The following is a 1,098,286-nucleotide window of genomic DNA, read 5'->3' as shown; positions in this document are numbered from 1 at the left end:
CCAGGGCGTCTGCGCGGATACCGTCACCACCCCGCCCCGCAGCCCCACCCTCCGCCACCGCGTCTGCGCCGACACCGTCAGCTCCCCGCGCACGCAGCCCCGCCGCTTGCCACGGCGTCTGCGCGTCGACATCACCGTCTCGGGGCCGCAGTCCGCCCTGGCCTCGCTCACCTGCACTGAGTCTGCGCATAGAAAGTCACCTCTACCCCCTCCCCCCCGCCTGAGCCCGCAAACCCTCCCACGTCCGGGCTAAAGGCCATATCCTGGACTCCGCGCCCGCAGAAAAGCCCCCGGTTGGGCCACGCCTTTGCTTCCATTCAGAGGCTGTGCGACGCGGTTTACGCCCCAAATTCTCCTACTCCACCCACTGAGTCTACACCGGAGTACCTGAGTTTCCAGGATCTTTCCACCCGGATCTAAGGCTTTCTCGGCTACAGGATGTTGTCAGTTGGCCACTGGGCATAAATCAGCAATTGTGGCTGATGCCTAGTGAATGTTCACTGATCTCACCACAGATCCAGGAGGACGTCCAAAAACAAAACCTGACATCGCGTGGACGCCAACTCAACAACCCTACAGGTCCGAGAAGATCTGCCCCTTGGGGTTTCCTCGGCTCTGAATCTTTAGCAAAGCAAAGGCATCATCTTTCGGTGGACGGAGGGACCAGAATCTAAGTGGTGAGAATCCGGTGTGCAGAAGGCGATGGATGGCAGTGGGAGCCCAAGATTCGTTTGTGGAACTGCTCAGGAAATAAGCCTCCGGAGAACTTCCCCTGTCTAGAATTGAGGGATGGGAGGAAAGTGGTCACTGCACAGAGTGCTTGGGCGAGAGGACCTGAACAGTTACAACTTTGTTAGTGTATCCCCTCTATGATGGGGGCTCAACCTGATCTGGTTTCCTAAATTTTCTGTATTTTTTGCATTGTTTTCTTCAGTTTTTGTTCATATTAGTGTATCTCAGAGGTGTTGTGTCAGTGGAGGTCACCCTCTTGAAGCTGTGTTCTGTGCTGCTCTGTTTTTTGGTATGTGAAACCTAGGATCAACGAGCCTAGAATAAGGGGTTTGGAGAGTGAGGGGGTAGAGCGCCTGAGGTGGGGTAAAAGACTACGTCAAGGAGTCCAGGTAGAAAAAGAATTTTTGGAAACTGGTTGTGGTGGCATTCATACATTCTATTTGACGGGATTGAAATTTGGAATGATATGTATTAAATCCCCACTAATAGTTTTTGGATTTTTTTTTTTAAGAGCATCTTTCACCCTCAGACATCATGCCTCCCTGTGCCTGAAGTTGCAGCTGGTGGACCTGGAAAATTATAGCCCACTGTGCCACCAGGGGTCCTTTCTGGGAGGAGAAGGCGCGCACACTTTAGTTTCACTTTACAGAAGACGAGCACAGGCCAGAGGACTGGAGGAAAGTCACCTGTTATTGCTGGAAGCGGGTTTGCCACGTCCAAAGTGCCTTAAAATTCAGTGAAAAGCAAGTTTTGGACCTACCTGACAGGAACAGGAAACAATTGATAATACCTTTCTCCAGGGCTTGTCAGACCACCATCCCTCAGGTCTCAGTCCATTGTTTAGCTCAGTGGCCTTGCTCGCTTCCTTCCTGAGTTAAGACTGTCCCCTCTGGTTGAGTTTAAAAGGAATTTTTACTGTCAGGCAGGGAGTGCTTACATTTTGGATTTCTAACAAACTACCTCTTAAATTGTTATATCTCTACTATTTTTTATTAACAGCAGGCTAATTCTTTCACCCCCTCTATCAGTGTGGCTTTGTGCTTTTAGTCACACATCTGTAAAATGGGAGAAATAGCAGTACCAGTCTTCCAGAATTGCTTTCAGGATCAAGTGGGATAATACATGGACCATACCACACCCTAACAATTCAATAAATCTTAGTTACTACTATTGTCTTCTGATGTCCCCAACTTGGATGGTCAGGTGCTTTGCCCTAAGGGTCTAGGTCTCTTTACAGATGAGATTTGTACTAGACCTTCAATTCTGAACACCTGGCTCCCAGAAGGCCATAGATAACAGTGAAAACCCGAAATACATTTGCAGAATCCTCCAGTGGGTTATACCTCCCTTGGATTCCTTCTGGTTATTAACCAAAGGTGTAAACAGTGTCCTGCAGAGCACAGTGGAAAACTACTGCCTCCACCCCCTTGCCTAGCTCACGGAGGGCCTGGGGGTACCCTTGATGGGGAGTGTGTGTGTGTGTGTGTGCGTGTGAGGGCAGTCACATAGTCATGAGTCATGTTCTGACTGCCAGGGCCCTGGCCCACCAATGTTGTGAGCTCTTCCGTTTCTCATATGTACATGTCGCAATCATGGTTACCTTTCCTTTGTCTTCTCATGCCCTTATAAAGGTCCCCGGAGCTCCCCTTGGACACCATTATGCCCTGTGCTAATGGTCTCCCTCATCGCTGCAAGATGATGTGCCTTTGCCTTTGTCCTGTTTGTCTCCGAAATACAGGTCTATTTTATTTGGGAGCATCACAGCTAATTTACCCACTCCAAGTCAGGAAGACAGAGCTAGTTCTCAGAAGACAGGTATACCAGCGAGGAGACCACAGCTGTGCAAACCAGACTTGAAATCAGAAGGCAGACAGATTATATACCTTTGGGCTTTGAGAATTAAACTTTGGGGAGTCACATCGAGATGTTTTACATTAACTTGGGCTTCAGCGTAACCATAGGAAGCAACTATTAACCATGAGCAAGCGAACAGCACAGGAAGGATCATTGAGTCCTAGGCCCATCTGAGGACGTCTCTGTTAACTAACTAAATAACAGGGCCCAGCTTTTCTTCACTAAAACTCAAAACCAAACTAACATCGAGGCAATTCTGACTCATAGTGACCCTATAGGACAGGGTAGAACTGCCCATATGAGTTTCTGAGCCTGTAATAGAAAGCCCATCTTTCTCCCTCAGAGCAGCTCATGGTTCCGAACTGCAGACCTTGGGGATTAACATCCAACACATAAACCACTTTGCCGCCAAGTTTCCTCTTTAATCATTAACAGGTAAATAAGAGAAGACAGCATTATCTGGCCCTTTTAGATGACAACAGCATCCAGCCTGTCTGCTTTTCAGTGATGTAGGGAATTGTAAAAGTCCCATAGGGACGGCATTCAGTAAAGGACCTTAGGCGAACTGCTTTTTGTAAGGGTGTTTTTTTTACAATGACATGAAGTAACAACAACATGGACTACCTGTTTAAGACTTACTGGATGTTCTCTTTGCGTTATATTGGAGATTTGGGGTCTCTGTGGTGACCTAAAACACTCTACAAATAGAAAACCAGTCTGGGGAAGTCACTTCCCAGAAATCACAGAACTAGTGGTAATGCTGAACGCTGCAGTTCATTCAGAGCTCAACTTCATTTTCTCTCAGGACGTAAGTTCAGCCTCCCTGCGTTCTGAGTTCGTTAGATTAGATCCTTTGCCAGTGGGAACGCGGAAGCTTTGCCCGCAGGCAGGGTGAATCTATGTGCAGACTCACAATGGCCCGAGGACTCCCTCTGTAGACTGAATTTAAGCTCTAGTACAGTGAGTGTTCAATAACGCATGTTCCTCTCTGGCTTTCTCTTCTAGCCCTTTCTAAGTAAGTGTTGTGACTGAAAAGAAGCCAGTGTGAGATGGATTAAAGCTTGAATTCTAAGCACTTGGTTTGCTGGAGGCTGGGATTTACGGAGCAATTTCACTTCATTTTCAGTCTTGACATAAATTCAGCTTCCTTTGAGTTCCTTCCCAACACTAACCTGAAAAGTAAGCCGCTTTCCCTCAGGCAGGGCATGATTGAAAGTAGATCACAACTCCACAAGCCAACCCAGGGAGGCGCGGCCTTGCCTGCAGTGCACTGTCCTGGCTGTGCCCGTAATGTAGTCGGTCACCACTTCAAACCACCAGCTGCTCCCTGAGAGAAAGATGAGGCTTTCTACTCCCATGAAGATTTACAGCCCCAGAAACCCACGGGTGGTGGGGGGGCAGGGGGGGCAGTTCTTCTTTGTCCTGAGACCACTATGAGTTGGAGTCGATTTGCTGGCAGTGAGCTTGGTTTTAGGCCCTGGTGGTGCTATCGGGTAGACATTGGCCCAATAACTGCAAGGTCTGTGGTTCTAACCGTCAGCAGAGGTTTAGGAGAAATTTGAGGCTATCTGTTCCTGTAAAGATAGATAGCCTCTCTGGCCATCTAGTTCAGAAGCAACAAAGCCCACATGGAAGAACACACCAGCCTGTGTGACCACGAGCTGTCAAAAGGATCAGGTATAAAGCATCAAAGAATTTAAAAAATCATAAATGTGGATGAGTGCAGAGTGAAGACTCAAAGCCCATCGGTAGCCAACTGGACACCTCCCTACTGAAAGGTCTCAGGGAGGAGATAAGCCAGTCAGGGTGCAGGGTAGCAACGATGAAACATAATAACTTTCCTCTAGTTCTTAAATGCTTCCCCCCACATACACACACACTATCATGATCCCAATTCTACCTTACAAATTTTGCTAGACCAGAGGATGTACATTGGTACAGATAGGAACTGGAAACACAGGGAATCCAGGGCAGATGACTCCTTCAGGACCAGTGGTGAGAGTGGTGATACCAGGAGGGTGGAGAGAATGTGGAGTAGAAAGGGGGAACCAATTACAAGAATCTATGTATAGCCTCCTCCCTGGGGGATGAACAGCAAAGAGGGAGGGGGGAGATATCGGATAGTGTAACATGAGACAAAGTAATTTATGAATGATGAAGGGTTCATGAGTAGGGGGAGTGGGGAAGAGGATAATGAGGAGCTGATACCAAGGGCTCAAGTAGAAGGCAAATGTTTTGAGAATGATGGTGGCAAACGTACATATGTGCTTGACACGATGTATGTATGGATTGTGAAAAGAATTGTACAAGCCCCCAATAAAATGATTTTTTTTTAAAGATAGCTAGCCTCTGAAACCCTATAGGAATCACCACCATGAGGCAGTATCAACTCAGTGTTGGTGGTGGGCTTTTTGTTATTGTTGTTTGATAGTATTTGGTTAGGATTTTTATAGTGCATCAGAGTTTAATTTGTGAGAAGGAGGTTTGAAAGGCTACAGTTATAGTGGGAGCCATAAATCCATTTTGAGTCTCTATGTAAACCCAGCCTCCATTTGAGCCTTCTTGCTGAGAATTGTCCAGCAATGAGCAGATCTTTGCCTGAAGCAGAGTGTGTTAAAATGAGCTGCTGTAACACCACTATGAGGCACACATCCCAAAGTAGTAGGAGTTCAAACGAGTGATGTATGATTCCCGTGTCCGCAGCAGCCCAGTTCACAAGAGCAAGAAACTGGAAATGGCCCAAGTGCCCAACAGTGATGGACTAGATAAAGAAACTATGTCACATGCACACAAAGGAATACCAGGCATCCCTAATAAACAGTGTGGAAGCATGAGACTGCATGACATGGAAGGACTTGGAAACCATTATGCTGAGAGAAATCGGTTAATCACAAAAGGACAACTATTGTATGAGTCCACGACTATAAAGAGAAACACCAATTAAACAAATCTTAGAGATTAATTCCCGAAGAGGTAGAGAGGCTATCTACCAGCCACGAACCACACATCAGCCCACTTAAGTGCTCTTTATAAGAATCACCTGCAAAGAGGAGGCTCCTCACATTGGCTGGGATCACTCCTCCAAGAAGGGGCAAAATGGAGACGGCCATCCACTTGATGCTGTACAACCGTGAGAAGGCTGAGACACACCAACAGGCCCTCCACAGGAATGAGAGGAGAACCCTACTGGAACATCAGGTTAAGATCAGGGGAGGGAACATTTACATTTTAGTTAGTTGTGTGTGTGTGTGTGCTTTGTTTTAGTTATTTAGTCATTTTTGCATCTACATTTTAGAAGAGGCACTGATATTTGTTGGTGACTCTGGTGTGTAAATGGGGAGGAGCAACATCAGGAAGGGATGCTAAAACAATGGTAGGGAACGTTAAGGGGAAATAAACCAGAATTTATGTTCCTGGGTAGACACTCCAAACACCAAGGGTTTCTCCTTGGTGAGCCAGTGGTGTTGCAGGCAGCAGAACAAACATCCCCCAGGGGCCACGCCAGAGACTCCACGTAGAAGCCTGACTGAACAAAATGGGCCCTTCCTCAAAACGACCTGCCCTCTTGGACTGAGGACTGAAAAACTCTGATGGGAGAGGAAGCAAAGGGTGGCCACCCGTCCAGCCACAGGCCAGGGTCGGGAACAACTTGACTCTCAGCCGGAGATGATGGTGAACTTGATGATGGGGAGCAAACGTGGTATAATATGAAACTTGGTCAGGTGACTTCCCTCTTGACCCAACCTGAATTTGTTCTAGGCTTTTGTACTTCGCACCTGTTGCAGGACAGAAATTTCTTCTCTGGTCTTTTAAATATCGAGAGTGGCCTTTTCTTTATTACACTTTACTTGTATTTTTTTCTTAAACATTTTATTAGGGACTCATACAACTCTTATCACAATCCATACATATACATACATCAATTGTATAAAGCACATCTGTACATTCTTTGTCCTAATCATTTTTTCCTTTTCTTTTTTTACATTTTATTAGGGGTTTACTTGTATTTTTATCTTTGTATTATTATTTTTTCTTGATTTTGTTTTGCATTTTTGTATTGTTTTTGTTGGGTTTCCCAGTTTGTGAAGCACAGAAAGCGTGGATTCATAGAGACAGTAACTGATGCAAGGGTTTCTCAGGTGTGGAGGGGAATGTCGGGTAGGGAAGTGAAGGGATTTGGGGAGCAAACAATGAATGTAGAAGGGGGAGAAAGCACTAGAACAGATTGTGATGATGTATATACAACTCTTTTTAAAGTTGACCATGGACCATGAAAGTGTATGATTTGTGAATATTGTACCAAGAAAACCACTAAAAAAAAAAGAAGAAACCAAACTTGACTGATGGTTACCATGGGTAAAATAGAAAGAGTTGTCGCTTAGGGGCATGGAGTTTATGTTATTGGTGGTGGAATAACTTGGAAAAGGCTATCAGTAATGGTTGTACAACATGAAGAGTATAATCAATGGCACTGAATTATACATGTGGAAGTTTTGGAATTGGAGAAAGTTTTGTTGTGTACATTTTTGCCATAATTAGAAAAAACTACATGCATAACAATGAGTTGAAGGAAGAAAATGTTCTAGAATCAGATGTGGTTGTAATTGTACAACTCTTCTTGTATAATTGGATTATTGAATTTTAAGAGATGTGGATGAAGGGTTAATAAAACTGTTGGGGTGGGGGTGGGGAGGTGGATTGCTATGATTTCCCCTGGCCAGCTGCGGAAGAGGTAGTGCGCTGACCGCAGCTGGAACACTGGGTTTCATGTGTAGGAGTCATGCCCTGACCCAGATGGGCAGAGGACTCGGAACCAATTCTATTTCTGCCTGCTAAGGGCATGGGCATCCTACTTGCTAAAGAACGAGTATTCTGCCTGCTGAGGGAGCAACAATTGCACAATCCTGTACACTGGTCCTAATGTGCAGTGTGTGGGTCCCCATCCCGGTCCCGTCGCCATTCCCATTGCCCCACCTGCAGCTGTGACGATTTTGCGACAGCTTCCTTTGTTCTGTTCCAGGAGTCACGTGGCTGTGAACTCTTGGACAGCCTGGCACCTCATGCTGATGGTCTCCCTCGCCCAGATGATCCTCATTGTCCTTGTCTGCTTAAGACTTAATAAAGGGGCCTCTACAAAGTAGCGTTGTGATAGGGTCGCTATAGGAGGCCTGGTGATGTGGTTACTGACGGGCAGGGTGGGGACTTCTGCCTGCCAAGGGAAGGTACACCCTGTTTGCTAAAGAATAAATGCTCTGTCTGCCAAGGGAGTGAACATTCTGCAGGCCAGGAGGAGAAATAAGGAGCCCAGAAATAACAAGCCTGGTAAATGCCTCAACCCTGAGGCCAAACGGATATCCTCAGATGCCTCGCGCAGTTGTACAGCTCACGAGAAGACTCAAGTCCTCCTGATTCAGAACTCCCACCTGACATCGATTAGAAAGAAATCTATCATAGGCCTAGGAATGAACTTCGTAACTAATTAGAACGCAGTCTCACCATTGGAGGCTCTGCAGCCCCAACCCCTTTGAAAGTGCCCGTTATTTATAGATTGGTATTGGACTTACGGACTTGATCTGGACTGAACTAGGACATTTTCTCAATATTCAATTGCCCTTGGTATTCTATGATAACGAAACTCACCCTCAATGCCATCAAATCGATTCCAATTCAGAGCGAAGACTCCATAGGTCAGAGTGGAACGTAGGTTTCTAAGACTGTAAATCGCTATGGGAGTAGAAAGTCTCATCTTTTCCCCATTGAGTGGCCGGTGGTTTTACATTGTTGACCTATGGTTAGCAGACCAATGTGCAAGGAGCTATGCCAACACAGTTCCTCTATTGTATGATAAGAACATAAAGGTTATAAAAAGTTTGTTTAACCTTTATTCACTTAGGACATCTGAGTTGCTTCCAGTTTGGGCTATTACAAATAAAGCTATATAATGAGTCATGGACCAAAAAAAAAAAGTGCCCATTAAACACTAGAAGCCTTTCCCTAGACAGGCCCCTTCTGCTCTCACACCAAGCACTTCCCCCTCAGCTCTCTGAAGCACGGAGTAGCCTAGCTCTGCTTAAAGTGTCTTTCACGCCTCGCATGGCAGACCTGCTTCCCCTCTTGAATAAATATGCTTAAATAAACTTGGCTTAAACTTTGGCTTAACTCTTTGCTGCTGCTGGGGTGGGGGGGAGGGGTGTGTGTGTGTGTGTGTGATGGTGTGTGTGGGTGGGTGGTGGTGGTGTGTGTGTGTGTGTGCGTGCGTGCATGTGCACACACAGCTTATACTTGGCCTCTTACTAACCACGTGGGTATGGAGCTTGTTAGTCGGACCTGCCATTTCTCTGCAGGAGAACCAAATGTCAGTTAGCAACTAGGCTGCTAACCAAGGTTCAAACCCACCAGCCACTGGGAGGGAGAAAGATGGGATTTTTTACTCACGCAAAGAGTTAGTCTCCAAAACCCACAAGGGTAGTTCTACCCTCCCTGTTCTACAGGGTCGCTATGAGTTGGCATCAACTCCAAGGCAGTGAAGTTTTCTAAAACACATCTGAATTAAAAAACAACAAACCTTTGAATGTAGAGTCTCAATTCCCCCGGGAGCTCAGGTGATGCTGTGCTATCGGATAAGCAGGGTCTTGCAAACAGAAAGGCCTGCAGAGCAAACCCACCAGCTGGTCCCAGAGGTGCTCCTACAGGGCACCTCCGGGACAGACAACCTCATCTTCCCGACAGCCTCATCTTCTTCTGAAAGGGGGCTGGTGGGTTTGAACTGACAACTTGAGGTTAGCAGCCCAGCACTTAGGCCAACTGCCACCCTGGAAACCCTATAAGCCAAATAACTTACCGTCATTGAGTGGATTCCGACTGATGGCAACCATGTAGGACAGAGTAGAACTGGTCCCCTGGGTTTCCAGGACTCCAACTTCTTGATGGGGAACAGAAAGCCTCGTTTTTCTCACAGAGCAGCTGGTAGTTTTGAACCACTGACCTGGCAGTTAGCAGCCCAACCCATAATCACTATGCCACCAGCAGGTCTGCAGGGAAACTCTGCACGGTAATTCCATCCCCCGCCCCTCCCGCCATGGGGTTCCTATGAGTTTATCAAGGCCAGAGTATTTTTGCAGCCTTTGGTTTCTGAAAAGCTCTACAATACCTTGTGAGGCCAGGAACGGCCCAGAATAACACAAGGGGTCTCTTTCTCTTCTTTCTCTGGACCCCTGGGCTGCTGCTCGGACACCAGAATGTTCTGGAGCGATCAGAAATCCATCCCAGGGGAGGGTTAGGGAAGCTCTAACTGCCCATGCCAAGCAGTACCAGGACTTCTGTTGCCATATTTCACACCACGATCAAGCTGCTGGGGCCTGAGACTCCACAGGTCGGAATCCTTTCTGGGGAGTCCCGGAAAGGGGTGCAAACAGCTAACATCCCAGCTGCCAGCTTGGGAGGCTGGAGGTTCAAGTCGACCTAGAGGCACCTGAGAAGGCAGGCCTGGTGATCTATTTCCCAGAGAAGCAGCCTGAAACACCCTAAGGAGTGTTAATCAGGGCAGAACCATGAGGAAAAGAACAGTGACCATGGCCGCCGGGTTCTCTATCTCCAGCAGCAGTGAGCTGCCGTGTAGGGCTGTTGCGTCAGGGCCTGCCCTGCACTGTCTATGCTTACTCTCAGTAACAGGGGAAAGCCCTTATAACCCGATGGAGAGCGGCCCTCGGGCACAGGCAGGGTGACATGAGCCAGACTCGATAGCGGTTGGACTGTAAGTCCTCTGAGCAGAGAGAAATACTTTTAGATTCCAAGCATTTACCATATTTCTCTGTGAATCATACGCAATATACTTTTGGTGAACTGTGCAATCCCCTGGCATGCAGAAAGCATGGTACTTACACAGCAGGAGGTCCCAACGTGGACATGGCAAACCCTCTACCATCACGTTGATGCCGACTCATAGCGACCCGAAGGATGGGGTAGAACTGCCCCTGTGAGTTTCCGAGACGGAAATTCTTCACAGGAATCAAGTCCCGTCTCTCTCCTGCGGACGGAGCAGCTGGTGGCTTCAAACTGCTGACCTTGGGGTTAGCAGCCCAACATGTAACATGTGCAGAAGGAAATAACGCAGAAGTGAAGGCCAGGTGGGAGCCTGGGGCACTTTTAGAAGGTGTTCTATGAAGACCCAGTCAAGTGACTTTCAGGAATTGGCTTTCGGTCCTCAGCAACAAACTATGCACAGAGCGTCTATTCTGACCTCCCCAGACCTACTCAAAAGGGTTTGAAATGCATTATCCCGGCGTGGAGGACGGAACCGGTGGAGAGGTCTGGGAGACAGGCCCCAGCACCATAAATTAAGTGGATTCCTGCCCCTCCCCCGAAAAGAACTTGTTCCAAAGGACGACATTGACCCTGCAGCTATGGGAGATGGTCATATTTGACCAGAGCACACGGGAGCAGATGAAGGGGCAGGAGGAGAGAGTGGAGCACAGCTTGGCCCACCAGGCCGTGATGATGATGTTCCTGAGTAGAGCAGCCAGTCCACAGAGAGAACAACATGGCTGGCCCTACTATGAGACATGATGCCCCTCAGTGACTAAGGGCGATACAGGGGACAGCACCGGAGACACAGTGTGGGAATTGCACCTGACCTGATCCCACCACACCGAGGCAATGCACTGGGGGAGTGCAGCGGAACAGCAAGGGAATGGAGTGGCAAGGTCCCCAGGGAATGCTGAAAGTGGACTTTGGGGCCAGGGCGTGGTGCCCCAACAGACTGGTCTGGAAAACGCTCCTAAGGGCCAGCAAAGATCCCTGAACTAACTACAAGCTTTTCTCTTGTGAACTGTTTTGTTCTGTTCTTTTTCAGTGGTTTGTTTTGGTTGTTTTGTTGTCCGGTTATATACTGTTGCTTTGTGTTCCTCTGTCTAGTTTTCGTGCATGTTAGTGACTCCACAGGTCTGTCTGAATAGGACAGGCTGGATGAACTATCGGGAGGAAAAACAACGGGACCGACAGTTCCGGGGGGACTTGGGGTGGGGGGTCGGGGGGGTAAGGAAGTGGTGTTAACAAACCCAGGGACAAGGGAAAAACATGGGACCCCAAAGGGTAGAGAAGGGGGAGTGGCAGGCCTGGTGGGAAATGATCAAGGGTAAGGTTGATTAGAGAAGAGGTATACTCTAGCCCAGGTGGCAATGAAGCATGGTAGTAGGGCAGGAGGAAGGTCAAGGGAGATGGAGGAAAGAGCTAGGAGTCAAAGGGCATTCATGGAGGTCTAGACAAAGACATGTACATGCAAATATATATAGGAGGTTGGGGAAATAGATCTTTGTGTCTATATTTATAGATCAAGTATTAAGGTGGCGGAAGGACCTTGGGCCTCTACTCAAACACTCCCTCTATGCATGAATACCTTCTTTTATTAAATTGGAACTCTATGATGCTCACTCTCCCGACACAACAGCTGGAGCCTACATGGGTGAACAAGTAAATGTGGTGAAGAAAGCTGATGGTGCCCGGCTATCAAAAGAGATAGTGACTGGGGTCTTAAAGGCTTGAAGATAAACAAGCGGCCATCTAGCTCAGAAGCAACAAAGTCCACATGGAAGAACACACCAGCCTGTGTGATCGAGTGGTCCCAAAGGGATCAGTTACCAGGCATCAAAGAACAAAAAATCATATCATTGACTGCACACCTCCATGATAGGATCGCTGAAGACAAATGGGTGCATAAGCAAATGTGGTGAAGAAAGCTGATGGTGCCCGGCTATCAAAAGAGATAGTGTCTGGGGTCTTAAAGGCTTGAAGGTGAACAAGCGGCCATCTCGCTCAGAAACAAATAAGCCCACATGGAAGAAGCACACCGGCCAGTGCGATCACGAGGTGCCCAAGGGACCAGATATAAGGCATCATGCAAAAAAAAAATATATAAGTGTGTGTATGTATGTGTATTTATGTGTATATGTATATATGTATGTGTATATATATATTATATTAAATGAAGGGGGAAGTGCAGAGTGGAGACCCAAGGCCCAAGTGTCAGCCAATGGAGATCCCCTCATAGAGGGGCTTAGGAGAGGAGATGGGTTAATTAGGGTGTGAGGTAGTATCGATGAAGAACACAGCTTTCCCCCAGATCCTGGATGCTTCCTCCCCCCAACTACCATGATCCGAATTCTACCTTGCAGGGCTGGATAGGACAGAGGCTGTACACTGGTACATAGGAGGGTTGGAGATACAGGGAATCCAGGGTGGATGATACCTCCAGGACCAAGGGAGTGAGGGACGATGCTGGGAGAGTGGAGGGTGAGTGGGCTGGAAAGGGGAAACTGATTACAAGGAGCCACATGTGACCTCTTCCCTGGGAGAGGGACAGCAGAGAAGGGGGGAAGGGAGACCCCGAATAGGGCAAGATATGACAAAATAACGAGGTATAAATTACCAAGGGCATATGTGGGAGGGGGGAAAAGGGAGGGAGGGGGGGAAAAAAAGGAGGACCTGATGCAAGGGGCTTAGGTGAAGAGCAAATGCCTTGAGAGTGATTGGGACAGGGAGTGTATGGGTGTGCTTTGTACAATTGATGTATGTATATGTATGGATTGTGGTAAGAGTTGTTGGAGTCCCTAATAAAATGTAAAAGAAAAAAAAAAAAAAAGAAAATGATTAGGGCAAAATATGTACAGATGTGCTTTATACAATTGATGTATGTCTATGTATGGATTGTGATAAGTGTTGTATGAGCCCCTAATAAAATGTTTAAAAAAAAAAAAAAAAAAAAAAGGGTTTGAAGCCTGCACTGTCAACCCCGGGAATGAGCCTCCCTCAGTTTGCCCACACGGAATGTGAACCCCTGGAACTACGTGGAGACAACCCTCACAGAGGACTCTGCACACAGTGCTTGAATAGCAGACAGCCCTGCCAAGGGCAGGGTCACGGAAAGGAATGTGGCTCTCCCAGCACAGCCTGCCCTCCCGGGGGCCTCAGTCCCGGGGTGAGGGTACCTCACAGAGCCCTGCAACTTCTCCAGAGCTCCTCCAGGGCTGATGATGGAGAATACTGAAAAGCAAGTCTGTAACTTTGGGATTAAGGACTCAACCACGGTATTTTCAGTTGCCTTATCTGCACGCGCAAGGTGGACACGGAATAAGGAAGACCAAAGAATCGGTCCACTTGAATGATGGTGATTACCACGGACTGCCACAAGAGCCAGCAAGTCTGTCTCAGGAGGGCAGTGTGTTAGCATGGGGGGCTAGAGAAACAATTCATAGACACTCGTGTGTGTAAGAACGAGCGTCACATAAAAGAGCAATTGTATACTAAGGGCAGCCAGAACGCCGCTGAGGGGCAAAGATGGTGGGACTTAGGCTTACGTACTTTGGACTTGTTGTCAGGGGAGACCAGTCCCTGGAGAAGGCAATGTGCTTAGTAAAGCAGAGGAGCAGAGAAAGAGGTAGGCCCTCAAGGAAATCGATGGACACCATGGTGGCACCAATGGGCTCGAGCACAGGAACAATTGTGAGGATGGAGCAGGGCTGGGCGGAGTTTCATTCTCCTGTGCTATGGGTCGGAACGCACTGGGTGGCCGTAACACCTGCAGCTGACAAAATCGTGTGAGGACATAAACCCATATATCTGAATGTTCATATTCATGAGTCAGCAAGTGACCCAACCCGAACACCCAACTGAAGAATGGGCACACTGTGGCATGTCCACCCAATGGGACATTGACAACATGTGTATGCCATAGCACGGGTGAAGCTTGAACACCTGCTGCCTGAAGGAAGCAAGTCACAAAGGGCCACATCAATGTATGACTCCATTCTTATGAAATGTCCAGACCAGTCACATCTAAAGAGGCTGAAAGGATATGATTGGTTAATTGGGAGTCGAAGGCTGTAAGGAGCCCTGATGGTTGGACTGCTGAACCCAAGGTCGGCAGATCCAACATACCAGCTGCTCTGCACAATGGTAAGGCTGTCTGCCTCAGTAAAAACGTACAGGCTCGGAAACCCTATCCAAGTGCAAAGTCACTGCCATCGAGTCGATTGTGACTCATAGCAACCCCACTGGGTAGAATTGTCCTTGTAGGTTTCTGAGACTGTAACTCTTTATAGGAGTAGAAAGCCTCTTGTGTGGAGGCCTGGTGGTTTCAAACTGCTGACCTTGAGGTTCACAGCCCAACTCATAACTACTATAGGACCAGGGCTGCTTTTGAAACCTAGAGGGTGGTGGTTACATAGATGACCAGGCAGTTGAGTGTTGTCTTTTTTGGGTGGGGGGAGGCTGCAGGAAGAGGAAACAGAAAGTTGGGATGACTGTTTGAGGCTTTTCTTTCTGCACTGAGAGGCTCTGAAGAGAGTCCTCCTATCATGAGGCTTTCTGGGTGAGCAGAGTCCCACTAAGGTCTGAAATGGTTTGAGAGAATTAGGTGCAGGCTTTCTGGCAGGAGTGAAGGGCATGCTCTGGAATTACAGTGATGCTTGTACAAAATGCCACTGAATGGTATGCTTTAAAAAGCTGGAGGGAGATAGTTATCCACTGTATTTCAGTAATCATTTTTATTATATCAACATAAAATGTTCACAGGGATAAACATGTCAAAGTAGATACACTATTACTGTCACTGCTACTGAAACCAGGGGAGTGGAACCACTTGCGTAGATATGGTCAAATGGGATCCTCATTTACTGTGTAAACTTTTATCCAAAAGAAGTACGTTAATTTTTTTGTGTGTTTTGAGGGAAAGCAGGTTTTCCACTCAATAATTATTTTTATACCCATTTTGTTTTGGGAAATTGAATGCGTATTTTCCCTCTCTACATATCCCTCCTCCCAGCCATCTCCTCTAGTGTGATCAGGAACCAATCAACTCCTCGGCTGGGGAGTAATCTCACTATCAAATTATTAGCCTGGATTTCCCAATACTGCAGGGTCCTTGGCGGGACAGTGGTTCAGGGCTCAGATAACTCAAGAGGCCAGAGGCTTGAAGCCATCAGTCACCCCAAGGGAAGGACGTGCCAGGCTGCTTCCATAAAGACAAGAGCATTGGAAGCCCTGTGGGGCAGTTCCACTATCCTGTAAGGGCTTCCCTGATGCTAGGGCCAAGCAAGGTACCCCGGTGGCGCAGTGGACTCCGTGTTAGGTGGCAAACTACAAAATCAGGGGTCTGAGCTCACCAGTCTCTCCTTGGGAGAAAGATGAGGCTATCAGCTCCCATAAAGACTGACAGCCTCAGAAACCCCATACAGGGCAGTCAGGAACTGAGACTCATTTGAAGGCAGCAGATCGTTGGTTCCCTGCTGGACCAAGAAAGTGGTTGCCAGAGGCTGATGGGGTGCTTAGCTGTGAACCAGAATGAGAAACCGTGACAGAGGAAGAAATGGCAGCCATTGAAAAGATGGCTCCAGGACAGAGATTTGCCGAGAAGACGGCAAGTAGAAGGACAGAAACGCAGGGGGTCTAAACCCAAGCCCAGGGCTGCTGCTAACTCAGAGGCCCTGTCGGACAGGGCAGAACGGCCCCCTTGGGTCTCCAAGGCTGTCCCCCTTTATGAGAGCAGAAAGACTCACCTTCCTCCCTTAGGGAAGCTGGTGAGTTTGAACTGCTGATTTTGCAGTTTGCCGCCCAACCTGTAACCCACTAGGGCAACGGTTCTCCACAGCAACCCTTTTGGGGGTTGAATGGACCTTTTCGCAGGGGTTGTCCAATTCATAGCAGTAGCAAAATTAGTGATGAAGTAGCAACAAATATAATTTTATGGTTGGCGGGGGATGGGAGGTCACCACAACATGAGGAACTGTCTTAAAGGGCCGCAGCATTAGAAAGGTTGAGAACCACTGCGCTAGGGCACCAAGGGAAAACTCAACTGGATCTGTTTCCACCCCACGATCACAGTGGTCCCACCATTAACCCATCTCAGGCCTCGCGCAGGGCCCAGGCAGTTTTGTTCTGCTGTGCTCTGAGCTCAGGGCCAACTTGCCTGCGCTCGAGTGAAACCCAGATCTCCCCTGGAAGGCAACACGTGGGCTCAGGGGGGCGGGGCGGGGTTACTTTCCTATCCCTTCAGGTTGGAGAGGAAGCCCCTGGGCAAACACACGGGCGCAGGGGCTCCAACGATGAGCTTCAGCACAGGAGCCATTGTGAGGAGGGCGCAGGGCCAGGCGGGCTTTCATTCACTCTGGTGTGCACAGGCAGCTAAGGCTTGGAACAAACTTGATGGCACCTGACGCCAGGGGTTTCGGTACTCGGCTTCAACAACTCCGCGAGGAAAGGCACACACCAAAAATAACGAGACAGCTACATGTAAAATTTTTATTACAGGCAATATTGGTCCAGACACTACACAATACCAACAAGTTTAATCTTTCAAAATCATCATTTAAACAGCAAAAGACCAAGAAAAAAAAATTGAGTCACTGATTTTTTTTTCCTCTCACTCCAAAATATTTTCAATGTGCAGTATCCTCAGTTCCCTTATTCTGGCGAAACATACAAACACAGAAAAATACCCCATTTAACATATACTAGTGTTAAATGGTGATTTGGCTTAAAATCTGAGTTAAGAAAAATCCTTTTTAGCAACCTACGTACAGATAAGTAGCAAACTTTAGAATATGAAACAGATTCGTTTCGCTAAAACGTGTACAGAATTTCATCTGCTCCTAGGACAAAACGCTTGCTCGCTTACCATGGTTCTGATGTGAAGGGCCGCCGACGGCAGACGTGCTCCACATAACCTCAGCCTCTTCCTCAGCACACTTCATCCTGGAGTCTGTCCAGCACAAGGCCACAGGCCACACGCCCTTCGCCCCTGGAGACCTGGTTGCGTGAGGGCATGGGCCGGGCCTGTTTTCCTACCTATTGTCGTTGCTGCTCAGGAGGGACGAGGGGCGCCAATGCAAGCAGAAAGCCTGCGGTTCCGCTGCTCTGGGCCTCGGAACGCTTTCAATGTTTCTGGTCAATGCTCTGATTTGGTAACATATGTAAAAGCCAGCTTCTGTTAATTTAAATCTTTAAACAAAAAACTATATTTTCCAAAGTCATTATCATTTGGGGCAATTAAGTGATCTTTTCTTGCTTTGTTGAGCTTCATCTTTAGGGCATCTCTCCTTTCCTCCCATTCCTGGAGCTCCGCGTTGCCGTGTGCAAACTTACAGCTGGCGCCGTCCACGCATGCCCCGCGCATATACCTGTGAGGGCAAAGTTAGCCTGTTAGAGCTCACACACGAAAAATCAAGAGTCAGTGCTGGCTCATGGAGAGCCCAGAGGCAAGGGCCAAACTGCCCCTGCTGAGTTTCTGGGAGCTGGAAGTCCTGGGTTTCCCCTGCAGAGCAGTTGGTGGTTTCGAACTGCTGACCCTCAAGTTAACATCCCAACACAGAACCACTGTGCTACCACGGCTCCTTAGGGCCCACATTAGGATCCCAGAATCCCTACCTCCACCAGTTTGGGGTTTTTTCTCCGTGAAAATTTGCACAGCACACTGAGTTCCCGAGTAACCATTACTCCGTGACTAGAGACAATGGCTACATTTTCACAACGTCAGCGTTCTGGATGCCTCACTTCCTCTCCTTGTCTCCTTACGCCACTGCCTTCCATCTTTACCATGAGCAGTCACTGACCACGTGGTCTCATACTGAGGTTTTTACAAGGAACACAGTCCTAGCTGGTACAATTACTTTACAAACCAACATGTGGTTTTGCAAAAAGATGACTTTGGGGGAAGTTTGGGTTCAAGGTCTAAGGATTATTTCAGGCAATGGTCTCCGGGAGTCTTACAGTCTCAACTGGTCAGTATGTCAAGACTTTTAAGGAATTTGCGTTCTGTTGAGTTTTCCTCCCCTCCTATCAGGATCTGTCTTTCAGTGCTTAGTAGCAGCCGAGCACCATCTAGTTCTTTTGGTTTCGGTATTCACCAGGCTCTTGATCTGCAGAATCTTAAGCCTAGAAAAGTTTTAGAGCCTTACCACACAATACGGATAAACCAAGACTTCAAGTGATTTTCACCTTAACCACCACAAATGAAAAATTCTGATTGACTGTGTGTGCGTGCCTGCGCTTGTGTTTTATTAGTTTAAATGGCTGGATATAAAGTTGATCTGAAATATACAGCTCTACCCAATTTACCCCCAAAAATTATTTAAAAACAAAAAAGTATTGGTTGATGGGGGAAAAAAACCAACAACCAAAAATGCTACATTCCCAACATAATGGGGAGAGGCCCGGTGGTTCTCCCTGTGGGAAGGCCCAGGGTCAAGGCTTCGTGGGTCTATCCAGTCAACCAGCCTAACCTTGGATCCAGCCTCTGCTCCATGCCCAGTTCAATGAGTAGAACCTCGTGCTCAAGCTCGTGAGCAGCCATCAAGAGACCCTGGTCTCTATTCGCCTGCAGCAGCAGGAGACCCAGAAACTGGAGACGGAAACGCCCTGCGGGTAAGCGCCTGCATAATGACTTACTGCCTCTCCTACCAGGAGAGGAGAGAGGGGTGGCCTCCAGCTACGTCACTGGATGCTTGGTCAAGGACCCAAGAGCCAGAGCTTGAGCAAAAAGAACAAGAGTGTGGAACAGAACGTCAACCTCACCTGGAAACCAGACCCACCGGATCCACTGAAGGAATCCACATCTAGAGAGAATCTTTAAATCTTGAACTGAAACGATTCCATTTCATCCAGTTAATAAAACAATGTTTGCTTCAAGCAAAATGCTCTTATTAAACCACCATCTATGTGATGTGTAAACTGACTACATACAGCCTGTCTGAAGGTCAGAGGAGAATTGTGCAGAATTGGTTTGACTCACTGTGACTCAGAGCTTTCCAGGACTGATTTTTTGGGAAGCAGGTCACTAAGCTTGCCCTTCTTCCAAGGCCCCTCTGGTTAGACTCAAACTGCCACGCTTTGGGTGTGAAGCACCGGCACGACTGGGAGAGCTTGGCGAGCGAACGCCTGGTCTGTGAGGGCCAACATACCTATCGCAGACAATGAAATAGCCGGTGGGGAAGCGGTGCTGCCAGCAGTATTGGTCGTCTTCGGTGTGGAAAACCTTCTCCTTGTGCTTTTCAGAGGAGATGTGGCCCTGCCACTGCTTCTCGCTGTTACAGTTCTTCCTGCACATCCAGCAGTGGAAGTCCACCTGGGCACACGAGACACAGACCCATCAGCAGGTGCCCCTGGGCACACCACCTCCAGACTCTCCTCAGGGAGCCCAGCGGGCAGGCCCGCCCAGGTGAGGCAAGGACAGCAACCCGGGAGGCCTGCAGACTAGGACCCGGGGCTAGGGGGGGGGAAAGGAACTCTGCCAGGTGTCCAGGAGGTTCCAGCAAGGAGGGGATAGACAGGAGCCGGTGTGCAAACAAGGATGTTTGTTGGGAGAGGCCAGGTATGCCGCTCCACAGGGACAAGCAGCCACACCTCCATTCACCTCACACACTGGACCTGTGCCCAGCACCAGGAGGGAAAGGAGCTGGTGAGACGCTGTCCCTGGGGCCACCCCTGCATGGAAGAAATCCCGAGATGGTGGGAGCCAAGAGCCACAACAGACATAGGCCCACCGAGCCTGAGTAAGAGTCAGGGGGCAACACTGGACAACAGGAAGCTTCCTGGAGACCTCGCTCCTGAGAGCGTGGCTCGGCACAGGGGCACACTCTTGGTGCAGCCTGGAGTCGCTGAGTAAATGCCCAGGATGTCTCCTGGGCTGGCACTCAGGACACAGGGAGGCAGCCTGGGAGGGCAGCCAGGGCAGTGGTGAGAGGCTGGGCAATACTGAGGGGCACAGAGCAAGACGGTGGGGCGATAGGCTTGGATCCGCAGATTCAAGAAAACAAGAGGCACGAAATGGACAAAGCCTACACTTACAGAAACTTTACCACGCGTGCCAAACCACAGACTGTTCAAGGACAAACTGTAAACAGGGCCTGGAAAAATACACTAGGGGTCCGATTTCTTCTGGGAAGGGGGACACCTGAGACTTCAACGTAATCTGTAACAGTCTATTACTTTTCCAGAAGCAAAACCAGCCTTGTGTAGTGGGCTCCAGAAATCCGTTACATCACCCCGTTGACAGTTTGAAGTTTTTAAGAGAAAAGCAAAACCCTAAGAGACCACAGCGGAGTGAATATCGCCACAGAAGGGTGGGGGTGGGGGTGGGGCTGGGGGCGGGAAAACGGAGGTGGCGGGAGGGATGGCCGGAGCTCCCTGACAGTGTGGCCTGCCCCTCTGGCACTGGGTCTGTGCTGTACATGCCTCATGCTTCCCTGTCTCAGCAGTCCTGCCAGGGACGTCTGACAATCGGCCCAGGGTCAGAGCCTAGTCAAGAGTGGAATCAGAACTTGGATTTGCAATGCTCTGGCTGCAAAATCCTGTCAGAAACAGAATCACTAGGGGTGGAAATTGGTGTCCCTAAAGTGGGTCTCGGCATCTTAAGTCTTGTGTCCGTGAATGAGACCCTGTTTGGAAAAAGGATTTTCTTAGCTGTGTGAGATCAGTGACAGCCCCAGTAGGAGGGAGTTCACTTTTGTGTGATTTTAAGAGCAGATCAAATTTAGACATGCACACACACACACGCGCGCAAACAGGAGGACACAAGTAAGGTTGTCTACACACCAAGGAATCAAACAATCACTCAGACAAGAAGTACCCTGGTTTGGACGTCTGGTCTCCAGACTGTAGGGAAGGGCATTCCTGTTTTGAAAACTAACCAACCCCCTGTGCTCTTGGGTTCTAGTAGGGCAGGGTCGAGGAAGGGCTCTGTGGAATGACGACTCAACGAGTGGCAGGAAGCCGATGGAGAGGGCAGAAGTGGAGCAGAGAGCCTGGCTCTGGGCGGGACTGGGAAAGGGGGCTCCACCCATCGGGCAGCCAGGGTACTTACAGTCACATCTGCATAATCCGTTGGCATGTGAATTTGTTTTCCATTCTCCTTGCTGGGCTGGCTGGCAGCGTCATCATTTTTTTCCATCTTTTGACTCTTCAGCCAAAGTTCATAAAACTGCTCCATGTCTTGTACTGAAGAGAGAGGAAGTACTTTTCATTTTCAACAGGAACAAGGACACGTTGTTTAAATACACAGCATCTGTTGGCGGGGAGTCTTCAAAAACAATACAACTGAACTCAGGCCTGCGATGTTGGATGGAGACCTGGTCTACGTTCAAGCAGCTGGTCAATGTTCCCATTAAACCACATTCAGGATGATTTGAAGGCAATCCTGCCAGCTAATGCCACTTTATCGCCGCAGGGCCTCCCCGGGCTAGGAACGCCGCTTTGGGGCACTAAGAGCTGACATGCTCTCCACGGCCTACTTAGCAAGACAGGAACCACACCAATGCGCTCTGGTCAGCTCCCGTCAGTCAGGCGGGGGCTCCCGAGAGGACTGCAGTGATGGGCGCGAGTTAACCCAGTGGAGACCAGGTGCTGGGCTCTGGCTGCCAGGGGCTTCCTGTGGTGAAAACAAGTATGCAGGCTGCCCCCAGTTTCCGTCCAACCTGTCATTCCAGCGCTAATACACTGTCACTGGAGCAGCACTATGCCTATTAACACTGTACACACAATGCTTTGTAATGACAAACGGGCATACTTTGTAACATGCATCAAAACATGATTATTGCTACTATGTTTTAGGCCCTAGGGAAGTATTTCCTTAGTGTTTCCTGGACCATCAACAAGATGGATTGACACAACGGCAGTGTTTCTTTCTGAACAGAAAGAACCAACTCACCAGTACCTAACAACCTTCCCCAAAGAATTCTGTGCTCTTTAATTTGCACTAGTGCAAAACAGCAGTTTGGGTATCGAGTCGATTCTGATTCACGGCGGCCTTATAGGATAGAGTAGAACTGTCCCTGTGGGTTTCCACGACTGTAACGCTTTACGGGAGGAGAGCGCCTCGTCTTTCTCCTATGGAGCAGCTGGTGGCTTAGAACCGCTGACCCCTAGGCAGCAGGGCTCCTCTGCTCATCCTAGAGGGACTCATATCATGAAGGGGTGAGATTAGGACTGGAAGGTAGATGGTGTGAGGTTTCCCAGTGAAACTTTCTAGGGACAGCTGATGCTACCCTCTAAGAATGAGCAAAGTGTCTTGGTGGGAAAACCTGCTAGGCAGCTTGTGTGGCCTTTCTCTAACACAGCCGGTCTCCACCTTCCTAAGGCTGCAGCCCTTTCAAACAGTTCCTCATGTGGTGCTGATCCCCCAACCATAACATTATTCTCCTTGCTACTTCATCACTGTAATTTTGCTATTGTGATGAATCAGGTGACCCCTGTGAAAGGGTCATTTGACCTCCAAAGGGGTCACAACCCACAGGTTGAGAACTGCTGCTCTAACCAATTTTCTTCCTAATAAGCTGCCTTGATTGCCCTGTGTTCTTGGGAAACATCTATTATGATGACTCTTTGGGAATCCCCAATCGCGGCAGCCTTCTGATCTGGATCAGATCTTTTAGAAGCCACTATTTTGATTGGCCTGCTTTGGGGGAAGGCAGTCTAAGGAGGTTAAGACAAGTGAGAAAGCTTGTCTGCAGCCATCGAATGGTCACAGAGACATGTTTAGACCCGTTCTGTTTCTACAAAACCCGTGTGTGTATGAACTGGAGCCTGTAGCAATACTTTCTGACTTAGCCTAGTATATGAAAACAAACACTTAATATACATTAGATAAGACAGTATTTAACGGTTCCTACTTATGCCCAGTTTCAACTTGGGACAGACAGACAGACAGGCGCAGGAATGGAACTCATCCACAATCTGAGAGCTACCCGTATTTCCCATGATCATCAAGTGCTGACCCCTGAGTGTTTCCTCCTCGGTCTGAGGCCATTTGGGGCAGAATTCACTGCTGTGGGGGTGTCCTGCAGCATCCCTGGCCTCAACTACCAGGTAGGTACACACCCCACAGCCCCTACCCACTCAGGACAATCAAAATGTCTCCAAGTCAAATTGGCAAAGCTATATGACAGGTGTGCTGGCCGCTACAAAAAGAAAGCTGAGTAAAACACAGAGGCTGAGCTGCTTAGGTCCACCCCAACACCTCCTGGGATTTGGTCATTTAGTTTGGAGTTTTGGGGTCATTATTTTATGGGGCAACCTGGTGAATTGGTCTGATAGTGCTTCGGGTCTACCTCCAAGTTCTTTGGGCAGTGCCTAAGGCCTTAGAAGCTTGTAAGGGGCCATTCAAGACCTAAAACTAACTGGTAACCCACTTACTTCCCTGGAGCACCAGAGCACGGTGATCCAGGAAGAGGAGCCTACGGATGGTGTGGCCCATTGCCTCCGAGAACAACTGTCCGTTCCGCTACGGGGCCAGGAGATTTGGATGGTCCTCAGCTACCATCACTAAACACTTTGATCCAAGCGTCCACAGAAGAATCCCCATCAAAAGGGGAGAGAGGAGGAGAATGCAAAGTAGAATTTCAAATTCTCATTGACCTAAGCCTTTCTGGAGCCATGGAGGCACCTGGAATGAGATAATTTCTAAACCTTAAACCAACAATCCCCTGAAGCCATCTTAAAACCAAACAGCAGTTTAGCTCAATGAGATGCAGTTTTAAGAGCTGTCTATATGGGCTCTTATCAGTGAGTTTATGGTACAATTAGGAGGGGATGGTTGTGCAAAGGGAAGACTGCAATCCATGTCTGGGAATTGTACAAGTAGACTATTGAACTGGCTGGCTTAGGTTCCTCTGTGTCTATTCTCAACAAGATTATAATCACAGGTAGTGCCCGACTTACACTGGGCTCCTTTCTCATGGATTCCGCACTAAGTCAATTTTGACCTACGTCCCTACACTGACCATCTGCAAGTGAACATCTGAGAATAGTCACATCGGCCAATTATGCATGAAATATTATATGCTGAGCATATTATTCTTAAGTTGTAAAACACAAACATCCCCCAAATCCCCCCAGTTTTAAGAGTGGGTCATTGTAACTCAAACACATTAAGTTGGGGTGACCTGTATTAAAGGGGGCACGCGGGGACAGGACTCCAGACATTGCCAAATTGTCCCTGATGGAGAAGCACTGAGGTAAGGAGCTGGCTGAAATTTGACTTCTGTGGCCTGTCCAAGCGGGGCTGACAATTATCATCCGAGTAGGATTAATGATCAGTGAGAAACCTCTTCGTCAAGGCAGGTGGTAGGAGCTACTGCAGGAACAAGGCAAGGTCATCATCTTCAGTAAGGCCTTCTGGGGTCCTTTCTGAAAGCCAACTGGTGCTGGTGGTCCAGAGAGAGCTGGCTGGAAGCATGTCCATCGGTGTCATTAAGATAAAAACACGCTGACCCTGGTAGTCCCATACTTACGGTCCAAAGTACAAGACTGAAATCTCATCAAGATCTCTCGGCCCTTTCAAGCTGAGGTTGTCCTAAAAAGAGGTGCTTTCTGAAGAACCCCGTTACTCTGAGTCAGATTAATTTAGTGAGGTGATGAGTCTGATGAGTCACAACTACTGGGAGAGCTGGCGGCATAGTAGTTAAGCACTTGGCTGCTAACTGAAAGGTCGGTGGTTCAAAGTTACCAGATTCTCTGAGGAGAAAGATGAGGCACTCTGCTGTCATAAGGATTTCCACCTTGGGAGCCGTATAGCACAATTCGACTCTGTGCCATAGGGTCACTCTGAGTTGGAGTTAACGCGACGACAATTTGGGTTTGGTTATTCAAACCAGGGGGTATGGTCTGACTTAAATAGGGAAAGAAGAACCACGACCCAGCCCATTTTCTAGAAACACATGCTACATCACACGATGCACACCAACATACTCGAATATAAGCCAATCCGAGTATCAGCTGAAGCACCTAATTTTACCACAAAAACTGCATTAAAATTGTGCTGAAAAAACTTGGCTTATACACGATTATATATGGTACCCACACTCGGATCAGACCAAAGCAAGCACACGTGAGACACCACTCTGCTCCACCGAGGCGAAGGCCCAGGTCAGGGAAACCTGTGTCACCTACAGAGCTACCGATGGGACAGGCACCGGTATTCTAGAACGCCAAGTGCTGTGTGTCTGTGGTAAGCCAGCGACCTCGTTTGCAGAGGAAAAAACCTTCAGAGGCGCCAGGATGCACAGATGTCAAAGAGACAGAACATCGACTCACTTCCATTCTCTTTCATGTACGTCCACACTTCTCGTTCCTCGGGGCTGTGGGCAAAGGAACAGTTCCCAATGTACTGACACTTTTTCCCAGAGGCCACGTGATTACACAGCTATATATAAAAAAAAAAAGCATTTAAGACAGGCTACCCTTATTAAAATGGACTGATTTTTATATCTAGGCAGAATAATCATTTTTAGTCAGGCTAAGAATTCACAGTACAGTTCTAAGATTCATTTGATTCCATAGAGATGAACTCTAAGCCCATGAGATATTAAGTTCTTCTATCACCAAATGCTATCAAAAGAAATAACATGTTTAAAAGAGAGTGAAGCATGGAATTGGAGCACAGAACATTCTCTCTGGAGAAACCATCTGGGAACCCGCTGCCTCAGCACCCCTGCACTGGAACCTCCCCTGCGAGGCCACGCACACCCCTTCCTGTCGGCACTGGGCAGGCAGCACAGAGAGCAGCTCACTGCGCCGATGCTACACCTGGTGTCGGGAAAGGCTCCTAGACTGACCTGGACTCTGGCCCACAAAGGCACTGACGGCCGCCACAGCTCACGCTTGGTGTGTGCCACCCAGTGGCTCGACTCACAACAGTCTGACTCAACAGAGCAGGACTGCCTCCTGGGTTTCCTACACTGTCATTTTTTAGGGGAGTAGATATCTGGTCTTTCCTCACCCCTCAAGAGCAGCCGGTGGGTTTGAACCACAGACCTTGTGGTTTGTAGCTGAATTAATGCACCACCGACGATCCTTTCAGAACTCACTAGATATGAAAATCATTAGTACACTAACCAGGCTGTTACAGAGATTCCAACCAGTATCTCTCATTCTGTTTGTTGTATTTTCACGAAGCAAAATAAAACCAGTGATACGGGAAGGAAACTAGGGAGTCAGGGACCAGCAGGCTGCAGATTCCTGAAAACCAAGCCAGCCTCCGTCGTCTCTGGGAGCGCAGGAGCCGCAGATACCACAACACAACTCTCTTGAGATGGAACGCAATCTCCAATAGCTACGTGGTGGTGTGTCTTCGGTGTTATCGTCCTTATCTTACACAGACTAAAATGCTTAGCATTTGTTTCTGCTAAAGCCTAAAAGCTACCTTTGCCCTCCCACTGTCCTTAAAGTCTTCAGTCATGAGTAAGCCCTCCCTGGACTTGATGCTAGGCTCTTTCCCTTGCTAAGCACTGGCAAAGCACGCAGTCAGGGATCAATCAGCCAGGGAAACCTTTGCCTGGGGCTCTGGAGAGGCAGTCACGAGAACAGGCAGAGGAGCGGGGGCCGGGTGCTGGGGTTCAGAGACTCGCCCTCTGTCACCTTCTCTCTGGTGGAATACTTTCTACTTACAGACTCAGACACTGAGGCGGAGTCACTGCACTGCCACCCTTCTGACACACTATGCCTGAGTGCCCACCTCACACAATCTCTCTCTGCACACACACAGTACTTTTCCTTCTAGAAAAGGAACTACTTAGCACATCTGTTATGGAAGGAAAAAATGAAATCAGCTGGTTTTTGCACGGCTGTACAGCATGCCCAAGGGTCAAGAACTGCCAGCCACCTGGGCCAGGTAAACTAGAACTGCAGTCGCTCTACTTTCAACCAAGTCCTGAGATAATCAATTTGCATGGTGGCTCCCCTGAGAGGCGTCTCTGACAAGCCATCTGCACTGCTTCCCTGGCCGAGGGTCCTCTCCATGTCCTTCAGCATGGCAGCAAGTTCACAACCTGCCGATGCCTCAGGTGTCCCTGTCCATAACTCACCCACCTCTAGGCTCTTTCATGAGGAGCGACGATCCAGAGCCCGTTCAAATGGTGTGGGCAGCAAGACCATGCACTGGAGTGTGCTCGGATGCAACAGGCCATGGTATGACCGTGCCCTTGGCCTGATGTTTCCATCTAGTGCAGCGGTTCTCACCCTGTGGGTCGCAACCTCTTTGGGGGTCGAATGACCCTTTTACAGGGGTTGCCCGATTCACAACAGTAGCAAAATGACAGTGAAGAAGTAGCAAAGAAAAATAATCATATGGTTGGGGGTCACCACCCCATGAGGAACTGTATGAAAGGGCCGCGGTGTGAGGAAAGTGGAGAACCGCTGCTCTAGCGGGTTCTACGGGAGCCTCTTCTTTAGGGTTACTTTGACAGGGTCCCATCACACCCAGGCATCTTTGAGCTGCTCTCCACGGGGGTTCAGCGAAAGAAACAGTGTAAATGGAAACAAACTCAACGACATTCATGCCACCGACCGCCTCAGTCAGGCTCCATCTCAAAGTGAGGATTCAAAACGGACTGAAATCAACTTCTCTTTCAGTCCCTCTCTAACGAGAGTCATCAGGAAAGCAAGTTCAACGACACTCATAACTTTGTGTGGAATCCTTTATCTATGAAGTTAACATCCCCAGCTAACTCAGAGAACTCCTGTCAAGGAGATCAACCACAGCCGCATAGGAAGGGGGAAACCAGAGTGGAACCAGGAAATGTCCCGGTGACTGTGAGTGCTACTTAAAAGGCCCGCGTCGTACTGTGAATCACTACTGCATTCTAATGACCCAAAACACTTCATTAGAAAAGAAAAATAAAGTGGCTTAAAGTTACGTATGTACATCAAACTGTAACGGCATTTGTTTCTTTGTGGGGAGAGGACGGATGTTCATCCACTTCTTACGTTCAAAAGACATCACTCTCATGGCACGCCGGTCTTTGGTCCACCTAAGGAAAACGGAGTTCAGAACACACGCACACACACACATACACACCAGCAGAAGGCATAATAGAGGACAGGGGACCAAACTCCGACCTGAAGGAGCCAAGACTATTTCTCTCACCCTTCTAAGGGAGGTGCCTCAGGTTCTGTGATCACTACAATCCCTGCTGCTATTTATACTCAATCCCGAGGAATCCTAACTAAAGGACCAATCACAGACAAGAAAGAACCCAGTGGAATCCCTAGCTATCAAATCGCATCGCTCTGTGTCTAGTTTCGCCAGCTCTCATGCTGTGCGCGCTCTCTGCTGTTCCTCCACGCCTGCCTTTCTAGCTCCGAACAGGCCTGCCACTCGGATTACTTACGAGTGTCTTGCTTTTGCACTACAGTATTTCCTGTTTTTGTCCGGCTCGATGACTTGGCCATTCCGCAGACAATGGCCACATACAAACTTTATCTTCATGTGAAGAGGTCCAGGCATTATATCATTGCCAAACACCTTAAACAATCAAAAGGGAAGTTTTAATTTTTAATAGCAAACTAGATTTCTGAGAATAAAATAATGAATCCCATGTTTTGTTTTTGGAGCTACTATTTTTTCCCTTCCTTCCCTCATTCCCTTTGTTTCTTCACAATAACACAAAAAAATCTCCCAGTATTCCTCTGGCTGGCTGATTTGACTATACTCTGTGATAACTGAAATTCCAACTGGTCCCCAAGTGCCAGAGACTAGGGGAAAAGCAGCTTCCGGGTACCCCAGCACAGGGGAAATGACAGTCAACTAGGGAAGTACTGACTAGGCATTCAGGAGAACGGTGCTGCATAAGCATGCTGACAGCCAGGAAGCAAAATGACACAAAACCAAAATGCAACCAACCTCCCTTACCCCAACGCACTCCAAATCCCCACTCCCCCAGTTATTTTGCCCATTTAGGCTGGGTACAAACAGGAGCCTCCATTCTTGCCAAGAATTGTGGGAAGGTTAAGGATTATATTTTTAATAAAACAAGCAATCAAAATGCAGAATCTTTTCTTTTCACACAGAAGTGGATTCATTAAATGTTAAGACATTAACTAGGTGCTGAGCATTAACTGACCCGCCTACAACCAGTCTCCATTAGGCAGTTCTAGAAAGAGCCCAAATGCAAGAAGCACACAAGAAAGAATACCTGAGGCCCTGGCACGGTGGCTTCCAAGTTTTGCCAATATCGTTTTGATTCTTGAGCAATAGCCTCGTGTGAGATACCTGGGAGAGGCAAAGGCTTCCTTTAGATGGACAGTACAGATCATGAAGCTCCTGGTCCTTCTAAGCCATCGCCAAGGATGAATGAAGATCAAGAAACCAAACACTCTCTGCCATCGGGCTGATTCTGACTCATACAGACTCTAGAGAACAGGGCAGAACTGCCCCTGTGGGTTTCCAAAACCGTAATTCTTTACAAAAATAGAAAACTTCATCTTTCTCCAACAGTGGCTGGTGGTTTTGAATCACTGACCTTGCGGTTAGTAGCCCAATGCATAACCCACTATGTCACCAGGGGCTCCTTTGAATGAAGGATCGAAGGAAGATCACACTGCTTTTTTTCAAGAGAGTATTAGTAAGTACACCTCGCTACGCCTTCTGAGCGATCTTTCTTCCCCAGAAATCCATACAGCACACATGACATGGGACTCATAATTAATGGCATGAGCCTACACTGAAAATGAAGTGACTGCACAGTTTAAAGGGAGCCAGCCCTTGTGGCACATTAGAGGAGCCCAGTGGCATAGTGGTTACAAGTTGGGTTGCAATTCCCAAGGTCCGTAGTTTGAATCCACCAGCCACTCCTCAGGAGAAAGAAGAGGCTTTCTACTCCTGTAGAGTTACAGTGTCAGAAACTCACAAGGGGCAGTCCTATAGGGTGTATATGAGTTGGCATCAATGCAATGGCAGTGAATGTGGTCTCTTCTTGGGATAAGCACTGGGTGTTGAGTAGCAGGGTAAGTGGTTCAAGCCCACCAGTAACTCTACGGGAGAAAGGTGAGACGGCTCTAATCGTTTTACAACCTCAGAACCCAATTCTCCTCTGCACTATGGGGTTGCTTTGCAATGAATCGACTCGGTGGTAGTGGGAGTTTTAAGGTGCAGTGGTATCGTGAGTTGGGTGGTGAGCTGTTTGCTGCAAGCTTAATGATTCAAATCTACCAGCTTGCTCCTTGGGGAAAATATGAGGCTGTTTGCTCCCCTAAAGATGGGTAGGCTCAGAAACTCTGAGGGGCAGCTCTGCTTGGACCTAAGGGTCCCGATGAGTCAGCATCAACTCCATGGCAGGAGGCCACACAGTGTGAAAGAGCCCTGGAGGCTCTGAAAGGTTGACAGCCTGAGTCCACCCTCAGCTCCACAGGGGAGCCCTGACAAGCGCAGCTCAGGGAACCCCGTGGGACTGCTCTACTCTATCACAGGGAGTCAAGCGTACAGCCAGAGAACAGCAGCAGTGCTGTTGCTTGCGGTGGGCTCTGAATTATGTGCATGCACCCTGGGGTGCTCCTGAGCAGACATGGCCTCGCACACGCCTACCGGTTTCACTCTGCATCGTCCAGACCTTCAGCTCCACCAGGCTGTGTGCATAAAAGCACTCATCTTCCCTTAAGCAGCCATATCGGACTTCGTGTCGACACAGATCAAGCTGACATTGACCATGAAAAGCACGGATTTTACAGTATTTGACTGTGGTCTCTCGCAAAATGTGGACAAGGCACCTAAGACGGGGACAAGAAGGAAAAGTAACACGGTTCTCCTGTAGGCTTACAAATTTTAAAAAGGCAGGAAACGAGAAAGTCAGATTCTAGACTGAGAATACGACTGAAACATTTATCAAAAAGGATGCAGCTGCTGAGGTAACTGAAGATGCAGTGGGAGATCATTTAATCCCCTTTAAGCTGCACAATATGTAAGCCCCCATCCTAGCAAGCTATAAAATAACATTTTTGAGTTAATAATTCTCTTCCATGTTAAGTAATCACTGCAATCATTGATTTCTTATTCCAGTTAAATCTAGAGACATTTTTAAGCTGTCCTTCCACACAAGAAGAACAAAAGAATGTTGGGGGTAGGTGCTTCGCCAATTTTACTTATCTAAAAAAGGTTTATTTTCTCACTATAAAAATTAGAAACTGCCAACATACTTATTGTCTTCAAATTCATGCTTTGTAACTGGATGCGAACAGGAAGTAGAATTATCTTTATTTCTTTTACTTATTATTCTAGGCTTATGATCAAAACATTTCTGAAATAGACAGAGAAGAGGGATCATCACAAAAACATCATACAAAGTCTCAATGTGGGGGGACAGGGGGGGCCTCACAAGGTTGGACAGACAGTGCACCCGCAGGGGGCGGATAACAGAAATGTGGGCGAAGGGGGACAACGGACAGTGGAAGACACGAAACAACAAACATAATATCTAATCGACCAAGGATTCATGAGGATGGGAGGGTGGGAGAGGGAGAGGAAAAAAGAGAAGCTGATACCAAGGGCTCCAGTAGAAAGAATACATTTTGAAAATGTTGATGGTAACATATGTGCAAGTGTGCTTAATACAACTGAATGATAGATTGTTACAAGATTTGTAAGAGCCCCCCAATAAAATGACTAATAAAAATAAATAAAAGAAAAAAATATATATATATCCATGTTGTACCCAGAATAATGTTCCTTTTAGTTTCATTATCATTACATATTTTACACTCATTGATATTCAAAATGAAGTCCGGATATTATTCCAATGGCAATAATGTTGTTGGTGAGTGTCTGGAGAGGACTCTGACTCAGAGACTCCACAGGACAGAGCACAACTGCCCCAAGGCTGTCCCAGGCTGTCATCCTTTCTGAAGCAGACAGCCTCACCTTCTCCGCCCAGAGCGGCCAGCAGGGTGGAAATGCCAACCTTCCAGCTGGCAGCCACGTGCTTAACCATTGTGCCACCACGGCTGCTTATCTGGCGATCCTCGTAGCCACCACCTACTGAGTGAACATTTGAGCGTTTGCCATGCTCCACGCCAGGACTAAGTACTTCAGATGCACATCCTTACAAGTCAGAAACGATCTTGGGGAAAATACCTCACAAAGGAACATGAATTCTCCACGGTGCTCTTGCAGAAGTCTGAACACTGTCAGGTTTATCGTCCCATTGCCACCAAAGAAAGCCTCTCGGCTGAAGGCCCCTTTGCGCTCCAGCGTCCAGACATCAATCTCTTCTTGACAATAAGCAAACGTGCAGTGGCCTGCATATCTACATTCTTCCTCAGCAGCAACGTCTAGATAGAAAGACTGGGAATCAGAAGGCCTTTAAAATGTAGGCAAATGTTGTTTCAAAGTCAATAGATAATAAACATGTTTAGGGAATTTGTGAACTTTCTTACAATTCACACAAATAGCTTTAACCGATACACTGCATATCGACTCTTTCGATGTTCATAAAACCAAGACTTTCTGAACCTATGGAGTCTACACGACTTTCTGAGACTACTGCCCTGAGTGAGTTCATCTTTAAACCTTACACCAAAAATAGCCCTGGAAGTCTTCTTCAAACAAAAAATCATTTAGCTTAACTAGGAAGGAAAAAAGCCTGCCTCGAGCACTGTGCTCTTTTAAGATCTTTATGTGGATCAAACGGACAACGGATCAGACGAGGGAAGGAAGGGCTCAGGAGGGAGGGTAGGGATGGTTGCCCTGCTCCAGTGGTCGCTGATCATACACACAGGCATTGTAGGCCCAGGGGGCACTTGCTGTGTGTATTATCAAGAACAAAATAAAAATAATTGTTTTGAAGATCAATTAGAGGGAAGCACACCTCATTTTTGACAAAAATTAAAATACCGTGATCTCTCCAAAGCGCTGAAACAGGAGCAGTTTCAAAGTCATAGCTGAGTTTGTAATCACTCTGTTTAAACTGAGTTGGAGAACTTCAAGTTAGAGACAGCTTGCTGCTTAAAACCTGCGAAACCAATCTTTCGGAGGGACCAAGAAAAATTTAACCTCCTCTCTGGGGGATGGGCAACAGGAAAGTGGGTGAAGGGAGACGCCGGGCAGTGTAAGATAAGATAAAATAATCATTTATAAATTATTAAGGGTTCGTGAGGGAGGGGTAAGCGGGGAGGGAAAAAAGGAAAATGAGCTGATTCCAGGAACCCAAGTGGAAGGCAAATTTTGAAAATGATGAGGGCAATGACTGTATAAGGGTGCTTTACTCAATTGATGGATGTATGGATTGTGATAGGAGTTGTATGAGCCCCAATAAAATGATTTATTAAAAAAAATTTTTTTAAACCTGGGAAAGCCCTGCTTACATAAACAACCCCAACTGCACAAGACCTTAAAAAGAATAGCAAAGATGATATAAAGCAGACACGTCTCTCAATCCGAGGAGCTTACTTCTAACTGTCTAAACATTTTAAGTAACAGTTAATTGTGCACACAGAACAAAGGTAGATCATTCATCACTATGTAATGTGTGCTATGAAGTAAATGAAGTAAATACCTTTACATATATAATATGGTCCCTCATAATTTGTTTTTGTTGGTCGTGGACGTATTTTTTTCCATGATTTATCTTCAGCGTTCTTTATCCTACCAATTAAAATATCTTTCTTACATTTATGATCTATATTACCATTGTAAGCGAAATCCATTAACTTAGGGCCTGAAAAAGATGTAAAGAGGATTTGCTCATATGCAAAAATGGTTTTCATTTTATAGGTACATTTACAAGTAGACAGAGGCACACGCATATGTACATTAACTACTAAATTCCCACCAGCATCTTATTTTCACAATGTGAGCGAGCTGCTCCAAGACATGCTTGCTGTTTCCCTAGTGTTGTCAGAGAACAAAAAGTTCAAATCCACACCAGACCTCCCAAAGGGTACATTTAGTTAACAACTAGGACAATTATGAGAGCAGAATTCTCATGGCTTACAAATGTAAAAACCCTGGTCAATACAAAATTAAGAAAGAAAAGGAAGCTGGTTCTGATTCAGAAAAATGGTGATCAGACCACTTGATTTAGTTATGAAAATAAGCTAACAGAAAAAAATGTTTTAATTTTCATAAGCTTCTCATCTATTATGTATATATACCTCATAAGCATTGTATACACACATATATAATGCTTAAATATATATATATATATATATATATATGGTACTTTTAGATCTACTGGGAAATTATCAAATAATTTCACACATTCTCAGAGCCACAGAATGGCATCAGCTTTCAAACTCAGGTAGATAATCAGTGACAGACAAAGCTATGAGTAAAATGATAGCAAGTAAGAGCAGAGACTCGTCCTAGTAGCTTCCAAATACCCCACAATTGAGCAAAGCCGCTTGCTGGGAAGAAGAACCCAACAAAATAGGGGCGGAAGAGTCGCCCGAGGCTGGCGTTTTTCACGTGTATTTACAAATTCAGAAGAACTTCCAGGTCATTCATGAAGTTAACACACTATCTGCGCCTTTGTTTGCTCCTGACCTGTTTTTGTAAAACAGATCTGGCAAGCTTGTCTCAATTCATGGGTTCCTTCAAGGGGATGTCTCGGTATCACTGATGCAGACGGCTTAGTAACTGCACATCCAAAAAAGTTTCCAAAGTCATTTCTAGACTGACTTGAAATTCCCAGGAAACTCTCAGGAGCAAACAAACTACCTGGTCCATTCATCTGCAAGAGGAATGAGAAATAAAACAAAACACAGCCAACACATATTGTACTGCCGCTACAGCAGGAAACAGAACTCATCCAAAAATTACGACACTTTCCACAGACTAAGGCCAGTACCATCCCATCTTCAATGCTCCTCGACGTTAAGCAAGGCCTCTTGTCAGGACTCTGGGTGGGCTTCCGGAACCTCCATGTGTTGCTCACGGTAGCAGGCGATCGTTCAGCTTCAGCAGCCCAGTTACAAGCCCTGATTCGATAGCTGCTGCCTAAAACCCTCTCAGGGCTGTGGGGAGCAATTCATGGGCCATGGCAGATCCAGTCTTAAACACCAGGAATTTCCGACTGGATGTCCCCGGTGAGTCTTTCATACGATTTCCCACAGCACACACCAAATTTAAGGGGACCGGTCAGCTGTGCTCCAATAAGTCAGCTTACTTAAGTCAGAAACCTGTTTCCATTTAAGTGAGGTATTTACAAAAAGGAAGTGGCACTTACAAGTAAAAGGGAAGAATTACTGTTGTTAAGCGGTGTTCCCTCTCTAGAAGTTGAGGTGGGCAGATCTAAAATAAAAAAAAAAACAAACTTCAATCAAACGTTTCCATTCTCCACATTCAGTCAGAACATCAGGGTTCAGCAGCTTACTGGGCAGGCGATTTCCCACAGTGCTCCCCCATCCCAACTCCAGGAGCTAGCTTGTCACTAACACACCCTGAGACAGTTAGGGGAGGTTTTGCCTTTTCTCTAAATATCCAAAGGCATAAACAACCCCCAGGCAAAAAGATTTCAATCCAAAATCCATTTCCAGAGAAATAAGCCAAGGCAAGCCCCTCAAAGGGGCTGGTTAAAAGGACAGCCAAAAACCACACTCATGGCCATGGACCTGATGCAGACTCACAGTGACCCTTAGGACAGGGTAGAACCACCCTTGTGGGTTTCTGACACTGTAACTCTCTTCACGGGAGCGGAAAGCCTCATCTTTCTCCCAGTTGAAAAGACAAGGAACTATTCATTCACATTCAAAACGGGCAAAGAGCCTCTCTCAAAAATAATGGAGCAGGGTCTCAGTCAGGACATTAAACCATTTTTTCAGTCCACCACTCTATCATTTCCCCCCTCATTTGCCTCCCAGAATATTAATGTTTTCAATCAATCACTTAGACTGGGTCCGTTTAATCAGGCACCAGAGCCTCAGAAGAAAACGTGAGGGGCTTCAAAAAGCTCGTTAAAAAAATCCCACTACCTTTTCATTCCACTTTCCCAAAGAGATTTCAAAGTCCCCTATTTTTCAAAAGTATACACTCATCCTGAGGGTGTCAGAGGGTCGAGCCTGCAAGCCCTTAGAAGAGAAAGGCACCGGCACAATCTGCAAGCTCAGTGGAGGCTTCCCAAACAGTGACTGTCACTCCATGCTCACTCCGCTAGACTGACTCAACTGCTTGCTGGTCCGGGTTTCCAAAGGATAGCCTGTCTTGAAGACCCTTTGGGATCTACTTTTCTTGGAGGGTACTTTAAAATTCAAGAGACACCCAGCTTGTCAAACACTCTTTCACAGAAATGGGTCTGCGAACATCCCTACTCTGGTCTTTGCCTCCTGCTTCTCTGGACGGCATGGTTTCTATCCCGGGGAAGGTGAGGCAAAGGCTCAGCCTTCAGAATGTCAGCAACATGGGAAGCAATTTTAGCACCTACTACCCAGAATCCAAGGCAAGATTGTCAGGTACACATTTTTTTCAGTTCCACAATGCAACCATTTACAGTTCTAGCACAATGCTCACCTCGTTTAGACTCGCTCATTGAAAATGAACTCAAAGAAGAACAGAAATCTTCTAAGGATGAAGTCAGAGGGGGATACAATTCGGAGAAGGAGGGTGGAGGTGCAATCCTTGCACCCATGTGCAAGGTTCCCAACAGAGATGCTGAAAATATGCTTGGAGACACAGCGCCGGCCACAGGGAGGGGTCCTCTGACGAGTGCCGATGGCTGGAGAAACAGAGGAGCGACATTTGCTGTAGATCTGCCAACGGCAGGCAAGCAGCTTCAAACCAATCATTACAAGGGCCCCCATAAATGGATCCACAAAGAGAACCAACGGAGGGAACCCCAAATTCCTAAACAAGCAAGACTCACTGATTGAGCCTATAGGGCTTCCCAAGACCATGGCCCTGAGATATTTGTCAAACTTTAAAGTGGTACAAACTCCCAAAGTCACCCTAATAGATTGGCTCCAAAAATCAAAAGTATCACCCCTAAGTGCTATTCCTTTTTTAAAATCAACTCTAGGAGACCACTGCAGGGTCAACAGTTACTTGACAACAGAAGTGCAAATGGAAGGGGTCAGGGAAATTAGATGAGATGAAGCCCCCACCAGAGAAGTGCCAATGTCCAGGGTCACTGGAACGTGAGGGCGGAAAGTGCTGGAGGGGACACTAAAGTCCTATGTAAACTCTTCGCAGCAAACACACCACAGTCGTTTTTTAAATGTCTTGCATTAGGGAGTTGTAGTACATCCCAAAGCTGCAATCAAACGCAACTCAGGCAGTTTACAGAGAAGGTGGTATGTGAGGTTGGTACATACCCAATGTGAAGATGGTCATCAATACACGGAAAATGTGTGTACTTTTGTATATTTTCACCACAATTTAAAGAAAAGGAAATTAACTCAGGAAGAGATGAAGCCCCGTTCTTAAAATGGACCAAGGGATGATTGATGCCTTTGGCTTGTGAGGGTGTAAAGTCTGTATGTTGTTGGGGGTGATGCCATTGAGTGGGCCCCGATCTACACGACCCTATGAACAGAAACACTTGCCCGGTCCTGCGCCATCCTCACAACTGTGTGCGCATATATGTATATATGCCATTTCAACATTTGTTCACACGCACAATCCTTGATCCAAATGCTATATTCAGATTTCAACCACCTAACTTTGTGATCCCACCATCTGCAGACCATAGGTTCCTAAGAATTCTCAGTCACTCAGTTTTGAGTTGATGCCAACTCATAGTGACCCTATAGGACAGTACAGAACTGCCCATAGTTTATCAAGATGATAAAACTTTATGGGAGCAGAAAGCCTCATTTTTCTCCTGCAGAATGGCTGGAGGGTTCAAATTGCCCACCTAACAGCCCAACATGCAATCCACTCTGCCACCAATTATGAAGGAGGGGTGGGTATGATGGGGCGAGGAGGCGCCTTTCAAAGTGTGGGTCACCTCTCTGGAGACATGAACATAAAATCTCACGCAGACTAGAATTCTAACCAGGTCCCGTCCTGTCCAAGTCACAGTCGTAGTACACGACGAGCTTTACACTGTGTTACACCGTATGTACCCCTTCCTGCTCCCTCGGTGTGTCCTAGGGCAGTCGTGATTCTACACAGGAGGAAGCTGGGGTCGTGAGAAGTGAGAAACTTGCCCAAGATCACAGAGCTGTTCACTAGCAAATTCAGGGCAATATAAGCACAGCCCACACTAGAAAATTGCACACGTGAAGAATTTCCAAACAGTGTTTGTCACAGATGTTTTGACCAAACCCAGGCCTATCTGCTTTTTTTGTTGCAATAATTTCCTTTGGTTTTGGTTTTGAGCATAGACAACTCAGTAACTTCTCCGTGTTCAATTCAATGGCACTGATAACATGTTTCACTGGCTGGTCCGGTGCAGCCTCCCCACCATTGCTGTTTGAGCCGCTGTTATCGAACCCTCTCATTAAAGGTCTTCCTCTCCTTCCACGCCCTTTGCTAAGGATGATGTCCTATCTAAGGAGTATGCTGTTAACTTCTTCCAAGACAAATTTGTTTGGTTGTCTGGCAGTCAGGTCAATAGTCTTCACCAACATTGTAACTTAAATGTATCAATTCTTCTCTAGTCTTCCTAATAAACTGTTAACTTTTCACATACATATGAAGCAATTGAAAACACCATGACTTGGGTCTGGTGCACCTTACTACTCAAAATGACATCTTTGCTCTTTAAAACACGAGATATTTTGAAGCAAATTTGCCCAACGTAATGTCATTTGACTCTGGATTGTGGAGCCGAGTAAGATGAATTTGTGCTAAGTCCCATCTTTTCATCACAATGTTGCTTACGAGTCCATTTGGGAGAATCTGTGTTCTCTACATTGAGTTGTAATCCATAATGGAAGCAGTAGTCTGCACCTTCATCAGCATGAACTTTCAGCAAGCAAGGCCGTGTCATTTGCACGGTGACGCTTCCCTCCAGCCCAAGGCCACGTTCTTCGTACAGCTCAGCATCCTGCATTAGCTCTCCAGCACACGGACTGAGCAAACACGGCGAAGGGCAGGCACGATGCCCCTGACAACCATCCTGTTTCGTGTTTCTCAACTTTGTACTGTGACCCGAATGAACATTTCACGGAGGAAATGGTTTTCCATGCTGCAGTTCAGACACATCTTGGATTGTGGCCCGGATGCAACCCCCACTCTGGGACTGCAGTACTGCTGCCCTGCTACTTCTACGCCCCTTCTTTCCTGTCCCTTCCCCAATCAGAGTTTTGTCACCAGGCGAACGTTGCTCTCCCAGACTGGGAGGGCGGCATGTTCCAAGGCGCACACAATTCACTGGTGATACTGTGCCTCCTTAGCTGCCTGTTGGTCTGAAAGCTAAGCCACAAGGTCAGTTTGGTTCCAGGTCTGAGGGGTGGCGAGGAGTTACTGTGAAGCCAAATAATTATTTGGTTTTAAGATCCTAGGGGACAGTTTTGGTTTAAGGCTTAAATACTATTCCAGGCAATAGTTTCAGAGGTTCATTAGCTTCCATTAAAAAAAAAATAGCTCATGCCTTCCCAAGAGAAGAAACCCATGAAGTTCTACCACACAGCACCTCGAGTGTGGTCCCGTGCCATCTCACAACAGTGTGTGTTCTTGAGCCCATTGCTGCAGCTGCTGCACAAACCCACCTCAGTGAGGGCTTCCTCTGTCCCTCCCATCCCTCTGTTTCACTGCACTGGAGCCCTGGTGACACACCGAAAGCTAGGCCATCTGACCCCGTCAGCGCCCTCCAGAGAAGGATGTGACAGTGTGCTTCCAGCAAGGGGGCAGCCTCGGAAACGCTACGGGGCAGTTCGCCTCCACTCTGCAGGGCTTCTCTGTAGGTCAGAATCTAGGGATGGCGGAAGGCCTGGTTTGAGAAGGAACGGTGGAACGGGAATTACCATAACACTCTCGTTTGTTTCTGGTGCTGAGTCAAGCAGGTCATCTATTTCGTCGCCAAGGACCATGTCACCATCATCCAAAAAAGCCTCAGGCAAGGTAAAAGGGACCTTCCCTCCATTGGCCAGCACAGCGGATGGCAGAGAGCTCTCTTCCACTTGCAATGGCAAAAGAGACGCCAAAGGCATGATGGGACTGGAGGCCAGGTCACTCCCAACGTCATGAGGAACACTGGGTGCGGGTAAAGAAACAGCTGGCACGGTTTCTTGCCTCGGAGCCGGTAAGTCTGCAATATGGAAGGAAAGGCACTTGCTCATTACGTAAGTCTGGTAGTATGTTAGTGCTAGCAGCCAATCATGACAGAGAAAGTGAAGGTCGAGGCAAAAATATGAAACCAAAACATAAAATAAACAGACCCGACTGTCAAACCAATTACAACCAAAGTACTAAGAGCAATGGCAAAAATAACTCGCATTATCCAGGAATAGGGATGTTCATTTGTGTCAACCCCTCCTTTCTTAAAATGCCTGCACCCTGTTAGGCTCAGCTCTCAGATAGTGGGCAGGCTGTCGTGGGTGTTCCGAGATTCCTTACTGCAATCAGTCAGGGGGACAATAGGTCAGGGGGATGCCCGAAGCACAAAACCCTCTGCAAAATTATTTGTGCTTTAATGTTGAAAAGCCACACAGAGATCTTATTCAAGGAGGCTGCAGTGCATCGATGCCCTAACTTGGTCGCTTTGTGGGTTGTGATGTGATTGATGACAGGTAAAGACGTACCTGGCTCAATATCTTCCAAAGAACAGTTCGAAACCTAGAAAGTAAACCAAAGAGTGGATCAGAGTAGGTTCAGGCTTCAAACTACAGGCCACATAACTCACTCAAGAGAACAACGCAGGCTTTTCACAGAAAACCAACTCCCCTCCAATGAGGACCTAAGTAAGAACGGTCCGTGGTTCTGGGGGTCCGAGGTCCCTATCTGGCAGTACAACCACCTGTGGACCAGCATTGCTCAAAAGACACTCAGAGGCACACCAGTCCCAAGAGAGACCTTCCAAGACCCCGTGTCTGAGGTCTGCTCTATTACCAACCCGCACTGATCACAGCCAGAAGCACAGAGCACTTCAAGAGGCTACTGTCAGCACAACAGCAACCAGCTCTGAGCTTTGGATGTCTCAATGAGCCCCCGAATGCTTGCTGGCTGTCTCAAAGCATCCTATCAACTACTGTGATACTTCTCTCTACCAGCATCTTATAAAATGCACAAGACTCAGGGGACAGCTAGGCAAGGCTTTAAAAGGAGAAAAGCCAAAACAAACGCACTGCCATCGAGTCGATGCTGACTCAGTGACCCTACAGGACAGGGTAGAGCTGCCCTGGTGGGTTTCGGAGACTGTCACTCTTTACTCGAGTAAGCAACCTTGTCTTTCTCCCTCAGAGAAGTGGGGGGGAGAGAGAAGTGCTGGCCTTACAGCTAGCAGTCCAACACATAAGCACCACACCACCAGGGCTTTACAAAAACCTGTGGACAGCAGGGAATTAAAAGATAATGCCATTTGCCCAAGAATATTTTGATGACCTCCTGTCTACTACTTGTTTTCAGGATGACAGGAAGCTAATGACAATTATGTGCTTAAGGAATTAAAAAGATTTCCAAAATAAACAAGCAAGCGCGCACACACAATTGAAAGCAGACTTGCAAATAGGTTCACCTTGACTTTTTCAGTTTTTACAAATTATGGCTCTTACAGAAGCAATAGTTTTACCTTGGAAGCCCCATCTGCAGGCACTGACTTTAAGGAGAGCTGAAATAAAGTGAAGACATAAGTTCAAAACTAGCACAACAGACAGTCGACTGCAGGCTTGAGGTGAAAGGAAAACCCCTCCCAAATAGGCTTTAGCTTACCTCGGCTCTGACGTATGCTTTCCTTATTTTAAATCCCAATTTTTGAGCTAGTTCTTGAGTTAGTTTGATTACATGTTCATCCTGAAAATGTCAGCACATGGAAGGAAGGTTATCTGCACTGACGGTAATAGGGAAACAGCGCAGTAATCATTTATCCCGTCACAGCGCTAGCTGCATCAGTTACACCCAATTGAAGGCGTCATCAACAATAACCCGCTAGATGCCGCTTTCCCACGTGGAACAATAAAGTATTTACAAGTCAACAAACAAGGTAAGCAGGTGAACGAAAATGGCCACTCCATACCTGAGGCACGGCTAACGAGCACTTGGCCACTGCGTCATAAGCTTCGCTGAATCTTCCCAGATGGCTCAGCGCCTTGGACTTGCGGTAGAGAGCTTTGCAGTTGCTGGCATTGAGGCTGAGGACAGCCTCACAGTCCTCTAACACGCTACCGTGGAAACCCTGGAGAGCAAGGTCAAGTTCGCAGTCACCAGTTCAGGATTGTTTGTACTAATGCAAACACATTAGCCTCTTCCCTCTTCTTTAATGCAAAGTTTGACAGTATTCATTCCATTTCATTTTAAAAGTATGTTGACTCAAAAAAAAAAGTATGTTCACTATGAAATTTCAAAAGCACTGACGTAGAAGCAGTATCACGAATATCTATGACCCCACCACCCAGATCAAAAAATGCTAGTATTTGGCCATAAAGTCCCAGATTTTTAGGAAAGGCCAACTCTGCAGACGTGATCTAAGCCCCCAGATTCCTTTCCGTGACCCCACGCCACCCTACCCAACTGTCTTTTATGCAGTATGGATGGAATTCCCCAAGAGCTAACTGAAGAGGAATACAGAATAAAAAGAAATGAATGATCATTTGAAAAAAAGACAACATGAACTCATTTTGAAAAAACATCCACGGTTAAACTTGACCCCATGTGTACAGTGCAAAGCACAAGCACATGGAAGTGAACACAGGAACAGCCCATGGCCAGGTTGTTCACGGGTGTTTCCCGTGTCTGGTGCTACCAGGACTGAGAGGCAAACTAAATCTTAAGGCAGGAACTGTCTTCATCTAACTTGAGACCATCTGTACAGGACCACAAAGGGGCCCTGGCGGTACCACAGCATAAGTGTTGGGCTGCTAATTGCAAGGTTGACGGTTCAAATCCACTAGACGCTCTGAGGGAGAAAGATGAAAGCTGTCTGCTCCCCAAAAAGCTCCACAGTGTCAAAAACCCTGCACAGGGTCACCATGAGCCCACACTGATGTGATGGCAACAGACTTAGGATGTGAGATCCAAAGGTCATGTACTCGACAGTCCAGATGAGAAGACCAGGGAGGGGCAGGCCTGCTAAAGAACTGGAAAGGGAACCGAACACAACTAAAGAGACTGGAAAACACTGTGGAAGTTCTACCGCCACTGGAAAATCTGTGCTGAAATTTTCAAATGGGAACCTAACCTGCAGGTAAGCTTCCAACAAAGACATAATCAAAAGAAAAGCACTGCTAACCTGGACATGCATGATGTGGTCTCCTCCCAGGCCGGCTGTTTCATAAACAGACCCAACGTACTGCCTCCAAGTCCATGTTCACGCATCGTGACCCTGACCGACAGAGCAGAGCTACCCCTCGCATTCCTGAGGCTGTGACTCTGACCGTCCCTCTCTCCCCTGCCACTGAGTAGATGCCAACTCACTGGGACCCTAGAGGACAGGACAGACCTGGCCCTGTGGGTCTCCAAGACTGTAACCGCAACTCTTCATGGGAAAAGACAGTCTCAGTTTTCTCCCAAGAAGTAGCTGGTGGTTTCAAACGACTAACCTCGCAGTCAGCAGCCCAGCGTGCAACCTGCTACGCCACCATGTAAGCATCCTGACAAACATATCGCCGAAAAAGCCCAGGCGAATCCCCTGGGATCAAAAGCTGAGAAACACTCTTTTTAAATCCCTAAGGATCTGCCCAAGATGTCTTCTGATGCACCAGGCCCTTCGAAGAACGGCCAATAGGCTGTTCTTCAAACTTGAAATTGGGCAATTTACTTTTTATTAATGCATTACCTCTTTGGGATGAAGATTTTTCTCTGGAGGAATACTTTTTTTAAAAACATTTTATTAGGGACTCATACAACTCTTACCACAATCCATACATATACATACATCAATTGTATAAAGCACATCCGTACATTCTTTGCCCTCATCATTTTCAAAGCATTTGCTCTCCACACTTAAGCCCTTTGCATCGAGTCCTCTTTTTTCCTCTCCAACCCCGCTCCTCCCTCCCTCATGAGCCCTTGATAATTTATAAATTATTATTTTGTCAATATCTTGCCCTATCCGGCATCTTCCTTCACCCCCTTTTCTGCTGTCCGTCCCCCAGGGAAGAGGTCACATGTAGATCCTTGTAATCGGTTCCCTCTTTCCAACCCACTCACCCTCTACCCTCCCCGTATCGCCCCTCATACCCCTGGTCCTGAAGGGATCATCCGCCCTGGATTCCCTTGGAGGAATGTTTTTTAAAAGCCTAACTCACCATAGCAGAATAGCAGGCGACACGGTTTGTGTAGAGTTTTTCGATGATGTCCTTGGGGATGGCAATGTCTTCAGACTGGGCGTAGTCAGCTATGTTCAGGGCCTCTGTGTACTGGCTGATGGAGCCGCTCCAGTCATGCTCCCGGTAGACGTCATTGCCCTCGTTGAAAAGATTTCTCACAAGGGCACGCAAGTACACCTAAACACAGAAAGTTGTTGCTTAAAACACCTGGCACAAGAGGGTCTATGGGTCAATTTCATACACTGAAAACGCCAGACGTGAAGGATGGAGGGTGGGGGAAAATGAGAAGCTGATACCAAGGACTCAAGTAGAAAGAAAATGCTTTGAAAATGATGATGGCAACAAATGCACAAATGTGCTTGACACAATGGATGGATGGATGGATGGATTGTGATAAGAATTGTATGAGTCCCCAATAAAATGATTTTTTTTTAAACTGAAAAGAAAACACCAGAGAGAACTCAACCGAGCAACCAGCACGATCGAAAGAAACAGGACCACCCAGCCCCTCTCTGCTAGCTCAGCTTTTACCTCACATGCTTAAGAGGTAATTCTGGGAAATGCAAAAAAAAAAAAGTAGCTTAACATCCTTGGACACTTTACCACAGAGACATTCTGTAGCCAGTCCATTACTTATTTAAGCACAATCTGACTGGAATATCTAAACTGTTCCGATATCTCACGATCAAGAAACTGCTGAAAAAGCACCTTGTGGGTATTTTGTTCAGGTCTCTGCAGCTCTGTGCCTACGGAAAGTCCTGGGCTGGAACCCCAGTCAGAGAGCATGAGCCTCTGTAGGCTCCTGTGCAGCATCTCCAAACTGCCTTCCAACAGACGTCGCATAGCGGCTCGGCCACAGCACTCTGCGAACCCAGGGGGCTTCTAAGTCTATTTGGATAAACGTATGCATAACATGCTCACCATTGGAAGAAAGGGACAGAAAAACAGAGAGGGAAAGGGAGTCTAAATAAAGAGGAGGGAGGGATACAGGAAGAAAGAAGGGACATACAGGCATAAGAACCTTCAGGAACAAAGAGCCCAGGGGAACCAAGTCTACAGAGAAGTGTACCTTCAGAGAAAATTCAATGTGCTGTGATTTCTCCATGGGATTCGCACAAACCCTTCACTAGCTCTTTGCTCCTGACCCAGTACCCATCACTGCTGTCAGAATGTCTCTTACCCCCCACCCAAAGACCTCTCCACTACACTCTAATACATCCTGTTCCTGCTGATTTTTGGTGAAATGAAATAGGTAAAAGATAATTTTCAAAAGGCTAAAAAGATAAACAACAAAGAGCGAATTAATGGAGAAAAAAATACAGAGCAAGGATACAGGTGTACACACAAGGGAACAAACCCCAAACCAGCCTTGCTGTGAGCGCTGGCCAAAGAGTATCTTCACCCTCTGTGGCAACCACCCTGTGCGGAAAGCAGCCACTGGCAACATAGTGGGCATGGCTGATTACAATAAAACTTTATTTGCAAAACCACCCAGTGGGCTGTATTTTTTGCCTTTTCCAGAATTTGCCCATTGGCTCACTGTGCACTACGCTTTGTGAGCTATTTGCTGAGCTCTGCCTTAGACCTCCCCAGGGCCGTTACCGCATATTGCTCCTGTGTTCCTGGGTAAGACAGCGGCGACCTAGGGAGAAGCAAGAAAGTGACCGTAACCATCAGGCGCCCATCAGGACTTGCTCAGTCAGCAGCCGCCTCAAAACAGAGAGGCGAGGAGCTGCGAAACCCAACCAAACCCACTGCTTTCCCCGCTGGTTAAATGTACATTGCATTTTAAAGACACAATTCTCTTTTACTGGCAGTATTCCCAGAAGCCCTGGTGGTGAGTGGGTTAAGTGTAGCACTGCTAATGGAAAGGTCACCAGTTCAAATCCACCAGCCACTCTGCCGGAGAGTGATGTGGCAGTCAGTCAGCTTCTGTAGAAAGTTAGCACTTCAGAAGCCCCATTCTGTCCATTCCACTCTGCTGTATAAGGAGTGGAATCTGACTCAACGGCAGTGGATTAGAAGCAGGTCACCATTTGCCCTGTATGACAAAATATCTATAACTATTCCTTAGTAATGCCTTTAAGAAATACATCTCCTTCTCAGATTATACTTCTAATAAAAAGAAGCTTCGTTCTTCAAGTGCCCAAGACATTTAAAAACAGGGCCTCTCCACCAGTAGCATTGGTCTAGTTTATTGTAACGCGAAGGAGAAGAACATCTCTTCCCAGAAAGGAAAAGAGAGGTCTTTCTACCGGGATGTGTCTCCAGCAAGGAGTCCAGTTAGAGACCAGACTGCTCTCAGGACAGGACTTGGGGGGAAAGTCCTGTGTGTTCGCAGAGCTGATGGCTTTCAGGGGCATTTCATTCACTCATCCACATGGTTCTGCTGAGATTAGCTTCAAAACATTTGGGGGATGAGAAAGGGCTTTAGCCTGAAAAACTGGCAACAGGACATGCTGCAGAACACAAAGAAATCTCAAATGTGGCAGAGTAAAAGTTACTGCTAGACCCAATACTTGACATTTCTAACTTGACTTAATAGGACCTATTCAGTATGACTTGAGATTTCTTAATCCTTGTTTAAGCCCCCCCCTGCCCCCAAATACAAGGTTATGAATTCTTCTCAGGAGCTTACTGTATAAACTGCAGGCCTTCCTTAATGCTTTGCTGCCTTTGTCTTCTCTCCTCAGACACGCTGGACATGTTATCCGGCACATCCACCTTCGCAATCAGTAATCTGGGAAGAGACAAGGCACAGAATTACACAAGGCACCTGGGTTCCTGGACCCCAACTAACAGGTCTTTGATTTCAGACCTTGTCATACAACTAGTGCAGGAAGCGTCCATCTCCAACTCGGCCCTAGGTCCCTAACATTCCAAAAGCAGTATTGGCATAATCTTCATGGTTCAGTTGTCTAGCATACCCTTAGTACAAAGTTCACACCAAACCCACTGCCATCAAGTGGGTTCTAACACACAAGATCTCTACAGAACAGGGGAGAGGCCTGCTCTGTTGGGTTACTGAGACTGTAAACCTTGAGGGAGCAAAGAGCTTCATCTTTCTCTTGTGGAGCAGCTGGTAGGCCTGAACCACTGACCTTGTAGTTAGCAGCCCAATACTCTTTTTTAAATTATTTTATTGGGGGCTCATATAGCTCTTATCACAATCCATACATATATCTATTTTGTCAAGCACATTTGTACATATGTTGCCATCATTTTCAAAACATTTTCTTTCTACTTGAGTCGTTGGTATCAACTCACTTTTCCCTCCCTCAAGAACCTTTGAGAATTTATAAATTATTATTTTTTTCATGTCTTACACTGACCAATGTCTCCTTTTACACACTTTTCTATTGTCTGTCCCCCTGGGAGAGGTAATATGCCAATCATTGTGATTGCAATTTTCTCCCTCCACCTTCCCCTTCCCCTCCTGGTATTGCTCCTCTCATTTTTGGGCCTGATGGGTTTATCTGTCCTGGATTCCCTGTGTTTCAAGCTCTTATCTGTACATGATCTGGTCCAGCAGGATTTGTAAGGTAGAATTGGGGTCATGATAGTGGGGGGGGGGGGGAAAGCATTAAAGTATTAGAGGAAAGTTGTATGTTTCATCGGTGCTATATTGTACCCTGACTGGCTCATGTCTTCCTTGTGACCATTCTGTAAGGAGATGTCCAATTGTCTACAGATGGGCTTTGGGTCTCCACTCCGTACTCCCCCTCATTCACATTGATATGTTTTTTTGTTCTGGGTCTTTAATGCCAGATACCTGATCCCATCGACACCTCAAGATCACACAGGCTGGCGTGCTTCTTCCATGTGGGCTTTGTTGCTTCTTAGCTAGATGACTGCTTGTTTGTCTTAAAACTTTTAGGACTCCAGATGCTCTATCTTTTGATAGCCGGGCACCATCAGCTTTCTTCACCACATTTGCTTATCCACCCATTTTGTCTTCAGTGATTTTGTTGGGAAGGTGAGCATACAGAATGCCAGGTTAATAGAACAAAGTGTTCTTGCATTAAGGGAGTACTTAAGTAGCGGCCCCATGTCTGTCTGCTACCTTAATATTTAACATGTAAATATGTGTACATAGATCTATTCCCTATAGTTATATTCACATATATTTATACTTCTATAAATGCCCTTTGCCTCCTACTTCTTTCCTCTATTTCCTTTGACTTTCCTCTTGTCCCACTATCATGCTCAGCCTTCATTAGGGTTTCAGTAATTCCTCTTGGTTACATTGTCCTGATCAAGCCCTACCAGGCACCCCACCCACTCCTCGCCATCAATTTAGATCCCTTGTTGTTCCTGGGTTTGCTAACACCCACTCCCTCCCCACCTGCTCCCCTCCCCTTCTTCCCTCCCCCTGCAGCCCAATGCTTAACCTACTGTGTCACCAGGGCTTTTCCATTGATCCGCGAGGAGCTTTTCAGACACTGAACCCACCCAGCAGGTCCGAGGGAGAATGGCCTGGTGATGTGTTCCCAGAAAGATGGCAACTGAGGAAACCCTTTGGACGAGTCATAATCAACTCAACAGCACCTAACACAGGTTCCATAAGCCCCTCTTAGTCAACCTCCTTTCCTCTCCTCTCTTCGCTCCTGGCTCCCCAGGTGCTTCTCCCACCTGTGCATGTGCTTAAGCGCGCCACCAGAACAGTGCTGGCCCTGTGCTCCCGGAAGTTCTCTAAGACACAAACCCTTCCTCATGAGCACAGTCTGAACTTTATACGTGTTTTATTACACAAACGTCTGGAACAATCCTCACTGATATGACTGATACAATAATGAGGCAAATGAAGTGGCTTCGGTTAGAATTTTCTGGACAGGGAGTGCTTGCCTTCAGTCAACACTTGCAAGCATCAGTACAAGCCTGTCCCCTTGGTCAGTGTTTATTGTGCATGGCCTGGCAAGTTGAAGAACCAATGAGAAGAGATTTGTGAGAAAACATCAGGGCTCTGAACTGGTTCTTCCTGGTTTGGCAATGGCTGAGGAAATGAAACTTGAACAAACCCAAATTCTCGCTCTTGAAGACACTGGCATTGAATGCATCACAACTTGACCACATCTCCTGCTTGCTGAATGTGAGCTCAGAGGCAGCGGCTGACAGCACCATCTATGTTCTAGCCATAACTCAGTCTCACACATCAGGTTCAGAGAGGGCTCGCGAAGACTCTTTCAAGCCTCCCATTCCAAGGAGAATGACGACCCTGGCCTGGGTGTTTTAACCTTGTCTTTGGGAGACCATCCTGTGCTCTGTAGGTTGGTTAGCAAGATCTTTGACCGCTACAGGCAGTCACCACAACCAAATACGTCTCCAGATACTGTTATATGCCGTGTGCAGGCACAGTCACCCCAAAAAAGCACTGCTGTCAACCTGATTATGACTCATAGCAACCCCAGAGCAGAGAGCAGAGGTCCCCCGTAGGGCTTCCAGGCTATAGCCCTTTCAGAGCAGACTGCCACACCTTTCTCCCACAGAGTGGCTCACGACTTCCCAGTTGGCTCCAGGACTCCTCAACTGAGAACCACTGAGGTCGAAGCGAAAGAAGATTTCTATCACATAAACCATACATGCTTCAGGACCATGACAGAGGGGAAATTCCACCCGTGTCTCACATACACTCCGGTATTGCTTACCAGCTGTAGTTTTATTTTTAAATCCACCTTCTTCAAAGTGGGGGGCTGGTGTTGGAGAACTGGAGTGCCTCAAACGTTAAGTGGGGATGATTCTTTACATCTTTACATAGTTCTACGTGTTATGGTGTTTCATGCTCGACTGCTGACACTTTATTGCAGTGTTGACATGTGAGGGAGTACGACGTCTACACACACACACACCAGTAACGGAAGGAATTGGGACTGGTGGGGATTATACCTGTCAAGCACTTGTAAAGCAGATGCAACATGGTGGGGGTAGGGTATACGATTCCTTCTACTTTGCATATGTTTGAAATTTTCCAAAATAAAAAGCTTTAACAACCCATTATGGTAAATTGGTATAGTGTTTGAAATTTGCTTAGAATACATTTTAGCTTAAAGAATCAGGTTGCTGTGGAAATGAAACAAGATTTTTTAAGTGAGTGATTGTTACAGTAAATGGGGAGTTCATTTTACTCTGTATCTACTATTACATGCCTAAGTATTTCACACACAAACACACACCCCTTTTTTGGAGAGCTTAAATACACATTTGCAGGTGCAATATTATCTAAGGGAGCCCTGTTCGTAAGAAAGTAGCTTAAAAGTTAACTCAGAGAGTCAAGATGGAAAAAAAAAAGAAGAGTCGAGACGGTTAAGAAGTAAAGCAAGCCCAACTTGGGGGTGATATGATCTTATATAGAAAATCCCAAATTTTCTACCAGAAAGGGACTAGAATTCATAGGATTCAGCAAAGTGGCAGGGTACAAGAGCAGCACAGAACAGTCAGGAAATCAAGAAACAAAAAAATCGACTGCCTCTGAATCGATCACACAAGAACGCTGTGACAGGACTGAGGAGAAGCGCTCCGGAAGGCTGGAAGGCTTCCACGGCGGGGAGTCCTGACAGAAGCAGAGCGCTTCCTTCCTCTCTCGCATAGCAGCTAGCGGGTTTGAACTGCCGACATTTTCCAGATAGCAGCCCGACTAACCCTGAACCTTCTGCGCCATCCCCCAAAAGACGAAATCACCCACGCAGCGCTGTGAAGACCTATGCAAAGGCACCTGAACACTCGACAGCAGCCGCCCAGCTTCTCCCCAGAGTGCTGCGACAGGGACATCAAGATGGCGGGGAGTCTGCCAAGGCTCAGGTCTGCCTGAGCTGGTGACAACACATGTGCGGGAAGACCGTCCACAAAGAACTCCCAGCATTACTGAGGATAACACAGGTCTTTCTCTTCATGATGCTTCCCCTCAGGCAGCAACACATTTTTCTGACAATGCCTAAGAAATACATTTCCCAGACTTCTGTAGTAGATGATAATGAAAACCTCTTTGGGCTTTTAATGATTACTGGCAAGAGATGTGTTGTTCTAGACACATGGAGTTCAAAATAGATAAAGCCCTCACAACAGTAGTGGGAGTATCGCTATCATGAGGTATGGGTGGGGGGTGGGCTGAAGGAGGAGAAAGGGGGAGCACATCACAAGGTTGGAAATATATAACTAACCCACCCCTCAGGGGGACGAATAACAGAAATGTGGATGAAGGAAGACAACAGACAGTGTAAGACATGGACCAACAACAACAATGAATCATTGATCAGGATTCACGAGGGTGGAAAGGTGGCGGGGGGGTGGAGGGGGGAGTGGAGCTAATAGCAAAGGCTCAAGTAGAAAGGAAATGTTTTGGAAATGTTGATGGCAACATATGTACAAGTGTGTTTAATACAACTGAATGATGGATTGTCATAAAATTTGTAAGAGTTCCCCCCCCAACAAAATGATGGGGAGAAAAATCGGGGGGGGGGACGAATGTGTTGATCTGGGCTTAAACAAGGGTTAAAAATGGTAGTGAATGAAGGCTCAGGCAGGGGTTGGGGCAGTCTGTCTAACATGTTCACATCTTCATGTTTGTGATGGTCTTCATGTTTGTGATGGTCGACAGATGAATTGGCCTTCTGGTTAAGCAAGCTTTAGGTATAGTACCCCTTCTCTAGACAGTGTATTAGGTTAACATTTGAGTGCACTAAATAGTACCTGTAACTTTGCCTCTGTAAGGAGAGATTAAGGAAATAATTCGGAGGGAAGAAAACTACTGTAAGAAACCAAAGGAGACGTAAATAAATGGAAAAATACACCATGCTCACATATAGGAGAATTTAACACTATCTAAAACAAGTTATACACAAAATGCAATCCCGCTCCACATTCCATCAGAATTCCTTCAAGAGATGGGAGAACTGATCACTAAATTTATATGTGCAAAGCACTACTGAAGAACAAGGTAGAAGGTCTCACACTTCTCAATCTCAAACCTACTATCCAGTCACACAGACCAATGGGACCGAATTGAGAACAGCTGTTCTCCAACAAAGGGCCCAACTCTATTAAATAGGGAAAGAGACAGTCTAACTAACAAATGGTGCTGGCAAAGTTGGACTTCCATGTTCCGGAAAATGAAACAGGATCCAGTCTCAAAACACAGACACAACTGAGCTCAAAATGTAAACAAAAACAAACTCCAGCTGGATCAGAGACCTACATGGAAAACATACAATTATGTAACTCATGAAAGAAGATCTAGGCACGGATTAGAACAGGAACAGTGAGGCTTGTCTTAGCCCCTTTAGATTGGTTCTCAGGAGAGAACAGTCCTTGGAGAAGGACACCGTGCTTGGTACAGCAGAGGTGCAGTGCGGGAGAGGAAGGCCCTTCCTGACACGGGGTGATGCCTGGGCCACAACGATCGCCTCCAACTTACAAACAAGTTGAGGAGGGTGCAGGGCAGGGCAGGGCAGTGTCCTTCGATTGTACATCGGATCCCTATGAGTCAGAATCAACTCGACAGCACCTAACAACAATAATTTATGGCACAGTTTCTTAAACGTATCTAAAAATTCATAAGCAGCAAAAGGTAAACTACGTGACTGGGATCTCTTACAAATTAAACACTAGGCACATTAAAATAATTCTGCAATTAAGTAAAAAGAGAACTAAAAAAATGGGGGAAACTTTTAAGTAAAAACATATCTGCAATGTCCTAATCTCTAAAATTTACTTTCAAAGTCAACACCTCAACACCAAAAAGACAAACAGTCCAATTTGAAAATGGGCAAAAGACACAAACACATCATTAAAAAACAAGAACACATACACAAATAGCCAAAACACGAAGAGATGCTCATGACCACTAGCCACCTCCATGGCCATCAAGTCGATTTCAGCTCATAGCAACCCTACAGGACAGAGCAGAACTGCTCCCTGGGGTTTCGGAGGCCATGACTTTTTATGAGAGCGGGCAGTCTCATCTTTCTCCTTTGGCACAGCTAGTGGGTTTGACATGCTGACCTTGTAATTAGCAGTCTAATACTCACTTCACTGCACCACCAAGACATCTTATTAACAACTAGAGAGGTGCAAATCAAAACAATGAGATATTATTTGCCCTGGCATTAAGAGCAATGATCAAAAAACACTAAGAAAACAACAACTGCTGGCAAGGGTGTAGGAAGATTGGAATTCTGATCCATTGTTGGTATGACTGCAAAGTGGTAAAAACTGGGTGGGAGATATGTCGTTGTCATTGTGAGGTGCCATGGAATCATTTCCGACTCAGAGAAACCCTACTCACAACAGAACGAAACACCAATGGTCCTGCGCCATCCTCACAATTGTTCCTATGTTTGAGTCCACTGTTGCAGCCGCTAAGTCCACCCATCTTCTCAGGATCTTCCTCTTTGTCGCTGTCCCTCCACTTGACCAAGCCTGAAGCTCCTTTTCCAAAGCCTCAAGCCAACGATGCGTCTGAAGGAGTAGGGGACCACATGACCCACAGCCTCTACTCCACAACTAAATTCTAAGAGGCCATCACTACTGGGCTCATGGTAGAAGACCCCGGACAGGGTGGAAGCTGTGTTGGGGCAAAAAAGAGACTCCATCTCAAATACAGACAAAGATAACACAAAAACACAGATACATCATTGGGACTAGGGAAGCTATTGCATAAGGTTATGATGGCGTTCAAAAGGGCCCAAGTAGGCAGAGGAGACTGTCACCAAACATGACTGGTGGCAGATAACACACCAGTTACAGGTGGGACCATACAAGCAGGGTCAAGACCATGACTGGGACACTTTTATTGTTAGAAGGACTTACACGATTGGTCCAAGGCCTTCCCACCAAGGAAATCAGGGCCAGACTGATAGGGCCTATAAAGTATGTAACACCCCTCCCCCTGTGCTCTCCAGTATGGTGACTTTCATCAAGGACACACCCAGACTAGCTCCTAGGAGAATCTGCCCCTTCCCAGGCTAGGGGAAAAGGGGTAGCGGTAAGCACTTTTCAAGGCATTTTGCCTGAAGGCAAGATTAGCAACATCCTTGGGTAACTGTGAGAAATAATGCAACAGAGGCTTAATCTATGTGGGGAGTTTGCACAAAGATTATTCGTTTCCACTGTCATCCATAAGCTCTAATACAGAGGTAAATGTAGAACACCATTCAAAATCATTAAAAACAACAAACAACAGGTCTTCTGGTTGGATAGAGGCAGTGACCCTCAGACCCCTTCACACCTGAAACTGAACCCACTCCCAGAAGTCACCTTTCAGACAACAGGGCTACACAGTGAACAGGCACATGAGGACATTGCTCCTCAGACAGGCAACTTGATGAGGCCACAAGTGTGGCACCGGCCCAGAAAGAAAGTTCAGAGGGCAGGAGGGGGTAAGAAAGACGACAAATGGGAAGAGGGGACCGAGAGAGAGGGGGGGGGGCGGGCAGGGTGCCACCTGGAGGGGGGGGGGACTGCCACTGAGACTGATGGATGTAAACTGCGGACCAGAAAACTCATTTGCTCTGGGAATGTCTGCCCCACCCACGGTGAAATGGGCACCCAGACTAGTGCACTCAGGATCGCCCAGACAGGAAATGGCGGGACAAACTGCTCCAGCTCTTCAGGAAACCCGTGTTCAAAGCAAAACCCCAAACTCACTGCCACTGAGGAACCCCGTCTTTGTCCAGAGGAGCTGTTGGTGGTCTTGAACTGCCAACTATGCGGAGTACAGCCCAATGAGTATGAGAACCACTACACTACCATAGCGCCTTGTGGGGATTAAAATGTCACAATATTTAAGAGTTGTACATAGGGTTACCGTGAGCATTTTTAATGAGACCATCTAATCGGAACCTCATAAGTCGAGGAGCATTTGGGGGTGCTGAGGATGTCAGGCAGACACACCGGGCCAACAGGGAAGAGAACTCCCAGCATCGCATCTACCACCTCTCACACCCGGGTCAGGGCCAGGGCCTCCACCACTGGGAGTCGAGGAAAGGTGGGAGAGTTCACGGAGGTTCCCTCAGGAAGTAAATAGGATGGTTCCGAAGGGACTCCCAGGCAAATGATAGCCTGCCTTAGAACTGCTTCTTCAGAAAGTGCTGGAAAATCTTGAACTCTGACCTCTTACAAAGGGCAGATGGCAAAGAGGTGTGACTAACTCAAGTGTGTGACCAACAGGAAATAGATTTAATTGTAAGAAATGCTTGCTCCCTCTCTGCAGTGTACGAATTATTTAACATGGCTTTTCTTTTTAAAAATTTTTAATATGGCTTTTCCAGTCAGGGTCTCTGTTAACTCCCAACCAAGGGTGTGGGTCAGAGACATGACCTTGAGTGGTGGTGAGGTCTCAACTGTGATCGCCTTCCTGCTGGGTATAACATGAGTCATCTCAGGCAGGAAGTGGCTCTCACCATCAATCAAGAAGAGCCTGGCAATCTTTTGGGCCCTGGGCTATCTGTACATCTCACCCTCTCAATCCACTAACAGAAAGTATTAGACAGCCACGCAGCAGCACAGGAGCAAAAAAGCCCAGCCAGGAATGTGAGCCAGAGCACTGGACATGCCCACTCCCCAAAAATAAAGCTGAGTGCCTTTGGACAAGCTTGCTGGAGTAGGGTGCCTCCAGGCTCTTAACTGGGGAGTTGCTAAACTTACAGACTCACGGACCTAGAGTTGAGTGCTTTCGGGCTAGGGCTGAGGCTTAGGGAAGACTGGACCCGTGCCCTTTGGCAGTTATTGGCCACCCTAAAAGAACATCGAAACATTGCCTATGCAGGGCAGAGGCCAAGTGGCAGTGTGGCTGAGAGCCTGTGGGGCACCTGAGGAAAGGCTGTCTCTCACTCAGGACCTGTATACCTGCTCACCTCTAATAAAGCCCAAGTAAGCTTCAGTGTTGCTGGGGAGTTCTGTTTGTTCACTGCAACGCATTATTGCCCCCAGCTGCGAGGCAGAAAGTTCTGTGGGCAGTTGATGTAAAAACTGTAGAAAGGTTCAAGGGTTGAGGCAAGTCTGACCTCAGCAACTTAGGAATCGGCCAAGGGTAGCTGATGCTGCGTTTCCTTCCCCACTGTGAAATTAGGAGCCCTGGTAGTGTAGCGAGCTATGCATTGGGCTGCTAATCTCAAGGTCAGCAGTTCAAAGCCACCAGTTGTTTCTTGGGAGAACATTAAGGCTATCTGCGACCATGAAGAATTATAGGCTCAGAATCCCCGTCGTGGGTCATTATGCGGCAGAGCCATCACTGGGGTGGTGGGTATGTTTCCTCTGTGAAGTTAGAGATTAGATGCCGGCCCCAAACTTTTTATTAAAGGGAAAAACCCCACAATTTTCATAGAAGTTTTTTTATTTTTCAAAGACTAGTTTTAAAATGTCTACAGTACACTCCACATACCCCGTCTGTCTCTACTCCACAATGAAGAGCTTCTCTCTCTGTCCATGTTTCTGTCCATCCAACAGCCCACCTTATTATGCTGATTTCCAAGTGAGGTGAGACACTTACACGTCGAGACACTTACATGTCAGCAAGCACACGGCATTACCGAGTCTCATATGTTTATTTCTTTGCTGCTGTTAAGATGCTGTTCTGAGATTAGTTTGACAAAAGACACCCTTAGGTAACTCAGACCCCATAAAGGCATTAGACCATGACTATCACTCTTGAGAGATGTCACACCCTTCCACGTCCCTCACTGCTGCCATACATACCAGATATACTCAAATATAAGCCGACCCGAAGATCAGCCGAGGCACCTAATCTTACCACAAAAACTGCATTAAAAGTGTGCTGGAAAAACTTGGCTTATCCACGAGTACATATGGTACTTCCCTTTGAACTCTCCTCCCCATCGCTCTCTCTGCCACTGAGTAGATTTCAGCTCAGAGCAACCCTAGAGGGCAAAGTCCAATGGCCAATGTGGGTTTCCAAGACCATAATCCTTTTAAAAAATATTTTTGCTGGGGACTCTGACATCTCATCACAATCCTTACATTCCTCCAGTGTGTCAAGCACATTTGCACAAATGCCATCATAATTTTCAAAGCATTCGCTCCCCATATCCCCTCCTCTGAGACAGTCATTCTTATAGAAAGCTTCATCTTCCTCCCACGGAGCTGCTGGTGGCTTTGAAATGCTGTCCTTGCTGCTGGCAGCCCAACTCAAAACCACTCCGCCACTAGGGCTCCACCCCAGGCAGCCACCATTAAGAAAGTTGAGTATATGCTTTATATGCTATCTTATTTTTAGATCCAGTTAGAAATTTGTCTTTACAATGAAGAAACATTTAATAGTTAATGGCCACCTGATTTGGGGGTAATGGGGGGGTGTTGCTCAACTTGGCAGTACTTGGGTGTCTGGGCACCTTCCCCCTCAGCCCTTGTTGGTTGTGCTTCAACCTCAGGGTTGAAGACTCATCCTCTCCTGACCTCTGAAGGTCAGCCAGCCCCAGGCTGCTTCCACCTCCGTCATTCCTGAGAGGCCTCCCTCAAGGCCCACACTCTTAGCACCGCCAGACAATACCAGCATCTAGCCCCTTGGCAGAGCTCTGGGGGGGTTCAGGCAGCAGGTGCCCTAATTGTGTCTACGTGATAGCTAATCTTTCCAGGCTCAAACATCTCTGTTCCGAGATTTAGCATTCGACAGTGACCAAGGGATTTCTCCTTGCCAACTTGTCATTCATTCGGCCACTCATTATACCAACGGTTCTCAACCTGTGGGTCGCGACCACAACCCTTTCACAGGGGTACCTAAAACCAAATTTCCGATGGTCCGCTCCTCTATCCGTCTCCAGGTGGGGCCCCCCAAATGCAGACACACCCACATACAGGGGTCACCACAACATGAGGAACTGTATTAAAGGGTCGCAGCATTAGGAAGGTTGAGAACCCTGTTTTATACAAATGTCTTGTGCATCGTTCTAGATTCGGTGGGAGGGTCTGTATGACAATGGTGGTTACACAACCTATGTGAGGAATACCCCTGAATAGAAACGCACACGATAGTGTCCTGGGAATCTAGGTACTCCTGTGGCACGTCCTGGGAACTGACAATTTCATAAAAATAAATATTTTAAGATAAATATTTAAAACAGTTCAAAAACAATTTTTATACAAACTACAAATAAATGTTAGAAAGATGAAGTTGTTTGTTCCCATCATGATTTATAGCTCACAGCCCAGAGGGAGCAGATCTACTCTGTCTTATAAGGTTGCTATGGGTTAGAGCGACAGAGATGGGGCTTGCTACTTCTGTAAAGACCGACAGTCTCAGAAACCCCCAGAGGCAATCCTGTATGTCCCATAGGCTACTATGAGTCAGAACCGACTTGATGGCGGCTTGCTGTTAGGTATTGGTTACGTTGGTCCCACCTCCTCACGTCCAGAACAAAATACTCTCCAGTCCTGCATGTCCTCACAGTTGTTATGTTTGAGCTAATTGTTGCAACCACTGCGTCCATCCTTCTGGTTAACGGTCTTCCTCTTTTTCACTGCCCTGCTACTTTATCAAGCTCGATCCCCTTCTCCAGGGGCTGGTTTCTCCTGATATGTCCAAAGCATGTGAGGCTCGCCATGCTTGCTCCAAGACAGACTGGTGCTTCTGCAGCCCATGGTACCTCCTGCCTTCTTAGCCAGCACCACAGTTCAAACACTTTGCCGGTCTTCCTCACTCAGTGTCCAACTTTCATACGCATATGAGGCAACTCAAACCCTATGGCTGGGGTCAGACACACCTTAGTCCTCAATAGACGGCTTGTGCAGCAAATTTATCTTACCAATGCAATGCGTTTTGATTTTTTTAAATCATTTTCTTGCAGGCTCCTACAGCTCTTATCACAATCCATACATACATCTATTGTCATGCACATTTGTGTACTTGTTGCCATCAACATTCTCAAAACATCGACTAGAACCCTTGTATCAGCTTCTCATTTTTCCCTTCCCTCCCCCACCCTTCCTTGATAATTTATAAATTATTTTTTCATGTCTTACACTGACCGATGTCTCCCTTCACCCACTTTTCTGTTGTCCATCCCCCAATGAGGAGGTTATATGTAGGTCATTGTGATCTGTTCCCCCTTTCTGCCCTCACCTTCCCCTTACTCTCCTGGTTTCACAACTCATTTTGGTCTTGAGGGGTTTATCTGGTCCTGGATTCCCAGGGTTTCCAGCTCTTATCTGTACCCCTTCCTTGGATTTCTTGACTGCTGCTTCCATGAGCATCGATTGTGGGCCAAGGGTAAAACCCGTCTCGGTTTACCATGAGGCTACCTGTCGGTCCACTCGTGAGGATCTGAGTGTTCTTTACCCTGAGCTGTAATCCGCATTGAAGGCTGCCATCCATCAGGGGCACCAAAAAGTTAGTGCGAAAATGGAATTAAAAAGTGGAACTCTGCAGTCCCTCACATATGCTACTTATACAATATTACAATGTTCTACATACTTTAGACATGTTATCAAGAGAGACCAGTCCCCGGAAAAGGGCAGTTTGCTGAGTACAGTCCAGGGTCAGCTGGAAAGAAGAGAACGATCCGCACAGTGGCTGCAAACAGCGGCAGGGACCAGACAGTGCTTTTCTCTGCTGTACATGGAGTCGACCCGATGGTCCCTAACACCATGCGGCACCATGCTTTTTTACTAATCTTACTGGTCGCTCCCTGAACAGCTGTCTGCTGTGATCCATGATATGGCCCTAGCCCCAACCCCCACTTTGATCCCTTGAAAAACCTCACTTTGATCTCGTGAAAAATCCCAACCTCTGCTGCTGTTCCCAAGCCCCAGGCCACCATCCCTCTGTCCGAACCCTGCCTATGCTCTTAGCTCCCCAGCCCCATCACCATCCCAGTGCACCTGAAACAGCGGTTCTCAACCTGTGGGTTGCCATCCCTTTGGGGGGTTGAACGATCCTTCCACAGGGGTCGCCCTAATCATAATAGTAGCAAAATTAGTTACAAAGTAGCAACGAAAATAATTTTATTTAAAATAATTTTATGGTGGGGGGGGGGCTCACCACAACATGAGGAACTGTATGAAAGGGTGGAGGCATGAGGAAGGTTGAGAACCATGGACCTAAAAGGATGTGCTTTTAAAAACACAAACGGGTCACCGCACCTCTGCTTAGGATTCCTCATTGGGTCGCCCTCCCCCCGCTGCACTGGACTCCACACGGTGACCTCCTGGATCTGGGATCAGGTCACAGAGTAGGAATCGACTCCACAGCTGAGGGTATTACCTGATCTTTATTGCATGGAGTCAAGGATGACGAATGGGCCCCAAGTGTGTCAGGGCAGAACTGTCCTCAGGAGTTGATTTCTGTGGTGAAGCAGACCACAGGGCCTTTCATCTGAGGCACTTCTGGATGGACATTTACTCACCTGTACCACCACCCAGGCCCTCTGCCTGGTCCATGATATTTTTGTTAGTTTCCATCCTTTCCCACTCCCTAGGCCCCCATGTGTGCAGAGAATTGTCCACAAGGTTTACAAGGCTGTGACCTTTGAGAAGGAGGTCACCAGGCCTTTATCCACAATGCCGACATTTCACCAGTGTTTGTGCCATTAAGTTAAATCCTCACATGTCAAGGTGCTTAACTGTGTGTGCCACCAGGGGCTTACAAGCCAAGGCCAGCACAAGGACAGAGAAAGTACCCCAGGGAATGTAGCCAGGGACTTGTCCGTGCCGACTCACAGCACCGCTCCCCAGGTGAGTCTCCCAAATGCCCACTCACAGCACCAAGGCTGTGAATCCTTATGGGGGCGGTCAGCCCATCATTCTTCCTCAGAGTGGCTGGTAGGTTTAAACTGCTGACCTTGCGGTTAGCAGGCCAACATAACCCACAGCGCCATCAGGGCTACCAAGTAAAATGTTTTTAAAGATGTTCCACTGCGTTCCTGCAACTCTTTCCCTTTACTGAAAAGGAACTCTTCATAATAGTAACAAAAGCAATATCAAGGGCTGTTTACCTTGAGCATGCTAAGTCAGTTCTATTTCTCTGAGCTAACACCACCTGCCCAGGGCTTCCCAAGCGCGCAGCGCAGCACGGCTTCCAGGGACAGTGCATCTCACACTTGACTGACAAAACATGGAGGATGAGGAAGTCTTCATTTACTCAGGTCACCTTGGTCAGCCCAACAGTGAAGACCACGACTAGTGTTGCAGGTCTCGAGCGGCCACCTTGCCCCTCGGCAGCCTCTGGGGAGCCCAGCACACACTAACCTAACCACTGAGCAGCTAGACCATGGCTGCGCCAAGCTCCTGTGCCTTCATGACACACAAAGGGGCCCTTTCTCCCCGAGCCTTTCTGGTCCCAGGACACCAGCTCAGGCTCCTAACAGAAATGACGTGTCATTCTCCATTACCTAGCAGCCACGTACGGTGCTCTGGTGGCATAATGGTTATGTGCTGAGCCGCTAGCCACCAGGCCAGCAGCTCCAAACCACCAGCCACTGTGTGGGAGGAGGACGAGGCCAGCCACTCTCATGGAGAGTTAGTCTCGGAAGCCAGAGGGGCACTTCTACCCTGTCCTGCGGGTCGCTATGACTCAACAGCAGTGAGTTTCAGTTTTTGGATCAGACACATTGGGGGGGAAAGGTGATTAAGAAAATTAACTGTAGCAACACATTTTATTTAACCCAATAGGTTCCGGGGTCATCACGAGGTATAAGAATACAAAGGGGCTTTAGACATTCACGGAAAAATAAACAGACAAGATGTTTTTCCATGAACATTTGGGAGTACCCCAGTAAAACCAATATTAACTAACTAAACAAGAAATTGCTAACTCCCTAAAGAAAATATCAGGTCAAAAACTGTTAAGAATATAACACCTCATTGCTTTACATCAGAGAATCCGCTCACTTAATGAACTTTTCCCCCACTTTAAGTTAAAGCAAATATGCTGCTACTGGAATAAACAGAAAATTTCCTTCTGGATCAGTATGTTAATCATACTGTCCTCAGTAATTACCATCTAAAACTTTTTCTTGACATAAATACTTCCTCACCCTTCCGGGAAAATCTACTTCATTTCTAACCCCAAGATTCTAGAGAATACACACATACGACTTCAAGGTATTAATGACCTCGAAGACTACAGTGTCTTACACCTGACCTTACAGAAAGCCATTTAGCCAATCCGTGGCATCTGCCAGGGGCGTCTGCTTTTGTCTCATCCTTTACTGAAAGTTCAGAACTGTCCAGGAGTCCCCTTCACTCTTCCAAAGTTGATGTTCACCCATCATTGATTCTCTCTCCCTTACATTGATTTAAGCCTCCTGACCAAAGCAGTGGGTTTCAATTTCAATCAAAACAAAGAGATCTAGGACAATAAAACTGACAACCACCACCATAACTGGTCAAAAAACGGAGAATACATGGAGACGGAGTAAGGGAAAGGCTGTGGGGGCGGGGGGAGGGGAGATGGTGGGGCTTCCAGCCAAGTCCCAAGAAGGTATTAGACCTTTGTGCACTCTCCACATGGGTGGTAGAGGCCAAGCACCCACAAAAGCTGTGGTGATTATCAGCTGACAGTCCACTGAAAGAGTCTGAGCCCAACATCAGGGAAAACATCTCAACAGTGAAAAGTCAGTCCATTAACTTGAATTATTCTGCAGGACTCCCTACCCAGAAATTCTGATCCACACTGCCCCATACAATACAGTTCAGTGGAGAAGGAAGAAGCAAAGGGTTCCCAGAGTTCCCAGCGAAACAGGAAAAGATTAACAACAGAGGCTTACAGCACCCACCCCCACCCCCTCCACACACACACCCAATCCCACATCCACTAGCAGAGAAATACAAAACCCAGCAAATGCAGTGGTCTAACTGGGAGCAATACAGACCAGAGCAGAACTGTCCCATGCGGGTGGGGGTGGGGATAGATGGGGGTATAAACTACAGGAAAGACTGCGCAGTTCAAACTGCTGACCCTTAGGGTTGGCTACCACCAGGGCTCCTTTCAAGAAAAATATAATAAAGCAATATGTAATTTAAATTTTCCAACTGCCACAATTTTTAAAATGGGGGTAAGGTGGGAAAGCTGTGATATTCTATTTAACCCGATTGATCCAAAATAGGAGCACTTCAACATTCAGTATAACAAAATTAAGTGTTCCTTAATGTAATGCAACTAATTCAGTAACAGAACTATTCTGTGTTTAATAAGGTGATGGGCACTCACATTTCTGCATTTGTCAAAACACCTAAGAGGATATTAAACACAGAGAATCCAGAGTCAACTCAGGTCAGTAACAATGTATAGAGCGTGGTTTCTCATTTGTAACAAACTATAAGGCTGCACAGCAGGAAGGCCAGGCTTCTTAGTCCTGTAAAAAGGTGACCAGATTTTAACATTGGTAAAGCGGGACACCAGCGGGGCACTATTGATAAAACTCATATCCTGGCGAAATAGCCACATGGCAGCCAAAAACCGTATACCCTATAACCTTGTTGTGCAGTCTTTCCAAAAATCAGGACTTTTTTAAAACGACGAGGGGCAGATCGTTAAAAATTGGGACTGAGTTCAGTCTTGGAAACCCACAGGGGCAGTCCTATCCTGGCCTATGAGAGTTGTGGGGCTGCAAGCTGTTAAGTGGGTATACGGGAACTCTACTTTCTGTAAAGTTAAAAAAATCTCTTTTTAAAAGTCTATTTTAATGGTATTTTGTCCTTGTTAAAATACTAGTTGAACATGCAATGTGCATTTCTGCTAATACTAATCATATCTCACATTTACAGTGGCCACCTTACTGACGGAACATATCATGAAGTCTTTTAAGAACGGACACTGGTATTTTTCATCCTTAAACATCGGAGACTCGGGAAAGTGACCCATGGCAGATGGGATTCTCCCCACCCCGCAGTAGAGGCAGGAGGCAAGGCGGTGGGGTGCGTCCTCTCCGGTTTGACCACACCCCTGACACGGCCATTCCCGTCCAGGAAATTCACACGAATAGCAACTGACAGGTCCTCGATCTTTCAGGGTGGGGGGGAAGAAACCTGACCTGGCAGTCCCGACACCCGCAAGAAACCACTCGCCTCTCACCCTCGAGACCCTCGAACATAAAAGGGTGGGGGGCGGGCGCCAAGGGGGGGCTGTACCGAACAGGAGTTGAAGCACCCCGAAGTCCTTCAAACCCCGAAGTGGTCCCGCGACCACGAGACACTGGAACAGGGGCGAATAAGATAAGGGCGGGGGTGGACGCCGGTGAGCGGAGCGGGACATTTTGCCGTGGGAAAGGCTCCCAAGAACTGAGTCACATTCTTCTTGGAGAAGAATCGCGCCTTTCCCTCCACGCCGCGAGGACGCGCCCTCCGGGGGAGCCCCCTGGGCTCGCCGAGCCGGAGAAGCCCCGGGCCCGCGGCCTCGCCCACCGGGGGCCGCCCGGCCCGACGGGCGCTCTGGACGCTCAGCGGACGTGCCCGCGGCCCTTGGTCTTTTGTGGCCGCGGCCCACGGTGCCCGGCCCTCCCCCGCTTCCGGGGTCCCCTCCATGTTGGCGGCCGGGAAGGGCCGGGGCGCCCGGCCCAGGGACGGGGTCCGGTGGGTGGGGGCAGCCGGCCGAGCGCAGGGGTCCGGCGGCGCCCCCTCGCCCCCCAGCCGGCGTCCGTTAACGGCTCCGCGCGAGAACGAGGTGGCGGCGCGCGGGGGGTGCCGGGAGGGAAGTGGGCCGCGCGGGCGGCCGGGACTGAGGCGCGCGGGATCGAGCGGTGGGGACGGGCCGGCGGGGGCGCGCGCGGGGGCCCAGACCTACCTGCGGGGCAGGCCGCGCGGAGGGCCGGCGGCGGCGCAGGAGTGAGCGGGCGGCCGGGTGCTCCGTCGCTCGCAGCTTCCCCCGCCCCCCGCGGCGGCGTCTCGGCTGCGCCGCCGGCGCGCCCCCTGGTGGCGGGAGGCCGCGCCCGCCCGGGAGGCGCCGCCGTTGGCTGTGCCCGGACGCTTGGCCGCGGAGGGAGGGTGGCGCGGACGGCGGCACGGCGGGAACTGCGCCCCGGATGCCAGTGCATCCTGGGCCTGAGGCCCAAGGAACGACGCGGGCCTTGGCAGGCTCGGTAGGGTCCCCAGAGTTTGCCAGGAAGAATACCGAATACTGCTCGGCGCACACTTGCCTGGTTGTTGACGCGCTGTTACAAATGATGCCGCCCCAGTCTGTACTGTAAATCCTAACCTGTGTCTGTTACCATCCCCTTGGGGAATGGGAGATCTCCCTTGTCAATGAGGCAGGATTCAGAGTAAAAATGGGGTGAGGGGGCGGGCAAGATAAATAGAGTTCACGAGTCAAAGAGGCTAGATCGGACTGTCCCACAGAGAGGGCATAGAGAGATCCTTTCCCTAAAAGCGTAATTTCTGTCCTAAACTCTCCACCCAGTCAGTGCTGACTGTGGGTTCAAGAGTAAAAAAGCATACTCCCAGAGCTGCTGCTGGTTTGGAACTGCCAACCATGTGGATCACAGCCCAGCGAGATGCCACTTATACCACTGTCAGAACCAGCCAATGAGTTAGTCCTGAAAGGGGAGTGAGGATTAAGGCAAAAAGAGAGACAGAAAGTATTGGGAAGGCAACAGTGAATACTGAAGCCCCGAGTCTATTCCACATACTCTTTTTATCCATACAGAAACAACCCGGGGTTAATTATCTCATTGTTAAGCAAGCACCTTTGATACATATAGCAACTCTATCTTCTGCCAAGCCAGGCATCCTTGAGAAAACTAAACAACCTATTTTCCCAGACCTTGCATACTTTTTGTTCTTGACAGTCTGTTTAAAACGTTAAGTCACAGAAGAAATCAGCAAACACTGACACATAGGTCATGAGAATTCTCAGCCATTTCAAGGCTAAGTCTTAATGGCCTTCAACACACCACCAGTGCCTCTCTGGCCTCCTAAAGTGTTGGGAGCAATAAACTGCTTGCGTGCCAGAGTGGCCTACTTAGGGTATTTCTGCCATAGGAGCGCGAGAGAAATAGTCCATTCAAGTTCATCTCAGGACTGTGGTGGAAGTGCGGGGAGTTCGGAAAAGCATTTCATGGGAAATGATGGGTTTCTAATGTCTAGGAGCACACCACCTCCCAAACCCAAACCCACTGTTGTGTGGTTCAAGTCCACTGAGGCACTTTAGAAGAAAATCCTGAGACTGCTTCCGTAAAGCCTCCAAACCCAAAACCTGGTGCCATGATAGGGTTTCCCTGATCAAATCTTTATGAAAGCAGCCAGCCAGCCCACGGTGGATTTGAACCATTGATATCTAAGAAACCCTGTGGGCATTTTAGCTCTGCCCTTTTGAGTCACCAAGATTGGAGTTGACTGGATTGTAGTGGGTTTTATTTTGTTTTCTATGATGGTGCCCATTATTAGTGCTATAGGGTCCAGCCCCTATAGTGGCCCCTCCCCCCAACACATGGCAACCCCCTGCACAGTGGGATTGGCCTGCTGTGACCCAGTGTTTTCTTTGGCTGATTTGTTTCAGAACTCCCTGACCAGGCCTTTCCTCCTACCTGTCTAGTCTGCGAGTTCCCCTGACACTTGTTGGGCGCCATAGCACCATGCAGACCAGACGTGCATTGGTCTGGAAAACACCTGGGTCTCCCTCACCAGAGATGTGGGTTCTACCACTGACTCAATGGCGCCAGCTCCTTAGAATGTGCTGCCAACCACCAAAAGCCAACCCTGTGGCTGTCAAGTTGATATTGATGCATAGTGACCCTAGAGTACAGAGTAGAGCTGTCCCTTAGGATTCCCAAGGTTGTCATCTTTATAGGAAGGAACCCTGGTAGCAGCATGGGTAACACATTGGGCTGCTAACCTCCAGGTCAGCAGTTCAAAACCATCAGCTGCTACACAGGAGAAATGTGTGGCTTTCTACTCCTGTAGAGACAGTCTTGAAAACCCATGGGGGGAACAAGAAAACCCATGGGGACAGTTCTTCCCTGTCCTAGAGGGTCGATATGTCAAAATCGACTTGATGGCAGTAAGTTTGCTTCTGTTTTGTTTGTGAATCTTTACTGGGGCAGTTGGGCCACATCGTTCTCCCAAGGATCAACTGGTGGGTTCGAACTGCTGTTCTTTGGGTCTCAGCTGAGCACTGAATCTCTGTACCACCAGGGCTTCTCTGTTAAGAGCTGAAAGGTCAAACTCGTTGCCACCAAGTCAATTCCAACTCTTAGTGACCATATAGAACGGAATAAAAGTGCCCCGTGAGGTTTCCAAGGCTGGGTGTAAGTTTTCCGGAAGCAGGGTTTCAACCACTGACCTTTGGTTAGCAACTGAATGGTTAACCACTGCACCACCTGGACTCCCAGAGAATGGTGCCAAGTGCTCCCTAAATATTCTTGAAAAGAAGTAGTGCGCAGCCACCATCTGAGGAAGCATCAGGAGGAGCTGGGCGCAGGGATGCAGGAGAGGTGAACCAGGCCTACTGAGCAGAGACCCTGGGTAGAGCAAACAGTTAAGTACTTGGGTACTTATCCAAAGGTTGGATCTCCTGAGACACTTGGAAGAAAATCCTGGTGATCTACTTCCAAAAGGCCACCAAACCCCAAAGCCTTTTGCAACTGAGTTGATTCTGACTCCTAGCAACCCTACACAGGGTGACTGAGGCTGTCAATCTTTACAGTAGCAAATAGACTCAACTTCCTCTCGAGGAGCAGCTGGTGGGTTTGAACCACTGACTGTGTGCTTCGCAGTCCAACAACTGACCGCACCCCCAGGGCCCCAAGCAGTGACCTTTTAGGACAGAATGAAGTTGCAATCTGTATGCAGCTGGTGTGTTCAAACTGCCATGCCTTTGGTAGGGGTCAAGCACTTACCCACTGTGCCACTGGGTTCCTCCCCGGTGGTCACAGCCATTGGAAATCCTAGGAAGCAGTCTGCCCTGCGCACAGCGGGGGAGAGGGGGTGGGGGAGGGGGCATCAGCAGTGGGTTTGCCATTGTTTCCCCCCTTGATTGTCGTTGCAGCTGTTCTAATCTGTCAGTGTGTGGAGTCTTTTGACATGTGAGATTGTCGGAGAAGTGTACAAATGAGAATCAAGCAGCTTGAAACCAGAAGGCAGCTCACCAAGACACTGCCCTTTCAAAGGCAAGGTTTGATCGGTTAACACATGCTGGCAATGGAAAGGTTGGTGGTTTGAATCCACCCCAAGCACCTTGGAAGAAAGGACTGGCAATCTACTTCCAAAAACATCAGCCATTGCAAACCTGACAGACCATAGTTCTCCTCTGAGACACCTGGAGCCACTGGGGGTGAGCATCAGCTTGGCTGTCCCAGTACTAACACCAGTAAAACACTTGTCAGACTCCTTAATCCAAATAACCAGCTTAAAAAAAAAACATGTTCAAGTATCATAAATTAGAGGCTGTGGGTAGTGGCGTGCTCACCCCCCAGGTCTCTGAGGAGATCGGATTACCCTCTTTTCTATTGCCCTGAGTGGTGGGTGGGGGTGGGTAAGGTTCTTCTGGAAGAAGTGCCCCCTTAAAGGGACAGGAGCCTTTGCTGGGGTCCTACCTAGTCTGAGACCCTTGTGTGGGTCCCAGGAGGGGGGTCGCTGTATTTACAGAGGCGAAACATTCCCCAGGGACCCGGGTGAGTGGGTGTGCAGACCAGGGGGCGGAGCACAAAGGTGACGTTTGGAAAGTTCTGCATTTGGTCATAATTCAGTGTTTGATGGCACTAGCCTGAAAAAAAGGTTATTGGACCACAAATAAATTACTTGAACCTTCCTTTTGGAACTGTCATGTGAGAAGACTGATATTCGTTGATTAGGAAATTGTTCAAAAATTGTGACGAATTTAGTTACAATGTTATGGATATTATTTGAGAGCCAGGGAGGGTAACTGCTTCCCTTTGCAGTGTTGTTCTCTGAGTGAAGCATAACCACAAGAGGGCAGGACTGGGCTGGAAATTCAGTAAGATATGTTTGAAAGAGACATACAAAGGAAAAAAAGTATCATAAATTAGCTCAGTCTCTTTATAGCACTTGGCAGACAGCCAAGGCTTAGTAGGAAATTAGCAGAGGTACAAAATGTAACAAGTGTACCAATCCTCCTATAGAAAGCACTCAAGAGTTTTCCCCAAGAACTGTCAGGAACTATTCCTTCCTGCTACAAAGTTATTTAAACGTGTACTTCAGTATAAATCTAGGGCGACTCCTGTAGCTTGATTTATAGCAATTTTTTCATAATTATAGTATTTACTGTTGGACATATTAGCAAAATGTATACCAACTTGACAGTTTGTGCGTGGCATTGATTTCAGGGACAGTGATTACATTCTTCAAACTAACCCTCCTTTTTTGTCCAGATGGTTCCCCATCAATATGAACTCAACTGCCCACCCAGTTTCCTGTTGCCAGTTTGATTCCTAAAGTTTGCAACAGAGTGCAATCCTCAAACCAGATACTCTCTGCTAGTTAAGCTAAACTATAGTTTGGTTTTAAGAAGGCCCCAACAGATATTTTGGTTTTAAAGTTTCAAGATTACCTACAGTGTCAAAGGTCCATCCAGCCTCCATGAGTCCAGAAATCTGGATTCCATAAGAATTTAAAACCCTATTCTACATTTCCCCCCTGTGGATCAGGATTCTTCTCTAGAAACTTTGATCAAAGTGTTTAGTGAGGGTCGCTGGGCACTATCCAGTTCTTCTGATCTCATGGCCAAAGGAGGCATGAGAGGCAATCATATTTCATCGCTTCCCCCTTATAGCAAATTTCTAACTCAACATATTTTATAGATGTTTGTTTTTTAAAAGGGGGGGGTGTTGTTATTACTGCCCGGGGGCATCATGTCAAGTCCCTTCTAGCTTATCGTGACCACATTCTGTATGACAGAATGGAACACCGCTCAGTTCTCTGCCATCCTCATAATCGTTGCCACGGTTGAGCCCATTGTTACAGCTACTGTTAATCCATCTGGTCAAAGTCTTTGACTTTATCAAACACGGTGTCCTTTTTCCTCGTCTGGTCTCTCCCGACAGCATGTCCAAAGTTCATGTCCAAAATGAGAAGAAGGCTTACTTTCTTTCTAAAGAGCATTCTGACTGTACCGCTGTATGTTCTTTTGGCAATGCATGGTACTTTCAATATTCTTTGCCATGACCATGATTCAAATACATTGATTCTTCTTCCATCTTCCTTATTCAGTGTCTAGCTTCACATACATATCAGGTAATTGAGAATACCCTGACGTAGGTAAGGTTCACCTTAGTCCTCAAAGTTAAGTCCTTGTCCTTTAACTCATTAAAGAAATCTAGGATTAAATACATTCTAAATCAAATTCATGGTAATCTTATTTTGCTATAAAAATTTAAAACTTTTTTTTAAAAAAAAGGTTGGTGTAATTCCAACCTTGTGACATTCTAGAAAAGGGCAAACGATGGAGGCAGTAAAAAAAAAGTCAGTGGTTCGACACACAGAATCCAGGAACAGGCTTGGGAGTAGCGATACCAGGAGGAGAGGGAGAAGGTGGTGTGAGGAGGGGAGGAATTGGGACTGATCACAATGATCACCACACAACCACACACACATACCCAGGGGGATGAACAACAGAAACCATGGGGGAAGGGACACAGCAGTTGGTGTAAAATATGGAAATAATAATTGTGGATCGTGTTAAGAGTTGTACAAGCCCCAATAAAGTGATTTTAAAATAATTTATAATTTACCAAGGGGCCACAAGCCAGGGGGAACTGATCCCAAGGGCTTAACAGAAAGTAAATGTTTAGAAGATAATGATGGCAACATATGCATAAATATGCTTGATATCATTGATGTCTGGAATGCTATGTGCACAATAAAATGATCTATTAATTAAAAACCAAAAAAAGCCAGTGGTCGACAGAGGCTGTGCAAGCCAGATGGGAGAGTATGTGGAGCATAGGCTTTTGTGGGCAGCAAGACTCTTCTGAAGTGTGCTATAATGGTGGTCGTGGGGCATGATGCACCGTCTGTCGCATTTGCTTAATAAGAATGTATAACATAGATGGACTCTTAATACTATCACCCATGAGTACTGTGCTCCTAACAAACAAACTAAACTGAACTGTATGAGTGCATAAGGTCAAGATTTACCATAAAACAGAGATAATAAGGTGCAGAGGTGGGTATGGAAGCTGGATGAATAAAAATGGAACAAGCAGAATCGAAATAATGAGACTATCAACACAATGTACATTAAAAGTGTTCAATGGGAACCAAATTTGCTGTGTAAACTTTCACCTCACAAACTGTACAGTCATTAGAAGGAGGAGGAGAAGGAGGAGGAAGAAAGAGAAAGAAACGGAAGTTGACCAATGATTACCAGGGCTGAAGGAGGAAGAGTTTTTGCTTGGGGGCATTGAGTTGATGTTGATGGTGGTGGAAGGATTTGGAAAGGATGTCAATGGTGGTTGGATACCATGAGTATTATCAATGGCACTGAATTATACAGGTAGAAGTTGAATTGGAGAATGTTTTGTTGTATAACTTTTTGCCACAATTAAAAAGTAACAATAATTACACAAATAACTGAGTGCAAGGAAGAAGAACATTTTCAAAACTTGATTGTGGTTATGACTGTCCAATTATTGATGTGATTGAACTATTGAATTGTGTGATAGGTGGAAGAAGTTCCAATAACACTGTTAAAAAATAAAATAAAATATATGTGTTGTCATACGAACTTAAAACTCTTGTTTCTTTTTAAAAGATAAACACATCTAAGTAGACTTCATGGGGCATTCTGGTTCAAAGGTAAAACACTTGCTTTTTGTGTTAGTCTGGGTTGACTAGATAAACAAATCCAGGGACACTCATGTATGTATAGAAAGAACTTTATATCAAAGAGCAATTGTATATTGAGAAAACATCCAAGGCCCAGTTCAGATCAAGGCCATAAGTCCGATATTAGGCCATATGTCTGATACTAATCCATAAATTGCTCTTCAGACTCACACAGCACATGCAACGATGCCAACTGGAGGAAGATCACAGGTCAGTGTATGAAAAGTCTTGTGGAACCATCTCCACACTGGAGTGGGGGTCTCCACGTGGCTCCTCCAGTTCTCCAAGTGTGTCAACAGCAAGATGGCAAAGCAGAGAGAGTGTGTGGTCCACCTCCAGGGAGAAAGAGAGGAAGTTCCCCGAATCTCATGAGAAGGCCACTCTCACAAGGAGTCTTCATCAGGGTGTTAGTCTGGGTAGACTGGAGAAACAAATCCAGAGACACTCATATGTGTATAAGAGAGAACTTTATATCAAAGAGCAATTGTACATTGAGAAATTATCCCAGCCCATTCCAGATCAAGTTAATAAGTCTGAAATTAGCCCATATGTCCAATACCAATCTATAAATTCCTCTTTAGAGTCTCGCAACACATGCAATGACGCCGAATGCAGGAAGATCACAGGCCAGTGGGTGGAATGTCTTGTGGATCCAGTGGCGGTGTAAACATCTCAGTGCTGGTGTGGAGCCATGTGGTTCCTCTAGCATAGCTCCATGTGTCTTGTCATCAGGAATACAAAGCAGAGAGCATCTCCCACCTCCAGGGAGAAATACAGGAGTTCCCAGGATGCTCAGGAGAAGGTCATGCCCACACAGAGGCCTCACTGGCTATGACCTGATTGACAGGCTAGACTCCACCCCTAGACCTATTTATCAAGTTGACATGAAACTATGGAACTACCACACCTTCCATGCAGGAGACCCAGGTAAAAGATTCACCTGCTGTAACTTAAAAGTTGAGGTGTTACTCACCACTGGCAACTAAAAAAGGTCTTGACATTGGCGTTCCTGTGATATAACAGCCAGCAAGTCTTATTCAAGTCAGAATGGACTCCGTGGCTATGAGTGAAGCCAGCAGTAATCGCCGAGTCCCGTCTCTCTCTCTCCGTCCTCACACTGGACTTCCCCTGACTAGTCCACCTGACATCCTCCCAGCAGACATTTGCTCTTACACAAATTCCCACAGTGCCCTGGGCCTGACTTTCCTGAGCCAGAAAGGATCCTATGACCATGCACCCACCCCTGGAACTAGGGCTGTTGGCATCCCACCAAAGCACAAGGACGAAGATGGGAAAGAGTGGCTTCCCCAAAGGAAGAAGGTTGTACCTGAGAAGCATTAGGTCTGAATGAAACCGTGACTTTCATGACAAACTATCACACACTGACATGCAACCTCTCCTAGGCCACGGCTGGACTTCCCCAGCCAGTCGCATTCATGCTTCTGGCCGCAGCTTTCATCTGCACTGGTGACTCTCAAATAGGTATCTCCGTCCCAGGCCTGTCCCCCGAACCCGGCCCTCTATGCGCAACATCTCTCCTTGGATCCCTCGGAGCCCTGGTGACAGTCATTATGAGTCGGACTGCGATCTGAAAGGCCAGCAGTTTGAAACCACCAGCCTCTCCTTGGGAGAAAGGCGGGGCTTTCTACTCCAAGAAAGAGTTACAGTCTCGGAAAGGAAATCGATCACAAGGATCAACATATAACCCCTCCCAGGTGGACAAACAACAGCAAAATGGGTGAAGGCAGACAGAGGATGACGAAGATATGAAAATAATTATAACGTATCGAGGGTTCAAGAAGGAGGGATACCAAGGGCTCAAGTACAAAGAAAATGTTTTGAAAATGATGATGGCAACATATGTACAAATGTGCTTGACATGATGGATGAATGTATGCATTGTGATAAGACATGTAAGTGCCCCCAATAAACGTATTTAAAAAGAGAAAAAAAATGTCTAGAAAATAATGATGGCAACACACGTACAAATATGCTTGATAAAATTGATGCATGGATTGTTCCAAAAGCTGGATGAGCCCTCAATAGAATGTATAAAAACAAAACAAGCAAAAAAAGTTACAGTCTCTGAAACGGACAGGGCAGTCCTACCCTGTCCTATTGAGCTGTTATGAATCGAGCCAACTCAGTGGCAGTGAGTTTGGCTTGGCTTTTTTGGGTTTCTTGTGACACAGCATGTGGCAAATGGAGCTCATTGCTTTCCCCCGTCCACGTGACATCCTCTGAGTAGTCAAACACTCCCCGCTCCCACCACAGCACGCACACCCCACCCACCCCCACCATGTATTTCTCCCTCCTCTTCCTCTCAGCCCAAGGCTCCGTTTCTTTGTGTGCTGGTGTCATTCATGTTTCTCTGCACAGACTGCATGTGCCTGGAAGGCAGGGACCATACTTTGGCTGCTCCACCTGTGGCCCAGTATCTTGTTGACTATGTGGGTGTTTATTTGATGGGAAATATTTTTCACTATTTATCTATTTTCTTTTTCTAAACCCCTTTCTGTTGAATTGACTCAGACCCAAGGGGACCCTGTATTTGGACAGAGCTGAACTAGGTCCCATTGGGTTGATAATGGTGGGTTTTCAGAAGTAGATCAATCACTGACCTTTGACCCCAGGCATTGCTGGGCAGACTTGAACCTCCACCTTTCTGTTAGCAGCTGAGTGCATGAGCCATTCGCACCACCCCGATTGCCATTTATTGCAAGTGAAGAGTTAATCCAAAGTGTGGAAGACCAGCTGGTGGTACAAAGAGACATAATAAACACTCAGTTACAAACATTCAATTTACGTACAACCCTTAGTTATGAATGCACCCCCTGAAGTTCATTAACATTCAAGGCACATTCAATGATCTGTGATAGCCAAAGGGCACTGCTTTGCACCATGCACCAAAATGATGTTGTTATCCCTGTGTTATTATGAGGTTAAGGATCTTTTAATGTATCTGGGAGTGTTTCTTTGAATTTTTAAAATTATTTTATAGGGGGCTCATACAAATCTTATCACAATCCATCTATCCACTCTATCAAGCACATTTGTACATTTGTTGCCATCATCATTCTCAAAACATTTGCTTTCTCCTTGAGCCCTTAGTATCAGCTCCTCATTGTTTCCCCTCCCTCTCCACGCTGCCTCCCTCATGAACCCTTGATAATTTATAAATTATTGTTTTGTCATATCTTACACTGCCTGACATCTCCCTTCACCCACTTTTCTGTTGTCCATCCTACAGGGAGGGGGTTATATGGAGATCCCTGTGATAGATTCCCCCTTTTTACTCCACCTTCCCTCCACTCTCCCAGTATTGCCACCCTCACCACTGGTCCTGAGGGATCATCTGTCCTGGATTCCCTGTGTTTCTAGTTCCTATCTGTACCAGTGTACATCCTCTGGTCTAGCTGGATTTATAAGGTAGAATTGGGATCATGATAGTAGGTGGCGGGGAGGAAGCATTTAGGAAGTAGAGGAAAGTTGTATGTTTCATCATTGTCACACTTCACCCTGACTGGCTCATCTCCTCCCCAAGACCCTTCTGTAAGGGGATGTCCAGTTGCCTACAGATGGGCTTTGGGGCCCCACTCCCCCTCACTCACAATGATATGATTTTTTTCTTTGATGTTGGATATCTGATACCATTGACACCTTGTGACCATACAGACTGGTGTGCTTCTTCCATGTGGGCTTTGTCGCTTCTGAGCTAGATGGCCACTTGTTTATCTTCAAGCCTTTAAAACCCCAGATGCTATATCTTTTTATAGCTGGGCACCATTAGCTTTCTTCACTACATTTGCTATGTACCTGCTTTGTCTTCAGTGATTGTGTCGTGAAGGTAAGCATCATGCAATGTCAGTTTAATACAACAAAGTGTCCTTGCATTGAGGGACTACTTGAATAGAGGCCCAATGTCCATTTGGTACCTTAATACTAAACCTATAAATATATGCACATAGATATATTTCCTCCTCATATATAAATATATTTACATAAGTACATGCCTGCATTTAGACCTCTATAAATGCCCTTTGCCTCCTAGTTCTTTTCTCTATTTCCTTTTATTTTCCTCTTGTCCCACTATCATGTTCAGCCTTCATTTGTGTTTCAGTAATTCCTCTGGGTTACATTACCCTTGGTCATGCCCTACCAGGCCTCTTACACCCTTCTCACCACTGATTTTGGATAAGTTGTTGTACCCTTGTCCCTGGGTTTAACACCCACTTCCTTTCCCCCGCCTCTCCTTCTCCCATGTCCCCCCAGAACTGTTGGTCCTATTGTTTTTTCCTCCAGATTGTTTATCCAGCCTATCTTATTTAGACAGACCTGCAGAGATAATAATATGCACAAAAAACAAGACAGAGCAAACCAAAGCAACAAAACAAGAACAAACCAAAGACCCAAAAGAGAAAAGCCTGTAAATAGTTCAAGGTCTGTTGTTGACCTTTAGGAATGCTTTCCAGTCAAGTCTGATGGAGTGCCATGCCCTGACCCCCAAATCTATTTTTGGCACTCCCTTGGGACTTCCTTGCTCTGCTCCCCTTGCTGTTCTGTTGCATGCCCTTAGTGTTTTGCTTCGGTGTGGCAGGATCAGATCGGGTGCCATTCCCATACTGTCTCCAGTGTCCCCCGCAGGGCCATGGGTCAGTGAGGTATGTCATGTCTCATCGTGGGGCCAGCCATGTGGTCCTCTCTTTGCAGCTTTGACTTTTTTATGCATAGAAAGGTACACTATATACTCAGAGAAGCATGTGACTGACAAAAGTGTGGATACCTGTTCCAACTTCCACACAAATTTGGCTTGCCCACAGCTGTAGGAGCAGAGCTCTTTGGGAAGCTGGGACTGCCTGAACGTGCACACTGAAGACCGCCGGCCTGCCGCAGTCAAGAAAGGGAGGGAGGGAGGGGGCATTTTTGCCTCTGTGGTTCTGAGTTTCTGCTTGGGGTGATGAGAACATTCTGGAACTAGATATTGGTGACAGGTGCACAACATGGTGAACGCAACCAATGCCACTGAATTGTACACTTGGAAATAATGGTAAAGGGGCAAATTTTAGACCTAAATTCCTTTAATAAAATAGATTTAAAAACTAAAAGCCAACACAATACAGAAAGATTCCCAAGTGGTATAGAGGCTCTTGGAAGACCTATAAATCAGAGATTGCATGCAACATTTTACATTGAGTTATAAAAACCAACCTGTTATTATGGATGCCAGTGAAGACCCAAAATCCATTCACACAGTCCTCATGCAAATGACGCCTCCAGTGAGCTCCCTCGGACCACTGACGAAACAAATAAAAAAAAAACCAAGCTCGCTGCCTTCAACTCAATTCTGGCGCATAGAAACCCTACAGGGCAGGGTAGAAGTGCCCCTGTGGGTTTGCAAGACTGTAAGTCTTTACGGGAGTAGAAAGCCTCTTCTTTCTCCAGCGGAGCTGCTGGTGGTTTCAAACTGCTGACCTTCCTGCTTCGGTGCCCAACATGTAACCCTCTCTCACCAGGGCTCCTCCGACCATTGACGAGGGATGTGAATGATCTTGTCCTCAGACGGAGTGCTCTGGAAAGTAGAAGACCTCAGGTATAGTTAGGTTCAAATTCAACACTTTATCCTTTTTGACCCATTTATAACTTGTTCTAGTTTTTAATTCCTGCTTCTTTTTCTGTGTTTCATGTATTTACTTATTTTTAAATATTTGTATGATGTCCAGGGTATGTAGGGCTACAGAGAGATCAAGCCATTATTAGGCCATCTGTCGGGGGTCCTGCTGTTGCCAGGGTGAACCGCTCAGCTGCTGTCCGCTCCAGAAAGGAGCCACAACCTTGGAAGGGGGCGATTCCACCCTGCCCTCCAGCGTCACGGTGAGTGTGAAGTGGTTATGACATCTTGGGGACTGAGCTGCCAGTGTGGCCGAAGGGTCAACTCTGGAGGAAGCTGCAGAAACTGATAAGATCAGAAACGAGTCCCCGGAACACTCTGCAAAGGAAGGGAAAATAAACAGCAATGCAATTGGTCAGCCAGCGAGCACGCTGTCCTTCAGGGAGCCAGGTGGAGCATGCGCCGGAAATGGACTCACAGCAGAGGGAGCAGCCCTGGGAACTGTCGCACTCACCTGGCAAGCGCCAGGCAGGAAGGCGCTTTTTATGTGACGGCCCAGGAGGCACTGTGTAAGAATGCCCTTGGAAACCAGCCCCCTTGCCCTGGCTGAGACTGGCGGATCGATTCCGAGCCACTCGTCCTGAGATGCTCCTACGACCTTGGAACCAGACTTACTCATGAGGTCACGTTGTCGCTAAGCAACTAACAGCCTTACACACACAAAAATATCACCTGCAAGTACCGTGATGGTGGTACCATCAGGAGCCCCGCGGTCAGTTCTGACTCCCGGTGATCTTAGGTCCAACAGACTACCCTTGCCATCATTGCTGTGTGCCCGCTTGTTATTCCAACCACCATACAATACATGGCTTTGAAGGTCTTGCCAACCCTCCCCCAAACATGGTGCCCTTCTCCAGGTGCAGTGATAACCTGTCCAAACTGTGTGAGACAAAGCCTCACGATCTGCGGCCTTCCTAATTTGTTCCTAATCTCCCAAATCGAGTGATTTTATTGTGCAGATAGAAGTTGGTATTTTCCACACCCTTCACCATTTTCTTTGGCCACTTCTAGCTCGATCCTTGTTGCTCAAAGTATGGACCTGCAGCATCAATACTTGAGCTTTTTAGGAATCTAATTTAGTGGTGCCAATAGTTAAGCACTTGACTACAGGCCAAAAGGTTGGCAGTGGGGGCCCACTCAGAAGTCCTTCAGAAGACCAGCCTGGCGAGCTGCTTCTGATAGGTCCTGGCCGTGAGCCCCCTGGGAGCCATTCTAACCCGCACACCTTGAGCTCATGGTCCCCGGGAGTCAGACAGGACCCTGTAGCTGCTAACAGCAGCAATAACAACAAGGGAACAACAGCACCCATCACACTGTGAGGAGCAGGATTCTGCCCATTGAACTCTCTCTCTCTCTTTTGTTCACATTTTATTGGGAGCTCTTACAGATGTTGTAACAATTGCTGCCACCATCAGTTTCAAAACATTTTCATTCTTCTTGAACTCTGATATCAGCTCCCCTTTATCCCCTCCACCCCCACCCTAACCCTCAGGAGCCCTTATTGTTATGTTATCTATGTTATAAATTATCATTATTATCTGTGTCTTACATCATCCAGTATATTCATTCATCTACAATTCTGTTATTTGTTCCCCTCGAGTGGGATTAGTCATCAATGCTGTCAGCACCCTCCCCCCTTCCTGTACCCGCAGAATCATTACTCCTGTTACTATTTCTGGAGGGTTGTTTAGCTGGGCTTTCATGCATTATTCAATGTTAGTTTTACACTTGAGCATACTCATATCCTTCCTAGGTTAGTGAGCTAAGATATGAGCCATAGGAGTGAGTGGAGGAAATATTCAAGAACTAGAGGATGGTGTGTGTTTCATCAGTGCTATACTGCATCCTGAACTACATATCCCTTCCATGTGGCCTTTCAGGAGGGTTTTGAGCCTCCATTCTGTCTATATTATTTTACTTCTATTTTACTGCCTGCTTGTTTTTTAACATCTCATACCTATTCCTGCCGACACCTCATGATCACACAGGCTGGTGTGCTTCTTCCATGAGGACTTTGTTACATCTGCCTGGATGGCTGCTTATTTGACTTCAAGTCTTTAAGACCCCAGATGCTAGATCTTTTGATAACCAGGCACCATCAGCTTTCTTCACCACATTTGCTTATGCACACGTTTGTCTTCAGCGATCGTATTGGGAAGGTGAGTATTAGTGCCAAATTATTAGAACAAGCCATACTTGTACTGAGGTAAGATTTGAGTAGAGGCCCATTGGTCTTCTTTACATCTATTTATTTTTTGGCGTTTTTTTTCTACATAAAACAAAGTGGAAATATCAGGACTTCACAGTCTTCCAGAGAGGAAAAAACTACTTATTTCAATACTCTTGTCTTGGAATGACAACTCTGGAGATGTGGATGGGAACCTCACAGACGTTGTGCTGTGACAGATCAATAGTGACACCTTGTGGTTAATTTGTGTAATTACAATAGCATTCTTTTTCCGCTCCCTGCCGCACCCCTCCAAAAAAAAAAAAAAAAAAAAATCTAACCGAACTCCAAATTCTCCTGCCATTCAGTCCATTCCGACTAGCAGTGAGTGACCTTATAGGACTGGGTAGAACCGCCCCCTGTGAGTTTCCAAGACTGTGACTCTTTATAGGAGTAGAGTGGAAAGTCTTGTCTTTGTCCCGAGGGAGGGAGAGGTTGTAGTTTCAAACTGCTGACCTTGTGGTTAGCAGATTGATGCTGAACCACCATGCCACGCTGGGCTGCTAACCTCAAGGCCAGCAGTTCAAAACTACCAGCCACTCCATGGGGAAAGACAGGTCTTTCTAATCCTATAGAGAGTTACAGTCTGGGAAACCCACAGGGCAGTTCTACCCTGTTGTACGGGACTGATGAGTCAGGATCAATTTGATGGTAGTGATTTTTCTTCTCTGTGCCCCCCTTTAAATGTAGAAAGGTGCCCTGGTGGCAGGATGGGTTATGCGTTGGACTGCTAGCCTCAAAGTCAGCTGTTCAAATTCACCAGCGGTATCAGGGTAGACAAATGAGGCTTTCTGCTCCTGTAAAGATTTACAGCCTTGAAAACCCCACACGGACAGTTGCTTCACTATGAGGTAGAATCAACTCAGTGGTAGTGGGCTTTGGCAATAAATTCAAGTGTAACATTAGAAAAACTGGCATAGTAAATTCTGAAAACTTAAATATTCAGTGTTTTCGTATGATATGAAGTCTTTTTAGATTTCTCCTTTAAAATCGCTAGATTGGCAGGAGAAATAGCAAAGAAATGTGTGGGGAGTTTCTATTCACCCTCTGCTCGGCCCGCTCCAATATCAACATTAAAACAGAGGACTTGTCCTGGGTTCAGGCCAGAGCTAACTCTGAGCTCACGCGGGATGCCCGCACTCTTTCATGACAAAACCATTCCGAATCATCAAGGAGGCGGTCCCCCCTAGAAGATGCTTCCTGTGGGTGGTTCGCAGTACCGCGTTCAGTGTTGCTGCTGCGTGGTTAGATGCCATGGGCGGGTTCTGACTCACAACACACTTTCCTTTCCCTCTTTCCTTTACAGACACCTCTTTATTACATTTTTAAAAATATAACATTTACTAAGTCTCAAACAGAACAAGGATCAGACAACTGCAGGGCCACATGAGGGAGACCATTTGCCTGAGGTCATAATATGGTCCTAGGGTTTTCTGAGACAGAGATGTAAAAAGAGCATGGAGGTCAAAGGAAAAGGTCGCACAAACATGACTGGCAGCAGACTGGTATATCATGGATACCAGGGGGACTCTTGAAGTAGGATTGGGGCTATGATTGGGACAGCACAATATGTTACAAAGAGCTACGTACCGTATTGTTCCAGGAATGCCCCTGAAGCAGCCAGAGAATGGTTTATGACAGTTTAACCCCCAGTACATCTCCATCAGGACACATCCAGGAACCCCCTAGGGATGCTGTCCCTGCTGGTCTGCTCAGTGGGATGGAGGAGACCCACTGCACAACCCCGGTCAATGGTCAGAGGGACTTCAATGGAGGCCGGATCCCATGGGAACTCTGCAATTGGATTTTAGGCTGTCACTGCCATCCACAGCCATCTGCAAACCAAGTGCTCAGAATCGAGGTCCTAATACAATTCCCTTCTCTGATCATGGATTGTATTCTTCGTCACAACAGACTGTTCGTTATAGCAGAATGAAACACTGGTCCTGCTGACATCTTCACAATCATTGCTCTCTTGTTGCAGCCTCTGCACCAGCCCGACGTATTAGAGATCTTTCTCTCTTCCCCTGAATGCTTTCCTTTAGGAAGCAGGGTGTCTTTTGCTGGATACTGGGTGGTCCCTTCTGACAACGTGTCTAAAGTAAATGAAATGAAGTCTTGTGTCCTCTCTTCTTTTTTTTTTTTTTTTGCAGTTTTTTAAAAATTTTTTTTTAATTTTAACAATTTATTGGGGCTCATACAATTCTTTTCACAGTTCATATATATACATACATCAATTGTATAAAGCACATCTGTACAGTCTTTGCCCTAATCATTTTTTTCTCTTTTCTTCTTTTACCTTTTATTAGGGACTCATACAACTCTTACCACAATCCATACATATACATACATCAATTGTATAAAGCACATCCATACATTCCCTGCCCCAATCATTCTCAAGGCATTTGCTCTCCACTTAAGCCCCTTGCATCAGGTCCTCTTTTTTTTCCCCTCCTCCCTCCCCCTTCCCCCCTCCCTCATATGCCCTTGGTAATTTATACATCGTTGTTTTGTCATATCTTGCCCTATCCGGAGTCTCCCTTCCCCCCTTCTCTGCTGTCCCTCTCCCAGGGAAGAGGTCACATGTGGATCCTTGTAATCAGTTCCCCCTTTCCAACCCACTCACCCTCCACTCTCCCAGCATCGTCCCTCACACCCTTGGTCCTGAAGGTATCATCCACCCTGGATTCCCTGTACCTCCAACCCTCATATGCACCAGTGTACAGCCTCTGTCCTATCCAGCCCTGCAAGGTAGAATTCGGATCATGGTTGTTGGGGGGAGGAAGCATCCAGGATCCGGGGGAAAGCTGTGTTCTTCATCGATACTACCTCACACCCTAATTAACCCATCTCCTCTCCTAAACCCCTCTATGAGGGGATCTCCATTGGTCGACACTTGGGCCTTGGGTCTCCACTCTGCACTTCCCCCTTCATTTAATATGATATATATATACATATATATACATGCATATATACGTATACACATATATACACATACATACACACACTTATATCTTTTTTTTTTTTTTTGCATGATGCCTTATACCTGGTCCCTTGGGCACCTCGTGATCGCACTGGCCGGTGTGCTTCTTCCATGTGGGCTTATTTGCTTCTGAGCTAGATGGCCGCTTGTTCACCTTCAAGCCTTTAAGACCCCAGACACTATCTCTTTTGATAGCCGGGCACCATCAGCTTTCTTCACCACATTTGCTTATGCACCCATTTGTCTTCAGCGATCCTATCATGGAGGTGTGCAGTCAATGATATGATTTTTTGTTCTTTGATGCCTGGTAACTGATCCCTTTGGGACCACTCGCTCACTCAGGCTGGTGTGTTCTTCCATGTGGACTTTCTTGCTTCTGAGCTAGATGGCCGCTTGTTTATCTTCAAGCCTTTAAGACCCCAGTTACTATCTCTTTTGATAGCCAGGCACCATCAGCTTTCTTCACCACATTTACTTGTTCACACACTTTGGCTGTGTCCTCTCTTCTAAGGAGCCTCTTGCTGGATTTTGTCACTCACCTTAGGCTGCTGGACCTTGAGGAAACTGTATAACCTTCCTGACTCTGACTTTTCCTCATCTGTAACGTGTGTGTGTGTGTGTGTGTGTGTGTGTGTGTGTGTGTGAGGGGTGGGGGCAGGGGGATCAGAACGGCCAATTTCTAAGACTTTTTAAGTCCAAATGATTCAGAAAGTCTGAATTCAGTCTTTCATTCAGTATTTGAGTATTTACTATGGGCTTAGTGCTGAAAGAAAATACAGTGACAATGTCTTTCTCACGGAGCTTGCAGTTTAGTGTAGGGAGACAATGTGTAAGCAATTAGCCCTGGTGGAGCATCGGACTGCTAGACACAGGTTGGCAGTTCATACCCACCCGTCACTCCATGGAAGAAAAGCGAGACTTCCTGGTAAGATCTGCCACTTGGGAAACCCTATTCAGGGTGGCTGAGGCTGAAGTGGCTCGATGGCAGTGGATTTTTGAAGCTCAATAACACTGCACATGCTCTCTAATGAAAGCCTTTCCCAGTTCTGTCCAATACAATAGCCAGTGGCCACTAGGTGGCTATTTACATGGAAATGAATTCGCATTAAATCAAATGGAGAGCTCTGGTTTCAGCCCAGAGGGAGCACCAGGTGCTGGATTTACTTTCCCAGGTGGTGCAAACAGCAGAAAGCACAACAGAGGAAGCAGGGGCTTTCGGATCATCCGCTGGCAACTCCTTGAGTCTGAGGAGGGACTTATGGATTAGCACACACTTAGGGACTTGAGCTGGACTGGGCAGGGCCGACTCTTCATATAAAGTTCTTCCTTGTACGCCGGTGAGCGTTAGGCAGAGTTCTCTAGAGAAATGAGACCAGGACACTTATGATTTTATATATATATGTGGATAGGCTTACACAGCCAGAAGGACTATAACAGCTGGTTAGTCCACACAGCAGGACAGAGGACTCAGTTCAACTCACTTCCGTGCAACAGGTAATGTACTGGAAGTCCTTCAACTCACGTGCGCTGCTGGGTCCAAGGTCAAGGAAGCAGACAGCGGAGTCCTCCCTTGGGTAAGGCAGGCAGAGTCTGCCCACAGGCACCAGGGTGGGTCACCGACAGTCAGTAGCTCAGGAGCTTAGCGAAGGAGACCAGGATGGGATATTGAACTCAAGCAATGCAAGGCGACAGGGTCTCCCAGCCTTGAACTCAAGCAATGTGTGCACCAGCAGTGTGGTGAAGCAGGTCTCAAAGGACCCTCAAGCTGTAGCGACACTCCACGGGCTGGCCTGGCCCACAGGCGGTGTAGCTCACAGGTTGAGTCGGAGAACTTAGCTGCAGTAGCAGCATGCACACTGTGACACACTCTGCTCACCAGAGAGCAAGAGAGAGGGGGGTCATGCCTTATAGAGCCATTCATCTCTTTGCCCTCCAATCAAACTGTGACCTGCTTCATCCCACATGCTCCTATTGGCCAGGTTGGCACAATACACGTGCCGATTACAGTGACTGGATTGGTTTCTCAGGCAGCTGGCCTGACGCAGTCGCACTTCTCCGTGCCATCCTGAGAGCCGCTGCCCTGAACCCTCGGTCTGTCTTCTCATCAGACTCCAGGGTCAAGAGGCTCCTGGCCAAGAAACAAAAACAGAACCACCCTACCCCACTCCCGATGGATCTTGATGGAAACTGGTAAGGAAATCAGGCACAATCCCACGGGAAGACATTGGAGGAGAAGCAAGCTGGGTCTCTACGGAGGGGCACAGCGCACACACCTTAGCCTAGCTTCACTAGCAGTCTGCCTTCTCTCCACACCCATCGAGCTGATTCCGACTGCTGGTGACACAATAGGACGGCAGAGCTGGCCTCCACGGGGTTCTGACACTGACTCTTTACATGGGTAGACAGCCTCCTCTGTTCCCTGGGGGCAGCTGGTGCTTCCACATGGACCTGGTGGTGAGCAGTCCAACGTGTCAGTCCTGTGCCGCCCGGGACCCTCACAGGATGTCATCAATGGAGCATCAGTGGAAGTCACCTGGCTTTCTTCCTTTGTTTTCATGCCTCCATGTTAAGAGGTGGACTCATATGTAAGATCTTTGAACAGTAAAACACATGAGCTTTGCTTAGCGATGAGATGTTACTTCTTAGAAGTTTACATTTAAGCAGCTAAATATCACACTCCAACTGAGTCCTACTGAGTGCCTGGGCCAGCTGCCCGGGAAATCTCTGCTGGAAGCACGACCAGCCACTAGTTTTGGGGAGGCCTGTGTGCTTATGCCCCACGGGGGAGGCATGGGCGGTTCACAGCATGTGCCACTGTTGAAGGGAGCACTTGACAGGAGTAAGACTAGAAATCCATCTTTCCACTCACATGTGTGTGAATGAATACATGACTATTCCTTAGAAAAATAGCCCATGATGTTCTATGCCTAGTCCTGGCAGCACAGTAGGTTACCAGTTGACTTGCAAACTGAAAGGTCAGCAGTTCGAACCTACCAGCCACTCTGAGAAAGAAAAATGAGGTTTTATGATCTTGTAAAGATTTAGTCTCAGAAACCCAAAGGGGCAGTATGACTCACTAGGAGTCAGTCACTAGGAGTCAGAATAGACTCGATGGCAGTGAGCTTGGTTTGTTTTCGTTGATGACTAATGGGTTTAGGGGAGTGATGAAAATGTTCACAAATTGATTGTAGTGATGACCATACAACTCTGTGTATGCTAGAAACCATTGAATTAGATATTTTAAATGGGCAAATCTGAATATGGATAGACAGATATTAGAGATGGAGATGATTGAAATGGAGATGATGGAGGTGATGATGGAGATGGAGGAGATGGAGATGGTGAAGATGGTGGTGATGGTGGTGGTGGTGGTGGTAGAGATGGAGATGGAGGTGATAGAGGAGATGATGAAGATGGCAGAGATGGAGGAGATGGAGGTGGTGATGGAGGAGGTGGTTGTGGTAGTGGTGGTGGTGGTGGTGGTAGAGATGGAGGTGATGGAGGAGGTGATGGAGGAGGAGATGGTGGTAGAGATGGAGATAGAGGTGATAGAGGAGATGATGAAGATGGCAGAGATGGAGGTGATGGAGGTGGTGGTGGTGGTGGTGGAGGTGGTGGTGGTGGAGGTGGTGGTGGTGGTGGTGGTGGTGGTGGTGGTGGTGGTGGTGGTGGTGGTGGTAGTGGTAGAGATGGAGATGGAGGTGATAGAGGAGATGATGGAGATGGTAGAGATGGAGATGGTGGTAGAGATGGAGATGGTGGTAGAGATGGAGATGGAGGTGATGGAGGAGATGATGGAGATGGAGCTATATCAAGTTTATATAGTATTGACTTATAGCTCCATAAAACTGTTAAAGAACAGTCAACAGCAGCTCTGGCACTAAGTGGCCGCCATTACAGTGAGGCCATCAAGACCACTCTGAGACTGCAGGAGAAGTCCTCACTGGCAGATGGCTGGGGGCAGGTGGACAATCAGAGGAAAAGGTCATGGCTCATGTGACCTTTAGACTTTAGGAGGGTGACAGCTTCTGTGGGAAGAAACGTCCCGTTCAGAGTAAGGGAGGTACATGACAAGCCCCCTGCACGGCAGCTGTAACAGCTTTATTTCCCACTTGAGAAAGGTGCTTAAACTAACGTTGGAGGCCCAAAGACATCCAGGTTAGAGAGAAGATTATAACCAGGTACTGGAAGGGGACACTTCAGGTTGTAGACCTGGAGCTGAAGACTGGAGGGGGTGACGGCTCCCTGCTGTTTCTCGTGCTCTGGAGACACCCTGGAATTCCCAGTATACGTCGAACATTTTCACAACTCCAGTAGATAAGAGGAGGCCTCCCAGCAGAAGCAGTATTACCCCGAGGACAGTATCGAAACTGCCCAAAATGCCTATTACCATAGCCATGCCCATAGCCAAACTCAGGAATCCTAGGCTGATGAGGCAGATGGGGAGATGGTATCGCTCAAGGCAAGGCTTTGTCAGGACACTCTTAGGTAGTCTAACCCTCCGGCGAGGCGTCTGCAGAAACCCGGCCATGATGGAGCTTAGCTGTGGAAGTTGCAGAGAAAGGTCGTTAGATGTGCACAATGTGGAGCATGACATATGTAGAGACAGCAAAAAATCCACTCCCGGTGACTGTGACAGGGGAGCCCAGGCGTTTGTTTACTCTGCTCTTCTGAGGGGACAACTTCAAGAGCTTTTTCCTTAGACCACGTCCATCAGGGGTGTCCGAGGCTGGAAATCTTTACACTGGTGGATTTTCACCAGCGACCCTGAGGATCACAGTGCCAATCTTAAGCAATAGCACACCCAGGGCACCTTGTTGGCTATTTGTACCACCCAGGGATTCCTGCCCAGGTCTCTAGTTTTCCCCCAAAGGCACAGAAATAGAAAAAACATACATTAGTTTTATTTACTAGTAAACATAAACATGAAGGTTTAAATAAAACTGATGGATACATTCATGTTTCTGTGCCTTTTTAGGGGAAGACCTGGCTATCTGGGTGGAAATACCTGGTACAAATGGTTACAACACTTGGTTGCTAATGGAAAGAGCATCCAGAAGTGCCTCAGGAGAAAGACCTGCTGAAGGACCCCTGAAAGCCCAGTCCCAGGAGACCCGGTGGGGATTCTGGCACATGTGTGCTGCCGCACAGCAGGACTGACTCCACGTAGCGAGGGCGGGATGTCCAGATTACTCTTTTGATGAGTTTGATCAGAAATGAATCGGAACCCATTGTACAGTGTGATTATCTGACCAGTATTATCTAAACACAATGTTTTTTTCTGAAGTTTTATCTTTAAAATGTTCAATTAAGTCTAAAGCTATTTTCCAATTTTTAAAAATCTCTCATTAATTGTGATCATTTAAAGCATCCTGGAAAGATACCTATCTTTGTGGGAAACAAAGATTTCTCCCAAGTCATCTCCCCCAGATATGTTAGACTTAGGACACTGCTTGCAGCTAATGGTAAATGATTGTCAAGTTACCTCCCTGAAGGCAGTCAGTTGCCAGACAAGTGTCTGGACTGGTAGGGCCTGCTCCCTGCTATGAAGGACAATGGGCTACTTCTCCCTAAAGACTTGTGACCATTATCTTGGTTCCTATAGGTGGAATTGACACCCTACTGATAATGGTTCCTATGGAGATCCAGAGAACAAGTCAAACCTGCAAAGTGACATCCAAAATTAGGCTGCCATCCTGAATCTACGATCTGCCTATCTTGTCACATGTATACCTCCAATCCCTCCTCTTCCTATTGCATGTATGTACCTAGATTGACCCCCCTCTCATTGCTGTATAACCTATAGTGCAACCCCTTTCTGTGACGTATGTCTTTACCTGTAATTAGGGGGCTTGTACTCCCCCCAAAGGTATAAAGGCCTGGGTTAGCAATAGAGAGCTCTCTTTTGGGCTCCTCTCTTGGCCTCTCATTGGCTCCCCCTCTCCTCGCACATCCTCGCTCTCCTGTTCCCTTTCTCTTTGTCCTCCTTCCCCTCCCCCTCTCTCCATATGGACCACCAAGTGAGGCTGAGGTGAGCAATGCTGCCTCAATAATGACTCCATTATTTTAATATCTCTTCTATCTCTCATGCTCTTTTTGACTTTGATATAATATTTATATATCTCAACCATACCCTGACATATGGCGCCCAACATGGGGCAGTACAAAGGGAACTCTTGAGTTACCCCATGTAACAATTGTACGGCCCCACCGGAATATAGAGTGAATCGGGAAAATTGAGTGAAGTGAGGACATGGTGTGGGGATTGGCAGATAAGTAATGGAAACAGTGAAGGAGTATTTTAAAGAAGACTATGGGCAAGGTAAAAGTAAACCTGAAACTTACAGTACTACGCTCATCCACTTACTGAAAAGACAGGGTTTAAACATAATGAAGAAAAAGATGCAATGTTTTCTAAAAGTAGTAAAAAGGTATAATCCATGGTTCCAAGAGAAAGGAACTTTTAATCTAGAGACCTGGGAGGAGGTCATTGTAAATTTAAAGAAAGCATAGCGAGATTGGGAGAATATGTCCATGGAGACAGTCTCTGTAGGTTCAAGTTAAGATGGTTTTGAAACCTTGGCAGGAGGAAGAGAATGAGGATTATCAGTCTAGTGTGAAGTCTTGTGTGAGCTATCCAAATCTAGAAAAGCAAGCTACAGTCTCTTTGAATGAGCATGATTTAGGTGATGAAACTTTAGGAAAAACTGAAGAAGCAGGGATTGGTTTGTTATGTAAGGCCTCTGATGCTAAAGGAACCCTCATGGCCAAAGCCTGTATAACCTTGGGGGACTGCAGCCTCCGGAGGTTTAAAGGTGGTAAAGTACTAGAGGCAGCTGATTGCAAGACCCAAAGCAAGGCTATAACGCCTCAATTTTTAATTTCAGGGAAAAAATTTTGTTTTTATTCTTTAGTTTCATAGTTATCAATGTATATATTAATAATACATTTTAATTAAATGTCGTGCTTGGCGTTATAGGGTTAAGCAATCCCAGGGAGCTCCCTTGCTTTCAAAGGTAGGGAAAGCAAAGAAACAAGACCAGCAAAGTAGTGAGAAGCATCTAAGCTATGCAAACTTAAATCAGGTGAGAGGCAGGCAGAATGGGTATCAGGCAGATGAGAAGATTTTAGGCAGAGCTGAAAAAACTAAGCCTGAGTCAGAAGGTGACCTCACAGTAAAAGCATCTGCTTCCCTGCTGGAACTTAGTGTAGGAAAGACTAGAGATTGTAAAACAATTAAGCAGGCCAGTGCTGGAGGTAGAGAGATTAGCTCCAAAGAAATGCAAACTAACAGAGCTAACACAGAAGATGAAGTTCAGGAAGTGGAGCTTCAAGATACACAGGTTGAAGAGGCGAAGTATAGGAAAGCACCTTTACTTTCTTTTCTTTTTTTTTTAAATATGGAACACTTCACGAATTTGCGTGTCATCCTTGCGCAGGGGCCATGCTAATCTTCTCTGTATCGTTCCAATTTTAGTATATGTGCTGCCGAAGCGAGCACAGCACCTTTACTTTCAAGGGTAGAAAAGGGGATTGCAGAAGAAGGAGATTTAGAATTTAGAATGTCTTATCCAGTCAGAGTTGCTAGCAGACAGCCTTGTGGGAAATACCAATAAGGAATTCACAGTGCCTTCCCCTTTAAGTTGCTAAAAGACCTCAAGCAGGCAGTCAGTGATTATGTAATTATGTAATTAGCATGATAAGGGCTTTAGCAGAATCAGAGAGCTGGACCCCTACAGACTGGAGAGCTGTATGGAAAATTTCTCTTTACCCTTCAGAATTTTTACAATATTTTATGTTGTGGAATTTTACAACCCATTCACAAGCTTGGAAGAATGCTGAAGATGGGATCAATACTGGAATTCATCAATTGCTAGGGGATGAGAATTATATCACAGTTGAGTCTCAGCTACAGTTTACTGAACAGACAATAGGAGAGATACATGAAGTTTGCCTAAGGGCCTGGGAAAAGATAATTCCATCAGAAGAGAGAAAGCCGAGTTACACGGCTATAAGACAGCGGAACGATGAATCCTATGCTGACTTTGAGTCCCAGCTGGAAGACTCTATTTCCAAATGTGTCAAAAATAGACCTACTGCATAAGCTATCTCATGATTTCTCTAATAAACACTGTGAAAATGCCTTGAGTCCCTACAGGGAACAGGGCGTGCTGTTAGATTATCTCAGAATATGCAGGAATGTAGAGACAGAGGAATACAAGGCCAACCTCATGGCAGCTGCCTTGACAAATCACACCAAACCAAGAAGTGCGTGCTTTAGTTGCAGGAAGACAGGTCATTTTCAAAGAGAGTGTAGGCAGCGCAGGCCAGTCAGCCTGGCCATGCACCAGAGAATGGGCCAGGGCCACCTTATTCCGGTTTAAAAGAAACTGAACTTTGCCCACACTGTAGGAAGGGAACTCATTGGGCGAGTCAATGTCGCTCAAGATTCAACAGTAAAGGATTGCCTTTAGCAAAGGCTTCCTAGCGGGAAAATAGAGTACGGACCCCGCCCAGCAGAGCGTGGGAAGCAAGGTGTCTGCCTGTCAGAGCAAAGATCTTAGAGAGAAACTGCAGGTATCCCCCCAGCCTCACAGCAGGAGACCAGACCTAACCCAACTCGCAAAACCCCAGCCTCTGATCTCGCTGCAATAAGCTTGACTAACCCCACTGACCTCTCATTGGCTCCCCCTCTCCTCGCACATCCTCGCTCCCCTGTTCCCTTTCCCCTTGTCCTCCTTCCCCTCCCCCTCTCTCCATGTGGACCACCAAGTGAGGCTCAGGTGTGCATGCTACCATGAGATGTGTCTGACTCCATTATTTAAATCTCTCTTCTATCTCTCATGCTCTCTATGACTTTACTGTAATCTTTACTTATTTTTGCTGTACAATTGCGCTGATCGGACCCATGATGCTGTGTTAGGGGCTGGATTACCTGACACATCTTAGGTAGATATTGCTCTTTTTCCATGCTTTATATCGAATCGTTCAGTGGTTTGTTGTGTTTTAGAAAGTCTGGCCTCTTGTTGGGTTCTTTTAATCTTTAAATTTAATCTTTCTAATCACAGAGTTTCAATTTTCTGCCATTAAGTTCTTTTTAAATGTTTTAGTCCATCCATCTGGCTTTCTTTGTAACTCCCCCACACTACCCCGTACAGTACAGACTTTTCGTGGGCTGTATTAATATCCTCCTCCTTGGCCAAGGCATGTTTCAGTTATTTCCAGCTTTGTTAATAAAACAAGACTGAGAGGTTTTTTTGAGACATGAAACCCAGAAGCAATAGTGTTATCCCAATGGACTAGCTCACTACCTTAAACAAACAAGGTGTGTAGTGCAAGACACAGCACAGAGAGGATTAAAGGCAGGAGAGAAAGAGTTAAAGAATTAAAGTGACAGACCAAGCAGGTGCTTTTGTAACATATAACAACCAAAGCTTCAAACCAGTTGATTCTGGTCCCCCCCCCCCTTGCTGAGACCTTCCAAGTGTCTCTAGCTGGCTCTTAGTTAAACTTAAGAAGCATCAAATGTATTCCTAAGAGTCACCTGGGGATCTTGTGAAGCTGTTGATTCTGAGTCAGTATGTCCGGGTTGGAGATGCACATTCCCAGCAGGGGAAGGAACAGGTGGGAAGCCCTGTAACAGACAGGGAATTAAACCTGAGCAAGATGGAGAACCAACAAGGAGGTGATGACCAAACACCTAATATAATTAGAATGTTAATATATAATGCGCTGCATCTGCATTATGCAAAAATACATTTGAATGAATAGAAGCAACCAGAAACATAACTGATGACAGGTGGTAAAATCAACCTGTGATGTTCATTTTGACTAATAAGAAAATGAGCAGTTAGAAACAATAACATTTTGACAGTTGAAGAGATCAACTATGAAAGCTATCATGAGTAAATTATGTTCTGCTTTGAATTTTTTTAAACTTCTTTTGGTGTGAATTAGGTAGGAGTTTATATATCCAATCACCACTTTTGTATTCAATAACTCAAACAACCAATCAGCCCTCCCCAGGACTTGTCCTGTGTTTTCGGTAAAGGAAGACATCCTGAAATAAAGGGTAAATATTTTTTAAGGTAATGTGGATATTTTGATACAATTATGTGGGACATATATGTCCCAAGAAGACTCTGGAGATAGGATTATAGGGTGAAGTCTGCTTTTTCAATGTCATACAATTGTATTACAGGCCCCCACCAGGAAGCAGCACTTACTACAACTGGGATAACAGCTTCCCAAGAAACCGGAAAAACCAAAAATTGTGTTATTGTGGTTAGGTGCCATTGAGTCCGTTCTGACCCATAACAGCCCTATGCACAGCAGAACAGAGCCTGTCTGCACCATCCTCACAAGCCCGTCGTTGCCGCCGCTGTGTCCAAAATACTGGAGGGTAGCAAAGATTGCATGAGTCACTAGAGAATTCAAAGTGATTGAGACCCCACCTAATTTACAATACAATATTGAAAGAGATGCTCAGATGGGCAGTACGCTCTACAGAAACAACTGTGACCAGTGCAGTGTGTGTTACTAACACCTGCCCGTCGCACTCTTGCAATAAGGAACAAACAGCTGGACTTTGAGGGTCACACAGCATACAAATCATGTGAAACATACAAAACTTTAGAGATAAAAATCTTGGGAAAGAGAAATTTTCAGGCTAAACGTCTGCCATCTGTCCCTTCAAAGTCAGTAGGGTCCTTGAAAAACAAGAAGGGACATAGCTGAAGGAATAGTGGGGCTGGTTTACAGATCTATATTTACTGCTAAGATGCCTAGAAGTATTGGGGTGCTCTCTGGATATCTGGGGAGTTGTTTAATTTTAACACTATTTTAAATAAATATTTAGGGGTGAAATCAAGCTATCAATTGATGAGAGAAAGTTAGTTCCTGGGTTTAAGGTACAGTTCTTACACATAAAATAAGAAGTGATCAAGAAAGCAAACATTTTTTAATAGGAATAAAGAAATCATCCAGAGATTCCAAGAGAAAGTGCCCCATCATCAAATTGTGCTATCCCACAATGCTGTCTGTTCCTGAGAACAGTGATGGGGCTACTCTCCAATCCAGTTTTATCTCAGATTAGACATTTTAAATTTTTGGCCAAATTTAGCTGATCTTTTCAGGAACGAGTTATCAACAACTCTTTGTTAGTTTGTTATAGCCACAGGAATAGCATGTTTGATTAAGAAAGACTCCAGTTAACTCCAAGGGTCTCTGGTGACATGGTAGGTCCATCACTGGGCTGCTAGACACCAGGTCTATTGTTCAAACCCATTGCTGTTTGGTAAGAGAGAAACCCGATGGAGAGTGTCCACCCAGCCCTACAGGGTCACTGTGAGTTGGAATTGACTTGAGAGGAGTGGGTTTAGTCGATGTGGATTTGTGAACCATGCTTCCTTACAGACCCACACAATCGAGAGCTGCCCCAGGCATGGCTCAGCATGATAAAATCTCAATGTAATATACCACCACATCGTATTAAGTCGTATATTTAAAATATAACATGATTGTCAGAATTCCCACTAAAAACTCAAGGGTCCTGAGTCGACTCAGTCGACGGATGAGAACGGTTCCATCGGGCTTCTGAGGCTGCAGCTCTTCCCTGAAGCCAAGAGCTCCGTTTCCCTCTCTCCGTTGTCACCCTAGATTGCTGCTGGGCTAGTTGATTCCATTACACAGCCAGTCACGATTCTTGAAAAGCACTTAGCAATTTGGTAACAAGACAGAATGTCCTCAGCTCGATACAAGTGTAGACACGTGCCAGCACTTCCACCAGCGTCCTTCCCGTTGTACTTACTTGATGCCAAACGGGTAAAAGTCATCTTAGAAAGAGAGTAGAAACTTGCCAGCCCACCTTGACTCAACCGGCACTCTCATCAGAGAAGAATTAAAAGCCATTCGCTGTTTCTTTTATGGGCAAAGCATCTTGATTAGATAATTGCAAAAGCATGGATTCCCAGAGGACCTCACGATATGCCCCAGGTGAGCTTTTTATTGCTAATTCACTGGTGCTGCGGTGGCTCAGGCATTGGGCAGCAAGACCAGTAATTCAAATCCACCAGCAACTCTGCAGCGGACTGCTCCCATGAAGACGCACCGTGTTGGCCACCCTGCAGAGATTTACTGGGCGCTGGAACTGACTCAGTGGGTTTGGGTTTGGGGTTTATAGTTTGGAGAGGAACCTTGGTGGTGCGGTGGGTCAGGAGCTGGTTTGCGGCTCAAATCCACCAAGCTTCTTGGGAGAAAGAGAAGAAGCTTCCATGAAACCTCCCAGGAAGGTTTAGTCCCAGAAACTCGCAGGAGCAGTTCTGTGCTGGCGAGTACACCAGGCGTCGGGATTGACTGGCAGTAGTTTACAGGTTCTACAGGGCTCACGTGCTCCACGGCGGGAAGATGAGGCAGTCTGCTTCTGTAAGGGACCCCGTGGAGCAGTTTCATTCTGTGCTCAAGGCTCACTTGATGGCAACGTGGGGCCAGGAGATTCAGAAGCCCTCGGACGTTTGAAAACCCCTGGTCAGTTCATCAGAGCCCAGAGCTCCATGGAGGGAGAGAGCAAGCCCCTCTCATTTGGAAGATACCCAAACAGACTGAGGACAGGGCTTCAGATCGATCTTCCCAATTACAAAGTCGTTCTCCCAGATAGGCAAATGCACCACCCGCAGAAAGTGGATGAGGCCACGAGCTATTATTTAAGGAATTTGGGGTGTTGGAAAAGTTTTGGAAATAGGAAAAAAATCTGATGCCATAAACTCCTTTAAAGTAGCATTTCCATTTTTATTTTATACATGGAGAAATAACATGGAAGCAAATAAGACTAACATGCACAAATACACCAAGAGATGAGAAACGGAGAGATCTCAGAAGTGACTGAGAATAATTTTCTCAGGAATAGGTTGAAATGTTTCTAGAGTTTCATAAAAGGCAATTTTTCAAACAAAAGAACTCACTGAGCCCCAAACAAAATGAACACAACCACTGCCTGCCCCAGCTTAAATCCACAATCAAGGTGCTGCCCAGTTTGAATCAGTGATCTAGGTGACATACAATGAGATTCTAATGACAATGTTTTTGAGTATAAACACACACACACGCCCCAACAAAACTTGATGAACTGTTTTCAACAAGAAAAGAAGTAGCAGTGGCCAGAAGCCGAGGCAGCATTCCCCCCTCAAACAGGCAGGGCCAGGAAGAAGAGCACGGGTGGTGTCCTAGGATGCTGTCCTGAACCCACGAGAGGGCCAGGTCCCCTCCATTCTGCCGAGAGTCCTTCTCACCAAGGGAAGCCCAAGATAGCAAAGGTCCCTTGTGAGTAGGCCCAGAACGTGGCCCTTTGGACTGGCATTGCCAAGGGTAGAACATGGCTTGAGGATCTGTAGAGAGGACATTGCCATGGTAGGATGGGCAGCCGGGAACCACTCATCCTCAACCTGCATGGTACGCCACCCAGATGCACATGCTGAAGGTCATGTTGAGTAGGTCATGCATCCAGGGTCAGGTGACCCAAGGCCACCCAATTCCAGCTCAACTCGCCCACAGGGGACTTGTACCTCTCTGGTACCCCTCCATGGGGCCCATGGACTGTTGTTGGCAGACCTAGTGAGCAGAAGACTGGGGCGTGACTCTGGCCAGTAGATTAAAAAACAAACAAAAACTGAGCTGGTGATTCTACTGATCACCTTTTGCTAAAAATGTACTTGATGGAGTCATCTCTCACTCACTCACTGCCACTGAATCAATGCTGACTCACAGCAACCTTGCAGGACAGGGAAGAACTGCCCCTGTGAGTGTCCAAGAGGGCCACTCTTGGCGGGAGTAGAAAGCCCACCCTCCTCCCTATGGATTAATAACATGCACATGTTCACTTTGGGTGGACGAACACCGGTGGAGACAGAAGGCAGACATCCTCAGTCATGGGCTTCTAAGCACTCACGTCGGGAGCATCAACAGGGTGGGAAGACTGGCCTCCTGACGTCATGGCGTTGGGAAGACAGGAAGAACAAGTGCATGGCCCAATGAGCAGCACATTTCGGTGGGAATCTGCAAACCACACGCTGAGTTAGCACCTCCATGTCAGAGTGGAGAGTGTGATTTACAGCAGATATTAATGAAGTAATTAATTATAGCAAGAAATGGTCTACAAGGCTGTTAGGGACTAACTTGGGGTCTTCGAGTTTTAAGACAATCCTGTGATAATACTGGTCGTGGTCAACTCTTTGGTCACTTACAATTTGGAATCTGATCTCCTGTAGCCTTTCTTCTTAGTTGTCTTCCATTATTCCTCTGCCCAGAATTGCTGAGTGTGTTTTTGATTTTTAGATTGGTTGTTACTTTGTTTTTATTTATAAAAATCATTTCATTGGGGCTCATACAACTCATCACTATCCATAAATACATCGTGTGTCAAGCACATTTGTACATTTGTTAGCATCCTCATTCTCATTGTCTTTCTGCTTGCGCCCTTGGTATCAGCTCATTTTTCCCCTCCCTCACCTTCCCTCCCTCATGAACCCTTGATAATTTATAATTTTTTTATTTTCATTTTTACAATGATCCTAATTTTATTTTAAAAAATTAAACTTTGCTACCATATAATTCACATCTCATAATTCAAGTTTAAACATATTCATATTGTATAATTATCACAATTTTAGAACATTCTTTTTTGTACTTATTATTCCATTTCCCTCAAACCTCCCGTGCCATAACTCCAAGAAACCATGAATCCAGTTACTGTCTCTACATCCTCGATTTCATACCAAGGAAAACATATTACAAAACAAAAACACAGCAACAAAATAAAACAGAGGGAAACCTCAATCAAAAAGAAAGCAGAAAATAATGAAAACCAGGACATATTTTAAATGGGCCAAAAGAAATAAAAATGTGTTTAATTTTAACCTTATATCTGCATTTGTCTACTTTCCAGTGCACTCTAATAGCAAGACTCAACCCTCATCAATCATCAGAAAGGGTTCACTTGAGGCTTAATCCACATAGGGACCCCTGCAAATAGATTTTGGGCTTTCATTGTTATCTATAGCCTTCTGCAAACTGGGTGCTCAGAATTTAAGTTCAGTTCCCTCCTCCAGACTTGGTTTTATGGTCCTTGGATCACCCAGGCTGGTGTGCTTTGTGAACTTAGTGGACACACACCTCACCTAGATGGATATTGGTTGTAAGGACTGTTATGATCTCAGTGGTTAAAGATTGCCACTGTAAATGGGTCACATCGCCTACATCTCAGCTGTCTTCCCAACGTGGGTTTTTCAATTTCTGAACTCATTTTTCTGAGCCTCCACCTCACTGATTTATACAACCCTCTTTTCATTCGATTTCTGTGATGTATTCTCCTACCACAGGTCTGAGCATGCTTACAGGTTGAGAGACTGGATTTGCTATTCCCATTTACTATTCTCTCCATGGCCCCCCTTCCAAAGCAGCCCCAGTATGCTCATCATGGTAGAGGCTGTTATTACAAAGGTCTTCCTCCCTCTTCTTTTCAGGGTGAGGGACTCAAAGGCTTGTTGATTGATTGGCATGATTTGGGGGTGAGAAGCATAAGTCAACTTTATCAGAGGACCCCAAAATGACAGGCAAGAGAATTCTCCTGGGCCGGTTTTCTCAGAAGAGCACGCCCATCTCCAGCCTTGGCAGCATATGCGGAAGCAGCAGTGAAGCACCAAGAAAGCGGAGGGAGTGGCCATTCGAGCCTCTCGCACTGCCATCAAGTTGATTCTGATGGATTTTAAGGACATGTCTGTTGCTCCTATAGGTTGGAGGGTCCGTGAAGCTAAGTTCACATACTACCAGATAGAGCAGAGTTAGAGGAGGGGAAAAAGTTGGAGCCCAAGTGGTACAAGAGAAATTCCAGGTACTGTGGGAGTCACAGGATCAAAGGGTTGGGCATCTCCATCTTGTTGGAGAATTGTCAAGTGAGGGATCTAGGTAAAATGATTGAGAAGAATGGAGAGTCTGTGCCAGAGAATGAGCTGCCCGAAATGATTTCAGGTCTCACAGGCAAAATGATGACAAGGTCCAGGACATGACCATGGCAGTGGTATCCGGAGTGGGGAGAGGGAGGACAGGACATGTGAGAAGGGCTGTGAGTTGAACACCTAGTCTGGGATGGGTTCTCTCTGTGCAGGTGACGGTCTGCCGGTGTGCTGTGAAGAGCAAGCGAGAGGAACAAGTGGATCCCTCAGCAATGGCAAAGAGAGCAAGTGGATCCTCAGCAATGGCAAAGAGAGAAAGTGGGTCCTCAGCAATGGCAGAGAGCAAGGAGGTTGGTGGATGCAGCAACAGGGAGGAGGAAGCTGGTTGATCCATCTGATGTCAATCTGAGAGATCAAGGATTTCTGCAGAATAAATAGTTTACAGTGGGGTGAGGGGGGCCGGCAAAAAATCAATACCAGATAACAAACCTTTTAAAAGCCAAATTTTATTTCTATTTTAAAAATGCTCAGGGGAGTTTTAAAAAGCTCATTCCAAAGGCTCAAAGGTACCCAGGCTTAACGCTTTTGTGAGTCATTGGCCTCTGGTGGCTCTGGTGCTTCAGTGGGAACTAGATTCTGGCCAACTTTATGCTTTGAAGTTACCTTGCAGAGGAGAGTAGAGAATCTCTCCGACTTCCAGCACATGTCATAGAAGATTAGCCCCCCACTAATGGTGGACACAAGAACCCCAAGAACCACCATGGTCACTCCAATACTGAGGAAGGCATGGTTCCAATGCACAACCACCAACGTAATGCCAAAAATCAGCACCATTGATCCAAGTCTTAACAGGCTGAGGTTTTTGCAGATATTACACGAAAATTGTTCCTGAAGGATTTGCCGCAGTAGGACCCTCTGGTTATCAACTTGAGAAGTCAGCATGATGAAGAGTCTTATCTGTAGGAATTAAGGAGAGAACAAGTCACAATACATCAAAGGTTGACGAGACCCCGGTCTCTGTGAGATGGCATGGCTTCAGATGAGCTGTTGAGTGGCAGTCATTTGGAGTCATCAGATGCCTTGGTGATGCCAAGCAAAGGGTGAGTTTCTAGAACCACCTGGAAGTTGACTCCTAAGGGGAGCTAGAAAATTTGGACCAAAAAATATAACATGTTAATTTGCTTCTTTTAATAACCCTTATTGTGCCATCTATCACATTAAAAATAACATTTCTGATGCTCACCTTCCAGACAGGATTGCTGAAGACAAAGCAGATGCATAAGCAAATGTGGTGAAGGAAGCTGATGGTGCCCAGCTATCAAAAGAGTTAGCATCTGGGGTCTTAAAGGCTTGAAGGTAAACAAGCAGCCATCTAGCTCAGAGGCAACAAAGCCCACATGGAAGAAGCACACCAGCCTGTGAGATCACGAGATGTCGAAGGGATCAGGGATAAGACATCAAATAACAAAGACTATAATTGAGAATGAGGGACAGTGCAGAGTGGGGACCCAAAGCCCATCTGTAGACAACTAGACATCCCCTTATAGAAGGGTCTCGGGGAGGAGATGAGCCAGTCAGGGTGCAGTATAGCAATGATGAAGCATACAACTTTCCTCTAGTTATTAAATACTCCCCGCCCCCATCCATTATCATGATCCCAATCTACCTTACAAATCTGGCTAGACCAGAGGATATACACTGGTACAGATAGCAACTGGAAACACAGGGAATCCAGGACAGATGATCCCTTCAGGACCAGTGGCAATACTGGGAGGGTGGAGGGAGGGTAGAGTAGAGAGAGGGAACAGATTACAAAGATATGCATATAACTCCTCCAGGGGCGGGGGACAGACAACAGAAAAGTAGGTGAAAGGAGATGTTGGACAGTTAAGACGTGACAAAATAATAATTTATAAATTATCAAGGGTTCACACCAAATGAAACCCAGAAGGCCCTACTTTAACAAGCATTGTGGAAAAGAACACCGAACTTCATTTTGGAAATGTTTCTCATCCACATAAGGGCTTTCTCCACTAAGATTTAAGGAGCCAGATGAATTTAGAAGACAGAAAGAGGCAGCTGTAGAACTTCATCTTCTGCAGGCCCTGCAGACCTGTATTGGGCTGCAGCATCGTAATGTCAGATTGCCATGATCTCTCTAAAGGATTTCTATTTGCTGCCAGTTAAAAATACATCCCTGAGTATCTTTTTATTCTTTCTACTGGGTGCATCATTTGTAAATGCAGTACAATAAAAATATTTAATAACCTAAAAAAATTATCAAGGGTTCATGAGGGAGGGGGGAGCAGGAAGGGAGAGGAAAAATGAGGAGCTGATACCAAAGGCTCAAGTTGAAAGCAAATGTTTTGAGGATGATGATGGCAACAAGTGTACAAATGTGCTGGACACAATTGATGTATGTCTGGATTATGATAAGACTTGTATTAGTCCCCCAATAAAATGATTTTTAAAAATAACATTTTTGGCATATAATTTTAAAATCATACAGCAGTTCAATTGTACAAATTGAAGAAGAAGAATTGTACAAATACAATCATCAACACATCAATTTAGAATATTTTCTTTCTTAAAACACTCATGGCTATGAGCCCCCCATTCCCCATCTCCCCGGCCACGCCTAAAAGGAATCTTTAATCTTACAGATTTAAGGGGGCAGGGGGACCAAAGCTAACAACAGTAACCATGTAAAACAGAAAACCTCAATCAAAAAGTAGACAATGTTAAAAACGAAAACTTTAAGATGTGTCAAAAGGGAGAGCGAATTTTAACCTAACCGCACCTGCCATCACCCAGTTTCCCGGGCATCTTGCACGACAGCCAGATTATTCACATCCCTGGGTGGTCAGAGGGGGCTCCCCAGAGACTTCATCCACATCTGTCAAACATGCAGAGAGTCCACTCCTTTTTCCTTGGGGCCGTTGGTGGTTTCAAATTGCCAACCATGCAGATCTCAGCTCAGTGCACAACCAGTACCCCACCAGCACTCCTAAGGACTGGAAAGGGCTCCCATGCAGCTGGCGAGCCCTGCTCTGCCTTCTGTGAACCTCTGGGCTGCCTCCTGCTTTATAGCCCTGTCCACCAAGGTGAATGTTAAACTCACCAGCTGCCTGGCTTAACAGATTTAAGAGTAAGGGGAAAGAGAGAGGTTAATGTGGCCGAGCAAAGCCAAGAGGTTGACCAGATGCTGCAAAGGAGAAATGCCAGCTCTTCCTGGTGATGCTACATCTCCACTGCAGGAAAACAGAAGCCACCAGGGTACCGTAAACTGGTCTGTTGATGACAGTGTCAAATGCATAAATGACCACAATTTGGAAAGCCAGCCCCAGGCTCCTCAAGCTGCAGGAAACTGCTTTCCAGGGAAAAAACAGTCCCCCAGAGACTACAGAATGCAGGCAGGCTTGAATCTGAAATGTGTGTCCTTGGAGAGACTGACTGTAGCCCCTTCCCTTTGAGTCTGCTTGCACACTCACTCGCATTGCTGTTGGGACCTCGGAACAGACCGCGGCTGTGGTTGGAGGGTACATCCCCAGTACTCATTCCTCTGTTGGCATCAGTGAGCAAGCTGTCTGGGCACTGGGCAGCACTGCAGGGAGGGCTTACCTTTACGGTGCTGTGGCTCTTCTTGCAGTTCCCAATAGGTCTTCTTGAGCGTGTGGTAACTTAAGGAACCTTATCTGGACACTTGCCAACCTCTGTCAAACCAAGAATCCTGTGTTGAGAACAAAATCCCTACTTTAGTTCATCTCCTGCAGCACGATGGCCCAGAAGTGTTGGCCGATACCTGCTGGGCCATTTCCTACTCACTATGGTCCGAATGAACGGAGTGAAATGGTTGTGAAGATGGATGGATGGATTGCTATCAGAGCTGTAAGAGCCCCCAATAAAATAATTAAATAAGAAATAAAAATAAATGGTTGTGAAAACAGGAGCTGCGCCATAATTTGTGAAACCTCTTGAAGCGACGAATGCCCACGGTGACCCCTGCAACATGCACATCAGCCCCAAATCCTCGAGAGCCACAGGGAATGTTGGGCCCAAGGGACCGAAGAAGAGACTCAGGTTGTAATTGATGCGGGAGCACTCACTGTGCTTCCCAGCCTGCTAACGAACCCCCCAAAACGAATGTTCAGGACAATGTCAAACATGACAGTAGGCCATCAGGACCAGATGCAGCAAGTCAGGAGTCCTGGGTTAGTCCCGTTCCCCATCGACATCCTCACTAACTCAGACTGAGAAGGAACTCCTCTGGGCGGTGACCAACTACACAATCGGCAGAAGTCTGACAGACTGGTCCACCTCGTCCACTGAGGCACAACAGAACCGTTGATGAGCCTTTTAACTGTGAAGGTTATTCTGGATGCCATTAAAAAAATCATTTTATTGAGGCTCATACAACTCTTAGCACCATCCATTCATACATCAATTAAGTAAAGCACCCTTATACATTCGTTGCCCTCGTCATTCTCAAAATTTGACTTCTGCTTGGGTTTCTGGAATCAGGTCATTGTCCTTCTTTCCCTCCCTCCCTCTGGATGCCATTTGAAATCCCTTTCAGGCTGTTGAGCACGTCAGTGAAAGGAGGCACTTAGTGTAGTGATTGAAGAATGGGTAGGCTTGGACAAGACTGAAGCGCTACAAAAGCATGACAATGAGGGTTTACAGGGCTTCCCTTGAGCTTGTCTGAGAAGTATTTCTCCACAGAGGAGGAGGAAGATGAAAAGATCAGCATGATGATCCAGAAATGACCTCTGAAGGATATGCCTTCCAAGCTCCGGATAGCATCCCGGGGACCTTTAAGACGGGGCAGCTGAGTCCTAAGGTTGTTTGGTGTGTACTTGGCTTGGTATAAATGTGCCTTAACCTTCTCTCTTCTAAGAACTCTTTATAAAAGGGATTTGCTAATGTAGCACTCTTTACAACCAAACTGTACTCAAACTCTTCCCGACTGGATGCCTGTGTGAAGCCTGTCTCCTGTCCCTGTGGAATTTCCGATCTCGCAGTGTCCTGTAAATGACAATTCCACCTTTTAAAAATAAAATTGTGCATTACCTTTCTAATAATTGTTTTTGATGTGGTTAGGTTTCTGGCCTCATTCACAAAACACTAACTTTGTATTCGTTTGTTTGGGGTTTATCTACTTCTTGTCTTTCTTTCAAGAGCCAGCTCTTTCGTTTTATCTATCCAGCTTGGTGCCTGTCTTCTTATTTTAGATTGTCCTTACTAAGTTATTCCTCAATTTCTACTGTTTGTATTTCTTGAAGATTTTGTAGTTTGAATGCAAGTTTTGTATATCTTGTCTTACTAAGAAAACTTTACATTTTACTAGGAGGAAAATTTTAAAAATAGAATGTCTTACAAGAAAATATCACTGCGTGGCACAAAGCCACTTACACAAAAATTATGGCAGAGGGCAGTCAGGGAGGATAAATCTTATACACAGAAAAGACCAGGGCCATGGTCCCTTATACACAAAGAGCATCCATCAACCGGAAAACCCACAGGAAAGCAGACAAAAGGCATAGGGGGAGCCTATCTATGAGGTCAGTGAATCTGAAGAGACAAAGCTGGCCTCACCTGCTAACAGGAAGAGAGAGAGCATCTTGACTAGCCTCCAAACACATCACCACTTTACTACGGGTATAAAAACAGCAGTTTCTCTTACCTGGTCATAAACACCGCTCTGTAATTCACAACAGAAACAGCCAAACCCCCTTCAAGATGAAATGCCAAGCCCACCCTGTCCTGCTTCTCTTATAGGAGACGGCTCTTGAGTGGATAATTGCTATCAGGTGAAGAGCCATTTTCACCCAACAGCTAACAGGACTCGCAGTTAATCCAGGGACTGAAGGGCCCAGGTGCTGAGGCATTGAGAAAACTTGAAAGACAGGCTGGTGGCAGACTTGCTATGTGCTACCTACCATTCATGGGCCGTGTCAAAAAATAGGGTCATGGATTGGTCCTCTTTTGGCGTGTCAGTGGGTGACCTCTTCATTCGTTCCACCTGATAATGGTTAACAAGGTCGGCTCCTTCTCAGCTGGCGCACACATGACACCTGTGCTCCCCACACCCGCTGAGCAGAAGGCTGGAGGCCCTTGTTGAAAACCTCCCTCTCCAGACTGACGAATGAGCTGGCAGTTGGGTTTCTACACACTTCCAGGGCTGCTTCATATCAGTGATGGCTGAGGAAACCCGGCTTCAGTCCATCGACGGCACCCCCTCTAGTCACAGCTTCCTGGAAGCATGCTTGCAGAGATTCAAAATGTACAATTCGACGGCATGGGCATGTCCGGGGCCCTGAATGTTTCCAAGTGCCTCTTCACTCTCCACTCTTCCTTCCCCAGGCCACCGCCAATGCGCTGTGTGATGGTGGGTCAGTCTGCATGCGATGCCCCTGGCAGCAGCTGGCATGATTAGTTTGAGATTCAGCAGTCGTTTTGCTCATTCTTAGTTGGAGTCATATGCCACTCTGTGGGTATATTACAGTTGGCTTATCTAGCCTCGTGTGTGTGTGTGTGGGGGGGGGGGGGTTAGTTTTTCCTAAGTCTCTCTCTGTAGGCTACCATCTGCGGGCCTGCTGTGAAGACCAGGGTCTGTGGCAGACAATCATGGGGGATTGAAGAGGGGCCACTAGTGACTGTTTACTTTTATTGAAAAATAAATGCCATCAACAAAAACTTGAAGATACTAGTTTAAAAAAACAAGGAAGGAGAATCCCACACGTCTGGGGAGAAAGGGCTGTTGAAATGCATGTCTCTCTTCGGAGGACGGCCCTTTGGTCTTCTTTCCTTACAGATGTTCAGCCTCGGCAGTGCAAGCCTCCTCAAAGGATCTTGAGTATGGAACCTATTTCAGTGATGGAAAGCCAAGACAGAAGATTTACACTTTCAAATATGTGTGCACACCTATAGATACGCACACATAAACATACCGTTCTCGCTGCCCTCAGGTCGATTCTGACTCGCGTGACCCTATAGGGCAGGGTAGAACTGCCCCGTGGGTTTCTGAGACTAAGTCTTCATGGGAAGAGAAAGCCTCGCCTTTCTCCTATAGAATGGCTAGTGGTTTTGAACTGCTAATCTTGCAGGTAGCAGCCCAACCAGGGCTCCTAGAAAGGTGGTGATAAATGGCCTTTATGAGAGAGGCAGAGAGCTGGGTACCCACAGAACCAGCTCCTACTTTTTGTCACTGGAGGGCGCTGGAAGTCTCCTTGGTGGAAATATATCTTTTCTGGTAACATTATACAAAGTCAACATGAAGCTAGGGCAGCTCGCTAGATAGCTAACTAGATACATAAAAGGAATTTTCTTTTTGAATCCTTTCGAGTTTGGGATAGGTGCTGACCCACAGCAGCCTCCTGTACAACAGGACAAAGGGTGGGCTGATCTGGCACGAGGCTCACAGGTATTGCTCTGTTTAAGCAAGGGCACTGGTGTGGCCATGTGTCACGCCGTCTTGTGGAGGCTCTTCTACAGAGACCTTGGGAAATCTTGAAAAATACCAAAGAGAGTCGTGCAGAAGTAAAGGTCAGCCCCCTACCCCCACCCCCAATAATCCCATCAGTGGTGGCTTCCTCTGGTGTTTACATTTTTTAGGTGTCTCACAATCATTATTGTAAATTCCATGGAACCAATTCACTTTTGTACCGTGCGTCCATTTCTGTCCAACTCGGAGATCCACAAGGAGCCCTCGTGGCCCCATCAGTAAATGTCAAACAACCCTGCAAGGCCAGTGCTTCACACTCAGCGGCTGACCCAGCGAGAGGGAGGCTGCCTGCTCCTTGAAGATTTACCCCCGGAAGCTCCAGGGAGCACTGCGAGCCAACACAGCGATAACGAGCTTGCTTGTTTCTCTGGTTTCTTGGGCCCATAACCAGCCAATAATTACAAAGATGTTTAAGTTTGCTTTTCCTTGTTTGTTTGAACCTAAGTTTTAGGGATAGCCCCTGGAGACACAGTAGTTAAGTGCTTGACTGTGAACCAAAAGGTTGGCAGTTCAAATCCACCAGTCGGTCTGCTAGAGAAGCATGAGGCAGTCTGCTTTCATACAGGTCACTGACTCCCCTCCATGTACAGAAGTCTGTGGGTGACAGTGACAGCCCCAAACCCATTTTCGGGGTCCCACATGAGCTAAGCCTCGGGTGAATCCCCTCTGACCATTGACCGGGCATGGGACCAGCCTTGCTGTCAGCGAGCACTAGAAAGTGGATTAATGCAGATAGAGTGGGGTTAAAATTTAACACCTTATCATTTGCTCTCCCTTTGACCCATTTTAAATTTGTTCTCATTTTTATTATTTTCGTTTCCTTCCAACTGAGGTTATTCTATGTTTTCAGGAAGGGCACCTCTATAGACAGTAAGTGGTTATTGTTATGGTTATCCATAGACACAGTAACTGGGGTTACGGCAAGCGGAAGTTGACTAATAACAAGTACAACAAAGAAAGCCTTCTAAATGGGTTTTTGATGACTACACAACTCCTTTTATTTTTTCATAATAGTTTTATTGACATCTCCTACACAATCCAATATATCGATTCACATACAGTTCTCAATTCTGTTGTTCGGTCCCCTTGCGAGAAGTTATGCAGTCATCGATGCTATCGGTCCCCACCCCTGACCCCCTTCTTCCCACCTCTTGCCCTACCCTCAGGGAACCGTTAATCCTCTTACTGTTTCGGAAGGGTTATCTTAACTTTCATGCACTGAACAATCTTACGAATACAAATGAGCATACACGAATCTAACATGATTAATGAGATAAAACAAATAAATACCTGAACAGTAGAGGGAGGAAATATTGAGTAACGAACTATTGAGTAATAGTTATGTGGTTCATCAGTGCCGTGCTGCACCCTGGATTCATCCTCCATTCCAGGTAGGCCTTCTGAGAGAGACTGTCCAATTACTTGGCAGGTGAGCTTTGGGTCTCTATTGCATCTATGCCCCTTCACATTGAGTTGGTTGCGTGGTTGTGACCACATGATGCCTCTTCCTGTGGACACCTCATGAAAACACAGGCTGGTGTGCTTCTTCCATGTGGACTTTGTTGCTTCCCTGCTAGATGGCCGCTTGTGTCATTACAAGCCTTTAAGACCCCAGATGCTATACCCTTTAATAGCCAGACACCGTCCGCTTTGTTCATCACATTTGCTTATGCACCATTTTGTCTTCAGCGATTGTGTCAGGAAGGTATCATACACTGCCACATTGTTAGAACAAACCATTATTTGTGTGTGGTTGCGTATCCTTTGAAATATTCTTTTCTTTTAAAAATGTTTATTAAAAGACCATTTTACTGGGGACTCTTACAACTCTTATTACAATCTATACATCAATTGTATCAGGCATATTTGTACATATGTTGCCATCATTATTTTCTAGACATTTACTCTCTATTGAGCCCTTGGTATCAGTTCCTCTTTTTTCCCTCCCCCCACCCCTCATGGCCCCTTGATAGATTATAAATTATCATGTTCATATCTCACACCAACCGCTGTCTCCCTTCCCCCATGGGTTCATTGTTCTTCCTCCTGGAGGAGTGTGTGTGTGTTATGTGTCCATCATTGCGATCAGTTCCCTCTTCCTCCCCTCATTCCACCCTCCTTTCCCCCTACCCTTCTGGTATCGCTATTCCCATTCCTGTTCCTGGATTCGATGTGTCATGAGCTCTTATCTGTACCTGTGTACATGCTCTGGTCTAGTCTGAAGTGAGAAGCAGCACTGGGGTCATGGTAGTGGGGGGGCGAGGAAGCCTCAAGGAACCAGAGGAATAGAGTGTGTTTCATCAGTGCTTACTGCTTGCCTTCCCTGCAGCCCCTCTGTGGGGGGATTTCCATTGTCTACAGATGGGCTTTGGGTATCTGTTCTGACCCCTGTCATGCTCAACAACATGTTTTTGTTTGTTTGTTATAGGTCTTCTGATGCCTGTTACCTAATCCTGTCGACACTTCATGGTCTCACAGGCTGGTGTGCTTCTTCCATGTGGGCTTGTTACTTCACTGCCGGATGGCCGCTTGTTTACCTTCAAGCCTTTTAGACCTCAGATGCTATAGCTTTTAATAGTTGGGCACCATCGGCTTTCTTCACATTTTTTCCCCATTGCATAGATACAGCACATCTTATTTATCCATTGTTTGACTCTTGAGATGGGTATTGGTAATTTTTTTTAAAAAATCATTTTATTGGGGGCTCATACAACTCTTATCACAATCCATACATACATCCATTGTGTCAAGCACATTTGTATATTTGTTGCCATCATCATTCTCAGAACATTTGCTTTCTACTTCAGCCCTTGGTGTCAGCTCCTCATTTTTTTTCACCTCCCTCCCAGCCCCCCACTTCACAATTGCTTATGCACCTATTTTGTCTTCAGCGATTGTGCCAGGAGTGTGAGAACCACAGAATGCCAGAGAACAAACCATTCTTTTACCGTGGCAAGATTTAGGTAGAAGCCCGAAGTCCATCTGCTTCCTTGTTGTGTGTATATATATATATGTATTTCCCCACCTCCTAACAACAGTTGTTTACTCATAATTTCCATTTAAATAATTCCTCTCAGAAACAATTGTTCAGACATTGCGAGAAGCCACACACTCCACGTCATCAAATGTGGGACACTTTCTATTCTCTTCTGCCCCTCATTGTTGGCTCCCAGCTCCTCCCCTCCACAACTCTCTTCAATGTTTAAACTACTGAGTTATCGGATTGAATTATGCGTCAATTGCTACCTTTTTTTTTTTTTAATGGAAGCTGCCTTGATGGCCTATGGAGCGACTCCACCCTGTCCTCGAGGGCTGCGATGAAGGAATTCACACGGATTCACTGGGTGCTCACTGTGGGGCATCATTTTTAGTTTCCCCCGTTGCAAAACAATTCCCTTTGAACATATCCCCTCCCTTTTCTCTAGAAGACTGCTATAGTTTATTGTGCCAGCCTGGCCGATAAACACAAGTAGGATGAACTGAAGGGCAGAGGGATAAATGGCTCGGTGAGCCTCGCCTTGCTTGTTCTGTGCCTCAGTTTAAAGGGGTACACTACCTGTGGGATGCCTAGCCTGTGGACTGTGTCGCTGTAAGTTGAGGTTCCTTTAAGCCCACACGATTGGAATGTTCATCTCTGGAGCTGGGGACTGACAGTTGATGACAGTTGGGGACCTGCCTTGCTGTTTGCTGCCTGGGTATATATAGCCCAGCTCTCTCTACAGAAGGGGACTGGCAACTGGCAGCTCTCAAAACTTGAAGGACTGCTAGTGTCTCACTGCTTTATAATTTAACTGTTAATTTCTTGTATTATCTATCGGTATATTATTTAACGGTTTATTTCTCGAATTATATATCTATCTTTATAAATATATTTATATATAATTACTAGCAATCTGGTTTGTCTCTCTAGAGAACCCTGTCCAATACAAAGACTCTCTGGGTTTTTAATAATGTGGCCTAATTTTAAGTTCCAATATTTTTTCCTTCTTATTGGTTCTTCATAACACTGTGTTCTTATGAAGTTTGTTTACAAGTTAAATTTAGAAGTGGAAAGACTTGTTTTCTGTGTGCCTATATTCTGCATTGATTCCATGTATCTAAAGACCTCTGAGCCACCCATCATTCTGTCACTGAAGAATGCGAGGCCTTCTTCAAAGGTGCCGGTTCCGAGCTCAGGGCTTCAGAGCAGGAGCCCTGGTGTGTTGGTGACATCTTGGGCTGCAATCCACCTTCAAGACCCCCAGCAGCTCCGAGCTACGGGGTTTCCACTCCCTGAGACAGTTGCAGTCTGGGAAACCCACAGGGGTCACTGAGTCGGCAGTGACTCCACGGCAGTGTTTGTCTTTGCAACAGTTCAGAATGAGGCACTCAAGAGCAGTTGGGCGGAGCTTGTTGCCTAACAGCTCTTCCTGGTGAGGAGGTGACAAGTGAGTCATCAGTCATCCTGTGGCCCCCAACGTAAGTGGAGGGAGAAGGAAGCACTTCCCCTCAGCCAGTTACCTTAGGGACAATCTGCTAGTCGCCAGCCTCTGAGGAAGGAGTGGGGGACACTTCAAAAAGGTAGGATAAAGGGTGGTTGGCCATTGAGGTGGTGGTGCGGTGCTGTTGAGTTGATCGGGGATTCAGTGACCCTGTAGACCGGGAAGAACTGCCCCGGAGGGTTCCCGGGCTGGGACCTCCGTGGCAGCAGAGGGGTGGTCTCTTCTGCCCCAGAGTGGCTACTGAGTTCAACCACTGACCTTCTGCCGAGCTAATTTAACCTTACTCAGCACCTAGGGATCTCGTGACTATGTAGAGTCTGATTCAGTATCTGGGACAGAAAGGCCAGTTCTTGACAGGGGGCGGAACCAGAATGAACCGGTTCGGGGTGCTGGTGAAGGTAGCCAGGTGTGCTGTGCCGAACACCTTGTCAGCGGAAGCAGGACCTGCGGCGAGGCAGGAAGCACATCTGTCCTTCCACGTGCATGGAACAGAACCACTGTGGGCTGGAAACATGAGGTCTCCGGACGCCATGGAAATCAAGCCCTGGTGATCTACTCGCTGCACGCGACAGAGGATCACGTGCCCAGTTAACTGTGACTAACAGCTTGCGAAGATTGTCCCAAAGGAGCTCAACAGACTGGAAAATACTCTCAAAGGTGACCTTTTAATGAAAGATGTTCAAGAGATAGCAACTGGTGGGGTGTCCAGACGACATTGCCACGAGAACGTGCAGTGTGAGGCGCATGAAGAAGGCGGAGGTGACGTGAAAATGGACTGAAAGGAGCCTGCTAGGCCAGCAGGACAGTACCCGGAGCCGGTGAACCTGAGGCGGAGAGGAAAAGACGGGGAGACACAAAGCAAAGGCGGCTCAGACAGCGCAAGGCTCAGCTCGGGCGACGCTTTAAATCGTCCCGGAAGGTGGGCAGGTGTCTGATTAAAGTGTCTGATTTCTGCTTCCACCGCTGCAGGCTGTTTATTTCACCCGAAACGAGTCTCTTTCTTCAATTCGAACCTCCCAGAACTCAAGTGTGTCTTGAGACCAGGAACAGAGGGTTTCTTTGTCTACAGAGACCTTTCATTGTCGTGCTTCACTGGAAGGGGCTTGATTATCCAGGAGCTTTCCGATGTCACAAGTCTGTCAAGTAGTAACTAATTGTGATCATTTGTTCTCACAACTTCATAGTTCTAGTCAGTAAATGCCAAACGGCCTGACAAATTTAAGATCACTCAGATCTATCTGGAGCCGTTATGCAAACATCATTGTAAAAGGTAATGCCCTTGGCTCTTTGGAGCAGTGCTTGTTTGGAGTTTACATTCAGAATAAGAACGATTTTGCATGTAAAAGAAAAGAAAACACAAGCACAGTCCAAAAGCAGATTACAAGCTTCTTAGAAGTCAGAGTTGGTCTACACAATCCTCAAGGAACATTCAAAAGTCCCCGAGGCCCGCTACTATGCAGGTTTAATACACATTAAAGCCAAGTGCTGTCCATTGTTGCCTCCAACTCAGAAAACTCAGAAGAATCCTGGGACATTTGACTCGTTGATAAATCTTCTGGTCCCAATTCCTCTGACTTCCTGAAGAGTTTATATAAGGCCACCACTCCAGTAATGATGACAAAACCAACGCCGGAAGCGATCATTGTCACGGTGAGGGAGAAAGATAGCTGATTGGAAAGAAAAACTGCTATCGACATTTCAAGAAACAAAATGATTAATCCAGCATAGAACAGACAGTAGGGTGTGCAGAATCGATTAGAAAGCTCCCCTGACATTAGCCTCTGGAGCCACGGCCTTCGATGGGAAGCGTGAGTCGCCGACATCATGGTGAGTCTTATCTGCAGGGATCAGAGGGCGAAGAAAATAAGTGGAAGTTTAACTAGGAACCTAGCTTCCCGTTTGGTGTCACTTTGCTGGTGGAGAAGGTTTACAATTACATTCAATATGAATGGACCACGGATCCCTGGTAGCAGAGCCGACTGGACCCACCAGTCTCTGCAGGAGAAAGATGAGGCTGTCTGCCCCCATGAAGATCGAGGGGCTTCCAAACCCACAGAGGCAGCCCTGCTCGGTCCTATAGGGTCTTGACTCCATGCCAGAGAGTTTCTTTTGGTTGTTTTTAATGCATTGACAAGTTTTGAATTAAAAATGTTTAATTAAAAATTTTTTAAAGTCCTGACAATGTAGCACAGAGAGATAGTTACTCAGCTAGCCAGGGAGTTGACTTACAGTCTCTCTCTGATTCATTTGTTGATAGTTATTGATTTTCCTAATTTGGACCCATCCTTGTATTCTTGAAAGGAAGCCGTGTAGGCATTCTTTATTACAGCAAAACAATAGAGGTATTTTCTGGCACAGGGAGACTACTGCACTATTATGGAAGAATTCCCATGTGTATAGGAGATGCATGTTCAAGAATCAGGGGTGAAAGGGTTCATGAGGTAGGGTGGGGAGGGAGGGGGAAAATGAGCAGCAGATATTAAGGGCTCAAGTGAAGGCAAACGTTTTGAGAATGATGATGGCAACAAATGTACATATGTTCTTGACACAATGGATGTATGTATGGATTGTGATAAGAATTGTACAAGCCCCCAATAAAATGATTTTTAAAAAAAGAACCAGGGGTGAATGTTGACACAATGTAACCAGAATGCTGGGACAAGTTGTGTAGGAATTGTTCAGTGGGAACCTAATGTAAGCTTCCCCCTAAACCATAATTAAATAGTCATAATTATAATAGAATTAGGGGTGATGTCACAAAGCCTACCACTCTCTAAATAGTTAGCAAATGCTAATTTAAAAATCAATTATTTACCTACTTTGTCACACCTCAATTATGACAAAGCGTTGTTAATACGTCCCATCTAAGCAAAGGGCAGGTGACAGTCATGTTTCCTTTCCCAGTGTTTCTGTAGACAGGTAGTCTACAGAGGTAGGCCCTGAGCTGTGATGGGTAAGTCGTTTCTGATCGAAAGTGGAATACCGCTTATTTCTTTCACTGTTCATTGCCTTTTGTTTTCAGCATCTTTAAAAAACAGTTTTACTAGCATATTATCCACATATCCTACAATTCAACAGTTTGATCACACCAAGAAGAGTTGTACAATCAGCACCATGATCGGTTGTAGAGCTCGTTCTTGGTCCTTGTACTGACTGTTAGCTCCCCATGTCCTCCCAACCTCCCCTGCCACACCCCAAAAACTATTAATCCAGTTTCTGTCACTATAGATGGTGCTATCCTGTATCTCATACACATTAAAAAACCCAGCTAACAAACAACAGTAAGAAAGTAAAACAGATAAAAGCCTCAATTGAAAAGAAAGCAGAAGGTATTTGAAACTAGGACAAATTTCAAATGGATCTAAAGGAAGATCAAAGGATACAGTGTTAAATTTTTAACTGCATCCGTAACAATGTAACAATCCACTTTGCAGTCCTCCCTGCGGGACAGCAAGGTTACTCGTTCACATCCCTGGTCTGTACTCCGAGGGGATTTACTAGAGGCTGCAGCCAGGTGTCACTCCCACCCCCTCTTTTAACCAAAACATCTTTTAAAAAGAAGAGCAAATGATGTAACATTTTAACCTAACTCCATCTGCCTTAATCAACTTCACAATGGTATCATCGGTAGCTTTATAAATCTAATCTTTGAACATCTGAGAATTTTGACATCAGCAAATGACATGCTCACTATGAAGGACGCACATCCCTCGCCCCCCCCCCCCAATTCACTGCCATCAAATCCCTTCTGACTCATGATGCCCCGAAGGACAGAGTAGAATTACTAAGGATGAGGTGTACTAGAACTGATAGTTTTCAGTGCCGCTCACCTGAACTCAGATCCATCGATCGGGGTTTACCTACATTTGTAAATCACCCTGATTAGCAGTTGTTGGGTTTTTAAAGACAGGCTTTTCCTTACTCCATTAGGAATTTTTACTTGCATATTTTCAACAGGACAAGGCCCCAGTTTGGATAGGGAAGGTTATGTTAGGGTGAAACTACTTTGTTAAAACGATTCCAAAACTTTCCTGTACTGCAAAGCTATTGCCTCTCAGGCCATCCCCAGGAAGCTACCTGACTGCCTTTCCTGCTTTTTTCTAAGGAGCCCTGGGGGTGCAGTGGGTTACACATTGGGTTGTTAAGCACAAGGGCGGAGGTTTGAACCCACCAGCTGATCCACAGGAGAAAGATGCAGTTGTCTGCTCATATAGAGAAAACCCAACGGGGCAATTCTACCATCTCAGGGGCAGTGTGAGACCATGAATCAGAATTGACTTGACAGCAGCAGGTGGATTCTCATTTCTTCTAGAAAGATCAATCTATTTGAAGTTTTTGCCTCTCCTTGGGGGAAAACTCACTGCCATCAAGTCAAAGCAGACTCATAGGGACCCCCTGCAGGTTTCCCATAGTGTAGCCCTTTATGGCAGTACAAAGTCCAGCCTTTCCCCTTCAGAGCTGCTGGTGGTTTTCAACTGTCGGCCATGTGGATCACAACCCAACACATAGCCACTTCGCCACCAGGGCTCCCTAGTAATATGAAAATTAGCCCCTCCAGGTCCTTAGCCCTCAATCCTGAACAGTAGTCTGAGTGGCTTAAAGAAAAAGGAGGAAAGTGAAACGGAAATGGACTTGGAGTCTTATGACAAACAAGTTCGCTTCAAACAATAACACACACACACACAAAACAAACAAACAAAATTACCATCTTTAATGGCTTCCAAACACACCAGCACTTGAAAACAAGAAAACTGGTTTTCTTTACCTGGAGTTATTCAGTGTAGCTCTTTAACCGCGGACACCGCCCACTCTCCCTTCCCTGTATAGGGTCAGAATCAGCTGTCATTGGATAATTGCAATGGTGGGGATTCTCCTGGCCAGTTCAATAGTTCAGCTTCCTCCTAATTAACCCAGTAATATAACGACCCAGCGTCCTCCTGATTAACCCAATAATATAAGGACCTAGCCGCTGGGAAATTCCTTAACGGAGAAATGAAACAAATGAGATGCAACTTGTTACCTGGTAGCTGACCTGTGTACTTGCGTAAAAAATGGGAAATCATCGATTGCCTTAGTCTGGCTGTGTCAGTGGGTAGTCGGGTCATTGGTTCCACCTGATGGCTAAACCAGGGAAGACTCATGCTCAGTCAATGCACACGTTACACCTGTGCTCCCCACCCTCCCTCAGCTGAAGAACCTGGTCTCCCGACTAACAGCAGTCTCCAGGTGGTGTAAATGGTGACTGCACTTACTATCATGGAGGACTAGGGAAAACACTGGTTTCATTCATCCACAGTACACTTCTTAAGGGAGCCCTGGTGACATGTAGATTGTGCATTGGGATACTAACCACAGGTCAGCAGTTTGAAAGCACCACAGGAAAAGAAAGGCTTTCTAACTTGCGTAAAAACTTACAGTCTAAAAAAAATTGAAGTCTTGGCAAGCTATGGGGCAGTTGTACGCTGTCCTAAAGCGTCACCATGAGTCGGCATTGACTCTATAGCAGTGAGCTGGTCTTTGCTGTTGGTGGTGGGGAGGGAGGGGTGGAGGTGGCATAGTGCCTTACGAATTGGGTGGCATCACAAGGTCAGCAGTTCCAGCCCACCAGCTGCTCCTCAGGAGAAAGATGCGGCTTTCTGCTCCCATGGAGAGTTACAGACTTGGAAACCCTGCACACGGTCACTGTCGAGTCGACGGCAGAGGCTTTTACTTCTGTAACTCATCCTGGCGAGGTCACAGCGGTCAGCTGAGGGGTGAACGCCCCGGCTGCCGTGCTGAAGAAAGATGTGGCAATGAGCTGCGACGGTCGCTCTCAGAAACCCCACAAGGTCGCTATGGGGCGGATCAACAACGACTTTGGTTGACTTTTCGTTTCTACCTTTTTACTCGCAGCTTCACAGAGGTCTGAAACAATCCAAACCTATTTGAAGTGTCCAATTCTGTGTGTTTTGACGTGTATGTATCCATGGAAGCATTGGCCCAGTCAAGATCACGGCATATCTGTCACCCTTGGAATTTTCCCTGGCCTTCTTTGTAAGCCATGACACCCCCTACCCCCATCCGCTCCACCAAGCTGCGGCCTGCCTTCTGCCGGACGTGTGCAATTGGCTGGTTCTGTGCTCGTGGAGGCGGCGGCCTGCAGCGTACACGCCTCTGTGAGCTCTTTCATGATTCCGAGCGCCACCCACGCCGCTCGGTGGGTGCGTCACGGTCTGAGTCCTCATTCACTGGGTGATGGGTTATAGGCTGTTTGCAGTTCAGGCTCGTCACAAATAGCTGCTGCTAATTCTAAGAGAGCAGGAGCGGGAGCTTCCCTGTAGTCATTGGAAAAGAGATGTCATCCGCAAAACCTCCACACAGTAGACATGCCGAAAACTAAAAGGCGAGGCTTTACCTATTGTTTTCCTGCTGAATTGCAGTCTGATGCGCAAATCACTTCGACAATATCACAGGGAGGTAGCCTCAGTCAGTGGTGGAGAATCAAACTGACTCACGGCCAGCAAGTTGACCCTATAGGACAGTGACCCTATAGGACAGTGACCCTATAGGACAGGGTAGAATGCCCCTGTGAGTTTTCAAGACCCTGACTCTTTACGGGAGTAGAAAGTCCTGTTTGTCTCTGTCTCCTGAGGAGTGGTTGGTAGTTTTGAACTGCTGACTTCTGAGATGGAGACTTGACTTGTAAATGTAACCACTACACCACCAGGGTTCCATGATGGAAAAGGCCACAGCTAAAAGTTGATCATGGTTGTGAACTAATCCCATGGGATTTCTCGGGTGAGAAAGTGGCCGGAGGGCTGAGCACCTGCATGACTAGCTCCCAGCTCCTTCCATGGAAGAGCAGGGAGCTGTCTTTGGGGGAATATATTTTCATTTCCTTATATCTTGTAGGAAGTCACGGAGATATTGATAAAGGCAATTTTAAAAATTGGAGCCATATTTAAAGTGATAAATGCATATTATATTCTGTGGAAATTTTCTGGAAAATATAAGAAAAATGCAAGTAGTTATCAGGACAGCAGTTCATTTACCACCAGAAACAGGGACCATGGTGCTAACTCACAGTGACCCTGGAGGACAGGGTAGAAGTGGCCCTGTGGGAGTCTGAGATGAACTTTTTTTTTTAAATAAATCATTTTATTGGGGGTCTTACAGCTCTTATAATAATCCATACATCAATTGTATCAAGCACATTTGTACATAAGTTGCTATCATTTTCAAAATATTTTCTTTCTGTTTGAGCCCCTGGCATCAGCTAATTTTTTCCCTTCCCCCCAACCCTTGCACTCTCATGGACCCCAGATAAATTATTATGATGATCATATCTTATACCACCCGCCCACATTACTGTTGTTTGTCCCCTTGGAGAAAGGATGGGAAACTATACATTGGTTGGTCATTGTAGTCAGCTCCTTGTTTCTTCCCCTTCTCCCCCTACCTTCCCCTTTTCCTTATGGTATCACTACTTCCAGTGCTGGTCCTGAGGGGTTTATCTGTCCTGGATTCCATGTGTCCAGAGCTCATGTCTGTATCAGTGTACATGCTCTGGTCATGCCAGAGGTGTAAGGTAGAACTGGGGTCATGATAGTAGGAGGGAGAAAGCGTTAAAGAACTAGAGGAAAGTTGTGTGCTTCATTGGTGCTATACTGTACCATGTCTCTGACACTCTTTTATTTTAAAAAAATCATTTTATTGGGGGCTCATACAGCTCTTATCCCAATCCATCCATCCATCCATTGCGTCAAGCACATTTGTACATATGTTGCCATCATCATTTTCAAAACATATTCTGTCTACTTGAGCCCTTGGTATCAGCTTATTTCCCCCGTCCCCCACTTCTTTCCTTCATGAACCCTTGATAATTTCTTTTTTTTTTTTTCATGTCTTACATTGACCAATGTCTCCCTTCACCCACTTTTCTGTTGTCTGTCCCCCTGGGAGGGGGTTATATGTTAGTTCATTGTGATCAGTTTCCCATTACTTCCCCCACCTTCCCCTTCCCCTCCTGGTATCACTACTTTCATTATTGGCCCTGAGGGGTTTATCTGTGCTGGATTCCCTGTGTTTCCAGCTCTGATCTGTACCAGTGTACGTGCTCTGGTCTAGCTGGATTTGTAAGGTAGAATTGAGGTCATGATAGTGGGGGTTGTTGGGAGGGAAGCATTAAAGAAGTAGAGCAAAGTTGTATGTTTCATTGGTGCTGTACTACACCCTGACTGACTCGTCTCCTCCCCGCCATCCTTTTGTAAGGGAATGTCCAGCTGCCTACAGATGGGCGTTGGATCTCCACTCTGCCCTCCCCCTCATACACAATGATATGCTATTTTGTTCTTTGAAGCTTGATACCTGATCCCTTCGACTCCTCGTGATCACACAGGCTGGTGTGCTTCTTCCACGTGGGTTTTGTTGCTTCTCAGATAGACGATCCCTTGCTTATCTTCAAGCCTTTAAGACCCCAGACACTATATCTCTTGAAAGGTGGGCTCCATCAGCTTTCTTCACCACATTTGCTTATGCACCTGCTTTGTCTTCAGCGATCTTGTCGAGAAGGTGAGTATCAGAGTAAACCAGCCTCTGACAACCGCAGGGTCTGTAGGCCAATTGTATGGTGATAATATATAAAGATGATGGTAAAGTCATAAAGAATAGAATGGATAGGAGAGAAAGTAAAATAAAGGAGTCAGACACATCTCATGGTGGCATGCTCACCTCAGACCCTCTTGGGGGTCCACGTGGAAGTGGGAGAAGAGAGAGTGAGTCTCTACTGTCTTGGGGCATTTGTAGGTATCCATAAGTCATGTATATTCAGGAGTTACATACATCACAAGGTGGGTGGTAATCACAGTAAAGTCCCTGAGCTCACAGGTGAGGAAACCTAATGGCTGCATTGGGGGAAGGCATAAGGGCGATGGGTGCCTCAGGGGGAGGAGCTAACAAGAATGTCTGATTCTATAGGGAAACCGAATCACCATGTGCTCGTGTTAAGGCAGCATAGCTGTTAGGGGAGAGTCTGTGGGAATGGTATTTAAAGCAAGATAATGTACTTGGACTTTATCTCTAACTTACCAAAGTGGTGTCTTTCCCACCAAGGGATATTAGCTTTCCAGATTCCCTCTAAGTTAGGAAATATAGCCCTTGGTCATATTTCCCTAAGTGTTCGTTTCCCACGGGTGAGCATCACAAAATGCCAGGTTATTAGAACAAAGTGTTCTTGCATTGAGGGAGTACTTGAGTAGAGGTCCAATGTCCATCTGTTACCTTAATACTTAACATATAAATATATATACATAGATCTAGTCCCCATGGTTATGAATATGTTTACATATGTGCATGTCTGTATTTAGACCTCTTTAAATGTCCTTTGCCTCCTAGTCCTTTCCTCTATATCCTTTTACTTTCCTCTTGTTCTACTCTCATATGTGTCCTTCATTCGGGTTTCAGTAAATCCTCTCAGCTGCATTGCCCTTGATCAAGCCCCAACAAGCATCCTATGCCCTCCTTACCATCAGTTTTAGATCACTTGTTGTTCCCTTGTCCCTTGGTTGGTTGACACCCACTTCCTTTCCCTTGCCTCCCCCTCTCTTGTGCTCCCCACAACCATGTGTCCCATTGTTTTTTCCTCCAGGCTGTTTATCCCGCCTATCTTATCTAGATACACCTGCAGAGACAATAAGCGCAAAAACAAGAGAGAGAAAAACAACAAAAGAAAACAAACAAAAATAACAACAAAGAGAAAAGCCCATGTGTAGTTCCAGGTCTGTTTGTTGACCTTTAGGAGTGTTTTTCAGTCGAGTCTGATGGGGTGCCATGCCCTGGCCCCAACGTCTATTTTTGGTATTCCCCGGGGACTTCATTGTTTTGCTCCCCTTGCTGCTGTGTTGAATGCCCTTAGTGTTTTGCCCCAGTGTGGTGGGGTCAGATCAATCGAGCACAGTTCCCGCACTGAGACTAGCTCTTGATGGGAACAGAAAGCCTCATCCTTCTCCCACAAGGCAGCTGTTGGTGTTGAACTGCTGAACTTGCAATTAGCATCCTAGTGCTTAACCATTATGCCACCAGATGGAATTGACTTGATGGCAATGAGTTTGGTTTTTGGCTTATGATTTTTCACTTTTTACGTTCTATTTCATTAAGATTTTTTTAAATGCTCTCATTAGACATTTTCCCCTATTTCTCCCCATTGCAAATGATTCTCTTTGATTATAACCTTTGCTATCATTCAAAAACTTCAGTTTGTAGTTTATGACTACATGTTCAATTTCAATGAACTCCTGTTTTTCTTACCAATTCTTTGTAATACCTTTTTTATTTCACTTATGCATTTTCTTCAACATGCTAAGAACCTCAGTTTTTGAAAGATAATTTATTTCTCTCCCTTCCCAGACTCCTTTGAGATTGTCTCTCAAGGCAGAGGTACCTTGGTGGAGTAGTGCATAACCTGCTGGACTGCTAATCTCAAAGTCAGCAGCTCGAAACCACCAGACACTCTGAGGAAGAATGAGGCTTTCTACTCCCATAAAGAGCTACAGTCTTGTAAACCCACAGGGGCAGTTCTACCTGCCCATATGGTTGCTGTGAGTCAGAATTGTTTCAAGGGCAGCAGTGAGGAGGTCCAGGACACGACGATGGAGGTAGCACCTGGGGGTAGGGGCAAGGAAGACAGGGCAGGGCAGGTGAGAAGGGCTGTGAGCTGAGCACCTAGTCTGGGACGGGTCCTCTCAGTGCAGGTGACGGTCTGCAGGTGTGCTGTGAGGAGCGAGTGGGAGGAGCAAGTGGATCTTCCGTGATGGCAAGAGCAAAGAGGTGGGTGGATGCCGCAACAGGGAAGAGGAGGAAGCCGGTTCCTCCATCTGATGTCAATCTGAGAGATCAAGGACTTCAGTTGACGTGATTTATGGATGTGATAGGGAACAAGAACATTACAAGACCCAGTAACAAGGTTTTAGAAGCCAGAGTTTATTAATACTTAAAAATACAATGCTCAAGAAACTCAAACCACAGAGAGTGGGTTCAGTACACAATCATAGTGGGGAGCTGGAAGTGGGTCTGATCAGCGGGAGGGACTCTGTACCATACTGGGTGCCCATGTCCCTCAATTCTCCTTCTTGTCTTGGCCTCATCGTCCCGGGCAGGTTCTGGTTCATCCCGCACTGGACGATCACTCCATGAGAGCCAACCAAGACGACATGCAAGGCGATCATCGTTATCACTGCAGCCACGGAAGCCACCACAGCATTACAGGAGTCACGCCAAGCGATGAGCATTCCCAGAGCCATGGTCACTAGCCCCAAGCAGGTGACAACAAAGAATTCAGAGTGACGCTCTCTTGAGGGCTCTTCCTGCCTTCTTCTGGGTGGAGTGGCTCCCCAGATACGGACTTGGACGTGTTGGAAAATCATGCCTCTTTGCTGCAGTTAAGGAACAAATTAATAAAATATTACAGAGATTCAAAGCCTTCCTTCTCTGTGCTGAAGACCTGGGCTGTGAAATGCATCTGCCATGAGCCACCAGCCACAGCTGGCTCACCCTCAAGGGCAACCTGAAGGAGTCCCTGGGGCACCTATGGTTAACTTGCTCAGCTGCTCATTGGAAGGTTGGTGGTTTGAGCCTATATAGGAAACTGGTGGCAGAGTGTGTTCCGTGTGGCATTTCAAGCCCCAAGGTGGGCAGTTTGAAACCACCAGCTGCTCATCAGAGAAAGATGAGCTTTCTCCTCCCGTAGAGTTACAGTTACTTAGTGCTCAACCACCCTGCAGTCCTCAAACAATCCCTTCTACTCTGGTCTCTGTTCGTTCTCCATCCAGGACAGAGTGTTTTATTTATCTTCTTAAACAAAACCAGATTACAAGGGTTTGGGGAAGGTGTTATGGGGAGGGTTAAAGGGCTGGTTTTGAGTACAAATCATGCTGTTTTTGTAAAAGTAATCGGGAGGCTTTGAAGCAGTGGCAATAATTTAGGGTTTGTGTGCAAGATATTCACTAACTTAAGTGAATAACTTAATATCTCATGACCTTTTCCGAGTTTTGGGGTTTTAGCTCGTGGTTCAATTTTGTTAACTACTGTTTGCCCAAAGCTTCCATTTTGCTCGGATTTTCAAGCATGCCGCTAAGACATTGGACAGTATTTTTCTTTAGAGTTTGACATCCTTCCCTTTTATTAATTAAATATGGTTTGTTTTTCTTGGCTTTCCAGAGATCTGTACCTTTGTTTCTTTTAAATAGTCTTCTGGTTTTGTCTATTAGCTAAAGGTGTGCTTTCTAATTTGTTATTCCGATTTCCCTTTTAAAGCCCTTTCGGAATTCAACTGGCAGATTGATGTCCAGCCCTTGGAAATGGGCATCGTGTTTGGCAAAGTAGAGGGTCAGTAAAAAGAAGGAAGGATGACCCCAGTGGCTGCAACAATGGGCTCAAACACAGCAGTGACCATGAGGATGAATGGCTGGACCGGGCAGGACTTCATTCTGCTGTACAGTCCGCCGCCCCGAGCAGCAACATTTCCTTAGGTTGAATGTATGTATTTCAGTTTTTGTTTAAGAAAGTACTTCTACCTTATTCCAAAAAATGAAATCCTAGACCATAAAGGGTGGGGGAGAGTATTTTAGAATGCCAAGCACCATTCATTAAGTTAGGACAAACATCAGCCCAAGAGACTCTATTTGCAATCCCAAACTTCTACGAACCAAGAAGAAAAATAGAGAAACGCCCACAGGTCAAGAGTCAAGAACCAGAGACCCACTTCTGAAGAAATACAAACTGCATATTAATAAACATATAAAGACACTCTGCTGACCCCAAAATAACCATCTTTTAAAACATGTACTTTTGAAATGACTTCTAAACACACTTGGTCAAAGAGAACGTTGCTAATATTGTTTTTAAAAGGGATAATCTCTCTCACCTGGCAGCTTTTAGTGAAACTAAAAGTATTTCCAAAGCAGTTTCCCGGAGGCAGCCAGACCTTGCGGATGAAACACGCTTGCAAGTTAAGGCTGGTTCCACGGCCCGTGCTTGTCCTGTGTGACTCACCCTCTTGACTGGGTCATTGAAATAACATGGATTCTCGCCGGAGGGAGGGGGGATTTGCAAGTGTCACACCTCAGATTCATTTGCCTCTGACCTTCATTAATTCAATGACTTTCAGGTTTGCAGAAATTCCTTAGCCAGAGAGGCTGGAGGCAGCAGCAGAGACTTGGAAGGTCCCAAGTCAAAACATTGTTAGGTGTTTTCTGGTTAGCTCCACCTCCTCCAGCCCCCCCCCCCCCCAAAAAAAATCGGGCCACCACAGAAACCAGTAAGCAAAGCCACTGGCACACCTGGAGCTCAAGAACAAGCAGCAGTGGGAGACCCGGTCTACCGTGGCGTCAGCGTGGCCGGTTCAAGAACGGTAACTCTGGGCTACTATGCACCTGGTACTGGAGCGTCCGTCCCACTTTGCCTGGGCTCTTGTTAAGAACAGAGTCCTGGGTTCTCGCTGGAGAAGCACAAGGAAGTCGGTCGGCTGTGGAAACGGAGTGGGTGTGTTTCTTTGAAAAAAATCATTTTATTGGGGCTCATACAACTCTTATCACAATACATATGTACATCAATTGAGTAAAGCACCCTTATACATTCCTTGCCCTCATCATTCTCAAAATTCACCTTCCGCTTGGGTTCCTGGAATCAGCTCATTTTCCTTTTTCCCCTTCCCCTCCCTCCCCGGCTTACCCCTCCTTCATGAACCTTTAATAATTTACAAATTATTATTTTATCTTACACTGCCCAGTATCTCCCTTCACCCACTTTCCTGTTGCCCATGCCCCAGAGAGGAGGTTGTATGTAGATCCCCAAGATCGGTTCCCCCTTTCTAACCCCCTTCCCTCCCGGTGTCACCACTCTCACTGCTAGTCCTGAGGGGTTCATCTGCCCTAGATTCCCTGTGGTTCCAGGTCCCATCTGTACTGCTGTACATCCTCTGGTCTAACCAGGTCCGCAAGGTAGAACTGGGATCATGATAGTTGAGGGGGAGGAAGCGTTCAGGAACTAGAGGACGGTTTTAAGTTTCATTGTTGCTACACTGAACCCTGAGTGACTCATCTCCTCCCCACTACCCCTCTGCAAGGGGTGTCCAGCTGCCTACAGATGGGCACTGGGTCCCCATCACGAACTCCCCTGATTCACAGTGATGTGATTTCCCCACCCCCTGCCTTTGTTGTTTGAAACCTGGTCCCCTCGGCCCTTCATGATCACACAGGCTGGTGTGTTGCTTCCATGTGGGCTTTGTTGCTTCTGAGCTAGATGGCCGCTTGCTTACTTTCAAGCCTTTAAGTCCCCAGATGCTGTATCTCTCGATAGCCAGGCACCATCAGTGGGCGTGTTTCTTCAGCAAGCTCACGATCCTTTCCCACAGAAGCTCCCGTGGTGCAGTGGGGAAGCCCCGGGGCCAGCTGCTGTCTGCTCTTGTCATGATGGCGTCTTGGAAACCTGGCAGCAGGTCACGGTGAGGCAGAATTGGCTCAATGGCAGTGGTTTATATGGACCTTGTAGGAAAATTGGACCCGATTTGAACGAGTTACATATGAAAAGATTAAACACACCATATGAGCAGAGATATTCAATCCTGTTGGCACAACAGAACAAAACGATGCCTGGTCACCTGCTATTGTCATCATTTTTCCAGACGTTTGTATAGAACTCTCAGTATGTGTTTTAAGTTTTACTGACATATCATACAGTTCAGTAGTTTAAACGTGTTAAAGAGAGGTGTGTAATCATTACCACAACCAGCTTTTGAACATTTTCTTCTCTTGTACTCCATAGCTCCCCATTTCCCCCCAACTCCCCCTGCCACAACCCTAAGAAACCATGACTCCAGCTCTGTCGGTTTACGAACAGCATTTCGTGTTTGACAGTTTGAAATATCGTTTACACATCCCAAATGGAACCACTTACAAACACACACCTCTCGCGGAACTAGGAAACAGCGTGAAGAAGGGCTGCCGCATTTGGAGCCTGGTGCCCCCGGGACCGCCCCAGGGCAAACCGCCCCCGAGGAAGGGCAGCCCGAGTGCCCCTAGGTGCAGTCTCCCTCGCATTCTGGGGACAGGAGAAGGACGCCATGCTTGCTTAAGGAGAGGAGCCGCGAAAGAGATGGCCTCCACGACGGGCTCCGACGCAGGCCCAATGGCGAGGGTGGCGCAGGGCGGGCGGGCTTCGTTGTGCTGTGCACGGGGTGCTATGGGTCAGAACCGACTCCGCGGCACCGACAAAGCGCAGAGCGAAGGACTTCCTCCCTCACCAGGTCTCATCCACAACGCCATCATCAGCTTAGACAGGAAGCCCCTGGTGCCCTTCAGCCCGCCCCTTAGGCCTTGCCTGTGTGTGCAAGCTGTGGCGTCGTGGGGTCGAGCTTACTACTGGGCTGCTGCCAGAAGGGGCAAGACGGGCTTTCCAGTCTCGGCGAGCCAGTTAGGGTGCAGGGTAGCAGCGATGAAACATACAATTTCCTCTTGTTCCTAAATGCTGCCGCCCCCCCTTCCACTATCATGATCCCAGTTCTACCTTACAAATTCGGCTAGACCAGAGCATGTACACTGGTACAGACAGGAACTGGAAACACAGGGAATCCAGGACGGATGATCCCTTCAGGACCAGCGGCGAGAGTGGCGCTACCAGGAGGGTGGAAGGAGGGTGGGGTGGAAAGGGGAAACCGATTATAAGGATCTACATATAACCCCCTCCCTGGGGGACGGACAATAGAAAAGTGGGTGAAGGGAGACGTCGGACAGTGTAAGATATGACAAAATAATAATTTATAAATTATCAAAGATCATGAGGTAGGGGGAGCTGGGAGGGAGGGGAAGAATGAGGAGCTGATCCCAAGGGCTCAAGTAGAAAGCAAATGTTTTGAGAATGATGATGGCAACAAATGTACAAATGTGCTTGACACAATGGATGGATGTATTGTAAGAGTTGTACAAGCCCCCAGTAAAATGATTAAAAAAAAGAGTTTCAGTCTCAGAAATCCATAGGGGGCAGTTCTGCCTTGTTGGCCTCCACTCTGTGGGAGTGTTTAGCTTTGGATATTTGGGATATGCCATCGAAATAAAAATTTACCCTCTGTGGCTTTTGTATATGACTTCATGGGGATACTCTTTGAAGCAGACATTTTGAATTTGGATGAGGTCCACTTCTCAATGTTTTCCTCCTAATGCTGGGCTCCTGGAGTCCGAGCCGGCAACCACTGCTGCATCCTGAGACACAGAGATTGACTCCCACCTGTCCTCCTGCGGGTTGCAGCTCTTACGTTCACTTCCATTTACCTGCGACTGCTTTGGAATTAATTTTGCATATTGTGTGAAGAAGTGGCCCGACTTCATTCTTCTGTAGATGGATAGCTAGTTGTCCAGCACCATTTGTTGAAAAGACTCTTGGGACTCTTGTCAAAAATCTGTCACAACACTGATCATAAAAGTGCTTTCAATCCTTTCTCTGTTCTGCTGTGAATGCTGAGATCCACATTTAGTTTTATAAACTTCTCTGGTTTTGTTTTGTTTCATTGGCTCATGATTTTTTCCCGTTTGTCATGGACATGTAAGAGTGGAATATTAATACACTTCAGTTTAGTTCTGTAATGGCTGTATTCCCCTCCCCTAAAAAATTAAAAGATGAAATAACTTGATCATAGATCTAAAGGCTCCCCATCCCCCCCCACATTTCTGGACTCTTGTTGAAGCCCTTTAAGACTCGGCCTTGAAACGGCTGAGAAGTCTCATGACCTAAGTGTTTGCAGATTTCTTTGGTGACTTTAAGCTTTGAACAGACTGTCAAGGACAAGAAAGCAAGCAAGGTCTGGGAAAAACAGGTGGTTTAATTTTCTCAAAGAAGTCTGGCTTAGCAGAAGATAGAGTTGCTATGTGTATCAAATGTGCTTGCTTAACAAGGAGATAGTTAACCCCGGGTTGTTTCTGCGTGGATATAAGGAGTGTGCAGAATAAACTCGGGTGCTTCCGTCCATCAGACTGTTGCCCTCCCAAGACTTTCTGTCTCTCTTTTTTTCCTTAATCCTCACTCCCCCTTTCAGGACTGTTCCCGACTCATCGGCTGGCTCCGACAGACTCTTAATTTTATTCCATCAATTGAGAAGTCTATCCTTTAAGTGGTTATGCATTGGGCTGTGATCTGGATGGTCGGCAGTTCAAAACCACCAGCAGCTCTACGGGAGAAAGACTGGGAGTGGCAGGTACATAATCTCCTGTCAATTTGAGTAAAGCGGGGCAGTCTAGCCTGTCAATCAGGTCACAAGATAACACCGACCAGGAGCATTCTGGGAACGTCCTTTTTTTCTTCTGGGTCGAGGACCACACTCTGTTTCACATTCCTGTTGACTCGCCACATGGAGCTCTGCTGATGGCAGCCGGAGCCCTGGAGCTGGAGGAGCCACTGGGGACCCACGCCAGTGCTGAGATGCTTCCACCACCACTGGATCCACAAGACTTGCCAACCCACTGGCCTGTGATCTTCCTGCATTCGGCATCATTTCATGTACAGCATGAGTCTAGAGAAATTTATCGACTACTATTGGACATGTGGGCTAATATCAGACTTAAGGACTTGATCTTGACTGGGCTGGGATGTTTTCTTAATATATAATTATTTCTTTTAAAAAACAATTTATTAGGGACTCATACAACTTTTATCACAATCCATACATATACATACATCAATTGTATAAAGCACATCTGTACATTCTTTGCCCTCATCATTTTCAAAGCATTTGCTCTCCATATAATTACTTCTTGATAAAAAGTTCTCTCTTACATATATATGAGTGTCTCTGTTTCTAGTCAACCTGGACTAAAACACTGAGCTTTCTACTCCCATAAGCAGGTACAGTCTCGGAAACCCCTGGGGGTGGCTGCGAGTCAGCATTGACGCAATGGCAGGGAGTTATTATATTAGAGCTTAAATTCTGAGTACTAAGTTGCAGGGGCTGATTCCGCCTCCAGGAAGTTCTTTCCCACCGTTGACCCACAGTGTGAAAAGCTTAGCCCTCGGGTAGCGTGTGCTTTAAAGTGGCTGCCCCCACTTCTCCAGCCGTCATGGCAGGCAGGGGCAGCCTCATCCTCAGACTTGCCCTTGATGGAAATTAGGTTACTAGGGCCTCATAGTTAGGAGTCATACCCTGAGGGCCCAGAACCAATCTTGTAAGCTTTTCTGATCTGCAGTGCCTTACACATCCTGCTGAGGGTCCCTTTCTGCTTCTGTTGTCTGCCTGCAACTCTGATGAACTGATCTGCTGTCAACCATGAGTTTTCTTTGTTTGCTGCATCTTTTTTAAGTGACCTCATTTCCATGACTCTTTGGACTCCATGATGGCCTCGTGCTGGTGGCCTCCCTTATCCGGATGATTTGTCTTTGTCCTGTTTAAAACCAAATAAATTATATTGGAGTTTGGGGTCTCTTTCTTCCCTGAGGGCACTAAACAATATTCATTATCATAACTTTGTAGCAGCTTTTGAAATCCAGAAGTGCAAGTGCTTCAACTTTATTCTTTTAAGATTGTGTGGGCTATTCTGGCCCCTTGCCTTCCCATATGAAGTTCAGGATTAGTTTGTTACATTTTGCAAGAAGGGTAACAGATTTTAAGAACTGTATTTATAGAACAATCAGAGAGGTATTGACATCATAGGGATTTTGTTCCCCATCCATCAGCATGGAATGCCTTTCCATTTATTTAGGTCTTCTATAATTTCTTTCAATGCTTTTCAGCTTTCACGTGCAAGCCTGGCCCCTTTCTGTTACATGTTTCTGTGGTGCTTCATTCTTTCAATGCTATCCTGTATGGAATTGTTTCCATAACTTCAATTTCATCTTGTCTACTGCTAGTGTTCAACTGATTCTTGTACCTTGATCTTACATCTGGCAACATTGCTGAATTTGTTTAAGTTACATCATAGTGTTTTCTTCCGGATTCCTTAGGATTTTCCATATATGAGTGGGCTTCAAATTATTCACGAGAGAATTCCATTATTTTTTATTCTACTTTCCCATCTTTTTGAAGCTGTCATGTCATTTATGCACAGTTTTACTTCTTAGCATAATTTTTAAAATAGTTGCATTGGCATATAATTCACACATCATGTAACTCAGTAATCTTAAGAAGAGCTGTACAGTTATTTCCACAATAAATTTTAGAATGAACACTTTAAACATATTTTTAATAGCAGACTTTTCCTTTGCAATAACCTCATCAGAGTCAATTCCAAATCACAGTGACCCATAGGACAGGTAGAAATGCCCCTGTGGGTGTGCAAGACTGAAACATTCTATGTAATTAGATAGCCTCACCTGTCTCCTGCAGAGCAGGCTGGTGGTTTTAAACTGCTGACTTATGCCCACTACCCCACCAAGGCTCCTCGTGTTGGGAATAGTTACAAGTAATTCCTGATCAAAACATATCATTACCTCTTCAAATTATTTTTAAAAAAATTAATTGTGTTGAAAATGGCAGGCAATAAAGTACTTCAAAACTTCCAAGGCAGTGTGGTAATGTAACTTGATGTCAGCCTGATAAAAAATTGTAGGGATGGAGTCTAGCCTGTCAATGAGGTCATCTTTCTCTAATCTTATGGCTGCAGCCCGGCGTGGGTGTCTAACCAGCACTTGCCCAATAGCTCTTGCTGCTTTGAGCCACTGAGGCTACCCACTGGAGAGCTCATGACAGTAAAAGCGGAACAAGGGAACAGATTTATGAAGGGCCTTCAAAAATATCATGGCAGAATCCCATTATCTTTGAATTCCGTTCTTGTACAAACTTTCCGCAGCCTCCTTGTGTATATGGAGAGGACATTGCTAAGAGCTGGTGCTCCAATTCATTGGAAAGGGCTCCTGGGGCGGGGGCAGAGTTTGGTGATGACCGCGTAGGACGGGTCAGCTCTCCTCACCTCATTGGTCACTGTGACTCACCGCTCAATGGAGCACAGCAGTAGCCACGCAAGTTCAAAGTCCGCACACAGCTTTGGAGCGAAGCCAGAGGCGCAGACAAAGTGAGGAGCTCAAAACACTACCCACAAAATAAAGTCTAGCTGACCGAGAACGCCGAAGCAAGGCGAAAATCTCATCAGAGCACATTCAACACTGGAGGCACTGACAAAAAGCAGGGCTTTTGGGGAGGTGAAATCCAGTCCCATGCAAATAGAAAATGAGCCGATGTGAAGAATTTCTTTTCCTTTAAAAATCATATTATTGGGGGTTCATACAACATATCACAATCCATCCATCCATCCATTGTGCCAAGCACATTTGTACATTTGTTGCCGTCCTCATTCTCCAAACATTTTCCTCCTACTTGAGCCCTTGGTATAGTTCCTTATTTTTTGGATGTGAAGATTTTATGGAAAGTGTGAATTAACAAGAGAATCAGTAAGACGTCAAAAGGAGTCTCCTGAAGATCTGACTTGGAGATATATTCGTGGTGGTTTAGTGCTCTGCAGCTACCAAAAGTTCAAGTCCATCCAGAGGCGCCTCGGAAGAAAGGCCTGGTGATTGACTTCTAAAAACTGGCCATTGAAAACTGAATGGAGTGCAGTTCTCGGACACTCCCGGGACTGCCATAGGTAGGGGTCGACTGGCATGGTACATTCCTAGTAGGGTTCATGTGTCTTACTATGAGTACCAACTGCTTGCTTAGTACTAAGAAGGAAATGCCCTCATCCCTGCCATTCACAGCCCACTCTAAATGGCTGTCAGTCAGAAAAGGTGACCCCGGACAGGCCTGCAGAGCCCAGCCTCCGGTGGAAAGAGCACGCTGAACTCTGCGGAGCATTTCAGTCTTCCATACTTTTCCTGACAAGTTACTTTTAAAAGCTTCAATGAAGCAATATCTCACTGCCATCAAGTCGATCCTGACCCACCTAGACCCAAGAGGTCGGGAAGAGCTGCTCCTGTGTTTCCGGGGCTGTGATGGTCTACAGGGCAGCGCCTCATCTGTCCCCCGCGGGGCGGCTAGTGGTCTCACACGGGGCCACTTGCAGTTAACAGCCCAAGGCGCAACCGCGACGCCACCAGGGCTCCCCCAAACCGTGGCTGGGTCAAAACTCATGGACGTGAAAGACAGAACAAAAACCTCTACATGTCAATAAAGGCAGCCCGCCAGAAAAGGGGGAAAAGACACAATTCAAATAACCAGAAATAGAAGACATTCCTCACCTACGGGGAAATACACATTAGAATTGAATGGATCTATAGAGCCACCTGCCAATATCACTTTTAGGGAAATGTGTAAAAAATGAACCCACGCTACCCCCAAAACACCCCAGCCACGAAGCTGATCCCGACTCAGGATAGGAAGCCCTGGTGGGGTAGTGCTACGCATTGGGCTATCAACTGCAAAGTGAGCAGTTCGAAAGCACTCCTCGGGAGAAAGACGGCTTTCTACGCCCGGAGTTAGCGTCTCAGAAACCCACGGGGGCAGTTCTACCCTGGCCTGTAGGGTCCCTGTGAGTCCAGTCCGGAGGCGAACGGCTCCTCGGGGTTCTCTGGTGAGCAGCCGGCATCCTCTCCCTCAGAGCCGAGGTTCAACCAGCCGACCTGGTTCGCCGCTCTGTGTGTAACTCACCGCGGATTTGAGTATGCGCTTTTAAACAAGACCCATATTATTATCCATGGACGTGCTTCAGCAGTGTGCCACTGTTGCCCTCAGCCAAGAGCCAGGGAGATGCGGGGTGCTCAGCAGGTGCATCCACAGTCCACATGATGAGATGATGGAAATGGAGTAAGTGATGTAAGACCCACACCTAGTGAGAAAGGCCAGTCGACAAGCAGCCGCAAACCGGAAGCAATCAGTAATTCTTTCACAGAATGTTTCAGGTGTACAAGGAGTCTTGGTGGCATTGTGAATTCGAGCAGGGCTGTGATCTGCAAGGCCAGCAGTTTGCTCCCATACCAGTTAAATCTCAGAAATTCACAGGGCAATTCTACCCTGCCCTACATAGGGCTGGGTATGCATCCACATTGACTCAACAGTATCGAGTTAGAATTGGACAAGGCTTTGGCTGTGCCCTGGAAACCCGCATGGCTTACATGGGTGTGGGTTGTCATGCTCTTTCTGAACACTCTGGTTCTGCGTAAGCAAGTGGCTCTCAACCTTCCTAATGCCGCAAACCTTTACGTTCCTCATGCTGTGTTTCCCAAGCCATAAAATTATTTTCGTTGCTACTTCATAACTATAATTTTGCTGGTTATGAATTGGGCGACCCATGTGAAAAGGTCATTTGACCCCCAAAGGGGTCACGACCCCCCAGGTTGAGAACCGCTGGCTTAAGCGGTCCATGTTTTGCTGGTTATCGCTAGTTATACTGAATTCTATTTTCTAGCCTTCCTTTCTCTAATCACAGATCAAGGTGGTTTAAAGCCAGGAGCACCCTTCCTACATAATCTCCATCAGACCTTCCCCAGAGCATGAGGCTGGGTAGCAAGACAGTGGGACATTTCGTAGCCCCTAGCGCTTCTGCCTGACAGCTTCTCCTGTATCAAAACTCAGGTTGCTATTCATGGGACTGAGGAGCCCTGGGGGCATAGAGTCCAAGCTGGACCGCCAAACGGAGGCAGGAAGTTCAGTCACCTTTTGCTCTGCAGGGGAGAGGGGGGGGCTTTTGTTCTTACTTACAATCTTGGAAACCCAAGGCGCCAGTTCTACCCTGTCCTAAGGGGTAGCAGAGTTGAAATCGTCTCAATGATTTTTTCCTGTACATGACACCTTAATTTGGCTTGAGAAAAGCCAAGCCTACCCTCCCATAACTCATTAAAAAAATCACTTATTGGGGGGTTTTTACAGCTTTTATAACATTCCATACATCCACTGTATCATTTATACATGTTGGCATCATTTCTAAAACATTTTCTATTACAGTCCTTAATATAAGCTCCCCCCCAGATCAATTATATATTATTTCATATCTTACACTGTTGTCTCCCATCATCCACATTGTCCCCTGGGGGTGGCTTTATATCCAATCTGGTGATGTGTTCCCTTTCGCCCCCTTCCCATCCCATCCTTATACCGCTACTCCCACTACTGTTCCTAGAGGGCTTATCTGTCCTGAATCCCGTGTCAACAGCTCTTATCTGTATTGGTGTGTGTTCTCCAGTCCAACCAGATTTATAAGGTAGAATTGGGTCATGGTACTGGGGGTGGTGGTGGGGGGCATGGCGACGGCGCACCTAGCATTCAGGAACTAGAGGAACGATGTGATTCGTTGGTGCTGTACTGCACCTTGGTTGAATCATCCCTTCCTTATAGCCCTTCGTGTGTGTGTGTGTGTGAGATCCAATTGTCTAGAGATGGGCTTTGGGTCTCCATTACAACCCCCTTGTTCACATGATAGCTGTTAGTTTTCCATCTGTTGATACCTGATACAAGATGTGCATGGAAGCCAATGCTGCTGTCCCAAAGGCACCACCACTACCACAGAAATACTTTATTTCTCCCGGTTCTGGTAGTAAATACAGAGAAGACCAAGTACAAAATAGACTTTACTTCAGGCATCTGTTATCTTTGAAGCCACAGTTTCAGTCCAGGCCCCACTCTGGGGATGGGTTCTGGGGCCAGAAGCCTCAGGCTGAGCCAGGGAGTTAGGTTGACCTGGGTTTTCTGGGTGGCTGTTTGGGGGTCTGAGGCACTTTCCGAGCGGATCTACTAGAGGTGGCGAAGAACTTGGGCTCAGGCTTTCTGGGAGTCTGCCGGGGGTCTTTTTTCCCCGGAGCCGAGCTTCGTTCATTGCGGACCTCTTCTCCAACTCGTGGCTTCTTCCCCAGGCCCCTCGCGGGGGTGCCTAGCTCTGCGGCCTTCGGGGTCTCCAGTGCTTGGGGAGCCTTTCTCTTCTTCCCAAGAGGAGTGCCGGCACCTGGACTCTTTTTCGGAGACTTCTTTGCTGTGGTACCTTTTTGCAGCTAATAAAGAGAGAAAGGGTTTCAGGCCAGAGTGGGGGTGGGATATGTAAGACAGTATCACCCTAGCACTATTGCTCACTCGTGTCCCCAAAGGGACACGGCTCCTGTGTGAGGGAATGGCCTTCCCTTTTGTTTGACAGGTGTTTTGAAAGGTAACAAGAGGACCTTGGCTACACTGGCTCCAAAGGAAAGCCAACTTTCCCTCTGGCTAACAGGAGTCTTGGTGCAGTAATGAAGTGACCGAACAGGCTGGCAGCCCTGGGATCCCTCAGGCACTGCTCTCGTCTTACACGGGGCTCTGGCTGGAGAACCCAGGGGGATGGGTTTGCTGTGGTGGACATAAGGACAGAAGCCCAGGCTGGAAGCCAGCAGAGGTTCCCTCTGAAAGCCAGTGGCATGCTGAATGGGGTCTTCTTTGTGCATGGCCTGCCAGGGCAGGGCTTCCTCAACTGGCTGAGGAGCCTGTAAGAAAACCAATGTCCTGGGTCTGACGAGACCGGGTGCACTCAGGGTGGCATGGCTACATCCCAGAGGCCCTTTGAGAGGCCCGTGCTACACACATGGCAAGTACCCAGAGGGCCCTCTGCCCCAGACGCTGTCCAGCCCAAAGAAGGCTCGCAGTACGTGCTCCCCCCGTGTCTCATGCACAGCCCGGTGCACTAGACTCTTGCTGGACACCTGCCCTTCTCCAAGCCCACTGCAAGAACACTGGGTATTTCTGATGCCGGTCTCTGCAGGGAGTGACACCACTTCCTAGAGGGCTCTTGATGGCTGTCAGCCAGCTGATTCTTCACCTTTCAATTCCGAACCCACTACTCACCAGTCTCTTTACAATGAATCAAGCCTAACTTTTCTAAAAACAGTGAGACAGCTTACAAGTAACACCAAGACCATGTGGGTTAATTTCAAGTACCGTATATACTCGTGTATAAGCCGAGCTTTCCAGCACATTTTAAATGCCGTTTTGGTGGTAAAATTGTGTGCCTCGGCTGATATTCGGGTTGGCGTATACTCGAGTAAAAATACAGCAGCAACTCTGGGGGGTTTTCCCAAGAAAGGCGCTCATTAATATATGAACGGCACCCCATTGTTAAAGCTCTTAAGGGTCAGTGGATTATGAAGGAGCCCTGTTGGTACAGAGACTATGCGCTGGGCTGCCAATGCAAGGCCAGCAGTGGGAAACCAACAGCCTCTACTAGGTAGAAAGATGGGGCTTTCTACTCCCACCAGGAGTTGCCGTCTTGGAAACTCAGAGGCAGTTCTACCCTGTCCTCTAGGGTTTGCGTTTTTCTGAGTGGGAGAAAAATGAGGCTGTCTACTAACATGAAGATTTAAAGTATCAGAAACCTGCAAGGTAGCTCTATATGGTCCTATAAGGTTGCTATGACTCAGAATCAACTTGCGGGCTGAAAGTTGTTGGTTTCAGTGAGTACCAAACAGGAACAGGGCAAACGCTATCTATCAGCCACGCCGACTGAGGGCCAGGCTCTGCCCAAAGGGGTCACTGAGTCTCTCTGGAGCACCTGGTGAGTACAATGCTCTCCAGTCTCCCTCGGCTTCAGTGGACCTCTCCCCCAAGGAGAAGAATGCATACAAGCACAGTCAAGACACTACCAAAGAAGCAAAGGAAAAGAAATAAAGCCCCACTTCCTCAAGTGACGTCAGAAATCTGTTAGGGCCACATAGCTGGAGATGAGGTCTTGGAGGGCTGACTCATACACCTGTGATGTGCCGGTCCAGGACTTGGCCTCAGAAACAGAAGCCTTTGCCAGAAATACAATATGAAAGGCCACCACACACGGAGAATTTCCCAAGCTAAATGGAGGGTAAGGTCAGTCAGTCATGTTAACCATTCTGTGGCTCTCAGGGTTCACCATGGGACTTCTCACCCATCACCCGAAAATGTCTGGTAGAGATTTCAATGTAAATCTCCCACCAAGTGGCTCCTGCTGGCGCAGCATCCCTTCCACTGACCGCCCAGGGCAGTGCCTGCCGCCGGCCCACTCAGCCCACACCAAGCACCAACAGTCAGCGAAGTACCTGCTTGAGCTCTCTCTGGGCAGGAGGGTCTTCCAGGGGCACGAGCAGTGGAATTTCGTCCTCAGAGTCACGCTCTCCTTTAGCCTGGGCCTTGACTCTGAGCCTCTCCTCCTTCGCTTTGGGGGTCTCCCCCTTCCGGGGTCCGGGGCTCTTCACTGGAGCATCATGGGCTTTCGCTGTCCCCTTGTTGTCTTGGGCTGGGGCGGACTTACTCTTTCTGGTAGCTCGCTGCCTTTCCCTTTTCCTCTGCTTCTTCTCCTTCCGTTTCTGGAGCTGTTCCTTTTGTTTCTTCTTTGCGTCCTGCAAAAAAAAAACAAACACACACACACACACACACACACAGAATTTGAACAGGGTGGTTGCTGATGCCAACGCCATTCACACGACTGTCTTTTCTTCTCCAAGTCAAATCCAGAGGGCCGTGGGCACCATAGGTGGCAGAGAGGCAACGCTTTAAGTTCTGAGTGTTTACCCACCTCCTGCCCGTACGAATGAGGAATGAACAAACCTGGCCACAGGAATTTTGGCCTCAACCCCACACTGTACTGTGCTTCACTCACGGCCAAATATGCATTTCCTCGGGGTAAATGATCCGCAGGCCTTTTCAACTGGGCACCAAAAGCTACGCTTACAGAGTGCCGCAGAGTCTGTGACGAGTCTAAGTCCTTTAAGGATAATTCTGAGTTGTATGGTCTGTGGACCGTGTCTGAGTTCACCTGTGCACAGGTTCTAACAAGGAGGAAGAATCCAACATTCCCCTCTTGATGCTAGACTGTCGTGGAAAACTCGAAATAAAAGGTTTTCACAGTGTTAGGTTAAAGTGAAATTACAACAGTGTTCAAATTCCCCTTTCACGAACAATGTCAGCATTTCTCGAACCTTCAACTGAATTGACTGACAAGTGGTTCAGCCTCAGACTTCTCGTGTTTCCAGCTCTACATGGCTCTGCCCTTCGGCCCACCCTCCCAGCGCAGGGGAGAAAACACCTGGTCTGACAGCACAGACAAGGCCCATCCGCCAAAGGAAATGTAAGGGGAATCTAAGGAATTCACTGGGCACAGGACTCATTTTTGCCTCGGAGTACTCGCCAATTCCAAACGGTAGCAAAGAAAATGCTGACCACAGTGCGGACTGTAGATGAACCTGACTGTCTTGGAAGAAGCACAGCCAAAATGGCCCTTCGGCGCGAGCAGGGACTGGTCTCTGGAGGAGAAAGTCACTTTTGGTAGAGGGGTGGCCAACGAGGAAGGTCCTTGATGCAATGGATGCACACCGTGGCCGCAACAATGGGCTCAAGCACGAGAACGACTGGGGATGGCAAGGACTGGGCAGCGCCCCGCGACAAACACAACATGCAGTCTTAAAAACTCAACTCACTTTTTTCTTCTGGCCAGCAAGGGGTGCTCGTTGCCCATCGGACAGCGTGCCGACGATGGACGAGAAGACTGGGAGAGCCACCGACCTGTCCGTTTTCAGGTACAAGAGCTTCACGCTCTCCCACTTCTGCAGCAGAGAAGAGAGCAATGCCGTTCACACCCATGGTGCCACCTGGCCCTGCCCCACCCCCAGCCGAGATGCCTGCAAGATGACACACCTCGGGCAGCTTCTCCGACAGCCCTTTTGCGACTGCGGCGACGTTCTCCACGACGTGCTGGAGCTTCATGGCAGTGTGACCGACACGGACAGTGCTGACAACAGAAGAACAGCAGCATGCCACAAACCGACGGTCCTCGCGTCAAAGCCCAAGCTATCACAGAACACCACTCTACAGGGGCTCTCCCCGAAGCAGACACAACTTGTCTCATGATTATGGGCTTCATGTTCTAGAAATGCTCAGCAACCAAAATGACATGCCAGACCACGAGGAAGTGATTCCAGAGAGCCAGCCACAGCCTGGTGGGAATGAGCCTGGGAGGCCAGGAAGGGTGGGGTGCACCCTTCCTTCAGCCTTGTCCCTGTCAGAGTCTCTCCCGGACAAGAGCCAACGTGTCTTTTAGATGAAGCAAGGATAAGCCCTGTGGGAAGTCCACCCACTGCCTCCCAAGCCCAGTCAGAGGACGGGCAACTCCTTCAGCCAAACTCAAGGCTCCGTGTGCCCTCAGCCCTGGCGGTCCTGCTGGGAAGACAGCGGCCCAAAGAAGACAGGCTGTGAGAACACTGGGCGAGGGAAGAGTGGGTCCCAGCTGTGCTCGGATTCTGACTCGGGAAAACCCGGGGCAGGAGATGCCTGCTCCCTTTCCTCCAGCTATTTCCTACCCCACCCAGGCCCCCACGCTAGGGCACCCCACACCCAACACTGACGGCAGCCTGTGAACCAACGCACTCAGGACCCAGGCAGGTAGCCTGCGCTTCTCAGCAGCACCTTCTCCCCGGGCACCAGCCAGCGCTGAAGTGTAGCCCCCCCCCCCCCCCGCACCGGCTTTCTTGCAGACACCTGCTCCCATGTCTGAGCCAGCTGAGTGCTTCACATATTTCAGTCAGTATTTTCAAGCTGGCCACCCGCCAGGCTCCCAAAGACACGAGCAAACCACTGAGCTCTCACACTCGGTGCCTCCAAGTCCAATAAACTCACACGCAGAGCCAGGACCAGCCACTGTCAAGTGTCCACCTCATTCTTCACACGGCGAGAGCTGCCCCGTCTTTAGGAAGACCAGTCCCTGCTCAGTAAAGTTCAAGGGCAGTGAAAAAGAAGAAGACCCTTGAGCAGACGGACACTGTGGCCATGCAATAAAAGGAGCTCCAACAGCCACAGTTGTGGGGATGGCGCAGCAGCGGGCAGGGATTCCCTCTGTGGCCCGTGGCGTTGCTGTGAGTCAGAACTGACCCGAGGCCCTAACAACAGAGCTGCCCTTGCCGCGAGAGCAACCGGCTACACAACTCTGGACACACAAGGTCATAAATGAGCACATACACCGCACAGCCAGGCCTTTCCTCACCTGCAGGAGCCACTTTTAGAGATGTTCAAGATCGTCCCACCGATGCAGTCCTTGATCTCTCTGGACAGGTCCTTGGCCAGGAGGTTCACACACGCAGGCATCCTGGAGATACACACAGGCTTTCAGCGAACAGTGCCCATAGCGGCCATACCCCATTCCGCTGCTATCTGCTCAGGACAGAGACAACCTACTTCTTCCGGAGATAGAAATGCTTCCCCAGGATGGAGGGCAAGAGCCTCCGAATTCTCGCATCCGTGAGGAAGAAGTCGAAACTGCCCAGGAGGCGGAGCTTGGCTTCGTAGGGCTTATACTCCGTCTTCAGCGTGCGCAGGGGGATGATCTGGGAAACACCCACAGCAGTAAGTCACCAGAAGCACCTCAACAGGAGGAAGCATCCAGGCAACAGCAGCGGCGTCTCACCTGGTGCAGGGCTTAAAGGCACCCAGAGGTGCATCAAGAAAAAGCAAGGCCTGGCTGCTTCTGGAAGGTCACAGAGTGGGTGGGTGGGGCGTGTGTCTGCTACCCCAAGTCTGCATCACTTCGATGGGCTGTGGCTTTTGGTTAGGGCAGTTCAGGAAACACTGGAGTGAGTGCCAAAGCGTGCCGAGCTCTCCACAAGTTGAGGGAGCTGAGACAGACGATGTCCTCCTGCCAGCAATAAACTTGACCCCCACTGTCAGTGACAAATGAACTAGCAGCCACAAGCCCCGAAAACCAAATGCAATGCTGGTGAGTTCATTTCGACTCCCAGCGACCCCTGGGGCAGAGGGCTGACCCCCAGGGTTTCTGAGGCTGACGACCACCCACCTACTGCAACCAGCACCCCCCTCTCCCAGACAGGGCGTTAAATGTGTCAGCAGCAACCATGGAATACTCTGGAAGGGCAGGAATGACCCAACCGAGCACCCTTCGTCTGGAGGGAAGCTGCTGATGGGACCCAAACACACTCTTGACCTTCAGCCTGGCGAGCTGGCCAGCTCACTGCTGCGGCTCGTTGGGGCACCATTGCAAAGGGAAGGGGAGAGAAACAAGCAGCAGCTGAGTGTATGGTAGGTAACCCTTCCATGGAACCCACCTCTCGACTCAAGAATGTTAACCTGCTCCTCACCTGAGACACAGCTTTAATCTTGTGCTTGTTCAGAAGACTCCTGTAGAAATGCTCTGTCTTCTCAGGGGTCAGGTTGGGCTCATCTTTGGTGAACAGACAGATCTCTGTCAGATCTGATCGAATCGCATGAGGCAGGGACCTGCAGCACACGAGAAAGCAACAATCCGAACACAAGTCAGTTTCCACCCCACAAGAGATACATCTTTTTTTGGTTGTTGTTCCTATAACCTTCATACACCACTTATACAAATATGGTGCCCAAACAATAATTAAAGTACACATTGAGTGTTCAATGGACAGGGAAGAGATTTAAGATCCAAACAAAAAAGCCAAAATGTGACACCTATAAGCATTCGGCAGACACCCAACGCGAGAACAAGGGGCCCTGGTGGGACAATGCTGCGGACAGTTAACCCAAAGGTCTACAGTTTGAGCCCACCCGCGGCTCTGTGGGAGTAAAAATCCAAACCAACAAAAGAAACTCCTTGCCACTGAGTCAATTCTGACTCACAGTGACCCTGCAGAACAGGATGGAGCTGACCCTTGTGTTTCTCAAACCACAAACCTTTACAGGAGCAGAAAGCAGCTCATCTTTCTCCCATAAAGCAGCTGGTGTGTGTGTGCTGCTGACCTCGCAGTTAGCAGCAATCCTATCACAGAAGACTCGGAGATCTGCTCTTGTGACAGGCAAAGGCACCACAACCCAACGAGCAAGCCTACTGCTCTTCTAATTCCAGAGCTGGATTTGACTTGAGAGAAAAATTCTACAAGACCCGTGACGTCCTCCCATTTATAGGTGCTGAACAACCTCATTTTACCAGGATGGTTCTGGCTTAAGACTTTACTTTTTTGGAGACCCTTAGCTCCCCCAAACAATTTAACTCTTAATACTAAAAATAGCTGAAACAGAAAACATGATGCAAACCAAGAGGGACCAGCAGGCACACACTGATTATGTTGCGTCTTATATAAACAGGCTAACCTGTGCACCTTAGGCCTACGTGCTTGGCGGAAACATGTCCTTAAAGAGAGAGAAGTACCCAGGAGCATACCATGTGACAGGAGAAGTGAACACTGCAAACGCAGCAAGTGGCAGAAACATACACAGGTGACAAGCACTTCCCCAAATGTGGCCAAGCAAAGGCACAGACTAAGAGGCACAGTTCTGAGTGAGGGTCAGTTGGGAGGAATCTGACCCACAAAGGGCTCCTGCTGGGTTTTAAGCCATCCCCACTTCTGCCCTCTCCATGGGGCACAGAAAGCAGCTCCACACAAGTTTCCTAAGCAGAGCTGGCTCTCTGTCCTGGTCAGGATACGAGGAATGCTACAGAAAGTAGATTCATATGATAAACATGGAATCTTTTTTTTTTTAATCAAAAAGTCCCAAACGTTACATGGAACCCAGTGTTATGAAAGTTATTCCTATTTTTACTTGCTAAACAGGACACCTCTATAGAGAGCATCTCTGACATCCAAGAGTCTGCAGAGCACGCCATCACACGGCTCTTTCCCGAAAGAGCCCGGAGAGCTGAGTGAACATTTGCGTTGGTTGATTGGATTCCTGCAACCCCGTGTGTGTTAGAGCAGAACTGTGCCCCGGGTGAGGTTTATAATGGTTCAAAAAAGTCTGAGAAAAAATGGAATGTAAAGACAAAGGGATTTGCCCATGAACGTTCTGAACCCCTTTGTTCAGCTTGCTTGGCCTTTCTACCCCAGCATGTGCAATTAGCCAATTGCCAGCTGCAGCCCTTACAAGGACCAGGTATGGTTCTTTCCTTAATTTTAGTCATTTTCCTACTGTGAATACAACTCAAAAAAACATACACAGCACCAACAGCCTGTTCATGTACCATTCTGTGACATTAAACCACCATCGCTCACTTTCCCAGCTCGTCCCCCCCTTGTTAACATACATACTGGGAATCTTCTGGGCTGCCGGTGGCAATTTCAGCACATGTGGATAGTTCTTAAGAAACACACAAAGCTCAAGGCAGACCCTTTCTCACTAGTCAAATGAAGCTGCTGTTCAGTTGTAAGAAAATATCAGGGGACACTGCTGGGTTAAGGTGATCAGGGGCTCGCTCTCGCCCCATGGCTTCAACAAGTCTACAGTCCATGAGAACTGGGAATTCTCTGCATTCCCTCCCCTCTGATCAGGATCTGCTACAATCTTTTGAGCAAAATGTTCCCTAATGGTAGCCAGATACCCTGCAGTTCCAGCCTTACAGCAGTGCTCAAGGAGGCTATTTAGCTACACATTCCATTTTCTCGTCTCCTCCATCTATTGTTCTAGGGAAATAGACTAGTTGTGCGTTGGGTTTATGATCCCTCTAAAAAATTCACTGCCAGCGAGATCAGACTCAGGGACCTTTTTAAGTTTCTGAGGCTGTAACTCTTCACAGGAGTACAAAGTACCAGACACTCCAAAACAAACTAGGAGAGGACAGTGGCACAAAGCACAGGAGGCCTAGTGGATGTCCTAAGAACCCAAGACCACAACCAGTGTTTTCCAAGTGAAGCAATACCACTCCTCACCAAGTGCTGGAATAGTAAGGACCACAAAATCAGATACCTACACCCTATCCTGGATTTGGGGCCACAGCATAAAAGTTTTAATTGGGGACAGGATGCATGGCTCCAAGTAACATTTGGCTGTACATAAGCAGCCTCCTTAGTTACTTTTCTTGGAGTCATTACTGCCTGTCACATATCTTTTTGACAACTGGGACCCCAGGTTTCCAATAGTTACTGTACATGCGAGCAATTCAGGCTCTAAGGAAGTGTAGCTAGAAAACATATTAAACCCCCAATAAAATGATTAAAAAATATTAAAATGAAAAGCCAAAATTCCACTATAATACAAAAGCAATTTATCCTCTGTTCACTTTAAAATTACATTATGGATTCAGGATAATGGCTTAGTTAACTGGCTGCCAAGCCCCAGAAAGCTGAGGAACTTCTAGAAAACAGCATGTATGCATTCCCACGGAGTAAACACCATGACAGATTTTGGTTGGGAGTTTTGCAAAGTGATCATTCAAACTAAGCAGCAACTCTCGGTTACGGCAAATGGAAATGCAGATAAACACAGGAAAACGCAGAAAATACAAAACTTACAGCCGGACCCTCAGTTCTTTCTTTGGAATTTTCCATAAAACCACCATTAAAAACAAACTTTCATTTTCATTCAAAAGCAGGGCGTTTGCATTTTTCCTGGACTGGCAATGATCCAATAGAGCTTTCACGGCCTTTTTAACCTGCCAAATGAGACACAAACATAGGTTAAATCTGTCCCTCCCCGGGCTCTGGGGAGGGCTGCTGAGCTCCAGCCTAAAATCGACGAGCCCTTGAGAAGTAGCCTAAATTTCCCTTTCCAGTGGAAAGGCACCTCTTGGTCCAAAGTCACTGGGCCAGACGCAAACGCAGAACCCCCGTGAGAGGCACGCTAACTGCAACTGGCGCGCGTGGAGGGCTTAGTCCGGCCGGGCCCCGGGCTAAAGGCGCTGTGCGCGCATGCTCTTTCCTCACGCTGGGGGGCGGGGGTGGTGGAGGGCCGGAGGTCCTTTTAAATTAGAACTAACTGGGGCTGGCAAAAATCAAGAGATTTGGGCCAGGTCTAATGGCTTGTACTCACGCATGCTTACAATCCCGGGGAAGAAGCCAGGTCCCGGGAGGGGAGGTGGGCGCGGATGAGCGGTCAGGACCGCCGAGGCGCACGGTGGCCTAGTGGCCCCTCCAAGCGCCGGAGGCGTCCATCGAGGTGGCCAGGTCCCCGGCCCCGCACCGGGTACCACCGCGCCTCACGCCACCCGCTTCCGAAACGCTCTCCCCGAGAAGCCCCCACCTGGATTTTGTCAAGCTCCAGCCGCGGAGCCGCTGTGGACGAGGTCGCTAGAGTCGCAGCTGAGGCTGAGACAGGGGTCGAGGCCGGGGCAGGGGTGGGAGCCGAGGCCTCCATGCCGCTCTCAGCCCGTGCAGGAAAACGTGGAGCGCCACCAGCTTAGCACGCCCCGCGCACGCGCGAGCGCAGGCCCGTAGCAGGAAGTCGAGAGACAGTACCCGGATTCGCTTGCGTCATTTCCGGTGGAGCGCGCGCCTCCCCGCGTGGTTTCGCCCGACTGCGTTACACTCTCTGGCTGCCGTCGGAGTAAACCTACTCGGACTTTCCGTTCCGCTGCCGTTTCCTAGGATACAAGAGAAACCTCTCGCGCTGTCGCGGATACAAAAGGAACCCAGAAAGCATCTTGAGGCGGGCGGGGGGCTCGGCAGCTGGGTCCGGGAAACCTGGTGACCTTCGGACGGAGGCCGAGGACGGAGGCCGAGGCCAGTTGCGGCGCGAGAGGCCGAAAGCTGCCGGGGCCGGTCTCTCCGGAGCCCTGGCCGCTCGCGGTGGGAGGTAAGCGCGGATCGTGGAGACGGTCTCCGGTGCCCCATGCCACTCCTGGAGGGTACCACTGTTGTCACGTCTCCAGCCGCCTGGCCTGGGCTTGGTGTAGAATGACGGGCGCTCTCTTCTTTTAATAGATCATTGGAGTTAGAGATCAACCTTTCCTCTCTAATTAAACTCAGTTCGTACCAAAATAAACTTTGGGCCTGCACCTGGCTTTTACCTTAGCAAGTCAAGGAGATTGCCCTCGGCCAGCCACCTCTCAAGAAAACAAAATTCACTGTCATCCAGGCGATTCTGACTCCTAGCAACCATGTGGAGAGTTTCCGAGTCTAAATCTTTACAGGAGCAGACTGCCGCACCTTCCTCCCGCCGACCGCTTGGTGGGTCTGAACCGCCGACCTAGCAGTTAGCAGCCGGACGCCTAACCCAGGGTACTGCAAGGACTCTATAGCCATCCAAGGGGCGGGGGGGGGGGGGGTGTCCAAAAACTGCGGGTGGGGAATGTAATTGAAAGCTCATGTCCTTAACACCTTAACTGCTGGAAGCCCTTCATACTTCAATGGCTGGCCGACTTTCCCTTTGGAGATAGACACACTTTAATTGGTGGCTTTTGACGGACATTTGCTATGCTTCCAGGTGGTTTTCTTTCTTGGTGATTAGCTAAGTAAGTTTTTTGAGAGACAGAAGAATGGGAGTAGAAAGCTTACCATGCCACCTCTTGAAAAAATGTCCCTGCCCTTGTTTTGAAAGCTGGATAAAACCCTCATTGTTGCCCATCTTTAAGAATGGCCTGGCAAAAAAAAAAAAAGAATGGCCTGGCCCGCAAGATTTGTCTTGTGACAAATCTTTGACACCAAGTTAGCAGTTTGAAACCACCAGCCACTCTTTGGGGGAAAGATGAGGCTTTGTAAAGTATTATAGTCTCAGAAACCCACCGGGTCAATTTTATTCTGTTCTTTGGGGCGTCTATGAGTCAGAATTGACTGGGTGGCAGTGAGTGGGTCCCTTTGTTACAGCATCTGATAAAATGGGATTCCGTGGCACAGAATTATGAAAAGTTGTACTGGGTGTAGACTACTTTTCTAGTAGTCTACAAAGAGCTTTGGGATCCTTGACTGAATTTAAGAAGCCAACTTCTATGCCAAGGAAACGGCATGAATTCATATAAAAGAGCAGAGGTGAGGAACAGGAGGGGAAACTAGAGTGTTGGCCCAAGGGATTGATTCATTTTGCTGAGGGTTTATGCTTTGGAGAAATCATAGATACAAGTGTTTTGTTTGGGGCTTTGTGTGTGTGTTATAATATTAAAACCAAATCCATGGCCCTCCAAGAGATTTGGACTCACAGTGGCCGTATAGGACAGGGTAGACTAGCTCCCTAGAAGTAGACAGCCTCATCTTTGTCCCAGGAGTAACTGGTTGGTTCGAACCGATGGCTTTAAAGTTAGCAGCCCCACAGGTACACCATATGCCACCAGGGCTCCTGAAAATCTATACAGATAGCAAAATGTTTGCCATTCAACCATGTTCACATGGATAATTCATTAAATCTGTTCAGTTGGTCAACTATCACCATTAACCATTACCAAATTTCTCCAGACCATTCACAGAAGTTCAGTGTCCTGAGATTTTTGACCTTGACATGATAGTGAAGAAGGGGCTCAGTTAAGCTTTAGGCAAGTAACTAATCTGTAGTGGTATTGTTATTTTGAAGATGTCACATGACTACACATTCTCTGATATTTCATCCTTTAAGCAATAGAGCTTGATTCCTCTCGAGTGGGGGCTGGACTTTATGACTTACTTCTTCTAAATAAAATATAGCAGGAGTGATGGGAAATCAGATGCTACTTCCAAGACTAGGTGGTGAAAAGACTGCCATTGCCACCTTTGCTCCTTTAACCTCTCTTCCTCAAATCACCGGCCTGGCTGAAGCCAGCATGCTGTGGATGTACCCGAGAAGCTGGTGTATGTGACAAGGAAACCATCAACCACGGGCGTTAGTATGGAAGTGGATTCTCACCATGATCGATCCTGGAGATGCCTACAACTTCACAAGAGGGCTGGAGCCTGAACTATCTCTGATTCCTGATTAACCCCCCCCCCCAAAAAAAAGTGAGATAATAAACATTTAATTTGGGGTAAATTGTTCACTAATAGATAGCTAATACTGACCAAGAGACCTCCCAAACTGACTCAAGAACTTCTCTCGTTAGAAGTTCTACAAGCACGTCATATACACATTTCACTAATGAACTCAGTTTCCCCTCAAACATGCTCCTGTTTTTTCAACTGGGAGAAAGCTGTGGCTTGTCCTCTTAAGGAGTTTCACTCACAGGTACAGTTGTCCTCTGCCCTGTAGGGTCAACAGGAGTCCTCCATGGCATTAAGTCTGGACTTTGGTTTGCGTTGCCTAAGGACGTGTCATCTTAATCCTTTCCAAATTTCCTAAATGCGTCTTGAGTATGCCTGTAATGGTCTCTTGGGCACTTATCCATTTCTTTAGTTCCCGTCTCATAAAGGAATGGGGCAGGCTATTACTGCACCCCTCCTGCTCTCCTTTTGCATCTTACTTTCTGCCCCCCCTTCAGCTTGAGGGATTGTTCTAGTACAAAGCTAATTACCAAACTTATTTATGCCCAACTGCTTTTATTTTATTCTTTGGGAAATAGTGTAAGCCACTACTTCCGGGCTTCAGGTCAGGGGTGGGGATTGTTCAGGCTGCAGGTCTTATCTCCCTGCTCAGTTCTGATTCACAGCGACCCTATAGAACAGGAGAATGGCCCCTGTGAGCTGCTCTGAGCTGCTGCCACTTTACCCGAGTAGAAAGCCTTGTCTTGCATTTGGAAGATACTAACTTAGCCTTTCTCATAGCCTCTAACCTGGTTTGCTTTTTTAAAAAAATGGGCTAATAATCTTCCCTGGATTTAATGAAAATTATTCTAAAATATTGCAAGCTTCCACTATATATAATAAACATAAGTCATAAAAGATTAAATTTCACATAGTTGAAGTTGTTTTTTTTTTAAAAGCCTTTCTTGGGAGGAGATGGGTCACTCAGGGTTCAGTGTAGCAACAATGAAACTAAAAACCTTCCTCTAGTAGTTCCTGAACGCTTCTTCCCCTCCCAATTATCATGACCCCAATTCTACCTTGCGGACCTGGTTAGACCAGAGGATGTACAGCCGTGCAGTAGGGATCTGGAAACACAGGGAATCTAGGACAGACGAACCCCTCAACACCCGCGGTAGGAGTGGCGACACCAGGATGGAAGGGGGTGTAGAAAGGGAGAGCCGATCTTGGAGATCTAAGTGTAACCTCCTCTGGGAGATGGGCAATGGGGAGGCGGGTGAGGGGAGATGCCGGGGAGTGTAAGATAAGATATAATAATTATTTATAAACTATCAAGGGACCAGGGGGAAGGGGGGAGCAGGGAGGGAGGGGGAAGGGGAGGAAAAAAAAAAGGGAAACCGAGCTGATTCCAGGAACCCAAGTGGAAGGTGAATTATGAGAATGACGAGTGCAACGAATGTATAAGGGTGCTTTGCTCAATTGATGTATGTACGGATTGTGATAAGAGCTTTATGAGCCCCAATAAAAAGATTTATTAATTTAAAAAAAAGCCTTTTCTCTGGTAAAGCAGCTGGTGATTTTGAACTGCTGACCTTGGTTAGCAACCCAACTCAACCACTGCAGCCCGTGACATCCCTACCAGCCAACGTCACAGACCTCCACCAAAGGAGCAATTCCAACCACCACAAAAGGGGAGTTACTGTTTGACCAGTATGGCCCTTGGCAGAGAAAGACTCCTTAGCCCTGTCTTCGATAAACCCTAGTGTGCACTTGTTGTCTGGTGTCTTTCTGGCTTAGCACCAATGTGATTGCTCCTAATGAAACAAGCCAAACCAAACTTGATGCCATCAAGTCGATGCTGACTCATAGTGACCTGTAGGGCAGGGGAGAGAACTGCTCCTGTTCCATTTCTGAGACTAACTGTTTACGGGGATAAAAAGCCCTGTCTTTTTCAGAGTGGCTGGTGGTTTTGAACTGCTAACCTTGAGGACTGAAACCCAACACATAACCATTACACCACTAGGGTCACTCTCAATAGGCAGACACTTGTCATCTGCCTTCTTCCCAACCTTACTTCCCCAGCTCCACATCCCGCAGCACCTCTTGTACGTCTTTAGGTCCTAGCATTAACTACGCATTTCCTATGTATCCATACCTTCCAATATGTTGTTCTTACTCCAACACTAGTCCCTCCCCCTTTTCACCACCTTTTTAAACTGTCATTTTCTACTTCTAAATAAATTATCACATCCTTCTGATTTTCATTTAAATATAACTTCTGGAAAATTCTAGTCTAAGTTATCCCCTCCCCCAAACCATTTCATTTTTCTACCATTAGCTCTTCCATTTGCATAAGACAACCCGCCAAGAGGTCAAGGACTCAATATAAACCTTTGCTGCTTAGGGATTGTCAAGTCAGTTCTGCCGCGTATCAACCCTGTGCACGGCAGCGTCCAACACTGCCTGGTCCTGTGCCATCCCCGCAGTCCTGTTTGAGGCCATTGTCCATCTCCACACTGGCCTTGTTTTTCAGCAGTGTCTGGAGTTCTGTGGAGCCATTGTGAGGAATTATTGAACCCAGCAGAGAAACAATGCCACAGGACAACTGGCTGGTGTCAGAATAGCATTAAAAAGGCTGGGGGGTGGAGGTATGTCTGACCTTGTGGTAACTGGCCTTGGGTTGGTAAGGAAGTTGGATTCTCCACTGTGTAGCTAGAGGTGGTCAGATGTGGCCTCCATGACATTTACCCAGCTGTTGTTCTTTAAGACTTGATTAATTGTGGCAAATTTACTTGGATAAAATATCGAAGTGATCAAAGATTTCATTTGACTTGGCTGCAGTTGTTGCCCATAGAAGTTTCAATGGAGCAGTCACACAACATATTGCCTTGGGCAAAGTACTGCCACAAAAGAGCTCCTGTAAAATGACCAAGAGCAAAGCTGGACAGTAAGCAAGGAATATAGAAGAATCACTGCCTTTGAATTATGATGTTGGCAAAGAATAGATTATACCATGGACAGCCAAAAGAACAAAACAGACCTAGTAAGTATAACCAGCATGCTTTGGGAGATGTTATCAGGAGAGACCAGTGCCTGAAAGACATCCTGCTTGCTTAAAGGGATCACGGGGCAGAGGAGAGGAAGGTGCCCTAGCAAAACAGATGGACAGGCAGCTCCTAATGGGTTCAAACAGGAATGACTGTGCAGTGCAGGAGCGGGCATTGGTTTTACTGTACCCAGGGTACAGAGTGGGTTGTGGGGACCCACATGACAGCCGTCTGTAATGTTTACTGAGAAGTGGTCACAAAAGCTCATTACTTCAAACTTTTACAATTGAGCACAAGTTGGCCATTTAGTGCCAAACACCTACTACATTAGAGCATTTACCAAAACTTTGCAGGGCGCTTTTAGCCAGCAACTGATTGTAGCTCAGAGTACAAGACGAGGCTACAGGGACATATTGCCAACCTTCATCGAAATCAGTTTAACCAATTGCCACCGAACAGATTTGGACTCTGGTAACCTCAAGTGAGAGCTGTGCTCCCTAAGGTTTGCCAGGGCTTTTTCAGAAGCAGATCAGGCTCTCCGCCATATGAGGTGCCTCTGGATGGACTTGAACTTCCAGCCTTTCTGTTAGCAACTGAGCACATTAGCCATTTGCTCTATCCAAGGACTTGTAACTACTGTGCATGTTAGCCTGTTGAGCATTAACTTCTCTTTGCAAGTGGCAGTTAGTGTCTCGTATGATAAATCCTGAAATATAAAGAGGCTCTTAGTTCTGACAGAGTAAGCACTGATGTTCTATCTGCTGTTGAGATAAAACCATATTGTGATAACTGTTTATTAAACATTTCTGTTGTTAGCATTATAGCCCCTCTAGGGCAGATGTTTTTGTTATGGTTCAGATAGACCACATTAGCTTTGCATACTCTATGCAGACCACAAATTTGTAAAGTCCTTATGTGACAGCTTATTAGATCCATCCAACCAATCTGCTGGTAGGTGGTTCCATTACTTGACACAAAAAATTAGGGAACGCACAGCAAATAGACAGATACACTCATGCGATGATCAAATGCAGGTGATTATAAACAAACAGACAAATCCTTCAAAAGGGAAGATGACAATTTTTATTGTGATTACAAAAGCATTTTTAATGATAATTTGTCGCTTGAATAATTGCAAGAGTAACGAAGGGCTTAACCCTCACACAGGCATCAAGTCAGGCACAGTAGGTAGCTACAAATCATAAGAAAAGGGGTTCTTTAGCTCCAGATTCCCATAATTCCTTCCCAAAGCATTTTCTCATGCTTTGGAATTAGGCTAAAATAAACTCTCCCCATCAGTTCCCTTTAACCTTCCCTAAAGGGGGAAAAAGATGCAGGCTTTATCTTGCTGCCTGATGTAAATGACTCACCAAATCCAGGCCTGAAAGATAGCCCCAGCTCCCGTAGAAGCGAACTGAAGGAAAGGGACTGGCAAGTTAGGGAGTCCAAACAGGCATCCTTTCATTGTAGACCTTCCAGGCTCAGAGCTGGCTCATGCAATATGCAGAAAATGCAAACAGCCCCCAGGAGCGCAGGAGCTCAGACTTCAGCACATACTTCCACCAGTAGCAGGAAAGGAGGTAGCAAGGACTTGGCTGGTGCTAGAAGCACTAGCTAATGTGCCTGGCAGAAGTAGGACATTTCAGTCCACCTTTGCTGCCTGGAATTTTCTTCTCATAGTACCTGTTTTTCCCTTACACTGGAAAACAAAGGTTCTACTCTGCACTCCCACATGTAGGTCCTTAGAATTTTTAAATAAACAACTCAGCATTATTACCGTCACGGAAGCATAAGATTAGAGGTATGTGAGAAGTACTTACTGAAGGGAAGACAATGTTCTAGGACATGGAAAATCCAGAATATCCTAGAGCCAAAGTCATTCGGAAAGTTGAGCCAAATCTACCCTGAATACTGGCAGTAATAGGTTCAAATGGAATACACATTTGCTATTCTATTTACTGTGAAATTGGTTATATCCCACAGACTGCTAAATGGAAAGGGTCTTTTGAGATGTGCTTATGTAATTATGCGTACTTAACAAGTTTCTGCCACGGGCAAGCTCCTTTGAAGAATGAAATGCTCATCAATATACTTGATGTTATCTGCTAGGATCACTTAGCTGAAGGAAAGAAAGTTGCATTATTTGGAGATTATTCCCCAAATCCAGTTGATTGCCACCAACTTTGCCAATGTCTGTGGGAGGATGAGTGGCGCCGTGTTCTAAGAGGGCAACACCGAGCAGAGCAGCAGCCCGTCCTACAGGCAGAGCTGAAAGAAAACTGGACTGGTCCCTCGACCAGCTTAATCCCTACCCAGAGCAAAGTCATTTCATCCATAAAGCCGTGCTGCTCATGCAGTCCACGCCGCCGAGGGAAGCTGTTCAACATGTAGTAGTCGTTAACGGTCCTGGAGTAACTAGTCATGTTCACTCGTGTTCTGAAGGTCACCATGGGAGTTTAGTTAGTTTCAGTTCACCACAGGGGCAATTTTTGACTGTGGGTTTGTCTCTGCCTTGAAAATCCGCACCGGATTTCATTTGTGACCCGAAAGATTTGTAGCGCTCCAGCCAAAGGTGTGCCCGTGAGTGCTCCTCTCCGCTCGTGCAAAGTCCCAGTGTGAAAGCAGTTCTTGTAACTTAAGGTATGAATGAGCTGTGTCCTATGGTGAACAACCTGTGTTCTCTTATAGACAAATCTACAAGGCTTTTACATTTAGTTATCACACAGTTCAAGACGCTCAATTCAAAAATAAATTTACATGGCCTAACTTATTCAAGACCACTTTACTATTTCATTTAATTTCATGGCAATACACTCAAATCTTCCATCTGAAATTTACATAGATTTTTGCTGGGTAAATCCTTTTGCAAATTAAAAACCCTTTAAGATTTTTCTCCTGCCCTACAGTAATTAGGGCTTATAATAGTAACTTGGTTGTTTATGTCAAAGACATTGTCACTTGAATTCAGTTCATTATTGCAAAAAACAAACAAAGATTTTCTACCCTGGAAATGACATAAAAAGGCCATTAATGTAAAAAGTACAAAGAAAATCACAATTCTTACACATCTGTTATAGAGAACAATGTATTAATTGAACTATGTAACTTCCTCTCTTGATTTTACGTGGTTTTCCATACAAACACATCTGCACTAGCAGAAGGAATGACAGGCAGCATAGAGAAATGTATTGCTCTTTAAAGGTCCAATGGCTTCATACACTGACACAACTCTCCCGCCATTTATTTCCTCATCCGATTACTAGCCACTGCAACTAAAGGAGGTTTGAAATGCTTTTAACTTTTCAATGCGATCACTTCTCAAAGCCTATTAAGATGTACGGTGCTGGTTAATTGGACAGGAACACTTCTCTTAAATAACTCAATCTCTATTTGCTTGAACCTGCAGCGAGGATTTTCCTATCTTGTAATTACATCTTTATTTTTATGATGATACTTTTAGAGGTAGGTCCTTCACAGTTGTTATCCATGTCATCTTACAGTCTTGGCAACACACAGAATATTCTAAAACTGTAAATACAAACATAACTAATCTTTTAAAAATGTGTTCAATTTAAAAATTAAATCTTTGGAAGTTATTTCAGTGACCCTTCAACTTTTTAAGTTTTTGTTAAAATCCAAGCAACTGTTAGTGTTTTGTTATTACCTTGTAAGGAAAAAGGAGTATGCTCTAATTAAAGCTGATATTTCCCAGGAAAAAAAAAAGCCCAGAAACTTGCAGATGTAAAGTTTATTTAAATTTCATGCAATAGCCTAAGTGTACTTAGATATAATGTGGGATAATAACTTGCTCTGTCCAAAAAATTTAGCTCACTCATGAAATGAATGGAAATTCTATGGTTAAAACACAGATTTATGTTTTTGGCTTTGTGACTGGAAATACAGTCTGACTAGACTTTTCTTTTCCAAGGAGGAAGATTCCAGGAAAGCAATTTTCCATTTAATATACAAGATGTCATCTTTGAGGTAAATCCCAGTGTACGAGAGGCCAAATCGGCAGTGACTGGCAACACCTGACATCATGGGGTTTCCAGAAACGGTCTCTTCCATTTCCCATTTCTTCTCTTTTAGAATTTCAAAGCCACAATTGAGCAGGTTAGCACTCAATCTAACTGCCACCAGAGTGCCACAGGGCGACTCGCCCAAATTACAGCCTAACAAATCTTAGCTCTGAATTTAAGAAAACTCAATTCAAATAATTGAGAAAACCTATTACCCTGTGCTTGATTTTACATATTCTTGTAAATTTCAGGCTGTGCAAATTTTGATGATCCTAAATATATGTTCATTTAGTTTGCTGGATTGAGGTTAGCTTTCACCTGCAGCTTCATATCCAGCTTTAAAATTAAGAGTGAACTGAACAGCTTGTAGAACTTCTGGCACTTGCAACTGATAGGGTTTCATACGAGATGCATGCAGCTCTTATAAATACTAAAGGAGGCATTTTTTCCAGGTCTTAGCATGCTTTCTTTATTTTAAATCCCACTGATTCAATAATGAGTTCATGGAATTTCCTGTAGGGGAACAATTTCATATTGACTACAAATAAACATGACAGTATGTTGTTCTTCTGTTTTAAAACAACTTACTGAATTGGCTGAAAATAACCGATAGACCTAATTAAGCAGTCTTGCAGTTGCATTTTACTGTATGTATGCATTAACCATCAAAAGGGTCAGATTCTTTCTTTTAATACAAACTTGAACATCATTTGTAAATGCCTCATTGAAAGTAGTGAGAAGGGGAAGATTTTAGAAAAGTCCAAGTAATAAAAGGTATTCAATTACTTGGTAAAGTTAAAAAGCTAATGCAACAATGTTACATTCAGATAAAAAACATTATTCAAAAGCAATTCAAATACCGAAAAGGGTTTCAAATCGAATATTTTATTAACATGGTAGTTGTCTTTGTAACATGTGCACACACACTCGCACACGCAGAATGATCTGCCTGGGGAAAAATGCCTAAATATGCCTTTAAAAAAATCCTGTCGGTTTCATTATTGTAGGCAATTATGTCCACATCACTCACAAAGCTATTGCCAAATCTGTCCAAGGAAGCCAAGTTTGAGAGGGGAAGAAAAAAATCGGGGAAAATTCACCAGTGGCATAGCAGAGCTCTCAATATGAGAAAGCTGGCATCATGTGGACTTTGCTGTGAATTTTCTCTGTAAAACGGGAGAGATTTGTCTATGGGCAGAAATTAAGAGAAGGCGGTGTGAAGTAGGCTTTTGCAGTTAATTTTCCTCACAGTATTGTGCAGGGTCATCAAGAAAATGCTTAGTCTTTCTCTGGAACCAGTTTCAGAACTTTTCCAATTGCAATGGTCTTACCTAGAAATAAAATAAAAAAACAAAAAACAAAACAAAAAAGCCTTTCAGTAGTTAACAAAAAGTCTATGTAAGGTTTTACAGCTTATTATTTTAAACACAAAAATACCTTTTACAATGTCAATTACTAATTAACTGACTCTCCCATAGAGGACACAATTTTGATATTCTTGTTACGAGGAGTCCCTTTGTGGCACAAATGGTTAAGTGTTCATCTGTGAATTAAAAGGTTGGGGGCTCAAACCCCACCCGAGCACCTTGGAAGCTAGGCCTGACTGCAGTGGGCTTCTAGGTCTCGGCTCTGAGACCCTATGGAGTAGTCTTCTCTGTTCACAGGTCATCACAGGTCAAATCATTGTACAGAACAGAGACAAGTAATACCTCATCAAACTTATCGTGTGTGTGTGTGTGTGTTTCAGTGTGCTCTGTGGTGTGTCTTTGGGGGAAGACCTGGAAAGAGATGACTTCTTTGATCAGAAAGGATGCTAAGATAAACAATTTGCAGAATGCCCACAATGTAATCTAAAAGGCCATAAAAGAAGGAAATTAGAGGAAAGGCAAGGGGAAAGGCTACGAGTGCCCTAAGTCGTTGTTTCTTGAACAGCCTCCATCTTGGCCTGTGCATTCATACTGTGTCAAGGAGCGGTGCTGTTTCTATCTACACTGTATCAGAACGGCCTTTTCAATGCTCTTTACATTCGGGGAACAAAACGTGTGATCAGGTACATCAGGGTGGTAGGGCAGGTGGAGTAATTTCCCCATGAAATTCTCATAGGACAGTCCTTGCTACTCTTGAATAATGTGCAGATATGTTGTTAGGATGGGAAAAACTTTCCTTGTCCCAAATGTCCTGGCCCCTTTCTTAACAAGGTTACAACTCCCACTCCCTGCCAATTTTGGCTGAAAGTTCTTCCTGAGTCCCTGTGATCTTTGACAACATCTGTCAAAAGTAGGAAACAACAAAAAGCCCCCAGAACCTTCTGAGCTGAGCTCTGTATTGAACTTCACTGGCCCATCATCCCCTCAGAAGCTATTATGATGGGACCTTTTGGAAGGTAGGTGTGCTACTGACAAGAACTGGCCTGCAACCAGATGAGAGCACAAAGATTTAAAACGTGCTTTTGTTTGGAATCGATGCATGCAAGCATGACCTAGATAGTGATCCTCTTTGACTTACTCTCACACAATACATGAGATGCGCTTAAACCTCAAATACATCATGGTAAGCAAATGAGGTCCAAAAGACATATTGCATGGTTGTAGACTGTCTCAAAAAGAGACACAAAGTAAAGTTGTGGCCACCTATGACTGGGGGAAGTGGGACGGGGAGTGAGACTGTAAAGGGGTACCAGGTTTTCTTTTTAGATGAAACATTCTAAAATCATACTGTGATGGTGGCTGTGGGACCCTGGAAACATATTCAAATGTAATTGTGTGTTTTCAAGATTTGAATTTTATGGCACATAGTAGATATCAGTAATGTTTTTGAAAAAACAAAAACCCACAAAAAACCAAATTTATCCTTAAGCAATGCGGTAAACACACTCTTGGGCAGCTTTTCTGTGGATCAGAAGGAGGGTTTCCACTGGGTCTTGTGAAAATAAAAATACCTCTAACAGCTAAGGGATCCCTTAGAAAAAGATAATTGTAGGGTTAAAAATTCCTGCGTAATTTCTTCAGTCATTCACTCACTGTCATCGAGTAGATTCATAGTGACTCTTTATAGGGCAGGGTAGAAACTGCCCTATGGGTTTCCAAGACTAGCTCACAAGTAGAAAAGCCTATCTTTCCTGTAGAGTGGCTTTGAACCTGTAGCTAGCAGTCCAGTGGGTAACCGCTATGCCAGCAGGCCTCCTGAGATAAGGTTAGAGGAGCCATCCATCATGTTCCCAGTGGTCACTAAGGGCATTCCATCACTACATGGAATTAAACTCAACATTTGAACAAGTCTAGATTTAGACTCAATCACAATTATATTTATGGTTTTCTACCATCTTATAATAGTTAATGTTAGAAATGGTAACAACTTGTAAATAAATCTTTAATAAATATTTGTTTGCACGATAGCAAAGAATTTCATAACTCACGACAGGAAACTTACTGCTGTTCTATAACCTCCAGAGAGGTAGAAATGACAACACTCAAAAAGACCATGACTAATAGATCTCTCATAAAATTAAAGTAGACACAGTAGAATGCCGGTAACTCAACCACATCAGTCCTTGACATAATCGGATTTCAATGCGAAATGTTGAGAAAATTTTGCATTGGAGCTCAAACAAAACCATCCGAATCCAACCCAATGCATGTGATTTTTGTAAAAAAATCTCATCCTTTTCAATTTTAAAAGCAGTTCATGTTTTAGTCACTCGGCGCTAGATGGTGTTGTTAGTACACGTTGTTTAAACCTTTTCCGGCTGTGTTCCAAGAGTTTTGCTATAATTTTCTTAGTTTTTGTGGCTTTTTGTACTGGTTTTAGATTAAAAAAAAAAAACATGGGTCCTAAGAAAGAGTTTTTTGAAAAGAATCATGATACGGAACTGGTTAACCGTGTTATTGATATTGTTGATAATTTAGTAAACCCTTTTAGAAAAGTTAAGTAAACACCAACAGACCACCTTAAACAGGTTGTTTTTTTAAAGAGAAACCCAGCCAGATCCTAGTGAAATATGTAATGTTTTGTATAAAAAGCCAAGGGTAGGGTAAAGACTTGGAGGTAGAGAACAAATTAATCCATTTTCAGTGATTTCTTATAAGAAAAATTGATTTGGAACTCGACTGCATCGCAGTCTACTCCATAAAGGGGGCGGGGTGGTGGCGCCCCAGTGGCTGTCAATGTTCAAAATCAGTTATAGTCACACAAACTGAAATTACCTGAGTAAATAACCAAGACCAAACTCAGTGCCGTAGTCTGTGCTGACTCATAACAACCCTACAGGACAGGTAGAACTGACCTTGTGAGTTTGAGACTATTTTTCCCATGGAGCCACTGGAAGTTTCAAATTGCTGACCTTTTCGGTTAGCAGCTGGATAGCCACTATGCCACCAGGGCTCCTTAGTAAATAAAATTGCTCTCAAAACCCACTATTAACAAAGCTCCCAAATTCAGATTCTTAATTCACTCAGAGAATTAATGTCAGAATGCATGGCCAATAATGTACTGTCTGCTGGTCAAGTTGTGCAACCCCCCGGAAGAACACAATCCAAATGCTCTCTGAGCCTGCTGCCTCGCGTGCTCAAGCAAAGCACCAAAAGGCTCTTACCCTCGTCTCTTAAGGTAAAGCGGCCCATCTGAGGGAAGTCTTTAAAGGTCTCAAGGCAGATGGTTCCTGCTGTTCTTAAGCGTGCGATGCATACTTGATCTTGTTTCACGAAACGGGGTCGAGTCTTACTTTTTTCTCCAGATTTTTTGTCTACCAAGCAGATTAAGGCCTATCCAAGAAAAAAGGATGAGAAGATAAATAACAAAAAACACAAAAATACTCTAAGGAATGGAAATAAAAACACATCACTGTTGGCTATCAGAAAACATTAAGATGAAGTTAACTTTACAATCAGGAAAAATGAAATTATCTGAAAGCAAACTCACTGTGATTTCAACTTCCTCGATACAGGTATGAATATGCAGCACCGCATTATAACCTGGGCAGATGATGGATTTGTGCTCAATAATCACTATCTGTCAAAAAACCAAAACAACCTCATCTTTATACTCCAGTCAGAAAAGAATGAAGTGTTAAGTATCACAGAGTAACAGAGAAAGAGTAACCTACCACCTAAGCTATTTTTGAGTTGGAGTGATGGGTCAGGTTAATTTTGTCATAGGAAGGATCAAGTTGCCTAACCTCACAGCCTGAACTTGAATATCCTCTACCCTACTGATCTTCTTGGCAAGCACCTATCTGACTTTAAAAAGCACAGCAAGCAAACCTCCTCCACAGACCATCCTTTCTGCTTTTCTCCCCAAGGAATTACAGTGATTGTTCTAGATCACAAGCGACTGTTTCCTAGATGTGAAAGGATCATAGTTTTATCTATTTCTTCATATCCAAGTTTTATCTATTTCTTCATATCCATAGTTTTATCTATTTCTTCACCACACATCCTCTGTAACTTGATTCAGTTTGTCTGCATACTGAACACTTAGTTATAACAACTGGAAAATTCTGTTACCTCACACCCACTCGTTACTAACTCACTCTCCTGTGGGGGTCAGGTTACTAACAACAGAAAAAGGACATTTTCCTGCTTGGAGAGTTTACTCTGGAAGATCAGTCAGGCCATGACTTACTTCCAAGGATACTGAGTCCTACTTTAAAGTGAAGGGCATTTTATACACAAGGTTAAGTAATTATATATTACTATTAATATCTATTTTACAAAGGGAATATTAGGTACTCTGAAAACTACCAAAACGAAGATACTAAGCACATAAAAGGGTACTTTACAAAGAAAACTATTATTCACAGTTGTACCATCTAAAACAATGGTTCTCAATCTGTGGGTCGTGACCCCTTTGGGTGTGTGTGTGTGTGTCAAACGACTCTTTCACAGGGGTCGCCAATTCATAACAGTAGCAAACTTGCAGTTATGAAGTAGCAACGAAAATAATGTTATGGTGGGGGGTCACCACAACGTGAGGAACTGTATTAAAGGGTCGCGGCATTAGGAAGGTTGAGAACCACTGCTCTAAAACAAGGGTCAGCAAATTACAGCTTGCGAGTCATATGCAGCTCTTTCAGTATATACATGTGGCTCTGAAGTAAAATTGAACAAGTTATTCAGATAATGGTCATTTCATTTGCTTAAAAATAGATTTATGGCTCTTGAATAACTTTTCAATTGTTGAGAGGGACAGGATTGGCTCTTCAATCTCAAGTCTGCTGACTCCTGATGTAGAATACCCTATGGTGGTCATATTTATGGTTTATAGTATTTCAACTCCCCTTCTATATACTAGTTTGTATTCAGGGGCCTGCTATTTGTCACTCAAGACAAGCAGCATGTGAAATCCAAGTTTCACGTAGACAGTCAAGAGAACTAAGTTAACTGACTTACCTGCGCATCAAATGTCCGTCCAGAATGACAGAGATTATTAGGATCACAAAGTATGAACCCTGGAAGAATCTCCTCTTCTTCAATCCCTTTCAGCCTGATTTTGAGGTTTTCACCTGGGGCTACTGAATCTGTTTCTACATCATCAGAAAGGATTCCAAGAACTTCCACATTGTGCTAAAAAAAACAACAACAACCAAACAGACTGGTAGCTCTCCCAGATGCTGACTCCATTGGGGAATACAGCCTACCCCAGTGTTTGCCCCAGGCTGTCTGGATGGCTCCCTCCCAGTTTGTGGGTGTGGATTAGTCAACATACTCATTTGAATATAAAACACCACTGTCTTTGCATGACACGTTGCCATTTAAACATTACCATCTTTTTAATACCATACTCAAAATATTAATCTTTTATTTTTTTAAATCAAAAACTAAATTTAACACTTGGATTTTATTTCTATAGAGGTCATTTTTATTATGTGGGACTGGACTGGAGGGTCTACCAGGCACATCGTCAAATCCAGCCAAACCCCAAATTCATGAAGCACACGTCTCAGCAGTTACTTTAACTTCAATTAGGCTTAAAAAGCACACTGACTTATATAACAGGCGCAGGCCTTCCTTTTGAGGTGATGAAAATGTCCTGGAAGTAGATACAGGTGATAGGGTCGCCCACACTGGATATGGTTGGTGTCACCCACCCAGGGTAAATGTTATGCTGTGGGGCTTCAAAAAGTTCATGGGGGAAAAATGTTCATGGGTAAATGGAATTGAAATATACTGGAATTTTCCCATGAACTTTTGAAGCCCCCTTATGTGTGTATTTTACCACAATTTAAAGTGTATCAGAAAAAATGTCTAAAGTGATACCCTAAGTACTCCTGTATCTTACTCCATTTCTGTCCATTGAAAGAATTGATTGAAAACAAGTGAACACAGATACGAAGAAGCAAGACCAAACCACACACAGCTCTCAAGACAGAACAAACTCATGATGGCAAATGGCACTGGACACTCCAGAATCACTATTATGTTCCATGCCAGAATTCAACATACTGTTAGCTCCCAAACAAGTTTTCTTTCCCCAAAGGCCTTTATACCTAAATCATTTCTGCCTGCTACAATTATTCCAAGAACTGAAAGAGAGCCACATCACTGAATATGGCTAAGTTTTTCAGTCATAAGGGGCAGGCCCACACCAGCAGCTCACTACACACCAATCTATATAGTATTCCTGCCCAAACAATGCAGCATAGAAATGAATTCTTTCTCCCCACCACAGAGCTCATCTAAAGATTGAGTTATTCTGTAGTTACCAAATATTAAATTTAAAGTTGCGAAAAGTTTTCAAAATGAAAACGACTTTCTGTGCTCCAGAGAACCACCAAAGTAACTACAGCAGTGATTTTAGGACACATAGAGCCAAGGAGGGAGGCTAGTCTGCAGATCTGTCTGCAGCTGGCTTCTCAGCTACCCGATCTTGCCGTAGGGGCCTGAGGATAGCGTTCTGACTTCACAGAGCTTTGGCTGCAAGTGGAGGCCCCTCTAAACAGCCAGCCACATTCCTAATAATATGAGATTAAGTTTTGAAGTATTGGCCTGCTCACCATAAAGTCAAAGATTCAATCCTTCAGTTGCTCCATGGGAGAAAGATGAGGCAATATGCTCTCAGAAAAACCACATGGTGCTACAAACTTGCAGCTTGTTGCTTCAGCTTCTCTACTACAGTAGACCAACTCAAAGCTAATCTCTGCAACAGAGACTTCATGACAGGAGAACTTTCCAGGCTCCTCCTTCCCTTGTGCTTTGTGCTGTGACTGAGCACAGGCAGCAGGGTAGCAAACGGTCGGTTTCCATGAACTATCATGTAAGAACCAAGAGTTAAGGTATTCACCTATGAAAGGTATAATGGTTGGTTTTTTAAGATTGGCCCATACTGTGGAACAATGTTTTACAATGTCAAATAGTTTGATCTCTTCAGTCTTGAAATATCTTCACCCTAATTCCATTGAGACTTGGGAGAACTACTTTGAAACCCATCTGCCCAGCTATTAGTATAAGCCTCACCTTCTACACGGAATAGCCACTTCCCTTGCACCTTTGTACTAAAGCAGCAGGTATACGTAGGCATTACATTCCTTAATTCTTCAATTGCACGTTTTATTGTGGTAAAATACATGTAACCTTTTACACTGGCATCCAGTGTGCTCAGTGTTACGTCTGTAACCACCCTCTAGCCCCACACCCCTGTCCTCTACAACAGAAACCCCCAGTTCATTAAGCAGCCGCTTCTCGCGGCTCTCCCATACTCCTTGGCGTCAACAAAGGAATGCCACTCCTGTGAGCCCTCCATCAGCAAAACTGAGCAAGGGCTCAGCTTTTCTTTTCACTTACTCGGCATGCTACAGTTTGCAAAAGCTACCTCCCTTAGAAACACCAAGCTTTAAATGTAAACACTTTGGAACTTAGATACCCTAATCTCCAAGGCAGAACTAGAATTCATAAGGTGTCAATTATACCTAACCATTATACTGGCCGTGGAAACCTTAAGACAAACTCAAACTTTCTAATTCACTGTGTAATGAACACAGTAAGGACATTCTCCTTAAAGATTTAAGAGCTCTCTCCAGAGGTTCTGATGGTACCTGGCTGTTTCCCTACACAAAGTGACATCTGTGGAGTGGTCAGAAGCCCTCTCTGCCTGCCTGAGAAACCAGTCGTGAGCAGGTACTAGCAAAGGAGCAGCCAGAAATGACCAAAGAACCATCCAGGGAGAGTTTACACGTCTTGATGAACGGCTCCAAAGAAGAGTAACTGAGATCAGGGTTTGGACCCATCATGTGCAGTATCCATTACCCTCCTCTGAGTTCTAAAGACACTTTACACACACCATGATGAAACCTGAGTTGTTGCCCTCAGCTCTTTCTGATCCATGTTTTTAACCCCGATCTCTCTTTCCTTTCTGTAAAACAGTGGGACTGAGAGCACTAAGCTTTCTTCTAGGGCAAACTTTAGTACAGAAAGCCCTAAAACAAGGTCTTAACACCGACCTAACTGAATAGCACTAACACCATGCTAACATGCTCAAATTGTGAAAGAAAGTAATTCTGAATATTATTATTACATAAGTTTCCTTCAAAGGAAACTCACAAGCTTTGGAAATGTCTGGCTCTTTGCTAGCATTCTCAAGGAAAAATTAGGTTGGAAAGAGCACTCTGCCTCTTACCTTGTTTGGCATCATCACAAGCTGCTGGCCTTTGCAAATTGATCCCGATTCCAGCTTTCCCAGGACCACAGTACCCATATCCTGGGGAAAACAAAGTGAGTCCCCAGACTGTATTAGTGTTCTAAAATGGCCCCAAATGAGCATTTCGAAGCGTACTCATAAAGGAAAATCTTCAACACAGGGTGGTTGAAAACAATGACATAGGCATGCCTAAGAAAACATGGGGCAGGGTTTCCAGTTGTAAGACCTGACGTAAATTTCTTGGAGCCTGTTTCTTCATATAACTACTGCCGTCAGCCGATTTCAACTCAGCGCTATACTACATATAGCCGGGCAAAGAATGCCTGTCCAAGAAGTTTACACAGAACCCATGGCAGGATGAGGCATTTGTAAGATAAACCACGCCAAGCTCATCGAGTTGATGCTGACTCCTACTGGCCCTACAGGACACGGAAGAGCGGTCCCGGTGAGTTTCTGAGACTGGACCTCGTTCCTAGAGAAGAAAGCCCCATTTTTCTCCCTCTAAGCAGCTGACTGGTGCTTTTGACCTACTGACCTTGTTGGGGGGAGCAGCTCAATACTGAACCACTACACCAGAGAGGGGCCTTAAAAAATTTCATGTAATTAAAAGTAACTAGTTACAAAAGGAACTTTTGTTTTTGTTTTGAATTTAAAGATTTAATCTGTCGTTGAACTGGAGTAAAACTCAAGTATATTGCTGGTAATATAAATTGACAGTGTGTTTTTGGAAAGTTATCAATGTTCACCAACTTGAGAGTTTATCTTTAGGACAGGACCATAATATCATTGAAAAGGAAATCAACTAAGCTGATTAAATAAACTCAGATCTATCTACACCTTTAAATACGCAACCATTAAAATAAAGTCTGTTATGTTTTTGTGAATTGTGTAGTATTTCTTAGTGAAAAATAGAACACAAAGGTTCTAATTTCTTCAGCATTTTGGTTACCTTGTACTTATCCACAATTGGCAGCCTGATTGGTCCATCAACTGATCTATTGAAGTTTGGCAAATTATCCAGATATGGAATAAATGGTAACCCACTAAAAACGTAACAGCAATGAAAGAAAGTCAACAAAAACATCAAAATTTACAAGAATCTGTAACTTCCTACAAAAAACACTATAACAACATTTTAATTCTACCCATGTACTTTACTCATTCAACCACATCTCTCATTTATTTCTCAGAAAACTAGAAATATAACGGTCGGTCCAACTTTAAGTTTTTAAAAATAACGAGTGATTAATGATTAACACTTAGAAATGTATTTTATAGCAAATAGCCCATATGTTGTAAAGAAATGGCTATATTATATTTAAAAAAATAAATCATAATATTTAAAAAATAAGTCAGATTTTTGTCTTCTGGGGATCAGACACATTCCATTAAAGAATACTAACACCAGTAAATTATGGGCTGCAGCACTGTGAAGCACAAGAGGTATAAAAGCGGGGTAAATATGCTCTGTAAGTGCAGTTCATTGTAACTTGAGTATGTCGTAGGTTGGGGACTGCCTATATCCCCCAAATTGATCTACAGATCCAATACAATTCCTATCAGAATCCCAGTCTTTTTTTTGGTTGCCAGAATTAATGAACTAATGCTAGAACTCATATAGAACTCAAAAGGACCCAGGAGAGCCAGAACTATCTTGAAACAGAACAAATCTAGAAAGTTCACACTTGAGTATTTCAAAAGTTAATACAAAGCAACCTCGGTCAAGACTTGGTGGTATTGGCTTAACATTCGATGTACAGAGATGGAGGAGTACAATCAAGAATTCAGTAATAAACTATGTTATGGCCACCTGCTTTCCAACAAGGGTGCCAACGGACAATTCAACAAGGCAAGAGTGCGTTCAAAATTGGCACACAAAGAAATGAATGTCCAAATGGCAAAAGAAAAAAAAAAGGAACCTAGACACAGACTTTACAGCTCACCAAATAAAAGCTGACAAAGATTTAAATGTAGCACACATAGAGAAATGAGTCATTGAAACTTTATCAAATTAAACTGGTTTGAGCATTAACGGCCACCAGCAACAAAGTGCAAAGGCAGCCCACAGAATGGAAAGAAATCTGTGTTAATCACATATCTCATATAGGACACATCCATCAAAAAAACTCAGGTAAAAAACAGATAAAGTCTATATGACAGTCTCTTATTACTTTAAAAAAAAAAGAAGACAAAAGCGACTTACCTGTACCAAGGACAGAAATCTGATTGCTCCTTGAGATTTGCTCCTGTCAGTCCCGAGCAGGGCATAAAGTGAATGTCCTTTTTGGGATTGAAGCCAACTTTCTTCAGGAATGGCACTAGTTTCTCTTTACATTCCTCATATCTATGAATATATATAAACAATCCAATTATAACACTAAGCAATTAAACTGTTTTCATCATTTAAAAAACTCAAAGGTTAGAAAAACCTCCCAGGGAAAAAGCATACCACATACCAACCTTCAATCCACTAACCTACCTGCTAAAACAAACAAAAAACCAGGTAGCAGCAAACCCCATCTAAACCTACCTCTCATTGCTCCAATTTACTGTGGGATCATCCATCTTATTAATGAGTACAATCAAGTGTTTCACACCAGCGGTCTTTGCCAACATGGCATGTTCTCTTGTCTGTCCCCCCTTTTCAAATCCAGTTTCAAATTCTCCTTTCCTGGCAGAGATCACCTATTGCAGGAAATCAAACAGGTCATTCTTACCAGTCAAGAATGCCTTTCTAGCAATAAGACAGCTTTCCTTTGAGTCACACCAGACACTTTTTGCAAGAAAATACATGCAACATTCCAACCTGTGTTTTTGCCAACATGACAAACCAAACACTAAGTGGCTCAACATTTTGGTCAACATTTATTCCCACCCCCAACTTGGTGGGATCTGGTATGCCTGGGGATTTTGTAATCACACACTAAGGAGCTCCAGTGCCATGACACTGTCACAATCACAAAAGGATGAGAGCCCCCCAAAAGGATAGTTTCTTGTCATCTTTATAACCACAGTACTTAATGGTGGGTCTGGCATTTAGTAGACACTCAAACTCACTGTCACCTGGTCTATCTGACTCAGCGACCAGATAGGGCAGGGTAGAACCGCCTCAGTGAGTTTCTAAGACTCTTTACAGAAGTAGAAATCCTCATATTTCTCCCTTGGAGTGACTGGTGGTTTCAAATGGTTGACCTAGTTAGCAGCCCAACTCATAACCGCTGTTCTGACACAGTGAGAGATAACAACAACAGGTTAGAAAGCAAAGAAAGAAAAACATCGAAACACTCTCCTCTAAGTATACAATGAAGATTTCCTAGCTTTCTTCGTGAGACAAGAGGGCAGATTGTGAGTGCGAGCATTATTACAGCTACCTGCAACCTGAATTCTACCTTTTAGATTCACGTGGGGCCTTCTAACCAATGATAGGGTGAAAATGATTGTCTTACCAGCACTGCCAAGTCAGCTTGAGAAGCACCACCAATCATATTTGGAACAAAACTCTTGTGACCTGGAGCATCTAGAATTGTGAAATGCTTCTTTTCTGTTTCAAAATAGGCACGACCCACTTCAACAGTTTTACCCTTGTCTCGTTCTTCCTGGTTTGTGTCTAAGGCCCAAGATAAGTACCTGCAAGAATTTAAAGATAATAATATTGCTAAGAGATATTCTTCTACAGTAGGGGTTCTCAACCTGTGGGCCGTGACCCTTTGGGGGGGGGGTGGTGGTGTGTCAAATGACCCTTTCATAGGGGTCGCCCAGTTCATAACAGTAGCAAAATTAGTTATGAAGTAGCAATGAAAATAATAATATGGTTGAAGGGGTCACCACACCACAAGGAATTTTATTAAAGGGTCGTGGCATTAGGAAGGTTGAGAACTACTGGTCTACAGTTAAAAGGATAAATGGTAAGAACCAGCTTTCAGTCTATCACACATATAACTCATGAATACAACTGGACAAAAAATGTCCAAAAATATACAATGTCACCTGTGAACGAACAGAGAAGCAAGTTTTCCAAGAGTGTATGTGAATGCAAGCCTAAACAGCACAAAACAAAACAACCAGATCATTGTCATTGGGTAGACTCTGACTCATAACACCCCCATAAGGAGTTTCCCAGACTGAAAATCTGTACAGGAGCAGACAGCTGTATCTTTCTCCCTCCTAGCAGTTGATGGGCTTGAATCTCTAACCTTGCAGTTACCCCAATGTCTTAACTCATGCAGGCAGGTGAGCACTCCTTTACAATAAACATTTATTCAGATTACACCATCATCTAAATTTTGTAGCATATAATCCTCTTTAAAAAAAATAAGGCTCCCATAGGGTCACTTGATGACGACAATCAATGTCACTGAATTGTACATGTAGAATTTGTTGAGATGTGTGTTTTGTTATGTACATGTTCACAAACATAAAAGGTTATTTGACTTATAAAAAAATAAGGCAACACCGATTAGCATTAATTTTCACATTAAAAACAAAAAGCCCATCAAACGTGCCCATCTGAAAGGGTGTGCTATTAAAAAAAAAAAAAGGAGATGAGGTTAGAAAGCAGAACAAAGCCGGCCCTTTCTTTTACATTGCATTTTCTTTTTCTTCAGTTAATGATCATAATTGTATTTAGGACTGAATTATGTTCTGCCCCACCACCCCTGTAACAAGTTTGACTTCTGGTTATCATACATTTTTAAATATAATTTTAGTGATTACACACGATCCCCATCAACCTGGTTCTTTTTCATACTTTCTATGGTGGGGAGCTTTTCCTTGTCAAACCATCTCAGATCTCAAGAACGTATAGTTCAATCGACTGCAGAAGCATTACAGAAGCAAGGCTTTCCTTAAAATACATTTACATTGTCAAAGACGTTTACCAAGTTTCTCTGTTTTTCTCTTTAGCTTCTCGTTCATATTTCTCAAGTGTCCTTTTGTCAACCATTCCGGTTAAATACCTGAAAAAGTTAAAGACACAAAAAATAATGAAGGAAACACAAACTATTCAGTGAGGTCAGGAAAATTTTAAAGCTTTCAAAGGAAATTTCAACTGAAGAATATAAGTATTTTTAATGGTGTCTATACCAGCAGTGGATGCTAAATTCATAGATGAAAGTTTGGGGAAAATGGGTATTTGCGGTCTCAAAAACATCTCCTCTATGGAAATCGATCTGGCGATATCTAAAACAGATGGAAGTCGAGCTACCATACGACCCAGCAACCCCTCTACTGGGCGTATACCCAGAAGAGACAAGAAACAAACCACGGCCAGGGCCTCCAATGTTCATCACGGCAGTTCACAATTGCTAGGAGTTAGAAACAACCCAAATTTCCATCAACTGACGAGTGGATTAAAAAACTGGTACATACATACAATGGAATATTACACATCGCTAAAAAGCAGTGATGAACACATGAAGCACATCACCACATGGGAAAAACTGGAGGAAATCATGCTAAGTGAAGTAAGCCAAGCACAAAAGGGCAAATACAACATGAGTCCTCTGAGGTAAGCTTAAAAAAGGGACATAGGGAAAAAGCTGTATACAAACATTCCTGGGGCGAGGACCAGGTAGTATGACAGGGGCCAGACCAAATCCAGGGAAACATATGGTAGCCAACTAAAATGGAGGGGGGTGGGGGTAAGGAAAAAGAGAAATGGGTAGCGGGGTAACATGACATTAACCCACCAAAGGGAAGGGTATTTGTTTATATCTCCACAGGTAAAGAGGGACCAAACTTCAATCCGGTGCTCCAAGATGTGAATGTAACATGCCAGCATGAAGTAGGGAACCAGTGGAGAAGTTTGAGGGGCCGGCCCTTATCCCAACTACATGGACAGCTGCCCCTCCCCCAAGAAGAATTTATTTCAGAGGATGGCACTGAAGCTGCAGCTCAGGGAGAGGGACATGGCAATGAAGTCCCCAGGGAGTACCAAAAATAGGCTTTGGGGCCAAGGCTTGGCACCCCATCAGACTCAACCGGAAAACACTCCTAAAGGCCAACAAACAGTCTTTGAACTAATTACAAGCTTTCTTTTATGTTGTAGTTGTGGTTTTTTTTGTAATTGGATTTTTGTTGTTGCTTTGTTTTCTTTTGTTGCTTGGTTTTGCTCTGTCTTGTTTCTGTGCATGTTATTATCTTCGCAGGTCTGTTTAAGTAAAATAGGCTGGACGACCAATTTGGAGGAGAAAACAATGGGACTGACGGTTCCGTGGTGGACATGGAAAAGGGGGAGGTGGGGGGAAAGGAAGTGGTATTAACAAACCCAGGGACCAGGGAGCAACAAGTGATTCAAATTAGTGGTGAGGAGGGTGTAGGAGGCCTGGTAGGGCGTGATCAAGGGTAATGTAACCAAGAGGAATTACTGAAACCCAAATGACCGCTGAGCATGAAAGTGGGCAAGAGGAAAGGAAATAGAGGAAAGAACTAGGAGGCAAAGGGCATAGATAGAGGTCTAAATAAAGGCATGTACATATGTAAATATATTTATATATGAGGATGGGGAAATAGATTTATGTGCATATATTTATACGTTTAGTATTAAGGTAGCAGACGAACTTTGGGCCTCCACTCAAGCACTCCCTCAATGTAATAATACTTTGTTCTATTAAACTGGCATTCCATGATGCTCACCTTCCCAACACTATCTCTGAAGACAAAGTGGGTACGTAAGCAAATGTGAAGAAAGCTGATGGTGCCCAGCTATGAAAAGATATAGCGTCTGGAGTTCTAAAGTCTTAAGGTAAACAAGTGGCCATCTAGCACAGAAGCAACAAAGCCCACCTGGAAGAAGCACACTAGGCTGAGTGATCATGAGGTGTCAAATGGGATTGTTTCAGGCATTGAACAAAAATTCGTATCATTGTGAATGAGGGGGGAATATGGAGTGGGGACCCAAAGCCCATCTGAAGGCAACTGAACATCCCCTTATGGAAGGGTCAGGGTGCAGTGTAGCAACAATGAAGCACAACTTTCCATTATTACCTAAATGCTTATTCCCCCAGCCCCACCCCCCTATCATGATCCCAATTCTACCACCATGTACCCTTGACAGAAGACAAGGACACAGCTCCTTACAGTTTTCTTCCCTCAAATACACAACCTTGATCTAACTGCAAGAAACATTACTCAATGCCAAATTGAAGGACATTCTTGAAACGAACTTAGCCTCCCAACAACCGGCTGCCATCAAGCCAATCCAAATGCATAGTGATCTTATTCCATGGAGTGGAATTGCTTGCCCCCCTGCCATTCCCCCACCCCTTTGGCCTCCTGAGGCTGTAATTCTTTATGGGAGCAGACAGCCTCATTTTTGTCCTACAAAGTGACTGGTGGGTTCCAACTGCTGACCATGCAGTTAAGTAATTCAAAGTGTAACCCACTATATCACCAAGCCAAAAAGAACGAAAAACCCATTACACCACCAAAAACAAACTCACTGCCTGCCATCGAGTTAATTCCAATTCATAACAACACTGTGGAACAGGGTACAACTGCCTTCGCAAATTTTAAAAGACTTTAACTCTTTGTGGGAGTAGAAAGCCTCCTCTTTCCCCTTGGAGTGGCTTGTGGTTTCAAACTGCTGGCCTTTCAGTTAGCAACCCAGTGCATAATCATCCTACTACCCAACAAGGGGTCCGTCCATAAACAACGTCAAAACTATCAAAGTTGTGAAAAGATAAGTCACAGATTAAAGGAACTAAAGAGACACAACAGCTAAATGCAACATGGGATTCTGGAAGAGAAAAAAAGGCAGAGTCAAAACTCAGGTTCAAATACAGTTCACAGCTGAAGTCATAGTGTTGCAGCACCAATGCCAATGACCTAGTTTTGGTTTTTTATTATTTTTAAATGAACCCAGTTTTAATGAAATATGTTAACACTAGGGCAAGCAGAATAAAGGATATATGGAAACCAGTATTTCCGAAAGCTTTTTTTAAGTCGAAATTGTCAGTTTTTAAAATAAATCAAAATGCTATAACAATGGGGGCAGGTATAGAACAAAGTTTTTCCAGACAATGAAGTCTTACTATTGAACTTCAACCCTATCCTAGTTACAGCAGCCCTGCCTTGGGTTCTCCTCTCTGTGGTCTCATGTAGTCACCCACACAGCGGTGCCCTGAAGCTTGTGAGTATAGAACCCAGGAGATGCCAATGAAGACTGCCCTGTCACCATCATTCCCATAAAACACACCGCCTAGTGGACCCTCCATGTCTATCCATGGTTGAAGGCCTCCATTAGAGGCATTTTCAGGAGGAACTGGCAAGATCACAACTGAGATTACTTAAGCAAGCACGGCTCCAATGACCAAGTCTATGAACTAGGTCTGGTTTAGAGTATAGATCGAATGGAAATTTAGGGCCTTTGAAGTACAGATTTTCTGATACTACCGTCCATCATTAAACGCCATTTTCACACCTTGGCAGCTTCAATAAATGATAAAAATTGATTTTAGTTTGTTAGCCAGATTACTAGTCTGGTTATATCTATATATATTTAAGAGCTGATAAATGGGCAGGGGTTGAGAAGCCCACCCCTCAATTAGATTCAAGAGCTGGATCACAGCTTTCAAGTAAAAAACATTCCAAGCAGACTAATATTTCTTGTAACCAAGCTGGTGGGTTTTTGTTTGTTTTCGTAAAACATAAAAGACAGCTTTCAGAAATAATTCTTGTTCCACAAGAGTCAGACAGTGAGAACAAAACAATTTTTGGGAAACCCTAAAATGCAACTAACAGTTAAGAATCATCACATGGCAAAAATGACTTAAGTCAGCCTCCCCCCTTAAAGAGTACCATATTTTAACTTGTCTTAGCTCCTTTATGTCAATGCTTAACAAGGCCTGAAAACCAATGAATCATTAACTCACTAGCATTTGGTTGGTTAGACGGACCTCTATGGCATACACGAGGGCTTCATGTCAGAAAATTCCATTTTTCATGAGCTCTTTGAAGGTCTTTCCTTTACAGAGCTCCCCTCCATGTTTTCTGCCTATCAGGTTTATGGGGAAGCCCTACATCCCTGACAAGTGGTTGAGATGCAAGAGATGGGCAGCAATGGGCCTGTGGACCCTTGTAGTGTGAACGCATGACACTGTTCTTTGCTGGCTTTGTGCACAAGATAAGCCTTCTAGGCCGCCCATTTCTAAATTCCTGTTCGTTATTTTGAAGTTGTGTTTTCCGCAACAATGCCTCTTTTGTACTAAGACTGCATTTTCCAGTGTCAATCATGGAATACACTTGCCAAGGATTTAGAAGGTGATGCCGAGTCCCAAGGAACACACCAGGGGGCTTCAAAAAGCTTGTGGAAGAATGTCATTATCTTTCCATTCCATTTTTTCCACGAAACTTTTAAAGCCTCTCACGTATCCCATAGAATTCTAACTCCAAGGGAGACATATGTGTGCCACATAGTCCTTCCTCCCAGGTTCTCACATAGATTTTCTCAAAATTCTTATCACTTACTAAAAGTTTAAACACTCAATAATACAGCATGCATTCCATTAATTTAAAAAAAAGTAATAAAAATCTTAATTTTTTCACTGTCGTGAAAGGGTTAACAAGATACTTACATTATTTGTCCTCCAATGGTCGACTTGCCAGCATCTAAAATTAACAACATGAAAACCAAATGTTAAAAACAATTTAAAAAACCCTCCTACATGAAGCTAAGTAAAAAACTATCGCTACAAAACCACAGAAACCATTATTAAACAAAACCATCAAAATGTAAAAGCTAGTGTTCCTCCACATGGTCTCATCTAGGTCTACACACTTCTACAGGTAATGTTCCCATCTCTCAACCTTTCCCCAAAGAATTTGGTACTCTTACAGCAGTCTGGGCACCTTCAAAATCATGTTCCTTTTCTATGTTCTTTGACTTGGGGGAACAATAAGACCTGTGAAGATTATGTCTTTGGGATCCTCCAAAATAGCTGCCCCCCACGTCCCGCCCTTTCTGAGCTGACCTCTCTGCCTTGATGAATTTAACTGGCCCAGGAAATGCTTTCAAAAGCCACTGTTTTGAAACCTCCTTGTATTACTAAAAAAGGAACCCTGGTGGTAGAATGGGTTTTGTGTTGTCTTGTGAACCGTAAGGCCAGCAGTTCGAAACCACAAGCAGTTCCATAGAATAAATGTGAGTCTTTCTACTCCCCTCAAAACAACCCAAGACCTTTTAGATTCCGTTTGGTTTCCACTACACATCCTCCTGTAGCTAAACCAGCTATTTGCTGTAGTCATCCAGGAACTGGCCATTTCTCACGGGCACTATACGTGCAACTTACCGACATGCCCGATGAACACGACGTTAACATGCTCTTTTTTAGGAGCGCCAGGAGGTGCCACCACAGACTTTGGTTTGGGCATTTCCTCTTCTTCCTCCATCATTTCTTGGGCATTCTCCTCTGGCGGCCGTCCATCACCCAAGGAACCACGCCCTGGCTCCACTTCACTTAGCTCTTCTTTGTGTTCCCATGATTCTTCCGGAGACATGTCTGTTTCTCCATTCTCTACTAAAAGAAGCCGTTTTCATTTAGTATCCTTACAACCTGTGGCTTATTCTTAACACCCAATGGAACTGGGCACATTCGGCACCATTTCTTCATGTTCAGTGACAGGGAAGCTGGAAAATCTCTTTCTCAACAGAAATGGCTAATGGCTTTCAAGCTGGATTACTTGCTGACATAAGAGAGCTCTGACTCAGAGACCGAGAGATTGCTATCTGAGTAATTAATGCCTCATTTTCATCAGGACAAACAGAATGTAAACAAGAGATCTAACATTCCTAACAGCCCAATTATTCCACTGTCCCCATGCCCTGGCAGGGGAAGAAAAAGGAAAGTTTAAGGCGAGCCAGGGAAAAGTATAAGTAACTTCAATAAACCAACTTTGTAAAACTCACAGAAAAGGAAGACAGAATACCATTACTGAAGTTCCTGGCAGCAATCTTCCAAGTAATTCTATTATCTCTGCATTGACTAAACTTACCACAAACTTGCTTATATCCAATTTGCTGTTTTCTAGATCTTGGTAGCAAAGAATTGACTGCAGGCACTACAATGCATTAATGCTTACATTGACATGTCTCATTTTACTGTATTAATGAGGTCAGAAATTTTCTTACCAACAGCTTCTGACAGTTCCATGCTAACAGCTGAATTTGAACCTAGACAAGAAATCGAGAATACAATGTATATTTACCAGGCACAAGCCAGCTTTATCCACCACAAACATGTTTTTTCAATCAGGCTGTTAAAGAATCACATCATAGAAAATTACCTTCACACAACAGTGGCTGTTCCTCTTGAGAAGGCTCCACAGGTGCTGTTTAAATAGAAATAAATTCCATAATGAAAAATTGGAACCTGACATGGACTTTCCTTTTATTGTTTAAAACATTGTAAACATATGTTGCTAAAATGTAACAAAAATCCAGTAGTTCAGATCAGTAACAACTACAAGTTTTCAACTAGACGCTATTGTTTCATTTTCTTTAATAAAAACATCACCAACTAATCATTAACGGAAGGGGCATTAACGGAAGGGGCTGGTGGCTCAGTGGGTTAAGCACTGGATTGCCATAGGCATGATTGGTTTATGTCCACCAGCTGTTCTGCAGGAGAAAGGGTAGTGAGTGCAATCTACTATTCTCAGAGATCCCAATAAGCAGTTTCATGCCAAGTGGGGCTGACTCAATGGCACAGGGCTTTTCAGTTCTTGAAAATATATTCACAGAAACCAGGGAAATTAAAAAAAAAGTTTATTCATGATATATTTGTTCTCTTGATTTGTTTTGTAAACTGTTTCTTCATAAATATTATAAAAGAAACCTACAAGCTAGCAAAGATCATGTTTATAAGAATTTGCTCAACAAACAAGAGCAATAAAATAGTTTATTTCTCTAGACTAGTGGTTCTCAGCCTGCCTAATGCTGTGACTCTTTAATACAGTTCCTCATGTTGTGATGACTCCCAACCATAAATATATTTTCGTTGCTAATTCATAACTGTAATTTTGCCACAATTATGAATTGGGCGACCCTTGTGAAAGGGTTGTTCGACCCCCAAAGGGGTCACGACCCAGTTTGAGAACTGCTGTGCTAGACTATCCCTTGGTAAAGCTCTAGTCCAAGAAGTCAGTAGAGCAGCCCTTTTTCAGATTCCATAGAATACTTTCATGAGATCCTTGAGTAAATTAACCCTGGTAGCATGAAATATACATCTGTATCAAGTCTATGAAATACACACAAACCCTTATAGCTTGTGCATAGGAGACAACTCCAACGATGCCAAGAAGTGGGGAAAGAAGAATCTCTTCGATAAACTGGGAAAATTGAATTTCTACGGGCAGAAAAATGAAATATGATCCATGCTTCCTCACAAACCATGTTCAAAATGAATCAAAGACCTAAACATGCAAATCCAAACCATAAAAAGCCTAGTATTCAACAGATTACTTAATATAACAACAAACGCAAAACAGCAAAAGACAAAATAAATAAATTGGACCCCCCCCTCCCCTGGGAAAAAAAATCTTTGTTAAACAAAAGATGACTAAAAAAAGTGAAAAGACTGAGGGGCCAGCTACCTGGACAGCCACCCTCCCCACAGAATAATTCACTTCAGAGGACAGCACTGAAACTACAGTTCAGGGAGAGGGACATGTCTGATCAGAGCACACGGGAGAGAGAGAGAGTGGAACACATCCTGGCCCATCAAGGCCTGAGGATGATATTCCTGCTCAGAGCAGCCAAAGCACAGAGAGGACAATAGGGCCAGCTCCATATGAGACACGATGCCCCTCGCTGACCCGTAGTGCTATGGGGACAACACTGGAGACACAGTGCAGAAATTGCACCCGATCTGACCCCACCACACTGAGGGGAAACACTAAGAGTGTGCAACAGAACAGCAAGGGGAACAGATAGATTTTGGGGCCAGGGCGTGGCATCCTATCAGACTTGACCAGAAAACACTCCTAAAGGTCAACAAACAAACCCTGAACTATTTACAAGCTTTTATTTTTTGTCATTGGTTTTATTGTGGTGGTAGTTGTTGTTTTGTTTTGCTGTCCTGTTTTCTGTGTATATTATTTATTATCTTTGCAGGTCCATTTAGAAAAGATAGGCAGGATAAACAATCTGGAAGAGAAAACAACAGGACCGAAGTTTGGGGTGGGGTGGGGGGAGAAAGTGGGTGTTAACAAATCCAGGAACAAGGGAGCAACAAGTGATCCAAAATCAATGGCGAGGAGGGTGTAGAAGGCATGGTAGGGCTTAATCAAGGACAAGGTAACCAAGAGGATCAAGGGCAAATGAAGGCTGAACATGATAGGGGGACAAGAGGAAAATCAGAGGAAAGAACTAGGAGGCAAAGGGCATTTATAGAGGTCTAAATATAGGCCCGTGCATATGTAAACATATTTATATATGATGATGGGGAAATAGATCTATGTGCATATATTTATAGATTTAGTATTAAGGTAGCAGATGGACATAGACCTCTACTCAAGCACTCCCTCAAGGCTAGAACACTTTGTTCTATTAAACTGGCATTCCATGATGCTCACCTTCCTGACATGATCACTGTACAAATGGGTGCATAAGCAAATGTGAAGAAAGCTGGAAAAAAGGAAAAAAAAGAAAGCTGATGGTGCTTGGCTATCAAAAGGCATTTGGGGTCTTAACGGCAAACAAGTGGCCATCTAGCTGAGAAGCAACAAACCCCATAAGAAGAAGCACACCAGCCTGTGTAATCACAAGATGTCAAAGGAATCAGGTGCCAAGGCATCAAAGAACAAAACATTATGGGCAGTGTGGAGTGGAGACCCAAAGCCCATCTGTGGGCAAATGGACATCCCCTTACAGAAGGGTGGCAGGGAGGAGAAGAGCCAACTGGGGTAATAGCACCAATGAAACATAGTTTCCTCTAGTTCTTTTAATGCTGCCTCCGCCCCTCCCCCCCACTATCATGATCCCAATTCTACTTTACAAATCTGGCTAGACCAGAGCACGTACATGGGTACAGATAAGAGTTGGAAACACAGGAAATCCAGGACAGATTAACCCCTCAGGACCAGTGATGAGTAGTGACACCAGGGCAGGGGAAGGGGAAGGTGGGGGAGAAAGGGGGAACCGATCACAATGATCTACATATAACACCCTCCTGCCTGTCCGCCCCGCCCCACCGACAGAAAAGTGGGTGAAAGGAGACTTCAGATAGTGTAAGACATGACAAAATAATAATTTATAAATTATCATGGGTTTGTGAAGGAGGGAGGAGGGGAGAGGGAGGGGAAAATGAGCTGATAGGACTCAAGTAGAAAGCAAATGTTTTGAGAATGATGATGGCAACAACTGTACAAACGTGCTGATACAATGATGTATGTATGGATTGCGATGAGTTGTACGAGCCCCCACTAAAATGATTTTTTAAGTGAAAAGACAAGCTGTCAACTAGGAGAATGTTATTAGAACCCACGTATCTGTCAAGAATTGAATATGCAAAATATACATAAAACCTAAAAGACAACCCCATCATAAAAAGAGCAAAGACCCTAAACAGATATTTCACCACAGAGGATGTCAAATGGTAACCAATCACATGAAAAGATGCACAGCATCATTAGCCATCAGAGAACGATGCACATCAAAACCATGACGAGATGTCATTTCACTCCCATTTGGATAACCAAAGGAAGCCTGGTGGCACAGCAGCTAGCTGTTGGGCTGCAGTCAGCAAGGATCACAGTTCTAAACCACCAGCAACTCGCTCCATGGGAGAAAGATGGGGCGTTCTATTCCTGTAAACAGTTACAGCCTCAGAAACTCAAGGGGCAATTGTAGGTCGCTATGTCGGCATTGACTCAATGGCAGTGAGGTTTTTTAAGGAGGAGAGCCAAGATGAGAAATAAAAGCAACAGGAAAGTAACAAATGTTGGCAAGGATACAAGGAAAGAAGAACCTTCCTTATTCATTGCTGGTGGGCAAAGCACTTGCTGAAAACAGGGCAGTGGTTCCTAAAAAGTAAACCCACCCAAAACAGAACCACTATTTTATATGACCCAACAATTGCACTCTTAGATAAATAACCAAGACTTGCAAGCAGAGGCTCAAAAGAGAGACCTGCCCACCAATGCTAACTGCAGGACTATTCACAATAGTCAGAGGACGAAAACAGTCAACCAAAAGATGAACGGATGACTAAAATGTGGTACACACATACCATATAGTACTTAAAACTTGACCAATAAGATAAATGAATAGAGAACTGAAGTTCTGATACATGCTCCAAGATGGACAGAGCTTAAAGACATTCTGCTGAATGTGTTAAAAACAATCACAGAAGGGCAAATACTGACCTCACCTACACCACCAAATTCTCATGGATTCTAGTCTGGAATCATGGAAGCTGGATGAACCTGCAAACTACTGCCCCAAGATAATCTTTGAATGTTAAAAATATACTCTCAAGTTTTCTTAAAATGGAACAGTTTAGTTGAACTAGTAAAACATGTCTCCTTTGAGCATTGCCCTCGTTAAGAACTAAATGGGGTCAAACTGACACCAATAACTCAAAAGGTTCGACAAGAATCTAAGACAGCAGTAAGCTTATGTTAATGAGGACCCACTTGGACTAGTAGGCTAAAGAACAATTACACAACTTGGTGAATTGTATGTACCGGAGAAGCTCTTGAACTGGTAAGTATATTGTGCCAGCTGTATTTTTAACAAAATAAAATTAAAAACCCACTGCCATCAAGTCAGTTCCAAATCACAGCAATGCAATAGAGGGTCTTGGAGGTTGTGAATCTGGATGTAGACAGCTTCAACTCCCAGCCCCCAGCCCCACTAGCCGCTGGTGGTTTTTTTAACCACCTACCTGGCAGTTAGCAGTGCAATACGTACGGATGGACACACCCAGACTGCTGAAATAAACCTTAGGGAGGAAAAAAAGGGCCTCTGAACCTCAGTAACAGCATGAACTGTTGTTACCAGAGAGACGAGTAGAGATTGAGAGGAAGCATTTAAAAACTTTTAGCAATGTAAAATAGTAATTTTATGTATGTTCAACCGAATAATTGAAAATAAAGATTAGGTTCTAGACACAAAACAATGCTCTAAAAGGCAAAGAGACAAGGGCCTTGGAATCACCTGAGGGTCCATAGAGTGAGTTACAAATAATAATGAATCCAGAACTCATAAAACAAAACTTAAAAATTGCTGCCAAATAAAAACCACATCCGTAATAAGGAATCCAGCGCAGTGTTTTCTAATGGCATGAAGTGTTGAGGAAAGCGGTGTCTTGTTCCTGACAGATAAGGGGCATGCTTGGCTTAGGGCAAACAAGCCGCACAAGTGAGGTGAGTGAGTGCTTAGGGGCAAGGCATGGGACAGCCTTGGAAGCCGATCAGGGAGTTCTACTTTGTCTCACAGGGTTGCTCTAAGTTGAAATCGACTTGATGGTAGGTGGGTGGTTCTGGTTGGAGGGAAAATCTTTTAGACTAGGCTTTGAAAGGAAACAATAATTATACTTCAGACATAATACAAAATAACCATTCTTCATTCTCCCAAAGGAAAGTTTACTGGTAAAAACAAACTCACTGCCAGAGAATCAATTCTGACTCAGTGACCGGCCAGGGCAAGGGCACACTGCCCGCATGGGTCCCAGCCCGTAAATCTACCACTACTCTGTACTTCGGGTGCAGAAGGCCTCATCTGGCGGCTTCAAACTGCTGACCTTGAGGTTAGCAGCTCAAAGCGTGGCCCACTAGCCACCAGGGTAAAGGAGAAACAAACATCCCATTTTCAGAGAAAGTGAAGCAGTGCTACAGTGAATCAATTTCACACGTGCTGCTCCATCAACGTATAGGGCAGCAGAGTGGTGGGAGAAAGGAACTGGGAAATGAATTCTTGGACTTAAAGCCACCTTGTCACTTATAAGTTGCAAAATGCAGTTATTTCATATGGATTATGGGAAATATGACAAGATTGCTCAGAGGATTAAATAAAAGCAGAATTTCATGTTACATAACTCCTGACATCTATTAGATATTCAACAAAGGACAGTCTTCATCTCCTAACATGTTCTGAGTATCATGGGCCAAACAGGGACAGAAGGCATAAGCAGAGGGCAGGAGTAGCCAATGACAGCAACCTACTGACCTGTTTCCGAACACCACATGGAGCAGGTCTACTCTGCACACAGGGGACTGTCATGTGTTGAACAACTTCACAGCAACTAAAAGCAATTCATTATTGTGTCCTTATGTGCTGATGGCTATCTCATTGAACTCTCCAAGCCCACGGATTACATAGTGTTGTTACTATGTAACACACAGGTGTAACATACAGATCAACATTAACTGTAGGCTTCTACAAGTTACACACATGCCACCTTGCCTCTTCTCTTCTGATATAGCAGTAACTGAGCTATGAAAGGTCATTTGGATCCACTTGACAGCAACATGTTTGGTTTGGAGGAACCCCACTGGACTATCTTGTCCCGGAGGGTCATTATGAGTCACCACTGACTGAATGGCAGCGAGTTTATTTTCTTTGTTTTTGGAGCATAGTGGTTACTCGTTGGGCTGCTAACCACAGGGTCACCAGTTTGAAACCATCAGCTGCTCTGAGGGAGAAAGATGAGGCTTTCTACTACCATCTAGAAGATTTACAAACCTGGAAATTTCCAGGGACAGTTCTCCCTGTTATATAGGGTTTCTATGCGTCAGAATTGACTTTTTTTAGTATGGTACTTTAAAGCAGAAAAAAGGTGAAAACTACTGAACGACGGGCTTCCCCATCCCTCACTAGAACGGTGCCTTTCAAAAGCAACTAGTATATGCACCTAACCAGCTAGCTCCTTGAACAATGCTCCGAGATCTGCAAGCATGTTGTATGCAGGAGCTGGTATGGAGGTACTTCTCAGTGACACCTGTCATGAGACTAGAATACAGCATAATAAAAACCTGGTCATAATTTAATTTTCAAATCATTCTATATTTATGAGAGGGCTGTCTTAAGATGGTAAAGCCTGAAGCTGAGACAGTGCCAAGTGTCAAAGCAACAGTGCTTCCTATACACAATAGAGATAGTAACAGCCTCATGAATGTCCCCACAGACAGTACCGAAAAACAATAAAAGCCGGTATCAGAGGCAGAAGCCTGCAGAACACATACACACAACCAATGGGTTTTAGCCTTAATGACGATATACTAAAAATAAAAAATCAAAATATTACAGACCATGACCAGCAGCTGTTGAAGGTTATTTCCTAGCATTAATATTTCCCAAGAGTGACTTGCGACAGTGTCAACCACTAGGACAGAAAATGGAGACGGTGCCATAGTCCAAACGGATGAGTCCTGTTTCGGAAAGTGTTTCAACCAAAAAAGTTTTAATATCCAACCACAAGCAAAGGAGTAGCACAGTTACTGCCGGGGGGGAGAGGGGGGGAAGACGACGAAGCGTAGATTAGCTCCTAACCCTAGCTCCTGCAAGCACTACTGGATATGACCTTGATACATTATTTAACCTTTCTGAGCCTAGAATTTTCTCTTCTGTAGAGCACATCAACAGTATCTACAACCTCAAGCCATTAAAATATGCTAATTACTCAAATAAAGTTATCATTACTACAAGCATTTCAGAGCCCCATGAAAAGGGCAAAAACCGCACCGGAGACACAGTGTGGGAATTGCACCTGACCTGATCCCACCACACCGAGGCAAATCACTGGGGGAGTGCAGCGGAACAGCAAGGGAATGGAGTGGCAAGGTCCCCAGGGAATGCTGAAAGTGGACTTCGGGGCCAGGGCGTGGTGCCCCAACAGACTGGACTGGAAAACGCTCCTAAGGGCCAGCAAACGATCCCTGAACTAACTACAAGCTTTTCTCTTGTGAACTGTTTTATTCTGTTCTTTGTCAGTGGTTTGTTTTTGTTGTTTTGTTGTCTGGTTGTATACTGTTGCTTTGTTTTCCTCTGTCTAGTTTTCGTGCATGTTAGTGACTCCACAGGTCTGTCTGAATAGGACAGGCTGGATGAACTATCTGGAGGAAAAACAACGGGACCGACAGTTTTGGGGGGACTTGGGGTGGGGCGGTAGGGGGGTAAGGAAGTGGTGTTAACAAACCCAGGGACAAGGGAAAAACATGGGACCCCAAATGGTAGAGAAGTGGGAGTGGCAGGCCTGCTGGGAAATGATCAAGGGTAAGGTTGCTTAGAGAAGAGGTATACTCTAGCCCAGGTGGCGATGAAGCATGGTAGTAGGGCAGGAGGAAAGTCAAGGGAGATGGAGGAAAGAGCTAGGAGTCAAAGGGCATTCATGGAGGTCTAGACAAAGACATGTACATGCAAATATATATAGGAGGATGGGGAAATAGATCTATGTGTCTATATTTATAGGTCAAGTATTAAGGTGGCGGAAGGATCTTGGGCCTCTACTCAAACACTCCCTCAATGCATGAATACCTTCTTTTATTAAATTGGAACTCTATGATGCTCACTCTCCCGACACAACGGCTGGAGCCAAAGTGGGTGAACAAGTAAATGTGGTGAAGAAAGCTGATGGTGCCCGGCTATCAAAAGAGATAGTGACTGGGGTCTTAAAGGCTTGAAGATAAACAAGCGGCCATCTAGCTCAGAAGCAACAAAGTCCACATGGAAGAACACACCAGCCTGTGTGATCGAGTGGTCCCAAAGGGATCAGTTACCAGGCATCAAAGAACAAAATTTGATATCATTGACTGCACACCTCCATGATAGGATCGCTGAAGACAAATGGGTGCATAAGCAAATGTGGTGAAGAAAGCTGATGGTGCCCGGCTATCAAAAGAGATAGTGTCTGGGGTCTTAAAGGCTTGAAGGTGAACAAGCGGCCATCTAGCTCAGAAGCAAATAAGCCCACATGGAAGAAGCACACCGGCCAGTGCGATCACGAGGTGCCCAAGGGACCAGGTATAAGGCATCATGCAAAAAAAAAAAAAAAGATATAAGTGTGTGTATGTATGTGTATATATGTGTATATGTATATATGCATGTATATATATGTATATATATATCATATTAAATGAAGGGGGAAGTGCAGAGTGGAGACCCAAGGCCCAAGTGTCGACCAATGGAGATCCCCTCATAGAGGCGTTTAGGAGAGGAGATGGGTTAATTAGGGTGTGAGGTAGTATCGATGAAGAACACAGCTTTCCCCCGGATCCTGGATGCTTCCTCCCCCCAACAACCATGATCCGAATTCTACCTTGCAGGGCTGGATAGGACAGAGGCTGTACACTGGTGCATATGAGGGTTGGAGGTACAGGGAATCCAGGGTGGATGATACCTTCAGGACCAAGGGTGTGAGGGACGATGCTGGGAGAGTGGAGGGTGAGTGGGTTGGAAAGGGGGAACTGATTACAAGGATCCACATGTGATCTCTTCCCTGGGAGAGGGACAGCAGAGAAGGGGGGAAGGGAGACTCCGGATAGGGCAAGATATGACAAAACAACGATGTATAAATTACCAAGGGCATATGAGGGAGGGGGAAAGGGGGAGGGAGGAGGGGAAAAAAAAAGGACCTGATGCAAGGGGCTTAAGTGGAGAGCAAATGCCTTGAGAATGATTGGGGCAGGGAATGTATGGATGTGCTTTATACAATTGATGTATGTATATGTATGGATTGTGGTAAGAGTTGTATGAGTCCCTAATAAAAGGTAAAAGAAGAAAAGAGAAAAAAATGATTAGGGCAAAGACTGTACAGATGTGCTTTATACAATTGATGTATGTATATATATGAACTGTGAAAAGAATTGTATGAGCCCCAATAAATTGTTAAAATTAATAAAATAAAAAAAAAGAAAAGGGCAAAAACCTTTACGAATGAAACATAAGCAGAGCAAATTCCAGGGCCACTCTCAGAAAACCCATGCTGGCCGTGGCACTCACGGTGGTAATAGTTAGCTTGAGGCATGCTCTGGTTTCCATTAGTGAACAGAATGAGCACTAAAACCAGCAGTTGGCAAAACTCAACTGTATCATTAACTCTGTGAGTGACCCTAGCCATTCACTTAGCGTTTATAGGCTTCAGCTTCTTGATCTGAAAATGAGGTGATCATATGACTGCTGGGGTCATTTCCAGCCCTCACATTCTATGAACTGGTTTATTCGGTCACAAATCAACCCATCTGCAGAGCAACAAGGAGCCTGGGTGGCAGAGTGGTCCAACATTGGGCTGTTAGTGGCAAGGTCAGCAATTTGAAATCACCAGCCACTCACAGGCGAAAGGTGACGAGGCTTGTGCTCTGGAAGCGGTCCGGCTCAGAAACCCACTGGGCAGTTCAGCCCTCAGACTTGTCTCAATAGCAGTCAGTTGGGTTTTCTGGTAGAGCAACAGTAGTCTATTTTAAAATTTTACATCACATCAACTCCAAAAATAATTAGAGATCCACTTAACATACATAAACCAAAACCATTTCTGGCAGCCCCAAAAGGAGTTAAAAGAACAGAAAACTTTACTCCTACCAAAATCAGCCACCCCAAGGCGAATCATGGCAGCTGCTTAACAGCACACTTGCCTGCCACAGAAAGAACCAGGAAGCGTAGACAACTGCACCAGGGACATACTAAGGTTTAAGGCATGCAGCATTCTTTTGTCCCCACATGAAATGACATATAAGCAATCATCTAATTGGAATGTGCCTTGGAATTTATCATCACCACTCTTGAACTAAGCTACTGAAGGATGCTTCAGTAATCCTTGAGTGGCACAATGCAATTGCTTGTTAATGGAAAGGTTGGAAGTTGAGTCTACCCCGAGGTGCCCAGGAAGGGCCTGAAAATCTACTTGGGGGTGAGGGGACACCAGCCAAAGAAACTCCTATGGTGTTCCATGAATATTTAATTGCCTCCTTTGCCATGAGCCCAGAATCACTGGATGGTGCCTAGTTAATGTTACTGAACATTCTTCATCCAAAATTAATAAAACACAGAATAGAATTTCAAGTTGTCATAGAACCTAAACTCTCCGGAGCCAAGGAGAGTAGATGAACCCCTGAAACTACTGCCTTGACATAATCCTTAAACCAAAAAATCCCTTTAAGTCTTTCTTAAAACCAAAAATAGTTGAGTTAACTAGTAAAGAATGTCTGCATTGAACACTGTGAGCTTTTCAAATTTATCTGGGCCCGGTGGAGTGAAGTGTCTTAATATGGCTCTTCTATTCATTCAAGTCTCTGTAGCTCCCAATCAATGTTTGAGTGGGGCTATGCAAACAGAGTAACACTGATAGAGGCGATTGGTCAGTTTTAGTTCCTGACCCCTGGTGATAGGAATGAGTCATCTTTGAAGCAGCGGCAGAAACTGAGGACCTTGGAGGTGCATGTTCATGAACTCTGAAGAGGTAGAGGCGGCCAAGACCAGAGGTATCACAGACTGTGCAGACTCAGAAGAGCCCCTTCTCCTTATCTGGCCTAAACTAGGAAACTGTGGGACAGAGTGATAAGGTGGGCTAGCTTCCGGGCACATGGAAACAAAGGCCAAGGGACCATGTAGCCCAGAGACTAACCACTGGAGAGACTTGGCTACAGTGTGGCTGAGAATTGGAGGGAAACTTGGCTGCTGGCTAAGGAGATCGAAAATTGTTTGCCGATCCTGACTTGTAACCTATTAGCTTTCCTACGAAAGCCCCTTAATTGTGAGTACTGTCTGGGAGTGGCGTGGGAGGAACAGCTGAACAGGTAAGGAAGGATAGACAGTGGTGGTTTGTCTGGCTCCCACCTTGTGGCAACAGGGAAGCCGGAAGCGTTCGGAGATGGCTCTCCACACCATTTACTACAGGAGATTAATGGACAAGAACAACTCCAAAGTCAAAGAGGAAACTTAAAGGGCAGGGAGTTCATGTTATTGGGGAGAGACTAACTTAACAGCAAGAAGGGTGAGAATGGGTACGCAACTTGAAGACTGCTATCAATGTCAGTGAACTGTACGTGTAGAAGCTGCTGAATTGGCATGGCTTTGGCCATTCAACAACAAATTGATCTACTCTGACACACTTAAAAAGTGGCCTGGAGTCAAAGTCAGCTCCACACTTGTTTCTTTTAGCTGGAAAGTAGCACACCAAGATAGGCAAGTGGCTCAACTAGGATGACTAGCAACTAGGTTTCCTCAGATCAAAGTCGTTTCTAAAAGGCCAAGTGCACTTGTCTCGACAGTCCAGCCAAAGATCTGTAAAAACTTGTCTGAAAGGACAAGGAAACACGCTAAGAAGCCACTGTATGAACCAACGATCAAAAACAGAGTCTCTGGACCTCAAAACAAACCAGAAGTTTCAACCAGAGATTCTTTCTTTCCAACAGTCTTTTCAGAAATGAAGCAATAACAACACATTCTGAGTTGATGTGCCAGAAGCCGGGCAACCAAATGCACTGCTGCGGAATATGAAAATGTACAACCTGAGAAACCCACAGGGGCGGCCTTATTCTGGCCTGGAGAACTGCGATCTGGCAGAACCGACTCGAGAGCAATGAATTTGGTTTCTGGTGTTGTATGAAAGAAAGTCTAAATAAACAAGTGTAAATAATTAAATAAATGGTGCTACTTTAACAAATTCCAAATACTGAAACACACAACCAAAAAACCAAATAGTAGAAAGCCCTATCTTTCTCCCACAGAGCAGCTTGTAGTTTTGAACTACTGACCTTGCTTTTAGCAGCCCAATACAGGCCCACTAGGCCTCCAACTGAAAATACTATGCATATATCTGAATTATAATTCAATGAGAAAAAAAGCTTAATCATAAAAACACACAGTATAAAACTTGCCGAAGTAAAACATGATAAAAGTGACAGTTACCCTTCTGTGATTAGGGTGGCAACACTGAAATGCTTACATAACATAACCTGTCTTCCACTAAACTGGTTATTTGTCCTATTTCCTTTCTAGACTCCTTAAGGATGACAATTGATTCTCCTTGGTGTCACTTTAAGTGCCTAGTGCAAAATTCTGGAGACAGGCAAAAATGTTGATTAACTGCTTCAAAAAGTTGGTGGGAAAAATGAAATAGAAATAAAACGATTCCTCCACAATCGTTTTGATACCCTTCACGTATCTGAAGAAAAAAACCGACATTCTGATACCACCAACTCACCCCAAAAAGTGATCTAGTTCCTTTCCTCGTCAACCAGAAAGACTGCTTGGAAATACTTCCTCTTGTCAGACAAAACAAGGCCCTGGCTTTGTCCTCTACACGGTTTCCCTAATCCATGTGGCAAATTTTCATCTCAGCCATTGAACCGATGACAATTCCAGAAAGGGTGAACCAGAAGGAACAAAGAATGCAATAGAAGTACACTGACAACACTCAGTAGACCCTGCTCCCTTCCTTCCCAACCCAAAGTTTCTAGAGTCAACAACTGCTCCCCCAGCACCACTAAGGCCTGCCCTTGCTCACTTCCTGCGCTCCCCACTCAAGCCATTAAAACATGGAACGCATGAAACAAGAGTCAAAATCGAATTATCTAGAAATCAAGGCAAGGGAGGAGCACTGTAATTAAAAGCACCAACACCCTTGGGGGCGGATGTCATCTTCCCACTCCACCCCATCTCCTTACTGCCCCCTGGAGACTGGAGAGGCTGGTCCACTGGACTCATCAGAGCAGGTGTTGCAGTCTGCTAGGGGAGCCTCACCAATCAACGATTTGTCAGCAGGGAGCCTTTATCCTAATATTACAGTGAAGAGCTCTCTGAGCAGACACCCTGCTGTATGCTGTTACATTTTTGTTGGTACCATCCAGTCAGCTCCAACCCACAGTGGCCCTATCTATGTACAACAGAACCCAACGCTGCCCACTCCTGTGTCAACCTCACAATTGCTCAACGCTTAAGATCAATTGTTGCAGCCACCGGGTCAATCTCTCTTGTCCAGGGCCTTCCTCTGCCCCTCTACACGATGTCTTCCTGTATGCTGATGGTCCCGGAAGCCACATGACTATCCAGTGATTTTAATGCCAAATGATGATGGTGGTATCACTTCGTGAATATAGTAAAAAAATTATTTGTGTATATTTTAAAATAGAAAATGTTATGGAATGTGAATTACAACCTTTCCCCCTCAGATAGTCAAATTAAGATTGGTAGTTTAACTATTAGTATACCAATGCCAATTTTCTGGTTTGGAGAACTACACTATAATTATGTAGGATATTAACATTAAACACCACCACCCAAACTTGTTGCCACCCACAGCGACCCCATGTGGTGTAAAGTAGAATTGCTCCAGACTTTTTATTGGCTGTACTCTTTTACACTGCCAGTAAGTTCTCCCACAGTGGTCCGGGGTGTGCATTAACTCATTTTAAAAGGCAGTTTTGCAGGACAGTGAGGTTGGGAACTTGGAAAGAACACTGTACTACTATTTTAGAAGTTCTGGATACCTGGAAACCCAGATTATTTAACAGAACTACACCTCGGTTTTTCACCTAACAATAAACAAGAAGGATCTAGTTGCAAATTGGAAATTAAACCTTATGCGACCAGTGGGATCCATCTCGTTCACCAGTTTTCCATATCTGGGATTTAATGTGAAAATGCTATCCCACTTTTAACATGTGAGAACTGTGTTAACAGCATAAATCGGAAGAAACAGGCCTCGTTTGATCAAGCCCAGCACCAGAGGCCCCTCAGGGCATATCTCTCATTAATTGTGTCAAAATCCATATTACCTTATCAAAAATACCCACTATTGGTTAATAGTTTCAATTAAAAAGTTGAAACAGATAACAATGACATTTCATTGAAGGGTTAAAATAAGTCTCTAACAGAGCAGATATTTACTCCTGTGTGTCTTCTCTCCTACATCTCATTCATTCCAGGGCCTCTGCTGTCGAGAAGGCCTCTGCCTTTGCCCATGAAGCTGTAGGGAATGACATTCGCACTTAATGATGATCTGTGATCATGTCTTTGAAAATCTGTATTCTGCCGTTTTCATGGGATTTGAGGTCAAGAGTGAATCCCATGCCTGAGTTGGGATAGTTGGAGACGGGCACAAGAGCCGCCCTCTCTCAGGGTGCTGATGCCCGCACTGAAGAGAAGTGATTAAATTAGGAAGAAATGGCAGATAGTCTACCAGTTTCAGCTCTGGCTCAGGAACAAATAAAAACACGGGAGCCCTGCTGTCCATTTCCTCCCTTAAAAACAAACAAAAACACAAAAACTTTACAGTGGTCACTCCCTTTCAAAGTTCCTGTCTAGGTGCTATTTCCAATTTTTCTAATGCTTCTTCCAAACAAAGTTCTGTGAGTGGCACTTTATGAACCCTGAATGGGCCAGAACACGCAATCTGGTGGACCCTTCTTTTCCTAATAGGCATCCTATTACGGTTTTTAATATTGGTTGGCATTGTACAGAAAATGTTTCTAAAGTCAGCAACACCCAAACAAAAAAATTTTTTTTTCAATTGGCCACTGTGTAGTGGCTTTTCAGACTGAAAACCACTTCCCTACACACTTTTGTATCTTCAACTACTGGTGGCACAGAGGAAGGGATCTGAGTAACACTACACAGCTGCACATTAGGAAGGGCAAAAGCATTCCACGAGACAATGTAGTGCACAGCCACTCAACAGTGACCACCCCAGACCACTGACGGCACTGGCTGACATCTAGGCAGACTGTCAAAGTCTGAAGACTCGTCGGTGATGCTGGTGGCTGGCCACGGAAGAAAAGGGCTAGATGAAAGGGATTTGCCAGAGAAGGTATGGAGAAACTGGCAGATGATTGTTCTGTCAGTGAACTAATTTTGATAGCCAAAGTTTCTCCATCCATTGAAGCCAGTTTCCCAAAGTGGAAGGTACCACCCTGGGGGCACTGGGGTGATGCGGAGGGGCTGCCAAAGCAGGTATTTCTACTTTATCCTGATAGCAAAAAGGGTTTTCATTGCCAGGGGGCACTGGGTTATTTTTTTGTTGAAAGGAGACAGTAGGCCAAATAAATCTGGGAGCTTATGATCTAAGCAAAGAAATAAACAATCCTGTTCAAAAAGAAAGCAACCACCCACACAAGTCCAAGAAATGCCACAGACAATAAACCAATCGAATCCAAACTATGTGGTACTCAAACTTCAAGCCATATTCTTCTGCCTCTAGGGAGTAAACCCCAACAAAAGTTTTGGAAGAAACCAAACTCCTAGGACACTTTTCTGATACTACAAGACAGCACTTTAAAGGGAAAAACCAACCATCTGCTCCCACTAAAGGATCTGGGGGTTTCCACGACTCAGCCCTACACTAGCCTGCTACTTAATAAAAGGACAGTGAGCTTTTCTCCTGTTTTCCCTTAAAAGCTAACACTACTGACAGTTCTCTGAAATAAATTTTATTAAAGGAGAATGCTCGGCATTCCTTCAAGATCAATAGCCAAAAACAAGCCAACACTTACAACTCAAACTCAGTTCCATTCTCATTCTGACTCGTTGGGACCGTACAGAACAGAGTAGAACTGTCCCCCGTGGGTTTCAGAGAATGTAAGTCCTTGTTCCAAAGGCAAACACTTAAGAAGCACCAACATAACAGATTTTTTAAAAAAAGACCACTTAACTTTAAACTATAGAAAATATTTATATCTATTAGCTATGGCAGAAAGGCACATGACAACCATTAGGCTGTAATAAGTGCTTCAGTGTCTAAAGACTAGATCAGTGACCCGCCAACACAGACAGCGAGTGATACATAACGACCTAAACCAGGCAATCGATTTTAAAGCAATGGAAATTCTAAACGTGTCACTGACAAAAGGGCAACTCCCTTCGTCTAAACCTCAATTGAGAAAAGAGGCACACAAATCAATGCGGCTTCCCACCCTATCCTATGATCGTGTGGAAGCCCTAACTTGTAACGCTTTACGAACTTTACAAGCATAAAATATGCTAAAGGGGGAGGCGGAGGAGAAGATCTTTGTATTGATAGCCAACAGTCTCTAGCCGATCACAAGACTGCAATGCATCTTGGGATTCCTTCAGGACGGTACGGGGGCCATCGATATTTAAAACGTAATTACAGTTTTAATAATAGCAATTGTAGCAAGGAAAATGCTCAGCGAGGTCTAATGGGGAAGTGAAAACTCCTGCATTTGTCTCCCCCAACTTCTCGGATCGCTCTCAACGCCCTCCTGGGCGACCCGCAGCTCCATCTGTTCGCCTCTGGGCCTCGTGGTCGCGGCCGGCGGCAGTCCCCTAGCCGCCCGTCGCCCACGGTCCCCATCACTGGAGAGTAACTGCGGGCCCCCAGGAGAGGGGGGCGGGTCTGAGGCTCCCCCCGGGGTCTCCCGGGCCCGCAGCCTCCTAGCCCGCCGTCGCAGACAGGCCGGCTCCCCGGGCTCCCGGCCGCCCCACCCAGGGCTGCCGGTGTCGCTGTCAGCGCCCCACGTGCTGGCCGGGCCCCTAGGCCGCGCGCCCCCGGGGCCCTCCGGGGCGCGCGCCCGGCCCCCACACCACTCCCACCCAGGTGGGCTCCGGCCCTCCGCCCGCGGCTCCCGCGCCCCCGGGCTGCCCCGACCCGGCGCGGCCCTTTACCCGGAGGGCCTCCCGCGCCGCTGCCGGCTCCGTGGTGGTTGGCGGCGGCGCCGGATGGGGCTGGCGGTGACTGGGCTGGGCCCCGCAGGAAGGACGGCACGAATTCGGCGGCGTGGACGTTGGGTACGAAGGGTTTGGCGTTGACGTTGAGTTGCCGGCTGAAGGCCGCGCTGAGCTGGTCCCGCTGGGCCTCAGCCGCCGCCGCCAGGGAGGCGCTGCCGCCGGCGCACGGGCCCGGCCCGGGGGCTTCCACGTCCGCCTGGTCCCAGCAGTCGGGTGCCGAGTCGCTGCTGCTGCTGCCGCCGCTGCCCCCCCCGCCGCCGCCGCCGCCGCCGCTGCCCGGATCCATGATCGGGGGGGCCGTGTGTGTGGAGAAGAGAGGGCGGGAAATGGAGGCGGGGGCGACGGGCTTGGAGGAGCAGGCCGCGCCGATCAGGGAAGGCGGCGAGACCGAAGGACCGGGGGTAGCGATTACAGTCCCGGTGTCCGCGCGGCGGCAGCTCCTGTGCCGACTCCGCAGTCGCAGCGGCGGCGGCGGCGGCGGCGGCAGCTGCACCGGCGGCGGCTCTACCCTCCTCCTCGTGTGTGCGAGCGGATCTCCCACCCAACCCCAACCACCTCCGACTGCCTCACCGCCAACCCCACGCCTGGCACGGATTGTCCCCTCACGGCCACCCGTACCTTCGCCTCGGTAGTTCTCGGCCGCGTCCGCCCCCGTTGCCAGCTATGAGGCACGGCCGAAGGTGGAACTACGAGTTCCGGCAGCGCCCGCGCGGCCCCGGTGCGGTTTTCCCGGAGGCCGACGGGAGTCGCAGTTCGGGGGCCCGGTATGACCGGAAACGGCTCCGGCTCCCGGCAGGCAGCGCGCGAAGGTGGCTCGCTGGCTGGGCGCCGCTGGGCTGCCCCACCTGTCAGCGGGCGGAGGCCCAGGCGCGCCGCGGCGCCGGGCAGAGGGCGGCGGGTCTTCCAGCCCGCGGGAGTGGCCGGCGCAGTCGTGTCAGGCACAGAACGCGGGGACCGGGCAGCAGTTTGCAAGCGGGAAATATACTCAGAACTCGAAGAAGCCTCCCCCTCTTCCCCGCCCCCAGCCAGAGCGTGCCCCACATTTGCGAGCCGCCGCCGAGCGTCTTTCATTTCCTATGTTCACCTGGTGGGAGACGCAGTAAGACCGTGAGACTTTACAACCAACTACTGTGGCTCATAACGCGCTCGGAGCCCTGCCCCCGCCCCGCCGCGGAGGGCGCTGACTGGAAGCTTACCGTGACTCACTGTCTGCTTGACTAGTCATTTAAAGCCTTCACCCAGTTTTCCACCCCTTCCCTCGCCCCGCAAAGGGTTGTGCAAGTGGAACAGGACTCCCCTATTCGACGGAGTGCCCGCCTGCCTTTTGGTGCGTCCAGCCTCCCGGTGCCACATTCCAGAGAGTGGTTTCCTTGGCCGCGGTCTGGTTTTCTGTAGTGGTTCTGAGGATCTTTATTTTGGCGTCTCACCCTAGGTTGCGTTTAAAAGCAAAAGTTTCCATTTAGACTGAGCCACAGGCTGTAGGAAAACAACGTTGCTGTGAGTGCTTATTACAATTTCCCACAAGTCGCTTATGGGGAGGCCAGGACCGAACAGCCTCCTATTGTAGACCTTTTTCTACAAGCCGTCTAGACAAGAGTGCCGCTAACTGGCTTGAAATTGCAGGCAAGAAGTCTACCCACAGAGAATAGGTAGTTCTTAACGACCAGATGGGAAGGTTCAAACCCTGGGCGTGAACCTGCATTCGATTCTTATTGTGAAGATAAAAGAGAACTCCACCTAATGAAGTACAGGTGGAACAGGTATCTGAGGAAGACAGGTTGTACCCAATTTAAAAGGGGTTCCATACCCACGCATGTCTTAAGTCGGTTCTAAAGTAAGTCGATGACCTCTGTGTTTTACCCAGTTTTATGATTGTATTAGTGTCTTTATAAATCATCCGATGGAACAATTTGATAACATCAACGGTGAATTACATATTTCAACATTCTATGTAGTACATAGTACCCCATAACTACACATAATAATAAACTGTAGAAACAGTTGTAAGTCAGGGGTGACCTGTAAATCCCCCCCAAAATTTGTCAGGTGGCTTTTAAACAAGTCCTCTAAGTGTTTAATATTAAACCAGCAAATTTTATTGGATTAAAAAAAAATCTTTAACCGATGGCACATGTAAAGAAACCGAAGACTTCCATTCTAACAAGGCTCACTTTGTTTCGCTTCAGCTCTGGTTTATGCTCTCTGAAATCTAATGGGCAGTGATCCTTTCCACCCCACCCCCACCCCAGGTTAGATGATGCATACCTCTGCTTAATACAAAATTCAGGTCACAGCCTATTATGTAGTTCCCTGAAGACGCCATTGAACCTTTCTTAAGGATGCCAATTTTAAAGTTGGATTAAGTGATTGACCTCAGATTTACAGGGACCATATTAACAATTGCTTAAAAAAAAATCAGAGCTCCTCACATATGTGAGAGAGCCGCATTGACAGCAAGTGAGATACTCTTCTCTTACGTTCACAATGAAGAGAAAATTCAGCATTCTCCAAATAGAGTATATTTTCAAGATGCATATCCCCCAATCTGCTCATGAGCAAATAAATGTTAATGCTGGCAGCTACATAGACTCAAGAACAATGCATTCCTTCTCGAACCATTTTGTCATCAGATACCACACTTGATGGGTTGTTGCCACCTGGATGATGCTCCCATGAATTTTGTCTTCAAAAGCAAAATCTGCCAGTTAGCATTCCTAATAGTCTCTCTCTGCCTCTGCACCTATAAACAACTACAATCACCTAGTTTACCAGGAGAATGGCACACGTGATTAAACACTTGACAATCAACTGAAAGGTTGGCAGTTGGAGCCCATCTAGAGGCACCTAGGGAGAAAGGCCTGGTGGCAAACTGCTTCTGGAAAGTTACAGCCAAGAAACTCTTATCTATAGAGTGCCTTTGTGCTCTGCTCACTGGGGCCACCACGAGTTGAAATCTACTCAGAGACAACTTAGTCTTACCTTTTGTGCTTCTCAACATGAGTCTGATATGGAAACGCATTACTTTCTAGAACTAATTTAGCCAAGATGTTGGGACCAGAGGCTCACAGAAATCTATCACAATGATCCCACCTGCTGCCATCAAGTCAGTTCTAACTCATAGCAACACTACACAGGGTTTCTGAGGCTGGAAAGGCGAGCAGATAGCCTCAGCTGTCTTCTGTAGAGTGGCTGGTGGGTTTGAACGGTTGATTTTGTGATTAGCAGACCAACACAAACCTCACAGGACCACCAGGGTCTCTATCCCTGTGATCAGTGGTTTCTCAATGAAAAACAAAAAAACAAACTATATATCAAGTCAATTTCAACTCAGAGCAACCCTACAGGACAAGATAGACCTGCCCCTGTGGGTTTCCAACACTGTAATTCTTCATGAGAGTAGTGGTTGCGGATTTGTTAACTCAGTGTTTGCAGTGACGATCAAACCTCATTGTTGTCAGCTGCCATCAGGGTGCCTCCTTCTCCTCAGGACCATGAGTTCGCTCCATCCCCTAGAGGCTCTCCCTCCTTTCTTCCTGGCCTTCTGTGGTCTTTGGCCTTTCCTAATGATGTGTCCAAATTATGTGAGATGAACTCACACCCTCTTCACTTCCAAGAAGCATTCTGGCGGTACTTCTTCCAAGACAGATCATTTGTTTCTTCTGGTAGTTCATGGTATATTCAGTAACCTCTGCCAACACCATAAATCCAGTGTATAAATCCTCCTGTGATTCTTATTTATTGTCTAGCTTTCGTGTGCTTTGTATGGCAATTGAGAAGACCAAGCCTTGGATCAGGCACACCTTAGTCTTCAAAGTGACTTCTTTCCTTGTTAACTCTAGAACAGAACTAGTGTCAATGTTGAGATTGACAGTGTCTCTTCTGCCTCTGTTTCTTCAGAAGCATCTGGCTTTTTCTTCCCCTTGAAGTGTTCTTTCTTCGCAACTGCATCTCTTCAGCTCTCTCTTCTTCAGCTCCCACATTCCAGCCTCAGTGCAGATATTCCGGGCCCCCAACCAGCCCACACCATGCCAAAGCCCCCTACTCGGCTTCATGTTTTTCATAGCACTCATCACAGTCTGAAACACGTATTCATACCCGTGTGTGTTAGGCCGTGTTGACTGGAGAAACAAATCCAGAGACACTCATGTGTGAGAGCGCTTTATATCAAAATGTAGTTATACATCAGGAAAACATCCCAGCCCAGTTCAGATCAAGTCCATAAGTTAATACTAGTCCATAAGTCCCTCTTCAGGCTCATACAACTACATGCAATGATGCAGAATGCAGGAAGATCACAGGCCAGTGGATGCAGTCTTGTGGATCCAATAGTGGTGGAAGCATCACAAGGTTTTGGCAGGTCTCAGCTGCATGACTTTGGACCCAGCCACCCTTGTGAGTTGAAAGACTTCCAGTACATTAACTGTTCCACAGAAGCTAGTTGAACTGAGTCCTCTGTCCTGCTCTGTGGACTAATTAGCTGTTGACTCCACCCCTATACTCTTAATCCTCAAATTGACAAATGATTATATATATAAAATCATAATGTCCTGGTTTTGGTTCTCTAGAGAAACCTGCCAATACAGTAAATGCTAGGTGTTAGGCTGGGTTGACTAGAGAGGCAAACCTAGTGACACTCAGCTATGTATAAGATAGATCTTTATATCAAAAAGGGATTATCAAGAAGGCATCCCAGCCCATTTCAACTCAAGTCAGTAAGTCTGATGCTAGTCCATAAGCTCTTCTTCAGACTCACATAGCCTCGTATGCCAGCGACACAGACTGGTGACCCAGGAAGCAGGGGAGTGTAGTTGCTTGGATCCAAGTCAATGGAAACATGGCAGGGTACCAACAGCTCTCAGAATTGGCAGCAGAGTTCCAGCCAGCAGGAAGGCAAAGGAGAGGTTCCCCATTATCTGGCCCCCTATTTACAAGAAGGTCTCACCACTAGAAGGCATCATCAGACTGTGACCTCATTGACAGGCTTGATCCTACCCCTAAACTTTCATACATCTTCAAGTTGACATACAGTCAGCTAACCACCACACTAGGCATCCTTGTGGAGCCAGGTTGAGGGGGGAAAGAAGAGGCTGCAATGTTTTACTGTTGTGCTTGAGTGGTGCCAATGGTCCAGGACTTGACGACGAACCTGAAGGTTGGTTCTAACAGGTAGAGGCACCTCAGAAGTATGGCCTGGCAATCTGCTTTCCAAAGACCACAGCCTTGAGAACTCTGCAGCGTGTACTTGGAGTCACAGCAAATCGAGATCCACAGGAAGAACTTCCTTTCAAAATAAAAGATAACATAACTTAAAAGAAATATGTTTCTAGTAAAGGTTTTCACAGTAGTTGATGTTCCTCTTCAACAATTTCTACACCAGTTAGTTGTTCGCTGACATTAGCTACACGATTCACAGCTGATTATTCCATTTCATTCATCTAGTTTCCCTGCATACTGGCTTAATTAATGTCCTATAATTTATCTCTAGGTTCTAATATCCATTGCGGTGGCTACACAGAGCTCCCAGCCCAAAGTCATGATTAAAGGGTTTATTGAGAATGTTAGCAATTTGTAATGCCAGTGAGAAACGCTCAGAGTAGTTGTTTACCAGCAACTTACAGAGCAGACATGTTACAGAGTTCCAGGTCTGTTAATACATGTCCAAGGAGGCATACCACTCTGCTATAAGCCTCAACCTGAATAAAGCATTCAGCTTAGGTGCTGTGAGTCAGCAAACCCAGCTCCCTGACTTAAGTGCCCAGAGGCACCCCGCTCCAGTAAGCCTCAGCCCAAAGACACTCGGCTCCACTTCCATGGGTCAACAAGTCCACCTCCCCAATAGAGTGCCCAGAGGCAGCCCACTCCATGAGCTACCCTTCTACACAAATGCCCTCACCTTAACTTGCTCTGTGGGTTGGAAAGTTCATCTGTTCCATGCTCTAGCCCCTGCTGCTCCTCCTCCGATGGTATAGCTGTCCACGGGATCCAGGAGGGTCACTGCCCTGGAATCTTGGAACTAGAGGACATGCTCCACTCCTGGCTCTTCCTGGTAATTGAGATCCCTCCTCTTGCTCTCAGAGCCCATTTTATACACAGCAGAATGGCATTCCAGAGAATCCTGCTCACAAGGATTCACAGGTGAATCTTTTCAGCATCCCCTACCTTCCCCACTACTTTCTTTCTTTTAAAAGATAATCATTTCGTCAGTGGCTCATGCAACTCTTATCACAATCCATCCATCGTGTCAAGCACATTTGTACATTTGTTGCCCTCATCATTCTCAAAACATTTGCTTTCTACTTGAGCCCTTGGTTTCAGCTCCTCATTTTTCCTCTCCTCGCCCCCCATGAACCCTTGATGATTTATAAATTATTATTTTGTCATATCTTACGCTGTCCGATGTCTCCCTTCACCCACTTTTCTCTTGTGTGTCCCCCAGGGAGGGGGTTACATGTAGATCCTTGTAATTCGTTCCCCCTTTCTCCCCTTCCCGGTATCACCACTCTCACCACTGGTCCTGAAGGGTTCATCTGTCCTGAATTCCCTGTGTTTCCAGGTCCTATTTGTACCCACTACTTTCTTACCACATCCATGCAGGAAAAGGTCATTTGGTAGGAGCTAGAAACTTTGGCTAGAAGAGCCACATTAAAGAAGTGACTGTCTTTGCCTCCACCCCCTTGCATTCTTATCTTTAAATCACTTTCATATCTTATCATTTAAAAGTCTTTGTTGACCAAATCACAATGAGTGATTTTTAAGAAGAACCAGAATACTTAAGGGTGATAGTCATTATCGTTAAGTAAATCTGTCATTTAACTACCAGGTGACTGCAGGGGTTAATTTCATTTCAAGGTTTGAAGAGTATCTCAGGGCAATAGTCCCCAGAATCCTCCTGTCTCCACCAGGACAGTAAGTCTGTTTGGAATTAACAATTTGAGGCTTGATCCACATTTCTCTCCCATTCTATCAGGGGCTATAAGAGCACACCTTTGTATTTGAATTTTTCTACAACAAGCAAATTACTTTTGTCGTTTAAAGAAATTAAAAACAAAAGAATACTTATGTAGTGTTCTCTAAGGTCTGCGATCTAGTTGATTGGGGGTGCCTCTGTGAGTGCCCCTGTTTTGACAGGGCACTGCAGCTCTACAGTATGCTGGGGCAGTTATACTGCGGGGGCAGCTGGGAGATTGATGATGGGGTCTTTGCTGTGACCATCTTGTTACTTCTCCGTGCAGTCTTTGCAACTGCCTGCGAGTCTATAGGTGCATGATGATTTTAGTTAAAAGGTTGCAAACTGTCTTACGAACAAAAAGTTTTGTTTTCCAAACTCTGAGAGCTCCTGTGGACTTCTATCCGGGTGCCCACGTCTTTAACAAAACGTTCTTGTTGCCTTCCTTAAGTAAAATTTCTTTGTAGCACCGAGGAAGTGTTAGGTAGCTCTAGCGTAGGGATGGGGAATGTCCCTTAACGCATGCCCAGAGAGCCAAGCACGGAACAAGGAGTGGCACTGCACATGCTCAGAGGCTCAGGTTTCCTGCCGGTAAGCATGGGTGGGCGCTAAACCTGGATTGGCCCACCTGGGCCAGGTGAATGCAATTCAGCCAATGGGGTTGATCAGGGGTCATCCACCAGCCTCCCCTTGGAATCCTTGAAAAGGCAGGAGCCCAGAGTCAAGACAGACTTTGCATGATGCTGAGCAGCCTCCGCCAGGCTGCATGGTCGGGAGGAGTCCTATGGGTGCCGTGTAAACCTGAAACTTCTTCTAACTCTCATAAAACTCACTTGGATCACATACCAGGCTTCGGCGTGAATTCTTTCCCGTGCGGGGCCAAGGACTGAGGTATAACTCTAGCTCCAGAGAGATCTAACAGAAGGGGCATTTTATTTTCAGGTTTGAGAATTTTATAAATACAACACAGTTTAGAGAATCACAAACATTCACATACATACCTAAAATCCTGAGACTGCCAATTATTCACATATTGTCCACTTGCTTTACAACTGACAATACACAAATGTAGACCAAGTTAAACACAGGCGTCATCTCTTTGAGTCAGTTCTGTTCTACTCCTTTTACGAGAAGCAGCCACTGCCTTCCTCTTTTCATGACTCAGAAATGACTTGAAGGCAGTGAGTTTGGTTTTTCTGAGTCTATCTCCAGGTGGTTTCCAAGGGCTTACCCCTCAGAACTGTGTCACTGAAGCCTCCTTTCCAAGACCTTTTTTAGTCTAGATGCTAGAATTTCATTTTATAGGAATCCACAGGAAACCTTAATGGAAGCAGAAGATAAGCAATCAAGTGATGTATTAGACAAACCAGTCGCACAAGAGCATTGATGAACGAAGACAACATAAGAATAAGGTGTACCTCAATTAAGCTATGGTATTTAAAAAAATCATTTTTATTGGGGGCTCGTACAATCCGGCCATCCATCCATTGTGTCAAGCACATTTGTGCATTTGTTGCCATCACCATTCTCAAAACATTTGCTTTCTGCTTGAGCCCTTGGTATCAGCTCATTTTCCCCCTATCTCCCTGCTCCACTCTCCCTCATGAACCCCTGAAAATTTATAAATTATTATTTTGTCAGATCTTACACTGTCCAACGTCTCCCCTCACCCACTTTTCTGTTGTCCACCCCCCAGGGAAGTTATATGTAGATCCTTGTAATCGGTTCTCCCTTTCCAACCCATTCTCCCCCCAACCTCCCGGTATCACCACTGTCAGCACTGGTTCTTGAAGGGGTCATCTGTCCTGGATTCCCTGTGTTTTCAGTTCCTATCTGTACCAGTGTACATCCTCTGGTCTAGCCAGATTTGTAAGGTAGAATTGGGATCATGATAGTGGGTGGGAGGAAGCATTTAGGAAATAGAGGAAAGTTGTATGTTTCATTGTTGCTACACTGCCCCTTGACTGGCTCGTCCCCTCCCTGCAACTCTTCTCTAAGGGGATGTCCAGTTACTTACAGATGGGTCCTGGGTCTCCAACCTGCACTCGCCCTCATTCACAATGAGTTGAATTTTTGTTCTTTGATGCCTGATACCTGATCCCTTCGACACCTCGTGATCACACAGGCTGGTGTGCTTCTTCCATATGGGCTTTGTTGCTTCTGAGCAAGATGGCTGTTTGTTTACCTTTAAGCCTTTAAGACCCCAGACACTATCTCTTTTGATAGCTGGGCACCATCAGCTTTCTTCACCACATTTGCTTACACACCCATTTGTCTTCAGCGATCGTGTCGGGAAGGTGAGCATCATGGAATGCCAGTTTAGTAGGAGAAAGTATTCTTGCATTGAGGGAGTACTTGAGTGGAGGCCCAATACTAAATCTATCAATATATGCACATAGATCTATTTCCCCATCCCCATATATAAATATATTTACATATGTACATGTCTTTATTTAGTAAGCTATTTTTAATTGGCCCATATGAAGGTAAAAGTTGGGTAATGAATAAGGAAGACCAAAGAATCATTGATATATTTGAATTATGGTGTTGGTGAGGAATATTGAAAATAACAAAAAAAAAAAGAGAAAGTACCATGGTGGGTTAGGCTGGCTGTGTAGAGAAAGAAACCAGGGATTCATTTATGTACAAGGAAAAACTTTATATATAGAAGCAACTTTACCTCAAGAAGACATCCCAGCCGAGTCCAACTCAAGTCCATGGGTTGGATGCTGGCTGGGGCCCTCTTCAGACTCACTGAGCCATAGGCCAAGGACACAGAAAGAAGTAGGAAGCAGGGACATCACAGGTCGTAGGTGCAGAGTCACATGGATCCAATGTCAGTGGAAACCTGGCAAGGTGCCGACGGCTCTCAGGGTCTGGAGGCAGACACAGAATCCCAGAAATCAGGAAAGTAAAGTGCAAGGACAGGGAGAAGTTCCTGGTTTCACCCTTACAAAAAGGGCCGCGCTCCCAAGGAGGCATCATCAGGCTGCAACCTGATGGGCAGGTTGGACTCCGTCTCCACGTCCACGCAGGTACCATCAAGTTGACATAAAAATCTAACCATTACACATGGGCTGCCAGAAGAGAAAACAAATCTATTTCGGAAGAAGTACAGCCAGAATGCTCCTTAGAAGTGAGCATGGTATGACTTTTATCTCACGTACTATGATACATTAGCAGGAGAGACTAGGCCTCGAAGAACGGCATGATGGTTCATGAAGTAGAAGGTCAGTGACAAGGAGCCAGACCTTCAAAGAAATGGATTGATATAGTGGCAGCGATGGACTCAGAAAAGGACAGTCAGTAAATATGGTCACACAACTCAAGTGATGCAGGCCTGCCACCAGTAGGCCAAAGCCCAAGACAAGTGCAGGGACAGAACAAGCTTGTTCATGAATATGCGCTTCAAGAAGACAGAGTAGATCTGTTCAGATAAAGAGCTTTCCCCCTAATAACAGCATCCTATATTGATCAATGGATGACAGAATGTATGAGAACATACCAATACTCGTGGGGATGGCACAGACCTGGGCCCATGTTTTTTTAATACATAAGATTGGCATGAGTTAGAGCCAATCACAATCATATATTTAGTGTGATTCATCTAATACGTTTCTAAGTACAGTTATATGTAACACAGAAATCAATGAAAGATACAGTTGTTTTCACTTCTCGTATTTGTCTTTGAACTGTCTAGAATAATTCTATATGTATATCATTTTTATTTACATATTCCTCTAATGATGGACTTTTAGGTTATTTCTATTTTGTTTTTGTTATACCAACAGGACTCATACAAATATCAAGATCCTTTCAGAAGCAAGTTACGGAAATTTCATTTCAAGAATTTAACAATAAGAAATGTGTTATGGGGGTGGGGAGGGAGGGGAAAAATGAGGTGCTGATACCAAGGGCTCAAGTAGAAAGCAAATGCTTTGAGAATGATGATGGCAACAAATGTACAAATGTGCTTGACACCATGGATGCATGTATGGGTTGTGATAAGAGTTGTATGAGCCCCCAATAAAATGATTTAAAAAAAAACCCAAGAAATTTGTTATCTTACATAGCTATAAATTCCAAAATAGGAACAACTTCATGGATCATTGGTTGAGTAGCTTCATGACATCATAAAACATAATGACATCATTAGAGACCTGTTTTTCCATCGTGAATGCCCATAGTGTTGATTTCATCTTTAGGCTTGTGCCACGATGCTGCAGCTGTTCCAGATGCCAAGCCTAACAAAACAAGCGTGAGCATTGTATTCTGCCTTCTTTTCTGAGAATGTGGAAACTTTGCCCAGCAGTCCTCCAGCAGGTTCCCCACTCTCATCTTGTTGACCCACCCTTGACCTCACCTCCGGCAAAGAGCACCTCTTAAACTAGTGATTTGTCTTGTGCTGCATGCAAATTCGCTGGGGGCAGTGACATGATCATGGATTGAATGATGTGCCCCCAAACAATTTGTTGTAAATCCTAACCCCTATACCTGAGATTATAATCCCACGTGGAAATGAGCGTTTCATATGTTAATGAAGAAGTATTGGTATAGGGTAGGGTGCGTATGAAGCCAATCACTTTTGAGATAGAAGCAAGCAGATTGGGCACAGAAGCAAGCCGAGGGGGAAGAGAAAAGCCACGCCACAGGGAGATGCCCAGGACCCAAGGAAGAGCAGACAAGCACTTTCCCCAGAGCTGGCCGACAGAGAACGACTGTCCCCGGAGCTGACAATAACGTGAATTCGGACTTCTGGTTCCCTAACTTTAAGAAAGCAGATTTCGGCTGGTTAACGCCCCCACTGTGAAGTCTCTGTTCTGGCAGCACTAGGTGACAGAGAAAGCGCACACAGACAAGTGCTCACCAATGCTCACTGCAGTCTCATCCAAAAGGGCGAAAGGAGGACGTTGCCGAACTGTTTCCATCAAACAACTGATGGATAATCAAAATGTGGTATATCCACATACGGGCGTGTTACAGCCAGAAGTAGAAATGAGGGTCTGATACACATGTAGATGAATAATTTAAGATTCAGCACAGTGTGAGGATGGTGCAGGACCAGGCATTGATTCATTCTGCTGTATATAGGGGTACGGTGAGTTGTAAATAGGACCACGATAAGTTGCAAATAGGGCCATGATGAGTTGTATATAGGGTCACGGTGAGTTGTATATAGGGCCACAGTGAGTTATATACAGAGCCACGGTGAGTTGTAAACAGAGCCACGGTGAGTTGTATACAGGGCCATGGCAAGTTGTATATAGGGTCACAGTGAGTTGTATACAGGGCCATGGCAAGTTGTATATAGGATCACGGTGAGTTGTATACAGGGTCATGGTGAGTTGTATACAGGGCTGCGGTGAGTTGTAAATAGGGCCACGGTGAGTTGTATACAGGGCCACTGTGAGTTGTATACAGGGCCATGGCAAGTTGTATATAGGGTCACGGTGAGTTGTATACAGGGCCATGGTGAGTTGTATATAGGGCCACGGTGAGTTGTATACAGGGCCATGGTGAGTTGTATATAGGGTCACGGTGAGTTGTATACAGGGCCATGGTGAGTTGTATATAGGTCCTGGTGAGTTATATACAGGGCCATGGTGAGTTGTATACAGGGCCATGGTGATTTGTATACAGGGCAACGGTGAGTTGTATACAGGGTCACGGTGAGTTTTATACAGGGCCAGGGTGAGTTATATATAGGATCACGGTGAGTTGTATACAGGGCCATGGTGAGTTGTATACAGGGCCACGGTGAGTTGTATACAGGGCCATGGCGAGTTGTATACAGGGCCAGGGTGAGTTGTATACAGGGCCATGGTGAGTTGTATACAGGGCTGCGGTGAGTTGTATACAGGATCACGGTGAGTTGTATATAGGTCCTGGTGAGTTGTATACAAGGCCGCGGTGAGTTGTATACAGGGCCGCGGTGAGTTGTATACAGGATCACGGTGAGTTGTATATAGGTCCTGGTGAGTTGTATACAGGGTCATGGTGAGTTGTATACTGGGCCGCTGTGAGTTGTATACAGGACCACGGTGATTTGTAAATAGGGCCATGGTGAGTTGGGATTGACTTGATGGTCCCCAACAACAACAGCAACATGAGGTGAAGGTGAAAGATGTTCCTAAATGTCCAACTTTTGCAAACTGATATATCATTCAATCATCTCTAATATAAACTTCTGCTGCTCCCCTCAGTCCTCCCCCTCCCATTTGTGGTTTCTTTTTTTTCCCAATCATTTTATTAGGGATTGATACAACTCTTATCATAATCCATACATACATTAATTATGTAAAGCACATTTGTACATTCATTGCCCTCATCATTCTCAAAACATTTGCTCTCCACTTAAGCCCTTGGCATCAGGTTCTTATTTTTTCCCCTCCCTTCCTGCTCCCCCCTCCCTCATGAGCCCTTGATAATTTATAAATTATTATTTTGTCATATATTGCCCTGTTTGACATCTCCCTTAACCCTTTTTCTGTTGTCCATCCCCCAGGGAGGAGGTCACATGTAGATCCTGGTAATCGGTTCCCCCTTTCCCACCCACTCTCCCTATGCCCTCCTAGTATCGCCACTCTCACCACTGGTCCTGAAGGGATCATCTGCCTTGGATTCCCTGTGTTTTCAGTTCCTATCTTTACCAGTGTACATCCTCTGGTCTAGCCAGGGAGATGTATTGTAATACTGTGCATTGTTTCAGAGGGGAAGGGAGACAACGGTTGGTGTGAGATTTGAAAATAATTAACTCTCTACAATTTATCAGGGGGCCACGTGGGTTCGAGGGGTGGGGCGGAGGGAGGGAAAAAAAAGAGGAGCTGATCCCAAGGGCTCAATGGAAAGTAAATGTCTAGAAAAGAAGGATGGGGAAGGAGGGACCGAATCCTCAATTTGGGAGTTGGATCGATGCTGACCCTTATCTTGAAGCCCAAATGACTGAGGTATTCGCCTACCTTGACCTTTGTTTAGATTATTAGACTCTAGGCCAGTGGTTCTCAAGCTTGGCTTCGTGTAGAATCACCTGGATATTGCACTATCTCAGGCATAAAAGATGTTGGGCAATTAATTACAGTGCTCAATGCTACTCAGAAGAAAAACTACTGAGGGTTTATTTGGGGTTTTGTTCTGTTTAAAAAAAAATAAATCAAGGAAACTTTTATTTAGTTACTTTTATAAATAATTTGATTGGGGGTTCTTACAGCTCTTATCACAATCCACACATCAATTGTATCAAGCACATTTGTACATATGTTGTCATCATCATTTTCTTTTATTTTTTATTTTAATAAATAATTTTATTGCGGGCTCTTACAGCTCTTATAACAATCCATATATCAATTGTGTCAAGCACATTTGTACATATATTGCCATCATCATTTTCAAAACAATTTCTTCTTCCTTGAACCCTTGGTATCAGCTCATTTCCTCCCCTCCCCTTCCTCATGAACCCTTGATAATTTATAAATTATTTATTTTTTCATGTCTGATATCAACCACTGTCTCTTTTCACCCACTTTTCTGTTGTCCCTCCCCCTGGGATGGGGCTATATATAGATCATGTGTTAGTCTGGGTACATTGGAAAAATAAATCCACAGAAACTCATATGTTTTATATAAAGGGTAAGTGTACATCAAGAAAACATCCCAACCCAGTGCTGCGCAAGCCCACAAGTCCAACATTAGCCCATATGTCTAACACCAGTCCTCCTCCATCTCACAAAACACATGCAATGATGCCAACTGCAAGAGGAAAACCACATCAGTGAATGTGTAAACATTTCAGCATTGGCCGGGGTCTCCACAAGGCTGCTCCAGCACCCAGGGCTGCATCAGGGTAGGTCCCTGTGGCTTCTCCTCAGGGATTTCTTGCAGGAAATGAGCCTTGCCAGCTGAAACAGGGAACTGGCTAAGGCAGCTGCACCCTGGTGGGACCATCACAAAGCAAGAGACCAGAAAACTAGAAAGGCGAAGCTCACTGAGCCATTTATCGCTCCATCCTTCAATTGACCCCACATGTGTTTATTGCCAGGTTGGCACAATAAACTTTAACTCTCTCAATCATTGTGACTGGTTCCCCCGTTCTCCCCCACCTTCCCGTTGCCCTCCTGGTATTGCCTGGTATTGCTTAGGACCATTATTGGTCCTAAGGGGTTTATCTGTCCTGGATTCCCTGTGTTTCAAGCTCTTATCTGTACCTGTGTACATGCTCTGGTCTAGCTGGATTTGTAAAGTAGAATTGGGGTCATGAGAGTTGGGGGGAAAGTATTAAAGAGCTAGAGGAAAGTTGTATGTTTCATTGGTGCTATACTGCACTCTGACTGTCTTGTCTTTTCCTGTGACCCTTCTGTAAGGGGGTGTCCAATTGTCTACAGATGGGCTTTGGGTATCCACTTCGCCCTCCCCCTCATTCACATTGATATGATTTTTTGTTCTAGGTTTTTATGCCTGACACCTGATTTCATTGACACCCCATGATCACACAGGCTGGTGTGCTTTTTCCATGTGGACTCTGTTGCTTCTTAGTTAGATGGCCGCTTGTATATCTTCAAGCCTTTAAGACCTCAGACCCTATATCACCTTGTAAACCCTTGATCATTTATAAATTATTTTTATTTTTGTATTTTACACAATTTGCTGTTTCCCTTCACCCAGGTTTCTGTTGTTTGCCCCTGGGAGGTGGGGGGCTGCTGTATGTCAATCATTGTGATTGGCTTTTCCTTTATCTCCCCACCTTCCCCCTATCCACATGGTATCACTACTCCTATTACTGTTCCTGAGGGTTTTTCTGTCCTGGATTCAGTGTGTAGAGAGCTCTTATCTGTACTAGTGTATGTGCTCTTGTCTAGCCAGGCTTGTAAGGTAAAACTGGGGTCATGACAATGGTGGGGAGGAAGCATTAAAGAACTAAAGGAATGCGGTGTGTTTCCCCAGTGCTATAGTCACCCTCTGGCTGACTCATCCCTTCCTTATCGACCCTTCTGTGAAGGGATGTCCAACTGTCTACAGATGGACTTTGTGTCTCCACTCTGGTCCCCATCGATCACATAGCTATGATTATTTGTTTTGGGTTTTCTGATGCCCGATGCCTGATCCTGTCAATAGCTCGTGACCACACAGGCTGGTGTACTTCTTCCATGTGAGCTTTGTTGCTTTCCTGGTAGATGGCTGCTTGTTTAACTTCAAGCCTTTAAGACCCTAGACACTCTATCTTTTGATAGCCAGGCACCAGAGCTTTCTTCATCACATTTGCTTATGCACCCATTTTGTCTTCAGTGATTGTGTGCCAGGAGGGTGTGAACCACAGAATCCCAGGTTATTAAAACAAAGTGTTCTTGTGTTGAGGGAGTACTTGAGTAGAGGCCCCATGTACGTCTGCTACCTTAATACTTAACATAAATATATATACATAAATACATATTCCTATGATTTATAAAAATATATTTACACATGTATGTGCCTATATTGATTCCTCTATAAATGTCTTTTGCTTCCTACTTCTTTCCTCTATTTCCTTCTACTTTCCTCCTGTCCCACTATCATGTTCAACCTTCATTCGACTCTCAATAATTCCTCTCAGCTACATTGCCATTGATCAAACCCCACCAGGCTTTCTATGCTTTCCTAGCTTTTGATTTTAGATTACTTGTTGTTCCCTTGTCCCTGGGTTTGTTGGCTCCCCTCTTCCCTTTCCCCACCTCTCCCTCTCCCATGTCCCTCCTGAACTGTCAGTCCCATTGTTTTCTCCTTGAGAGAGTTTATCCTGCCTATCTTATATGGACATGGAGGGAAAAAAAGAAGAAGAAAGGCCTATAAATAGGTCCAGGTCTGTCTCCTGACCCTTATGAATATTTTCTGGTTGAGTCTGATGAGGTGCCAAGCCCTGCCCCCCGAGTCTGAAGACTATTTTTGGGATTCGTCGGGATTCCTTGGGGACTTCGTTGCTTTGCTCTCTTTGCTGCTCTGTTGCTCTACCTTTGTGCTCTGCCCAGGAGATGGGAGGGTCAGACCAGGCACAATTCCCGCATGGTGTCTGCAGTGCTGTCCCCTGCAGTGCTATGGGTCAGCGAGGGAACATTGTGTCTTGTGGTGGGGGCCGATCCTATGGTCCTCTCTGCATTGGCTGCTCCAAGCAGGGATGTCATCCTCAGGGTTTGGTGGGCCAGGATTTGTTCCATGCTCTCTCTCTCTCTCTCTCTCTCTCTCTCTCTCTCTCTCTCTCTCTCTCTCTCTCTCTTGGTGGACCCACCCCCTCCCTGGGTTTTCTTTTCAGTGCTGCCCTCCATAGTTCTGCCTTCTGGAACTGCCCTGCAGACCTCTCTTAGTTGGTTTGCTGCTTCATGCTGGCATGTTGCCCTCAAGGCTTGGTGCAACAGCTTGAGGTCTGGTCCCTTGCCCTCTCCTGTGGAGACATAAACAGTACCCTCCCCATGGGTGGGTTAGTGCCCTGATTTCCCACTACCCACCCCCTCATTTTTTTCTTTTCCTCTCCTTTTTAATTGGCTGCCATATGCATCCCTGAGTTGGGGTTTTGTTCGTGTTCATTGTATATATATATATATATATATATATATATATATATATATATATATATATATATATATATATATACACACACACACACACACACACACACACAATGCTGGGTTTAAAGCATAGATAGAACCACAACCGCCCAGTAACCCGAATAAATAAAGGACAGAAAGTGTACAGATTTGTCACTAATTTCCTAGCCACCTGTAACCCTTTGTCATGCGTGGCAGCAGTTACATCAGCTTATCTTTGTTGCCTGAGGTTGGTTGGTTTTTAGTAACCTAATGGAGATACAATTCATAAACCACACTATTCACCCGTTTAAAGTACACAACCCAACACTTTCTAAATGTAGGCAGAGTTGTGCAACCATCAGGAAACAGCACCATGCTCCGTCTGTTTTGTTGTTTAGAACTGGGTTAATGAAAATGCATTTTGAAATGACCCAGTAGCTGACAGGAGCAAAAACAGAACAGGAAAAAGAAGTCTGGACAATTCACAAGCTATGCAAACAATTATTTGAAGAGAAGATGGGACTGTGAAAAATGAGGAAAGGTGAGGCAAGCTGGCACGGATCGCAGAGGAGGAGGATGATGGCTCTATGGGACAACCAAGGACTTGACCTTGAGGACTCGGTCCTCCAGTGGTGCTGGGGGTGGTTAGGTGCCTTCGAGTCACTCTGACTCCCAATGACTATGTACATCAGAAGGAGACACACCTGGTCTAAGGAGAACCAGCCAAATGCCCAGATTGGCTTCCTCGCCATCTTTGCAATGAGCGCCAGTGGGCATCTCTTCTGTCATTTTATAGTGATTTCCAAGCCTAGCCATCTGGAGGAAAAGCTTGCCTTCCAAGAAGGAGGTTGTCTTCTTTTTCCTTTTCCTCCCATAATTTAATCATTCGATCATATTACAATTTGTGTTATCAATTCCAGAACCTTTTCCTCTCATCCTCATTGTTATTAGCTCTGCATTTTCTCCCATCCTACCCTGCCATGCCCCCATCCAGTGATTATATGTATAGATCTATCCATCCTTGACTTCATACACAGAAAATCATACCACCATAGCCTCCCCCCCAAAAAAAACACCAAACAAACAAATACAAAGCAAAATCATACAAAGCAAGCAAGCAAACAGTGCCCGGCTATCAAAAGATATAGTGTCTGGGGTCTTAAAGCACCAAAACAAAACAAAGCAAAACAACAAAATAAAGCAAAAAACTAAATAACAACAACAACAAGCCTATAAATAGTTCCAGGTCTGTTTGTTGACCTTTATAAGTATCTTCTGGTCGAGTCTGCTGGGGTGCCATGCCCTGGCTCCAAAGTCTACTTTTGGGATACCCCAGGGACTTCACTGCTCTGCTCCCTTTGCTGCTCTGTTGCACACCCTGAGTGTCTCGCCCCGGTGTGGTGGGAGACAGAGAAAGAACCGTCAGAGAAGAGAGGCTGCTGCTAATCAGCTGACTCGGTTGAAAAGTTGGCTCTCACTGCGCACAAAGCAAGGTTCATCCTCCCAGCTTTGTTCATGCACTGCATATTATGGTTTACACTCAAGAGTCTGCCACCTCTCATTCCAGGGTCCTGTCCCCCTGTCATAGACCCCTTCTTGGGGATAATCGGTTATAGGTTGGAAAAGAAAGACCACCACCATTCAGTGGTTTTAAATTGCATGGCCAGGCTATTGAACAAGGCACGTGTTATATAAATAAGCAACGGTAGCAATTATAATTTATTACCAAATGATCACAGTTAATTATGATCAGCTTTAATTTTACAACTGCCCCAAAGGTCTACATGCATTGCATTCATTGTCAAGAGGAAAAGGGAAGCTCTGAGAGGCTGACTATCTTGAACCTAGGTTAGCCAGACTCTCAGTGTGTTGTGCAGCAGCCCTGTGCACAGCAATCCCGGTCCCGTGCCATCCTCACAGCTGTCCCTGTGCTTGAGCCCCTTGCTGCAGCCACTGCGTCCATCCATCTCGTAGCGCGTCTTCTTCTCTTTCGCTGCCCTTCTACTTTACCGAGCATGATATCTTTCTCCACACACTGGTCTTTCCTGACAACAAGTCCAAAGTACCAGAGACAAAGTCTCCCCATCCTTGCCTCTAAGGAGCACTGTGGCCATACTTCTTCCAAGAAAGATTTGTCTGTCCTTCTAGCCGTCCATGGCATTTTTAATCTTCTCCACCGGCACCACCATTCTTATTTCTGTTTTACCAGAACTTAGGGACTCAGGCAGTGCACAAGCAGGCTCAGGTAGAGAACATCTTTTTGAGACTGGACAGACTTTCTGATGACACCTTTGTTCTGTTTCCCACTTTTGTTGTCTCCATGCTGCATATGCCTAATAAAATCACCTCTCTGCTTAAAATACCGACAACCTTGGATTGACATAACAATTAGGAGGATGGCACAGGACCAGGGGGGTGTTCTGTTCTTGTACTCTCGACACCCATCAACAACCCCAATGACTAATGAGAAACCCTTGATTAAAGCACTCAACTGCTAACCCAAAGGTTGGCTATTCAAAGCCATCAGTAGAGGTGGCAGTTTGCATCCGTGAAGACCCATGGTCTTGGAATCCCTCTGGGCGAGTTCTCTCTGTCTTATCGGGTTTCTGTGACTTGACATGGATTCCATAACAGTGGGTTTGGTTTAGGATTGCTAATGCTTTTGAGCATCTCTTCATACACTTATTGGTCATTTGAATGTCCATTTTTGATGTGGTTTCTTCAGGGTGGATCACCCCAGAATCTTACTTGTGCTTCTTTACTAACCAGTAGTGAGCAGTTTCATATGAAATAGAAATGGAATTTTGTCAGGTCTGTCTAAATAAGATAGGCTGGATGAACAAACTGGAGGAGAAAACAACGGGACTGACAGTTCTGGGAGGATATGGGAGAAGGGGAGGTGGGGTGACATGAAGTGGTGTTAACAAACCCAGGGACAAGGGAACAAGTGATCCAAATTGGAGGTGAGGAGGGTGCAGGAGGCCTGGTAGGGTGTGACCAAGGGCAATGTAACCGAGAGGAATTACTGAAACCCTAATGAAGTCTGAACATGATAGTGGGACAAGAGGAAAGTAAAAGGAAATACAGGAAAGAGCTAGGAGGCAAAGGACATTTACAGAGGTCTAAATAAAGGCATGTACATATGTAAATATATTTATATATGAAGATGTGGAAATAGATCTATGTGCATATATATATATATATATATATATATATATATATATATATATATAGAGAGAGAGAGAGAGAGAGAGAGAGAGAGTTAGCGTTAAGGTAGCAGATGGACATTGGGCTTCTACTCAAGCACTCCCTCAATGCAAGAATACTTTGTTCTATTAAACTGGCATTCCATGATGCTCACCTTCCTGACAATTGCTGAAGGCAAAGCGGTGTCCGGCTATCAAAAGATATAGTATCTGGGATCTTAAAGGCTTGAAGGTAAACAAGCAGCCATGTAGCTCAGAAGCAACAAACCCCAAATAGAAGAAGCACAGCAGCCTGTGCGATCACGAGGTGATGTATATATGAACTGTTATAACAGTTGTATGAGCCTCTAATAAAATGATTTTTTAAAAAAAGAAATGGAATTTTGTGGTTGGCAAAATGGTGTCTGCAGTGAATAGAGAGTAACTCTAAGACTTGTCTTTACCAAAGTGTAAGGCTGTGACGCTAAGCGTGTATCAGTAGATCTTCGAGACTAAAACTGCCCTCTGCGTGCCAGCACACTGATCAGCAGCGGGAGGTGCTTTGTTTGCCATGGGCGGGGTCACCATAACAATAGGTAAGCCCAAATCGTGTGAACAGCTCCCATGCATGTAGTGGGCTCTCTTCACAAGCCAGACGTTATGCCTGGTACTGATTTTGAAATCCAGGAGGCTGACATGCTCCTTCAGGAGGTCAGTAGGCTCTGAATCAGAGAGTCAGCGGCAGAGGCAAACCAGCCAGGACTCCATCACTTCCACTTTTCCAAAGCTTCACATTTTTGCCATCTGCACTCACCATCTGTACTCTTATTTTTTAAATAATTAGGGGCTCATACAGCTCTTATCACAATCCATACGTACATCAATTGTGTAAAGCACATTTGTACATTCATTGCCCTCATCTTTCTCAAAACATTTGCTCTCCACCCAAGCCCCTGGCATCAGGTCCTCATTTTTCCCCCTTCCTCCCCCCTCTCCCCTCCCTCAGGAACCCCTGATAATTTATAAATTATTATTTTGTCATATCTTGCTCTGTCCCACATCTCCCTTCCGCCACTTTTCTGTTGTATGTCCCCAGGGAGGAGGTCACATGCAGATCCTTGAAATAGGTTCCTCCTTTTAACCCACGCTCCCTATCCCCTCCCAGTATTGCCACTCACACCACTGGTCCTGAAGGGATCATCCGCTCTGGCTTCCCTGTGTTTCCAGTTCCCATCTGTACCAGTGTACCTCCTCTGGTCTAGTCAGGCTTGCAAGGTAGGATTTGGATCATGACAGTGGAACTAGAGGAAAGTTGAGTTTTGATTGTTGCTACGTCACACCAACTGTCTCGTCTCCTCCCCAAGACCCTTCTGTAAGGGGATGTCCAGTGGCCTGCAAATGGGTTTTGGGTCTCCACTCTGCACTTCCCTGCTCATTCATTATAGTAAGATTTTTGTTCTGATGATGTCTGATACCTGATCCTTGACACCTTGTGATTGCACAGGCCGGTGTGCTTCTTCCATGTGGGCTTTGTTGCTTCTGAGCTACATGGCCACTTATTTACCTTCAAGCCTTTAAGACCCCAGATGCTATCTCTTTTGATAGCCGGGCACCATCAGCTTTTTTCGCTACATTTGCTTATGCACCCATTTGTCTTCAGCAATCGTTTCAAGAGGTGAGCACAAAATGATACAATTTTTTTGTTCTTTGATGCCTGATAACTGATCCCTTCAGCACCTTGAGGTCACACAGGATGGTGTTCTTCTTCCATGTGAGCTTTGTTGCTTCTGAGCCACATGGCCACTTGTTTACCTTCAAGCCTTTAAGACCCCAGATGCTATCTCTTTTGATAGCCGGGCACCATCAGCTTTCTTCACCACATTTAGTTGTTCACCCACTTTGTCTTCAGCAGTTATGCCGGGAAGGTGAGCATCATAGAATGCCAATTTAATAGAAGAAAGTATTCTTGAATTGAGGAAGTACTTGAGTGGAGGCCCAATGTCCCTCTGCTACCTTAATACTAACCTTATAAATATATGCACATAGATCTATTTCCTTATCCTCATGTATAAATATATTTGCATATGTACATGTCTTTATCTAGACCTCTATAAATGCCCTCTGCCTCCCAGCTCTTTCCTCTATTTCCTTTGACTTCCCTACTGTTCCAGTATCATGCTCAGTCCCCACCAGGGTTTCAGCAATTCCTGTTAGTTACATTACCCTTGATTATGCCCAACCAGGCCTCCCACGCCCTTTCTCACCACCGATTTAGATCACTTGTTGTTCCCTTGTCCCTGGGTTTATTAACACCACTACCTTTCTCCCCACCTCCCTGTCTCCCATGTCCCCACAGCATTCTCGGTTCCATTGTTTTCTCCTCCGATTGTTTATCCAGCCTATCTTATTTAGACAGACCTGCGTAGATAGTAACATGCACAGAAACAAGACAGAGCACAACCAAGCAACAATATACAACAAAGCAACAACAAACCAATGACTAAAACAAAACAAAACACAAGAAAGAAAAGCTTGTAGTTATTACAAGGATTGTTTGTTGGTCTTTAGGAGTGTTTTCCAGTCCAGTCTGTTGGGGCACCATGCCCTGGCCCCAAAGTCCACCTTCAGCTTTCCCTGGGAACCTCGCTGCTCCATTCCTTTGTTGTTTTGTTGCACCCTCTTGATGTTTTGCCTCAGTGTAGCAGATCCAATTGGGTGCAATTCCCTCACTGTGTCTCCAGTGTTGTCGCCTGTAGGGCTATGGGTCAGTGAGGGACTTCGTGTGTCATAGTGGGGCTGGTCATGTGGTCCTCGCTGTTTTAATTGGGAATATCGACCTCCTGGCCTGGTGGGCCATGATGTGTTCCACTCTCTCCTCCTCCCCCTTCATCTGCTCCCATGTGCTCCAATCAGATATGTCCCTTTTCCAGAGCTGTAGATTCAGTGCTGTCCTTTGATATAAATTCTTCTGAGGGGAGGGGCAGATGTCCCCTTAGTAGTTGGGGTTGGAGCCGGCCCCCGAGACTTCTCCACTGGTTCCCCACTCCACACCGGCATGTTGCATTCACATCTTGGAGCATCGGGTTGAAGTCTGGTCCCTTTTTCCCTGCGGAGACACAAACAATACCCTACCCTTGGGTGGGTTAGTGCCCTGTGCCCCCTCTACCCTTTTCTTTTTTATTATTATTAGATTTTTCCTTTCCCCACCTCCTTTTTTAGTTGTCTACCGTGTGTATCCCTGTATTTGGTCTGGTCACCGCCACACCACCTGGTCCTCATCCCAGGAATGTTTGTATACTGTAGCTTTTTCCCTATGCCCATTTGCCTTTTTTTTTTTTTTTAAAGCTTACTATATGTAAGTCAATGCTATCTTTAGGTCTGCTTTTTGATTTTTTGCCTGCTGGGTGAGGTTGTTCTATGTGGTGGTGTCTTATTTATGCTTGGTGAGTGTTGTTCTTCTGCCCATACTGGGTCAGGAAGGATCTTTTGTAGGGTTGGGTTTCTTCTAATGTATTCTTTGAGTTTTTCCTTGTCTGGGAAGACTCTTACTTCTCCATCTATCTTGATCGATAATTTGGCTGGGTAGAGTATTCTTGGGTTTTCATTGTTTTCCTTCAATTTTTGGAATATGTTACTTCACTCTCTCCTCTTCTTCATAGTTTCTGCTGATAGGTCTGAGCATATTCTTACTTGGGAACCTTTATTTGTGATTGCTTCTTTTTCCCTAGCTGCTCTCATGATTTTCTCCTTTTCCTCAAAGCTGGATAATTTAACTATTATGTGCCTTGGTGACTTCCTCTTGGGATCCAGTCTTGCTGGGGTTCTTTCAGCCTCCTGAATGGTTGCCTGGTTTTCATTCACTAATCTGGGGAAGCTTTCCTCCAAGAATTCTCTCACTATTGTTGCAGATGATTTCTTTGTTGTGTCTTCCTCTGGTAAGCCAATAATTCTAATGTTATTCCACTTCATAGCATCAGACATAGCTCTTAAGTTTTCTTCAGCTTCTCTGATGATCTTATTAGATTTTTGTTCACGGTTGTTAAAGTCTGCTTGGCTGTCCTCCAAGTCACTGATGCGGTTCTCTGATTCCTCCAGTTGCTTCTCGAGGTTCATGAGTGTGCTACTGTTTTTTGTTATCTCCTCCCTAAGCTCCTGTATTTCTCTTTGATTTATGGCTTTTACATCTTCTATCATTTCATTGTTTTTCTATATTGTTTCCCTCATATCCTCTATGACTCCAAGCAGCATTCTGAAAATTTCTTTCTGTGGCAGCTCAATGTCTGCTTCCTCTGTGCATGTCATTATGTTCAGGACATCTTCTGGCATTGCCTTTTGTTTCTCCTGTTTTTTTCGTTGAGGTTGTTGGGGCTGATGGCAGTTTGCATTGTGTTGTTTTAGATGAGCCAGGTGCCATTTTCCTGGGAGTTGAAGAGCACTGGCTCTCTCTGGGAGACTTGTAGGAGTGCTTCTTCGAACTGCTTATAGCTTATTTCACTATGGAATTAACCTACCACTTTATCCTCCTGTGGCTTCCATCTCAGGGGAGTGACCCAGAAGTGTTGCCTGCTTTGGTGTTGCAGAGGTTGGACAGAGGTTCCTGCAACAGCTTGGAGCGTTGAGGAGTGTTGGCCAAGCTGTCTTATGCCTCCAAGCACACAGGCAGGAATTACCCAGTAAGAAGCTGAGCAGAGTATTCCCTGGTGGGAGTCAGCAGGGCTTTCCCCAGCTTATCTAGCTACACAGGGTGGAGCTCACCTAGCTGGGTGTGACACAGGTGTAAATACCCTAGGCTAAGAGGAGTGGTCTGGAGGTTAGCAATAGAATGTGAGAGACCAAGAAAGAGGCAAAGAGGAGACAGAAAAGTTAAAAAGCAAGCCTGTTGAGCCTGAGGTTTTTATTTTTTTATCTCCCTGGTCAGCTAGAGTATACTCAAGTGTAATTGTCTCTCACAGTCACTGGGCTGCAGCTCCTTGCTGTTTAAAGCTGACTTGCTACAGCGGGTCTTTGTTATGCTAAAAGCCTCCAGGCCCTGTAGCTGAGTTCTGGCATTCCTTAGCTAGGTTGCTTCTTATGCTGACTTATGTTAAGGGCCTTCCAGTATGTGCTCCTTGGAGCTGAGCAACCAGATTTGGGTTTGAGTTTTAAACCAATTAATATATATTTCACACACCCCCTTTTTTTTGCTTGTGATGTGCTCTGATTTGGGGGCTGTCAGGCTTGCCCCCAGAGGAGGAAATCCAGCTCATTATGGGGGCTATTTCCTTCTCTGTCAATTGGAACTATATTTGCTCCATGGACTCCCAACTTTCCGCTTATTTTCTCCCACACAACGATCTTCCTAAGGTAATACATTATTTTTTCTTTTACTCTAAATTATGGCTACCCGCCACCACTCCCATGGCCGTGGGCTCAAGGCAGCCAATCACGCGGAGAGCTCCGGAGTGAGGGTCCCCTCGTGTCTGGGACTCTGTCCCCTCTCGGGTGTCTGCCTGCAGAAATCACTATTCCTGGCAGGGGCACAGCCAGCACCTGCGGGCTCGCCAAAGCTAGAGCACTTTAAAGCGTTCTTGGTTTGCTTTGTGAGTGGAAATCCCACACAAAAGGGGGTTCAGGAGAAACCCTGGTACCCTAGTTCTAATTTCTGGACTCAACCTCCTCGTTTCCTTCACCTTACCTCCCGATTTTCTGGTCTGGCAACAGAAGCTCTAGACGGATGAGTCCTATCTGGTCGCCATTTTCTCCCCCTCTCCTTTTTCTCCCCCTCCCTCTGTACTCTTATTTACTGTTCTTCCCCCCGCCCCTCTTTCTCAACTAAATACATTTATTGTGAAATTCATTTACTTTACTGCTACTTTAAATAAGTATCCAAAGGAGGTACTTTGGGGAATTATATATGAAGGAAACACAGTGTTAATACATTTTAGCCAGTTGGCATTACTGGCAGAGGGTCATTCTCTCTTTACAAAAGGTGATGAGCTACACCCACTGCCATCCAGACAATTTCGAGTCAATCTGCCAGAGAAACCTGCAGGACAGAGTAGAAATGCTTCTTCTTCTTCTTAAAAAATAATTTTTATTGGGGGGGGGCATACAGTTCTTATCACAATCAATACATATATCCATTGTGTCAAGCACATTTGTACATAGATTGTCATCATAATTTTCAAAATTTTCTTTCTACTTGAGCCCTTGGTATCAGCTCCTCATTTTCCTCCTCTCTCCCCACTCCCTCCCTTGATAATTTATAAATTATTATTATTTTCTTATGTCTTACACTGACTGATGTCTCCCTTCACCCACTTTTCTGTTGTTTGTCCCCCGGGAGGGGGTTATATGTACATCAATGTGATCTGGTCCTCCCCGCCCCCCCCCACCTTCGCCTTCCCCTCCCCCTCCTGAGGGGTTTATCTGACCTGGATTCCCTGTGTTTCAAGCTTCCTTCTGTACCTTTGTACATGTTCCGGAGTAGCTGGATTTGTAAGGTAGAAATGGGGTCATGAGAGTAGGAGGGAGGAAGCAGTAAAGAACTAGAGGAAAGTTGTATGTTTCATCGGTGCTATGCTGCACCTTGACTGGCTCATCTCTTTCTTGTGACCCTTCTGTATAGGGAAGTCCAATTGTCTACTGATGGGCTTTGAGTATCCACTCTGCACTCCCCCTCATTCACACTGATATGATTTTTTGCTCTGGGTCTTTAATGTCTGATACCTGATCCCATGATCACACAGGCTGGTGTTCTTCTTTCATGTGGGCTTTGTTGCTTCTCAGCTAGATGGTTGCTTGTTTATCTTCAAGCCTTTAAGACCCTAGATGCTATATCTTTTGATAGCAAGGCACCATAAGCTTTCTTCACCACATTTGCTATGCACCCATTTTGTCTTCAGCGATCTTATCAGGAAGGTGAGCATCACAGAATGCCAGGTTATTAGAACAAAGTGTTCTTGCTTTGAGGGAGTACTTGAGTAGAGGCCCAATGTCTGGCTGCTACCTTAATACTTAACATACAAATATATCTACATAGATCTATTTCCCTATCATTATATAAAAATATATTTACATATTCACATGCCTATTTTTAGACCTCTATAAATACCCTTTGTCTCCTAGTTCTTTCCTCTATTTCCTTTTACTCTCCTCTTGTCCCACTATCCTGTTCAACCTTCATTCGGGTCTCAGTAATTCCTCTCGGCTACACTGCCCTTGATCAGGCCCCACCAGGCCTCCTATGCCCTCCTCGCCAAGGATTTTTAGATTTCTTTCTATGTCGCTGGATTTTGTTTTGTGCTTATTATTGTCTCTGCATGCCTATCTAGATAATAGAGGCAGGATAAGCAATCGGAGAAGAAAATAATGGGGAGGCAGAGGAAAGGAAGTGGGTGTTAACAAACCAGGGACAAGGACACAGCAACAAGTGATCTAAAATTGAACTGCTTAGTAGGGTTTCCAAGACAGCCTTCCAGACAATCTTGCTCCAGGAAAACAGCTGGTGGGTTTGAACCATGAACTTTGTGGTTCACAGTTGAATATTTAACTCACTATGCCACCAGGGCTCTTAAAAAGGGAGTTTAGCAAGAGCTGAAAATGTAAACATGCAGAGAAACACCAGAAATGAGTGTAGCAGAATGTAGGGGTGCATGTTATGAGTGGATGTGATTTAAGTAGGGTAGCATCAATGGAAAGTATTGGGAAGACAAGGTGAAGAGGCGGAATTCAAAGCAAGTGATCTATGCAGGTGCCCCCCAGGTAGACCCCTGAGGGTCCCTGAAAATTTGGCCAAGGCTGACTTCACTCGAGTGTATCCTAGAGTTCATGGTCGGTCAGCTGTAAAATCAGAGTCACTAATGACACGTACTGTATCATAAACATTGCTGCCAGCAAGACTTGGGATTGCCTGCTTCTCGGAACTGGCTGTCTATAGATAAGTCTCCAATAAAGGCCAATGCTGTGGCAAAGAGGTCTTGCCAAACTGCTTCCTAGGCTCCTGATTGACCTGAAGGAGACTTTAAGAAAAACTTGAACCATAAAGTTTCAAAAGGACTCCCACGGGCAAATGGTGTGGGTGGGCCACCCCATCTCTGGACTTGATAAAGGTTTCTCACAATTTTAGAGGTGCGTCAAAGCTCAGTGGATCCATCTAGCACTGTCTCCAAACCTACTCAGAAGGAGCACAAGGCAAGTAAAAGAAGACTGCCTGTCGCACAAAGCTCCTTAATTCCACATGCCTCCTTCTCCGGAAATCAGCCACTGGCAAAACCACCCGAGGCTTTGGCAAACCACCGCAGCCCCAGAGGAGCTTCACTTCTGCACAGCAGGATAAGGATGAACTTAGTTTACTGAAAGCTGCAGAGGCAACTTAAGAAGCAGAAATGTAACTCCTCAAGTTGAGATTCGATCCTGCCTCAAAGGGATCTGGCAAGCCCAGGCAGCCCTTGTACTCTCCTCTCTCCAGGGATGCATCAGAGCCATAACACATGCCTTTGAAGATGTTGGTAAGGGTCCCCGGAGGAAATGAACATGTCTACTAAGGATATAGCAGGGGTACCAGTCATTGTAGGGCATCACAGTTCATCAAAGGAAAGCCAATTTAGAAGAATCAAATCTAGTACCTCTGTCTCCTCTCTGGATTCCTTTGCCCTACACCAACAGCAAAACAAGAGTTAGACGTGTAGGGAAAAAGCAGACTTCTGAATTTAGAGGTAGAAAAGTGAGGAGGAATCACCAGGCTAGGGAAGCTGCCTCTCTCTCTCCTGAAAGCTTTACTTCCATCCTTTTAGCATGACTGCGTCTCCAGATAAAACATGCAACAAAGATATCAAGGAGACACGATCTGTTTTCTATTGAAATATAATTACTCACAGCTCATCCACCAGCTGATGAGCGGAGAAATAAAGTTGGATTTATCCTAACAATGGTTTATTATTCAGCCAGAAACAGGAACGAAGCCCTGAGAGATGCAATCTGATGCTGTGGAGTCCATTCTGACTCATGGCAACCCCATGTGTCACAGCGTAGACTGTTCCGGAAGCGTTCTTGACTGCCGTAAATCTTTATGCCAACAGATCCCCAGAACCTTCTGCTGCGGCTCCACTGGATGGTTTCCAACCACTCCTTTAAGTAAGTGGTCAAGAGTGAACTGTGGATAAATGGGGGACATGTTTTGTTCAGTGAAAGAAGCCAGTCACCGAAGACCATGCATTGTATTTGAATGACATACGGGCCACGTTGACCAACTCCATCCATACAAGGGGGAAGAAATTTCCAACTCTACATCAGCTGAAGCCCGATGTCTATGAGGCAGGGGTCAGACCTGTCTCACCTCCAACTCACTTTACTCTTCTTGCTCCTCTTCGACACCAACCATCCCTCTCTTCTCCGCGAGTTCATTACAATGGCCCAGGACACCCAGATCTAATACTCAAAACTGTCGGCGCTTATTAAGGAAGTTGACAGGTTACTTAAGTCAGGTTCAGAAACTTTTTCTTCCCAACAGTTTTTATTGGCTCTTCATCCACATATTATATAATTCAATAATTCAATCATATCAATATCTGTACAACCTTTACCACAATCAATTTTAGAACATTTTCTTCTTCTTTGTACTCATTGTTATTCATGTAATTATATATTTAAATTGTGGTCAAAATATACACAGCAAAACATTTCCCAATGTGGGGGAGCTGTCTCGCTTCTTGCTAGATCTGGATACTGCACTGCTGTGCAGCTTCCACCTCTTTTGACTTGAGGCACAGTCTACCGTATCTTCTGCTGGCCCTGGGAGGCATTACAGCCTGCCGTCTGCCGTCTGTCTTTAGATTCACTGCACTCTGCAGCCACAGCCTGGCCTGCTAACCTTGGATCTTTCTGCCTCTGCACCACCAGTCTGTGGGCTTCTTGCTTCTTGGTTCATCAGCCTGCGGCAGCTACGGAATTCAAGAGAAGCCTCCAGCTTAATGTCTGACCCATTGACATCACAGACATGCACAGACTAGCTTGACCCACTTCTAAAATTGCGTGAGCCATGTTATTGATCTAAAATGTTCTCCTCAGAGTGCTCCTTAGAGGCAAGAATGTCAAGACTTCGTCTCATGTAGTGAGGACATGTTGTCAGGAGAGAGCAGTCCCTGGAGAAGGACATCATGTTGACATAGTAGAAGGGCATCAAAAAAGAGGAAGGCACTCAAAGGGATGGATTCGCTGCAAAAATGAGCTCAAGTACAGAAACGACTGTGAGGAGGGCACAGGAGCAGGCAGGGCTTCCTTCCTTTGTGCATCAGTGGCTATGGGTTGGAACCAATGATGGCCCCTTACAACAACAACAGCATAGGTGAATGAGTGCCGCCGATCTCAATAACATATATGAATGAGCATCAATGTAGATGGTGAATATACTTAATGCCACGGAAATGGATACAGGCACCCTGGGTTACAAACAATTCATACCCGTCTTTTACTGTTTTCCCTCACCTTAAATGATTAAAACAACCCCTTCTCAAAAATAATCCTCATCACAACCACCTTCCCTGGCTGCACGGCGGCTTGAAACTCTCTGAGAGGGTTTTCAGCCTTGGCTGCACTAAAACAGTATTTCCCAAAGTGGGTACCACGTCTCACAGGGGGTGCTGGAATGACTGGGGGGGGCAGTGGGCTGCAAAAACAGATTCCTATACTTTCTCTGGATTGTGAGCTATAGCACAAAGGTTTTTAGTTGCCGAGGTATGCTTAGTAATTTTTTTTTCTGCAAAGGGAGAAATAGGCCCAATAAGTTTGGGAACCCATGCCCTAAAGCAGGGCCCAGTAAGCCTCGTATGTACCTGTTCCAGCCGGTCTACAGGAGTCTTCAGGATGCAATTAGGAAATGATATTACTCATAACCCGGGGACTGCTTGTATTTTAAAATGGTTAAAATGGCATATTTTTATTTATGGGTACCACAGTAAGAAGTTTCAACTACTTGACAAGCAATCCTTTGCACCTTCCATGTGCCAGCACTGTGCACATTAGAGAGATAAGACATAGTCCCTACGAGAGGGACTGTCTCGGTGGAGAGATGCTCAAAGACTTGCTGCCTTCGCATTGATTCCGACTCAGAGCACCTCTACAGGTCGCGGTGGAACTGGCGCTCACTGGGACAAATGGGAGAGCATGCATGCAGCGCAGCATGAGCGCCAGAGCGACGAGTGTTTGCCTGAGTTTGGTTCTGTTCATTTCCCAGTGGTGCGAGTCACTTTGTTTTTCTGCATTTCCAGTCGGTTCGGCTTCTGAGCGATGGGCATATCTGCAGTGCCTGTCTCACTAGTGAGGTTGAAAGCCTTTAGCTGCGGATACTGTTGGAGCTCAGTAGCCCCAAACTTTTGCTATTGCTATGTTAATCCAAAGCAGAGGGAGGCAACAGAGAGGAGGACAACGGAAGGGCCTGCCCCCTCTACTTGGAGATATGTTGTAAGTCCAGATTTCTATGTTTTTTGTCGTTGTTTTTTTTTTACCAGTATTTGTAATCTTTAAAAAAATCATTTTATTAGGGGCTCTTACAGCTATTTTTTTTCATGATTGCTAAGTTAAATTTTTCTCTTTTTATAGTACCTTAATTAACTTAAAAATCATTTTATTGGGGGCTCTTACAGCACTTATAACAATCCATGCATAAATTGTATCAAGCATATTTGTACATATGTTGTCATCATCATTTTCTAAACATTTACATTCTATTTGAGTCCTTGGTATCAGCTCCTCCTTTTTTCTTTCCCTCCCTTCCTCGCCTCCCACCCTTGTTACCCCTTGGTAAGTTATAAAGTACTATTGTTTTTATATCTTACACTGAACACTGTCTGCCTTCACCCACATTTCTTTTCTATTTTTAATCATTTTATTAGGAGATCATACAACTCTTATCACAATCCATACATACATCAATTGTGTAAAGCACATCTGTACATTCATTGCCCTCATCATTCTGAAAACTTTTGCTCTCCACTTAAGGCCCTGGCATCAGCTCCTCATTTTCCCCTCCCTCCTCACTGCCTCCTCCCTCATGAACCCTTGATAATTTATAAATTATTATTTTGTCATATCTTGAGCTATTCAATGTATCCCTGCACCCCCTTTTCTGTTGTCCAACCCCCAGGGAGGAGGTCACTTGTAGATCCTTGTAATCGAGTCCCCCTTTCCAACCCACCCTCCCTCTACATTCCCAGTATTGCCACTCACACCACTGGTCCTGAGGGGATAGTCCACCCTGGATTCCCCGTGCTTCCAGTTTCTATCTGTACATCCTCTAGTCTATCCAAACTTGCAAGGTAGAATTGGGATCATGATAGTGGGGGTCGGAGGGGTGGGGAAGCATTTAGGAACTAGAGGAAAGTTGTATGTTTCATTGTTGGTATATCGCACCCTGACTGGCTCGTCTCCTCCCCGAGACCCCTCTGCAAGGGGATCTACAGTGGCCCACAAATGGGCTTTGGGTCTCCACTCCGTACTCCCCCCCCCTTCATTCACTATGGTAAGATTTTTTGTTCTGATGATGCCTTGTACCTGATCCCTTTAACACCTCGTGATCACACAGGCTGGTGTGCTTCTTCCATGTGGGCTTTGTTGCTTCTGAGCTAGATGGTCGCTTGTTTACCTTCAAGCCTTTAAGATCCCAGATGCTATACCTTTTGATGGCCAGGCACCATCAGCTTTCTTCACCACATTTGCTTATGCACCCATTTGTCTTCAGCAATGTTATCATGGAGGTGAACACACAATGATATGATTTTTTGTTCTTTGATGCCTGATAACTGATCCCTTGAGCACCTCATGGTCACACAGGCTGGTGTGTTCTTCCATGTGGGCTTTGTTGCTTCTGAGTGAGATGGCTGCTTGTTTACCTTTAAGACCCCAGATGCTATATCTTTTGATAGGCGGGCACCATCAGCTTTCTTCACCACATTTGCTTATGCACCTGCTTTTTCTTCAGTGGTTGTGTCAGGAAGGTGAGCATCATAGAATGCCAATTTAATACAAGAAAGTGTTCTTGCATTGAGGGAGTACTTGAGTGGAGGCCCAATGTCCTTCTGTCACCTTAATACTAAACCTATAAATATATACACATAGATCTATTTCCCCATCCTCATATATAAATATATTTTCATATATACATGTCTTTATCTTGACCTCTATAAATGCCCTTTGCCTCCCAGCTCTTTCCTCTACTTCCCTTGACTTTCCTCCTGTCCCACTATCAAGCTCAGTCCCTACCAGGGTTTCAGCAATTCCTCTTTGTTACATTACCCTTGATCATGTCCTACGTTTTAATGAGGCGAGATGTGTTATTGTTGTTTTCAGGGGCCTTTAGTTGATTCTGACTCACAGCAACCCTATGTACAACTGAACAAAACATGCCATCCTCACAACTGTGGTGTTGAACCCATTGTTAGAACCGCTGTGTCAGCCTCTCTTCTGGAGAGTTTTCTTCTTTTTCCAATGGAGGCAGGATTAGGCTATGTTGATGAGAATTAGGTTATGTTTATGTTAATGAGGCAGGATTAAGGAGGGTTGCCCCCATGCCCCTTGGAGCTGATTCTGACTCATAGCAAGCATACATAGGATTTCCAAGGCTGTTCATCTTTCAGGTGCAGGTAGCTTTATGGGTGGGATGGCTGGTGAGTTTGAACTGCTGGACTTGTAGCACCCTTACTCAGGTTACAACGCTGTAAGAGGCGCTTCCCTGGTGTCTCACCTGCATCACCCTTTACCTGACAAGAGATAAAAGTTAAGAGAAGCCAGCAGAGGGGGGCGGACCTCAATACCACCAAGAAAGAAGAACAGGAACAGATCCTTTGAATCCAGAGTCCCTGTGCTGAGAACCTCCTAGACCCAGGGGAAGGCTGATGCCAAGACCCACGAAGATCTCCAAGGAGGGCTAGGCCCACAGATGTGGACAGCATCTTCTCCAGAGATAGCGGCCAGGTAGCACTTAGACTGCTAGCCGTCCACGGTGAGAGAATAAATTGTAGTGTTTCTGTTATAAAGCAGCATGAGATTACTAAAACACATGGCTTTCAAGATTGATTGAACGTACTCCAGGGACTGCAGGGTACAGGGCACGCCAGGAAGATTAATGAGCAGGCAACAAGTGAGCCAGGGCCATTGAATACATTGTTTAAATAGTTTCATATAATGCTGTTGTTTATAGCTTCACTTGCTTGGGATCATACCAAGTCTTTAGCTCCCACCGCCTAGTTCCTGAACTGTTCTCAAATGTTGGTCTATGGGAGAATCACCTAAAGAACTAATAAATAATGTGGAGGCTCAGGGCCTGGTCCCACAGAGGCTAACTCAGTAGATCTGGGGTGAGGCCCAGGGATCTGGTCTTTCCTTCCTTCCTTCCTTCCTTCCTTCCTTCCTTCCTTCCTTCCTTCCTTCTTTCTTCCTTCCTTCTTCCTTCCTTCCTTCCTTCTTCCTTCCTTCCTTCCTTCTTCCTTCCTTCCTTCTTCCTTCCTTCCTTCTTCCTTCCTTCCTTCCTTCCTTCTTCCTTCCTTCCTTCTTCCTTCCTTCCTTCCTTCCTTCCTTCCTTCTTCCTTCCTTCCTTCTTCCTTCCTTCCTTCCTTCTTCCTTCCTTCCTTCTTCCTTCCTTCCTTCCTTCCTTCCTTCTTCCTTCCTTCCTTCTTCCTTCCTTCCTTCCTTCTTCCTTCCTTCCTTCTTCCTTCCTTCCTTCCTTCTTCCTTCCTTCCTCCTTCCTTCCTTCCTTCCTTCCTTCCTTCCTTCCTTCCTTCCTTCCTTCTTCCTTCCTTCCTTCTTCCTTCCTTCCTTCCTTCTTCCTTCCTTCCTTCCTTCTTCCTTCCTTCCTCCTTCCTTCCTCCTTCCTTCCTTCCTTCTTCCTTCTTTCCTTCCTCCTTCCTTCCTTCCTTCCTTCTTCCTTCCTTCCTTCTTCCTTCCTTCCTTCCTTCCTTCTTCCTTCCTTCCTTCCTTCTTCCTTCCTTCTTCCTTCCTTCTTTCTTCCTTCCTTCCTTCCTTCCTTCTTCCTTCCTTCCTTCCTTCCTTCCTTCTTCCTTCCTTCCTTCTTCCTTCCTTCCTTCTTCCTTCCTTCCTTCTTCCTTCCTTCCTTCTTCCTTCCTTCTTCCTTCCTTCTTTCTTCCTTCTTCCTTCCTTCTTCCTTCCTTCTTCCTTCTTTCTTTCTTTCTTTCTTTCTTTCTTTCTTTCTTTCTTTCTTTCTTTCGTCATTTCCTTCCTTCCCTTCCTTTTGTCTTTTTCAAAGAAGCATCATAAATCAGTGGTGGTCCCACCACCACACCTTGAGAGACGCTCTTTTAGGATTGCTAACTCTGCATGGGAATTCCAGAACATTTCATTGTGTTCCCACAGAACCTGTACACGGATCAAGAGGCAGCTGTGTGGACAGAGCAAGGGACTACAGCATGGTTTAAAATCAGGAAAGACGTGTGCCGGGGTTGCATCCTCTCAGATACGTATCCCATCTGCGTGCTGAGCGGATAACAGAGAAGCTGCATGATATGAAGAAGAGTGTGCATCAGGATTGGAGGAAGGCTTATTAACAACCTGCAATACGCAGACGACACAAGTGTGCTTGCTGAAAGTGAGGAGGACTTAAGACACTTCCTCGTGAAGATCAAGGATTCCGGCCTTCCATATAGCTGTAAGTCAATGGAAAGAAAACAAAAATCTTCACAACCGGACCAATATCCTGATAAATGGAAAACAGACCAAAGTTGCCAAGGATTCCACCTTGCTTGGATCCATAATCAAAGGAGAATTCAAGAGATCAAACTACCCATCACATTGGGTAAAACTACTGCAAGAGACCTCTTTAAAGTGTTGAAAAGCAAGGAGGTTACACTGAGGACTAAGGTGCGCCGGGCCCAAGCCATGGCATTTTCAATTTCTTCATTTACATGCAAAAGCTGGACATTGAATATGGAGGACGGAAGAACAATCTCTGTTTTTGAATGAGGATGCTGACAAAGAATATGGACAATACCTTGACTGCCAAGAGAATCAACACTCTGTTTTGGGAGAAGTACAGCCAGAATGCTCCTTTAAGGCCAGGAGGGCAAGATTTCTTCTCATGTACTTTGGACATGTTGCCAGGAGAGATCAGTTCCTGGAGGACATCGTGCTTGATAAGGCGGAGGGCAGCGAAGAGAGATGGATGGACCCAGGAGCTGCACCAATGGGCTCACACATAGGAACACGTGTGAGGAGGGGCCAGACCTGAGCAGTGTTTCCTTCTGTTGCACATACGGCTGCTAAGCGTCGGAAGTGATGCTACAGCACCTAACAACAGCACATCTGAGAAACACCTGCTTAGATCTGTAATTTAAATAGAGCTTAAAGCTGAGCCAATCGCTGAGGGGACAGAGGAGACCAATCACAATGACCTCAGAGGGCCCACCTGCTAGTTGGAACTCATGGCCCGCTCTCCCTCCAGCATGGGAAGTTTTGCTGTTATTTTAGCTGAGTAGTTGGCATAGGTTGGGGGCCCATGATATGTTTTAAAATGTCCATTTTTCAACCAGCCCTGCCTTCTACTTCCTGCATGATGGCAGTGTTCTGGATCTGGTGACTAGTGAGCCAGAGACACTGGGGTTTTACAGTTTTCATGGGTTTATAGAGCAAGTGGCTACCACACTGGGCAGCAAGGTTCTAAAGTCTGGGATCATACTAAGCATAGCCCCACCCCCATGCCCCCGGCCCCATGGAGACTGGCCACAGACCTGAAACTGCCTGATGGGACGGCAGATGTGGTCCCCACACTGCCCACCCCCTCCTCCATGATAACACATTTTCTGGCTCTGTTGTTTCTTTGAGCAGAGTGAAAGCCAGACACGTCTACATTATTTAAGGAGTTTCTCTCACATATACAGGCAAGCCCTGTGGTGTGAATGAGATCGGTCCTAGCTGTCTTTAAGAATTTCTAGGTCAGTCGGAACAGCTGCAGATGGTTCTTGCTCGGCTTCCTTAAGGGCAAGAAGAGGCTCGGGTCTTACCCAGCATTTGAAAGCTGCTTGTGTAGCAAGTGAAGGTGGTGGTGAGGAAGCCTTTGTTGCCTGTGGGGCTTGGATCACAGTTTCAAAGGGAGGGCAAATTTACATGACATTGAAGGGCAAGCATGGGTGGTCTGTAAGTAAACCTGACCCTGGCCATTTGGAACCGGGGACCTGTCTGTGTATCTGGGATCTACTACAATATAAATGGACAGGTCTCCCAGTTTTCCACCGCTGTCAGGGAGCTCCTTCACTGCCATGGAGTGAGCGCTGAGTCACAGAACCCCGCCCCCTGGAGGGGAGGTGTTTCTGAGGCTGTAACTGTGGAGTGGAAAGCCCTGTCTTTCTCCTGAGGAGCTGCTGGTGGTCTCCAACTGCCAGCCACGTGGATCATAGCCCAGCACATCACCGCTGAGCCACCAGGGCTCCTTTGACAGGTGCAGCCACCACTTTTCTGTTGCTCTCGACGTGGTGGGAAACAAACATAAATAAGTAAACATCAATAAAATGTAATGTCCCCTATTTAGGAAGACACCTCAAAAGGTTTGGAATTAAAAGACAGGGTCATTTTTCCATGTGCTTTTCAAAGCCCCCTTGGTTATAAATATTTACAGTTTTCACCCTGCTCCAAAGGAAAAGCCTAGAGCAGTGGTTCTCAACCTGCCTCATGCCGCGACCCTTTCATACAGTTCCTCATGTTGTGGTGACGCCCCCCCCAACCATAACATTATTTTCGTTGCTACTTCAGAACTGTAATTTTGCTACGATTATGAATTGGGCGACCCCTGTGAAAAGGTTGTTCGACCCCCAAAGGGGTCTCGACCCACAGGTTGAGAACTGCTGGTCTAGAAGAAGACTCTTGCTAGTCAGCTTCTCTGAAGTGGGTGAGAGGTGGGGTGGGTGGGGATGGTAGCAGGGGAGTGGGAGTGAGGGTGGGGGGATGTGGGGGTGGTAGGGGTGAGGAGGGGGCAGGCAGAAGTCAGTGGGGAGTGGGGCGGTAAGAATGCAGGTCTAAGAATTCCTCCCACTAGATGTCCACAGCCAGGTTTCCTGACCCACAGGGCTCAGGTTTCCTAGTCTCTCATGAAGGTGGAGAGAGTACCTTCCTCTCCAGGCAGCCAGGGCACCACTGAGAGGACATTCCTGAAGGCCAGAGCCCAGGAAAGCAACCCTGCTCAGTGTGGTCGCTGTTGACACTGTAAATGGCTTCCATATACATCGTATAATATGTAAGTCTTGAAGCACAGCCCACAATTACAGGGTGATTATCTGGTACATGGTTTGATGAGTCAAATCTCTCTCCAGGGCAATAGCCTCAACTGACTCACACCAGCACTACCCACGTAGTTTCCAGTCAGACCGAATAGTTGATCCATCGCCTTTGGCCTCAGATCACACACTCATTTTGCTGTTGTTTTGTTTTTTAAACCTGAGCAGGGTCACCTATGACCTGTCCCATAGAGCAGTTCTCCCCCCTCCCCCCCGCCATTAAGAACAGTGATTTTTAGGAAGAAGGGAAAAAAAGACTGAGCAAGTTCAGCCAGCGAAAGTGAAATTGGTCAGGCCACTTATCACACCTGGAGGCCCAAAGCCCTCTGGCCCCTTGCTGTTGAGTGTCTTCCAACTCACAGTGGCTCTCGAGGCCCGTGTGGAACTGCTCACAAGGTTTCTGTGCTATAATCTCTATTCAAATCCCAGGTCCTTCGCCATTGTGGCTAGTGATTTGAACTGCCAACCTTTTGGTTAGCAGCCAAGTGCTTAACTCCTGCACCACCAGGACTTTTGCTTGAGTCACTCTTGTTACAGTGTACTGTCAAGCTGATTCGACCCTTGGTGACCCCAGAAGGCAGAGTAGCACTGCCCCCTAGGGGCTGTTGGCTTCAACTGAAGACCTTTTGGTTAGCAGCTGAGCACTTAAACACTGAGCTACCAGGGCTCCTTACCGGGAGGACCAAAACCCAGCCAAGCCCATGACTGCCATGTCATTCTGACTCACAGAGAACTTGCAGGACAGAGTAGAGCGGGCCCCCGGGTTCCCAAGCCTGAGATCCGTTATGGAAACAGACAGCTATATCGTTCCATATCGTTCTCCCATGATGGGTTTGAACTGCCAACCTTTTGGTTTGCAGTTGAGCTCTTAACCACTGAGCACCAGGGCTCTTTACCGAGAGGACAGACATAGTCAAGACTCCACGCAGAGTGAAAAGATCCTTGTTTCTCCCAAGGACATGCTGCAGCTGCAAAGGTGGTCTTGGAGTGACAATTTACCAAGAAATGTTCTCTAAGTCACAGGTTATCAGCAACTTTGAAAGTCCTGTCCGAAAGGAGGAAATACCCTGCCCTTAATCCACGGGAGTCGAGTCACATGGACATGGAGCAGCAGCCTCCATTTCCAAAGCAGGGGCAAAGCCTCTCATAAGGGATTCTGAAACCCGCCCCCAAACACACAAACCGCCAACCTGTCTGTCTTCACACTGTGTCTCTAGGGCCACCTTGTGGTGCACACCTTGAATTGGTCCTTTCACTCACCGGCCTGTGGGCATCGAGCCGCTTTTCAGTTTTACACACACACATACACACACACACACACACACAATCCCCATCCTTTCCCTCAGTCATATACTCCTTTGGGGTGGGGGGCTGCCTCTCTGCAGTAGCAAGCCAATAAACCTAATTCAGTAGGATGACCAAATGGTCTCGTGTGGCCTTGGACTAATTAGGCTAAGATAATAGAATTCTCAATTAAAAAAATGAAATTAGAGGTGTTTTTCCCCCCTCTCAAACTAAAACATAAGTAGTTACTGAAGAGTTTCTTTGAATTGTGAAACTCTCCTCACTCTGAAATGTTTGAAATGATTGCTTTAGATTTGCCCTCAATCTGTCTCCCAAGTCAGCAGCCCCCTTCCAATGTTTCTGCCTTAGGCCAATCCCACACCCTCCTGGGAGCCCAGAGCCACTTCAATCAATGGGCTCTCCTAAGCTATAGCCAGTCAGGAAGTGGGTGCTCAATTTAACCTCCTTCAGAATTCCCCTCCAGGGAACCCTGGTTATAGAGTGGGTTTCGCTCTTGCTGCTAACCATAAAGTCAGCAGTTTGAAACCACCAGCTGCTCCACCAGAGAAAGACGACGCTTTCTACTTCTGTAAAAATTTACAGTCTTGGAAACCCACAGGGGGCAGTTCTCAAATGTCCTACAGGGTCACTGTGTTAGTCTGGGTAGACTAGAGAAACAAATCCACAGAAACTCATGTGTATATATGTGAGAATTTTATATAAAGGGTAAGTGTACATTAAGAAAGGCATCCTACCCGGTGCTGTCCAAGCCCACAAGTCCAACATTAGCCCATATGTCTGACACCAATCCACAAAGTCCGCCTTCATCTCACAAAACACACGCAATGATGCTGACTGCAGGAGGAAAGACAAATCAGTGAACATGTAAACATCTCAGGGCTGCATCAGGGTAGGTTCATGTGGCTTCTCCTCAGAGATGTCTTGCAGGAAGTGAGCCTTCCAAGTTGAAGCAGGGAACTGGCTAAGGTAGTTGCACCTTGGTCCGACTGTCACAAAGCAAGAGACCCAAGAACTAGAAACTTTGTTTGAACAATTGTGAGGATGACACAAGATCTGTCAGGATTTTGTTCTGTTGAATACAGGGTCACTCTGAGTCAGAACCAACTCAATGGCACCTAACAACAACAACAACAACAACATACTGTGCCACCAGGCTTCATTGTCATTAGGAGGAATGACACAAAGAAGCAGCCGAGAAGCACCTCTGGCTAGACTTGAACTACCAACCTCTTGGATTTCAGTGAACATGTAAGCTAATCGCAGAAACCAGGGACTTCAAGACATGTTATATAGCTACAGTAACCAGGGTTCTGTGATATAGGCAAAAACATAGATGTAGAAATTGGTGGAAAATAAGAAATTAAAGAATTGGTGGAAAACATAGCGAACCCAGACAAAGGCCCACACAAATACGTCCACCTGATTTTTGACAAAGGCACAAAAGCAATTACATGAGGAAATGGTAACTTTTCAACAAATGATGCAGGAGCAATCAGATAGGGTAAATCTTCATAGGGCAGACAGCCCCATCTTTCTCCTGCCGAGTGGCTGGCATGTTTGAATTACCAACCTTGCAGTTAGCAGCCCAGTGGTTAAGTCACTGTGCTACCGGGGATCCTCATTGGACATGTAGAATCACAAAAGGAAAAAGAAAAAGATGGTTGACCTAAAGCATACTTGTACTCTTAAAAACGCTGTGTCACCATGAGTCACGGTCAACTTGATGGGAACTGTTTAGTATATGACTTGACATCGAATAGACTAACTCTTTAACCTTAATTTTTTTTACGATTGTTTTAGTTATTTGCTCATAAAAAGTTATAATGATTTGACTTTTATCTAGAAAAGATTTTGCTGGGATTATGATAGAAAGTAAACCCCATTTATGAATTTGGAAGAAAGATGTACGATGCTGCGTCTTCAAATCCATGAACATTGTCTCTCCCCCTGTTTAGGTTTTCTCTGGCTTCTTTCATCAGGGTCTTACAATTTTTAGCATAAAAGTTTTGTACATGTAATGTGAGCCTAACACTGAAATAATACCTGGTCTACACCATCCTCACAATTGTTCTATGCGTAAGCCCATTGTTGTAGACACTGTGTCAGTCCATTTCCTTGAGGGACTTCCTCTTTTCCCTGCCCAGATTTGTTTGTCCCTTTAGCAGTCCATGGTACTTTCAATATCAGTCTGTTGTGCTGTGGGGGCTTGGGGGTGGCTGTGATGCTGGAAGCAATGTCACTGGTTTCCAATGCCGGCAGGGTCCCCCAGAGTGAGCAGGTGTCAGTGGAGCTGCCAAACTAAGAACAGACAACAGAGGAGGACACGGCTGCCCACGTAGGAGGAAGGAGGCACTGAAAACCTTACGCACAACTTCCTTCAATTGCTAGTATATAAAAGAAGCTTTTAAGAAAGGCCATAGATTCCCCCCCACTATCATGATCCCAATTCTACCTTACAAATCCGGCTAGACCAGAGGTTGTACACTGGTGCAGATAAGCTGGAAACACAGGGAATCCAGGACAGATGAACCCCTCAGGACCAATAATGAGAGTAGCGATACCAGGAGGGCAAGGGGAGGGTGGGGGAGAAAGGAGGAACAGATCACAATGATCCACATAGAACCCCCTCCCTGGGGGATGGACAACAGAAAAGCGGCGAAGGGAGACATTGGAAAGTGTAAGACATGAAAATAAGTAATAATTTATAAATTATCGAGGGTGTGTGAGGGACAGAGGGTGGGAGAGAAATGAGGAGCTCAAGTAAAAAGAAAATGTTTTGAGAATGATGATGGCAACAAATGTCCAAATGTGCTTTGATCACTGGATGGATGTATGGATTGTGATAAGAGTTATATGAGCCCCCAATGAAATGATTTTTTTAAAAGGACATATATATAAGAATGGGGGGACATTTTACAAAAAATTTTAAAAATAATTTTATTAGGGGCTCATACAGCTCTTATCACAATCCATACATTCATCAATTATGTAAAGCACATCTGTACATCCATTGCCCTCATCATTCTCAAAACATTTGCTCTCCACTTAAGCCCCTGGCATCAGCTTCTCATTTTTCCCCCTCCTTCCCGGCTCCCCCCTCCCTCATGAGCCCTTGAGAATTTATAAATTATTATTTTGTCATATCTTGCCCTGTCCGACGTCTCCCTTCACCCCCTTTTCTGTTGTCCATCCCCCAGGGAGGAGGTCACATATAGATCCTTGTAACCGGTTCCCTCTTTCCAACTCATTCTCCCTTTACCATCCCAGTATTGCCACTCACACCGCTGGTCCTGAAGGTATCATCCACCCTGGATTCCCTGTGTTTCCAGTTCTTATCTGTACCAGTGTACATCCTCTGGTCTAGCCTGACTTGCATGGTAGAATTCGGATCATGATAGTGTATGTGTGTGGCAGGGAGCCTGGGGTGGTGAAGTATTTAGGAACTAGAGGAAAGTTGTATTTTTATCCGTGCTATATCGCATCTTGACTGGCTCGTTTCCTCCCCTAGACCCCTCTGCAAGGGGATCTCCAGTGTCCCACAAATGGGCTTTGGGTCTCCACTCTGCACTCCCCCCTCATTCACTATGGTAAGATTTTTTTGTTCTGATGATGCCTTGTACCTGGGCTTTGTTGCTTCTGAGCTAGATGGCCGCTTGTTTATCCTCAGATACTATATCTTTTGATAGCCGGGCACTATGGGCTTTCTTCACCATTTTACAAATTTTATACTGATAAGGGCCTTGTATATAGAATTTATCAAGAACTTTCACAATGTAACATTTTAATGTTTTAAGACAAGTGACCAAATTAAGATATGGGCAAAGGACCAGAGTAGAAATTTCGCCAAAGAAATACAAATGTTATCTTAGTTTCCCAGGGTGGTCAGTTATAATAAAATGCCATCAGGGGGCTAGCATTCCGGGGCAGGAAATTATTTTCTCATTCCTCTGGAGGCAAGAAGGCTGCATCAGGGAGTTGGCTGCATTGATTTCTTTTATTTGTTTATGTATTATTATTAGAAAAAATTTCTACCATGAGCCTTTCTTCTAGATTCTGGTGACTGCTTGCGATCCTTGGCCTTCTTTTGCTGCTTACAGACGTTTCTGCCTCCATAGTCAATGCCTCCCCTGTGTGTCCCTTTTGCTTTTTATCAGGCAATACTAAGAAGGGTTTGGTTTGGGGGCTCACCCTATACTGGCATGGACTCAGTAACATACCAAACGAAAAAGCATAATGTAGAGAAAACTATTTTAACATATTTGCAGTTTTTACTACATTCTTTTGCTTCTTTGTATCTCTCAGGATAGTTTCTTGTTAGTGTCTCATTTCACTGCACCTTGGCCTCCATCCATATGCAACTCTTGGAACACGTCATTTCATTTTTTGAGCTGCTGTGTCTTTGCAGTTTGAACCGTCTGTTCTTCAATAGTGCTGACCAGTTGATTTTACATTTCTGGCATCAGAAATGAATTTTAACAGTGTATTTCTCTCTTCAATATCAGATGTTTTACTTCACTTGAGAACCCAGACCAACACAAAAGTCTATATATTAGATGTGAGAAATACAGACTATTTAGTCTTTACAATAGAACAGTTATGTTTTATAGGCTTAAATTAATTTTTAAAATTTAGTTATCCTATTAATATTAAGTTGAATTAATAAATATTTATTGTAATTGAAATGTACTTCATTTAATTTCATAATTACTTCCAATCAGGTTGAGAAATTATTTTTAAGAATTATTATGATAAGTTAACCACAGATACTTAAGGTGTCATCCAAAATTCTAAACAAAGTTCTTATTTGTTATACCATACATGCCATATGTAAACATAAATTAATTATTCTGGTACCAATTTTTCCACTTAAAGAGTTGCCTTATAAGAGATATATAACAGAGACAAGAAATTTAAAATATCATTAAAAGGAAATGTATTATATATAATCATAGTTCGTATTTAATATGGCTGAAAGTGGATTGATTTATAGCATTTTAAGAGTTTTAGTATCAAATGGAATATAAAATGAATGACTGGATTAAGGTAGCATTTTCTTTAGTAAATGAGTTGAAGAGTTAATCATATTCTTTGTGAAATCTGCTTCAAAGGTGTCAAAAGCCAAGCTGCATTGCTCTGGAACAGGCTAAGCCTTTTCCTTTAAGTTCTTTAGATAAATAATTCTGGTATAGTTCCTCAGTGGCCTCTAATGTACATTTGACAACTTTGAAACTTCATGAAAATCCACAAAATATATGCTACTATCTTATAAAGAGGATTTAAAAAAATTGTTAAGAGTTGGATAAAGGAAGAGCGATCAAGATGGCATCCAGGTAGAATCACCCACCAAGCGCTCCTGCTGTTAGACCAGAAAATTAAGAGGTAAGGAGGCCAATATTGGGAGACTGGGTGCTAAAAATAGATTTAGTGTACTAGAGTCTGGTTCAGACCTCCCTCTTTGATTTTCATCCACGAATGACTTGAGAACTCACTGAAATGCTGTAAGTTCACTGAGTCTGCCTGTGGGCTCTGCTAATCCCTCACCAGGTCCAGCAGGACCTTCCTGTGCCCTAGACCTGCAGCGAGCAGTTCCCCAGGCTGCTGTCTAAAGTGGCCATAATCCCAGGCTCAAATAGAGCCTCTAAGAGCTAGCCCAAGACCTCACACTGGAGTTTCCTTTGCTGCGATCTACCCTGTGCCTGCAGGCCAGGACTTTGAAACCCCCCTTCCCAGCCAGGAACAGAGTGACTACATAGGCATGTTAGTCTGGGTAGGCTAGAGAAACAAATCCAGGGTCACTCATGTGTATAATAAAGAGCTTTATATAAAAGAGCAATTGTATATTGAGAAAACATCCCAGCCCAGTCCAGATTAAATCCTTAAGTCCAATGTTAGCCCAAATGTCCAATACCAATCTATAAATTCTTCTTCAGACTCACACAAAACATGCAATGACTTCGAATGCAGAAGATCACAGGCCAGTGGGTGGAGAGTCTTTTGAATCCAGTGGCAGTAGAGAATCTCAGCATTGGCGGGGGTCTTCCTGTGACTTCTCCAGTTCCGGGGCTGTAGTGTAGCTCCATGTGTCTTGTCAGCAGGAAGACAAAGCAAAGAATGTGTAATCTGGCTCCAGTCAGCTATTTATCTCTGTCATGCCTCCAACATCAAGCCTGGACCTGATTGACAGGCTAGACTCTACCCCTTTACAAGTTGACAGGAGATTATTTAACTGTCAAAATCGTCCATTCCCCTTTCTTCCTCTCCCCAGCTCCACACATGCCAGTGTAGGTAACGATAGATAAATTAGTAGGCAATAATTTGCAGCAATTGAAGAACCACTGAGATATTTACCTGTGACAGAATGCAATTCCCCAGAGGATAACCAGATAGAGCCAGGAGCCACACAGGAGTGCAGCCCAGGGCGTATTCAGATCCTGTTGACCCCAAACCCACTCTGATAAGCTGGTCCCCCTTCCCTTGGGGACAGTGTGGCACAGATTAGCCACAAGCCTATTATAAAAAGGTAAAAAAATTATTTAATGCTTTCCATTCCCAGCTGTGGTCCTTTGTGTAACTTTGAATGTAAGCCTGCAGAAGTCTGTCAATTAACATAACATTAACATAACAAGGTAGCCAGAATGCTAATCTCCAAGACACAGCCTAGGATTTTAACATAAACAAAACAGGAAAAGCCAACAGGTGCTGATAGCAACAACCCAAGGCAAAAACTGGTCCTACCAGTTTGGGCTCCATTGAGTGTCTTTGAAACACTGTAAATTGTGGCCTGACAGTCCATACCAGACCTGTGCTCACAATGCAGCCCCACCCCAACTGGCCAGTGGCATACCTACAGTCACCTGCATTAGCCCAGACTCTGAGGTCCACCCCCACTGCTGGCCACTGAGTCACCTTGATACCCTGCCTACATAGCAGTCCTACCCAACACCATAGAAGGCCACAGGTAGTCCTCAAAAACACTCTTACCAATCACACAGAGAAAGAGCTCTGGGCCCCCTGGTCTCAGTTCTTACAAATGACATGCACACAGCAACATACCTCAACACCTTCAACAAGAAAACAAGAATGCAATGATAGAAGGGATGAAATCCAAAATAGAGGGGATGAAGTCCACGAATCAAAGGGAAATACAAGAACTAATGGATGATGTTTCAGAAGCAAAACACAAGATCATGGACCTCACCAACAGACTAGAAGAGGTGGAGAACTGTACCAGTAATCTGGAGGACAATCAGTCAGACTTCAACAAATGGGAAAGACAAACAATCTAATCAAAGAGGTGGAAGAAAACTTGAGAACAATGACAGATGCTATAAACAATGACAGAAGCTATAAAACTTGAGAACAATGACAGACAATATTTGAATAATTGGTCTACCAGAACAAGACACAACAAAGAAGTCAGCAGCTAAATTAGCAATGGAACTTCTGGAAGCAAATTTCCTCACTTTAATGAACGAGAATTAGACACTAATACAGAAAGCAGAGAGCACACTAATTAGATTAACCCCTAGGAAGAATTCACCAAGGCACATAATAGTCAAATTATCCAACTTTTAGAAAAAAAGAGAAAATTTTAAGAGCAGCAAGAGAAAAAAGGCATCACATAACAGTGGTGCTGAGGTAAGAATATGTTTAGACCTGTCAGAAGATATCATGAAGAGGAGGAGAGGATGGAGTAACATCTTCCAAAAGCTGAAAGAAAGAAACACCAGCCTGAGACTCCTCTACCCTGCCAAACTATCCATTAAGATAGACAGGTAGGTAACAGTCTTCCAGGATAAGGAAAAGCTCAAAGAATATGTCATAATTCACTCACCCTGTGAAAAATTTGTGGACTCACTATGATCAAAAGACCAACATCCACCAAATACAAGCGGGAGACCACCATATAGCCCAACTCCATACAGAAATCAATGCACCAAAAACAATGACCAAGATAACATGGCCTCAGAGGGAAAAGAAGGCAAGATGAAGTCCCCCACAGAAATACAGCACACTGATATGAAGGAAGATAGGAAAACACCCAACACAAAAGGTACAAGATGACAGCAATGAATCCACAGATGGTGATAACTCTGAATGCCAATGGCCTCACTTGCCCATTAAAAGACAAAGGCTAGCAGACTGGTTCAGGAAACAGCCCATCAATCTGTTGCCTGCCAGAGAAATAGATACATTTATCTTAAGCTTGCAGAAAAAGTAGATAAGAATAAAAGGCTGGCAGAAAATATACAGGCAAACAACAACTTAAAAAAAGGGAGATATCGACAGTGTAAGACATGACAAAATAATAATAATTTATAAATTATCAAGGGTTCATGGGGGGGCGGCATGAGGAGGGAGGGGAAAATAAATGAGGAGCTGATATCAAGGGATCAAGTAGAAAGCAAATGTTTTGAGAATGATGATGGCAACAGATGTACAAATGTGATTGACACAATGGATGTGTGTATGGATTGTGATAAGAGGTATATGAGCCCCCAATAAAATGATTAAAAAAATAAAGGTCAGAATCCAACTCTCTGACAAAATTGACCTAAAGGAGCAAACCATAACAAGAGACAAGAAGGGACACTATATAATGCTCAAAGGACAGGTAGACCAGGAACCAGTGAGTGCAATAAATAAATACACACCTAATAAGAGACCTGCGAAATTCATCAAACAAGATATTCAAAAGATGAAAAAAGAAATCACAGATTCAACAATCGTAGTAGGTTACTTTAATATATTGATAGCAGAGAGAGATAACTGGGAAAGGAGCTCAGCCAGGAGACTACAGAGCTAAACGCTACAATTAGGCAATTACACCTGATAGACATGTATAGAGCTTCCTATCCAAATAATTCACATTCTTTTCAAGTGAATATGGCTCATTTTCAAAAGTAGACCACATGCTGGGCCACAAATTTGAGCCTGAGTAAATTCAAGCACATAGACATTACTCAGACGTCCCTCTCGGATCACTATGCCATAAAGCTGGAGATCAATAAAAGGACAACCTGAGAAACAAGGGCAAATAATTTGGAGGACGTTGGGTACTGGCCCAGATTAGAGAGGAAATTAGGAAGTTTCTAGAAACTAATGAGAATGAAAATGCAATGTACCAAAGCTTATGGGTTACAGCAAAAGCAGTTATCAGAGAATCTTGATAGCAATAAATGCATATATGAAAAAGGAGGAGAGATTTTTTTCTGATACACTATCACAAAACCTCCAGCAACTGTAACAGTCAACTGAACAACCACTCCAGTTGCAAAATAAAATAAATAATAAAAACCAGGGCAGAGTTAAATGAGTGGGAAGGCAAAAGAACAATACAAAAAATGAACACAGCAAGAAAAACTGGTTCTTTGAAAAGATCAACAGAATCCAAAGACCGCTGGCAAGCCTAACCAAGAAAGGAAGGAGCAAACATCAATAGCCAGAATGAGGGAAAAAGCAGGGGAAATCACAATGGACCCCAAAGAGATTAAAAGGTTAATCAAAAAGTACTAAGAAAGTCTGTATTCCAATGAATTCGTTCAACGATGTGGAAGACATGGACAAATCCTTGGAAAAACCATCCTTTCTTAATTATCCCAGATAGAGGTCAAGAACCTCAATATACCTATTGCAAAATAAGAAAATAGATACATTTATCAAGAAAATATCAATAATAAAAGCTCCCATACCAGACAGATTCATCAGAAAATTATATCAAGTACTCAGGAAAGAGCTGACACCAATCTTCCACAACTTATTCCAGAGCATAGAAAAAGATTGCAAACTCCCAAACTCATTCTACAAAGCCAGTATAACTTTGATACCCAAAACAGGGCAAGAATCCCACAGGAATAGAGAACTACAGACCAATACCACTAATGAACATAGATGCAAAAATCCTTAACAAAACATTGGCCAATAGAATACAAACGTATATTATGTTAGGCAGGGTTCTCTAGAAACACAAATCCAGGACACTTATAATTATAGCTAGATAGAGAGATAGATTTATATAGCATGAAGGGATATAAATCCTACTTAGTCCACATGTCAGTAGAGAGGACTCAGTTCAACTCATTTCCATGGAACAGCCAATATACTAGAAGTCCTTCAACTCAGAGGGCTTCTGAGTCCAAGATCAAGGAAGCCAATAGCGGAGTCTTCCCTTAGGCAATGCAGGCATTGTCTGCCCACAGGCAGCAAACAAACAGCAGGGCAGGTCGCCAACAGTCAGCAGCTCAGGAGCTTATCAAAGCAGGCCCAGATGGGATATCAAACTCAAGCAATGCATGATGACAGGATCAACCAACCTCAAGCTCACGCGATGTACACACCAGCAGTATGGTAAAGCAGGTCTCGAAGGAGCCTCAAGTTCTAGCTACACGATCCATGGGTTGGCTGTCCCACAGGCAGTGTAGCACACAAGTTGAGCCAGAGAATTAGCTAAAGCAGCCGCACACTGGTCCGATCACCAGAGAGCAAGAGAGCGAGGGGTGGGCCTTGCCGAGGGATTTATCTCTTTGTTCTCCAATCAAACTTTGACCTTGTTAACTCCACATGCTCTTTTGGCCAGGTTGGCATAATAAATATACCTGTCACACAGATCATCCATCATGATCAGGTGAGATTCATCCAGGGATGCAGGGATGGTTTAACATCTGAAAATCCATCAATATTATTCACCACATTGATAAGAAAAAGGTTAAGAATCACATGACAATATCAATAGACGCAGAAAAAGAATTTGACAACATTCAACACCCATTCCTAATTAAGACAATCAAGAAGATAGGAATGGAAGGAAAATCCCTCAAGTTAATACAAGCAGTTTATGAAATATTAGCAGCCAACATCATAGTCAATGGAGAAAAGTAAAAAACAATCCCACTGAAAAAGGGGACCAGTTAAGAATGCCCCTTGTCTCCACTTCTAGTTAATATTGTACTGGAGGTCCTAGCTAAAAACATAAGGCAGTGGACGGACATTGAATGTATCCGACTGGTAGAGGATGAGGTTAAACTATTGCTATTTTCAGATGACATGATTCTATACATTGAAAATCCCCAAAGCTCCACAACAGGAGTACTGACAGTGATAGAGGAATGTGGATGAGTGGCAGGTTACAAGATCAACAAAAAAAATCTGTTGGTTTGCTATACACATTGGACAAGACCATGGCAGAGGTGATAAAGAAGGCAGTACCCTACACAATTTTTGAGCCCTCTACCCATAGGGCACCCTAAAAAAAAAGAAAAAAGGCAGTATCCTTCACAATATCCAAGAACAAGTTGAAATATCTAGGGATATATTTAACCAAAAAAAAAAAAAACCCCACAAAAGACTTATACAAGGAAAACTACTGAACCCTACTACAGGAAACCAAAAGTGATCTCCACAAATGGAAGACTATCCATGTTCATGGATCGGAAGACTCAATATAGTAAAGATATCAATCTTACCTAAGACTCTATATAAGTTAATGCTATCCTGATTCAAATACCAACAACCTCCTCAAAGAATTAAAAAAAAAACTGACTACCAGCTTCATATGGAGAGGGAAGAAACCTAGAATTAGCAGAGAACTCCTCAAGAAGGACAAAGTTGGAGTGCTCGCTTTACCTGACTTTAATGCCTATTACACAGCCACAGTGATCAAAGCAGCATGGTACTGGAATAATGACAGATACTCAGACCAATGAAAAGAACAAAAAAACCTAGAAATAAAACCATTTGCATCTAGAGAACCGATCTTCAACAAGGGCCCCAAAAATATCAAGTGGGAGGTGGATGCCACTTTAACAAGTGTTGAAAATGATGGATATCCAACTGTAGAAAAATGAAACAGGATGCTTAACTCACCCCATGCACAAGAACAAATTCCAGGTGAATCACAGACCTATAAGTAAACCCCCAAACTATCAGCACCATCAATGAAGGAATCAGGACAAACCTAAGAACCTTGGCTCAGGGAATACATAAACTAACTGCAATAGGGAAGGGTGCACACATAGGTGAACCGGAAATTGACAAGTGGGATAAACTAAGGAGAAAATACCTCGGTGTGTCTAAAGCAGCAGTTCTCAACCTGTGAGTCATGACCCCTTTGGGGGTTGAATGACCCATTCATAGGGGCTACCAGATTCATAACAGTAGCAAAGTTACAGCTATGAAGTAACAACGAAAATAATTGTATGTTTGAGGTCACCACTACATGAGGAACTGTATTAAAGGGTCATGGCATCAGGAAAGTTGAGAACAACTGGTCTAAAGGCTTCACCAAGAGAGTCACAAGAGAATTCACAGACTGGGAGAGGATTTTTAGCAAGGACAAAGGGCTTATTACTAAAATATACAATACCCCCCTAGCTTGCAAAAAGATGAAAACAGTTAACACCCAAGGAAGTGGGAAAAGACCTGAAAAGAAGTTTCACGAGGGAGGACACTTGAATGGCTAAAAACATATGAGAAAATGCTCTGGATAATTAGCCATCAGAGAAATGCAAATTTAAACAACCATGAGATACCACCTAACATCTTCGAGAAAGCCCAAATCAGAAAATCAGAGAGCAACAACTGTTGGAGGGGATGTGGCGAGATAGGAACTCTCCTCCACTGCTGGTGGTTGTGTAGGTACGTACAGCTTCTGTGGAAAGTGATCTGTTGATATTGAAAGCAAATAGAAATTGAGCTACCCTAGGACCAAGTTATCCCTCAACTGCGCATATACCCAGAAGAGGTAAGAAATAAACCACGACCAGTCATCTGCACTCCAATGTTTATTGTGGTGTAATTCATAATAGCAAATAATTGGAAACACCTATATTTTCATTGATAGATGAATGGATTAGTAAACTCTGGCATACACACACACAAAAAACAAATAACAATGGAGTACTATACATCCCTTAAAAGCACTGATGATCAAATGAAACATGTCATATCATGGGACGAGTTGGATGAAATTATGCTAAGTGAAGTTAGCCAATCACAAGAGGACAAGTACAACACAAGCCCCTTAGGTAACTATAATCAACACGGTAGGTATAGAAAAAGAGCCAATCTGGCCCCAATCCAAACTACGAGGACAGCTCCCCCACCCCCAGAAGAATTCACTTCAGAGGAGCGCTCTCAAGCTACAGCTCAGGGAGAGGGACATGTCTGATCAGAGCTCACAGGAGCAAAGGAAGAGAGAGGAAGAGTGGAACACATCTTGGCCCACCAAGCCCTGAGGAAGATATTCCTGCTCAGAGCAGCCAAAGCACAGAGAAGACCATAGGGTCAGCCCCACTATGAGACACAATGTCCCTCACTGACCCATAGCTCTATGGGGGCAACATTGGAGACACAGTGTGGGAATTGTACCTGATCTGATCCCACCATGTTGAGGTGAAACACTAAGGGTGTGCAACAAAACAGCAAGGGGAACAGAGCAACAAAGTCCCCAGGGAATACCAAAATTAGACTTTGGGGCCAGGGTGTGACACCCCATCAGACTCCACCCAAAAATCAAACAGACCTTGAACTATTTACAGGCTTTTCTTTTTGTTGTTGATTTTGTTGTTGTTGTTTTGTTTTCTTTTGTTGCTTTGTTTTGCTCTGTCTAGTTTTTTGTACACATTCTTATCTCTGCAGGTCTATCTAGATAAGGTAGGCTGGATAAACAAGCCAGGGGAGAAAACAACAGGACTAAAGGTTCTGGGGGGACATGGGAAATGGGGAGGCAGGGAAAAGGAAGTGGGTGTTAACAAACCCAGGAACAAGGGAACAACAAGTGATCCAAAATTGATGTCAAGGAGGGTGTAGGAGGCCTGGTAGGGCTTGATGAAGGGTAATGTAACTGAGAGGAATCACTGAAACCCAAATGAAGGCCATGATAGTGGGACAAGAGGAAAATAAAAGGAAATAGAGAAAGGAACTAGGAGGCAAAGGGCATTTATAGAGGTCTAAATACAGGCATGTACACATGTAAATAGATTTATATATGACGATAGGGAAATAGTGTATATACTTGAGTATAAGGCAACCCAAATAGCAGCTGAGGCACCTAGTTTTTCCACAAAACTGCATTAAAATGTGCTGAAAAACAACTTGTACATGAGTATATATGGTAGATCTATGTGCATATATTTATAGGTTTATTGTTAAGGTAGCAGATGGACATTGGGCCTCTACTCAAGTACTCCCTCAATGCAGGAACACTTTGTTCTATTAAACTGGCATTCCATGATGCTCACCTTCCTGACACAATTGCTGAAGACAAATGGGTGCACAAGCAAATGTTGTGAATAAAGCTGATGGTGCTTGGCTGTCAAAAGATACAGAGTCTGGGGCCTTGAAGGTAAACAAATGGCCATCTAACTGAGAAGCAACAAAGCCCACATGGAAGAAGCACACCAGCCTGTGTTATCACAAGGTGTTTATAGAATCAGGTATCAGACATCATCAGAACAAAAAATTATATCATTGTGAATGAGGGGGAGAGTGGAGTGGAGACCCAAAGCCAATCTGTAGGCAACTGGACATCCCCTTACAGAAGGGTCCCAGGGAGGACATGAGCCAGTCAGGGTGCAGGGTAGCACCAATGAAACATTTGTCTTTCTTCTAGTTCTTTAATGATTCCTCCTCACCCACTATCATGATCCCACTTCTACCTTACAAATCCAGCTAGACCAGAGGATGTACACTAGTACAGATCGGAACTGGAAACACAGGGAATCCAGGACAGATAAACCCCTCAGTACCAATAATGCGACTAGTGATACCAGGAGGGATCTACATATAACCCCTTCCGTGGGGGGACAGACAACAGAAAAGTTGGGGAAGGGAGACATCGGGCAGTGTAAGACGTGAAAAAATATATAAATTATCAAGGGTTCGTGAGGGAGGGAGGGTGGGGGAAGGAAGGAAACAATGAGGAGCTAATACCAAGGGCTCAAGTAGAAAGAAAGTATTTTGAGAATGATGATGCAACAAATATACAAATGTGCTCGACACACTGGATGTATGTATGGATTGTGATAAGAGTTGTATGGGTCCCTAATAAAATGATAAAAAAAAAGAAGAGCCACTTATCTGACACTATACGGGTTGAGGTACAGGAAGTCAGGTGGGGGCAGACCAAACCCAAGGAGGTACATGTTATTCCAGTAAAAAGAAGGGGAAAGGAGGAAGGTGGAGGGAGAAAAAGGAGGGAAAGGGCACATAAAATGGCCTTGGGGGAGCAGGGCACTCACCCACTCCGGGTGAGAGAACTGGTCCACAGAATTGAGAGTGTGCATGCAGACCCCACCACTGTGCACCAAACCTTTAGGGCAACATAACCGCACGGAGCAACTCATGAAAAGAGTGGACTACAGGACTGGAAGTATGTGGTAGAGAGGACAACACTAAACATGCAGGTTTGGGAGAGGGGCCGGAATTCCATACCCACACAGGAGCAAACAAGAAGGAAAAAGAAAAGCGTGAGGGTCTAGACCCCATGTAGGCACACCAAGCACAGAGGATGATGTTCTGCATGGGGCTGCTAAGGCGCAGAGAGCACTAGAGGGCTGACCACTGCTGGAGACATGATGGCCTCTCACTGGAGCACACTGTGAGGACAGATGACAATACTGGGACACACGGCGGGGAGTTAGTTTGGTCTGAAGCCCCCACAACGGAGCAAACCAAGAAGGGAACATAACAGATCAGCAATGGGAGCAAAGCCAGGCCACAAAGCCCCTGAGGAGCCCCCAAAATAGACACGAGGCTAGGAAAGGCAGTTCCCAGAATTCCCCCAGGACCCGTGGGGAGACAGTCATAAAGGTCAGTGGACAGACCTGGAATTATGTATGCATCCCCACACCCCAGTTATTATTATCTTTCCCCCCTCTTTTTATTCAGTCTTTTGTTTTCTTTTTGCTTCGTCTCCGTGATTGTTGGTTTTGCCTACCTGTAGAAGGTAGACGTGGGAAACAAGCTTGAGGAGAAAGCAGCAGGACCAAATTCCAGAGGGACTTGGGGGGAGAAAGTTCAGGAAGGAAGCAGTGAGCGACCAATGCCATAGACAGGGGACAACTAGGGAATTAAAACCAACAATGAGGATGTAGCGATTTTTTTGGGTGTTGGAGCAACAGCAATCTTGCTCAGAGAAATTACTAAGAGGCAGAAGAAGGACAAATGTGATGATGGGAAAGAAGGAAGGTAAAGAAAATAGAGGAAAGAGCTAGGAGGCAAAGCTATGGGTATAAACATAGGTATGTATATATGTAAATACATTAATTTATAAAATAGGGATATTGGCCATTGTACATATATTTATATGCCAATACACTGAGGTAGTAGATGGACTTTGGGCCTCTGCTCAAGTTCTGCCTCAACACAAGAACACTTTTTTTTAACAACCTGGTATTCTGCGATGCTCACCCTCCTAGAACGACCACTGAAGACAAAGTGGGTGCATAAACAAATGTGGTGAAGAAAGCTGATGGTTCCCAGCTATCAAAAGATATAGTGTCTGGGGTCTTAAAGGCTTTAAAGTAAACAAGCAGCCATCTAGCTGAGAAGTAACAAAGCCTTCATGGAAGAAGCACACCAGCCTGAGTGATCACGAGGTGTTGACTGGATTGGTAATAGGCACAAGCAAGCAAGCAAACAAACAAACAAACAAACATTATTGAGAATGAGGGGGGTTGGAGCAGAGACCCTACATCCATCTGTAGACAATGGGACATCCGCTCACAGAAGGTTCAGAAGGAAGGGATGAGTCAACCAGGGCGCAGTATAACACCAATGAAACACAATATTTCTCTGGTTCCTTGAGGCTTCCTCACCCTCCACTATTATGACCCCAGTCCTGCTTTTCAGTGCAGGCTAGACCAGAACATGTACACAGGTACAAATAAGAGATAAGAGCTCATGACACATTCAATGCAGGAACAGAAGTGGGAGTAGTGATACCAAGAGGGTAGGGGAAGGTGGGGAGAGGAGGGGAGAAGAGGGAAGAGGTGGCAACGATTAACACATAGCCACAGCCACCCCCCCACCCCAAGGGATGAACAACAGAAACTTTGGGGGAAGGGAGACAGTGGTCAGTGTAAGATATGAAAATAATAATAATTTATCAAGGGTTCATGAAGGTGGGAGGGTGGGGGAGCGAGGGAAAACATAAGGTGACGCCAAGGACAAAAATAGAAAGTAAATGTTTATTAAACAATGATGGCAACATATGTACAAATATGCTTGATATAACTGATGTATAGATTGTTGTAAGAGTCCCCAATAAAATGATCTTTTAATTTTAAAAAAAAGTGTTGGTTAGAACATTTTGTGAAATCAGGAGAAGTACCAAAATTTTAATTTAACATTTATTTGAAAATAATGTTCATCTGATAATATTTACCATATATACTTGAGTATAAACTGAGTTTTTCAGCACATTAAAAAAATTAAATCATTTTATTGGGGGCTCATACAACTCTTATCATAATCCACACTTACATCCATTGTGTCAAGCACATTTGTTTCCCTCATCATTCTCAAAACATTTGCTTTCTACTTGAGCCCTTGGTATCTGCTTCTCATTTTCCCTTCCCTTCCCTGTCCCCCTCCCCCATGAACCCTTGATAATATATAAATTATTATTATTTTGTTATATCTTACACTGTCCGATGTCCCCCTTCACCCACTTCTCTGCTGTCCTTCCCCTTGGGAGGGAGTTATATGTAGATCCTTGTAATCTGTCCCCCACCTTCTCCCTCACCTTCCCTCTACTGTCCCAGTATTGCCACTCTCATCACTGGTCCTGAGAGGTTCCTCTATCCTGGATTCCCTGCATTTCCAGTTCTTATCTGTACCAGTGTACATCCTCCTGTCCAGCCGGATTTGTAAGGTAAAATTGGAATCTAGAAGAAAGTTATATGTTTCATCATTGCTACAATGCACCCTGACTGGCCTGTCTCCTCCCCACGACCCTTCTGTAAGAAGATGTCCAGCTGCCTACCGATGGACTTTGGGTCCCCACTCGACACTCCCCTCATTCACAGTGATGTGATTTTTAAAATTCTTTGATGCCTGATAAATGATCCCTTCAACACCTCGTGATCTTACCGGCTGGTGTTCTTCCATGTTGGCTTTGTTGTTTCTCAGCTATATGGCTACCTGTTTATCTTCAAGCCTTTAAGACCCCTACCTGCTTTGTCTTCAGTGATCATGTTGGGAAGGTGAGCATCATGGAATGCCAGTTTAATAGAACAAAGTGTTTTTGCATTGAGGGAGTGCTTGAGTAGGTGCTCACTGTCCTTCTGTTTCCTCAACACTAAACCTATAAATATATGTACATATATCTATTTCCCCCTTGTCATATATAAATATATTTACATATGTATATGCCTATATTTAGAGCTCTATAATGCCCTTTGCCTTCTAGTGCTTTCCTCTATTTCTTCTTACTTTCCTCTTGTCCCACTATCATGTTCAGGCTTCATTTGGGTTTCAGGAATTCCTCTTGGCTACATTGACCTTGATCACACCCTGCCAGACCTACCACACCCTCCTCATCATTGATTTTCGGTCACTTGTTGTTCCCTTGTCCCTGGGTTTGTTAACACCCACTTCTTTCCCCCCGCCTCCCCCTCTCCCATATCCCCCTGGAACAGTCATTCTGTTGTTCACTCCTCTGGTTTGTCCATCCCTCCTATCCCTTCCAGATAGACATGCAACGACTACAATATGCACCAACACAAGACTGAGCACAAGGAAGCAACAACAGAAAATAAAAACAGAAGCTACAACAACAAAAAGGCGACAACAATGACAATAACAACAAAAACAAAACAAACAAATAAAACCCCTATAAATTGTTCAAGGTCTATTTGTTGTCCCCTACTAGTGCTCTCCAGTGGAGTCCAATGGGGCACCACGCCCTGGCTCCACAGTCTATTTTTGGTGTACGTTGGGGACTTCATAGCTCTACTCCCATTGCATGCTCCCAGTGCCTGACTTCAGTGTGGTGGCTCAGGACGGGCACAATTCCCGCCGTGTGTCTCCAGTGTTGACCCCATGATGCAATGGGTCAGCGAGGAATGCCTTGTCTCCTGGTGTGTCCGGCCCTATGGTCCTCTCTGTGCATTGGCTGCTCTGAGCAGAAACATTGTCCTCAAGGCTTGATGAGCCAGGATGTGCTTCACTCTTTTTCCCTTCCCCACTAATTGGCTCCTGTGTGCTTTAATCAGACAAGTCCCTCTCCTTGAGCTGTAGCTTCAGTGCTGTCCTCAGAAGTGAATTCTCAGGCAAGTGGGGGGGGGGAGGGAGAAGGGGGCTTAGCACATTTTAAATGCAGTTTTTGTAATAAAATTAGGTTCCTCAGCTTATATTCGGGCCGGCTTATTCTTGAGGTACTTATTGTGTCATAGCTTTATTATTTCAGTTGCTAAACTGAATTACAGAGCTTTCCTTCATCATCAAAGCCAATGGTTTTTAGTGAAGAATTTGCATAGTATTTCCAAGGAGTTTTTAAAATTTCTATTCAGATATTTTAAAATTTGATCATCTTAGTATGTTTGTGGTATAACCAGATAGTTAGTATTAAGTCTAGAAATTATTATGTGTTCTATCTTTATTTTTCCATAAATCATTTTATTGGGGGCTTTTACATTTCTTAGAAAAACCCAGACATCAGTCGTATCGAGCACATTTGTACATTTGTTGCCATTATCATTTTCAATACATTTTCTTTCTACCTGAGCCCTTGGTATCAGCTCCTCTTTTTTCCCTCACTCCCTCACTCTCCCACCCTCATAAACCTTTGATAAATTATAAATCATTATTTCCTTATCTTACACCATCAACTGTCTCCCTTCACCCACGTTTCTGTTGTTCATCCTCTGTGGGGTGGGGGGGGGGTATACATTGATCACTGTGATCAGTTCCCCCTTTCTCCCTCTTCTCTTCTCTACCTTCCCCCCTACCTTCATGGCATCACTACTCCTATTATTGTTCCTGAGGGGGTTCATCTGTCCTGGATTCCCTGTCAAGAGCTCTTATCTGTACCAGTAAACAAGCTCTGGCCTAGCTGGATTTGTAGGCAGAACTAGGGTCATGATCATGGATGGGGAGGAAGCATTAAAGAACTAGAGGAATGTTGTGTGCTTCCTTGGTGTTATACTTCACCCTGGCTGGCTCATTGTTTCCTTGTGACATTTCTGTTAGTGGATGTCCAGTTGTTTATAGATTGGCTCTGGGTCTTCACTCCAACCCCCCTTGTATGCATCCATATTACTGTTTGTTTTGTGTCCTCTGATGCCTGATCCTGTCAACACTTGTGGTCACAAAGGCTGGTGTGCTTCTACCATGTGGCCTTTGTTGCTTCCCTGCTAGCTGGCTTATTGTTTAACTTCAAGCCTTTAAGGCCTCTGGTGCTACATCTTTTAATAGCCGGGCACCATCAGCTTTCTTCACCACATTTTCTTATGCACCAGTGATCATGTGGGAAGGTGAGCATCATAGAATGGCAGGTTATTAGAACAAAGTGTTCTTGCATTGAGGGAGTACTTGAGTACAGGCCCAATGTCCATCTGCTACCTTAATACTTAACACATAAGTATGTGCACATAGACCTATATCCCCATGGTGGTAGTTACATAATCTGGTGTTAACTTGCAGAGGGGTGGAGTCTATCCTGTCAAATAGTTCACAGCCTGATGACCTCTTATGGAGGTGCTAGAGACAGCCCACTGGAGGCCAGATACAGACAGACCCTCTGCTTGACATTCCTGTGGCCACATGGAGCCACGCAGATGGCAGCCAAAGACCTGGAGCTGGAGGAGCCATGTGGAGACCCACATCAGTGCTGAGATGCTTCCAGCATCACTGGATCCACAAGACTTTCCACCCACTGGCCTGTGATCTTCCTGAATTCGACGTCATTGCATGGCTGCATTTTCCTAAAGAGGAATTTATGCACTAGTATTGGACATATGGGCTTATATTGAACTTATGGACTTGATCTGGACTGGGCTGGGCTGTTTCTCAGTATACTATTCCTTTTTTATATAAAGTGCTTTCTTATTCACATATGAGTGTCCATGAATTTGTTTCTCTAGTCTATCCAGACTTACACACCTATCGTTATATATGAATATATTTACATATGTGTGTGCCTCTATGTATACCTGTCTTTTGCCTTCTAGTTGTTTCCTTTATTTCCTTTTACTTCCCCCCTGTCCCACTATCATGTTCGACCTTCATTCGGCTTTCCGTAATTCTTCTTGGCTACATTGCACTTGATCAAACTCCATCAGGTATATAAAGTTAATTCTTATGTTTAGAAATACAGTATGTGTAAAAACTTTCTTGATTGACCTTATTTAACTTAGCATAGGTTTTATAATTAATCCCTTTTCTCTCACTTTTAGAATTATTATTATAAATTAACAACTTAAATTGTCATCCAAAATTCTAAAAATATTTTTCTTAGGCTAAAGAAACCTTTAATGAACAAAAAATAGAGTCCCAATATCTACTTAATATTATTCCTGAAAACGATATAGATATAGATGATTAGATATAGATATAGATATAGATATGATGATTCCATAGAACCTCAATGAAAAACATCATATGAAGGTGGGGCGGGGAGGGACTGGAAAGAATGAAGAGCTGACACCAAGGACTCAAGTAGAAAGAAAATGTTTTGAGACTGATGATAGCAACAAATGTACAAATGTGCTGACACAACGGATCTATGTATGGATTGTGATCAGAGTTGCACGAGTTCAATAAAATGATTTAAAGAAAAAAGAAAGAAAAACACCATACCTAGTTTTCATTACCAATTCATGTGGTGCCAAATTATAGGGAGGTGAAACCTAGACCAACTTATCACAATAAAACAAGGCCAAGATACCCCTGTAGACTTGTCACTCTTGTAGAAAAGTAAAAATGATTTTTAAATGCCTTAATAGCAGATATAGTAATGTGTGCATAAAATTGGGGATGGCTTTGACAGCATGAAAGTGGCACATAAGAACATGGCAATGACGGCAGCAACACCAACAAGTTAACAAACAAAAAACCACTGACATACAAAATTTAAAAGAAGAGAAAAAAAGAAACAAAACAAAACAAAAGCCTGTTAGTAGTTCAAGGTCTGTTGGTTGACCTTTAGGAGTGTTTTCCTGACGAGTCTGATGGGGTGCCACATCCTGGCCCCAAAGTCCATCCTTTATACTCCCTCGGAACCTCCTTGCTCTGCTTCCCTCGCTGCTCCATTGCACGCTTCCAGTGTTTTGCCTCAGTGTGGTGGGGTCAGCTCAGTCACACATCCCCCACTGTGTCTCTGGTGCTGTCCCATGTAGGGCCACAGGTCAGTGCAGGATATCACATCTCGCTGTGGGGCCAGCTATATGGTCCTCTCTGTACATTGGGCCCTTTGAGCAGGGCTATTGCCCTCTGAGCTTGGTGGCCCAGGAGTGCTCCGCTCCGTTCTTCCTCCTTCCTTTGCTTCAGCTTCCTTCTGGGTGTGGTAGGTCAGTTCCTTTCCCACACCAAACAATCTATTTTCATTTTCTGTGGTGCTACCTTCCATGGTGGGGGTTGGGCTAATTCTGGTTAGGGCCAACATATGGTACAGTCTCTTTGTGTATTCCTCCGCATGTTATGTTACCCTCCTGGTTTGGTGTGTCATGGTGGGGTCTGTATGTATGTTCCAGTTCTGTGGGGAGAAAACCAATACTCGCCCCCTGGGTGGGATAGTGCCCTGCTCCCCCAGTGCCATCAACTCAGTTTCTCCCTGCCCTGCTTCTCCCTCCACCTGCCCCCCTGCCCCTTCTTCATGTTGGCCTCTCATGTACCTCCCTAGGTGTGGCTTTCCTCCCTCCAACTATCTATGCTTCCACCCGTTTATTGCGAGATAGGTGTATATTCTTCTATTCCTGGAATGATGATTGTAGATGAGACAGGCTGGACAAACAATGTGAGAAGAAAATAATGGGACCAACGGTCCCTGAGGGACATGAGAGTGTGGGAGCTAGGGGAAGGGAGGAGGTGTTGGCCAACCCAGGGACAAGGGAGCAACAAGTGGCTCAAAACCAGTGGTAGGGAAGGGATGGGAGGACTGGCAGGGAGTGACCAAGGGCAAGGTAACTGAGAGGAATTACTGAAACAAGAATGAAGGCTGAACAATGGTAGTGGAACAGGAGGAAAGCGTAAGGAAATAGAGGAAAGGAGTAGGAGGCGAAGGGCATATATAGAAGCCTAAATACGGAAATGTACATATGTAAATATATTTATGATTAGGGGAAAATAGACCTATGCACATATATTTATAAGTTTAGTAGGGTAGCAGGTGGACATTGGGCCTCCTTGTGTGCATTCCTTTAGTACAAGAGCACCTTGCTCAGCTAAATGGTTATTTCATGATACCCACCTTCCCGACATGATCTCTGAAGATAGATGTGTGCATAAGAAAACATGGTGAAGAAAGCTGATGGTGCCTGGCTATCAAAAGATATAGCGTCGGGGGTCTTAAAGGCTTGAAAGCAAACAAGTGGCCGTCCAGCTCAGAAGCAACAAAGCCCACAGTGAAGAAGCACACAAGCCTGTGTGAATACGAGGTGTTGAAGGGATCAGGTAGCAGACACCAAAGGACAAAAACCATCATTGTATGATCACCTTCCCCACATAAACAACAAAGATGAACATGTGCATAAGTAAGTGTGGTGAAGAAGGCTGATGGTGCCTGGCTATAGAGATATAGTGTCTGGGGTCTTAAAGGCTTGAAAGTAAATGAGCAGCAATCTAGCCCAGAAGCAACAAAGCCCACATGGAAGCAGCACACCAACATGTGTGATCATGAAGGGCCGAGGGGACCAGGTTTCAAACACCAAAGGCGGCAGGGGAAGGGGGAAAGTCATATCACCTTGAATGAGGGGAGCGCGTGATGGGGACCCAATGCCCAGCTGTAGACAACTGGACATCCCTTGCAGAGGGGTACTGGGGAGGAGATGAGTCACTCATGGTTCAGTGTAGCAAGAATGAAACTCACAACCTTTTTCTAGTTCTTAAACGCTTCTTCCCCCCCAACTATCATGGTCCCAAATCTACCTTGCAAACCTGGTTAGACCAGAGGATGCACAGTGGTACAGATAGGAACTGGAAACAAAAGGAATCCAGGACAGATGAACTCCTCAGGACCAGTGGTGAGAGTGGCAATACCAGGAGGGAAGTGGGGGTAGAAAGGGGGAACCGATCTCAGGGATCTACATATAACCTCCTGTCTGGGGGATGGGCAACAGAAGAGTGGGTGAAGGGAGACGCCGGGCAGTGTGAGATAAGATAAAATAATAATTTATAAATTATTAAGGGTTGATAAGGGAGGGGGTAGTGTGGAGGGAGGGGGAGGGAAAAAGGAAAATGAGGAGCTGATTCCAGGAACCCAAGCGGAAAGCGAATTTTGAGAATGAGGGCAACGAATATATAAGTGTACTTTACACAAATGATGTATGTATGGATTGTGATGAGTTGTATGAGCCCCAATAAAATGATTTAAAAAATCCCCCCCATAAAAATGCCTTAATAGCTAGAAGTAGATGATGTTTAAGGTAGACAGCTAGTCCAGGTTAAGCTCCTGAGGATCAGAGAACAATATTCCATGCATCTTGCCGAAGTTATGAAATTTACTTTATAATTTCAGCTATTCTTATTCTGTTAGAAAACAGTAAAAGGGAACTGAAAGTAGTAAGATAAAAGTTACAAGGAAGTGGGTGAACAGGTAAATGTGAAGAAAGCTGATCGTGCCCGGCTATCAAAAGAGATAGTGACTGGGGTCTTAAAGGCTTGAAGATAAACAAGAGGCCATCTCGCTCAGAAGCAAAAAAGTCCACATGGAAGAACACACCAGCTTGTGTGATCGAGTGGTCCCAAAGGGATCAGTTATCAGGCATCAAAGAACAAAAAATCATATCATTGGCTGCACACCTCCATGATAGGATCGCTGAAGAAAAATGGGTGCATAAGCAAATGTGGTGAAGAAAGCTGATGGTGCCCGGCTATCAAAAGAGATAGTGTCTGGGGTCTTAAAGGCTTGAAGGTGAACAAGTGACCATCTAGCTCAGAAGCAAAAAAGCCCGCATGGAAGAAGCACACCAGCCAGTGCGATCACGAGGTGCCAAAGGGACCAGGTATAAGGCATCATGAAAAAAATAGATATGTATATGTATATATATGTGTGTGTGTATGTATGTGTGTGTATACATTTATATATATGTAAATATATATGTAAATATATATGTAAATATATATGTATATATATATATATACCACATTGAATGAAGGGGGAAGTGCAGAGTGGAGACCCAAGGCCCAAGTGTTGGCCACTGGAGATCCCCTCATAGAGGGGTTTAGGAGAGGAGATGGGTCAGTCAGGGTGCGAGGTAGTACCGATGAAGAACACAGCTTTCCCCCAGATCCTGGATGCTTCCTCCCCTCAACTACCATGATCCGAATTCTACCTTGCAGGGCTGGATAGGGCAGAGGTTGTACACTGGTACATATGGGGGCTGGAGGCACAGGGAATCCAGGGTGGATGATACCTTCAGGACCAAGGGTGTGAGGGGCGATGCTGGGAGAGTGGCGGGTGAGTGGGTTGGAAAGGGGGAACTGATTATAGGGATCCACATGTGACCTCCTCCCTGGGAGATGGACGGCAGAGAAGGGGGGGAAGGGAGACTCCGGATAGGGCAAGATATGACAAAATAACAATGTATAAATTACCAAGGGCACATGAGGGAGGGGGGAGCGGGGAGGGAGGGGGAAAAGAAAAGAGGACCTGATGCAAAGGGCTTAAGTGGAGAGCAAATGCTTTGAGAATGATTGGGACAGGGAAAGTGCAGATGTGCTTTATACAATTGATGTTTGTATATGTATGGATTGTGATAAGAGTTGTATGAGCCCCTAATAAAATGTTTTTTAAAAAATGTTACAAGGTATGGTATATTGTGCCAACTAGGCCAGTGGGCAGAGTTTGGTCAGGTTGTAGCTTGATTGAAGGAATACTGAAATAAATAAAGACAGCTGACATCCTATCTCCTTCTTACTCCCTGGTGATGGACCAGCATGCTGCTGCTTTAGCTAGTTCTGTGCCTCTACCCGTGTGCTACACTACCCATGGACCAAGCCAACCTGTGGATCATGCTGCTAGAGCTTGACACTCCTTCACGACCTGCTTCTCCATACTGCTGGTGCTCCATGGCTAGAGTTTGAGGCTGGTGGATCCTGTCCAAGTGCTTGAGTTCGAGATCCCATTAGGGCCTGCCAGACTAAGCTCCTGAGTTACTGACTGTTGCTGACCTCTTCTTCTGTCTGCTGCCTGATGGCAGACTCTGTCTATCTTGCCTGTGGGAAGATTCTGTTGTCTGCTTCCTTGACCTTGAACCTGGCAGCCTACAAGAGCTGAAGGACATCTAGTTTATTACCTGTTCCATGAATGTGAGTTGAACCGAATCTTCTGTACTGCTGTGTGGACTAATTAGCTGTTACATTCCTTCTTACTCTTATATTTATACAATCATAAATGTCCTGGTTTTGTTTCTCTAGAGAACCCTGTCTAACACACATGGATATTCAAATTACCAAATAAAAAGACCACAAGTATCAGTCATGCTTTCTACCACATGGGGAGAAAAAGACATTTATTAAATTAGCTCAGTCAGTGGCTAACACTAACAATTTGATTGAATGCAGCATCGATCATCTCCAACTTCATTTTGGTCATGAAAAATTAAGATCCATTAGCATCTGCTACCTTGGCTCAAATTGCTAATGGTAGTGAAGATGGAATGACTGTTTAACAAATATCTCTAAAATATCTAGTTAAGGTTATGTTAGATAATAGACTTTCTTAACTTCTGTCTATCCCAGCAAGGAGGAGATTGTGCTATAGCTAGTACTTTTTGCTGTGTTTGAATGACAATCAGTAGAGAAATAGAACAGGCATTGAGAAAATTTTCCACAAAGCCACTGACTGTATTTTCTCCTGAAAGATGACTCACTTTTTTAAACATTTGAGGAAATGCCTCAGGTGACACATCTGACCTCCTCTAGATACATAGAGGTGAAGGAGAATCCAATTCCACATCTGCCCAAGGATGATTCCTATGCGGCAGACTTGCTTTTACCCTCTATACTTCTTGGCTGGCTTTGATAATGATGTAATGACCATTGTGGTAGTTACATAACCTGGTGTCAACATGAGACCATTAAGAGTAAAGAGGTGTGGTTTAGCCTGTCAATCATGTCACAGCTTGGTGACCTCATTTGGAGGCACTACGGCGATAAATAGCTCGCTGGAGGCCAGATACACACTCTCTCTGCTTCGTCTCCCTGAAAGACACTCCTGTTGACAAGCCACTTGGAGCTATGCTGATGGGAGTCGGAGTCTTGGAGCTGGGGAAGCCACGTGGAGACCCACACCAGCACTAAGATGCTTCCACCACCACTAGTTCCACAAGACTGTCCACCCACTGGCCTGTGGTCTTCCTGCACTCAGCATCATTGCATGTGTTGTGTGAGTCTGAAAAGAAAGTTACAGACTGGTATTAGACATATAGGCTAATATTGGACTTATGGACTTAATCTGGACTGGCCTGGAATGTTTTCTTAATATACAATTACTCTTTGATATAAAGCTCTCTTATACACATAAGAGTGTCTCTGGATTTGTTTCTCTTGTCTACCCAGACTAACACAACCAGAAAGAACTCACAGATAATACTTAAGATTATGGGAGCTTATTTGTGAATTAACAGATACAAGTCAGGTTTAAAAAAAACACACAAACAAACAACAACAACAACAAATCCCACTAAAGATACAGTCCTTTTATCTATAATGCCTCTTCTCATCCACACTAACATGTATGTCTCTCTCTGGTTCTCAGTCTTTCAGTGACATGACCCACAGCCCTGTTAGGGCAAGAGTTACAAAGCTCCTTTAGTGCTGATAAATGCTGAAGGCCACCTCATGCTACAAGCCAGCCCCTTGCTTAAAGGCACTCACCTTGATTGGGTCTGTTGAGCAGGCAGCCTACTGCTCTGTCTCGCCATTTCTCTACCATCATGACTCCTTCATGGTCTCTGCTGCTGCCTTGGCTCATTTGTCATGGTTTCTGTGGACACCAGAATCCTAGACAAGTGTGGTTCCTCTTTCTGCTGGTTGTGAAATCCTCCCTCTTCCCACTTCTGAGATGGCTTACTTTATGGCCAGGGAGATCAAGAAGCTGACCAATTCCCTCCTTAAAGTCCTATTTACCATATATATTCATGTATAAGCTGAGTTTTTTAAAACACATTTTTAATGCAGTTTTGTGGTAAAATTAGGTCCCTCTGCTGATATTTGGCTTGTGTTAGATTGGGGAAGGGAACGCGAGCTCACCTTGGGCGCACGGAAGAATTACGACCAGTTGAGATGCAAACATGGCAAAAGGAATTTTAATTTTGGACTAGCTCGAGCTAGGGCTTTTTTCCCTGCATTGCCCTGCGCAGCGGGACCCCCTGCATCCAGAAGGGAATCAGCCCCGAGTTCTTTGTTCCCTGAGCTTTTATGGGGCTAGGGACAGGGGGCAGTCCAGTGTTGCTGTTCTTTAAACTTTTTGGAGAAAACTTCTGGCATCAGCGTTGTCCAGTGGTGGTTGGTGAGTAGTTCCGCGCGTATTCTCTTGACTGGTTAATTAGGGATGGTGGTTGCTGCTCCCTACTGGTCAATCTGGGACAGGTGATGCCTTCTCTGACAGAATTACCTCAGTGTCCAGGAATCTGAAATTAGAGCTTAAGCCTGCCCCAGACTTTGGTTTTATATGGCCTGTCATCGTGCTGGTGCCGGCAGTTGTAAACCAGGACCCCACAGTTGGTCTATACTCTAGTATATATGGTACCTTATTTGCATGCTCTACTCAGTCACAAAGTCTGTAATTAGAAGAGACACCAAACAATTTCACTACATTGCAACATTTAGTTTGTTACTAAAAAAAATAAAATAAAAATATTAGACTTCCAGGAAGATGGCAACGGAGTGACACAGACCAGGGGGACTCCGCAGAATCCAGCCCAGGAGAGTTGCTTAGAGGGAAATTCAATACTGCTGGATCGCAGGAGGTGCATCATAAAGATAAGTAGGCACAGGCCCACGGAGCTTTGAGGGGCTGGGGGCTTTTGGCTTACCTCAGTGGAAGCCGGCTGGGGCTTGACCTTAGCCCAGCCACTGTTTCTGCCAGAGCTGGGACCATTTGGAGCCTGTAGCGGGGCTTGGTCTCAACACAGCCAGTTTCCCCCTGCCTGCCTCAGGGCAGGGACAGAACTCTTGCAGCGTCACTGGCAGGGATGGGGTTCAGCTACATTGTTGCTTCTGTTTACATCTCTGCTCTCTATTCCCACACAGCCTTGGAGGGCTGCGCAGGGGCTTTTTCACGGCACAGCCACAGCTTGCCGAACCGCATCGATTGAGCAGGGACTAAACCCAAACCCTCACAGCTCCACGGGCAGGGATCAGGATCCGGCTACATTGCTGCTTCTGTTAACATCTCTGCTCTCTGTCCCCCCACTTCTCTAAGGGCTGCTCAGTGACTTTCTTGTGACTCTTCTTGCGGCTCAGCTGCGGCCTGCTGCTGGGGCTTGGGGCAAGGGATAAACCCTTGCAGTTCCACAGGCAGGGAATGGGACACAGCTACATAGTTGCTTTTGCTTCCCTCACTTCCCTATACCCCTGCACAGTCTAAATGGTCTTACTTTAAAAGTTTTCTCCTCCTCCTTATCTCTGTCCTGTTCTCTCACACTGCACTGCTGACTTACAGAACACTCCCTTTGCCCTAGGGCATGTACGCCTGAGCCACACCTAGCTAGGTGAGCTCCACCCTGAATAGCTAGCCCAAGGCTAGGGAAAAGCCCGCTTTCTCTCCAGGGGATACTCTGTCCAACTTCTCATGAGGGAATTCCTGCCTGTGTACCTGGGGGCATAAGGCAGCTCAGCCAACACTTATCAACATTCCAAGCAATTCCAGGAACTTCAGCCCAACCTTTGCAACACTGAGGCAGGCAACCGACCAGCCTTTTGGGGTACTCCCCTGATAGGGAAGCCACAGGAGGATAAAGTGGTAGGTTAATCCCATAGTTAAATCAGCTGTAGGCAGTTCGAAGAAGCATTCCTATGTCTCCCAGAGAGAGCCTGGAAAATGGCCCCTGGCCCCTCTAAAACAACTCAATGCAAACAGCCATCAGCCCCAACGACATCAACAAAAAAAAAGGAGAAACAAAAGGCAAAGGCAGAAGAGGTCCTGAACATAACAACATACATAGAAGAAGCAGACATTGAGATGCCACACAAAGAAATTCTCAGAATGCTGCTTGGAGTCATACAGGATATGAGGGAAACAATACAGAAAAAGGATGAAACGAGAGGGGAGATAAAATCCATACACCAAAGGGAAATACAGGAGTTTAGGGAGGAGATAACAAAAAAACAGTAGCAGAATCACGGTCCTTGAGAATCGATTGGAGGAATCAGAGAACCGCATCAGTGACTTGGAGGACAGCCAAGCAGACTTTAACAAACGTGAACAAAAATCTAATAAGATCATCAGAGAAGCTGAAGAAAACTTAAGAGCTATGTCTGATGCTATGAAGTAGAACAACATTAGAATTATTGGCTTACCGGAGGAAGACACAATAAAGAAGTCATCTGCAACAATCATGAGATAATTCTTGGAGGAAAACTTCCCCAACCTAATGAATGAAAATGAGGCAACCATTCAGGAGGCTGAAAGAACACCAGCAAGATTGAACCCCAAGAAGAAGTCACCAAGGCACATAATAGTTAAACTATCCAACTTTGAGGAAAAGGAGAAAATCATGAGAGCAGCTAGGGAATAACAAGCAATCACATATAAAGGTTCCCAAATAAGAATATGCTCAGACCTATCAGCAGAAACTATGAAAAAGAGGAGAAAGTAGAGTAACATATTCCAAAAATTGAAGGAAAACAACGCAAATTCAAGAATACTCCACCCAGACAAATTATCGATCAAGATCAATGGAGAAGTAAGTCTTCCCAGACAAGGAAAAACTCAAAGAATACGTTAGAACAAACCCAGACTTACAAAAGATCCTTGCCGACTCAGTATGGACAGAAGAGTAACACTCACCAAGCATAAATAAGAGACCGTCACATAGAACAACCTCACCCAGAGGGCAACAAAGAAAAAACAGCCCCCAAGATAGCAAAACACACACTAATGAGAAAGGAGAGTAGGAAAACTCCCAATACAAAAGATATAAGATGACATCAGAGTCTGCAAATGGAGATAATAACCCTGAATATCAATGGCCTGAACTCAGGCATTAAAAGACTGAGACTAGCAGACTGGCTTAGAAAACACAACCCATCAATCTGCTGCCTACAGGAGACACATCTCAAGGCTACATACAAAAATAGGCTGAGAATCAAAGGCTGGAGAAGGACCTACCAAGCAAACAGCAATACAAAAAAAGCAGGGGTTGCAATCCTAATCTCGGAGAAAATTGACCTCAAAGCGCAAACCATAAAAAGAGATAAGGGGGGGACACTATAAAATGCTCAAGGGAATCGTAGACAATGAACCACTAAGCATTGTAAACATATATTCCCCGAATTAGAGACCAGCTCAATACATCAACCAAACACTCCAAAAGATTAAGAAAGAAATCACAGACTCGACAATTATAGTGGGTGACTTCAACACTCCACTCTCTGAGAAAGATAGATCACAGGGAAAGAAACTCAAAAAGGAGACTAGAGAGCTAAACTCCACAATTAGATAATTTGACCTGATAGATATTTACAGAGCTTTTCATCTAAATACAAAAATTTCACATTCTTTTCACGTCCCCATGGCACATATTCGAAGATAGACCACATGCTGGGGCATATGGCAAATCTACATAAATTTAAGCACATTGAAATAATACAGACCTCTCTCTCTGACCACTGTGCCATAAGATTGGAAATCAACAAAAGGAAGACAAAGAAAATAAGAGCAAACAATTGGAGGATGAATAACTCTCTACTGCAAAAGGAGTGCGGACTGGCGCAGATCAGAGATGAAATTAGGACATTTCTAGAAAACAACGAAAATGAGCACACGACATACCAAAACTTATGGGACACAGCAAAGGCAGTCATCAGAGGAAGTTTCATAGCAATACATGCACACCTGAGAAAGGAAGAGAGACTCATGATTGATACGCTGGCACAAAATTTACAACAACTAGAGCAGAGTCAGCAGGACAATCCTACTAATAGAAAAAGAAAAGAAATTATAAAAATCAGGGCTGAGATCCAGGAGAGGGAAAGTAAGAAAATTATGGAAAAAATTAATATCGCTAAAAGTTGGTTCTTTGAAAGGATAAACAGGATCGATAGACCATTGGTAAGCCTAACCAAAGAAAATGAGGGAACAAATCTCAATAGCAAGAATAAGGGATGAAAGAGGGGTCATTAAGACAGACCCTAATGAAACCAAAAGAATAGTTACACAGTACTATGAAGGATTGTACTCCAACGAATTCCACAATTTGGAAGACATGGACAAATTCCTGGAAAAACAATCCCTCCCTAGACTATCCTTGGTGGACATCAAGAATCTCAACAGACCCATAGCAATAGAAGAAATAGAAAAGGTTATCAAGGGATTACCAACCAAAAAAAAATCCCCTGGACCACATGGCTACACTGGAGAATTCTACCAAGTATTTAGGGAAGAACTAACACCAATCCTACACAAACTTTTCCAGAACGCCCGAACTCCTTCTATGAAGCTAGTATAATTCTGATACCCAAACTGGGCAAGGATCCCACAATAATTGAGAACTACAGACCAATATCCCTAATGAACATTGATGCAAAATCCTTAACAAAATACTAGCCAACAGAATACAAAAGTATATAAAACAAATAATTCACCATGACCAAGTGGGATTCATACCAGGGATGCAGCGATGGTTCAACATACGAAAGACCATTAGTATTATTCGTCACATTGACATGAAAAAGTATAAGAATCACATGATAATATCAATAGATGCAGAAAAAGCATTCGACAACATCCAACACCAATTCCTGTTTAAGACGTTAGCGAAGATAGGAATGGAAGGAAAATTTCTAAAGACAATACAAGCTATATATGAAAAACCAACAGCCAATGTGGTAGTCAATGGAAAAGACTAACACAATCCCACTGAAAAAGGGGACCAGACAAGGATGCCCTTTGTCCCAAATTCCTATTTAATATCGTGCTGGAGGTTTTAGCTAACAGCATGAGGCAAAGAAGAGATATCAAAAGAATTCGTCTGGGGAAGGAAGAGGTGAAATTATTGTTATTTGCAGATGATATGATTTTATATATGGAAAATCCCAGAAGTTCCACAATGGGAGTACTGGAAGCAACAGAGGAGTTTGGCAGAGTGGCAGGATATAAGATCAACAAACAGAAGTCCATCAGACTGTTATACACATCAGATAAGAGCACAGAAGAGGAGATAAAAATGGTGGTACCCTTCACAATAGCCAAACACAAATTGAAATATCTAGGGATATACCTGACTGAAAAAACAAAAGATCTATACAGGGAAAACTATAGAACACTATTATAAGAAACCAAGAGCGACCTCAACAAATGGAAGAATATTCCATTCTCTTGGATTGGAAGACTCAATATAGTTAAGATGTCAGTTCTGCCAAAAGCACTGTATAAGTTTAATGCCATTCTGATACAATTACCCTCATCTTTCTTCAAAGAAATGGAAAAACTGATTACCAACTTCATATGGAGAGGGAAGAAGCCCAGAATTAGCAGAGAACTCCTCAAGAAGAAGGACACCGTGGGAGGGCTTGCTTTACCTGATTTTACAGTTCTCAAAACTGCATGGTATTGGTACAATAACAGATACTCAGACCAATGGAAAAGAACTGAAAACCCAGAAATAAAGTCATCAGCATACAGACAGCTGATCTTTGATAAGGGACCCCAAAATATCAAATAGGAAGCAGATGCCCTCTTTAACAAGTGGTGCTGGAAAAAATGGATATCAACATGCAGAAAAATGAAGCAAGACCCTTATCTCACTCCATGCACAAGAATAAACTCAAGGTGGATCACAGACCTTGAAGTTAAACCCCAAACTATTAGGGCCATCAATGAAGGAATCGGGACCAACTTGAGAACGTTGACACAGCGAATACACAGGCTATCAGAAATAGGGAAAGACACACACACAGAGGAGGCATAAATTGACAAATGGGATATACTGAAGATCAAACACTTGTGTGCATTGAAAGAATTCACCAAGAGAGTAATAAGAGAGTCCACAGACTGGGAAAACATCTTTAGCAATGACACATCAGAAAAAGGCCTTAAAACTAAAATCTACAATACTCTGCTAGCTTCCAAAAAGAAAAAATCTAACTGCCAATTTGAGAGGTGGGCAAAGGACTTGAACAGAAGTTTCCCAGGGGCAGAAATCTGAATGGCCAACAAACATATGAGAAAATGTCACCAATCTTTAGCCATAAGAAAAATGCAAATTAAAACAACAATGAGGTACCACCTGACACCCTCAAAGGTAGCCCAATTCAAAAAATCAGAAAGCAACAAGTGTTGGAGGGGCTGTGGGGAGACAGGAACTCTCATCCACTGCTGGTGGGCCTGTAAGTATGTACAGCCACTATGGAAATCAATCTGGCGATATCTAAAACAGATGGAAATAGAGTTACCATATGACTCAGGAATCCCCCTACTAGGCACATACCCAGATGAGGCAAGAAACAAACCAAGGGCAGACATCTGTGCTCCAATGTTCATTGTGGCACAGTTCACAATTGCAAGGAGCTGGAAGCAACCCAAATTTCCATCAACGGACGATTGGTTTAAAAAAACTGTGGTATATACATACAATGGAGTACTACGCATCACTAAAAAGCAGTGATGAACGTATGAGGCACATAGCGGTATGGGAAGAACTGGAGAAAATCATGCTAAGCGAAGTAAGTCAGGCACAAAAGGACAAGTACAACATGAGCCCGCTGAGGTAAGTATTAAAAAAAAATGTAAAAGGGGCATAGGGAAAAAGCTACTGTATACAAACATTTTTGGGGTGAGGACTGTGTAGTGTGGCAGAGACCAGATCAAATCCAGGGATGCACATGGTAGACAACTGGGGAAGAGGTAGGGAAAGAAATATTATAGGATGAATATAAGGACGAAAAGGGGAGCGGAGGCATGTGGCACTAACCCACCCAAGGGGAGGATATTGTTTATATCTCCACAGGGAAAGAGGGACCAGACTTCAACCCAGTGCCGCAAGGTGTGAATGCAACATTCTGGCGTGGAGTAGGGAACCAGTGGAGAGGTCTGGGAGGCTGGTTCCAGTACCAAAAATTAAGTGGATTTCTGCCCCTCCTCCCCGAATAATTTGTTTCAAAGGACGACATTGATTATGCAGCTCTGGGAGAGGGACATATCTGATCAGAGCACACGGGAGCAGATGAAGGGGGAGGAGGAGAGAGTGGAGCACAGCCTGGCACTAAAGGTGACAGCACCGGAGACACAGTATGCGAATTGCACCTGACCTGATCCCACCACACCAAGGCAAAGCACTGGGGGAGTGCAGCGGAACAGCAAGGGAATGGAGCAGCAAGGTCCCCAGGGAATGCTGAAAGTGGACTTTGGGACCAGGGCGTGGTGCCCCAACAGACTGGACAACACTCCTAAAGGCCACAAATAATCCTTGAACTACCTACAAGCTTTTCTTTCTTGATGTGTTTTGTTTTGTTCTTTGTCAGTGGTTTATTGTTGTTGTTTTGTATTATACTGTTGCTTTGTTTTCCTCTGTCCTGTCATGTTTTCGTGCATGTTATTGTCTTCACAGGTCTGTCTAAATAAGTTAGGCTGGATGAACTATCTGAAGGAAAAACAACGGGACCGACAGTTCTGGGGGGACTTGGGATAGGGGGAGGTGGGGGTAAGGAAGTGGTGTTAACTAATCCAGGGACAAGGGAACAACATGGGATCCAAATTGGTGGTGAAGGGGGAGTGGCAGGCCTGGTAGGGAATGATCAAGGGTAAGGTTATGTAAATAAGAGGTATAGCTATAACCCAGATGGGGATGGAGCATGATAGTGGGGCAGGAGGAAAATCAAGGGAAGTGGAGGAGGGAGCTGGGAGGCAAAGGGCATTTATAGAGGTCTAGACTAAGACATACACATGCAAATATATATATATATATATATATATATATATATATATATATATATATATATATATGGATTGGGAAATAGATCTATGTGCATATATTTATAGGTTTAGTATTAAGGTGGCCGAAGGACCTTGGGCCTCTACTCAAGCACTCCCTCAATGCATGAATACTTTCTTTTATTAAATTGGCTTTCTATGATGCTCACCCTCCCGACACAACTGCTGAAGCCAAAGCGGGTGAACAATCAAATGTGGTGAAGAAAGTTGATGGTGCCTGGCTATCAAAAGATATAGCGTCGGGGGTCTTAAAGGCTTGAAGATAAACAAGTGACCATCTAGCTCAGAAGCAACAAAGCCCACATGGAAGAACACACCAGCCTGTGTGATCACGTGGTTCTGAAGGGATCAATTATCAGGCATCAAAGAACAAAAAATCATGTCATTGGCTACACACTTCCATGATACGATCGCTGAGGACAAACGGGTGCATAAGCAAATGTGGCGAAGAAAGCTGATTGTGCCTGGCTATCAAAAGAGATAGTGTCTGCGGTCTTAAAAGCTTGAAGGTGAACAAGCAGCCATCTAGCTCAGAAGCAAAAAAGCCCACATGGAAGAAGCACACCAGCCTGTGCGATCACGAGGTGTCAAAGGGATCAGGTATAAGGCATCATCAAAAAAAAAAATCTTACCATAGTGAATGAAGGGGGAAGTGCAGAGTGGAGACCCAAAGCCCATTTGTCAGCCACTGGAGATCCCCTCACAGATGGGTCTAGGGGAGGAGATGAGTCAGTCAGGGTGCGATGTAGCACCGATGAAAAATACAGCTTTCCTCCAGTTCCTAAATGCTTTCTCCCCACCCCACCCCCACCATGATCCAAATTCTACCTTGCAAGTAAACTGGTGCATATGGGAACTGGAGGCACAAGGAATCCAGGGTGGATGATACCTTCAGGACCAGGGGTGTGAGGGGCGATACTGGGAGAGTAGAGGGTGAGTGGGTTGGAAAGAGGGAACCAATTGCAAGGATCTACATGTGACCTCCTCCCTGGGGGACGGGCAACAGAAAAGGGGGTGAAGGGAGATTCCGGATAGGGCAAGATATGACAAAATAACAATCTATAAATTATCAAGGGCTCATGAGGGATGGGGGAGCGTGAGGGAGGGGGAAAAAAGAGGGCCTGATGCAAAGGGCTTAAGTGGAGAGCAACTGCTTTGAAAATGATTAGGGCAAAGAATGTACAGATGTGCTTTATCTAAATGGTGTATGTATATGTATGGATTGTGATAGGAGTTGTATGAGCCCCTAATGAAATTTAAAAAAACATTTAAGTTGGTTACCAGATCGTATTAATTCTTGATTGCATTCACTGTTGTAAACTGGAATAACTATCTAATTATTGTATGTAGAGTCAAATGTACCATGAAATCCTTATCCCATCTATTTAACTTCACCATGATGTCCCTGTACATACAATGTATCTTGAAGCAATCTATTTACCCTGAAATTTCTCTTCCCTTTCCCTTGGGCCATCTACCCAGATTCCTATAGTCAATGCTAGCCTGAGAATTATTTCCGTAATATAACCCGTTGTCTGCTCCTATGACCCCAATTCCCAACTCACCCAACAGTGAGATCCTCAATAACCAACTGACCCAATTAATGAGATCTAAGGAGGTTCTCCTGGTTCTATTGGGTCATTGTTGAAGTGCTAACCACAAGGTTGGCAATCAAACCCACAAGCCCCCTGTGGGAGAAAGAGGAGGCTGTGCTCTTGTAATGATCTGTAATGAGTCGGAACCAACTTCATGGCAGGGGTGCTGTTGCTATTTTTCCTTTAGGTTGGCATGATAATAAACTGTACATTGGATGGTGCCTCGTTGCTTTTCTCTAATAGCATCTGGGTTCTTAAAAGTTTGCAACAGCAGGCATCTATCGCAGGTTGGTTTCATTTCAGAAGAAAGGTTGGGTGATGTGCTACCTGCCTCCTTGTGGGGACTTAATCAAAAGGGGGAGGAGCCGTCATAACAGGCCTGACATTTGGCCTGCTATGGATCCCAGGGAGATGGAGAAGGAAACCAGCTGAAATTCTCAAACTGTAACTGAGATCAGTCTAACTCTTCAGGAAATTTGAATGTTGAAACTTATACAAGATAGTCTCAATAACCATGCAAAATTAGCCAATCAGAACTCAACACGCAAACTTTAAACATCTTTGTGTGTTTGCCAAAACTCAATCGCACTTTTATAAATGTCAGTCACCCAGGATTGTTGCCTGCTGGTTCTTCATTCTTACAGTGCTTCAGAGCGCTGCGTTTTAGTCTTTGAGAGCCTGTGTTTCTCCAGTTTAAACTCTCTAGTCCTCATTACATCTCTTTGGATTGTTTTAAATAAAGAGCTGACAAGTTTGTTCTGTGACACTTTATGTGTGGTAAATGAACTTTATCTCAAAAACTCATTTATGAAAAAGTAAATGAGCTCTAAGTGTAGTGGCCTGAGGTGACCTGCCAAAATGGTTTGCTACTCACTTGAACCCAGAAAACCCTACAAAATCCTGCAAATCAAGAGGGTCGAACCTCCGGGTCCACTTCAAGAACACCCGGGAAACTGCCCAGGCCATCAAAGGCATGCATATCTGGAAAGCCATCAAACACTTGCAAGACGCCACTCTGCAGAAGCAGTGTGTGCCCTTCCGACGTTACATGGTGGCATTGGTAAGTGTGCCCAGGCCAAACAGTGGGGTTGGACCCAGGGCCAGTGGCCCAAAAGGAGTGCTGAATTTTTGCTTCACATGCTTAAAAATGCCGAAAGTAATGTTGGCCTAAAGGGCTGAGATGTAGATTCTCTGGTCATTGAGCACATCCAGGTGAACAAAGCCCCCAAGATGTACCGCCGGACTTACAGAGCTCATGGTCGGATTGATCCACGTATGGGCTCCCCCTGCCACACCGAGATGACCCTGACTGAGGAGGAACAGATCGTTCCCAAACCAGAAGAGGAGGTTGCACAGAAGAAAAAGATCTCCCAGAGGAAATTGAAGAAGAAAAAAACTCATGGTTCTGGAATAAGTTAAGCTTAAAATAATAAAAGTTAATAAAGGTTTTTTTTTAAAAAAGTAAATAAGTAAACAAACAATGCCTCCTAAAAACAAAGAACAAATGAATCTCCTGATCCTCGGCCTCACCTTAGAAGCCCTACTCTGTGCTTACGGAGTGGGGCAGTGGTGTGGGTTGAACGCAGGCATAAGGTGGAGCCAGGGCTGAGAAGCGCTTGTCTGTACACCTGGCTCCTTCCCTCTCGGTTTTAGCACTTTCTGTTGTTGATGCCTCTGCAACACTCCTGACTGGGCTGCTGCTTTTTCATCTGAGCTGAAGCTCCCATATTCTGAGAGGCCTTCCCAGAGCACATGATCTGAAGAGGTCATTTTCCTAATTAACCTCTTTCATTTTTAATAGCATTTTTCACCATTGGAAGTGATCGCCATTTGGTTTTCTGGCCTCTCTCCCTGAGGGCAGGCACTGTTTCTATCTGGTTCCTCTTGCAGTGTCCTGGTGCAAATTGTGCCTAGCTCACAGCAGACCTGTTGCAGTCAAGTTGATTCTGACTCAGGGAGCTCCATGAATGTCAGACTGGAACTGGGATAAAGGGTTTCAATGGCTGTAACCTATCAGAAGTCGACCAGGCAGGTCTTCTGAGGCAACTCTGGGTGAACTGAACCACCAACCTTCTGGATAATATGCAAACACATTCACTGTTTGCATCATCCAAAGGCTCTTAGTGCACAGTAGCCAATCCATGAGGACTGGCGGAAAAAATGATTCAATTTCTTTAAATTAATTAATGATAATTAATTATCAAATATGTAATTAATAGTTAATAATTAGATTTCTCAGGTGTATGATATTCCCTAATCACTTGTTTGAAATTGGTATTCTAATCTTCATCAACAACCCATTTGGAAGGTCTACTTAAAGGTGGTTTCTTTTATATCTATTTTCACATAGGATCCCTGGTGGCACAGAGGTTAAAGCACTCAGCCGTGAACTGAAAGTTTGAACCATGTGGCAATCTGCTTCCCAAAAAGGTACAGCCCTAGAGATGCAATCAGGCTCGTTTAATCTGTCCTATCAGGCATCGTGAATTGACTCAATAGCGATGGGTTTTGGGTTATTTTTATATATTTGTATTTCCACATAGGAGAAGGTGCACACGTGTGTGTTCATTGTAGAAAAACTAGAAAGCAAGTCTTCTGTCTTTTCTTTGTAAAGAAAATCAGATTATTCTGTAGTTACTATCTTGTTCCTTACCCTCTCTATAGAATGTTCTGAACTTCCTATGTGTCAGGAAATACAGGTCTGTACCATCTTTTTCACAGCTACGTTGTACTCCACTGTAGACAGATGTTCTACATTTGAGTAAGTCAATTTTGTTTTGTTTTTTTAATTAAAAGAAAAAAAATTTTTAAAGAAAGAAAAACCTGTAAATAGATCGAGGTCTGATTTTTGATCTCTAGGCATGTCTTCAGTCAGGTCCAATGGGGTACCATGCTTTGCCCCCAGAGTCTGTCCTTTGTACTCCCTCGGGGGCTCCCTCCTCTGCTCCCACGGTTGCTCTGCTGCACACTTTTAGTGGTTTGCCTCGGTGTCACAGAGTCAGTCTGGTCCAGTCCTGACACTGAGTCTCCAGTGTTGTCCCCCTTAGGGCCCTGGGCCATCAAGGTACAGCGCGTCTCATAGTGGGATCAGCCATATTGTTCACTCTGTCCATTCTCTGTTCAGAACGGGGATATCGTCCTCCAGGCCTGATGGGCCAGGATGTGCTCCACTCTCTCTTCCTCCCCTTCATTTGCTCCCATGTGCTCTGATCAGACATGCCCCTCTCCCCTAGCTGCAGCTTCAGTGCCATCCTCTCAAGTAAATTCTTCTGGGGGGAGGGGCATTTGTCCACGTAGCTGGTCTGGGGGCCGAACCCTCAGGCTCCTCCACTGGCTCCCCACTCCTTGCCGGTACATAAGCCAATTTCTTATGGTAGATATTTTTCACTATTTGGGAAACGCGATCATGAGCATTGTAACTAATTGTAGACCTCCACAATTCCTTAAAATACTCTCCTAGATATGAACTATGGGCCAAGGCATATGTATTCCTCACAGCCATTCCATGAATATCGTCTCATGCCCTTTGGGGCAGGAACACTGCACAGGGGAGAAATGCCGCGTCAGTGTGGCACTCAGACACATGCCCCGCTGTTGGCAAGCCTGGAGTCAGCTCAGCTCACAGAGACCCCATGTACACAGAGCACAATACTGCCTGGTCCTGCACCAGCCCTGTGATTATTTGGGAATCGAATGGCAAATTTTCAGAAGTAGATATGCAGGTCTTTCTTCTTTTTTACAACCTTATCCACTGTCTGGGTTATCTACTGCTGATTTGTAGAAATACTACAAATGGATCGTTCCGACAAATAGAGATATATCCTTTCACCGTTTAGGAGGCTAGACATCTGAGCAGAGCACTGGCTCTAGGAGAAGAGTTTTCCTTTCATTTTTTTTTCCAGGAGAGCAATTATTTCAATAGTTCTCATAAGGTTCAATAGCTACCTGAAGGAAATGAATATATTTTAAGATTTGAGTAAAATAATTGTCAATAAAAAATTGCACACCAGGTAAGATATCATTTAAGGGTATGAGCAAATTAAATTTTAACCCCTACAACTTTCATTAATGAAATAACTCATGGCTTCAATACCTGAGCTACGTTACAGATATCACAACAGAATGCACGTCAAAGAGAAAACTCAGGCTGACGCTGTTGCAGAGGCAGCCTCTGTCACTGGTCGGGATCCGGGATGTCCAAGAACGCGAAGAACGCGGTGTCCTCGGCCGGTGCCGGAAGGCGGACGTAGAGGAGAATGCTGAGAACAAATTCGTGGACGAGGAAGATGGGGCGATGGCCAGGTCAGGTCGGACAAGGGCAAGGTGGACTCCTGCCTGCGACAAGGAAACATGGCAGGTGCTCTCCTGGCGGCCCTGACCCCCACCCCCATCAGAACCAAGAGACAGGTGGTCAAGGGCAGAGCAGGCAGTGGTGTTCAACTCTTGACCGCTGATGACATTGAAAAGGCAGTCCAGCCTCTGGACGAGAGCTGAGCGGACTCTGCTCGTGGTGTATTTACGGAGGCCTTGGGAGCCCTGGGGCATCAGCAGGGCTGCGTTCTTGCAGGGCCGGGAAAAGGTACTCCTGCTGGAGGATCGGGTCCGGCGTCCGAGTCTCTGGACAGCAGGAAAACGCGGTGGCCAGGCAGGCACTGGGCATCGCAGGTGTGCGGTTGCTGGTTCCCAGACCCCGACCACCAATGTCCCCGCTGCCCGCTGGGCAGCTCTGTGCCACCCCCCCCCCTGTTTCTCCCCCCGCGTTGCCTGCTGGCTTCTTCCTTCTCCGTCTCTCTTGAAGGAGGAAGCCTACACGCCAGCTCTCTTTTCAGGAAAGTGGGCATCACACCGAGGCCATTTGTTCTCAGCTGAAGTGCTCCGTGCTTCCCAAATCCACGCCAGTGCTGTTTCTACCAGGCTGTTTATTGTGGTAGCAGTTACATTGGGGTTGAATTGAGCAATTCTTCACTCCCATTGGCTGGGTTTTGTTTTTAATCTAATACTGAGAGACCTGATCTGAATTTGAGGCCAGCGTTCTAACTCACAGCTAGCCAGGCAGTGGTTTTTTGTAAATACATATGTTGTATATAAATTACATATAATATATTACATAAATGATATAAATATATTTCACAAAATGATATAAATATATTACATAATATTATATATATAAATGACTGGCAGCTTTTACCACTGCAAAATTGGACCATAATCCCCCCAATTTAAGCAAATTGTATTTCTGTAACAGGCAGTGAGTGAGCACCACGACCAAGTTCCAGCCATGTCCGTCCGCTTACCTCCATGTATCTGTGTGGCAAGTTTAAATGCGCCGCTTCCTCTCAGCAGCCAGGATTCATGGCTTCTCAGTTTCTTTGTGGTCACCCAGGGTCCAGAGTCAGGATGTTGGCTCTATACAAACCGTTCTAATATTATGGGCCTATTTGAATAAGAGCAACAGCTAAATGACCATTGGGATTTACCAGAAAGAATGCAGACACTGGTGTAATTCTAACTCTGGACAGCCTCTGAATGAAATTCTCTTTTCCATAAGAATCTCCTATCTATCTTAGACAACAGGAGGCGTAGAACAAGTAAACAGCATGGTCTTCAAGTGTTTTCAGTATTCTTCAGGGCAATTGAGATCTCCAAAGATTTGGTTCTGATCCAAACAAATTACACATTCTATGTTTTATCTCAGTGTTTTTTTCTAAAGAAAAGGCTGCACAATAAAAAGTGTTTACTTTGTTGGACAAACCAAACTGGTTCTCAAAAAAAAAAAAAATAGACTAGTGCTTATCGCAGGCTAGTCCGAGTAGCTGATCGCCCTAATGCATATGAGCAGGCGAGACATCCACCTGTTTTACATATTCGCATGGCCACCAGTTTCATACACACCGACTTCTATGAAAACTGATGCAAACGTCCTGTAGATTCTCTGCTGTTTTTGATACAGCTTTCCTTTTAATGATAAAATTTCAGAAAATAAAAAGGGAGGAAACACAAAACCTAATTCTCATTCTGTCTATTGTAAGAATGAGATAAAAAAATCAATAACTATGAATAAATAATAGCACATAGAGGAGCTGATGCCAGAGGCTTAAGTGGAGAGCAGATGTTTTGAGAATGATGAGGGTAACAAATGTACAGATGTGCTTTATACAATGGATGTATGTGTGGATTGTGATAAGAGTTGTATGAGCCCCCAATAAAATGATTTTTAAAAAAAGAACTACAGAACCTTTGGGAGATCTACCTCTAGAAAGAGGTTTATCTAGTACACTTTTAATAATCTAATTATGAAAAAGAGCTTAAGAGGAGCAGTGTAACTTTTAAAAGGAAGCTATTGGTTGGTGACTGAACAAAAAGAAAACTCACACTTAGCTCAATATCCCATCACAATAGTTATTATGGGTCACTTCTTTTAGCCTTGTATGTAAAAGTATTTTCCTGAAGATTCTGACTTACCTCCTCACTTTCAGCAAGCAAGGTTGTGTCATCTGCATGTCATAGGCTAATAAAACTTCCCCCAATCCTGGAAGAAAAAAAAACCACACATAAACATACATCCAATTAATAGGCAATGCTGAAATAAACCCATGATGACAAAATTAAAATGATTTAAAACAATATGAACTTACAGGCATGTCAAAAATATATATTAGGGAAGGAATGTTTCCAGTGAACTGTTTTTAAAATTCTTGTGTTATTTTAGAAAACAACAGGCATATAAGTTGAGGATGAATGCTAAAATATTAAAAAATCCATTCTGAGGAGACCCATGTCTACTTCCAACACCTGTGGGCCCAGCATTCCTTGGGCATCTCTCTGTGTCTCGGCATCTATCTTCCTGTTGGCCTAGGAGGTTCTCAGTGCAGGGACCCTTGGTCCACAGGATACACTCCACTGCTGGCTCTTCCTGCTTGATGGTACCAAGGTCCCTCTTTCTCTGCTCACGTTTGTATCGTTTCATCTCCTGTAATAAAGGTGATGTGGGCTTCACCCCAGGAAAATTCCCCTTACCTCAGCTCTGGTCTGGGACCTGATTAAGGGTGGTGCATCCCACCCTAATCCCATGACCACTAATTGGCTGCTCACAACACAATGACACAACGGGTAATTGCACCAAGACACCAGTGTCAAATTACAGCATTACACAACTGCCAAGTTGCTGAAATTCACGGTCCAGCTAAGCTGACACTTAAGTTTTTTTGAGATACAATTCAATCTGTGACACCCCTTATAAATTACAGTCACATTTTACTTCTTTGAGGCTTAAACAGCCCTCGGCAGATTATGCCTGGTGGTTTTAATTTTCATAGCTGTTACTGAACACTATCAATGCCACTACTGGGATAATTGGAGCAACAGTGAACTTGGGGCCGGTTTGTCTTTCATTTCCAGCCAGGTGGTTAGAGACTGTTAAAAACGCCTGCTGGAAAGATTGGCTAATTTCCAATTAACAAGCCAGACAATTCCTAGTCATTAGAACACTTTGTTTGTGTACAATAAATGTAGTGTTTCCATGATCCAATTTCCAATTCAATATAAAGTTTGGGAAATATAATTTGCCTGGAAATTTCTGATGCTTCCTGGACCCATAGTTGTTCTGTGTCATTTATGTATTTGCTATTGGGGTAAATGTATCTTACATTTAACCAAGGAGCCCTGGTGGCACTGTTAGGTAAATGACAGCTAACTGCAAGGTGGTGGTTCAAATCTACCAGCAGCTCCTTAGGAGAAAGATAAGGCTGCCTGCTCCCTTACAGATTTATAAAACCTTGGAAACTCTACATAAGGCAGCCATGTGTCACAATGGACTGGTTGGCAGTGGGCTTGGGTTACAGATAGAACAAAATGTTTGCTATTTCAATATTCTTAATGTTTGTGATTCAGCAACATTAATTGTGGTTTAAAAAAATCATTTTATTTGGGCTCTTATAGCTCTTATAACAATCCATACATCAAGCGTATCAAGCACATTTGTACATATGTGGCCATTATCCTTTTCAAAACATTTTTTTCAACTTGAGCCCTTGGTATCAGCTCCTCATATTTTTCCTCCCTCCACACCCTCATGAGTCCTTGATAAATCACAAATTATTATTTTCATATCTTGGACTGTCCACTGTCTCCCTTCACCCATGTTTCTGTTGTTTGGCATCCTTGGTGTGTGTGTGGGTTATACGTCGATGATCATTGTGATAGGTTCTCCCTTTCTCCCCCCACCTTCTCCCTACCCTCATGATATCGCTACCCCCATTATTGTTCCTGAGGGGTGTATCTGTCCTGGATTCTGTGTGTCGAGAGCTCTTATTGTACCAGTGTACAAGCTCTGGTCTAGCTGGATTTGTAAGGTAGAACTGGGGTCATGATAGTGGGGGGAAAAGAGGGTGGAAACACTAAAGAACTAGAGAAATGTATGGTATTTTGTCGGTGTTATACTGAACCTTGGGTGGTTCGTCCCTTCCTTGTGACCCTTCTGTGAGAGGATGTCCAATTGTCTACAGATGGACTTTGGATCTCCACTCCGCCCCCCCATCATTTGCATTGTTTTGGGTTTTCTGATGCCTGATACACAATCCTGTCAACACCTCATGATCACATAGATTGGTGTCCTTCTTCCATGTGAGCTTTGATGCTTCACAGCTAGATGGCCACTTGTTTATCTTCAAGCCTTTAAAACCTCAAACACTATAACTTGTAATAGCCACGCACCATCAGCTTTCTTCACCATATTTGTTTATGCACCCATTTTGTCTTCAGTGACCATATTGGGAAGTTGAGCATCAAAGAATGCCAGATTGTTAGAATAAAGTGTCTTGCATTGAGGGAGGACTTGAGTAGAGGTCCAATGTCCATCTGCTACCTTAATACTTAACATATAATTTTATGTACATAAATCTATTTCCCTATCATTATATAAAAATATATGTACACATGTATGTGCCTGTATTTATACCTCTGTCATTGTCCTTTGAACTTCAGTTATGTTTATTGTGCTCAACCATAGTCATTACCCATTTCTAAGGTTGACACTCACCCTCGACAGGAACTCAATGCACCCACACACCTGTCTCTGGACATCACTAATGAGCTTCCATCTCTACATCACTGCCTGACACAGACATTTATTTCATTTCAGTGCAGTTATACAGTATTTGTTCCTTGTGATCGAGTGAAATAATTTAGGCACCATTATCATGTAGTGACTTTTTTCTGAAGTTGCATTTTTTGCGGGGTCTGTAAACACTTGTTCTAGTGTTATGTACAGCAGTAACTCAAAAGACTTGTGTAAAAAGAAAAAATGTGTAGAAATTTGGTAAATAAAAAACTACACTCATTGCTATTGAGTTGATTCTGACACATGGCAACCACATATGTTACAGATTAAAACCACTTCAAAGAGTTTTTCATGGCTGTAATCACAACAAAAGAAGATTACAGGGCTTTCTTCTGTGTCACCACTGAGTGAGTTAGAACTGAAAAATGTTCAGTAGTCCAGGGCAAACCATCTGACCACCTATGGATCTATTAGAACCTGGATTGTTGTTATTGTTGTTAGGTGTTGTTGAGCTGATTCTGATAAACATTCACCCTATGTCTGGCTAGACCGATCTATTCTTTCCTCTGGTCCTCCACGGTATAGTCAATATTCTTTGTCAACACCATAATCCAAATGCACATTTTTTCCTGGATAGGGAGGCTTACCATCACCCATCTGTCAGTTTGTCATACTGTGGTGGCGTATGTGGTACTGTGATGCTGGAAGGTCTGCCACCAGTGTTTAAGATGCTAGCAGAGACACCATGGTGGGCAGGCTTCAGCACAGTTTTCTGACTAAGAACAGACTAGAAAGAAAGAATGACCAGTCTTCTTCTGAGTGATTTAGCTACTAGAAACCTTATGCGTGGCAGTAGGACATTGCTGATGTGGCGCTGGAAGACGAACCCCACACGTTGGAAGGTACTCAAAACACAACATGGAAGAGCTGCCTCCTCAAAGTGGAGTTGACCTTAACGATGTAAGTAGATAACGATTTCAGGACTTTCAGTGCTTGTGGTAGTTATATAATCTGTTGTCAATTTGAGGGGATTTATGAGTGAAGGGGTGGAGTTTAGCCTATCTGTCAATAAGGTCATAGCCAATGAGGCCTCTGTGTGGGCGTGGTTTTCTCCTGAGGATTCTGGGAACTCCTGTATTCCTTCTTGGAGGCAGAACACACTCTCTATTCACTTCCTGAGAGACATTACAGCTGACAAGACACATGGAGACAGGCTGATGACAGCCAGAGCTTCACAGCTGGAGAAGCCACATGGAGAACTCTGCCAGCACTGAGATGCTTACGCCACTGGATCCACAAGACTTCTCACCCACTGACCTGTGATCTTCCTGCATTCAGCATCATTGCATGTGTTTTGTGAGTCTGAAGAGGACTTTATTGATTGGTATTGGACATATGGGCTAAAATCGGATTTATGGACTTGATCTGAACTAGGCTGGGATGTTTTCTCAATATTAAATTACTCTTGTAAACAAAGCTCTTTCTTAGACACAGCTGAGTGTCTATGAATTTGTTTCTCTAGTTAATGCAGACTAACACAGTGCTGATGAATCAGAACTTAAAATGAGAAGAAACAATTGCAAACATCCATTAAAAATTGTAATATGGAATGATTATACAAAGTATGAATCTAGTAAAATTAGAAGTTGTCAAAACTGGAATGGAATACTTGAAGACCAATAGCCTAATCATTTTAAGATCTATTCTGAAACCTTGATGGTGTGACCCTTTATTATGTAATTGTAGTCGCCACCCCCTTTTATGTTTTTCACCATTTAGTTTGTTTTATTTGAACATTCATATTACTAAATATCTTTGGATCTTTTCATTTTCAAACTTTGTGGTTTTGTTGCACTTCCCCCCTCAAAAGTGGCATTTTATCGGCTCTGTATGTCTTGATCTGATCATTTCTGTCTTTTAATATGTGTTTCATATGCTTATCTTTCTTTTAAAAAACATCTGTCCTGAAACCCAATGCTATCAGTAATAGATAATATGCATGTGCTGAAGACTAGTTAATGCATTTATTATTCAAATTGATGCATCAAACATTAATACCAAAGATAAAGTGAGGGGTGGTGTTTTGCTGACTGTCATTTTGCAATCGAGCAGCTATGTAATCTAGACACACTGATCATGACTGGAGACTGGACGGGAGCCCTGGTGGACAGAGTGGAACTGAAGAGGTCAGCTGCTCTGCAGAAAAAAGACGAGGCTTTCTGCGCGCACGACGATTCTCAGTCTCAGAAACCCACATGGGCAGCTCTACCCTGTCCTAGAGGGTTGCTCTGAATCAGAATCAACTGATAAGGTTTTTTGGTTTTGTTTGGCATGTGAAAGTTGAAAAGAAATGAGGCTGCTTTGCAGGCACCGCTGCCTGAATTTGTAGTCTCGTCTGGTCCTGCTGTGTCCAGCCATGGTAAACCCTACTGTGTACTTTGATAACTCTTGGTGGTGAGCCTGTGGGGTGCATCTCTCTCGAGCTGTTTGCAGACGAAGTTCCAAAGACAGCCGGAAACTTGCACGCTCTGAGCACTGGGGAGAAAGGATTTGGCTATAACGGTCCCTGCTTCCACAGAATCATTCCTGGGTTTATGTGCCAGGGTGGTGACTTCACAGGCCATAATGGCACTGGTGGCAAGTCCATCCATGGAGATGATCTAGGGGGATAAGAACTTCACCCTGAAGCATACTGGTCCTGGCATCCTGTCCATGGCAAATGCTGGACCCAACACTAACGTTTCTCAGTGTTTTAGTTGCACCACTAAGACTGAATGATTGCATGAGTCTTTGGTGAGGCGAAAGAAGGCATGAGCATTGTGGAAGCCATGGAGTATTTTGGGCCCAGGAATGGCAAGACCAACAGGAAGATCACCATTGCTGACTGTGGACAACTCTAATACATTTTATCTGTATTTCATGCTTTATCTTAAGCACCAGACCATTCCTCGTATAGTTTGGAAATCACCCTTCGATTCCCAATGTGTTTGCAGTATCGGTTAATCTTTGGGCTCTCATTTGAGTTTTTACATTTCCTTCTTCCCCTCTAAGTCCAGCTGGAGAGCAGAGTTGAGTTTATGATTATGAAATAAAAGCTAAACAATTAAAGAAAGAGGATCAGAAGTTGGAAGATAACATGACCTCTGTGATAGAAACGATCCTGGAGATCCCATGACAGAAATTTGCAAAACTAGTAACATTTTTTCAAACAGTTTAATTAGCACTTCATCCTTGTCATACAATTCAATAATCCAATCATATCATATGCAATTGTATATACAATCATATACAATTGCTGTCTTCAGTTCTAGAATACTTTCTTCTCCCTCGTACTCATTATTCATGTAATTTTCTTTCTAATTGTGGCAAAAATATACATAAAAAAATGTTCTCCAATTACACACCTTCTACCTGTATAATTCAGTGCCATTGATTATCCTCTTCATGTTATACAGCCATTATTGATATCCTTTTCCAATTTATTCCACCACCATTAACATAAACCCAATGTACCCCAAACAATAACTCTTTCCCCTTCATCCATAGTAACCATTGGCCAAGTTTGGTTTCTTTAATTTCTTCCTTTTTTGTTGTTTTTAGTAGTTTTCTGGATATAGCATTCACATATCATACACTTTCATGGTTAAATTGCTTTTAAAAAGAGTTGTATCTACATCATCACAATCGGTTCTAGTGCTCCCTTCCCCCGTCCACATTCATTGTTTGCTCCCCAAATCCTTTCCCACACCCCACCTCCACTCCTCCTCCACATTCCCAATAAACCTTTGCATCAGTTATTGTATCTATGCAGCTACTCCGTAAGTGCTTCACCAACTGGGAAACCCAACAGAAACAATAATAAACAAAATCAAAATAAAATGGCAAGCAGAAATAATAATATAAAGATCGAAACACCAATAGAGAGTAAGAAAGAAAAGTCCAGCATCAATATGTAAAATGCCAGAGAAGAAATTTCTGTTCTGGAAGAAGGAATTAAGCCTAGACCCAATTCCGTTTGGGTCAAAAGGGAGGTCAGCTGAGTATCGAATTATAGCATGTTCGATCCACCACAACCAAGTTCACAGTAACCTCTGTCTAATAGTGAAGCTGTTAGAGTCCCTTGCCTGTGGCTCAAGTCGATCTGGCAGACGTTTAATCTGACTAGATACTTTGTACATGGATTTTGGTATCCCACTGTCTTCCATAGCCTTCTACAAATTAAGTGTTCACAATTTAAACTCTGATACTTTTCCCTTTGTCATATTTGGATTTTATTATTGTGATCTTTGGATCACACAGGCAGGTGAGTTTCTTCTGTCTGGACCTCGTTGACTCCTGACTTAGTTGGTTGCTAAGACTAACATTTTCATTAAAAATACCTTTTTCAATAGTACGAATGACTACCATACACGAGGATCTCATCAGATGGAATACACAGAAATGAAGTCATCTGTGGAAAGAGACAATGGGGAAGCTCAATATCATCCGTTTAAACGTGATCAGGGGCAGAACAAGCCATCAGTTGCTAATTTGCAAGCTGAAATGGGAGCTGAAGAAAATTAAAACAAATCCATGAGAGCCAAGGTATGATCTTGAGTCTATCACAGGTGAATTCAGAGACCATCTCAAGAACCGACTGGGCACATCAAACACCAATGACCAGAGACCAGCCAAGTTGTGGGATGACAACAGGGCATTATGTGTGAAAAATTATGTAAAATTTAGCCATTAAAAGGACAGGAAGGAAAGAAAACACCAAAATAGATGTCAGAAGAGATACCAAAAATTGCTCTTGAACACAAAATAGCTAAAGAGAATAGACCACCACTTGCCTGTCAGGTTGTTATGTCTTGGCTTGTGTGTTGCTGTGTTGCTGGAAGCTATGTCACTAATATTTCAAATACCAGCTGGGTCACCCAAAGTGAACAGATTTCAGCAGAGCTTCCAGACTAAGAATAGACTACAAAGAAGGAATAGGCTGTCCGCTTGGGAAGAATTAGCTGTTGAAGAACCTTGTGAATAACTTCAAAACATTGTCAGACGCCAGCCCAATGAATAGAAACAGAACATTGTCCGAGAGAGTGGCAGAGATGAAGGCCTGAGGTCATAAACATGCACCATAAGACAGAGGAAGTAGACTCACAGGAGAACCACGCACACGGATGTGAAGGGAGTAAAGCCTGTCGAAACCTTCATTTGATGATGGGGTGCAAATCAAAATGAGAAGAGACAGCTGTCAAAATCTACTGATAACCAGAACTTGGAATATATGAAGTATAAATCTAGGGAAAACAGCAGTCATTAAAAGTGAAAGGCAACACAGAAAGATGGATATCTTAGCTGTTCGTGAGCTGAAATGGGTTGGTATTGGTCATTTTGAATGAGAAGATCACATGGTTTACTATGCTTGAAATGATACAAACAAGATCTTAAAGGACAGTGCTGACTGTGATAGGCTTATATTTATTCCCCTTCAAGGAAATCCAATTAATACAAGTATTATTCAAATTAATGCACCAAGCACTAAAACTATTGGTGGTGTTGTCCAGTAGACTCCGACGCATGTCAACACGTGTAAAACAGAAAGAAACATTGCCTGGTCCTGTGCCATCCTTACAATTGTTGCTATGTTTGAGCCCATTGTTATAGAGCCACTGGGTCAACCCACCTTGTTGAGCGCCTTCCTCTTTTTTGCTGCCCTACTGCTTTACCAAACATGATGTCCTTCTCCAGGGACGGGTCTCTCCTGACAACATGTCCAAAGTACATGACATGAAGTCTCTCTTCTTGTCTGTAAGGAGCATCTGGCTGTAATTCTTCCAAGAGAGTTTTGTTTGTTTGTCCCTTTGGCAGTCCATGGTACTTTCAATATTCTCCAACACCGTAGTTAAAAGGCATGGCTTTCTTAGTCTTCTTTATTCAGTATCCAGTTTTCACATGCATATAAGGTGACTGAAAATACCGCGGCTTGGGTCGGGTGCACTCTAGGTCTCAAAATAGCCTCCTTTCTTTTCAACCTTTGGAGTAGGCTGGCCTGACCACAGAACGTGCACCCCCCACATAACTCTTGCTGTCTGGAGACATGTAACTGGTAACCCTGGGCACCCAGACCAATTCCCTTACATTGATGTATGGTTCGATTTGGTTCAGAATCCCATGAGCTGGCTTAAAGAATGTGCCTCCCAAGCAGAATTGTCTGTTATGTTGTCAACTTCATGGCCGAAGGAGATGGGGGAAAGGACCAAATCCTCTGGGCCCTTCTCAGCCCCGTTTCTCCTGGTTCCAGAGAGTAATGAACTCCTGCCTTCTTATTCCATCACCCCTCAGGGGGTTAAAGCAGAAATCCTTTCTCCCTGCCATACACCGAATGGGACCCCACTGGGATACCCCATACTTCTTCTCTGAGAGGCTTCCCCTGTCGGGAGAAATTCTAATGGCAGGTCTTTTATGGTATATACTCCTTTACTCACCAGTGATTTATATAATTGGAAGAATTAGCACCTGTCCTTTTCTGAAATGCCTCAAGTCTCGATAGGCCTTTTGGAGTCAATTTTTCAAACCCATAGGCCCACCTGGGATGCTTACCAACAAACTTTGTTTGTGTTTTTCACTGCATAGGAAAGGAGCCAAATACACCAAGGGGCACAAAAAAGAAGTATTGCCCCCCCTCCTGGGGGAAACTACAGAGGAGAATCGAGATTGGCTGGTAAAGGCCTCCCAGTTAGAGCAGGCCTAATTGGGACCCCAATGCCTCAGGAGGTCTCATGGCCCTGTTGGATTTCCAACAGTTCTTGCTCACTGGTGTCAAAGGAGCCGCTAGGAAGCTGACCGATCTTTCCAAAGTCAGCTGTACACAGAGTTCCTGGGTGTGTTTTTGGGAAAGGCTGGTCAAAGTTGATAGGACTTATACCCTATAGATATAGAGACCCAGGGGACCAGCGAGCCATTAACTTGGGTTTTGCAAATCAATCCATCCCAGATATTAAAAGAAGATAACCAGCATTAGAAGGTTTTGAAAGCAAGAATTTGACGGAAGTGGTGGGAATAGCTAGGAGAGTGCACAATGACCAAGACCCGCCATGGCAAGTAGAAAGAAAGGCCGTGGCACGAGCTACAGTGACGGTTCTTACAGAAGCTGACAGGCCTGCAAGAGGAGGTGTTTTGTTTTGTTTGGGGGAGGGGGGGCTGTGTCTGACCAGAATAATAACGTCCTGCATTAAGCAGGTTGTCTCCAGATGTTCCTGCAAGGGCAGTCTCAGTCAGAGATCTAATAATTTCTCCTACGACTCCGCATGTTTGTGGCCATGCGGGCAGCACCAGTCAACTCATCTAAGGTAAGCACAGACCAATTTTGTTGGGCTTACATTCGTCACCCACCTTTACTACAAATTACTAAGTACATCTATTAGGACATGTGGTTTTCACCAACGACACTCAGTAGAACCCAGGACCATGCAGGGATGGGAAAACTCACTTTCTCAACAAGAAAGGACATGCCTTGAGATTTACTTTGGGATATAACTCATCCATGGTGTGTGACTTCTGCAAAAGGTTGTCTTAAGACTAAGATGCAAGTGTGGATGTCTTGGTTGTTAACTGGACTAATTATAGATTTTTCTCCTTACCAGGAGTGACTTCTGCTAAATATAAAAATGACACTGCACAAATTGGCAAAGAAAATAATAAAGTCTGTAAAATTTTCACTTATCATAAAATTGTACAAAAGAAATGCTGTTGATTATGTTGTCACAGGCTACATTAAAAATAATTGTTAATAATTCTGTCACTACTGTTAATTGGAGTCCTCATAAAAATTGTTCTAAAATATAAATCCACCTATTTGTAATTATGTAAATAAAGCTATTTTGAACTCTACAGAATCTTCTTATTGTGCTAACATTAAAAAGTTAATGGCATAGCACTCCCTGCGGACACCCGGGGTCCCTTTTGTGGCACCCAGGGTGCCTGCTCTGCCTTGGGCACCACAGGGCAGCCAGGTATTTGGCGGAGGCTGCCGCCTTGCCTCAGCACTCCACCCAGAATTGCCAGCCAGTAGCCCACCCCACCCCCCGCCTCAGAGTGCCTGGGGTCCTGTGTGGGTGCTCCAGCCGGCATATCCCCCACAGAGATTCATGGCCCATCTGGGCGCCCCTCACAGATCAGCTGGCCAGATCTTCTCCCCTTCCTCCCTGGAGGCTCATGCCCCAGAGCCACAGCACAACCAGGCAGACAGCAGAGGCTGCTGCCCTGCCTTTGTGCTCCTGCAAACCACCAACCAGACCTCCTCCCACACTCAGAGGTCTTAACCTAGAGGTTCCTGCTCCATCTCTGCTCCTCACAGATCTGCCAGCCAGCCCCCTCATTAGCCCTCCCTGTCATACATGCACACACACACACACACATGCACCACAGGTCCCCATCCTGCCACACCTCTTCAGGCCTTTCAGGTAGTGGACACAAGTCTGGCAGAAGCTTCTACAGCTGTGATACAGAGACCCAAGCCTTTGGGGGCTTGCCAACTGCATTCTCCTTTCTCAGTGCTCAATCCGATGCACCCCCCGTCACCTGCCTACCGGCAGGAAGTGCCCCTAGCCAGAAACAGATCACCCAATGAGTAATCCCCAACCCATCCCCTAAATACATTCCCCTGCACTGGGGTCAACACTTTATCAGATCACAGTGTGCACAGCTGCAAACAGCCTCTAAGGAGACCTGAAGGTGTCTGGAGCACAAACCATAGGCTAAGGTGAGAGGGAAACCTCAGCAGAACACAGGTGAAACACAACCCCTCAAGGAAGTTGGCTAAAGGCAGCCTTCTGAAACACCAACACCAACCTCCCAAAGAGAGCCCAAGGCTCTGAGACACCCGGGAAAATGGTACTTAGTTCCAATAAATCGATAAAAAACCAGAAAGCTGCTTCCACAGTTTCAACAAGAAAAGAGAAAAAAATCCAATGCCAGAGAACCACCTTGACCTAACGACAGTCCTAGAAAAGGCAGATGTTGACCTCCCACAGAAAGAAATCTTCAGAATGCTGCTTGGAATCATATAGGACATGAGGGAAGCATTATAGAAAAAGGATAAAATGATAGAGGAAATAAGCCCATGCACCAAAGGGAAATACAAGAGTTAAGAGGCAAGATAACAAAAACCAATAGCAAACTCATGGATTTCATCCAGAGAATGGAGGAGGCAGAGAACCACACCAATGACCTAGAGAATTCGCAAGCAGAAATTAATAAAAAGTCTAAGAAGTCCATTAGAGAAGCTGAACAAAACCTCAGCGCTATGTCTGACGCTATGAGAAGGAGCAACATCAGAATTGTGGGCTTGCCACAGGAATGCACATCGAGGAAACCAACATCCAAAATAATGATGGAACGCTTGGAGGAAAACTTCCCTAGCTTAATGAATGAAAACCAGGCAACTATCCAGGAGGCCAAAAGAATGACATCTAGACTACATTCCAAGAAGAAGTCACTAAGACATATAGTTGTTAAACTATCCAACTATGAGGAAACAAAGAAAATTATGAGAACAGCTAGGAAAAAATTTGCAATCACATATAAAGGCAAGCAGATAAGCATATACTCAGGTCTATCAGCAGACACTAAGAAGAAGAGGAGACAGTGGAGAAGCATATTCTGAAAATTTCAGGAGAATAATGTAAAATCAAGAATACACTATCTAGCCAAATTATCTATCAGAGTTGATGGAGAATTGAGAGTCTTCCAGGACAAGGAAAATCTCGAAGAATATGCTAAAAGGAACCCAGCACTACAAAAGATCCTCGCAGACCCAGTATGGGCAGAAAGACACTCACCAAGTACATGCAAGAGACCACCACCCAAAGACCATCAAAAGGAAAGCAGCCCCCAAGATAACACAGGCTCAACAATGGAAAGAAGGCAAGAATGAACCACAAACGCACATATGTACAGCCCATGGAAAAGAAATGGAAGTAGGCAAACACCCAACATAAGAGGGATAAAATGACATCAGAGAGTCCACAGATACATATAATAACCCCGAATATCAATGGATTGAACTCAGGCCTTAAGAGACAGAGACTAACAGACTGGCTTAGAAAACACAACCTCTTGATCTGCTGCCTACAGGAGACACATCTCAAGATTAGAGACAAAAATAGTCTGAGCGTCAAAGGCTGTAGAAAAACGTACCAAGCAAACAGCAATTTAAAAAAAAGCAGGGGTTGCAATCCTAATCTGTGATAAAATCGACCTAAAAGTGCAAACCATAAAAAGAGATAAGGAGGGACACTATATAATGCTCAAGGGAACAGTACACAAATAACCACTAGGTATTCTAAACATTTACTTGCCCAGAAAGTGTTCAGCGGAATATGTCAATCAAACGCTTCAAAATATGAAAAAAGAAATCACAGTCTCAACAATTGTAGTAGGTGACTTCAATATACCACTCTCTGAGAAAGATAGATCACTGGGAAAGAAACTCAACAAGAATGCGAAAGAGCTAAACACTACACTAGACAGTTTGACCTGATAGATACCTGCAGAGCTCTCCACCCAAATATAAAAAAATTCATATTATTTTCAAGCCCACATGGCACATATTTGAAGACAGACCACACACTAGGGTCTAAGTCGAATCTACATAAATTAAACACATTGATAACATACAGACCTCTCTCTGATCACTGTGACATAATATTGGAAACCAACAAAAGGAAGATAAAGAAATCAAAGGTAAACAATTGGAGGATGAATAACTATTGCAAAAGGAGAGCATACTGGCTCAGATCAGAGTGAAATTTGGAAATTTCTAGAAACCAATGATAATGAGAACACGACATACCAAAACTTATGGGACACAGCAAAGACAGTCATTAGAGGAAGTTTTGTATCATTACATGCACACGTAAAAAAAGGAGGAGAGGCTTATGACTGATACACTGGCACAAACTTACAGCAATTAGAGCAGAGTTAACGAGACAATACAACTAATAGCAAAAGAAAAATAATAAAAATTAGGGCTGAGATTCAGGAGAGGAAAAATAAGAAAACTATGAAAAAATCAATGCTGCTAAAAGTTGGTTCTTTGAAAGGATAAATTGAATTGACAAACCTCTCGCAAATTTGACCAAAGAAAGGAAGGAACACATTTCAATAGCAATGATAAGGGACATTACAATGGACCCTAGTGAAACCAAAAGGATAATTACACAGTATTACAAAGGATTGTACTCAAAAGAATTAAAAAACTTGAAAGACATGGACAAATTCTTGGAAAAACAATCCCTCCATAGATTATCCCCAATGGCCTTGAGGAACCTCAACAGACCCTCAATAGAAGAAATAGACAAGGTTATCAAGGGATGACCAACCAAAAAAATCACCTGGACCAGATGGGTTCACAGGAGAATTCTATCAAGGATTCAGGGAAGAACTGTCACCAATTCTACACAAATTCTTCAAGAACATAGAAAAAGATGGCAAACTCCCAAATTCCTTCTATAAAGCTAATATAACTCTGATACCTAAACCAGGAAAGGATTGCATTAGAATTGAGAACTACAGACCAATTTCCCTAATGAATATAAATGCAAACATCTTTAACAAAATACCAGCCAACAGCATACAAAAGTGTATAAAACAAATAACTCACCATGATCAAGTGGGATTCATACCAGGGATGCAGGGATGGTTCAACATATGAAAGACCATTAGTATTATTCACCACATTAAGATGAAAAAGTATAAGAACCACATGATGATGTTGATAGATGTGGAAAAATCATTTGACACCAATGCATGTTTAAGATACTCAAGAAGATAGGAATGGAAGGAAAACCCCTCAATGTAATAGAAGCTATATATGAAAAACCAACAGTCAACGTGGTAGTTGTGTTAGACAGGGCTCTCTAGAGAGACAAAACCAGATGGCTAATAATTATGTATACACACAGATAGATAAATAACACGAGGAATGAACAGTTAGATTATATACAGATAGATGGATATATAATACAAGAAATGAACAGTTAAATTATAAAGCAGTACAAATGGCTCAGTGCAACTCACTCCCATGAGAGTTGTGAGACACTGGTAGTCCTTCAAGACTTGAGGGCCGCCAGTCCGTCCTCTGTAGAGAGATTCAGGCTATCCTGGCAGAGACAGCAAACAGCAAGGCAGGTCACCAACAGTCAGGTAGGTCACCAACAGTCAGGTCACCAACAGTTTGTCCCCAGCTCAAGAGATGTAAATTCCAATTGTGTGGAGAAGCAGGTATTGTAGGAACCTCAAATTACAGCAACACAGTCCACAGGTTAGGTGTCCCACAGGTAGTGTAGCTTGTAAACTGAGGCACAAAACAAGCAAGGCAGCCGCACACTGCTCTGATGATCAAAGAGCGAGAAACAAGAAAGGCGAGGCTCGCTGAGCCATTTATCTCTCTGCCCTTCAATTAATCCCACATGTGTTTATCGACCAGGCTTTCACAATAAACTACCTCAGTAGTCAGTGGAGAAAAGACAAGATCAATTCTTCTGAGAAAGGGGACTAGACAAGGATGTCTGTTGTCACCACCCTTAATTAACATCATACTGGAGGTCCTAGTTAACAATATAAGGCAAAGAAAGGGCATCAAAGATATTCATCTGGGGAAGGAAGAAGTGAAACTATCGTTATTTCAGATGATATGATTTTATCTATGGAATACCCTAAAAGTTCCACGAGAGGAGTACTGGAAGCAATAGAGGAATATGGCAGAGTAGCAGGTTACAATATCAACCAACAGAAGTCTATCGCACTACTGTACACATCGGACAAGGACACAGAAGAGGGGATCAAAAAGGGGGTCCCCTTCACAATAGCCAAACACAAATAGAAATATCTAAGGATAAACCTGACTCAAAAAACAAAAACTCTGTACAAGGAAAACTACAAAACACTATTAAAAGAGACCAAGGGTGACCTCAACAAATGGAAGGACATGCCATGCTCTTGGATCGGTAGACTCAATATTGCAAAGACGGCAATTCTACCCAAGGCACTATACAAGTTCAATGCTATCCTGATCCAAATTTTGGCATCTTTCTTCAAGGAATTACAAAAATAGAATAACAACTCCATATGGAGAGGGAAGAAACCGAGAATTAGCAGAGAACTCCTCAAGAAGAAGGACCAAGTCGGAGGGCTTGCTTTACCCGACTTTAGCACCTACTATACAGCCACAGTGGTCAAAACAGTGTGGCTTTAGTATAATGATAGATATTCAGACCAAAGGAAAAGGATCGAAAACCTAGAAATGAAATCATCAGCTTACAGACAATTGATCTTTGATAAGGGCCCCCAAAAATTCAAATGGGAAGTGGATGCCCTCTTCAATTCGTGGTGCTGGAAAAAATGGATAAATTGCTGCAGAAAAATGAAGCAAGACCCTTACCTCACTCCATGCACAAGAATAAACTCTAGGTGGATCACAGACCTTGAGGTAAAACCCCAAACTCTTAGGGCCATTAATGAGGAAATTGGGGCAAACCTGGGAACCTTAGCACAGGGATTACATAGGCTATCAGAAATCGGGAAGGACACAAACACAGAGAAGGCACAAATTGACCAGTGGTATATACTAAAGATAAATTACTTGTGTACATTGAAATAATTCACCAAGAGAGTAATAAGAGAGACTACAGAATGGGAAAATATCTTTAGCAATGACATATCAGACAAAGGTCTTTTTACTAAAATCTACAATACTCTGCTAACTTACAATAAAGAAAACCAATTGTCCACTCAGGAGTTGGGCAAAGACCTGAGCAGGAGTTTCTCAAGGGCAGAAATCCAAATGGCCAATAAATATATGAGAAAATGTTCCAGATCTCTAGCCATAAGAGAAATGCAAATTAAAACAACTATGGGATACCACCAAACACCCTCAAAGACAACCCAATTTAAGAAATCAAAAAGTAACAAGTGTTAGAGGGGATGCGGAGAGATAGGAACTCTTGTCCACTACTGGTGGACCTGTAGGTATGTACAGGTATTATGGAAATCAATTTGGCGATATCTAAAACAGTTGGAAATCGAGCTACCATATGATCCAGCAATCCTCCTATTCAGGATGGGTCTGTGTGTTATATGTCCCTCATTGCAATCAGTTCCCCCTTTCTTCCCCTTCTCTCCCCACCTTCCCTGTACCCTCATGGTATTGCTACTCCCATCCCTGTTCCTGAGGGGTTTGTTTGTCCTGGATTCTGTGGGTCTAGGGCTCTTATCTGTACCAGTGTACATGCTCTGCTCTAGCGGGATCTGTAAGGTAGAACTGGGGTCATGACTGTGGGTGGGTGGGAGTATGAAAGAACTAGAGGACTGTTGGTTTCGTTGGTGCTATACCGCAGTCTTTGTAGACACATATTTCACACATTCCAAGTTCTGATCATTAGCAGATTTTTGTAGCTGTTTTTCTTTTCCTTGAGGAGTGCTCCTTCGGCAAATGTTGATCCCAAAGGCTCCACTCTCACAGTTACAGTACCTCACTCACATCACCATGGCTGACTCTACTGAGAGAAACCAGCTCCCCGCCAGTCACGTTCCAGTCCCCCTGACCCTAGGGGCACGTCCTGCTGGACCACCTACAAGATTCTACTTCCATGCATCCAGTATCTGAAAATGTTTCAAAGACATGCATAAGGCTTTCTTTCAGTGGTTTCTTCCTCTGAAGTGGGAGACAAATCCTTCGTTATCCTGTTCTTAGTTTGGAAGCGTTGTTGGAACCTGTTCCCTTGGGTGACCCTGCTGACCTTTGAAATAACAGTGTTCAAGTTTCCAGTATTACAACACACAAGCTACCACAATATAACAAACTGACAGTCAAGTGGTGGAAAAATAAACTTCAACTTCTTAAGCATACTATGATTTTAGTATGCTTCGTCTTAGGGTTTTCAGTAGCAAAGCTAGAGATAAATGATTAGCTTATGATTTCTGGTTGAAGAACAAGAAAGCTTATTAAAGGACAATGGTGCTGGAATTCATTCCTTGGATCCCAGTGAGAAGTAAGATAATTCATCCATTGTGTTTGGGCCCTGGGGAGAAGTAAGATAAATTGTTTCATTGTGTTGTCACGGATGGCTGTGGTACCTGGTACACGATGCCATACTGTGAGGCTGAGTTTTCTAGAGAAACAAAACCAGTGACCCTCACATGTGCACAAAAAGAACTTTAGGTCAAGAAAGAATTTTATATCAAGACAGTGGCCCAGCACAGACCAACTCAAGTCCATGGGTCAGATGCTAGCTGGAGACTCACAGGTTCATATAGTTTCCAATGGATGAGGCAGGTAGATGAAACGGGGAACCAGAGAGGTCACAGGCCAGTGGGTGCAGAGTCCCATGGATCCAAGATTGGCAGGAACATGGCAGGGTGCCATAGTTCCTAGGTTGGCAGGCTGAGTGGGCCACCAACTCCAGAGCTAGACATGCAATCCAGGCAAGCAGGAAGATGAAGAGGGACAAGAGTTTTCCTCAATGTCTTGTGGGAAACAGAAAGATTTCTCCCAGGTCTTCTCCCACAAATATATGTTAGACTTGGGACACTGCTTGCAGCTAATGGTAAATGATTGTCAAGTTACCTCCCTGAAGGCAGTCAGTTGCCAAACTACTGTCTGGTCCCACCATAGGTAGGACCCACTCCCTGCTGTTAAGGACAATGTGCTACTTCTCCCTAAAGGCTTGCAACCATCAATCTGGTCCCTGTAAGTGGGGCTTACACCATACTGATAATGGTTCCTATGGAGATCCAGAGAACAGGTCAAACCAGCTCAGTGACAACCAAAGTTAGGCTGTCATCCTGAATCTAGGATCTGCCCTTTTTGTCACATGTGTTCCTCCAATCCCTCCCCTTCCTATTGCATGTATATCCCCAGATTATCCCCCTCTCATTGCTGTATTACCTATAGCACAACCCCTTCCTGTGACATGTCTTTACCTGTAATTAGTGGGCTTGCACACCCCCCAAAGATATCTAAACCTTGGTTAGCAATAAAGATGCCCCTTGGCCTTTCGTAGTCTACCCCTTCCTCTCCTTGTCCTTACTCCTCTGTTCCCTTTCCCCTTGTCCTCCTTCCCCTCCCCCTCTCTCCTACACTCTGGTCTCCCTCTCTCCACGTGGACCACCAAGGGGGGGGGGATGAGGTGAGCATGCTACTATGAAATGTGTGTGTCTACTCCATCATTTCAATCTCTCTTCTAACTCTCATGCTCTTTATGACTTTATTATAATCTTTATATATATTTTAACCATACAATTGCACCTATCGAACCTGCGATTAGTTGTGGGGGGCTGGTCTTTCCCCCACAATGTCTCTCTTGTAAAAAGGCCACACCCCAAAGAGGCATCACCAGGCTGCAACCTGATTAATAGGCTGGATCTACCCCTACCTTTACACAGGTAGGAGTTGACATGAAATCTAACTTGCACACATACTGATGGTAGGAACAGGAAGTAACATGAGAAGAAGGCATGATGTCTACTGATCAGTATCCTCCAATTTCATTTCCACATTTTAATTGCTCCTTTCCCAGACTTCCCCCTTGTCAGTCATATAAATCCCCCTCCCTTGTCAATCATATGAATCCCCCTCCCTTTTCCTTTCAGGGAGGCAGTTAGAGGAGGCAAATCCCTCTGTCTTTTTGTGATGGATCCCGCAACAAAACGTCCTTGCTCCTGACCAGAGTCCTATGGATTAGCTTTCATGTCAGGCAGAGGTCCGACTTTGTAGTTAGTTGTTGTCTAACTTGCTCTAACTGATGACAACCTGATGTCCAACAGTACAAAACATCATCCAGTGCTGCACCATCTCTGTGACCCTTGACATATCTGAGTGATCTGCTGCAGCTATGGTATCAAGCCATCTCATCAAGAGATCTTTTTTATGGACCCTCCATTTTGCCAGACAGGCTATCACCATGCATCATCAGTAAAAGCCAGTTCTTGTGGCTTCTGGCACTGTCCTCTCACTCTCCAGCCTGTTAGATGAGGATGGTGAACAACCTAAGCCTTTGAAAGACACCAGCATTGTTAGGTTCCTCTCTCTGGGACTAGATTTCAGCCTCGGTCCTTGGCTCCAGGGGAGAAAGATTTCACGCTGAAGCCGGGCTCGTGATCCAAGTGAATTTAATGAGAGTTTAAAGAAGTTTCAGGTTTTACGTGGCACCCATTAGAATTCCTTTGACCATGCGGCCTGGCAGAGACTTCCCCAGGTCACGCAAGGATCTCTCTCCTCCCACAAAGACGACCAGACCACCCAAGCAAGACAAAACCTTCTCCGTTCCGGTCCCTGCCTTTTCAAGGGTTCCCAGGGGAGGTGTGGTGAATTGGCTGAATTGCAGTCATCTGGCCCAGGTGGGCTGCTCCAGGTGTACCGCCTATCTGGGCCCACCAGCAGGAAAATCCAGCTTTGTCCTTTGCTGGCTCTCCTGGGCATGCGTAAATGGACTTCTCAATTCCCTAAGCTAAGCTGCCTAACAGCATCTCCCAGATCCACCCACCCAGAGAGGCTCTGTGAGGTACCTCCACCCAAGTGACCTCAGACCCTTAACAGGCTGGGGGAAGGCTGAGGGCATTTGCTGTTTCTAACCTCTTCCCTTATTTCCCGAGAGAACCGGTAGTGGTCCCAGCTGGTTCTGCCCCATGGGAAGTGAGCAGCCATCCTTGGATGGGGAGGAAGCTGGGATTGTGTTGTGTGGTTTGAAATTTCAACGAGGAGGTGGGTATGGGTGAAGGGGTGGAAGGTATCTGCTGGAGAAGCTTCTGAGGTGTGAAAGGAACACTGCCCACCCACCTTAAAAACAAAGAATCTAACAAAACCAGAGATGGGGCTAAAGGTAGATACTCTGACTCTAAGACATTTGAAAGCTTTATTCTCTGCTGATACGACTTGGGACATTCTTTTTCCCAGTGTGATCCAGAGACACTGTCCACCCAAAGGAACTAAGCTCCTGGGCTAGCTTAGTCTGGAGAGGGGCAAATTCATTCATCCACGTATTCACCCAACATTTATTAATTGGGTGCCTACTGATTCAATTCCACCACATGGTACACTGCTGGGGAAAGATGCAGAATCCCGTGCACAGGATGCCTCTGCAGAGTATGACGTAGCAGCACTCTAGCTCTCTTGTTAGGCCAGGACCCGGGATGAGGGTCTGGGATGTCATCATTGTAAGTACCAGTTGCCATTCAGTCAATTTCTGATTCACACCGATGCCATGTGTGCTCCATACAACTTTCAGAGTTTGGTATTTTGGAAGTAGGCACCCTTAGCATTAACCATGGGCACCACCTAGGGGCACTTCGAGGGATCCGGCAGCAGCGAGCAAGGTGCCCTGCTTTCTGCCTTTGGGAAGGTTGCTTAGTCATGATACAAAGTGCTGGAAACCGGGGGGGGGGGGGGGTTTACTAACTCTGGTGGGTTGACCCCAAGCATAGGGAGAAGTGCTCAGTTTGATCACAAACAGAAGGCTTGCGATTTCAGGGAGCGATTCCAAGGGAATCATTTTCCAACCTGTTTTATATTTCCTTCCTCCCAGCCTGCGTTGAATGCCCTTCCCCTTTGCTCCCCTATCACAGCCCCTAGCTTCCCGCTTGATGTTTGCTTCTTTTTTGTGTCTTTCTGAGTATTGTGAACCACCTGGTGTAGGGATTAGGGTGGTGTATTTTGTTGTTTTGTTTTTAGTTCAAGGATCGTTTGTTGGCCTTGAGGAGCGTTTTCCAGTCCAGTCTGTTGGGGTGCCACGCCCTGGCCCCAAAGTCCACCTTCAGCATTCCCTGGGGACCTTGCCGCTCCATTCCCTTGCTGTTCTGCTGCACTCCCCCGGTGCTTTGCCTCAGTGTGGTGGGATCAGGTCAGGCGCAATTCCCACACTGTGTCTCCGGTGCTGTCCCCTGCCGGGCCATGGGTCAGTGAGGGACATCATGTCTCATAGTGGGGCTGGCCATGTGGTCCACTCTGTGGACTGGCTGCTCTAATTGGGGTCATCGTCCTCAAGGCCTGGTGGGCCAGGATTTGCTCCACTCTCTCCTACTCCCCCTTCATCTGCTCCCGTGTGCTCTGATCAGATATGTCCCTCTCCCGGAGCTGCAGATTCAATGCCATCCTTTAAAATAAATTCTTCTGGGGGGGAAGGGGCAGGCATCCATTTAGTATTTGGTACTTGGGCCAGCCCCCCCAGACCTCTCCACTGGTTCGGGATTAGGGTGGTCCAGAGACTAGCACAGCACCTGGCTCATCTGAAACCTAAATCCGTGGCTCTTGAGTCAATCCCAACTCATAGTCACCTTGTGGATAGAATAGAACTTCTCCATGGACCTTCCAAGGTTGTAAATCTTTGTGGAAGTAGAGTGCCTTATCTTTCTCCCTTGGAGTAGCTGATGGATTTGAACTGCTGGTTTTTTGGTTAGCAGCCAAGTTCTTAACTACTGTGCCAACAGGGCTTCTATCTGGCTCAATGAAGATTTATCAAGTGAAAGGATGGACAAGATAAATGAATGCATGAACCCTTTTCTATGCCCTCGGGGAAGTCCATTAGTTTCTCCCTAGGTTGTTCTGCAATTGTAGACCATGAAAGAAATTCTCCAGGTCTCTAAATAAAGAAGCCAGCCACCCTTTACTAACACATCCTTTGAGTGCTGGTTTGTGAGTTCACGCGATCAATCAGAAAGCTGGGAAGAGGAGGTTGGGAGTGGATAAAGATGGGCCTATGGGAAATACACAGCACAGGAGGCAACAACTTTGACTCTCCCTGCAGCAAGGAAGAACTTTCTCACAGTCCAGTGATGGAATGGGCCACCTGATAGACGAGAATGGAATTTATAGACAATCTGGTAAGACTCAGATTTGAGCTGGGAGGTTGCACTAGATGTCCATTCAAATCTTTATCAATGATTTAAGTAGTCGACGATGTCATGAAAGCTACTGCCACCAGTGACTCTTCTGTTTTAGTCCTCAGATGAGATGATCATCACAATAGTATCAATAGCCCCCATAACTATTAAATTAATACTAGTCCCGGCACAACTGCTAACATGGAACGAGTGCTGGGGACCTGAGGTACTGAGCTAAGCCTTTGCCTGTTCTGCATGACCTTATTTATCCCTCAAAGCAGCCCTCAGAGATCGTTATCTTTACTGATTTCATTTTACAAATCAGGCAACTGAAGGGGAGAGGAAGCTAATTAACTCACTGGAGGCCACGCCACCAGTGACTAGTGGGGCTGGAGTTTGGACTCAGCTTTCAGCAAAGGCTTGGTCGAGTCTGAAAACCAGACCCAGCAGTAGTCTTGCAGCAAGCGTGAGGAGGCTGCATAGACTTCCCCTAAAAATCGTGGATCCCCCTGGAGTGGGCCTCTCCAAGAGTGAGCCTGAGAGCCTCTCCCCAGTGCCGTGCCCAGTGTGCAGGTACACGGGATTCTAGAGCAATCTGGGCCACCAGTTTTGGTTCTTCCTGGTAGCTCTCTGGGCATCGGTCAGCTTTTAGTCCTTGGCTGAGTCATCTGCCAGATGACCACACAAACAAAGCTCCCCTTCCAGCGAGGAAAGGGGAGCTGAAAATAATGTTGAGGTTCCGCCTAGAACTAGGCTTCTCAGGCGGGGAAGACACTGGTGGCAGCCAAGACCTGTCAGTCATCCCCTCCACAACTTGTGTTAGGCAGCTAAGCCTAGGGAATTGGGAAGTCCATTTACGCATGCCCAGGAAAGCCAGCATTGGAAAGCTGGATTTTCCCGTTGGTGAGCTCGGATGGGCATTACACCTGAAGCAGCCCACCTGGGCCAGGTGACTGCAGTTCAGCCAATGGGACCGACCTGGGGTCGTTCACCATGCCTCCCCTGGGAACCCTTAAGATGGCAGGAACCAAGAGGGAGAGAGTCTTGCTTGGTGGTCTGGTTGTCTTCTTGGGAGGAGAGAGATCCTTGGGTGACCTGGGGCAGTCTCTGCCAGGCCGCATGGTCAAAGGAATCCTATGGGTGCCGCGTAAAACCTGATGCTTCTTTTAACTCTCATTAAATTCACTTGGATCACGAGCCCGGCTTCGGCGTGAAATCTTTCTCGCGTGGAGCCAAGGACTGAGGTTGGAATCTGTCCCAGAGAGAGAAACCTAACACTTGTAGGCCTGTTTCCTCCTGATCCACATGTCTTGGTGATTGAATGAGAATACTGCCTTCCAGGGGCCTCCAACCAAGAGCAGCAAGCTCATTGTGTCTGTGGCTCACATGCCCCAGTTCTTGTTTTCCAAAGAGGAAGAGGCTGTCTTCAGTACAATGTGGCACACAGTGAGGAAGCATACTTTACACTATGAGCCCTGCTGGTGTTGCAGGTACACAGTGAATTGCTAACTGCTAGGTCAGCAGTTCAAAACCACCAGCTTTTCCACAAGAGAAAGAGGAGACTTTCTACTCTAGTAAAGAGTTAACAGTCTCAAAAACCCACAGGGGATTTCTGCCTGTCCTACAGGGTCTCTATGAGGTGGAATCAACTCGATGGCAGTGAGTGAGCTTTGAAATAAGGGTTTCCAGGTCCCAATGGGAGGAACATTTAGCATGGTGGTTGGTGCGTAGTCGTCATGTTCCGCTGCTGTTCATAGCTTCCAGTGACTAACCCCTCTGAAGTGAACTGCCTCTTCCTGCTTCCTACTCTGTTCTTAGTCCAGAGTGTCATTGAAAATTGCTCAACTGCTGGTATTTGAGATGCTAGTGGCCGAGCTTCCAGTGCCACGGTAACACACAGGTCCTCATAGGATGAATGCCGAGAACGGAAGAGCACTCAGTACATGTTTGCAGAATGAGAAGGCGTGCTGCCAGACTTCAAGAAGGGGAACTAGTTTGTTATTTTGCTCACCCTGTATCACATTCTTGACAGATGCTGGTTTTCTTTACAAGAATTGTGATCATCAGGACACCCCCGTTTAGATTATCAATGTGATAAATCTACACCGATAGAGGTTTTTCGCATTTATATATTATTATTTGCATTCCTGTAATAACCTCTACCTATCATTATACCTATTTAAAAGGTTTTTTAAAAAATTGTGAGTTAGATGGGTGGTTTACATTTCAGACTGTCAGCTCTGTATTCAAAAGTTCAAATGACTTGTCAAGCTCCCCCACTGTGTCCTACCTCCAATTTCTCTTTTTCCCCAGTTATTATACTTTAATATTTTATTTTTAAAATGTTTTATTGTGAGTTGGGTGAAAGTTTGTCAAACAAATCAGTTTTGCACTAAATAAGTTACACATCTTTTATTTCATAGCATTGACTACAATCCCCACAATGTAACATCCCTCATCCCATTTTCTGCTTTCCTTTCTGGTTTCCATTCCTTTTTCTTTCCTAACCCTCTAGACTTTGCCCTCGGTGATTCTACTCTTTCAACTCTCATGGCTGGTGATTTGAAGAGTACATACCGGGTCAGTGTTCTTTCTTCCCCTTCTAGACCTGCCTCTCTATTATTTGACTGAAAAGTGAGCAACAGGGGTGAGTTTCATTCTCAGGGGGCTGTGCTAGTCTCTATTTGACCAGTAAGCCTGGTCCTTTTTTTTTTTTTTTTTGTGCACCGTTCCTGGAAGTACTGCAATACCAGGTCGATGCGTGGAGTGGACAGAGCAAGCTCCTATTCCATCTCCTAATTCCAAAAATCCATTTAATATATTGTCCTCAGATAGAGGACTTATCAGATATTAAACTGATAAGAACAGACACTACACTTGATCTCAGCCAAAAGGCCGAGAAGCAATAAGCCTGGTCCATTAAAAAAAATTTTTTTTTGCGTTTAGTACCATGTTTTTTTCTCCCACTCTGTCCAGGATCTAATGTGATCCCTTTGTGCACTTGGAAGTACTATATGGGTTCTATTTTGTCCTTGTTTCAGGGATGTAGAGATTTGTATTCCCATTAGTCTATTAGACAAATATTTCTGTGGGTCTTCAATTTTCTTCACTCTTATTTCCTCTGGAGAGGAAGAGACCAGTTGATTCCCAGGAGATTTCTATTTTCCTGGGCTCCTCTATCTCTTGTTGTCTGAGTTGTTTGTGTACTATACCTTTCCCACACCACATCAAATCCAAAAGCTTCCACAACAACCAACCAAGTAGAGATTATAGGGGCACCAACAATATCTGGCTTATTGCAACTTAATTAAGACAAGAAAAGAATGAGAAAATATCTCATGAAAAGATGCTTAACAGCCCTCATCAACCAAGAAATGCAAATTAAAACTCCAGTGAGATGAACTGAGAACGGCTGGATCCATACTCTGAATGGAAATTGTAATTGTGATAACTCAAAATAGCTCAAAAGAATGACTGCAAGTTTATTCATGCTGGCTGGTGTCCAGCTATTAGGGTGGGAAAAAGCATCTGGCATCTTCAAAGCTTTGCCTCAAAACAAGCAGTCATCTAAGTGAGGAGTCAGCTAAGTCCACATGGAAGAAGCACACTAGTCTTTGTGATCCAAAGATTGCAAATAATAAAATCCAAATCCAGAGGCAGGAATGATACCAGAGCCTCAATTCGAAACACTCAGTTTGTGGAATGTTATGGATGCTAATGGACGCCCCAGATCCATTTCCAGAGTCCCTGCAGGAATCGTGTCTCTGGTGAAGCTCCGCTGACCATCGTTTAGAAGTGCGCATGTCCTTCATACCAGACAGAGAGCATTGTGAAATGGATTTTAGCAGCTGTAGCTAGACTGGAACATAGCATCTTCTCATTAGATCTTCCTTTTGAAGCATTTTGAATTTATTCTGTTTTTAAAATAGTTTCTGCTTTCTTTTGGATGAATATTTTTCTCTGTTTTATTTGGTTATTACAGCTGGATCTTTTCTTTCTCCTTTGCCTTGCGCGTTTAGTTTTTTGGGGTCTTTTTTTGGTATAGAAATCAAGATGGGTGGATCTATGAAGATAGCAACAGGATTAATAATTACCTGGTGGCATGGAAGGGGAATGAGAGAAGGGAATGGGAATTCAACAGCAAGGGGTACAAGAAGGAAGAAAATGTTCCATAGTTGATTGTGGGATGAATTCACAACTTTTAAAAATATGATTGAACTATTGAAATTATATTATATGTTAATTATATCTCAATAAAATTATTTTAAAATGTATTCATGCTGGCTAAGATAATATTCTGTGTTGTAAGCCAGTTTTGTATGCTTTTCTCGAATTTCTCAATTTTAGTTCATTCTCTTCTCTGTAACTCTATTGTTATTTCTTGGTGTCTGCCAGAATTAGCTGCCTCCTTCCAACAAGTCTTTTTTGTTACTTACAGAGAGTTCATAGTCTTTACTTCAGCAAAAATACAAAGTTGACACTGAATACCCAGTATTCTGGAGAATTTATAAGAATTTGCTTTAAAATCGTAAAGGAAGAATATCGTTCTCCATTATACCCAATAAAATGCAAGTGACAGAAAATCCAACTCCAATAGACTTAAACAACACAAGGATGGGTTGACTTCTGATGGGGTTACTGGTCGTTGGGTGGCAGAATTCCATGGAGGAGTCTGAAATTCAATACCCGATGAACACATCTCATGTGCAGCCATTATTTAACCTTCATTGGAGGTCAATATCTTCCTAAGATGCTAAACAGTTTTCAGCAAAGCATCTAGATTAACATGGGCTAGAAAGAAAGATCTGGTGATCGACTCTGAAAATCAGTAATGAAAATTCTACAAAGCACAATAGTCCAATCTGCAGACCATCATGGGATGGCGAAGAACCAGGCAGCATTTTTCCCATCATCCCTGGGATCATCAAGAGTTAGTGTATGAGCTGACCCTGAATGCTAGAAAACTGAAGAAATGCAAAGGTTGGACTAACTTAAGGCACTACTCCATCAGTTTCATCTGACCCTGCTCCTTTGTGGTCATTTGAGCTCTACTCCTCTGAGAGTCAGTTCCTTAACAGGATGGTGTGAAAGTCCTGGACATTCAGAAAAAAAAACAAGCCTCTGTTTCTTGATGCCGTACTCTTAAGAGTGAGAAAATGTATAATGAAAAGATGCTAAATTATCTTCATCTCATTTACTTTGGACATATTATCAGGAGAGACCAGTCCCCGGAAAAAGACATCATGTTTGGTAGAGAGGCAGCAAAAAAAGAGGAAGGCCTTCAACAAGATGGATTGACACAGTGGCTGCAACAACGGGCTCACACATAGGAGCGATTGTGAGTATGGCACAGGACTGGGCGGTGCTTCATTCTGTTGTACAAAGAGTCACTAAGAGTTGGAACCAACTGGACAGCAACTATCAACAACAAGAATTTCACTCAGCGCAATGGTCTTCAAATCCATCCGTGCTATGAGGTGCTTCAGCGTTTCATCATGATTCTTTAATAATGTGTGGTGTTCCATTGTGTGTATGTACTAAAATTTATTTATCTATTCTTCGCCTGATGGGCACATAGGTTGTTTCCATTTTCTTGCTATTGTGAGCAATGCTGTGATGGACATTGATGAGCATACATCTTTTCAGGCTACAGCTCTTACTTCTTTAGTGTACTTATAAAACAATGGGATCACTGGGTCATATGGGTCATATGGTCCCCATTGCTTGAGGAAATGCCATATCACTTTCCACCAACAGTGAACCAAGTCTCCAATCTTACCACACCCTCTCCAGGATTTTTCATTCTCCTTTTTGTTTTTACTTTATGATTATTTAAAATTTTGCTCTCAATGCAGTGTGAGGTGGTATCTCATAATTGTTTTGATTTGCAACTCGCAGGACCAGTGATTGTGAGTATTTCTTTATATGTTTGCTGCTTCCTGAATGTCCCCTGGCCACCTGAACTGTTTGTTCATGTCATGTCCTCTGCCCATTTTTATACTGGATTGTGTGTCTTTTTCTTTTGAGGTGTTGCAGTTTTCTGTAGATTTTAGAAATGAGTCCTTTGTTCAACATATCACTGCCAATATATTTTTTCCCAGTCTGTGGGTTCTGGTTGAAGCTGAAGAAAACTAAAACAAGTCCATGAGAGCCAAAATGTGACCTTGAGTCATCCCACCTGAATTTCAAGAACATCTCAAGAATAGATTTGATTCATTTAACACTAAGGACAGAAGACCCGATGAGCTGCAGGATACCATACAGAAACATCATTAAAAAGACAAGAAAGAAAGAAAAAATCAAAGTGGATGTCAGAAGAGACTCAAACTCTCTTGACTATAGAATAGTTAAAACGAAAGGAAAAAATGCTGAAGTTAAAGAGCTGAATAAAAAATTCCAATGGTTGGTTTGAGCTGACAAGGTAATTAATTATAATTAGCACTGCACAGTATAATGAAATGTGCAAAGATCTGAAACTAGAAAACCAAAAAGAAAGACTCAGCATATTTTAAATTGAAAAACTGAAGAAAAAAAAATAAGCCTCGAGTTGCACTATTGAAGGAGGCCTGGTGGTATACTGGTTATACTTTGGGCTGTGATCCATAAGGTCAACAGTTTGAAACCACCAGTTGCTTCACTAAAATTCACATCAGTGGGTGCCCACCTTCCTGATACAATCAATGAAGACAAATGTGTGCATAAGCAAATGTGGTGAAGAAAGCTGATGGTACCCGGCTATCAAAAGATATAGCATCTAGGGTCTTAAAGGCTTGAAGATAAACAAGTGGTCATCTAGCTCAGAAGCAACAAGCCCACATAGAAGAAGCACACCAGCCTGTGTGATCACGAGGTGTCTAAGGGATCAGGTATCAGGCATCAAAGAACAAAATATCAAATCATTATGAGTGAGGGGGAATGCATATTGGGACCCACAGCCCATCTGTAGGCAACTGGACATCCCCTACGGAAGGGCTGTGGGGAGGAAATGAGCCAGTCAGGGTGCAGTGTAGCAATGATGAAATATATAACTTCTAGTTCTTTAATGCTTCCTCCATCCCCCACTATCATGATCCCAATTCTATCTTACAAATCCAGCTAGACTAGAGGATGTACACTGGTACAGATCAGAGCTGGAAACACAGGGAATCCAGGATAGATGATCCCTTTAGGACCAGTGGTGAGAGTGGCTGATACTGGGAGGGTGAAGGGAAGGTGGGGTAGAAAGGGGGAACCGATTACAAGAATCTACATATAACCTCCTCCCTTGGGGATGGACAACAGAAAAGTGGGTGAAGGGAGATGTGTTAGTCTGGGTACTTTAGAGAAACAAATCCACAGAAACTCATGTACAAGAGAGAGTTTTATATAAAGGTTAAATGTGCATCAAGAAAACATCCCAACCCAGTGCTGTCCAAGCCCACTAGTCCAACGTTAACCCTTTAACCCATATGTCCAACATCAATCCACAAAGTCCTCCTCCATCTCACAAGACACACACTATGATGCCAACTGCAGGAGGAAAGCCCACTCAGTGAGCATGTAAGCATCACAGCACTGGAAAGGGTCTCCACACGGCTGCTCCAGCACCCAGGGCTGCATCGGGGTAGATCCATGTGGATCCTCAGGGATGTCTTGCAGGAAATGAGCTTTGCCAGCTGAAGCAGGGAACTGGCTAAGGCAGTTGCAGTCTGGTTCGACCATCACAAAGCAAGAGACCCGAGAACTAGAAAGGGGAGGCTCACCGAGCCATTTATCTCTCCACCCTTCAATTAACCCCACATGTGTTTATCGACCAGGTTGGCACAATAAAGTAACTACCTCATCATGGATGAACCTGGAGAACATTATACTGAGTTAAATAAATCAGTCACAAAAGGACAAATACTGTATGAGACCACTAAAAAAAGAGAGAAAACGTCATTAATAAGGGGTACACATATTAACTAGGATTACTCCCCCACTCAATGCCATTGAGTTGATGCCAACTCATAGTGACCCTACAGGGAGAGCAGGTGTGGCAGTTACATAATCTTGTGTCAACTTGACTGTATTAAGAGTGAAGGGGTGAGGTCTAGTCTGTCAATCAGGTCACAGCCTGATGATGCCTCCTTGTGGGTGTGGGTCTTCTCTTGAGGATTCTGGGAACTTCCTCTCTTTCTCCCTGGAGGTTGGACACTCACTCTCTGCTTCACCTTCCTGTTGAGGAGCCACGCTCAGAGAGCTAGAGGAGTCAGTGTTGAGATGCTCCCACCGTCACTGGATCCACAAGATTTTCTACCCACCGGCCTCTGATCTTTCTGTGGCATCATTGCCTGTGCTGGGTGAGTCTGAAGAGGAATTTATAGATTAGTATCGGATATATGGACTATTATTGGAATTATGCACATGATCGGGCTGGGCTGGGCTGTTTTCTCAATATACAATTGCTCTTTGATATAAAGCTCTTTCTTATATGAATGTCTCTGGATTTGTTTCTCTAGTCAACCTGGTCTAACACGGCAGGGGAGAACTGCCCCTGTCCTTGTGAGTTTCTGAGCCTGTAACTCTTTAAGGGAGTGGAAATCCTCATCTTCCCCTATAAAGCAGCTGGCGGCTTCAAACTGCTCACCTTGTGGATCTCATTTCAACCTGTAACCGCTATGACACCAGGGCTTCTGACTTGGATAAAATGAAAGGCAAAACAAAGAAACAATCAAATGATATTGGTTTAAAAACAAAACAAAACAAAATCTGTAAAATACTCCACTAAGACGAAGAATCATTGTTCTTTGTACTTAATATCTGAGGAGGACAATGTAATTGTTATTTAATACTTTTTTTCTTATGTAGAAATGGGGGGGAGTGATAAACCAATGTTTATAAGGAAGAAATGTTGAGAAGCAATAGCTTGACATTTTGGTAATTTCTTATACTCTTATAAAAGGCTTCTATGATTTTGCAGCAATAAAAATCCAAACACAAACCAAATAACTATAAGAAACACAGAGAAGCACTGCCTCCTAGACAAGGTTCTCCCTTCCTCCAACTCTCATTCCTGGTAATTATTAATAACTTCTACTCTCTATAAATAACAAGGAACATCTAATTGCTATTGCCTTAATTCTGACTCTGGCATAGTAGTTACACATCGGTCTGCTAACTGCAAGGTCAGCAGTTTGAAACCACCAGCCGATTTGTGGGAGAAAGAGGAGGATTTCTGCTCCCATAAGGAGTTCTAGTCTCAGAAATCCACAGGGACAGTTCTACCCTGTCCTATAGGGTTGCTGTGAGTGGCTGTCAACTTGATGGCAGTGTGTTTGATTTTCACTCTGACTTATGGTGCCCCCGTGTGGCACAGAATTGCTCTACAGGGTTTTCTTGGTTGTTCTTTATCGTGCAGATCTACCAGGCCTTTCTTCTGTGGTTCTTTTAGGTGTGTTTTAACCACCAGCCTTTTGGTTGACAATTGAGTTCGAACTGCTTGAGCCAGTTAGAGATATTCTGTTTGAATACATTTGCCATTCTTTTGGCATGTTTGACATCCTGGTGTGGATATATTTGCCTATTCTTTTTTGTTGTTTTTATCCTCAAAGAGATTTATTCAATTTAACAAAAGGAATTGAAGTAGTATTCATTTTGTATTCTATTGTTTTGAATCTTATTGTTCACTAATTTTTAAAATGAGAGCTCATACAGAGCTCATACAGAGCTCATACAGAGAGCTCATACAGCTCTCATTCCATATATCAATTGTATCCAGCATATTTGTACATATGTTGCCATCATCAGTTCCAAAACATTTTCTTTCTACTTGAGCCCTTGGTATAAGCTTCTCTTTTCCCCCCTCCCTCCCCTCCCCTTGTGAATCCTTGATCAGTTATACATTATTATTATTTCATATCTTACACTGTCTGTTGTCTCCCTTCACCCACATTTCGGTTATCCATCCCCTTTGGGGGATTCTATATATCCAGCCTTGTGATGGGGTCTCCCTTTCTCCCCCTTCCCCCTTCCCAGCCATCCTCTTACACTCATGGCATTGCTACTTCCACTACTGTTCCCAAGGGGTTTATCTGTCCTGAATTCCATGTGTCGAGAGCTCTTATCTGTATCAATGTGTGTTCTCAGGTCTCGTCAGATTTATAAGGTAAAAATGGGTCATGGTAGTGGGGGGGTTGAGGGGGGTGCATTCAGGAACTAGAGGAATGGTGTGTGTTTCGTCGGTGCTGTACTGCACCTTGGTGGAACCATCCCCTTCTATGGGGGGATATCCAATTGTCTACAGATGGGCTTTGGGTCTCCACTCCAACCTTCCTTGTTTGCATCAATATAATTGTTTGTTTTGGATCTTTTGATACCTGATCCTGTCGACACCTTATGATCACACAAGGCTGGTGTGCTTCTTCTATGTGGGCTTATTTGCTTCCCTGCTAGATGACTGCTTGTTTAACCTCAAGCCTTTAAGACCCCAGATGCTATATCTTTTGATAGCTGAGCAACCAAATTTGCTTATGCACCCATTTTTGTCTTCAGCAATCATGTCGGGAAGGCGAGTATCAAAGAGTGCCACGTTATTAGAACAAAGCGTTTTTGTGTTAAGGAAGGTCTTGAGTAGAGGCCCCACATTCGTCTGCTATCTTAATACTTATCATATAAATATATATACATTGGCTTCTATCCCTTTCATTATAAATTAATATATTTACATATATACATACCTATAGCTATATATACATGCCTATAGCTATACCTCTATAAATAGGTATACCTTTATAAATTTGCCTCCTATTTCTTTCCTCTATTTCCTTTCCCCTTCCTCCTATCCCACTATCCTGCTCATCCTCAATTTGGCTCTCAGTAATTTCTCTTGGACACATTGCACTTGATTAAACACCAACCAGGCATTATGCACCCTTCTTGCCATCAATTTTTAGATCTCTTGTTGTTCTCTTATCCCTGAGTCTGTTGGCTCCCCACACCTCCTACCTGCCCCCTCCTCTCCCATGTCCTCCAGAACCACTGGTCCTGTTGTTTTTTCCTTGGGATTGTTTGTCCAGCCTCTCTTATACAGATAAACAGGGCAAAAGAAAAAGAAAACCAACCAACCAAACAAACAAAAAAATCCAATAGATAGTTCCAGGTCTGTCTGCTGACCCTGATGTATGTTTGCCGATCAAGTCTGATGAGGTGCCGAGCCCTGTCCCCCCGGGTCAGAAGTCTGTTTTCAGGGTTCCTCCGGGACTTGGTTCCTTTGCTCCTTTTTGTGCCCTGTTGCACTCCCTGCTCATGTCACCCCGCTGTGTATGGGGCAGACCAGGCACCCTTCCCACACAGTCTCCAGCACTGTCCCCTGCAGCACTCAGGGTCACTGAGAGAACATGGTGTCTCAACATTTGCCTATTCTTGATACTTCATATAAGTAGGATTGTAGAATGCTTTCCTTTAGAGATCAACTTCACTCAGCATAATACTTGGAGCGAGAATCCTTGGCCAAGTGTGACAGGGAAGTGGATAGCTGAGAACAGGAAAGTGAGATAGAAGCAGGATCTCTCCTCCAATTTTCTAGCACTTGGAGAGATTTTATCAGTTAGAGATAGGTCAGGACTGTCCAAAGGACAAGAAAACACCACATCAATTATTCACTCTTTGTTTGACTTGTTCAGCAAAAGCCTGGCTCTTGTAGACCCCCTCATTGAGAATGTCAAACACGGCTGCTAAAAGCAATAAAGAAAGGCCACGAGCAGTAATTGAGGTCCTCCTGCTATTAGGTCCGAGCAGGCTCTCCTAGGACCCCACGCCTTGCCCCCAGCCCCTGAGATCATTGATTCTGGGGGTGGCCAGAGCCACAGGAACTTGTTTCATTCAGTGGTGAGTCCACAGCTCCTCAAGTGGCAATTGTCTCGTTACCTGCAGGAATGGCTCTGGTCCATGGGGCTCTGGTATCCTAGACCGAAAACTGGGACATGGGTCTCTATAAGGATTCCTTTGTATGAATGAGTGGTGTGGCAGGTTCAGAGGTTGTAACATTTAATCTTTTTTTTTTTTTGTTAAAAACAGCTGTGTTGAGATATAATATGCATACCACATAACTCCCCCATTTGAAGCATAGAGTGCCCACAAATATTGCCATTGAGTCAATGCTGACTCATAGTGACACCCTGTGGATTCTAAGACTTTAACTGTTGATGGGAGTAGAAATTCCAGTTTCTCCTCCTGCAGAGTCCCCGGTGGTTTTGCACTGCTGACCGTGCAGATTGCAGCCCAACCTGTAACCACTCTACCACCAGGGCTGTCATTCAGTGCCATCCAATCCGTTCCCACCCTAGCAACCCTTTCCACCACAGAACGGCACACTGCCTGGCCCTGCACCATTCTCACAATTGTTTCTATGCTCAAGCTCCTTGTTGTTGTTGGTGTTTTAGCCTCTGTAGTCAAGGAGGGGGCTCCTCACCTCCCTGGACTGGTGCCACCCCACATGGACCCAGCGTGAGGGACTGGTACACAGGATGAGAGGTGAGAGAGACCATTGTTGGGGATGGTTTGGGATTTCGCCTTCAGGCTGCACACACCTCCCTGCCCCTCCAAAAGCCCCAAGTAAAAGGTCCAGAGCAGGAGTCCAAGCACATTCCTGCTGTGAGCTCAGTGTGGGGGCCCCCTTGTTGGTGGTCTACCATCCTAAGCACTTGACCCCCTTGCTGCAGCCATTGTGTCAATCCATCTCCTGGAGAGCCTTCCACCTAATCCACTGCCCCTCTGCTTTGCCCAGCACAATGTCCTTCTCCAGGAGCTGGGCTCTCCTGACAACATGTCCAGAGCACGTGAGACGCAGCCTCGTCGTCCTCACCGCTGAGTTGGTGTTAACATATTCACAGATTTGTGTAACCACAATCACTTCAGATTACTTTCATCGTTTCAAAAAAAGACTCTGTACCCACGAGCAGTCATTCCCACTTCTCCTCCTCCTCCTCCTCCTCCTCCTCCTCCTCCTCCTCCTCCTCCTCCTCCTCCTCCCAGCTCTCTGGGAGCTAGGTGCCCTCGTGCTGACTCTGACTCACGGCAAACACACACGACAGAGAAAAACTGGGCCAGGCAGTTTCTGGGCTGTCATCTTCGGCAGCAGTGGATTGACAAGCCTTTCTCCCAAGGAATCACTGGGTGGGTGCCAACTGTCCACTTTCCGGTTGCCCTCGGCAGCTACTAATTTATTTAGCTTTTCTAGACATTTCCTGACAGTGGAATCACACAATATGTGGGCTAAAAAGGGCTGGTTCCTAGCTTCATGTTTCCAGGTTCGCCCATGCTCTTGTCCTTGCTCGGTGCCATTGAGGTGGTTCCGACCCAGAGCGACCCTCTGAAGTTCTGTGCTCTCTACACAGCTGTCCTTAGGTTTAAGTACAGGGCAGCACATGTCCACACCTCATTCCTTTCTGTAGTGGAACGCACTCCACGGCGTGGTATATGGCATTTTGTCATGCATCAGTTGGACTATGTCCATGCTTTGATGGCTACAAAGAATGTCACCCGAACCTACTCGCTGTTCCACTGGAAAAAGAGGAGGCTGTCTGCAGTCTTGGGAACCTCATGGAGCAGTTCTAGATTGTCCTATACCATCGCTATGAACAGGAGTCGGCTTGATGGTTGTGGGGGAAAGTTGTAACTCTCTGCTTAACTTGTTGAGAAACTGCCAGAGTGTTTTCCAGAGGACTGCACCGTTTCACATTCTGGCCTGCAGTGGACAAGGGGCCCAGAGTCCCCTTGACAGCACCTTTCCTTGTCTGCCTTTAGGTGACAGACATTCTCCTGGGTGTGCAGTGAGAGCGTATTGTGGTTTTGTCTAGCTGTTTCCCTGGTGGCTCGTGACACCATTCGCATACCCTCTTCAGAGTAATGTCTATTTAGGCAGGTCCTTGGCCAATTTTTAAAGTGGGTCCATTTCATCTTGAACAGTCACCATGAGCTTCACAACACCCTGAGCTACTATGAAATAGTGATTCCACCAGGGCTGTGAAACCAGATGACTTGAATCCTAGTGGGACCACTTATTGGGACATGACCTTTGCCACTTTGTCCCAGCAGAGCTCAGTTTCCCCACTTACACAATGGTGATTGAATATTGCCTATTCATTGGGTGCTGTGCGCATGAAACTATAGTCCATGAAATATTTAGTAATATAAAATATGATGACGTTTTAATGCATGTGAGGCATAGACAGGATGAAAAACACCAGTTTATGTCACGGGGGATATTAGTTTGCTATGATAATGAGTTTCCCACAGCTAACCACTCAGAGGAGACCATCTCTGTCTTCTCCCGAGTCTGCCTTAGTCTAGGAGCTCCCCTGAAATCGGTCTCCCTGGATGACCTGCCAGGCTTGAAATGCCAGTGGCACAGCTTCCAGCATCACAGCGACATGCCGGCCACCACAGCCTGACACACGGAAAGAAAGAGAAGACCATGGCACACTCTGGGTACCACTGCACACAATGGGATTTCCGAGCAGCACCAGTACAAAGACTAAGAGGCAGTCGTTCAACCAGAATAAGGAGATATTGCAAAGTTTAAAATCACGAAAGCTGCGTCCTTTCCCATATTTATTCAGTCTGTTTGTTGAGCAAATAATCTGAGAAGCTGTATTGTATGAAGAACAGTGTGGCCTCAGGATAGGAGGCAGACTCATTCACAACCTGCAGTATGCAAACGATACACCCTCCCTCGCTAAAAGCCAAGCGGACTTGAAGCACTTACTGATGAAGACCAAAGACTACAGCCTTCAGCAAGGACCACCTCTCAACACTAAGAAAATAACAACCATCCCAACTAAACCAATAAACAACATCAGATCAACAGAAGAAGTGGCCAAGGAATTCACTTTACTTGGATCCTGCAGTCACTACCCGTGGAAACAGCAATCAGGATCAAACAATGTATTACATTGGGTAAATCTACCTCTTAAAAGTGTTAAGAGGCAATGATGAATGTATGGATTGTGATAAGAGCTGTATGAGCCCCCAATAAAATGATTTTTTTAAGTGTTACAAGCTAAAGATGTAACTTTGAGGACTCAGATGTGCCTGACCCCAATCCTGGTCTCTCCAATGACCTCACATGCATGCAAAAGCTGGACACCGAGTAAGGAAGAACAGAAAATCGATGCCTTTGAATTATAATGTTGGTAAAGAATATGGACTATTGAACATACCATGAACTGCCAGAAAGACGAATAAATATGCGTTGGAGGAAGTGTGGCCAGAATGTTCCCTAGAGGTGAGGATGGTGAGACTGCATCTCACTTGCTTTGGACGTGTCATCAGGGGAGACCAGTCCCTGGAGGAGGGCATCATGCGTGGGAAAGTGGAATAAAGGAAGGCCTTGATGACACGGATTGGCACAGGGGCTGCAAGAAGGGCTCGGCCATGATCGAGAATGGCACGGGGCCTTGCGAGTTTTGTTCTAGCACACGTGGGCTCACTGCGTTCAGAACTGACTCGACAATACTTAACAAAAATGAAGAGCCAATGGCCAGTGGTTGGTTTGTTTTTTATAATGAAACAGACTTCAAATCTGGAAGACAGTGTTTTGGTTAGAAGATAAGGTTTCAGTTCGGGTTAAGTGAGTGTTGCGTGTACTAGTGACAACATCAGTACTTACTGAATTCTGTTTTTAGTTTATGTGTGTAGGAGATCTCATTTCATCTGCACCACCACCCTGTAAGGCTGGCACAATCATCTTGTTTTCCGATTGAGAAAACCAAGCCTAGGGAAGTGAAACTATAGGTCCGGGGCTACCTCTCTTGGGAGAGGCAAAGCAGAGCCCAACCAGATCTGTGTGACTGAAGGTCCTATTTAGATGGTTAGCCTCTGTCAAGTTTGTAGCCTGACTCTGAGTCTTCCTGCTATTCAAATGTGACTGTCATTAAGCAAGTGCCATCAGAAAGGAACCCAAGAAGAAGCCGGGTCATTAAAACATCACAGAGAAGAGGGACAGCTGTCCTGAAAAGGAAGCTCACCTTGCTTTGGACTTTGGATGTAGTTGAGTCTGAAGGTCTGTGTTTAGCATGCTCCTGGCACGGTCTCCTCCGTGGAGGCGGCTCCTCTGAGACCCTCATGGAACCAACCGGTACACAGTGGAAGGAATCACGTTGTCTTGCTCCCCTTCTGGCACCAGCTTAGGGTTTCTGTGTAGTTCTCTATAGCGACATTGGGTGTCACCTTTGAGTTGTCAGAAGCCACTTTCCCGGAAAGTTGACGGAATGCATCATTTTCTAAGATTTTCTGGCTCTCTACGATCCAGCTTGGAGGTATAAACATTCCTAACTCTCCCTCCCCAACCCGAATACTCGGGTTCTCATTTGCCTGGCCTGGAAGAGGGAGGCTCTCCAAAGCTGGAGAAGGCGGAGTTTACAGATGGCTCCAGTGACAGCGACTTTGCATGTGAGTTCTCTGTGAAAAGAAATAAGATACCATGAAGCTGGGAGATCAGTATGCAAAGCTCCTACCTGCTCAGAGCTTGCTTCCCCGGAGTTCTCTGCACAGTCAGGCTCCCAGAAAAGTCGTGTCTGCACGAGGCTGTGAGGAACTATGGGCGAGGCTGTGAGGAACTATGGGCGAGCCTGTGAGTAACTATGGGCCCCTTGGGGGAGGTTCTATTTTCCACCCTTCTTTCCTTCCTATCTGCTGTCCTCTTTCTTGCTCTTCCTTCCTGTCCATAAACATGTATTACCTATGATGTATCAGGAGCCCTGGTGGTATAGTGGTTACGCTTTGGGCTGTGATCCACAAGGTCATCGGTTTGAAAGCGCCAGCAATCCCTTGAGAGAAAAACAATGCTTTCTACTCCTATAAAGAGTTACAGTTTCAAAAAAAAAAAGAGTTACAGTTTTATAAACCCATGGGGGCAGTTCTATCCCTATATTATAGGGTCACGGTGATTCAGAATTGACTTGATGGCAATGAGTGTATTTAAATCACCCCCCACCCACCCACCTGGCATACTGAATCTAATGCAGAAAAACCAATAACTGCCTCCATGGAGTTTCGCTCTAATTTCTTATCCATCTGTATGTTCTCAGCATGTAGCACATTGTTAGGTACTTTCAAGTCAGTTTCAACTTTTAGTGATCTCATATACATAACAGAATGAAACACGGCCCAAACCCGGGCCATCTTCAAAATCATTCCATTGTTAGAACCCATTGTTGCAACTAGCGTGCCAATCCATGTCATTGAGGGTCTTCTTCGTTGACCCTCTACTTTACCAAGCATGATGCCCTTCTCCAGGGACTGGTCCCTCCTGATACTATGTCCTAAGTATGTGAGATGAAGCCTCACCATCCTTACCTCTAGAGAACATTCTGGCTGTACATCCTCCAAGACATATTTGCTTGTTCTTCTGGCAACCCATGGTTTGCTCAATGTTCTTTGCCAGCATGATAATTCAAAGGCACCGATTTTCTGTTCTTCCTTACTTAGTGCCCAGCTTTTGCATATATATGAAGCGATTGGAGAGACTATGATTTGAGTCAGGCACACCTTAGTCCTTAAAGTTACATCCTTCCTTTTAACACTTTCAAGAGGTCTTAGGTGGAAGATTTACCTAATGCAATCCATTGTTTGATTTTCTGATGGTTGTTTCTATGGCAGTGGCATGGTGACTGTGGATCCAAGTAAAATGAAGTCCTTGACAACGTGCATCTTTTCTGGTTGATCGTGATGTTGTGTTTCCTTGATGTTGCGGAGTGATCCATGCTGAAGGCAGTAGTCTTTGATCTTCATCAGTAAGTGCTTCAAGTCCTCGTGGCTTTCAGCGCAGGAGATTGTGTCATCGGAAGATTACAGGTTGTTGGCGAGTCTCCCTCCAATCCTGATGTCACGCTCTTCTTCATATAGTTCATCTTTTCTAATTATTTGCTCAGCATACAGATTGAATGACTATGATGAAAGGACACAGGCCTGGCAAATGCCTCTCATGATTTTAAACCACACAGTATCCCCTTGTTCCGCTTGAACGACTGCCACTTGGTCTCTGTATTGGTTCTACATGAGCACAACTAAGGGTTCTGAATTTCCATTCTGTACGGTCTTATCCATGTGTGCTCTGATCCACACAGCCTAATACCTTTGTATAGTTACTAAAATAGACAAACGTCTTTGAGGTATTCTCTGCTCTCAGGCAAGATCTTTCTGACGTCTGCAATGATATCCCTTATCCCACGTCCTGAATCTGACTTGAATTTTTGGCACTTCCTTGTTTATGTATGTATGTATGTATGTATGTATGTATGTATGTATGTATGTATGTATTTATTTCCCTCAGCCCATTCTGGGGCTCACCTGTCCCTATCTGCGCTGCCCTGCATCCTGGCCGAACTCTGGAAGCGTAGCAAGAAAGAAGAGCTCTGAGAAAGCAAGGCCCTCAAGCTCCGATGGCTGAGGCAAAAGAGGGTGAGTCATGGATAGAGGGACGAATGTCCCGCACACAGCCTACCTGATGGCCCGTGTATGATATTATTAATGATAGTAGTCCATAATGTTCACATTCTGCGGGGTTGATCACCTTTCTTTGGAATGGGCCAAATGTGAATCTCTTCTAGTCAGTTGGTCAGGTAGCTGTTTCCAGATTTCTTGATGGGTGCTTCCAGCCCAGCATCAGTTTATTGAAACATTTGAGTCACTATATCTTCAATTCCTGGAGCCTCAAATTTCACCTTCAGTATTGTTTAAGCATCTTTCTTCAATACCTTTGACTCCCGATCATATGCCACCTCTTAAAATGGTTGATGGCCTGATCAGTTATTTTTGCTACAGAGAATTGGTGTAATCCTGGCATCTTCTTTTAATGCTTCTATGTCATTTACTATCTTGTCCATAGAATCCTTCAACATTACAACTTAGGCTTGAATAATTTCTTCAGCTGGCACATAATCCTACTCTTGGTTTCCTAACCCCAGGTCTTTGAATCTTTTATTCAAATGCTTTTTCTTCTCAAGCTGCCCTTTGAAATTTTCTGTTCAGCTCTTGTACTCTCTCATCTCTTCCATTCCAGTCTTAGAAACCCTTTGGGGGCAGTTTTACTCTCCTGTAAAGTTGCTAAAGGAGCCCTGGTGGCATGGTGGTTATGAGTTGGGCTTCCATCTGCAAGGTCAGCAGTTTGAAACCATCAGTTGCTCTATGGGAGAAAGACAGGACTTTTTGGCCCCGTGAAGAACTGCACTCTGGGAAACTCACAGGGGCGGTCTGACCCTGTCCCATAGGGTCGCTATGAGTTGGTATTGGCTCTATGGCAGCAAGGTGGGCTGCTCTGAGTTAAAATTGGCCAACAGCAATGGGAGGGGGTGTATTGTTTTGAAATCATTCCCAAACAGTGTGTCATTTTATGTGTAAAGCTTTTAGGAGTAAGAGAGATACCATCTTTGGATTAAAAAAAAATCACCAACTTCTCTTTCAATTCTTCCAGATGGCAGCGAGGAAAAGTTTATCCAGTGATGTTGTTTAGGAAGTCTTCATTCCGGTGGCCTCTAGCGGACAAACATCCACTCACATTCCATGTGCCCTTCCCTGGAGCTCTGTTCTTGTTCTACCAGCAGGAAAAAACGATCGCCCACAAGGGTGACTCAGCCAGCGCCAGTCTCCCCTGGGCCACAGGTGGTCTCCAGAGACCCAAAAGCTCTGCTCCACCATATGCTCTTACTTGTTTCTTATTCATTCCAAAGGCAGACAGGATATTGCCCCCCCACCCCACCCCCCCACCCCGAACCCCGGCTGTTAGCCATATCTGGATCTTTCCTCAGCTCCTCGGCCATTTGGACATAGTAGCCATGCACTTCCCCCACTCCACCTTCTCTCCATGGTGGGCTCTCACTGTTTCACAGCTGAAGCTGCTGTGATCTGAGAGGGACAAGAACGTGCTTAAGCCCTTGGTGGTTGTGATAGGTTTTTTGTGCCAACGTGGCACCTGTAAGAAGATATGGGTGGAGTTTAGCCTGTCAATCAGGTCACAGCTTGATGACCTCTTTTGGACCTGTGGCCGAGATAAATGGCTTGCCGCGGCTGGCCCCTCTCTCTCCCTGGTGATCGGACCAGTGTGCTGCCTGATTAAGCTGTGCTGCCTCATCACGGTGGTGTACTACCCGTGGACCGAGCCAACCCGTGGACCACAGTGGACCATGTAACTGTGCTTTGCTGTTTCACAATGTGATGCTGCCCCCCCGCCCCCCTGCCATGTCTGCTGCCTGTGTGTGCCGACTCTGCTCATCTTGCCAAGACTCCAGACACTGCACGTTCTGCCAACCACTTAACATCGCTACCCTGTGAGTCTCCAGCAGGACCTGCTTCGCTAAACTGCGCTACTGGGCTTCTGCTGCCCCTCTCCATTTCATCTTCCTCCCGGCTGCTTCCTTGGCTGCACAAGTTAGAAGGACCTTCAGTGCATAAACTGTCCCCCGAAGGGGAGTTGGACTGAGCTCTCTGTCTGCTGCGTGGCCTGAGTTGCTGGTATAGTCCCTTTCTCTATAGAAACTTACCCTTTTATTTGTATCTATAAATATATATAATCATAAATGTCCTAGTTTTGCTTCTCTGGAGAAGCCTGCGGCACGCAGTGGTATAGGGGGTTATGTGTTGGCTAAGCAGGCAGGGGAAAGGGGAATTGTTGAAAAGGCCAGTCTGTTTCTGTTGAGAGTGATGAACAGCTTTTGGAAATGGACCAGGATGACGGAGAAGGCAGTCGCTGCCGGTAGCATTACACTTAGAAATGATTAAGATGGGAAATTTTTGAAATGTATTTTTTACTACAGTTTTTAAAGCAACGGCTAGCACTCCTGGGATTCATTTACTAGTTTTACTTCACTCCTCCCAGTATTCTCTCTGCCTTCTTGCTGAGTATCAGTGAAGTAGGCAGTCTTGTTATGAGCTGCCAGGTGGGAGAAACCCACCAGCGGGGGACCCCAGCTGGCAGCCAGCCAGAAACAGAAGCCCCAGTCCAACACTCTTTATGGACCTAGATGTTGTCAAAATATTCAACTCCTGTGCCAACTTACACTCGGTTTGCTCCCAGGAGAGTCTGCAGAGGGGATCATAGACTTTGGACTAAGACCTGGATTGCAGCCTAGCAAGAACTGAGAAGCAGAGACCCAAACAGGAAGACTAGAATGTGTGTGTATGTGTATGTGTGTTTAAAGGTTCTCATAGAAAATTTTGTTATATTATATTCTGCACATATGATGCACACATGATCTAGCAAACTGCACATCCCTAATGCATTAGTTTCCTATGCATACTATGTGTGCTATATGTCATGTGCCTTATGTTCTTATGCATTATGTCATTATATGCAGGAAAATATGGCACATAGTTGCAAAAAAGGCACATCGGTGATATCTGACCTCCTTTGGCTACACAGTAGATGAGGAGCGTCCAATTTCTTACCAGGCCAAAGCGCATTGCCAGGAGGCAGAGGTCAGAGATGCCTCCACCTTCCATTCTTCATTACGCTATCCTGACACCAACCATTTCTCCCACAACATTCTACTTCTCTACTGAGTATGATAATCCGTTGCAATGGCCACAGAGAACTCACAGACAATACTCATGATTAAGGGATTTTATTTAGAAATTGAACAAGCTAACACATCTATCCTCAGCCAGGAGTCAAGTCTCTCTCTGTCTCTGGCCCTCTCCACCACATGATCCCTGGGCTATGTCGCCATAGGCCAGGAAGTCTGCCTGCTGCTCCTTCACACTGTTTCAAGCCTCAGTGGCATAGCCCCTCTGTTCTGTCTTAGCCTGGCACCTTGCCTCTGTCCACGGTCTCTAATAGAGCAGCCTCTGGTGCCCCTGGTCTCAGACGCCATCATTTTAGCCAGGGACTTTGAACATGCTCCAATGGTAGCTCTTCTTCCATGATGGCCGCAGGAATGTCCTCTCTTCTTGCTTCTGAGACACCTCTCTTATATGGAGGGGTTGTTTTTATCTCTCACAGACCACACCTCCAAGGAAGCGCATGGTGTTGACTTGATCCATATCCTCTAGCAAACTGGAGTCTCAAAATACAGCCCACCAGATCTTGCCTATAAATAACATAATAGAGAAATCCTTCCAGAATGAGATTTTAACCACAGGAATATTGTTGTTGTTAGGTGACATTCAGTCGATTCTGACCCATAGTGACCTTATGCACAACAGAACAAAGCACTGCCTGGTCCTGTGCCAGTCACGCATTTATCCCTGTGCTCGAGCCCATAGCTACAGCCATGGTGCCCATCCATCTCCTTGAGGGCCTTCCTCTTTTCGCTGCCCCTCCCCTTTACCAAATAGGTCAGGGGAGATCAGGACCGGCCTCTCCTGACAACACGTCCAAAGTACGTGAGATGAAGTCTCACTGTCCTTGCCTCTAAGGAGCACTCTGGCCGTACTTCTTCCAAGACAGATAGTTTAGCAGTCCATGGTAATTTCAATATTCTTCTCCAGAACCACAATTCAAATGCCTAGATTTTTCTTTGGTCTTCTTTATTCAATGTCCAGCCATGCAGTTTTCAATTTTCAAAAATTTCCTATTGCTTTATATGCATGTGAAGTTGGGCATTGGACCACAGGCAGAGAGGCTAGAATTTACAGCACGTAACCAAAGGGACTGTGATTAGAAGGGCCATATTAATCGACTAAAGCTCAATAGTTCACCCTAATCATCAAACACACCCCAGGGACCCTGACCTCAGTAGCCATCTAGATGGAATATCATAGGAAGCCTAGTCCCAGTAGCACATCCTAACACAGCCACCCACGATCCCCGGTGGAGTAGTGGGTTACAAAATGGGCTACTAGCCACAAGGTCAGCAGTTCAAATAACCAGCTGCTCTGTCGGAGAAATATTAGGCTTTCTGCTCCTGTAAAGATTTACAGCATCAAGAGCCTACCAGGTCACTATGAGTTGGAATCCACGCACTAGCAGGGAATTTTTGTCTGATGGTCTGCCCAGGAACCCTCCTTGGGGTACTCCAAGGATTTTCCATGCCATTTACCAAAACTCCTCTTGATCTTGACAGGCTCCCAGTCTTCATCCATCGTTAGCTTCACTCCAAAACTTCCTTCTCTCCAGACTGGCCCCCCAGGAGGATTTGTGCACTAGGTTCTGCCTCCTCATTTAAGTGGCACTAATTATTGCCAGGATGGCTCACATCCTCAGGGTTTGTGAAGCTGAGACCCCAGATGATTATAACAGCAGACAGACGCCAGCTGTTTATCCACAGGAGTTCACAGTTATTGTCTGCCAGGACACATGAGCCATAGCTTGGTCTCAGTTGGATTTCTGACAGTTGCCGGCTAGCATGCCAGTAGGACCTTACCTATCATAGTGTCTTGAAGTCTAAATCACCCTGTGAGAAGGGTGTTCAGTTATAGTTATTTGACCCAAGAGGCATAGCAGGCTCTCAGACAGATTAAGAAATCCATGGAATATTACACAGTGAGCATAAGCCCCTTGTTCTTACCTGTGGAACTAACAAAGAGACTGAGGTCACAGCAGAGAGGGAGCCCCTGAAATCCACCATGGAGACTCCACCTGCAGATTCCCAGAGGAGCAATGGGCTTGAGGCCTTTTAAGAACACGTAAGGTCCAAGGAAGGGGAATGATCTGACTTTTTGGAGTGCGAGCTAGCAATGAAGAACTTCTGGTGACACTGTAGGTTAAACATTGGACTGGGCACTACAAGGTGTGGTTCAAATCTGCCAGCTGCTTGGAGGATTGAGGTGAGGCTGTCTGCTCCTGTCAAAATGTACAGTCTGAGGGGCCAGCCCCAATCTCAATTACATGGACAGCCCTTCTCCCCACAGAAGAATTCACTTCAGAGGATAGCACTGAAGCTACAGCTCAGGGAGAGGGACACATCTGATCAGAGCACACAGGAGCAAATGAAGGAAGCGGAAAAGAGAGTGGCGCATATCCTGGCCCACCAAGTCTTGAGGAAGATATCCCTGCTCAGAGCAACCAGTGCACAAAGAGGACCATATGGCCAGCCCCACTATGAGACATGACATCCCTCACTGAGCCATAGCCCTACGGGGGACAACACTGGAGACACACTGTGGGAATTGCACCCGATCTGACCCCGCCACACCGAGACAAAACACTAAGGGTGTGCAACAGAACAGCAAGGGGAGCAGAGCAAGGAAGTCCTGGGGGAATACCCAAAATAGACTTTGGGGCCATGGTGTGGCACCCCATCAGACTCAACCAGAAAACACTCCTAAAGGTCAACAAACAGATCTTGAACTATTTACAGGCTTCTCTCTTTTTTTGTCATTGGTTTTGTTGTTGTTGTTTTGTTGCTTTGTTTTGCTCTGTCTTGATTTTGTACATATTATTATGTCTGCAGGTCTATCTAGATAAGATAGGTGGAATTAACAATCTGGAGGAGAAAACAATGGGACTGGTGTTTCGGGGTGGGGGGGGCGGGGGGACATGGGAGAGAGGGAGGCGGGGAGAAGGAAGTGGGTGTTAACAAACCCAGGGAAAAAAGAACAACAAGGATCCAAAAATCAGTGGTGAGGAGGTTGTAGGAGGCCTGGTAGGGCTTGATCAAGGGCAATGTAACCGAGAGGAATTACTGAAACCCAAATGAAGGCTGAGCATGATAGTGGGACAAGAGGAAAGTCAAAGGAAATAGAGGAAAGAACTAGGAGGCAAAGGGCATTTGTAGAGATCTAAATACAGGCATGTACATATGTAAATATATTTATATATGATGATGGGAAAATAGATCTATGTGCATATATCCATAGGTTTAGTATTAAGGTAGCAGATGGGCATTGGGCCTCTACTCAAGTACTCTGTCAATGCAAGAACACGTTGTTCTATTAAACTGGCATTCTGTGATGCTCACCTTCCTGATATGATCGCTGAAGACAAAGCAGGCGCATAATCAAATGTGGTGAAGAAAGCTGATGGTGCCCAGCTATCAAAAGATATGGTGTCTGAAGTCTTAAAGGCCTGGAGATAAATAAGCCATCTTTATTGCTTCCCCCCCGCCCCTGCCTCACTATCATGATCCCAATTCTATCTTACAAATCAGGCTAGACTAGAGCATGTGCACTGGTACAGATAAGAGCTGGAAAAACAGGGGATCCAGGCCAGATAAACCTCTCAGGACCAATAATGAGAGTAGTGGTACCAGGAGGGGAAGGGGAAGGTGGGGGAGAAAGGGGGAACCGATCACAATGTAACCCCCTCCCTGGGGGACAGACAACAGAAAAATGGGGGAAGGGAGACATTGAAAAGTGTAAGACATGAAAAAATGTTAATAATTTATAAATTATCAAGGGTTCATGAGGGAGAGAGGGTTTGGGAAGGAGGTGAAAATGAGCTGATACCAAAGGCTCAAGTAGAAAGCAAATATGTTGAGAATGATGATGGCAACAAATGTACAAATGTGCTCGACACAATGGATGTATGTATGGATAGTGATGAGTTGTACGAGACCCCAATAAAATGATTTAAAAAATGTATAGTCTTGAAAACCCCATGGGGCAATCTGCTTTGTTCCATAGGGTTGCTCTGTTGGGCATCAATTCAACGGCAGTGGGTTTTCTAGCAATCAGAGGGCTGAGGTTCCATCGGGCCCTTTGGGATGATATCATATCACCTTGAGCAGCTATTTCTGTTGTAATTAGTGTTAGGTGCTGCCTCGTTGGCTCTGAGTCATGGCAACCCTACACACAGCAGAACAAAGCATTACCTGGCCCTGCACCATCTTCGTGGCCCTCAGTGGCCCGAGTCTATGATTGCAGCCACTGTGTATTCAGAGTGTCTTCCGACCCCGAGGCTTATCTTCCAGCACCAATTGGACAACATTCTGTTGTGATGTTAGTTTCCAGAAGTAGATCTCCAGACCTTTCTTCATAGACTAGTCTGTCTTAGTCCAGAAGCTCCTCAGGCATCCGGCCACTCTGGGTTGACCCTGGTGGTATTTCAAACACCAGTTGCATAGCTTCTCACATGGTCGCTCCATGAATGCCCCGATGTCTGAGAAGCCGACAGATGGTGGTCTCAAGCTCACTGCCATCAGGTCGATGACAGCTCTTAGTGACCGCACAGGACAGGGCAGAGCTGCCCGTGAGTCTCTGAGACTAACTGCTTATGGGAGTAGAAAGCCCTGTCTTTCTCCCTCGGAGTAGTTGGTGGTTTAGAAGTGACCTTTTGGATCGTGCAGTCCAATTCACAACCACTAAGCCATCAGGGCTCCTGCAGATGGTGGTGCCTCTCTACAAAGTGCATCTGCATACTTTGTGGCCACCAGCGGGGAACTGAATGCAACTGAGCTTCTGTATTTTGTGCCACTACACTTCACCAGGGCTTTCAAATGCAACGTCACGCCTTCTCTCTCCACTTTCCCAACCTTCGCCCTCAACCTCTCCAACTCAGCCTCTCATTAATTGTCTCAAAACTTTCAGCAAATTTTATTATTTTTCTTTCCAAACACGGCTCACACTTTCCTATGCTTCTGCCTGTCCATTTTGTACCCCTCCTCAGCCCCAGCCTCAGTCCCCTTCTGCTCTCTTGGGGTGACCACAGCCCCCCCCCCCCGGCATCTTGTCTTTTGCCACTGCAGTCTGTTCTCGCCAGGCAGACACAGCGATGCAATCTTTCAGAAACCCAATTCAGGTCTTGTCACCATTCTGTTCAGGATCATTTCCTGTCTTCTCAATGCCTGGAGCAAACAATCCAAATGTATTGCATTAGTCTCTGAGGTTCCTGCTGGCCCAGGTCACGCAGCTAGACACTGCTACACACGGCACACACACTGGCCTTCTTGAAGATCCCTCCCATTCACTCCATCTGCTGTGCCTCAGGACACTGGCACTCACTGGCTGCCTCTGTTCTTCTGGATGACTGTAATTCAGATTCCTTTATATTCATCCAGACTCTGCATAGGTGGCCCCCCGGCAGAGGAGCCTTCCTCCACCATCTAAATAGCACCCCCCCCCCCACTGTTTTAGAAATAGCCCAGTGACATTAATACCACTCCATTTTTTTTCCTCTCTGTGGGAGCACACACTGCTCTCCACCACTCACCTAGAGCTTGGTAGTTTGAATATCCCCAGAGGTCCCCTGGAGGCAAGGTCTGGACGCCTGCTTCCACAGAGATCACAGCTCCTGTACTCTATGCATGAGGACCTGGTTATGCAAAGCCAGTCCCAAAGCAACAATTGTTTTTGCTTTGTTTGTTTCTTCATTTTCTCCCTGTATTTTGTCACTGTGGCTAATTATTTTATTTGCTTAATTGTTTATAGCATTTCTTCCACTTGACAAAACATTGTTACTCCTCGTTTGTATTCTTAGTGCCTATCTCCATGTTCAACACATGAATCCTCAATAAATATTTTTAAAAAATCAACCTCCTATATCCAATCAGTCATGAGAACCTTTTAGAAGCAGTGTTACAGAGCGGTAATTCACATGCAATGCAGTTAACCCACTTAAAGAATAGACTTCAGGGATTTTAAGCATAGTCACGGAGAGGTGCGAACATCACCACCGCCAACTTTGGAACATTTTAATCACCCCCAGAAGAAGCCCTATACCCCTGCACAGCCACACCTCACTACCTATCCCTTTCCCAGTCCTAGGCAACCGCTTATATCCTTTCTGCCTCTAGAGGGGCGCTGGTGGTCTAGTGATTACACATTAGGCTCCTAACTGCAAGGTCAGCAGTTTGAAACTGCCAGCCAGCACCACTGGAGAAAGACGAGACTTTTTATTCCCGTGAGGACTTACAGTTTGATAAGCTCACGGAAGTAATTCTACCTTATCCTCTAGGGCTGCTGAGTCAGAATCAACCTGCTGGCAGTGAGTTTGGTGGTGGTGTTTTTTTGTTTCAGTTTCTATCAATGTCATTATTCTGGACTTTTATATGAGAGAAATCATGTAGTAGGTGGAGTTTTGTGACTGATTTCTTCCACACAGCTTACTGTTTTCAAGGTTCATCCATGTTGAAGCGTGTTCCAGCACTTCATTCCTTTTTGAAGACAGATACTATCCCACTGTATTGGGAGACTACATTTCGTTAGCCATTTGTCTATTGATAGACATTTGGATTGTTTCCACCTTTATTTTTCAGGGGAGAGCGCAAACGCAGTCCCCCACTACCACAAATTATGCAGTCGAGTTTCCCACATTTGGGGAAATCGCAGGGGTCAGCACACCCGGAGTGCAATGGATGAGCCTCGCCCTGGGAAAACCACCTTCCTGATCATGGTATCTCCCCTGCCAGGTCACTATTATAAATAATGTTGCAATAAACATTAGTTGGAGCCCTGGTGGTGTAGTGGTTACATGTTGGGTTGTGATCCACGTGGTTGGAAGTTCAAAACCACCAGCTCTTTGGGAGATAGACTGGGCTTTCTACTCCCATAAACAGTTATAGTCTCAGAAACCCACAGCATGGAGTTGATGGCAGTGTGTGTTGTGTTTTTATAAACATTAGGGTGCACGTTTCAGTGTGGACATACAAAGGGGTACCCCCCAAAATTACTCTGGGCAGAGTGGAGCTTTCTTAGTACATAATTTTCCCACTAGGCAAGCATTGAGCAACTCTCTCTGAGTTAGTGCATCCAGTGGTGTCACCTGGGAAGGTTCTCTCTGGTTACAGTGTTTTTCATAAAAGCACTTTTGCTCAAAACTCCCTTTTTGTGATGGCCAATTTAAGAGAACAGCGTGCGGCTCTGAAATTTTGTTCCCTACTCAGGAAAAATGTCGCAGAGACTGGCGTGATGTTGAACACAGCTTACAAGGACAGACCTATGGGAAAAACTCAAATGTACAATTGGTTTTCTCATTTCGTAAAATGGAGAAATGTTGATTGATGACAAACCTTGTTCTGGACGTCCGTCCATCAACTGTCCGAATGGATGAAAATGTTGGCTCTTCGTACATTTGGAATTTGTTCCACCAGGTCAGGCTGTTCATCAAGCTTTCTATTTAGAGGTTCTGAAAAGATAGTGTACAAGTGTGTGACCAAAGAGGCCTGATTTGTCACAGATGGGGGATGGGTTTTTCCACTATGACAATGCACCTGCTCATGTAGCCATCTCATTTCACCAGTTTTTGGCAAAAAAACAGCATGCCTCTCTTGCCTCACACACATGACTCACCTGATCTTGCTCTGTGCAACTTCTTTTTGTTTCTACGAATGAAGAGGGACATGAAAGGAAAGTGATTTGATGACATAGAAGAGGTGGGAAAAAAAGAAACTAGGGAGGTCCTGTCAGTCATCCAAACAGCTGAGTTTGAAAAATGTTTCCAAGAATGGAATCACAGATTTAACAAATGTACTGAGTGTAATGGAGAGTGCTTTGAAGGTGATAAGGTTGTTTTGTAAAAAAAAAAAGGTCAAGTACATAGATTTGAAAAAAATTCCATTTTGGGGGGAGGGGGTAACCCCGCCTATGTTTTCAGTTTCCTTGGGTAGATAGCCAGGGATGGAATGGCTGAGTCATGCGAACTCTGTGGTTCCCTAGATGAGGAACTGCCAAACTGCTTCTCAAGGAAGCACATTGCCAACGGTGGAGAGGGTCTTGATTACTCTACAAACTCCCCAACCCTTATTTTTAGCTGTCTTTTTTCATTTTGGGCATCCTTGTGGGTGTAAAGTGATATCTCATTGTGGTCTTGATTTGCATTTCCCTGCTGACTAATGCCACTGAGCACCTCTTACGTGTGTTTATCAGTCTTTGCATATCTGCTTCGAAAAAATGTCTCTCCAGATCTTTGGCCTTAATGTGTACCTTGATTGAGTTGTAGAGCCAGAGAATCTTATATGCTTACTTTATCTTGAGTTCATTGCCCTCTCATTTTTTCTCTCTCTGAATGAGCACGTTCCATCTGATCTGCTTCCTCTTTACCCTTGACCTTTTTAAAAACTCAAATCAAAGCTGCTCACTTTTGTACTTTGAACCTTCCACATTACTGTATACTGGCTGTTGGCCATTGGGCAAGCTCCCCAGCCTCTCACTCTCATTTTGAGCCTCAGTCTCCTCACCTGTGAAATGGAGGAAATGATTTCACCAACTTTACAAGACTGGCCTGAGCATTAAATGAGAAGTAATGCAAAGCATGGAACACAGGCCTAACATATTAGCGGAGCCCCAGTGGCCTACATTTTGTGCTGCTAGCTGCAAGGCTGGCAATTCAAACCCACCACCCATTTCAAGGGAAACAGATTAGGTTTTCATAAAGACCTCAAGCTCCCCAAATCATAGGGCTCAATTATCTTCTGGGCTCTAGAGTCACTGTGAAGCAAAATCACCTTGATGGGGGTGAGTGGTGGTATCATGGATTAAGTGTTGGGCTATTCACTAGCAAGGTGTGCGGTTCAAACCCACAGATGGCTTTGAGGGGGAACCCTGCAGCTGTCTGCTTCCATAAAGACTCACAGCCGGGAAACTCTGCACTGTTCTCTGGGAGTTGGACGTGACTGCACGGAGGTGGGCGCACCCCATCGCGTCCCAGAGACGTGAACTTTCATTATCGAGGCTACCGTTTGTTGCTAATTGAGACCAGAGTCCCGAAGCTACACATTCGAGTCCACAGTTACAATTGTGGGAGAAAGCTTTGAAAAAAATCACACGGTCAAAACCAACCTGCTCAACAACTGTTAAAATAATAAAAACAACAACAAAACACACTTGCTTCGCTTACTGATGCATTAACGTTTGCAAAAAGCATCCATTTAAAACTAGTGAGTTTGTGTGTTGTCATGCATACAATGGAAATATATTAAGGGAAACACTGGAGTCGCCTCAAATACATATTAAAATCCTGCCACTTGCATCAGCGATGCAATCTGATCTCTATAAATAAAGAGATTTATGTTAATCAGCCCTCAGAGTTAATGCTCTCAATTCCTGAAAACTTCTTAATCAGGAAGTTAAAAGAAAGAAAATGTCAGCATTTAAAATGCGTGGTAACGATTTTAGAGTCATTCCAAAAATGTAATATATGCAAGTTATTCATATATTCATAATTTTATTGTAGCAATCACATTTGAGGAATCAAGTGGAAGGTAAAAGGAATATTCATTACTTTTTAATAAAAGGTCCCTAATGAACTGAGTCTAAATAGTGTAAGCACTTCCTGAAGAGCTCTGGTCGAGTTGCAGCTCAGAGCTTGGATACGAAATAAAAGGCGTTTTTTTCTTAAATAATTTTATTGGGGGCTCTTATAGCTCTTATCACAATCCATACATCCTTCCATTGTGTCAAGCACATTTGTACATATGTTGCCATTATCATTTGCAATACATTTTCTTTCTATTCAAGCCCTTGGTATCAGCGCTTCATTTTTCCTCCCCCCCCTTGATACTTTATAAATTATTATTATTTTGTCATGTCTTACACTATCCAATGTCTCCCTTCACCAACTGTTTTTTTTAGTTCATTTCACATTTAATTTATTTTTTTAAAATGATTTTACTGGGTGCTTGTACAACTCTTATCACAATCCATATATATATATCCATTGTGTGTCAAGTACATGTGTACATTTGTTGCCATCATCATTCTCAAAACATTTGCTTTCTACTTGAGCCCTTGGTATCAGCTCCTCATTTTCCCCCCTCCCTGCCCACTCCACTCTCCCTCATGAACCCTTGATAATTTATAAATTATTATTATTTTGTCATGTCTTACACTGTCCAATGTCAGCCTTCACCCACTTTTCTATTGTCTATCCCCAGGGAAGGAGTTATATGCAGATCCTTTTAATCGGTACCCCACCTTCCCTCCACCCTCCCAATATCGCCACTCTCACTACCGGTCCTGAAGGGATCATCAGTCCTGGATTCCCTGTTTCTAGTTCCTATCTGTACCAATGTACATGCTCTGCTCTAGCTGGATTTGTAAGGTAGAATTGGGATGATGGTGGGAGTCAGGGGGAGGAAGCATTTAAGAACTAGAGGAAAGCTGTATGTTTCATCGATGCTACACTGCACACTGACTGGCTCATCTCCCTGAGACCTTTCTGAATGGTGATGTCTAGTTGTCTACAGATGGGCTTTGGATCCCCAATTTGCACTCCCCCTCATTCACAATGATATGATTTTTTTGTTCTTTGATGCCTGATACCTGATCCTATTGACAATTCGTGATCACACAAGCTGATGTGCTTCTTCCATGTGGGCTTTGTTGCTTCTGAGATAGATGGCTGCTTGTTTACCCTCAAGGCATTAAGACCTCAGACACTATATCTTTTGATAGCTGGGCACCATCAGCCTTCTACCCCACATTTGCTTATGCACCCACTTTATCTTCAGCAATTGTTCTTTAAGGAAGGTGAGCATCATGGAATGCCAGTTTAATAGAACAAAGTGTTCTTGAATTGACAGAGAGCTTGAGTGGAGGCCCAATGTCCATCTGATGCCTTAATACTAAACCTATAAATTATCCACATAGATCTATTTCCCCATCATCATATATAAATATATTTACATATGTACATGTCTGTATTTAGACCTCCTTAAATGCTCTTTGCCTCCTAGTTCTTTCCTCTATTTCCTTTCACTTTCTTCTTGTCCCACTATCATGCTCAGCCTTCATTTGGGTTTCAGTAATTCCTCTCAGTTACATTGCCCTTGATCAAGCCCTATCAGGCCTCCTACACCCTCCTTGCCACTGATTGGATCACTTGTTCTTCCCACTTCCTTTCCCCCACCCGCCCCTCTCCCATGTACCCCCGGAAACACTAGTCCCAATGTTTTCCCCTCCAAATTGTTTGTTCCACCTATCTTATCTAGATAAAACTGCAGAGATAATAATATGCACAAATATAAGATAGATCAAAACAGTTACAAAAGAAAAGAAAAGAAAACAACAACAAAAAAAACAATGACCAAAAAAAGAAAGAAAATAAAAGAAAAGCCTGTAAATAGTTCAAGGTCTGTTTGTTGACCTTTAGGAGTGTTTTCTGGTCGAGTCTGATGGGGTGCAATGCCCTGACTCCAAAGTCTATTTTTGGTATTCGCTCCAGACTTCCTTGCTCTGCTCCCCTTGCTATTCTGTTGCATACACTTAGTGTTTTGCCTCGGTGTGGTAAGGTCAGATTGGGTGCAATTCCCACACTGTGTTTTCAGTGTTGTCCCCTGTAGGGCTATGGGTCAGTGAGGGACGTCGTGTCTCATAGTGGGGCCGGCCATAGGGTCCTCTCTGTGCATTGGCTGCTCTGAGCAGGGATATTGTCCTCAAGACTTGGTGGGCCAGGTTGTGCTCCACTCTCTTCCTCTCCCTTCATTTGTTCCTGTGAGCTCTGATCAGATATGTCCCTCGCCCTGAGCTGTAGCTTCAGTGCTGTCCTCTGAAGTAAATTCTTCTGGGGGGAGGGGTAGCTGTTCATGTAGTTGGGATAGGGGCTGGTCCCTCATACCTCTCTCCTGGTTCCCTGCTTCATGCCAGCATGTTGCATTCACATCTTGACGCACCATTGAAGTCTCGTCCCTCTTTCCTTTGGAGATATAAACAATACCCTCCCCTTAGGTGGGTTAGTGCCCTGTTCCCCTGCTACCATTTTTCCCCTTCCTCTCCCCCTCCTTTTTAGTTGGCTACCATATGTATCCCTGGATTTGGTCCAGTCACTGCCATACTACCTGGATCTCACCCCAGGAATGTTTGTATACAGTAGTTTTTTCCTGCCCCTTCTGCATTTCTTTTAAGCCTACCTCATCAGACTCATGTTGTACTTGTCCTTTTGTGCTTGGCTTACTTCGCTTAGTATAATTTCCTCCAGTTCTTCCCATGTAGTGATGTGTTTCATGCGTTCATCACTGCCTTTTAGCCATACATAGTACTCCATTGTATATATGTACCACAGTTTTTTAATCCATTCATCTGTTGATGGAAATTTGTTTGTTTGTTTTAACTCCTTGCAATTGTGAACTATGCCACAATGAATGTTGGAGGTGTCTGGCCGTGGTTTGTTTCTTGCCTCTTCTGGTTATATGCTCAGTAGGGGATTGCTGGGTCATATGGTAGATCAACTTCCATCTGTTTTAGATAGCACCAAATTGATTTCCATAGTGGCTGTACATACCTACAGATCCACCAGCAGTGAATGAGAGTTCCTATCTCACCACAGTCCCTCCAACACTTGTCTTGTTCTGATTTTTTTAATTAGACTACCTTTGAGAATGCTAGGTGGTATCTCATTGTTTTAATTTACATTTCTCTTATGGCTAATGATCGGGAACATTTTCTCATGTGTTTATTGGCCATTTGGATTGCTACCCTTGTGAAACTTCTGTTCAGGTCCTTTGCCAATCTCCTCAGTGGGCAATTAGGTTTGGGTTTTTTTTTTCCTTTTTGGAAGCTAGCAGAGTATTGTAGATTTTAATTTTAAGGCCTTTGTCTGATGTGTCATTGCTAAAGATGTTTTCCCAGTCCTTGGGCTCTCTTATTACTCTCTTTGTGATTTCTTTCAATGTACACAGGTGTTTCATCTTCAGTATATCCAACTTGTCAATTTGTGACTCAATTTGTGTCCTTCCCTATTTCTGATAACATGTGTATTCCCTGTGCCAAAGTTCTCAGGGTTGTCCCAGTTCCCTCATTGATGGCCCTAATATTTTGGGGTTTTACCTCAAGGTCTGTGATCCACCTTGAGTTTATTCTTGTGCATGGAGTGAGATAGGAGCCTGGCTTCATTTTTCTGTAGATATATATCCATTTTTTTCCAGCACCACTTGTTAAAGGGGGCATCTGCTTCCCATTTACTATTTTTTGGGCCCTTATCAAAGACCAGTTGTGTATATGCTGATGATTTTATTTCTGTGTTTTCAGTTCTTTTCCATTGATTTGAGTATCTGTCATTATATCAATACCATGTGGTTTTGACCACTGTGGCTATATAATATGTGCTAAAGTCAGGTAAATCATGCCCTCTCACTCTGTCCTTCTTGAGTTCTCTGATAATTCTGGGCTTCTTCCCTCTCAATATGAAGTTGGTAATCAGTTTTTCTATTTCTTTGAAGAAAGATGAGAGTAATTGTATCAGGATTGCATTGAACTTATATAGTACCTTGGGCAGAACTGACACCTTTACTATATTGAATCTTTCAATCCACAAGCATGGGATATTCTTCCATTTGTTGAGGTCACTCTTGGTTTCTTATAATTTTCATCATGTAAATATTTTGTTCTTTTAGTCAGGTATATCCCTTCGTATTTCAATTTGTGCTTGGCTATTGTGAAGGGTACCACCTTTTTTATCTCCTTTTCTGTGGTCTTATCCGATGTGTATAGCAGTCTGATAGACTTGTTTGTTGATCCTGTATTCTGCCACTCTGCCATATTCCTCTATTGCTTCCAGTTCTCCCCTGTGGAGTTCTTGGGATTTTCCATATATAAAATCATATCATCTGCAAATAACAATAGTTTCACCACTTCCTTTCCCAGATGAATACCTTTGATGTCTTTTAGTTGTCTTATGATGTTAGCTAAAACCTCCTGTACGATGTTAAATAAGAGTGGGGACAAGGGGCATCCTTTTCAGGTCCTCTTTTTCAGTGGGATTGTGTTTGCATTTTCTCCATTGACTACCACGTTGGCTGTTGGTTTTTCACACGCAGCTTATATTATCTTGAGGAATTTTCCTTCCATTCCTATCTTCTTGAGTGTCTTAAACACGAATTGGTGTTGGATGTTGTCGAATGCTTTTTTTGCATCTATTGATATTATTATGTGGGTCTTATAGTTTTTCATGTCAATGTGGCGAATGATACTAATGGTCTTTCGTATGTTGAACCATCCCTGAATCCAAATATGAAGCCCACTTGGTCATGGTGAATTATTTGTTTTATATACTTTTGTATTCTATTGGCCAGTATTTTGTTAAGGACTTTTTCATCGATGTTCATTAGGGATATTGGTCTGTAGTTCTTGATTCTTGTGGATCCCTTCCCAGTTTGGGTATCAGAGTTATTCTTAGAAAGAGTTAGGAAGTTTGCCATCTTTTTCTATGTTCTGGAGAGTTTGTGTAGGGCTGGTGTCAGTTCTTCCCTGAAAGCTTGGTAGAATTGTCCTGTGAAGCCATTAGGTCCAGGGGATTTTTTTGTTGGTAATCCCTTGAGAATCTTGTCTATTTCTTCTATTGCTATGGGTCCATTGAGATTCTTGACATTCATAGGGAATAGTCTAGGGAAGGATTTTTTTTTTCAAGAATTTGTCCATGTCTTCCAAGTTGTTGAATTCATTGGAGTACAGTCCTTCTTAGTACTGTGTAACTACCCTTTTGATATCATTAGGGTCTTTTGTAATATCCCCACTTTCATCCATTATCCTTCCTATTGAAACTTGTTCCCTCCTTTCTTTGGTTAGGTTTGCCAGTGTTCTGTCGATTCTGTTTGTGTTAGTCTGGGTACATTAGAGAAACAAATCCATAGAAACTCATGTATAAGAGAGAGTTTTATATAAAGGTAAATGTACATCAAGAAAACATCCCAACCCAGTGCTGCCCAAGCTCACAAGTCCAATATTAACCCATAAATCCGACACCAATCTACAAAGTCTTCCTCCATCTCACAAAACACACTATGCCACCAACTGCAGGAGGAAAGCAGAATCAGTGAACGTGTAAACATCTCAGAGTTGGCAGGGGTCTCCACACAGCTTCTCCAGCACCCAGGGCTGCACTGGGGTAGGTTCATGCGGCTTCTCCTTGAGGATATATTGCAGGAAGTGAGCCTTGCCAGCTACAGAAATTGGATATCCCAAATTGGGGGGATAATGGCATGAAGTGCTTGGTTTAAAAACTTTCATAGGTGGGGGGACATATTCACAGGATTATAGTATTAAGGTTTAGATGTTACTTAATTTCAATTGTGAGGATAAAGTATTATGTACATGTGCCAAGTTGGCAAGGGATGGATTGAGGTAGCTAGTTTATTGTGCCAACCTGGTCAATAAACACATGTGGGGTTAATTGAAGGGCGGAGGGATAAATGGTGAGCCTCGCCTTTCTAGTTCTCGGGTCTCTTGCTTTGTGATGGTCGGACCAGGGAGCAGCTGCCTTAACCGGTTCCCTGCTTCAGTTGGCAAGGTTCACTTCCTACCAGACATCCCCAAGGAGAAGCTGCATGGACCTACCCTGATGCAGCCCTGGGTGCTGGAGCAACCATGTGGAGGCCCCTTCCAGCTCTGAGATGCTTACACATTACACATTCACTAATTCTGCTTTCCTCCTGCAGTCAGTGGCTAGTGTGTGTTTTGTGAGATGGAGGAGGACTTTGTGGATTGGTGTCAGACATATGGATTGATGTTGGATTTGGGGGCTTTTATATAAAACTATTTCTTATATATGAACTACTATTGATTTGTTTCTCTAATGTATCCAGACTAACACACTTTGTCCTTTCAAAGAACGAAATTTTTGCAGCATTACATTTTCCCATAGTTTTCTTATTTTCCTTCTCCTGAATCTCAGCCCTAATTTTTATTATTTCTTTTCTTTTGTTTTAGTTGGATTGTCTTGTTGACTCTACTCTTGTCAATTCTGTCAATTCTGTGCTATTGTATCAATCATAAGTCTCTCTTCCTTTCTCAGGTGTGCATGTATTGCTATGAAACATCCTCTGATGACTGCCTTTGCTGTGTCCCGTAAGTTTTGCTACACCGTGTTCTCATTCTCATTGATTTCTAGAAATTTCCTAATTTCATCTCTGGTCTAGGCCAGTACAAACTCCTTTTGCAATAGAGAATTATTCATCCTCCTATTGTTTGCTTTTCTTTTCTTCACCTTCCTTTTGTTGATGTCCCACCTTACTGCACAGTGGTCAGAGAAAGAGGTCTGTATCAGATCAATATGCTTAAATTTATGCAGATCCACCTTATGCCCCAGCATGTGGTCTATCTTCGAATATGTGCCATGTGAGCTTGAAAAGAATATGAATTCTTTGTATTTGGATGAACAGCTCTGTAACTATCTATCATGTCAAATTGTCTAATTATAGTGTTTAGATTTCTAGCTTCCTTGTTAAGTTTCTTTCCCTGTGATCTTTCTCAGAGAGTGGTTTATTGAAGTCACCTACTATAACTATTGAGACCGTGATTTCCTTTTTCATCTTTTGGAGCATTTGTTTGATGTATTCAGTGGGTCTCTCACTCGGGGAATATATGTTTAAAATGCTTAGTGGTTCTTGGTCTACCATTCCTTTTAGCATTATATAAAATCCCTCTTTATCTCTTTTTATTGTTTGCACTTAGAGGTCAATTTTATCAGAGATTAGCATTGCAACTCCTGGTTTTATGAATTGCTATTTGCTTGGTATGATTTTTCTCCAGCTTTTGATTCTCAGCATATTTTTGTCTGTAGTCTTGAGATGTGTAGGCAGCAGATTGATGGGTTATGTTTTCTAAGCCAGTCTGCTAGTCTCAGTCTTTTAGTGCCTGAGTTCAGGCCATTGATATTAAGGGTTATTATCTCCATCTGTGGACTCTGTGATGTCATCTTATACCTTTTGTGTTGGGCGTTTCCTATGTCCCTTTCTTAGCAGCATGTTGTGCGTATGTGCTTATGTGTATGTGTTTCATTCTTGAATTCTTTCCACTCTTAAGCCAATGCTGTACTTGGGGCTGTTCTCTCTTTGTTGTCCTCTGGGTGGGATTGTTCTATGTGATGGTTTCTTATTTATGCTTGGTGAGTGCTGTTCTTCTGCCCATACTGGGTCGGCAAGGATCTTTTGTAGGGCTGGGTTTCTTCTAACACATTGAGTTTTTCCTTGTCTAGGAAGACTCTTACTTTTCCTTCTATCTTGATAGATAATTTGGCTGGATAGAGTATTCTTGGGTTTGCGTTATTTCCTCTATCTCTTCTTCTTCATAGTCTGACAGTCTGAGACTATTCCTATTTGGGGAACTTTATAAGTGATTGCTTGTTTTTCTCTAGCTGCTATCATGAATTTCTTCTTTTCCTCAAAGTTGGATAGTTTAACTATTATGTGCCTTGGTGACTTCTTCTTGGGATTCATTCTAGCTGGTGTTCTTTCAGTGTCTTGAATGGTTGCTTGGTTTTCATTCATTAAGCTGGGGAAGTTTGCCTCTAAGAATTCTCTCACTTGCTTGTGTGTCTTCCTCTCCTAATCCAATTATTCTGATGTTGCTCATATTCATAGCCTCAGACATAGCTCTTAAGTTTTCTTCAGCTTTTCTGATGATCTTATTAGATTTTTGTTCATGTTTGTTAAAGTCTGCTTGGCTGTCCTCCAAGTTACTGATGCGGTTCTCTGCTTCCTACAGTCGATTCTCGAGGTCTGTGCGTCTGCTACGGATTTTTGTTATCTCCTCCCTAAGCTCTTGTATTTCCCTTTGGTGTATGGACTTTATATCCTCTATCATTTCATTCTTTTTCTGTATTGTTTCCTTCATATCCTGTATGACTCCAAGCAGCATTCTGAGAATTTCTTTGTGTGGCAGATCAATGTCTCCCTCTTCTATGTATATCATTAGGTTCAGGACATCTTCTGCCATTGCCCTTTGTTTCTTCTGTTTTTCATTGAGGTCATTGGGGTCGATTGCTCTTTGTGTTGCTTTGTTTTAGAGGAGGCAGGTGCAATTTTCCAGGGAGTTGAAGAGCACTGGCTCGCTCTGGGAGACTTGTAGGAAAGTTTCTTAGAACTGCCTGCAGCTAATTGCACTATGGAATTGGCCTACCACTTTATCCTCCTATGACTTCATTCTTTCTCTACTCGAGCAGTATTCTGTTATTTGGAGGGCAAGTTGGACGGTCCTGTCAGGGGACGCTGGTTGGGTGGCTGTGGACCCACAAGGATGGTGGTGTATTGGTTGATCTCACAAGAAGCCATGATTGTGTGGCCCATGAGAGCTTGGGGGCACCACCGACGGCCTGTGGGTGTGCCTGCTGCAATGAGAGTGCCACAGAAGGCTGGTGGGTTGCCTGCTTTGGTGTAGAGCACCATGAATGGTGGGAAGAATTTCCCTTACCAGGTAGATCACTGTTGTGGTTGGGCAGACGGTCCCAAAGCAGCATGGAACGTTGGTGACTGTGGGCTGAGCTGCCTTAGGCCATGTGAGGCACTTAAAAAAGCGGGAGGAAGGTCCCTCAGTTATGTGGGACAACAGAGGATGGGTAGGAACTGCTCCAGCCAATCAGGCAGGATTTCCCCTGAAGAAGGTAGGTGGGATTTCCCAGCCACGTGTTGAGCACTGCAGAGGGCAGGTGGGTAGAATTTCCCCCAGAGGAAAATGGGCAGGATTTCCACCTGGAAGGAGGTGGGCAGAATTTCCCCTGGTGGAGGGTGGGTAGGCTTTCCCCAGACTCGTGTTACACTGCAAAGGGTGGAGCTCTCCCAACTGGGTGGAGGGCAGGCATAAATGGAAGTCAGTAGTGGTGCGTGAGAGAAAAGGGATGAGAAAAAGAAAGAAAAGGAAAAACTAAGCACACTGACACTGTGGGTGGACATAGAGATGAGAGGGAAACAAAAGTAACAATAGAGCTGAGCCCTGAGCCCTGACAGTGGGGCTAGGGGGGTTTAAACCCTGCTCTAAGGTAGTGGCAAGCTGTGGCTGTGTTGAGATAAGCCCCTGTACTGGTTCCAAATGATCCTGGATCTGGCTGAGACAGTTGTCAGCTAAAGTCAAACCCTACCTGGCCTCCAATGTGGTAAGCCAAAAGCCCCCAGGTACTCAAAACCTACAGATTTGAGCCTATTTATCTTTATGATTTTCCTCCTGCGGTCCAGCAGTGTGGAATTTCCCTATTAGTAACTGTCCCGGGCTGATTTCTGCAGAGTCCCTCTGGTATGTGTTACACAGTCACCATCTTGGAAGTCCACAAAACAGTTTCTTTCTACTTGAGCCCTTGACATCAGCTCATTTCCCACCCTGCACCCTCTCTCCCTCATGAACCCTTGATAATTTATAAATTATTATTATTTTCATGTCGTACACTGACTTCTGTCTTCCTTCACCCACATTTCTGTTGTCCATCCCTCTGGGAGGGGGTTATGACTTTTTGTTCTGGGTCTTTGGTGTCTGATACCTGATCCAATAGGCACCTCAAAGGTTTTGCCGGGAACTAGATGTATCAATCTGTTTTCATGAAGCTGATAGGCTTGGAAACCGTGTGGAGCCACTCCTCTCTGTCCTATGGTGTCTCTATGAGTCAGAAGTGACTTGAAGCACCGAGTTGACTATTGCTTAATCGCCTTACTATGACTTCATATTTTGGCAGTCAGGCTTTCTCTAGAGTTGTGAGGCAGCCAGCTTCTTTTTTGGAGTGACTTGTCTGATTTGGACAGTTCTAAAAAATAGTTATGTAGAGAAAAGGTTGAAGTTGTCAAGGATTCTTTTCTTGCTTGGATCCACAATCAATGTTCATTGAAGCCGCAGACAGCAGTCAAAAGCAGTTTTGCATTAGGTAAATCTGCTGCAGAAGTCCTCTTTAAAATATTGAAAAGCAAGGATGTCCCTTTGAGGACTAAGATGCGCCTGTCCCTAGCCATGATATTTTCAATTGCCTCATACGCATATGAAAGTTGGGCATTGAATAAGGAAGACTGAAGAAGAATCAATGATTTGAATTGTGGTACTAGAAAAGAATGTTGAAAGTACCATGTACTGCCAAAAGGTTAAACAAATCTGTCTTGGAAGAAGTATGGTCAAAGTGCTCCTTAGAGGTAAGGAAGGATGGTGAGACTTCATTCTTATGTATTTTGAACATGTTTTCAGGAAAGACCAGTCTCTGGAGAAGGATATAATGCTTGGTAGAGTAGAGGGGCATCCAGTTGTCAAAATATATAGAATCTGGGGTCCCATAGGCTGGAAGATAAACAAGGGGCCATCTAACTGAGAAACAACAAAGCTCACATGGAAAATGCACACCAGCCTGTGAGATGACAAAGCATCGAAGGGATCAGGTATCAGGCATCAAAGACAAAAAAAATCATAGCATTGTGAATGAGGGGGAGTGCAGAGTGGGGACCCAGGGCCCATCTGGGGGAAATTGTACATCCCCTTGCAGAATGGCTGTGGGGAGGTGATGAGCCAGTCAGAGTGCAGCGTAGCAATGATGAAACATACAATTTTCCTCTAGTTCTTAAATGCGTCCTCACTCCACTATCATGATCCCAATTCTTACCTTACATATCCGGCTGGACTGGAGGATGTACACTGGTACAGATAGGGACTGTAAATACAGGGAATCCAGGACAGATGAACCCCTCAGGATCAGTTGTGAGAGTGGCGATATCGGGAGGATAAAGGAGGGTGAGGGAGAAAGGGGGAGCAGATGACAAGGTCTACATATAACCTCCTCCCTGGAGGACAGAAAGCGGAGAACTGGGTGAGACAGACATCGGATGGTGTAAGATATGATAAAATAATAATTATTTATAAATTATCAAGGGTTCAGGGGGAGGGGGAAGCAGGGAGGGAGGGGAAAAATGAGGAGCTGATATCAAGGGCTCAAGTAGAAAGCAGGTGTTTTGAGAATGATGATGGCAACATATGTATGAATGTGCTGGACACAAATGATGTATGTACGGATTGTGAAAAGAGTTGTATGAGCCCCTAATTAAATGATTTTTTAAAAAAGTAGAGGGGCATCAAAAAGAGGAAGGCACTCAAGGAGATGGACTGACACTGTGACTGCAACCATGGGCTCAGGCACAGGAGCCATTGTGAGGATGACTCGGACCGGACAGTGCTTTGTTCTGTTCTGCATAGGGTCTCTATGGGTTGGAACTGACTTGATGGTGCCTAGCAACAACAAAACAACAAAATAATTTCAGCAAAAAAATAATGGAATGGTTGAGAAGGGAAATATGAACTCACACTGATATTACAGATAGTCCAGGGAGCACCCCGCTAAACAGCTGAGTAGATGAGCAATAAGACTTTTGGCCAGATTGCTGTATCCTGCAGTTGTCTTATAGCTAGTGAGTGGATTCTGATGCACATAGCAGCCCCTTGTGACAGAATGGAACTGCCCCATAGCTTCTCTAATTGGACATATTTTAGAGAGATTTCCAGATGTTGTGTTTCTTGTAGAGCAGCTGGTGAATTTGAACTGCTGCTCTTTCAAGTAGCATTTGAGAGCTTAGCTACAGCACCAGCTGGGCTCTTTGCTAAGTCCCTCTGTGTGTGTGTGTGTGTGTGTGTGTGTGTGTGTGTGTGACTTCCCCCCACTTGTGAAAGATCTGCCTCTGAACCAGCAGTGACATGAAGGTTGGTGTCACCTGTGAGGTAACTCATGATGTCAACCGCTCCCCCCCCCCCCCTTCACATGGACTTTCTCCTCTGGAGACAGCAAGAACTGCTGATGGGGGTGGGCAGCATATGTGAACTGAGGGACTTCCTGGTGAAGAGAACACCACAGCTTGGGCCAGAGCCAAAGTATACTGAGGAACCCCGGGATTAGAACTCAAGGAGGGGAGCCAGGATGGACTGGGTCTGCCTTCTGATTTCAGAGCCTAGGAACCAGGGCTCTGTGACTCCCACGGAGCAGGTCACTTGAGGCATTGTGGGATGCAACTGCTGGAGTTTCAGGTACCACTGTCCTTGTGTTGCCACCTCCTTCCAGTAGAGCTAGAAACACCGTACAGCAATTTTATAGACAGTCAATAGGGTGACTGTCTGCTGTGGTCTGTACCCCTGGACCGCTCCCGTCTGTGGCACCATTGTTCTGAACCCAACATAGTAGTCACCTGTGAGTTCCTAGAATCCCTGGGGAGCTGGCAGAGACTCTGGACAAGAAGGTTCCGGGGAGACGGTACTGACTCTGGGAGTGCACCAGGTGCCGGGAGCTTATCACCAACCTGATCACCACTAGGTCTGAGCCTAGTGCTTTTGCTCATTAGAAAGTAAAATCTTCTAGAACATTCTTTCCATTACACAGAATGCCTTGAAGTTGTATATCATGAAATTAGTACAGATGAGGCAGACCTCCTAGGAGCTCCAAGCAAGCCTGGTGGTGTTGCGGTTAAGTGCCTGGCTGTGTACAAGGCAGGCAACTCAAACTTCCTCTGCAGGAGTAAGATGTACGAGTCTGCCGCCTGAGAAACTTCGACAGTCTCAGCAACCCTTGGCAAGGGTTTTTCCTTGACCCTCTTCCATTGCTGGATTAGCCGGCAAGCAAGGCAAGGACAGGCTCCTGTGGGCTGGTTGATGAGCGCTAGTGAATGATTTCACATTTTTTCACCTCGCCCAAGAGTCTGCTTTGAGGTCTGGCTGGCATTTGTCTCTCCCCCAACCCCACAGCACCTTCCCACAGAACCAAAGCCTCCTTCCCAATTTACAACACCTGGCAGGGACGGAGTACCCAGTCAGAAAGGTAAGCATGGGATTATTTGTGCTTTGTATGGTGAAAAACATGTGAAACTGTTTACTCCAGACAATTAAATATGCACAAATAAGCCCATGCTTGCCTTGATGACTTGGTACTCAGTACCTGCCCTCTACCTTCATCTCCAGCCCTCACTCCACCTGGTATATCAGGACCTCTCATCCCAACCCTGTTGTCATCAGATTTATCATTTTGATGTGCTGCCTGCTCTTGTAGATTGAACTGTGTTCCTTCCTGGTCATCAAGTGTGTGTCAGCCGGGCTGGGCCATGCTTCTCAGTGGGTTGGCAGTAGGTGATGGCGTGGTGTGGCAGTTATGCTTGATTGGGCAGCTGCGTACACTCATTGTATCATCGTTCCCTGGGGTGGGCTCTGATGAGGTCAGTCAGTGGAAGGGAATTAGGGTGAGATACAACACCCTGACTCAGTTCATAGTTGTGGTCTGACAAAAGGGGAGTTGCCCTGAACTGGGGCCTGCATCGCCTTTTTAAGAAAGTAAGACATGAAAGAAAAAGTGAGCAGAGAGAAGCGGAGCCTCAGTGTCACCAGGAAAGAAGAGTTGGGAGTGGAGCACGTTCTTCGAACCTTCTTGACCCAGGGAAGATTGACGGCAAGACACCTGGAGATCGCCAAGCAATGCTAAAGGAAGACCAAGCTCCTCCAGAGCCGACATGTGATCTAGAGGACAACGCCATCCCCAAAGCTGACACCCTGAATTTGAACTTCTAGCCTCCCAAACTGTGAGGGAATGCATTTCTGTGGGCTCAAGCCATCTTCTTGTAGTTTCTTTACAGCAGCCTTAGGAACTAAGACATCACCTGAGATGTTTTTCCATGATTTGCATACACATACATATAAAAACGTATAGAGTGGTTTTGTGGTTTTTAGTTTACTTTTGTTTTACTCTAAGTTAGACAGGCTGCAAAGTTTAAGGGTCAAATCATTATATAATAATTTATGAACAACAGAGGACCCTGCCTCCATTTCTACCTCCTTGAAAAAAACAACACTTTCAATGTGTTTCGGAATCCTCTGTATCTCCAAATGACATCCTGTGTTGCTGGTGACCCACCCCAAACCCTGTTCCCCATTTTTGGCACTGTCTTTTGACTTCCCAGCAGGGAAGAGAAATTTTACTTCGTCTTCATTTAATTTTTGTCATAAGAGAGTGGTGATGGGTTGAAGAAACCTGAGTTGGAAGAAGAATAGCCAGACGGCTCCTTAGAAATAAGTATATTTAAAAAAAGAGGACCTGATGCAAAGGGCTTAAGTGGAGAGAAAATGCTTTGAAAATGATTAGGGCAAAGAATGTACAGATGTGCTTTATACAATGGATGTATGTATATGTATGGATTTGATAAGAGGTGTATGAGCCCCTAATAAAATGTAAAAAAAAAAAGAATTGTACGAGCCCCCAATAAAATTATTTTTTTTAAAAAAGAAGAAGTAAATGTGTAGAAAACAATGATGGCAGCATCTGTAAAAGCATGCTTGATAAAATGAGTATATGGATTGTTATAATAGCTGTAAGAGCCCCTAATAAAATTATCTTAAAAAAAGAAAGGAAAGAAGTATATTGAGAACTTGTCCTATGTACTTGGCACATGTTGTCAGAAGAGAGCAGTCCCTGGAGAAGGATGTCATGCTTGGTAAAGCAGAGGTCACGGAAAGAGAAAAAGACCCTCAACAAGATAGATTGGCACAGGGTTTGCAATAATGGGCTCGAACAGCACAACGATTGAGCTGATGGCCAAGGACCAGCGGTGTGATGTTTGCAGTACATCAGGTTGCTATGGCTCAGAACTGACTCCATGGGACTGAAGAGCATCAGCAATGGGTGGAATCCCATGGACTTTAGTCTAGAGAGCTTTCCTAGTCTATATGAACACTCCCCTTGTCTTAATCATGTTTTAAATTCTACACCACTGGCTAATTGAAAAATTAGTAGAATCACCAAAGGGCCCTGTGGAGGTTCCTTATCATCTCTCTCAAAAAGGGACAAATGAGGAGCTGATACCAAGCACCCAAATAGAAAGAAAATGTTTTGAAAATGATAATGGCAACATATGTATAAATGTGCTTGATCCACTGATGTATGGGTTCTTATAAGCGCTGTATATCCCCCAATAAAATGATTTATAAAAATAAAATAAAAAACAAAGTGGAAAAGGGATATATGTGCATTATTTATACATATATATACTTGTATACATATCTATCTTAGATATATGAATGGATTTTGATTTTGCACTTAACCATAAGCCCTAACCTAAGAACAATATTTTTATGCTATGACTATGATCGATACTTAGGGACCACTGAAAACATGAGTGCTATAGCAAAGCATGGTGAAGAAATCAGATAGCACCTGACTATCAAAAGAGTCTTGTCGTGAAACAAGTAGCCATCGAAGTGAGATGTCAGCTAACTCTACACAAAAGGAGCACATCAGCTTGTGCAATCCAAAGGTTGTAAATAATCAAACTCAGACTGGAGGAGGGAATCGTATTAGATCTTAAATTCTGAGTACCCAGTTTGCATAAGGCAATGGGTGACAGGTGTGCTTCGGGGTGTATCCTCTCACCATACTTACTCAATTCATACACTGAGCAAAAAATCAGAGAAGCTGGCAGAGGAAGGCTTATTAACAACCCTCGATATGCAGATGACACTACTTTGCTGAAGGTGAGGAGGACTTAAAGTACTTGCTGATGAAGATCAAGTATAGCAGCCATCAATGTGCATTCTAATTCAATATAAAGACAACCCAAATCCTTACAACTAGATCATCATGATAAATGGAGAAAAGGTGGAAGTTGTCAAGGATTTGGCTTTGCTTGTATCCCCAATCAATGCTCATGGAAACAGCAGTCAAGAGATCAAATGATGAGTTGCATTGGTGACCCCCCCAACCAAGAAATTATTTCTGTTGCTATTTCATAACTGTGATTTTATAAATTGGAGGCCCCCTGTGAAAGGGTAATTTGACCTCTAAAGGGGTCATGACCCACAGGTTGAGAACCACTGCTAGTGTTGACCATCAGGGAGGTTAGTTTGGGGACTAAGGGTATGACTCACTGAAGTGATGGTATTTTCAATAGCCTCATGTTCATGGGACAGTTGAAGAATAAGGAAGACGGAAGAAGAATCCATGTGTTTGAATCATGGAGAAGAATATTGAGAGTACTGTGGACTGCCAAAGGACAGACAGATCCTTCTGGAAAGGACAGCCAGAATGCCCTGGAGAGGCAGAGGTGGTGAGACTTTGTCTTACGTAATTTGGACATGTTGTCAGGAGAGACCAGTCCTTGGAGAAGGACATAATGCTTGGTAAATCGGGGGAGGGGGGGAGCAGTGAAAAAGGAAGGTCCTCAATAAAATAGATTGACACAGGGGATGCAACAATGGGCTCAGGCATAGGAGCAATTTTGAGGATGGAGTAGGACTGGGCAATATTCTGTTCTGTTGTGCATGAACTTGCTACAACAACATGAGTGACAATGAAAATCTAAAATCCATTTACAGTGTCCCCACCTGGATTAAGCCTCTGGTGAATTCCCTCAGTCCATTGTCTGCCTTCAGACAGAGTACATTGAAAAGTGGATTAATGCCGATATAATTAGGTTAAAATTAAACACCTTATTTGCTTTCCCTTTTGATCCATTTAAAATCTGTTCTAGTTTTTATTATCTTCTGCTTTCTTTTGAATTGAAGTTTTTTTTGAGGTTTTTGTTTTATTGTTGTTGAGTTTTTTGTTTGTTTTTGGTATGATATTCTTTATATGAAACCCAGGATAGGTAGTTATATAGAGACAGTCACTGTATCAATGGTTTCTTAGGTTAGACCACAAGGTCAGCAGTTCGAAACCATAGTTGCTCCACAGGAGAAAGATGACGTTTTTTATTCCTATAACAAGTTACACTCTTGGAAACCCACAGGGACAGTTCTACCCTGTCCTATAAGGTTACTATGAGTATTAATTTGATGGCAATGAGTTTGGGAGGATTATGGCAGGGGAGGTTGGGGGAAAAGAGCTAACAATAAGTACAAGAATGAAGAAAAATGTTCTAAAATTGATTTTAGTGATGATTTACAATTCTTAAATATATTGAAACTATCGAGTTATATGGAGCTAAAAAGAAAACAGTGAGCTGCATAATATTTCTCAAAATTCATGTCCATTTGGAGTGTCAGAAGGTAGCCTGATCACACCTTCACCATCAGCACCCTCACCACGTCTGTGCTCCTGTCACATTGCCATCAACTCTTCGGTCGACTCGGCATTCCATGTTGACAGAATTATAACTATGGCTGTGCCTCTCACAGCCGAGCTATGAGGTCAACTACGATTAGTTTTTGCTCAATATTGTATTTACTTCCTTGAAGCTAGTAATGGTCAGATTACTTAGTTTAAAAAAATCATTTTATTGAGGGCTCTTTCAGCTCTTATCACAACCCATCCATCGTGTCAAGTACATTTGTACACATGTTGCCATCATCACTTTCAAAACATTTTCTTGCTACTTGAGCCCTTGGTATCAGCTCATTTTTGTTACTTAGTTTGAATGTCCATAATATCAAAGGAGCTGGGTGCTGTCTCCCCACCTCCCCCACCTCAATCTGGTCATGGTCATTAGGTTTCCAACAGGTACTTGGAGCTTCAAGGAATCCTCTGAGCTGCTCCATTCTAGACTCTTCTAGCTAAGCCCAGAGCACAGCTGTCATCTTGCATGATTCTTAGTCACCTCTACCTCTCTCTGGAACTGAATTTCTGGCTGCCTGGATCTTGTAAGTTTCTCCTTCTTGGTTGGGTGGCTTACTTCCTTATTTCCTCGCCCAGTAGCTTTCTGAGACAGTATGAGTGTGTTGTATGTAAATATAATTTTTTACTCCCTGTTTTGTATTCTTTTTCACTTCATATTGTGTTTTGACAGTTGGCGTGACAAATTCCCTCTGTATCTTCATGGTTGACTAGATAGTGGGAGCCCACTTAACTGACAGAACTGGGACTCAGTTACTTGACTGGACATTAGAGTAAGAAAAGAGGTACATGATGTATTTGTATATTGCTTTCCTAGAACTGCAGCAGCAAATGATCATGAAGAGGATGGCTTAAAACAGCGGCTCTCAGCCTTCCTAATGCCCGACCCTTTCACACAGTTCCTCATGTGGTGACACGACCCACAGGTTGAGAGCTGCTGGCTTAAAACAACATAGTTTTATTTTTGAGCAGTTCTGGGGTCTAGATGTTGGAAGTCAAGGTATCAGTGGGGCCATGCTACTTCTGAAGGCTCTAGCGAAGAATCCTTTCTTATTTCTCTTCCTAGTTTCTGATGGTTGCTGGTAATCGTTGGTGTTTAGACATAGCAATCCACTGTTTATCGCGATCTTCAAATATTCTCCCAGTGTATCTCTGTGTTATCAGATGGCTGAATGAGGACACCAATCATTGGATTCAGAGCCCCTCTTAATCCAGTGAGAGAGCCCTGGTGGCAGTGTGGGTTATGAGTTGGGCTATGAACCAAATGTTCAGCAGTTTGAACTCACCAACCTCATCTGTCTATGTGAGAGACAGCCTAGGCTTTCTATAAAGATTTACAGCCTTGGAAGCTTTCAGGGGCAGCTCTGCAGGGTCTGTAGGGTCCCTATGGGTCACAATGGACTTCATGGCCATGAGGTTGCTTTGTTTGAGTTTAACCCAGTGTGACTTCATTTGAATTAGCTGTATGAGTAAAGACCAAGTTCCAGATAGGATCACATTCTGAAGGTCCAGGTGAACATGAATTTGGGGGATGCTCTTCAATTAGGTACTGTGGCAAGGTTGACTCAAGGCTGTCCTCATAGGAGGCCTGCAGTTCCCAGCCTCTCATGCCTGTGAGTTGAGGGTCAAGTGTGGCAGTTACATAATCTGCTGTCAACCTGAGACTATTAAGAGTGAAGGGGTGGAATTTAGCCTGTCAATCAAGCCGCAGCTTGATGACCTCATTTGGGAGGCACAAACAGAGATAAATAACTCACTGGAGGCTAGATACACACTCTCCCTGTGAGATGTTACTATTGACAAGCCACATGGAGCTATGCTGACAGAGCTAGAGCCCTGGAGCTGGAGGAGGCACGTGAAGACCCACACAGTGCTGAGGTGCTTCTACCGTCAGTGGATCCACAAGACTTTCTACCCACTGGCCAGTGATCTTCTTGCATTTGGCATCATTGCATATGTTGTGTGAGTCTGAAGAGGAATTTATAGATTGGTATTGGACATATGGGATAATATTGGACTTATGGACTTGATCTGGACTGGGCTGGGACTTTTTTTTAATATATAATTACTCTTTGATACAAAGCTCTTTTTTTTCTATACACATGAGTGTCTATGAATTTGTTTCTCCAGTCTATGTGGACTAACACATTATGGTGTGGGTGTTATACATCAAGTCACAGGAATTGGCAATAGGCATGTGAGTAAATGTGGTAGAAATCTTCGGAAGGCATAGCCAGCAAGCCCCTGTGTGATCTAAAAAGTCATTTTCCCCTTTCCATGGCGACTATGGGGATCACATGGTATAGGTGGCAGGATGGAAGAAACATAGTCCCCTGACTCACTAATGAGTCCACGCTGATATAACTAATGGAATTAATAAGTAACTGGAGAAAGGAATCTTATTTACAGTACCATGCTGGTTCATACCAGGAAGTTTTTAAAAGTTCATGGAAAATGGAATAAAGGATAATGGAACTTTTCCATGAACTTCTCAAAGCCCGCTCATACACGTTTGAGAAATTCTACAAATTGCAATGCTACTCCTAAGCTTAGTATTTTAATTTGGAGATCCTGTTAATTACATTTTCATATTGATAGGACAGAATGCCTCTCAGAGAAATCCAGAAGCAGTTCAATAGTATTGGTTATGACTCTAAGTTTAAGTCACAGGGGTCGCCTCATTCATAACTGTAGCAAAATTACAGATATCGAGTAGCAACAAAAATAATTTTATGGTTTGGGGACGGGTCCTGGCATTAGGAAGTTTGCAAAACACTGATTAAACTGATCTTCTCAAAATAGTGAAGTTGGTTAAAAGGGAAAAGTTATTTATTGGCTGAAGAAATAACATATGTGGTGTACTTTTGATCCTATAGTGTAAAGGTCATAGTATGGATTCCTTAGAACCAGCCAGTTCTCCTAAAAGGTGTTCTATGCAAAGGACCCAGGGTCACATAACTTTGGAAAACACTGGAGTCCATAGGATCCTCCATTACATGCATGGTTTATATGTGAACAAGCATGTTTATATGTGAACATGCATGGTGACGCTCCCATATAAGGCATCACTGTTTTCCCAAACCTATATGACTGTAAAACCTTTTTCTCTTATACAGTATCTCGCTGTATTTTTAATTATTGCTGTGGTTGATCTTTATGCACAGCAAAACCTGCAAGTGTTTCCATTTAATGACATGGATGACATTCGCTGAGCTGTACGACTCTTCGCATCCTCCTTCTCTGAGTTGTTCCTCCCTCATTAGCAGAAACTCACTGTTCTCTTAGTGTTTGAGCTAATCTTCCGAATCCCTGCGTTTTAACCCCATATAGACAGTTCTGTATGGCAGACTTTTTATTTTAAGTTGTTGGATTTATTGGCGTGCAGTTACACGGCGGGCTGTGATCCGAATGAATGGAAGTTTAAAACCACCCCAGCTCTTCTGGAGAAAGATTGGGCTTTCTACTCGCATAAACAGTTACAGCCTCGGAAACCTGCAGGGGTCGCTATGGGTCAGCATTGACTCGATGGCAGTTTGGTTGGAGTTCTTCATAGTCTCTTTAAAAACAACAACAACCACTGACCCATAGCTCTACAGGGGACAACACTGGAGACACAGTTGGGAATTGCACCCGATCTGATCCCACCACACTGAGGCAAAACCCTAAGGACGTGCAACAGAACAGCAAGGGGAACAGAGTAACAAAGTCCCCAGGGAACACCAAAAATAGACTTTGGGGCCAGGGTATAGCACCCCATCAGACTCGACTGGAAAACACTCCTAAAGGCCAAAAAAACAGTCCTTGAACCACCTATAGGCTTTTCTCTCTCTTTTTTGTCATTGTTTATTGTTGTTGTTTCATTTTCTTTTTTCCTCCAAAAATATTATTTTATTGTTGTTGAAAATATATGCAGCCAAATGTACACCAATTCCAAGGTTTTTATATGTTCAATTCAGCGACATTGATTGCATTGTTCAAGGTGTGTATGCATTTTCATTAACATAAACTTTTAAAAATGGTTTTATTAGGGGCTCGTTTCATAAAACTCTTATCACAATCCATACCTACATCAATTGTGCAAAGCACATTTGTACATTCATTACCCTCATCATTCTCAAAACATTTGCTCTCCACCTAAACCCCTGGCAGCAGCTCCTCATTTTCCCCTCCCTCCCCACTCCCCCATGAACCCTTGATAATTTACAAATTATTATTTTGTCATTTCTTGCACTGTCTGATGTCTCCCTTCACCCACTCCTCTGCCGTCCATCCCCCAGGGAGGAGGTCATACGTAGATCCTTGTAATCAGTTCCCCCTTCCAAACCACCCTCTGTTGTTTTGTTTTCTTTTGTTGCTTTGATTTGCTCTGTCTTGTTTTTGTGCATGTTATTATATTCACAGGTCTGTCTAAATAAGATAGGCTGGATGAACAATCTGGAGGGGAAAACAATGGGACTGACGGTTCTGGGGGGACATGGAAAAAGGGGAAGTGGGGGGAAAGGAAGTGGTGTTAACAAACTCAGGGACAAGGGAACAACAAGTGATCCAAAATTGGTGTTGAGGAGGGTGTGGGAGGCCTGTAGGGCTTGATCAAGTGTGATATAACTGAGAAGAATTACTGAAACCCAAATGAAGGCTGAGCATGATAGTGGGACAAGAGGAAAGAACTAGGAGGCAAAGGGCCTTTATAGAGTTCTAAATACAGGTATGTATGTACGTAAATATATTTATGAGGATGGGGAAATATATCTATGTGCATATATTTATAGGTTTAGTATTAAGGTAGCAGAAGAACATTGGGCCTCTACTCAAGTACTCTCTTAATGCAAGAATACTTTGTTCTCTTAAACTGGCATTCTATAATGCTCACCTTCCTGACACGATCACTGAAGACAAAGCAGGTACATAAGCAAAAGTAGTGAAGAAAGCTGATGGTGCCAGGCTGTCAAAAGATATAGCATCTAAGTTCTTAAAGACTTGAAGGTAAACAAGTGGCCATCTAGCTCAGAAGCAACAAAGCCCACATGGAAGAAACACACTACCCTGTGTGATCACGAGGTGCCAAAGGGATCAGGTATCAGGCATCAAAGAACAAAAAATCAAATCATTGTGAATGAGGGGGAGTACAGATTGGGGACCTAAGACCCATCGGAGGCAACTGGACATCCTCTTAGAGAAGGGTTGCGGGGATGAGAAGATCCAGTCCAGGTGCAGTGTAGCAACCATGAGACATACAACATTCCTCTAGTTCCTAAATGCTTCCCCCTCCTGATCCCCACTATCATGATCCCAATTCTACCTTACAAATCTTGCTAAACCAGAGGATGTACAGATAGGAACTAGAAACACAGGGAATCTAGGACAGATGATCCCTTCAGTGGAGAGAGTGGTGATACTGGGAGGGTGGAGGGAGGGTGGGGTGGAAACGGGTTACCAATTACAAGTATCTACATATAACCTCCTCCCTTGGGCATGGAAACAGAAAAGTGGGTGAAGGGAGACATTGACCAGTGTACGATATGACAAAATAATAATAATTTATAAATTATCAAGGGTTCACGAGGGAGGGAGCTAGGGAGGGAGAGCGAAAAATGAGGAGCTGATACCAAGGGATCAAGTAAAAAGCAAATGTTTTGAGAATGATGATGGCAACAGGTGTACAAATGTGCTTGATATACTGGATGTATGTATGGATTATGATAAGAGATGTATGAGCCCCCAATAAAATTATTAAACACCAATAACAACAACAAATTTTGTGTGAGTTGGGTGAAGAGCAAATGAATTTTCCATTCAACAATGCGATACGTTTAGTGTCATGTCATTGATTGCAATCCCATAATGTGTCACATCTTAGCCCATCCCTTCCCTGCCCTTCCCATTTCCAGGCCTCCTCCTTTCCTGACTTCTCCAGAGAAGACATCAACTTTTCATCAGTGAAGCTAGACTATTGTTTGGTTTTAGGAAGACTTCAGGGGATGGTTTTGGGTTGATGATTACAGGGGTTCTCAAGACAGTAGTTTCAGGGGTTCATCTGCCCTCCATGGCTTCAGAAGTCTGGAGTTTATGAGAATTTGGAGGTCTGGTCTGTGTGTGTTTTTCCGGTTTTGATTAGGAATCTTTGACGAAAACATTTTGTAAGAGTGGCTGGACACACTACCTAGTTCTGGTCCTAAGACCAAGAGTCAGTTAGTTGTTAATAGAGGCAGCGATTCACACATGCTATATGCTCTTTATCTGGTCTCTTTCTTCCTCTGTTGCTTCAAAAGAATAGAGACCATTGGTGTGCCATGGATGACCCCCTTACAAACTTTTAAGACCCCAGGCACTATGCAAAGAACCAGGAGGCAAAATGGAAGCCCTAAACACATTATTAGGCCAATTAATTGGGATGACCATGGAACCCCTTTTGGGATTAGTATTTCCTTAAAATTTATATTAAAAAACACTGATCTCTGGCTATGGATGAGGTGTCCCTGAGCACTCGGCAGTTGTAGGAACAGTGAATGAGAATGACTGTGTCATGAGCATGGGGTTTCCTTTGGGGGGATGGGGATGGTACAATGATCTGGAACCAAGTAGGTGTCGTCACTGCATGGCTTTGTGAATAGACTAAAATCCACCTGGGCCATTCACTTGAAAAGCACGCAAAAAAGGAAGCTAGTAAAAGTTTAAAAACCAGCAAAAAAATATGTCATCTTCTGTAAAGATAACAGCCTAGGGTAGGAAATAAAAACCCTGTGGGACAATTTGACTCTGTCCTCTAGGTTCACATAAGATTATGGGTCAACATTGACGCCGCGGCACACAACATCCATCACCAGTGTGTCCTTACTAAGTGCGGGCTCTGAGCTGCAGTGATGTACCAGAGCTATCTGACAATAATCTTCCCCTCTAGGATGGGCCACTCTCACCCCCAGCCCAATTATAGCCGCTCTAAATATCTGAGGTAGTCATCACCAAAAGTCATGGATCGTTAATATCATTACTTTCCCCAATGTAACTGAAGTTCAAATTAAAAGAAATCTGACTAAAGTTTCCTACTAGGAAGGGCCACAGTATAATCCCAGCACTTCTCCAGTGAACCATGTTGCTCTGACTCTGCACAGTATCACCACCTGCTGTTTGACATTGCTCCACCATACCCACTGCCATCGAGTTTCTGCCAACTCAGAGCAATCTTAAATATAGGGAAGATGTCTCAGCTTTCTCCCGAAATGTGGGCAAAGCCCCGAAGAAGAAAGCGTACGTTGGACTGGCAAAGCTGGAGAAGCAACATGGCACTGCACACACGGGGCAGCATCTCTGGGGAGCTGCGTTCAGAGGCTGTCTGTGCTCCCAAGAGGAAGCGTCCCAGAAGCTAATTGTGACAAAGAGGCACTGAATGCATGCTGTACCACAGAACACCATCACGCCTGGGGCTTTGGACGCCTTCTCGCATCCGTTTCAGCCATCGTTGTGTTTTGTACCTTAGTCCCCATCACCAAGAAAGCAAAATGAAGCAGTTGTGAAAAGTCCTCCTGCTTCAGATGCTTGAATGATTTCATCACAGAAATGGGGGACAGCTAGCTTCCTGTGGGGAATCTCCTCACATCATCATTAGTCTTTCAAAGGTATATACATTGTAGAAGACGATTTCCCCCAAAGGTTTGGGAGAGACTGGAACAGTTCTTGAACTTGACAACCAGTAAATGATCACATTATCTTTTTTCTCAAAGGTAAAGTACCTTTATAAACTGTATGCTTGGCAAGTTAATTGATATCTTAATATTTTTCAGGGACAATGTGTACAGGTTTTAAGATTCTATATACCATTCTAAATGATTTATAAGAGAATATTGGTAACATGGTACAAGCTGCATGATTAATGTTAACAATGTTCCTACTATGAGCACAGGGATCTACATATAACCCCCTCCCTGGGGGATGGACAGCAGAAAAATGGGAGAAGGGAGACATTGGACAGTGTAAGACATGATAAAATAATAATAATTTATAACTTATAAAGGGTTTATAAGGGAAGAGTCTGGGGAGGGAGGGAGGGGGGGAATGAGGAGCTGATACCAAGGGCTCAAGTAGAAAGAAAATGTTTTGAGAATGAGGATGGCAACATGTGTGCAAATGTGCTTGACACCACGGATGGGTGTATGGATTGTGATAAGAGGTGTATGAGCCCCCAATAAAATGGTTTTTAAAAGAACACAGACAAAAAACAATATTCCTACTATTCATCCAGGTGATAAATTTGTAGAATTCAAGGTTGAGGTTGTAGATTTAATAAAATTATCTAACCTTTAAACATATAGAGGTTATGTCCCATACCCCAGACCCTACAGTAATTGTGAGGAATCCTGTTGGTGCAGTGGGTTAAGTATTGGGCTGCTAACAGAAAGGTTGATGCTTCGCACCCACCAGTTGCTCAGCGGCAGTCTGCCTCTGTAAGCATTTAGAACCTGGGAGATCCTGGGAAGTTCTCCTCTGTTCTGTCGGGCTGCTAGGATTCAGAATCAGCCTGATGGTTGTGCGATGGGGTTGTGTAGTAATTGTATGAGAGGGCTTCTAAAGGTTTATGGGAAAATTTCATTCTCATTATTAAATTATTTAAAAATTGTCATCCTTAACATATAGATATGAGAACATAGTTCTATTCCCCTCTCATTATATATACATATACATATATTTACATTTGTACATGCCTAAATTTAGCTCTCTATAAATGTCCTTTGCCTGGGGTTCTTTCCTCTATTTCCTTTTACTCTCCTCTTGTCCCACCATCATGTTAGGTCTTCATTCAGATTTAGTAATTCCTCGCTGCTACGTTGCCCTTGATTAAGCCCCACTAGGCATCCTATGACCTTCTTTCCATTGATTTTAGTTCATTAGGCTCCACTCAAGTCCTCCTTCAATGCAAGAACGCTTTGTTCTATTAAACTGGCATTCCATGATGGGTTCATAAGCGAATGCGGTGAAGAAAGTTGATGGTTCCAGGCATCAAAAGATATAGCATCTGGGGTCTTAAAGGCATGAAGATAAATACGCATCCATCTAGCTCAGAAGCAAGAAAACCCACATGGAAGAAGCATACCAGCCTGTGTGATCATGAGGTGTTGATGGGATCAGGTATCAGGCATCTAAGACCCAGAACAAAACCATACCCAAGGTGAATTGGGTGTAGGGGACATGGAGTGGAGAGCCAATGTCCATCTGTGGATAATTGGACATCCCCTCATAGGTCACAGGGAAGAGATGAGCCAGTCAAGGTGCAGTATGGCACCGATGAAACACACAACTTTGCTCTAGTTCTTTGGTGCTTCCTTCACCCTACTATCATGACCTCATTTCTACCTTACAAATCAGAGCATGCACACTGCTACAGATAAGAGCCAAAAACACAGGGAATCCAGCACAGATAAACCCCTCAGGACCAACAATGAGAGCAGAGATGCCAGGAGGATTAGGGGGGGAGGGGGGAAGTGGGGTAATTGATAACAAGGATCATTATAACCTTCTCCCAGGGGGACGAATGACAGAAAAGTGGGTGAGGGGCAACGGAGGATGATGTAAGATATGGAAATCATCTATAACTTATCAAGGGTTCGTGAGGGAGGGTGGGAGGGAGAGGAAGGGGAAGTAATGGGGGATGAATCAGGGGATCAAGTGGGAAGAGAATGCTTTGAAAATGATGATGGTGGCATATGTACAAATGTGCTTGACACACTGGAAGAATGTATGGACTGTGGTAAGAGATGTAAGAGCTCCCAATAAAAGTATTTTAAAAATTATCATTATTTGTCACTATTAAATATATTAATGTCACTATTCTAGTTTTCTAAAAATATTTTGAAGTTCTACCTTTTAAAAGTTTAACCATTTTATTAACATATAATACAATCCAATGTTTAAATATATTAAAAAGAACTCTGTGATTGTTACCACAGTCAATTGTAGATCATTTTATTCATTCTTGTATCTATTATTATTAGCTCCCCATTTCCTCTCACCCTTCTGTTATAACCCTGTAGAGCTATTAATTGACTATTATTTCTATAATTTATCTACCCTGGATTTCATATAAAAAATTGTATTAAAAAAACACACCACCACGAAAACTAAAACTCAGAAAAGCCTCAATCCAAAAGAAAGCAGAAAATAATAAAAACTAGATAAAATAATAAATGATAAAGAAAAAATATTTATTAATAAAATAATCAACAGCAAATTAATAAATGATACCATTAGCAAGAAAATATTTGTGAATAATAAATGTGTACATCAATAAAAATAATTATTAATAAATTAATAATTAAATTATTGATGAAATCATGAACAATAATAAAAACTAGAACAAGCCAAAAAGGAAAGATGTTGAATTCTGACCTAATTATATCTGGAGTAATCTACTCTCCATTGCACTCTATTTGAAGACAAAATTACTCACATCCCTGGTCAATGGTCTGAGAATCCAGGTGGGAACTCTGCAAATGGATTTTGGGCTTCACTGTCATTTATAGCCTTCTGCAAATTGGGTGTTCAGATTTTGAGCACTGATACAATTCCCACCTTCAGTCTTGGATCTTATTATTTACAATCCTTCGATCATGCGGGATGATGTGCTTCTTCTCTGTGGACTTAGCTGATATCTCACTTAGATGACTATTTCTTATAAAACAAACCTTTGAGATTCAAGGCACTATTCTTTTTTTAAGTTAATTTTTAAAATTAAAGGATTATTTTATTGGGGGCTCTTACAGCTCTTATAACAATTCATACATCAATTATATCGAGCATATTTGTACATATGTTGCCATCATTATTTTCTAAACATTTACTTTCTATTTGAGCCCTTGGTATCAGCTCCTCTTTTCCCCTTCCTATCCCCATCCCACCTTTGCGACCCCTTGATAAATTATAAATTATTTTTATTTTCCTATCATACACCGACTGCTGTCTCCCTTCCTCCATGGTTTCTATTGTTCGTGCCCCTGGTGGTGTGTGTGGTTACATGTCGATCATTGCGATTGGTTTCCCCTTTCTCCCCTCCTCCCACCTTCCCCTATCCTTCAGGTATCACTACTCCCATTCCTGTTCCTGGATTCCATGTGTCGTGAGCTCTTATCGCTTATCTGTACCTGTGTACATGCTCCCGTCTGGTCCACAGTGAAAGGCAGGACTGGGGTCATGATGATGGCGGGTGAGGAAGCCTCAAGGAACCAGAAGAAAAGTGTTTGTTTCATCGGTGCTTTACTGCACCCTGGTTGACTCATCCCTTCCTTGTGACCCTTCTGTGAGGGGATGTCCCCTTGTATATAGATGAGTTTGGGGTCTCTGAGCTGGCCCCTCTGATTCTCAACAATATGTTTTTGTTTGTTTGTTTTTGGTCTTCTGATGCCTGTTACCTGATCCATTTGAAACTTGTGATCGATTGCACAGGCTGGCGTGCTTCTTTCATGTGGACTTGTTGCTTCTCTGTTAGATGACTGCTTATTGTAACTTCAAGCCTTTAAGACTCTAGACACTATGTCTTTTGATAGCTGGACACCATCAGCTTTCTTCACCACATTTGCTTATGCACGTATTTTGTCTTCAGTGATCATGTCTGGAGGTAAGCATCACAAAATGCCAGGTTGTTAGAACAAACTGTTCTTGTTATGAGGGAGTTCTTGAGCAGAGGCCCAAAGTCCATCTACTTCCTCAGTGTATTGCCATATAAATATATGTACTTAGGCCAATACCTCAATTTTATGAATTAATGTTTTTACATATGCACACACCCATGTTTGTACCTCTGTCTTCCTAGATCTTTCTTCTGTTTCTCTTTACCTTCCTCTACCTCACCATCACGCTCATTCTTCTTCTGCCTCTAATTCCTCTCAGCTAGACTCCTGTTCCTCCAACACTCCCAGGATTTCTACATCCTCCTTGTTGTTGATTTTAATTCCCTAGTTGGTCCTGTTGCTTTCTTCTCAAGCTTGCTTCCCATACCTATCATATATAGGTAGGCAAAATCAACACTAATGGAGACAAAACAAAGCACTGCATAAAAAGAAAAAAAGCACACATAACTCCAGGTCTGTCTGCTGACTTTTATGACTATCTCCCCCTGGTCCTGGGGGAATTCCAGGAACTGCCCCTCCTAGCCTCAAATCTATTTTGGGGCCTCCTCAGGGGCTTTGTTTTGCCCCCATGGCTGATCTGTTGTGGGGGTTCAGACCGACTCACTCCCCACTGTGTGTCCCCAGTATTGTCCTCTGTCACAAAAGGACATCATGTCAAGCTGTTGTTGGCCCTACAGTCCTCTCTGTGCCTTAGCAGATCAGTGAAGGGATGTCATCCTCCAGGCTTGGTGTGCCTATGTGGGGTCTAGACCAGTGGTTCTCAACCTTCCTAATGCCATGACCCTTTAATACAGTTCCTCATGTGGTGATGATGTCCCCCAACCATAACATTATTTTTGTTGTTACTTCATAACTGTAAATTTGCTACTGTTATGAACTGGGCAGCCCTGTGAAAGGGTCATTTGACTCCCAAAGGGGTCACGATCCATAGGTTGCGAACCACTGCTCTAGACCCTCCCTCTCTTTTTCCTTCTTGCTTTGCTTCCGTATGGGCATGGCATGCTGGCCCCTCCCCCAACCCTGTAGGTTTAGTGTCGTCCTCTGCGGCACATACTTCTAGGCATGGTGGGAGTGGTGGTGCCAGTTTGGCTTATTGGGGCCGGCCCTGTAGCCCACTATTTTCATGAGTTGCCTCATGTGGCTACATTGCCCTCAAGGTTTGGTGCACCGTGCTGGGGTCTGCACTCACACTCCCAATTCTGTGGATGCAAGACCAATACTCTCTCCTGGGTGGGTTAGTGCCCAAGACACTATTCTTCTGATAAGTGAACACCATTTGCCTTTTTCTCTGTGCTTTGTTGGAGCTCCCTTGTATTATGCAGACTGCCTGGTAATATCCTTACATCAGCCCGTGGAAGAGATATTCCTGTAACCCAGGGGTGTCAAACTCGATTAAAACTTGGGCCACTTGGTGCAACAGAAAGATTCACGCGGACCACATTACATTCACAAATTTTGTTAAATTTATGTTTTGGAGTGAGGATTCAGGAGTATGGACCAGATAATTAAAACACTAGATTCAGGAGTATGGACCGGATAATTAAAACACTATAAAATTGCTTTTATTTAAACATTTATTTTATTCAATGTATTTATAAAACTAAAATGATTCTTTTTTTACTTAAAACTTGCCAGCGTTTTCCTCCTATTAGTTTTCATTTACCTCTTATGTGGTGACTGGAAATATATAACAAAGTAACTAATAAGATACACAAAATGTTGGACAGCGGACAAACGTGATGCACAATCAGAATGGCTTCCCTCTAAAACTGTTACCGAGCGCTGCCGCTGGGTGTGATTCATAACAGCACAGCCCAGAGGGCTCTTTTTGACCCTTCCGCTATTGGGATCTGTTTACTTGATGTGACACTGAGAACGTCAGACACATTGCTTCCAAACGTCGCCAGAACTGAGTCAGCGCGTTGATACACGTCCACAGGCCCCCAGGACAGGCACTGGGCCACGTACATACTCGTTTTCAGTAGTTAAAGGGTCAATGAGGGAATTGTGTGTACTGTATTGCCTTGATCCCCCCTGAGCGCTATTTTCTTCATAACAATTTTTTTTCTATTTTCATTTTATTTCAGAGCACTGGGGGCCACAAAATATACCCTCGGGGGCCACATGCGGCCCACGGGCAGCCAGTTTGACACCGGTTATAACCTATTGCCATCAAGCGAATACCACTCACAGTGACGCCGTAGCACGGAGTAGAACTGCCCCGCAGGTTTCCAAGGCTAGCGTCCTGATGGATGCGCACTACCATGTCCTTGTCTCCTGGAGCAGCTGGTGCGTTCAAGCCGCAGACCTTTGCCGAGCAGCTCAGTGCTTAACCACTGCACCACCGCATTTCCTGACAACAGGCGAGGAGCTTTGCCAGGACCTGCCTCTGATAACCACCAAGCTGGAATTCAAGCTAAGACTGCCGGATTCTAACGACCATGACCTTAGCTAACCTGCAGGCCATACTGCCATCTCAATGTTATCAGTTGAGATGTTAAATAATTTGTATTTTAATTGGCATGGAGTTTAGAAAAGTAGTGATAGCATTTTCAAACTATAAAAATGCTGGACATTTAAAAAAAATCACCTGGAAGTGTTCATTTAAAATTTTATTTAAATGCTCACTTAAAATTTTATAGTAAGAAACCCTTTTTAATTATTACAATGTAACATGCTTTTGTGGAAAATTAATTACACAGGCAAAAGTTAGAATCACTTATTAAAACATACCCAAAGGTAGGCTTTATTTATTTGTTTGTTTACTTATTTATTTGTAAGGAAAGCTTTCTTAATAATCCGTTGTTGAGTCAATTCCACCTCGTGGAGCCTCAGTGTGCGTCAGAGTGTAACTGCGCCCTGGGTTTTCAATGACTGCATTTGGAAGTAGATTGTCAACCCTTTCTTCCCAGGTGTCTCTGGGAGAAAATGAATCCCCAACATTTCAGTCAGCGGCCAACCATGCTGATAGCTTGCACCTCCTGTGGACTTCCAGTTATTTTTTATACCCTGGCATACATTTGTTCATCTATTTTCACATTAAAGTTTTTATTTCATAGTGTGCAATTTTAATAGTGTGGGCAAAATGGCGAGAATAAATGGAACCCTCTTAAGCCCGCTTTTTAGTTTCAAGCATTGTTGTGATTTAGCTGCTTTGCTTCATCTTTTAATCTCCACCTTGATTTTTGCTTGGATATTTTAAAGCAAATCCCTGACAGTATAGATTTTCATCTGCAGTACATAGATCTTTAAGTTACAAACTTTTTTTTTTATGGGATCACCCCTAATAAGGGATTCCAGCGAGTCCTTGGAATCCTTTATTATCCAGCCCACATTAAAATTTCTCCGATGGTCTCAAAATGTCTTTTTAAAAATTACATGGTGTGAATCAGAGTCCAAATAAGATCTGGACTCTCACTGCCATTGATTTGACCATCACTATATTTTTAAAAGGAAGATCTATCCACATATTGTCTTTTTCACTGAAATGGTTATGTTTCCTAAAATTTCCAGGTCTTCCATGAGTTTTGGCACATGTACTCAACATGGCCGTTATAGATGCATGCTATCACCCCCACAATCAGGCTGCAAACAGCTGCATCAGCAGGCAAGGTGGTTCCATGTGTCCAAGATGTCCCCTAACTTTCGGAGTTACACTCTGCCCTGTTCTTAACCCCTGGTCACCACTGATGTGGTCTCTGTCTCGGGCAGTTCGTTCCTCTTTTCTAGGATATCATATAAAGAGAATGATATTGGAGGTAGTCTGTTGAGACTGGCTTCTTTCATTCAGTATAAAGACTTGGAGATTCATCCAAGCTGTTGTATGTAATAATGGTTTCTTCTATTGCTGGACTCTTGTTCATTATATCCATTCTGTTTATCCAGTCAACCACTGAGTGACATTTGGGCTGTTTCCAGTTATTTGTCGATTATGACTAGTGGCGCTATGACCACGTGTTTACGGATTTTTGTAGAAATGTATTCTTTCATTTCTCCTGGTTAGTGGTTCTCAACTGGGAGAGATTTTCCCCTTGGAAGGCATCTGGCCCACTCTGAAAATCCTTATGGTTGTCAAACTTAGGAAGTGCCAACCTGCAGGATAGTAATCATGCAAAACCCATTTGGGTCACCCAGGGGCCTCATTGATCTTCCACGTTTGGTGTGGCATCACTCAAGATTCTTTCTGCCTTATGTGATTTTTTAAATCCCCCAAACCAGTCTATAGGCTTTTCATTGGCTGACTTTCAGAAGTGGATCTTCAGACCTTTCTCCTAGCCCTGCTTAGTCTAGACGCTCCACTGAAGCGTGTTCAGCAGCATAGTGAGCTCCCACTGACGGATGGGTGCTGGCTGCATGTGGGCTGCGTTGGCTGGGAACTGAATTTTGCTGTCCCCCCTGGAAGGGGTAATTCTACCACTGACTCAGCATGGCTGTCACAAGCCCAATCCTTTGACACCCGAGACTCCTCTGTTGGGCAATTTGGGCTCCAGAATGCCCCATTACGCTAGCCAAACCCTCTTCTCACATTTCCAAGATGCTGCAATTAGAGGGTCATCTTGCCCTTCTCTTTCTTCTCCCTTCCCTGGTGTCAGATCCACATGGCCATCTGAGGTCTGCCCCCTTGTCCAGCTTATTTCCTTCTCTATCTTTAATTGAGGTGAAATTCATATGACAGAAAATGAGCCTTTGAAAACTAGCCATTGAACAGCATACAATTCAGTGGTAGTTCGTACATTCTCAGTGATGGGCAATGGCCCCTTCAATTAAATTCCAAAGCAATTTCCTCTCCCCAGAAGGCCTGCATTCCCATTAATAGTCATTTCTCCTCTCCTCCCTCCCTGGCCCCTGGTGACCACCACCCTGCTCTTTCGGTTTCTATGGGTTTACCTGCTCCGGATGCTTCCTAGGGAAGGGATCATACAATTTGGGCCAGCTGCATCTGCGTCTGCCTCCTTTCACTCAGCACCCTGTCCTCAAGGTTGCTCCCTTGATTATCCACAGATGTCTCTCCCAATAAGCCACTTGCTGTCCAATTCCATCTTAGATTTAGTTTAATTCTGGAGTAGTTTTAATTTAGAGTAGATTTTGAAAATGTGCTCAACAAAACCCACTCCCAGTATAGTTTGTAGGCATTAGTGATCAGTGACATTGCTTACCTACTTCACATTGTGTCAGCATTTGAGTTATTTCTGGTTTAGTTGTGTCTTTGACTTGGATTCCATCTCCATGCCCTACGACCCTCTCCTTTGTACTGTAAAGGAGACATTGCCTGTGGGCTGATAGAGTGGGTTAGGTCAGGCTGGCTACAAAAATAAACCAGTGACATTATCTATGTATAAGAAAGATATCAAGAAGCAAGGCTACATCAAGAAGATACCCAAGTCCCATCCAACTCTAGCTCATAGGTCAGATGCTAGCTGGGGCCCCTCTTTAGACTCATGTAGTTATAGGCAGATGATATTATAAGGGGAAGTTGGAAGCAGAGGCAATGCAGGCGGTGGGGGTACAATCACTTGGATCCAAGGTCAATGGAAACCTGGCAGGGCATCTGCAGCTCTCAGGGCCAGACTGCCCACATGGGGCTGTCCCTAGAGGCAGACACACAGAGTCCTAGTAAGGATGAAGGCAAAGGGCAAGAGGGCAGCAGATCCCAGTGTCTATCACTCTTAAACAAAGGGCCACATCCCTAAGGGGCTACCACTTGATTGACATGAGCTTTGCCCCTACCTCCACACGGGTATCATCAAGTTGACACATCCATACCACATATAGTTTAAGAAAGTTACTATAGCACTTAAAGGTGACAATCTTTATTCTTTGCGGTAAATGGTTATTTACCTTAAAGGTAACTAATCTAAGCATAACTCAGGACCAGGGTCTTAGTGTCTCCTCCAGTTTCAACAGTTCTTATCAGTAGAGATCCCTTAAGAATTTGAAGTTCTATTCCACATTTTCTTTCCTTTTTATTAGGATCCATCTTGTGCATTCCTGACCAGGATGTTCCATTAGTGGTATCTGGTCACAGGCGGAGGAGGCAGTGGTTCATGGAGATAATGAGTGGTGACTGCTTTTTGGAGAATTCGACTAACAGAGGAGTTCCTTCCTTTTCCAATCTTACCCTCTCTTCAGTCTTGTTAGTTGCTGTCCAGTTGGCTCTGCTTCCTGGTATAACAGATCAAAAACTGGTCAAGTCCTGCCCCATCTTTAGGTTATTGGTCTGCTTATATTGTCCTAGTTATTATGTTCTTGGGACACCTTCCAACCTAGTGGGTTCGACTGCTAGCACCATCTCAGATATTCATCTGCTGTGATCCAGAGGATTTCCACTAATTTACTTTCAGAAGTAGACTGCCAGGCCTTTATTCCCAGCCTGTCTTCATCCGGAAATTCTGTTGAAACCTGTCTACCATAGGTGACCCTGGTGGCAGGGCTTCCTGGAGGCCACATAGGACAAACTGATAGATGGGTGGTATGCTTTAACACAGCCCCTGTAATTTCCCCCTTCAAATTCTGTTGAAACCTGTCTACCATAGGTGACCCTGGTGGCAGGGCTTCCTGGAGGCCACATAGGACAAACTGATAGATGGGTGGTATGCTTTAACACAGCCCCTGTAATTTCCTCCTTCATAATGCTCTCACCATTGTACGTATGTTATTTGTTAATTTGTTGTCAATTTGAGAGGAGTCAGAGTGAAGGGTTGGAGCCTGTGAGTCAGGTGGTAGCGTGATGAACTCGTTTAGAGGCACAATGGAGATAAAGAGCTCTCTTGAGGCAGGACACAGGTTCACTCCCTGCGAGACATTGAAACTGATAAGACACATGGAGCTATGCTAGTGCCTGGAGCCGGGGGAGCCACGTGGAGACCCTGCCAGTGCTGAGATGCCTAAATGCCACTGGATCCACAACATTTCCCAACGACGGACCTGTGATCTTCCTGCATTCAGCATCATTGCATGTGTTTCATGAGTCTGATGAGGACTTTATAGATTGGTATTGGACATACGGGCTAAAAGCAGACTTATGGACTTGATCTGGACTGGGCTCAGATGTTTTCTTAATGTACAATTACTTCTTATATAAAGCTCTTTTTTTTCTTTAAAAATAAAACATTTTATTGTGTGCTCTTACAACATTCCATGCATTAATTGTATCAAGTATATTAGTACATATGTCATCATCATTATTTTCTAGACATTTATTTTCTATTGAGCCCTTGATATCAGCTCTTCTCCGCACCTCCCAACGCTTGTGGCCCCTTGATCAACTATAAATTATTACTTTATTTTTTTTAAAGATCTTTTTATTGTGGGCTTTTACAGTTCTTTTTTTAAACATTTTATTACGGGTTCATACAACTCTTATCACAATCCATACATACATTAATTGTGTAAAGCACATCTATACATTCTTTGCCCTCATCATTTTCAAAGCATTTGCTCTCCACTTAAGCCCTTTGCATCAGGTCCTCTTTTTTCCCCCTTCCTCCCCGCTCCCCCTTCCTTCATGAGCCCTTGGTAATTTATAAATTATTTTGTCATATCTTGCCCTGTCTGACGTCTCCCTTCACCCCCTTTTCCATTGTCCGTCCCCCAGGGGGGAGGTCACTCATAGATCCTTCTAATTGGTTCCCTCTTTCCAACCCACTCTCCCTCTACCCTCCCAGTATCGCCACTCACACCCCTGGTCCTGAAGGTATAATCCACCCTGGATTCTCTGTGCCTCCAGCTCCTATCTGCACCAGTGTACATACTCTGCTCTATCCAAACTTGCAAGGTAGAATTCGGATCATGATAGTTTGGGGAGGGGGGAAGCATTTAAGAACTGGAGGAAAGCTGTATTCTTCATCGGTGCCACATCGCACCCTGACTGACTCATTTCCTCCCCTAGACCCCTCTGCAAGGGGATCTCCAGTGGCTGACAAATGGGCTTTGGGTCTCCACTCTGCACTCCCCCCTTCATTCACTATGGTAAGATTTTTTTTTTGTTCTGATGATGCCTTATACCTGATCCCTTCAGCACCTCGTGATTATACAGGCTGGTGTGCTTCTTCTATGTGGGCTTTGTTGCTTCTGAACTAGATGGCCGCTTGTTTACCTTTAAGGCTTTGAGACTCCAGATGCTATCTCTTTTGATAGCCGGGCACCATCAGCTTTCTTCGCCACATTTACTTATGCACCCATTTGTCTTTAGCGATCGTATCCTGGAGGTGTGCACCCAATGATATGATTTTTTGTTCTTTGATGGCTGCAAACTGATCCCTTCAGAATCACGTGATCACACAGGCTGGTGTGTTCTTCCATGTGGGCTTTGTTGCTTCTGAGCTAGATGGCCGCTTGTTCACCTTCAAGCCTTTAAGATCCCAGACGCTGTATCTTTTGATAGCCAGGCACCATCAGCTTTCTTCACTACATTTGCTTGTTCACCTGCTTTGTCTTCAGTGGTTGTGTCGTGATGGTGAGCATCAATAGGATGCCAATTTAACAGAAGAAAGTATTCTTACATTGAGGGAGTACTTGAGTAGAGGCCCAATGTCCTTCCGCCACCTCAATACTAAACCTATAAATATAGGCACATAGATTTATTTCCCCAACCTCATATATATATTTGCATATGTACATGTCTTTGTCTAGACTTCCATAAATGCCCTTTGCCTCCCAGCTCTTTCCTCTATTTCCCTTGACTTTCCTCTTGTCCCACTATTATGCTCCGTCTCCACCTGGGTTTCAGCTATACCTCTTAGTTACATTACCCTTGATCATGCCCTACCATGCCTGCCACACCCACCTCACCACCAATTTGCATCACTTGTTGTTCCCTTGTCCCTGGGCTTGTTAACACCATTCCCTTTCCCACCACCTCCCCCTGTCCCATGTCCCCCCGGAACTGTAAGTCCCGTTGTTTTATCTCCAGATAGTTCATCCAGCCTATCTTATTTAGACAGACCTGCGGAGATATTAACATGCACAAAAACAAGACAGAGCAAAACCAAGCAACAATACAGAACAAAACAACAACAAACCACTGACAAAGAACAAAACAAAACTCAACAAGAAAAAAAAGCTTGTAGTTAGTTCAAGGGTCGTTTGTTGGCCTTTAGGAGTGTTTTCCAGTCCAGTCTGTTGGGGCACCATGCTCTGACCCCAAAGTTCACTTTCAGCATTTCCTGGGGACATTGCCACTCCATTCCCTTGCTGTTCCGCTGCACTCCCCCAGTGCTTTGCCCCGATGTGGTGGGATCAGGTCGGGTGCAATTCGCACACTGTGTCTCCAGTATTGTCCCCTGCAGGGCCATGGGTCAGTGAGGGATGTCATGTCTCATAGTGGGGCTGGTCATGTGGTCCTCTTTGTGGACTGGCTGCTCTAATTGGGGTCATTGACCTCAGGGCCTGGTGGGGCAGGATGTGTTCCACTCTCTCCTACTCCCCCTTCATGTGCTCCCGTGTACTGGGATCAGATATGTCCCTCTCCCGGAGCTGCAGATTCAATGCTGTCTTTGAAATAAATTCTTCTGGGAGGAGGGACAGGCATCCACTTAGTATTTGGTACTGGGGTTGGCCTCCCAGATCTCTCCACTGGTTCCCTACTCCACACCGGAATGTTGCATTCATACCTCGAGGCACTGGGTTGAAGTCTGGTCCCTCTTTCCCTGTGGAGATATAAACAATACCCTCCCCTTGGGTTGGTTAGCGCCCCATGCCCCAGCTCCCCTTTTCTTCCTTATATTGCTCCTTTTTTTCCCCACCTCCTCCCCAGTTGTCTACCATGTGCATCCCTGCATTTGATCTGGTCTGTACCATACTACATGGTCCTCACCCCAAGAATGTTTGTATACAGTAGTTTTTTTCCTATGCCCCTTTTGGATTTTTTTTAATGCTTATCTCGGCGGGCTCATGTTGTACTTGTCCTTTTGTGCCTGACTTACTTCATTTAGCATGATTAGCTCCAGTTCTTCTCATGCCGCTAGTTGATGGAAATTTGATTGATCGACAGGTGATGGAAATTTGGGTTGCTTCCAACTCCTTACAATTGTGAACTGTGCTGCAATGAACATTGGAGCACAGATGTCTGGTTTTGGTTTGTTTCTTGCCTCTTCTGGATATATGCCCAGTAGTGGGATTGCTGGGTCATATGGTAACTCGATTTCCATATGTTTTAGATATCGCCAGATCGATTTCCATAGTAGTTGTACATACTTACAAGTCCACCAGCAGTGAGAGTTCCTGTCTCCCCACAGCCCTTCCAATACTTGTTGCTTTCTGATTTTTTTAATTGGGCTACCTTTGAGGGTGTTAGGTGGTGCCTCATTGTTGTTTTAATTCACATTTCTCTTATGGCTAAAGATTGGGGACATTTTCTCATATGTTTGTTGGCCATTCGGATTTCTGCCCCTGTGGAACTTCTGTTCAAGTCCTTTGCCCACCTCTCAAATGGGCAGTTAGATTTTTTTCTTTTTGGAAGCTAGCAGAGTATTGTAGATTTTAGTAATAAGGCCTTTGTCTGATGTGTCATTGCTAAAGATGTTTTCCCAGTCCGTGGACTCTCCTATTACTCTCTTGGTGAATTCTTTTGATGTATACAGGTGTTTTATCTTCAGTATATCCCATTTGTCAATTTGTGCCTCCTCTGTGTTTGTGTCCTTCCCTATTTCTGATAGCCTATGTATTCCCTGTGCCAAAGTTCTCAAGTTGGTCCCAATTCCCTCATTGATGGCCCTAATAATTTGGGGTTTAACTTCAAGGTCTGTGATCCACCTTGAGTTTATTCTTGTGCATGGAGTGAGATAAGGGTCTTGCTTCATTTTTCTGCCGGTAAATATCCATTTTTTCCAGCACCACTTGTTAAAGAGGACATCTGCTTCCCATTTGATCTTTTTGGGGCCCTTATCAAAGATCAGTTGTCTGTATGCTGATGATTTTATTTCTGGGTTTTCAGTTCTTTTCCATTGGTCTGAGTATCTGTCATTGTACCAATACCATGTGGTTTTGACCACTGTGGTTGTATAGTATGTGCCAAAGTCAGGTAAAGCAAGCCCTCCCACGGTGTCCTTCTTCTGGGATAAAGCTCTTTCTTATACACATATGGGTGTCTATGAATTTGTTTCTCTGGTCTACCCAGACTCACACAATGCCATTAAAGCTGATGCGTTCACGGCTGACCCTGGCTGGCATAGTGCCTTACAACCCACATCCAACCCCCTGCTGTGGAGTTGCCTTACAGCCAGCCCGAGGACAGAGAGCTGCTCCATCGGGTTTCTGAGGCTGCAACTCTTTGTGGACGCAGGCAGACTCACCTTTCTCTTGTTGAGTGACTGGTGGGATTAGACCACAATCTTTCCCTAAGCAGCTTGATGCTTAGCTCACTGTGCCACCAAGGCTCCTTAGTCTATGCTTCTTACTCTCGTGCTATCATCCAGCCAATTCTGACTCATTTTGACGGATTAGAACTGCCCCCTGTGCATTTCTGAGCCTGTGACTCTTGGCGGGTATGGGGAACGTCAGCTCTCTCCCAGTCTATGCCTCTCCACAAACCAAACTTACTGCCTTCGTTCCAGTCTATGCCTCTCCAAAAAACAAATTTATTGCCATCGAGTTGATGTCGACCCACAGCGGCCCTGAAGAACAGTGTAGAACTTCCCCTGTGGGTTTTCAAGGCTGTATCTCTTTACGGTAGTAGAAAACTCCATCTTTCTACCTCAGAGTGGCTGGTTTATAACAGTTGGCCTTGTGGTTAACAGCGCAACACGTAATCAGTATGCCACCCAAACTAGGCACGTGACAAGTGAGTGTTGAATGGAAAGGGTTTTCTCTGCCTTTAGAAGCACAGGTACCATTCTTAGCATGCTCTCTATCTTACCCAAACCCTGTACCAGCCAGTCAATCCTCAGGTGGAATATGACCCAATAGCGGCTTTCCAAGGCTGTGAATCTTGACTGGAGCAAGTAGCCTCAACTTTCTCCCTCAAAGCAGCTGAGGTGTGTGAACCACTGATCTATGGTTAGCCATCTGACGCTTACCTGTGCCACACTAGGACTCCTGAACCTTGTGGTCGCTGGTGCTTACAGTGGAGACGGAGGTGTGGAGGTCAAGGTTGATTTGTGGTTACCAGGGGCAGGATGGGAAGGGGGAGTCATCTTTGAAGAAACAAGGAGGTTCTTTTTGTGGTGATGGAGATGTTGGCAATGATTATGGGCAACGGTTTTATAACATGCTTAATGTAATTGAGATCATTAAATCATACACCTGGGGGGAAAAAGGTGGGGTTGGGGGGAATGCCAAATGTTGTATAATATCCAAGGGGGGCTTCAAAACTTCAAGGGAAAATTCTATTATTTTTTCATTCCATTTTCCTATTAATTTTTTATGCACCTCATATTTTTATAACAATAAAATATGAATAGAACACATGCGCAAAGAAGAGACAAAAAGTGCCATAGGGAGAAGACACTGACTTAAATTAAAAAAAAACATGCAGGGGCCCCTTACAACTATGAATAGTTAGGAGGTCTTGGAAGTCAGAGCGGAGCCACTTTGAAGAGTTCTGAAGAGCTGACAGCACTTGGCACTTCGGAGATGCTAAGAGAAAGCAGCACTGAGGAGCCCAGCTTCAAAGGAAATTGTCCTGGAAAGCTGCAAGATGGCCTGGAGAATTTGGCCCCCAAATTGAGTTAGCCTTTTCATGCCCACAAGCAAACAGGAGTTCTGAGGTGTGCACTAGAGGCGAGGGGCAGAGGGGGAGGAAGAACATGTTGGCAGTGGCCTAGGGTGCTGCAGGGCATGCTGGGCATGGCTACTGAGCCTGGCTTCCTTCACCAGACCTTGGCTCCGAGCTGTCTCCTCTCCAAACACAAGGCCAGCTCCCCTCAGGCTCTGTTCCAGCTGAAGGAGAAACGAGGCCTTGTTTGCAGTGTCTGGGTACACCAGAGGAACGGGAGTCTGGCATCCTGCTTGTTGTTCCTTTGGGCCCTGGTTCGTTTTGTGTTCCCTTGTGGCTCCTTTCCCTGTGGACTGCTGCGTACTAGAAATGGCTTGCTCGGTAATATTTTGTTATCCCCGGGGAAGTTTTCAGGACCAGCACTTGTCTGTCCGTTTGTCGTGTGGGGGTGACTTGCGGGTTCCTGTGGTGTGGGAAGCTAGGTCACTGGTATTTCAAATAGCAGCAGGGTCCCCATGATGGACAGGTTTTAGTGGGGCGTCCAGACTCAGGTCAACTGTGAAGAAAGGCCTTTTGAAAGCAGCCAAGGACATCTTACGGACCACAGGGAAGACGTCTGACTCTCACGTTCAGAGGGATCAGTTGTCAGAGAAAGACGTGTGTAACAGAGCGGGCTAACGGACGAAAGAGACCCTTGGTGAGCTCAATTGGCACCATAGCCCTACCAACGGACTTCGAATACACTGGCAACCGTGCCGACAGCAGAGAACTGGGCACTGCTTTGTTCTGTTGGACAGAAGGCTGCCATGAGTAGGGGTGACTGGATAGCATCCATCTGTTCTTTTTATCTTTCCCTCCTTCCTTTCTTCCTTTCTCTTTGGAGAAATGCCTATTCAATTTCACTGTTCATGTTTGAAAAATGGATTACCTTTTGGTTGTTGGGTTGTAGGAGTTCTTTATACATATATTCGGAATATGAAGACCTTATTAGATTTTCTACCAATCCCTAGGTTGTCTCGACTTTCTTGATAATGCCTTTTGATGCATAGAAGTTTTTAATTTAGAAGTTTGATGTATCTGTGTTTTAAGCCTTGAATGTTTGGACTTTTGTGGGGTAGCCTCTCCCCTCACCATGCCCGTATTGAATGCCTAATGTCTGTCTGCCTTTGGTTTGGGCATAACTTTGGTTTATGTGGGGACATCACAGAGTGCTGCTCTCCTCTGCTATGAGTTGGTGTCAACTCTAGGGCAACTGGTGTTGGTTTTGTAGACCTTACGCAATCGTGGGAGGAGCTCGGGAGGTGAAGACCAAAGGAGTCACTAACCAGTTCATCTGAGAAGCCAGGAATGCCAAGCTGCCAAGATGGGCTGGTCTGGGCTGGGAAGGGCATGTGTGTCACGGAGCTGCCTAGGGAAGCTACTGCTTCTGTGTAACTCCTCCTACATAGCCAAGCATCAGCAGGGTCAGCAGTCAGGAAGAAGAGTTGGATGCCGGGCATTTCTGTGACTGTCCAGCTCTGTATCTGACAATGATGCCCTTCAGAGAACAGCCGTGCCTCCTTCACCTGCCTTCCAAATCTCACGCATGCTTTTTCTTTTGGTCATTCCTGTCCTGAAACCTCACAGTGAAGCACATTCTGGAAACGCAGTTCCCAGGGAAGCCTAGTGGGCACAGCCCAGTTCAGAGGTTGTCATTCTAGTGAGTCCAGAGAAGCCAAGGACTAGATCGACAGTCAAAGGCCTAACTGTCTCTCTTCGAGGGAAAGAGCTACTCCAGCCTGAAGTAGAAATGGTCTACTATTGGTTGGAGGTAAGCACGGAAAGTCCAACGGTTGTGCTGTCAAACCTTGTCTACAGTTTAGTAATTTTGAAAAAAAGAATCTTCCAGTTGAGTGGACTTTTCCTTGCAGAGTGTGTTACCAATGGCTTTGGAAATCTGAGGCCATGCACGGCGCTGGGCTTCTGTAAACTGTGGGTGAGAGCCAAGGGCTCTAGGCCGGCTGGGGAATGGACCCCAATGACAGAGGGAAATCATTCTGGTTGCCTCCTGAACATCTTTTTATGTGGGTCTCACTCAGTATGGCCAAAATAAATTCAAGTGATTCCATTTATATGAAACAGACAAACAGAACAGATACATGTTGTTACTTGCTGCCGAGTCAATTCTGACTGCTGGTGAGTCCATGGATGTCAGAGTGGAACTGTACAGGGTGGAAAGCCACAGGCCTCTCTGGTAGGGATTCGGCAAGGGCAATGTAACTGAGAGAAATTACTGAAACCTAATGAAGGCCGAGCATGATAGTGGGACAAGAGGAAAGTAAAAGGAATAGAGGAAGGAACTAGGAGGCAAAGGGCATTTATAGAGGTCTAAATACAGGCATATATATATTTATATAGGATGGTGCGGCAATAGATCTATGTGCATATTATTTATAATTTAGTATTAAGGTCACAGATGGACATTGGACCTCCACTCAAGTACTCCCTCAATGCAAGAACACTTTGTTCTATTAAATTGGCATTCCAGGATGCACACCTTCCCGACACGATCGCTGAAGACAAATGTGTGCATAAGCAAATGTGGTGAAGAAAGCTGATGGTGCCCGACTATCAAAAGATATAGCGTCTGAAGTCTTAAAGGCTTGAAGATAAACAAACAAACAGCCATCTAGCTCAGAAGCAATAAAGACCAAATGGAAGAAGCACAGCAACCTGTGTGATCACAAGGTGTGGAAGGGATGAGGTATCAGGAATTAAAAAACAAAAAAATCATATCATTGTGAATGAGAGGGAGTGCAGAGTAGGGACCCAAAGCCCATCTGTAGGCAACTGGACACCCCCTTACAGAAGGGTCTCAGGGAGGAGACCAGCCAGTCAGGGTGCAGGGTAGCACCAATAAAACATACAACTTTCCTCTAGTTCCTAAAAGCTTCTCCCCCCACCCCCACTATCATGATCCCAAATTTACCTTACAAATCCAGCGAGCCCAGAGGATGCACACTGGTACAGATAGGAATTGGAAACACAGGGAATCCAGGACAGATGATCCCTTCAGGACCAGTGGTGACAGTGGCGATGCCGGGAGAATGGAGGGAAGGTGGGTACAAAGGGGGAACCGATTATAAGGATCTACGTATAACCTCCTCCCTGAGGGACCGAAAACAGAAAAGTAGGTGAAGGGAGACATCGGACAGTGTAAGATATGACAAAATAATAATAATTAATAAATTATCAAGGGTTCATGAGGGAGAGGGGAAGGAGGGGGAAATGAGGAGCTGATATCAAGGACTCAAGTAGAAATGAAGTGTTTTTAGAATGATGATGGCAACAAATGTGCTTGACACAATGGATGGATGTATGGATTGTGAAAAGGGTTGTACGAGCCCCCAATAAAATGATTAAAAAAAGAAAGGAAAGCCACAGGCCTCTCAAGGCTACTTTCTAGATCCTTGAGAAGTAGAGCTTCCGAGTGCCTCGGGGTGGGTTTGAACTGCTAACCTTCCTGGTAGCCGCTGAACATTTAAGTGCTTAAGCTTGTTTGCCCCACCCAAACTAAATTCATTGCCACCAAGTCAACCTAAATCCACTGCCACCAAGTCAATGCATCTGGACTCCAGAGGACAGAGTAGATCAAACAAAGTGTATCTACTGAAATGTTAACCACCCTCTGTGGCATTCCAAAAAAATGATAATAGTCTCTGCTGGGTGGTAGGGTGATGAATCATTTTCTATCAGCTTATCCATGTTTTAAGTTTTCTGTTCTCTCCACCCCTTGCCAAGTTAGCTCTGTCTTTAGATTTTACCATTTCCGCAAGTTCATTTGCAATTTTCCCTAAGTTCAGAACTCCTGGGTCATTTTTAATAGCTCCTTCACTCTCTCACATTTTATCAAGACTTTTAAGATTTAGGATTTTATCCTGGTCTTAGACTTGTGTCAGTTTAACTATAATGTGTCTACGCTCAGATCTCTGAGTTTTTCTGACTTGGAGTTTTTGGATGCAGGGATGAATGTTCTTCATCATTGATGGTTATCTGAGTGTGGTTCTCAATAGCTCTTAAGGTTCCTAAGGGCGATGGCTCTAGCCTTAACCCTCTCTCTTGGGCCTAGCACCCCTCCCATCACAGGTGTCCCAGGATGGGTGTTGAACCTCCTACTCCAGGCGTGTCTACATCTTGCAACTGTCACCTGCATGTGACATTTCCTCTATAAATAAGCAGTTTCTGTTTCAGGTGTAGTTTGCCCTGAATATTGACGGCCTACTTCCTATCTCCCCCAAGCTACAAACTTAGAAACTTGAATTCTAGCTGGTATTCAAATCCTTAGCCACAGTGCAAGGTGACCACCCCCAAAACGAACCAAGGGTGGCTGCGTGGAGTTCTGTTTTTACTTCTTTGGCATTCTGGCTGCCGGGGCATCATTTGCTACGGAATTCTTGATGACAGTTATACTTGTTCGGGGCTGTTCTTTCTGCGGTTCCCTTGTTTCTTTTTGCAACCAAGTTCCAAATGGCTCAACAGTGCTTCCAAGGTCAATATTTTGATGGTTTGCTTCATTCCTGCAAACCTTGTCACCTACGATGTTCCAATACCCCTCCTCGAACCTGTCAGCGCTACTGCAATGCAAGTAAGTAATGTTTCTGGAACAATCTTTCATGGACGTGAGATGTCTTTCTCTCGTTTACCTTCCTTTCTCTTTTCGCCTCCCTCCCTCCCTCCCTTCTCTAGTGACTGTTGTAATTAATCAAATGTGAGAGGGAAGATGATGAGATGGTTGTTTCAGAATCAAAAAGCAAAAGGAGAGAGGGCAGTGATTAGTAATTATTCAGACCCAAACTCACTTTTTTATTCAGCACTATTAGCAAAATCAATGCTCATCAACTCTCCTAATTAAGTGCTCTTCAGAATTTGAAAGTCAATGCTGATGCCATCTGATGTTGTTTCCATGAAGGTCTGACTAATTCCACCAAGGGACCCAGTGTGATTCTCTGGGCCTGTCTAGGCCTGTGCCTGATGGTGTCTTTGGCCATGTTCGTGCTGATGTTCTTGCTCAAAAAGATGGGTGCTGAACTACTGAAGGACAAATTCAAGCACACAGGTGGGTTTAATGATGAATCATTGAAGCCTCTTTCCAAGCGGTGGCCCTTGCGAGTCCCAGTTATCTTCAATGTTGTCTATTGCTATTGCCCTTGGAGTCCTTTAAAGGGTGAGAGAGGCCAGCTTGTTTAAGGAGCTTCCCTAAGCCTGAAGTGAACTGTCTTCACTCTGGAGTTGGCCCTCTCTTACAGGCTTCCTGCAATGGCAGCCTTCTCCCACAATTTTTCCTTTGGTAACTACTCTACCGAAGAACCCAGTTTCCTCGGAAAGACCCATCTCTGACTAAAAGTCAGGACATGGATGAGACAGCAGGCTGTCAGACTCAGTCTGGAACAGTGAATTTCCCAAGATGCCACGGTTCTAATACAAATCTCTTTGGTGAACAGAGATGTGCTATGAAGGAACGACCATTTGTTCCTTGATGAGTGACGTCACCCTCTCAAAAATAACGGTCTTGAGGAAGCAGTAGAGACCCAGGCCCAGAGAAGTGGGTGCTCCACTGATGGGCTTCTTAAGGGCAGGATCTTCCAGCAGCCTGTGGTCTGACTGGAAGCACTAAGCCGCAGTGGCCTCGCTCCCCAGGTAGAAGGAGTACAGCATACACCTCAGTTGCTTTCTGACTCCCCCGGAGAAGGGAGATGGCTATTCTGCAGGCACCTCGGTTACTTCTCTCTTTGCCTGGGGTCTGTCAGAGGGGTGGGAAGAGACTTTAAGTGTGCTGGTGAGGATGTTGAGAAGGCAGTAAACTTGAGGGACTCCTTTTTATGTGAGCACAGAGACATGCTATTATTTATTTCATTTGCTGCACAATGCTCTGGAAGAGAGCCATCTATACTTCTGTTGCCCACAGGCTGATCTTGAGGGCTGAGACATATGGTAATTCTTGTCACTCTCCAGAGTGACACGAAAGTGGCACAAAAGCTCAAAATGCTTTCAAAGGCTAAGTTGGTAACAACCCCAGCAACCAGTGGGGTGAGATATGTCACCGCTAGATTCACCTCTCTCTTCCCAAGGGGGCAGGGTGGAGCTGCACCACACTTTGCCTGCAGCTCTGGGCTTCAGCAGCTTGATCCCCTGCAGGGATTCAAGCGCCTTTGAAGTGAGAGCACAGTCATCCAGATTGGCAGGTAGGCACTTTCGATTTTCAAAAGTGGGAAAACATTCGAACTCACACTTAAAAAAGCAAAGGCGCTGTACGTCCCTATCCATGTATGCTTTCAACCCAACGGTGGCCTGTGAGTACGAGGCCATCTGTCTCTGTGCTTCCGAGTCCTGACGTGTACTGCGAAGGCTGCTGTGACCACACCCCTAGGACGTGTACGTTAATGTTTCTCTTTTTGCATAACCAGGACCAGCTCTCCAGGATGTGGCTACTGTGGACCTGGACGGCAGCAAGACTGGTGTTGAAATTGCCCTTCCGAGCGGCCTGGGCTACACTGTAGAAGAATGCACCTGTGAAGACTGCGTCAAGAGCAGACCAAAGGCCGATTCTGACCACTTGTTGCCCCTCCCAGCTATGGAGGAAGGCACGGCTATTCTTGTCACCACAAAAACCGGTGACCACACCAACAGCCTGCCAGATGCAGCCGGTGCCAACAGCCCCCCGCCCCCCGCCCCCATTGCCATAGTCACCTCTGACTCCTAGGGACCCTAAGAGGGCCAGAGTAGAAGTGTGCTTGTAGGGTCTCCAATGGCTGTGACCTTTCAAACTGCTGGGCTTTCCCCCGCTTGAGACATGCCTGGGTGGGTACCAATCTCCAATCTTGAGGTTAACCAACCAGGGACTCTGAGGTGGGATTGGGTGGGTGGATGTGGAGGGCAATCATAGGGGTCTGACGTTCTTTTTCTCTCTGACTTTCTACTAGATAGTGAACATTTTGACTGCCATAGAGATACTTTAAGAAGCCCTGGTGGTGAAATTAAAGTGCTCCACTGCTAACCAGAGTGTCGGTGGCTTAAATCCCCCAGTGGCTCTGGATGGGAACGAGCTGGGTGTCTGCTTCCATGAAGATGGACAGCCTTGGAAGCCCTGGGAGGCCGGGTGATTCTACTCTGTCCTTTAGGGTAACATGAGTCAGCTGGACTCGATAGCAGTGGGTTTTGAGATATTTTGAAAGTCTTTTGCCAAATGGAAAAGCCGAAGCAGCATATTGCTTTAGGATAGCTCTAGTTACCACTTGCTCACAAGGCTTTTTAGTCACTGATTCTGGAAACTCATTGTGTTAGATTGCTCTGCCTTGTTGGGAATTTTGTACGGACAAGTTCTTTGTTTCATGATTAAATTCTTGACTTGTTAAAAAAAATCGCTGCAGTGTGTAGATCTGAGTCACCCCTGCCTGTGGGTAGGTCACTTCCCTCCTGTCCATGCATGTGTTCATTTCAGGGCAAATCGATGTGTAATTGAAAACTGGGATAAAAGTATACCAGGTACCCTTTTCAGACCCAAAGCTAATGTGTCCTGACATTACAGTCCCTGGAGGTGGACATCATGCTTAGCAAGCAGCTCAATGAAAAAGAGAAGACCCTCAATTGACACAGGAGCTGCGACAATGGGCTCAAATATAACAAAGATGGTAAGAATGCTTCAGTCCGGGCAGTGTTTTGTTCTGCTGGACTTGAACCAACAGGCTAGCACTGAGCAGCAGCAACAACATTCATGTAGCCTTATTAATGTGCCGGACACTGTTGTTTTTAGATTTTTGTTGTGCTTTAGGTGAAAGTTTACAGAACAAATTAACTTCCCATTCAATATTTTGTCCATGATTCCATGACTTGGTTGCATTTCTCATTGTGTGTCAGCACTCTCCCCCTTTTCTGCCCTGGGTTCCTTATTTCCTGGTGTCTGGACTTTCTGCTCCTTGCTGCCTTCTCATTTTTGCTTTGGATCTCGCATGATAAATGGTTCTAAAGAACTCTCTGTGTTATTGTATGGCCCTCTCTATTGTTTCACTGAAAGGTGGTCTCTGGGGATGGCTTCAGTTCCATGTCAGAAGGGTATCTTAGGGCCAAAGTCTTGAAGATTTCACCAGTTTCTGTCAGCTATAAGTCTACTTGTGTGTGTGTGTGTGTGTGTGTGTGAATTTGATTACTTGGTCTATGTTTTTCTCCTATGCTTGCTAGGACCCTTGGCTATGATCCCAGCCAGGGAGGTCAGCGGTGGTAGCTGAGTACCATCTAGTTCTTCTGGTCTTGGGGTCATGTATACTTGGTTCCTCTGGTCTTCTCGTCCTTTGGACTAATTGTTCCTTTGACTCTTTGGCGTTCTTGTTACTCCTTTGCTCTGGGCAGGAAGAGACCAATACTTGTATCTTAGATGGCTGCTTGTAAAGCTTTACCACTCCACACACCATTCTCCAAAGCAGGATGCAGAACATGGTCTCTACTAACTATGCTGTATCAATTGATGTAGATGTGCACTGAGTCTATGGTCTGTTGCCTTCAGACTTAGGCACATTGTTGTGAGGTGTCTGGTTCTGCCTGAGAAGTTTCCATGACGCTGTCCTTGTGTGCTCTAATGTCTGTATTGAGATATATGTAGCACCTATAATTATGTATGTGGAAATACCCACAACCAAATGTGTATCTGCAGGTGGGTGTGTACCTGTACACCCTTCCACAGCTTTTTAGTAAACCAATCTACCTATGAATCCATTTGTAAAATAGTTTAATACATTGTTGCAAGATTATCTATTTTGCAGGAACTGTTCTAAGTAAAAAAAGAAATAACCAGCCAAATTTACTGCCATAAAATTTATTCTGACTCACAGTGACTCTATAGTTGGGCTTTATTCTTGTCTGCGTCTCACTGTGTTCCTTTGCCTTGGTCACATTGTGCTGACTTTTCTCATATTGTGTATTGCCTTTCCCTTCACTGTTGCGAACCATGTGTTCTCTATCTAGTTAGTAATTTTTTCTCCTTCCCAATTCCATTCTTGATAATCATCTAAGAATTTTTACAATCTTGTGTAAATATTTGAAAAAATAGTGGATGATTTGTAAATCTTTTAAAAAATAGTGGTTTATATTATTTGTCCTTTTGTGCTTGACTTATTCCATTCAGCACAATGTCCTTCAAATTCATCTATGCTGTGCAATGTTTCTTGGATTCATCACTATTCTTTATTGCTGCATAGTATACCATGGTGGTATGTTCCACAGTTTGTTCATCCGGGCCTCTGTGATGGAGACTTAAGGTGCTGCATTGACTAGCAGTGTGAGTGGGTCTGTTCATGCCGTGGTTCTCAGAGTATACACTTAGGAATGAGATTGCTGGATCATATGGTATTTCTGTGTTTAGCTTTTCAAGAAGTGCCACATAGTGGTTCCCATAGTGGTTGTAGGGTTTTACAATTCCCACCAGCAGTGTAGGGGGATTCCAATCTTCCTATAATTTGGCCAAATATTTGCTAACTTTTGGATCACTGAGTTGGAAGTGACTTGATGGGAGGGAGTTTGGTTCGGTTTTGGAGCATTGTTCCTATTTTTCTTCCATAATCTTTATAGTTTTACATTTATGTATCTGACTCATTTTGAGTTAGTTTTTGCATACGGTGTGAGGTATGGGTCTGGTTTCACTTTTCTACAGATAGACATCCAATTTTCCAGCATCATTTGTTAAAGAGACTATCTCTCCCCATTTAATGGATACATAGATTTACTTCTAGATTCTCAATTCTGGTCCATTTGTCTATGTACCTGTTATTGTACCAATACCAGGCTGTTCTGACCACTATAGTTGGTTCTAAGACCAGGTAGTGTGAGGCCTCCTACTTTGTTCTTCGTCAGTAGTGTATTACTTATCTGGGCCTCTTTTCTTTTCATATAAAGTTAAATAATGTTGTTGGAGTTTGTATCAAAATTACATTTTACATATAGATTGCTGAGATAGTTTATTGTGTCAGCCTGGCCGATAAACACGTAGGATTAATTGAAGGGCGGAGAGATAAATAGCTCAGTGAGCCTTGCCTTTCTTGTCTCTCCCTCTTTGATCATCAGACCAGTGTGCTGCTGCCTTGCTTGTTCTGTGCCTCAATTTATAGGCTACACTACCTGTGGGACGCCTGGCCTATGAACTGTGTGGCTGTAAGTTGAGGTTCCTAAGACCACACGATTGGAATGTATATCTCTGGAGCTGGGGACTGACAGTTGGTGACCTGGCTGATGGTTGGTGACCTGCCTTGCTGTTTGCTGCCTGTGCTGATATAGCCTAGCTCTCTTTACAGAGGACTGACTGGCGGCCCTCAAGACTTAAAGGACTGCCAGTGTCTCACAACTCTCTCATGGGAGTGAGTTGCACTGAGCCATTTGTATTGCTTTATAATTTAACTGTTCGTTTCTTGCATTATATATCTATCTATCTGTATATAATTGAACAGTTCATTTCTTGTGTTATAGATCTTTACAAAAAAATATATAAAATTACTAGCAATCTTGTTTGTCTCTCTAGAGAACCCTGTCTGACACAATTGCTTTGGGTAGTATTGCTAGTTTCACAATGTTAAGTCTACCTATCCATGAACAGGGTTTTTTGTTTGTTTATATATAGATTTTTTTTTTGGTCTTTTGCAGTAGTTTGCTTTTTTTTTAAAAAATGGTTTTATGAGGACATAATCCAAACATCATATAATTCAATAGTTAAGTTATATAAAGAAGTGTATAATCACTACCACAATCAGTTTTAAAGCATTTTCTCCCTTCTTGTTATTGGCTCTCTATTACACTATCCCAACCTCCCCTGCTTTACTGCCCAGGAACTCTTAACCTCATTATTCACCCTTCCTGGTTTTCCTTACATAAGGCTTTTACATCCCTGGTTAGATTTATTCCTAAATACCCTGTCTTTTGTGGGGGAGATATTGTAAAAGGTATTTTGTCCCTGATTTCCTTTTAAAAGTTCTCTTTCTTGATGTATGATTTTTGTATGTTGATCCTAGCTCCTGCAAGTTTGCTGAATCCTTCAATTAGTTCCAGTAGCTTTCTTATGGAATGTTTGCAATTTTCTATGTATAGGATCAGAACTACTGTGAATATGGTAAATTTTCTTACCAATTTAAGGGCATTTATGTCTGTTTTCTGTTCTCAAGGGAAATGATTTAAGTTTCTCTTCATTGAGAATAATGTTGGCTATTGCTTTGTATAAATATACTTTTTAGTATAAGGTATTTCCCTTCTATTCAAAAATTTTTTGAAAGTATTTTTTATCATTAAAGTGAGTTATATTTTATCAAATACCTTTTCTGCATCAACTGAAATGATCATGGGACCCTTTTATTTGGTTTTATATATGTGGTAGTTTACATTTATTGCTTTTCTAAAGTTGAACCATTCTCACTTAAAAAATTATTTTATTACAACTCTTACCACCATCCATCCATTGTATGTCAAACACATTTGCACATTTGTTGTCTCATCATTCTCAAAACATTTGCTTTCTATTTGAGCCCTTGGTATCAGCTCATTTTTCCTCCTCCCTCCCTGTCCCCCCTCCCTCATGAACCCATGATAATTTATAAATTATTATTTTTTCATGTATTACACTGTCCAACATCTCCCTTCACCCACTTTTCTGTTGTCCCACCCCCAGGGAAGGGGGTTATATGTAGATCCTTGTAATTGGTTCCCCCTTTCTACCCCACCTTCCCTCTATCCTCCCAGTACTGTCACTCTGATCACAGGTTCTGAAGGGTTCATCTGTCCTGGATTCCCTGTGTTTCCAGTTCCTATCTGTACCAGTGTACACCCTCTGGTCTAGCCAGGCTTGTAAGGTAGAATTGGGATCATGATAGTGGGGGGAGGAAGCATTTAAGAACTAGAGGAAAGTTTTATATTTTATTGTTGCTACACTGCACCCTGACTGGTTTGTCTCCTCCCATGCAACCCTTCTGTAAGGGGATGGCCAGCTGCCTACAGATGGCTTTGGGTCTCCACTCTGCACTCCCCTCATTCACAATGATATGATTTTTTGTTCTTTGATGCCTGATACCTCCCTCTTCCCTTCGACACCTTGTGATCACACAGGCTGGTGTGTTTCTCCATGTGGGCTTTGTTGCTTCTGAGCTAGATGGCCGCTTGTTTACCTTCAAGCCTTTAAGACCCCAGATGCTATATCTTTTATTAGCCGGGCACCATCAGCTTTCTTCACCCCATTTGCTTATGCACACATTTATCTTCAGCGGTCGTGTTGGGAAGGTGAGCATCATGGAATAAGCATAATTTTTTATAGCATTTTGTCATGATCTCTCTTAAAAATTTTTTTAAATTTTAGTTGGTTCTGTTGTAATGTCACTCATTTCTCTTTATATTTGGGTTATTTGCTTTTCTTTAATCAATTTGACCAGTGGTTTGTTGATTTTATTGACCCTTTCAAAAAATCAATTTCTGGTCTTACAGATTCTTTCTATAGTTTTTTCAGGTCTTTATCTGCTCTTTTCTTCAGTATTTCTTTTTCTTGGCAAGGATGGGCATCTTTTGCTACTCTATTTGCTCTAGTTATAGAGTTAACAATTTTGGCTCTGTATTATTTTTTGGAGTCTGTAATTTTAGCTATACATTTACCTTCTGAGCATTAATTTTGTTAGGTCCCTCTGTAATGCAGTGAATTATTTAATTAAATTATTTAATACGGCCTTTGTTACTCCCACCAAATGGCCCACTCTGAGGGAAAAAGATGAAGCTTTCTAATTCTATAAACAGTTATTGTCTTCAAAACCCACAAGGGCAGTTCTACCCTGTCCTACAGGGTCACTGTGAGTTGGCATCAACTCAATGGCAATGAATTTGGGTTTGGGTTCCTGTTATCACTTTCTAAGTTTATAGCATTGTGATCAGAGAAAATGCTGTTATCATTGAAATGTTTTGGATTTTATGAAGCTTACTTTATGTTCTAAAATGTGGTCTATTCTGGAGAATGACCCATGTAACAGGGGCTTCAAAAAATTGGAAAATTTCAATTATCTTTTAATTCCATTTTCCACAAACTTTTGATGCCACCATATACTTGGCTGCTGTTGGCTCGTGTGTTCTGTTTATGTCTGTCAAACTGGTTGATTCTGACATTTAACTCAAAAACCAGACTCACTGCCACCAAGCTGATTCTGACTCATAGCAAACCTATAGGACAGAGTAGAACTGACCCTGTCAGTTTCTGAGACTGTAACTCCGTATGAGAGTAGAAAGCCTCATATTTCTCCCATTTGTGGCATTTAGATCTTCTACATCATTGCTAGGAACAGTGGTAGCATAGTGGGTTATCAGTAGTTCAAAACCATCAGCTGCTTTGAGATAGAAAGATGAAACGTTCTGCGACCTTAAAGATATATAGCTTCCGAAACCCACAGGGCAGTTCTACTCTGCCCATAGGTTACCATGAATCACGACTGACTTTATGACAGTGAGTTTGTGTATATTGTTGTTGAGTTTTTGGTTTTTCTGACCTTTATTGAAAGTGGCATTTGAAGTCTCCTACTTTTATTTTGGAATTATTTTTCTTTTCAATGTTGTTAGTTTCATGTATTTTTGAGTCCTGTCTTGGGTATGTAAGTATTTATTATGGTTACATTCCTTGTCTTTTATGGTGACTTTTACCCTAAAGTCTCTCTCTCTCTCTTTTTAATAAATCATTTTATTGGAGTTCATACAACTCTTACCACAATCCATAATACATCAATTCAGTAAAGCACCCTTATACATTCATTGCCCTCATCATTCTCAAAATTTGCCTTCCACTTGGGTTCCTAGAATCAGCTCATTTTCCTTTTTTATCTCCCCCTCCCTCCCCACTACCCCCTCCCTCATGAACACTTAATAATTTATAAATTATTATTTTATCTTAAGTCTATATTAATAAGGAATGACATTGACCTCCTGCTCATTTTTGGTTGTTTGCTCAATTTTTTTCCTACTCTTTGAATTTTAGTGTATATCTTTTTGCCTAGGATGTGCTTTTGGCAGACAGTGAACAGATGGGTTGTGTTTTTAATCCATTCTGTTATTCTTTCTCTTTACTGGTACATCTATGCTATTTATATTCATTGTGATTATCAATAGGTATAACTTTTGCTTATGTAATGTTTTGTGTTTTTGGTGTGCGTGTGTGTGTGTGTGTGAGATGGTGTTGGTTTCTTTGTATCATTTAGTTTTATTTTTGTTTGTAGATATTGTTATTGATTTCATGTTTACTGTTTTATTTTATATTTTGATGCATAGATTTTTAAAATGAGCTTTATTTCTATTAAAATTTTTAAAAAGTAGCTTTATTAGTAAATAATTCACATATCATACAATTCAATGGTTTGAATAGTTTACTTATCTTGTGATTACCTTAAAATGTACCTGTATCTTCCTGAGTTTAATAGACATTCTTCTAAGAGCTTGCATGCACTAACTCGTGCAATGGGCACAGAAAATGGAAAGGTTGGTGGGCCACAATTATCCCCATTTTATAGGTATGAGGGGGCTTCAAAAAGCTGGTGGGAATAGTCCATTATTTTTTTATTTCTGTTTTTCCTGAACCTTTTAAAGCCTTATTGCAATGACAGAACAGAAGTCGTACAAGTTAACATAACCAGTAATTTGCAGATTTAGGATTTAAATCCTGATAGGTTGATCTATTTTTCCCCGCCCTCACATGAACTACATTTTATGCTTGAGTTCCTTAGTTTTGAGTGGCTGCAATGTTAGCCATTACTGGGGAGGGTTCTGGGTTCCCTCCCTGGAGTTTGATTACAGGCAATGCAACAGGGATACCTTCTGGTCGTATTAACTTTATTTATTTGGTTACTGCCAAGATACGACAGAGCCCTTCAAGATATTGGGGCTCCTGTAGGCAATCTTTACAGTACCTCTAGAAATAGTAAAATATTGTACACAATGGAGTTTTAAAAAAGTTTATGGTGCACCCTAATGTCTACAAACATATTGTTAAGTGGGAAAAAAGGCTCAAATCATATCATGATCTCATTTTAAGAAATATAAGTGTACAGTGCTATGCACTCAATAACTGTAAATATATATTTGTGAATAAATCAAAAGCAAAAAATGAATACCTAAATAAATCTCTAGAGAAATATTTCTCAAAAAAAAGAAAAGAAAAGAAACAATCTCGGGGCTCTGTGACATTTGTGCTAGGTCTAGGATATGGGGAACTTAAGTGGGAACTTTCTGCCTTCTTGGCTTTATTCGGGGCCCAGTAGAGTTGGTTCTGACAGAACAAACCACTGCTGGGTCCTGTGCCATCCTCACAACTATTCTTATGTTTGAACCCATTGACGCAGCCACTGTTGCTAATCCATCTTGTTGAAGGTCTTCCTCTTTTTCACTGCTCCGCTACTTTACCAAGCAAGATGCCAATATAATTGAGTGGCTTAAGGGTCAGGCTTTTGGTGCTAGACCGCGGAGGTACGAATTCTGGTTCTCTTACTAGGAAGTTACAGGTCTTGATGGACAATGGAAAAATTATTTACTCTAGTCTGTGGAATGAGAATAACACTATCCACTCAGAGGACTGTTTTAAAGACTGTTAGTTTCTATCTAGTCAGTTCCAAGGCAGAGCAACCCTGTAGGAATGAGTATGCAGAGGTGGTTTCTAGCCCTGGATGGTTCCTACAGCACTTTGTGTTAGTTGCTGTCATGGATTGACTTGTGTCTCCCAAAATATACTTTACAAAATGACCCATAAAGAAGTGGGCTAGTGGTAGAACATGTAAGAACAAGCACAATGATCTTACCTGAAGTGCAATGAAAAGGTCTGGGTGCTATGATCTTCCTGACAGCGTGTGAAGCAGGGGAGGCTTTATCCTGCCAACTGCCACAGGAGCAGTGAGTCTGAAACTAGGCTTTCTGAGGACGGAGTGAGTCACACCTACTGTTTAAGAACAAAATACAAACAGCTGTAAAGCATAATTTCGAAGAAAAAAAAAGGAAAAGACGATCTCACCAAACTTAACTACTCTTATTTGACTTATTTTTTAAAAATCCCCAATATGATTACAATTTTTAGTGTGTGCATTCTGATAGACTGGATTTATAGTTTTCAATCAGATGACAGCAGTCCTTTTTCTTTTTCATTTGCTCTATTTTGACACAGTTGTCATCGTGGCAGACCAACTTTTGCCTTGGGTTTTCACTGAATGCATCACCACTTCCCATGCCTCCACAGTCTTCTCCTTAAGTGTTTTCAATAGCTGCAAGAATTTGCTGTGTGATGATGGGTCAAGAGTGCCTTAGCTCTTCTGTGGTTAGGGTTTGCATGCTTTCCACTTTTTCATCACGAATCCACAGCTCATCCTTCTCCACAGAGCTCCTGACTGCTGTTGAGTAGTTTTTTAAAAAGATAAACTCCCAGGTTGGGGAGGTGGAGATCACCTGATGAGAGGCAATGTACAGGTAGAATTTGGACAATACTGTGTGCTTGCTTCCAGGCCACAGCAGTGAAGCCAATCGTGTCATAACACGACTCAAACAAGTATTCTGTACTTGGGTTTTTCACATACAAGTTGACATATATGTTGACACGAGGCTGTGGTCTATTGAATGGGCAATAGCATTATGAAGTTTAAAACATTGTGAGAATTAACAAACTGACACAGGCATGAAATGAGCACATCCTATTAGAAAAATGGTGTGGGTCGGCTATGTAAAGGGGAAAATTGGAGCTTGTGTTAACAATTCACAAGTTTATTGAAGAATCAATGATATTGGGCCGTAGCTTGTAAAGATTCATAAAATACTGCAGCAAAAGGAATTTTTGGAGCATAATAGGGGATCCAGGAATTTACAGGAAAATTCTGATTGGTTGGCATTTGCAAAATCAGGTCTTAATGGCAAGGCTCACAAGCATGCTTTTGCTGACCATAACGTTTGAGTCATTAAACAGTTTTTTTCTGTGGATATTTTAATGGCTTCCCTGAAACACACGCTCTTCTTGTAAGAGTTCTATGAGACGAATGGGGAAGAAGGAAGGAGGAGGGTGCTTGAAGGAGGCCAGATGTATGCTGACTTTTGAAAATCGGCTCATACTAAGCAGTAAACACTGTCTTACTGACTGCCATCGAATCAGTTCCAACTCACAGATACCCTTAAGCACTGCTTTAGCGCTTAAATTCTGAACACCTGGTTTGCAGAAGGCTATGGATAGCAGTGAAACCCAAAATCCACCTGCAGAGTCTCCACCTGGATTATGCTTCCATGCCTTCTGACCATTATCCTGGGATGTGAACAGTTGGGCAGCGTGCACTAGAAAGTGGATTACTTCCACGCCAGCTGACCAGCCCAGGGAGGGGCAGTCTTCTTTAGGGGCTGTCTTGGGTGTGTTCTTGATGGAAACTGCTGTACTGGGGTGCCACAGTCATGCCCTGATTGGCTTGTTCAGAGGCCCTGGACCAGACCAATCTTTAAGCTCTAACATAAAGCAATCACAGCATCTTTCCCACTTCTGTGCCCCACCCCCTTTAACTGTTTGGTATTTATTTGTATCCAGTCACGCTTTCGTGACAGTTTCCTTTGCCCTCCCATGTCCTTAAGTCTGTGATCTCAGCAAACCCTTCATTACGGCCTTGTGCCCTCATCTGGAGTCTTGGCCTGTCACTTCCCATTTAATACCCAATAAAAGTACGCCCTAAGTTATTTTTGCGATTTTTTTGTGCCCTAAAACACACCACCAATCACAAGAGGCGTCTGGCTTGCATTTCTGGCAGGAGCCTCTCCAGACGCCCAGCTCCCGTTGCTTGGGAGCTCCTTCACAGGCAGCTCAAACTTCCCATCTGCAGCCGCGGTGCGCAGGCACACAAGGTGTGCCCGGGCGGGAAGTTCGCGCGGAGGGGCATGGAACTGGCTTGGGCTTCATGGCCTAGCGGGGCTAGGTCCTCCTTTCAGCGTTTTCACACGTGGCTCCAGACTCAAGGCACAATTTCCGGGTGTTTCGGGCGGCCCGCGCCGGCGCCCGTGTTTACGTTCCGGGTCGGGGGGCGGGGCCAGAGCGGCGGCGCTGCACTTCCGGGGCGGGGCGACGGGCGGGGCTGGCGCGCCGACTCCCGGCCTGTCTGGAGCTCCGCGGCGGCGGCGGCGGCGGCAGCGGCGGCGGCGGCGCGGGCACCGGCCCCGGGAGCGGCATCATGAGCGGTGAGTGGTGGCCCCGTGGCTGTCACCTGCCCCAGTCGCCCTGGCTCCCGCCGCCCAGCTGCACATTGCGGACGCTGAGTGCCCCCAGTCCCGCGACCCCCAGACCCCTGCCCGCTGGCTCCCAGCGTCCGCATCCTGGCCGCCCAGTTCCCAGCCCCTGGTCACTTCCAGGTCCGTGAGCGCCCAAGTGCCGGCAGCCCCAGCGCCCTGATCCCTGACCGCCAGTTTCCACAAGCGCCGGGTCCCTGTTTCCTCCCAGTCCCCCGGCCACCTTGCCCGGTGACCACGTCCCAGCGCTCACACCCCTTGTCATAGCCCCTCAGCCCCCTGCGTCCCAGACCTTCGTCCTCCACTCACCCCCAGGACCCGGCCACCCCAGTTTCTCTCAGGCAAAGGGCGGCTCCAGTCGCCGTTGACACCCGCGTCCCAGGAGCTCCGAGCCCCCAAGGACTCAGTTCCCTTTGTCTGCCCGCCCTTTCATCCCCTTGTTCCCCGCCGCCCCTCTTTCCCGTCTCCCATCCTGGGCTCCTCACCCGGGAGCCTCCTCCCGGCACAGCGCCCACCTCTCCCCCTGTCCTAACTCCTGTGAGGTTTCTCACCCTCCTCGCCCCCCGCGGGGACCGTGGCCTCACCCTCCTGCCTCCCACCCGGGGCAGGTGAGCCCGGAGACGGGTGTAGACAGCGTGCACTTAGCGTTTCCGAAGTTGGCTTCCAAGAGTCCTTTCGTGTTTTGATGCTAAGTCATTCCTGGGTGTCGTGTGTGCAGATGGGAGTGACTCAGGGCGGCATCTCGGCTTGCCCCGGACTGTCTCCGCAGCCACGCTGTGACCCGGGGTTGCTTAGGAGGCGCCGCCTGGCCTCTGGCCGCTGGGGTTTGCGCGCCTGTGGAGCTGCTTCTCCAGCAGCCCGGGCCCCCAGGACCCTCCGCCACGGCTCCCCGCGCGGATTTCTAGAGATGTCCCGCCCGAAAGTCACCCATCACACTTGTCTCCGTTGTTTGTTCCCGCCCTCACGTTATGTGTCTTCTGGATTATTATTATTATTTTTGCTGTTCACGGCAATATTTGTGAACCGGATAATCCTTATGAGGGAGTATGTGGGCGGAGGAGGGAGGTTCCTTAGAGATTGTCCGTCTCCTGTTACCCAGAGTAGTGATTAATTCAGCTTTCTTGAAGGTTAGTGATGCGCTGGCTTTCCCAGGTGGCAATAGGGAGATTTAGATAAAGTTAATTGGCCACGCTGGAAGAGCCAGCAAAGTGGGGATAAACAGTAGGACCTATCTCCTAGACTTGTTGTAATGAGGACAGGGTGCTTCCTAGTCAGCTGATGGTGTCCGGTGCCTCTCGCAGGGGTGTGAGAGCGAGTAATGCTGTTTCCCCAGGACCAGTGTGGAGTGCGGAGCCAGCGGTTTCTTGGCTCACCAGTGGGATACGGGCTGGGGCTAGGCACTAGGAGAGCCTCTTCCCTTTAATTTGAAGGAGTTGTTGCTACAAGTTCAAGAGAGGGGCTGTTCTTTCTTCTGCCTTCTTAAGAGGAAGTGAAATCGAAGACCCAAGGGGAGTTGATCATTTTTATCTTTGAAGGAGCAATTTAATATCAAGTGTTTTGCTTTGAGTTTGAATCATTAGTTTGAAGGCCAAACACATCACAAAAGGAAACTAATAAGGGGCTTTTCAGAGAAAAAGCATTAAGGATGAGAGCTTTTGAGAGAGATGGTAGTTACAGCAGAAGAAGGGGTTGCTGAGGATGGAAGGGGAATTCTGGGTATTTCCAGTCCTCTCCTGAGAATAGTTAGTTGAAAGGGGACATTCTGACCTGTGGGATTGATAGTTGTCAGATATTAAGATAATATGACATACACATTTGTATTGTCTTCCTTTTTTCTTCAAAGATAATTTCGAACATTACAAAACTGAAGAGAACAGTGGGAGGGGGCTTCAAAAAGTTCAAAGAAGTATTCCATGATCTTTTTATTCAAGTTTTCCACAAACCTTTTGAAGTCCCGTTGTATAATTAATAATAATAATAACAATAATAACAATCCCCCGTATGCCTATCACATGGCTTCAGCAATTACCACCCTATTTCATCGATTGCTTACCTCTTTCCCTCCCCTTGCCCAGGTTATTTTGAAACCAATGTCAGACACCATATCATCTCACCTGGAGCTATTTCATTCAAAACCAAAACCAAACTCATGGTTGCTGACGCATAACGACCTCCCTGTGGGTTTCTGAGACTGTAACTATTTATGGGAGTAGAAACTCAGTCTTTCTCCTGAGGAGCTGCTGGTGGTTTTGAACTGCCGACCATGCAGATTGCAGCTCAAAGTATAACCACTATATCAGAGCTATTTCAGTAGTTATCTTTAAGTTATAGGGACTCTCTTTTTTTTTGGCTCCCCTTCTCCATATTTCAATTCCATTATCATACCTCTAAGAAATTAGTAATCTCTTAATGTCAATAAATATCCAGTCAGTGTTCATGTTTCCACATTTTAAAATAATTTAGTTTGATAGTTTATTTGCTAACCTTGAGAGCTGAGAATGGTTAAATACTGCAAGGTGATTATGCCAAGTCTCTCTCGTTGCCAGTTCAGTCAGTGTTGTACACCTTCACCACTGTCTGACTTCTCATTACTTTCATCACCAAGGCCCCCTCTCTGCATCCCTAGGTAGCCACCCGTCTGCTCTCTGCATCCCTAGGTAGCCACCCGTCTGCTTTCTGTCTGTGTTGCTTTGCTTGTTCTGATGTGCGGCCCGTTGTGTCTGGCCACTTTTACTTAGCATATTTTCAGGATTCAACTGTGATGTCACATGTCTCAGTGCTTCACTACTTTTGATGGCCTCATATCTCATTTCATGTGTATTTTGCTTTTTGTTTACACATTCATTTGAGTTGATTCTACCTTTTAGCAGTTGTGAGGCATGCTGCTTGGAACATTCATGAACATGTACCTGTTGGAACACTTGTTTTCACTTCTTTTGGATAAATAGCAAGGAGTAAAATTGATGAGCCAGATGGTAATGTTAACATTTAATTGTTTGTGGAACTGTCAGACTGTCTTCTAAAGCGACCACACTATTTTATATTCCTCCCAGCAGTGTGTGAGTGCTGCAGTTTCATTGTACCGTTGCCAACACTTGGATTGTCTACTTTTATGATTGTAGCCATCTGAGTGACCTTAAGTGGAATCTCATTGTGATTTTGATGGGCATTTTCCTGATGTTGATGTTATTATCTGTTCATGTGCTTGTTGTTGTTGTTGTTAGGTCCTGGGCCAGCCTCACACTTGTTCTTATGTTTGAGCCCATTGTTGCAGCCACTGTGTCAAGGGCCTTCCTAATTTTTGCTGCCCCTCCACTTTACCAAACATGATGTCCTTCCCCAGGAACCGCTGTCTCCTGACAACATGTCCAAAGTACATGAGACAAAGTCTCACCAACAGGCCTCCTTCTGGCTGTACTGCCTCCATGACAGGTTCACTTGTTCTTTCGGCAGTCCATGGTGCTTTGACTATTCTTTGCCAGCACCAATGTTTCAAATGCATCGTTTTTATTCAGTCTTCTTATTCAGTGTCAACTTTCCACATGCATATGAAATACCATGGCTTGGGTTAGGCACACCTTAGCCCTCAAAGTAACATCCCTGCGTTTTCAATACACTTTAAAGAAGTCTTGCGCAGCTGATAAACTTACTGTCAGGTGTCATTTGGCCTCTTGATTGCTGCTTCCATGAGCATTGATTGTGAATCCAAGCTAGACAAAATCCTTGGCAGCTTCAATCTTTTCTCCATTTATTATGATGTCACCTGTTGGTCCTAGTTGTAAGGATTTTGATCTTCTTTACATTCATTTGCAATCCATACTGGTCTCCAATCCTTGAACTTCATCAAAAGTGCTTCAAGTCCTCCTCACTTTTAGCAAGCAAAGTTGTGTTATTTGCATATTGCAGGTAGTTAATAAGCCTTTCTCCATTCCTGATACCACATTCTTCTTCATATAATCCAGCTTCTCTGTTTATTAGCCCAGCATACAGATGGAATAAGTAAGGTAGCGGATACAACCCTGACACACATCTGTCTTGATTTATACCAGGGGTCCACAAACTTTTAAAACAGGGGGCCAGTTCACTTTACCCCAGACCCGTTGGAGGGCCGGACTATAGTTAAAAAACAAAACAAAACTATGAACAAATTCCTATGCACACTGCACATATCTTATTTTGAAGTATAAAAACAAATGGGGCAAAAACACTTGGTGGGCCGGATAAATGTCCTCGGCGGGCCGCATGTGGCCCGTGGGCTGTAGTTTGAGGATGCCTGAATTTTATACCATGCATCGTTCTCTTGTTCTGTTTGAACATCTATCGAACAACTGCTTCTTGATCCATGTACAGGTTCCACAGGAGCACAGTGGAGAGCTCTGAAGTTCCCATTCTTCTCAAGGCTGTCCATAGTTTGTTATAATCTTCATAGTTGAATGCTTTTGCGTAGTCAATAAAACACAGGTAAACAAAACAAAAAAACCAGGTAAACATCTTTCTGGTATTCTCTCCTTTGAATCAAGATCTGTCTGACATCAGCAATGATATCCCTTGCTCTATGCCCCACCCGAATTTGGCCTGAACCTCTGGCAGTTCTCTGTCCATGTATTGCTGTAACTATTGTTGGATCATCTTCAGCAAAATTTTACTTGAATGTGATATTACTGATATTGTTCTATAATTTGAGCATTCTGTTGGTCACATTTTATGGGGGAATAAGTATAAATATGGATCTCTTCCAGTTAGTTGGCCAAATAGCTGTCTTCCAAATTTCCTAGCATAGAAAAATGAGTGCTTCTGTGCTTCATCAGCTTGTTGACACATTTCATTTGGCATTCCGTCAATTACACGAGCCTTGTTTTTGGCTGATGCTTTCAGTGTGTTGCCTCTGTCGAAACCTGTTCAGCATCAAGCGGTCACATACACATCCACTGACAGATGGGTGGTGACTCATATGCGACACATTGGCTTGGATTCAGACCTGGGTCTCCCACATGGAAGGATGAACATTTTACCCTTGAACTGCCACTGCCCTACATACGTGGAAGTAAAGCTGTTGTCAGGAAAAATTCCTACTAGACGGGGTGGGTGGTGGCCTTACTCACTGTCAACTAATCAATTCTGACTTATTTTTGGGCTTTTTATTTTGTGACTTTATAGGGCAGGGCAGAACTAACTGTCCCTATGGGTTTCCAAGGATGTAACTCTATGGGAATAGATACCTTGTCTTTCCCTGAGTGGCTGGTGGTTTTGAACTGTTGACCTTTCAGTTAGCCGCACAAAGAGTAAAACTACTTCATCATCAGGGTGGCAAAGAAGGGCACTCGGGTAGTAGTCCAGGCTCTGCAGCCTTATCGGTAATCATTTTGTTTTCCTTGTTTTCTTCTAGGGCATCGGTTCTTAACCTGTGGGTTCCAACCCCTTTGGGGGTCGAATGACCCTTTCACAGGGGTCACCCGATTCATAACAGTAGCAAAATTACTGTTATGAAGTAGCAACAAAAATAATTTTATGCGGGGGAGGGTCACCACAACATGAGGAACTGTATGAAAGGGTCACGGCATTAGGAAGGTTCAGAACCACTGCTCTAGGGCATCCTGGAGGTAGGAATACTTGATCACTGGCTTATTTGAGCTAAAGAATCCTGATGTCTGGATAATACTGTGGCTTTTACTGAGAGAGTAAAACTTGTAGGGCCACAACGGCTTTATTATTTCCAAGCTTTTCCTCTTTGAAGGTCCTCGATGTTCATATTTCTCCATAATTTCTCTGTTGAGCATCTTTCTGAAGTTTAACAAACTTGGAAATCCTTGCTTTGAGGACCAGTAAAGCCAAGCCCCAATACCCTGGGAACTGGGAGCTCTGAGGGTCAGTGGGTGACTTACTCTGCTTGCTTGCCTAGTGTTTGTGTACATTTTGGCAGCTCTTTCTTCTTTTTCTGGAATGTTGAAGGTCAAGGCTTTGCTTCTGCATTGCCTGGCTATCTCAGCCAGGAATGATTGGACGGGAAAAAAGAATAATACGTGTTTGTGGTTTTCGTTCAAAGGAGAAAACGTGATGAGATGGACTTTTTCTTGTTCTTAATGAAAGCAGTGGGTTGATCTGTTATGGCAGAATATGCAGATAAGTGAATACATGGATGAATATATGGATAATTGAACCACTGGACCACCTCCTATGTAGCAAGTGGCAGTGGGTGAAATCTTGTCACTAGTGGCTCCCCTGTCCCCTGTTGGCACCCAAAGAAGTCAAGTTCTTAGACTTGACTAATTTTTGTAAGATTACAATTTGGAAATGAAATTTATAATTTCAGATAAAGCATCTTTCATTTGGCCATTTTCATGTCTATAATAATGAAACAAAAGAAAAAATCCAAACAGCTCATGTTCCCCCGCCCCCCCCCCCACCCCCCACCATGTTCTGCAGTGTTTTCGATGGCTCTCATGGGCCACCAGGCCTTTATCCTGCCATGCCATGCTGCTGGGTGGATTTGAACCACTGACCGCCCAGTTCCTGTGGTTCAGTGCCACTGGGTCAGCTCCTATTCACAGGGACCCTGTGTGTAACAGAGTGAAATACTACTGGCCTTGTGCCACCCTCCCAGCCTTTGCTGTGCTTGAATCCATTGTTGCCGCCATTGTGCCAACTGGACTGTTAGTTGTTGTCATTAGGTATTGTGTTGGTTCGAACGCATAGTGATCCTCAGTGCAACATTGCTCTGCCCTCCTCACAATTGTTACCCTTGAGCCATTGCTGCAGCCACTGTCAATCAATCACATTGAACATCTTCCACTTTTCCCCTGCCCTTTTTGTTTACCAGGCATGAGGTTCCTTTCCAGGGACTGGGATCTCCTGATAACCTATCTGAAGTATGTGAGATGAAGTCTCACCAAAGTCAGGTGCCCAACCTGTGCCACCCAGGGACCTATCTTGGTCTACACCAACCAGCTCACTGCCACTGAGTTGGTTCTGACTCATTGGGACCCTCTAGGATGGGATGGAACTGCAGCTGTGGGTTTCTAAGACTGGACCTACCCCTGTATAAGTAGAAGACACATCTTTCTCCTGCAGAGCAGCTGATGGTTTCAAACTGCTGAGCTTGCCGATAGCGCCCTAACCCCTTAAGCTCTACACCATATGTAGCCACAAAACCAAGCCGGTTGCTTTCGATTTGGGCCCACAGTAACCCCATGTGCTTCAGGGTAAACTTGTGCGAAGGTTGTCTGTGACTGGCTTGTAGGCAGTTCATTGTCAGCCCTTTCCTTCAAGGTGCTCTGAGTGCAGTCAGACTGCCAATCTCCGGGCTCCGCAGCCGTGTGCTTAACCCTGTGTGCCACTCCTTGTGTATATACAGGATAGTCCTTGACTTAGGATGTTTTCAAGTTACCAGAAACCTCACTTACAATCATCTTTTCTTATTTTTCAGTACATTTTATCATGATTAGTATGTGCTACAGACAGTGTTGTGTGTGATTTGCTGATTTTATTCAGATTTTCGCTGGCAGGAGTTTATATGCAACGTTTCCAACTCCAAACGACAGAGATTGGATTCATACGAGAGACTGGTAATCAAAGGCAACAATAACAAAAAGTTAAAAAAGATAAAGGCATTCATCTTAATGTTACAATTGGCTGATGACAGCGCCTTTTATTGCCATGGCTATAGTCTTGGAAACTCCCAAGGACAGTTCCACTCTGCTGTCAACTTGATAGCAGTGGATTTGGTTTGGTCTTGGAGCAGAACCCCATTGTATGTCAGGGATGGCTTAGGTAGGCTGTGCCTTCTTTGTAGGGATGACATCACCCCCAAGGGGCACCAATCAGTTCTCCAGGGCAGAGAAAGAGAAAGTATTTGCTCTTCTTATCTGTGAAGCACAGATATGTGTGGTGTGTACACAGATGCACAACGGGTCTGTGGTGTGAACGTTTCACGGAGGGGTCAGTTAAGTGGAAAAGTAAGAAAATAGCTCAGTAGGTGGAAGATACTGGGGAAAAAAGATTGAGGAACACGAGTAAGTGCTGAAGTGATTTTCTTATTCTCATTTAATTTACACCTTGCTTTCACCTTGAACATTTCGGGGTAAAACATTGCTACATGCTTGGTGTTGGTCTTTATACTGCTCATGTTTCTGGAGGGCACAACTCATCATGAATCCTTTATTAATTAATCCATTTTGAATGTAGCTTATTTTTAAAGCAGCTATACTGACACAATTAATGTATAATGCAATTCAATGGTATAGATATATTAAAAAGTTGCACAGCCATCACCACAATCAATTTTAGAGCATTTTATTTGTTATTGTACCCTTTATGAGCTCCCCAACTTCCCCTGCCCCAATCCTATGGAACTATTAATCCAGTTACTGTCTCTACAGAATTGCCTATCCTAGATTTCATATAAAGAAAAATCATTAAAAAAATCCAACAGCAACCACAACAATAAAATAAAACACAGAAAACCTCAATCTCAGAGAAAGCAGAAGATAATAGAAAATAGAACAAAATAAAACTGGGTCAAAGGGTAAACAATGATAATATTACGTTTTAAACTGACTATGTCTGCAGTAGTCGACTTTCCCATGCACTCTGTCAGAGGGCAAGATGAGAGTCACTTCACTAGTGATCCAAGTGGGGACCCTGCAAATGGCTTTTGGGCTTTTGTTTTTATCCATACCCTTCTGCAAACTGGCTGCTGAGAATTTAAGCTGTGATACAACTTCCTCTTGCAGCCTTGGATTTATTGTTTACAGTCCTCGGCCCTCATGGGCTAGAGTGCTCCTTCTGTGTGGACTCAGCTGATGCCTCACTTAGATGGCTGCTTACCTAGCATAATTTTTAAACTGTTGACTCTATTAGTAGAAACTTAGATTGCTTCCTCCCACCCTCCCCCCATCCTAAGGAACAATTTTTTTGAGTGTGCTAGCTACTTTTCTTTCTTTTTGATCATTTCTTTAGGATGATTTCCCAGGAGTTTCATTAACATGAAACTGTTCATGGCTCTAAATACCTTTGTCTTTTGGCAGTGACTGTGCTAATGCTGCCTGTCAGGATGAGGGTGCCAGTGGCAGCAGAGCCTGGCTGGGAATTCCAGGTTGAACATTTGGCAACAATTGGAGGACAGTTCAGTATATCTTCTGTCACTTAGCAAAAGGCTACAGTGTTGGTGCCAATGAATGAGATTGAATGAAATATACCAAAAATGTTTTGCCCCGGACATTGGGTGTGTGGGGTGGTAGCCAGGGCTCTTCAATTGCACGTGGCAAGAAAAAATCCAATCTATTTTGACCCAAAGGGAGTTTGAGCCATGGTGGTGCTGTGGGTTAGGCATTGATTGGGCTGCTAACTGCCAGGTCTTCAACCTCAACCCACCAGGCTGCTTGCTTCACAGGAGGACGACGAGACTTTCTGTTCCTATAACGATTTGTTGTCTTGGGAGCACTGTACAGGCTCACTATGAGTTGGAGTCACATGATGGCAGCATTATTGTAACTATGATTTGGGATGGAAACGGATGTGGCTCGGCCTGGCTTCAGGCACAGCTGGATCCAGATGTTTAGAGAGTCATCAGGACAACTCTGCCCCTCGCTCGATTCTAATTCTTCTGTTGACTACACATCCTGTTACATTGCAGAACTCAAACAGAGTGGGTCCCTCTCCCAGTAGCGCCAGTGAAAGTCCAGGGACTGGTTCCCAGGTGTCATCCAGAAACCATCACTGTGGTTCTAGCTGTGTGTCCAGCAGAGCCCCTGGTGGAGCCTGCCCCATGTGACTGAGGAAGCTGATGAAGAGCTACCTCCCTGACAGGGTGAGATCTGAGCACCTGAGACGAGGGCTGGGTGACTTCCCCAGCTGTGCTGCTGAGCAGCTGGCACGCTGAGACTCGCTGCAGCCTGTGAACTGTAGTGGTTCCCAGTGGGGCTGTTAACTGCAAGATCAGCAGTTGGAAACCACCAGCATTTCTACACCTTGCCCTGTATGGTCACTATGAGTCAGCATCCACTCAATGGCAGGGAGTTTTTTTGGGAGTGGAAATAGCAGCCCTGTTGGTGTAATTGTTATACTGTGGCTGTGATCCTCAAGATGAGCAGTTTGAAACCACCAGCCACTCCAAGGGAGAAGGATGGGGGGTGGGGGGGTGTTTCTACTCCTGTGAAGATTTTCAGTCTCAGAAACCCACTTACGCAGTTTTACTCCATCCTGTAGGGTCAGAGTGAGTCAGAGTTGGAGGGGTGGTGGTGGTGGTGGTGGTGGTGGTGTGTGTGTATGTGTGAGAGAGAGAGACAGAGAGAGAGACTTGGTGTAGGAGGTTGGCTTTGGCTTTTAAATTTATTGTTGAAATATACAGAGAGAGAGAGAGAGAGAGAGAGAGAGAGAGAGAGAGAGAGAGAGAGAGAGAGAGAGAGAGAGAGAGAGACTCCACTTAGTGTAGGGGGTTGGTTTTGACTTTCAAATTTGTTGTTGAAATATACTCAGCAGAACATACATCAGTTGTTTCTAAATGTACAGTTTAGCCATGGGGCTCACATCCCCGACTCATAACGCACCCTTCCCGTCTCTGCCCGAGTGCTTGCTCCCACCTCCCACGCCCTCCCTGCCCCCTAAGCTTTCTGAGTTGCTCTTGTCCCTCGGATCCGCCTGAGGGCAATGCTGGAGCCAGAGATGCTTAAGGTTGGTTGAAAATTTACAGAGGATCTCAGCGATAAGTTTAGGGATTTGTCCAACCTCCATGGCTCCAAGAAACGTGGATTCCACGAGAATCTGGAAATTCTGTAATGCATTTCTCCCTTTTGATAATGATTCTTCTTTAGAATCTTTGATTAAAATTGTATCATGTTTTTTATTGTTTGAGTACACATCCCTTTGATTCAGGTTTTTCCTCCAAGTTAAAAATAGTTAAAACACCAACATGGTATTAAAGTTTGTGAAAACATAGGCCATTTTAATAAACATATCTCTTGTGTACATTAAAATTTAGATCTTTAAGTAATCCATTGTCTTTGTCCAAGGCTTATGCATTTTGCATAATTGTCTTGAGTCTGTCTATATGTTAATTAGTATTTATACTTACATTATAGCTTCTATCCACGTTCCTTCTCTCTGCAATGATTAAAAATGGCTGCATAACATTCCAACAAATAGGTGTCTCAGAGTTTCTTAATTCCTCTGCTGTTGTAGGAAAAGAAACCTTCCAGTTCAGATATGTTAGGATGGGATTGACCACCTTTTTCTGTGAAGGGCCAGACAGTCAATATTTTGGGCCCTGTGGCCCCTCTGGTCTTGATCCTAACAACTCGATGCCGCGCTGGCCGAGTGAGGGCAGCTGCAGACCATATGCGAGTGAAGCTAAGTGGCTGTGTTCCAATCAAACCTTACTTATGCACAGTGATAGCCACTGAGTGTGACTTGCCGGCGGCAGGTGGCTGACCCTGTTGCAGGAGAGCGTTCAGGAAGGGATTTTGCACCTGGGATTGTGATTCAGCTAGTCATCCTTGGTGCGGGGAAAGCTTGGGAAGCTGACAGTCCTGGATTGACTCCCTACTGCGGAACTTTAAAGAACCAGGGTGGCAGTGTTTGATGTGCTTTTGGGTCAACCAGTGGGCAGTTGGAATCTCCCCATCGCTCCTTGGGAGAGAGATGTGGCAGTGTGCTTCTGTAAAGATTAACATGAAGGGTGGTCCTCGTCAGCCCTTACAGGCGCTCCGTGCGTGGGAATCAACTCTAGGACAATGGTTTTGGGCACAGAACCTCAGGCACAGCGTTTAACCTCTCAAACTCTTAATTCTGATAAGTAAAAGGCACATGAAGCCAATAATAGAAATTGATGGAAGTTTATTTAATATGATTTCATATTTCAGTAACAAACTAGTCTAACATTTTAACTAGAAGGTCAAGAATGTTCCTAAGACAAGAACTTCCTAATTTCTTATACATCTTATTGACATTGTCATGGAAACGGGACAGAAGAGTGGGTTTTTAAAAATCATTTATTGAGGCTCATACAACTCTTACCACAATCCATACATCCATCCATTGTAGCAAGCACATGCGTACATTTGTTACCCTCATCGTTCTCAAAACATTTGCTTCTACTTCAGTCGTTGGTATCAGTTCCTCATTTTTTCCTCTCCCTCTCCCCATCCCTCATGAACCCTTGATAATTTATAAATTACTATTATTTTGTCATGTCTTACACTGCCCGACATCTCCACCAACTTTTCTCTTGTCCATCCATCAAGGAGGGGGTTATATGTAGATCCTTGTAGTCGGTCCCCCCACCTTCTATCTCACCTTCCCTCCACCCTCTGGCTATTGCCATTCTCACCACTGGTCCCGAAGGGTTCATCTGCCCTGGATTCCCAGTGTTTCCAGTTCCTATCTTTACCATTGTAACATGCTCTGGTCTAGCTCGATTTGTAAGGTAGAATTGGGATCATGATAGTGGGTGGGGGGTGGAGAGGAAGCATTTAAGAACTAGAGGAAAGTTGTATGTTTCATTGTTGCTACACTGCACCCGGACTGGCTCGTCTTCTCCCACAACCCTTCTCCTTCAGCAACCCTTGTGTAAGGGAGTATCCAGTTGTCTACAGATGGGCTTTGGGTACCCCCTCCGTATTGCCTCTCATTCTCAATGATACGATTTTAATTTTTTTTCTTTGGTGTCAGATACCTGATCCCTTCGACACCTCGTGGTCACACAGGCTGGTGTGCTTCTTCCATGTTGGCTTTTTTGCTTCTGAGCTAGATGGCCGCTTGTTTACCTTCAAGTCTTTAAGATCCTAGATACTATATCTTTTGATAGCCGGGCACCATCAGCTTTCTTCACCACATTTTCTTATGCACACATTTGTCTTCAGCAATCGTGTTGGGAAGTTGAGCATCATGGAATGAAAGCGTAATAAAACAAAGTGTTCTTGCATTGAGGGAGTACTTGAGTGGAGGTCCAATGTCCATCTGTGACCTCAATACTAAATTTATAAATATATGCACACACATATAAATATACTTACATATGTACATGCCTATATTTAGACCTCTATAAGTGCCCTTTGCCTCCTAGTTCTTTCCTCTATTTCTTTTTACTTTCCTCTTGGGTTTCAGTAATTCCTCTTACACCCTCCTCGCCACTGATTTTAGATCACTGTTGTTCCCTTGTGCCTGAGTTTGTTAACACCACTTCCTTTCCCCTACCTCCCCCTTTCCCGTGTCCCCCCAAAACCATTGGTCCCATTGTTTTCTCCTCCGGATTGTTTATCCAGCCTATCTTATCTAGATAAACCTTCAGAGATAATAATATGCAGAACAGTATTTATATGATAAAAATTGCCCCCCAAACATAGCTTCCCTGAGGTATCTGTTTCTTGAAGGGTGGGTAGCCCATTTTCCTACAGTACCTAATGCCTCAGCCCAAACTGCTGCCACTCAGCATCTCGCTGGGCTGTTGTGTGACTTTAGGGAACCAACGTCTTCTAGGGTCCAGGTTCCAAAGGACACTGATAGGTAAATGGCCTGAGTGAGCCACGCTGACCCCCAGGCCTTCAAAAGTCTGAGTTCCAGAAGAATTATAATCGTGGTGCCTCAAGTCCTTCTCTTAAAAAAATGCAAGACAAATCAAGGGATAAATCCATGAGTAAACACTGTGGATCACAGCACCCAATCACGGGAAGAACCAAGGAGGGCTGTGTTTTGCTCTTGTGTGTGTGGAGGCCACCTGCAGAGCAGCTCTGGTTCTTTTATTCCAAAGTGGCAGGGTTGAGTGGTGCAAACCCTAAAATACTAACTACCTGGGTCTTCAAACGAGGAGCCCTGGTGGTCCATGCTGCAAGGTCAGCAGTTCAAAACTGCCAGTAGTTCCTCGGGAGAAAGATGAGGCTTTCTACTCTTGTAAACAGTTAGTCTCAGAAAGTCCCAGAGGCAGTTTCACCCTATGCTACAGGGTCGCAGTGAGTTTGGGTTGAGTCTTTAAAGAAGGTGGTACTGCCACCTGATCTAGACTAAATTGATGGTCCCTGTTCTTTGCCCATCCATGAATAGGCCGTTGACTTGGCTGTTGATTTTATACATCAGGAACTCTCTTGGGTGACCTGAACCCACCTGTGTGGGAGTACAGCCTGTTGTCTCCTTAGTGCGTTGGTGGACAATCTGTCCTCTTCTGGCCTAGCTCTGCCACTCTGCCCCGTGACACTGGGAGCCAACGCCCTGACTGGAGGAGGAGCGCTTCTGTTGGAGTTGTTTTTGTGCTAAAACCATGACCTTCCTGTGTGCTTCACAAGCAGGAGCGAGCCTCTGGCTATTTAAACTGTCATGCAAGGATCCACAGAACTGAACCCCAGGAGAGTCTTGATTCCACAATAGTTGAGTTCCTTTGTGAGCTGGGGTTCAGGAAAGTGTGTTTTCTTCCCTGAGGGGCCTTGTTACCCAGGGAGGAGCGGGGAGCTGGACTACGTGGGGCTGTGGTGTGGATGGAGAGGCCCAGGGAGTTCATTGTGTTCATGAACATAGCATCTTGGCAGGATTGTTTCTCAGAGACGTACTGTTTGAGTCAGCCCTTGGTTGGTAAGTTGTTTTTTCTTTGAGGACACTGTGCAGAAGGAGCCCTCTTTCTGCACTGAAATTGACTTCCCCAAGAGGTGAGTCTGGTTGTGTGGTCTTTTGTGGAAGCTGGCTGGGCTTTGGAGTGCCATGTCAGGTCTACCACTGCTGAGCTATTCCTGGGCAAGTGAGCCAGTGTCTCCAAGCTTCAGTTTTCCCATCTGTTACAATGGGGCAGCCAGCACTCTCCTGAGAGGGTGATGTCCAGGAGGGATATAGAGCTTAGGATGGCAAACTGCTGGCAGATCTGGCCCCAGGCATATCGTGTTTGGCTTTTTCCATTTGAACAAAGCACTCCTCTTAAAAAGAAGAGTATAATTAGGTGTCAACTAATTGCCAGAAAATCTGGATTTCTGCTTTCTCCTGCAAAACCAGGGTTTTACTGGGCTACACTGGGCTAGGGCTGCTATGGTAGCAGTCACTGGAGCGCTAAGGAGGTCGGGGGTCTGCTGTCCTCCACAGTCTTGGTCTTGCCCTGTTGTCCTCCCTGCCCACCTCACTCTTTGGCATTCTCCACCTGACTTTAGCCAGTGGAAGGGCCAGACCCTGATCGTGTGTGCACCTCTGGCCTTTATGGGTCAGCCCTCTTTGTACCTGCTTCTGTGTTTTTTTCTTTGAAGGGTGGTGGGTTTTTTGTTGCTGCTGAAATGGAAATTAAAACGCCACCACCACTAAACTAAACCCATCACTGGGCTAACCATCCCAAGTGCCTGCACAGGTGCCCGAGTGTGAGTTCTGACAGGTATAGCATCCCGCCCAGTCAGACTCAAGCTGCTGCAGTGCAGGATGGACATGCTTATGATGTCATGGGCCTGTTTTCGGCTTTTGGGGAACTCTCCCACATCACTGCCCAACTGCAGGTGACCACACAGTCTGCAAAGAGAGATGCTGTTGTGCCAGTGGCTAACTACAGTCTGTTGGCTAAACCTGGCTGACTGGTTGTTTTGTAAATAAAGTTTTATTGGGACACAGCCACACCTATTCATTTACCTTTTGTCCAAGAGCTGCAGGTCTTAATGCCTCTGGGCTATACCCACCCACTGCCATCAAGTCAATTCCAACTCCAAGCCACACTATAGGACAGCATAGCACTGCCCCTGGTGGTTTCTGAGGCTAATTCATTGAGCAGACTTGTCTTCTCTTTCTCCCACAAACTGGCTGGTGGTTTTGAACCACCAACCTCACAATTAGAAAAGCCTGGCACTTAACCCACCATTATCACCAGGGTTCTTGCTCAGGGCTATAAAATTTCCAACAACACTAACAACAGGAAGGTGTACAAAGAGCTCTCAGCGCATGATACACACCCACATTCTGCATAGTCATTGGGAGAATGTTCTCTGACCTGCCCCCCTTATTACCAACGAGGAGTCAGAGAGTTCTCTGACCTACCCAAGGTCACAGAGCTGGTTGAGTGGGATTTGAACCAGGTTTTTCGGGTCTCAACCTCTGCTCCATCTCCCTGCTGTGGCTTTTAGGGTGTGGGATAGGAATTAGTGTGCCGTCCTGAGAGTTTGAAACATCTGACAGACAAGTAGGTGCCTCTGCCCCAGTGCTGGCTTGTGAGTGATGGGGCAGCTGTGGTTTTCAGGCAGGTGTGTATGCCTGGGGACCCCTTCTTTGGCTTTCACCCTGAGAAAAACTGTCAAGAAATTTCAGAGAAGCCTGTTGTGCATCTGGTGGCCGGTGCTGCCTGAAGGCTGCTCCAGTGAAGGAAAGAACAGTGTGGTTGGGGTTTGGCCACTGGAGCGTTCCAGAGAAAGCGCTCCTGCACCTGCAGAGGCTGAGCGTGAGCACGAGTGTTCCTTTTACGTGGCTCCCAGGACGGTGATCACAAAGTGGGTGACTGGGAAAACAGGAATTATTCTCTCATACTTCAGGTGGACGGAAGCCTAAAATCTAAATTTCAACAGGCTGGAACCAGGTGTTCCTTGGCTGTGGCAGCTGCATAACTCCAAGCTCTGCTTCCGTCTGCACATGGTTGTCATGGATGGCAGTCGTACTGGATTGGGGCCCCCGGTGCTCCAGTATGACCTCGTGTCAACTACTTACATCTGCAAAGATGATGCTTCTAGATAGTCATGCTCACAGGTACTGGGGACAGGACTTCACCATGTCTCTGTAGGAAACACAATTCAACCCATGTGGGCCTTTGCAGGTATCAGGGGCCAGGGGCTAGCAGACTTGGAAGTCAACCCCATCTTGCCTCCTCCCTTGGACTAGCCTTGGATAAAGGGCTTTCCTTCTCTGAGCCGCAGTTCTTTCTGTTGGCTGGAGCGACCATCTTTCTTTGGAGGACTAGGCAAGTCCCTCACTGAATGGCTTAACTCATTGAAGGACTCAGTTGGTGGGCTTGCTGCTCCTCCTGAACACTCCCTTGGGAACCATCTGGGTGGTTGCAGTCTTCCGCTCCTGAGGAGTCTCCTTGGCCCAGCAGGAATTTCCTTGGCACTTTGTCACTGAGAAGATAAAGGGCCCAGTTTAGATCCAGGACATGGGATGCTCTTCATCTACAAGGAGCAGTGACGTTCGGGCAGCTGCTCTGCCGTGGATGGACATGCTGCTGAATGAAAGAGGCCAGATGCCAGAGGACAGTTACAGCACACTCCTGTTGGTATGAAGTATGGGTCCTGGAGATCTTCCTGTGGCATCTCTGCCCATTTGTGCCACCTTCTCCCTGTATCAAGTTGAATCGAATCGGACTTCCAACAGGCCCACGTGACAGGAGAGAGTGAACCTGTCCCCGGGGTTTCCCAGGCTGGAAGCTTCCGAAGCAGCTCACCAGCCTTTCAGTTAGCAGCTAAGTGCTTGACTGCCGGGCCACCAGCAGGGGCCATTTGCCGGGCTCCTCGTCATAGGCCACTTGACTTCTGGCGGAGCATCAGTTCTCTCTCTTACACCTGTCTGTCTACCTGGTGCTAGTCTTGCATGTGAGTTTGGTTTTGTTTTCCCCCATGTTTTTGTTGTGGATAAGTTTTAGGAAGCACCACTTGGATGATGAGAAGCAGCCACTGATCTCAGTTCCACAAAGTCCTGATGAAATGAGGTCTGTGTTGGTGCCTCGGCCAACCCCAGTGGAGCTTGCACCCAGAGTGGTACACAAATCTTACGTGGAAGGTTCCGGAACTTTCTCAGCACAGAGCACCCACTGGGGATCCTGCGCTGGTTGCTGATTATGGTCCCCGTGGAATGAAGACAGGGCCCTTCAGGGACATTCTTGGTCACAAGCTCCACCGACCTCTTAATTGCTTCGGGAACAGCTGAGGTGGACTTCCGCCACTTGTGGGAATGCTGCCATATCATTCTTCTTTGGAGTGGCTGGTGGACTTGAACTGCCAACCTTTTGGCTAGCAGTCAAGTGCTTTTGCCACTCCATCACGGGTGCTCCTTTCATACACAAAACTCACTACCAGGGAGTTAATGCCGACTCATAGCGACCTTATAGGACAAGGTAGAGCTGTCCCTGAGCGTTTCTGAGACTAACTCTTTAGGAGTTGAAAGCTCTGACTTTGTCCCACAGAGCAGCTGGTGGCTTCGAACTGCTGACCTTATGGCTAGCAGCCCAACATGTAACCACTGTGCCACCAGTGCCCCATTCATACATTGCAAGTAAAATAAGCATTAAAATATTTGCCCCCCAGACAGATAATGCATATTGCATGTAATATAAGTCACGAAAGTTTTAAGGTTGTGCCTGATTTTTTTAGGCGCCCTGGCTGCACACTGGTTAAAGCCCTCAGCTAGGGTTTCCCCACAAAGGTGGCCAGTTTGAACCTCCCAGCCACTCTGTGGGAGGACAGTGTGGCAATCTGCTCTGTCAAGATCTGTCGTCTTGGAAGCTCGATGGCAGTGAGGCCGTGTTGGTTTCTGGTTGAGAATGACAGCAACGCATCTATCAATTCCACTGTCTCTTGTGTTCAGTTCAGAGCATCACTGCGTTCTTGGAGTTGTGCAGCCATTCCCACGGCCTGTCCCGCGCGGCTCTTTGCTCACTCACACGAGCTCACTGCCTCCTAAGTATCTTTTCTCGGCTCTGGAGTTGCTGCACTCAATTTACTCTCATGATTTGGTGCTAGTGCCATTGAGTTGCCTCTAACCTGTAGCAACCGTATGCACAACCGAAGGAAACACTGCCCGGTCCATCGCCAACCTCACCATGGTTCCTTTGTTTGAGCCGTTGATGCAGCAGTGGTGTCCGTCCATCTTATCCAGAGACGCCCTCTTTTTCGCCGCCCCTCCACTTTACCAAACATGATGTCCTTCTCCTGGGGCTGCTGTTTCCTGACAACATGTCCACAGTATGTAAGACGAAGCCTTGCCATCCTTGCTTCTAAGGAGCACTCTGGTCTTACTTGATCTCATATAGGTATTAAAAGAGATTAAGACCCAACGAAGACCTTTTTACCATAGTTAAGGGAAACTGTTATTCAGTTGTTTTTTAAAAAAATGTCAGCATTAAACTCCCTCCAGCTGTTCCTGTTACCTGCCTCCTCCTCACTCTGAGGGAAGCAGGGGGTTCATCCCCCAGGGGAGGGGCATAGCGCCCGTTGTTCAGGTTTAATATGACTTCAGAGAATCCTTTTGGCTTAAGGTTTAAAGATGTCAGGGCATTAGTTTCAGTGGTTCATCCACCCTCCATGGTTCTAGAAAGCCTCCTAGAGTCTTTGAGAATTTGAAATTCTGTTCTGTGTTTTCCCCTTTTGTTTGTGATTCTTTCATGGAGAAAGTTTTTGATAGAGATGTTCAGTAATGGTAGCTGGGCTCCATCCCAATTTTTTCAATTTCATGACAAAGGAGCCAGTTGATCATGGTGCCAATCAGTCACACATTGGACATTTGTTACTCTGGGCTGACAAGAGAAACAAATTCATAGACACTCATGTGTATAAGAGAGAACTTTATATCAAAGAGTAATTTTATATTAAGAAAACATCCCAGCCCAGTCTAGATCAAGTCTATAAGTCCAATATTGGCCCACATATCTGATACCAGTCTGTAACTTCCTATTCAGACTCAGACAACCCATGCAATGATGCCGAGTGCAGGAAGATCACAGGCCAGTGGGTGGAAAGTCTTGTGGATCCAGTGGTGGTGGAAGCATCTCAGCACTTGCATGGGTCTCCCCGTGGCTCCTCCAGCTTTATGGCTCTGCCTGTCAGCAGTATAGCTCCATGTGGCTTGTCAGCAGGAGTGTTTTGCAGGGAGAGTGTGTGTCCTGTCTCCAAGGTGGAAGACAGGAGTTCCCAGAATCCTCAGGAGAAGGCCATGCCCACACAGAGGCCTCATTGGCTGTGACCCGATTGGGAGGCTAGATTCCACCCTTTCTCAAGGTGACAGGAGATCATGGTATGTAACTGCCACAGACAGCATCCTGTTCTTGACTCTCCTTCCTCTGTTGCTTCAGGTGAATAGAAAACAAAGGTGGATTTAATACCCACGTCAGGTTTTTAAGACCTTAGGTGCTATGCAAAGAACTAAGAGGTAGAACAGAAACACTACACATGCTATTAGGCCAATTAGCTGGAATATCCCCTGAAATCATGACCCTAAACTTACAAAGCAATGAACCAAATTACAGAATGTCATGCACTGATGCCATGAAGAAATGAAGTATGGATACATACTACAGCAGGTTGCTCTCTGAGACTCTGCACTCAGGTCTCTTAGGTACAGCCTACAGTTCCATTGTCCAGTTTTTAAGGAATCGCCGCAATTCCCCCATGGTTGCACCAGTTTACATCCCATCAGCAGTGGCTGTAAGGGTTCTAATTTCCCCGCACCCTGGCTAACAGTTTTGCTTTTCATCGCAGCCATCCTGTTACTGTTAGGTGGGGTTGAGTCGGTTCTAACGCATAGCAGCCCCGTGAATGACAGAAGGACACACTGCTCGGCTCTGTGCCATCCTCAGAATTGTTGGGTTTGAGCCCATGGTTGCAGCCAGTGTGCTAGTCTACTCATCAAGGGCCTTACTCTTTCTTTCTTTTTTTTTTTTTGCTGCCTTTCTGCTTTACCACGCTTGATGTTGTCTCCCAGGAATGCACTTATCTTTCTTGGCAATATGTCCAAAGTACCTGAGGTAAAAGATCCCAGTCCTTGCTTCTAAGGAACATTCTGGCTATGCTTTTTAAAAAAATCATTTTATTGGGAGCTCTTACAGATATTGTAACAAGCATAATTATGCCATTGCTGCCACCACATAATTTTCAAAACATTTTCTTTCTTTCTTGAACTCTTTGATATCAGTTCCGCTTTATCCCCTCCCTCTCCCATTCGGAGCCCCAGGAGCCCTTATTATTCTATCCTGTTTATTTATTTGCTGTATCTTACACCATCCAATGTATCTATTCACCTACAACTCTGTTGTTCGTTCCCCTTGAGTGGGGTTGTACAGTCACGAGTGCTATCAGTTCCCCTCCCCCGCCCCCTCTCTTCCCGTACCCTCAGGGAATCCCTCCCATGATTATTTCTGAAGGGTTTATCTATCTTGGATTTCATGCATCAAACAACCCTAATTATACTGATGAACATATTTAGGTCTCACAAGATTAATGAGGTGAAACTAAGACCATATTAATAAGGGGAGTGGAAGAGAGGAGGATATTAAAGAACTAGAGGATAGTTATGTGCTTCATCAGTGCTATACTGCTCCCTGGATATATCATCCCTTCCATGTGGTCCTTCTGTGAGGAACTTTCCAATGATCTTACAGTTGGGATTTTGGGTCTCCACTTTGTCTGTGCTCCTTCATGCCAATTTGATGGCTTGTCTTTGAATTTCTGATACTTATTCCCATCGATACCTCAGGATCACATAGGCTGGTGTGCTTCTTCCATGTGGGCTTTGTTGCTTCTCTGCTAGATGGTTGCTTGTTTAATTTCAAGCCTTTAAGACTCCAGGCACTGTATCTTGATAGCCGGGCACCATCAGCTTTCTTCACCACATTTACTTATGCACACATTTTGTCTTCAGTGATCATGTTGGGAAGGGGAGTATCGTACAATCATACATACATCTTTAAGATAGAACTGTTTGTTCTTTGGGCAGTCCTTGATACTTTCAGTACTCCTTGCCAGCACCATAATTCAAGTGCAATAATTCTTCTTTGGTCTCCCTTAGTCATTGTACAACTTTTACATGCATATGAGACAACTGAAAAGTGGTTATGTGTTGGACTGCTAACTCCAAGGTCAGCAGTTCAAAACCACCAGCTGCTCCTTGAGAGAAAGATGAGGCTTTTGTGTTAGTCTGGGTAGACTAGAGAAACAAATTCAATATATAGGAAAAGCTTTATATCAAAGAGCAATTGTATATTGAGAAAACATCCCAACCCAGTTGAGATCAAGTCCATAAGTCCGATATTAGCTCATATGCCTGATGCTAGTCTATAAGTTCATCTTTAGATTCACGCACCACATGCAATGACACTGAATACAGGAAGCCAGTGGATGGAAAGTCTTGTGGATCCAGTGGTGGTGGAAGCATCTCAGCACTAGCATGGGTCTCCACATGGCTTTTCTACCTCCAGGACTCTGGCTCCATCAGTGTAGCTCCATGTGGCTTGTCATCAGAAATGCCAAGCAGAGAAGAGTGTGTCCCGCCTCCAGGGAGGAAGACAGGAGTTCCCAGAATCCTCAGGAGAAGGCCATGCCTACAGAGGCATGATTGGCTGTGATCTGATGGACAGGCTAGACTCCACCCCTTCATTCAAGTTGACAGTAGATTATGTAACTGCCACAGCTTTCTTCTCCTATAAAGAGTTACGGTCTTGGAAACTCACAGGGGCAGTTCTACCCTGTCCCCACCCCCTCACCATGAAATAAATTATTCATTAGATGCAGCCCCAAGTCAGTTCAGAAACTGACAACCCATGCTGGATTAAAATGAGATCTAAGGACATGGGGACAGGTACACCTTGCCAAGCACATCAACAAGTCAGGGCCTGATGCTCCAGCAAGACCTCAGATGCAGTCTCCTAGGAGGCCTGTGCAGCCTGTCTCACACATCTTTGTGGATGGCAGGGGGGCGGGGGAGGAGGAGAAGGTTTAACCTGAAACGGCTTCAGAGTTGCAAGGGGGAGCAATCCTATTAACAGTGCCACTGAAGAAAGACAGAGCCGCTACCTGCTTTTTCCAGCAAACGGCACAGAGCGAGCACAGCAAGCACACATGCAGCCATCTTCTGGGGACCTAGGGCCCCTGCAGTGCTCGTCTGCCACAGGAGTCATATGAAGGTGAATTTGGTTATGGTCAGGCATACCTTAGTCCTGAAAGTGACATTTTTCCCTTCAGTACTTTGAAAAGGTCCTGTGCGGCAGATTTATCCAATGCAATGTGTTATTTGATTTCTTGACTTCTGGTTCCATCAGCAATTATCTTGGAACCGAGCAAGAAGGCTCTTTAGTCATTCTAGTGGGAGTGAAATGATATGTGCACTTTGGATTTACAATTCTGATGGCTAATGCTGCCAAACATCTTGTCACATGGTTAGTGGCCATTTGAAAGTCCTCTTTGGTGAGTTGTCACTCAAAATCTTTCACCTATTATATGATTGGGTTCTTTTAATTTTTTTGTTGTGTGTGTCTGTGTGTATGTATATCTATATATGGAGCCCGGGTGGCGTGTGGTTAGATGTTGGGCTGTATGATCTGCAAGGTCAGCAGTTTGAAGCCACCAGCTGCTCTGCAGGAGAAAGATGAGGCTTTCAACTCCCCAAAGCAGTTACGGTTTTGGAAACCCACAGGAAGGTCGTTAGGGGTCAGCATCAACTGGATGGCAGTGAGTTTGGTTTGAGTTTATATATATACACCCCTATGTATATGTGTGTGTATATGTGTAATGTTATTAGGTTCTTATATAAATGGCTTCTGAGGATATTCTCCCAGTTGGTTGCTTAGATAAAGCTTTTTGATGAACAAAAAGTTTTCTTCTTCCTGTTTGTTTCTCCTATTTGTTTGGTTTGCCTTTTGCTGTTTGACCTTTGGTATTCGAGTCCGTAATCCATTATTGAGAGTGAGACCTGACACCATTGTCCCTACTTGTACTTTAAGAACTTTGATTTTAGTTTGCATATTTAGGTCCTTAATCTCTTGAATTTGTTTTTGTATGTTGTGGGAAGCAGACACCCAATTTTCTCAGTATCATTTGTTGAGGAAACTCTTCTTTCTCAAGTGGACTTAGCTCCCTTGTCACCAGTCAGTTGGCCATGGGTGTGTGGGCTTGTTTTGGGACCCCGCTTTGTCTTGTTGGTCTGTGGAGCTGCTGCCAAAGCAGTACCGGCAGTGCTGATGACGGGAACGTTGTTGGTGTTGGATGCCATCCAGTTGGCTCTGACTCATGGTGACCCCATGCACAATAAGAAGAAACGCTGTCGGGGCTGCACCATCCTCACAGTGGTGCCTGTGCCATCGTGGCAGCCACTGTGTGAACCCGCCTTGTCGAGGGCCTTCCTCTTTTCAGCTGGCTCTCCACTTGACCGAGCAGGAAGTCCTTCTCCAGGGCCGGTCTCTCCTGCCAGCACGTCCAGAGCGTGTCAGACCCAGCCCGGCCACGCCTGCCTCTCTCTGAGGAACGCTCGCTGAGCTTTTCAACACACACCCGTGTGTTCTTTTCGCTCTCCTTGGTATTGTCGGCGTTCTTTGCCATCACCACAGTCCACAGCAATGCACAGCCGCCACAGTAGGACAAACTGCAGATACAGAGTGAGATTCCTGTAATAAAGCCTGGACACCCGTCTACGTTGTTCCTTTCTTTTAGCATTACTTTAGCTACTCTGATCCTCTTGTCAGTCTATATAAAGTTGAAGATTGGTTTCTCTTTTTTTGTAAAGAAGGCTGATAGAATCTTGATAGTGATTGCATTCAATCTGTAGATCATTTTGGGCACTAATGATATAGTCCATGAACATGGACTGTCTTCCCATCTGTTTAAGTCTTCATTAATCTCGTTCATTAATCTCGTTCACAGTGTTTCATTGCAGAAGTTCTTTGAGTCCCTGGTTAACTTTATTCCTAAGTATTTTATTCTTTTAGATGTTATTGGAAATTGAAGTGTTTTCCTTATTTTATTTTCAGATTTCTCATTACTTGTTCATAGAAACTCAACTGAGTTTTGTTTATTGACCCAGCACTCTGCAACTTTACTATTAGTTGTAGACGTTTTCTTGTGGACTCTTTCTTATAGACTTTTTGTATAGAGAGCCATTGGGTTTTCCTTTGCTGTTTTCCTGCTTGGCTAGGGCTGATGTTAGTCCAGGCAAGTGTGAGAGAGGTGCAGGGCATAGAGGGTGTTGGCAGGGAGTGATGATCTTGGTAGCTCATGGATGGCATACACGCTGCAGAGGGAGGGAGGGAGGAGCATGGGCGAGGAGGACAGAGCCTGCAGAAGGGACAGATTGGAAGTCTAGAAGAACCTAACCAGTGGCTGCCTGAGAACTGGGAAATGATCCATAACAGCTGCTCTTCTGCTGGGGGCAGTCTTGCTCCTCTCAGTATATTTGACAGTAGCTTAAGATATTTTTGTTACAACTCACAGGCATGTATACGCTAAATGACATTCAATGGGTAGAGGCCAGAGATGTCACTGAACATCTTACACTTCACCAATAGGCCACCAACTACAAGTAATTATCTGACCCAAGACCGAGAAACCCTGCGTTCAACATTCCTGGCACCTTCTTAAAATGTGAGGCATATTGGCTTAGCTGGCAGTTTGTGTTTGTGTGATGTGTTTCCAGGCAGATGGTCAAACTTCATTGTCATGGCGCCCATTCTTTGTGCCTAATCTTACTAGTTTGTAGTGCCCAGGGTGGTGTAAGTAGAGCTCTGGTGACTTAATAGGCTGCTAACTGCTAGGTCAGTGGTTCAAATCCACTAGCTGCTTGTGGGAGAGATGAGATGGTCTGCGTAAAGATATATAGCCTCAGAAAACCTAAGCCACCGCTATGCGCTGCCCTGCGGGGCGGATTTGTGGCAGAATCTGCTCAATGACCCTGGGCTTATTTATTTACTTGTATTTTGAGTGGTGCAAATGGTTAAAGGGTTCCTATGCCAGTGGAAAGTTTGGACAGGTGGGCCCACTCAGGACTACCTTTGGAAGATCTGGCAATGTACCTCTGGTCATTGAAAACCCGTGCACACAATTGTCCTCTGAGGTACATGGGGTTTCCATTAGGTGATTCGGATTTGAGAGCAAGTCATTCTGGTTTGGGGCTTCAGTTTTGTTAGGTTATTTGTTTTGTTAGGGGGGCTGCTCCTAGTTGGGCACAACCTCGTACCGGGATGTCAGACAGCAGCGGTTTGCAACCTTCCTCATACCGCGACCCTTTCATACAGTTCCTCATGTTGTGGTGACCCCCAACCATAACATTATTTTTGTTGCTACTTCAGAACTGTAATTTTGTTACGTTATGAATGGGGTGACCCCTGTGAAAGGGTAATTTGACCCCCCAAAGGGGTCTCGACCCACAGGTTGAGAACCGCTGTCAGAGTCTTAATAGCGGGCTAAGGTCACACAAAACTAACTTAGCCTTGTTGCCTTTTAGGGTCTCAGAACAATGATATGAAAAGGCAGTTTTTGTTGGAGCGGCTCCTGGATGCAGTGAAACAGGTAAGAGGGAAGGGAAGCTCCCAGTGGGCTTTTGTGTCAACAACAACAACAACAACAGCAGCAGATCATTAACATATGCATCGTATCAGTATGAGGAGACTTCACAGAATCTGGGAAAATTCCATTCTCTTTGAGCTCCGTCTTCCATGGACGTTTTCAAGCCTCACTGTATGGCAGGAGAGCAACCGTTTTCATCCGTTTCCCCAACCTTGTGTCCTGGAATCATGAGACCAACAGTGTTTCTGGAAACCTGGGAGCCCAGGAGCTGGTCAGAGGTGTCTGCGTCCTGAGCACTCCAGGAATCTGTGGGGCCCTGTCCTCTGAGAAGGCTGGGCAGTGTGAATTTCAAGGTCTAAAGCAGCCATGCTTCAGGTCAACTTGAGGCGCCTTTTAAGGGTGCCAACGTGGTGGCTCGGTGTGAGGAGCATGTGAGCACAGCAGCAGAGACCAGGAGACCCGCGTCCAGACCCAGGGTTCTCCGCGGTTGGCCCTCCCGGTGGGCCTTGCTCTGACTGGTTGCTGCTGCAATCAATGCCAGTTATTGGCCAGACTTGGAACTGGGCTTTGATGTGAGGCTTTACCCAGCCTTGCCTGCCTGGGCCGGGTTCGCCAGGTTGCTCTTATGCATCACACCTCCCCTCTGGGTCAGGCGCCTGTGTAAGGGCTTGACTTTGCTTCCCTCCAGTCACCGTAGGAGATAGGTGCTGAAATTACTTCCGTTGCACAGATGAAGAAACTGAGCCCAGAGAGCCCTGGTAGCTTGGGGCTTCACGTTTGGGCAGTAGAGGCGCTAGATGCCAAGCTGGAATTGCAGCACCGTGTTTAGACTGCCCTTTGTATCTATGGGTATGGATTTTTGGACTCAACTAATCAGGGATTGAAAATATTCCAGGTTGCGGTGGGGGGAACCTCAGAATAAAGGCCTGGTGATCTGTTTCCAGGAAATACACACACACACACACACACACACACACACCCACACACACCCCTCCCCCCCAAAAAACAAAACTATTGAAAATCCTGTGGAAAACAGTTTTCACTTTGACATACTTGGGAATGCCATTACTCAGAGTGAGCCAATGGCTCTTTCTTTGAGTGGTAAAGACTTGGCCAGTGCAGGGGCCGTGTAACTACAGAGTCTATATAATTAGTAGTAATAGGTGTTATTATTTTTGTGTATATGTATGATAGTTTGTTTTTAGTTGCTGTTCAGTCGAGTCTGACTCACAGCAATGCATGTGTACAGGACAGAGCAGATGTTGCTTGTTTTAAGATTAGGCTTTAAGACCCCAGATGCTATTCTTTTTGATATCTAGACACCATCTAATTTCTTCACCACACCTGTATCTTCAGTGGTCCCTTCATGAGGAGGACATTGAACAGGGAGTCAAACCAATTTCAATGTGGCCTCGAAACAGGAAGGAATGGAAGTCTTTGTGTGTTGCTCATCTTGTTATTATAATTGCTTTTGGGGTTGAGAGTGTTGTCTCTGTATTTTAATTGAATTTCATTAACGTTTACTCAGTATGTTCATCTGGGTTGACTAGAGAAACAAATTCATAGACACTCATATGTGTATAAGAAAGAACTTTATATAAAAGAGCAATTATATATTGAGAAAACCTTCCAGCTCAGTCTAAATCAAGTCCATAAGTACAATATAAGCCCATATGTCCATAAATTCATCTTTACACTCATGAAGCACATGCAATGATGCTGAATACAGGAAGACCACAGACCAGTGGGTAGAAGGTATTGTGGATCCAGTGGCAGTGGAAGCATCTCAGCGCTGGCGCGTGTCTCCACATGTCTCCTCCTGCTCTCTGAGTGCCTCAACATCAGGAAAGGGAAGACAGAGAGACTGGGTCTGGCTTCCAGTGAGCTATTTATCTCTGTCGACCCTCCAAATGAGGTCATCAAGCTGCGACCTGATTGACAGGCTAGACTCTACCCCTTTGCTAAAGTTGACAGATTATGTAACTGCCACACTCAGAAAAAAACCCCAAAAAAACCCAAATCCATTTTAAATGACAAATCCATGAAATCTGATGAACACGTGACTGAGATTTTCATGTAAGTGTTTTGAGAAATCGGTTCTGGAATGTTGTCAAGTCGTCTGTCCCCTTTGTCACTCACCCTGGATGGGACATTCTTCTCCCCCTCCCCCCCCACCCCAGTGCGTGGTTTCTGCCATTGTCACCACCACCTGGGGCTTCCTCATCCTAGTGGCATGTTGATTGTCGCCTGTTACGTATTCTGTGCTGTAGACAGTCAGTGGCCAGCTAAGAGGAGTGGCTTCCTTGGTCCTGTGTGGAAGGCTGGTTTTCCTCTTAGCACTGTTTTGAGCACGCATTTCTCTGGCAAAAGTGAGGTAAGTATTTCCTTTCCCCTGGGACTGGAAGGTTGGACTGCCCTGTCCTGCGCTGCCCTGATACCCACGGCCCAGAGACGCTCTCCCCAGCCTCCCTGCTCCTGCATCTTCCTCCTGGCCCCAAGGCTCTTGTGGGCTATTTCGACATGTCCTCTCCCAGCAACTGACACGGTGCCTTCTTTTTCTGTGCAGTGCCAGATCCGCTTTGGAGGGAGGAAGGAGATTGCTTCAGATTCCGATAGCAGGTAAATAGATTTCCTTAATCAAAAATTGATGCTCAAGATCCAAAGATGGAGAAGCTGGACCCACTTCTGTCCTTAGCCTCTGTGCTCAGCAGTGGGCCCATGTGATCTGTAGCCATCTCTGCAGTGCCTGCTCATCTTAGTAAGTTAGATTTTTGTCACTCCCTGCTGGCTGCCACGTGAGGACAGAACCAGAAATCCCTATCTGCAGACAGTTGTTTTCACGGTGGTTCATAGTCATGAAAATGTAGAAACCAAAATGTTTCACCAAAGGAGGAGTGGTTAATAAAGTGTAGTGAATTGATAGGATGGAAAAGCCATTAAAATGGTATAAAATTTGTTTTAAGTGGAAAAGTGCAGAGTATTCACACATGAAGGATGCGTATGTGTGATCGTGAACCCAACCACACCGCTCTGCTGTGGAATCCTTCCCAGTTCACAGCGACCCTGGAGGACAGAGCAGAACTGCGGTCATGCTGGCAGAAGCAAATGGCCTCATCTTTATTCTGTGGACCAACTGACTGGTGGGTTCAAGCCACTGACCTTTCAGTTAGCAGCTGAACACGACTATTGGGCAACCAGGGCTCCTGAGCATGACCCCGGTTATGTTCAACAGCAATGGGAAGGTAGATTGGAAACCAGCAACAAGCAAATCAAAAAACAGAACTTGGCAAGAAACACTAAACTATGAACAGAGAGTTTGCTGGGGCGAATACTGTTGGGAATCTATATACTTTCTAGTATTTTCCATAGTTCCTTCTGTGAACATGTGAATGTCTAAAGTAAAATACATGTTTCGAAACACCTGAAAGTTGCCGTTGACACGTATGACCTGAGGAAGGCTTGACTAATTGAATAAGCTTATCATATTGACTGGGACGTGGGCCACCCAGAGGGGTCTGAGCCTTTCCGGCTGGTTTCCTGAAACCATCAAATCAGCTGAGTCACCATCAGCTGGCCAGGAGCATTCCCGTTGGGGGGTGGGGGTGGGGGTGGAGGTTGGGAAGGACAGGAAACTTGCTTGCTCAGCATTCATTCTTCCTGGGCCTGTTCCTCCCTCTCTCTGCCCATGGAGCCAGGCATTCCGCCTGCCCTTTAGCCTCTCGTTTGCCTGTGGTGTGAGGCTGCCCAGCTCCTCGAAAAACTACTTCCGTCTTGTCTTGAGGCTCATGTGAGACTGGCGTCTGTTTTAAATGACACTCTCCTTCCCTCTTAGCTTCATTTTCAAACTAAATGGATTATACCTTCTGCAGACTGCTTTTGTCTGGTACCTGCCTCCTCTACTGCTAGAACTCCAGTTCTGTGAGGGCAGATGGAGGGCTTGCTTGCTGGTAGCCCTGAGCTGGAGGATTTGCTGTCTGGGGCTGTGGCGTGACCACACAGTTATGGGATTGTCTCATGGCTGCACGTCACCAGCACCGATCCCGGGCACCTGCAGGCCCTCAGTGTAAGAGTGTGACACTGGATTGCTCTGCCCGGGGCCTGGGATGGGGCTGGAAATGGCATCGGTCCACACAGGGCTTCTGCTCTTGTGATCAGAGCTGCCTGGGATGCTGGATTGATAATCCAGATTGCATGTCCACTCCTGGATCTGCAGCACAGAGTGGGCATCTGTGTATAGTAGGGGACTGTGTGTCTGTGTGGAATGTGTGTGTGTGTGTGTGTGTGTGTGTGTGTGTGTGTAGTGTGTACGTGCCTCAGTGGGGGTGTGCCTGAAGTAGGAAGGTCAGGAGTCTGTATGCTTACCAAGCTCCTGAGGAAATCCTGATCGACACCAAAATTGTCTTTCCAATCACTGTTGCCGATCCTGGGATAGTTAAGGGGCTCACCCTTCCCCTCTCCTGGGAAAACATGTATATGTGTATGTGTGTAGGTCATGTATACATGTAGGAAACATGGGATGAAAAGATAGTGGGACATTTTCTAGAACTTTTTGAAGCTCCCTGGTATATCAGTGAAAACTTTTTTCTTCTCTTCACAATTGTGCTATGTCTTCTCTGAAAGAGATAATCCTGTACCGATTACCACATTATCTTGGGTCTAATAGAACTTCAGGGCACTGACACTTGGTGGGACTTTCTGGGGCTCTCAAGGTTTCCGCCTTTGTCAGGGTGGGGTTTACCAATTTTCTCTCTCTCTCCGTGGAAAATAGTTGAGTTTTCCTTCTCTGACAGGCTCCCGCCCTACACAGGTTCCAGCTTTCGTAGCTTTACTGTACTTTCATTGTGTGAGACATTATCTTATAGTAGAATTAAGATCTTCATGACTGCTGCTTATGGCTCAAAGGCATATGCAGCTTAGTGCTAGTCAAAATAGTTAAGACTCAGTGGCCATTACTACGCTCCTTGCTTTACCTGGAGTAGGGGTCTGAAAACGTTTGTGGAAAATGGGAGTGGGTAGCATTTTCCTTTGGGTACAGGTGAGAAGACATCCCAGGTCCGCTCTCCAAAGTGCCAGAGTTGGGAGTTGGATCTGGTCCCTGGGGCTCCAAAGTCCCTTGTCTTTCTGTCACGCCAGTTAGCAATTAGAGAAATGAGTTTTGCAGCTTTCTTTTTGTGGAGAAGGTGTTTTTCCCTCAAGAGGTGCCTTGTCATTGTCGGGGTCCGGCTCCTACCTTTTCAGTGGGGTTGGCTAAAGATGGTGCCACGTTCAAGTAAGAAAGCCCACAGGGGGTCAACGTGGGTGCTGGGGACAGGTAGGTATTTCTCCTGGCTTGTAAGGATTAGGTTACAGGCTGTGATTTTCAGCTGACCCCCTACTGTGTGCCTAGCACAGAGTGTCCCCCAAATGAAAGCTTGTCTATTGCAGGACTCATGACTATTTTAGATATGAAATAAACCCACGGAGCAGAATTTCTCGGCATTACCTAAGGGCCCTGTTACTGTCCTTCCCATTCTTTTTCCAGGCCCCGTGACACGGAGGCGAAAGTCCCCACTTGGTATACATATTAACTAGAACTGAATGCAATTGCTGAGATAGGATTGTTCTGTTGAGTGTGAAACCAGTGTCAGCTGCCCAAATCCCTTGCCCTCCACTTAATTCCCACTCAAAGGGCCCCCTGGGATGCAGGAGAACTGCCCATGCAAAGCGGTGTGATGCTGGGGAGGGGAGGCCGCACAGGACTTCCTTACCATGTTCTCAGAACCCTCCTGTGGAGGAAGCAGCAGTCACGGGACTGATCCTGCGTGCACTTCTCATCCTCGCTTTGTTTTTCTCCAGGAACACAGGCTCGCTCTCCGGCCCTTTACAGCCGTTTCATGTGCCAGAGAGGCCACAACGGGTGATGTCACCCAGTGCAGGACCTCAGGGTGTCAGCCCTTCCCCAGCAACCCCTCTCCCAGGCCAGACCATGCAGAACCCTTAGTAATGTTCATAGGAAACACTTTTGAAAACAAGTTTTAATCATAGACTAGCCCCTGATATCGTTATAAATGGCTTCAATGTCATACTACTTAGATTACATGAGTACTAAGAACCAAACTGCTTTTGTAAAATTATTCTACATTGAACTACAGCCTTATTAGTAATTGAGTTTCTGTCTCCTTTAATTAGTATTTCCATATCAAAAATGCTATTGATATAGGTTCACAAATATTACTTACCACGATTTTGTAGCTAAATACCAGCTAATTCTTTTTGATTGAGGTTTTTATTTGTTGTTTTTAGTTTTTTAAATAAATGTTTTTCTCTGTATGAAATCCAGGGTTAAAAAAAAAAAGAAAAGAAATCCAGGGCAGGAAAATCTATAGAGATAGTAACTGGATTCATGGTGTCTTGGGGTGTGGCAGGGAGGTTGGGGGAAATGGGGAGCTACTAACAATGAGGACAAGAAAGAAGAAAATGTTCTAAAACTGATTGTGTTGATGATCATACAACTCTTCTTGATGTGATTGAGTTATTGAATTGTATGATATGTGAATTATATGCCAATGAAACTTTTAAAAAGAAATTTAAAATACATATAAAAATCTCTATTTAAGTATATCAATATGGATAAATCTGAGAATTTTATAATCCCAAATTGTAGAATTATTTGTATAGTATAGTAAATTTTGAGTTTTAAATTAATAAAACACTGTTTATGAAGCATGCAAAATAAAATACTAGCTAAAATTAACAAAATGTAATAGTTTATTTTGAACAATTTCACTGACGTACCGTTCACGTGCCATCCATTTCAATAGTTTAATCACATTAATAAGAGTTGCACAACCATCACTACAATCGATTCCAGTACACAGAATCAGTGACTGTTGCTATCCCAATGGCCATGACAGTTAGCAGTTCAGGCTTGTAGCTTGGGCAGGCAAAATTACATGAGCCGTACTTGGGTGACAGTGACAACTTTAGACTGGAAGGTTTAAAAAAGAAATAGAAGATTCAAAAGTAGACTAGCAAAGTGTTTTCACCTTCTAGGCATATTAGTACATGTAAGCTGGGCCTCTGAAAAACACCTTTCTTCTTATAACTAGCTGCAGGGATAGTTCAATAAAAATAATACATCTTTGCTGAAACACACATTTCTTAGACATTTCTTTCGGGATCACCCCACCCAGTGTCACCTGGGTGGTCTGCATCTCTCTAGTGACACCTGTGCCATGCTCTGTCGGTGAATTTGACCTTCAGAGAGACTTGACAATAGCTTAGGAATGGCTTGCCTTCTAGAAACCGTGGCCCACAGAGGACTCAGCCAGCACTGGACAGTACCTTAAAGGCTAGGTTCATTATTGTAAGAAGCATCCTCATTCCTTGTGGGGCTATAGCGAATAATCTGGAGGTTTCCCTTGGATAATAAATTGAAGAAGAGAATTAAGAGGCGTGGGGTTTAGAGCTCAATCTGAGTGCTGGTCTTTCCAGTCCAAGCAGTGCTGTGCCCTTGGGCATGTTTCTGGCATTCTGATGCCTCAGATATCCTTATAGGTAAAATAGGCCCACTATTAACCACTCATGGCACAGAGCGATTTTTTTTTCTCTTGAGAACCTGCCCTTCCAGCCACATCGGCTCCGCCCTGGAGCCCTCTCCTAAGCCATGGACCAAACGGAAACAGTAAAGCTGCTTGCATTGTTTGTATTATAAAAGCAGGAACAAATATGAAGACAATTTTCACTGATGAAGCATACAACTTTCCTCTAGTTCTTTAATGCTTCCTCCCACCCACATCATGACCCCAATTCTACCTTACAGATCCGGCTAGACCAGAGCATGTACATGAGTACAGGTAAAAGCTGGAAACACAGGGAACCCAGGACAGATAAACCCCCTCAGGACCAACAATGAGAGTAGCAATACCAGGAGGGTAAGGGGAAGGTGGGGGGAGAAAGGGGGAACCTATCACAATGATCTGCATATAACCCCCTCCCATGGGGATGAACAACAAAAAAGTGGGTGATGGGAGACATTGGTCAGTGTAAGACATGAAAAAATAATAATTTATAAATTATCAAGGGTTGGGGAGGGAGGGAGGGGGAAAATGAGAAGCTGATCCCAAGGGCTCAAGTAGAAAGAAAATGTTTTGAGAATGATGATGGCAACAAATGTACAAATGTGCTCGATACAGTGGATGTTGTGATAAGGCTGGATGAGCCCCAGTCAGGAACCTAAAATACCAAAGAGCTGCCCTCTGCTCTGCCCTCCTTGGGCCAAGTACAGCTGAAGCCCCTGATCCTGCCTCGGACGCCAGTGCCGTTGCCCACACTCCCATTCCTCCATCTGAACGGCCTCTGAAAGCAGAAGCCGTGTGATTTTTGTCTTCAGCTCCTCACAAAGGCACCTGTATGCATCTACACCTGCTTGCTTTGTTCAAGAGCACTGGGGGCCTCCTGGCTAAGCACTTGGCCGCCGCCTGAAAGGCCAGTGGTTGAAACCCGCCGGCTACCCTGGGAGGTGACCATCCGTTCCCATAAAGATGGGAGGATTGGAAACGGGACCTTCTTTGTGCTCCAAAGAGTCCCGTGAGCCAAAATCGACTCACAGCCATGGACTGTGTATTTTATGGTCTTTGCTTTCGTCCTTGTGTAATGGCTCTGTTCAGACTGCTCTGCCTGGCTAAGCCCTCTGTGGTGCTACTGTGGGGAAGCCTGCGCAGGCTGTGGTTTGAGTGACCCTCGCAGTGGCTGCAGCATCTTGCCCTCTGCGGAGGTGTTTGCTGCGGGCAGTGAAGCAGTGCTCCCTGGAGCAGCTTTCCTTCCTTTGGGAGAGCTTTCCAGGAGTTGGGCGGTTTTAATCGCATGGCCAGTCCAGGATGAACATGTTTACCGCTGTGTGCAGGACTTGATTTTCTTGTGAACAGTATTTGTTGTTAGCAACGAGAGTGATTTGAAAGTTCTGTCACTCTGATGGCCGAAAATGGTGGTGTCGTGTCACTTCCATTTGGAGTTCCCTTGATGAATGTCAGCGTCAGTTTTTACCTTTGTCGGTGACGTGGCTCCACAGGAGAAATGTGAGGCTGTCTGCTCCCCTAAAGGTGTACAGCCTGGGAAATCCTAGGGAGCTGTCCTGTCCAATCCCACAGGGTTGCTATGAGTCGGCTTGAAGACAAGTTTGGTTGTTTTTTCCTCTGAAAACAAATAAGGTCCCTGCATTGTAAATTTATCTGATCGCCAAGATGTGTTTAAGTGTAGTTTATTTGGACTAAACCTGTGCAAGCTTGAACTGGTCCCCCAGCAGCCATACTTTTTGACTGGCCCTAGTACATTTTTGCCCGCTAGTTTATTTGCTTTGTCTTTTCGTTTTGAGATCGGTGTAGATCCACATGCAGCTTTAAGAAACTATCCAGTGAGATTCAATGTCCCATGTACTCTTCACCAAGTTTCTTCCAAAGTGACACTTTGTAACCAAGAAAGTGACATTGATGCCATCGCCCATCTGACCTCCCCATGTTTGATCTGAATCCGTCTGTGTGATTTTGTCATGTGTGCGGGTTTGGTCAGAAGCCCTGGTTAAGTCAGTGGGTAAGCAATCAACTGTGAACCCCGTCTCTGACTAACTGTCAGTGAGTGTGGGCTTTTAATGTTTTTAAAGACAAACACACATACAAATAACTTCTGGTGTTACAGCGTTTATTACAGCATTCTTTGTAGATTAGAAACATTTTAAAAATCTGCTTTTTATCACAGCATTATGATCTAAACTTCAAAGAAAATATTTTTAAGCTCTCTGTAAGCATTTAAAACAGGTGTGTAATTTTCCTCACCACATTTTAACCATATTTAAATCCTTAAACCATATTTCTCCATTCATCTATAGCATGAAGTGGCAGTATTTCCGATTTTGAGGCATGAAAATGAGTTAAATTTAGAAAATTGTAGAAGAAAGGGGAAAAAAGTACTCGTGTTATAAGTAGTTCTTTATTGAGTGGCTCTTAATTTTTTCACACAATTCCCTTCAGAATTCTTGTATGTGTGTTTGTGTTTAGCCGAGGGAATTCTGAATGCATGGTTTCATACCTTGCTGATTTTCCATTTTCTATGACACTATAAACAGGTTGGCATGTTATTATAAACTCTCGGTGAATATTTTTCAGGGTAAATAGCATTTGATTATGTGGTGTGCTAACATCTGTTTAACCAGTTCCCTGTGTGTTAAATATTTAGGTGGTTTCTGACTTCTTGTTAGTGTAAATAATGCTTTAAATATCATGGGGTTTTTTTTTAATTACAAAAATTTTTTTAAACATTTTATTAGGGGCTCATACAACTCTTATCACAATCCATGCATATACATACATCAATTGTATAAAGCACATCTGTACATTCTGTTCCTAACACTGTCTGATTGTTAAATTATAGTGCAGGAAGAATTTCAGCCAGTGGAATTCATTGGGCCATGGCTGTGAACCTTCGCGAAAGCCCACTTTATAAACATCAGTAAACCATAGGGTGGGGCCCATTTGAAATGATCATCATGGGCAGGCTCTTCTTTGGAACTGCTGGCTGATTGCTGCGTTGTTTTCCATGTGTTCTCTGACCAGCACTGACGGAGGCTGCTTTTTGTAGGTATCATTGGCCCTAGCTACAGTGGCATTGCAGCTTGGCACATGAGGGGAAGCTGCCCCACTTCCATGGTTTCTTTGGTTTTCTCAAAAAGACTCCCAGACCGCTGCAATAAAGTAAAGAATCCATTTGAATTCTGCCCTTGTGCCACAAGGTTACTTTGTTACATTTCATAGAGCACAGGATACTTTGGACACAGATTCCTGGGGCAGGTTAATCTTCCAACCTTCAGATGTAGGACAGATTCAGGAAAACAAATGCCAGCAGGACCTCATCCGTGACATTGTGCAGCCAGTGCAGAGTCCAGCCATGCTGGTGCCGGTGGTTTAAAACTTAAGTTTAAAATTTAGCTGGACGATGTTATTTCATTTTCTGTTCATTAACTCCTTCTCGACTTGATCACACTTGCGCCAAGCACATCATGAACAGTTTTTTTTCAACAGCTTTTTTTGAGATCTAGTTCACACATCATAAAAGCTACCCGTTAGAAGTGTAACATTCCGTGCTGAATTCCCGAGTCCAGCCCCAGTGTGCTTGCCTGTTCAGTACATTTCATATGCGTGGAGTCATACAAGATGTGTCCTTCAGGGACTGCTTCTCTCTCACTTGGCATGTTGCCCTCAGTGATCATTGGTGCCCGAGCCTAACAATAACACCCCAACCCACACTCACTGCCACCGAGTCATGCCAACTGATGGTGGCCCTCTAAGAAAGGGTAGAACTGCCCCTGTGGGTTTCTGAGATTGTAACTCTTTCTGAGAATTGAATGCCCAGCCTAGCAATATAAATCCTTCTTCCATTATATTGTCTGTACCTTATTTTTAAATCTTTGATTTGTAGGTCACAGTGGAGAAATGCTTTCTGCCAGGACAGTCCAGTGGGTAAAGAAGGGCATCCTGATCAGTAAGGTGGAAGGCCGTGCAAAACAGGGCATTGTCTGCGAGAGTAGATGGACACAGTGGCTACTGCCATGGCCTCAGACACGGCATCATCTGGGAGGATGGCACAGGATCGGCCAATGGTTGGATCTGTTATCATTTACAGTGTTCCCTTTCTTCCTAGGTGGACATTTGGGCGGCTTCCAGTTTCTGCCTTTAACTAATAGCGCTGCAGAACAATTATGTAAATTCAAAGCATGCATAAAATATGTGCGCGGCCACACTGGGCAATTATATAAACCCTCCTGTATTTAAAAGAACAAGTGGATTACCTTCATGTAGTTTCAGAACTGGTGGACGGTGTTGCATGCTCTGTCTGTTCTATCGCCCCGTGGCAGGGCCATTAACTGGTAAACAGCTATGTTCATAAAACGTGGAGTGAATTTTGTTTGTTGGCTTTTTAAATTATACCTTTAAAACCACCACTATTACATAAGTGCCTCCGCTTAATTGAAAATACGCAACCAACTCCATAACTGGGGCTAGAAGTTGGAGGCGATACAATGCCTTGGAGGCTGCCAGCCAGCCACAGCGATGCCCTGGGCTGTGGACTTAGCAGAGAGCATTCTGGGAAATAGGAGAGATGAGCTGAGGAAATACAAAGCTGCACCATGGCAGGTGCCCCTTGCATCTCGCAGAAGTCTCCCATGTCACTGAGTGAAGGCGAGAAGAGAGAGAAGTCCTGTGGGTAATGGTTACGCTCCCAAGATACTGACCAGACGACCTTCCCAAGTCTTCACTTATATTACCCCATAATGTACGGTCTTCTGAAATGTTTATCCGGGAGGGATGATTATCTTGGCGATGTCCACCATAGAACCTAATGACTAGTGGGAGTTAAGAAACTCCTGCTCTGAGGGAGTGAATGATGGGATGCCAGGCAGCCTGCTGGGTGCAAGGGCAACCCCGGGCAGTGGGAGCTGATCCTTGGTATCAGAGAGCTCTCCGCAGTCAGGGATCAGGCGTGCTGCAGGAGGGAGATACTCCGGCTGAGAAAGCACTTGGGAAGGGACACCGAGAGGACATCTTGAGCAACCAGTAGGTGTGAGTGCAGACCACATGGACAGGTGAGAAAGGTCACAGCGAGGGCAGATCTTCAGTAGAAAGGCAGGGCTGTAATGAGCTGGTGACAGGACCTGTGGCGAGCAGAGTGTTCTGCTGTCGTCACCTGTGTCAGACTGGCAGTTCCTCCCAGGGCTGTGTATATGGCTGTGTGTGATCTTATGCAGCAGGGACACTAGCTTTAGGCTGTTCACCTGCATTCCATTCCCAGTTGGGGCCATGCTTTCTCTGGAGCTGGCAGGGTAACCAAACAAACTGCCAAAAGATTGTGCCTGAGATTCGCACCATTTAAAGGTACGGGTCTGGTTCGCTGGTCCCTCCAACCAAACCATACTCATTGCCCTGGACTTGATTCTGACTCACAGCAGTCTGATAGGGCACCGGCCCTGGGGGTTTCTGAGGCTGTAAATCCTTAGGGAGGTGGAAAGCCTCGTCTTTTCCCCTATGGAGTGACTGGTGGTTCCCACCTGCTAACCTCGTGGTTAGCAGCCCATGTGTAACCCACTGTACCACTAGGGCTCCCTACTCAGACACAGTGGCCCAGGGTGAAAGGACGAGGGCTAGGAAGACTCGGATGGATAGTTGCAAGTTGTGTTGACAATGCCCTTGTGTATCCTAACCTGGGGCTCACTAGAGACACCAGAGTCTAATGAAAGGCTAATGCGGCCTCACGTCCTGGGTGCTCTGTGGTGAGTTTAAGGAAACGCCTGTGCCCTGACTGACCTTCAGATGGATCTTGGTTGGGCCTGGCCACCGGCGCCCTATAAAAGCACCTTGGGTAGATCTTCTGCCCAGCCAGCTTGAGAGCTAGAGTGGGTGAGATAACTCCCTGCTGGAGCTCCTCGGGAACCTGGTTGATGGGTAAGAAAACACGAAGCTCCCAGAGGCCCCTGTTGCTGGGTGGTAGAGCCGGAATGGACACCAGAGTCAGTCTGATCATGTGGTTCCCAGCCAAGGGTGTTCTTGCTGCCCAGGACACAGTTGGCAGTGTGGTTACAACAGGGAGCAAGAGGGGTTGTGATATGGCATTCAGCAGTATGAGGCCAGGATATTGTTCAACATCCCTCATTGCACAGGACAACCCCCCGGGGCAGAGAATGGTCTGGTCCAAAATGCCAAGAGACCAAGAGTCAGGAACCCTGCTTAAAGCCAGAGCCTGCAATTCTGCTTTGCTGGCACTTAGTGAGCCCGCCTTTGGCGTGGGCTGCTTGCACTGCCTGCGTTGCTAGTTTTCCATGGTCTTGTTTGGTCTTTCTCCAGCTTGAGTTTCTGCTTCTCGTATCAGACTGACGTTTTCAGAATGCCCAAGGAAGCCCTGGTGGCCTAGTGGCTACGAGTTGGCCTGCTGAGGGCTAGATCAGCAGTTCAAAACACCAGCCGTTCCTTGGGAGGAAGATGGGCCTTTCTAATCCTGTAAACAGTTACAGTTTCCGAAACTCATAGGGGCAGTTCTTCCCTGCCCTGCAGGGTCACACTGAGTCAGAATTGACTCCGTGACACTGAGTTTGGAGTGTGTGTGTTTAAAATTGTGCTGAGGACAGAGGATCTTCTGGTCAGTTCATTCCTTGTGGCCCTATTCTCCGAGGGCTGTCGCCAAGTGGTAGAGCCAGAATCGACAGCAGTCAGTCTGAGCCTGTGCTTTAGGGCCTTCTAGAAAGCTGGCTGGCTTTGGGCACCATTGGATTGAGGATGGTGCGGGAAGAGGAGTGGCTCTCTTTGACGTGGGTGGACCGTAGGCTCCGTCTTTTGTCCCTGGGCAAACAGGCCTCAGAGCTCATGGCCTGGCTGCCCTTCCTATTTCCTTCTCGCCAGTGCTGTCCTGCTTGCCTGGCGACATCATTATCGTTATATAAAAACAACGATCGTGATGCCTTCAGGTGTGGCAAAGTCTCCTTTCCTCAACCCTGATTTTGAAAGGTCTCCTTGTTTCCACCTGTACCAGGTGCTGCATGGATGTCATGTCTGCAAACATGGGAAGGTATAAAGGCTTTGGTTAATTTTGGAGAACTCTAAACACAGGCCAACAGGACTGGTGGTGTAGTGGTTACTTGTCGAGCTGTGATCTGAAAGCTCAGCAGTTTGAAATGACCATCCACCTTGTGGGAGACAGACAGGGCTTCCTATCCCATAAAGAGTTACAGTCTTGGAAACTCCCAGGGGCAGTTCAGCCCTATAGTGTTGTTAGGAGTCAGCAGGAATTCAAGGGCAGTGAGCTAAACAGCCCAGGATGTTTTTCCTCCGGAGGCAAGGGCTTGTCAGCTTATTTGTCTGGATTCTGTTTTGGTTACTGTGGAATTTACTTTTGATGGCTTGCGTGGAGCCCGCCTGTTTTCTGATCATAGGCCTGCGGGTACATGTAGGCCGCAGGCTGACTGGTGTGTTTACCACCCATGTTTATGAGTGCTTCTCTGAAGGGGAATGGTCGGTTCTGTGGTTCAAGGTCACCCACTGCCAGCCCACTGAAACACTGTTCCCAGAACATGCGCTGGGTGCCAGGTCCCTGGCCAGATTCAGGGGACAGAGGGAAGGCAAGGTGGGGTTGGATGGAGGTACTGGGTCTCACAGAAAGTTAAGTGCTCGATGACTAACTGCAAGGCTGGTGGTTTGAACCCACTTGAGGAGCCCTGGTTGTGCGGAGGTTACACGCTGAGCCACTAGATCAGTAGTTCTGCTACTGTGGAAACCACTAGCCCTCCCTGGGAGAAAGATGAGGATTTCTACGCACAGAAAGGACTTCAGTTTCGGAAACCCACGGGGACAGTGTTACCAGTTCCTATAGGGTCGCTGTGGGTCAGATTTTTCCAGAGGTCCCTCGGGTTCTGGCAGGCCACAGCCATGGCAAACCTGATGGAGCAGAGCCCCACTTTGACTTGTGGGGTGGCCAGGAGCTGAAATCAAGCTGACAGATGCTGGTCCTGTTTTTAAATTTTATTTTGTGGTTACTTGTGGGGAGGGTCCCCGTGGACCAGTTGGCAGTGGTGACTTCTGCTGGGCTGGCAGGGCCAGCTGTGGCCATGGCCCCAGGCTCCGTTCTGTGCCTCTGCTAAGGTCAGGCCAGGGTTCTCTGCCGTTGCTGCAAAGGGTGGGTAGGAAGTGAGAGGCTCTTTGTCTCTGCAGAGAAGATGAGCATGCCGCCTTGGCGGGCTGGTGGGGCTGTGAAGCTCACCGTGATGGGAGAGGGCTGCTGCTGCTAGGGTCTTTTCGCCTTGGTTTCTCCCAGTGGGAAATGGAGGCAGGGACACCTGCACCTCTATTAGCACTGGCTGGGGAGGGGCTAGTGGAACAATTACGGTGAACATGTTCTTACTACTCAGAGTGATAGACACTCCAGCTGTCATTACTGTAGGTGTGGCCGTGGGTACAGGAGGCAGGGCATGCCTACATGTGGGCAAGGGGGAGCCAGGTGATAGTGACCTCACAGCTTCTATTTGGGCCTCATTGCCCAACCTGCTGCTGCGTGTCATGCCCCGGTCATATAGCTCCAGGGTCACGCTATTCAGGCCATACAGCCTAAGCCAGTCCCGGCTTATACCTCATGGATGGCTTCCGGAAACCAGACACCCACCACCTTGTCCTGTTTCATTTTCTTGAAGGTTCTTGCCATCTGAAAAGAAGCCTATTTGTTTGTCGCTCTCTTCTTGTTATTGTTAGGTGCTGTGCTGTCAGTTCTGACAGCAGCCCGAGAGACAGAGTAGAACCAGCCTGGAGTTTTCTGATCTCTAATATATGGAGCACGTGACCTGGTCTTTCCACTGAGGAGCTGTTGCCGGGTTCAAACTGCTCAACTGTTGCACCTCTAGGGCTCCTTCCAGAATGATGCAGATGTGTGGCGGGCTCACTTGGTGTCCCACTCCCACCTTTGTATCCCTAGAGCCTAGGCAAGGGCAGGAAACAGTTGTCAAAGGAGTGGCTAGAAGCGACCTAAGTCTGAAGATCTACTGGCCCCTGCACCTGCGACCCTCGGGGGTTGTGGAGAAACCCTGGTGGGCAGGGGGGGGGGGTTGTGTCATTGCTGTGACCTCATCTTTGTGCGAACAAGTTCCTTCATCTCCCGTTTCTTTGGTTAGAGAGAAATCAATTTAATTATGTGCACAGTGATTGTAACTTAATTGAAAATTCTGTCAACCCTGGTCTGGCTTTACAATGTAATCACTTACAACAGAATCAAGAACAAGAATCAGAATTCATCTTATTTTTCAATGTATGTAACAGGCCATGAAATTACACAGTGCTTCCAATTTGGCAGGCTGGCAAGTTCATGCTCTGAAAATAAAAGCTTATTCCTTAAACTGTGTGATACGAATTAGAGTTGAAACTAGTGAATTGGATACAATTAATACTCAACCCCCCTAAACTGATTTGTTTTTAAATTGGTTTTCTTTTTAAATCCCCTGCTGGCTGCCTGTATTTCCCTTGTTGCTGTGAATTACCAGCCAGCTTTCAGGCATCTGGGACACAGGGCCTGGCTGGGGGGGGGGCTTCCTGTGGCAGGTAAAACATACACCCATTGAAGAGAGGTAGTAAAGCCAATGTCCAAGCCCCTGCCTGTACTTCCAAGGTACCTACTTGGGTGGCACAGAGGGTTAAGCGCTCAGCTACCAAGGCAAAGATTGGTGGTTTGAGCACATTCAAAGGCATCTCTGAAGACCTGGCGATCTGGTTCTGAATGGCTGCAGCCTCGAAAACCTCACGGGGAGGTTCTGCTCTGTATGCCCTGATTCAGAACTAACTCCACCCCAACTCGCCACTGCTGCCTGCACTTGGCAGGTGCCTCTGATCACCTTCATGCTGAGGTGTATGCCTGACTGATGAGCCCTTCTCCCACAGGGTGACCTGTCTGTGTGCCCAGTTCGAAGCTGTCCTCCAGCATGGCCTGAAGAGGAGCCGGGGGCTGGCACTGACAGCGGCGGCCATCAAGCAGGCCGCGGGCTTTGCCAGCAAAACCGAGACAGGTATGGCTTAGGGACGGGACGGGAGGCGGCCTCTCCCCATCTCTCGCATGCTCTGTACTTTCTGCGTTTAATAGCAGCCAAGGCAGCTATGGTACAGTTAATGGAGGCGAGACAGGCATCCTCATGCAAGGATGATGCGCTTGTAGACACAACAGTATTTGTGTGCCCAGGCACCTCCACTGCACTGAAGTCATCCTGGGGCAGAAGTCCACCCTGACAGTCTCCGCAGGCATCAGGGGCCTCCGCCAAGGGGCCTCTTCAGCAAATGTGACACAGCGATTGCTGGGCAAATGCATGATTGCTCTTATTTTATGCACGTGAGAGCGTGGTGTTTCATTATTAAATGCCGTCCACAAGGTCAGCAGAGCTTGCTCGGGTGGGGGTGGGGCTGCTCTTGGTGCTAGCCCAGCACTGGGTTCCTACCTGGGCCCAAGAGCTTCTTGGGGCTTTGCTTTTTGAAGATGGCTTTCTGAAGCCCCTAGACAAAAGGAATGCTCAGATGATGGAATTTACCACAAATGGTTTGAAGCCCCCTCCTATGCAGAGTCGAACCCTAAACCCAGTGCCATGGTGGATTTTCCAGAGTGTCAGTCTTTATGGGAGCAGATGGCCTTGGCTTTCCTCCCACAGAGCAGCTGCTGGGTTTGCAATGTCCACTTGCAGCTAGAGGCCCAGTGCCTAACCCACTGTGCCACCAGGATGTGTTGTCAGTGGCTGTTGAGTTGGTTCTAACTCATAGCCACCCTATGCACAACCCAAGATCCACAGCCAGGGAGCTGATTCTGACTCATAGCACCTTATTTGGGGTTTCTGAAAAGCGCTCAGTCTTTTGGGGAGCAGAAACCTAACTTCCACAGAACAGCTGGTGTGCGTGAGCCCCTCCACCTTGTGGTGAGCAGCCAAACCTGCATGGCACCAGGGCTCCTTCATATGTGGAGCAGTAACCGCCAAGAGTTCAAGCCTGATGCCTCTGAGTCGATTCCTACGAATAGGCCGCAGAACTGACGGCGCAGGTTTCCAGGCCTGTAAACCTTTGTCTTTCTCTGAGGAGTGGCGGGCAGGCCTTTCAGTGGGCAGCTGAGCTCGTCCCTGTGTGCCACCAGGGCCCTTTTTAGTAATCGATACCTTCATTCCCGCCACTGCCCCGGAGAGGAGCTGTCACAGCCACGTGCTTCAAGAGGCACCTTGCACTGGCTGCTCTGTATAAAACCACGCCAGCTGCTTCTCCCTCCAAATTGCAGACGGGGCTGGTGGTTGCAGCCTTATGTGGGAAAGCATCCTCTCCGGCCAGTGCTCTGGTGTGGGGAGACATCTGGAGATGGAGTGAATCTTCTTCTTCCCCCGGCCCTCCAGCACGTCTCTGACTCCTGTTTGCCTCTCTCCCAGTTGTTTCTTTTCAGAGCTGGATGTGAGCCCTATTGTTCTAGGTCAGGGGTCCTCAAACTTTTTAAACAGGGGGCCAGTTCACTGTCCCTCAGACCCTTTGGAGGGCCGAACTATAGTTAAAACAAAACTATGGACAAATTCCTATGCACACTGTCCATATCTTATTTTGAAGTAAAAAACAAAAGGGGCAAAAACACCGGTGGGCCAGATAAATGTCCTTGGTGGGCCACATGTGGCCCGCGGGCCGTAGTTTGAGGACGCCTACTATAGGTGTTGCTTCTGTGCTTCTTGGTCCCCTCTTTCAAAGCCAGGGTGTCCAGAGCCAGCTCAGAGAAGAGCCAGCCTCTGGGCCTCACTGCCTTAGCCAGCTCGAGGCCAGCTTAGAGTGTGTCCCAGTGGCTTCTCATCGCTATGATAGGTTATGAGTGGATCGGGGAGGAGGCACATGAGCTTTTTCCAGTGCCTCCCCAGGCCCCACCTTTCCTCGCTTGTCCACCTGAATGTCTTCTGGGGCACTGCTTCAGAGGGCCGAGTATGGAGTAAATCACGAAGCTCTTGGTCAGCCTCCATCGCTCTGAAGGTTGATTCTTGCTCAGCCTTGGGAAGGCTTCCCTCTCTGAGCCTGTGCTTGCACCTGGGAAGGGCATTGGCTCTCTCTGGAGGGCTGTCGCCACGACTTGGAAGGTAGCTGTCTGACTTCGCAGCATCTGACCTAGTGATTCACAACCTGTGGATCGCAACACCTTTGGGGGTCAAATGACCCTTTCATAGGGGTTACCTGATTTATAACAGCAGCAAAATTATAGTTATGAAATAGCAATGAAAATAATCTTATGGCTGGGGGGGTCAACACAACATGAGGAACAGTATGAAAGGGTCATGACATTAGGAAGGTTGAGAACCACTGATGTAAGCAATGTCCAGCCGTGGCCCTCCTCTCCCAACATCCTTCAAGCTCTAACCTCTTCCTCTACCTTGCCCACCCTTTCCCCAGGTAGAAAGCCTCATTCTGTCCCTTCCAGAGGGGCAGTTATTTTGTTCTTTGGCCAGCATGCTTGGAAAGTGCTTCTAGAATTTCCCTTCCTGTTGCTTGCGGTGTTCCCACTGGAGCTGCGTACCTGGATCCCCAGGAGCATGAGAACCTGTTAGAAACAAGGGAATGGGCACTCAGCTAGCTTAGCCTTGGAGCCGCTGCCCCCACGGGCCTCCACCATCAGCCTTGGAGGTGCTGTCTAACTGCTTGCCTGATTAAAACCTTCTTCTAGAACAGATAAACCCCTCAGGACCAATACTGAGACTAGCGATACCAGGAGGGGAAGGGGAAGGTGGGGGCAGAAAGGGGGAACTGATCACAATAATCGACATATAACCTGTCCCCCCAGGGGGATGGACAACAGAAAAGTGGGTGAAGGGAGATAGCGTTTGGTGTAAGACATAAAAAAATTAATTTATAAATTATCAAGGATTCATGAGGGAGGGAAGGTGGGGGAGGGAGGGAAAAAATTAGGAGCTGACACCAGGGCTCAAGTCGAAAGAAAATGTTTTGAAAATGATGATGGCAACAAATCTGCTGGCATGATGGGTGGATGTATGGAGGTGTAAGAGCCCCCGATTAATGATTTTAAAAAAAATCCTCAGAGGGAGGGAGCATGGGGCTTTCAATGAAACATTGCCCAAGATCAGGTCGGTGGCTTCTTGAAAATGCCCAGCCTGAGTGACCTTCTCAGATGATGATGGAGGAATGGAATCTAAGATGAGGATTGGAGATGAATGAGCATGGCATGTACCCCTCCTTCCCAATGGCTGCTGGGTCCAGCTCACAGGCCAAGAACCAGAGCCCCAGGGTTGCAGTCCCCATGCGGTGACTTGTCACACGCGCCCCCTGGGGACATGCCCCTCCGCTTCCTCTTCTTCATGGGGCAAATAAAGGCTTTGGTGGCAATACCAACCTGCCTGGGCAGTGGGAGCGCGGCCGGTGATGGTGACACGCAGCGTTTCTCCAGGAGCCTCCCTAATTAGCTCGGTGGTGTAGAGGGCTGAACGCTGGGCTGTGAATGGAAGGTCAGCGGTTGGAACCCACCAGCTGCTCTGCAGAGGGCAAGGAGGCAGCCTTCTTCTGTAAGGGAGACAGCCTGGGAATGGGCAGTCCACTCTGGCCTACAGGGTTATTGTGAGCCAGAATCGACTTGAGAGCAGTGAGTTTATTTATTGGAGACGGAAATGGGCGCAAAAGAGTTAGTGGGTGGCTCTGGTTGGTTTTCTCCAAGAAACAAAAACAGAACAAAATGAGAAAAAAAACACACAACCAAATTCATTGCCATTGAGTCAATTTCAACTCATGGTGACTTTATAGGACAGATGAGAAGTCCCCTCATGAGTTTTCACGGCTGTAATTTTCTACAAGAGTAGAAAGCCTTATCTTTCTCCTACAGAACAGCTGGTGGCTTGGAACTGCTGACCTTGAGGTTAGCAGCCCAATGCATAGCCACTGTGCTACCAGGGCTCTTGTTCTACTTCCCACAACCAGTGGGTTGCAGAGCTGAGCATTCCAACCCAGGGCAAATGGAGACTCTTGGGTTCTGCGTCTTCTCAGCCACCGGCTCAGGCAGCAAGCGGGGTGCCCATTGCCATTCCTTTATAAACCACTCCAGCGCAGGTCGCTAAGCTGTTGGTGCCAGAGGAGAATGCATGATGGTGAACCAGCTCTTCACGGAGAGACATTAAAGTAGTGACACTGAGCAAAAGGATCCTGTGGAAAATAGCAATGCAGTAGAGTAGTGCATTCTGCCAGGGGCCCTGTTTGGAAACTGTTGCTTCTTAACGCTTTAAAGAAACATGGTAGTATTGGTGGATTTGTAGCTTTTCGGGACTGAGAGGTCTGTGACTCTGGGCCTGTGTTTGCATTCCTGTTGGTATTAGGTGGATGGGCTACTGGCTCAAGTGTCCAGGGGCAAGAGGGAGCGGTGGAGACTGTTCCCAGGAACACACTGGCCCTCCACAGAGTGTCAGTGGCTGTTGCTGCCCGTCATTGTTGCACACACACTACTATTGCTGGAACCAAAAGGGAAACTCTTCTTGTCTCTACACTTTGATACCTTGCTTGTTTGGGGTATGGGGACCATGGTTCAGGTTGTTGTTGTTGGGTACAGTTGAGAAGAACAAGAAAATTTGTCCTGAAAGAAGTATAGCCAGAATGCTTCTTAAGAAGTCACATCCTCTGGACATGTGATCAAGAGAGACGAGTCCCTGGAAAGGAAATCATGCTTGGTAAAGCAGAGAGGGTCATTGTGAAAATGGCAAACTCGTGATGAGACGGACGTACACAGTGGCTACAGTCACAGGCTCAAATGAAACTATTGTGAGGCTGGCGCAGGACGGGGCAGTGTTTGGTTATGCTGCACACGGGTCACAGTGAGTTGGAATCGCCTCCATAGCACCTAACAATAACAACATGATTTGTAGCAATACTTTTTGACTTAGCCTCATCCTATTTTTTTTTTTGTGTGTGTGCCTGGCTTCTTTCATTCAACAACAGTCTGTCCTTTGTCAGTAAGCCACTTATCTCCTTTGATGTGTTGTTTTAAAAATGATCCATTTACAATGCAAGAACACTTTGTTCTATTAAAATGGCATTCCATGATGCTCACCTTTCTGACACAATCACTGAAGACAAAGTGAGTGCATAAGAAAATGTGGTGAAGAAAGCTGATGGTGCCCGGCTATCAAAAGATTTATTATCTGGGGTTTTTAAAGGCTTGAAGGTAAACAAGCAGCTATCTAGCTCAGAAGCAACAAAGCCCACATGGAAGAAGCACACCAGCCTGTGTGATCACGAGGTGTCAAAGGGATGAGGTGTCAGGCATCAAAGAACAAAAAATAATATCATTGTGAATGAGGGGGAGTGCAGAGTGGAGACCCAAGACCCATCTGTAGTTAACTGGACATCACCTTACAGAAGGGTCGCAGGGAGGAGACCAGCCATTTAGGATGCAGTGTAGCAACAATGAAACATACAACTCCCCCCCACCAACCCCCCATACTATCATGATCCCAATTCTACCTTACGAATATGGCTAGACCAGAGGATGTACACTGGTACTGATAAGAACTGGAAACACAGGGAATCCAGGGCGGATGATCCCTCAGGACCAGTGGTGTGAGTGGCGATACTGGGAAAGTGGAGGGAGGGTGGGTTGGAAAGGGGGAACCGATTACAAGGATCTACATATAACCTCCTCCCTGGGGGATGGAAACAGAAAAGTGGGTGAAGTGAGAAGTCAGACAGTTCAGGATATGACAAAATAATAATTTATAAATTATCAAGGGTTCATAAGGAAGGGGGCAACGGGGAGGGAGGGGAAAAATGAGCTGATGCCAGGGGCTTAGGTGGAGAGCAAAGGTTTTCAGAATGATGAGGGCAGTGAATGTACATATGTGCTTTCCACAATTGTTGTATATATGGATTGTGATAAGAGTTGTATGAGCCTTAATAAAACATGTGGAAATGTAAAAAGTTAAAACCAGCCAAACTTATCTTGAAAAAGAGTAAAACTGAACTTAATGCTTACAAGAGACAAAGATTTTTTTCCATAAAAATAATTAAAGCAAGATGATATTGGCACAGCATATATGTAATCTATGATTTTTACACCTATTCTTATAGGCTATTAAGCAAAAATGGTGGGGTTTGCAATTGGCTGCAAACCTGAAGGTTGGTATTTCACACCCACCCTACAGAAAAAAAGACTCATTTTAACCTGTAAAGATTTTAAAAAAAAAAGACAATTAAACCAACAAAAAGATCCCCATGAGGCAGTTCTACATGGTAAGGCACGGGGTCACTATCATTCGGGTTAGATTACAACACCCCCCACCCCCGCCGAAGCTGGTCATTTTCTTCTCATATTTTTGCATCAAGGTTATTCTGGTCTCATGAAACAAGTATTTTTTCTTTTTATTTCCACATAAGTTTGTATGTAATTGCCATGTAAAAAGAGCATGGATAGTTATCACTGAGGGTAGAACTGGAGAGTGCTTTGTAGGAAGGCTCTGCGTTGTTGTCAGGTGCCATTGGAGTCTTTCTGACTCTGGGATCCTCTGCTCAAGGAAAGGAAACACTGCCTGGTCCTGGGCCATGTTCTCCATTACGGCTCTGTTGGAGTTCATTGCTGCACCTACGACACCAATCCATTTCACGGAGGGCACCCCGCTACTTTATCAAGCATGATGTCCTGCTTCAGGGTCTTGTCTCTTCTGAGAACATGTCCAAAGCAGGTGAGATGTAGCCTTGCCACCCTTGATTCTAAAGAGCATTCTGGCTGTACTTCTTTCAAGACAGTTGTTTGTTCCTCTGGTAGAGCACGGCACTTTCAATATTCTTCACCAGCAGCACCACTAAAATGCATCAGTTCTTACCAGGTCTTCCTTATTCACTGTTCTTGTTCACATGCATATGAGGTGATTGAAAATAGCATGGCTTAGGTCTTCATGCATACTTTATTCCTTAAACTTACATCTCTGCTTTGACTTACTTTAAAGAGATTGTTTGCGGCACTTGCCCAATGCCATATGCCATTTGGTTTCTTGACTCTTGCTTCCTTGGACATTGATTGCGGATCTCCGTAAAATGAAACCTTGACAACTTTCTTCTGATCTCTACAGAGGCCACCAAAGGTGAACCCTGCATTAGGACTCATTCTCCTGTGACACCCCAAGTTCAGATCTGTCTGTGTAGCTGCCCAGCTAGTGCCAAGCAGGTGGTACTGGTCCGACTTGCTCCGTCCTCTGTGGGGATTTCTGGACGCCGAGGCCAGCATTTGACTCAACCAGTGAAAACTCTATATCTTGCTTCATTGGGTCACCTAGGGCAACAATGCCATTTCTGTAGAAAATTATTTTTGGAGGAAGCGGCATGTGCCAGGCTCCCCAGGCCAACCTTTTGATAGTGAGGGGAAGTCCACTTCCTCCCTGCCAGTCTAGGGGGTGGGGGTGGGTTTCAGTTCCTCTGCTCCTCTGCTGTGCTCATGCACATGTAAATCAGCCACTTCTGGGAAGAGGCTTTTGAGGCATGACACTGAGGGTGTCGAGGTAAACCCATCCATTTCTGCCTATAGTTGGCCTGACCCAGTTTTGGGGTGACTGAGATTGGGGTGCATCTGCATCTGTCCCAACTGGACCATGGAAGCTCTCATTTGGCCTTTCCCTACTGGAATGGCTGCCAGCATGTGTGGCCAGGTCTGCTTTTTGCCTTGCTAAGATACAGCCTCCCTTTTTTCTTTGGCTGAACAGAGCCCCTGGCTGCACTTGGGGCTGTGGTCTGCCCTTCCTGGTAGTGGGTGTCAAGTGATGAAGCCAGGTGATGCTCTCTTTGCCATTTTCTCGATTCCCTTGTGGTTATCTGAAACCCCTGGACTAGCTAACCCAAGGCTGCCACAGAGCTGGCTGCATCCTTTCTTCTGCCTTCCTGCTCTGCTTGTGACTGCCATGCTCAGAGTCCCAACGGCCATCTGTGAGACCTGGCATGAAGGTCAAGAGAATTGGAGATTTGGGGCCTGTTGGTGCCTTTGAACCACCAGACTCATGAGTGAGGAAATACACCTTAGTGGGGTTTGTGTGGTGGGTTTCTTGTTGCTGATGCCTGGTTCCTTCTTTAGGGGCAGTGCCTTGGCCCTGCAGGGGCCTGCAGGCTGATTCGGGAGAACAGCCGCCATCCAGGGGCTTAGACCTGCAGGGATAGCAGCCCCTTCACCCTGGTATTTAGGGTTTGGGGTAATGGGTATCCTCGGGTGCACCTCTACCTCTTGCCTTTCTCTACCAGCTTCTCTCTGGTGGGCTCTTTCCCAGGTGGGCTTTCTCTACCTGATGGGAAAATGGTGCCTGGTTGCTTCAGGCTTCCATGGGCCTTAGAGTTCCTAGTTCTAGAGCAGGGGTCCTTAAACTATGGTTGTGGGCCGCATGCGTTCCGCAGGGGACATTTATCCAGCCCGCCAGGTATTTTTGCCCCGTTTTTTTAACTTCAAAATAAGATATGTGCAGTGTGCATAGAAATTTGCTCATATATTTTTTTAAACTATAGTCCGGCCCTCTAACGGTCTGAGGGACAGTGAACTGACCCCCTGTTTTAAAGGTTTGAGGACCCCTGTTCTAGAACAAGGCTCAGCTCTTCTTGTCAATGGCCGGATGGTAATGGTCCCAGGGCTTGGTGGGAATCGCTCAGCTCTGTGGGCAAGCAGCCACAAAGATATGAATGCTGGCGCAGCTGTGCCCTGGCAATGGCACTCTGGGAGGACTGCTACAGCCCAGAGCCAGGATGCCAGCGAGGCACTGGAAGCTCTTGATTTGGGCACAACATTTAAGAGAGGGCCCAGCAATCAAGGTAAAAAAAAAATGTTTGTGCAGTGTTGTAACAAATCAACATCCGTGATAGAAACAAACACACACACAGCGAGCAGAAGATCAGAATGCTAAAGACAGGACCCCAGAACGCTGAGGCCCAAGTAGGGCTTGTTGTGTAGACTCACCCAGCTGTGGCCAGGGACCAATGCACCTGGCTTGTCTGCCCACCTCTGTGCGATGGGGAAGCCAGGGTCGTCCTGGGGGTGGCTTCACAAGGGAATCAAATGGGCCATATTTCTCTCGGAAGGGGCGCTGTTAGCCGGAGGGGAGGGGTGGCTTCCTTAGTTCCAGGGCTGGCCAGTCAGGTGTGACACTGCTTTTCGTGCCATTTTCCACTGAGCAGCAGCTCGATGCTAGGCTCATGCTCGCAGTGATGGCAGCTCACGTTCGTTGTGTGGCTTGGAAGCACTCGGTACGTGTGCTCTCAGTTCCCACCTCCCCCTCCTGTAGCACACGGTTCTCCCTATTTTACAGGGAGGAAAAGGAAGAGACAAAGGGCAGAGTAAGTTGCCTACAGTCACACCAAGTCTGAAAACAAGAATTTGGACCGTTTTGGGCCCTCTTTTGGGTATCCTGGACTGGACAGGGAGAAAGAGGAGGTTTTCTACTCCCGTGAAGAGTTACAGGCTCGGAAACCCACAGGGACAGTTCTGCCCGGTCCTGTAGAGTTGCCATGAGTTGGATTTGACTCGGTGGCAGTAAGTTTGGCTTTTGGTGTCTAATAAGGAGTCCTGGTGGAGCTGTGGGATGAACACTGGACTGCTAACCACAAGGTCAACAATTCAAAACTACTTGCCACTTCTTAGGAGAAAGAGGAGGCTGTCTGCTTCCACGAAGATGGACAGTCTTGGAAACTCTATACAGGGTCCCTGTGATCGGCATCAACTCAATGGCAGGGTGTTTGGCTTGAGGTTTGGTCTCCAGAGTGTGCGTTCTTGGCGTCAGTAAAGGTTAAGGCCTGTTAGAAGCTCTGCCAGAGCACTGCAGTTTGCCTTTTCTAAAAGAGGCTGGATCTCTGGTAGCACAGTGGTTATATGTTGGGCTACTAACTACAAGCTTAGCGGTTCAAATCCACTCCTCAGGAGAAAGGTGGACTTTCTACTCCTAAGAGTTACAGTCTCAGAAGCTCACAAGGGCAGTTCTTTTCTGTCCTACAGGGTAGCTGTGAGTTGGTATGGACTTGATGGCAGGGAGTTTGGCTGGTTGGGTGGTTGGTTGAACAGAGGGTGGGGTGGGGCTTCCTTGCAGCATTCCCTTCTTGGCACTTGCTCTTTTTGGCAGTTGGCTCTCCAGTGTTCAGGGGACCAGAAGCCCTTGCTCATTTTGGAATTAGCCCCAGGTTTTAGAGCACAATCCCAAATTAAATTACGCACACTGCCTGATTAAGCGGTAGGTGAGCTGCCCTTGAAATAGACTGCATTTAATCTGGCGGCAGAAGCGGAGCTCCACTGGGGTGATTCTTAGCCTTGTCAGCACTGCCCTTACAGGCCTGGAAGAATTCTGTGGCAGTAAGCAATTTGGTAAATGGAAAGGTAAAAACACACGGTCAGGAGTTTCTTGGGGACTCCCGGTCAGAGGGAGGAGGCTGCGTCTTTCCAGAAAGATGGGCTGCAGCTGAGAGGAGACCTGACGGAGCCATAGGGGCCCTGGGTTTCAAAAGGTCACTCTATACCCCTTTGCTATTAGGAAAGACCTATGCTAGTAGCTGTGTTCCTTAACTGATGGAAGAGGATTTTTCATGTTTCTGGGGGGGAAAAAAAGGAGCGAGAAGCCAACTAGCATTCAGCGTGTCTGAGCCCTGGTGCGAGAAGCCAGCTAGCATTGAGCGTGTCTGAGGGCTGGCGTACACGCCGAGCAGCGAGAGTGGCATCGCCACGTTCCTTTCTCAGAAGCATCCTGGGACGCTGTGGATCAGTGTCTGGGATGTGTGTGTTATTTGAGATGATTTGATAGGAATGCTCACATTTCCCATCTAAATGAAAGATAATGACTTCTTTGCTTTGCATGATTTCAGCTTAGGAAAGGTTTTCCTGGGAACCTATCCAGGTGGTACATTCCAGAATAAACTACTGCTTGCTGTATACAAGTTTGCTCTGCTTTAGTCTTGTCAGAGTGCCTCCCCAACAAGATACCATCAAAACGTTGGCTCCCATTGGAGTCTTCTGGGCCAGTTAAATTCATGGTAGAGAGTTCAGCTTAGAACGTTATGGCACTTGTGTTTTGGAATTATCGAGAGATAATTTTTTGAAATTAAACTTATTGAACCATACAATTCAATAGTTCACCCACATGGAGAAGAGTTGTGCAGTCTTCACCCCAATCAATTTTGGAACATTTCCCTCCTTGTACCCACTGCTGTTTATTCTCTACCCCCTTCCCTCCCCCTTCTGTGCCCCCAGGTAATTGTTATTTCAGTCACTGTCTTCATCAATCCACCCATCCTTTTCTATACAGAAGAACTTGCAAGACAAGGACAAAGAACAACAGCAACCGAGGACACAGCAATAGCAATCATATAGAACAGAGAAGTGGGTGTCTTCCAGCTGTGGACCTTGAGGATCGCAGCCCAAAGCTTAACCTTCATGCCTACTTACATTCTGTCCGAGAAGCCATCAAATAAGTGTTCTCTAAGAGCTTTAAATTCGACAGGAAAAAAAGCTCATAAAAGAAGAAAAGAAAGCAACCAGTATTCAAAATAATCTATATGCACATAAAAATGACAGTCTATACGTCCGAGGGGACTTCAGAGAGTTCACGGAAAATAGAATTGAGAGGTCATGAACTATTTTCCTGAATGTTTGAAGCCCCTCATACATACATATTGTGATGTCATGGTTTCCCGTGTCTGCTGTGATGCACATACACTCTGTGATGTCATGGTTTCGCTGTGATATACACACACACTATAATGTCATGGTTTCCCGTGTGCTCTGATGTGATGTCATGGTTTCTGGTGTCTGCTGTGAAGTACATACACATTGTGATGTCATAATTTCGCTGTGAAGTACACACACACTGTGACGTCATGGTTTCTCGTGGCTGCTGTAACAAGCTGCCACTGAACAGAGGAGAAATGTCCATCATTTCTCCTCTCAGTTCTGGAGGCTCAAGTCCCAAGTCCATCTCTGGTCAAGCTGCTGGAAGGATGGGTTCTTTCTGGAGGCTTGTGGGCAAAATCCATCCCTTGCCACCCCCAGTTTCTGGTGGCAAACGGCTGGGGCCACATCATCCTCTGTGCTTCCCTGTCACCTGGCTCTTCCTCTTCTCTGTCAATCTCCCTCTGCCTTCCTTTGATAACGTCACTTGTGATGACTTGGGAGCCCCAGGCATAATCCAGGACACTCTTCCTGCTTCAGGACCCTTAATCACACCTGCCATATACAGTAACACAGACTGCAGGATTGGAGGTTGAGCACCTCAGGGGCATGGGTGTGGGTGGATAAGCATATACGTGCATGCATGTACGTACACATAGATACACTGGGAAAGAAAAAGACTAGAAGGAAACACGTGGTCAATGGTCATCTCTGGTTGACAGGCTTTGGAGTCTTCATTTTGAGCATCTTGTTCTGTCTCTTTGCCCCTTCCTGTGATAACATCTTCCAGTCCTCTGAAGCTGCCCCCAACCTGGCCCCAAGTGACCTGTGTGTCCCGTCTCTCTCCAGAGCCTGTGTTCTGGCTGTACGTGAAGGAGGTTCTGAACAAGCACGAGCTGCAGCGCTTCTACGCCCTGCGCCACATCGCCTCTGACGTGGGCCGGGGCCGCGCCTGGCTGCGCTGTGCTCTCAATGAGCACTCCCTGGAGCGCTACCTGCACATGCTCCTGGCCGACAGAGGCAGACTCAGGTACTGGGCTGGGCTGGACCGGGCCTGGGGGAGCCGCAGCAGGCTCAGGTACCCAGCTAGACTGGACAGGACTGCCCCAGGTGGACCTGCTATAGGTTCAGGTACTGGGCTGAGCTGGACTGCACAGGACCGGGCCCTGGGGGGAGCTGCAGCAGGCTTAGGTCCTGTGCTGGACTGGAGGTGCAGCAGGCTCAGGTACCCACTGGGCTGGGCCCCATGAAGGCCTCTGCTCCTCCACCCAGACCCAGCTAGTTCCCCTGACAGCTCTTATGTACTCAGCTGTGCTGTGGGATTAATTGGTGGGAGAATCAATGGAGAAATGCTTACCGAGGGCTCAGTGTGGCACCTGCATATAGCAAGCACTCAGTCAGGGTTACTGTGAAGGCTTAGAGTGGGGAGGCCTGCAGTCTCTTCCCTGGAAGTTGAGTTGGAGGCCCTTTCAAGTTCAGAGTCACTCCCTCTTTTAGTGTTTAGTGCCCAGGCTCCTGTTCTGGTTTTGCTTGTGTGCTGCCTTCTCTAGTCAGCTCCAACTTGACTTTTAAAAGAAGAAGAGGATTTCACTTGGGGAGAGGGGTCATTGGTTATACACAAACAAATCCCGAATGCATTTGTTAGACTTTCTTGCTCACAAGCCTGCAGTTTGCAGTGGTTGCAAGCCACCGAGAGGCACCTGGGAAGCCAGCCCTTGCTGTCTGCTGCCTGTGTGGAGTCTTTCTCATTTTGAACACGTGGATTTGCACTGGAATCCATGACAACTGACAGTAGCACCACAGGCCAGCTTCTGCTGCACTCACCAACAGCAGGGACAGTGTGTGCTCAGCCACGTTTATGGTTTCCTTGTGCTGCCTGCCTGTTAGGGTGAACCCACGGGTAGGGGACCTCAGTCTGGAAACTCGGCCGTCAGACTTACACATGTCTACTCTCCTTTCATGACAGCCCGGGTGGAGCTGACAAAGCACAGGCTCTGAAAGCTGCTGGCCACAATGAGCCTCCACATTTCATTGGGTTAAGCAAGTCCCATGACCATACCCCTGTGGCAGGGTACCCACGGTTGCTGAATTGGTTCTGAAGCATGCGGACCCTGTAGGACAGAGCAGAACTGCCCCACAGGGCTTCTCCAGCGGCCATCTCTGTTGAAGCTACCATTGTCTTTCTTCAACAGAGGACGTGGTTTCGACCAGGTTACCACTGACTTGGTAACCACTGACCAAGTTAGCAGCCAGTGCATCACCACTGTGCCACCAGGGCTCCTTGTTCAGCATGCTCTCAAACTCACACAACACTGCCATCGAGTCCAGTAGCCCTAGAGGACAGGGTGGAACTGCCCCGGGGAGTTTCTGAAACTAACTCTATAGGAGTAGAAAGCCTCATCTTTGTCCCTCGGAGCAGCTAATGGTTTTGAACTGCTGGCCTTGCAGTAGTAACCAGTATCCCACCAGTGTTCCTTGGTCAGCAGGGTGGGGAGGTATGTCCCCTACAGGTGTCACAGGATCTGAGCCTGTGATGGTTTAGTCAACCACCAAACCAAATGAAACTCCCTGTGATCGAGTCAGTGCTGATTCATAGTGACCCCTGTGGGTTTCTGAGACTGTAACTGTTTACAGGAGTAAAAGCCCACTCTTTCTCCCTCCGAGCTGCTGGTGGTTTTGAACTGCTGACCATGCAGATCGAAGCCCAGTGCGTAACCACTACACCATCAAAGCTCCATTATCAGTCGACCGCTTTGACCTCCAAGCCGTGAGATGCTGTATGTGTGGGGAAACCGGGCTGGCATCACCCATACTGTACTCACAGATGACCGTGTCCTTTCCCGCCATTTCCCCGACACTCGGGGCACACTCGCTCTGTCTCGGGCTCTGGTTGTTGTCCGTCTGCAGGAGCCCTGATGGCATAGTGGTTACTTGTTGGGGTTGTAATTGCAAGCCCAGCAGTTCAAAACTACTAGCCTCTCTGAGGGCGAGAGATGAATGAGGCTTTCTACTCCTGTAAAGAGTTGTAGTCTTGGAAACTCTGGGTCTCTGTGAGTTGGCATCGACTCTATGACAGGGGCTTGGTTTTTAGCTTGTTGTCCTTTTGGGACTGATGGCTGTGGCTTTGTACTCAATCTTGCCCAGGTCCCTTGAATAGCTCCTACCTCAGCAGTGCCTGGGTCCTCAGCGAAGTTTCCTTTAACCTAGTAAACTAAACTGCATTTCACTAGTGCAGGGGCAGATCAGTGATTTCATTAGCTCTCCAAACCAATTCATTCCAGGGAGGCCTCTTGCTGAGAATTCGCCTTTCCACCCCAGATCGAATGAATCAGGATCTACAGGCTTAACAAGGTCCCTGATGATGCGGAAGAATGATCAGATTATAAAATTATAATTATAAGATGCTAAGAACCACCCAGGGATCTTGTTAAAACCAGAGATATGCAAATTCTCAGCAGGGGCTGGCCCAGACTGAACCTGTGTGAAGCCTTGATTCCATCTCCTTGTCTGGCTTCAGTGTGCTGCTCTGTTACTTCTGCTGCCTGTGGGCATGTTACAGGAGCGCCTTAGGTACTTGGGCAGTGTGCCCTGAAAGTCTGGAACACAGCAGGCTTCTCCTGTTGCAGGTGTCCATCTTGTTGAGTCCCATGTCTTGGCTGCCGTGGTGCACTTGTGGGCCTGTGCTGGGAGGGGTGGGGATCCAGGAGACTGAGACCATCTAGACCACTGAGCAGCGGCCAGCTTCAGTTAAAGACACTCTTGGAGTTTTTGGGAAGGCTCTGAGTCTCAGTTTCAGTCTCAAAGCTGAATTTACCCATGGGCCATTAAAGTGAACCTGGCTGTTAATCAAATGAACCTACCTGGGCTGCTACTGATATACCTAACCAAAGTTGCAAGCCAGGTGCGACTCCCTGGAAAGCTGACCCAGATTTTCAAGAGGCCACCATTCTGAGACTCCAGGGCAGCGATGCCATTTGAACCTGTGGCGTGGGCTCCTACTGGCATTGCACTTTGGAATTTGGATGGAAACCTTGTGTTTCTTCTCTCCTGTAGTCAGCCACATCAGTGGCTGGTTTTCCCAGTCTGGCTAACCTTCCTCTCCGACTCTCCTTCCTTGGAATTGAGCTCAGACTTTGTGGATTTAGCATTCCATGACTTGGCAGGAAAGCCAAGGGGTAGAAGTTATTTGACATGACTGTCCAGCAGAGAGTCCGAGAAAGAGCTGAGGAATTGACCTCAGAGACCTGCTTTTGCAGCCAGATGGCCTTGGGCAGTCCCTTTAACCTCCCCTCTGCTGATTAGACTTGTGGGCATCCTTAGCCCTTTCCAGGCATATCTTGGGCTTCCTGCTCCACAGCCCAAGCAGGTGTTATAGGGGATGGAGCCAGGGACTGCTATTTATTCCTGAAGTGGCCTCTTCTTGAATAATCCAAAGCAGGAGCTCTCTGCTGGCCAACTGGGGTTCCCCGCCTGTCTATCTCCTGGAGACACTGGGAGAGTGGAACTCATACCTCTCTTTGCCCCTTCCACTTTGTAAACGCTTCATTTACATATCATGCCTATTTTGGGGCTTTCAACCTTGGGGCTCATGGGACTAGTGAGGAAGTGGCAGGTCAAAAGCGTCAAGCCCTTGTTGATAGCCAGTCAGCTCAACCCCAGAGACCACAGATAGAGCGAATCCACAGGGCCAGGGCCAGGGCCAGGCCTGGGTATCCTGGGAGCCACTGCGATTTCTGGCTGATCTGTGCAGAGACCCACTATTCAGAACATCCCCATCCTCTTTTTCCATTTGCAGCACTTTTTACGAAGACTGGTCTTTTGTGATGGATGAAGAGAGGTCCAGCATGCTCCCGACCATGGCGGCTGGTAAGGCTGGCTTAGCCCAGAGTGGTGGGCCCTGGGAAGCACAGTGAGCAGAAGAGTCAGGCTGTGAGCTGTCACTCCAGAGGTGCTTCCCTTTTCCCTGCCACTCGATGACTTTCGAGCCACTCGCACTGCCCCTCCATATGGCTCCGAGCTCTCTTTGTTACCTCGGTCTAGATGACCTGGGCTCAGAGCTTTTGGTTGTGGCTTTACAGGTGTCATATAAGAGCTGGGGTCTTGGAGGCAGGAGACCCACCCTGGACTCCTGGCTTTGCCCTTTACTGGCTGGGTGACCTTGGGCAGTTCAGCTAAGCAATCTCCTGTTCCCTGTCCTCCCCCATTAGGGGCACTCTGGGTCCTTAGTCACCTTTATCGGGCCTATGCCTGTTTCATCTGTGACACAGAACCGTGGGCGTGCTTGTGAACAGGAAGCCCTGGGGAATGGGCCTTGATGGGCCTTGCAGAGGCTTGTCATTGGACAAAGGGTGAGAGATGGGATCACCAGACGAGTGCGCCTCTCACCTCTCTCTCCGATGCTTTTTTGTCTTCCTGCCCCAGAATGTTTACGCGAAGTCCCGTAAATCATGTTAGTCCTGTCCATCCAAGAGCAAACCAGGCGTGACTGCTTGGAGGGAGCAGGTTTCTGCCTGCAGTGATGCTCATGGCTTAGGGAGCAGAGTGCTTTTGGTGGGCGGTTGTGTGTAATGCTTGCAGCCCTCTGAGAAAGGCGTCGCTTCCCCATATTATAGCCGAGCACACTGAAGCTTGAAGAGGCCGTGAGTCTCGACCGAGGTGGCTTAGTAGGGACGTGGTGGGTCTGGTAGCCCTCCCCGGCAGTCTGACCTGGAACCCAAGTCAGGCCTCCTCCTAGAGGTAGGGGTGTTCCTTCCCTTCTGGAAGATTTGACCTCTGGCCGTCAGTTTGTCAACTCCAGTTTTGTAGAGTTTTTTTTAAAGAAGTAATACCGTGTTTTTGGCAAAGGTATGCACAGCAGAGTAATTTTCGTCCAACAATCTCTCCACAACTTGCTCACGTCTGTCGCAGCCTGACCAGGGTGATGTTTGTCGGAGCAGGACTTTGGTGCCGTATGTCACAGCGTGGCTGCAGTGATGTCTGTCGCAGCGCGGGCGCAGTCGCGTTGTCACGCTTGTTGCAACGTGCGTGACTTCCTTCTGGTGCTTCCCTGCCCTGGTCCCTTCTTGTCTCTGGTTTACAGTCCCCGCTGGCCGTTCGGGCTCAGACAGGTGGTTTTCTTACCGAGCACAGACTTATGGTGATAGCCACTGTTTTTCCTGGAGCTGTCTTGTCCCATTGGGTCACCATGAGTTGGAACCAAGTGGGCAGTGCAGTCTTTAGCTTCCAGGTGACCGCAGCCTAGTTTGCACGCCAGGTTTGAAGAGGCTCTCAGCCATCGGTCTCAGGGAGTCTTCCAGGCTCCACCGGCCCAGTGGGTCTGGTCGGGAAGCTGATGGTCAGCGTGTGTACTGCGTGCCCTGTAGAACTCGGGCAGGCTTTTTGTGGAAGGTTCTGGGCCACGTGCGTGCTGCAGGCTCTGGCATGCTCGCCGCTCCAGTTTCAGGCTGGCGGTATGGTTGACCCAGCAGCAAGTACCTCACTCGGCCCCCTTTTTTGGGCAGGTCTGAACTCCATCCTCTTTGCAATTAACATCGACAACAAGGATTTAAACGGGCAGAGCAAGGTTGCCCCCACCGTCTCAGACCTGCTGAAGGAATCCACGCAGGGCATGAGCAGCCTCCTCAGGGAGATCACGGCGTCCTCTGCTGTGTCCATCCTCATCAAGGCCGACCAGGAGACCGACCCGCTGCCTGTCCTGTCCAGGAGCGTCAGTGCCGGTGAGTGAGAGCAGAGCCAGCAAAGGGCAGCAGGCTGTGCTGCGGTGGGCACATCTTGTCCTCTGGCCGCGGGACACTGCCCACTTCTTTTCCCTTTTCTTCTCGCCTCCTGGGAGCTTTATGGCCTGACTCACGGCTACTGAGTTGGCTTGGCTATACACGGAGTAGACTGTCCCATGGGATTTTCTGAGGCTGGTCTTTATGGAAGCAGGCAGCCAGGTTTTGCTCCCACAGAACTGCTGGCTGGGTTCAAACCACCAACCTCCAGGTTAGCAGCCAAACAAACATACAACTCTGTGCCACCAGGCCTCCGTAGGCTGAAGTTAAACCTAACCATCAAACTCCTTGGTGTCGAGTGAGTTCTTACTCGCAGTGACCTGCAGGACAGGAGGAGGGCAGCCCCGCTGGTGTCTGAGGTTGTCATTCCTCCAGGGAGCACACTGCGGCATCTGTCATCCGGAGAGAGGCTGGTGGGCTTGAACTGTTGGCCTTGCAGTTATCAGTCCAACGATTAAGGCACTGCACCACTAGACCCCGTTAAGGGCCTTGTCTAGCTATGGAAATGATAATGAAGTAGAGAAGCAAACAGCTCCCGGGGTTCAAATCCACCCAGAGAGAGTTGGGAAGAAAGGCCTGGCTGCCATGTTTCTTAGCCACTGAAAACCTTACGGTTTCACACAGGGGACATAGGGCCAGGTGGGATGGGATCTGTATTTATTCTTGGACTTTTGCGCTCACTCATCACACATGTCTGGAATTCATGCAGGCTATTGGCTGATTGGCACCATTGGTCTACCCAGGGCTCTGGCCTTCCAGTCAGTTGGACTGATCTCCTGGTGTGTGTGTGTGTGTGTGTGTGTGTGTGTGTGTGTGTGTGTGTGTGGTGTGGTGTGGTGTGGTGTGCGTCTCTCACAACAGCTTTCCAAGAGGCAGAACAGAGAAGTGGCAAGACCTCTACAGGCCCGTGCTCTAGAATTCACACACTGTTAATTCCAATACCGTCACCTATTGGTTCAAAGTAGGGCAGGTAGATTCAAGAGCAGAGAGAAATGGGTCCCATCTTGAGGTGGGAGGGGCAGCAAGGTCACATGGCTAAGGGGGCAACTTATGGGATGGGAGGAACTTGCATTTAAGGCATTGACTGAGCTAGAATTCTAACTTTCTATGTAGGAGATCCTGAAGCCCTGGTGGTGCAGTGGTTCCCCGTTGTGCTGCTAACTGCAAAGTCAGCAGTTCAAAACCACCAGCTGCTCCTCAGGAGAAGGACTAGGCTTTCTACTCATGTGAAGAGCCACAGTCTCAGAATTGTACAGGGGGCAGTTCCACCCTGTCCATTAGGGTTGCTATGAATCGCCATCAACTCCATGGCAGTGAGTTCTTGGTTTATGTAGGAGACCCAGGTTCAATTCCTAGCCAAGATATCTCAAGTTTCCAACTGTCAGTGTCGGTTTGCACTGTGCTGGGAGATACCACACAGGTTTCTGAACAGTGTCGCTTCCAGCCTAAGACAGATTAGGATGAAGTGAAATAACTCCATGGCTTCCAACGTTCTGATCCCATCAGCCGTGGGTTGTCATATGCCAGGCTCCAACTTGAGGACAGCTAATGAACATGCACTTGGACCGCCACCTCCCAGACCAGCTTCCCTTGTCTCATCTACAGCCATGAGAGAGTTTTCCCAAGTGGGACAATGAAAATCCCCTCAGAAATCACTTGGATCAAAGTGACTGCTCCAAAGGAGTCCCGTGGGCCAGTTTTTTTGTTGTTGGAGGTGTGGAGGACGCAGGCACCCTTCCGCAGTGTCTGCCTGCGCGGCGTAGTGGCCTGGACTGCATGGTGAAGGGAGGCCCTTCTCACCATCCTTTCGGGGCTCTTCCTCCCCAGCCTCACGGCCCACAAACAGCTTCAGCTCATCTTCCAAGTCGCTGTTGTCAGTTGGATCTGTTCTCAGTGGTGTTTTTTAAAAAATTGTTTTATTAGGGGCTCATACAACTCTTATCATAATCCATACATACGTCAGTTGTGTAAAGCACATCTGTACATTCATTGCCCCAGGAGTGTGTTTTAAGAGAGTACAGAGCTTAAGGCCGACATCCTTATCTGGTTAAGACCACCTATTTGTTATGTGGTTTAGGATGTTCTCAGGAACTATTTAAGGTTTAAAGATAATCTCAGGGCAATAGTTTAAGGATTCATCCACTCTCCGTGGCTCCAGAAAGTCGAGAATCCATGAGAATTTGAAATTCTGCCCTGCAGAATTTGCTTATGATTCTTCTGGAATCTTTGATTCAAAAGTTCAGCAGTGGGAACTGGGCACCATCCAGTCTTTCGGTTTCGTGGCAAAGGAGACGGTTGTCCACGGAAGCAATTAGCCACACCTTTCAAAGGAATCAGCCCCAGGGATGCCTTGTGCCATATGTTTGCAAAAAGAATCGGAACCAGAGGTCCACAGCCATTTTGTCATTCTCCTACAGGCAAGTTCTTTTCTGGAATAAAAAATAAAACACCCTTAATTTATTGTCCAGCTTATTTCTTAGTCGACTCAGAAGGACTTTCCTACAATCTAGAGCTAATATGGTACACTCGTCCCTTCATTTTGTGTTTCTGTGTTTGTACCACTCTTTTCTTTTGCCAGATGCCAAATGTAGAAAGGAGCGGAAGAAGAAAAAGAAGGTGACCAACATTATCTCCTTCGATGACGAGGAAGATGAGCAGAGCTCTAGCGATGTGTTCCGGAAGCTCCCCGGAGCAGGGGAGAGCTCGGAGGAGAACTCTGACCGCTCCTCAGTTCATATCCTGTCGGCCTTCGAGAGCCCCTTTGGGCCAAACTCCAATGGAAGCCAGAGCAGCAACTCGTGGAAAGTGGACTCGGTGTCTCTGAACGGGGAGTGTGGGCATCAGAGGCTTGACGTGAAGAGCATCGACGATGAAGATGTGGACGACAATGAGGATGAGCTGTATGGGGACTCGCCCGGGACGAAGGGCGTGGGCCCCTCGGAGTCGCCTGAGAAGTGAGTTCCCTCCCCTTGCACCCTCCGCAGCCTGTGTCCCATGAGCTGTTTCCTCTCTCTGCAGTTTTGCAAAGTTAAGATCTGTGTAGGGCATTGTCATTTCCAACTCTCTCCAGTTAGGAGGAGAAAGTGCTAACTTGGTGTTAGCTAAGTAAGAGGTGCGGAAAAGCGAACGCGGGCAATTCCCTGGGCTACAAATGTCCGGCAGACTGACAACTCTGGCTTGCCCTTCACTGGTGTGTGAACTTGCCCTCGATCTGAGAAGATTGAACCAGCTTTTACCAGCGGCAAATCTTTCATCACGGCCACATTCACTTGCTGCCCACCGTGTTTGACCTGTTCTTGCATTTGCCCGAAGGCTAAGTAAGAACCTGCTTTGACTCACCTCCACGGTATTTAAATCACAGTTAAGAATGGTTCTCCGTTCCTGTTATTAAATCCCCATCAGTCAGCATCACAGTTAGGAATATGAAGGTCAGGGATGCAAACTTCTGGAGCCTGTGGTGCCTTAAGCGACGACGTAGCCAAGTTACTGGTAGTAGGACTAAACGTTACTACAACACTAGTGGCTGGCCCTCCTGTGTCTAACTCAGGTGCCAGCACCTATGTCCAGGGCCTGGCAGGGTGTCCCAGACTGACCACCGGCCCCATAGAGTGGATGCTGCTCCCTGCCCAGTCTCCGGTGAGGCCCTGCCATGGTGGGGAAGTAGCTCGTGGCCTGGTAGAGGGGAGCTCTCAGGCTATCTGAACTCCCAGAGCTGGACTTCACTCTGCCTTTCCGGTTAATGCTTTGAGGAACACCAGCCCCCACGCCCCCATGTGGCCATCTACCACAGCAAGTGCAGGCACATGACAGTGCTTACGCCACAGACAGACAGACATCCCCACCCCGCCGCCCCTAGTCTCGGAAGTGACCCACCTTTCTCCCGGCCTTGCTGTGTGAATGGCGGGTTGAGATGCAAGAACCCAGACAGTGACAGAGAAACCTCCAAACCTAAACATACTGCACGGAGTCCATTCTGACTCGTAGTGACCCTGTTGAGACAGTGTTCCTGAGGCGGAAGTCTTCATGGGAGCAGGTGGATGCACCTTTCTCCTTCCAATGTGGCCAGCAGTCTGGCGCCACCTCCCAGTCCCACCAGGGCTCCTCGGGAGATGGAAGGCGCGTGTCTCGTCACCTTTGCAGTTGCTGCTGTGGGACCGAGCAGACCGGCTGCCCCACAGGCTTTCCTCGCTGCAGGTCTTTCCAAGAGGAGCTCTCGAGGGGCCTGTGGTGGGCTGCCATCTTTTGGGGTGACAGCTGAGCGCTTAAGCATTGCACCACCAAGGCGCCCACAAAACATATGCTGTCGACTGTCCCCTGCATTTGAGCTGTGACTGCTTCCCAGTTGGTACCCAGTCAGATCCCTGGGAGTTAGTTCCCATGTGTAGGGTGTTAACTTGGCCGGTAGGTTTGGGTGTGTTTGCCTTGTGCTGTGATCCTTGCTGAAGTGAGCATCTTCGTGCGTCTCACCCCTTTTTTCCTCTCACCCCCAAATCGTTTGTTAGGGTAGTCGGATGTTTTGGGACTCAACACCAGGTCTGGTTCTGAGGGGAATTCTGGCCTTCCATGAGGGGACCCAGGCCAGGGTCTGGCCAGTGCAGCTCGCGTGTGTGTAGCTGTCACTCATTTGACAGTGGAGGCTGGCTTGTTGCTGGGATGCTGAACATACCCTAGTTTCAGTAGGGCTTCCTGACAAAGAGTGAGAAGGAAGACAGGCCTGGCAACCGGTTTCTGAAAAGCAGCCAGTACAAACCCCGTGGTTCACACTGGCCTGATCCACCCTGATCCTGGGCATGGTCGGATCAGGCAACTGTCTGTCTCATTGTGCATGGGGTTCCTTGAGTTGGGAGCTGACTGTTGGCAGTTAACAACAACCACAATACCAACAGCGCCTCAGTCTGTGACCTGCCTTTTGGTCCTTCATTTGGGCCTTGCAGGAGTATGTGCCAGTGAGCATTGAATCACTACACAGGTTCTTTGCTCTCCCTCCTGCCCACTAGGTGCCCAGAGGGGAGGCTGAGGGAGAGGCCGGCAGAGGAGCCAGGGTAGCTGCAGGCATTGTGATGTGTAAAAGCACAAGGCGTTGCAGGCTGACCCTGTGCCAGGGGCTTGGATCCTCCCAGCCACTGGGCCTCCCGCCCACCAAGAACTGCCTGTCCTGGGCAGAGAGGGCCTCCACTGTGCCTTCTGCCAGACATCCAGGGCAAGAGCTGAGGCATGATGGGGTGGCCTGCTGAGTAATGCTTTCCTTGTGACCCGAAGCTCGGGTTTATGGGCAGGGCCTGCAGTTATAGCCCAGCTGGGCTGGGCAGTGGGGTGGCCAGGGAGGAGCTGCATCCCAGGAACAGTGCTGGCCTGCGCGGGAGGTGGGAAGCTCTTGTTTCAGCCACACTGTAGTCTTTCTTGTGTTCTGTTGGCGCAGAGTGGAGCCTCTCTCCAAAGGGAACATACGACCTTGTAGCCAGGCTGCTCCCTCCGCTCTGTAAGCTCTCTGACCTGAGGGAGGTGGGGTGGCAACCTCACTAAAGATGGGAGAATGGGAAGGTATTGAACGGCACCAGGATTTAAGCAAGTGCCCAGTGGAAGAGTCAAATCTGCCCAGATTTGAAAGGAGAACCTCACAGAAGACAAGCCCTACAGTTGGCGGCCAGCAGAGGGGGTGGCACTGGGGCTGGCCGACTCCCGAGTATAAATAAAACCCAAGCTTGGGGCTGGCGAGTTGATTCTGACCCGGGGGTGTCCAAGTGGAACTCAGCACCACAGGGTTCTTGTGGTTTTCCCCGAGGCACCGCTGGCTGGACTCGAACCACCAGCTCTTCAGGTGGCAGCAGAGGACACTGACCGTTTGCACTCAGGGTCTACCATTCACAGGCTCTTGCTCTTTGTTGACAGGTAGTACTCTTGTTCCCAGTGTGTCCTGAGTGGGCAGGATAGCTTCAGGTACATAGTAGGTGCTTCATACAAGTGCTGAAGCATGAGGGATGTAGGACAGCTGTCAGGAGTTCTCTTCCTTCCTGCCTGCCTGCCTGCCTGCCTGCCTTCCCTCCCTCCCCTCCCGCCCGCCCGCCTTCCCTCCCTCCCTCCCTCCTTCCCTCCCTCCCTCCCTCCCTCCTTCCTTCCTTCCCTCCCTCCCTCCCTCCCTCCCTCCCTCCCTCCCTCCCTCCTTCCTTCCTTCCTTCCTTCCTGCCTGCCTGCCTGCCTGCCTGCCTGCCTGCCTGCCTGCCTGCTTGCCTGCCTTTCTTCGCACATGCTTCCTTGTTTCCTCCCTCATCCTGTCTGGCATCTGGCATACGGTCAGAGCCTGTTTCTCCCACTTGGCCGCGTGCCTCCTGATGGACAGGAGTGCAGCCTCTGGGGCTGAGCTCCCGGTTTCTGGAGGGACACCTCCATGTGCTGCCGAAGGGGCCGGCTTCGCAGCAGACTGTTTGGTCGCTGCAACCTTGGGAATATCTAAGTTCACAGACAGGACAGTTAACATTTATTCAGTCGTAGAAAGACATTCTGGTAAATTCACCTTGGGTGAAAAAGCAGAATAAAATTGTACTCTTAATTTCCTGCTTAAAATAAGAGTCGTATGAGCCCCAATAAAATGATTTATAGATTAAAACAATGTCCTGTTTAAAATAAAAACTTTTTATAAAGTATGCATAGAAAGAAGAAACTAAGGGCCCAGTTGTATTTGAGATAATGTGTGTTTCCCACTTTCCTCTTTTTCTTGGGGTCGTGGTGTATTTTCTCGTTTGTTACTTCTCTAATGCGAAGCTACACTGTCCCTGCATTTCGACGGCCGCAGTGGCACTGTGTCCTGAGTCGGACTCTGCCTGCGCGAGGAGAGTCACTGCTGCCTGCCACCTGTCTTCCGGACTGTGGCACCTTCAGTCCTCTCTCCCTCCCTCCTCTCTTCATCACTGACTATTTATAATGATGATCTGGGTTGGTCGTCTGTATCAGCCAAGTTTTAGAGTTGTTCTATGAACTTTAAAGTACTTATTGGTATTCCCGAGTGGTTGCTAAGGGCCCAGAGGCTACTACTGTACTGGGGGAGCACTCCTGAAGATAAGACTGTCCTTATAAAACACCAGGCATGGTGTCTGGCTCTTTGTCGACGGTTGACAACCTACCAGGCCTTGTGCTCTGGGTTCATCTTTGAGCCGACCACCTTATTTTAAAAAATCATTTTATTGGAGGCTCATACAACTCTTTTCACAATCCGTACATTCATCATTTGTGTCCATCACATTCGTACAAATGTTGCCGTCATCATTCTCAAAACACCTGCTTCCCACTTGAGCCCTTGGTATCAGCTCATTTTCCCCCTCCCTCCCCGCTTCCTCCTCCCCCTGAACTCTTTGATAATTTATAAATTATTATTATTTTATCATATTTTACACCATCCGACGTCTCCCTCACCCACTTGTCCACTCTCCATCCCCCAGGGAGGAGGTTATATGTAGACCTTGTCATCTGTTCCCCCTTTCTCCCTCACTTCCCTCCACCCTCCCGATAGCGCCACTCTCACCACTGGTCCTGAGGGGTTCATCTGTCCTGGATTCCCTGTATTTCCAGTTCCTATCTGTGCCAGTGTACATCCTCTGGTCCAGCTGGATATGTAAGGTAGAATTGGGATCATGATAGTGTGGGGCGGGGGGAGGAAGCATTTAAGAACTAGGGGAAAATTGTATATTTCATTGTTGCTACACTGCACTCTGACTGGCTCATCTCCTCCCCGCAGCCCTTCTGCAATGGGCTGTTCAATTTCCCCCAGATGGGCCCTGGGACCCCACTCTCTACTCCCCCTCATTCACAATGCTATGATTTTTTTTTTTTTTGGTCTTTGATGCCTGATACCTGTTCCCTTCAACACTTTGTCATCTCACAGGCTGGTGTGCTTCTTCCATGTGGACTTTGTTGTTTCTCAGTTAGATGGTCCCTTGTTTATCTTCCAGCCTATGGGACCCCAGATTCTATATATTTTAACAGCTGGGCACCATCAACTTTCTTCACCTCATTTGCCTATGCACCCACTTTGTCTTCAGTGTTCATGTCGGGGTAGGCTGGTGTGCTTCTTCCATGTGGGCTTTGTTGTTTCTTAGCTAGATGGCCGCCTGATTGTCTTCAAGTCTTTAAGACCCCAGATGCTATAGCATTTGATAGCCGGGCACCATCAGCTTTCTTCACCACTTTTGCTTGTGCACCCACTTTGTCCTCAGCGATCAAGTCAGACAGGCTGTTGTGCTTCTTCCATGTGGGTTTTGTTGTCTCTCAGCTAGATGGCTGCTTGTTTATCTTCAGGTCTTTAAGACTTCAGGTACTGTTTCTTTTGGTAGCTGGGTACCATCAGCTTTCTTCACCACATTTGCTTGTGCATCCATTGAGCACTTACTGGTATTCCTGAGTGGTTGCTAAGGGCCCAGAGGCTACCCTTTCTTGAAAGGGTTCCAGAAAGGATGTGACTGGGTTCTGAGGACCAGCGAGGGCAGATGACACTAGTAGTGCTTTGGAGCTGCCATTTTTACAGACCTTGGATCACATGGTCTTCCTTCCATTTGACCATGCTCACTGCCCCTCACCCTAGCCCCCAGTGCTCCCTGGCTTCACTTACTTTCACTGGCCCACCCCTCACTTCTTCCACAGTGGCCTGCCTCCTGGCCAGATCGGGGTCCCCTGTACCACTCACAGGCTACACACATTTCTCTGCCTGAGCAGTGCTTCACACATGTCTGTGGCCCTTGGTGGCAGGCAGGGTGCCTGGCACAGGGCAGGCCTAGCAGTAGGCAACAGAGGGAGAAAGACTGGATGCTTGGGTCTGAATCCTTTGCTGGCCCCCAGCCTGGGCTCTCTGCCCTCAGCCTCCTCACTGGTACCCCCCGGGAGGACTCCAGGGTGGGGCATTTGTTTTTAGCTTTCAGGCCCCTTCCCTGCTCACACAGCTGTGTTCTCCCCCCTCAGGCCTCTGCATGGGACCTCCAGCCTCTCCCCAGTGCACAGCTGGGCCCCGTTGCAGGTGCTGCATGGCGATGCAGATGTCCTCTTTCCCGTCAGCCTGCCAGGTGGGTGTGAAGGCCTCTCTCTGCTCCTCCGGTGGTGGTGGTGGTGGTGGTGGTGGTGGTGGTGGTGGTGGTGGTGGAGGTGGTGGTGGTGGTGGTGGAGGTGGTGGTGGTGGAGGTGGAGGTGGTGGAGGTGGTGGAGGTGGTGGTGGTGGTGGTGGTGGTGGAGGTGGAGGTGGAGGTGGAGGTGGTGGAGGTGGTGGTGGTAGTGGTGGTGGTGGAGGTGGAGGTGGAGGTGGAGGTGGTGGTGGTGGTGGTGGTGGTGGTGGTGGGTGGAGGTGGTGGTGGAGGTGGAGGTGGTGGTGGTGGTGATGGAGGTGGTGGTGGTGGTGGTGGTTGGCGGGGGTTTGTGTTACAAGGCAGCACGCAGCTCAAGGCAGGGCTGTAATAGAAGTGAAGGTTTTATTAATTCCTCTTCTCACTGAACCTCTGTCTGTTAGGGGCTTCCGCTGAGTGAGTGTGGGCATGTTCCAGGGAGCCCGTGCCTATTTCCCATGATGCACTGCCCTCGGCCCTGTCAGAGGTGCCCATAAGTAGTGCCCACTGTGTTTCCCTCTTGGGTGTGGTCACTGAGCTCCCTTCTGCAGAGGCCCTGGTACCCTGGGCAGCAGAGGGCTTGGGCAGGGGGTCATTGGGTAAAAGCTGCCTTGGTTTCCTGTAGCCCTTTCTGCACCATTCTGCACAGCTGAGCATGCCCGTGTGCAGTTTGCTATTACTTTCTTTAGCTAGCCCAGGCCCCAGGGGATGCGAATGAGACCCTCTGGCCCCATCCCTGCCCCCAGCAGTTCCAGGTAGAGAGTCGGTGCAGACTCAGAGTGACCCCGCAGGACAGGGCAGAACTCCCTGTGGGTTTCCTAGGTGGGAACTGCTTACGGGAGAAGCCCCTTTGTCTCCCTCAGAGAAGCTCGTGTTTCAAACTGCTGACCTGTGGGTCACACTGCCTGACTCCGCCAGGGCTCTGTTCCTGTGACCCACCTGACTGCGGAGGAGCTGCTGGCACTTAGTGTGGAGGGGCTGGCTGCTGCTCTGGCCAGATGGCAGGGGACAGAGAGTACTCATATTAGCCGGGGCAGGGAGTGAGTGGGGCACTGCCTGGCAGTCCCTGGAGAGTGGTGTGAGCCGGGCCAGTGTCATTGTCCCGCTGTGATGGTACTGAGCCACCTGGATCCACCATGGCCCCTGAGGAGGGGTGCAGTTTTTACAGCCCCTCCACTAGGAGTTGTGTGGAAGCTTCCGTGACTGAAGCGTGACAAGCCAGCTTGGGGTATGCTCAGCTGGGACTGGGGGCTGGGGGTCTGAAGAGCCGGGGGTTGGTTATAGGCTTGGAGTGCTGGCCCAGTTGACTCTCATGGCCCGATGCCTTGTTTCTGAGGGGGCATCTGTCCAAGGGGTTCTGCCCTTGGCCTGCCTTCCCGGTGCCTCCCCTGGGCAGCTCCGGCCAGATTCTGCATTCATTCCTCTCTCGAACCCCATTTTTTGCACCCCCTCACCCAGTTCGGACTCCAGCCCTCTTTAGCCACCTACTTTGGGAGGGCATACCTCCTGGTCATGTTGTCCCCAATGGTGTCCACACACACAGTGAATGCTGGTGAGGCAGCGGGTTTAAGTGGTTGGCCTTTAACGGAAGGCTCCTTCGTTCAAGGCCACCAGCCACTGAGCAGTAGAGAGACGAAGCTGGCTGCTTCTGTAAGTAAAGGTTTGCAGCCGTGGAAACCCTGTGGGGCAGGTCTATCCTGTTGGACAGCTCGTTGTGGGTCAGAAGGTGCTGGGTGGCAGTGGGCTTTGGTCCCCCACCCACAGGCTGGAGATTCCAGACATTGTTGACAGTCCTGCTGCCGCTCAGAAAGAGGAAGAGGGACAGGGTGGGTGAAACGGGAAGTGGTGCCCTCCGAGAGCGGGAGTGGGGTGGGTGGGCTCAGCGCAGTCTCGTGAAGGGAGGAAGCAGCACAGAAGGGTGTTGGACGCAGACCTCCCAGAAGACCCTCCCCTCTAGGGGCTCTGCTCGAGCTTCGAGCTTCGAGATGTGGGCTTTGGCCCAGTGAGCCAGGTTTCCCGCATCTGCTGGGAACTGTGTGTGGGGTGGGGGCAGGAGTCCAAAGAGCTTTCCTGGTGGGAAGGCCCCAGAAGTAGAGGTGGCAGCACCCTCACTTGCCTGGTTTCTCCAGAGTAAGTGAGCTGCAGCCCACGGGGAGAGGACGTCTGTCAAGTTCAGAAACCGGAGGGTCAATGACCAGGAAACCCGCTGTAAGGTGGCTGACACGATAGCCATGGCAGTGAACTTGAGCCCAGTGAGACTAGGATGTGGGTGACACAGGACCGGGCAGTGCTTCGACAGCCTTCACCGACACATGCAGATGCCCCTCCCGGTCTCCTCTCTGAGGGTCCTGGGTGGGGGCTCATACGTGTCGGCTTCTCTTCTGAGGACTCATAGTTCAATTGGACCCGCCCATCTTCTCCCTGTCTGCGGGTGGTGGGGAAGGCTTCCTGTAGCTATCATTTCACTGGGGCTGCAAAGCCCCCTCTCAGCAGTGTTGGCTGCTGGCCTGGCTCTATGGGTCTGGAATTCCCGTATGTTCCTGGCAGTGTGCTCGGCCTGGCACCCTGCGAGGGTGGATCAGCTTGGCGGGGCCAGCGGGGTGGAAGAAAGGTTCATCACTTTCTTTCCCCGTAGGGCTCAGTCTCAAACCTGCCACCAAGTGAGGGAATGATCGAGGGGGGGTTGAGGAAGCCCTGGAGGTGCTTCATGGTCTCCACAGGGGCCCGATGGATAGGGACAGATGTCTGGCAATGGCGCATGTGCTCGGGGTTAAAAGCCTTCCTTGGCATCACGGTCCCACTTGAGGCTGGTGGGTTTCCTGGGAGGAGACCAGCACTGCAGTGCACATCCGTGTGAGGGCACTCATGCCCTGGCCTGTGGGCTCCGGAGATTATTTACAGCCTCTCTCCTGGCATTACCTTTCCCAAGTGCCGCTTAGTTTGGGGCTCCCAGCATTTTGCTGCCGCCTGCCATTGGGCCGTGCTGCCCTCTAGTGTCCTGCTTGAGCTGCTACAGGTGGGACAGTTCCAATGCAGCAAACTCCCGTGGTTTGGTGGCGTCTCAGACTCACAGTGACCCTATAGGACAGAGTAGAACCGCCCCGTGGCATTCCAAGCTGACCCACTGTGCCACCAGGGCTCCAAGAGTCGTTTGGTCTAAGAGAAGCATTTTCACTCCCCTGTTCTGAGGTGGGCCCTGCGCTAGGCGTGGTTCCAGGGTTCAGGCTACTCCGTCAGAGAGCTTGCAGTTAAGTGGATTGAGTGGAAACAGCACAGGGTGGAAGCTGGGGTGTGCATGTGGAAGTCACCTGGCAGGGCTGCAGACTCTGACTCTGTCCTAGATGTCCCTGTCGGGAGCCTGGAGAACGGGACCGGCCCGGAGGAGCAGGCCCGCACGGAGCCTGGGCGAGATTACAGGTCAGTGGAAAAGCCCCTGGGAATGGACAGCGGCAGCCGGGTCAGGTGTGTCTGACCCTGTAACCTACCAGGTGCAGCGGCATCAGGATTTAGCTGCGCACCCCTTTCTGCCATGCAGTTTTCAGAACCACACTCAGTTCTGACTGCCCAGTCAGTTTTGACTCATGGCGACCCTGTAGGACAGGAGTTTCTGATACCAACTCTTTATGGGAGTAGAAAACCTCGTCTTTCTCCTGTGGAGTAGCCGGTGGTTTGGAACTGCTGACCTTGCAGTTAGCTGCCCAACATATAACCTCTGTGCCGTCGGGATTCGTGAGCCCGGCTGTTGGGGTCCGGATCCCAGCCTGCCTGTTGGCTCGCTGTGCGCAACCTGGTGAGCTGTGTTAGTGCTTTGTGCCTCGGGTTCTTTGTCTGGCAGCTGTGATTAGGGTGGTCATAGGGTTGCCAGGAGGATTAGAGGAGTTAATATGTATGCCCTGCATTTTTGACAGTTGTATGGGAATACAGTTCACAGACCATGCAGGTGAGCAGTTCAGTTGGATTCAGAAGAGCTGCGCAGTCGTCACCACACTCGGTTTGGGAACACTTTCTTCTTTCTCTCATTGTGACCGGCTCTCCATTTTCCGTAGCCTTCCCTGCTACTCCCCCAAGAAGTTATTAATCTAGTTATGGTCTGTAGATACACCTATCCTGGATTTCATCCACAGAAAACCCCCCAAAATAACTAACAAAACCCCAGCAATAATAACAAAGCACAACAGCAAAAAGCCTCAGTTGAAAATAAAGCAGGGAATATTAGAAACCAGAACAAATTTTAAATGGGTCAAAAGGAAGATCAAATGACAAGGTGTCACGTTTTAACATAACGGCAGCCGTTGCACATGTTCAGGCCGTGTAGATGGTGTGTGTGTGGTGCCCAGTGCCCTGTCTGACATGCAGAAAACACAGTGCATCCGGGCGGCCTTCCTCCCACACAAACAGATCTCAAAGGGAAACAGAGCCACCCAAAGCACCCCTTCCCCAGCCCCACCCCTGGCACCAGGCCCTCAGTTACACATTCTCTGCCCCCCCTCTCCCCCGGCTCCCCATGGGTTTGCTTGGCATCCTGTGGTTTAATATCTCATTTGCATTTTTATCCTTAGCTCTAGGGTGGGAGCTGCTGGTGGTCCCTAGCCATGCTTGGTGTTGTGATCCTGCCTCCCCGGCAGCATCAGGAAGGAGGGGGTCCCCTGGGCTCTCCCTGGGCTCTCCAAGTCACTATATTTTTAAAAATTTGCAAAATAATGCAGCAGTGAATGGAAAACACAACTCCCAAACTATCTTTCACCTCCAATTGTCACATTGTCGATGTCGACTGCGTGTGTGTGTGTGTGTGTGTGTGTGTATTCAGTGGAATTCTCATGTTGCAAACTGGTTTGAACCAGCTGGCCCACGTTCCTTCCGATATCTGTGCCTGACTACACTTCTCACTGCTAGCTATATGAACAGTGAGGTGCGTTTTCACTGGCTGAATGTCACTTTTGCCTTCTTGTTCCCAGCGTGGAAGCCAGTCCCCCGAGCCGAGGATGTCCTCTGAGCAGCCTGTTGCCTTCTGCCTCCGTGCCGGAGTCCATGACGATCAGTAAGTACCTCCTGGGTCACGCACTGCACTGCAAAGTCACTGTGCTGTTAGTGTGCACGTGGCTGTGGCCTCCAGAGCTGTGGGCCGCCCTGAGCTGCCGGGGCCTGCTCTGAAGAACATGCGTGTCTCAGGCATGGAGCAGCCTTCAGTGGAGGGGAAGCCTGGTGTTGCTTAAGGTTTGGGAGTTTGCCTCCTGCAGGGCAATCACTTACACAGGGGCTGTTGTAATTCATTTCTGCTTTGTAATTCTGGGCCAGTTCATTCTGTCAGTAAGTAAACAGTGTGTTTCTCAGAGGCGAGTCGAGGTGGCTGATGATCAGGTTCAACCCGTCTCTGAGGACCCCTCCCAACCAGTAGGAGTATTAGTGATTCAGCAGTCGGTTCAGATCAGGCTCGGAAAGCTTTCTGTATCAAAGAACGAGCCAGCAGAGGCTTCCCACAGGGACCTTCATCTCCGCATCCAGAGGTAGGCTGCCCGGTGCCGCATGGTGGCTTCAAGGTTGTCAGAGACTTGGACATTTCTATTGTCCCTTATACTTCACGGTGGCTGCTGTAGCTCCAGCCATCCCACTATCCTCCCAGCTAGCAAGCATTCCCAACGGGAGGTCTGAACTTGGATAGGAAAATAGATGGCTGCATCTGAAGCTCTGTGGTAGTTACATAATCTGTTGTCAATTTGAGACTTGAGAGTGAAGGGGTGGAGTTTAGCATGTCATTTAGGTCGCAGCTTGATGACCTCTTTTGGAGGCCCTAAGGAGATAAATAGCTCGCTGGAGGTGTGACACTGACTTATTCCCTGCGAGACATTCCTGTCGAGCAGACACATAGAGCTATGCTAGAGCCCTGGAGCTGAAGTAGCCACATGGAGACCCCTGCCAGTGCTGAGATTCTTCCACTGCCACTGGATCCACAAGAATTTCCACCCACTGGCCTGTGATCTTCCTGCATTTGGCATCATTGCATGTGTTTGTGAGTCTGAAGAGGAATTTATAGACTAGTATCAGACATATGGGCTAATATCAGACTTAAGGACTTGATCTGGACTGTGCTGGGATGTTTTCTCAATAGTCAATTGCTCTGGTAGATACAGCTCCTTCTTATTACACATATGAGTGTCTATGAATTTGTTTCTCTAGTCAGCCCAGACTAACACAAGAGCTGTGAGACCAAGGTGGAACAAACCTGCCTGGTGATGAATGCCCGTCACTTTTGTTTTCCACGTTCTCGATAATTCTGCGTCCATATACCTGGCCTCCTTTGCAGTGGTCCGCATTTCATCTTCTGCACCCACGTGCAGTTTCTGAGGTGGTTCCCTGGGCTCCCCCAGAGGGCCCAGGGGTCCCGACAGTGGAGACCCCGCGTGCAAGGCCTGCCATGGAGACCATCCACCTCTGTGCGGCAGAGGACCAGGGTGCTCAGATTCTGGTGGGCACCCAGACTTTGACTGTTATGGAAGGAGGAGTGGACCGGCCGGGAGGCCCAGCTGCTCTGATTCCTGGGTGAGGAGGAGCTGAGCAGATGCTGCCAGGTGGTGACAAGAACGGCCAGTGTCATGTGTGTGATGAGGGTGACCTGGCTCATGGTGGCATTTCTCAGCTTTGCCTTCAGAGAGGAGATGATTATGGGCCTGTGGGGTGGGAGCACCAGGAGCTACTGTGTTCCGCGGTTCAATCCGTTGCCTGCCACCATGCTGCTGCTGTCTATCCAGTTGTGTTTTTCATCAAAGTGCTTAAGAAAATGGGGTTCCCACCACCCACCACTGTCCAGGAGATTCCTTCCCACTTGCAGTGACCTTCCAGGCAGAGTACGACTGCTCCCCAGGCCTTGGAGGCTGCACACCTTTACAGGAGCGGCTGGTGGCTTTGAACCGCTGACGTTGCAGTTAGTGGCCCTCATGCTTCGCTCATGGTGCCACCAGGATCGCCTGACATAAAAGAACCTCTGCATGTGCCGTCACTGTAGCTGGAGACCCCGTGTTTGCTGACTCCAACGGCAGTTGCTGTCTTGGCGGGCAAGACTGAGTTCTGAGATGCTGCTGACTGTCCAGGGTCTTACCCGAGGCCACGTGCTTGTTAGGAAGGAGAGGGGAGGGTGTGTCTGAGGGTCACACTTGACCTTTTTCTCCGGGAGGAGCCAGAGGATTGGAGACGTGGAAGGGAACTGGGGCGTCTCTGATATGGTTATTCCGTATTCTCCCACCTTACGTAGATACGGATTACGCTTTGGTTGGGGTGGACAAGATTTAGGCTTACGTTTTGGGCACAGTTATTATAAAAACAAATGTCCCCAATCCATGGCTGGTGAGTTGACTCCACCTACGGCGCCCCCATGTCTACTGGAGCAGAAGTACACTCCAGAGCATGTCCAGCAGGGACCTGCAGGGGCAGAGCTCCGGGTCTCCCTCTCATGATGCCTTGGGTGGATTTAAACTGCTAACCGGAGGGGAGCGCTTACCTCTTCACACCACGTAAACCTCAGCCCCACCCCAACTCAACCCACTGCTGTCCACTTTATTCTGATTCATAGCAACCCTATGGGAAGGACAGAACTGCTCCCTAGGGTTTTCAAGGCTACAAGTCTCTACGGGAGCAGACAGCCTCATCTTTCTCCCAAGGAGCGGCTGGAGGTTTTTAACTGCTGACCTTGCAGTTAGCAGCCCAACTTGTATGTGCTGTACCGCCAGAGCTCTTCTACTATCTACTCTGAAGACCTCCTGGTTTGGGCTCAGTCACATTAAAAAAAAATCATTTTTTGGGGAGCTTATCCAGTTCTTATCACAATTCATCCATCCATCCATTGTGTCAAGCACATTTGCACATATGTTGCCATCATCATTCTCAAAACACTTTTTCTACTTGAGCCCCTGGAATCAGCTCCTCAGTTTTTCCTCCTTCCTTCCCCATCCTCCCTCCCTCATGAACCCTTGATAATTTAGAAATTATTATTTTTTTCATGTCTTACACTGACTGATGTCTTCCTTCACCCACTTTTCTGTTGTTTGTCCCCTCAGGGAGGGGGTTATATGTAGATTGTTGTGATTGGTTCCCCCTTTCTTCCCCATCTTCCCCTTCCCCTCCTGATATTGCTACTCTCATTATTGGTCCTGAGGGGTTTATCTGTCCTGGCTTCCCTGTGTTTCCAGCTCTTATCTGTACATGTGTACAAACTCTGGTCTAGTTGGATTTGTAAGGTAGAATTGAGATCATGATAGTACAGGGGAGGAAGCATTAAAGAACTAGAGAAAAGTTGTATGTTTCATCGTTGCTACACTGGCTTGTCTCCTCCCCGAGACCCTTCTGTAAGGGGATGTCCAGTTGCCTACAGATGGGCTTTGGGTCTCCACTCCTCGCTCCCTGTCATTCACTTTGATATGATTTTTTTGTTCTGGGTCTTTGATGCTTGATCCCATCAATACCTCATGCTCACACAGGCTGGTGTGCTTCTTCCATGTGGGCTTTGTTGCTTCTTAGCTAGATGGCTGCTTGATTATCTTTAAGCCTTTAAGACCCAAGATACTATATCTTTTGATAGCCGGGCACCATCAGCTTTCTTCACCACATTTGCTTATGCGCCTGCTTTGTCTTCAGTGATCGTGTCAGGAAGGTGAACATCATGGAATGTCAGTTTAATAGAACAAAGTGTTCTTGCATTGACGGAGTACTTGAGTAGAGGCCCAATGTCTGTCTGCTACCTTAATACTTAACATATAAATATATGTACATAGATCTATTTCCCTGTCCTTATATATAAAAATATATTTACATAGATCTATTTCCCTGTCCTTATATATTAAAATATATTTACATATTTACATACATGCTTGTATTTAGACCTCTATAAATGTCCTTTACCTCCTAATTCTTTCCTCTATTTCCTTTTACTTTCTTCTTGTCCCACTATCATGTTCAGCCTTCATTTGGGTTTCAGTAATTCCTCTCAGTTACATTGACCTTGATCAAACCTTACTAGGCATTCTGTATCCTCCTCGCCATTGATTTTATATCACTTGTTGGTCTCTTGTCCTTGGGTTTGTTAACACCCACTTCATTTCCTCGGCCTCTCCCTCTCCCATGCCCCCCCCTACCTAACCATTGGTCCCATTGTTTTCTCTTCTGGAGTGCTTATTCAGCCTATCTTATCTAGGTAGACATACAGAGACAATAATAAGCACAAAAACAAGACAGCAAAAGAAAACAAAACAAAACAACAACTACCAAAAAAACCCCAAAAAACCATGGACAAAAACCAGAAAAGCCTGTAAGTAGTTCCAGGTCTGCTTGTTGATCTTTAGGAGTGTTTTCTGGCTGAGTCTGATGGGGTGCCACACCCTGGTCACTAAGTCTACTTTTGGTATTCCCCAGGGATTTCATTGCTTTGGTCCCCATGCTGCTCTGTTGCATGTGCTTAGTGTTTCTCCCTGGTGTGGTGGGTTCTGATCGGGCACAATTCCTTCACTGTGCCTCCAGTGTTGTCCCCGGTAGCGCTATGGGTCAGTGAGGGACTTTGTATCTCGTGGTGGGGCCAGCCCTATGGTCCTCTGTGCATTGGCTGCTTTGAGCAGGAATATTGTCCTCAGGGCTTGGTGGGCCAGAATCAGCCACATTTTTTAAAGGACTGGTGGTCAGTATTGCAGATGTGGGTTCTGAGGGCCATGGGTGAGGATGCCAGATGCCAACATCTCTGTGCCTAGCGGTGTCCAGTGTGATGCTGCACTGTGGGCATTTTGTATCTAAGGGAATGGTGTCACCCTGTCAGCGGCGTTCTCGGGTTGAGGTAGACCAGACCTGTGGCTTTCCCTTGGTCATTTTGTGTCTGGAGGAAGTTGCTGGCCTACTTAAGGCTTCTGGCTACGGACCGTCCTGTGGACACCCTCCGGGGCGCCGATGGCAGGCCTGTCAGTCTTGCTCTCCTCTCATGCTGTGCTGACACCCAGCTGCAGTTCTTGGTATCTGAGGCAAGAAGGGCCATGCCCAAAGTTTATGACTGGCATCTGTGAAGAAAAGTCTCTGGGGCCCACGTTTGGACCCTCAGTACTTGATCAGCACGGGGTCTATGGGTGAGTGTGGTGTGTGGGGATGGCCGGGAAAGCTGTGCTCTGAAGTGGTTGTATATTTGGGAGAACTTGTGTGTGTTGTAGGGCAAAGAAGAGGTGAGGGATCCTCAAGATTTGTGCCCCCTCTTCCAGCATGCACCACCTGTGTTGTCTGCAAGAGACCTAAGAGCCATTCTGCTGGTGGGCTGGCCTGGATGTGCCACCAGAGAGCCAGCTTCAGATGGAGACTCGCACCCAGGGTGCCACGCAGTTCAGTCCCTCTCAGGGAAGCACCCGGCTCTTGAAAATCCGAGCAAGCCTGGCAGAGGGGGCAGTGGACGGTGAACGTGCTCACATCCACCTTGGAGTTGCTGAGTAACTCATTCAGTAGCGCCCACAGGTGGCTCCTGGCCGCCTCCTCAGTGCCAGTGTCTAGAAGCACCGTCCTTCAGCCCGTGGTCCCCCAGAAGTGCCGAGGAGCCAGGTGCCAGGTGCCAGGGTGCCTTCCCCTCCAGAACCCTTCATGGAGGCCCAGGTGCCATCAGGTGGAAGTCTGTTTTCGGCAACACTGTGCAGGCTGTGGCCAGGTCTCCCACGGGGGCAGGCCCCCTCGTGCTGCTTGGTCTTGAGCTGATGAGCAGGGAGCCATAGTTGTTGGAACTGGTGTGTACATGCTGCCAGAGACCAGTAGCCTGGCATCTTTTTGTGGTGTGGTGGGTGCTGTGGAAAGCTAAGTGGCCCGGGTCAAGGTCATGCCTGGTGGTTTTGAACTGCTCTGAGCCTGCATTTCCTTATCTACCACTCCGGGGTAGGGCGGAGCCCTGTTTCAACAGGCAGTGGTAGAGATGGAGTGGAGATTGTGGGGACAGTCAGAGAGTGCAACCACATGAGCACTTATTTTGTACCGTTTTCTTAACCTTCTGTCCCCAAACCAAACCCACTCCCATGGAGTCGATTCCGCCTTTCTCCCTCCCAGTTGTCTGTTTATTCTTTTTTTTTGTTTGTTTCTGGGCCTCTCTTTGCATGAGGTGTCCTGCTGATTTGGAAAGAAACATGAGGACAGGAGGGAGAGGGATAAATCAGCTCTGCTCACAGGGAGGCTGAAGAGGGGCCTGAAATTGTTCAGGGCCAGTTGGTGGCCTCACGTACATGCTGCCCCCTGGTGGATAGTCTCGGAACTGACCGGTGCACTTTCTATTTTTTAAAAATCTTTTTACTGGGGACTCCTACAGCTCATCACATCCATCCATCCATCCATTGTGTCAAGCACATTTGTACATTTGTTGCCATCATCATGCTCAAAACATTTTCTTTCTACTTCAGCCCTTGGTATCAGCAACTCATTAAAAAATCATTTTGTGGGGGCTCATACAACTCGTATCACAATCCACACATCAATTGTATACAGCGCCTTTGTACATTTGCTGCCCTCATCATTCTCAAAACATTTGCTCTCCCTGTAAGCCCCTAGCATCAGTTCCTCGTTTTCCCCCCTTCTTCCCTGCTCCCCCTCCCTCATGAACCCTTGATAATTTATAGATTATTATTTTATCATATCTTACACTGTCTGACGTCTCCCTTCACCCACTTTTCTATTGTCCGTTCCCCAGGGAGGGGGCTATATGTAGATTATTGTGATCGGTTTCCCCTTTCTCTCACCACCTTCCCCTCCCCCTCCTGGTATCGCTACCCACATTATTAGTCCTAAGGGGTTTATCTGTCCTGGATTCCCTGTGCTTCCAGTTCCTATCTGTACCTGTGTACAAGCTCTGGTCTAGCTGGATTTGTAAGGTAGAATTGGGATCATGATAGTTGGGGTGGTGGTGGTGATGAAACACTGAAGAACTCAAGGAAAGTTGTGTGTTTCATCCGTGCGACTGCACCCTGCCTGGCTCATCTCTTCCTTGTGACCCTTGTGTAAGGGGATGTCCAGTTGCCTACAGATGCATTCGCTTTTATAAAGTCAAGAGGTTTCCACAGGGGCTTGTGTCTGGGGAGCTTATTGGACCTCAGAGCTCTAGAGACTTTGGAAACCTCTCTCCACTGAGTGCCAAATTAGGCCATGTCTGTTTTCCTGGGAAGAATGTCTTCCCCTGCTCACCTTTCCTCACAGGGCTCCAGGCCTTAGAGACGTCAGCACGTAGGCGCTCAGTCCCAGGTCGCCATCGCACACTACTCACAGTGGGCTGTTACTCTTGCAGCTGCCCCCTCCCCGATGTTGACGTCACCTGGACAGATGGCCTTCACACCAGCCAGTTTTAGCCGAGGGCCCGAGGGCCGGTTACTGAGCCTGCGTGTGCCTCAGCCAGCGCTGCTGTAGAGGGAGCGAATCAGGACCCATGGGCAGCGTGGTGAGAATGGAATGAGTTAAAACATGGCAGTACTCTGTGGAAATGGTACTTTAGTAGGAGAAAACACAAGGAGCCCTGATGTGTAGTAATGTTTAAGTGCTGGGCTGCCACCAGGAAGGTCAGTGGTTCAAACCTTCCTATCTACCTACCAGCCGCTCCCTCGGAGAATGGTGTAGTATACAAGTTGACAGCGTGGGAAACCCAATGGAGCAGTAGTGTTGATCACATGGGGACTCCGGTGGGTTGAAGATGGATTTCATGGCAGCTGACCACAGCAGCGGCAACCTGGTGGCCCAGTGGTTTGGTGGTTGGATCCCACCAGCAGCTCCACAGCAGAAGTACACATGCTTCTTTTCTCTGCATGCTTCCTACTGGCATTGTCTTTGAGCAAGCTGTGTTCATTGCACCCCAATAACCATCATCCCCCAATAGCAAGTATGTACAATCTAGAGAGAGACCCACTCCCCGCCCCATGGACATTGGTCTCTGCCGGTACATGTTCTTTTTTTCTTGAACAAAGTGGCATCATACACCAGGCCCACCCATATTCTGTTTCACAGACTCATCATTATTCTTCAGGGCTGCCTAGTATTCCATTGTCCATTGTGTGGTATTAAAGGAGCCCTGGAGGTACAGTGTCTACGCATGATCCTCATAGCTGGCAGTTGGAAATCACCAGCCGCTCCTCAGGAGGAAGACTGTGCTTTTTACTTCCATAAACAGTTACAGGCTCAGAAACCCATGGGTGGTCGCTATGAGTCAGAGTATTCCATCGTATATGCGTACCACAGAATTCTTATCTGTCTGTCCATCCCTTGAAGGGCACATAGGCTTCTTTGGCTTTTATGGACAGTTCTGCCTAGGCGGCACAGGTCCGTGTCATTTCTATTGCGTCTTTAAGGCGGGATTCCTGGACCATAATATATTTCTATTTCAATGCATAGTTCACTCCGCCACCAGTGCTCTGAGAGGGTCTCCTCTGACTGGGAATTGAGTCCTGGTCGTGGAGTGAAAGCTATGGATCTTAGCCCCCTGACCACCACGGTCTTTTATACACAAGGGGCTTCCAAAAGTTCATGGGAAAATTCCATTATCTATTTAATTTTTCTGTGAACTCTTTGAAGTCCCTGCACTTTCAAGATTAGCTCTTTATTGGATATGTGATTTCCAAAGATATCTTTCCATTCTGTAGGTAGTCTTGTGGACAATTTGGATAACTTTTTTCAGTGACATAGATGCTTAGTTTTTATGAGGTCCCAGTCATCTAAGTCGTTTTCCGTATCTTATACTTTTATAGTTATTTAGAAAGTTGGTCCCATAGCATTCTCCTTATGTTTTCTTCAAGGAACTTTATAGTTCTAGGTTTAACCTAGACGTCTCTGACCCATCTTGAATTAGCTTTTGTATAGGGCGTGAGGTTCCGTCTTTTCTGCAAGTGGGTATCCGGTTTTGCCACCCTCATGTATTAGCTTGCTTCTGCCCCTTTAGCTAGATTGTGACCCCTTGTTGAAGATCAGTTATTCATAAATGGATGGATTCACTCCTGGGTTCTCATTTCTGTTCCAGTCGTATGTGTGTCTGTCATTGAATCAATATCAGGCTGTTTTGATTACAGTGGCTGCAGACTACGGTTTAATGTTCGGAAGTCTTCCTACATTTGTTGTTGCTCCTCAGTAGTGATTTACTATTCGGGACCTTTTTCCTTTCCATATGAAGTTGATCATTAGTTTTTCCATTCCTGGAAAAACTGCTGTTGAGATTTTGTATCAGGATTGCATTCCATCGGTAGGTTGCCTTGTGTAGCATTGATATTTTTCATATATTAAGTTTTCCAATCCGTGAGTATGAAATGTCCTTCCATTTACATAGATCTGCTTTAGTCTCTTGTAATAGTGCTTTGTAATTTCCATCATATAAGCCTTTTATGTTCACAATTAGGTTAATTACTAGGGTTTTTAAAAAAAAAATAATTTTTGTGGCTGTTGTAGCTTGTTTTGCTCTCTTGATTTCTTTTTCAGTATGCTTCTTGTTAGTGTAGAGCACTGGTTCTCAACCTTCCTCATGCCACAACCCTTTCATACAATTCCTCATGCTGCGGTGACCCCAACCATAAAATCATTTTAGTTGCTACTTCATAATTCTAATTTTGCTACTGTTATGAATCGGATGACCCCTGTGAAAGGGTCATTTGACCCCCCCCCCAAAGGGGTTGCAACCCCCAGGTTGAGAACCGCTGGTCCAGAGGGACGCTGATTTGGGGGTGTTGACTTTGCAACGTTGCTGGATTCTTCTGTTAGAACTATCGATTTTCTTATAGGAGCCCCAGGGTTTTCTATGTGTAGAGATGTCCTTTGTGGATAAGGGATAGTTTTACTTCTTTTCTCACTTGGAAACCCTTTATTTCTGGAACTTCCAGTACAATGGTGAGTGAGAGTGGTAATACTGGGCCCTTCACTCCCATTTATTTATTTATTTATTTATTTTTAATTTAAAAATCATTTTATTGGGGGCTCATACATCTCATCACAATCCATGCATACATCAATTGTGTCAAGCACATTCGTACATTGGTTTCCGTCATCATTCTCAAAACATTTTTTAAGGATTTTTTTTTTAGCATTTGAGTGAAAGTTTGCAGAGCTAATTCATTTCCATTCAACAGTTCATACACATTTCGTGGTGTGCCATTGACTGGTCCACAATGGGATGACCTCTTCCCACTCCCCTCCCTCTCCCCCTTCCTTCGGGATTCCGTTCTTGGGGAAATGTGCCCTAGTAATGCCCTCTAGTGGATTTTTCTAAGGAGTGAGCTGGCCTGGTATTGCTGTTCTCCATGGCCTCAGATGCATGGGGAAGGCGGACGTCGAGTAAAGAAGACAAAAGAAGAGTCAACACGTTTGAATTGTGAGGCTGGAAAAGAATGTCGAAAGCACTGTGGATTGCTAAGAGGACAGACCAGTGTGTCTTGGAAGAAGTACGGCCAGAGCGCTCTTAGAGGCAAGCGTGATGAGGCTTGATGTTAAATACTGCGGACATGTTGTCAGGAGAGACCAGTCCCTGGAGAAGGACATCATGCTGGAGGGTCAGTGAGAACGAGGAAGACTCTCAAGGAGACGGCTCCCCGATGGGCTCAATCACTGTGAGAACAGTGCAGGACGGGGGCCGTGCTTCGTTCTGGTGTGCACAAGGTCTCCATGGTACCTGACAACCACACCATTGTATGGTTGAAAACTGAGCCTAGCTTGGGCTCATCTGCTCTTTAGAAAATGAGTTTCTCCTCGTGAATTCTAGACTTTGCTGGTTATTGTCGTTAAGAAAAACACAAACCCACTCATAGCAGCACTGCGAGCGGCAGAATGAAACGCTTCCCTGACCGTGCCATCCTCACAGTCGTTGGGATGTTTGAGTCCATCGTTGCAACCACTGTGTCAACGATGGAATTTCTTTTGCTTGAGCCTATGATGATTTGGGAGCGGCAAGTGGCTTTACTGCTGATTTGGGGGCGATCCCCATGGGCGCCACCAGGGGGCGCTCCTGCCCTTTCTCCTGGCAGTTCCTCTGCAGTTGTGCTTTGTAGGGACTCTAATTTTTGGTGTCTGCAGCTGCCCTATTTCAGGCATGAGATGCAGTGCTGCTGCTGCTGCTGGTTGGAGCAGTGGCCTTCCCTGGTTAGAACCCACCCAACCATCAGCCTCACTGTAGTCAGACGGAGTAGATAACTTTCTGAAGGGGTGCATGTCCCCTGCCTCAGGACACACAGCCAAGTAGAGATTCTTTCTCTGCTGTCACTGCTTCTGATGAGCCATGGCTCTTATCCAGCTTTTGAATCCTTCTCTCCTTTGGCGGGGAGGGCTGGTAGGGAGTGAGCAGACAAAGTCAAGGTATTCACCCAGTTCTTTTCTTTCGGTTTCCGTCATCTTTGCTCTTGACCCAGAGCAGAGAGGGCGAGAGAAACATCCTTTATCGTCCACTGCCTTGCTGAGTGGGCCTCGGTATGATTGGAAAGGATTCTAAATACTAGTGTGGAGTCTGCGCCCGTTGCCTGGCAACGCGATTCCAAACATTGGGCGTCTTGAAAATGAAGTGGAAGAATGTGCCGGCAGCCCTGATTTGGAGGAACGGCCAGGCCCAGCGTCTGGCTGAGTGTTTGCTGCTGACATTTTAGGATGAGATGATGGTGAAACGGCCCTCCCCCGTCCCCTTCACTGCAAGGACTGAGTAGATGCCAAAGTCCCATTCTTGAAGCCGGCAGGCTTTCCCATAGGGGTCTTCCCACCTGCTGCCTCTGTCTCCTCTGCCTCAGGGGCTCTCTTTGTGATTGGGGGTGGTGGTGGTGTCACATAGCATGTGGACACACCACTGCTTTGGTTTTTGGCTTTTCATCCCACAAACAGTTCCCCAGCCTTTCTCATGTGCTGGGCACTGGGACTCAAAGGTGAAGGAGACCCAGCTCTGCCACTCCTCAGCTCTGTGCCTCAGTTTCTTCACCAATAGCAGGCAGATGATAGCGCACCAGCCTCAAAAGCTGTCAGCATTAACAACTTTTGAGCTCATCTATATGGACTCCCGTGACACTGATGCTAATTAAAAACAAGTCACTAACCACACATCCGTCACACTGACGCTGACCCTACAGGGCGGGCTACAAACGCCCCCGTGAGTTTCCAAGACTTTAACCCTTTACAGGAGTAGAAAGCCTAGTCTCTCTCCTTCATTCCTCGCCAGTCTGCGTTCATTCTTATTTTGTGGCTCCCGCCCACAAGGAGGTCAGAATCTCATGGAAGTAGCGATGGTGACGCGACGTAGGAACAAAGGAGGAGTAGCTGGGATGGCAGAAGAAGGCCACTAGGTCACGCAGGAAAGAGGCACTCCATTAGCGGGGCATCATCTCGTCATGGTGGGGAACTCTCACCACCTTAAGTACGTTTCCCTAGCTCGGGAAATCCTCAAAGAGGTTTTTTCCTGTAACACAGGTTTGAGCTCCTGAGCTGTAATCATAAGATTCTCTCAGCAAATGGTGGGTGCTGACACCAGTGGTCACAGTCCACAAAGGCAATGCTCTACCCCCTCTGTGAGGAGTAGCAGCTGGGGTCTTCAAAGCCATCTCAGGTCAACTATTGGTGTCTCCCCAGCCAGAGCAAGGAAGAGCAGAGGAAGCTGAAGGTGTATGAACACAGTCCAATGGACTAACAGAGCACTACTCTAACTTCAACCACCCTGAGACCACAAGGACGGGATGGCGTCCTACTCACCGCCAGCACGCTGGTTAAGGTTACCCTAGGTCCTGAGCATATCGGAGGAAATGTAAAGCCCACTTGGCTGGTAGTAAAGGCTGGTAGTAAAGGCTGGTGGAGCCCCAGATACATTGGCCCTCAGTCCCCCTCAGACCAGGAGTGGATCTGGTCCCCATGGCTCACCGGGAGACAGACCTCCAGTGTGAATGCTAACCCCAGGGAAGATGCGTGCTGCAGAACCATCGGCCATTTGAGACGGAGAGGGCAGCCTTTTGCCCAAGGAAGCTGGGCCGGCAGGAATGGTCTGGAGAGGAGGAGGAACGGAAATGGAAAACACAGGGGGCAGTGGACTGTGTGATGTTACCACGTGGGGATTGCAGCCAATGACATGAAACAAACTGTGTGGCAATTGTTCGGTGGAAAACGGATTTGTCCTTCACCCAATCCACATCAAAAAGGTACAGCCGAGAACTGGCTGCTGCCCTCTAACAGGGAGTACCTCGGTGGGAAGGGAGATTGCGCTTTCAGACTGGCTTTAGATACGGAGGCACTGCTGAGCCTGCTTTCTGCAGAAAGGGGCTGCCAGCCCATGGTGACAGCTGGGTAAACGTCTGTGCAGAGCAGCGCTGGCAGCAGCGGGTGGTGGACTTCTTCCCAACCTGGGCTTGTCTCCCCGATAACCTTGCTTCTACCCTTCCCATTTTCCTGGAAATCCACGTCTTGTTGCTTTGCCCTGGGGTCTAGGGGGTTGCAGCAGGCATCGGTGCCAGCGCTGCTTGCCTAAGGGGTCAAACGGGGTGGAGGAAGAGCCAGGGGCTACTGGGGGACAAGGGGACAGCCTGCAGCTCAGTGTCCAGTGATTGGCCGTGTGGCCTCTGTGTGGCCGGCATGATGGGGTGAGAAGGGAGTGGTCCGGGCAGCCTGCAGTCCCTGCCCTTTCTTCATGGACACACTCCCCAGCTCTGAGTTTTCTTACTTAGCCAACAGGTTGGAGCAGTGGAGACCAGCAGCAGCCGCCTGCCCCTGGCCTCCGGGTTCCCCTCGCAGCTCTCAGGAGCAGCGCCCACTGTGAGCACGCTGGGCTCGAGGTGGTCAGTGTGTGCTCCAGGCAGCCCTCAGCCGGGCAGCACCTCGCAGTTCACTGCCATCTTGTACTGAGGTGTGAAAACCGAGGTGCGGTACTTATGGGGCTGACCCAGTGCCATCCCCTTCCACAGAGGCCAGGCTGCAGCCCCGCCCTTCTCCCCTGTGCCCTGGCCTCTGATGGGTCTCATCTCTAGCCACTCACTCGCCAACTTTGTACGAGGACTAGCTCCATGCCAGGCCTGTGCTGGGCTCCAGCCCGAGTGTCCACCCCACAGTCCGCCGGGTACACAGCTGGTCAGTCTGGGCTTTGTACCCTCTCCTGCCGACAGCATCCTGCCAGTTGTCCCAAGCACAGCGTCCGCAGACCTTGCCTGGCATGCTGTGGAGCGCCCTCACCCCGTTTAAGAAGCAGGGCACCACAGGGCAGGGGTGCTTCCATGCTCGTGGGAGGGGCGGCAGCCGGCATAAGGCACAGGTGGAGCTGTGGCCTCTCGGGAGAGGAGGGCGTTCTCCGTGGCGGAGCGCAGCCCTTCCTGGCTGAGGGCGGGGCCTTTGGGATGGCAGGGACAGCGGGAGGTGCTGAGTGTGCCTGTCACAGTGGAAGAAGGGGGCAGTGTCAGGCAGGGAGGGCTGCAGGCGGCTTTGAGCTGTCACTCTGGGCGAGGTGGGAAGCTGGTGGCTTTTGAGCAGAGGGGGACGCCGTCTGACCTGTTTTCAAAGCTCACCCTGTTGCAAAGCTGGCCGGGCTGTGAACGCTAGGGGCCAGAGGGGGCGACGCCTGAAGGAGAGGCGGGGACCTTCTGGCCAGGAGGCTGACCTTGGGGGTCCTCCACATTTAGCTGGCCGTTCTCACAGGACTTGTTCAGAGTCACCAGCCCCATCCCCGCCCTGAGCCTCCCAGCTGCCCCTCCTGCTCAGTGTTCTTACATCACCACCTCCTGTGTTCGCCCTTTCTGGTCAGGAAGCTTCCTCGAGGCACGAGGTGAAGACTGCGCTGACTGGAGCAGCCTGTGAGCTCCCGTCCCTGGGGGCTACCCATTCTGTCCCCCTTCCTTGAAAGCGAGGTCGCTTCAGCCTGGTCTTTGCCTCTCAGAACCGTCTGCCCCTTTCCCTCCTGATCCGTGGTCGGCCACCCCAGTCAACTCTAATCATCGAACACTGGCCACTTTCATTTTCATCAGGCAAGCTGTTGCTTGATGATGATGAAAAAGGAGAGCTTCGTCTTAATGTGTCATCTCTGTAGTGTTTCTGTAATTAGCGATCTTCTCATTCATCCTCAGAGCTCTACTCGTATGATAGAAGCCTTCTGGAATTTGCTAAAAATAAAAAAGACAAATTCCACTTCAAAACCCTGATCCCTGCCTCCTCTCTGTTGTTGTTGTTGTTGGCAGGTGCCACTGAGTTGGGTCATCGCCACCCCCATGTACAACACAGCAGAACACAGCCTGTCGGGCACCACCCTGCCGAGCAGCGCGGTGTGCTGAGCTTAGTGGAGCAGCCGCTGTGTCAGTTCACGTCCTTGAGAGCCTGCCTCTTTTTATACCAAGCCTGATGTCCTCCTCCAGGCTCTGGTCTCTCCTGGTCCCGTGTCCAAAGCATGTGAGACCGAGTCGTGCCTTCCTTGCCTCCGAGGAGCACTCTGGCTGCGTTTCTTTCATGACAGACTGGTCGCTTTTCTGGCCGTCCACGATGTGTTCGCTATGCTTTGCCATTGCGGTACTCCAAAGACGTCAGTTTTTCGGTCTTCCGTACCCATGGGCCAACTTGCACATGGACGTGAGGAGGCTGAAAACACTGAAAACACCATTGTTTGGACCAAGTGCATCACAGTCCTCCGAGTGACATCTTTGCTTGTCAAGACCTCAAAGAGATCTTTTGTAGCAGATTTACCCAATGCACGATATCGTTTTGCTTCTGGATTGCTACTTTCATGGGCATTGATTGTGGATCCCAGTAAAATGAAATCATCGGCAACTTCAGTCCTTTCTCTGTTTATCATAATGTTGCTTAACTGGTTCGGTTGTAGGAATTGTTATCTTGAAGCGAAGGTGTAATCCCCACTGAAGGCTGCAGTCTGATCTGCATTAGTGCTTCAGGTCCTGTCAGCAGGCCAGGCTGGGCCATTTGCACATCACAGGTTGTTGACGAGCCTCCTGATGTCACAGTCTGCTTCATAGAGCCCAGTTCCTCTGAGAATTTGCTCAGCATATAGATGACAAGTGTGGGGAAAGGCTGCAACCTTGACCTATATGTGTTTAAAACCATACGGTATGCCCTTGTTCTGTTTGAATGACTGCCTCTTGGTCTGTGTCCCCATCCCACACAGACACGATTAAGTGTCCTGGAATTCCCATTCTTTGCAATGGGATCCACAGTTTGTTATGATCCCCACAGGTAAATGCCTTTGCAGAGCCTATGATAAACTACAGAGCCTTGTATAAACTACAAGTAGATATGTCTTTCCGGTATTCTCTGCGTTTAGCCAAGATCCATCTGGCACCAGCACTGATCTCCCCCATCTCCACATACTCTTTAGAATCCAACTCGAATATCTGGTAATTCTCTGTGGCTATACTATTTTAAAATGTTCTTCGGAAAAATTTTATGCATTGGGCTGCTAACCACAAGGTTAGCAGTTTGAAACCACTGGCCACTCCGTGGGAGAAAGATGAGGCAGTTGTATCCTGTTCTACAGGGTCGCTGTGAGTCGGGATTCACTCAAGCAGTGAGAGCGTGATATGAGTGACATTGTGGGACAACTTTCCATTCTGTTGAGTCGTTTTCTTTGGAAGGGTCACAAATATGTGCCTCCTCTCGGCCGTGGACCACGTGGCTGTCTTTCCAAATCCTTGATTGTTTGTTAGAACATCCAAGTTCATATGCCGTCAACCCTTGAAGTTTTGCTTTTCACTAATGTCTTAAGTGAAGCTTGGGCTTCTTCCTTAAGTACTTTCAGTTCTTGATGGGAGACCGCTTCCTGAAATGGGACTTCGACCAGTTTGTTTGTTTGTTTTGGTACAGGGACTTTGTGTATTCCTTCCATATTCTTTGGTGCTTTATGTGTTGTTGAGTATTGTGCCATAGAATACTTAAATGTTGCAATTTGAAGCTTGAGTTTTTCCCTTCAATTCCTTCGGTCTGAGAAAAGCATCTTCCTTCCGTTCAGTTTCCTAGCTTCTCCCTTTTTTGTTTGAAATAAACTTGTCACTAGAGAGTCCGAGTCTACTTCTCTTGTTCTCCTGAGCCACACTTTGAAGCCTTTTTGTTTCGCTCTTTGACTTCGTCTCCTCTTCCTTTTGCTTTAGCTCCTCTAATTTCAAGAGCAAGTCTCAAAGTCTCGGACATCGATTTTGGTCTCTTTAGTTTGTGGTTTCTTCACATAAGAAGTCAATATCACCGTACAACTCATCTTGCCATGGGCATTAGTGTGCAGTTCCTCCAGCCAGTTTTCGAGGTGGCCAGGAATCGATTGGGTGGCGGCTCTATAACGTCAGGGGGATAAACAGAAGGCCACACTCTGGCTCATACCTTTGAGCTAATTTTCTTGAGTTGTGACCTAAACTTGTGCATAAACCCCGAGCAGTGTGTTCTGCAGCCAGCCCTGGCATGAGTCTGATTGGCAGCCTTGAGCAGCTGCAGTGGCCCTTTCACAGAGGGAGCCGCTCGGGTCCCTGCTGCGCCTTAGGACCAGCTTCATGTGCACGGTTGCCATTTTTGTTGTCATGGGTAGGCCCCCAGAATTCAGGAATGTCATCACTGGCATCATTTTAGTCACCAAAGCCACATAGCCAACTGTTAATCCCTTTGTTTCCAACCTTTGAATTCCAGTCACCAAGGACCCCAATGCACCTTGATTGTATGTTTGGCCAAGTTCAAATCGCAGGAGTTGGCAAATTCTTCACTTTTGGCCTCAGTGGCTGGTGCATCTGTCTGAACAGTATTCACATCAGCTGGTTTTCCTTGTTGGCTTGTGGATCTTGCCATGCCTCTGACAGTGCTGTCCTTCAGGACCTGTCTCCAAGCGCTGTGTGACAGTGGTGCGCCGTCCTCATCAGGTTGTCAGTGCCGGGGGTGCCCTGGACCACGGGATTGAACGTCTGCTTCAAAATAGTCCCTTGGCCCATTGCTGCTCACTGATTAAGTACTCCAGTTCTGAACACTTAGGATTTTCCTAAATTCATACTCCTTACGTTCGACATTTTAATGTTACCGGATGCTTGCAGCTGTTTCTTCTCATTTGGAGGCATGCCACATTAGCAGATGAAGGTCCCCATAGTTTTATTCCATCCAAGTCATGAAGGTTGGGGAGGCAGCTCCCAGTTTTGTGTTCTGACAGCCTTCCAACTGGAGGGGCTCATATTCAGGCTCTTTCACAGGCAGGATCTCCCTGTTTCTCAGACGGTATTCACTGGCCAGTTCAGAGTTGTGTGGCCATGTCTTTCTTCCTAGTCTCTTTGTCTTGAAGCTCCAACAAAACCTGTCCTCTAGGGCTGACCCTACTGGTATTGGATACTCCAGTGGCCTAGCTTCCAGCTGCCTAACAGCACACAGGCCACCCAGCATGGTGTGACCCTGATGCCGAGAGAGGGCGTTCGCTCTCCGGTTCCCTGGAGCTCAAGCCAGGTGGGCAGCAAGATGTCAGAATTGATTTCTTAGAAACCGGAGAAAGAGCTTCATCCCCCAAAGTCTGACCGTTGTGTGCAGTTTGATGCTTGCAGGCACTAGCTGCCAGGAGACCCTTCTAAGGGAACGTCCAGCAAAGACCACCCTTGCTAGAGTTCTCTGGGCCCAAATCTAAAACAGACCCTAAATCCACTGCCACCGAGTCACTGCAGACTCGTCGGGCCCCGGGGGTGCAGGGTGGGCCTGCCCTGTGGGTTCCTGAGACTGGGACTCTCTGGGACTCTTGGGGAGTGGAAAGGCCCGCACTGCTGTGTTCCGCAACATGCTGGCACTGTGGCTCCAGCCAGGACTGCTCCGCCACCAGCCGCAGGTGGGCCCGCCACTGGCACCCTCTGTGGCTGAAGTGGCCTTTACAGCTCAGGTCACCTCTGTGCTTCCTTTCGTGCAAATCTTTGTTAGAAGGGGTTGGCAGCCCCCCTCGCTTTGGCTGCATGCTGTCTTCAGAACATTCAGTATCTTCTAGAACAGTGGTGAAATGACCCTTTCACAGGGGTCGCCTGATTCATAACAGTAGCAAAATTGCAGTTAGGAAGTAGCAATGGAAATACTTTTATGGTTGGGGCGGGGCGGGGGATCCCCACAACCTGAGGAGCTATTTTAAAGGGTCGCGGCATTAGGAAGGTTGAGAACCGCTGTTCTAGAGGGAGGTTCCGAAAACAGGCCACACTGAAGAGAGTGGACTGGACAGGATGCCGGAGACTTGCCTGCTGGTGACCATGTGCACGTGTCTGCCGGGGCAGTGGGTGACCCGACTCCCACAGGTGAGCGAGCGTGGGCGCCTTGACTGTGGGCTTGGCTCCACTTGGCTTTGTTTTGAGCCAGCTTGTGAGGCTGCCCGTTAATGTAATGATGACATGGGCATTTCAGAGACGCCAGCCTCTAATTAGAGAAGCACTTCTCACTACGGTTAAGGCCCCCGAGTCCAAAGCCTGTCTGTACGAGTTCCATTTTCAAAGTATGCTTTTGGAGGAATAAACGATCTACCGACAGATCTTTACATGTGTCTGACCCTCTTTTGTGAATGAGACTTCCCCTTTGCGTAGCATGGATGGCGCAGCAGCAGGTGTCTTGAACGTGCGCTTACGCGGTGCATGCACAATGCCAGGTCTGAGCTCTGAAGACAGTGCTGTCTGCATTTCTGGGGACACCCTCCCGCCTCCCTGCTCCCCCAGAAGCCTCTGTGTTTGTCAGTCCGCCCCTGTCACGCAAAGTGGAGAGAGCTCTCTGGAGAGGAGAGTTTGGCAGTCCCGTCTGTGTAGATATTAAGTTCAGGTGGTTGAGCTGGGAAGGTGGGCTCCAGGGTCCCCAGCCGTATTTAATAGCAGACCAAGCAGCAGGCATCCTGCCCATCATCACCTTCAGGAGCTCCTGCTCTCACTCCTTCCGAGGGACGGAGCTGACGTTTCCATTGAGTGCTGTGCGCAGGAGCCCGAGATGCTGGAGTGAGGCCGTCATGCTCCGCAGGCTGCCGCGCTCTCACCAGGGACAAGTGTGGCCTCTCCAATTCCCTTTGCTCATCCCTCGCGGGCGCAGGCGTGGGCTGACGCTAATGCACCAGCTGCTTTGCCAAGTCCTGTGTGTGGAGGTATGTTCATCAGGCTGGCGCTCTGACTGCCTGTGGAATGAAGACCCAGGCCTGCCCGGCGGCCTTACCAGGCACACTGGTGTACAGCAGACGGGATTGTATTCCTTCCCCAGGGTAGCTGGCGAGCTCTTGCTCTGTCTTGGATGCACCATCCTTTCTGCGGTGGCATTCTTGCCCAGAGGAGCCCTGGTGGTGCAGTAGGTGGGTGCTTGACTGCTAACCAGAGTGGGTTTGAACCCCTTCCATGCCCTTCCCCGCCGGCTCCGAGGAAGAACAGACCTGGCGATCACCCCCAGAGGAAGCCCTGGGGTCGTTGTGCCCCGCCACGGGGGGCTGCTAAGAGTCAGAACCACTGGATGACACACACAGCAACATCTGGGGTAGAAAGATGGCTGGTGATGCAAGGGCTAAGTGCTCAGATGGGAAGGTTGGAGGTTCAAACCTACCCCTTACTCCATAGGAGAACAGACTGGATCATCTCCCTTAGAGATGACAGCCTTACTTGGCCACATGGAGTTTTTTTTGTTTTGTATTATGGCCATTTTAAAAACAACTTTTTGGTTGAAATAATTGAACCTCAAAGGGAGTTGCAAAATGGTACAGAGTCCCCGTCTGCTCTTCCTCCAGAGACCCAGTGGTCTCCCACGTGAGAGCCCTGCGTGATGCAGGCACAGGCCCGCGTGGCTTTCCCCAGTGTCTCCGTGCACGGGGGGCGGTGGGTGTTTGTCCTGAGGCATTGGAGCACGTATAGGGTCATGAACCTCTGCCCACATCTCAGCCTCTTCACGGAGTGAGTTGCTGGCAGCGTGGTATTCTCCGGTGCCATCCCGTGAGCACGGAGGGCTCAGCCTGTCAGGAGTCTTGAGGTTTTTGTTAGCTGATTTTCAGAGGTAGAGCGCCAGGCCTGTTTCCCAAGTTTATTCTTCCGGAAGCTTTGCTGAAAATGTTCAGCGTCGTAGCAACACACAAGCCTCTACTGCCGGGTGGGAGTGGCCACATAGGAGGTGCTTTGGTTCGGAATTGAACTTGGGCCTTGCCCAGAGAAGGCACACCCACCACTCCCCCATTTTGCACGTGCTTGTTCCCACGGGAACCCTGGTGGCATAGTGGTTATGCCCTCGCTGCTAACTGCAGGATCAGCAGTTGGAGACCCCCAACCACTCCAAGAGAGAGAGATGAGGCTTTCTGCTCCCATGAAGCAGTTACAGCTTCAAAACATCAAAGAGGCCGTTCTACCCTGTCCTGTGGGGTCACTGTGAGTCGGCATCGACTCGATGGCAGTGAGTTTGGTTTTTATAGATTTCAAACTGGCCATCCACAGAGAGGTTTTGTTTGGGTTGGGTCATGTTGAAAAGCATTGTTTAGCTCCCTACGTTGAATAATGGGGAGATTTTCATATTATTAAAGCAATTTGGCTTTAGTAGAAGAACTGAGCTATCTGGTGACCATTGGGCATTCAGCCATTACCTAGGCCCGGCTGCCCCTCACCTCCCTGGGAAGACCGGCTCCAGCCCCTCCCAGGCCCACCCACCAGGCCAGCTGCCCTCATTCACGCTCCGTTTTCTGCCAGGCCCCTGGGTGGCCAGCCAAGCAATCTGGCTGTCTCTGTGCTTGGGTCTTGGGGCCATCCATTTTCACCTAAGGAACCATTTCTGGACCTCCTCACCCCGTGGACTTGTGGGGCATCGCCCCTCTTTGCTCAGCTTTTTGACTCCACTCTTTGCTCCTGAATCCTCTGTCACCTTGACAAGTGTACATTCCCTGAAGGGCAGGGCCAGGGACCAGGGGCCAGCTCCCCTCTCATCCATCTCTGCAGCAGCAGCATCTTGTCCAGTGCCTTGCATCTCGACCAGTCATCATTGCTTGAGCTGAGTAGAAAACAGAATCACAGAGGTTAGTGGTTGACTAGCGAAATAGTCATGGTTGGCAGTGGGGCCACTCTGAGCCAGCATTGACTCAAAGCCAGTGAGTGAGTGAGGTGTTGGCACTCGAGGCAGCATCAATGGTTAAGCATTAGGCCGTTAACTGCAAGGTTGGTGGTTCAAACCCACCAGTGACCCCAAAGGAGAAGGATCAGGCTGTCTGCTCCCATAAAGATTTACAGCCTCATAAGCCCTCCACAGGGTTGCTACCTGTTGGCATTGACTGGGCGGCAGAGGGTTGGGTTTGGGGGTCGTTGCATCTGCTGCCCAGCCTCTGCCTTATCAGGCTCATTGTCCTCACCCCCACGCACCCACCAGCCTACAGGAGTGTCCTCTTCATCACCTTGCAGAGGAGGAAACTGCAGCTTGGAGAAGGCAGCAAGCCGGTGTCAGGTCATAGAATCGGCCGCCAGTGAAGCTATGAAATGAATTAGCTGTGAACTCTCTTCTTTTTTTAAGGCCAAAGATTTGCTGGCAACTCTGCCACAAGGCTTAGGAATTTCTGAGGAGGAAAGACCAGTGCGGAACCCCAGAGACTTCCCTGTTGATGTGTCAGTTGCTGTCTGAAGGAGGAGAAAAATGCCATCCCAGCCAGCTGGCAGGCTGTCCCGGCATCCAAAGGCTAAGCTGACTTGTGGCCAGAGAAGCCCCTTTTGTGGCAGAAGACAGGATGCTGGCATTTCCTAACCCTGGCTGACACTCCACAGGGCACCGAGGGCAGTGAGGCCAGGAGGGGTGAAGCTCAGAGAGGCTGCCACCATGCTTGGGGGCTGGAGTGCCAGTCATGATGGTCTTCTTTAAAGGACGTGCCATTCCAGGCCTCGGGGAGACATGACGAGTGACCAGAAAGGCCAGCGTGCCCATGGGTTTGGTTGTTGCAGAGCCGGCTGCGAGGGGAGTCACAGCAGCGGGGCTCTTGCCAGGTGCCACCACCCTAGTCGGGCACACTTTGTGTTGTCTCTTCTTGGAGGGGAGTCTCTGGGCGGTGCAACTGCTTAGGCATCGGATGATTGAAAAGTTTCCAGTTCGAACCCACCCAGAGGCTCCTTGGAAGAAAGGTCATGTCTTTGAGAACCTTGGGGAGTGCAGTCCTACTCTGGCACAATGTAGTGGCCACTGTTTGATGTTACTTTGTGGACTAAGGTGTACTTGACCCAAGCCTTGGTGTTTTCAGTCACCTCATCTGCATGTGAAAGTTGGATATTGAGTGAAGAAGACCGAAGAAGAATCGATGTGTTTGAAGTGTGGTGCTGGAGAAGGGTCTTGAGAGTATCATGGACTGCCAAGAGACACACTGGTCTGTCTTGGAAGAAGTACGGCCAGAGTGCTCCTCAGAGGCAAGGATGGTGAGACTTCATCTCCCGTACTTTGGACGTGTTTTCAGAAGAGACCAGTCCCTGGATGTGTTAGGCAGGGTTCTCTAGAGAAACAAAACCAGGACACATGATTTTATACATGGATACATTTATACAGTATGAAGGAATAGAGCAGCTAGTTAGTCCACACAGCAGTAAAGAGGGCTCGGTTCAACTCACTTCCATTCTGTAGGTTGTTGCTATGCGTGCATGGTGTCATGTGCCTGACATTACAGGATCCTTGCCCTGAAACCACCCTGTGCTCCACCTGTGGCCCTGCCTGGGACGCTTCCCCTCCAGAAAGTGGCTCCCCAGGCAGGGTGGACGTGGAAAGGTTGTTGGGGTCTGCTCGGCCAGCCCCGCCCAGCCAGCCCTCAGCCCACCTGTACACTCATGTTGACCTCCTGCTTCTTGCTGCCCACATGGTGCCCACACGCTGCTCGTCTCTTCTGTTTTCCAGCTCTAAAGGTAGAATTGGAGCCGTTCTTTCCCTCCCCTCTCCAGATGGGTGGATTTTCTACAACGTTCACCTTGATCGTAGACTCTGAAGACAGAGTGGGTTTGTGGTGCTGAGGCAGCAGTGAGGGGGTTAATAGCCGCTCCAGCAGAGAGGCTGGGCCACTAGACTGCCCTGGGTGCTGCGCTCCCAGTGTGACCCCAGCACTAGCCTGTCCCTCCAGCCCTCTTGTCAGTTCCTCAGCCCCTTTCTGCCTAAGGTGTGGACTGGAGGCGGTCTGGAGGCCAAAGAAAGCAGCCTGGGTATGGATGAGTCAAAGATGGATCGTTCCCTCAGCCTGCGGACTCAGGGCTGAGAGCCACTTTGTGGTGCTGCCCGTAAGGACACCGTGAGTTGGACCCCACTGCAGGTCACAGCGAGCAAAGGCCTCCGTGTGGGGCGGTCGTGTCGGCCCTGTGCGTACGTGGTTGTGACACACGCATTCACACAGAGGCCGAGGCGGAGCCCCTCTTGCCTCTCCACAGACTGGCCAGGCAGCAACCAGAGTCCTGCTGGATCACCCAGTTCACAAAGTGAGCCCTTCCTTACCTGTCGGGGATTGGGCATTTTAACAGGCTTTGATTCTACAGAGAGGAGCTGGGGACTTGGGGGAGAAAGACAGGCCAGCCAGACCAAAGGCAGAATCTCTGATGTGGTGAAAAAATGTGAATGTGTTCATTGTGGCTTAGTAAGTACCAGTCGGCCTCTGCGTACTAACCTGCTTATCAGCTAACCCGCCTCTGCCTGCATAGCCTGCTGCGCGCGCCCTTGCCTGCCCCTTGCCCCTCTTCCCGAGCTCAGACACATCCTGCTCGCCTTAGCATGTTCTCTGCCCACGCTCCCTCCTCACCCAAAGGACTCCTCCTCGACTGCCTTTCCTTTTCAACCTGAAAGTCACCTCCTCTGAGAGGCCTTCCGACCTCACCAGCCCCTTCCTCTTTCCCCCCTCATGCATCTCCCACGACCCAGGACCAAGTCTCTCTGTACCTGGCAGGCCTCTGTCTCCTCTGTAATCCGTAGCTGTAAGAAACACCAGGTGCCAGTCCCTGGCTGGAGGACTTGGGCTCTAGGACTTGGGACAGGAGAGGGGCTGAGGGCTGCCTCTCTGTCAGCCACAGGCACTCCGTAGGGTGAGAGCCCATGGCTCTGGAAGCCCTTGGACACGCCTTGGCTCAGCACAGATCGGAAGAGCGCAGGTTCTTAGGGAAGAGGCCACTTTGAATGTGTTGGCTGCAGAGGGCACAGCGGCTCGTGGGCCTCCCTGGGACCCTCTCCCAGTGGCTGCGGAAGGTGTGGACTTGGTGCTGTCCACGCGTGTTCACTGACATCCACCTTGCTGTGTGTCAGGCCCTGTCCTAGTTTGGACACAGAGGGGAACTCAGAGATGATGAGCTTGTTCCTCCAGAACTGACCTGAATAGGCGAGGCTCTGACACTGTGTATTAGGTCCTGGTCAGCTAAGAGCAAGGCTGGAGATTCAAACCCACCAGCTGCTCCGAGCGAGAAAGATGGCACTGTATGCGCCTGGGGTCACCGGGCTGGGAAAAACTCGGGAGGGTGGGTGCAGTGGGCCAGCGGGAGGGGAGGCTGTAACCACGCCAGCTGAGGGCCCAGGCAGCCAGCCTAGGAGAGAACAATGGCCTTAACTCTCGGGGTCCAGGAAGGTGTCTTGCGGGAGAGGTGATGACCGAGCTGGCTCTGAAGCTGGAGGATGGGTGAGGGCATGTTCCATCTGGAAAGGCGAGAAGCCATAACTTGTGGAGTCCGACTGCACGCTTCCTCCACACGGCAGGTCCGGAACGCCTCCCTGCGCTGGATGGGGGATCTCACATACCTGCCGTGTGGGCAGCGTGACGAGTCACTGCCGTCACCTTTCTGCCGATGACGGGACACTAGAGGTGGCCTCTGCTCATGTGGTGTTTGGAAGGCTGAAGGCAGCTGGGGACATGGAGTGTCTGATGCCCAGACACTTCCGTTGTTCCCTTGACCTGGCCTGGGCGGGGTGTGCCTCCTGACACCCACGCCTGCTCTCTGTCCTCACTGGTTTTGACTGTAAGAGTTCCTCCCTGCCCGGACATTGCTGTCAGGCTGATCCCAACTCACAGTGACCTTACAGGACAGTTTCCAAGGCTGTAATCACCACTGAGGAGCTATGGTGAGGCAGTGGAGTAAGTAAGTGTTGGACTGCTATCTGAAAGGCCCAGAGTTCGAGCCCCAAAGCCGAGGCAGTCCGCTTGCTTACAGAATGATGGCCTTTGAGCCCCCACGGCGCAGTTTTCTCTGTCCTGTCGGGTCTCAGAGCCAGAACCGGGAAATCTTTGTAGAAGCAGACGCCCACCTGTCTCTCTCCCTGAGTGGCTGCTGGGATCAAGCTGCTGGTCTTTCCATTAGCAGCTGGGTACTTGAGCACAGTGCCACCTGAGCGGCCTCCTCTTGCCTTTCCAATTTAGAAGCGTAATTGTGCCTCTGCGCTCTCTCACTCATGTGGAGGAAGCCACACGAAGGCCGGCCACATGGCCGACATTAGCACACAAGCCTTCATGTTTTCACCATACGCCCATGCCCTTTCTCCCACCGAGTTACCCCGCGGCTTTGGGGGTAACTCAGAGAGGTGGTGACACATCCACAGTGGCACTAGAGGTTGAATCTCGAGCCAGGACGGGGGTCAGCCCATCTTGGCTGATGGAGAGAGGGTGGCCTGATGGTCTGCGCACAGCTCGAGCAGGGCAACTGTGGCTGGTGACCCAGGCTGGGTGTGAGCTGCCTGTGCCCTCTGGGTGGCTGTGTGTTTTAATTAATTGCAGATTAAGCGTGTGAGCCTGCTTGAGAATTGCCCACACATATGATACCTCAGCCTGCGGGCACTAGGAAGCCACACAGCTTGGTGTCCTAATTATTTATGAGTATTTCACATGCAGTTAATCTTCCTTGCCAGCACTTAGCCCCTCCGTGCCGCTGCGAGGGAGGCCTCTTGCCACAGATGCCAGCCTCCAGCCCTCGGGCCGCGCAAACTCGCTGCTTTTGACAGGCCGGGTCGTGTTTCTGCTGGACACACTCGGCCAGTCGTCTGGCCCCCACAGAGCGAGCAGATGACAGGGACGCCTGACACCCCACGCCGGCTTGCAGGTGTCAGTGCTCATCTGCTCCCTCCAGGCGAGAGCAGTCTAGGAGACCAGCTCATCTGCTCCCTCCTTCTGGAGCCTGAGACCCAAAGTGGGCGTGGCCTGCCTCAAGAACTGGGAGCTCAGAATCCGGCATCCCTCATCTTTGAATGTAAAGCCTTTCCCCATCCCCTGCCTCTCCCACCTGGCTGGTGCTGTGAACTCCCGTGCCCACTCAGTGGAGGCGCCCAGTTGTCACATATGAGGCGTGACATTTTGTTGGGTTGCAATGGCCAGGACCAGGCTCAGAGCAGCTGGGACGAACTGAAGGAATGGGGATGCAGTTGGGGTCTCAGGGCTAGAAGGTTGGCCATCTCCGCCCCGAGGGGGAGACTTTATTTCTTTGTTGAAAACCATGAGAATAATGGTTTCTGTGGTAAACCCGAGACCCAGCACCTCTTTCTGTTGGCAGTGGGGGGTGGGGTGGGGGGAGACGGGGACGGGAGGGAGGCCCATGGTCTCCAGTGTCACTCAGCCTGCATTCTAATCCTGCCTTTGAATCCTGACTCCTTTGTGGTTGATCGTGACCCTGGTGTCACCCCGTGAAACTGCGCCATAGGGTTTGTTGACTGCGTCTTTCCTGAAGCAGATGGCCAGACAGCTTCTCCTGGGGGCGCTACTGGGGGCTTGCCCCACACCTTTTGGCGATCAGTGAGTGAGTGTCCATGCTGGGAGCCACCCAGATGCCTCTGGCATTTCCTTTGTAATCTTGGCAACTTGCTTCCCGAGTCTACACAGTGGGTGTAACTCAGGCACCTGTTTGTAGTGTCCACTCAGTGTTCAGCAGGTGGAGTGCGTGTTGCTGGCCTTGTTAAATAGATCTACCCTCATCCTTCCTGAGGGAGAGCACCACTCACCCCATGAAATGAGGTGCTCCTTGGCCCTTCATGCAAGCTTGTCCGGCAGGGTCGCAGTGCAGAGGGGCAGTGGCCCGCACCCAGGGCCCTGGCCCTTGTGTCCAGTCCTGTGTCCCTCTTGGAATGCGCACGAGGTGGAGTCCTGGGTGGGGCAGTTGGTGAATGCATTTGCCTGTTAGAGGTTTGAGCCTACCCAGCAGTGCCCTGCAGGAAAGGCTTGGTGATCTGCTTCTGAAAAGATCAGGAGTTGGTATCCCGTCCGTGTCAGCTAGTCACCAGTCACTGCTGCCTCTGGGGGAACTGTCTCCTTAAATGCTCTAGCCCACCAGGAGACTCGGCCCCTTAAACACTGGGTATGAGACTAGTCTGCATGACTTGATAACCAAGTGCAATAGAGAACCCTGTCCAACACACCAAGCCTCACTGCTGTTCTTTGATACCGACTCATAGTGACCCAAAAGGACAGGGTAGCACTGCCCCTGTGAGTTTCCCAGACTGTCACTCTTTACAGAGGTAGAAAGCCCCGTCTTTCTCCCCAGGAGTGGCTGGTTGTTTCGAACTGCTGACCTTGCGGTTAGCAACCCAATGCATAACCACTGCACCACTAGGGCTCCCTGAGGTGGGGAGTTGGGGTACCTGTGCCACCATCCCCAAACCTCCTCAGAGAACTTGGTGCGATGACTCGGGACTCAGGACCAAACACAGAGGTTGCCCCGTGGCTGGACGCTGTGCCGTGAAGAACACAGGCTGTTCCTTGGATTTGGACTTCCTCTCAGCCTAGCTGTGTGACCCTGAGCACATTATCAACCCCTCTGAACCTTAATCTGCACATCTCGAAATAGGGCTGTTAGTACCTCTGGGGTTGTTGAGAGGATTGTATCAGGCAGTGTGCGGACAGTCCTTTGGATGCTGCCTGGCACACAGTAGGAGGTTTAGCATGTTTGCTGTCACTGCTGCTGCTTCCTGTGCTGAGTGGTCATCAGCGTAGGGCTCCTACAGCCTGGCTCCCAGCCTGCATGCCCGCTAGACTCAGCTGCCCGCTGGACTCAGCTGCCTGGTCCCAGCCGAGAGGTTTGGATGGGTCTGGGCATGGGGATTTCATTCATAGCTCCTAGGCGGTGAGGGTGTACCCCCATTACCCCACTAGGTGTGTCATTCTCTTCTCTGCCCACAGCACCTACCGAGGTCAGATTCCAGAGAACCAGCTCTTGGTGTTCCAGGCTTACCTCCTCTGTCCACCCCTGAAACCCAGGCCATCAGCACGTCTGCAGCCACAGCCGAGAGACCCAGGCAGAGCCGGGTGGTGCGGGGGTGCCCTCTCACCCCTTGATGCGGGAGGAATCTGACAGGACCTACTTTTCTTTATCCCACAGACCGTTGGCATTGGTAGGGCCGGAGTGTTGTGGCATCAGAGCTGCTGGGCGCATGGGGAAGAGCCCGTGTGGCTAGTGTTGGGACCCTGCCTGTGGTGGTGGGCAGCCCCTTTGGGTCTGGCAGCCCCACAGGTACCCAAGGAAGAAGGATTCCTCAGGTTACCTGGTCTCCAGGCCAGTAAAGCCTCAGACAGGGTGGGCCATCTTGGGTCCAGCAGAGTGGCCACTGTTCTGTGAAAAGAGATGGGAATTATTATGATTTGTTGCCATTGCCCTAGACAAATACAGCCTTGCAGACCCCACCCCAGGCTGTCCCATGGCCAGCAGGCTGCCCGGCACAGACTTCTCCCCACCCCCTTGTCCCCCAGTGATATGATAGTACTATGGGAACCCTGATGGCTCAGTGGGTTAATCACTGGATTGTTAGAATGGTCAGAGGTTCAACCACCCACTCGATGGGGAAACATGGGGGTGGTTTGTTTCCATGAATCTTTGCTGGAAGATTTAGGAGCCTTTAATGAGCAGATCTCCATCCTAGAGGGTCCCTGGCAGTCAGAATGGACCTGACAGCAGTGATGTGATATTTTGGGTGGCCTTGGGCTGTGAGATGTAATTAGTTAGTTAATATGGCCCTTATAGCCATAATGTTCCATGGTGTGTATTATAAATCCTAGCTTCTGTGCCTGTGGTTGGACATTAAATAAGGATGACCGTAGAAGAATCGATGCATTCGAATTGTGCTGGTGAAGACTGTTGATAGTACCATGGGCTACTAAACGGACAACCTGATCTGTGTTGGAAGAAGTAAGGCCAGAGAGCCCCTTAGAGGGAAGGGTGGCAAGATTTCATTTTACATACTTTGGACATGTCAGGAGAGACCAGTCCCTGGAGAAGGACATCATGTTTGGTAAAGTGGAGGGGCAGTGACAGAGGAGAAGGCCCTCGATGAGAGGTATTGACATGGTGCCTGCATCAGTGGGCTCAGTCATAGGAGCAATTGTGGGGATGGCGCAGGACCATGCAATGTTTCATTCAGTTGTGCATGGCGTTGCTATGGAGTGAAGCATGGCCCCTAATGACAACATGCTTGTGGTTATAATTCTATTTTGGAGGAAGTACTCTGCTATGCTAGTAGAATGGAGGTAGAGTTATTCTGGGGCTCTCCCTTACTAGAGGTTACCCTCTAGTCACCACCCTTTGTTTCTTTGGGGGTACGGCCTGCTGAAGGACAGAAAAGACCCCTCTCTGAAAGCTGTTCTTCTGCATTTAAGAGCTGTGTCAGAAACACAGGACTCGCAGCATCAAGGAAGAAGAGCTGCCTGTGGGCACATTTGAGATCTTTAAAGCGGCAGAGGCTAAGACCACAGGCACTAGAGGCTGTGGCATGGAGACCATGGGGCAGAGCAAAGGGTCCAGGCCAGGCCAAGACCCGAGGCTGAGGCAAGGAGACCACGAGACAGAACAGAGGAGCGGCGCTGAGACTGTGAGACTGTGAGACAGCGCAGTGGGCTGGTTTCCTGACCCCCGGAGGCAGAGGCCAAGGGACCACGTGGCTGAGAGGCTGAGGAACAGAGAGAGAGAGAGTTGGCTGCTGGCTGAGGAACTGTATTTCTATGCACCAGTGACTGTTTCTTTAATGTTTTCTGTACCTGTTATAACTCCCCCAGTAAATCCCTGAATCATGAGTATTATCTGTGAGCTGTCTGGTCAGGGCAGTGGGTTATCAAACCCAGCATAGAAGGGGAGTATCATGGGAGGAAAGGTTTGCGTCAGAGTAGATAGAGGAGGGTGAAGGTCTATCTTACCCTCATGGCAACAGGGAAGCCAAAGTGAATCAGACATGACCTTGTATTGTTTTTGAGGACTTTGAGTTCAAGATTGGTGGTTCAAACCGAGAAACTGATTCTTAGATGAAGATGAGATTGCTCCCGTTAAGGTTGACAGTCTTGGAAACTCTGTATCAGGTTGCTGTGCGTTGTAATCAGTCTGATGGCTGTGGGTTTGGGTTGTGTGTTCAGCAGAATTCTGCGGTGAAGCAGTAGACTAGTTCTGTGAAAGAGCCCCAGGGAATACCTGCGCGGCTTTCTTGGGGCACCTTACCATTGTCCGGTGAGGAGTAGGCGTGGTTGAGAGTCGATTCTGACTCAGAGTGGCCCTATAGAACAGCGAAGAACTGCCGCCCTGGGTTTCGGAGGCTACGACTCTTGATAGGAGTAGAAAGCCTTATCTTTATCCCCTGGAGTGACTGGTGGTTTTGAACTGCTGACCTTGCGGCTACCAGCCCAACATGTAATCCATTTCGCCGCCAGGGCTCATGAAGAGCAGGTAGGCCCTGCTTATCCTTTCCTCACCTTTGTCTGGCACCATCTAGCTCACTTGTGCACCCTCATCTCCTCTTTCCCAACACGTCTGTCACTGGTTCCTGGTGCATCCCACAGAGGCCGTTCCTTCCCAAACGAGGGAGCAGGGCAGGCTTGGTGTCTGGTGAATGAGTGGTGTCCTACCCACTACTTTCTCCACCCTTTCAGAAGACACGCTCCCAGGAAAGTCCTCTCAGACCTGAGGTGAAAAGCAGCTTTTTTAACTGTGTCCACGGTGTAATTTTTGAAAACCTGTTTGAGCGAACATGGTGAAATAATGCTGGAGGGGCATCGATAATCCATTACTCAAAGTTCTGAAATGTTTTCCAAGGTGAGAAATAGTAACTTCAAAGCATTCTACCTTCTTCCCTCTCCTTCTGGCCAGATAAGTACTTCTTCCTTCCCACGGTCCACTTTGGCCACAGCACGCAGCCACCTTTTAAGAGGCTTCTGTGTTCAGTTCTGACAGCTCTCTTGCAAAGCCTCTCTGTGTTGTTTTTACTCTGAGGGGATAAATTTATAGAGAATCCCTTTTGACTCCTTGATATGAAATGATAACATGACGTGGAAAAGTGCAGCCAACTCTGTCACCACCAGAAGCCTGTCTGGGAAGAGAGACATGGACAGTGGTCAGGTGGCTCCCACATCAGAGGTGGGGATCCGCGATATTCCAAAATACAAATCTGATTTCCAGTCCTTTCTGAATGGAGCAAGGCCGGGGTATCTGATTCAATCATTTTAGCATTCCTGAGGCATACACAAAGAGTCCCGTGTTACAGCAGATTCAGCGTTGGGCCACCAACCCTAAGGTTGAAGATGAGGCTGACTGCTCCTGTAGAGTTATAGCCTCAGACACCCGCCATAGGGTTGGAATCGACTTGATGGCTGTGGGGTCTGTTTGGCAGGGGTCACTGTGAGGGGCATTGGGGGTGCCCTGGGTGCCCAGGCTCTTCTCTCTGGCAGTGTGTGTGAAGACCCAGCTTGGTCAGAGCCCCTTTCATGTGTCCACACTGTCATTCTCCATGTCAATGGCAGAGTGCATTTTAAAGGCGGTGCATACCTGTGTGCTGCTGGCTGACCAGCAGGACCTGCGCCTCTAGGGCTAGGCTCCCATGCTAGTGCTCTGCGGGCTAAGAGGGGTAGCCACCTCCCTGGAAAAATCAGGCAAGTGTGAACATTGTTGTGACAAAGCAGAGCTGGTAGCTGCCTGGGTCTGCATCCTCTGAGGGACAGTGGACCCGTGGGGGCTGCGGCCTGAGGTGGGTGCGCTCCCTCTTCTCCACTGTCCTTGTGTGACTGTGACTCCGCTCCATTCACCATTCACTACCTTCCCTTGTGGGATGCCTGTCCTAAGGATTGTAAGGTACAACGATTCATCTGCAAAGTACAGTGTGTGTGCGTGTGTGTGAGCGAATGGGGTGTGGGAGTGTGCCCGGGAGAGAGAACCCCAAAGCTACCGCGATGGACAAGGGCATGCAGACTCTGAGCTTTACTGAGCCAGCATGACTGCAGGGTGTCTCCACTCTGGCTCTGTGACTGTCCTGTTTCCCAAGCGGTTCCCCTGAGGTCCTGAGCAGAAGTTCTCTCCCTTCCTCCAGGTTGTGGAGAAACAATAGAGTCAAACCTGGGCAGGACCAGAAGTTAATCGGATTGTGGGGTTTTTCCAAAAGAAGAAAGGAGAGCGGTGGAAGGAGGGAAATTGCTCCATGCCACACATGGGAACCAACGTGGTGTCTTGGTGGCGGGGAGACCCATGAAGCCCCTGGGCCTGCATGCCTTGTCTGGGCCTCAGGGCCGCTCAGCCTCTCTTTGGGAGTATCAAAGGGGTAGTTGGCCTGCAGAAAGTGCTGTTTAGCAGTTTGGGCCACATCTGGTCATTGCTTTCCCGTACCACCTCTTTAAATGGTGAAGAGGAAATGGAAGATCAATATATCTATGTTTCACTATCCCCCACCCCTCCTCCAGGTGCTTTGACCATCTGTGTGAATGGGTGGATGGCTGGGTCCTTGGGGTGGGGGCAGGGCAGGCCTAGCTCTGCTGGTGGGCTCAGGTCTGGGCTCCTGGAGGTCACAGCCCAGCCTAGGGCGAGGCAAAGGCGATGGAGGTCAGAGCTGAGCGTGAGGATGAGGACTTGGCAGGCGGCTGGCTTCAAGTCAGGCCCATGGCCTGTGAGCCGTTGTTCCTGCCCCCATGCCCCCATGCAGATCCGGTCCGAGACACATCTTGGAAATGGCTCACTTTGAGCCCGAGTCCCTTGAAAGGCTGTCAGTGGGGCCGGAAATCGCAGCCATGAGCCCTGTGGTTAACGTTCCCGGGTGAGAGGCCTTGAGCTTATTATTAGCCGCAGTTGATGTGTCTGCCCAGCCCAGCCCGTGCTCCCCAGTTCCTGGAGAGGAGGATCCAGGGGTGGCAGCCGGTGGCAGGCAGGCATTTGCTTCTTTGTTAATTAATTGATTCATTCAGAAAGTCTCACGTGCGGCCTGCAGGCCAGGTGCTGTGCTGGGCCACGTGGCAGCTAAGATGAACGGGACACTGCTCCATCCCAAGGGCCTCCCCAGTGGGACTGAGGCTTTGGTGGCCAGGCCCAAGGCGAGCACTTGTGACCCCAGGGACAAAGGCGTGCTGGAAGCCCCGGGGAAGAAGGGCGGTCTCTATCCTGTGGCTGGGCTGTGAAGACGCAGAAGTCACTTAAGTTGGGAACAGAGGGCATGGAGTCCGGCAAGGGAGTGTCCCGGGAGGGTGTTCCACTCTTCCCTTGGGCCACGACCTCTCCTCTCCCACCTTGGCAAGGAGCTGGCTCTCCAACAGGGTTGTTTGCTTTGGTTTTCCGTGAAAATAGACAAAACCTACGTCCATTCCTGCCTTTGGCCATGATGACCAGTGGCTGGCCCACCCTTCCCACTGTGAGCCACCTCATGTCTCCATGGACGGAGCCCGTCTATGTGGTCTCACCTAGGTAGTTTTCAAAAAGAGCAAAACAACCTTTATTTTGTTGAATTAAATTGTTAGTTAGACTAAAGGCAGCTTCAGAAATAGTTTCCATTCGTGGTGTGAAGAGTAACTCGAGGCAGTGGTCTCAGGGACTCCTTCCACCTCAGGGGTCCAGGAAGTCACAGGGAACCATCCTTAGCTGTCACGTGAAGGGTGCCTGGAGTCAGTAGGCCTGCTGGGTCCTCCAGGCCCTGGGACATGAGGCTTGGGAGGCTACGGGCGAGCTGGGATGGATGGAGACTGAGCTGGGGAGAGGGAAGTGGGGGTCCTCCACCAGGGGAGGCCTTTGTCCACATGGTCTATCAGTTGGAGTTTAGGAGAAATCATGGATGGCGCTTCAGCGGTCATAAGAATGGAGACTATTCCTGAAGACCTGGGTGAGCACCAGTGAAAGGGGGCCAGTGAAGGGGGACCAGTGAATGGGGAACAGTGAAGGGGCACAACTGAAGGGGGCAGTGAAGGGGGACCAGTGAATGGGGGACAGTTGAAGGGGGCCAGTGAAGGTAGGAAGGAGATGCAGTTTATGAGGTAGGGGTGGGTACAGGCTGTCAGTGGGACAGGAAATTGCAGCTGTGAACCCTATAAAGGCAGCCCAAGGAGATAAGGCAGAGGCTGCCATCTTGGGAAGAGGATGTACCCCCATAAGAGAGGACACCCCCAAAACGTCTGAGGCAGCAGCTGTTCACCTGCTGTTACCCTTCTGCTGATGCTGGAGCCCCACTGGTTGGCCCGTGTGTTAGGCCAGCCTGTACCTCAGCCCAGAGCACTCACCCAGCCCTGACTCGAAGTGTGAACAATACAAGGTGGGGAGGCATGATAGGGGTAGCACCATGTAAGCCCTGTTTCCACTTGGGCTCTTCTATGAGGCCCGAGGTGGGCAGTGCCTGCTGCACTTTCCTGGCTGAAGGCACTGGGAGGTGAGGTGTCGGTGTCTGCCTAGAGTTAAGATGGGATCTATCATTTAAATGCAGCCGTGACATCTGTGGAGGGTCCACAGATACAGGATCAGTTCTCTGTGAGAACTTTTAACAAGACCTCACAGCTGTTGAGTTGACTCTAAGTCAGAGCAGCCGGATGGAACCGGCCTTGTGAGCTCCGAGGCCGCCCACCTGTCTGGGAGCAGATGGACTCCTCGTGGGACCGCTGGTGGCGTCAAGCCTCCGAAATTGCAGTTACCAGCCTAGTTCATACCTGCCTGCCACTCGGGACTCCTTGGTAAAGCAGAAGGTCTGTGAAGATGAGGGAGAGCCTCAGTGAGATGGACTGGCATGATGGGCGCTCCCTGCACTCGCACACCATGCCCATGAAGATGGTGCAGGGCCAGGCACAGTTCTGTCTGCGGTCACCTGCACGGGGGCCAGCTGGATGGCTGTACGTGGAGGGCAGTGCAGGCAACCTGTGGCTGCTTTCAGCCAGAAGGGCTTCCTACTAGCTTCCCCTCTGGGCTCCCCCATGGGATCGGGGGTTCTCTACGGCAGAGTCTGGTGGCAGTAGCTGGGCCCCCCAAGTCTGCTGGCCTGAGAAGCCCAGAGCGAAGCCAGTTTCTCAGCCTTCTTGAAGTGACAGATCTCTGGCTGGGCTGATTTCCCCCAACGCCACTGTGATCTTGTTTGACGTTTCAGAAGATTCTATTATCTCCTGTGCTGCTTCAGGGCATAGAGTAGACCACTTTCAAACATCCCTTTTTATTTCCCAAGGTTGAGACTCGCTAAAGCCCATAGCTCTTGACAACGCACCAGCTTTACCAGCCTGTGTTCAGGGGTGACTGCTCACTGCCACTTTGTTGGCCAGAGCAGGACGAGTTGCCGAGGGCACCACCATCCTTTGGGTGGCTGCTCTGTACTGGGCACATGTACTGTACTCTGTACTGGGTAACTTTGGGTGGGTAATACTTATTTACTTATTTTTTAATCATTTTTAAAAAGGGGCTCATACAACTCCTTTCACAATCCATAAATACATCATTTGTATAAAGCACATTTGTACATTCATTGCCCTCATCATTCTCAAAGCATTTGCTCTCCACTTAAGCCCCTGGCACTGGGTCCTCATTTTTCCCCCTCCCTCCTCGCTCCTCCCTCCCTCACAAACCCTTGATAATTTATAAATTATTATTTTGTCATATCTTGCCCTGTCTGACATCTCCCTTCACCCACTTTTCTGTTGTCCCACATGTAGATCCTTGTAATCGGTCCACCCTTTACAACCCACCCTCCCTCCACCCTCCCAGTATTGCCACTCACACCACTGGTCCTGAAGGTATCATCCGCCCTGGATTCTCTGTGTTACCAGTTCCTGTTTGTACCAGTGTACATCCTCTGGTCTAGCAAGATTTATAAGGTAGAATTGGGATCATGCATTTAGGAACTAGAGGAAAGTTGTATGTTTTATTGTTGCTACATGGCACCCTGACTGGCTGTCTCCTCCCCGAGACCCTTCTGTAAGGGGATGCCTAGTGGCCTACAAATGGGCTTTGGGTCTCCACTCCACAATCCCCACCCTCATTCACTATAAGATTTTTTGTTCTGATGATGCCTGATACCTGATCCCTTCGACACGTCGTGATCGCACAGGCTGGTGTGCTTCTTCCACATGGGCTTTGTTGCTTCTGAGATAGATGGCCGCTTGTTTAAGCCTTTAAGACCCCAGATGCTATATCTTTTGATAGCTCGGCACCATCAGCTTTCTTCACCACATTTGCTTATGCGCCTGCTTTGTCTTCAGCAGTTGTGCCAGGAAGGTGAGTATCATACAATGCCAATTTAATAGAAGAAAGTATTCTTGCATTGAGGGAGTACTTGAATGGAGGCCCAATGTCCTTCTGCTACCTTAATACTAAGCCTATAAATATATGTACATAGATCTATTTCCTCATCCTCATATATAAATATATTTTCATATGTCCATATCTTTAGCTAGAACTCTATAAATGCCCTTTGCCTCCCAGCTCTTTCCTCTATTTAACCTTGACTTTCCTCCTGTCCCACTATCATGCTCAGTCCCCACCAGGGTTTCAGCAATTCCCCTTGGTTACATTACCGTTGATCATGCCCTACCAGACCTCTGACACCCTCCTCACCACCAATTTGGATCACTTGTTGTTCCCTTATCTCTGGGTTTGTTAACACCACTACTACCTTTCCCCCCACCCTTCCCTTCTCCCATGTCCCCCTGGAACTGTTGGTCCCATTGTTTTCTCCTTCAGATTGTTCATCCAGCCTATCTTATTTAGACAGACCTGGAGAGATAATAACATGCACAAAAATAAGACAGAGCAAAACCAAGCAACAATATACAACAAAACAACAACAACAAACCAATGACAAATAAAACAAAACACAACAGCAAGAAAGAAAAGCTTGTAGTTAGTTCAAGGATCATTTGTTAGCCTTTAAGAGTGTTTTCCAGTCCAGTCTGTTAGGGCACCATGCCCTGGTCCCAAAGTCCACCTTTAGCATTCCCTGGGGACCTTACTGCTCCATTCCCTTGCTGTTCTGTTGCACCCCCTTAGTGTTTTGCCTTGGTGTGGCGGGGTCAAATCGAGTGCAATTCCCACACTGTGTCTCTGGTGTTGTCCCCTGTAGGGCTATGGGTCAGTGAGGGGCGTCATGTCTCATAGTGGGGATGGCCATGTGGTTCCCTCTGTGAACTGGCTGCTCTAATTGGGATCATCGTCCTCACGGCCTGGTGGGCCAGGATGTGCTCCACTCTCTCCTCCCCCTTCATCAGCACCCATGTGCTCCGATCAGATATGCCCTTCTCCTGGAGCTGCAGATTCAATGCCATCTTTTGAAATAAATTCTTCTGGGGGGAGGGGCAGTGTCCACTTAGTATTTGGGATTGGGGAGTGCCCCCCAGACCTCTCCACTGGTTCCCTACTCCACACCGGCATGTTGCATTCACATCTTGGAGCACTGGGCTGAAGTCTGGTTCCTCTTACCCTGTTGAGATATAAACAATACCCTCCCTTTGGGTGGGTTAGTGCCCTGTGCCCCCGCTACCCATTTCTTTTTTATTATTATTTGTTTTCCTTTCCCCACCTCCTTTTTTGTTGTTTACCATGTGTATCCCTGTATTTGATCTGGTCCCTGCCATATTACCTGGTTCTCACCCCAGGAATGTTGTATATAGTAGCTTTTTCTCTATGCCCCCTATGCATTTTTTTTAAAGCCTACCTCAGCAGACTCATGTTCATACAACTCTTATCACAATCCATATATACATCAATTGTGTCAAGCACATTTGTACATTCATTACCCTCCTCATTCTCAAAACATTTTCTCTCCATTTAAGCCCCTGGCATCAGCTCCTCATTTCCCCCTTCCTCCTCTCTCCTCCCTCCCTCATGAACCCTTGATAATTTATAAATTATTATTTTGTCATATCTTGCCCTGTCTGACATCTCCCTTCACCCACTTTTCTGTTGTCCCTCCTCCAGGGAGGAGGTCACATGTAGATCCTTGTAATCGGTTCCCCCTTTCCAACCCACCCTCCCTGTATCCTCCCAGTATCTCCACTCATACCACTGTGAAGGGATCATCTGCTCTGGATTCTCTGTGTTACCAGTTCCTGTTTATACCAGTGTACATCCTCTGGTCTAGCAAGATTTGTAAGGTAGAATTGGGATCATGATAGTGGGGGAGAAGGAAGCTTTTAGGAACTAGCGGAAAGTTGTATGTTTTATCGTTGCTACATGGCACTCTGACTGGCTGTCTCCTCCCCGAGACCCTTCTGTAAGGGGATGTCCAGTGGCCTACAAATGGGCTTTGGGTTTCCACTCCACAATCCCCACCCTCATTCACTATAAGATTTTTTGTTCTGATGATGCCTGATACCTGATCCCTTCGACACCTCATGATTGCACAGGCTGGTGTGCTTCTTCCACGTGGGTTTTGTTGCTTCTGAGATAGATGGCCGCTTGTTTAAGCCTTTAAGACCCCATATGCTATATTTTTTGATAGCCGGGCACCATCAGCTTTCTTCGCCACATTTGCTTATGCACCCATTTGTCTTCAGCGATCGTATCAGGGAGGTGAGCACACAATGATATGAAATTTTGTTCTTTGATACCTGGTAACTGATCCCTTCGACACCTCGTGATCACCCAGGCTGGTATGCTCCTTCCATGTGGGCTTTGTTGCATCTGAGCTAGATTGCCGCTTTATCTCAAGCCTTTAAGATCCCAGATGCTAATGCATAACCTTTATGAAATCGCTTCTCTGAAGATCCCCTTTGTGAGAGATGGAAGAAGATGCTCAGAGAGGGTAGGTAACCTGCCAAAACCAGCTGTGGAGCCAGGATTTGAACCTGGCAACCTGATTCCAGAGTATGGTCAGCGCCTTGACTGCTCCCTGGGGTTGCTGCAGCACATGTGCCAGTCTGAGGCCTTCATGAAGGATGCTCTGCGTCTCAGCGAGGAGGGAAGCCACCCAAGCTTGCCAGCCTCTCTCTGGCTAAGCCCTGGCTTGAGCTCTGATCTGCCTACTGGGGAGTCTGCTGTGGCAGCTTTCCACAGGTCCTGCCCCGACATTGTGATGGAAGCTACTGGAACCCCATCTGACCTGGTCTTGTCCCCACACCATGTCTTGTTCCTCTCCAGCCTTGGCCCTGCTGGGGAAATATCAGCAATTTTAGGCCCTAAAGAGGGTTGGAAGTTAGCTGACATCCCATAGGAATCTCTCCACCTCTTTTCCTGCCCTTGTAGCTGTGTTTCTAAAAGTTGAAGCAGGGTACGTCAAGGGTAGGTGTATAGCTAACCAGGTGCCATCAAGTCAATTCTGCCTCATGGCACCCCTGTGTGTGATCACTAGGCCTTTCTTCTGAGGCACCTCCAAGCAAATCACACCTCCAACCTTCCTGTGACCATTCATGTCACCCAGAGCCCTGGGTGTGCTGCCACATGTGCTGTATGACAGTGTTACCTGTGTTGATACCCAGCCCTGCACACCTGCACTGAGCGCACCATGGGGAAACTCTGAACTCTTAGAGATGAAGGGGACACACCTTCATCACACACCTGTCTGTGGGGTCCACTTCCATCAACCAAGCTCCTTGAACCCAGTGACCAGCCAGGCCCCGGGTCATGAAGGGCTGGAGGCACCTGTCCACCACGTCCAAGTAGTTGAGCTGCTGTCATTGGATTGAGGCAGGTGACTTTTCATCTTAAGGAAGGGGCATGCTCCGTGCAGGCTGTGAACGCCTTAGGCAGGCAGTGTGCTAAACTGGAGGCTGCCCTACCTTTGGGGCCAGGCCAGGCCAGGATGTCACTGTGCTCAGGGAACCCTGAATGGCGGAGCTCAAGTTTATGGTTCCTGTGACGCCCCACCCTCAGGCATGGCCCCTCTGTGCTCCATGCAGCACTGTCTTGGTGCCCCATTCCTGCAGATGTCCTTCTGCTAAGACCCCCGCAAGTCTCCTCACTGACCAGGGACCCTCGCTCTTCAGGAGACACCCTGAGAAGAGGCACGATTTCAGGGTCTTCCAGTCTTGGATGGTGATTCTAAAGAGCCTCTTCCTTTGCCTGCCTTCCCTCTCCCAGCACCCAAGGAGAGCCAGCTGCAGACAGGCCTGGGAGTGCCGGAGTCTCTGTTGGGCGCCTGCTGCAGGCCTCTGGAAGAGCCACTGAGATAGCATTTTGCCATCTACACTGGTGTATGAAGCCTGGTGCCCACCATGGCGGAGGTGTCATGGAAATGAATTACTGTGCCCCCCCTCCCGCCCCCGGTTTATCAGTGCTTTTAGTTGAAGCACAAAATCGTAACTCTAGCATTGTGATGAGGTCCACAGAGTTGTCTCCTGCGCTCCATAAGGGGCTGAGTCTGATGGGGCATCACTTGCCTCATCTCACCTCACCTCGGAAGGGGGCCTGGACTGGCACCTCACTGGGTGAGAGGGTTAGAGAGGCTGGGGCAGTGGTCAGAGTCCTGAGCTAGGGCTTGCGTCCCTGGTCAGTTCAGAGTTTAAAGTCCCACAGATTCTGTTTCCTGTGAGGGACATGTCTATCATTTCCTTCCTTAAGAACTTTCAGGTCCGGGCCTTCCCTTAGGCCTAAGGAGCCCTGGTGCCATCAGGGGCTGAGCATTGGGCTGTTGGCAGCAAGGCTGGTGGTTGACACTTGGTACTGTGCTGGAGTGAGGCGAGGCTGTCTGCTCCCATAAGAGGTGGTCTTGGAAACGCTGGCTAGAGCTAGGAGTTGGAGTCAGCTCTATGGCCAAGAGTTTGGTGTGTTTGGTTAGGTGAGCCTGAAATGCTAGGGCTCTCACCCCCCCCCCCCGTATTGATCCACACATGCATCTAAATCATGTTTATCGAACATCTTCGTGCCGAGTGCTTGAGGGGGCGGTGTACGTGGAGGGGGGGTATAAACAAAATAGCCAACAGACTAGTTAGCAAACCGCAGCAAGCCACTGCCCTCCCCCTCTGACTCATGCCCCACGTGTGCCAGTGTAGACCCAGGGTTCCCATGGCTGTGCCTCTTCCGAGGATCACCAGCTCTTTCTCTCCGGGCACCGCCAGGTGGATGTGAACTACCAGCCTTTCAGGAGCAGCTGAGCATCAGACACCAGGAATGCAGCCGGGGGAAAGACCAGGGGGAAGGTTGGCTCCTGTAGCAGGTGCTCCGTGGGCACACATGCTTGGGCAGTGTGAGCTGGCAGGTGAACTCTAGCTTCTGCCAGCCCCTTTGAAAGGGGAAACACACTTCACAGAGTTTTAGGGGAAAAGGAGACAGGCACTCCAGGAGAACATGAATTGCCCACGGTCCGCAGATCTGACCGAGTGCCACTGGCCGTGGTGTCAGTGCAAGCATAGTGACAGCAGTTACAGTCCATGCAGAGTGCACGCGGGCGGTGGGTTTTCTCTGGCAAAAGCATTGCTGATTTGATGTCCAGAAGGGTAATTCTTACAAGTCAGACTGTCAGATTGTCACCTGGGCTCGAACTCTGGCTACCAGTAGGAAAATCAGGGGTCTTATCACATTTGAGTATTTGTGGCTAATCTTGAGTCAAGTGTCACTCCTGCTGCTAAGTTGGTGGGAATGAGTCCTTGTTCACACAGGCATTGTCCAGGAGCAGAGGCTCACATAGAAATGGCCTGTGTGCTTTTTCCATCACGATATCCAGTTTATTTACCAAGGTGTGTACGACGTGTCCTTCCATGCTTGCCTTTCCGTTTGGTATGGTTGATGGAAGAGTGATCCATTGAGCCCTCCAGCTCCCTTGGGCAAGACTGTGTAGGGCTGGCTTTTGGAAGGACAAAGGGAGATGTGCCTCGACAGGTCATATTTGTCCAGACACCAGAGAAGAGGCGAGGGGACGTGGACCGGGGCTAATTTTGCCTTTTCTTTCTTCCTTAGATGAGCTGCGACAAGCCATCATGGCCATGATGAATAGGAAAGACGAGCTGGAGGGCGTGAACAGGTACCTTGATCTGTAGGCTTGAGCAACGGCCTCTTTCCCTGACGCTCTGCCTCTGCAGTGGAGAGGACATGTAGACGGAGGGAATCTCGCTTTTCTTGTGAATTGGTTATCGATGACTTTGTATTTGGGGCTGGGATGTCCTGCTTGCGTGTCTGTCTATGGGGCGTGTGTGTGTTCATTGCATGGTTTACGTCTAAGCAGCGACTCCTGCAATAACAGCCCTCTCTTAGGACAGACAGACTGAGGGTTTGTCCACACAGTTCTCTGAGTGCACCTGTCTCCCTTGCTACAGGCACCCGAATGTTTGCCTCCAAGTTTTGCCCAAATCAGGGATGCTATGAGGGCAAGACGTATTTGGAGATCTGTACCCCTCACCCTTTGAACATGGATATGTATAAGCCTCGTCTCAACGAGATGGAGCGACACCGTGGCTGCATCCATGGGCGGGCTCAGGCACAGGAAGAACCGTGAGGGGCACAGGACTGGGCAGTGCTGCACTCTGTTGTGCGTAGGGTTGCTATGGGACAGAACTGACTCCACAGCACCTGACAACCACCACCCTCGTTGTAGACATGGAAAGGAGAAAGGGTTTTGTAGGCCTTTTATTCCATACTGAGCCCAGTGCTCCATTACCACCCAGTCATTGAGCACACTGCTCCTTTCTGACTGCCCGAACCATGCCCTGCTATAGGGCGACCCCCAGAAGTGCTGACCTGCAGTGATGGGCTCACCTGAAAGCAGAGTTAGGCCACCTGCTTGGGGTGGGGGTGGGGGATGCAGGGCAGGGACTGGGGTTGGTGTACACGCACATGTGTACATGTGTGTGTGTTTTTAAAATTGGGAGTGGTGGAGGCTGACATATCAGATCATCATTTCTGCATTCTGCGTGTTTTCTTGTAAGTGGGACTGAGACTCCTTCAGTAACAGCATGGAAGGGTCCATGGTGATAGCAAATCATAATCTTTTAAAAACAAATCTCATTGCGGCCCTTCATTGACAAGCTTCTCCTTTGTCTTTATGGATACTTCTAAAAACAAACAAACTCACTTTTCTCAGATGGGAAGGTGATGTGTCTGTAGGATGGGAGGACGTGGCCCCCCGCCGGTCCCTGGAGCCTCCCCTCTCAGCCTCCACTCTCGCAGATTGCTGGGAAGGACTCTTCTTCCCATGGTCTTTCCTTCCAGGTGGCTTATTCTTTTTTGGGAGTGGGGGTCATGCATGCCCTATTTGCATAGTCCTGCCCAATGATGTAAAGAACATTGGCCATTTCAGCATTCTTCACGTGCTCAGTTCAGTGACACTTATGTTAATCCTGGTGATCAACCATCACCATGATCTGTTTCCAGATTTTTCCATGCAAAAGAATTCTTTTAAAAAGAATCTGGAGGCAGGGTAATTTTCCAACTTAAAGAAGCTTCCCACAAAGAACTGCAGACAATGCTGGGTTCTTTCCCTTGCTCCAGCTGGAGCTGTTGCTTTGGAAGAAGCTGTAGGCTTTGTCTTACTTTGTGGAGAACAAGAGCCACTGCCTGTCATTTCTTTCCTTCCTGGAGAAGAATAGAAAAGCCTAACTTTTGTCCAGGTGGTGGAAGAGGAGGAGGAGGAGGAGGAAGAGGAGGAAGAGGACAGGGAGGAGGAGGAGGAGGAGGATAAGGAAGAGGAAGAAGAGGAGGAGGAGGAGGGGGAGGAGGCGGAAGAAGAGAAGGAGGAGGTGGGGGTGAAAGAGGAGGGGGGAGGGGGAAGAGAGGGGAACGGGGAGGAGGAGGAGGAGGAGGAAGGGGGAGAAAGAGGATATGGGGGTGGAGGAGGGGGAGGAGGAGGAGGGGTTGGGGCTGGAGGAGGAGGGAGAGGGGGAGGGGGAGGAGGAGTGGGTACATGGGCGGGCGGGTGGGGTGATGGACTTTTTTCTGAAAGCTTTCAAGGAGCCACTAGCGTTGAGAATTCAGGGAATCATGGGGGAACCAGACACACTTGCTTTCACGCTGACGTCACAGGGAAGTGGCTTTGGGCTGTAGGTTGTGGACCTACCCAGGCTGGCAGTGGTTTTCTAGAAAAAACTGCATTGTCGTTGTTAGGTCCGACTCATAGCAACACATAGCACAACAGAACGAAACACTGACAGTTGTTCCTATACTTCGGCCCATCGTTCAGTCGCTCTGTCAATCCACCTCCTTGAGGCCATTCCTCTTTGTCCCGCTGCCGCTCTACACTAGGTCAGGTCTCTCCTGACAACATGTGTGAAGTCTGTGAGCTGAAGTTTCGCCATCCTTGAGACAGACGTGTTGGTCCTTTCGGCAGCCCAGGGTGCTTTCAGTGTTCCTCTCCAGAAGCACAATTCCAGTGCACGGGCCCAAGCACACAGCTGCCCCGGGCACAGCGCTGTCCACAGTCAGCAGAACCGTGCTTGCTGCACCTCGCGTAGTAATTTTGGTTATGCCTGGCAGAGCTGCTGTCCCCTCCCATGTAAGCAAGGGAGGGCAGGCACACGCACAGGAGTATGAAGTGCACGATTCCTATCACTGGGTACGCTGGAGATGCCAAGTGAAACCCAAGGCTGGAGTGTGCTGGCAGTGACGCTGCCAAGGACCCGCGCCTGGCTCTGTGTGCCCATGCCTTAGATCATTCCTCCCTCGGCGTTCCTCCCTTGGTGAAGTCTAGGACACAGTGCTCTCAGTTTCATGTGCTGCCCCTTTGAGTGGGCTTTCTTAGAGGGTCTGACCTCGAGCTTGGCAACGCGGTGTTTTCTGTGATCTGAGCTGCCCGGAGCCACATGTGCTGCTCCTGGGCCATCCCGAGGCTCCTGGCCAGGGTTTGCGATCCCCTTCAGTCAGATCATGCAAGATCCACTTGGATGAGGACTGATGCAGCGTCCTGTGGAAAACGAGCGCGTGGGCTCTTGATGGACTTGGTGACTGGCTGTGTTCTGCACTGGCAGTGTCTGACAGGTGGGCCTCCTCTTCTCAGATCGCTGCGGAACCTGCTGGACGGTGAGATGGAGCACTCGGCCGTACTCCGGCAGGAGATGGACATGCTCAAGAGGAAAATGGCCGAGCAGGAGGAGCGGCATGTTGTGAAGATCCAGGCCTTAGCCAGGTAGGACCCGAGGGCCAGAGCTGGGTACGGGAGGTAGGCCAGAACCCCAGGCACACCTACCACCAGCTTCTTTGACGTCGATGGTGGCAAATGGACACAATGGAGTTACCATCTTGGAAATGCACAGGGGCAGCCCTACCCTGTGCTATAGGCTTGCTGTGAGTTGGCATCATCTTGGTGGCCATGGGGGGGGGTCACTTTTCAGGGACACTGGGAGACAGACATGCCTTGAGGCTGAGAGCAGGGGAGTCCAGCGTTCAGTGGCTGGCAAGCAGCGTATGCACCTACCTGCTGCCCGGTGACATGAACGCCACTACTGTGACAGGTACACATGCGGAGTCCAAAGTGGGCGCCGCAATCCCATCACTTTCTGTACTCTGAGTTGCTCTCACCTTGCAGGACGTCCTCTTAGTCAGTGACGGCTCCAGAACTGCAGAGACAGTGGATGTTCTAAGCACAGCAAGCACAACACTTGGTGGGTGTTTTCTCTGACTTATTTCACACTGGATTAAGAAAACTTACGCTAGCGGACCATGGTGAGAGAACTCAAAGCCAAACTCATTGCCACCGAGTCGCTTCTGTTCCCAGCAATGCTATTGGACAGCGTAGAGCTGCCCTGGGTGTTTCCACGAATGTGACTCTTTGCAGGAATAGAAAGCCTTGTCCTTCTCCCATGTAGCCGCTGGTGGTTTCGAACTGCTGACCTTGTGGTTAGCAGATCAGCACATAGGCCTGAGGCCACCAGGGCTGTTATGTTCAAAGGAGGATTGCATAGGTTAATTATGGGCTCTGTGGGACGTCTTGGCCAACTTCCTGTGGCAACTTCTCAAATCCTAAGGCTAGGTTCCTCGGGCCAGCCGTGGAATTGATGTTACACAGGCCCAGCAGGTTGGGGAGTGGTCTCACTCTGATGACATCATCACTTCGTCTCTGGGAAGACCCAACCTTTCCTGCAACTGCTTTACGTCTTACCTTTTCAGTCGTGTGAGCCAATACGTTCCCTTTGTTATTTCAGACACTGTGAGGGCTTCTCGCTCACCTCTTCTTTAGAGTCCTGCTAAGCAGGCTTCCTTGTCTGAGTCTTAAGGATTAAGGAGTGTCGTGTTTTCTCTGAGTGGAACTAAAATCGTCCCTCCCGTCAGCGTCTGTCAGGCCTGTGAAAGGACTGCACAGTGATCCGCCGAGGGCTGACAAGGAGCATTGCTGAGGAGAACCCATGGGATGTCTTACAAAGCACTGCTCAAGACCGTTTCCTCTGGTGCGACTTGCCTTCTAGCCTTCTTGTGTCGGACTTCCCTCTCCTCCTGGGAGGTTCTGGTGCAGTAAAAAGCGCACAATGTTGCTAGTTGTGTGGCTGGGGGCCAGCCACGTCACCATCCTGAGTCTCTGGCTGTCTGCACGGTGTGGCTTAGAAGAGGACCTCCTTCCTGTTCCCAGTAAGTGAGCTCCCGCCCGGGGTGTTGCAGTTACTGCTGGACAGGGAGTGCTGTGTCTGCCTTAGCTGGGGGAGCAGCGCAGACGTGATCGTGGTCCTGGCCCAGCCACTTAGCGTCAGAAACCTCAGGTTCTTCACCTGTGAAATGGGGATAACCGTGGCATGGACGCTGGGAGAACCGGAACCACATGAGCTTGGGTCCACAGCTGCCCCCTGACAGTGAGCAACAATCATTGGCGTTAGGTGCCATTGAACGGTCTCTGCCCCGTGCACCACAGAAGGAAACACTGCGTGGTCCTGTGCCCTCCCTTCAATCACTGCTGTGTCCGAGCTCTTCATGGCAGCCATCTCCCTGAGAGTCAGGGATTCCACTTGATGCACACAGCAACGCTAATGACCTGGGTCCACAGCAAGGACTTGGTGACTCTGAGTGTCTTCTCCTTGGCTGGGGTGGTGAGGGGTGCGGAGGCGAAGCCAGAACCTCCTGGGCGCTCCTTTTTTTCCAGGCTCCTTGTGAAATGGCAATCTAGTCTCTCTGGACTTCACGCCAGCTCCTCCTGCCTTTATTTCTTCAGCCCTACGGCAGTGACTGTCTTTTTATCACAAGACACAAATGGTCAGAGTTGAGGACGCCAATGGGACACTGGTTTGAAGGAGAACCTCTCTTGGGAGCCAAGGTAGACTTCGGAACCAGTGACGTGGGTCTTTTTATTGCCACTTCCTTAACTGAGGGACATGCTTTGACAGGGAAAACCAATAGATTGATGGTGGCCACCTGACATGAGTGGTGGAGAATTCCAGATCGCGTGTGGGCTCATCAGGGACAAGTGTTGTATTAGCTAGCAGTGTCTGTCAGGACTGTGGAAAGAAGAGGTGGCCAGCAGGCTCAGAATTTGCTATCCCTCTGCTAGTGTTGAAAGGAGCCCTGGTGGAATAGTGTTGGGCTGTCATTCACAAGGTCAACAGTTCAAAATCACCAGCTGCTCCATGGGAGAAAGGTGAGGCTTTCTACTCCCACAAGACTTACACTTTGCCTGCAGGGACAGCTCTGTTCTGTCCTGTGAGGCCTCTATGGGTCACAATTGCCTTCTGGATAGTGAGTTTTCGATGACAGTGTTGATGGAACTGATGGAAACAGATAAACTCTCAAGGAAAAGATGGTCCTTTTGTACATAAAAGTGAACGGGGAGATGTTTTCCATTCTTCTATGAAATCCACATTGTTCAGTTCTGTCTCGTCAGAGAAGCATGCTTTGCGCTCATTATATACCACAAAAGAGAACGTTGCTTTTAATGGTGGTGGGACAATTTGGAGAGGGATATCAATAATGTTTGTACAACACAACGAATGTAATCAATGGCACTGAATTATACATGTAGGGGCTGTTGAATTGGAGAATGTTTTGTTGTGTATATTTTTTCCAATATTAAAAAGATAACAATGAGTACAAGGAAGAGGAGAATGTTGTAAAATTGACTGTGGTGCTGATTGTGCAGCTCTTCTAGATAGGATTGGACTATTGAGTCGTATGACATGTGGATGACGTGCCAGCACGACTGTTAAAAAACCAACAAAAAAAACATTGCTCAAAGGGTGACTAGAGACCCAGTTTGGGTCTATCTGCCCTTCAGAACGGAACATTTGCAGTGTGGTGCGGTTTACAAGCCCGTGTGTATGACTGAGCCCTCGGGGAGAGGAGCAGGTTCTCTCACCAGAGGAGGAGTTGGCCGAGTGCACATTGCTTTGCCTTTGGGAGAGCCCTCCCTCTATTGAGCCGTCCGCCAGGACTTGCTTTTGTCCTTGCTTTTGTGGTAGGCATTAGACCTTGAGTCCAGTTCAGAGAATTTGCTATCCTTTCTACCTTTGGCTCAGGTAATGGAGGCTTCATTTACCTAGAAATATGGCTGGATTTGGTGCAGGAAATGAGCACATGACTTCTTTCTGTCCAAGGAAATGTGGTGGAAAGTGTGGAAGCACCAGCACTTTGAAGGCAGATAACCCCTGGCGTCTGGCTGGTGGGGTGGCTGCTGCTTCTGAGCCATGTGCTGTGCGGGGCAAAGATCGAAATGACTTTAGCCGCCTGTCATCACGCACAGAAGCAGACTCAGGGCAGGCCTTATACTGACTGCATCTTAGAATGGAGAAGGTGAGAAAACTGGATCTTCTGACTTCACAGGCTGTGGAATCCCCCACGGTGGAAGCACAGAGCTACCTTTTGACTCCTCAGTTATGTATTCTCTTTACTGTTGTAGCCAGTTTGGGTTGACTTTTCTGTTTCTTGATAGACCAAGAATGGATACAGAAGACTTTGTCTATCCCCTTAGGCCTGGCCAGGTGGGCCAGGCCCCCTTGTGATAGGCCCACAGTGATCAGATATCATTGGCAGTTTTATGTCTGTATTGTCATTCATGTACCGCCTGGCTTCACTTTTGAATGGTCAGCGCAGTGAGGACCACCCCACCCATTTTTGCATACCTGTATTCCTTGCACCTAGCCAGCAAGCTGGTCTTGCCAGCCTCTCTTTGAAGGAGACTTCTGGCAGTATCTTTTTTTAAAGACGTCTTGTTTTGTTTGTAGCAGCCAGTGCATTAAAGGTTTTGGCCAGCCCAGAGTTTAAAATGTATCAGCTCTCCTGTCTTCCTTCTGCATTGTCCAGCCTTCACAGACCTAATGAAGCAGACTTGAGTCCCCCGCACCTTCGTCCATGTGTTTGCTTTGCTTTTTTTGGGTTGTTTTTTAAACCTTTTAAGATCTCTCGTATGACGGATGTGTCCAGTCTAATACATCATTTGACTCCGTGACTGCTGCTCCTGTGGACATGGTCTGTTGGTCTCAGGCGAATGAAATCCTCGACCATGCCCATGTCTTTGAGAGGCCCAGCTAACACACCAGTGTCCCCCACCACCCCCACCACCACCAGTGGGCAGGAGGACCCCTGGGCCATCGCAGGTCGGCTCCTGGCTATCTAGGACTGCCTGGTGCTCTTCAGGACAGTGGCTGTCCTGGGCCCACACTCTCAGAATGCTGATGGCACCTCCTCGTCATTTCCACACCCACAGACGTGGCCACAGAGTTTCAATACTGTGCCCAGTGAGAGGGACTGCTTCAGAACTTTCCCCCCAATTCCCTTTCTAAAGATCGTGTGCAAATACATCAGAGGTTTGTGTTCAAAAGCCTTTTGGTCCCTCCCCTCCTTTTAAAGCAAAGACAGTTTGTAATTATGATTCAGGTAGGGGTTTACATTTTAGGCCATCATTTCAAACTTGAACAATTTGAGATCCTTTTCTAGCCCGGCCCCCCCGCCCAGTAATATTTCTTGACTCTCCCCCTTTGATCTCTCTTCTCCCTCTTATAAAATATTATCCTATCAGCCTTCTAGCCTGTTGCTTCCTCTTGCCCTCCCTTAGTCTCCTCCCTTGGTAACATCAAGGTTGGTGTGCTTTGGTATGAAAATCTTTGTCTTGATTTTTTTCTTTGTAACAGAGGTTTCACACACTACTTGTCCTTCTGTGACTGACTGGTTTCACCAGCATCATGTTCTCTAAGTCCGTTCATGCCATGAGGCCCTTCGTGGTTCCATTGTCGTTTTTTAGTGACGCACTATTCCATTGTGTGTACAGACCAACGTTTCTCCAGCCACTCTCCCCTGATGGGCATTAGAGGCCCCCGTCTTCCTGCTGTGTGTATAGCACTTTGAGGGCCGTGGTGGAGCACACATCTGTTTGTGCTGTGACTCATCTTTAGAGTACACACCCAGAGAGGGACTGCTGGGCCGTAAGGGCTTTGTAACCCCACTTGTCTGAGGGAGTCTGTTTATGCCTTGCATTAGGCCCCTTAAGTCTCTCCCTACTTTCTAGCTCTGGGGTTGACATTTAGGGCTTTACTCCATCTGAAGGTCATTTTCGTGTGGGTCAAGGGTGGCTCTGGTTTCATTCTTCTGCAGAGGGAGATCCAATTTCGCCAGTACTGTTTATTGAAGACAGCACCTATCTCTTCCCCATTTAATGTTTCTTGGCCCTTTGTTGAAAATTAGCTGTGTGTAGGTGGATGGATTTGGGTCTGGGTTCTCTATTCTGTTCCACTGATCTGTGTATCTATCACTGTAGCCTACTCTGGCCCCTTTTGAACTGTCCCTCTCCGAGTCCTTGGCCAGGCTCTGTTGACACTGCCAACTTCATCTGCTAAGCCCCTAGGATGTTTTTCCCGGGTCTCTGGTCACTTCTCCTTGGGCATGAAGCTTCCTGCTCAAGGTTGTTCGCTCTTCCACTTGGCTGAGTCCCATTTGCTGTGAGTTGTGCCTTTGTGTCATCCTTTAGCACATCCTTGTCAGCAGGTGACAGGCCTTTAATTACTTACCTAGAGTGGCTGAGGAGAGTTGAGTGCATGGGGTGGGACTGGTGCATGGGGACCAGACACACACGTCAGGGCAGAAGGCTAGATGGCTTGGAAGGAATGGTTCTTCCGAAGTAGAATGCTACAGAAGTGTAGTCAAAGGATGGTTAGTGGTTATTTATTTGTTCATCTGTTGATTTACTCACCAAACATCTATTGTACTGTGCTAAGATTGGTCAAAGATGATAAAGACCCAGCTGCCCGTAACCTCTGTGGTTGTCAGGTACCACTGCGTTACTTCTGACTCATAGCAACCTCGGGTCCAGGAGGATGGAACGCCACTCCGTGGACACCGTCCGTACACTTATTGCTAGGTTGGGGCTGATTGTTGAAGCCACTATGTCCTTGAATCTTGTTGAGGATGTTGCATTTTTTGGCTGATCTGCTGCTTTACCAAGCACGGTGTTTTCCTCCAGGAACTGGCCCTTCCTGATCACCTGCACTCCAACCCAAACCAAGCCCGGTGCCTTGGAGTTGATTTCGATGCACCGCTGCTCTGAAGAACAGGGCACTTCCTGTATGGAAGCAGCTGGCCAGGTCTTCCTCCCATGGAGCCACTAGCTGGCTTTGAACTACCACCTTTTCATTCTGTTAAAACCCAGTGCTGCAGTCCCGGTGTTAACCAGGGCGCCTTACTTGGAAGGCCGGCATAAAGGATTGATTCCCACCTCCCCTGGTGGATCTGTCAGGTAAGCGCTGGACTGCTAACCACAAGGATGGAGGTTCAAACCCAGCAAATACGTTGCTGTTTTTCTTTGAGGAACAATTGACAGTCTACCACAAATAACTGCTCACGTTACTAACTTCTCATGAGTATTCCCCCCCCCCCCTTCTCGGGGCTGTGTTGCTGCTGACGGGAGGTAAATCAGCCTGAACGCGCACTGGCACTGAGTTGACTTTGACTCCGAGCTTCCCTGTCCACCGAGCAGACCGGCTCCATAGCGTTTCTGAGGCTGGAGCTCCACAGGGACAGCCAGCCTCTTCCTTCTCCCACAGAGCAGTTGGGTTTAACCTCTGACCTTTCAGTGAGTAGCCCAAGACTTAGCCTACTAAGTCAAAGTGGCAAATACATAGATGTAGAAATTGCATCTGTCAAACCTACATACCCATACATTCATTCACCGGCATAGGCCCATTGTCTTGCCCGTACCTGTTCAGCTTAATGTCTCCCTACGAAACCATTGAGATCCCTGTGGGTGCAGGACCCTGTACATGACCGTATTCCCCTCTGTTGCCTTTAACTCTGTACTCTTCCTGCCGTCTTCCTTTTCCCCTGGTAACTTCCATCTCAACGTAGTGCCTTTCCCTTCACTTAAGTCAGTGTGTGTCTACTGGCTGTTAGTTTGTCACCCTCCCTGGTGGCAAAGTAGTTACCAATTAGACTGTAGGTCAGCAGTTCAAGGTGACTAGCCAGGGGAAAGATGGGGCTTTCTACTCAGTAAAAAGAATTATAGTCTTGGAAACTCACAACCACAGTTCTGCCCTGTCCTCTCTCTCCTCTCCCCTCCCTCCTCAGCAGCTTCCATTCCTCTGTGACTGGAAGTAAGGGGAGATAAGTGTCCCTGTAAATGTAGCTCGGTCTGCCTCTCCCCATCTTTCTTCAGTTAGTCTTCCCAGGGGCAGGATCACAGGACACAGCATGAATGCTCCAAAGGCGAGGCCACGAATGGTTGCGTGGCATGTGCTCCTGTGAGAACTTGACCTGTGCCTCATCAGACATCCTCTCGTCCCCCATGTTTGGGATTGTGGAAACAGAAGACATCCTCAGCACGAGGGGGTTCTGATTCAATGGCCTGTCCTCCCCACCCCCCAGATTTGGTTGTTATTAGGTGCTGTCAAGTCTGTTCCAACCGCTAGCGACCCCAGGTTCAACAGACGTCCACACCAGCCTCACAATTGTTCTTATGTTGGAACCACTGTCGCAGCCACGGTGTCACTCCATCTTGAAGGTCATCTTCTTGCTGCCCTTCTACTTTACCAACCATGATGTGCTTCTCCTGGGACTGGTCTCTCCTGATAACATGTCCAACGTACCTGAGACGAAATCTTGCCACCTCTGCTTCTAAGGAGCCTTCTGGCTCTACTTCTTCCAAGACAGATGTGTGTGTTCTTTTGGCGGTCCATGGAGCTGTAGCTGATCGTCATCAGCACCATCATTTGAATAGGTTCTGCCTCTGTCTTCCGTATTCAGCGCCCCACTTTCTCATGCACATGAGGTGAGTGAGAATGCCATGGCTTGGGTCAGCCGCACCTTTTCAACACTTTAAAGAGCAGTGGATTTACCAATGCAGTGCAGGATTGGACCATTTGACTGCTGCCGTCATGAGCAATGATTGTGGATCCAAGCAAGACAAAATCCTCAACAACTTCAATCTTTTCCCCATTCCTCCTGATGTTTCCTTCTGGTCCTCTTAAGAAGATTTTAGTGTTCTTACATTGAGTTGTAATCCACACTGAAGGCTGCTATCCTTGATCAGCAAATGCTTTAAATCTTTCTCATTTTCTGCAAGTAAAGTTGTGCCACCTGCATATCGAAGGTTGTTATAAGCCTTCCTCCAATCCCGAAGCTTCATTCTTCATATAAACCAGCTTCGCTGATATAACCCACCCCATGTGCATGGAGGTCTTAGAATTAGGCAGGCACCTTCACAAACATCATGGACATGGGAGAGCCAGAGAGAGTCCCCCTGACATGCTTAGAATTTTGAGGCCACCACAAGTTCCCTAGGTCTTCTTCCACCAAAAACGGCAGCAGCAGAACAGGAGGGACCTTGAGCACGCTCACCGCTGCCTTCCAGGGGACTCTGACTCTTCGAGACTCAGGCTGCCCCATGGCCCTTCCGAGGCGGGAATCTTTGTGCAGGCTGACTGCTAGGCCATTCTCCTGCAGAACCAGTGGCTGATGCGATTGAAGCGCCCACCCTTTGTAGCAGCCTGGCACTGAAGCGCTGCACTGCCAGGTTCCTGGGAGCCTCGGAGCATTTCTGAAAGCAATCTCATATGAGGGAGAACGCAAAGTGCTTATTTATTTTCTTTAATGCTTCTAGAATCCAATCAAAGACTCAAGTTTTGTTGATGAAATAAAATTGTGAGCGTGTGAGCAGCAAGGTACAGTCCCCCAAACATCTGCTCTTTGGAGCACTTACCCAAGCATCAGACCCATTTGTCACCAGCGGCAGATGTTCCCACCCAGTCAGTGCCGAACGTGGATGGGTGCAGTTCACCAAGATGTGACCAGCGTGCAGCTGGTAGGGGAGAGGGAGAAGGCAGGGTCTGAAACTCTCATCACCAAAGAACAGGGGCAGGAGGACATAAAAAATGACCAAACCAATGATGGCGCTCTCATTAAAAGGTGATGAGAGCCATCCAGCAGGGAGGGCTACCGTTGATTAACTCTCCATTTGCCGTGACGGGAATGAGAGGGAGGCCGTGATTTCTGGAGGAAACAAGTCACAGCCGGGTCAGGCTGGGCCTTGGGAAGGAGGGGGTGGGGGGTACTGGAAGGAGCCGATGGCCCTGGGAAAGCAGGAGGGTACGATTGCGTCCCTTCACAGGCTTGGCTGTATTGGTACAGGGGGTCTTGGCGGCCCTGGGAACAGTGTCCCACTGCTCGGTGTCACCCCCTCTTGGCCTCTCCTCGCCAGAACGTGCACCCTTGTTCTTTGTTAAAAATTATTTTTTCAAATCTTGCCTTTTCCGGTATGGTTCACAAGGTGGCAATTTCCATGTCACTGCACATGAAGCCTGGGTCTTAAATATAGCCAGCATGCGAATGCCCTGCGGGCGGTGACAGTTGCAATGACATCATCGCCAAGCAGCTTCTTGTTATTTTGGAGCGGGAGGGGAGGGGGAGCTACAGGAAGCTCGGCAGAGGGGAGATATTCTTGGCAGCAGCAATGCGGCTTCAAGAGAGACAACTGTCAAGTCTAGTGATTCTGGAAGTTTGCGGAGTTTATTCGTGCACCCTGCAAACAAAAGTTCACGGCGTTGGCGCCAGGCACAGGCACCGCCAATGGCGGGGCACGTGACAGACTTGCTCTGGCACACTCTGCCCATTGCGGGTCAGCCCTCGCCATGCCTTTTTTTGCCAGCAGTAGAATCCTTTCTGCAGAAGGCCCCCTGTGTAGACCCACTGAGGTGAGGTGGCAGTGGGGCTCTGGGAGGGCTATTTTCCGAGCCCTTGGGGCCTGTTACCCAACTCCAGATGCTGAAGAGCTCAACTCCACAATGACCAGCTCTGGTGGAGGCGAGCATCCCCTCTCGTCCAGTCCTTTCATGTCTGACGGTCTGGAAGACGTGTCGCATGGCTGGGACTACCCACCGACAGGCTCTGCATCTCCTCGGTGAGCCCCCGGGTCCTCTCCTGTGCAGTGTGGCTTCACTGGGGCATTATATGCCAAGGTTAAGCTCATTTGAAGACTCCTGGTGGCTCTTAACTAAAACGACTGAGGATCCACGGGAGAGAAGACCTTGTGATCCCCTCCATGGAGGTGGCAGCCCAGAACCCACTGGGGCAGCTCTCCCTGGAACGTGGGCTGGGTGTGAGTCAGAACCGACTCTCTGGCACTCTGCCCTCACTCACTGCTTGGTTAGATTTCCTGGGGCCCACTCTCTCCTCCTCTGTATGCAGATTCCCTTATTTTGACCAGCTTTATTTTTTTCTGAAGCATCGATCATTTTCTAATGTATTATTTATGCAAATGATTAATATGCTTCTCTGCTGAGAGATTGGGAGTTTGAGAAAGAAAGGTCTGGCAATCTGCTTCTGAAAAGGCAGCCATTACATGCTGGGCTGCAGCCCACATGGTGGGGAGTTCAAGACCAGGAGCAGCACCTCGGGAGAGAAATCAGGGCTTTCTACTCAGGTCAACAGTTAACAGTCTTGGAAACCCACAGGGGGCTCTGAGTTGGCATGGACTCCATGGTGGTGAGTTTGGTTCTTGCTGTTGGAAGCCCTGGGGAACATAGCTCTGTGCTTACACCAGGGGGCGTCGTGCGCCAGCCTCTACACCTGGTGCAGTGCTCCTAATCCTTATGGCTGTGCTGACTCTTATGTCACAGTGTAAGCCTCAGGACGGCAGGGGCCTTTGTCTGACGTCCCCACTCACGCGTCTGCCGGTCTGCTCAAACCCTGGTGCCAATAGGGTGCTCAGGGAAAGGTGCTTCGTGAGTGGGCAGGTGAAGACTGTCTAAGTTGTTGCCCCCGTGTGTTCGGCCTATGTCCGTAAGACTGTTTCATGTTCTGAGGTGGCTGCCGGTGCGCCAGCAGTTGTGCCTGCATTCTGGACAGCAGGGGGCAGGGAGAGAGGGGACACCAATTCAAGTCCCTGGGAATCTTTCCCTCCCATCCCATCCCATCCCGGCACTGCGGAATGTGACATTTCAGGGGAGCACACTGCCGCCCTAAATCACACAGCACTGGGCAGGCAAATAGTAGTCTCTGCTGAGCGCACATGACAACCTGCAACACATGATGCTCAAAAAGCAACTCCCTGTGTCGAGTCCTTTTCCAGTCCATAGCAACTCTGCAGGACTAGCTAGAACTGAATTCCTGGGGCTGTGACACTTTATGGGAGTAGTAAGCCTTGTCTTTTTCCCACAGAGCCGCTGGTGGTTTTGAACTGCCAACCTTGAGATTAGCAGCCCAACACATATAACCACTCCACCACCAGGGAACACATAATAGGAGATTATCTACTTTGTTGTTGTGGACTGCTGAGGGAGCTGATGTCCTGTGCTGTGGTCACTGGTGCCTGCCAGTGTCCCTTAGCGAGGAGCAGTGGGGCTCTGCAGTCAGACAGGTCTCGGAGCCAATCTCAGCGCTGATTACATGAGCTGTGTGACCCGGGTGCAAGTCACTGTATCTCTAGAGCGGCTGATACAAGCTAGGACCTTCCTCTTGGGCAGAAACGTGGCAGGGTGTCTGAGACCTAGCAGGTGTGCGGACTGAGGCCATTATGCCCCCTTCCTCACTCTAATCAAGCATGGGCCTAGATGCTTCAGATCCAAGTGCCACTGTTCCCGAAGCTCAACAAAGGCCCTTCCAGGGGAGAGAAGGCTTTGTGCAAAGGGACAGCAGCACGGAAGGCCTGTGAGTTAGTTAGGGACACTGTGGAGAGCCCCCTATGGCTGCACGGTGGCATCCTTGGGCACGCTTGAGAATGGCTTCGGAAGGCTCTGGAAGAGCAGCCTGGGGATAGTTTCCAATGTCCCCATGATGGATTTTGGCCCTAGTTCTGCAGTAGCAGGGGTCTCGGGAAGGCCTCTAAGGATGAAGTGTCCTTGATGTCAGGTTAATTTTGTGGGCAGGTCATGCCCCAGGCTTTCTGGGGAGGGGCTGGAAGGAAGCTGGGGGTGGAGGGTCCCTGAGCCACCCTCCATCCCTGCAGGGCAGGTGAAGGGCAGACCTGCAGTGGGGCTGGCAGTGCCAGGAATGGTGAGGGTGAGACAGGTGTGCTTCTCCTTGTTTCTTGGATTAGACTGTCTTCCTGAGAGACTTTGTACCTGGGGATGAGGGGAGGATAAACAAAATGCAAATGAATCATTTGCATAGCATCTCAAAGAAGCTCACACCCCCCCAGGTCCTTGCTGATCTCTGTGTGTTCATCTTGGCTGTTTGCTTCCTTTCTCGACCTTTTGAAGAATGAGTGAGTCAGTAGCTCTCCCCCCCGCCCACCCAAGTAGGCTATGGAAGCCAGAGGGGGGGGGGAGCAATGAGTGGATTATCTTGCAGTGACCACATCTCAGATGGTGGACAGCCAGCACCCCCTGCAGTTAACCATGGTCACAGTGTCAGGATCCCCAAAGCCACAAGGAGGAATATGTTCCTGCATCATTAACGGGGGTCATAGCCTATGATTTTCTGTCTCTTGTGCAGATTGGGGCTGCTTCCCTATCTGAAGTGGAAGCTGCTCATCAGAGCAAGAGATGGGCTGGTTGGGAGGGATGGACCTGCCAGGGTCCCACCTGGGCTTTTCTCCCACACTCCTTTCTAATTAGGATGCTACTTTGGCTTTCAGAGGCCGCCTCCCCCCATCCCCACCCACCCCGATGCCTCGGAGGGGCACTCCAGCCCCTGTGGATGCTGCTGCTTTTACTCTTCTTCCTAACACATATCAGAAGCGGAGCAGGGAGTATGACAGGCCTCACATACCCATCACCTGGCTGAACTGCCTTGCCCTTATAATATTTTATCCACCTGTCTCACATCCATTCCCACACCTATTATCACTATTATTATTTTTGCTGGGATATTTAAAATCAGATCCTAGGTGTTATGTCATTTTGCCTGTAAGTGCTTGTGTCTGAGTCACTGACAGGTAATGACTAAAACAAAACAAGCTACCCCAAACTAGGCTGCAGTGTTATCATACTGAAGCCCCCAACAGCCCCTGAGGTCATCATCTCATTTCCAAGGCCAAGGCGCCCCAACTGTCTCAAATTCATCTTTTGACAGTGGTTTGATGTGCATCAGGTAGCACAGTGGTGAGGCACTTAGCTGCGAACTGAAAGGTCAGTGGTTTGAATACACCTGCTGATACTTGGCAAAGCGATGTTGCTATCTGTGCCCATGAAGAGTATTGTCTTGGAAACCTGCTGGGCAGCTCTGCTTTGTCCTATAGCCTTGCTATGAGTTGGGCTCAACATGTCTCTGGGTTTGGGGTGGGTTGAAAGGGGTCCTGGTGCTGCAGGGGAAGTGCTTGGTTGCTCACTGCAAGGCTGACGCTTGGATCCACCAGCAGCTCTACTGTGGAAAGATGTGGCCGCCTGCTTCCATAACCCATGGCCCTTGAGTTGATGCCGACTCACAGTGGCCGGCCAGGGCAGAGTAGAAGTGCTCTCTAGGGCTTCTGAGACAGCCGGTCTGCACGGAGCAGCTCGTGGGGTTGACTCTAAGCAACCAGGCCTCCTTTCTATAAGGTGTCGTCTCGGAAGCCTCATGGGGAAGTCGCACTTTGCCTTTATCAGTTTGATATAAATTAGGATTACGTGGCACTGGATTTTGTTTGTATTCACTCTGCTTTCATGTTTTAAATTGTAAATCAGCTCCTGTCATCTGTGCTCAGAACCTGTCACCGCACTTGGAAAATCTCCCCACTCTTCTTTCCGTGGCCTGCATGTTCAGCTAGATCTGACCACATCCCAAGTCTTGTACTCCTGTTCCTCTCTTAGTCTCTCAGGAAGCTGGTTTCCTCACCGCCAGTAATCTTCTCGTCCCTCCTTCTGGTCTTTAGACTTCCTCACCCCACCTGTGTTTTGCATATGTTCTTGTTTAGTGAAGATCTTCCACTCCTGAGTGTCGGTTCAGTGAGGCATGCGGCCAGCCTGCTCGCCCACTGCATCTCCGGTGCTCCGGACAGGTCTGTCAGCCAGTGTTTGGTAAACGAATGCACGGAGATAAAACACAGCTCCCTCAGTAGTATGGGTGGGGGCTTGGAAGCCTGCAGCCCTCCGTGTTTGGGGAAAGAAAGTAGTTCTAAGGGAGATTCTTTTTCCTTTTAGTTGTCACTGTGATGTTGGCAGGCACAATTTAGACTGCCGGGTGCAGCCCTGGCAGTGGCAGTTGTTATTCATATAAATGACCCCTTGCAGCCAGCCACTTGGAATCTTTGCTTCGATGATTCTTTCCCTTGACAAGGCAGTTCAAAGTTTACCTTTGAACTGTAACTTCACCTCCCATGTCCAGATCTGCTACTGCTTTGTTGTTGAGCCTTGGAGTCAATCTGTCTGTAACAGCCCCACGGCCAGACTAGCACCGCCTTATAGGTTCTGTAGGCTGTCACCTTTCTGGGGCCAGATTGTCAGATCTTGCTCCCAAGGAGCCACTGGCTGGTGGCTTGGGACCACCTACCTTTGGCCAGCAGCCAAGTACGTAATTCTTGCTCACCACCACCCCTCCACCACCCTCCCACCCCCCGGAAATGGGAAATTGAGACACAGATGGTAACTCCGAGATTTGGTCTCAGATTGGCATCTGGGGGGGACAGAGGTCAGCCTTCACACAGGGCGCATCAGCATCTCCACAGCACAGCGTGGATGGGGCTCTTGGCCCTCTCTGTGTATTCTGTGCAGGAAGCCAGTCTGCCGCGACCTGGCTGGGCAGGGAGCCGAACACAGCGCATCTAGTCATTATCCCTCTCGTTTCATCATTCATTGTGCCTGGGCTGTTCAGAACACCTGGCATGCACCAGCTCAGTAACGCTGCCAGGTCACGCATCCGGGATAGGAAGGATTTGAACCTCCGTCTGGTGGTGTAACCAGTGCTCAGCTGATAACCATCCAGAGAAAGACCTACAGATCTCCCAGAGTGGCGACAGTGACAGCAGCCTAGTCCACGCTGTTGACTCTGTCACAGGATTGCTCATGGCACCTAACAACAACCCCAACAACACTGCCTCCAGACTGAGAGCAGCCCCTGGGGACCATCTTCACAACAGTGGTGTCTCATGTTGAGCCTTGCTGCCTGGGGTCAAAGGTTATAGCAGGGTCCAGGGGGCTCTGTTGCTCTCACTTCCAGCTGTCAGGAGGGACGTGCATTTCATTTCCAAGGTGACTAGTTCTGATCGCTGACTTCTCTCCTCGCACTCTCCAGATGAGTAGGGTTGTGATGGCCACCATCCGAGGTAGGCCATATTCTTCCCTTCCCCCGAAACTCCCCCGAGCCTTTAAGGTGAACTGTGGCAGCTTGTCCAGAAAGTTTCATGCAGCTAATGGGGAAGGCAAATGGTGTCTCTGTCAGGGGAAGGAAACGTGGGCAGTTTGTCTGGCAAGCTCCAGCCCTGCCATTTCTACCTCTGAGAGTTTGACTTAAGGGGCTGATATCCCCTGCGAAGGTCCTTTATTACTTCCACAGATTATTCCATAGATCAATGGATAGGTTCCCACCTCACCCTCCCTTCCTTAAAAGAATTTAAAAAGCACCTGAATAAACTGTGTTTGAGGGAGAATTCAGCAGCTGACTAATTGTCTAGAGAGTGAATACAAAACAAAACAAACTAACAAAAGCCCTTTCTTTTGGAAGCAGGAGCTGGTCCTCTATACCAGATTGATCTGGGACTGGGACAGGCTCCCTGCATTCCCTCTGAGATCACTGAGACCAGGACAGACTCTACAGCCTTGAGAGGAGGCTTCCCTGGCCCCTCTGGGACTGGGGCAGGCTCCCTGCATTCCCTCTGAGATCACTGAGACCAGGACAGACTCTACAGCCTTGAGAGGAGGCTTCCCTGGCCCCTCTGGGACTGGGGCAGGCTCCCTGCATTCCCTCTGAGGTCACTGAGACCAGGACAGACTCTACAGCCTTGAGAGGAGGCTTCCCTGGCCCCTCTGGGACTGGGGCAGGCTCCCTGCATTCCCTCTGAGATCACTGAGACCAGGACAGACTCTACAGCCTTGAGAGGAGGCTTCCCTGGCCCCTCTGGGACTGGGGCAGGCTCCCTGCATTCCCTCTGAGGTCACTGAGACCAGGACAGACTCTACAGCCTTGAGAGGAGGCTTCCCTGGCCCCTCTGAGACTGGGGCAGGCTCCCTGCATTCCCTCTGAGGTCACTGAGACCAGGACAGACTCTACAGCCTTGAGAGGAGGCTTCCCTGGCCCCTCTGGGACTGGGGCAGGCTCCCTGCATTCCCTCTGAGGTCACTGAGACCAGGACAGACTCTACAGCCTTGAGAGGAGGCTTCCCTGGCCCCTCTGGGACTGGGGCAGGCTCCCTGCATTCCCTCTGAGGTCACTGAGACCAGGACAGACTCTACAGCCTTGAGAGGAGGCTTCCCTGGCCCCTCTGGGACTGGGGCAGGCTCCCTGCATTCCCTCTGAGATCACTGAGACCAGGACAGACTCTACAGCCTTGAGAGGAGGCTTCCCTGGCCCCTCTGGGACTGGGGCAGGCTCCCTGCATTCCCTCTGAGGTCACTGAGACCAGGACAGACTCTACAGCCTTGAGAGGAGGCTTCCCTGGCCCCTCTGGGACTGGGGCAGGCTCCCTGCATTCCCTCTGAGGTCACTGAGACCAGGACAGACTCTACAGCCTTGAGAGGAGGCTTCCCTGGCCCCTCTGGGACTGGGGCAGGCTCCCTGCATTCCCTCTGAGGTCACTGAGACCAGGACAGACTCTACAGCCTTGAGAGGAGGCTTCCCTGGCCCCTCTGGGACTGGGGCAGGCTCCCTGCATTCCCTCTGAGGTCACTGAGACCAGGACAGACACTACAGCCTTGAGAGGAGGCTTCCCTGGCCCCTCTGGGACTGGGGCAGGCTCCCTGCATTCCCTCTGAGGTCACTGAGACCAGGACAGACTCTACAGCCTTGAGAGGAGGCTTCCCTGGCCCCTCTGAGACTGGGGCAGGCTCCCTGCATTCCCTCTGAGGTCACTGAGACCAGGACAGACTCTACAGCCTTGAGAGGAGGCTTCCCTGGCCCCTCTGGGACTGGGGCAGGCTCCCTGCATTCCCTCTGAGGTCACTGAGACCAGGACAGACTCTACAGCCTTGAGAGGAGGCTTCCCTGGCCCCTCTGGGACTGGGGCAGGCTCCCTGCATTCCCTCTGAGGTCACTGAGACCAGGACAGACTCTACAGCCTTGAGAGGAGGCTTCCCTGGCCCCTCTGGGACTGGGGCAGGCTCCCTGCATTCCCTCTGAGATCACTGAGACCAGGACAGACTCTACAGCCTTGAGAGGAGGCTTCCCTGGCCCCTCTGGGACTGGGGCAGGCTCCCTGCATTCCCTCTGAGGTCACTGAGACCAGGACAGACTCTACAGCCTTGAGAGGAGGCTTCCCTGGCCCCTCTGGGACTGGGGCAGGCTCCCTGCATTCCCTCTGAGGTCACTGAGACCAGGACAGACACTACAGCCTTGAGAGGAGGCTTCCCTGGCCCCTCTGGGACTGGGGCAGGCTCCCTGCATTCCCTCTGAGGTCACTGAGACCAGGACAGACTCTACAGCCTTGAGAGGAGGCTTCCCTGGCCCCTCTGGGACTGGGGCAGGCTCCCTGCATTCCCTCTGAGGTCACTGAGACCAGGACAGACACTACAGCCTTGAGAGGAGGCTTCCCTGGCCCCTCTGGGACTGGGGCAGGCTCCCTGCATTCCCTCTGAGGTCACTGAGACCAGGACAGACTCTACAGCCTTGAGAGGAGGCTTCCCTGGCCCCTCTGGGACTGGGGCAGGCTCCCTGCATTCCCTCTGAGGTCACTGAGACCAGGACAGACTCTAGAGCCTTGAGAAGAGGCTTCCCTGGCCCCTCTGGGACTGGGGCAGGCTCCCTGCATTCCCTCTGAGGTCACTGAGACCAGGACAGACTCTACAGCCTTGAGAGGAGGCTTCCCTGGCCCCTCTGGGACTGGGGCAGGCTCCCTGCATTCCCTCTGAGGTCACTGAGACCAGGACAGACTCTACAGCCTTGAGAGGAGGCTTCCCTGGCCCCTCTGGGACTGGGGCAGGCTCCCTGCATTCCCTCTGAGATCACTGAGTTCAGGACAGACTCTACAGCCTTGAGAGGAGGCTTCCCTGGCCCCTCTGGGACTGGGGCAGGCTCCCTGCATTCCCTCTGAGGTCACTGAGACCAGGACAGACTCTACAGCCTTGAGAGGAGGCTTCCCTGGCCCCTCTGGGAGTGGGGCATGCTCCCTGCATTCCCTCTGAGGTCACTGAGACCAGGACAGACTCTACAGCCTTGAGAGGAGGCTTCCCTGGCCCCTCTGGGACTGGGGCAGGCTCCCTGCATTCCCTCTGAGGTCACTGAGACCAGGACAGACTCTACAGCCTTGAGAGGAGGCTTCCCTGGCCCCTCTGGGACTGGGGCATGCTCCCTGCATTCCCTCTGAGGTCACTGAGACCAGGACAGGCTCTACAGCCTTGAGAGGAGGCTTCCCTGGCCCCTCTGGGACTGGGGCAGGCTCCCTGCATTCCCTCTGAGGTCACTGAGACCAGGACAGACTCTACAGCCTTGATAGGAGGCTTCCCTGGCCCCTCTGGGACTGGGGCAGGCTCCCTGCATTCCCTCTGAGGTCACTGAGACCAGGACAGACTCTACAGCCTTGAGAGTAGGCTTCCCTGGCCCCTCTGGGACTGGGGCAGGCTCCCTGCATTCCCTCTGAGGTCACTGAGACCAGGACAGACTCTACAGCCTTGAGAGGAGGCTTCCCTGGCCCCTCTGGGACTGGGGCATGCTCCCTGCATTCCCTCTGAGATCACTGAGACCAGGACAGACTCTACAGCCTTGAGAGGAGGTTCCCTGGCCCCTCTGGGACTGGGGCAGGCTCCCTGCATTCCCTCTGAGGTCACTGAGACCAGGACAGACTCTACAGCCTTGAGAGTAGGCTTCCCTGGCCCCTCTGGGACTGGGGCATGCTCCCTGCATTCCCTCTGAGGTCACTGAGACCAGGACAGACTCTACAGCCTTGAGAGGAGGCTCCCCTGGCCCCTCTGGGACTGGGGCAGGCTCCCTGCATTCCCTCTGAGATCACTGAGACCAGGACAGACTCTACAGCCTTGAGAGGAGGCTTCCCTGGCCCCTCTGGGACTGGGGCATGCTCCCTGCATTCCCTCTGAGGTCACTGAGACCAGGACAGACTCTACAGCCTTGAGAGGAGGCTTCCCTGGCCCCTCTGGGACTGGGGCAGGCTCCCTGCATTCCCTCTGAGGTCACTGAGACCAGGACAGACTCTACAGCCTTGAGAGGAGGCTTCCCTGGCCCCTCTGGGACTGGGGCATGCTCCCTGCATTCCCTCTGAGGTCACTGAGACCAGGACAGACTCTACAGCCTTGAGAGGAGGCTTCCCTGGCCCCTCTGGGACTGGGGCAGGCTCCCTGCATTCCCTCTGAGGTCACTGAGACCAGGACAGACTCTACAGCCTTGAGAGGAGGCTTCCCTGGCCCCTCTGGGACTGGGGCATGCTCCCTGCATTCCCTCTGAGGTCACTGAGACCAGGACAGACTCTACAGCCTTGAGAGGAGGCTTCCCTGGCCCCTCTGAGACTGGGGCAGGCTCCCTGCATTCCCTCTGAGGTCACTGAGACCAGGACAGACTCTACAGCCTTGAGAGGAGGCTTCCCTGGCCCCTCTGGGACTGGGGCAGGCTCCCTGCATTCCCTCTGAGGTCACTGAGACCAGGACAGACTCTACAGCCTTGAGAGGAGGCTTCCCTGGCCCCTCTGGGACTGGGGCAGGCTCCCTGCATTCCCTCTGAGGTCACTGAGACCAGGACAGACTCTACAGCCTTGAGAGGAGGCTTCCCTGGCCCCTCTGGGACTGGGGCATGCTCCCTGCATTCCCTCTGAGGTCACTGAGACCAGGACAGACTCTACAGCCTTGAGAGGAGGCTTCCCTGGCCCCTCTGGGACTGGGGCATGCTCCCTGCATTCCCTCTGAGGTCACTGAGACCAGGACAGACTCTACAGCCTTGAGAGGAGGCTTCCCTGGCCCCTCTGGGACTGGGGCAGGCTCCCTGCATTCCCTCTGAGATCACTGAGACCAGGACAGACTCTACAGCCTTGAGTGGAGGCTTCCCTGGCCCCTCTGGGACTGGGGTAGGCTCCCTGCATTCCCTCTGAGGTCACTGAGACCAGGACAGACTCTACAGCCTTGAGAGTAGGCTTCCCTGGCCCCTCTGGGACTGGGGCATGCTCCCTGCATTCCCTCTGAGGTCACTGAGACCAGGACAGACTCTACAGCCTTGAGAGGAGGCTTCCCTGGCCCCTCTGGGACTGGGGCAGGCTCCCTGCATTCCCTCTGAGATCACTGAGACCAGGACAGACTCTACAGCCTTGAGAGGAGGCTTCCCTGGCCCCTCTGGGACTGGGGCAGGCTCCCTGCATTCCCTCTGAGATCACTGAGACCAGGACAGACTCTACAGCCTTGAGAGGAGGCTTCCCTGGCCCCTCTGGGACTGGGGCAGGCTCCCTGCATTCCCTCTGAGGTCACTGAGACCAGGACAGACTCTACAGCCTTGAGAGGAGGCTTCCCTGGCCCCTCTGGGACTGGGGCATGCTCCCTGCATTCCCTCTGAGGTCACTGAGACCAGGACAGACTCTACAGCCTTGAGAGGAGGCTTCCCTGGCCCCTCTGGGACTGGGGCAGGCTCCCTGCATTCCCTCTGAGATCACTGAGACCAGGACAGACTCTACAGCCTTGAGAGGAGGCTTCCCTGGCCCCTCTGGGACTGGGGCAGGCTCCCTGCATTCCCTCTGAGGTCACTGAGACCAGGACAGACTCTACAGCCTTGAGAGGAGGCTTCCCTGGCCCCTCTGGGACTGGGGCAGGCTCCCTGCATTCCCTCTGAGGTCACTGAGACCAGGACAGACTCTACAGCCTTGAGAGGAGGCTTCCCTGGCCCCTCTGGGACTGGGGCAGGCTCCCTGCATTCCCTCTGAGATCACTGAGACCAGGACAGACTCTACAGCCTTGAGAGGAGGCTTCCCTGGCCCCTCTGGGACTGGGGCAGGCTTCCTGCATTCCCTCTGAGGTCACTGAGACCAGGACAGACACTACAGCCTTGAGAGGAGGCTTCCCTGGCCCCTCTGGGACTGGGGCAGGCTCCCTGCATTCCCTCTGAGGTCACTGAGACCAGGACAGACTCTACAGCCTTGAGAGGAGGCTTCCCTGGCCCCTCTGGGACTGGGGCAGGCTCCCTGCATTCCCTCTGAGGTCACTGAGACCAGGACAGACTCTACAGCCTTGAGAGGAGGCTTCCCTGGCCCCTTTGGGACTGGGGCAGGCTCCCTGCATTCCCTCTGAGGTCACTGAGACCAGGACAGACTCTACAGCCTTGAGAGGAGGCTTCCCTAGCCCCTCTGGGACTGGGGCAGGCTCCCTGCATTCCCTCTGAGGTCACTGAGACCAGGACAGACTCTACAGCCTTGAGAGGAGGCTTCCCTGGCCCCTCTGAGACTGGGGCAGGCTCCCTGCATTCCCTCTGAGGTCACTGAGACCAGGACAGACTCTACAGCCTTGAGAGGAGGCTTCCCTGGCCCCTCTGGGACTGGGGCAGGCTCCCTGCATTCCCTCTGAGGTCACTGAGACCAGGACAGACTCTACAGCCTTGAGAGGAGGCTTCCCTGGCCCCTCTGGGACTGGGGCAGGCTCCCTGCATTCCCTCTGAGGTCACTGAGACCAGGACAGACTACAGCCTTGAGAGGAGGCTTCCCTGGCCCCTCTGGGACTGGGGCAGGCTCCCTGCATTCCCTCTGAGGTCACTGAGACCAGGACAGACTCTACAGCCTTGAGAGGAGGCTTCCCTGGCCCCTCTGGGACTGGGGCAGGCTCCCTGCATTCCCTCTGAGGTCACTGAGACCAGGACAGACTCTACAGCCTTGAGAGGAGGCTTCCCTGGCCCCTCTGGGACTGGGGCATGCTCCCTGCATTCCCTCTGAGGTCACTGAGACCAGGACAGACTCTACAGCCTTGAGAGGAGGCTTCCCTGGCCCCTCTGGGACTGGGGCAGGCTCCCTGCATTCCCTCTGAGGTCACTGAGACCAGGACAGACTCTACAGCCTTGAGAGGAGGCTTCCCTGGCCCCTCTGGGACTGGGGCAGGCTCCCTGCATTCCCTCTGAGGTCACTGAGACCAGGACAGACTCTACAGCCTTGAGAGGAGGCTTCCCTGGCCCCTCTGGGACTGGGGCAGGCTCCCTGCATTCCCTCTGAGATCACTGAGACCAGGACAGACTCTACAGCCTTGAGAGGAGGCTTCCCTGGCCCCTCTGGGACTGGGGCAGGCTCCCTGCATTCCCTCTGAGATCACTGAGACCAGGACAGACTCTACAGCCTTGAGAGGAGGCTTCCCTGGCCCCTCTGGGACTGGGGCAGGCTCCCTGCATTCCCTCTGAGATCACTGAGACCAGGACAGACTCTACAGCCTTGAGAGGAGGCTTCCCTGGCCCCTCTGGGACTGGGCCAGGCTCCCTGCATTCCCTCTGAGGTCACTGAGACCAGGACAGACTCTACAGCCTTGAGAGGAGGCTTCCCTGGCCCCTCTGGGACTGGGGCATGCTCCCTGCATTCCCTCTGAGGTCACTGAGACCAGGACAGACTCTACAGCCTTGAGAGGAGGCTTCCCTGGCCCCTCTGGGACTGGGGCAGGCTCCCTGCATTCCCTCTGAGGTCACTGAGACCAGGACAGACTCTACAGCCTTGAGAGGAGGCTTCCCTGGCCCCTCTGGGACTGGGGCATGCTCCCTGCATTCCCTCTGAGGTCACTGAGACCAGGACAGACTCTACAGCCTTGAGAGGAGGCTTCCCTGGCCCCTCTGGGACTGGGGCAGGCTCCCTGCATTCCCTCTGAGGTCACTGAGACCAGGACAGACACTACAGCCTTGAGAGGAGGCTTCCCTGGCCCCTCTGGGACTGGGGCAGGCTCCCTGCATTCCCTCTGAGGTCACTGAGACCAGGACAGACTCTACAGCCTTGAGAGGAGGCTTCCCTGGCCCCTCTGAGACTGGGGCAGGCTCCCTGCATTCCCTCTGAGGTCACTGAGACCAGGACAGACTCTACAGCCTTGAGAGGAGGCTTCCCTAGCCCCTCTGGGACTGGGGCAGGCTCCCTGCATTCCCTCTGAGATCACTGAGACCAGGACAGACTCTACAGCCTTGAGAGGAGGCTTCCCTGGCCCCTCTGGGACTGGGGCAGGCTCCCTGCATTCCCTCTGTGGTCACTGAGACCAGGACAGACTCTACAGCCTTGAGAGGAGGCTTCCCTGGCCCCTCTGGGACTGGGGCATGCTCCCTGCATTCCCTCTGAGGTCACTGAGACCAGGACAGACTCTACAGCCTTGAGAGGAGGCTTCCCTGGCCCCTCTGGGACTGGGGCATGCTCCCTGCATTCCCTCTGAGGTCACTGAGACCAGGACAGACTCTACAGCCTTGAGAGGAGGCTTCCCTGGCCCCTCTGGGACTGGGGCAGGCTCCCTGCATTCCCTCTGAGGTCACTGAGACCAGGACAGACTCTACAGCCTTGAGAGGAGGCTTCCCTGGCCCCTCTGGGACTGGGGCATGCTCCCTGCATTCCCTCTGAGGTCACTGAGACCAGGACAGACTCTACAGCCTTGAGAGGAGGCTTCCCTGGCCCCTCTGGGACTGGGGCAGGCTCCCTGCATTCCCTCTGAGGTCACTGAGACCAGGACAGACTCTACAGCCTTGAGAGGAGGCTTCCCTGGCCCCTCTGGGACTGGGGCATGCTCCCTGCATTCCCTCTGAGGTCACTGAGACCAGGACAGACTCTACAGCCTTGAGAGGAGGCTTCCCTGGCCCCTCTGGGACTGGGGCAGGCTCCCTGCATTCCCTCTGAGGTCACTGAGACCAGGACAGACTCTACAGCCTTGAGAGGAGGCTTCCCTGGCCCCTCTGGGACTGGGGCAGGCTCCCTGCATTCCCTCTGAGGTCACTGAGACCAGGACAGACTCTACAGCCTTGAGAGGAGGCTTCCCTGGCCCCTCTGGGACTGGGGCAGGCTCCCTGCATTCCCTCTGAGATCACTGAGACCAGGACAGACTCTACAGCCTTGAGAGGAGGCTTCCCTGGCCCCTCTGGGACTGGGGCAGGCTCCCTGCATTCCCTCTGAGATCACTGAGACCAGGACAGACTCTACAGCCTTGAGAGGAGGCTTCCCTGGCCCCTCTGGGACTGGGGCAGGCTCCCTGCATTCCCTCTGAGATCACTGAGACCAGGACAGACTCTACAGCCTTGAGAGGAGGCTTCCCTGGCCCCTCTGGGACTGGGCCAGGCTCCCTGCATTCCCTCTGAGGTCACTGAGACCAGGACAGACTCTACAGCCTTGAGAGGAGGCTTCCCTGGCCCCTCTGGGACTGGGGCATGCTCCCTGCATTCCCTCTGAGGTCACTGAGACCAGGACAGACTCTACAGCCTTGAGAGGAGGCTTCCCTGGCCCCTCTGGGACTGGGGCAGGCTCCCTGCATTCCCTCTGAGGTCACTGAGACCAGGACAGACTCTACAGCCTTGAGAGGAGGCTTCCCTGGCCCCTCTGGGACTGGGGCATGCTCCCTGCATTCCCTCTGAGGTCACTGAGACCAGGACAGACTCTACAGCCTTGAGAGGAGGCTTCCCTGGCCCCTCTGGGACTGGGGCAGGCTCCCTGCATTCCCTCTGAGGTCACTGAGACCAGGACAGACACTACAGCCTTGAGAGGAGGCTTCCCTGGCCCCTCTGGGACTGGGGCAGGCTCCCTGCATTCCCTCTGAGGTCACTGAGACCAGGACAGACTCTACAGCCTTGAGAGGAGGCTTCCCTGGCCCCTCTGAGACTGGGGCAGGCTCCCTGCATTCCCTCTGAGGTCACTGAGACCAGGACAGACTCTACAGCCTTGAGAGGAGGCTTCCCTAGCCCCTCTGGGACTGGGGCAGGCTCCCTGCATTCCCTCTGAGATCACTGAGACCAGGACAGACTCTACAGCCTTGAGAGGAGGCTTCCCTGGCCCCTCTGGGACTGGGGCAGGCTCCCTGCATTCCCTCTGTGGTCACTGAGACCAGGACAGACTCTACAGCCTTGAGAGGAGGCTTCCCTGGCCCCTCTGGGACTGGGGCATGCTCCCTGCATTCCCTCTGAGGTCACTGAGACCAGGACAGACTCTACAGCCTTGAGAGGAGGCTTCCCTGGCCCCTCTGGGACTGGGGCATGCTCCCTGCATTCCCTCTGAGGTCACTGAGACCAGGACAGACTCTACAGCCTTGAGAGGAGGCTTCCCTGGCCCCTCTGGGACTGGGGCAGGCTCCCTGCATTCCCTCTGAGGTCACTGAGACCAGGACAGACTCTACAGCCTTGAGAGGAGGCTTCCCTGGCCCCTCTGGGACTGGGGCATGCTCCCTGCATTCCCTCTGAGGTCACTGAGACCAGGACAGACTCTACAGCCTTGAGAGGAGGCTTCCCTGGCCCCTCTGGGACTGGGGCAGGCTCCCTGCATTCCCTCTGAGGTCACTGAGACCAGGACAGACACTACAGCCTTGAGAGGAGGCTTCCCTGGCCCCTCTGGGACTGGGGCAGGCTCCCTGCATTCCCTCTGAGGTCACTGAGACCAGGACAGACTCTACAGCCTTGAGAGGAGGCTTCCCTGGCCCCTCTGAGACTGGGGCAGGCTCCCTGCATTCCCTCTGAGGTCACTGAGACCAGGACAGACTCTACAGCCTTGAGAGGAGGCTTCCCTAGCCCCTCTGGGACTGGGGCAGGCTCCCTGCATTCCCTCTGAGATCACTGAGACCAGGACAGACTCTACAGCCTTGAGAGGAGGCTTCCCTGGCCCCTCTGGGACTGGGGCAGGCTCCCTGCATTCCCTCTGTGGTCACTGAGACCAGGACAGACTCTACAGCCTTGAGAGGAGGCTTCCCTGGCCCCTCTGGGACTGGGGCATGCTCCCTGCATTCCCTCTGAGGTCACTGAGACCAGGACAGACTCTACAGCCTTGAGAGTAGGCTTCCCTGGCCCCTCTGGGACTGGGGCAGGCTCCCTGCATTCCCTCTGAGGTCACTGAGACCAGGACAGACTCTACAGCCTTGAGAGGAGGCTTCCCTGGCCCCTCTGGGACTGGGGCAGGCTCCCTGCATTCCCTCTGAAATCAATGAGACCAGGACAGACTCTACAGCCTTGAGAGGAGGCTTCCCTGGCCCCTCTGGGACTGGGGTAGGCTCCCTGCATTCCCTCTGAGGTCACTGAGACCAGGACAGACTCTACAGCCTTGAGAGTAGGCTTCCCTGGCCCCTCTGGGACTGGGGCATGCTCCCTGCATTCCCTCTGAGGTCACTGAGACCAGGACAGACTCTACAGCCTTGAGAGGAGGCTTCCCTGGCCCCTCTGGGACTGGGGCAGGCTCCCTGCATTCCCTCTGAGATCACTGAGACCAGGACAGACTCTACAGCCTTGAGAGGAGGCTTCCCTGGCCCCTCTGGGACTGGGGCAGGCTCCCTGCATTCCCTCTGAGATCACTGAGACCAGGACAGACTCTACAGCCTTGAGAGGAGGCTTCCCTGGCCCCTCTGGGACTGGGGCAGGCTCCCTGCATTCCCTCTGAGATCACTGAGACCAGGACAGACTCTACAGCCTTGAGAGGAGGCTTCCCTGGCCCCTCTGGGACTGGGGCAGGCTCCCTGCATTCCCTCTGAGATCACTGAGACCAGGACAGACTCTACAGCCTTGAGAGGAGGCTTCCCTGGCCCCTCTGGGACTGGGCCAGGCTCCCTGCATTCCCTCTGAGGTCACTGAGACCAGGACAGACTCTACAGCCTTGAGAGGAGGCTTCCCTGGCCCCTCTGGGACTGGGGCATGCTCCCTGCATTCCCTCTGAGGTCACTGAGACCAGGACAGACTCTACAGCCTTGAGAGGAGGCTTCCCTGGCCCCTCTGGGACTGGGGCAGGCTCCCTGCATTCCCTCTGAGGTCACTGAGACCAGGACAGACTCTACAGCCTTGAGAGGAGGCTTCCCTGGCCCCTCTGGGACTGGGGCATGCTCCCTGCATTCCCTCTGAGGTCACTGAGACCAGGACAGACTCTACAGCCTTGAGAGGAGGCTTCCCTGGCCCCTCTGGGACTGGGGCAGGCTCCCTGCATTCCCTCTGAGGTCACTGAGACCAGGACAGACACTACAGCCTTGAGAGGAGGCTTCCCTGGCCCCTCTGGGACTGGGGCAGGCTCCCTGCATTCCCTCTGAGGTCACTGAGACCAGGACAGACTCTACAGCCTTGAGAGGAGGCTTCCCTGGCCCCTCTGAGACTGGGGCAGGCTCCCTGCATTCCCTCTGAGGTCACTGAGACCAGGACAGACTCTACAGCCTTGAGAGGAGGCTTCCCTAGCCCCTCTGGGACTGGGGCAGGCTCCCTGCATTCCCTCTGAGATCACTGAGACCAGGACAGACTCTACAGCCTTGAGAGGAGGCTTCCCTGGCCCCTCTGGGACTGGGGCAGGCTCCCTGCATTCCCTCTGTGGTCACTGAGACCAGGACAGACTCTACAGCCTTGAGAGGAGGCTTCCCTGGCCCCTCTGGGACTGGGGCATGCTCCCTGCATTCCCTCTGAGGTCACTGAGACCAGGACAGACTCTACAGCCTTGAGAGGAGGCTTCCCTGGCCCCTCTGGGACTGGGGCATGCTCCCTGCATTCCCTCTGAGGTCACTGAGACCAGGACAGACTCTACAGCCTTGAGAGGAGGCTTCCCTGGCCCCTCTGGGACTGGGGCAGGCTCCCTGCATTCCCTCTGAGGTCACTGAGACCAGGACAGACTCTACAGCCTTGAGAGGAGGCTTCCCTGGCCCCTCTGGGACTGGGGCATGCTCCCTGCATTCCCTCTGAGGTCACTGAGACCAGGACAGACTCTACAGCCTTGAGAGGAGGCTTCCCTGGCCCCTCTGGGACTGGGGCAGGCTCCCTGCATTCCCTCTGAGGTCACTGAGACCAGGACAGACTCTACAGCCTTGAGAGGAGGCTTCCCTGGCCCCTCTGGGACTGGGGCATGCTCCCTGCATTCCCTCTGAGGTCACTGAGACCAGGACAGACTCTACAGCCTTGAGAGGAGGCTTCCCTGGCCCCTCTGGGACTGGGGCAGGCTCCCTGCATTCCCTCTGAGGTCACTGAGACCAGGACAGACTCTACAGCCTTGAGAGGAGGCTTCCCTGGCCCCTCTGGGACTGGGGCAGGCTCCCTGCATTCCCTCTGAGGTCACTGAGACCAGGACAGACTCTACAGCCTTGAGAGGAGGCTTCCCTGGCCCCTCTGGGACTGGGGCAGGCTCCCTGCATTCCCTCTGAGATCACTGAGACCAGGACAGACTCTACAGCCTTGAGAGGAGGCTTCCCTGGCCCCTCTGGGACTGGGGCAGGCTCCCTGCATTCCCTCTGAGATCACTGAGACCAGGACAGACTCTACAGCCTTGAGAGGAGGCTTCCCTGGCCCCTCTGGGACTGGGGCAGGCTCCCTGCATTCCCTCTGAGGTCACTGAGACCAGGACAGACTCTACAGCCTTGAGAGGAGGCTTCCCTGGCCCCTCTGAGACTGGGGCAGGCTCCCTGCATTCCCTCTGAGGTCACTGAGACCAGGACAGACTCTACAGCCTTGAGAGGAGGCTTCCCTAGCCCCTCTGGGACTGGGGCAGGCTCCCTGCATTCCCTCTGAGATCACTGAGACCAGGACAGACTCTACAGCCTTGAGAGGAGGCTTCCCTGGCCCCTCTGGGACTGGGGCAGGCTCCCTGCATTCCCTCTGTGGTCACTGAGACCAGGACAGACTCTACAGCCTTGAGAGGAGGCTTCCCTGGCCCCTCTGGGACTGGGGCATGCTCCCTGCATTCCCTCTGAGGTCACTGAGACCAGGACAGACTCTACAGCCTTGAGAGGAGGCTTCCCTGGCCCCTCTGGGACTGGGGCATGCTCCCTGCATTCCCTCTGAGGTCACTGAGACCAGGACAGACTCTACAGCCTTGAGAGGAGGCTTCCCTGGCCCCTCTGGGACTGGGGCAGGCTCCCTGCATTCCCTCTGAGGTCACTGAGACCAGGACAGACTCTACAGCCTTGAGAGGAGGCTTCCCTGGCCCCTCTGGGACTGGGGCATGCTCCCTGCATTCCCTCTGAGGTCACTGAGACCAGGACAGACTCTACAGCCTTGAGAGGAGGCTTCCCTGGCCCCTCTGGGACTGGGGCAGGCTCCCTGCATTCCCTCTGAGGTCACTGAGACCAGGACAGACTCTACAGCCTTGAGAGGAGGCTTCCCTGGCCCCTCTGGGACTGGGGCATGCTCCCTGCATTCCCTCTGAGGTCACTGAGACCAGGACAGACTCTACAGCCTTGAGAGGAGGCTTCCCTGGCCCCTCTGGGACTGGGGCAGGCTCCCTGCATTCCCTCTGAGGTCACTGAGACCAGGACAGACTCTACAGCCTTGAGAGGAGGCTTCCCTGGCCCCTCTGGGACTGGGGCAGGCTCCCTGCATTCCCTCTGAGGTCACTGAGACCAGGACAGACTCTACAGCCTTGAGAGGAGGCTTCCCTGGCCCCTCTGGGACTGGGGCAGGCTCCCTGCATTCCCTCTGAGATCACTGAGACCAGGACAGACTCTACAGCCTTGAGAGGAGGCTTCCCTGGCCCCTCTGGGACTGGGGCAGGCTCCCTGCATTCCCTCTGAGATCACTGAGACCAGGACAGACTCTACAGCCTTGAGAGGAGGCTTCCCTGGCCCCTCTGGGACTGGGGCAGGCTCCCTGCATTCCCTCTGAGATCACTGAGACCAGGACAGACTCTACAGCCTTGAGAGGAGGCTTCCCTGGCCCCTCTGGGACTGGGCCAGGCTCCCTGCATTCCCTCTGAGGTCACTGAGACCAGGACAGACTCTACAGCCTTGAGAGGAGGCTTCCCTGGCCCCTCTGGGACTGGGGCATGCTCCCTGCATTCCCTCTGAGGTCACTGAGACCAGGACAGACTCTACAGCCTTGAGAGGAGGCTTCCCTGGCCCCTCTGGGACTGGGGCAGGCTCCCTGCATTCCCTCTGAGGTCACTGAGACCAGGACAGACTCTACAGCCTTGAGAGGAGGCTTCCCTGGCCCCTCTGGGACTGGGGCATGCTCCCTGCATTCCCTCTGAGGTCACTGAGACCAGGACAGACTCTACAGCCTTGAGAGGAGGCTTCCCTGGCCCCTCTGGGACTGGGGCAGGCTCCCTGCATTCCCTCTGAGGTCACTGAGACCAGGACAGACACTACAGCCTTGAGAGGAGGCTTCCCTGGCCCCTCTGGGACTGGGGCAGGCTCCCTGCATTCCCTCTGAGGTCACTGAGACCAGGACAGACTCTACAGCCTTGAGAGGAGGCTTCCCTGGCCCCTCTGAGACTGGGGCAGGCTCCCTGCATTCCCTCTGAGGTCACTGAGACCAGGACAGACTCTACAGCCTTGAGAGGAGGCTTCCCTAGCCCCTCTGGGACTGGGGCAGGCTCCCTGCATTCCCTCTGAGATCACTGAGACCAGGACAGACTCTACAGCCTTGAGAGGAGGCTTCCCTGGCCCCTCTGGGACTGGGGCAGGCTCCCTGCATTCCCTCTGTGGTCACTGAGACCAGGACAGACTCTACAGCCTTGAGAGGAGGCTTCCCTGGCCCCTCTGGGACTGGGGCATGCTCCCTGCATTCCCTCTGAGGTCACTGAGACCAGGACAGACTCTACAGCCTTGAGAGGAGGCTTCCCTGGCCCCTCTGGGACTGGGGCATGCTCCCTGCATTCCCTCTGAGGTCACTGAGACCAGGACAGACTCTACAGCCTTGAGAGGAGGCTTCCCTGGCCCCTCTGGGACTGGGGCAGGCTCCCTGCATTCCCTCTGAGGTCACTGAGACCAGGACAGACTCTACAGCCTTGAGAGGAGGCTTCCCTGGCCCCTCTGGGACTGGGGCATGCTCCCTGCATTCCCTCTGAGGTCACTGAGACCAGGACAGACTCTACAGCCTTGAGAGGAGGCTTCCCTGGCCCCTCTGGGACTGGGGCAGGCTCCCTGCATTCCCTCTGAGGTCACTGAGACCAGGACAGACACTACAGCCTTGAGAGGAGGCTTCCCTGGCCCCTCTGGGACTGGGGCAGGCTCCCTGCATTCCCTCTGAGGTCACTGAGACCAGGACAGACTCTACAGCCTTGAGAGGAGGCTTCCCTGGCCCCTCTGAGACTGGGGCAGGCTCCCTGCATTCCCTCTGAGGTCACTGAGACCAGGACAGACTCTACAGCCTTGAGAGGAGGCTTCCCTAGCCCCTCTGGGACTGGGGCAGGCTCCCTGCATTCCCTCTGAGATCACTGAGACCAGGACAGACTCTACAGCCTTGAGAGGAGGCTTCCCTGGCCCCTCTGGGACTGGGGCAGGCTCCCTGCATTCCCTCTGTGGTCACTGAGACCAGGACAGACTCTACAGCCTTGAGAGGAGGCTTCCCTGGCCCCTCTGGGACTGGGGCATGCTCCCTGCATTCCCTCTGAGGTCACTGAGACCAGGACAGACTCTACAGCCTTGAGAGTAGGCTTCCCTGGCCCCTCTGGGACTGGGGCAGGCTCCCTGCATTCCCTCTGAGGTCACTGAGACCAGGACAGACTCTACAGCCTTGAGAGGAGGCTTCCCTGGCCCCTCTGGGACTGGGGCAGGCTCCCTGCATTCCCTCTGAAATCAATGAGACCAGGACAGACTCTACAGCCTTGAGAGGAGGCTTCCCTGGCCCCTCTGGGACTGGGGTAGGCTCCCTGCATTCCCTCTGAGGTCACTGAGACCAGGACAGACTCTACAGCCTTGAGAGTAGGCTTCCCTGGCCCCTCTGGGACTGGGGCATGCTCCCTGCATTCCCTCTGAGGTCACTGAGACCAGGACAGACTCTACAGCCTTGAGAGGAGGCTTCCCTGGCCCCTCTGGGACTGGGGCAGGCTCCCTGCATTCCCTCTGAGATCACTGAGACCAGGACAGACTCTACAGCCTTGAGAGGAGGCTTCCCTGGCCCCTCTGGGACTTGGGCAGGCTCCCTGCATTCCCTCTGAGATTACTGAGACCAGGACAGACTCTACAGCCTTCAGAGGAGGCTTCCCTGGCCCCTCTGGGACTGGGGCAGGCTCCCTGCATTCCCTCTGAGGTCACTGAGACCAGGACAGACTCTACAGCCTTGAGAGGAGGCTTCCCTGGCCCCTCTGGGACTGGGGCATGCTCCCTGCATTCCCTCTGAGGTCACTGAGACCAGGACAGACTCTAGAGCCTTGAGAGGAGGCTTCCCTGGCCCCTCTGGGACTGGGGCAGGCTCCCTACATTCCCTCTGAGGTCACTGAGACCAGGACAGACTCTACAGCCTTGAGAGGAGGCTTCCCTGGCCCCTCTGGGACTGGGGCAGGCTCCCTGCATTCCCTCTGAGATCACTGAGACCAGGACAGACTCTACAGCCTTGAGAGGAGGCTTCCCTGGCCCCTCTGGGACTGGGGCAGGCTCCCTGCATTCCCTCTGAGGTCACTGAGACCAGGACAGACTCTACAGCCTTGAGAGGAGGCTTCCCTGGCCCCTCTGGGACTGGGGCAGGCTCCCTGCATTCCCTCTGAGGTCACTGAGACCAGGACAGACTCTACAGCCTTGAGAGGAGGCTTCCCTGGCCCCTCTGGGACTGGGGCAGGCTCCCTGCATTCCCTCTGAGATCACTGAGACCAGGACAGACTCTACAGCCTTGAGAGGAGGCTTCCCTGGCCCCTCTGGGACTGGGGCAGGCTTCCTGCATTCCCTCTGAGGTCACTGAGACCAGGACAGACACTACAGCCTTGAGAGGAGGCTTCCCTGGCCCCTCTGGGACTGGGGCAGGCTCCCTGCATTCCCTCTGAGGTCACTGAGACCAGGACAGACTCTACAGCCTTGAGAGGAGGCTTCCCTGGCCCCTCTGGGACTGGGGCAGGCTCCCTGCATTCCCTCTGAGGTCACTGAGACCAGGACAGACTCTACAGCCTTGAGAGGAGGCTTCCCTGGCCCCTTTGGGACTGGGGCAGGCTCCCTGCATTCCCTCTGAGGTCACTGAGACCAGGACAGACTCTACAGCCTTGAGAGGAGGCTTCCCTGGCCCCTCTGGGACTGGGGCAGGCTCCCTGCATTCCCTCTGAGGTCACTGAGACCAGGACAGACTCTACAGCCTTGAGAGGAGGCTTCCCTGGCCCCTCTGAGACTGGGGCAGGCTCCCTGCATTCCCTCTGAGGTCACTGAGACCAGGACAGACTCTACAGCCTTGAGAGGAGGCTTCCCTGGCCCCTCTGGGACTGGGGCAGGCTCCCTGCATTCCCTCTGAGGTCACTGAGACCAGGACAGACTCTACAGCCTTGAGAGGAGGTTTCCCTGGCCCCTCTGGGACTGGGGCAGGCTCCCTGCATTCCCTCTGAGGTCACTGAGACCAGGACAGACTACAGCCTTGAGAGGAGGCTTCCCTGGCCCCTCTGGGACTGGGGCAGGCTCCCTGCATTCCCTCTGAGGTCACTGAGACCAGGACAGACTCTACAGCCTTGAGAGGAGGCTTCCCTGGCCCCTCTGGGACTGGGGCAGGCTCCCTGCATTCCCTCTGAGGTCACTGAGACCAGGACAGACTCTACAGCCTTGAGAGGAGGCTTCCCTGGCCCCTCTGGGACTGGGGCATGCTCCCTGCATTCCCTCTGAGGTCACTGAGACCAGGACAGACTCTACAGCCTTGAGAGGAGGCTTCCCTGGCCCCTCTGGGACTGGGGCAGGCTCCCTGCATTCCCTCTGAGGTCACTGAGACCAGGACAGACTCTACAGCCTTGAGAGGAGGCTTCCCTGGCCCCTCTGGGACTGGGGCAGGCTCCCTGCATTCCCTCTGAGGTCACTGAGACCAAGACAGACTCTACAGCCTTGAGAGGAGGCTTCCCTGGCCCCTCTGGGACTGGGGCAGGCTCCCTGCATTCCCTCTGAGATCACTGAGACCAGGACAGACTCTACAGCCTTGAGAGGAGGCTTCCCTGGCCCCTCTGGGACTGGGGCAGGCTCCCTGCATTCCCTCTGAGATCACTGAGACCAGGACAGACTCTACAGCCTTGAGAGGAGGCTTCCCTGGCCCCTCTGGGACTGGGGCAGGCTCCCTGCATTCCCTCTGAGATCACTGAGACCAGGACAGACTCTACAGCCTTGAGAGGAGGCTTTTCTGGCCCCTCTGGGACTGCGGCAGGCTCCCTGCATTCCCTCTGAGATCACTGAGACCAGGAGAGACTCTACAGCCTTGAGAGGAGGCTTCCCTGGCCCCTCTGAGACTGGGGCAGGCTCCCTGCATTCCCTCTGAGGTCACTGAGACCAGGACAGACTCTACAGCCTTGAGAGGAGGCTTCCCTGGCCCCTCTGGGACTGGGGCAGGCTCCCTGCATTCCTTCTTAGGTCACTGAGACCAGGACAGACTCTACAGCCTTGAGAGTAGGCTTCCCTGGCCCCTCTGGGATTGGGGCAGACTCCCCTTTGGAAGTAGCTGTAGTGGACTTGCCCACTTACTCCCACCCTCTCACCCTGTGTCTTTCCGCCGAGGGGACCTTGCATTGGGATTTTTACTTGTTTGACTCCTTGGGTGCTGAGGCTCAGCTTAACACCCCCCCCCACCTCACCCCTTTGAGTCCTCCCTCCCCAGCCACAGGCCACAGGGTGCTGTCCCACCCGCATCCGAGGACGAGCATCTGCTAAGGAGGTTTGCAGCTCTAAAGTGATGATGTGGCTGCGGGCGCTTGCGCAGGACTCTCCCATGTAGCTGGTTAGTAGGAAATCCTAGGGGAAGTCAGCATTCAGAAGAGTGAGTGTGTTGAACTGAGCCCGCTGCTGAGGGAGGGGAAGTGAGCTGAGGACACGGTCAGTGCCCAGTGGGCTTGCAGCCCCTGCCCACGGCCACAGTCTCATCACTGGGAGAACACCAGGCAGAGGGTCATGCGCTCCTCCTGTGGGTGGGGTGGGCTGGCGAATGGGAAGTGTGCAGGTGGAAGTAGAGTGAGGCTGTACTCACCTGTGTATGAGAGACATGCTTGTCCTGGAACTTTCTCTAGTGTGTCTTCAGGGAGTGGCCTCACCCAGTGCATGAAACCCCATGTGGCCAAAGGCCCTCTGGTCTCCTCTGTTTCTCTGGTGACACTTCTGCGAGGAAGAGGCCTGGCCAGAGAGGGGGCCTGATGCCTGCTCACACACCCTTCATGGTGCTGCCTGGGTCCCCAGGGACTCTGGCTCCTCACTTTTATGTTGATTTTGACCAAGGATAGTTTGTTGTGCTTATGGTGAAGGCTTACCCAGCAGCTCAGCTCCTCATTCTCTGAGCTGTGTACCAGTCAATCGTCAGTGACATGGGCTAGAGGATGTGCTCAGGATTCCCATGCTGGTGGTTGAGCTGCCATCCGTCCAGTTGCCCTGCTCCCTTGCATATGATTTTAATGAATTACAGACTGTTGAGTCTCCTGGAGGTGGTTTTTTCAGGGGCCTGGCCTACCCAACCCCAGGACAGTGAGAGCTTAGGAGCCCAGGGTGTGGTCTCTGGAGAAGATGGGTAGGTCCCCGGTTGCCTGGGGGCTTCTCTCACCTGTACAGGAGGTGTGGCCCAGGTGGTCTTCGCAACTGGAGTGATCTTGCTGATGGTCTGGGTGGCCCTGTTTCCGCCTGGTTCTCCAGAAAGCAGAGTCTGAGATAAGGACTTGGGGAAGCTGCAACAGGGATCAGGGCTAGAGGCTAGAGCAGGGCATTGAATCCAGTGGATCTCTTGGTGGTCGTTACAGGCAGATGGCCTGGGATGTTGACGTGTACAAGCCGTGTTGGATGACCTCTGAGAGATTGGAAGATGGGTATTCACCCAGGTCTCCCATCCCCCAAATGGCAGGGGGCAGGTCCTAGAAGGCTTGGCAGCCCCTCTCTGCCTTGTGCATTGTCCTGCCTAGAGGACTGAGCCCCGAGGCTCATGGACTTGTTTGGCCTGAGATGCAGGTGGTGGAAGAAAAATACTGACTCTACCATGGACTGCCTCGAGCGTGAACAAGTCTGACTTGGAAGAAGTCCAGCCCCAGTGCTCTTCAGAAGAGAGGACGGCAAGCGAGACTCTGTCTCCCAATATCTGGCCATGTCAGTGGGAAGGACTAGTCTGTGCAGATGGACATCATGCTTGGTCTAGTACAGGGTCATCCCCAAAGAGGAAGACCCTCCTGGTGGCTACAACAGTGGGTGCAAACATCGGGGTAATTGGGAGGATTCCTGGCCAGGTTTTGTTCTGTTGTGGACAGTGGGTCACGGTGAGTCAGAACTGGCTTCATGACCCGGAACAGCAATGGCAGGCAGCAGGCATGGAGTTGCCTGCAGCTGTGCAGGGCCACAGGTGGACTCATGGTGGCATGGCGATGTCCCCATGCTTACCTGCCCTGGGAACTGCCAGCCAGAACAGGAGCCTCATGGTAACTCTTCCTGGGCCCCCTGTAAGTGGACACTGCCACCTCAGGCCTGCATGCCTGGAGCTGCATTGACCGTCGAATGCTGCCGTGAGCTGTCCCGGTAGCATATGGATGGAGTCGACATGGTTTCCTGCATTTTTCAGATGAGAAACCTGGCTCAGACAGGTCCTCAGCCAGGTGGTGAGCCTGTGAATGTCATGTGGCCCAGCCCAGGACCTCTGTTCTTCAGTGCCAGAGCCCTCCGTGCACTGAGTCCCTGTGGTCCTTCAGCCCGAGTGTTCACTTAAGACTGGCACTGAACTCCAGTAGTGGAACGCTGAGCATGTGTGCGCCCCAGGGATATGGCACCTCAGATTGTGTTGTCAACGTGGCCCAGATCTGGGGGAAGGTTCCCATGCCCTTGTGGCCATCTTCCCTAGTGAGTCTCTGACCAGGTTCCTTGTGTGTTGGGCTGAGGGCCAGTGGGGCAGTGGAGGAGAACAGGCATTTCAGAGTGAGGCTTACCTGGGTGAGCCCTGCCCCTGTTTCTTCATTTGTAAGAAGGAGGGGAGGGTGCAGTGAGATGGAGGGGCAGGGGAGGGCATAGTGAAGTGGAGGGGGGTGGGGAGGGTGCAGGGAGATGGAGGGGCAGGGGAGGGTGCAGGGAGATGGAGGGGCAGGGAAGGGTGCAGGGAGATGGAGGGCACAGGGAGATAGAGGGGCAGGGGAGGATGAACTGAGATGGAGCCCTGAGCCCAGGACTTGGCCAATTGTTCTTAATTCATTAGACAGGGATCCGGGTCCTTGCTCTTCCTTTATCCTAACTCCCAAAGCCTCTTCTTGCCTGTGGGTTGAGTTTCTCTAATCATAGGGTGTTGGGGGTGAGGGAGGTTTGCAGCACACCCGCCTGCTGGCTCTGAAGGAGCTTGTGTGAGAGAAAACGCCTGGCAGTACCCAGCACATCTTGAGCATCTCAGCACTTAGCGCAAGTGAAGGTTCCAAGTGACCCCTCAGGAGATGCCAGCTCAACTAAGGGCTGCTTTGGCTCCCATCAGCGACTGGCACCTCTACAGGTGAGTGACGACTGCCAGCTAAGCTAATCCCCCGCCTAATCCCTTGTTGCAGGTGGGCATGGTCTGCAGAGTATTACAGAGAGTTGGCTGCATTCCCCACCCGCTGCGTTTTCAGAGATGAGGACTCTGTGCACGGTATGCATGGCGGCTTCTCTGAACTGAGGCAGGCACTAATTCCTGGTCATCAGAGAGCTGGTGCTCAGCAGATGCAGGAGGATTTGCAGAGCTCCAGCTATTTTTGCTAGGCTCTGGCTCATTGTCTGGTACTAAACCTTCTCCCTGAGGGTGATGCTGAAGTTTCACCACTGGAGGTGGCGGAGATGGTGAGACTGTAGGCCTGAAGACCACATGTCCTGGGAAACATTGCCGTTGGCTGAGGAGAGAAGTCTCCCACCAGCAGGGGAGTATTGAGCATCACCAGTGCCAGAACACGCACCCTTGACTGCCACCCTTGATGGCAGGCATGGAGTGACTGGATGTGCATAGCTTGTACTATCTGTCCTATGGCTCCCAAGACGGGCCCCCCAGTGCCACTCCATTGTGGCCCACCTCAGATGACCACGCCCTTCTGCACTGCCCCACTGTATCACATCACCCCCCTATGCCCTGCCTTAGGTGGCTTTCTGCTCTGCATCTCACCACTCTGGCCTTCCTCAGGTGTCCCCACCCCCTGTGTACCCCTTCTTTCCTACCTCACAAGACCCCCATAAGAATATATGCTGCGTGGGGTGGTAGAGAAGGGGAGAAAGGGGGAACCCATCACAAGACTGGATATATAGCCCCCCTTCCCGAGGAGGATGAATAACAGAAATCTGGATTAAGGGAGACAACGGGCAGTGTAGGATATGAAATAACAATAATATGTCATTGATCAAGGATTCACGAGGATGGGGGAGAGGGGAAAAAAGAGGAGCTGATACCAAAGGCTGAAGTAGAAAGAAAATATTTTGGAAATGGCTATATGTATACAAGTGTGCATAATACAATTGATTGATGGATTGTTATAAGATCTGTAAGAGCCCCCCAATCAAATTATTAATAATAATTGACAAAAAGAATCCATGCTGGGTTGGCCTGGGTGAAGAGGGCTTGGCCAGTGTGGCGTCCTGCTCTTCAGTGGCAGAGGTGGCCTCTGAGGTTACACAGCTCAAGAGCTGCTGTGCTCTGCAGAGCCGGTGACCAGCGTGGAAAGGCTGCACCCAGAAAACTGGTCTTGATGCAATGTTTAAAACAAACGCTCCATCTGGTTGCAAAGCCGGGACCAGGCGGATCTGGGGCGACAAAGAGCTGCAGCCCAGGGCTCCGCAGAGGGGGAGTGGTGCGTGCTTGCTGGCGGACACCGGGCTTCTGTCGACGTGATGGGTAGGTCTGGAATTAGATCATGGTACAGCCTAGAAGAGACTCAAATTACACACCGTAAGAGTGAGCTCAGCAGATCAATTGGAATGCTAAGTGCATTAGAGCTCAATAAAACAGTAGCATAAGGTGCGTAGATGTGCATTATGGGAACTGAAAGTCCCAGAGACCATTTTTCGGGCCCAGAGACAAGCAAACCACTTGGATGCCCCAGCATGAGAACGAGGCAGACCTTTCTCCTTGGGTCTGGAGGCCGTGTGCAGGGAGTAGTGGATGAGACATCAAGATGTGCAAGTCACGTTTCTCTAATTCCTCTCAGGACTGCTGACATGTATCCAGACCAGAAAGCCCCTCCCCTTACAATGCAACAGAGAGATGCTGATCGTAGCTCTCATTCACGAAATACTCCTCTCTTCACAGTGCATGCATGTGTGTGTGTGTGTGTGTGTGTGTGTGTGTGTGTTATTGCCTCGCAGCTTTTCTGTGAGGGGGAGATTCTTGACCCTGTTGACCTCCTTCTGGCCTTGGACTAGACCAGAGAAGCCATGTCCACGGTCCAGCTCCCACCTCACCTCCAATTTTCTAGGAGGTAGGCTGTCTTTTGGACCACCTGCCCTCAGGCTCCAGTTGGCTTGGACCCCTGTGCTCAGTGGGAGATGAGACCCGGGTAGTTATCCCTTGACTCTCCCTGCCAGGACTGGGGTTGGCCTAGAGATCAGCCGTGTCACTCTGGGTCCGGTAACTGTGGCCTCTCAACCTTGGTAAGGATGGGGCGGGGGCACTTCATCGTTGTCAGCGCCCCAGTCTGTCACACCTCCTTGCTGGTTTCACTTCCCCCTGCCCTTCTAGATAGTATCTTTAGTAAGCACCACCACTGTACCCTGCACCTGTGACCCTGTTTTCTGCAGATCAGGGCTGGAATACCAGGCTGTGCTGCCTCGCAGGATTGGCTCAGCACAGATGTCTCTGCCTCTGGCCTTCTGCCTGTGCTCTCTGTCATTTCCTGTCTGGATATTGGCTTCCGTGACCTCTGTACAGTCCAGCCCTGTGGAACAATCTGTTACTTGGTTGGCTGGTGACATGTCTGCAGCCTCCCTACCCACTTGCTTGCTGCTAGAGGTTGGCAAACTTTCTGCAAAGGGACAGATACTAAGTGCTTTTGGTCCTGTGGGCCCTGTGTCACAAGAATAGTGGAAGCACCATGGACTGCCAAATGGACCATCAAATCTGTTTCGCAAGAAACGCACCAAGAATGCTCCTTAGAGGCAAGGATGGCTAGATTTCCCCTCACGTGGAGATGTTGCCAGGAGAGACCAGTTCTACAGGAGCACGTTATGCTTGCCAAAGTGCAGAGGAGACCCTCCACGAGATGGATGGACACCGTGGCTGCAACAATGGGCTCAAGCTTAGGAACAATTATGAGGTTGGCTCAGGACCAGGCAGTGTTTCACTCTGTTGTTCTGTTGGAACTGACCTGATGCACCTGACAGTGACAATGTCACACTGTTCATTCAATTCTGCGCTTGTACCAAGAAAGCAGCCCTAAAGGTATATGGGGGTGCCTGTGTCCCAGTAAAATTTGACTTGTTAAAACAGACAGAGCAGGAGTTTATGGAATATTAATGATGCCTGAGTGAAGCTATTAACATTTTAAAAAGTGTGCGCAGCAGGCTGGATTTGGCCTGGGGGCTATAGTTTGCTGACCCCAGCACTAGCCCAAACAAGTCACATTGGGCTTTGACCAGGCCTGGATGACAAGAGGTGAAAACAAACACTCCCTGAGTACAGTCACTCACTGATGCTTGCTCTGTGTAGCTCAAAGCCATTGCCTCTGGATGGCAAACCAGCAGGTTTTCACATAAGCATATTCGTTGGTTGTGGTAATGGGTGGAAAGGACTGAGTGGGAATTGGATGAGGAGCCCAGGTAATAGTGGGTCTCCCAAGGAGGAACCCTCAAACTGCGTCCCAGGGGACACTCAAGGCTTGACAGGTAGACAAGGTGGGGCAGCAGAGAGGAAGGCTCTTCAAGTAGTGTGGGAGGTGTGGTGTGCCTGAGTGACTTGACTGGTCGGGGACCGTGTGTTAGGCTGGGCTCTCCAGAGAAGCAGAGCAAGTGCCACATAAATAGAGAAGCTTATATCAAGAAAAATGGCTCACTTAATTGTAAGAATGGGAAGCCCACGAGTTAAACTTTGTGGGTTAGATGTGAAGCTGAAGGCTTCTCCTGACTTGGGGGTGGTATGGGGGTGCGGGGGTGGTGGTGGTGTGTGTAGGAAGCAGGAAAGTGAAACAGGAAGACCACATGCTGGAATATGCAAAATCGAATCAATCTAAGGCTGGCAGTCAGCTGATGGTTCCTGGGATTGGTAGGACATATAGCAGGAGGTCAATGAACTAGATGCAAGCTCTAGACCCAACGGAAGTGATGCGTTTTCCCAGAGTCTTCTTAAAAAGGAGTCAACCACACTTCTGAGGGGTCTCAGAGTTGATTATGTCATGTTTGATCCCATCATGGGAGATTGATTACTGCCAAACTGCTGAGCATCTGGACCCAGCTAAGCTGACACAAGACCTGAAAGTGGCCAGTCCTGCCCATGTGGTTTGGCCATTGTCCTATGGGCAGCGGAGGGAAAGGGAGAGTTGCTGTGGTTGGAGAAGCACGTTCACCAAGAGCAGTATGGAGGGTGGGGTGGGTTAGCTGATGGCCACATGAGCTACCAGCTGACCTTCTTGTCTCAAGAGCAAGCTGGTTTGAGAGTGTTCTCCAGAAGATGTATTCCAGGGGGCTTCAAAGACTTGTGAAAATTCCGTCCTTTTCATTCCACTTTTCCACAAACATTTTGAAGTCTGCTTGTATTTTTAAAGCTGAACCTGATTCTCAGGCCCGGGGACTGTCCCTGACCTTGGAACTTGGTGAGGGAGTTCATGCAGACATTCTTCTAGACAGAGGGCGGGGTGTGTCGCGGGGTGAACGTGGATGTGCCAGCCATGCAGAGAAGTTCAGTGTGAGTAGCTGAATGTGTAAGGAGGCACGAGACATGGAATGAGACTGCTAAGGCTGCCAGGAGCCCTGCTGGCGGCCACTTTGGAAAGGAGTTCTCGTTAATAGAGATTTCTGACTGATAGGATCTCGCTTATACCAGTGTGAAAAAGACCTGGTGAGAGTGTGGGCTGTTCCACAATCACTGTTTCTCAGCCGTAGTTAGGAGTCCTCAGTGGATAGACTTGGGCTTGGGTGGTTTAGCTGGGACGTTTTCCCGTTCAGTCTGTCTGGCAGTACAACTTTGAGAAGAATAGTACGATTTATCAGTATGTTCCTTTTTATTTGATAACGCTTTAAGAAACTTCTCACTTGGAAATACGCCGACATTGGAATGCCGTACAAGCAGTTGAGTGCTTGGCTTGCTTCTGATGATGAGGTTTTCTTATTTGGGGCAGTGAAATTTTTAAGGAGTGTGATATTCATGCTTTTTGACTCATTTCTCCCACGTTGGCTCTTGAATTTACATCAGCATTGTATGAATAAATCAAGAATTTGTCATGATAAATCTTTTGAGACACAGGGACCTTTTTTTTAAAAGAACATTTTATTGGGGGCTCTTACAGCTCTTATAACATCAATTGTATCAAGCATATTTGTACATATGTTGCCATCATCATTTTCTAAAAATTGACTTTCTATTTGAACCCTTGGTATCAGCTCCTCTTTTTTTCCTCCCTGGCCCCTTCCCACCCTTAAATTATAAATTATTATTATTTTCGTATCTTACACCGACTGCTGTCTCCCTTCCCCCACGGTTTCTGTTGTTCACCCCCCTGGTGGTGGTGGTTATGTGTCGATGATTGTGATCAGTTTCCCCTTCCTCCCCTCTTCTCCCCACCTTCCCCTACCCTCCTGGCATCACTACTGCCATTCCTGTTCCTAGAGCCTGTGTGTCATGAGCTCTTCTCTTGTCTGTACCCGTGCACATGCTCTGGTCTAGCCCACAGTGAAAGGCAGGACTGGGGTCATGGCAGTGATTGGGTGAGGAAGCCTCGAGGAACCAGAGGAGTACTGTGTGTTTCATCCATGCTACATTGCGCCCTGGTTGACTCATCCCTTCCTTGTAACCCTTCTGTGAGGGGATGTCCCAATGTCTACAGATGGGTTTGGGTCTCTGCTCTGACCCCTCCTCATTCTCAACAGTATGTTTTTGTTTGTTTTGGGTCTTCTTATGCTTGTTATGCCAGCCTGTCCACACTTCATGATCTCACAACCGGGTGTGCTTCTTCCAGGTGGATTTGTTGCTTCTCTGCTAGATGTCTGCTTGTTTAACTTCAGGCCTTTAAGACCTCAGATGCTACATCTTTTGATAGCTGGGCACCATCTGCTTTCTTCACCACATTTGCTTATGTACCCACATTGTCTTCAGTGATCATGCTGGAGGGTGAGCATCACAGAATGCCAGGTTGTTAGAACAAAGTGTTCTTGTCTTGAGGCACAGCTTGAGTAGAGGCCCAAAGTCCATCCACTCCCTCCGAGTATTGCCATTTAAATATATGTACATAAGCCAATACCTCTATTTTAATGAATTGATGTATTTACATATGTGCACACCTATGTTTATACCTTTATCCATAGCTTTGCTTCTAGAGCTTTCCTGTTTCCTTTTACTTTCCTCCTGCTCCACCATCATGCTCGCCCTACTTCCTCCTCTTACTACGTAATTGCTCTCAGCTAGCTTGCTGTTGTTCCAACACCCCCAGGATCTTTACATCCTCCTCGTTGTTGGTTATAATTCCCTAGTTGTTCCCCTGTCTATGGTGTTATTTTTTTCACTGCTTCTTTCCCTGATTCTCTTCTCCCCCAAGTCCCCCTGGAACCATTGGTCCCATTGCTTTCTCCTCGAACTTGCTTCCCATGCCTATCTTATGTAGGTGGGCAAAACCAACAATAACGGAGACAAAACAAAAAGAAAACAAAAGGTTGAATAAAAAGAGAAAAAAGAAAGGAAAATAATAACTAGGATAAAAAACCAAATATGCATATGTAATTCCAGGTCTGTCTGCTGTCATTTATGACTGTCTCCCCACCAGTCCTGGAGGAATTCCGGGAATTGCCCCTCCTAGCCTGAAGTCTATTTGGGGGCCCCTCAGGGGCTTTGTGCCCGTTGCTGATCTGCTATGTTCTTTTCTTGGTTTGCCCTGCTGTGGGGTGTTCGGACCAGACTAACTCCTCGCTGCGTGTCCCCAGTATTGTCCTGTCTCAGTAAGCTCCAGGGAGGGGACATCTGTTGTTGGCCCTACAGTCCTCTGTGTGCCTTAGCAGCTCTGTGCAGGGACGTCGTCCAGAGGGCTCAGTGTGCCCATGTGGGGTCTAGAACCTCACTGTCTCTTTTTCCTTCTTGGATTGCTTCCTTGTGGGCGTGGCAGGCCAGCCCCTCTCCCCAACCTGCAGGTTTCGGGTTGTCCTCTGTAGCACAGGCTTCTAGGGAGGGGTCAGTGTGACTCTGAGGTGAGTAACTTTAAGAGAGGTGCTAACTTCCAGTGAAGTAGAAAAGACATGGTTTCACATGAAATGAAGGTGAACAGAGTGGGCCTGGGTCTGCGTTTTGTGCGCGGTTGCTGTCTCCTGTCGACATTGCAAGCAAGCCGGCTCGAGGCAGTTGTCCTGAAGTACAGAGTGATTTGAGCAGTGTTCCACATGCAAGCTCCTTTTCCTCATCCCAGGCTGGGTGCCTGTAATCAGTGCCACGTACCTAGCTTACGAAGCTCCTCAGTGATTTAGGAGCATAGAAAGATAATTGTCTTTCATTTTCTGTCTCAGGTCAACTCCTTTATGCCTAAGCCAGGGGGGAAATTATGTAAGTAGTTAAAATAATTGGTCCTTTAGTTTCTGAGTTTAGTTAATGACAGGGCTTTCTATCCTCGTGGAGAGTAACTGTCTGAGAAGCCCACAGGGGCAGTTCTCCCATGTCCTTTAGGGTCACTTTCAGTTGGCATTGACTTTATTGGAGTGCATTTTCTGTTTGTTTTTGTTTGTTTGTTTATGATATCTTATTCAGCTAGGCATTTAAAAAATCATTTGGGGCTCATACAGCTCTTATCACAATACATACATGCATCCATTGGGTGTAGCACATTTGTACATTTGTTGCCATCATCATTTTCAAAACATTTTCTTCTACTTGAGCCCTTGGTATCAGCTCCTTATTTTTTCCCCTCCCTCCTCCACCCTTTCTCACTCCCTCCCTCACCCCTGATAATTTATAAATCATTGTTTTTCTGTTGTCCATCCCCAGGGAGGGGGTTATATGTAGATCATTGTGATTGGTTTCCCCCCTTTCTCTGTCACCTCCCCCTCCCCCTCCTGGTATCGCTACTCTAATGTATTGGTCCTGAGGGGTCCTGTTCTGGATTCCCTGTGTTTCCAGCTCTTCTAGCCGGATTTGTAAGGTAGAATTGGGATCATGATAGTGGGTGTGTGTGTGTGTGTGTGGGAGGGTGGAAGCATTAAAGAACCAGAGGAAAGTTGTACGTTTCATTGGTGCTATACTGCACCCTGACTGGTTCATCTCTTTCTTGTGATCCCCTTCTGTAAGGGGATGTCCAATTGTGCTTTGGGTCTCCACTCCATGCACCCCCCCATTCACATTGATATGATTTTTGATGCCTGATACTTGATCCCATCAACATATCATGATCACACAGGCTGGTGTATTTCTTCTATGTGGACATGGTTGCTTCTCAGCTAAATGGCTGCTTTTTTTTTGTCTTCCAGCCTTTAAGACCCCACATCATGCATCCTCAAACTATGGGCCACGGGCCACATGCGGCCCACCAAGGACATTTATCTGGCCTGCCGGGTGCTTTTGCCCCATTTGTTTTTTTACTTCAAAATAAGATATTTTCAGTGTGCATAGGAATTTGTTCATAGTTTTTTTTTTTAACTATAGTCTGGCCCTCCAATGGCTCTGAGGGACAGTGAACTGGCTCCCTGTTTGAAAAGTTTGAGGACCCCTGCCCCAGATGCTATATCTTCTGATAGCCAGGCACCATTAGCTTTCTTCATCACATTTGCTTATGCACTCATTTCGTCTTCAGGGATCGTGTCGGGAAGGTTAGCAGCACAGAATGCCAAGTTATTAGAACAAAGTATTCTTGTATTGAGGAAGTACTTGAGTAGAGGCCCAATGTCTGTCTGCTACCTTGATACTTAACTTATAAATATATGTACATAGACCTATTTTCCTATTGTTGTATATAAATATATTTATATATGTACATGCCTGTGTTTAGACTTCAATAAATACCCTTTTTCAGCTAGGCATTTTTATAAGTTTTCTTTTGCAGGTAAGTTTTATCATAGAAATACAGGTACATGGCGGTTAACATCTGTATCTGTTCTGTGAAATAAGATGTCATGAGATTTGGACATTGTATGGACACCATATTATATGGCCTTATGGGCATTCACTTCTTGCCATTCTTGTCAGTCCTGCTGCTGCTGCTGAGAGGCTGGCGTTGGGGCATGGCAGTAGCAGCAGCCAAGAGGGCTGCTGTGGGAGCTGAGCAAGAGTGAATGAGGCGGAGTGGAGCACACCAGTGTCTGTTGGGGTCCCTATGGTCACCTATAGCCCAGTGATTCCCTAGGGCTTACTGGATTAAACGTACAGTTTATTACAGCAAAAGGAAACAGGTTAGGATCCGTGAAAGCAAAAGGTGCCTGGGGCCGAGCCCACGACACATGTGGTTCTGCCTCTAGTAGTCCTATGGCAGTGTTGCATGGGGATGCCCTAGTTTGCCCAGCAGTGATGTGTGACAGCGCATAGAGTCTTCCATCCGTGGAAGCTCACCTGAGCCTGGGGTCTAGGAGTTTGGTTGGGGTTACTCATGTAGGTGAGGGCACTTTTGAAACTGGACCTGGTTGCTCGGCTCGAGCCCACAGAGCCTACAGAGGTCACTGTACTGTCTGTCACACACTATCTGACATGGTCCAAGGCCCCCAGATAAAAACAGTTGATCTCTTAAGATGAGTCATTCTAGGTTTTAGAGGTTAGGACCCTGGGGTCCTTCTTTTTGATTGTGTAGGGTTTGAACACCCAACCCTGCTTAATTAGCCCTTGGCTGCAGTTCCAGAAAATTTAATGCATTTGGCCAAAGCAAAGAGGAGATGAATGGGCTCATGTGACCTAGGTGGATTTTTGCTTCAGGCGTGCTTCAGGTGTGACAGGGTGCAGGGCCCACTGTGTCGCTCTCTCAGTGTTGACCCATTCCTACAGACTTCCTGCTCCAGCAGCGCCACACCTCCTGTATCTGTCTCTTGTCTCCCAGTAGTCAATCAGAAACTGCAGACTTGACTTTTGTTCACACAAATTGGACTTAAATCTGTGCCCCTGTCTAAGCCTGTCCCTTTGGCTGGGCTGAATGATGGCGTGGGTATCTGTGTCTGAATTTAGGTGGCGTAGAGGTCCTCTCCCAGATGAACGCTTTGGGGAAGTAGGTGTGCAGGGATACTCGTGTTGACAGCAAAGATAGTAGCTGTTGCCTAAGATATGGAGTCCTAGTGGCACAGTGGTTACGAATTGTGCTTCGATCTGCATGGTCAGAAGTTTGAAGCCACCAGTAGCTTCTCCGGAGAAAGACTGGGCTTTCTACTTCTGTAAACCTGTACTGTCTGGGAAACCCACGAGGGTACTGAGGTAGGAGGTTTGTTTGTTTTTAAGTGTACAGTGCTGCTCTTGTACTGATCTGACTCAGTAGCTATCTGTGGGAGCTCGTCACGGTCCCTGGGGGCAGCAGTTAGGCTGTGCCAGCAAACCCACCAGAGGGTGCTGAGGTGCCCCCTGTGAACCAGCGCTGCGGTGTTGTGTTTCTAAGTCTGGGGACTAGGGTGGTTTCTCCTCAACCAAACTCGAGTGGATTCCGACTCTTAGTAAAACGGAGTAGAACTGCCCCTGAGAGTTTCCGAGACTAACTATCTACTGAAACAGATAGCACCTTCTGACTCCCTAAGAGTGGCTGGTGGGTTTGAACTGTCCACCTTGTAGTTGGCCACCTACTGTCCAGACCACAGTGCCACCTGGGCTTTCCTCTAGGAGGTACGTTTATTTATTGGACTGAGTTTTAGGAAATAAAATGGAATGCATCACATGTGCGACTTTTCAGATTTTGTTGCTTATGGCAAGGTTGATGTTCAAAGGTCAATTTAAAGAAAAATATTAAGGGACACATTTGCTCGGCTGCCTTCAGGGTAGGCGATGTGGGTTTACAGTGCCTTCGCTGTGTGTGTGAGCCTGGCATGATCATGTTGACAGTCTGGGGCTGTAGTCCTTTTCCGGGGTTGTTGTTGGTGAAGTACCCATGCCAGTGAGTGGCTTTCAACATGGAGCTGTCTCGGAAGTCCACCTTTGTCTATCATTCCAGAGGAAGGTTCTTCCTTGTCTCTTCAAGCGTTGGTAGCCCTCAGCATAACTCATTGTCACTTGACTGTCTTCTCTCCACCTTTCCCTAACCACTCAACTCTGTGATGACCTCATGCCAACCTGATTGACAATAGCTTCAAAGAGCCTGTTTCCAAACATGTTCAAGCTCACCAGAGCCCGTGGTGGACCTACAGTTCAGCCCATAACAGGACGTTAGTGCCTACAAGCCCACAGTTGACCAGCTCGGCTGTACCCTGGCTCTGTGACTGTGGACCTGGGCCCGTGCCTCTCTCGGCTGGTTCTCCTCTGTGACATAGTGCTCCCGTAGTTTAAGATAGAGGGTGGTTGGGAGGAGTCCAGAGCATCTGATAAGGTCTTCATCACAGTGCTTAGTCCATGGGAAATGCCTGGTAGATATGAGGGGCGTCTAAAAGTTCACGGAAAATGGACCGAAAGATAATAGAATTTTCCCACGACCTTATTGAAGAAGCCATATGCACCTGTTTCCTCTAGTAGTTGTAGGGTACCAGTGAGTTGGTTCTGACTCATAGCAGCCCTCAGTACCACAGAACGAAACACTGCCCAGTCCTGCGCCATACCCACGATTGTTCTCATATCTGAGCCCATTGTACTCACTGTGTCAGTCCACCTTGTTTCGCTGCCCCTCCACTTTACCAAGCATCATGCCCTTCTCCAAGGATTGATCTCTGCTGACAACATGTCCACAGATGGTGAGACAAAGCTTGACCCTCCTTGCCTCTCAGGAGCATTCTGGCTGTACTTTCTCCAAGACCTGCCGTTAGTAGTAGCATTGATAACAGAGACAGTGATGGAGATGTGCTCATGTTGAACTGTGGTTTGGAAGTTCAGCCAAGTGAACACATGACTCAGCACTGGAGTGAACATTGGTGGAGCATCTACTGCATGCCAGGCCCTGAGTGGGGACACACATGAGCATGCCACCAATGGCCTGCAAAGTGGGGGCTCCCGCTGGGAGTTAAGCAGACAGTACTGTGGGCATAGAAAAAAGACCTACCAGGGGTCAGGGAAGGTGTTAGAGCTGAGCCTGGCAGTGGTGTCGAGCCAGCCAGGAGCGTGTGGGGGAAGGTCTTCACGTGGAGGGAGGGCACTGTGGGGAAGGCCTGGGTGCTGCCAGGACTCACGGGCCAGGAGCGGCGGCGTGGGTTGGTTGGAGCAGTCATCTTGTCACTCGCTGCTTCTCCCAAAACCCACTTCCCAGAGACTGACCTCTGTGGAGGGACAGAAAGGGGGCCACAGGGTGTAGCCTCAAATCCTGGAAATTCCTTCATCTGTCCAGTCTTGTTCTGTGTTTTCCTGTTTGGACGACTGCTCTCTCTGGTGAAAATTAGGAGAACATGGCACACAAAGAGGCTTCAAAATATGCATGGATAAATGGAATTAACTGAGTGGAATGTTCCATGAGCTTTTGAAACCTTTCATTTGTATTAAATGATTCCACTGCCCATTGAACAAAGGCAAAACAAAACTTCTCCCTACTGTGGAAATGGAAAAAGCTCTGTTTTTGTTTGGGGCTGCTCCTGTGAGGCCAGCCAGTGGTCAGCCAGGGACACTCTTGTTAGGAGTCCCCATATGGCTCGATGGCTTGATGAAACTAAAGGAGATGTTGACTTTGTGGGGCCTCATGGGGGCCCCATCTGAGCTTTGTTGACCAAACCAGGAAAACTGAGCTCCTGGCCAGCTCTCAGCTGGTAAGGTCATTGTCCTCATTGGAATTGAAATTGCTGTGTCACTTTTTTCCTAGTCTTCCTGGCTCTTTGAGAGATAGGAATTCAATGGCTCGTGCATGCACCAACTGGTTGTCTGGCCCAGGGCTGGAGTCACCTTCTGGTCCTTGTCTGAGCTCTGCCAGGGAAGCAGGCAGGTCAATTGTAGGGATGTGACTGGCGAGGGAGTGCGGTGGGGTGGTGGGCACCTGTCTGGTCATCCAGCTGTCAGATGTCATGGAGGCTCTGTGACCCATGTAGAGTGGTAACAACGTCTCCTTCCTTCCCTGGGCTCCCCTGCTTGCCTCGCTCCTAGTTGGGTTGGGTTACCATAGTTGGCATCATCAGGGCATTACCATTCACTGTGTCTGGAAGTGGCGATGCAGGCACTGCTCGGCCATCACTACCTCCACTATAGTGACTGTGCCGCAGCAGCGCACCGCCATCCAGAGCTTGGTGTTCAGGCCATTTGTGTGATACTCCTGAGGCCCAGTGAGCTAGGCTCTGGTGTCACCTCGGGGGATACACGAGGGGCTGAAGCACAGTGAAGTTAGGTCACCAGCCAAGTCAGGGTTCAAATTCAGACAGTGAGCATCAACAGCAAAGGTTAGCATACTGTGACCCACAGGGAAACAGGACCACTGTCTATTTTGATAAAGTTTTGTTAGTGAACACAGCCTCGAACAATCATGGGGGTGGGGGTGTCCATAGGTGCAATTGTACAGCGATAATATTAAAGATTACAGTGAAGTCATAGAGAATAGAGAAGGTAGGCGCGCAGGTAAAATGAAGGAGTCAGACACATTGTATGGTAGCATGCTCACCTCCGGGACGGCCATGATCTCAGCATATTCTGAGATCATCTAAGAGCATGCCCTGTCCCCTGTAGGGACATGAGGCATTTTTACAGTCTTCATTCGAGAAACGATAAGGCAGTTTGTGAGCTAGATCTTACACGCCTTGCACATCTATGTCACCTTCGCTTACAGCGGCCTCATCAGGACACAAAGTCTACGTAGGGCTCATTATTCTGCTGCCTTATAGCAGGGTAACTCGGCCTTCTCGCTCCTGGCCCTTACACAAACATGGCGTATCTGTGAGGACGCTTGTTGGTAACCTGCAATGGCATTGCACTGTGATGAAGTCGCCACTCCCCGTGGACTGATCTAAACCTATGGGTATACCCTGCGCTGCGTTCCTACGAGCCTGTGTCTCAGCTCCTTCAGCCCACCAGATTCCGACTCCTTTGTTTTATCCTATCTCCTCCCTCTCTCTGCGTGGATTTGTCTGCTGAGATCTTGGCCACCCCGGAGGTGAGCATGCTACCATACAATGTGTCTGACTCCTTTATTTTATCTTCTCTCCTACCTTCCTTATTCTCTATGACTTTACTGTAATCTTTATAAATCATTACCATACAGTTGTGCCTACAGACCCCCCATGATTGTCAGGGGCTGGTTTCTCTAACAAAGTTCAATTGAAACACAGCCACACGTATTCATTTGTAAATGACATATCGTGGCTTTTACACGCTGAGATGTCCATGAGGCAAAGATTTCCTGGTGGGCAGGATACCAAAACCTACTGTCAGGGAATTGATTCTGACTCATAACGACCTCACAGGGCAGAGTAGAACTGACCCTTCGTGCTTCCAAGGTGATTCATCTTTAGAGGAGCAGAAAGCCCCATCTTTCTCCTGGGAAGTGGTTGGTAGGTTGGAATCTCTGACCTTGTAGTGAACAGCCCAGCACAAACCCACTCCAGGAGCAGGATTCATTTATGGCTCCAGAACCGTAGAGAAAAGCCACCAGCTGATGCTTTCCAGGTCTTGGGGAGATGCCATGATTTTTATATCTTCGATCACTCTGGAAGGACGTTTGCACTTGGAAGGACGTTTCACTCGGGGTCAGTAATTCCTTTTCTAGTTCCTAATAGACGCCCTGGAACAACCCAGCCTTGCCTATCGGGTTGATAGGGACTTTCAGACAAGGAGGAGGTGGGAGGTGTCCCCTCCCTTATCCTCAGTTGCTGACTTCCTACAGGGATTCTGCTGAAGCAGCACGGAGGGAGCCTGCACGGGCTGGACTCTGAGGGTGAGTCCATCTGGCGACCGTCTCGGATCAGATAGCAGTGATGTTTGGTTGTATCTTCCCCAGGGGTGGGTTCTCTAGACGCTCTCTTGGAAGAGCGGTTGCCCTGGAAGGCGTAATGGGACCTCTGGTGGTGTAGTTGGCTGCTAATTACTAGGTCAGTAGTTTGAAACCACCAGCTGCTCCTGGGGAGAAAGATGGGACTCTCTACTCCCGTAAAGAGTTAGACTCTCAGAATGGGCAGTTCTACCCTGTCCTGTAGGGTCGCTATGAGTCTGCGTCTACTTGTTGGCAGTGAGTTTGGTTTTGAGTTGACCCTGGAAGGGGAGTTGGGAGGGCACCTGCCTGCCCAGCTCTGGCCTCAGCTGTGTTCCGGTCCCCTCTGAGCTGAGCTCACCTCTGTCTTCTGTAGAGAAGTCTCCAGGAAGGAGGACTGCAGGGAACCACACACATGAGGGTTCCTTGTGCTGCTAGTGAAAGCAGCTCGACCCAAAGTGTAAACAGAAAGCCCAGGACAAATCCTGTGGTGAGGGGCCCGCCTGGGTAGGGAGCAAGGGCAGCGGTGGCTTCCGGGAGACTGGATGTGGACCTGGCAGCTCTCGGGGTTGGCCCCCTGACCTTTCTGGCAGCTCTCAGGGCAGACTTCCTGTGCACACCGGCTTCACCCAGGTGGTGGCCAACATGGCCTCCCAAGATATCAGCAATGTGAGTCCCACTCATTGCCCACCAGATGGCCCAGAAAGCTCTGTGTGGACCAGAGGCCCTCCCCTGGCTCCATGGCAGAGTTCAGCGGCAGGTGCCTCCCATCCGTGGGAGGAAGGTGGGCTGAGATTGACTAGCCTGCCTGCGTCAAATTAGCATGTCCGTTCCCTTCCCCATGGAACCTTGGCAAGTGCCAGGGGATACAGGCGCCCCCACTGTCAGGAGTAAAGAGTGGAGGGATCTTTATTGGCCACAGGGATGGGCGTTTCCCTTCCCGGCATCGTGAAGATCTGGGCCAGAGGACCATTGTTACAGGGACATCAGTGTCCAGTGCCTCCCGTGGCCCACTAACTCAATCTGTTACAAGACCCAGCTTTGATCCTCAGCTCAGCTCTGCTCCTTCCTGGCTGTGTGCCTTTAGGCCAGTCCTTTAACCTCTCTGGACCCCAGTTGGCTGTTAAGACTACGAAGCCTGCCTGCTTCCCAGGACTTTGTGAGAACCCGGCTGGACACCATAGTCGATGGCTGTATTCTGGCTCTGGGGTGACTCTTCTGGATCACACATGAATTTTCCTGAACTACACCAAAGTCTGTGAGTCTTTGTTCTGCAAGTGTTACTCTCTCTGTTTTAGAAGGGTTTTTGTTGTTTCCATTTCACCAACTTACCTTGTTAAGTGTTGCATAAAAATGAAATGCAAATTGATGTCTGAGCTGTTGTGTTTTTAGGTTGGCTTTCTGGTAGAGCGGAGTAGGCCAAGGGTGTCTCTTAAAAATAAAAAAAAAATAATAAGGTAAAATAACAGATGGCAAACTCTTCTTGACAATTTAAAGGGTGAGGAGGGATGGGAAGAAGGAGAAGGCTGAGGCAGGAGGGCGAGTATGTATATAGTCCAGAGAGCAGCCAGCTGGCTGTTGAGAGCATCTAGCTACTTGCCACTTCCACCGTTCAAGTGGTCACACACTTCTGACACCTCTGTGTCCCCAGGCGGGGCGCAGTGTGGTAGAGAAGAGGGAGGTCAAGGGGTCAGGATCTTGGATTCACATTCTAGTTTTGCTGTCTACTACTGCCCTTTCCTTTTCTGAGCCCCAGTTTCCTTGTCTAGAAAACGGGCTCATCTGTTACCTTCCTCACAGAGCTGTTGTAAGGATTAAATAAAGCAATCCAAGTACGGTACTGAGGACTGTGTGAGGGAGAGATTAAGTGTCATTGTTCTTAATATGATAAAATGGCATTTGAGTTATAACCTTTAAGACGGGAAGGGCAGATGGCCACACGGTTCCTATGTTAGGCGGCACGGACACTAAGAGGGGAGGAGCGTCATACAACACATGGATGGGCAAGCCTTTCCTGTTCAGTTACACGGAGCAAACACGTTCAGCTTGTGGCCTCTCTCTACTCTCCTTCACAAGGACTCGCTCTGCAGCCATGAATGGGACAAAAACTGATGAGTGCAGCTGTGTTTCAATAAAACTTTATTTGCAAAAACAGGGGGCTGGCTAGATTTGGCCTGTGGATTATAGTTTCCTAACCCACGACACAGGTCATTCCCGCTGGGCCTCACAGCTGCATCTACAACCGAATTAGAAGTTTGTCTGCTGCTGTGAGCCAGAGAGAAGCTAAGTCTCGCTTTCCAACTTCTGAGGTGCCTGCAGACAAGTTTCTGCTTGGGTTCCTTTCCTCTCAGGTGGGTGGTGCAGCCACCTGCTGCTTGGCCACACTTGAGCAAAAGGCGGCATGGACCACTCAGAGCATCGATGGGGTGGCAGGCTCCTGTTAGCTCACATCTCAGACCACCACCTCCCGGTTCTCACTAGTGCTGCAGGACAGCCAGAGAAGGTGGGGGTCACCAGGCACCTCTTCTGCGCTCTCCCACTGCCTGGATTTGTCCTGGGAGGGCAGGGGAGAAAAATCCAGGAAAGAGTGGGTGGGCCAGTTACTATGACCATCACAGGAAACGAAGGCCGGAAGGAGAGCCTGCCCGGGCAAGATGAGCTGGTGCGCTTGCTGCCTTGACCTCTGCTCACAGCTTCGTGTAAGGTCCAGTTGCTGGTTTCAGCCGGGAGGCCGGAGATTTGTCATCGGTTCTCAGCCAACTCAGCAGCAGTCTTAACTCCTCGGCTGGCTGCCCTCAGTGGGGCCGAGAATGGAATTAGTGATGACGGACAGACAACCTCAGGTGGCTGCTGCCAACTTTTTTAAGGAAGCATTTGAACCCACACAAAAGAATTCTCCAGGCTCATTAAAAAACCGAAGGGGTAGATTTATTTTCCACACGATAACGCTGTTGGGCCTTTATAAATAATGAATAAGAAGAGTAGGAGGCTACAGAAGAACGAGAAACTGGAATCTGCGCTGTGTGGAGGGTTTGCAGGTTGCTCAGTTCTTTCTGCTTGGCTGTCAACAGCATGCTGAAGATTTGGTGTTTGGCAGTTTTGCCCTTTGAGGTTTTTTCACCATGGTTAGGGGAGGAAAATGGTTTTCTAAGTTGAAAGTATTGTTTATATATATGTATGTATTTAATATATATGTATATATTTAAGCCCAGTTGTCTTGTTCCTGAGGTGGGAGACCCAGCTCTCCTGTCCTTGAGATGTGAGGGTCAGCTCTCCTGTCCCTGAGCTGGGAGGGCCAGGTGTCCTATACCTGACTCTAGCAGACAGCGCCCAAACACCACATGGTTCAGGGTACTGTTTCTGACCACAGCATGCCCAGGTCTCTCATGTCCAAGTAATGCTCAGTTGGGTAGTAACTTGCTTCCTGAGATTTCCTGAATGAGTTCTTCCCTCACCTGGGTCCTTTCTTTTACATCTAGTACATTTTTACTACCCATTGTGGTTCTGTCCCATCGCTCTGTGTTACTGCTGGGACCCTAGTCTGGGCAGGAGTCCCCGGGGGCCAGTTTAGAGAGTTCATTGAGGGCCGGCTACTTCAGAGGTGCTCTGGTGGTGCAGTGGTTAAGCCCCTGGCTGCTAACCCAAAGGCCAGGGTTTGAAGCTGCTCCGTGCTCTGAGGGAGAAAAGGGTGCACTTGCAAGGTGTGGGAGTTTTGTCATGCGTTGGGCTGGGCAGGATCCCTCCCAATGGGCTGCTGTTACCAACCTGTCCCAGCATGCTTTCTTTCCAGGGAGGACCAGCTAGTGACCTCTTTCTCCTGCCTAGACACTAGCACCATACAGTGCCTGTGACTGGTGCCATGCCCTCACCTGTTTATATTTGAGGGTCTAGGAAATGCCGCCTCACATCGTTTTGTTGTAAACGTTGTTTGTGGACTTTGAGTTTGCTACCCATTCGCTCTTCTTTTATGTGGGTATTTAGAGAGATTAAAAAATGATGCTCTGTCATTGTCACTCTTCCAGACTCTCTTTAAATAACACCAAGAGTTCCTCCATACCGACCATCCCACCAGACTGCACAAAGAGAAGGCCTCACCGAGAGGGAACATTGGAAGCAGACCAATAATTGGAAATAGCCCAACTGAGTAGAGTAGATTCGAGCTCATTGCATACCACAGAAGTGATTGTTCTGATGATAACGAATACCCTTTATACTTTCAGAGCCTTTCAACCATGGGGACCCAGTCAGCCCTGCAGCCTGGCCTGCCTCCAGTGTTTCGCCTCAGGCACACAGAGAAGTGCCATTTTGGGTGTGCTTTTAGATTACTCATTCATCAGACATCTCTGATTTTAGATCTGCAGGGAAGGAACAAGATTAATACAAGGAACTTGGGTACATACAAGGGGATATCCCCCACCCCCCACCGGGATTGTGCTGGCTGCAGCTGAGCTTTCACAATAGACATTTTTTCGCGCTAGCGGAGCATCAAGCAACTCGCTCTGACTTAGTGCACCCGGGCCAGGCAAGGTTCTCTGTGGCCACAGTGAATTTTTTGGTAAAAGCAGTTTCGTTGGAACCTTGTTTTTTGGGATGGCCTATTTAAGAGAATAACATGCATCTGTGGAATTTTGTTTCCTGCCTGGGAAAAATGCCACAGAAACTGTTGTGATATTGATCACAGCTTACAAGGACAGTGCTATGGGAAAAACTCAACTGAACAGTGGTTTTCTCATTTCAAAAGTAAAATGTCCATCAATCACAAACCTAGTTCTAGATGACCGTGAACTTCCCAAACGAATGAAAATGTCAACTTGTAGTGCATTTGGAGTTTGTCCCACCAGGTCAGACTGTTAATCAAGCTTTCTATTTAGAGGTTCTGAAAAGATTGTTTAATAATATGCAATACAAAAGGCCAGATTTGTGGCAGGTGGGGGACTGGTGTTGCCAGCATGACAGTGCACCTGCTCACACAACCATTGCAATGTGCCAGTTCTGGGCAAAAACAGAATGCCTTTTTTGTCCCACGCACCTTATTTACCTGACCTCAGTCCATGCAACTTCTTTTTGTTTCCATGAATGAAGAGGGACCTGAAAGGCAGCAATTTGAAGATGTGGAAAAGGGGAGGAAAAAAACAAGGGAGGTGCTGTCAGCCATCGAAGTAGATGAGTTTGGAAAATGTTTCCAAGAATGGAATTGCATATTTGTCAAATGTATTCAGTATAATGGAGAATACTTTGAAGTTATAAGGTTGTTTTGTAAAAAAATTTAAATATGTAGCTTTGGGGGGGGTGTCGAATTTCAGTTTCTTTTGGGTACCTCCTCATATATCCGCCTAAACTTATTATTAATTTTTGTCACATTGGACTTTATTCTCACCCAATTTTTCCAAATGTGTGGACTTCAAACAGTTCATGGAAAAAATGGAATTTAAGTATTAAAGAGAAAATATGTCACTTTGAGAATATGTGTAACCCAAGCCATGGTATTTTTAATAGCCTTTTATGCATGTGCAAATTGAACAATGAAAAAAGATTTGATGCCTTTGAATTGTGGTGTTGGTGATTATACCATGCACTATCCAAAGTATGAACAAATCTGTCTTGTAAGAAGTATAGGATGGTGGGGAAATAGATCTACGTGCATATATTTATAGGTTTAGTATTAAGGCAGCAGATGGACATTGGACCTCCACTCAAGTACTTACTCAATGCAAGAAACACATTATTCTATTAAATTGGCATTCCGGGATGCACACCTTTCCAACACGATCAATGAAGACAAATGTGTGCATAAGCAAATGTGAAGAAAGCTGATGGTGCCCGGCTATCAAAAGATATAGCGCCTGGGATCTTAAAGACTTGGAGATAAACAAGCAGGCATCTAGCTCAGAAGCAACAAAGCCCATGTGGAAGAAGCACACCAGCCTGTGTGACCACGAGGTTTTGAAGGGATCAGGTATCAGGCATCAAAGAACAAAAAATCTTATCATTGTAAATGAGGGGGTGTGCAGAGTGGTGACCCAAAGCCCATGTGTAGGCAACTGGACACCCCCTTATTGAAGGGTTGCAGGGTAGCAACGATGAAACACACAACTTTCCTCAAGTTCCTAAATGCTTTCTCTCCTCCCACCCCCCATCATGATCCCAAGTCAACCTTACAAATCTGCCTAGACCAGAGGATGTACATTGGTACAGATAGGAACTGGAAACACGGAATCCAGGGCAGATGATCCCTTCAGGACTAGTGGTGAGAGTGGTGATACTAGGAGGGTGGGTTGGAAAGGGGGAACTGATTAGAAGGAACTATATTATATATAACCTCCTCCCTTGGGGATGGACAACAGAAAAGTGGGTGAAGGGAGACGTTGGACAGTGTAAGATATGACAAAATAATTTATAAATTACCAAGGGTTCATGAGGGAGGGGGCAGTGGGGAGGGAGGGAGAAAATGAGCTGATATTAAGGGCTCAAGTAGAAAGCAAATGTTTTGAGAATGATGATGGCAGCAACTGTACAAATGTGCTTGACACAATGGATGGATGTATGGATTGTGATTAGAGTTGTATGAGCCCCCAATAAAATGATTTTTAAAAAAAGTACAAACAAAGTGCTCCTTAGAGGCAAAGATGGTGAGACTGCCTCCCATTTTGGACATGTCATCTGGAGGGACCAGTCCCTGGAGATGAATATGATGCTTGGTAAAGTAGAGCAATACAACAAAAGAGAAAACCCTAAATTAGATGGATTGACACTGTGGCTTATATTACTGGGTTCAAACAGCAAAGGTGAGGACGGTGGTGTTTTGTTTGTTGAACATAGGGCTGCCCTGTGTCAGAATTGACTTGATGGTTCTTAACAACAATTGAAAATTAGTTTCAAATACTGTGACTCATTTCCTCAACTCTTTCTGAATTCATCTCCTGAGAAGGAGGACATTTTTGTATATCATCACAATATGATGCCCAAGAAAGTGGACAGCAATTCCTTGGTATCTGCCATACAGTCCCTATTCCCATCTCCCTAATTGTTCTTGGTGTCTTTTATAGCTGCTTCCCCAGAGATTCAGAATACACTCAAAGTCTGTGCCTTGTCTTCGTGTCCTCATACCCCCTTGAGCCTGAGTTCTGCCTCATGCTGTGTGCTAGGTACTGGGGTGCAGGGGTCCCACAGACCGAATGCTCCTTGTCAAGGAGCTTATGGTCTAGTGGAGTTGAGCAGTGTAGCTAAGACAAGAAAAGATCTGTATCTCCTTCATCCTCCGGCTGTTTCCTGATTCCGAAGCTTTTAAACTCCTCATTTTAACGAATGGCATCCTGTTTCCTCCCGCCCTTTCACTCCACCACACCTGGCCAGCTCCCCAGACCATAGGACTCTAGCCAGGCTGCCGTGCCGGCCTTTACAAAGGCACTATTAGAAACCGCTCACACATTTTTCTGTCTCTGGCGCTTGAACTGAGAGCCTGGAGGCAGGGACTGACACTCGTAATTTAGGAGCTCCTTCCATAGTTTTCCAGTAATTTGCCCCCAAGATGTAGGATGAAATTGAATTTAGCAGAAAGTATTTTGCTCAACTGGGTGAGCAGCAGTGAGCGACAGCTTGAAGGGGCCTCGTTCACTCTCTTGCTGTGTCAACTCGCTGTCATTAGCCGTTGAGGAGGAAATAATTGTGTTTCCTATGTGATGTGTTTTAGTTGACTGGGGTGTTTGGGGACTGATTTTATGTCACAGCAAGTGTGCCTCTTGGAGCAGGCCCATGGTACTATCGCTGTGATGCTCAGCCGTGAGTCACACGTCGGGGGTCCCTCTGGAATGGCTCTGGCTTGGGAACTCTGGGCTGACCTAATTTTTGTACGGTATCCTGGCATTGACCCTGAAGTCCAGTGTTATCTAGAGAGAGAGTTTTCATTGACTAATTTTCAGAAGTAGACACCAAACTTTTCTTCTTTGTCTTCTTCACGAACCCCCCTGAAACTTGTTCAGCATTGTAGCAACACATATGCTTCCACTGCACACTGACCAGGAATCAAACCAGGGTCTCCCACAGGGAGAGAAGGAATTCTACCAGCAGTAGTTGTCCCTGCTCTTGACTTTTAACTGTTTGTCTCTGTCTCCAAACATCCTGTCACATACACTCCCACACATCCTCCGAGGGTCCAACAAAGCTAGTGTGCACGTCGGCCGTCCCTTGGACCCTGCTTCGCCAGCTCCGAAGCCGGCGTATCCCACCCTCTAGGAGCTGCGTTTCGCGCTCTGATACTTGGGCTCTATTGTTTGTTTTGTAGTCAGCTTATCATTCTTACTTCATTCACCGGCCATGTTTCCTACCCATGCTCTCAAGCGGCTGGAGTGGGATGAGACTGTTATGATTGATACCAGAACCAAATTGACTTTTCGACTTGGTATTCAGATGTGGTGTTTCCCTCATTTTCCAGATGCTCCACGGTGGGCGCAGGCCCGTGGGCCCCACGTTGCATTGTAGGGGCAGGGACTCTTCGCAGCCTTTGCCCTCTTCCTCGGCAGCGGGCATCTCCGCTTGCAGACACTGCTCCGTGTTTTCTAGCCTTGGCCTCGGCGGTCCTGCCGGCCTCCCCACGTATTTCATGAAGTCCTTGCCTCTGAGCCGGTAGCCTTCCTTACCTGACTCATCCTGGGAGCTGGGGCTTGTAATTCCCAGATACTACTGTATGTTTAATGTGCTCTATTTATATTTGCTAAGCATGTTTTCTTGGCTTCTTACTGCCAGCCGTGAGCTGGTGATGGTTAACCCTTTCAGCCTTACTGTGTGAGCTGTTCTACGTCTTTGCTTTTTTGGTTGAGAGCTTTTCGTTTTTAAAAGGACTCTTTGCTACCGAACAAAAAAAACCCCCAAATATTAAAAAAAAATTTAAATTATCTTCAGTTTACTGGAGAATTGCAAGAGTAATACACAGAGCTTCCTTACATTCTATCCAGGTACACTAGTTGCTAGCATGATGCTATATTTGAACAGCGATTCTACATATGCAGATGAATACATATCTACTTCTATACTAGCCACTGCTATTGATGTAATTGTGACTCAAATGACTAATAGGACAGAGTAGAACCGCTTGTTAGGGTTTCTGAGACTGAATCTTTTTTTTGGGGGGGGGGTTGTATTTTTTGTATTGGTGATTTTTCTGATACAAAGAAGGTACCCGAGACATTCTTTCAATAATGAACGAACATGTAAAACTTGGAACCTTGTGATAAGAACTTAAGAGCCCCCAATAAAATGATATAAAAACAAAAACAAACAAGAATTTGCAACCACTCAAGACTAATTTGAAGACTCAGAACCATAGCTTTTAGACAGAAATAAGACACTGTGGTGAATTATGTCAAATAGGTGAGGGTCCAAGAGGTACGGCCTTAATATGAATCCTGTCTCTAACCTACTATGGAATATTGAGTGAATGATCTTACTTTGCTGGGCCTTGATCTTTTTTTAATTAGGGGCTCATACAACTCCTATCACAATCCATACATATACATACATCAATTGTATAAAGCACATCCGTACATTCTTTGCCCTAATCATTTTCAAAGCATTTGTTCTCCACTTAAGCCCTTTGCATCAGGTCCTCTTTTTTTCCCCCTCCCTCCCCGCTCCCCCCTCCCTCATGAGCCCTTGGTAATTTATAGATTGTTATTTTGTCATATCTTGCCCTGTCCAGAGTCTCCCTTCCCCCCCTTCTCTGCCGTCCATTTCCCAGGGAGGAGGGTCACATGTGGATCCTTGCAATCGGTTCCCGAGACTGAATCTTTACCAGAGCAGACAACCTCATCTTTTTCCTGCAGAGCAGCTGGTGGGTTTGAACTGCCAACCTAGGTTGAGCAGCCAGTGCCTACCACAGCACCACTATGGTTCGTTATCTAACTGTGTGTGTGTGTGTAATATTTAAGAATTAGTTGCAAGAATTGTGCTTTTAGTCATACATATGCAATTTTGCATTTTCTAAGAATTAGGTCATTTTCTTATATCCATGATTTTGACTCATCTCACCCCAAACCAAACTCATTGCCATTGAGTCACAGTGACCCTAAAGGACAAGATGGAATTTCCCCTATGGGTCTCCAAGACTATAACTCTGTGTGGGTAGAGAGCTCTACCTTTCTTCCCCGAGTGGCTGGTGGCTTTGACCTATTGACCTTGTGGTTAGCAGTCTCATATGTAACCAGTATGTAACCCACCATACCACATGACCCTATAGTAGAGTAAAACTACCCACAGGCTTTCTAAGACAGTCTTTATAGAAGCAGACTGCCACCTCCTTCCCCTTGGAGCAGCTGGTGGCTTCAAACTGCTGACCTTTGGGTTAGCAGCCCAGTGCTTAACCACTGTGCCACCAGGCTCCTTATCTAGCTCTATTCGTGGCAAGCCATGGACACCACAGGGGCCAGAGCAAAGCTGCTCCTGAGGGTTTTCAGTGGTTGGTTTTTTTTTTTTTCAGGAGTCGTTCTTCCTCTTGGTGGACTTGAACACCCAGCCTTTTGGTTAGCAGTCAGGGTTGTTTGCGATTTACACCACTCAAGGACTCCTGCAGAATGACAGTGTGATGGGAATCAGAAAATGTAACCCAGAGCCATTATTATTATGTAATCTGTTGCCCACATTCATCTTTCTGCAGTTGGCCCAATGTAGCCTTCTGTAGTAGTTCTCTCTGCTCCACCCCCTGGGGCAGGCCTGGTAGTGACTTGTGCTGTGTCTGTAGCCACCTTGAAGCGGGAAGCTTCCCAGCTTTTCGTTCTTGATCATGATTTTTTACATCCCTCTTCTGGCCACTTGCTGCGGATGTTGTAAGTTTCTCGTGGCTGGATCCAGGCCAGGCTATGCAGTTGTATGGCCTCAGGGATTTGATTAATTTCCTCCTGGTCTACTAAGGAACCCTGGTGGTGTAGTGGGGTACGGATTGGGTTACTTATTAACTGCAAGGTCAGCAGTTCAAAGTCACCCACCCATTCAGAGGGAGAAAGGTGAAGCTTGGCTGCTACCGTAAAGACTCACAGCCTGGGGAATTCAAAGGGGCAGTCCTATTCTGTCATAACGTTGCTATCAGTCAGAATAAACTAAAGGGCAGTAGGTTTGTTTTGGGGTTTCTTGGCCTAATAGTGGGACGCTAACTGGCCAGTGGCCTCTGGATTCACATCGCAGAGCTTGGTGGTAAGAGGTCAAAGTTGAGAACAGAGGTGACGCCCAGGACCAGAACATGGCCCACAAGGGGGTTCGGTTTGCCCTATGGGAGGGTTTAAAACATGGTGAACCCTGCTGTGTTGTACAGCCTGGACATTCCACAGGAAAGGCCAGAGTTCCAGTTTGCCCCAAACACTTGGAGGGCTGGAGTTGTGTGGTGGATGCCCCCTACAGACATCACGTCACCCCTCACACTGTTTTCTCTTGGCCTTGGGGATTGGGGGTTTGAGATCCCTGGGATAGGTTTGCAGCTATGCTGCCTGGTACTGTGCTCTGCTGCTCTGCCATCTGCATTCTTCTTGTCTTCTATGCAGGAAGCAGTTTACCATGGATTCTGCACCTATTCCTCTTGCCTACCTTTTGCTCCCTTTCTTTTGGCAGGAGGTATGGGTGGGAGTGTGGGGTGGGGCAAGGGAACTGTTACTTGATTGTCCATCTTGTTTGCCTTGAAGTGGCACTGCGTGCCTTTGTTCCTCCCGAAGGTCAGTGGTCACGGGAGATGTCTTGGGGTATCTACAGTTGGCTCTTCAGTAAGCAGCCCCTTCAAGTACCTGGGAATTTGGGAAATGCTGCTTTTCCTGGAGGAACCCCCACCAGCCTGGGAATCAGGCGGGCATTTGGTGAGGCGGTAAGGTTGGTCAGGGATGCACAGGAGACAACTAGGAGAGGGGCAGGGGAGGGAACTCTCAGTGTTCGCTGCCCAACCTGGAATTACATCCAGGGACGCTGTGAGCATCCCTTCAGCCCTTCGCTGCCCTGGAGAAGTAGGCGCTCCTGGTTGGAATACAGTGACACTGGGCTATGATCTGCACTTCCTGAATAACAATAATAGTAGTGATAAAAATAATATTTAGTATTTACTATGTGCCAGGTCTGTTTGTCCTTCCTTCTGTCCCTGCAAACACTGGCGGAGAGCTTCTTAACACACAGTGCCTCGGGGAGTCCCTGGAGGTCGGAGGGGTCGGGGACTGTCAAGTGTGGGTCCATCTGGTAGGTTTGAACCCCTGTGATTTTTGCCATAGCGCTCAGGTTGTGGGACATGCATCATCTGCAATTAATTACCTTCCCAAGGTTTTTGGGCAATATTCGTGGTGCTTGAGATGAAATGTGGGGGCCAGCATTGCCACTCAGAGTAGAATTTGCCAGGTGGCTAATGAGATGGGGCTTATAAAAGAATTAGTGAGCTGATGGGAATGGGGAAGAGATCTCTAAAAGCCAGGCAGCCTTTTACAGCTCCCCGCCTCTCTCTGTCCAGCTGGCAGAGTGCCGGCGCCCACAGCACCAGTCCCAGAGGGTGTCAGAGCAGGCACGAGAGATCTGACTTCTGTCTGGAGAGGAAGCATTAGGAAACAGGCATGGAGCCACTGTTCTTGTCCAAGGGGCCGTGGCATGTCAGGAGAGCACAGGGTGAGAGTGGGCCCCAAAGTCACATGGGGCCCTGGATACCTATGCCTCACCCAGAGTCTGCAGCAGGGCCTGAGAGTCTGCATTTTCCTCCTATTGTTTCTTGAGAGAACACCAGTCTGACTGCCCCTGAAGAAGACCGTCTCCTTCCTAGCTGGTTCTCACCAGCTCAGTGACAACATCCACATGCTTCCACTTCTACCACCTGTCCTCAGACCAGAAGAGGCAGAGCCCTCCGGCGCCCATGGAAAGGTTGGTGGTTCGAACCCACCAGCAACTCCCCAGCAACAGAAATCTGGCCTGCTGGTCCCATAAAGGTGCGAGTGCAGGACTCCTGGGGCAGCTCTCCTCCGTCACATGGACTGCCTGACTCAGAACCAACTCGTTGCCAGCTGCCAGCACTCCCCGTGTGTTAGACCGGGTTGACTAGAGAAAGACATCATTGACACTCATGTACGTGTAAGCGAGAGCTTTTTATCAGAAGTAATTATGCATCAGTAAAGCATCCCAGTCCAGTCCAGATCAAGTCCATAAGCTCTATATTAGCCCATAAGTGCAATATTAGCCCATGAATCCATCTTCAGATTCGCGCAGCACATGCAATGATGCTGAATGCAGGAAGATTACAGGCCGGTGGGTGGAAGATCCTGTGGCTCCAATAGCAGTGGAGCATCTCCAGGGCTCTGGCTGCCATCAGCATGGCTTCATGTGGCTTGTCAACAGGAAGGTGAATTAGAGGAAGAAAAGGAGTTTCCAGAATCCTCATGAGAAGGCCATGCCCACAGGAGGGATCACCAGGTTGTGACCTGATTGACAGGCTAGACTCCACCCCTTCACTCTTTTATCAAGGTGACATGAAATTTTGTCACTACCACACCTTGTAACATTAATCTTGCACCCGTTGGCCTGAAAGTGCCTTCCCTGAAGAATGCTTGCGTGAAGGAGGGTGTGCTGTGATTACTTAGTGTGCCTCTTCAGGCAGGAACCATTTCTCACTCTCTGACACTCATGACCTTGATGTTTTTTGCAGACTACAGGTCATCTGATGTGTGTGTGGTGGGGGTGTTTTGCAAGAATTCCCCTCGGTGTGGTTTCTTTTGCTTTTCCTTATGATGAGAGTTGGTCTATGCCTCTCTGGGAGGAATTTCGTCAGGATCCTGGTGGCATAGTGGGTTGTGTGTTTGGCTGCGATCTGCAAGATAGGTAGTTCAAACCACTAGCCACTCTGAGGGAGAGAGACCGGACTTTCTACTTGAGTAAAGAGTGACAGTCTTGGAAACTCACAGGGGAAGTGCTGCTCTGTCCTATAGGGCCGCTGAGAGTCGGCATTGACTCCACGGCTGTGACTTTGGTAGGAGTCCCTGTCTTCATTCTCCAGTGCTGTTGTACCCGAGATTCTACAATGATAAACCCTCATTTAACTTCCCCGCAGTCTAGGATTCTGGTGTCAGCTCCACGGTGGGCTGTCTCGCTCTGGGCTCTGTGCTGGAAGGTCCTTGGAGATCTCCTTGAGGTTTGGCATTCGTTTTCCCCATCTTAATCTCTTGTGTACATCTCAGAAGAGATCCTCTTAAGATACACTTTACACTGACCCTGCCTTATTCACAAAACAAGCACATTCTATTCCCAAAAGGGATTATAACCACAGGCACGCGTCCAGGGCTCTGTTTTGAAGGAGACACATTGTCTTCCCGGCTTGCCCTTCCTGGGGGGCGCGGTGCTCCTCGCTGCTGCTCCCGCTCCCGCTCCTGCTCCCGCTCCCGGCTGGTGCCTCTGCCTCCTTGTTCAGGTGGCTCACCACCCTCTTCCTTTGGGAGACTGCTTGCTGTGGCCCCTTTGCTTGAACTCTGTTGGGAGGCAGTTGGAGGTGCTGTCATCACCCCATTATGCACCCGACCTGCATTTATTTACCATTAGCTCTGTTAGGGATTATATGGTGTCCCCCAAATATGTATTACAAACCCCTGTATAGACCGGCCCCTCTGGGTATCTGAGACTGTATCTTTGTGGGAGCAGACTGCCTCATCTTTCTCCCATGGAGTGACTGGTAGGCTTGAACTGCAGACCTTGTGGTTAGCAGCCCAATGTGTAGCCCACTGCGCTACCAGGGCTCTTGGTGGAGGATGTGTTGTAAGACATTCCATTCACCTTTGGGGCAGATTAGCCACGGAGGCAAGCAGGCAGCAATGTAAAGAACAGGAACAGGGACTGGTTACATGAACCAAAGGTAGAACGAGATGACAACCTTCCCCAGAACTAACCGACACAGAACACTTGTCCTTCGAGCCGGCGGCTGGCTCTGGCCTCTCCGAAACCACGAGCAAGTCCACTTCTGTTTGCTGAGCTGCTCCTGGCCCTTCTGTCCCCGCTGCGGAGACACCCTCTGAATCCACTACTTCGCATGCTGTTGCTCCTCTGCCTGTCCCCAGTTTGTCCAGCAGGAGCCTCCTGAGTTCACAGTGGTACCTGGAGTTCCAGGTGGTCACCACAGCGTCTTCATGGATCTTCCTTGCCTGACAGACCTGTCCCTCTGTCCTGCAGCGAGACACCTCATGCCCATTGTCTGCAGTACATGCAGTTACATGATTGAACCTGGTCCCGGTGGCTCTAGACTGAACCCTTGAGAAAAGATGGGGAGGTGGGGGGATGCTCCCTGAATGAGCACCTCCATCTGGTGACCATAACTGGGAGGACCCTAGCTAGTGGGGGCTGTGGAGTTACTCAGCTATTGACTGACTGACACCCCTGTGGAGCCTTAGCCAGTCCCCAGCCGCTCTGAGCTCATCTGGTCCAGTGTGGACAATGGCACCACTTACTGGTGTTACCTGTGGTGGTGGCTGTGCTGTCAGTCTCTCCTAGTGACCCCAAGTGACAGAGTAGAACTGCCTCATAGGGTTTGTTGACTGGAGGAGCCCTGGTGACGCCATAGGTTAAGTGTTGGTTTGCTAACTGAAAGGCCTGTGGTTTGAACCCACCAGCCACTGTGCAGGAGAAAACTGAGGCGGTCTGCTCATTTATCCATTATGCTCATTAGTGATGCATTGATAAGTTAATAAAATAAGGATTACAGCCTGGGGAGCTCTCTGGGAGGCAGTTGGACTCCATCCTATCGGTCGCGGCATGCGCCTCCCTGTGCCTGAGTGAGCACACCTACTTTGTAAAGTGGCTCTCTGGAAACTCGCGCTAGCAAGGACACCTGAGGCAGACTGCGTGGTGCGAGCCCTCAGCAAGTGCTGGTTCTCATCGCCATCGGGTGCCGCGTGGCTCTCGGGAAAGGAGCAGCAGCTGTTTGCTTGCCTGCACGGCAACTCCATGGAGCCCAAGGCTCCGACGGTGCGCAGGCGTGCCTTCATCTGCAAGAGCCCTAGAGATGCAGTGCTCACGTGCTCAGTTGCTAACTGCGATGTGAGCCCCCCAGCTGCCCCCTGGGAGCAAGGGGTGCCAGACTGCTTCTGTGGAGGGGACAGCTGGGAAAGCCTGTGGGGCACTTCTGCTCTGCCCTACAGGGTTGTGATGAGTCAAAACGTTGACCCAGTGGCCGAGGTTTGCTTTAGTCTGGGCTACGTAGGCTTCTCTCATTATAAGAACAGGTCCGAGGAGCTGGATCCTGCCTGCTCCATAAGGGGAGTAGGATGGAGGTCAGGGCCAGGGGACACCCAGGGGAATAAGCACAGGTGGGGAATTGTCTGTTTTCTTCTGCTTGAATTCTTAGGCACTACAATTCCCACACACTACAAAGATAGGAGATGTATGGTGGCGTAGTAGTAACCAGTTGGGCTGCTAATCTCAAGGTCAGCAATTCAAACCACTAGCCACTCCATGGGAGGAAGATGAGGCCTTCCGCTCCTGAAGAGGTGCAGTCTCTGCAACTGCAGGGGCATTCTACCCTGTCCCGAGTCTGCCCCTGCTCTATGGCAGTGAGTTCCTGCCGCCTGCTGGCGGCTGCTTGAGGATAGTTGGCCAGGTTTTGGATAACTGAGTTACTTCATCCTGCTCTTTGAGTGCTCAAGTGTGGTTGTAGTCAGTATTTGCTTGGTACCCATCCGGGGTGTGGATCTGAGTCATCCTCACACCAAGCTTCAGTCTGGCCAGGGAAAGCCCCGGCACTGGGAGCGTGTCTTGCTGGGGCGTCTGGATGCCTGCCAGTCCCTAGCGTGCTTCCTAGACAGTTAGTGGTGGTGGTAGTTCACCCCCCGTGAGCTGTGCTGTCAGGCTGCGGTGGCTTTGTCTGACACTGGGGCAGGCGTAATTGCTGTGACTCACAAACATTAATTATTGCAGTCATGCTCTCAAAGCTGGCTACCTACCTGATGGTTTGCTTGCTTTCCCTGAAGCTCTGAAGGCCAGCTGCCGGGGTAGGCAGCAGGTGAGGGAGAGGGGAGTCAGCAAAGCTATTTGGAAGCCCCCAGAGCAATGAGGTCAGTTTCATGGGATTCTCAGCTTCCATGCGGAGACCCAGATTTGGTTCCCAGCCAATGCCCTTCATGCATAGCCACCACCCTCCCTCACTGGAAGCTTGTGTGTTTTTATGAGGCCGGATGGGTTTGACAGCGCTTCCAGACTAAGTTGGACTAGGAAGAAAGGCCTGGCAATCTACTTCCCAAAATTGGCCAGTGAAAACCCTATGAATCACAACAATTTGCTGCACAATTGCCCATGGGGCTGACATAGGACTGGGCAGCATTGTGCATGGGTCTCCACTCTAGTTTGATCCCCTGCTGAGATTTGGCTGCTAAGTGCAAGGTCAGCAGTTCAAAAGCCACTAGCCACTCCTTGGGAGAAAATTGGGGAAATCTGGGGCCGTCTCCTTCTGTAAAGAGTTCCAGTCTGGGAAACCCACAGAAATAGTTCTGCCTTGTCCTATAGGTTTGCTGTGAGTCAGCACCAACTTGATGGCAGTGGATTTGGTTGTTTGGTAACCCAGTTTTATTGAATCCTAATCTACCGTTTAAGGAGCTCTCCAGCCAATTCTTACATGGATATAAAGATCCCTTGTGAATCTGGCTAAAATGTAGGTTCTGGTGAAGTATAACTGGGGAAAGGCAAAGTCTCAGGAGGAGGTCAAACTGGAAGGAGCCATTTGAAGCCCAGATGTCACAACCAGTGAGTACTGCCTGAGCCGTTCTTAGCCCACTGCTGCTGCTGCCGTCTTCTGCCACTGCCCCCGAGCGGACCTTGCTGCTTCTCATCTGGGTATCTGCCGCAGCCTCCTCCCTCCCTGTTGCCAAAGCCCCAGCTGGCTTCTTTCTACTCCCCACTGAGCATGTGTAAACGTGGTCCTGGCTGTCTTTCTTACAGAACAGGGACAGGCAGACTCCTGGCTTTCTCTAGCCTTCCTATCCCATGCGTCCTGGGATCATGCTGGCTTGAATTTTCCAGGGAGCTTCCCCCTTCCCTGTGCCCAGCACCTTGATGCTCAAAATGGGATCCCAGGGCCAGCAGTGTCGGCGTCGCACCGGAGCTTGTTATGACCTCAGTTTGCCTCACAAATCCTCCTGGACTGGGGTATGTACATCGGTACAGATAAGATCTTTCGACACATGGAAGGCAGGACAGATGGGAATAACGACACCACGTGGGAAGTAGAGGGGGATAAAAGGGGAACCGATAACAATGATGGATGTATAACTTCCCCCACATCCCGAGGTAGACGAATAACAGAAATGTGGGTCAAGGGATACAGCAGACAGTGTAAGATATGGGGGAAAAAAACTTTATCAAGGGCTCATGAGGGAGGGAGGGGGAAAAAGGAGCTGATAATAAGGGCTCAAGTAGAAAGATAATGTTTTGAAAATGACGATGGCAACATGTACACGTTTGCTTGATATAATTGATTTATGGATTGTTATACTTTTCTAGGCCCTAACTAAGTGATATTTTAAAGGGAAATAAATATAATAGAGTTTTCCATGAAAAAAAAAGAAAGAAAGACATTCAGGGGTCGGGACCCAGATGTCCAGAATCAGTCTGTACTTTACGACCGCCCTCTTTACCTCCTGTTCCTCAAGTTCTCTCTTAAGAACCCAGAGGACATCCCTCAACTCTCATACGGAGGGCTTCTTTGTTCATTCTGGCACCTTTCAGAAAGGCCTTCTCAGACTGTGTGTCATCGTGACCCTGTGCACAGAATAGACCAGAGCCAGCGCCAGCCTCACACTTGTTATGTTCGAGGTCACTGTTGGCAGACACTGTGTCCATCCATCTGCTAGAGGGTCTTCTTCCTTTTCTGCTGACCTTCTGTTTTACCAAGCATGATGGCTTTTGTCAGGGATTGGCCTCTGAACACCATGTTCAAAATATGTGAGATGAACACTGGCTGTCCTCAGGAGTGTTTGCTGGTACCTCCTCCAAGACAGACGGGCTTGTTCTGGAAGTCTATGGCGCATTCAGTATTCGTTACCAACACCATTCCAGTGCATCGATTCTTCGCATTTCCTTGTCCACTCTGGCTTTTGCATGCACATGAGGGGACTAAATATTCCATGTCTTGGGTCAGGTGTACTTTGGTCCTCACGGTGACACCTTGACTTTGAACACTCTAAAGAGGCCTCCTGCAGCAGATTTGCCCAGTGAGGATGGTGCAGGGCAGCGTGGTGTCTCATTCTGCTGTGCGTAGACTCACTATGAGTTGGAACTTACTTGATGGTGCCTAATAACAGCAACATCATACCCGTGTAGAGCACATAATTTGATTTCTTGACTGCTGCTTTCATGGGTGTTGATTGTGAATCCAAATAACTTGAAATTGTTGGCAACTTTGGGGTTTTTTTCCCTCCATATATCATGTTGTTGCTTCTTGATCCAGTGTGAGTTTTAGATTATGAGATGCTTTCCCTCAATTCTTGCTTCTTGATGTGGAAAGAATTCACATGGCAGAAGCTTAATGGTAGTTAAAGTAATCTTTTATGAATTAAAGCAAACTTTTAATAGTACATTCTCATACACAAGGACTAGCCATCTGGTGATAGAGGAGATGGGTGGAAGGAGACCACTTGAGGCTATGTCCCTTACTGACTCCCACCTTGACTGGTCTCTTCCCGTATCCACTTGGAGGGTGTGTTTGTGGGTGTTGGTGGGCTATTAGTCTGGGTTTATCAGAGAAACAAATCCAAGGGCACTCATGTGTAAGAAAAAGTTTTATATGAAAAAGAAATTGTATATTAAGAAAATAACCCCATCCTAGTCCAGATCCAGTCTATAAGTCCAATACTAGCCCATATGTCCAATACCAGTCCATAAATTCCTCTTTAGACTCACGCAGTCACATGTAATGATGCTGACTTAATTCAGGAATACCACAGCCACCATGGTGGGTGGACAGTCCTATGGAGCCAATGGTGGTGGACTCATCTCCAGGGCTGCCATCAGTCTGGCTCCATGTGGATTGTCAACAGGAATGTGAAGCAGAGAGAGAGTGTGTCTCACTTCCGGGGAGGAAGAGAGGAAGTTCCCAGAATTCTCATGAGATGGCCATGCCCACACATCATTGGCTGTGACTGATTGACAGGCTAGACTATACCCCTTCACTCATAATACCCTCAAGTTGACACAATCGCATGGGCTCTTCTTCGTGGATGTGCTCAAGTTGTGTGTGTGTGTGTGTGTGTGTGTGTGTGTGTGTGTGTGTGTGTGTGTGAGAGAGAGAGAGACAGAGAGACAGAGAGACTGAGAGACTGAGATACATGACATCACTGGCCCTTACTGTGCTTCTCCAGGCTTTGGATGGGTGTGTGTAAGTGACTGGTCCTTACTGCACATGTCTTAACCTGTAGCCTCTAGAAGATGCCTGATCTCGTAGGAAAGTCCCTTTTCCTTTTTTTTCCCGACCATTTTATTTATTAAACATTTTATTAGGGGCTCATACAACTCTTATCACAATCCATACATATACATACATCAGTTGTATAAAGCACATCTGTACATTCTTTGCCCTAATCATTTTCTTTTTTTTCTTTTTCCCTTTTCTTTTTTTAAATTTTATTAGGGGCTCATACAACTCTTATCACAATCCATACATATACATACATCAATTGTATAAAGCACATCCATACATTCCCTGCCCCAATCATTCTCAAAGCATTTGCTCTCCACTTAAGCCCTTTGCATCAGGTCCTCTTTTTTTTCCCCCTCCCTCCCCGCTCCCCCCTCCCTCATGTGCCCTCGGTAATTTATACATTGTTATTTTGTCATATCTTGCCCTATCCGGAGTCTCCCTTCCCCCCCTTCTCTGCCGTCTGTCTCCCAGGGAGGAGGTTACATGTGGATCCTTGTAATCCGTTCCCCCTTTCCAACCCACTCACCCTCCACTCTCCCAGCATCGCCCCTCACACCCTTGGTCCTGGAGGTATCATCCACCCTGGATTCCCTGTGCCTCCAGCTCCCATATGCACCAGTGTACAACCTCTGCCCTATCCAGCCCTGCAAGGTAGAATTCAGATCATGGTAGTTGGGGGAGGAAGCATCCAGGATCTGGGGGAAAGCTGTGTTCTTCATCGGTATTACCTCGCACCCTGACTGACCCATCTCCTCTCCTAAACCCCTCTATGAGGGGATCTCCAGTGGCCAACACTTGGGCCTTGGGTCTCCACTCTGCACTTCCCCCTTCATTCAATATGGTATAAATATATACATATATATATATAGATACACACATACATATCTCTTTTTTTTTTGCATGATGCCTTATACCTGGTCCCTTTGGCACCTCGTGATCGCACTGGCTGGTGTGCTTCTTCCATGTGGGCTTTTTTGCTTCTAAGCTAGATGACCGCTTGTTCACCTTCAAGCCTTTAAGACCCCAGACACTAACTCTTTTGATAGCCAGGCACCATCAGCTTTCTTCGCCACATTTGCTTATGCACCCATTTGTCTTCAGCGATCCTATCATGGAGGTGTGCAGCCAATGATATGATTTTTTGTTCTTTGATGCCTGGTAACTGATCCCTTCGGGACCACTCGATCACACAGGCTGGTGTGTTCTTCCATGTGGGCTTTGTTGCTTCTGAGCTAGATGGCCGCTTGTTTATCTTCAAGCCTTTAAGACCCCAGTCACTATCTCTTTTGATAGCTGGGCACCATCAGCTTTCTTCACCACATTTACTTGTTCACCCACTTTGGCTTCAGCAGTTGTGTCGGGAGAGTGAGCATCATAGAGTTCCAATTTAATAAAAGGAAGTATTCATGCATTGAGGGAGTGTTTGAGTAGAGGCCCAAGGTCCTTCCGCCACCTTAATACTTAACCTATAAATATAGACACAGATCTATTTCCCCATCCTCCTATATATGTTTGCATGTACATGTCTTTGAGTCCCTTTTCCTTATGGTGGGTTTTCAGGGACAACCCCTTAGTACCCAAGCTTCCTACCTATTATGAGGGTTTTCATTTTCTTTATGTTGAGGTGTAATCAGGAGTTGTTTTTCAGTAGGTACTCTGAGCCCTCTTCACTTTCATCAGATAAGGTGGTGTCGCCTGTCTGGCAGGTTGTTAACGGGTCTTCCTCATGTCCAGATGCCATGTTCTTCATGTGCTCCAGTTTCTCGGACTATTTTATCAGTGTAAAAATTGTCGGACATGGCGGAAAGATGCAAGCCTGGCCCACAGCTTTCCCCTTGAAACCATGCAGTACTGCCTTGTTCTCTCTTCGAACAACTGCCTCTGGGTCTACCTTGCCTGAAGCCTTCCTCACTTGCTATTTCTTGGCCTGGCTTGATTTTGTGTGGTGTGTCTTATTGCATGAAACACTGCTGCATTGTCGTGACTGGTCTCACCTCCTCCCCTTTGTGAGTGGAACCTTGGTGAGGGCAGGACCTGGTCTGTCTTGCTACCCTTCCCTTCCTGTTGCTAGAGTTATGCCTGCTACATAGTGTGGCACAGAGAATTACAGACTTTTAATAGCAGCTCTTACTCTCCTTACTCTCAAATTCACTGCCATCGAGTCAATTCTGACTTGGGGGTTGAGAGTTGTAGCATTTACCTTGTGGATATTTGGTGAGATGTGAAATTATTCAAGCATTGTTAGCTTGGAGAATGAGAATAGATAGAGAAATTTTATGACCTTGCCTCAGTTATTTGTCTTTTCTCTAATTTTTACCTCTGTGTTCCCACACTCAAAATGGGGGATGTAAATAACCCCATAGGGCTGTTGTACGGTCTAAATGAATTAACACACTCTATTAAAGAGTCCTAGTGGTACAAAAGTTAAGCACTATGTCGCTTTTGGACACCTCCTATACCCCGCCACCCCCCACAGCTCTGCTCTGTCTTGTGGAGTGCCTAGGAGTTGAAATAGACTCCATGGCAAGCTAACAAGAGCAAAGTGACCTTTGGCTGTGGAGCAAATTAGCCCCAAACTCACAGATGAAAACAACCTAGCCTGGAATCTGGCTCCAGCTTCGCTGTAGTCTTCGCTGGGAGTCTCTCAGGAGGCGGAGGTGGGGTGGACTTGGACTGTGGGCTACTTTCTTTCTGAGGCTCCACTTGGCAGGGGTCCTGGCATCCTCACTACCCTTCCTGCTGGCAGTCCTCATTCTCTTCCATGCTGGCCTCTCCACAGTTGCCTATGTGTCCCCCTGACGTGACAGCTGGCCATCAGAGAGCGAGAACACGCTGGAGGCTGTCAGAGTGAGCCCAAGCCAAAGAACACGCAAAGATGGAAGCCTTTGTCTTTTTAAAAACTTACCCCCCAAAACGCCCCAAACAAAAAACCTTACAAAGAAAAAATCTTAGTGAAAATATACAGACCCACCATTTCCGCAAGTGACATTGGCCATAGCCTTCAAGTTAGGCAACAATCTCTCCACTGACAGTGTTACTTTCCAGTCACTGTCCCCTAAGCTTTCCAGCTGCCTTTGTCCATTTGACCGCACAGGAACGAGTCTTTAACAGAGCGCAGTACTCAACGCACAATACTCACAAAACTAAGCTACCTTTTTATATTATTTTTTAAAGAAAACTTTAGGAGATAGTTCTGTATGATGGTTTATCTAGCCTCAACGGATTCAGAGAGTCTGGATTCTGCTGGCAATATGAAATTGTGCTCCACATTTTCCTCCTACCATCTTTAAAACAACCCAGTCTTAGACGTGGCGACCGTCACTTTGGCTGTTAAGCAAATAGTAAACCCAGCCATGTTCAGTGTGTGGAGACGGCACATGAGTGTGAACCAGGGGGCTGCAACCACGGGGACCTCTTGGAGGCTGCCTACCACAGAAACATAGAGAACATACTGGATGCCGCCGAGCCCAGGCTCAGTGGGAGATGCGGCTGCTGCTGCTGCTGCCGAGATGGCACCGAGCAGCTGGTAAGGACAGGAGCGGAGGTTTGGACCCAAGTTTCAACCAGAGCTCATGATAGTCCCTCAGTCCATGTACCTCCCTCAGGCGAGGTTGCTGCTGTTCATTGTAATTGCTCCTGCTACATTGCAAACCTCCAAGACTGCAGTCTTTTTAAAAAAATCATTTTACTGTGGGTTCTTACAGCTCTTAAAACAATCCATACATCAGTTGTCTGAAGCATATTTGTACATATGTTGCCATCATTCTTTTCCAAACCTTACCTTCTATTTGAGCTTTACTCTGAATTTACTTTCTATCAACTCCTCTTTTTCCCGCATTCCCTCCCCCTACCCTCTGACCCCTTGATAAATGATAAATTATTATTTTCGTATCTTACACTTCCGCTGTCTCCCTTCACTCACATTTCTGTTGTTCATCCCCCTTGGGGTGGTGGTGGTGGTGGTTATATGTTGATTATTGCCATCGATTTTTTTTCATCTCTCCCGTTTCCCCCCACCTTTCCCCTACCCTCCTGGTATTGCTACTCCCATTATTGTTCCTGAGGGATTTATCTGTCCTGGATTGTGTGTGTCAAGAGCTCTTATCTGTACCAGTGTACATGCTCCGGTGCAGCTGGATCTGTAAGTTAGAAGTGGGGTCATGATAGTGGGGGGTGGGAGTAGGGGTTGGAGAAGCATGAAAGAATTGGAGGAATGTTGTGTGTTTTGCCCATGCTATAATGCACCCTGGCTGGTCGCCCCTTCCTTGTGACCCTTCTGTGAGGGGATGTGACTGCAAAGTCTTTGTGCTCCAACCTTTTGTTTGTATTTTAAAATGTCTAGGATCATCATTGTAATAGTATTAAATGAACCTCTAGAAAGCTATCCAAAGATCACCAAGACCTAGAGCAGAGTGACCTCTGGGGACTTGGTCTGACAATTGGGTCTGATTTGTTGGCTGGAGGAGTGGCACGGAGTCTTGCTTTATTCTTCAAGGATAGTTCCCGGAACTGGGGCAAACAGAGAAATACCAATACAATGGTGCTTCAAAAATTCGTGGACAAATGGAATGAAAAGGTGGTGACATTTTCCCTCAAGCTTTTAAAAACCATGTCATGCAATAAAATTTAAAAATAGAGGAGTGGATGAAGCTCTACGAAAGCAGGGTGCCTTCCCTTTTTGGCTGCTGCATTCCAGCCCCCGCATCATTGCCTGGCCTTCTTTAGCTGCCTGCTGGATGAAGGAATGGGTGAGAACGAATGAATGCTTTCTTATAGCGACACTGAAGCAGCCCCCTCCCACCCCGCCCTTGCTGCTCAGCCCACAAGAATGTGTTGCCTTTCAGTAGTGCTCCTTTTTCGCTTTTAAGAAAGGTGATTGAGCAACGGCTGCTCTAAGCAGAGATCCAGGAGGGAGCCATTGCTTAGGGGGCACGGAGCAAATTTTGGATCAAGATAATGGTGACTTTTGGAAAAGTGGCGTGCACAACATACTGAGCATAATTAATGTCACCATATCGTTAGTCCACAAGATGAAGTGGCAGATGTTTGGATGGATGGATGCAAATATGCTCTTGAGATGGATCCAAGTACAAGGGAAATTTAAAGGAGAAAAGATACTCATTTCACCAAATGGTCTTAGAACAATTGGGCTTCCATGGGTCAAAAAAGAACAAAGAGGCCCAGACCGCATTCTGTAGCTCCTACAGTGTACAGCATCTGACTCAAGTGGGATCCTGTGGGTGTTAGTTGCCCTGGCGTTGGCTCTGCCTCATCGTGGGCAGCAGAGGACAGCATCACAGACTCTCCAGAGCAGAGCACCGGACTGATTTTTACGGTACTTTGGGGTGGATTTGAACTGCCAGCCTTTTAGCTAGCAGTCAAGCACTGAACTGTTTGTGCCTTAATTGGCTCATGCCCCAAACCTACTGCCCACTGAGTTGACTCCAACCAATAGAAACCTATACAGGGTCCTATTCACGGAAGTCGACAGCCTCATCTTCCTCCTCCATAGCTGAATACAACACAATAAAATGCAACCTCTTAGAAGAGGACACAGGAGCCAGTCTTTAGCTAACCTGGGTGTAGATAGACCCAGAGTGTGGCTGTCACAGTGTGGTCCACGACAGGAAAGAATGTGGTGGTTAATTAAACTGTTCTCTGACAGACGCAGTTAGCAGAAAGGAAAGGCATGCTGGAAGAAACATTGAAATCCATGTATTTGATAAGCAACCCAGTTTAAAAACTGGGCAAGAGTAAAGCTTAAAATTGATTGGAACGAGTCTTTCAAACTTGTGTTTCTTCCTCAAAACGTTTTTGGCCATTCTAGTTTCTTTACCTTTCTGTACGTGTTGTGAATCAGCTAGTCTGTGTCTATACAAAACCCCAGTGGGATTCGGACTGGGCTTGCATTTCATCTGTAAATCTATTTAAGAGTAAGTGACAACTATTTTGAGCCTTCCAGTGTATAAATCTGGTATTTATCTCTCCTTAACTCTTCTTTGCTCTATTTCATCAGTGTTTTGTAGTGTTTAGAATACACTTTCTGCACATCTTTTATTCGATTTATGTCTATGTATTTAATCTTTGCGAGCTGTTACAGTTGATTCCATTTACAGTTTGGTTCCTAATTGCTCATTGCAAGCATAAAGGGTAGAGAGTCACGGTGCCTCAGTGATTATGAGTTGGGCTACGATCCATGCGGTCAGCAGTCGAAACCACTAGCAGTTTCTACCCCCATAAACAGTCTCAGAAATCCATGGGGGAGGGGGGTGTCCCTAAGAATTAGTATCGACTCAAGGGCAGCAAGTTTGTTTTTCTGGTTTAGCATAGAGGGTACATTTGATTTTTGTATTTGACCTTGTATCCTCTGACCTTGAAAACCTCACATTTTAGTTCTCAAAACCAAACTCACTGCCATTGAGTCGGTGCCAACTCATAGCAACCCTCTAGAGCCAGTAGAAGTGCTCCTGTTGGTTTGGGGACTAAGTCTGACCTTGGGATAGCAGCCCAACACGTCCGGCTTCTCAGGGCTCCCGAGGCTTTAGTTTGAAGAGCAATTTTTTTTTTTAAAGAGAGCCTTTGGATTTTCTATGTAGACAGTCATGCCATCTGTGAATAGTTTCAATTCTTCCTTTCCAGTCTGATTGCTGCCCTTTTCCCTGACACCCTTTGGCATTGCCTTGACCTCCAGCACAACGCTGACTCCTAGGAGTGAGAACACTCGCCCTTGACTTGTCCTCAGGCACAGGGGGGAAGCATTTAAACTAGATTCAAATATTGGACCTTGGTGCGATGCTAGCTGTAGAGTTTTCTGGCAGATATCATCTTACTCTTAGTAATTCTTTCACTGTGCTCACAGAAAATTGAAGACATAATTTCTCCTACTTCTACCACACAGTAATGATGAGCACACTTACCATTGTGATATATGTATTTTTTTCAATGTAAATATATGGAAAGAACTATCTAGTAAGTATACTTCTTTTGCAATCTTCTGCATTCACTAACAGAAACATTCTGAAATCCCATCTGTATTAATAAACATGCAGATTCATCATAATTTCGACAGCTTCCTTATCTTCTAATAAAACGAATCCAAGCTCACTGCTGTTGAGTGGATTATGGGTCTTTGTGACTATAGGACAGAGCAGAACTGCTCCTGGGTGTTTCTGTGGCTGTAAAGCTTTACAGAAACAGACTGCCCCTCCTGTCTACAGAGGACAGTTGGTGGGCTTGAACCATCAACATTTTAATTAGGAGCCCTATGCTTAACCCACTTCAGCACGTGGGCTCCTCTCTGTTACAGATACATATGCCATGACATTCCCATAAACAGTTACAGTACAGAACCCACAGAGGGTCGCTGAGTCAGCATGAACTCAATGGCAGTGGGTTTGGTGTGGAATTTGTTAATTACCTATTCCCCTAGTTTCAGCCATTCCATTGGTGACCAGTTTCTTTCTTTTTTTTTTTTTTTTTTACATCCACATAACTCCCAGGCAGATGCTTTTGGGACTTCGTTGTTTTCGGAGTGTGGTTTCGTAGCAGTGGAGCGGTTGGATTGAGAGATTTGCAGTTCTTGAGGCTGTTGATTCATACTTCCTAAAGCTCACCTGTGGGCTCCAGCTTGCATTTCCACGATCTCCAGATGGGGTTGGTAGCAGAGGCCTGACTTGTGTAACCCTGGAAATGTTTGTCCCCTTCTGTGAGCAAAGCTGACTGGTTAGGGAGATCAATCATGCTCACATTCACCCAATAGTCCAACCAACCAAGAGATGCTGCAGATGTGTTTGTGCCGGCTCGTACTTGAACTCTTTCAAGTCCTTTTAAACTTTGTCTGTTTTACTTAGTTTGTAGGAAGCAATGTGAGAAATTGGAGCCAAAGGACTTAGGTTTGAACCCCAAGTTTGAGTACGAAATCTAACTCTCTTGGCCTCAGCTTTCCCAGCTCCAAACTGAGCACAATAAGACCAGCTTCTTAAGGTTGTGGTGGTGACTCAAATGAACCAGGCCTGCGACCGACAGCGGGAGGACACGGACTTTGGGAAACTTACCTGTGGATTGTGACCCCGTCTTGTACCAGCTGTGAGTTTCTGTTTTCAATAAGTCACTGAACCTCAGTTTCTTCATCTGTAAACTGAGGTAATAGCAAACCCCTTGCCTAGTTGATGTGCAGATTAAATGAGAGCACAGGCCTCAAACAGGTCTCAAACCTGCGTACCCTACTGTGAGCCAGATGCTCATGTGCGATAGATGGGAAAGTGTCTTGTGTTGAATAGACATCAGAAAGTGCTCTAGTGGTGCAGAGGTCCAATGCTTGGCTGTTAACTGAAGGTTGACGGTTCAAACTCACCAGCTGCCTGCTTTGCTTAAGATTTAATCATCTTGGAAACCCTACAGGGCCGTGGTAAGTCTGAAAGGACTCCATGTGGTGGGTTTATGTAAGCATCTTGGTAACAAAGGTATGCCTATACCTGTCTGCAGTCTTGCCTTGGACGGCTTCTCACTCTAGCTCGAATGGAGGGATTCCGGGGAATGAGCAAGCCTTTCATATGCCCAACTCGCAGCAGTCCATGCACAGTTACTTTCTTGGGCTTATAACATGCTCCTTAGAAGAGTTCATTGGGCAGGTTGTCAGGAGAGACCAGTCTCTGGAAGAAGGGCATCTTGCTTGGTAAAGGAGAGGGTCAGGAGGAAGGAAGACCCCTGAGATGAGAGGCCATGGGGCTGCCACCATGTGCTGCAACATACAATTGTCAGGATGGCAACAGGTGGGGTGGCGTTTCCCTCTGTGGTCCATGGGGTCACTGTGGTTCAGTGAACGGCCCCAGACAGCAACAGCGGTGACCAAATGGAGGGGACCAAAGAACTCACTGCCATGAGTCCACACTGACTCGTAGTGAGCCTGTAGGACTGGGTAGAACTGTCCCTGTAGGTTTCTGAGATTATAACTGTTATAGGGAGTAGAAAGCCCGCACTGGCCACAGCCCCGTCCCGCATGTCTTACACTTGGTTTACTGGCTGACTGCCTGCTCAGGATGTCTAATCCGTCTCCAGAAGCACACTATGGCAAAGGGTTCGAGTAAAGGACTTACTTAACACTCGAGATGGAGAAGCACGTGGTACCCATGTCCATTCTCTGGTCTTGCCGTTGTCAGATGTGACCATTGGGGAAACTGCATGCAGGTAGACAGACTCTCTCAGGCTCTGTGAATCGGTCATTACTTCAAGGTAAAAGTGAAGGTGATGAGGGGGCATAATCTTGTCTTGGGGCCAAGAGCAGGTGCCTCTTCGGAGCAGTCCATGAGCCAGCCGCCCCATGTTGGAGTTTCACTCAGAGGGTATTTAGCAGTTCCTAGCTTGGATGGCACAGTGGGATGGGCTGCTAACTTTTGTGGTTCAAACCCACCAATTGGTCCTCAGGAGAAACATGAAGTTGTCTGTCTGCTCTTATGAATACCTATAGTCTTGGAAACCTTGTATGGCACTGCGGGGAGTTGGAATTGACTTCATGGATGTGCTTCTTTAGGCAGGTAGGTGATGGCTTGCTAACTACAAGGTTGGCCTTTCAAACCTCCAGCCACTCTGCAGGAGAAACATGAAGCTGTCTGCTCCTGTAGGGAGTCCCAGCTCAGGTTGCTGTGTGGGGATCAACCTGATGGCAGTGGCTTTGATATTGATTTGGTGACTTGAAAGAGAAGTCCTGGTGGTGCAGAGAGTTAAGGGCTGGGCTCCTAACTGCAGAGCTGCTGGTTCCAAACTACTAGCAGCTCTATGGGAGCGAGAGGAGGCAGAAACCCTAAGGATCAGTGGACTCACGGCAGTGGGTTTGATCTTGGAAAGAAGCTCTGATGGTGCAGTGGTTAAGCACATTGACCGCTAACTAAAAGGTTAGTGTTTCGAACCCGCGGGAGGCTCCTCAAGAGGAAGAGGTGGCAGTTTGCTTCTGTTTCTGTAAAGGCTACAGCTTTGGATCTTGGAGCAGTCTGCACTGTCCAGGAGGGCCACTATAAGATGGAATTGACGTGACATCCGTGGGGTTTTGTGACCCAAAAGTGTTAATTCCTTGCCAAGGGCCAACGGGCGCATTCTTAGGCCCAGAGTGGGCAGGATGACTCCTGCAGGTGCCTGTCTGAGGGTGGTTGGATTCGTTCCCACAGACCTCGTCCTTTGGATGGGACTTGGGTTCCTAGTAAAAGTCCCCTGCTCTTTTTATCTCTCAGGTCTGATGTCGGAACCGGCACTTTCACGCTCTATTAGAAGTTTGATTTCAGCCCTAAGAAAGGCTGAAACATTTCCACCCTGGCAGCAGAGTTTGCAGGGACAAAGGCAAGGAACCCACCTGACTGGTGGGAACCATGGGCAGTGTCCTGGCAGCCAGACATGGGTACTACGTACCCATCACTCTCCTTCGTGAGCCCTGTCTTCTTTGTTCTCTCTGAAGACTTGCTTCCATGAACCATTGTTGAAGCTATGCCAAATGGAAGCATACGAATTGCTTCCTGCCTTGTGTTTTCAGATAATAGGTGACCTGAATTCAAATGTGGAGCCTGGGACTAGACTGGAATGGGTGAGGAGACTGGTGGGAGAAATCAAGAGAAAACCAGCTACATAGCACACAGGCATCTGGAAGATTCTCCCTTCACAGGGCTCGTTAGTGGCTCTGTTTCAAACACTTGCTACGCACACCACTGGCAGAGAAAACAGGTGCCAATGGAGACATCCGTGGCAGGCTGTCCAGAAGAAGGGACAATTAAGGGACTCCTCTGCGGTTTGTTTTTGCTAGCGCTCCAGTGCAGAGCGCAGTTTGTATCTGGGTGGTCCTGTTTTCCTGCTAAAGCCTAGTGTTGCAGAGGAAAATGCACAGCACATTGCCATCTCTGTAGGCCTGGAGGTATTTGATGCTCTGCAAATAGACAGAGAGAGCCAGTGACGAGCATTCCCGTTTCTTGGTCTTGAGACCAGGCAGCATCGCCTTCCTGAGGCCTGGCAACCAGATGGACTGGCTGCAGTGAACTGTTGAGTGAGATCACCAAACCCCAGAACCGTTCTCAGTGTGGCCTCCCTTGGTATAAACTCGTTGGGCTGTGCATGAAACCGAGACTGGGTTGACCTCTGCTTACAATGAAGTATGGATGGGAGAAGAATTGGAACTTGCTGGATTTCAGGGCTTGGGGTTTCTGCTGAGTTCTGCATTCCTTCTAGAAAATTTTCAGGGACCATTTATATTATTTTAATATAAAAAAAGCCCAACCGTTAACCTCGTTTTATTGTGAAGAAAGAAAAAGTCGTTCTAACATTTTCAAAAGGAACCCTCGTCGTGTGGTGGTTTAACTCTCAGTCCCACCCACCAGCTGCTCCGGGGAGGAAAAGTGAGGCTAGCTACTCTCATAAAAGCTTTTCCGTCTCGGAAGGCCTAAGAGTGGTTTTATTTGGTTCTGTAGGGTCACTGTGAGTTAGAATCTTAAGTGAATAGTAGGGTTTATTTTTTTAATCATGTCCACAAGGATTTGGGCTCAAGACATTGAGTGGCTGAGGCAGGAACTCGGGCAGAATCACTTCTTTCTGGCTGTAGCTAGTGAGAAATCAGGTCTAAATTCCCAAGGAGCTGGAGAAGACTCCCGTGGGCTTGGGGGACAGAGAGAACAGAGGTTGGATTTCTGCTGGGTGCCCTGGACAGAGATCCTAGCCTCTGTGTGTCCAGATTCCTCTGACACAGTGGGGTGCAGTGTGCAGGGTTACTGTACCAGATACTGGGTGGGTGTTTAATCCATTGCAGAGCAAATGGGTGAACCCGTAGCCTCATGCTTGATGCGGTGAGATCCCAGTGTCTGTTCTTTGGGAACAAGTTGAGACTTAGCATGGTGAGAGTGTGTCCCCCATCTGTGTGTCTGTCTAGGCAGTGAATTTGGTAATGTGGGATTGCAGGCATTTTGTCCCACAGTCTCACTGTCATGGCTGTGGACTCTGTCCGTGGTTGCTCATCGTTCAGCCTCAGTTTCCTCATCTTTAGATGGGAGTTGGAATCGAGCCCACCCTCAGAAGGATTACCTGGCATGGTTCTGAGCTCTACTGGACACGGAGCTTAGAGAACTGTAAGCCTTCCGTGCGTATAGCTCCTTATAGGAAGGTCATGGATATTCTCCAGATGACTGCTTCAGGAACCCAAGGAGAATGTCACAAGGCGCCTCACAGGAGATCACGTTAACCCGTCCAAGCACATACTTCATGTCAGCACCCCAACCTGACGCTAGTGGTACCTCACTACAAGCTGAAAGACGGGCCCTCTGCAGGCACCCAGAAGTGCCTCTGAACACAGGCCCGGTGGTGTTTCCAAAAGACCTGTTGGGTGGCTTTGAAAACCTCCTGGGGCAGTTCTGCCCTCACACGAGGGGTTGCCCAGGGTCAGAACCAACTGGACAGCAGAACCACATCAGCAAGAGCTAACGTTGTTCAGCTCTCTGGGGAGAGAGCGGCCCCTGGAGGCATTCCACATGCACCCTCGGAACGTCTTCTGGCCAGTGCACTGACCTCTGGAACAGGACAGGGCGAGGTCATGCTCACGAGACACACAGCAGATGGCTTCCTGTCCCTCCGGCTTCCCTGCCCCAGGTCTGCCCTGCCAATTTTAAACTAAGACTTGCTTTCCTCTGCAGAGAAAACGAGGTGCTCAAAGTCCAGCTGAAGAAGTATGTGGGCGCTGTCCAGATGCTGAAAAGAGAAGGCCAGACAGCTGAGGGTGAGTGAGCCCCGGAGCCCCGCTATGGGAGGGGGGCCGCCGTGCGTTGTCTCCTTCTATCCCCTCATCATGTGGTGAGTGGATATATGAGTGAATTAGAAAGATTCCAAAAAACTAATTAGATGGAAAATCCTACTGCACATTCTTGCTAAATCGTTAGTAATATTGTAAGACTCGCTTATGAGACTCTTGGCAGGAGTCGGCTCAGTCTGTGTTCTTGGGGAATTTCATGTCTAGAGCCTGGCAGTGCATGTGACCTTGCAGTCTGACTTCGAGTATCTGCCCGGATGGTGCACCCAGCAGAGCGCTGGATTCAGCTCAACCAGGCTACACTCTCAGCCCTGTGTTCCTTTCTTAGTCTGACAGTGCCTCACTGTCCTCATCTTTCAAATGGCTTGTGAGCCGCCCACCCCCACCCCCAAGCAGCAGAGTGCCTACCGAAGAGTAAATACTGAGTCAATGATTGGTTGTTATTATTCCACGACTACTGGGAACATTAATCACAATTACAAACACCGAAGATTGAACGGTGCTCGCTAGAGAAGGTGTTGTAGATTCTGACCGCCATCTCTGTGGTTCGAATCCCCTTGGGAATGGGCTTCTTGGTTGTCGTAGCAAGGCTGGCTTGTTAGAGGGCATGTCTTGAGTCAGTCTCTGAAGAGTCAAAGCAGAAGGAAGCTGATGACACACCAGCATGGAGAGCACCAGGAGGCGGACAGCCACCTTCCCCGGAATGGACAGGGACAAAAGCGTCTCTCTAGAGTCACCACTCCTGCGCTGTGAGGAGATAGCTTTGTCCCCCTGAGCAGGCTGGGGCTGTGTGCTGCGTGCACCATGTCTGCCTCCTCGGACTCGTGCTCTTTCATGCAGGGACCCCTGTGATGGCCCGAGGTCATGTCATAGCTGAGTGATGTATGTGTTGGTCTTCTCACCTACTCACATTTTCTCATCGCTGCTTCTGCAGTGCCTGGCATTTTGTAGGTCAGTCCTTCCTTACATTCATGTTCAGAGGGACTGTTATATGTCTAGCCCCTTTAGCCTCTCTAGGCACGATCAAACGCACTCTCGTTTAGCCCAACAAGCAGGCCACGAGTACCTCTTTCCTTTCTTTTGAAGGAGAGGATTGCTGAGGGAAATGGCACTTCTATCAGTGACAGAGCTCCAGCTGAAGTAATTTCTTCCTTATCCCTGGCTCTCTGCATTAGAAAGTTCTTGTTGCCACAGCCAGCCACAACCACAACCACAGCCACAGCCACCACCTCCACCTGTGGAGCCTCTTCCCAGGCACTGCCTCTAAGAGTAGATTTGGGATGGGCTCTTGATCTACACACCTAGATCATGCGAATCTGATGCAGGTGCCCTAGACCTTTTGAGAAATCAATTCTCTACCCATGCATAGCCTTGCTTTGGTGGGCACAGTAAGGAAGTAAAATCAGGAAAGAGCTGAGTTTCAGTCGCTTCGTGGTGGGCTGGCACCAAGGTGGTTAAGCAGCTTGTGCCCTGGACAGCAGCGGTCTCCTGCTCCTGTGTTTCTCACAGCGCCACCTGCTCCAGGAGTCACCTTTTAGGGGCAGGTCTTGGCAAAAGCCCTCAGGTGTGGGCACCGGAAGCCCCATTGTTGCTCATTTAAGTCCCACAGTACTCTTACCAGATATGAATGAACACCTCCATGTGCCAGGCACCAGGAGGCAGTCTTGCCGGAGACAACTCTTTAAGAAGCTGCACTTGGGCCTCCTTTCAAGGGCTTGTGCCTACTTCTCAAGGATGCCACCTATGTATGACTCAAGGGAACGAGGGCTCACTCCTCACCCCTAGCTACTTGCTGCCTCTGTGTGGTGAAGGGCACCGAGAATGGGCACTGGCCAAGAAGGCAAAGGGGAGGAGCAGGCGCCGGGGTACACAGGAGAGGAAGTGAGCCAAGTACAACCCTTGCTGGCTGTTGGGCTTCTCCTCAAGTGTTCTCCGCTGTGTTTGCCTGAGAACCAGAGCTTGACAAAGAGGTGTTCCTTCCAGGGGCCACTGAACTTCTCATTTCAGGAGACCTTGGGTTTGTCCTTGGCACACGGCTGAGTCGCCCACCCCACCTGCCCATGTACACTGGCATTTGTGGCCTCCTCTGGGCTAGCCAGCATCCTTCTCCACTGCTGAGGTGGGCTGAGGGTGGGTGGTCTAAAACTTGACCTTGGTGACTTGGTCCCGCCCACTAGCTCTCAATGCTCTTGCAGGTAATCGGGAAAGGGTTCTGTCGTGTCAGCCTCAGGAAGTTAGGGCCGCCCTCAGACTCCTGTGATCCCCTGAAGGAGGTCCTCAGCAGAGGATGAGTTGAGCTACAAGTGTCCTGCTGCTGTCCTTTGAGCCCCTGGGCCAGCAGGACATTTTGGTGATAGAAGCAGAGGTTCCACCATCCTTTCTGACCTGTGGTCCAATTTGAGTTGGCTTCAAACTGCCCCTGGCGCCGACTCTCAACTCCAGCTGGGGATATCATCTTGTCACACAGGCTGTGTCCCCCACCTCTGCAGCCAGCGTCTTTCCAAATACAGTGTCTGCCCCACCCCCTTTAGTCACATGCGCTGTCATCATCTGCCCCAGCCACCCACGTCTCCCTCCCTTGTGATGGAGTCTAAAGCCACAAGCTCTCATCAGCATCTCTTCAATTAATGCCGGGGCCAGGCTGCTGCTGCTGGCGGCCCTCAGAGTAACGATGTTGTGGGGACTTGACAGATGAGGGCGGCTTGGGAGCAGCTTTGAAAGTTGGCTTTCAGAAACAAAGGAGTGAGGAAACAGGATGGGAGGGATCTTTCTGGACTGCTGGGCACTGTACATTCTGCCCTTCCTGGCCCCACTCCCGCTGGAGCTTCTTGCTCTGCCCTGGCCTCAGTTTCCCCAGGCTCCCAGAAGGTAGGGCAGACAGTTAGGAGCCTGCCTCTGTGAAGGTGGGTGACGTACGAGAGGCTCTGAGAGCTGCGGGGCATCTGCCTGTGGCCATTTCCCCGTGAGAGCTGGAGCTGCCCTGGCTGCTCTGACTGCACGGAGGAAGGTGAGAGTGTGAGAGAGAGTGAGTGTCCATGTGAGCGTGAGAGTGAGTGTGGGTGAGAGAGAGATTGTGGTGTGTGAGAGTGAATGAGTGAGTCTGTGAGAGAGAGTGGGTGTGAGTGAGTCTCCGTGTGAGAGTGAGAGTGTGTGTGTGTGTGTGAGAGATTGTGGTGTGTGAGAGTGAATGAGTGAGTCTGTGAGAGAGAGTGAGTGTGGGTATGAGTGAGTGTCTATGTGAGCGTGAGAGTGAGTGTGAGAGTGAATGCGTGTGAGTGATTGTGATGTGTGAGAGTGAATGCATGTGAGAGTGTGTGGGGGGGTGAGAGTGAGAGAGTATGTGAGTGAGTGTCTGAGAGTGTGGGAGTGATTGAGTGTGTTAACAGTGGAACAAACAGGGAGACTTGTGGCAACTGAAGTCAGATTCCAGCCCAGGCTCGCTGTGATCTTTCTCTTCCTTTGCCCCACCCTCTTCCGATACCACCCTCTCTTCTGGCCATCTGGGCCTCGCCTCTCTGCTCTTGACCCTCAGGCTCTTCCTCTCTGTTTCCCTCTTGGCATGAGGTCTCTGCTCAGGTTTCACCTCCCGCTGGCCATTGGACTGGCGCTGTCTTCGTCCTTACTCTGGCCCCATTGCTCTGGCTTCTTTCTGTCTCAGTGCCTGCCACTGTGCTGCAGCATCTGGGTGACTGGTTTTCACACATGTGTAGTGCCCTCCTGGCCCCTGCAGGATGTGTCTGCAGAGGAGGGCCTCTCAGGGTAGCCCCCCACACGGCACTTCATCTTCAGTATGTGCACCTGAAGTATTTGTTTTTAAAAAAATCATATCATTGTGAATGAGGTGGAGTATGTAGTAGAGACCCAAAGCCCATCTGTAGGCAACTGGACATCCCCTTACAGAAGGGTCACAGGGAGGAGACAAGCCAGTCAGGGTGCAGTGTAGCACCGATGAAACATACAACTTTGTTCTAGTTCTCTAATGCTTCCTCGCCCACACTATCATGAACCCAGTTCTACCTTATAAATCCAGCTAGACCAGAGGATGTACACTGGTACAGGTAAGAGTTGGAAACACAGGGAATCCAGGACAGATACACCCCTTAGGACCAATAAGAGTAGCGATACCAGGAGGGGAAGGGGAAGGTGGGGGAGAAAGGGGGAACCGATCACAATAATCTACATATAACCCCCTCCCTGAGGGAACGGACAACAGAAAAGTGGGTAAAGGGGAGACATTGGACAGTGTAAGACATGAAGAAATAATAATAATTTCTAAATTATCAAGGGTTCATGATGGAGGAAGGTTGGGAGAGGGAAGGGAGAAAAAGGAGGATCTGATGCCAAGGGCTCAAGTAGAAAGTAAATGTTTAGAGAATTGATGAAGACAAGAAACGTGCAAGTGTGCTTGACACAGTGGATGGATGGAGGGATTGTAACGAGTTGTACGAGCCCCCAATAAAATGATTTTTAAAACAATGAATGCATACAAATCCATTCGTATGCATTCAAAGGAAGCCATGGTAGCTTCGTGGTTACAAATTGGGCTGTTACAAGGTCAGCAGTTTGAAACCACCAGTCACTCCACAGGAGAATGATGAGGCTTTCTACTCCCAGAAAGAATTAGTCTCAGAAACCCACAGGGGAAGTTCTACCCTGTCATATAGGACTGCTGTGAGTCAGAATTTACTCGAGGCAGTGAGTTTGTTGTTGTTTTTAATATACAAATCAAGAGGCTCTGAAGCCATATTAACTTTGGCCACTGTCTATTTCCAGTTGTTTGCCATCACCCCAACAGAAACTCCGTACTCTCCTCCCCCACCCCAGCCCCCGGTCACCACTATTAAGTGCTGGCCTTGCTGTATCCCTAGTTATAAACGCTTCCTGTCAGGCCCTAGGATATACCTTGTGGTGTCAGCTTAATTTCATGCAGTAGCATGTGTTGACAGGCATGTGCTGTCTCAGGAGTGGGCCTTTTTTTCTCCTGTCTGAGCAGCAACCACCGTCGGGTGGGCCATGCTTCACCAGTCCCTTCCTTCGTGAGTGGACATCCAGACTCTATCCCTCTTTGGCTCTTGGGAGTAGTGCTGTTGTGGGCACTGCCGCGCACTTTTCTCTTCCCCACATCCTGAGGCAGATCCCTCTGTTTCCTTGTCTCTGGGTGATGGAAACCCTGTTGTGTTAGTCTGGGTTGACTAGAGAAATAAATTCATAGACATTCATCTGTGTATAAGAAAGAGCTTTATATACAAGAGCAATTGAATATTGAGAAAACATTCCAGCCCAGTCTAGATCAAGTCCCTGAGTCTGATATTAGTCCATATGTCTGATACCATTCTATAAAGTCCTCTTCAGACTCACAAACACATGCAATGATGCCAAATGTAGGAAGATCACTGGCCAGTCGGTGGACAGTCTTGTGTTTCCAGTGATTGTAGAAGCATCTTAGGGCTGGGAGGAGTCTCCATGTGGATCTTCTAGCTCCAGGGCTCTGGCTGCCTCAGTGCAGCTCCATCAGGCTTGTCCTTGGTAATATCTTGCAGGGAGTTAGTATATCTGGCCTCTGGTGAGCTATTTATCTCCATGGCACCTCCAAATGAGGTCATCAAGCAGGAGCGAAGGGAGAGCAGGTCTGGCTGCCCAGCGGGTAGGTCTACACCGAGTACCAGCTCTGTTGTTTTTTTAGCTGCGTGTTCTTGTAGCTCCCATTTCTTCTTCTGAGGAGTGGAGACGCTCCGATTGGCTTTATAGAGTCATTTAAAGGGGGGTGCATACACAAGGGAACCTTGTGGAACAGAATGAAAAGATAGTGGTGGCATTTCCCTATGAATTTCTTGGAGCCCCTTTGTAGGAACACTGGGCCATTGCTGATGCTATTTTGGCTGGGGATGCATTTTGCAGCCCCCCAGGCTCCATCAGGGTCAGAAAAACACCTGTAAATTAGCCTCTGAAAGTGATAAGTAATTATGGTGATGATTTCAGAGTACACCTCTCTGAAAGCTTTCCAATCAGTTATCCTCATAAAACAGTACTTGTGCGATTAGCTTAGTGTCCTGACCTTTAAACAAAGATTGGAGTGGAGAGCCCAGTGCTTGCCCCTGTCTTGCCGAGTGCTCAGCAGTGTTGCCAACCACATGTTCAATGCCAGCCCTCTCTGAGCCTCAAGGGTCTGCCTCACAGAAATGAGAGTGGGCTGGGGACCCAGGCAGGGTGTACCCCACACCACATGAACCCACCACAACATTTCCATAGGAGGGGACTTCAAAAAGTTTGTGAAAAACTGCATTATTTCTTAATTCCATTTTCTATATAAACCTTTTGAAGTCCGTGCATTTTTCCAATTACTTGGGGGGAGAGGGAAAGTTAGAAGTGCACTTGAATACAGTGATGGAAGCTTCCAGATTCAGTGTGCTGTATCAGCTTGGGTGGCATGCAGATGGGAGGACAGGGGAGTAGTACATCTCTGCTGGACTCAGCCCCCAGCCATGTGCCCACTCAGAGGGATTTTGGAAATGGGGTGGGGGGTGAACTTTGCTAAGGGAGCAGAAACACCGAAGCCCATGCCAGTAGAGGGCCATGGGAATGGGGCACCCTGATTTCTACAGAGGAGAGACAGTGCTTAGCAGGTGTTTGTTCTTTCTGAGCCTGTGTGTGAATTTTTTGGAGGGGATGGGATAGTATCTCAGGTTGGACTTGGTTTGGCTGCATTAAAAACAAAACAAAGCAGTATTTTTCACAAGGTAGTAGTTTCTTTGCAGACTCTCTGGTGCTTGGACACAAATCCAACAGGTAATCTGTTGAAAGACCACAGTATATTTTCTCATGCCTCTGGAGGTTGAAGGTCTGAGCCCCATTTGTTCCTTCCTGGTTGGCCACTCTTGGCGTTCCTTGGCTGGCAGAGGATCTTGTCAGGGGATCTGCCCTCCCCAGCGCACCCCTTCAGAAATGACTAGACTCAGCAACACCTTACAGGAATCCAACCTCACTAAGGAAGCCGTGAAAACCCTGTTTCCAGATAGTATCAGGGCTACATGTATAGGCCTGGGGTTCTGACGTGTATTTTGGGGGATACAGTTCATTCCATCACGTTGACACCTAACAGAAGTCTGAGCTGAGGCCATCCTGGGCCCATGCATTTCTCTGGTCGGGGAGGACTTGGGCTGCTTCCCTCTCCCTTGTTTGTCTCAGTGCTTGCATGGATGCAGGTGCTCCAGCCATCGCCTCTGAGAAGCAGGAGTGGGAAGGGGGGAGGGCATGTGCCACAGCCACGTTCACGAAACAGTTCACATGTTAAGAGTGATGTGCCTCCTTTTAGGAGCCTTCCTGGAAGAACCCTCACTGAATTCTACCTGTAGTGAACTCTTTGACTACTAAATACAGAGGAGGCTAGGTTAACTGCCCAGAAGAAATGTAAGAAAGGAAAATGAGAACTGTTTTAGAGCTAAAATTCTGAGCACCCCATTTGCAGAAGGCAATGGATGTCCGTGGAAACCCCAAATCCCTTTGCAGGGTCCCCTCATGTATTAAGTCTCCATTGACTCCTATGTGACCGTGAACTTGGGTGAGAATGGTCTTGTCCTCAAACAGAGTCCATCAGAAAGTGAAATCCCTGCCCAGCCTCCAGCTCAGGGGCATGCCTAGTGGACCCTTGAGGGAGATCCACTACGGGAGGAGGTTACGTCATCATGAGTCATGCCTTGACTGCCTTGGTCATAAGGCCTTGGACTGATCTCATAAGCTCTTCTGTCTAATATGATGTACATGTCCCAATCACGGTTCTGTTCTTGGCGTCGGCAGACCCCCTGTAATTATGAAGTGTTGATCTGCTGCCAGTCATGCTCCATGACAATTCTCTGTGCCCTCCCATGTCCTTTATAAAGCTCTGGATCTCTGCAAACCCCGTGCTAATGGCCTCCCGTATCCCGATGATGTGCCTTTGTCCTGTTTGACTTAATGTTCTCCTTAATTACATTTGAGATTGGGTTCTGTTTTGTACCCTAAAAACAGTGCTGGGTGGGTGGCCAGCAGTTACTGCCCCAGGTGGCTCTGGCGAGGGTGAGGCTGATGGAAATCATGTGGAACGGAGGGAGGGGTGGGGGCTGCCGAAGTTTGTGCTGTTTCTGCTGTAGAAAGGAGCATCCAACCTGCAGGCTCAGGGGCGGGAGGGCTCAGGCCTCCTTCCAGAAGGCCCCGGGTCCCTCCCAAGGCCTCCTTCTATCTGTGCCCCGACTTTTAGCCACGGCAGGACCCTCTCCTTTCCCGAATCACGGCAAAAGCAATTGTCTGCAAAGACCAGGCTTTCATGATTTCCGCTCATTTCCTTTTCATTGTTCGGCGGAAGAAAGGCCCAGAAACAAAGCAGGAGCAACAGGAGCTCTTCAGCCTGTGCTCGCAGCAACGAGGCCAGACACGCCTTCTTCACCGCCCAGCCCCTCGTGGGGTCGTCTCCGCATTGTGATTATCCACGTGCAGTTTGTCATTCTCCTTTGGTTTCCAACTCCGCTCCTTCCTGGATGCTGACAGGTGGCTTGTTTTGTTAAATGCCACTTTGATGCTGAAAACCGCTCTGTTTTAAGTTTCTAATTACAGCTTTCAGAGGCACCTGGTCATTTTGCTTTGCTTGAGTGGGTAAGGATGCCTTGTACCTTGGCGGAGAGTGACTTGTCTAAGTGTTTGCTTTTTTCCCCATGGACTGAATGGAAAAGTCGACATTTCCCAAAGAGATAAAGCCCATCTGCCTGGGGTGATTTCACACTGCCTTATGGCCTTACTTCATTCTATGAGCCAAAGAAACTCGTTCCCGGGCCAACCCTGGCTGCTGAGTACCTGTCCACCCTTGTACTAATGTTCACTTGCCCACAGTCCTTGGGTCCTGGGGCCTGACACACCCCTAACCAGCTTTCCGATCTCACCACCTCAAGAAAGAAGTCCCCTGTGACGGCTCTGCCATCGTCTCCTGCCCATTGCTGCCTCTTTGTGCTTTTATTTCTTCCTTCCTTCAGTGACTTAACCAACCACAAACAAGACATTCTGAGGCACCCTGGTGGCTTTGTGAGTGGGGTTGGATGTTGGGCTACTCACTATGACCTACCAGTCACTCCTTGGGTGAAAGATGTGGCTCCCAGCTCCTATAAAGTGTCATGGTCTCTGAAACCCTAAGGAGCAGTTTCACTCTGTCCCATAGGGATGCTAAAGAGGCCTGTGGTGCAGTGGTTATGATCTGGGCCAAAGTCAGCAGTTTGAAACCACCAGCTGCTCTGAGGGAGAAAGATAGGGCTTTCTACTCCCTAAAGATATACAGTCTTGGAAACCCACACGGGAAGGTCTACCCTGTCCTACAGAGTCGCTGTGAGTGGGCACAGCCCTGATGGCAGTGAGTGTGGTTTTCAGTGGTAGGGTGGCTGGGTTTCACAGTGGACTTGTTGCCCGTGGGTTTGGTCTCTGGTTAGAAAGGAGTGCTGGTGATGCAGTTGGCACGTGAAAGCCCCATGAGGCAGCTCCACTCTCTGAGAGGTGCTCCAAGTCTGGTGAAAGGACATTCCTGCCTGACACCTGGGAGGTGACCCATAGATCTTTGATGAAGAAGTGCATTTATTTGGCACCTTATTGCAGCATAAGGAGCCCTGGTGGAGTAGTGGGTAGCCTGTTGGACTGCTAACCCCTGAAAGCCAGCAGTTTCAATCCGCCAGTCACTCAGTAGGAGAAAGACACGGCTGTCTGTTTCTGTAAAGATTTGCAGCATCGTGAACTATGTAGAGGAGAAAACAATGGGACCGACGTTCCGGAGAACATGGCAGAGGGGAAGGTGGGGGGGAAAGGTAGTGGTGTTAACAAACCCAGGGACAAGGGAACAACAAGTGATCCAAATCAGTAGTGAGGAGAGTGTAGGAGGCCTGGTAGAGCGTGATCAGGGTAATGTAACCAAAAGGAATTACTGAAACCCATATGAAGACTGAGCATGGTAGTGGGACAAGAGGAAAGTAGAAGGAAATAGAGGAAAGAGCTAGGAGGCAAAGAGCATTTATAGAGGTCTAAATACAGGCATGTACATATGTAAATATATATATGAGGATGGGGAAATAGATCTGTATGCATATATGTATAGGTTTAGTATTAAGGTAGCAGATGGACATTGGGTTTCCATTAAAGTACTCCCTCAATGCAAGAACACTTTGTTCTATTAAACTGGCATTCCATGATACTCACTTTCCCTACACAATCGCGGAAGACAAAGCAAATGTGGTGAAGAAAGCTGATGGTGCCCGGCTATCAAAAGATATAACGTCTGGGGTCTTAAAGACTTGAAAGTAAACAAGCGGCCATCTAGCTCAGAAGCAACAAAGCCCACATGGAAGAAGCATACCAGCCTGTGTGATCACGGGGTGCCAAAGTGTGATAGTCTAGATGCTTTAGAGAAACAAATCCACAGAAATTATCTATGAGTTTTATATAAAGGTTAAGTGCACATCAAGAAAACATCCCAACCCAGTGCTGCTCAAGCCCACAAGCCCAACACTAACCAATTAACCCATATGTCAACACCAATTGACCAAGTCCTCACAAAACACACTATGATGCTGACTGCAGGAGTTAAGGCCTAATCAGTGAATGTGTAAGCATCTCAGCGCTGGCAGGGGTCTCCACACGGCTGCTCCAGCACCCAGGGCTGCATCGGGGTAGGTCCATGCGGCTTCTCCTGGGGGATGTCTTTCAGGAAGTGAGCCTTGCTGGCTGAAGCAGGGAACTGGCTAATGCAGCTGCACCCTGGTCCGACCATCAGAGTACAAGAGACCCGAGAACTAGAAAGGTGAAGCTCACGGAGCCATTTATCTCTCCTCCCTTCAATTAACCCCACGTGTATTTATCGGCAGGGTGACACAATAAACTAACTCCCAAAGGGATCAGGTATCAGACATCAAAGAACAAAAAAATCATATCATTGTAAATTAGAGGGCGTGCGGACCCAAAGCCCATCTGTGGTCAACTGGACATCCCCTTACAGAAAGGTCTCTGGAAGGAGAGGAGCCAGTCAGGGTGCAGTGTAGCAACGATGTTCCCCTAGTTCTTAAATGCTTCCTCACCACTCACTATCATGATCCCAATTCTACCTTCCAAATCTGGCTATACCAGAGGATGTACACACTGGTACAGAAAGGAACTGGAAACACAGGGAATCCAGGACCAGTGGTGAGAGTCGCGATAATGGGAGGGTGGGTTGGAAAGGGGGAGCTGATTACAAGGATCTGCATGTGACCTCCTCCCTGGGGGGTGGACAACGGAAAGGTGGGTAAGGGGAGACATTGGACAGTGTAAGATACGACAGAATAATAATTTATAAATTATTAAGGGTTCATGAGAGAGGAGCAGGGGGAAATGAGGAGCTGATGTGGGGGCTTAAGTGGAAAGCAGATGATTTGGGAATGATGAGGGCAGAAAATGTCAGATGTGCTTTACACAATTGATGTACGTATGATTGTGGTGAGAGTTGTATGAGTACCCAATAAAATGATTAAAAAAAAAAAAGATTTGCAGCTTCAGAAAAAAATCCTCGAGAGCAGTTCTGCTGTGTCCTGTGGGGTCACTGTGAGTTGGCACCAATGACAGTGGTTGGGTTTGGGTATTAGAATATTAACAACAATGGCAGATATTCAAGCACTGTTTAGGAGGCGGAAAGTCCAAATTCAGAGTGCTCTCTCTAGCGGAGACTTTCTTTCTTGTGTGTCTTTCCTTCCTCACCTCTTCTCTCTCACTTGATGGACCCAAGACTTACCCCATGCAGATCCTGCCTCTTTAATAAGCCATCCCCCAAGGGGGTGAGAGCCACACGCTAGTGTTTACAACACAGATGGGGGGGGCACAGAATTAAGTCAGTGGCAGTTTACACAAGCCCTGAGTGGTGGGCACTGGAACAATCCAGGGGGCTGCGAAAGCAGCTATCTATAGTTTCTCCTAGATGATGGGCTAGAGTAGAGTCTTTAATTGCCCCTAGGGTGGAGTGGGGTAATTTTTTTTCCCTGGAAGGGGGTGGTAGGCACATAAGTTTGGGAACCTGTCTGGGAGAAGGTCCCTGCCTTGCACTCTGTCCATGTGAGATCATTGTTAGTGTGTGGTCATTGTCACGGGGAGTGGGCTGGCCCGGGTCCCTGACACAAGGGAGTGTGACACAGTAGTGTATAGGAGCCTGGACCAGACTCTCTTCTCATAGACTGCCTGACTGTGTTGTGGCCTTTAGCCACATGACATGTTAGTTGGATATACTTGACCGGAGGCCTGGCGGGCATTGCAGGCGACGTCGCATGTACCCTTGCAGGGTCCCTGTCACCTTCCAGGTGTCTCCCATTTCTTCCTCCCTCACAGTCTTATCATGGCTGGGAACTAGTCCCTTAAAAAACAAACAACAACAACAATGCTTTCCTTTCCCAGCTGGAGCCAATTAGGCCAACCTCAGCTCTACCTTTAATTATTCTTGCTTTCCTTAGCATCTGGTCTGGCTCATTATAATGCCATTAGCAGAGGGCAGGGCCCCATTGCCCAGCAACCAGCAGTGGTGTGGGCAGTGCAGTGGCCACGCTTCTACGGTCTTGCTTCCTCCTGGGCCAAGGGAAGGATTTGGAACAGACAGACAGCCAACACATGCCCGGAGCCCAGATCAGCAACCCCCACTCTCGTCTGTCTCCCAATTGTTTTCAGCAACTTTAGTGTTGAAAACAATGCGTGTTTTCTTTTCTTGTAAGAAAAAATCACCAATTTCACATATTAACATGATAGAGGAAGGTCTCCTCCCCCCACCGAATTACATAGAAAGTAAAAACCATCTTCAACTGCTATTAATATTTAAAGATCTATCCTTCCAGGCAGGCAGAGGGGTTTTGTGGAAGAAAGACTCCTGGGGCCCAACATGCCCTGCCGGGGAGATCAGCCCTGGATATGGGCTTTTTACCATAACATGGCCCCAGGAAAAGCAAAGAACTGATCGGGGTTTCTTAGGAAAGTGGGTCAGAGCTACAGTATGACTAAACGTGTCAAAACCAGAAACCAAACTCACTGTGATGGAGTTGATGCCAACTCAAACCAAGCCTATAGGACAGGGTAGAACTGCCCGTGAGTTTCCCACCGTAGCACACATTATGGGGGTAGAAAGCCTCCTCTTTCTCCCCTTTCTCCTCCTGGTGGTTTCCAACTGTTGACCTTGTGGGTCGTATGTAACCATGTAACCAGTCACAAGGTGACAGGATGCAGGACTTGATGGGCAGGGAAGTGGACAGCTGCCCCCTGGCCTCCTTCCTGGTCCGCTGAGACAGAAGAAAGCGGGACAGCACTTGTGTGGCTATGGAATCTACGCTGCCTCATGCCAGAGGGTTTTCAGTGGCTGGTTTCTTGGTGTAGATCGCCAGGCCTTTCTTTGGAGGTGCCTCTGAGTGGACTGAAACTTAGCAGCCACGTTAGCTGTTTGCAGAATTATGGGAGGACCATAGGGTCCCAAACGTATTTGGTCTACTGCTCCCTTTCCAGGGGGGGCGGAGAGCACCAAGATTCAGTCTCCCTATATTAAAAACTTTTGTATGACAGCTTACAGTCCAGGATAAAGCGCGTAACTGCTTTTGCAGCCCCCGTGGGTCCTCACATTGTACGCCCCCTCCCCCCAAGCAGTATCACTTGCTGTGGGAAGTGCACTGGTTCAGATCCTGAGCTTGGCACCGGCCACCCTGTCTCGGTTCCTAGTTCTGCTCTTTGTCGGGAGTGGGGCCATAGACTTGTCGTTGCATTTGCTTCCTTTTGGATGGTTGTTATTGCTATTTCATTAATCTTTTCTTCTGCTAGTTTGCTAGTGACACTCATGCGGCCACATGCAGCTGCAAAGGGTACTGGGAAATGTCTTCTTGCTTCCCTCCTAGGCAGCAGAGGTAACGGTGCTAAGGAAGAATGAGAGTGATTGTTGGGCACCCTGGTGGCTATTGCCACACCACTGAGGTAGCGGCTCCTCCGCTGCAGTAGAGCCCATGGGAGGTGGCGACACTGGCTTGACTGTGATGGCATCGTGGGGTCAGCTTCAAGGGAAACATCAGGAAGAATGGGATGTGAAGAGGAAGCTGCAAACTGGAAGGTGGTGGTGGTGTTTGGGGCAGCAACTCAAACCTTATTTGGCTAAACTGATGTCGCCCGTCTTGAAGTAGTTAGTTTCTTGTGCCAACCTGGCCGATAAACACATTTGGGAGTAATTGAAGGGCGGAGAGATACATGGCTCTTGTCTCTTGCTCTTTGGTCATCGGACCAGTGTGTGGCTGCCTTGCTTGTTCTTTGCCTCCATTTGCAAGCTACACTACCTGTGGGACACCTAACCCATGGACTGTGTCGCTGTAATTTGAGGTTCCTTCAAGATTTGCTTCGCCACACCATTCATTGGAATTTACATCTCTTGAGCTGGGGACTGTGGGACCCTGTCATCTGGCTGACTGCTAGTGACCTGCCTTGCTGTTTGCTGCCTGTGCCTGTATAGCCTGTATTGCTCTAGAGAGGACTTCCCAGTAGCCCTCAAGACTTGAAGGACTGCCATTGTCTCACAACTGTCTCATGGGAGTGAGTTGCACTGAGCCATTTGTATTGCTTTATAATTTAATTAACCGTTTATTTCTTATCTATCTATCTGTATAAATATATATAAAAATATTTGCATTCTGGTTTTGTTTCTCTAGAGAACCCTGTCTAACACACGTCTCCTCCAGAGAACAAGGCAGCCGAATTGGCTATGCCCTCTACTTCCCTCCCCTGTAACCTCCAATTGGTTTTACAATGGCCATTTGTGACCTTTACCAGCTCTGTTCAGGACCAAGAAAATTCGAGGAAATTAGGAAGCAGCCCCTGGTCCAGATTTGGCTGAATGCTCAATCCTCCCCTGACCGGGGCGGTCAACCCTGCTGTCATGTGTGAAGGGAGCACAGTTGCACTTGCTGTTCCATTACGGGCGCATAGGTTCATAAATGGCTCAGCTAGCACTGGGCCCAGGTGCATGGGAGCACAATGGCAGTGTTGCCTTTCCACCGTGGGAGCCCTTGTTGGGAGAACACTTATTCCCTTGGTTCCTCTGGCTTGTTACTACTCGTCTACCACTGGCGGGTGATTGCCTTCTTGTAGAGCACTCTTGGCTTGGCAGCTGGCATACAATTAACCATGAATATTGGAAGATCCCATCTGTTATTTCTAACACAAACATACACACACACAGGGGTACCCCCAAAAAACTCAGATTTTTTTTTCAGTTATGAACTTAAAATTTTTTTTTACAAATAAACCTTATCACCTTCAAAGTACTCACCATTACACTTAATACATTCGTCAAATTTGTGATTCCATTCTTCAAAACATTTTTCAAACTCATCTGTTTGGATGGCTGACAGTAGTGCCTCTCTTGTTTTTCTCTTCACCTCTTCTATGTCTTCAAATCACTTCCTTTCATTTCCCTCTTTATTCGTGGAAACAAAAAGAAGTCGCATGGAGTGAGGTCTGGTGAGTAAGGCGCGTGGAGCAAGAGAGGCATGATTTTTTTGGCCAAAAACTGGTGCGCTGAGATGCTCCGTGAGCAGGTACATTATCATGGTGGCAAAACTAGTCCCCTGTCTGCTACAAATTAGGCTTTTGTGTTGCACACAATTAAGTAAAAGAATATAAAGGTTGATTAACTGTCTGACCTGGTGAACAAATTCCAAGTGCACTGTCTCCCTCACATCACAGCAGGATTTTTGGGGGATACCCCCTCATGTATATATATGTTGAATGTCTTAGAATTGACTTCAGTGAAAGCAACCACTAGATGGCTTGTATTTCATACATTAATTCTGAAAAATAATTGAATAGCTTATTGCAATTTTAAAATGAGCGCAATTCACACCTTTGAAAAATTCTAGCAGTCCAGAGATTTATAGAGGAATTACTGATAACCCAGTGACAAGCCCAGAGATTACCAGAGTCCCTCTGACATGTGAACTTTCACTCATCTATACAAACACTCATGTGTTTTGCTTTTCCTCCCAAAATGGGATTATAGTCTATATTGAGTTGTGAAAACTGTGACATCCCTAGGGGCACTATGGAGCCCTGGTAGTTAGGAGTTGGGCTGTGATCAGAATGGTCAGCAGTTCAAAACCACCATCAGCTCTTCGGGAGAAAGACTGGGCTTTCTATTTCTGTAAAGAGTTACAGTCTCAGAAACCCACAGGGGTTCGCTATGAGTCAGCATTGACTCAGGGACAGTGGGAGCCCTGTAGGCACACCACCTGCTTTTGTAAAGTTTCATTTGAACACAGCGATACCCATTTGGTAATGTGTTGTCTACGACTGCTCTCGTGTGGAATTGAATGGATACAGCAGAGATGAGCCCACTGAGCCTAAAATACTTACCAACTGGTCCTTGACAGAAATATTTGCTGGCCCCTGATAGTGATGGCCTCGTTTCAGTTAGCAGTGGGTCATTCTCCAGCCATGCCCCCCGACGTCTCGCCTGTTACCTCAGTGGTGGGGTACTTCACAAGGCTGGGCTCGGATTTAAAACAGTCCCTCTGTCCATGGCTTTGCGGTGGCCTCCAGGGACTCGCCATGCCACTTAGCAGTGACAGCTTGCACCCTGGGGCTCTCTTTTGTGGACAGAGCTTTGCAGACACACCATGGACCTGGTCAAGGCAGGGGTGCTGGGTCAGCCTTGGATTTTGAAACCCACAGCTCATCAAGTACCCTCCTCGGTACGACATCATTTGGGTGTTGTTTCCGGTTAAGCCAGCGTCTTAAAGTGGTTTTGACTGTGAACCATGGTAACTAAGACATTTTTAGCACATGTATTCGTTTGCGTGTGTGACTGAAACACAGGGGGGCTGGAATAGTACTTACCTTTCCTCTGTGCATAACATTCTCACTTTTTATAGTCTATTCTGTTCCATTAAAAAAAACAAGACACACAAAAACAAAGAAACCCAGTAGTCCTGAGTCACTGGTTAATTTCCATACCCACTGAAGGGCTTCCTCTGATAGGTGAAAAGTCTTGTTTGATACAAGGGGGCAGTTGTCCTGTCAGGTTGGAATCTTGGTGACCCAAGTGGGCAGAGGAGACTGCTGTCCCATAGGGTTTAAAAAGTTGTAATCTTTGGGAAGGTGATCATCGGCCTCAAGCAACTGCGGTGCCTCTGGGTGAGGTCTAGCAGCCGCTTTCCAGCTCACTCTTGTCCCACCCTGGACCCCACAGAACTGTCACTACAGGCTTGTAAAGAAGTTTGATGTTTTTGCCAGCCCATTGGCACCATATCTGCTTCCCTCCCCCACCGCCTCCCATATTGAATTTATAAACATTGTTTTGCTGTTCCGGACTCTCGGTGCCTTAGTGGACTCAGCATTAGACTGCTCACCACTGGCTTTGAGGGAGAAACGTGAAGCCGGCTGCTCCTATGGAGATGTACTCTCTCAGAAGCCCCGTGGGCCAGTTCTGCCCTCCCGCGTTGCTGTGAGTCAGAATAGACGCAGTGTCAGCTGTTTGTGTTTATTTCCCTATTGAAGTCATAGACACTTTCACTTATTGTCTCCAGCGTTGCTCGAGGCAGTGGTGGTTCAGAGGTAGACCTCTGGCTTTCCACTCCAGAACCCCAGGTTCATTCCCCACCAGCATCCCCAAGCGCAGTCCCCACCCCCGCCCCTGGAGTTGTCATGAACCTGGACAGAAACTTCCAGACTGAGGTGGACTAGCAAGAAAGACCTGAAGACCTACTTCCAGAAACTACCCTGCGGGCTGTCCTTCAGCACTAAAACTCCGTTATGGTGGTGTGGTGGGGCCAGGGCGGCTTCCTTGGACATGAGGGTGGTTTCTGGCCAGATGGTGCTTTGCCCCGTTAGCCACAGCCCTGCAGACGTCCTTTCTCCTCCTCGTGTCTGGCCCCGATGCTCCTGTGTGGGTCCTGAGCACCCTCTTTCCTCTCAGCACCCATACACGTTGCCACCCTTGGCCCCCATCTCAAATCCTACGCGTCTCCCACGGCATGCCTGCCTTGTCTACTTTGCACCTTGGACTTCTCCCCAGATATGTTGATCCTACCATTGGGGCCTTTGTTCTTATTTTAGTAATAAATAACTTTCTCCCCACCAGGGAAGATGTCCTCTCGCAGAACTGAGCGTAAGGTCAGATTTGGCTTGTTCCAGGAGCTCAAGCAATGTAGCATGAAGATGACCCTGTCTGCCCTTGATTCTACTGCTAGTGCGGTTGGCTCACACACAGCAGGTTTTCATTCCCGGAGGGTGGAAGGGAGAGATGCATCCGACTGGCATCAAAGGCATGGGTGCAGGGGACCTGTAGGGGACCCAGTGCGATCAACAAGGAAGGGTCTGAGACGCACTGGGGAGAGAGGCAGGGTCAGAACCAGACTGGTTAAGACACCATGTGGCTTGTGCTGAGAAGCTTGGCATTGGCCCTAGACCAGGGAGAACCTGGGGAAAACTGACCATGGGAAAGTGACGTCAGCAGCTTTATAGGTTTCCTTCCTCACCTGAGTCTGTGGGCCGCAGGCATGTCCAAAGCTGGAGCCAGCCTTTTAAGGGACGCTTACTTTTAGACACCTAAAATATTTTTTCCCTTTTTATTTTTTTTTTGTGTGTGAAATTTCTGACATTGTTTGAATTTAATGATTCATATTACGCATTATTCATGAAAATGATCTTTTAAGCTTCTTATAATAGCTGAAATTATCCTTCATTAGATACTGACAGTTCCTGTGATGGGTGTAATTATAAAAAAAAATATTCTTAGGCTAGCTATATTCTGCAGTGTTAAAATTACGCAAATGAGCAAGGGATAAGAATAGATACCGAGCAGGATGGTCAGATTTCATGGGAGGGGGTGGCAGCTCTGCAGCTTCTAAAAATGAAGAAATCTGTGCTGTACACATTAAGTATGCTTAATTTTTTTCATATTATTATTATAGTCGGCCTCGATGCTCACGCTCTCGCCATTGGTAGAGGAGTGAATTAATTTTAGCTCCCTGAACTGTTAGTAGCTCTTGCCCATATATGAATCGTATGCAGGAGACTCTTCCCCACTTCCTCCTTCATTCCACTCAGCGTTTTCTGCCAGACGGCTGTAGTACGCCCAAGACAAGAATGGCAAGCGCTGTTGCTAGTACAGGGAGGGGGGTGGGGTGAGGCGAGGTTGGAGGGTGGGGGGTAGGGTGGGCGAAAGCTGGAGGCATATGCTGGGCCTGAGCTGTCCAGGGTCCTTTTCTAGGGTCATTGAGCCTGAGTACCTCATCTCCTTGGTGTCCCAAGGTTGGCCATCTAGCCTCGTCCTACTTCTTGGTTTCAGCCTGACGACATTGCAGGGCAGCCCCAGGGCCAGATGTGAGCCTCCCACCGCATTTGTTGTAAGGTGATGGCACCCAGCCGGGCATGGTTGGCCCCTGCTTGCCTCTTGAGCAGCTCTGTTGATAACATGTTGTTTCATCCTCTCACAGGAGGGATCTCACCCCTCCTCGAATGCTTTAAGGGCTCTCTAAGAGAGAGGGGGGAGCTGAGGTGGTGTGGTGGTTACTAGTTGGGCTGCAATCCGTAGGAACGGCAGTTTGAAACCACCAGCAGCTCCACGGAAGACAGACTGCTCCTTTTACCCTCATAGACAGTTGCGGTCTGGGAATCCCACAGTCGCTGAGTCAGCATTGACTCCATCCATGGCAGTGAGCAAAGAGAGAAGGTTGGCTATGACAGGGCACCTTCACTCATCCATGTGCCAATTCAGTTCACAGGCATTACCTGTGGAGGATGTTCTCGATTCCCTGTCTGGGAATGAGACCATTCAGCTAAATGTTAGGGAACCAGAAAACAAACCCCCTGCCACCCACTCAATTCTGATTCATGGTGACCTTTTGGACAGAGTAAAATTGCGGGTTTTCAAGACTGTAGCCCTTTATAAGAGTAGAAAGCTTTGGTTTTCTCCCAACGTTAGGTAAGGGGGTGTTTAAAAAGAAGCTGACATTTCATTAGCCTTATTCTGTCAACACTGCTCTAAGAACTGTACTTAGGAGGGGGACTTCAAAAGGTTCACGGAAAATGTCCATTATTGTTCAAATCAATTTTCCTCGAACTTTTTGAAGCCCCTGATAGATTAGCTAGTTCTATATGGGAGGTACTATCAGATCCTCATTCTGGGGCGGAGGACTGAAACGGGGACCCCAAGTCTCTCACCCAGGTCACATGGCAAGTTAAGGTGGAGCTGTGCTGGCCAGTTCCCCCTGACGGCTTGCCTGGACGCTCTCAGACAGGTGTGCTCGGGTGTATTCATGTGACCGTGTCCTCCAGGCGGCTCAGCTCTCTGCCTCCCCTCTGTCTTCATCCTGTTTCCCTTCTAGGCACAGGTACTCACTGTGCTGCCCCGTCCATGCCCAAACGAGGCATGTCTCTGCACTCCTGTAGTCTCAGCCACCTGAATAGAGGGGAGGGCGCCATTGGTAACCCAAAGCTTGCGTCTGGACCCCTCTGTAGGTTTTGGTTTTCTTCCAAAATGTGCTCAAACCCCATCCCGCCATCAGATGACATAACTCAGAAGCCAAAGTTGCCACCAGAGTCAACCCCCACCTGAGTGACCAGTAGCCGTCTCCTTCTACTTGTGTCTTGTCTTGGTGACCAGCCAAAGCTAACCACACCTGTTGCCTTGGAGTCCATCCAGTTCAGGGCCACTCGCTGTGTTCTAGAGCGGGGTTGTCACGTGGGACTTTCCCAGAGCTCTGCGAGTGTCGTCTGTACGGGCCAGATACTCACTGTTTTAGGTTTGTGAGTCACATATGGTCCCTGCCCCATCTTTTCTCTCCGCGTTAAAATGTAAAAATGGTACAGAAATAGGCCGGCTTGGATTTTGCCTATGGGGTGCAGTTTCCCATCCCTTTTCTCGACGATGTTGGCTGGTTGAGCTGTTCTTTTTGCTTTTTAGTTAATATCCGTGTTCTTGTGAGTTTGATTTTTGGTTTAAGGGTGTTTATTCCTCAGTAGTTATAATTATGTCTGCTTACTTCTCCAGTTGAACCGTTTGCGTTCTTCCATTCCACATTGATCAGATGCCAGGCTTTGCTATAGCTACACTGGCCTTCTGGAAATGTCTCAAACCCTGCAGAGCTGGTGGCCTTCCGAAGGATGCTTATGTCCTTCTTCCTGCGTTTCTGCCAGAGTTTTCATCATGGGGCATGTGCTGTTTTAGAATCAGACAAAGGCCTCCCCTGGATCAGGGGAGAGTGGTTCGTACTTGATTAGGCTGTAAACAGCACCTGGGTACTGGAGTATGCGCGCCACCCGATGGGCCCGGCCCTCCTGGGTGATGATGGTGCAGCATGTGGGTTTAGAGGGGACTCTCGGTGGCCATATGGCAGCCACCATACATGGAATGCTGACTCTGTGCCAAGCTGTTCCATAGCTATTTCAGGGTCAAAGATCCATAGAATTCTTACCACAGTGCTTTCCGGAATGCTCTTTATTTCCGACTCTACATGTGAAAGAATGGAGAGGTTAAGCAGCTTATCTAGGCCTCATGACAAAGGGCGACAGAGCTGTCAGAAGTCCCCTCTCCTCACTCTGAGCCATGGTCCAGGGGAGCGGCTCAACCTGCTGTAGCTTTTCATCCTCTCACTGAGTTGTTGGTATCAGACGGTTGGGGCAGACACTTTTCTCCCTTCCTCTCCACTAGGTGGTTATTGGAACATTCGTATCGTCGACATCTCCCCAGCTTCCTGCCCACGTCTCGTTTCTCTCTTCTCCCCTGCCCCTTTACTTCATTACTCTGACGCACACTTGTGGGGGGCCTGGCATGGGAACCCAGCCCCGAGTGGGATGCTGGGAAGCACACCGAGGCACAGTCCAGTGGATGAGGAAGGAGGCTGGCACCTGCAGCCCCACCTGATAAGCTCCCGAGCTTGGTACAGAGGCAGGTAGTGGTACCACAGAGTTTGGGAGGATCCGTCTCCTTCTAGGTGTAGGGGCGGCACAGAAGGACGCTTGCAGGAAGTGGCGTCTGATTTGAGGTCTGATGGTGGAGGAGTTCCCCAAGTCAACGTAGGAAGGCTAAGGTGGGTGCTTCCTGAAGGACCCAAAAGAGATCACAGGGGCCACAACAAAGTGTCCTTGAACTTGCCGCAGATTTTAGCATTGGCAAGTAGGCGTACAAGCGACACGCCATCCGTCCAAACCCGGTGGGTCCCAGTTGTGTGTGTGTCCTTTTGCATGCTTCCACAGAAGCTCAGGGAAGAGTCCACATAGTCTAAGGACAGGATTCTGGTAGTGCGCCGTGGCTTCAGACCAGTGGCTGACCAAGCCCAGTTCAGAATCCAGCCTGGGTTTCGGGATGCTAGGTGTTGCTGTCTACCCTTCATTCGGTCAAGGGCAGGAGGCACACACAGCATTCCTTGGTTGTCTGTGGATCTTGACTCCCACCTATTTCATTCACAAAGTGACCTCTAACACCGGAATGTTGTTAGGCTAGCAAACAAAGCCTTTGGTATTGGTTAGAGCTAAGGATGGCTGACAACTTAGCAGACCTCCTTAAAGGGCAATCCAAAATATCCGCCATAGCCGTTTGGGTCAGCGCAGGCACACATTACAATGCAGAGGCTGTACAGAAGGTGTAACGTCCTGTCCTACATCCTGGGAAACATCCAGGAGCTGGCTTGGGAATTGGGCCCACTCTCGGGAGAGCCTAAGCAAATCTCTCTCCTAGTTCAGAACTCGATGAGTGTTCTGTAACTCTTAGATCAGGTTCCCTTTTGAGCTGCCAGCATCCCACACCACGTGTTCCTTAGCCATTCGTCTTGTGTAACTTTCCAGTAGCTCAGCCTTTGAGTTAAGCCCACTTGGAGAGCTGAAGCGGTGGCACCTCCGTGCCTTGTGCTTAGAGACCAGCCAGCATCCAGGTGTCCTCCTCCTGGCCTTCTAGAAAGAGGCAAACACACCCAAGGAACAAAATCTGTAGCATGCAAAGCCTGCCCCACTCTTTCCATACAATTAATCTGAGTGATGATTAAGTGTTTTCTTCTTCCATTATCTACAGAACAGTCTTGTTCAACATCCCAGAGACCTGAAAAGCACTTTATGAGTTTAATAGTACTCAGCGTTGCTTCATCAAATTAATATTGTCTGGGCATTTGGGATGCTGGAGCCAGTGAAAACCCAGAAGTGAGGGTGTGTGCTGGTGGAAAACATGAATCATGTCCTCACAATAGGAGAATGTTCTCATGGTTTTTTAATGACCCCTCTGTAAACAAATGTGCACCATTAAGGTAGACTCTTTAAAGATGGAGGCTTTTGTAATTGAGGCTTTCTGTGAGTTTAAAGAGAGCTAGAGAAAAGAATCAGCTGCCTGATTGACAGGAGAGGGGCTGGGTCTTCATGGCAGCTCAGCTGTCCCCTTATTCTAGGAAGGTACTGTGACTGTGTCCTGGGGGCGAAGCAATGCTTATTCCCCAACGCATCCGCTGTTTGATGACATTCCACCTGCTGGCTCAGAGCCTTAATTGAGACCTGATTTGAGTTGGTGTTTGAGAGGGAGATTTGGACCCAGTTGTTTGGATGCAATTGTGCTCAGGGCAGTGGGTGGGGATCCAGGCAGATCCTGGACTGTTATGAGCAGTACACACATTATAGTGTGAGAACCTGGGCTCTAGGAATCCATAGACATGGAGGGCCAATATTGGTATACATTGTTGCTTTTTTTACTCCTCTACCATGGCAGACATCACTAATCAAACTGGATCATTTTTCCCAGTGATCCCTGGCTGAGCTTCAGAATCCTTCTCAGCACAGTGGTGGTTTCTGGCCACTTTAGGCTTGTCATGTTCCCTGTGTTCCTCTACCTCCGCCACAGTCCACAGTTAATCTCTTACCTGGAGAACCAAAGCTTCCTGGTCTCCCTGCTTCTAGTCTTCTATATATATTTTTTCATTCTCTCTCTCTCTTTCTCTCTTTCTCTCTCTCTCTCTCCCTCCCTCTCCCTCCCTCCCCCCCCCCCTTCTCTCTCTCTCTCTTCTTAGGTGCCTTCAAGCCAGGTTTTGACTTACAGCGACCCCACAGGGCAGGGAAAGGACTGCCCCGTTGGGTGTTTCTAGATGCCCATCCCTCTAAGGAACAGATCACCAGGGCTTTCCTCCTGCAGAGCCGCAGGAAGATCCAAACTATAGACCTTTTTGGGGCAGAAAAGGGCTTGTCATTGAACCGCCAGTGCTTTTCTACATCACTGTCTTTTTTTTTAAATGACTTTGTTGGCATATAACCCACACATCATGCATTTCAGTAGTTCAGTCAATCAGTTTTAGAACATTTTCTTCTTTCTTGTACTCATTGTTATTACCCCTTTCTCCCAACCTCCAAGAAACCATTAATCTAGTTGATGTTTTTATAGATTATCCTGAACTTCAGATACAGAAAACCATACTACCAGCCTCCCCACCCCCCCAAAAAACCCAAACAAACCAAAATCCAACAACTAGAAACAGAAAAACCTCAATCAGAAAGAAAGTAGAAAATATTAAAAACTAGAACAAATTGAAAATGGGTCAAAAGGGAGATCAAATGATAAGGTGTCCTATGAATTATAAGCTGACTGGATCTGCAATCCCCCACTTTCCAATGCACTCTGCATAACAGCAAGGCTGTTCACAGCCCTGCTCTGTGGTCAGAGGGGGTCACAAAGCCACAGATTCTGTCGTGCTTCCCTGCTTTGCATTCTTGCTGGTTTCCCCCTGCAAGTCGACTGGCATCCAGATTCCTGTAAGCCAGGGCCTCTTGTGGCTGCTGCTGACATCCCTGGAGGACAGTTATAGAACGGACGTTAGACCAGGTGAGGGAACTGGCCTTCTCCCACCTGCCCCTTTCATACCTGCCTGCGTGTCCTCAGGGCTTGGGGTTGGGGCTGACGTGAGATGCCATTTCCCGAGTTTCCCCATTGTCCATGGAGAAAGCTGAGGGGTCCAGAGGTTTGAGCTGCCTGGAACCATGTGGCCAGTCAAAGCCAGAAGGAGCTCATTGCAAAGCCAGAGGTGGCGTGTAAATTTCCTAGTCCCCGAGGTTCATAGCAGTGACCTCCCACCAACTACTCATGGCCTTCCCTGTCTAGCAGTCACCCCACCTCCACCCCCCTCCTAAATCCTGGTGTAGCTAGCCCCTCCTCATTCCTCAAAGAGGTGCCCCTGGCCATTCTCATACAACCTCCCTCCCCCAACCTCTGCTTACTGTTCTCTGCCTCATGCTCCCCATTGTGTTCTCCAGAATTATCCCTGCGATGAGTTGTATTGAGTCGTCCTTTGACGTCTTTCCAGTCTCTTTGCTGCTCTACGAACTCCTACTATTTTGTTTCCACCTCCTCCGCACTCCTTCCCTCCAAATAGCGGGTGCATCAGCTAAGCCCATTGCCATCAAGTCTGTCCCAAGACTTCGTGACCCTGTCAGTCAGCCCCGACCTGGCCTACAGCCTTTCCGAGGCCACCATCTTTACAGCAGCCGGCCTCCACACCCTCCTGCTGCCTGGCTCGTAGTAGGTGGTGAAGAACGCCGAGCTGGTGGTTCCTGGAGATGGGGAGGCAAGTTTTAGAAGGTTAGGCTGGTTGAGAATGGGAGCCCCTCTAACTCAGTGTCCACATTGTAATTACAGTGTAGCCAGGACACAGAGAGGTTTCACCTGCATGTTTGGACCATACGAGAGACCCACAAATAAATGCTCTTGCTTGGCATACCGAGTGTGGCTTGTTTGCACTGGCCTGTGCTCTTCTATCTGGTGCGCATGCTCTCTGTGTTGTGAGAGGCTTTCTGTCGCAGGGATTTACCTCGCTTTGAAGGGGACCTTGCATTTCTTAGGTGGATAGTCTGTGTGGGGAGGTGTCCTCAGCCAAATGCAAAGGCATGAGCTGTGCTGGCTCTGAGGTCATTGCCTCCTCGGGGTCCACCTGTGTTGGGCCTATGCCAGGATCCCTACGATAACTTAGTCCTGTTTCATACTGGTCTGCTTGGTCCATGGATTGAATGGGAACACTTACCTTCTTTCTAGGATAGGTCAGCAAAGGTTTTCTGTAAAGGGCAGATTGGTAAATATTTTGCCTGTGGCATAAAAAAATCACTGCAGTTGAGTTGATCCCGACTCATGCATAGCAACCTCGTCGGACAGAGCAGAGCTGCTTCATAGCGTTTCCCAAGGCTGTGGTTCTTTACAGAGGCAGACTGCCACACCTTTCTCCCCAGAAGAGAAACTGGTAGCTTTGAACCACGGACCTTTCAGTTTGCAGTCTGACACTTAGCCCACTGTACTAGCAGGACTTCTTAAAAATACCATAGACAATATGCAAATGATGGATATGGCCATGTCCCAATAAAACCGTGTACAGAAACAAAGGACTACTCAGATTTGGCCTGTTCCCCAAAATAAAAACAAGCCAAGCTCACTGTCACTGAGCGAATTCTGACTCATGGTGGCCCTATAGGACAGGGTAGAACTGGCCCTGTTTCCAAGTCTGTAACTCTATATGGGAGTAGAAAGCTTCATCGTTCCCCCATGGAGTAACTGGTGGATTTGAACTACTGACCTTGTGGTTAGCAGCACAGCTGTTATAGGGCAACCAAATTAAAACTGGGGTTTGCATTTGGTTCCAAATGTTTCATTCACGGCAACAGAACATAAGCATTGCCTAGCAGCCAGATCACTTCGTGGTGGATTATGATCAAGTAGGAAACTAACATTGGTGCCCTGCTGAAAGATGGCAACCAACTGGACTCAAAGATGGTGGCCGGACATGCCCCCCTTGTCTGTGTATTGGCCGCCACCTTTCAGTGGGTTTCTGCTGCCTGTTTTCTACTTGGGTCAAAATCTGCCATGCAAGAGATTGCTCCATTGGCTATGACTGAACCTTTTAGAACCGGATTGAAACCCTGATTAAAAGAACACAAAACTGTCCAAGATGATGGCTTTCGGTCGTCCAAAGTCACTTGCAGAATGCCTCGAAACCTTGTCTTTGGAATCAGGAGCTAGCTCGTAAACCTGAGAAGTATCGTTTCTGGCTTCCTGTTTGGGCAAAGAGTCAAACTGTGATTTAGCCGTTGCAAAAAATAGCTTTTATTTTCCAAATAAACAGTCATGTTCTCTTCATTAGTAACCCATCTGCCGGGCCCTCAGCAGTGCTGAAGAAAGATCCTTAGAAAACACAGGGGCAGGATGGCATCGTCCAAGCTAAGTCTGCTTTTGAGCGACAGCCTGTTTGTGGAAGCTGGGTTCTTCTGCAGACTCACCACAAGCAGAGTGCTAGTGCCCCGGGAGGAAGGTCACACAGTGCTGCTGTGGACGGGTTTCAGCATCTATCTCATTATCAATCCGCAGATTTGTTGGTGGGCCTACAATATGCCAAGCATTTATTCTTGAGTGAAGTTGGAAAAATACATGTAACTAACCAAGTTCAAAGTGAGACCAAATCCTTTATCCAATGAGGATGCCCTGAGAGACACAAACAGACAAAAGGTGGCTAAGAGGCTGGTGGTTGGACTCACCTAAACGCGCCTTGGCTAGGCCAGAGGACGTGCACTGGATTCAGGCCAGAGAAACCCCTCGGGACCAATAAGGAGAGCAGCCATACTAGGAGGGGAAGGGGAAGGTCAGGGAGAAAGGGGGAACTGATCACAATGATCTACATATAGCCCCCTCCCTGGGGATGGACAACAGAAAAGGTGAAGGGAGATGTCGGACAGTGTAAGACATGACAAAATAATACTTTATAAATTATCAAGGGTTCGTGAGGGAAGGGGGCGGGGAGGGAGGGGAAAATGAGGAGCTGATACCAAGGGCTCAAGTAGAAAGCAAATGTTTTGAGAACGATGATGGCAGCACATGTACAAATGTGCTTGACACGATGGAGGGATGGATTTTGATAAGAGTTGTATGAGCCCCCAATAGAATAATCAAAAAAGGAAAGAAAAAAAGGTGCCTTGGAAGACAAACCTGGCAATCTGCTTCTCAAAGCGCGTAGTCCTGAAAACCCTGCAGAGTGACCATGAGTCAGAATGGACTTGCCGACAGTGGGCAACAAGAGCTTAGAAATGCTTTGGGCTGCGTGTGGCAGTAGTAACGGAACTGCTGCTGTTAGCGACGCTCATATACCACTTGAAAGGCTGTGGCCCGACCTGTGCCATCTTCCGGCCACTGGTCTCCTTGAGCCCTTGCCTGTGGCTATGCTGATCCACCTCCCTGCTGGTTTCCCTGGGTTTCACGGACCCTCTGCGGCAGTGCTTCCCCACCTTCCTCATGCGCGACCCTTTCACACAGTTCCTCATGTGGTGGGGACCCCAACCAGAACATTATTTTCGTTGCTACTTCATCACTGTCATTTTGCTACTGTGATGAATCGGGCGACCCCTGTCAAAGGGGTGTTCAACCCCCACAGGGGCTAAGGCCTGTAGGTTGGGAACTACTGCTCTACTTCATCAAATGAAACTTTTCCGACTCAAGGCTTCTTTTCAATTGTGCACAGTCATTTAGGTGTCATACTGGCTGATGGGGAAACTGAGGCACAGGGTGACTATTTCAATAGGGGTCCAACCTAACTCAGTGGGTGCTAAAGTGGGGTCCCTCTCTGCCACAATAGACAATAGGGAAAACAGCTGCCTTCAAAAGAATGCTCCCCCAATGCTTTATCAAAACATAGTTGAACTCACGTTACATATATACTTGTATGTTTCTTGCCCCTTAGTTGTCTAGCACAGATATTTTTCTATTACCATGTAGATTATATAATGCTATTTTTAACAATTATGTGACTAGACCAGAGTTTATTGAGTCATTTTCCTATTGCTCCACGATTATATTTTCCCAATGTGTGGTGGTGGTGGTGGTGGTGGTGGTGGTGGTGGTGGTGGTGGTGGTGGTGGTGGTGGTGGTGGTGGTGGTGGTGGTGGTGGTGGTGGTGGTGGTGGTGGTGGTTAGGCACCACTGAATCTGTTCCGACTCAGCAGGCTGAACCTCTGCCCGTCCAGCACCCTCCCATTGTTACCGTTTGAGCCCACTGTTGCCGCTACCGTCAGTCCATCTCATCCAGGGTCTTCCTCCTTCCTGATGACATGCCCGATGACTAAGTCTCACCATCCTCGCCCTACTGCAGGAATGTTCCTGAAAAATGCTGTGGAGGGTGTAGTTTGCACACAGAATTTCCTGTGTTCTGTTATTTGTGGGGAGGGGGTAAAATGTGGTCCCACAATTGGAAATTACAGGATAAGGTGCTCTGAAGGTGTTGGTTTGGTTTTTTTTTTTTCACCTTTGTTTTGGATTTCCAAGTTGCTTCCCAGAAGGGTTGTGTCTATTTGAAAATGTCACCAGCCAGCAGAGTGGGGCAACATGCTCACCAGCAGCATCTATGATTGATTACCATGTAAACTCCAGTAGGCAGTGTCAGAGTTAGTTGAATTTGTGCTCCCTGAGTTGCTATGGAAATGGAACCCCTTTCTCTGTATTTCTTCATTGAATTTCTCTTTGGCAAACGATCAGCTCATTTCCCATGTGTTTGACGAGGCATCACTCAGGCAGTTGGCCCTGTGTTAATGACTCATAGTGAGTGCGCAGTCTTGGCCTAGCTGCTTCTCCCTTTCTTATTTGGATGGATGGACCCCAACACCAAACTCACTGCCATCGAGTGAATTCTGAATCATAGTGACCCTATAGGGCAGGGGAGAACTGCCTCTCTGAGTGTCACTCTCTGTGGGTGTAGAAAATGTGGTCTTCCTTCCGCGGGACCTCGGTGGCTTTGAACTGCTGACCTTGCAGTTAGCAGCCCAACTATGCCACCAGGACTCCCTAGCAGAATAGGCCCGAGAGCAGGCTTATTAGCTGCTGCCTGGTTTTCTCTGACATTTCACACTGTAAGTTTGAAACCTTCAAGCCTTTGTTTGAAGGTACTTAAAGGGCTTTGGGTCATTAAGGGCGGAAGCATCTGTAAACCCCATTGAAATGCTCTGGCAGTCTTCCCTTGGTGTTAATTACTTCCACAGCGATTGTGGTTTAAGAGCTTGAGCCCTTGGCTTACATTTCCATTGGTAAACAAAAGATCAGCTTTGGGTTTTAAGCTCTCAAGGAGTCTCCCAGCAGGGGAGTTGAAACCTCAGGCAATCCGGCTTCTTCAGAGAGTGGGGTCTCCCACAGCTACTGGGACTGACATGGAAGGACTGTGCAGAACCCAGGCCTGGCTGTACTAGACGTGCCCATGCCTGTGCCCAGCGCTAGAGGTAGAGCAAGCTGGGGCGTCAGGATCTAGCTAACCCCAGAAAACTCAAGGAAGATACACTTAGGGAGCAGTGGAAGACTGGGTTCCAAATGTGTAGGTGCCAGGGTCCTGGGGCAACCCTTGCCATCCTGGCATTAGTGTGGGACATTGTGTGCTTGAGGATTACCACCCAGGGGACCTGGTGGCTGAGTTGGGTAACTTCATTATTCCCTATAGACAGACTGACCCCTAGCTCGCCCTAACACCTTGATGGTGAGAAATGGCAAACAGGTTGCTGGGAAAAGGGAACTGGAGCCAACACTGTTTGCAGTCCCTCCTTTGTTCTCAGTGATTTGCCTGCCCCTACCCTTCTCCCCAATCTCTTAATGCCACCCAAGCCGCTCACTGTTCTGGAAGGCCCCCTCAGCCGCAGTCCTCTCCCAGGGCCAGCCTGGGGCCTGGTGGCCATTCAGACCAAGGACATTGTTGCCCCACAGTGCATGCAGGGTCCCTGCTGAGCCCTGCTCTCAAGACTGGCCAGCTGCCTAATATCTTCATTTCCTAGACAAGTCTCTCTTCCAAACCCTACTCTGCCGGGGTGGTCGGAAAATGATGCTGGGCCATTCTTAGGGCAGCAGAGAGGAAGGAGGGGAGCCTGTGGGCTGTCAGACCTGGTGGCCAGCTCCACCACCAATAGCCAGTGATCTAGGCAAGTCAACCAGCTTCCCTGCCCCTTATTCTTCTCATGTGTAAAACGTGTATTGTACTTAAAGGTTGTTAAGGATATGAGGAAAGGAGTGATAGGGGACAGGCTTGAGAGTGACAGACTTGACAGACATACATACACACAATGAGAGCGTGTATTAGAGAGTGTGTAGGCACACACTTGACGGCAGGTAGGGAGGAACATAGGGTGCCGAGGAACAAGCCCAGCAAATAGGAGATATGTGTTCACTGATAAAGAACTACTGTTTTCCCTGTTCAGGTTTCACGTAGTTCACATTTTGTGTGAAGGTTTCATGCGGTTCTGGGACATCCCAGAGTCAATCTCACATAGTTTACCATGGGGGCACCTGATGTCCAGCCCATATATCGCTTATATTTCATCTTTTTTAACGATTGTAGTTGTTAGGAGCCATGAGTTGCTTCTGACTCATAGTGGCCCCGTGTACAAAAGAACAAACACATTTGCACAGTTGTGTGCCATCCTCACCCATAGTGCCCCTGTGTTGAGGGGCTCCTTTTGGCTACCAAGCATCGTGTCCTTCTCCAGGGACTGGCCCTTCTTGATGGCATGTCCAAAGTCTGAGAGACCCAGTCTTACTGTCCTTGCTTCTAAAGAGCACCCTGGCCTTACTTGTTCCAAGGCAGATGTGCTCCTTCGTCTGGCTATCCATGGTATTCAGTATTCCCCACCAGCACCGTAACCAAAGACATCAGTTCAGCCTTCCTTATGTCCAGCTTTCACGTACATTTGAAGTGATTGAAAATACCATAGCTTGGGTCAGGTGCACCTTAATCTTCAAAGTGGCATCTTGACTTTCACACAATTTAGAGATTTTGTTGGAGCCTTGGTACCATAGTGGGTTATGTATTGGGCTGCTAGTCTCAAAGTCAGCAGTTCAAAACCACTAGCTACTTCTTAGGAGAAAGACGAGGCTATATACTTCCATAAAGAGTGACAACCTGAGAAACTCACTGAGCCAGTTCTACCCTGTCCTATGGTGTCACTGTGAGTAGCTATGGACTAGGAGTTCAGTCTTTGGTCTTTGTGCAGATTTGCCAAACAATCATAATCCATAGTTTCTCGAATGCTGTTCTCATGAGCATTATTTATGGATCCAAATAAAACGAAATCCTTAACAGCTTCAGTCTTTCCTCCCTGTGTCATGTTGTTGCTTATTGGTCCAGTTGTGAGGATTTTGGTTTCTTTGTGTGAAGGTGTAATCCATACTGCAGGCTGGTCTTGCTCTTCCTCAAGTCTGCATTGCTTTCAGTAAGCAAGGTGGCTTCATCTGCATATTGTAGCTCAACTCATTTGTTAAGGAGTCTACCGTCCTTCAATCCCAAGGTTGCATTGGGCATCTCTGCTCAGCATATGAGAAAATGGCATTTACTGAGTTTCTTCCATGCGGATGACCGATGACTGCCTGCCTGCATGCCTGCCCTATGTCCCAGGACCCCCTCCAACATCCAGCCTAGCTCATTGTTTCTGCTTCTTCCTTGCTCTCTCTCAGCTTCTCTCTGTCGCTCGCTCGCTCGCTCGCTCACTCAATGTTATCAAGTCCCCTCTTGTTCCCGTGCTCTTGGACTCCACCTTGGTCATTGGTCTTCTGTCTCTCCCTCTGTGTTCCTCTAGGTCATTTTCTTTCCGGGTCACAATGGGCTGGTCTTTCCTGGCCTTGGTCTTTCGATCTTGTCTGTGTGTCCCACTCGCACTCCCTTTCTCCTCAATCACATCAGTCTTCTGTCTGTCTTTCTAGGCCACTCTTATTTTTCTGATGTCTCTTTCCTGTTCTTCCTCTGTCTCTTTGTCTGTGTATGTGTCTCCCCCCCTCCACCTCTGCATTGCTTTGCTCCCTCTCATGTTGTCTCTTCATTTCTCAGTCCCATATTCATCCTTGCTCTGTCTTCCTGCCTCTCTCTGTCCCTCTCTCTCTCTCTGATTTCTAAGCCCTTGTTTGACCTATCAGCTGACCTGTTTAGACAGACTCCTCTATCTCAATTCCTGTCTTTTCTGATTATTCTTGGTGCTCACTAATCTTAGGAAGATGGCTGCACTGTTGAATCCCTCTTCACCTCCATGCCCTAGAACTGGCAGGAACAGTCGGGAGCCAGCTGGTCTCGAGCCCTCCCCCCTTGTGGTTTAAGGTGACTGTGTTTGCTCTTCTGTTCTCCAGGCCTGGCAGAGCTGACTCTAAGCCTGGCTAGGAAGCCGCCACAATGCTTTTCCACATTCCGAGCTTCATTTTGGGTACACCAGGTAGGAGCAGTGCAGGCAGATCCCTCCAATGCACTACTGCCAAAGTTTGTCAGAAGCTTTCTTATGGAAATTGTGGTTTCTGCCTTTTCATTTTCCTGGGTTACTTTCTTATATTGATATCTTTTCACCTGCATAATGTCTGGCTAGTCCTCAGGGTGCTTGCTTTGTGACTCAGTGGCAAGACTTAAAATAACACGAAGAGAAGAAATAGAAACACCTCCAGGTAAGGATGACGTGCATCCCCTGCACCCCACCACACACCCTTCTTTAATGGAAGGAAAACCAATCAACGCTTGAACAGAAAACTTAAGCCCAGCAAAAGCCGGATGAAAGCATAGGTTGAGCATTGGATCTGTGTGTGTTTGGAGCGTAGATTCTGAGTTATAAACATAGTTCTTTTTGGCTAGCTACCTTAGGGAACTGAAGTAAGGGTTCAGAGATAAGGAACAATTGAGGGGTTGTTGAAAAAGTACCATTTTCAGTTTTCACGAGACTTGTTTCTGCCTAGGGAAGAAAAACATATGATTTAAAATCGGATTTTTAAAAAGCCAAAGCAACGGATCCTTTTTTCTTTTCTAGTGCTGGTTCTTTGTGTTTGGGTGTCTGTTGTTATTAGGGGCTATCAACTTGCTTCTCTGGAAGCAACTGTTCTATGGAATTTGGAAGGTGTTTATTTTTATCCACAGACTCCTCTTCAGGGCCCAGCAGAAGGAGCTAGATGGTGCGAGCCCTCGGAAGGCTAGTGAAAGGCAGGAAGAACGCACACTGACAAGAAAGATGTTAAGTCTAAAGACACAGGACGTGTCCTCTTGGTCCTGTGCATCTGCTCTCCCATTTCGTTGTTGTCAGGTACCATCGAGTCAGCTCTAACTCCTAGTAACTGAATGTGCAACAGGCCGAAACACAGTGATCGCCCAGCACACTTTTCCATAGCCCAAAGGTCCAATGCCCATTCAGATCAGGCACCCAAAACCTCCGCTCTAGGAGGGTAGGAGGAGCCCAAGACTACTGTATCCTGTTAGGGGAAGGCTAATTCTCCCGTTGTTGTTGTTGTTGTTGTTGTTGGCTACAGTCTGGCTGCCTCTGACCCCGCATGCAACTGCCCCGTCCTGAGCCATGCTCACAATTCTTATGCTAGAGGCCCGTTGTTGAGCCACGGTGTCAGCCAATTGCCTTGCTTCGTCTTCTTGAGGTACCATTGGACTTTGTCTGCCCAGATGTTTGACTTCATCACTTCAGTGACTGCACTCAAGAGCAAGCTTCAGAGTCTCTTGTAACTTCCCCTGTGATCCTCTTTCTTCCTACAGGATGCTCTTGATGTCACCACACAACTCGCCTGGGCTTTGGTCCTGGATGTTCAGCACTTTGGTCCTGGTGTTCTGTTCTTGAGACGGTCTCTAAATTTAGGTGGGGTAGACGCAAGGTCATATTGTGGCTCTCCTGGATTTGTTTGAACTTTATTTAGCTTCAACCTGAATCTTCAACATATGAGCAATGGATGGTCTCTTCCACAGTCGCCCCTGCCTTGTTTTAACTGATGCCAGGAGCTTCTCCATCTCCTCTTCCCACAGATGTAGTCAGTTTGGTTCCTTTGTATTCTTTCTGGTGAGGTTCAATGATAGCCTCTCCATTTTTGTTTAAAATAGTAATTGCAATGAGGTTTTTGGTCCTTCGAAATTCTGTTGTGTGATTTCCAGTTTCATTTTTTCCCTTCTACTGATCTTTCCTCTTTGTTACCAACTTTGGCATTTTGATCACCACTAATTACCGGTGCAAGCAGAACGCGTGCTTGATCAATTGAAGACTGAAGAAGGTGGGAGAGTTCCAGGTCTTCATTACTAGGCATGCGTTTGACTAATCGTGGCGTTAACTGGTCTTCCTTGTAGGTGTATAGCTGTCTGTGACATGCAACGCCAAGTTGTAAGAGAGATCTTAACGTGTTCTTTCTGACGAGGAATGCAATGACATGTCTTTGGAGTTTGTCATTGTGTCATATGGTTGCTTGATTAACACGAACAACACCTGTCTCTTTCAGCTCTCCAATGCCTAGGATATCAATCGTTGAGTTCCATTTAAATTCTGACAACTACCAATTTTTCTAGATTCCTATTTCATGCTTTTTTATTATTAAGGGGTGTTGGGAGCCATTTCTCCTCTTTCTGAGTTATGAAGCACATGAAGGTCTCAAACACTGTTCCATCTGTGACATGAAGATCAACGAATGCTGTTCTGAGAGGGCAACCCGTGCCCGGCCAGACCTGCTGTGCCTTGCAGCCTGAGGAGAGCTCGGCTGGCAGGCGCTCTGTCAGTAGTCGGCACTCTGCTGCTGTGCCTCGGTTTTCAGTAGCTATTCCTTGGGGGTGGGCTGCCTCTGACTTCTACCTATTCTTTTCCCAGTCTGCAAGTACCTAGCAAATGCCTCGCACACGTTGCCTGATTAATCCAAGGCTGTTTCTATTGAACATTGTAAAAAAAAAAAAATTCTTAAAGGAATGTCAGCTTAATAGAATTTTTAAAAAATATCATGTGTAGTTGTAGTTTCCTTCCAAAAAGCACTGTTAAAAATTTTCAAACATTAATTTCCTTTTATATTTATTTGTGGTTGTGTAAAACAGACTTGGGTCGTTCTGTGTAAATAAATTTGACTTGGGAGTTATCATGAGCATTTTCATGAGCATGTTTCTTTATTATTATCATTTAAATCATTTTATAGTGACTCATACAACTCTTATCACAATCCATACATGCATCCATTATGTCAGGCAAATTTTTTACATTTGTTGCCATCATAATCCTCAAAATATTTGCTTTCTACTTGGGCCCTTGGTATCAGCTCCTCATTTTTCCCCCTCCCTTCCCACCCCACCTCTCTCACGAACCCTTGAAATATTTTAAATTACTATTATTTTGTCGTGTCTTAAACTGTCCGACATCTCCCTTCACCCACTTTTCTGTTGTCTGTCCCCCCAGGTAAGGGGTTATATGTAGATCCTTGTGACTGGTTCCCCCTTTCTACCCCCACCTTCCCCTTCCCGTTCTGGTATGGGCTACAATCATTATTGATCCTGAGGGGTTTATCTGTCCTGCATTCCCTGTGTTTCCAGCCCTGATCTGTACCGGTGTACATCCTCTAGTCTAACCGGATTTGTAAAGTAGAATTGATATCAGGGGGAAGCATTACAGAACTAGAGGAAAGCTGTATGTTTCATCAGTGCTATATTGCACCCTGACTGGCTCGTCTCCTCCCTGAGACCCTTCAATAAGGGATGTCCAGTTGCCTACAGATGGGCTTTGGGTCCCCTCTCGACACTCCCTCTCATTCACAATGGTATGATTTATTGTTCTTTGATGCCTGATACCTGATCCCTTCGACACCTTGTTATTACACAGGCTGGTGTGCTTCTTCCATGTGGACTTGGCTGCTTCTCAGCTAGATGGCCACTTGTTTATCTTCAAGACTTTAAGAACCCAGATGCTATATCTTGTAATAGCCAGGCATCATCAGCTTTCTTGACCACATTTGCTTATGCACCTGCTTTGTCTTCAGCGATCGTGTTGCGAGGGTGAGTATCATGGGAATGACAGGTTAATAGAACAAACTGTTCTTGCATTGAGGGAGTACTTCAGTAGAGGCTGAATGTCCATCTGCTACCTTAATAATAAATTTATAATTATATGCACATAGACCTTTTCCCCCATCATCATATATCAATATATTTACATATGTACATGCCTGTATTTAGAGCTCTATCAGTGTCCTTTGCCTCCTATTTCTTACCTCTATTTCCTTTTATGTTCCTGTTGTCCCACTATTATGCTCAGCCTTCATTTGGGTTTCAGTAATTCCTCTCAGTTACATTGCCCTTGATCAAGCCCAACCAGGCCTCTTACACCCTCCATGCCACTGATTATGGATCACTTGTTCCCTTGTCCCGGGGTTTGTTAACACCCACTTCCTTTCCCCATCTCCCCTTCTCCCATGGCCTCCCCGGAACTGTCGGTCCTGTTGTTTCTCCCCCAGATTGTTTATCCCGCCTATCTTATATAGATAGACCTGCAGAGACAACAATATGCACAAAAACAAGACAGCAAAACAAACCAACAAAAGAAAACTAACAACAAAAAAAACAATGACAAAAAAAGAGAAGCCTGTAAATAGTTCAAGGTCTGTTTGTTGACCTTTAACAATGTTTTCCTGTGGAATCTGATGGGGTGCCACACCCTGGCCCCAAAGTCTATTTCTGGTATTCCCTCAGGATTTCCTTGCTCTGTTCCCCTTGCTGTTCTGTTGCACGCTCCTAGTGTTTTTCCTTGTGGGGTCAGATAGGGTACAATTCCCTCGCTGAGTCTACAGCGTTATCCCCCGTAGGGCTATGGATCAGTGAGGGATATCATATCTTGTCTTCTAGTGGGGCTAGCCATATGGTCCTCTCTGTGCATTAGCTGCTCTGAGCAGGGATATTGTCCGCAATGCTTGGTGGGCCAGGATGTGTTCCACTCTCTCTTCTTCCCCCTTCATTTGCTCCTGTGTGCTCTCACACCTCTCTATTGGTTCCCTGCTTCATGTGTGTATGTTGCATTCACACCTTGCGGCACTGGGTTGAAGTTTGGTCCCACTTTCTCTGTGGAGATATAAACAATACCCTCCTCTTGGGTGGGTTAGTGCCCTGTTCGCCCACTACACATGTCTTTTTTTTTTTTCCTCCACCTCCTTTTTAGTTGGCTACCATATATATCCCTGGATTTGGTCTATCCCCTGCCATACTACCTGGACCTCACCCCAGGAATGTTTGTATACAGTGGCTTTTTCCTTATGCCCCCTTTGCATTTTTTAAGCTTACATCAGCAGACTCATGTACTTATCATGTTGTGCTTGGCTTACTTTGATTAGCATAATTTCCTCCAGTTCTTCCCATGCGGTGATATGTTTCATGCGTTCATCACTGCTTCTTAGGGATGCGTAGTACTCCATTGTATGTATGGGCCACGATTTTTTAATCCATCCATCTGTTGATGGAAATTTGGGTTGTTTCCAACTCCTTGCAATTGTGAACTGTCCCAGGATGAACATTGGAGCACAGATGTGTGGCCCTGGTTTGTTTCATGCCTCTTCTGAGTATATCCCAAGTAGGGGGATTGTTGGGTCCTGTAGTAGCCCAATTTCCATCTGTTTTAGATATTGTCAAATTGATTTCCACAGTGTCTGTACATACCTCCAGGTCCACCAGCAGTGGATGAGAGTCCCTATCTCACCACAGCTCCTCCAACACTTGTTGCTTTCTGACTTTTTGAATTGGGCTATCTTTTGAGGATGTTAAGTGGTATCTCATAGTTGTTTTAATTTGCATTTCTCTTATGGCTAAAGATCGGGAACATTTTCTCATATGTTTATTGGCCATTTGGATCTCTGTCCTTGTGAAACTTCTGTTCAGGTCCTTTGCCCACCTCCTCAGTGGACAATTAGTTTTTTTTTTCTTTTTGGAAACTAGCAGAATATTGTGGATTTTAGTAATAAGGCCTTTGTCTGATGTGTCGTTGCTAAAGATGTTTTCCCTGTCTGTGGGCTCTCTTAGTACTCTCTTGGTGAATTCTTTCAATGTACACAGCTGTTTTATCTTTAGTATATCCCACTTGTCAATTTGCTACTGATCTATATTTGTGTGCTTCTCTATTTCTGATAGCCTATGTCTTCCCTGCGCCAAAGTTCTCAGGTTGATCCCAATTCCCTCATTAATGGCCCTAATAGTATGGGATTTTACCTTGACGTCTGTGATCCACCTTGACTTTATTCTTGTGCATGGAGTGAGATAAGGGTTCTTTCTTCATTTTTCTGTAGGTAGATACCCATTTTTCCAGCACCGCTTGTTGAAGAGGGCATCTGCTTCCCAATTCATATTTATTGGACCCTTATCAAAGATCAGTTGTCTGTATGCTGATGATTTTATTTCTGTGTTTTCAATTCTTTTCCATTGGTCTGAGTAGCTGTAATTATATCAATACCATGCTATTTTGACCACTGTGGCTTTATAGTATTTACTAAAGTCAGGTAAAGCAAGACCTTCCACTGTGTCCTTCTTCTTGAGGAGTTCTCTGCTAATTTGGGGATTCTTCCCTCTCCATATGAAGTTGGTAATCAGTTTTTCCATTTCTTTGAAGAAAGATGAGGGTAATTATTTCGGGATTGCATTACACTTATGTAGTGCCTTGGGCAGAACTGACATCTTGACTTGATTGAGTCTTCTAATCCACGAGCATGGGATATTCTTCCATTTGTTGAGGTCACTCTTGATTTCTTATAGTAGTGTTCTGTAATTTTCCTCATATAAATCTTTTGTTCTTTTAGTCAGGTATATCCCTAGATATTTCAATTTGTGCTTGGCTATTGTGAAGGGTACCACCTTTTTAATCTCCTTTTCTGTGATCTTATCCGATGTGTATAGCAGTCTGTTTGTTGATCTTGTATCCTGCCACTCTGCCATACTCCTCTATTGCTTCCAGTACTCCCCTTGTGGGGCTTTTGTGATTTTCTATATATAAAATCATGTCATCTACAAAAAAATAATGATAGTTTCACTTCTTCCATCCCCAGGTGAATACCTTTTATGTCTTTTCTTTGCCTTCTGCTATTAGCCCTTGGTAAAGATTGCCAATACACTTTCCAGGAAGAGTGCGTTAACACCAGTTGTGTGCAAGCGTGTGCCTGCTTTACTCTGCTTTCACCAGTGTTTGCTGTTTTTTTAACTCTGCCACTTGTAATGTTGTAGACTCACTTGTGACTCAGCCATGATTCATGGTGTTACGTAATTGTCCTCCATTTTGTGATCTGATGTGTATTGAATGTTGCCAACCCAAGCCTCGGTGATGTAAGGCGGCAGTATTAGGGGAAGGTATGATATTAAGGCAGGATCCAGTCTACAGGATTAGGTTGTATTTTGAGTGGTTTAGTCTTTTCTAAAATATTAACTATTAAATAAGCCAGGAGAGATCAAGTGATCTTAGTACCACCTACAGCATTGGTTCTCAACCTGTGACTCCCTTGGGGGGTTGAACAACCCTTTCACAGGGGTCTCTTAAGACCGTTGGAAAATACATACATATTTCACAATATATAATTACATATTGCTTTATAATTAATCACTATGCTTTAATTATGTTTAATTATGTTCAATTTGTAACAATGAAAATGAATCCTGCATATCCAATATTTACATTACGGTTCATAACAGTAGCAAAATTACAGTTATGAAGTAGCAATGAAAATAATTTGGTGGTTGGAGTCATCACAGCTTGGGGAACTGTGTTAAAGGGTTACGGCATTAGGACGTAGAGAAAGCAGAGGCAGGAGCAGAGTATTGACTTTGAACTCAGAGCCCTTGTGCTGCAAACCTAGACCCAGACCAAGATAGATGCCCAGACTCAGGAAGCTGTTGGAGGGACTCTGGGCCCGCAGACTGACAAGGAGACAGAGACTTGCCAGCCGAGAGAGAGAGAGAGAGAGAGAGAGAGAGAGAGAGAGAGAGAGAGAGAGAGAGAGAGAGAGAGAGAGAGAGGGAGAGCGCGAGCGAGCCAGCCTTCCCCTGCGCGGCTGTCCTGGTCTCCTACTTGGAGACCTCTAATAGGTGCGACTTGACATTGTTGTTGATGGAAGCCACCCACGGGAGCATTTCTGTTACAGCAGCATGGCATAACCGAGGCGAAAAAATGGTGGCTTGTTTGATTTTGTACTTATAAAATAGTGGATTTTTCCAACTTTTTTTTACCTGTTGTTTTGCTGTTGTTAGTTTTTTGTTTTTCCTTTGGTGAGTGTGTGTGTGTGTGTGTGTGTGTGTGTGAATAGTTCCATTTATTGCCAATCTTGATTTTTAAAAAGTCAAACATTAGAGCTTTCTATTCCAGATTTGATTGTGCTTTTGATTTATTAAGTATGGCAACACTTAGCCACTTTGGGACATAGATGAGGAGCCTTCAAAGAGTACATGTAAAAATATAATTTAAGGACCTTTTCCCATAAATGTTTTGAAGCCACTCCTACCTGGTTTTCCTTGTGTATGTGCGCTGTTGCAGGTTTTATGACCGCTGTTGACTTTTCTTCTGATTTCTTCCATTGAATTGTGTGTTCCTTACAGGCCTGAAAGAAAATGTTTTCTTTACTTGCCTTCTTTTAAACCTTTATTTCTTTAATGTGCTTGGAATTTATTTTGGTATAAGGTTTACAAAGAGGACCTGACATCCCTCATCTTGCTACCAAATTGTGACTCTGTGGGGTAAGTGTTGGGCTGCAAACTGCAAGGTTGGTGGTTCGAACCTACCAACCATGTGTACAAGAACAATGAGGCCGTCTGCACCCGTAATAATATAACAGCCTCAGAACCCCTGTGTAGGTTTTCTATGAGTTGAAGTCAACTGGATGGCATTGGGGTCGTGGGTTCTTTATCATTTATCAAACATTCTTTTTTCTTTTGTGATTCTTTTAAAGATAAAAATTGTCATAATCTTTTTAAACATCCTCCAGCTTGTATCTGGCCATCTTCTCTGTGGTTTCGAGTCTCGGCGTGTCAGCCTCACATTATGTTAATTACTGTGACTGTCTTAAGCACAAATGTTGGAACTAGTCTCCATTTGATGATTTTTTTTATAAAGCCTTAAAAATTTTTGCTCCCTTTTTTGACTAGTTTTTACGTTGATCAGATTTTAGAAATAGTTAATGATTCTTATTGGAATTTCATAATCCCCTAAGTGGATTAAGATGTTTGATGATTATTGAGTAAAACACTTCTTGTCTGAGATTGGCCTAGTAACTCCTTAGAATTCTTTGTTGCAAGCAAAGGAAGACAGTTTGCTTAATATGGCGGCAAGAAATATTGAGAATGACTATGAACGCTTCACTAAAATGTCTGGCAGGTAAGTGCTTTTGGTTTTAGGTTTAATCTGTGCTGCCTGTTACCAGGACCTCATCTGTCTCTGTCTGTCAGTCTTTACTTTTATTCTGTCCGTGTCTTGCTTTGTCTCTATTTCTCTGCCCCCCTCTCTCTCCCTGTTTGTCTCGTGTTTGTTCCTGTGCTTTCCTCTGTGGTCGGTCAGTCTGGTGTGGTGCCAGCAGCTCCAACCCTAGATCCTTCTGAGGTCAAGTCTAGCATAGAATTGCTGAGGCGCTTCATGGCTTTGCACTGGCTTCTTCCACACCCTTCTACGAACCATTGACGGGGCTGGGGCTGCAAGGCTCTGATTGGCCAAACCAGAGTAGGAGAAGCGTAAAAGCTGGAGAAGATTGATGTCCCCAGCACAAATTGGAGTGCTCTTCCCCAGAAGTTGGATGGACAGAGTGTGGGCATCCATCATGTAGCAAATGTCGCCTGTGATGCTGCTAAGTCAGTGGTTCTTAACCTGTGGGTTGTGACCCCTTTGGGAGTCGAGGGACCCATTCACAGGGGTTGCTAGTTTCATAACAGTAGCAAATTTACACTTATGAAGTAGTAATGAAGATAATTTTATGGTTGGGCGAGGTCACCACAACATGAGGAACTGTATTAAAGGGCCGCGGCATGAGGAAGGTTGAGAACCACTGCTCTAGGTGATGGAGCAAATCCCTGACCTCTGTCATGGGGTTTTAGTTTTAGATTGCCGGGGAGATTATACATAGAATAGCTAGGGGCAGCAACCAGTGCCCTAGTCTTTCTGGAGGGGGCATTATATTCAGTCCTGAGCTTGGACCCTATGGATATGGATGTGTACAACCCTCTTGACTTTCACCTTGAGAGCCGCCATCTAGCTCCCAAGAGAAGGTCTTCTTGTCAGTGGGCCAGAGGCACAGCAGGCTGCCATGGTCACAAAGAAGACTGTCCAGTTGAATATTTATTTGAACAATATTGTTTTATGTCCGTGGAGGTTGGCACAGTGGTTTGGATCCCCCCTCAACAGGTTCTGCACAAGCTTTTCAGTGACACCGGTCAAGCTCGTCACAACACCCAGATGTGCTTCCTGTTCTGGTTGTCCCATTCCGTTCAGCTATTTTCCCTGTTCCATAACACTCTCACCTGTGCTTTAAAGTCACCACTAACTATTGGGTCTCATAGAGATGTTTTTGTTGTTTTGTCAATTGCGGTTCGGTTGAAAACCCACAGAGCTAATTAGATTTCCATCCAATACTTTACACCCGTTGTGTTTGATGAAGTTAGTTGCAATCCCTTCAGTGCAAAGCTCCACCCCCACACCCTACTCCCGGGTCTGAGTTTCTTCCCATTGTCATTCCTCCTTCTTTCCTATCCTTTTCTGGACTTTATTTTTAGCCAAATGCTGCCCTTTGGGCCTGACCCGGTTGATTGTTCTGAGGCACGAGTTCCCTTAGATGTGATTTGGCTGTCTTGAGTTATTACCAGTGATGCCAAATCGAATGTAGCCCAACAGAAAATGAAGACATCCTTCCGAGTTTGCCCCTTCAACAGCTGGTTTCCTTCGGGGATGAATCGGAGCAAGTATTAATCATGTAAATATTGGTACAAAGCAAAATGAGGATATAGCTGGTCAGCAGGAAATGATGTGAGGCTCTTTTTGGTTAAGAGTGCATGGAAGAGGAGAAACTGCGTTTTGTAGAAAGGGCCCTGAATTCAAGTGAAGTCAAGTGGGAAACAGCACAGCATCCATCCTCAAACACTGCTGCTCTCCACAGCCTTTCTATTTTCCTAGTGTATGTTCTGTGGCCACGGGTGGCGTTTGGTTCTCCTGTGAGAGGCCTGCCCACGCTTCACGTAGTGGCCTTGTGATTACGTTATTGGTGGCCACAGGTGGTGCCTCTTCTCAGCTCAAGATTGCTGGTGTCCTGTGTGGGCCCATGCTCTGGCCTGGAATATCTGTGGGCCAATGGGGATGTGGCTGGGTTTCACCTGTTGTGTTGTGAATTGTGCTGCTCCATTTGCCCCACTCACAATGTGTGCTGTAGATCACAACCCTGAGACTTGAGTTTATAATCCCATTTGAGAATGAGGCTTCTTGGTGAAGCTAATTAGGGAGCAGGGGTGTGCCTGAAACCCAGGTCTTTTGAGATTCAGAAGAGCAGCTTGAGTGAGCAGCCACATGAGGCAGGAGAGACATGGTTGGGGAAGATGCCATGGTATACAATGGCTGGAAGCTGAAAAGAGGCAAAACCTGATACCAGGGAGTGGGGTGGGCCTCCTGTTAGATCTAGCACCCAGGGTATGGACCACAGCTTCCTAAACTGTGAGAAATAAAATTCTGTTTGTTAAAGCCAGCACTTGTGGTGTTTGCGTTTGTGGCCCCACTGGATACCTAAGGACAGCACCCATCCACTGAGACACTCTGAAGGCCCGTGTGGCCAACCTGGGTCTACCTATATGGCTGTTTGGGGTCCCTGGGCACCAGGTGGATCCTCTGCACCTGTGCCAGTCATGTGGCACCGCTGGACTGTGGCTCTGGAGACCTGGGCCTCCATCGAGCACACAGGCCTCCATGATCTAATGTCATCGAGTGCTCGGGGCTCTGGTGGAAGCTGGGTTCTCACCAGCATGTGTGGTGCAAGAGTCACCAGTAGATGAGGCGATTCTGGGAAGTCCCTTTAAAGGGACCATTGGGAGATGATGCCCAGGCTTTCATTAATTCCTCTATTGTTCATTCTCATGGGATGGAACATTTTGTTGATTCGGAAGCTACATACCAGATGAAGCAGTAGTGGGCATTTAAGAGCCAGGCAAAACACACACACACACACACACACACACACACACACACACACACTTTGTTAAGCCCCAAACTTCCCTTTCTGTTAGTGGGAGCAGCTTAGGCGGCCAAGCCTCTTTGGTAGCTCGCATGCCTGTCTGTTTAGGATGCCTCTCAGACTGGCTAGGGACAGCAGGTAGCACACAAGATCGACATCATTTCTCTGGGGTCTTTTTGGTGCCTGGCTGGCACCTTGCTCATGCACACTGCCCGGTGTGACTTCACTCTGTGTATCTGATGCCACATAAGGGCACGTGCTGACACTGAGCCTCACAGGTTCAACTCGTGGCCTGAGGTGTGTCACATACCATATGTGGTGAGAGCTGGGTTTCCCACTCAGCCCACAGTTCCCAGCCCAGCCCGCCTCCTGTCTTTGCCTTGATTTGCCCAACGTCTGCATTTGCAGCTAGGGTTGTATTCTGACACCTTGATGGCGAGTTTGTTGTTAGCAGCGCCTTGTTGGCCCTCGGACTCCATTGTGACCAGAGCACAACACAGCTAGATGCTGTCTGGTCCTATGCCAGTCCAGTGGTTGGCTATGGAACAAATTGTTAGGATCCATTGAATGTTCTTTGACTGAGTTTTGGAAATAAATCACCGGGCCTTTCTTCCTAATCTTAGTGTGGAATCTCTGCAGAAACCTATTCAGCCTCACAGCAACAGGCTCCACTGACAGAGAGGTGGTATGGGTTATGCAGGATGTGCTGTGGCCAGGAATTGAGTGCAAGCCTGTCAACGAGTGAATCTCAACTCAGTAACCTTATAGGACAAAGAAGAACTGCCTCGTGGGTTTCCCAGACTGTAACTCTTTTCTGGAGTAGAAAGTCTTATCTTTCTCTTGAGGAGTGGCAGGTGGTTTTGAACTGCTGGCCTTGTAGTTAGCAGCCTAGTGTGTAACCCACTGTGACACCTGGGCTCCCATATTTAAGGCAAGATGGCTATGATTGAACCACCAATGCCACTGTATAGCTCTTAACATCATCTATCCATCCATCCACTCATCCATCCATTGTGTCAAGCACATTTGTATATATGTTGCCATCATCATTTTACTTGAACCCTTGGTATCAGCTCATTCCCCCCTTTCCTCCACTCTCCCTCATGAACTCTTGATAATTATATATATATATATATCATGTCTTACACTGACCGCTCTCTCGCTTCACCCGCTTTTCTGTTGTCTGACTGCCTGGGAAGAGGTTATATGTAGATCACTGTGATTGGTTTCCCCTTTCTCACCCCACCTTCCCCTTCCCTTCTTGGTATGGCTACTCTAATTATTGGTCCTGAGGGGTTTATCTGTGCTAGATTCCCTGTGTTGGGAGCTCGCTCTTATCTGTTCCAGTGCACATGCTCTGGTCTAGCCAGATTTGTAAGGCGGAATTGAGTTCATGATAATGGGGGCAGGGGTGTGGGTGTGGGGAGCATTGAAGAACTAGAAGAAGGTTGTATGTGTCATCGGTGCTATACTGCACCCTGACTGTCTCGTCTTTTCCTTGTGACCCTTCTGTAAGGGGATGTCCAATTGTCTACAGATGGGATTTGGGTTTCCACTCCATGCTCGCCTTCATTCACATTGATAAGATTTTTTATTCTGTCTCTTTGATGCCTGATACCAGATCCCATCAATACCTCATGATCATATAGGCTGGTATGCTTTGTTGCTTTTCAGCTAGATGGCTGCTTGTTCACCTTCAAGACTTTAAGACCCCAGATGCTATATCTTCTGGTAGCCAGGCACCATTAGCTTTCTTCACCACATTTGCTTATGCACCCATTTTGTCAGACTGCAATTTTTATGGGAGCAGATCTCTTGGTGTTTTCTTCCTTGGGATCATGGGTGGGTTAGAACTTTTGATTAGCATCCAAGCTATTGAACATACCAGACTTAGGGACTCATGGGGATGTGAGTTTGTTAGATAACTTCTCATAAGACTCTGTTGATTCTTGACCCCTCAGGTGACCAAACAGAGCCTGGAATTCCCAGAAGTTTACGAAGTAATTCTACTTGCCTCTTGCCTAGTCACCTAGGTCACATTTGCAGAAGGGAGGGTATCCTGTGCTTCACAGATGCAGTGTCGGCCCATCCGTGCTGATTTGGAGCCCAGTCTTACCTGCATAGAAGGTGGCAGATCATCTTCTGAGCAACTGCCATCCGTGGGAGGGGTGGCTTGGGTGGGTTCAGCTGAAGTTCCTCCATTCAGCGCTCAGAAACAGATGTGTACGGTCCCAGGAGTCACATTTCTCACCATTTGTTGCTGTTACTTAATTTGAAATGACAGTTTTGTGTTCTCAAAAGAGCAGTCACGTTTCTCCTTCCAGATTTGCTGCATCAATTTATTAGTGAAGCTAATTATAGTGTTTGTTCCAGGAGGCCTTCAGGTAGAACCCACCTGAGTGGTAATAGCATTGCGTTAAAAATAAGTCTGAAAGGGCATGTTTTCCTAATAACGAGAATGAACATGGGTCATCCCGCCCCCAACAAAAATTGTTCCTAAACAGTAAAATTGAATCACCAAACAGGAATTTTCCTTCTGCTGCTGAGCTGCGGCATGGGGTGGGTGAGAGCTTGGGTTCTGGAATTGCTCAGCTCTTGGACACAACCCTGGCATGGTTCCTTATTAGCTGGGTGACCTTGACTGAGCTGTGTAATATCACCTAGCCTCAGTGTGGAGAAGACCCGAGGCTGGAGGGAAGTGGGCAGAAGGGACTGAGGAGATGCCTGTGGGAGGCTGGCCCGTGGGCCCTCATAGATCACAGGAACTTGGTCTTTATTAGAAGAAAACAGAAAGTCGTTGAAGTTATGAACAGGGGGTTGATGTGAGATCTGCCTTTTCAATAGCTCACCGGCCCGTGCCAGTCAGGGACGAATGTGGAGAGCAGTTGGCTACTGCAGTAGGCATCCAAGCCAGTCATGGTGGTTGGTGGAGGGGTGGGGATGGTGGCAAGGAAGAGGAGTCCTAAGGATCTGAGAGAGTTATGTGACCAAAAGCGGGACAGTGAACGATGGAGAAGACTGGCTGCATCTGTATTATGGCGAGTAATCTCGGAAGTACATGGACGGCCAGAAGAACGAGCATGTCTCGGAGGAAGTACAGCCACACGTGTTCCTTAGGAGCTAGAATGGCAAAAGTTTAGCTCACATACTCTGGACTTGTGATCAGAAGAGACCGGTCCCTGGAGTAGAAGACCATGCTTGGTAGCGGGCAGTGGAAGAGGAAGGCCCTCAACAAGATGGACGGCCACAGTGGCTGCAACAATGGGCTCAAAGACCACGTGTGTGAATGGTGCAGGACCGGGCAATGTTTCTTTCTGCTCTACGTCGAATCGCCATATGTTGGAACAACAACAACAGTGGAGAGCAACTAGACAGGACCACGCGTACCTGCCTTATGTTTTCAGACCAGCCACTCCCTCCTGTGAGTGCGTCCTTCCGAGGGGCCCGCACAGTCGGTTTCCTTCTGCATTGCCCAGCAGAGGAGTCTCTGGGTAAAAAGAAATACCTTCCAACTCCGACAGCTCCTCTTCCAGATGAAGCAAATAAACGAGTGACTCAGGCGAGCAGTGACTTGTAATGAGGCGAGAGCCAGTGTTCCGTGATTGACACAGGTGCAGCTCTTCCTCCCCGAGAGCCGTCGTCCCCGTCCATTTACAAACCGCACAGCAGGGCCCACGTCTTGTAGCGGCATTACCCAGCAGAGCATTGCGAGATTACTTAGTTTATTTCCAGCCTCAATTAAGGTTTACCAAGTCCCACTTGCAAATGGTCTTCAGAGGAGCCTTGCTTCGCCTCAGAACGGGTTCCTTGTGTGCCATGCTCAGAGGGGCTGTTGGAAAACCAGCCAGGAAGTAGTCATTTCCAACCCCTCCATTTTCCAGGTGGCATTAAATCCCATGTTTCTCTGAGGAAAAGGTTGATGATGCACTCTGCTGTTCCCCAGCCTGGATACCCACAGGAAGGAGGTCCAAATCGGCACCTGCCTCCTTCGCTGCACCGCCCGCCCTCCCCAGTCCAAGTCACCACTGCTATTGCCGGGGCTGTGCCCTGGCCTCCCTGCTCCCTCTCTGCTGTGCCCACCCGGCTTGGGGGTCTTCACATGCCCCCAAGCGCCCTCTGAGCAGACGTCATGCAGTGCCACTGTTCTGCGTACTCCCGCCTCCAGGCTTCCCTTCACACTTACCCAGGGCCCTCCGGGTCTGGCCGGGCCGCCCTCCCTCTTCACTTGCTCAGCTCTCTGCCCAGACGCCCTACTGCTCTCCTCTCTCACACTCAGTCTCGAGGCCCTTGCTCCTCCCGCTCCTTTCAGCTGCGGTTGTCTTGCTGGTCCTGTGTAGCTTGCTTCTGCCCCTCCAGCGTCTGACTCTCCTCTCTTCCTCCAGGTTTCAACGCTCTTAACAGTACTTGACATAAAGTCCACTTGTTTGTTGGCTAGTCGGAGTCCTTGGCTACGGTCAGTTCACTGAGGACAGGGACTTGCTTCTGCCTAGAATAATGCCATGCACACGTTGTGTTATGTGAATATTTGTTGAATGAGTGGTTATGCCAAACCCCAGTTCGCTGCCTTGTAGTTCATTCTGTCTCACAGTGATCCTATAGGACAGAGTAGTCTTCCAAGGCTGTCCATACATGGGAGTAGAAAGCTGCATCTTTGTCCTACAGAATGGCTGGGAGGTCCGCATGGCTGACTCATGGTTAGCGGTCCAACTCGTGAACAATTATGTCTCCCAAACCCCAAAGTCAAACTCACTACCTTCGAGCCATTCTGACTCGTGGAAACCCTAGAGGACGGGGTAGATCTGCCTTTGGAAGTTTCCAAGACTGTAGCTCTTTGCAAGAGGAGGACGCCTCATTTTTCTGTTGTGAAATGGCTGGTGGTTTTGAACTGCTGTCCTTGCGGTCCAGGGCTCCTTAAGTCAATGGTTATCTAAGTATCTGAGAATGGTCACACTGAGATCCTAATGGTTCTGTCTCCGAGTAAAGCAGTGTTTTTGATACCCATTTTTACTGAACTAATCAGCCCCAAACTTAGTGGCTGACAGTTGCGTGTATCAGGAGCTCAGCCAGGGCCAGTAGAAAGGGATCTTTGCTGTGGCCCTTGTCTGGGGCTTCGGTTCTGTCTTTTGGCTGGGTTCCCAGTTCCCACCAGAGCTTGATGGCATCACTACTTGTCTGGCTTGGTTGATTCGCAGCATGGTGGTCTCAGGGTCCTAAAAGTCATTCCAAAAGGATAGGCCCAACATGCAAGGATGATCAAGCCCGAGCTGATCTCATACTTGCTAATACCCTATAGGTCAGAGCAAGTCACTTGGCCAAGCATCAGGGTGGGAGGGGACTGCATAAGAGTATAGATGCCTAGAGGTGTGACTCCGTGGGGGCCATTACCTTAGCAATCTGCACGTGGTGGGCCCCTGGCTTTATAACTGTGGGAAGGACAGAATTTAGGCCAGATTTGAATCTTTACTTAATTACTCTCCAGATGTGTGCCTGTGTCCTTCATCTCTACAGTGAGGCAGGGCTTTGTTCGGATTTCCTCCTGAGGATCAGGGAGATAATATGCAGAACAATCGTAGGTGCATGCCAAAAACCCAAACCCACTTTCAGAGAGTTGATGCTGACTCAGAGTGACCTTCTAGGACAGGGGAGAACTGCCCCATAGGGTTTCTGAGACTGTCCATCTTTATGGAGCACACTGCCACTCCATTTTCCATAGTGGGCTCAAACTACAGATCAGGCCTCCCAGGGCGGCTTCCTGGTGTACAAAGAACACTATGAGTGTTAACATGGGGTGATCCAAGTTGTCCACTCATCATCTCCCCTTCTTTTCATGTCCCTCAGCCTGTGAAGAGCACCCTCAGTGGGGCTTGCAGGAGAGTGGGAAGGCAGGGCGCTGGTGTAAGGTTAGGGAGGCCAGAGCAGCAGTGCTTTGCCCTGGCTGTGGCTTCCTCCCAGAAATGACATCTATTTTTGACCCTGGACCAGGAAGGAGTTAGATGAACACATGAAGCCTCATGGTGGAGGACCACATGTAAAATCCCAGGGACACCCCAGAGCTAGGTGGTTGGAGGAGCTGATAGGACTGCGGTATTGGGGGCAGGAGAGGTGGGGAGACCAGTGCCACCTCCCAAGAGGTCTGAGCTGGTGGTTCCTGATGTATTCTCAGCCCACCGGAAGAGCTAGCCACTGACAGGACCCTGCAAAAGAAGCCACAAGTGGGAACTGGGCAAGTAGCCAGTGTGCCTCCAACTGGAAGGGACTGGCAGGGAGAAAAGGATGTGTAAGAGGAAGGAGGCAGATGTTAGTTGGCTTACAGCCAGCCTGCAGTGCAGCTGGATTGGGCCTGGTGCAGGGAACAGATTCAGGGCTGCTCCGGGCTCCTCTTTTACGCACGACCTGCCCCTCTCCACTGGTGTAGGGCCCAGCTCATGGGTCCTTAGTGTTGTTTTGGGAGTGGGCTGTTCGTTGTTTTTTTCCCCAGGCTCTCACCTATGTGCCAGAGATTCAGAGGCTGTTAACAAATCTCTTTGCAAGAACATCCCAGCACCCCCTAAAGCCTGCTGTTGCCACAAAGCAGTTCTTTGACCCCATTAGATTTTGACCCCATTAGATTTTCCCACAGTTCACCTAGGTTTTCACAAACAGACTGAAGTGACTCCGGCCATATCCTCAAACCTCAAAATGACGGGCTGGATGCAAACATGCATCCTGTACCTCTTCACTGGCATTTGAGCTCGCAGGATATAAGCAGAAAACGGCGCTGCTGATGGACAAGCTGTTCCCTCTGGGGCCTCCTATAAGGAGAGCCTCTCTGTTTCTGAGTCATTTTGGCTAAGAGTGGGCCCCCTCCTGTGTGACTTCAGTGCCCAATGAAGAGGACCCTGAGCTGAAGGGGGAGGGGAACACGTAGGCAAACCTCGGATCAAGCTCTGCGGACGGTAGGTTAACTCATGCTAATGTGTTTTCTAACAAGGAAAGCAGACACAGTCTTGGAATCCCAGGGCAGACATTTGAAGCTAGTTACCATCAGTGGAGTGGAGTGTGTAAGTGAAGGAGTGGGGGTGCAGGAGTGGCGTGGCCACCAATGGGTGTGCTTTTCAGCCTGTAGAGTCTAAAAGACGCCTCTTGGACACAGCTTCTCTGCCCAGCTCACGCAGCTAGCACGCGCGGTTTGATCCACTTCTCGCGGTTTTACCTAGTTCTCACCTTCGGCTGTCTCATCTCATGCTGCCTCCTTCCACAGAGCGTCCGGCCGTCCCTGGTGTTGTGACCACTGCCAGGGCGAGGGCCACATAATCTCTGGTTCCCTGTTGTCTGAGTGGAGGTTCCAGAGCTACTTGCTAGGACTGGTACAGAATGAAGCGTGGTCACATGTGGCTCTTAGCCCATGGCAAGTGCTCAGTATGTGCTTGCCGAAACTTCTTCCCAGGTGCCCTGGCCTCCCACTCCATGCCCACTGATGAATCGAAGGGGCAGTGGCTGAGCGGAGATGGAACAGCATCACACGGGCATAGTGTCTCACTTGGGCAAGCATTTCTTTCAAAAGGAAAGCATGCTTGAAGGAGGAACGGGCCAGTCTCCACGGCGTGGAGACCACTCCCGTTGTTAAGGGCCATCGAGTCGGTGTCGACTGGTAGCAGTCCTCTGTCTGACAGGACAGACCACTGCCCGCTCCTGTGTTCTTTTCACAGCCGCTTGACCTAGTGGGATACAATACAGAGCTGTTGATTCTACTTTGACAAATCTATATCCCAGGGGAGGGAGACTCATGGGGCAGATGGTGGACCTTTGAATAAGTCAGGGACCATCCCTCACACTTCCTTACTTGGTCGGAAGTGTCATGGTGGTCTCTCAGTGATGGTAAACTGTCATGGTGCTAGTGGGCGTGATTTTTATTATTATAACGAGCAATAAGATTTCCTTAGGTCATGTCTTTCCCTACCACACGTGGTCAAGGAGGGAGAGTCCTGCATTCCTGCAGCTCGTCGGCTGAATTGTTCGACTACACTCTTTTTCTTAGGTGCTTTGCTCTAGGTAGAATCGCCCAGCTTCCCTGTTCTGTCCCTAACAAAGCTACCTGCATCCCAGTGCTGAGCACGAGCCTTGGCCTGCTATCCGTCCTCTCAGGGGAGTGTGTCAGGCCCGTGCACATGTTCCTCACTCCCTGTCGGGAGGCTGCCATTATTGCTTGACAGTGACTCCTCAAGAGGCAGCAACTGCACCCCGGCTGGGCTCCCCAGTCGTGGCTGTGCAAGTGCTGCCTCTGCGACGCCTTCCCCTCCGAGGTAGCAGCCAATTCGAGGGACTTTGGGTCCTCAGCCACAGGAGCCTCTGGAGGCCTCCAGCTGCCTCTCCAAGCAGTGCGGTTCCGTGGCGAGGGAGCAGCTGTCTCTTCCAGCTGCCTAATTATTCATCAGCCCCACAGAAGCACAGCTTCACACATTCCCCTCTCCCATTCCAAGCCACCTTGTTTACAGTGTGGCTGCCAGCCTCAGGATCGGTGCGGGGCAGGATTTGTATGCTGGGTTTGAGGTTATTTCAGACCCAGGTGGAGGAGATAGAGATGGTCAGGGTCTCTGGGTCATTTCTGTGGCCTCAGATCAGCAGACGTCCTTGACTCTGACTATGTGCCAGGGCCAGGACTAAGAGGAGAGAGAGGTGGTCATTAGTGTTGCAACTCACTCACCTTGATGTGCTGTTTCTTTCTGCCATCTGCCAGGCAGTCAGTATTTTAGCCTGTTTGGGGCCAGCTCCTGCTTTAAATGGTATGGTATTAAGGCAGACCAAGGTCACCGTTCTTACGGAGTTGCGTTCTCATCAGGGGAACTGATGATAATCGGTAGCCATGCTAACAGATCATGCATAACATGTTGGTAAGTGGCCCTTGCTTTGGAAGAGCTGTGGCAGCAGAGCAAGCGAAGGGAGATCTTGTGTGCTGGGGAGATCTTGACTTAACCTAGATCAGAGTGAGCTTCATTGAGAAAGTGATGTTTGAGCACAGGGATATCAGGGGGAAGTGTTTCAGGCAGATGAGACAGGCGGTGACAGTCTGTAGATTGGAGGCATGCCAAGGTCAGAGTAGGGAGAGGCGAAGTCACAGAGGTTTCAGGTGGGTCCAGTCCTGCAGGGCTTTGTGGGTTATGGGGAGGACCCTGACACAGTCTCTGAGCGAAGTGGGGGAGCCCATTGTGAGCAGAGGAGGCATATCGACTGGCTCCCATTTTAATGAGCAGATAACCAGGGAAGTTGGATTATATTAAGAAGAGTGTGGTACGAGGATGATAGGAAGGTTATTAACAACTTGCAAGATGCACATGAGACAACCTTGCTAGCTGAAAGTGAGTAGGGCTTGAAGCACATCGTGATGGAAATCAAGGACTAGAGCAGTGGTTCTCAGTCTTCCTCATGCCTCGACCCTTTCATACAGTTCCTCATGTTGTGGTGACCCCAACCATAAAATTATTTTCATTGCTACTTCAATTAACTATAATTTTGCTGCTGTTATGAATTGGGAAACCCCTGTGAAAGGGTCATTCGAAACCCCCACAGGGTAGAGACCCAAAGGTTGAGAACTGCTGGGTTATAGCCTTCAGTGTATGGATTACAACTCAATGTAAAGAAAAATCTTCATAACTGGACCAATAAATCACATCTGGATAAATGGAGAAAAGATTGAAGTTGTCAAGGATTTCATTTTACTTAGATCCATAATCAATGCTCATTGAATCAGCAGTCAGGAGCTCAAACTGAGTATCGGATTGGGTAAATCTACTGCACAAAACTTATTAAAGTGGTGACAAGGCAAGCATATTTCTTTGGGAACAAGGGTATGCCTGATCCAAGTCATGATATTTTCAATTACCTCATATGCAGATGAAAATTGGGCATAGATTAAGGAAGACTGAAGAAAAATAAATGCCTTTGAACTATGGTGTTGGTGAAGAATATTGATTATTCCATGGATGTCCAGAAGAACAAAAAACTCTGTCTTGGAAGAGATGTAGCCAGAATGATCCTTAGCAGTAAGAATGGCAGAACTTCATCTTACCTATTCTGCGCATGTTCAGAAGAGACCGGGCTCTGGAAAAGGACATCCACGAACCAAAACAAAACTCATTGCCACCGAGTCATAACGACCCTACAGGACGGGATAGAACAGTCTCTTCGGGTTTCCAAGGCCATAACTCTTTACTGGTGCATGAAGCCTCATCTCCTTCTGTGGAATGGCTGGTGATAAAACTGACTGGTCAACATGTACCTAATATGTCACCCGAGCTCCTTCAATAAGACATCAAGCTTGGTAAAGGAGAGTCAGTGAAAAAGAAAGCGGCCTTGACAAGACGGGTCCATGCCATGGCTGCTACAGCGGGCTTCCCCTGGCAGTGGTTGGGAGGATGGTGACGCCAGCCAGTGTTTCATGCTGTTGTCCTAAGGCCTCGATGCTTGGAACGGAGTTGACACTTAACAACAACAACCTAAAGCATCTTCCGGGTTTTCTCTGATTTCGGCCAAGATCAGTCTGTCATTGACTGTGGTATTTCCTCACTCTGTATCCTTTCATCCTTTTCAGAATCCAATTGTGTTTCTGGCAGTTTCCCATTGATAATTTCGCTGCAACAGGTTTGGGGCAGTTTTCTGTTTGTTTGTTTTTGTATTGTCTTTAGCAAAACTTTCATATGGCATCGGTTAGTGTTTGCTAATGTCTGAATTCTGTCGAATCACCTTTCTGTGGAATGGCCACATTCCAGTCCGCTGGCCAGCTTGCTGGCTTCTATATTCCTTGGCAGAGGGACTTAGCACTCCCCGTGTTGTCTCCAGAGGGTGTACAAAAGCTCTGAGACTAGAGGCGAACCCCATGGAGAAAGAGGAGAAACAAGCCAGAGAATGACTAGGGAGGAAAGAGAGAAGTGGATCCTGGGAGCCAAGTGGATATGCACGAGGGAAGAACACGTGATTGTGTCCTATGCTTCTGGCAGAGCAGACAGGGTTAGGACAACGGACCTGTGGTTGATCTAATGGCATTCGTGGGTAACATTGACAAGAGGAGGCCTGTCGCCTTGTGGTGTGATAGCCTTGTTGAGGAGGTCATGGGGGGTCATAGATAGTGGAACTACGAAGCACAGATAGCTCTTTCAAGGAATTTGGCTGCAAATGGAAGCAAAGCAATGTGGCAATAAATGGCAAGGGTGGAGAGTTCGAATGTTTATTTTGAAGAGAAGAGGATAGAAATTAATTCAATATTTGTTTATGGAATGCCTATCATATTCAACTTAAAATGCAGAACAAGATCTATTTCCTGTGTACATGGGATTTATATCTCACTGCAATCATGCCAGAGGAGACAGGTGTGACTGTGACCTTCCCATCATTCTAGATGTGCATATTCAACTGCCTCCTCCACATGGTGGTTTGACAGACAAAACAGAACACTTTTCTCACCACCCCGCACCTTCACTCTCTTCCCAGTTGACCCCAATATATTAGCTTGCTATGCTGTGGAAACAGATTGCCATCAACTCGGGGGGCTTCTTTAGCGGATTGGAAGGCCAGTCTGGGCCTCACCAGGTCAGCTTCAACATGCCAGCACATCGGCATTTCTTGTAGAACTCAAGGGGAAAATTGTGTTCAGTTTCCTCAGATTCCTTCTTACAATTTCGTTCTAAGGAGTTGTAGGACTGAGTCCCTTATTTCCTTGTTGGCTCCCAGCTGAGGGCCACCGTGGGATTCTAGAGACCTCTCTGCAGTTCTTGCGGCTGGACCCCAGGCACATAGCCACCCATGGCAGGTCCAATCCTTTAGACACGTGAAATCTGATAGCCCCTTCTGCCCAGCTCTCCTCTTTGTCTAGACAGCTCTCTGCTCTGGAAGAGCCCTGTGATTAGATCGGGCCTACTCAGATAATGCAGGCCGACCCTTCAAGGCCCATCACTCTGAACACACAGCAACGTCCTTTTTGTTATAAAAGGTAATATCCAGTGAGAAGTAGGAAAGAGTAACATGTAGTGACGAGTTAGGACGTGGACTTCTCTGGGGCAGGGCATTGTGCAGCCCACCAATCTCAGTTCATACCACCACCTGGTTAGTGAAACCAAGGAACCTGGTGGTGTGGTTATGAGTTATTCTGCTAACCTTAAGGCTGGGCAGCAGTGTGAAACCACCAGCTGCTCCTCTAGAGAAAGGCAAGGCTTACTACTCCCAGAAAGAGTGACAGTCTCAGAAATCCAGAGAGGGAGTTCTGCCTTGTTTTATGGGGTTGCTACGAGTTAGAACTGACTCAGTCGTAGTGAGTTTGGTTTTTTACTTTGGTTGCTCAAACCAGAAGTCTATGGATCATCCTTCCTCCCATTTCAAACCCATCAGCAAGTGCTGTGAACTCCAAAACACAGCTTAGATCCAACCAACCTTTTTGAATTGCCTTCCCTACTCCCAGCCTGGGCCAAGTTTGCCCTCATTCATTTTTTTCTTTCTTTTTTTGGGGGGGGTGTCTTTTTCTTTGTTATTAATATATATTTCATATCATTCCACAGTTCAGTCACATCAAACAGAATTGTACAAGGTTCACCACAATCAGTTTCCAAACATTCTTTTTCTACATGGACTCCCTGACATGATCTCCCCTTCGCCCCCCTCCACCACTGAACCCCATCCCCCGAAACTCTTGTTCTACTTGCTGTCTCTATAGGTTCATCATTCCTGGGTTTCACATACCGAAAAATGGAAAACCATAGCACAACTTCAAGAGGGTGACCTCCAGTAGCATGACACCCCTGAGCTAGATCCCAATATGGACAAGCAGAGACCAAACAGAATAATACAAACCAGAGATGGGGACAGTTTTGGAAAGCAGATCAGGCCCATCATGCACTTAGGGGGAGTCTACTGACAAAGCTTTAACTGTTCATGTCAGGTTTATGCTTTGATCTTCTCCGTCATCGTTTCATGCCTGGAATGTGGTGGTAGCTGAGAGCTGGTCTCCCACCCTCCGAGCCACTTCTTTACCCAACAGTAGAACGACTGAAAGAGGAAGCAGACTGCTACACAGCTGATCACACACACCTTGCTTACGAGCCTCCAGCGACTTCATCTCCTCAGGAGAGTAAGATGGAAAGTTCTCATCATGGCCTATGAGGCCCTGCGTGATGAGGTGGCTACCTGCCTCACAGCTGATACCTGTCGCTACTCTTCCCCTTGTTTATCATGCTCAACTACATGGGCCTTCTCTCTGAAGCGGCCTCCTGCATCCCATCCCATATCCTAATTCCCACTGCCCCTTTTGCCAGGTAGCTGCCCCCTGGTAGTTCAGTCTTGTCAGCCAACTCTCAGTTTACTGGAGGGGCCCTTGCTAGAAGATCTGGTACTCCCTAGCTTCTGTTTTCTGTGGTGTCAGGTGCTGGACCACCTGTCCTGTATCAACCATTCCACACTTATGTGCTGGATGCCCAGGCGAGATTGCAGGGCCAGAGTTCCAGAACCTTTCTGGAAAAATGACTGGTCTTTCTCTTGCTTCCCCTCTGAGGAGCTAAGAGGAGGAAACACGAGACATCCCCCTCCCCATGACACACGGGGCATGTGAGCGTTGGAGTTGCTCCCCCATCCATGTGTACTTGGCGCACCGGGCCCGTCTGGAGAGGGTTGTTCTTTCTCATCATCAGATGCCTTCAAGGCCTCCCAGGTTCCCTGGGCTGGGCAGTCTCCTTGAATCCTAGTAGGCGGAGAACTTCTGTCTTCTGCCATTAGTTCACCCTATAAACGGTCAAGTACAGAGGAACGTTGGTCAGCAGAGAAGAGCTGTTCGCTCAGTGATCAATGGAGAGCTGGAGTCAGCCTTCTGGCTTGGATTGCCCCCCCACCCCAGCTTCCACAAGATTCCCTCCAGCCCTCTGTTCGTTCGGTCTCCTTTGCTACAAGTTCCTAGATAGAATGAAGATATTTCTGGGTCCCTGTCAGGGCTGCAGAACATCTCTGTGGGCACTTCAGAATGTCCTCTGGCTTGTCATTTATTACCAGATTGTGTCAAATATGTCAAAATCCCTTTTTCATATACTGGGGGAGGCACACTATGATTCCACAGAGAGGCGGAAATGGTCAAAATACAGCAAGTGTGGTCTTGGGTGTGGTGGTTATGCACGGTGCTGCTAACTCCGAGGTTAACAGTTCAAAACCATCAGCTTCTCCTTGGGGGAAAGATGAGGCTGTCTTGTCCTGTAAAGAGTCGCAGTCTTGGGAACTCACAGGGGTAGTTCTGCCCTCCTTTATAGGTGGCCATGCATGTGAATTACCTGGATGGCAGTGAGTTTGTTTTTTTTTTTTTGGTTTTGGTGCTAATAGGTGGGCAGCTGGCTGTCCCGTGTTCGAGAAGAGGCAGCATTGGCTGGACTGATTTGCGTGGTCACTGACTGACATGAAGCCTTCAGGATTCTGGGTGCAGGGGCTACATTCCCCCCTCCCCCTCCACACACACAAATGGGATTATAGCCACACACACACACACCTGTGACTGTAATCCCATTTGTTGTGTTAGTGAAGAATCTCTAAGTAGGATGTCCTAAATCTCATCACCTTGAGATATTCAAAGAACGGTCACTCAAGGCTCAAACAGGCCCCAGTGAAGGGAAGAAAGACGACACGAAGAGCTCACCGAGGAGCCTAGTACAGAGCCTGAAAGAGAGGACGCAGAGCCCTTCCCTGAGTGGGGTGCTCCAGGGCCCTTTGGAGCTTCCTCGGCTCTTTGAAAACCACTGACAGTGGAGGTTCTGGGACCGCAGCACTCAGACCTGAGATAGGTCATGGTGTATCTCTGCCTTCCCTGCCCCACAAGGCTCCCCAGCTTTGGTGCTTCTGTAACTGGGGGGTGGGGGAGAAGGGCAGGCTGGGGGCTCATGGAGGGGTGAGGAGCTGGAGTGAAGGCAGCCCTGGTGGGCCAATCTGTGGCAGCTGGAAGGACGTCCTTGTGTGGTTCTGAGCATATTTCTTAATTTCTTTCTTTAGAACATTTTTGCCTTCTCTTCAGACTCTGCTGTACCTTGCGCTCACTCCAGATTCCCAGGCCATCCCTCAGGGCCACTAAATCCATTTTGGGGGGGAACCAGGACACAAGAATCTGCATTTGAACCAGCTCCCCTTATTTTGAGGGTAGTCCATGGTTAGGGCCACATAACTCCAATGGCCCTCTTGGCAGAGTCTCCATCTTGTGTGTGTGCCCCTCTGCCCCTCCACTCCACGCCATCAGGCTTCCTTCAGCCCCGGAGAAGCAGCTGCTCCGCTGCCCACTTTCCTGGTTCTTCCCTCTGGCCCCTCCGAGGCAGTAGCTGTGCCGATCTGTGCTGGTGTGCTTCCCGTGACCCATTCCTTCTACCACGGCCTGACCCCGCAGTCTTACTCAGCAAGCACTTTCTTTTTCTTCTCCCCTCGAAAGGCCAGCCCTTCCTTGACCTTGGGTTTCAGGGCTGATGAGTTTTCTCTTCCTGCCTGTGCTTCTAGGCAACCACCACTCAGCCTTGACCTTGTGGGCCTGGAGAAGGGACAGATTACAGGATTCCAACATTCAGTGTGCGAGCCAGAGAGAGAGAGAGAGAGGGAGAGGGAGAGGGAGAGAGAGAGAACACAAGTGTGCAAGCTTTAAAGCCTTCCTCTCAACAGAGCCGCCTTCTTCGTCGCTAACCTTTTGTGTTTCTGGCTCCCAGGGATTGCACTTGGTGTGACTTGTTGGCTGGATAAAACAGATCACGTGGGAGGCCAGCCTTCAATTTCTTCTGCATTTCTCTTTTCCTTAACCTTAGGGCTCTGTTTGCCATTTTGCCAATTTTATTGAATGAATTTCAGTCTTCTGGTGGTATTGTGGGTTATGAGGTTGGACTGCTCACCCATAAGGTCAGCAGTTCGAAACCACCAGCCACTCAATCTACAGGCGAAAGGCAGAATTGACTTGATGGCAATGTTTTTCTACTTCTATTGCTTATTGGAGCTTTCTCAGTGGTGCACATAGAGAGCTCAGGCCAGTGCCCTCCACTTGGAAAGCATTCCTTGAGTATTTCCCCTTCATATTGTGGGCACCTCTCCTTCAAACTTCTTAACAGAGTGACAAAATAAACCAGCGGTTCTCAACTTCCTCATGCCACGACCCATTAATACAGCTCCTCATGTTGTGGTGATTCCCCGACCACAACATTATTTCTATTGCTACTTCATAACTGTAATTTTGCTACTGTTATGAATTAGGCAAACCCTGTGAAAGAGCCATTGGGTCCCCCAAAGGGGTTGCGGCCCACAGGTTGAGAACCTCTGGTATAAACCAAGTGGAGGAGTGGGTATCTTTGTGCCTGTAACAGGGTGAATGTGCTTTAGAAACACCACTAACCCTCTTGTTTGCTGGGTTGAGATTCATACTCTGTACTTGATGTGCAGGGGCCAGACCATGGAGAGCCCTTGGCTGGTTTCCACTCACTACGACCTCAGGTGCTGTCGAGTGGGGTTTTATTGGCTGTCGTCTATGCAAAAGTGGATGACCAGACCTTTTGTCCTCCATCATCTGGGTGGGGGGGTGGGACTGAGCCTCAGGATTAGTAGTGCTTCATGTAAATTATTTGTGCCACCCGAGAACCACCATGTACAATTCATTGCCTGTTGTCACAAGTCAATAGTAGCCCTGGCAGACAGAGCCGAACTGACCCATACGGTTTCAAGCCTGTGGTCTTCATGGAAGCAGGCCTCCTCATCTTTCTCCTGAGGAGTGGCTAGTGCGTTCCCACTGCTGACTCCGTGGGGAGCAGAGGAGTGATGGACAAACTGCTTGTGGAGAAGATTTAGCAGTCACCAGTAACCCCAAGAAGCACATACCCACCCAGCCGGTGTACAGGAAGCACGTGGAAGCCAGTCTTACAATGAAGCGATCAAATACATGTCCTTTTTTATAGCAATAACATGAAGCCCAATAATAAAATGTAAGTTGGCATATCAAAGTGGGAAAAAAAGAAAAATACTTTTTAAATTGTTTTATAAGGATCTCATACAACTCCTATACATCAATTGTATAAAGCACACCTGCACATTCATTACCTATCAAAACACCTGCTCTCCACCTAAGCCCCTGGCATCAGCTCGTGACCTTTCCCCCTCCCTCATGAACCCTTGGTAATTCACAAATTATTATTTTGTCATATCTTCCTCTGTCCGATGTCTTCCTTCACCCACTTTTCTGTTGTCTGTCCCCCAGGGAGGAGGTTATATGTAGATCCTTGTAATCAGTTCCCCACCTCCAACCCACCCTCCCTCCACCCTCCCAGTATCACCACTCACACCACTGGTCCTGAAGGGCTCATCTGCCCTGGATTCCCTGTGTTTCCAGTTCCTCTCCATACCAGTGTACATCCTCTGGTCTAGCCATATTTGTAAGGTAGAATTGGGATCATGATAGTGGGGGGGGGGAAAGCATTTAGGAACTAGAGGAAAGTTGTATGTTTTATCGTTGCTACATGGCACCCTGACTGGCTCGTCTCCTCCCCGAGACCCTTCTGTAAAGGGATGTCCAGTGGCTTACAAATGGGTTTTGGGTCTCCACTCCACATTCCACCCCTCATTCACAATGGTATGATATTTTGTTCTGATGATGCCTGATACCTGATCCCTTCGAAACCTCTTGATCGCACAGGCTGGTGTGCTTCTTCCATGTGGGCTTTGTTGCTTCTGAGCTAGATGGCCACTTGTTTACCTTGAAGCCTTTAAGACCCTAGACACTAGATCTTTTGATAGCCGGGCACCATCAGCTTTCTTCACCACATTTTCTTATTCATCTGCTCTGTCTTCAGAGATTGTGTCAGGAAGGTGAGCATCATAGAATGCCAATTTAATAGAAGAAAGTATTCTTGCATTGAGGGAATACTTGAGTGGAGGCCCAATGCACATAGATCTATTTCCACATCCTCATATATAAATATATTTTCATATGTATATGCCTTTATTTAAACCTCTATAAATGCCCTTTGCCTCCTAGCTCTTTCCTCTAGTTCCTTTGACTTTCCTCTTGTCCCACTATCATGTTCAACCTTCGTTAGGGTTTCAGTAATTCCTCTCGGTTACATTACCCTTGGTCTTGCCCTCCTCACCACTGATTTGGATCACTTGTTCCCTTGTCCCTGGGTTTGTTAACACCACTTCCTTTCCCCCGACCTCCCCTTCTCCCATGCCCCGCCTCCCCGGAACTATCAGCCCCGTTGTTTTCTCCTCCAGATTTCTCATCCAGCCTATCTTATTTAGACAGACCTGTACTTTTTTTTTTTAAACTGCACTACCATGTGTTACATTTGTAAAGATTTTTAAAAGGAAATTAAAGAAAGCACAGCAGGTGCTTAATTACCAGTACAAGCCAGCCAGGAGTGGAGCACTGTCTTCTGGACCTGAGATCAGGGATCCTCGTGGCCTAGACTAGGAGCTGCACACACAGGATAGCGAGGCGCGGCATCTGGACTGGGGTGGGTTCTTCTGGAAGAGCCCACAGGACATGGACACTTAGCAAATAACCAAGAGCCTGGCAGATTTGGAAAAGGAGCCCTGGTGGCAGAGTGGTTATGCATTGGCTTGCCACCCACAAGGCCAGCAGTTTGAAACCACCATTCGTTCATCGGAGAAAGAAGGGACTTTCTACTCCCATAAAGAGTTGCAGTCTGGGAAACTCACAGGGGCAATTCTGCTCTGTTCAACTCGATGGCAGTGCTTGGCTTTAACAAACTCACTTCTCTGTAATAATTGGAACAAGGCAAGCCATGGACTTGTGGAGGTTATTAGTCTTAGTTGTCCTTGAAAGACGTATCATGACCCCCAGTTTGAGACGAGGAAATGGAAACTCCAGAGAAAAGGAGTCATGGACCCAGGGTCTCATGCGAGTTTGTGATCAAGCTGGGTTTGAACTCAGGCCTGCCCTGTGCCTCAGGCCCACGTTTGAGCACATCTGCCTCCGCCTTGGTTATTAAGAGTGACCTTCTCAATCACCTGACTCTCCATTCTGTCCCTGAGGGAGACAGACGACTTTGTCTTTTCATGGTTTGGATATCACATGAGTGCCCTGTTCTGTAATAGAGAATTAACTGGAGATCCCCTTATATCATGCTTATAAAGTGGGTTATGCATTTGGCTGCTAACTACAAGGTCAGAAGTTCAAAACTACCAGCTGCTCCGTGGAAGAAAGGAGGCTTGCTTCTCCCATAAATAGTTCAGTCTCTGAAACCCACATAGGAAGTTCTGTCCTGCCCTGTAGGGGGATTGTCATGATGCCGTCAACTTGGAGGACAATGAGTATAAAGAATTTGGTTGCTACTTTCTGGAAAGTTTGAATGTTTTAGTATTCTTCTCCTGTGGTGAAGCAACATCAAGGAAACCCAAACGAGGTGCCAGTGGGCCTTCCCTTACTCAGGTGTGTTTCACAATGGACCTGTGCTCCACAGGGCTTTAGTGACTGGAGGTTTCAGAAGCTGATTGCCTCTGGGTGGATTTGAACCTTTCAGTCAGCAGCCGAGCCTTTGCACTCCGGGGACTCCTCTACCATCAGTGAGAAGATGTGTGGGGCTGACAGCTGCCTGCAGCAAGGGGCTCAAGCGTAGACTGAGTGTGAACATGGTATACCTGGGGTCCCTATGAGCAGGACCCCACTCGAAACCTAGTGACCACATTGTTACGAAGATGGACTCTGATTCAGGAACAACAGCAAGGCCCTGCTATCTTGTAGGCACTGTTGCCACCTCGCCCAGGAAGAGCTTTTATTTTTTGCACCCGTAAAGTGTCCCAGATCCCCATCACTCAGAGCCTGACCTGCTGTTGGAGGACCTGAGCACGCCTCTTTTTCCCCCATTAGAATGCCCTAGAAAACCAACTCTGAATTTAAAACGAGCCTTTATCCTCCTTTACCACCAGCGTCTCACACTGTGTGCATCTGGGGTCATGCTAAGCTTGTTCGAATTGAAAGCAAAACAGTAACCTTATCATACCGTTTGTTGGGCTGCCCCCTATGGTATGTGAAGTTTTTCCTAAAATAATTTAGGCAGAAAACTCCATGCATTCTCGGCCCCCGGTGGTGAGGCCAGCCTCGTGTGTGCTTATTTCAGATGACTTATCACGGACACCTCCAGCAGATATGGTGGCTGCGGGGAGCTGGGAACTGTGAACTCTTCTCTAAGTTTAAATGACCTGCTAATGTTTCTAGCCAATCACAGCTTCTCTGGAACATGACAAATGGTTCTGGTTTAAAGCCAAGTCTTTATGTGTTTTTATCAAACAGTTTCAGCTCTAACCATTTGAATTTAAAAGCAGGCGGCTCATTGTGTCTGCCAAATCATTCTTTTCCCATTTGGAGTCTGACTTCTTTAATTATGCCATCATGGAAATTACCAGAGAAAATTGCTGACGACTCAGTAGGTGCAAGTAAATAGAGTGCAGATTTTCCTGCGGATAATGTGATGTTAGCTAGGTTGATGGGGTTAATGGGCACGCCTGTGCCTGACAACGTTGGAGACAGCTTGCCATTGGGCCCAGGTGTGGTGGATGGAAATGCCAGTGGACTAGAAATGCCTTGACAATGTTGAGATCATAGACACTGTGCCATTCGTGAAATGGCCAGAGTAACTCCTGAGGGGTGGGTGGCAGGGAGATCCTGATTATGTGTTTGGAAAATGCTTAATCAATTCCTAGGTGCTATTTCAGGTAGAATAGCATTCTTTCGATTTTTGTGAGAACCTATCTGTGTTAGTCTGGGTAGACTAGAGAAACAAATCCACAGAAATTCATGTATGTATAAGAGTTTTATATGAAGGGTAAGTGTATTTAATAAAGCATCACAACCCAGCCCAGTCTAAGCCCATAAGTCTGACATTATGTCAGACACCGATCCACAAAGCCCTCCTCAAATTCACAAACCACAGTCAATGACGCCGAATGCAGGACGATCACAGACCAGTGGGTAGAAAGTCTTTGAATCCAGTGGCAGTGTAAGCATCTTAGCACTGGCAGGGGTCTCCATGCAGCTTCTCCAGCACCCAGGGGCTGCATCCATGTGGCTTCTCCTTAGGGATGTCTCACAGGAAGTGAGCCTTGCCAGCTGAGGCAGAGAACTAGTCAAGGCAGCTGCACTCTGATCCAACCATCAGAGATCAAGAGACCAGAGAACAAGAAAGGTGAGACTCACTGAGCCATTTTAACTCTCTGCCCTTCAATTAATCCCACATGTATTTATCGGCCAGGTTAGCACAATAAACCTGAACTATCTCATCATCCATATGTAGTTTCAGTTTTGATTAGGACATTAGATGCTGTCCTTGTTTCTTTTTGACACGAGGCCTGTGTTTGCATTTGGACCTTTTTAGCAAAGTCTAAGTGTCTTGCTCCACCCTGAAGTGTCCAGGAATGTGGATGAAAGCTGTTGTCTGTCCCATGGATGCTGCCTGCTGTGTGCTTCCTGTAGTTCTGGACCAGGATAAAATCTGGCATTCTGAACACCGTCATAACTCTGAATTCAGACTGGAATTGTTCATGAGAACATGTCAGCTCCAAGATTCCAGGACTAACCCTGTAATGTTTTCTTGAGGTCAGAGTGACTTCGGTCTACCCCGTGTACAGTAGAGAAGCATAATGTTCTCTTGACACGCTGCATTCATTTCCCAGTGAACAGATCACCTCATTGTGGCAGATGGATCAGCATTTGGATTCGTGTAGTTTTGACGTTGAGAATTCAATCCCAACTGATTCTCTCTGTGGTGATCAGTCTATTGGGAGATGTGCAGTGGAGCATGCTCAGGTGCACGGTGACTTCTGGCTCTCAAATGACTTGACTACACTAGGATTTTTATTGTGCTGTCTTCCATGAACACCCAAATGTCCCCTTCATTCTAAGGCAAGTTGGGATATTGTTGATTTTGCAAAGTAAGAAAACCAGAGGGTGTGTGCCTGTGAACCTAAACCTGTAGGGTATTTGGAGCCCTGGTGGTGTAGTGGTTATGCAGTGGGCTTTGAAGTGCATGCTTGGCAGTTCAACACCACCAGCAGCTTCAACTGGAGAAAGGCTTTCTATTCATGTAAACAGTCACCACCTTGGAAACCCACAGGGGGTCGTGATGATTCAGCATTGCAGCCAGTGGCTGTGAGTTTGGAGTCTGTTTCCAGACCAGTAGGTTCTTGTGCATCAGCATATGGTCACCTTCACCAATCGAGGGGTGGAGTGGTCTACTCGATTAAATGGCTCTCTTTCCTTTCCAAATATTAATCCTAACCTTCTAACAGTGTATCGGCCCATCAGCCTTGAATTGTCACTTTTACGAATGTTGTCCATTTGGGGTCAGATTATCATCTTTGTAATCCCAGTCTTATTTGCAGTAGCCTGTCGAGCAGTTCCAGTGAATAGTTAAAGATACTGTGCTCATTTTCTCTGGGGGTAGCGGTGGGTCCGTGGTAGGGTTCTGGCCTTTCATGTGGGAGATCCAGGTTCAGTTCCTGGCAGTGCACCTCATCTGCAACTAACACCCATGTGTTCCTGGAGCCTTGTGGGTTGCTATGGCGTGGAACAGGCTTCACCATGAGTGTGGGCCACTTCATGGCAGGGAACAACAGCAGTGGTTAATTATTGCTGCAAAACAATTAACTGACCTCACAGTTTCTCTCCTTAGCACAACTAATGTTAGTCATGCCACAGTCTCTGGGATGAGAAGCCAGGCGTGGCTTAGCTAGAGGCCTCTGGTTCCGGGTGTTCCACAAGGCTGTAGTCTGGGTGCCAGCTGCAGCTCACTCACCTGGGGCATGCCGGCTTCCACTCACACGACTGTGGGCACCCCTCAGCGTCCTTGCTGCCACATGAGTCTCCACCGGGCACTCCATCAGCGAGGGAGCAAGGGAGGTCACCTAAGACTGAAGTACCAGCCCTTTCAAACTTTGTTTGTGGGGGCTGGTACATCCAGAATTCTCATTCATTCTGTTCCTGAGAGGTGAGTCAGGGGTGGACATTCCACAGGGCTCATGCCTTGAGCCCCAGGAGGTGGGCCGGGGGACTGTCCTAGAAGTGTGAGAAAGAGGTAGGATCAGTTTTCTGTTCTACTAGTGAACATAAGACTGAAGTTTCTGAAATGCTTGTTAAAACCTAGGAGCTGAACTCCAGCCATACGGGGTCAGTGTGTTGTAGAGACAGCCAACCAACTAGTTTCCAAGAGCCCTCTTCTAAATTCACGATTGTCGGGGGCCTGTCCCCCAGCCTTGAAGGTCAGAAGGCTTATTCCTGCCTCCTCCAGTGTAGGAGACTGAGGATTCTTCTTAAACACACAAACAAGAGGCCCGGCGCGGCAGGGCATCGCTAGCACAGCTTGATTTCCAAGGCGATGTGCAGAGCCCCCCCAGCAGACAGCCAGTCTCCTCCTGTAGGGGGAGCAAAGACCAGGAGGTCACGCAGAGAGGACAGAGGCAGACTAGGGCCTTAGAGATACACATTTGGACATTCCGTCAACTCTGAAAATGCCACAGCCTGTGGAAACAGAACTTGCCAGAGAAGGCAGGCACGCGTTGTTGGCTTCCCCCCATCCCAAGAGGCAGCCAAGAACTTGAGGGACCTTGAAAAACAAAGCGGTCCCATAGAGCTCTGGCTCTCATTGCCGTCATTTGAGGGGACACCAGGCTCTGCTAGCCAGCCCCGCCCACCGCCAGGCTGAGGACCCCTGCCACTTCTCCCTGTCCTGCCCTGCCCTGCCCTGCTTGCTCAGAGAGGCCCTCTCTTGCCTACCCAGCTCCCCCCAGGTCCATTCTAAGTGCCTCTGCCTTTCAAAGGCTGCTGGTCATGGTTCCAAAGCAAAACATAGGTTGTCTTTGTTAAATTAATGAATAGCACGTGGCTTTATAGTAGAGGACGTGACACTTCCAGCCACCAGTTTCTTCTCTTTCCCACTGCAAAGAAATAACTTGGCAGATTAAAAAAAAAAAAAAAAGATTCCTCACATCCGTCTCTGAGTTAACATGTTCTTGTTTACCGCCGCTTGCTGATCTCCCAGCTCGAGGTCTGGTCCTTTGGCTTGGACCTGTAGGAGGGGAAGCATGATTCTCATCCTCACCCCAGCCCCTGTCCACCTTCCTGCGACCGCCATGGCCTTGTTGGGGTTAGATCAATGTTCAGCGGCTTAGCTTTTATTGTAGTGAGAACGCTATCCACAGCTGAACTGTGAGGTTCACAATTAGTTTGTTTCCCTCCTGTACAGCTTTATTATTTCTCTGAAGGTAATGATCATGTTAAGGTGGTCCAGATGGTTAAGACACTTAATCGCTAACCAAAAGGTTGGAGGTTCACGCCCACCCGGAGGTGCTTTGGTAAAAAGGCCTTATGAGCTGCTTCCAAAAATCTAGCTATCGAAAACCTGGTGGAGTGCCGTCCCGCCCTGGCTTGCATGAGTCAAAGTCCTGTTGGCCATGGGAAGCAATCTTTTTTTGTGTTTGGTTTTTGTTTTAAATGTGCTGTAAGGGGACTTCAAAAAGTTTTTGGGAATGGTCCATTGTCTCTTAATTCTCATTTTTCTAAAAGAACTTTTGGCAGTGCCCTCATCTGCACTCATCGTCAGCTTTAAGTGCCCGCTTAGCACGTCCCTGTGGGGCTCCGGTCCGCTGTACCTCGAGGCAGCCTCTCCTGAAGGCTCTGCCACCAGCACAATAGCTTGGCCACTCTGTGGGTCCGTCTTCTGACTCTCTTTAGCATTTTAAAAAACAGCAGCTTTGTTGGGATATGATTTGAATGGCATGCAATTCACCCCTTTCTTCACTTTTTGTTGGATATTCACAAAGTTGGACAACCCTTTCTATTTGGTTCCAGAATATTTTCATCTCACCCTGGAAAAGAAGCCCTGTACCCACTAGCATTCACTCCACCCCTCCCTCCCCTTAGCCAATAGCAACTACTAATCTACTGGCTGGCTGTCGGGGTTTGCCTCTTCCTTAGAGTTCATGTCAATAGAATCCGGTAATGTGTGACCGTGGGTGTCTGGCTCATTCCACTCACTCACATGTTTTCAAGCACATCCACGTTGCAGTCGGGTGGCGCATTGTTCCGCTCATCGTCCATCCATGATGATTTGGATTACTTGCATGTGTTGTTAGGAATACTTTTCTAGCGCTCTTTATTGTTTGGTCCTTATTTCCTTGGATCCTGGAACTTCTCTTCAGATCACTGCCTTGCTCTGGGCGAAAGGTACATTTCTTTGGAGTGTTCCAACTCCAAAGGTCTTCATGTTACTTTCCGTGGGTGGATGGGGTCTAGGTTGGAAACAATTTTCCCTCAGGCATCGACATTCCGTAGCTCCCAGTGTTGCTGTTTGGAAATTATATGCATTCTAATTGTTGATTCTTTCTGTCGTGTCTGTCTCCACTGCAGAAGTCTGCACCTCATCCTTGTTGTCCTGTTCTAAGATTTCCCTAAGATTTCCTGAGGAGTACCTCCATCTGGATCACTTTGTCCACTCATTGAATTCTCAATCTCAACTCTTGTCAGTTGGCTCTGGGACATTTCTCACCATCCTTTTACTTTCCGAAGGAGCATTTTGGTTAGTGTTCTCCAGGGGTTCTTCTTCTGTTTAAAAATGTTCTAGTCTTTTTCAGGCCTGCAGGGTCACTCCCCCTCCCCCTTCCAATGGGAACGTCAGTGATCGTTTGCTTTTGAAGAGTTCTTAGTCTCACTTTCCTCCGAGTGGCTTGCCTGTCTATGTTTGGCTCCTATCTTTCTTCTTGGATGCTTGTCTTAATGTAAGGGGGCTTCTGCCTGTCTAATCAGGCATCGATGTGACGCATGAAAGGACTGATCATCATAAGCACTGTGAACTTTTACTGCGGGCTTCTTGGGGCGGGGGTGATGTGGCTGAGTCATAACACTGGGGTTCCCTCCACCAGGTCTCTTTCAGGACCTTTCTCCTCAGGGTTCATCTTCAAAGGTAATATTTTTTTCAGGCTCCTGCATGGAGGTCTATGTTGGAGGCTTGCTGTTCTGGGGAAAGAACTAAAAAATTCAGGAGTGTGGTATTTTTAGCTCTCTATTTTACTCACAGGGGCAGTTCTACTCTGTCCCATAGGGTCGCTATGAATCGGCATCGACTCAATGGCCGGGAGATTGGTTTTCATGCCAAGAGGAGCAGTGCTCATCTTTAACTCCACAGACCTGCTGTTTCATCTTCTCTAGAGAATACCTCCTAGCCTTTTGCTCACTGCTTCTTGAGCAGACTTTTCTTCTCTTGATCTGTAGCCTCATGCTCACTCTCCCTTTCCAGAGATTGCTTGGGCTAGAACTTTCTCGCCCTCGTACAAGTTGTTCCATTTTTGTCAGCTTGTGTTTGGGAGTTGCCACTTGGAGCTGAGAATGAAGTTCTCCCTGGGCTGGCAGGTTAGTTGCCAGCCATCTACCTGGTTCTCAGTTTCAACACTCTCCGGGCCTGCTTCCTCCCCAGTCTCGTTCTCTTGAAGGGTGATGCCTTTCGGAAGACTTTTAAAATTGGCATTTCAAGGAACTTTGAGAGGATGGGAACACAAATCCGTGTGTTAAGTCTGTCAACTTTCACTGGAAGCCCTTTTCCAGGCTCTTTCTTCGAATGCTTTTTTCAGGTCACTGGCGGTTGTTGGCTGGCTCCCCACAGAAGTGGCAGGAAGCACATCCCCACTGAGATGGTGAAAACAGCAGACCCTGGCCTGTCACTCCGGGAGCCCCTGCTGCGTACACAGGCCCTAGCAGCTGCAGCCCCTTAGAGACCTTCGGCTCAGCCTCGCTCCCTTCCACCACCCGCCTTGTCTTTCAATGGCCGGCTGGCCAGCCCCTGGAGAGCTAGCCTTCCCAGCTTGTTTTCCATGCACTTCCTCTTTGCCATCTCCTTAAGGCTGATAAGGGCAACCAGGAGTTCCATCTCACAGAAAACCCATGTGGGTGCCTGATTTGAGAGTTGGGTGATGCATACCTGTAAAACACCCCTAGAGCCAGGGCTGCGGGTATGTTCTTTCCCGGTCTGGAAACAGTTACGACTTTCTTTGGAACTATGGGGCGCATTCCCAACGGTCTTTTCTTTGCCCTCTCCTACACAGTAGGCATCTCTATGCTTAAGAGTCGGCACAACATCCGTGGGTAGCTGCTCTCATCTGGTAGCCAGTCTCAAAGATGGCCTTGCCCTGCCATTGTATGTGGGCTTCAGAGAAAACAAGCCTTTCTGCTCCTCTGTAAAGAGTCACACAGTCTTAGAGACCCACGGGAGCATTCAACCCTGTCTTATAGGGTCCTTATGAGTCAGAATCAATTCAATGTCTGTGAGTTCTTTGTGTGTGTGTGTGGGGGGGGTAGGGGTTAGTTTTTCTGGAGGCTACTAGATATCATCCTCATTAGCGTTTACAAATGCCCATCCTTATTGTCCTTCTTGCAGTCAGACCCCCCACTACCACTTTCCATCAGGCTGTGGTGGGCAATACCTTACAGCCAGTTGCCAACTCAGGGCAGTGCCAGGCACCTGAGCAGAGCTGCATGGTGCAGGGTTCGCAGTGGCTTCTCTCTCAGGAGCAGTCACCAGGCCTCACTTGGAGGTGTGTCTGCAGCTGAACACCTCAGCCACTCACACCTCCCAGCAACTTAGGCAGTGGTAGGACTGCCCTCGTTTGTACAGCACCTCATTTCATGTTGTCGTACTTGGAGAAAGTGGGACAGTGTTGACATGATTAGGAAAATTGTTTCTTATGAACATTGTACTCTGTGGAGAAGCCTTTGGAAGGGAATTTTTTGAGAGAGAGAAAAAATTTTGATCACTGTTTAAATTTTGATGGAGTGCCTTTGTTTTTCTCTAGTGGTGCCGAACCTTTGGAATGTTGATGAAGTCACAGCCACCGAGCAGAAGCCAGGAGAAGTGGCGGAGGAGCTAGCGAGCTCCTACGAAAGGAAGCTCATCGAGGTAAGGGGCCGAGTCTGGGAGGCCGGGGCCTCCTGCGAGGGTGCTCCTGCCACGTAGCCGGCCTGCCACAGGCCCAGCCGGGGCCACACAGGGGCTAGTACACAGCAGCCCTCCTCCCTGCAGACCCAGCCAAGCCGAACAGAACACCTGGGAATCACTGAACTGGCTGAGTGGAAGGAAGAACTGGTTTTTTTTGTTTGTTTGTTTTCCAGGGGAGAGCGCAAACGCAGTCCCCCACTACCACAAAGAACTGGTTTTTTGAGATTGTACCTAATGTTTGGCACTCGTGTGTTGTTAGGGGCTGGTGAGTTCGTTCCGTTCTGACTCATAGCGCCCCAAGGTCCTCTGAGCGTTGTGATGTTTGAGCCAGTGTCACAACCACTGTGTCAGCCCATCTCCTGGAGGGCCTTCCTCCTTTCCGTTGCTCCTTGACTCCACTGGTCCACTGGCCAACATGTCCAAAGTGCATGAGACAGCACCTCGCCTCCCGTGCCCCTAAGGACCACTCTGGCTGTACTTCTTCCGGGCGTGACTTCATGGATTTTTTTGGCAGTCATGGTACTTCCAATAGTCTTCACCAGCGCCATCATTCAACTGACCAATTCTTCAGTCTTCCTTCCTCAGTGTCCAACTTTCACTTGCGTAGGAATTGACTGAAAACGCCATGGCGTGGGTCAGGTGCTCCTCATGAGTCAGGAAATAGGAACGAAAACAAAAATGCGTAGTGTTAAAGATCAAAGAAATGCAACCTTAGACTTGAAGACGAGATGACTAGAAATAGAGAATGTGCCGTACAATTTTGTGCTGATAAATTGGAAAATGCAAATAAGATGATCTAGTTTCTAGGCTAACACCCACCACTAACATTCAATGAAAATGCGGCACCCGCCCGGGAAGAGGGAAAACCGTAGGAGAAAATTCTGCAAGTAATAACCACACAAGTCTGGGCAGTTTCTCAGGTCATTTCCTGACAAGCCTCTTGCTCTTGGTGCTTCTTGTAGGGTAATTCCAGAGATCTGTCCATCTGGGTTCATTTTGAAAAGCGTCCATTCCAAAAAATTACCACCTCAGCTCCAACGGAGTCCTATGGTGTTAGTGTTACACGGCACACACACACACACACACACACACACACACACACACACACACTGTCCAAGTCTTCTCTGACGAAGACGCGTCGCTCCTCTATGCCTGGCCTACCACCATGTTCAGAGGCAGAAGCCTTTGAAGACGAACTCCTGCCCTCACTTTTAACCTGTTTGTTCAGGTTCCTGAGTGAACTCTTAAGAAGGGAGGTGACTTCAGCAGCTCCTTGAGTTCTAATCTAGATGACCTCTAAGGGAGGGGGGCTGGGAGGGGGGGCAAGCTGAGGCTCCTTAGGTACATGCTGGGAAAGTAAAATAGCTATAGAATTGTGGGGTGGGAGCTGGTTTTCGTGCCAGGGTGCTGGCTGCTAGTTCATTCCCTGCAAGGCAGTGAGAAGGGGGAGGCGCCCAGACTAGGACAACCTGGGTGTGTGTCCCTGTCCCCGGGGTGGACTCAGTCCCCGGGAGGCCAGGACCATATGCCCTTTCATGTGTGTACAGTGGCTACATGGAGCCATTTAGCAGCAGATGGGCTGTGCTAAGTAGCCCCTGTGTGTACGTATTTTATGACCTGGGACATCTCCTGGTGGCTGAATCAGGGCTTAAACTGTGAACTGGAAAGGGCAGGAGGCCTCCAGGTACGTGGCTGGAAGCGTAGGGTCTGCTCCTGGCAGGCAAGCCAGGACTAGAACTTGTCAGTTTGGGTGCCGATTCTACAAGCATGCACATTCCTGGACAGGAATTCCGAGGACCTGGCATTCTTTTACCCAAGGCCCAGGACAGATGACCTTGGGAGATGGGGACTGTACCACCGACCTGGGCTAAGAAGTGGCACCGGAGGCCATTTGCTCAGTGGCAGGGCCCATTGGCCCGGCATTGAGATGTACAGTCAGTGTTCCAACTTGGACCCTGATTCTCTCTTGGAGGTTTTTCTGGATGTTTCTAGTAAACTACATTTTAGCTAAGGTTAGAACCTATTTTTGTTGACTTGCAACCTTTTTAAGTGGCCCATAAAGGGCCCTGGAAGCACAGTAATTAAAGTACACAGCCGGCAACCAGGAGTGCAGCAGTTCGAACCCACCAGCAGCTCTGAAGAAGAAAGATGAGGCAGTCTGCGTCTGTAAAGATGGACTGCCTTGGAAACCCTCTGAGGCAAGGCAGTTCTACTCTGTCATGTAGGGTGCTTGCATCTTAATCAACTCGCAGGTGTGGCTTTGGACCAGGCGATGTGGTTTCCCTTTACCTCCCCTACTATTGCTGCTTGCAAGTATGTGACACCTTCCTTGACAGCCCATCCTGGCCATAGCACCGATTCCTGATGGCGTGTGTCGCCAACCTGCTCCTATGCATCAGCGTTGCTGTGAGTCCTGCCTCCCACAAACAAATCTCTACTGTCCTCCTCATGGCAGAGCTCTCTCAGCTAGCTCTTGATCGATTTCCCAAAATATTGGGTGCTAATTGTCTACTGACTGAGTGTAAGTTAATCCCCGAATTTTTGCTCAGGGGTGAAATAAATGGTATATTAGCGACTTATTCTCATTATAATGGTAGTTACTATTAATGGAAATGCATGCTCACACATTGAGCTGGTAAAAAATACCTTCATAACCGTGCGCTGTAGATAACTGTGAATGTGATCCTCATCTTAATAAATCGGAGCCGCTCCTCAAGCAGCTGGTGCCTGGGGAGCACACTTAACACCAGCCCTGGCTTCATGCGTCGCTACCAGCAGCTACAGTGTGCACCGGGCACCTTTGTACATCACTCCGGCACTCCGGCCTAGATGTAGACCCAGGGAATGACAATGGTAAGAGAGGGGTGCTGTTGGCCGTCACACGATGCTGAGCAGGCTGAAACCAGGGTCTCCCTCACCTCGTGGTAATGGGAAGCACTTCACTCAGCAAGTGAAACTGGGCAGTTTGTTTCTTGAAAGTATTCACGGAAGTTGATGAAATTCTCTTTGATAGAGGGAATGGGTATAATTCCCACTGAAGTGTGACTAACCACTCAGGTTGGACCTCCAGGGAATTCTGACTCTCTTCACATCTCTCACCTGAAATGTGAAAACCTGTACAAGAGTAGACGGAGCCTCTGTGCCCAATGGCTCAGTTTCGACAGTTGGTAGCTCGTGTCCAGTCCTGCTTCACGTGGACCCTGTTCGAGTGCCCTAATAGCCTCCCACAGTACTTTGAAGAAAATCACAGGTTTTATATAATTTCATTTCTCAGTATGTCAGAATCTGTCTGAAGGATAAGGGCTCTCAAGCAAAACAACATAACCACTAGACCATGTTCACAATTGAAAAGAACCCCCGAATGAGACCCACTGCCTTGGGTTCCCACAGAGTCTGTAAAGGTGTGCCAAACACTGGGGGCTTATCCCTGCTCTCAGATCTGGAGGCTGGCATGCAAGTTCAGGGAGCTGGCAGGACCCCGCTTCCCATGCAGTCCTCTGATGGCTCAGGTCCTCCTTGCCTTGTGGTGGCATAACGCCTGGCTTCACCCCCAATTTCCCACGCTGTGGTCCTCTGTATCTGCGGCGGCATGTCTTCTGTTGATATCATGACGCTGGTTCTATCTATTGTCGCGTGACTCTGTGTTAACTAACTCCAACTTCCAAACTCAGTGCTGTCAGGCAATGCTGACTCATCGTGACCCTGTAGGACAGAGAAGAACTATCCCCATGGATTTCTGAGACAGTAACCCTTTATGGGAATAGAAAACCTTCCCCTTCTTTGATGGAACGGTGGGTAGTTTTGAACTGATAACTTTGCAGTTGTCACCCCAACGCATATTCTACTATGCCACGAGGGCTCCTTATATGAACTAACTGCAGGTCCCTCCCCTGCAGGCACGGGGGTGGAGGGGGGAGTGTAGATCTTCATAGCACTCATGCGAGGCCCCATGGACCTCAGGCTGGACTGTCAGGGAGAAGAGCTTCTCTGAACAGAAGACCTTTGTGGGGACCCCTTGCTTACTCTTCCCCCTCCTCAGTTCACGGAACCTTGGCATCTAATTTGTAAACGAAGGCTCAACCACTGGTCTTTTCTGCCTCTGAAACCTGCTTTCACTTGGCTCCGTGTCAGGTCAGCATCAGACAGAGCCGTCTCACAGCTCACAGCCACGCCGGCCCTTAGAAGTGTCAGAATCTGGCTGCGACCTGGGCAGCCACAACCTTGGAAGTTTCACGAGTGTAACAGTTTTCAGGATTCCAGTGGAGCCCTGGTGGCACAGTGGTTACACATTGGGCTATTAACTTCAAGGATAGCAGTTTGAAACCACCAGCCACTCCTTAGCCTAAATGGGACTTTTTATTCCCATAAAGAGTGACAGTCTCAGAAACTCCCATAGAATTGCTTTGCGTCTGCATCAAGTCAATGGCAGTGAATTTGGTTTGGGTTTGGTCAAGTAGATGTAAAATGTGGAAAGTAAGAAACACTTGATCTGTATATATTGGCCAGCCTTCCCCCTTCTGACCTTTCCACACCACTCTTTGTTACATGATTTTATTTGGAGGCTTTCGTGTAAAATATACTTTGGACTGAAGAATCTAATGAGGCCTCATAGTCTCAGTAATCAACTTCCAGCGTCATCCTCCTGTGGCCAATATGCCATCATCCATGTGCTCATCTCTTCTCCAGCTTCCCACTGCATTTTGCATGTCATTGTTCTCATCCCTAGCTATCGGAATGTACCTATAAACCAGTTTTTATCGTGAAGTCGGTGGCGTTTTACCTTTCAGATGATCAGCTTTGCTTTTACCAGTTGAAAAGACGTATCAAACCCTCATTCCTAGAAGGTTTGTGAACCATTACTGTTGCTGGGTGCTGTTGAGTTAGTTCCGACTCGTAGCGACCCATGTGCAGTGGAATGAAGGATCACCCACTCCTGCACCAGCCTCACAATTGTTCTTATGTTTGAGCCCATCGATGCCACCACTGTGCCAGTCCATGTTGTTGTGAGCTGCCATTGACTTGGTTCTGACCCACAGCGATCCTGTGCACAACAGAACGAAACACTGCCCGGCCCTGCACCTTCCGCACAATTGTTCCGCTGCCCTAGCCCACTGTTGCCATCATGGTGTCCATCCATCTGGTCGGGGGTTTCCTCCTTTTCCCTGCCCCTCCACTTTACCAAGCATGTGGCCCTTCTCCAGGGATTTGTCTGTCCTGACAACATGTCCAAAGTATATGAGACGAAGTCTTTTTTTTTTTTTAACTTTTCTAAAAATCATTTTACTGGGGCCCCATACAACTCTCTGTGTGCGTCTCTTTTGTTTTTTTTTTATTAGGGGCTCATACAACTCTTATCACAGTCCATACATGCATCAATTGTGTCAAGCACATTTGTACATTCATTGCCCTCATCATTCTCAGAGCATCTGCTCTCCACTTGAGACGAAGTCTAGCCTCTAGTGTGCACTCTGGCCGTACTTCTTCCAATTAGACCGGCTTGCCCTTTTAGCAGTCCATGGCACTTTCAGTATTCTTCTCCAGAACCACTTATATGCCTTTATTCAATGCCAAACTTAAAAAAAATCATTTTATTAGGGGCTCATACAACTCTTATCACAATCCATACACACAATTTATACATTCATTGCCCTCAAAACATTTGCTCTCCACTTAAGCCCCTGGCATCAGCTTCTCATTTTTCCCCTCCTTCCCCCCTCCCCCTCCCTCATGCACCCCTTATAATTTATAAATTATTATTTTGTCATATCTTGTATTGTCCGATGTCTCCCTTTACCCACTTTTCTGTTGTCCGTCCCCCAGGGAGGGGATCACATGTAGATCCTTGTAATCAGTTCCCCCTTTACAACCCACCCTCCCTCCACCCTCCCAGTATCGCCACCCTCACCACTGGTCCTGAAGGGATCATCCGCCCTGGATTCCCTGTGTTTCCAGTTCCTATCTGTACCAGTGTACATCCTCTGGTCTAGCCAGATTTGTGAGGTAGAATTAGGATCCTGATAGTAGGGGGGAAGTAGCATTTAGGAATTAGAGGAAAGTTGTATGTTTCATCATTGCTACAGTGTACTCTGATTGGCTCATCTGTCCGCGAACTTTCCGTGAGGTGATGTCCAATTGCCTACAGTTGGGCTTTGGGTCTCCACTCTGTACTTCCTCTCATTCATAATGATATGATTTTTTTTCTGATGATGCCTGAGACCTGATCCCTTTGACACCTCATGATTGCACAGGCTGGTGTGCTTCTTCCATGTGGGCTTTGTTGCTTCTGAGCTAGATGGCCGCTTGTTACCTTCAAGCCTTTCAGACCCCAGACACTATATCTTTTGATAGCTGGGCACCATCAGCTTTCTTCACCACATTTGCTTATGGGCATATTTGTCTTCAGTGATCGTGTTGGAAAGGTGTGCATTATGGATTGCCAGTTTAATAGAACAAAGTGTTCTTGCATTGAGGGAGTACTTGATTCCAATGTCCATCTGCTACCTTAATACTAAACCTATAAATATATGCACATATATCTATTTCCCCATCCTCATATATTAATATATTTACATGCCTTTATTTGAACCTCTATAAATACCCTTTGCCTCCCAGCTCTTTCCTCTATTTCCTTTGACTTTCCTCTTATCTCACTATTATGCTCAGTCTTCATTTGGGTTTCAGTAATTCCTCTTAATTACATTGCCCTTGATTAAGCCCTGCCAGGCCTCCTACACCCTCCTCACCAGTGATTTGGATCGCTCGTTGTTCCCTTGTCCCTGGGTTTGTTAACACCACTTCCTTTCCCCTCACTTCCCCCTTTCCCATGTCCCCCATGGAACTGTCTGTTCCGTTGTTTTCTCCTCCAGATTGTTTATCCAGCCTATTTTATTTAGACAGACCTGCCGAGATAATAACATGCACAAAAACAAGACAGAGCAAAACCAAGTAACAAAACAAAACAACAACAAGCCAATGACAAAAAGAGAACAAAACAATACAAAACACAATAAGAAATAAAAGCTTGTAGTTAGTTCAAGGGCTGTTGGCCTTTAAGAGTGTTTTCCAGTGGAGTCTGTTGGGTGCCAAGCCCTGGCCCCAAAGTCTATTTTTGGTATTCCCTGGGGATATTCCCTGGGGACTTCGTTGCTCTGTTCCCCGTGCTGTTCTGTTTTGCCTCAGTGTGGTGGGATCAGATCAGGTGGAATTTCCAAACTGTGTCTCCAGTGTTGTTCCCTGTTGGGCTATGGGTCAGTGAAGGATGTCGTGTCTCACAGTGGGGCCGGCCATGTGGTCCTCTATGTGCATTGGCTGCTCTGAGCAGGAACATTGTCTTCAAGGCCTGGTGGGCCAGGATGTGCTCCACTCTCTCTTCCTTCCCCTTCCTCTGCTCCCGTGTGTGCTCTGATCAGACATGTCCCTCTCCCGGAGCTACAGCTTTAGTGCCGTCCTCTGAAGAAAATTCTTCTGGGGAGAGGAGCAGGTGTCTCCGTAGTTGGGATTTGGGCTGGCCCCTTAATGTCCAACTTTCACACTCGTGTGAGGTGATTTAAACATCCATCAAAATGACCTCCTTGCTTTCAGCACTCTGAAGGGCTCTTGTACTGCAGACTATTAATGCATCTTGTCTCCCGTTCTCTTGACTGCTGCTTCTGTGTCCATTGATTGTGGATTCAAGCAAGACAAAAGCCTTGACAACTTCAGTGCCAATCCAGCACTCTTAAAACAAACGTCATCTCATTGCGCCTCAGATTTGGAATTATTTCTTAATCTCCATTGTCCAGTGAGTGTTCAGCTGTCCAGTGGTTGTTTTGTGTAGCTATCCATGTAAGGCCTACCCTTGCGATTCGCTGCTGGCTCTAAGTCTCTGTTCCTGTCGGTTCTCCTTTCTGTCCCTTTCCTTCTCTTTCCGGCGGTTGTTTCCAGAGAACTTCTCCCATGATGAGACTGTCTGCTCCCAGGAAGAGCTGCAGTCTGGGAAGTTCTACTCTGTCCTGTAAGGTCGTTGTGAGTTGGAGTCAACCTGATGGCAGTGGGTGGGCGGGGATGTGTTTGCTGCTGTATGACCCAGGAGGCTTCTGGTGACATTTGCTTAAAGGAAAGCTGCTCACTCCATTCTAGGCCCTGGGCTTGTCTCCGTTGATGCTCGTGGGATCCTTGCAGGAGGTGCTGTTGTGCTGGGGGGGGGGGCGCTGAGGCATGGAGCTGAGAGACCACCTGCCCACAGTCCATGGCTACCCTGTGTAGAGCCAACGTGTGACCTAGCTACCTGACTCTGGTCTTCACTTTGCCCACTACCCCTGTGGCCTTCTCTGTGCCCAGCCAGACTAGGATTCAGGCCCTCTTCCCAGTGAGCTCTCCCCCAGCCTGAGAGGAGTCGGAGTGATGTAAGCAGTGATTGGCATGTTAGCTATTAGCTTGTCAAGCCTAAGGGTATTATCAAACGGTTCAGGATGGCGAATGAAAATAACTTCTAGCTGAAAGGCACAGTTCCTGACGTCAGCGCAGTGGTCTGACACCGACAAACCCCGTGTGCTTGTGGAATAGACAGGCTGGTCTCTGCTGCTCTTGTGGTGAGCTCAGTGCTGACGTGAATGCCCCAGTCAAGCAGGAAGAGAAGACCCCACTGCTGGCAACCTCCTTTCTCCCCTTGCCACCTCACCTGTTCAGTCACCAATGCCAGCAGCCTCCGGCTTGGAGCACCTGGGTCTGATCACGCCCCAGACCTGCTGGCCCCTGGCCTGGCCGAGCTGTTGGACTCTCTCTCCTCAAGGATCTTTGCTTTGTCCCCATTTCACAGCCCACGGGTCCTCCCTTGGTGGCATGAGCGAGTGGCCCCGAGCTGTGTGGAGCTGTATGAGCTGGGGTCTGCCTGCAGCATGTGGATAGAGTTAAAAATGACCCCAGAAGCCCGTCTGTGAGTCTGCTCTGCTCTTGACCTCGCAGGGAACCTGCAGACCCATCTCTGACCTCGCACAGCCCCCTGGCTGTTTCCCCTTTGCAAGTCAATTGTGAGCTTATTGGCTGCAAGAATCCTTACCAGCCTTTTACCTCCCGTGTCTTTTATTCTTCTCAGAAGAATCTTGGGCATTCATAAGTGCTTTTGAGGGATCCAGTCAAAGGGAAACACACACACACACACACACACACACACACACACACACCCCACCCCCAAACCAGCTAAGTGCTTTTGAGGGACCCAGTCAAAGGGGGAAACACACACACACACCACCCCCAAACCAGCTAAGTGCTTTTGAGGGACCCAGTCAAAGGGGTAAACACACACACACACACACACACACACACACACACACACCAACCAACCAAACCAGCTGGGTGATGCTTCTTCTTAAGCTCTCCAGAAGTTCACCTTTGCCTTCGGGCTCATCCAAACATGGGAAGGGCCTTCAAAAAGTTCATGGTCACTTCTATGGTCTTTTTGTTCCATTTCCTACTGGTGTTTTGGAGCTCCTGGTAGTCCACGTCGACCCTTTCTTAATGGCTTCTCTGGATTTATCGCTCTGAGTTGGATTTTACCCCCCAGTGCACCATGGTTTCACCCACTAGGTCTTTGCATGGGTTGGGGACCCTCCTGAAGCCCCACTGACTTCCGGCCTTTGGCTCTCATCCCAGAGCCTCCCCTGCTCCCTCCTCCGCAGCCCTGAAGTCTGGGCTCAGTGACCCAGCTGCTCTTGTGGTGGCCCTGGGTCCCCTCGCCAAGTCTCAGCAGTGTGTCACCTGTTCTGCTTTCTTGTGGGTGTTGTCTTTGCCCCAGCTGATCCCCAGGACCCTCCCCTGTAAGTCCATGACAGGGGCTGCTGAGCCCGAGCACCAAGCATGCTCCCTGGAAGCCAGTTGTGGCTGCCAGACACCTGACAGTGGCGGAGACATGCTATGTATAGCCATGCCGTTTTCTCAATCCCGGGCACGCAGCATTGGTGTACTTCCTGGTCTCCCTGCGGTGTAGTGATTGTGCGTTGAGCTGTTAACCGCAAAGTCATCCGTTCGAAATCACCAGCCACTCCATGGGAGAAAGACGGGGTTTTCCACTCCTGTTATGAGTTATGGTCTTGGAAACTCACAGGGGTAGCCCCATCCTCTCCTACAGGTTTGATATGAGTCGGTATTGACACGACAGCAGTGAGTTTGGTTTTAGTTTTTGGTTGCCTTGGTAGGTTGGGACCATGTCTGGCCAATGGACCCAAAGTAGCAATGATGGGGTTCACTCAAGGCTGAGATGTGGAAAGTTGGAGTGACGATCCATGTCCCCGTGGCCCCTGGTACCTTGTGTCCCTTGTGGATGCCATTAGGTACTCTCCTGGCATTCTGCCTGCTGCAGACTTCCGGAGAAGCTCTAAGGCCCCCAGATTCCCAGCACTGCCTTCCTGGGGGCAAGAACCAGAAAGAGCAGTCCTCGGGTCAAGGTAAAACCTGGCCTGTAGGTGTGGCTGCCTCTTGGCATGTGAGCTCTGGCACCAGCCTCCTGTTTCTCTACCCTTGCTCCTCCTGTTTCTGGGGGGCACATTCTCAGCAGGCTTTCTGCTCACCGGCACCGGATGGCCATCTACTGGGTTCTTCTGGGTTCATGCTGAGAGGACAAAGCACGTGCCTGTCTCACCCTTCCTGGAAGAAGCCTTGGGTTTCCTCTGATGGCCCAGCTCAGGCAGAGGGAAGGACCCCTCAGACATGGGATATGAAGGTTGGGCAGAAGAATTGCTGCAAGAAGGGCAAATGGATGTCATGGAGGTCCATTTTGTGCCCGGTAAACGCTTGAGTGATTGAATGAATGAGTGCCCAGTCATTTTCCATTGATGGCTAAGCCCTCTTACCTGCCCTAAAGGTCTCCCAGTCTCCTAGCATTACCTCATAGAACAGGAGTCTTTCCACCTTGTCAGCAGTGAATGGAACAAAGGAAGGAACAGGAGGAGGGGAGGGAATGGACTGAGATCTGGTGGGCAGGGCATGGCTTATTTGGAGCATCTCCAAGAGGACGTCACAGAAGCCTTTACATCTAAGGGGTTTTGAGGTAGCATAAGAATTTGCTAGCCAGCCAGGGTAGGGAAAGGCATTCCTGATTGCCGGAACAGAATGTGTGAGGGCATGTCAAAGCAGATGCCTGGTGTGAAGTGAAACGAAGTATCTTCTGAAGTGTGGCTTGTCAATCCGGTGAGAGCAGTGGTCCTGGACCTGTGGGTCGAGACTCCGTTGGGGATTGAACAACCCTTTCACAGGGGTTGCCCAATTCATAACAGTAGCAAAATGAAAATAATTTTATGGCTTGCGGGGGGGGGGAGCCTGGTCACCACCACACAAGGAACTGTATTAAAGGGTCACGGCATTAGGAAGGTTGAGAACCACTGGGTTAGAATGTCTCAGATCACAGGTGCTACAGATACCAACGCTGGACCAGGGGTCCTCAAACTTTTTAAACAGGGGGCCAGTTCATTGTCCCTCAGACCCATTGGAGGGCCGGACTATAGTTTAAAATAAAACAATGAACAAATTCCTATGCACACTGCACATATCTTATTTTGAAGTAAAAAACAAATGGGGCAAAAACACCTGGCAGGCCGGATAAATGTCCTCTGCAGGCCGCATGTGGCCCGCGGGCCGTAGCTTGAGGACGCCTGCCTCTATGGAGCTGTGGTGGTATCGTGGGTTATAAGCTGGGCTGCTGACTGCCAGGTCAGCTGCTCGAACCCCCCAGCCACTCAGCAGGATGAAGAAGAGGCTATCTGAACCCGTGAAGATATATAGACCCCTGAAACCAAAAGAGGCAGCAGCCCTGCCCTGTCCTTTAAGGTCCCCGTGTTTTGGAACCAACACAATGGTAGTGGGCTGGCTGGTTGGTTGTTTCTCTTTGATTCCCCCTGACCCAGGTGCACACATGACATGGCACCACCCACCTCTGGCCCCTTCCCCTGCTGTCTGACCTCCAGCTACCCATTCCTGATCCACTTAAGAGGGTTGACTGTGCCAGGCCAGCCACTAGTGGTGGGCGACGGCTGGTTCTTGAAAGTTCCCTGCCCCCAGATCTAAGGGTCAATGGCAGAAGCGTACTGCCTGAGCATGTGCCTCGCTGGCTTGAGTGTGATTGAGAAGAAGCTTACAAAGAGCATTGCCTGCGGGCACCCTGTCATTTTAGAAATGGCCCTTGGTAGGTGGCAGTCAGACTGGAAACTGCTTCTAATAGCTCGACGCTTTTGCTTGTTTTACGTAAAGGATCTGGAGCCTTCCGTCGCCTGTCTGCTTTTCCCTCTGCGAGGCCGAGACACAGCACACGAGTTAGGCTTGCAGGAAGTAGCTCTTTGATTCGCTTTGCCCAGCCTGTAAGTCGGAGTGACTGCTAATTTCCGCCTGAGACTCTGTGTGGACCACGTAGTGGCTTCACCACAGGGCCACGTTTACCTGGAAGGGGTGCCCTATATGAGTGAATTATTTATGATGGATTCATATCACCGATCCCACTTAGTAAGCACCTACTATGTGTCCCTGAGGGCTGCAAATAGTTTGCTCTTGACTCATAACTGCAAGGTTGGTGGTTCAGACCTGGCCTGCGGCACGCGCAGAGGCAAGGCCCAGTGCCCTGCCTCTGTAAACATGACAGCCTGGGGTGCGTGGGCAGCCCTGAGCCGTGATGCAGGAGGTCACCGTGGGTCTGAGGTGACTAGATGGCAGTGGCCTGGGTTTTGTGTTTACATGTCAAACAGTGGACAGGGGTAGTTCTGTGGTCAGGCTCTACACCCACACCCCAGGTAAGGAAGACCGGGATCAACTCCCAGCCGGCAGGTCTCAAGTCAGCAACCACCACCTGTCAGTGATGTCGCTGAGCTTCTAGACCAGGATAGACTAGGAAGTAAGGCCTGCCCACCTGCTTCTGAAAGCCCTTTGTGACACAGAGTCCTGTCTTACTGTGTGCGGGTTGACATGAGTCAGGGCCTGGTGCCATGGCAACTAGTAAGAGCAGCAGCTCCCAGCCCCTCATCCTCACATGCAGCAGGAGGGGCTGCCCCGGGCCTGTTCCTCCAGAGGGTGGGGAACACGTCTGTAGCCACACAGCCCCGTTTCTGACGTGCGTCACCCCCAGCTTTGCCCCCTGTCTGCTTCCGGGCCTGGCCGTCTCCTTTCTGCATGAGGACTCTCCCAAAGCTTGAACTGGGCTTGAAGTCAGAGTTGGAGCTCCTTTGGAGTGCTGTAGCTTTGTCTGATTGGTTTACAGAAAGCATTCTGCCCTCTTTTATTGGTTGATTTTGAGACAGTCCCTTTTGGGCAGCTGCAGCTGTCTCAGTCCTTGTGAAGGTCTTGGCCAGGCCGACCAGCACTGCCCAGGCCCTCGCCTGTGAACATCCTCATGCAGAATCCTCACGCTCACTCTGCGCGTCAATGCACCGTCTTCCGTTTTAGAGAGGAGCAAACTGAGGTTGGCGAGCGTACTCATTGTTAGGCAGGGTTCTCTAGAGAAACAAACCCAGGATATATCCTGATTTTGTTTCATAACATATATATTATGGAGATATATATAAGAATAGGTTTTGTTATTTTTTTTAAGAGTAGGTTTATACAGCGAGAAGGAATACAGACGGGTTCACACAGCATGACAGAGAGCTCTATCCAGCTCCTTTTCATGGGGCAGTTAATATATTGAAGGTTCTTCCAACTGCCCCTGGCCCACCAGTCTGAGGCTGGGGAAGCAGGCAGTAGGAAGATGAGCTGCCGAGATGGTAGCAGAGACCAGTAGCTCAGTACAGTGATGCAGGCCACCGTGGAGCCTCACGGTGTAGCAATGCGAAGTGGCGGGAGGTGGGGCCTCTGGAGCAGTGGCTACGTGACCCACGACAGTCCAGGGGCTGGCCTGGCCCATCTGTGGCACCACATGTGGAGTGGCAGGGCCGCTAACTCAGGCAGCTTTCTGGTCCAACCACCAGGGAGAAAGAGGAAGGGACTGGCCTTGGAGAGCCCTTGATTTCAGGTGCACCTCCAAAAGAGGTCATCAACTGCAACCTGAGAGACAGGCTAAACTCTACCCTCATGTTCCTACGGGGGCCATGTTGCCACAGAACCCTAACAATCACACTGATGTTCAATGACAGCAGTGCTGCATGTCAGATTTCAGACCCAAAGCTCAAGACCCCTCTTGTTGGATTAGGCCAGAGATGGTGTCTGGGTGAGAGGCAGCCAATCTCCACGCTGGTTCTGTCACCTCTCCTCCGTGGCGGCTTCGCTCTCCTCCTCTGTCCCCGAGGAGCACTCTTCTAGAAAACGCAGCCATACAGCATCTGTATATCCAGTGGGGAGTTGTCTGCATCCCTTCCCGCCCCAGCCTTCTCCCTGGGGAGGGGAACATTTGCCTGCTAGAGGCAGTGTCCAGTGTCCCTCCTGAGTTGGCAGCCCTGGGTCCTACTGTATGCTCTGTAGGAGCCGGTAAGAATGGCCAGGCTCATGGAGGCTTTGTGGCCAGCATTACAGCCATCAGAATGTGTCCCCCCTGCCCTGATCCTTACCTCCCATGGTAAGGACCCGGGCCCCTGGAATCACCCCCTGGGCCTGCCGGGCAGCCCCCTAGAACCTCCTTCTGTCACTGGACGGAGGACAGCTTGCTCCAGCACGGGAACTGCTCCAGACCTCTCCGACACTGCACCCCGGACCTGACACCAGCAGGCGCCCAGGAGAAGGCCTGCTTGCCCTCTTCCATCCTCTCTGCCTGTGCTGGGACTGGTTTTCCCGGGATGACAAACCCTGGGGCTTCGTCCTTTAGGGACCCTATACCCCACTACAGTTCAGTGAGGCGGCAGGCATCTTACATCTTATTTAAGCACAGTCTGAGATCATTCCCCATCCCCACCCCTAGCCTGGTTGTTCACATCTGTCCCCATCTTGTCTGACTGTGGAAGCTGGAAAACTTCTGCATGCCATGTCGCCCCACCCCCTCTCTAAAACACACACACACACACACACACACACACACACACACTTTCCTGGGTGGCTAATTCCTTCCCATCAGCATCCTCTTTCCTGCAGCTTCCGTTGACGAAGGTAGGTGTTCTATCTGGAATGCCAAGCTGGGAGCTGACTGCGTGTCTCCCGACTCGCTCGACACGACTCACAGGTTCCATTTTCAGTACCAGGGACTCAGCAACTGTCAGCTCTCTCCTATGGCAACAAAGTTCACGGAACTTTCCAGACGCCTCTATTCATTCTGCTGTGGGCCTGAAATGAGCCCTGGTGATCCTCTCCCCATCACGCGTACCTTCTGGGGGTGCAGAGCCGGCCGTTTTGAACAGCATTGTGGTAGAGAAGGGAGGAAGGCTTCGGCAAACCTTGGAGCGTTCCTTCTGGGAAGACCGCCTTTTCTTAGCCCTCTCTTCACTCCCAGGCGCCTGGGACAAGGCTCCACTGCCAGCAAGCCCCCTGGCCCCACTGCCCTGCCCCTCAGCAGAATGTGCTTCCGGAAGTGGCCCGTCCCTGCAATGGGACACGTACAGCCGAGTCTCCCTTTGTGAAGACTACTGGCTGGAAATGCAAAAACATTAACCTTTTTTATCTTCCTGAAAAAACCATTTCTGCCTTTGGCAGTAAAATGCATCTGGAATTAATGGGAGCCCCCTCCTCTCTGGCTCAGGAGGAGGCAGGCTATCAGCCACTCTGTAAACAGCCTCACCACCATGCCTGGCAGTTTGAGGCTTGAGCTGCTTTGATGGCTGATAGTTGAGAGCTGAGTGGTGGTCAATTTGGATGAAAAGCGATAAAGTCTAGCGGAGTAAATTGGCTTTCAGTAGTTAGAATGCTGTTTTGCATATGAAATTGGCATTTTGTGCCAATGGCTCTTATGTAGCTGGGAAAAGTAAATTTTCTGGCAAGTTTTGACACTCAGACTTTTAACCCTCTCTCGCTTTTTGTACTGTACCTCACAGTGTGTGGAGCGTGGGCCACGGCAGTATTTCTTCTGCTGCGAAAGCCCTGTGATTGATTATATATTACCTCTGACTGTACCGAAGCATAAGGTTTCCAGGGGCTCCCTCCTCCTGGGTGGGCAGTTGAGCCCTTCCTCATGGTCTGTGCTTAGTCTGGAAGCTCCGCGGACACCTGGTCACTTTGGGTAACCCTGCTGGTGACATAGCATCCAGCACCACACAGACGCCCATCGTACTGGCAGCCAAGTGGGGAGAAGCTGGAGTGTGTGAGGAAGACTGTGGCATCAGGATTGGAGAGGACACGCTCTTGCTTCCTGTAGGTGAAGAGGGCTTGGAGGCCTTGCTGATGAAGAATAGGGATTCTAGCCTTCCGTGTGGGTTGCAGCTCATTGTAAGGAAGGCCAAACCCCTCAAAACTAAGAGCATAACAACACGATCACATCCTAAAATCCTCAGCCCACTGTTCTTTGTTGCTCCCCACAACCCTCCCAGAGTGGTGGTGGTGGCTGCCACCGCGCTGATTCTAGCCATCGTGACCTATGCACAACAGAAAGGAACACTGCCCGGTCCCGTGCCCACGCTCACGTTTGTACCTGTGCCGGCGCCAGTCCACTCTTGTGTCAATCCTTTCTGTGTCACTGCTCCTCCACGTACTAACCGTGTCCCTCCGGACACCATGTCCACAGTACCCGAGATGAAGTCTCGCCATCCTTGCCTCTAAGGAGCACTCTGGCTGTACTTCTTCCACGACCGATTTCTTTGATGTTTTAGCAGTCGATGGCACTTTCAATATTCTTCCCCGCCACCGCGATCCAAACACATCAATTCGTCTTGATTCAGTATCCAGCTTTCAGTGAGGTGACTGAAGATAACCATGGCTGGTGTGAGGCACGCAAGCCAACATTCTCCCTTTTCAATACTCTAAGGAGGTCTTGTGCAGCAGATTCACCTAATCAGCTTGTCTTTGGATCTCTTGACTGCTGCTTCCCAGAGCATTGATTGTGGATCCCAGCAAGACAAGCCCTTGACAACTCTGATCTTGTCTCAGTGCAGCATGCTCTTGGTTACCTGTTGGTCCAGTGTGAGAAGTTTGTCTTCCTTACATTGAGTTGCAGTCCATCTTGTGGGCTGTACTCCTTGATCTTCATTAACATGTGCCTCACGTCCTCTTCATGTTCAGCAAGTAAGGTGGTATCATCTGCATATTGCAGTTTGTGGAGAATTCTTCCTCCAATTCTGATTCCACCCTCTCCTTTATATAATCTATCTTCTCTGGTGATTTGCTCCGCATGCAGATTGAATAAGAGAGGATGCAACCCTGACACACACCTTTCTTGATTTTAAACCATGTAACATTCCCTGTTCTCTTTGCACAACTGCCTCTTGATCCATATACAAGTTCTGCATGCGCACAACGAAGTGTCCTGGAATTCCTGTTCTCCACAGTTCCTTCTGATCCACACAGTGAAATGCCTGGGCACAGTCAAGATAGGGTAGCAGAAAAGCATTCCTAGAGCGCCCTAGGCAGTCTGAAAACAAACGCGAGCAACTGTGTTTCACTGAAGTTTTCTTTATAATACAGGCAGTGGGCCAGATGGGGTCTGCGGGCTAGTGTCTGCTCTAGCTGGTCCTTCATGATGGCGATGGTGCATAGCGTGCTCTTGGGGCAGCTGCTGTCTGCAAGTGTCTGGCGCTGGCTGGGCAGTGTGCACATTTAATGCTTCTAAGTATTTCAGTGTCGCACAAACAGGAACCGTGCCACTCTACAGCGGAGCAAAGAGAGGCACAGCTTGGCCTCAGTGACTTCTTCGGTATCCAGGCTCTCCACCTCAGCACTGTTGATGCGTTGGGTGCTGTCCTTCCTGTGCATGGTTACAGGATGTTGGTGACATCACAGTCCCTGCCCATTAGGCGCCATCAGCATCCCCAGCCCCTCTCAGTTGTCAGATCCAAAGATGTCTCCAGATATTGCCAGGTGTCCTCTTGGGACACTCCCCCTCAGTTGAGAACTCCTGGTGTAAAGGCATCTCACCCTGAATGAGACGCAGCAGACCCCTGGGCTTTATTTTTGCTGACTTTTAATCCAAGCCTGTTCTTCCACAGTTTTTGTTTGTTTCTTCCACATTTTTCTCCAACCTTGTAAATAGCATTACCTGTCCCCCAGGTCTCCCTGTGTGTCATGATCTCTGTGACACTGACCCTGAGACATCTCCAGGCTCCCACACAGTGCCTCCCCCCTGGCCAATCCACTGCCGTACCATCATGACCCAGATGTCACAGGCTCAAGCCATCTCCTTTACACCCCCTGGGGGCAGGGGGTGGGGATGTTCCGACTAGCAGGCTCGGCTGGTGCCTGCGAAGGCCTGGTGATGTTCTTCAGAAAAGCCAGCCATGGAAAACCCACGTAGCGCAGTTATGCTCTGACACACAAGCTGTGTTTTCAACACGACGGTTGTTGGGAAACCATCTAGTTTGTGTCCTTGTTGACTTCTTTACTGCTGGTCTCCTCTCTCGAATGCAAACTCCCAAAGGAGTGGTATCTTCTCCACCACGCCCCACGCTGGGAGAATGCGCAACTTCGTACAGCAGAGGCACTAAGTAACCCTGCAGCAAGCTTTGGGCTGCTTAACCACGAGATTGGTGGGTTAAGCTCATCAGCTGCCACACAGGAGAAAGAGGAGGCCGTCTGCCCCATACAGGGTCACTGTAGGTCAGAATGTGCTCAGGGGCAGTGGGCTTGCTTGCTCTGTTGTGATTCTAAGTAGCTCTTGGGACAGGCCCTCAGGGGTGACCGTCACTGTAAGGAGGCCTTGCAGAGAGTCCAGTGATTGGTTTTACCCGAATGGGATTCCTGTGCCCACATCCTCATGAGTATACTTGGAAAGTGCACATTTCCTCTCTTATCTTAACCGGCTCTTGGTTACTATCAATCATAGTGTGGTGTTCAAAGGTCCCTGGGAGCCAGATAAATACTTACTTACAGGATGATTATTTTAAAAAAGAATTTGATCAAGGAGTTGATATTGATCCTATGCAAAAGAAAGAATTGGCTTAGGATTTATTCTCTCTCGACTCACAAGGTAGAAGATTACCCAGTGTACATGGTACTGTGTTGGAATCTAGGCAGCATGTGACACACACACACACACACACACACACACACACACACCATTGATCTGGGCCAGGGGTTCGCAGACTCCGGATGCTGGGCAGACAGAGAATGTGTTGGACCACTCAGGCCTCGTGGTCTTCACAGCCACTTCTCATCTGGCCAGGTAGCCCCAAAGCAGTTGTAGACAAACGCTGCTAACAAATAGCTCATCAGCGGCTCTTTGCCACACAAAACAACAACGACAAACAACCCAGAAAGACATTTATAAGAAGCAATTTAAAAAAACAAAACAAAACACCCCAAAACATCAAAATGAACCTGTACGTGCAGTTGACAGGAGACATGGTGGCTGGGTGGTACTGCTCAGATTTGGATGTTTGGGGTGTAACACCAATGGTCGGAAGCACTCATGTAGGCACAGGCTTTGTGGAGGACAGCACAGTGTCTGGGTGCCGTAAGGCACCTGGAAAGAAATCTCACCAGTCTCCCATTTTCTAAAAGCCTTCAGAGTTCATGAGGATCCATTCTGGGCCCTTGCAAATCAGAATCAAAGGCAATTTAACTAACTCTGTGCTGGACCAGGTTGAACTACAGAAACAAATTCAGAGACACTCATATATGTATAAGAAAGAACATTATATCAAAGGGTAATTGTATATCAAGGAAATATCCTAGCCCAGTCCAGATCAAGTCCCTAAGTATGATATTAGCCTGTAAGTCTGATACTAGTCCATACATTCCAGGCAGCACATGCAATGATGCACAATGCAGGAAGATCAGAAGCCAGCAGTGCAAAAAGTCTTGTGGATCCAGTGGCGGTGGAAGTGTCTGAGAGCAGACGCAGGTTCCCCCATGGCTCCTCCAGCTCTCCAGGTGTGCCTCTTGACGCAGGTCTCCACTGCATGGCTCGCTCTGGTCTCAGCGTGGCTCCACGTGGCTTGTCAACAGGAAGGCAAAGCAGAGAGAGTGTGGTCTGCCTCCAGGGAGAAAGAGAGGAAGTTCCCAGAATCCTCATGAGAAGGCCATGCCCACAAGGAGGCCTCATCAGACTGTGACCTGATGGGCAGGCTAGATGCCGCCCCTATCCTTATTTATCACGTTGACATGCAATTATATGATTACCACACTGCATTTGCTCATGTCACTAGGAATAAAAGTAAGATCCATTCATTAAAAGCTAGCTCACTGCCATTGCGTCGATGTTGACTCACAGTGGCCCTGTGGGACAGTAGATCTGCCCCTGTGAGCACAGGGGAAGAAAACCCCGTCTTTCTCTCGAGAAGTGCCTGGTGGTCTCTAACTGCTGACCCTGCAGATGGCAGCCCACCATGTAACCACTGCAGCACCGTGGCTCCTTGTGTTAGAAATTGCTGGCTGGTGAACATTGCGGGTGTGGCCTGCAGTGCTGTCCACAGGCAGCTGAGGCCATGTAGCCTGACGCTTTGGGGTCGGTTGACAGCATTTTATTTCCTAGTGTAGGTACCGTCAAGGGCGGGTGGGTGTTTCGTGTCACACAACATGCACACCAGGAGTGTGGAGAGCTTTTCAGAGCCGGGACCATCTCTCTGAAGCGTCCTAGAACTGGCCTGTACCGAGCCACCATGCAGCCATGGCTGCTTGCTGAGGAGCGCCATTCCCAAGCACGTGGCTCTTGCTCCCCACAGGGCATTAGACTTCCTACTGACTCCACAGGCCTTGAAAGGCTCTGGCCTGCCTGCAGTCAGCAACGAAGAGTGCAACCTCGGGAAGGGTCCGAACTGTACCAGCTGGAAGTTGATTTTCAGGGAGGGGCACCCATAGCCTCCTGACTGAAGGTCCTGCGGTCTGCCCATGTTGTGAGTCTGGACGCTAGACCCTTTTGTCCTTGAGTCAAGCTAGATCACACACAGGTCCAAGCTGCTTTTAAAGCCTCTCACTGCACTGCTGCTTCCCATTCAGCCCTCAGCCGGTATTGGAGGCTGAGGACCAGCCCACAGACGGGTCCTTTTTACCTTCCAAGAGTAAATATTGTGTATATACACCTGGCCACCGGGCTCCTGGGGTAGTGGGTTACACAGTGGACTGCAAGGTCAGCAGTTTGAATCCACCCGCAGCTCCGCAGGAGACAGATAAGACTTTCTACTCTGGGAAGAGTTAGTCTCAGACACCCACTGGGTTGGTGCTACCTTGCCCTACCCATAGAGTTGCTCTGAGTCAGAACCGAATCTGCTCGATGGTAGTGAGCTTTTGTTTTTGTTTGAGTTCCCAGACAAAGATAGACTAGAAAGGTAGCCTCCAGGTCACCTGTTCAAACCCATCGGCTGTTTCCAAGGGAGAAAGGCTGAGGCTTTCTGCTCCGGTAATGATAGACATCTTTAGAAACCCAAAGTTATAGTTTACTTTGTCCTGAGGAACCCTAGTCTTGTAGTGGTTACTTCTTGGGCTGTGATCCACATGGTCGACAGTTCGAAACCACTAGCAGCTCCGTGGGAGAAAGACTGGGCTTTCTAATCCCATAAACAGTTGCCTTTTCAGAAACGGGGTCGCAGTAAGTCAGCATTGACCCAATGGCAGTGAGTTTATAGAGTCTCAGTCGACTCAGTGGCAGCAAGTGAGTGAGAGGGTGAGAGGGTGAGCGAGTGAATGAGAACAAGTGAGATATATCCCCAGGAGGCTGTTTTGCCCGCACACCATTGTTTTTCCACTGCAATCAGTCAGTCAGCGCGAACTGCGCCAGAAGACACGTGCAGCACTGTGCACAGGGCTGGTCACATTGGCTGGGCACTTGGCACATCTCAGAACCCAGTTACCAAGCGGGTCCATTCTAAGCAAACAGAAACCGAAGCCGGGAGGAGTACAGAAACCAGTGAAGCAGTGGGAATGCATGAGCCTCAGTTAGGCTCTCTCGGCACTGTGCTGTGGCATAGGAGGGCAAAATGCAGGAGAATACCTTTGTGCAAATCTCAGACACGTGTAGAGCAGAACAGAAAAGCAGCTCAGAGGTTGATTTTCCCCAAGCCGGAGTCGTGCCATCTCACTGCTAAGGAACATTCTAGTTGTACTTCTTCTAAGGTGACTTTGCTCATTCTTCTTCCAGCTCATGGTATAGCCAGTATTCTTTATCACCACCCACCACCCCCACCCACCATCCCCACCACTACCACCCTCCACCACCCACCACCACCACCACCACCACCACCACCATCACCACCACCACCACCCACTACCACCACCCACCATCCCCACCACTACCACCCTCCACCACCACCCTCCACTACCACCCTCCACCACCACCCTCCACCACCCACCACCACCACCCACCACACCACCACCTCCACCACCACCACCACCTCCAACATCACTACCACCAACCGCCACCATCACCACCACCACCGCCACCACCAAACCACCTCTATCACCTCCATCACCACCACCACCAACCACCATTTGAAGCCATCCATTCTTCTACCTATGTTTTTCTTTGTGCAGCTTACACACGTGTATGAGACCATTGAAAAGTCACCTTTTTCCAATATGTCTTGCTCTTCCTATTAACCACAGCCTTTACCCTCACTGTTCCCAGGCCACCTGGCGACAGGAGGGGTGCTGGGAGACTGCCCACTGAAAATCATGAGGCATTTTCCGAGAAGGGAAGATGTTGATGGCTCTGGAGTGTGTTCACTACCTGCATGTGGGAGGATTTTCCCCTCCATTCTGAGGACCAGGAATGATCCTCTTGACTCAGTGGTTCATTTTTGTCGATTTGAAAATGTGATGAATGCAGTCACTGATTGTGTTTCCTTCTTTGCCTTGGCTTCTAGGAGGCCCAGGGGAAGATGTAAGCTATCTGTAACCAAAGTACACAACTTTTGGCTTATGTTTATGGTGCGAACCTTACTGTTAGCTTCATCTATGTTTTTACACCATCTTCCTCACTTAATTAAACAATGCTACTCTGTAACAAACTGTTTACATGTAGCACATTAGTTTTGGAGGAAGGAGAGAATATAAATTATGAACTCTCCTTTATCTAAAATGATGTGAGGCTATGGTTTTTGTGAGAACAATCTGGAAATGGGAGCTTTTTCCAGAATGCCTTAGTCACAAAGCTGCCTAGATCATCTATCTCAACCATGTGGGTTACTAATTTTCCAAGAATGAGAATATAATTAAAATACACTTAATGCTAACACGCGACTGAACATAATTTGATCTTCGATAATTTAGAAGGCAGTTAAGGAACTTGCCGTGCCTCAGGGCCATAATTATGAACATCAATTATCATTGCGTGGCACTATAAAAAATCTGGTTATTTGAGCTTTCTGATTACTTGAAATCGTAGGAGCTAGAATTTCCAGTCTGTGGGTAAAGTGTCTGTCGGTCTTTGGAGTTTCCCCATAAGAGCAGCTCATGTCTGCCTTTGCAGGCAGGCAGTCCTCCTGAAAGGGAGACGCAGGGTGGTCAGAGGAGAGACACTTAGCACAGTGCCCGCCAGGGGCCTGCTGTTTGGGGGACAGAGAGGCAAGTGAGAAGCAGAGAAGCCTTTACCTTTCGGTGGAATATGCAAGGCTGGGACGGAAACAGCTGTGCGCGCTCTGTGATGCGATGAGGGAGGGAACGGCTCCTCGCGCCAAGTAGTAGCTTGTCCACTGGAGAGGCAGGGAGGGGGCTGAGTAGTAGACAGCGCTGAAACAAAGCCTGCAAGAAGCCTGCATGTTTAAGGAGCCCATCTATTTCTTTCTTTCTTTTTAAAAAACATTTTATTAGGGGCTCATACAACTCTTATCACAATCCATTCATATACGTACATCAACTGTATAAAGCACATCTGTACATTCTTTGCCCTAATCATTTTCTTTTCTTTTTTTACATTTTATTAGGGGCTCATACAACTCTTATCACCATCCACACATATAAACACATCAATTGTATAAAGCACATCCACACATTCTTTGCCCTAATCACTCTCAAAGCATTTGCTCTCCACTTTAGCCCTCGGCATCAGGTCCTCTTTTTTTTTGCCCCCCGCCTCCTTCCCCACTCCCCTTCCCTCATGAGCCCTTGATAATCCACAGATGGTTATTTTGTCATATCTTGCCCTATCTGGAGTCTCCCTTCCCCCCCTTCTCTGCCATCCATCTCCCTGGGAGGAGGTCACATGTGGATCCTTGTAATCAGTTCCCCCTTTCCAACCCACTCACCCTCCACTCTCCCAGCATTGCCCCTCACACCCCTGGTCCTGAAGGTATCGTCCACCCTGGATTCCCTGTGCCTCCAGCTCCCATATGCACCAGTGTACAATCTCTGCCCTATCCAGTCCTGCAAGGTAGAATTCGGATCATGGTAGTTGGGGGGAGGAAGCATCCAGGATCTGGGGTAAAGCTGTGTTCTTCATCGCTACTACATCGCACCCTGACTGACCCATCTCCTCTCCTAAACCCCTCTATAAGGGAATCTCCAGTGGCTGACACTTGGGCCCTGGGTCTCCACTCTGCACTTCCCCCTTCATTCACTATGGTATATATATATATATATATATATATATATATATATATATATATATATATATATATATATATTCTTTTTTTTTTTTTTGCATGATGCCTTATACCTGGTCCCTTTGGCACCTCATGATCGCACCGGCTGGTGTGCTTCTTCCATGTGGGCTTTGTTGCTTCTGAGCTAGATGGACGCTTGTTCACCTTCAAGCCTTTAAGACCCCAGCCACTGTCTCTTTCAATAGCCGGGCACCATCAGCTTTCTTCGCCACATTTGCTTATGCACTCGTTTGTCTTCGGCGATCGTATCATGGAGGTGTGCAGCCAATGATAAGATTTTTTGTTCTTTGATGCCTGATAACTGATCCCTTTGGGACCACGCGATCACACAGGCTGGTGTGTTCTTCCGTGTGGGCTTTGTTGCTTCTGAGCTAGATGGCTGCTTGTTTATCTTCAAGCCTTTAAGACTCCAGTCACTATCTCTTTTGATAGCCGGGCACCATCAGCTTTCTTCACCACATTTGCTTGTTCACCCGCTTTGGCTTCAGCAGTTGTGTCGGGAGAGTGAGCATCATAGAGTGCAAATGGAGGTCTAGACAAAGACATGTACATGCAAACATATATATGAGGAAGGGGAAATAGATCTATGTGTCTATATTTATAGGTTTAGTATTAAGGTGGCAGAAGGACCTTGGGCCTCTACTCAAGCACTCCCTCAATGCATGAATATTTTCTTTTATTAAATTTATTAAATTTGCACTCTGATGCTCATCTATTTCTTTATAATCTCTCACATGTGGTGGTGAGGGAGGTGGTGGTGAGGACAGAGGAGGTGGTGATGATGGAAGCTGGTGGAGATGGTGGTAATGACAGAGCAGGTGGAGGAGAAGGTGCTGGTGGTGATGATGGGGAGGTGGTAGTGAGGACCATATTGGTGGAGGATATGGCGGGTGATGACAAAGTTGGTGGTGAAGATGATGAAGGTGGAGGTGGTGGTGTGGACCATGTTGGTGGAGGATATGGTGGGTGATGACAGAGCAGGTGGAGGAGATGGTGGTGAAGATGACGAAGGTGGAGGTGGTGGTGAGGACCATGTTGGTGGAGGATATGGCAGGTGATGACAGAGCAGGTGGAGGAGATGGTGGTGGTGGTGATGATGGGGAGGTGATGGTGAGGACCATGTTGGTGGAGGAGATGGCGGGTGATGACAGCGTTGGTGGAGAGGTGGTAGTGCTGATGAAGGTGGTGGTGGTAGAGGTGAAGGCGATGATGTAGGTGGTAGAGGTGGTGGACCTGATCCTGGTTTTAGATTTTCTTTTTTTAGCATTTCTATGCCAGACACTGTGCTAGGAAAGTTACATGTACTGTTTCATTTAATCCTAATTCATATCACTCTTATAAGATAGTTGCTTTTATAGCTCCCACTTTATTGATATGTACACTATTCAGGAGAGAGAAGGCTGCCCAAACCTGGCTTTGGGTTTATCTTCCCCCTCTCATCCAGGACTTTGCTCTTGGAGCGCCCTTCCCTGAACCACCCTGTTTCCAGTGGTCCCCTCCCCCACTGGTGGCTTTCCCCATCTCTACGTGCTTTGTTGTTTTACAGGGGAGTCTTGATTCCATTCCAGTTTGGGGGCGGTGCCCCCTTAAATTTTGCATCCCAGGCCTCGCCCTTAAAAGCAGACTGTCCTTCACTCCAAGGACCCACCCCCGTTTTCAAAGCCTGTGACACAGCTCAGTGACAGCTTCTTGATTACACTTCTCTGGGCTTTGCATAGGGAAGGACTGTTTCCACGTAGATCTTAGCAAATCACGCATCCTTCTTCTTGGGCATAGCGGAGTGCTGACATGGTGGATCTTGACATCCTTTCGGCAGCGATTTGAACGGGCAGCACTGCTGGCCGCAGAGCCTTTGAAGTCGCTGGCCTGCTCCCAGGAAGGCTGAGCGGTGGCGAGGGCTCGGAATGCATATGCTTCCCATTTCCAGCCCTGTCGCCTCCCGCTTCAACGGAAAAGTCCTCATGCTGACCACTCCACGTCAGCCCTCTCTAATGACAGCGCTCTGGGATGTGGGTGGCCTTCGGAGCTACCGGCAGTGTGGTCAAGTGAACTTCTATTGCACTTTGGAAATTCGTCAGCAAAGGACAGATTTGTCGGCTGAGCTGTTTTGTCAGAGTCCGGGTGTAGCTGAACTTGGCGGACCAATGGTTGCCTTCAAAGCTCTGTCCTAAGACAGCAGCACTGAGGGCCCTGGGAGCCAGCTCTCCGTATGGGCGGGTAAGGGAATAGGATGGTGCTGTGGGGGAGCAGCTCTCTGGAGGGCTCCCGCTGGATCCTCACCGCCTGCGCTGCCCACTTGTCTGTGTAAATGTGTGCTGGCATTGCGGGGCGCCGTCAAGGCCGATCTGCCCTGTAGCTGAAGTTCTTGGTTGTAACCCTGTGGCAGTGCACTGCCAGTCTTTGTCCCCAGAGCGTCCCGGTGAGCCACCAGCCTCTCAGCGAGGAGCCACCTGCTTCATTGCACCTTTGGGGCTCCTTTCAAATGTCGTGGTTCAGAAAAGTGCGTGGAGGGAGACATCGGTCAGTGTAAACATGACAAAATAATAATTTATAAATTATCAAGGGTTCGTGAGAGAGGGAAGGGAAAAAATGAGGAGCTGATACCAAGGGCTCAAGTAGAAAGATGTTTTGAAAATGATGATGACAACATAGGCACAAATGTGCTTGACACAATGGATGGATGGATGGATTGTGATAAGAGTTGTAGGAGCCCCCAATAAAATGATTTAAATAAATAAAGTTGTTGTTGTTAGGTGTCATTGAGTCAGTCTGACCTATAGCAATCCAGTGGACAACAGACAGAGCCACCACCCTGTCCTGCACCTTCCTCACCACTGTCCCTCTGCCCAGCCCCGCGTGGCAGCCACTGTGCCAGCCTACCTCGTTGAGGGCCTTCCTTTATTTCCCTGCACATGCCAACACACACACACTTTACCACGCATGATGTTCTTCCCCAGGGACTGGTCTCTCCTGACAACATGTCCAAAGTGTGTAAGATGAAGTCTCTCCATCCTGGCCTCTAAGGAGCACTCTCTCCATACATCTCCCAAGACAGATTTGTTTGTCTTTTTAGCAGTCTATAGTTCTTTTATTACTTTTTTCCAGCACCACAATATAAATAAATGCCCCAATTTTTCCTTGGTCTTGCTTATTCATTATCCGATTTTCACATGCACATGAGGCCATTGAAAATGCCATGGCTTGGGTCAGGCCCACCTTAGTCCACAAAGTTACCTCCTTGCTTTTCAACACTCCAAGGTGGTTGATGCAGTAGATATACCCAGTGAAATGTATCTTTTTTTCTTTTTAATCATTTTATTGGGGGCACATACAATAAAATGTTGTTTTGTTTTGAATAGTTTTATTGGGGCCTCATGCAACTCTTATCACAATCCTTACATGCATCCATTGTGTCAAGCACATTTGTACATTTGTTGCCATCTTCATTCTCAAAACATTTGCTTTCTACTTGAGCCCTTGGTATCAGCTCCTCATTTTCCCCCTCCCTTCCCAACCTCCCCTCCCTCATTAACCATTGATAATTTATAAATTATCATTATTTTGTCATGTCTTACACTGACCGATGTCTCCCTTCACCCACTTTTCTGTTGTCCATCCCCCTGGGAGGGGGTTATATGTAGATCATTGTGATCAGTTCCCCATTTCTTCCCCCACCTCCTCTTTACCTCTTGGTATCGCTACTCTCATTGTTGGTCCTGAGGGGTTTATCTGTCCTGGAGTCCCTGTGTTTCCAGCTCTTATCTGTACCTGTGTACATGCTCTGGTCTAGCCGGCTTTGTAAGGTAGAATTGGGGTCATGATAGTGGAAGGGAGGAAGCATTAAAGAACTAGAGGAAAGTTGTATGTTTCATCATTGCTACACTGCACCCTGGCTGGCTCATCTCCTCCCTGCAACCCTTCTGTAAGGGAATGTCCAGTTGCCTACAGATGGGCTTTGGTTCCCCACTCTGCACTCCCCCTCATTCACAATGATATGATTTTTCTTTGTTCTGGTTCTTTGATGCCTGATATCTGATCCTGTCAGCACCTCATGATCACACAGGCTGATGTGCTTCTTCCAATGTGGGCTTTGTTGCTTCTGAGCTAGATGGCTGCTTGTTTATCTTTAAGCCTTTAAGACCCCAGATGCTGTGTCTTTTGATAGTCAGGCACCATCAGCTTTCTTCACCACATTTGCTTATGCATCCGCTTTGTCTTCAGCCATCGTGTCAGAAGGTGAGCATCATGGAATGCCAGGTTAATAGAATAAAGTGTTCTTGAGTTGAGGGAGTACTTGAGTAGAGGCCCACTGTCCATCCGCGACCTTAATACTAAACCTATAAATATATGCACATAGATCTATTTCCCCATTGTCACGTGTCTGTTGATCTTTTGACTGCTGCTTCCCTGAGTCTTTTCTCAGCACATCATGGTGTTACCTGTATCAAAAGTTGTAATCTGCACTGGGCAAGTCCCCTGCACAAGAACACTTTAAGGTGCTTCAGAGAAGCACTGAGCTCCCAGGGCTTTCCTGGCTGTGACCTCTCAGAAGCAGGTCACCAGGCCTTTCCCCCAGGTCTCTGGGGGACTTGAACACCCAACATTTCAACTAGTCGGCCAGCTCTCCAAGACACCTTCCTTGTACCAGACTGGTGGTTGAATGGTGTGACTGTTCTCCCCACATGGGCACTGAGTCTTCCTGGGTTTGATGGTGTGGGTGGAGTGTAGGCACCCACTCCCCTTCTTTACCACACCTTGCCCGGTGCCCACTGTGTGCTCATCCTTTCTCTGAGTACCAGGATGACAGAGAGTCAGCCAGAAGAGAGTTTTGTTGCCCTCGCAGGAGTAAGGCAGGTTGTCACAATGCGCGTGTAATACTCGGCATGGCCTTTTGCCCACAGCGAGCCTTCTAGATGGCTACAAATTAGGGCAGCCCCATCAGTTTCCCAGCTGGAGAGTCTTGGCAGCATGTATGGATTTGTTTACCTAACAAGCAGGCGCAGCAAGAATGTGACATGGCTGAATGGTTACAATGGGATTACTCTGTATCACGTCTCACTATCAGATCTGTTGCATGTAGGAAGGAGGAGCAGGAGAAAGGGAATGGGGGGCACTGTTGTCTGGGGACAGTGGGACACGCACGGCTTGCATAGTGTGGGGGAGCGGCAGTCAGCTAGCTGTGTCCTGGGAACGTGAGCGAGAGGAGGCCGCTCTGCAGAGTGGAGAAGCTGCTCTCTGGTCAGGCCGCACAGCGAGAGGAGGATGCCCAAGCTGACTGTTGTGGCCACTCGGAGCTGTAAGGCAAAAGCCACCAGTAGCCACCTATTACAGACCCTGCCCAGCTTCCAAGCCCAGCGAGCAGTGAACTGCTGTGTGCACTGTACCACACCCAGACCAACCAAACCTCACTCAGCACATGAGTTTGGAAGCTGTCCTGTTTGCTCCAAAAACCTTTGGGCGGGCCATGTGCTGTGACAGCCACTAAGCAGAGAGCCACACCATCTACCCTGAAGGGTGTTCCAGTGGGGACCCCTGCCAGCTCATGATTTAACAGCAACCTACCAGGGACGCCCTGGGGGGCACTTGTACTCCGTCACAAGAGGTCTCTGTGGGTCAGAATCACCTCTGTGGCACCCAGCACCAACCATGGCAGATGGATCCCTGAGCCAGGCTCTGCTACAGTGTCTCCTCAGGATAGGCCGGCCCAGGCTCCTCTCCACAGCCCCAGCCCCCTATCGTGATTGCCTTCCCCTCATAGCTCCTGGTCCCTGCCTTTCTTTGGGACTTGGCCATCTTTTCCAGCTAGCGGGTCTGCTCTGTGAGGATGGAGATGGCTCCCAGGGCCACTACCAGCACTTGTTGGTGTGCTGGCTGAGAACGAAAGTGCCCGCGGTCTCCTGGAGGCAGTTCTGTCCTCCCCTTCTGCAGAGCTGATGCCCACTCGTGTTTGAATTCAAACAGGTTCCTCTGGTGCCTCTTAATGACTTTGAATCTTCTCTGGAGGTGTGGAGAGGCCTGGGGAAGGTTTTGTTGTTAGCTGCTGCTGGCTCGATGTCTAACTTATGAGGCCCCATGCCCAGTGGAACCAAACACAGCCCAGTGTGCGCTTCCCCAGGGTGGGTGGGCGGTGGGACCACTGTGACCCACAGGGCTTTTGCTGGCTGAATTTTTTGCAGGTGCATGACCAGATCTTTCTTTCTAGTCTGTCTTAGTCCAGCAGGTTTTGCTGAAACCTGTTCAGTATCCTAGCAACACACAGCCTTTGCTGCCCGATGGCTGCAGATGAGCTTTTTCAGCTGGGAATTGACCTCAGTTCTGGATGGGAGGGAAGAGTTCTGCTGTGTCCGTTTAGCTCTCCCAGAAGGACCTCTGGTGACCCCTGCCCTCAGCTTGTTCTCCAGCTACACTGCTCTCACGCACGCTCCCTGGGTCCCTGTGGGCCCCGAGGACAGGGCGGAACTGCCCCTGTGAGTTTCGAGACTGTGACTCTGTAAGGGAGTAGAAAGCCCCATCTTTCTCCCAAGGAGCAGCTCGTAGTTTTGAACTGCAGACCTTGCAATTAGTGGCTTCATGCCACCAGCGTTATAATTGGCCCTCATACTTCCTACCTAAATGTGCATAAGTCAGATTCACTGGGAGAGTAAGAGCTACATATGTACCCACAGAAAGGAATCGGGTGGGTAACCAGCCTGATGCCACTGGCGAAGCAGTTTAAGCAGGCTCTGTGAAGCTGTTGTCGTTACGGCGGAGGCCCTGGGGCAGCAGCCCCACAGGAGAGAAGAGGAACAGGCTCTCTGCCGTGGACCTTGGTGCTACAGGTGTCTGGAAGGGGCTAGGGGCCAGGCCCTCATCCTGGGGGTAAAACCACGTCTGGCTCAGGAATGGGAGGGTCCAGCAGAAGGTGGAGTATGTGTTGCCTCACCCTTACGGGGGTTTGGGGGTGGTGATAGTGATGTGCAAACTGTAAATGGCTGCATGCTTCTCTTGCATCTCCGCATCCCCCCCACCCCCCGCCCAGGAATCCCTTCCAGTGGCCTGCCTAGCCAGAAATCCACAGGAAGGTGGATTCTGGAAAATGTAGTTGCACCTAGCCCAGCGGACAGAGCGTTACACCCTCCAGTCAATTTCAAGTCACAGTGACCCTGCCCACAGGACAACGTGGAAGTGCCCCAGAGATTCTAAGACTGCCATCTGTACAGACACAAACTGCCTCCTCTTTCTCCTGTAGAGCAGCCGGTGGGTTTGAATCACCGACCTTTCCATTTGAAGCTGAGTGCTTAACCATTGCGCTACCAGGGCTCCTGACACATTACACAGCCCCCCCAGAGCCCATTTTGCTGTCATCCAGTCACTTCTGACTCATAGCAACCCTGTAGGACAGAGTCGAACTCCCTGGTGGGCTTCTGAGGGAGCAGAGAGCCACCTCTTTCTCCCTCCAAGTTGCTGACGCGATTGAACTCCTGGCCTTGCAATTAGCAGCCCAGCCTATAACTATGCCACTAGGGCTCCTGGGAACGTCGCTAAGGCACTGCACAGACATGCTATTCAGATCTAGTAAAGCACTGAGGGGCAGTGTCCCACAAAGACTGAGAGCAGGTCCTCAGGAGCCAGATGGGCTGGCTTCAGCCGTTAGGCTCCTGCCGAATCACTCTCTGTGAACAAGCTACTTCTGCCCAGGTCTCAGTTTCCAGGTTCAAAAAGCAGTGTTGTAAATACCGCCTTCCTCATAGCACACTGTAGCTGTCAGGTGCTTAGTGCCGTCCTGGGTCGTGTATTAGGTGAAGGGACCAGCAGACTGAGGCTGGTTCCTCGGCGCAGGGCAGTGAGCTCAGTGGTGCCAAGCTGCAGCCCTTGGTCTGCTCTGTCCCTTGGGTGGATCCCAGGTGGTTATGCCCATGGAGAGTGACCCAAAGAGAAGAGTCCACACTGAGCAATTCCATGTGGCAAAAACTCAGGAAAATGCAACCGCAGCTGCACAGGGACCCTGGGAAGGAGGGATGTGTTGCCAAGAGACCCGAGAAAGCTCACGGGGTGGTGGCTCTGTTATTCACCATCTTGATAGTGATGGTGGGTTCCCCATGTCAACACGTCAAAACACCATCATGAGTATGACCACACAGGTTAAATATGTGCCGTTTGCTGTGTGTCCCTTGTCCCTCAGCAAAGTGCTTCCTCCCAGCCCACCAGTTGAGGCAAGAAGTATAAGCCAGCTGCCTGTCCCCACAGGGATCTGTGCATGCTTAAGTGCCACCGTGGGAGGAGGGGGAGGGTGCATGGAGTCGAGGCTTCCCCTGAGGCCTGTAACCTGGCTAGACATTGCAGTGAGAAGAAACGAAACTGACTTCCTTTCAAAGAAAGTGACTGCACGTGGCGGTCCCCTGTAACCGCTCTACGGGCAGCCAAGCCACCAAGAAGCCAGGCTCCGCGTGGAAACCCTGGTGGGAGTTGGATCTGACATCCTCCCAGGCACTGAAAATTTGTTTCCGTTCTTTTAATTTTGTTGAGAATAAACACTGTAGAACATGCATCCATTAAACAGGAAAACTTGTCTTTCCAACCCTCTAGCACTTTTTGCAGGGCAGCCAGATACGTGTCAAGGTCTCTTCTAGCAGGTTCGGCGTAGGGGGTACCAGGACCGAAGGCCGAGGGCAGCTCCTCCGCACTGGAGACCTGGCCTGGCAGGCCCCAGGACTCTCGGGCTGCCTTGTATTCCCCATTGCCAACTGAAAGACCGCAGTGTCTTGGGGCTCCCTCTACCCTCTTCCCAGGGCTGGTGGGTCTTCTGATCGCAGTTCTCACTCGTGTCCATGTCCATGAGAGGGTGCTGACGAGCATGCATGCTATCAGGGCTCCTATGCTCATTCTGGCCATCCTCCATCCTTCCAGAACCTGTAACCAAGCCCAGTCAAGATGGTTTTGACTCAGTGACCCTGTGGGACAGAGTCGAGACTGTAACTCTTTATAGGAACAGATGGCTCCATTTTTCATGCATGAAGGGGCTGGTGGGCTTGAAACGCCAACCTTGGTTCCAGCTGAGTGCTTAGGGCACAGCCCCACCAGAGCGCCTTCTCTTTAACACAACGCAAACGAAATCCCTTTCTTGCTTGGCTCTTGTCTGTTTGCTTAGAATGTGAGCTCAGTCGGGCAGGGGCTTTGGCTGTCCCTGCTGAGTCCTGGCAACTAGCCTCCTCCACGCACTCAGCACTCACTACCATCAAGTCGATGCTGACTCACCGCACCTCTATCACAGGACAAGGTCGATCTGAGACTGGAACTCCTTTTTGTCTTCTGAGAAATGGCTGGTGGTTTCAAACTGTTGACCAGGTTAGCAGCCCAACGCTTAACCACTACTCCACCAGGGAAACCTCATGGTTAGAACTTATTTTACGGAGGATATTGGTTGGCTACTGCAACACATACAGACTTTTAAAGCAAACAAACCCATTGCCATGAAGTCGATTTTGACTTCCAGAAATCCTATAATTGCAGAGCAGAACGGCTTCTGTAAATCTTCAGAGAAGCAGACTGCAGACTGCCTCCTCATTCTCCCCCAGAGTAGAGAGAGCGGTGGGTTCACACCTCCCACTTCCTGGTTAATAGCCCCGCACTTACCCACCGTGCCACTAGGGCTCCTCAGGGGCAGATTATCCGTGGTGCCGCCACGAGGATCTCTCAGAGAAGCCTGAGCGGGGAGGCCGTCAATGGGTAGGCAGCTCTTCTCCAAGAGCTCCTCCAGGGCCTGGGGCCCAGGTTCCTTCTCTCGTTGCTGGCTTGCAGGAGGGGGAGGAAGGTCAGACCCGCCAGGCAGTTTCCTTCTTAGGATGCGTTGTCCACAGTTGCCTGCTTCCCTTGTTTTCAGAGACCCTTTGTGAGAGAGAAAAGGCTGCATCTCCCAGCTCCCTTTGTGGCTGCTTGTGACCACGTGACTGTTGGAAAGCGTGCCTGAACATAGCGTGTGTCTACAACCAGCCCAAGGGAAGTTGGACAGACTTTTTCCGGTATCTTTGCTACTTGTCTTAAAAGCAAATAAAACAAAACAAAAGGCTATTGGGGATTGCAGCCTCTGTGACAGTGCTTGGCCAGTCTAGGTCAAGTGAGAGAAGGAATGGCCCCTTCGAGGGTCCTAGCTCGGCTCTCTTTCTTTATGATGCTGAGTTTCCAATGCTCAGCCCAGGGCCTGGCACGTAGGAGGGGCTTCAGAAGCTCAGGGGACACAGAGTGAAGGTCACGGAACTGTGCCGCACATGTGATACCCTCACAGAGAAGCCTCGGGACTGGGTTGGCAAGGCTTTCCCTCAGCTGCGGGCCATTTGCTACTGCTCAGTGTTAGTGGTTGAGGGGACGTAGTGAAAACTGTAAACTGGTCCCGCCAAAGCAGTGATTCTCAACCTTCCTTCTGCCACGACCCTTTCATACAGTTCCTCATGTTGGGGTGACTGCCAACCATAACATCATTCTCGTTGCTACTTCATCACTGTCATTTTGCTACTGTTACGAGTCGGGAAACCCCTGTGAAATGGTCACTTGACCCCCAAAGGGGCTGCGGCCCACAGGTTGAGAACCACTGCTCTAAAGGGACTTTGGTGGTATAGCGGTTACACATAGGGCTGCTAACCACAAAGTGCGCAGTTTGAAACCACCAGCCAGCCTGAGGGAGACAGATGAGGCTCTGCTCCTGGGAAGAGTTAGTCTTCTCGGAAGCCCACAGGGGCAGTTCTACCCTGTCCTGTAAGGTAATTATGAGTCGGCGTAGCCTTGATGGCAGTGAGTTTGATTGGTTTGGTTTGCTTTTCCTACAAGGCCGAGAGTATTTGTGGTCCTGTTTCGTGGCTGACTGAGGCCCAGAGAAGGCCATCTGGCCTCCAGGTGGAGGGCCTGGGACTCAAGAGCAGCTCTGGCTCCCAAGGCCGACGTTCTTCCTTTGGCATGTCCGTGCTCTGTTTATGCTGCAAAGGCCTCGCCTGGAAGGGAAGGTGTGCGGAGCGCGATGGCTCCCAGCAGACTCCGGAGTCAGACGGCCGGCTGCCAGCGCCACCCGTGCAGCTGTGGCCCAGCGCTGTGGCCGTTCTCTGCATTTGTCAAACAAGCCCCGGTGATGCTGCTTGCTTGGAAGGTTAGAGGTTAGCCTAGCGCTGGCGTGCTGTAAACACTACACGATTTAAGTCTTTGTTCAAACAAACATGCAGACTCATCAACATCTCTGATTATATCTGGTTCTGTAGCATCTTCTTCCCTAGGGCAGCGGTTCTCAACCTGCAGGTCACAACCATTTGGAGGTCGAGCGACCCTTTCCCAGGGGTTGCCTGATTCCTAACAGTAGCAAAATTACAGTGATGAAGTAGCAAGGAGAATAATGTTATGGTTGGTGGCCACCACCACATGAGGAACTGTATGAAAGGGTCGCGGCAAGAGGAAGGTTGAAAACCACTGCCTTACAGTGTTTGAAACAGGCTGGATGGTTCTGGTGGGATCTGTGGGATTTTTTCCTTTTTTGCTTTTAAGTAGCAAAAATACCAGGAAAAAGTCCCCAGAGGAATGGACGACAGCTCTGTTCTGGGGCCATTCAATGACACCAGGTGAAGTGCTGCGCTCGCCACAAAGCCACACCTCCAAGGCCCTGCCTCCCAGCAATCCCTGCGTGCTTTCTGCATTATTACTGGGAGTTCCAAGTCGTTCTGGGGCTGGCATTTGACAGGCAGTTCTGTTCCTTCCTTTCTTGGATAGATCCTAATTACGACTTGCTGGGTCGCTAGGCTTTAATCGCTGGTTAAAGACAATGCTTTATTAATCTCTGGTTAAAGATAATAGGCTGAGTCATTCAGTCAGGAAGCGGGAAGGACAAATATTTTTTTCTCTTTGGGAGGCAAGGACTCTTTAAGGAGCCCTGGTGGTACAGGAGTTAAGCCTGGCTGTTTGCCATAGAGCTGGCCACTTGAACCCGCCTGGCAGCCTTGGGCGAGAAAACCTGATGGCGTACTTCCATAGAAAGGACACATTGGAAACTCTATGGGGCAGTCCTGTGGGGCAATGTGGCTTGAGATAGACTCCACGGCCCCCGACACAGTACAGGGCTGCTTGGGTTCAGCTATGTGGAATTAAATTCCTCGGTCCGATGTGGGAATGCCCCTTCCAAGAATGCGGGCCTGGCTCCCAACAGGGTTGTCTGCTTCTTTGACTGAAGTCACCTGCTCCCAGGTGCCATCCCTCTCGGGAGCCAGCCCTGCCCAGCAACAGGTGTCCACCCAGTCTTTGACCCCGTGGCTAGTGACTGACGGCTGGGTAACTAAGTGAATAGAGCATAGAGCTTGCTTTCCGCTGGGCCTGACAAATACAACTCAAACAGAGAGGTAAATGGGCAAATCAGTAACACTTAAGCAGCAGGATGGAGCGAAAAAGGGGTGTGAAGAAGGGGGAGGGCGACTCAGCAGACATGGCTTTGAGTTCAGACTTGGAGAATTAGAAGGCACCAGCCAAGCAGAGACTTGGGATGAGCATGCCAGGCAGAGGCCGCCTGCAGCCAGTGCAAAGCCCTGGGGCTCGAAGACGTTGACAAAGAATTGCAGACAAGTCTGAGGGGGCAGCAGCAGGCCTGTCTTATGGACGCAGTCCTTTCCGAGCCTGACGTGAAGCTGCTCTTCAGGCTTCTTTGCTACATGGATGAATGTAGAGGGGAGGAAGCACTTGCCCACCTCTTGTCACTAAGTGCTGCCATAGCAAAAGCTGCCACAAGGAGGCGCCTGTAAAGAGTAGACATCATCATTTAGGAGACCGGCCTTCTAATTCAGGTGTGGCTCTAGGGAGTCGTCTTTTTGGCTCTTTATTTCAGCTTGCTTGGAGTTCCCAAGCTTGAGGAGCCATATGCCTGTGCTATCCTAGAGCATCGGCCTTCCACTGTGTCTGTCTGCACATCTCTCTTTCTAGCTCAGGAGGGGTAGGGTTGGAGCCACCTGCTCTGATACTTCACTGACATCAAAACAGGGCCAGACTAATAGGTCGGGATTTCAATACATATCTTAAGAAGGACACACTTCTGTCTTTAACAGCCGCTGATGGCTCTATGGCCCTGGCAACATCTGACCAGAGTGCACCCGAGGGGCGAGGATGACAACACTTTGTTGTTGCTTTTTAAAATCATTTTGCTGGAGGCTCATACAACTTATCACAATCCATCCATACATCAATTGTGTACACCCGTTGCCCTCATCATTCTCAAAACCTTTGCTCTCCACTTAAGCCCCTGGTATCAGCTCCTCATTTTCCCCTCCCTCCCCACTCCCCCCTCCCTTGATGGCAACACTTTGTGTCTTTTATGCTTTGGACATATTGGCAGGAAAGATCAGTCTCTGGGGCAGGACATCACGTTGGTAAACTGGAAGGTCTTCCACAAGACAGACTGGCGTAGTGGCTGCACCATGGGCTCAGGTATAGGAACAGCTGTGAGGACGGTGTGTTCTTCTGTTTTGTGCTGGATGGCACCTACAACAACAAGAGCGTGTGCATGTGTGTGGGTTTGCGTTCTGCATGGTTAGACTGTCTGTAACATATAAAGCAGAAACCAAAAAATGACACATTGAAATATGTCAGTTGAAGCCTCCTCTTTCTTGGCGCCCGTGGTTCATCCCGAGCGCCCGCTGTGAGGACCGTGTTGTGAGACAGTTGTCTCAGGTCAGACCATCCCTCTCCCCCAACCCCGAGTCACCCCTGGTCCACTGCCGTGGCTTTGCTGTGTCTGCCCACCACTACTCGTGCAATAGTCTCCTGAGGTGGTCTCTCCCATTGTTTCATGTAAAAGAATTGTGTTTATAAAGAAAGCATCATCTCCGATCTACAGAAACTAATTGTAGAAAGTGCCCTGAATACTCTCTAGTCAGTAACTGTTACCTGCCCCCCAGTGGAAAAAAGGCCTGAGGGGGGAAACCAGGTGAGCATCCCACCCAACTTTCTCCCTGCCGTTTTCTGAGCGTGCCTGAAAGGGGAAGGGCTTAGCTCGCTGGGTTCCAGGCACCACAGAGAAGGGACCGGGGTACTGAGTTCCACACTTGGGCAGCACCCGCAGGCAGGTTAGGCGCCTGGGCTGGGAAGGTGAGCACGGCCGCTGTCACCTTGCTCTGGCTCCATCCTTTCATCCCACTTGGACCTCCCTCCCCCACAGGTCGCTGGGACTACATGGAACCATGGCGTCCAATCTCTCGGCACACCATGGGCAATGGACAAACGCCAGCTTTTATTACCCTTTGACTGTCTCTTTGAACTTTTGCTCACTTAGGAGATGTTTTCCTTTAAAATTAAAATAGGTCGATTTTAAGTTTTTTGTTTGTTTTGCTTTAGCTTTTGAGCAATCTGATCCCCCCAAAGCATGTAGTAAAATTCCTTTTCTTCTCTGCTGGGACCGAAACCAGTCCGATGGGTGGCAACCCTCACTGAGCCATCTCACATTGCGCCTTTGGTCCTTTCTGCGCACGAGTGAGCATTCACGTGGGGCAGACTCCCGTCCTCAGCATTCCGGCTGGTCAGCCCTGAGCTCTTGGGGATGCTGTTCTTGCACGCTGAGACCAGCGTCCTGGGAATCATCTCAGACACAGGGACGCCCACATCCGCCAGGTCCTCAGTGTGGAAAGTGACACGAGGGGTCTAGGCCAGTGAGGATGGAGGCCGTAGGAGAACTGGAGCGTATGGAGCAGCCCAGCGGACACCCACAGTTCCGGGTGACTCCTGCCTGGGGCTAGAGAATTGGCATCGAACATTGGCATCCTGTCTCTCAGCGGTCTTTTTTCAGATACTTTTGGGTGCACAGGACCTGTGTACACCCATCTGTTGATGTCACTTCTCTTCAGCCCCCCTTATTGACCTTCAAAGTTAAGATTTCCGCCCTTGGACACCTCCCCACTCTTTGGGGGATCCCAGTGCTGTGTGCACAGCTCAGAGCCAGCAGAAGGGGCCTCCAGTTGGCAAATTATGGACACCCCTAAGCTACTGAGACATCTACTCTGAAACTCCAATAACTCGGTCAGGTAATGAGAGATGTCGAGGGAAATTAGTCAAGCACTGACAATAACAGACTTCCAACCAGGACTCACGCTCTGGGTGACTTGACTTGGAAGGGGGCCCCCTCTCCCAGGCTCTACATACAACCCTCCTCAGCACCAGGTGTATTACAGCAATACTGCCAAATGACTGCCCCGATCTCTCCATGGACTTCCTTTGCCCTTCACTAGCAATTTATCCCATTCCTCCGGTTCCAAAGGCCCTTCCCTGACAGAAAGAGAGAAGAAACATCTGAAATGTCCAAGTGCTGAGGGGAACCAGTATGCCTTGTCCCCTGTGCCAGGCAGCTTTAAGAAATGAGCCGCACTGCTGGAATGTCAGAAGGTATTCGCTCGCGTGGCACTGTGGCAGATCTTAATTTGAGGAGAAGGGGCGCTCAGGAGGAGGGACGGGGAAGCCAATGTGATACGATTCAGAAAAGGTTTGCTTTGTAAAAATTCCTTAAATGCTTCCTGGCAGCTCTTCTTTGAAGGTTAATTGTGATACTGACTCTTAGCGAAAACCTAATTAATACCAAAAACTACATCGAAGTATTATTAAGGTTGTGACAAGCACTTTATAAAATCCAGAAACTCAACATGAATAGTTTAGACTTGATCTTCCAACCTGTGGCCCATTGTTCCCAGGTGGTGAAGCTGATAAAATGCATTAATTAAATATTTGCAGAGCACTCTGCTGGCTCTTCTTATTTATTATCTTGTATGAGGTTGACATCTCAGAAATTTTTGAGAACAAAGAATCTGCACAAAATTAGGTTCGCTATCTTACTGGAAGGATTATATTTAAGTATAATCTTTGTCTTTTCTTTCTGTCTGGGTGTGAGGGGCACTCGGGGCTGAGGGGACACCGCGAGGCTGGAGTGGTCACAGTATGGGGACAAGAGGCTAGCGTGGAGCTGACAAACTTTCTGCAAAAGGCCAGAGGACAACTCTTTTTATCTTGATACGCCACCTGGGCTCTGCTGAAACCACACAGTTCTGCCATTGTGTCATCCACACAACCAGAAGTAATGGGGCCATGTTCCAATAAAACTTTATGCGCAAAATGGGCCAGATCTGGCTCACAGCTTTTGGTTGGTGAGCCCCTGCTGTGGCGCCTGGCATTGGGAGGTCTGGGTCTGCGGGAGGCCCTTCAGTCAGCAGCCTTGCCAAAGCTGCCCATGTGGCAAGGTGAAGCCAGCACCGGGGTCTGAGCACCGTGCAGGGAGCTCTCAAGTTTGTGCCTGGTGGGAGGGAGAGCAGATTGGCAGCACCTCAGGTAGAACACAGGGAGTTTATGGCGGTCAGCCAAGGTCAAAGCTTTTGGGAAATGCTGGACCAGGCATGTGGGCAGGTCACGGGCACTGAAGGCAGCTGCTGTGTTGGGCCAGTAGGGCACTGGGTTGCTCTCAGGGAGAACCAATGAGAAAGCATGCCTGACGAGGAACCAGGTCGCCTTGCTCCTGGCGGGGAAAGGGTCACACATCCCTGTCTGGCCAGCCTTCTGCACTGCCCCCGGGGTTAATAGCAGGCCTGTGGGTTCAGGGTTTCTTGTGTGGGCCCCATTAGGCTCTTGGTCAGCAGCATTGATGTAACCACCCCATAAAGCTCTATTATGGACATTGGGGTCTTTCAAGCCTCCCGGGGGCATTCAGACCTTGCAGCAGAATCAGTGGGGTGGGAGAGGCTCTTGGAAAACAGCAAGAAAGCGAGCACGCAGACCCCGAGCATATGGGGCTGCTGAGGGGTGCAGGGAGGGAGGTCCTGAGCTGGGCCCCCCGCAGGCCTCTTACCTTTGGGTGAAATCTGAGGAGTAGTTTGCTCATGAGTGCCAGCAAACAGGACCCTTCACATCACCAGCCTGCATCATGGCACCACCACTGGGTCCCCAACAGAGCTTCCACTTGACCTGGGACTAGCCCTGCTCAGGGACTGCATTCCGGTGTCACCGAGGGAGGTGTCCTCTGTGCTGGAGTCAGACCGCCATGTGGTTCCAAAGCTCCTGAGCAAGTCAGCCCTTCCCTGGGCCCAACTTCCTTACGGCTCACACGGTGTGCTAGATTGACCAGGCTCCAGCCTGTTCTTAGCACAGTGGATTCTCCCACCAGCCGATGGCCCCCACTATCTGGCTGAGGATAAGGGAGCAGATAGGGGATGGGGCTTGGAAGTGGCAGACTTGGGTTTGAACCTGTTGCCTCATCTCCTCATGCTGCCTAACCACTTCCTGGCCTTCAGTTCACAACTTAGTGTGACCCTAAGGGACCCTCCTGTCCCACCCACCCAGGACCTGGGTGGTACTCCCCCTTGGCCTCTCTTGACTCTCTGAACACCAGGAGAGCTCCATGAGGGCAGGGCCAGGGTCCTGGTCACCACTGACCCCAGCACTCAGGATGTGGTACCAGGGCACAGCTGCTCAGAACGTATTTGTTGCATGAATGAAGAAATGTGACTGATTTACTGTGAGGTGAATGAAATGAGCTAGCAGTTTTAGCAGTGTATGGATATGGCTTCAAGTAGGGAGGGGTGTGTCAAGCCAGGGAGACAGTGCACAGTGTGGTGGAGTGCACAGTGTGGTGGTTGTGAGCCCAGGCTCAGGGTTCAGATCGCAAGCCCTCCACTCACCAGCTCCGACTGGGACTCAGCCTCTGTCGGCTGCCTCGGCTTCCTTCTCACTTAGATGGAGCCAGTAGCCGGAGTGTAGAGCTGGGTCTCCTGGAGGACTAAGGTGCTCTGACCAAGCCATGGTGTTCTCAGTCATCTCATATACATGCGAAAGCTGGACAGTGAAGAGGAAGATTCGGAGAGGAGATGCCTTGAGTTACGGTGCTGGTGAAGAATATTGGCAGTACCGTGGGCTGACTCCCGAAGAACAAGCAAATCTGTGTCGGGAGAAGTACAGCCAGCGTGCTCCTTAGAAGCCAGGATGAGGAGACTTTGTCATACATGATCTGGACATGTGATCGGGAAGGACATCATGCTTGGTAAAGAGGATGATCCTCAACGAGGTGGATTGGCCCACGGTGGCTATGGGCGCAAGTTTAGCAACAGTGCAGGCTGGTGCGGACCAGGCAGGGTGGTAGCCATAAGCCACCAGACGGTCCCTGAGAACAACAGGGCTGTGAGGGCAGGGGTTGTCTCTCTGGTTTCCTGCTCTGCCCGCAGTGCTTCCAACAGGACTGGCAGGGTGGTAGGTGCTCACAGAGTGACTGACGGCATGATTCAGAGTTTCAGATCCTCCAAAGCCAGGCAGAAGCCGTGGGTCAGCCTCATCAGGTTTCTGTGCGGATGAATTCATACAAAGAAAGTGTTCAGAGCCAGGTCAGTTGGTGTTTGCTCACAGCTGTGGTAACTGCCCAGCAGGCCGGAGAAGCCATTCTGTGCTTGGGAATGGGAAACTAGGGGTGGGGGGCTGGGGTGTGTGCGTGTGCTGAATTGCCCTCCACCACCAGGACCTGTGAGATCAATAGCTATTCTCAGGGATGGCTGTGCCTTTGAAATGCGAGACCAGGGAGTCTTTTTTAAAGCAATTCTTGACCCATTTTCACCAGCCCAGCTGAGCCCGGTGCTTTGTTCTCATAATGGGCTGTAATTATTACCATTGTAAGATACCAGGTAAGGGGCATCATCCACTGTGTTAACAACCCCCACCCCCCCACCCCACCCCCCACCCCCACCAACCCCACCTCGCATGCTCTGGCTCCGGAAATGGATGGAGCAGACATCAGCCCCGAAAGCGTCTGGGTTTGTTGGTAACACTGGCAGCGATCCACGGGAGGCTTGTAGAGCCAGCTATGGCCCTGGCATATGTGCAGGTGGGGTGGGGGGGCAGCATTGTTTGCTGGGTCTGGCCATGGCAGCACCCTGCCTTCTCCTATGTGACCCCAGCCGGGCCATTGTCTTAGCCTCCTCATCAGCCGTCCGTGTGGGCCTCTGAGGACAGAGCGGTGCTGGTAAGTGCCATGCGAGACTGAGAGTAGGGCTTTAGGAGAGATGGCTGGGGGTCGGGGGAAGGCAGCAGAGGTGAGGCCCTGAGACAGGGTCTGCCCTGAGGCTGCGCAGGGTTGGGGGAGGCGTGTGCAGGAGGTGGCCAGCAGCACGTGTCCTCGCCTGGACACTGTTAGCACTGCCTCTGAAGTGTTAACTAACATTTCATCCCACCCCCTGTTGCCCACTTCTCCCCTCCTCCTCCTGCCTGCCTGCCAAGCCAAGGATGTAATTGGTGGGAAGCCGTTGAGGGACTTGTTTACATTTTATTTTAGATTATGGAGAAATCTCGATGTAGAGAAAATGGTATTGTATACTTCCTTGTACCTATCCCCCACAGCCCCACCAGCCCCCATCAACACCCACTCAATGGCAGCCCTATTGCCTGCTTCCCTCCCCAGCCAGCCCCCACCACATTAGATTGAAGCAAATCACAGACGTGGCATTATGTCATTTGTGAATGTCAATGAAGGGCTTACATAGAGAATGGACGCCACCCAGCTTGGGCTTTAGGGAGTGGCTTGAGTATAGGGCTGAGGCGTGAGGGAGGGGCAGCATGGCACCTGGGGGACTGCTGGGCTTGTCTGGGTGGGAGCTGGAGCGCTTCGGAAGGAAGGCCTGGGCGAAGCGATGAGGGGAGGAGAAGGCCCTGAGAGGAGGGCATAAAGGAGGGTTCGTGCTGGCACCCCATTAATGGGAGAATAATGACCAGCATTCGTGGGCTACCCTGCTAAGTCGCAGCCCACGGTGCGTTTCACTGTTCTTCACCTTGCTGTTGATGCCAGGTAAAGCCCTTGCCCCAGCTCACAGCTAGTCAAGAGGATGGTAGGTTTTGCTCCTCAGCCACCTGGCTACCTGGCTCCGCCCTGACCATTGTGCGGCACGCCCTCCCCCCCCCCCCCCAATGCCGTAGAATAGGAACAGCTGTCTGACGCCTCCGTCTGTTCTGTGAGGGCTGGGATGGCGCCCCCCGCCCTTGCTCTCTGTCTCACACAACCACCAAGGCCAGTCTTTCTGGGGATTTTGCCTTTGCTCTCGAAGGGCTGCTAGCAGGCAGCATGGGCGAAGAGGTGGTGTCTGCCTATAAGCAGGTGCTGCTCCGTGAGCCCTCTTTCTTTCCACAGTTTGCCACGTGTCTCTGCCTAAGGGCCATGTGCAGCCGCCAGAGACGAGGACCAAGCTTCGGGTCCCAGACTCAGCAGCCCCTGGCCAGGTCCTAACAGTGCCCCCACCCCTGCCACTGCTAATTACGCTGTTGCGTGTTCTGAGTGTTCTTCTCTCCATTCATCTGTAATTCCAGCCGGCCACATGGGCTGTCACTCTCAGACACAGTGTGTGAGCATGGAGCATGGCAGGGCTTGGCTCTCGGGGGAGGCACTGGTGGCACTGTCACTAAGTGTCACGCTCTAACTGCTAGGCCAGTGGCTCACGCCCACTAGCCACCCTGGGAAGAAAGATGGGACTGTCTGCTCTGCTGCCATACAGAAACCCTCTATTGGAGCACAGGGAGTCGAGCCCACTCCATGGCAGTGGAGATGCTGCACCCGGGCTGGGAAGCGGTTACCAGGGTTACTTCCGGTGCTGCTTTCCTGACTGGCTTGGCCACACAGTGGTGTCCACGTGACGCTCCAGGATGGACCTGCCCCTTGGGTTTGATCCTGTTGCTTCACAAGGAGATATGGAGGAGCATCGGCCCCAAGATCACAGCATTCCTGCCTCCACAGGGCAAGGCCAGCAGCAAGGCCAGGAACTAACCAGGGGCTGAATGGACACACAGATGGACAGAAGTGGCATGGGTAGTGCTGTGGGTCCTGAATCAGGCTGAGTCCCCTCCTTGCGGAAGGTGTGAGTTTGGACAGCCGGTTGACTTTCTGAGCTAAACTCACTGCCATCAGGTTGATTCGTCCTCACAGCGATCCTATAGGTTCTGCCTATAGGAACTGCCCTGTGGGTTCCCGAGTCTTCATTCTTTCTTTTTTTCTTTTTAGTTTTATTGGAACATATCCACATATCATAAATGCAGTGGTTCACACATATCAGGAAGAGTTTTACAATCATCACCTCAAACCCTTTCAGAACATTTTCTTCTTTCTTGTGCTCCTTGTTTTTAATACCCCACTTCCCCCACCCTCCCTGCCGTCCCACCACTCTCCCCCCAAAAACCCATTAATCAGTTACTGTCTCCATAGATTCACCCATGCTGCATTTCACATACTGAAAATACACAAAAACAAGCACAAAAGTTAACAACGATTGCAAAATAGAGAAAAACCAACATCGAAAAGAAAGTAGAAAATATTGAAAATCTAGAACAACGTTTAGTCAAAAGGGAGCTCAAACGGTCAGGTGTTGAATTTTAGCTTAACTACATTTGCTGTAATCCGCTTTCTGATGCACCGCAGGACAACAGGCTACTCACACCCTGGTCCGTGTTCAGAGGGACTCACGGGCTTAATCCAATGTGTTCCCTTTCACTTGTTTTTAATCTAAACTGAAACAGCTTCTAAATGGATCAAAAAGGAGATCAAATGAGATATTCTATTTGTACCTAGCTATGTCTAGTATAATCATCTCTCCAATCTCTCTGTGTGATAACAAGGCTATTCCCATCCCTCCACTATGATCGGAGGGGGTTTACCAGGGGCTTCATCCATGTGTGGACCCTGCAAATGGATTTTGAGCATCCACTGTCATCCGTAGCTTTCCACAAGCTAGGTGTTCACAATATAAGCTCTGATATTATTTCCTCCTGTGGATTTGGATTCTATTATTTACAATCCTTGGATCACACAGGCTGGTGTGCTTTTTCCCTGTGGATGTAGTTGATGCCTAAATGACTGCTGTTTTTAGACAAGTTTTTAAGACCCTAGATGCTATTCTTCCTGGTAGCCTGGCACCATCTAGTTTCTTTACCAAACTTTGCTGTAGCATCTGTATCTTTAGTGATCTCTTCATGAGGGTGAATATCAAGCACTACCATTTCATTAGAGTTAATTGTTCTTAGATTGGGCCTAGAATTAATTGTGATCCCCAAACCCATTCATATCTCTATGGTTTATATATGTCTCTGGTTCACCTTGGAGACATCATTGTCATTTTATATTAGAGGACAGTTTTAATCATCTCCTCGGGCATAAGGTAATTCTATTGATGATGTCATTAATTTAGCCAGTGGTATAGCATTGAAAAGGAGATTATACAAGTGTAGGCTGGCTGTGAACTGGAATACATGAATGGCTGATTTGTACAGGTTAAACTCTTAGGTGACTAGACATTATTTGCACAAACAATGGAGGTTGGCGATAAGGCAAAACTGTCAGTAATACTCATTGACAGTGGCAGAACCAGACTTACCAGATTAGCACAAAACTTAATAAAGGATGGAGGCCATTAAAATAGTAATATATGTGAGGACAATGAATGTACAAATGTGCTTCACACAATTGATGTATGTATGGATTGTGATAAGAGTTGTATGAACCCCTAATAAAATGAAAAAAAAAATAGCAATATATGGTAGTTCTTGGCCATCATTCATTGGGTACCCTGAGACAAGAGATCCAAGCCAAAGTCTGGCAACTGCCAATTCTACACCCTTGGGATATCAGTCATCTGCTTCACACAATGAATTTTAGCATTAGGTCCAAGATGATTGTGAAGTAGAGTCCAGTTCACATGGTGAGGTTTCCACACCTTCTGTTGTGGCCTATGAAGGATGTTATGTGCCTCAGAAAAACAGGGTCTAAAGTCTCCGTTGAGACTGTAAGTCATTACAGGAGTAGAAAGCTTTGTCTTTCTCCCAAGGAGTGACTGGTGGTTTTGAAATGCTGACCTTGGGGTTAATAGTATGAATCAACTTGATGGCAGTGAGTTTGGTTTATTGATTTTATTTTTGGTCTACCTTCTGAGCCTCAGTTTCCTCACCTGTAAAATGGCGCTCAGCCTCTGCCTCCTAGGCTTGTCATCGGTGATGATGGGTGAGGGGCCCACAGGAAGTCCTCGTGCAATGACCCAAGCATCCTTTAGGACTGGGCAGTTACTGGAATTGATTTGCTTCTATTGCCCATGGTAACCCTGTATGACAGGAAGTGGCATCCTCTTTTACAAAGAAGGTCCCAAGAATCAGGATGTGAAGAGAGTAATTCCGGGTCACACAGCTGTGATCAGGCAGGACCTGGACTTGACTTCCAGGTTCAGCCTTTTCCCCTGTCCCACCCTCCGTGGAGACCAGCTGGAAGCAATATGCGACCATCTCCTGGACCGTCTTCATTTGGGAAGATTTAAAGGCTGAATATTTAGAAAAACACTTCCAGCGGTGTCATCGCATGAGGCAAGAGCTACTCTCAGGAGGACGGAGTCCGGTCTGCAGGGAGCTCCCGGCGCCTCACTGGGTCCTGAGCTGGGATCCAGCAGTCTCTGGTGTGCCGGGGTTCCTGTGGGCTTGGGGCAGGGGAGGTCACCAAGGGGCTTCATGTAAAGTGGTTGGTGATGAGCAGGCTGAGCCTTGGGGGGACTCAGTGGCAGTGACAGCATCGGAAGCCCTTTCCTGCTTTGCCTGCTGATGCCCCTCCCTGTGGGTTGACGGTGCCTTTCCCAGCGCAGGCGGCATGGCCCTTGGTCCTGCAGCCCTCACCTCTCCCAGGCCCTTGGGAGAAGCCAGCCCCTTCAGCACAGGACCGGGTGTCAGAGAGGCAACATAGAGGAGCGAACTTGAGAGATCGGATCCCTGTTCTGCTACCTCCTTCCTGTGTGGCCTTGGGCAGGTTGTTGATGCATTCTGTGCCTCAGTTTTCTCTGCTAACATAATAGGGACAGTTCAGCACTCACTTTCTGGAGGTGACAGGGATCGGATGAGGTCATTCATGGGGAGCACACGCACAGTAGTCCTGGAGCAGAGCACATGCTCCTTGAGGCCACCCTGTCACCCCTCCCTCCCACTGTCACCATCGCTGCGTCCACAGGGAGGGGACCTCAGTCTACAAAGTCCATCCCTACTTCTCCTCATCCTGGCCTCACAGGGAATGAACTTCAACTACAGGTCACTTCCCTCTCGGAGTCCAGGTGACCACATTTCCAGATGGGCGCAGGCCTCCTTTCTCCTCCAGGGCTACCCATCCACTGCCTCGCAGGCCCATGTGATGGCAAGGGCTTGGGGACCATAATCCCTGGGTTCTCCGTCTCTCACTCGTCAGCTCTGTGACCTTGGCATCACCTTCCTTCCTCTTCTGGGAAACGTAGTGTGCAACAGTGCCAGGGTCAGGGCTACTGACGGACACCAGCGATACTTCCTGAGGATTTCCCACAGCCCATGTCCTCGATGGGTCTACTGAACACAAACCCACTGCCAGGGAGTTGATTCTGACTCATGGGCACCAGTAGGATCCAGTCAATCCAATCCCCAGGGTTTCCAAGGCTGTAATCTTTACAGGGGCATGCACAGTCTCATGTTTTTCCCTTGGGAAGGCTGGTAGGTTTGAACTGCTACCTGTGTAGTTAGCTGCCCAACATGTAACCCACTGTGCCATCCAGGCCAGTTCTCCAAACCAAAAACCCAGCTCACTGCCATCGAATCAATTCTGACATATGGCGACCCTATGGGACAGGGTGGAACTGCCCCTGTGAGTGTCTGAAACTGCAGCCCTTTGTGGGGGTAGAATGCCTCATCTTTCTCCTACGGAGCAGCTGGTGATTTTGAACTGCTGACCTGGCAGTTTGCAGCCCAACTTGTACCCACCAGGGCTCCCACAGCCAGGTCTAGATACGCATTATTTCTGGTTAAGGTCTTCATTTTCTTAGTTTTGAAGCTTGAATTAACACTCTTGTAGAACAACAGATGTGGACACCATTGATTCCAACTTATTTTTCTTTCCGGCTCTCAAAGATTTTTATCCAGACTGTTGTAATTTGGCTTCCTTTGATCATAATTGTTATTCATCATTGTTTTTTGTCATAATTAATGTAAGGCATTGATTCAAACTCAGCGTGTGTTGTACGCGAGTGTTTCTCAAATTCTCTGTGAGGAAGAAAGGAGTTTTTGTTTGTTTGTTTGAAATTCTCATCCATTGAAGGCTGATGCTTCTGGACAACACCAGAAAGAAACTTAGGGATTGTCTGCCACCGTCCAACTGCCGTAGGCATTTCCTGCTGCGTCCTTTGTTTCTGTTCTATTCAGTCTCAACCCGCTAGCAAGTGTCTCACAGCCCAAGACCCAGTCTTGGATGTTATTATAGCTACATGAGTTGGCTAACTGAAAAGTTAGAGGTCTGAGACTACCCTGCGGTGCTCAGAAGAAAGGCCTGGAGATCTCCTTCTGCGGCCCCTGCAGAGCATAGTTCTATTCTAACACTCAGGGAGTCCCCACGAGTGGGAATGCATTCTGCAACTCGGTTCTATTTAGCCTGATCCACTGTGCCAGTAAGGAGCCCAGCAATGCAGTGGTTAAGTGCTTGCTGCTAACTGAAAGGTTGATGGTGTGAGCCTACCAGCCACTTGAGGGAGAAAGATGGGGCCGTCTGCTCCCAGAAAGATGGCCAGACTCGGAAACACTGCGGCACAGGTCTTCTGTGCTGGGAGGTCGCTGGGAGTCAGAATGGACTCCACGTTCCTTGCTAGGCCATGACTCACAGGCAGCCACAGGCTGTGCATGCCTGGCCATGAACTCACTGTGCGTTGGGTTTGGCTTTTGTTTGGGGTTGGTGGAAGGCAAGGCCAATCTGGTTTTCCTCGGGCTGTGGTTTGTTCGTGTCAGGGAAAATTCAGAAGCTGAAAGCTGACAAGTAGGGGAACTTAGTGACATCTCTGTTGCAAGCAATGAGCGGAAGGACGGTGTCCCCACAGCCTTGGAATGGCCCTGTGGGGACTCTAAGAGGAGTCATTTCTCATAGCCTTAAAGGTCACCTTCTCCAAAATACTTTACTACCTCTCCTACCAGGGAGGCCAACAGATGGCATCTTTGTTCGTCAGCCCACTGCTTGATTGCTTGTGGCTGCCCGGTGTCGTCTTGAGGAAGGAGTGCAGTCATCGATTGGTGATGTCTGCCAGAGCAGTCTGCAGAGCTGAAGAGCCATGATGTGTTGAGTTAGCCCCCTCTTGATGGGCATCTAGAGAGGCCTGGGCCATTTCGTGCTTTGAGCCCATAATGCAGGTAGCACCAAAACAGTGGAGCCCGCTTCCACCGAGGCGGTTCCGATTCATGGTGATCCTCTCGGACCGAGGAGAACTGCCCAATGGGGGTTCTGAGACTGTCCATCTTGCCAGGGACAGGCTGCCAAGTCTTTCCCCGCTGGTTCGCCATATGGGTTTTATCCTCAACCTCGCTGCTTACCAGACTGCACCTAGACCCACAGAGGCGGGCAGCTCCCAGCAGTGAACCCAGGCAGAGGTCATTTTAAAAAGGCAGAGGTCATTTTAAAAGCCTGACAGAAATGCCTGATCAACAGTTTGTAAAGCTTTCTACCTTCTCCTCCCCCTAAAGCAGCAACTTTCAACTTGTGGGTTGCGACCCCTGTGGGGGTCAAACGACCCTTTCACAGGGGTCGCCCAATTCATAACAGTAGCAAAATGACAGTTATGAAATAGCAACGAAAATAACTTTATGGTTGGGTGGAGGGGGTCACCACAACATGAGGAACTATATAAAAGGGTCGCGGCCTTAGAAAGGTTGAGAATTTCCCTCAAGGATGGAACGTGTTTGCACCTTAAAACCAAATCACCCTCTGGCAAAAGGCTAGATACCTTCCAAGCCAGCATGTGAGTATGCCCTCCCCTTGCATCCAGCCGGCATGCCTCTCCAGTCCCCGTGACCCTAGGCTCCGTTCCCAATCCTGAGCCTCGCTGCCCTTGCCCCTGCACCTGGCACTGGCTTTTGCTTTATCACTGTGGAGGGCCCCAGTGATGGCTCAGGGCATGCATCTGGCGGGTGTGGCCCTGGTCAGTTTTTCAACCGTAGCCTGCAGCCTGTTAGAGAGCCTCTTCCTGACGTGCTTGTCCCTCCCCGCTGCCAGCTTATGCTGCGCTCTCTCATGACGGCATGACAACGGTGGGGACCCTCGGCCCCCTGCTCAGCCCCCTGCTCAGCCCCTCACAGCCCTTGCTTGGAAGAGCTGCCTGAGCTCCACGCTGGGGCACATGTGGTCCTCCTTCATCCGGACCCTGGAGGCCTGCCTGTCCTCGCCCTCCTTTGTGCCCCAGTTGGGATCAGCTTTCACATGGCCCAACGGGTGACAGGGAGACCGCTCTTGTTCACTGTGCCTTCCCCCTGCTGTGGTCGGAGCGCTGTGCCAGAATGCGCCCTTGGTTAGTAAGAAGCCCAGGCCACGGCTCCAGCTGCCTCCCCACCACACTCGGGGCCTTTGCAGTGTCCTCTGTGTGGCATCTCTCTCTCTCTCTCTCTCTCTCTCTCTCTCTCTCTCTCTCTCTCTCTCTCTCTCTCTCTCTCTCTCTCTCTCTCTCTCTCTCTCTGTGTGTGTGTGTGTGTGTGTGTGTGTGTGTGTGTGTGTGTGTTCGTGTTCTTCCTAGGCTCTGAGTCTTCAATTTTGAGTTACAGCAGAGTTTGCAAATAGTTACTGGAGCGAGCCATAGCGTCCGCTCAGTATGAGGGGGCTTCCAGAAGTTCACAGGAAAAGCCTATTATCTTTCATTCCACCTTTCTGTGAAAGGTGTTTGTATCAAGGGCTATCGCAGGAATATGTGATGTGGGGTGAGCTGCTTAGTGGTCGCATGAATTGGTCTTAATGCCGCTGGAAATGATTTCATCAGGTTTCATCGCCTCTGCCCATCTGACCCGCTTGGGAGCAGACTGCTCCGGTCGAGCTAAAGGAAAGCAAAGGGAGGGCTTTGTCTGATGCGGTCACGCCATTCTTCTGGCTGTGCGCGGGAGCCAGGGCTTTGACAGCTCATGATAAACACTGCTTGGCGCTGGGATGGTTTGATGTTTTATGCATTTATGGAAAATTGTCTTGAACACTCTGGCTCTGACTACAAACCCAGACCCCGCTCTTCCTGAGGATGACAGTGGCGTTTCTTTAGGCTCCCTGTCCCTGGGGCACATTTAGCAGGCAGTGGGCAGTGTTACCCACCGCTGCGTGCTCCTTGCTTTACCGGGTGGTGAGTTGGAAGAGCTGCCCGATGGAGGGTGTGTTGATTTCCATATGAAATTCACGCAGACATCATTAGCACTGTTGTATTTGTTTGTTAAGGACAAAGACGAGAACAAGAAGGCATCGGGCAGTGAACGAATATTAATTTTCGCTTTGTATAAGGCAAGAGCTGGTTAAAAGGCTCAGCGGCTTACCCTCCTTTGTTAATTGCATGGCTGGCTCTGCGACACCTTGGTGCCATTTTCACTCTGCCTTTCAGGCCATTTAGAATAGGGGGTGAGAGGAGGTGAGGGCCCTGGATGGAGGGGCCGAGGGGGCCGTGCTCGGGAGCGTGGCTTCATGAGCACGTTAATGGAAGACTCGGGGTTACAGTCGGGCGTCTGCGAAATCTCCTGTCAATGGCATGCGGGCGCCCTGTAGTTTCAGGTGAAGAATTTTAATTCTTTTAGAGTCTCTCCCCCGTGGTTTTCCTGACTGATAAGTGAAAGAGTGCTCCTTATTAGAAAGCTTAAAATAAGGAGAAGTAGAAAGCATTTGATGAAAACATACCCCTTGACTAATATAATCATAGTCTTGGTATATATTTTTTAATACCTCTATTCTGTATATAACAATAGTATCCCCGCACACACCTGGGAAAAACGGATGTCCACCATGGCTGCCACTGTGGGCTCAAACGAGGTCGTGCTTGCTTGCCGTGTGTTGCTTGCCGTGTGTCGACAGCCCCTGACCACCATTGTAAAAGAATCAGCTCCTCTTAATGCTCAATCAGATGCTCCAAAGCATCGCACTCAGGTTAAGGACAACCGGTGTCCCTGGGCCTCTGCTGTTTCCGCCCTTCTCTCTGAAAGTCTGAGCTCGCTGAGAGTGTCCACACAACCTAGTAGAGATCTTTAATACACGTGGTCTGCCAGGGTGGACGCCGTGCACACGGTGGGACAAGGCGCCGGGTGAAAGCTGGGGTGCAGCTGGGCGGATTTCTTGGGGAGGGGCTGGGCCACGATAAGGGTCTGTGCCAGGCCTGCACTCAGGAGACTGTTGGCTAAGCGGTTGCAGGAGGCTTTATCTGAAGACTTTGGCCGGATGAAAGCTAACGTTTCTCTAAAATGTTTTATATTCGCGACTTGAATTTGGTTTTTTTAGCCATTATAAAGTGCAAGTTGGTGACATCGGGTCTGTTTACCGTGCTGTACAGCCCCCACCTCTGTCTGCTGGTAGAACGTTCTCATCTCCCCATTCAGCCATCAGCTCCCATCCCCTGTCCCCTTCCCCGCCCCCTCCGTTACCCAGGCCCACTCACCTGCTTTCTCTCTCGGCGGATTGGTCTGTGCTGGCCATCCCATGCGAATGGCTCCTTCACTTGGTGCAGCTCGCTCAAGGGTCACTTGTGTGGAAGAATGTATTCGGACTGACTCGCATTTAAAACGGCAACAAGCTGGCCTGCTCTTGTAGTCAGATAAGTTCCTTTTTTTTTCTTCAGTCAAGTGGGATCTTTTTGGGCATTTTGTATGCTGGATTGTCCAGGGACTGCCACATAGTCACCTCCACTTTTATTGGTCCAGGATCGTCAGGCAAGGGGATTGAATCCGCTTTGGAAAACTTTGAGTGCTCATCTGAGGCCCTGGCAGACTGTCGCCTGCCTCCGTGCAGACTGGCATGGGGACCTTGCAGGAGCACAGCCAGTGGCCCCCAACCACTGAGCCACGTGTCTGCACAGGATTGCCCACACCCCGTGTCATAGTTTCGCGGCCCGGAGTAAGCTCCTTCAATTCCTCAGAGTTGTTTTTCCCATCTGCACGATGGGAATAATAATAGCCTTGCCTCCGTCATTGTACATTTTGTGTTTATGAGTTCATCTATTTGCTGAAATTTATTTGAACCCCCAAAGCAATATTCTCGGCCCTCCTACAGCTAGTCCCTCGGCACGCACACTCCCAGCCGAGGCCCACACGGCTGCCCTGGCCTTCGCTAGTCCAGCGTTGGTGGAGACTTCGTCAATCCCACTGTCCCAAGCAAAGAGAAACAGGAAACAGAAAGTATTCATCTGGTACCAAGACAAGCAGTGGCTAGAGAAGCCCCTGAGTGAGGCAGACAGTTAATGGGCTCAGCAGCCAACTGAAAGGTTGGAGGTTTGAGCCCAGCCACGCAGAGATACCATCTTCTCAGAATCCAGTCACGGCGACCTGATCGAGCAGTTGGATCCTGATACCCATGAGCCACATGAATGCGGACAGCTTGGCAGCAAGTGTTTTTTAAGACACTGCTGTCCGATGTCCATCACCAGTAGTGATAAAACTGGCTCTTTTCTTGTGTTCAGAACCAAAGCCGCAGTGAAATGGTCAGAACTATCAGAATGTGCTGTTAGTGGGGGGTTCTTGGATTGGGAAGAAAGTCTTTGCGGGGAAGCATCCCTGAGGAAAGGGGCGGAGACGGCGACATCCACACACGGATTTGATGCCGTCGTATTTTAACCACCAACTGGATGCCCAACTCCCAGTTGTTAGAGTCAGCCACACCGCCTGATGGTGAATGTGCGCGCGCTTGCTGACTGAAACAGCAGCGAAGCCACTCGGGGTAGGTGCCAAGAAGCTGGGGCAGCCCCTGGGGAAGCATCCTCTCAGTGTCCATCTTTGTGTTACAGGTGGCGGAGATGCACGGCGAGCTGATTGAGTTCAACGAGCGCCTGCACCGGGCCCTGGTGGCCAAGGAAACCCTGGTGTCACAGATGAGGCAAGAGCTCATCGACCTGCGAGGCCCGGTAAGTTCTCCCACAGGGAGGCTGTGCTGCTGTCACCCACGACTCCCCTGGCTGTCGGCCGCTTGATTATTAGCAACGTCACGGATATAGAAAGTAGAGAGACGAAGCTCATCCTCCAGGGACCCACTGTAAGAGCTCCAGCGGCACAACAGTTAAGCTTTCAGCTGTTGGTAGTTCAAATCTACCAGCAGCTCCGCGGGAGAAAGACCTGGTATTGTGTTCCCGTACATAAGAATGACAGCCAAGGAACCCCATTCAGACCCACCAGCCTCTTGCTCCTCGGAGGAAGGTTGAGGCTGTCTGCTCCCATAAAGATTTGCAGGCTTCAGAATCCCACGAAACAGGTCTGCTCTGCCCTGTAGAATCCCTGGGAGTCAGAATCCATTCAGTGGCAGTGAACTGGCTAGAAAACCCCATAGGGCATTTCTATTTGGTAACACACAGGGCTGCCGGGAGTTAAAAACAAATTCCAAGTACGAAGCAGCAATAAACTTCCACTCAAATTCTTTTTCCCAGGGGGAGCAGGGAGTATGTATGTATAAAAATAGAATAAGATGTTACCGTGGCTGTGAAAGCCCCCTTTTCCTGCCTGCTCTGCTCTCCTCACCCCAGTAGCTTGACTTTGGACCTGGTGGTCATGTTTTGCCACCTTACCATGGAGACACTGGTCCATGAGCTGGGCACGGCCTAGCTTCCTGTGGGCGGCATTTCCCCACCATGCCATGGAGACACTGGTCCATGAGCTGGGCACAGCCTAGCTTCCTGTGGGCGGCATTTCCCCACCATGCCATGGAGACACTGGTCCATGAGCTGGGCACGGCCTAGCTTCCTGTGGGCGGCATTTCTCCACCATGCCACAGAGACTGACTCGTGAGCTGGGCACAGCCTCGCTTCCTGTGGGCGACTTTCATCTATGTGTCAGCATCTGTTTGCCACTTTTCATTTTTATGTTTTATTAGGGTTTGAGGTGTAGCCCAGCTAAATCTACTGGGGGCATTTCTCAGCCTTGATCCTGGGCCAGTTGTCAGGGGCACAGATTGTGGGTGATGTGATATTCCATGCACCGCAGAATGCTTAGCAGCATCTCTGGTCTCTACTCTCCAGATCCCAGGAATCCCCTCCTCTCCTCCCCGCCGCAAAAAAATAAAAAGTCGACCTGTCTCCTGGGGAAGAGGGTTAACTGAGGACCACTAACTGAATTTATTCACTTCGTTTGCTCTCGAGTTCTTTATGGGATAAAACACCACAAATATTCATAATCTGATTTTTTTATCTGTAGACATTTGTTTCCAGTATTTTGCTGTCACAAGCATGACCCTGACCATTTAAAAATGCATATATACATTCTTCATAATGTCTTATTCCTGGTCAGACCTTTGGGATTTGACCTTTGGCAGGCATAGTAACACAGTGGCTCCCCATGTCTCCATGCCCACGTTTGGAATGTCATGGATTGTGCCTAGTCATGAGCCTACCACCACTTCCCCCTTCTGTGCATTTTGAGTCAAATCCTGGGTTCTTGTTCATCTGTAGATGTTTTAGTGTGCAAGACCTCTTCAGAAAGAAGGCGAAAGAACCACAATAGAGTTAGAAGGCCGCCTTCCTCCACATGCAAACACTATCACCAGCCAGTCCTTCATGTGTTCCAGCATCTAGGCAGTGTTCACATTTCCACTGGTCTCACAATTTAAAAATAGTCTCTTGAGTCGGGATCCATGTGGTGTGTGTATGTTTTAATTGTGCTTACTTTTTTCTTGGTTTGCTTTACAGTTGCTCTCTCCGGGAGTTTTGCTAGTTGCATCTGTAGCTGGGGGTGGGGTGGGGGAGGGTGGTGTGTGCATATTACTTGGCTCCCTGGATTTCCTTCAACCGGGCTTTGGATGAGAAGCCTTGGATCCAGTTTCAGTTGAAGATGCTCCAGTATTGCCGGTACGGTGTCTTCCATAAGAGACACATTAGGTTGGCTTGTCTCTCTCTTTATATTAAACCAAACGGAACCCACTGGCATCACATGAACCCCAGCTTACATTGTCCCCGCGATACAGCGTCTCCAAGACTACATCTTTACTAGAGTAGACAGACTCATCTTTCTCCAATTGAGCAGCTCATGGGCTTTGAACTACCGACCTTGCGGTTAGACTACCCTCACTGTGCCGAGCCCATAGTTACAGCCGCTTCTTGGACCCAGTACACAAATGTATTTCATTACATTAAAGGTGAACTTGTCAAGTGGTAGGTCTGGTGACCCCGCTGTCGATGTCCTTTCCACCACCTATGCTGGTGTTTCCTTCGTCACAAACGAGGGGCCATTTTGGCTTTGGGCTCCCCCTTTGCTGATGGACTTCTTGCAGCCTTTACTGGCTCTCTGCTTAATGGGGTTTTCTTTTTAACCAGTGTCATTAGCACTTCCTCCACATGTCGTCCAGTCCAATAAGTCAGTCACATCAACAAGAGTTGTGCGTTATCACCACAGTCGATTCTAGAACATTTTCTCCTTCCTTTTACTTGTTGTTATTCATGTACATAGTGATGTTTTTTCTAATTGTGGCAAAAATGTACACGACAAAGCATTCTCCAATTCAACTTCTACATGTATATTTCAGTGCCATTGATTATACACTTTGTGTTGTACACCATTATTTATATCCTGTCCCAAGTTATTCCACCACCATGAATATGAACTCCATGCCCCTAAGCGACAACTCTTCCTCCTTCACCCATAGTAACCATCGGTCAAGGTTGTTTGGGTTGTGTAGTAGTTTTCTTGATATAAACTCACTCGTTGACTGCAGCGTGCAGGTGGGCTATACTTGCATGAACTCCTAGGAACAGTATCTTAAACCCTTTGTCATTGGAAAAATTATTGATGTTGTCAGTGCTAGCACCTATCACCCTAGGGAGATGCTTACCAGTGTGTTTAATGTTTGTTTCTTTGGCTTTTCGTTTGGCTGCCTTCTGTTTGCTATTGTTTTTGTCCTTGTTCCAGATGGTTTTTGTTATTGTCACAGTACGACCACCAAGGTAAACCAGAGTTGTTCACATCCTGGGACAAGCAGTTAAAGTCTGGACTCCAGCCCCAATCCAAGAATAGTTAGTTCTGATAACATGGCCCTGCTCCATACTGATCACTGAAGATGAGGGCTACACAGCAAAATGTGATGAAGAAAGCAGATGGTGCCCGGCTATCAACTGGAACACTGTCTGGGCTTTTAAGGGCTTGAATTCAAACACACAGCTATATAATATAAATGAGGCAGCAACTAAGTCCACATGGATTGGTTTCTCTTTTTTATTGATTTGTAGCCATTCTGTATGTTTTTTCATTTACAAACAGTGTATGTTTTCTTTTTTGCCTGTGGTGTAAGTGTTGACTCTTAATAAAAGGTAGTTGTTCTGGAAAACTTAAAACCTACGCAAAAGCTGAGAGAACCTTCTAATGAAACCCCCAGGACCCACTTGGCTTTAGAAAGCATCAGTTTGAGTCTATCTTGCTCCACTCGAACTCTCCTTAGCCCTTCCAGACCAGGGTATTTGGAAGTGCAACGTCTTTAGCATAACTATGTTAGTAGTTATCGCTAAAAAGGTGTCGCAATACCATTATCACACTTAAAAATGAACAAATAGTTCTTAAATTGTCAAATATCTAGGAAGTGCAGTTTTCTACACTTATATAAAATTTCTATGAATTTATTTGCTCTTACCAGGATCCTAATAAAGTCCGTGCATTTTGATTGGATGAAACATTTTTTAATCATTTTATTGGGGGCTCGTGCACCTCTTATCACAATCCATATATCAATTGAATCAGGCATGTTTGTTCATATGTTGCCTTCATTCTTTTCTAGACATTTACTTTGATACATTTCCTAAATGTCGTTTGATTTTTGCATTCTTTACTCGCTCTACCTTTATGTCCGAACCTTTCCTACCCCCTCTAAGTTTGCTAGGAGCCCTGGTGACACTGTGGTTAGGCATGGGGCTGCTAACTGCAAGGTCAGCAGTTTGAAACCACCAGCCACTACTCAGGAGAAAGATGGGGCTTTCTATTCCCATAGAGAGTGACCCTCACAGGGGCAGTTCCACCCTGTCCTGTAGGGTCACTGTCAGTTGGCACTGACTCGATGGCAGTGGGTTTGGGTTATGTTTATTGCTGAAAAGAAACTGGTTGCCGCCATTACTGCTACTGCTGCTTTTCTGTGTAGGGGTCTTGCATGTGCTCCGTTAGTGACTGTACTTTCTTCTTTCCTCTTTATTTTATTGGGAGCTCTTACAGCTATCATAACATTCCATAGTTCAATCGCACCAAGCAGTATTGTACAATTGTTACCACAGTCAATTTCAAAACATTTTCTTTCTTCTTGAACTCCTTGATATCAGCTCTCCTCTCCCCTCCCCTCCCCCCAGAAGCCCTTAGTTCATTTTAGTTTGCCACATCTTATACCATCCACTACATGCAATTACATACAATTCTGTTGTTTGCTCCTCCTGAGTGGGGTTATACAATCATCAGTGCTATCAGCTGCTCTCCCTCCCACGCCTCCCCCACCTCTCGATTCCCATTCCCTCAGAGAACCATTGCTCCTGTTACTGAAGGGTCATCTATCTCGGCTTTCATGTATCAAATGATCTTAATTATACAAATGAACACACGCAAGTCTAACATGATTAATGAGGTAAACCAAATAAAGACCATAATAGTAAGGGGAGGAAATATTAAAGCATTTTTTTAATATTAATGGAAATGTTAATAGATTCTTTTTAACCATGAAAAGTATCTTAAAATGTTGGACTCTTAAACCATATTATATCCAGGCTTTAAAAAAAGTTTTAAAAAAAGCATATTCCATGAAAAAAAAAAAAACTTCCCCCTCCTCCTGACCCCCTCTGTTTTATCTCTCCAGAGGAATAACCGCCCCATCTTGGCTTTGTCTTTCTGGGATGCACACCCACCCACCCCCGCACGCTCCAGTGGCCTGCCATCTGCCTTTTTGGTCTGGTGCATCATCCTTTGCTTGCACGATGCCTCGGAGACCCTTGTATTTTGCGTTACATGTAGATCAGCGGCACTCATTTTAATAACTGCACTGTGTTCCCTGGGAATGGCGACTCCATCATTTATTTCGCCAGACTCCTTGACAACTGTTGATCTATTTTCCAGTGTTTTGGTTTTTTTCCACAGCTGGGTTGGCACTACCTCCTGTAAGAGCCTTAATGTAGAGTGGAAGGCTAGCTGGCAGTCATGGCCTCCGCCTGGCTGAGTGAAGACCCACTGTGTTTGCCCTGCAGGATAGCCGAACATCACAAGTGGTTTCTGTGTGACTGCTGACCTAGAGGCTGGCAGTTCAAACTCACCCAGCAGTGCCGCACAAGAAAGGCCTGGTGGCCATCTGCCTCGCGAACTGTTGTAGCCGAGAAACCGCTGTGGAGCCGTTCTCCGTTGTAGCACATGGGTTCTCTGTGAGCCAGGGTTACCTTGATGGCCGTGGATCGATGTGGGACTTGAGCAGGATTGCTGCAACCTCCGTGCCTCCCCCGCCAGCCTCAGGGAAATCTCTTGGAGGGCCTGCAGTTTTCAGGAACTCAGTATGTATTGAGGCCCAGTGGTGTGTCGGCTACCTGTCAGATCTTCACCTTGCCCTCTCATTTAATTTGAAGAGAACACTGAATCCAAGGGGACAGGCTACCCCTTTAATAAATATGGCAGCTGAGCCACATGAGGTGTTAGGCCCTGCCAGACCTAACCATCACCTTCCACCTTATCCAGCCTCTTGGGCTTTGGTCTGGGCCTTGGCCTTGCTTCCTTCCCTATGGGGCCTGGCTGGGCTGGTTCTTCTGCCTGGAAGAGCACTCAGGGCCCTGGAAACATTGTCCTCCACCCCCCATATCTACTCAAAGCTTCCCCAGAGATTCTTCCCCTGAGACCCTGGTAAGGTCAGCTGCTTCGTGCTCCCTGTGGTAAAGTAATTTCAGCTTTACTTACCAGTCCGTAACTGACGTATCAGTTCCATCTCTCTCTCTCTTTAAAAATAAAATGTTATGTGTTATCAGTGAACGTTTACCCAGCAAACTGGTTTTCATTTCATAATTTCTGTACAACTTGTTCCATGACATTGGTTAAACACATTTTTCAGTCTAAGATAATGTAATATAGAATAAATTGAGATTGAGTAAAAAGGGAAAATACATGATACGATGCTAAATTTTAACCTGCCTGTATCTGCCTGGTTTCACTGTCGGGTGGGCTCTGTCTGTGGCAGGGCTTGTCGTGCCCGGGTTGATGGTCTGCAGGTTTTCACTGGAGGTCTATTTCCCATGAGGGCTGAGCAAGTGGATTTTGGCTTTCACTGTCATGCATAGCCTTATGCAAACTGGGTGCTTATGATTTAATACGTTGTCTTTCCTTTACCTTGGATTTTGCTCTTTTCAGTCCTTGGATCATATGGCTTGATGTGCTTCTTTTGTGTGGACTTAGCGATCACCTAACTTAGATGGCTGCTTGTTTTAAGACAGGCTGTTAACGTCCCAGATGCTACTCTGGCTGTTAGCTGGGCCCCATTTGATCTATTGAACACAGTTTGCTGTCGCATCCTTATCTGTCTGCTCCCTTTGAATCCAAGTGATTCCCCCCGTAGGTTCTAGTCAGCGTGGGGTGTGCATGGATAGTGGGGGAGTGGGTGCATGAGTGGATGGACGAATGACTGGCTGGGTAGGGTAGTGTTCAGTTTTTCCCTGGACCCTTCGACCTGCCTACCGACATTCTCTTCTGTCCTGAATCTTCTATGAGTGTCTGTGCCTCACACTGCACCCAGCAACTGGTGGGTGCTCAGGATAGGCTTGCTAACCTATGATTTCCATGGAGCACAGGATGGCCACAGGACCAACACTTCTTTCCAAGCTCAGCGACAGGACCCGCTACTTCCTGTCCACGGTATCTTTTTGTAATATGCTAAGACTTCTAATCCAAATCATTTATTTTAAGAAGAAACAGGATTAAGGGCTAAGAGTTGCCCCCCCACACACACCTTTCTTCTTTTTTTATTTTCTGAACGCCTGTATTCTTAGGACTCTCTACTTATTATCCTGCCCTTCCTGGTGTGAGATGTGAATGAATGCTGGGAGCTTTTCCACCTTACACAGGATTTGATTCCACCCCTGAAAGTTCTCTAGAAGAACAGCTCTTATTTTGAATAATAAATGGAGCCGGGAAATGGAAGGCGGCAAGGCTGGAGGTCATTTAAAGTCACAATGCAGTGAGCACTGTGGCCAAGCAGCTCATTAAAAGCACAGCCATCAATGGAAAGCAAGCGTCTAGAAAAGAAGGAGGCAGCATATGTACAAGCGTGCCTGATTCGATTGGTGTATGGACTGTGATAAGAGTTGTACGAGCCCCCAATAAAATGATTTTTTAATGGATATTCAATCAACAATTAAAAACATGCCATTAAAAAAAAAGCGCACAGCCATGTCCATGGGGCAGAGCTGCCTCCTTCTCAGTCCAGCCCCTCGCTGGCTCGGTTTGTCCAGGTACCATCCCCTGACTGACAGGATTGAGGTCTGTGGGGCTGTGCCCTGGCTACCAAGATCCCCTGTTGACTTGTTCCTCTCCTCACTGTTCGCCAGCCTGTGCCCCGGGCACATGTCTCCTTCCATCCTCAGAACAGCCCTGCGCAGTCAGTCGCAGGACCCTTGATGCAGCTGAGCAAGCTGGTGGGCATACCTGAACATGGGCCTGGGTGCTCACGTCTGACCCTGTGCCCTGCCTGCGTGTGGTCTGGGTGCCCTCCCCTGCTCTGCCTCTGCCTCGTGCCCAGCAAAGTCGCATGACTAGCTGCGTGGCTCCAGGAAGCGCTCTCTCTCTGGGTGGCTTTAGGGTTTCAGTTCCTCCATGGAGCAGTCCTCACCTATCACCACAACCTCCTTGCAAAAAAGGAACCCGGGGTGCCATTTCCAAGGCATTGGTGCCCTCGTCCCTGTCACACCCAGTTAAGTGGAACGGTGGTCTGGCTCTCTTGTCCCAGCCTCTTCTCAGTCCGTGCCCGCACTCTGTGTTTGTTTCCCCCGGTCTCCCTCGCTCTTTCTTTGCCTGTCTTTTTACCTGTGTCTCTCCCTTGCTCTCACTTCGTGTGTGTGTGTGTGTGTGTGTGTGTGTGTGTGTGTGTTGGTCCCTTCAACTGCTTCTCTTTTTTCTTTCTTGGCGAATCGAGCGAGCTTGGCACTGCAGTGCAAACCACCCTGCCTGTGTTCGATCCTGCCCCCTCTTCGGGTTTCTGCCTCTGTGGCCCTCCAAGTGGTGCCCACCTGCTGCCTGCCTGAGCCCCTTTCTCTGCAGCTCCCTCTCCCCCACCTCCCTCGGGTCGCTCCAGCTCAGTAAGCACTGACTTTGCTCTGTGGGGCAGTGATCACTGCTATTCACTGCAGTCCCCTGAGACTGCAGCTCCTCTCCGCTTCTCCTTCACCACGCCTGCCGGCTGTGCTTTGTCCATCCCTGCAAAGGGAAGCTGCTCTCCGAGCACCAGCTATAGCCACGTCACCTCATGCCCCCTCCCCGCCCCCCAGCTGCTCCATCATCACTCTCACTGCCCCCTTCATCTCGCTCCTCCCCGAGTCTCTTGGGAGCATGCCATGGCCCCGAGTGTCGATGGTGGGGGCTGCCTGGTGCTGTTGGGTTGATCCTGCCTCAGGGTTCCACCCACAGAGCTTTCAGTTAGCAGCCCGGCGCTTAACCATGGTGCCACCAGAGCGCCGCGGTGTCTGGGACGACACTGGGTCAGTCAGAGAGGGGCTTCTCCTGGGGCACAGATGCTTGCTGTGGATTCTAGCTGCACAAAGGGACCTTCTCTCCGAGATAGAGCCAGGGTGTGCGTGTGTGTGTGTGTGTGTCTGTGTGTCTGTGTGTGTCTGTGCATTTGGTGGGAGGGGGGAGGTAGAGTGATTTAACCTTTAGGGCTGAGATAGATGAGGGGGCAGGGACCCCATCTGAAGTTTGGTAATAAGCTTCACTTTGAATTAAAATGCTTCTTGGGACTCTCTTGGTACCTTTGGAAACCTTCAGAGGATGAGATCTCATTTGAGGGCTGATGCTATTTAAGTACGAAAGCTTAACAGGAAATATCTTTTCTAGCCGGGTGGCACTTGCCAAATAGCTAATGATCAAGAACCGAATTGTATACCATTCCTGAGCCGCCCTAAGCGCCGTGTCCTAAATTACCAGGGGGATTTTAATTCTGCTTGGACATCCCATGTTTCAATCGGCCACCGTCTCAAAGGAGATTATTTTTTAAAGTGCCATTTAAAAATGACTGCTAAAAATATGTCTCACATAGAGTCTAAATACAGAAGTATTACTTTGTGACAGAAAATCATCTCGGAAGGATGTTTGTCAAATCACGTCTAACCTCTCCAGCCCCAGAGACTGAAAGCCCCGAGCTAGACTCAGCCATGGCTATCTGTCCACAGGCAGGTGCCCCAAAGGACAGCAGGCGCCCAGGCACTGCCACACGGCTGCTGTGCCTCGTGGCCTCAGAGGTCATCTGTGCGCAGGGAGCCCTGGTGAGGCAGTCACTAAGTTCATGGCTGCTCCCTGGAAGATGGACAGTTCCAAGCCTCCAGCTGCACGGAGACAAAGATGTGGTCGTCAGCCTCCTTACAGGGTGCAGGCCTAGGGGAACCTCTGGGACATTCTGCTCTGGTGGTAGGCTGGCTCAGCTCTCAGGTAGAATACAACTAAGCAACAGTGGGCTTTGTGGTGGACTTGCCACAGCTCCTGCCTGGGGTGCTCCTCGCGGGGGTGGTTGTGTGCCTCTACAGAGCCCTGGAAGAGTGGGCTGTGGCTCCAAGTCTTCTGGGTGTGGAGCCTTGAAAATAGATCTCCATTAAGGCCAGAGTGTGCATCTGTTGGCAAATGCAGTGTGAGCAAGCTCCTGTGAGAGCGGGTCTCGTGTTGGTGCAGACAGGATGGCTTGGCGCGGAACCAGCTACTCACGCTGTGCAGTCTTGGTGCCACTTCTGCTGTGAAGCGAGTGGGGAGGAATTCGCAGCCGCGGCGATGCTTCCTTTCTGTCGTGGGGTTGTGGGTGTACCCTTTTCCAGAATGCAGCGGATGTGGGTGACAACCCTCTGCCCTGGAGGAGGCCAAAGACAGTCTGTCTTGTATTGTTTGCATCTCGTGGATTCGGCTTCCCGGGGGTGACTTGGAGACAGACGCGCAAGCAGAAGAACCTGGAGCCCTTACCTGCCACTGCTTCTGAAGCACTGTCAGTCAGAATCACGAGGCACCTTTTGACTCAGGTCACCAGCACCCCCTTTGCCGAGATGGTTCACGAATGTTGGCCTTGCATTTGTCTCGCAGCACCACACCAGTGTGCGAAGTGACAGGCACCGACAGCCAAGGGGAACACGGCTCCAGGCTCCAGCAGCCCCTCTGAGTTCTCGCCTAAGTCCTTCCTGAAATGAGCTCATTCTTGTTCTTGTATTATTTTCTTCTGACCTCAGGTACACCAAATTAGATTGATCAAAGTCCTTAGGTCATGACACATTCATTGTTGCTCTGGGCAAGGCCTCCTTTGACTTGTCTAGTGTGTAGGCGCTCTCTCTTGGGCCTCTGTGGAAGCCGCTCCCAGAAGCTACCTGGGATGACAATGATGGACTTGCACGGCTCTCCTTGTCCTCCTCTTTGTAAGTCCCGCCAACTGCTCTTTCAGAGCAAGAGAAGGTGGAGAGAGATGCTGATAGGGATATGCTAGTGTGATTCTGTTGTGAGTGATTGTTAACAGGGTTGATAGTGAATGTGACTACCTGGAACCCCAACATGGGATTGGTCAATTTTGCTAGTCTCCTGGGTATAAAACCAATTAAGAATTGATGTGCTTGAATTGTGATGCTGACAAAAATAGTAAGAATACCATGAACTACAAAAAGCATAACCAAATCTGTCTTGGATGAAGTTCAGCCAGAGTGCTCCTTAGAGGCAAGGATGGCAAGACTTTGTCTTATGTACTTTGGACAAGTTGTCAGGAGAGACCAGTCCCTGGAGAAGGACATCATGTTTGGTGAAGTAGATGGGCAGTGCACGTGAGGAAGACCTTCAATGAGGTGGACTGACACAGTGGCTGCAACAATAGGCTCAAATATGAGCCTGGTTGTGAGGATGGCGGAGGACCGGACAGTGTTTCATTCTGTTGTGTACAAGGTTGCTCCCCACTCCAGGGCCCCTAGCCACAATAAGCACCTGAGTATAAAATGATCCATCTCAGAAGCAGGAAGGGGGAATCTCACCATCATCAATAAAGAACAATCAGGAGTTGAGTATGTCCCCTTGGACCTTGAGATTCCTGAATGCTGAACCTCCTAAATTCAGGATCCGGAGGCTATGAGGCCAGAGGAGCAGCAATGGAACCAGGACTGGAGCACAAGACAGTGTGAGTAGAGCTGAGTGTGTGTAGGCAGGAGCTTACTTGTGGAGTGGGTGCCTTCAGGCACACAAACAGGGACACTGTCTGCTTATTCTTGGAACTAGAACAAAAGATCTTCAGATTGAGGCTTTTGGTGGCGTGAAATGTCTCCCAGGCATTTATTGGCAGTGCTAAAAAAACTATGTAACATTGCCTGACCCAGCGAGAGACATATGTATGGAGAGCTGGGAAGAAGCTCTCCTGACCGAAGATCTCCATCTTGAGCATTTCTGATCATGAACGGAACCTGTTAACGCCCCTAATATGCCCATAACTGTGAGTGTGATCTGTGAGTTCTTCTCTCTGGCTATTGTATGGAATTAGCAAACCCAGCAGAAAAGCAAAGGGTGGGAGAGGTGGCTGGTGTCAGGGTTGGTAAAGGGTCTTGCAATAATGACTTTGATTGTCTTCTTTGTCTGAAGTCTGAGAGGTTAGTGCTACGGATACATTGGTTTTGCACATCCTCACTTCTACCAAAGGGTGGCCATCTCCAGACCCTGGCAGGTTTTGCTTTTGACCCTCTGGGTTGTGGGTTCTTGACATGATGTCATTAGCATGGAAGGTTTCCTCGGAGAGTGGTCTACCCCAGAGCTTCGTCCCATGTGGTCAGACTATGGGATTGTTCTTGTCCCTCTTCTCGTTGTCCGTCTCTAAAGATCCACCTCCTGGCCTTTTTCATTCTGTCTGAACCAGGCCTGGTAGATCTTACTGACCAAGACATAGCCCCCTGAATCCTAATTTCATTTCTTCCATTTCTGCTAAATTAACACACACAATATTTCTAAGGATGCATAATAACTGCACGATTATACTTGAACAAACCCTCTAACTAAATATATTACATGTACTTATTTCTTAATTTAATAAATTTCTTTCTTGGTGATAATTATTTTCTTCTGATTTGTCCTACTTTCTCCATCAGTTCCATAAGCCTTTCGGATTTCCTCCTCATCCTTTTCCTTTTAATCCCTCCTGAACCATAAAGGCCTGTCCCCCTCCTTCTGCACTAGGCCACCATTCACTGTTGGGTTGGGCAGTCCGCAGTTGCACTTTTGAGCGGCACCTGGTCATCCACGGGGTCCTGCAGTTTGTGATCCTGCAGAAGCTCTCCCACCTCCTGAAGTGAAGCTCAACCATCTTCTGTTTGTCTGTGTTTTTTGGAGGTAGAAACAGCCTACCCGTGGGCTCAGTCCAGACTCTATTCTGCCTAGACAAGCTGTAGTCTCTTTTCTGGGAAGCCTGCAGATTTTGTAATTGGATGGAAACAGGTGCATCTTGGGAAAAGGTCCCTGATTAAATGGCCAAAGGCCTTTGGTACTCCCTGACACTTGGTTCCGGAAGCTGACTGGCTCCGGGCTCTAGGTGGGAGTGCCGCTGCCTGAGAGTCTGACGAGCTGCTGCCCTGGCTTCTGAAGAAGAGGATTTTGTTGACCAGGAGTCAAGTGGCCTCAATCACACCGCTGTCAGTGATGTCAGGCATTTGGGGCTTGATTTGGAAAACTTTGGGTGGCATTTTGTCTGTAGGAAATGTGTCACAGATTTATCTGAGGAAGCATTTGCCATTTGAACCATTTTCAAGTGTACATTTCAGTGACCATGCTCTGCCTCCACAACCCGGGCCTTGGGCCTCTTCAGAACAGCTCCCTTCCTCTTCTCCCTGCTAGTCCTGGTAGCCTCTAATAAACCTTGCTCTCTGTCTATCCTGTAAGCGGGGTCCTTTGTCTATCCTGTAAGTGGAGTCAAAGGTATTGGTCTCAGGTGTTGGTCTCGGCATCATGAAGATAAAGTGGGTGCATAAGCAAATGCGGTGAAGAAAGCTGATGGTGCCTGTCTATCAAAAGATATAGCGTCTGGGGTCTTAAAGACTTGAAGGTAAACAAGTGGCTATCTAGCTAAGAAGTAACAAAGCCCACCTGGAAGAAGCATACCAACCCGTGCGATCATGAAGTGTCGAAGGGATCAGGTATCAGGCATAATCAGAACAAAAAATCATATCATTGTGAATGAGGGGAGTGTGGAGTGGAGACCCAAAGCCCATTGGTAGGCAATTGGACATCCCCTTACAGAAGGGTAGAGGGAGGAGATGAGAAAAAACAAATTGGGGGGGGTGCAACAATCTTGACCTTTTTATTACAGATGCAGTTTTAGATCGTTTTAAGTGTTTCATGATAAACCTTTCTGATCACCCTGTGTCCTTTTAGAAAATCTAGCAAGAGGACCTTTTTGGAATTCCTCCCCTCCCCCATCCCAAAGTAATTGCCATCACCCTCTGAGCTGACCTCTCTGTCTGGAACCCATCCTTCATGTTCTCCTTAAAACACTTGATCCATCCAAAATTTAGTGTTATACGGAACATCGTTCCTGTAAGTTTGTTTGAAAGCTTCAAACCTTTCAGGCCATGTCCTCTTCAGTTTCGTTAAAATGTTAATATTGACCTTGACACCTACATTGTTTCTATCATGCCACAAATAAGTATCCTGTTTTTGAAGGCACCGTGCAGATAATGTGGGAAGGCCATGCCTGACCTCTTCCAGCTACACTGGAGGGAAGGGAATGCGCCTCTACATCTGCCCCAGGGCGGTTCCTCTGAGGCCGAGGTCAGATGGGGAGCCAACCTCCCATGACTCTGCTGTCGGGGCTCAGGAATCCAGCGCAACAGCCACACAGACCTCTCCAACAGGACTCAGGATTATGGGTTTGTCTGGAAAGCTAGCAGTTTAAACAAGGTTAAGAACATAGCTCTTCTGTCCGCCTTGACGATTCTCAGCCATGCAACCCCATGACCATTGCTCTGCTCTGGCAAATGCGTCCAAGCCCTTTTAGTGCTGATCAGTGTCCAAAGTGCCCCCCCCACTATGCAAGCCAACCTCCACCTGCAGACCCTGAGCTGCACTTCTGCAGTGGGCTGAGACCCTGCTGCTCCGGGTTCCACTCAGCCACCACCACCTCTCTACGCAGGGACCTCTGATCCCCTCCTGCCTCTCAGAGACAGACTCGTGGGAGTCTCTGTCTCTGCTGCCAAGAGGCCTTACTTTCCCCCCTGCAGAATGGCTGCTCTGCTCTCCGGGGTCCTCCACACTCTCTGAGGCTTCCTGTGCCCCTCATGTTGCCGGCCTTTTGGCAGGGGCTGGGGCCCTGCTCCCCAGGCAGCGAGCAACCAAGGGACAAGACATGGGGCTGAGCGCATGAAAATTTCTCCTCAGAAAGGGCATGTGCCACCCCTCTCTCATTTCCCTGGCAAAGCAAAGCCCACCTACTGGTGGGTAGATGGAGGAAGACAGTCTTCGGGCACCTGGCAGCAGTCTCTGCACCTGGCCCAGATCACTTCTAGGCTGGTCCCAGCAGGTGACAAAGCCCTTAGTGCCTGCCGCCCAGTCAACCGTCCATCCGCAAACAGCGGGGCTGCTGTTGGTAAGGCTGCAGCAGTGGGGAAAGCGGGCCCAGGGGCCTGGAGCTGGCAGATGGTTGCCTTGTTGAACTGCCCACACAGTGAGGCTATGTGAGTTCCTCGGGTCCTGTGTGCCAGGTTCTGGGCTGGGAGCGGGAGCTAAGGAGACAGGCGTGGTGTTTGGCTTTATATCGCTGATCCTCTCCTTCAAAGCCAGGACGAGTGCGCTGCTCTGTGCTGTTCTCTGCTGGCATGGCCTTGCTGGGAAAACTTAACAAAGTAAAGTGCTGGAGGAGGTGGCAGCCTTTGGGTTCGTGGTTGCTCTCTCAGGATGATGCTCGCAACGAAAGAAGCAGAAAATCCAATCTGTGCCAGCCCCGCCAATAAAGCGAGGCACCTACTGCCTAGGTCAGGGAAAAGGGCAGGGGTTCTGTGGATCCTTTGTAATGTCCTGGAACCCTGGCCCATGTCCGTATGCTTCTCTTGTCACCGTCCTCTGTGTCCTCATACCTCAGGCCTGCCTGTTACTACCCTCATTCTCAACAGGAAGAGTGAGTCCCTGTCCAACCTTGGCAACAACACCTGAGTCTGGGTCGTTGACCAATATTGTATCAGTACGCTCTCTGGCATACGTTACTTAGTGTTCCCCTGCGTCAAGGGATGAGGTTGATTGCACACATGTCTCTTAGTGGGCTGATCTCCTAGTTGGGAGATAGGTTCCAACAGCATGCTACCCAGCAATGACAGTCCACCCGGTTTTCCTGCCTCTTCTGGGCCTTGGAAACCCAGAGCAGGGAGTGATGTGTCCAGAACAGGAAGCAGGCTGCGGGTCTGGGACTGTGCCCTCCTGCCCCACTGTGACGTGGCACCAAAAAAATATTCTGAAAGAGCCATCAGTTGCCAAAGGGTGGGGAAAGCATCATATTTTTGGTGATGAAATTATCAAAAGAATGTTAAATCACACCATGCCTCGCATCTCTGATTACAGCACTTCATCATTTGCTGCTTATTGACAAGAAAGTGGTTGAAAATTAGGCAGATTTCTCTTTGGCGGGGCTGTTTCTCATGTCTGACCTCTATGGGATATGGTCAGGGGCTATGATTGAAGATTTGTGGGTTGGCTTCTGAAATCATCCATGTTCAGAGTGGGCTGGGGGAGGCCCTGGGGTGTGGAGTTCGCATTCCTGTCTGAGTCTTTTGAATAGACATTCTTGTGGAACTACTTTTTTGGCTTCAGTGTTGAACACCACAGAACGAGCTGTCCAGGAGGCAGGAGCTGGCATGTGACCCAAGACCTCCAGGCTAGTGCAGGTCGGTCCATCCATATTCCCAAACGTGGGGACCCAAGACAGCGCTTTTCTTCCTGGTCTTTACCTGGGATGTCACGAGCAGCCCTAGCTCAAGGAAAGATCGCCGCATTTGATAAGCCCCCTGGTACTGATACTGATGCTGTAGCACGCAGTAGAACTGCCCTCTGTTGGGTTTCCAAGACTAACCTTTACAGAAGCAGAAAGCCTCACTTTCTCCTGGGGAGCAGCTTGTGGGTTTGAACTGCTGACCTATCAGTTAGAAGCCAAGCTCCTAACCACTTAGCCACCAGGGCTCCTGTCTGAGCAGTAGGTGTACTTAGTGAGAACCCCAGTGTTCCAGCACTCTTCTCCCGCACGCCCCTCACCACGCCCCGTGAGGGAGAGAGGACCGAGTGGCACGCCTGGCTCCCGCTGCCCTCACGAGAGAGCTACAACTGCAACCCTTGTGGCCCGTGGGTCTGTGCTCCTCGCTGCTTCCCAGCACTGAGCTCCAGCCCCGCCAGCCAGCAGACTGTGCCTCTGTAGAGCCACGTGGCATTGCTAACCCTGCGGTCATGGGATGATGCCAGGACACCCTGGGTGGCACAGATGGCTAAGTGGTCACCTCCACTGAAGGGTGCCGCAGAAGAGAGGCCTGGTCCTCTGTTTCTGAAAGCCCCAAGGAGCGCCGTTCTACTCGGAAACACCTGGCATCACCATGAGTTAGACTTGACTCCGTGGCAAGTGGTTTGGGGTAAGAGGTCATTTTAAAAGGGCGAGGGTTGGAAACTGATTGTGGCAGCAAGTGCACAATTCTGCCTGACATGGTTGAACTATGGAATATATATGTATTCATTTCTGATTCGTTTTTTTAAAGAGGACGAGGGGGAAGGTAGGAAAAAGCAAACCCGGAAAATTGAAAACTGGCGACAGCAAAGCTCTGCGTTGACTTTGAGCAGCTGCGAGTCCTTCTCAAGCACAAGGCAAAAGCAATTAGCGGCTTAGCGTCAACACAGAGAGAGTGAGAAATGACACACCAAGGCCTGGTGCAGAAGGGAAGACAGCTGATCAAAGAGTGGAGCAGACAAAGTGGTCAGGGCCCAGGAAGAGAGGGGGGGAATGCAAGCGGTCAAGGCCATCAGGTAAGCCCCGGCCTGTGGCAGAGCGCCAGCATGATGCGTGGTCACGTAGCCGTGCACACCGAGCAGTGTCAGAGCAAATGGGAGTACACCATGACTAGCCGCATGTAGGTCGGCCACCGGGTGTGTGTCTCTACATGTGTTGCGAATACCCCATGACTGTAGGGGAACATAGATGCGAGAATGAGTTTGAGCACCACCCGCCCAGGGCAACGGGCCCAACAGCGCACAGAGATGATGTTCGGCATGCTGCTCTGGTGAGTGGTGACAGGTCTTAGAAGCTTGTGAGAGTGGCTGACTGCAATTCGTGACTGCCTCTCCTCATCTGGAGCAAAGAAGAGTGAAGGAACCCAGAGATGCATGGAAACAACTAGATCAGCGAGCTAAAGGACCCCGAGCACTTCGGCCTCCTCCATGACCCTGAGACCAAAGAACGATGCTGCCTGGCAACCACTGCCGACCACTTTGGAGGTCCTGGAGAGAGTGGGAGAACAATGTGGAACAAAATTAAAAATCATAAAATTCAAAAATAAAGCCAGCAGGCTAGAGAAAGACTGATAGAACCCCCGAGACCGTGACCATTAGCAGCCCTTCAGTCCTGGAACGGAACTCACCCTGTGCAGCAGCATTTACCCAAACAATAAAACTCAGCTCCCTGCCATCGAGTCGATGCCCGACCCCCGACTGTGGGTTTCTGAGGGTGTAACTGTTGACAGGAGTAGAAAGCCCAGTCTTTCTCCCGAGGAGCTGCTGGCGGTTTTGAACTGTCCACCATGGAGATTGCAGCCCAATGTGTAACTACGGCACTACCAGGGCTCAACAGACCTGTAGGGTGAAAGCCGACATCCTCAGCTTTGTGACAAACAAAGAACCAAAGTGCCAAGGATTTCATTTCGCCCGGATCCACAATCCATGTCCACAGAAGCAGCAGTCAAGAAGTTAAGTGACGTATTGCATTGGACACGTCTGTGGCACAAGACTTCGTTAAAGTGTAGGAAGGCAAAGATGCCCCGCTGAGGACTAAGGTGTGTCTGAGCCAGGCCATGGCATTCTCCCTCACCTCATGGGCATGTGACAGCCAGACAAGGAATCAATGCACTTTAATTATGATGTTGGCAAATTCGAATATTGAAAGTATCATGACTTCCCAGAAAACTCACGAATGCGTCTTGTAAGAATGGAAGCAGCCAGAATGCTCCCTAGAAGCGAGGGTGGCAAGGCATCCTCTCATGAACGTGGGCCATGTTATCAGGAGGGGAAGTTCCTGAAAGAGGCCTCATGCTTAGTCAGTCACTCACTGCCATCGTGTTGATTTCAACTCCTGGCGACCCTCTAGGACAGGGTAGAGCTGGCCCTGTGGGTTTCAGAGACTGTCACTCTTTACGGGAGTAGAAAGCCTCATCTTTCTCCCTGGGATTGACCGGTGCTTTCACACCACTGAACTTGCTGTTAACAGCCCAACGTGTAACCCACAACACTACCAGGGCTCCGATAAGATAGAGGAAAAGCTGTACACTTGGAAGGGAGCAGAAAGCCCCATCTGTCTCCCACCAAGTGGCTGATGATTTCCAACTGCTGCTGACTGTGCAGTTAAGTCGTAGCCCATGTCGCCACCAGGGCTCATGCGTGGTAGAGTAGTGGAAAGCTGAAGACCTCCAGGAGATATAGTGCCACCGTGGCTGCAACAATGAGCTTAAACATGACGTCACAGTGAGGAAGGCACCGTGGTCAGCAGTGTTTGTCCTGTTGATCGTAGGGGCGCTGTGAGTTGGAACTGACTTAAGGACACCAGGACATAGGTGGTCAGTAACGCCAGGGAGGTATGCACGCCTTAGACCTGGCAGCAATCCTTGATCAGAGGGCACTATGCCCAGGGCCATCACTGAGAAGGCAGGAAGGGGGAGGGAAGGACAAATGGAGACCAGGGGCCCCAGGGAGCGAGTGGGGAAAGTGCCATTATACCATGGGGATTGCAGTCAATGGTATGTTGAGTGGACAAACTATTGGCTCTGCAGACTTTCACTGAATAAGGTTTAAATGGAAAGAATACTGCATCTAGACCCTGTTGCTGCTGTAGGGAGATCAAGAGGCAGCTCCACCGCAGTGCCAATTCCGAGGGGCCCCCGGGCGAGCCAGATTCTCCAGCTCCTGCACGGCGGAGGGATCCAGCTTATTCTGCACAGAATAACTGGCCTCCAGGTTCCCAGCGATGGAGGAGGAGAAACTCTGGGATCTTCAAGGTGAAAAATGAGCTCTGACTGCATACAAGGAAGGGAGATTGTTAGAGAGACACTCAGGCTCAGAGCAGCCTGCCCCACCTTCCCGCTGTCCTTCAAGTGCAGAGAATGAGGGAGGGAGGAGGTGTGTGGAGGAGGACATAGGGAGGACCACTAACAGTAGGCCCCTGGGTTACGAACATCGACAACTCACCCCTGCCCTGTAATATTATGTGAACTTGCTAACACTTCAAAACCATTGAACCAACCCGTCCAAAAACCCAAACTATTGAGTCGATGCCAACTCACAGAGACCCTATTGGACAGGACAGAACCATCCTTGTTAGCTTATGAACGTCTTAACTTTTTAAAAACCATTTTATTAGGGGCTCATACAACTCTTATCACCATCCATACATAAATCAATGGTATAAAGCAGATTTGTACATTCATTGCCCTCATCAGTCTCAAAACATTTGCTCTCCACTTAAGCCCCTGGTATCAGGTCCTCATTTTTTTCTCCTCCCCGCTCCCCCCTCCCTCATGAACTCTTGATAATTTATAAATTATTATTATTTTGTCATATCTTTCCCTGTCCGATGTCTCCCTTCACCCACTTTTCTGTTGTCCATCCCCCAGGGAGGAGGTCACATGCAGATCCTTGTAATCAGTTCCCCCTTTCCAACCCACCTTCCCTCTACCCTCCCAGTATCACCACTCACATCAGTGGTCCTGAAGGGATCATCCGTCCTGGATTTCCGGTGTTTCCAGTTCCTATATGTACCAGTGTATCCTCTGGTCTAACCGGATTTGTAAGGTAGAATTTGGATCATGATAGTGGGGCGGGGAGGAAGCATTTAGGAACTAGAGGAAAAGTATTTTTCATCGTTGCTATATCGCACCCTGACTGGCTCGTTAAGGGGATGTCCAGTGGCCTACTTTTTACGAGAGTAGATAGCTCAGTCTTTGTCCCATGGAGCGGCGGGTGGTTTTGAACTGCTGACATTGCAGTTTCTCACTAGCTTTTTAAAAAAAAATCATTTTATTGGGGGCACATACAATTCATCACAATCCATACATCTATCATGGTGTCAAGCACATTTGTACATTTGTTGCCATCATCATTCTCAAAACATTTGCCTTCTACTTGAGCCCTTGGTATTTTCCCCCACCCTCCCCCCACTCTCTCCCTCATGACCCCTTGATAATTTTACCCTTAAAAATTATTATTATTTTGTCATGTCTTACACTGTCTGATGTCAGCCTTCACCCACTTCTCTGTTTTCCGTCCCTCGGGGGGAGGGGCTTATATGGCCATCCTTGTGAACAGTTTCCCTCCCCCCCACTTTTTTTTTCAGTTCCCTCTTTCTACCCCACCTTCACTCCACCCTCCCACTATCGCCACTCTCACCTCGGGTCCTGAGGGGATCATCTGCCCTGGATTCCCTGTGTTTCCAGTTCCTATCTGTATCAGTGTACATCCTCTGGTCTAACCAGATTTGTAAGGTAGACTTGGGATCATGATAGTGGGGTGCAGAGGAAGCATTTAAGAACTAGAAGGAAGTTATATGTTTCATCGTTGCAACATTGCACCCTGACTGGCTCATCTCCTCCCCTAAACCCTTCAGTAAGGGGATGTCCAGTTGCCTACAGATGGGCTTTGGGTCCCTACTCCACATGACTTCTCATTCACAATGATAACATTTTTTGGTTTTTGATGTCTGATACCTGATCCCTTTGACACCTCGTGATCACACAGGCTGGTGTGCTTCTTTGTTGCTTCTGAGCTAGATGGCCACCTGTGTATCTTCAAGCCTTTAAGACCCCAAATGCTAGATCTTTTGATAGCCAGGCACCATCAGCTTTCTTTACCACATTTGCTTATGTACCCACTTTGTCGTCAGCTGTCGTGTCAGGAAGGTGAACGTCATGGAATGCCAATTTAATAGAACAAAGTATTCTTGCATTGACGGAGTACTTGAGTGGAGGCCTAATGTCCATCTACCTAAATACTAAACCTATAAATATTTACACATAGATCTATTTCCCTGTCATCATATATAAATATATTTACATATGTACATACCTGTATTTAGACATCTGTAAATGCCCTTTGCCTCCTAGTTCTTTCCTCTATTTCATTTTACTTTCCTCTTGTCCCACTATCTTGCTCAGCCTTCATTTGGGTTTCAGTAATTCCTCTCGGTTACACTGCCCTTGATCAAGCCCTACCAGGCCTCTTACATCCTCCTTGCCACCAATTTTGGAGCATTTGTTGTTCCCTCATCCCTGGGTTTGTTAACACCATGTCCTTTCCCACACCTCCCTCTCTCCCATGTACTCCCGGAACCTTCGGTCCTGTTGTTTCTTCCTCCAAATTGTTTATCCTGCCTATCTTATGTAGATAGACCTGCAGAGATAATAATATGCACAAAAAAAAACAGAGAAAAACAAGGAAACAAGAGAAAACAGATAGCTTTTTATCAGAATTTTGGCTACTGGGGTCCTTAGGGAAAGACATGTGGTCTGCCAACTTAAGATTGACACCCCAGCCCTGCCAGTGATTGTGAAGCCATGAGCAAACGGTGTAACTCGTTTTTCTCCTCATTCAGAGGGGGCAGTGTTCGTCCACCAGGGACACTTCAGTGCCATGTGTGATGACATTGTCAGTGCTCAGCATACTGTCTGCTGAGACACACAACAAGCCCTGGTCCTGGGTGGCGTAGATTGTCCTCAAAGGTCACATCCTTCCCAGGGCCTAAGAATGTGACCTGTTTGGGAAATAGAGTTGTTACAGATGCAGCGAGTTAAAGATGAGGTTATGCCTGGGTCAGAGGCGGGTGCCACGTGGAGATGGAGGCAGAGACTGGAGCAAAGCGCCCACAAGCCAAGGAGCTCCAGGGAGGGCAGGCGACACCAGCGCTGAGAGGAAGGCCTGGAATGGTTCCCAGAGCCTTCCCACCCCTGGGCGGTGGGAGTCGGGCCCCAGAACTGTGCGAGAACACATTCCAGTGTGTGAACAAAGCGCCCAATACAAGACAAGTCAGGACAGATCGTTTTCAGATTGCCAACAAGATCGGTTCTCAAGTGAGTCTTTAAGTCAACTGTGTCGGTAGGTCAGCACAGGTGTGCAAGGGAATGTGCGTATGGTAAAGAATATGCTGCTGAGGAGGAGCTGGTCAAGGAGCCCTGGTGGCGCAGTGGTCGTGCGTCGGGCTTGATCTGCAAAGTCAGCAGTTCAAAACCACCAGCCACTCCACGGGAGAAAGATGGCTTTCTACTCCTCTAGCGTTACAGTCTCGGAACCCGTGGGGGGTGGGGGGCAGTGCTACCCTGTTCATAGGGTGGCTGTGAGCGGGCATAGCGGCAGTGAGTGGTGGTCTGCTCTGGCTGTACCATGCTTCCGTTACTGGCACCCGGTGTTTTCTTTACCAGGATGGTGCGACGGCCCAGGCAATTTCAGCTCAGCTGAGCATGCAGGTGTGCCGGTCAGCTACTCCCGAGCACAGAGGTGTGGGATTTCACACATCGGTCCCTATTTAGAGTGACTGGAGAAAGCAGAAGTGTTGGCAGGGAACATTGTCATCTTCAGTGGTGGAAGGGATGGTTATTTGGAAACAGCAACAAATGAGAAGGTGGCCCGGGAACAGGCTGTGGGTGTCACTGCAGGATTGCACACGTGGGACCCCTACTCCGTTGTTCTCCTTGCCCCTCTTTCTGAGCAGTGAACCTTCAAGTCCTCTAATTGAAGGGAGCAAATAGGACTCTCTTCCTTTACTTCCTATCACCAAGCCAGCAGATCCCTATCACCCAGGAAGGGTTTGAATTTGCTGCAGTAGTTCTGAAAATGGATGTTAATGTGGTTGTATGGCTCATTTTATCATGCATTCATTTCATCCATCATCAAAGGTTGGGTCCGTGCTTACTGTCTGGTGGAGCCCTGGTAGCATGGTGGTTGAGTTAAGCTGCTAAGCACGATGTCTGCAGTTCAAAACCATGGGCTGTTTGTTCCCCAGAGAAAATGGCATCCTATTCTTGCAAAGAGTTGAAGCCTGGGAAACCCACAGGAACAGTTCTCCCAGGTCCTGTAGGGTCGCTGTGAGTCAGAATCTGCTTGATGTCTGTGAGCTTGTTGGTGTGGTTTGGTTTAATGTGCTGTGTGTATGGTGAATGAAGCAGGCGGCTGCTGGCTTCAAGTTCAAATCTATCTACACTTCCTCAGGAGAAAAATGAGGCTGGCTGCTCCCATAAAGATTTACAGTCTTGGAAACCAGAGAAAGCAGTTCTGCTTTGCTCATGCTGTCGCCATGGGTCAGGATCGAGTCAGTGGAGGTGGGATGGTGTGGGTCTCGAAGATGCTGGACACCAGGCCATGCTGCTGTGTGCCCTGGTGAGCAAGTCAGCGTGAGCTTTCTCCTGTAGCCCACACATCTGATTTCACCTGCTGAGCCTTGAGGAAGCAATCATGTAGTCATAGGGGTCAGGGAAGGCACCGCATAGGGGCTTATCTTTTAGCTGAGTCTGGAATGACAAGCAAAGAGGCTACCACGCAAAGAGGACAAGGAACCAGGCAGGTATGGACACTTGCCAAAATAGCTGATTCAAAGGGTTAGGAGAAAGAAGACTGACTGTAAGGCTGTAAAGTGTCCAGCACATAGTAGGCGTTCAACTTGTGTTGTCCCCTACTCGTCCATAGTCATTGGTCCTTCATCATGGGACAGTTGGGGACATGGTGTCAGGACATTGGCAAAGAAGAAACCAAGGTCTACCGAAGCCAAGTGACTTGTTGAAGCGTTGGAAGTGACGGCTGCCATCGAGCCAATGGCCCTGTGCATGCAGACGAGCAGTGCACCGTGGCTTTTGGGAAGCACATTGCCTGGCCTGCTTTCCCAGGTGCCTATGGGGAGGGGGGGTGAGCCATCCACTATTTTGCTAGTGTTTGAGCACTTTAACTGTTTGTGCCACCCCGGTGGATGCCTGGAACTAGAGCTCCAAAGTCTTGAGCTTCCATTTGACACTGAGGTGTCAACTTGGATTCTGGAGACCGACTTGTGCCTCCAGATATGACCTAGCACCTGGGCCAGGTCTGTGCCATAGCCTCCAGGTCCGGTGCCTTCCCAGACTCCCCTGGGGTGGCAGAGAATCAGGCTTTAGGAAAGGTTTGGGTTTTACACTCACTCAGCTCTGCTAGAGTAATGGAGTCCTTTACGACTTTCCTCACTTCATTAGAGGTCTCATAGGTGAGGCCCTTCCGTGTGAATCTTCTCTTGGGCTTCCCAGGAGGCAAAAGCATGGGGACTGGATAGTAAGAGGTGATGGAGCTTAGGGGTTCAAAAGGAAGAGTTTGGAGCCAGTCTACCTGGACTGGAATCCCATATCAGTTTCCAACTAGCTGAGTGACCATGGGCAACTTACTTTTGTACGTTCCCTCTTGCTGTATATCAGATCACTATAAAAGTAATATATATATAACGTCTTATTCTCTGACTTGATTAGGCTCAGCTGGGTGGTTCTTCTGGTTGGTTTGGCTGGGGTTGCAGTCACCTAGGGGGTCTTGACTGTGCTGACCTCCCAGATGGCTCACTCTGTGACTTGTCAGCTTTCCCTGAGGATCTTACACAGGGCTACTGACCAGAGCACCTCCTGTGATTTCTTCTCTGGGGGAAGGTTGACCACCTGAAATCCCCATGTGCTGAGGAACCAGGGGAGGAAGCTTGGCTGTAAGCCACAGGTGATGTGCGCATTGGCCTAAGAGAGTCTGGCAGGGGTTTAACGAGTTTGCCCTTCCATTATCATTGTGCAGTTACTGAGGGGCCTGCTCTGGTTTGTTCAGCAAACTGGAACCTCAGATGCCCTTTATCCAGCCTGCCGTCTGGCCCTCATGAAAGCATCAGTGTCTCCCGGCATGGCGTGGTCAGTGGTGCCACATAGTTAGATGGGAAGCCACAAAGCTCTGTGTTTCTCCTCCTTAAAGTGACGCTGTCTCACACACCACCCTGGATCATCCTGCCTTCCAACCTGAGGGACACGCCTTCCATGGAAGCTCTGTTTGCGTTCAGTCTGAAAGGAGGTGGCAGCTAGAGAGGGTGGGGGCATGGCTCAGACCTGCTTACTCATTCCTCACAGTGGTGGACAGGAAGCTGAGGGGTGCTCGAGTCCTGCCCCAGAGCAGTGGGTTCTGAGGGGCAGTGGTGTACCTCCTTTGCCCTCAGGCCTCCTATGCAGTGTGGGGGCTGGGCTTCCCCCTTTCTAGCAAGAGGCCTGGGCTGGGACAGGAAAAAGGCTACAGAATGCTAAGGAGCACAGCTAAGTTAGCATGCAGTGTGTCTGCTTGAGGTTCCACCATGAATACATCTTCATTGTAGAAGATGCACAACACAAATCCACTGTACATCTCTGTCAGGGATCGCCCGGGGTCACCGTTCTGATGTAGTTCATTGTAACCTCACAGGGACACACACACACACACACACACACACACACACACACGATGAACCTTCTCCCTCCTACCATTAACAATTTATCAAAAGGATTCTGCAAGAGATGGTACTTTGATCTTCCACAGCTAAAGGAGCCCCAGCAATGCTGTTGGGTTATATGTTGAACTAAAAAACACGCAAACAAAAGAACGCACTGCCATCGAGTCAGTGCCGACTCAGAGTGACCCTCCAGGACAGACTAGAACGGCCCCTGTGTTTTACGGGAGTGGAAAGCCTCCTCTTTCTCCTATGAACTTACAGTTGGTGGTTCAACCCCACCAGCTGCTCTAATGAAAAGCTGAGGCTGTTTACAGAGGCGCAGCGGACCTGGTGGCAGAGGGGAATACATTAGTGTACAAACTTGTGGATGCTGGCTTCTTCTCTTTCCCTGCTGTGAGAAACATCGTTCAACTCACAGACACTGCTGGTTCCTCTGGGGAACTGGCAGATCAGTATAAACCCCTGACCTGGGCCAGACCCCACAGGTCTCTGGAGAGAGAACTGGGGCGGGCTGCCTTATCCCGTGTGAGGTTACCAAAGGGCTAGCACGGGGCTTTAACTGGTAGACAGACCCTCAAGAATCCACTCTGTACTCACTTTAGCAAGGGCGACGCCTTTATTGATCGATTTTGCAAAATTGAGTGCCCAGGCCTTGAGACAATTCAGGGGGGAAAAAGAGGTGGGGCTCATAGCTACCCTGAAAGCATTTTCTCCCCTAGTTCGCAAGCCTCCTCTCCCAGTTCCTCAATAGCCGAGTACTATGGGGTTAACAATCTTTCCAGATCTTCGCCTACATTCCCCACCCACCACTTTCTTAATTCATAGGTTTCCACATTCCATTCCCCAGGGGCCTGAGCTCTAGCAGCAAATGGTGCCCTGGTTATTTCGTAATCCCCAATTCTTCACTCTCAGTTTGCTGAAGATGGACCAGCCTGGTACCCGACTGGTCCACCCCCTTCTCTGCTCTGCTGGATCTCCCTTGTCTAACTAAAATCAAGAGCCTATTCCGCTCTGATTGGGTGCATCATACAAAGGGAGCTCAGGTGCTGGGTGGCTGGTAACAGCCCTGTTTGTTAAGCGTCTACTCGTGTCGGGTGTGCTATCAATTGCTGTATGCTGGGATTGCAAATCCTTATGAGAGCTGTGAGAACTGAGCTCCCTCCCCGGTGCCCTGAGGACCCAGTGGGCATCTCTCACACAGCTGGGTGCCTGTCCACCCAAACACTCAGTTCCAAGGATTGACAGCAGGATACTGAGCAGGACAGTGGTGGCCATCAGTGTGTGTGTGTGGGGGGGGGAGGCCCATCCACCCAGTCACATTCTTAGGGGAGGGGCTACCTGGATCAGAGTCTTAATTGCTTAGTCTCTGGTGTGTGGGTGGCAGATGGAGCCCTTTGGGGGGTATACATTGACCTTTAGCTTGGGGCTGCTGTCTGTGTATGCCTCTGATCCCTAGGGCAGAGACACAGCCACCACACATTGGCACTTACTACCTAGATCCTGTCTGGTGTCTCCAAGATGACACAGTATCATTAGGATGAGCAGTTCTTTCTCCACAAAAATCGTGATAATCACTGAGCGCTCTCATTGTGGCCTGTTCGTATTCTTGCCACACTGCCCCCCAGCGGTCCCCCTCCAGAAAAGCACTGGCTTAGCCAGTCCTTGCTTCCACCTCCTTCTTCCCGGTCGTCAGAGAGACCTTTGTCATCATGCAAGCTGTGGTAACCATTGTGCATCTTCTCTCCCGGTGGCAGGTGCCTGGAGATTTGAGTCAAACATCGGAAGACCAGAGTTTGTCGGATTTTGAAATGTAAGTCCAGGGATGGCCTCTCTCTGGGGCTCTTTAGAAATAGAACTCTTTTGTTTGGCTGTCTGTGAGAACCACGGGGGAAGCAGAAGGCATTTTTTGAACCCCTTCCATGGAAGCTGTTTTGATTAGGGTGGAGGTGGGGCCTTGTACACTGGGATCTGCCCTTCAGGCAGGCTCGACTCCCCTGCTTGGGGATTGAAAAGGAGTCCTACTGGCACGGTGGGTTAGGCTTTGGGCTGCAAGGTTACCGGTTCCAAACCAATCCTGGGAGTCAGATGAGGCTGCCTGCTCCAATCCAGAGATACAGTCATGGACCCCCACACAGGCTCACTGCGTGTCAGAATCCATGGGGCGGCAGGGGGTTGGATTTGGGTGTGGGGATGTGCAATCTGCTCTGGCTGCTGTGGGAGCTTGTTCATTAGAGTGTAACCTGTGTCCCTTCACGGCCACCATCGGCAGAAGCTGCTCCCAGACTGCTCTGTTCACCGCAGTCCTCACTGCTCCCTGTCACCTTACTCTTGCCCACTCTGCTCAGGTCATGACCTGTGTGGCCCCCGGGAGTCCCAGTTTGCAACCCTGAGTTATGGGAAACTGGGTGGGTCAGACGGGGTTCCATTTGGTCTTCAGACTCCCAGTCTCTCATCCAGTTACCAGGCGGCATGACCTGTAGCAGGCGAATGGAGAAGGGTCAGCTTCCTCCGGAGCAGGGGCCTCTGGTCAATGGCTCATTCTGGAGAGGCAGGGCCAGGCAGCCCGGAGCTCCCATCAGGGTGGCGGCGGCCAAGCCGGCACCCTGAACTCCTGAGCCTTAATTCCGTATTCACCAGAAGTTCACCGGCTGACCCTGCCGGGTGGGACTGGGAAGGCACTTCGCCCTGGGGCGGCTGTCTGGGTCAGGGAGATGGTGGTGAGGCTGGGAGTCGGGAGGCTGAGGTGAAGTAGTGGTGACGGACAAGTGCGGTGACCTACTGTAGACTCCTCTCATCTCAGGGGTGCTCTGAGCTGGGTGGAGAGGAGCTGAAGGGAACCAAGCACCTGCTGAGGGCCAGGCCTGTGCCAGGTGCTTGATGGGGCTCGGGTAAGCCAGAGTGCCTGCCCTTCAGCAGCCTCCCCGGAGACCGCACAGTCCTCTCAGCTCCACTCACTGTTCCCTGCCCTGGAGTCCATGCCCACTCATATCGATCCTGGAGGACAGGGCAGAACGGCCGCACAGGGAGCTTGACAAGCAGATACCGCCTACCGTTGAGTTTGCTACCAAGCGCTTCAGCACTGCACTACCAGCACTCCCTAATCTCCACAGCCAACCCCAGACCCATTGCCACTGCGTGGCTTTCAGCTCATGTTCACCTTACAGGGCTGCCATGATCATCGGTCCTTATGAAGCAGCTTGCCTCCTTGTTTCCCAAGCAACTGCAGTCACCCAGCACTCTCCTCGCTGCACCACCAGGGCGCGTACTGGGGCGGTCCAGTGGTGGCTGAGTACTGACACCTTACGTGGAAGGTTCCCCAAGGACAGGGCTCCACTGCTCTGCTCCCAGCCAAGGGAGGTGCCCATGGGCACAGAGCAGGTCCCATGGGTGAATGAGCCCATGAAGTACAATCAAGGCAGGAGATGGGGATGTGCGCCACTCGTTAGAATGCAGTGTGGGGACACGAGGCAGCCTGGAATGGGGGCCCGACGAGTCAAAGGGAGCTGTTCTGGGCTCTGGTTCCATGAGGGGGCTTCGTGGGAGGAAGGCGTCAGCTACACAGTGTCAGGGTTTGGAGTGCATCTGTTCTGTGAGCCTGGGAAAGTGCCCCGAGGGTGTATCTTACCCCATGAAGGACAGAGCGCAGAAGAGACGCTGTATCCACAGAGAACCGTGACGGAGGGCTATTTTCTGTGGGGAAATAAGATTCTCATTACTCGAGAGCTCGTGAGAACAGCACATTATGGAATGTTCCACCGTCAGCGTCCCAGATTGCGTTCCAAGTGCAGGAAGCTGGTGAATTTTTATGAGCTGCTCCCTGGAGAGAGGTGGGGCTCGGGGAGAAAGCGGGCAGTCTGGGTGCAGCTTCAAGCACAGGAGCCCTGGTGGAGCAGTGGGTGAAGCACTGGGCTGCTAATTGGAAGGTCAGCCGCGCAAACGTATGAGGCTCTCCACAGAAGAAAAATAGGCATTCTGTTTTCTTTTTAAAATTTTTTAAACTTGTGTTTATTATTCCTTAATGGCACAAGAGCAAGTAACAAAATTTGTTTTCCATTTATTCCAGAAAGTTTCTTTTTTTTAACATTGTTTTATTAGGGGCTCATACAACTCTTATCACAACCCACACATACATCAATTGTGTAAAGCACATTTGTACATTCATTGTCCTCATCATTCTCTAAACATTTGCTTTCCAATTAAGCCCCTGGCATCAGGTCCTCATTTTGACCCTCCCTCCCTGCTCCCCCTCCCTTATGAGCCCTTGATAATTTATAAATTATTATGTTGTCATATCTTTCCCTGTCCGACATCTCCTCACCCCCTTTTATGTCCGTCCCCCAGGGAGGAGGTAGCATGCAGATCTTTGTAATTGGTTCCCTCTTTCCAACCCACTCTCCCTCCACCCTCCCAGTATCACAACTCACACCACTGGTCCTGAAGGGAGGCATTCTGTTTTCAATAAGATTTTCGGCCTCAAACCCTATGGCAGTGGTTCTCAGTCTTCCTCATGCCACGGCCCATGAACACAGTTCCTCATGTTGTGGTGACCCCCCCAACCATAATATTATTTCTGTTGCTACTTCATAACTGTCATTTTGCTACTGGCGACCCCAGTGAAAGGGTCGTTCGACTCCCAAAGGGGTCGCGGCCCACAGGTTGAGAACCGCTGCCCTATGAAGTGTCAGAAACTCCTGTGGCCTACAGGGCTGACATGAGTGGAACCCACTCACTGGCAGTGGGCAGCTCTAAGAGACCAGGGCTGGGCCTTCGAGAACCCAGCAGCATTCTTCGGAGTCCTGCTTTGACTGGTCTCCACATTCCAACAGCAGGCAGCTGTGGGCTCTGCAGGGCCTGGGTCCAGCCAGGGGGAGAAGGTGGCAGTGGCTGCTGTAGCGTGTATAATACATGCACAACTCTTGAGTGTGAAATCACCTGATACGCCCAAACTCACATCACCCACACGAGACCACCCCAGGGCGATTCCATGGGAGGGACCACTCTCGTCAAAGGGCGCCATCGCAGTTTTGGATTGGGGTATAAGATTTGCTTGATGGACCCAAACACATAGGGTCAGGACAGTGGGTAGGCGAGATTTGGGCCCCAGGTGCCCAGTTCTCCAGTTTGTCATCTGTTGTTCCTCTCGCTTTCCGCCCTTCCCCCAACAGCTGTCCCCCACAGCGCCGGGGCTCTGGCTTGCTGAAGTTTCTTGCGTCAGATCTGACGATGGTTCAGGGCCTCAAGTGGGCACAGGAAAAGGGAAGACACCTCTCCCGAACTGGGAAGCTCTGAGGGTGTTACTGCACATGACCCCCTATAGCAGTGGTTCTCAACCTGTGGGTCACAACCTCTTTAGGGGTCGAAGAACCTCTCACAGGGGTTACCTGATTCATAACAGTAGCAAAATGACAGTTATGAAGTAGCAACGAAAATAATGTTATGGTTGGAGGGTCACCACCACATGAGGAACTGTATGAAAGGATGGAGGCATGAGGAAGGTTGAGAACCACTGCCCTCCAGCCTCATCAGGACCCCACCCTCCCAAAACAACTCCCTGCCATCGAGTGGATTCCCACTTGTCTCCCCCATATCGGATGGGACAGAACTGCCCCTATGGGTGTGAATCTGTCACGCTCTGGGAGTAGAAAGTCTCATTTTGTTTCTTGAAGAAGCTGGTGGTCTCAAACTACTGACCTTGTGGCTCGCAGCTGGGTAGCTGACAGGTTCAGACGAAACAGGGCGAAGGTCCTCAGCTGGTGAGACCCCAAAGGTGCTCTTTCTCTTTTAGAACAAAACCGAATGTCATTCAAGCAAGTTCCCTCTTGGCCTACCCGTAATCTGCTACCAAGTGCAATTAATACTTGTTGCCATAAGCTGCCTGTCTGTAGTTAATACCACTTAAAATAGAACACGGCTTTCTTCTGTTTTAAAATTTCTTTACTCAGTGTTGGGAACATAGATCTCAGAATGTGTGCCCTGCAGCCATGCCTGCATGGCCACTCCAGATGGGCAGCCCCTCTCGCCCACCCACTTCACATCAACTCACTGCCTCTAAGGTTCCTGTTGCCTTTTCCCATGGCTGTTGTCAACGTGACCCCGTATCAGTTTAGCTTTGAAGACAAAGATGAGGATTCGCAGCTTCAGAGACCCACCAGGGCAGTTCTACCCTGCCCTACAGGGTCACTCGGTGGTTGTGGGTTAGGTTAGGTTAGGTTAGTGAAAAATGTCTCTCTCTACTATGTTACATGGAAATGACCGTGTGTGCTCTTTCCCTCCCAGATCGAACCGGGCACTGATCAATGTGTGGATCCCATCCGTGTTTCTCCGGGGCAAGGCTGCAAACGCCTTTCACGTCTACCAGGTGAGTCCTGCCAGCAGCTGAGCTGCGTGAAGCCCAAGCACCGTGGCCTCGTGGCGCTGCTTTGCCTCTTAATGTAGCCATTTGTACTCAGCAGGCTGTGCCCCTCCCCCTCCCGCCCCCAGGTGCCAGCCTTGAGAGGCCTGTGGCCAGCAGTCAGGAGGGATGGAGGGAGCGGGGAGGCATGCTTGCCAATGGTGACCTGTGTGTGGCCAGGAGGGTGATTTGGCTTGTCCAGGGTCGGCCATTGCCAGGCGTGGCTGCCCGGGTGAAGTGCTGGGTCAGGGAGCCCCTGTCTTCTCAGTGTGGCATCCTTGCTGGCTCCTCGACATGTCCAGAGCAGGGCCAGCCTCTCCACCTGCCTGTCATGTGTTTCTGGCTCTCACTGGCCTGCGTGGGTTCACAAGCCCATCTGTAAACCTGAGGCTGGGACCTCTGGGAGGGAGTCCAGTCCAGGTGTGGCCACCTCTGGGGCTGGGAGCCACACACATTGACAAGATGAGGCAGCTCCCCAGTGAAGACCCGGACATCTCTGCTCAGAGGCAGGGGCCATGAGCACCTGAGAAGCAAACCTGAAGCTGGTGTCTCCACAGCTCATGGCCTCCTACGTTAGGAGGCTGGAGGTCCCCACTCTGGGGGTGTCTCTGGAAGTCTCTGCTCCTCTCCTGGGGGTGGCATCTCTCACCCCCAGCTCTGCTCTCTCCCTTTCTCTCTGTCCGGAGAGCCGTGTAAGTCACATTGTATTCTAACCCTGTTCATGAAAACACCTACAGGGAACCATTGTCAAATAGGATTCCAGCCCACAAAGGGGTTAGGATTTATAACACATCTTTGGGGGGAACAGAACTCAGCCCATGACAGGTGACCACTCTTGGTTGTGGGCTGAGTGTCTGAGGCTGAGTGAGACCTTTGTCAGCTGGGCAGGTGACATGGCCATCAGCTCAGACTGGCTGATGCTCGCAGTCCTGCCTGCTCACCTTCGTTGTTGTTGCTCCCTTGTCTCCTCCTCACCGGGAACCCCAATCCCCAAGCGCTCCAGTCACCTATCTGCAGCTGCCAGTCTCTCCGACCCTGACTTCTGTGTCACAATGGTGTTCAGTAGGTTTTGTTCTCATTCCTTCAGACTCTGTGAAAAGCCCTTGAGGTCCATGCCCATTGGTCTTTGTAGGGAATTGGCCATGGCAGAAGGCTGGTCTTTGGTAGCAGATACTAGTGGAGAGGAGGTGCTGAATAGAAACAGGTATGAACTCCCAGCTACACACCTTGAATTCTCATGGGCAAGCTGAGTTTGTACATCTTACCCCAAACCAGACTCAAACCCCGGCCACCGAGTCAATTCTGACTCCCAGTAATGCTGGAGCACAGGCTAGAACCGCCTCAGACTGTAAGTGACTGTTGACTGCTATCGAAAGCCTCCTCTTTCTTCCTCTGAGCAGCTGGTGATTTGAACTGCTGACCTTGTGGATCGCAGCCCAACAGGTAACCACTGTGCCCCCAGGGCTCCACCATCTTAGCCCGCAGGCCATTCTCGTTGACACGTTCTGCTGGACAGCAGAACATTGTAGGATGCTTTAGGTGAGATTGTGCGTTCCCGGCACGCTCAGCTCTCCTTAAGAAGCAAATTAAAAATGACATTTCAAATATCTTCTCCTTTGTTTCCCCTTTTCCCACAAACCAAACGAACACAAATCTTCCGCTCTGAGAATCCTTCAGATGGTGCTTCTCGGTCATCAGAAAGCTGGGAGGTGTCGCCTGGCGGGTGTAAAAAGTGAAGGCGACAGCGGGATTTTTGAGCGAAATGAAAATGTGATGCAGCTGGAGAGGTCCCATGCCCTTTCCTCCGGGCCTCTCTTCCTGCTCACCCCACGAAGCGCCTTGGCGACTTCAGCTTGGAAAGTCAGCTCTGAAATGAGACGGAAACAGCCAGGAGGCCGTTGCCTGGGAGATTGTTTCCACTGCGGGCAGAGTGGCTTTAATGGCACTCCCTGTCCCTCCCTGTCCTCTGGGCGGTCCTGGACGTGCTCCAGCCAGTGCTCCAAGGACGGGGCCAAATGTCAGCGAGCCACAGGCCTGCCCCAGCAATGCCCAGGCAGCACACACAGCCGGGGGCGGCCTGCCCCCCACCACAGCCCCTCTTGCTCGCAGTTCCATTTCTCTTTTCAGCTCCCAGGGCTGTCAGGCGGCTTACCTCAAGAGCACAATTGGAGCTTGTGTGTGGAGCATTCTAGAAATTCTTTGCTGCATTGGTTCAAGCATAAATGATACAGGATAAAGGTGGCTGGTTGAAGACACTGGAACCAATGTACACTCTTTTCCTTAAGTTTCTTGGGAAAATGTGTTTAATTCCACAAGGATACACAGTTAGGTCTGGAAGACAATCACTTCCAGGTTTGCTGGATTCCCCTCCCGCCCCCCGCCAAGGCAGGCAGGGGCATACACCCCCAAAGGAACAGAGACAGTCGGTTGTGGAGAAACAAGACTATTGGGAGGACAATTGGGAGGGTCGAGCAGTGCGTGTCCTCGGGACAGCTGTGCTCTCCACCATGTGGCCGGCCACCTGTGACTACGGCTACCCCAGTGAGGAAGCGGAGAGCCCGATTTCTCAGGCACCAGCCCTGTTTCAAGGTCGTTTTAGCCACACATGAGAGTGGCCGCCTTTTGGAGGACACTTCATTGGATGGTTCTGGTCCAGAACAGTGTCACCCAGAGGATAAAACAGAATGTTCCGGAAGCACCGTTCAGGCAGGAACACGCTCCCCTCCTTTGCAGCGTCTTCTGACCTCTGAGGACATGGAGGGAAAGTACCAGCATGCTGCCTCTTAGCTCCCAGCTCCCACACGCTCCTCCGGGTAGTGCACACAGTGCGCTTTCAAAGGCTGCAGCTTGGAGTCCACTCACAGATGCCTCAGAAGAAAGGTCTGGCAACCCGCTTCTGACAGACCCTGTGCAGCAACTTTATATTCAGTCACACATGCCCCCAGATCGGCATCGACGAGATGGTGGGGAGGGGCGTGCCCTGGTTCTAGCAGGCAGCACACTTGAGTTTCATGGTGTTGTTTTGTTTTTATTGTGTTTATTTGGCATTTGTCTTTTATTTATTTTTTAAATCATTTTATTGGGGGCTCATACAACTCTTATCAATATCCAAACATACATCCATTGTGTCAAGCACATTTGTATATTTGTTGCCATCATTTTCAAAACATCTTCTTTCTACTTGAGCCCTTGGTATCAGCTCCTCATTTACTACCGCCCCCCCCCCCTCCCCTGGCATTTGTCTCTTAGTGATGACTGGGGGTTCTCATTTTCCACTGTGGGGGGCAGGTGGGGGGAGAGACACAGTTTCCTTCTAAAATCAATTTAAGTTAGAGAGTAGGTCAACATAAAAATATGGGAAACACAGTAAAAAATAGTGGAAACAGCAAAGCCTTCAGCACGGTGCAATGTGAATGCGGATCCCAAGCGGAGCCTCCTAGCCTTCTTTGCCCTACGGCCCACTTTTTGCCGGCCCAGGTGGTGTAGTGATTACTCGTTGGATTGTGATCTGCATGGTCAGCACTTTGAAACCACCAGCAGCTCCAAGGCTGTAAAACTGGGCTTTCTCCTCCCGAAAGCAGCTAGTCTTGGTAACCCACAGAGCGTTGGGGTCACTGCGAGTCAGCATTGACTCCATGGCAGTGAATTTGGTTTGGTTTGGGGCCCATGTTCTACAGAAAACAAGTGACCGTACTCTGCGTGTCCCTGGGCTCTTTTACTCCTGTCTGTAATCCAGGACAAAGTGCAGGTATCTGTTTTTGCAACTCCTCTGGGGACCCGACTGCTCGCTTTGGGAAACAGTGATCTAAAGGCATGCTTGTGGTTGCTAGGTTCCAGCCCCCAGGGACCCTGTGCAGAGCAGGAAGCAATGCCCAGGCCTGCGCCCTCCTCACAATTGTTGCTGTGTTTGTGCGCCATGTTGCAGCCATTTTGCCAGTCTAGCTCACTAAGAGCCTTCCTTTTCTCCACTGTCCCTCCAATTTACCAAACATAATGTCCTCTTCAGGCAGAGCCTATAACACGTCCAAAGTACCAGAGAGGAAGTCTCGCTGTCCTTGCTTCTAGGAAGCATTTTGGCTGTATTTCTTCCAGGACAGATCTGTTTGTTCTTTTGGGAGTCCATGGTTCTTTCAATATTCTTTGGCATCACCATCATTTAAATGCATAAATTCTTCTTTGGTCTTCTTTATTCAATGTCCATACGAGATGGACAGAAGCACCCTGGCTCGGGTCAGGTGCACCTTAGGTACCTTTAGACACCTCAAAGTAACATCCTGCTTTTCCATACTTTGAAGAGGTCTTGTGCAGCTGATGTCCCTAATGCACTGTGTTTCTTGAGCTCTTGACTACTGCTTCCAGGAGCATCGATTGGGTATGCAAGCAAGACCACATTTTGACCACTTCCATCTTTTCTCCATGTGTCATGATGTTATCTGTTGATCCAATTGTGAGGGTTTGGGTTTTCTTTACATTAATTATGCTAAAGATAACAGAAGTGTCTCCCGACTCCTGTGTGTTATAGAACATCTCATTCCGTCCTCACAATAGCCTTGTGAAGTCAGGGACACTTGTTATCCCCATCGTCTAGATCGAGAACGCAGGGCCTACAGAAGCCCCTGGCTTGGTAATTGCCAGGTTACTTACTGAGTGAGGATGGATTCAGCCTCTTCAGAAACAGCGAAACCGGTGCCCTCATTCTAGAGGCAACACCAGCTCAACTAAGACCTTACCTGATGGGTGGTGTCCTGCATCACTAAAAGGCAGACCAAGGGCACACCTGTAGCCAAGGTGGTATCCTCTCTATAAATGCTGGGACCAACCACCTTGCACGCATTGTCCATCAAGGCCCCAAAACCTGAGCGTCCCAGTTCTCCTCTGGAAGGTTGGCAGTGCAGGTACAGTACTTGGTAACCCCACTCTGTCTATAGGAGAGCCTTGGGGTACACCATCAGCACATTTCATTTGAGTCATGTTTTCCAGAGAGCCCGTCCTGAGGGACCACGTGGAAAACATCGTCCTAAATACAAGGGCTCCGGTGGATCCGCTCACACGCTTGTTGGACATTGTTCAGTGGCCTTGAGGAAGGCGTCTGGAATGGGATTTGCACAGAGGGTCCACGTAAGAAATGCGGTCTTGACAGGACGGAATGCACATGATGAAAAGCTGCCTGGGCCTGGTGGCCATGTGCTTTGTGCGCACACTCCCAAAGCCGGGGAGCGGGACACGGGTGTCTTTTGCAGCTCACGGTAGGAATTGGCAGCGCTTGTCTAGCTTCCATAACAAAAGTAAAGTTGTTGAGTTTCCAGAGTTTTCCCAATTTTAGGGGTTTTTTCCTTTATATTCTGGCACATGCTATGCTTTTATGCCATTAGGCATTAACCAGAGACAAGTTAATTAAGGAAGCAGCAACAAACACAGAGAATTCTAAAACTTGCCCTATTGACTAGTTTTGCTTAAATTCGGCTGTCGCCTGCCCTCTATATAATTCCCTCTCTCACTTTTTCTGAACCCTTTGCTCCTTCTTGGGAAAAGTACCTTCAGTTTAAGCATAGCCAGAGTCAGTCCTGTGCATGGGATTAATTGCAGCTGTTGAATTTAGCCACCTGAAACATTGGCTATTATACACTGCTCCATCCGCAGAGAAGAACTGATGAGTCTTCCTTGTGAAAATGTTGCTTTGTTTCTACAAGACCCTGCCCACACCCTCCTTCATTGTGCCTTCAGAACAGCACCCTTTTCCTGGAGTCTGCAGAGCGCTGTGTCTTGATCTCCCAAGAAGACTCATTCAGTATTTGAGATCCCCCACAAATTGGAAAGCACACAGCCAGGTCAGCGAGCTTTAAAGGTTTCCTCTAGCTGAGGATATTTATACATGCGGTGCTGGAGAATCCATGGTTTCTCTGGTTAATAATAGATCACAGGCTCTCCGCAGGCTGCAGGGGGCTTCAGGTGGTTGGGAGGGCGGAGATGTCTTTGGGCTTCGGGCTTCATGGCGTCCTGGGCTCCCTCTTCTCGTCCAGGATGGGTTACCCGTGGGCCTGTGCTTTCCTTCCACCTGCGTGCAGCTGTCTCTGCCTGCTTAGTGCGTGGCCACGCAGAGAGTTCAGCCAGGGAAGATGACACGGCTGCACAGTTAGGTTTGAGAAGCTTCTGTCCCGTGGAAACCCACTCAGAGAAAGAAAATCCATGGACTTCCCACTCAGAGGAGTGACAGAAGTAAGATGGCAGCCTGGCTAAGGCAGAAAGCTAGCGAGGCCCAATGAACAAGGTCCCCTAGGCTTTCCTGCACTCTCGGGGGCAGGAAGGCCAGCTGTGGGCTACTCCATGTCCAAGCTGCCGCCCCCTCCCCACTCCCCCGAGCAGGCCCTGGTGCTGTGTGTATGTGAAAGCATAGGCTGCTTGCCTTGTTCTTCATCGCCCGCCCGGCCGAGCCCCTCAGCCCCTCTGAGAATCTCACACAGTCACTTCTAGTTTTTGACTGGAATGCCCAGGTGCCTGGGAAAGTTGAATACAGACGACTTGCCCGCAAACTAAAGCAAAGAACAAGCAGACCTGCTTTCCACACCTCACCATGATTCTCCTCACAAGCAGCAAGGAGACGTCTCTGGACTGTCACCTCCCAGTGTGTCCAAACTGACTAACAAGACCCCAGCTTGAGTCTGGCCAGAGCATTTTATGCACAGCCAAGCAGGAGCTTGCAGACCACGGTGGACTAGGAAGAAAGGCCTGGCCATCCCCACGAATCAGAGGGACCCAGTGTGTATCCGGACATGAAGAAAGCACAGGACCATGCAATGGGGGCCTACTTGACAGCAGCTAATGAGGACAGCCACATGCCAGGCACACACTAGGGTCAGGGGAGAACAGAACATGACATTGAGCTTCCCGCCCCCAAGTCGGCTGTTAGAGTAGCCAGCCCCTAACAATGGTATGGGCTTTGTAGGTGCAATTGTACTGTTAAAATATATCAAGATCCTAGTAAAGTCACAGATGATAGGAGAGAGAGTAAAATAAAGGAGTTAGACACATTTTACGGTAGCATGCTCGCCTCCGGGATGGCCAGGATCTCAGCAGCCAGCTCCGTTCAGACAGCGGGAAAAGGAAGAGGAAGGAGAGTGTCTCCTCTTTATTGCTGACCAAGGCCTGTATACTCTTAGGGGCGTGATTACAGGTAACCACATACGTCACAGGAGGGGCTGTACAATAGGCATACGCATCACAGGAAGAGGGTGAGCTAGGGGTGTACACGCAATAGGAAGGGAAGGGATTAGGGGCACACACGTGACAAGATGGGCGGACTCTAGACTCGAGATGGCAACCTAACCTTGGTCATCCTTCAGTGGGCTTGACCTCTCTGGGCTTTCCTTCGGTGAGATACTTACTGTCCTTATCAGAAGGGAGTGGGTCCTACTTAGGGTGGGACAGTCTGATTGCTCTAGATCAGGGGTCCTCAAACTATGGCCCACGGACCACATGTGGACATTTATCCGGCCCACTGGGTGTTTTTGCCCTGTTTTCTTTTTTACTTCAAAATAAGATATGTACAGTGTGCATAGGAATTTGTTCATTGTTTTATTTTAAACTTAGTCCGGCCCTCCAATGGGTCTGAGGGACAGTGAACTGGCCCCCTGTTTAAAAAGTTTAAGGACCCCTGCTCTAGATGGCTGATAACCCTTAGGGAGAATAACCTCTAAGCAACTTGTGTTGACCTTCAAGTGTACAGTCATTTACCATGTGTAGCAAGCAGCGTCTTAGGTTTGGCATGTACATAGTTCGGGGAGACCACCTGGGGAAAGCCCCTTTGGTATTCCAGTCTGTGGGCTTGGGGGCAGCTGCTGTGGGCGCTTTGCAGACAGGAGGGCAGAGTGGGTGTGGTGGCATGCAGAGGCTGCACAGAGCTTGGCGTGGGAGCGGGCCATTCAGCGATCGCTCGAGCTGCTGCTCCCCTGCTCTAAAGGACCGTCTCTGGGCGTGGTCAGATGTTCGAGAAGCTTTACTGAGCATCTATTTTATGAAAGGTTGCACGCCAGCTGCCATGAGGGCTGCAGGGAGCAGGGCAGGGCCGTCCTCAAAGAGCCCTGGTATGGGGCAATGGTTTACATGCTTCGCTTCTAGCTCAAAGGACCCCTCCCCCAGCAGCTCCATGGGAGAGACGCGCTGCTGGACCGCTCTCTCTAGAGAGGACAGACAGGAATAGCCTCTGCTGTGGGGGTCACTTCCAGACTTGAAGTGGCCCCTTAACAACTGCGCTACCAGCCCCGGGGTGGGCGGGCCCAATATTTAGCAGTTCTGCAAAACAGGACGCCTTTGTCCTCAAGGATCGGGCTGGTGGAGAGGCAGGAGAGGCAGTCAGCAAGGGCTTGGCGAGGCGAGAGCGCTTCTGCTTGGGGAGTTCTGGGCAGGCCTTAGTCATAGGTGCTCAGCAAGTAGCACTTAGTATCCTGCTTTACTGGCTAAGAGCGACTCCCCAGAGGCCTGTGGGGAGCCAGTCCCGCCCTTGCCAGTGGAGAGCTGCCCGGGGGGTGCCGTGTTCATTCCAGGTTCGAATGGAAGCTTACTGTTAGGGTGAGTTCCAGCCCCTCTGATTGAGCCCATCGTGGCAGTCACTGTGTCCATGCATCTGGTCGAGGACCGCCCTCTACTTTACCAGGCACGATGTCCTTCTCCAGGGACCAGTGTCTCCTGACAACACGTCCTAAGTACACAGGACAGAGTCTCACCATCCTGCCTCCGTGGAGCAGCCTGGCTGTGCTTGTGTGCAGGCGGAGCTGTTTATTCTCTGGGCAGTCCGTGGTGCAGTCAACGTTCTGCACCATCACCGACACTCACTCGCATCACCTCGCCTGCAGTCCCCCTTAGTCGATGTCCGACTTCCACATGCTAATAAAGCCATGGGGAGCACCATAGCATAGGGCCAGGTGCACCTCAGGCCTCAAAGGAACATCCTTGCGTTTTAATGCTTTCGAGAGGTCGGATGCAGCAGAAATGCACCCAATGACTGCTGCTTCCCTGAGCACTGATCATGGATCCAAGCGAGACGGAATTCTTGACACCTTCAATCTTTTCTCCATTTATCATTGGACCCATTGGACTAGTTGTGAAGTTTTGGGTTTTCCTTTATATTGAGTTGTATCCCTACTGAAGAAAAGTGCTTACTTACTGAGTCCTTGAGTTAGGCCAGTAATATTATTCCTCAGTGCCTCCAAGGAGCCGTACTGAATCTCACTATGTCGTCAACCCATCTTCCCTCCGGGGAGTTGGCCCCAAAGTGGCATCGCATTCGACACTGCCTCTGTTTGGAAAGGAACCCTGCTGATAGAGTGTTGGGCTGCTAACCACAAGGCAAGCAGTTCCAACCCAGCAGCCACTCTGGAAGAGAAAGTCTGAGGCTGGCAGCTTGGGGCAGTGTTACTGAGTCCTGCAGGGTCTCCGAGTCAGTGGGCACCGTGTTCGGAGTGGCGCGTATGCTTTCCGGAGGCATTTTTGGGCTGGGAGTTGGCCATTGTTCTCTTTGGGATGCCTCCATTTTGGGCTTCACGTAGAAATGGACTCCATCTAGTAAATTTTTGCATATCAAATGCTATATTGAGTCCTTGGTGGCATGGTGGGTTAAGCATGGTGGCATGGTGAGCTGCTAATGGAAGGGTCAGTGGTTCGAATCCATCAACCACTCCACAGGATAAAAAAGTAGCTGCCTAGGTAACAGACATCAGAAGACCCAAATTAAACAAACAAATAAACATGTTGTTGAGAACAGAGGAGGATTGGAGCAGAGACCCAAAACCCATCTGTAGAAAATGGGACATTCCCCCACAGAAGGGTCACAAGGAAGGGGTGAGTCAACCAGGGCGCAGTATAGCACCAATGAAACACACACTATTTCTCTGCTTCTTTGAGACTTCCTAACCAGCCCCCACTATCATGACCCCAGTCTTGCCTTTCACTGTGGGCTAAACTGTGGGCAGTCATGTAAACAGGTACAGATAAGAGATAAGAGCTCACAACACACACAATCCAGGAACAGGAATGGGAGCCACACTGGGAAGGTAGGGGGAAGGTGGGGAGATAAGGGGAGGAAGGGGGAACCGATCGCAATGATCGACATATAATCACCACCACCACCTTCACCCAAAGGGGATGATCAACAGAAGCCATTGGGGGAATGGAAACAGCAGTGAGTGTAAGATGTGAAAATAATAATAATTTATAATTTATCAATGGTTCACTATGGAGGGAGGAGAGGTAGGGGAAAAAGAGGAGCTGATACCAAGGGCTCAATAGAAAGTAAATGTTTAGAAAATAATGATGGCAACATATGTACAAATAAGCTTGATACATTTGATGTATGGATAGTTAAAAAGAGCTTTAAGAGTCCCCAGTAAGATGATCTTTTAATAAAATAAACAAGAAGTAGCTCTCTGCTTTCCTGAAGACAGAGCCTTGGAGACCTGTGGGATGATGCTCCTCTGTCCTTCAGAGTCCCCGGGATAGGGATCAACTCGATAGCAGTGGGTTTGGGTGGAAGTAGTACCTTAGGAATGTTTTCAGCATCAGGTAACAGATGACAGATGGCTTCATGACTTAGCAATGAAGGTTTCTAGCCATGTCACTGGAAGTGTGGAATGACGCGCCGAGCAGCTCAGTGACAGCAGTGCCGTGGGCAAGGCTTCCCCTCATGCCAGGAAATGGCTCCCAGGGCACTGGATGGGACCTCATTACAAAACAGTGTCTGAATCTGGGAAGAGGGAGAGTTTTCCCTGCATCTCTGTCTCCTAAGGAAAAAACATCTCCACCCAAAGGCCCCCAGCAGCCTTCCTGTTGGCTTCACTGACAAACTGCATTCACATAGTCGGGCTCTCACGGCAAGGGATGCTTGGGAAATGGGCCTCTGTCTCTCTGTGAGTGGGAGGTGAACTCTGCCAGCGCTTGGCCATCAGGGAAACCACCTGTAGCCTGGGCCACAGGCACTAGATGTGCAGTGTCCTTTCCACCTCTTCATGAGCTAGACACTGTCAGCGTCCTGCTCTATGGTAAAGAAGCTGTGGCGTGGGGGTGGGGGGTGGGGTGAAGACTTGCTTGGTCTTATGGTAGAGCTAGCGTTGGCCCTGTCCTCACAGCTTCCCACCCACCACATAGTCCATGCCCATAGACATCCACTTCAACATAAACCTGTTTCCACACCATCTTCCCTCCAGGGAATTCTGCCCTGTGCTTCATTGACACCTCACTTGCTGTCAGACCGCCATGGGCCACTGATGTCGGCACATTGATATTCCCAGACAATACAGAGAGCTTCGGAGGCCAGAGTGTGGGATTTGTGGGTCTCTGGCAAGTTGAGAAAGTTACTAAAACAGAGACTTTCCTCAGCTTCAAGTATGAAGTAACGGAGTATTAGAGCTGAGAAAACTGTAGGGGGGAGAGAGGAGAGGAGAGGAGAGGAGAGGAGAGGAGAGGAGAGGAGAGGAGAGAGAGAGTGAGAGTGTGTGTGTGTGTAAGGAGCCCTGGTGCGCAGCAGTTGAGAGCTCAGCCAGTAATCAAAGGTCAGTGTGTCCAACTCTCAGCTACTCCCCTATAAGAGCTGAGGCAGTGAACTTCATAAAACGTACAGCCTAGGAAACTCTATGGGGCAGTTGGGGTTACTGTGAGTCAGCAGCTTGACAGCAGTAGGTTTGGGTTGGTGTATATTTGTGTGAGTGCGGGTGTGGGTATATATTTGTTGTGTGAGCGAGTGTGTGTGTACATGCTTTGAACGGGGCATTCAGTACTCTCTATCTTGAAAGCGTGACGAGAACTTGGTCTTGGCAATGTGGTCTATAGAGGGGGAGGTGGGATGCTCGCGTTGACTCCCTGTCTTGGTTTCTCTCTCAGGAACCAGAGACCATACTGTCAGCAGCATGCACAGTAGAAAGAGACATTACCTTCTGCTTCTCCGTGAATTTGGTTTCAAGTCTTCCATCAGAAGCCCTGGTGGTGCAGGGCTAAAGTGCTTGCTGCTAGTCAAAAGGTTGAGTCTAACCCATCTGCTGATACCCGGGAGAAAGATGTGGCAGCCATCTGCCAGAAAGGTTCCCGCTTGGGAGACCCTGTCGGACAGTCCTGCCCTGTCCTGTAGGATTGTTAGGGGTCAGAGTCAACTCAAGCACAGTGAGGGTTTCTCCTGGGGAGAGAGACGGGTCTTCTGCTCCCCAAGGGTTGAGGACAGTTCTACTCTGTCCCATAGAGTTGTTGAGTTGGAATCAACTCAATGGCAGCGTTTGGCTGTTAAACCACAGTGATGTCCACTGAGGGAGGGTACAAGTCAGATTCACATGGCATCGCCAATGACAAAGCCTCCCTCCCAAGGGCTGGCCCTTTGCTGACGTTCTGACTTGGGCATTCAATGGCAGCAAGTTATCCTTTGGATGTGTAGAGCGATTGTTGAGCTTTGTGCTTTTTTTTCTCCCCGGTTTGAAGGAAGTTACTTTTCCTTCCCCCCACCCCCACCCACCTCCGCCACCTTTGCCACCTCCACCACCCCCACCCTCCTCCGCCGCCTCTGCCGCCTCCACTCACCCCCACCCCCCTCCACCACCTCTGCCACCCCCACCCTCCTCCACATGTTCCCTTAGAGTCCTCTGGAGGAAGCAGTGCAGGCTGCAGGCTGAGGCCAAGGGGACAGCCCGGGGTTGATGACTTCTGCCTTCCCTGACTCCCTGTATATGGCCGCAGGCCTTCTTCAGAAGTCTGGGGAAGGGTCTGAAGAGCTTTGATGGGGCGCATAGGGCACTTCCTGCGGGAGGCCCAGCCACACTCAGATGGGTGCCCTGCTCTGCGCTCAGAGAATCCTGTAAACTTGAAGGGTGCTACAAGTGGGGAGCAGGCTCCCTGGCATGGTCACCTGGCACCAATTATTCTATTTATTACAGATCTGCAGTTACTGCTCACTGGCTCGTGGGGTTTTTTATTCTTAGGGAGCCTAGAACCTGAAATAAATAGTGCTTTTCATTAATTGCTGTGAGACCATATGTCAGTGTCACCTTAATCAATCTGATCAGGAAAGACTCCAGCTTGCAAGTGCTAACACAAACCAGAGGGAGGATGTTCCTATTGGCAACCAGGGGCCTTTGCCAGCAAGCTGTTTTCTGTTGAGTTGTTTGGTGAGGAAATTGATGCGGGCTGTGGCCCTGCCTGTGACCCCGCAGTGTGCTTGTCCACATCAGCTTCAGTCTCTCGTGTTTCGGGGTTTCCTTGGCATGCCTGGTGTCCGTTCTGACCCCATAGCGTCCGGGCCTCGTGTTCAATGTCAGCATTGACACCCACCCTTCCAAGAAGCTCTTCTGCCCCCTTGTCACTAGGTCGAGTGCTGCTCATCTGGAGGATCAGTCATTACAAACTTAACCGGTCGCATGGCCCCCTGCCAGGTCAAGGACACCTTCGTAATAGACTCCATGCCCCAGCCGCCTGTGTCACCGGAGGCCAGCAATGGCCCAGTCTAGCATGGTGCGCAGGGGGCAGTCTGCTGACGGCTTGTGACCCTCTTCCTTTGCTCTTGTGTATTACAGAGAGAGGGAGAGGGGAGGGGAGGGAAGGGGAGCGGAGGGGAGGGGAGAGGAGAGGAGAGCCCTTCCCCTGAGTGTGAGTTTGTTGGTAGTTGCGTTCACTCCACTCTCCTTTGTCTATTTTCTAGACAGACATAGAACATGCTCACTCAGGAGACACTGTTGAAGGAAATGCAAGGTCAGAGGGAATCCCCAGCTCTCAGGGACCCACAGCCTGCTGGGGGTGCCCTTCAGTGAACTCTTCGCCCCGGGAATGTGAAGCAGCAGTCACACTGCAGTCAGCCAGGGCAGAACCCCAATCTTGAGGATGGGCGAAGTTCAGAGGGAGTCCCACAGTCATGGACTCTGGGCCTCCTGGGCCTGCATTAAAGCTTCAAGTGTAGGCTCCCCATTTGCAGAAGGCTATGGGTGCTGGTGAAAGCCCACATTCCATTTACAGAGTCCTCATGTGGATTAAGCCTCCCTTGAAATAACTTCTGACTATTCACCAGGAAAAAGGAACATTGGTAGTGCTATGGGTTACATTGGGCTGCTAGCTGCAAGGTCAGCAGTTCAAAACCACCATCTGCTCTGTGGGAGAAAGATGAGGCTTTCTACTCCCATAAAGAGGGAAACCCATAGGGACAGTTCTAACCTGTCCTATAGTGTTATAGCGCCACTCACTGTAAGTCTGAATTGACTCGATGGCAGCGAGTTGAGTCTGTTTACCAGGGATGAGGCCAGTCTTGTCCTCAGGTGAGCACATTGGAGAGAAGGTTGCCTCCACCCCCTCCAACTAGCCCAGGGAGAGGCAGTGTTCCTTTGGGGCTTAGCCTGAGTGTGTTTTTAATGGCTGTCACTGTGCATGCGAGGTTCACGTGGTCGTGTGGAATTGACCCAGCTGGCTTAAAACACAAAGGGGTGGTGATGGGCTTGCCTCTTGGAGAAGACCAAGGCCATTCGCACTGCAGGGGCTCTGTGTCACCGGGACTCTGCCTTCTCCATTCCCAGTGGTAAGAAGTACGCAGGTACCTCCAGCCTGACCTCCCCTCAGCTCAGCAGCCCTGAGAGCACAGGGCTGCCCTGCTGCCCCGGCTGCCAGCAGGTGTGGCGCAGCGGCTCACCGACTCACAGGGGCCTTACTCCCGGTCACGTGATGCTTTCAGGTCATGGAACACAGCTTTCCCCCAGATCCTGGATGCTTCCTCCCCGCAACTACCATGATCTGAATTCTACCTTGCAGGGCTGGATAGGGCAGAGGTTGTACACTGGTACATATGGGAGCTGGAGGCACAGGGAATCCAGGGTGGATGATACCTTCAGGACCAAGGGTGTGAGGGGCGATGCTGGGAGAGTGGAGGGTGAGTGGGTTGGAAAGGGGGAACGGATTACAAGGGTCCACATGTGACCTCTTCCCTGGGAGAGGGACAGCAGAGAAGGGGGGGAAGGGAGACTCTGGATAGGGCAAGATATGACAAAATAACGATGTATAAATTACCAAGGGCACATGAGGGAAGGGGGAGCAGGGAGGGAGGGGAAAAAAAAAGAGGACCTGATGCAAAGGGCTTAAGTGGAGAGCAAATGCTTTGAGAATGATTGGGGCAGGGAATGTATGGATGTGCTTTATACAATTGATGTATGTATATGTATGAACTGTGATAAGAGTTGTATGAGCCCCTAATAAAATGTTTTTTTAATCTTTTTATTGGGGCTCATAAGGCTCTTATCACAATCTGTACATACATCAATTGAGCAAAGCACCCTTATACATTCGTTGCACTCGTCACTCTCATAATTCACCTTCCACTTGGGTTCCTGGAATCAGCTCGGTTTCCCTTTTTTTCCCCCCCATCCCCCTCCCTCCCCGATCCCACCCCTGGTCCCTTGATAGTTTATAAATAATTATTATATCTTATCTTACACTCCCCGGCGTCTCCCCTCACCCGCCCCCCCATTGCCCATCTCCCAGAGAGAAGGTTACACATAGATCTCTGAGATCGGTTCTCCCTTTCTACATGCCCTTCCCTCCTGGTGTCGCCACTCCCACCGCTGGTGTTGAGGGGTTCGTCTGTCCTAGATTCCCTGTGCCTCCAGATCCCCACTGCGCCGCTGTACATCCTCTGGTATAACCAGGTCCGCAAGGCAAGGTAGAATTGGGGTCATGATGATTGGGAGGGGAGGAAGCGTTCAGGAACTAGAGGAAGGTTTTGAGTTTCATTATTGCTACACTGAACCCTGAGTGGCCCATCTCCTCCTCACTACCCCTCTGGAAGGGGTGTCCAACTGTCTACAGGTGGGCATTGGGTCCCCATCATACACTCCCCCTCTTTCACGGTGATGTGATTCTCACCACCACCCCACCTTTATTATTGGAGACCTGGTCTCCTCTGTCCTTCATGGTCACCTATGTTGGTGTGCTGCTTCCGTGTGGGCTCGGTTGGTTCTGGGCTAGATGGCCGCTTGTTTGCTTTCAAGCCTTTAAGTCCCCAGATGCTATATCTCTCAATAGCTGGGCACCATCAGCCTTCTTCACCACACTTGCTTATGCACACTTTCGTCTTCAGCGATTATGTGAGGAAGGTGATCACACAATGATTGTTTTTGTTCCTTTGTATCTGCTACATGGTCCATTCAACACCTTGTATTCGCTTAGGCCGTGTGCTTCTTCTCTGTGGGCTTTGTTGCTTCTGAGCTAGATGGCCGCTTATTTGCCTTCAAGCCTTTAAGACCCCAGACGCTATATCTTTTTTTGATAGCCGGGCACCATCAGCTTTCTTCACCACATTTGCTTACACACACGTCTGTCTTCAGTGATCATGTCAGGAAGATGGGTATCCTGCAATGGCTGTTTAGCAGGGCGAGGTGCTATTGTATTGGGGGATTATGCATGAGGAGGCCCAATGTCCATCTGCTACCCTACTACTGAACCTATAAATATATGCATATAAATCAATTGCCCCCATAATCATAAATATATTTACATATGTACATGTCTGTATTTAGGCTTCTCTGTATGCACTTTGCTTCCTACTCCTTTCCTCTATTTCCTTTCGCTTTCCTCCCGACCCCTTACCATGTTTGGCCTTCATTCTGGATTCAGTAGTTCCTCTCAGTTACCTTGCTCTTGGTCACTCCCTATCAGTCCTCCCCTCCCCTCCCTCCTCTGGTTTTGAACCACTCACTGTTCCCTTGTCCCTGTGTTGGGTGACACCTCCTCCCTTCCCCTACCTCCCACACTCTCATGTCCCTCCAGGACCGTTGGTCCTGTTGTTTTTTTCTCTCATTATTTGTCCAGCCTATCTTGTCTAGGTGGACCTGCTGACAGAGTAATATGTGCATACAAACGGATATGACTTTGACTGCACCCAAGTGGCCCATAAGAACATGGCTTTGACAGAAGCAACATCGACACGCTGATAAGCAGAAAAGCCACTAACATACAAAATTTACAAGGTAAAAAACAAAACAAATTAAAAGAAGACTAAACAAAAAGATAGCAAATATTAAAAGAAAAATTGCTAGTAGTTCAAGGTCCTTTCATTGGCCGTTAGGAGTGTTTTCTAGGTGTAGCTTGTGAGGCGCCACGTCCTGGCCCGGAAGACCATCCTTTATACTCCCTCGGGATCCCTTTGCTCTGCTTCCTCCACTGCTCCATTGCACGCCCCCAGTGTTTGCCTCAGTGTGGCGGGGTCAGCTCAGTCGCCCATCCCCCAATGTCTCAGGTGCTGTCCCGTGTAGGGCCATGTGTTGGTGCAGGATGTCGTATCTCGTAGTGTGGTCAGCTGAATGGTCCTCTCTGTATGATGGGCCCTTCTAGCTGGTCTATCAACCTTGGGCTTGGTGGACCCAGGTGTACTCCACTACGTCCTTTCTCCTTCTTTTGTTTCAGCTTCCTTCTGGATGTGGTGTGGTGGGTCAGTTCCTTTCCCACTCCAGACGATCTATTTTTGTTTTCTGTGGTATTCCCTTCGAGTGTGGGGGTCGGCCTAATTCTGGTTTGGGCCGGCTTGTCGTCCAGCCTCTTTGTGTAGACCTCTGTACTTTGCGTTGCCCTCCTTGTTTGGTGTGTCGTGTTGGGGTCCGTATGCATGTTCCAGATCTGTGGGGACACAACTGATACTCTCCCCCGGGTGGGTTAGTACCCTGCCCTCCCCCATACCATCCATTCAGATTCACCCCCTCCCGGTTCTCCCTCTCCCTACCCCACTACTCCTTCTTTATGCTGGGCTCTCATGTACCTCCCTAGGTGTGGCCTGCCCTCCCTCCAACTATCTATGCTTCCTCCCATTTATTGTGGGATGGATGTTTATTCTTCTATTTCTGTCATGCTGATTGTACTTACCTCAGGGGACTCATGTTGTACCTGTCCCTTTGGGTTTGGCTTACCTCTCTTAACATAATTCCTTCCAGCTCTTCCCATGAAATAACATGTTTCATGTGCTCATCGGTGCTTTTCAGTGCTGCATAATACTCCATTGTGTGTATGTGCCAAAGTTTGCTAATCCACTCATCTATCGATGGAAACTTAGGCTGTTTCCAAGTCTTTGCTATTGTGAATTGTGCCGCAATAAACATTGGAGCGCATATGACTGGTCGTGTTTTATTTGCTGCTTCAACTGGGTATATGCCCAGTAGAGGGATGGCTGGGTCATAAGGTAGATCAATTTCCATTTTCTTTAGGTATCGCCAGATTGCTTTCCACAGTGGCTGTACAAATCTGCACGACCACCGGCAGTGGAGGAGGGTTCCTACTTCACCACAGCCCCTCCAACACTTGTTGCTCTCTGATTTATGGATCTGGGCTAGCCTCAGGGGTGTTAGGTGGTATCTCATGGTTGTTTTGATTTGCATTTCTCTTATGGCAAGGGACTTCGAGCACTTTCTCATATGTTTATTGGCCATATTGATCTCCTCTCTAGTGAAAGTTCTTCTCATTTCTTTTGCCCACTTCCTTAGGGGGTTAACTGTTTTCCTCTTTTTGCAGGTCACGATGGTGTTGTAGATTTTAGTAACGAGCCCTTTGTCTGATGTGTCATTACTAAAAATCTTCTCCCAGTCTGTGGGTTGCCTTGTCACCCTCTTGGCGAAGTCTTTCGAGGTGCACAGGTGTTTTATTCTTATTAGAGATGTGCTTTATACAATTGATGTGTGTATGTGTATGGACTGTGATAAGAGTTATATGAGCCCCTAATAAAATGTTTTTAAAAAAAAACAAAAAACATTTGCTTTCTACTTGAGCCCTTAGTCTCAGCTCCTCGTTTTCCCCTCCCTCCCCGCTCCCCCCTCTCTCATGAGCCCTGGATAATTTACAAATTATTATTATTATGTCTGATGTCTCCCTTCATCCACTTTTCTGTTGTCCATCCCCAGGGAGGAGGTTATATGTAGATTCTTGTGATCGGTTCCTCCTTTCACCCCACCCTCCCTCCACCCTCTTGGTATCATCACTTGCACCACTGGTCCTGAAGGGATCATGTGTCCTGGATTCCCTGTGTTTCTAGTTCCTATCTGTACCAGTGTACATGTTCTGGTCTAGCCGGATTTGTAAGGTAGAACTGGGGTCATGATAGTGGAAGCCAGGGAAGCATTTAAGAACTAGAGGAAAGTTGAATGTTTCATCGTTGCTACCCTGCACCCTGACTGGCTCATCTCCTCCCCACGACCCTTCTGTGAGAGGATGTCCTGTTGTCCAGGCCTTTCTTTCGTGGTGCCACGACATGGCTTTGGTGAGTAGTTGAGAACAGCCTGGCTGTGGGTGCCACCCACAGACCTTCTTTCAGTCAGCAGTTGGTGGTTAATTGGAAAAGTGTAACCAACACCTTTGGCCATTCTTGGAGCGGCTTGATTTGATTTCAGCAACACAATTCCAAGACCAAGGTGTGTGATTAGGAAAAGGCTCAGCCCTCAGAGGAGGCCACAAGGAGGAAGGGCCCGGATGCCCTGCTGACTTCAAGTATTCTATGGCCAGGCTCCTGGTAACTGAGGGTACAGGGACGGATGTGTCCCATTGAAAGTGGCCCCGTGATGGAGAAGCCCCAGAACAAAGCCTGCTGCAAAGATGCTCAGGGCAAGTTCCCAGAACATTAGGGAAATGCTGTCACAGCACCCTCCTCTTACTCCAGGGCCACTCCCCTCCACGGCTCAGCGCCTTAATGTGTCTTCTGCTTTTACAAGAAAGACGCTGTGTTGGGTGTGAATGTGAATGTCTTTAGATTCCATGCGGGCTGTTGACTATTCAGGGTGGTTTGCATCCTCATTTCTTGGCCGCCCCATGCCTGTAATCCCCTGCCTCATCACCCATCATGCAAATGTGATTCCTACACATCTCCTAATGCTACTCCATCCCTAAACAAGTAATCAAAACAAGGTTCTGAGCTGTGTTTGAGCTGCAAATAAGTTTAGTATAAAACGCAATTATTCGCCTCAAAAAATCAACAGAGACAATTTGGACATTTGAAAGGCTTAAATTACCCTTAATCAGAACCCATATTGGCGTCCATTCGAAGGATTAAAATAAGCAAGAACTCAGCCTAGTTGATAATAGGCATGTTCTTTTAAAAAAAAGAAAAACTTTTTTTAAATGCTAAAAGTAGCACATGCTCATTATAGAAAAATTGGGGAATAAAGCAAAGTTATAAAGAAGGAAAGCAAATGACTCACAGCCCCATGACATCGATATGATCAATTAATACCCCCTTCTAGTCTTCTTGCTGTGTGCTTTCTTATTTAGATGGCATCATCTTGTCTGTGATTTTTCGGTCCTTTTTAATTTTGTAACTTATTTTCCCGTGTTTCTCTACATTTTATATCAAAATCATGCTTGCTGAGGGTCGAATGCTTGCCTGCCACACAGGAGACCCAGCTGTTCCTGGATATCGCAACCCGGGTCTGTCAATGGAGACGGGTATGTCGCTGTGATGCTGAGCAGGTTTCAGCGGCACTTCCACACTAAAAGTAGGAAGAAAAGACCTGGTAGTCTGCTTCTGAATATCAGCCAGTAAAAACTCTCTGGATCACAGCAGGCCAGTTTTTTGTGTGTCTGGTGTTGCCATGAGTTGAGAGTCAACTTGACCACAGGTAGCGACAGCAGCGGCACATACCGTTCCACCAGGTCAGCTGCTACAGCACCCTGGCCATATTGACCGTTCATCATAAGGAGCCCTGGGCGCAGTGTTCATGTGTTGGAGTGTTATCTGAAACCACCAGCTGCTCTGAGGGAGAAAGGCGGGGCTTTCTACTCCATGAAGAGTGACAACCTTGAAACCTCACGGGCAGCTCCACCCTGCCCTATAGGGTCACTGTGAGGTGGCATGGACTCAGTGGCAATGAGTTCGGGTTTGGGGATCATTCACCATAGTGGTGGCTTCCAGCTCCTCGGTCGTAAGCAGCTCTTCGGAACCTTGTTGTCCTGCGGGGCTGGTCCGAGCTTTAGGTTCTGTTGAGCGTCGGTTGGTGATTGGAAGAGAAGCCGTGATGAGAGAACCTCCTAGAGCAGGTGGACGCAGGTTCCAGTCTGCTTTCTTGCTGTTTGACCCTGGGGAACAGGTGGACTTCTGCGCCTTCACGTCTTCATCCACACAGAGAGGGCAGCGTGGCCTCGAGCAGGGCTGTGGCGAGGGCTAGAAATGACAGCTGTAGGACCTCCGCTCTGGTCTGCCCTGAGGATTCTACGACTATTGGCATCGCTGAGCCTCAGTGATCTGTGGATAGCACTGGAAAGCTCATAGAATGCTGTTGAGGTCTAAGTGATATTAATCAATTGCGATTTTGTATGCAAAGCACTTCGTATCGAACCTGGAATGTTGAAGCCCAAGAGAGCCCGCTGCCGCATCGCGGGTCCCAGGCTGCCATGTTCAACGAAGTGGACTGCCACATCTTTCTAGCTCACGGCACCTGGTGAGTTCAGCATGAATCACTGCCTCCCGGTTCCTTTACTACCCGGTAGCCGTTAACACGGCGTTTAGATGTTAGGATGCCAAGGACCGGCGAGCGACCAGCAGACCAAACTGCCAGCCCAGGCTGCCTCCTGCCTGGTTCCCAGCTCACTTCTGGGCGTCTGCTCCTTAGTTACAGCCAAAAGCATTCAAAGGGTCCGAGCGTGTTCTGGACTCTCTGGACTCTGAGTTCTTCACAGCCATCATTTCCAGCCCTCGCCACAGCCCTGCAGTGAGCTGATGCTTGTATCAGAACCCGCAGGCAGCGGAGTTGCCAGGCACCCCGTTGCTTTGTTTACCATTGCCTGGTTTTATAATCACCTTTATAAACTCAGTCTTTGAGCATCTGCAATCCAACATTGGGGAATAATAACATCAGCAGATGTCACGGTTTGGCATGGTAGCCCTTGCGTGTTACTAACTATATGGTATACCAAAAAAGGCGGCTTTAAGCGTGGGTCCTTGTAATTCATGTACTTTATCGGGTGGGAACCACCTGTAATGTTCCTTTTACCATTATCCTGAGGCAGAATGAGGAGGGTCTCCTGTTTACGAGTGGTGGCAGATGGTTCAAGAAGCTTCCCAGGAGAGGTGCTCAGAGATGCGCATATGAGCCCGGTGGGTCAGAGAGGCAGAGGGCCGGAGGGTAGAGCAAATTGGGGTTCCAGGGATGACGTGGTCCCCTGGCCCATGAGTCAGATCGTTCCGACCTGGGTCACTCTCTTCAGGTAACCTAGCCCTGGGCTTCATGAATGGAGTGGTAACTATAAAGCACCCTTAGCCACTCTAAGGACAGGGTAGAGCTGCGCCCTGCGTGTACAGGAGAGAGCAGGAGGTTGGACACGATCTCCTTGGTGGCGGGAGTCTTGGTTCTCAGGCCCGTGGTTCCCTCAGCTCTGTTGGACACAACTTCACCTGTGATTGGGCACATGAATGATAGCATAGACTCAGTCTCCCGTTTCAAAAATAAAGAAGCCTTTTTTACGAAGAGCTTCCTGCAGAAAACAGGTTTCTGTGTGTTATGTAATTTGCCGGAGAGGAGGAGGCCCTGTTGTTCAAGCCTTCTGCTTGTTCTTACAGCAACACTAGAGACCCAGGTGCTGTGGGTGGGACGTCACAGGGCAGAGTTCACAGGGCATGTGCCAGCATTCCAAAGGTTGGGGGTTCGAACCGACCAGCTGCTCCTTGGGAGAAAGGCGTGGCCGCCTGCTCCAGTAAAGATGACGGCCTGGGGACCCGCAGGGTGGTTCCGCTCAGTCCTACTGGCTCCTTTCGTGTCCGGATCAGCGTGGGGGCAGGGGTGTGTGTGTCATGTGTTTGTTTGTTTGAGTTTGGGTTTTGACTGGTGTTTAAAGTGTTTTTCCCCTGAGTTGATAAAAGTTGGGGGACCAAATAAAAAAGGAAAATGTTTCTGCTTTAGAGGATTGAGAAGGGAGGCGGAATGAACCTTTATCGCCATGTCTAACCAGATGGGACTTTGGTGGCTCCCTCGAGCTGGCTTGGCCCATCTGATGCCTTTAGCTGGGAGGTGGGCTGGTGTGATTGGTCAGACCTGGGGCTGTGTAATGAGGGCCAGGGAGAACCCCCCAAGACTGTAGGGAATGGGGTACACTGGTCCCCAACAGGGAGCAGCCCTAAGCAGACACAGAGCAACCGCCTTCCCCTGAAAACTTATGCTAGTGGGGTTCCCCGCGGCTGTGCAGGGTCCACATTGGGCAGGTCCATCGGTCCATCTGGTAAACCGTGCTTCTGGTGACTTTGTTTAGTTTAATTTTCTTTTTTTTAATTTATGGAAAAGAAATGCCCTGAGAGGAAATAATAGTTTGCTTAATAGGCCTCCTTTCTCTACTTTAATGTCCATTAACCGGCTCTGCCCTTTCGAAAGGCTTCTAACTGGAGACTAATGAGAACTGTGTGATCAGAGGCCTGGGCGGCCGTCTGCTGTTTGCCTGAAGCCTGTCCCAAGGCTTGACCCTTTGAGGGGGTAGCAGGAGCGCACTCCGCCCACCCCTCTCGGTCTCTCCTGGCTGGCACCCACAGCCACACGCATGTGTCCCCCTGCCCCCACCCTGATTTTGAGGTCTTCACCCTTTTAAGTCTTGCCCAAGCTCATCTCCTTGCCTGACTCTGGAACAAGGATGGTGTACAAGTTGGAAAACAGACCCCAAACCAAATCTACTGCCCTCGCCTTGATTCTGAGCCCAGCTTTGTGGGAGCACACTACCTCACCTTTCTCCTGAGGAGCAGTTGGTGGGTCTGAACCTCTGACCTTACAGCTTGCAGTGGGACTGCCCAGTGAGGGGGACCTTCTAACAGTCCCACTAAGTGGCCCCCCCTTTACCTGAGACAATACTGCTTGTGGGCCTGATTCCAAGCCAGCTCAAGACCAGGGTCGCATATGTGCCAGTCTCGGGCCAGCATCCTGTGATGCTAGAGTTGACCTATGACCTTGGGGCCAGGGCAGGGTGGAGGAATCACATATCTGCTTAGACCTTAGCAATTGCTCTAGAGATCAGAGCAACCCACCTGCCATTAGCCTCGGCTCCTCAGGACGAGCAAACTGGTCGCAAGATTGGGCGGTTCAGACTCGCCCTGCAATGCCTTGGAAGAAAGGCCTGACACGTGCTTCTTCAAGGCCCTCCAGGAAAGCCTCGGGGAGCAGCTCTACTCATCAGTGTGTGGGCTCTGTGAGGTAATGGGACTTGGCAGGAAGACTCTTCTGACGTTCATTGTTTCGGTTCCTTCCCCATTTCTAAGCAGTTTAGTGTGAACTGGGTGAAGGTCGACAGAGCAGCCAATCAGATTTCCACTCAACAGAGCAGCACACTTGTTTCATCTCAGGATCGCACTCTCCACAATGTAGCACCCCTCATCCCACTTCCTCCCGAGTCTCCATCCTCTCCCTGCCCTTCTGAACTTCATCCTCCGGTAAAAGCTACCTCTTTGGTCTCCAGTGATTGATGGTTTTAAAAGCATGCACACCTCTGTAGCGTTGTTGCACCCCTTTATAGACTGGTCTGTTGTGTAGCTGAAAATGGAGCCCTGGGGGTGTGTTCACTTCCAGACGTGAAGGGGGATTAAGGGCATCCTCTTGGGGGTCCCATCAGTCTCGATCTGACCAATAAACTTGTTTTTAATCGATATTTTTAGTTTGGCTTCACAGTCTTCATCCACTCTATCCAGCACCTGCTAGTGTGATCCCTTTCAGAGTGGATGGTAGTGGAAGCTGGGCACCCTCCAGTTCTTTGGGTCCATTAGTCCACTGGACCCATTGTTCCCAGGAGACTTTGGATTCTCATCACTGTTTCCTTCAAGAGACCACCCGTTACACCCAGAAGACTGCTCACGAACTTTCTAGACACCGGCCACTACTTCTCAAAGTAGGAAGTAGAACCTTTTCTTTGTGGACTGTGTAATACCAATCGATCTTGGCGTCCCCAGAGACCCCTGGGCCTGATCAAAAGGCCTAGTGACTTATTCCCTCGAGGTACTCTGTTATATTTCACACGGTTTCATAACTTTCTCCCCTATGCTCCACCACAGTCACTAATATACACGAGGGGGTACCCCCCAAAAGCAGATTTTCATAGTGCACGTTTTTCCTGCTAGGTGAGCATCTTTGAATCAGTGATGGATGATTTAAGAGAACAGCATGCAGCTGTGAAATTTTGTTTCCTTGCTCTGAAAAAGTGCTCCAGAAACTGTTGTGATGCTGAACACAGCTTACAAGGGCAGGGAAAAACTCGAGTGTATGAGTGGTTTTCTCATTTTAAAAAAGGTAAAATATCGATTGATGGCAAGCCTCATTCTAGACGTCCATCAACTCCCTGAATTAATGAAAATGTCAGCGCGTAGTGCGTTTGGAGTTCGTCCCACAGATCAGACTGTTAAACAAGCGCCCTATTTAGAGGTACTGAAAAGACTGTGTCATGATGTGGGACAAAAGCCTGCTTTTCGACAGACAGGGGACTGGTTTGCCACCATGACAATGCGCCTGCTCACGCAGCCATCTGAGTGCACCAGTTTGGGGCCAAAACAGCATGCCTCTCTTGCCATACATGCTACTCGCCTGACCCTGCTCCGGGCAACTCCTTTTTGTTTCCGTGAAGGAAGAGGAACACAAAAGGACAGTGATTTGATGACTTGAAAGAGGTGAATTGAAAAACCAGGGAGGTCCTGTCAACCAGCCAAACAGATGAGTTTGAAAAATGTTTCCAAGAATGGAATCACAGATTTGTCAGATCTATTAAGTGTAATGGAGAGTACTTTGAAGGTGATAAAGTTGTTTTGTAAAAAAATTAAATACATAGCTTTGAGAAAAAAATCCACTTTGGGGGTGGGTACCCCTCGTATTTGTAGCAAAGATAAATACTTTTAAATTTTTTTAAAAATTCTGGACTGTTCTCTTTCTGGCTTAGAAAAAGAAAGCATGCATTAAATCGAGGAGCAGTAAGGAGATAGTGTGATGTACTTTATGAAGTCAGGCCACTGCCTCTTCTGTGCTACTCTTGGAGGTTGATGCCCCACAAAGGCAGGTTCGAGGGCCCTGCCAGCATCTCCGGGCCGGCTCTGGTTACTTCTGCTTTTATGAATACCTGCCTGTCCCTGTATGAGTATTCATATTCCTCAGAATATTCATCTGTTGTGGGACAAATATGGCCAGAGTGCTCCATAGAGGGAAAGCTGGGGAGAGCTCATCTTACACACTTTGAACATGTCATCAGGAGACACCAGTCCCTGGAGATGGACTTCAAGTTCAGTAAAGTAGAGGGGCAGCAAAAGAGAGAAAAGCCCCAACCAGAGGAATCAACAATGGACTCAGCCATAGGAACAATTGTGCGCATGGCGCAGGATCGGGTGGTTCTGTGTTCTGTTGTGCAGAGGGGCCTGTGGGTCGGAACAGCCTCGATGGCACCTGACAACAGCCACAGCCAGTCCCCTGTGTTTCAGGACATAGCACAGACAACCCCAGGCCTGCAGATTGCCCTTGCTGAGCAGAGTCCTCCATGGTGCCTTTCAGGAGGGGCACTGGTTTTGCCCTCGGCCTCCATCTCTCTTATTTGGCCCCCAGGTCCCCGGTGGGGTGGGGTGGGGTCTGTCCTCACCCACAGTGGAGCACCTGAGCTGGCCAGCACATAGTGAAGGCCAGGGTTGGTTGCCGTGGCATCCATGGCAGTTCGTGGCATTGCTCAGAAGGGGAAGCTAGGCCTGTTTTCCAAGGTGCCTCTGGAGGCCTCAGGCATCCACTCTTGCCGAGTCAGCTGCTGAGTCTTAGCAGTGTCCAGCACTGAGCCAGGGCAGGGGGCAGTGTTGGGTGGTGGCCAGTTCCGCCCAGCCTTATCAGGAAGGCTGCTAGGCCAGGAGAGAGTGGCCCATGCACTCAGGCTGCCCACATGCCACCCAGGGGAGTGAGCTCCGCCATGCAGATGCCAGTCAGGATCATTCTTCTCGAAGGCTCAGAGCTGAGCTCCTGGCAGTGCCAGAGAGCCACGCAGCTCCCCATCCCGCCCCCCTGCACCCCAGCAACTTGCCCTCCCATGGGCACGGGTTGCTGGAGCCGCTTCTATTTGGAGAGGAGGAAAGAGTGAAGATGGGAACATGGAGCCATTTTTAGTACCAGAACCGGGTGACAGCTTGGTGGACATGTGATGCATGACATTTCTACATGCAAGGTGTGCGGCTGCCTGTTGGCACGGTGAGTGGGCACCTGGTGGCGCGCCTTCCTGCCAGCTGCCGTTTCTGGAAGGCGCCTATGTTGCTCAGATAGGCGTTCGCTGCCACCCGATGCTCAGACTAGTCCACATCAGGGTCCTGAGGCCCAGGGGCTTGGTTGAGTTCTGGCTGCGACTGGGAGGGCCCCCAGGTGGTCCTGGCCTGCAGTGATGCAGCCACCACCCTAAGGTACTCCCTGCCCGATGACCTTGGCCATGCCTTCTCCTTTCTCTGGTCCTCCTTTTCTTTGTCTTCAAACCCAAGGCAGAGACTTCAGTGGGTCCCCAGAACAAAGATCCTGTTTTTATCTCTTTCTCCCAAACCTAGGCTGCCACATCTATTCCTCACAGGTTTCAGCCTGCCCCGCCACCTCGGGGCGCAAGAAGCTGTGGATCTGAGAGGCTAATGGCAGGTGTGTGTCCAGCCCAGCACCCGAGCCAGGCAGCTCTGTGTTCAGGGGAACTCTCACCCTGTATTGTTTCCACAGAGCCTGGAGGAAGGCGATGCATTTCTTCCTTCCTTGTCTCTCGATTTTCTTCTATTTGGCCCCTGTTCATTCATTCATTCCCTTCTATGCCTTGGTGCCTGCCATGCGCCTCATGCCCAGTGCTGGAGCTGGGAGCAGATGGGTCCAGCCCCTGTCCCACTACACTGCCTGACTTTGAGGCGGACGGCCATGTGTTTAGCCTACTGGGGCACAGGAGGTCAGGTGTAGAGACTGTCTAGTGGTTTCGAACTGCTGACTCTGTGGTTAGCAGCCTGACACATGTCCCACTGCACCACCAGGCGCTCCTCGGCCACATACTAGCCACGTACTAGGAATATTGCATGGTTCAAAATGAGGCGAGGTGTGCTCCGGGCTTGCATCCTCTTCCCGTACTTACTCAGTGTGTATGCTAAGCACATCATCTGAGGAGCTGGACTACATCAAGATGGGAAGAGGACATCAAGATTGGCAGAAGGCTCATCAGAAACCCGTGATCTGCCGATGATACAACCGTGCTTGCACTTGCTGAAGAAGGTGAGAGAGTGCCATCTCCTGTGGGGATGACCCCTCAGTAAAAACAAGACAGAAATCCTCAGCTGGACCAAAGCAGCAGCATAAATGGAGAAAAGATTGACGTTGCCAAGGCTGCCGATGCTCATGGAAGCAGCAGTGAAGAGATCGAGCATCAGATAGCATTGGGAAAATGCTGCTGCACAAGAGCTCCTTCACGTGATAAAGAGCCCAAGGTGTCCCCGCCCCAGGCCATGGCGTGTTCACTTGCTTCCTCGGTGTGCCAAGCTGGACAGGAGGGAAGACGAGCAAAGAAGGCCCTATCCACTTGAAGGGTTGTTTTGTGAACAGTATTGAAAGTACCGTGGACTGCAGGCAGAAAGACGCACAGCCAGAAGGCTTCTTCGAAGTGAGGGTGGTGAAACTTTTGGTCACGTGTTCTGGACATGTTATCAAGGAGGAGGAAGACCCTCGGTGAGATGGGCTGACACAGTGGCTGTGACAATGGCCTCAGACAGAGCAACACTTAAGAGAATGTCGTAGAACTGGGCAGTGTTTTCTGCTATTGTGCCTGGAGTTGCTGAATTGCAACCAACTTGCCACTTACCAGCAACAGCTGGAACCGACAGCTTTCCCTCTCTCAGCCTCAGTTTCTCCCTTTTTACAATACCGCAGCAGAAGCAAGAGAGCTGACTGGCTGGATTCAGCTGCTGTCTTGCAGGTGGACTTCAGGTCAGGACTTGTGGGTGCAGAATAGAACCACTCTGCCTGCCCAGGTTGTCAGAACCTGGACGAGCCTTGCCTCTCGGGCCACTGGATCGTGTTGAAGGGCCACAAAGGGTGACACCATGGATGACAGCAAGAGCTCAACAAACACACCGCCCTCCCCCCACCTTCAACCTTCTCACTAATTTTCTTCATTTAAAAAAAAATGAAAGGTAGCCTCACTCTGGTTCCAGTCACCATGGGAGAGGAAAGAAGAGTGATAGAATCTAAGGTCCAACAGACTAATAGATCATGCAAACATCAGTCTTCCCAACATTTAGAGCAGAGGAACTAGATGGGGCCTGGCCACCACTACCAACTGTTCTAGAAGAGATCACGTTAGAAGGTCCTGGGTAGTGTGAGAGAAAAGTGTGGAACAAAGCTCAAAATCATAAAAGAGGCCAAGCAAACTGGTTTGGAAGAGTCAGGTGGGAAGAGGCTTGACAATGGCCTTAGTCATCCTTCAGGTGTGGAACTGAGCCCACCCCGCTGATAAAATAAACAATCACTGAAGGTGAAAACGAAAGCACTGAACCAGTGAAAACAGGAAAATCAGAAAGAAAACAGAATAAGTGATGGTACTTTGAAGGGATTGCGACAGATGTGTTGAAACAAAATACGTATGAATTAGTGGGTGAAAAACGGATGAACTGCTCTGTAAACCTTCACATAATTCACAAAGTAAAAAAAAATGCAGCAAAAGGATTAGGATTTCTGCATACCGAAATGTGGCCTGAAAATAAAGGTTGACATAACCGTGAAGCAAGACAAGAAAGTATACTTTTCCTTGCCAGATGGAGAAAAATGGCTTTCGGAGTCTCAGCAGTTGGAGACCGCTCGACCCTGTGTGTATTGGAAATGGCGGTGGGGGGGGGGGAGTGGTGGTGATTATGTGTTCTGATGGGTAACAGGGACGGTGTGAATTTGATGTATTGAAGTCACCACCTTGTTAAATTTATGCTAATACATTGTCAGAAAAATGAAAGACAATTCACACACCCTAGACTTGGTCTTGTAGACATGTGAAATCCATCCGTTTAGTCACAAGGCACAAAGCCATCACCACTGTCTAATTCCAGAACATTTTCCTCACCCCCAAAAGAAACCCGTATCTTCCAGCACTTCCGTTCCATTCTGTTGTTGTTTGTTGTTGTTGTTGTTGTTGCAAGGTGCTGTCGAGTCGCTTCTGACTCAGGGACCCGAGGACAGCAGAAGGGAGCACTGCCTAGTCGTCTCGCCATCCTGCTGTGTTTCAATGCGTCGCGGCACCACTGTGCCAGTCAGCCCTTCCTCTTTTCACTGGCTCTACTTTGCCAAGCACGATTTCCTTCTCCGGGGATTGGTCTCTCCTGACACCACATCCAAAGTTCAGGAGATGACATGTTGCCATCCTTGATTCCGACGAGTGTTGTGGCTGTACCTCTTCCCCACGTGTTTGCTCCTTCCGTTCTGCAGCTGAGGAGACGGAGCAGCTTGGACGCGGTGCCCCACTAGTGAGCCGCCTTCCCAGCATGCCCGTTAGCTCCCGACTTGCTTGTCCACGTGATGGTGTGCGGTGTCTCACTGCAGCCCTGGCATGGGCAGTCGAAGCAGAGCCTCTCATTTCCACTCCTCCACTTCCAGTACTGCAAGCCCTGCAGCGTCAGTGATTGTTCTTTAGCGCACTGTATATATTGAATGCACTGAGCCTCCCCGCACTGAATGGGGAATTCAGGTTTGATCTAGCACTCCAAGAGGCACCCACTGTGTGCTTGAGAAGCAGTGAAGAGAACGGAGGGAACAGTCAAAACAGGAGCTGGCAGTAAATGTTTCCAGTAGAAAGCATCGGCTCTGCAGAGGATATTCTCCGCAGTATGTCAAGACCTCTGGTCTTCCATTTCTGGAGGCTGTGGGCAAGAGAACCAAGCTCATGACCATACAGTCGATGCCAACACATAGTGAAGTGACCCTATAGGACCGGGCAGAACTGCCCCCAGTGAATTTCCAAGACTGTAACTCTTTACAGGAGTAGAAAGCCTGCCTTTCCCCAGCTGGTGGTTTTGAACTGCTGACCTTGTGGGTGGCAGTCCATTGGGTACCCGCTGTCCCCACAGGGCTTCAAGGGGGTTGTGGGAAGTTGGGCTAAAGTCAGAGCAAAGGACAAAGCCCCTAAGTTGAAACCTCGATTTCATGGCCACAAGAAAGGGCCGTGGCATTGTGGAAAGAGAACTGTAACACTCTGACCTGGAGACCCAAAGAACTGAGTGGTGACCACCAGCCCATACCAACTGCTCGGTCCTGGGTCGAGTAGGAGAAAAATGTGGAACAAAATTCAAAACCATGAAAATGGTCAGATAGAGGTGGGCGGGAAACACCCCCCACCCCCACCCCAAGACTCTGGCCTTTCTCCACCCTTCAGATCTGGAGCTGAACTCACCTCCAGGGCTTAATGTTCAGCCCAATCCTGGCGGGCCTCTGAGGAGAATAACTGTAGTGAGAGGTGCCAACTTTGGATCCCCATCTGTTCTGAGATCAAAGGCAGTGTCCCCAGGACAGAAGGAAGCCCAGTGGCAGGACACAGGGAGGACGTGGGGCAGTGAGATCACAATGGGAGGTGGAGGTCGCAATCAGTGAGATGGAGCAATGACCTGAATGACGAATTGCTGCCGTGAAACTGATCTTCTCCATAAACCTCCCCAATTCATAATATAATTTAAAGCAGTACACTTTCCAAAAAAAAAAAGAAAAATCTCTCCCGCTATGACCGCTGCAAGGAGGCTGGTGTCACAGCGGTTCAAGCAAACAGTTTGGGAGACAGATGTGGCCGTTGGCCTCTGTGCGGCTCTCCTCTGTCCTCCCGGGTTGCTGTGAGTTGGAATGGATGCGGCAATTCGGTTTCATTTGGGTTACTGCTGCAGGCCCTAGGAAGTGTGTGTGTCTCGTGCCGTCATTCATTCATGCATTCGTTCGGGAGTGTTCCGTGCTGAGGGTAGGGGCACTGACGAGCACAGCCGTCACCCTCTTTGCTTTTTGTGGGGATTCAGGCAGAGAGAGCATCCTGGGAACTCAGGTCATCATCAGAAGGTGCCATGTACTTAGGACCCCTGCGACTGACACACTTCAGCTCCCAGTGGCAGCCGGCCAGGGTGGCGCAGTGTTTCAGCTCACAGTGAACAAAGTGTTGTCCGTGGAATCCACCTCCCTCAGCACCTTGGCAGGAAACATCTCCCCCGGGTGATTCTCGGAGGGACATCGCACCAGTGTTTGTTTGCTCCCAGCAGCCCGACCCAGCCCTTGTCAGAGAAGGGTTAGGTCCAAGTGAGTGAAGTTCCGTGTTCCTAGGTCAGAAGCAGTCACCCATCAGCAGCTCCAGGTGGGCTCCGCGTAGCATAGGCCTATATGGAGACTAGTCTGCTCTTGCAACCAAGGGAGGGAGCCCTGGTGCCTCACTGGTTAAGCATTCAGCTACAAGCTGGCAGCTTGGCTGAGGGAACCTGCCTTGAAAGTGGCCAGGGACCCCATGGGAAGAAAGATCTGGTGGCCGTGCACATACACACACACAAACACACACACACACACACACACACACACACACACACGACGGGAGCTGAAGCCCTGGGACTGTTCTGCTCTGAGTTGGCACCCAACAGCACCAACTGCCTTGGAAGCGGCAGCCCCCTCTCCCCTCCCCTCTCTCCTTGGGGCTGGAGGGCCGGCTCAGCTCCGCTGGGTGTGGCTCCACCCTCCGCTTGTTGTGAGAGTCGCCTTCGACACCTTTCGTGGGTAAGCACCTCCTGTCCCCTGCCCAAAGAGGGCCACTCTTTGATTATGGACGGACAAGGTATCATAGGGTATTCAGACTCGCTGTGGACCAGGGCCCAGAGCCTTCCTCCCCTCGCAGGTCTCCACTGTCAGGGGTTATCTGAGCCTTTCCTGTGATCTAGCAGCCTGGGCATTAGCCTTAGGCCTCTGCGTAGATGTCCATTCAGCCTGCTCACTCCCCTGCTCCCTCCCCACCTCTCTTCCATCCTGTCTGGCCCTGGTCTCTTCCCCGTTGCCATGGCACTGTCCTGACCTGCCCCACCAGCAGGCTTAGCCGGCATCCCTCTGGGCATGCTGCAGGAGGAGAATCCCAATGGAGGCCAGGGTCCTGAGGTTCCACGGAAGCTGAGCCACTTGCTAGCTGTGTAACCGCTCTGTGCCCCGGGTGAGGAAGAGGTGACAACCTATGAGACGCACGTAGAACAGGCCCTGGACGCACTAAGCTCTCCCTGAGGAATGGCAATTAGTTATTTCCTCCTGCCTTGTTAAATGGATGGCTGCCAGGAGCCGTGCCTTTAACAGGGAAAGATATACATTTAGAACAAATGCCAGGGACGAGCGCCACTCCTGGAGATCAAGGCTGTGATCCGGAGAGCTCGTGGGGAGTTGGAGAAAGCCCACAGCATTAGCTGCATGACTCTCCAGTGGCTTTCTACCTTACCTTTTTCCAGAAATGAACAGAAATGTGCATTAGTATTTGTCATCAAGAGAATCGGTAGACACACACACACACCACACACCCCCAAAAGCTTTCCTAGCCCTGGAACACCCCCCCCAACGCACATAATCAGTACTTTGCAGATAAATTCTTACTTCCTATTCAACCTCATTTTTTAGTTATGCAAAGGGTGCGTGCTTTCATCAAGGGGACAGAGACGCGTGGAGCTGGCAGCCTGCTCTCCTCCTCAGAGCAAAATTAATATGCTCTTGTAGCAGGAACCATGCAGCCAGTTGTCCAGGGGACCTAATCGTATGTTTGCAATCCCGCGGCTGGAGCTGAGGTAGGGGTGAGCAGACAAATCAGCTGCTCGTGAGCTGATTTTCAAACCCTTCTTCCAAGAAGACAGTATTCGTGCTACAATTAAAGTGCTGCATTTTCCTGAATAAAAAGCCAAAATAGTCCACCTGCCACCCAGATAGCCCTCCCATCCTGGCGATCATAACATGCTGTGATGTCCTCATTGGCAGCACCATTTTCAGGGGCCAGAGAAGGGCTCTTACAAGCTTGGGTTTAAATTGTTGATTCAGATGAAACCTTTCTCCTCAAATTGGCTAACCATCACTGAGCCCCTGGGAGTGTCAGGCTCAAGTGTCGTGAGGATGGCATCCATGAATGCAGGTTCCAGGAATGGTGCTCCTCACTGGGCATAGGCTGTATCTTTTTTTTTTTAATCACTTTATTAGGGGCTCATACAATTCTTATCAGAGTCCATACATACATTCATTGTGTCGAGCACATTTGTACATTCATTGCCTTCATCATTCTTAAAATATTTGCTCTCCACTTAAGCCCCTGGCATCAGCTCCTCATTTTCCCCTCCCCCTCCGCTTCCCCCTCCCTCATGAACCCTTGATAATTTATAAATTATTATTTTGTCATATATTGCACTCAGCCATCTCCCTTCACCCACGTTTCTGTTGTCCGTCCCCCAGGGAGGAGGTTATATGTAGATCCTTGTTATTGGTTCCCCTTTCTACCTCACCTTCCCTCCACCCTCCTGCTGTCGCCACTCTCACCACTGGTCCTGAAGGGGTTATCTGTCCTGTATCCCCTGTGTTTCCAGTTCCTATCTATACCAATGTACGTCCTCTGGTCTAGCCAGATGTGTAAGGTAGAATTGGGATCGTGATAGTGGGGGGAGGAAGCATTTAAGAACTAGAGGAAAGTTGTATGTTTCATCATTGCTACCCTGCAACCTGACTGGCTCATCTCCTCCCCATGACTGGGGATGTCCAGTTGCCTACAGATTGCCTTAGGGTCTCCCCTCTGCACTCACCCTCATTCTCAATGATATGATTGTTTTGTTCTTTGATGCCCAATACCTGATCCCTTCTACACCTCGTGGTCACACAGGCTGGTGTGCTTCTTCCATGTGGGCTTTATTGCTTCTGAGCTAGATGGCCACTTGTTTATCGTCAAGCCTTTAAGACCTCATATGCTATATCTTTTGATAGCTGGAAATCACCATCAGCTTTCTTCACCACATTTGCTATGTATACATTTGTCTTCAGTGATCGTGTCGGGAAGGTGTGCATCATGGAATGCCAATTTAATAGAACAAAGTGTTCTTGCATTGAGTAAGTACTTGAGTGGAGGTCCACTGTCCATCTGCTGCCTTAATACTAAACCTATAAACATATGCACATAGATCTATTTCCCCACCATCCTATATAAATATATTTACATATGTACATTCCATTCTTTAGACCTTTATAAAAGCCTTTTGTCTCCTAATTCTTTCCTCTATTTCCTTTTACTTTCCTCTTGTCCCACTATCATGCTCAGCCTTCATTTGGGTTTCAGTAATTCCTCTCAGTTACATTGCCCTTACCAGGCCTCTCACACCCTCCTTGCCACTAATTTTGGATCACTTGTCCCTGGGTCGGTCAACACTGCCTCCTTACCCCCGCCTCCCCCTCTCCCATGTCCCCTTGGAACCATCGGTCCCATTGTTTTCTCCTCCATACTGTTCATCCAGCCTGTCTTATCTAGATAGAGCTGCAGAGATAATAACATGCACCAAGAAAACAAGGCATAGCAAGACAAAGTGACAAAAGAGAACACAGTGATGACAACAACAAAAAAACAATGATCCATAAAAGAATAAATTAATTTTTTAAAAGAAAAGAAAATTTTCATTTAAAAAAGAAAAACCTGTAAATAGATCAAGGTCTGATTTTTTACCTCGAGGCATGTCTTCAAGTCAAGTCCGATGGGGTGTCCCGCTCTGGCCCCCAGGTATATATCCTTTGCACTCCCTCGGGAGCTCCCTGCTCTGCTCCCCCACCCCACCCCACCCCATTACTCTGCCACATGGCTTTAGTGTTTTGCCTCAGTGTCGCTGGGTCAGTCTGGGCCAATCCCGACACTGAGTCTCCAGTGTTGTCCCCGTAGGTCCATGGACGTCATGTCTCATAATGGGATCAGCCATATGGTCCACTCTGCATTGGCTGTTCGGAGCAGGGATATTGTCCTCCAGGCCTGGTGAGCCAGTGTTCTCCACTCTCTCTTCCTCCCCCTTCATTTGCTCCCATGTGCGCTGATCAGACGTGTCCCTCTCCCCGAGCTGCAGCTTCAGTGCTGTCCTCTGAAGTAAATTCATCTGGGAGGAGGGGCAGTTGTCCACATAGCTGGTATGGGAGCCGAGCCCTAAGGCCCCTCCACTGGCTCCCCTCTCCATGCCGGTTCGCCCCATTCGTATCCTGGAACAATGGATTAAGTCTGGTCCCTCTATCCCTGTGGAGACACAAACCATACCCTCCCCTTGGGTGGGTCAGTGCATAGACTGTATCTTGCCCCGTGGTAAAGCTCCTGGGAAATGGCCTCAGATAACCCATCATTTAAAAGCCAGTGGTTCCCTCTGGGGAGCGTCTGGTGCATGCTGAAACCAAAGCCAGTTGCTGCGATCTGAATGGCAAAGGAATGTGCTTAAGTGAGCTGAAGTTCCTGCTCAGCCAAGATTTACTGAATGGCCAGCTTGCTGCCCAGCATGGAACTGCAAGCTGGCTGTTAGAGGGATGGAGGGAACATCTATTCTTGTCCTCAGGTGCGTCTCAGTCTAGTGGGAAGCAGCAAGCTACAGGTTGAGGAGGAAGCAGGCTAGTGAGAGGGCCCCCAGAACACAGTAATTGAGATCAGGAGGAGAGCCCAAGGGAAGACATGCCCCAGGGAAGATACCAGAGGTGGGTCTTGAACAGCGAGTGCAATCTTGCCAGGCAAAGCAGGCAAGACTGGTGACAGTCAGAGAACAGGCCGAGCCAAGGTATGCCAAGGGCAGAGACCATGACTGTGGGAGTTAGAATTTACTAGATTGTGTGAGCCAATGTGAGGAGGAAGTTTTGTGTCTGGCATTTTCACTTGAACTTGACATAGCACCCAGCTAAAACTGGTGTAAGCAAAACGGACATTGATTCCTCCCTGCCAGTGAGAAGTCCTGGGGCAGGTCTGACTTCAGGCACAAGTTGATCCAGGATTCGTGAGGTCCACTCTGCGTCCCCCTGGAGTCTTAAAAGCTAGCGAGCACTCATCTGATATGCAACCGTTGGCCTCTCTAGGAACGCATTCTCAGACAGTCTTTCTTCTCCTGGTGGAAAGATTGGTCACCTTGCTGATCACCTTGGCCTCCAAAGGAGTTGGAGCAGTCTGTTGGAGGTGGGGAGGCAACTCACTGAGCCTTTGCCCAAGCCTCACCAAGCCCAGGAGACCAGGTCCCCTTTCCTGAGCCAATTACAGTGGCCCAGAAAGGAAGCGGCTGGTTGGCTTTGGCTTGGGCGAGATGAGAAACAGTGACTTGCCAAGAGAATCTAAACACAGTTACCAGAGAGCAAGATCCAGACCAGGGATTCAAAGTGATCCATGCCCAGCACAAGCTGTACTGGGGGCTTGGCATTACCCAGAATATGAGGAGGAATCTGCAGAACAATTTTATTTTTAATTGTGCCTTTGGTGAAAGTTGACATAGCAAATTAGCTTTCCATTCAATAATGTCTAAGCATTTTGTTTCACAACCTTTGTTGCAGTGGCTTCAAAGTAACGGCGCTCTTCCTGGGTCCTCCCGAAGATCCCCGCCTTGCACTCCCGCCTTTCACTCCTGCCTTCGCGGCTGCGTTTGGGCACATGCTGCTCTTGTGGTCTCCTGTGGTTGAATGGCCAGGGAGTACTTTCTTCACTTGTGTTATTATTCACTGTACAGGCCTGCTGTTTGCGGCAAGGGGACCCCTGCGGTGGGCAGTTCCAGGCTTGAAGGATGTCTGAGGGCTGTGGGTACAGGCCTTGCAGAGTGGCCAGTGCCGGGGGCATCGAGCTCCTCCAGTCTCGGGGTGCTGGCTTCTGTGGCTTGCTTGGCTTCATTTGAGATGACTTGTCCCTTAGTCTTCGATTGTCTTTGCTCTTCTTGCCTCCAGATGGGGGCGGCATCTTAGCTGGGTGTGCTCACGAGCTCTCAAGACTGCAGTCTTGCTCTCCTGTCTTTGCGAACTGTGTCATGTCAGTTGACCTGGCTGTTCCCTGAGTCATTGGTCCTAAGCCCCCAAACCCAGGGACTCATTCCATCAAGGTGTTTGGTCACAGCTCAGAAGGTCTGGTAACTTCCCCTTGTTGGCGTTGCCATCTGCCTAGATCTAGTCACAGCACCTGCAGGTAAGTGTGTGGAGAACTATCTTGTCAGACCTGTACCTCTTTGTGGGTGGGGTGTTCAGCTTTCGGGTTGCAGAATAGTTTAAAGAGGGGAGCCACATTGGACAATTGGTGACTCAGCCAGTCCTTGTGATATTGGGAAAGGCAGATGGGACCATTTGGGGGTCTTAAAAGAATCGATGAGTGAGTGAGCTCATAAGTGCAAAAGGTGAAGAAATAAACCCGAAATGTAGTAGGAGGTAGAACTGGCCCTATGGAACTTCAGGGTGAAAAACTGAGTTCAATTGGGACCGAGCATTCGGGTCAAAAAAGATTCTGGGGATGAGCAAGGCTGTTGGCAGCGAGGGTAAACAGAATGAGTGCCTTCCCCAAACAAGGGAGAACGTCCATCTACCATCACAAGTTGACACGCTTGACCTTGAATAGAAGAGCTCTAGCTGTACTGCCCCCTAAACACATGAGATTCAGAGCTCCATCACTCCTCCCGCACCCCTCTGCAGCTGCATTCGGCTTATAAGCACAAGTCCAGGCTCCCCAAGAAAACAAAGGCCCATTGTAACAGAGGCTGAGCTTCCCTGCCAGCTCCGTCAGTGGGGATCCCATTGCCGCCTAGGGCAGTGTTCTTGATGGGGCTGGGATGAGTGACTGGGCAAATCGCTGGACTTCTCTGAGGAAATGCTCATCAGTGGTTCTCAGCAGGGGCAATTTGCCTCCTGACAGGGACTTAGGGCAGTGCTGGGAGGCATAGCTGGTCATCACATCTGGGGGTTGCTACTGGCTTCTAGTAGGTTGATACCAAGGGTGCTGCCAAACACCCCACAATGCACAGGACAGTCCCCTCCCGCCCCCCAAGAAAGAATTGTCTGGTCTAAAGAAGCACTGCTAGGTGGAAAGCACACAGGGCCATGTTTGGCGCTGGGATGTTCCCCATAGAGGAGGCATTAATGTGGCAGGTGCTGAGTACCCTACCAACCCTGTGTTCAGTTCAGAGAGCAGGAAGTTAGAGAGAGATCTCCACCAGGCACCAGAGGAGTGGCACTTGCCCAAACTGGGGGGCCTAGGACGGGTGATTACTCAGAAGAGACACTTGGGCCAAGGCTTTGAGAGCTGCAAGCCCTCAGTGCCCCACCCCCTCCTCTGGCCTGGCTGCTATGCGAGAAGGGAGGGCGGCAGCCCTGGGGCAGGGCTGCCCTGTGAGTCCCATTACCTGAGCCTGAGAGAGAGGACAGGAGCAGGTGGCCAGGATGTTGGTGCCACATGACCTCAGCTGCCACCTTGGCTCCGATCTGAGACACGGGGCTGGGTCTCTCCATTTTAAAGTTGTGTTTCAGAATAAAATTGCACTTTTTCTGACTGCAGCTGTCATTTTTGTTACTTGCGAGACTGTTTGTTAGTAAGAGGAGCGATTTCGAACTTGGAGGTGGCCTTCAGTTTGACAGGTTGCTAAGCACCTGCTTTTTTCAGACCTGGGGGTCCTAGACACAAAATAATTCTCACCTGGTGGCAGAGTCTGCCTCCCTCGCTTCCCCACTTCCACCTTTCCCTCCTTTCTGTCTCAGACTCCAGAGCCCAAATACAACATTTCCACAGAGAAAGGGCTTTCTAAATCTCCAAAACACACATGTTAAATACATGGCATCCATGCCTACACTTCTACCACCACGTCTGTAGTAGGTGTAGCCAATCATTACCGTGTGTAGAGCAGGCATAACTAACCAGTTGGGGCCTTTGCTAGTGAATGCACACCTGGCCTTAGGGTCCTGTTCCAGGCAGACACCGGAGGCTAGAGTGGGCAGATACCCCTGGCGTTGGCCAGTTTGCTTCTCATCACATTTTACATTCTGCTGGCCACATGGCCCTGGGGAAGTCAAATAGCCCTTCCAAGGCAGTTACCTCTTATACAAAATGGGGATAATCAGACCAGCCTTTCATGAGTAATAAAAACTTATGTAAAAATACACAAAGTGGCTGGCCCAGTGCCCAGCGGGCAGTGAGTGCTCGATGCTGTTACTTGCCACCCTGTTTACATAAAAGTTAACCTTAGACTGGACAGTCTATTCCATTTCTGCCTACTGTTGTCATTTTCAAAACTCTATTTGTCTGAGTTTGCACTTCCATGGTCGGCGTTTTGAAAGCAAGGAAGCTCTCTTAGGACGTTGTTTGTCCCGGCCTCCCATCAGAATGTGGTACCTGTGTGTATATAGGAGTGTGGCAGAGTTTGCCAGCTGTTTCTCTAAAACGGCAGCTTTTTACTGGTGGCCTACTGGGCTACACATTGAGCTGCTAATCACAAGGTCAGTAGTTCAAACCCACCAGCTGCTCCTGTAGACGGACACCCTCAGAAACCCAAAGGGGTGGTTCTGCTCTGTCCCACAAGGTCGCTGTGAGTCCAAACCCCCAGTGGTGGTAGTTGACTGAGTAGTTGGTTGATGGTTTTGTAATGACAGACCTCTGCGAAATGAAAACCCAGTCACCTACCTGGTCATGGTGCGACCATGGCCCTAAGATGGCCTAGGTGATGGGGAGGACTTGTTGGGCGTGGCTTTCCTGAAAGGTACACGCTGAAGAAAAACGAGACTTTCTCCCCTGTCCTATTGGGTCCTGGGGGTCAGAATCCACTTGATGGCAGTGAATGTGGTTTGGTTTGGGGTGGCATGTGCCTTGCCTTCTTCCTCTTCATCCTGTGGCCTGCACTTCAGACAGTTGGCGCCCCGTAGCCATGCAGAGAAGACAGCTGAGCAGAAAGGTGGACGTCACCTGGTCCCAAAGGCCAGTGGAGGAGCCACAGCCTCTTGGACCTCCTCCCTTCGGACCGCTAGGGCCTGAGGGAATCACTCCTTGCTGGTGAGACCCGGCCGCTTGGGAGCCAAAGGGATGTGGTACCGATGCGCAGCCCCTTCCCGGTGGCTGAGCAGACGGAGCATTAGGAAGCCTGGGGGCTTGGCAGCTGCTCAGGAGTAACCACGGGTGCTCCGAGTTGCCGGGCAGTGAGGCCTGACCAGAGAAGGCTCGTAGCAGAGACATGCGCAAGGGCAGAGGGCAGGTCACACAGTGCCCTTACAACTATGACCTTGAGCGCACGGGAATGCCCTTGAAGGCCCGTGGTTTGGGCTTTGCTGTGGCTAGACGGTGGAGAAGGGAGTGAAGGGCACTAGGCTTGCTGGTGATGTCTCCTCCGCCCAGAACACTGAGCTTGTGGTGCCAGCCAGCTCCAAGAACCCTTTCCCACACTCTAGCGCCAGCCTTGCTCGGACTGCCTGGCAGTTGGCAGAGTACCTACAGTCTTGGCATTCTGGGCTGCTGCTTCTGCGGTGACCCCAGGGCTGCCACAAGCCAGGCAGACAGTGCTCCAGGGCGCCTTTGGCCAACATCAGCTGTGCCTGTAACTGGCCTCTAGGTGGTGGTGGCTGCTGCCGCTGCTCTGGTCTCAGAGCCTTGACAAAAGGAAGACATCCCCCCTCCCCCATTTCTGCACCTTAGTCTGAGCACCTCAGCTGCCCCCGCCCTGAATTTGGGTTCCAGGTGCTGCCCCCTTTCTATGTGTCATGCCCCTCTGATTGCCCAGTAGCTTCATCCAACAGTCTCGGGGGAGGCTTTGAGGTTCTGGGCAGGCCCTGGTTCTGACTATCAAGGCAGCTGTCCATGGCTCCCTGATAGACATTTCCCATGGAGGCAGTGAGGGCAGATGTATGCTGTGTGTGGTGGGTGACCAGATACAGTGGTGAACCAGTGCCTGCCTGGCCCCTCCCTTCCCATCCACTCACCCACATTTTGTTACTGCTGTTGTTCACGCGAAGACCACAGAACGAAACAATGTGAACCACAGAACGAAACAATGGCCAGTCCTGCATCATCCTCACAATTGTTGCAGCCACGGCATCAATCCTACCTGTTTACCCACCATGCAAACATCCATCCATCTGTCCACAACAGCCACCCATTCAGTGCCCACTGGGAAGGCGTGCACATAGTGGCTTCCCAGAGCGGCTCTGCCCTCCCTCCCTCCCACCATGCAGACAGCTGTGCTTCCATCGATGTGCACATCACAGCTGCACGTAGGGCTTGTTTGTAAAATGGGCTTGGTCGTCCAAAGGGATGCTCGAACATTGGGCTTGGCAGCAGGGAGGGGCATGGGAAGATTTCGACGTTGAGTGTGAGCTTTATCCATCAGGTCCGCTCCCCTAGCTCCAGTGCATTTCTCTGAAGCAGCAGGCCCTGCCTCCTGGGCGTTGTGTGATGATTCAATATGGTAGATTTGAATTGCTCAGCTCATGGTGGTGGTTTTGTTGTTACCGTGAATCCTGTGTGTTTTCGCTCATCTTTTATCTTTCCTGGGCCTTCTTCAGTGTGTTTCACAGTCCTGAGTACCTAGTCAGCTCTCAAAATATAGATGTTATTTTTAAAAAAATTTTCACATTTAATTTTTTTCATTTGAATCATTTTATTGGGGACTCTTACAGCTCTTATAACAATCCATACCTCAATTGTATCAAACACATTTGTACATATGTTGCTGTCATCATTTCAAAAACATTTTCTTGCTACTTGAGCCCTCTTTTCCCCTCTTTTTCCCCTCCCCCATGAACCCTTGATAATGTATCCTTTTTTTCATATTTTACACTATCCGCTGTCTCCCTTCACCATGTTTATCTTGTTTGTTCTCCTAAAGGCGGGGAGGGTGTACACTGATCATTGCGGTTAGTTCTCCTTTTCTCCCTCCACCTTCCCCTATGCTCAGGCTATCGCTACTCTCATGATTGGTCATGAGGGGTTTATCTGTGCTGCACTTTGTGTGTTGAGAGCTATTACTATGCCAGTGTACATGCTCTGGTCTAGCAACTGGGATCATGATAGTGGGGGGAAGGCAGCAGTAAAGAACTAGAGGAATGTTGTGTGTTCACCTTCCTGATACAATTTCTGAGGACACAGGGGTGCATGGGCAAATGTGGTGGAGAAAGCCAGTGGTACCTGTCTATCAAAGGTGTCTGGGGTCTTAAAGGCTTGAAAGTAAACAGGTGACCATCTAGCTCAGAAGCAACAAAACTCACATGGAAGAAGCACACCAGCCTGTGTGATCATAAGGTGTTGAAGGTATCCGATATCAGCATCAAAAAGCAAAAAATCATATCATTGTGTGCTCATCTTCCCAATACAATCTCTGAAGACAAATGTGTGCATAGGCAAATGTGGTGGAGAGAGCTGATGGTGCCCGGCTATCAAAAGAGATAGCATCTTAAAGGCTTGAAGATAAACAAGCAGCCATCTAGCTCAGAAGCAACAACGCCCACGTGGAAGAACACACGAGCCTGTGTGATCATGAGGTGTCAGTGGGATTAGGTATCAGGTATCAAGGAACAAAAATCATATCATTGTGAATGAGGGGAGTGCGGAGTGGATACCCAAAGCTCATCTGTAGACAACTGGACATCCCCTTACAGAAGGGTTCGTGGGGAGGAGACAAGAGAGTCAGGGTGCAGTGTAGCAACGATGAAAAATACAACTTTCCTCTAGTTCTTTAATGCTTCCTCCCCCCACTGTCATGATCCCAGTTCTACCTTAAAAATCTGGCTAGACCAGAGGATGTACGCTGGTATGGATAGGAACTAGAAATACAGGGAATCTAGGACAGATGAACCCCTCAGGACCAGTGCTAAGAGTGGCGATAGCGGGAGGGTGGAGGGAAGGTGAAGGAGGAACCGATTACAAGGATCTACATATAACCCCCACCCTGAGGGACAGACAACATAAAAGTGGGTGAAGGAAGAAGGCAGACAGTATAAGACATGAAAAAATAATGAATTATAAATTATCAAGGGTTCATGAGGGGGGTGCTCCGAAAGGGAGAGGGGAAATGAGGGGCGGATACCAAGGGCCCAAGTGGAAAGCAAATGTTTTAAGAATGATGATGGCAACAAATGTACAAATGTGCTTGACACAATGGATGCATTATGGATTGTGATAAGAGTTGTACGAGCCCCAATAAAATGATTTTTTTTAAAAAAAGAAGCTTGACCACTCAATGCAGCTACTCTAGACTTGAGCTCTTTCAGTGTCAGAACTCTTTGGATTTGTGGAGTTGGAGTGAAGTTCTGTATGTGAGAGTTACCCCCAGGCTCACAGTGACCCTAGGGTGGGCCTGTCTGGTCTGCGCCATGTCCATGAGCAGCTGCAGTTCAGAGCTATGTGGCTCTTAGCTCTTCCATTGGCCGAGTTTCAGGAGCAGCTTGCCAGGCCGCCTACCCCCACCCACCCCCACCTACTTCCACTGAGTCTGGAATCTGCATGTACACGCAAGCCTTTGCTGCCACGCAGGTGCAGCCAGTCCAGGTGCCTGGGGCGAGACTCACACCTAGATCTCCCCCCATTGAGCCACCAGTGCTACTGGGGTGTCATCCTCCAACACTCAGGCCAGTTGGTCCTGGGCCCTGAGATCAGGCCCCTCTCCCAGGCCCACCTGCTTTGGGGAGCAGGTAGTAGATGCCCTGTGGTTTGCACCGCCCCTCCCTGCAGAGCAGGCTGGTCTGTTTGCTCCTGACCCCGGGGCTCAGACAAGGGGCTTTGAGGACCCTGAGCAGCAGGACTGGCCAATAGTCAGCATTGCTCATACAGTAAGTCCCTCTGGCCTGCTGGGAGACCCGCTGAATTTGCTAGCCACTGAGGGAGCAGGCTGACCTCGTCCTCTCTCTGCCTCTAGCAGCCACCACAGGGAAGGGCCAGTGTGCAGCACGGGTCTCACAGCAAGGTTTCTGAAAGCCTGTGCTGTTCTGTCTTCAGGCCACATCGGGCCCTTTTGGACTCTTGGAGTCAAGAGCTTCCAGGAGTCTGTACCAGCACCTTCTGGAGGGGCAGCCCTCCCCCCCCCCCACTGACACAGGTGGTAGGAACCAGCCTGAGGGCTGCTAGCAGGAAGGAATAAGCATGAGTGGGTGAGGCAGCCACCAGCTGGCTTTCAGGGGGTGAGGCAACAATGGGCTACTCCAAACCTCTGGTGAGGGGAGCCAGCCAGTTGAGGCTTCACCATTGTGGCCGGATGGGTCCCAGGCATCCTAGTGCCCTGGGGGGTGACTTGGGAATAGGTGTGTACGTGGTAGGACGTATCTTTGGACCTGGTAGTGGTAGTGTATGTATGTGCATACCTGGTGAGTGTGTCAGCAGGTGGAACCCACTCGGCCCCTTTTCTCTATTTTTCCCTTAGCAGACAACAAGACCAGGATCGAAATCCTATGTCCTTGTAACATGGAGCAAGGCTTCAACCTCCTGTGAGCTTGCTAATAGCACTAGGGTGGGCACCAGGCACTGCATCCGTGGGCCACGTGGGGCCTGTGAGGCAGAGCAGATCTCTCCTCCCTGCCCAGGTGGTAGAACGGGCTCGGGAAGGCTGGGTGACTTGGCCGTAGTCACAGACTGGTAGGAGTGGAGCCCAGCCCAGGCTTTAGCTTCTACTTTCTCTCTTTGTAAAAAAGGTTCTATTGGCATATAAGTCACATATGATACAATTCAACCATATTAAGAAGACTAATGCGATCATCACCACAGTCAATTTCAGAAAAGGTTCACTTTTCTCATGTTCACTGTTGTGAGCTCCCCAAGTCCCCCTGCACCGCCCCTGCCATGCCCCTAGGTAATTATTAATCCAATTACTGTCTGTATGTATTTACCTATCCTGGATTTCATGTACAGAAAATCTTACTAAGAAAAAAAGCAAACAAAAACAACCACAAGGACCAAAAATGAGAGAAAAACCTCAATCGAAAGAAAGCAGAAAATATTAAAAGCTGAAACAACTTAAAGATGGGTCCAAAGGAAGGTGAAATCTTAGCCTCACTATCTCTGCCATAATCAGTTCTACAAAGCTCTGTCTGGCAACAGGGCAATTCCCACCCCTGGAGGATGGCCAGAGGGCCTCCCTGGAGGCTTCATCCATGTGGGACCCTGAAAATGGATTTGGGGCCCCGGCTGTCATTCATAGCCTTCTGCAAACTGGATGTTCAGAATTTTAGCTCTGATACCTTTTTCTCCTCTGTATTTAGGCTTTATTATTTTCAGTCCTTGGATCACACAGGCTAGTGTGTGTCTTCCATGTGGACTGAGCTCTTCCTCTGCTCCTTGGGGACAAGGTGCTGTAGTGGAACAGGCACAGGTGCCGGGCTGGAAGAAAGAAGCATCTATTCCGTCCTCTTTGGCAGCACTAACCACAACCTCACAAGGGCCTGATGGACTGGTGGTAGAAACAAACAAAACCCACCTGACCCAACTTCACAGGGCAGAGATAACCTGTGCCCATGGGTCTCCAAGGGAGCCGAGAGCCTCGCCTTGCTCCCCTGGAGTGGCTGGTAGGTTCACACCGCTAAGTTGGTGCTTGGCACTATGCTACAGGGCTCTTAGCCGTCTTGCAAGAATGAAAGAGTGAAGTGAGATGATATTCAACCAAATCTCATCGTGAATGTCAGGAATTTTTTTTAATTTTGAAACTGTAATGATATCTTATGACCATCATTATGAGGAAGAATGAGTACATTGAGTAAATTAGCAGTTTTACTGTGTTTATAATCTGCATGCCGGCAAAAAGTGTTCATGTGGGAATTAGTGCAGGCTCTTCACGAGGCCCAGAATGTCTCTTGAAACGTCCATTAACAAGAGGTGCACTGAGCTGCTCGCGCCACATCTGAGAGGTCTATTGTTCTGTTCGGTTTTCATTACTCCGAAATGATTGCTGCGAAAATTCTTAAATTGGATGCTCTTCAAAGAGGAAGATTAAAGACCACAAGCACAATCTTGCAGCTGTGCCCAAAACAGCGCGTGCATCTGTGTTTCTCTGGCGACGGCACAGGGGAAAACTTCTCGATGCTTCACCTGGGGCTCTTGGTAGCTCGAGGAGAACCTGCAGGCCCTTCAGGAAGCACATCTGCCAGGAGCGAGGATGGAGCCGGGCCGGCGCCTTCCAGCACTCCTGCCTCCAGCTAGGGAGTCATTCACTTTCAATTCTCAGCAATCCACTGGAGAGGGAAGAGACTGGCCTTATGGAGGCAGGTGGCCTAGGCTTTTCTCCTGCAGGGTCAGACAACCAGCCACTGGTTAGCAGTGGAGTGCTCTAGCCACCAGACCAAGGCCATGGCCCTGATGTCAAGTTTGACTGGCAGCAGCCCTACAAGACAGTAGAACTGCCCCCATCGGTTCCTGAGACTAGATCTTTATGGAATCAGGCAGCCCATCTTACCTCCACCGACTCACCGCATCACTTCCTTGCTACTTAACTGAGGCATCCTAAATGCATTTCAGTGGGGAAGGGGCCTCTAATTCCTGGACAAGGACGCTGAAGCATTCTGAATAAATCAAGAACATGACCTTGAATAAGTACACAGGGGGGGGCCGCGGGGAATCATGTTTTCACAGTTCCACCAACCTCCAGTGATAGCCTGGGAATTAGTAGCTATTCGATTGAAGATCTCACTAAGGAGAGCCCTTAAGCCCTAAGTAACATAGTGATTAAGAATTAGGCTGCTAACCACAGGGTCAGCAGTTCAAACTACAGCTCCTCCGAGGGAAAAGGTGAGATTTTTACTTCCATAAAAAGTTACAGTATAACAGGGCAGTTCTACCCTGCCCTGTGAGTCGGAATTGACTCGTGACAGCCTAGGGTTCATTTGGAGTCCTTGGGTGTTGTACTTGATTAACTACAGCTTGGCAGTTTGAGTCCACCCAGAGGTACCTCAGAAGAAATTCCTGGCAGCCTACTTCTGAAATCTCCGCCATTGAAAACCTTGTGGAGCACAGTTCCATCGGACACCCGTGGGATTGCCACCAGCCAGAGCCAGCTGGGGGTCGGGAGCCGGCTGTCTGATGTCTTGCTTGTACCCTGAGCTCAAGAGGAGAGGAGACCGGCCTGACACTAACTAGCTGCTCCTCAACGGACTTCCTCCTGGTTCTTGGGCCAGCAGCTCTGGTTCCCTGGGTCACCTCTGTGCCCTTCAGAAACATCCCCATCCCCTGGGGCTGATGCAAGAGGACGGTTCTTCCCAGCTGAGAGGGTAAGGGCACACTGGGCCAGCAGAGAGGCTCCTGCTCCCTGGGGGGGGTCAAGGTGCCAGGTGAGACGGACTTGAGCCTGGCCTGGATCAAAGTCTCTACAGCTTGGGCAGCTACGAGGTCCTCGAGCTGCAGGTAGCCTTAGCTGGAGGACAAGGCTCATTCTTACTTTCACTAGAATGACACCCTAACAGCTGTCCATGCAGACTGTCCCTGGCTCGCTCATTGATTCCTGGCTGCTGCTGACTGCCCTGCTGTGGCTGAAATGCTTCTTTACTGCTCTTCTGAAGGAGCGGCCCCAAACCAGCTTTGGTATTTGGGGGTTTTTGGGGGGTTTTTTTTGCGGGGAGCCACAACCATTTCTTCAATAGTTTCCATTTTGAGTACAGTGCTTTTTCTAATGCCAAAGGCTTACATAAACCTCAAATTCGCACCAGTTTCCTATCCGTAAGGACTTTTCGTTGGCAAGGTCTTGGTATAATGCTAATGCTTGAACTGCCCCTGCTCCAGCTTCCCCTCGTGCCCTCCCCCAGCCAGTTTCTGCTCAGCCTTCAAGGCCTCAAGCGGCACTGCCTCCTCCAGGCAGGCCTACTGCCTGTTATCCACATTGCGCTCCATGCTCCGTTCTCCTTGGCCCCTGCCCGCCTGTGTCCTCCTCCTCAACACTTCTTCCCCTGGACAGTAGTTAGGAGCCCTGCTGGGCAGTGGGTAAAGCACTCGGTTGCCAACAACTTGGCGGTTCACACCCATTAGTAGACTGTGGGAGACAGAGGGGGGCGTCCGCTCCCACAGAGATTGCAACCGTGGAAACTTGCTGGGCAGTTCTCTGTCCTGCAGGTGGACGTGTGTCAGAATCAGCTCCGTGGCTGTGGGTTTGGTCTTAGTTGTTTGAGACGATTGTCTGTCTACTCCACTGAGGCATGAACTGCTAGTAGTTGCCAACTTTTATGAAATATTCATATGTCAAGCATGGTGATTGATCTTTAAGCACACTTCTGGAAGGTCGATGTTAGACGTGCCCCCATCCTGCCAAAAGAAATTGAGGCTCAAGGAGAGGTTATAGGGTGTTGTGAGTGCAGACGTACCTGCTATGAATCCCAGCCTCCGGTCTCTGGGAGTTGGATGCACCTAGATGGCAGTGAGGTTGGTTTCCTATGCCTCCAACAGTTATGTCTTTGCAATGCAATGTAGGTGAGGCAGGACTATTGTAGGGTGGTGTGGAAGTTACATAATCTGGTGTCAACTTGAGAACATTAAGAGTGAAGGGGTGGAGTCTAGCCTGCCAATCAGGTCACAGCTTTATGAGCTCATTTGGAGGTGTTATGGAGATAAATAGCTCATTAAAGGCCAGATACACTCTCTCCCTGCGAGGCATTGCTGTTGACAAGCCACATGGAGCTATACTGATGGTAGCCAGAGCCCTGGAGCTGGAGGAGCCACCTGGAGACCCAGGCCAGCACTGAGATGCTTCCACCACCACTGGATCCACAAGACTTTCCACCCACTGGCCTGTGATCTTCCTGCATTCCGCATCATTGCCTGCGTTTTGTGAGTCTGAAGAGGAATTTATAGACTTGTATTGAACATATGGGCTAATATCAGACTTAAAGGACTTGATCTAGACTGGGCTGAGATGTTTTCTCAATATTTAATTGCTCTTGTATATAAAGCTCTTTCTCATATACATATGAGTGTCTCTGAATTGGTTTCTCTAGCCAACCCCGACTAACACAGGCATGTTTGCAGCCAATCTCTTTTGAGACAGAGGGGGATTACACAAGCCAGTAAACAGAGATAGGGGCAGGGCGAGACCACATGAAGATGGCCAAGGGCAGACGCTCGGGTCAAGTACTTTTCTTCCCCCAGAGTCGACACAGAGAGGAAGCCGCCCCTTGAGCTGGCACCTTCAAGTCACTCGTCCTGTTCTAAACTGTGTGAAAAACCCATGCCTGTGCGTTCAGCGCCCCTTGTTATATCTGTTACAGCCTCACTAGGTTATGCCGACAAGGGACAAATCAGAGCCTGACATCAAGGTGTGAACCTAGGCCACTCGTGTTCCTAGGCGGCACTTACAGCCACAGCTCAAACTGTCGGTCCACCTCTGCCTATCCCCACCGTCCAGCATGGGTGCTGGCGCATGGCAGGTGCTCAGTGAATACTGCTTGAACTGAAATACATCCATGACATTCTAAGGTAGCTTGTCTAACAGAAGGCTTGCTTGTGGTCCTCCTGTGCTCAGAGCATCAGGGAGAGGCGCATAGTGCGGTGCCATCAGGCAGGCAGTTCATACACGGCCCTTCGCTCCAGGCAAAGTTCACACAATCTGTTCCTGCAACTTGTCAGTCACACCAACCATGTCCTCAAAGGCCTGGCTGTCACAGCACTTCTGTCTGAAGCTGAAACCGTTCCATTAGCTCTAGTAACCGATCTTCCAAAAGGACTTTCCTTTCGGCTTCTTTATCTTATTATAATTATTAGGTGCTGCCAAGTCGGTTCCCACCCATAACAGCCCTATGTACAACAGAACGAAACACTGTCCGGCCCTACGACATCCTCTCCTCACAGGACTTAGGTTTGTGTCGAGCCATTGGGCCTTTGTGGCTCCCCTCTACTGTATCAAACATGGCATTCTTCTCTGACAACATGTTCAAAGTGCGGGACAGCAAGTCTCATCACCCTGGGCTCTAAGAAGCGTCTGGCCGTACTTCGTCCAAGACAGATGGCTTGTTCTTTTGGCAGTTCATGGTATTTTCAATAGCTCAGTGACTGGAAGGTAGTATCCTGGGGCAGGGAATACAGCAGTGGGCACCTGGTGGTTTTGAACTGTGCTGACCCAACATGTGACCCACTATGCCAGGAGGGCTCCCGACACCCAGGCATGGCACCACTGATGGGGCTTCTGGCCTCTCTCCTTGTTGCTTGTCTCATGTTTAATTGACACGTTGGATGTGTGATTATTCGCATACGTCTGCTGCCTTCCCAGCAAACAGTAGGCTCCAGAAGGGTGGGGTCCTGTCTGCTGGTGTTCCCAGGGTCAGGCAGGGCCTGAGGGGTACCAGGCAGGGAATAACCTATTCTGTTTGGGGGCCACAGGGGGTGGGACAAAGAAGAGATTGACTCTCAGAACTCCTCCCTTCTGCACAGACAGGTGAGTCTAGTGAGAATGCGGTGCTGGAAGGGACCTTCAGAAGCCTGTGACAGAGCTTAGATGGAGCATGGTCTCCTCGGGATGTGCCTATAGTTCCTTCCTGAGCACCGTGGGGACCACGAAGCCAGTGGTCACAGGGCCACCCATCCAGGAGGTGCAGAGGCTGGCCCCGCCTCTTCCTGGTCTAACGAGCCCTTCCTCTCACGCTTCCTTAAGCAGTACTCAGTACTTGTGCCTGTACGGGGAATTCTTCGTAAATAATGCATTCCCCCCTCACACGTTGGCCTCATTTACATACCCAGCCAACTGAAAGCCGTTTTTCTTCGGCAAAGTTATTCATCTTATTCTCGCTCCATCATCACGGCCATGCAGTAATTCCGGCATTTTGTTCTGGCATCAAGGACACTTAGAGTTAATAACACATGAAGCCATTTCATTAAAAGGAAAGTTTTGTTAGGAGACATTAACGCGAGCCCTGAACCAAAACACAAATCATTCCATCCCCTGCCTATTAAGGAAGCAAAATGAATTAGGAAGCTAAAGCCGGTTTTATAAGAATTTCTGTTCTCCAAATGTCTGGCTCTGCATTTAACAGCCCTTGTAAAGGGGGTGGACACTCGAGAGCCTCGCTGCCCCTTGTTTAGCTCTAAGGTGGAGAAGACGTGACCCGAACGAGACATTCCGCCCTGGCAGCACTGACTGCTACCAGGTGCTCATGAGGAGCCCCATGTGTCGGAGGAGAACTGGGCTCCACGGGGTTTGTGAGGGCTGCTTTTCTTGGGAAGGAGATGACCAGGCCTTTCTTCTGAGGCACCTCTGGGTAGATGCAGCCTGCCAACTTTGCAGCGAGCAGTGGAGCAGTTAACTATTTGCTCCATAATCACTTGGACCTCGCGGGACACGCCTCTTACTTGCTCCGAGGCTCCATTTCATGGGAGAAAGATGAGGCTTTCTAGTCCAATAAAAAAATGTTGTCCAAGAAACCCACCAGGGCAGTTTCACCCTGTTCTATAGGGCCACTAGGGAGCCCTGGTGGCATAGTGATTACTCCTTGGACCACAATCCACAAGGTCAGCAGCTCGAAACTACCAGCCCGCTCCTCGGGACAAACATGAGGCTTTTACTCCTGTAAAATTAGTCTCAGAAACCCATGGGCAGTTCTACCCTGTCCTCGACAGTCGCTGTGAATCAGCATTGACTCGATGGAAGTGAGGTTTCTTTCCGTTGATGGTGGCAGGACTAAGGTCATAACCATACATAGCATGTCTGGCATACTGTTGGGCACAGTGCCTGTGTTGGTCTGGGTAGACCAGAGAAGCAAATCCATCGACACACATATGTGTATAGGAAAGAGATTTATATGCAACAGTGATTGAACATTGAGAAAACATCCCAACCCAGTCCAGTCCAAGGCCATAAGTCTGATATTAGCCCATATGTCTGATACCAATCTATAAAGTCCTCTTCAGACTCACAAAACACATGCAATGATGCTGAATGGAGATCACAGGCCAGTAGGTAGAAGTCTTTGGGTGCAGTGGCGTTGTAAGCATCTCAGCGCTGGCAGGGGTCTCTCTGTGGCTTCTCTGGCTTCCAAGGTCTGTTTGCGTCCACGTGCCTTATCTTCTGCTGTGTCTCCCAGGGAGTAGCAGAGAGAGAGGTGTCTTCTGCCTCCAAGGAGGAAGTCCCAGAATTCTCAGGAGAAGGCCACGCCCACACAGAAGTCTCATTGGCCATCTCCAGATTGACAGCCTAGACTCCACCCCTGCACTCGTAATCCTTAACTGGACACCAGATTAGGTGACCACCACAGTGGCACACTGTCAGCAGACACCTCCAAGAAAGTCACCAGGAGCCAGCTCTCTGTTGAACGTGACCACACGGGAATCACGGTGGAGCTCCAGGGTGCAGGCGCGGGGTCATTCAGTGGTCTGTGGAGCTGGGGTTGGGGAGGGCTGTACCTGACCTGTGCAGCAGGAAGCTGGCAGGCTCGTGTTTCGTTTCCAGACCTGCACTGTGTGCAGGGTCTCCGCTGCACGTGTGTCGGCAGCCTTGTCTGTTGGGTCTGCCGCTGCAGAGGTTCATCCAGGATCTTCACGGGCTACTCCTGCATTTACCCTCAGCCCAGGAGTTTTGATGCCTGCGTGCTGGCAGTACAGATGCCTGGGCCTGCGGACACAGGGAGAGGTGTGTCAGAAGCCTGGTGCTGCACCCAGGGCTTCTTCTCAGCACTGCAAAACCCACCCAAGACTAGCATTGCCGGGACCGCTGTGCAATGCAGCAAGCATTTCCGTCCTGCGGCTCTTCTAGCCACAGCCTCTGCTACTCCCACCAAATGGCTTCCACGTTCCTGCTGGGGCTGGGGACGAGGGTGGCAGAAGATACTGACTGGATCATGCGATTAAGCTCTGAGTGACTGTTGCCATCTTGCTGTGCACAAAATGAGCCCTCTCAGAAGCAGGAAGGGGATCTCACTACCCACAAAGGAGAGGAGTCAGGAGTGGAGCTTGTCTTTTGGACCTCAAGATGTCCCTGCTTATTGAATCTCTGTGATCCAGAGGACAGCTTTGAAACCAGTGTAGCAACCGCGGAACCAGGAGACAGTTGTGAACTACTGGCCAACCCACAGAGCAAGTTAAAGCTGAGTATGTTTGGGCAGGAGTCTGGCTTGTGGAATAGGGTGCCTCTGAGCACTTAATCAGGGAGCTGGGGTTGATGAGCCCTGGAGCTGAGTGCCTTCAGCTTGAGGCATCTGGTGGATTCATTGGCAGGCCTGAAAGCTTTGTAACATTTCCTGAGCAGGGCAGAGGCCAGGCCAAGAGGCCGAGGGCCAGAGAGAGACCTGTAGGCATGGCGAAGAAACTGCCCTGTCAAAACAGCGGAATCCTGGGCATTTTTCATCTCATTTGTAACCTGCTGATGTCTCTGAGAACTGCAGGATTGTGAGCCAGAACTCCAGAATGCTGTGACTTCTGTGTGGCCAATGCATGAAGTATAGAACCCAGCCACAACTGTTATGAGAGGCTGGCTGGGGTCAGGATGGGGTAAAGAAGGTCCGAGGGTGGAGGTGTCTGACCTCTGTCCGTGGCAGACTTAGGAGTCGAGGAGGTTAGATGTGGCTTCTGCACCATTTCACCAGTTGGCGCTTTGTGGCTCCCACATTGTCCTTCCTTTTCACACCCTGCTGCTTCTGCTGACAGGTTCCTGGAAGCAGAGGGAGATGCGTAACTGCCCAGCCCACAGACTGTGTATTATGTTTGTGTTTCCGTGCCTGCCTAACATTTGACAATTAATTAGGCATGGTAATTACCTGCTTTAATTTCGTGATTGCACATCCTATAATTACCCCTAATTCTGTGATGGAGAAGTTCATGTACACACAGGCAGAGGGTGATGGGGAAGGTGATGGGTGGCAATAGGAACAGTTGCCATTGCTGACTGCCAGCCAGGCATGGTTGGGGCCATCTCACACCACCACCACCCCCCCCTTTACCTTCCCACCCCCATTTTATAGAATGAGAGGTCAGGCCCTGAGGTAGAACATGGTCCCCAGGATGGGGGAAAGCTGGAATTTGAACCCGGAACCTCTCTCCCTTCATAGCCCTGTTCACTGGTCTCCAGGAGGGCCGTTGACTAAACAAGCCTGGGTCTGCTTGGCCCTGCCTTAAGCTGGAGCTGGAGCTTAACTTCAGACCATGTTAAACCATCTATTCAGCCCATCCTTCTCTTGCCAGCACACCCCTCCTCCCCCGCCCCCGGGCAAGGCCAGGAAAAGACCCTCCTGTGTTTCCTTCCAGAAGCTTTGCCGTTTGCCCTCGCTCACTTAGGTCTCACGTCCCAGTAGCAGTAATTCAGCAGCCACGCACACCCAGAGCCCCAGTGCCTGCTCCAGGATGGCCCCGGAGGGGAGGGAAGCAGCCCAGCATTAGGCACAGGCACAGCGCGGAATAGTGCCCAGCAGAGGCAGCTCCTCACAAGCCAGTGGTGAGCAGGAGAGTCCAGGTCTGGAGGAAGGGGAGCACATGCTGTGTTACCCCTTCCCAGTGAGCTCCAGAGCTGGTGGGATGCCGGCCAGGCAGAGGCCAAGTACTGGCTGGGAAGGGGCTGGAGGGAGCTTCTGGCTGCTGGGAATGTCCCAGAAACTGTTATTTCTTTTAAAAGAAGACGTTCTATACTCAGCCAAGCCCACACCAACTCAAGTGTCCACAGGCACCACCCGGCATCTCTCCCTGATTGGCATAAGCTAAACCCCTATGGTTCCTGGCTAATCTTTGGAATTGCTATCTCCATTTGACCCCAGATAGCTCTTCAAAGAGCACACTGCTCCAGGCAGGCATCCTTTCCTCATTAAGCTAAACGAGTTTGGCTTTAAGAAGACCTGAGGGGGTCTGTCTGGTTTAAGGTCTGCAGATGTTGGCGGTGTGTTGGCAGTGTTGGGTCCATCCTCCCCCAGAATATGAATGAAGGTGCTCCTCGCAGGACCCCTTGTGCAGGCGTTTGTTCTGGGTCTGCCCCCGCCCCTCCTTCCCGTGTGTTAAAGCATTATGGGAGTAATCTTTCCCAGTGAAAACTCAAGACCTGCGCTTCCTGTGAAACAGAGAAGAGGGCGTGCCTGCATCCCTGATTACCAATATCACCCTCCTTTTATTCATTTCTTTGTGCTGAGTCAGGAGATTGGACTTGAAGAGGCTTTTTATGGCTCGCTGTGAACAGAACTTGGTTCTGCCCGGAGAGGTCAGCTCCTTTTATTCCCCTGGAGGAAGTATTATTTTTTATGGTGCTGGCGGAAGGAATCAGGGCCTATCCAACTTAATTTGAAATACAAACCACCCCTACCACCCCTCTCCACCCCCCAAAAAAACAATTTAGTGCAGAAGCTCTTTTAGTTCCTCAGTAAATATTAATTCATGATTTGGGTAAGTTTAATTTATGGACAACTTAATCTGCAGAACACATTTCCAGTTACAGCTGCAGAGAACCCCGCTGCGGAGAATGACCCAATCTCTGACTCTGGAGAGTTTAATGGCATTTGACTTCCAGAAGGGGAATGGAGGAGGAGGAAATGGGAAGGTGGGATGATTCTGAGGACTTGTGATCTGTCCAGGAAAGAGGCTCCTGGGTCCCAGACAGACTGTGCTTGGAGACCCTCACCCTGACGGCTTCCTTGGGTGACGTGCAGTGTGAGGGTACCTTGCTTACCACAGAGAGAGAGAGAAAGCCGTGCCTGAGAAGTCAGGCCACCCAGGGTACAAATCCTTTATCTGAGCACCAAGAAAGGAGTCCACCGGAGAGGTGTGCCTCTGGAGAAAGGCATGGCCGCCTGCTTCCATGAAGATGTCAAACCTCAGAGACCAAAGTCAGAATCAGCTCAACAACATCGGTTTGAGTTTTTGGTGTATGGGGAAACTGAGGTCCAGGCTGCAGATTTGGAGCCAGGAGGGGAGGAGCATGGGGAACCCACCCATAATCGGAGAAGGAACAGAGAAGCAGAAAGGAGAGGCCGCGGGGGTCTTACCCTCCTTCTTGTGTATGCCGTTCCCGGGTTCTGCCGGGTGCTCAGGGCCCAGAAAACATGGCCTCAGGGCAGAAGGGACGACCACTGGCCCCGAGAACACACCTGGATCTAACTTCTGTGACTGAGAATGACCTCTGTCGGGACACATGCAGTGCAATTTTGTCCATCGGTATTATTGGGGTGGGGGTGCACAGTGTGTGACCTGTGCTTTCACAGACTGTGACCAGCTCACCAGCAGCCTGGTGTTGGAACGATGCGTGGGGGACAGAAATACAGACAGTACAAAGAGCACCTTGACCTCTGCTGGGAAGGGGACACACGTTGCTTCTGTGAATTGACTGTTGAGGTCTGTTCGTGCAGGACCCCATCTGTTCAGGCAGCAAACACAGCCCTTTTTCCACGCCCGGTTCAAGGCATGCAGCGGCCCCAAGCCCCTCCCTCAAACCATGTGTACGAGTGGACGTCCACATCCTGTGCCTTCGTGGGGTTTGTCTGCTTGCCCATGATTTTTAAAATATATGATTTTATTTAGGTTTCCCTTCAACACTTTGTACACAGGTTGTTCCCTGACAGCGGCGCCATCCTGCACAATGTGGGAGCACGTCCACTGCATCTGGGGCTCTGTTTCCTGCTCCCTTCCCTTCCCCTCTGTTTTACACTCATGGTGAACTGCTTGGTCCCATAGAGGCGCTTTTTTTAAGGGAGCGTGGTATTTCCAAGAACGTCGTGAGTGTTTAGAAGGAGCTCAGGTGGTGCAGTGGATGAAGCATCAGCTGCTAACTGAAAGGTGGGGCCAGGCTCTGAGGGATGAGTGGCTTTTGTAAACATTTACAGCCCTGGGGCCCTTCTGGGGCCGGCAGTTCTCTGTCTCCGGGAGTCGGGAGTCGCTGTGAGTGGGGACAGACTTCAGGGCAGTGGGCTGGGTGTGGTCAGCGCGTCACAGACCTCACCTTCTTCTCTCTCCGCCCTGGCCAGGTGTACATCCGGATAAAGGACGATGAGTGGAACGTCTACCGGCGCTACACGGAGTTCAGGAGTTTGCACCACAAGCTACAGACCAAGTACCCTCAAGTGAGGGCCTGCAACTTCCCGCCCAAAAAGGCCATTGGAAACAAGGTAGCACCGCGGCCCGTGCCACCGCCCGGCACGGCTGCTCCTCCTCTTCCCTGTCTGTGTCACAGTGACGTGGGAACATGGGGCCCGCCACGTGAAGACAACTGTGTGGCGTTTTGTTTGTGGTTTCACCGGGGCTCAGCTTGGATACAGGTGAATGTTCTAGGTCCTGAGGAAACTCCTCACCACTGAGAGCGAGGTTGCGCTCCAGGATCCTGACTTCTGGGCGCTGTGGTCGTGGTGTGGAAAGCCCTGCCCTGGGCCACCTGTCTTGGGGTTCCCCCTAATTCCATCCACAGTTGGCATGCAGTGTGTTTTAGCCATTTGAATGTAGTCATTTCCGAGGATGTCACGCTCTGAGAAGACTCTTTCTCTCACACAAGAGGTCCCTGTGTTCCATCAGAACGCAGTGGGATTCTGTGGTATCCGGGTCCCCAGTAACCGAAGCACCCCAGGTCGGGGCCTTGGGCTGACAGGAGTGGATTCCTCACAGTTTTGGAGGCCAGGAGTCCCAAATCAGGGAAAGGCTTCCTCCTCTTAGGACTCTGGGGTAGGTCCTTGGCTCTTCTGGCTCCCCACCACCCTCTCTCTCTTTCTGGTTTAATCTCTTTTAGGTCTCAAAAGAGATCCATTTAAGGCACAGCCTGGACTTAACCTGCCTCATTCACATAACAAAGACAGCCCATTCCCAAAGTATAACCCCTGCCATTCAGTCCATGTCAGCTCATAGTGACGCCATAGGGCAGTCACTGCGCCTTACACACACACACACACACACACACACACACACACACACACACAATCTTTATGGGAGCCAGCAACCTAGTCTTCCTCCCTGGGAGCGGCTAGTGAGTTTCAACTGCCCACTTAGTGGTCGGCAGCCACTGAGGTTAGGATTCACACACATATTTGGAGTGACATAATTCAACCTGTGTCATGTCCCTCCATCCAGACCCCCTCGGGCATTCTCGGCCCCTCACAGGCACTTAGGGAGTGTGACTGGGCAAGGTGCCCAGGTGTGCCTGCTCCAGCCCACTGCCATCATTGGGGCCCTATCCCGTCACCCTACTTGTGCACCCACTTGAGCCGCACACTGTAATCACCTGGGGAGCTTGCAAATACTGTGCTGTGTGTCCTGGTGGTGCTATGGGTTAAGCATTGGGCTGCTGACCACCAGTTGGTTTGGCGGTTCATACCTACTAACCGCTCCACAGGAGAGCAATGAGGCTGTCCACCTGCAGAACAAGTTACTGTCTCAGAAACCTTGCATAGGGTTGACCCGATGGCACTGGGGTTGGTTTGGTTTGGTTTCAGTCCCAGCCCCTGGCATCCAGATTCAGAGGTTTTCACAGATCCAAGATGACTCTAATAAGTGGCTGTGTTAGAGCAGATTAACTAGAGAAACAAATCCAGGGACACTCAGATGTGTATAAGAAAGAGCTTTATATCAAAGAGTAATTGTATATCGAGAAAACGTCCCAGCCCCCCAGATCAAGTCCATCAGTCTGATTGATGTTAGCCCATAAGTCTGATACTAGTCCATCAATCTCTCTTGCGACTTATGCAGCACATGCAATGGTGTAGAAGGCAGGAAGATCACAGGCCAGTGCAAGCATCACAGGGCTGCCTCCACAGGTCTCCACTGCATGGCTTACTCTGGTCTCAGCGTGGCTCCACATGGCTTGTCAATAGGAAGGGGAAGCAGAAGGAGAGAGTGGCCTGCCTCCAGGGAGAAAGAGAGGAAGTTCCCGGAATCTTCATCAGAAGGCCAGGCCCACAAGAAGACATCATCAGGCTATGACCTGACTGACAGGCTAGACTCCACCCCTACATTTCTACATCAGGAAGGCATGAAATTATGTAACCACCACAGTGCCCAACACAGGGCAGAGACACCTGCGTAGATTCTCTCTATGCCCAAACTGTCCAGGGATGGTTCCATGAGGGGCAGGCAAGGCACCTCACTCCTCAGGATGGGGAGAGGGTTGCATGCAAAGATGGGTTCATAGCCACGAGGTTTCCTCTTTGACCAGCAGGAGAGTGTTTGTAAATGCACATTTATGAGCCTCACCCTGACTTGCTGTCCCAGAATCGGGGGTGGGCAAAACAAGCTCAAGGGTGATGCTGATGCCCACTGCCCTGCTGCACTGAGAGATTTCATAACTTGGACTCCTGGCCATCAAAGCTATTCAGACTCCCAACCAGCCTCTGAGTAGAACTTCCTCTGTGGGTTTCTGAGACTGTAGTTCAAAATAAGAGCAGAAAGCCTCATTTGTCTCCTGCTGAATGACTGGTGGTTTCAAACTGCTAACCTTGTGCTTAGCAGCCCAGTACATAGCCCACTATGCCACCAGGGCTCCTGCACTGAGCAAAACCAAACTCACAGCCATCCAGGAGATGCTGACTCACAGTGACCCTAGAGCACAGGGTAGAACTGCTCCGGTGAGTTTCTGAAACTGTAACTGTTTATGGAAGTAGAAGGCCCATCTTGCTCTCGTGGAGTGACTGATGGTCTTGAACCTGACAGAATCAGCCCAATGCATAACGACCATGCCACCAGAGCCCCTGAGAAAGATGGAGTGAATTGCCTTCCATAGGACATCTTCTATGATCTTTTCCTTATAAAACCAGGACAGGAGTTCCGGCCCACCCCACCCTCAACTTTCCAGAATTCCACAGGGAAACACCTACCACAGACCAGGATGATGAATCATAGTGTTATAAGTAAAAACCAGATTAGAGGTCTGATCACATCAGATCTGCTGGACTTTCATTTAAGCTGTTACAAAGCAGGTTGAACACAGGCCTGGCCCCATCTGCACTTCACTTTTCTGTGGATGAAAAATGGATTTCAACCCTTACACGTGGCCAACTTACACTGGTTCATAGTCAAGGTTGAGTCATTCGCTGAAATTATTGTAGACTAATGACTTCTCTTAAAAAAAAAAAAACCTCCAAATTTACTGCCATCAAGTTGATGCTGGTTTATAGAAACCCAGAGTAGAACTGCTTGGGTGAGTTTCTGAGACTGTGTTAGACATGGTTCTCTAGAGAGATAAAACCAGATTGCTGATAATTATATATATATATATATATATATATATATATATATATATATATATATATATAAAAGATAGATATATAACACAAGAAATTAACAGTTAAATTATAAACAGATATGTAATACAAGAAATGAACAGTTAAGTTATAAAGCAGTACAAATGGCTCAGTGCGACTCACTCCCGTGAGAGAGTTGTGAGACACTGACAGTCCTTCAAGTCTTGAGGGCCGTCTGGTAGTCCTCTGTAGAGAGAGCGAGGCTATCCCAGTACAGACAGCAAAACAGCAAGGCAGGTCACCAACTGTCAGCCAGGTCACCAACTGTCATGTCAGCCCCCAGCTCAAGAGATGTAAATTTCAATCATGTGGTCTTAAAGGGACCTCAACTTACAGCGACACAATCCACAGGTTAGGTGTCCCTCAGGTAGTGTAGCCTGTAAATTGAGGCACAGAACAAGCAAGGCAGCCACACACTGGTCTGATGATCAAAGAGCGAGAGACAAGAAAGGTGAGGCTCATGGAGCCATTTATCTCTCCGCCCTTCAATTAATCCCACATGTGTTTATCAGCCAGGCTGGCACAATAAACTAACTATCTCAGTAATTACTGGGAAGAAAGCCTCATCTTTCTCCCAGTGACTCTGGACCCATGCAAAGCCATAGAGTACCTTTAATGTTATTTTTTAAATACCCTGCTTAAGCAACATACAGGAGTTCTCATTTTTTGATGGGGCTCCATTCTTTTTTTTAAAATCATTTTATTGGGAGTGCTTACAGATATTATAACCATCCATAATTCAGTTAGCTCAAGCATAATTTTACAATTGATACCGCCACCAGTTTAAAAAATTCTCTTTCTTGAACTCTTTGATATCAGCTACCCTTTATCCTCTCCCTATATCCTACCCCCTAGGAACCCTTACTTTATATATATATATATAATTATTATTGTTATTTGCCTGATCTTACAACATCCAATGTATCCATTCACCTGCAATTCTGTTATTCGTTCCCCTCAAGTGGGGTTACCCAGTCATCATTGCTATCAGCTCCCCTTCCCTCTCTTCACCCTCCCTCTTCCCATACCCTCAAAGAGTCATTACTCCTGTTACAGTTTCTGAAGGGTTATCTATCTTAGCTTTCATGCATCAAACACTCTTAATTATACAAATGAGCATATGCGGTTCTAACAAGATTAATGAGGTAAAGCAAAGACCCTCACAGGAAGGGGAGATACTGTGAAAGAACTGGAGGACAGTTATGTGTTTTATCAGTGCTGTACCGCTCCCTAGATTTATCATTCTTTCCATGCGGCCCTTCTGTGAGGGTGGGTTTTGATTCTCCACTTTGTCTCCTTTGTGTCAATTTTATTGCTTGTTTTTGAACTTCTGATGCCTATCCTCATCGACACCCCATGATCACACAGGCTGGTGTGCTTCCTCCATGTGGGCTTTGTTGCTTCCCTGCTAGTTGACTGCTTATTTAACTTCAACCTTTTAAAACCCCAGACACTGTATCTTTTAATAGCCGAGCACCATCAACTTTCTTCACCACATTTGCTTATGCACCCATTTAGTCTTCAGCAATCATGTCAGGAAAGTGAGGATCACAGAATGCCAGGTTAATAGAACAAAGTGTTCTTATACTGAGGTAAGATTTAAGTAGAGACCCAAAGTCCATCTGCTTCCTTGTTGTACATGCCATAGACAACTATACCTATCTTTATTTGCATATATCCATATCAATATTTATACCTATATAGGTAATTTTTACTTTCTTCACCTTTCCTCTTTCTTTTCTTTCTTTCCGCCTGCCCCACTATCATGCTGACCCATTGTTCACCTCTCAGCAATTCCTCTCGGATGCATTTCAATTGAGCAAACATGACCAGGAATGCTACACCCTCCTTACCATCAAACCCTTGCTATTCCCCTGTCCCTATTGTGATTGGCTCACTGCTGCCCTTCCCCCATCTCCTCCCCTCCCATTCACCACCCCTCTCAGAACCATCAGTCCCTTTGCTGTCTCCTTGGGATTGCTTACCCTGTCTGTCCCATATAGATAGATACCAAAAGGGAAAAGAAAGAAAGACCATACAAATAGTTGCAAATCTAGAACCTGTTAGAATCCACCAGTCCAGTCCCCTTTCTTTCAGGGACCCGTTTACCTGACAGCACATATCCCTTTCAGTGGTGAGGGTCCATGTCTGAGAGGCGAATCTCCTACAAGTCCCCACTGTGCTTCCTGCAGTCAGGGATGGAGTGATCTAGTGCCCCACCTCTATCCTGTTACACCTTTAGACTTTGAGCGTGGCCCCCTTGTGAGTACCCCCAACCAGCTCAGATGAAATGCCAAATGCTACCCCCACTCAGCCCCCGCCCCAGTCAGAAGTCTGCGATCGGGAATCCTCAGGGACTCCGTGGTTTTGCTCCCTTGCTGGTCTGTTGCACTCCCCTCTTGGTTTGCCCCCACGTGGGTGGCTGAGACTAGCCCCTCTTCCCTAACTGTGTCTTCAGTGCTGTCTTCTGTAGCACTGTTCTCTAGGGAGGGGTGTTATGTCTTGAGATGAGGCTGGCCCTGCAGTCATCTCTGAGAACGAGCTGCTCTGAGCAGGTCCTCAAGGGTTGGTGCACCAGACAGGGCTCCATTCTGATGGCTCTGTGGTAAGTGGGCTCTGGCGTAATTGGAAGACCTTCTTGGTTGTTTAGTTCCACTGGCACTGCCTTGAATTATCAGCGTTTTGGTGATGAATCGCAACATTGCGAACATTGCACGGTTACACTGAGGTGCTTACAGAGGTTTATGAAGACGCGCAACATAGGCGCTCACGCACAGTCCCTGAGCACCAGCCTGAACCGTGGTCTAAGATTCTTGTGCCACTGCACGGCCTCCCCCCGACACCTCCTGGGGATCTTGGGAGAGCTGTTTGAACAGAGCCTGGTCAGCTGTGTGTGGGAGCTTCCTGCCGCTGCTCTAGCAATGATCGTCACTGTGGTGCTCCCCAGGACACACTTACGCTCTCCTGGTCATGGAAGGGAGGAGGCCCAAACCAGGCTCACCAGGCTCACGTCAGCGTGTGATGGGCAGGCTGCATTCCCTGGAGGGGACACACTGGCCTTTCCAGCTCCTGGAGGCTGCCCATACCCCCTGGCACATGGGCTCTTTTTTGGTCCTCCTCCCCTGGTGCTCCCATTGCCCATCTCCTTCTCTCACTTTGCCCCCTTTCCTCTCACTCCCAAGGACCCTGTGTTCTATTGGCTCTTGCAGAGTTGAGGGGACCCTTCAGATGGTCAAGGGCAAGTTGAGTCAGAAGACAAGACTGTCAGCACCCGGCAGTGGCTAACGTGAGCACTGTGAGGTGGCCTCCCTCTCAGCGTAGGAGCCCTGCATGCCACCCTAGAGGCAGTCTTTCTGGAAGGCTCTGATTGTCCATCAGCCCAGAGAACTCGACCACCGCAGCATCTTTTCTTCTGGGTCGCATCACGAGTGGCTCCCTCGTCCCCTGGGTCCTGAGGAACACAAGCCACACACGTGACATCTTCAGGGGTTCTCCAACAGTGTGCGCCTGGCCACTTTAAGCCCTGGCCGGTCAGTGATTTACTCCCGAACCCACAGCCCTGGGCAGCATTCAAGCTAATGAACCAAACAGCCTTTTGTGTGTATAAGATTAGTCTGTGTGTAGGCTAATGTGTGCCAGCTTGGGGGGTAGACACGGTTAATGCTCTCAGTCGCTAACCAAAGGTTGCAGGTTGGAATCCAAACAGAGGCACCTCAGAAGAAAGGCCTGGTGATTTGCTTCAGAAAAACAAGCCAGTAGAAGCCCTTGGGGGGCCCTCCTCTATGCTTGACACACCTGGAGTGGCCCTGAGCCAGCATCTGTCAACACTCCTGGTCACTGAGTGGGTTACGCATTGGGACGTTAACCTCAAGGTCATCAGTTCAAACCCCACAACTCCCTCTGGGAGAGTAAGATGAGGCTGCCTGCTCCTGTAAAGATTGCGTCCTCAAAAACCTTAGGGTGACTGCAGCTGTGAGTGGAATCAGCTCTGGCTATGGGTTGGGTGGGCCACTGACTTAGGATAAAATGTGGTCTTACATCAACTCCATTCTGAAGTATCTTCTTAGACCGCATCGATCTGATCAGCACATAGGCTTTTTTGCGGGCCCAGAATTTGTCATTCACAAATCCTTTCTATCACCTTGATAAGCCACTTGCTGTTCCCTTCTGTGCTGTGCCATCTGCGCGCACTCCCGGTGGCCCTCTAGGATGGAGCAGAAGCACCCCTCAAGTGTCCAAGGCTGAATCTTCAGGAGCAGACGGCCTGATCTTGCTCCTCTAGAGCCACTGGCCAGTTCCAGCCACCGTCCAAGAGCCTGCCTGCGGGCACGCTCTGGCATGGGTGTCAAGGTGAATTCAGAGAGTTCTCAGAGCACCTGTCTGAGATGTCCCTCCATCGAGTACCACTGCAGGCCGAAATCACTGTCAACTCGGTGCCTGCAGATCTACCACCGCTCTGAACACACTCCGGTTGAGGTGTTGGGGAAGGCACCCTGGGGGTGCAGTGGCCGCTCTGGGGCCAAGGAACAGATGGGTAGCTGGACCCCACCAGCTCCTCTGCAGTCTGTTCCTATAGAGAAGCCCTGGTGGGTGGTTCTGCCACTGGGCCTCACTTTTTGCTGAGATTGACCCACAGCACCAGCTGGGTCCGATATGTGAGGGACAGCCACATAGTCGGTACTCATTAGCTTTCAGCACCCAGGACCGGGCAAGGCTGGGTCTGTTTGTGCTGGAGCTGAGCCTGTCATGAGTCAGCTGGGGCTCTGCCGAGGGCCCCTTGCTCAGGCTGCAGGCCCCAGTATGACAATGCGTGTTGTCGTACATGTGGCAGCAGTGGGAAAGGGCAGAGGTGACTTCTGTCTGGCTCAGCACTTGTAGTTCCACTCGAGTGGTGCTGGCCTGACACCAGGGGGCAAAGGCAGCTGCCCTGCCACGTGCCAGACAGATGCCAGAATCATCATGAGCTGCTCTCTTGACCTCATGGGGGCCAGGGCTCAGGATCCAGGATCCAGCCAGTAAAGGAACATACTGCACACACACACACACACACAGTTCAGAGCTGGCATGGGTTCCGGATGACAGCCCCAGCTCATCTGCTTCCCTCGTCCCCATCCCCTCAATCAGCACAGCACACTCAGGCCCTCTGGCTCTGGCCCAAGCACCAGGGCTACCCCATCCATTTCTGCCATCCCCTTCCCCCCTGCACTGGGCCTGAGCTTTAGAGCATAAGCCAGATGGTGCCCAGGACACCCCCAGCAGGAACACCAAGGCCCTTCACTGTGGCCTGCAGGGACATCAGTTCCCACCCCACCCCCGCCCCGCCTCCCTTCCCTGCCTTGTCTTTTGTCTCCTCTCCCTCCTCACCCCATGACAGGCTGCACCGCCTTTGTACCCACTTGCTGTCCTCCATGGCCAGAGTGGCCTTTCCTAGTCTCTGAGTGGACAGACACTATCACCCAGCTCCAGTTTCACCTCTGAGGGTCCCCAGGGACCACCCTCTTCCTGCTGCCCCACACCCCCCCCTCCCTCCACTCTGCTCGGATTGTCCCCATTGACACCTCCTAGCACTTGAAGTGATTTGCAGGGAGTGTTGTTAAAGGGTGATTTTCTTAGCTGTATTTTTCTGATGTGGGGGACGGTAGGAGAGAGCTCCGATCAGTTTGTGGAAAAATCCAATTGTCTTTCAATCCCATTTCCCCACAAACCTTTTGAAACCCCTTCTATTATGTGGCAGCACATTCCTCCCCTGTTCTGTTCAGGGACATTTACTGAGAGGTGTGCTTATCATGTGTGTGACGTCACCCAATCCCAGCGCCCTTCACAGAAGCTCAGTGCCCCTAAGTGCGGAGTCTTCCGCCCCTCCCTCCCACTCTTCCTGTCTCTCTTCCTTCCCCATCTTCCACCCCCCTTCCTGCTAACGGAAAATGAACTTCTGCCTCTGTCTGCTTGGCTATTCACCCCCAGTTTCTGGGCCTTTTGTGACTGACTTAGCGCGTTCGCTCAGTGTAATGGTTTCAGATCCCTGCAACTCACAGTGTGCCCTTGATTCCGCTTCTCCATTGTATGTCACAGCACATTGCGTTTATCCCACTCCTGTGGACCCACACTTGACTGTCGTGTCCAGCGACCAGTGGTGTACACATAGTTATCAGTGTTCCAGATTTCAGTCCTTCTGGGTATATACCTAGAAATTGAATCAACAAGGTCATTGGTTCAAACCCACCAGCCGCTCCTTGGGGAAAAGAAGAGGCTGTCTGCTCCTGTAAAGATCGAAAGCCCCGGAAACCCTATAGAATCTAGTACAGTATAGAGGCTCAAAGTCAGGATCAACTCAGCAGTGGCTTGGGCTCGGACAGTCCTTGGGCTGTGTCGTGGAGGCTGAGCCCTCACCCGATGCAGGAGGGGCAAGAATAGTGTTTGGGTATTTTTTGTCTGCTTGGAAATGGCTCTCTGGAAGCAGGCCCTGGCTCTTTTCCTAGTCACAGCTCTGTCCCCAGGTACCTGTCACACCACAAGCACGGCACGTAGGACATAAATTAATGAGCAAATAAATGGACACTACGTGGCAACACTCCTCGGTCTTTCATCCTTTGTCCTCTTCCTGGGTCTCGGCTTCAATCCAAACAATCCAAATCCCGAGAGGGTGACCTGGGAGGTGGTTCTCGCCACTTTCTCCCAGCGTTGGGCGGGGGGTAAGGGGGAGGTAAGCTGGCAGATAGCCCCAGGAGCAGACGGGTGCGGGCCATGGGAGCGGGCTCACTTCTGAGGAGGGCACTGAAGGTCGCCAGCATTGTTCAGAGAGCAAATGAGAGCGGAGAGACTGACCAATAATAAATTTGGTCTCTAGAAGGCCATTTGGCATCAAGGCAAATCGCTTTCCCCTGGAGCTGTGGGTAATTCAACTTGTAGGAGAAATTACGGGTTAAAGTCCTCGTTACAAACACACCCAGCAGTATGTGTGCTTGTGTGAGTGTGTGTGTGGGGGGGGTGGTGCTAGCTGGTGCCCGCTGTGCCATGGAAAGCTGTGCAGGGTCCTGGGAGAGGGACATTTGAAACCACCCTGAAGAGCCTAGGGTGCCAGCTGAGGGGCAGGAGCGGACACCGAGAAGAACAGAGGCGCTGGGTAGCTCTTGCAGTTGGGAAACATTTCTGGGGGCGGGCGCCATGCTAGGAGTGGGGGAAGTGGCAGTGGGCACCACCATTGCTGTCAGGTGCCATGGATTGAGTGCTCACTCACAGACACACTGCCCACTCCGCCGTCACGGTGAAGGAGCCCACTGGGTCCATCCATCTCATTGAGGGGCTTCCTCTGTTGGCTGACCCTTTACCAAGCATGAGGAGGACCTGCTCCATCCTGAGGCCCTATCCAGAGTTTGTGAGATAAAATCTTGCCTTCCTCACTTCGAAGAGGCCTTCTAGTTGTACTTCTTCCAAGTGGATGCGTGTTCTTCTGGCCATCCACGGACATTCAGTATTCTCCCCCAACACCATCATTCAAAGGCATCGATTCTTCTCTGGCCTTCCATTCTTGGCGCCTATCTTTCACGTGCAGGTGAAGTGGTTGGGAGTACCGGGTAGCCTGGGTCTATAGAGGAGAAGGTGAGTGGATCAGTTCTCAAAGAGCCCTGCCAATGGGCTCCAGGCAGCAGGGTGTAGGTGGAGAAGACGCTGGGGGCCAGCGGGGCCAGCTTTCTGCCAGCCAGGAAAGGCTCCTAGAGCCAGCAGAAGGGGCCCTGGTGATGAATCGCACAGGAGGGAGGAAGGCAGGGTCAGTTCCAGGACCTCCTCTTCTTCCATGTCTCTTGTATCTTCTGTGCACCTTGCATGTTGGTCTGTGTCTGACACAGGAAACTGACATACACTCCATGGCTTCACAACAGCCTGCATGGGCTCTAAAGCCACCACCCTGGGAGTCAGCAGCCCAGCTCAGGGCTCGCCGGCAAAAGTCAAGATATCTGTTGGGCCATTTCTTCCAGAGGCTCCAGAAGATCATTGATTTCTGGTCTTCTCCAGCTGCTAGAGGTGGCCTGCAGGCCCCGGCTTGTGGCCCCTTCTTCCATCTCCACAGCCAGCCACACCGCTTTCAAGGAGTGTGAGGACATGGGCCCACTGGCTACCACAGGATAATCGCCTCATCTCCCCTCTGTGCCGTGTAAGGGACATAGTCATGGACACGGCGGATTAGGCTGTGGCGTCTCCGGGAAGACTGGCCATACTTCTGCACACCTCTTCTTTCTGAGCCTGGGGCAGGGTCCTGTTGCTGTTGTCACCACTCTGTAGATGGAGAGACAGAGGCACAGGAGGTCAAGCAGATTGGCACAAGGCCAGTTCGCCTGGCAGCACCATGGCCAGTATACAGAGACTTGGTGTGTTCTTTTCCATTGTGGGTGCCTGCAGCCCTTGCCCGTTGGCGGCCACGCACATTGTTTCCACAGGCCTGGTCCTTGGCGGCTCAGAGTAGGGGAAGCCGGGGCCTCCAATGGCTTCTCCTTCTCTTGAACCCCAACCATTCTTACTGTGGGGCCCCGTGCACAGCCAACAGCTCTGCCCCCATTCTGTGACTCGGAGCATGTCTGGTCAAGTACAAGGTTACCAGGTCTCACTCCATTCCTGTGTAATCAGCACGGTCATTATTGTTAGGGGCCATCAAGTCTGTTCCACCTGTAGCAATAACCCAATGCACAGTGGAACCCAACGTGTCCAGTCCAGCACCGTCTTCACAGTGTTCCTATGCTGAACCCCTTATTGCATCCACGGTGTCTGTCCCACCAGCACTGACTGTCCACCAGGGGAAAAGGCTCTACCAGTTGGTGACCCTGGGCCAGTCCTCGGCCCTCGCTCAACATGAGTCCCCTCTTCTGCATTCCAGGACAGTAGGTGCACACCCATCTCGTGTGGCTCTGAGGACTGCAGACACAGCATGGGGACAGTAGCTAGCACACAGAAACATGACGGTCACGCCACAGAGAGAGTCCAGAGACAGCCGCTGGGAGAGTGTCTGCTGCTGTGCGCTGCCCCTCGGGTCACCTACAAACATGTTCTGTGTACAGCACATAGAGCGGAGTCCAGTGGTGCTCCACATCCCAGCCCTCACAGGTCCCTCGACAGTGGCCGTCACGCCCCTGCCAGGAAGCCTTCTCTGAAATGAGCTTGGTCTGTGTCTGCCTCTCACACGGCTTCTTGGCTGCCTTGGACACAGGGCCCCCTCCTCCCCGTTCCATCCTGGACCGAACCTGGGCTGTGTGGGCCTCTGTGTTCTCAGCACCTTGCCCAGTGCCTGGCGGGTGCAGGGCTCCAGTCCAAAGTGCTTGTGAAAGAAATGACCTCAAACTGTATAGAAACGGATACATGGCCTCACTTTTTGGTCAATCCTCAATCCCCTTCCTCCTTACCCCTTCGTGACTGTAACTTCTGAGATCCCAAGCCCCTTCCCCCCCAAACAAACCCACCGTTGTCGACTTGATGCTGACTCCCCTGGGAAAGAGTAGCACTGCGCCTGTGGGTTTCTGAGGCTGCCAGTCATCCTCGTCTTTCTCCCACAGAGCAGCTGATGACCTTGAACCTGATGGTTAGCAGCCCAGTGCTCAACTCATTGTCCCCGCAGGGCCCCGTTCCTGATCATTTTTCAAGAGACCTGGACGCTCAGTTGTCACAAGGCACTGCCTTACTTGCTCACTGGATGCTTTTTGTAAATGGGGTCTTGAAAATACACGTGGCAAAATGCCACTCGACAATTTCGACCTGCGCAGCTCAGTGAGGCTAACCGGATTCTTAGGCCGTGCAGCCACTGCCAGCGTCTTGTCGGAGTTGCTCTTCCCGGTTCGCACGTGCTGGCCGCCTGCTGTCGGCCGCCACCCCTCTCGTTGACTGCTTTCCATCTGCCACTGCAGCACGTTCTTGAGGAAGTCAGCTAACCTGCTGCTTGGCTTCTTTTCAGTGGCTCATTTATCAGAAGTGGGCCATCTCTTGCTTCTTTCTATTCTGTTCTTGGTCTGGAAGCTTCCCTGAAACCTGTCCACTGTGGGTGACCCTGCTGATATTTGAAATACAAGAGGCATAGCTTCCGCTGTTTCAGCAACACACAGGCCATCACAAATGACAGAGTAGTTGTAAGCCGTGTTTGGTAATGGAGAGGGCTGGCAAGAAAGACCACCTTCAATGAGATGGGTTGGCATGTTGGCTACCTCAGTGGACCCGCGCGAGGCCAGGTTGCCTAGAGAAACAAATGCAGTGACATTCATCTATCTGTAAGAAAGAACTTTGTGTCAAGGATTAATTTTATGTCAAGAAGGCATCCGGCCAAGTCCAACTCAAATGTGATGAGTCCCTCTTCAGACTCATGTAACTACAGGTCGGTGACCCAGAAAGATGAAGCAGGAAGATCACAGGACGGTGGGTACAAAGTCACCTGGATCCAAGGTCAATGGGAACATGGCAGGGCACCTACATGGGATGCCCCTGGAGGCAGGTAGAGTCCAGCAGGCAGGAAGGTGAAGCAGCAGAGAGGGTGGGCAGGAGAGGGATTGGGTCCAGTTTCTTATAAGAAGGCCACATCATCAGACTGTGACTTGATTGGCAGGTTGGCCTCCACTCGTACACTTTCATACAAATTCAAGTTGAAAGAAAGTCAGCCACCTACCTCCCACAGGAACAAACGTGAGGATGGCATCAGGGTCGCTGTGAGCTGCAGCTGGCGTGATGGCACCTAATAGCAACAACAACGAGGCCTGGTTCAAAGAAGACCTTAAGGATGTTTTTGGTTTCGGGTTTAAAGATTTTCCAGGTCAATATTTTCAGGGTTCATTCAGCCTCAGTGACTCCAGAAAGTCTGGATTTTATGAGAATCTCAAATTCTGTTCTGTATTTTCCCCCTTTGGGTCAGGATTTTTTTTTACGGAATCTTTGACCTAAACAGTTCGTGGACAATGTTACAACCCTGCTAATAACCACAGAGGTTCTACAAAGACATGAGCCACGCCTGGTTTCAAAGCTAAATTGTTAGCACCTCTTGGATCTGTCCATCTCTGGCCCACTCCCCCGCCCCTTTCCCATCTCAGTTATGTTACACTGGTGGGTCCTGAAATTGGCATGAATTATACAACCTTTATAATCGACTCTGCTGGGTCTTAAGTGTTGCCCAAATATTTCTAGCGTTGTTGGATTACTTGTATGTCATTATTTAATCTCTTTCCCAACCCTAAAAGCCTCCTGAATGCATTGAACCCACCATCCATCTGCTTCTTCTCACCTCTCATTTCAGAAGACTGATTAAAATCACAATTTGGAAGAGCCCTTTCTCCACTCCTGCTCACTTGTTGGTAATTGAGAATAAACAAACGCTGCCTTCCTGTCAGTGTACCTGTTAAGAGTTGCGCTGTGCGAGCGCTCCGAGAAAACAGCCTGCTCATCTCTCACCATGCTGCTGTTCAGATACCTCCCCAGCGCCAGACACCACCCTCCACCCAGCCCCTGGGATCCAGCTTCTCCCGCTGGGGGAGCCTCGCCCTGTCCCTAGCGCGCCTTCTGTATTTTCAGAGGCTAGACAATAGAGAGGCCTCTGAGTCTCACTGGCCTCCCTTTAGGTCCTGGCTGTGTGACCTGGGGCAAGTCACTCGGCCTCTCTGATGTCCAGTGTTAGGGAGACCCCATCCAGTGGGAGTCTAGGGTTCCTGTGAAGCTGGGAAAAGAGGATCTGCCTGGGTCCCTGAGCCTTCAAGTGCCAGCTGAGAAAAGCAAAACAAAAAAACCTGTGAAACCTTGCCCACTGGGCCTCTGTAGTTGGTGAGAACTTGTGAGAACTCAGACATGCAAACTTGATGTGCCTTTCTCACCCCCCTCCCTCCTTTCTGCTTCCACTGTTTCTCCTCCACCCCAGGGAGAGCAGGCTCTTTCCCCCCTGCACGTCCTGCTAGGAACAAGGAGAGATGTGTGTCTCACAGCACATTATTTCTATTCTACTGCAGGGATCAATAGTGTGACACCCTCCTGGGATGGACATTCGGGTGGTTTGCAGATTCTCGATCCCAGTGACATCTTGGAGACTTGGGATCTCTAAGTTACGAATGATGGCTCATGGGACATTCTTTTTTCTTTGTACTTTTGATGGTGAACCAGGTGAGACTGATGACCAAACACATGAGATTTCCATTCAATGATCCATACATATTTCTGTTCCACCTCGTGAACCTACAGTCCCCACAATGTCGCATAACTTCCGCCCTGTGTCCCAGCTTCCATTCCGAGCACTCTGGACTCTGTCTTCGGGCAGATGTGGCCCTGATGACCTGTGACGGCTGGCCCTCAGGAGGGCTGCCTCTCGAAGGACATTTTGTCTTCAGTCTTCCTGCCACGTTGTGTGCCATCCAGTCATTGGTGCCGATGCACAGCGGCCAGCTGCTGTCTTTCCCGGAGCAGACCACCGGGATTTTCTCCCAGGGAGCTAGCTGCTGGGTGAGTTCAGACCTGCCTGTTAGCAGCCAAACAGCTGAACTACGGCCGCCCCTTCAACTGGCCAGCAAATTGCTGCCCAAGGTGTTGGTGCCAGTTGACTCCTCCCACCACGGGGCGGTGTCCCCGCTGGTGCCCTCTAAGAGCACCTGGGCTCGCTAGACTTCATCTCTTCCCTCCTGGTCCCCGCCCTGCCTCTGCTGCTCCACCCCAGCACCATGGACACCACCTGGCACCTCCCTGTGGTCCTAGGTTATGCTTCCTGGTTATATCTTCCTAGGTCATGTCGTCTTCCCTTACTTGGCCCTTTGTAACCTGTTTTTCCACCCTGGTTCTTGTCTTCTGCCTCCTGATTTTGAATACTCTGTTGTGTTTTCTGGATGTAATCATTGGTCAGTGCCTGGTTTAAACAATGTAACTCTTTCTCTGCTTCCAAGAGGGCCTGCAGTAGACAGCCCTGGAGAAAAAGAGCAATATTCAAAATCCTTAAAACGTCCTGACTTACTGGCATGTTGCTACAGGAGGTGGGAGGAGGCCCAAGACCATGTCCCTTGGAGACTCTTCAAACCTGGAATGGAATCCACCTGCAGGGTCCCCTCATGTCCAGACACTTGGCCTCTAACAGGAGTCACACCACAGGGAGCAGCCTGGTCCTCAGAAACCTCCATTGTCAGAGAGCCACGCGTGTGTTCACCCAAACCACAGCTCGGGAGACAGGAAAGGGCAGGTAGACGGACAGATGGAAACGGGGGCTCAGAGAGGAAGGGGGAAGAATGTTGGGAACATTGAGGGATTGTAACTGATGTTTTGAAGACGAATTAGTGTAATTGATGAGTAGAAGGTAACTTGCTGGGTAAGCGTCCATTCAACCTACAAGGAAATATAAATAAAATCAAATGAAAGATGAAGGAGAAGGTTTAGCTCACAGCACTCACAGAAAGAAAGAATTGAAGGGTGAGAAGGAGGAAGGCAGGCAGGAGGGCAGGGCAGGTGGCAAGATGAGACAGATAAAAGCCTCTTGCTGCCGCGCCAGCCGGCAGAGCCCCCTCCTCCACCCGCCCTCAGCCCCACGTGTCGAGCACCCACTTGTTCACATGCTGACCTGACTCCCTTGCATGGTGTTACAGGAGCCCCTGCTGCTCCGTTGGCTCTCACACCTACCCACTGGTGTAGCACCATCATCCCTGGTCTTGGGTCAGGACAATGGTTTTCTGCACAAAGGCCTCTTTGGCCCCAGGCCGCCTTCTTTACTGTGAGTCCAGAGAACAGTCCCTTGTGGCTTCTCTCTCAGGGCATCCAAGCCACAATTCTCACTCACGGGGAGCCTGTAAGGCAGGGTGGCACTGCCCTGTGAGTTTCTGAGACTGTAGCTGTTTACAGGAGTAGAAAGCCTGTCTTGGTTAGCAGCCCGATGCGTAAGCACTGCCCCACCAGGGCTCCAGTTCAGAGTCCAGTGGCCCAGAAACACTGGGAAGTGTTGGACATAGCGTCCCCTGCTCCTCCAGGGAGCCAGTCTCCTCCTCTACCAGTTCATCGCCACTTTAAGCTTTGCCATCCCTTGGGAGTTTCTCGTTTAATTTCTCAGAGGTTTTGCCTACCTAGGGAAAGCAAGGTTCTTTTTTGTAACGGCGTTAGAAGCTGTCTTGAGCTAAGTGCCTGATCCTTCTAAGCCACTGAAAATGGAATTGTTCTGAATCCTAAAGGGAGCCTTGCCTCTCTCCCGCCCCCCCCCGCCCCCCCCGCACCCCATGAGCTGGCCTGGCCTGATCCTGGCTGCAGAGAAAATGCCAGGTCTCCTCCACATCAGCCGTGCCAGCGCCCTAAGAACAGTGGCTATTTATCGGTGCTAATGGCATGCCAGGCAAGGTGCCAAGGACACAGTTTAATCCCTGCAGCATCTCTGTCTCACCAGCCACACGGCCCCTTCTAGATCCCATGCCACCTTCTTCTCTCCTCAGGCCTCCACCTGTCTAGAGCATGCCGCTCTCCATGCTGCCTGTGCTGGGTCTCTGTTCTGCCAGCTCTCAGCCCAAATGCCACCTCCTCCAGCAAGCCCTGCCTGCCTACCCTCCTCCTCGATGGATTTGCTTGCCCTCTGTAGTCTCCACCACCGTTTGTAAGGGTGTTTACTTGTTTAAACAGGTGTTGGCAGCAGATTCCACCAAACGTTTTTAGCAGCCACACTGTACCCGAGACCTGGCTTGTGATCAGTCACAACCACAGGGGCGGAGCCACCCAGCCATGTGCCCCGCGTCCAAACCAAGCCCCGAGGAGCAGGCCACCAGCCATGGGCTGCGTCACTGGAGAGCCCAGCAGGGACAGGCTCTCTTGCCTGCTTCACGGAGACATTGGGATTTTTATCCTGGCAGCAGAGGTGGTGGCATGGATTCCAAAATAGGCTTGGCATTTTCAGGAATTCTGACTTGGGAAGCAGGGTGGGAGGTGACTAGTAGCAGCAGAACCTGCCAGAGAAACAGGAGGTTACAGACATGCTCAGAGGATCATCCATCCATCCATCCATCCATCCATCCATCCATCCATCCATCCGCTCTTTCCTGTGCCCCTGGTGTGAGCTGTGTGTGCAGAGAGAAGAGCAGGGACCTAAACAGCCCAGAGTCCCGTGCTTGTAAGACCTGCAGGGAGGAACAAACAGGTCGTTCTCATAATCTCCTCAGCATAAAAAATAGGTGAAAAAAAGATGGAGATTGGACTCTGGAACTGTCCTCAGGAAGGTCACCCTGGTCATGCTATTGCATGGCGCCAAGTCAGTTCCATCTCCCCACGACCCTGTGGACAGCGTGGCACTACCCTCCGTGGTTCTTAGGCTGCCATCTTTGTAGAAGCAGATCACCAGGTCTTTTCTCCCCAGGGTCCCCTGATGAGTCTGAACTGATGGCCCAGGGTCCTTTTCTCAGTCACCATCCCAGACCGAACTCACTGCCATGGAGTCATTTCTGACTCAGAGTGACCCTGTAGGACAGGGCAGACTGCCCTGTGGGTATCAAAGACGAACTCTTTATGGGAGTAGAAAGCGTTCTGTCTCCCATGGAGTGACTGGTGGTTTCGAGCTGACCGGGCACTCAGCAGCCCACTGAGTAACCGACTGCACTGCCAGGGCTTCATACCCCAGTCACAGGAGGTGTTACGTGATGAGCGAAACAGGATGAAATGTCTTTGACTTGGAAATTGTGCTCTTCTTGGCTACAGGTGCTGAAGTTACCCTATTCCCTCTGAAAGACAAGCACAGCGAAGGTGGTGCTAAGGGTGAGGTTTTCCGCCAGCAATAAGCTATGGCTTGGGCGTGACCTACTACTAGTGGAGATCAGGGGCGGCTCTGTGCACTGGGTTCAGGACAGGTGCATGGATTTCCCCAGGAATCTAGGACGAGGAGCCACAGCAGACTCGGCCTTCTGCCCTTTAGCTCTCCCCCTCCTCCCCCTCCCTCTGCTCCTGCCACTCTCTGCAGCCTGAAAGCCCGGGCATTCTTCAACCCGGATAAAGCAGACACTGGTGCTGCTTACCTGGCCACGCCTTGCAGTAGCAGTCCTGGCAGTGCTCAGGTGGGGCTGGGAGCTAGAAAGATGCCGCCCTGGTTGCTCTAGTCTAGGTGCCATTGTAGTTGTTTCACGTGCATGGATCTTAAAAAACCAATCGGACACTATTCTTCCCTCTTTACTGGCAGACAAGGCTTCACCACCCATGCTGCAGGTGACAAACATTGCCACCCACCATCCCCCCCCCCCCACACACACACACATACACAAGGCAGAGGTGGCTGTGTCCTTTGCAGATTCTCAGGTCAGCACCACGGACAGCTCTGCTGTAGCCGCTTGATCCAGTTGTTTCCACTCAGTGTGAATTGGAATCCTTGGGGTTTAGACAACCCGATGCCCAGACACCCCATAACAAAAGGCTCGAAGCTGTGGTCAGTGGGTCGGTTCTAACTCATGGAGACCCACGAGTTACGGGTAGAACGGCCCCTTCAGGCTTTCTCGGCTGCCAGCAACAGCAACAGGCTGCAGACCTTTCCTCTGGAGCTCTGCAGGTGGGTGCTGAGCCAGCCTTTAGGTTCTAGGTTAGATGAGCGCAGGCTGTTTGTGCCACCCAGAGCCCTTCAGAACGTTCCAGACTGCCCAGTGAAGACCTGAGACCAGAGTCGAGGCGGGGTGAAGCCCTCATATGTTTATTTCAAAATGCCCTTGGGTCATATTGAAACAACTGGTCCACAGGCCTTGATGGAGGGGCACTGGCTTAGTCCTACCCCCCAAGGGTCCAGAGGGATGAGAGAAGTCACTCGAGGTTCCACATGTGGGATTCCCAGAGCCAGGGCTGGGAGTGTCCCTGAGCCATCTGCCCTGAAGGAGAGACCCAGTGACAAATGCTTGCATGAGCTGGCTCTAGTTCTGTCACCAAACGGTGGCCAGAGATGAGTGACCGCAAGCAGGCCCTTCCGCAAAGAAGGATTCTCTCCAGTTCTCTGCAGCATATGCTCTGTGCAGACATCTTGCCATTTGAAGTATGTTCAGTGGACCATAATTCTGGCTACGTCGAGACTGGTTGGGAACACATGTAGAGTTCCGTCCTGCCGACGCTGCACACACATTCGCTCACGGCCACAGGACCCATGCAGACTCAGCACAACTAAGACAGATGAGAGCGGCCCTGCACACGGCCCAGACTGTAGCTATGGACGTAGAAAGCATCGTCGTTCTCCCAAGGAATGGCTGGTGGCTTTGACCTGCTGACCTTGTGAATCACAGCCCAGTGTGTAACCACTACCCACTACCCACCACACACACACACACACACACACACACACACACACCACCACCACCACCACCACCACCACCACCACCACCCCCCCACCACCACCACCCCGTCCGCCCTTTCGCATTCTGTTAAAAGCGGGAATCTGCACTCTGGTGGCATGCTGCAACCTCGGCTGGCTTTGTGCCCCTGCACACCTGACACTTGCCACAGGGCTCTTCCCTGCATCCTGCCTGCCCCACCCAGCTTGTTCCCTCCTAGGGGAGAGTGCTGCTCTGCAGGTCAACCATCAGGCTCTGTGCCCCCCGCCTGGTGTACTGGCTCCCATCATGGACACAGGAAGTTCCTAGAAGCAGGTGCAGCTCAGGCCCTTGGTGTTGCCTCTCCTTCTTAGGTAACGCTCACTCATGGTTGCCCAACAGTTGTGTCTGTCAGTGACCCACCGGCAGACGTGGTCCCTGCCCTCCTGGAACACTGAACACGCCAGCCCACCAGTCAGTCAGTCAGAAGTGCTGCAGTGTCAGGGCCAGGAACTACCTTGTGGCACTGTTTCAGTCTGGCATCATGACGGGTATATAAATGGAAAGACAGGTGGCAGCACAGGGAAGGGTGGCCCAGGCCAAGGGAACAGCTCTGCAGATGGCTTGGAGGCCCTCGTCTAGACTCGCTGGAATCAGAGGTTCTGTTTGTTGCTGAAGCATAGGGCCTCCTTCACCTCAGGAGTCATTCTCCAAACAGAGGGCCAATGGTTTGGTGCCTCGCTCTCCAGCTCACTGCCCTCCCCCTCCTCCCGGCCTCCCGGCCTGGTGCTCTCTGGGGGAGAGGGGGTGCAGAGGGCCTGGTTCTGGCATCAGTGCCCCCAGTGTGAAGCTAGTGGTGACTCCTCATGAGGTCACTGTGAGGGAGACAGCACAGCTGACAGACACACTTAGAACTGTGCCTGCCATACAGAGAGCCCATGGAGTTGTGCTGGTGGCTGGAACTAGGCCAGGGCGCATCTTGACCAAGATGTCCTTTCAGTGGCCTCTTTTGAGCACCTCAACCCCCCACCCCCATCAAGTGGTTTGCTCAGTGTCCTCTCCGGAGCTAGCCCGTGGTCTGATCCTGGGGTTCGAGTCTGCAGGAAGGAGAGGCCCATGCTCATGTTCACTCATGCTCACCAGCCTCCTGCAGCCACAGATGTGACACAGCCAACAGCTTGCCGGCATCATGCCCTGCACTTTGTTGCCAGTGGAAACCATCCCATTACACTGGCAGCAGGTGCCCCAGACCCCGCTGGGGCTCATCACTGCTCTGGACACCAGCTGTTAGTAGGCCGGCCCCGCAGTCTGGATGAAGAAGCTGCGAGTGTTCACTGGCAGGTTGTTCTGATGTAGATCTCTGTTAGGCTCCTCTTAGGAATGGACCCAGGAGTAGAATCGCTCAGTCTCAGTTGGGGGAACCCTGTAGCTTGGTTTCAGGGATTTAAAGAGCATTCCTGTGCAGCTCCCAGACTTCTCTCGGGCAGGGCTCCTCTCTCAGACCCCCAGGGTCACCCCGAGATTGCGTGCCTCCCTTGTTTTGGTCGCCTCGCCTCTTCCTGTGCTCTTCTTCCTGTTCCTAGCTGCTCAGCCTCCTTTTGAGAAGCAGGTGCTAGATAAATCATTAATGGGGTGGGAAGGCTGGTTGGAAATAACACGGCTCATGTTTATTTTTAAGCAGCTGAGTTATAAAGCGCGTTTGCTCCAGGTGCTGCAGGCCAGGTGGGGAGGGTGGCTGGGCGGCTGCCGGGGAGTATTTATAGGTAGGCCTGTGCGCTGTGGGCTGTGCTCTTGAGGGGATAGGCCAGGGCTCCGGGTTGGAAGCCCAGTGAAGGTGGGGGCTATCGCCTGAGCAGTAGGGGGCAGATGCAGGGGGAGCGGTGAGGGAAGGGAGTCCAGGCTTCCATGATGAATTGAGCAAAACCCTTCAAGGCCTGGCCCAGCATGGAAGGACTTGGATTCCTGTGGCTGAGGAGGAAGGGATGGGTTGTAGCCTGGGGCATAGCAGGGTCGAGCACTCCTGTGATCCCATCAGACTTGTCCTCGACTTCTTTCCCTCCCTCCCTCTCTGAACTTTTCCTGTGTGCTGGATTCAGAATGACTTTTTCCAAAATAGAGCCCCTGGGAGGGCCAGACAGGTATCAACCTGGCAACCACCCCAGCACACCCAGCACAAAGAGAAGCTGCTCCTCACTTACCAACCACTCACTCTGATGCCTCAAGTTACGAGTGCTCAACACTCCACTGGCCGGCCAGCCAGTGGGGCACGAAGGACCTGCACCTGGCAGTAAGGAGCACCAGGTGTGAGATGGCCAAGGTTCTGTGTCACCTTGGTTGGTTTTGATGCTATGATACAGTTCAGCAGCTCTATTTTCTTTTGGGATCAGATGTGGTCACTTTCCTTCTTTGCGTGGCTTCTGGCAGTTAGGTGCTTTGGTTTTGCTTTTATGATCTGTTGTGGTTAGCCTCCATTTTTACATAATGCTAATTGCCAATGTCAGCCTGGTCATTGGAACCAAGCCATGTTGATTGTGGAGGAGTGGGTGTGGTTCACGTAGACATTATGGGATTGGTTCTCTTTGGTCTGCCTGGCTCATGTGCCATATAGTGCACCCACTCACGGATCCTGGGTCTAAGCCCGTGGTTTCGTGCCCTTCGTGGACTTGTGCGATCATTACCACAATTAACCTGAGAACATTCCATAGAAAAGAAACCTCACACCTTCTAGTAGTCTTCCCCACCCCCACCAAACCTTAGACAACCGCTCATCCACCTTTTGTCTCTGTGGTGTTGCCTTTTCTAGACATGCTTGGATACGTGGAATCATACAAAAATCAAACCGTCTCTGCGTTTGGAGAATTCACTTCGACCCAGTGTTTTCGAGGCTCATACAAGGGTCTATGACTTTGATTCCTTCCTTTTTACTGCAAATGATACTCCATTGTGTGATCACACCACATTCTGCTTGCTCATTCATGTTTGATAGGCGCCGGGTTGTTTCCACTTTGGGCCTATCATGAGCAATTCTGCTGCGAATGTCCACTGACAGGTCCTGATGTAACTCCTCTTAGGTGCATTCCTAGGAGCAGACGCACTCAGTCACTCGGGTGGACTGCTGACCAGGTTTCCTGAAACGAACGTACCATCTTCTCTCCCACCAGTGAGGCATGAGTGTTCCAGTCTCCCTAGTTCTCTGTGTTCCTGCTGGCGTTTGCTCTTCTTTCTTGCTGTTGCAGCCGTCGTGGCAGCTGTGAAGTGGTACCCCGGCGTGGTTCTGATTGGCATTTTCCTCATGATTGGTGATGCTGAGTGGCTTATCGTGCGCTTATTGACCATTTGCATATGTCCTTTGGAGAAATGACAAGTCACATCCTTTAGTCATATTTTAACTGGGTCTTTTATTGTTGAGTTGCAAGAGTTCTTTATATCTTCTGAATAGTAAATTCTTACCGGAGTTTGATTTACACGTATTTTCTCTCCTGCTCTGGGCTGGGTTTTTTTTTTAAATTTCTTTTCTTTCTTTCTGCTTCTTGATGGTGTATATTGCAGCACAAAGGTTATAAATATTAATGGGTGAATGTATATCTCATATTTCTATTGTTTTTGCTTTGGGTTTTTTTTGCTTATGTGAAATACATAGCCCAGTGTCACAAAAGCTTGGTCCCTATGTTATCTTTGAAGAGGTTCATGTTTCATCATCTTCATAGTGTTGTGTAACTGTCACCACAGTTAAATTCCGTCATGTCAAAAAGATACCTCACACCTTCTAGCAGTCTTCCCTCCTCCCAACACCCCTTCCCCCTCCCACCACACACACACACGGCCTCAGACAACCCCTCATCTCCTTTTCATCTCTGGAGAGTTGTCTTCTTGACATTTTGTATAAATGGATTCAGATAGAAATCAGTCTTTTGTGACTTAGCCTAATATTTTCAAGTTTCATACACTGAGGTCTCTAATCATTTCCAGTTGATTTGTGTGTGTGGTTCAGGAAGGGGTACAACGTTCATCTTCATGTGGCTCTTTAGTCCTAACACCATTTGTTGAGATAAATGTAATTTTCCCCTTGGGTTGTTTTTGGCATCATGTGGCAGATCAGTTGCCTTATCTTCTGGTCTGTCACTTTCACCCCATCGCTCTCTGTGTCTGTCTTTATGTCTGTATCAGGTTATCATGTTACAGTGACTTTTACTGGAAGTTTCCAAATCACGACACGTGAGGCCTCTTTGTCTTTTTCAAGATTGTTTTGGCTCCCCTGTGTCCTCTTGTTTCTTCGTGGATTTTAGGGCCAGCTTGTTCATTTCTACGAAAGAGGTAGCTAGGGTTTGTAATAAGATTCATAAGATTTGAAATTACCTTATAGATGCTGCTGCTGAGCATCTTACCATCTGCTTATTGATCATTTTTCCTTTGGAGAAATGTCTATTCAAATCCACGGCCCATAGTTTAATTACATCTTTTATTGTTGAGTTGCAAGAGTTCTTTTGCACATGTGTGCTGCAGATTCATTTGAAGGGGATTAAGTTTTGCCATCCATGAATGTGGGGTGTCTTTCCACTTATTTAGGTTTCTTTAATTTTTTCAGCAACATTTGATAGGGTTTTTTGAGTACTTCTTATCCTGTGTACTTATTCTTGAGCTACAGTCATTGTAACCAAGGAAACAGACTACTCCTGTGGTTGTGGTTGTGCCTGTGTCTTTTCCTCGCTGCGCGCGGTCAGGGTAGTGAACGGAGATGCTCCAGCGGTTTACATGAGGACACGAGGGCAGCCAAAGTGAGAAAGAAGAAGAAGTAGCTATTGTCAACCCCCAACGACGCTTCCTAAAAGTCACTGGTCAGTATAGCATCTTACTAGATATACCAGGGTGATTTGTTGAAATCTTAAGTTCAGCAGAAGTGGTAAATCAAAGGCTTCAGACAAGAATCATCTCAGATCAGCAAAGGATGAGTTTGTTGGGCAGGAGGGCTTCAGTGCTTGGACAGCTTATAGCAACCACACCTCTCCCCCCACCCCCGCCCCCACTACTGAATCCAACGGAAACCTCCTCATCATCCACCCTTCTCCTGGAAGCTGGTCCTTACCACGGCAGTTCTTGCCCCAGCTTTAATCGCCACCCCGCTTGACTGCGTTGGCCTTTCTCCGACAAAATCGTGGATTGGGAAGTGAAGATCATGCCTGGTGCGCTTTGTCTGCTAAGCGGGGATAATTGCCAGACTGACCTACAGGCTCCTCTGCGGATCAAGTGGCTGAGGAAGATGCACCGGATAACAATGCGCTTGCTCACTTTGGGCTCTGTGCTATAACTATTATCTTTCTTTCTTTTTCTTCTTTTGTCCAATGATTTTTTTTAAATTAATCATTTTATTGGGGGCTCTTAAAAATCTTGTAACAATCCATCATTCAACAATATTAAGCACACTTGTACATATGTTGCCATCAACATTTCCAAAACAATTTCTTTCTACTTGAGTCCTTGATATCAGCTCTTGTTTTTTTCCCTTTCCTCCCACCCTTGTGAATCCTTGATCAATTATATACTATTGCTGTTATCTTGTGTGTCACACTGTGTTATCTTCCTTCACCCACCTTTCTGTTATTCGTCCCCACGGGGCGGGGGGGGGGGGCAGGTGCTATATAGCCAGTCTTGTGATGGGTTCCTGCTTTCTGTCCCTTCCCTCCAGCCCCCTTCCCTCATGATATTGCTACTCCCACTACTGTTCCTGAGGGATTTATCTATCCCAAATTACACGTGTAGAGAACGCTTATCTGTGCCAGTGTGTGCACTCTGGTCTAACCAGATTTGTAAGGTAGAACTGGGTCATGGTAGTGGGTGGGGGGAGAGAAGCATTCAGGAACTGGAGGAATGATGTGTGTTTTATTGGTGTTATACTGCACCCTGGTTGAACCATCCCTGCCTTGGGACCCCTCTGTGGGGGATTCCAATAGAATACAGATGGGCTTTGGGTCTCTACTCCAACCCCCCCCCCTCTTTCACATCAATGTAATTGTTTCTTTTGGCTCTTTTGATACTTGATACCTGCTCCCATTGACACGGGATCATGTGCTCATGATCACACAGGCTGCTGTGCTTCTTCCATGTGAGCTTATTTGCCTCCCTACAAAATAGTTGCTTGTTTAACTTCAGGCCATTAAGACCCCAGACACTATATATTTTGATAGCCAAGCACCATCCACTTTCTTCACCACATTTGCTCATGCACCCATTTTGTCTTCAGCAATCATGGCAGGAAGGTAAGTATCAAAGAGTGCCAGATTATTAGAACAAAGTGTTCTTGTGTTAAGGGAGGCCTTGATTGGAGGCCCGAAGTCCTTCTGTTATCTTAATACTTAACCTATAAATTTATGTACGTTGGCCTCTATCCCTTTCATTAAAAATTAATATATTTACCTATATACATACTGTGTTAGTCCGGGTAGACCAGAGAATCAAATTCATAGATACTCATATCTGTAGAAGAAAGAGTTTTATATTAAAGAGAAATTATCTGAGAACATCCCAGCCCAGTCCAGATCAAGTCCATAAGTCCAATATGAGCCTATATGTCCAATGCTAGTCCGTAAATTCCTCTTTAGACTCATGCAGCCATGCAATAATGCCGAGTACAGGAAGATCACAGGCCAGTGGGTGGGAAATCTTGTGGATCCAGTGGCTGGGGTCTCAGCGGTGACAGGGGTCTCCACGTGGCTCCTCCCGTTCCCAGGGCTCTGGCTGCGTCAGTGTAGCTCCATCAGGCTCCTTGTCAGTAATGTCTGGCAGGGAGTGAGCATGTGTCCTGCCTCCAGTGAGCTATTTATCTCCTTAGTGCCTCCAAATGAGGTCATCAAGCTGTGACCTGATTGACAGGCTAATCCCACCCTTTCACTCTTAAGTCTCAAATTGACCACAGATTATGTAACTATCACACATACCTATAGCTGTACTTCTATAAATAGCTTTTGCCTCCTACTTCGTTCTTGTATTTCCTTTCACCTTCCTCCTATCCCACTATCACACTCACCCTCCATTCGACTCTCAGTGATTTCTCTCAGATACACTGCACGTGATTAAACCCCACCAGGCATAATATGCCCTTCTCGTCATCAATTTTAGATCTCTTGTTGTTCCCTTATCCCTCAGTTTCTTGGTTCCCAGCTCCCCCTCCCCACCCCCTCGACTGTCTTTCTCTTAAAGGTTGCACAACTGAAAGGAACTTTTCCAGGGCCTCCTAGTAAACAGTGGAGCTTTGATTCTCATCCGGGTAGTCAGACTCCCCAGCCAAGGTTTCTTTTATACTACATCAAAGGTTTGTTGTTTTTGTTGGTTGGTTTTTTACTACTAAAAATTTCTGGCAGAGAGCAAGCCCTCAGGAAATTCCAGGGCCATTTGTAGTTGCAGAGAGTCTTTACAGCTGTCCAGCTAATCCCTGCGCACTGGCTCCAGGGCCCAGTGACAGTCTAGAGTGGAGCCCTCCCCCTCCCCCCATTCTCTGAGTGTGCGAGTGAGCAGAGCTAGAATTCATCCTGAAGGCTATAGGCTGTGATCTTGTTCATTAACTTCAAGTGCCCTTGGCTTTCAGCAAGCAGTGTTGTGTCATCACATACCATGTTCTTCATATAGTCCAGGTTCTTAGATTATTTGTTCAGCAAACAGACTGAGTCAGTATGGTGACAGGACACAACCATGATGCACACAGATGTTTACTTTAAACCACGCAGTATCCTTTGGTTCCATTCAAACGCTGCCTCTTGGTCCGTGTACAGGTTCCATGAGCACAGTTAAGTGTTCTAGAATCTCCGTTCTTTGCAACAGTAGCCATAATTCACACTTCACATAGCCTTTGTATAATCAGTAAAACACAGTGAACCTCATTCTGGTATTCTGTGCTTTCTGCCAAGATTCATCTTACATTGGCAATGATATTCCTCATTCCACACCTCTTCCAATCTGACTTGAGTTTTTGGCTTTTCCCTGTCAGTGTACCTACCATAGACAAGGTAGCTGTCTTCCACAACACTGGAGCAGTCACAGGGTACAATTTCGTATTGAGATCCACTTGCACGTCACAGGTACCACTAAGGACAGCTTCTTCGCCATGCCTATTGGTAGCTCTTTACCACCGGGGCCTGCCCAGGCCTGGCCTCTGCCCTACTCAGGCAAGTGTTATAACTCGTCCACTGCCGACCCACTGTAGCTGCCCTGCTTTTGGCCAGGAAGCCCGCCATACCGCCTTCCGGCCTCCTAGTTCTGCAGCTGCCGTTTCTCTAGCCCTGGGCTCTGCAATGCTTGCTGCTACTTCTGGCTGTTTTGTACAAAGTCTGGTATTAACAGCTCTCCTCCAATTCCTGGGTCTGGGAGGTCCAGAGCCTTGGTCCATTTCTGCCTCCACGTAATGGAAGTGAAGCCCTCCTGCAACCCCTGGGATTGATTCCCTTTAAGGCTAGAGGGATAGAAAAGCTGCCAGGATTCCATGCATTGGCAAAACTGTCTAATCCCCTTTGTAGACCATAAACGCCTCATTTGCATAGTTCCGCCCGTCTTTTTGCATGCGTTGTTGCTGTTAGGTACCATGGAGTTGGTTCTGACTCACAGCAACAGAACAAGCCACTATTGGGTCTCTATGAGCTCATTGTGGCAGCCACCGTGTCAGTCACTCTTGTTGAGGATCTTTCTTTTTTTGCTGCCCTTTCACTTTACCAAGCATGATGTCCTTTTCCAGGGACTAGTCTTTCTTGATAACAGGTCCAAAGTATGTGAGATAAAGGCTCGCCCTCCTCGTTCTGAGTAGCACTCTGACTGTACTTCTTTCAAAGCAAATTTGTTTGTCCTTTCTGGCAGTCCGTGGTACTTTCAGCATTCTTGGCCAGCACCTTCCTTCAGATGCATCCGCTCTTCTTCAGTCTGCTTTGTTCAGTGTCCAACTTTCACATGAATAGCATGGCTTGTGTAGGAGACCTGGTAGGGTGTGATCAAGGGTAATGTAACCAAGAGGAATTACTGAAACCCAAATGAAGACTTAGCATGATAGTGGGACAAGAGGAAAGTCAAAGGAAATAGAGGAAAGAGCTAGGAGACAAAGGGCATTTATAGAGGTCTAAATAAATGCATTTACATATGTGAATATATTTACATTTGAGGATGGGGAAATAGATCTATGTACATATATTTATATGTTTAGTATTAACGTAGTAGATAGACATTGGGCCTCCACTTAAATACTCCCTCCATGCAAGAATACTTTGTTGTATTAAACTGGCATTCTATGATGCTCACCTTCCCGACACAATCGCTGAAGGCAAAGCAGATGATTAAGCAAATGTGGCGAAGAAAGCTGATGGTGCCTGACTATCAAAAGATATAGCATCTGGGGTCTTAAAGGCTTGAAGGTAAACAAGCGGCCATCTAGCTCAGAAGCAACAAAGCCCGCATAGAGGAAGCACACCAGCCTGTGCAATCACGAGGTGTTGAAGGGGTCAGGTATCAGGCATCATCAGAACAAAAAATCATATTGTGAATGAGGGGAGGAGTTGGGAGTAGAGACCCAAAGCCCATTTGTAGGCCACTGGACATCCCCTTACAGAAGGGCCTGGGGGTGGAGATGAGTCAGTCGGGGTGCAGTGTAGCAAAGAAGAAACATACAACTTTCCTCTAATTCTTAAATGCTTCCTCCCCCTCCGCTATCATGATCCCAGTTCTACCTTACAAATCTACCTAGACCAGAGGATGTACCCTGGTACAGATAGGAACTGAAAAACAGGGAATTCAGGGCAGATGATCCTTTCAGGACCAGTGGTGTGAGTGGCGGAGGGTGGAGGGTGAAGGGTGTTGGGAAGTGAGTTGGAAAGGATCTACATGTGACCTCCTCCCTGGGGGACGGACAACAGAAAAGTGGGTGAAGGGAGACATCGGACAGGGCAAGATATGACAAAATAATAATTTATAAATTATCAAGGGTTCATGAGGCAGTGGAGAGCAGGGAGGGAGGGGAAAAATGAGGAGCTGATGCCAGGGGCTTAGGTGGAGAGCAAATATTTTGAGAATGATGAGGGCAATGAATGTACAAATGTGTTTTACACAATGGATGTATGTATGGATTGTGATAAGAGTTGTATGAGCCCCCAATAAAATGATTTAAAAAAATAATAAAATACCATGGCTTGGGTGGGATATACCTTAACCCTCCAAGTGGCATCCTTGTTTTTTCACACCTTCACGAGGTCTTCTGCAGTAGATTTACCCAATGCAGTGTGTTGCTTGATTTCTTGACTGCTGCTTGCCTGTGGATCTGAGCAAGACAAAACCCTTGACAAATTCAATCTTTTCTCCATGTATTGTGATGTGACCTATTGGTCCAGTTGTGCAGATTGTAGTCTTCTTCACAGTTAGCTGTGATCCATACTGAAGGCTTCAATCCTTGATCTTCACCAGCAAGTCCTTCAAGTCCGTCTCCCTTCCAGCAAACAGTATATGTCATCTATGTGTCGCAGGTTGTTGTTAAGCCTTCCTCCAATGCAGATGCCACATTCTTCTTCATATCGTCCAGCTTCTGTGATGATTTGCTCAGCATTTACATGGAACGAGTGTGGCGGGAGGCTACAAGCCTGATGCAGTCCATTACTGGGTGGAAACCACGCGGCATTCCCTTGTTCTGTTCACACAACTGCCTCTTGGTCCATGTGCAGGTTCTGCATGAGCACGATAACGTGATTTGGAATTCTCATTCTTCCCAAGGCTATCCATAGTTTATTAGGATCCATATAGCTACATGCCTGTATGTCATCAATGTAGCACAAGTAAACCTTTTCGGGTACTCTCTGCTCTCAGCTAAGATCCATCTGACATGGCAGTGTTATCCCTTGATCTGCATCCTTTTCTGAATCCAGCCTTGAATTTGTGGCTCCCTGTCAATGTGCTGCTGCACATTGAAGTCTTCAGCAAAATTTTGCTTGTGTTTGCTGTGAGTAAGACCACGATAGAAGAGCCATATGAACGCAGTTCGTTGCATGTAGGGTTCATCAGGCTACTGTATGGGACATGGTGAACGCTGAGCCCCCCCCCCCCCACCCCCCGGCACTGCGTAAATACCAAGCAGCAGCTCTTGTTGTCACTGCACTTGGTATCACCCCGGGGCTTGAAGCAGAAAAGAGGGAGCTGCTTCACTGAAATGGGACCCTACCTTGTCTCATAATGCAGCCCCTACCCAAAACTCTTCTGGGGGACCCCAAGACCCTGCAGGAGTCTGCTCTGAAAAACCCGCCCTGCCACCCACAAGTCATGCGAGGCTGGAGGGCAGTAGGGAGGAGCACGTTATGAGATGCACTGAGAGAAGCAGGAGGGGCACAGTGGCGTTTCCCGGGTTTCTGCACAGACCCTGCAGGGAGAGCCTCAAAGGAGGCCTTGTCTGGAGCTGGAACAGGTTGCTTCTCACTGCCCATTGGCCAGGAGGAGTCGTATGACCCCAACCTCATTGCACTGGCACATGGGAAATGCAGACAAGCGTACCCAAGTTTTGTGAACATCATCATTCTCTGCTGTAGTAGTCTGTGCCACTCTATCCCAGCTGGCAGCATGGGGAGTGGGGTGGGTACACATTGGACTGCTTACCACAGGTCAACAGTTCAAACCTACAAGCCACTCCACGGGAGAAAGATAAAGCTTTCTGCTCCCGTATTTACAGACTCGGAAATCCACATGGGGCAGTCTACACTGCCCTCTAGGGTCATTGGGAGTCAGAATCGACTCAATGGCCGTGAGCTGGAGCCATTCTGCACACTCTCATACAACGTAGACTCTAAGACCCTGTGAGGGGACACATCTTAGTGCTACAAAGGGTCCTATTTGCCCCTGATTTGTTTTTTCTTTTTTGTCTATCCCTCTCCTCACTGGAAAACTCCGGAGCCCTTATCCAGGGTCAGTCAAGTTCTCTAGTATAACTTGAAAATAAATCCATGATCCCTGTTACATCATTTTACCCATGTGGTAGCATTAAATGCAGAGCGCCTAAAGCCACGTCCCTGTCCTCCTCCTCTCGTCATGGCACGTGCCTGGCAGCGACACAGGCAAGGTCCACGGAACTTGTGTAAGCCAAAGGACATGGTAAACAGCTGAGCAAATGGGCCTGGGAGGCAGACGGACGTAGGTCCAGATCTGTGACCATGGCGAGTACACCTGTGTGTGGGCGTCCATGTGTGGAGGGCCTGTGCTGTTGTTAGGTACTGTCGAGTTGGTCTGACTCGGGGTGACACTGCTCAACGGAAGGAAGGAGGCACTGCCCAGTGCTGCGCCAGCTTCACAATCGTCACCATGCGGGCATGGCATGCAGCCCCTGTGTCACTCCACCTCGTTGACAGTTCTCTTCTCTACTAAACAGGATGTCCTTCTCCAGGGACTGCCCCTTCTGAGCACATGTCCAAAGTCAAGGAGACTAAGTCTCACCATTCTCGCATCCATCCTGGCTCTATTTCTTTTAAGACCGATTTGTCCATTCCTCTGGAAGCCCATGGTCTAGTCAATAGTCTTCTGCAACACTGTAATTCAGATGCGCCAATTCTTCTCAAATCTTTTGTTGTAGAATTTGTTTAATACTTGCATTGTTTCTATAGTGCAATTATAACAATCTTTAAATTTACGGAACTTTTCATTACACATAGTTGTCGAGTCGATCTCTATTTGTTGTGAAAACAAACTCAAATGCCATACTGAACGATCTAGCGGGGTGGCGGTGCCAGTCTGTCATAGTCAAGATCGAGGCCTTTAGCCAAGAGAAGTGACTGGTGGCCTAGAGGCAGACCCTGCTCTGGAAGGCCCGCTGGCCTCCACTGTGGCCTTTGCCTTGGGTGTCTGCAGGTAGTGCATGGCCTTCAGGAGTGTGGTTCCCCCCTCTCAACAGCTCTGCTTGATGAACTGTTTCGGTGGGCTGGAACCAATCTCACGCTTGATGACCTATTGATTTTCCTCCAGTTGCTTCTGGATAGCCTACACATATACTTTGTTGGATCTTCGCCAAATTCCAGCCTTTGAATTAGCTGCCAACCAAAGGGAGGATTGAGAGGCTTCACGTGACGATCCGGGCTGTGCAGCTCCCTTCACGAGCAGGATGAAGGGGACGCAGTCTCGCGATGAGCCGATAGAGCAGCCAGCTCTCTGCACCTCACACTCTCCTCCTCTACCCATGACCGCCGAGGGAGGCGTGGCTGTTGGCCTTGCCCCTGCTCTTTCTCCTCTCTACTTGCTCCAGTTGGCCCACCAGCTTCTCTGCTTTGGCATGGCAAGGGATCTGGCCTCCCAGCCAGGTCCCCTGGGAAGGAGCCTTCCTTGGGGCCACAGTGACATAGGCTTTGAAGGCACCGTACAAGCTCAAGCCCCTCTAGTCCTTGGCAGTGTGACCCTGAACTGGGCATTTGGCAGCCTCAAAAGACAGAATGGTCCTGCGTGCCTCAGGACCATGCCTGGCACCCGTCCCCCATTGGCTGATGGTCACATTGTCCCTCCTTTCTGCCTCTCTGCCCATCCAGCCATCACAGCCTGTGGCATCAGCAGTTAAAAATGTAAACCCATCACAGAGGCTGTGATGGAAACCATCGACCATAATCCCACAGAATGCCACCCCGCCACTGCTAAGGCCTTGGAGAATGTCTAAACCAGCCCCCTGTGACCATCCCACTCTGAGTAGACTGAAATAACCTGGCGTGTGGTGAGGGGACCTGCTAGTTGAGGGGACATGGGGCTGGCGGGATGCGCCCTCAGAAAGGCCTTCTCAGCGGCCCGGGGAAGGCTGGGACATAAGCTGCAGGAGAGTGCTCCCAGCTCCAGGGCTGGAAGGGTCCTGCTCAGCCACGACCCCTGCAGCTTTTGCACATGAAAGCTTGTTCAAAACAGATACCTCGGAACCTAGGATTCCTGCTTGGGCCTTGGGGTCGCAGGGAGGAGGACCTGGCAGGCCCCCACAAGCAGGGCAATACTCCCTCTCCCATTTTTGCTGTTCCTTTGCGGTCACTGGTGCAGAGATGGGAGGTAACGCTGCTCCTCATGTGCTGGCACACCTGTCATGTCTCCAGAACTCGGGTTTGCTCATCACCGCTCTTTCTTGCCACTCCTGCTGGTCCCTCTACGGGCTGCGGTCTCCATGGGCTTGGCGTGTCTCTGCAAGGTGATCTGTGTCCTTCTAGAACGCATTGTGCATTCTAGATACATTTTTTAAAAAGATTTTATCATTTCTTTCAGTTTTACACAACAATTGAAGTGCCCCTTTAACAACTTATACACAAGTTGTCCGAGGTATTGATTACATGTGACCCTTCCCATTATGTCCATTCTGGCTGTTGGCTCCATTCATCTGGTGTCCCTCCCGCGTCACAAGCTTACCTTTGTTATAAGGTCATTGATGAGTGTTTGGTCTCATTAGGTGATGTTTTGAAGAGCATAAGTGCTTCTGTTAGAGCCGATTTGTTATCTAGCTACAAGGTGATCTGGGGTTCCTTTCAGTTTGAGGGAAGAGTGTCCGGGGCAGTAGTCTCAGGGTGTTCTACAGTCTCACCAGTCCAGTGGGTGGTGGTAGTGGTGGTGGGTTGGGGGTTGTTTGTTTTAGGGATGTGAGGTTCTGTTCCACAATTTCCTCCCATTCTTCCAGGGTTCGTGTAGCGTGGCCCGGATCAGTCAGTAGTGGTGGCCGGGCACCATCTAGTCTGCTGATCTCGGGGAGGAGGAAGCCATGGGTCTCTGCGTCTTTGGTTTCCTCCTTTCTCTTCTGCTCTGGCTGAGTAAAGACCCATAATTGTGTCTTAGAGGCCACTCACATGCTTTCTAGCCTCCAGACACTCCTCGCCATATGTTGCGTGTATTCTGAGTCAACTTAAATGCCATGTTTCTCCTAGTCCTCATTTTCCACCGTTTTATTCAGCACTGTGTTTTCAGCTCCTCCCACGTGGCCGTGTGGACCTTCCCTTTGCTTCTGTGGCTTCCATTCTGAGCGATGGCTCACTCTCCACTCACTTTCCCCAGAGACGCCACACGTGGCTCCTGCCTCCTTGAGATGGTGATGACTGTCCTCGGATGTGACCCCACAGCCCAAACCACGAATGCCTGCCATAGTCACTCAGAAAGGGAGGAGTTGCTGCGTCTACGCTGTTTCTTTGACCAAACACTCCGGATTTCTTGAGCATGTAGGAGTTCCGTAAGCCAGTCTGAAAGACAACTGCCATCTAGTCAATGCCAGCTCATGGCAACTGCACACATCTGTAGATCAGTGCTTCAAGAGCTTTCGAGGGCAGTGACCGTGGCCTTCCAGCAGGGGATCTCCAGGCCTTTCTTCTGAGGGGCCTCTGGATGGACCTGCCCCTCCAGCCTTTCAGACAGCATCCCACGTCCTAGCAGGGGCACCGTCTGGGAATGTCTTCAAGGCCACAAGGGCCCTGACTGTGTTTTCTTTTGAAAATGAGACTCACGAGGAGAGTCCAGGGAGGATGATTCCAGGCATGGTGATTGTCCCATGCCGGGAGCAGCCTGTGATTGGTCCTACGAGCATCACCTCCCTTTCCCCAACCACATGTTCTGACAAACGCCCCTGCTGCCCAGGTCAGGAAGCAGGTCCAGAGACAGGGCGCTCACCCCAGTATGAGCTGCTTTCCCCAGGAAGCCCTGGCCCCGGAAATCAGGTAAACATTTGAGCGTTGGCAACCTCTGATTAGATGGGAGATCTCAGATAGGTGGCTCAGGTGTAGCCTGTGCCTTGAGTGGTTTTGCTAATTTTGTTTGTTTGTTTGTTTGTTTGTTTGCTTTGGTTTTGATCCTTAGAATCGCTAACTTTTTTTTGGATGGTCAATATTTTAAAATCTGACATTTCACGTCACAATCTGGCACTCATTCAATGGTGCGCCCCTGCCCTAGGAGGCGGCCATCGCTGGAATTCATGTAGTGACTCCCTTGCCAGCTGTCCCCACCCACACTGGCTCCCTTCGATGGCCTCGCCACCCACCTAGCCCCTGCTGGCATGAGCTTGGTGCTCCTGGGAGAAGTCTTTTTGTGTGTGTGCAGGAGCAATGCCTTTAGGCCTTACCCACAGTAAACACACCAGCCAGCGCCTCCCCCTTTTCCTCCTTCCCCTCACCTCTCTGGGTACAGGTACCCCTAGAGACCAGTACTTTAGCTGTAACAGCCTCCTCCTTTCCTGTGAAGACCGGTGGGCCTGTCTCTCCGATTCCAACCTCTGCCCATCGCAGGAAGACAGAGGAGATGCCGCCGCTTGGGCTGGGGAGCAAGGCTGCAAACTGCCCCCATCCTGAGAAGGGGGGGGACTGTCCCCGGTAGAGGGAAGCCTTTGGCCAGCACCAATGCTTATCGCTGTGTTCTTTCGGGTTCTGGCCAGCAGGAGCGACGTGGGAAACCCGTCCTTATATTTTCAGCAAAGCCATCAGGCCCCTGGGGTCATGAATGCCGAGACTCCAAGGACAGGAAGTCCGACTCTGACTCCCAGCCTTGCCCAGTGTCGGTGAAGGAGGCGCACTTCTCCGACTGCCATATGGAAGTAGCAGTATCTGCGTATTAAAGCCATGGCAAGGGCATGCGGAGATGGCGCACGTGTTGGCCTTCTAACAAAAGACTGGCGGTCCAAATCCACTTAGCAGCACATTAGAAGGAAGGCCTGGGGATCTCTGCTCCTGAAAGGTCACAGTCTTTGGAGCTCCAGTGGAGCGCCGGGCAGCCACCAGCCAGAACTGGCTCACAAGCACCTGGTCTTTGAGACCATGCACACACGTGCCTCTCAGGGTGCGTGGCACCTAGGAGGCTTACCGAAAAGGGGTCCCCATCACTGTGTGGTTTGCCGACAGCCCTGGTGGGCTTCTGAACCCCTTCTGGAAGAGGAGGCCTGTTTTCCATGTCCCAGGCGTAGTCTGGGCAGCTCTGCCTTCAGTGCAAGCTCAGGAGTTCTTTCCATTGGGATACTGGGTGCAGTGTGATAGCCCCAGGGGAATGGGGTCCTGCAGTCTTGCAGTATCTGAGAGGACCCCTCCCCCCAGTGCAGAGAAAGAGTGTCAAACTTCACACCCTCCTTTCTAGTCCTTAACTCTGGGAGGGGCCCCTGGACCCCAGTCTTTGAAAGGTGATTAAAATAGCACCTCCTGGCTCTCCCTCTCACAGTCTGAGGGAGCCAGCCGAGCCCCCTGCTTGTTAGGCTGCTGGATCCACAGCGGCTCTCTTCCTGGGGCCCCAGCCCAGCTTCCGGCCACTCATAGCCAACAGCAGCCACTTTGGACAGGCCAGGAGGAAAAGCAGAGAAGAAACATAGAGGGGGACGGGGAGGGGGGGGGAGCAGGAAGACATTCTGGGAGAGAGGGTGTAGCTCAAGGGCAGACTAAGGGTGAACCAGAAGATGGGAAGGCCTTTTCCTCCTCCAAAGAGCACCCTGCTGAGCAAATCCCTTCCTCCAGGACCTGGAGTCTTCCTCACACAGTATACTGCACACAGTCTCCATGGCCGACCACCCAAGTTGCTGCTATATAGGGGCTGGATTTGTGCTTCCTGTTGTGGGGGAAGGGCACTCGTAGTGCAGAGAAATGATGGGCCCACCACCAGCTGCCTGCCCCCATGAAGGTTTCCAGCATCACAGAGCCTCTGTGGGGCTGCTAGGACGCCGGGTCGCCTGGATGGCAGTGGGGTGGGGTGGGTGGGTTGTGCTGCGGACCTGGTAGTGTTGGGGTTAGGCATTGGGCTGGTAGCCACAAGGTCAGGCTCAAAAAGCCACCAGGAGCTCGGCCAGAGAAAGATGAGACCGTCTGCCTCTGTAAAAATGGACAGTGTCAAACCCTGTGCAGGCTCGCTGGGAGCCCCAGGCCCTCAGGGCCCGGGTTTCTGGTTGTGCTGTGCTAGGGAAGCCCTGCGTCTGGCCAGTCATGTAGGAGGGAAATCCGCTGAAACCGGGCTTGAGGCCCTGACTGAGAAGAGGAGTCGTAGCCCAGCTACATGAGGACTATGGTCACGTTTGCACAGGATGGAGCCTGAGAAAGCATCAGACCTGAGGAAACTGAGGCGCAGAGAGACCTCAGCAACGTCGGCAGCAGGAGGAAGTGATTTCTAGAGGCTTTCGATCCTGCCTCTTGTTGCTGTTGTTGTTGTTGTGTGTCATTGAGTCCTAGGACCCTGTGGAAGCCCGCCCAGTCCTGCTCCATCCTCCCACTGCTGCAGCCACTCTGTCACTATAGCTCATGAAGGGGCTCCCTGTTTCCCCAGGCCCCGCCTCTCCTGGTGACATGTCCAACGTACACGAGACAGAGTCTCATCAGTCTCGCTTCTAAAGAGCCTTCTGTCTCTATTTTTCCAAGACAGATTTGTTTGTTCTCCTGGCAGTTCATGGTACTTAGAATATTCTTCTCTGTCATTGCAATTCAAAGGCATCGGCCCATCTGTAGTCTTCCTTATTCACTGTCCGGCTTCTCACGTGCTTCCAAGGCCGTTGGAAACCCGCTGGCCTGGCCTGGACACACCCTGGTTCTCTAAGTACATCCTTGATCTCTCTCTCTTTCAATCACTCTGTCAGGAGCTCTTACATATATCACTACAATCCATAGTGCCATTAGTTCAAGCATAGTTGTACAATTGCTGCCATCACAACTTTCAATGCATTTTCTTTCATCTTGAACTCCTTGATATCCCCTTTATCCCCTCCCTCCCCCCTACCACCCCCTGAATCCTTAGTATATTATTAGTAGTAGTTTCTTTGCCATAACTTACACCATCCAATACACCCATTCACCTACAATTCTGAAGTTTGTTCCCTTCTACTGGGCTTATACCGTCATTGTGATCTCTTGGCAGCTGACCCCATGAGCATTGATTTGTAGGCTTTGCCACATACCCCCTCTAGAGGGCATGTCAGCCTCATCCCATGGGACGAGCTGGGATTTAGGGAAAGTACTGGTGGGCACCATCCCTCTGACCTCTGCTCCTGCTTGCATCGGCTGACCAGTGCCTGCTGCTCTTGGTGCCCGCAACCTCCTGGTTCCGGTCATCACAGGAGAGCTGGATCCTGGGTCATTCTTTCTAGGAGTGCCTTTGCTTCATGCTTCATGCCCCAGCCAGATGACAAAGAGTATGGACTCCCCCTGGAGGAAGGGAGACAGGCCCCGCTCAGCGTCCAGATTGCGCACTTATTAGCTCTGTGGTCATAGGCATATTATTGAGCCTCCCCGTGCCTCAGTTTCCCTAACTCAAGTGGGGCTCAGGCCTAGGATTCAAGAGAGGCAGTCTGGTGGACGTGAGAATGTGGAGCTCTGGAGCTGGGTGGCCTGACTCACTTCATGGTTCCCCCCGTCTGTTGGCTCCATGGCCATGAGCAACCTCTTCAATTCTTTGTGCTCCACTCAGTTTGCTCAGCTGTCAATTGAGATCCTGCGTCCTGCCTCACAGGAGGCTGCCAGGAATCACTGTCAACTGTGTCCTCTTCCTTCCATGAGTCTGGACCCCAGACAAGGGCCAGAACCCCCAGTGCTGTGTACCTGGCCTTTCTGTACACCCTTTGACCTGACCTTCCAAGGCCTCACTCATCTCCAGACTGAACGATGCTGCCAGGCCCAGGCACTGGGCCCCACTCGCTCTTGATGGCGGGGTTGTACTGATTTTCTTATCCCTTCTTCCACCTTTGCCCTTCTTTATCATACTTCCATCCACATGCCCCTCCCTCCTGTCACCATCTCTGAAAGCCTGCTCCTCTAAGGCATGTGTATAGATGGCTCCCACAGTTGTAGAGGCTGGCAAATTCCAAACCCAGGGGTCACAGGTTAGGCTGGAGGTTGCTCCAGACTCAGGGAGGTTGCTGCAGGGACGGATGGACTGAAGAACAGCAGGCCAGACGCAGGTTCCTGCCTATGGAGGTGATGGAGTCCAGGATTGGCAGCTAAGATGAAGCTTGCTGCTGACACACAAGGCAGGTCACTGGCTCGATCCAAAGACCCAGTGCTCAGATGACGGGCAGGTGCAAGAAGCATGCATTTGCCAGAGCACATGTATGTGCTAGCAACCACCTAGGTCATTCCTAAGGAAACACTCTTTCAATTGATTGCTCAAAGCACATGTGGTCACGGAGGCGATTCATTGCTTCAGATCTCATGAGGAGGGGTGGCTGTATCATAGTGGGTCCTCGTGGCCCACCAAGTTGACATGCTGTTTTAACCATCGACAGCAAGCTGCGAGGACCGCCTGCTTCCCAACACTGGGCTCCACAGGAACCTGCCTGGAGCTTTCCCTGATCCCACCTCAGTGTGGCCACCTCTGGGCCTCGGGCTGCCACTGCATATCACCACATGGTCCCAGCTCCTTGGAAATATTACTGGGCAAATGAGGGGATTCTAGACGGGACCTCCTTCAGGACAGGGGCTGTGTCCTATTCACCGTCTCCTCACCTTTTGTCACAGGCTCTGAGACGGCCAGGCAGACGTCCAGGAGAGGGTACCTGAGGCAGCTCTGGGTGCATATACGTGTGAGTGGGTAAACAGTAAACTCTGAGCGCCTGAAGGCCAGAACTAGGTCTTTTTGCTTCTCTGGCAGGTGCAGAAGGCGTTCTATAAACGTGTGTCTTAGGTAGATACTAAGGAACACACTTCGACCTCAGAGTAGAGGGAGATACTGAGCCCTGGGGGGGTAGCTTGCTTTTTGTCTTTCTACCAATTCCCAAAATACAAACCAAGGTACACCGTAGTGGAGCTGAGTTGCTGGGTAGAATAGTTAACAGGGGGACCCCATCACGAGGTTGGAGAGATAGCCCACCCCTCTGGGGTACGAGTAACATAAATGTGGGTGAAGGGAGACAATGGGCAGTGTAAGACACGCAATAACAGCAATAATGTATCATTGATCAAGAATTCACAAGGGTGGGTGGAAGAGGGGAGGGAGGGGAAAAAAGAGGAGCTGATACCAAGGGCTCAAGTAGAAAGAAAATACTTTGGAAATGTTGATGGCAACATATGTACAATTGAATGATGGATTGTTATAAGATTTGTAAGAGCCCCCAATAAAATAATTAATAATTTTTAAGGTAAAAATAAATTATTTTTCTTGACCCCTCAGCTTTCTTGACCTTTCAGCTGGCAGGAGCAGGAGTTCTCACCAAGGGGTCTTGGAGGTGCAGCTGGGCCTTCCACTCTGCCCCCTCCCCCTAAGTGGCTCCCCTTGAAGCCCATGTCTGGCCCTCCTTTCGCCCCACCTGACAGGTTCCTGCAGCTAAAGGTAGACCTAGTCCACGGGGCGGGGCCTTCATGTGGCTAGGCATCTATCTACCTTCCCTCAACTGGGCTTCTTTGCTTAAGCTGTTCCTTTATCAATCTCAAGAAGATTGGCTTCAGGAACCACCCAGTACTATCTCACTGACATAAGAGGAAAGGCCTGGTTCCCCGTGATGATCAGCACAGGGGGGTGTCTGAGGTGCCATCAAGTCGGGTCCAGCTCAAAGCAACCTGTGCACGACAAGCGGCCACCCTGGCCAGTCCCGCGCCATCCTCACAATGGCTGTTGTGGTTGAGCCCATCGCTGCAGCCACCGTGTCCGCCCATCTCATTGAAGGCCTTCTTCTCATTGACTGCCTCGCTCCTGCTTTGAGAAAGCAGCTCCTCATCAGTCAGATCTCAAGTCCCTTCTGAGCCGAGGAGCGCCCATCCTGCAGCAGTATCTCTGATAATGCTCCGTTTCCATTCCTGAGGCCGTCACTGTCTGACAGTGTTTCCATGGTTTTTCAGTGGCTACTTCCGAAAGGTCAATTGATTCCTTCGTAGTCTGTTAGGTTGAGTGACCTGAGAGGTATTTTGGAACCACGAGATTATAGAGTCTAATTTGGGGGACACAGTGCAGTCCGGCACAGGTGGAATCCCCTGACCTCCTTTTGTGGGGCTCACCGTCCATGGGTTCTGACTCCTGGTCACACCCAGGGCAGTAGCGCCCATCAGCCTCCGTGTGTTGCTCAAAGCGTTGGAGCCTCCTCTTACCAAAGGGCAGGCCCCTTCTCGCAAGCATTCTTTGAGGGTGTCTCATACAGATTAAAGCCGGCTTGATGAACCCCGCTGGCCTGGGCCTGGAATATTAACCAGCTCTCCCACAGTCAGTGCCTGGAGACCAGGAAGCAGAAGCTGGCATGCAGCCTGGCTGCCCGGCCTTCTCCTCTCCCCGCAGGCTGCTTGGGCCCTAAGCTGTGGTCCTGGGCTGTGCTGCAGCCGATGGTAGCGTCCCAGTGCTTGCAGGTCCCTGTGGAGGTGGCATGTGAGGGCGTTAGGAGAGAAGGCCTGTGGTGACTTTGGAGTTACCCCGAGGGGCCGCCTCTAGCACCAGGTGCTCAAAGGAGGACCCCTGCTATGTGTGAGTGTTTGAGTCAGCACTGGGTCCGTTTCTCGGAAACTCGGGTCTCAAATATCACCTGAGGAGGTTTGATCGGATTGGAATTGCTCCCTAAGAAGGATCCTGCGTCCAGCCCTTGGTCCTCTGAAACCCTGAACTGCCTTTCCTGGATTCTCGTTTGTTTGCTTGCTTGGTGGCCCTGCTCAGGAGACACCCTGGCTATGCTTGGGCCCATATCCTGGCACCCAGACGGCGTGTTCTGGGTGCCAGCAGAGCCCAGGCCTGCAGCTGATGAACTGCCCTGTGTACAGTGTCAGAGTACCGGTCACAGGCTGGCTGAGTACATTCCTGGCCCACCTGTGGGGTTTCCTGTGCCTCAGTTTCCAGTTTGTTTAGTGAGGTGAGTTGCTGCCACCCTTCCATAATCCACTGAGGGGACACACCTGCCTCACAGAAGCTTTTGCTACCTCCCCTTGTGCTTCCCCACCTCCCAGTAGGGCTCACCCCATAACCCTGGGGACCTGGGCAGCAGGAAAACACAGACTCGTGTTGACAATTACAATCCTAACACAGGACATCGGACTGTTCCACTGAGCTCAGCTGCCCGGTGCCTGAGCAGGTCTCACCAGCAGGTCGGCCCTGCCCATGCTGGCGGTGATGGTCTAGGGTTCAGAGGGTGCCCAGTTGGCCTTCAGAGGCCACTCTGTGTGGTCCCAGCCTGCTGTAGTCTTGCTCAGCGGGCAAGCCAGGCCCCTGGGTTCCTCCTGCCATTAGGAGAAGGGCACATGTTTGTGTGTATTCATAAAGTCCCCTTTGATAGGAACTGGAAGCACAGGGAATTCAGGGCAGAGGATCCCTTCAGGACCAGTGGTGAGAGTGGCAACACTGGAGAGTGTGGTGGAAAGGGGAACCCGATTACAAGGATCTACATATAACCTCCTCCCTGGGGGACGAACAACAGAAAAGTGGGTGAAGGGAGACGTCAGTATAAGATATGACAAAATAACAATTTCTAAATTATCAAGGGTTCATGAGGGATGGGGAAGGGGAAGCGGGGAGGGAGAGGGAAAATGAGGAGCTGATGCCAGGGGCTTACGTGGAGAGCAATTGTTTTGCGAATGATGAGGGTAATGAATGGGCAAATGTGCTTTATACAATTGATATATGGATGGATTGTGATAAGAGTTGTATGAACCCCTAACAAAATGATAAAAAGAAAACATAGCAGCTAAGTCTCCTTTTCTCACGAGGGCAGCTGCAGATCTCTCTGAGTGGGTTTGGTTTTGTTTGGTCCTTGTTACCCCTGACGGGTGTGGTCACTGGGTAAACCGTGTCCGTCCCTCCGGCCTGTGGCCTCCATGCACATCCCTTGTACAACCCTTGGCACGTTGTAGCTGCTCCATAAGCAGTCACCGTGGCTGTGGCTGCAGTGCTTCTATCCTGTGACTAGACAGTTGGAAGCACTGGAACCCTTGTCCATTCTAGTTAATGAAGTCTCAGGAGCACTCGGTGTGGTGGGCCTGCCTCTCCTCCATTCCCTGACAAGAAGCACAATAAGATGTGTAAGCACTTAGAGGCTATTTCCCCGTGATAGTTCCTCTATAAATGGTAGCACCTTTGATTATGGTGATTAATAAGCTTGGGGGGGGGGTTGTCTTTGAACACGTGAGGAAGGCATGGCTCAGTGTCTGTTTCTCTGTTTTCCCAGGATGCTAAGTTTGTAGAGGAACGGCGGAAGCAGCTCCAGAATTACTTGCGTGGTGTCATGAACAAAGTCATCCAAGTGGTCCCCGAGTTTGCCACCAGCCCCCGAAAGGAGACTCTGATCCAGCTGATGCCCTTCTTTATGTAAGTGCCCTCTGTTGTTGGATGAGCTGTGCCCAGTCTCTCTCTGTCCCTGGGGCTAGGGACCAATGGGAAACCCACGTGCACTTGTGGAGCTCTTAAGGGCACAGCAGGAGAGTTTCAGGTCTTAGCACAGTGGGGGCCCTGGCGGTCTCGAGAGAGAGCTGTGCTGTGAGTGAGTGTTGATGATTGGAGGCTGGCACACGATGGCAGGGCCCTTGGGTACATTTGATCAGAGGAACGGCTGCCTTTCTTCTTAGCTCATGGACGTGCCAAAACTAAAACCCAAAGGTCTCTACACCAGTACCTCTCAAGTTTGGCTAGCAGACTCCTACCAGTGTCATCTTAGACTATACGTACATCAATAGTGCTTAAATGTGAATAAACTTCAAACTAGGCACAAATCCCTTGCTCTTATTTCTCTCATCAAACTTGAAAAACAAACAAACAGTGACTGACTTCAGCCCCTAGGCCTGATAACAAAGTGCTACTAGGTGGTGGCATTACCCAGCAGGAAGTGCTGGAGGCCACACGTCCCATCCAGGTCAGCTGGGAGCCCTGCTCACTCTGGTTACTGTTAGGAATGGGGCAGAGCTCTGCATGCGGCTTCCGGCTTCCGATAGCATCTACAGAGACTCTGTTTGCAGACAGCATCGTGTTTAAAGGTACCAGGGCACGGTCAGTCGACCATCAGGGATAGTCTTGGTTTTCAGAAGCCCCGTTTTCCTCACAGCCCTGTGCTGAAGGGACTGTCATTCTGCCCAGAGTCAGGAACCAACGTTGTCTTACCACTTTGCTCTAGTCACGTTGCTGGGAAACCTACGTATGTGTGCAGCACCTTGAGGCAGGTGGCCCTCGCCTGCTGTCACCACCTCATGCTGGTCCTGTTACACCAGGCCTGTAAATCCCTGTGATTGGGGCCGGGTGCATGGTCTGTGTGGAACGTGCGCACAAGTGTCTACGGGGCTTTCATCCTAATGACTAGACAAAAGCAGAACCCGCGGCTGCGAGTGCAGGAAGGGACTTGGCATGCAGGGAACACTGGCCTGCGCTCTTCTTGAGTTGCAGGTGTGCTCTGAACAGGCCGGGACGGGGGCGAGGTGGGCCAAGGGGCTGTGCTTTATTCGTGCAGGGGTGGCTGCCTCAGAACAGATGCAGGACGGAGTCGCCCTCCCTGTGGGGTGTGGCTCTGGTGCCACCTTGGCCAGCAGCTCCCAGTTGCTGCCATAGCGACCAGATGCAGGGCCGCCTCTCAGACCCTGGCACCTTTGAGACTGTGTCCATCTGTTCTTCCCCCAGTCCCCCAGACAGTGGTTTCTCTGGCTGTGGTTTGTCTAATTGTCTCCTAATTGTGTTCCCTAATTATCTCCGAGCATGCATGAAAAGACATAATTACTTTGTGCCGCACACAAGGAGACCGCACCACATGGAAAACTCAATCTTTTCAAGGTATTTGTGCTCCTGGCCCTTGGTCTCACTAGTTTGAAAGTTCATGAGGAAGCGCGCACTCCCTGGCTGTGGGGCACGATGGGGTTAACCTGCATCATCTCCAATGGTGAGAGAGACTTGAGCGTGGGACCAAGGCAGGGGGACTGGCTGCTGCCATGGCCACAGGTCGGCAAGGGGGGTGGGAGTGAGGCACTGGTCCCCGGGCCTGCCCTTCTCCACCACACAGGCTTCCCGGCCACAGTTCTTACCAACGTGTGCTCCTGGCAAGTTGGGTATCTCCTTGGCCCACCAGAGCAGGAGGTGGTGCCTAACCGTCCCGCAGAACCCCAGTGGCACAGACTGAAAGAAGGAAGGGTTTCAGTAGGAGACTGAAGCAAAGGACGCAATTTCATCATCACAGGGATTTGGGCTGGACACTGGGCCAGACCCCATTGAGATGCAAGCACATTTTTCCTGTGGCTGCCCTTGTTAGCTGTCAATCAAGCCGCCCTTGCCCCCTGTGGTCCTGTGGAGCAGGCTGGGGTGCAGACTGTTGCACTCTGGGGCGCCAGGAGAAGGGCTACAGACAAGCCTGGCTGTGGTAGTCTGGGGTAACCAGAGAAACTAATCCAATGGCACTTATAGATGTGAAAGGAAGAGAAATTATAAATCAAGGAAGCATACCAGACGAGCCCATCCAACGGCAGTGGAAGCTTCACAGGGCTCCAGGAGTTCTCAGGGTGGCCAGCAACAGGAAGGTGAAGGCAGAGACAGAGAGACACTGACCAGTGTCCAGATTGGTCACATCTTGGTCGCATCTCCAAGTGAGGTTATCAGACTGTGACCAGACTGACAGGCTAAACAATGCCTTATGCTTTTATATATCTTCAAGTTGACATGAAATGATGTAACTGCTACACTGGCCCATGCTGGCAGGCGCCCCGTGAACATCTCCTTCCTTCATTGTGCCCCCAGAGAGCGGCGAGACGGGGGTCTCAACTCAAAAGCTCACCCCAAGAGATTTTCTAGTTTAAATAAATAAAACAAAAATCTCTCTCAGACAAGGAAATATGCCCCCAAAGTGTCATTATAAACCCCGACAGATTTTCCTCAGTTCATCTGGGCTCTTCGAGGTATCCTCAGAGTTACTGAACACCAGTGACATGTTTAATAATGACCGCAGGCCATTTCCTGGATGGTCCTGGGTGCTGGAAATGGTAAGGGCTTGACTGAGCTGGACGGTTAGAGGTTCAAACCCATCCAGAGCCCCTGGGAAGCCACCTGCTTCTGAAAGGTCACACAGCCTTGAAGCCCCGTGGAGCAGGTCTCTTCTGCACACACCGAATCACCGTGAGTCAGAACGATCACCACCACTGCTCACTGCTCACTTGGAAGAAAGGCCTGGCGGCCTCCTTGAGGAGAGCCACTGGTGGTCAACCTGTGGAGCACACTGGTCCGATCTGCGGTCTGTCGTGGTGCTGGCACAGGCAGCTGGGTGTGTTCCATTCCATTGTACATGGAGCCACCCTGCGTCCACAACTGCTGGTGCCCTGCACGTGCTGGCCAGCCTGTCAGGTGGGTGTCACGTGGCCCTTGATTTAGTATGGAGGCTCTGAGAGGTCCCTGCGGGTGTTGATGAGGAGAGCGAGGGTCAGAGAGGTGGCCCCTGACCTTGAGTCTCCCTCCAGGCACATGGAGGGCCAGGCCTGCATCCCTGTGCTATTTGGGCTCAAAACCAAAGCCACAGGTGGGGCTTGATTGGATCTTTGTTGCTATTGTCACCAGCATAAATAAAAAAGGGGGGGAGGATGCTGATAGAAACCTGAGTGTTAGCTTCTCTTGAAAAATTAAAAAACCCAAACAAACAAAAAACGAAGACTTGGTCACCCTGCCCCCCCACCAGGCCCCCTGGGAAGGAGTCAAATGGCATGGGCTCAGCTCACAGAACCTCCCCTGGACCCTGAGTCAGGGCACTCTGTGGCCCTTTGCTCTTTGGCTGTTTTTCTCACACATTGAGGCGGCACCCTTCACACATTCCCCACCTCGTCTGGCCCCAGCGGGCATCTGAGAGGCAGTCCTGCGCCATGCCCCACCCATCTGCCCCACTCTTCCTGGCTCTCCACACCACAGCCGCCATGCACCTGACTGACACCCTGTGCTCCGGCCTGCGGACCCTGTGAGCTTGTCCACTGATGCTCCTGGGCAGAATCCCCCCTCTCAAGTTGCTGCTAAGGAATCCTGGCTGAGGGTTCAAATCCACCAGCCATTTCCCATGGGGATGAGAGGCTGACTGCTCCCCTGAAGATTCCTGGTCTTGGAAGCCCTCTGTAGGGTTGGGTTGAAATTGACTCAGGGGCATGGACTGGTTTCATTGAGGAACCCCAGGGACACTTGTCGTCTTCGTCGTCCTCCAGTGCCCTTGACCCACTTCCACCTCACAGTCACCCATGTGCAGTGAAAGAAGCCACCACCCTGCCCTGCATCCCCACTGTGCCAGGCTGTGTTGTCTAGGGAAACAAAACCAGTGACACTCTGATATGTATAAAGCCGAGCTTCATACCTAGAAGTCATCTTACATCGAGAAGGCGTCCCACATTGGGCCTCCACTCAAGTACTCCCTCCACACAAGAACACTTTGTTCTAATAATCCGGCATTCTGTGATGCTCACCGTCCCAACATGAGTGCTGAAGACAAAGTGGGTGCATAAGCAAATGTTGTGAAGAAAGCTGATAGTGCCCGGCTACCAAAAGAAATAGTGTCTAGGGTCTTAAAAACTTGAAGGTGAACAAGTGGCCATCTAGCTCGGAAGCAACAAAGCCCACAGGGAAGAAGCACACCAGCTTGCATGATCATGAGGCCAATGGGATCAGGTATCAGGCATCAAAGACCCAGAGCAAAAAATCATAATGTGAATGAGGGCAGGGGAATGTGGAGTGGAGCCCCAAAGCCAATCTGTGAGCTATTGGACATCCCCTTACAGAAGGGCTGTGGGGAGAAGAGGGACTACTCAGGTAGCAGTGTAGCACCAATGAAATATACAGCTTTCCTCTGGTTCTGTAATGCTTCCTCCCCCTTACTATCACGACACTAATTCTACTTTACAAATCTGGCTAGACCAAAGCATGTACATGGGTACAGATAAGAGCTAGAAACAACAAGAATCCAGGACGGGTAAACTCCTCAGGACCAATATTGAGAGTGGTCATACCAGGAGGATAAGGGGAAAGTGGGGGGAGAAAGGGGGAACCAATTGCAATGACCTACCTATAAGCCCCTCCCAGGGTGATGGACAACAGACAAGGGGTGGGAGGAGACACTGGACAGTGCAAGACATGAAAAAATAATAATTTGTAAATTATCAAGGGTTCATGAGGGACGGAGGGAGGAAGGGACGGAGGGTAAAAAAAAATGAGCTGATACCAAGGGTTCAAGTAGAAAGAAAATGCTTTGAAAATGATGATGACAACATATGTACAAATGTGCTTGAGACAATGGATGGATGTATGGATGGTGATAAGAGTTGTACAAGCTCCCAATAAAATGATTTAAAAAAAGAGGGCCCCCCAACCCAGTCCAGCTCTAGTCCACGGGTCCGATGGGAGCTGGGCCCTCTGCAGCCTGAGCCATGTAGCTGCAGGCTGATGACACCGAAGGTGCAGCAGAAAGCAGGACGACCACAAGCCCCTGGGTGCAGTCACACAGGCCCACAGTCAGCGGAAACATGGCAGGGTCCTCGAGGAGCCCACCTGTGGAAGTCCCAACAAGCAGGCCAGTGAAGGGGCAGCGAGGGGGTGGAGGAGGGACCCGCATTGTCTCATGCAAGCAAAGGCCACCCCTCCCAGGACCCAACCTCAAGCTAAGCCCTGATGAAGATGGGCCTCCACCCTACACAGGTGCAAGCTGACTTCACGCTAACTGCCCCACCCACGTGCTTAGGCGTGAGCCCATTGGCCATCCGGAGCCACTGAGCATCGGCACGGTGGAGGTGGTTCTAAGCCACCGGGCAGCTGCACAGGGGTAACGAGCTGGCCGTCTGCCCTGTCAAGACAACAGCGTGGAAACCCACGGGCTGCCCCGCTCAGTCATTGGGGCGGGGTGCTCTGAGCGGGAGTCAAGGTGGCAACAGCAGCGTTTCTGTCTCTTTTTCACATCATTTTATTGGGGCTCGTACAATCCATACATACACTCATGGTGTCAAGCACATTTGTACGTTTGTTGCCATCATCATTCTCAAAACATTTGCTTTTCACTTGAGCCCTTGGCATCAGTTCCTCATTTTCCCCCTCCCTCTTCCACCCTCCTTCCCTCACGAACTCTTGATAATTTATAAATTATTATTTTTTTCATGTCTTACACTGACCAATGTCTCTTTTCACCCACATCTCTACGGTCCATTTTCCATGTCCATTGGATGTATGTAGATCCTTGTGATTGGTTCCCCCTTTCGCCCCTACCTTCTCCTTCCCCTCCTGGTATAACTACTCTCATTGGTCCTGAAGGGTTTATCTGTCCTGGATTCCATGTGTTTCCAACTCTTACCTGTACCCGTGTCCATCCTCTGGTCTAGCCGGATTTGTAAGGTAAACTAAGGATCACAATAGTGGGAGCAGGGGAGGAAGTATTTAGGAACTAGAGCAAAGTTGTATGTTTCATCAGAGCTATACTGCACCCTGACTGGTTTGTCTCCTCCCAGAGACCCTTCTGTAAGGGGATCACCAGTTGCCTACAGATGGGTTTTGGGTCTCCACTCTGCACTTCCCCTCATTCACAATGATGCGGGTTTTTGTTCTTTGATGCCTTATACCTGATCCTATTGAGACTGGTGGGCTTTGTTGCTTCTGAGCTAGATGGCCACTTGTTTATCTTTAAGCCTTTAGGACCCTAGATGTTCTCTTTTGATAGCTGGGCACCATCAGCTTTCTTCGCCACATTTGCTTACGCACCTGCTTTGTCTTCAGCGACTGTGTCAGGAAGGTGAGCATCATGGCAAGCAGCATTTCTATTTCTAAATCTTCCCAACCACTTTGGGGCTTTGCAGTCTGGAGGTCAGGATCCGATGGCTCCCTCTCTTGCTTGCATTTTTCCATTTGAGTTTCCTGTTTCCCCGTGTTCAGCAAGGGGCATCTCGACTTCCGAGGCCCTGCGCTGTACAGCTCATTTGCCTCATCACTCTGCCTCACCTTGCCTGCCTCGTTGGTGCCAGCAGCAGCGCTGCATAAGACAGCAAAGTGGTAGGAGACGTGGCGTTGCTTTGCCATTTTCAGCTCTCTGTGTTCTGATCCATCTGGCCAAAGTGGGGATAGAAGCCCACACCCCTAAAAGTGAGAAGCCACCCAGTCTCCTCTGCAGGGCGAGCTCAGGCTGTTCACTGCCTCCTGACGCCCAGAGGAAGATGGAGGGTGTTCTGTGGTGCACTGCAGGTGGGGGCCAGCATGGGAAGGTGGGGGGTGTGCCGTGACGCACTGCAGGTATGGGAAGGCACTGTCACTGTGGGGGGCGGGGATGCTGGACGCTCTCTGGACAGCTCCTCCTGGACAGGAGCTTGGGTTCCATGAGTGCGTTCTGGGGTACTGGCTCTCTCCCGGGGCCAGCCTTCCTAAGCCGCTTGTCTACAGAGGAGTTCATCCTCGGGATGCATCGTGCGCTGCTGCTGCTGCTGCTCCTCGAGTGGAGAGAGAAAGTCCGGGGGTGGAGGCAGAGATGTAGGTCAGCTCCCAATTCCCAGCTGGATTCTTAGCAGGAAGTGCAGCCAGCTGGGGTTTTCCCAGCCCCCATCGGAAACACTGGAGCTGCCAGGAGGGCAGGCTCAGCCTTAAGCATGGGACTTCACTGAGACGGGGCTTCAGCCAGCCCCACCCTCAGAACCAGACACACCTTGCTTTACTGAGCTAGCCAGAACCAGTCTGCAGCATTGCCAAAAGCGTCAGCAAGAAGTGCCGTTGCTTGTGGAGAGGCCTAAATACATGGGCCACACTGGGCCAGGCGGGTGAGACAGCGTTACATACCCTTTAAATTTCAGTGCCTTTTGACCCCTCTACTGTAGGAGGGGTCTTCAGACAGTTTGTGCAAAACTGGAATGAACAGGTAATGCAATGTTCCCATGAACTTTCTGAAGCCCCCTTCGCCCCCACCCCGGGGTCCCCTGGCCTGCTTTCCTGGTTTGCTCAGCACTGAGGCCCCGAAGATGGGCAGTCAAATGGGAAGCATCAGCAATGGGGAGCAGAAAATCGCCCCAGATCGGGGGTCAGGACTTAGCCTCCGTGAACACAGGGTGGGCAGTGAAGCGCTGGCATCATGGGCCACCGCGTCTGGTCATGAGCCAGACCCTTTGTGGAGCTGTGCCTACAGCGCTCTGAGCCATGAGCGCCCAAGGAAGAGCACACGGAGGGGCAGCCTTGCAAAGACCCCATGACCACGTGTCTCTCATCAATCCTCCATCCATCCACGTAGCCGCCCATCCTTACCCTTGAGCCTCCGCGCCTCGGGACTGGTGGGTGTGTAGGGGCGTGCCCGAGGGCATTGCAGGCAGGGCGGAGACTGACGCTGAGCATGCAGTGCCTGGTGTTACTGCCCTCCGCTGCCGCGAAGCCGGCCCAACCCCATGCGCCACAGAGGGACGCACTGCCTGTCCGGCTTCATCCCCATGGGCAGTTCAGACCAGCCCCTTGTGATCCCAGGCTGGTTGTCCCACGTAGATCACCAGCCCTTCTTCCCCGTGTGGAAGCTCCGCCGAAACCTGTGGAACATCCTAGCGACACGCAACCTCTGAGACGGGTGGGGTTGTGCATGAGGTGCCTTGGGCTGGAATCGAACCCAAGTCTCCTGTGTAGAAGGTGGGAACTCTCCCACAGAATCTCCCCCCAATCTGCACCACCACCACCCCCAAGTTCATCAGAGGGTACATGAATGGTAATTTTTACCAGTGACATTGGGATTCAGCCAAGAAGTGTGAGAAGCCGTTGTCAAGTGTGGAGCAGGGTGGGGTGTGACCTGTGTGTTGTGGGGGGAAGAGCGGATTTGGGGCGGGTCCAGTGGGGATACTTTGGAGGGATCTGGCACATGGAGTTGCTGGTGTGGGCATGATGAACGTGACAGCGAGGGGTGACTAGACTCTGCTTGGAGACAGGCTTCTTCAGAGGGGCTTTAGTGACACATCCTGCCCCGTGGGGCTGCCACTGATGTGGCCAGGGCATGCCCCCACGCTCACATCGCAGACACTGATGGAGCGCTGACTGTGCATCAGGGCCTGGGCTGCCATCAGGCCACCACCGGGAGAGGTGATGCTATTGCCAGTGGTGGCCGTGGAGTCAGCTTCAGCTCACAGCAGAGTGACACACTGGGCGGCTGACCACATGGTCAGTAGTTCAGAACCACCAGTGGCTCTGCACGAGAAAGACGAGACTCTGGGAAACCCACAGGGCGGCTCTTGCTCTGTTCTGTGGGGTCACTGGGAGTCAGCAGCGAGGTTGGTCTTGTTTTTACGAAGCATGCCTCATGGAGCCGGGGCTTAAGAATTAGGGGGCCAGGGCCACTCCAGTTTCTGCACACTCTAAGAAGTCCTTGTCTGTCATATCCTTCTCTCCCCCGCCTACACCCCGCCCCCCTCCGCAGTGAGCCTGGAGCTTGGGTTGTTACACTGCCTCCACAGGAGGAAGGGGGCATCTAGGGAACAGTATTTGGGATAAAATAATAAGTTTGGGGCATAAAAAAGAAATTGAACTGCTACAGAAAGATGAAAAGTGGGAGAGCAAGCTGCCTGCCTCCGCCCAGGGCATCGCTGCCCCTTTCCTGTGCCATTTTGCAGAAGTTGTCTGCCCAGACATGAGCTAGACCGAGGCTGCGCACGCAGCTCCGCGGCCCACCGCATAGTGAGGTGTCGCTGGCTGGCGTCCTCTGAAGGCCTCTGGGCCATGTGCTCTGCCCGCCCACCAAAAAGTAATCCACAGCTCTCCCCCCAAGACATCTACATCCTGAAGTAGGGGGGCTCCTAGCAGCACACCCCGACTCTGAGGACAGGGGCATGTCACAGCGGGGCAGATGTCGCACGAGCACCAGGGCTATGCTCGGGGGCCCAGGAAGCCAGGCCTTGAGAGGCCCCCATCTTGGTCTCTGGGCAAGAGAGCCCTGACCAGTCAGGATTGTAGGGTGCTCAGGCTTGCGTCTTGGTGGCTGGCGCTGGGTATTGTGAGGAGCAGTCTGGGGAGGGTAGAGGAATCTTTCTGTGGTGGTCCAGCCAGGAGGAAGCGGGCTGGATTTGAGAGGATGGAGGGCGGTGGGTTGTGGCTCGTGCAGTGGGGCATCGTCCTCCCAGCATCACCAGCATGGCCTTCACTGGATGATGAGGAGAGCCCAGCGAGAGAGGCCAGCAGCCAATAAAAGAGACTGTGCGAGCCCATGGCTGAGAATTGGGGGCCAAGGGGCCAGGCTGGGAGCAGATGCATGAAAATGAGGCCCCTGGAGCTGGGCAGGAGTGAGTGGGGACCATCCTCTGAACGAGGCTCAGGTGGGATTCTTCCTGGCACTCCCCAGGACATTATGATCCCCCGAATCTTAAATCTCAAGAAAAGGAGACTTGAGAGTGGGGAAAGCTTCCGCGATCTTTGGGTAAACCGTTAGCAGTGCTCTGTGAGTACCCGGCTTGTATCATGCATGTGCTCTGTGTGTGCCCAGCATGTGCTCACGTATGTGGTCTTGTGTGTGTGCTGTGGGCCTATCTGCTGCAGCTGCGCACAGGTCTTTATCTGAATGGAATTCCAAGAAATAGCCAGTGTTGGAATTTTAAAAGTCCTTAAATTGTCAGTTTTGATACATGATTTGTGCAATGCTATTACCCTGGCTGACTTCAAGAGTCAGCAGTTCAAAACCACCCCTCAGAAGAAAGACAAGGCTTTCTGCTCCCATCGACAATTACAATCTTGGAAACCCAGGGGCTGCTCTGCTCTACCCTGTGGGGTGACTCTACATTGGAATGGACGCTGGCAGCGAGTTCAAGTTTTTCTCTTTCCTTGGCTAAGGACACTCGGTGGACCGTGGTGGGAGAGGGAGAAGGCTGTCTGCTACTCTCAAGATGTACAACCTTGGAACCCCGTGTCCTCCAGGGAGGCTGCACATCGGGAGAGAGTGGCTCAGCATTACCCTGATAGTACCCAAGGACACGCGGTGGACTTCTCTTATACACTTAACTTAGTGTCATGCATCTGTGAAGCCAGTCCTGTAGGACAGACGCAATAATGCCTAAGTAGAATGAAGACTGTTGCATTTTAAAAATAGCTTACTGTATATACTCAAATATAAGTCGGCCCGAATATCAGCCGAGGCACCTAAGTTTACCACAAAAACGGCATTAAAAATGTGTGGAAAAACTCAGCTTATACATGAGTATATACGGTAGTTATTTTTGGGATCCCCAAGAATTTCCAGGAATTCAGGCTTTTCTGTCCCAATTCTTCAAGAGTAATCTCTCTCTGGAATTTGGAAACTCTCTTTGGGATTCGATTCTCCACGATAAATTTGGGGCAAGAGGGCCCCCAGGGAAGGGGAGAAGAGAAGGTGCCACTGTGGGTCCATCCCCCGCACCCAGGGCAGGGCGAGCGGAAGCTGGGTCGGGGAGCCCTGCAGAGCAATTTTTCTGAGAAGCCTCCCTTGGCGCAAAGAGCTGCACAATTAGCACCTCGTCCCACGTATCTAAACAGCACGCCGACCTCGTCCTTCCCTGCCAAGTTGGCTGCAGACCCACAGAGCAGGTGGTGGCTCACAGCTGTGGTGGCATCCCTGTCAACAGCCAGCGCGCTGCCAACCAGACACCAGGCAGCAGAAGGGACACGGCGCAAGCCTGCACTTGTCACCCAGCAGAGCAGATGAGCTGCAGCACAGGCAGCACCCCAAACTAGCCGGCTCTGAGCACGGTAGAGAACAGGACAGGTGATCACCCCCATTACCAACCAGCCTGTGCGCTGGGAGAGCCCAGCACCAGGGATCCCACCCCAGATGGGGCTATAGAAGCCCTGGTGCTGCGGGCGTATGTGCACACCAAAGGGCTGGTGGTTTGGACCCCCGCAGAAGCTCCATGGGCAAAAAGACCTGGCTGTCTGCTCCCACAGATGGTTGTCACTCGGTGCCGGTGCCCAGTTGGTCTGACTATGAGCACTCCCCGGGCCTGCACCGGCCTCAGTCCCTGAGTTGCAGCCACTGTGCTAATCCATCTCCCGTCCTTCTCCAGGACTGGTCTCCCCACTAACATGTCCAAAGCGCCCGGACTGAGATTGCACCTGTCAGATTTGTTTCTTTTTCTGGCCGACTGACACCCTATGAGGTGGCTTTACAGGTTCATGGGAAAATGGGGTTCAAAGCTAATGAACTTTCCCATATTGACAGCTCCCCAGGGGTCGATATTGTTCACCAACACCGTCCCTTCCCTCCAGTCTTCCTCAGACAGTGTGTGGCTTCCCCACACACCTGATGGCAAGGACCCTGCATGGCTCAGGCACACCCTAGTCATCTTCTCTCCTTCGCCTTTGGAAAGGCGTTTTTGCAGTAGATTTGCCACCACAATGCCTCGTTTCAGGTTCGACTGCTGCTTCCATGAGGTTGAAGGTGGATCTGAGTGAAATGCAGTCCTTGGTGCAGCCCGGGACACCCTCCCGCCCCCGTGTGCTCTGTCCTCGTGGTCACTACAAGTCTGAGTCCACTGGCAGTGTCAACCGACATGTCCTGCTGAGCTCATAGCACGGGACACTGTGGACACTGGCCCCTTCCCAAGCCCAGCACCAGCTGAGCCCACCAGTGCCCACCCACCGGGTCATCTGTCAGAGCACAGTCACTCCTGGGCGCAGGCAGGTCAAATACAGGAGTTGCACATGAAGCCTTGTTCTTACACGTGGTTGGTGTGAGCCCTCATGGTGCCTGGGTTGAAGTTCTGCCTGCTAGTCAAACCCCCAATGTGACCATGCGCTGCCCTAGAGGGGACAGCCTTGCAGACCCTGTGGGCAGCTCTGCTCTGTCTTAGAGGTATGCTTTGAAGTGGGGTTGCGTCAACAGCAGTGGCTTCGGGTGCTAATGTTTGTTGGAGCACATGTCTGTGTCTTTGTGCGGGGGCAGAACAGGAGGTACTTGCCTGAGTAGAGTCTGTTTGCCGTGTGAAGAAGTGGGTGACAGCAGACAGCAGCCCACTCTGTGGGGACAAGGAGGTGGGATTAACTGGGGCAGCTCGACGCCGGGCCCCAGAGTGGACTGGCCAAGCAGTGCAGACGTCCTGAGTTTGACATGAGATCAGCCTGAGTGGCTGGTCAGCAGGTGGCCACTCAGCATCCCAGAACGTGTCCCTGTTCAGGCCAGTCCCCCTCACCGAGTCCATGTGCCTGCCCACAGTGGCCCTGCTCCCTGGCCACCAGCCACCTGGCCCCATGGGCTCAGCGCAGTCTTTCCGTTCTCCTGCCCCCTATGGTCCTTGCTGCTGCCTGGGCAGAGCCTGCTCACCTGTGGGGAGAAGATGTCTGTCCTTACTGCTTCCTCATAGCCGCCGAGATATGCGGGAGGCCGATTGTGACTTCACGGGAAGTTGGACAGGAAGACTGCCACTCTCCCCTTTAACTGCAGAAAACAATTCTCTTCAGATACAGCCCCAAAGGGCTTCCATGCAGAGCTGCTGTTTCAGGGCCTTTTTCTGTTCTTGTTTGATTGCTCTGCTCCCCTGCTGGTGCCCGTCCTCCTAAACCTTGTCCCTCGGACCTCACGGGCTCATCTGGCCCCATGTCACCTTCCTCCCCGCCCCAGGGACATTTTGATTGTCATTGCTGAGGGGCAGGAGGGAGGTGCTGCTGGTCATCCCACCGTGCACAGGACAGCCCCCCACAAGGAAGGAGCCCAGCCTGGTGTGGGGCGTGCTGAGTGAGGCCGGAAGTGCTGACCGAGCACCAGCACATGTAACCAGCTGCCGTCCTGTGGCCCGTGGCTGAGGAAGAGGTGGGGAGAACAAACCATACTTAGTTAACGCCAACCAGCTGCCAGGTAGGAGCCCTCGTGGTGGAGTGGGGTACAGGCTGCAAACCTCAAGGTCAGCATTTCAAACTCCCCAGCTGTAGGCAGGGAAGCAGAGGCTGTGTGCTTCTGGAAAGACTCCGTGTCAGACTCCCTACGGGATAGCTCTCCTCTGGGTGTCACTAGGAGTCGGCATTCACTCAAGAGCAGTGGGTTTGGTTGGGTTGGGTTTGGTTTGGTTTGGGGGTGTGTCAGAATTCATTCAAGAGTAGTGGGCTTGCTTTGGCTTATTTTGCGGGGGGGGGCATGTATTAGGCCAGGAGCTTTCCCCCCAGTAAGCCCGTGCATGTACCCCTGGAGGGCGAGTGACTTGCTCATAGGCACAGACCCTGACACAGGTGCAGGGTGAAGCGGTGCAGCTGCGTTTGCTCCGTGCGCGGTGAGCTGGGACCAGGTGTGTGTGGTGGCGAGCTGCTGCGTCGAGTCGGTGTGGGTGAAGCCTTGCTCTCACCCTGGCATTGGAACGAGCACGGCACGGACATGCCCAACATCATTGACTCCTTCCGTGCTCCCATGGGTGTCTGGACTAGGAAACCCTGCCCAACCTTCCTGCTCCAGCTCTGACTGCCCGCCTCTCCTCCAGCTTCTCCCGGTGCCCTTCCTTGGCCATCAGCTTCCAACATCATCCCTGCGCTGCCCCTCCTATCCAGGAGCCTAGACCCTGCTCAACACCCACTATCACCCATGACCCTCCCGCTGGCAGGCTCTCTCAGTGGCCAGTGGGGCCCAGCATCTGCCCAGGAGCACCCTCCTTTGGGCACAGTCTGCAGGGCCCAGAATATGAAGCAGGCTGCGGTGGCTGAGTAAGAAAGTCCCCCAGAGGCCTTGCGGTGGCCGGTTCGTGGGCAGGGGCAGCAGGAAGCACTGTCGTCAGGAGGTGCACAGAGGGCTGGAGTGCGACTTCCAAGTGAGAGGACAGCCAGCTGGGCCGTCGCCTGACCCCACGCCTCCGAACTGTGCACCTCGGTGGCGTCTTCTGGAGTGGGCGCCTCACGAGGAGGAGGTGAGGATTAGCAAGGCGTTTACCAGGGTGCAGAGTCCATGTGCTCAGAACCGACAAAGGGTTGGTGGTTCGGATCCACCCAAGGCATTTGGAAGAAAAGACTGGCACCCCACATCTGGAAAAGCAGTCTTTGAGCCCTGGGGTGCTCGGCTGTAGGCTGGCACCACCGGGTTCCTGTGAGTGGGCAGCACCTGGCAGTGACTGGCAGCACAGTAGTGGCTGCGCCTCGCCTGGTGGCCTGTGTCAGCAGGGCTGTGTTGCAGGGTGGACAGGCGCAGCAGCCCTCGAGCTGAGACGGGTAGAAGTCAAGTTGTAGACTCCTTCGTTCCTCCCCTGGCCATGCTCACTGCCTCCTGCCCCAGGCATGGCCAAGCTGACCTGGGAGCCTGGGGCTCTGTGCCCCCAGCATCCCCCAGACCAAGCCAGGCCCCAGTTCCATCCTGCCGACTCCCTCGATCAGAGCAAAAGCTCCCTCTGGGGTCGCCAAGGCTGTGACTCTCACGGAAGCAGACCCCCACCTGTCGCCCAGTGCTTCACTGCCTGCAATCCCACAGTAGAGCCCTGAATCGCCCAGCCACCTGGTGCCAGGCTCCTCCTCCCACCTCATGCGGTGACAGCCGACTTAACAGGCATGCCTGACGCAGCCCGGGGCTGGTATCTCCCGGGGCACCAACAGCAACCTGACTGGCTTGGCAGAGCTATTGGGCTACCCGGCTGGCTCGGCAGAGCTATTGGGCTACCTGCCTGATCCCCAGTCCAGCTCTGCGGCCTGGGCCTTGCCAGCGCCTCCTGGAAAGGGGCCAGCAGCCCAACTCTGGCAGGCCGTCCAGCATGGCTTCCATTGAGAGCTGTCCAGGCTGCAGCCCACAGCTCTCCCTCCCTCCCTCCCCTGAGCAGACTCCTCCCAGTCCCCAAACGACAGGACGACAATTGCCTGCCCTACTTCATGTCTTTTATTTTTAAACTTCGGAGCCTCTCGAAATTCTGTTTGGAAGACAGGAAGCACAGTGGGTTATTTTGAGCATAATAACCTCCATCCGACGTGAGTTAGTGAGCAACTGATCACAGGGGTGAGGCCCTGCGCAGACCGAGCTGTCGGCTCCTGCCTAGTCACACTCCATCTTGGGCCGCCCGCCCTGCTTGGGGGTCAAGCGACCTCACAGCGTCCGACAGCCAACCCCCGCACTTTTTAAATGGTGCCTGTAGGCAGATAGAACCTTGGTGGTGCTTTGGGTTAAGCAGTAGGCTGTTAACTACAGGTGGACGGTCCAAATCAACCAGCTGTTGGCAAGAGAAAGATGAGGCTTTCAGCCCCAACAAAGATCGGCAGCCTGAGAAGCCCTACGCAGGGCCGTGACGTGTCAGAAGCCACTTGGTGGCGATGAGGTTTGGGGAGGGGATGATAGGGGTCCTGGGGCACAGTAGTTAAACTCCTGGCTGCTGGCCCAAAGGTGGGAGGTTCAAACCCTCCAGCCGCTCCCATGGGAGAAGGATGGGGCCCTCTGCTTGCATGAAGATTGACAGCCTTGACAACCCTCTGGGGACAGGTCAGCACTGTCCTGCAGGCGGTTACGAGTTGGAATCGACTGCATGGCGACAGGCTTGGTTTTGTTTTTATTGAGGGGAGACAGGGAGCCCGGCAGGCTTGGTAGCACTACGTGCTGAACTGCAGTTCACAACCACCAGCCACGCCTCAGGCGAAAGACGGGGCTTTCTGCTCCCATGAGACTCAATCTCACAGGGACAGTTCTCCCGTGTCCTATAGGGTCACTGTGAGTCTGCATGGACTCGATGGCAGTGGGTTTTGAGGGTGATACCTGGGAAGGGATATTGCACTGGATCATGCATCATTGTCCATTGCCACGTTGTTGGTTTTGTTACATGCCTTTGGGTCATTTCCAACTCACGGTGACCCCATGTGACAAAAAGGCTGGCAGAGGGTTGCCTAGGCTGTCAACTTCATGGGCACAGGTCACCAGGTCGTGCTCATGGCACCGCTGGGTGGGTGCACCATCTGAGAACAGGTCACCAGGTCTTGCTCCCATGGCACCGCTGGGTAGATATACCATCTGAGAGCGGATCACCAGGTCTTGATTCCATGTCACTGCAAGGTGTGTGTACATTGTGAGAGCAGAGCACTGGGCGGGTGTACCATCTGAGACCAGATCACTAGGTCTTGATCCCGTGGCACCGCTGGGTGAGTGCACCGTCTGAGAGCAGATCACTGGGTGAGTGTACCATCTGAGAGCAGATCACCAGGTCTTGCTCCCATGGCACCACGGGGTGGGTGTACCACAAGGTACTTGTCACCATGTTGATGCTGTGAGATATAACCCACGCCTTCTGCCATCTAGTCAATTCTGACTCAGGGACCCCACATAGGCTTCTGAGACCATAGATCTTTACGGGAGCAGTCCGCCTCATCTTCCTCCTGAGAAGGGGCTGTGGAGTTTGAGCTGGAGACCTTGTAGTTAGCAATCTAACACCTAACCCGCAGTGCCACCAGGGCCCATGCGCATGCTATATGACAGACACCATGCACTGGTGTGGCATAACCGCCAGGATGTGCAGCTCACACAACAAATGGTGCCCTCTGAGGCTCAGAGGGTGGTTGAGGCTCAGCTGGCTGGCACTGGTCTAGGATGGCCACCACTGGGCTGGCTGGAGCAACTCCTCCAGGACCCAGGGGCCTGACTGGGCATGTGGCCAAGAGCAAGAACAGGCAAAGCCCCCCCCCACACACACACACACAAAGATATTGTTCAGGCTCTGGCTGGGGTTTGCAGGCTAACATCCAATGGCCACAGCGAGTGACTGGCTGAGACCAGAGTCAGACTGAGAGGCCTGCAGACTTCTATGGCAGAGTACAAAAATCCATTTCCTTGGCTGTAAAATCACGTCCAAGAAAGCCCTGATTCCATCTCATAGCAGCCCTGTCATCTAGGTACATAAGAGATGTGGAATGGCCACCTCTCTAGAAGAGCCATGGGACTGCCATGCCAAACTTTGTAAACCCAACTCGAGCTGGAAAGGACAGTTCATCAGTTCCTGTGACTGTAGCGTCCAGCATAGAGCCAGCTTCAGGAATTTCTGGCTCCAGAGGTTCAAGTGTCATTAGCAGGACTCCAATGGCGTCCATCTCCAGCAGGCTCTGGCTGGTGGAAAGATGGCTCCTGGCAGCTACAGTCCTCTAGTAGAGTCAGGCCCTGAAGACCAGATCCCCTTCTCACTAACTACAGCAGAAGTCCACGGGTAGAGTCTTATCTGCCACATATCTCCTGGCAACTCTAGCAAAAGTTCTGGGCCAACCAGAATCTTCCCAAAGGCAGATGACCCAAGGGCAGATTATCTGGATTTGCTAGATCTGGACTGAGGCAGACCTGACTATGGCCACTGTAGAGGTAGGGAAAGGGGACCCTGATAGGAGAGATGGGGGGTGGGCAGACATGAGCTCATGCTATAGGGTCTGCTGTCAGCAAAGCCAACCACCCTGACAGGTTCTTGAGCAAGCAGCTTGTCATCCTGTAGGTCCTGCCTTCCACGCCTGAGCCTGGGATCACGCTTCTGTGGAGGAACCGTCTACTCTCCCAGCTCGTCACGGCTAGTGAAGTGGGAGGTGCCTTACACTCCCTGGCAGGCATCACCTGATTTAGATGCATCTTCAGCCTATCCTTGGCTAGGCCATCTCACTGAGAAACATTGCCTGTGGGATTCATGAGGCTTTGGGTTGGAGTGGGTTTGACTGGGGAGACTTTCTAAGCTCTATGCCGTAGCGTTTTCTCCCTGGCAGTGGTGTAGACACTGGAGGGACTGTCTTCATATTTGGAAGAGATGTCCCTAAGGGAATGCTCTCACCATGCCCCGGCAGAGGGGGGCAGGGAGCAGCCAAGGCCAGCCGGATGGTGGCAGAAAACGTCTGATGCCCATCACTGTTTGACCCAAAGGCAGACTCCAGGTTGATTGGGGGAAATTCTAAGATTATTTCTGTAAGCACTACTTGCCAGAGGAAGCAGCGGGGTTGAAACCTCCCAAAGCTGATTCCAAAAAAATCAGTGAAAAGGTAGGTGAGCTACGTACCCACAACTCAGTGGCAAGTGGCGAGACTGCTGATCGGGTCTGTCCCAGGGCTCAGAGGGCTTCACAGTGGGACAGAGGATGCCTGCTCCACACGTGGAGGGTCCTGCCCCTCCCCCACCGCTCAGGCTCCACCCCTTGTCTAAAAGGCCCCGCTTGCCCAGATAGTTGTTTGACCAAACTTGCTAAATCAGAACATTCTTAAATTTGAAAGGGGATTTTGCTGTAAAAGGGTGGTGGTGGTGGCTATTACATATGTTTTTTCTGCAAATTGTCTGAAACGGACCAGATCTCAAGCCACGGCACATTTCCAGCACTGGTTACCAGCAGGCTGACTCTGTTTCCCCTCTGTCGATACCATGAGCCAATGGCAGGCCCTGGACCCCAGACTGGCCCCGTTCCAGAGCCACAGCACAGCTGCAAAGATGTTGGCGGAGGTTCGGTTGCTGAAACTCAGACCTAGTCGCAGATGGCTGGCACAGGGCTTCCCAAGAGCATAGGGCAGGAGAGGCTAGGACAGACCCCCGCCACCTGACTGCACCCAGAGGGCGACCCGGTGAGCCAGGGGCAGGACTGGGGGGGAGAGCAGTCAAAGGTGGGCTGAGGACCTCTCGTTCTGTGGAGACACTACACTTCTCCCTCCCTTTTCTGGAGACACGATGTCCTCCCAGGGCCCTCGATGGGACGTTTATGTGGGAATTGTATGCCACAGAAGTGTTCTCCCGGGATTCCTCAGCGATCCGTTTGTCAGCATCACATGTTAAAGCAGTTGCTAGTGGTGAAAGCAGGAGCCCTGGTGGCACCATCACGTATATGTTGGACCACTAACCACAAGGTCCGTGGTTCAAACCCAATAGCCACTCTGCTGGAGGAAGACGAGGCTGCCTTTCAGGTAAAGGTGTGCAACCTCAGAGACCCGATGTAGGGTCCTCATGACTCGGCCTTAGCTCAGTCACAGTAGGTGTAGTGGGTTTAGTGACTCGGTAACTCAGTGGGTTTAGTGGCTCAGTAACTCAGTGGGTTTAGTGGTTCAGTCACTCAGTGGGTCTCGTGATTAGGTCACTCCATGGATTTAGTGGTTCAGGTACCCTGTGAGTTTAGTGGTCAGATCACTCTGGATTTAGTGGTTCAATCGCTCAGTGGGGTTAGTCAAAGTCACTCACCCGCTAGCAGAAAGGGTAATGGATTGAACCCACAGCCTCAGGGAGAAAGACATGCAGTCCGCTTCCCCAGAGGCGACAGTTCTGCACTGCCCTGTAAGGCAGCTGTGACTTGGGGTGGATTTGAGGGTGGTGGGTACGGTGTGAGGATGACTCAGCACCCACCACCTTATGCCTGACCTTTAAGGAGGAGCCATCTCCCCACCTTTGCAATGGGGACAAGACAGGTAGGCCTGGTCCAGGGGCACAGAGCTAGGTGTGACACAGCCAAAGTCCCCAGCTGCCACCGTTCATGTGAGCTCTCAGGAGAGCACCAGGACCTTCCGTGGGAAAGGTGATGGGACTTGGAGCAGCCTGAGTCTGGAGGAGGAGGTGTAGGAAGGGGTGTCGAAATCCAGCAAGCGGGCAGGGTCCCAGCAGCAGCTCCCTCGGAGACACGCACACCAGGAGACAGCACCCTGCCCCTGAAAGCGGCCTGCAGCCCTGCTGGGGCTGGTTTTCAGCGCTGCCTTTGTGCATGGGCCCAATCACTTGTCATGTGTGCCCAGCTGTGAGGGGCAGACAGCGGGGGGCATCCCCCTGCCACCACCGGGCTACTGAGGCAGACCCTCGGTAGCCCTACTCCCCAGCCCCCCCGTGGACTCTGGTGCAGTGAGTGGCTTGGGGCCCCTCTGGACCGGGATGACCTCCTTGGGGGTCCCACTTCCCCCGGCGCACACAGCGGGTGGTAGTTACGGCATGCATGACTGCACCATCCCTCACCCTGCTGCTCCTTCGCACAGCACCTGCCTCGCTGGCCTCGTCCTCCGCGCAGAACTCCACCCTGCTAAGACCGAATGTCCCCAGGGAACCTCTCGGGCTCCTGTCAGGCAGGAGATGGGGACCTTGGCCAGCAGAGACTTTTGAAAGGCAGGAGCCTGGCACCGGCTGAGCAGCAGGTTTCCTCCATGATCCAGATGGCCAACAAAGCCTGGCTACCCACCAGCTCGAACCACCACCCTGCCACCTCGAAGCAATGGGCAGGGTAAAGACCACCAGCCCAAGGTGGCCTACCGGGGACTTGAACCTGGAGCCTGATTCGGGTTTTGTAAGTGAAGTTTTACTGGAACACAGCCACACCCACAAGCAAGTAGGGTGAGTGTGCTAGCTCATAGGGAGAAGCCACTTCCTGGACACGCTGGCCCCAAAGACACATGTACTGGCTGCCTGCACTTGTAAAGGACGACCTTGCCGACCTCTGCCCTTCCCTGATCCCAGTAACTCTGGTGGGGATGGGGTGGCTCAGGCAGTAAGTTAGGCAACGGCAGATACACAGGACACTGGTCAAAATCCCGGAACCGGCTCTGCTCCCAGTGGCCCCTGCCTTCCGCCCTCCACTCAGGGGAGGCAAGTGTGTGCAGTGCCTCCTGGCAGCCCCGGTGTAGGTCATGGTCCACAGCCTGCTCCATTGCACACCTGCGTGGCCTCTCCCCACAGTTACCTCCCTCCTGGCTTGTGGCGAGGGCGGGGTCATGTTCCAGGGAGATGCAAGCATGGCAGGAAGGCTTGCAGCCCTTCTGGGGGAGACCTGTCTTTATTTTAAAGTATTTCCTGAGGCCCTTACAGGCGGCACCTGGCTCATTGCTGGAGCCCCAGGGCTCTGGCCTCAGGGAACTCCCAGGTCAATTCCTAGTCTCTCTGGGGGCAGGAGGCCCCGTCCCATGATGCCCAAGGGCACCTGGCTTCTGAAGTTGCATCTTGCTGCCTTGGCACACAGGCAGCCCTTGGCATTGTCATGTTGGAGGGAGCTGGCCAGGGAAGGGTTTCAGTTATTTCTACATGCCACCAGGAACTCCTTGTCACGGGCTTCGGTGGCTGGGCATGACCTTAGAGCACTGTCTGGAAGAGTCAAGAGACTCAGTCACGTTTAGATGACAGAGGGTGGGCTGTGCAGGGGGAGGCCTGAGTGTGACTTTCAGGACCAAAGTTGTGTGACACCATGATGCACAGGACAGGAGCCCCTGGCCACTGTCACTCAGCCACACGTTCATGCACAGCCGTCCTCCCCCGCCACCTGCGCGGGAGGATGGTGGGACATGGGACCAGAGGCGTTTCTCCCCCATCCCGAGTCCACCAGGAAAGAGGTGCAGGCCACCCCCCTAGATTGATGAACCAGTCATTATAAACAGTCGCACAGCACAGGGGAGAGGGCCCTTACGTCTGAATACACAGACCCACTGGGATCCGCGCTGTTGTTTTGACTAGAGAACTAAGAAAACATGATGAGAAAATTACAGAGACGTTTAAGCAGCTACCTTCCCTGCGAGTACATTTATTAAAGGAAATTTTAAATATAAATGATTAAGATTGCTTTCAAAATACATGAAAATAAAGGAATTAAAATGAACCTAAATACTATATGGTGAGATTAGATTAGCCTGCTTCTCCCCAGGGACCCGCGCAGCTGTCTCCACCAGGGCAGGTCCCGAAGGCCACCTACAGACACCAGGCTTTGAGCAGGGGCACCATGAAGAGACAGGCCTCCGTTCTTCTGCTGTCCACCCACCCACCACTCTCCTCCTCTTCCTGCTTCCTCCCACTCCATGTGTCCACCCATCCAACAAGCATTTATTCCGCACTAGAGGTTCTGGTTGCTGCAAATAGTTAAGCGTTCAATTACTCACAATAAGTTTGAACTCACCCAGAGGCACCTCAGAAGAAAGGCCCGGCAATCTGCTTTCAAGAGGGCACACCCTGTGCCCTGGGCATGAGCCAGAATCGACTCACTGGAAGCCTGTCTGATCTTTCGTGGGCTGGACCATCCTAGATCCCATAAGCTCAACCAGACAAGAGGAAAGCCCGGTCTTGGCTTGTCACCATGCTGGTGGCACAGATGACATGAGATGGGCGGCAAGCACTGATAGGTCAGAGGGGTCCATTCTACTGTACTCCGTGTCGCTGTGAGTCAGGGCCACCAGGCAGCGTGCTTCTGCGTGCAGCAGGCCGCTCTGCAAGTGTGGCTGCCTGGAGGCACGGGTCTCACTTCTCTGACAGTCCCCTGTCCCCGCTGTGTCTCCTCTGTGGTAGCTGCCGCATGCAGCCATGGGGGTGTTTACAGCACTGCTTGCTGCCACCCACATGTCTCGGAGAAGCCCTGAGGGGGTACACACTGGACTGTTACTGCGGCTTCAGCCGTTCAAAGCCACCAGCTGCTCTGCGGGAGAGAGACGAGGCAGCTCCCTGAAGTGCCATCTTGGAAACCATGGGGCAGGTCTAACCGCCCTGTCTGGTCACCGGGGGTCGGAATGGACATGAGGGCGGGAGCCTTCTGTGTCCGGGCAGTTAGGCTGAGAGGCACGGGGAGTTTCATTGGTGACTCTCAGAACTCAGGCTCTTTTGCTGGTCCGCCTTAGTGTGGAAGCTCCCCGGAACTTGTGCCGTGGTACGCGGCCTCCTTGCCTCAGACAGGCGTGGGCTGCGTGTGAGGGGCACTGGCCAGGAATTGAACGCAGGCGAGCCTTCTGCCCAGTGAAACTCACCCCAAACCTCCGATTCAAGGTAGCCCAGATGTACGGAGTAGACCCCACCCCGCCTCCTCAGGTGCTGTAAGGATTCCAATAAGGCAGGCGTCCTCAAGCTACGGCCCGCTGAGGACATTTATCTGGCCCGCTCGGTGGATTTTCCCCATTTGTTTTTTACTTCAAAATAAGATAATGTGCAGTGTGCGAGACTGGAGGACCTAGTCTGCTTGTTTTTTCATTACAATGCATACTTTTAAGTGTATAATAACTTTGTAACTGCAAGCACACTTTTATCTAGAGCCCTGGTGGAGTGGCTGGTTATGCGTTGGGCTGCTAACTGCAAGGTCTGCGGTTCAAAACCACCAGGTGCACGGCAGGGAGAAAGAGGGGACTTTCTACTCCCATAGAGTTACAGTTTCAGAAGCACACGGCATTTCTGCCCTGGCCTACAGGGTGGCCCTCGTTGGGCAACGGCCACGGCACTGAGCTCGGGTGGTGTGTCAGTCTGGGTAGACTAGAGAAACAAATCCATGGACGCACATATGTGTATCAGAAAGAGATTTATATACGAGAGCAATTGAACATTGAGAAAACATCCCAGCCTAGTCCAGATCAAGTCCATACATCCAATATTAGCCCATATGTCTGATACCAATCTATAAAGTCCTTTTCAGACTCATGAAACACATTCAATGATGCCGAATGGAGATCACAGGCCAGTGGGTAGAAGTCTTTGGGTGCAGTGGCGTTGTAAGCATCTCAGCGCTAGCAGGGGTCTCTCTGTGGCTTCACCGGCTTCCGAGGTCTGTTTGCGTCCATGTGCCTTGTCTTCTGCAATGTCTCCCAGGGAATAGCAGAGAGAGAGAGAGGTGTCTTCTGCCTCCAAGGAGGAAGTACCAGATTTCCCAGAATTCTTAGAAGGTCATGCCCACACAAGTCTCATTGTCCGTCTCCAGATTGACAGCCTAGACTCCACCCCTGCACTCTTAATCTTTACATTGACACCAGATTAGGTGACCACCACAGGCGAGTTGTTGAGAATCACACTTGCTGTGCGGTGCAGGCCTCGAGGGTCCCCCCCCCCCCGGGCTGCAGCAGGCCTGCTGCTCCCTGCGCCCACCCGCCTCCGTGGGGCATCCCGCCGGTGTCCCCGCAGCACCGCCATCACACATCTCCAGTGAAGGGTTCTGTTCCACAGACCTCACTCTGCCTTCTGAGGAGGAAGAGGCCCTTGGCAGATGGCGTGCACTTCAGTCTCAGACCCACAGCATCATGAGTCTGTCGCGAGCCTGGGAAATGCTTTTTTCGAAGACCCAAGTCAGCAGCAGCTTCGGGAAGCTGGAAAGGGCAGGCGGGGCCTGTAGACGTCTGTCCTTTGAGTCACAACACCCTGCTGTATCCACAAGCACAGGCGTCCAGTGTCCCTTCCATCCTAGGATCCCCAGGGCAGCCAAGCAGGGGCCAGTAAAGAGCAGCTGGGCCAGGGGGACCCCTACCGTCCACCCCTGGCCGCATTTTCTGTTGTAGCCGCTGGGACACCCCCTCTGGGCTGTGGGGGAAGCCCTGTTGCCCTTGACCTGTGTCTGGCCGAGTCTAGACCCTCTTGGTAGGTCAGTCTCGCACCACCACCCTTCCTGTGCCAGGCTGTTACACAGGCGGTCCCCTGGCCATCCGACTCTGAGAAGCCCCTAGGTGTCCTGTCCCTTAGGAACACCCCAAAGAACACGGGACCAAATATCACAGCTGGAACATTCTTACCCCCAAAGCAGGGTCCATACACACAGCTGGGGGTGGGGGTGAGGATTTACCTAGAAACATGGGTCCCCACTCCTCTGGGGTCTCACACCTGACCTGTAGCCCGTGAACCTGGAGCGCTGACATAATCAGATCCTCCCTGTCTTGCAGTGACGTCACGCCTCCCGGAGAACCACTCAACAAGAACAGTCGCCCCAAAGTGGCCTCCCGTTTCCCCAAGCTGTCCCGAGGCCACCCCAGGGAGACACGCAACGTAGAACCCCAGAGTGGCGACCTCTGACCTCAACAGCGCCCCAGACACGGGTCCCATGGACCGCCGGTGACCCTCGAGACCACATCTCCCCGCTGGTCACAAGACACCCCATTAAACTGGCCAGTCTCCGCCGCCCATGGTCCCTGCCCTGAGAGCTGGACAGATCGGGTGTCCCTGCTTGCCACAAGCTGGGGGGTCCGCGAGGGCCGCAGGCGCTCCCGTGGACGTCGGTCCCCCTGTCGGCCTCAGGAAAGACCTGCCCAAGTGGGAGACCAGGCCTAGCCCACAGAAGCGCGTTCTCCCTGCGCGCTCCCCGGGAAACCATTCGTGGGCATCGCTTGGGGCCGGGACAGACAGCAGACAGCGTGGCCAGGACCTCCGTGCCCCCCCACCCCAATCATGGAAATGTCCCCACCAGCTGGCCGCCGCCGAGGGGTGAACAGCCCCGAACACAGTCCGGTAGAGGAAAGGCTGGAAGACCAACTTGTGGACCAGTTTCAGTGCGCAGAGGACAGCCTTGCAGGGAAGCCCCTCGCCCCTGGGAGGGGAGAGGACCCAGGCCACCCGCCGGCCTCGTGTGCACCCTGTGCACCACCCAGCCCAGCGCCAAAGGGTTCCTGCCCCTGCCATGCAGGCTGTGGTCTGTGCTGCCTGGGCTCTGCCCCCTTGAGTGCTTCCCCATCGCCCTGCATCCCGCACCAGGGCCCTTCCGCTGCACCTGCACCCCTCAGTGATCAGGAGACCCACTTGGCTAATGGTTTGTGTCCCACAGCACCTCAGAGCCTTCACTGGGGAACACCCCCCAAAACAGTCCTGCCGTGTGGGGCCACCTGGTTCCCCAAAAAAGGCAGAGAGTCCCCCAGCTAAAGGACTGAGTGCCACCCTCAGCCTGGATCCAAAGACTCACTGCCCCTCAGTGACTCACCTACTCCAAGCCCCCAAGACTTGCAGTGGGAGGCACCTGGCAGAAGGCCCAGAAGAGGCTGGCCTCTGTCTTCTGATGCCCACAGGTGACAGCTGAGAAACTGCCCTCTCCCTCCCCAACATGGGGGCCTGTCTAGATCCTCAAAACTGAACCAGATCGCAGGGTCCCAGGCCTTGTCCTACCACCCCACCCCCACCCCTCATGTCAAGGGCTAAGTTTCTCTTAGGGACTTAGCTCCACCTGCACAGCCCAGAGAACACTCCCCACCCCTCAGCTCCTTCCACGATGGCCTCTTCCAACCAGGCCCTATACTCTGAAAGCAGTCATGTGCAAGGCCTGAAGGTGACCCCAGAAACAGGCTGGCTTCTGAGCCTGGAACTGGAGTGGGACGTTCACCATCTCTGCCTGAGAAGTCCTGCCAGGGTCGCTTGAGTCTCACCTGCGACAGGCGCCCTGCGGGAGGCCAGCTGCCACCACCAAGCAGACCTGTCCTGGGAAATGCTGTGGCCAATCAGTGTTGTGCGCTATTTCATTCAAGCAAGCATTAAATATTTGTTTTTCCAGATTGGCTGCTGTGCAGGTTGCACAACTGTAGCACTGTATCTATATTTTAAAAATCATTTTATTGGAGGCTCGTGCAACTCATCACCATCCATCCATCCATCCATCCATCCATCCATTGTGTGTCAGGCACATTTGAACATTTGTTGCCATCATCATTCTCAAAACATTTGCTTTCGACTTGAGCCCTTGGTATCAGCTCCTCATTTTTCTTCTCCCTCCCTCCTGAACCCTTGATAATTTATAAATTATTATTTTTGTCATATCTTACACTGTCCGACATCTCCCTTTACCCACTTTTCTGTTGTGCATCCCCCAGGGAAGGGGTTATATGTAGATCCTTGTAATCGGTTCCTCCTTTCTCCCCCACCCTTCCTCCACCCTCCCGGTATCGCCAATCTCACCATCTGTCCTGGGTTCCCTGTGTTTCCAGTTCCTACCTGTGCCAGTGTACCTCCTCTGGAAGCCAGATTTGTAAGGTAGAATTGGGATCATGACGGGGCTGGGGGGCGGGGAAGCATTTAAGAACTAGAGGAAAGTTGCTATACTGCACCCTGACTGGCTTGTCTCCTCCCTGTGACCCTTCTGTTAGGACCCCCAGATGCTATATATTTTGATAGCCGGGCACCATCAGCTTTCCTCGGTGATCATATAGGGAAGGAGAACACACAACGATATGGTTTTTTGTTCTTTGATGCCCGATACCTGACTCAAGCCTCGTGATCACACAGGCTAGTGCGCGTCTTCCATGTGGGTTTTTGTAGCACTGTATATTTTAGCTAACATCTCGGTGTCTCAAAGTTCATTTTACGTTTCTCTTACAGCCAGTCTTGATTATGTTTCAAAAGTCAGCTGGGGGATCTGGATCAATGGGAGGGTGGCATTGAAGAGCGCGTGACGTGGATGCACCCTGCCAGCGTTTGTCCACACTCATGAGAAAGCTGCCAGGCAACCCCCGGAATGCCCACTCCTCAGCCACGTGTGAGCAATGCCATGCTGTGAGCCTGTGGGATCCCTGCCTGCTCTTGTCCCTAAACCCTGAGCACCACACTGGTTTCCAGGCCCAGTAGAATCTGCTAGGAGGGAAGACACCCCCCTCACCCTCACCCTCCAGGGCCCAAGGAGCCTGCTGCTCAGCGGGTGCCTAAGTGCTGATCCATCATCACTTGAAAGTCACCTTCCTGGAGCTAATTGGCTGCCTTGGGGGCTGCAGGGACAGGACACGTGGGCAGCTCAGTGCTCAATAACCCACTATTAGGTGGGAGCAGTGCCCTCACCGACCCCGGGAGAGGACGCAGGTGATGCCCATCCAGTCAGGAGCCCCATCACAACATCTCCGGGGAGGAGCTAGCCTGGATTTTAGGATCTAGGGTTTGACCCAGAAAGAGCATCTTTCTCTGCAGTGGTCACATCATGTCTCCTGGAGGACCCTTACCCTGCTTCCCAAGGGAGATGGCCTCTGGGCACAGGGGGCAGTCAATATGTAAATAAGGACCAGATGTATGCAAAACAAACATGCTCTGACTGGTGGTGCCACCCTCCTCTGTTACAGTTTACACAATAAACTTTTTAAACAAATGTGTTTAATTTTCTAAAACCTTGTATTAAAACTTTCTTTTTAAATAAGCTGTGGTCATTTTGTTACACTCTGGTTGAAACACACCACTTGCAATGGCAAAATAAAACCAGATTTATAACAGATTCTGTTTCGAGTCTTGGGTTTGGGTCTTTTTTACAGCTGGGCACTTAAGTGAACTTGTAAGAGGCACCTTGTGAAGTATTCGAGAAAGGTCTCTCACTATTCGACATGAAACCCTTGGGCATCAGTTTATGCTCACAAGGAACCACAGAAGAAAGGTCCTGACAGTCTGCCTCCATAAAGAGCTTGGCCGAGCAAGGCCTGCGAGGCAGTGCAGCTCCGGCACGCGGTTCACCTCCAGGCAGAGGTGGCAAATACACCAGCTTTATTTGAACCAAAAAGTAGCAAATTCCCATTTTGAGTTAAGTATGTTATTCGGCAAACTGGATAAATTGAAGAGTCAACTGCCGTCCAGGAAAACACGTCATTAGGGGTTCCTATTTGTAAATTCATATGTGAAACGTTACTCTTGGGTGGTGGTGCTGTCGGGCTACTAACGGCAAGCTCAGTGGTTCAAACCCACCAGCTGCTCCTACGGAGAAGGAGTCACTCTGCGTCAGCATGGACTTGGTGGCAGTAGGGACAACACACTGGAGCCTGGGTGTAGCTCGTTAAGTGCTTCCGGCCACCTGACAAGTGCAGGAATTGGACCCCAGCAGCTGCTTTGAGGACTGCGGCGGCGGCGGCGTCCGGACCTTGCCCGGAAGGGTCGCTGTGAGTCAGAGCGGACGGTTCAGGCCTTTTGGCCAGGCAAGGGGACAAGACAGGTAAGGCTTCCTCCTCCTGGGGCTCTCCTGGGTGAAGGGCCCAAGTTGGTACAGGTGTGCCCCTGCCCCTGCCTGCCTGCCTGAGGAATAAATGGGAAGAGCAGAGCCAGGAATCAGGACAGCTGGACCAGGCTTCTGAAGCCCGATGCTGCTGACGCCGGGTCAGGACGGTTCTGTGCCGCAGGCTGCCCTGTGTGCAGAGGGGCAGTGAGCAGCCTGTGTGCTTGATGGTGGGAGCATCCCTGCAGATAGGATAGCTACAGAGGTTGTGGACATGGCCTGATAGCCCCTGACCACTGACCCCTTACCATTGAGTCAAGTCCTACTCAGCCACCCATCGGGCAGAACAGAGCAGCCCCCTCCGGTTTCTAAGGCTTCTAGAAAAACGCAGGCTGCCACATCTTCCTCCCTCAGGACAGTGGGTGGGTTCAAACCACTGGCCTTGGGTTAGCAGTCGAATGCTTCACCACTGTGCCTCCAGGGCTCCTCTGACAGGGTGCAAAGCCGTGACTCGTGGAGAACCATGGGACAAGGCCAAAGTGGCATTTAAGCTGCAACTCAAATGGTCCCTGTCATAGCGTCCACCCACCCTGCAGGGTCAGGGCACTTGGTCAATGGCAGTAGTTGGGAACCATCCTGAGATGGCTCTTGCCCCTCGAGTCCTAGGGGTGTCCTGGTCTCAGTGGGGCCACCACAAAGGGGGTGTCCCTGCAGCCCTGAGCCTCGTGCTATGGGGCTGGGGAGCCAAAGGAAAGGCCAAGTCATCCTTCTAGGGCAGTGGGTCCCCACCTTCCTCAGGCCGCGTGCCTCTCATACAGCTCCTCATGTGGTGGTGACCCCCAGCCATAAAGTTATTTTTGTTGCTACTGTTACGAATTAGGCTACCCTTGTGAAAGGGTTGTTCAACCCCAAAGGGGTCATGACCCACAGATTGTTCTAGGGGCTCTGTGGTATGAGGAGGGGCACACGGCACCCCCTCTGTCTCCCCTTCTCTTACAGTGCGCCTGGGGCGCACAGATATTCAACTGCTCCCAAAAGCCTGGCCCGAGGCCGCCACAGGTACCTCAAAGGAGAGGCCTGGCGCTCCTCACATAAGCCAGCCTCCAGAAACCCAGTGGCATGCAGGCTGCGCCAGCACAGGGCAGCCAGTGAAGGTGAAGGGGAGAAATGGGCATGCGCAGATGGTCCTGGCCGCCTGAAGCCAAGAAGCTTGAAAGGCAAGGAACAGGCACAGGGGCCTGGCCATCCTGCCCACACCTGGACTATCCAGCTGCCGGCCCTCCCCACCTGCAGAACCCTGTGTGTGCCAGCCACGTTCCCTTACGCTCAGCCTCTCCTCAGAAAAGCCCCTGGCTTCCTGGCCATCTCCCAAGACCCGGTTCCCCGGCAGCCCTCTCCAGTGGAGGCTGGTGGGCCTTTCCATTTCTTTCTCCAGGGCCCATGATCTCCCCGGTCCCGAGTTCCACTCCCAACCTTAGAAGCACCAATCCCTTTGACACTAAAAGCATCAACCGTAGAACCCTCTAGGCCTCCTCTTAGGCCCCTCCCCTCACGAGGCTCAGCACCGGGCTCACCGACAGCCTAACTTCTCCTGCCCAGGGCCTTTCCTTCAATCCACACGGGCCTCTTCAAGACGAGAGCTTCTCTGCTGCTACTACCAGGTGAGCAGTTCAAAACCACCAGCCGCTCTGTGGGAGAAAGAGGAGGCTTTCTAGTCCCATAAAGAGTGACAGGCTCGGAGACTCACAGGGGTGGTCCTGCCCTGTCCTGCAGGGTCGCCGTGAGCCGGCGTCGACTGGAAGGCCCTGTCTGAGTGTGCTGCTGCGACATCTCTCCAGCGTCCTCAAGACCTTCAGCCTGCGCCGCCCGTGAACCCATCCTCTTCCCACGTGCCTGCTCTCTCCCACAGGGATCCCGTGGCCCATAGGAATCGTCACTCCCACAGCCCCGATGCCCTGCCCCCGGCACTCTCGCTCCACAAAAACCCAGCCCTGGCCTAGCTCTCCACCCGCACTGGAGGAGAGCGTCATGCTAGGTAAAGCGCAGGGTCAACGAAAAGGAGGAAGGCCCAGAGCCCACAGCAGCGGGCCCCTCCCGGGCACCCTGTGAGGACGTGACATTGATCAGGCCGTTAGATGGAAAGAAGTCGCTTCGATAAATGGCACCGAGAAAACAGGATTCCCACACGCAGAAAAACAGAACAGATGCAGGCCTCCACCCTGCGCGAAGACAAAATTCAAGTGAATGAAGGGCACCAATGTGCACCCTCCCACCATCGGATCCTCGGAGAAAAAGCGCGGGCAGCAGTCACAAAGAATCATATCAGAACAAGCACAAGCAGCGAAAAGCAAAATTAATAAGGTCTCGTGGCACTTACATAATCTCTTGTCAACTGCGAAGGGGTGGAGTCTAACCTGTCAACCGGGTCGCAGCTTGATGACCTCATTTGGAGGTGCCATGGAGATAAATAACTCACTGGAGGCCAGAGACACACTCCCTGCGAGACATTCCTGCTGACAAGACAGACACGTGGAGCTCTGCTAGAGCCCTGGAGCTGGAGGAGCCACGGGGAGACACACGCCAGCACTGAGATGCTTCCACTGACACTGGATCCACAAGACTTTCCACCCACTGGCCTGTGGTCTTCCTGCATTTGGTGTCATCGCACATGTTGCGTGAGTCTGAAGAGGAATGTATAGATTGGTATTGGACATATGGGCTAATATCGGACTTACGGACTTGCTCTGGACTGGGCTGGGATGTTTTCTTAATATACAATTGTTCTTTTATATAAAGCTCTTTCTTACACACATATGAGTCTCCCTGGATTTTTTTCCTCTAGCCTGCCCAGAATAACACAGGCCTCATTAAAAAAAACAAAAAACTTTTCTTCACTAAAAGGCCTAAAACAGAAAAGACAAGCTACCAACTGAGAGATTATCTTTGGAAACCATATATTCAGTAAAAATAAAATAACCAAAATACATATAAAACATTGACAACAAAAGACTAGCAACCCAATCACAAATTTGGCACAAGACCTGAATAGCCATTTCACCAAGTGAACATTTGAAAGGCCACCAAGCAGATGAAAAGATGTTCATTAATCATCAGAGATGCAAATCAAAACTACAACGAGATACTGTTTCACACCCCCTAGCATGGCTAAGGTTTTTAAAAGAAAGTTGCACGTGTTGGCGTGGACGTGGAGCATCGGAGCCCTCGTGCACTGCTCAGGGAATCCAAACCGGCGCCACTGCTGTGGAAAACGGTGTGGTGGCTTCTCCAAAAACTAAAGCAGAGGGACCATCTGCCCAGCGGTACCCCCCTCGCCCCCCGCGCCAGGTACGTGCCCACAAGTCTCAAAAGCAGAGACTGCAAGAGCCCAGTGCTCACTCGATGCACTATTCACAGAGGCCAGACGGTGGGAAGGCCCTAAAGGCTCACCAACAAACTAGTGAGTATTGATAGCCCAGCAATAGGATGACCAAACACCAAGCAAACAAACCAGCAGATTCAAACGGATGGATACACAACATCGGTGCATGCATCCAATGGGCTCAGCCAGTAGTCGTGCTGTTGTTGGGGGTCATCGAGTCGTCAGTGGCCTGCCATGCACAACAGAACCAAACGCTGCCCTGCTCCATCCTCACAACCGTTCCTAGGTCTGAACCCATGGCTGCAATCACTGTGTCGCTCCATCTCATCGAGGGCCTCCATCCGTTTGGCTGTCCCTCTACTTACCAAGTGTGATGTCCTTCTCCAGAGACTGGCCTCTCTGACATGTCCAAAGAACATAAGATGAAGTCTTGCCATCCTTGCCCCTCAGGAACACTCTGGCCATATTTTCAAAGTACAGTTGACCATGTGATGTGAACAGAGCAAGCCTGTGGGAGTGGAGGCTTCGCAATCCTCACTTGCTGATGGGACACAACCCACACTGAGAAGAAACAGCAACAAATACTGATGAGTAGCTGGACCTTGCACTGTACGGAGTATGACTAGGAAAGTACGGGGCCATCAAAAGTGAAATCGAGCTCGCAAAGGGCAATCTCCTAGGCCTGAGCAAGTGGAAATGCACTGGGGCATTGGCCAGTTTGAATCGGGAGATCATATGGTTGACTAGGCCGGGAATTACATGCTAAGGAGGCATTGTTTATCAAAATGACATTTCGTGATCTATTTTGAAGTACAATGCTGTCTGTGATAGCATTATATCTATCACCCTTTAACAGAACCCAATCATATTCATATTTTTGCACCAAACACTAAAGCTAGTTATGAAGCCATTTAAAAATGCTACAAACGTTTTCAGTCAGAAATGGGCAATCCAGATGCATTGATAATTATTGGCAATTGAAATGCAAATGTTGGAAACAGGAAAGAACTGTAGTTGGAGAAATGAAGCTGGAAATTGAGGATCGAATTTAGCAAGACTACCAATGATTTTCTCATAGCAAGTACTTTTTTCAACAACACAAAAGGTGATTATATATACACGAACTTCTCCAGATATAATACACAGAAATAAAAATTGAGTACATCAATGGGAAGAGATGATGGAATCAAAACCAGTCTAGGGTTGACTATGAAATAGGCCATCAATTGCCCATATGTAAGTTCAGGTTGAAACTGAAAAAAAGTAAAATAAGTCCACGAGAGCCCAAATACAGCCTTGAGTCTATCTCACCTGAATTTTGAAAACATCTCAAGAACCGTTTGCTGCATTGAACACTAATGACGGAAGAGCTGACGACATCAAAACCATCATGAAGAAAGCAAAGGTCACTAAAAGCCAGGAGAGACAGAAGAGTTCAAAGTGGGCATCAGAAGAGACTCTAGATCTTGCTCTAAATCATAGACTAGCTACAGCAAATGGAAGAAACGATGAAGTCAAAGAGCTGAGTAGAAAAGTTCAAAGGGCAACCTGAGAAGACAAAGCCCAATATTATAATGAAATGTGCAAAGACCTAGAGCTAGAAACCTAACAGGTAGAAAGAACACGCTCAGCAGCCCTGGACCTGAAAGAACTCGAGAAATAATTCAAGCCCCAGGTTGCAACATCGACACTTTCCAAGGGCCAAATACCGACTGTTGGGCGAAGCAGCACAAGGGAAGTGGAAAGGCTACACAGAGCCAGTGTCCCAAAGAAAACCAGTCAAGAGTCCACCTTTTCAGAAGGCAGCATGTGAGCAAGAACCAATGGTGCTGAAGGAAGAAGCTCAAGCTTCATGAAGGCACTGACCAAAAACGGGGCCAGGAATTGACGGAAAACCGATCGAAATGTTTCAGCAAGCCGATGAAGCACTGGAAACACTCGCTCATCTATGCCAGGATCTGGAAGGCAGCTACTTGGCCAACGGACTGGAAGAGATCCATAGTTGCACCCATTCCCAGGAACAGACTACTCAAGGTAAAGAACAGCATCTCTGATATCACATGACATGCCCGTAAAATTGCTGAAGATCAGCCAGCAGCACATTGACAGGGAGCTGGTAGGGTTCAGGCCAGACGGCGTACAGGACATGGAACAAGGGGTGTCATTGTTGATGTCAGATGGATCTTGGTTGAAAGCAGAGAACACTAGAAAGATGTTTGCTTGTGTTTCATTGACGGTGCAAATGCACGTGAATCTGTAGGTTGGAAGGGCATCATTGTGAAGAATGGGAATTCCCAAACACTTCACTGTGCTCACGAAGAACTTGTACACAGATCAAGAGAAGAGTGATTAAACTCAGAAAATGTGTGCCATATGGTTATATCTTCCCACCATACCAATATAATCTGTATGCTGAGGGAATAATTAGAGAAGCCGGATGATATGCAGAAGAATGTGGCATCAGAATTAGAAGAAATCTCGATACATGGTAGAAGTATGAGTGGAGTTTGTAGGATGCTGAGTGAAATGAATCAATCAAAAGGGACAAAGCTGGTCTGATCTCATTGATAGAAAAGGGCAAATACTTAGTGAACCAGGTTTACTCGTGGTTTCCAGAGGTGGAGGAGAGAAGGGTCAGCAGTGGTGGAAATTATCGAATGCATTAGGGTAGAGTTGTGCAGCCAGTTGCTATCATTTGCGGCAATAAATGGCACACTTAAAACAAGTCGAATTGGCTGAAGTTGTGTGATATGCACATAAATCAAACCAAACTCCAAAATAAACTGCCGCTGAGTTTAGGCCACCTCACAACGACCCTAAGCAGCAGGGTAGAACTGCCCGTGGGTTTCCGAGACTAACTGTGGAGGGGAAGAGATGGCCTGCTTTCTCCCGAGGGCCAGCGGATGGTTTCAAACTGCCGACCTTGCAGTTAGCAGCCCACTGTGTAGCCGCTATGCCACAGGGCTCCTGTGTATTATACAATGAATCCTGCCCCTCCCTGCCTCCCCCCCAAAAAAGAGTCTCAGCCGAAGCTGCTTCTATATAACCAAAGGCCCCTGGGATCTGGTTCCTTGATTTAGAGCAGGGTGGGCACGGGCTGTTCACGGCCTGAGGAAGCATCAGTGTCGGCTAACATCACACACCTCGGCGAAGAGGACAGTCCCAGCCATCTCAATTGGGTGGGTTAGTCAAATGTGTGACCAGTGTGGCCTGCAAATAATGTTACACAGATCCAAATGTAAAAAGCAAAACCAAAAACCCCGCCCTGGTTTAGAGGTTGGGGTCATGGTTGCATGGGCCATCTCAGTCCATTGCTGACGTGCTTGGGATTTGCATTCTGCCTCTTCGTTTGCTGCATAATACCTAGGGTCTCAAAGGCACGCATTTGGCCATCCATCCAAGGCACGATTGGTCTCCTTTCACCCGTATCAACAGAAACAGGAATGTTTGGCTACTTCCCCATGAATAACTGCTTCCTTTGCATTGAGAACAGGAGAACGAGATGGTACTGACCCCCGTTATTGAACATTATGAGATGCCAATAAAGGATCCTGATCAGTCAAGATGGAGACAATACAGAACAGAGTGGAAACTACTCCTGACTCCAGACTTTCTGAAGCCATGACGGTGGAACGAGCTCTTGAAACTACTGCCCGAAATATTTTTTAAATCATTGTATTGGGGCTCATACAACTCTTATCAGAATCCATCCATACATCAATTGTGTAAAGCACACTTATACATTTGTTGCCTTCATCATTCTCAAAATTCACTTTCCGCCTGCCTGGGTTCCTAGAATCAGCCCATTTTCCTTTTTTCTCTCCCCCTCCCTCCCTGCTCCCCCCTCCCTCATGAACCCTTAATAACTTATAAATTATTATTTTATCTTATCTTACACTGCCCGGCGTCTCCCTTCACCCACTTTTCTGTTGTCCATCCCCAGAGAGGAGGTTATATGTTCCCCCTTTCTACGCCCCCCTTCCCTCCCAGTATCGCCACTCTCACCATTGGTCCTGAGGGGTTCATCTGTCCTAGATTCCCTGTGTTTCCAGATCCTATCTGTACCTCTGTGCATCCTCTGGTCTAACCAGGTTTGCAAGGTAAAATTGGGATCATGATAGTTGGGAGGAAGAAGCGTTTAAGAACTAGAGGAAGGTTGTGAGTTTCATTGTTGCTACACTGAACCCTGAGTGACTCATCTCCTCCCCACTACCCCTCTGCAAGGGATGTCCAGCTGTCTACAGATGGCAAACAAGCAGCTATCTAGCTCGGAAGCAACAAAGTCCACAGAGAAGAAGCACACAAGCCTAAGTGAACACGAGGTGTTGAAGGGATCAGGTAGCAGACACCAAAGAACAAAAACCATCATTGTGTGATCACCTTCCCCACATAAACGTTGAAAACGAATGTATGCTTAAGTGTGGTGCAGAAGGCTGATGGTGCCCGGCTATCAAAAGATATAGCATCTGGGGTCTTAAAGGCTTGAAAGTAAACAAGCCCAGAAGCAACAAAGCCCACATGGAAGCAGCACACCAACATATGTGATCATGAAGGGCCGAGGGGATCAGGTTTCAAGCACCAAAGGCGGTGGGGGTGGGGTGGGATTCATATCATCGTGAATGAGGGGAGTGCGTGATGGGGACCCAATGCCCATCTGTAGACAACTGGACAGCCCTGGAATAATATTTAATGGTTAAACTAAACCGATCTCTGGAAAGTCTTCTTTAAACCAAATATAGGACATGGAACAAGGGATTGATTTCATTACTAGAAATGGATTTTGGCTGAAAGCAAAGAATTCCAGGGAGATGTTTGCCTGTGTTTGACTGACATGCGAAGGCATTCGACGTTGTGACTCATAACAAACTCAGTGACATGAGAAGAAGGAGGACCTTTCACTGTGCTCATGGAGGACCCGAGACACTCCAAGACAAACAGAACCAGGAGATCCTGCCTGGTTTGAACCCAGAAACATGGGACTCACGGTTGCTGCGTCTGCACACTGAGCAAGGATCTAGGAGCTACCCTGTCTGGAGAAGAAGGTGGCCTAGGAATGGGGAAGGCTCGTGGACAACATATGTATCTCCAGAGGAGACAGCAGGGTGAGAAGACACAGCCCTGCTGTGGCCCTTTCCTGATCGCAATCTGCATCTCCCTTGTTCTGTTACACAAAGATTTACAATATCTATGCCACAGGGGTGGGGATGGGGTGAGGGGGGTGAGCTCCAGGGAGCTGGTCTGTGAAGCAGCACCCCCACACACACACCAGGAGGGCCTGGCCACTCTGTCTCTCAGATCCACCCTCCCAGCCTGACACCTGTACAGAACCACAGACAAACTGCCCACAGAACAGACTGTCCCGCTCAATGCCTGGCTGTGGGGATTATAAAGAGACTTTCCCCAGCATTGTCTCTCCCAAAGACATGCCAAACAGTAGAGGCTGTGCGGGCTCAGCATATGGGGGGAGGTCAGCATATGGGGGCAATCAGTTGCCAGACTCCTGTGGGGTCCCATCACAGGTAGGGCTGGCTCCCTGCTGTTAAGTACAATGGGCTACTACTTAAAGTCTTGCAGCCATCAGTCTGGTCCCTGTAGGTGGGGTTTACACCCTGCTGATAGTGGTTTTTATGGAGATCCACAGAACAGGTCAAACCTGCCCAGTGACATCCAAAATTAGGCTGCCATTCTAATCTAGGATCAGCCCATCTTGTCACATGTATACCCTTAATCCCTCCTCTTCTTATTGCGTGAATGTCCCTAGATTGTCCCCCTCTCATTGCTGTATAGCCGATAGATAGTGCAACCCCTTCCTGTGACGTATGTCTTTACCTGTAATTAGGGGGTTTGCATGCCCTCCCAAAGGTATGTAGGCCCGGGTTAGCAATAGAGAGTTCTCTCAGGCTTCCCTCTTGGCCTCTTGCTGGTTTCCCCCTCTCCTCTCCTGTCCTCATTCCCTGTTCCCACCCCCCTCTCTCAACGTGGACCACCAAGCAGGGCTGAGGTGAGTATGCTACCTACCGTGAAATGTGTCTGACTCCATTACTTCAATCTCTTTTATCTCTCATGCGCTCTATGACTTTACTAGAATCTTTATATATCTCAATCGTATAATTACACCTAACAAACCCATGATTAGCTGTGGGGGGCTGGCATTTCCCCCACAACTGGCAGTTGCCAAGGACAGCTGTGAGGTAGGGAAGGGCCTGGCTTCAGGTCCCAGCATGGCCACCACCCAGCTGTGGGGCCCTGGCAAGCCTCTTCACCTCCCTAGGCCACAGAGTCTTCATCTACAATGAGGCTGGCACATGCCTTCCGCGGGTGCCTGATGCCCAGAGAGCCTGTTTCCCAGACACCAGCACTGCCTTCTCCTTTCTGCTCTGAGCCAGCACTGCAAGGCGAGCCAGAGCCCAGAGCAGCTTTGGTCCAGGAGGCCTCCGCTTACCTGAAAGCTGGAAATCACCCACCTGCCAGGACTTCTGGGAGAGCCATTACCAAGGTGTGGGCATCCAGCAGTGCCTCCCCACCCTGGGAGCCAGGCAGCCCCAGGAAGCACCCGTCAGGGCAGGCTAGGACCCAGGGACCTAGGCACGACCTGAGATGGGATTCTCCTCTTTATTGAGTCTCTGCTGAGAGCTAGAGGGTAGTGGTGGGCGCCTCACCCTCCATGCCCAAGACCGGGTTCAACTCCCCTCCTTTGCACCTCATGCGCAGCCAATCACCTGTGTGCCAGTGGAAGCTATGGACGAAGAAGACCAATCTCCTTCTGGACATCAGTCAATGAGAGCCCTACGGATGGCATTGGTCTCAGCCCCAGTCACCCTGGGGAGGTGTGGGCTCCGCAGCCCTGGGTCACGCAGCTGGGCCCTGGGACAAATGCCAGCTGGGCACCTTCTCCTGCTTGCACATCCCTCTCGGGGTGCCGTGCTTGTCACTCGGCCAGTGCTGCGAAATGCCTTGGGTCACCCCCCACTCGGTCACTGAGCCTGTGGCGCAGAGGGGCCAGTCCCCTGTCCCAGGGACATCTAGGCTGCCCTGTCAGAACAAGAAGTGAGGCCAGCTCCTCGCCCACGGGTGCCATGCCAGTCAGCCACTGAGTTGGGGTCATTGTCACTACCTTCCTGCCTTCCACCTGCCACCCTCAGCTGCTTCACATGGGCACTGCTGACCCCGCCCACCCCGGCCCTCCACACACCTCATCTGGTGGACTCGTTACCATGCAGATGACCAGGCCCCACCTGCTTCCCACCCTGCAGGGCCAGAGGAGGCCTCGGAATCACAGAAGAGGTCAGCAGTGTCCCCGGCAGGCACCCTGGCTGGCAGCCCCTGAGGCCCTCACGCATGCCTCTGCACCACCGGTCAGGCAGTCACCATGGCCATCCCCACCAAACAAGGAGCAAGCCAGGCCACGAGACCACCCAGCCATTGCTGTCCTGTGGTCCCTGAGATGGCCCCGAGATGGTCCTGTATGTGGTCTCCATAGGGTTTCCAGTGGCTGGCTTTTCGGAAGGTCACCAGGCTTTTCTTCCGAGGTGCCTCCAGGAAGATGCTCATCTCCAACCTTTCGGTGAGCAGCCCATTGCATGAGCATTGCACTAAGGAGTCTGAAGTGTAGCCCAGGGGTTAAGTCACAGGCTCTAAGACTCTGTATCCGGGACCCACAGGGCAAGACCTCATGGGGAAGGGGGTCCTGGCTCTTCTCCAACAACAAGCATCCCAGGCAGGGATAAAGGCCTTTAGGTTTCCATCCCTTTTTTGTGGGCCCTTTAAGGCCTCGGGCAAGCTGGTTGAAAGACTCTGGGGCCTTTTGGGAGGAAGGAACTTCCCAGTGAGTTTGAGTCTGAGCTGCTCCAGCTCCACTGATGAGAGCCCTCTGCATGGGGCGGGGGGCGGGGGGAGTTACATAATCTGGTGTCAACTTGAGACGATTAAGCTGCGCTGATGCCAACACTCGGATGCTTCCAGCATGAATGGATCCACAAGACTTTCCACCCACTGTCCTGTGACCGTCCTGGACTCAGCGCCATTGCATGTGTTGTGTGAGTTTGAAGAGGAATTTATAGACTGGTATCAGACATATGGACTTGATCTGGACAGGGCTGGGGTGTTTTACTCTTTGATATAAAGTTCTCTATTATACACATTTGAATGTCTATGGTTTTGTTTCTCTAGTCTACCCGGACTAACACATTATGGTACCTTGGGAGTGGAGGACCAGAGAAACAAATCATGAAGACGGAGAGTGGATGCTTGTTTGACCTCTGCCTCAGGGTAGTGTTTCTTCTTTGGCTAGCCAGAAGTAAAAAATGTCCATGCAGGTTACTGGGTTGTCTTCTGGAAAGAATATGGCAAGTTAAAGTTTGATTATTTTGTTTGGTTTTTGTCGTTTGTTATTCCTCTTTGAAATGGTGAAAATGAATGTGATTAATGTATATTTTGAGCTCAGGGGGCGAAATTGCTGTTTGAATTTCCCAGAGACCTGCTGCTTAGTGAAAACAGCTAACAGACAGTCAAAATGACTGACAGAATGCCTGGCCCCATACTTCCATATCAAATGAATAGTTTAGATAAAGATTAAGATAAGATGGATAAGGATTGAATATTGACTGTTTTAACAATTAAGTTCAGGATCTGGTTGTACTAAGTTTATACTGATTTCTTCTGCTTATTATTGTTGACATAATGATTGATAAAAATGATTACTGGGAAGTATGAAAATAGAGAGTTTGTAAGCCTTGTCTTCTGCCATTAAATTTGGATTTAACTGGTTAGGACACTCCTGCAAAGAAGGTTCTACAAGGATAAGCCCCACCCAGTGTCTTGAGTGTTCAGGACATTTGAAGGTGAACTGACTTGCCTAGGAGGCTGTTGACAGATTGGAGAGAGAAAAAAGGTAACTATTTGGATTTGTGAATTTTGAACAAGTGGTTTGTGCTTGAGGCTGGAAAATTTTGGAGCCATGAAGAAACTCTCCTCTCTAGGACTGAACATTAAAGGTAGCCTGTGGCAGCCTGAAATGCTTGCCAGGTGACCACCTGAATCCACTCGTTGAGTGGGAGTGAGAGAAAAGCAGCAACAGAGAGGCTACTGACACCCATGGCCCTGGTTCACAGGGACTAGAGGAGAAGATGAAAACTGGCTGACTGGTCTGAAGTTCATGACCTAGCCCTAGGGGGCTAGGGTTGTTGATAATTTGTGACAGGCCCATGGTTTAAAGGTGAGGTGACCAGTGGGCACCTTGGTGAGGGCAAGCGAGGCAGCCCACACTGAGTTGACCAGAACCTGACCAGAGGAAGATAAGCTATTTGAGCCTGTGACCTGGAGCTCGCTTTATGGGTGGTCTATCCTGATTTGACTTTGCTTATGGATGCAATCTTCACAGGTTCAACCTGGAATGAAGATTTTTCACATCAAAGAGCATGGCTCTCCTCAGAGCACCTGGTTGATGTTAGTGGGCAGTATAGACATTGGGTAACCCAAAATTGAGCAGATAAGGGCATGAAGTGACTGGCTTTCAACCTCTCATAAGTGGGGGAATGTGTGCAGAGGATTGTGGTGTAGGTGTTCACATGAATATAGGGTATTTCTGTTTTGTTCACTTATGGAGTGTTATGTTTAAATGAGGGCGGCACCTGTTGAGTTGTGTGCATTTTAGTTGTATCCCGTTAGGTACAGATATGATTTCATTACTGTCTGACTGAAAAGTATCTATGTTAAAGAGCTGTGTGAAAGTGTCAAGTTGACAAGGGGTGGTCTGTGGTCGCTGCATAATCTGGTGTCAACTTGAGATTTTCTCTCGTCTACCGGGACTAACACGGGGGTCAGCAAGCAGCCGGATCAAAGGGCTTCGAGCCCAAGCTCCTCGGCGACTGGTCTCCCAAGGTTGTCACTCATGGGGGTGGAGGGAGGAGTGTCATGGCTGGACTTGTCGTCTTCAAAAGTTAGGCTGTGCAATGGAGATCCCCGCATAGAGGGGTTTAGGAGAGGAGATGGGTTAATTAGGGTGCGAGGTAGTACCGATGAAGAACACAGCTTTCCCCCAGATCCTGGATGCTTCCTCCCCCCAACTACCATGATCCGAATTCTACCTTGCAGGGCTGGATAGGGCAGAGGCTGTACACTGGTGCATATGGGAGCTGGAGGCACAGGGAATCCAGGGTGGATGATACCTTCAGGACCAAGGGTGTGAGGGGTGATGCTGGGAGAGTGGAGGGTGAGTGGGTTGGAAAGGGGGAACTGATTACAAGGATCCACATGTGACCTCTTCCCTGGGAGAGGGACAGCAGAGAAGGTGGGGGAGACTCCGGATAGGGCAAGATATGACAAAATAACGATGTATAAATTACCAAGGGCACATGAGGGAGGGGGGAGAGGGGAGGGAGGGAAAAAAAAAAGAGGACCTGATGCAAAGGGCTTAAGTGGAGAGCAAATGCTTTGAGAATGATTGGGGCAGGGAATGTATGGATGTGCTTTTTACAATTGATGTATGTATATGTATGGATTGTGATAGGAGTTGTATGAGTCCCTAGTAGAATGTAAAAAAAGAAAAGAGGAGAGAAAAAATGATTAGGGCAAAGAATGTACAGATGTGCTTTATACAATTGATGTATGTACATGTATGAACTGTGATAAGAGTTGTATGAGCCCCTAATAAATTGTTTTAAAAAAAAGTTAGGCTGTGACTCCTGGCGTCAGTGCCTGCGGTTATAACCCAGGGGAGGGGTCACCTGTGACAGGCTCGTGAGACCTGATGGGATGCACGTGAAGTCAACCTCTTTTCAGGCAGAGAAGAAATCAAACCAGGAAGGGAGCAGGCAGAGATGAGGGGGGCAGATGTCACACCACACGAAGACCTGCGAGAAGACAAAGAGTAGATCCTGGAGAGAGAAGGACCTGTCTCAGGGTCGACAGAGAGAGAGCTTGCCCCAGGAACTGGTGCCCCAAATTCTGACTTCGAGCCTCCAATATGGTGAAAAAAACAGGGTTCCTTAAAGCCCCCACTTATGCTATTTCTGTTCTCAAAGCATGAAAGCATGAAGAACGAGGGTTTAAGCTGGAGGGGCAGGGAAAGCCTTCTAAAGAGATGCTGTCTAAGCTGAAATCCAAAGAAGAAGAGCGAAGACAGAGAGCAAAGGAAATATTCTAAGTCCTACTGTGGGCAGCAGCAGCGGGAGTCCTAAAAGCTAGCATGCAGCTGTCTAAGAAACTACTGGCTTTGTCCCTTCTGCAGAAAGAAGAGAGGAGAAAATCAAAGAATCATTTGTTTCAAGGATGAATGGTCCGCATGCACCACAGCCTCCACTACCTGGAGACTGTAAGAACTAGATGGTGCCCGGCTACCACAGCCACCTGCTCTGTTCAAGATCTCAACAGAAAGTCCTGGGCAGAATGCGAGAAAAATGTCAAATAAAATTCAAAATAAAAAATACTGTACATATAATAGAGGCCAGTCCCCCCCCCCCCACACACACACACTGCCCCAAGACTGGCCCTTTAACCCCCTCCAAACCTAGACCTGAGCCCACTCTGGGGTTCACCTTCCAGTCAAACAACAGACAGACCTTGAGAGTGAAGAGTCACACTTCCAGGAGAGAACAAGTCGCTAGGAGAGAGCAAAGGTCAGTGTCAGAGCTCTGACGGCAGCAGGGGGCAGGAGAGAAGACTGAAAGGAGGTGGGAACTCAGACAAGATGCAAGAAGAGCGCTGCTTGATACAATGAAACAACGGATATTACAAAACCAAATATGTGTGAATCACAGAAAAATGTTCAGTGAAACACATCACCCCAATCAACGTTGCTGCGACTGGCTTCCCTCGTGGGCAGGGTGCCATCCGCATGGCAAGCACTGGCCTCGAGCCAGGCACCATGCTAAGCTTGCTATTTCCGTGGACACCTGCAATTCTTATGAGGACGTTGCTGTTACTCTTGACCCACTGAAGGGAAGATGGGCCCAGGGGCTTGAGAACCAACCGAGGGAGGGGCAGGAATGACCCCAGCTATCTGAACACCAAGTGGCCTCAGATGTCCTCAAAAGACCCATGGCCTTCGTTTCTTCTTCATGTGGTCATGCCGCCCCTGCTCTCCACTACCACCATGTCACGGCTGGGGAGATGGCCATGGACTCCTGGGCTTGGTCCATGGTGAATTGGACAAAAGGTGGAAGCCCCCTAGTTCAGCAGGTAGGTTAAGTTGATCTTGGATGGGCTGAGTAGAAGGGAAGTGGATGGAGGGAGAGGGAGAGGAGGAGGCCGAGAGGACTAGCATCAGGTATTGGGTAGAACTGGGATGGGGCAGGAACGTCAAGGTCAAAGTCAGGAGAGTCCCTGAGACATTAAATGTAATGGAACGTGAGGGACGAGGCACAGAATCAGACTTAACTGAAAGTCAAAAACCACTCAAATCTCAATTTCGATGCCCAGGTAACTAGAGCCTTCCTGTGACGTTTGCTGAGTCAGTGAAGCATTTGGTGACTGAGCGATTACGTGACTGAACAAATGAATGACAACACCCCTTTAGCGAGTGTTGACTCAGCTCCACTCAGTGATGGGGACAAAGTTTCCACTGATGGACGGAGCTGTGCTCTTGTCCTTTCCCATTCTGCCCAGCACCCCCAGGCTAGGGGGCTTTCCCAAGTGACCAGCTGGTCAACACTGAGACCAAGGCTCAGGGTTTTTGCATCTAGGGCTTAAGAACACGCTGAGTCGGAGCCAGGTTCCTAGTCAGCCTGCTGGCTCCACACAGCAGCTCTGAGCACAGCGACCATGCCCGCCACATCCTCACACTCCAGTTCGAGCCTCCTTGCCCAAGTGCTTTTCCTGCCTTTGTCCTCCCGTTGCCCTCACATCCACTTTAAAAACACCGTCATCCAAGCAGATGGTCGATGGGTTCCCATTTAATTGTACCCCAATCTAAGCGCAGTTATCTCTTAAAACTGTTAGGTTTTTATATGCTAATATGGCTCCTGGAGGACCTTGTGGGTGGAGTTCAGCCCGTCAATCAGGTCACAGCTTGATTGGAAGGCTACTGAGGTAAATGGCTCTCTGGAGGCCCACCTCTCCTGGTCCCCCTCTGCTTCACCTGCTGGTTGACAAGCCACTGAGTCGTGCTGATGGCAACCAAAGCCCTGGAGATGCGTCCACCACCATTGGATCTGCAAGACTGCCCCACTGGCCTGTGATCTTCCTGCATTCTGCTGCATTGCACGTGGCTGCGTGAGTCTGAAAAGGGACTTATGGACTAGAATTGAACTTATTGACTAATACCAGACTTATGGACTTGATCTGGACTGGCCTGGGATGTCTCATAATATATAATTACTCTTTGATATAAAGCTCTTTCTTATACATATGTGAGTGTCTTTGAATTTGTTCCTCTAGTCTACCCGACCTAACACCATGGACCTGTTTGATACTCCCCTTCATCATGAAGAGATCACTGAAGATAAGGGTGCTACAGCAAAGTGTGGTGAAGAAAGCGGATGGTGCCCAGCTATCATCTGGAATAGTGTCTGGGGTCTTAAAGGCTTGTGTTCAAATGAGCAGTCATCTAAGTGCAATGTCAACTAAGTCCACATGGAAGAAGCACACCAGCCCGTGTGATCCAAAGATGACAATAACAAAATCCAAATATGACCATGGAAAAAGTCTCAGAGTTTACATTGTGAACCCCAATTTGTAGAAGCTTGCTAAGGGAGACAGTGGGAGGCCGAGACATACCTACAGACTATTTAGCCTGATTAAGCCTCTGGCAGATCCCCGCTAGCCACACACATGGGTCTCAAACAGCTTCACTGTCAGATAGAGGTCACTGTAAATTTTATTATTCTGGATTGAGCCATATGTAACTTGATTATTCTGGACTGAGTATAATATGATACTTGATTAGTTAATCTCCCTCTTGACCCAACCTGAATTTTCTCTAGGCTTAAATATTTCTCACTTGTTCCACAGCAGAAATTTCCTCTCTGGCCTTTTTAATGTTGTTGGTCTTTTCTTTTTACTCTTTATTTTTATCTTTACATTAAAAGTACTTTCTTCTTTCTGTGTTTTTATTGTTTATGTTAGTTTTCCCACCTTACGCAAAAGCAGAAGGAATGGATGGATCGAGATAATAACCAAAGCAAGGGCTTATCAGGGACTAGCGGGGGGGTGGGGGGGGAGGTCGAGGGGCCTGGAGGAGCACACAGTGCGTGTGGGAGGGGGAAGGAGCGCTAGAACCGATCATGATGATGCATATACAACTCTCTGAAAACGTGACTTGACAATGGAAGTATATGATATGTGAATTTTACATGAAGAAAACTACTTAAAGAAAGAAAGAAACCAAAGTTGACCAAGGGTGAAGGTGGAAGAGTTTTTGCTTAGGGGCATTGACTCTATGTTAATTGTGTTGGAATAATTTGGAAAAGGATGTCAATAATGGTTGCATAACAGAGTATCATCATTAACACTGAAATATAATGTAGAAGGTGCTGAATGTTTCGTTGTGTATATTTTCCCACAGGTTAAAGAATTTACACTAAATATAAGTACAAGGTAGAAGATTGTTGTAAAATTGATTATGGAAACGACTGTGTGACTTCTTGATGTGGTCGGACTATGGGGAAGAAGTGCTAATAAAGCTGGGAAACCAAGAAAATATTAATAATAAAAGCACCTGTCACTCATCCAACGGGGCCACTGAGAGCACTGCTTCAGGTACACTGGGTAACAACTACACCCACTCGCTGCCATCGAGTCAATTCCGACTCACAGTGACCCGAAAGGACGGGGTAGAGCTGTCCTGCCAGTTTCCAAAACTGTAACTCTTTTTGTTTTTGTTTGAAACCAACTTGTGCGTCAGCAAAGAACCCACATCCGTTTCAGCCTTTCTGCACCTCCTTTTGAAGCCCCTGAGGCCAGCATTTAGCCGGATGGGTCAGCCATCGGGAGGGGTTTGAGGCTGTGACCCTTCCAAGCCTGTAACTCTTTACCAGAATAGAAAGCCTTGTCTTTCTCCTGCAGAGAGGCTGGTGGTTTCGAACTGCAGACCTTGCAGTTATGGGTCCATTGTGTAACCACTACCCCACCAGCATGTCTATAGCTCAGTGCTATCTTAAAGGTGGGTCCACCTTTCTGATCTTCTTGCTGTTTGCTGTGCCTTGGACACACGAAGGCCTGGCCCTGACCCCAGCCCCTCTGCACTCACTGCCCCTGCCTGGATCATGCGCTTTAGGGCCTAGCTTAGATTCACTTCCCCGGCTCCCTGGTCCACCATCCTTCCCTCTCTATCCATCTCTCCTAGCTTCTCCGATATGTCATGCACCATGACTTTGGTCTTTATTCCGAAGGTTGCTTACTAGGTGGAAGAGACCACCGATGGAATAAGCTCGTGGGAAGGGGCCATGCTGGCCCTCAGCCCCCTGCATTTCCCCTGCTGGCACCCGCCAGGTCTTTGCAGAGAGAAGGTGTGAGTGAATGGAGGAGGCAAGGAGGGAAGGGTCATCACGTGGCTAGTGCTCGGGCCTCCCTCCTGGTGACAGTATGCACTCAGCTCCCTTGCCCACAGGCTTTCCTGTACTAGCTGGCCACGATGGCGCCACGGGGGCCCTGGGGTTCCCTGCACTGGCCCGAGGGCAGAGACTCTGCCTGGTGTGGTATCTAGGCAGCAGCCAGCTCGTGCCAGGGCCCGAGCAGGTGTCTCCGAAGCACCCTGCCCAGATGGCTACAAACCCCACCCAGGTCCCGATCCAGGCTGTGGGTGCATCCTAGAATCATGAGCCCCTATTCACCCTCACCCCTGAGGGGTCCTGTGGGAGCCAGAAGGTTTTAGGGAAGCCTGCGTTCTGTGCTGGGGATGCTGGGGACAGTGTGTGGGAGAGTTGCTCTGTGGCTCCCCAACCCCCCTGCCCCACGCCTCCCATGAGGGGAAATGCCGCTGCAGGGGCTTTAACTCTTGTGACCCCCCCACCCCCGCCCCCCACGTGGGTCAGAGTATGGATTTAAAGGACTGATTTTTCAGAAGTAGACCACCAGGTCTTTCTTCCGCGGGACCTCTGGGCAGACTCAAACTTCCAATCAGGAGATGAGCTATTGATGAGCTATTGCTCGGCACTGCTCAGGGCTGACCAGCAAGATGAGCAGGGGCCAAACCTGGTCCCACCAGAGGCTGGGGCTCGCCCAGTGCCGAGCTTGTGATGGCTTTGTTACAGCCCCCACCCCCAGCCTCCCCACCTGCCCGCTGCCCCACCACACAGAACTCAGGTGAATCTGAGTGGGCTGCATGAACACCCAGAAGTCAGTTTGATTTGCCTCAGCCATGCGGCTGCGCCGTCTCGGAATCTGCCCGTCTCTCAGCACGGTTGTGACCGCGTACATGTGTCTCGACCTGCTCAGGGGCGCATCGACAGGGCGGAGAAGCTCTGAGAACTGGATTCAAGTTTTCTGGAAATGAACTCACCCCGGGGCTCAATTTTCAGCCAAACAATGGACAAGATTATCAGGGGAACAACCAAACTAGGGAGGTATGCACACATTTAGAATAATCAATCATCTGAGGTTAAAGGAGCAGCTGTTAGCCAAGGTCAAAGTTCAGCGGGTTGGGAGAGGAGGGATGGAAATGGGACACACAGGGCAGTGTGGGGTCAGTGAAGTCACATCAAGGTTACGTTGAGGGGTGGCAATGAACAAAACAGGAAAAAAGTATGTGAATTGTTGGCCTGCAGTGGGAAATGATGATTGCCTGCTACATAACCACCCCCACCCCCAAGCCTCCCCATTCACAGTCAAAGTCAAAGTCAAGATGAGAATTCCCACAGAGCCTTCTGCCCAGCAGCTCCATTCTGCACTCCTCCCCGGGGCCACCCTCCGCCTGCTGCCGCAACTCACCAAGGACTCTCCTCCCTCAGGGTCTTTGCACCTGCTGTCCCCCTGCCTGGGAATCTCTTGACCTAAATCAATGACCTTCAAAGGGACAATGGCTTGCCCTTCAAAGGACATTTCAGACTGTCTGGGGACATTTTGCCTGTCCTAATTTGGGAGGCAAGGTTGCGGTCTGGTATTTATTGAGTAGACAGTAGCCCAAACAAACTCATTGCCATCAAGTTAATGCTGATGCATCGTGCCCTTAAAGGACAGGGTAGAACTGCCCACGTGGGTTTCTGAGACGGTAACTCTTCACAGGAGTAGACAGCCTCACCTTTATCCCACAGAGTGGCTGGTAGGTTCAAACTGCTAACCTGGCAATTAGCAGTCCAATACACACACCTGAAAACCCAAGCAGTTGCTCCCAGGTTCATCCCAGCTCCTAATCCCCTGTGCACACAGTAGGGTCTTCCCAAAGGTCCTTGAGTTCTTTCTTTCGAGGTACACTGCCCACCTGTCCACACACTACCCAGGGACGCCATGCTGCACCCCTTACATCACCCCACACCGACCTGGGAGAATTGCGGGGCCCACGATGCCAACAGCAATAAAGGGAAGCCTGCCTGGGACTCTCTGACCTCTGTCACTGCCAGAGAGACCTCCCCTCCCCACCCTGTCGACATCGTGGGACACCTCATCCGGGCACTCCCACTGGTCTCTGTGCTAGTGAGCCCCATCAGGCACACACACACTAGGCCTGCCTCTCTCTGGCCCTCCAGTGCACACTCTTGCAGGCAGCGGGTTTTGTCTGTTTTGTTCTCTGCTGAGTTCTTGCCCCTGAATGTTTGTTGGAATGGTTGGATGAATGAATGCAGACTAAATGCGAGGAAAACCACCATCCGGCGTCACCATGGTGCGCTCTGCGTTTGTGTTCCCACTTAGACGGAATGTGGACCGTCATTGAGAGGTGGAAGTCTATTGTTGAGAAGCACCGGTAACTGCACTTGACTCTTTGAAAGGACAGAGTCTCATCCGCCTCTAGTTTTCTTGCTGCAATGGTTTGCTTTCAAGGCGGGCTATTGAAAAGCAGACTTTGTGTTTGAGGCAGCTGGCAGTTACTGTCAATAGACAAACGTGGAGGCGCTGGGGGAAGTCGAGGCAAAGAGCACCAGGTTGAGGCAGCAGCGCAGACTACTTCCCAACTCAAACCCGGGTGCCCAGGGATGCGACCTGGCAAGGCCAGGGCTTGCCATTTCTAATGTTACTGATTTTGATTCCTGAAATAAAGTGTACAATGTGCACTGCTGTGAATTTCTGGCTGGAAGATGTGATGGTTATTTTCATGCATTAACTAGGTTATACTATGGCTCCCATGCAGTAACTAGGTTACACTATGGTTCCCATGCAGTAACTAACTAGGTTATACTATGGCTCCCATGCAGTAACTAGGTTACACTATGGCTCCCATGCAGTAACTAACTAGGTTACACTATGGCTCCCATGCAGTAACTAGGTTACACTATGGCTCCCATGCAGTAACTAGGTTACACTATGGCTCCCATGCAGTAACTAACTAGGTTATACTATGGCTCCCATGCAGTAACTAGGTTACACTATGGCTCCCATGCAGTAACTAACTAGGTTATACTATGGCTCCCATGCAGTAACTAACTAGGTTATACTATGGCTCCCATGCAGTAACTAGGTTACACTATGGCTCCCATGCAGTAACTAGGTTACACTATGGCTCCCATGCAGTAACTAGGTTACACTATGGCTCCCATGCAGTAACTAGGTTACACTATGGCTCCCATGCAGTAACTAGGTTACACTATGGCTCCCATGCAGTAACTAGGTTACACTATGGCTCCCATGCAGTAACTAGGTTACACTATGGCTCCCATGCAGTAACTAGGTTACACTATGGCTCCCATGCAGTAACTAGGTTACACTATGGTCCCGGTTGTTTGTTCAGACCCAAGTCGAGGTGCTATTCCATATGTAACTTAGGTGAATTGTATTTTAATTACCTTCAATAAATGTAATATAATCAATCAGTTGAAAAGAGGATCTTCCCCACGGTGTGGATGCCTCCTAAACGCTAGTATTTCAACAGAACTTTGCCCTCTCTCTGTCTCTCAACCACGGGGTCTATGGACACGGGTCTGCAGGAATCTCCAGTCTATCATCTGACTATAGATTTTGGACTTATCGTCAGTACCCCACAATCACAGGAACCAATTCCTTCAACATTGTACTCAATCGATTTCAATCAGCCTCTCTCTCAAGATAGGAGACGGAAATGGTGTTGTAGATGTAGCTGTCTATATACCAAAATATAAAAATAAAACCCAAACTCCACCATCGAGTTGGTGTAGATGCATCGTGAACCCATAGGACAGGGAGAACTGCCCCAATGGGTCTGAGCCTGTAGCTCTTTATGAGAGTAAACCCACAGCTTTCTCCCACAGAGTGGCAGGACTCAAACTGCTGACCTTGTGGTTTAGCAACCTAATTTATAACCACTATGCCACAGATACATACAACTGGTTTTGCTTCTTTACAGACCCTTAAGCCAGAAAAGAAACATCTCCATGATTCTTCCCCATGAGATTTAGGTCAGTGATTCTGATGAGTAAACTGTGTGTGTGTGTGTGTGTGTGTATGTGTGTGTGTCTATAAGGCACCTCAGGATAGGAAGAATTGATGTGATGTCAACATCCAATGCTCATGTCTTTCTTTTTTTTTTTTTTTGCTTATCTCTTTCATACAATGCTCATATAGGCTTTTTATTCTAAGAGTCAAACTTTTATTATGGTAATCTGAAAATCTAATATACACTTTATAATTTAACTATAATAGTATAAATCACAATCAACCAAAGCTTAATAGGCATAGACTTAGCACACTAATTGAATAACCCTGGAATTAACTTTTCTCAACATTTTTGGTGTTCTGAGAAAGACTATGTGCTAAAAAAATTATTTTCATTTCCTTTGTAAATTAAGTATTTTATATATATAAGTATATAAAATTACAAAATTCTAAGAGCCTAGAAGAGTAATAAAATTATTGACACTCTGTATTTTTGACAAGTACTTTGTCCAGACGTCTCTTCCTCAAATCAGAAAAAAATTGTACAATTTAAATTTTCAAAGTTCTTCAACAAGTTCAACAGAGAAGTCATAGTAGTTCCATGGTTTGTTTTGGGTTTTTCTGTTGTGTAGGCAGCCTTTTAAGCCCTTTAATTCACACAATCCTCACAACAGCCCTGTGAGATAGGTGTTATTAGCCCGTTTTCATTTGACAAAAGTGAGGCCCATGGTGGGTAACCTTTCAAGGTCACACAGCTCATGGGTGGCAGAGAGGATCTGAAACTAGGCCATACGGCTTCAGAGTCTCTATTCTCGACCCCTCGCACGTCTGTGCCTCACAACAGAGCAGATCTTGCTCCTCTCGCACATAATCTGAGTCCATGTTAATGCGAATGTTCTTCAGTAGCGGTTTCCTTCAATCTACCAAGCATCATTTTGATCCAGTGTATTAGAAACGTACCCCAAACTGAATTATGTCATTTTGATCTTATGTGTTTGTTTTTTCTACATCATGTGGCATTTATTTTCTTGTGAGCGGGATGTTCCATTCCTAAGCCAGATGTGATTCCCTTACTGGAGCAGGAGAAAGAGCTGGATGATAGTGGAGGAAGGGGCCAGAAATTGGTACATAGGTGAGTGATGGTAAACCAAAGGTCCCGGGGAAGAGATGAGCCAGTCAGGGTGCAGTATAAGACCATGGAGACATACAACTTTTGGCTGAGAAACAACAGAGCCTACATGGAAGAACCACATCAGCCTGCGTGATTGCGAGGTGCCAAAGGGATCAGTTATCAGGCATAAAAGAATGAAAGATCATATCATTGGGTGCACACCTCCATGATATGATTGCTGAAGACAAATGGGTGCATAAGCAAATGTGGTGAAGAAAGCTGATGGTGCCTGGCTATCAAAAGATACAACATCTGGGGTATTAAAGGCTTGAAGGTAAATAAGAGGCCATCTGGCTCAGAAGCAACAAAGCCCACAAGGAAGAAGCACACCAGCCTGTGTGATCATGAGGTGTCTAAGGGATCAGGTATTGGGCATCATCAGAACAAAAAATTATATCATTGTGAATGAGGTGGGGTGGAGACCCAAAGCCAAGTTGTAGGCTACTGGACATCCCTTACAGAAGGGTCTTGCGGAGGAGACGAGCCAGTCAGGGTGCAATGTAGCAACGATAAAGCATACAACTTTCCTCTAGTCCCTAAATGCTTCCCCCCCCCACTCCACTATCATGCTCTCAATTCTACCTTAAAATTCTGGCTAGACCAGAGGATGTACACTGGTACAGATTGGAATTGGAAACACAGGGACTCCAGGGCTATGATCCTTTCAGGACCAGTGGTGAGAGTGGCGATACTGGGAGGCTGGAGGGAGGGTGGGGGTAGAGAGGGGAAACCGATTACAAGGATCTACATATAACCTCCTCCCTGAGGGCAGGATAACAGAAAAGTGGTGAAGGGAGACGTCAGACAGTGCAAGATATGACAAAATAATAATTTATATATTATCAAGGGCTCCTGAGGGAGGGGGGAGCGGGGAGGGAGGGGTAAAAATGAAGAGCTGATGCCAGGGGCTTAGGTGGAGAGCAAATGTTTTGAGAATGATGAGGGCAATTAATGTACAAATGTGTTTTACACAATCGATATATGTATGGATTGTGATAAGAGTTGTATGAGCCCCTAATAAAAGGATTTAAAAATAATAATAAAAATTAAATGGTGGGTTATCCTCTGCCATCATCAGTGAACATCACCTTAAAAAAAAAGAAACCTACAACTTTCTCTAGTTCTTTAATGCTTTCTCCCCCCACTATGATGACACCAATTCTACCTTACAAACCCAGCTAGACCAGAACATGTGCATGGTGGGTACAGATAAGAGCTGGAAACACAGGGTGTCCTCACATATTCTTATTGCATGTCTTTGTCAGCAAAAATATTTGTTCATGAACTCAGACTTTTTTAACATTAAGAAATGCGTTCTAACAACACTTGCTATTTATATTATAAAACATACTCCCAAAAGGGAAATTTTTAAAATAATAAGATTTTTCCCCCACAAAATTTTAATCCTAAATGTTATAGAATATATACTGGATCTTATCTCCATAGTCCATACATTTTAACTTTTAGTTTCCATTTTAAATGGCCTAACCACTAAAACATTAGTGATTTTACAACTTTGGGATTACGGAAATACATGTTTCTGAAATAAGTGCTACAAAATCAACAGTGGAAGAAACCAAACTATCTCCATGAGAGGGAAAAGGGAACATTCTGAAGCCTCTAGACACGTCTCGTTCCATCTCTGCTGATTAACAAGCCAGTTCAATACCTCATGTGGTCAATGTAATGGCCCCCACACGGTACAAACATTTAACTAGAACGTGGATGGAAGGGCAGGGCAGGGAGGAGAATAAATTAAGAATAAATCTATTCTTAATCGATGTATCGGCATATCATTCACATATCAAACATCATTACCACAATCACTTTCAGAACATTTTATTCTTTCTCGTCCTCACTGTTGTTAGCTCCTCGTTTGCCCACAACCTCCCCTTCCATGCCCCTCGAAACCCTGGAGGTGTAGTGGTCACACACTGGGCTGTGATCCACATGGTCGGTGTTCAAAAGTACTGGCGTTCTGTAGGAGAAAGACTGGGCTTTCCACTCCCATAAACAGTTATAGTCTCAGAAACCCACAGGGTTTAAGTTACAAAATTTAAAACACTGTTAAGAAAAGGAGATTAGACATGTACAGGGAAGCTTTTCAGAATGCAATGCATGAATTGTGGACTTGTACTTATTAACTCTTAAGTGACTGGACAATGTTTACATGAACAATAAGGGTTGGGGACAGGGCAAAATTTCCATAACACTCATTCACACAGGCAGAACCATGCCAGCTCGACCAACACTGTGTCAGTACAGGTTGACTAGAGCAATAAATTCACAGACACTCCTATGTGTATAAGAAAAAACTTTATATAAAAGAACAATTATATATTGAGAAAACATCCCAGCCCAGTCCAGATCAAGTCCATAAGTTTGATATGAGCCCATAGGTCTGATACCACTCTATAAAATCCTCTTTAGACTCATGCAGCACATGCAATAATGCCAAATGCAGGAAGATCACAGGCCAGTGGGTGGCAGGTCTTGTGGATAGAGTGGCAGTGGAAGAATCTTCACTCATGGGTCTTTACATATCTGCTCCAGCTCTATTAGTGTCTCAGCAGCAAAAAAGGGAAGGCAGAGAGAGTGTCCTACCTCTAGGGAGGCAGAAGATATTCCCAGAATCCTTAGGAGAAGGCCATGCCCACACAGACGTATCATTGGCTATGACCTGACTGACAGGCTAGACTCCACCCCTTTGCTCAAATTGACAGGAGATGATCTAACTGCCATAGCACACATCATCCAAAAGCATGATAATAGTACCTATGAGGTAGTCTCAGGCCACCATCCATTGGGACTCTCAAAGCAAGGGATCCAAACCAAAGTCCACATGATGACCTTGAGATCACAGCAATACACGTCTTCTCACACGAGGGAATTTCAACCCAGTCCACGGGAGTCTGTCAGCCCCTTAAATCTGCGACAGTGAGTTTGGGTACAGCCCAGTGGCTTAGTGGGGTTGCCAGACGTGATCCTACTTGTGTGGCCTATGAAGGATAATAGTTTATAGTCTAAAGCACATGGTCTGCATCACCAAGGGCTGGATAGAAACTAGGTAAAAAGTGTCCAATTAGGAACATAACAGTGAGCATAGTCTCCCTTTGGATACTATGTAAGTCCTGTGAAGTGGATTTTCCCAAGAGCAGGTGCCCCACCCAGTTTCCCCACCCATAGAAATGTGATCCCCTTCTCTGAGATGTGCATGCCCCTTTGTGCAACATCTTGACTTGCATTTCCAATAAGGTCTGCTAAGGACTCACATTGGGGTGACCTTAAGCACTTATGTATGGAACCACGGATCGATCTTCCCCCTCATCGTCAGAAAATCAGCCCAGCTGACATGAGGCCGCCTCTGTCAAAGTTGGCTTTTAAAAAACTCATTTTATTGGGGGGCTCTTACATGTCAATCTTCTAACAATCCATCATTCAATTGTATTAAGCATACTTGTACATATGTTGCCATCGACGTTTCCAGACCATTTTCTTTCTGTGTCAAAGTGGCCTTTAAGATGCACATATACGCAAGACCAACGACTTGCTCAGAGCAAAAGCTGTGTTCTTTGTACACAGAACGAAGAGGTTTTGTTTCCTGGGATGCTGGTGCGCAACAGATAACAAGCTTCGCTAGAGATGAGAGAGAGGGAAGCCGTCGGATACGGGGCAAGCCTTTAAAAAGTCAACAGCACAAGTGATCAGTCTTTTTTGGGTGTGTAACTTTCCTTTCACATGACGGTTTTCACCAACAGTTCTTATAATATGAAGTTGACCAAAATGGACGCTTTCCTGAGTGGGTATTAGAGTGAGTATTAGAACGAGTGAGTATAGAACATGTGTTCTTGGTACTTTCACACAAGACATTAGTGTCTAACATCTTCAAAGTGGTCTTCATTTTTTAAATGGTCACGACATGGATTTTCTTGAAATACTGCCCATAGCTTTCTGAGTAATTGAGACAAGTGTATAAACAAAAATGAAGAGGCTCTTAGAAACACATTTAAACATTATAGCACATGTGATGTATCCTATATCTGCCTCTTCGGGGCTTTGTTCTCCTTTTGCATTAACTGAACAAAATCTATGTTCCACTAATACGTTGAGTAATTATGACATGAATAGATTACAAAATAGAAAATTTCAGTTTTCTCAATAGGTTTCCAGTGCAAAAAACTCCATCCTGCTGTCCTAAGGTAGGCATTCTGGTTATTTTTCCTCATTATATACTCTACAATGGCTCTGGAAGTTCGCAGGAACATCTTGCTGGCTGAGCTGCGCCGCCTTGGGACAGTCAGAGTCGGCTTCCCAGGCGTCAAACTCCTCGCCCTCGTCCTCGCTCTCAGAGTCTGGGGCCGCAATCTGGCCTGGCTGCTCCCGAACAATATCATTGATATCACATGCAAATGGAAGTTTGCTGATGATCGTCCAATACCAGCTGTAGCAGTCCACTGACAGGGAGCTATCAGAGGTTCAGGCCGATTCAGAAGAGGAAGTGGAACAAGGGGTATCATTGTTGATGCCAGATGGATCTTGGCTCAAAGCAGAGAAAGCCTGAAAGATATTTACTTGTGTTTCATTGACTATGCCAAAGCATTTGATTGTATGGATCATAAGAAATTATAGACAAGCTTGAGATGAACGGGAATTCAAGAACCCTTCATGACCTCACGAGGAACTTGTACACGGATCCAGAGCAGTTGTGCAAATGAAACATGTTTTAAAATCAGGAAAGGAATGTGACACGTTTGTATCCCCTCACTTGTTCAATCTGTCTGCTGAGCAAATAATCAGAGAGGCTGAGTTATATGAAGAAGAATGGGCATCAGGAATGGAGAAAGGCTTATTAACAACCTGATTACCTTCAGATGACACAAACTTGCTGGCTGAAAGTGAGGAGGACCTGAAGTACTTGCCGATGAAGATCAAGAATGGCAGCCTTCAGGATGGATTACAACCCAATGTCAAGAAGGCCCAAATCCTCACAGCGGGGCCAATGCAGAACACCCTGATAAATGGAGAAAAGGTTGAAACTGTCGTGAATTTTGCCTTGCTTGAATCCATAATTCATGCTCATGGAAGCAATAGTCAAGAGATCAAATAATGAGTTGCATTAGGTAAATCTACTGCACAAGATCTCTTTCGAGTATTTAAAAGCAAGGCTGTTACTTTGACGACTAAGATGTGCCTGATCCAAGCCATGGTATTTTCTATTGCCTCGTATGCATGTGAAAGTTGAACATTTGTAAAGAAAAATGAAGAAGAGTTGATGCATTGGAATTGTGGTGCTGGAGAAAAATATTGGAAGTACCATGGACTGCCAAAAGGACAAACCGATCTCTCTTGGAAGAAGTTCAACTGAGTGCTCCTTGGAGGCAAGGATGGCAAGACGGCACCTTCTATTTTGTGATCATTATGTTTTTTGTGCCAACGTGGCACCTGTAGGAAGATATGGGTGGAGGTTAGCCTGTCAATCAGGTCGCAGTTTGATGACCTCCTTTGGAGGTGCGGCCAAGATCAATGACTCTCTGGAGGCGGGCCTCTCTCTCTGGTGGTCAGACTAGAGCACCGCCTGATCTAGCTTCCCTGCCTCGACACGTGTGCTCTGCTAGCTGTGGGCTGGGCAGCACTCTGCTTCATCTGGCCACAGCTGGTGGCCTGCGTCCCTGTGCCTTGCTGTTCCATGCCACAGCGCTACCCCATCTTGCCTTATATGCTGTCTGCTGGGAGACTGCCCATCTTGTCACCACTCCAGATGCTGCACCCCCCACCAGCCATTTTGCATTGCCAGCCACTTCACGTCACTACACCGTGAGGCTCCACTGTCACCTGTCTCACTCTGCTGTGCTACTGGCCTCTGCAGCACATCATCACTTCATCTTCTTACCGGCTGCTTCCTGGGCCTCAGGTTAGTGGCCACCTGAGTGGGAAGGACCTTCAGTGTATTAACTGTCCCACAAAAGGGAGTCAGTCTGAGCTCTCTATGCTGCTGTGTAGACTAATTTGCTGTTATATTCCTTTTTGCTATATAAATGTATCATTTCATATATATAAATAATATATACATTAATCTTAAGTGTCCTGGTTTTGCTTCTCTAACCTTCCTAACACAAATCTGTTGGACTTGTTGTCATGAGAAACCAGTCACTGGAGAAGGATATCATTCTTGGTAAAACAGAGAGACAGAAAAAACCTGGAAGGCTCTCAATAAGATGGACTGACACAGTGGCTGGAACAATGGAGTCAAGCAAGGGAACAATGGTGAGGATGGTGCAGGACCAGGCAGTGTTTGGTTCTGTGGTGCACAGAATCACTAAGGGTTGGGATCTACTTGATAGGACCTAACAACAATAATAATATGCAAACTCAATGACCAATATCTCGTTCAACTGAGAAACTGAAACCATTCCCTATGCAAAAGGCACCAGACCAGAATGTCTTTTACCATGATTCCTGATCAATATTGTACCAGAATAGTTAGACAGAACTATTAGGCAACAAAGGGAAATAAAAAACATCCAAAGTGACAAAGTAGTAAAACTCTGTCTGTTGATGATATGATTCTATTCACAGCAGATCCCAAAGAATCAATAAGAAAATTACTGGAACTAATTGAAACATTCTACAACATGGCGGGGTAGAAGTTTTGTTTTGTTTTTTCAATTCAATTGGATATCTGCAAACCAAGGAAGAGAGCTCTGAAACAGAAATCAAGAAAACAATATCACTGGTAATAGCCACCCAAAAGATAAATACTTAAAAATAAACACAACCAAAGTCCTATACAAAGAAAACGACCAAACAGTCATAGAAGAAACTAAAAGAGGCCTACATGAATTGACAAATATACCATATCCATGCATAGGAAGAGTTAACATGTGAAAATGTCAATATTAATCAAAGTGATACAAATATAATACAATTCCATTCCAGATCTTAGTATCATCTCCTCCCCTAGAGCCCTCTGCAAGGGGATCTCCAGTGGCTGACAAATGGGCTTTGGGTCTCCACTCTGCACTTCCCCCTTCATTCACTATGGTAAGATTTTTTTTTTTTGATGATGCCTTATACCTGATCCCTTTGACACATTGTGATTGCACAGGCTGGTGTGCTTCTTCCATGTGGGCTTTGTTGCTTCTGAACTAGATGGCCATTTGTTTACCTTCAAGCCTTTAAGACCCCAGACACTATCTCTTTTGATAGCCAGGCACCATCAACTTTCTTCACCACATTTGCTTATGCACCTGTTTGTCCTCAGTGATCGTATCATGGAGGTGTGCAGCCAATGATAAGATTTTTTGTTCTTTGATGCCTGATAACTGATCCCTTTGGGACCACGCGATCACACAGGCTGGTGTGTTCTTCCGTGTGGGCTTTGTTGCTTCTGAGCTAGATGGCTGCTTGTTTATCTTCAAGCCTTTAAGACTCCAGTCACTATCTCTTTTGATAGCCGGGCACCATCAGCTTTCTTCACCACATTTGCTTGTTCACCTGCTTTGTCTTCAGTGGTTGTGTCGGGAGGGAGAGCATCACAGAATGCCAATTTAATAGAAGAAAGCATTCATGCTTTGAGGGAGTGCTTATTTACTCAAACTATTGTTAAAAACAAAGGATGTAACATCCCCAAATTTATTTTATGAAGTGAGCATAACTCTGACTTCCAAATCAGGCAAAGGCATCACTAAAAATTAAAAATGAACCTAGACAAAAACCTTCTCAACAAAATCCTAGCCAATGGAATCTAACAACATAGCAAAAAATAATAATATAGAATTATCAAATGAAATCCATACTGGGTATACAAAGACGGTTGGTTCAACATTAGAACAGCCAACACAATCCATCCCATCAATAAAGGAAAGAACTGCATGGCCATACACAAAACCAGTGATAAATGTTAGTCCAAATAGAGAGATCGAGAGGGTTCACTTTATGAGAGAGAATGAGAGCAGGGTGCCCTCTACCATCACTCCTCTTTAATATTATGCTGGACGTCTTCATCAAGATTCATATGACAAGAAAGGGAAATGGCATCCAAATTGACAAAGAAGAATTAAAACTCTGCTTGCAGATGATATGATCTAATACATAGAAAACCCCAAAGACTCAGCAAGAAAATTCCTGGAACTAATTGAAAAATATAACTAAGAGATCAACATATCCAAAGTAATAAATTCCTTTACACTAACAGAATTATGAAAAGGAATTCAAGATACAGTGCCATTTACAATTGCTACCCCAAAGAGAAAATACTTAGGAATAAAACTAACTGGAGAGACAAAAGACAATTACAAAACATTACCACAGGAAAACACTAAAGACCTACATAAATTAAAGAATATACCATGCTCCTAGATAGGAAGCCTCACCATGGCGGAAATGTCCATTTCTACAATGTTTCTAGTTTCTACTAAAAACGATCTATACAGACACGATGCAATCCTGACCCATATTCCAACATCATTATTTAAAGATATGGAAAAACTAATCACCAACTCCATACGGAAAAGAAAGAGAGCCTGGATCAGGAAAGCACAACTAAAGAACAGCAGAGTAGGAGGCCTCACCCGTCCCAACCTTAAATCCTGCGACACAGACACATTAGTCAAAACCGTCTGCAACTGGCATGACAGATACATAGACCCTTGGAATGGAACTGGGAACCCAGCAGTAAATCCATCCACCTTACACGTTAATCTTTGACAACGGTACTAAACTCATTAAATGCGGAAGAAATAGTCTCTTGAACAAATAGCGCTGGATTAGCCTTACAAATGGGATTAGACCAGAGCATGCACACTGCTACAGATAAGAGCCCGCAACACAGGGAGCCCAGGATAGGTGAACCCCTCAGGGCCAATAATGAGAGTAGAGATACCAGAAAGATTAGGAGAGGGTGGGGGAGAAAGAGGGAATTGATCACAAGGATCAATTAGGACCCCCTCCCAGGGGGCGCGAATAACACAAAAGTGGGTGAGGGACGACAGAGGATGATGTAAGATATGTAAATAATAACCTATAACTTATCAAGCGTTCGTGAGGGAGGGCAGGAGGGGAAGGAGGGGAAGAAATGGAGAGCTAATATCAGGAGCTCAAGTGGGAAGAGAATGCTTTGAAAATGATGATGGTGGCATATGTGCAAATGTGCTTGACACACTGGATGAAGGTATGGATTGTGTAAAAAGAGACTCCATAGAATTGGAAACATTTTTGACAACAATATACTGGACAATGTATAGACAATGTCAACACCTCACCCATGTCCTAGAGAAACCCGACCGAGGAATGAGTAGACTCACGCCCACCATGCTCATTGCAGCACTATGCACAATAGCAGAGTGACAGAAACAACCTAAGTGCCCATTAATGGAGCTGCAGATAAATAAACTATGACATAGACACACAGTGGAACACTGTGTAATGTTAGAGTATTGATGAATCTGTAAAGCGTCTCATAACATGGATGAACTTGGGGGAATTATGCTGAGTGAAAGAAGTGAATTGTAAAAGGAAGATATTTTATGATGTCAGTATTGAACAAGCCAAGATAAAGGGTTCCCCCATCCCCACAATAAAAGAAGCATTTGTTGACGGTCAGTGGGGTGGAAGGGGTAAGGAGGGCACATTACTGGCTAGAGGGTAGACATGTGTTTACTTAAGTGGAGGGGAAGGTGAGATACAATAAGCGGGAGGTCATCAGAAATGTATAAGGCAAGAGAGACACTGGGAGGAGAGCAAGAGTTAAAGGCAACATGTTTCCTATACTTGATCCGGCAATCATGGTGAGCAGATGCATGAACAGATCTGCAAGGTGAACAGATGTGGTAGGGAAAGTGGGAATGCACCCGTGAATAGGCACAAACTTGACAAGAGCACATTTGTGTATGTGTATGCACCTATGCTGCACATACACCCGTGGATGTGGCAGAATCTTACAGAGGGCAGTTGTGAAAACTTCTTACAGAAAACCAAACATCTGGAGGAAAGGAGTGGCCGGGCCTGGATTCTCAGAACCACAACCTCAGGGAAACCAAGGTCAACGGGCATAACATAGTCCACAAACACACTGCTCCACATTTTACTTTGGTGAGTAGTGACTGGGGTCTTAGAAGTTCACGAATTCCATTCAAGGTGTAACTATTGGTCTTTTCCTGTCGAGTGAAGGAAATGGAAGACACATGGACCACGTGAACGTGAAACCAGAAGAACTAGATGGTGCCTGGCCACCATCACCAACTGCTCTGAAAGGGACCCCATTACATGGGCCTGGTTATGGTACAGAAACCATGGAACAAAACTCAAAATCATTCAAAAAGACCAGCTCACTGGTGAGCTAGAGACTGACAGAACCCTGGGACGACGGCACTTTAGGTTTGGAAATGAAGTCACCCCCTTGGCTCAGTTTTCAGCCAAACAATTCTAATGGAACAATGACCCTGGGGGGGACACGTATCTAAAATAACCAGCAGTCTGAAGTCAAAGGACAAAGAGTGAAGAAGGAGAAAAAAGAGTTCAGAAGGGTGAGAAAAGAAGGAGGCAAGGACACGGGAAAACAGGGCGGAAGAGAGAAAAGTAACATTTTGGGGTCACAATCGTTGCGTGAAACAAAATATGTTGAATGGAAAACTGGTTTGCTCTGTAAATCTTTACCCAATTCACAATAGAAAATTAAAGCAACGGCAGTCTAGCTGAGAGGAACTGCTAAGAGACAGAAGGACGAGCATGATGGTGGGGCAGGAGGAAGGTAAAAGGAAACAGGAAAGATCCAGGAAGCAAACTTATGGAAAGAGATATAAACATAGGTGTGCACTTCTATAAATATATTGATTCATAAAAATAGAGGTATTGGACTATGTACATATATTTATATGGAAATACATTGAGGAAGTGGACGGACCTTGGGCCTCTGCTCAAGCCCTCCCTCAATGTAAGAACACTTTATCCTAACAATCTGGCCTTCTGTGATGCTCACCCTCCTGACATGATTGTTGGAGACAAAGCAGGTACATAAGCAAATGTGGTAAAGAAAGCTTATGGTGCCCGGCTATTAAGAGAGATAGCATCTGGGGACTTAAACACTTGAAGTTAAACAAGCTTCCATCTAACAGAGAAGCAACAAGTCCATATGGAAGAAGCACACCAGCCAGTGTGATCATGAAGTAACAACATAATCAGGTAACAGGTACCAGAAGACCCAAAACAAAACAAAACAAAAACATATTGAGAGCGAGGGTGGGGGGTGTCGAAGCAGAGACTCCAAATCCATCTGTAGACAATAGGACATCCCCTCACAGAAGGAAGGGATAAACCAACCAGGGTGCAGTATAGCACTGATGAAACACACAATATTCCTCTGGTTCTTTGCGAGTTCCTGAGCATCACTATCATGACCCCAGGCCTGCCTTTCAGTCCTGGCTAGACCAGAGCATGTGCATTGGTACAGATAAGAGTTCATGACACATGGAATCCAGGTCAGATCCCCTCACGAACAGAAATGCAGGTAGCAATACCAGGAGGGGAGGAGGAGGGGGAAAAGGGGGAACCGATTGTAATTTTTCAACACATAATGCCCTCCTACCCCCCACCCTATACAGCGGTTAGTGTAAGCTATGAAAACAATAATAATTTAAATTTATCAAGGAGTCATAAGGGTGGGAGGGAAAAAAGAGGAGCTGATACCAAGAGCTTAAATAGAAAGTAAATGTTTATAAAATGATGATGGCAACACGTGTACAAATATGCTTGATACAATTCATGTATGGAATGTCATAAGAGTTGTAAGAGCCCCTAATAAAATAATAAGATTTAAAAATAAAATAAATTTAAAAATGAAGAACGTTAAAGCACACACATACAAAACACATAGCTAACTAGGATTTCCATCTAAGGTCAATCCATCAGTTATTTGTATCACAAATCCACTGCTATTTACTTTGCTTAAAATTGACTAATAATTATTAGAGTCAGTAAAGTTGTTCTGTTTTGAGTCGTACACACACACAATAATAGTGATAATGGAAGGGGAAGACAGTACAAAGGTCAAAGGCAACAGAGGTCAACAGTGTTGACATTCACAAGCCTGGATAGACACGCAGCATGAAGAGGCTTGGGAGGAAGAATGCGACTACCCCATGTGTATGTGTGAGTGTGCGTTTGTGTGATGCGAGTGTGAGGTGTGTGTGTGTGGTGTGATATATGACACAGTATAAAAAGAATAAAAATGAGATAATTTAGAGCCTTAAGTTGTTCTAGGTCCACTTCTGCATGACATGACAAGTCTTCCTCCACGGTCCGACAGATGGCTCATGGAAACAGGGCTGACATTGTTACAATAAATTCTGTTAAATGAGAAACACTCCCCTGCCCACCCCACCCCCCATGAGAAGCTGCTTGCATTTTAAATAGGTAAATGTTGTAGTATGTAAATTACATCTTCATCAGGCTGTTAAACAAAAACATTTCAGTAGCTCTCTATCACCTAAACTTTGGTGATTGGGTCAACCAAAGCCAAACACTACCTGCCATCAAGACCATGCCTGCTCATAGTGACCTTACAGGACAAGGCAGACCTGCCCTGTGGGTTTGTGCGGAGTAGAAAGCCCTGCCTTTCTTCCTCGGTCATTGTGCTACCAGTTGCTAATTCTGCCTTATCGATTTGCAGCTGATATTTACTTCAGAGTTTCCCTTAAGGGCCCTCTTTTTGTTAATTGAATGAATTTATTTGAAAAGGAAAACTTTGTCTTTCTCTTCTACATGTGAAAAAAACCTCTTGGTAAATGACTATAAAAATAAATCACAAACCCCTCAAAGAGTAACTTGCAGCTAGGATCTCTTGCCAATTGCTGCTCTAATGATTACTCTTTAGGGGCTTAACGTGAGAGCGGTGATAAAGGCAAAAGAGCACCAAATGGAGACGTCTTCCTTGACGTGACCGGGCTTCAAAGGGAACAGAAAAAGGTCTGCCTTCTCTAGGAAGGGAGGAACTCTAGTGGGGCAGTGGTCAGCGGCTCGACACCACCGGCTCCTCGGGAGAAAGAATGAGGCTTTCTACTCCCAGAAAGACGGGCAGTCTTGGAAACCCACAGGGGCAGTTCCGTCCTTGTGCTACAGGGTCACTAGGATGTGGAACGGGCCTGACTGGCTAACAGTGAGTCTTCTCCACTGTGTGACCCAGCCCTGTTTACGGTGGCATCCGCATTGTTACCTCAAGTCAGGTAAATGATGGCCTGGAGGATGCACCAACGCTCTGGACACTGACCTCCAGGAGAAACCCTAGCTTTCCAGCTGTACCTAAATGGAAATGATTTCCCTGAGATCATCTCTAATCAAACCTCCAGCCAAAACTTGTCCCAGAGTCTGCTTGGAATCACACAGCAGTTAGCATAGTCAGTAAAACACACCTGTCGTGCACATCGTCTCTATCAAAGATGAATCTTTGTGAGAAATCCAGTTGTAAATGGCTTAAGTGCATATAATATGAGTACTAACAACAGGCTGGTGATGTGAAATCTTTCTACACCGAATTCCATAATTAGCTACAACAGTAACTGAGTAGAGCCCTTTAACACGTCTCGCCTTCTTCTCCTTTGCTTACGGCTTCATTCCCTCCCGAAGTTATTGACACGGGTTCACACATACTAATAACCAGGATTATAGCCAATGCGCCAGGAAAGCTGACAAAGTCGGCGACTACAGAAACCCAGGCAGCTACAGAGAAACAGAAGCTGACGGCGCCTGGAGACAAAACCACGTGGTTCACGGGCAATAACAACAGCTCTCACAGAAGCGAACCCGACGGCTCAGAAAGTGAAAATAGCAGACTTAGAGCCTTCGAGGTCTATTGATACATGAAAATCAGGCTCGAAAAAAACCTTTTTATTGGTCCAATATCATAGGGATATATATACATAAGCAGATTTGTGCCAAAGTATGGGGGTGTCAAGAAATTATCAGATATCCCAAACTCTGTAAAAATGGAGTGGCATTTTAGAATTCATTTTGCCTTTACAACAATCTTATGAAGGGAGTGAATCCTATTGTTACCCCTTTTTACAGACGAGGAAATGTAGACTCAGATCAGTTAAAAGCTCATGACTGCTTGGTTTTGCTCTGTCTTGTTTTTGTGCATGTTATTATCTCCGCAGGTCTGTCTAAATAAGATAGGCTGCATGAACAATCTGGAGAAGAAAGCAACAGGACCGACAGTTCCAGAGGGGGCATGGGAGATGGGGAGGTGGGGGGAAAGGTAGTGGTGTTAACAAACCCAGGGACAAGGGAACAACAAGTGATCCAAATCGGTGGTGAGGAGGGTGTGGGAGGCCTGGTAGGGCATGATCAAGGGTAATGTAACCAAGAGGAATTGTTGAAACCCTAGGGGGATGCTGAGCATGATAGTGGGACAGGAGGAAAGTCAAAGGAAATAGAGGAAAGAGCTGGGAGGCAAAGGGCATTTATAGAGGTCTAGATAAAGACAAGTGCATATGCAAATATATGAGGATGGGGAAATAGATCTATGTGTATATATTTGTAGGTTTAGAATTAAGGTATCAGAAGGATAATGGCCTCCACTCAAGTACTCCCTCAATGTAAGAATACTTTCTTCTATTAAATTGGCATTCTATGATGGTCACCTTCCTGACACAACTGCTGAAGAAAAAGAGGGCGAATAAGCAAATGTGGTGAAGAAAGCTTTTGGTGCCCGGCTATCAAAAGATATAGCATCTGGGATCTTAAAGGCTTGAAACTAAACAAACAGCCATCTAGCTCAGAAGCAACAAAGCCCACATGGAAGAAGCACACCAGCCTGTGTGATCACTAGGTGCCGATGGGATCAGTTATCATGCATCAAAGAACAAAAAAATCTTATAATAGTGAATGAGGGGGAGTGTGGAATGGAGACCCAAAGCCCATTTGTAGGCCACTGGACATCCCCTTACAGAAGGGTCTCAGGGAGGAGACAAACTAGTCAGGGTGCGATGTAGCAAAGATGAAACATACAACTTTCCTCTAGTTCCTAAATGCTTCCTCCCCACCCCACTATCATGATCCCAATTCTACCTTACAAGTCAGGCTAGACCAGAGGATGTACACTGGTACAGATAGAAACTGGAAACACAGGGAATCCAGGGTGGATGATCCCTTAAGGACCAGTGGTGTGAGTGGCGATACTGGGACGGTAGAGGGAGAGCAGGGTGGAAAGGGGGAACTGATTACAAGGATCTACATATAACCTCCTCCCTAGGGGATGAACAACAGAAAAGTAGGTGAAGGGAGATGTCAGACAGGGAAAGATATGACAAAAAAATTAATAAATTATCAAGGTTCATGAGGGAGGGGGGAGTGAGTAAGGAGGGAGGGGAAAATGAGGAGCTGATTCCAGGGGCCTAAGTGGAGAGCAAATGTTTTGAGAATGATGAGGGCAATGAATGTACAAGTGTGCTTTACACAATTGATGTATGTATGGATTGTGGTAAGTTGTAGCAGCCCCTAATAAAATGATTTTAAAAAACTCATGACAGGGTTATAATGACTGGCATCCTTATGTAATGACTGACATCCTTGTGTTGAACCAGCCTTGCACATGTGCAAGAAATCTTATACGATTCATTAGAGAAATGATTATTTTTATCCTAAAATCCCCTTTAATCCATAGTAGGGATATCATTCAGGGGCATCTGGCAGTGTTTGTGGAGCTTTCATTCCTCATGCTGGGGTGAGTTTAGGGGGATAGGGACAGAGGACGGGGTCCCACAATGCACAGGCCTGACTCCTGCAATAAAGTTTTCTGGCTTATAATTTGAATAGCACCAAGGCAGAAAAGTCCCAGCTTCAGGAAAATTCTTGAGATGAGAATTTACATATGCTGCAGTGGCAACAAATATGAACGGGTACCCTTCCCCAAATGGATATTTTTCAAAGCTAGATATTTAAATTCTTTTTACAAAACCACCTTATCACTTTCAAAGTGCTCTCCATTGCACTGAGCACATCTGTCAAACCTGCGATTCCATTCTTGGAAACATTGTTCAAACTCATCTGTTTGGACGGCTGACAGCACCTCCCCTCCTTTTCCCTTCACCTCTTCTACATTGGCAAATTGCTGTCCTTTGTGTACCTCTGCATTCTTGGAAACAAAAAGAAGTTGCAGGCACAGCGAGGTCAGGTGAGTAAAGTTCATGGGACAAAAAAGGCATGCTATTTTTTTTGCCAAAAATGGGAGCACTGAGATGGCTGAGTGAGCAGATGCATTGTCATGGTGGCAAAATCAGTCCCCCGTCTGCCACAAACCAGGCCTTTTTGGTCACACACTGTTACACTGTCTTTTCAGAACCTCTAAATAGAAAGTTGGATAAACAGTCTGACCTGGTGGAACAAACCCCAAATGCACTACAAGTCAACCTTTTCAGCTACTAGGAAAGTTGATGGCCATCCAGCACGAGGTTGTTATTAATCAACATTTCACCTGTTGTGAAATGAGAAAACCACTCATATACTTGAGTGTTTTCTATAGCTATTCTTGTAAGCTGTGTTCAAAGTCAACACAGTTTCTGTAACATATTCCCTGAGCAGGATAAAAATTTCACAGCGGCACACTGTTCTTTTAAATTGGCCACAATGAAAAAATGAGGTTCAAGTGAAACCGCTTTTATGAAAAAATTCACTGTGACCAGAGAACCTTCCCAGAGATGCCACTGTTTTCACTAACTCAGAGCGAGTTGCACGATAATCGCTGTGTTAGTCCAGGCAGACTTAAAAAACAAACCCAGGGAGACTCATATGTGTATAAGAAAGAGCTTTGTGTAAAAGAGCAATTGTCTATTGAGAAAATATTCCAACCCAGTCCAGATCAAGACCCTAGCCCATATGTCTGATACCAGTTGTGTGAGAAAAGATTCTCTAGAGAAATGAAACCAGGACACTTATGATTGTATGTATATATATGGAGAGATATATACATCACGAAGGAATATAATAGCTAATTAGTCTACTTAGCTGTATGGGGCTCAGTTCAACTTACTTCCATGGAATAATTAATATACTGGAAGTTCTTCAACCCATAAGGGCCACTGGGTCCAAGGACAAGAAAGCAGACAGCTGAGTCTTCCTTAGGGCAATGCAAGCAGTCTGACCACAGGTTGTAAACAACAGGGCAGATCACCAACAGTCAGCAAGATGACAGGATCTGACAGCCTCTATCTCAAGTGATGTACACACCAGCAGCGTGGTGAAGCAGGTCTCGAAGGAACCTCAAGCTCTAGCGACACAATCCGCAGGTTGGCAGTTCCACAGGTAGTGCAGCTCACAAGTTGAGGCAGAGAACTACCAGCCGCACACTGGTCCTATCACCAGAGAGCAAGAGAGAGAGAGAGAGGTGGGGTTTGCTGAGCCATTTATCTCTTTGCCTTTCAATCAAATTGCGACCTTATTAATCCCACATGTTCCTATTCCTATTGGCCAGGTTGGCACAATAAACCTACCTATCACACCAATCTATAAATTCCTCTTCAGACTCTAGCAACACATGCAATGACGCTAAATGCAAGAAGATCACAGGCCAGTGGGTGAAAAGTCTTGTGGATCCAGTGGTAGTGGAAGCATCTCAGTGTTGGCACGTGTCTCCATGTGACTCCTCAGTTCCAGGCTCTGGTTCTATCAGTAGCTTCATGAGTCTTGTCAGCAGGAAGAAGAAGCAGAGTGTCTCCAAGGAGTAATACAGGAGTTCCCAGAAACCTCAGGAGAAGTCATTCTCACACAGAGGCATGATTGGCTATGACCTGATTGACAGTCTAGACTCCACCCCTTCGCAAGTTGACAGGTGATTATGTAACTGCCACACTCACCTAATGGGAAAAATGCATACCACGAAAGCTCTGCTCCGCCCAGTACAATTCTGGTTTTTTGGGGGGGAGGGTACCCCCTCTTATATTGGCTTCACAACACAGCAGGTTCATAGATTGGGCCCTCAATCCATGCCCGTTTATTTCTTCATGCCTCTCCCCGATCTACAGAGGGCAGGGAGGGAGCATGGACATTTCTCAGACTCCCTTGCAGCAGCTTGATGAGGCCAACCAGATGAGCTCAAGTTCCATGTGGGGTTTGATCTAAGTCAGGCGTTCGTTTGGCTGACCTGGGCAGAGGCAGGTGCTCAGGTGGCTGGGTGGCTTTTGACTTCCCATGGGGCAGTTTTCCCAAATCACAAAAAACCAGTGTGACTCTGGGTCTGCAAGTAACTCCTGGCCAGCAGTGACTGTGTAAGCTAACTATTAAAGCCACCCTCTGCAGACGAGTCGACTGTGATTCCCTGTGACACTCTAAGGCAGACTAGAACCACCTCGCGGGATTCCAAGGCTGGGGTCCTGACAGAAGCAAACTGCCTCGTCTTCCTCTCCAGGGCCGCCTAGCGAGTTCAAACGGTCCATTTTCAGTTGAGTCAAGCGTAACCCCTGCGTCACCTGGGCTCCTTAACTACCCACTGCCTGGTCATGAATCCTTTCTGCGGAAATGGTCTAGCCTGGCTTCTACTGTCTGCACCTGACCTCTGACTGCTACACACCTGAAGACCTTCGAAGCTGCCTTTTGTAAAGCCACCTTCGTAAAGAAGTGTCTGAGGAAAACACCTTGAAAAAATCCTTCTTGAAACCTCGATTGTTTAGGCGTTGGCATAAGATGCGGCAGTGAAGGTCCCAACCTTTGCGGCTGAGAGGAGGCTGTTTTTGTTCCCTAACTGGGGAGGGAAGGAGGGAGAGCAGGGCTGAGGAGAGAAGATGCCACTAGCTTTGTGCACCGCCCTGACTCCGTCCTCCGGTTCTGACCCAGGGTGACCCTGTAGTACAGAGCAGAACTTTCCCCAGTTGTCAATCATCCCAGAAGCAGTCTGCACATCTCTGTCCCTCAGAGCAGTTGGTAGGTTTGACCCTGACCTTTCTTTATTTTTATTTGATGGTTTCTTTATATTTATTTTATGGGGCGTGGGATGTTAGCCGGCACGGATTATTTCAAGGGCCTCATCCAGCCTACGGGCCAGCCAGCCCTCTCCCACCCCGCCCGCTGTAAGCTCACACCACCTGTGTGAGACAGTTCTGTCCATGGACCCCAAGGGCGGGCCAGCAGTGACTCTCCCTGGAAGACGCAGCCCTCTGCCTCCTCCTGGGCCCTGGCTTGGGCTCCCCGAGGAGGGAGGCGGCAGAAGGGTCGGGCTCCCTGGAGGCTGGGCGACGTGGCTGCCATGGCCGAGCCTCAAGGCAGTTCATCATCGAGGGAGAGGAGTGCCCACAGCGATGTCGAGGCAGTGGCCCTCGGACCCTGAGCCGCGGCTTCCCTTCTGGAACTGTGACCCTGACCTTTCCGAATGCTCAACCACGGGCCACCGGGGCTCCTTCCTGAATTACCGTAGCTGGGTGAATTTCCAAGGCAGAGTGGCAGGAAAGGCCCGGTCCCTGGCTTGAAGGATGGTGTTGTTCACTATGCAATGATTCTTCCTCGCAACCTTCGGCCCTCAGTAAACGTGACTCTGTTTAACAGCCTTATATTTGTGGGTGTTTGGGGATGGGAAATCTCAGGGGAGGCGTCCAAGAGACAGGGCCCATCCTTCAGCTGGGCCTCCGTCCAGTCTCAAGGCAGATAATATGAATTTGATAGACGTGCAGAAAGAGAGAAGAGGTCACAGGAGACCCTGAGAAGCAAGGCCCAGGGGACGTTAAAAACCTTGAAGCTTACCCTGAACTTCCAATCCATAGAATGGGCTGTAAATCAATCTTACCTCCGCCCTCAGGGGCCTGGAGAACCCAGCAGGCGTTTGGAGCTCATAACTCACTCTACAAAACTGTTGAGGGTCAGCGCTGGTCAAAACGAGGGGCTAGACCCAGGATGCTTTTTGCTCCATAAACAAAAACCCTGTGAAGACAGTCATAGAAACCAACGGAAGCTGATTGAATATACAATTTGCAAATCAGAATAACATTTTGACTAGGGAACTAGAATATTCTCTAGCCAGTCTAAGGTGTGTGTGTGTGTGTGTGTGTGTGTGTGTGTGTGTGTAGGCGGGGGGTGGGGGTGTGGGGTCCGGGGAAGCTTGGGAGTCCAGCTCTTACAGGTTTTACTGGATAAAACTGTAATCATTTACAGAGACTGAAATTGCTCAGCTAGAAAATGCTAAGGAAACAAATGAACAAATATTGTAGAAATAATAGAGACCAGCAAATCGGCCAGAGAGCTCAGGCCAGTGTTTCATTTTTAATGAATAATTCTTCTAACTACCACCAAGAAAAAGTAAAAGATGTGAAAAGGAATCTAAAAAATTATTTTTTTAATCTAACAAAAGCAACTCAAGTTGAAAGTGTCTAACTATCAACCTTATAAGAAATAGGATGGTGAAAGAGGAACTTACAACTCTTTCCTGAAAACAGAAGCAGTTTGCAGACCTGCAGAGGTCCTGTGTTTGTCTGCATTAATAATGTGCTTACACACAGAATGGGCAGAAAGGATGAAAGTGTGTTAGAAAGTTCTGACACAATGCACCTGTGCATATACCATGCACCTGGAGGGCATGCACTGCCCTGGCCATGAACCTGTTTCCTTCAAGGGAGGCCAGTTGGTCCTATCTCACCCAAGGCAGGGACACGGAGCGCCTCTGTGTTAGTCCAGGTAGACTACAGAAACAAATCCAGAGACACTCATATGTGTATAAGAAAGAGTTTTATATAAAAGAGCAATTGTGTATTAAGAAGATATCCAAACCCAGTTCAGATCAAGTACATAAATCCAATATTAGCCCATATGTCCAATACCAATCTATAAATTCCTCTTCAGACTCAAGCAACACATGCAATGACGCCGAGTGCAGGAAGATCACAGGCCAGTGGGTGGAGAGTCTTGTGGATCCAGTGGTGGTGGAAGCATCTCAGCACTGGCGGGGGTCTCCACGTGGCTCCTCCAGCTCCAGGGCTCTGTCTCTGTCAGTGTAGCTCCATGTGATTTGTCAACAGGAATGTCTCACAGGGATTGAAGTGTATCTGGCCTCTAGTGAGCTATTTATCTTCGTTTGCGTCTCCCAAATGAGGTCATCAAGCTGCGACCTAATTGACAGGCTAGGCCCCACCCCTTTGCAAGTTGACACCAGCTTATGTAACTACCACACCCTCTATGTCAGAGGCTCTCACATGGATTCCACTGTCTGCATGAATGAGAAATCCACCCGGCCTCCTCTGCCTCCGTGCTGGAGTGCACTGTGCGCTCTTTCTGCCTCCGAGAAAGCAGAATCCTGCCAGGAGAGGCTTGCTTCACACACGCAGGGGCTGAGCTGAGATCCAGGCAGACACCGAGACAAAGATTTAACATCAGATCCACCGGACGGAAAAAAATTGAAACTGAAGTCAGCGACATGGAAAAATGTTGATACTGTATGTGTTTGAAAAGAACATGGAAAGGTTGAAAACTAAGACAAATGTGTAATACACATGTTCCTTGCATATAAATATGGAATCCCTTGTCCAGGGCCGAGAAGTCTCAGTAGTACAAAGAGATCAGTCAGCTTTCCCAAACGAGTCTACGAATTTAATGTAATCCTAATCAGTAGTATTTTTTCATTGGGCTACAAAACAACATTCCAGAATAGATTTATACCATGTATGACTGTTATTATTTGGAATATATACAAGGGGGTTCAAAGAGTTCATTGGAAAATTCCATTATCTTTGAAGTACATTTTATTCCATGAGCTTTTGAAGCCCTGTCAGACTTTAGGGCAAAACCACTCTTTTACATTGCCTTGTAAAAATTTTTAAAGGACCAAAAAGTTAAAGGGAAAATGAGTAATTCATAGAGGAGGAAGTACAAATACTCAGTGTGAAAAGATGTTCAAACGTGTTAACAAGCTGAGGGTGAGAATTACACAATGAAATAATGTATCTACCTATTAAATCACCAAAAACTGAAATCTGATCCTGTATTTCCAAGCATTCCTGGTGATAAATTCCTGTAGCCATTTGTAATATTTTGGCAGTAAAATGTGTGGATGCCCTAGGTGGGGCAATTCTACTTTTGAATATTTCCCTTCAGAAAGCATCTTCCCATGGGAATAAGAAGGGCTGAACAATGATGTTCATCACAGCATCCTGTGCGATAGCAAATGAGAACACAGCTCGCGTGCCCACCCACGGAAACATGCTGCACAGCAGTTAGAAAGAAGAACGTCTTTCTCAGCGTACTGAGCTAGCTCTGCGATATGTGGGAGAGAGCGTGTTGCAGAACAATACACACATCACACACGATACAACATGTAAACAGTTTCTCACTATGTAGTTATGAACACACAGGCATGGTCTGGAAATTCCACACTAAACCAATGGCCAGAATGTCCCTTAGAAGTCAGGATGGCCAAAGACTGGCTCACTGACTGTGGACAGGTCATCAGGAAAGCCCAGTCACAGGAAAGGGCTTGGCGGTGTAAAGACTCACTAAGACGAGGGGAAGCCTCTGGAGATGGACTGACACAGTAGCCGTAACAGTGGACAGGAACTTCCCAACCACCGTGATGGTGGTGCAGGACTGGATGGTGTTTCCCTCTGCTGCACAGGAGAGCCCATGAATCCAAGCAGACTCCCTGGCCACAAGCCACCCTCGCCGCAACAAAACCAGCAGCAGAGCCCGTCCCCAGAGAAGAGGGAGGCAAGCGAGGACTGAATCACAGTCATGCCCAGAGAGGACTTTAATCTTAGAAGCAATCATTCAGAAACTGGGAAAATTAGGCATGTACCGTTTGAGTGATTAAAACTTCATTAAAGTAGAAAATTGCTTCTTTCCAAAGAGATTGTCAGTTGAATTCTCATGTCATTCCACGTTCTAGAAAAAACCCTGAGATAAAATAATCAGACAAATGGTAAAAATGCAGCAATAAAACACATCAAATGATATGTTCCTGAACACAAGGAAATATTGGATCTTATTGGACAACTTTAAACCTCTTCGTATCAAATAATATAAGAATTAAACAGCAGACAATAAACCCTAAAAAGTAATTAATGCCCTATTTCATAAGCCAATTTGAAAAATTCCCCAATAGAAAAAAATAGATGCAAACAGGCACTTTTCAGAATTAAAAGCCAGTAAAACCAAAGAAAGTATCTGATCTTAACTAGAAATCATGACAACAAAAATGGAAACAAATGAGATATCATTTTTGGCTATCATATTGGTCCAAATTAGAAATTACTCGAACTCAATTATAGCTGTCACATAGATTCTAAGTCAAGGTGATCCTCCAGGACAGAGAAGACCCACCCCTGTGGGTTCTGAGGCTATAAATCCTCCAGGAGCAGGCAGCCCCATCTTTCTCCTAAGAGCCAGCTGGTAGGTTTGAACAACCAACCTTGTGGATGGCAGCCCAACTTGCAACCCACAATGCCACCAGGGCTCCATCAGACATATTACTAGGGAAGATCCAAAGTGCAACAGAGCCCAGAGCAGGACTGTCTACGAAACTGCATGTCACACGAGTGATTTTTAAATGGGCAGAATTCTTGTAAACTGGTAAAAAGAAAAAGGTGACATTAATTTCAATATCTTTAACTTGAAAGATTTAGGCTGGTCTATTTAGCCAGATATATAATAAACAGTACCATTCCAACCATAATCACTATAAAAATGATAAAGTACTTATGTTCGTTTTTCGGGAGGGTGTTCACGCTGAGATCTCTATGTATTTTATGCTTAGAATGCACATGTCTTCACTCAGACGCGGCACTGGGAAAGGAAATACTTGTCCTGGATTTAAATTCCACATTTTAGTTGGAAAGATGGAGTCCCGGGGCCAAATTTGTTCCAAATATACCTGAAAGCAAATTGAGTGCTTATTTTAAATTTTAATTAAAAAGAGAATTGTGGTCTCAGCTGCTTGCCACGCCATCTTCCCCCTCTAAGGCCAGCGCTGCCGCCAGCCGAGGAAGGGAGCAAGTGAGGAGGTGACACCACCAGGGCTCCAGCAAAGCTGGCAGCCGCAAATCAAGGGCAGTAAAGCAGCCAGGACGCCACGGGCTTCACGAGCCGCTAGCCAGAGTGAGCCCTCTCCTGGAGGGGGAGGAAACCTCATCCTTACAGGCCTGCTCCTGCTGCACTTCGTAGAATTAGAAGTTCTCTGAAATCCACCCAACTTCTGATGTGCAAACTTCCCTTTCAGCGTCTGGTATGAGAAACCGCTCAGGACTTCAAAACAGACCTGTGCTTCCAGAGATCAGATACTGGTGCTTTGTGGGAGGCAAGAGAGGCCGGCCTGTGTGCTGTCCATGCAAACATGTAGCAATTATTCCCAGAGGCGTGCATCTAGCATGCTGCCTACATGGAGGACATGCTGAAGAACCCACTAAGATGAGAAACATTTCATTCTTCAAAAGAGAGAAAAATTATCTTCTTCCTGTTATTGGTCGTTCTGAACTTTAGTTTTTTTGTTTGTTTTTCTTTTTGTTTATTCTCATGGAGTCAAAAGGTCCTTAGTATATGATTGCGAGTGGAAAAATAGGGAACAGAAATCAGGTATTGGCAGTTTTTCTATTTTAATTGTGTGTGAATTTTTAATATAAATGCAGGAACATAAAGTACTAATACAAATAAAAATATTTCCGTGAACATGTTTCAGCAGTTCAACTTTATAACAATTATAAATAAACCTGCTAAATTTTTCTGGACAAATTTTTCTCCCAGCATTTGGAGTTTTAAAACAAGTAAATTTCTTTTTCAGGCAACTGAATGGTGTTTGTAACACATCATCATATAGTCAATTCCATGCATCTACTTTACTCTTTTAACTAAGTTGTCTTACATGCAAGTACATGTTTTTAATGTTGTCTATGTTCTGTTTCTCAGTTTGCTATTCTAAATGATGATTCTTACCTTCCTGACATGATCACTGAAGACGAATGGGTGCATAAGCAAATGTGGGGAAGAAAGCTGATGGTGCCCGGCTCTTAAAAGATATAGCGTCTGGGGTCTTAAAGGTGGTCATCTAACAGAGAAGCAACACAGCCCACCTGGAAGAAGCACACCACCCTGTGTGAACATGAGGTGTTGATGGCAAAAGGTATCAGAATTTCAAAAACAAGCAACCAAATTGGTGTGAAGGGGTGTGGACAGTCCCTCTCAGAAGGGCCACATGGAAGGGATGATAAATCCAGGGTGTGGTATAGTACTGATGAACCACATAATGATCCTCTAGTTCTTTAATACTTCCTCCCCTTACTATTATGGTTTTTGTTTTACCTCATTCATTATGTCAGATTTGTGTAGGTTCATCTGTAGATTAAGATCATTTGAAACATGAAAGCCAAGATAGAGATCCCTTCAGAAATAGTCCCCTCCCTGAGGGTACAGGAAAGGGAGCTAACAGCACTGATGAACTGATTCCTGTATAACTCCACTCAGCAGGACTGAAACAGAGTTGTATGTGAATGGACATGTTGGATGTATACGATATGGCAAAATAAAATAAGGGTTTCTGGGTGGTAAGGTGGGGGAGGGAGGAGATAAAGGGAAGCTGATAGCAAGGAGTTCAAGAAGAAAGAGAATGTTTTGAAACTGATTGTGGTAGCAATTGTACAACACTGTTTGATGTCATTGAACTATGGAATGATATGTTATCTGTAAGAACTACCAATAAAATTAATAATATCGATAATAAACTACAACAATAATTCAACTCACTACCATTGAACTGATTCCTACTTACAGTGGTGACCCTACAGGGTAGAGAACAGCTCCAGTGGGCTTTTTCAGGCTGTAACTCTTTCCGAGAGTAGAATGACTTGTGTGGCAGGTGGTTTCTAATGACCGACCTTGCTGTTCGCAGCCCAAACCAGGACCTCATTAGAATGAAGAAAGCCCTTCTTCCTCAGATGAACGTGGATGTCTGTCCGACTGGACTGCTCAGAACGAGCTGGTCTTCCCCACTCTGTGTCCTGCTCAAGGTGGAGCCCCGCACCTGCCGCGGGGGCTCTCTGCTGAGTGCTGGTAGCTATTTCCAGACTTAGCCCTCAGACCTCAGACACAGATGCTGTTTTGTCCTTCCATGATGAATCATTCCCATAATCCTCTCCTGTTCCTGCTTCATCTGCCCTTTCCTGAAGGCGGGGGCCCAGGTATTCCAGCTTCCACCACAACACCTGGAATTTCACCTTATGAATAATAACAGCAGGAATAATCAATATGATAGTAAGCAGGCTCCTTTCAGCAAGCCAACTACATGCCAACTGCTTTATTTACACCCTGGAAAAGTATTTATAGATATACAGCTAGGCAGCCTTACCCTCGGAGACATGGGTGTTGCCAGAGTTGGGCACTTGGAAGCCTTTTACCTGGGTGTTGGCTGCTGAGCCGGCCCAAGGTCTCCAGGGGGTTTCCTGATTCAATCATAGCAGTGGGGGTTGGATCCTTGACGGCTTTAATCTGTTCTCCACTTATCATGGTGTTAATACCTTAAGGGCCAGTTGTGAGGATTTTTGTCTTCTTCTTAAGTTGTAATCCATATTTGCAATCCTTGATCTTCATCGGCAGTTGCTTCAAGTCCTCCTTGCTTTCAGCAAGCAAGCTGTGTCATCTGCGTGTTGCAGGTCGTTAAAGACCCCTTGACAAGTCCAGAAGACAATCTCCGTCACCTCTGAGCTGTCCTCCATGCCTTGCCTTGAACTGGGCCAGCAGAGTCTCTCAGACGCCACTGTTTCGAGCAGATTTGGCTCTTTGGATGGCACCCCGAGGAGACCAAGACAAGCGTACGGCTGAGGGAACTGATCTGCCGTCATCACCATCCATGTACTTAAACTCGTTTTTGTTTGAGACAAGTCCATGTGGGCAGACACAGTGCAGCCACAACAGGGACCTCCATCTGACCGTCATCCTTGAAGTGGCAGGAAGTCCTGGGCAGGCGTAAGCAGGAAAGAGGCAGGGCAAGTGGGCAGCACTCCGTCCCTGAGAGCTAAACATCTAAAGCCTCTTTCCAAATCTCCGTATACCTCCGTCAACTTCCAATTCAATCCTCTTTCCCCAGGAAGAAATCCAACTTAATGTTCATGCCATTTCTTCACCACAACAGCCCTGCAGCAGCAGGTTTTTTACCACATTGGACTACGATCCAGTCAAACCCTAGCAGGCTAGCCTGGCCCACTAACCAGTACTCAGAGTGAAAGTGGCAGTGGGCCCATTGACAGCCCATTGACAGCCCAAGAGAGGCTGGGATGTGGTGAGGAAACGTGCGCCCTGGAGCAGGTTCTGAGTCCCCATTTCTGAGCCGCCACGCAGCCGAGGGCATATGCCACTGCAGGGCCTTGGCTCCACATGACTCTACACTGGTCCTTCCGTGTCTTGGCTGGAAAATGTGCAAGCATGCTGGGCTGCAAGAACAGAACAGAATGGACAGCGGTGGCCCGGAGAGGAGGCTTTGACCTTCTCATGGAATCAGTGGCCAGGAAGCAAGTGGCTACATAAGATAAGGTTCACTGTCTGCCATTGAGTAGACTCTTACTCTTGGTGACTGTGTGTGTCAGAGTGGGCTGTGCCCCACAGGCTTTGCAGGGGTCGACTGCGAAGTCTCTCTCGGAGAGCCTGGAAATTCCCACTGTTCAGTTAGCAGCTGAGCCTGTTGACTGTGCATCCCCTGTTGACTCCAGGGTTCATTACTTCAGCCCTTAATGAAGTCCAAGTTGGCTCTGGGCAACTTCCGCATTACGATTATGATATTTATTTTAACGTTCCTCTTCTGGTTGCGCACGCACTCTAACTTCTTGAAGCCCGAGTTCAAGAAGGAAGGAGAGGCATTCTTTGACAGTATCTCTCTTTCAAGCCAGGAGAAAACATTCCCTCAGAGCTCCAGCAGACGTCCCCTTCCATCTCATTGGCCAGAACTAGGTCACATGCCCAGACCTCAGCCAATCACGGGTGTGATGTAGACAGAAGTCCCAGCATGGGACTCCACATCCTCTGCCACTGGCCCTTTTCTGGTTTTCTGTTTGTCTTAGAGAATGTGGTCCTCTACTTCTTGGCACACGCTGTTACTACCCTCTGGGCACTTTCCCCTGGCAACACCACTACACCTTTAGCTCATCAATTTCTTCCAAGGGGCTTACTGGACCTCCCCATTGTCTGCCTCAGTAAAATGTGTGGGTGGTACTTATTTCCCAATTTCTGTGGGTTGACTGTGCTCAGCTGGGCTCACTTGGGATCTTGTGCAGTTGCTGTTAAATGGTGGCGGTGGCAATTACGGTCAGGATAATTTCACCCATATGTGAAGCAAAGCCAGTGATGTTTTTATATGTGTATATAAAGAAATTTATATCGAGAAATGTCTTACACAGTTCTAGGAGCAGGTAAGTCCAGTCTAGTACAAGTCTGTAGGTCAGATGTTAAGCTGGAGGCATCTCCCGACTTGTGTAGTTGTGGGGACCGATGAATCAAGAAGCAGGAAGACGTAGGAAGATTGCAGGCTGGTGTATGGAAAGTCAAATGAACCCAAGGTTGGCAATTGGCTGATGGCTCTTGGCATCTGCAGGCAGTACGGCAGGGGGTCGTTGAGTCAGACCCAGCCGAAGTGAAGCTTTTCCACAGAGTGTGCTTTAAAAGGAGCAGCCACACCCCGCAACCCCCCACCCAGGGAGGCGGCATCAAGGCTGTGATCTGATCAAAGGGCTGGAATCGATCACAATGGCGGGCTGCTCACAGAGCTGCTTAGGTCATATTAGCGCCGTCAGAGAGTGGATCCCACTGTCTTAGGTCACCTTATGAGGGATTGGTGCTGAACTACCGAGAACTTGGCCCGGCCAAGTTGGCATACACCCTGTCACATCTTGGAGGGCACACTTGGAAAGCTGCCTGCCCACCGGGCCCCCCAACCCTTGGTGCAGTAATCAGAGTAGAGACAGCTGTCACAACAAGCACACAGGCTTGCTTCTGACCCACGCGGTCATTCCGGCCCAGGTCTCAGGCCACACAGTGGCTTCCTCAACCCCCAGGACTGGTAGTCTCCCTACTCCTGTTACAGCCCGCTGGGAGGCAACGGGAAAAAGGAAATATGCAGGAGCACTTAAGAGGTTTGGGGGGTCTAGGCTTGGAAATGGCGAGTGTACAAGGACGTGGGTAAACATGCCAAAGCTAACCCCTCAATTTTCTTCCACATTCTCGTGGCCTAAACTGCCACAACTCCCTACTTGGAAGGGGGAGGGTGCTGGGCAACAAGTCTAACAGTGAGGCAAGGAGAAAGAGCATTTGGGTGAGCAAGTCGCCAGTCACTGGCACCCTTGCCAAATGGTGGTTCAATAACAGAATTCTGGCCTTCCATGTGGGAGGCCTGGGGCACCTGTGCACAGCCACTGCCCATCTGTCAGTGGAGCCTGGCACCTCCATCGCTCAACGGAACCTTCACACTAAGAAAGGCTGTGGAAGGATGGGCTAGGAAGAAAGGTCGGGCGACTGACTTCCAAAATGGAGCCAAGAAAGGCTGAAACCTGAAGCAATTGTGTGTGTGTGTGTGTGTGTGTGTGTGTGTGTGCACGCGCGAGGTGGGTGGTGGCACTGAACAGAGCACGGGTTGTTCCATTGTACGGGTCTCGGGCCAAGCTGCCAGCAGCCAGCAACAACAGCAGGGGCCAGACTGGGCAGCGTGTAGGTTCATAGCGATCAGAAAGCCACAGTAGCTACAGAATTAAGTTATACCAGTGGGCTTTCCCACTTCACGTGGCACTAAAAATTTTCTTATGAAATAAATATCCTTTAAAAACATGTGTCCATGTGACAAGAAAGTGTGAAAATGATCAGTGAAAGACTGACTATTGAACTATTGATATAGGGCAGTATTGCCCCGTTGAACTTTCTGCAATGATGAACTGAGTCTACACTAGGGGTGATCAATACAATCGCAATCTACAAGTCAACCACAAATGTAGTGTGGGTAGGTCGCATGGCGTTAAAAAAACAGACGTAAGCCTACCAACAATCCAGTCAGTTAATTGACGCAGCCAATCAGATGCAATCTGAGGTGTCAGCCGCATGCGCAAACAACTGCACCAAGCGCAGCAAAACCGACAAGCTAAGTCATCGCCAATATTTAGACCTTGTTTTTCCTCTTAAAAATAAGAAAGGGTAATAAAATGAGTGGGGGAGCTGGACCAAGTGAAGAAGACAAAAACATATCACTTTCACATGGAATGGGAGATTTTGACAGGACAAGCCGACATTCAGCTGAAGTCCAGAGTGCATGAACAGTTCTGGAATGTACTCGCAGAGGGAAAGTACCCAAACATGAGAAAATGTGCTCCCTCCTTGACTGCATTCTTCGGCTCTGCTTATTGATGTGAGTCAGCCTTTTCCCACATACAGATCATAAGTCCAAGTGCCTTTCCACCAGGACTGATGATCATTTGGAAGTGTGCTTGAGGCTGGCTGTCAGCAGCTACTGTCCGGACTATGCATCCCTGACTCAGTCCATTCAGTGCAAGTCACCACAGTAAACTCAGGTCATGACATAAAACGTACATAGTTAATTGTGCTGTGTTGTGCAATATGGACTAATGTGATTATGCAAGGTACATAAACATACAGTGTACATATAAAGAATTCTCAATGCATTTATGAATAAATGTAATAAATAAATATACAGTTTGCATATGTAGTGGGTAGATCATTTTGACTTGATCATTTTATAAGTAATTCACATGCTGAAAAAGTGTGAGTACCCTGGTCCACACCACTAGCCACGCATGGCTACTGAGTATTTAACATGTGCCTAGCACAAGTGAAGGACTGAATTTCTTCCTTAATTTTCATTTTTTTCATATAGGTCAGAGTGATAACCAGCATGGATATTGGGTGCCTGGACCATCGTCTTGAGGGGTCAGAGGTCAGCGGTGCTGCAATCAATCCCTAACGTCTGGTGGCAGTACACAGGGGTGGTGGTGGCAAGCACGTCATGAGTTGGCTACGTTAGATTAGGGTTTTATAGAGGTCTTTCTGCCTCTAGCATTCCAGAATTCTCTATTCTTCCCTAAGCCTTCAGTGGGATTTAGTACCTGGTTCGTGCTCTAACTCAGGATGCAACCGGAAAGTCTTGCCTGTGGCGGGACCAGCACTTGGCCACCTGCCTCTTTCCTGAGTCACACTGGCTGCTGCCTAGAGCGGAGTGTTTACCCACATCCTGACCCGCTCCCCTCGAAACCCGGCCTTCAGGCTCCTGAGATGTGAGTCCCCTCCTCCTTCTCTCAAGAAAGACATGGAAAAGCCACCCCCTTGGAAGCAGGGGGTCATTACCGATGGAAAAGGGAAAGACCCCTGGTGTGGTGTGAGGCTATAATTGGGAGACTGGAAATAACCTGTGCCATGAGATGGCAGAGGTGGGGACCCGCTGCCAACAGGCGTCAGCGGCCCTAGAGAGGAGTCAGCTCAGCACGGATACACACTGCTGAGACTGGGCGCCCTGCCTGGCACTTCAGACAGCTTTGTAATTACACGATCTTGTTTTCAACCTACCGGTAACCCTGGGGTCTCTTCGATTGTGAGCAGGGGTGATCCCGTCTGTTTATCACTTAGAACACGCCGGTGCCGGTGCATGAAGGAGCTGCACGATTTTCACGGGGAATTCCACGGCCCCCTCATCCCCTTTTCCCGTGAACGTTTGAAGTCCCGGCACACCAGGGGAAGTAAGAAGGGCCCCGCGGTTCGGCTTCTCGTCCAGAGATGCACAGGTTTATCCAGAACGAAGTGGGCAGCGCCCGGCTGCGGCTCGCTTCGGTCCGGAGTGCGTTTGTCGTGGTCTCCCCAGGCTGCCTCGGCCATGAACCGACATGGTGCAGGCGGGGCCGGCTGCTGCACGGTCTGCGGGGCCGGCTGCTGCACGGTCTGCGGGGCCGGCTGCTGCACGGTCTGCGGGGCCGGCTGCAGGCAAGGCGGCAGGTGGGTTCAGAGGGTCCGGAAAATCAGCCGAAGGAGTGTCCGTGGCCGACTTTCTCAGAGGACACACAGACTCGTGCCCATTCTCCAGGGCAGGCCGAGCAGGGTTTGCCGAGAAGCCGGGTTCATCCAGTCCACAGCCCTGATCAGGAGCAGCTACTGCTGTGGACACAGGAGGATCCTGGGCGTGGAGGGAGCAGGAGCTGGAGTGGAGCATGGAGAGTGGGAATGACGTGGCTGGGAGAGATGGTAGAAAGGGCTGTCCTCAGCCCCAGGTGGATGGCATTGTGGACTCTGATCATCATTGGCCATTAAGGGTTAAGGTGAAGGTCAGGGTGAGGGGAGTATGTGTGTGTGTGTGTGTGTGTGGTGTGTGTAAGTGTGTGTATGGTGTGTGTGGTGTGAGTGTGGAGTGTGTGTGTGTGGTGTGTGTGTGGTGTGTGTGGTGTGTGTGTGGTGTGAGTGTGTGTGTGGTGTGTATGTGTGTGTGTATGTGTGTGTGTGATGTGTGTGTGTGGTGTGTGGTGTGTGGTGTGTGTGTGTGGTGTGTATGTGTGTGTGTGGTGTGTGTGTGTGGTATGTGTGTATGGTGTGTGTGTGTGTGGTGTGTGTGTGGTGTGTGTGTATGGTGTGTGTGTGTGGTGTGAGTGTGTGTGTGTGTGTGTGTGTGTGTGTGTAGAAGCCACCACTGCACAACAGAGAACTTGGAGCATTCCTGTCCCTGTTCCCCACTGGCACATTTTCTAGCTCCCAGTCTCATTTCTCAGCCAGTTAATATCTGCATCATCTGGAACTGAGCGATAGATACAAGAGGAGAAAAAGCCTTCCTGCCAGACTGACATTCTCACACAGTAATTAACTTTGTTAAAAGTCTTTACCTCTCAAAAGTTCAGTGGAAACCTGCCGCTGGGGAATTGCAATTATTCCCCAACGCCTTTTCTCTTTAAACAAAGCAATTGCAACGTTTATCAGTCAATTACTATCTGTATCCACATTAATCCTTTAGGTAGTGAACTGTGTTCCTTTATGCTGGGTTTGATTTTACAGCCATCATAAACGGTACTCATGGGCACAGTAAGTGCACTGATAGTTTCACATGAATACCTAACACTTGGCCAAAAGTCACGCCCACACAAAGAGCTGGAGGGCTTTACAAGGACTGGATTGGAACCAAGATTGGTAAGGTGTTCCCTGGAGAGGACCGGAGATGTGGGGGGTGGATTTTCGGCTCAGGTTCTGGTGCCGTCACCATCGTGAACCCACTGGATGTCACAATTAGCAGCTCTGTTGGGGTGAAGTTGCTAAAGCAGCTACACAACATCAGAAAGCTTGTTTTCGGAAATGGTAATTAGTGCATCTCCCCGGGAGAGCTGGTTCATACAGATGCCCACTCCCCATGAGTTTGCTCCTTCCCCACCAGCCAACCAGACAAGGCACTGTGCCCAGGAGGCCAGAGGCCACTGCTAATTGCACATGACCTCAGGAGTCACACACCGCTGGCCAATTATGCTTGGAGAGGTAAATCAAGCTAATGAAACTTTCTTTTCATCTGTGCGGGAGCTGTGGCGTCTCCGCAGGGAAGTAAGGTTGGCCCAGAAAGTCCACTGCTGGGGATCTTTTGAGGGATGTGTGACTTTATTGTAAGAATTCCTTGAACAGAAAAAACAAAACTGAGTTGAATAACGAAAGAGATAATCCTGGTCTGTTTGTCAGTGAAAGGCGTACTTTGAGAATGGAAAAGTTGGGACCCAAGATGAGTTAGGCAGAGGGCAGCTTGGGCCCTGCTTAACGAACATGGCCAACCTTGCGCATCTAAGGAGCTCAGAGGCTTGGTATATGCACATCTGGCCACTTGGATACTTGGACCAGCTTCCTGGAAACTGTGGGTTCCAGAACTACACTGCTTGGGTTTGAGCCATACAGCGCTGCCGCAGTGTGATTAAACTCCCTTTAATGCTCGGTGTCTCAATGTCCTCACCTATCAAATGGTGCTGGTAGAAATACCTTGGACAGTTGTTCGAAGCATTCTGTAACTTCATACACAGGAAACACCTTGCCACTTCATCGATGTCCCATTTGTCTCAGCTGTCTCTTCCCTTTAGCACAAGAATGTGGTTTCTCTCATTCTTCCAGGTTTCAATACTAAAACATCAATGGTGACTAGCATTGTGCTATGGAAGCCGGCTTCACAAGCCGGCGGTTAAAGTGGGTAACTGCTTCGCAGATGCTTCTCTGTTCTTAAAAGCAGGGCGTGTGTGGGAATTATCGTCATGCAGACAAACCGAGCCAGTGCTGTGAGTCCATTTCCATTCACAGCAACCTTAGGACTGCTCCCCAGTGTTTCCAAGGTCGCCATTATTGTGGAAGCAGAATGCAACCTTTCTCCCAAGGAATGGCTGGTGTAACTACCTCACGACCAGGGCTGCTGTCCTCATAGCCACTGCCATGAATTCTGATTAAACCTAAAGGTTTCCAAGACTGTAAATCTTCTTTACAAAATAGTTCCGTTGGCATCTAATTCACACATCATATGATACAGCCATTCAATCATATTAAGAAGAGTTGAGTAATCGCCACCACAATCCATTTCAGAACATTTTCTTCTCATACTCAGTGTTGTTAACTTCTCGTTTCTGCCCAACGTTCTTGTCATGCCCCAGGTAAGTATTAATCCAGGTGCAGTCTCTATAGATTAATCTATCCTGGATGGCATTCACAGAAAGCAAGAGAGCATTAAAATAGTAAATCTATGATGGTCCCGATCTACCATTCACTGGACACCCTCAAAGCAAGAGATCGGAACCCAACCCAACGACCACCCATGCCACAGTCTTGGGATCGCAGTCTGCTTCTCACACAAGGCCTTTTCAGCCTCAACTCCAGGGGAGTATGTCAGTTCCTTGAATCAGAGTTTGAGATGAAGCCCAATTACTTAGCGGGGTTTCCATATCAAATCTTTCTGGTGTGGTCTATGAAGGATATTGCGAGCCTCAAGAGGACTGAGTCTAAAGTCCCAGTCGTCTATAGCACAAGGCCGGGGTCACCAAGGACTAGGTAGAAACTGGGTCAAGTGTCTAATTAGAAATATATGCCAGGTGTACTATGGCGTCCTTTTGGGTTCTAAGTAACTATTGTTTAAAGCTATTTCCTTTGTTCAACCCCATCCCCACCCCTGCCCCCGCCCATGCCAGATTGTCTCACCTGGTTTCGTCATCAACAGAAATGCAAATGCCTTCTTTGAGACATAGATGCCCCCGCCCCCATCTTGACTCGGATGTCCAGCAAGGTTAACGTGTCACTCAGAATTTCTGCTGACTTGGGATGCCTTTGGAAAATGTTGGATGGCAGCAACTAAATGGTCTTCTCCCTCTCTCCCGATCTCGAGAAACTGACCCCAGCTGAGGTTTCCCTGTGGTGTTATGAGGCATAATTTGTGGTTCAGAGACACCAGGCAAACTCTCCACCTTACTGCTTGGGAGACTGGGTTACAAGATTACATGCCTTTGTCTTGGTGTGTACCCTGACCGTAAGGGACTCACACGCTATTTGTCCTTCTGTGACTGACCAGGTTCACTCAGCACGATGACTTTCAGGTCCATCCATAGCTTCAGTGCTGGGTCGGGATGCACAGGACACCACTGTGTGTGTGCACCATAGTTTCTCCATCCATTCCTATACCGGGGGCACCTGAGCTGGTTCCCGCTTCTTGGTACTGTGAACCGTGCTGCAATGAACATGGAAGAACACATATCTGTTTGCATCTAGAACAATGCTGTTGCTGTGTCGTATGATTTTTCAATTCCCAGTTGTTTTAGCTTTATATCGCTTTCCACAAATGTACATATTTACAAGGCTACCAACAGTGTATAAGAGTTCTATATTATTATTTTAATCATTTTATTAGGAGCTCATATAACTCTTATCACAATCCATACATGCATCAATTGTGTAAAGCACATTTGTACATTCATTGCCCTCATCATTCTCAAAACATTTGCTCTCCACTTAAGTCTCTGGCATCAGCTCCTCAGTTTCCCCCCTCCCTCCCCGCTGACCCCTCCCTCGTGAACCCTTGATAATTCATAAATTATTATTTTGTCACATCTTGCCCTGTCCGACGTCTCCTTTCACCCACTTTTCTGTTGTCCGTCCCCCAGGAGGAGGTTACATGTAGATCTTTGTAATCAGTTCCCCCTTTCCAACCCACCCTCCCTCTACCTTCCCAGTATCGCTACTCACACCACTGGTCCTGAAGAGATCATCTGCCCTGGATTTCCTGTTTCCAGTTCCTATCTGTACCAGGGTACATCCTCTGGTCTAGCCAGACTTGCAAGGGAGAATTTGGATCATGATGGGGGTGGGGGGGGAGGGAGCATTTAGGAACTGGAGGGAAAGTTGTATGTTTCATCGTTGCTACATCGCACCCTGACTGGCTTATCTCCTCCCCGAGACCCTTCTGTAAGGGGATCTCCAGTGGCCTACAAATGGGCTTTGGGTCTCCACTCCACACATCCCCCTCATTCACTATGGTAAATTTTTTGTTCTGATGATGCCTGATACCTGATCCCTTTGACACCTTGTGATTGCACAGGCTGGTGTGCTTGTTCCATGTGGGCTTTGTTGCTTCTGAGCTAGATGGCCGCTTGTTTACCTTCAAGCCTTTAAGACCCCAGATACTATCTTTTGATAGCCGGGCACCATCTGCTTTCTTCACCACATTCACCCGCTTTGTCTTCAGCGGTTGTTTCGGGAAGGTGAGCATCATAGAATGCCAATTTAATAGAAGAAAGTATTCTTGCATTGAGGGAGTACTTGAGTGGAGGCCCAATGTCCTTCTGCTACCTTAATACTAAACCTATAAATATATGCACATAGATCTATTTCCCCATCCTCATAAATATATTTGCATATGTACATGTCTTTATCTAGACTTCTATAAATACCCTTTGCCTCCCAGCTCTTTCCTCTATTTCCCTTGACCCACTATCGTGCTCAGTCCCCACCAGGGTTTCAGCAATTCCTCTTGGTTACATTACCCTTGATCATGCCCTACCAGTCCTCTTACAGCCTCCTCAGCACCAATTTGGATCACTTGTTGTTCCCTTGTCCCTGGGTTTGTTAACACCAATTCTTCCCCCCATGTCCCCCCCGGCACTATCGGTCCCATTGTTTTCTCCTCCAGATTGTTCATGCAACTGATCTTATTTAGACAGACCTGCGGAGATAATAACATGCACAAAAAACAAGACAGAGCAAAACCAAGTAACAATATACAACAAAACAACAACAAACCAATGACAACAAAACACAAGAAAGAAAAGCTTGTAGTTAGTTCAAGGATCGTTTGTTGGCCTTTAGGAGTGTTTTCCAGTCCAGTCTGTTGGGGCACCACGCCCTGGCCCCAAAGTCCACCTTCAGCATTCCCTGGGGACCTTGCTGCTCCATTCCCTTGCTGTTCTGCTGTACTTCAGCGTATAAGAGTTCCAATCTCTCTCTCTGCACCGTGTCCAGCATTTGTTACTCTGTTGGTTGCTGTCGGGTTTTTGTGTAAGTTGGGCTATCCTTGTTAGCATAATGTGGTATCTCAGCGTCACTGTTTTGATTCGCACCCCCAGATGGCTGGTGGTCGTGAGCATTTTCTCACACGTTTGTTAGTCACGAGAGTGTCATCATCCCCTGTGAATTGTCTATTCATGTTCCTGGCCCACCTTGTAATTGTGTTATTTGTATTTTTCTTATTGAAATGTTCTATAAATTAGTGATTATTCCCTTGCCCTTTGTATCATTGCTAGGGATTTTTTCCAAAATGGTGGGCTCTTGTTTACTCTTTTGATAAAGTGTTTTGATGTGCAAAGTGTTTTGTTTTAAACAAGTCCAAGTCATCTATTTTTAATTCCACTGTGTGTGCTCGCTCCTTTTATCATGCTTGATAGTCCGTATATGTCCTGCAGAAGGGTCCTTAACCTTGTCCCAGTTTTCTCATGGATGATTCTTACAGCTCTGGGGTTTGCATTTAGGTTTTCTCGTTTTAAAGCATTGTAGTCTGAGAAAACGAAGTGTAAACCCTCTATATTTTATAATTTATTAAGGCTTGCTTTGTGACCTAACATAGTCAATTCTAGAATATGTTTTATGTACTATGGAAAAGAATGTATACTGTGTCTGAGTTTAATATTATTTTTCCCATAGCTGCTATCAGAAAATTCCCTCCGGGGGGAGCGGGGAGGGAGGGGAAAAAAAAAGAGGACCTGATGCAAAGGGCTTCAGTGGAGAGCAAATGCTTTGAGAATGATTGGGGCGGGGAATGTATGCATGTGCTTTATACAATTGATGCATGTATATGTATGGATTGTGATAAGAGTTGTATGAGTCCCTAATAAAATGTAAAAAAAGAAAAGAGGAGAAAAAAAAGAAAATGATTAGGGCAAAGAATGTACAGATGTGCTTTATACAATTGATGCATGTATATGTATGGACTGTGATAAGAGTTGTATGAGCCCTTAATAAAATGTTTTTAAAAAAAAGAAAGAAAGAAAATTCCCTCCTTCTCTTTGATACTGGAGAGCTTGACCACACTATTCACGATGTCAAGCTCCCCAATATCAAATGTCAACCAGGGAGTCTGTCCTGTTTGGACTTCTCTTGGCTTCTTGCATAGTTATTTTCTCCTCTTTGATGGTGTTAGGGAAGTTTGCTCCCATGACTTCTTGAGCTAATTTCTCCGTAGTTTTTTGTTTGCTTGCTTCTTCCTGCTAGAATCCGGATGAGACATAATTGTTCCCACAGCTAATGATTCCTAGGTTTTCTTTATATCCTTTTGTTTGTTTCTCTTGTTGGTGTAGTCAAGGGATTGTCTTCAGTTCACGAATTCAGCCTTCCATTTCTTTGACTCTATTACTCTGCTTTTACTGAGTTGTCTAATTCTGTTATCTTCTTCTTTATCTTCTGGGATTCTAAATTCTATTGGGTATAAGCTTTCCAATTTTTCTCTTCTTCCCATTGTTCTCAAACATCTTCTCCACCTGTTGAAAGTATGTGCACATAATTTTTCTGAATTCTATTTCTGCAAGTTCCAAGTTTTTGTTTAGAATATTCCTTTGAATCTGATTTTTAGTTGTTTTTCTTTCTTTCTTTAAAAAAAGTGTGTGTGTGTGTGTGTGTGTGTGTGTGTACTACCATTAACTGCTGCTTCTGCAGCACTGTGGTGCTGCTGTTAGTGTTGGGAAGGTTACTAGGTCATGTGAGAGTAGTTGCCTTTTCTTGTTGGGGTGAGATGGCTAGTGGCTCCCTTGGCAGGGTGCAGGGGTGCCGAGGGGCTTCTTTGCCAGGCCCATAAGGCTTTCCATTACTGAGACGAAATCTAGGCCATTCTTCTAAGTCACCTCTAGGTGGACAAACATTGCCTGCAGATAGCTGCTGGCTGTGTTAAATGCCATACATTCTAAGGATCCCAATACCGTTTTACATGACTTTACTAAAACGTCCCCCCTCTAGCTTGATGCCATTTTTTGTATATTGACTTCCATTCAAATGCTAGGTTAGAGGAGGAAGTGGCAAATGACAGCCCTTGCCGTGATAAGCTGAGGGTCCCATCGTCCCTGGCGTGGGAACAGTAGCTCTGTGCACAAGCGAAAAGTCTCTATCAGCGTGTTTGCTCTTGTGCACAGAGCTGTGTCCTGTGGGGCCACCACTGTGCAGTTTCTCACCCTCCTCAAGTGAGAATTCTCTAACAGGGCCAGTCTCCTCTTTGGACAGGCTTAGCCACAAAGAGGCCTGTGGATCCTGTTCAGACTTTCTACAAGGTGAGGGATACAATCTCGCTCCCTTTACACTGAGTTCTCACCCAGGAATGATAAATACCTTAGGGCCGCACGGGTTGAACTGGTACAAACCTCGCTTCTGTGCCACCTTCTTGGAAAGCGGGGTTGTAGTTAAGGAGCTGGAACTGGAGACGAGGACTGCTTGTACCTCGAGTCCCTTCTCCACTCCTAGTGACCGGTGTAGCATTTGTAGTCACTCGGTGCCACTGAGTCAACCCCAACTCATAATGACCCGGTGTGACATCTGCCTCATAGGGTTTTCTGCAATCTTTATTCTTAATATTTTATTTTTTGTTTTTAATCATTTTATTAGGTGCTCATCCACTCTTATCACAATCCATACATACATCAATTGTGTCAAGCACATTCGTACATTCATTGCCCTCATCATTCTCAAAACATTTGCTCTTCCAGCTCTCCCCTCCCTCATGAACCCTTGCTACTTTATAAATTGTTATTTTGCCGTATCTCTGCAATCTTTATAAAAGGAGCTTTGTTGGTGTGATTACATACTGAGCTGAAAGGTTAGTGGTTTGAATTCACCAACTTCTACCATAGGAGAAAGACGAGGCAGTATATTTTTGTAAAAATGTATAATGTTGGAAACCTTGTGAGGCAGTTCCGCCACGTCCTGAGGGCCACTACAAGTCAGAATGGACTAGACTGGGCCAGATTTACTCTCCCGCAGAGTGCTGGGCGGATTCATCTGTCCCATGGGCACTGAGTGCTTACGGATGGTCACCAACGTACTTAGCTCAAAATGAACACTCAAAAACATAACTGAGGCGTTTATTACTTTTAAGGGATGTGCCATTTCCCCTCGTCTGTAAAGAAAAAGGAACCATAAGTGAATACAATGGAATCTATTATCTAAATATTACGCCCTCATCTACGCAAATACTGCCTAACTCCTTCCTGAGATGCTTGCTAATAGGAAATACTGCTCTTTGGTTATTTGAAAAATGGTGAGAACTTTTCTTAGCAACCTTTTGCTGTGTTTTGAGTCCATTCCTTCCCCTATTGGTTTGTTGCTATTGTTGCGCTTACGAGCCCTGGTGGCTCTGTTGGGTAAAATGGGTTGCCAGTTAATTGAGGTTCCATGGAACATGACCCAAATCCTCTACACCGAAGTCACAATTCCATGAGGTGTTTCATTATGCGTAAGCAGACTCAGCAGCAATTTATTTTTGTCATTGTAAATATGTCCTATTACACTTTTGCAATTCAACTTTTTACAGGTGTATAGCTAATTAACCGTGCTTACAATAAATGGCTATGCAACCCTTCCACTAATCAAGAGTTTTTCCATCACTGCAAACCAACACTCACCAAAAAAACCCTTCTTTCTCTTCCCCCTGCTCTGGGCAATCACCAACAAACATCTCTCTCTACACATTTACTTTTTCTCATCTTTTTTTTTTTTAATATAAGGTCATACAACGTCTATCATATTGTGATTGGCTTATTTTATTCAGCATACTCTTTTCAGGCTCCACCCATACTACAGCATGTATCGAGACTTCGTCTCTTCTACTGAGTAGCAATCATTTTAGGTTTGCATATTTTGTTTCCTGTCACATTCAGACAGAACCTCCTCTGTGATGCTCGTCAAGACGTCCTATGTGGAGCCCCAGTCCTTCAAAACCCACCAACTCATTACGATATAGATGCAACACGATTTTCACCATTATTTACGTATATGTTTAGAATGTTCAGCTCTAACCATAATCAGTTTCTATCATGTTGCCGTCTATTGGTTCATTTGTCAGGATCTTGGTTTTCTTCATGCTGGATTGCAATCCATAGTGAAGGCTGCAGTCTTTTAATTTTCATCAGCAAGTGCTTCAGGTCTTCCTCATTTCAGCAAGCAAGGTCGTGTCATTTTGCAAATTACAGGATATTAATAAGCGTTCCTCCGATCATGGTATCTAGTTTGTCTTCATACCATCTCTGATTATTTGCTCAGCGACAGACTGAATAAGCAGTGAGAGGATACAGCCCTGATGCACGCCGTTCCTGATTTTAAACCACTCCGTGTTCCCTTGTCCTGTTCTGACGACCACTGTAATTGAGTTATGATCCAGGTACAGGGTTCACACGAGCACAAAGAAGTGTTATGGCGTTCCTTATCTGCAGTGTTATAATAATTTATTACATGATCCATATATTTACTGTTAATTACAAAGACAATATGTCTCTGACATTAGTGGATGTCTGAAGACTAGTTCTTTCAGTAATACAGTTGTCTTAGTTTCGTTCGAGTACCTTCAGAAAAATGGGGGGGAACCTAGCAAAAATTATGGCTTTTAAGGACACACCCTGGACCAATAAACTCAAGGGAATGCAAATTTTCAGCCAAAGTTGAACTGGGAGGAATGTTTGAGGCGCTGGAAAGCACACAGTGCTGATACTGCAACAGGGTGAAGTGCACACGCCGTGCCAGGCTCACACAACACACTCTCTTGGCGCTGCCCACTGCCCACTGCAGTTCATCAAGGCGGGGCCGAGTTATACTTTGGTGGGAAAAGCATCAGGCTTCTTCCATGAGACTTTGTTTCCTTTGAGAAGTCTGCATCTACTCCTCCTTCTCCTGTCAAAGTAGCACAGTAACGAATCTCCCCAAGGGAGGCACCTTTGGACTGCAGAGTTCCTGGGTGGTGCAAGTTCTTAGCACACTGACTTGTTAAGGTTGGAGGTTCGACTCCACCCAGCGCTTCCTAGCGAGAAAGGCCAGGATAGCTGCTTTCATTGCACCCACCACAGAAAACCACATGGAAACAGTTCTACGCTGACACAGGTGGGACTGCCATGGGCCGGGAGCACTGCCACGGCACCTGGTTTATGCTGATGCCAGGAGAACCCCACCCCGCAGAGCTGCAGCATCGGAACATGCAATGCATGTGGCCAGACTGAACTCACGGTCCAGTGGCTGGGAGGGTGGGTGGGTTTGGGGTGTTGCTCTCCTCATCTTTTGGAGGAGATGTTCTTATTTGGTCCCTGTACGCATGAAGGTGACTTTTCTCATCACAGGAAGGCAAATCACAGCTCTGACAGCGCCCACAGCACCCGACTCCCACCATCAGCACCAGCAGAGGCTTCAAAAGCTCCCAGCACACAGGGGCTCCTCGGAACAAACAGGACTGGTCATTCGAGAAAGCATTTGTTTAGTCAGGCAGGGAAGGCACTCACTTCAGTTTTCCCTAGCACTTGGGGCGTTAAGACCACAATTTACGACAATCTGATGTGGTTTGCTCAAGAAATTAGCAAATGCCACCACTAGATACCAGCTGGGACTGAGCACATAGGCAGACACGGCCTGCAGGATGTCGGAAAACACCCCCCCACCCCCACCCCACACACACCAAGAAGCAGAGCTGGAAAACACCGCATTAAAATAAAGAATGTCTTCAGACACCAACGAAGAAATAGTCGGATTTATCAATTAATTTCTTTTTTTTATTTCCAGGCTCCATTCTCTTTTTCAAAGGAAGGGCAGTTCTGTTTTGAATATATCAGGACCTGACCCAGCACTCTGATTTATGCAAAAGGACATGAATTCACCAAGCCGCCTGGGCGACTTTTGTTTGTCAATCAGGAGCTGTGTGCAGCTGCTGTTCTGGCGGAATAAGAAGCGAGTGGATGTGGAAAGGGAATAGCTCGTGAAGGGCAGTCATTTCTCCGTCAGCAGACCCACCAGGTCATCATCCAGTCCTTTCTCGCTCAGCTCGTCTAAGCTGTAGTAGCGGTGGACCATCTTCTCGGCGGTGACCACCACGACCCTGAGCCCATGCGTATCTTTGCCCAGCTGGCATCCAATGGCTGATGACACCACCATTTCCAGGTCCTGGTAGGTGCCCCCGGCATTCCTGTGGTAGTGGCCTGAGAAGATGGCTTTAATACCTACAGAGAAGAAAAGAGATTTGAACCAGGGATGTCCACTTAGGTAACTAGAGCGCTCCAATATTCTGTGAGTGCTATTTTATTAAATGTATAATATTATGCTGGGTGTGGAGGCCTTGGTGGTGCAGATGAATAAGCGCTTAGCTATGGACTGAGAGAGGCTGGTGTGTTGAGTCCACTGAGAATGCCGAGGAAGAAAGGCCTGGCAATCTGCTTCTGAGCAGCTACAATGGACCCCTCATGGAGCAGAGTTATGCTGTGTACACCCTGGGGTAGTGAGTCAGGGTTGACCCTCCTCAGCTGCTCTGGCCCTGGAGCGCTGTGTGTAGCAGATACCCCCCACGCACCCCCCACCAGGACCTTGTCAAGAATAGATCACCTAGTGAAAGCACATCAAAGTCTGGGGACAAGAACCGAGAAGGCAGCTACAGTGGAAGGCTTTGGGGTGATGAAGGAGGCTGGTGAGAGTTTTGAGCCTCAATCAACACTCACTTGATAGAAGTTATGTGTCTATTAGAAAAAAACACGTGGGTGGAGGGCCCATCAAGATGGTCCAGCTTGTCTACTGACGGCAGCGCCTCTGGTGTGTTCTCCGAGTCGAGCTGGAGCCAGGGCAGTGGATATACAGCAAGGAAAACCACAGAACCGAGGGAGGTTCGGGACGAACGAACAGCACACCGCCCAGAAACACGAGGGAGGCAGCATATGAGGGATGAACCTTGCTGGGGCTCACTCGCACAGACAGCGAGAGGGGGAGCTAAGCCCGCCTCCCCACCAGAAGCCGGGCTGTGCGGTGTGCCTGGTTATGGAAGAGGCCAAAGATGGCGCGGGCCTGAGGCAGCGTGGGCCCCATTAGGCCTCGTGGGGAGCCCTGGTGGCACAGTGTTTATGAGCTGGGCCACTAACTAGGTCAGCCTTCAGAGCCGCTGGTTGCTCCAGGAGAAAGGGGAGGCTTTCTACCCCCGTAAGAGTTACAGCCTTGGAAAGCCATGAGGGCAGTTCCACCCTGTCCTGCAGGCTCACTACAGTCCGCATCGACTCGATGGCCGTGAGTTGGGTTTTTTGTTTGTTTACTGGGACCTACACTTGACAGGTACCCATGTGATGCCACTGTGTGTGTATGTGTGTGTGTGTGTGTGTGTGTGTGAGATTCCCCTTCACAGACACAGGGCTGGATGCAGCCTGAAGAGAATGGGGCTGCTGCAATCCTCTACACCAGCGGTTCTCAGCCTTCCTCAGGCCTCGACCCTTGCAGACAGCTCCACATGTGGTGGTGACTCCCAACCATATTTTCATTGTTACTTCTTAACTGTCATTTTGCTACTGTTAGGAATTGAGCGACCCTGTGAAAGGGTCATTCAACACCCCCAAAGGGCTCGCAACCCACAGGGTGGGTGGGGGTCGCGACCCATAGGCTGAGAACTGCTGCTCTACACAGAACTGGAGGAAAGGCCCCGCGGCTTTCCCCACTGAGCTTCTGTGGCTCAGACAGCCAGCCTCTGGTTCGCAGCGGAGCAGGTGCCCCCGTGTCAGCAGGGTTCCTTTGGAAGAGGCCCCGTTAGAGAAACATGCAGGGAAATAATGAGGAAGTGATGACAGTGAGGATGGACGGCCTCTGCCTCATCTGATGGTCAAGTGATAGAATTTAATTTTTAATGACGCCTACTTAACAACCAGCTCAGAAACTTCCCCAAAGTTTAACTCTTGGGCCTCATGCCACTATAAGCTGGGGCAGACAGGTGGGTTTGGGATGACGGGCAGTCACAGGCTCAAGTATAAGATGTGAAATGGGTTTCCTAACGTCACTGTGCAGCAATGGCCCTCAGCCACCATGGAATGGAAGGCCTGGCCCCACGGAAGGGTGGGGTGGAAGCAGAACCACCGGATGTGGAGGAGACGGCACACAGAGAAGTAATGAGGGCAAAAATGAAACCAGAAAAGGCCTCGTATTCAGACCAGACCTGACATCCAGAGCTACCAAGCTCACGAGAGGGTCCCAGGCTCAGGAAGAAGGCCTACAACACCCCTTGTTCAGGCTCTCAGTGTCTGACAGTGTTTCTAAGCTCTGCATAAGGTCTTCGGCAGCTTCTTCCTCTGAAGTGGGGAGCCGAGTGCTTCTTCATGGTCTGTGCTTAGTCTGGAAGCTCCGTGGAAACCTGCTCACTCGGGGCGACCGTGCTGGCCTTTGAAACACCGGTGACAGCTTCCAGCACCACAGCCACACACAAGCCACCACAGCGAGACAGACTGACAGAGAGTGGTCTGATAAGGAAGACTGTAGGAGAACAGATGCACCTGACCTCTCTCTCTGCCTTCGCCTTCCTGCTGGCAAGCCACCGGAGACGTGTCCACCACCACTGGACCCACAAGACCCGCTGGTGGTGCTCCTGCATTCTGCATCGTTACATGTGGTTTCATGAGTCTGAAAAGGGTCTCATGATGTGAGATGGACTGGGCTGGAGTGTTTTCCTGATCTATAACTACTCTTAGACATTAATAAAAAGTAGATACATTTGAATTGGAGTGCTGGAGAAGAATTTTGAAAGTACCAAGGGCTGCTAAAAGGGCAGACTTCATTTTACATACTTTGGATTCATTGCCAGAAAAGACCAGTCCATGGAGAAGGGCATCATGCTTGGTAAAGTGGAGGGGCAGCGACAAAGAGAAAGCTCTCGATGAGACGGGTTCACACGGGGGCTGCATCAGCGGGCTCAAGCATGGGAACAACTGGGAAGATGGCGCGGGGTTGAGCAGTGTTTGGGTCTGTTGTACAGAGCTGACTCAGTGACCCCTAAGAACAACACACTCCTCCCTCCCCTGCCCCAAGCCAGGGCTTGTCAGTCACCTCGTCTGCACGAGGATGAGGGAGACTGAAGCCGCATGGATGCATTTGAAATCTGGCGCTGGCGAACAATGTTGAAAGAACGCCGAAAAGGACAAACAGATCTGTCTCGGAAGAAGCGCAGCCAGAATGCTCTTTAGAAGCCAGGATGGCGAGACGTTTCCTCACATGTTTTGGACGCTATCAGAGGGACCACCCCCTGGAAAAGTAGAGAGTATGTGGAAAAGGGCAAGACTCCCGACAAGATGGACTGACGCCGTGGCTGCAAGGATGGGTTCAAGAGTAAAGGTTGTTTTGTTTTGTTGTGCAGAGGGTCGCTGTGAGTGAGAACTCACTCAGCGGCACCTAGCAACCACAAACACCATTTAGGAACCTGGCTTTACCCAAACCCACTGCCAGCGCCTATTCTGACTCACAGAGACCCTATGTAACAGAGTAGAACTTCCGGCTCATAGCGACCTTCAAGGTCAGAGCTGAACTCCTGAGGGCTTCCCAAGCACTTTCAAAGTGGCTGTGGGTTTGAACTGCTGATCTTGTGGTTAGCAGCCCAAGGTGTAGCCCAATACGCACATGGTACCTGTTCACCCAGGATGAAATTAACTATATGCAAGTGTCTGACAAAGATTTAAAAAGAACGTGCTTAGGACATCCCAGGAGAATGTGCTTAGGATATCCCAGGAGAATAATATAGGGCATGCTGAGCAAGATGTTAGAAAACACTAAAATGTAAACTCAGATCTGATACCCCTCCATAAACAGAACACATTCCAGACTGAATACTAACGAGAGAACAACGAGAGAACAACGGAGTGGACTGGAAGCCAGGGTTGAAGAACAGAGACAGACAGCACGGGGGATATAAACAAACAACAGAACTGAGACACACTGAGAAGCAGGAGATGCTGAAGGGGAATTAAACAGTGGGAAGGGGGAGGACTGTGAGAATTATTGGAAGAAATAATAGGTGAGTGTGTTCCAGAGATGAGGACACACATCCACAGGTAATAAGAACTACATGTGATTAAATCATATTCATATATTCCACAGTAAAACTGCAGTGCATCACAAAGGAAACAGAAAACCCTTAGAGATGCCATGGAGAAAATACGATTTCAAAGGAGAGAAGATTCAGGCAGGCTTCGGGCATCCGGGCAGTAGCATGACTTGCCAATGATGATGGTCTCTGTGGGTACTGACGGGAGATGCCTCTCTGCTGGAAACTGTGTGTGCTGGGCAACGATATCCTGCCCTTCCCATCAAACCCCAGTGCCTGGAACCTGTGGACATGGTATTTCTTGGCATCGGGGACTTTAGCTTGCAGATAGAATTAAAATTGTGAATCAGTTGACTTCCAAATAGAAGAGATTGCCCCAGATTATCTGGGTGAGCTCATTGTCACCCCAGACCAGAAAGACCAAAGCCACTGCCACTGTGTGGATTGTGAGTTGTGGTGACCCTGATAGGACAGGGCAGAGCTGCCATCTTTACAGAAGTGGACTGCCACGTCTCTCTGCTGCACGGAGGCTGGCTGGTTCCAAGTGCAGATCGCCGTGAGCACTGAAGACCCGGGCTGCTTTTCACAGGGGCCTTTACATGTGGAGGAGGGAGGCAGGAGACCGGAAGTCCTTAGGAGGATGCAAGGTGGGAGCCATGTGCTATGTGACTGTGATGAATTGGCCCCGTTGCTATCTGGACAAGGAAGGGGCCACGAGCCAAAGACAGAGCTGACTCTGGAAAAGGCCAGGCACCTTGTTCCAGCTGTCACCTTGTTCCAGGAAACCAGTCACCTTCGTCAGCTGACTTTCCCGGCCAGCAGTACCCTTCTGGAACCTACCAATCAACTCGTCACTCTGCATGGGATCTCTGACCCACGCCATCTTCTCGTTCTGTGTCTGACTGAACAACGTTCTCTAACCCACTCTCTTCCTGTAACGCATTCCTGCCGAGAGTAAATCCCTATGTCACTGTGTTAGAGGCCCTTTCCACTGCAGCAAGCGTCTGACACGCCACTCACGGGTGTCATCGGGTAAAAGAAAAATACTAATCAGAAGAAAGATGATGCCAGTGTCAAAATCAGATTTAAAAAACAGACTGAAGGGCAAATGCACCTGCATAAAGAAGGAGGCTGCACAATAATTCAGTACGTATGGAAACCACAAACTAATCATGAACTTAAAAGCATCTAATAATCCAGTCTCACATTATACAGCACAAACAACAGAAGAATTACAAAGTTGATCAGATTATGAGTGCATTTGCCAAAAAGCAAGTCTCCACAAATACCAAAGTCTTAATTATTATTAAAAAGAAAAAATTTAAACTATTAAAAAAAAGCGTGAACTATGTTTTTGACTTTGAGTGGAGACACATTTGTGAAGCCAGAGCCATGCAGCATAGCGCCAGAAAGAACCCGAGTCGTCAAAGCCACAGCCTGGCTTTCTGACATTGCAGCGAGATCATTTGCAGCAGATTTACCTGATGTAGTATGTCATTTCAGTTCCTGGCGACTGCTCCCAAGAGCTTGGATTATGGATCCAAGTAGGACGAAGTCCTTGATGATTTCCATCTGCTCACCGTTTATTGTGATGCGGCTCACGGTTGTTTTCATGATGCTGAGGGAGAACCCATCCTGAAGGCTAGCCTTCGATCTTCACTAGTAAGTGCTCCGTGTCCTCTTCACTTTCAGCAAACCAGGTTGTCACCTGCATTTCAGAGGTCGGCGATGAGTTTTCCAATCCTCATGCCATGGTCTTCTTCTTCCTCTCGTCCCATTTCTCAGGTTATTTGCTTGGCATCCTGATTTCGTAAATACGCTGAGAAGATACAGCCCTGACGCACACCTTTCCAGATGCCAAACCTTATTCTGTTTGGAACAACTTCTTTGTCTAAGTACAGGTTCCACACGAGCACGATGAAGTGTTCTGAAATTATCATTATTCCCAATGTTATCCACAATTTGTTATGAGCCACACAGCTGAGTGCATCTGCATAGTGAATAAAACACTCGTGAGCATCACTCCGGTACTCTTTGCTTTCACTCCACATCACTGGTGAGCATCACTCCGGTACTCTTTGCTTTCACTCCACAACACTGGTGAGCATCACTCCGGTTCTCTTTGCTTTCACTCCACAACACTGGTGAGCCTCACTCCGGTTCTCTTTGCTTTCACTCCACAACACTGGTGAGCATCACTCCGGTACTCTTTGCTGTCACTCCATATCTTCTTCTGAATGTAGCTTAAGTTTCCGGTTGTGTCTTGTTGATGCACTGCGTAACCTGTTTTTAATTACTTTCAACAACATTTTATTTGGGTGTGACATCAGTGGTCTTGTTCAATCATTTCTGCAATCTGTTGGCTTACCTATCTTAGGAACGGGCAGAGATATGGATCTCTCACAGCCAGGTGGCCAGATATCTGTCTTCCAAATTTCTTGGCATAAGCTAATGAGTGCTTTCCCATGGCCTCCATTTATGAAATCATCTCGGTGGGCACTGAGTCAACTCGTGGAGCCTTGCAGTTCACTAGTGCCTTCACGGAAGCTCCACTTGTTTCTCAGTACCATCAGCACCGCCTCTTGAGCTGGGTGAACACGGACCAACCCTTTTTAGTACAGCAACTCTGTACTAGCGCATCTTTTGATGCATCCTGAGTCACTCAGTAGTTTGCCATCAAATCATCACTGCAACTCAAGGCTTGGGCTTTTCCATCAGTTCATTCATCTGGAGAAATGCCAAGCGCTTTGTTGTTTTAACTCCAGGCCTTCCCACATTCCATGCCACTTTGCTTTGTCTTCTGGAGCTGCCGTGGAAATCTTCTATATCAACCAGGACATGAAAACACCAAAACACTGATCTCAAGAAGATGCATCAAACCATGGTGGAGGGGGGATGCTCTAAGGTAGATGTGGTGCTGATTGTACAGTTCCCCTTGACGCGACTGAACGACTGAACTATGCAATTGTGTGATATGTAAACTGTGGCCTAATAAAACTTGGGTGGGGGAGATGCATCAGTTCTACTCTGAAGAGCCCAATGAAGACAAAGATTGGAGAGGGTGGAAAGGAAGCAAAGTGGAGGCTAAGGGAAGTCAAAGCAAAAGGCGTGAAGAAGCACGTTTAAAACGGTTGCAGTAGTTACTCCTGGTTGGCAGGCTTGCAGCAGGCGTGGAACAGAGCTCTCAGGACTCTTGGGACAGCAGGAATGGGAGGCCCCCCTGTGGGCAGGGCCAGCACGTTCGTGCTGACTCAGCGACCCTGTGCCCCACAGAAGGAGACGCTGCCCAGTCCTGCACTGCTCTCACAATTGGTAAGCGTGACCCATGGTGGCGGCCACTGTGTCCATCCATCTTTGTTAAAGATCTGCCCCTTTTTCACCGACCCTCTATTTTACCAGTTTTATGATGTCCTTTTCCAGGGATTGGTCTCTCTTGATAACAGATCTCAAGTACGCAAGATGAAGTCTCGCCATCCTCGGGGCAGTCCGAGCTGCGCCTGGAGCGGCAGGCAGCTTTGGTGAGGATGTGGATGCACCCAATGGGGGTGCCTGCGTTGGCTGCTTGCTCCTGGTGGCCAGCCTTCCTGGGGTCCCCGAGCCTCATGTCTATGCCTTCTGAGGCGCCCAAGCGAGTGCGCTGTTCGCCCTGCCGCGGGGGCTTTATGGCCGGACAGAAAGCACTTAGCAGTATTATTATTTTTTTGTTCTGCTAAATTATGTTTATGAAATTTTGGCTTTTTATGTCTAATTCACAGTTGCAAACTGCACTATTTTGGAAGGAACGCTTGGCAATTGGAAAAGTAGCGTGCATTAGCTGTAATTAGCTGTAAAAACTCATTTATGTTTAAATTTCACGCCATATTTATTGACATCCGCAGAACGGCACGCTAATAGAGATTGTTCAAGTGACTGGCAGGAGGCTCAGTGTGGGTCTCGCTGGACTGAGGACAGCTGGGCGCCTCTGCCATATTCGCTCACTGCCGACATCCCGGCCACAGAGCAGGGCCGCCAGCGGGTGCTGAGATCTGCACAGGTGCCAACAGGGGACCAGAAACAATGATGAACGCGTGGCTAGCCAGTAGAATAATTGGTTCAAAACCTGAAAACGCCAGTTGCCGACATTGGGGCCCCAGTGCACAGATCCCGAGCAAACAGAGCAGCTGGGGTCAGGACTCAGGCATGCACAGCAGAGCAAACCTCCCACACACAGTTTGATGTGGGACACTGGGCAAGATGTCTTGGGTCCCTTATTCATTTGATACTCAGTCAACTCCACCCCCATCTGTCAGTGGAGGCTTCTGTGTTTCCAGGTTGCTAAGTAGGTGTCAGGAGAGGTTCAAGACTAAGATAGACTAAGAGAGGCCTGGTGGTCTACTTGTTAAAATCAACCAGTGACAACCCTGTGGATTACAACCTCCCATGGGGACAGTGCAGGAGCAGGCAGTGCTGATGGACATGGTTGCTCTGAGGAGGGGTCTGGCAAGTTGGTAACAATACCCATCTCATGGGCAACAGCAAGCAAGGCCTGGGACCAGCATCTGCAGCACTATCCCTGTTCATCACTCTCTACCCCACCGCCCGGGAGGGGGTGGGGGGTTAGTGTCCTCCAGGGGCAGAGCCGGCTGCTCCTGGTGGAGGACACACAAGGCGTGTCAACAGAGCAGTGTACAGCCCTGTCAGAGTTATCAGCCTGTACCTTTCCTGCCGATGGGCTGAAAGGCCTCCTGGCCCGTCCTGGCTTTCTGCCGGCTTCTGGAAGGCAAGTGTAGGCCCTTAACTCAGTCGAGGTAGGGCATGACTAAGAAACGGGGTTCTCTTGGAGGGACTGGTTCACCTGCCTCTAGGAGGCCTCACTGAGCGCAGGCAGGCCCTGGGTTATGTCACATTCCCTTCCCGAGTCTCTCTCTCTGTCAAATTTGTGCCAAAGCCGGAACAGTGAGGCCTAGTCAGCCAATTGCCTGTCTTACTATTCAGCGCACCTTTCTGTGCACTCTCACTGCCTGCGGCAGTTCTGACTCACAGCGACCCCACTCTGGTGGAGAAGTCCAGGCTCAGAAACCCACAGGGGCGGTTCTACCCTGTCCTGCAGGGCTGCTCTGAGTACAGGAGCGCTTTACTAAGAGACAGACGAAGTCACCTTGAACATGACAGGAAAATGACACCAGCTATGTGGAGACGCACTGGTTATTATGACTCTGGGATTTTTAATAGGCTGAGGTTTGGTTCATAACTCTGGCTTGTACGTAAGTTGGATGCCTAGACCAGGGATTGCATGGTACATGTGTGGACAGTGTTTGGATTATGAACAGCTGTGAGGAGAGGGGACGCATCTTCATAAACGACCCACGGGGGATGGTTTCCGTGGCACTGGCTTCCAATTTGTTTCCCCAAGGCACCAAGTCATGGAGACATTACGAGAGCTATTTTCAGGTCGCCTCGATTCAAATTGGGTTGCCATTTCTGTAAAATTTAATACTCAACTATCAGAAACTCGCTTCTCATCAACCAGGAGCCAGGGACGGGGGCGGGGTGCGCAGCTCAGCCGACTCCCATCAGGCCCTGATGGGCTTTTATTTTTACCCGGTGTGAGTGCGTGCTGACGACAATGCCGTGCATCTTTACGTGGTCTGCGGTCACGGTGAAACTCGCGTCGTCAGTCCTTAGTCACACATAAGTTCTTCTGCCTTAGTGACTGAGTCAGAAATGAAGGCGAAGGCAGGCTGGGTGTGAGCTTCCGGAGCTGGCAGAAATCACCCCTCCTGCAGGTACAGATGCCCCTCAACAGACACCGCAAATCAGGCTTGGGACAGGAACCCCAGCCAGTGAGCAGTGGCCTGGGGAAGCCGGGGACACAGGAGGGAGACACGTTTTGTGGCAGGCTTGGGAGGTGCAGGCTGCTGCAGGAGGGAGGCAGAGGAGGAACGGCTCACAAGGACAGGGGTTCTTTAGCGGGTAATGGAAATGTTCCATGATGGTTGTAGAATTCTGTGAACATCCTGAAACCAATTGAATTACAGCAGGAAATAGGTGAATTTTGTGGCATACTCAATAAGCTGTTGTCCCCATAAAGGGCAAACATGGTGACAATAGTAAGAACAATCTTTTATTGCAGATCTACTTTGCGTCAGGCACTGTGAACAAGCCTCTTCACGGGGATTATTTTAATTTTCAACATCTCTATCCCATATTATATTGTCTAAGGTTGGGGAGCCAGCCCCCGTCCCAAGGTGGGATCACCTCTGTGGTACAGGGAGTGCTCCGAGGGCTGGGCTGAAGTTGGCTCCGGCTAAACAGGCTGGATTTCCTTGCTTGGCTTGCCTTAGCCTGCCTTCTCTCTCCCTTCCCCTGGGAGCCTGCGCTCTCATGGATGCAAAGGTTTGCCTCAGGCTCTGCCTCTGGAGATCCCTGCTCAGGTCCATGAAGCTGCTTCCCTCTGTTTGCGAAACATGGAAACAGTGCAAGAGTTGAGGACATGGTGAGGTAGTTATATAATCTGGTGTCAATTTGGGACTTGAGAGGATTAAGAGTGAAGGGGTGGAGTCTAGTCTGTCAATTGGATCATAGCCAGTGAGCCTCTATGTGGGCATGGCTTTCTCCTGAGAATTCGGGGAAATCTGCTTTTTCCTCCTTGGTGGCAGACTTCTCTCGCTATCTGCTTACTTCCTGCGAGGTATTCCTGAGGAGAAGCCACATGGACCTACCCTGATGCAGTCCTGGGAACTGGAAAAGCCACGAGGAGACCCTGCCAGTGCTGAGATGTTTACAACACTACTGTATCCAAAGAATTTCCACTCATTGGCCCGTGATCCTCCTGCATTCGGTGGCATTGCATGTGTTTCATGAGTCTGAAGAGGACTTTGTAGACTGGTATTGGACAATATTGGACTTAGGTCTTGGACTGGGTTGGGATGCGTTCTTAATGTACAATTACCCTTTATATAAAACTCTTTTATACACATATGAGTTTCAATGGATTTGTTTCTCTAATCTACCTAGGCTGACACACATGGATTGGATAGGAACCACCTCAAATATGGGCTGGAATCCTAGTCCTTGGATCTGTATGTAGTATGACCACTTTCAGAAGTAGGGGTTTAATTTTGTTATGTTAATGAGGTCATACCACCATAAGGGGGTCCAACACAATCACTTCTGGTTTGTGAAAAGAGCACAAAACACACACACACACAGAACCCCTAGGCCAATGGTTCTCAACCTACCTAATGCCACGACCCTTTAATACAGTTCCTCATGTTGTGGTGACCCCGTCCCCAACCACAAAATTATTTTCGGTGCTACTTCATCACTGTTATTTTGTTACTGTTATGAATCAGGCGAACCCTGTGAAAGGGTTGTTCGACCCCCAAAGGGGTCACGCCCCCCAGGTTGAGAACCGCTGCCCTAGGCCCTTCCAAGCTTACTGACATGGAAGGACTTCCCCAAGAGCCATACTCTGAATTTGGACTTGTAGGCCCTGAATGGTGAGAAAATCACTTTGTCCTTTAAACTGTGGTGTTTGTGTCACAGCAATGCTGGGGGACTGAGAGATTAAGTAGCATGCCCATCATCTGGCAGGGGAGGGAGCCCAGGGCACCCCCTTCTCGCCACCCTGCTTTGCCCCTTAAACACATGAAAGGCCTCCACTCACTAAGGTGATGGTTATTTTCTGTTATTTATCTCTGCTGGCTTTTATGCCCTAGGAGAGCAGAGGGATAAACTGCAGCCCTACCCACGGCACACCCCTTAAAGGGAGGAGGAAGATCCAGATGAGCCAATAGGAACTGTTTCCCAAGAAAAACTGACACAGGAATAAGGCCATGGACAAAAGCGCCAACATAACAGCTACCTTGTGAGAAGGGAGGCGGAGAAAACATGGCAGTGCTTTCCCACGAGATAGACAGCGCCCCGAAAATGGATCAGGTGTAAGAGTGCCAGGCTGTGCACGTTCTCTCTCTCTCGCAGAGCATCACAGGAAAGCAAGGGAGGATGACGTTTGCCATGAGAAATTTGGGTAAAGGGACAATTGGGGCTCTCTCTACTTCTCTTAGGTTTGCAACATCTCTGTGTGCTTGAAAATATTGTCCAATAAAAAGTAAAAATAAATACCAAAATACAAGCAAACACAAGCTTGCTAAAAAGAAACACCGTAGAGATCAGTTTCCCATTTTGTTCAGTGCCCAGTCCCTGAGAGCACAAACAGTAGCCAGAGATCTACACAAACAGGCCCGAGTCTGGGCGCCATGTTTGGCACGTGCAGCGTCAATGCTGTACTGACTCGTTGCACCCTTCAATGCAGATGCACACTGCTGCTGGTTCTCGTTGCTCCCAGGCTGATTCTGACTCAGAAACCTCATGAGGCAGAGTGGGACTGCTGGTAGAAGCAGATCACCAGGCCTGTATTCTGAGGTGCCGGGGTGGGGTTCGGGGTGGGGGAATGGCCTTTGAATGGACGTACTCAGCACTCAAGCGCCAATCTGGGGGTGGGTGGGAGAAATGCTGAGAAAGGCTGCGCCCCTCTTTGCAAGTTCAAACCCCACTGGTGATCAGGAAGACATGATGCACAGGGAGGATGTTACACAGAAACCTGTAATTGGCTTGTATTCACCTTTTCATTGTTTTGTCCAGGATGTACCTCTGTATCTCAGAGCTGCCCTCTCAGATCTTGAAAACAGAAACCAAGCCCACTGTTGCCTAGTTGATTCTGACTCATAGCCACCCTACAGGTCAGGGCAGGACTGCCCGGGGGTTTCCAAGGCTCCAATCCTTGGGCTGCAAGATTGGGCTGAGACATGGGAACCAATGTGAACATGGTTCAGGAGCAAGCTCGCGGAGGCACCCAATAACAATAACCTTCACGGACGCAGAGGCCGCCTGCAGTCATGCCTGCTAGATTTGAACCGCTAGAACTGGGTACTTTAACCACTGTGGCACCATGGCTCTTAAAGACCAGCATGGAAGCCGGTAAACTATCAGTAAGATGTTAACGACAAACATTTTAACTTGGAGTTTGGTAGTTTCAGAGCCTCTTAGCCCTCCAGGACTGCTCAGGTGCCTGAGAAACTTGGCAGTGGCACTCCTGGCAGGAAAGAGCTTGTCGGGGGCAACCAGTTAGGCTGGCTCCTGGAGTATCCCCTGGAGTAGGGCTCCCAGGCCCAGCAGCTCTGCCTTCCCCTGAGCCAGGGGTGGGGTGCATGGAGCTCAGAACCTCCAGGAGCTGAACCACCATCTTCTGCAAGGGAGGGCCAGAGGCTAGTGAAGACCCATTCCAACTGGGCTGGGCCATGGCGGAGGCCCTAGGCTCTTGCATCTTCCTCATTCAAGTAGAACCCCCAAATCTGGGCATCTCTGCATTTGCAGACATGTCTGATTCAGGAGATGAGAAACATTGTTCGTCTTGGGATTTCCCTGTTTTGTTTTTTTTACACTCGGTTTGGATTAAGATGCTGTCCACCAGAAATGCATGTCCACCTAGAAGCTGTGGGTCTGTACTAATTTGGAAATCGAATCTTTGCAGACACTATCTGGCTAAGCAGAAGCCACGCTGGGTTAGGGTAGGCCATAGGGAATGGCCACCAGGTTGATCATAGCAAGGTTGGTGGTTCAAACCCATCAACTGCTCTGAAGGAGAAAGGTGAGGCTGTCTGCTTCCATAAAGTTTGGAGTCTCTCAACCCGGTGTGCCAAGACGTGAATGCAGCACATCAGCATGAAGCAGGGAGCCACTACAGAGGTCTGAGGGGCCGGGCCCAATCGCAACTACATGGACAGCCCCCCATCCCCCCAGAAGAATTTACTTCAGAGGACAGTACTGAAGCTACAGCTCAGGGAGAGAGACACGTCTGATCAGAGCACACAGGAGCAAATGAAGGGGGTGGAAGAAAGAGTGGAGCACATCCTGGCCCACCAAGCCCTGAGGACAATATTCCTGCTCCGAGCAGCCAGTGCACAGAGAGGCCCCACCACGAGACACAATGTCCCCTCACTGACCCATAGTGCTGCAGGGACAACACTGGAGACGCAGTGTGGGATTTTGCCAGGTCTGTCGGACCCCACCATACCGGGTGAAACACAGGGCGTGCAACAGAATAGCAAGGGAGCAAAGTAGTGAAGTCCCCAAGGGATACCAAAAATAGACTTTGGGGCAAGGGCATGGCACCCAATCAGACTCAGAAAACACTCCTAAAGGTCAACAAACAGACCTGGAACTATTTATAGGCTTTTCTTTTTTTGCATTTTCTTTTGTTGCTTTGTTTTGCTCTGCCTTGTTTTTTGTGATTATTATTGTCTCTGTATGTCTATCTAGATAAAATAGTCCAGATAAACATTCCAGAGGAGAAAACAACAGGACTGATGGTTTGGGGTGGGATGGGGGGACATGGGAGAGGGGGAGGCTGGGGAAAGGAAGTGGGTGTTAACAAATCCAGGGACAAGGGAACAACAAGTGATCTAAAATCGATGGCCAGGAGGGTGTACGAGGCCTGGTAGGGATTAGTCAAAGACAATGTAACCTAGAGGAACTACTGAAACCCAAATGAAGGCTGAGCATGATAGTGGGACAAGAGGAAAGTAAAAGGAAATAGAGGAGAGAACTAGGCGGCAAAATGAATTTATAGAGGTCTAAGTAAAGGCATGTACATATGGTAAATATATTTATATATGACGATGGGGGAAATAGATCTGTGTACATATATTTATAGGTTTAGTACTAAGGTAGCAGATGGACATTGGGCCTCTAATCAAGTACTCCCTCAATACGAAAACACTTTGTTCTATTAACCTGGCATTCCATAATGTTCACCTTCCCGACATGATCGCTGAAGACAAAGTGGGTACATAAGCAAATGTGGTGAAGAAAGCTGAGGGTGCTTATCTATCAAAAGATATAAAGTCTGGGGTCTTAAAGATAAACAAACGATCATCTAGCTCAGAAGCAACAAAGTCCACATGGAAAAAGCACACCATCCTGTGTGATTATGAGGTGTTGATAGGATTAGGTATCAGGCATCAAAGACCCAGAACACAAAATTGTGGGGGAAGCCAGCCCCACACAACTAATCCATGGGTCCAGTAAGTGCAATTGTATGGTTCAGATATATAAAGATTATAATAAAGTCACTGAGAATGAGAGATACAAGAGAGGAGAAATAAAGAAGTCAGACACATTTCATGGTAGCATGCTCACCTCCTGGATGGTCATGATCTCAACAGCCAGGTCTAAGCACAGCACGAGCCGAGAAGGCAGAGAAGAGAGCAGGAGAGAGTACAATTTATTGCTAACCAAAGCTTATATATCTTTGGGGGTGTGCATGCCTCCTAATTACAGGTAAAGACATACGTCACAGGAAGGGGTTGTATAATAGGCATTACAAGCAATAGGAGGGGGATAGACATTGGGCATAAGTATAACAGGAAGGAGATGAACTAGGGATGTACACATGATAGCAAAGGGAGGGTCTAGGGCTATACATGTGACAAGAAGGGTAGACCCTAGATTCATGATGGCAGCCTAACCTTGGTCACCCTTGAGTGGGCTTGACCTCCCTGGGCTCTCCTTCAGGGAAACAATCTACTACTATCCTTATCAGAAGGGAGTGGGCCCTACTTAGATGGCTGATAACCCTTGGGGAGAATAGTCCCTGACCTACTTTTGTTGACCTCTAGTGTACAGTCATTTACCATGCATAGCAAGCAGCTAAATTTGGCATCTATTTGGGGGAGACAACTTTGGAGAAATCTTTCTGTTTCCCACAAAAAAATCATATCATTGTGCATGAGGGGGAGTGCGGAGTGGAGACCCAAAGCGCATCTGTAGGCAACTAGACATCCTCTTACAGAAGGGTTGCGAGGAGGAGATGAGCCAGTCAGGGTGCAGTGTAGCAACGATGAAACAAGCGACTTTTCTCTAGTTCTTTAATGCTTCCTCAACCCCTACTATCGTGACCCCAATTCTACCTTACAAATCCAGCTAGCCCAGAGCATGTACACGGGTACAGATAAGAGCTGGAAACACATGTGGTCTCTATTTGTTTGGATTAACTCGGCAGCTGTGAGCTTTTGGTTTGATTTAACTCCAATATGATTCCTGCCCTGGAAATCTGAGGGGAATTTGGATGGAAAAACAGAGGCCCAGGGAAGAAGGCCATGTGACAACAAAGTGGGTGTGTTCAAACAAGGGACATCCAGGCAGAAGAAGCAAGGCAGGTCCTCCCTTCAGCCCTGGGAGGGAGCAGCCTGTTGACCCCGTGGTACTGGACTTCTAGCCTCCAGGGCTGGGAGTCACCCTGCCTGTGGTCCCCTGTTACCATAGCCCTAGCCACTCCTGCAGGGGAAGCCAACAGGCTAGCTGGGGCAACTCGGTCAGGAGTGCTATCTCTGAGGATGAACCATGAAAATTTCTCTCTTTCAGCCTCACCTCCACAGGGATCAGTGGCGACTGTCAGGGTTCCTGGGGAGCTCAGTCAGTGAGAGGGAGACGCTGAAAAGAGAGTCACTGGCAGTGGGGTCTCAGCTGAGCCAGGGTGGAAGTGGCTCTGCGGTACAGGGCTGGAGGAAGACAGGATCGAAGAAGACCCTGGCAGAGGCACCCATTCCTGTTTATAATGCAGGGTGTCGCCTGCCCCGGCCTCAGAAAGGGCACTGGCTGGTCTTCCTGCTCCCTTGGGACACACTGGCTCTCAGACTGTCCGGCTGTCACAATCTTAGAAGGACCAGGATAGCTAGCTCAGTGCTGGCACCCGGCACAGACAGAGGACAACCAGAGAGGCGCTTCCTTGTCCTCCCTTCCAGTCTTGGGCAGTGCTCGCCCTCTAACTCATCTCCCGCTCCCTGGACACTTGGTTAAACCAGTAAGAACAGTGCAAGAGGAGGGGCATGTGCCTTGTGTCCAGCTGTCCAAAAAGCAGTGGGGACCCAGGGTGCTAGGTCAGCGGGGATCATGCTGGCTGAGCAAGGCACATCCCTGAACCTCTCTGAGCCTCAGAGTCCCCGTTTGAAGGCAGCCCTTGAGCCAGCCAGGCCCGGCGATGTTGCAGAGAGATGAGAATCAACGGTTCTGAGGTAGCGAAGCAGGAAGCCAGGAGGCACATACGCGCTCCCCATCAGTAATTATACTCAAAGTAATTGATCAGATGCTTCTCTGCTCTCCACCCCCCACCCCCGCCCCATCGCATTCCCACCAATTACATCTTGCTCGCGCTTCATCATTTCCTCTCTCTTTGTAAGAGACGCTGGCTGGCTGGCGCGTGTGATGGTGCGCAGGGCACACACTAGGGTCTCAATCCAGGACAGACAACTTCTCAATTTCCATTCCCTGGTTTCCATGCCCGGCCCCAACACAGCTGTCAGGACAAGAGGCTCATTAGAAAGAGAGTTTTGACTGATGGAAAGGCAGCCAAAAATACTCGAGGGAGGAGACAGAGGTGGTGGCAAGCCACGGGAGGGGGATGCTTCACAGGATGTGGAAAGTGCAATCCGTGAGGGAAGAGCCCTCAAGAGGAACTCTGGTGCCCAGGTGGGCCCTGGGCTTCAGCCCTGCCTGTGTCCGCGGCTGGAGGAAGAGTGCTGGAGGCCGAGCTTCCTTGTAGCACCTCCACCTCCTCCACACCCTGAGCGAGCGAGCGAGCGAGCAAGGTCAGCTTCCAGCTGTACCCTGCTGGTGGCGACGTGTGGGGGCTCTGGCCATGACCTCAGCACATCTGTTGCTGGATGACCTCAGTCTCTGCTGCAGCTTCAGCCACCCCGGCTGACCATGATTCTAGGCCATTTCCCAGGCCTGGGTCTCAGAAGACTGGACCCTGGACGTCACTAATGGCACTGCAAACCCAATTCACTTGCTTTCACCCAGCACCTGCGCCTCTACTGTGGGCTTACCAGGTCCAGCAGCCACAGGGCCACACACATAGGGAGGTGGAGCTGCCCACTCACACTGCCCTCTTCTCCATCCTTGTGTAGTTCAGGAGAGTTGCTGGCCTCCTGGCCCTCAACCCTTCCAGTCTGGCCCCCATGAGTCAGGATTACATTCTGCTGCCAGGGGCTAAGGGGCTAACATGTGGGAAGGTTAAGTCCCACAGGAAGAAAGGAGAGGAGCCGTCCTGCGTTGGTGCAACTGCCCAAGGACCTCACACTGAGGCCTCCGCCTCTTCTGTCTCTCTGCTCACTTGTCCTCACGACGACAAGGCGGTTGCTGGGTTCCCAGGCATGCCTCTCTGTTCCAAGCAGAGAGAAGAGAAAGGGCCTACAAAAAGCCTCCTCAGAAGACCTGCTCAGCACATTCTGTACCGTGGAACCAGCTCTTCTCTGACACAGGCGAGGCCGCTGCCATGGCTTGGGGTTGACTGGACAGCAACTTGTTTTATGTTGAGACGACATCGCGTGGCTGAGCTCGGCTTTCTGCTCCTGTCGAGATTTGCAGCTTCGGAAGCCCCACGGGGAGCAGCTCTATTCTGCCCCGCAGGGTCGCTGTGAGTGGGACTCGGCTCGACGGCAGTGGGGTTCGTAAAGAAGTAAGAATGCTTTGCGAGGCTAGAGATACTTGAATTTTACAAAGATATCTCACTGTTAATTTCAAAATGACACTAATTACTAGTTTTAATAAATGACTTAAAAAAGAAGCGAGAATATTTTGACTTCCTAAACATCAACAGACACTGCTGTTTCCCACGGCACTGGAGACCAGGTTGCAATGGGGGGGTTTCAGCATTTCCAACGCTGACCTCACACGTTGTCTGTGTCACCAACCAGGGCCCTTCGAGATGCAGTTTGTCCGCGAGCACGCGGCGCCCTGCGCAGGGCTGGTGCGATTTGTTGAATGAGGAAATGTTGACTTGACTTCAGGCTTCCGCAGTACACATTTCCACACGCCAGACTCTCAATTTATAAATATTTATCGTTGGGACTTCATTTTAACTTTAATTAGCCCAACTGTTAAGGATACCTCCAAAGTGAGAAATGCTACCCATTCCTTCACAGCAGATGTAGCCCTGGCACTTGGTTCCTTCCGTACCCCGTTTGTTTGCAGAGAACGAAGCACGTAGCTATCGGGCGACCACGGAGTGATGGCTCGCCGTGAGTGGATCGAAGCACCAGGCAGACCAGCCCTTGGAAAAGAAACTTTCCACATTGATCCAGGGTGAAATGTCGCAAGCAGGCTCCCCCGCCTCCCCCCACCCCCCGGAACCCTGGATCCTATGGCTGCCTGGAAAGAATGTCTCGGAGAGGGCTCCTGAGAGCTCTCACATGCCTGCCGGTGAAAAGGGAACGTGGGAAGCGTGGTTTTTACACGCATTTAAACAGAGGGCACCTAGGCAGACTGCCATGGTTGTGTAAGCAGTTACTAGACTTGGAAAACTATGCCTGTAAAATTATTCATGCAAAAGTATGTTAACCAAGGCATTAACTATCGCAGTATATATTAAAAAAATAAATGGAACTCTGTTACTCTTGATTATAGAGCTCCTTAAAACACAGAAAGAGAATAAAGAATGGACATCAATTTGAAACCAAACAGCCAGCATTTGCATCCTAGAACAAGACGCGAAGGTGAAGGTGGGAGGCAGGAGTGGCCGTGTGGTGTCCCACACTGCGGTGCGCTCTCCTGGGAGCAGCTGCTGGGCGTGAACCGCTGAGCTTCCAGTTGCCGTCAAGTGCTCAACCACTGCACCACTACGGTTCCTTTCACCGATGAGAAAACGAAGGCGGACAGACATTTCCGGTGTAGCTGGGGCCACCTGGCTGGGAAGCAGCCAGGGATCACTTGACTCAGGCTGCCACCCCAGGATACTTGTTGTGAAGCTGCCTGTGCAGCTCGATACTACCTAGGCTACTACTGTGCTCCGATTTCCTTCTAAGATGTACTGAGAGCAACACGACACAACACACTGGCGGCAAAGGTGGCTCAGCAGGAGGCTTGGCTCCTTTCCTGCCACTACACCACATGCACAGCGCCCCCGTCTGCCAGGGATGGCTCGTGGGTTACAAAGAGGTTTCAGCAGAGCTTTCAGATGAGGCAAAAGGCCTGACTCGCTACTTCAGAAACCAGCCAAGCAAAGCCCTGTGGACCGGTGGGCTCCCCGCAGCTCCTCGCAGCACCAGCAGCACATAATCACCTCCTTACACATTCCAACCGGGCCCAGGGACAGCCTCTCAATAGCACATGTGCTCCCAAGGGAATGGGCCCCTCGCCCAGGAGCGGTCTGTCTGGGCCCGCCCTCCAGCGAGGCGGAGAACCCCCATGGGTGTGTGGCAGCCTCAAAGGGGGCTGAGGACGAACAGGAATGTCACACTATCATGGGATCATTGTGCAAAGCCAAGGGTTAGAAAACTACGGCTCTCAGGCTGCCTGGTTTGGTTAAAGTTTTATTGGAACACAGCAGCCATACCCGCCATGCATGTATTATTTGTGGCTGCTTCGGTGCTACTGTGGTAGATGTGAGCAGCTTCCAGAGACCATCTAGCCCTCATGGCCCTGAGTGTTTACTGTCTGGCCCTGTTCAGTGTCAATACGAGGCCCCCAAATGCTCTAAGCCATGCATGGCCCATTCGTATTATGGGTATTGCCTATGAGCTGCTGGTAAGCAGCATGTTCAAGCCGAATCCATTCTGCCCGCAGTTATTAACTGCAGGGACATGATGTGCCAGGCTCGGCTGAGAGCTGGGTTTACAGAGGGGGATAAAGGCAGGATCCTATTACCTGGCGCTTACAATCGAGCAGAGAGATCAGCGTGAGAACAAATAATTCCAGTGCAACTCCATGAGCTGTTCAAGTGGACTCTCATGCTCCCTTCTTCCTGGAAAGGGTACTCTGGAAGTCTGGCCTTTTCTGCTTTATTAACTTGGAACTTCTAAAGCCATAGCCAAGCTCCGGCTCTAGCTCCTGGTTGGTGTCTCTCTCTCTCTCTCTCTCAAGCATAAGTCCTACAGACCAGACTCTAATTCTGTGAAATTACTCATTAACTTTCGCAGCAAAGATCATCTTCTTGGGGTTTTGCATAATTGCCAAATTTGCTCTGGGCGCCCTAACACACAGCTCTAATGTCCACGTGGAGAAGCGACAAGGACCAGGTGTGGAGACCTCAAGGGAACCAGCCAGTTCAAGCGAGAGATGTTTTGCTTATCAAGTTGGCGTTTTAAATTGGTATTGGTGTTAGTCGGGTCACAGGCTGGGAAAGGCAGGAAGGATGAAGACGGCGGCCAGGTTCACCCTGGTCTTATGAGCTGCCCTGTCTGCTCAACTCCAGCTGGGAGTCAGGGGCACCAAGAGGAAAACCAGTTTCTCCATCACGTGGACGTGACGAACTTGACAATCTCCCAGAAGATAATGGGTGCGGTTCCCTATGTGCCCGGCTCGGGTGCCTGTGGATTTGTACTGACTACTAACAATGTTTTTACATCATACAAAGAAGGTGCTTCATGAGCTCCTGAAGCCGACTTGGAGCGAACGCTTCTGTTTCCAGGGAAACGTGTGCTATGGAAAGCAGGCGGGGCTTGCCTTGGAGAGTGTGTCCCTGCTACAGGGACACCCCTCCTCCCTTATCCACTTTTTGAAAATTAATGCAACACTGCGAGCTGACTGGGACGTGCTTTATGAAATCATTTGGTCGTCCCACACAGTGACTCAGAGTTATTCTCTGGATTCACTGGGAGGAGGTGCTCTGGGAGGGACCGGCTCTTTACCAGGCTATTTTGTGACAACACAATTATCATAATTAACAGCTACCCTGAGATTCCGATGAGCTTCCAACACACTTTGGAGCCCTGGCATTTCAGCTCAGGAGACAGGTATGACTGCAACAGTGCTGGGGATCGGTCTGCTGGGGGTGGGATGGGGTGGGGTGGGCTGGAAGGGGTGGCCTGAGGCAAAGGGAACCAGCACCTTCACTTGATCATGGCCCTTCTGGCTACCAAGTTTACAAGGCAGCACGTTAACACTGGCTTTCCAAAATGAGTTCCAGTGAAGTCAAGTCCAGTGACTTGAGCGAGTTTCTGCATTCCCAAGTGTGGGAGGCAAATGGTCCCACCAAGCCCCCCTCTTCCCATTCCTCCCTCCCTCCCCATCCCCACCTGTCCTTCCGTGGCACACAGGTCGCCCAACTACACTACAACTGTGACCACAATGGGTCAGGTGTTCAGGGACATTGCCCGGGGCCTGGTGTGTATCTGAGGCCATTAAACAAAGGCCAGGGTGGGAGGCGACTGCAGGCCCTGGTTCAGGGCCTTTAGGTGCCAATGCCATGGCCAGTGGTCAAGAAGAGACCACTGTCTCCTACTGGAAGGAGGTCTCGGAGCGTGTGGGCAGGGAGCCAGAGAGGACACACAGACCAATGTTGCTGTGGCTGCTCAAGCGGCTATTTGTGCCTTACAGCCTGGCTCGTGTGTGTCCAGGGTCATACCTGGACACGCCTCCAGAAGGCAGATGTGCTCCTGAGGCACCGGGACCAGTAAACACTGGGGTGTGTGTAAGCTGAGGAGCAGGTCTGGATGTCAGCCAGGTGAGAGGGAAGTGGCTCAAGAGCCACTTGGCCTTCTGGTGGGAGGTGGGGAAGAGAGCTCATGGGCCTCACCTGGCAGCTACCAGGTGGAGCGCAGGCCAGGATGGGAAAGAGCACTGGCAGGGAGCACTGGCCAGGTGGTATGGGTGAGCCCTAAGGGAAGAACTCACTCACTCACTCACTGCCATCGAGTCAATGCTGACTCATAATGAAGAAACTGTTTGCGGGAGAAGAAAGTCCAGTCTTTCTCCCTGGAGCTGCCGGTGGTTTCAAACTGCTGACCATACGGACCACAGCCCAATGTGTAACCACTATGCCACCAGGGGAGCCACAGAGTGAGAGGAGAAGGATTTCACTAAACACAGCGCCTGGTTCATATGTGTACAACAAGGTTAAGGGCCATCCAGCTGCCCCAGCTCACCACGGCCACATGTACACGAACCAAAACTGTCCGTGCCCTGTTGTGGTCTGAGTCACTGTGATCCACACAGCCTCCACTGGCTCACTATCAGCAGTGGCTCACCAGGCCTTTCTTCCTAGTTTGCCTTAGTTTGGCAGCTTGGCTGAAATAGATTCAGCAGGACAGCAACACGCCAGTCTCCACTGATGGACCAGTGGTGGCTACACCTAAGGCACACTGGTCGGGAATCAAACCCAAGTCGGCTTCAAAGGTGAGAAATCTACTGTTGAACAACAACTGCCTGCCTCAGAGCAGGACTCACAACGCTTCACAGGCACTCCAGGCTTTAGCGCTTCCAGGCAGTCGCTAAGACGCAGCTATTGGCTGCTCCTCAGCCAGAGCAAAGAACAGAGAGAAAAGGCTCAGGAACCAGTAAGTCCACAGGACAAGAGACCACATGTACCGTAGCCTGCTCTTGCCTGAGACCAGAAGAATTGGGTGGTGCCCAGCTACCACTCTGGACTGCTCTGATACAGGTGACACACGGTTCTGGATAAAGAGGGAAAGGTAAAAGAAGTGAAATACAATTCAAATCAGACAAAAAGACCAGCTTTACTGGTCTGACAGAGACTGGTGGATCCCAGGAATGTGCGGCTCTTAGACACCCTTTATGCTGGAGTGGAACCGTACTCCGTCCCCCGCCCCACCCCCAGGGATTAACTTTCAGCCAAACAACTGACAGGTCGACAGTGACTAAATTACCCACGTGAGAGTCACATGAGAGCAGCAGGGCAGCATTTGCTCCAGGACAAGAGCCAGGAGGCAGGAAGGGCAGTGAGGAAGGTCTGATGGCGGCCGGGGACCCCGAGAGGAAGTGGAGGAGCACCGCCACACTGAGAGCCACGAAACACAAAGCCGTTCATCCAACCCATGATGAAAAGGAGCCTGAGCGGTCAAAGCCCCATGCGGCCGACGGCCCCTGCGGGAGGTGTGTTCATCAGGTCCTCGAGCGGTGCCATTAGGAGTGGGGCAACCACACTACCTCCCTCTGCCTCCTGCTTACCCAGCCACCTTCTTATGATAATGTGGCGGCTTCCCCTGTGGCTCTGCCTCTGTGAAGAGACGTGGATGGCGCAGCCTTGCTTGCAACTGATGCACTGGCACTCTGGGGCAGACAGCAGCCTCTGGGAGCTGCAATCATGAGCTCACCTTGGAGACGCAGACCGGCTCTGTCCACAGATCTGCTCCCTGAGCTCTGAGGGCTGCAGGCCTCAGGGGTGCACAGTCCGGGACTCTGGCTGAATGGTTAGGAAGCTTCTTCCCAGGAGGCCCTGCTGGAGCTCTACAGACCCACAGGAGTCTGTATCTGGGGAGTCTGGGGGTGGCATTTGCTCCGTCATACCACGGAGTGTCCCACCTGGGCACAGGGTGAACAAACTCGGCTGCTAATTACACTGCTGCGGGTTCCAGCCTCTCAGAGGTGCCTTGGGAGAAAGACTTGGCGATCCACTTCTGAAAAGGCACCCAGCAGGAACCCTGGGCGGTGCTCTCCCAGGCACAGCCTGCTTCCCCGCCTCTGTCACACACTCGTCTCCCTGTCACTTCCTCCCTGTCCTCAGAAGAGTTCTCTGAGCTACCTCAAGCACGGAGCATGATTTCAAAGGCCTTCATAGGCACGTTCTAGTTTTCGCTCCACGGAACAACAGGCAAACACCTCCAATTACGCAGGCTTTTTGGCACTTGCTTCTGAGACACAGGCCAGATCAGCTTTGTGCGACTAAGTATGAACCCATTTAAAGTGCCGAGAAAAGAGGAGGGCCGCTGCTCCCTTAAAGGCAGGGTCAGCACCCTTCTCCCTGCACCCACCACAGACACACAGACACACACACACAAAGACAGACACACAGACACACACATAGGACCCTTCTCCCTGCACCCACCACAGACACACACACACACACGACCCTTCTCCCTGCACCCACCACACACACACACACACACACACACACACACACGATCCTTCTCCCTGTACCTACCACACACACACACACACACACACACAGACATAGACACACACACACACACACATAGGACCCTTCTCCCTGCACCCACCAGACACACACACACATACACACAGGACCCTTCTCCCTGCACCCACCACACACACACACACACACACACACACACACACACACACACACACAGGACTCTTCTCCCTGCACCCACCACACACACACACACACACACACACGACCCTTCTCCCTGCACCCACCACACACACACACACACACAGACACACACACAGACACAGAGACACACACACACACACACACACACACACACACTGATTTTGAGAAGAGGGAGGGGCACACTCCGGGAAGGTCTGAAAGGAGGGCACAGGTCAAGGCAAGAGGTGCCCACGTGTCACACTGGCCTCCTGCTGTGTCGTAGCTGTCCTTCAGGGATCGCCCACAATAGAGCATGTCTTGAGAGAGGAGCCCTAGGGGGTGTGTGTGGCTGGGAGAAACCGGGGTGTGTGGGCTAGGGCCACCCCCAGAACAGTCAGACTCCAACAATGTGTCAAGAGCACAGGGTGCTGTCAGTGTGTGTGTACACACCTGCAGGTGTCAGATGTCTCTTCAGCTAAAACCCTGCAGCAGGGTGCAGCCAGACTAAACACATGCTCCCTTCCTCCCTCCCTCCCAACTCTTCATCTGGCTCAAAGCAAACTGAGGAGCCCCAGCCCCACAACGTAAAGCCACTGCCCAGGATTCCCCAGGTCATGCCTCATGACTGCTGCTCAATGGCTCGCTCAGTCTTGCACTAGTTCTGCTTTCAGAAGACGGGGGAAGGCCCTCCTGCTACTCCCCATTCCTGAATGCGGGGTGCTGGTCTGAATTTTTCCCAGGCCCTTCCTATGAGAACTGCTTCTACTCTCCCCGTTCCACAGACAGAGAAAGGGAGGTTCAGCAGGCTGCTTGCAAGGCCACACAGCCAGGGAGTGGGAGAACTGGGTTTGACTCTGCTCCCCCCACCCCTTCCCACCACCTGCCATTAAATCCATTCTGACTCGCAGTGACCCTATAGGGCAGAGTAGAAGAAAGTTCTGGAAATGCACCTTTCCCAACTCCCCTCCCCACAGACCCCTATGGCCCCAGGCCCTACCTGCTTTGGTGAACTTGTCTGCCATCTCCCGCCTGACCGGCTCCGTGAGGTTGAAGTAGTCGTCCTCTTCGTCGATGCTCTGGAGGAAGAGTGGGATGTGCTGGAAGATGACGGCATGCTGGCCTGTGTGCTGCCTCGCGACCCCCAGCTGCTCCTCCAGCCACTGGTCCTGGGCCTGCTTCAAGGTGGGGCACCTGGACGCATCGAACCAGAGCTGGGAGTTGAGGACAAGGAAGAAGACGCCCCCAACCCAGAAGCTGAAATAGTCATCTCCCCAGGTCTGGCAGAACTCCGAGATGGACTCGGCGGTGGGGCTGTTGCCAATGTCATGGTTGCCGCTGACGAAGACCAGTGGGATCTCGCTGTCCACATCCTTGAGCACCCGCTGCAGGTCCTCTGTCTGCTCCTTCCGCCAGGGCGTCCCTGGAAAAGCAAGGCCAGGTCTGAGAGGGCCGAAGGCTGTGTGTGCATGCACGAACCCAACTAACAGCAGATTGTCTGGAGCTCACCTCGCCAGGCACATGGGAACCGCTGCATGTGAAACTAGTGCGCAGAACAAGAAGGGACCTGAGAGCTCCTGGCCGTTCCTCTGATTTGAACTCCCGTCCTGAGAAGTCCAACATCCTCATGGCCTCTGACCCACCTAAAGGGGCGAGGGTGTGGGTCAGTCCCAACACCCAGTCATTTCCCACCCACCTCCCCTAGGCTGCCGTGGGGTCTCACTCATGGCGGCCCCTGAGGGCCAGAGCAGATCACCAGCCTCTCTTCATACACTCAAATAGCCAGACTTTCAGCTAGTGGCAAGTGCACCAGCTATTGCTTCAACAGGGGCTGCAACACTGAATGGTTGGCAAAGAGGCGGAATTTCTATGCCTTGTTTAGATGAAACCCAAGTCAAAGAGCTGCGCCCTTTCTCCTGCTCGGTGTCCCCTGTGGGGCGTGTTGCTGAGAAGTACACAGGAGTGCAAGCAGCAGGGACGAGCAGGGGTCCACATAGGATTCTGCAAGCTCAGTGACCTGCGAGGAGACACGCGGGTCGACATGCAGCTGCGCAAGTGTGGGCGGGAGAGTGGGAGTTCCCCCACGAAGACATGTAGGTCTGATGGAGGAGTTTGAACATGTGTATTTACCTTTGCTGCACATACACCCATGAATGTGGTGGAGTCCAAGGGGGCAAGGTGATGAACGCTTCTTAGACATAAGCAAACACCTCGAGGGAGTGCGTTCCTGGGTCTGGAAGAGCAGGCCCAGCCCTTTATAAAGAGTGTTCTACAGCTCACTGTGGTGAGCACAGACTATGATTTCAACACATTAAAGACCAGACAGTTTTCTACCAACTTATCCAAGTGACCAGGTATTTTTTTGACTGTTAGCTCGGTTTTTTGTGTGCATTAAACCATAAATGGGTTTACATCTCATCAACTTTTTATACTTATTTATAACTTTCAGTTTTTGAATATAAAACATCTCACAATATGAAACAATACTTTGCAATGTATGCAGACCATTATTACTTTTATGAACTACAATCTTCATGAAATTATACAATTCTTGTAAAAATAATCAACAAAATCCATATTACTTTGAAAAACAGTAAAAATAAATACAGTATATCAAACAAAATATACATTCTTTGTTCCCCAATACTCATTTGTTGATAAGTTCCTTTGTTATGCAATGTACTATTGTTACGATACTCTACAACTACATTGAGAAACAAAGACAGTGTGCAAATCTTATCCCAGAAACACTGTGCAAAAGTGATCTCCTGCCCCTTTGGTTTGATTGGTTGTGGAGACCTTTCCTACACAGTTACAATTATTTCATATATTGTAGTTAACATAGGACCTATATATAAACAAAGGTTCCTAGTACTTTTTTTAACGTATGATACTTTGTATAACATTTTTCTTTGTGAAGCGGTGCCTTACAAAATTTGCAAATATACCTGGTTTCACTTCTTTTTCCATGGGCAGCGCCAACTCTACAGGCTCTGGTAGGAAATTGACTTTTCCATTAATTGAAATGAACACAGGTTCCTGCTGCTTCACGAGTTATCTCGTGATCTGTCCATAACAGATGATGTGTGAAACACGAGTAAACTCGGAATCCATCCGCAATGTGTTAAAAAGCTTGTGACGCGCCCCCTAAAGGACAAACACTGGCCCCTCCCGGTCCAGTGGAAAGAAGTGATGAAAACCAAAGTCACGAAAACGGTCCAATGGACGAATGGGCCACATACACATCAGTCTCCAGCACAATGAGACAGGGGAACTAGCTCGTGCCGGCTACCACTACCACCTGCCCTGATGAGGGGAGGGTCACACAAGAAGGCCTCGGAGAGAATGGGAGGAGGAGGAATAGAGCCCCAAATCATAAAAAGACCGGTCCAATAGAGACTGATGGGACCCCCAAGATTACGGGCATTCAGTGATTACTTTTCAGGTGATTAACCCTGAACTGGACTCGCTTCAGTATATGAATAACCAACCACTTAAGAGCAAAAGGGCACCATGTACTCAAGATCAGAGGGTTAAGGAAGGAGGTTGGAACAAGGAAACACTGGGAAGAAATGGACAAGGACGGTCCATTAAGGGGGCTGAGGTGGGATATAAAGCATGTGTATTTACTGTTGAATGTAAAACTGATGATCTGCTCTGTCAATCCGCACTAAATCACAGTACTCAAATACTCGAACTTGTTGCCATGAGTCAGTCCGACTCAGAGCCCACTGTGGGTCTCTGAGACTGTAACTGCACCCAGTCTTTCTCCTGAGGAGCTGCTGGTGGTTTTGAACTGCTGAACATGTAATCATATAGCCCAACACATACCCACTATTCCACCAGGGCTCCTGAATCACCAGAGAAAGTTTAAAAGCAAAAACAACAATGTCGTCGTCAACCCAAAGTGCCTTGCTTGTTCTACGGGAACCATCCGTACACACGTGGGCTGACTGTGCGCATCTATAGGGATGCACTGATCCAAAGTGGAAGGCAAGATGAATCTGCATTTTCATCTTGCCAAATGCCTCACTAACCAGAGAAAAAGGAGCTTCATGTTTCCGTGCTAGGGAGAGAAGGCACAGGGGTCAGCCGCGTCCTGCTAAGTCCCGCAGGGACAGGGCTCTCTGGACAGAGTATGGGAAAGCAGGACCTTCCTTCTTTGACGCCAGTTTCCTTTACCCCTGTAACAATGCCTTAGAGCTTCCATATGTGGAGTTTGGAATGACTGAGTTAAACCCACATCTGTATGCTTAGTCCCAAGGAACCATGATGGTCCAGCAAGGTCCAGCATTGGGGTTCTTAACAGAAAGGTTGGCAGTTCAAACTTCCCAGTCTGTGTGGGAGAGTGGCAAGCCAGTCTGCTTCAGTGAAAATGTACAGCTATCAAAAAACCCTCAGACAGTTCTCTGTCCTACAGGGCTGCCACGTAGTCAGAATGAACCAGAAAGCAGAGAGTTTGGGATTTGTCACATCGTAATGTGTTGCTGGAAGCTCTGTCACTGATATTTCAAATACTACCAGGATCACTCTGGACAGATTTCAGATTAAAACAGACAGGGAAGAAAGGGCTGGCCGTCTGCTTCTCAGAATTAGCCAGTGTAAACCTGATGGATCGCAGCAGTCCACTGACTCGCTTGCTTCAGGCCTGTCCCTGGTGATCACTCACTGCAGGAGAACTTTGTGTTTGGTGAAGAGAGGGCCAGTGAGGGTGTGTCAGTCCGGGTAGACTAGAGAAACAAATCCAGGGAGACACTCATCTGTGTATAAGAAAGAGCAATTGAATATTGAGAACACATCCTAGTCCAGTCCAGATCAAGTCCTTAAGTCCGATATTAGCCCATATGTCTGATACCAATCTGTAAATTCTCCTCAGGTGTACACAACACATGCAATGATGCCGAATGCAGGGAGCTCACAGGCCAGTGGGTAAAGTCTTATGGCTCCAGTGGCGGTTTGAGCATCTCAATGTTGGCGTGGGTCTCCACGTGGCTCCTCCAGCTCCAGGACTCTAGCGTATCTCCATGTGTCTTGTCAGCAGAAATGTCTCAAAGAGAGTATCTATGTGTATCTGGCATCCAGTCAGCCATTTATCTCCTAGGCACCTCCAAATGAGGTCATCAAGCTGCCCCGCCAGGCTAGTTGCAAGTTGACATTATGTAACTGCCACAGTGGGTGAGGGTGATCTGTGGCAAGATGGACTGGGGCAAGAGCCACAGTGATGGCCACTGGGAAGATGAGGGAGGGCTGGGCCACGTTTTGTTGTGGTGTAAGTAGGTGGTGGGTTGCCATGAGTTAGAGACCACTGGATAGCAGTTAGCTAGTCTCGGAAACCAGCAGGGACAGTTACAGTTGTACCCTCCTATAGAGAGCTGCTATGAGTTGGTTTCGACTTGATGGCAGTGAGTTTGGCTTTTGGTTTTGGCATTTAGTTAGCAAAGATTAATTGTCTATTATATATAAAAGGAGCCCTGCTGGCATTGTTACTGCTAATCACAAGGTTAGCAGTTCAAACCCACCAGCTGCTCCGAGGAAGAAGATGAGGCTGTCTGTTCCTGTAAGGATTTACAGTCTCAGAAACCCTATTGGGTTGCTATGAGTTGGAATTGGCCCCACAGCAGTGGGTTGGCTTTTAGCTTATTACGTAGAAGTGAGAAAGAGGAAGGCCCTCAACAAGATGGGCTGACAGAAGGGCTGCAACAATTGGCTTAAATATAAGAACAATTGTGAGGACGGCACAGGGCCTGCCAGTGTTTCATTCTGTTGTTCACAGGGTCACTATGAGTTAGAACTGACTCGACAGCACCTATCGAGAAGAGCTGTGAACCACATGCCCATATGCCCTTCTCTCGATCACCTGTGAAACAGACGGCAGATGCTCTCTCTCCCCCTCTGCTGAGTTCCTAACTCCTGCAGAGAAATCCCAGCTGGGGAGGACATAATCCCAGCACCATGCCAGCTCCCAGGGGCACACTCATCATCATGGTGACAGGGCAAGAAAGACAGTGAAGATCAGCGGCCCCCCTCCCCTGGGAGGAAGAGCCACCCGAAAACTGCCTCCTGGAGCTTATGAAAACCAGCCCCAAAGTTTTACCTCAAATTAAAATACAGGAAAGACCAATTACAGCAGAGACACAAAACTGTACGGTAGAAATTCAGCAGGTAGCCCAAGAGGCATCGGCGACGTAGGGACTCAGAGGATGAACTTGAGAACTGCACTGCGGACAGGAACCAAGCCAGCCAGAGCCCTGGTTGGTCTTTGAGAGACGTCCTTCCAGCCACGGAGTCATTAGCTTTACTGTAAGGCCCAGGTGAGCCTGAAAGGAACAGACTTCTCATTGCTGAATGCTGATCTTGCCATATGAAAAATGTTTTCCATGAACTTTGTGAACACACCCTCAGACTGTCACTCAACCAAACTTGTCTCACTGTGCCTCACTACCACTGAATCAGTTCTGACTCCCAGTGACCCTGCAGGGCAGTGAACTGGCCCTGTGTGCTTCTGCGAAGGCAACTCTTCCTGAGAGCAGACAGCCTCAGCAGTCTCCAGGGTGGGGCTGGTGGTTCTGAACCACTGACCTTGTGGTTAGCAGCCCAATGTACAGTCCACGACTCTACAAGAGCTCTTTTATTTGTACCTGGTGTGATTAAACTCTTCTATGTCAATATTCTTCTTTCCTTTTTTTTGGGGGGGGGGCTATTTGATTTCTTCCTTTTTTGTGGCCTATTTGATTGCTGTCTGTTTCCCTGAGGCTTGGTAAAGTCTCTGCTGTACAAAGGAGCTGCAAGAAGTTCTTGGAAAAACAGAATGGGAAGCTAATGGGATTCTTCCCCCCATGAACTATTTGAAGTTCCCTCACGATTCTGTCAAATGTTGTCATTTCCTTTTAGCTGCATGGTTGGTGCCTAAGAGGTAAATATTTTGATATTTCCATCAATGGTCAGTTTGTGTATTGTGATAGCTTATGTATTACTGTGGCCCTGGAAGCGATGTCACTGGTATTTCAAATGCCAGCAGGGTCACCCACAGTGAACAAGTTTCAGCAGAGCTTCCAGACTGAGAACAAACAACAAAGAAGGAATCGGCTGCCCATTTTGAAAACAGTAGCCACTGGAAGCCTTGTGCGTAGCATGGGAACACCGTCAGTGAGCTGCTTCCGGTCTAATGAATGGAAGCCGAGCACCACTGGAGATGGTGCAGGAGGATGGGCCTCTCGGGTCTGAAGGCACTTGAAATGTGACTCAGAAGGAGATGCTTTCTCAAAGGAGAGTGGACCTGGTGATCTGAATGGAGTAAAGCCCGTAGGAATGAGTCTTCAGAATTGCCATTTTCTGATGAGTCATAACTCAAGGTGAGAAGCGGCCGTTAAAAATAACCATCAATAATCTGAACATGGAATGTACAAGGTATGACTCTAGGAAAAGTGGAAGACATTAAAATTAAATGGAATGCCTAAGATCAATATCCTAGGTGTTAGTGAGCTGAAACAGATGAAGTTCTGAGCATGAAAATCATACAGTTCACTGTTCCAGGGGTGACACAATCAAGAGGAATGACTGCGGTCATTGTCAGAAAGCACAGTCACGATCTTGAAGTACAGTGTTGTCTGTGACGGGATTATGTCTACCTGCCTTCATGAAATCCAATCAATGCAACTATGATTCAAATGTATGCACCAGACACTAAAGCTAGTAATGTAGCAACTGAAGAATTCTACCAACGGTTGATCAAACATGTGATCAAGATGCACTGATAATTATTGGTGATTGCAATGCTAAAATTAGAAACACAGGAAGACACAGGGGCTGGAAAATATGAACTTAGTGATAGAAATGAAGCTGGACATCGCATGATACAATTTTGCAAGGCGAAGGACTTGTTCATAACAAATACCTTTTTTCAACAACAAACAAGACGACTATGTATAACACATAGGCTTCTCCAGATGGAATACACAGAGATCAAATTGCCTACATCTGTGGGAACGACAATGGAGAAGCTCATCATTAGCAATCAAGGCCAGGTCAGGGGCTGACTGGAAAACACACTGCCAATCGCTCATAAAAAAGTTCATGTTGAAGCTGAAGAAAATGAACACTAGTCCATGAGAGCCAAAATACGACCTTGAGTTTTCCCACCTGAATGTCAGGAACATCTTAAGTACAGATATGAAGAACACTAATGACAAGAGACCTAATGAGCTGTGGGAGGACATCAAGAGTATCACTCATGAAGCAAGCAAACGGTCATTAAAACGAGGAAAGAAAAGATTACAGGGAATGTCAGAAGAGACCCGGAACGTGCTCTTAATTGTAGAGTAGCAAAGGCAAATGGAAGAAATGATGAAGTCACGAGCTGAATGGAAAATGTCAAAGGGCAGCTCGAGAAGACAAAGTCAAATAGTATAATGAAATGTGCAGACACCTAGACTTAGAAAACGCAAAGAAAAGAACTTGCACAGCATACCTTCTTAAAAAAATTGTTTTATTGGGGGCTCATGCAACTCTTATCGTAATCCATACATGCAGCCATTGTGTCAAGCACATGTGTTGCCCTCTTCATTCTCAGAACATTTGCTTTCTACTGGAGCCCTTGGCATCAGCTCATTTTTTCTCCTCCCTCCTTGTTCTCGCCTCCTTCCTGAACCCTTGATAATTTATGTTATTATTATTTTGCCATGTCCTACAGTGTCCGATGTCTCCCTTCACCCACCTCTCTGTTGTCCGTCCCCCAGGGACTGGGCCATATGTAGATCCCTATAATCGGTTCCCCCTTTCCACCCCACCTTCCCTCCACCCTCCTGGTATGGCCATTCTTACCACCGGTTCTGAAGGGATCATCTGTCCTGGATTCCATTTCCAGCTCCTATCTGTGCCAGTGTACATCCTTTGGTCTAGCTGGATTTGTAAGGTAGAATTGGGAGCATGATAGTGTGGGGGAGGAAGCATTTAAGAACTAGAGAAAAGTCGCATGTTTCATCGTTGCTACACTGTACCCTGACTGGCTCATCTCCTCCCCGAGACCCTTCTGTAAGGGGATGTCCAGTTGTCTACAGATGGGCTTTGGGTCCCTACTCTGCACAGCCCCTTATCCTCAATGATATGATTTTTTTGTTCTTTGATGCCTGATCCCTTCGACACCTCATGATCACACAGGTTGGTGTGCTTCTTTCATGTGGGCTTTGTTGGTTCTGGGCTAGATAGCCACTTGTTTACCTTCAAGCCTTTAAGACCCCAGACACTGTATCTTTTGATAGCCAGGCACCATCAGTTTTCTTCACCACATTTGCCTATGTACCCGCCTTGTCCTCAGCAATCGTGTCAGAAAGGTGAGCATCATGGAATGCCAGTTTAATGGAACAAAGTGTTCTTTCATTGAGGGAGTTCTTGAGTGGAAGCCCAATGTCCACCTGTGACCTCAATACTAAACCTAAAAAAAATATGCACATAGATCTATTTCCCTGTCATCAAATATACATATATTTACATATGTACATGCCTGTAATCAGACCTCTACAAATGCCCTTTGCTTCCTAGTTCTCTCCTCTATCTCTACTTTCCTCCTGTCCTACTTTCATGCTCAGCCTTCATCTGGGTTCTAGCAATTCCTCTTGGTTACACTGCCCCTGATCAAGTCCTACCAGGCCTCCTACACCCTCCCCACCATTGATTTTAGATCATTTGTTGTTCCCTTGTCCCTGGGTTTGTTAACACCACTTCCTTTCCCTCACCTCCCCCTCTCCCATGTCCCCCCTGCCCATCGGTCCTGTTGTTTTCTCCTCCAGATTATTTATCCAGCCTATCTTATTTAGATAGACCTGCAGAGATAACAACATGCACAAAAATAAGACAGCAAAACAAAGCGATAAAACAATATCAACAACAACAAAACCAATGACAAAAAAAAAAAAGCCTGTAAATAGTTCAAGGTCTGTCTGTTAACCTTTAGGAGTGTTTTCAGGTCGAGTCTGATGGGGTGCCATGCCCCTGCCCCCAAGTCTATTTTTGGTACTCCCTCAGGACCTCCCCACTCCACTCCCCCTGCTGTTCCGCTGCACGCCCTTAGTACTTTGCCTAGGTGTGCTGGGGTCAGATCGGGCCCAATTCCCACACTGTGTCTCCGGGGTCATGTTACAGCTAGGGATGTCACGGCTCACAATGGGGCTGGCTACATGGTCCTCTCTATGCATTGGCTTCTCCGAGCAGGGACGTTGTCCCCAAGGCTTGGTGGACCAGGATGTGTCCACTCTCTCTTCCTGCACCCCCCCCCATTTGCTCCCGTCTGCTTTGATCAGACATGTCCCCCTCCCTGAGCTGTAGCTTCAGTGCTGTCCTCTGAAGTGATTCTTCACACAGCATATCTTAACTGAAAGAATTCAAGACAAAAATTCAAGCCTTGAGTTACAATATTAAAAAAAAAAGATTCTATGGGCAAAATATTAAATAATACAGGACGTATCAAAAGAAGATGAAAAGAATGCACGGATTTACTGTGCCAGAAAGAACGAGTCTATAGTCAAGCATTTCAGGAGGCAGCACATGAGCAACAACCAGTGGTGCCCAGGAAGAAGTTCAAGTTGCACTGAAAGCATTGGCCAAAACCAGGGTCCAGGAATTATGGAAGCCAGTTGCAGTGTTCCTCCAAGCTGATGAAGTGCTCTGCCGGGAAAGCTGGAGGCGCGCTACGGGGCCACTGCATGGAAGAGAGCCTGACTCGTATTCATTCCAAAGACATGTGGCCCAAGGGACTGCTCAAACTGCAGAGCAATATCATGCATTTAAACTTTTGCTGAATATTATCCAACAACAGTTGCAGTGGTCCACTGACAGGGAGTTTCCAGAGGTCCAGGACAGATTCAAAAGAGGATGTAGAACAAGGAATCATTGTCGATGTCAGACGGAACTGGGTAAAAGCACAGAACACCAGAAAGATGTTTACTTGTGTTTTATTGGCTCTGCGAAGGCGTTCAACTGTGTGGATCCTAACACACTAAGGACAGCCTCGAGAAGAATGGGCATGCCAGAACCCTTCCTTGTGCTCATGTGGAACGTGTTCATGGATCAAGAGGCAGTTGTGTGAACAGAACATGAGAATGTACATGGTGTAAAATCAGGAAGGGTGGATCACAGAGTTGTAATCTCTCACCATATTTATTTAATCTGTATGCTGATCAGAGGAACTGGATTGTACGAAGAAAAATGTGGCACCAGGATTGGAGGAAGGCTTATTAACAACCTGAAATATGCAGATGCCACAACCTTGTTTGCTGAAAGTGAGGAGGACTTCAAGTACTTGCTGATGAAGATCAAGGATGGCAGCCTTCAGCATGGATTACAACTCAGTGTAAGGAAGATCAAAATCCTCATAACTGGGGTGTTGGAGCAGAGACCCAAGCCCCATCTGTACACAATAGGGATATCCCCCTACAGAAGGGTCACAGCGAGGGAATGAGTTAACCAGGGTGCAGTATAGCACCAATGAAACACACAAGATTCCTCGGTTCTCGGAGGCTTCCTCACCTCCCACCATCATGACCCCAGTCCTTCTTTCAGTTCTGGCTAGACCAGAGCATATACACTGGTACAGATAAGAGCTCACAACATATGGAATCTAGGTTAGATAAACCCCTCAGGTATAGAAATGGGAGTAGTGATACCAGGAGGATGGGGAAGGTGTGAGGAGGAGGGGAGGAAGGGGGAACTGATTGCAATGTTCGACACATAATCCTCTCCCCAGGGGGATGAACAACAGAAACATGGGTGAAGGGAGACAGTGGTTGGTGTAAGGTATGAAAATTATAATTGATCAAGGGTTCTTGAGGGTGGGAGATGGGGAGGGAGGGAAAAAGGAGGAGCTGATACCAAGGGTTCAAATAGAAAGTAAATGTACATATGTAAAAATATACTTGATACAGTTTATGTACGGATTGTTATAAGAACTGTAGGAGCCCCCGATAAAGTGGTCATGAAATAAAATTTTTTTAAAGCAAAACTGGAAGGAAAGGCCATAAAATGGCAACAAGGTTGGTTCCTAGATTCAGAAAAAAAAAGTCCTCATAACTAGACCAATAGGTACCACCATGATAAATAGGGAAAATATTGAAGCTATTAAATACTGAAATTGTGTGGATTTATAATCAATGCTCATGGAAGTAGCAGTCAAGAGGTCAAATGACACACTGCATTGGGCAAATCTGCCCAAAACCTCTTTAGAGTATTGAAAAGCAAGGATATGTTACTTTGAGGACTAAGGCGTGCCTGACCCAAGCCCTGGTTTTCTCAGTGCCTCATATGCGTGTGGAAGTTGGACACTGAATGAGGAAGACTGAGGAAGCAAGGCGCTTGAATCGTGGTGCTGGTGAAGCCTATTAAAGCACCACAGACTGACAAAATGACAAACAATCTCTTTTGGAAGCAATGTGCCCACTGACAGGAGAGATTAGTTCATGGAAGAGACGTCATGAGTGGGTAAGTAGAGGGCAGTGAAAACGAGGAAGGCCCTCAGTAAGATGGACTGACACAGAGGCTTCAGCAACAGGCCAAGACACAGGCAGGGTCACTATGGGTCAGAACCGGCTCCATGGCACCAAACAACAACAACACTCTGATATTTAGCCCTAATTGGCAGATCAAAAGGAAGAAGGAAATCTCTACTCTTACTTTGTAAAGACTTTGCATATACATTACAAAGGAACAGCTGTACAGAGGAGTACACTCACGTGGAAATTTCTAGAAAAAGGCGTCTCCTCGTGTTTACATCATGGCCCAAACCTCTGCAGCCCCACAGAGAACTGGGATCTGAGGTTTCATCTGAGAGTTGGGAGGAGTAGGAGAGAGCGCTACTTGGTTTGAAACCCTTTATAGGGGGTAACATTTTTTAAAATCCTTTTTCCCTCTTTCCCCAAGCTTATGTATTATTTTCATAATTTAATAAACAAAAATAATTCAAGTTAAACCAAGTTGGTGCTTTTTGCCCCAAGGTCCCCAGGCTCAAGTAGACTCTGAAGGGGCCAGGCCCCTGGCTGCATTTCCAGCCCACTGTCCTGAGGAGTGGGATTTGCTTGAGAAAGGGGGAACTGCTACCTGCACCCGCGCCGTCCCTTCCTGCTGTTCCTGGGTTCTTGGTTCGAAGCTGCCAAGAACTGGTTTCGCCTCCTGAGCTGACCCAGGTCTGAGAGTCTGTCTCGACTTTCTCAAGCCTCCGAGACCCCACTGGTGTTCTTTCCCTGTGTGGATGCGGACAGGCTTGTGGGGGGGGGTGAGAGGTTCTTGGGGTTCTGGAGAAAGACAGCTACCTCACAGAGGCTCCGTGGGTTGCTCCTTTCAGAATCACATTTTCTAAAAGACGCCTAGAAAATTACCCGCAGTTTTCCCCTCTTTCCATTCACAAAGACTTGGCGGGGTGGCGGGTGCCAGCAGGGCTCAGAGCCCTGTTCAGGATGGTGACTCTTCTTTGCTGCCGCTGTCCTGACTCTTGGACAGGGAGTGCAAGGCCCGCTTTATGTTTGAGGGGGTTCATCATGGCACCTCTTGCCAGGTAACATTGGGAAGTTTTAAAAGTAATTAGAAGAGTTGACAGAAAAGTTAAACTTCGTACCGCAGAAGAAAGACTTGCTTGAAACGTGAAGAAGAGGCCTGTTCACAGGTGCTGCTCTAGGAGCATCAATAACCCATGAGGAAAATGCAAAGCCCCTCTTCCCTGAATGCCCCAGGCTGAGTCAGGCTCCTCTAGAGCCCTGGCTGCCCCAGCCCTTCTGACATGTCTCCTCTGGAGAGAGAGAGGTGGGGCGGAGACGGGGTGAACTGTAGCCCAGGAGACCTGGGTGCGATCCTCGGCGCCCGCCCCCTCTGAGCTGTGTGGCACTGGTGCCTGGGGGCCCGGTCCCAAGCTGTGGAAAATGAGTGACAGTCCCCACACCTCAGAGGCAATGGCCCTGGTCTCCAGAGGGCAGCAGAAAGCAAGAGTGCAGAAATGCTGCCTTCTCTCTACCCCACCCCCACAGTTATAAAATCTGCCTGGTTACCAGTGACCTGGAGTGTCATGTAACAGTAAATCCTTGCAAAAGGAAGGAAAAAATGCCTCTGGGGCATAAACAGTTTCCAGGTTAAGAATGTGGAGGGAAGGGTTAGATTCTAGATGATAAAAAGCCACGTTTAATGAAAACATGTGTATTATGTCCAACAAGTTCTCCATTTGTGTGGAATTGAATCTCGTTCGGGTCAGAATATTAGTAACACCTCAGCTTTATACAGTTCCCTAAAACTAGTCACAATATTGTGGCAAATGTATGGCAAACTGAAACTATGTATGACCCAGCAACATCAGGAGCAGAAAAAATGACAGTCTTGCAAAGGATACAAGCTTCCCCAAATCTCCCAGATCACTTATAAAGACACACTTACAAAGTGGGAATGGAAGTGAGGCTAGAAAGAAGGGACAGCACTTGGCTGGGAAGACACGCACCACCCACCTGCTGGTGGCACTGTGTTGTACTGTGGTGACTCGTGTGTTGCTGTGACACTATCAGGGCCACCCACAGTGAGCAGACTTAGGCGGAGCTTCCAGACTACGGCTAGGAAGAAAAGTCTGGCTCCTGACTTCTGGAAATTAGTCAATGAAAACCGTATGCAGAACAGCAGAAACCCGCCTGGCTTGCTTGCTTTGGACATACGGTCAGGAGGGATCCCATCAACAGCTGGAGAGGTCACGGAGTCTGGTCACGTGGAGGGCCAGCGAGGGTGAGGGAGACCCTCGGCGAGGCACACTGGCCTGGAAGCCACAATTGCTTTCTGGCCTGGAAGCCACAATTGCTAATAACTATGAGGATGAGACGGGACCAGGGATGTTTTGTTCTGCTGAACACAAGGTCTCTGTGAGTTGGCATCAACTAGACAGGCACCATCTGTTGACTGAAAATGACAAGAGGAGGATTGCTCTGGGCAGACCAATCCAGGTGATGAGAGCAGCTGTGCTAAGTGGGCATTAAGGGAACAGGGACCCCAGGATTAGCACATGCCTACCACATGCCACAGGGAACCCTGGCTGGGGCTGACAGCACCAAGCCACTTCAAACATTTTAATATATATATAAATAAATATAAAGTTGTTTTGTTGTACATTGTTGCTTGGTTTTGCTCTGTCTTGTTTTTGTGCATGTTAGTATCTCCGCAGGTCTGTCTAAAAAAGATAGGCTGGATGAACAATCTGGAGGAGAAAACAACGGGACTGACAGTTCTGGGGGGACATGGGAAAGGGGGAAGTTGGGGGGAAAGGTAGTGGTATTAACAAACCCAGGGACAAGGGAACAATAAGTGATCCAAATCGGTGGTGAAGAGGGTGTAGGAGGCCTGGTAGGGTGTGATCAAGGGTAATGTAACCAAGAGGAATTAATGAAACCCAAATGAAGACTGAGCATGATAGTGGGACAAGAGGAAAGTCAAAGGCAATAGAGGAAAGAGCTAGGAGGCAAAGGGCACTTATAGAGGTCTAAATAAAGGCATGTATATATGCAAATATATTTATATATGAGGATGGGGAAATAGATCTTTGTGCATATATGTATAGGTTTAGTATTAAGGTAGCAGAAGGACATTGGGCCTCCACTCAAGTACTCCCTCAATGCAAGAATACTTTCTTCTATCAAATTGGCATTCTATGATGCTCACCTTCCTGACACAACCATTGAAGACAAAGTGGGTGAATAAGCAAATGCGGTGAAGAAAACTGATGGTGCCCGGCTATCAAAAGAGATAGCATCTGGGGTCTTAAAGTCTTGAAGATAAATAAGCAGCCATCTAGCTCAGAAGCAACAAAGCCCACATGGAAGAAACACACCACCCTGTGTGATTACAAGGTGTTGAAGGGATCAGGTATCATCAGAACAAAAAATCTTATCATAGTGAATGAGGGTGGGGTGGGGAGTGTGGAACAGAGACTCAAAACCCATTTATAGGCCACTAGACATCCCCTTACAGAAGGGACTCGGTCTGGAGATGAGCCAGTCAGGGTGCGATGTAGCAATGATTAAACATACAACTTTCCTCTAGTTCCTAAATGTTTCCTCCTCCCCCACTATCTTGATCCCAATTCTACCTTACAAATCTGGCTAGACCAGAGGATGTACACTGGTACAGATAGGAACTGTTAACACAGGGAATCCAGGGAGGATGATCCCTTCATCAGGACTAGTGGTGTGAGTGGCGATACTGGGAGGGTAGAGGGAGGGTGGGTTGGAAAGAGGGAACCGATTACAAGGATCTACATGTGACCTCCTCCCTGCGGGACGGACAACAGTCCGTGGTGGGTGAAGGGAGATGTCGGACAGGGCAAGATATGACAAAATAATAATTTATAAATTATCAAGGGCTCATGAGGGAAGGGAACGGGGAGGGAAGGGAAAAATGAGGAGCTAATGCCAGGGGTTTAGGTGGAGAGCAAATATTTTGAGAATGATGAGGGCAATGAATGTACAAATGTGCTTTACACAATTGATGTATTTATGGATTTATAAGAGTTGTATGAGCTCCCAATAAAATGATTTTTTAAAGTAAATAAATAAAACCAAGAGGTAGACCGCATTACAGAGATAATGGAAAAGTATTTGTATCCTCTGACTCTGAACTTTAACATAGTATTACACTATGCGATGCGTAATCAATTCCTCTCCATACTCACCAAGGCAGAGATTTCTATCTTGGCTGTCTCCTGGAGTAGTTAAATTGTCTGATAAAATCTCTCAGCAAAGGAGGAAGGGAAGTGAGCATCCTTAACTTGATAGAGACATCTATGAAAAGCCTAATATTATATTCAATGGGGAAAGAATGAATGCTCCTCTCTACTATTGGGAACACAGCAAAGATGTTAGCTCTCATTACTGCTCTTTAACATCATGCTGGAAATCTTAGCCAGTGCAATAAGGCAAGAAAAGGGAATAAAAGGCATAGAGATTGCAAAGGAAGAAATCAAGGTGTCTATTCATAAGAAACATGATGGCTGACATAGAAAATCACAAAGAAGCTACAGCAAACAAACCAAAGCTTCAAGACCAAATGCAGCACATCAGTATGCTGCCGGATTTCTCCAAACACCAACTGCATGTAAACAATCTGTACGGCAAGGAATGACTAGAAGTGTAATTAAGAATTTAAGAGATACTGAAGAGGTAGAAGTGAATGACAGGAATCATTATTTTATTGTTACAGAAAGGTGAGGAGGGTTGTACACTGCCTATCTCATCCCCGAGAAACTTCGGAATTAGTTTTGCCATTTACTAACATGGAAGCATTGAGATAGAAATAGGTTGGAAGTAAAACTCAAAACTCTTCTTCCAATATAAAATTTTATGTATGCATGACCTGAGGCTTGTACTGATTCACTTTGGACCTGTCATTAGGAAGAACCACTGGTCTTGCAGACAGTCAGCAAACACGGGAATAACACACCAGCTGCACACTCAAGCATACCAACAATCATGGACATGGCACACGACCAGGCACCGTAAGTTAGCTGACTTGAGGGCAGCTAACAACCATGACCACAGGAGCTCTGCAAGGTGGACACTGCAGAGATAGCAGGGTGGTGAAGTCCTCAAGGAGAAGCAAAGCGGGCAATAGCAGTCTGCAGGGCAGCAAATGATCTCATGTGACTCTTCTGCCGTAGTCTCTGTAGCTCCCATCAAAAGAGCTTTTCCTGACCTGTGTGGGTAGGAGAAAGCGGGGGAAGACACTGAAAGGACGCGGTGGTGAGTACTGTGATGGCTGTCCTGTTGCATCCTGTGTTCCTCGTCCAAAAGCAGCTGTGGCGTCTGAGGAGGGGCAGAGGGGCAGAGCAGGGCAGCAGACCAGGCGACACAGCACGCGACCCAGTAGTGGCTTCTCAGCCCACAGAGCAAGTAAAGCTGAGTACTTTGGGTCAGGAGGCTGGCTTGCAGAGTGGGGTGCCTCTGGGTGCTAAATTCAGGGAGTTGGGTGCCACTGGGTTGAGGTTTATAGCAGAGTGGCATGACCCTGTGGACATTTATTAGCAGTCCTGAAGGAACTTTGTAACTTGTCCTGACTGAACAACTGTATCTTGAGCATTTCCACTTGAAATGTTTACAGGTAAACATCCACAATCAACCCTGTAAGTATGTGTGGCCACTGCCAACATTATGGAACCTAGCTGAAAAGTAGAGTGTTGCGTGCGGTTGAATGTAACGGCACAGACCCTTTGTCATCCTGAAGGCCTAAATGTTAAGGATGATTTTGGGGAAAAAGCCTTAAGTCTGAATAAGTTCATGGCCACAAGAGCCAAGGGTGGCCTGGGATGCAGTCAATTATTTAAAATGGCCCTTCTAGCCATAATCTCTTTTGTGAGATAAATTCTAGCCTATATGCCGGCGGTGATAATCCCATTTCGGGGACTACTGCCCAGGATTAAAATAGGATGTATTTGAGTCTCCACCTTATTAGAGGGTGTGACTCAAGTCACTAGCCTTGTTTCCTTGGGAGGTGCTCTTCACCGAAGCCATACTTTCCCTTCCTGACTGGGCACATGCAGAAGCAAGTATACCTGGCTTGATCTTAGGACATGTCTGGCTCTGGATTCTGCATTTGCCTTGCCTCTGCCTGACCTCTGCTTCTTGAGACTAAAGTGGGGATTATAAAGAGACTTTTCCCCAGCTTTGTCTCCCCCAAAGACAAGCCAAACATTAGAGGCTATTTGCCAGCATTTGGTGGGAGGTCGGATTCTTAGAGGCATCCTCCCTGAAGGCAGTCAGTCGCCAGACAACTCTCTGGGTCCATCAGAGGTAGGGCCGCTCCCTACTGTTAAGGGCTACTTCTCCCTACAGGCTTGCGGGTGGGGTTTACACTCTACTGATACCATCCTGAATCTAGGATCCACCCATCTTGTCACATGTAAAGTCCCAATCCCTCCTCTTTCAATTACGTGTATAGCCATAGATTGTCCCCCTCTCATTGCTGTATAACCTATAGTGCAACTCCTTCCTGTGACTTTACCTGTATGTCTTTACCTGTAATTAGTGGGCTTGCATGCTCCCCAAAGATATATGCCTTGGTTAGCAATAAAGATGCCCCTTGGCCTCTTGTCAGCTCCCTCTTACTCTCTCCATCCTCTCCTCACTCCCCTGTTCCCTTGCCCCCTGTCCTCCTTCCCCTCCCCCCCCTCCTCCCCTAAGATCTCTCCCTCTCCACGTGGACCAAGTAGTGAGGCTGAGGTGAGCATGCTACCATGCTCCATGATTTCAATCTGTCTTCTATCTCTCATGCTCTCTCTGACTTTACTGTAACCCTTTAATTATTGCTGTACAATTGTGCCTCTTGGAGCGGTGATAATATTAGGGGCTAGTCTAGGCTGACACTAGAGTTGTGGCCTGTCACCCAACCTGCCTCTCAAGCTTCTGAGCTTGTGGCTGAGGACCATCCTCAGACATATGAACTTTGAGTTTGGGACTTTACCGCTCCCACATCCCTAGTACTGCATGCAGGAGCTCAGGGAGCTCTGCAGTGATGCAGAGCCCTGGGACAGGACGTGGGGCGGTGGTTGATAGCAGAGGTACTGGGAAGCGTAACTGACCCTGGCTGTGGTCATCTCTCAAAGTGTCTCCAACAGAAACCAAGCTTCGTTCAGTAGGATCTGGGAGTGGACTGCACAGGAACTAGGGGACTGAATCCTTGAAGGTGCCAGCATGTGGTGGGATGCTCTTTTATGCCTTCTGTTTGGGCCGAGCTGGACCGGCAGCCCCCACCTCCTCTCTGGCTCCTCAGGAGATGAAATCTCTGAGGATGGATGACCTACTGAACTATGCAACTCCTGCCCCAACACTCCAAAGAGCTTATCTCCCCAGCACCCCAGGAAGCAATTTATCTTCGTTCATATAGCCCCTTTCCCAGCACTCTAGAGAGCAGGTTTGCAAACAAGATGACTTCTCATGGGTCGCATCCTGACTCAAGGCCCTGCAGCTGCAAGAAATAAAAAAAAATCTCCATTCCTTCTATCAATGTATACTTCCTTAGCTCGAGCCCTATGTATCTCCCACCGCCTCACCGACAAGCTGCAATTTCCCTGACCTAACTCGTTGGGTCTTGGAACCCGCCCAGGAGTGCAAGATGCTCCTGTCCCTTTCTCTGCTCTCCCTTCCCTCCCGGAAGCTCCTTCCCTATCCTAATAAAGTCGCTTTTAACCTCACGTTCTTGATCTCAATCCTATCTCCATTCAGTGTCTCAGTGTTGACCTCTCACCTTCCAGGGGCATGGACTTCTCATCTGTCTTCCAAGGCAACCAGAGCCTGGCCCAGAAGACTCTGGGGAAGAGTGGGGCAAAGATGTTGTGAGAAGCCTTGAAATGTCCAAATGGTCCTCCGGGGAAACCAAGGTACAAGATAAGTAAGGGCTGATATTTCAATGCAAACACTGCTGGGAATCAAAGAAAGCCATTCACAATTGACAACTGAGCAAGGCAACCATGATCCCAGAGAAAAACAAACCAGCAAGTAAACAGCCAGGTTTTCTTCTGAATTCCCTAGAGTCATTCTCCCACAAAGGTGTTTTCTGGGTTTCCTAGGTAGGTTGGTGACACATGCTATATTAGCCTTGTTTGGTTCTTCCCTGGATTACAATATGAGATATGCACAAGCCACTTACCCTGTTACACGTGAAAGGCCTGTATCACATGTACACCAAAAGACACAAAGGTAAATGCACGCCTCTTATTTAGTAATGGGAAAGCTGGACATTTTGGACATCTCTAATACCTACCGTATATACTCGTGTATAAGCCGAGTTTTTCAGCACAAAAAACGTGCTGAAAAACTGGGGTTCGACTTATACACAGGCCAGTGGTACCCCAGCGAGGTATAACATCTTGCTGCCCCCCCCCCAAGGTAACAGGACGAGTGCCTGTTATCTCGCGGGTGATTGCTGTTTCTCCCCTGTTCACTCAAAGTCCTGCTGACACTGCAGGGCTCTGAATGTTTGTTTACTCACATCTAACCAATCAGAGCCGTCCTATGACGTGTATCTTTGAATAAGCCTTTTAAAGACCGTGTGCGAAGGATGTGGCGTGAATGGATGTCATCTGGTCAAGCCAGACTAACAAAAGGAGGAAATCTCATGAAGCCTGACATAGAGTTAATAGCAAAGTGGGTTCAAGATGCATGGGAAGACATGGTGCGACGTGCCTTCCAGAAATGTCGTATTAGTAATTCTATGGATGGCAGTGAAGACTGCGCTTTGTATGAAAATGACAGCAGTGATGGTGATGACAGCGATCTCAGGACAGCATGTATGATGACCTCACACCAGCTGAAGCTCTGCATTGGGATATGGATGATGATGAGGAATCCAGTTTTGAAGGATTTTAACTCTTTACATATTAGCTTGGTTGCTGATTGAGCTCAGGGAATAGAACTCTTAAGGTATCATTGTTGGTACCTTATTGTTTTTGTTGAACCTATTTTCCTCTTACTGTGCTGGTTTACTAATGTTAAATGACTTGTCCTTTTATTGATGTCTTTTATTTAAAATAAATATTTAAATACATTACCCCATTGATGTCTCAATTTTTAGTAATTTTATTTTCATTTGTTTTGATTATTGAAACTCACCAATAGCTTCTGCATTTTCCACCCTAGGCTTATACTAGAGTCAATCAGTTTTTCTGGTTTCCCAGGTAATAATTAGGTACCTTGGCTTATACTTGGGCCAGCTTATATTCGAGTATATACGGTAGTTCCTTGGGACTTGTAGCACTAACATCTTCAAAAGACATGATTTTTCACACCTTTTATTAGGGATGCCCATTGTGTGCCACCCGTTAGCCTCACTTTTCTCACTCCTAAAATGGAAATCGCATGACATCATTTGAAGAGATGCTGTAAGCCGAATGAGATCATTCATTTCAGTGCCCAGGATCCAGCCTTATGCTCGCTTCCTCCTGCCTCTGCTTAACCATCCCTGCCCCATTGAAAAGGCAGGAAGAAGAGAGGCCAGACCTCAAGTCATCTCAACCTCCCCAATATCCTCCTGCCCCTCAGGGACATTGGATCCCAAATGCAGCTGCTGGCACCTTGAGATGTACAGGAAAGGAAGAGGATGTGGTGCATGCTGACCTCCCAGTACACAGTGGGGAGAACATCGCCTTGTCCCAGCACTCAATTACCTCTGGTCCCTGGAGCCCACCCCTGCCCTGCCGAAGGAGGAACTGACTAGAGGACACTAGGACCAGGATTTCCAGTACCAGCCCTGTGTGGTCTCTAAGAATAGAGAAAGTGTTTTTCTTCATTGTAGGCTGAAAACAGAATAGGCAGGTCAAGACATTCACTACACTGGTAAAGTCGGAACTCAGTCACTAAAATTGCCTCTGGGGGGCACTTAGGAAACAGAAATGCACTTAAGTATGCAAAGCAGGACTGTCTGCTGTGGCCTTACTGGATACAAAATCTGAAACGGCTTCCATGCTCATCAACAGAGAACTGATGCTCCCTCTCCCTACAGCTGCGGGGCTATAAGGAGCCCTGATGGGTTGTGGCTGAAACCACAGCTGTTCCTCGGGAGACAGACCAGTGTTTCTACTCGCATAAAGAGCCACGGGCTCAGAAACTGGCAGGGGAAGTGCTACCCTGGCAGCAGGGTGGCTATGAGATGGCATTGGCTTGAGGGCAGTGAGCTTGGTTTGGGGGATTTCGTTCTCTGAAATACTACGCATGCATTATGATGAATGGAGTAACCCTGTACCTACTGACAGGGGTCCCTATCTAAGCTATACATTAAGTGAAAACAGGAAACTGGAAGAACTAGTTCATATTGTATCAGCTTGTTGAACATTAATCAAGACTTAGAGATAAAAATATCTACAAAAAGATGTCAAAACTGTTCATAGTAGTTATCTGTGGGGAATGAAATGGCAGAAAATATTGCTTAAATGTTTGAATTCTTTTTTTTTAAATTTAACACATCATTTGTTTTCCCTTTTTAAATTTCTTCTGGTTTCTATTATATCTTCTGCTCTCACTTGGATTGACATTTTGCTGTTTTGTTTTATTGTCATTGATGGTTTTCCATATGATATTTTTAATTAAATCATTTTATTGGGGGCTCATACAACTCTTATCACAATCCACACATACATCCATTGTGTCAATCACATTTGTACATTTGTTTCCCGCATTATTCTCAAATCATTTGCTTTCTACTTGAGCCGTTATCCGTTCATTTTTCCCTTCCCTCCTCCTTCCCTGCTCCCCCATGACCACTCGATAATTTATAAATTATTTTGTCATATCTTATACTGTCCAACGTCTCCCCTCATCCACTTCTCCTCCATCCATCCCCCAGGGAGGAGGCCATATGTCGCTCCCTGTAATCTGTTCCCCCTTAAATGTTTACATTCTTAATGAGTGTGAACTTTTATAAACAGAAAAAAAAATCAATACATTTTTGAAAAAGGGCAAATGCACAAAAGTTAGATCTTGTTCAGTAAACAAGGGTAAATATACTTTTAATGGGGGTGGGGACAGAGCAAACTCACTGCCATCGAGTCAATGCTGATTCATAGCAACCCCTGTGGGTTTCTGTTAACAGGAGTAGAAAGCCCAATCTTTCTCTGGAGGAGAAAGAAGCGACTACTGGTGGTTTCAAACTGTCGACCTGGCCGATCACAGTCCATCTCGTAACCAAGCCAGGGCTTTTTTTAATGGGACAAAATGGAGAAAATGACAAGGTCAGTACAGAGGTTAAACTCTCTGCTCTACGAAAGCAGGACTATGGGGGAAAGAAAGAGCACCAGCATTAAAAAAAAAATAACACACGTAATCCCTGATTTATAGTAAACTATGACAAACAAACCACACTTAAGGTCAGCTCCCCCCACCCGCCCCTATCTTATTGTTAGTAATTAATACAATGTTGCACATGTAATTTACTGACCATATCATTCTCAGATGTTCACTAAAACTTAACAACCAAAAAAGGTATTTGACTTGGATAAAGGCCCAGGAATGGAGTCCTGGTCTAAGTAGAGCATGACACTGGGACAACTGAGGTCGTGTGAAGAACTGGGTGTTCCCTAAGCAGAGCTTTGTTCTAAGGCAGATGACTACACAAGTCAAGGTCCAGAGAGGCTAAGTGCTGGGAGGGCCCAACTCACAGGCCTCTGTTATTATGAGATCTGAATGAGCTCTACTGCTCGTCTGCTAATTATCTCCAACCTGATTGAGTGTGATGCATGTTCCTCAGGTTTTAATTGTCGCGCTCCTAGGACATGCAGCCAGAATGCTCCTCAGAAGGGAGGAGGGTGAGACTTCGTCTTACGGCCTGGAGACGAGCTATCAGAAGACACCAGTCCCTGGAAATGGGCTTCATGCTTGGTCAATGGTCAACAGAACGGCGATGAAAAGGGTAGAACCCCTCGACTGGATGGACTGACACCGGGTACAATGAAGTCCCACACAACAAGCATTCTGAGGATGGCACATGACCAGGCAGTGGCTCCCTCTCTTCTCCTGGGTCACTCTGAGTTGGAGTACTTGATGACACCCAAAGACCATTTCCCCTACCTCCTCTTTGCATTAAATACTTTAAGTTTTATTGACATAAATCACACATCATACAACAGTTCAATCATATCATGAAAAGTTGTATAACAATCAACTCCAGAACATTTTCCTCTTCCTTATTATAAGCATTGATATCAGACCCATTTCCCCAAGCCTCTCCCCCGTCATAAACAACAAGAACTGTCTCTATAGATTTACCTCTCTTTTTATAACAGCTTTTAAAACACCCAAACCGAACTGATTCCCACCAAATCAGCTGACTCACAGTGGCCCTATTGGACAGAAGAGAACTCCTGTCCCATAGAGCTTCCAAGGCTGTAAATGACTGCTTCATCTGTAGCCTGAGGGGCAGCTCTTGGTTTTAAACCCTGTTAGCAGTCTAGTGTTGAGTCACTGCATGATTGGGGCTCCTGGATGAACAGCTTTCTTGAGATCAAATCTAGTTTCATAGCCGAGAGAGGGGCCCCTCCACCAGGGAGAAAGAGAACAGGGTCCCAGAATCCTCATGAGAAGGCCACACCCACAAGGAAGCATCATCAGGCTGTGACCTGATTGACAGGCTAGACTCCACCCTTCGCTCTTAGCCTCAAGTTGACAAGAGATTATGCAACTACCACAGCAAATGTATAGAAAACAGATTAGAGGGTGCCCTGGGCTTGGTGAACTGGTCCCAAGGCACTGTTTGGAGAGAGAACAATGTTGTGGGTTGTGCTGACAGTTAACACAGCTCTGTGAATAGAGAATGCCATTGAATCGCACTCCTGAAACGGGATTTATATGAGGCGTTTCCTTGGCTATGAAACTAGATTTTGTCTAAAGGAGTGGGGCAGAAGCACGAGGTGTAATATTTGGTTTGTGGATTCCTCTCCCCCGTCACTATCTTCCTATGGCTGTGCGTGTGGTACTGAGTGTCCCTGGGCACATGTTCTAGGGCAATACCCAAGGGCCTGCAGAGCAATAAGATGGAATGGAGACTGGGACTGCTAGGTGGTGGGTGGTCTCCAAGTCAACTGGACCAAAACAAGATGAAGAGAGAAATAAGCTCTGCTTGTTGCTGTCAGGGGCTATCCAGTCGATCTGACTCAGAGCAACCCTATGTGACAGAGCAGTACTGTCCCCACAGGGATTCCTAGGGTGTCATCTTTACAGGAGGACATTACCAAGTCCTTCTGCTGTGGAGCAGCTAGGGGGCAGCCTCAACTGCCAGCTTTATGGTTAGCAGCCAAGCAGCAGCCATCATGCTCCCAGGGACCTCTCTCATTGGTGAAGCCAATGTTCTTCGGGTCTGGGTCATTACAGGCACCTGTCTAGCCACACCGGCTAGTCTTGGGGGACAGGAATAAGGGCAGGCCCTGCCCAGAGACAGAGCTGATATATACTCCCTATAGGATGTGTGCCCTGTGCACTATGAGGAATCAACTTCACTCCAGGAACCACAATTTGGCATGGGGGAGGGGGGCAGGGGAGCGGCAGAGAGGAACCGCAGTCATTGATGGGGTTCTGAGGGGGACTGTGCCTTCATGGACATTCATCTGCTTAGAGAGTGGGGAGCTTGCTGGCAAGGAGGCTACTTTAATGGCTTTTAGCCAAGAGATAACAAAGGCAGGGACAGAGCTATGGCATTAAAACAAGAAGAAGGGAGACAGTCTAAATATATGTTAGCTTTATCCTACTTGAATGGGAAAACAAGGAGGAGGAAAATATGTCAACATTCTGACTGTTATCATCTCAATTTGTAATTGCTGACCAAGGTGTCTCACACACTACTCTCCCCCCCCCCCCCCCGCCCCCGCCAAGTGCTCACCTCTGGAGTGTTTGTAGCTGTCGGAGCTGGTCTTGGTGCTGCTCAAAGACAGAAGGCTCCAGAGAACAGGGAGCTGCTGCTGTTCTAGTGGGGAGCAGACAGGGCCAGGTGCAGGGACCAGAGAGTTCTAGAACACGCTGTGCAGAGCCACCGCTGGTCCTGGACCCCACGCCTGCCCTTACTGGGATGGAGTGAGCGCATTCATCTCTGCTTAGGGTTTCTGGGGTGCCAGTTATGCGGGGAAAGTCTGATTCAGAATTATGGCCTCTTTAAGAGTCTGTTTTATAGCCACCATAGGCTAGGGCCCTAAATCTTCTGTTCCATTTGGGATCTGAGACACATGGCCTAATGAAAAGTCAATAGGAATTTCACATTAAGACTCCAAACACAGGCTCTGTCCTTTCAAAAGCAGAGGCAAACCCTAAGCAGCTGCCCTGGTCATTCTGGGGCCCCATGGACAGAAATTGCATGACTTCAGCTAAGTGTTTTCCAGGTATCACCGCCTACCTATGGAACCCTGGTGGGTAGTGGCTTATGCACTGGGCTGCTAACTACACAGTCAGTGGTTGAAAACCACCAGCTGTTTCATGGGGAAAAGAGGAGGCTTTCTTACATTCCGGGAAACCCACAGGGCAGTTCTACTCTGGCCTGTAGGACTGCTGTATTTGTAATCTTCTTGATGGCAGTGAGTTTGGTTCTTCAAACCTTACTCCACTATGAGCTACGCCAGGGCCACACCCACGTAGATGCTATCTTTATCCCCAGGAGTTGAAAGGCTAGCGGGGACAGAGCCCCAGATTGGGTGACAACCATGTGGCATCATCCCATAAGCGACTACATTGTGGAGGTGGGGACGCCAGTGGAGGAGCGTGTGGGAGGTGCCAATGCTCCAGTTAAGTCTCACAGACTGGAGGAGTCAGCCTGGGGAGGACAGAAAGGGGAGAAGGGTGAGGAGGTTCATCGACCCATGGAAGAGCCAAGAGAAAGATAAGTTGCTTTGTGGGCTGTGGGGTCCTGAGGTGTCAGCTGAGACTTAAGGAGTTCCTACTCTGCCCTAGGAACTGAGCCAAGCTTTTTGCACAAACGATCTCATTTACATGTAAAAGATTTACTTCGACAAGAAATATGGACACTATGCTCGCTAATGAAGGAGGAAGCTGTGGCAAGGTGCTCATTTCAAGGTCACAGAGAGCCTAAGTGCTAGCACTGGAGTTTAGCAAAGAAGTGCTGCGAGGCCACCAGCTGTCATGTCAGTCTGTCAGACTGTCAGAGCTTGTGAGCTGCCAGGATGCTGGAAGCTCTGTGGCCAGTATTTCAAATCCGAGCAGGGTCACCCTGGCGGCAGGTTTTGGCAGCGCTTCCAGACTACAGCAGTGCAGGACCAGCCTTCCTCGCCTACGTGTACACTTTGAGAAGAAAGTCTGCCTGCAGACAAGTCAGTTTGCTTCCCTCCCGCCACCTTCTTGCTGCATCTGTGATCAAACGCCCACTTGGGGCTTGGCTTCAGAGTCCTCCTCGGCCCCCAAAGGGCTTCCTGCTGAACTTCAGTCCTAGGGTTTGAAAGCTAAGGCAGCGTCTTGTGTTCTCTCTTTCCTATGAACACAGGTTTCTGCTCTTAAAGGTCCCATGAAAAGCTTTGTTTATCCCACCACAGCACAATCAGACAATATTCCATGTTGGCGTTAAGACGAAAATCCCATGCCTGGGTCATTTTCCTCACAAGGAACCTCCTGGCAGTGATGGGTTGGAATAAGCAACATTATAGCGTTCCCATGGAGGCCAGGAATGGGACAGGGTCACACAGCTCATAACCTTGGGCAGATGGGATGAACCCTTTCTGTGAGGATTTGCATGTACCGGTTTATTGGTCCGTGGGAACCCCAGTGGCAACTGGATTTGGAAAACCACAAGTGTTTGGCAACTCTCTTTCCCTTGCTCCCCTCCCCCAACCCAGATCAAGGCTCCATCTTCCAAAGGGAAAACCACCACTGTACCCCCCTACCCCACCCCCTTACAGTACACTGGCACCAGTAAGCCCCAAATAGCTTAGAAGGTGGGGTATAAAGGTGGACAGAAGCAGCTGTGAAGTTCTGGAAAACAGAACTTAGTTATAGAAGAGACCAAATGTGATAGTTATGTAATGTTGTGTCAACTTGAGGGTATTAAGGGTAAAAGGGTAGAGTCTAGCCTGTCAATCAGGTCATAGCCTGATGATATCTTGTGGGCATGGCCTTTGAGGATTCTGGGAACTTCCTCTCTCTGCTTCACCTTCCTGTTGAAGAGACTCCCTTGGAAAGTTGGCTGGAGGAGTCCCATGGAAACCAGTACCTGTGCTGAGATGCTTCACTGCTGCTGGATCCACAAGACTTTTCATCCACCAGCCTGTGATCTTCCTGCATTTTGCATCATTACATAGGCTGTGTGAGTCCGAAGAGATTTATGGACTAGTACCAGACTTAGGGGCTTATATCAGGCATATGGACTTGATCTGGACTTAACTGGGATGTTTTCTTAATTTTAAATTACTCTTTGATAGAAAGCTCTCTCTTATACATATGAGTGTCTCTGAATTTATTTCTCTGGTCAACTGGTCTAACACACTGAATAAGAACCCACCAGGGAGGATGCTCATGCTGTGTGTTTTCCCTTCAATCACCACAGCCCTGAGCAACAAGACAGAGATAGCAACATTGCATGAGCGAGACAGAGACTTGAAAATCAGCCGCCTCAGAGGCCTTCTAAATATTGCCTCTCCCCCGTGGAGGTTGTCTATATAACAGAGAAGCACACCTGCCTTTTAGGAACCCACCTCCTGCTTTACTAAGAAGTGTTTTCGATTTTCACAGAACTGAGTAAAGCCATGTTCTCTGTTGCAAACAGATAAGAAGGATGTGGCTGAGTTCTAAGAAACAAAAACAGCCTTCTAAACCCCTGCTTCCAAGAGAGCCCATCGGAGAGCCAATGAAGCCACCACTGCCAACCACTGCCAGAAAAACACAGCTGGAAGCGCAGGACAGCTCAGTTAAAAGACAGCCAGGCAATAGGTGACCGCTAATGGAGCCGTGTGCTCATTCCGGCGGAGCCATCGGACTTCCTGGTTCAATACAAGCAGCAGGGAAAAGAACAATAAGATCGATACATCCTCAAAGAAGCAGGCCGGAGCAGTTACTGATAAACATAGGATCCTTCCGCCTGACGCTGGCACTGGGCATCAGGCTAATGGCAGCTCATGGTGAGGGAATTTACTATTGGCACCTGCTGCTGTACTTTGCAAACCCTTAAGCACCGCTGCACTCTTCTTAGCCGACCCTGCTGTAGGTTCCTTTCTATTGGGGAACCTCACAGGACATTGGATTCCCACAGCCTACAAAATATCTACCTCTTATCCCATCAGTTATAGTCCCTGAGTGCAGCCAACAATTAATTTACTACGCTACTAATAGAAAGGTTGATCATTCAAGTCCACCGGAGGTGCCTTGGAAGAAAGGCCTGGTGGTCTACATTCAAAGCACGAGCTAACCATAGGAGCTGTGGAGAGCACAGTTCCACTCTGACACACACAAGGTGACTGTGAGTTAACGTCAACAACTGGTTTGGTTGTGTTTTCGTACCTCCTTAACCTCATTTCGAAGGAGCTAGCGGCGCAGTGGGCTGAACGCTGGTTGCTAGATGAGCTAGTCTAATTCCATAGAGATTTGCGGCCTAAGAAACCGGCTGTGCCTTTCTACAGCACCGAACTGACAGATCTGCCCAGAGCTAGGTTGGAGGCAGTGCTGGGGGTCACGGTCACCTTTACTCAAGAGCATTCCAGTTTGCTGGGAAATGGTTGATCTCACAGATGCTCAACCCAAACCCACTGCCACTGAGTTAAGTCCAATTCCCTGCCATCAAGTCCATTCTGACTCACGGAACTGGACCCTGTGAGTTTCCAAGGGGCTTGCGTCTTTATGGGAGCAGAAAGCCTCACGTTCTCCCAAGGAATAGCTGGTCTATTTGAATGGCTGACTGGGCAATTAGAAGCCCAACCCAGAATTCACTATACCACGGGGGCTCCTAGCAACCCTACACAGGGGCTCCCAAACTGTCGAGCTCGATAGGAACAAGCAGCCTCAGCTTTCTCCCACAGAATGGCTTGTGCCTTGTGAGTTTGAAGCCCCAGCCTTGAGGTTAGGAGCCCAGTGCCTAAGCCACAGCAGCACCAGTTCCATCATAATTCTGCATTAAGCACACTGTAATATGGATTTACTGTCTGGCAAGAGTTGGCTGCTTTGTAAATCATCCTCCCTCGAAGCAATCAGCAGTATTAAGAGAAAAAAGGAAGACACCAGGGTCACCAAATTCGATTAGCCTCGTTGAGCCGTGACCTTTATTTAAATGCTCATGCGGAAGTTGTCCGTGCTTTGGCTCCAGCACATCGCAGAAGCCCCATTATCCCTGGTGATACACGCTCGGGCTAACCGACCAGGACCTGCTGAACCCAGGTGCAGATGGGAGGGTCAGCGCTCTCCGGAGGCTGGCAACTGGGCTGTCCTCCCAATGGCGGCTGTGCTGTGCACGCTCCTGGCAAAACGAATATTGCTGTCAGGCTCGGTGGCCTCTCTCTCCCTCTGCCCTTATTCGCTAGGCTGGGAAGCCAACAACTAATTGTGTCCACAGGTAGTCACCATCATCAGGGCATTTAAAACAGCAGAGGAGAGAACTGCATTGGGTAAAGCAATAGGTATATTACACGGATCTGATTAGGAGGTCAGTAAGGTGTAATTATGGGTTAAATACTCTTTCTTACATCAATGGAAGTAAAACAAACGGGACTAGAACACTGAGGACAGCATATCTCGACTCATGAGACGAATTCTTACAGCAAGCAACACCCACCTACATCAGTGCCCGCACAGGACAGAGAAGAACTGCTCCACAGTTTCCAGTATGTGTTGGGCTGCTAACCACAAGGGCAGTAGTTTGAAACCACTAGCTACTCCTTGGGAGAGACATGAGGCTTTCTACTGCTGCGAAGATTTACAGCCTTGGAAACCCACAGGAAAGTTCCATTCTGTTGCACAGGGTTGCTATCTGTCAGCATGGACTCAATGGCAATGATTTTGGCTCTTGGTTTGGATCATTCTGGAAGTAGGGTGCCTTGTACTTCTTGCAAAGAGGCTCATGGGTTAGAAGTGCTGAACTCCCTATGAGCAGCCAAGTGCTTAACTACAGCGCCACCAGGGCTCCACATGAAAAAGAAGGGACATAAAGAAAGGCCTAGCAGTTGGTTATAGTCTTGGGACCTCCCCCCCCCAAGAGAAAGCAAAGTGAGCCGGGTCACAATAAGAAGTTGACCAAGTGCAGCAAACATCCTGGGCTGTTCATCAGCTAACTGTCTTGTTTTCTTAAGAAAAAACACACAAAACCCAAGCCTGCTCTCATCTCTGGGCCTCTTGGCACATTCAAGTACTGGGACAGGCCTTCGTACATGGTGATAAGCAAGGGCACTGTGCCCCCACCTCAGTTTACTCTCCTGGTTGAGCAGCTGGCAGTGCTACCTCACGCTGACAAGATCTTATAGGTAAACCACATCAGGGAGATAAACCACATCCAGAGAGCAGGGTCATGGGACGGCCAGGTCTGTGATGCAGAATGTGCACTAAGGACAGAGGGGAAGCTGGCATTTTGAAGGACTTTGGTCACAACTGCCAGCAGTCCCTGGAGCCTGTGAGCTCTGGAGCATCGCAGGCACTGAGCATGTGTGCTGTTCTGTCGACTGGTGTGGCCACCACCACTGTGAACAGAGGTGTCTGGGACCCCTCATTGTCTGCCCCATCATCACTGCACAGGAGGAAATCCTGAGGGAGCAAGGTTGAGGGGTGGGGACTAGGGGGACAGATTGGGGTGGTGGCGAGTAGGGGAGTTAGGATGGGCTGCCTATATGCTCATTTGATCCCTGGGAGTAATGGAATCCACCCAGTTAAGGCACTAGGAGCTTGCCTGCACCTCCCTGCCCTGGTCTGCTCAAACAACTATGGGAATGATGATTCCTGGGGCAGGTGGAGCACCTGAGGCACAAGCCTGCCATAGTCCAAGGTTAAATGTTTGCAAGTTAAAAGCTAAAGGTCAGACATGAATGCAACATACTGGCACGAAGCAGCAAACCAACAGAGGTCGGCGGGGCTGGCCCCAATCCAAACTACATGACACCCCCAGCCATGCAGCCGTTCTCCCCAACCCCCCACCCCCCCACCCCCCCACACAGAAGAATGCACTTCAGAGAACAGCACTGGAGCTCAAGAGGGAAGGAGAGAGGGAGAAACACATCCAGGCCTAACAAGCCCCGAGAAAGATATTCTGATACGGAGCGGCCAATGCACAGAGAGGATAATAGGGCCGGCCCCACCAAGAGACATGACGTCCCTCATTGACACAGTGCTACAGGGGACAAAACTGGAGACACAGTGCGGGAACTGTGCCCAATCTGACCCCACCACACTGGGGGTCAAACACGAAGGATGTGCAACAGAGCAGCAAGGGGAGCAATGAAGTCCCCGAGAAGTACCAAAATGAGACTTTGGGGCCAGGGCATGGCACCCCATCAGATTTGACTGGGAGACACTCGTAGAGGTCACCAAACAGACAGACCCAGAACTATCTATGTGCTTTTCCTTCCTTTCTGCTGTGCTTTGCTCTGTCTTGTTCTTGTGCGTATTATTGTCTCTGCATGTCTATCTAGATAAGATAGGCGGGATACACAATCCCGAGGAGAAGAACATGAAAGAGGGGGAGGCGGGGGAAAGGAAGGGGTTGCCAACAAACCCAGGGACAGGGAACAAGTGATCTAAAACTGATGGTGAGGTAGGCATAGGATGTCTGGTGGGACTTGATCAAGGGTAATGTAGCCAAGAGGAATTACTGACACTCGAATTAAGGCCTAAAATGGTAGTGGGACAAGAGGAAAGTAAAAGTAGATAGAGGAAAGAACTAGAAGAAAATGGACATTTATAGAGGCCTAAATACTGGCATGTACATGTGTAAATATCTTCATAGGGAAATAGATCATATATTTATATGTCAAGTATTAAGTCAGCAGACAGACACTGTTGGGTCTCCACTCAAGTACTCCCTCAACACAAGAACACTTTGTTCTAACAATCCCGCATTCTGTGATGCTCACCTTCCTTGACATGATTGCTAACGACAAAAGTGGATACATAAGCAAATGTGGTGAAGAAAGCTGATGGCGCACAGCTATCAAGATACAGTGTCTGGGGTCTGAAAGGCCTGAAGATAAAAGTGGCCATCTAGCTGAGAAAAAAGCCCACATCGAAGCAGCATACCAGCCTGTGTGATCATGAGGTGTCAATGAGATCAGGTATCAGGCATCAAAGATCCAGAACAAAAAATCATATCAATGTGCATGAGGGAGAACTCAAAGTGGAGACCCAAAGCCCGTCTGTAGACAGTTGGACAGCCCCTTACTGAAGGGTCGCAAGGAAGAGATGAGCCAGTCAGGGTGCAGTATAGCACCCATGAAACATACAATTTTCCTCTAGTCCAGTGGCTCTCAACCTTTCTAATGCTGCGACCCTTTAATACAGTTCCTCATGTTGTGGTGACCCCCTCAACCATAAAATTATTTTCATTGCTACTTCACCACTGTCATTTTGCTACTGTTATGAATCGGGCGACCCCTGTGAAAGGGTTGTTCGACCCCTGAAGGGGTCGCGACCCACAGGTTGAGAACTGCTGCTCTAAACAAAAGCCCTTCTCATACCCAACACATAACAAAAGGAAAAACCCGTTGCCATCTCTAGGTTCTGACTTGTAGAGAGAGACACTATACGGCAAAGGAGAACTGCCCCTTGGGGTTTCAGAGACTTTGAGTCTTTATGGGTGCAGACAGGCTCACGGAGTCAGAACTGACTCACTGGCAGTGAGTTTGGTTTCTTGGTATTGGCCAATGAAGGAATCCTGGTCAGCATTGAACTGCTAACTGCAAGATCACCAGGTGAAAGGCACCAGCTGCTCCTCCAAGAAAGATTAGGCTGTACTCAGGAACATCATCATCACGGCCGCAGCCAGTCCACAGAGAGAACAACATGGCTGGCCCTACTATGAGACATGATGCCCCTCAGTGACTAAGGGCGATACAGGGGACAGCACCGGAGACACAGTGTGGGAATTGCACCTGACCTGATCCCACCACACCGAGGCAAAGCACTGGGGGAGTGCAGCGGAACAGCAAGGGAATAGAGTGGCAAGGTCCCCAGGGAATGCTGAAAGTGGACTTTGGGGCCAGGGCGTGGTGCCCCAACAGACTGGACTGGAAAACGCTCCTAAGGGCCAGAAAACGATCGCTGAACTAACTACAAGCTTTTCTCTTGTGAACTGTTTTGTTCTGTTCTTTGTCAGTGGTTTGTTTTTGTTGTTTTGTTGTCTGGTTGTATACTGTTGCTTTGTTTTCCTCTGTCTTGTTTTCGTGCATGTTAGTGACTCCACAGGTCTGTCTGAATAGGACAGGCTGGATGAACTATCTGGAGGAAAAACAATGGGACCGACAGTTCCGGGGGGACTTGGGGTGGGGGGGTAGGGGGGTAAGGAAATGGTGTTAACAAACCCAGGGACAAGGGAAAAACATGGGACCCCAAATGGTAGAGAAGGGGGAGTGGCAGACCTGGTGGGAAATGATCAAGGGTAAGGTTGCTTAGAGAAGAGGTATACTCTAGCCCAGGTGGCGATGAAGCATGGTAGTAGGGCAGGAGGAAAGTCAAGGGAGATGGAGGAAAGAGCTAGGAGTCAAAGGGCATTCATGGAGGTCTAGACAAAGACATGTACATGCAAATATATATAGGAGGATGGGGAAATAGATCTATGTGTCTATATTTATAGGTCAAGTATTAAGGTGGCGGAAGGACCTTGGGCCTCTACTCAAACACTCCCTCAATGCATGAATACCTTCTTTTATTAAATTGGAACTCTATAATGCTCACTCTCCCGACACAACGGCTAGAGCCAAAGTGGGTGAACAAGTAAATGTGGTGAAGAAAGCTGATGGTGCCTGGCTATCAAAAGAGATAATGATTGGGGTCTTAAAGGCTTGAAGATAAACAAGCGGCCATCTAGCTCAGAAGCAACAAAGTCCACATGGAAGAACACACCAGCCTGTGTGATCGAGTGGTCCCAAAGGGATCAGTTACCAGGCATCAAAGAACAAAAAATCATATCATTGACTGCACACCTCCATGATAGGATCGCTGAAGACAAATGGGTGCATAAGCAAATGTGGTGAAGAAAGCTGATGGTGCCCGGCTATCAAAAGAGATAGTGTCTGGGGTCTTAAAGGCTTGAAGGTGAACAAGCGGCCATCTAGCTCAGAAGCAAAAAAGCCCACATGGAAGAAGCACACCGGCCAGTGCGATCACGAGGTGCCAAGGGACCAGGTATAAGGCATCATGCAAAAAAACAACAACGATATAAGTGTATGTATGTATGTGTATATATGTGTATATGTATATGTATATATATACCATATTAAATGAAGGGGGAAGTGCAGAGTGGAGACCCAAGGCCCAAGTGTCGGCCAATGGAGAACCCCTCATAGAGGCATTTAGGAGAGGAGATGGGTTAATTAGGGTGCGAGGTAGTACCGATGAAGAACACAGCTTTCCCCCAGATCCTGGATGCTTCCTCCCCACAACTACTATGATCCAAATTCTACCTTGCAGGACTGGATAGGACAGAGGCTGTACACTGGTACATATGAGGGCTGGAGGTACAGGGAATCCAGGCTGGAGGGACGATGCTGGGAGAGTGGAGGGTGAGTGGGTTGGAAAGGGGGAACTGATTACAAGGATCCACATGTGACCTCTTCCCTGGGAGAGGGACAGCAGAGAAGGGGGGAAGGGAGACTCCAGATAGGGCAAGATATGACAAAATAACGAGGTATAAATTACCAAGGGCACATGAGGGAGGGGGGAAAGGGGAGGGAGTGGAAAAAAAAAAGAGGACCTGATGCAAGGGGCTTAAGTGGAGAGCAAATGCCTTGAGAATGATTGGGGCAGGGAATGTATGGATGTGCTTTATACAATTGATGTATGTATATGTATGGATGGTGATAAGAGTTGTATGAGTCCCTAATAAAATGAAAAAAAAGAAAAGAGGAGAAAAAATGATTAGGGCAAAGACTGTACAGATGTGCTTTATACAATTGATGTATGTATATGTATGAACTGTGATAAGAATTGTATGAGCCCCTAATAAATTGTTAAAATTAAAAAAAAAAAGAAAGATTAGGCTGTCTGCTCCTAATACACTGACAGTGTTGAAAATCCTCTGGAGGGTCACTGTCAGTCAGAAACCAATCAGTGGCTGTGAGGTTGATTGGTGGGTTATGGGCCAAGTGCTCTGAGCAACTTTTCTTGTTTTTGTTGGTCATTTGAATTTCAACAGGTGAAATGCCTGCTGAAGTTCTCTATCCATTTTTCGTTTGATTTTTACTTTTTATTGGAGTTTAGCATATGTGGAGTAAAATGTAATTCATCAGAAGTAAAAAACTTGAACATATGAAACTTCCTTAGCCACTGTGTGTGTGTGTGTATATACACACACACACACTGGACTTGACATCATGCCTGAGGCTCATGCATGGCATTGCAGCTGATTCTTGCCTACTTCTCTAAAGGATTCACTCGGCCTAATGAACCAACCATAGATAATTTACCCATTCCACTCTTGGTGGATATATGGATAGTTTTTAGTTTGGGGCTGTTATGAATACAGGAGCTGTGGTGGTATAGTAGATTACATGTTTGGCTGCTAACCAGGAGGTCAGGAGTTCAAACCCACAAGTCACTCCAAGGGAGAAAGATGAGGCTGGGTGCTCCCAGAAAGAGTTACAGTCTCAGAAACCCTAAGGAGTAGTTCTGTGTCCTTTAGGGTTCAATGACAGTGGGTTTGGGTTTGGTTATAGTATAAACACAGCTGCTGTGAAGATGGATGCACTTGTCTTTGATAGACCTAGACTCATAGAAGGTCGCTGTGAGTTGCAATTGACTCAGGGCAGTGAATTTGGTTTGGACCTTATACCTTCCTGTCACTTGAGCATATTCTTAGGAGTGAAGTTGTCGGGTCATCAGAAGATGTAGCTTTGATATGTGGTACCAAAGGCCTTTCTCATCTCATCTGCCAGCCTGGCTGCCTGGTGGCTCTCCCCATGATCAGCTAAGGCAGCCCCCATGTCAGTTCGGCTCTCTGGTTCCCAAAGCTCTGTAGCTGTTCTCCCCTCTCCTCTTCTTTAGCCTTGAGGCCCTGTGGTCTTGGTAGCACCTCTGAGGGAGGAACAAGTGTGTGCTCTCAATCTACTATCTTTGATTGGAAGTATTTATTAAAAGGCTTTTAGCTCTCTGTTTTACCAAATATCATTATGCATGGGTTTGCTCTTAGTTATTTCTGCTACACACACACACACACACACACACACACACACACACACACACAGAGGCTTTACTGCCTTTCGTGGCAATGTTAAACATTGTTTTCTGCATCCTACATCGCTAACAAAATGATCATGAGATCATTCCAATCCTGGGGATTTCTCAGATAGAAGGGTTCATGGGGAAAGCCGGCTGCAGGTATAGTTTCTGATATTCTTCCCCTTGGGTTTTCTTTTCTTTGTTGTATTTTAAAAATCATTTTATTGGGGGCTCTTACACCTCTTATCATGATCCATACATATATCCATGTCTCAAGCACATTTGTACACATGTTGCCATCATCATTTTCAAAACACATGAGGAAGATTGAGAACCCTTGGTCTAGAGTTAATACAATGGATGCTCCTGGGAGTGGGGCACTTTGGAAAGAGGGACAGAGAATGGCTACACAACTTTAATACAATCAATGTCACTGAACTGTGCTTACAGGGATTGAAATGCTGTATGTTTCACTGCATATACATTTACCACAGTAAAAAAGTAAAGAAAGAAAACTTTAATTTGAGGGTAAATTAGATCTATCTCTTTTTAATTTATAAAGATGAGTACAATCTGTAGAAAAAAATTTAAAAGTATCATTGTTATAACTGATATGTATTGTTATAACTGTGTTATAAACAACAAGTGTTAATATGATCAGATCAAGGATTTAACTATACTACCATGGACTGCCACAAGAACCAAAGATCTGTTTTGGAAGGGGTACAGCCAGAATGCTTCTTATAAACAAAGATGGCAAGACTTGGTCTCACACACTTTGGACATGTCAGGAGTGACCAGTCCCTGAAAAAGGACATCATGCTTTGTACAGTAGAGGGACAGCATGTTAGGCAGGATTCTCTAAAGAAACAAAACCAGGACACATGATTGTATATACATATAAAAGGTAATAAGCACTACAGAGGGCTCAGTTCAACTCACTTTCACGGAACAGTTAATATATTAACTATACAGGCTGCTGGCCCAAGGTCAAGGAAGCAGAAAGCGGAGTCTGCCCTTAGGCTAGACAGGCAGAGTGGGCTCTGCAGGCAGCAGACAGCAGGGTGAGGCAGCAACAGTCAGTATCCTCAGGAGCTTAGCAAAGCAAGCCCTATGGGATCAAGAACTCAAGCAACGTACACAGGGCAACATGATCCAGCATTCACAAGCTCAAGCGATGTACCTACTATGTACCCACCAGCAGTGCAGAGAAGCAGGTTTTGAAGGAGCCTCAAGCTCTAGTGACAGGATCCACGGGGTGGCTCTGCCCACAGGTAGAGCAGCACATGGTTGAGGCAAAGAACTAGTTCAAGCAGCAGCACGCTGGTCCGATCACCAGGGAGGTTGAGCAACTCTACCATCCACAGAAAGTGTGTATCTCTGTCGCCCTCCAATCATGCTTTGACCTGATTAAACTCTGCTCACATGTTCCTGTGGAGGCCTAGTTGGCACAATAAACCCAACTATCACAGGCATCGAAAAAGAGGGAGACCCTTAACAAGATGGACTGACACGGTGGTGGCAGCAATGGGCTCAAACAGAACAAGCACTGTGAAGATGGCTCAGGGTAGGGCAGTGCTTTGTTGTACATCGTGCCACTGGTAGTTGGAGCCCACTTCTTGGCACGTACTAGCAACAGGATGATGTGGGGGCAGAGTTTGTACACGTGTGTGACAGACAGGGAGGGGCTGGCAGTGAACTGTGGAAGGGCAGAGAGCTCAGTTTCCATCTCCACAGAGGAGATTCAACGAATCACAATGAGCCACGACAGAAACGGCCACACAGGCATGACTCAGAGAGCAGCGAGTGAACATCAATGCTATTCATTAAGCAGGGACAGTTATGCCCCTGCAGGGGGCAGTGAGGAGCTGGGGCTGGGGCTTTTAATACCACCCAATATGCAGTAGATGACTGCAGGTCTCATTTTGGCCAAGATAAAAAACAAAGTTAAAATTTTAATCACACCACCCAGAAGAGTCATGGAAGAGAGACCTGGCAATCTCCTGAAAAGTAAGCTTGGGCAAACTATGGAGCACAGCTCTACTCTGCCGGGAGATCACACCAACTCAATCCAAACCCTGCGTAGCCATTCCACTCTGTCCTACTGGGTCGCTGAGCCAGGTATCACTCAACAGTAGAGAGTCTGGTTTGGGTTTGGGGTAGTGCAAACCCTTAGTGCGCTCAGCTAGTAAGTGGGAAGTTGAAAGTCAAGTCCACCCAGAATTGCCTCAGAAGAAAGGCCTCGTGATCAACTTCTAATAGAAATGCGCTGTTGAAAACCCTCAGGGCGCAGTTCTACGCTGACCCACATGAGGATGCCATGTGTCAGGGCGGACTTGAGGACAACCGGTCTTCAAACATCTATGGGGTCCCCGCAACATCCCTCAACAGGGCAGGGGGCAACTTGTGGAAATGCAACACAGGGGCACCATTAACACCACAATGTAAGTGGGAATCCCCAGGCCCACAGTGAGTGATTAGCACCAAGGGCAAAGTCACTTCTCAGTACACTGTCCACTCAATAGCTGTCTCAGGCCCCTCACTGAATGTAATATACTTGTCAGGCAGGGAGACTCTGGTCTGGTACCTGGGCCCAGGTAGGGACCCGAGGAGAACAACAGGCAAGCGAGAGGATGCTGGGGGTGTGGCCTGCAGGATCAGCAGCATAAGGACACCTGGGAAGGCTCCAGGGTACCTCTAGCACCACTGTCACAGGTGTACAGCTGCCTGGACGCCGTGCGCGTGGCCCTGTTGGCGGCCTGGAAACTGCCCTCTGGCACACAGCACCCAGTGCTTCTGGTCTCTAGCTCTCTCTTGAAAAGGGTGGCAGGACAAGACAAGTCTGCACCAAGACCCAGGTTCCCACCTCCAAAGATAAAGCCCAGGAAGCGTATTACCATGCAATTACAGGGCCTGCTTTATAGGACTGTTAGGAAGATGAAGGATGCTACTCTTGGTCAAGCACTTCAAACAATGCCTGCCACCCAGCAATTCTGTATAATGTCTGTTACATAAACACAGTAAGTCAAGGGATGAGGACATGTCTGTACAGGAGCTGTAAGAAGTACCCCCCCCCCCATCCAAAAACAGCTTACATGCTCCTTAAACCTTTCTACATGAGACTACAAAGGGGCCTCTTGAAGTGTCCCCAACAAGGAATGAAAATCATATTTAAACGGTTGCAAATGGTGACAGAGAGCTGGAACTGGGTACCATTTACAGGCCATTAATTTGGCCCACGGGGAGGTATGAATGGGCTAGACCACCTCCCACCTTAACAGTGAGATCCTGCGGGGCCTGGGAAGGTAGGCTGGGGCTCCTCAGTCTTCATGGGGCAGTGAGCTGAACTTGGGGGTTGCCCCCAGGCCAGGGTGCTCTGGTATCAAGAGACTCTGTACCTTGGTGGGCTGAGGCAGTGGCTCAGTGGCAGACTTCTCACCCCCCAGCTAAGAGACAAGGCTCGGTTTCTGGGCAATGCTTTTCATGTGCAATTACCACCTGTCCGCCAGTGGAGGCTCACACATTGCTGTGATGCTGAACAGGTTTCAACAGTGCTTCCAGACTAAGATGAACTAGAAAGAAAGGTCTGGAGATCTACTAACAAAAGTCAGCAGTGAAACGTAATGGGGAGGACCTGGGAACAGGCAGCATTTTGTTCCCTTGGTACGTGGGGTCTCCATGAGCCAAAGTCTGACTTGAGGGCAGCTAACAACAGTCAGCTGAAAACCATGTGTGTTTGGCCCAAATACTGATGAACACTGTCAACAGGCTCTGGAGTTAAGAGCACTGGGCAGCCCTGACATGGCTTAAGCAAGGGATAGGTATGTACAAGCATTGGCATGACCATTTTGAAGAATGAACAGCTAACAGATGGTCGAAGGAACTTCCTAATTTACCATGTGGGCTGTGAAGGCCAGCGGAGCCAGCCAAGCCAGCAGAAGCAGGAGCTGGAGCGAGCAGGGCAGCACAGGGAATCTGGGCTCGCAGAGTAGTGGGCAGATGTGGAATGAAGGGCCAATTTGAGGGGACACTGGAGTCATTTTCTCTGTCTGCTTGGTCGTTCATCCTTTCCGTGTCAGAGGATGCACCGGGCTGCTGGTCAGTTTTTCATATGACAACATGAAAACAGGCAGCATCTTGCTCTACCATGGCAACGTTGCCATGTCAATCACAATGGCTGGCACTTCATCAGTGCAAGGTCGTCAGCACAGCGTTTGATGCTTATGAGAAGTACTAGGATTTAGACCCCTCTTCTTCTTTAGAAAATGCTAACATCCAAAGGCTAACCCCAATGTCCATCAAGAGCACGTAACCTGAGCAAAGAATGGTGGCTGAGTAGAGGATGCCGTGTCCTCCATGAAAGCATGGGAGACAGCTATTTAATTTACAACACTATCCATAGTAACAAGGAGACCTGTGCTAGGCTGGGTTCCCTAGAGCAGCAAAACAAGTCACCTACACACATATATGAAGAAAGACATTTATATCAAGAAAATGGCTCATGCCATTGTATAAGCAGGTCAGTCCCGTCTGGTTCAAGTCCATGGGGAAAGCTGAAGGCTTTTCCTGACTCACATAGCTGCAAGGGCTGGTAGGCTGGCAGCCAGCAGGAAGCAGGAAGATAGAGCAATATCACAGGCTGATGGAGACTGATGCCGATGAATCCAAGGTCAGCAGGTCAGACTCCTGGCTGCTGAGTGGAATGAATCCAAAGACCCAGAGGTCAAGGAGACAGGTCCCTGCGTAACCAGAAGGGGAAGTCTTCAGACAGAGTATGCTAACATAGGAGTAGGCCACACTCCTGAAAGAAACTTCCATTCCCGTGTATCAGGGCTGTGACCTGATTAAGGCGGTAGCACGCCACCTTAATCTTCCCAGAAGATCCCATCGTGGAGTTGATTCCATTATGTTAGATCACATCCTGGAGAATCCTGGGCCAGGCAGGCTGACACAGAGCTTAGCTGCAACAGGGCTGGTTGGTGTTTGATGAACAACTGCAGCAGACACCACTGAAAATCCAGGACAAATCCCAGGGTTTTGAAATGGCTCTTCACAGTTCAACCATGGCCAACAAAGCAAAACGATGGCCGACAGAAATGGGCAAATTGGGGGTATCTGAAACAATAACCAGGGCAGGAGAAGTTACAGTCAACATCCTGCTAGAAACGGATCTCCCTTTTAGAAAAGAAGGGCCGTGTGCAAGCTGCATAGCAACCAGGCTCTTGATGGGCACTCGGAGACACTGGTGTTCCACTCAGAGGCGGCAGCTGACGACACAGCTCTGAATGTGTGCTGCTCTCCACTGTCCCAGTCTCTCACAGCCTCCTGAAAGGACAGGACTCACTCTGCCCGCTCCAAGACTCCCATTCCAAGGCAGGACCTTCATCTTTCCCATTTCTCCTGTTGTTCTAAGCAACGTCCATTCTGAAAATCCCTGACCACTTCAGTTTCCCTTTGTTGGCTATGACTGAATTAGTTCGAAGCCCTGATAACTTCAACTGTGCAAAAATAATTAATATTAGGAAGGAAATATGACAAAAACATGTCTCTGGGTGATAGAACTGTAAGTGATTTTTCTCCTTTTTCCTCAAATTTCTTTCAACTGAAAGTCTAGTACTTTTATAATCATATACCCTTTGTCCCAAACACTATTTAAAAGAAAAACGCCAGGTTGCAGAGAACGAAATGTGGCTGGATCTCTAATTCACAAGCACACAACTGAAGCTGTAGGCATGAATATATATGATCGTGGTTTCATTTATTCTGAAACAAGGCAGCTGGGGTTATCGGGAATAATAAAGGGCAAGAGGCTCCTGGCAAAATGCTGGACCTGCTCACATGGGATCAAGCATGCAAATTCTTTAGAACCTGAAGAAAATGGACAACCCCGGGGTAAATGCTTATGAAGTAGCCTACCCTACAAAGCCCTGTAATAAAAAATTTAACCCTGCTCATAAATTGTCATCTAGTTTGACTCCACATATAAAATCGCCTCAAATTATAGTTGCAATATCATTTGTGAACCACTTTTGCTAAAGCACGTCTAATGTAGAAGCTAATAATCATCATTCCCTGGTAGAAACGTGTCAAAGGCAGGGAGAAGCTTCTCGTCTGATCCCAGGGTCAGCTGTAACCATACAGGGAGGCCTGTGGAAGGGGAGCGGCTGGGAGAGGAAGGCAGGTTTGAGTTCAATTCTTGGTTCTGTATAGGGCTACAGACCTTAGGCAAGTTATGTAGTCTTCTAGAGATTCTGTTTTCTAGCTGCAAAATAAAGATAACAACACCACCATCAGATGAACCATATAACTATCCTCTAGCCCTTTAAGATTATGTCCCCTTACTACTAAGGGCTTTATGTGTTTTAACTATTAATGCTAGATTTGCATATGTTCATTATGTACATTTAAGATCGCTCAGTACATGGAAGCCAAGATAAATGACCCCTCAGAGACAGTGACAGGAGTAATGGTTCCCTGAGGGTTCAGGAAGAAGGGGAGGGAAGCTGATAGTATTGATGATTGTCTAACCCTACCTGATGGAATGGACAAACAGCATTTTCTGTGATTGGATATATTGGAATGTGTAAATACGTCAAGAAAAAAAGTATAAAAATATCAAATGGGCTAGGGCCATGAGCACTACTTAGATCCAACCTCATAGGATATATTTTCTCGTCTCAAAGGAGTAAGCCCTTGGTTTCCAGAGACAATCCAGTCAATTGGTGGAGTGTCATGTTAGAGTTTCTGTGCTACCGCTGAAGAGAGCGAGTATCTGTAAAAGCCAGGGAGCTTCCATCCAAGACACAATTGGGCTCGACTTCCAGGAAGCAAGCTAAGAATCAGAAGAAAAGAGGGGCTACAGGACTGAATGCTTCCAAGGACCATTGCCTCCCCTCTCCAAAGCCAGGAAACTGGATGGTACTTGGCTGCCGTTACTGAGCATCTTGATCAGATTCTACAGATGAGCCTTGCTAAAAGGGAGAAGACTGGAGTGATTTATTAAACCCACTGGACTGGAGGAACCAAAGCAATTCTTGCCCTTTGTTATTCTTTAAATCTTTTAACCAGAGTGCAAGAGGGCTGGTAAGGCTCGATCATGGGCAATGTAACCAAGAGGAATGACTGAAACCCTAATGAAGGCTGAGCATGATAGTGGGACAAGAGGAAAGTAAAAGGAAATAGAGGAAAGAACTAGGAGGCAAAGGACATTTATAGAGGTCTAAGTAAAGGTATTTACATATGTAAATATATTTATATATGAGGATGTGGAAATAGATCTATGTGCATATATTTATAGGTTTAGTATTGAGGTCACAGATGGACTTTGGGCCTCCACTCAAGTACTCCCTGAATGCAAGAACACTTTGTTCTATTAAGCAACATTCCATGATGCTCACCTTCCCAAAACAATCGCTGAAGACAAAGCAGGTGCATAAGCAAATGTGGTGAAGAAAGCTGATAGTGCCCGGCTATCAAAAGATATAGCATCTGGGGTCTTAGAGGCTTGAAGGTAAACAAGCGGCCATCTAGCAACAAAGTCCACATGGAAGAAACACACCAACCTGTGTGATCATGAGGTGTCTATGGGATCAGGTATCAGGCATCAAAGAACAAAAAAATAATATCATGTGAATGAGGGGGAGTACAGAGTGGGAACCCAAAGCCCATCTGTAAGCAACTAGACATCCCCTTACAGAAGGGTCATGGGGAGGAGACGAGCCAGTCATGGTGCAGTGTAGCAATGATGAAACATACAGCTTTCCTAGTTCTTTAATGCTTCCTCTCCCCACTATCTTAATCCCAATTCTACCTTACAAATTGGGCTAGACCAGAGGATGTATACTGGTACAGATATGACCTGGAAACACAGGGAATCCAGAACAGATGAACCCCCCAGGTCCAGTGGTGAGAGTGGTGATACTGGGAGGGTAGAAGGAAGGAGGGGTAGAAAGGGGAACCAATTACAAGGATCTACATATATAACCCCCTCCCTGGGGATGGACGACAGCAAAGTGGGTGAAGGGAGATGTTGGACAGTGTAAGACAAGACAAAATAATAATAATTTCTAAATTATCAAGGGTTCATGGGGGGGGCATGTGGGGAGGGAGGGGAAAATGAGGAGCTGATATCAAGAGCTCAAGTAGAAAGCAAATTTTCTGAGAATGAGGATGGCAACAAATGTACAAATGTGCTTGACACAATAGATGTATGTATGGATTGTGGTAAGAGTTGTATGAACCTCCAGTAAAAAGATTTTTTAAAAAAATCTTTAACCAGAACAGTCTCCTGGAATCAGCTCTGGACTAAACAGGTTAGCTTGCAGAAAAGAATGTACGACTTCACTATTACAGAGCGAGAGTGTGTGTGTGTGTGTGTGTGTGTAAGAGAGTAAACTGACAACAGTTAAATCTACAGTCTAGACGAGAAATGTAGGAGAAAAGAGTGTATGTTAAAAGCGATGACAGTTTGAGTAGAAATCTTGAGATTATTGACTTAAAGTGAAGAATGTGCAGAAATTGTTTCCTTAGTGCATGTTTTGCTTTACATATTTTCACCCAAAGTAAATACAAATTAAAATAAAAAGAATGTCTATTTTGCCAGAAATAAGAGGATGAGAAAATGTATATGTGGCTAGTATCATGACTGCCTCATGATGGCCCTTGGAGGAATGAACAATCTTGACTATTAATATGGAAGTATTTGTTCAGGTGAACGCTGGGTGTGTATGTGTGGTGGGCAGGCCCAATACCGATTTCCTTCCCTTTTCTTCACTGCCCACCTCCAGTAGAGCAGCTAAAAAAGCGACACAGGATAGTGTTTCAAAAATACATATGAAAGACAATGGGAAGTTTTCCATGAACCTTATGAAGCCCTCTGGAACCTAGTTCCCAGCTCCCTGTGTAGTGGAAGGTGGCCAAATGACAAGGCCAGAAACAACACCAGAAACTGGCTAGGGGAATTACGGAGGAACTCAGTCGGTCAGATGTCAGCAGTACTGCCTCCCGTCCTTCCGTCCTTCTTCCCTTCTGAACCTTGGAGGGGATGGCCAGCGCTAGCTGCGACAGCCTTAAGCAACGGGACTAAAGCCACACTGGACCAATTGAGTCCATGCCAAAAGCTGCCTACCTGGAGACTTACTATGTGAGAAGATAGCCAAAAGCCCTGATGGCATAGCGGGTGTTACACGTTGGGCTGCTAGCCACAAGGTTGGCAGTTCAAACACAGCAGCCCCTCCGTGGGAAAAGATGAAGCTTGATGTTCCTATACAGATTTACAGCCTCAGAAATCCAAAGATTTCTATTGTCTTAGCTGCTCACTATGAGTCAGAACTGACTGGATCACAGTGGGTTTATTTGTTTTTTGCTTAAGCCAGTTTTTCACTTGCAGAAAAAGTATTTCTAACAGATACAAATCATGAGTGCTATTAGGTCTATACCTTGCTCTCAAGGAGCTCATCTTCTAAGTGGGCCTGAGGACAATAAAAGATTCTCACAAATACACATACAATTAGGATGAATTTTTCACGTCCCACCACTTGTCTGCAGTTTGTTGAACTGGGGTGGCTTGTGATGGTGAAAGCAAAGGCACTAGGAGTTCCTAAACCAGCAGGGCCACCCTGGTGGGCAGGTTTCAGTGGCGCTTCCAGACTAAGACGAGTGTGTGGGAATCTAGCACTGAAGGAAAAATGATGAGGACGACAGTCCCTAACTTATAACAGAGGGAATTTGCAAAGCTGGTATTCCACCCTAGGGAAGCTTCCACTTTGGCAAGTGTGCTAGTTAAGGCTTATTGTGCCAACCTGGCTGATAGACACATGTGGGATTAATTGAAGGGCAGTTTAATTGAAGGGTGGAGATAAATGGCTCGATGAGCCTCACCGGTCTAGTTCTCTTGTCTCTTGCTCTCTGATAGTCGGACCAGTGTGTGGCTGCCTTAGCTAGTTCTCTGCCTCAGTTAGCAAGACTCAATTCCTGCCAGACATCCCTGAGGAGAAGCCACATGGACTTACCCTGATGCAGCCCTGGATGCTGGAGCAGCCATGTGGCGACCCCTGCCAGCGCTGAGATACCATGCCAGTGGATTCAAAGACTTTCCACCCACTGGCCCGTGATCCTCCTGTGTTTGGCGTCATTGTGTGTGTTCTGTGAGTTTGAGGAGGACTTTGTAGTTCCGTGTCGGACTTATGGGTTTGCATTGGGCAGGGTTGGGATTCTTTGTGAATGTACACTTACCCTTTACATAAAACTCCCTCTTGCACATATATGAGTTTCTGTGGATTTGTTTCTCTAGTTTACCCAGACTAACACCGTAAGTTAGAGGTTCAGTCCAAGTACATTATCCTACTTTAGCTGTCCCCACAGATTCTCCCCTAACAGCGATGCTGCCTTACAGTGAGCGCACGGCTGATTATATCTCCCTATAGGAGCAGACATTATCCTTTTTGCTCTCTTCCTGCCGTGACCCTAAACCCCTCATACCTTCCCCCAATTCAGGCATCAGGGTTTTTTACCTATGAGCTCAGGGACCTTGATGTAGATAGCACCCACCTGTGACACATGTAACTACTGAACATGCACGTCTTAGGCTACCTATAAATGTCCCAAGTAAGTAAAGGCTCTCTCTCTTCTCCCAGTTCCATGTGTGTAGGAGGCATCGGCTGATCAAGGTGTTTATTTATGGGTGACCAATTAGTCCCCGGTGCCTCTGTGTCTTTGCAGACAAAAGCATTGCAAAATGACTGTTATTTGTGACCTTGCCACTAAAAACATTGAGAGATAACTCAGTTATTTAAGATCTCTTGAAGGCTCTCTTGAATCTTGCATATCCGGGTGACTGTCTTAGAACAAAGTGTTTTTATTATTCTAATGTTAAGAAAGTGTGACTAGTCAAGGAACATTTGCATAGATAAGAGTTTAAGCATGTTTTTAAGTTCCTTGATGTTTGTATTGGAACCAATCCCTTGTAAGAAAAGTATAAAAACCAAGCTTTAAATATACTTGGGACTTTAGTCCATCAGATTGTTGTCCTCCCAATCCCATACTTTGTACATATTTCTTTCTTTTCCTTTCATCTGCACGCCTCATTTCAGACCCAGCTTGATGGGGGATGCTGGTCTAATCACCGCACGTGTGGAGCATCAAGGGGGCTGAGGCGAGCATGCTACCATAAATATATCTGTCTCCTTTGCTTAGTCGCTCTCATCTTTCCTAGCTTCTAAGACTATCATAATCTTTATGTATTATTGCTTCACAATTGCGCCTGCTGGCCCTTTGGTTGTTGGAAGCTGGTTTCCTGACACAGGCGAGGAAAAAGAAGGGCGATGGCTCTGAAGTATTAGCCACTGAGAGTCTTACAAATAGCAGTGGAGCGGTATCTGATGTACAGGCAGAAAATAGCCTTAAGCAACGGAACCAATACCACGCTGGACCAGCTGAGCAATGCCTGAAGGTGCCTACTAGGAAGTTGCCGGTGGAAGGCATTCACAATCTAAATGGGAAGAGCTGCCTCATCGCAGTAGAGTCAACCTTAAAGATGAGGATGCAGCAAAGCGTTGGGGTCCTCTTGCAGGCGGGGGAGCACAAGTGCTGCCTGGGGCCCTGAGGCCCACGCTCCCTCTTCAGTACTTATTTGGGATTGCCTGTTCTTGGCCCCTGAGATTTCCTGTGAATACCTGAAACTTCCCTTTTCCTCATAAAAGTTACTTGGTTTTGCTCTCCACTTAAGTCCTTTGCATCAATGATTGGGGCAGGGAATGTATGGATGTGCTTTATACAATTGATGTATGTATATGTATGGATGGTGATAAGAGTTGTATGAGCCCCTAATAAAATGTAAAAAAAGAAAAGAGGAGGAAAAAAATGATTACGGCAAAGAATGTACAGATGTGCTTTATACAATTGATGTGTGTATATGTATGGACTGTGATAAGAGTTGTATGAGCCCCTAATAAATTGTTTTTTAAAAAGTTACTTGGTTTTTACAAAATTGCTTCTGCTGCATGAATTCTTTGTGTTGCGAGGCAAGAACTGAGGTATAAACCACTCCAGAAACCTAACAATTTCATGAGAGCCAAGATACAACCTTGACTACATGCCACGTGGATTTAGAGAATACTAGCAGAACAGAATGGACACATTTAACGCCAATGAACAGCAGAAGAGGTGTGGGATACCATCAACAACATCACACAGGAAGAAACCCACGCCATGAAAAAGACCAAAGTGGATTTCAGAGCAGTGTCTGAAACTAGCTGTGTAAGACAGAGAGGCTGATGTGAACGGAAAGAATGAAGATGTGAAAGGGCTCAACAGAAAATGCCAAAGACTCGGGGTTAGGGAACCAAAAGGGAAGATCCTTCTTAGTAAAGGAAAACATTAGTTTGCAATGTTGAAAGATTCTGTGGGGAAAGACTGAATAACGCTGGAAGCTTTTAAAGGAAATCAAGAGAATACACACAGTCATCGTACAGAAAGAGTTAGTCAGTTCTCGGGAGGTGACATATGATCAAGAGCTGATAGGATTGAAGGACAGAATCTGAACTGCACCTTTGACGGCACTGGCTAAAACTAGTGTCCAGGAAGGAACAAAATGCTAATTTAAGTGTTTCAACAAATCCGTGCAGTGCTAGAAGTGCTCACTCGCTCATGTGAAGAAATTTGGAAGACAGCTACCTGGTTAACAAAGAAAAGATTTATATCTGTGTCAAGTCCCAAAAAAGTGACCCAAAAGAATGAGGAAATAAATACTATCACTGATAGCATACACAGGTAAAATTTTTCTGAAGATAATATAAAAATGGTTGTAGAAGTACATTGACAGGGAATGCCAAACACTCCAGCACAATTTAGAAGAGGGTGTAAAAGGAAGGCTAGCATTGTTGATGTCAGGTGAATCTTGCCTGAAAGCAAATACCAGAAAGATGCTTGCTTGGGTTTTATTGACTCTGCAAACACATTTGACTGTGGGTATCATTAGAAATTATAGAACACATTGTAAATGGGTGGGAATTCCAGAACACTTCCCTGTGCCCATGAGTAGACCTGGACAAAGAGCCAGAGGCAACAGTTCAAACAGAACGTGGGATCTGGGAGTTTAAAATAGCAAAGTTGTGTTTCCAAGTGGCATCCTTTCACCATACTTATTTCGATGGTCCACGAGCTGGTCTAGATGAGGAAGAATGTGGCATCAGGATTGGAGGAAGGCTCATTAACAACCTGCAATATGCACATGATACAATTTTGCTTGCTGAAAGGAGGACTTGAAGATTTTGCTGAAGAAAAACATAAAGACTACAGCTTTTAGTAGAACTTACATCTCAATGAGTAGCAAACAAAAATCCTCACCATTTCCCCAGTAGGAAACAAAATAACAAACAGAAAAGATTGAGCCATGGAAACAGTGGTCAAGAGATCAAATGGCGCATTGTGTTGGGCAAATGTGCTGCACAAGCTCTCTTTACAAGTGCTCAGAGCAAGGGTGGGCTTTGAGAGGAGGGGCACCTGCCCCAGGCCATGGCATTTCACTCACCTCAGAAACATGTGAAAGCTGGACAATGAATGAAGAATCCTTGAGACAAATCGATGCTTTTGAACTGTGGTGTTAATGAAGAAATGGACTATATCCCTCCCGGACTGCCAGAAGAAGAGCAAATCCCTGTCAGAAGTACAGCTGAAACGTCCCTTAGAAGGCAGGACAGCAAGACCTCTAATCTACTTTGGACTTGTCATCAGAAAGAACCCCTCATGAGAATGACTGACACAGGCAGTGGCTGGCTGCCCCAGTGGGCTCCAGTATAAGAATGGCGCAGGACTGGGAAATGTTTCATTCTGTTGTGCCAAGGTACTGTGAATACTCTCCTTGACCAACCTGGGGTTTGAGTCAATATGGGAGGTCAAGGGCAGCATCCGTGAGTGGGCCATGATATTGAGAACAGAGTGAGCAGAGTGAACAGCAGGTGCAAGGTCCCGAAGCAGGAGAGTACCAAGTGGGAGGAGGTAACTAAAGATGACGGTGGGTCTGCTGCAGAAGCACAGGGGGAGTCTTCTCCAGCACAGGCCGCAAGGGGGTGGAGGCTCTGTAGCTACTTTGAGTATCCACTTCTTTCTCCTAAGAGCACAGGGAAGTCACCGAAGTCATTCTCCAAAGAGGTCACCTCTTCTGAAAGGGGTCTGGTTGCTCCACATTCTCTGTCTGCGCAGAGGGAGGGCGGGGGCTGTGTCTGTATGAGACAGAGACGGAGAACAGGAATGTGTATTCCCCCTTCTTGGTCAACAGAAGCCTAATTCGCAGTAACCACTCCTGTGCCAGTTGAAGGACAATGGCTGGTCCAGACAAAGAGCACATTCCTCTTCTCTGTTTTCCAAGCCATCTCTGAGGCCACAGATGACCATGCGACCTAGATATGGCTGGTGGGTCCTACACTGTGTCTGCTTGGCAGCAGGGCGCGGGATGGTAGGGGTGAGTACAGCAGGGTTTGCTTTCCTGACAAAAGAGGAGTCGTACATTCCATGCAGACTTTTCCAGACCCTAAGGCAGCTAGACCAAAGCCAGCAAGTGAAGGCGGGTGGGTCTGAAGGTTAGAAAGAGGGAGCCCAAGGCCCCAGGTCATTGCCGGGTTGCTCTCCGCCCAGACCTGTTGTTGTAGCTACTCGCACTTGGGTGGCTGGTTACTTAGAGTGAGGCCCCTTCCAAGTGATTGCACCAGCGTTCCCAGTCTGACCAGGAGAAAAACCTAAAGGTGAACAGACCTGGTGAATCACTTGTTGCTGCCTCTAGATAACACTCCTTTTTCTAAGCCAAGAAAATTGCCTGACACAGCAATATAATGGGATCCAATTATGACAAAATATGACAATGACTTCAGGCCAAAGAGCTGGATGCAGGACAGCAGGGTGAGTATCATTAAAAGGTCCATTCTGCCTCGTAAATGGCACCAGAGAACCTCAGAATGGCTTCATATCAGACTTTATAAAATGGGCAGGAAAATAACTTCTTCTCTGGCTGCTTTCTTGTGGGGGAAGTAAACTAAAGCCGACTTGTTTATGGAGACCTGACAAGAATGAGATGTGCGTGGAGAGAGCCGTCAGGGTCATTGGCTTGTAATAAAGGGATCCATTCACTGTGGGTATGATTTAAGGCATTAAGCTCAATTCAGAGCAGTTTTTGAAATGAACGTGACTATCTTCTCCCTAATTAAGGGAAGAAATTAGTTGGACTCGATTGATCTGTTCGAGCATCCCCCAGAGGAAAGCACTATCAAAGAGAAGCGTGCCCATGTGGGTTTCCTTAGGACAAAAGGCAGTGGATGCCAGCTAAGAACTCACTCTAAGGTTAGAATTCTGTAACGGGGTCACAGCGACTCGTGCTGCATCCACAGTGTGATGTGTAACACAAGCACCACAGCCAGACTGCGTGTCTACCTCCACTCTATGGCCAGCCAAAGACCACAGCATTTACAAAATTAGAAAATAGAGACATTCTTATACTAAAAACAAATGAATTAGGAACATATAAGGGGGCTTCCCTTTTCTTCAATTCCATTTTCCATGAAACTTTCGAAGCCCCTGGTATCTAGAAATAACAATAATGCTTGTTTAGCAAATATTTAAAATAGCTAGAGATCTGTTTTTCAAAATATTTTATTCACTTAAGCATGAATGAATCTGATGAAAGATTGTGGTCAAGAGGTGAGCATCATCGAGTGACACAAAGTCAGGAAGGTGGAGGTATTTAAAATAACCTTGGGAACATGCCAGCGAGGAGCAGGGAACCAGTGGAGAGGTCTGGGGGGCTGGCCCCAATCCCAACTATGTGGACAGCTGCCCCTCCCCCCAGAAGAATTTATTTCAGAGGACAGGACTGAAACCTGCAGCTCCAGGAGAGGACATGTTGCTCAGAGCCCACGGGAGCAGATGAATGGGGAGGAAGACCTGACTGCACAAGACCTGACCGTGCAGATGGCACAGCCTTGCTTGCTGAAAGGGAAGAGGATCTGAGGCACTTGCTGACGAAAAATCAAAGGTTGAAGCCTATACTACGGCTTGCAACTCAATATTAAAAAATACAATCCTCACAACTAGACCAAAAGACAGCAGCATGATAAAGGAAGAAAAGATGGAAGAAGTTGTCAGTGATTTATTAATTATGCTTGGCTCCACAATCAATGCTTATGGAAGCAGCAATCAAGAAATCAAATCAAACTCTGATACATTCATTTCTGGAACAGGACTTGAAAAACTTTTGAGGCTCAAGAGCCAATTCCATCCTTTACAATTTAAAAATTATTTGAGAGCCATAAATATATTTTTACAAACAAATGAAAATCACCATTATCTGAATGTCCTTGAAAAAATGTTTCGATTTTACTTTAGAGCCACATGTACATACCAAAAACAAAAAAAACCCTCAAACTGCACATGGCTCAAGAGCTGCAGCTTGCTGACCCTGACAATGGGCTATTCTACATCCTTAAACCAATGACAAACCTCCCAAATACCCTGAGACATGAGCAAAATTAGACAGCACTGTGTTCAGCAAAGTCAATCTAATAAAGATAAATATTTGATGACATCATTACAAAGGAAGAAAAGAACAGTTTTTACATCAAAGGGTAAGACTTTACAGAGGTCAGTGATGGGCGTGGGGGAGGGAAGACGAGCAAGGAAGGAGGGAGGGGGGGAAAAGAAAGAAAGAACCCCAATGGGGGTGGAAGGGGCGCAATGGCTAATGGGATACAGTCGCTGATTTGATGAGCTGGGCTATGCACCTACATGGCGTATGTCTTTCTTTAAGCATTCGTCCATAAACAAAACATATAAATAAGTAAAGCTCAAATTTTAAGGAAAGGGTGGAAGGAGGGAGGGAAGAAGCCGTAACCCTCGAGATTCCTTATCAGATCTAAACATGAGTTTGAGTAGCCTATAGACAGAGGAAAGCCAAAGCTGAAACAGACGTGGATCCTTCTGTGACATATTAGTTGGTTTCAAATAAAAAGAAAAAGCAGTTGACTTGAAAGAGCATCGCAGACGGGAGGGCAGTTGGCATGACGAGCGTCCTCTGCTCTGAATGCACACCTGGTGTGAGTTTATCACGTGCACGGCACCGAGATGGCGGTTCACGCTGTGATGCCTTGTTGCCATGCTTGATGAGGAACTGCCCGATACCTAACACGTTACCACACAAAACAAGGAGCTTTGCTTAATCCTGACAGCTCCCACTTCATTCTCTCCGATGGCCTTCTGCTTAACCACACTTGTTTCCATATTGGTGGGAATAAGCCAATTTGTGTCAGTCTGAGTACGTCAAATTCATTAAGTTCCGTAAAGCAGTTAGTTGATTACTATCCAAGTGAACAGAGTACACGTAATAACATGAAAAAAACCACACATACACACATATATCTCCATCCCTAGGTGGCACAAATGATTTGCTCTTGGTTACTAGCCTAACGTTAATAGTTCAAACTCACCCAGTGGCACCACAGAATAAAGGCCTGGCAATCTGCTCGCGCAATGACTATACAGCCAGGGAATCCCGATAGAGCTCAGTTCTACTCTATAACGCGTGTCGGAACTGACTTGATGACAACAGGTTTGGTGTGCATATGTGCGCAGGCGCACACACAAGCAGTGGCTTGGTGGTAGAATTTACACCTTTTATGTGGAACATCAGGAGCCCCTGGTGGTATAGTAGGTATCATTGGGCTGTTAAGTGCAAGGTCAGCAGTTCAAAACCACCCTCTGGTCTAGGGAGTAAGAGGAGGCTTTCGACGCCTGTGAAGAGGACAGGCTCAGAAAGCCCGGGGGCAGTTCCGCCCTGTCCGGTGGGGTCGCGGTGAGTGGGAATGGACTGGAGGGCCGTGAGTGCAGTTTTGAGTTATGCGATCGATTCCCAATCCATTTCAGCCCTATAAGTGGAGGACTGTGTGCGGTGTGCTGTCTGAGCTGCCAGGCTAGTGTGGATGGCGAAGACAGGCCAAGAGACCTACTGCCCAGAACCTATCAACGGAAACCCTGCCGATCACAATGGTCCTGATCCCTCGTGCTTGGGATCACCATGAGTCAAGGGGCAACTCAACGGCGGCCAACAACAAGCATGTATACGAGGGCACTTCAAAAACTACGTGGAACAAACGGGATGAAAAGACAATGAATATTTTCCATGGACTTTCTGAAGCCTCCTTGGATTCACGTCTGTGTGCAGGGCCCGCAAGGTTCTGTTCTCTCCCACACAAAGTTGCTGGGTCACAGCCCATGCCTTGGTGGCACCTGCTAATAAAAGTAACCAAAAAGTAACAAAATGTAACCAAGACATACATCTTCTGGGTGGTGACGCAACTACAAATTCGATTGCCTTACATATCTGAAAGCTGAGGTCCCAGCAATGTTGGGTCTCATTGAGAAAATTCACCCTGAGTGGTCATAAATTCAGCACAGTATGAGTTCATCACTATGAAATGTTTCCCAGTGGCACACAATTTACTCTTTGGGGAAATTACCAGATTCCTAACACCCTAAAATGAAGTGCTTTCAGCTTTTACACTGGAGTGAAGCAGAAGCAGGAAAGCATCGGGCTCCAAAGGGAATGATTTGCTACACTCAATCCCAGGAGCACAGACAGGAATGATCTGCTCCATTCCAACCCAGGAGCACAGACGGGAATGATCTGCTACATTCCATCCCGGGAGCACAGCTTTAAAGGCTTCTGTCTGCTCCGGGTTCTCCCCTTCTTGGACCCCACTGACCTCCAAGGGGCCATGTAGGTTCCATGTGCATGAAGGGTCCTGCCTGAGAAGTCCAGCTAGGGGTGATGTCCCTATGTCTAGTGGTGCCTTCACAGGAACCCAAGAACGCCATCTCTACACCTTGTAGCTTGAAGGTGGCTTTCTTGGGCAGCCAGATCCCTTATTCAAGGCCTAACAGGCTCCCGGCTGGTCAGTGTATTCATTTCTTAAGGCTGCCTCAGCAGATTGAGGAGTTAAAAGAAGACACATTCATTGTCTCAGTCTAGGTTCCAGAGGCCAGATGTCCATGAGTGAGGTTGCTTGGAGCCACCTTCTCCGGAAGGCTCTGGGGGCTGAGCCTGGTCCCTTCTGGCTCCAAGGCTGCAGGCAGGCCCTGTACATCCTCCCAGGGCCATTCTTCCATCTCCCCACACAGTTCTCCCCAACAGCACTCAGGTGGGATTCAGGCCCACTCTACATTAGCAGGACAGGATGCTCACCGAACCGACACCATTCACAAAGCCTGGGATTTCCAACCAAGCTATATTTTTGGGAGTACAAAATCGAAGCTCTTCCCAGTCCTGCACCATTGCCACAATCGGCTTGTGAGTCATAGGAGTTTCACTGGTTGATTTTCAGAAGTAAATTGCCAGACCTTTCCTTAGTCTGGAAACTCTACTGAGACCTGTTGAGCATCAGATCGTCACACAGCCTCCAGGAGAGCCAGGCAGCAGCTGTGCACAAGGTGCTCACACTCCCTGCCACTGGGTCAGTGCTGACTCACAGCTACACTCTGGGGCAGGGTCGAACTGCCCCTGTGAGTTTCTGAGACGGTCACTCTTTCCGGGAAGACAAAGTCCCACTCTAGGGCGGGGTCGAACTGCCCCTGTGAGTTTCTGAGACGGTCACTCTTTCCGGGAAGAGAAAGTCCCATTTTCCTCCTGAGGAGCACCTGGAAGTTATGAACCGCTGACCCAGAGGTTGGCAACACAACTTCTAACCACTACACCGCCAGGACGCCTGTGCAAAATGCACAGTGGCTAGAAATCGAACCCTGGTCCCCGTGAGAATGCTGCCCGAGGGCTGGGGCAGGCAGCTCTGCAGTGCATGTGCTCCCTGTGCCTCCTGCCCTGCACCCCTCAGATCCAGCCAGGCTGGTCCCTGTCTGTCTCATTTCAAGGGACTCGTGTGGGGTGGGGTGGCATTTGTGCAGCCATCTGTTCTGCACTCCTGTCTCCTTTTCCTGGTTCCAGCTGCACCACCATGTTGTGCAGAATCGTCTCTCCCCAGTTGGTCATGGGCTTTTAAGGAAATATAGGGACCACAAAGAAGGGACAGCTCACAGCTGATTGTTCTGAGCGGAATTTTGTTCTACTGGGTGGGGGTTGGGGGAGTGACTAAGAGTCAGGGATGACTTTGTGTGCTGGATGTGTGTGCATCCAGCCAGGCCACCAGACTGCTTCTTCTGGAACTGATTCTTGAGAAGTGAGCACAAACCAAACTCATCGTCTTTGAGTCAATTCTGACTCACAGGGACCCTACAGGACTGGACAGACTGCAGACCTGCCCCACTGGGTTTCTGAGGTTAATCTTTAAGCCTCATCTTTCTCCTGCAGAGTGGCTGGTCGGTTCGAACTGACAACCTTTCAGTGAGTGGCCTGATGCTGAAACCACTGCAGCTTCAGGGCTTCCTAGAGAGCCACAGGAAAGAGCAGAGCAGACACAGGCTCCATGGTGCTACTGCAGAAAGGCCTCTGGGTCCGCTGTGCAGGTCTCTGCTTGCCAACTTCTACTTCGCTCATCCCTCCCTTTCCTGGGGGGTTGATGGTTCTGTTGCTTGCATCCAAACACTCCTAGACAACAAACTGAGCAGCCAGGCAGTCCCAGCTTCTCTCCTCTAGGTAAATCACAGCAGATCCTTTCTAGAAGCCGCCAGTGCAGCCCGGCCCCTCCCAGTCCACAGGGACGGTGCCCACTGCTGTCAGTGTGCCTAATGGGCTCCTGCGTCCTAGGGATGGCGGAGTGGCCCTGGGGAGCCATCCCACTTAGGTGGAGCCCATCCCCCACCCTCCCTGGGAGTTTGAAATTGCTATGGGGTCCAGTTTAAAAGCTGTGGTAGCAAATCCAACTGCACTTGGTACACGACCCAGCACAGAAGAAGTGTAGCTAGTCCCTGAGCGTCAGTTCAGGAGACTGGCTGAGAACGAGGCTTGAGCTTTGCAGAGATTTCCCTTTGGCCAGTGCATTTTCACACGTGGCCTCACTGGAGCTTCGGAAGCTTTCCTGCCGAGTGGTCCACAAAGCCCGTGAGGCTCTGGCATGCAGCTGGTTTGTTTGCTCCCTTGTGTGGCAGAAGAGCAGACCAATGGCCGGTCCCCTAACGCCCAACCATTAGAGCAGTCACGCGGATTCTCCGAGGCTTTCACACCCCGACCGCCACCCCCCACCCCAACTGCAGACCATCTCCGTGGGATGAGAATGAAATAATAAATACTAATTTGAAAAGCGACTCTGTCTCCCCATCATTTTGACAGGATGCTTTGAAGCAAACCAAGAGCACATGAAGCTCTCAAGGCAACTTTCCTGAGCAGCTGTTGGGCGGCTTGGAGTCTGCCATGGGAATTGAACTCACACGTGGGCTTCTTCTGGCTCCCACACACTGCAGTCCCAGTCCACACCCCGTGCCAAACCCACCAGCCACTCCACCAGAGGAGGAGGAGGCCGTCTGCTCCTATTGAAAACTACAGCCTTGCAACCCCAGTCAGAGACAGCTGGATGGCAGGGGCTGGGTCTCCGTCACTGGATGTCTCTTAGGGAGACTGCTCACAACGTATCTTTGGATGGTAGACATTTTATGATGAATACATCTTCCGAAGCAGCATAGGCCAGTGAAGGCTCCCCAACAGAGAAGACAGAAACAATACAACCAGAATGCCCCTTGTAGGCGAGAATGTGACACTTGGTCTTGCTCACTTTGGACACGTCACCAGGAGAAACCAGCCACTAGGACAGGGCATCTTCATGTTTGGTAAAGGAGAGAGTCGGTGAAAGCGGGGTCACACTCCATGAGCTGGGCTGGCACAGGAGGGTGTATGCCCAGCTGTGGACTTCAATAGGCACCTAAGACTGAAAGTGGTAAGGACCAATGTCATAGATTACAGAGCTGAGGCCGTGTGACAGGTCCATGCCAACTGCCACAGGGGAGCTGTCACCACCATGTCTCTATCTAACAGCACCTGGGGACTCTCCTGAGGAATCCCGGGAGAGCCAGCCAGCCTAGTTGTAAACCAGGTGGCAAGCAAGCAGCTCAGGGGCTTAGGGAAGCCTATGAAGTCCAAGTCACAGACCACAGCCACAGTGGTCTCCCCAAAGCTGCCCCTGGTGGCCGTCTTCATACTTTCCCCCCAGAGGGCAGAACATGCATTCCACATGTATGTGATTAAATGAGACACTCATACATAATGGGCAGAAAGGATGGAATTCAGGAGAAGACGTCAGGCTCTTTGTAGCTGCAATGGTGTTTACACTTGGCTTTGGAGTTTCGGTGTTACTCCACATGAGAAGGGCCACCTGGCTGGATTTCCTTGTGTCTGGCTTGGTTTCCACATTGGAAGCCCTTGGCCCTGGAAAACTCTCAGCTCTGGGCTGACTGAGCTGCCCGGTCACCCATATCCCCTGTCTGAACTGGACTTTAATATGTTTAAAAACAACCCCCTGCAAAATGGACTGTCTCGCCTTTGAGTGTACAGGCAGCATCTTGGGCCCAGGACTTGGGTAGCCCACAGAGATCCTGCTGCTTGGGGAAACTGACAAAGGAAAACAAGCCATCCAGCGGCCTTTTCTGGCACACTTCTTTCAGCAGGGCCTTCGGTGACCTCAGCAGTAGAGCGGTCATGGATGAACAACAGCATGCATCCCTGACATGCTTCATGCCTTCCAAGAAACCTGCCAGCCACTCACGATGGCAGACTTTGAAAAGAGGGTAACAGGTCCCCAAACACCATGGGGCCGTCCACCGGAGACAGTGGTGTCAGATGTGCTTTTAGAGAGCTGGAGGAGCCAGCGATGTGGATTGGTGGCCCTGGGGGGAGCAGAGGAAGCGTCATTTTGGCAAAGCTTAACCTAAATAGCCGCGTTCTCCACGGGGCTACCTCCGTGTCACTGCTTGCCCACATGGCTTGTGGAATACTTAAATAAGGGCTGGAGAGTCAACGAGTGAAAACACAGCCCCTTGAACCTCTCACAGTTCTTCTTCCTCCAGGGAGCGACACGGTAGACACTGGCCAGCCCAGCGTGGAGTCAGATAAGGATGATGGAAAAGAAGAAAGCATGGCCACACATTGAAAACCACCAGCAGCTCCTTGGGCGAAATCCTGGGCTTTCTACTCCTGTCAACAATTACAGTGTCAGAAACCTACAGGGGCTGCTAGGAGTCAACACTGACTCGAAGGCAGTGCGCTTAGCTACCTTCACCACTCATGCCACTCCTGTTCACAGCTCCAAAGAGGAACTGTTAGGCCAACTCCCCGAGGGGCCTGACACTACTCCAGGCCACAAGGCAGAGCAGAGACCCACAACCTGGTGTGATGGCAGATTACTGGGCCAGTGTTCTTCATCCACACCTTGCACTGCTGCTCGGGAACACGAGGCACAGGGCTTTGCAGGGGTTCTAAGGAGCTGAGGAACTGTGCTTTCTAGAAGAAGGTGTGGAGTTTAGGGAGGTGGGGTCAGGGGTAGGAAAGCAGACTAAACATTAGATTTCCAGAAACACCTGTGGCTTCCCAGCCACAGTGGTACCACTGGAGGGAAGTCAAATCTATCACAGGACAGGGCCTCAGAAGTGCTTAAGAAGGTGGACACTGCAGCTGAATCTCAAAGGAGAGCCGCTGTCTTTCTGCCTCCAGACTTGTCTCACGGAGGTGGGAAGACATTCCCTTCTTGGGATCAGAATCGTTCGATAGGTGACCGCGACTGGAGCTTGTGTCTTGGAGAAATGGTCCTGCCCTGGTGGCTATCCAAAATGCCCATGTCAAGACCGTTTCTCAAGACTTCTTTACAATCCTCGGAGCTTCCTAGATCCTTCCCACAAACTCCCGTTGTGCTGAGACGGAGCTCAGCAGACAAGGAGAACGATGAAGCTTTCTACTCCCATAGAGTGACAGTCTCAGAAGCTCACAGGGCAGTCCTCTCCTGGTCTCTAGGGTGCCTATGAGTCAGCATCTACTCGATGGCAGGGAGGGTGAGACCAGCAGGCAGAAGGAACCCTGGGGCACTGTCTGGTAAATGTTGGACAGCTAACCACAGGTTGGAGGTTTGCACATACTTAGCACTCCTCAAGAGCAAGTTGAGGTTATTTGCTTCAGTGCAGATTTACAGCCTCAGAAACCCCATCTAGAGTCATGATCAGAATCTATGTCACAGCAGTTGAAAGCACGCAGTCAGTCTGTGGGAGAAAGATGGCGCTGTCTGCACCTACCAAGACCGACAGTTTGGAAATCCTACGGGGCAGTTCTGTGTCTTACAGGGTCGCTGTGCATCAGAATTAAAGGAACAACAGTAGGTTTTACCACTGGGGGTGGGGATGTCTCATCTCTCTATGATCATGATAGCACTGTGAAACAAACCCCCGTATGCCCCAGCTCTGTGGAGTAGCTCATGAATCTGGGGGTCAGCTGGGCAGTTCGGTGTGGGCAGGTTTGGCTGATTTAGAATGTCTTCCCCACATATCTGGAGCCTTGGCTGGGACAACTGGGCTGCTTCAGCTCAGGTCTGCATGCTATCCCATACTTCAGCAGCCAGCCTGGTTCATTTTCAAAGCAAGTGTTCCAGAAAGCAAGCATGCAAGTGTGTTAGGCCTCTCGAGGCCCAGGCTCAGGACTGACAAACTTCTACCTCATTCTATTGGCTGCAGGTCACATGCCAGCCTAATAGGGTGAAAAACAGAGCCAGATCCTCATGGGGAGAGCTGCAGAGTCTTGCTTGAAAGGGCAGAGAAGCAGGCTTGAGTTGCTCTGTCAAGCATGGCCTAGTGGCTATGCATTGGGCTGCTAACCACATAGTCAGCAGTTCGAAACCACCAGTCTTTCCTCAGTACAAAGATGAGGCTTTTAACTCCCATAAAGAGTTAGTCTCAAATGGGTGCATAAGCAAATATGACGAAGAAACGTAATGGTGCCTGGCTATGAAATGGTAGAATGTCTTGGGTCTTAAATGCTTATAGTTAAACAAATGGCCATCTAGCAGAGAAGCAACAAAGTCCACGTGGACGAAGCACACTAGCCAGTGTCATCATGAGGCATTGACTGCAAAAGATATCAGAAGTTCAAAACCAAGCAACCAAATTGTTGTGGAGGGGCGTGGATGTCGTGGAGACCCAAAACTACTCGTAATGTCATTGGACAGTCCTTCTCAGAAGGACCACATGGAAGGGATGATAAATCCAGGGGGAGGTACAGCACTGATGAATCACATAACTATCCTCTAGTTTTTTAATATTTCCTCCCCTATTGTTTTTTATTTGTTTTACCTCATTGGTCATGTTAGATTTGCGTATGTTCCTTTGTATATTTAAGTTCATCTGGCACATGAAAGCCAAGATAGATATCCCGAAGAAACAGTAACAGGAGTAATGGTCCCCTGAGCATACGGGAAGAGAGCGGGGAGAGGGGAAGCGGGCAATGTGGAGCCGATAGCATTGATGACTGTATAACCCCACCTGATGGACTGAATAACTGAGTTGTATGTGAATGGACATACTGGATGTGTGAGATATGGCCAAATAAAATAAGGGTTCCTGGGGGGTGTGGTGGGGGCGAGAGGGGAAAAGGGAAGCTGATAGCAAGGTGTTTAAGAAGAAAGAACATGTTTTGAAACTGGTTGTGGTAGCAATTGTACAATACTGCTTAAGGTGATGGAATTATGGAATGTTACGATAGCTGTAAGAACTCCCAATAAAAGGATTAAAAGGGGGTAAATATTATATGGCTTCACTGATATAAAACACGAGAAAGGGCTCATGTATAGAAACTAAAGTTTATTAGTGATTTCCAGGGGTGAGCGGGAGGGAGGCAAAGGGGCTAACAGTGAAGGAACATTTGCACTGATTATAGGCATGGTTTTCACAGATTATTGCAATTGCTCTGTCATTAAGAAGTGTGTGACAGGGATATTCACAACAATGACAATAACAGTAACAAAAAAGAGTAGCTACTCATCGGATTTGCTTGGTTCCATGGTTTGTAGTCTTAGAGTCATTTCATGAGACATCTCAGCATGTCCAGCGCTTCGGTTCTGCTTCCTAGATCACTGCATAATGCCTGGAGTCTTAAAAAGCTGCAAGCAGGCATCCATAGCACAACAACTGGTCTCTATTCACCACCGGGAGCAACAGAGGAAGTCAGGAGGTAGGAGTAGGAGCAGGACATGAAATAGCATACGTTTTTAATTGCCTCCTTTGTTATGAGACCAGAAGTGGATGGTGCCTGGCTAAACACTGAACATTTGGGTCAAGAATATTATAGACAATTCCTGATCAAAAGGGGAGAAATGCAGAACACAATTTCAAATTTTCAAGAATTTTGGCCTTTCTAGAACCTCATAGGGTGATGACGCCCAGAGAATATTGTCTTGAGATAATCTTGAAATCTTACACCAAATATAACCCCTGAAGTCATCTTAAAACTAAAGAAAAGTTTAGCTTAACTAGTACAAAAGATCTACTGGAGCATTATGCTCATTTTACAACTATCTATATGGGCTCAAACTGAAAATACAACTCAGAATATTAGACAGGAGCCTCAGGGGCAGTGAGTCCATGTTACTGGAGAAAGAACAACTCAGAAAAGGAGATCAGAATGGTAGCACAACTCAAAGTATGTCATCCATGTCACTGAATTGTGCATGTAGAAACTTTTGGATTGGTATATGTTTTGCTGCCTATATTCTCAACAATAGTAACAAAAAATAAATACAGTTTGGGGTGGGGGAAAGTTATAGTTGCAGAAACTCGCAGGGCCAGCTCTTTGTCTCACGGGATCACTGTGAGACGGCACCGATTGAAAGCAGTAAGTTGGTTTGGAGTCAGTAATACACATGCCACTGATGAGGCACGCCAGGCAGCATGGCAAGGACATCAGACCAGGGCTTGGTGCAAACAACAGAAACAGACTAGCTAGTTACGCAGTCACAACCCATCTGTGAGTCTGTCACCCTGTGGTGGCTGAAGTGTTACAACAGTGCTGGAAGCTATGACCCTGTTATTTCAAATACCAGCAGGCCACCCCTGGTGAACAGCTACCAGACTGAGAAAGACTAGGAAGAAGGGCCCAGAGATCGACTTTCAAACAACAGTCGATGGAAACCCTGTGGCTCACACAGAATTGTCTGACTCGCTTGCTGTGGACACGTTTTTAGGAGGGCCAAATCCTTAGAAAGGGGCATCGTGTTGGGGAGGCAGAAGGCAGGTGCTGTGGGAAACCCTCCATAAGATGGATGTGAGCATGCCCGAGATCATGAGTGAGACACGGGGCTGGGCACATCCTTCCCTGCACATGAGGCCACAGTGGGTCAGAGCTGAGTCAATGGCACTAACAGTAAGTGTTTAAGCAGGGAAATACTGTTTTTCAGGATACAGAGTAGTCACAAATCCTAGGAAAAGCTGGCAGATACTCTCCAGACACCAAGCAACCCTGTTCCCAGGAGGAACATAGGCCAAGACACATACACGACAGCCTGGGCCCTCAGGGCCTGCTGGCCCAGGAAAGAGGAATGTGGCTGTAGCAGCCACCGCCACATCAAGATGGGTCCCCTGCTTCTCTGTGTCATCAGCCAGTGGTTCACAATCCAGTTCCGGTGGATATAAATGGGCACACATGCCCAATCCTAGCTGCAAGAGAAGCTGGAAAGTGATCAGGGCACCCAGCCTCCATCATGGCACGTGGTTTCTGTTTCCCACCAAGACACTTACGAGAGGGACCCCCAAACATGAGAAGGGCCCTCAAAGATATGAGGCCAAGAAGATGGAGGAAGGGCCACCACACGTCCCTCTTGTGTTGTCTTTTCTACAGAAATGATGGCTGTCGGCCGGCCACACACGCACATCTTTTCACACGTCTCAGGATATGCGAAGAAGGAGTCTGTGATAGCAAGGTTAAGATTCAGAATAAGGTGTCCGCATTCATCCTTATTGAATCTGGGGACATGCATGACCTGTTTTTGAACTAATTGGGGACCCGACAGTCCTGGTCCTGGAGATTAACAAACCCACCTGTTGGACGTGCTGTGTGTCTCCCACAGAGGGTGCCCTGTGTTTAGAGATCCCTGGATGAAGGCTCTGGGGACCATTTTTAACTGGACGATAAGCGTGACATCTTTGAGTACTTTGCCCTGGTCTGTAAAACAAAGAGAAGCAATTTCCCTGGCAGGGGCATCCTACTAACTGACATGATCGGGATGGCCTAGAACACAACTAAGCATCAGCTTCTGTTTAAGGAGATGTGGCTTCACCCTGGGTGGGAGGAGGGAGGGCTCACTTGCATTGGGGGGATTGAGGGGGGTGGATCCAGGAATGGAGTTTGGCTGGCCATCATCAAATAAAAGTGGGGAACACCTGCTGGCCCCTCATTCACCTCAATTTCCACGTAGCCTTGGCCCACAGAGCGCAGCAGACACAAAGACTTGTGGTAAAACAGCCAAGATCCAACAAGGGGCCCCAAACCAAATCTGTTGCCATTGAGTGGATTCCAACTTACAGCAGCCTTGAAGAAGAGTCTAGAACTACTTGAGAAAGGGCTACCTAACAGAAGCCGACGGGTGGGCTAGTGGGTTCGCAGACAAGTGCCTAAGCACTGCGCCACCAGAGCTCCTTAGCAAGAGGACAGTGTGCTCTCACGAGCGAGCCCAGCTCCAAGTCAGTGCGCTGTGCTAGAGCAGCAGTGGAACTGCCCATTGGCTGGTAGTTCTGGACAACAGCTTGACCTGAGACTCACGTTGGTCATCTGTCAAAAGGGACAACAGTACTTTTGTAAGACAATAATACAGATACTATGGTCCAACCAGTATGAGTATTACCATTTATAGCAATAAAAGAAGTCAATAAACAAAACACAGTCGACTCTGATTGTGGCAAGTCCATCAGTGGTTGGGAGCAGAGCTATGCTCCCCGAGGTTTTCCTGGTAGTGATTTTCAAAAGCAGGTGGCCAGCCCTTTCTTCAAAGGCACCTACAGGCAGGTTCAAACTGCAAACCTCTGGGCTAGTAGCCAAGTCTTAACTGCTTGCTCCAACCATGAACTCCTCATAAGCTTTTACAAAATTCAATGGCTACTTAAGCTTAAATATGAAAAATTACTTAAATGCAAAAGGGGCATAGGGAAAAGCTACTGTATATGTACATTTATGGGGTGAGGTCCAGGTAGAATGGCAGGGTCAGACCCAATCCAGGGGTACATATGGTATTCAACTGAAAAGGAGGGGCAAAGAAAAAAAAGACATGGGTAGCGGGAAAACATGGCACTAAGCCACCCAAGGGGAGGGTGTTGTTTATATCTCCACAGGAGAGGGCGGGGCCAGGATTCCACCTGGTGGCCAAGACGGGAATGCTTCATGCAGGGAACTAATAGAGAGGTCTATTGGTTTGGAGGCGACCCCAATCCCAACTACATAGACACCTCCCCTCCCCCCAGGAGAATTCACTCCAGAGGACAGCACTGAGGCTACAGCTCAGGAAGAGGAGCAAGTCTGATCAGAGCACACAGGAGCTAATGAAAAGGGAAGGCGAGAGATACATCCTGGCCCACCAAGCCCCGAGGACGATATTCCTGCTGAGAGCAGCCAATGCACAGAGAGGACCACAGGGCCAGCCCCACCACGAGACACGACATCCCTCACCGACCAATAGTGCTTTGAAGGACAACACTGGAAGCACAGTGCAGGAACTGTGTCCAATCTGGCCCCACCATCCAGGGCGAAACACTAAGGGTGTGCAACAGAGCAGCAAGGGCAACAAAGCAATGAAGTTCCTGGGGAACACCAAAAGTAGACTTTGGGGCCAGGGCGTGGCACCCCATCAGACTCAGCCAGAAAACACTCCTAAAGGTCAACAAACAGACCTGGAACTACTTATAGGCTTTTCTTTCTTTTTTTTTGCTGTCACTTTTGTGTTGTTATTGTTGTCGTTTTCTTTTGCTCTGTCTCTTTTTTGGGGGGCGGGGTGCTTATTATCGTCTCTGCAAGTCTATCTAGATAAGATAGGTGAGATAAACAATCTGGAGGAGAAAACAACAGAACTGACAGTTTTGGGGGAACACGTGAGAGGGGGAGGTGGGGCAGGGGTTAGGGGTGGGGAGGAAGTGGGTGTTAACAAACCCAGGGACAAGGGAATAAAATCTAAAATCGATGGCGGGGAGGGCATAGAATGCCTGGTAAGGCTTGATCAAGGGCAATGTAACCGAGAAGAATCACTGAAACCCGAATGAAGGCCAAGATGATAATGGGACAAGGGGAAAGTCAAAAGAAAGAGAGGAAAGAACTAGGAGGCAAAGGGCATTTATACGAGTCTAAACACAGGCGTGTACATATATAAATATCTTTTTATATAACAATAGGGAAATAGATCTATGTACAAAATTTATAGGTTTAGCATTAAGGTAGCAGATGGACATTGGGTCTCTACTCAAGTACTCCCTCAATGCAAGAACACTTTGTTCTAAGAACCTGGCATTCCATGATGCTCGCCTTCCTGACACAATCGCTGAAGACAAAGTGGGAGAATAAGCAAATGTGGTGAAGAAAGCGGATGGTGCCCGGCTACCAAAAGATATAGCATCTGGGGTCTTAAAGGCTTAAAGATAAACAAGCGGCCATCTAGCTGAGAAGCAACAAAGTTCACATGGAAGAAGCACACCAGTCCGTGTGATCATGAGGTGTCGATGGGATCAGGTATGAGGCATCCCAGATCCAGAACAAAATAATCATATCCATGTGAATGAGGGGGAGCACAGAGTGGAGACCCAAAGCCCACTGTAGGCAACTGGACATCCCCTTACAGAAGGGTCGTGGGGAGATGAGTCAGGTGCAGTGTAGCACCTATGAAACATACAACTTTCCTCTAGTTCTTCAGTGTTTCTCCCCCACCTGCCATTACTGTGACCACTATTCTACCTTACAAATCTGGCTAGACCAGAGCATGTACACGGGTACAGATCAGAGCTGGAAACACAGGAAACCCAGGACAAATAAACCCCCCCAGGACCAATAATGACAGTAGAGATACCAGGAAGGGAAAGGAAGGTGGGGGGTAGAAAGGGAGAACAGATCACAATGAGCTACCTATAACCCCCTCCCAGGGGGACGGACAACAGAAAAGTGGGTGAAGGGAGACATCGGTCAGTGTAAGACATTAAATAATATTAATAATTTATAAATTACCAAGGGTTTATGAGCGAGGGAGAGTGGGACAGGGTGGGGAAAATAATGAGCTGCTACCAAGTGCTCAAGTAGAAAGAAAATGTTTTGAAAATGATGATTGCAACAAATGTACAAATGTGCTTGGATGTATGTAAGGATTGTGGTAAGACTTGTACAAGCCCCCAATGAAGCTATTTAAAAATTTTTAAATGTATGACCTGTACTATATGTTGGACACAAGCCTAATTTTCTATTTGTTTAACATTATCATTTGATTCAACAGCCTGCTTGTTGAACTTGTCTCTTCTAAGAACTCACCTTGTAAACTAAAAGTAGTAAAAACAAATATATATTTTTAAATAATGCTGATAAAGACAGGACACGGGACACAGCATTACTGCCCAGCAATCAGACCAGCAAACATGTTCTAGGACGTTCCCCGTGGGAAAGAGTGACGTGAAATGCCCCCACAGGCACCATTATGGAAAGATTCGGCAAACAACAGGGACAACACGCTGTCCTTTCTGCTCTCAGAAACAAAAGGCTCTAGGTCCCAATGAGCATAAAGCTGAACATTGTCTGTCAGTCTCCATGAGAGACTGTCAGACAAGGCTGGTGGTGAGAGAAACTGTTACCGTTGTTTCTAGATACCTCTGGGGACAGTTTGTATCTATTTTTTTACCAGGAACATCGTGGGGTCACCACTAGGATCCAGTTTCAGGGAAGCCCACTCTGACCTGCACCGAGTCAAGGTTCCCCCTATATGGCCTCCTTCACCACCACTATAGCCCTGTGACTGTGTCCCTATGACTGCCCAGTCTTTCTCCGACGAAGCCTGCAGGCTTCCTGAGGGCAGGGACCGTGCTCATTTCCTGCTACGCAGTGGCAGGCACACAGCAGGTCCTCCACACATGTCTGTTGCGATGAACCCAACAAGTACACACCTTTACACTGGATGTGTGATTCGGCTGCCAGTGATCTAAAGCGTGCAGGAGCTTCTCTGGAACACAGGAATGCGCAACACAAGCAGTTCTCAGTGTATCTGAATGATTTATTCCTCCGATGAAGCACATTTACTTTCAGCTAGAGCCAGGGAATTTATAGAGCCGTAATCCTTTCCATCTCTGATGCTTTTTCATTATCTTTTCCTAATTGAGGTATGTAAATTCTCTGATGTAAAAATTCGGAAACATAAACATTACTCACGTAGTGATCCAGCACCACATTGCTAACAGATCAAGCTTAATCAGGTCCTACCAGTTTTTAAATTATAGATGCTATTAGACAAGAGTCATTTAATTTCGCATCTAGCTGCTACAGCTTATAATAGTGTCTGATCCCATTTATACAAACTCGCTATTGAATATGATCTATTAGCCAACTTGGTCAGGATACAATTAATGAAACAGAATTAATTGCTAAACATAATAGGGGCTCTGATATGACAGAGAACATGCTTTAATGTGTTTCTGGAGACGATATTAAGGAAGGTGTATTATCTGAGTAAAATTTCTAAAGTTGCCACCTTACTGATCAATACAAAAATTCTCCCCAAGGGTATTTATAGATTATGGTAGCAGTATTTCACCCAAATGATAGGTAAAGGAATAAAGGACTCAATTTTTTAAATATATAAACCAAACAGCATATCGTCCGGAACTTCACATCTTTTCCCAGTGAGGAGCTCAGGAGCTGGGAGAAACAACACAGAATCTGCCACGTTCCAGGGGGTCCTGGATTCAAGAGTCCTAGCAGGCCTGGCATTCAAGTGTGCTCCGTTGTCCAGCCTCTTCATCTTTCTCCAGCTCTCATTCTGGTAACTGAATGCCTTTGGGATCCTAACCCTTTTCCATTTTTCATATGGTCGCAGAAACTAAGCCCATCAAGGCAGTGAATGTTCCTGGTTCAGGAAGGGAGGGCTCAGAGGGAGAACAATAAAAGGGAGGCGGCAAAGATTCCAATCGGTGCAGCACAAGCCAGGAGGAGGCTGAACTCCACTGGCTGCATGGATTTGGACTCAGAGTGACCTGTAAGACAGAGCAGAGCCCCCCACAGCGTTACCGAGGCGGCTCTCGGCCTCACAAAAGCAGACAGCCAAGTCTCTCCCGCAGAGGTGCTGGTGGGTTTGTGCTGCCCACCTTTCAGTTCGCAGCCAAGTGCTTCGTCACTGTGCCATCAGGGCTCCTCAGAAAGACCTTAGTTTGGTCAATCGGTCAACGGGGTTCAGGGCTGTACTGAGAGGGCCGCTGGGGGCCTCTGAGAGTGCTGTCCCGGGGGCTGGCCAGGAGGGAAAGCATATCCAGTGGGAACACAAACCAGTCCTTCTTGCTTCCTTGGCCTCCTTATCCCTCCTTAGCTAGGGGGGAGGGGGGAGTGGGGAGGGGGAGCTTCTGAGGGAACCAGCTAGGCCAGTTCAATTCAAGGCAGAACACTGTTTTGTTTGGGAATCCAGTGGGGATCATTTTGATAGACTTCTGGAAAGACTCGTGATCAGGGAGCTTTGGGAAAAGTAAAAACTGCCATCAGTGAGAAAAAGACTGGGGAAGCTGTGCCATGGACTACTGTCCCCTTGCGACAAGGCTCATTCTTCGAGGACAGTGAGGGCTGGCCTAGGGACGACACCCCATCTATCCCCAGCCCGATCTTGCCCCTTCAGACTTGTTTTGCTCCCCAAACTCGGAGAGCATTGGAAGAGACCCTGGCGGGGGCAGGGAAGCCCAGGTCCTGGTGCTGAGTGGAATGCATCAGAGAGCACAGAATTCTCTGGGAACCTCACTTCAGAAGTGTACAGACCTAGGTAAAGGGTATGCTGAGAAACAACGGCTTCACATTTTGATATTCTAGTAAAAGAAAGGTTTCTGTGATGCTGTAGCAATATTTTTTATTTACCTTTTTACCCAAAACACAAACAGTTTAACAGGTAAAGGCCACACACTGCCGCTGTACAGTAAGCCATTCCCTGGTTTGTGAAGTACGTAGATGAGTTAGTGCCAGATGAGGGTCCTTGTCACATCTGTCTCTCAAGTGTCAGATTTCCTAGGAAAAGCCCTGCTCCATCCAGGGCTCAGTGTGCTTGTGTGTCTGTAAGAGGAGCCTCTCCCCTCTCTCTGGTTAAACTTTCAACTCACCTCCAGCAACACGAGGACCCCTAAGAGCTGACCATTTGCTCTGCCTCCCTCCCTGGGGTCTTGACTTTCTCTATGAATTTACACTAGCTTCCTTGGTCCTGAGTCTTCATTTCTTGCTTACGTTTTCTTATTAAATTACACTGCACATATCTTTGTTATTTTTAAGCCTTCTCAAATTCTTCATTGAACAGCTATACCAACAGGGTAAGTTTCTCTCAACTTTCAGTCTCTTATCTACACACGAGAAATCAACAAGAAAGAATATGGAAGTTTTCTAGTTTTCCTTAGTGAAACAACTGTTCACTAAAATAAAAACATGAACAAGAATTTTAAGTTGACAAGTCCACCGGGACTCAAGGCAGCCAAGCCTCTGTCAGAATAGAACTGTGTTCCCTACAATCGCAGGGGCTACTGTTCACCAGGAGTTTCGTCCGAGAAGTCTCGGGGCGGGCTCAAACCTTTCCGTTAGTAGTCAAGCACCTTAAAACCAGGATTCCTCTCTCTCCCTAGTCCCTTCTTTTGCTTAAAATTCAAATATTCATGTTTCCTAGCTACAATTCTGGCTCCCTTTGGTCTTTGATTAAAGGTAGCCCTACCGTGGAGGTTACACGATGTGTAACACCCACAAGCTGACCGTGAATACGGCTCAGACAGGTGAGAGAATAAGAGCTCGTGTGTGGACATGGGAACTCAGATAGCGAACAGCCCAGCATTGAGGAGGAAGATCAGAGCGCTACTCTCCCCATGACCTTACCAGGGGCAGAGTCACGTGCTTTCTTTGTCCCATGACAGTTCTGGGGGTACTGCTGACCATTCCTGGGTCCTCGTATCACCCCTGTGAGCTATGCTGCTGGCCTCTGCTCCACATCCACAGAGCAGGGTGCACGCTCGCCGTCGAGTCGTTTTTAAAGCATTTCAATAACTGCATTTCTGTTGAACAGGTCTCCCTTGAAATCGTCTGCTTTCCTGTAGGCATTTGAACACAGCGCACGGAGACACGGCTGCAGGGGCCCAAGGCACAAGAGATGGGGCAGAGCACAGTCTTTGCTGCCTTGTGCTGCTGTACAGAAACCGCAAGTCAACACCCAGCACCAAAGGGTGGTGGGGATAGTCCCCATTCCCAACCATGCTGCTTCTGAGCACATTTCTCCTCAGAAACCACTTTCCCATCAAGCTCCACTCTCCCTAATTAGTGGAAACCACTTTCAATCAGTGCCAGCAGAAGGGCGGCATTCCTGCTGACTGCCTGGACGCTTCCTGGTGTTGATGGATGTGAGGTAGCAGGAGCGCCAAGGCGCTGGCAGGTTGCTGGCTCCCACTCAGCGCTTGGCCTGACATACCTGCGGGACGTCACGCGGGCGCGGCGGTGCTTTGGCTGCAGCGCAGTGGCTTCTGACACTCCTGTGACTCCCCTTCTAGGGTTCCACTATAAAAAAGAACCACTATAGCTGACAAGTGAGTAGGAAAGAGCCACCACGCGTTTTTAAAAGAAAAGCAACAAGCCCCACCGTACTGTGAATAACAGGCCTTCCAGTGGGTGGAAGGCGCCACGTTCCCTTCGAGGCTCTCAGTGGACAGGCCGAGCGGCCCTCTCCGACGGCAGGGAGAGGAAGATGCCGCCGTACACAAGGGGCAAAGAGAAGAAAAGGGCCAGTCACCCTGCGAGACAGCCCCCTGGGGACCAGGAACCAAACTGACTTGTGAAAGAAATGCTTCCATGACACACAAGCTGCTGCCGAACCACAACCTGGGTGTGATCACAGGGAAGCTGTCCCTTCAGGCAACCTCGGGCACCCGGTCACACGTGGTCACACGTGGTGCAATGCCACGAGCAGGAGGATGGCCCAGACCCCCTCGGTCTCCCAGGCAGATGGAAGGGGAAGAGCAGGCACGGGAGAAGGCGCAAAGTGTGATCACATTTGTAATTTTTAAAAGTTCGCGGATAGTCATGGACTCTCTGCACAATAGTGACCCTGAAGGAAGGAGGGGGTATCGAGAGCATTTACTCCAGATTTAGAGTTTATAGTTTTACCAAGAGAAGATCACCTCCTGTCGCTTAAAGCTCCCACACGACAGTGATAAAACATTCCTGTCTACCCAAGTCTGAACCCAACCAAAGATTAGAATGACCAAATGCAGGAAATAATGTCCAAGGGATGTCGACGGGCAGTTCTAACACAGGACGGTCCCTGTGAGTTGATAATCAGCTTGGTGGCACCTCAGCCCCCCACCCCCCACGTGTAACTGTGCCCTCCTGATTTCTAGGCCAAGCAGGGCTTTCTGCTGTGTTCACAGATGGAGGCCAAGCACCAACCAGTGCTTGGCACAAAGAATGCACTCCATATCTTTGCAAAACGAATGGGTGATTTCTTCATTTATTTCAGAAACCCGTCGGAGGTGCCTACCACGCACTCAATGCTTGGTGAGAGTCATGCAAAGCATAATAGCAATTTACTTTTATCTGAATCCACTGAACACCTTCCACGAGCCCAACAGTATTTACTGGGTGCTGAATAAGAATACACACCAACACGCACACTCACGCTCTCGTGTCCAATCACTTCAGAAGGGAACCTGTGGAGGTTGGAGGAATGAGATAAGGCCCTTTCCTGGCCAGAGCTCTAATCCTAGCTTTGGTTTTCAAAATGATGCCTCTGAGGCTTTGCTTATCGGGGTCTGCTTGTCCTCAGTGCTGCTCCCGTGTTGTGCCTTCACTGAAGGGAGAGGGGCCTGGGCCTTCCTGAATCTGTGAACCGTGGGAGGGCAGAGTCCCACGCACCACAGCACATGTTTGCTCAGTGACTTCACGTGCCAATTCTAGACATTAACCCCAGAATTAGGAAGCACCCAGTTTGGGAAGGAATCTTGACGGCCATTTGGTCATTGGAGCCTTTATCTGGACCGTGGCCCAGTCCTCCATAGTTAAGGAAGACTAGGGGCTACTAAAGTACGTTCAGTGGAATTCCCAGGTCTCATAATGAGCCTTTTCCCCCTGGGGGAAAAGGAATCACGATTCCACTCATCAGTCACCCTCCTTCACATCCCTGGAGGCTACTGCTTGCAGTCACTAGTCTATTGATCCCTTTTCTCCCCAGTCTTGCCGCGGAACCTGGAGGAGCCCAGATCACTAGCTTGAAGCTGAGACTGCCTGACCAACAGGGCTTACCCTGCGATAAGGACCGCACGGACCGCCTGCATGCACACAGCCTCTTCTCCAGTTTCTCACAATCGTTTCTCAAGTTTTCACAATGAGTCGCTTGGTGCCAAAAGAAATGGTGCCCAAATTCCAATATTTCATACCTGGGTCCCCTTAGCACTTGGAAGTGAGATAGGTTATAGTGTGATGGGCGTGCGAGGTCAGGGAAGGTACCCCGTCAGCCTCCTGCTTCTCAGGATGGTCCCACATGACCGAGAATACAAATCCATCAGCACCCATGCAGAATGCTCTCAGCCACCACAGGTTTGAACATCCAGCCTTTGAAGCATAAGGAAAGGACACTGGGTGTGTGCTGCCTCTGCAGGGAGCATTTCTCTAGCATTACTTCCAGCTCTTCCAAGTAGAACAAAATGACAATAAGCTGTGTCTCACCAACTCCCAACCTGTCTTTAGGAGAGACCAGTCCCTGGAAAAGATTGCTATCCTTGGTAGAGCAGAGGGGCCACGAGGAAAGAGGAAGACCCTCACGGAGACGGATCTACACCGAGGCTGCAACAGTGGGCTCAAACCCAAGAGCAAGTGTGACAGTGGTGCGGGCTGGGTGATGTTTTGTCTTGTGCATAGGATCGCTATGAGTTGGAGCTGACTCAAGGGGTCTTGACAAGAACCAGCAGGCCACATGTTAGCAGGTCAGTTTTGCTACCCACCAAGTTGGTTTCAAACAAAGAGGAGCTCTCACTGATGGGCTTTCTGAATACTGGCTGGCAGCTGAGCGACTGTGCACATGGAGCAAACCAGCTCTCGTTCTGCCAACTTTTCACATGGGGAAGCTTCTCAGTGTCGATGTGTGGCTGCTTCCCTGAATTCCTTGTTCTGCTTTGCAAGTCCTGCATAGCAGAAGCCACTCGGCTTTGCTCACGCAAAGGAGCCCTGGTGACGCCGTGGTCATGTGCTTGCCTGTAACTGAAATGTGGGTGTTTGGAATCTCTCAGCTGCTCTGCAGAAGAAAGGAGTGGCAGTCTGCTTCCTTACAGACGACAGCCTTGGAAACCCCACGGGGAAATTCTATGCCGTCTAGAGGGTTGCTCTGAGCTGGGATGAATTTGACAGCACCCCACGACAACAACGGGTGGTGCAGACAGTGAATGCACTTGGCTGCTCAACAAAAGGCTGGATGGAGGCTAGAGTCCACCAGAGGCCTCCAGAAAGACAGGACTGGCCATCTATGGATGGAATGCAGTTTGGCTCGGACACATCAAATTGTTACTTAAAATACAAAGCAAAGGCACCTCAAACAGCAAGGAATAGAAATCCCACATGATCCAGCGATCCCTCTGCTGGGTCTATTCCCCAAAGAAATAAGATCCAGAGCACGAACAGACACATGCACGCCCACGTTCACTGCAGTGCTGTGCACCACAGCGAGAAGATGGAAACAGCGCCATCAGTAGAAGAAAGGATGAAGAAATGTTGGTACATTCACAGGATGGAATACCATTTGCATTGCTAAAAAACGATGAAAACTCAAAGCACTCCATGGCATGGATGGACCTAGAGAACATAACACTGAGTGAATTAGTCAATCACAAAAAGACAAATATTATATGAGCCCACTGTTGTAACACACAAGAAAAACAATTTTAAGACAAAGACTTTCATACCAAAGGAAACAGATTTTGTAGGTGACTGAGAGGAGGAGGACAAGGGAGGGAAGCTGAAGCAGCAGGTTAGAATGTTGACAGGTATTAGCTTGGGCAAAGGTGAAGACAGTAATCTATAAAACAGACATTCAAAATCAAAAGAGGTCTTAAGAGGTTTTGAATTTGTCATTATATGACTGCCACAGTAAACTGAGTCATGCATATCCGAGGGACAAGCAGATATATTATGAGCCCCCTTGAACTGTAGCCCGACCCAAAAACAGTTGGTTCTGAGAACATGGCTCTGGTCAATACTCACCTGCATGAAAAGATCACTGAAGATAAGGGTGCTACAGAAACTGTGGTGAAGGAGGCAGACGGTGTCCGGTGATAGTGACACAATATGGTGTCTGGGGTCTTAAAGGCTTGTATTCAAACACGCAGCTACCAAAATTGAGGAGTCACCTCAGCCCATATGGAAGACACACACGAGCTTGTGTGATCCAAAGATGACAATAATAAAATTCAAATATGATGAAGGGAAAAGTATCAGAGCTAAAATTGTGAACACCAATTTGTGAAGGCTGTGTGGAGGACAGGTGGGAACCCCAAACTCATCTACAGACTCTCTAGTCAGATTAAACCATTGGCAGATCCCCTCTAGCCACAAGCAACGATCTGGAACAGCCTTACTAAAAAACACACATCATTGGAATTCTGATTATGGGAATCAAATTTGATACTGAGTCAGCTGACTTCCCTCCAGACCAACCTGAATCTGTTCTATGTGCAAGGATCTCTTTCAACAAAAACTTCTTCCCTGGCTTATAAAAATATTGATGGTGGCCCTTTTTTCTTACTAATTATGTTTTTATCTTTCTATTGTTTAATTCTTTATCCTTACCACTTCATTTCGATTCTGTTCTTTATGGTTTCTGTTGGGTTTGCCAGTTTGTGAAGCACAGGAGGAGTGGATGCACAGAGATAAGAACGGTTGTAAAGGTTTGTAGGGAATGGAGGGGGGAGGAGGGGAAGGAGATTTGGAGAGTAAACAATAAAGGCGGGATGGGGAGTAAACACTACAACTAAAAGTAATAACAAAGCTCAGTTTAAAGGTGACTTAATCACAAGAATAAACTCAAGGTGGATCACAGACCTTGAGGTAAAACACCAAACAATTAGGGCCATTAATGAGGGAATTGAGACAACTCTGAGAACCTGGGCACAGGGAATACATAAGCTATGAGAAATAGGGAAGGCTACAAATACAGAGGAGTCACAAATAGACATGTGGGACATACTGAAGATAAGACACCTGAGGACATCGAAAGAATTCACCAAGAGAGTGATAAGAGAGCCCACCGACTGGGAAAGCATCTTTAGCAATGATACATCAGACAAAGGACTCATTACTAAAATCTACAATACTTTGCAAGCTTACAATAAGAGAAAAAGTAACTGCTCACTTAGGAGGTGGGCAAAGAACCTGAACAGAAGTTTCAGAGTCTGAAATCCGAATGGCCAATAAACATATAAGAAAATGTTCCCGATCATTAGCCGTAACATAAATGAAAATTAAAACAACTATGAGATACCACCTAACACCCACAAAGATAGCCCAATTCAAAAAATCAGAATGCAACAAGTGTTGGAGGGGCTGTGGTGAGATAGGAATCTCATCCACTGTTGGTGAACCTGTAGGTATGTACAGCCACTATGGAAATCGATTTGGCGATTTCTAAAATTGGTGGAAATTAAGCTACCAAATGACCCAGCAATCCCCCTACTGGGCATATAACCAGAAGAGGCAAGAAACAAATACGACCAGACATCTATGCTCCAATGTTCATTGCAGCACAGTTCACAATTGCAAGGACTTGGAAACAACATAAATTTCCATCAGCAGATGAATGGATTAAAAAACTGTGGTACAGACATACAGTGGAGTACAACGCATCACTAAAAAGCAGTGATGAAAGTATGAAGCACATTGCCGCATGGGAAGAACTGGAGGAAATCATGCTAAGCGAAGTAAGCCAAGCACAAAAGGACAAGTACAACAGGAGTGCGCTGAGGTAAGCTTAAAAAAATGCAAAAGGGGTACAGGGAAAAAGCTACTGTATATACACATTCCTGGGGTGAGGTCCAGGTAGTATGGCAGGGGCCAGACCAAATCTAGGGGTACACATGGTAGCCAACTAAAAAGGAGGGGCGGGGAAGGAGAGGGGGGAAAAGGGATAGAAATGTGTAGGGGGGAAACAGGGCACTAACCCACCCAAGAGGAGGGTATTGGTTATGTCTCCACAGGGAAAAAGGAACAAGACTTAAATTTGGTGTTCCAAGTATGAATGTAGTGTGCCGGCACGGAGTGGGGTGCCAGTGGAGGGGTCTGAGAGAAATGTAGCCAAGAGAAATTACTGAAACCCAAATGAAGGCTGAGCATGATAGTGGGACAAGAGGAAAGTAAAAGGAAACAGAGGAAAGAACTAGGAGGCAAAGGGCATTTATAGAGGTCTAAAAATAGGCATGTACATATGTAAATATATTTATATAGGGTGATGGGGAAGTAAATCTATGTGTATGTATTTATAGGTTTAGTATTGAGGTCCCAGATGGACATTGGGCCTCCACTCAAGTACTTCCTCAAGGCAAGAACACTTTGTTCTATTAAACTGGCATTCCATAATGCTCACCTTCCTGACATGATTGCTGAAGACATATGTGTGCATAAACAAATGTGGTGAAGAAAGCTGATGGTGCTTGGCTATCAAAAGATATAGCATCTGGGGTCTTAAAGGCTTGCAGGTAAACAAGAAGCCATCTAGCTCAGAAGCAACAAAGCCCACATGGAAGAAGCACTCCGGCCTGTGTGACAAGGTGTCAAAAGGATCAGGTATCAGGCATCAAAGAACAAAAAATCAAATCATTGTAAAGGAGGGGGGGAAAAGGAGGGGGTGCACAGAGTGGAGACCCAAAGCCCATCTGTAGGTAACAGGACACCCCCTTACAGAAGGGTCGCTGGGAGGAGACAAGCCAGTCAGCGTGCAGTGTAGCAACGATGAAACATACAACTCTCCTCTAATTCTTAAATGCTTCCTCCCCACCTCTATCATGACCCCAATTCTACCTTACAAATCCAGCTTGACCAGAGGATGTACACTGGTACAGATAGGAAATGGAAACACAGGGAATCCAGGACGGATGATCCCTTCAGGACTGGTGATGACAGTGGCAATAATGGATGGTGGAGGAAAGGTAAGGTAGAAAGAGGGAACAGATTACAAGATCTACATATAACCCTGTACCTAGGGGATGGACATGGGTGAAGGGAGACGTCAGACAGTCTATGGCGGACAGACATGACAAAATAATTTATAAATTATCAAGGATTCATGAGGGAGGAAGGGGAGGGAGGGGGGAAAGTGAGGAGCTGATAGCAAGGGCTCAAGTAGAAAGCAAATGTTTTGAGAATGATTATGGCAACAGATGTACAAATGTGCTTGACACAATGGATGGATGTATGGATTGTGATAAGAGTTGTACGAGCCCCCAATAAAATTATTTTTAAAAACCCAGGGTCCTGCATATTTTAGTCTATGAACCCCCGACTGAAGCAGTTCCCACAAGCAGCAACCTTATACAGTGTTTCCAAGGCTGTAAATCTTTATGGGCGCAGCCAGCCTCTTCTTTCTCCTATGAAGCCGCTGCTGGGTTTGAACCGCCACCTTTTCGGCTAATATCCCCATGCTTACCCCACAGCACTCCTAGAGTTTCTCCTTTGAATCTAACGAGTGCTTCTTAAACTTTCTCGCCCATGGGACTCGGCGGGAGATGTGACAATGTAGGTGCTTACCCACAAGGTCGGGGTGGGCTGCTGCTCTGGAAGCACCCTTTGAGGAGCCAGGCTCTAGTGGAGGAAGTGCACGGAGTCTGGAAAGAGATCACAAGCAGAGCAAACCTGGGAGAAGAACCGAATTGCTCTGAGCCCTCCATCCCGCCCAATACTGACATGCTCTTCTCCAGGGTGTAAGAAGGAGGTGAGGTAACAGCAGGGGTCAAGAACTGGATCCATTCCATGCCACCCTCAAAGAGGCCCACAGCCTAGCCCCTGAAACCAGTAAGCAGGTTGTCTTGCCTGTGAAGGATCATGTCTCAGGAGGGGAGGGGACCCAGTAATAGAAGACGTCGCAGAGGTCAAAGGTGCTCCACTGCTGGTTTTGCAGAGGGAGGGAGGGGCCACAAGCTGGGCCTACAGGAGGCCTTGGGAGGCTGGAATCCCCCACCCGGCTTTACATCGCTGACCACCAACACTGTCAGATGACAGCATGTGTTGTTCGATGCCCCTAGGGTTGTGGTCATTTGTTACAGCAGCAATCAGGGTGTGGGACACACCTCCTACAGCACCTACGCCATGCTGGCTTACCTCACATTGCAACACCGAGGCATAAAGGGGACCTCATGTCAGGGAAATATCGACCCTGTCGTGTATTCCTGGTTTTACCTGGGCATAACAAGGTGTAATAATAAGCAGGACACGTGTGTTAACGTGCTACCCACACGAACACCCATGGAGGCTCGCAAACATCTGTGCGCTCTGCCTGCAGGTTGCACACTGATTTGTCAGTTCCCAGGTAGCTGCTGAAGTCTAACAAGTCTCTGGGGCACAGTGTCGGTGGGTCGATGCTTCAACGTTAGCTAGAGCAAAATAAAAGTCACGCAGGGCTCGGGAGCCAAGAACTGAAAATCAATGCTTTCAATATTTGTACAAATCTTCATTTACTATTTTTAATCTGGTTTATCCCAGACAGCAGTTTTGTAACATTAAAAAACAAACACCAAGATAAGCTCAAAGGAAATGTGGGTTTCACAAATGCAGCGAGGCCTACCTGCCGACGCTTTCACCACAAATGAGCCTTGTCTCCAAGGCTCCTTCTTCCTTCTGCCCCTTGTTATATCATCAGGGGTTGTCGAGCAGACCTTGATCCGGGGTGACCCCGTACACAGAGAAAGGAAAAGCTGCCGGGCCCTGCGCGGGCCCAGGATCATGCACGCACTGGGCAGGCATCAAACCCGGGCCTCCTGCATGGAAAGGAACGTGAGGCATCCACGCTTCTCATTGCAACTGACAGCTCATGTGCACCAGCTTCACAGCACCTACCGTTGGTGGCACAGTGGTTACACAGTGGGCCGCTAACCACAAGGTCAGAAGTTCAAAACCACCAGCAGCTCTATGGGAGAAAGAGGAGGCTTTCTACACCTGTAAAGAGTTAGTCTTGGAAACCAACAGGGGCAGTTTACTCTGTTCTATAGGTTTGATGCAAGTCAGTAGCAACTTTATGGCGATGAGTTCGGTCTTTGGTTAGAGCACTGTGTGACGACTGCACACAATAAAAATCTGTGGATGAGGGAAAATGACGACCTATAGTGAGGGAAAATGATGACTACCTATAGTGAGGGAAAATGATACTACCTATTGTGAGGGAAAATGATGACTACCTATAGTGAGGGAAAATGATACTACCTATAGTGGGGGAAAATGATACTACCTATAGTGAGGGAAAATGATGACTACCTATAATGAGGGAAAATGATGACTACCTATAGTGAGGGAAAATGATACTACCTATAATGAGGGAAAATGATGACTACCTATAGTGGGGGAAAATGATGACTACCTATAGTGAGGGAAAATGATACTACCTATAGTGAGGGAAAATGATACTATCTATAGTGGGGGAAAATGATGACTACCTATAGTGAGGGAAAATGATACTATCTATAGTGAGGGAAAATGATGACTACCTATAGTGAGGGAAAATGATACTACCTATAATGAGGGAAAATGATGCCTACCTATAATGAGGGAAAATGATGACTACCTATAGTGAGGGAAAATGATACTACCTATCGTGAGGGAATATGATGACTACCTATAGTGAGGGAAAATGATGACTACCTATTGTGAGGGAAAATGATACTACCTATCGTGAGGGAATATGATGACTACCTATAGTGAGGGAAAATGATGACTACCTATTGTGAGGGAAAATTATACTACCTATCGTGAGGGAATATGATGACTACCTATAGTGAGGGAAAATGATGACTACCTATAGTAAGGGAAAATGATGGCTACCTATAGTGAGGGAAAATGATACTACCTATAGTGAGGGAAAATGATACTACCTATAGTGAGGGAAAATGATACTACCTATAGTGAGGGAAAATGATGACTACCTATAGTGAGGGAAAATGATACTACCTATAGTGAGGGAAAATGATGCCTACCTATAGTGAGGGAAAATGATACTACCTATAATGAGGGAAAATGGTGCCTACCTATAGTGAGGGAAAATGATACTACCTATCGTGAGGGAATATGATGACTACCTATAGTGAGGGAAAATGATACTACCTATAGTGAGGGAAAATGATACTACCTATAATGAGGGAAAATGATACTATCTATAGTGAGGGAAAATGATGCCTACCTATAGTGAGGGAAAATGATACTACCTATCGTGAGGGAATATGATGACTACCTATAGTGAGGGAAAATGATGACTACCTATAGTGAGGGAAAATGATGACTACCTATAGTGAGGGAAAATGATGACTACCTATAGTGAGGGAAAATGATACTACCTATAGTGAGGGAAAATGATACTACCTATAGTGAGGGAAAATGATGACTACCTATAGTGAGGGAAAATGATGACTACCTATAGTGAGGGAAAATGATACTACCTATAGTGAGGGAAAATGATGCCTACCTATAGTGAGGGAAAATGATACTACCTATAGTGAGGGAAAATGATACTACCTATAATGAGGGAAAATGATGACTACCTATAGTGGGGGAAAATGATGACTACCTATAGTGAGGGAAAATGATACTACCTATAGTGAGGGAAAATGATACTATCTATAGTGGGGGAAAATGATGACTACCTATAGTGAGGGAAAATGATACTATCTATAGTGGGGGAAAATGATGACTACCTATAGTGAGGGAAAATGATACTACCTATCGTGAGGGAATATGATGACTACCTATAGTGAGGGAAAATGATGACTACCTATTGTGAGGGAAAATGATACTACCTATCGTGAGGGAATATGATGACTACCTATAGTGAGGGAAAATGATGACTACCTATTGTGAGGGAAAATTATACTACCTATCGTGAGGGAATATGATGACTACCTATAGTGAGGGAAAATGATGACTACCTATAGTAAGGGAAAATGATGGCTACCTATAGTGAGGGAAAATGATACTACCTATAGTGAGGGAAAATGATACTACCTATAGTGAGGGAAAATGATACTACCTATAGTGAGGGAAAATGATGACTACCTATAGTGAGGGAAAATGATACTACCTATAGTGAGGGAAAATGATGCCTACCTATAGTGAGGGAAAATGATACTACATATAATGAGGGAAAATGGTGCCTACCTATAGTGAGGGAAAATGATACTACCTATCGTGAGGGAATATGATGACTACCTATAGTGAGGGAAAATGATACTACCTATAGTGAGGGAAAATGATACTACCTATAATGAGGGAAAATGATACTATCTATAGTGAGGGAAAATGATGCCTACCTATAGTGAGGGAAAATGATACTACCTATCGTGAGGGAATATGATGACTACCTATAGTGAGGGAAAATGATGACTACCTATAGTGAGGGAAAATGATGACTACCTATAGTGAGGGAAAATGATGACTACCTATAGTGAGGGAAAATGATACTACCTATAGTGAGGGAAAATGATACTACCTATAGTGAGGGAAAATGATGACTACCCATAGTGAGGGAAAATGATGACTACCTATAGTGAGGGAAAATGATACTACCTATAGTGAGGGAAAATGATGCCTACCTATAGTGAGGGAAAATGATACTACCTATAGTGAGGGAAAATGATACTACCTATAATGAGGGAAAATGATGACTACCTATAGTGGGGGAAAATGATGACTACCTATAGTGAGGGAAAATGATACTACCTATAGTGAGGGAAAATGATACTATCTATAGTGGGGGAAAATGATGACTACCTATAGTGAGGGAAAATGATACTATCTATAGTGGGGGAAAATGATGACTACCTATAGTGAGGGAAAATGATACTACCTATCGTGAGGGAATATGATGACTACCTATAGTGAGGGAAAATGATGACTACCTATTGTGAGGGAAAATGATACTACCTATCGTGAGGGAATATGATGACTACCTATAGTGAGGGAAAATGATGACTACCTATTGTGAGGGAAAATTATACTACCTATCGTGAGGGAATATGATGACTACCTATAGTGAGGGAAAATGATGACTACCTATAGTAAGGGAAAATGATGGCTACCTATAGTGAGGGAAAATGATACTACCTATAGTGAGGGAAAATGATACTACCTATAGTGAGGGAAAATGATACTACCTATAGTGAGGGAAAATGATGACTACCTATAGTGAGGGAAAATGATACTACCTATAATGAGGGAAAATGATGCCTACCTATAGTGAGGGAAAATGATACTACCTATCGTGAGGGAATATGATGACTACCTATAGTGAGGGAAAATGATACTACCTATAGTGAGGGAAAATGATACTACCTATAATGAGGGAAAATGATACTATCTATAGTGAGGGAAAATGATGCCTACCTATAGTGAGGGAAAATGATACTACCTATCGTGAGGGAATATGATGACTACCTATAGTGAGGGAAAATGATGACTACCTATAGTGAGGGAAAATGATGACTACCTATAGTGAGGGAAAATGATACTACCTATAGTGAGGGAAAATGATACTACCTATAGTGAGGGAAAATGATGGCTACCTATAGTGAGGGAAAATGATACTACCTATAGTGAGGGAAAATGATGGCTACCTATAGTGAGGGAAAATGATACTACCTATAGTGAGGGAAAATGATACTACCTATAGTGAGGGAAAATGATGACTACCTATAGTGAGGGAAAATGATGACTACCTATAGTGAGGGAAAATGATACTACCTATAGTGAGGGAAAATGATGCCTACCTATAGTGAGGGAAAATGATACTACCTATCGTGAGGGAATATGATGACTACCTATAGTGAGGGAAAATGATACTACCTATAGTGAGGGAAAATGATACTACCTATAATGAGGGAAAATGATACTATCTATAGTGAGGGAAAATGATGCCTACCTATAGTGAGGGAAAATGATACTACCTATCGTGAGGGAATATGATGACTACCTATAGTGAGGGAAAATGATGACTACCTATAGTGAGGGAAAATGATGACTACCTATAGTGAGGGAAAATGATGACTACCTATAGTGAGGGAAAATGATACTACCTATAGTGAGGGAAAATGATACTACCTATAGTGAGGGAAAATGATGACTACCTATAGTGAGGGAAAATGATACTACCTATAGTGAGGGAAAATGATACTACCTATAGTGAGGGAAAATGATGACTACCTATAGTGAGGGAAAATGACACTACCTATAGTGAGGGAAAATGATGGCTACCTATAGTGAGGGAAAATGATACTACCTATAGTGAGGGAAAATGATGGCTACCTATAGTGAGGGAAAATGATACTACCTATAGTGAGGGAAAATGATACTACCTATAGTGAGGGAAAATGATACTACCTATAGTGAGGGAAAATGATGACTACCTATAGTGAGGGAAAATGACACTACCTATAGTGAGGGAAAATGATACTACCTATAGTGAGGGAAAATGATGACTACCTATAGTGAGGGAAAATGATGACTGCCTATAGTGAGGGAAAATGATGACTACCTATAGTGAGGGAAAATGATGACTACCTATAGTGAGGGAAAATGACTACCTATAATGAGGGAAAATGATACTACCTATAGTGAGGGAAAATGACTACCTATAGTGAGGGAAAATGATGACTACCTATAGTGAGGGAAAATGATACTACCTATAGTGAGGGAAAATGATGACTACCTATAGTGAGGGAAAATGATGACTACTATAGTGAGGGAAAATTATGAGCTTCTATTTATAATATCTATAATAGTTTTCATTATAAAAGCACTACTCTTAAAAATTATTCTTCTGCACTTGAACTTCAGTCTACTTGGCCCAAAATATTATTTATGGTGGAATTAAAACATTCTTTCTGAATTTATTTGCCTAAGCATTTGATAATTAACAATGTGCTACATAGTCAATGCAAAGAATTCCTTTTCTAGTGCCTGCCCTACCTCTGAGCAAAAAGCAGGCTTTCAGCTCCCATAAGATTTATAGCCTCGTCAGTATTGACTCGATGGCCCTGAATCAATCTGGTTTTGAGTTTTTGCTCTGCGCTGAGGTATGTCAGGGGGAAGCCATTTCTTGGTCTTCAAAAATGGTAACTAGTTGTAAACCATTCGGTCGAGTTTGGGATCACGCTTCCACATAGGTGCAGTCCTTTCACTGGCTGAGTCCAACCCCACCGTCTCATCCAAGCCTGCAGAGCAGCCTGGACACAGCAGAGATGCCGACCTGCCAGTCTGCATTTAGAAAGCCTTCTGACTAAGCCAGGAACCCAGGTGGTGCAGTGGTGGAATGCTCGGCTGTGGTTCGAGTCCAGCAGTCGCCCCAAGGAGAGAGATGTGACCGCTTGCTCCCAGGAAAGGCCTGGGCCTGGGCAGGGTGTGTGAGACAGTTCTGCTCCGTCCTCTGCAGGCTCCATGGGCTGAAACGGACTCCACGACAACGGGTTTGGCTCGGGTTTGACTAAGTGGTAGGGTTGCTCATAAGAGAACTACATCTTTTAATTTATTTATGGTTGGCATATTTTATTCAAGAAGCAATGTGATCGCACGGAAAGCTTTGATTTGGAATCATTTTGGACCATGACTGAATTCATTAGCATAAATCAGAACAAATCAGTAAACATCTATAAGAACATGTTATATAATTCCCGTGAGTTCCATAATATTCTGTTTTTAAAGCAAAGAAACCACCAGGCTGGAAGATGTTACAGCCTGGATTTGACTTGAATCTGCGAAAAGCAGCAGCTCGCTTGGCAGGCACGCCAGCTGAGGCTACGGGGTCTACGGGCCACTGACTCGAGAGATTCTTCTCGCTATGGGCCAAGCCACGTGGAAGAGCTGGCTGGTTAGCTCAGCCCAACATCAGTCCCTTCAATATGGTAGAGTCGCTATCACTTGGGGAGTCAGGGAGAGTCAGCAGGAGCAGCTAAGTTTTGCAAAACGCAGCTCCATGGACCTTCTTACAGAGCAAGTCTTAGGGCCATCCTTGGCACATGCTTCTGCAGCGAGCTGAAGGCGGGGGGGGGGGTGCTGTCTGCTCTGTGCCATGTGGCACCACGCCATGAAGGCTTACAATGCTTGCTGTTGCCATGAACTCTGGGCTTAGAAACGGCAGCCCTAAGAGGGTGAGGGGCGTGTCCAAGCTTCCCTGGTGCCTCAGTGGCAGCAGTGTGGGACAAGGGTCTGGTTTCCTGAGTTTTATTTCAGGTCTCTGCCCATGGCCTTATCCGCCCCTTCCCCCCACCCACCCCCTCTCTCTTATACAGATGCCACAGCACACAACGCTGCTTCCCTGGGGTCAGGTAGGGGCAATACTGGGGCTCAAGCTGGGGGAGTCAGGGTGTGAGTTGGCTGTCCACCTTTATGGCGTTTTGTAAAGCCCACGGGGACAGGCATGAGGAAGGGTACACTGAGGGCAATGTAATGTGTTATTTGAATCTGAAATGTGGACGAATTCAGAGAGCCTGGGCTTACTAGGTGGATAGTTTATGGTCCTTAGTCGCCTTTCAGAGCTGAAACTGAACACACCCTGCCCGTGTGAACACATCAATGGTTTCAGATCCAAAGGGCAGCTCTGCCCTAAGGACAGAGTTGTGAAGGGAGTGAAAGGGGCGTGGAGGCAGGAAACACACGAAGCCAGCCTTGCCACACACGGATTCAAATGAGACGTTGAAGGTAAAACTGATGACTTGCGCTGGAAAAGTTCACCTAACTCACAATTTTTTTAAAAAAAGGATGACAATGTAAGGGAACAGGGAAACGAGATTCATGGAAATGGAGCAAGCAGAGCGTAACTCAGGATTGGTTACACTCTGACGACTTGTGCAGGAATTGTTTAATGGGGACCTCAAGTGCTGTGGAAGCCTTCACTGAAAATACAATAAAACATTATTGAAGCAATAGTCACAGAGAACTAGGAAACAAACAAACGAGTAAGCAGGAAATGCAGGAGATCTGGGCGCTGACGACAGCCCTGGCGGTCAGTGAAAGCAGCCGGCCCTTCTGGCCTTCCTGCATCTTCACTCGGGGCTTATTCTGCATGGGCACGCTGCCAGACAAGGGTGTCTGCACGGGGGTTATGTGCCCAGAGCAGCTTGGTTTCTCAAAGGGCATCACATTTGTTAGCAGCAAGTGCCCACGTGGTCACTACAGGGCTCTCGTGTCATGTGTGCCCCACTGGTGGAGGGACACACCTACGGAAGCAGGGCTGGTCCCTGGAGCCAGCTCCATCTCCCGGGGTCAGCCTCCTGTTGCTTCTCCATGTTTACAGCCTTGGAGAAAAGAGCACTAGGGTAGAAGGGAAAGGAAGAAAATTCCAGAAGCATGTATCTCACATTTCACCTCCTGTTCTCCACACCATGGAACTGACTCTGCCCCACAACTTCCCAGTGAGGCGGGGAGAGGGGCAGAAAATGGTCTGGGACTTGGGTGGGACCACCAAGTACACAGTATTTTCTCTGAGGAGGACATGCCCTTGGGAGTCCGGGAGTCACAGCATGGAGAACATCTCCAGGAGGGCAGAGCCAAGTCAGAGGAGACAGAGCTCCGCGGTGGAAAGCAGGTCCTGGGAGCTAGCCCTGAGCCCAGGCCCCAGCCTGCCTGTAGCACAGACCTCCCTGGTGACAGCCAGCCAGGCTTCTTAACTTGGAACGGATATAATACCGACAGATGTAAGAGGGGAGAGAGTGATGAGGCCACCTTTAGGGTACCAGCTCCCTGGCATGGAGTTGGGGCAAGTGGGGATCCAAGGGTTTTCTATCCTGAGCACCGATCATCAGGAGTGTAGTTTGGCCTAATCACCGTGATTAACCTCACCGCAGTCTACATATAAACCCAGACTGCCTAGAATGACATACAGTGCCTTGCAGTCATCACCAAGGGGCAGGAGGGCGGGAAGCGTGCTCGGGACCCTTCTTGAAAGCTCCATCTTCCCCTCCCCAAAGGTGGCATGGCAGGAGAGCTCACAAGGACTCCCGCATCTCACCTGGCATGGCATGGATGAGGTCACCACACAGGACGAAGAATCTGGGCCTGGGAGTCAGCTTGTTGATGGCCTGCACAGCTTGTTTTGTCAGTTGGATCTCCTGGGTCCACTCATCGCCGCCCCTGTCACAGTCTCCAGTGGCCCAGGCCTTCATCAATCCAAACTGCGGGTCTGCACCTTGGATGAAGTAGAACGGGCCTTCCCAGACCTTTTCCTTGTCTTAAAGAAAGGAGGGAGGGGAGAGAGGAGAGACAGTGTTACACGTCCTGCCAAGGCAAGCATCCAGGCTGCCAGGGCACAGAAGGCTTCAGACAGGCTCACGTCTGTGAGTGTGACCGCCTGTGGGGAAACAGCTCTTTCTGGAAGACAGTGCCAGTAGGGTGAACCTAGACCTAGTCCCTTCTGAGTGGTGTCCCGTGAGGGTGAGGGCAGACACACACAGAAAGAGTGTCCCTCGGCTAGGGGAAGGGTAGCGCATGAGGGTCTATTGACAAGTCAGGTGATGCTGCGGATGTGAGGACGACCAGAAACAAACAAGGGAGGATCTAGGGCTCCCAGCAAGAAAGCCTGGCCTCACCCATACCCTGGACCACCTTCTCACCCAGAGAACCAGTTTCTCTTCGTAAAAGTGGCCCACTTCGTGGGGCTGTACTACAGCAAGCCAAGGGGACTAGGAGCAGTGGTGCGAGGGGATACAATATTTTTCTTTAAGTAAGCAGGTCATTTCAGGAAGCTGCTGTTCAAACACACCATTTTCCTGTCATTGTCTGAGGGTTTCAATTTATACTAATTATGTCTGCGACCTGGTGACTCCCACAGGCTAGGGAGGGAAAAACCCTGGGCCCGCTGTCACCATGCAGCCAAGCTACTGATTTAAAAGTGAAGCTGGCCAACACAACACGAAGCTGGAGCCACAACAGATGCGGGCGGTCGGGCATCCCTGCTGCACCTGAGCCCCTCCTCAGTGGCAAAGGCAGTAGGGTGCAGCTGCCAGCAGGACTGCACTTGGACTAGGTGATGAGCTTGCAGGGCGTGTAAGCTAGGTGGAATAGCACAACCGCACCAATGGGGCGGGGAGGGGAGGGAGGTAGTGTGACAGGATTTTAATCAGAAGACTTGGAGCTCAGAAACTCTGGCAGAAATGAGATCCTGAAATGAGTTATTCAACATGGGAAAAGCTAGGAAAAAAATTTAAAAGACGCAAAGCTTTCAAAGGCAGTCAGCCATCGTAGGGTTCTGTGAGGGTGAGGCTGGGGAAGGTGTGCCGGGGGGGAGGTTCTCCTACTAGGAAATACTTCTCAGTGCCCGGTACCAAGACACTTAGGTTTGCGCTCCCTACTGCTGGACAGAGCATTTGGAGGGTGGAGGTCTTACCAAAATAATTACAGCCTCAGGAACCCGACGCAGCACAGGCCGACTCTCCCCTACGACTGCTCTGAGTTGGAACTGACCGACAGCAGGGGGTTTGGTTTGGGGGAAGGCAGACAACCAACTAGGAGAATCTAATCTGCTGTGCAAGTTTCACCAAGACCAAGACCACTGGGGATTCAATTGGATGGCAGGGACTGAACGGTTCCTCTCTAGCTAACAACCCTGCCAATAGCCATGGGTGTGAACTCAGGAGACAGGCCCTTTCTAGTCAAGTCTTCAGATGAAGCCACAGCCCCAGGAGACACCTTGACTGCGGCCTTGTAGGAGCCCCCGAGGTGGGAGAACCAGGCTCTGCCATGGCCACACTCCTGGCTCACAGAAATCGTGAACAATACATTCTTGCTCTTGTAAACCACTGAGCTCAGGAGCAATTGCTTACAGCACAACAGGTACACTCCCAATGAGACATCAGGGAGAAAGGGTTCGGATGGAGGCAGGACGACTTCCCTAAGGGCTGAAGGTGGATGCCATGCAAAGCCGAGACTGCACTCTTGCCAGGGCTTTCTGCTCCCATCCGAACCAGCTCAGAGAGGCGGATCAGCACCCCAGGGCTGGGATGCAAATCTACCTTCCACAACACGGAGATTTATAAATTGCCTTCTACAGCAAACATTTCAACAAATACAGCTTCCTATGACGTAATCATCATCTCAAAAACGCAAATCCTTACAAAATGCCAAAGACCCTCCTAAGGATCCCACATGAGGGAGTAGAGCTGTCCCACTGGGTTTCCAATGCTGCAGTCTTTACAGAAGCAGACTGCCACGTCGTTCCCCCATGAGAGAGGTGGGTTTGAACTGCTGATCTTGAGGTTAGCAGTCCAGCGCTTAACCACTGCACCAGCAGGGCTCAATAGATCTTGGGGCTATAAATGAAATCTCCCGTTATCACTTGTTTACTTGGATAAAATCTCAATGTTAGGAAGCCCAAGTACAAAATAGACTGATTCAAGATGACTGAAAGCGGAGTATCAATCTCCGGTCTCTCTTATCTAATAGAGGCAATTTGTTGACTCCATACCCCATGTTCTTATAGCATCTGAATCCTCTTAAGGGTTCTGCTATAGGTGCATGTGGTTTTGATCTCGTCTTAATTTTAATCAAGGCTGAATTAAAATTATCTGGGGGTTATAAAGCTTACTTTGAGAGCAGTGTTCCCCAAAGTGGCCAAGACTACCCAGGGGGCTACAAAAGCACACACCCACCCATCATCCAGGACTATGGGCTGTAGTACAAGCTATGCATTGCCAGGGGGGCACGAGTCTTTTTTCCTGGCAAGGGGGAGGTTGGTTGTGTAAGTTTGGGAACCTATGTTCTAGCACAGGAGTGGGGAATGTCCAGCCCACAGGGCGTGTACCAAATCAAACTCACTGCCATCAAGTCAGTGCTGACTCATAGCGACCCCATGTGGGTTTCTAACACTATCACTCTTCCCAGGAATCTCTTCCCAGAAATGTTACCGAACATTTCTGTAGAAAATGTTCCCAGAAAGCCCACTCTTTCTCCCAAAGAGCTGCTGGTGGTTTTGAACTGCTGATCACGCAGATCCAAGACCAACACATAACAACTACCCCACCAGAGTTCCTGCAGGCCATATAAGGCCTGGAAAATTATCCATACCAAGTGCCATCACATGTCCTACTAAAGAGAAGCAGCTCCAGCCACCATGTTAGGAGTGAGCTGATTAAATGTTGGACCGGTTTGGCCCTTGGATGGTGTTATAAGCATTCAAAATGGCCCTTGGCAGAAAGATGGTCCCCCGCCCTTGCTCTGGAGGGAGGCATCCTTTGTAAGTGCACACCTTTCTTACACCTCCGGACCAGTACTGGGATGGCGGGGATGTTCCAGTGATGCACATGAGTCCACCTACGATGATGCTGGGCACTACAAGCAGGGTCACCCATGGCGGGCAGGCTTCACAGAGCTTCCAGATCCATGGTTCTCAACCTTCCCAATGCTGTGTGCAACCCTTTGATACAGTTCTTCATGGTGTGATGATCCCCAACCATCGGAAATATGTTAGGCGACCCCTGTGAAAGGGTCATTCGACCCCCAAAGGGCTGAGAACTGCCGATCTAGATGAACAGAGATGAGGATAAAAGGCTAGATGAGCTGCCCATGAAAACAAAGTCAATAAAAACCCTCTGGACCAGTGTTGGCTGATATCATGCTGAACATCATCAGAAAAGACCAATCGTCTTTTCCGGGACACAGGGTTTCGTGGAGTAGAGGGTAAATAAACATGGGGCACCCCTCGAAGACACTGTCCTATGCAATGGCCACAACAATGGACTCAAACATCGCTGTGGAGGGAGAATGCTCGAGCTGGCAATATGCCACCCCAGTGTGCATGAGGTCCATGACAACCCACCACACCCCTCACATTTTCACGCCACGCAAGCGCATGCTGACCAATACGAGCATTTGTATGAAATGACTTCACCAAAGGCCTGTGTTTGCTGGTCAACATCGCCGAGAGCCAGGGAGGGCACCTGGGGCTACTACCCCCTAGGGTAGGGGTCCTCAAACTTTTTTTTGAGGCTAGTTCGCTGTCCTTCAGACTGTTGGAGGGCCGGGCTATTGTTTAAAAAATATGAACAAAGTCCTATGCACACTGGACAAGTCGGCTGCTAAGCAGGACAAGCAGCGGCCAGATAAATGTTCTCAGCAGGCCGCCGGTGGCCCTCGGGCTGTAGTTTGAGGACCCGTGCCCTAGGGCAACAGCAGTGATGAAGTTATCTCTGGGTTGGTCTTGCATATTTTCCTGTTTGATTTTAGCTTCCTAACTATGTCTGGCTCAGGTGTTTGGTCAGCAGGGGACTTTTTATGGAACAATTTTTAAAAATTATTTTATTGGGGGTTCACACAACTCTTATCACAATCCATCCATCCATTCATTGTGTAAAGCACATTTGTTGCCATCATTATTCTCAAAACATTTGCTTTCTACTTGAGCCCTTGGTATCAGCTTCTCACTTTTTCCCCTCTCTCCCGGCTGTCCCCTCCCTCATGAACCCTTGATAATTTATAAATTATTATAATTTTGTCATATTTTACACTATCCAACATCTTTCAAGAATCTTCTTTAAAATCATTTTATTAGGGGCTCATACAACTCTTATCACAATGCATACATACATCAATTGTGTAAAGCACATTTATACATTGATTGCCCTTATCATTCTCAAAACATTTGACCCCTGGCATCAGCTCATTTTTCTCCTCCCTCCCCGCTACTCCCTCCCTCATGAACCCTTGATAATTTATAAATTATTATTTTGTCATATCTTGCCCTGTCCAATGTTCCCTCACCCACTCTTCTGTTGTCCATCCCCCAGGGAGGAGGTCACATGTAGATCCTTGTAATCTGTTCCCCCTTTCCAACCCACCCTCCCTCCACCCTCCTGGTATCTCCACTCACACCACTGGTCCTGAAGAATCATCCGCCCTGGATTCCCTGTGTTTCCAGTTCCTATCTGTACCAGTGTACATGCTCTGGTCTAGCCAGATTTATAAGGTAGAATTGGGATCATGATAGTGGGGGGAGGGAGAAAGGAAGCATTGAGGAACCAGAGAAAAGTTGTATGTTTCTTTTTTTTTAATTTTATGTTTCATCGTTGCTACATCACACCAATTGGCTTGTCTCCTCCCCGAGACCCTTCTGTAAGGGGATGTACAGTGGCCTACACAGCAAATGAATGGAGCGGCAAGGTCCCCAGGGAATGCTGAAGGTGGACTTTGGGGTCAGGACGTGGTGGCCCAACAGACTGGACTAGAAAACACTCCTAAAGGCAAACAAGCAATCCTTGAACAAACTACAAGCTTTTCTTTCTTGTGATTTTTTTGTCATTGGTTTGTTGCTGTTGTAGTTTTGTTGTATATTGTTGCTTGGTTTTGCTCTCTTGTTTTTGTGCAAGTTATTATCTCTGCAAGTCTGTCTAAATAAGATAGGCTGGATGAACAATCTGGAGGAGAAAACAACGGGGCCAACAGTTCCAGGGGAACATGGGAGAGGGTGTGGTGGGGGGAAAGGTAGTGGTGTTAACAAACCCAGGGACAAGGGAACAACAAATGATCCAAATCGGTGGTGAGGAGGGTGTAGGAGGCCTGGTAGGGCATGATCAAGGGTAATGTAACCAAGAGGAATTGCTGAAACCCTGATGGGGACTAAGCATGATAGTGGGACAAGGGGAAATTCAAAGGAAATAGAAGAGCTACGAGGCAAAGGGCATTTACAGAGGTCTAAATAAAGGTATGTACATCTGCAAAGATATTTATATATATATGAGGATGGGGAAATAGATCTATGTGCATATATGTATAGGTTTAGTATTAAGGTAGCAGAAAGACATTGGGCCTCCACTCAAGTACTCCCTCAATGCAAGAATACTTTCTTCTATTAAATTGGCATTCCATGACGCTCACCTTCCCCATACAACTGCTGAAACAAAGCAGGTGAATAAGCAAATGTAGTGAAGAAAGCTGATGGTGCCTGGCTATATAGGGTCTGGGGTTTTGAAGGCTTGAAGGTAAACAAGCAGCCATCTAGCTGAGAAGCAACAAAGCCCACATGAAAGAAGCACCCCAGCCTGTGTGATCACGAGATGTGGAAGGGATCAGGTGCAGCCATTATCAGAACAAAAAATCTTATCACTGTGAATGAGGGTGTGTTTGTGGAGTGGAGAGCCAAAGCCATTCACGATTCTTTAGTTACTTTAGACAGGTCTCTCTTTGAATCCTGGGCAAACAATGAGTCTTTGTCCTGGGTCAGGGTCCAAGTCACACAGTTAGGAGCAGCAGCTTCTGCCCTTTAAAGGGCAATTTAGAATCTGGAGGCTGCTGGGCTGAGCCAGAGGGCCAGAGCCCACAGGGTGGGCAACCTATGAACCAGGGCTGCCAACACCGTTCATTTTTTTTTTTTGCACTAAATTTTACTTGCAATTGGCAGTCTAGTTAGCATATTAGGCCATTTGTATTTCTTTTTATAAAAATCATTTTATTGGGGGCTCGTACAACTCATAACAATCCATACATCCATTGTGTCAAGCACTTTTGTACATTTGTTTCCCTCATCATTCTCAAAACATTTGCTTTCTACTTGAGCCCTTGGTATCAGCTCATTTTTCCCCTCCCTTCCCGCTCCTCCCTCCCCCATGAGCCCTTGATAATTTATACATTATTATTTTGTCATACCTTACACCATCCGACATCTCTCTTCACCCACTTCTCTGCTGTCCATACCCCAGGGGAGAGGTTGGGTATACGTAGATCCTTGTAATCTGTTCCCCCTTTCTTCCTCACCTTGCCTCTACCCTCCCGGTATTGTCACTCATTCCACTGGTCCTGAGGGGTTCATCTGTCCTGGATTCCCTGTTTCCAGTTCCTATCTGTACCAGTGTACATCCTCCAGTTCAGCTGGATTTGTACGGTAGAATTGGGATCATGAGAGTGGGTGTGTGTGTGTGTGGAAGCATTCACGAACTAGAGGAAAACTGTATGTTTCATTATTGCTACACTGCACCCTGACTGGCTCATGTCCTCCCCGTAGTCTTTCTGCAAGGAGATGTTCAATTTCCCACAGAGGAGCCCTGGGCCTCCATTCTGCACTCCCCCTCATTCACAATGCTATGATATTTTTTGGTCTTTGATGTCTGATACCTGATCCCTTCGACACCATGTGAGCTTTGTTGTTCCTCAGTTAATGGCCTCTTGTTTATCTTCCAACCTATAGGACCCCAGATTCTAGATCTTTTTTGTTGTTGTTGCTCATCTTGATCAAGACATTTGGTGTTCAAAAAGTTCCATTCAAGTGGAAGGTCTTGGTGAATTAGAGGACTGTATGCAAAGATCATGTTGGCAAGGTCCCCACGATTGTTTCCTGGAGGCTGGGTTCCTTGCGGCCCTTGCCTGCAGCACAGGGCTGATTCCAGGTACTGGCAGGGCCCAGGAGAGGACCCCAACGAGTGGAATTGTCCCATCATCTTGTTCAAGTCCCCCTGTATCTACAGCAAGCTTCTAGGTTGCATAAAGTCAAGAGAGAAGATCAGCCAGAGAAATACATTGGTCAAAATCAAACCAGGAAGAAGCTGTGCCAGCCCCAGATGCTGACGGGGCAGAGCCCTGAATTCAGGGATGGTGACCACACAGGGGAATGAGGTCATCCACACTTTTGAGTGTTGCTATTTATCCAGATGGCAGGCCAGAAGACCTAGGCTCAGAGTGACCATTATTTTCTAAATCAATGTTTTAAGTCAATTGAAAAAAACACAAAAAGTTTTTTATAAGAAAAATCTTGGCTTTGGGAAGAAAGTTGATTTGTGTATAGCATATTAGTAACCAGATGGCACCACTGCCAGAGTTCATCTAAGACTGTCTGGAAAGAATCACTCAAAATAGGGGCAGTGGTGGTGGTGGTATTAAACTTGGGAGAGGAGAGACAGAATCTTCTGGAAGCATTAGCAGCTGCAAAGTAACTGTATACAGAGAACCATCTCAAACACCTCTAAAAATCCACTCGATGCCTTACCACAATCCCTTCCTACAAGGCTTATTAGCAAGCAACAGTGATTCCCTGGTAGAATCTTACATCTTCCAACTGGGAGACAGAACCAAGTTGGATTCCTGGCCAGTGTACTGCATCTGCAGCCACTACTGACTGTCAGTGGAGGCCTAGGTGTTGCTATGATGCTGGGCAGGGTTCAGCAGAACTTCCAGACTAAGACTAGGAAGAAAGGCCTGGTGACCTTCTTGTGAAAAATTGGGCAATGAAAACTCTGTGCAGTGGTTCTCAACCTTCCTCATGCCGCAACCCTTTAATAAGTGCCTCATGTTGTGGTGACACCCAACCATAAATTATTTTCATTGCTACTTCATCACTGTCATCTTGTTACTGTTACTATTATGAATCGCCCGAGAAATGGTCGTCTGAACCCCAAAGGGGTTGCAACCCACAGATTGAGACCACTGCTCTATAGGGCCGCAACGGCGAGATCGGCAACCAATCGTGATGATGGCACAGAATGAGGCAGTATTTTGTTTGCTTGGGTGGGAGGTTGTCAGGAGTCAGGAGCCAATTGGAAAGCAGCTAACAAAACCAGCAACAGCAGCACGAGACTGTGTGTGTGCCAGTCACAAGGCTGGCAGTTCAAACCCACCAGCTGCTCCATGGGAGATGGTTCTCTGCTCCTGCAAGACTTGCGGCCTCAGAAACCCTATAGAGCAGTGGTTCTCAACTTTCCTAAGGACACGACCCTTTAAGACAGCTCCTCAGGGGGAGCGGGCAGGGAGGGGAAAATGAGGAGCTGATGCCAGGAGCTTAAGTGGAGAACAAATGTTTTGAGAATGATGAGGGCAATGAATGTACAAATGTGCTTTACATAATTGATGTATGTATGGATTGGAATAAGAGTTGTATGAGCCCCTAATAAAACGATTAAAAAACTACAGTTCCTCATGTTGTGGTGACCCCTCCCCCTCCAACCACAAAATTATTTTTGTTGCTACTGCATAACTGCAACCTTGCTACTGTTATGAATCAGGCAACACCTGCCAAAGGGTGGCTGGAGAAGCCCTGCTCTGGAGGGCCACTGTCAGTGGGCCCCGACTTGCCCGCAGTGGTTCTGAGTTTAGCAGGCCTGAAAGCAATTATCATTGCTTGTGGCAGTTTGAACATTTAACATCATGAACAAAGTGTTTTCTTGGATTTTCCGCTTCTAATATAGTTTTCCTCACTCGTTTTTATTATGTCTTTTGGGCATGTTTTTCAACTGTTAATCAAAACTGACTTTTTAATATACAGTAAGAATTACAGACGTCATTGATCCTTTTGCTCCTACCAGCTAATCAATAACAAACCATAATAAATGCACCCTTAAGAGCCAATGTATCATCCACCTGGGAACAGGTTTGGGGAATCAGCCACATGGGGGACAAATACCCAACACTGCAATCATTCCTGCTCTCCAGACATGCTAAGCCTATTTCTTATAGCAGGCTCAAAGTGCTCAGAGCTGGATACCATGATAAGCAGCTTTCTTCATTTCCCTTCTATAAAGACCTAGTTCCTGGATCTGGTTTGTCTTTGAGAACCCAGTTAGGAAAAGGAAGGGTCCTGCTCAAGCAGGGTGGTTAACAAGGCTGCTCTCTTCAAGCATCATATCGCAATAGCTAAGAAATCTAGAGTTTGGCTCCAATTACCTCACCTGAGTCAAAATTATAACCTACCAGAAAGTCACAGTATTAAAAACAAAACTAACACCATACCAGAAAAAAAAAAACACCTGAGCAAAATTAGCAATGTTTATCTGGATTGCTTCAAGCTCATGGCTTGTTCCATCAACCCCTTAAATCCATCACTTCCACAACCAGATTCATCATTGTGCCTTGAAGACTGGCTCTTCCTCCTGATGGCCCTCATTTCATCACCATCATCCAATCCCTTTCTCTGTGGGTCTCAGGCTCTTGTATCACTGGGTCTACACTAACTTAGCTGCCCGAGTACACGCCATGCCTACGTGTCTCCGGCAGTAATACCTCCTCCCTCTCCTCCAGCTCTCCTGGTTCAGGTCTCCCCTTCCCCTTAAGGGGCCTACTAAGACAGCCCAGGTGTCCTCTCTGGCCTCTACTGTTCCCCGTCCAGCCCGCCTCAGGTGACCATTGTCATTGTGACTCTAAGACCCTTATCCTGATCATTCAAATCTGCCACCAGCCATCAAGCCTCTGATTTCCGTGAAGAAGGGCTCCAGCTTGTGCCCCACCTCCAGGACCGCCCAGGATGACCCATGCAGGCCCTGGCATGTGGCAGGCATTTGGGAAATAGTCTACAGACTGTTTGGGAAAGAGCTTACACTCACCCTGAAAGTGAGGACTCTCCAGTAGAGGCCCAAATGTACTCATTGTGGCCAACAGGCCAGTGATGGCCGTCATGGCCCAACGTGTAACCACTACAGTGCCAGGGCTCCTTCGACGACTGGTTAAAACTATGCAAGCAGGTGCTGGTGACTTGATGGGCCTGTAACAATGCAAATAAGGGAACCGGTTCATTCTGACATCCTGCTCGGCTCAAACCACTGACAGTGAGTTGATTCTGACACAGCACTCCATTGTAGGGTTTCCAAGGCTCTGCCGCTCCTGTGACTCGCCTTCTACGGTTCAGCTGGAAGCTGTCTTTTCGTCTTACAAGTTCTTGGTGGCAGAAGCAGGCACAACAAAACAAACAGAAGACCTGGAGGGAACTCCTTTGTTCGTAAGCTTCCTATCCAGAGGCACTCTGCTCTCTCCTCCGCTGCAGGGAGGCCACCACACCAGCTCCGATCACTGCTGGGGCTATGTTTCTCAGTGCAGGGCCCAGTGCGGCTGCAAGGCTAGAGCTTGGTGAGCGGCCAGAAGCCTCCAGCCTCTGAAGCCTTTATGTGTGTCTGGTCCGAGGGTAGGCCAGAGTTCAGAGTTTGGGTACACATGTTCGTGTCCCAGTTCTAGTCTTTACCTATGGTGTGAAGTGATAGTTTCCGTGAACCCTCTAGACCTCCATTCCCTTATCTGTAACTGGAGAAGAGCAGTACCCACCTCAAGAGGCTGCTGTGCAGAATAAATGCATGAAGCTGTGTAAAGCTTTTGGGCCTGGCAAAGAGTAAGTGGTCAGGTACTGGCTCCGATGACCAGGACTATTCCAAAAGCAGTGGTAGCTCACTGCAATTCTCACCATCCACACAAGCTCGGGGTCCATTCCTGGCCAATGCAGCTTGTTGCAGCACTTCCGCAGTGCAACGCCAGGGTTGTCTCTGACCTTCCTGCCTTGGCTTAGCCCCTCTAAGAGATGGAGGCATCGCAAAGAGCAGGGGCTATTAACAATCCTGCCCACTCTTTCTCCCATTAACACACAGTGGATTCAGACAAGAGTTAGAGATGTATAAAATCTACTGCAAAAGATAACTTTAAAGAGTGAAAATGGCAAGGCGTCATTTTGAAGACTCAGGTGCACCTGATCCAAGCTATGGTATGTTCAACTGCTCCACATACATGTGCAAAAACTGGACAAGGAGTAAGGAAGAGTCGGCGCCTTTGAATCACGGTGTTAGTGAAGCGTGTAAACTAGACCATGGGCTAACAGAAGGAACAAATCTGTGTTGGAAGCAGTACAGTCAAAATACTCCAAAGTGTGCGCTTTCATTTCCGAGCTGCAGCAGGCCATCAGGAGGGACCAGTTCCTGCAGAAGGCCCACACACTGGGCAAAGTACAAGGTCAGGGAAGAAGAGGGCCCTGGAGAAGATGGACTGACACAGTGGCCGCACTAATGAGCTAAAAAATAGTAACTGTGTGGACAGCGCAGTGTTTCCTTCTGTGGCCACGAGTCAGAACTCACTGGACATCCCCTAACAATCATCAAACTCACTGCCACCCAATCAGTTCCAACTCACAGCAGCCCGGTGGGACAGGGCAGGCTGCTCCGTGGGCTGCTGAGATGAAAACTCTTCAGGAGCAGAGAGCTCCATCTTTCTCCAGTGGAGTAGCTGGTGCTTTCCAACTGCTGACCCTGACAGCAGCATGAGGCACAAGCCAACAGCAACATACAAGCACACTGAACTGCTCTCTTCTTGACGTCTCTTACTCCACATATTGTGGATCTTGCTTTGATTATACAAACAGCCAGGATGGGACACTTTGCAGCTGCCTGGAGGCTTTCTGTGGTTGTGGTTCTCACTGTGATGATCTGCAGAGAATCACAATCAAAACATCTTCAGCAATAGCCCGAGTCCTCTCTGAGGATCACCTTAGTTAGTGGGGAGGGGCAGGACGAGATGAAAGTGTAGCAAAACAATATGACTGCCGTGGCCCTCTTTGTGCTTTACGGTCCAAACGGTCCAACTTCAGACTGTGTCCTTCATGAGGGCTTGCCTCGGGGACCTGACAGCTCAGGGTGCAGAGCTGCTCTCTGGGGTGACGGCACCATTCTAAAATGGATGGTGGGGCTGGCTGCACAAAGGCCACTGAATGGTGCACTCTGCATGGGTGATGTGAAAAATCCCCTGGATCCTCTTCCTCACCAAATCACGAACTATAAAGCCACCTCCCCGGGCTCCACAACTGTCTGAAGCACCGAGGTGAATTTACCCAACGTCTTTTTCTTGTTCCTCCAAAAGGCAGAATGTGAGGCACACGAACTTGAGGCAGGGCCTGGCAGCCACACGTGCCATTTAGGGATGGAGAATCTGCCAAAAGGCATAGCTGCAGCTCTTCAGAGAAGTCAGGAGGCAGATGGGCCAGGCCCACCTGGCCAAATAGTTTCTAGCATCACTGGTTTCAACTGACGCAGCTCGAGGACAGGTAAAGCAGGAAAGCTATTTCTAGCACGCTCTTCCTGTCCCAAAGCAGGCCTCAGTCTGGGGCTGCCTGTTTGGGTGGCAGCCTACTGTGGTTCCTGCCCACCATCCTCGGGTGGCTGCTTGCCTGGGCTGCTTTCTGGGGAGAATGGGGAGAAGGTGCGGGCAGACAGAAAGCTGGGCAGAGAGAAGTGGGGCACAAAGAGGAGATGGCTCCTTGAGAAGATGCCCGCCTTTATCAGCGGGACCTCCTTCGAAGAGGTGTTTGATTTATTCAAAAGCTTTTGTTTGTTTGTTAGACAAAATAACCTGGGCTCCTACAGGCCAACAAACGATCCTTGAACTAACTAAAAACTAAAATAAATAAATAACCTGGGCTGTGAGCACTGTGCGTCAGTCAGGCGATATGGAGGTATGACTGACTCACAGGGTGGAAGGCTGATTCGTACTCATTCCCTTATTCTGGTAGCACTTGGCCATTCAATGTCCAGATGCTGGCACCCTGCCTGCCACAGACACACAGTTCAAGTTGAAACATGTGCAACAAAGGGAAGGAGTGCCGAAGTGGGGAGGGTCAAAGAAAGACACCACTGACGACCAGTTCATTGTGACTCACAGCCACCCTCCAGGATGGGGCATAACTGCCCAGCAGGCTCCCAAGGCCTTTGCCAGAATGGACTGCCACAGCTTCCTCTCCAAGTGCCCAGAGGCGCTGGGGGTGGGAACCACCAACCTTGTGGTCCGCCCTGTAACACTTCACCGTCCACTCTGCCTCACAGGGAACCCACAGGACAGAGCAGAACCGCCCGCCCCAGGGTCGTCCAGGTCGTCATCTCTATGGACCAAGATTGCCTCAGCAGCCCAAAGCGCTGCGCCACCAAGACAAGGGAGGTCACTTGGAGTGCGCAAACTGGCAGAGGCCCCTTTGACAGCAAGTCCTGAGGAATGGTGAGGAGGGGAGGAGCAAAGGCACTGAGGCAGGGACGCACCTGATGTATGCACCCAGCCAGAGGGCTAGCAGAGCCAGGGCGGTGTAGGGGTGTGGGGGCGTGCAAGGACAGACTTTGCAGAGGCTGCGGTGAGGGGAGGAGTTCAAATGTTTAAAATCAAAACAGGAAAGAGAGAAGACCCAGTTTTCTTTCAGAGTTTCCCCAAATCCAGTGCGGAGGGCAGGGGAGGAGGTGGGTGGGGTTGGTAGTGGCTGGCGTCAGGCCAGGGGACCTAGAGAGGAGCGCGCTCTGGCGCTGCGGCGAGCAGCCCTGTGCAGGCTGGGCTGCATGTGGAGAGCCGGCCCTGAGCCACCGCCATGGGGGGGTGGGGGGGTCCAGGGCTCTACGGCTTCCGCCTGGGCAGTGGGTGGGGAGAGCCTGGAGGAGCCAGAGGAGTGAAGATGAGAGCGCTGCTTGCCAGGGTGGCCTGTGGGGAGACCCAAGGGCTGAGTTCCGGCCCTGACCCTCCACTTACTGTCTGGGGACCTGCTGTCACAAGTGCTCTTTTGGGTTGTAGCACCCCCACCCAATACAAGTGAAGCCAACCCTTGTTATCACAGCTGCACCTGACACTGTCTTCATTTCACAGAGGAGGTGGGTTGGGTTTCATGGGGTTTGACGAAGCTACATGGAGAAGCAGGACATCTTTTCCTTTAACACAGTGGTTCTCAAGCCTCCTAATGCTGCGGCCCTTTAATACAGGTCCTCATGACCACCCCCCCCCCCAACCATAAATTATCTTCGTCACTACTTCATAACTGTAGTTTTGCTATTGTTATGAATCAGGTGACCCCTGTGAAAAGGTTGTTCGACACCCAAAGGGGTCACGACCCCCAGGTGGAGAACCGCCAAGTTACCAGGTACTTCCTGCATGGCTGGCCACCTGGTAGAGCAGACTGAGAGCAGGTGGCACAGGCTGTGAGCCTCCTGGGCCTCTAGTTGCCCTGGCTCCAAGATGCTGCTGCCTCTTTGTCCAAATTAAAGATGTCACAGCCCAGACAGCAAGCCACTAAGTGCAGAAGATACTCAGTTAACCTTCCCTGGACTTGAACACAGGGACTTTCCACCGACATGCCTGGTGGTACTGCCAGGTAAGCACTGGACTGCTAGCCATGAGGTTCGCAACTCAAACCAAGGAAGATGAAGATGTCTGCCCCACCGACATTTACCACCTCGGAAACCTATATAGGGTCACTAGTGGGTCAACTCAGAATCACTCCATGGCAGAGGGCTGGGGTTTTCTCCAGGCCCGCTATGACAGGCACTGAAGGCCCAGGGTGTGATCACTGACCATCATCCTGTACTCCGTGTCCATCTTTCCCATTATGAATTGCCCCCAATTCTGTCTTTGCTAGGACTTATTTCTGAGCCTCTTCATTTTGCTAAAGACGTGAAGCAGAGATATATGAACGTAAAAGAGTGTTGGTGATAAAATGGTGTGACCACTCAGAGGCGACCGAATAAAGGCACACTGGGAAAAATAAAATAAAATAGTGTGGAATTAGATATTGGGTATCAGTGTAGAAGATGTGAAGGATATAAATGTCTACATGTGGAAGAAAATCCCCTCAGAGCGCTTTCCCAGTACTTCTCAGCTGGCTGCACTGGACGAGATTCCATGCTGCTTAGTAACCCCCACCAGGCAGCGGGATGCGGCCATCCAGTAAGACGCATGCAGTGTTTGCCACCCCACGTTTACAATGAATCGTCTCAGAAACAGCAAGGGGAGATGTGACCACCATAAAGAAAGACAAGTCAAGAATAAAGTGTCCTTTGGACTCCCAAACCCCTGCACACCATACCTCCTGGAGGGAGGAGACAGAGAGTTGTAACATCAGAGGCCGTGAGAGACTGAGAGAAATGGCTGAGTAGCAGGGTGGGAGAGGCGGAAGAAAAAGCAGAGTGTCTTCTGGCAGTGGGGTACCATACAGTTTTTAAAACATTAATAATAATAATAATAATAAAGCTAAATTAGACTTCATCAAAATGAAACGCTTTACTGCTACAATCAATAAGAGAAAAGACAAACGATAGAATGAGAGAAAACAGCTGCAAATCATATATTTGATAAGGATTTATATTCAGAATACACAGTTGGTCCTTGGAATCTTCTGGTTCCACATCCACAGATTCAGCCAACTGCAAATGGAAACACTCAGGGGAGGAGGGCAACTAAGTGGTCAAAGCCATGCCTCCATGACAAGGGGGGAGCGCTAACTTGTGTTAGATTTACACATAATCTAGAGACAAGTGCAAGTGCACAGGAAGAGATGTGACGGTAATATGCAAAGACTATGTGGTTTTATATAAGGGACTTGACATCTAGGAATTTTGATATCCTTGGGGGTCCTGGAATCAATCTCCCACAGATACCAAGGGGCGACTATATGAAACATTATTACACTGAATAATAAAAAGGCCAAGAGCAGAACTGAAAAACGGGCCAAATATTTCACAGGCAGTTCTGCAAACCAGACAGACAAGTGCCCAATACACACACGAAGAGATGCTCAACATCATTATCCAATAGGGAATGCAAATCAAACCGCAATGGCATCCCACTGCACGCTCACTGGGAAGGCTGCAATAAAGACGCACAGGGAAGTCCTGGAGAGGATGTTGAGAAATTGGAACCTACAATGGTGGTGACACTGTAAACCGGTGCAGCTGTTTTGGCAAGCAATTTGGTGGCTCCTCAAAACATTAAACATATGCAACAACAGTAATAAAAAATAATTTGTGAGCAGAAGATACATAGGTACACACGTATGCTAAATAGGTGAGGGAGGTTGTGCATAAGTACACTGCACACATACATGTGATATATGTGCGTGGTTGTATATTCCTCAGAGCACACAGAAGGCTGGTAAGCAGAATCTGGGGCCATAAAAGCTTATGAGCAGCTGTGTAAGAAGCGACTCTTGGCTTCTTCCTGCCCAGAGCAAAGGAAAATGAAGACAACTGGAGGCTCACGGAAGCCATTAATCCACAGGACTAGCGGCTCAGAGGAACCACAGCCTGAGACCAGAAGAATTAGTAGTACCCCACTACCACTACTAACCACTAGGACCACAACAGAAGATTCAGATTAGAATGGGTAAACTTATCAAATGAAATTCAAAAAAGGCCAGACTTAGTGGTCTGAAAAGGACTAAAGCAACCGTGAGACTACCATTCTAAGACAACCCTCTTACTTCAACCTGAAGATGCTCCCTAATGTCAACTTTCAGCCATGCAACAGATGGGTCTATAAAAACAAACAAACACAGGGACCCCCAGGAAGAGTAAGCATCTGTACAAGATCAAAAGACCACACTGCCCAGAACCAAACAGGAGAAGGGAGGAGCACGGAAACCAGGTGAATGGAAAAAAGGAACCCGGGGCGGAAAAGAGAGAGTGGTGACACTTTGCAGGGATGGCAACCCAGGCCCTGGAACAATCCGTGTATGAACTACTAACTGGGAAGACTCGTTTGTTATGTACACTTTAACCATAAACAAAACAAAATGTTTAAAAAAAAACCCATGGAATCATCATATGGACCAGCAATTCCACTTCTTCCAAAAGAAATGAAAACATATGTCCATACAAAGTCGTGTACATGGGTATTCCTAATAGCATTATACATAATAGCCCAATAGCAGGAACAACCTCAACGTCTGGTCAGTGGGTGAATGGTAAAAATGTGGGGTATCTGTGCAACAGAATATTATTCAGCAACGACAAGGAGGGGTCCTGGTGCATGCTGCAACGGAGAGGAAGCTCAAAAACTCGCTAAGAGAAAGAAGCCAGACCCCAAAGGCCACATGCTGTCCGGTTCCTTTATATCAAATGTCCAGAAACATCAAAGACGCCCAGAAACAGTTAGTCCGATGGACTAAAGGACCACACCAACACTAGTCTGCAGGCTCCTCGAGCTAGCTTTAGATGTGCCACACTACCAACAGCGCTGAAAAGAATCACATTGGAAGGTCCTGGACAGAGGGGGAGAAAAATGTAGAACAGAATCCCAAATCATGTAGGAGACCAGGCTTACTGGTCAGATGAGACTAGTGGAACCCCTAAAATTAGACCCTTGGTCACTCTTCAGGTCTGGAACTGAATTCACCCCGATTCCATTTTGAGCCCAACAACAGGCAGGTTTACAGGGAAACAGTAGCACTGGTGAGGTGCACACGCCTTAGAATAATCAGCCATTTGAGATCCAAAGACGTCCGCAAGGTTAGGGAGGAAGGACTGGAAACAGGAAACAAAAGGTGGGAATGGGTGATGTTCCATTGTAGGAATTGCAATGGATGCAATGAAACAAAATGTATACGGACTGCAGAGGGAAAACTGATGATCTGCTCTGTAGAACGAAACCCAAGTCAAAATGAAAATAAAAAGCATTTGTGTGCATCATCTTCATTGCCGTATTGGGATTTTTTTTTTAAGCACAGTACTTGCTAAAAGGAAGTAGAGGAAAGAACTAGGTGGCAAAGGGTATTTATAGAGGTCTAAATAAAAGCATGTACATATGTAACTATACTTATAAATAAGGATGGGGAAATAGATCTATATGCATATATGTATAGGTTTAGTATTAAGGTAGCAGATGGACTTTGGGCACTCCCTCAATGCAAGAACACTTTGTTCTATTAAACTGGAATTCCATGATGTTGACCTTCCCAACAAGATCACTGAAGACAAAGCAGGTGCATAAGCAAATGTGGTGAAGAAAGCTGATGGTACCCCGCTATCAAAAGATATAGCATCTGGGGTCTTAAAGGCTTGAAGGTAAACAAGTGGTCACCTAGCTCGGTAGCAACAAAGCCCACATGGATGAAGCACACCAGCCTGTGTGATCACGAGGTGTCGAAGGGATCAGGTATCAGGGATCAAAGAACAAAAAATCCTATCATTGTGAATGAGGGGGAGTGCATCGTTGAGACCCAAGATCTATCTGTAGGCCACTGGACATCCCCTTACATAAGGGTATCGGGGAGGAGACGAGCCAGTCAGGGTGCAGTGTAGCAACGATGAAACATACAACGTTCCTCTAGTTCCTAAATGCTTCCTCCTCACCCACTATCATGATCCCAATTCTACCTTACAAATCTGGCTAGACCAGAGGATGTACACTGGCACAGATAGCAACTGGAAACCCAGGAAATCCAAGACAGATGATCCCTTCAGGACCAGTGCTGAGAGTTGTGATACCGGGACGGTGGAGGGAAGGTGGGGTAGAAAGGGAGAACTGATTACAAGGATCTACATATAACCCCCTCCCTGGGGGACGGACAACAGAAAAGGGAGACGTTGGACAGTGTAAGACATGACAAATAATACATAAGGGTACTGGGGCGACGTTGGACAGTATAAGACATGACAAAATAATACTAATTTATAAATCATCAAGGGCTCATAAGGGAGGGAGTGGAGAGGGAGGGCTAAAAATGAGGAGCTGATACCAAGGGCTCAAGTAGAAAGCAAAAGTTTTGAGAATGATGATGGCAGCACATGTACAAATGTGCTTGACACAATGGATGGATGTATGAATTGTGATAAGACTTGTACGAGCCCTCAATACAACGATTTAAAAAAAAAAGAAAATGATGATGGCAACCTATGTACAAATGGGCTTGGCACAATGGATGGATGTATGGATTGTGATAAGAGCTATATGAGTCCCCAATAAAATGATTTAAAAAGAACAAAAATAAATAAATAAAGCACGATACTTCCAACCCCATTCAGGCTTGGAGAAGTATTTCTGGAAAAATTCTTGGACAAGACCTGAGACATCACACCCCGAATGAGTCCCTGCCCCCTGAGAGGGTTTGTGGAGAGGATTCAGGATTAGAAAGTCTACCTGATGCCTCTGGAACAGCAGCAAAGGTTTTAATGGGTGCAGAGAAAGGATCTTTTTCAGACAACTACCCAAGGCCCTGCTCTCTTAGGGGGAAAATACTCTGGTGGTACAATAAACTGGGAGGCGGGTAGGGGCTGTTTGTCAGATTAAGACCTGGAACCATTACGTACAGGCACCTGAAAAACGTATTTTACTTTGATTTTCCTTTCAGGATTTCTTCAAACCAGATGTTGTAAAATTTTCAGAAAGATGATTATTTGTTAGGTGAAAAGGAGTCCTAATTAGGATGTGTCTAGGGAATAGAATTATCAATTCGCCTAATTAAAATGAATTGAACGTGCTTTCTCGGGTGAGGCTTGTACAATTTGTTTTTTTGTACATATAGCCTTCCACCGAGCCTGGCAGATTATGTTCACGGTTACGGACCCACGACGGAAAGCAGGTGCCACCTTTAACATTACTGCAAGAAGCCCATGGGCATCACATTATCATTACGCAGAGAAACCGCCAGGAGCAAAAATGGTCTCTAATGGAGAGTGTCTGCATCAGGCTTCCTTCGCTGGAGACACCAGCCGCTTAATCATCCAGTCTGGGCCGGGGTTTTGGTAGCAGGAGTCCTGGGTAATGCACCCCGTTCGTGCATCTCACTGCTTACCAAAAGGTTGGGGGCCCCAACCAGCTCCCGAAGGCTTGGAGTAAGGTCCGGTTTTCCATTGCTAAAGCAATAGCTTTGGAAAGCCCTGGGAGCCCAGTCTTCTCTGCCCCACACAGGGCACAGCCAGAGTTGGAGTCACGCAACAGCAAGGTACTTTTGCAGCAGAAGGAAAGGTGGTCAGAGTGGCGCTGTAGCTTGAAGGACCACAACCTTGTGACAGGCAGTGTGTACCTGGACGAGAGAAGGAGGAGGTCTGTGCTTTCGCTTCCTCTTCCCAAGCCTGCCCTTGGGGCAGCTCTACTGTTGAGGCTGAACCCGCCTACAGAGCCCACACGGACATCCAATCCCTCCAAGACAATCGTTCTCAACCTGTGGGTCATGGACCCTTTGGGGGTCGAACGACTTTTTCACAGGGGTCACCCAATTCATAACAGTAGCAAAATGGCAGTGACAAAGTAGCAATGAAAATGATTTTATGGTTTGGGGGATCACCACAACACGAGGAATTGTTTGAAGGTCGCGGCAGTAGGAAGGTTGAGAACCGCTGCTCTAAGAGCATCTCTCAAAGTCATCAGCAATGCTAAGAGACGCAGACCTAGGAGAAAGTGGTCGGGGATTTTAAGCAGACTTAACTGTTTAGGACTAAGGGCTCTCAGCCCAACACTCTGAAAGAGCCCCACTCCTGAACATGGAGCTTGCCCCTCAGGACTGCGGGACCCACAGAGGAAGCCACTTGAAGATGCCACTTCTAGACATACTCAGTCAAAAGGATCTGGTGTCATTTAAATGTCATTTGATCGGTAAATGTGCTATCAACTTATCGTCTAAAACTCTATCTGTTCTTGTCCAAGTAATCGACTCTCTTGTTCTATGGTTCCTTCTAATCCATTTTCTACTGGCAGCCAGGACACAGCTCCAAATGGGTTCCCACCATACCCACCCACTGTCACTCAGCAAATTCCAACCACTCCTATGGCTTCAAAGACTACTTGGTCTTTATGGATACTTGCAAGGAGCAGAAAGTAGGTTTAACGGTCACTTAACCACCCGACACTTAGTCCACTGCGGCTCCTTCCAAAGGGTTGGGAAGCTTCAAAACTTCACACCAAGCCATCAGTGGTGACCCCAAGTGTGTCAGAGGAGAAGCGTGCTCCATGGGGTTTTCCAAAGTAGATCATCAGCCTCCCTCCTCAATCTCTTTTAATTTGCATGCTCCTTTGAAACTTACTCAGCATATCAACAAACAAACCAGCCCTGACAGGAGTGCTGATTGTTCATGAAGCATACTGGCCAGGAATCGAACCTGGGTCTCCCACCCAGAAGGGACCATTGACCCACCACTGCCTCCAGGAACAGCACTAGGAACATAATAAATCTTTCCTGACCTGGGAAAATGAGGTTCCATAGAATAACAAAAACGTATCCTTCACTCCCTGTGGGAGAAGTTGATGCCACCACTTTAGAAGGCATTTTGACGTGATTGACTAACGTGCCCTGGGACCTACAACCACCCCTGAGTATTTTCCCTGGAGGCGCCCTCCCACATGCGCACAAGAAAACTAGTGCAAAACTGTTCGCAGCAGCACTGGCAAAGAGTGAAGAACGTGAAACAACTAAAGTGCATTCTAACAGCCAGGTCTCGGCAGCAAACAGCCGGCAGGGCCAAATTATGGTACGTGAACGAGGGTCTCTAAAAGGGACGATTTGAGATGCTTCCAAGCTACACATACGGTTTTCAGTCGCTCCTTCCTCTGAAATGGGGGACTGAGTCCTCCCTCGTTGTCTGTGTTGAGTCTAGAAGCTCCACTGAAACCTGTTCCCTGCTGGCATTTGAAATTCCAGCACCCAGCATCCCAGCAAGACACAAGTCACCACGGAATGACAAACTGACAGACAAGTGGTAAATCTGCTGCACAAGACCTCTTTAGTATACCAAAAACAAGGACGTTACCTTGAGGACCAAGGGGCACGGACAGAAGCCAGGGAATTCTCCATTGCCTCTATGGATGTGAGAGTTGGACGGTGAATAAAGACAGAAGAATCAATGCTTTGGAACGGGGGTGCTGAAGAAGAATAGTAAAGCACCATGGGCTGCTCCTTTTATTAAAGGACACACGGATCCATCTTGCAAGAAGTACAGCCAGAGTGCTCCTTAGAGACGAGGATGGCAAGATTTCGTTTTACATGATTTGGATATGTTGGCCAGAGCGACCAGGCCCTGAAGGACATGTTTGATAGAGTAAAGGGACAGGCAAAAAGAAGGCGGCCCTCAAGGAGACAGACTGACACTGTGGCTGCAACAACGGGCTCAGGCACAGGAATAATAGTGAGGATGGCACGGGACCAGGCAGTGTTTCATTCCATTGTACATAAGGCTGCTATGGGTCACAACAACAGCATATGAGATGGACTGGGCATGGGCAACCTACCAAACAGTTCAACAGCCAAGATGGAAAAGCAGGGTTGGAAGAAGCGGTTGCCGCAATCTGGAAAGAGTCCAAAGGTTTCCTTGAGAAAAGTACTGTGCTCTTAAGGTGGAGAATACATACAGATAGCCCAAGACAAGCTCCTGGAGCCCTGGTGGCATAGTTGTGATGCAATGGGCTGCACTCCTCAAGGTCTGCAATTTGAAACCACCAGTCAGTCGCTCAGTGGGAGGAAGAGGCGGCTTTCTACTCTCATACACAGTCTCAGATTCCCATGGGTAGTTCTTTTGCCTTACACGGGCTCCATGGCAGTGAGTTTGGTTTTGTGTTAAGACAAGCTCTCGGGCAGTAAACTGGGCAGGAAAAAAAATACCCTTATTGGTTGCCTCCTCCCTCCTGTGCCCTGCCAGGGCTCCCCAACGGCTGCACCCAAAGGAGGTCAGAGGCTACTGAGCCCAGTGAGGTAGCCCCTAGAGGTCAACCCCCTGGAGCAGAGCACTGTGCAAGAGTAGATCTGGGGACGCAAGGGGCTCTGTGCACCACAGTGCACTGTGGTGAACACTTCATAGTAAGTACCCGTTGATGGAATATTAAATACATCAAAGTGGCCAACCCTGAATGTAAATAACAGCACCTAACATGGACGGGACGCGTACTAAGGACCATTTAGAACCAGGCTACTATTATCATTTCCGTTCCCCGGACGAGGACAAAGGCCACCAGATGTGCAAGCTGCATACGTGGCCAAGGCGGGGAAGGAAAGTCAGGCCCAACAACAGAGCCCCGCTACCAGTTTAGTGTGTTCTGCTGCCTTACACTCGGGGAGGTGAGTTCAAGGCCAGGTGGCGCCAGGAAAAGGGCCCTCCTGCGGACCCGCCTGGCTTCACACCGCTCAGAAGCCCCAGGGAGGCGCGGTGCCACCACGGTTCCGGTCCCCTGCCCCAGGTGCGGTCCAAATGCTTCCGGCTAGGGGCGCGCGCCCCGGAGGAACGGTTCCGCCGGCACACAGTTCCGCAGCCTGGGGGGCGTCCCCTCCCCGGAGCCAAAGGCCAGCAGTACCTGCGGGAAACGCGTCCAGGGTTCTGCCCCGGGCTCTGCGGAAAACGCTGCCCGCCTCCGAAGCCGACATGGTGACAGAGCCTCCGGCTACGCCTCGGTACGTGGCGAGACGGTGAGCGGCACTCACGCGCTCGGCCCGCCCACCCAGCCTGCCCCGTTCGGGGCGGTGCCCTCTGCTGAGGCGGGACGGGCGGGCGGGACGGGCGGGCGCGCGGGGCTCGGGGCGCCACTAGTGCTGCCTGGGCGGAGCGGAGGCGGGAGCCGCTCTGGATCCACCAGCGGGCCTGGCGGGCGGAATCCGCGTCTGTTGCGGGCCGGCGTGTTGGGGGCTTCCTAGGAATTTGCCTCCGAGGCTAATCCTTCCCTACAGGTAGGGGTCAAGGTTCACCCATCCAATGCAGGACACCCGGCTCAACTGGGATTTCAGACTAACGAGCAATCCTCGTTACGTGCAAGCATGTGAGGTGCGCCTGACCCAAGCCATGGCATTTCCATCGCTTCATATGCATGTGAAAGTTGGACACAGAATAAGGAGGACCGAAGACGAATGGATGCATTTGAATGATGACTATGGGAAGTACCATAGACTGCCAAAAGAACGAACAGATCAGTGTGGGAAGAAGTCCAGTCAGAGGGCGCCTTGGAGGCTTGACTGGCGAGATGTCATCTCATTTACTTCGGGAGAGACCAGTGTCTTGAGAAGGACATCATGCTTGGTAAAATAGGGAGGCAGCGAAAAAGAGGAAAAGCCCTCGACAGAACGGATTGACCCAGTGGCTGCATCCTTGGACTCAAACACGCAGGCC

General features: G+C 48.1%; 6 protein-coding genes, 3 non-coding genes and 1 pseudogene across 13 annotated transcripts; 3 read left to right on the top strand and 7 right to left on the bottom strand.

Moving 5' to 3' along the window:
- Window positions 1–16,852: 16,852 nt before the first annotated feature.
- Window positions 16,853–65,533, bottom strand: ZC3H7A (zinc finger CCCH-type containing 7A). Of its 2 annotated transcripts, none has more exons than XM_075564280.1 (23): window positions 65,423–65,533; window positions 47,336–47,437; window positions 46,300–46,339; window positions 44,677–44,874; window positions 42,447–42,605; window positions 42,143–42,223; window positions 42,003–42,041; window positions 41,017–41,050; window positions 40,240–40,523; window positions 36,842–37,046; window positions 35,562–35,626; window positions 34,880–35,066; window positions 33,891–34,052; window positions 32,471–32,667; window positions 31,537–31,637; window positions 30,929–31,110; window positions 29,541–29,617; window positions 28,737–28,870; window positions 28,271–28,376; window positions 25,663–25,771; window positions 21,437–21,570; window positions 19,536–19,699; window positions 16,853–17,756 (listed from the first exon to the last, which is right to left on the bottom strand). In XM_075564280.1, the coding sequence occupies exons 2-23, from the start codon at window positions 47,401–47,403 to the stop codon at window positions 17,567–17,569; spliced, it is 2,916 nt and encodes a 971-aa protein (XP_075420395.1). In that variant the 5' UTR covers window positions 47,404–47,437; window positions 65,423–65,533; the 3' UTR covers window positions 16,853–17,566. The 2 variants fall into 2 exon arrangements, with proteins under 2 accessions (XP_075420395.1, XP_075420396.1); XM_075564281.1 differs by lacking the exon at window positions 65,423–65,533 and adding an exon at window positions 60,523–60,541.
- Window positions 65,534–90,689: 25,156 nt separating this feature from the next.
- On the bottom strand, window positions 90,690–90,796 carry LOC142423519 (U6 spliceosomal RNA). Its single transcript, XR_012779150.1, has one exon. It is a non-coding gene; the product is annotated as a U6 spliceosomal RNA (small nuclear RNA).
- An 11,551-nt stretch (window positions 90,797–102,347) lies between these two features.
- On the top strand, window positions 102,348–104,109 carry LOC142422771 (importin subunit alpha-1 pseudogene; annotated as a pseudogene).
- Window positions 104,110–134,717: 30,608 nt separating this feature from the next.
- RSL1D1 (ribosomal L1 domain containing 1) lies at window positions 134,718–145,259 on the bottom strand. 2 transcript variants are annotated; one of them, XM_075564278.1, is made up of 9 exons: window positions 145,081–145,259; window positions 144,354–144,493; window positions 141,237–141,375; window positions 140,320–140,468; window positions 140,129–140,230; window positions 138,787–138,880; window positions 138,570–138,695; window positions 137,193–137,492; window positions 134,718–135,152 (listed from the first exon to the last, which is right to left on the bottom strand). In XM_075564278.1, exons 1-9 carry the CDS (start codon window positions 145,192–145,194, stop codon window positions 134,835–134,837), a joined length of 1,482 nt encoding a protein of 493 aa, XP_075420393.1. In that variant the 5' UTR covers window positions 145,195–145,259; the 3' UTR covers window positions 134,718–134,834. The 2 variants fall into 2 exon arrangements, with proteins under 2 accessions (XP_075420393.1, XP_075420394.1); XM_075564279.1 differs by lacking the exon at window positions 145,081–145,259 and adding an exon at window positions 144,871–145,001.
- Window positions 145,260–155,629: 10,370 nt separating this feature from the next.
- Window positions 155,630–193,682, bottom strand: GSPT1 (G1 to S phase transition 1). 3 transcript variants are annotated; one of them, XM_075564277.1, is made up of 15 exons: window positions 193,628–193,682; window positions 175,675–175,719; window positions 175,520–175,561; window positions 174,681–174,908; window positions 173,967–174,000; window positions 169,272–169,349; window positions 167,841–168,021; window positions 166,925–167,079; window positions 166,598–166,738; window positions 165,344–165,437; window positions 164,374–164,454; window positions 161,151–161,324; window positions 159,682–159,771; window positions 159,356–159,524; window positions 155,630–156,095 (listed from the first exon to the last, which is right to left on the bottom strand). In XM_075564277.1, the coding sequence occupies exons 3-15, from the start codon at window positions 175,539–175,541 to the stop codon at window positions 156,043–156,045; spliced, it is 1,500 nt and encodes a 499-aa protein (XP_075420392.1). In that variant the 5' UTR covers window positions 175,542–175,561; window positions 175,675–175,719; window positions 193,628–193,682; the 3' UTR covers window positions 155,630–156,042. The 3 variants fall into 3 exon arrangements, with proteins under 3 accessions (XP_075420392.1, XP_075420391.1, XP_075420390.1); XM_075564276.1 differs by lacking the exon at window positions 193,628–193,682 and adding an exon at window positions 192,947–193,509 and having other exon boundaries at window positions 174,681–174,905; XM_075564275.1 differs by lacking the exon at window positions 193,628–193,682 and adding an exon at window positions 192,947–193,507.
- A 93-nt stretch (window positions 193,683–193,775) lies between these two features.
- On the top strand, window positions 193,776–379,649 carry TNFRSF17 (TNF receptor superfamily member 17). The gene is made up of 4 exons (XM_075528020.1): window positions 193,776–194,108; window positions 377,354–377,534; window positions 377,859–378,005; window positions 379,354–379,649. The coding sequence occupies exons 1-4, from the start codon at window positions 193,776–193,778 to the stop codon at window positions 379,647–379,649; spliced, it is 957 nt and encodes a 318-aa protein (XP_075384135.1).
- LOC142423485 (U2 spliceosomal RNA) lies at window positions 302,789–302,979 on the bottom strand. Its single transcript, XR_012779131.1, has one exon. It is a non-coding gene; the product is annotated as a U2 spliceosomal RNA (small nuclear RNA).
- LOC142423567 (U1 spliceosomal RNA) lies at window positions 328,158–328,321 on the bottom strand. Its single transcript, XR_012779194.1, has one exon. It is a non-coding gene; the product is annotated as a U1 spliceosomal RNA (small nuclear RNA).
- Window positions 379,650–391,014: 11,365 nt separating the features above from the next.
- Window positions 391,015–890,359, top strand: SNX29 (sorting nexin 29). The gene is made up of 21 exons (XM_075564274.1): window positions 391,015–391,120; window positions 417,296–417,360; window positions 419,924–419,976; window positions 434,793–434,917; window positions 447,364–447,544; window positions 451,310–451,380; window positions 453,015–453,230; window positions 455,866–456,241; window positions 462,234–462,334; window positions 465,709–465,784; window positions 467,323–467,405; window positions 510,244–510,307; window positions 513,272–513,400; window positions 598,814–598,896; window positions 671,666–671,769; window positions 727,112–727,228; window positions 754,944–754,999; window positions 759,466–759,547; window positions 817,327–817,467; window positions 861,838–861,977; window positions 887,082–890,359. Exons 1-21 carry the CDS (start codon window positions 391,114–391,116, stop codon window positions 887,209–887,211), a joined length of 2,400 nt encoding a protein of 799 aa, XP_075420389.1. The 5' UTR covers window positions 391,015–391,113; the 3' UTR covers window positions 887,212–890,359.
- Window positions 890,360–958,231: 67,872 nt separating this feature from the next.
- CPPED1 (calcineurin like phosphoesterase domain containing 1) lies at window positions 958,232–1,097,658 on the bottom strand. Its single transcript, XM_075564273.1, has 4 exons — window positions 1,097,481–1,097,658; window positions 1,073,752–1,073,970; window positions 984,583–985,005; window positions 958,232–958,697 (listed from the first exon to the last, which is right to left on the bottom strand). Exons 1-4 carry the CDS (start codon window positions 1,097,548–1,097,550, stop codon window positions 958,468–958,470), a joined length of 942 nt encoding a protein of 313 aa, XP_075420388.1. The 5' UTR covers window positions 1,097,551–1,097,658; the 3' UTR covers window positions 958,232–958,467.
- Between the last annotated feature and the right edge of the window lie 628 nt (window positions 1,097,659–1,098,286).

The sequence above is a fragment of the Tenrec ecaudatus genome, chromosome 12, assembly GCF_050624435.1.
Source record: "Tenrec ecaudatus isolate mTenEca1 chromosome 12, mTenEca1.hap1, whole genome shotgun sequence".
NCBI lineage: Eukaryota > Metazoa > Chordata > Mammalia > Afrosoricida > Tenrecidae > Tenrec > Tenrec ecaudatus.
This window is presented reverse-complemented; position numbering and strand designations above follow the sequence as displayed.

Coding starts and splice junctions, on each gene's coding strand:
- SNX29 (XM_075564274.1), top strand. Junction 453,231..455,865: donor GTCCAGGAGCGTCAGTGCCG/GTGAGTGAGAGC, acceptor TTCTTTTGCCAG/ATGCCAAATGTAGAAAGGAG. Junction 755,000..759,465: donor AGTTTGTCGGATTTTGAAAT/GTAAGTCCAGGG, acceptor TTTCCCTCCCAG/ATCGAACCGGGCACTGATCA.
- CPPED1 (XM_075564273.1), bottom strand. CDS start 1,097,550: ATGTCGGCTTCGGAGGCGGGCAGCGTTTTCCGCAGAGCCCGGGGCAGA. Junction 1,073,971..1,097,480: donor CCTGGACGCGTTTCCCGCAG/GTACTGCTGGCC, acceptor CCTTTCTTTAAG/ACAAGGAAAAGGTCTGGGAA. Junction 985,006..1,073,751: donor CCTCATCCATGCCATGCCAG/GTGAGATGCGGG, acceptor TTGCTTTTCCAG/GGACGCCCTGGCGGAAGGAG.
- TNFRSF17 (XM_075528020.1), top strand. CDS start 193,776: ATGACCGGAAACGGCTCCGGCTCCCGGCAGGCAGCGCGCGAAGGTGGC. Junction 194,109..377,353: donor TTCACCTGGTGGGAGACGCA/GTAAGACCGTGA, acceptor TCTTGATGACAG/TTATACTTGTTCGGGGCTGT. Junction 377,535..377,858: donor TCAGCGCTACTGCAATGCAA/GTAAGTAATGTT, acceptor GTTTCCATGAAG/GTCTGACTAATTCCACCAAG.
- ZC3H7A (XM_075564280.1), bottom strand. CDS start 47,403: ATGTCCAGCGTGTCTGAGGAGAGAAGACAAAGGCAGCAAAGCATTAAG. Junction 35,627..36,841: donor AATGAGCGAGTCTAAACGAG/GTGAGCATTGTG, acceptor TTTTTATTTTAG/ATCTGCCCACCTCAACTTCT. Junction 17,757..19,535: donor TATTTCATTGTCTGCGATAG/GTATGTTGGCCC, acceptor TTGCCCTCACAG/GTATATGCGCGGGGCATGCG.
- GSPT1 (XM_075564275.1), bottom strand. CDS start 193,295: ATGGATCCGGGCAGCGGCGGCGGCGGCGGCGGCGGGGGGGGCAGCGGC. Junction 175,720..192,946: donor CGGCGCGGGAGGCCCTCCGG/GTAAAGGGCCGC, acceptor CTATTTAAACAG/CACCTGTGGAGCCTTCTCAA. Junction 165,438..166,597: donor GATTTCTGTCCTTGGTACAG/GTAAGTCGCTTT, acceptor TTACGTTTTTAG/TGGGTTACCATTTATTCCAT.
- RSL1D1 (XM_075564278.1), bottom strand. CDS start 145,194: ATGGAGGCCTCGGCTCCCACCCCTGCCCCGGCCTCGACCCCTGTCTCA. Junction 138,881..140,128: donor TCTAAAAGTGGCTCCTGCAG/GTGAGGAAAGGC, acceptor TTCTGTTGTCAG/CACTGTCCGTGTCGGTCACA. Junction 138,696..138,786: donor TGTCGGAGAAGCTGCCCGAG/GTGTGTCATCTT, acceptor TCTCTGCTGCAG/AAGTGGGAGAGCGTGAAGCT.